Genomic DNA, 871,685 nt, shown 5'->3' on the forward strand with positions numbered 1-871,685 from the left:
CATACTCACACTCACTCACACACACACTCACACTCACACACACACTCAAACACACTCAAACACTCACACACGCTCACACATTCAAACACACACTCACACTCAAACGCTCACACACACTCTCACACACACACACACACACTCACACTAACACATACACTAGCACTCACACATTCTTACTCACACGCACTAACACTCTCTCACACACACACTTACAGATTCACACACTTACACTCACACACACTCTCACACTTACACACTCAAACCTACACACACACACTTACACTAACAAACACTTTCACTCATACACACTCTCACATACTCACTCTCACACACTGACACACACACTCACACACTCACACACACACTCACACTCACACACACACTCACATTCACTCACACACTCACTCACACATTCACACACTCACACTCACACACTCCCACACTCACGCACTCACACTTACACACACAACACTCACAATCACATACTCAGACACATACACTCTCACACACACACTCAAACTTACACACTCACACACTCACACTAACACCTATTCACACCCACACACTCACACACTCACACAAACTCTCACACTCACACACTCGCACATTCACACTCACACATTCACACTCACACACACTTACATACTCACAGACTCTCACACTCACACACCCACACTCACTCTCACTTACACACTCACACTCTCTCAATCACGCACTCACAAGCACACCCACTCACACACACACTCATGCTCACACACACTTACTCACACACTCACACACACACTCACACACTCTCACATTCACTCACACAATCACACACATTCACATACACATTCACTCACACACCCACACGCTCACACACTCACACTCACACACACCCACACTCACGCACTCACAATCACACACTCAGACACAGATACTCTCACACACACTCACACTTACAGATTCACACACTCTTACACTCACACACTCAAACGTGCACACTCACACTCACTCTGACACACACTCACACTCGCTCACACACTCACACAAACTCACACACACTCTCACATTCACTCACACACCCACACGCTCACACACTCACACACTCACACACCCACACGCTCACACACTCACACTCACACACTCTCACACTCACGCACTCACATTCACACCCTCTCACAATCACACACTCATGCTCACACACACTTACTCACATACTCACATTCACACACTCACACTCACACACATACTCACACACACTCACACATACACTCACACACTCACATTACCACACACACTCACACATTCACACACACTCCCACACTGACACACACTCACACACTCACACTCTCACACTTACACACTCAAACCTACACACTCACACACTCACACTAACAAACACTCTCACACATACACACTCTCACATACTCACTCTCACACACTGACACACACACTCACACACTCACACACACACTCACACACACTCTCACATTCACTCACACACTCATTCACACATTCACACACTCACATTCACACACTCCCACACTCACGCACTCACACTTACACACACAACACTCACAATCACATACTCAGACACATACACACTCACACACACACTCAAACTTACACACTCACACACTCACACTAACACCTATTCACACCCACACACTCACACACTCACACAAACTCTCACACTCACACACTCACACATTCACACTCACACACACTTACACACTCACAGACTCTCACACTCACACACCCACACTCACATGCACACTCACTCACACTCTCACACTCACACTCACACACACACTCACAAACACATACTCAGACACACACACACTCACACTTACAGACTCACACACTCAAACACACTCTTACTCCCACACTCTCAAACTTACACACTCACACACTCACACTTATTCACACCCACATACTCACACACACTCACACACTCACACAAATTCTCACACTCACACACTCAAACTTACACACTCACACACACACACACTCACACACTCACACACACTCACACTCACACACCCACACTCACATGCACACTCACACACACTTACACACTCACACACTCTCACACTCACACACATACTCTCACACACACACTCACTCTTACAGATTCACACACTCTTACACTCACACTCACTCTCACATACACTCACGCTTACACATACACTCACACTCACTCACACTCACACACACTCACAATCACATACACTAACACTCACTCGCACTCACACACACACTCGCACATACTCACACTCCCACACACACACTCACACTCACTCACACACTCACACACTCACATATTCATACACACACTCAGTCTCACACACACACTCACACTCACACACACAATAACACATACACTAGCACTCACACATTCTTACTAACACGCACTAACACTCTCTCACACACACACTTACAGATTCACACACTTACACTCACACACACTCTCACACTTACACACTCAAACCTACACACTCACACACTCACACTAACAAACACTCTCACACATACACACTCTCACATACTCACTCTCACACACTGACACACACACACACACTCACACTCACACACACACTCACATTCACTCACACACTCACTCACACATTCACACACTCACACTCACACACTCCCACACCTACGCACTCACACTTACACACACAACACTCACAATCACATACTCAGACACATACACTCTCACACACACACTCAAACTTACACACTCACACACTCACACTAACACCTATTCACACCCACACACTCACACAAACTCTCACACTCACACACTCACACATTCACACTCACACATTCACACTCACACACTTACTCACACACTCACATTCACACACTCACACTCACACACTCACACATACACTCACACACTCACATTCCCACACACACTCACACATTCACACACACTCCCACACTGACACACACTCACACTCACACTCCCACTCACCTTCACACATACTCATACATACTCACAGACAAACACTCTCACACTCTCACAGTCAATCACTCAATCACACACACTCACTCACATTCACACACATACTCACACTCACTCACACACACACTCACACACACTCACATTCACACACATACTCACACTCACTCACACACACACTCATACACTCACACACTCACAGTCAAACACACTCAAACACTCACACACACTCACACACACACTCATACACTCACACACTCACAGTCAAACACACTCAAACACTCACACACACTCACACATTCAACCACACACTCACACACACTCTCTCACACACACTCACACACTCACACTAACACACACTAGCACTCACACATTCACACTCACACACACTAACACTCACGCACACACTCACACTTACAGACTCACACACTTACACTCACACACACTCTCACACTCACACACTCAAACTTACACACTCACACATTCACACTCACACTCACACACATACATTCACACACTCTCACACATACACACTCTCACACATTCACACACTCACACACACACTCACACACTCACGCTCTCACACACTCACACACTCCCACACACACTCACACACTCACATTCACTCACACTCTCACACACATTCACACACACATTCACTCACACACCCACACGCTCACACACTCACAGTCACACACTCACACACTCACACACCCACATGCTAACACACTCACACTCACACACACTCACACTCACACTCTCAGACACACATACTCTCACGCACACTCACACTTACAGATTCACACACTCTTACACTCACACACTCAAACGTGCAAACTCACACTCACTCTCACACACACTCACACTCGCTCACACACTCACACAAACTCACACACACATTCACACACTCACACACTCACACACACACTCACACTCACACACACACTCACATTCACTCACACACTCACTCACACATTCACACACTCACACTCACACACTCCCACACTCACGCACTCACACTTACACACACAACACTCACAATCACATACTCAGACACATACACTCTCACACACACACTCAAACTTACACACTCACACACTCACACTAACACCTATTCACACCCACACACTCACACACTCACACAAACTCTCACACTCACACACTCGCACATTCACACTCACACATTCACACTCACACACACTTACATACTCACAGACTCTCACACTCACACACCCACACTCACTCTCACTTACACACTCACACTCTCTCAATCACGCACTCACAAGCACACCCACTCACACACACACTCATGCTCACACACACTTACTCACACACTCACACACACACTCACACACTCTCACATTCACTCACACAATCACACACATTCACATACACATTCACTCACACACCCACACGCTCACACACTCACACTCACACACACCCACACTCACGCACTCACAATCACACACTCAGACACAGATACTCTCACACACACTCACACTTACAGATTCACACACTCTTACACTCACACACTCAAACGTGCACACTCACACTCACTCTGACACACACTCACACTCGCTCACACACTCACACAAACTCACACACACTCTCACATTCACTCACACACCCACACGCTCACACACTCACACACTCACACACCCACACGCTCACACACTCACACTCACACACTCTCACACTCACGCACTCACATTCACACCCTCTCACAATCACACACTCATGCTCACACACACTTACTCACATACTCACATTCACACACTCACACTCACACACATACTCACACACACTCACACATACACTCACACACTCACATTACCACACACACTCACACATTCACACACACTCCCACACTGACACACACTCACACACTCACACTCTCACACTTACACACTCAAACCTACACACTCACACACTCACACTAACAAACACTCTCACACATACACACTCTCACATACTCACTCTCACACACTGACACACACACTCACACACTCACACACACACTCACACACACTCTCACATTCACTCACACACTCATTCACACATTCACACACTCACATTCACACACTCCCACACTCACGCACTCACACTTACACACACAACACTCACAATCACATACTCAGACACATACACACTCACACACACACTCAAACTTACACACTCACACACTCACACTAACACCTATTCACACCCACACACTCACACACTCACACAAACTCTCACACTCACACACTCACACATTCACACTCACACACACTTACACACTCACAGACTCTCACACTCACACACCCACACTCACATGCACACTCACTCACACTCTCACACTCACACTCACACACACACTCACAAACACATACTCAGACACACACACACTCACACTTACAGACTCACACACTCAAACACACTCTTACTCCCACACTCTCAAACTTACACACTCACACACTCACACTTATTCACACCCACATACTCACACACACTCACACACTCACACAAATTCTCACACTCACACACTCAAACTTACACACTCACACATTCACACTCACACACACTCACACACTCACACACACTCACACTCACACACCCACACTCACATGCACACTCACACACACTTACACACTCACACACTCTCACACTCACACACATACTCTCACACACACACTCACTCTTACAGATTCACACACTCTTACACTCACACTCACTCTCACATACACTCACGCTTACACATACACTCACACTCACTCACACTCACACACACTCACAATCACATACACTAACACTCACTCGCACTCACACACACACTCGCACATACTCACACTCCCACACACACACTCACACTCACTCACACACTCACACACTCACATATTCATACACACACTCAGTCTCACACACACACTCACACTCACACACACAATAACACATACACTAGCACTCACACATTCTTACTAACACGCACTAACACTCTCTCACACACACACTTACAGATTCACACACTTACACTCACACACACTCTCACACTTACACACTCAAACCTACACACTCACACACTCACACTAACAAACACTCTCACACATACACACTCTCACATACTCACTCTCACACACTGACACACACACACACACTCACACTCACACACACACTCACATTCACTCACACACTCACTCACACATTCACACACTCACACTCACACACTCCCACACCTACGCACTCACACTTACACACACAACACTCACAATCACATACTCAGACACATACACTCTCACACACACACTCAAACTTACACACTCACACACTCACACTAACACCTATTCACACCCACACACTCACACAAACTCTCACACTCACACACTCACACATTCACACTCACACATTCACACTCACACACTTACTCACACACTCACATTCACACACTCACACTCACACACTCACACATACACTCACACACTCACATTCCCACACACACTCACACATTCACACACACTCCCACACTGACACACACTCACACTCACACTCCCACTCACCTTCACACATACTCATACATACTCACAGACAAACACTCTCACACTCTCACAGTCAATCACTCAATCACACACACTCACTCACATTCACACACATACTCACACTCACTCACACACACACTCACACACACTCACATTCACACACATACTCACACTCACTCACACACACACTCATACACTCACACACTCACAGTCAAACACACTCAAACACTCACACACACTCACGCACACACTCATACACTCACACACTCACAGTCAAACACACTCAAACACTCACACACACTCACACATTCAACCACACACTCACACACACTCTCTCACACACACTCACACACTCACACTAACACACACTAGCACTCACACATTCACACTCACACACACTAACACTCACGCACACACTCACACTTACAGACTCACACACTTACACTCACACACACTCTCACACTCACACACTCAAACTTACACACTCACACATTCACACTCACACTCACACACATACATTCACACACTCTCACACATACACACTCTCACACATTCACACACTCACACACACACTCACACACTCACGCTCTCACACACTCACACACTCCCACACACACTCACACACTCACATTCACTCACACTCTCACACACATTCACACACACATTCACTCACACACCCACACGCTCACACACTCACAGTCACACACTCACACACTCACACACCCACATGCTAACACACTCACACTCACACACACTCACACTCACACTCTCAGACACACATACTCTCACGCACACTCACACTTACAGATTCACACACTCTTACACTCACACACTCAAACGTGCAAACTCACACTCACTCTCACACACACTCACACTCGCTCACACACTCACACAAACTCACACACACATTCACACACTCACACACTCACACACACACTCACACTCACACACACACTCACATTCACTCACACACTCACTCACACATTCACACACTCACACTCACACACTCCCACACTCACGCACTCACACTTACACACACAACACTCACAATCACATACTCAGACACATACACTCTCTCACACACACTCAAACTTACACACTCACACACTCACACTAACACCTATTCACACCCACACACTCACACACTCACACAAACTCTCACACTCACACACTCGCACATTCACACTCACACATTCACACTCTCACACACTTACATACTCACAGACTCTCACACTCACACACCCACACTCACTCTCACTTACACACTCACACTCTCTCAATCACGCACTCACAAGCACACCCACTCACACACACACTCATGCTCACACACACTTACTCACACACTCACACACACACTCACACACTCTCACATTCACTCACACAATCACACACATTCACATACACATTCACTCACACACCCACACGCTCACACACTCACACTCACACACTCTCACACTCACGCACTCAGACTCACACACACTCACACTCACACACACCCACACTCACGCACTCACAATCACACACTCAGACACAGATACTCTCACACACACTCACACTTACAGATTCACACACTCTTACACTCACACACTCAAACGTGCACACTCACACTCACTCTCACACACACTCACACTCGCTCACACACTCACACAAACTCACACACACTCTCACATTCACTCACACACCCACATGCTCACACACTCACACACTCACACACCCACACGCTCACACACTCACACTCACACACTCTCACACTCACGCACTCACATTCACACCCTCTCACAATCACACACTCATGCTCACACACACTTACTCACATACTCACATTCACACACTCACACTCACACACATACTCACACACACTCACACATACACTCACACACTCACATTACCACACACACTCACACATTCACACACACTCCCACACTGACACACACTCACACACTCACACTCTCACACTTACACACTCAAACCTACACACTCACACACTCACACTAACAAACACTCTCACACATACACACTCTCACATACTCACTCTCACACACTGACACACACACTCACACACACTCTCACATTCACTCACACACTCATTCACACATTCACACACTCACATTCACACACTCCCACACTCACGCACTCACACTTACACACACAACACTCACAATCACATACTCAGACACATACACACTCACACACACACTCAAACTTACACACTCACACACTCACACTAACACCTATTCACACCCACACACTCACACACTCACACAAACTCTCACACTCACACACTCACACATTCACACTCACACACACTTACACACTCACAGACTCTCACACTCACACACCCACACTCACATGCACACTCACTCACACTCTCACACTCACACTCACACACACACTCACAAACACATACTCAGACACACACACACTCACACTTACAGACTCACACACTCAAACACACTCTTACTCTCACACTCTCAAACTTACACACTCACACACTCACACTTATTCACACCCACATACTCACACACACTCACACACTCACACAAATTCTCACACTCACACACTCAAACTTACACACTCACACATTCACACTCACACACACTCACACACTCACACACACTCACACTCACACACCCACACTCACATGCACACTCACACACACTTACACACTCACACACTCTCACACTCACACACATACTCTCTCACACACACTCACTCTTACAGATTCACACACTCTTACACTCACACTCACTCTCACATACACTCACACTCACACATACACTCACACTCACTCACACTCACACACACTCACAATCACATACACTAACACTCACTCGCACTCACACACACACTCGCACATACTCACACTCCCACACACACACTCACACTCACTCACACACTCACACACTCACATATTCATACACACACTCAGTCTCACACACACACTCACACTCACACACACAATAACACATACACTAGCACTCACACATTCTTACTAACACGCACTAACACTCTCTCACACACACACTTACAGATTCACACACTTACACTCACACACACTCTCACACTTACACACTCAAACCTACACACTCACACACTCACACTAACAAACACTCTCACACATACACACTCTCACATACTCACTCTCACACACTGACACACACACACACACACTCACACTCACACACACACTCACATTCACTCACACACTCACTCACACATTCACACACTCACACTCACACACTCCCACACTCACGCACTCACACTTACACACACAACACTCACAATCACATACTCAGACACATACACTCTCACACACACACTCAAACTTACACACTCACACACTCACACTAACACCTATTCACACCCACACACTCACACAATCACACAAACTCTCACACTCACACACTCACACATTCACACTCACACATTCACACTCACACACTTACTCACACACTCACATTCACACACTCACACTCACACAAACTCACACTCACACACTCACACATACACTCACACACTCACATTCCCACACACACTCACACATTCACACACACTCCCACACTGACACACACTCACACTCACACTCCCACTCACCTTCACACATACTCATACATACTCACAGACAAACACTCTCACACTCTCACAGTCAATCACTCAATCACACACACTCACTCACATTCACACACATACTCACACTCACTCACACACACACTCACACACACTCACATTCACACACATACTCACACTCACTCACACACACACTCATACACTCACACACTCACAGTCAAACACACTCAAACACTCACACACACTCACACACACACTCATACACTCACACACTCACAGTCAAACACACTCAAACACTCACACACACTCACACATTCAACCACACACTCACACACTCACACTAACATACACTAGCACTCACACATTCACACTCACACACACTAACACTCACGCACACACTCACACTTACACTCACACACACTCTCACACTCACACACTCAAACTTACACACTCACACACTCACACTCACACTCACACACATACATTCACACACTCTCACACATACACACTCTCACACATTCACACACTCACACACACACTCACACACTCACGCTCTCACACACTCACACACTCCCACACACACTCACACACTCACATTCACTCACACTCTCACACACATTCACACACACATTCACTCACACACCCACACGCTCACACACTCACAGTCACACACTCACACACTCACACACCCACATGCTAACACACTCACACTCACACACACTCACACTCACAATCACACTCTCAGACACACATACTCTCACGCACACTCACACTTACAGATTCACACACTCTTACACTCACACACTCAAACATGCAAACTCACACTCACTCTCACACACACTCACACTCGCTCACACACTCACGCAAACTCACACACACATTCACACACTCACACACCCACACACTCACACACACTCACACTCACGGACTCACATTCACACCCACTCACAATCACACACTCATGCTCACACACACTTACTCACACACTCACATTCACACACTCACACTCCACACTCACACACTCTCTCACTCACACAATAACACACTCACACTCACAGACTCACACTCACACTCATACACTCACTCACACATTCACACTCACACACTCACTCACACTCCCTCACAGACTCACACTCGCACACAATCACACTCACGCACACACACACTCACACACTCACTCACACACACTCGCATTCACACTCTGACACACACTCACACTTACATACTCACATTCACCCTCACACACTCGCACAGTCACACTCACAGACTCACACTCGCACACAATCACACTCACTCACACACACTCACACACTCTCACACTCATAGACTCACACTCACATTCATACACTCACTCACACTCCCACACACACTCACAAACTCACACACACTCACACTCACACACTCACACACACTCACACTCACAGTCACAGACACACACTCACACACACACTCACACTCACACACACACTCATACACTCATACTCCCACACTCCCACACTCTCACAGACTCAAACACTCTCACAATAACACACACTCACGCACTCTCACACTCTCACACTCACACAATAACACACTCACACTCACAGACACAAACACTCACACTCACACACACACTCGCACACACTTATACTCCCACACATACTCGCACTCACTCACACACTCACACACACTCACACACACTCACATAGACACACACCCACACACACTCTCATACACTCACACTCCCACACTCCCACACTCACATAGACTCACACTCAGACTCTTACACTCACAGACTCACACACTTACACTCACACACACTCTCACACTCACACACTCAAACTTACACACTCACACACTCACACTCACACTTACTCACACACATACATTCACACACTCTCACACATACACACTCTCACACATTCATACACTCACACACACACTCACACACTCACGCTCTCACGCACTCACACACTCTCACACACACTCACACACTCACATTCACTCACACTCACACACACATTCACACACACATTCACTCACACACCCACACGCTCACACACTCACAGTCACACACTCACACTCACACACTCAAACGTGCACTCTCACACACACTCACACACTCTCTCACACACACACTCACACTCACTCACTCACACACTCATACTCACACACTCTCATACACACACTCACACTCACACACACTCACACTCAAACTCACACGCACACTCTCACACACTCACACTCACTCACATTCACACACTCACACACTCTCACACTCACACAATAACACACACACTCACACTCACACACTCTCACACTCACACAATAACACACTCACACTCACAGACTCACACTCACACTCATACACTCACTCACACATTCACACTCACACACTCACTCACACTCCCTCACAGACTCACACTCGCACACAATCACACTCACTCACACACACACTCACACACTCACTCACACACACTCGCATTCACACTCTGACACACACTCACACTCACACTTACATACTCACATTCACCCTCACACACACTTGCACAGTCACACTCACAGACTCACACTCGCACACAATCACACTCACTCACACACACTCACACACTCTCACACTCACAGACTCACACTCACATTCATACACTCACTCACACTCCCACACACACTCACAAACTCACACACACTCACACTCACACACACTCACACTCACACACTCACACACACTCTCTCACTCACACACACTCTCCCTCACTCACATACACACAGACACACACTCACACACACACTTACACACACTCACACTCACACACACTCACACAGATACTCACACTCACACACACACTCACATTCACACACATACACATACACTCACTCACACACACTCACTCACACACACACACTCACACACACACACTGGCACAGTCACACTCACAGACTCACACTCGCACACAATCACACTCACTCACACACACTCACATTCACACTCTCACACACACTCACACTCATACTTACCTACTCACATTCACACTCACACTCACACACACTCACACTCACACACTCACACACACTCTCTCACTCACACACACTCACCCTCACTCACATACACACAGACACACACTCACACACACACTTACACACACTCACAGACACACACACACTCACACACTCACGCTCACACACACTCACACTCACACACTCTCACACACACTCGCGTGTGCACACACTCACAACCTCGCGCACATTCCAACACTCACACACACAATCACACTCAAACACACTCTCACACTCACACTCACACACACTCCCACACACAAACACACACACACACTCACACTCACACACACACATTCACACACACTCTCATACACTCACACTCTCACACACTCACACTCACACAGACCCACACACTGACACTCACAGACACTCACACTCACAGATTCACACTCACAGACTCACACTCACACACTCACACACACTAACACACTCACACTCACACACACACTCACATTCACACACACTCATACTCACACACACACACTCACAGACTCACACTCACATACACACACACTCACACTCGCATTCACACACACTCTCACATTCACACACTCACACTTACACACACACTCACACACACTTACACACTCACATTCACACACACTCAAACACACACACTCACACACAGTCATGCACACACACTCACAGATTCACACACACACTCACTCACATTCACACACTCACACACTCACACTCCGACTCTCCCACACACACGCACACTCTCACACACTCACACACGCTCACATTCACACACTCACACACTCTCACACTCACACAATAACACACACACTCATACTCACACACTCTCACACTCACACAATAACACACTCACACTCACAGACTCACACTCACACTCATACACTCACTCACACACACACTCACACACTCACTCACACTCCCTCACAGACTCACACTCACACACAATCACACTCGCTCGCACACACACTCACACACTCACTCACACACACTCACATTCACACTCTCACACACACTCACACTCACATACTCACATTCACCCTCACACACACTCACACACACACTCACACACACACACTCGCACAGTCACACTCACAGACTCACACTCGCACACAATCACACTCACTCACACACACTCACATTCACACTCTCACACACACTCACACTCATACTTACCTACTCACATTCACACTCACACTCACACACACTCACACTCACACACACTCTCTCACTCACACACACTCACCCTCACTCACACACACTCACCCTCACTCACATACACACAGACACACACTCACACACACACTTACACACACTCACACACACTCACACAGATACTCACACTCACACACACACTCACATTCACACACATACACTCACTCACACACACTCACTCACACACACTCACACACACACTCACAAACACAATCCCACACTCTCACACATTCACACTCACACTCTCTCACACACTCACACACACTCACACACACTCACACTCACTCACACACTCATTTACATTCACACACTCACACTCACACTCGCACACTCACAAACACAATCCCACACTCTCACACATTCACACTCACACTCTCTCACACACTCACACACACTCACACACACTCACACTCACTCACACACTCATTTACATTCACACACACACACTCACACACACACTCACAAACACAATCCCACACTCTCACACATTCACACTCACACTCTCTCACACACTCACACACACTCACACACTCACAAACTCACACTGACACACTCAGTCACACTCACACACTCACACTCACACTCACACACTCACACATTCACACATTCACACACTCACACTCTCACACACACACTCACACTCAGACTCACACACACACACTCACACACACACTCACACTCACACAGACACACATATTCACACAGACTCACACACAGACTCTCACACTCACACACACACACTCACAGTCACAGACTCACACACACACTCACACTCACACTCACACGCATTCACACACACTCAGACACACACTCACACTCACATATACACACATTCACACTCTCACACACACTCACACTCACATTTAAATACTCACATTCACACACACACACTCACACACTCACACACACTCTCACTCACACACACACTCACACTCACACACTCACACACACTCTCACTCACACACACACTCACCCTCACTCACACACACATACTCACAGACACACACTCACATACACACTTACACACACTCACACACACTTACGCACTCACATTCACACACACACACACTCCCACTCACAGTCACAGATTCACGCACACAAACTCACACTCACGCACTCAGACCCACACTCCCACACTCACACAGATTCACACACACACTCTCACACTCACACACACTCACACTCATAGACTCACACACACACACTCACACTCACACACACACTCACACTCCAACATTCACACAGACTCACACACACACTCACACTCACAGACTCTCACACTCACACACTCACACTCACACACTCACACTCACACACTCACACTCACACTCATTCACACACACTCTCACTCACACACACACTCACACTCACACACTCACACACACTCTCACTCACACACACACTCACCCTCACTCACACACACATACTCACAGACACACACTCACATACACACTTACACACACTCACACACACTTACGCACTCACATTCACACACACACACACTCCCACTCACAGTCACAGATTCACGCACACAAACTCACACTCACGCACTCAGACCCACACTCCCACACTCACACAGATTCACACACACACTCTCACACTCACACACACTCACACTCATAGACTCACACACACACACTCACACTCACACACACACTCACACTCCAACATTCACACAGACTCACACACACACTCACACTCACAGACTCTCACACTCACACACTCACACTCACACACTCACACTCACACACTCACACTCACACTCATTCACACTCACACACTCATACTCACACACACACTCACATACATTCACACACACTCATACTCACACACTCACACACACACACTCACACTCACATACACACACATTCACATTCACACACACTCTCTCACACAGAGACACTCACTCACACACACTCACATTCACACTCTCACACACACTCACACTCACATTTACATACTCACATTCACACGCAAACACTCACACACCCTCACACACACTCTCAGTCACACACACACTCACCCTCACTCACACACACACTCACAGACACACACTCACACACTCACATTCACACACACACACTCACACACACTCACATTCACAGTCTCACACACACTCACACTCACATTTACATACTCCCATTCACACTCACACACTCACACACACTCACATTCACAGTCTCACACACACTCTCACATACTCACCCTTACTCACACACACACACTCACACACACACACTCACACACACTCACACAGACACTCACACTCACATTCACACACACACTCTCACACTCACACTCACACACACAATCACATACTCACACACACACTCACATTCACACACTCACACACACACACTCACATACACACACACTCACACTCACACACACACACTCACACACATTCACACTCACACACACACTCTCACACGCACTCACATTCACAGACTCACACATTCACACACACACACTCACACACTCACAAACACTCACACACTCACACACACTCACACTCACACTCTCTCTCTCTCTCTCACACACACACACTCACACACATTCACACACTCACAATTCTAGGATCAATCCCACTGGGCCCAGGGGATCTATGTATTTTCACACTTCCCAGAGTTGCTGACACCTCCTCCTTGTGAACCTCAATCCTGTCTCGTCTCGTCGACTTTACCTCAGTATTCTCCTCGACAACATTGTCTTTTTCCGGTGTGAATACTGATAAAAAATATTTATTTAGTGCTTCCCTATTGCCTCAGACTCCACGCACAACGTCCCACCACTATCCTTGATTGGCCCTGATCTTACTCAAGCCATTCTTTTATTCCTGATATACCTGTAAAAAGCTTTAAGGTTTTCCTTGATCCTGTCTGCCAACGACTTCTTATGTCCCATTCTGGGTCATCTTAGCTCTCTCTTTAGGTCTTTCCTGGCTAACCTGTAACTCTCAAGTGCTCTAACTGAGCCTTCACATCTCATCCTAATATAAGCCGCCTTCTTCCTCTTGACAAGGGATTCAACTTCTTTAGTAAATCACAGCTCGCTTGTTTGACAACTTCCTCCCTACCTGACAGGTAGATACTTAAGAAGGACACATAGTAGCTGTTCCTTGAATAAGCCCTGAATGTGCCCATCCCCTACAGCTTCCTTCCCCATCCTATCCATCTTGAATCTTGCCTAATCACATCATAATTACCTTTCTCCCAGTTAGAACGCTTGCCCAGCACTATATACCTGTCCCTTTCTAATGCTGAAGTAAACATAACTGAATTGTGGTCACTCTTACCAGAGTGCTCACCGACCTCCAAATCTAACACCTGGCCGGGTTCATTACCTACTAAAGATAGTTTGGATTCCGTATAGTGTGGAAACAGGCCATTTGGCCGAACAAGTCCACACCGACCCTCCAAAGAGTAAACCACCAAGTCCCATTTCCCTCTCACTAATGCATCTAACACTACGGGCAATTAAACATGGCCAATTCACCTGACCTGCACATCTTTGGACTGCGGGAGGAAGTCCCACACCCACTCGATGTGTGTCACTCAGATATGATGTGGGTGGACATGGCTCAGCAATGGCAGGCCTCAATTCTGTCTCAGGGCCCATAGTACTCACTGTGAGTCTGCTGTTCAGTAAGATTTTTTTTTAAATTTCACCAGTGAACTGTCACTTATTCCAAAATTCAAAAGATTCTGAATGCCAGCTGGTCCCAAACATTTTGGATAAAGGATTGCGTACCTGTACCAACTCCAATGTGGCCTCACCCCTTGTCGGCCTGTTGACATCCTGTTTTAGGAAACCCTCCTGCACACGTTGGACAAAAACTAACTCATCTAAAATACTTAAACTATCGTATTTTCAGTCAATATTTGGAAAGTTAAAGCCCCCATAACAAACTACCCTGTCCAGAATCATCTTTGTTATCCTTTCCTGTATGTCTCTGGAGCTATTTGGAGGCCTATAAAAAATTCCCTAGAGGGTGACCTCTCCTTCTGTGTTTCTAACCTCAGCCCATATTACCTCAGTAGAAGAGCTATCAAATGTCTTTTCTGCCACCGTAATACTGTCCTTGACTATCAATGCCACACCTCCCCGTCTTACCTGTTCTTACTGAAACATCGAAATCTCAGAACCTGCAACAACCACTCCTGTCCCTGCTCTATCCATGTCTCCGAAATGGCCACAAGATTGTAGTCCCAGGTAAGAGCCCATGCTGCAAGTTCACCCATCTTATTCCTGATGCTCCTGGCGTTGAAGAAGACACATTTCAATCCACCTTCCTGCTTGCTGGTGAACTCTTGTGACCTTGAAACCTTATTTCTGACCACACCACTCTCAACCTCCTCGACGCTGGAACTATAATTTAGGTTCCCATCTCCCTGCTGAATAGCAAGTGGCTGAAGGGCTTAAGCCCGAAACGTCGATTCTTCTGCTCCTCCGATGGTGCCTGACCTGCTGTGCTTTTCCAGCGCCACACACTCTCAACTCTGAACAAATAAAGTGACAAGTGACCACGTGGACTTTGTTGATTCAAGCAACGTTGGGAGGTGGAGCCGGTGCTTATATCATCATCAGAGGGGGGGATCTTGGGGACAGAGAGGTGAAAAATGCCATCTTAAGAGCATATCAGAAGCCTACCAGTAATGTATCGGGAATCTAAGGAGGACCCTGGTTAGCCATACATTAAGTTGAAAGTATCGAAACAGTAATTTTGATACGTGGCTTCAGGCATTGAAAATAGGTCAAACATGAACAAAATCTTGGTGAGACAATTATTTTGGAGTTCAAAAATTCACTTCCTGAAGTAGTGAGAATTCGTGTGGAAGAGTTAAAACAGCAAGGTTAGCAGCGGAAATGCTAGTGGATTATGAGTTGGTTCAATAATCAAAGTTTGGCTTCTGACATCAATCTCAATCGATAAGAGATGGATAGTGGGGAAAAGAGAAATCCTCAGATGGTAAGGGAAAAGGAGATCTCATTGAAGATAGGAAAGATAGTTTACCACAAAGTTCAAAGGAAACCCATGAAGGGGAAAGAGAAGTAAAAAAACTCAAGTATTTTTCACTGCAATGAAGTAACCCACATGAAGCCACAATGTTGATAGTTTAAAAAAAAGAATATCCATCTAGAGAAATATTCCATTATTAAGAAGGAAACGTTCAGCTAGGTGTTGGCATGGCAACATTTCAACTTTCACATTGCCAGTGATGTGTCTGAGATGATGGTATATATTGATCATAACCCATTAAGGGTTTTTGGACAAATTTCAGGACAAAAATTCCAGAGTGTTTCAATAGAGCTTATTATTTCATCCATTCAGTTTGCAAATTATACACGTGGCAGGATGAGAGAATGTACTTGCCGACACATTGTCCTGACTTTGATGAAGAAAAATGGAGGTGTTCAGTAGCAAGAATAAATGAACTGAAATAGACTCCAGTAGTGAATGTTTGCATGATTCCAGTCAATGTAATGCATATATAATGTAGTGTACTAATAGAGTAAGACTAAGGGATTTTAAAATGAAACCATTCTTGCATTTTGATAGTTTTTTTTTAAGGACAGAGGTGCGATTAAGCTAGGGCTTTAAAGAGATATTTTGCCTTTTTTTTGAAAGAGAGGTTGAACAAGAAATATTGAGCTATCTGTAAGGAAGTAAACAGCTTGTGAGGCTTTTTATTTTAGGTTGCAACAATAGAGGTGGCCTGGCTGGGTGTGGTCAGTTCCCACAGACCAGGATTTCGAGTTTTGTTTTAGTTTCTAGGTTTTGCGTTGAGCAGTTGCTCTTGAGGGCTTGAAGAGGTAGAAGCTAATTTTTCCTTTCCCAGTTACAGCTGGAAGTCGGGATTTCTCTCTGCTGCTGGGTTCCAGTCAGACAAATCTATTTTTCTGAATTTTCATTTTTGCCAACAGATGTGCTGATGAGATGTTACTATATAGGAACAGTTAATTAGTAATAGTTACTGTATCTATTATCATGTTATGTTTTCCAATAGAGCTGCTTTATTCTAAATTTCTCTTTCTTTGTTTGTATTTTAACTAAAACGTTTAAATAAACAGCTACGGTCTAGGCTACCTTCTTACAATATTTTGAGGGGATTTGCTTTGGTTCATAACTGTAAGCAACTGTGCATCTCTTCACCAACTTTGATGGAAGCACCCTTCTCCTGAATGAGGGAGGGGCAGGTTAGAAGAAAGAGTAAGAGCGAGAGACAAAAGATGCAGAAAGAAAAAGAAGAACACAAACTTTTAACAATGTGTGTAGTTATACACATAATTATGAATGACCAGCAACAATGCTCAAGGATAAATCAGCCCGTTTGATCAATACCAGATCCACAAGCATTCACTCTTTCCACCGTCAGGACTCAGTGGTAGCAGTTTGTATCATCTATAAGATTGACTGCAAACATTTACCAACACTCTTCAGACATCATCTTCCAAACTTAAAACTACTTGCGGAACGTTTCAGAGAACACCTCTGGGACACCCGGACCAACCAATCCAACCGCCCCGTAGCCCAACACTTCAACTCCCCCTCCCACTCCACCAAGGACATGCAGGTCCTTGGACTCCTCCATCGCCAGACCATGGCAACACGACGGTTGGAGGAAGAGCGCCTCATCTTCCGCCTGGGAACCCTCCAACCACAAGGGATGAACTCAGATTTCTCCAGTTTCCTCATTTCCCCTCCCCCCACCTTGTCACAGTCAAATCCCTCGAACTCAGCACCGCCTTCCTAACCTGCAATCTTCTTCCTGACCTCTCCGCCCCCACCCCACTCCGGCCTATCACCCTCACCTTGACCTCCCTCCACCTGTCGTATTCCCAATGCCCCTCCCCCAAGTCCCTCCTCCCTACCTTTTATCTTAGCCTGCTGGACACACTTTCCTCATTCCTGAAGAAGGGCTCATGCCCGAAACGTCGATTCTCCTGTTCCTTGGATGCTGCCTGACCTGCTGCGCTTTTCCAGCAACACATTTTCAGCTCTGATACTCTAGCATCTGCAGTCCTCACTTTCTCCTTAAAACTACTTGCATCTAGAAGGACAAGGGCAGGAGATATACAGGAATACCACTATCAGCAAGCTCCTCTCCAAGCCATTCTCCATCTTGACTTGGAATTGTATCACCATTCCTTCAGTATTCTTGAGTCAAAATCCTGAAACTCCCTCCATAAGAGCGTGGTCAGTATACCGACACTAAATGGACTACGCTTCAGGAAGACAGTCTCTGATGATCATCTCCAGGGCAATTACTGATGGGCAATAAATGCTGGCCTGGCTGGTTTTTCCATTTTTTTGTTTTGTTTCTTTCCACACCCACATTCTCCGAAAAGTTCTTTGTAATACCTATAAAATCAGCAAGACTGCAAACGGAGATGATGAAAATTTGTAATACCTTAAGCCACAAAAATCTCTCCAACGGCAGAGTGTCGGTGCACTCTGTCTGTGGAAATAGCTGTATTGCTTCATGAAGCATCTTGGAAAGAACATTATGCCTCTTTAATGCTCAGAAGTGCTAGACACGAGGTGAGGTTGAGAGTCAAGGTTGAGAGTGGTGCTGGAAAAGCACAGCTGGTCAGGCAGCATCCGAGGAGAGGAAAGTCAGAAATGAGGGCTTTTTGACGAGGTGACATTGCACACCACTTACCCAAGCTGTTCACACAAGTGAAACAGACTTCAATCCAGAAGGCTCCCATTCGACTTGGAAGGTTGACAATTCACATCAGAGTCAGTATTTATTACTGATCTTGTATTGACAAGTCAGTTCTTGCCCAAATCATATTTCTGATAGCACATTCTTAAAAAGATTTGCAATAATCTGGTTAAGAAAAGAAAGAATATAAATTCATAGGGGGAAAGGAATTGTTTACAAAGCATATAATTTCTTGGAGAGAAAGGAATTATTTTCCTTAATATATTGAAAAACGAAAGGTGGTTCTCAACCCTCAGACTAACAATAGCTGTTGACTATTAGTGACAGTCCATGAAGAGGCTTCACCTAAAATTTATTTTTGCCTGATATCAATTGTTATTGCAAAAATAAACTGGAAATTTGAGTTAACGTGGGAATTCATGCAGAGGGAAAGAAAGGTGTTTGAAGTAAAATTTATTCCAAGAAATAGATTCTCCAGAGTGAGAGGTGAGTGGAGGCGGATATAGGGTCCACTTCAAAGGTGTCTACATGTAGTGAGATCAACAGCGACTTGACATCACAACGACAGGGGAAGCTGATGATTGGTGAGTAGGGTTGCTCAGTATTTCCAATCGTTAAAGTGAATGTTGGATATTTAATTTTTGTTTGTCTGTAGACATTTTGTCTCTGATCTTTCTGACAAGTAGCTTGTTCAATAATAAAGATTTACACACCTGTTGTCTTTCACTGTGTCTCACACATGCACACACACACACACACAACATGGGTGCTGGAGAAAAAGATAAGCACATTAGACAGTAATGTGGGGAAAAGGAGGAGGAGAAATATACCCAGGAGATTTCGAATCTCCTGAATACATTTTAAAAAAAGAAAAAAAATTATAAGCAGGAGATTTAGAATGTCCTTAGTTTAGGGGACTGGAGGAGAGGTATTTTTTTTCCCCTTGTTCAGGGATGACATTTATGTTTTTGGTTTTCTTTTTTGGTTTTTGTGAGGCTGGGTTGGGAAGGAGCCTCGGGTGGGTCGGGGAAGGGAAGGGAGGGCCGATAAAGTACCCTCTGTGTGCCTGGGGAAGAGACACCGGCCCCAGGAGGGGAGGGACTTCCCAGTGGCATTGTCCCTCTCCAGGGGATCAGCCCACGGGAATCTCCCGCCTGTCCCGCGCCATGACCTATCCTGACTGAACCCCGACCCGCGGCGTTGATCCCTTCCCAGCATGCCCCGGGGTCGGGTCATCAGGCAGCAGAGGCTGCGGTTGGTCCTTCTGCCACCGTTCCACCAGCCCCTGGGGATGAATTAGAAACCACCGTGGGCTGTGGTGCGGCTCGTGGTATTTTTAACACGGCTGGGTCATCAAGTGGTGGAGGGGAGGAAGATGTTCTCCTCACTCCTCCCTCCCAGACTGTTTTACCGGGGGCCTTGACCCTGGGGGAGGACCTTTTCCCCGAGGAGCTGGACATCCCGGTTTTGGGAGAGGAGCACGGCCCCGAGCCTCTGCCGCCCGATGACCTGACTTTGGGGCATTCTGGGAAGGGATGCGCTGAGGAAGTTCCCACCAGTGACCTTGGGGGTGGGGTCGCTGGGAGATTGAGGCCGATTGGCTGGATCAATCCCCACCCTCACAGTGTGGGAGGGGCCGGCAACTGACGACGACTTCCCTGAGAAGGGTTTGGGTTTGCTGCTGGGCACTGGGGATGACACGTAGTCTGTTTCCAAGGAAGGTTTTGAGACCCAGGTGCCCCCCACTGAGCTCCCTTCATCCTCCTCGGGAAACTTGGAGTTGCTGGGATAGAGCCGAACTGGCACTCAACCACTGGAGCTCCTTCGAGCTGGTGTACTGGTCGGCCCACGCTGCTCACCAGGCACCTGGGCTGGTTACAAACGAGCAGCAGGAACTTACTTGGATTTCTGTGCCCCTCCCTCGTCCTCCCAGTAAATGTTCAGAGTTTTGTAACTGTACTGGTGATGGTTGCACAGTACTGTTGACATGAAGATAACTATAGCCAGCCTCAACATCAAAGGCAGCAGGGAGTCACAGCACAGATTCCAGACCCTCTTGGTCCTCCGGGACGGGAGGTATGCGGTGTGCTTCCTGCACACTACCCCAGGAGACAAAACCACCTGGCTCCAGGAGTACCAAGGTGGGGTCTACATGAGTCACCTCACCCGCAGATCTGGCAGGGTGGCTATCCTGTTGGCACCGCATTTTCAGCTGGAGATCTTGGGGGTCAGGGAGCCAGTGCCAGGCCGTTTGCTTCACCTGACGGTTCAGCTGGGGGGCGCGGTGCTTCACTTGGTGAACGTATACGCTCCCCTGGCCGGGCCGAGGCAAGCGAGCTTCTTCGAAGAACTGTCCGCTCATCTCGCTTCCATCGACGAGAACCAGTGCGTCGTCCTCGGGGGAGATTTTAACTGCGTCCTCGAGGGCAGGGACCACGGCGGTGCCCGCACTGGTTAGGCATCGGGGAGGCCTTCGTGAGGCCTGGGGTCGGAGCGTCCAGAATCGACCGCCTGTACGTTTCGCGGGCGTACGCCTCCTGTTTTCCGAAGGCCTCCATGCGGCAGGTGTCGTGCACGGACCATCACCTGGTGTGGGCGTAACTCCTTCCGTTCGGCGCCAGGCTCGGCTCCGCGTACTGGCACTTTAACAACCTGCTGCTGGAGGACGAGCGGTTCCGGGACTTGTTTCGTCGTTTCTGGGCCGGCTGGAGAAGGAAGCGGGGAAGCTTCCCCTCCCTGAGGCTATGATGGGACGTGGGCAAGGCTCACGTCCGCGTCTTCTGTCAGGAGTACGCGAGGGGGTCGACCAAGAGGCGGAAGTCCAGGATCGGGGAGTTGGAGAGGGAGATGCTCGACCCGGAGTCACGCCTCGGTCAGCCCGACGTGGACCCGGCCCTGCGCAGGGTGTACGAAGAGAAGAAGGCCGCGCTCCGGGACCTGCAGCTCGTCGGGGCTCGGGGCACGTACGTGAGGTCGCGGATCCAGCTCCTCCAGGACCTGGACCACGGCTCCCCCTTCTTCTACTCGCTGGAAAAAAGGCGCGGCACCTGTCAGCAGCTCCTTGTGCTGCTGGCCGACGACGGGTCCCTCGTCTCGGACCCGGAGGGCATCAGGGCCCACCTTCGAAACTATTACACGGCTCTGTTCTCTCCGGATCCGTCCAGCGAGGATGCTCGCAGAGTTCTGTGGGAGGACCTGCTGCAGCTCAGCCCAGAGGACGCCAGAAGGCTCGACGCTCCCGTCACTTTAGAGGAGCTGACCGGCGCCCTCGACCGGCTCTTGAGGGGCAAAACCCCGGGGCTGGACGGGCTGACTGTGGAGTTCTTCAGGGCGTTCTGGGACGTCCTGGGGAACGACTACGCACAGGTCCTGGGGGAGTGTCTAAATGCCAGAGAGCTGCCCCTTTCTTGGCGCAGAGTGGTTACAAAATCTTCGCCAGGGTGTTGTCTTCTCGCCTGCCTTCCGTGCTGTCCCATATGATTCACCTGGACCAGTCCTACACAGTCCCGGGCCGGAGGATACACGACAACGTCCACCTGGTCCGGGACCTGATCCATTTCTGTCGACGGGCTGGTCTGCCGAGCACCTTCCTGTCTCTCGACCAGGAGAAGGCATTCGAGTACCTGCTCGGGACTCTGTGGGCATTCGGGTTCGGGACGCAGGTCGTACACCGCCGCACAGTGTCTAGTTAAAGTTAATGGGTCCCTGATGGTGCCCCTTCACTTTGGGAGAGGAGTACATCAAGGCTGCCCCCTCTCCAGCTAGCTGTATTCCCTGTGCTCCTGTTCGTCGACCGTGACGGTTTGGAGGTCGCCCTCAAGGTGCTGCCTGTCTTTTACCAGGACCTGATCACTGTCTGGAACATGGTCGAATCGCGTCGCGCCTACCCTCCGGCTGGAGTAGCGGCTGTCGTCAGGGAGCCGTTGCTCAGGAATCCGCACCTCCGTACTCGCGGGTTCGAGTGGCTGTTGGAGGGGAGGGCCGTGGCGACGAGGGCGACCAGGGTCGGGGACGTGCTGGGTGCCGGGGGCCTGGGCTGGACGCTGCCGCAGGACATAGCGAGCAGGGCAGCGGTAGACGTCCGGTACGTGGCCACTGCCATCCGACGCCTTAAAACGGCGGTGCTCAGACCCGACGTAGTGCACCAGTTGGAGGACGCTCAGGTGTGCGGTGGGATCCCGTCCGCGCTCACCCCGGCTCGGAGGGAATCTCACATTGGCCCCAAGGTCCCGTACTTCCCCCAGGAACCTGTGCCCCACAATCTGAGCCGCCTCCGGAATTTTAGTTTTATCCCTTTTAAGGAGGTAAAAAGGCAGGCCCTGTATCGCCTGCTGCTGCACACCGTCCACCTCTTCTCCCTCATCCACCTGAGGCCCCCTACCTCAGGTGCCACCCAAGTCCTGTTGTTGCTGCCTGGGGCCTGCCTGTGAACTGTCACTGCTGATGAAGGCCCGCTTACCTGTGGACTGCAGCTGCTGCCCAGGCCTCACTGAGGGGTTGAGTACCTTCAGCATCTGGCAGCGCTTACCCCTCCCCCTCCAACCCACTCTCTCCCCCGATGACATGCCCTAAGGTGGCAGGGCCTAGCCGTACCTATGTTGGAAGAGCAACGACCCTGGTCCCATATAAAGGGCCGAGGGGTCAAGGCCTACCCGGATATGACCATTGAAGCCTCCAGTAAGGCCTTGGCGACTGAGATCAGCCTGCCAGCCATTGTTGCTGCAGCCAAGATGTACCGTAAGGCCATATTCTTCCTTCGATCCATACAGAACATTGCGGGTGGGACATTTTTGTCAGTTGACCCACTGCACCATGACATTTGAAGACAGGTGAAGTCCCGGAGGACTGGAGAATTGTTCATGTTGTCCTCTTGTTTTAGAAGGGTAGCTCAGGTAATCGAGATAATTATAGACCGGTGAGCCTGATGTCTGTGGTAGGGAAGCAGCTGGAGAAGATACTGAGGGATAGGACCTATTACCATTTGAAAGAAAATGGGAATATCGGTGATAGGCAACACAGTTTTGTGCAGGGAAGGTCATGTCTTACTAACTTAATAGAAATCTTTGAGAAAGTGACAAATTTGATTGAAGAGGAAAGGGCTGTAGATGTCATGTCTATGGACTTCAGTAAGGCATTTGATAAGGGTTCCTATGGTAGGCTGATGGAGAAGGTGAAGTTGCATGGGGTCCACGGTGTACTAGCTAGATGGATAGAGAACTGGCTGGGAACAGGAGACAGAGAGTAGTAGTGGAAAGGAGTTTCTCAAAATGGAGAACTGTGACCAGTGATGTTCCACAAGGATCCATGCTTGTATTCCAGGTATTTCCTGGCTGACAGGGCAGGACCAGCCCCCACTCTCACCCTGGGGGAGGGATCAGTGGCTGAGGTTGAACCCCCCCCCCCCCAGAAGAGGGTTTGGGCTCAGTGGTGGGCGTTGGGGATGACACAGTGTCAGTCTCCAACGAGGCCTTTTACTCCTTAGTTTCCCCACCGAGCTCCCCCTCATCCCCACTGTGGAACCCTGGGACTTAAATCAAAGGTACTTTTGCTCTCCATGATCGAGTCTGGCCAGCTCTTGATGGCTGCGCAGATTTTGGACTGGTCTTCTGGCCCACCCAGGCTGCTCGCCACACACCCGGGCTAGACCGGAATGACTGATGGCGGGTTTACAACATTCCTCGATGCATTCCAGAGGAGGGCAGGGGACCTGTGTGCCCCTTCCCCATCCTCCCAGTAAGTGTTTTTAACACTACTGCTGATATTGAAGATGCCTATAGCAAGTCTCAACATCAACGGCAGCAGGGACTCAAATTCTCGAGCCTCTCAGTCCTTCAGGAGGGGAGGTGTGTGGTGGTGCACCTCCTGCAATCAATCCACACTGCCCCAGGGGATGAAGCCACATGACTCCTGGAGTGGCAGGGAGGAGTCTAGACAAGTCGTCTCACCCACAGATTCGGTGGGTTGGCTACGACTGTTGGCCATGCATTTTCAGGCAGAGGTATTGGGGATCAAGGGACCTGTGTCAGGCTGCTGCTTCGCCTGGTGGTGTGGCAGGGGGAATGCTTCACTTGGCGAACATCTACAATCCCCTTGGTCGCATTCCTATAGAGAAGTCAAGATCCCTTGACAGGGGGTGGGGTGGGTGAGGATTTGACCTGCATCTTCAAGGACCAGGATCATGGCAGTGCCTGGTCAGCATTGCCAACAGGGAGCAGGTTGAGTGACTTAGTCCAGTCCTTCGGCCCAGTCCTTCTGGTGAAACCTCCATCCTAACTCCATCACCTTGGCCTTCATGAGGCTAGGGGTTTGGAGCGTCGAGGGTCGACAGCTTGTACATTTCACAAGCATAAGCCTCGGAGCATCACCCAGGCGTGGGCAGAGCTCCTTCCATCTGGCGCCCGGCTTGGGTCCGCATACCGGAGGAACAGCAGTTCGGGGACTCGTTTTATCGTCACTTCCAGACTGGCTGGAGATGGAAGCAGGGGACTTCTCCTACTTGAGGCTATGATGGGATGTGGGTAACACTCAGATCTGCGTCCTGTCTGGAGTATGCGAGGGCGTTGGTAAAGAGGTGGAAATCCAGGATCGAGGAGTTGGAGAAGGACGTGATTGATCTGGAGTCACGTCTTGGTCAGCCCGATGTGAATCCGGCCTGTGGGGAAGTTGGGGGGTTGGGGAGGGGTGGTATGTTGTTGGGAGATGCACAAAGAGAACAAGACTGTGCTCCGAGACCGGCATCTAGTTAGGTTCTAGGGCGCATACGTGAGGTCGCGGATCTGGTTCCTCCAGGACCTGGACCTTTTCTTCTACTCACTGGAAAAAAAGGTGCAGCATTCATCAGCAGCTCCTTGTGCTGCTTGCTGATGACGGGTCCCTCATCTTGCATCCAGAGGTATCAGGGCCCAATTTCGATCCTATTACACGGCTCTGTTCTCTCCAGATCCGTCCAATGAGGATGCTCGCAGAGTTCTGTGGGAGAACCTGCTGCAGCTCAGCCCGGAGGATGCTGGGAGCCTTGACACTTTTGTCACCTTTGAATAGCTGACTGGCGCCCTCACCTGGTTATCAAGAGGCATGTCTTTAGGGCTGACAGCTGATTGTGGAATTCTTCAGGATATTCTGGGATGTCCTAGGGGGTTGGGGAGAGGGGGTGTATGCACTGATCCTGGAGTTGATCTTACAGCTGGTGAGCTCCTCCTTTCTTGCTGCAGGGTGTTCATCGTGCTACAGTCAAAGAGAGGCGGCCTTTGTTCTCTTGAGAACTAGTGTCCAATCTCCCTCCTCAGCACAGATTGTAAAATGTTCACCAGAGTGTTGGCATCTTGCCTGGCATCAGTGCCGGTCCCCATAGTCCTTCCTTACCAGTCCCACAAGGTCCCAGGCCAGAGGATACATGACAATGTCCACCTGGTCTGGGGCCTAATCCATTTCTGTTGACGGGCAGGTCTGTCTCTCGATAAGGAGGAGGAATTTGACTTTCCAAAAAGGAACATCTCACAATTATCTATATTAAACTTCCCCAGCTGATCAAGGTCCTGCTGCAATTTCTGACAACCTTCCTCACTGTCCATGATTCCGCCTATTTTAGTGTCATCAACAAACTTACTAATCATGCCTTGTACATTCTCATCCAACTCATAGATATAGGTCCTGAGGACTTGTCTATCTCAATATTGTTATAAATCCTACGTCTACTTCTTTTTCATATTGACATGCTCCAGAATATCAACATATCACTCTCGAGACTCACCAGCCACTATGTTGTTCTCCTTTTTGAATAGTGATACAAATTATTCATTGAGGACCTCACCCACTTCTTCAGGCTCCACACACAAATTCCCTCTTTTGTTCTTGAGTGGACCTACTCTTTACCTTGTTACCCATTGCTCTTTATCTATGAATAAAATGTCTGTTAAAATTCTATTTGTGAAAGACATTCCCCATGGCCATTTTTAGCCCTGTTGATTCCTTATTGTGTTCTTTCCTACTATCTTTGTGCTCTTTGAGGGCTGTGTCTGTCTTCAGCTTCCTAAACCTTACCAGTGCTTCCTTCTTCTTTTTGATGAAGCCAGGATTCCTGATTCTTGCCATCCTCATCCTTCATTTTCACAGGAATATGCTGGTCCTAAATGCCAATCAACAGCTCTTTAAAAGATTCTAACATGCCAGGTGAGGATTTACCCCCAAACAGCTACACACAGCCTACATTCCTACCTGATACTGTGGTAGTTGACCTTCCCCCAATTCAGTACTTTCACCCGAGGTCTACTCTTATCCTTTACCACAAGTAACTTAAAACGTACAGAATTATGGTCACTGTTCCTGAAATGCACCCCCTCTGAAACTTCAATCACTTGGCTTGGCTCATTCTCGAATACCAGGCCTGGTATGGTCCTTTCTCCAGTTTGACCATTAGTATGTTGTTTCAAAAACAAACTGTCCAGGACCCATCTAACAAACTCCACTTTCAAGGAGCTATGAACCTGCACTCCAAGGTCTCTCTGTTCAGCAACACTCCCCAGGACTTTACCATTAAGTGGATAAGTGAGTTTTGAGAAGATTTGTACCTCAGGTTGAGGTCTTGGGTGTAGGTTTGCTCGCTGAGCTGAAAGGTTCATATCCAGACATTTCATTACCTTACAAGGTAACATCTTCAGTGGACCATCAATAATACCCTTACTGGCATCAAATTCACTAAAGAGGAGGAAAACAACAATAAACTGCCATTCCTTAGATGTCACAGGTAGAGTGAACAGCCAATGGGGAACTTCAAACCATTGTCTACAGGAAAACAATACATGCTGACCAAATACTGAACTACAGAAGCGATCATCCCAACACCCACAAATGAAGCTCATCAGAACATTATTTCAACCAGCCACCACACACTGCAGCACAGATGAACTACGCACAACAGAGGAAAATCACCTATACCGTGTATTCAAAAAGAACAGGTACCCAATGAACACAGTCCGCCGATTTCTCAGCAACAAACCCCAACAAGCAGACAAAACACGTCCAGAAACCCTAGCCTCTCTCCCCTACATCAAAGACATCTCGGAAATGACTGCCAGACTACTCAGACCCCTGGGCATCATGGTAGCCCATAAACCTACCAACACACTAAAACAGCAGCTAATGAACTTGAAAGACCCTATACAGACAATGAACAAAATTAACATCATTTACAAAATACCGTGCAAGGACTGTAACAAACACTCCATTGGACAAACAGGCAGAAAACTAGCCACCAGGATACATGAACATCAACTAGCCACAAAAAGACATGCCCGTCTCTCACTAGTATCCTCACATACGGATGAGGAAGGACACCACTTCGACTGGGACAACACATCCATCCTCAGCCAAGCCAAACAAAGACACACACGAGAATTCCTAGAAGTACGGCATTCCAACCGGAACTCTATCAACAAACACATCGAGTTCAACCCCCATCTACCATTCCCTGAGAAAATGAATAGGAAGTGACGTCACCACATAAAATGACGTCACCATAGGAAATGACATCACCAACCCAAAGAAACCCAAACATATAAATAGAAAGCAGGAATTTTCAGCATTGCTTCACATGAGGTCCACTGAAGATGTTACCTAATAAGATAACAAAATGTCTGGAAAAGAACCTTTCAGCTCAAAGAGCAAACCTACATCCAAAAGTGTTTATGTCAAGCTCTGATTTGCTTTCCCAAAATGCAGCACATCACATTTATCTAAATTAAACTCCATCTGCCACTTCTCAGCCCATTGGCCCATCTGGTCCAGATCCTGTTGTAATCTGAGGTAACCCTCTTTGCTGTCAACTGGACCTCCAATTTTGGTGTCATCTGCAAACTTACTAACTGTACCTCTTATGCTTGTATCCAAATCATTTATATAAATGATGACAGGTAGTGGACCCAGCTCCGGTCCTTATGGCACTCCACTGGTCACAGGCCTCCTGTCTGAAAAACAACCCTCTACCACCAACCCCTGTTCTCTACCTTTGAGCCAGTTCTGCATCCAAATGATTATTTCTCCCTGTATTCCCTGAGATCTAATCTTGCTAATCAGTCTTCCATGGGGAACCCTGTCGAACTTCTTACTGAAGTCCATATAGATCACATCTACCACTCTGCCCTCATCCATCCTCTTTGTTACTTCTTCAAAAACTCAATCAAGTTTGCACTTTAAGTCCAGTGCATATCATCCTGAATCCCAGGGAGCTTTAGAAAGGTGGCATCAAATTTTGAAGACCATGTTGAGAGCATACTGTCAGGATTGCCCAGATGATTGGGATAAAGGAATTCCATGCGTATTGTTTGCCATTAGAGATGTCCCAAGTCTCCACAGTTTCACTCCCTTCGAGTTAATATTCAGGCATGAAGTGAGAGGCCCTTTGAAATTAATTAAAGAAAAATTGACAGGACCGAAGTCAGAGATCTCACAATTAGATTATATATCGGAGTTGAGGGAGAGATTAAATCGAGTAGGTGAATTAGCTAAACAGCACCTAAAGAGGGCACAGTGTAGAATGAAGCAGGTGACAGATAAAAGCTCTGAGACTTGGATGTTTTCCTGAGGGGATGATGTGTTAGAACGGTTACCAGTGATTGGAGATCCCTTCAAAGCTAGGTTTAGTGGTCCCTATCAAATTAAGCAAAAGTTGTCAGGTGAACTCTCTAGTAAAGGTGCCAGCTAGGAATCAGTAGAATTGGGTGTGTCATGTGAACATGTTGAAACCGTATTATACTAGAGAGAAAGAACTGAAGAAACAGGTGTTAGTTACTGCCCCCCCGGAGTGGGGAATCAAACCCAGATGATGTGGATTTTGATGTGTCTCAAAATAGATTAAAAAATGAAGACGTCCTCAAGGAGTGGGGTAGGTTAGTAAGCTATCTGTCTCAGGAGCATAGAACACAGTTAAAAGGTTTGTTTCTGCACCATAAGGATATATGTGAGAATCAGATGCTATTGTACATGAAGTAGACATAGGGAATACTGCTCTGATAAAACAACACCCCTCTCGGCTTCATCCTTTCAAAGCCAGACAGGTCCAGAAGGAGGTGGAGGCCATGCTTGACGAGGACATCATCGAACCCAAGCCAGAGCGAGTGGAGTTCACCGATCGTCTTAGTTCCCAAACCGGACAGGAATCAACGATTCTGCATGGATTATCAGAAGGTCACCCCCTTACAAAATCAGAGTTATATCCAATTCTGAGATTGGAGGAGTGTATCGAGAAAGTTGGACAGGCCAATTACATTACCAAGTTGGACTTACTGCGTGGTTACTGGCAGATAGCGTTATCAGAGATGGTGAAAGAAATTTCTGCCTTTGTAACCCCAAATGGGCTATATCAGTTTAAAGTGATGCCCCTTTGGAATGAAGAATGCACCCGCCACATTCCGAAGACTCATGAACGGAGTTGTGGCTGGGTTAACAAACTGTGCAGGCCCTTTGGACAATGTAATGATCTTTACTAAGTCCTGGAAAGATCACATGGTACAGTTGGCAGAGCTCTTTGAATGACTACGAGAAGCAAAACTGATCATAAACTGACCACAAAAGTGAATTTGCGAAAGCAGAGGTGATATTCTCGGGATGTAACATCGGTAATGGAAGGTTGACCCCATGGAACGTAAAGACAAACACCATTGAAGGATTCCTATGACCAACCCCTTGAATAAAGAGGTGTTTCAATTCTTGGGACTAAGCAGATTCTATCTTCAGTTTGTACCAAACTTTAGCACTGTAGTGGCACCATTAACGGATTTGTTGAAGAATCACACAAAGTTTTGGTGCACTGAACAATGGCCATTTGAAAGCAATATTAACCATCGCACCAGTTTCAGCTACACCAAACTTTTGAAAATCTTTTAAAGTTACTATTGACGCTAGTGACATAGGAGTTGGAGCTACTGGAAGATGATAATGGGATTGAACTGCCCGTTAAAGAGACTCAACATCCATCGGAGGAAATACTCCACGATCAAAAAAGTACGACTGACTTTGGTACTGGCCTTACAATATTTTAACGTGTATGTCATGACCAATGTATCAGAGGCGGCTGTGTACACGGATCACAATCCTCTTATATCCTTGGAACACTTTAAAGACAAGAATATGCAACTATTTTGTTGGAGTCTTGTGTTACAGACTTCTAATTTACATATCGTACATGTTGCGAAGCTGACCTGGAGAGATTCTACTAAGGAAAAGCCACAAAGGAGAATCAGCAAAGCTGACTGGTTTTGAAACATGATTTTTTAATCAGACGAGTATTGTAGACTGGGAGGTAAAAGACAGGTTTAAGAGATAGGGGTTGTGAATAGTTGTTGGTTTTAATATTCTCTGTTGGACTTAGAGAATAAAGTTGTTAATTTTTACTTTAAATAGTGACCTCTGGGATAGTTCTTTGCCTCTTGAGTTTTAACAGATTCCAGCACGAGGTAAATCTTTTCTGTGTGGCTGGTTTAGCTTAGCAGAGGGGTTTACCCCATGTCATAACAATGATTAAGATCCCAGACTGGAGAAGAGTAGATTTTAGGGATCTGAAAGATGAGGGGTTACCTTATAGAGCTTTAGAAAATCATGTGGGACATCATCAAAGGTAAATAGACAAGGTATTTTCCCCAAAGTGGGGGAGTACAAAACTAGAAGGAATAGGGATGGGGATGAAAAGGGAAAGATTTAAAAGGGATCTCAGGGCAACTTTTTCACGCATACATATGGAATGTCATATGGTGGCACACATGTGGAATGAGCTGCCAGAGGAAGTGGTGGAGGCTGGTTGAATTACAACATTTAAAAGGCATCTGGATGGGTGTATGAATAGGAAGGGTTTGGATGGATATGGGCCAAATGTTTGCAAATGGGACTAGATTTATCTAGGATATCTGGCCAGCATGGATGAGTTGGGCTGAAGGATCTGTTTCTGTGCTGTACATCTCTAAGACTCTATGACTCTCTAACTTCCCTTGTAATCCTCTAATCATCCAGCATTCCCTACATCTACCAGCATTGCCCTTCATACTAACAGGAATGTACTGTCTCGAAGCTCTCATTATCTCATTTTAAGGCCTCCCACTTCCCACCCGTCCCTTTATCTGACAATAGCCTCCCCCAATCAACTTTTGAAAATTCCTGTGTCAAACCGTCTAAATGTGGAACTGCAATTTGGAACTTTAACTTATCCCGAACCAAAAATGTCATTCCCCCTCCCCTCTTTCCTCCCTTTCTATCCTTCCTCCAGCATCGATACTCAGGAACATTAAGTAGTCAGTACTGTCTCTCCCTGAGCCACGTTTCTGTAATAGCTATAATATTCCAGTCCCATGCCCTAATTTCATCTGCCTTACCTATTAGATCTCTTGCATTAAAGTAAATACAGTTTAATTTATCAGCCTTACCTGCCAAGCTCTTGTCCACCTTCACTATTTGACCTGCGCCCTTTATCTACTGTACCAACCTCAGCCTTTTCTCTTTGTCACTATCACTTCCGTTTCCACCTCATCCCCTTCGCGTTTAACAGTCCTGAACAGCACTAGCAATTCACCCTGCATGGATATTGGTCCCCTTCCAATTCAGGTGGAATCTGTCCCTTTTATACAGGTTTTTTCTACCCCTGAAAAGATCTCAATATTCCAAAAATGTGAATCCTTGCTCCCTATACCAACTCTTCACTCACACATTCGTCTGCTCTATTCTCCTACTCCGACTGTCATAGGACATGGCACCAGTAGCAGTCTAGATATTAGTACCCTCAAAGACCAACTTTTCAACCTTCTGCCTAGTTTCCTGTATTCTCTTTGCAGAACGTCATCCTTTTCCTTAACTATATTGTTGGTACTAATGTGCACAATGACTGCCTGCTGATCACTCTCCCCTTTTAAAATATTCTGCAACCTTTCTGAGACAGCTGGCACCAGGGAAGTAATACGCCATCCTGACGTTTCTCTGACAGCCAGAGAAATGTCTGTCTGTGTCCCAGACTAGACAGTCCCTATTACAATTGATTACTTGGAACCTGATGTACCAAGTCATGGTACTAGAAACCTGGCTGCCAATGCTACACTCCCCTAAGAGGCCATTCCCTTCTACAGTATCCAAAAAAGCATACCTGTTTGAGATGGGGATAGCCACAGGAGACTCCTGTACTACCTGGCTACCTCTCCAACCACCCCTAGCACTTAACCATCTGAACGTATCTGTGGGTTCCCTACCCTCCTGAAACTGCCAACAATCGCAACCTCCTGCTCTTGTAAACTGCTCATTGCCTCTAACTGCCACACCAACCAATCTATGTTCACTGGAGATTTAGTATATGACACCAAGAAGGAAGGCTTTTCGATACAAGGGAAGATTAGAGAAATTGGAAATATTCTCCTTCAAGCAGAGAAGATTAAGAAGTGAGATTATTGAGATGTTCAAAATTATGAACCATTGTGACAGTGTAATGCAGGGTTTTCTGTTTCCCCAGGTGATATGTCAGTAACTGGGGGTCACAATTTCAAGATTGTCAGCAAGAGAGCTAGGAGTGCGATGAGGAGAAACTTCTCTCCTCAGAGAGTTTTTAGGATTTGAAATAAATGCCTAGGAGAGTGGTGGAGTTGAATTCCAAAGGAAGTTTCAAAATCGAGCTGGATATGTATTTGAAAATGATGAAGTCACAGGGCCACTGAGTGGGACGAGCTGGGTATCTCTTTTAGGATCTGGTACAGACATGATGGTTGAATTGCTTCCTTCTCTACTGTAAAACTTTACAATATGATTCAAAATTGTATTCAGGTTGCACCAACTGCCACAGTGAGATTCAAACCAGTTGTCCCCAGGCGATGAGCATGAGATTGACTGGTTTTCTAATCCAGTGATATTATCACAACACCACCACCTTTTCTAAGCAACTCGAATCGTTTATCCATTTAGTTCAGATTTTTCTTTTGTTCAAGACATCTCTGTTTACTTTTGTTTATTCAGTTATAAATTATGGATGACAAATCTGTCAATTGAAGGAGATTAGTTCTGCTCATTTTTACTTTTACTTTAAAAATGTTAGAAATGTTAGAAATAAATGAGAAAAAAAATGGTTAGCGCTGCTGTATCGCCCATCACATGAACCATCAATATTAAGTCCATGTTATGCCTGGTAGAAAAACAATCAATGTGACAGAACCAAAAATAGAAGTTGCTGGAAAAGCTCAGCAGGTCTGTGAAGAGAAACGAAAGTTAATGTTTCGGGTCCAGTGACCCTTCTTTCGAACAGGACCCGAAATGTTAACCTTGATTTCTCTGCACAGATGCTGCCAGACCTACTGAGCTTTTCCAGCAACTTCTGTTTTTGTTTCTGATTGAAAGCATCCACAGCTCTTTCAGTTTTTAATCAATATAGCATGGCAAATATTAATTGTGAGCACTAGCTCAATGGTTGCAAACTGTTCTCTGACTGAACAGACTCTGTGCTCAAGATGTAAATGTGCCATATTGACTGACATTCCGCGTAGCACTGAGTTGGCTTTCCACAGTTGAAAATGTTATATTAAGATGTTCAACTTCAACAAAATTCTACTTACTTTCTCTGATGAATGCAAAGGATTTCATGGAAAATACCTTTTCCTCAGTTTCTAGGATAAGTGGGATGTGTACAAGCTGAATCGATTGCACCTGAACCAGAATGGGTCCACCATTCTCGATGCAATATTTACTTTTGCTGATGGGGAAGTTTCACACGAATTTGGCAAGGGATGGGGCACAGAGTGGATGTAAAGTCGGGAACAAAGTTAAATCAGATATTTGAAGAAGTAACAAAGAGAATTGATGAGGCCAGAGTAATAGACATGATCTACATGGTAAGGCTTTCAACAAAGTTCCCCATGGGAGACTGGTGAGCAAGGTTAGATCTCATGGAATACAGGGAGAACTAACCATTTGGATACAGAACTGGCTCAAAGGTAGAAGACAGAGGGTGGTGGTGGAGGGTTGTTTTTCAGACTGGAGGCCTGTGACCAGTGGAGTCCCACAAGGATCAGTGCTGGGTCCACTGCTTTTCATCATTTATATAAATGATTCGGATGTGAGCATAAGAGGTACAGTTAGTAAGTTTGCAGATGACACCAAAATTGAAGTTGCAGTGGACAGTGAAGAAGGTTACCTCAGATTACAACGGGATCTTGATCAGATGGGCCAATGGACTGAGAAGTGGCAGAGGGAGTTTAATCAGATAAATGTGAGGTGCTCCATTTTGGGAAAGCAAATCTTAGCAGGACTTATACAATTAATGGTAAGGTCCTTGGGAGTGTTGCTGAACAAAGAGACCTTGGAGTGCAGGTTCATAGTTCTGTGAAAGTAGAGTCGCAGGTAGATAGGATAGTGGAGAAGGTGTTTGGTATGCTTTCCTTTATTGGTCAGAGTATTGAGTACAGGAGTTGGGAGGTCATGTTGCGGTTGTACAGGACATTGGTTCGGCCCACTGTTGGAATATTGCATGCAATTCTGGTCTCCTTCCTATCGGAAAGATGTTGTGAAACTTGAAAGGGTTCAGAAAAGATTTACAAGGATGTTGCCAGGGTTGGAGGGTCTGAGCTACAGGGAGAGGCTGAACAGGCTGGGGCTGTTTTCCCTGGAGCATTGGAGGCTGGGGGGTGACCTTATAGAGGTTTATAAAATCATGAGGGGCATGGATTGGATAAATAGACAAGGTCTTTTCCCTGGGGTGGGGGAAACCAGAATTAGAGGGCATAGGTTTAGGGTGAGAGGGGAAAGGTATAAAAGAGACCTATTATGCGTATGGAATGAGTTGCCAGATTGAAGTGGTGGAGGCTGGTACATTTAAAAGGCATCTGGATGAGTATATGAATGGGAAGGATTGGGAGGGATATAGGCCAGGTGCTGGCAGGTGGGACTAGATTGGGTTGGGATATCTGGTTGGCATTGACAAGTTGGACTGAAGGGTCTGTTTCCATGCTGTACATCTCTATGACTCTATGACTCTAGAATGAGTACCAAGACAGGCAGAGAAGACATGGCCATGATCAGGCACATGAGAGGAATGGAAAGCTACACTTTATCCGTTTTAATGCAAGGACCTTGTCAGGTAAGGCAGATGAACTTAGAGTGTTGTCCAGCATGTGGTAATATGATATTGCTGGAATCACTAAGGAATGGTTGAAGATTGGAAAAGACAGACAGCTGGACATTCCAACATATAGAAGTTTTTGGTGTGATGGAGGCTCGAGGTAAGAGAGGTGGGGGCACTGCATTATTGATAAAGGAAACCATCACTGTAGTAAAGAATAGAGTGGGGATGTGGTCTAGGTGGGATGCTCTTTGGAGCATCGATGAGAACTCAATGGGCCAAATGGCCTCCATATGTACTGTCGGGATCTTATATTTCTATGTAATGAGGGAAGTTTAGAAGTGTCTTTAAATGAAGCCATCTGGATAGAGCTTAAAAATACCAAAGAGATGGTCACTTTGCTGAGATTATACCTACAGACCTCCCAACAGTCAGAGAGGGGATAGAAAAGCAAACATGTAGCCAAATCACAGAAAGATGTGGTGTTATAGCTGTAGGGATTTCAAATTTGCTAACGTTAACTGGGCTCATCTTATATGAAAGGAGTAGTTGCGATAGAATTTTTAAAGAGCACTCAAGAGTAGTTTTTGTGCCATACATGGATTGTTCTAAAGAGATGAAGCATTGTGGGATCTACTCTGAGGGAATGAAGCCAGTCAAGTGGTTGAAGGTTCAGTGAGGGAACATTTTGGGGATAGTGACTATAGCTCTGTAAGTATCAAAGCCGTTATGGAGAAAGACAATGATAGCTATGTGTCTAAATTGGAGGAAGGCCCATTTCAATATCATTAGACAGGATCTGGTACATGTAGAGTAGGAGAGACGACTTACAGGTAAGTCTACATTTGGAAAGTAGGAGTCCTTTAAAAGTAATGTATTGAGAGTTCAGGGGCAACATATTCCTCTCAGAGAAAAGAGTCCAGGGAATCCTGGATGTCAAGGGACAGTGATGAGAGATGCTTAGAAACAAAATTAGGAGGGAAACAGCGACCGTGAAGTAAGGCAGAACGGATTAAGGGAAAACTTCCACATAACCTCATTGAAAGTAAGGGTATACCAGGGAATACGAGAGACATATTAGAAACCAAAGAGGATATGGATAAAGACTTGAATAAAACTTTCTCATTTGTATTCACAAAGGGGAAAGAGATTTCAGTTCAGGTGGTGAGGTTCTAGAGCATGTTAATTTATTAAGAATATATTTCATGTTTTAGCAGGCACAACGTCACATAAATCCCAGAACCAATATCCCTGCAGGGAGATTCACTACTGTTGCTCAGGAGGGTTTAAACTAGAGTAGCAGGGGGCTGGGAACCAGAGCAGTGGGTCAGCAAGAGGGGAAGGAAGATGGTAAGACCAGTAAATCAGAAGGTAAGGACAGGCAGAGACAGGTAAATGAACACAATTGTGCTAGTGGGCTGAAGTGTGTTTAATTCAATTGATGGAGTAACATAGGTAAGGCAGATGAACTTAGAGCCGGGATCATTATATGGGTCTATGATGTTGTGGCTATTACAGAGACTTGGTTGAGAGAGGGACAGGACCAGCTGCTCAACATTCCAGGGTTTCGTTGTTTTAGACAAGATAGAGAAGAAGGTAAAAGAGGTGGAGGAGTTACATTACTAATCAGGGAGAATGTTACATCTGCACTCAGAAGGGACAAGTTGGAGGGCTAATCCATTGAGGCAACATGGGTTGAGCTCAAAACTAAAATGGATGCAATCACTCTGATAGGATTGTACTTTTGGCCATTCAACAGGCACCAAGACATTGAAGAACAAATATATAGACAAATTATGGAAAGATGGAATAAAGCAAGATTTTTCACAGTGGGTGACTAACATCTCCAATATTGACTGGGATTCCCTTACAGCTAGAGGCTTAGATGGGGTGGAATTTGTTAAGTGCGTCTAAGAGAGTTTAGTGAAACAGTGAGTGGATAGTTCAAGTACAGGGGGAGTCACACTGGATCTTGTATTGGTTAATGAGCTTGGCCAAGAGACTGACATTTCAGTGGGAGAGCATTTTGGAAACAGTGATCGCAACTCCTTATGTTTTAAGACAAACAAGGATAAGTCAGGACCGTGTGGACAAGTACTAAATTAGGGGAGTGTAAATTATGTCTGTATTAGGCAGAGCTAGGGAGTGTTAATTTGGAGGAGTTGTTATCAGGTAAGTCCACATTTGGCACTTGGGAACTGTTTAAAGACCTGGTGGGGAGAATCCAAGCCCAGCATATTCCCGTAAGGAGGAAGGACAAGTTCCAAGGGACCCTTGGTTAATGACAGAGGTTGTGAATTTAGTCAAAAGGGAAAAAGAAGCATATGTAAGGTTTCGGATGCTAACAACAGACAGAAGCCCAGGAGGAATCGAAGAAATGCATGAACGTTCTCAAGCAGGGAATTAGGTCAAGAAGGGTCATGCAATGACCTTGGTAAGTTGGGTTAAAGAGAATCCCAAGGCATTCGAGATAAAGTAAAACAAAAAGGTAACTAGGGAGAAGGTAAGACCCGTATGTTAGTTAGCTTGCTGACCTGGAAGATTTGTTTTCAGAATTAGCTTGCCCATAGAAGGTAAGGGGAATGGTGGAAGGGTACATAATAGGTTGGAGGTCTGTGACCAGTGGTCTTCCACAATGATCTGTACTGGGACCCCTGCTGTTTGTGATATATGTAAATGACGGAGATGAAAATGCATATGGGTGGGTTAGTAAGTTTGCAGAAGATATAAAGATTGGTGGAGTTGTGAATAGAAATTTGTCAAAGGATATAGCAGAATATAGATCAATTGCAGATATGGGCGGACAAATGGCAGATGGAGTTTAATCTGTGTAAATGTGAGGTGTTACACTTCGGGAGATCAAACATTAAGGAAAGGTATATACTTCATGGCAGGACTCTGAACAGCATTGATTTACAGAAGGATCTTGGGGTACAAGTCCATAGCTCCCTGAAAGTGGCCTCACAAGGAGATAGCATGGTCAAGAAGGCGTATGGCATGCTTGCCTTAATTGGTCATGGAATTGAGTACAAGAGTCAAGATGTCGTGTGCAGCTTAAGACATTAGTTTGGTGACCCTTCGAGTATTGCATTCAATTCTGGTCACCACGTTACAGGAAGGATGTGGAAGCTTTGGAGAGAGTATAGAATAGGTTTACTAGGAAGTTGTCTCGATTAGGGGGTATGAGTTATAAGGAGAGGTTAGAAAAACTCACATTGTTTTCTCTGGAATAGCAGAGGCTGAGGGGAAAGTTGGTGGAAGTCTATAAAATTATGAGATGCATAGGTAGCGTTGATGGTCGCAATCTTTTTCCCAGAGTTGAAGCATCTAATACTAGGGGGCATGCATTTAAGGTTAGAGGCTAAAAGTTCAAAGGAGACGTGAGGGGCAAGATTTTTGCACAGAGAGTGGTAGGTGTCTGAAACAAACTTGAAAAGTGTGGTGCTGGAAAAGCTCAGCAGGTCAGGCAGTATCCGAGGAGCAGGAGAATCGACATTTCGGGCATAAGCCCTTCTTCAGGAATGAGGCTGGTGTGCCAAGCGGGCTGAGATAAAAGGTGGCGGGGGTGGTGGAATTTGGGGGAGGGGCGCTGGGAATACGATAGGTGGAAGGTGGTGAGGGTGAGGGTGATAGACCAGAGAGGGGGTGGGGGCGGAGAGGAAGAGCTGCTGAGATAAAAGGTGGGGGGGGGAGTTTGGGGGAGGGGTGCTGAAACACACTGTCAGATACAATAAGGGTATTTAAGGAACTTTTAGATAAGCACATGAATGTTCAAGGAATGGAGGGATATGGACCAAGGACAGGCAGAAGGGACTAGTTTTATTTGGCATCATGTTCAGCACAACACTGTGGGTAGAAGAGACTGTTCCTGTGCTGTACAGTTCTATGTTCTATGTATTCCAGGCCGCTCCAAAGGGCAAGCAAAAGATTGCTGGGGACTTGATGGAGTCATTTAATAATTTGCTAGCCACAGCTAAAATGCCAGATGATTGAAGGATAGCTAATGTGGTACCTTTGTTCAAGAGCGGCAGCAGGGTTAGGCCAGGTACTCTGATGTCAGTAGTGGGGGACTTATTGGAAAACGTCTGAGGCATAGGATTGATCAGTGCTTGGAACGGCAGGGATTCATCAGGGATCGTTAGCATGGATTTGTTGGAGGGACATCCTGTCCATTAATTATGTTTTTGAAATGATGACTGAATATATTGATGAGGACAATGGCACTGATGTGACTTAGATGGAATTCAGTAAGGACTTCAAGAAGCTCTCTCATGCAAGGTCCAAAAGAGAAGAGCCCGTGGCATCCAAAACAACCTGGATCCAAAACTAGCTTACAACCAGGAGGCACAGTGGCTGATGAAGGGCCGCTTTTGTATTTGGAGGCCAATAGCCAGTGAGGGTGTCTCAGAGGGATTGTTGCTGGGACCATTGCTATTTGTCACATACATTAACAATTTGCATATGAATGTAGAAGGTATGATTAGTAAGTTTGCAGATAACATGAAAATTGGTGGTGTTGTTGATAGTGAGGAAGATGGTCTCAGGCTGTAGTCTGATATTGATCAATTGGTAAATCGGGCAGAGAAATGGCAGATGAAATTTAATCCTGATCAGTATGAAATGATGCATTTTGGGAGTTCTAATAAGTGAGGGATATGGACAATGGGTGGGTGGTCAGTCCTGAGCAACAAAGAGACCTTGTCTACAAGTCCATACATGTTTGAAGATGTCAGCACAGGTTGAAGCATGCTTGTGTCATTAGCTGAGCTGTAGAACATAGGGGCAATGAAGCCATCTTACAACCTTATAAAACATTAGTTAGACCACAGACAGAATACAGTAGGCAGTTCTGGTCACTGGAGAGGTGCAAAGGAGATTCAGCAGGATGTTGCCTGGGATGGTTATCTGTCTCAGTTATGAGGAGAGATTGGATAGGCTAGGTCTGTTTTTCATGCAGCAGAGGAGACTGAGGGGAAATCTGGTTGAATTATACAAAGGCATCGACAGGGTAGATCATAAGAATCTTATGGCAGATGTGTCTAAGGTCAGAGGGCGCAAGTTTAAGGTGAAGACTAAGTGGTTTAGAGGGGATCTGAGGAAAATCCCTTCATCCAGAGGGTTGTGGAGATGTGGAGACTGCTGTTTGAGTGGATGATGAATAGGTACTCTCACAATATTTAAGAAGCATCTGGACCAGCACTTAAAATGCTAGGGCATTGTTGGCATTGGAACGAGTACAGATTGTGTAGTTTGGTGCTTTTTTGTGGCAAAGGTATGGTGAGCCAAGGGGCCTATTTCTATGCTGGATAATGCTCTGACTCAATTAGTCAGATTATCAGATTACTGATCTCATTGCTATCTGGGTGTCCTTACTGTGGTTAATTTATTGCACGATGGGTACAAGAACAGTATACTTCAGAAATATTTGTTAACTGAAATACTTTGGGATGTTCTGAGGTACTATATAAATGCAAAGTCATTCCTATAACCTAGTTAATAGACTATTAAGTGTTGATGTTTGAGCATCTGGTCATACAGTTATTCAGTCTTTAACCATATTAAACTAGATAAGTTATTACAAATAATAAATAGAATAATGATAATGTAGGCTGAGTTATGGTAAGTTTGTTAGGAAGGAATAAAAGTTTTCAGTTTCCATTTACTGGAAGTCTTTATACAAAAAGACTGACCTTCCAAAGAAACAACAATTGGGAATGCCTTCAGTAATTCGATACCATGATTAGCCTTAGAAAGCGCTTTATTTACAATAGTTTGCATCTAAATAGATGGAGAAATCAATCTGTCTGATCACAACTTGCAAAACAAAGGTGGGTTTGTTGGTTTTCAGTCCGTGCTTTTGAATGCTAAAATTGGTCTAGCCACATTTATTGCTGCACTTGCTTTTTTGTGGTACTTGTTCCCCTCAAGGGATTGCGTTGTCAATGGGACAGGAAGGCAGCCAGAGCCAAGGCCATCCGCAGAAACACTCAAAACTGCTCGGCTCAGGCAAATGTACGTTTTAAACCATCTCAGATTTCACTCATTTTCGTACCTGCTGTCGGACCGAGCTTGTCCTACCAAAACAAAAATCGATAGCCTTCTCGTCAGCAACAGAAAAGCAAATGATGTAACCAGTCCCTGAACAAGGTCAGAAGTAAAGTTTTCATGACCTTTCTACCAATTTAATTCATAAAAATTAATGACCACCAAACTGCAACTCAAGTTCATGGGGATTTGTGCTCGATTCTGAGTCTGAATTCCTTCAAACAAATGCAATGCTATGGTTGCATTTCTAATCGTTTCGTGGTAAATCCATTCAAGGTCACATTTGACTATAGTTTTAATTGTTTAAATTGAGCTTTGAATTTGCATTTTATAATGGACTGATGGACTCAGTATGTTGTGCAATATTTCTTCTTACCTCCATGTCAGAGGATGCAGTCCAGTTTTCAGCTTAAGTGACTTATTTTTTTGTATCTCAAAAGTGAAAAGCAAAATAAATTGGGGTTACGTTACAATTCTTAATAGATACCATCGCTGTGCATTTCAGAAAATTGGAAATATTCACCTCATTTCTGAAAGACCAGGGAAAAGGAATGAGATGTAACTACCAAAGGCAGCCCTGGAGCACTTTGATATGAAAATCTGTCAGTGAGGAGGGAGGAAAGTGCACACAATAAGTGCCTAGTCAACCTAGGGCAGTTGATAATAACAATAAAACCAGCTTCTGACATCTCTATTCTGTACTGATGCATCTCTTCATTTCTGAGAAGCAGCCTCTCATGCAACAATGTGCTATTCTATATAAGGTCAAAAGTCACAAGCTTTCAGAGTGTTGCCCCTTCGTCAGGTGAAGCCACTTTATCTGATGAAGAGCCAGCGCTTTGAAAGCTTGTGATTTCAAATAAACCTCTTAATACAAAGCTTTCATAGTGTCTTATAATTTTCCATTTTGAATCATCTAGGATTCTTGTGGCCATTGAGTTGTACTCCTTTTTTTTCAGTAGGGCAGCGTGGTGGCTTAGTGGTTAGCACTGCTGCCTCACAGCACCAGGCACTCGGGGTTCAATTCCAGCCTCAGGCAACTGTCTGTGTGGAGTTTGCACATTCTCCCTGTGTCTGTGTGGGTTCCCTCTGGGTGCTCCGGTTTTCTCCCACAGTCCAAAGATGTGCAGGTTAGGTGAATTGGCCATGCTAAATTGCCCGTAGGGTTAGGTGTATTAGTCAGGATAAATGTAGGGGAATGGTGAGTTGCTCTTCGGCATGGTGTGGAGTTGTTGGGCCGAAGGGCCTGTTTCCACACTGTAGGGACTCTAATCTAATCTCATGCTGCCCTACTAAAAACAAAAATTGCATAAGTGAATCAGTACATCCACAGAAATGTTGTCAGGTCAGTCCTGAATCTCAAACATAACCTGTATTTCATAGCTATTATCATCTTCTCTTTTCAGCAGTCCATTTTAAAAAAGTATTACTTGCTTGTACTCCAGTTCTGTGATAGCTGATAAATTCAATGTGCGATACATACACAGAGCAGTTGGTACTTTAACAGGTGGATTAATAAGTTGTTTGGAGGTTTTCACCTTCACCTTGTCTCTCCATTTTCCTGACAAAGTATTTCTGGAACTTTTCCCAAATAGGCCTTATCTATTTCTGTCAGTATCTCCTGTGGGTCACTAAGTATTTTTGATCTCTTTAGCGATGCTTTGACGATATTCTTGAATTGACTACATTCTGTGTCGAGCAGTTGCTTTGAGAGTCTGGAGTCAGGCATATGAGGCCTACTCAGAGGTGCTGGATTGGAGCAGTTAACATCTCGACTGAGTGGAGGAGAATTTCCTTCTCTCAGAGCATTAGGAAGGTGAAGGGGAAAGGTCAGGGAAGTGGACGTGAAGTGGGTTGGATCAGCTGTGATCCTATTCAGTGGTGGAGCAGGACCAAGGTGCTGAAAGGCCTATTCCAACTCCTATTTCTTATGGTCTTATGATACTGGGCAAGTTGGCAGTGGTGGGTGATGTTAGTGGACTGTCCGTATGCCACTGGATTTGATGGTTCTGTGTTGGCACCACTGGTGGCACTTCTCTAGTGTTTTGAGGTGCCTGCCATAGGTTGTCCCTTTCGCAGAAGTAGATAGGCACAAGGGATTATGGGTAATCAGTAATCTATGACCTCGATATTGGATGGGTTATTCTGGTCATCAAATACTCTTCTCTGTTGTTCAATGGTTGGGTGCCATGATGAGTGTCATTGTTTATAACTATCTTCCTCAAGAGGAGGCTCCAAAGTATGGAAAATGATCCAGGTCCATGATTGCTGAAGTATTTTGATGTCGCAGTTGTGTGGAAATGGTTTTTGCCCGAAACATTGTTTCTCCTGCTTCTCGGATGCTGCCTGACCTGCTGTGCTTTTCCAGCACCACACTCTCGACTCTAATCTCTAGCATCTGCAGTCCTCACTTTCCCTTAGTTTTCCAGGTGTTCAGTGAAAACCACTTTTTCTCAAATGATTTGGAGACGGAGCTGACAATGACTTGGGGCTCAGTTTCTGAGGGAGCGCACGGATAAGCGTCATCTACACTCTGAAACCCTGGAGTCAGGTTGGAATGGTTTTGGATTGAAGGTGACCGGGCTAGAACAATTTACTGCTGAAAATGTGTTGCTGAAAAAGTGCAGCAGGTCAGGCAGCATCCAAGGAGCAGGAGAATCAACGTTTCGGGCATCAGCCCTACTTCAGGAATGAGGAGGGTGTGCCAAGCAGGCTAAGATAAAAGGTAGGGTGGAGGGACTTGGGGGAGGGGTGTTGGAAATGCGATAGGTGGAAGGAGGTCAAGGTGAGGGTGATAGGCCAGAGTGGGGTGGGGGCGGAGAGGTCAGGAAGAAGATTGCAGGTTAGGAAGGTGATGCTGAGCTCGAGGGTTGGGACTGAGACAATGAGGAAATGGGGAGGGGAAATGAGGAAACTGGAGAAATCTGAGTTCATCCCTTGTGGTTGGAGGGTTCCTAGGCAGAAAATGAGGCGCTCTTCCTCCAGGCATCGTGTCGCTATGGTCTGGCGATGGAGGAGTCCAAGGACCTGCATGTCCTTGGTGGAGTGGGAGGGGGAGTTGAAGTATTGAGCCATGGGGTGGTTGGGTTGGTTGATCATCCCATATTCCCAATTCCTCCGTCTCCACCGCATCTGCTCCCAGGAGGACCTGTTCCAATACTGAACAACCCACATGGCCTCCTTCTTCAAAGACCGCAATTTCCCCCCAGACGTGGTCGACAATGCCCTCCACCGCATCTCCTCCACTTCCCACTCCTCCGCCCTTGAGCCCCACCCCTCCAATCACCACCAGGACAGAACCCCACTGGTCCTCACCTACCACCCCACCAACCTCCATATACATCGTATCATCCGTCGTCATTTCCGCCACCTCCAAATGACCCCCACCACCAGGGATATATTTCCCTCCCCTCGCCTATCAGCGTTCCAAAAAGACCACTCCCTCCGTGACTCCCTCGTCAGGTCCACACACCCCCACCAACCCAACCTCCACTCCCGGCACCTTCCCCTGCAACCGCAAGAAATGCAAAACTTGCGCCCACATCTCCCCCCTTAATTCCCTCCAAGGCCCCAAGGGATCCTTCCATATCCACCACAAATTCACATGCACCTCCACACACATCATTTACTGCATCCGCTGCACCTGATGTGGCCTCCTCTATATTGGGGAGACAGGCCGCCTACTTGCGGAACGTTTCAGAGAACACTTCTGGGACACCCGGACCAACCAACTCAACCACCCCGTGGCTCAACACTTCAACTCCCCCTCCCACTCCACCAAGGACATGCAGGTCCTTGGACTCCTCCATCGCCACTCCATGGCAACACGACAGCTGGAGGAAGAGCACCTCATCTTCCGCCTATCACCCTCACCTTAACCTCCTTCCACCTTTCGCATTTCCAATGCCCCTCCCCCTAGTCCCTCCTCCCTACCTTTTATCTTAGCCTGCTGGACACACGTTCCTCATTCCTGAAGGAGGGCTTATGCCCGAAACATCGATTCTCCTGCTCCTTTGATGCTGCCTGACCTGCTGCGCTTTTCCAACAACACATTTTCAGCTCTGATCTCCAGCATCTGCAGTCCTCACTTTCTCCTAGAACAATTTACTATCTGTTCCAGAGGTCATTTTGATGCCTGTGAATAATTTGCTGGGGGTGAGGTTGTGGCAAATGAAATAGAAAAGATGGTTTAATAACACTGCTGTGTTTGAGCTCAGTTTTGACTGAGAAAGGGTTTATGCTGGTTTGTTGGCATAGATCATGTTTGATGCGTATTTTGAGTGAATGGTGTAAAGTGACAAAATTGTGCAAATTTGAGGACAATACTCCATAAGCCTTTGCCTTTGACAAGGTCAAAAAAATCATATGCAGTGATTGACATTACTTTTTGCACTATCATATATTTACATTTACTGAAGATCATAAACACAGTGGTTACAAGAGCAGGTCAGAGGCTAGGAATACTGCGGAGAGTAACTCACCTCCTGACTCCCTAGAAGTTTGACCATCATGGGCATAGCTTCAATAACATTCAGGAAGTTTGACACCACCCAGGAGGCATCGCATCTACAAACATCCAGCTCCTTCACTACCAATGCTGAGTAGCAGCCTTGTGTACTATCTACAAGATACACTGCAGAAATTCACCAAGGATCCTCAGACAGCACCTTCCAAATGCACGACCACTTCCATCCAGAAAGGCAAGTGCAGCTGAAACAAGGGAACGTCATCGCCCACAAGTTCCCCTCCAAGCCATTCACCATCTTGACTTGGAAATGTATCACCGTTTCTTCGCTGTCGCTGGGTCAAACTCCGAGAAATCCCTCCTGAAAAACATTGTGGGTCAACCCACAGCAGGTGGACAGTAGCAGTTCAAGAAGGCAGCTCACCACCACCTTCTCAAGAGCAACCAGGGATGGCAGTACATGCTGGCCAGCCAGCAATGCCCAGGTCCCATGAATGATGAATAAAAAAACAACTTTGTGATCCCTAGCGAGAGCTGGAAACCACACTGTAACTCTGGAAAGTTTTCCTTGGCCACTTAAAGTTTTTGCAAAGATCTTTTCTGTGGGTGATAACAGAGTAACTCCTCTGAGTTACTATAATCAGACTTATCTCACTGACCTATGAGACCTAAATTCTGTCTCTATCTTATTGATCTTTTGTAATACTTAAATGTATTTCAAGTCTGTTTATTGTCCTTCCACGATGACTGGCAGGCTTAACTTTACTGCCAAGTTTTTGTCTGGTCATTGGCATTTAATTTGTTTTTCAGCTTCAGTCTACTTCTCGCCATATGTTTTACATATAACTGCTTATGATTAATGTGCTAGCATCTCACAGTGTAGCCTGGCTTCCAATTCTCAAAGCCCGTTGCAAATGAACCAAGGTCCTGCTGTGCTGGTATTGTGGTAATCAGTGTGCAAAACCCACCCGTCTTTAAGAAAATCACACAGTTAGATTTTAACCTCACCAAAATAAAGTTTCAGGTTTGTTACACCAGGACGCTCAAGGACATCCCAGCTGTGACAAACCTGGACCTGTTCACCCCATCGTAGCTCAGGAATCCTGGCACCTCAGCTTCCATCGTGCTTCTGTAAGTGAGACATGACATGCAGGAGAAGACCAACTGGAGGAAGCAGGTGTCAGCTATCCCTTTTTCTGGAAGACTCTCCAGAAGAGGTATAAGCTTCAAAAGGTTGGAGTTTTCCATCACAAATGAGGGTGGCTGGTGCCTCAGTGACTCTCTCACTTGGATGAGTAAGTGTCATGGCTGCCTGACTGACTGCAACAAGGAATCAGCGCTTTCACTCCCACAATTGAGGGAATAGACAAGGTCAAGGATGCAAGCTTATACTCCACAGCCACCTGATGAAGGAGCAGCGCTCCAAAAGCTAGACCTTCCAAATAAACCTGTTCGACTATAACCTGGCGTTGTGTGAATTTTAACTTTGCAAACATTTAGCAGTCACTAGACTGAATCCACGCAGGAAATAAACGAATCCTCAACAAAGATTTCAATGCAAGTGTCTGGAGGTACTCAAATCTCTGGGAGGATGTGTTGGGTAAAAAAGCTCAGAGGAAGGCAAACTCTAATGGGATCTTCCTTCTGATAGACAATGTGACCTTGCCACAGCCAACACAATGATTCAAACATTTCAATTTGTTTGACCATTTTATTGTGAGCCATAGAGATGAAGAAAATGTCTGCGCCATCACAGATATTGGTGGCTGCTCGATCAATTACTGCTTCATCCAATCTACCGTCTGAAAATCTGGCGCCCAAACAGCAATCCCATAGATTCTGGATTAGTGGTGCTGGAAGAGCACAGCAGTTCAGGCAGCATCCAAGTAGCTTCGAAATCGACGTTTTGGGCAAAAGCCCTTCATCAGGAATAAAGGGAAGCAATACTACAAGAAAATTTACATTGAGGGCTCAGGGATTCCCTCCAAAATGGATCTCATGGAAAACCTGAATGCAATCATCCCAACTTCCAGACACCAGGAACTACAGGGTGATTATGGCGCCCAGTCAAGCCTAACATCCAATATGAAACATACCTGAGAGTGGACTTTGGTCTCTCTCATTGTGACAAAACAAAAATCAAAAAGATATAGAACCTAATATGTCATAGAGTTAGCGAGATGTATGACATGGAAACATACCCTTTGGTCCATGCCAACCTGATATCCTAAATTAACCTAATCCTATTTTCCAGCATTTGGCCTATCTGAACCCTTCCTATTCATATAGCCATCCAGATGCCTTTTAAATGTTGTAATTGTACCAGCCTCCACCACTTCCTCTGTCAACTCAGTCTACTCACATACCACCCTCTGTGTGAAAAAGTTGCCGCCAGGTCTCCTTTAAGTTTTTCTCCTCTCACCTCAAACCTGTGCCCTCTGGTTTTGCACTTACCCAACCCAGGGAAAAGACCTGGTCTATTTACCCTATCCATGCCACTCATGATTTTACAAACCACTGTAAGAACATCCCTTAGCCTCCGATGCTCCAAGGAAAATAGCCTCAGCCTATTGAGCCTCTTCCTATAGCTCAAACACTTCAACCCTGGCAATATGCATGTAAATCATTTCAGAACACTGCAGTTTCACAGGGTCCTTCCTATAACAGGGAGACCAGAACTGCACACAATATTCCAAAAGTGGCATAACCCTGTACTTAATGCACTCAGGAATAAATGTAAGCTTACAAAAGACCTTCTTCACTATCCTACCGAGCTGCGACTGCACTTTCAAAACTGTGAACCTGCACTCCAAGGTCTCTTTGTAAAGCAACACTCCCTTACCGTTCCCTAAATGGACTTTACCATCAAGTGTTTAAGTTCTGCCCTGATTTGCCTTTCAACAGTGCTACACTTCACATTTATCAAATTAAACTCCATCTGCCACTCCTCAGACCATTGACACGTCTCAAGATCCCATTGTACTTTGAGGTAACCTTCTTTGCTGTCCACTACACCTTCAATTTTGGTGTCATCTGCAAACTTACAAACCATATCTCCTGTGTTCACATCCAAATGATTTATATAAATGACAAATGGCAGTGGACCCAGCACTGATCCTTGTGCCACACTGTTGGCCACAGACCTCTAATCTGAAAAGCAACCCTCCACCACTACCCCCTGTCTTCTACATTCAAGCCAGTTCTGGACCCAAATGGCTAGTTTTCCCTGTATTCCATGTGATCTAATCTTGCTAACCAGTTTACCATGACAAATCCATATAGATCACATCTACCACTCTGACCTCAACCTTCATCATGAAGGACTCAATAGAGCTTATTTTGTGAAAATCATTTTTTTCTGCTTCTTTCTCAATCTCTTATTGCACCTTCAGCTGATGTAAAAACCAGTTACAATATAGGCCATGTATGAAATGGAAATACCATATATGCAAAAGCACACATTGGATTTTAATTGGGAGTTATCAAATACTTCACTAACAAAAGTCTTCAATGCACAATCTGAACTTTAAATATATGTTGAATTTATTGAATGGTCTCTGGAGCATTTTGTGAAACAGGAATGAAATATAGCGCATGTGGAATTACACAATTGAAAAGACAACATTAAAATAATGAATGTACTGTCTCTAATGCTCCGTGGTAATTAAGGCATTATGTATCACTTTAATTTTTTTAGTCTTTCTTTTATGCTTAATTCAGAAAGAATTTCTATGTACAGTAATTGTAACACACACTCCCACAGTGCCGTTATTGAATAGTACACATATCTCTCTTTCAGTTGAGCCTTTCACTTTAACCGAGATAAATGTGAGATGTTCCATTTTGGTACGGCAAATCCGGGCAGGATGGATACACTTAATGGTAAGTTTCTGGGGCGTATTGCAGACGTTTCACATCAAATAGAAGATGTCAGCAGGTTTTTTTTTAACACATGTTAAGTTCAGGGACCACTACATTTAGAGAGTTGTACAGTGTAGAAACAGTCCCTTCGGCCCATCTCGTCCATGCCAAACAGATATCCAAAATTAATCTAGTCCCAGTTGCCAGCGTTTGGCCCTCTGTACCCTTCCTATTCATATACCCATCCAAATGCCTTTTAAATATTGTAATTGTACCAGCCTCCACCACTTCCTCTGGCAGCTCATTCCAGGCACACACCACCCTCTGCATGAAAATGTTGCCCCTTAGGTCCCTTTTATATCTTTCCCCTCTCACCCTGAACCTATGCCCTCTAGTTCTGGATTCCCCCACCCCAGGGAAAAAAACTTTGTCTATTTATGCTATCTATGCTAACCAGATATCCTAAATTAATCTAGTCCCATTTGCCAACATTTGGTCCATATCCCTCTAAACCCTTCCTTTTCATATGCCCACCCAGATGCCTTTTATATGTTATAATTGTACAAGCCTCCATCACTTCCTCTGGCAGTTCATTCCATACATACATCATCTTCTGCGTCAAAAATCTGTTTTTTGGTCTTGTTTAAATATTTCCCCTGTCACCTTAAATCTATGCCCTCTAGTTTCGGAATCCCCTATCCTGTGGAAAAGACCTTGTCTATTTATCCTATCCATACCCCTCATGACTTTATAAACCTCTATAAGGTCACCCCTCAGCCTCCGATGCTCCAGGGAAAACAGCCCCAGCCTATTCAACCTCTCCCTACAGCTCAAACCCTCCAACCCTGGCAACATCCTTGTAAATCTTTTCTGACCCCTGTTAAGTTTCACAGCATGCTTCCAATAGCAGGGAGACCAGAATTGCATGCAATGTTCCAAAAGTGGCCTAACCAATGTCCTGAGGAGCTGCAATATGACCTCCCAACTTTTATACTCAATATGCTGACCAATAAAGGAAAGCATACCAACCACCTTTTTCACTATCCTATCCACGTGCAACTCCACTTTCAAGGAGCTATAAACCTCAACTCTAAGGTCTTTGATTGGCAACATGCCCCAGGGGCTTACCATTAAGTGTATCCATCCTGCCCTGATTTGTCTTATCAAAATGCAACATTTCATATTTATCTAGGCTAAACTCCATCTGCCACTCCACAGTCCATCCATCCATTTGATCAAGGTCCCATTGTAGTCTGAGATAATTTTCTACACTGTCCATTACATCACTAAGTTTGGCGCCATCCGCAAGCTAATTAATCACACCTCCTATGTTCACATTCAAATAATTTATATAAATGACAAAAAGCAATGGATTCAGTACCGATCCTTGCCACCACTACCCTCTGCCTCCACCCATCAAGCCAACTTTGTAACCACATGGGGATGTAGGTTTGCTCGCTGAGCTGCAAGGCTCATTTCCAGACTTTTTGTCACCCTATTAGGTAACATTTTCAGTGGGCCTCCAGGCGAAGCACTGCTGCTGATTCCTGCTTTCTATTTTTATGTTTGGGTTTCTTTGTGCTGGTGATGTCATTTCCAATGGTGATGTCATTTCCTGTTCTTTTTCTCAGGAGTTGGGGTCTAACTCGATGTGTTTGTTGATAGAGTTCCGGTTGGACTGCCATACTTCTAGGAATTCTCGTGTGTGTTTCTGTATGGCTTGTCCTAGGATGGATGTGTTGTCCCAGTCGATGTGGTGTCCTTCCTTATCTGTATATAAGGATACTAGTGAGAGAGAGTCATGTTGTTTTGTGGCAAGTTGATGTTCATGTATCCTGGTGGCTAGTCTTCTGCCTGTTTGTCCAATGTAGTGTTTGTTACAGTCCTTGCACGGTATTTTGTAAATGACAAAAATGACATCCAGAACCTCTACCTGAGCTACAAATCTTCTCAAAATTCGTTTGTAACCACATAGTTAGTCCTTCCTGGATTCTATGTGATCTAACCTTACTCAGTAGTCTACCATGTGGAACATTGTTGAACGCCTTGCTGAAGTCCACATAGACAACGTTTACCACTTTACCTTCTTTGTCACTTGTTCAAAAAACTGAAGTTGGTGAGACATTTTTTCCAACACACAAAGCCATGTTGACTATCCCCAATCAATCCTTGCCCTTCCAAATGTAAATCCTGTATCTCAGAGTCCCCTCAACTTACCCATCACTGACGTCAGGCTCATTGGTCTATAGTTCCCTGGCTTTTCCTTATCATCTTTCTTAAATAATACCACATTAACTACCCTCCAGTCTCCCAGCACCTCAACTGTGGCTATCGATGAGACAAATATCTCAGCAAAGTGCCCAGCAATCACTTCCCTAGATTCCCACAGAGTTCTGGGATACACCTGATTAGGCCCCGAGCATTTATCCACTTTATGTATTTTAAGTCCAGCACTTCTTCCTCTGTAATATGGACACTTCTCAAGATATCACTATTTATTTTTCCAAATTCTTCAGCTTCCAAATCCTTAATTTACAGGAAAATATCAGCACTTTGAAACAGGAAGCAATGGAGCCATTTTCATAATGGCTTAGCAAATGATTGTTGATTTAAATAAAACTTTATGTTGTCTTGGGTAAACACGGAAAAAAAGTGTATAGCAAAATAACAGGCCCATTAACCCACCACATCTTTGCGAACCATGATCTCATCCTAAACTTATCCCGTTGTCCTGAACCTAGAATCATAGAGATGTACAGCATGGAAACAGACCCTTGGTCCAACTAGTCCATGCCAACCAGATATCCCAACCCAATCTAGTCTCATTTGCCAGCATTTGGTCCCTCTAAACACTTCTTATTCATATACCCATCTGGATGCCTTTTAAATGTTGTAATTGTACCAGCCTCCACCACTTACTCTGGCAGCTGGTTCCATGCATGCACCACCCTCTGCATGTGGGCCATGTCCCTCTATTCCCTGCTAATCCTGTTAAACATTGTTATTGCCTCTGCTTCTGTCAGCTCCATTGGCAGTACTTCCCAGGCACCTACCACCCAAGAAAACTCTCTTGCACTTCACCTTTGAACTTTTCCCCTCTCATCTTAAACCCATGCCCCATAGTCTTTGATATTTCCACCCTGGAAAACAGACTCTAACTATTAACATTATCCACGCCTCTAATCATTTTACTTACTTCTATCAGATCACCCTTCAGGCTCTGAGGCTTTAGTGAAAATAACTCAAGTTTGTCCAAGTTCTCCTTATAACTAATATAGGCTAATTCAGGCAACATCCCAGTAAACCTCTTTTGCACCCTCTCTAAAGACTCCACATCCTTCCTATAGTGGTATGACCAGAACTGCACTAAATACTCCAAATATGGCCTAAATAAATTTTTATACAGGTGCAACATGACTTGCCAATTTTTATACTCAGTGCCCTAACTGCTTTCCGTACACTTCCTTGACCACTTACGTTCCCACTTTTAGGGACATACAGCCTTGCACCTCAAATTCACTCTGTATATCAATGCTCTTAAGGGTCCTGCCATTTATTGCATCGTTTCCTGTAGTGTTTCTAATGAGGTCAGCCGGATGAACTCAATAAAATTAGAGTTCCCTGATTGGGGCTGTTAACCTGGCCCAATGAGGGAGTCCTGGCTGACAGGTATAAACAGGAGTGTCAGGGGTTCTGTTCACTCTAGCAGCTGGATTTCAGCTAGCTGGGTCTGTATTATCGACTATGCACATGTAAATAATAGATGACTTGGTGATGGGATACCGGCCTTTGTGCAGCTATTTCATTTCTTCTCACATTTGACTTCTGGCTTCCCGAAATGCATCACCTCACCCTTATCTGAAGTAAAGTCCATCAGCCATTTCTTCACCCAACTTTCCAGTTGGTCAATATCCTGTTGTATCCTTTTATAACCTTCTTCACTGTCCGCAAATCTGCTAGTTTTCATGTTGTCTGCAAACTTACTAATCAGACCACCTATATTTCCATCCCGATCATTTATATAATAATATAACAAACAAAAGACTTGTCAGCACTGAGCTTTATGGAACACTGCTGGTTACAGGCCTGTAGTCAGAAAAACACCCATCCACAATTATCGCCTGTCTTCTGAGACCACGTCAATTTTGTATCCAATTTGCTAACTCACTTTGGATCTGGTGTGACTTAATCTTCGGGACCAGCCTACCATGAAGGACATTAGATAAAACGAAAAGTAGATGTCGACAACATCCACTTAACCTCATCAATCATTTCTGGTAATTCAATCAAGTTTATAAAACAAGACTTTGCCTGCATAAAACCATGCTGACTACCCCTAATATGACCAGTCTTTTCCAAATGCAAGTGAATTTTTTTCCCTAAGTATCTTCTCCAATGATTTCCCCACCACTGATGGGAAGCTACCAGCCTCTAAATTCCTGGATTATTCTTGACTGAGAGCCAGAATGGTGCTATGAGTTTGTGTTTGATTTATTGTTGTCATATCTACCAAGATACAAATGGATAGTGCTATCCAGCAGATCATATCATAGAAGTGCATTAGGGTAGGGAAACAGAGTGCAGAACACAGTGTTGCAGCTATAGAGAAGGTGCAGAGAGACAGATCAACATTGACTTTTGAGAGATCCTTTCAAATGTCTGATAACAGCAGGAATGAAATTGTTCTTGAGTCTGTTTTGTACATGCATTCAAACTTTTATATCTCCTGTCTGACTGAAAAGGGTGGGAGTGAGTATAACTAGGGGGGGAGCAGTATTTGATTATGTTCTTTGCTTTCCTAAGGCAGTGGGAAGTGCATATTGAGTCAGTGATTGGGAGGCTGGTTTACATGGTGGACTGGGCTGTGTTCACAACTCCATATTTCTTGTGTTATGACATGGAGTCAACCCCTCTGCTAATGTAAACCCAACACACAGAGAAGCTCACCTCGCGCTGTAATCTGTTACATTTCAAGAGGCAAAGAACTAGCCCAGATTTCACTATTTAAAGTAAACGTTAACAATTTTATTCTTTAGGTCCAACAGAGACTACTAAAACCAATAACTATTTACAACTCTTTTCTCTTAAACCTATCTTTTACCTCCCACTCTACAATACTGGACCAATAAATTCCCTCTTAGATTTGCAGCAAAATCAAGTTCAAACCCAGATATAGTTTTCGGATGTCAAACTTTCTCTGTCGATTCCTCTAGGTTGACTTTGGTGTTCTGCTACATAAATTTCTTATCGACAGGTACCTTTCACAGAGTTATTCTGCTGGCAGTCTGTTGCTCCTTGGCAGCTCTTTGTAGTTCTCCCTCAAACTGTCCAAAATGTCTACTTTTATACCCCAAAGCTTTGCATCATTACATTGGTTTGACGTCCTCCCAATCAGTAAAACGCAAATCCGATTGGATTTTGGTATCAGGGCATAATTTAAACTAATTGACCAAATTTGAATTTGTCTTTGTTCCATGGCAACACAGCTATTTGTTTCGACCAATTGTTACATTTTTACCTTGTTCATGGCACTCGGTACTTTCAGTCAGTCCCCTCTCTCTTAAAGGTACAGTAGACACCTACACCTTCATAACGTCTGTGGTCTGGGGAACAGCAGTTGCCATTCCATGCTGTGATGCATCCAGATCAGATGCTTTCTGTGGTGCATCTGCAAAAATTGATAAGAGTTGTTTTGGACATGCCAACTTTCCTTAGCCTCCTGAGGAAGTGGAGACAGTGATGTCCTTTCTTGATGGAGACTCACTGTCATTTCCTGGAGGGAAGAGCTATGCCACTGACGGGGAGGCATGGTGGCTCAGTGGTTAGCACTGCTGCCTCACAGCGCCAGGGACCCAGGTTCAATCCCAGCATCAGGCGACTGTCTGTGTGGAGCTTGCACATTCTCCCTGTGTCTGCGTGGGTTTCCTCCGAGTCCTCCGGTTTCCTCCCACAGTCCAAAAAACTGTGCAGATCAGGTGAATTGTCCATGCTAAATTGTCCACAGTGTTAGGTGCATTAGTCAGAGGGAAGGGGTCTGGGAGGGTTACTCTTCAGTGGGTTGGTGTGGACTTGTTGGACCAAAGGGTTTGTTCCCACACTGTAGGGAATCTAATCATTGCAAATGCGCTTTCAAGAACAGTAGTCCCAATCTACATTTGCCACATCCAAGTGGTATCGCTGCGATATGAGTAACTTACTTTGAGGACACTTTGGAGGAGATAGTAGCAACTTGAGGAAAATGCATGGTGGCTCAGTGGTTAGCACTGCTGCTTCACAGTGCCAGGGACCTGGGTTCGATTCCTGCCTCAGATGACTGTCTGTGTGGAGTTTGCACATTCTCCCCGTGTCTGCGTGGGTTTCCTCCGGTTTCCTTCCACGATCCAAAAGATGGGCAGGTCAGGTGAATTGGCCATATTGAATTACCTATAGTGTTAGGTGCATTAGTCAGGGGTAAATATAGGGTAGGGGGAATGGGTCTGAGTGGGTTACTCTTCAGAGGGTTGGTGTGGACTTGTTGGGTTGAAGGGCCTGTTTCCATACGGTTTTGGAACTTATATCACATGTGTCTAGCCTACAAAGGCGGAGAGGGAAGTTAAGAGTAGGGACTGGAATGTCTCTTTGAAATAAAATAAAAGCTCTTTTACAATACGAAAGCAACATTGGCCAACTAAACGGCATATTGGGAAAACTGACCAATTGGACAGCATGCTGGGAATTGAATCAGACCAGACAGATAAATATGCAAACCAATTAATCTTGATAGATTATATTGAACAGGTGTTAATATGACAGTCAAACTAACATATTAAACCATGAAGCATGCTACACTCATTGTCAAATTGGAGAATCCAGACAGAAATGCAAGCCATTCACCTTGATTGACTATTCAATAGGTGTTGATGAGAAACTGCTGCAAGGTTTTGGGTGCAGCAAAAGATTTGATTATCAGTAGAAACTGTTGTCTTGAGACAGACCAGTTTCTATCAAAATGTAGTTACGATATCCAATATGTCATTTGTAATACACTGCCTATTACAAAAACTCAATTAACATGGTATAACTGAATTAATCTAATTACACTGTTACATCGAACTGCCGTTAAGCCACTGTACTTGGGAATGATCTGGATAGCTAATTAAAAGAGACCAATAAATCAGGGGTCTCTCATACAGTCAAAAAATGGGTAAATTGCCAGGAGCTGATCAGGTGTACCCTAGAACTCTGTGAGAAGCTAGGGATTCCTGGGCCCCTTGCTGAGTGAGATACTTGTATCATCGATACTCACAAGTGAGGTGCCGGAAGATTGGAGGCTGGCCAATGTGGTATCACTATTTAAGAAAGGTGATAAGGAAAAGGCAGGGAGCTAGTGATGAGCCTGACATCGGTGGTGGGCAAGTTGTTGGAGGGAATCCTGAGGGACAGGATTTACATGTATTTGGAAAGGCAAGGACTGATTAGGGATAGTCAGCATGGATTTGTGTGTGGGAAATCATGTCTCACAAACTTGATTGAGTTTTTTGAAGAAGGAATGGAACCATTTGATGAGGAATAGTCAGCATTTTTTTGTGAAGAGTAGTTCATGTCTCACAAATTTTATTTGAGTTCTTCAAGAAGGTGGATGAAGGTAAGGCGGTTGATGTGGTATATGTGGACTTCAGTAAGGCATACTATAAGGTAGGCTACTGCACAAAATACGGAGTTTCAGGATTGAGGTGATTTAGTGGCTTGGATCAGAAATTGGCGAGCCAAAAGAAGACAGAGGGTGGTGGTTGATGGGAAAAGTTCATCCTGGAGCACAGTTACCAGTGGTGTGCCACAAGGATCTGTTTTGGGGCCACTGCTGTTTGTCATTTTTATAAATGACCTAGAGTTGGGTGTAGAAGGATGGGTTCGTAAATTTGCAGATGACACTGAGGTAGGCAGAGTTGTGGATAGTACCAAAGGATGTTCTGGGTTGCAGAGGGACATAGATAAGATGCAGAGCTGTGCTGCAAAGTGGCAAATGGAGTTTAATGCAGAAAAGTGTGAGGCGATTCACTTTGGAAGGAGCTACAGGAGTACAGAGTACTGGGCTAATGGTAAAGATTCTTGCAGTGTAGATGAACAGATAGATCTCAGTGTTGTTGTGCATAAATCCCTGAAAGTTGCCACCCAGGTTGATAGGGTTGTTAAGAAGGTAAATGGTGTGTAAGCGTTTATTGGTAGGGGGATTGAGTTTCAGAACCATGACGTTATGATTCAGCTGTACAAGACACTGGTGCGGCCGCACCTGGAGTATTGCATGCAGTTCTGGTCACTGCATCATAGGAAGGATGTGGGAGCTTTGAAAAGTGTTCAGAGGAGATTTACCAGGATGTTGCCTGATATGGAAGGAAGGTCTTACGAGGAAAGGCTGAGGGAACTGAAGCTATTTTCGTTGGAAAGAAGAAGGTTATGAGGTGACTAAATCAAGATGTATAAGTTGATCAGAGGGTTAGATAGGGTGGATAGTGAGAACCTTTTTCCTCGGATGGTGATGGCTAGCACAAGGGGACATAGCTTTAAATGGAGGGGTGATAGATTTAGGGCAGATATCAGGGGTAGTTTCTTTAGTCAGAGAGTAGTAGGGGCATGGAACGGCCTGCCTGCCTGAGTAGTAGACTCACTGACGTTAAGGGCATTTAAATGGGCATTGGACATACATATGAATAATAATGGAACGATGTAGGTTGGATGGGCATCAGATTATTTCAACAGGTTGGTGCAACAGTGAGGGCTGAAGGGCCTGTACTGCGCTGTAATGTTTCTATTTTCTGTGTTATGCAACAAAGATGATTGGTGAGGGCAGATCAGTGGACGTGATCTATATGGACATCAGTAAGGCATTTGACAAGGTTCCCCATGGCAGACTGATTAGCAAGTTTAGATCTCATGGAATACAGGGAGGACTAGCCATTTGGTTACAGAACTGACTCGAAGGTAGAAGAGCGAGGGTTGTGATGGAGGGTTGCTTTTCAGACTGGAGGCCTGTGACCAGTGGGGTGCAACAAGGATTGGTGCTGGGCTCTCTACTTTGCATCATTTATATAATTGATTTGGATGTGAACTTAGGAAATACAGTTAGTAAGTTTGCAGATGACACCAAAACTGGAGATGTAGTGGACAGCAAAAAAGGTTATGTTGGAGCAACGGGATCTTGATCAGCTGGGTCAATGGGCTGAGAAGTGGCGGATGGAGTTTAATCTAGATAAATAAGAGGTGCAAATCTTGGTAAAGCAAATCTTAGCAGGACTTATACATTTAATGGTAAGGTCCTAGAGAGTGTTGCTGAACAAAGAGACCTTGGAGTGCAGGTTCATAGCTCCTTGAAAGTTGAGTCACAGATAGATAGGATAGTGAAGAAAGTTTTTGGTATGCTTTCCTTTATTGGTCAGAGTATTGAGTACAGGAGTTGGGAGGTCATGTTGTGTCTGTATAGGACATTGGTTAGGCCACTGTTGGAATATTGCATGCAATTCTGGTCTTCATCCCATCGGAAGAATGGTGTGAAACTTGAAAGTGCTCAGAAAAGATTTACAAGGATGTTGCCAGGGTTGGAGGATGTGAGCTATAGGGAAAGGTTGAACAGACTGGGGCTGTTTTCCCTGGAGCATCGGAGGCTGAGGGGTGACCTTATAGAGGTTTACAAAATTATGAGGGGCATGGATAGGGTAAATAGGCAAAGTCTTTTCCCTGGGGTCAGGGAGTCTAGAACTAGAGGGCATAGGTTTAGGGTGAAAGGGGAAAGATATAAAAGAGACCTAAGGGGCAACCTTTTCACACAGAGTGTGGTACGGGTATGGAATGAGCTACCAGAGGAAGCTGGTGGAGGCTGGCACAATTGCAACATTTAAAAGGAATCTGGATGGGTATATGAATAGGAAGAGTTTAGAGGGATATGGGCCAAGTGCTGGCAAGTGGGACTAGATTAGATTAGGATATCTGGTCGGCATGGACGGGTTGGACTGAAGGATCTGTTCCCATGTTGTACATCTCTATGACTCTACAAATAAGTGTGGTGCTGGAAATGCACAGCACATCAGGTGGCATCTGAGGAGCAGGAGAGTCGATGTTTCGGGCATAAACCCTTCCTCAGGAATCTGAGGGCCCCAAGGTGTCTGAACAATAAATGGGAGGGGGTGGGGGTAGGGATGGGGGAAGGTAACTTGGAAGGCAATAAGTAGATGAAGGTGGAGGGTGATGGTGATCGGTCAGAGTGGAGGGTGGAGCGGAGAGGTGGAAGGAAGATCGACAGGTAGGACAGTTCAAGAGGGCAGTGCCGAGTTGGAAGGTTGGATCTGGGATAAGGCGGGAGGAGAGATGAGGAAACTAGTGAAATCGACATTGATGCCATGTGGTTGGAGGGTCCCAAGGCAGAAGGTGAGGTGTTCTTCCTCCAGGCATCTGGTGGTTAGGGTTTGGTGGTGGAGGAGGCCCAGGATCTGCATGTTCTTGTGGGAGTGGGAGATGGAATTGAAGTGGTTGGCCATGGGCCATTGGAGTTGTTTGGTGAATGTGTCCAGAGATGTTCTCTGTACCATTCTGCAAGTAGGCATCCTGTCTCCCCAATGTAGAGGAGACCACATTGACAGCAATGGACACAGTAGATGAGGTGTTAGGAGGTGCAGGATGTGGAAGGATCTTTTGGGGCCTTGGATGGAGGAGAGGGGGAGGTGTGAGCGCAGGTTTTACACCTCCTATGGTGACAAGAGAAGGTGCTGGGAGTGGAGGATAGATTAGTGGGGGCATCGACCTAATGAGGGAGTCTCGGGGGTGGGGGGAGGGGGATAATGGTCTCTGCGGAATGCTAATAGGGGTGGGGGAGGGAACTACATCTCTGATGGTGGGTTCTGACTGTAGGTGGCAGAGATTGCGGAGGACGATGTGTTGTATATGGAGATTGGTGGGGTGGAAGGTGAGGACCAAGGGGCTGATGTTGTGGTTGGAAGAGTCTCTCACACACTCCAGGGAGAACATCAACACCAAAAAAACAGGAACCTGAGGAGCAGGAAGAACAGTCTGAACTTCAGTTCAACCAGCTATAATCAGGATAATGTAACTTTTTTACCGTCTTGCAGATTTTACACCAGTGTGACAACACAGGTATTTTAAGAACTGAAAGGTTACTTGGGAAATTAGAGGGAAAAATGTTTTTTTTCTCATTGCTTGTATACATATATCCTGTGTTTCAGTGATAATAAACCACATCTCGTGGTAAACTAAATCACATTTTTAGTGGAAGCCGAGTCTCACTAGGGAAGCAAGTAGATCAGATGTTTTCAAGTCCCCAGCCACCAACTGAAAAAAAAGATAAAATTCACACAACACCTGAATAGAGTCCAACATGGGGTGGTACAGTAGCTCAGTGGTTAGCACTGCTGCCTCATAGCACCAGGGTCCCAGGTTCAATTCCAAACTCAGATGACTGTGTGGAGTTTCCACATTCTCCCTGTGTCTGTGTGGGTTTGCTTGGTTTCCTCCTCTTCACAACTTCCAAAGTTGCGCAGGTCCGGTGAATTGGCCGTGCTAAATTGTCTATAGTAATAGGTGCAGCAGTCAGAGGGAAATGGGTCTGGGTGGGTAACTCTTCGGAGGTTCGGTGTGGACTGGTTGAGCTGAAGGGCCTGTTTCCACACTGTAGGGAATCTATTCTAATCATTTAAAAATAAGGCAACCATGTGATGACCACTGCCACCCATGTGACCATTTCCACACACATACCCCCACCAGAAGCAGCCTCGACCTCCACTCCCAACTCCAGCTTAACACTCAGCCCTTGCCACAAGTCCCTGCCGGGTATTCACCATCTTCCCAGAATTCCCTGTCACTGAGGACAACGGTCAGTCCTTAGCAAAGGACTCACCCTCATTCCCATGTGACCACAGGTCAACAAATTTCATACGCATCTCAGTGTTGAACACCTTTCCTGCTGCTCCCATCTCCATGCTGACTTCTTCCAATGGGAATCCGACCCATCCTCCCTTCTCCCACCTCCAACAAACTCCATCCTTCTGGATACTACCCTGCGGCACGTTCATCTCCAACTGCTGTCGTGATATCAATTACCTGAATCTCTCACTCATTCCCAACCCACTCCCCATGGTAACAAACAGCCGTCCACTCCCTCCACTCTGTCCGCTACAACCTCACTATTAAATCAGCTGACAAGGAGGCCACGGTGGTAGTATTACGTACCAACTTCTGTATCGCAGAGGCCAGACGCCAACTCTCTGAGACCACCTCCTACCATCATCTTGATCATGTCCCCATCTATTATCACCAAACCATCATTGCCCAGATCATCAACTAACTCATCACCTCAGGAGATCTTTCATCCACAGCTGCCAACCTAATAGTTCCCCAACCCCACACTGCCTGTTTCTATCTTCTACCCAAAATCCATAAATCTGACTGCTCTGGTTGACCCATTGTCTCTGCTTGCTCCTGCCCTACTGAACCCGTCTCCTCTGATCTCAACTCCATCCTCTTCCCTTTGGTCCAGGAACTCCCTATCTACGTTTGGACACATTCCATGCCCTCCACCTTCTCCAAAACTTTCAATTTCCCTGCACTCAACACCACATCTTCACCATGATCATTCAGTCTCCCTAAACATGTCTCCCCCTTGAGGAGGGCCTAAAAGCCTTCCATTTCTTCCTCTCCCACAGGCCCAACCTGTTCCCCTCCACTGACATTCTCATTTGCTTGGCGGAACTGGTTCTCACCCTCAAAAATTTCCCCTTTGACTCTTTCCACTTCTTACAGACAAAAGGGTGGCTCTGGCCACCCGCATGGGTCCCAGCTATGCCTGCCTCTTAGTTGGCTACGTGGAATAGTCCATCTTCCGCAGCTATATCGTCATCACCCCTCACCTTTTCCTCCACTACAATGATGACTGTATCTGCACTGACTCGTGCTCCTATGAAAAGCTTGAACAGTTCATCAACTTTACCCACACCCTCCACCCTGAACCCAAATTCACCTGGACTATCTCTGACACCTCCCTTCCCTTCCTGGACCTCTCCATCTCCATCTCCGGTAATTGACTCAGCACCGACATCCATTTCAAACCCACTGACCCCCTCAGCTATCTCGATGGTCACCATCTCAAAGAACTCAATAAGGTTTGTGAGGCATGAGCTGCCCTTCACAAAACCATGTTGACTATCCCTAATCAACTTATTCCTTTCTAGATGATTATAAATCCTATTACTTATAACTCTTTCCGACACTTTACCCACAACCGAAGAAAGGCTCAATGGCCTATAATTACCAGAGTTGTCCTGACTCCACTTCTTGAACAAGGGAATAACATTTGCTATCCTCCAGTCTTCTGGCACTACTCCTGTCGACAATTATGACATAAAGATCAAAGCCACAGGCTCTACAGTCTCCTCCCTGGCTTCTCAGAGAATCTGAGGATAATTCCCATCTGGCACCAGGGTCTCATCTATTTTCACATCTTCCAAAATTGCTAAAACCTTCTCTTTATCAACCTCAAAATCCCATCTAATCTTGTAGCCTGTGTTTCCGTATTCTCACTAACATTGCCCTTTTCCAGTGTGGATACTGACGAAAAGCATTCATTAAGCGCTTCCCCTATGTCCTCAGATTCCACACACAACTTTCCACTACTATCTTTGGTTGGTCCTCTTCCGCAGCTACACTGGCACCACCCCCCACCTTTTCCTCCGCTACATCGATGACTGTATCGGTGCTGCCTCGTGCTCCCACGAGGAGGTTGAACAGTTCATCCACTTTACCAACACCTTCCACCCCCAACCTCAAATTCACCTGGACCGTCTCAGACTCCTCCCTCCCCTTCCTAGACCTTTCCATTTCTATCTTGGGCGACCGAATCAACACGGACATTTACTATAAACCAACCGACTCCCACAACTACCTAGCCTACACCTCCTCCCACCCTGCCCCCTGTAAAAATGCCATCCCATATTCCCAATTCCTTCGTCTCTGCCGCATCTGCTCCCAGGAGGACCAGTTCCAATACCATACAACCCAGGTGGCCTCCTTCTTCAAAGACCGCAATTTCCCCCCCAGACGTGGTCGACGATGCCCTCCACCGCATCTCCTCCATTTCCTGCTCCTCCGCCCTTGAGCCCCGCCCCTCCAACCACCACCAGGACAGAACCCCACTGGTCCTCACCTACCACCCCACTAACCTCCATATACATCGTATCATCCGTCGTCATTTCCTCCACCTCCAAACGGACCCCACCACCAGGGATATATTTCCCTCCCCTCCCCTATCAGCATTCCAAAAAGACCACTCCCTCCGTGACTCCCTCGTCAGATCCACACCCCCCACCAACCCAACCTCCACTCCCGGCACCTTCCCCTGCAACCGCAAGAAATGCAAAACTTGCGCCCACACCTCCCCCCTTAATTCCCTCCAAGGCCCCAAGGGATCCTTCCATATCCACCACAAATTCACCTGCACCTCCACACACATCACTTACTGCATCCGCTGCACCCGATGTGGACTCCTCTATATTGGGGAGACAGGCCGCCTACTTGCGGAACATTTCAGAGAACACCTCTGGGACACCCGGACCAACCAACCCAACCACCCTGTGGCTCAACACTTCAACTCCCCCTCCCACTCCACCAAGGACATGCAGGTCCTTGGACTCCTCCATTGCCAGACCATAGCAACACGACAGCTGGAGGAAGAGCGCCTCATCTTCCGCCTAGGAACCCTCCAACCACAAGGGATGAACTCAGATTTCTCCAGTTTCCTCATTTCCCCACCCCCCACCTTGTCTCAGTCAAATCCCTCGAACTCAGCACCGCAATCTTCTTCCTGACCTCTCCGCCCCCACCCCCTCTCTGGCCTATCACCCTCACCTTGACCTTCTTCCATCTATCGTATTCCCAACGCCCCTCCCCCAAGTCCCTCCTCCCTACCTTTTATCTTAGCCTGATGGACGCACTTTCCTCATTTCTGAAGAAGGGCTTATGCCCGAAATGTCGATTCTCCTGTTCCTTGGATGCTGCCTGACCTGCTGCGCTTTTCCAGCAACACATTTTCAGCTCTGATCTCCAGCATCTGCAGTCCTCACTCTCTCCTCTAATCTTACTCTAGTCATTCCTTTATTCCTGATATACCTATAGAAGGTCTTAGGGTTTTCCTTGATGCTATCCACCAACAACTTCTCATGTCCCCTCCTGGCTCTTCTTAGCCCTATCTTTCGATCTTTTCTGGCTAACTTATAACTCTCAAGCACACTAATTGAGCCTTCACGCCTCATCCTCACATAAGTCTTCGTCTTGCTCTTGACAAGATCTTCAACTTCTTTAGTAAACCATGGCTTCCTCTTTCGACAACTACCTCCCTGCCTGTTAGGTATATACTTATCAAGGACCCACAGTAGCTGTTCCTTGAATAAGCTCCACATTTCAAGAGTGTCCATCCCCGACAGTTTCCTTCCCTATCCTGTGCATCCTAAGTCTTGCCTGATCACATCATGATTGCCTTTCCCCCAGTTATATCACTTTCCCTGTGGTATATACCTATCCCTGCCCATTGCTATTGTAAACGTAACCGAATTATGGTCACTGTCACCAAAGTGCTGCTCTACCTCCAAATCTAACACCTGGCCAGGTTCATTACCCCGTACCAAATTCAATATGGCATCACCCCTTGTTGGCCTGACTACATACTGTGTCAGAAAACCCTCCTGCATACATTGAACAAGAACTGCTCCATCTAAACTACTTGAACTATCGTATTCCCAGTCAATACTGGGGAAGTTAAAGTCCCCCATAACAACTACTCTGTTACTCTCGCTCCTATTGAGAATCATTTTTGCTATCCTTTCCTCTACCTACATCTCTGGAACTATTCGGAGGCCTATAGAAAACTCCCAAGAGGGTGACCTCTCCTTTCCCGTTTCGAACCTCAGCCCAAACTACCTCAATGTCTGAGTCTTCAAATGTTCTCTCAGCTGCAGTAATACAACCCTTGATTAACAATGCCACTCCCCCCCACCCACCCCCGTTTACCGTCATCTCTGTTTTTGCTGAGATATCTAAATCCCGGACTCTGCAACCACCATTCCTGTCCCTGCTCTACCCATGTCTCTGAAATGGCCACAACATCGAAGTCCCAGGTATCAACTCATGCTGCAAGTTCACCCACCTTATTCCGGATGCTCCTGGCATTGAAGTACACACATTTCAAACCAACATCCCGATTGCCGGTGCCCTCTCATGACCTTGTAAACCTATCCCTGACCTCACTACCTTCAACCTCCTGTACACTGGATCTACAATTCAGGTTCCAATCTCCTTGCTGCATTAGTTTATAACCTCCGAAGAGCGTTAGTAAATATCCCCCCCCAGGATATTGGTACCCCTCTGGTTCAGGTGAAGACCATCCTATTTGTAGAGGTCCCACCTACCCCAGAAAGACCCCCAATTATCCAAGATACCAAAACTCTCCCTCTTGCACCATCCTTGCAGCCACATATTCAGCTCCACTCTCTCCCTGTTCCTCGTTTCACTAGCATGTGGCGTGAGGAATAAACTAGAGATAACAACTCTGTTTGTCCCAGCTCCAAGCTTCCACCCCAGCGCCCTAAATTTCTGACTTAAATCCCCACCTTTCTTCCTAACTATGTGGGCCATGACTTGGGGCCTCCTCCTCAACCCCTTGAAGGATCCCGAAAACACAATCCAAGACATTAGATTAGATTAGATTAGATTAGATTAGATTACTTACAGTGTGGAAACAGGCCCTTCGGCCCAACAAGTCCACACCGCCCCGCCGAAGCGTAACCCACCCATACCCCTACATCTACATCTACCACTTACCTAACACTACGGGCAATTTAGCATGGCCAATTCACCTGACCTGCACATCTTTGGATTGTGTGACGAAACCGGAGCACCCGGAGGAAACCCACGCAGACACGGGGAGAACGTGCAAACTCCACACAGTCAGTCGCCTGAGACGGGAATTGAACCCGGGTCTCTGGCGCTGTGAGGCAGCAGTGCTAACCACTGTGCCACCATGCCGCCCACATCACGAACCCTGGCACCTGGGAGGCAACACACCAACCGTGAGTCTCTCTCATTCCCACAGAACCTCCTATCTGTCCCCCTAACAATGGAGTCTCCAATGACTAACGCTCTGTTCCTCTCTAATCTTCCATTCTGAGCATTAGGGACAGACGCTGTGCCACAGAACTGTGCCCCATTGCTTACCCCTGGTAAGGTCCCCCCACCCCCCCAACAGTATCCAAAACAGTATACTTGTTGTTGAGGGAACCACCACAGGAGATCCCTGCACTGCCTGCCGGTTCTCTTACTAACCCCTGATGGTAACCCATCTGTCTTCTTCACATGACTGTGGAGTAACTACCTCCCTGTAACTCCTCTCAATAACCCCCTCCACCTCCCGAATGATCCGAAGTTCATCCAGCTCCAGCTCCAGTTCCCTAATGTGGTTTTCGAGGAGCTGGAGTTGGCTGCACCTCCCGCAGATGTAGTCAGCAGGGACTCTGGTGGTGACCCTTACCTCCCACATTCAGCTGCCCTCACCTCCATTCCTGCAGTTGTAAAGTCCCAAAGAGATTGCCGGAAACAAAAAAGAAAACACTTGTCACTTTACCAACCAACGCACAGAACCTTTTTTTTGGTTAGAGGAGGAGGATGGGTGGGAGACACTACCTGAGCAGTGTTTCAGGTAAAGCAACCTCTCAAATATGTGACCTCGTGACCCCTCCAACTGTGTCCAGATACTGAAGTGAAAACCGAACTAAAAGACATTTAAACCACATGCTCACATACCCTGACAGGCTCCGCTGCTCCCTGGAGACCTCATGACCTCATAGATTAAGATTATTTTCATCAGAAAGGTGGAGGTTCAAGGACCACCTGATTGAGGTCTACAAAACCATGAGAGGTAAAGACAGGGTGGATAGCAAGAAGCTTTTTCCCAGAGTGGGGGACTCAGTTACTAGGCGTCATGTGTTGAAGGTGAGAGGGCATAGGTTTAAGGGAGGTACGCATGGAAAGTTCTTTACGCAGAGGGTAGTGAGTGCCTGGAAGGTGTTGCCAGCAGAGGTGGTAGAGGCGGGCAGGGTAGTATCATTTAAGATCTATCTAGACAGAGTCAAGATTAGAGTGGTGCTGGAAAAGCACAGCAGGTCAGGCAGTATCTGAGGAGCAGGATTTTCCTGCTTCTCGGATGCTGCCTGACCTGCTGTGCTTTTTCAGCCCCACTCTAATCTTGACTCTGATCTCCAGCATCTGCAGTCCTCACTTTTGCCTTGTATCTAGACAGATACATGAATGGGCAGGGAGCAGAGGGATACAGATCCTGAGAACATAGGTGACAGCTGGAGATAGAGGATCTGGATTGGCAAAGGCTCGGAGGGCTGAAGGGCCTGTTCCTGTGCTGCCATTTTCTTTATTCTTTATTGTTTGTTCCCACTGACCAATCACAATAATCCCCAGTTGCACCACCTATCACAATCCCACCTACCTTTCTCCCAGCCCCAACCCCTCCCTCTATTTATTTCTTAGCTCCCTTCCCCCTCCTCAGTCCTGGCAAAGGGACGCGACCCAAAATTACAGCTCTTCTGCTCCTTTGATGGTGGCTGAGCTTTTCTCGCTCCATATTTTATTGATTCTGACTTCCAGCATCTGCAGTCCTTACTATCTCCAACACACAAAAATGATGCTTGCATTACCTTGGGCCCTGCCACAAGGTAAATTGAAGGGGTTTACTTAATCTTCAACAGAAACACAATTCACCTGTGTCCTTCATTACCATTCACATCACAACCTCCCCCCCTGGCTAATGTTGTGCGTTAAAAAGCTCCCGGCCAACATTATCAGAGAATATCTTTACAGAATATCATGACAGAATATCTTTGTATCCAGTTGCAAAAAGGAACACTGAACATTGCAGCTTTTGTGGCTGGTTTGCAGTGCCGAGATTCAAACCAAGCCAACTCGACATGTACGACAGCCATCTGAGCTGACTGCCTAAGAAGCAACAGCAAGTCTCAATCCTTGGAGGACAAGAGCTTTCAGCATGAGAAAATTAAAGATCACGCAACGCCAGGTTATAGCCCCAACAGGTTTATTTGAAACGAACCTGTTGGACTCTAACCCTGACGTTACGTGATTTTAAAACTTTGTCCACCACAGTCCAACACTCGCACCTCCACATCGCAGCATGAGAAAAGGCAGTGAGTTTGCCTCTCCATGAAGCCGCTATCACTGCCCTGAGGTAGCACCTCTGCAATCCTACACATCTTTAAAAGGGAAAGGAACTGCGGATGCAGGAGCAAATTGTTGCAGAGGCCGGAACCTGTGCTGAAAACAAAATAAATGCTGGAGATGCGCGTCAGGCAGCATCCGTGGAGAGGAAGCGAGCTAATGTTGCAAGTCTGGATGACCCTTCGTCAGAGCTGAAGAACTGTGGATGCTGGAAATCCGAAACAAATTGCTGGAGAAACTGAGCACTTCCGGAAGCAGCTGTTGACAGAAAGCAGACTCACAGATGTTTCTAGACTGCTGATTTTCTCCAGTAATTTCTGGCTTTGATCCCGGTAATCTGTTGAGCGCAGATTGTGAGGCTGCCAGGAGGGTAGGCCTGTGCCTTTTTTTTTCTTTTTTTTTGACACAGTGAAAAGACACAAAGTGCACGAATCTTTATTCAATTTCCACCACCAGGAAGATAGGAAAGACACCCGAGTGGCCAGTGACAAGCACTGCCCTTCAAACCACAGGGCAATGCTGTGTGAGCAAAACAGTCCACTCCCTGCGGCGCCCACCTCTCCCTGAACGACTCCAGGGTGTTGGTGGACACCGCGTGCTCCTTCTCCAAGGACACCCGGGCTCTAACGTAACCCCGGAAGAGGGGCAGGCAGTCGGCCCTAACGACCCCCTCCACGGCCCGCTGCCTGGACTTGTTGATGGCCAGTTTGGCCAGGCCCAGGAGCAGACCCACGAGGAGGTCCTCGGACCTGCCCTCCCTCCTCCGTACCGGGTGCCCGAAGATCAGGAGCGTGGGACTGAAGTGCAGCCAGAAACAGAGGAGAAGGTTCTTAAGAAAATCAAAAAGGGAGTGCAAACGCCCACACCCAATATATACATGGTCCACGGACTCCACAGCGCCACAGAACAAGCAGTTGGGCTGGGAGTCCGTGAACCACCGCAATCTGCGGTTGCAGGGGACTGCTGCGTGCAGCACCCTCCACCCCAGATCCCTGAGAGAAAGGGGGAGGACTCCCGCGTAGAGAGCCCTCCACTGGGGATCTCCACCGCCCGGTGGCAAATGGGCACGCCAAGGCGTGTCCGGACGGTGGATGAGGGAGAAGAGGTGGACGGTGTGCAGCAGCAGTCGATACAGGGCCTTCCTTTTTATATCCCTTAAGGGGACAAAATTAAAATTCCGGAGGCGGCTCAGGTTGTGGGGCACAGGCTCCCGCGGGAAGTACGGGACCTTGGGGCCAATGTGAAATTCCGTCCGGGCCGGGGTGAGCGCGGACGGGATCCCACCGCACACCTGAGCGTCCTCCAACCGGTGCACTACGTCGGGTCTGAGCACCGCCGTTTTAAGGCGTCGGATGGCGGTGACCACGTACCGGACGTCTACCGCTGCCCTGCTCGCTATGTCCTGCGGCAGCATCCAGCCCAGGCCCCCGGCACCCAGCACGTCCCCGACCCTGGTCACCCTCGCCGCCACGGCCCTCCCCTCCGACAGCCACTCGAACCCGCGAGTACGGAGGTGCGGATTCCTGAGCAACGGCTCCCTGACGACAGCCGCTACTCCAGCCGGAGGGTAGGCGCGACACGATTCGACCATGTTCCAGACAGTGATCAGGTCCTGGTAAAAGACAGGCAGCACCTTGAGGGCGACCTCCAAACCGTCACGGTCGACGAACAGGAGCTGCGTGTCGTAGTTGAGGTTACGCACCTGGCGGAAAAAATACGTCGCCAGGGCGCACCACCTAGGAGGAGGCTCGACGTAAAGGTATCGCCGCAAGGTCTGAAGGCGGAACGTCGCGACCTGGGTGCGGACGCACACCAGCGACTGACCGCCCTCCTTGATAGGGAGACTCAGAACCTGCGCGGCGACCCAGTGCATCTTTTTGTCCCAGAAGAAGTCGACCAACGTTCTCTGGATGTCAGCGACAAAGCCAGGAGGAGGGACCAAAGTGACCAGCCGGTACCACAGCATGGCGGCCACCAGCTGGTTTATGACCAGCACTCGACTCCTGTAAGATAGCACTCGGAGCAGTCCTGTCCAGCGGCCTAGGCGAGCCGAGACTTTGGCCTCCAGCTCCTGCCAGTTGGCCGGCCAGGATTCCTCAGCCGGGCTGAGGTAGACCCCCAGGTAGAGGAGATGGGTGGTACTCCAGCTGAACCCCCGTAACTCCTCCGGCAGAGAGTGCACCCGCCACGGACCGACCAGTAGTCCGGAACACTTGGCCCAGTTGATCCTGGCGGAAGACGCCGCCGAGTACACGGCCTGGCACTCGCGCATCCTCCCCAGGTCAGCCGGGTCGGTGAAAGTGAGGAGCACGTCGTCGGCGTAGGCCGAGAGGACCACCCCCGTGCCCGCGCCGCGCAGAACCAGCCCCGACAACCTCCTCCGCAAGAGGCGCAGGAAAGGCTCCACGCACAGGGAATACAGCTGGCCGGACAGGGGGCAGCCTTGACGCACTCCTCTCCCGAAGCGAAGGGGCGCCGTCAGGGACCCGTTAACTTTAACCAGACACTCTGCGGCGGCGTACAAAAGTCGGATCCGGGCGACGAACTAGGCCTGTGCCTTTAAGCACGAAGGTCTGCATCCTGATTGGAGCAGTCTTTGTTTTGTCCTTCACTCGCGGGACTTGGGTGCCACTGGCTGGACCGACAGCCATTGCCTATCCCGAATTATCCCTGAGAAGGCTGTGGGGAGGTGCTCTCTTGCACTGCTGCTGGCGGCAGACTAACAATGTGCTCATGAGGAAATTCCAGGATTTTGGCCCAAAGAAACTGGAAGGATTGGCAATCTATTTACATACCTGGGTTGTGAGCAGCTTGGAAGTATCTGACCTGACATCACTTTAAACATGGATCTCATGCATTCTGTCTGTTGAATGAGTGGGCAAAGATGAGGCAAACAGAGTATAATGTGGGACAATGTCCATTTTGCCAAGAAGTATGGAAAAAGCAACATGGTGAGAGACAGCAGAGTCCTGAGATATAAATGAGTCTTGAGTGTCCAAGTGCATGAATCAGAAAAGGTCAGTTAGCACAGCAAGTAATCGTGAAAGTTAATACAATACTCGTGTTCATTGCGAGGGAATTCAGCATTAAAGTAAGGAGGTTATGCTTCAGTTATTTGGGACATTGAAGAAACCATATCTGGAGTATTATGTCCAGTATTGTTCTCCTTATTTAAGGAAGGCTGTGAATATGCCAGAAGCAGTTCAAAGATGCTTTACTAGACTAATACCTGGAATGAATGACGCTTGAAAAAGTTCAGCAGATCAGGCAGCATCTGAGGAGCAGGAGAGTTGACATTTCGGGCATAAGCCCTTCATCAAGGACGCACTACCTTTTAAATAGATTTTTGTTTCACTGATGGTTAGTAGTTTTTGGAAGTCAAAGCCTCAATAGGTGATGGAAGCAGAATCTTTGAATATTTTTAAACAAGAGCTAGAGTCATAGAGTCCGTAGAGATGTACAGCACGGAAACAGACCCTTCGGTCCAACTCATCAATACCGGCCAGATATCCTAACCTAATCTAGTCCAGCACTTGGCCCATATCCCTCCAAGCCCTTCCTATTCATATATCCATCCAGATGCTGTAATTGTACCAGCCTCCACCACTTCCTCTGGCAGCTCATTCCATACACGTACCACCCTCTGCATGAAAAAGGTGCCCCTCAGGTATTGTTAGAATCTTTTCCCTTGCACCCTAAATCTATGCCCTCTCGTTCTGAACTCCCCAAACCCAGGGAAAATACCTTGTCTATTTATCCTATCCATGCCCCTCATGATTTTATAAACCTCTATAAGGTCACTCCTCAGCGTCTGACGCTCCAGAGAAAACAGCTCCAGCCTATTCAACCTCTCCCTGTAGCTCAAACCCTCCAACCCTGGCAACATCCTTGTAAATCTTTTCTTTCAAGTTTCACAACACCCATCCTATAGGAGAGAGGCCAGAATTGCATGCAATATTCCAAAAATGGCCTAACCAATGTCTTGCAGAGCTGCTACATGACCTCCCAACTCCTGTACTCAATATTCTGACCAGTAAAGGAAAGCATACCAAGCACCTTCTTCACTCTCCTATCTACCTGTGACTCTACTTTCAAGAAGCTATGAACCTGTACTCCAAGGTCTCTTTGTTCAGCAACATTCCCCTGGACTGTAAATTTTCTTTGTTCTGTGTTCTAGGACCTCACCATAAAGCATATAAGCCATGCCCTGATTTGCCTTTCCAAAATGCAGCTCCTCACATTTATCTAAATTACACTCCATTTGCTACTCCTCGGCCCATTGGCCCAAATGATCAAGATCCGGTTGTAATCTGAGGTAACCTTTTTGCTGTCCACTATACCTCCAATTTTGGTGTCATCTACAAACTTGCTTCTTGATTAGAAAGGATGTCAAAAGTTACTCCACATTACTGCCTATCACACCCCTATGGTAATCAGATCGTTCATGATTTTATTGAAAAGTGGAAAAGATACCAAGGGACAGAGTGGCCTACTCCAATTCACGTTTCATTATGATAAAGGGAGCAGTTGATGATGCAGGACATTTCATTCATAATATGAAGATGATCACACTCAATTTGACCATCTGAATCCAGGAGCTCATTTCTTTGTGTACTATGACATTATAACTCTGCAACTCTTCCACGTTCACTTTATGCAGCTGAGGTCAGTACCCAATCTCATTAACAGGGAGTGGAATTTGAGAATGGATGGCTGCTCCATCCAATCATAGACTCATGTAGCACAGAAATGAGTCATTTAGTTTACCATGTCTATGCTGACCAACCTGCACCAAACAACACTAATCCCATTTACCTGAACTTGGTTCATAGTCTCCCAAGCCCTGGCATTTTACATACTCATCCAGATGCTTCCAAATATGCCAAGAGTATTTGCCTCCAACCCCCTCTCAGGCAGCAGGTTCCATGTACATATCAATCACAGAGTGAAAAAAATTCTTCTAAAATTCTCTTCCAAACCCACTTGCTCCTTAGCTAAACCTCTGTATGTACATGTCTCAGTGGAAGGAGAAGAGATTCTCACAAATTATTCTGTCTGTACCTCTCATAATTTTAGATGCTTCAATCAGATCAGAGTAAGAGAGTCACACAGCTTGGAAACAGACCCTCTGGTCCAAGTAATCCATGCCAATCATGTTCCCAAACTAAACTCGTCCCCCTTTTCTATATTTGGCCCATATCCCTCCAAGCTGAAAATGTGTTGCTGGAAAAGTGCAGCAGGTCAGGCAGCATCCAAGGAGCAGGAGAATCGATGTTTCGGGCATCAGCCTGTCGATTCTCCTGCTCCTTGGACCTGCTGCGCTTTTCCAGCAATGCATTTTCAGCTCTGATCTCCAGCATCTGCAGTCCTCACTTTCTCCCTATATCCCTCCAAGCCTTTCCTATTCACAAACTTATCAAAATGTCTTTTACATGTTGTAACTGTTCCTGCATCTACCACTTCCTTTGATGGTTCATTCCACATGCTAACCAGTCTCTCTGTAAAAACGTTGCCCTTTATGTCCTTTGTAAATCTTTCTCCACTCATTGTAAAAATATGCCCCTGGTTTTGAATGCCCCCACCCGAGCAAAAAGCCTTGCAATTCACCTTATCTATTCCCCTCATAAACCGCTATAAGGTCACCCCAACCTTATACGCTCTAGTAAAAGAAGTCCCAGGCTTTCCAATACATTTTTGTAACTCAAGCCCTTCATCCCTGGCAACATCCTGATTGACCTTTTCTGAACCCTCTCCATCATAACAATACCCTTCTTATAGCTGGGTGACCAGAACTGCACACAGTACTCCAGACGAGTCCTGTACAACATCCTGTACAGCCTCAACATGATGCCCCAACTGCTGTACTCAAAGGTCTGAGCAATGAAGGCAAGCATGCGGAATGTCTTCGAAACCACCCTCTCTACCTGTGCTGCAAATTTCAAAGAATGATATACCTGAACCACTAGGTCTCTCTGTTCTACCACACTGCCCAGTGCTCTATCATTCAGTGCCCTACCATCAATTGTGAGGGGAACAGACAGGAGATTTTGTGTTCACAAACGAGACTCCCGGATGGTATGGTGCCAAAATCATGGGTGTCTCTGATTGGGTCTACAGGATTCTTAAGGGGGAGGGTGAGCAGCCAGAAGTCATGGTTTACTTCGCTACCAATGACATAGCTAGGAAAAGGGATGAGGACTTGAAAAGAGAACATAGGGAGTTAGGATGAAAGCTAAAAGGCAGGATAAGCAGAGTAGCAATCTCAGGATTGCTACGGGCTAGTGAGGCAAGGAACCCCAAGAGAGTGACTGCAGGTGAACAGGTGGCTGCAGGGCTGGTGTAGGAGGGAGGACTTCAGATACCTGGATCATTGGGGGAAGGTGGGACCTGTATAAGAAGGACGGGTTGCACTGACCTGGAGGGGCACCAATAACCAGGGTGGGAGGTTTATTAGAGCTCTTTGGGAGGTTTAAACTAGATTGGCAGGGGAGTGGGAACCTGAGCTATGGATCAGAGAATGGAGGAGCTAGTGAACAATCAGAAACAGCATGAGAGAGTCTGTGAGAAGGGACAGACAGTTGACAGGGGCAAAGTTGCAGTCAGTGTGATGAGTTGAAGTGTGTCTATTTTAACACAAAAAGTATCAGGAATAAGGGTAATGAACTGAGAGCATGGAGCAGTATTGGAACTATGATGTGGCCATTATGGAGACTTGGATATCACAGGGGCGGGAATGGTTGTTGGATGACCCAGGGTTAGATGTTTCAAAAGGAATAGCAGGGGTGGTAATAAGAGGTGGGGAAGTGACATTGCTAATTAAGGACAACATCACAGCTGCACAAAGCGAGGCCATTGAGGAGGGTTTATCTAAAGAGTCAGTATGGGTGGTATTCAGAAACAGGAAAGGAGCAGTCACTTTATTGGGAGTGTTCTACAGACCCCCTCAATAGTAACAGAGACACGGAAGAGCAGATTGGGAGGCAGATTTTAAAAAGGTGCAGAAGTAACAGGGTTGTTGTCATGGGTGACTTCAACTTCCCTCATATTGATTGGAATCTTCTTGGTTCAAATAGTTTGGACAGAACAGTTTTTGTCAGGTGTGTCCAGGAAGGATTCCTCACATAGACACGGTATGCTTCCGTGCAGCATGAGTCTACGACTGGATGGAGCAGCTATCCACTCTCAATATGTAGATAGGCAGACTAAAGGGGAGGCCATATTGGATTTGGTGCTTGGCAACAAACCAGGTCAGGTATCAGATCTCTGGGTGGGAGAGCATTTCAGTGATAGTGATCAGAACTTCCTGATCTTTTCTATAGTCATGGAGAGGGATAGGAGCAGACAGTATGGGAAAGTATTTCATTGGGGCAGGCAAAAATTACAATACTATTAGGCAAGAACTGGGGTGCCTAAACTGGGAACAGTGTTCTCAGGGGAATGCACATGAGAAATGTGGAGGTTCTTCAGGGAGCTTTTGATGATGGACAGGGTTGTGCCACTGACACAAGGAAGGGATGGTAAGGTGAAGGAACCTTGGGTGATAAGAGATGTGGGCTATCTAGTCAGGATGAAGAAGGAAGCTTGCTAAGGTTGAGGAAGCAAAGATTAGACAAGGCTCTAGAGGGTTACAGGGTAACCAGGAAGGAACTGAAGAATAAACTTAGGAGAGCTAGAAGCAGGCATGAAAAAGCTTCAGTGAGTAGGGTTAACCAAAACCCTAAGGCATTCTACACTAACATGAAGAACAAGAGGATGGCCAGAATGAGGGTAGTGCTGATCAAGGATAGTGAAGGGAACGTGTGCCTAGAGTCAGAGGAGGTAGGGGAGGTCTTTAATGAATACTTTGCTTCAGCACTCAGTCATGAGAAGGACCCTATCGTTTGTGGGAACAGTGTGAAGCATGCTGATATGGTCGAATAGGTTGATGTTAAGAAAGGATGTGCTGGAAATTTTGAAAAACGTAAGGATAGATAAGTCCCATCAACCAGTTGGGGTATACCCAGGTTACTACAGGAAGTGAGCAAAGAGATTGTTGCGCCTTTGACGATGATCTTTGTGTCATCACTTTCTACTGGAGTAGTGCCAGATGATTGGAGGATGGCAAAAGTTATTCCCTTGTTCAAGATAACCCTGGAAATTACAGGCCAGTCAGTCTTATATCGGTGGAGGGCAAATTATTAGAGAGGATTCTGAGACACATGATTTATGATTACTTGAAAAAACCGTAGTTTGATCAGAGATAGTCAGCGTGGCTTTGTGAGGGGCAGGTCAGGACCTCAAAAACCTTATCGAATTCTTTGAGGACATGATAAAACACATTGATGAAGGCAGACCAGTGGATGTGATGTACATGGATTTTAGCAAGGCATTTGATAATGTAAGCTCATTCCGAAAGTAAGGAGGCATGGGATACAGGGAAATTTGGCTGTCTGGATACAGAATTGGCTGACCCATAGAAGACAGAGGGTAGTAGATGGAAAGTATTCAGCCTGGAGCTCATTAACCAGTCGTGTTCTGCAGGGATCTGCTCTGGGACTTCAGCTCTTTGTGATTTTTATAAATGACTTGGTTGAGGAAGTGGAAGGGTGGGTTAGTAAGTTTGCCGATGACACAAAGTTTGGTGAAATGGTGGATAGTGTGGAGGGTTGTTGTAGGTTGAAACAGGGCATTGACAGGATGCAGAGCTGGGCTTAGAAGTGGCAGATAGAGTTCACCCTGGAAAAATATAAAGTGATTCATTTTGGAAGGTTAAATTTGAATACAGAATAGAGGATTAATAGAAGGATTCTTGGCAGTGTGGAGGAACAGAGGGATCTTGGGGTCCAGGTCTATAAATCCCTCAAAGTTGGCACCCGAGTTTATATGGTTGATAAGAAGGTGTGTGGTGTGTTGGCTTTCATTAGCAGGGGAATTGAGTTTAAGAGCTGTGAGGTTATGCTGCAGCTCTATAAAGCTCTGGCTAGACCACACTTGGAATATTGTGTTTAGTTCTGGTCACCTCATTCTAGGAAGGATGTGGAAGCTTTAGAGACGGAGCAGAGGAAATTCACCAGGATGCTGCCTGGACTGGAGGGCATGTCTTATTAAAAAAGGTAAAGGAAGCGAGAGCTTTTCTGATTGGAGTGAAGAGGGATGATGGTGACTTAATAGAGGTGCATAAGATGGTGAGAGGCATGGATAAAATTGTCAGAGATTTTTTTTTCCCAGAGCATAATTTGAAGGTGATTGGAGGAAGGTTTAGGGGAGATGTCAGAAATAGGTTCTTTAATGCACTGCTAGTGGTAGTAGCAGAGTCAGATACATTACGGACATTTAAGCGACTGTTGGGTTGGAACATGGATGACAGTAAAATTAATGGTGTTATGACACAGGGCAAACCCACCTGCTAATTTAAACCAGCAACACAGAAAAAATTTACCTTGTGCAGTCATCTATTAACATTCGAGAATCAAGAACTATCCCAAATGCCACCATTTAAAGTAAAAATTAACAACTTCTTAAAAAAAAGTCGAACAGAGAATAATTATCTAACAGCTATTTACAATTCCTTTCTTTAACCCATCTTTTACTTTCCCTCTACAATACTAGTCCAATCAATCCCCCAATTACGATTTACCAAAATATTCAAATTTCAAAACCAGCCAGCTGTCGAATCTTCTCTTAGTATCTTCCTCTGTCTTCTTTTCTTCTTCTTAGGGATTTCTGTTTGGCAGGTCATTGATAGATAAAGGTACCTTTAAGAGAGCTATTCTCCAGGCAGTCTGTACACGCTGGTGGCTCAGCAGTTCTCCTCCCAACTGCTCAATTTTTCCTGGTCTTATACCCACAAAGCATTGGATTATTTCATTGGTGTTAATATTGTCAAGACACTAAATTCAAACTTGTTTGGAGGTTGGTATTTTGCAGTATAATTTAAATTGATTGGCTGAATTTGTATTTGTTTTTGTTCAGGGCAACCCAGGCAGTACTAGCTGCTGGACCAAATGTTACATTGTAAATTGTCCAGCGCTCTGTATGCTGCTCAGTCCTTCTGGGTGCAGTACACCTTTCTGCTTTCATAACAATGAAATATAAGTTAGTTGATCTTAGAGTAGGATAAAATCTGGCACAACATTGTGGGCTAAAGGGCCTGTACTGTGCTGTACTGTTCTATGTCTATGTTCTATGTTCTAGTTGTACAAGTCCTGCCCTTATTTGTTTAACCAAAACGCAATATCTTATATTTATTCAACCTAAACTCCACCTGTCTCTCCTCGGTCCATTGACCCAACTGATTGAGGTCTCATTTTCTTCACTGTCTACCATACCATTAACGACAGTGTCATCGCAAAAGTGCTAACCATTTCTATTATCTTCTCATCCAAATCATTTAAATAAATGACAAACAAAAGTGGATCCAGTGCAGATTCCTGACAACACCATGTCACAGGTCTCCAGTCCGAAAAACAACTCTCCACCATCACGCTCTGTCTGCTATGTTAAAGCAAATTTTGTATCCAATTAGCAAGCTCACCACAAATCTCCTGTGGTCTAATTTAATGAATTTGTCTACCAGGTGGAACCTTGGCAAAGGCTTTACTGAAGTCCAGGTAAACAATGCTCTCAATCAAATTTTTTTTGCTTACTTCCTCAAAAAACTCAATCAAGTTTGTGAGACACGATTTGTCTGGAACAAAACTATGCTGACTATCCATTATTATTCTCTGCCTTTCCAAATGCATGTAAATCCTATCCTTCAGAATCACCTCCAGCAACTTACCCACCACTGATGCCAGACTCAGGTCTCTGGTTCCTGGGTTTCTCCTTCCAGCCTTTCTTAAATAAAGGCTCAATATCAGCTACCCTCCAGTCCTCTGGCATCTCACCTGTGATTATAGATGATACAAATATTTTTGCTAAGAGGGCCCACAATTTCCTCCCTAACTTCAACCAATGTCCTGGGATACCCTTGAACAGGTCTTGGAGACTTATCCATGTCTGCTTTCAAAACATCAATATTTATTTCCCGAGTTCTCTAGCCTCCAATTCTTCCTGCACAGTGAAAACTGACATGAAGTATTAATTCAATATCTCTCCCATCTCTTGAGGTTCAACACAAAGCACACCTCATTTATCTTTAAGGCATCCTCTTCTCTCTCCAGTTGCTCTCTTGCTGTTAATGTATTTGTAGAATATTCTTGCTCTTTCTCTAATGGGAACATTTACATCCTGATGAAGAATATTTTCTTAAATATATTGAACAGATTCTTCACCGTAAAACTGTAATGGTTGGAATGACGTCAGCCAAGTGGACCTCATAGAATATGAGTTCCCTGATTGGGGCTGTTAACCTGGTCCAATCAAGGAGTCATGGATGACAGAGAGAAACATGAGTGTCAGGGTTTAATACAGGGCTGAAGGTATTATATCTGAATGCACGCACTATAAGGAATAAGGTAAGTGAGCTTGCAGCTCAGATTAAAATTGCCAGGTATGGCGTGGATGGTATCACAGAGATGTGACTGCAAGGGGATCAGGATTGGGAGCTAAATATTCAAGGATATACATTCCATCGAAAAGACAGGTAGGTGGTCAGAGGGGGTGGAATTGCCTTATGACAAGAAATGCAACTAAATCAACAGTAAGAAACAAAGTAAGGTCAGATGGTATAGAATCGGTTTGGGTTGAAGCACAAAGGTGAATAAAACATAGTTGGAGTTATGTACAGGCCTCCAAACAGTAGTCAGGATCTAGGGTGCAAGATACACCAGGAGCTAGAAAATATTATTGAGGTTTATAAAATCATGAGGGGCATGGATAGGTTAAATAGACAAAGTCTTTTCCCTGGGGTGGGGGAGTCCAGAAAGAGAGGGCATAGGTTTAGGGTGAGAGGGGAAAGATATAAAAGAGAACTGAGAGGCAATTGTTTCATGTAGAGGGTGATACGTGTATGGAAAGAGCTGCCAGAAGAACTGGTGGAGGATAGTGCGATTGCAACATTTAAAAGGCACCTGGGAAGGGTTTAGAGGATATGGGCTGGGTGCTGGCAGGTGGGACTAGACTGGTTTGGGATATCTGGTTGGCAGAGATGAGTTGGACCGAAGGGTCTGTTTCTGTGTTGTACATCTCTATGAGTCTATAACTCTACGTGTAGGAAAGGCAAAGTTACGGTAATCATGGGAGATTTCCATTTGCAGGTGGACTTGGAAAATTAGGTTGGTAGTGGATCGCAAGAAAAGGAATTTGTTGAATGTCTATGAGATGGCCTTTTGGAGCAGGTTGTCCACGAGGGAACAGGCAATACTGGGTTTAGTGTTGTGCAATGAGGCAGACTTGAGAAGGGAGCTTAAGGTGAAGGAACCCTTAGGAGGCAGTGATCATAATATAATAGAATTTACTCTGCAAAGTGAGAGGAAGAAGACAGGCTCAGTGGTTAGCACTGCTGCCTCACAGCGCCAGGACTCCAGATTAAATTCCAGCCTCGGGCGACTGTCTGTGTGGAGTTTGCACGTTCTCCCCATGTCTGCGTGGGTTTCCTTCAGGTGCTCCGATTTCCCCCCACAGTCCAAAGATGTGCAGGTTAGGTGAATAGACCATGCTAAATTGCCCATAGTATTCTGGGATGTGTATGAAAGGTACGTTAGTCAGGGGTAAACTTAGAGTAATAGGGTAGGGGAATGGGTCTGGGTGGGTTGCTGTTCAGAGGGTCAGTGTGAACCTGTTGGGCCGAAGGGCCTGTTTACACACTGTCGGGATTCTATGACTCTACGATTCCACAGGTGAATGTATACCAACAGAGGCATGGTAGGATTGACAGAGCCAAGCAGGAAAGACAGTGGAAGAGCAATGGCAGGGGTTTCTGGGAGTAATTCTGGAGGCAAAACAGAGATTCATCCAAAGGAAAAAGAAGCATGGTACAGGGAGGATGAGGCAACCCTGGCTGACTAGGGAAGTCAGGGATAGCACAAAGGCAAAAGAGAAAATATATAATATGGCGAAGGGCAGTGGGAAACCAGAGGATTGGAAAGCTTACAAAGACCAACAGAGGGCAATAAAAAAAGAAATAAGGAGGAAGAAAATTAAACATGAAGGTAAGCCAGCCAGTAATATAAAGGATGACTGTAAGAGTTTCTTTAGATGTATAAAAGCAAAAGAGAGGCAAACGTGAACATTGTAAAATGACGCTGGAGAGATGGCAGTGGGGAACTAGGAAATGACTGAGGAGCTGAATAATTACTTTGTGTCAGTCTTCACGGTGGAAGACACGAGTAATATCCCAAAAATCCATGAGAGTGAGGGGGCACAGCTGAGTATGGTGGCCATCACCAAGGGGATGCTGCTAGAAATATTGAATGTCCTGAAGGTGGATAAATCACCTGGACCAGAGGACTACACCCCAGAGTTTGAAGGAGATAGCTAAAGAGATAGTGGAGGGGTTTTGGTGATCTTTCAGGAATAGTTAGAATCAGAGAGGGTGCCAGAGGATGGGGAAATTGTTGATATGACACCCTATTTAAAAAGACAGTAAGGCAAAAGATGGAAAGTTACAGACTGATTCACCTAACCTCAATCGTGGGTAAGATCCTGGAATCCATTGTGAAGGATGAGATTTCTGACTACTTGGAAGTGTATGGTAAAATAGGGCAAAGTCAGCATGGTTTCATCAAAGGGAGGTCATGCCCAACAAATCTGCTATAATCTTTGAGGAAGTAACAAGCAGGTTAGACCAAGTAGAGCCAATGAATGTTACATACCTGGACTTCAAAAAGGCCTTTGACAAGGTGCTGCACAAGAGGCTACTGAGTAAGATAAGAGCGTATGGTGTTAGAGGCAAGGTGGATAGAAGGTTAGGTGTCTGGCAGAGAGCAGAGAGTGAGGATAAAAGGGTCTTTCTCAGGATGGCATTTGGTAACAAGTAGTGTTCCGCAAGGCTCAGTGTTGGGACCATAACTTTTCAATTTATACATTAATGATCTAGATGAAGGAACTGAGGGGATTTTGGTTATGGTTGCAGATCATATAAAGATAGGTCACATTGAGGAGGTAGTGAGGCTGCAGAAGAGTCAGGGATATCTCGGATCGGCTTTAGAAAATTCTCAAGAGGGTGGGTGAACAGCCAGTTGTCATTGTGTGTATAGACACCAAGGATATAGGTACAAAATGGGATGAGGTCCTACAAGCAGAATTTAGGGAGTTAGGAACCAAGTTAAAAAGTAGGATCTCAGGCTTACTACAGTGCCATGCACTAATCAGAGTAGAAATGGAAGAATAGGCAAGATGAATGTGTGACTTGAGAGATGGTGCAGAAGGGAATAGTTCAGACTTTTTGGGACATTGAGAACAGTTCTGGGGGAAATGGGACTATTACAAATTGGACAGTCTATACCTGGGCTGGACTGGAACCAATGTCTTTGAGGTGTTTTTGCTAATGCTGTTGGGGAGGGTTTAGACTAATGCTGCAGGGGGATGGGAACCACATAAGGAGGTCAGTGGACAGTCAGGAGGTAGTAACTAAAGCCTGTAAGGAACTAGATAATGATGTCAGCGTGACTAAGGGAAAGAGTAGGCAGGGAGCAGATGATGAATGCAAAAAGGACTGGTGGTCTGAGGTGTATTTGTTTTAAGGCAAGAAGTGTAGTAGGACAGGCAGATGAACTTAGGGTTTGGATTAGTACCTGGGAGCATGATGTTATTGGTATTACTGAGACTTGGTTGAGGGAAGGGCATGATTGGCAGCTAAATATCCCAGGATATCAATGCTTCGGGTGGGATAGAGAGGGAGGTAAAAGGGGTGGAGGAGTTGCATTATTGGTCAGAGAGGATATCACAGCTGTGCTGAAGGAGGGTGCTATGGAGGACTCGAGCAGTGAGGCACTATGGGCAGGGCTCAGAAATAGGAAGGGTGTGGTATCAATATTGGGGCTGTACTACAGGCCTCCCAACAGCGAGCATGAGATAGAGGTACAAATATATGAAAGATTATGCAAAGATATCGGAACAAAAGGGTGGTGGTGATGGGAGATGTTGGTTTTCCCAAAATGATTGGGATTAACTTAGTGTTACAGGTCTGGATGGAACAGAATTTGTAAAGAGTATCCAGGAGGGTTTTCTAGAGCAGTATGTAAATAGTCCAACTCAGGAAGGGGCCATACAGGACCTGGTGCTGGGAAATGAGCTGGCCAGGTGGTTGATGGTTCAGTAGGGGATTCCTTTGGGAATAATTATCACAATTCCGAAAGTTTTAGAATACTCATGGACAAAGCCAAGAGTGGTCCTAAACTGGGGGAAGGCCAACTATACCAAAACTTGGGAGGAACTGGGAAATGTAGATTGGGAGCAGCTGTTTGATATGTGGGAGGCTTTTGAAGAGATTGACTCGAGTTCAGGAAAGATATGTTCCTGTGAAAATGAGGGATGGAAATGGCAAGATCAGAGAACCATGGATGAAATTGTGAGACTAGCTAAGAGGAAAAAGGAAGTGCACATAACATCTAGGCAACTGAAGACAGACAAAGCTTTGGAAGAATATTGGGAATTTAGGAACAATCTGAAATGAGGAATTAAGAGGGGTCATGACATATCTTTAGCAAACAGGGTTAAGGAAAATTACAAAGCCTTTTATTCATATATAAGGAGCAAGAGGGTAACTAGAGAAAGGGTTGGCCCACTCAAGAACAAAGGAGGGAAGTTATACGTGGTGTTAGAGGAAATGGGTAAGATTCCTAACGAGTACTTTACATCGACATTCCCTGAGGAGGGGGACATGACGTATGTTGAGGTTAGGGATAGATGTTTGATTATTCTAGGTCAAATCAGCAGAAGGAGGGAGGAAGTGTTGGGTATTCTAAAAGGCATTAAGGTGGACAAGTCCTCAGGTCCCAATGGGATCTATCCCAGGTTACTGAGGGACGCAAGAGAGGAAATAGCTGGGATCTTAACAGATATCTTTGCAGCATCCTTAAACAGGGGTGAGGTCCCAGACGATTGGCAAATTGATAATGTCGTCCCCATGTTTAAGAAAGGGAGCAGGGATAATCCAGGTTGTTATAGAATGGTGAGCTGTTGGGCAAGACTCTGAGGGATAGGAAATGGACTCTGAGGGATAGGAAATGGGCTTATCAGTAATAGGCAACATGGCTTTGTGCAGGGAAGGTCACGTCTAATAAGCCTAAAATAACGTTTTGAGGAAGGGACGAAGTTGATTGATAAGGGAAGGGCTGTAGATGTCATTTACATGGACTTTAGTAAGGCGCTTGATAAGGTTCCCCATGAAAGGCTGATGGAGAAGGTGAAGTTGCATGGGGTCCAGGATGTTCTAGCTAGATGGACAGAGAACTGGCTGGGCAACAGGAGACAGAGAGTAATAGTGGAATGGAATTTCTCAAAATATAGTCATGTGACCACTGGTGTTCCACAGGGATCCGTACTGGGACCACTGTCGTTTGTGATATAGCTAAATGATTTGGAGGAAGATATAGGTAGTCTGCTTAGCAAGTTTGCAGATGACACTAAGATTGGTGGAGTAGCAGATAGTGAAGGGGGCTGTCAGAGATTACAGCAGAATATAGATAGATTGGAGAGTTGGGCAGAGAAATGGCAGATGGAGTTCAATCTGGGCAAATGCAAGGTGATGCGTTTTCGAAGATCCAATTCAAGAATGAACTATACAGTAAATGGAAAAGTCCTGGGGAAAATTGATGTACAGAGAGATCTGAGTGTTCAAGTCCATTGTTGCAACACTGGACAACACAGTGCAATACAGGGCAATAGAGTGGTCAAGAAGGCATATGGCAAGCTTTCCTTCATCGGATGGGGTATTGAGTACAAGGGTTGGCAGGTCATGTTACAGTTGTATAAGACTTTGGTTCAGTCACATTTGGAATACTGCGTACAGTTCTGGTCACCACATTACGAAAAGGATATGGATGCTTTGGAGAGGGTGCAGAGGAGGTTCACCAGAGTGTTGCCTGCTAGCTATGAGGAGAGGTTGAATAGATTAGGATTATTTCCATTAGAAAGATGGAGGTTGAGGGGGATCTGATTGAGGTCTACAAAATCATGAGAGATATAGACAGGGTGGATAGCAAGAAGCTTTTTCTCAGAGTGGGAGACTCAATTACTTGGGGTCACGAGTTCAAAGTGAGAGAGGAAAGGTTTAGGGTAAATTCAGAAGGATGAGGAGGGAACTAATTAAAACACACAGAATACTGCAAGGCCTGGACAGAGTGAATGTTTGTAAGATGTTTGCATTGGTAGGAGAGGCTAGGACCTGGGGTCACAGCCTTAGAGTAAAGGGAAGACCTTATAGAACGTAGATAAAGAGAAACTCCTTCAGCCAGAGAGGGGTGAATCTATGGAATTCATCGCCATAGAAAGCTGTGGAGGCCAGGTCATTGAGTATACTTAAGACTGAGATAAATCTATTCTTGAATATCAAGAGGACCAAGGGTTATGGGGAGAAAGCAGTTGAGAAACTTATCAGCTATGATTGAATGGCCGAGCAGACTTGATGGGCTGAATGGCCCAATTTGTGCTCCAATGGCTTATGGGTTCTGTTCACTCTTGGGGTTGACTCATAGAATTGAATTTAATAGATTCCCGACAGTGTGGAAACAAGCCCTTCGGCCCAACAAGTCCAAACTAACCCTCTGAAGAGTAACCCACCCAGACCCATTCCCCTACCCTAATTTGCTATATTTTTACCCCAAACTAATGCACCGAACCTACACAATTCTGAAAACTATGAGCAATTTAGCATGGCCAATTCACCTGACCTGTACATCTTTGGACTGTGGGAGGAAACTGGAGCACCCGGAGGAAACCCACGCAGACAGGGGGAGAACGTGCAAACTCCACACAGACAGTCACCCGAGGCTGGAATTGAACCCAGAACCCTCGGCAGCAGTGCTGTCCCACAGTGTGTATGCAGGATAGTTTTCCAGCAACTGCCAATGTATTGACATTAACCTGCCAACAGCTAATTCTGGATTTTGGGAAAAAAAACATGTGATTTGTCCAATATGAAACAGAAAATGCTGGAAAAAAAAACTGAGCAGGTCTGGCAGCAGAGAGAGAAACAGAGTGAAGAATTCGTCACCTCAGAAATAGAGGGTGGGACCTTCCCAAGATATGAGCCATGTGGGTTTCAGTGAGAGGAGTGGGAGAATTGGGCAGATGTTTGTGAGGCTAATCTCAACTTCAAGAACATCTGGCTGGTTAACTACGTCTTCTTTTCCTCCCATATGCTATTGGATCTGCCAAACATTTTCAGCATTTCTCTTTTCAAATATCGGTTTCCAGCATCTGCAATAATTTCCCTTGGATGTTTCTGTTCTGCTTCGCTGGTCAACCATAGTGAGTTACCATCTCTGGGACACCTCTGAGGAGGCAGAGACGTCAGAGGAGAGTCATGGAGCTGTACGCAGACCCTTCGGTCCAACCCGTCCATGCCGACCAGATATCCCAACCCAATCTAGTCCCACCTGCCAGCACCCGGCCCATATCCCTCCAAACCCTTCCGATTCATATACCCATCTAGATGCCTTTTAAATGCTGCAATTGTACCAGCCTCCACCACATCCTCTGGCAGCTCATTCCATACACCACCCTCTGTGTCAAAAAGGATGCCCCTTTTAAATCTCTCTTTTTAAAATTTAAACCTATGCCCTTGTGTTCTGGACTCCTCGCCCCGGGGGAGACCTTGTCTATTTATCTTGACTCAGTGCAAGGTCTGAGCACTGGAAGGAGCAGGGCCAAGAGTATGTGAATGACGCTTGGTTTCCCGCCTCAGGCAACTCTCTGTGTGGAGTTTTCACATTCTCCCCGTGACTGCTTGGGTTTCCTCTGGGTGCTCCAGTTTCTCCCCGCAGTCCAAAGATGTGCAGGTTAGGTGAATTGGCCGTGCTAAATTGCCCGTAGTGTTAGGTGAAGGGGTAAATGTGGGGGAATGGGTGGGTTGCTCTTCGGAGGGTCAGTGTGGACTTGTTGGGCCGAAGGGCCTGTTTCCACACTGTAAGTAATGTAATCTAATCTAAACCAGGGGGTACTGTCGGAGAGAGCAGATTCAAAACGGCAGAGGAGGGAATCTGCGCCCAGGGATCTGGGTGGTGGCTCTGGGGATAATATCAGGAACGGGGCGGGGTTGGCAGCCGGGGCGCGGCGGAGTGCAGGCGGGGCGCTGGGAGCTGTTCATCTCCTTGGGTGCTGCCTCACTCTGACAGATCCTTCCGGAGCTCACACTGCCCCCAAAACAGGACCAAATAAGCAGGCAGCTGCAAGGCTGTCTGTCCCAGCCAGGACCACAGTTCCCATCAGCAACTGCTGATGTATTTCTCTCCATTTCATTCCCCACACTGAGCCAGTTTGATTTTTTTTTGTTGGAGAAATTCAGTTGACGCGTCTTCCACCCTCCCTCCACACCCCTCTGTTCACATTGAGGGGCTTGAACCGAACACGGATTACAGTAGACTGCTTCACGAAGTGGTGTCGAACAGGTGAGAAGATGCATTTATTTTTAGGGGAGGACTAAAGCATGAGCTGAAAATGGAAATATTTCGTTGTCCGTGAGCTGATACTTGGCCAGGCAATCATGTCTGGAGTTTTTTCTCTATTAAGCGAACAACAAAGGGGACAGGGTGGTGGGAGGAAGGAGAGAACATTCAGAGTGGACAGTCTAAAGTGAACAGACGCTGTGTTGTAACCACTGGGGGAATAAACACACACACACACTTTTAATAACAGTTACAGCAAGCGGCGCTTACCGTGTTTTGCATGGGTGCCCCTGATGAGATGGGGGGGGGGGGGGAGTCTGTCCGGCACGTACTTCACAAGACCAATTCAAAAGCATTAAAATCTGAACGATTGGCCTAACACTGATTTTTTTTTGGGGGGGGGGGGGATAGTGCCCAAAGTGACACCCGAGGCCTTCTTATCTTGTGCATCGATTTAAAAAAAAAACAAATGACAGATTTTGCGGTTCGGTGAAAGGCTGGGGGGGGGGGGGTACCTTGTGGATTTTGGAAGGTAGTTGGTGGCTTTTGGTTTTGTCGCTTTGTTTTCGAGCGCTTTCGCATCGCCTAACGTCCAGCAGCAGTTATTAAATCACTGAGATGTGTAAAACTTCAAGGCATTTGCAATTGTTCCCTCCGCCACCACCCCCCCCCCCCTCTTCTGTTTTCGTTTTATATAACCTGCGAGCATTCTGAGCGATTGCAAATGCAGTGGGGTTGAGACAGAGCTCCATTTGTGTAAAAACCGGCGTGTGTGACTGAGAGAGTTGTGCTGCGAGGTGAAGTTGGCCCTCAGTTTAACATGTGAGCCAACCGAGCTTTCGGGAGAATACGTTGAAAACCAACACGGCGTCAGGCTCTTCAATCTCCTGGGATGAGATTTACCACAACTATCGCCAGTTGGACGGCTACTTAACTCCCATCCTCGGACCAGTTGCCTAGCGACATTCACATGCTTGCGGGCAAATCAATGAGCCAGCCACCCCCCCCCCCCCCCCTGTTGAGCGTACAAATCATGTAGAGAAAAACACACACACACACTCACACAAAATTACAGCCATTGTCGGAGAGGACGAGTGAAATTCCGAAGTTACGCTAAAAGATGTATGCCGAGGTTGTGCTGAGGATGTAGGCTATAATTAAAAATAATTGTGGAGCTCAGTATTCATGGGCGTGACATTTAAGAGGAGACTGCTTTCCAGACGATTTGAGATATGGCTTTATATATTTTTAAGGCAGAAACAAGTTTTGTTTTGGCCATAATCGATGTCTGTTACAGAAGTGACGAACCTCCACGTCGGTTAATTGACTGGGACCGCTGATATTGCAAAAGCTGTCTTAATACCAAATGTACATGCAGTGCTGTCCCACTGTACTCCCCAAATGTACATGCAGTGCTGTCCCACTGTACTCCCCAAATATACATGCAGTGCTGTCCCACTGTACTCCCCAAATGTACATGCAGTGCTGTCCCAATGTACTACCAAATGTACATGCAGTGCTGTCCCAATGTACTACCAAATGTACATGCAGTGCTGTCCCACTGTACTCCCCAAATATACATGCAGTGCTGTCCCACTGTACTCCCCAAATGTACATGCAGTGCTGTCCCAATGTACTACCAAATGTACATGCAGTGCTGTCCCAATGTACTACCAAATGTACATGCAGTGCTGTCCCACTGTACTCCCCAAATATACATGCAGTGCTGTCCCACTGTACTCCCCAAATGTACATGCAGTGCTGTCCCAATGTACTACCAAATGTACATGCAGTGCTGTCCCAATGTACTACCAAATGTACATGCAGTGCTGTCCCACTGTACTCCCCAAATGTACATGCAGTGCTGTCCCACTGTACTCCCCAAATATACATGCAGTGCTGTCCCACTGTACTCCCCAAATGTACATGCAGTGCTGTCCCAATGTACTACCAAATGTACATGCAGTGCTGTCCCAATGTACTACCAAATGCACATGCAGTGCTGTCCCACTGTACTCCCCAAATATACATGCAGTGCTGTCCCACTGTACTCCCCAAATGTACATGCAGTGCTGTCCCAATGTACTACCAAATGTACATGCAGTGCTGTCCCAATGTACTACCAAATGTACATGCAGTGCTGTCCCACTGTACTCCCCAAATATACATGCAGTGCTGTCCCACTGTACTCCCCAAATGTACATGCAGTGCTGTCCCAATGTACTACCAAATGTACATGCAGTGCTGTCCCAATGTACTACCAAATGTACATGCAGTGCTGTCCCACTGTACTCCCCAAATGTACATGCAGTGCTGTCCCACTGTACTCCCCAAATATACATGCAGTGCTGTCTCACTGTACTCCCCAAATGTACATGCAGTGCTGTCCCAATGTACTACAAATTGGCTTGTGTATGTGTGTTGGGGTGGGGGGGGAGGTTTGAAGGATCATATTGGGCCTTGAAGTTGGAATGATTTTCCTTTGATATTACCAATTACCAACTAATGATTTGAAGATTGATCCGAACTGTAAGGTAGTTATGGGTTTTTTTTTTACGTTTCCCTACAGTGTGAAACAGGCCCTTTGGCCCAACCAGTCCAAACTGACCCTCCAAAGAGTAATCCACCCAGACCCCATTTCCCTCTGACTAATGCACCTAACACTACGGGCAATTTAGCACGACCGATTCACCAAACCTGCACATCTTTGGATAGTGGGAGGAAACTGGAGCACCCAGAGGAAACCCACGCAACACAGGGGGAATGTGCAAACTCCACACAGTCACCCGAGGCTGGAATCGAACCTGGGACCGTGGTGCTGTGAGGCAGCAGTGCGCATCACTGAGTTTATGAGATTGTGAATTGCACGGATAGAGTGGAAAGTATGAAGCTTTTTCCCAGGGTGGTGGAGTCAATTACCAGGGGACACAAGTTCAAGGTGTGGTGGTTATGGAGAGGTAGGGTTTTTGAAAGAGATGTGTAAGGCAAGTTTTTCACACCAAGGGTGGTGAGTGCCTGGAACGCACTGTCAGAGGAGGTGATGGAAGCTGACACAATGGGCTCGAAGGAGATACAGTAATCAGAAGTTGAAGAGACAGGTCAGGTTGGAATACAATAGGTAGCAAGGAATGCCTGTTCGATTAAATTGCATTTACTTCAATGCAAGAGGGCTGACAGGTAAGGGCAGTGAACTCAGGGTGTGGATAGGTACATGGGAATGGGACACTATAGCCATTACAGACGCATGGCGAGGGGAGGGACAGGACTGGCGGCTTAATGTGCCAGGATACAGCTGGTTTAGGCAGGACAGATGTGGCAGAAGGAGGGGAGGGGGAGTTGCATTTTTGATTGAGGGGAGTATCACAGCAGTGATCAGAGATGACATAACTGAAATATCATCCAGTGAGGCTTTGTGGGTGGAGCTAAGAAATAAGAAGGGGATGGCGATGTCATTGGGGTCGTATTATAGCCCCCCCCCCCAAGTAGTCAATGAGGATTAGAGGAACAAAATGCAGAGAGACTGGGGAGAATTGCAGGAGCAATAGGGTTGTCATTGTAGGGGATTTTAGTTTTCCTAACATGGACATAAACTGCCAGAACATTAAGGGATTAGATGGGCTGGAATTTAAGTTTGTTCAGGAAAGTTTCCTCAAGCAGTATATCGAGAGTCCGATTTGGGAAGGGGCAAAACTTGACCTACTCTTGGGAAACAGAGCAGGACTGGTGAGGGAGGTGACAGTGGCGGACGATTTTGGGACCAGTGCTATCAATTTTAAAATAGTTATGGAGAGGGACAAAACTGGTTCACAGGTTGAAGCTCTAAATTAGGGCAAGGCAAATTTTGATGGAATTAGACAGGAGCTCGCAGGGATTGATTGGAGTAGTTTGTTTACAGGTAAAAGGACGTCTGGCAAGTGCGACACCTTTAAAAGTGAGATCGCTGGAGTTCAAGGTCCGAATGTTCCTGTGAGGGTGAAGGGCAAGGTTGGCAGGAATAGGGAACCCTGGATGATAAGAGATATTGAGGTTCTGAGCAGCACAAAGGAGGTGTGGCTCGGGTACAGACAGCTGGGATCAAGGGAATCCCTGGAGGTATATGAAGGATACAGGAGTTTACTGCAGAAGGAAATCAGGGGGGTGAAAAAGGAGCATGAGATAGCCTTGGCTGAGAAGATTAGGGTGAATCCAAAGAGGTTCTGGATGTATATTAAAGGAAAAAAAGAAGAAGGACATGTATGTGTAGAACTGCAGGAGATGGGTGAGGTTCTCATTGAATATTTCTCCTCTGTGTTCACCGTGGAGAAAGACATGAAGACACAGGAACTTTAGGAAGTTAGTGGTGATATCTTGGGACAGTCCATATCACAGTAGAGGAGATGTTGGACCTATTGGAATGCATGAAGGTGGATACATTTCCTGGTCCTGACCAGATATATCTAAGAAAACTGCAGGTGTTAAAAAACAAATGTGCGGAGCCTCTGGCTGATAATTTTGCATCATCATTAGCCATGGGTGAGCTCCTGGAAGATGGGAGGGTAGTGAGTATTGTGTCACAATTCAAGAGCAGCACGGTGGCTCAGCGGTTAGCACTGCTGCCTCACAGCACCGGGGTCTCAGGTTCGATTCCAGCCTCGGACGACTGTCTGTGTAGAGTTTGCACGTTCTCCCCGTGTCTGCGTGGGTTTCCTCCGGGTGCTTCGATTTCCTCCCACAGTCTGAAGATATGAAGGTTAGGTGAATTGGCCATGCTAAATTGTCCATAGTGTTAGGTGCATCATTCAGAGGGAAATGGGTCTGGGTGAGTTACTCTTCGGAGGGTTGGTGTGGCTAGTTGGGCTGAAGGGCTTGTTTCCACACTGTAGGGAATCTAATCTAATAAAGGGCTGCAAAGAAAAATCTGAGAACTATAGGCCAGTAAGCTTAACATCTGTGGCGGGTAAGTTACTTGAGAAGATTCTGATGAATAAGACAAGATTTGATTAGAAGTATTCAGCATGGCTTTGTGAGTGGGAGAGCATGCCTCACAAATTTGTTAGAGTTCTTTGATGAAGTGACTAGGGCAGGCAGGAGATGTAGTCTATATGGATTTTAGTTAAGGCCTTTGATGAGGTACCACATGGTAGGCTGTTTTGGAAGGTTAGATTGCGTGGAATCCAGGGACAGCTGGCAAATTGGATACACAATGAGCTTGATGTTAGGAAGCAGAGGGTAATAGTGGAAGGATGTTTGTCAGACTGGAGGCGTGTGACTAGTGGAGTGTCTCAGGGGTCAGTGCTGGGCCCATTACTGTTTGTTATCTGTATCCGTGATTTGGATGAGAATGTACAAAGGCATGATTAGTATGTTTGTTGATGACACTAAGGAAGGCGGTATCATGGACAGTGAGGAAGGTTATCAGAAATTGCAGCAGGACCTTGATCAGCTGGGGAAGTGGGCCGAGAAATGGCAAAGAAAGTTTAATATGGATAACTGTAAGGTCTTGCATTTTGGAAAGTCAAAAATGGAAAGACATTTTTCTCAGCATGGACCAGTTTGGGCCAAAGGGTTTGAATCCGTGCTGTAGGACTCTATGACTCTGTATTTTCTAAAAAGCTGAAAAATTGTAGTAACAGCATTGTTCGGTTTTATTTACATGATCATCACTTTCCATGTACTTCTTACTTATCTGCAATGTTTCTTGTTTTATTGAGGAGTTTACAAACAACGAGTGAACAATAGTCAACTACAACAGAAATAGAACCCACACGCCCCTCCAATCCCCTATCCACACCTACTACTTTCCCCTCCCGCTGCAAGAGTTACAAAACCTGGGCCCACACCACCTCCCCTGACCTCTGTCCAAGGCCCCAAAGGATCATTCCAAATCTGGCAGCTATTTACTTACATATCCTCGAATCTCGTTTATTGCATCCATTGCTGTGGATGTGGTCTCCTCGATATTGGAGAGACTGAGTGCAGACTCGCAGAATGGCTCAAGGGACATCTCTGGTCCTTACACACTGACCAACCCCACCTTCTGGTGGCCATCTGTTTCAAATACCCCTCCCACTTCCCAGATGACGTGTCCATTCTGGGCCTCCATCACCACCTGACCAAAGTCATCCACAAACTGGAGGAGGAACACCTCATTTTCTGCCGAAGAAGCCAACAACCACATGGCCTCAACATTGAATGCACCAGTTTCCAAATCTCCACCCCACCCCAGAACTAACCCTCCGACTCGGCACTGCCGTCTTGACCTGACCTACCTGTCCACCCTCCTATCCGCTCCACCCTTCTCACCTCCTAAGTGATTCCACCTACTGGCATCCCAGGTACCTCTCTCCCAGCCCCACCCTCCCTCCCTTATTTATTTCTCAGCCCCCTTCCCCCTCCCCAGTCCTGATGAAGACCCCTGCCTGAAACGTTGACTCTACTGCTCCTCAGATGCTACCTGACCTGCTGAGTTTTTCCCCGCACTACATTCTATCTCCTTTTACACCCTCAGCTGCCTATAATAGGTGTGAAAAGAGAAACAAGCTCATAAATATTAAAAAAAAGAAGCAAAACAGACAAAGTTCAAAAGGTTCATCAACATATCATGAGAGAAAAATAAGTTAAGGTTTGAGGTTTAAGTGCATTACCAGAGGAAAACAAATCTTAATTTGCTTGATATTCTGATCATTTACCACCCCCTCCCCCCAACCCCATACCATTTCAGTTTGTATTTTGTGACATTGTTTATATTTTGGGTACAATCATCTTGATGTTTCTGTTATATGACTGTCTGTGTGGAGTTTGCACATTCTCCCCGTGTCTGCGTGGGTTTCCTCCGGGCGCTCCAGTTTCCTCCCACAGCCCAAAGATGTGCAGGTTAGGGTGGATTGGCCATGCTAAATTGCCCGTAGTGTTAGGTGCATTAGGCAGAGGGGAAATGGGTCTGGAGGGTCGGTGTGGACTTGTTGGGCCAAATGGCCTGTATCCACGCTGTAGGGAATCTAATCTAGTTATGGTGACTGAGTTTTCCAAGTAAAATAGCAGGACTAAAGGTGAAACTTTACATATCATGTGTGATCTCTTTTATGTGACAGGAAGATACCATTCTTTTCTGAAAATGATTGCATTGTCTCTTTCAAGAGAATCACTGATCAGAGCATTGCGTAAAACATACCGAGTGAAGGCTGATAGCACTCTCCTGTTGAGTTGAGGGTAACACAAAGTGACTTGCAGCGTTAAAGTGCCAGGAGCAGGGGGCTGAAGGCATTGATGCATAATGAAGGTCACATTTGTAACTTGTGAAATGATAAAGTTAAAAATCACACAACACCAATTATAGTCCAACAGGTTTATTTGGAAGCACTAGCTTTCGGAGCGACGCTCCTTCACCAGGTGGTAGTGGAGTAAGGAGTGGTGTTGTGTGATTTTTAACTTTGTCCACCCCAGTCCAACACCGGCATCTCCAAACCATGTGAAATGATAGCTTACCTAACAGTAATGTAATGATGTTATATTGTTGGATTTAAATTCAAAATTTAATAAAACTAGCAGAGTACAAAGGCTAACATGAGGAGAAATTACAAATAGTACAGGTATCAAGAAACATTTTGAGGATGAATTGAGCTCCAGAATTAAGTTATTATTTAGAGTGAATATCAATCAGTGAACAACATTGTAAATTGCCTCTACTCACTCTCCCAGAATGACCTCAGTAGTTAAAGACCAACTAAAGTTTATGACTTTTGACACATTGGGCATAATTTTATGTTCTAATGCCTGTTGATACCACTGTTAACATCACATACATCAGCGATCATAGGCTGTCTAAGGATGTACACGAAGGTTTCAACAAAGTATGAACTGTTGACATGATGATAAGTTGAATTTATTGTCACGTGTACCAAGGCACAGTGAAAAGCTTTGTCTTGCGAGGAATACAGGCAGATCACAGAGTTAAACAGCATAGAGCATAACCAATTAGAAATGATATTGGGACACTCAACAGCTGAAAATCCTGGTTAATTTGGAGCAGTATTCAATGACCATGAATTAGGGATGAGGTAGCTTGGTGTTATCACAGATTTTTGTTGAGGTGTGGGAAAGGGGCAACAAAATTAAACTTGCCCATGTGTGAGATTGTGGCAGCGTTTTGTGTTTGCACCTGGAGGGAAGATTGGAAAGGTATGTGTAGGACACAAAACAAATCGTGTCCTTGTTTTTGATTTTTAATTTTTTTGTTGTTTGTAAAGCAGCAGCTTGCAAATGCCTTGAATGAAATGAATGGTTAGAGTCAATATGTGAAAGCCCAGTTTTAGAAAGCGATTTAAAAAAAAATGTTTCGGATATCCGTACCATACATGTGCTATTTTATTGGAAAAGCACTGGTGAAGACAGGGCTTGTTACTTGAGCTGAATTATATTAAAATAAGTCATTCATACTGGTGTGTATATTAAAATTCCATGAGTCAATTTTCAAGAAATGAAATGCTGCACCTATCTGTGGTATCGCTGGAAATTAGAATCATGTACTTTGTCATATTTCACAAGTCTGAAGGTTAGCAGATAAGAAAGTAAAATGGAAACAGTCAATTTATTCGGAGGATGACAGCTGGCTGTCAGACAATTTTACCAAGTAGGTATGGCTGGAGGTCACAAAGGAGATGAACAATTTAAATGTTGTGCTGAAGAGATAGATCCAGTTGAGGAAACAGTTTAACGAGCCCTTGAGAGCATTGATCAAAGATACTTGATGGTTGAACACTGCATTTAAAACAACCAAGTGACCTCACGCACTTTGTTAACAGCGAGGTGCAGAAAGATTAGACAGAGATGATCCAATGAGGGACTTTCCTGAAAGCCAGGGAGTTTAGCTGGCTACCTCCAATTCTACTGAAATCACAGGTACGGCACCACAGAGGAGTCAGAGAGTGTGGAAACCTTTTTTTTTGTTATTTGTGCACAGCATGTGAGCGTATCTAGTTAGGTTAGTACTTATTCCCCATTCCTAACTGCCCTTAAGGTAGTAAGCCATTCTGTTGAATTGTTGGAATCAATATAGCGTAGATATATTTGTAGTGCTGTTAGGGAAGCCGTTCCAAGATTTTGACCTGGGACAGTGAAGGAATAGTAATGTAATCTGAAGTCTGCTTAATGTGTGGGAAAACATTGGCTTTTGAAGACCGTTCATATTTTTTTCCTGCTGCTCTGCCCTTAATCCTGCCTCCACTTGCCTGAGAAAATTCCACCCAAAAACGTTGAGAACTGCTGACTTATTACATACTGTGCTCAGTAATCGGAGTGTCAGTGAATAGGGGAGTGTTAAGCCGTTTGGGAATACAATATCATGGAATAATGGATGACTTACAGGAAATTTCAATGCTATGTGTTATATCAGTAATGTGTATTAGTGAATATACCCAAAACTATACCTTTTTTTTTAAAATGATCAAATGACATTGTACGTGATGGGTGGAAGGTTTATAACAGGCATCTGAAGATAATTGGCTTGGAAGTATTAGCTTTTGGTATTGGCTTTACAATTCAGGGGTTTTTTTTCTGTTCAGTTTTTGCGCTAGCATCTACTTCAGAGTGTATGCTAAATTTCATGTGCTTGATAATATTTACCCAAGAGGATTGATTATCAAGTGCTAGAATTAAAGGTGTGACATCTAATTGCCAGCATGTTGTTTCTAAGGGAGAACAAACAGTTGTTTCTCCAGTATTTGCTGATGCCAATTATAAAACTCAGAAATTTCTATCATTAACTAAGGTTGTTAGAGGTTTAATGTGTTTTACTATAGTACAGCTAATGTCTTAAAGCAATGATTTCAGTTCTACAAATGCAACACAAATGGATCTGTAAATGGGCAATAGTCTAGTTTGTTAATCTAATATATTAGTATTTATATTTTTTTTTGCCTGGGCCACAAAGCTGTCATGTGATTTGTTACAAACATGCAAATTTTGAACAAAACCAGTATAAAGAGATGTGGCTTGCTTTCCATGCTTAAGACCAAACCAAGCTGATTTAAAAGGATGAATAGCTTATCTTTAATCGGCAAATTCAACAGTTGACACAGTTTGTGTGTGTGTGTGTGTGAGATCTCCGAGGGAACTGAGAAACCAGCCATAACAAGATCAGTTACCAAGTCAGGTAGAATAGTATTGTTACAAAATGTGTAGCCACGTGTAAAAAAAACCTATATATTGATCGATCCAAGGAATCAAGGTTTTGTAATTCCTGCCGTGGCATTTTCTTTAAAGCAAGAACATGTTTATCACAGACACACTATTGTGCTAGCAAAGGTGCTGGAAAGTTTGTCAGTGCCATTAAGAAATTCAGTGAAATAATGTTTCTTTTATGGTATTTGTTTCTGTACAGATTGTGTTTCTAATCTTGTAAATTGAATCAAATACTTAACATGTGCTCATGGAATGTTTGTGTCTTTTGTCTAATAATCTTTCGTCTGATCATATTAAATTCTTTGGCTTCTATTTTAAAGGGGTTATTAATACATCTATTTTAAATAGATTAATGCTTTTCCGATGTTAGGCTTAAGGTACATAGGCATTTCTGCGATACAATAAGTGCAATGAAGTCTTAGTATTTAGAAATCCATCATCTCTACTTCAAATATATTCAATGGCTCAGCTTCCACAGCCCTCTGGATGGAGAATTTCAAAACTGCACAACCGTCTTGAGTAAAAAGATCATCATGGTCATAGAGATGTACAGCACAGAAACAGACCCTTCGGTCCAACTCATCCATGCTGACCAGATATCCCAACCCAATCTAGTCCCACCTGCCAGCAACCAGCCCATATCCCTCCAAACCCTTCCTATTCATATACCCATCCAAATGCCTCTTAAATGTTACAATTGTACCAGCCTCCACTACATCCTCTGGCAGCTCATTCCATACACGTACCACCCTCTGCATGAAAATGTTGCACCTTAGGTCTCTTTTATATCTTTTCCCTCTCACCCTAAACCTATGCCCTCGAGTTCTGGACTCCCCCACCCCAGGAAAAAGACTTTGCCTATTTATCCTATCCATGCCCCTCATGATTTTGTAAACCTCTATAAGGTCACCCCTCAGCCTCCGATGCTCCAGGGAAAACAGACCCAGCCTGTTCAGCCTCTCCCTATAGCTCAAATCCTCCAACCCTGGCAACATCCTTGTAAATCTTTTCTGAACCCTTTCAAGTTTCACAACGTCTTTCTGATAGGAAGGAGACCAGAATTGCATGTGATATTCCAACAGTGGCCTAACAAATGTCCTGTACAGCCACAACATGACCTCCCAACTCCTGTACTCAATACTCTGACCAATAAAGGAAAGCATACCAAATGCCGCCTTCACTATCCTATCTACCTGTGACTCCACTTTTAAGGAGCTATGAACCTGCACTCCAAGGTCTCTTTGTTCAGCAACACTCCCTAGGACCTTACCATTAAGTGTATAAGTCCTGCTAAGATTTGCTTTTCCAAAAATGCAGCACCTCACATTTATCTAAATTAAACTCCATCTGCCACTTCTCAGCCCATTGGCCCATCTGGTCCAGATCCTGTTGTAATCTGAGGTAACCCTCTTCGCTGTCCACTACACCTCCAATTTTGGTATCATCTGCAAACTTATTAGCTATACCTCCTATGTTCACATCCTGTCACCACCTATTTCTCCACATTCTATATCTTCCATGTCCTTCTACACAGTAAAAACTGAAACCCTTTTCACCTATGCTAATCTTTAAGCCATGCATCTAACACCTTTTAGATTCTTTTTACCCTATCCTAATTTACCCTTGGCTTTCTATGTTTATATACTCTGTCCCCTCCTGTCCCATTCTGAATATCATTATAAAAAATACATTTTTAAAATTATGCATTCACAGGATGTGGGCATCACTGGCCAGCCAGCATTAATTACCCATTCCTAATTACCCAGAGGGCAGCTAAGTGTTAAGCATAGTACTGTGGGTCTGTAGACACATGTAGGCCAGACCAGGTAAGGACAGCAGTTGAAAAGCACAGCCAATCACGCGGCATCCGAGGATCAGGAGAATCGACATTTCAAGCATAAGCACTTCATCAGAGTTAGTGCTTGAACTGTCGACTCGTCTGCTCTTCAGATGCTGCCTGACTGGCTGTGCTTTCCCAGCACCAAACTTTTCAACTCTGATTAAGCTCTATCTGCCATTTCTGTGCCCACATCTCCAATCTGTCTATATCCTGTTGTATCCTTTCACAATCGTCTGCTGTATCAGTAATTCCACCAATCATCATGTCATCTGCAAACTTATAATCAGACCACCCACATTTTCCTCCAGATCATTTACATATATTACAAACAACAGAGGACCTAAGACTGATCCCTGTGGGCACCACTCGTTACCCATCTCCATTCTGAAAAACACCCCTCCACCGCGACTCTTCTCTGACTAAGCTAGTTTTGTATCCATCTAGCCAGCCCGTTCCGAATCCCAAGTGATTTTAGTTTTTGTACCAATCTGTCATGTAGGGCTTTATCAATTATTAAAGTCCATAAAACCTGCATCCATAGCCTTCACATCATCAATCATCTTTGTCACCTCTTCAAAAAATTCAATCAGGTTGATGAGACATGACCTTCCCCACACAAAAACCATGCTGCCTGTCACTAACTAGTCTATTTTCTTTCAAATGTGCATATTTCTTGTCCCTCAGTATCTTCTCCAAGAGCTTCCCCACCATAGATGCCAAGCTCGCTGCCTATAATTTCCTGGCTTATCCCTGCTTCCTTTCTTAAACAAGGGAACAACGTTGGCTAATCTCCAGTCCTGTGGTCAAAGAGGATGTGAGGGTATCAGCTAATGCCCCAGCTATTTCTTTCCTTGCCACTTGCAGAAACCTTGGATAGATCCCATCTGACCTTGGGAACTTGTTTCCTGGTCATCATTAGGAGAGGCAATTGCCAGTGGTAGCTGGACTATTAATCTAAAGACTCAGATAATGTTCTGGGGACCTGGGTTTGAATCCTGCCATGGCAGATGGTGAAATTTTGAGTTCAATATTTGGAATTAAGAATCTAACAGTGACCATGAATCTATTGATGACTTGTGGGAAACCTCATCTAGTTCACTAATGTCCTTTTAGGGAAGGAAACTGCCATCCTTACCTCATCTCGTCTCCATGTGACTCCAGACCCACAGCAATGTGGTTGACTCTCAACTGCTCTTTGGGCAATTAGTGATACAAACAAAATTAGAGTGTTATTTATTGAATTCAGATTCCACCATCTGTCATGGCAGGTTTCGAACCTGGGTCCCCACAACATTGTCTGGGTCGCTGGATTAATACTTTTGTCTTGAAGATTCTACTTTCCTATTTAGCTCCTAATTGTTCTAATTTGATTCACTCAATCTATATGCAGATTAAAGTCACCCACAATTACAGACGTTCCTTTACTACACGCATCTCTGATTTCCTGTTTAATACCTTTCACAATGTCACCGCTACAGTTTCGTGGCCAGCACACCACTTTTTTTTTGTCCCCAGTATTTCTCAATTCTACCCACACAGATTCTACATTGTCTGTCTGGGCTAATTTCTTTCATCAACATTGTCTTTATATCCTCTTTCACCAGTAGTGCCAATTCACTGTCTTTTCCTTTTTTGACTGTCCTTCCTGAATACTGAATATCCCAGAATAGTCAGTTCCCATCCCTGGTCATTCTTCAGCCATGTCTCTGTAATCCCAACTTTATCATAGCTATTTACACCAATTTGCATGATTAATTCATTAATTTTATTTCAAATAGTCCATGTGTTCATGCACAACCTTAAGTTGTCCCATTCCCACCTTTTTAACTGAGGCCTTGACACTGGCCTTTAATTCCTCTGCCTATCATTTCTCTTATTTCCCTTTTCTGTTTTCTGTTCTTATCCCTGACTCCCCTTCGTCTGACTCCTTGCAAAGGGCTTTTGCCCGAAACTTCGATGCTCCTGCTCCTCGGATGCTGCCTGACCTGTATTGCTTTTCCAGCACCACACTCTCGACTCTAATCTCCATCATCTGCAGTCCTCTCTTTTGCCTCCTTGCATATGTTCCCATCCACTGCCACCGCCCCCCCCCCCCCCGCCGCCCACACCCCCCGTCTTTCTGCATGGCAGACAATGACTAATGGAGGTGGGAGAGTCCAGAACTAGGGGTCATAACTTCAGGATAAAGATAAAACTTTTAGACCATAAGAAATAGGAGCAGAAAGTAGGCCATTCAGCCCATCGGGTCTGCTCCGGCATTAAATCATGGCTGATAAACTTCTCAACCCCATTCTCCCTGTATACTCAGTGAACTGGCCTCCACAGCCTTCTGTAGCAGTGAATTCCATTGATTCACTACTCTCTGGCTGAAGAAGTTTCTCCTTATCTCCATTCTAAAAAGTCTTCCTTTTACTCTGAGGGCTGAGATGAAGAGAAACTTCTTGATCCAGAGAGTCGTGAGCCTGTGGAATATTACTGCCACAGAAAGTTGAAGCCAAAGCCTTGTGCTTTCTAGCTCTTATGGTTAAAGAGATATGTTGGGATTGGTGGGGTTAGGGTTTTGAGCTTGATGATCAACCGTGATCATATTGAATGGCCGAGCCGGCTTGAGAGTGAAATGACTACTCCTGCTCCCACCTTTTAAGTTTCTATATTTGTTTCGACAAGGAGTTACTGGACTTTAAGTCTGCTTTTCTCTTCACCAGTATTGCCAGACCTGCTGAGTTTCCCCTCACTCTTTGTTTTTCCTGATTGCTAAATGATGCTGCTTGACAACATTGTTGATGACGCCTTCCGTCGTTTTACTGATGATCGAGAGTAGACCCACAGAGCAGTAAACGGATGGGTTGAATTTTTTGTCGCTCATTCTGTCCAGGATAGAATTTGTGAGACCAATGCTTTTGGTGTTTGTATAATGCGGGTCAATGCAAAATCTGATGATGTAATACATCTTTGGGAGCTCCTTCCTCACACTGTCGAAATCTCCTGACTTAAGGTGGGCTTCTTACTGCATTGACAAAATATTTCTCATTGGTGCCCTGTTTTACACGAGGACTTAAACTAACGTTCTGATCGTTTTGATACTACAAGGAGGCATTAAAGTTCCCACCACACTCCAGGATTTGCTTTAGATACAAATTGTTTATCTATCACTTATCTCCCGCACACCTAAAGGGATTTTATTTCCCCATGTATTCACGTGATTCAAAATATACCGGTTTTCTCTGTTACAAAAAATGAGCCAGATGCGCACTGTTGAATCTCCAGTGGCAGGCAACTTGAAGTGATTGCCATTGGCCATGGTCTAGTCTAACAAAACAGCAATTACCATATCGAAAACCAACAACACAGTATATTACAAAGGTATCTTTGCAAATACAAATCCTGCTGAGCAATGAGGGGAAAAAAAAACTCATCACAGTGGATGCCTATAACTTAGACCTTTTTTTTAACTGAATGTTTTAATAAAGTAAATATTGAAAAATTTTTTTTAGGTTTCCTCTTCCTCCATGTATGTCATGATTGTTTTTAAAATAATTTGTCTGGTTATCACATGGCATATGTTTTTGCATGTACTCTTGAGTCCCATAGAGATGTCAGCTAAAACAAAACACCTTTTGTATACATGTGCAATTTGTCAACAGGAAAGGTTTTAGATCCAAAATCCTTGGTGGATGAGGAAAAATGAAATGGAGTATTTTAGGATCAGCACATAAAAGGGAAGTTATATGAGCAGGACCCTGAGAAGGGAGCCTGGTAGATTTCCAGCCGATGAACTTAAATGGACAGAGAATTGTTCTCCTTGTCCATTACTATATTGTGTATTCCTAACTTTAGGTTTGCTTGTAGTAGTTTCATTTTTTCAATATTTACATTTTTTTGGGTAATTCATTTTTAAAATTTATTAGTTGTAAGTTGTGCTCGATAGGTTTTTTCACTGACTTTTTTTTGACAAAAGAGAAGCTCTTTGTGTTCTTCTGTATTTGAATTGCTTTCTGTTGACTTGTATTCAGTTTTAAATTATCTTCAAATAACATCACAGCACTACCAACAAATGCTTCTGATAGTGCATTCAAATGTAGTCAGCCAGAATTTCAGGATTGCGTGGGTGTTGGGTATTTAACAAAAAAACTGTTTGCCACAAAGTGGTGGGTATATGCATCCCACATCTGAGTCTCAGTCAACCAGGGAGGAAAGGGGAATGGGAGATGAAAGGGATAAATCCTGATGAAGGGCTTTTGCCCAAAATGTCGATTTTCCTGCTCCTCAGATGCCGTCTGACCTGCTGTACTTTTCTAGAGCCACTTTAATCTAGACTCTAATCTCCAGCATGTGCAGTACCCACCTCTGCCTAGGAAAGGGGAATGTGTCAAGAGCTCCTCACGCTGCAATTAAAATATTGCTGGTATCCCAAAAAGTATGAATTTCAGAACTTCTGGATTTCTGTATTTGGGAGCCTGTTTAAATATTTTTGGTTCTTTTGATTTACAGATTTATAAGTTCTGAAAAAGATAATAGATATCCTCTGTGTACTGAAGTGGCTTGAATTGAATTGAATTGAATTTATTGTCATGTGTACTGAGGCACAGGGAAAAGCTTTGTCTTGCGAGCGGTACAGACAGATCAGAGTTAAGTAGCATAAATAAGTAAATAATAGGTAAACAGTGGCAAAAACAAAAACACAAGTACAGGCAAATAGAGTTTGATCCATTCAGTGTTCTAATAGCAGTAGGGTAGAAACTGTTATGAAAGCAGTTGGTGCGTGTGTTCAGGCTTCTGTACCTTCTCCCCGATGGTAGAGGTTGTAGAAAAACATTGCCAGGGTGGGATGGATCTTTGAGAATGCTGGCGGCCTTTCCTTGACAGCGGGCCTGGTAGATGGATTCTATAGATGGGAGGTTGGCCTTTGTGATTGTCCAGGCCGAGTTCACCGCTCTCTGTAACCGTCTCCAATCTTGAATGGTACAGTTGCCATACCAGGTAGTGATACATCCAGACAGAATGCTCTCGTTGGTGCACCCATAAAAGTTGGCAAGGGTATTCACCGTCATGCCAAATTTCCTCAGCTGCCTGAGGAAGAAGAGACGTTGTTGGGCCTTTGTAACCAGTGTGTCCACATGAAGAGTCCAAGAAAGCTTGTTGTGGATGACCACTCCCAGGAGCTTGACACTCTCCACTTGTTCCACCTTTTGTGCTGTTAATGTGTAAGGGGGCATGAGTAACATCCTGCTGAAAGTCAATAATGTGTTCCTTGGTTTTGCCAGCATTGAGAGCTAGGTTGTTCTCAGTGCACCATTTTTCCAGGTCTTCCACCTCCCATCTGTAGTCTGTTTCGTCACCATCTGAGATTCCACAGACTATGGTGGTGTCATCGGTGAACTTGTAAATAGCATTAGTCTGGTATTTGGCAACACAGTCATGGGTATACAGTGAGTACAGTAGGGGACTGAGTACACACCCCTGTGGGGGAGGGGGGGGGGGGCTCCAGTGTTGAGGGTTAGTGATGATGAAATATTGTCCCCAATCTTAACTGATTGTGGCCTGTGGGTCAGGAAACTGAGGATCCAGTTGCAGAGAATGGGGTTTCGTGTAGTCATGAGATAAGTGTTGAAGGCTGAACTATAGTCAATGAATAGGATTCTTATGTAGCTGTTCTTGGTGTCAAGATGTTCTAGGGAGGAGTGAAGGGCAAATAATATGGCATCTGACATGGATCTGTTGGTCCAATAGGCAAACTGGAGTGGGTCAAGAGTAGTGGGGAGGCTGGAGTTCATTAATGCCATGACCAGCCTTTCAAAGCACTTCAGGGCCACTGGGTGGTAGTGATTTGAGACATGCTGCATGAACCTTTTTATGCACAGGGATGATGTTGGCCCTCTTGAAACAGGCAGGGACAGTGGCCTGCTGCAGGGAGAGGTTGAAGATATCCGAGAAGACCTCTGCCAGTTGATCTGCACATGCTCTGAGTGCACGGCCTGGTACTCCGTCTGGTCTCATCACTTTCCTTGGATTCACACAAAGGAAAACTGATCTGACCTCTGATGCAATGACTGTTCGAATAGGTTCGTCAGGACTTGTCGGAATAGATGTAACCGCTTCGCTGAAATTTGCTCAAACTGAGTGTAAAAGGCACTGAGATGATCTGGGAGGGATGTGTCATCGTCTGCTGTCTCTCTTTTTAGAACCTGTCATGGCATTTAGTCTTTGCCATAGTCGCCAGGTCTCTGTCTGGGTCTCTAGTTTTGGATCGGTATTAGTCCTTGACGGTCTTAATGGCTCTGAGAAGGTCACTCTTGGATTCCTTATATTTGAGTGTGTCTCCTGATCTGAAGGCCTCACGTGGTTTTTAGCAAGTTCTGTATGTTCTGATTCATACCGAGGGTCAAGATAACTCAACTCAATTCACTTTGCCACAGCATGAAAAAGTTCACTTCCACAATCCTTTCTGCTGATACATCACTTATTTGTGCAGAAGGTCTTTTGAATTGCTTGTGCTTTTTTGCTTGTGCATTTTGTTTTTGGTCGAATTTGAGTTTTTCAGTGGCTGCAGATGTGTGGTTTGTGAGGTCTGTTTGTAAAGTGGACGATGACTGTTGAGAGAGAGTGGGGGCTGAAGGGGTTGGAGGGTTAAGCAGTGAGGGTGAGAGATGCTTTATTCGTGACTGAAGACTGACTGATGTTTTGGGGCACAGAGATCAATCCTTGAATCTGGATGATTTGACATTGGCTTGGCTGTGTCTCTACTGTTGCAGCAAACTTAACTCCAGACTGTCCCACCCTTCAAGAAAGGAATAAAATGCAACTCCTTGTCATTTCCAATGCCCAGGTCATTAGTAGGCAATGGGAAACAGACCTGTTCATGACAGCTGAAGACCCTATCGTACCTCAATCATAAACTATTGGCTTACCCAATACGCCAGTGCAAAAGAAAGGCTGAAGTATTTTCATTCATTTTCTGTCCAAAGTATCAAGTGCATGATCTGTCTTGGCCTCACCCTGAGGTCTGAAAATGTGTTGCTGGAAAAGCACAGCAGGTCAGGCAGCATCCAAGGAGCAGGAGAATCGACGTTTCGGGCATGAGCCCTTCTTCAACCCTTCCTGGAGGGGGGCTGTAGTAACTCACCACAGCTCCTCCAATAACACCTTTCAACCCACAACCTTCGCCACCTGTAAGGACAAGGGCAGCAGATGAATGGTACACCCCCTCAACCCATACATTATCTTGACTTGGAAATATATTGCCGTTCCTTCAGTGTTACTGGGTCAAAATGATAGCACAACTTTTTGGAAGGGAATTCTATGGAGTGCAGAGCTTTAAGAGGGTCAGCTGACCACCACATTCTCCAGGGAAATTTGAGATAGGCAATAAATGCTGACCTCACATTGGGGCGGTATGGTGGCTCAGTGTTAGCACTGCTGCCTCATAGCACCAGGGACCCGGGTTCGATTCCCACTTCTTCTGTCGGTGTGGAGTTTGCACATTCTCCCCTTGTCTGCGTGGGTTTCCTCCCACATGTTAGTGAATTGGTGATACTAAATCGCCCACAGTGTTAGGTGCATTAGTCAGGGGTAAATATTGGGGAATGGGTCTGGGTGGGATACTCTTCAGAGGGTTGGTGTGGACTTGTTGGGCTGAAGGGCCTGTTTCCATACTGTGGGTAATCTAATCTCATCAGAGGCACATCCCATGAATAAATAAAATAAATTGCGCCTTAGAACTAAATGGACCATCATATGGTGGTCAGGAATTTTGCAAGAACTGAGTTGTTCTGCCAAGTGTATTAGTAAGGCCCCCAGGCAGAATCCCAACTGCTTTGAGAGGTATGGCCAGAGTTGAAAGTTGGTGAAAATACAGCAAAATTGGGAAAATCCGAATTTGGTGTCTCCCTAATGAGTGGCAACAACCTTACTTCTGCTCGTTGGATGCTGCCTGAACTGCTGTGCTCTTCCAGCACCACTAATCCAGTATTTGTATTTCATTGTTAACTAATCTCGACTCATTTCTCTGGAGCTCCCAATTGTTGCCTCCTTCCCTGAGATACAGGACAGCACCGAGTCACGGTGTGAAGATCAGAATGGGTAACTGGTGGCTGCAGCTTGCCACTTGCTACTTTGGGCCTTCAGACAATTGCCTTCACCACAATTACCCCATTTACTCAGTGGATACCATTCTTTTCTACCCTTCATCCATGTAAGTGAGCATTTCCCACCCAGAATCCACAGAAAGATTATCATGAATGCTGTCCGACCACCTCCCATCCACTTGAGCCTTCCAGCAAGTTTCTTTTGAAAATCGGGGACATTTCTGACTTTCATGATTTCTCCCAGGTCACCTTCAATGCATGGATACCCAATGCGCATTTAATGCACACAGGATGCATCGTAACCTACTTTCTAGCACTCACTGCAGTCATACTTGGAGGATACCTGCCTCCGCGGTAAGCATTGCTTTTTTTAGTACATAGAGAGAGGTGGCAGATTGCCGTGGTTTGGAGTGCTGGGTGGACAGATTGCTGGATGGCACTGAGCTAGGTCAATGTTACAAGTACAGCATGTGTCAGTAGTTTATGTGGAAACTGACATTTACACATGAAGTACATACATACAAAGTCCTGAACAGGGCCAAGGACTACTGCCACAGTAAGTCAAGGGATTACAGGTACATCAGTGAGGGTGCTGTAAAGACACCAGTATAGGAGATGGCCCTGCATTGAGATAAATGGAAGGATTGAGTATGATGGAAGTGGATGGCAGAGTTGTCAGTGGTAGAGCAGGAGGGATGGTAAGATGACCCCAGTGACTGAGTATTATTAATTGTGGGAGAATGAGGTGTATGAGTCTAGTTGAGGGAACCTGTTACACAGAATAATGCATGTTGTAGTATGTGAACCGTATGGTGTGCAACAACCGAGGTAGAGTGAGTCGTGGCCTTGTGAATGAGAGGTAGCAGAGAGAAGATGGTGAGACTTACCTTTGTGTTGTGAAGAAGAGGTGAGAAAAGATTACAGGAACGTGGTGGATTACCGACTATGAATCGCATTCAAAAAAACACTTGGCTGAAAAATGGGAAATTTCAGCCCTCTATCACAGCACTGGGATTCTTGGAAAAGATTCCAGGATCTTCTTTTTTCTACATTCATTCATGGGTTGAGGGCATCGTTGGCTAGGCTGAGCATTAATTGTCTATCCCTATTTGCCCAGAGGGCAGTTAAGAGTCAACTACATTGCTGTGGGTCTGGAGTCACATGTAGGCCAGACCAGGTAAGGTTGGCAGTTTCCTTCCCTAAAGGACATTGGGTTCATTAATGTGTTTTTCTGACAATTGGCAATGGATTCATGGTCATCAATAGACTCTTAATTCCAGATTTTGTTTTATTGAAGTCAAATTCCACCAACTACCATGGCAGGATTTGAACCTGCATTCCCAGAACATTATCTGGGCCTCTGGATTAACAGTCTAGTGATAATACTACTCAGCCGGTGCCCTCCCCTGATAGGAATCTCGGGTCCTAATTCAGTTTTGAAAATAGGAAGAGGTCCCATATTCTAGGAAAACTAGAAAGTGCCATTCTGGAAAATGTTGCATTCTTAAAATTCAACAATAATCCATGAAACCAAAATAAGCTTTTTTTTTGTTTCCTTTTTTAACTAATTAGTCTTCTAGGGTAGTATGCTGTACATTGACAAAACAAAGTCTTCAAATCAAGCAGGCTGAGAGAGTGGGAAAAAATTGGACATGAACAATAACTGTGTGTTTTGGAGGCTGGTGGAAGAGGGAAGCAGATTAGGGTTTGAGCCTGTGGGGACAATTTAGAGGGCAGAATAAAAGTGAAGGAACAGAGAACAAGGGTAGAGGAGGTGTCCAAAAAATTGGCAGCCACCAATGGTCAAGTGAAACAGCAAAATGTTTGAAGAAGCATTTAGACTGGCAAATCAGGAAGCAATGCAGGGGTGTCGTGGAAGCAATCAGTACGATATCAGACGAATCCGAGCCCGACCAAGAGTGATAAACATTTTGCGAACTAATTCTGAAAGGGTTGAGATTTCATTGGAAATGACACTTTTTACTAGAAGCATTATCTGCTGCCTTAGTGCTACTTTCATGAGGACATCCGCTGTCATCCACGGTAGCCCATCTGTAACCACTCTGTTACAATCCAACGTCCAACTTAGATTGAACCTTCTTTCTGAAGTCCTCCACTTGCCTTGTAAAAATATTTTTGTCGATTTTTACCTCTGATCAAATAGCTTTTCTACAACCTCTACCATCGGGGAGAAGGTACAGAAGCCTGAACACACCCACCAGTTTTTACCCTATTGTTGTTCGGGTACTGAATGGATGCACCATCACTTAACATTCGCCTGTACCTGTGTTTTTGTTTTTTGCCGCTGTTTACCTAATATTTACTCTCTGTTACTTAACTCTGTGAACTGTCTGTGTTGCTCGCAAAGCTTTTCACTGTGCCATGGTACATGTGACAATAAATTCAGTTCAATTCAATACTGTAATTTTCCTTTCTGATTCACTTTTGAGATTTTTTTTACGCTTCCAGTTAAGACAACAGACAAAAAGAAATAAACATTTTAGGAAAGTGTGTTGAAGACAATACTAAAAAAAAGTTGTGGAAGTTTAAATGTGAAAGAACTATATGCCAATGTATATAGTTAAAATTCAATGTTGTGAAGAATTAGAGTGGACAACTTTGTGCTCCATTTTATACTTTGACATTGAATGAAGCTGGAGGGAGAATTTCTTCTGCTTGGGCAAAATGACATTTTCCTTGCTTCATTCTCAATTTGTCATTCTTCACTGTGCTCACAGAATACCAGAGTTTCTGACTCTGTCCAATTCCTTGCAAATGAGCATTTCTGGCTATTGTTTACATCACAAAAATTGCAGGAGGGGGTTGCTGAAGATGTGAAAGTGCTCGCTTTGATGTGAAAGAAATACTGATAAAGTTGTGTGAGGTGAACATTATGGAAATAATGGATGGCTATGAAGGCATTGAATTATTTTCCAATACTGAAACGAAATATGATGAGCTGTACCTAGACTCTTCTAGCTTGTTCTTATGAGCTGTTTGCCAACCCCAGCCTTCTATAAGTTCCATTGTTCATTTTCTTATTAACACGCAGCCTCTTTTCCCCTTACTATCATGATTGCTTTTCTGGATGTAGGTTTGCTCGCTAAACTGGAAGGTTCATTTCCAGATGTTTCGTCACCCTACTAGATAACATCTGCAGTGGGCTTCAGGTAAAGCACTGCTGAAATTTCCTGCTTTCTACTTATACGTTTGGGTTTCTTTGGGTCAGTGATGTCATTTCCTGTGGTGATGTCGTTTTCTGTGATGAAGTCACTTCCGGTTCTTTTTCTCAGGGGATGGCAGATGGGTCTAACTCAATGTGTTTGTTGATAGAGTTCCGGTTGGAATGCCATACTTCTAGGAGTTCTTGTGCATGTCTCTGTTTGGCTTGTCCTAGGATGGATGTGTTGTTCCAGTTGAAGTGGTGTCCTTCCCCATCTGTATGTGAGGATACCAGTGAGAGAGTCATGTTGTTTTGTGACTAGTTGGCATTCATGTATCCTGCATTTTCACACAGTGCTTTGCCTGAGGCCCACTAAAGATGTTACCAGTAGGGTGACGAAACATCTGAAAATGAATCTTCCAGCTCAGTGAGCAAACCTACATTCAGAACCTCCACCTGAGCTACAAATCTTCTCAAAACTCGCTGACTGCTTTGCTCCTAGATATCCAGCTGTGATGGGTCATTCCCAGTACCAAATTAGTAGCTGTTAAGACCATTGAGCATAAACAGACTTGGAAGAGGAAAATGCAAATCCAGAAATTTCAATTACTAAGAAAATGATGCATACTAGATTTTCTTGTCAAGTATTTTGAGTGAGTTTTATCAAAAAATCATGATTTTACTATCAGAAATTAGGTACAAAACTATGGATGTGAATGTTTAGTGGAAAATGTTGGTAAAGAAAGGCCAGAAATTGTAGATGGCAAATTCATGTTAATAAAGAAATTATGATATTTGGCTTCAACAGTGGAAGACAGCTGTCATAACAATTCAGCTTATTTTATACACAGTCAGATTTATTGCTCACGTTGCACTTCTACCTCAGATAAATTTGGCACAGCAGCTATGGGCTGGCCAGACAAATAAATTGACATTGACCTGACATCGATGTTTGTTAAGGTCAGCAGTGAACATTATCCATATCTGGTATTGCACTTTTCAGAAACGTGATAACCTTAAGAAGTTTTAGCTCAATTGGGGATATTTTGTCCTCCCATGGACTCCACCCATCTGAAATTTTGTGGTTGTTAAATACCCCATTGAGGAGTCAAGATGAAGACTGAGCTCTTCTCAATCAATCTGAACAACTTGAAAAGCAAAAGCAAGAAGGGAAATCAGCATGATAAATTTCCATTTTTACTACTTGGACATTAAACTGGAATCACAGATTGAATGTTCATTACAGAAACTGTCAGCTTTTAAATTTTACTTCAATAATTCCTATTAGGAATAGTTGATCCATAATGCCAATTTAATGCCTTTACATAGTGAATGAGATCTACGTGACCCTTGTTTCAATGACTACAGTCAGGGGTTTTTCTAGAAGGTATAAAGTTTTTAATTCGGTGGATGTCCAAACAGGTTTGTGGATTCAGGTTGATCTTTTAAAATATCCCAATGAGATGCAGAAAATAATCAAGAAAGCTCACTGAATGGGAGCCTTTATATCTAAGGGACTTGAGTACAGCAAATTGCAGTTTAACAAAACCCCAATTAGACCCCACTTGGAGTACACAGGGAGGATACATTGTCCTTTAAAGAAGTACAACTTAGGTTCAGAAGAATGATATCTGAATTCCAGAGGTTCTGCAAAGAGATTATGCAAATTAGGCCTATTTTCAATAGAATTAGGAAGGTGGAAGGGATGGTATAATCAAAGTGTTCAAGATATTGACAGGAAAAGACCGGGTCAATTAAAGATAAAGTACCTTCTGTGTCTTTGGGCGTGTGTTGCCTTTTTGAGACCAGGTCAGGTGACCTGGAGGTGGAGCGAGGGGAGGCCGTCTAAGACTGACTGGAGCTGAGAGGATGCACAACAAAGGACTCCCTGTTCTATTTAGGGTTCCAGTGAACCATAAACACATCATCAACTTGCAACGAGACTGGGAATCAGCCCTCAAGCTGTGTTTTTTGTCAGAAGGGAGAATGTCACCTGGATTTTGAAAATTACACAGAATTGAGGAGACCAGACCAAGGGAGTTGGTCGAGAGGGCTCTCAGGCTGTGCTTGACTCCAGGGAAGAATAGTTTAAGCTGGACAGTGGGCCAAGTGAGGCAGCAGTCATGAGGCGATTCCAGCTGCAGCCGATGGCTGAAGAGGAGTGGACTCACCTGGGGGCTCCCGAATTCAGTGCGGAGAGCAGTTGTGAGTGGACTCTGGCTGCATTCGGCGCCAGGAAAGAATAGTAGGTGAACACAGTAAGGCTGCTGCTAACATGGAGAGCATTCACTGAGAGACTCAGGCCTTGAATGGCTGCTGGATGTCAGAGGTGGGTAAACAAAATGGCGTGCCAGTTTGGAGGGATGGCACCATTTAACGAAGGGACAGAAAATTGGATTCTGTTGACAGAATGCATTAATTCATACTTAAAGATGAACAAAGTGGAAAAAGACATAATGATGCTGGTTATCTTGAATAACTTTGGGAACAAGACTTTTATGATTCTGAAACATCTGGTGCAACCAGAGAAACCTATGCAGAGCTACTCGAAGTATTGAGTTATTTTGCACCATTGATGATAGTGGAACATCTCCATTTTGATAAGAAGGTACAGCACGAAGGAGAGCCATCACATAACTTCCAGCCACCTTCAAGAGGTCAGTGGAACACTGAACTCCCAAGAAGCCTTCCGGGACTGTTTTGTTTTGGGGCCTCCAAAACAAAGCCGTTGAATTCAAGCTGCTAACCAGGAGAGATCTGGATTTCAGGCAGCTTTCGAAATAGAGCTGACCACCAGTGAAGCAGCACGATTGACGGCTGGGGTGCAGAAGTTGCCAAAACTCAGCAGAGTGCAGCACTAACCATAGAATGTTGTCGTTGTGGCAAAAGAAACGCAGTGCTGCCAGTGTACACAGTCAGCCATGTTGCTCAGATTTGCCAGGTACATCACACGCAAGCGAAAGGCTATCTAAAGGAGACGTAGAGGATAAGGTCACAAGTGTCAGCCAGGGACTAGACTAGGGGTCAGTTGGGTCTGCAGGACAAGCAGAAGGCCCAAAGTCATCAGAGTTTCAGTTAAATATTCTGTCCGTATAAGTTGAAACTAATTTCTGGGTTCTTCCCAAATTAGACGAGAAGGGAGTAGAGATGGAAGTGGATATAGGTGTGGCGGTGTCTCTGATTCCCAATTCAACAAATAGGGAAACGTGAAAAGCAGTGCCATTGAAGCCTGCCAGGATTACACTATGGACATACACTGAGCAAGTGGTCATGAAGTCACCATTACCAGAAGCTATTTACAGGTAAAAGTGCAGCTAAGGGATCAACGTGCCAAAAGGTGACTACGGTGCATTATTAGGCCTTGTATTAAAGTTAAATTGGGGTGTGTGGTTAATCGACTGGTGGACTGTAAAATGAGTTTGCAGGAGACTTTGGACAGGTATAAAGGTGTCTTCAAGAGAACCTGAGGGGAAATGAAAGGAGTAGAAATTTAACCTTGATTGAAGTAGAAGGCTTGTCCACGGAGTCTGAAGAGGAGGCAGCATTGGAACAACTAACAGACTTGGGAGCATTGGAACCAGTAATGCCCAGTGAGTGGACCAACTTAATCATCCCAGTCTTAAAGATAGATGGCGTTGTGAGGATTTGTGATGACTTTAAGGACATAGTTAACCCAGTCCCGTGTGTGGATCAAGACCAATTTTCATTCACTGGACCTTTTTCAGTGCACTGGCTGGGAGAAGCAAACTCTTAAAGATTGTGTCGCTGATGGGAGTTGCAATGGAAACACAACCCCCCTTCTGATTATAGTGATGCACAGGGTATTGTGCCTCTACAAGTGACCTTCCTTTTGGCATCACATCAGCACAGGCTGTATTCCAGAGGACCCAGTACCACATTTTAAGTAGTTTTCCAGGTGTCCAATGTTGTCTGGATATTTTGGTTATTGGATCCTCTGAAGAGGAGAATTTGAAAAATCTAGTGGAAACCCTAAAAGGATTGCAGGAGCATAGCCCACAGAAGAGAAGAATGTAAGCTTTTAAAATACTCCACAGAGTACCTGGGCCATCTACTTGATGGTGAAGGACTACATAAGGCACCCAGAAAGATGGAGGCCGACACGAAGGACCCAAGACCAGCAAATCTGTCAGCTGAGGTTGTTCTTGGGATGTTATTAACTATGTAAGATCGTGTCTGATCTGGCAACCGTGCTAAAACTCCTGCATTGGCTGCTGGGAAATTTGCACCCACAGAAATGGACCCAGGACTGTGAGGAGACTTACCAAGTGATGAAGCTTGCCCTGAAAAGGTCAGGGGTGTTGAATCATTTCAACCTGAGGTTCCCGTTGCCGTTGGTGTTCGATGGAGTTGGTGCTGCATTGAGGTCACTAACAAAGACAGAGGACAAGTACACCCCAGTGGAAAAAGAAGTATTGGGCATCGTGACCAGTATTTAAAAAGGTTGTATGAAATCAAACAGCAACAGCTGGAGAAGCATGGCAATGCAGACACGTTAAGGTTACCACTTCAAAGTTTGGGAGAAGATTTGTAGCTCGGGTGCTCGTTGTTGTGGTTCTGTTCACCGAGCTGGGAAATTGTGTTGCAGACGTTTGGTCCCCTGTCTAGGTGACATCCTCAGTGCTTGGGAGCCTCCTGTGAAGGGCTTCTGTGATCTTTCCTCCGGCATTTATAGTGATTTGTATCTGCCGCTTCCGGTTGTCAGTTCCAGCTGTCCGTTGCAGTGATCCGTATATTGTGTCCAGGTCGATGTGCTTATTGATTGAATCTGTGGATGAGTGCCATGCCTCTAGGAATTCCCTGGCTGTTCTCTGTTTGGCTTGTCCTATAATAGTAGTGTTGTCCCAGTCGAATTCATGTTGCTTGTCATCTGCGTGTGTGGCTACTAAGGGTAGCTGGTCGTGTCGTTTTGTGGCTAGTTGGTGTTCATGGATACGGAACGTTAGCTGTCTTTCTGTTTGTCCTACGTAGTGTTTTGTACAGTCCTTGCATGGGATTTTGTACACTACATTGGTTTTGCTCATGTTGGGTATCGGGTTCTTCGTTCTGGTGAGTTGTCTGAGAGTGGCTGTTGGTTTGTGTGCTGTTATGAGTCCTAGTGGTCACAGTAGTCTGGCTATCAGTTCGGAAATGCTCTTGATGTATGGTTCCAAACTGACAGCCAGAAGGAAGGAAGGTGATGGTCTAGTACAGAATCTTAAGCTGAAATCCCAATCCAGTCTGGAAATCTCTTCAACCTCTTAAGAACTGTCATATCCTCCTTTTTTAAAGGTTGAAGCATTGTTTCCCTGCTTTTACAGTCAACACCTTTTTATTTGTGATAGGTATTCACTTCATTGCTGACTCTTGTAAAAATATTTGTGATAAATAATTGACTTATATTTATTATCTTTTCTCTTTCAAGGAATAGATCAATGATGACACCAGAGACATGGTCATTACTTTTATTGCTTAACAATATCTTGCTGAACGCTGAGGGCTGGCCGACTAAAGAAGGAAATGGTCCAAAACATTATCCACCGTTGGTGCGTTTACGACATAAGGTATTTGTTGCATTCTGTTTTAATTATTGCTATTTCAATGTATTTTTTCTGTGCCAAGGTTTGCATTTTTTTAGTTCTGAAAGAACTTAGAATGTCCTGAGTTGACAATATTCTTTCTTGTATTAGGTAAAATATTATTCTGAACTGTTCAGTTCAGAAGCTTGCACCGTTGTACAAGAAGGTATTGCATTGGCATCATTCCTATATATCCTCAAGTGGTATTAATTCATTAAAATATGTATTTTATCCTTCAGTGTGAAAGAGAGGCCATTGTGCTGCACAAAACACCATTTACTAGTTTATTTTTCAATATAATATGATAACTAATAACACTCTTTTTTTTTTCATTTTTATCTCAGGGAATGTATTGGGGCCAGAAATGGGAAATCAAATTGCATTGCTACTCGGCTCATTGTGATATTACAAATAAGCTATTTATCACATGAAACCTGCTGTCTTCATGATTTGTCATGCAATGTACAATGACATTGTAACCACCTTAGGTTATTAAAAATGTATTTAACATGCACATGTGGCATGCATTTGGGAAAGACTGATGTACAAATTCTTGCAAACTATAAAAGCATGGAAACCAGACGGTATGCAACAAAATACTTAGAGAAGAAACCAGTATGGCCCAAAGTCCATTAAAAAGCTGAGCCAAATTCTTAGTAAAATGCATAATCCGTGACGTCTGGTGGTCACAGTTGCAGCATGAAAAGATCACACCAAATGATGCTGTCATTTTCTCCCAAAAAACATTAAAATCAAATACAAGTTGAATACACAAAATGAATTGTTTCATCAACCTGCTGAGTTCTGAGAGTGCAGTCTTGGTTCAATGGGTCACTTGCTTGAAAGTGTGTTAAAACTAGTTTCTGATTTGTTATCTGAATCCAAGAGTAATTGCAAAATAAGATTAAATCCCGGGAGCAAACCCAAAATAAAATATTGCAGATGTTGGTTATTAAAAATAAGCACATCACGCAGCGTCTATGGGAGAAAGTTATTTTGTCATGTAGCTGGTTGCTTGGAAATGACAAAACTGATTTGAATTGGGCCAATCAGTTTAAATTATCCCTCCAAAAAATGCCAAATTCCAATCCTGTTTTATTGACAAACTTAAAAGCTAATGACACAATCTGATGCTTTGGGGTATAAGACTGGGGAAAATTGAACAGCTGGGTGGAGGACTACCAAGCCAATGACCTCTGCACACTGCCCAGAAAATGGCTTTCTTAATAGCTTCGATCACTAACCTAGGAAGCAGACTTCCCAAGAAGAGGAAGACAAGAATTCTGAGAAAACTGATAGCTGCCTGGTTTAGAGATAAAAAAGTGTTGTTTGGTAAATCTTATTTGGGAGTTTTATCGGACTAATATTATAGAAGGGAAGGTAAAAGATGGATTGGAGGAAGGAGTTGTAAATAGTTGTTAGTTACTTCTTAATGTGTAACAGGGAATTATTAAAGTTGTTAATTTTTATTTTAACTAGTTCTTGGCTTATCAAATTTTCACAGATTACTGCATGGGATAAATCTTTTCTGTGTTGCTGGTTTTAAATTAAGCAGGAGAGTTTACCCCATGTTGGAACAGCAGGAGATTAGATTAGATTCCCTACAGTGTGGAAACAGGCCCTTTGGCCCAACAAGCCCACAGAAACCCTCTGAACAGTAACCCACCCCTCTCTGACTAATGTCCCTAACAACTATGGACAATTTAGCATAGCCAATTCACCTAACCTGCACATCTTTGGAAGTTGGGGGGAAACCGGAGGAAACCCCCACAGACACGGGGAAAATGTACAAACTCCACACAGACAGTCACCCAAGGCTGGAATTGAACCTGCGACCCTGGCACTGTGAGGCAGTAGCACTAACCACTGAGCCATCATGCTGCCCTGGGTTGAAAATCGAAGTGATAGGTCAGCATAGGCAGATAGAAAAGCTGCTACCTCTCAGTTGCAGATAAAATCCAGGTCATCGAGTGTGAGGTACTCTTGGCGTTGTTGTTGTTATCTGCATCGGTGTGGCCTATTCCCTGAACCTGTGCCACTGCACTCACTCAAGCCATCTTCCACTTCAACTGGAAGTCAAAAATGAAGTGGGTCCGAAGGAGCGCCAGGTATAAAACTCCAGAAGGAGTGTACCCAACACAACCTCCATCCTGATGGCCACCTTTTGTGTATGAATGCATCAAACTGTGCATAGACCCATGGTAGACAAACACCAAGTGTAACTACATACCTGTCCCCAGTGTTCACTCATACTATTTGTACTTACCTGGTGACACTTTTAATTACTTGGAATTATTTTGCCATTATGTATATTCTGTGCTTGTGGTTTTTCCTTCCACTTCATTTGATGAAGCAGCAGCACTCCGAAAACTTGAGATTTCAAATAAGCCTGTTGAACTAAAACCAGATGTTGTGTGACTTCTGACTTTGGAAATTTCAATGCTAGGGTTTAAAGTGAAAGGGGAAAGGTATGTCAAGGAGATGTCCAAGGCACTACCAGGGAAGATGGATAACAATGTTTAAGAAGAATTTAGACAGGCACCTGATCAGCCAGGCAATAGCATGGTACGGATGGTGCAGGCAGATGGTCATAGTTGAAAATGGCATCGTAGTCAGCACAGACATGGTGAGCTGAAAGGCCCGTTTTCTAGGTTGTACTGTTCTATATTCTACCCCACAATATTTATACCTGTTGATGTTGAGAAGGGGCAGAGTTAAGTTGATAATTCATGTTTTGTTTGCCTGTGGTTGGAACGAAGTTAAGACCGAAAACCTGGTCAGTGTTTTCCATTAACTTGAGGTCATCAGACCGGGAAATGGAGGACTTTGAGGAATTGAAATAAACCTTAAACCTTTGTGATGTCTTTTGGAAGTAGTCAGATTTGAGTGTCAGCATACTTTCTCAGGTGTGTCTTGACATATGGCATACACTTCAGATGGCAGTTGCATATACCTTTTTGATACTGTTGCATAATATGATGGCATTATCATACAAAGGTACCTCATCACCGGCATTCACTTTATTTGTGTAATGGAGTCAGGATAGTCAGCTGGTTAAGCAGAGACCCCTGACCATGTACGTGTGACTTGGGATACCATGGTCTTATAAGTAGTTAATGCTGCAAGTAAAGTTCAAACTATCCAACACAACTGATCTTGATTATCGGTTATTAGTATAACCTTTGCAAACCAATATACAGTAAATCACAAACTGCACCAAGGTACTTAACAGGTGTAGGGAGTGCTGCATGACTGGAGAAATTGAGGTTTTGGTTAAGAAAAAGACGGAAGCCTATGCCAGGTATAGATAGGATAGATCGAGTGAATCCTTAAAAGCCTACAAAGGCAATAGGAGTACGCTTAAGAGGGAAATCCGGAAAGCAGAAAGGTGACATGAGATAGCTTTGGCAAATAGGATTAAGGAGAATCTAATGGGATTCTATAAATACATTAAGGAAAAAGGGTAACTCGAGAGAGAATAGGACCCCTTAAAGATCAGCAAGGCAGCCTATGTGTGGAACCACAGGAGATGGGGGAGATACTACATGAGTATTTTACATCAGTGTTTACTGTGGAGAGGATATAGTATGTGGGGGAAAAAGAGAGTGGCATCTTGAAAAATGACCATATTAGAGAAGGAGGTGATGCTGGATGTCTTAAAACTCAAGTGGATAAATCCCCAGGACCTGATCAATGTATCCCAGAACTTTGTGGGAAGCTTGGGAAGTGATTGCTGGGCCCCTTGCTGAGATATTTGTGTCATCGTTAGTCACAGGTGAGGTGCCGGAAGACTGGAGGTTGGCAAACGTGGTGCCACTGTTTAAGAAAGATGGTAAGAAAAATCTAGGGAACTGTAGACCAGTGAGCCTGATGTCAGTGGTGGGCAACAAGTTTGGAGGGAATCCTGAGGGATAGGATGTACATGTATTTGGAAAGGCAAGGGCTGATTAGAGATAGTCAACATGGCTTTGTGCAAAGGAATCATGTCTCACAAACTTGATTGAGTTTTTTGAAGAAGTAGCAAAGAGGATGGATGAGGGCAGAGCAGTAGATGTGATATATCTGGACTTCAGTAAGGTGTTCGACAAAGTTTCCCATGGGAGACTGGTTAGCAAAGTTAGATGTCATGGAATACAAGGAGAACTAGCCATTTGGATACAGAACTGGCTCAAAGGTAGAAGCTGCCAGAGGAATTAGTGGAGGCTGGTACAATTGCAACATTTAAAAGGCATCTGGATGAGCATATGAATAGGAAGGGTTTGGAGGGATATGGGCCAAGTGCTGGCAAATGGGGCTTGATTAGGTTGGGATATCTGGTCGGCTTGGACGAGTTAAACTGAAGGGTCTGTTTCCGTGCTGTACATCTTTGTGACTCTATAGTGAAACACCGATAATGTACCACCACTCAAATGAGTGGCAGTATGGAAAATCAGTTGTGAAGCTAACTTACTTAATCAAATTCAATGATTGCTGTCAGTTAATCCTTTAACTTGAATTCTTTGTAAAAGTATAAGTTCACAACTTGCAGATAAGTACACAAAGAAATGTAATTCAAGGTTGAAAATGTTCTGAAGTGTTGAACTCTTCTCTCCCTTGCGCTCCCACTGTAGTATTGGTCTCCCACCACGCATTCAACATACCTAAGAAACACATTTCGCCCACAGAAGAAACAAGCCAATTCAATTCAAGTAGCCTGTGAATATCACAAAACAAACAAGAAAATGAGAAGTTTGAGAACAAAGTCATACTCCACATGTTCATCAGATAATCAAATCCTCCCACTTCAGATCACAAGGCACCCGATTACCTCGTGATCTCATGCCCTGAGCCCTTTTTCTTCCTGCCTTGATCCCAAATCTCCTACCCTTGTCCCCATGACTACAGAAAGATCTCCAACCAGGATCCTGAATTTGCATTGTGTCGATTCTCTCATGGACATAACCTTTGAATCTACTTACTGTTGTTATTTGCAGTATTGGCCTGAATTCTTTGTCCTCCCTCTGAACATTGTTGATGGGGTCCTCCAGAAATAGTGAAGTCTAAGGTTCAATATCAAGAGGGCCTTGCATTTCATCTCATTGGCACTTAGCCAATATGTCATGACTTCGAGACAGCTAATTACATACAGAAGATTAGATTGAGTAAAGTTCAATTAACAGTAACTTCACATCTGTTGGACTAACTGTATAAATCTATTTGACAGGATCAGAATGTGAAATGAATAGTGTGGCATGATTCTCATATTTGTTGGGCAGGCTGAATATCTATTGGTGAACTGTCTGAAGGTTTCATTGTACAAAAAAAAAATCCTGTTTCATGGGATGTGCCAGTGTTTGTTGCTCATCTGTAGTTGCCTTTGAACCGAGTGGCTTGGTCAGCTATTTCAAAAAGGAGTTAAGAGTCAGCCACATTACTGTGGGTCTTGAGTCAGAGCGGTCTCTAGCACAGAAAATGGCCCTGTGCAGGTCTGCACCAGTTAAAAACAAACACCTCACTGTTGTAATTCCATTTTCCAGCACATGGCCCTTAGCCTTGTATGCACTGGCACTGCAAGTGCACAACCGCATACATCTTAAATGTTGCAGAGGTTTCTGCCTTTATCATCCTGTCAAGCAGTGAGTTCCAGATTCCACACGCTTGATGAAAATGGTTTTCCTGATATTCTGTCTAAACATTCTGCCCCTTTTTAAAATCTGTGCCCTCTCTGACTTTGATTCCTTCACCAAAGGGAAAAAATCTGTTCATGTTGCTCAGATCTACTCCTTCCCCCCCCCCAATCATTCAATCTCTCTTCATAACAAAAACTCTCCAGCCACAAACAACCCCAGGTCCTTTCAATATATAATTTCAGTCACATCACATTGTAAACTTTTGCTATAAATTCTGTGTCTTATGATCTTAAAGTTCGCAACCACCTGATGAAGGAGCGGTCGTCTGAAAGCTAGTGCTTCCAAATAAACCTGTTGGACTATAACCTGGTGTCGTGCGATTTTTAACTTTGTCATCCATATCTTATCTGTCATGGTGTGGAGGTGCCAGTGTTGGATTGAGGTGGACAATTTCCTTTCCTGAAGGACATCAGTCATCGAGATAATATTTTCCTTTTAACAATTAGTGATCGCTTCACAGTTGCCATTACGCAGATTAGTTTTCAGATTCTGGTAACTGAATTTAAATTCCTCTGGTGGGATATTGAGACTGTGAACCTATATCCCCAGAACAATAGTCCTTCCGGATGTCTGGAATCTGGAGCAGTTCTGTTGCAGCTGTGCTTTATCTCCCACATAATGCACACTTTGTTCTTAAATACCCAACTTCATCACTCTCCATGGTCACCGTCTGAGACTCCATAATTATTTTCACCACCTTGCCATCCTATTTGACCCTGAAGTGATCTTTCACACACCAACTCCATTTTAAAAAAAAGCCTAATTGCATCGCCTGTCATACAATCTTTTGCAGAAACATTCAAGTCTATGGCGCCTCTGGGTTTGATGATTCTAACTGTCTCCCAGCCAGCTAAATGAATTCTTCCACAAATTTAAACTTATTGAAAACTTGTTACCCAGAAATGTCTCTTTCATCCATCCAACCATATTTAAACTCTGCTTTGCCTTGGTTTTGGACATATGATCCTTTATTTTAAAATCCTTTCTTGGTTTTGGTCATTGCTATTTCTATAATGTCCTCTGGCCCTAAAACATTCTGAGAGGCTTGTACTCTTACTATTTTTACCTCCTGCACGCAACTTGTTTTAGTTTCTCCACTTTGGTGGCCACGTTTTTAGTTTCTCGACCCTAAGCTCTGGAACCTTCCCCCACCCCACCAAACAATGGAAGCTCCTTTCAGTCTTTGAGATGTAGGGACTATATACCTAGTGTCAAGCTGGCACCGAAATTCATGTACCACATTTCTCATTTGTGTGATAGTCAAGAGAATCCAGAGATCGAGACAGTCAGAATGGCCATTTAGCCTAAAGTCACCAGAAGCAGCCTTTTGCACTTGACACACTCAGGCCTGGACTGGTTGAGACCATGCTGCAAATGAAGAGAGTGAATGATAAAAACAAAACCTCTCAGATATAGGCTGACCCCCTCAATGAAGTCCAGCCTGAAGGAGAGTGGGCCCAGCATGGACCTCAATCGAGCCCTTATTCGCTTGTCCAGGGTGAGCACCAGACCTGGCCTCAGAAATGGAGGCTGCTTCACAAACAAGGGTGACATCAGGCAGCTAGGCCAAGCACCAAAACATGGCGCCTGCCAATCAGTGATTTTGCCTTTGATTGGTCCTGGTGCTGGCAGTGGCAAAGTGATAGTGGAAGGGCATCACAGTGATGTTAATGAGATGGGCCAGCACGACTCTGATGTTGGTTGGTCCAGCGCAGGTGGCAGTACAGCAGTGACAGAGAAGCATCTACCCAGCAGTGACAGACAGTTCAATGTTGGTTGGGTCTCTAGTGTAGCAAACAACAAAACAGTCGAGGAGGAATGGCAGTGCAGGTGTGGTTGATGATGATTAGCTGGCTCCAGACCGATGATCTCTGATCTCTGTTTAAGCTGCAGTTTTCTCTCCTTCTTCTTAAATTATTCAAAATGGCGCCAAATCATGGTGACAAAAGAGAGCTGTTATGACATGGGGTAAACCCTTCTGCTAATTTCAACCGAACACACAGAAAAGCTCACTTCGCCTTGTAATCTGTTAAAGTACAAGTGACAGAGAGGTCCCTAAATGCCATTATCTAAGGGAAAAATTAACAATTTATTCTTCACCTCCAAAAAAAACATTAAACAACAACTATCTACACTGTAAGCCCCCTTTTGTCTTAATGATTTATTTACCTGCCACTCTATAAAAATATACTGATCCAATTAAATTTACAAAAAAAAAGGTTTCAAAACCAGCCAGCTGTGGATTCTTCTCTGTATCTTCCTGGGTCTTTTCTTTAGTCTTCTGCTGCACAGACCTTTCATATGAAAAAGGTACCTTTTTAGAGAGCGAATCTGTGGGCAGTTTGTATGGTGGTAGGTGCTATTGGCCTGTCTGGCTAGATGTTCAAAATGCCTAATTTCTATACCCCAAGACACTGGATCATGTTTACTGTTGTCAAAAGAGTAAAATTCAAATTCGATTGGGTTTTAGTATCTTGGGGCATAACTTAAACTAGCAGACAGTGAGGACTGCAGATGCTGGAGATCAGAGTCAAGAGTGTGGTGCTTGAAAAGTCCAGCAGGTTAGGCAACATCCAAGGAGCAGGAGAATTGATGTTTCGGACATAAGCCGTCCATCAGGAATGAGGCTTTTGGGGCAGTGGGGGATGGGGGGAGCTGAAAGATAGATGGGAGGTGGTGTGGCTGGGGAAAAGGTAGCTGGGAATGAGAGGCAGAGGAAGGTGGGGGTGGAAGTGATAGCTCAGAGAGGAGGCTGGAGCGGATAGGTAGGAAAGATGATGGACAGGTCAAGAAGGTGGCGCCAAGTTGGAGGCTTGGGACTAGGATAAGGTAGGGGAGGAGAAGTGAGGTAACTGGTGAAATCTTCATTGATCCCTTGTGGTGGTAGGATCCCAAGGTGGAAGATGAGGCGCTCTTCCTCTAGGCATTGGGTGATTATGGTTTGGCGATGGAGGAGGCCCAGGACCTGCTTGTCCTCGGTGGAATGGGAGGGGGAGTTGGTGTTCAGCCACAGGGGGTTGGGATTGGTTGGTGCAGGTGTCCCAGAGATATTCTCTGAAACAATCCACAAGGTGGCGTCCTGCCTCCCCAATGTAGAAGAGACCACAGCAGGTGTAACGGACACAGCAGATGATGTGTGTGGGAGTACAGGGAAATTTCTGTTGGATGTGGAAGGATCCTTTTGAGGCATTGGATGGAGGTGAGGGAGGCGGTGTGGGCACAGATTTTGTACTACTTGCAGTGGCAGGGGAAGATGCCGGGTGTGTTGGGGGTGGGCTGGTGGGGAGGCGTGGATCTGACGAGGGAGTCTCGAAGGGAATGGTCTCTCCAGAAGGCTGATAGGGGTGGAAAGGGAAATATATCCCTAGTGGTGGGGTCTGTTTGGAGGTGGCAGAAGTGGGGGAGGATGATGCCATGTATGCAGAGGTTGGTGGGGTGAAGTTGAGGACCAAGGGTCTTCTGTCCCTCTTTCGATTGGAGGGTTTGGATTGAAGGGTGGAGTTAAGGAAAGTGGAGGAGATGCACTGGAGGGCACCGTTGACCACGTGGGAGGGGAAATTGCAGTCTTTGAAGGAGGAGATCGTCTGGGACTTTGAGGTGGAATTGGTCATCTTGAGTGCAGATGCGATGGAGGCAGAGGAATTGGGAGTAAGGTATGGTATTTTTACAGGAGGCAGGGTGGGAGTAGATGTAGTCCAGGTAGATGTTTGTGTTTGGTCGGTTGCCAGAGATGGAGATGGAGAGGTCCAGGAAGGGGACGAAGATGTCCGGGATGGTCCAGATAAATCTGAGGTCAGGGTGGAAGGTTTTTGTGAAGTTGATGAACTGTTCAACCTCGTGGGAGCACGATGTAACTCAGACACATTCAGTGATGTAGCAAAGGAAAAGGTGAGGGATAGTGCTGGTGTAGCTGTGGAAGATAAACTGTTCCATGTACCCAACAAAGAGGCAGGCATAGCTGGGGTCCTTGTAGGTGCCCAGGGCTACCCTTTTGGTTTGGAGGAAGTGGATGGATTGGAAGGAGAAGTTATTGAGGGTGAGGACCAGTTCAGTCAGGTGGATGAGGGCATTGGTGGAAGGGTACTGATTGGGGCAGTGTGAGAGGAAGAAACGGAGGGCTTGGAGACCTTCATCATGGCGGATTGATGTGTACAGGGACTGGATGTCCATGGTGAAGATGTGGCATTGGGGTGGGCGGGGAAACTAAAGTTGTGGAGGAAGTGAAGGGTGTGGGTGGTGTCACGATGGTAGGTGGGGACTTCTTAGACTAAGGGAGGGCAGGACAATGTCAAGGTATGCAGCGATTAGTTCAGTGGGACAGGAGTAAGTTGAGACAATGGGTCAACTGGGGCAGTCAGGCTTGTGGATCTTGGTTAAGAGGTAGAACCAGGTGCTGCAGGATTCTCATTCTCTGAGGTTGGAGGCAGTGGATGGGAGATCTCCCAGAGATGATGAGGTTGTGGATGGTCTGGGAGATGATAGTTTGGTGACTGGGAAGTGGGTTGGTGGTCGAGGGGGCAGTGGGAGGTGGTATCTTTGAGTTGGCGCCTGGCTTCAGTGGTATGGATGTTGGTGGACCAAGCTACCACTGTGCCCTCCGTCACCATCAAACCCACAGACAAGGTTGGGGTTGGAACAGAGGGAGTGGAGGGCTGAGTGTTGCAAGGGTGAGAGGCTGGAGTTGGGGAGGTGTGTGGGCAGTTTGAGGCAGTTGGAAATGAGATCAAGGGTGGGCAATGGACCAGCCTGGGTGCCCAGAAGGATGAGGTGTATTGGAGACGGGAGAATGAGACCATGTCATGCTCCTGACAGAAAAATTGTTGGAGAAGGTATTGCTGGTAGAAGAATCAATTGAGAAGGCACAGAACATTCTAGAAGACATGTAACCTGACTGTAATTTCGAGAGACTAAATTCTACTTTATTTTTTAATATAAGTGGCACTTGTATTTATTGGAATCTTGTACCATTAGAATCCTGCTTTATTCAGGAATAGTTAGTAGTCAGAAGGGATTTATTCTGTTTGTTAATAGTTTAGTTAATTAGTTCAGTGTTAGGGTTAGATAAATAAATTGTTATTTGTTTATTTTAAAGTGAGTGTCAGGGAATTATTTTATTTAATTGCTGAAGAGCAAGTTACACCCTTTTCCACACACCTGTCACAAATTATAGGGCAAGGTGCTCCATTTCGGGTATTTTGGTTTTCATTCTCAGAGGGGTGTTAATTCCCACATTATAATAGTAGAGATTCTAACAATTTTATAGGTGATGATGACAAAACAGGATCATAAGGAAGATTTTCCAGATACAGAACAGTGTGGTGAGGTCACATGTGGTGCGACATGAACTCAAGATCATTGTTGAAGCCATCTTCAAGGGTACGGAACTTGACTATCCGTTTTCTGCTCAGCGATTCTGCATTGTTGTGTATCTCGAAGACCACCTTGGAGGTTGCGTATCCAAAGATCAGAGGCTGAATGTCCTTGACCACTGAAATGTGCCTTGACTAGGAGAGAACATTCCTGTCTGGCAAAGTCTAGTCATCCATTGTTGTATCGTATGCATGGTTTTGCCAGGATTCCATATCTTGGGGCATATGAAATAGTCAACATTGACAACATGAGTATCTGCCGTGTATGTACTGGGTGGTATTCCCACTTGTGATGGTAGTCTCCATTTCAATGATCTGATGTGTCTTGCAGAGGTTGCTACGTCAAGGTTGTCAGGCATTGTGGTCGATTTTCTCCTGAAGGCTGAGTGGTTTGCTGTGAGCAATGGTCTGTTTAAAGTTTGGCTGTTGTTTGAAAGTGAGAAATGGAGGCATAGGAATGATCTTGGTAAGGTGCCGGTCATCATCGATGAGCTGTTGAAGGCTGCGAAGCACATGGTGTGGTCTCTTCGCTCTGGACTTACGACTTTGGTTAGACCCTCGGCATGGAACTCTTTCACCCACCATGTTATTCCAATCATTTGGTTTGTCCCCAGTACCACCACCTTTTTAATTTTTTGTAATTATCTCTGTCTCATTTAATCGGATTATGCATCATCTATTCACTTGTTATTCAGCTGTTGACACTTTCCTCACACCGTCTAACACTTCGGATCACCTGCAGGGACTCATTATTTAGCACTGCACTCACACCATTTGTATGGTTATTTGACCTCTCTGCCCTAAAATTCTGTGTTCTGTGTGTTTCTCTCTCACTTCACCTGATGAAGGGGCTATGCTTTAAAAGCTTGCGATTTTAAATTAAACCCATTGGATGATAACCTGGTGTCGTGTGACCTCTGACTTTGTCCACCCCAGTCCAATAGTGGCACCTCAACATCACTGCATTCATTGGCTAGATGTCGTCATGAAGGGTGGTCATACGCAACAGACATGTAAGCAATAGTGAAAGTGCATTTTTGTAAGTGGCAGAATCCACGGGAGGAGGAAAATATTAGGGGCGTGGTGGCTGGGTAAGTGACACGGTATAATATCACTTTTATATAAGTTGAAGGATAAGTACGTTACTTAATGATTCTTTTTTTCAGTTGAGCAGGTGCTCCACTGAAATGTCCCAGTGGATTCGAATCTGGATTCTGACCAATAAATAGAAAATAATCTATGAGGCTTACTGAGAGCGTCATCATCTCCTGAGATATAACTAGATTATAAATAAATAGCCACAGAGGGTGCTTAGCAATGGTCGTTGTAAGCAAATGATTCAGTGAAATGAGGTCCCTGGGATTTGGAGATCTGATTAAGATACAGGCTGCTTGTCAGCTTCTTTCGTCAGCTGCACTGATCAGCTCAGATGGGGCTATGTGCTGCAGTGTTTCTCTCCCAGAGGAGCAATGAGTAACTGCCACACATGCTGCAGGTCCCATTAAATCACTCTGCACGATTGCAGTGGCTTTCTTTGTCTTCTGCTTCATAAGCACTCTGCCAAAAAAAGTCTCCTAGGACGACGTCAGATGAAGATTTCCATCTGACAGCGAGACTTTAAATATGCTGTTCAAAGCACAAAGTTTGAAGGGGAGGGAGGAGGAGGTGCACAATTAATTTGAACATATTGAAAAGTCAAATCCTTACATTTGTATTTCTATATTAGTATGCACAGAGCATCTATTTCCCTATTGCATGGCATAAATGTTGGTATGTAAATTGAACGTTGCAGTCTCAAAACATCTCCCAAAAAAGGGTTGACTTGCAGTCCAGATATAAAACCAGTGGGTAATGGGACTCATGACACAATGGTAGTGTCCCTATCTCTGAGTCAAAAGACCCACATTCAATTCTCACCTGCTCCAGAAGTGTGTATTGTCGTGTTTGAACAAGTTAATTAAAAATATGTAGGATAAGTCTTGTTCCTCTGGCTATAATGGCAGTATATCATCATAGTATAGGTTTTTGTAATGCAGTGGTAGTGTCACTACCTCTGAACCAGGAGATCTGGGTTCAAGTTTCACCTGCTCCAGAGCCATATAGTAAAATCTCTGAACACATTGATGTGAAAATGTAAAACCAGGTGTAGGTGATTACTGTCTTGACATAGAAACATACGAACATAGAAAATAGGTTCAGGAGAAGGCGATTTGGCCCTTCAAGCCTCCATCATACAATACAATCCTGGCTCATCATGCAATCTCAGTATCCCATTCCCATCTTCTCCTCATTCCCTTTGATCCTGTTAGCCACAAGAGCCACGTCCCGCTCCTTTCGAATATATCGAATGAACTGGCCCCAACAGCTTCCTGACAGGTTAAGAACTCTGAAGAAATTCTCCCTCATCTCAATCCTGAGTCAAGGAGTCCTTCTGTAAGGCATTCGATAAGTTTCTCCATGGTGGGCTGATGGAGAAAGTAAGGTTTCTTGGTGGGGCCCAGGGTGTCCTAGCTAGATGGATCAAGAACTGGCTGGGCAACAGGAGACAGTAGTAGAGGAAGGGAGTTTCTCAGAATGGAGAACTGTGACCAGTGATGTTCAATAGTGATCCATGTAGGGACTATATATGATCTGGAGGAAGGTATAAGTGTCCTGATTAGCAAATTTACAGATGACCCTAAGATTTGTGGAGTAACAGATAGTGAAGGGGACTGTCAGAGAATACAGCAGAATATAGATTGCTTGGAGATTCGGGCTGAGAAATAGCAGATGAAGTTCAATCCGGGCAAATGCGAGGTGATGGGTTTTGGAAGATCTAATTCAAAAGCGAACTATATGTTAAATGGAAAATTGATGTACAGAGAGATCTGGGTGTTCAGGGCCATTGTACTCTGAAGGTGGAAATGCAGATTGATAGAGTGGTCAAGAAGCTATACGGCAAGCTTTCCCTCATTGGATGTGGTATTGAGTACAAGGGTTGGCAGGTCATGTTACAGTTGTATAAGACTTTAGTTCAGCCACATTTGGAATACTGCGTACAGTTCTGGTCAGCACATTACCAATAGGATGTGGATGCTTTGGAGATGATGCAGAAGAGGTTCAGCAGGATGTTGCCTGGTATGGAGGATGCTAGCTATGAAGAGAGGTTGAGTAGATTAGAATTATTTTCATTAGAAAGATGGAGGTTGAGGAGGGACCTGATTGAAGCCGACAAAATCATGAGAGATATAGACAGGGTGGATAGCAAGAAGCTTTTTCCCAGAGTGGGGGACTCAGTTACTAGGGGTCATGTGTTCAAGGTGAGAGGGGAAAAGATTAAGGGAGATATGTGTGGAAAGCTCTTTATGTAGAGGGTGGTGGGTGCCTGGGACATGTTGCCAGCGGAGGTGGTAGAGGCAGGCACGATAGCATCATTTAAGATATATCTGGACAGATGCATTGAATGGGCAGGGAACAGAGGGATACAGACCCTGAGGAAATAGGCAACAGGTTTAGATAGAGGATTTGGATCGGCACAGGCTTGAAGGGTCAAAGGGTCTGTTCCTGTGCTGTCATTTTCTTTGTTCTTTGAAGCAATATCAGGACACTTAGAAAGTCAAAACGCTCTCCGGCAAAGTCAGCATGGTTTTATGAAGGGAAAATCATGTTTGACTAATTTGCTAGAGTTCTTTGGAGGTGTAACAAGCAAAGTGGATAATAGGGATCCTGCAAATGTAATATATCTGGACTACTGGAAGGTGTTTGATAAGGTGCTGCACATAATGTTAATTTACAAGGTTGGATAATATGGGATCGGGGGTAATTTATTAGCTTGCATTAGCTGGCTGATGGACAGAAAATGGAGAGTCAGGATAATTCTTTTTTTCCCTAGATGGCAAGAAATAATTATTTGGATATCACAGGGTTCAGTCCTTGGGATAGAAGGCTCTATAGTCAAATTTGCAGACAACACAAAAAGGAATTAAGGAAACAAGAACCTTACAAATGTATATAGATAGTTTAGGAGAGTGGACCAAAGTATGGGAGATGGAATTTAATGTGGATAAGTGTCAGGTCATGCATTGTGGTTGGAAAAATGGGAAGGTGACCCATTATCTAAATAGGGAGAGACTTTGGGGTGCTGCAGTGCAGAGGGATCTGGGTGTCCTCATTCATGAGTCACAGAAAACTAGCAAGCAGGTACAGCAGGTAATAAGGAAAGAGAATGAAATGCTGGCTCTTACAGCTAAAGGAATAGAATATAAAGGTAAGGAAGTATTGTTGCAACTATACTAGTTATTGGACCTGGAGTATTGTGCACAGTTTTGATCCCCTTATTTGAGGAAAGATGTCCTGGCATTGGAGGCAGTTCAGAGGAGGTTCACTAGATCGGTTCCAGAGATTGGGGGATTTGTCAAATGAAGAGAGATTAAACAGGAATTTAGAAGAAGGGGGGAAGATCAAATTGAGGTAATCAAGATGATAAAAGGTGTGGATAAAATAGATATGGAGCAGATGCTGCTTTTTGTGGGGCATTCTGGGACAAGAGGTCATAGTCTTAGGATAAGGGGCAGCAAATTCAAACCAGAGTTGAGGAGAAACTATTTCTCCCAAAGGGTTGTGAATCTGTGGAATTTGCTACCTCAGTGCAGGGGCAGGAAGTACATTTAAGAAGGAGTTAGACATTTTTAATTAGTAATGGGTTGAAGGGATATGGGGAGAAAGCAGGACAATGAGGATAAGGAGCAAGTCATCCATGACCGAATGACGGAACAGACTAGATGGGCTGAATGGTCTAATTCTGCTCCTGAATCTCATGAACTTTTTAAAATGGCTTGCCCCTTACTCTTTGACTGTGACCCCTTGTTCTGGACTTCCCCAGTTCTGGGCACATTCTTAATGCATCGAGCCTGTCCAGTCCCATCAAGATTTTTAAATGTTTCTATGAATTCTTTCCCCCCCACCCGCCCCCCCATTCTTCCAATTCCAGAGAATACAAGCCCAGTCAAATCAGTCTTTCCTTTTAAATAAGAGTTGACTGACCATGGGCCAGGTTTCTGCTCTTGACAAAAATTACGATTCATTACCAAAAAACAGATTTTATCTACAGTTAAAGGTTATAAACCGTTAATGTATAACTACTAATTAAAACTGCAGTCCTATTATAAATATCCCAGTGCATGCAACATGCACTCAGACACACAGGAAAACAAACATTGGAAAAAATGGGAAAGCAGCTCGCTGGTTCCTGTTCACAAGGGCTGCTGAGATGATTGTTGTGCTGGATGGAGATAGGAATAAGAAATGCTTAGATGGATAAGGGCCAAATGCCAGCAAATGGGACAGATTAATTGAGGATATCTGGTCAGCTTGGGTGAGTTGGACTGAAGGGTTAGTTTCTGTGTTGTACAGCTCTAAGACTTTAAATGTCAGTCCTGCCATCCCAGGAATCATTCTGGTGAATCTTCGCTAGACTTCCTCAGTATCAGGAATGTCCTTCCTCCGACGAGGAGACCAAAACTGCACTCAACACTCAAGGTGTCGCCTCACCAAGGCTCTGTATAACTGCAGCAAGATATCCTTGTGCTGATACCCTCATCCTCTGGCTATGAAGGAGAGCATGCCATTAGCTTTCCTCACTGCCTACTGCATCTGCATGCCAACTTTCAGTGAGTCTTCCACCGTGATACCCAAGTCTTGTTGTACCTCACCTTTTCCTACACTGCAACCATTCTGATAATAATCTGCTACCATGTTTTTGCGACCAAAATAGATAACCTCGCATTTATCCACATTATATTGCATTTGCCAGGTATTTGCCCACTCAGCCAGTCTGTCCAAGTCACCCTGCAGCCTCTTAGCATCCTCCTCCCAGCACACACTGCCACCCGGCTTAGTGTCGTCTGCAAATTTGGAGATATTCTATTTAATCCCTTCATCCAAACCGTTAATGCATATTGTGAAAAGCTGATGTCCCAGCACTGAACCCTGTGGTACCCCACTTGTCACTGCCTGCCACTCTGAAAAGGACCCATTTATTCCAACTCTCTGCTTCCAGTCTGCCAATCAGTTCTCTATCCATGTCAATACATTTCCATTTGATTCTGATATAGAGAGTGGGAATCTCTTAAATTTTTCTATACTTTTAGGGTGTAGGTTTGCTCGCTGAGCTGTAGGTTTGATATCCAGACGTTTCATTACCTGGCTAGGTAACATCATCAGTGGCGACCTCCAAGTGAAGTGAAGCTGTTATTTCCTGCTTTTTATTTATATCTTTCTCCTGGATGGGGTTCCTGGGGTTTGTGGTAATGTCGTTTCCTGTTCATTTGCGGAGGGGTTGATAGATGGTATCTAGATCTATGTGTTTGTTTATGGCGTTGTGGTTGGAGTGCCAGGCCTCTAGGAATTCTCTGGCATATCTTTGCTTAGCCTGTCCCAGGATAGATGTGTTGTCCCAGTCGAAATGGTGTTTTTTTTTCCCCCTCAGTGTGTAGGGCTACGAGGGAGGGAGGGTCATGTCTTTTTGTGGCTAGCTGGTGTTCATGTATCCTGGTGGCTAACTTTCTTCCTGCTTGTCCTACGTAGTGTTTGTGGCAGTCCTCACACGGAATTTTGTAGACGACGTTGGTTTTGTGCTCCTAGAATTCTGAGGGAATACTTTTGCAACACAGCCCATAGTGTCCTGTTGGATGTGTTATGCTCAGTTTCAAAGTACTAGGGAGTGAAACATGCATTTGAGGCAATATAAACTTAAGTTTGTGTATAGCAGTAATGGCTGAAAAGGGAAGTCAGCTTTTCCACAGGATATGTATAAAAATGGTATTTTTGGATTGGGGAAAATAGTGTTGTTAATTGGCCAGACAATTTCTGGTAAATTTAAGTTACATACTAAATATGTAATCATTATCTCATTGGGTTGACTTTGAGTGTAATGCAGGATTAATCCTTCCTGTTCAGGGAGGGAATGCGGACTGGATTTATGTTATTGATAATGTAGTCATTGATATACATTGCTCACAGCTGAGGTCCAAGTATTGATCCATACGGTACCCTGGTAGTCACAACTTGCTAACAAATTTGTTTCTGATTTATGTTTTCTGTCTGTGAGCTATTTCTTAATCCAAGTCAATAAATCACCTTCTATCTCATGAGCTTAAACTTTTCTAACCAGCTTTCTGTTGGGAATTCTACCAAAAGCCTTCTGAAAATCTACATATATTACATATATCAATTCTCTTTTATCAATTTTTTTAGTAACATCTTGAAAAACTGCAAGTGCCTCAAACACTATTTCCCATTCATCTATCTATTCTCGCTACCTACAATCAGATCATTATTATCTCGGTGTCGGTCATTTTCTTAGCATTTTCTAGCATTTCTAGAACTCTAGATTCTAGCATTTTCTTTGTTACTGATATAAGGTTACTATATCTGTTGCTCTCTTCTTAAATAGTGATGTAACATTTGTCTCCTTCTAATACATTGGAATCATTCTACAGTCTGTAGAATTTCGAAAGATTGCATCAATTCTCTTTATACCCATCTCTTTCGACACTCTGGAATGTAGAATATTAATCTGTTGATACTTACCAAGTTTCCACCCCCATTAACTTCTCTAGTAGAATCTTCTTACTTATACTAATTTTCTTCAATTCTTCATTCTCCCCAGCCACTTGGATCGCTATTTGGAGGAGATTTCTTGTATCCTTCCCAGTGAAACCAGATTCAAAGTAATCATTTAGCATCTGTGATGTTTCTCTATTCCCTATTATAAATTCTCCTGAATCTGCCTGTTTTTGTTGAAGCCAAACATTTCCTTTTTTACCTATCTATGGAAAGTTTTACAGTCTGTTTTCATGTTTTTTACTAGACTACATTCATATTCTATTCTCTTTCCTTATCAGTGTTTTTGCTTCCAATTTGCTGTATTTTAAAACTCTCCCAATCAGATTTACAGACTTTTCTAGCAGACTTTTAAGCATTGTATTTTGATCTTATCCAATCCCAAATGTAATTTGTTAGCCATGGTTAAAATGATTTTTGAGCTTTTAGACCTTAAAGGAATGTATAGTTGTTTAAAGTCATGCGTTTTAATGTGTTTTTTCCAAACCTACATCAGCCAATTGTTCCTCATGCCTTTATACTTCCCTTTGTTCAAATTTAATACCCAAAGTCAGATTAAACTGCTTGATTTTCAAATATAGTATAAAATGCTATCATACTGTGATCACATTCTATCACACTGTGGTTATTTCATAGCACCCCTGCAGCGTGGAAGCAGGCCATTCAGCCCATCGAGTCCCATTGACCTCTGAAGAGCATCTCATCCATGCCTACCTCATCCTGTGACCCTCTGTTTCCCATGGCTAATCCACCTAGCCTGCACATCCCTGGACACTATTATGGGCAATTTAGCACAGCCAATCTAACTGACCTACATATCTTTGGATGGTGGGGGAAAAAACGTCCACTGCAAGGAAACCCATGCAGATGCAGGGAGAATGTGCAAACGTGACATGGCCGCCCAAGGGTGGAATCAAACTCAGGACCCTGGTGCTGTGAGGCAGCAGTGTTCACCACTGAGTCACCATGCCGCTATTTGTTGTCTACATCTAATTTACCTTGTGAGCAAAATAGTGACCTGCCTTCTTGAAATGCTCTACTCCATCTGGTGCTGTTGGGACAGGGAACAACCAGGAGTGTCATTTTACTTTGCTATGTTCTCATCTCACCTCCATATAATCAACATGTCTATAAACTATAAATTTGGTATTACCTCTCACTTTCCCTCTTCCTCTTTTACAAATGTGTGACAACCTGCAGTGGTGAATTCGCAGTGCAGTCCCAATTGTATGACAGCTTTCTCCTTCCTCCCACTGAGCACATGGCGGCTTCCAGCTCCCTTTGTTTGCTTATGAAGACAGTTAATGTTTACACTCTCTCTGCCAACCCCTGGGTGGGATGGCACTCAGGGTGTGGTGCTGCTGTGGGATGAGAGCTGCCAACCAATCGATTGGGTAGCAGCTTGCAGAGTTAGGATTTTATCATGGGGACTAATGCGCATTTCACAGCTTGAAATGATGTTACACCAACAATGTTTCCCCTCTGTCTATCCTCAAAACGATAGAGAAAGAAATACTAGTTGCTTTTATTCAAGTTGTTATCTGACAAACTTGACTTTTCTTTTCAGACTTGCAAATTTCTTCTGATCTCAACACTTCCTCCCTTCCTATTTGTTTAATGCCTATTTATCATCCTAATTATTCATAGAATCATAAAAGCATTCAGCCTATGAAGTCTGTCCTGCCAAAGCTACAGTAAATCCACACTAGTCTCAACTTCTAGCCCTGGGCCCACAGCCTTGAATGTTACAACATTTTGAATTCAAATCAATTCAGTTCAGTTTGAATGTTGTCCCCAGCCTGCTGTATGTGGATTATTTGCTGCAAATTGCTACATATGCACTTTTTTAAAATATATGTTGAGGAGGAAGAATTAGGTGAGAGATCTGGGAGGAAGTCCCATTGAGGACTTCCATGACTCATTACCAACTAAGGCCCCTAAGTGGCCAATTACCGCTCACTTACAGTCCTTACTTAATTCACCAACTCCCCAATGACACACTTTCCTGATGGGTGAGAAAGATGGCTGGTTTCCCAACAATGTTAAAGGAGCAGCATTGTCCCATCTTGCAGTGCTTCGTTTTGTATCCTGAATGCTGTCTGGCCTTGCCATAGGCGTCTGGCGTCTGGTAGCTTTGGGCCTCTAACTCAGTCTGGTACTGCCTCTTAGTATTCCTTATGGCTTTGTGGAAGTCATACCTGGATTTCTTTAATTATCTGGGCCATCTGACATAAATGTTGCCCGTCTGGTCTTTAGCAGGAAGTGGAATTCCTGGTTCCTGCTGCAACTATACAAAACACTGGTGCGGCCTCACTTGGAATACTGTGTAAGTTCTGGTCCCCCTATTTCAGGAAGGATGTGGAAGCATTGAAAAAGGTGCCGAGGAGATTTACCAGGATGTTGCCTGTTCTGGAGGGAAGGTCTTATGACGAAAGGCTGAGAGACTTGAACCTGTTCTCGTTGTCAAGAAGAAGGCTAAGAGGGGATTTGATAGAGACATACAAAATGATCAGAGGATTAGATAGGGTAGACAGTGAAAGACTTTGTCCTAGCATGATGACTTCAGCGTATACGAGGGGGCATAACTACAAATTGAGGGGTGATAGATTTAAGACAGATGTCAGAGGCAGGTTCTTTACGCAGAATGGTAAGGGCGTGGAATGCACCTGCTAATGTAGTTAACTCAGCCACATTAGGGAGATTTAAACAATCCTTAGGTAAGCACATGGATGATTTTGGGATAGTGTAGGGGGACGAGCTGAGAATAACTCACAGGTCGGCGCAACATCGAGGGCTGAAGGGCCTGTTCTGTGCTGTATTGTTCCATGTTCTATGTTCATCCAAGGTTTACAGTCTGGGAACACCTCAGATTGACTTCTTTGGTGTACGGTCTTCCACACAACGATTAATGAAGTCTGTGATGTTGGTGGCATACCTGTCTACGTTTTTGCTGAGTACTTGAATACAGTCAAATCCACTAATTCCAAGCTCCTGGAGACATTCTTCCTCGGCCTCAGACCATCCTTTTGTGAAGGATCCTCCTGTTCTGCTTCAGTTTATAAGCTGGGAGGAGGAACGCAGCACCATGGTCAGATTTTCCGAAGTGTGGGTGGGATTGGAGCAGTAGGCAACTTTGATGGTTGTATAGCAGTGTTCCAGAATGTTCGGTCATCTGGTGGAGCAGAAGATGTGTAGGTGATACTTTGGCAGCACTCACACCTTCGGGCACAGTCCACTGGTTTTCATCACTAATATAAATGATTTCAATGTGAACGTAGGAAGTATACTTTGCAGATGACACCAAAATTGGAGGTGTAGTGGACAATGAAGAAGGTTACCTCAGAGTGCAATGGGATTTTATTCAGTTGGGCCAATGGGCTGAGGTGTGGCAGATGGAGTTTAATTTAGATAAATGTGAGGTGCTGCATTTTGAAAAGCAAATCATGGCAGGAATTATACACTTAATGGTAAGATGCTGGAGACCAACAAGCAGGCCTTGGAGTACAGGATCATAGTTCCTTGAAGTGGAGTTACAGGTAAATAGGATAATGAAGAAGGCATTTGATATGCTTTCCTTTATTGGTGAGAACATTGAGTATAGAAGTTGAGAGGTCATGTTGCGGCTGTATAGGACACTTTTGGAGTATTGTGTGCAGTTCTGATCTTCCTCCTAAAGGAAGGATGTTGTGAAACTTAAATGGGTTCAGAAAAGATTTACTAGGGTTGGAGGATTTGAGCTATGGGGAGAGGCTGAAGAGGCAGCGGTGGTTTTCACTGGAGTATTGGAGACTGCGGGGTGACCTTATAGAGGTTTATAAAACCATGAGGGGCATGGATAGGGTAAATAGACAAGGTATTTTCCCTGGGGTGGGGGAGTCTAGAACTAGAGGGCATGGGTTTAGAGTGAGAGGGGAAAGATTTAAAAGGGACTGAAGAGGCAAGTTTTTCACGTAGAGGGTGGTGTGTGTAAGGAATGCGCTGCTGGAGGATGTGATAGAGGCTGGTACAATTACAACATCTGGATGGGTACGTGTATACGAAGGGGATATGGACCAAGTGCTGACAGATGGGACTAGATTTAAGTTAGCGTATTTAGTCGGCATGGATGAGTTGGAGCAAAGGGTCTGTTTCTGTGCTGTACCTCTGTGAATCATCTCTGCATTATTATCACAGCCAAACTGGTCTTGAGTGATTCATATCCTGTGGCTTGAGATCTCAGTTGTTATGCTACACACTGTGCCCTTGAAATTACCTCCAGTGGTTCCACTCTCCGTGTGAAAGAAGAAACAAATAAAGAAATCAAAAATATGGACCTTGAATAAAGCATGATTTGCAAAAGATGACAAACAAGAGAATGCAAACATGGAATAGAATAAAGATGCAAAGAAGTGGTAATATCATGAGAAATAGGGCTGTACAAAAAAAGAAACAATTATATTAGAATTCCGAACATTCAATTAAGCTGTTTTCAAAAGCATGATAATCCTTTTATTTTCAAAGAAAAGAATATTTTGTTGTAGTACAGTTGCTTTCTGAGGTTTGAGTTTTGATAACATTTGTTATCTGCACCAAATGCAGAATGAGATTTCTGTAGCACCGAGTGAAGTTCAAGGGTTTTAGAAGAATTATGTCATGTAAAGACACAACTTAAGATTCAGGAATGTCTGCTAAAGGCAAGCACTTCATCACTGTCTTGCTTACCAACAAATTTGATAAATTGGAAAGAAAATAAGAATGACTTCTCGTTTTTCTTATACAATTTGTCGAAGTTTGCTGCTGAGCAAGAATGACTTCTGATTTTCTGCAATATTTTTCCAAAAAGCTAGCACCTGACATTTTAACGTAAGAAGAGGAACGGAATAAAGGTTTAAGATTAGTCTGGCATCAGGAGGAAAAGGAATATTAACACAATAGCTTTAATCCTAAGGAAGATAGGCTGCAACATTCCATATAGCCATTTGCTTCATGGTTGATGCGCTGAACCAAGACTTCACAACAATCCTGTCTCACACTGACCTTGCATTATGGTTCCACTTGTTTGTAAACCACTTGCCTCAACTGGAAACAACTCCAGTGCAACGTCAGAATACTTGCATGATTGGAAATTTTAAGTGCAGCCATCAAATAACTTGGCTTGCTGATTATTTCAGCAGCAGAGTGGGGAGAAAAAAACAGTGAGCATTACATTTTAGCATAATTAAGTGACCATTTAGTCAGTCATGTAGATGAAACAGGAACAGCAGGAGCCACAGAAGCCTCCTCCTCCTCTTCGTGAAATGTGAATCATGGTTTATATAAAACAAACGATGAAGAAATCAGGAAAGATGCAGCAAAATGTTGAAAGCATTGACTGGTCGTGGAAAAGCCCCATGAAACCTTAGGTTGAGGAAACCTCAGAAAAGTTTCATAAGCTTCATGAGAGACGTGAGGCCACTGGTCAGCAGGAGATGAGGGGAAATCAGATCCAAACTTAGCACCACTCTAATCCAAAGCTTAGCAGGTCCAGCCAGCTAGCCTCTTTACAATCACTACAAGTTCAATGGTTTTTTTTCAATGTTAGGTATGAGTTGTATTACCCGATTTTAGCGTTTTATTTCCCCTCATCTCCCCTTACCACCTGAGGTCTGCTCGTTGTGGGTATTGGGAGAAAGTGAGGATTGCAGATGCTGGAGAGTCCGAGTCGGAACGTGCGGCACTGGAAAAACACGACAGCTCAGGCAGCATCCGAGGAGCAGGAGCGTCGACGTTTCGGGCATGAGCCCTTCATCAGGATCAAGGGCTTATGTCCGGAACGTTGACTTTCTTGACTGACCTGCTGTGCTTTTCCAGCACCACACTTTTCGACCCATAGTGGATGTTGATGAGTGGCCACATAGGCAAAACGTGTGCTGTGAGGGGCTATGGGACTTAGGGGTACAAGTTGGCATTGAATTGGCATGGAACATTTCGGGGCCATAGGCTAGGTGAGGAGATGAGATGATGTGGTTGGCTAGAAAGCTGTACGTGTTCTAAAGCAACTGGAGTAGTGGGCCAGGGAACTGAGGAGGGGCTATGAACTATCCTGCCTCAGCACTCACTCCATCCCAGTAAGTCACAGTCATTGAGAGGGTCCACAGAAAAAAGGCACTTGGTCTTACATGCTGATCAAAAACAGCCACCTACCTATTCTAATCCTATTTTTCAGCACTTTGCCTTGTACACCTTGGTATCATTAGTACACATTTAAAACTGCTCTTCACTGTTATGAGGGTTTCTACGTTTACCACCCTTCTAGGCAGTGAGTTCCACATTCCCAGCAGCCTCTAGATGAAAAAGCATTTTCTTACATCTTCTGCCCCTTGCCTTAAATTTAGGCCTCTCGTCATTGATCCCTGCACGAAGGGAAAAGGTTTCTTTCGGTCTTCCCTATCTATACTCCTTACAATTGGAGACATCTTTCATATCCCTACACTCTCTGCTTCTGGCTTTGGCAGGCCAAATTGTATCTAATTGGGGCGGCACAGTGGCACAGTGGTTAGCACTGCTGCCTCACAGCACCAGGGACCCAGGTTCGATTCCAGCCTCCGGTGACTGTCTGTGTGGAGTTTGCACATTCTCCCTGTGTCTGCGTGGGTTTCCTCTGGGTGCTCTAGTTTCCTCCCACAGTCACAAAGATGAATTGGCCATGCTAAATTGCCCACAGTGTTAGGTGCATTAGTTGGAGGGAAATGGGTCTGGATGGGTTACTCTTCGGAGGGTCGGTGTGGATTGTTTGGGCTGAAGGGCCTGTTTCCACACTGTAGGGAATCTAATCTACCCCAGAGCAAAAACCAAGCAGTTTCAGAATATTTTCTACAGTGGTCCCAACAACTCGTCTCAAAAATCAAAATCTGATCTCTGTAGTTGAATAAAGAGCATTCTGGCAGAGCCTTTTCATTCCTATTAATGTTAACAGTTATATGGCCAAGGCCTGGCTTATTTCTTATTTTTTTAATTGACTTACCTTCCCTGCTCACAAATGAAGGAAATTTGTGTTTCACTGAAAAGATAATATCACCAACGTATTTTCTCTTTGTACTTGACTAAAAATGGTCAGAAGTGGTTTTCTTTTGCAAGCTGCAATCTTAATAATTAATAGGCTTCTGAAGTTGTTTGACAAGTAGCTATAAAAGATTAATTTTAAGGAATGAACATTTCATACAATCTGATTGGAAAGAGACTGGTGCTGTGCAGGCTTTGTGTAGGACCTCCCAATTTGTCCAGTTGCCTCCATTCATTCACCCTGCAAACTTGCAGGCTCAGAGTAGGGAATTGAGGTGAATAGGACTCCCAAGCCAAAATTGACTGTCCATCACCCATCATCTCAACCTACATATATAACAATGGATAGCGGAGTCGATTGCTGAGGATTCTGGTGATTTGTTTTTCTCTGTTTTCGTGTGTGCATCGCAAAGGGAATGACAGAGACGGAGGGAAAAACAATGGGGAAACTATAACCGCAAGGAACCAGGTGATACAAATGGTCAGGAGAGCAGGATAAATTATTTTATCGCAGAATACAACCACAGAATCGCAGAAGTGTTATGGCGCAGAAGGAGGCCTTTCAGCCATCATTACCTCGTGTCAATCTCCTCTTTTTTTTTGTTTTTTTCTCATCCCGTTGCAGATTACTTTTATCTAAATAATCACTTAGTCCCCTCATGAATGCCTCAGTTGAATCTACTTCACCACACGTCCAGGCTGTGTGTTCAGTACCCCAACCACTCACTGAGTAGAGATGTTTTTCCTCAATTCACCTCAGCTTCTTACCTTTAAATTTGTGCCCTGGTGTACCTTTTAAGAGTGGGAACAGTTTCTCCCTATCTCGTCTCTCCAGCCCACTCATAATTTTGAAAACCTCTATCAGAACTCCTCTTACCCTTCTCCTCTCCAAGAGGAACAGTCCCAAACTTTTCAATCTCTCCTCACAACTGAAGTCCTCATTCTTGCAAACCATTCTTATGCACTCTCTCCAATGTATTCCAATCTCCATATAACATGGCACTGGGAGCTGTACTCAATACTTCAGCTGAGGCCTAACAAGTGTCGAATACAAATTTAACATAGGTCGGTGGATTTATGTATACTGAGTGAGTCAGGTGACCTGGAGGCAGCCTAAAAACTGACTGTCGACCTGAGACACCTACAATAAAGTATTCCCTACTCCAGTTCGCCCCCCGTGTACCTCACGTTCTGTAGATGGTTCTAGAGAAACTGGCGACGAGAGTCGGATCAGCTCATAAGCTGTGTGCGGGTGCCACTCCTTTATGTTGGGAGGAAGGACTGAAGCAGGATTGTGGAAGTAAAGTTGAGGCAACAGTTGTGAGGGACTCGGGCTGCAGTCTCTGCCAGGGAAGAACGGCATGCACCGAGGAGTGAGCCAGGTACGGCGGCCGTCAGGGGACTTAGGCTGTCGCGGGCAGTTGAAGAGAGGAGCACTCACCTGGGAGTGCACTGAAGTCATCGCGGAAAGCAGTTGCAAGGGCTGCAGCTGACGCTAGTGAAGAACAGTATGCTAACAGAGTCAGTGAGGGAGCAATAGACATGGATGGTCTCTGATCATCAAGGGGACTGGGCTGTGAATGGCTACTGGATTCAAATGATGAGAAAAATGCCTGCCAGCAGGAAAACAAAATGGCGGGACAATTTAGAGCGATGGGACAATTTGCTGATGAGACAAAGTTGGATTCTGTGCACAAAATATTTTAATGCAGAACTAAAGGCAAATAAAGTAGCTGAAGACATAACGGTATTGGTTTTCTTGAATAGCATTGGGAACAAGGCCTTCTAAAGAGTCTGGTGCAATCAGAAAAACCCATGGAGAAGACCTATCAAGAACAATGTGAAGTGTTGGGAAGTGTTTTTACACCAAATCTGCTCATGCTCATGGAATATTTCCATTTTTATAAATGGGTACAAGCTTGAAGGAAAATCTTTGGCCAATTTATGACTAATTTCAAGAGGTTAGCAGAACAGTGCAAATTCAGAGGGTTCCTCCAAGATGTCTTCGAGTCATAGTCGCAGAGTCCTACAGCACAGGCAGACCCTTTGGCCCAAACTGGTCCATGCCCTCTAGTCCTCTATTTCCCCAACCCTGGGAAAAAGACTGAGTGCATTCACCCGATCCCGATCTTATATATCCCGATAAGAGCTCCTCACCCCAGTCCCCTATGCTCTAAAGAAAAATGTCCTAGTTTGTCCAATCTCTCCCTGTAACTCAAACCATTGAGTACAGGCAACACCCCTGTAAATTTCTTCTGTGTGCTTTCTAGTTTGAGAACATCCTTCTTATAACAAGGTGACCAAAACGGAACATAATGCTCCAAGTGCGGCCTCACCAACATCCTGTACAACTGCAACATAACTTCCCAACTTCTACACTCAATGACCTGACTAATGAAGATCTGTGTACCAAAAGCCTCCTTCACTGTCCTATCTACCTATGACTCCACTTCTAGAGAACCGTGCACGTGACCTCTCTCGTCCCTGTGCTCCACGACACTCCCTAAGGATCTATCATTCACCATGAAACTCCTATCTTGATTTAGAGTCATATTCATAGAGATGTACAGCATGGAAACAGACCCTTTGGTCCGACCCATCCATGTTGACCAGATATCCCAACCGAATCTAGTCCATCCTGCCAGCACCCTGCCCATATCCCTCCTAACCTTTCCTTTTCGTATACCCATCCAAATGCCTCTTCAATGTTACAATTGTATAAGCCTCCCCCACTTCCTCTGGCAGCTCATTCCATACACATACCACTCTCTGTGGGGAAAAAGTTGCCCTGTAGGTCTTTTTTTATATCTTCCCCTCTAAAACCTACGCCCTCTAGTTCTGGACTCCATGACCCCAGGGAAAAGATTTTGTCTATTTATCCTATCCAAGACGCTCATAATTTTGTAAACCTCTCTAAGGTCACCCCTCAGCTTCTGACACTCCAGGGAAAACAGCCCCAGCCTGTTCAGCCTCTCCCTATTGCTCAAATCCTCCAACCCTGGCAACATCCTTGTAAATCTTTTCTGAACCCTTTCAAGTTTCACAACATTGTTCCACTAGGAAGGAGACCAGAATTGTACGCAATATTCCAACAGTGGCCTAACCAATGTTCTGTACAGCAACAACATGACCTCCCAACTCCTGTACTCAATACTCTGACCAATAAAGGAAAGCATACCAAACACCTCCTTCACTATCCTATTTACCTGCGACTCTACTTTCAAGGTCTCTCTGTTCAGCAACACTCTCTTGGACCTTACCATTAAGTGTATAAGTCCTGCTAAGATTTGCTTTCCCAAAATGCAGCACCTTGCATTTAGATTACTTAGTGTGGAAAAAGGCCCTTCGGCCCAACAAGTCCACACTGAACTGCCGAAGCACAACCCACCCATACCCCTACATTTGGCCTGTAAAAGGGAAATCCGTCAATGGCAGCAGCATACCTAAGGGCGGCACGCTGGCATAGTGGTTAGCACTGTTGCCTCCGTGCCAGACACCCAGGTTCAATTCCCGCCTTGGGCAACTGTCTGTGTGGAGTTTGCACATTCTCCCCGTGTCTGTGTGGGTTTCCTCCGGGTGCTCTGGTTTCCTCCCACAGTCATAAAGATGTGCAGGTCAGGTGAATTGGCCATGCTAAATTGTCCATAGTGTTAGGTGCATCAGTCAGCGGGAAATGGGTCTGGGTGGGTTACTCTTCATAGGGTCGGTGTGGACTGGTTGGGCCGAAGGGCCTGTTTCCACACTGTGTAGAGAATCTAATCTAATATGGGCACTGGTTCTGTCAATGCGGATGTTTTGTCAAGATTACCACTACTGGCAAATCAGGATGTTCCTGATTGGAATCTGAAACTTAGTCCTTTTCCCAGGAAGAGAGGGTACTGGTGTCAGAAGGCCAGGTGTGGAACACCTCCTGGAATGACCTAGTCTTGAGCCAAGGGGTGAGCTTGGTCCTGAGAGAAAGGACTTGTCATTTAGAAACCATCCAGAGTTATGTCCTGAGCTGTCCAGGAGGTGGACGTTGGCCATATCAGGCAGGTGTTTAATGTGCGGAATGAGAATTGTTATTCCCTCCCCTGTTAGAGGAACGGTGCTGGACTAATTGCATCAAGGGCACCCCAGCAAATGAAAAACAGCCAGGAGCTAGTTTTGGTGGCTGAAGGTGGACTCCCAGATAGAGGAATAATCAGGATCATGTGAATCATGCACATTAGTTAGGAAGGCATTGCCATTGCCACCCCTTCATCCATGGGAATGGCCTCAATCACCAATGCGGTAAATTCTCGTCAATTACAACCAGTAGAAAAATAGATGGCCACTTCATTGGACCTGAGATGGTGGTCATGAAGTCTATATTTGAGGATGCAATAATTGACGGGATGGAATATTTGCCAGGTTCTGGATCCCAGAACAAGTCCTGAGTGACCATGCCCCATGGCTTGTGGCACAAGAGTTCAGAGTATCTGGAAAATCCCAGAGTCAGACATGTGAGATAATCTTCGTGTTGCCATGTCACACTTCAAGGATCCAGTGCTCACTGAAGCCTTTAATGTTCAAATGCCACCTGAAAACCATATTTGAATAGACCAGAGGGGTGGTAGAGTGAAGTTAGGAAGCGCAGCTGGTGAGAAGGGCAAGAAACCCAAGGTCAAGGCTGTTCCAAAAAAGAGAGAGCATGTTAGCCCGGAATAATACATCTGGGGAGAAGTGGATCCCAGTGGTGGTGCTGGCTCAATCAGGACTGTTATCATATGTGGTGCAGCCTCCGAATGAACCCATCTAGAGGAGATATGCGGACTGGCTGATCACTGCACCTCCCCAACCGGAGATGAGCCAGTCCAGATGGGATCAGTGGTGTTGACAGAATCATCTGTCTCCGAGTCAGGTTGGCTGCTCCCAGGGTGGAGACAATGGCAGCAACAGCCAATCGAAGAGGGATATGTCTGCTGAACAATTGGAGCCTCCAAAGCCCGGGAGACTGCACTAGAAACGGCTCCTGAGATGGGGAGACAGCCTCATGGGAATTACCATCCCCTGAGAGACTGATCGTGTCAATATAGACTTTGGAAGGGTTATTTCATGGTTTTTTTTGTAACTATTGCTGACAATGTACATCTACTGGCTACAACGCCTGCTTAATAGTTGTCATTGTTGAGTATATTGTTAAGGGGAATTTGAAATAAAAGGGGAAGTGAAGGGTGTTATCAATGTAGTTGGATGTGAGCTACCCCTTTTTGAGAGAGATTCTGGTAACCCAGAGGAAGGAGCTACGAGAGGCACTTAAAACCTCAACTGTGCAGCTGAGAGAACACATAATATAATATTCCCTATTCAGTATTATTGTCTATCAACTGTGGTCTAGTGAATCATAAACATAATAATATCACCTCCTTGCTCTTGTAATCCATGTCCCTATTAATAAAGCAAAGGTACTGTATACTTTAGTTATTTAGCATCAACCAACCTGACCTTCTGGTTGCTATCCATTTTGATTCCTGTTCCCAGTCCCCCAGTGACATCTGCATCCTTGGCATCCTCCATTGTCAAAGTGAGGCCAGACATAAACTGAAGGAACAACACCTCCTATTTCGCCTGGGGAACTTACAGCCCAGTGGCCTCAATATTGAATTCACCAGCTTCAAAAGTCCCTCCAGCCTCATCCCATGTCTAGCCCTTCCCCTCCTCCCCACATTCCTGACATGACCTCACCTGTCTATCTTCCTACTCCTCTCCCCTCTCCACCCTTCTCAGTGTCCAATCACAATAACCCCCTACCTGCATCCAGCTATCACATCCCACCTATCCTTCCCCCAGCCCTGCCCCCCCGCCCCCCACCCCCACCCACTATTTATTTATGGGCTCCCCTCCCCCTCCTCCGTCCTGATGAAGGGTTTTGGCCTGAAATGTAGTCTTTCCTGCTGCTCAGATGCTGTCTGGCCTGCTATCTTTTCCCAGCTCCACATTGTTTGACTTCCAGCATCTGCAGTCCTTGCTGTCTCCAATGCTTTAGTTACTGCTTTTACCTGTCCTGCCACTTGCAAGAATCTGTGCACACATGCACAGCGGTGCCTCTGCCCTTACATCCCCCTTTGAATTGAACTCCCTTTATAGATTTTCTTTCAATGTTTTTCCAAGCAAAATGCATCACCTCAGTTTAGGAGCTTCCTGCTTCTGTCATTTAAGTTGTATTCACTTGGATTTTTAATGTTATTGCTGGCCAGGTAGTAGGTGGAAAACCCTTTTAAGCTATTTCTGTAAAGGTAACACTACATCAGTGTACTAATTTTCTCCTAAGTAGTAACAAATCCTCAGTGTAGAGCATAATCCAGGAAATTTACTGACTCTGCTCAGAAAAGAGGTTGGTTACAACAGATTTGACCAAGTGGCACCATGTTTATCATCTTCTCAATGGAAATTGAATCCACTGTTCACCACTGCTAGTCTCCCGTCTTAGAAAACATTAAACATGACCACTTCAGCGATTTTTAGTTGTTAAATTGTATATGTTAGGGCAGTTCTCTTGTGCTGCTCTGCTTAAGTCTGTTTCTATCACTGATGTTAGCAAACTGGTTTGAACAAATAATTAATTTGAAGACTGGAATTAATCAAAGAATGTTAAGATTTCTCTTAGCAAAACAAAAACTAACAACAGACTAGTCTTCAAAGTCGTTCTGTTCTAATTGGTCAAATGGGCAGCACAATGGCTCAGTGGATAGCACTGCTGCCTCACAGTGCCAGGCACCCGGGGCAGTCTGTGTGGGGTTTGCACATTCTCCCTGTGTCTGCGTGGGTTTCCTCTGGGTGTTCTGGTTTCCTTCCACAGTCCAAAGATGGCAGGTTAGGGTGAATTGACCAAGCCAAATTGCCCATAGTGTTCAGGGATGTGTTGGTTAGGTACATTAGCCAGGGGTAGTGTAGAGTAATAGGGGTAGGAGAATGGGGCTGGGTGGGTTACTCTTTGGAGGGTCAGTGTGGGCTTGTTGGGCCAAATAGGAGTTCTATGAAATTAGGAAGTTTTGCCAAGATGACCCTCTCATAACAGTACAGTGCGTTCGACTATTACCCTGTAATGTTAATTTTCACTTCGCATCTCTATGACTCTATGACTCTATAACATATAGGATTAGCATATGATTCAGTTTGGTCAGTTCTTCCAAATGAGGAAGGAAAATTCATTAAGGGATCTGGGAAACTGGGTTATTTTAAGAGTTCGGCAGTTTCAGGAAATTCCTTGTCTCAACAATAATATCAGAATAAAGTTACCAAACAATCAGGCACAGCTTTACAGTAACATAATAAACATCAAACACACTTTTAAATTAAAAACTAAAAGGGTTATCATTCTGATCTGTGCTTCCCGGATCCTGTTCTTTCTGAATCTTGTTTTTAAAACACAGTGCTTCATATCTTTTTCACCAATTTTTTTCAATTCTAATTTTTTTTTTCTTCCAAAACCTGAAATCATACACTTATCAGCTATCATCATCAGCTTTGGAAGAAGAAGCAACTTTGAATTAAATGTCATTTCAAATTTGACTAAGAGTTTTACTTCTAAAATATGCCATAGATGTCCTTATTGATATCATCGTGTTATTGGTATAAGCAGGTAAATGTTTGATGTTTTTCATGCAGTGAAACAGGCAGGGGGTGTTAGCCAATGAATCTTGTGAGATTTAAATGTGTATTTCTCATGTCCAACCAAAGCAGAATTAGAATATGTGAGCTCTGTGCTCTTTTTACTGAAAATAATATTTTATTTCCTGTTTTATTGTAGCAAGATGGAAGTCCAGACAGCGTAAGACTAAAAGGTGAGTTTTCATTTTATTCATAGATTACTGTTAATGTTGTCCTGATAAGAAAACCGAAATGTATTAGTACCTAATGTCTTTGTACCTTTGCTTTTTGTACTTCTGGAGCAATTAATTTTAGTTTATCATGATGTATTGAGAATGGAATCTCTTCAGTTCATCTGCAAATTAATAGAAATGAAAATCAAGTGTGTTTTATAATAGGCAAACAGTTTTCTCTGCTAGTTTGTCACTTCAGATGAAAGGTGTTGCTGTAGACAAAATGAAAGATGTTAGATCTCAGGAACTAGCACTTTTAAATACTACGTCAAATGAATATTTAACTTGTGCAATGTCCTGTTTTCCTGAAATGCTGCTTTATGGTGAATGTAGCCTTTTTTTGTGGTGGGAGTGGAGCCAACCAATTCCTGGCCGGTATATAGACGCCACAACAAATCATCTGGTTCAAATGTCCCAATTCAGTGCAGTGTCTCAGAGGTAGCTTTGTACCTGATGGGCATTGGGACCCTGAGGAAATCTGGACATGCGCATATCCCTGAATTTGCACAAGAAGGTTACATTTCCAATTGGTGGATTTACCCTGCCCAGATTACACTGTGGTTCCATAACAGTGAGTTCAGATGGCCACAGCTATGGCTGTTTGCTTTATACTCCCCCTCGTTTTTACATAGGCTATTTTACACTAAGGGTTGCCAACCTGTATATTACAGAAAGCTGCTTCTGATTAATTAAAATCTGAAGTACATATGGGAAATATATTTAGTTATTACAATTGAATTATATATGAAGGGAAAATTGCTATACACCTTTATTTTGCTGTGAAACTTGACAGTGCAGGCTGCCTAGTAGTATTGGGTATCTGTTGTTCATCATAGAATCATACAGAGTAGAAGGGGCCTATCAGTCCATCGGGTCTGCACTGACTCATGAGTAATAGCTGATCTCAACCTAATCCCATTTACCAGCATTTGGCCCATAGCCTTGAATGTTACGATGTGTCACATGCTCACTTAGCTTCACATTGTTTGAAAAGTACCTATCTGCCTCTACCACCCTCCCTTGCGGTACATTCTAGTCTGTCACCACATCTGGGTAAAAAGATTTTCCCTCCCATCCTCCCCCTAAATCACCTTGAACCCGTGTCCCCTCATGACTGACTAAGCTGCTTCTATCCGTGTCCCTCGCAATCTTGTGTACCTCCAACAGATTGCCCCTTAGGCTTCTCTGCTCCAACAAAAACAACCCAAGCCTATTCAACCTTTCTTTATAACTTAATTTTTTATCACACCAACATCCTGGTGAATCTCCTCTGCATCCCCTCCATTGCAATTGTTTCTAGTAATGTGGCAATCAGAACTGCACACAGTACTCCACCTGTGGTTTCACCAAAGTTCTATGCAATTCCATCATGACTTCCATGTCTCACCTGATTAAGGTCCCACATCCCTTTTTCACCACCCTACTAACTTGCCCTTCTGCCTTCTGTAAGCAAACATGCCAAGATTCCTTTGATCCACAGAACTTCCTAGTGTTATGCCATTCGTTGAATACTTTCTTGTCAAATTACTTCTACCAAAGCGTTCACGCCTCTCACTTTTCAGAGTTGAATTCCATCTGCCATTTATTTACCAATTTGGCCATCCTTTTTATAACTTTTTGTCACTCAAGACACTCCACTTCACTGTTACACATCCAAACAATCTTTGTATTATCTGCAAACTTACTAATTTAACCCCCAAAACAGTAATCTATGACATTTATACAAATGACGAATAATCGAGAACCCAGCACAGGCCTCTGGAGTACACACTAGACACTGGCTTTCTACAACTGAGCCAATTTTGAATCCACTTTATCAAATTACCCTGTATCCCATATACATTTGCATTCTTGATCAATCTCCTATGTTGGATCTTATCAAAGGCTTAGCTGAAATCCATACAAACAACATCACTTGCGATCTCCTCATCTACATGCCTGGTTATCTTCTCAAAAGATACAATCTAATTTGGAAGACCTCCCTCTGACAAAGTCGAAACGTGTGGCGCTGGAAAAGCACAGCAGATCAGGCAGCATCCGAGGAGCAGGAGAGTCATCATTTCAGGCATAAACCCTTCATGAGTATTTGCAGTTCTCACTTTCTCCTCGTCCCCTGCTCTTGGATGCTGCCTGAGCCTCCTGTGCTTTTCCAATGCCCCACTTTTCGACTCTGATCTCCAGCATTTGCAGTCCTCACGTTCTCCTCCCTCTGACTATCCCTGATCAAGCGTTTCCAAGTGGAGACAGATGCCCTCCTTCAAATTTTTCTCCCAATATTTTCCCCACCACTGATGTGAGACTCACTGGGAGGGTAACTCTGATCGAGCCAAATGGATGTTTGTTGATCAGGCAGGTTCGAAATTTGGATTTTGATGAAGTTCATTTCATAAAATTCACAAAGGTAGGGAAAAGCAAAACGTGAACTCGCCAGTAATTGGTTGGCTCCATTCCCACCACCAAAAGGCTACATTCACCATAAAGCAGCATTTCAGGAAAACCGAACATTATAGGAGTTAAATATCCACTTACCGCAGTATTTAAAATGCTAATTCCTGAGATCAATTCCCTTGTTTATTTGCAGATGTTACTGTACTTTTCAGTATCCATGAGACTGCAGAAATTTGCTTAGATTTCAACTGAGTGTCACTCTTCAGAATGACCATCTCCATTTCCCAAGTAACAACCAAGGCTATACGGCACATTAATTTCTTCAGGACTGTCACTCACAACCACTTTCATGAAAGGGTTTGAAGTAAACATTATGCAGGGCTTCAGATGCATTAATTCTGCTGCTGAAGTCTTGGCCAAGTCTGGTCAAGAAATCATTGTACTTGTCAATATCCAGGATTCCAATAGTAGTCCCATTTTCTGCCCGCATTTTCAGTGCCTAGACTTGTTCTAGCGGAAGATTTAAGTTTCAGCTTTAAAGCTCTCACTGCACTAATCATGTCAGCAATTGTCTTCTGTTTCACTTGCAATTTACCGTCAGGGCATTCAATTTCTCTGTCATCTTTTGTTTCTTGAAGCCATTAAAGCCATGATTTATCACAAAAGTAATTGATTTATTGTCTCATGTACCGAAGTACAGTGAAAAGCTTTGTTTACGAGCAGTGCAGGCAGGTCATAGTAAGCAAGGATGTGCAGATCAAAAAGACTTTGACAGAGGCATTGTTGATTGAGTAATTTTTTACACCTTTAGAATTTAAGTACCAGTAGGCCAGACCAGGTAATGATGGCAGTTCTTTCCCTGAAGGGCCTTCATGAGCCAGATGGCTTTTTCCTGACAGTCCATAATAAAAACCGAAAGCACTACCGATGCTTTAAATCAGAAATAAAAACACAATTTGCTGGAAAAGCTCAGTATGTCTGGTAGGATCACTGGAGAGAAATCAGTTAACATTTCAGGTCCAGTGATTCTTCCTCAGAACTGATGTTAGTGAGGAAAATGTTGGTTTATATACAGAAGGTAAGGTGGGGGTGGGGGTGGGGGTGGGGGGGAGAGAGTGTGTAAGGAGTAAACACTAGATGGGGATAGAGCCCAAAGAGAGAAAAGAACAGTTGGACAGACAAAGAAGTAGATAATGATCTGGCTATAAATGGGGTTTGTTCGTGGCTAACGATGGGCTGTGTGTAATAAGACTGTGTGTGATTAATGAGGCCTGGTGTGTGGAGGTTAGGGTAAGGACGTGGAAGAACTCCAAGCCTGAAAGCTGTTGAAATTGATATTGAGTCCAGAAGGCCACAGGATCCTCAAGTGGAAAATGAGATGCTGTTCTTTCAACTTGTGCTGAGCTTCCCTGGAGCACTGCAGCAGGCCTGAGACAGGTGTAGGCCAGGGAATGGGGTGGTGTGTTGAAGTGGCAGGCAACTGAAAGCTCAGGGATGTGGATCACAAATGCAATGATCGCAATGTTCCAAAATGCAGACCCCCAACTCCATGAGGTAAGTTTTTTTTATAATTACTTATCTCTGTTCACTCTCCCATTCAGCTCCAGTTCTGAAGTGCAGGCCCCAAATCCGCGAGGTAAGTTTTTATAATCTCTTACCCGAGAGTCACAAAGGCAGAGAACCTGAGAGTGAGCAGCACAGATTGGAGGAAATAAACTGGTCACCATTAGACTCTTAATTCTGGATATTTATTGAATTCAAATCCCACCATCTGATATGATGGGATTTGAACCCTGGTCTCCAGAACACCATCTGGGTCAAAAGATTAATAGTCCAGTGATCATACCACTAGGCCATTGCTTTCCCTTTACAAAATTGATAATCAAATATTTATGAACATCTACTTTAAAACTGCTCCAAGACTGAGCTTCTACGTCCCTTAAGGTCATAGAGCTCCACAGAATCACTACCCTTGAGGAGTAAAATGATTTCTCTTCGTCCTCCTTATTTTTAAATTGTGCTGCTCACTAGGGAAACCTCTTTCCTGCAAGGAGACTTTGTAACAGAGAAAATAGGAGAGGAGTAAACCATTTGAGCAATTCAATATTATCTTGACTTATGAACCAATCAGCACCCTGTTCCCTGCTTCCACCTCTGTACAATAATATTAGTCCTCCCTATTCTATTCCTACATATATCCTCATACTAGTGCAACAAATCTTTCACCTGTGCTCTTTGCTCCTGAGACAGGCAGCTCACTATCCTATGACGTGGGTTCGAGAAATACACATTGGTCTGGGCATGGCTAGAGTACTATGTTTCATACAGTTCCATCATAACCTCCCTGCTCTCAAACTAAAGGCACGTTTACTATTTGGTTTCTTACTCTCGTCATCCATCTGTCCTGATACTTAAGAAATTGATGCACATACACACCAAGGTCCCCCTCATCCTCGTTGCTTCCCAACGTCCTGTTGTTCATTATGTATATTTGTATAGTTTGTATAGTTTGTCCTGCTCAAGTGCATCACCTCACATTCTTCCAGATTGAATTCCATTTTCCACTTATTAACCCATCTGGCCAACCTGCGTGTAGTGTAAGGCTGTCCTCTTCACTATTTACGACCTCACCACTTCTTGTATCATCTGTAAACTTAGTGATCAATTCTCCAACATTCAAGTCTAAATCATATCTAAAAACCACAAACCACAAGGACCCCAACACTGACCTCTATGGGACCCCACTGGAAATAGACTTTAAGAGCAAATCCCTCCCAGCCACTCTGCCTATTGTGATTGTAATTCGCTGAATTTCCTTGGATGCCGAGGCCTCTTACACTTACTATTAACCTGCCATGCAGGACTTTATCAAAAGTCTTGCTGAAGTCCAAGAAAACTATCTCAAAAGCGTTGCCCTCATCTGCATACTGGGCCACCTCTTCAAAAAACTTAATCAAGTTGGTCAGACATGACCACCCCTTAACAAAACCTTGGTTCTTGGTCAATCCCTGCCTCTCCATATGCAGTTAATTCTGTCCCTCAGAATTTTATCCAATACTTTCTCCACTGTTGACTGGCCTGTAGTTTCCTGATTTTTATCCCTTGCTCCCTTCTTGAATAAAGGTACCACATTGGCTGTCCTCTTACTCTCTGGCATCTTTCCTGTGGCCAGAGAGGGATTCAAACATTTTGCAAATACTCCTGCTATTCCTACCTTGCCTCACTGTACAACCTGGAACACATTTCGTCCAGCCCTGGAGATTTATCTACTTTTAAGCCAGCTAAACCATTCAGCATCTCCTGCCTGTCAGTGCTAATTATTTAATTGTATCACAGACCTTCTCCATGATTCCTATAATCTATATTTTTCATCCCACGAATGAACATCAACACAAAGTATTCATTTAAAACCCTACCTATGTCCAAACTATCATTGTGGCCTTATTCTTTGCCTTTTTATCCGTTACTCTTTAGAAGTTAGATTTAGATTCGCTACAGGGTGGAAACAGGCCCTTCAGTCCAATAAGTCCATGCTGACCCTCTGAAGAGTAACCCAATCAGACCCATTCTCCTATGACTACAGGCAATTTAGCATGGCCAATTCACCTGACCACATCTTTTGGATTGTGGGAGGAAACTGGAGCACCCGGAGGAAGCCCACGCAGACACAGGGAGAATGTGCAAACTCCACACAGACAGTCGCCCAAGACAGGAATCAAACCCGGGTCCCTGGTGCTGTGAGGCTAACCACTGAGCCACCGTGCCACTTACTCTTTATGAGTTTCACTGTTGTGAAACAACTTAGGATTTTTCAAGTCTACTTACCAAGCTATGGGAAGGATACAACAAGATGGAAAGAGAACCAACAGGCAGTGCAAGGATCCCATGTGGCTGTTCCCCTCAATAAGAAGCATACCATTTTGGATACTGTTGGGGGGATGACTTATCGGGGTAAGCCATGGGGTACAGGTCTCTGGAACAGTGTCTGTCCCTGTTGTTCAGAAGGGAAAGGGAGAGATGAGCAGATTAGTCATTGGGAACTCCATAGTTAGGGGAACAGACAGGAGGTTTTGTGGGAATGAGAGAGACGCACGGTTGGTGTGTTGCCTGCCAGGTGCCAGGGTTCATGATGTCTCGGATCGTGTTTTCGGGATCCTGAATGGGAAGGGGGAGCAGCCCCAAGTCATGGCCCGATTAGGTACTAACGACATAGGTAAGAAAAGGGATAGGGATTTAAGGCAGAAATTCAGGGCGCTAGGATGGAAGCTTAGTGCTTGAGCAAACAGATTTGTTATCTCTGGTTTATTGCTGATAATGTGTTGCTGGAAAAGTGCAGCAGGTCAGGCAGCATCCAAGGAGCAGGAGAATCGACGATTTGGGCATAAGCCCTTCTTCAGGAATGAGGAAAGTGTGTCCAGTAGGCATAGATAAAAGGTAGGGAGGAGGGACTTGGGGGAGGGGCGTTGGGAATGCAATAGGTGGAAGAAGGTCAAGGTGAGGGTGATAGGCCGGAGTGGGGGCAGAGAGGTCAGGAAGAAGATTGCAGGTTAGGAAGGCGGTGCTGAGTTCGAGGGATTTGACTGAGACAAGGTGGGGGGAGGGGAAATGAGGAAACTGGAGAAATCTGAGTTCATCCCTTGTAGTTGGAGGGTTCCTAGGCGGAAGATGAGGCACTCTTCCTCCAGGCATTGTGTTGCCATGGTCTGGCGATGGAGGAGTCCAAGGACCTGCATGTCCTTGGTGGAGTGGGAGGGGGAGTTGAAGTGTTGAGCCACGGGGTGGTTGGGTTGGTTGGTCCAGGTGTCCCAGAGGTGTTCTCTGAAACTTTAGTGATAGAAAGGGATGGTTGCATACTTCAGGGCAAGAGTTATAGCTGGGGGAAAGTCAATTATGATGCAATTAGGCAAGATTTAGGATGCATAGGCTGGGGAAGGAAACTGCAGGGGATAGACACAATTGAAATGTGTAGCTCATTTAAGGAACAGCTACTGCGTGTCCTTGATAAGTATATACCTGTTAGGCAGGGAGGAAGTGGTCTAGCGAGGTAGCCGTGGTTTACTAAAGAAGGTAAGTCTCTTGTCAAGAGGAAGAAGAAGGCTTATGTTGGGATGAGACGTGAAGACTCAGTTAGGGCGCTTGAGAGTTACAAGTTAGCCAGGAAAGACCTAAAGAGAGCGCAAAGAAGAGCCAGGAGGGGACATGAGAAGTCATTGGCTGATAGGATCAAGGAAAACCCAAAAGCTTTCTGTTGGTATATCAGGAAAAAAAGGATGACTCCAGGAAGATTAGAGCCAGTCAAGGACATTAGTGGGAAGTTGTGTGTAGAGTCTGAAGAGATAAGAGAAGCGCTAAATCAGTACTTTTTGTCAGTATACATACTGGAAAAACATAATGTTGTCAAGGAGAATGCTAAGATACAGGCTACTAGAGGTTCACAAAGAGGAAGTGTCAGCAATTCTGGAAAGTGTGAAAATAGATAGATCCCCTGGACCGGATAGGATTTATCCTCGGATTCTCTGGGAAGCCAGGGAGGAGGTTGCAGAGCCTTTGGCTTTGATCTTTATGTCATCGTTGTCTGTAGGAACAGCGCCAGAAAACTAGAGGAGAGCAAATGTTGTTCCCTTGTTCAAGAAGGGGAGTAGAGACAACCCTGATAATGATACATTAATGAGCATTAATTCAGTTATAGGTAAAGTATTGGAAAAGGTTGGAAGAGTATGATTTATAATCATCCAGAATGTTGTTTAGGGATAGTCAGCATGGTTTTGTGAAGGGTAGACCGTGCCTCAGAAACCTTATTGAGGTCTTTGAGAAGATGACCAAACAGGTGGATGAGGGTAAAGCGGTTGATGTAGTGTATATGGGTTTCAAAGGTGCTTGAAAAGGTTCCCCATGATAAGCTATTGCACAAAATAGAGGCCTGGGATTGAGGGTGATTTAATGGTTTGGATCAGCAATTGGCTAGCTGAAAGAAGACAGAGGGTATTGCTTGGTGCGAAATGTTCTTCTTGGAGTTCACTTACTAGTGGTGTACCACAAGGATCTGTTTTGGGTCCACTACTATTTGTCATTTTTATAAATGATCTGGATGAGGGTGTAGACGGATGGATTTGCAGATGACACGAAGGTCGGTGGAGTTGTGGACAGTGCTGAAAGATGATGTAGGTTATAGATAGACATAGATACGCTGCAGAACTGGACTGAGAGGTAGCAAATGGAGTTTAATGTGGAAAAGTGTGAGGAGCAACAGAAATGCAGCATACTGGACTAATGGTAAGATTCTTGGTTGTGTAGATGAGCAGAGAGATCTCTGTGACCATGTCCATAGATCCCTGAAAGTTGCCACCCAGGTTGACAGGGTGGTTAAGAAGGCATGTGGTGTGTTAGCTTTTATTGGTAGAGGGATTGAGTTTCGGAGCGATGAGGTCATGCTGCAGCTGTACAAAACTCTGGTGCGGCTGCAGTTGGAGCATTGTGTACAGTTCTGGTCACCACATTATGGGAAGGGTGTGGAAGCTTTGGAAAGGGTTCAAAGGAGATTTGCCAGGATGTTACCTGGTATGGAGGGAAGGTCTTATGAGGAAAGGCTGAGGGACTGAGGCTGTTTTCGTTAGAGAGAAGGTTGAGAGGTGACTTAATTAAGACCTATAATCAGCGGGTTAGATAGGGTGGACAGTGAGAGCCGTTTTCCTCAGATGGCGATGGCTAGCACAAGGGGGCATAGCTTTAAATCGAGGGGTGATAGATATAGGATAGATGTCAGAGAGTTGTCGTGGCGTGGAACGCCTGACCTGCAACAGTAGTAGACTCGCCAACTTTAAGGGCATTTAAATGGTCATTGGATAAACATATGGATTCAAATGGAATAGTGTAGGTTAGATGGGCTTCAGATTGGTTCCATAGGTCACCACAACATTGAGGGCCGAAGAGTCTGTACTGCATTGTAATAGATAATAGACGATAGGTGCAGGGGTAGGCCATTCAATATGATCATGGCTGATCATCCTTAATCAGTATCTTGTTCCTGCCTTATCTCCATAACCCTTGATTCCACAATCCTTGAGAGCTCTATCGAACTCTTTCTTAAATGAATCCAGAGACTGGGCCTCCACTGCCCTCTGGGGCAGAGCATTCCACACAGCCACCACTCTCTGGGTGAAGAAGTTTCTCCTCATCTCTGTCCTAAATGGTCTACTCCATATTTTTAAGCTAATGGTCTATGTTCTGGATGAATGTGCTGGTAGGAATGCAAAGAGGGGGAGATTCATCAGTACATTGGTGAAATACCCATTTCAGGCAATGAAGAGAGGTTGGATAAGCCCGGGTTCTTTTTGTTGAAACAGATGTTTGTGGAGATTCTTGATTGAGGCGTATAAGGTTCTGTAGGGCATGGATGGACAAGATGGAAAGCAGCTGTTCTCCTGAATCCAAGGATCAGGAACAAGGTGGCATAATTCTAAAATGAAAATTAGGAAGTTTTGATGCTATTTGAGGACAGAGATTTTCACCAGGTGTGTGGTTTGGTCTGGAATGCACATCCTCGGAGAGTAGTTGAGGTGGTTAAAAGTCCAAGTAAATCACGTTCACTGGCCCTCTCTTATCAACTCTATTAGATTAGATTACAGTGTGGAAACAGGCCCTTCGGCCCAACAAGTCCACACCAAAGCACCGAAGCGCAACCCACCCATACCCCTACATTTACCCCTTACCTAACACTACGGGCAATTTAGCATGGCCAATTCACCTGACCTGCACATCTTTGGACAGTGGGAGGAAACCAGAGCACCCGCGCAGACACTGGGAGAATGTGCAAACTCCACACAGTCAGTCGCCTGAGGTGGGGAATTGAACCCGGGTCTTTGGCGCTGTGAGGCAGCAGTGCTAACCACTGTGCCACCGTGCCACCAATAAAGTTATATATCAAAGTTATACAAAGTTTTTAGTTATATCATAAAATTACAGTAGAATTGCTGCACATGATTTCCCTTCTGTAAATCCATGCTGACTTGCTCCAACAAACACAACCATGAGTTGCTGATAAAGCTCGGTGGGGCTGGCATCTGTGAAGAGAAATCAGGGTGAACATATTGGGTTCGGTGATCCTTCCTTAGAACTCTGTTTCTGATTTACAGCATCCGTGGTTAGTCATAGAGATGTACAGCACGGAATCGCACCCTTCGGTCCAACCCGTCCATGCTGACCAATCTAGTCCCACCTGCCAGCACCCGGCCCATACCCCTCCAAACCCTTCCTATTCATATACCCATCCAGATGCCTCTTAAATGTTGTAATTGTACCAGCCTCCACCACTTCCTCTGGCAGCTCATTCCATACACGTCCCACCCTCTGAGTGAAAAAGTTGCCCCTTAGGTCTCTTTTATATCTTTCCCCTTTCACCCTAAACCTATGCCCTCTAGTTCTGCCCCTCGACCCCAGGGAAAAGACTTTGTCTATTTATCCTATCCATGCCCCACATAATTTTGTAAACCTCTGTAAGGTCACACCTCAGCCTCCAATGCTCCAGGGAAAACAGCCCCAACCTGTTCAGCCTCTCCCTGTAGCTCAAATCCTCCAACCCTGGCAACATCCTTGTAAATCTTTTCTGAACCCTTTCAAGTTTCACAACATCTTTCCGATAGGAAGGAGACCAGAATTGCATGGAATATTCAAACAGTGGCCTAACCAATGTCCTGTACAGTCACAACAAGACCTCCCAACTCCTGTACTCAATTCTCTGACCAATAAAGGAAAGCCTACCAAACTCCTCCTTCACTATCCTATCTACCTGTGACTCCACTTCCAAGGAGCTATGAACCTGCACTCCAAGGTCTCTTTGTTCAGCAACACTCTCTAGGACCTTACCATTAAGTGTATCAGTTCTGCTAAGATTTGCTTTCCCAAAATGCAGCACCTCACATTTATGTGAATTAAACTCCATCTGCCACTCCTCAGCCCATTGGCCCATCTGGTCCAGATCCTGTTTACATCTGAGGTTACCCTCTTCGCTGTCCACGACACCTCCAATTTTGGTGTCATCTGCAAACTTACTAACTGTACCTCATATGCTCGCATCCAAATCATTTATGTAAATGACAAAAAGTAGAGGACCCAGCACCGATCCTTGTGGCACTCCACTGGTCACAGGCCTCCAGTCTGAAAAACAGCCCTCCACTACACCCTCTTCTACCTTTTGAGCCAGTTCTGTAACCAAATGGCTAGTTCTCCCTCTATTCCATGAGATCTAACCTTGCTAATCAGTCTCCCATGGGGAACCTTGTCGAATGCCTTACTGAAGTCCATATAGATCACATCTACTGCTCTGCCTTCATCAATCTTCTTTGTTACTTCTTCAAAAAGCTCAATCAAGTTTGTAAGACATGATTGCCTATCCACAAAGCCATGTTGACTACCCCGAATCAGTCCTTGCCTTTCCAAATACATGTACATCCTGTCCCTCAGGATTCCCTCCAACAACTTACCCACCACCGAGGTCAGACTCACCGGTCTGTAGTTCGCTGGTTTGTCTTTACCACCCTTCTTAAACAGTGGCACCACGTTTGCCAACCTCCAGTCTTCCGGCACCTCACCTATGACTATCGATGATACAAATATCTCAGCAAGAGGCCCAGCAATCACTTCTCTAGCTTCCCACAGAGTTCTCAGGTACACCTGATCAGGTCCTGGGGATTTATCCACCTTTAACCATTTCAAGACATCCAGAACTTCCTCCTCTGTAATCTGGACATTTTGCAAGATGTCACCATCTATTTCCCTACAGTCTATATCTTTCATATCCTTTTCCATAGTAAATACTGATGCAAAATATTCATTTAGTATCTCCCCCATTTTCTGTGGCTCCACACAAAGGCCTGATCTTTGAGGGGCCCTATTCTCTCCCTAGTTACCCTTTTGTCCTTTAATATATTTGTAAAATCCCTTTGGATTCTCCTTAATTCTATTTACCAAAGCTATCTCATGTCCCCTTTTTGCCCTCCTGATTTCCCTCTTAAGTATACTCCTACTTCCTTTATACTCTTCTAAGGATTCACTCGATCTATCCTGTCCACACTTGACATGTGCTTCCTTCTTTTTCTGAACCAAACCCTCAATTTCTTTAGTCATCCAGCATTCCCTATTCCTATCAGCCTTCCCTTTCACCCTGACAGGAATATACTTTCTCTGGATTCTTGTTATCTCATTTCTGAAGGCTTCCCATTTTCTAGCCGTCCCTTTATCTGCGAACATCTGCCCCCAATCAGCTTTCGAAAGTTCTTGCCTAATCCCATCAAAATTGGCCTTTCTCCAATTTAGAACTTCAACTTTTAGATCTGGTCTATCCTTTTCCATCACTATTTTAAAACGAATAGAATTATGGTCACTGGCCCCAAAGTGCTCTCCCACTGACACCTCAGTCACCTGCCCTGCCTTATTTCCCAAGAGTAGGTCAAGTTTTGCACCTTCTCTAGTAGGTATATCCAAATACTGAATCCGAAAATTGTCTTGTACACACTTAACAAATTCCTCTCCATCTAAACCTTTAACACTCTGGCAATCCCAGTCGATGTTTGGAAAGTTAAAATCCCCTACCATAACTACCCTATTATTCTTACAAGTAACTGAGATCTCCTTACAAGTTTGTTTCTCAATTTCCCTCTGACTATTAGGGGGGTCTATAATACAATCCCAATAAGGTGATCATCCCTTTCTTATTTCTCAGTTCTACCCAAATAACTTCCCTGGATGTATTTCCGGGAAAATCCTCCCTCAGCACAGCTTTGGTGCTATCCCTTATCAAAAATGCCACTCCCCCTCCTCTCTTGCCTCCCTTTCTATCCTTCCTGTAGCATTTGTATCTTGTATCCTGGAACATTAATCTGCCAGTCCTGCCCATCTCTGAGCCATGTTTCTGTAATTGTTATGATATCCCAGTCCCATGTTCCTAACCTTGCCCTGAGTTAATCTGCCTTCCCTGTTAGGCCCCATACATTGAAATAAATGCAGTTTAATTTATTAGTCCTACCTCGTTCCTGCCTGCCCTGACTGTTTGTTTGTTTGTTTGTTTGTTTGTTTATTTGTTTATTTGTTTGTTTGTTTGACTCACTTCTTCTGTTCTCAGCTGTACCCGTCTCAGATCGATCTCTTTCCTCACTATCTCCCTGGGTCCCACCCCCCCATCTTACTAGTTTAAATCCTCCCAAGCAGTTCTAGCAAATTTCCCTGCCAGTATATTAGTCCCCTTTTAGTTTTTATTCTATCCTTTTCCAATTTTGTCACTTTTTCACTGTTACTATTAAATTTTCCATAGTGGACTCTCTCTCATTTCTCCACTACTAACCAGTATTGCACTCCCTGTTTTCTCCCTCTCTCTCTCTCCTGTTTAAAATAGTGGGTTACATTAGCAACCCTCCAATCCATCAGACCTTTTCCAGACTCCCTAGAATCGTGAAAGATACCCACCAATGCATTCACTATTTCTCGGGCCACTTCCTTGTGCACCCTGTTAAAAATCTCACAACACCAGGTTATAGACCAACAGGTTTATTTGGTGTTGTGTGGTTTTTAATTTGGTCCACCCCAGTCCAACACCGGCACCTCCACAATTTGTACCTTGGGATGGTGACTATAGGGCTCTGAGGATTCATCAGCAGTTTAATCCCAGCAGTTTCCCCAGCACATGTTTCCTAATGGTCTGATGGTCTTCAGTTCCTTCCATTCACTAGCCACTTTTCCTGTTTTATTTTGTGCCAGTCCTGAATAAACAATTTTTTGCCATTTATCCATGCGCAATGTTTACCATTGCCAATCCATCATCCTATTCATCCCTTTAAGTAGTCTTTCTTCATAGACAGCTTGCACCTTATACCATTATAATTTCCTTTATATTCAGAAACTGAATCAATTATGTCACTCTCTCCATCTTCATTCAGAATTCCATGATATTCCGGTCACTGTTGCCCCAGAGGCTAGATAAACGAGAATGACAATTATTGCTTTCTTGTTGCATAATACCCGGTCTATAATGGTTTGTTCTCTAATTGGTTCTCAATGTATTGATTCTGAAAACCATCCTAAACACAATCCTGGATTTCTCCTGATTTGATTTGTCTAATCTATATGCAGATTAAAGTCATCTTTACTGCTTGCATTTCAAATTTCCTGTTTAATTCCTTTCCCAACATTACAATTACAGTTTGGGAGTCAGTATACAGCCCCACTATTGTTTTCTGTCCCCTGGTGTTTCTAAGTTCTAGCCGTACAGATTCCACTTCAACAAAGTTAATGTCCCTGTATTCCTGATGAAGGGCTTTTGCCCGAAACGTCGATTTTCCTACTCCTCAGATCTGCCTGAACTGCTGTGCTTTTCCAGCACCACTCTAATCCATTAATGTCCACCTTCACTATTACTTTAATTTTCTCTGTAACTTGCATTGAAATCCCACCTCCTTTTCCATTTTGTCCCTCCTTCCTAAACACGGAATGTACCTGGAAATTCAGCTTTCATCCATGCCACCATATCTCTGTAATACCAACCATGTCATATCCATTTATGTTTATTTGCTCAACTAATTCATTCAATTTATTAAGACATATAGCCTGACGGCTTTTCTTTATAACATTGTTAATCTTGTTTGCATTGTTTTGCACTGTGGCCCTGTTTGATTCTTGCCCTTGAATAGCCCATCAATTTCCTTAATTCCCATTCCCGCTGCCATTTTAAACCCTCAGTTCTGGTGTTGTCCAAGTGCAGTCCATCCAGTTTGTATTGGTCCCACCTTCTCCAGAACCGGTCTCTGTGTCCCAGGAATCTGAAAGCCTACCCCTTGCAACATCTCTCCAACTATGTACTGATTTGATAATTTTAGGTACTCCGACTACGTTTGAGGTATATGTTTAAATTTGCTTTTTAGCTCCCTATATCCTGTTTTTAGGACCTCCTTTCCTTTTCTTACTTATGTCATTGTTACTGATGTGTATCCCGATGACTGGCTGGTCATTCTGTCACTCTGGAATGCCGTGTTATGGCCCTGAGCCATCCTTGGCCCTCGCACCCAGGAGGTAACATATCATTCTGGAGTCGTCTTTGGAGTTGTCAATCTATTTCCTTTACAATCGACCATTCCACCAATTACTGTGGCATTCCCACATTTATACCTCCAGTGGCATACAGCAACTTTGGCTGTTGCTATTTTCTTCTGACAGGACATTCACCCCCAACAATGATATCCAAAGCATTATAACTGTTTTGCTATTACCTGAGTCATCCTCTTACTCTGCCTGGTGGTTATCCATTCCCCCTCTACCTGTGGTGTCTTAGCCTGCAGATTGATTACTTCTGTGCACATGATACTCTCAGCCACGTGAATGGTCCACAGTGTCCCAAATTACTACTCTACTTCCGAAAATCAAATTCTTGAGGATACAAGCTCTGCACATGTTCTGACCTTGGGCACTGGTACTGTGCCTGACTTTGCACACAGATCAGGAAGAGCACACCCACAAGCCTTGAGCTCTCCTTATATGTCTTACTCCTTAAAATTAAATTCTTAGATTGTGCTTAAAATCAAGTGGTATTAATTACTGTAGGGCCCTTCTTCTCTGCATCTTTGGACGATTGTCCTTAAAAATTATAAAACAAAATTAAACTTACAAACTTATAAGTTATAGAAGTAATAGAACTACTCAACCAACCCTAATTAATTAACCTTGATTACCTGATCAGCTCCTTCCCCTTGCCCTGCGTCATTTCTTGAATCCTGATGTTTACCTCAGGAGCTCTGCCTCTGTGTTCATTGATGTGGAGGTGCCGATGTGGGACTGGGGTGGAAGGTTAAAACATCTCAACACCAGGTTATAGTCCAACAGATTTATTTGGAAGCACTAGCTTTCGGAGTGCTGAGATGTCACTTTTTTTAAAGAATATAAACCTTAAGTTATCTCGAGAATGTGACTTAAAAGACATTCTGGGATTTACATATTAATGAACTGAAACCTGCAACCCATTCTAAAAGACTTAACAGCAATCTAGGTTTGTTCAATACATCATTTCAGTTGCAAGACACTGTAATCTTTTGCTATAAATTCTGTCTTACAATCCTGCTCCACATCTACCTAATGAAGGAGCAGCTTAAAGATACGAGCAGTAAAGGTACATCATAGTAAGCATGGATGTACAGATCAAAAAGACTTAGAGGCATACAGGTTACATTGTATATATGTTACATTGTGCAGGACGTGCAAGAGGCAAAATCAATGTTTGCAAGATCATCATTATTTGAGGGTAGAGAGTCCATTAATCAGTCTAATAATGGCCAGGAAGAAGCTGTTCCCTAACCTGCTGATGTGTGCACTCAGGCTTCTGTGCCTTCTGCCTGACAGAAGAAATTGTACTCTGGAAGAGCACAGCAGTTCAGGCAGCATCCAAGGAGCTTCAAAATCGACGTTTCGGGCAAAAGCCCTTCATCAGAAGAAGTTGTAGATGACTATTACTGGGTGCAATAGGTCTTTGATGTTGGCAGCCTTTCCATGGCAGCAAGCAGTGTAAATGGAGTCCATGGATGGGAGATTGCCGTCCGTGACGGTCTGGGCTATGTACACTGCCTTCTACAGTTGCCATACCAGACCATTACGCACCAGACAGTATGCTTTCAATGGTACGTCTGTAGACGTTGGGTGAGTGTCCTTATGGACATGCCAAATTTCCTGAGCCACCTGATGAAGAGGCATTGTTATGCCTTCCTGCCTTCTTGACTGTCGCATCTATGTGGGAAGTCCAGGACAGGTTGTTGGTTGTCACTCTAGGGAACCTAACACTCTGCATCCTCTCAATCTCAATTCCATTGATGTGTATGGCAATGTGTCCTCCTCCTTTCTTTCTGAAGGCAATGATCAGTTCTTTAATTTTGCTGATGTTGAGAGAGAGTTTGTTCTCATTGCACCATATCACCAAACCTTCTGTCTCCCTTCAGTGGTTTGACTCGTTATTAGATACCCGTCCAACTATAGTGGTGTTGTCGGCGAACTTGTCGATGGTGTTAATTTGCAATTTGGCAACAGAGTCGTGGGTGTACAAGGAGTACAGGAGGGGGCTGAGGATGCATCATTGGGCTCTCCAGTGTTGAGTGGTCTCTGGGTTAGAAAGCTGAGGATCCCATTGCAGAGGGTGGAACTGAGACCAAAGTCATGGAGTTTTGACACCAGTCTGGAGAGGACAATGGTATTGACTACAGCTCCACCTTCAATGAACAGACGTAGGTGTCCCTGTACGGATATTCCAGGGATCAGTGCAGGCCTAGGAATATGGCATCCGCTAGTGGACTTGTCACATCAATAGGCAGGCTGGGAGACTGGAGTTGATGTGGACCATGACCAGTGTCTTGAAATACTTTATGATTATTGAGGTCAGAGCCATTGGGCAGTAGTCTTTGAGGCACTGTTGGTAGTTATTGTTTGTAAATGTTTCCTTATTCTTGGTCAAATAGTGAGAAAGTTTGAAAAATGCCTCTGTTGCTGCATCAGCTTTATTGGGTGATTTGTGAAAAAAGATTATTGTCTCTTCAACACACTTTATTCATTAACTTACTTTGTTTGTGAGCCATGACTACTAACTGTTGGAAAATTCCTCAAGATGTTTGTGCGCTGTTGCAATATGCCTTTTGACATTGCTGTATTTTTCCAGCCGTGCATTTCACTGTTCAAATTAACCCTACATAGCTGTGAACAAAAAAATCTTTCCCCACTCTTCATGCAAGTAGTGTGTCTTTTGCCTTTACACAGATGGACTTGCCTCTGCATTCATGACATCGACAATGGTATATTATTCTTCCTGCCATAGTTTAACTGGCTCTGAGGCAGCTTACAATCGTACATAGCATTGAGATATGAAGGGACAGACTTAGCAAATGAAATGGTTCTATTTTCGTGTTGATTCATTTCCTCTGCTTGGTTTTCGTAGAGTTTCACAGCCCAGAAAGAGGCCCTTTGACTTACTGTCTCTGTGTCAGTTATCAAGCACCTATCTACTCTAGTACTTGGTCATTTAAATACTTCTTGGTTCCTGCCTTCTTTTAGCTCTTCCTTCCATCTCCTCTAAATCTTCTGCCTTTTGTTTTAAATTAACGTTACCACGCGCCCCGGTTATGAATCCATTGACTAAAATGAATGGTTTCTTCCTTTCCAGCCAATGTATGCCCGTCATAATTTTGTACAGGTCACTTATGTACCCCCATCAACCTTTTCTGCTTGAAGGAAAGCAACCACGAGCCTATCTAGACTCTTCTCGAAGCTCCAGCCCAGGCAACACCCTCCTCTGTACCTTCTCTAGTGCAATCAAATACCTCCGTAGAGTGTGGTGCGCTCTATCCTTAAGTTGTGGCTTAAAATCTTATATAGCTCCATCATTACATCCTTGCTCCTGATTTTCCTGCTCCTCGGATGCTGCCTGACCCGCTGTGCTTTTCCAGCACAGCACTAATCTAGGATCTGATCTCCAGCATCTGCAGTCCTCACTTTTGCCTTGTATTTAGTGCGACAACTAATAAAACCAAATATCCATATGCCTTAACCACTTTATAGTAGAGGAATTACAGAATCCCTACAGTATGGAAACAGGCCATTCAGCCCAACAAGTCCACACTGACCCTCCGAAGAGTAACCGTCCCATTCCCTATCACTCTACATATACCCTGACTAATGTACCTAATCAACGCATCCCTGAACACTACGGGCAATTTAGCATGGCCAATTCGCCTAACCTGCACATCTTTGGATTGTGTGAGGAAACCGGAGCACCCGGAGGAAACCCACTTGGACACGGGGAGAATTCGCAAACTCCACACAGCCTGAGGCCAGAATCAAACCCAGGTCCCTGGCACTGTGAGGCAGCAGTGCTAACCACTGAGCCACTGTGCTGCCCATTATCCACTTGCCCTGTGCCTTCAGGATCTGTTGAAGGGGCCAAAATGGTCCCTTTGACCTTGTGTACGTCTGAGGTCTACAAGTGCTCCCATGCATTTAGTCCTCCAAAGATATATCACTTCACACTTTTCAGGAGTAATTCCCATTTGCCATTATTCTGCCTATCTGACCAGCCCGTATATATATTGTTATGCAGTCTACAGATTTCCTCCTCACTATTTACCAGGCGTTCAAGTTTTGTAATCTGTTAATTTACTGAAATTACTCCTATATTCTTGTCTAGATCATTAATGTACACAATAAACAGCAAGGAACCCTGCACCAAAGCCTGTGGTATATCACTGGACTCAGGTTTTCAGTATCAAGAACAAACTTCAACCCTCCTGCCACTGAACTCAGTTTGGATCCAATTTATTAAAATGCCATGGAACCCACTGTGCCTTACTTTCTTGACTAGTTTTCCATGCAAGAATTTGTCAAGAGCCTTTCTGAAGTCCAAATATACTACTACTATGCTTATACACAGATTAAGTCATCTGTTCCAAAAATTCAATCAAACCTGTCAGACATGATCACCCCCTGATACATCCATGCTGACTATTTTTGATTCATCTTTCCCTCCTCAAGTGGAGATTAATTCTGACACTCAATTTTTTTTTGTAATCGTTTCCCTACCTTTTTGTTAGACTCACCGGCCTTGATATTTCCTAATCGACCTGATCAGAAATGTTATGACATGCTCTGGAGCAGATGGGACTTGAACCGTGCCCTCCTAGCTCAGAGATAGAGACATTACAACTGCTCCCTAATACCCCAAAACGCAGGTCTATAATCCCCTGGCTTGTTCCTGTGCCTGTCTTGACTTCCACTCCTCTGTTACTTCTCCTGTGTCTAGAGATAAAAATCACACAACACCAGGTTATAGTCCAACAGGTTTAATTGGAAGCACACTAGCTTTCGGAGCAACGCTCCTTCATCAGGTGATAGTGGAGGGCTCGATCATAACACAGAATTTATAGCAAAAATTCACAGTGTGATGTAACTGAAATTATACATTGAAAAGTTGATTGTCTGTTAAGCCTTTCATCTGTTAGAATACAGTGAGAGTTTCACTTCTTTCATGTGTAAATCACAAAACCCTTTTTTAAAAGTTGCATTCTCGGGTTAGCTGTTAACAATGGTGATAGCTAGACAATATGTTGAAGGTGTTAGCCCCCTGTGTTCTCTGACCTGACATTTAGATTGATTCTAATCTAAAAAGTGAGATAACAGAGTTTTACATAAATTCATGCAGTTTTTGAGCTCAGCGTTCTACAGCCTCAGGCGACTGACTGTGTGGAGTTTGCACGTTCTCCCCGTGTCTGCGTGGGTTTCCTCCGGGTGCTCCGGTTTCCTCCCACAGTCCAAAAATGTGCAGGTCAGGTGAATTGGCTATGCTGAATTGCCCGTAGTGTTAGGTAAGGGGTAGATGTAGATGTAGATGTAGGGGTATGGGTGGGTTACGCTTCGGCGGGGCGGTGTGGACTTGTTGGGCCGAAGGGCCTGTTTCCACACTGTAAGTAATCTAATCTAATCTAATCTGAATGTATGCAGTTTTTGAGCAAAGTGCAATGTAACTCTGTAAGTACAAATTCACCACACAAAATATGTGTGCATGTGGGTCTTTGTCTGTCTGTGTGTGTCTGTCTATCTGGGGTGGGGTGTGTGTGTGGTGCAATGGTGATCACCTGGTAATGTGACATGAACCCAAGGTCCCGGTTGAGGGTACCGAACTTAGCTATCAGCCTCTGCTCGGCCACTTTCCTCTGCTGCCTGTCCCGAAGTCCACCTTGGAGGATGGTCACCTGAAGGTCCGAAGCTGAATGTCCTGGACCACTGAAGTGTTCGCCAACTGGGAGGGAACCCTCCTGTCTGTTGATTGCTGTGTGGTGCCCATCCATCCGTTGTCGTAGCCTTTGCTCAGTTTCCCCAATGTACCATGCCTCCGGGCATCCTTGCCTGCAACGTATAAGATAGACACCATTGGCTGAGTCACATGAGTACCTGCCATGTACAAGGTGGGAGGTGTCCCCACATGTAATAGTGGTATCTATGTCCACACTCTGACACTTGTTAGATTGTGGACATAGATACCACCATTACGCGCGGGGACACCTCCCACCTTGTACATGGCAGGTACTCATGTGACTCAGCCAACGTTGTCTATCTTATACGTTGCAGGCAAGGATGCCCGGAGGCATGGTGCATTGGGGAAACCGAGCAAAGGCTACGACAACGGATGGATGGACACCGCACAACAATCAACAGACAGGAGGGTTCCCTCCCCGTTGGCGAACACTTCAGTGGTCCAGGGCATTCAGCCTCAGACCTTCAGGTGACCATCCTCCAAGGTGGACTTTGGGACAGGCAGCAGAGGAAAGTGGCCAAGCAGAGGCTGATAGCTAAGTTCGGTACCCTCAACCGGGACCTTGGGTTCATGTCACATTACCAGGTGATCACCATTGCACCACACACACACACACAGATATTCCTTCTCACATACACACGGACACAGGTACACACAGGCACCCACACACACCCTTATAGACACACACACTCCCACACATGCACCCCCTCACAGACTTAAGACACTCTGCACTCCACACACACACACACACACATTCTCACACTCACAACCCCCACCCCAGACAGACACACACACACAGACAGACAAAGACCCACATGCACACATATATTTTGTGGGGTGAATTTGTACTTGCAGAGTTACATTGCACTTTGCTCAAAAACTACATACATTCATGTAGAACGCTGAGCTCAAAAACTGCATGAATTTATGTAAAACTCCGTTATCTCACTTTTAGATTAGAATCAATCTAAACATCAAGTCATAGACAGAGAACACAGGGGGCTAACACCTTCAACATATTGTTTAGCTATCACCATTGTTAACAGCTAACCCGAGAATGCAACTTTATAAAAAGGTTTTGTGATTTACACATGAAAGAAGTGAAACTCTCACTGTATTCTAACAGATGAAAGGCTTAACAGACAATCAATTTTTCAATGTATAATTTCAGTTACATCTCACTGTGAATTTTTGCTATAAATTCTGTGTTATGATCGAGCCCTCCACTATCACCTGATGAAGGAGCGTTGCTCCGAAAGCTAGTGTGCTTCCAAATAAACCTGTTGGACTATAACCTGGTGTTGTGTGATTTTTAACTTTGTCCACCCCAGTCCAACACCGGCATCTCCAAATCATGTGTCCAGAGAGGTTTTGAAAGTTAATGTTCGGGACCTTGCCCTCCCTGACATTGCCTCTCACAGCAGTCTGGGATATATCTCATTAGGTATTTATCAAATATTAAAACAGTTAAAAATGCAAACACTTCATCCCTCTCTCAATTATAATTTACTTGAGCATATCACAATCACCTTTTCCTTATTTCTATGCCTAGATTGTTCATCTCTATTGTGAGTACAACTGCAAAGTAATCATTTACTTATTATTATCTTCTGGTTCCACTCTCAGTTTGCAACTTAACTATTTTCATGGTCATCGTCTTGTGCTTAATATGCTGTTGCATTGTCTTCGGATTATCTTTCATTTTACCAATAAATGTTTTTCTCTTTCCCCCTCTACATTTTCATAATTTCCTTTTAAGCAGCCCCTGCATTTTCGAAATGCCTCCAGGGATCCTGCAATTTTGAGCTCTTGACAGCTGCTTCCCTTTTTTTCCTTATCTAATCTTGATAAGGAGGAACTGGTGGTGGACTGAGGTGGATAAAGTCAGAAGTCTCACGACACCAGGCTATCGTCAACCAGGTTTATTTGAAATCTCAATCTTTCATTTTAGCTGCTCCTTCCTCAAGTGAAGTCACTTGTACTTCCAAAGACCGCTAGCTACATGATGAAGGAGTAGCACTTCTAAAGCTTGTACTTCCAAATAAACCTTTTAGATTAAAACCTGGTGTTGTGATTTTTAAGAAATATTAACCATACTACTCCCATGTTCCTACACTTGGTCCATAGCCTACTATAAGTGCTCAGCCAGGTGCTTCTTAAATATTGTAACAGTACCTGCCTCCATCACTCTGTCAGGCAGCACAGTTAATATTTCTACTACCCTCTTGAATGAAACAATTCTTTCTCAGATTCTCTCTAAACCACTTACTCCTCAACTTAAACTTATGCTCTCTGTTCTTCAACACGTCTGCCATAGGGGAAACGGTTCTCATGATCTATCCTATATGTGCATCTCACAATTTTACATATCTTGATCAAATGCCCTCCTCAGCCTCCTCTGTTCCAGAGAAAATAAACCCAGCTTATCCAGTCTCTTCTCATAACTGAGACTGTAAACCATCCTTGGTTACACCCCGGTGAGTCTCCTCTGCACGCTCTCCAGTGCAATCATGTTTTTCCAGTATTTGGCAACCAGCTCTGCACACAGTATTCCGTCTGCGGCCAAACACACGCTCTGTAAAGTTGCAGCGAGACTTCCCTGCTCCTTTTCTCTATGCCCTAGCTAAAAAAGGCAAGCATTCCATATGCCTTCACCACCCTGTCTACCTGTACTGACACTTGTTGGCACCAGTGTACTTGTACACCTATGTCCCTTTTTGTTCCTCAGTGCTCCCTTCAGATTGAACTGCATCCTTCCCTTAGTACACATCCCTAAATGTTGCCTGCGCCAGTTCAGGATTGGTGGCAGTTGGTTGCCAAATTAGTTCACTAACTGGTGGAAGAAAATTAATCACATGATTTGAATTCTGTTTGTTCTTTTCCAAATAGTAATGTGAGCTACTTGTCAGCACATGGGAGAGCTACCAGTTTCTCACGATCAATGTGCTGGTGACTCTTGACTTTCAGAGCAGAAACAAAGCAAGTGTAAATCTTAGTGAATCAATGGGAGCAACAAAGCACTCCCATCAGCCCAGCAATGTTCAGCCCCTGCCTAGCAATGTTAAATGCAAAACGTTCGAAGCACTATTGAACATTTCAGAAAGATTCTCGAGTACGAAAGAAACTTAATTGTTTAACGTTGCAGAGATATTTTGTAAAGAGTGAAAGGTGCAAGTTAGTGCAAATATTGCTCAATCTTAATATTTAATTGACTCTCTCAAGATGGAAATTCACAATTCAGCTGAAGCAATAATGCATGTTTGATATCCTGGATAAAGTCTCATGCTCCAAACCAACTTTCCCCACCTCATTGACATGGAACAAAGCAAGTAAGGTGTCACCTGTGATATAAGAGAAGTGCATTTATTAGCGGTGCTAACTGCAGTGAGCAAGGATGACATTACTGACTTAAATTCCTAAATCTGTCCTGGTGCTGAGCATCATTATCTGCTGATTGCATTATTAGAAAACTAAAGATGTGCACTTGCAATTTTCCATCGAGTCATTGCCAGCACGCAATGTTTTCCATTGCAAGAATAAATTCCAATTTTTGTTTTTCAGAAGGAAAGACAAAACATGAAGTTGAACCTTCGAGCCATTGCTCTGACACAATCCCACCTGCCAATTTCCAGGATCTCCAGTGGGATTCAACCTTATCAAAGGGTATCACTGCGGCTGATGTGATGCTTCCCACTCCTAACCTCCACCCTGTAGAATGTGGACCTGCAATTTGACCCTTAATTGATCTAAGGTCAGCAAGGTCAAACATGCCAACTCCATCCCTTCTTCATCAGGCTTTTCCCTTGCACTTCCCACTTAACTAAAATGCAAAGGAGGATGGTAGTGGTTAATGAATATCAGTCACCTCAGCCTAGGACATTGCTGTAGGAGTTCCTCAGGGCAGTTATACCCATCCATCTTCAGCTGCTTCATCAATGACATTCCCAGCCATGAGAAGTGGAGATATTTGCACTTGATGATTGCAAAATGTTCTGGACAGTTCATGATTCCTTAGACATTGAAGATACCTTTGTCAAAATGCATCCAGAGCAGGGCAAAATGTAGACTTTGGCTGACAAGGGACAAGTAACAACCATGCCCTGCAAGTAACTGCCAGGCAATTCCAACAAGTCCTCAGGGCCCCGATGGTTTCTATCAAAGGGTATTAAAGGAAGGAGGGGAGGAAACTGTAACCTTTCTGAGCTCCCTTGTTACAAGAGTCATCTTTCTAGATTGGAAAATCACATTTGTTACTTCACCTTTTAAGAAGGGCTAAAGAGGAAAACCAGGGAACAGTTAGGTGACTGTCTCTGATGGGGAAATTGTTGGAGTCTATAATCAAGAATGGGGTAACAGAACATGCTATAAGATTTCATTTAATCAGGGAGGGCCAACATGGATTCATGACAGGTGGGTCATGTCTGAAAAACCTCATCAAGTGTTTTGAAGATATGACTAAGATAGCGGACAAGTGAATGTCAATGGATGTTGTTTATATGGACTTTCAGAAGGCATTTGATAAACCCTGACTATTATCATAGCTAGAACTACTGAAATTTAGTTGAGTGATGGATGACAGGAAGTATGGATAATGAGTACTCAAATTGGCAGGATGTGAGCAGTGGTGTCCCCCAAGGATCTGTGTTAGGGCCTCAAATACTCGCGTTATTTATTAATAACTTTGATAATAGTGCCGGAAATGATATATCCAAAGTTAGGTGGGAATGAAGCAGTGTAAATGACAGCATAGAATTACAGTTTGTAATTGTATAATGATACAATCTGTATCAGTTACAGAAATTAATAAACTTAATAGAATGGGTAAAACTGTAATGGATGGCGTTCAATGTAAGCAAGTGTGAGGTTATCCATTTTGGATTGAAAAAGGATAGATCAGAATACTTTCTAGATGGTATGAAGTTAAATGTGGTGGATATCCAATACAACTTTGGGGCTCTGGTGCAGAGACCTTTAAAATAATTAAGAAACTATGGAGTGCTGGCCTTAATGACTAGAGTTCTAGAGTACAAGGCTTAGAAGTCATGCTGCAGTTATTCAAAATCCTGATTAGATCCCACTTGGAAACCTGTGAGCAGATCTGGCTACCACACATGAGGGAGAATATATTGGAACGAGTACAACATGTATTTACAAGAATGCTAGATTTACACCTGAAGTCTAGGTATGAGGATATAAATGAGGCCTGTTCTCTCAGAACTTGGAAGGTGAAGTGGGGGTTGATGTGATTTGAAGTCTGCAAGGTGTTAACATGAAAAGACAGGGTGGATAAAGATAAACTATTTCCACTGTTTGGGGATTCTAGAATGAGAGTGCATACTCTGAGAATTAGGGTCAGACTATATAGGAGACATTTTGGATTGGTGGTGCTGGATGAGCACAGCAGTTCAGGCAGCATCCGAGGAGCAGCAAAATCTACGTTTCGGGCAAAAGCCCTTCATCAGGAATAAAGGCAGTGAGCCTGAAGCATGGAGAAATAAGCTAGAGGAGGGTGGGGGTGGGGAGAAAGTAGCATGGAGTACAATAGGTGAGTGGAGGAGGAGATGAAGGTGATAGGTCAGGGAGGAGGGTGGAGTGGATAGGTGGAAAAGAAGATAGGCAGGTAGGACAAGTCATGGGGACGGTGCTGAGCTGGAAGTTTGGAAGTAGGGTGAGGGGTGGGGGAAGGGGAAATGAGGAAACTGTTGAAGTCCACATTGATGCCCTGGGGTTGAAGCATGTTAGGAATGGCTTCCATGCACAAGGGGTGGTAGATGTTTGGGACTCTCTTCTACAAATGACAGTGGAAGCCGATGATTTGTTAATTTTAAATCTGAGGTGAATAATTCTTTGTTTTGTAAATACATTAAGAGCAATGGGCCAAAGGTAGATGTAGAGTTTGGCCACAGATTAACTATGATCTCACTGAATAGTGGAATATGCTTTAGGAGCTGAATGACCAACTCCTGTTCTTATGTTCTGCAGATAAAATCTAACCATTGCCCCCTGAATTTCAATAATACCACAATCACTGAATCCCCAATTATCCTTGGAATTACTATTGACCAGAAGCTGAACTGGATTAGCCAGAAAACATACTATATCTACAAGAGCAGGTCAGAGAATATTCAATGCCATTACCAATGTTGTATCCCCATTCTCAACATCCTGGAATTACCATTGACCAGAAACTGAGCTGGTCTGACCATGTAAATACTTTGCTTACAAGAGCAAATCAGAAGCTCGGAACCCTGTCATGCCTCATAACTTCAAAGCCTCTCAAACATCTATAACACACACATCGAGAATGCGAAAGAATACCTCCCAGTTGTCTGGATGAGTTCAGCATTAGCAATGCTCAACATGTACCAGTTCACACTGCAGATGCTACCAGTTTGTGTAGTGACAGTAGATCCAAGTAGAAAGTTGTGATGTCATCTATGTACAGGGATAGCTTTACATGAATGTCTCCACTACTGGAGATAGTAACCCCTTTTATGTTAATAACATAGAACATATAAAAATACAGTACAGGAACGATGTTGTGCCGAACATGATGCCAATTTTTACTAATATTCCTTCTACTTGTCCTTGATTCAAATCCCCCCCATTCTGTATATATTCATGGGTTTATCTGAAAGTCCCTTGAATGCCCCTATCGTATTTGTCTCTATCGCTACCCTGGCAGTCTGTCCCCGACTCCCACCACTCTGTGTAAAAAAAAACTTGCCTCTCACATCTCTTTTAAAATTTACCCCTCTCACCTTAAATGCATGCTCCCTAGCCTTAGACATTTTAACTCTTGGGAAAAAGATTTTGACCATTAGCCCTATCTATGCATCACATCATTTCATAGTCTTCTATCAAGCCTCCCCTCCGCCTCCGCTGCTCCAGAGAAAGCAACCTGAGCTTTCCTAGTCTCTCCTTATATCTTATATTCTCTAATCCAGGCAATATCCTGGTAAACCTCTTCTGCACCCTCTCCACAGCCTCCAGATCCTTCCTGTAATATGGTGACCAGAAGTGAACACACTACTCTAAGTGTGGCCTAACCAAAGTCTTATAAAACAGCAACATGACATCCTGACTCTTGTACTTAATTCCCAACTAGTAAAAGTAGGCATACTTTCTTTCTTTCCTACCCTATTTACTTGTGTGTCCACTTTCAGGGAGCTATGGACTCGAACTCCAAGATCCCCATGTGCATCAATGCTATTTAAGGTCCTGCCATTAACTGTATACTTCTCCTTAACATTTAATCTCCTAAAGTGCAGCACCTCACACTTACCTGGATTAAACTCTCTCTGCCATTTGTATGCCCATATCTGCAACTGATCTAAATCCTGTTTATCCTTTGACAGCTTTCTACACATTTCACAACTCTATCGATCTTTGTGTTATCTGCAAACTTTCTAGCCCATCCCATCTACATTTTCATATATATATTATATATTTATATATATATATAACATCACTAGTCACAGACTTACAGCCAGAAAAAAAAACACAGTTTCACCACTACCCTTTGCCTTCCATGGTCAATCCAATTCTGAATCCAAGCGGCCAAGGCCATCACTGATCCAATGCAACTAAAGCTTCTGGATGAGCCTACCATGTTGACAGCCTTACTAAAATCCATATAGACAACATCCACTGCTCTACCATCATTAATCACCTTTGTCACCTCCTCAAAAAATTCAACCAAGTTAGTAAGACATGACCTGTCCTGTGCAATGCCATGCTAATTAAGCTATGCTTTTCTAAATGCATGTAAATGCTATCCCTCAGAATTCTTTCCAACAGCATCCTAACCACCAATGTGAGCCTCATCGATCTATAGTTGCTTGGATTATCCCTATTTCCCTTCTTGAACTGAGAACCAACATTTAGCTACCCACCAATTCTCCAGGACCTCTCTGGTGTCTAATGAGAATACAGACATCTTGGTTAAGGCCTCTCTTGCCTCTCTCAATAATCTGGGATATATACCATTGGACCCTGGGGACTTATCCACCTAATGCTCTTCAAGAGACCCGACATCACTTCCTTCCGAATCTCAAAATGCCCTAGCATTTTAGCATCTCATGTGCGGAACTTGGCTACACTGCACTGTGTATGCTTTTTACTGTACAAAACACTAACAGGACATGGGAGAGAGGGTAGCTCTACCTGACCTGTGATTTACCATAAAGCTTTTGTTTCCTACCCATTGATTGAAACTGAACTACCGATGTTTGTGTGGAGCAGTTGTATCCAATTACGAATTTCCTTGCCAAAGTTCATTTTGAAGAATACACCTATCATATAGATGTGCCAGTCTGACAAAGGCCTTCTCCTGGCCTAGGCCAATGAGGCAGGTGACTACATCCTGTTCTGTACTCAGTCGAAGAGTGTGTTGCTAGAAAAGCACAGCCCTTCATCAGTAATGGACCTGTCATCATCATTCCTGATGAAGGGCTTATGCCTGAAACGTTGACTCTTCTGCTCCTTGGATGCTGCCTGACCTGCTGTACTTTTCTAGCACTGCACCTTTTAACTCCAATCTCCAGTATCTGCAGTCCTCACTTTCTCTCAGTTCTGTACTTCAGCAGTTATGCCTCTGAGTAGGGTGAAGATCTCTGGGACACCCACACCAATCAACCCTACTGCCCCATAGCCAAACATTTCAACTCCCTTTCCCACTCTGCTGAGGACATGGAGGTCCTGGGCCTCCTCTACCGCCGCTCCCTCACCACCCGACGCTTGGAGGAAGAATGCCTCATCTTCCGCCTCAGAACACTTCAACCCCAGGGCATCAATGTGGACTTTACAAGTTTCCTCAATTCCTCTCCCCCCACCTTACCCCAGTTCCAATCTTCCAGCTCAGCATCATCCTCATGACCTGTCCTACTTGTCAGTCTTCCTTCCCACCTATCTGCTCCACCCTCCTCTCTGGCCTATGACCTTTACCCGACTTCCATTGACCGATTGCATGCTCAGCTACCTTCTACCCAACTCTAACCCCCCACCCCCCCTCCCGTTTTTCTTTGCACTCCTGAGGCTCCCAGCCTCATTCCTGATGGAGGGCTTTTGCCCGAAACATCGATTTTTTTTTTTCCCTGCTCCTCAGATGCTGCCTGACTTTTCCAGCACCACTCTAGTCTTGAAGATCTCAAAGGTTGGGTACAGCACAGGTCTGATCAGAGTAAATCACCAGCTCCAGAGCAGAATTTTATAGTCTACATTCAGTTGTAGGATGAGTTGCTAATTCTAATTTCCTCATTCCCCCTTCCACTTGCAGATAAGGGTAATGATGCCATTCCTCATGAATTTAGATGAGCTGCCACTCAGAAACATATTCCCATATCCCACTAGGAGGTTATGTAATCAAGTTCCGGACAAATTAATAAGTCGTTGCTTCTGGGACTTCCATTCTTCTCAAAAGATTCCCCAGAGTAAGTGGCTTGTCCAGGCCCACCCATATTCCTTTATCCATCATCTCCATACAGTAGGACAAAACAAATGGGAGGCCATCTGGACCTGGGTCTCGCATCATACAGTCTGGCATTAAGTGGTTCTCTGATCTTTAAAAATGTCCGACTGTGATGAGTTTACCAACCCATCTTCTTCCTTCAACCTGCTGACCACAGAGGCCCCTCTGTGTAGCTTATGGAGCAAGCACATAAGCAGGGCTCATCTTGCTTCACAGAGACAGACTGTGAATCAGAAGGTGATCTTGAAAGCCACAATGAACAGGGCTTGCTGATTCTTCACCCGTTGGAGATCCTTCTTGGCATGAGCTCAGTTAACCACGAATGGAGCAGATTTGGCAAGTTTTTTTTGGATTTGGTGCATTTTCCCTCTGCCCTCTCTCCTTCTTAACATATTTGAAGAAGACACACCTCTTGTATGTCTTGTCTGCATCCATACCAGAGTCCCTGAGATTCAAAGTGGGCTTCATGGTTTTCCAACCTTTGAAACCTCTTTGAGTTTCTCAATGTTTCTTTGGGTCATATTCATATTCCACGTCACCCTCCCACCTCTCCGCTGTTTCTGTATTTGACAGTCAGTCAACAGGAAGAAAATGAATGGCTAAGGTCTTCATCCAGGGTAGAGTCCAAAACAAGACAGCATAGGCTTAAGGTGACAGGGGAAAGATCTAGTCAAGACCTGAGGGGAATCTTTTTCACACAGATGTTGGAACAAGCTACCAGAAGAAGTGATGGAGGTGGGAATAATTATATCATTTTAAAAGGCATCTGAATGGGTACAGGAATAGGGATGGTTTAGAGGGATACGGGCCAAATAGTGGCAAATGAGACGAGATCTGTTTAAGTTATCTGGTCAGCTTGGACCAATTGGATCAAAGGGTCTTTGCCAAATAACTCAAAACCTCTGAGTCTCTTAAGAATGCCTCTAAGACTAGTATTTTAAATTTAAATAAGGGTAACTATATGGATTAAATTTAAGCTAGTTGAGAGAACTTTGCTAGGTATCAGCAGAAATATGTTGATGAATATTTAAGGGGATATTTCAGAATACTTAAAGAAAGGATATTTCTACTGTAAGAAAAATCTCCAACATGAGGACCCACCATCTGTGGTTAAGTAAAGAAATTAGGGAAAACATCAAACTTGAGGGAGAAGCACATAATTACAGAAAGGTCAGTCCCAATTCAGATGATTGGTCAGAATATGAATATCCGCACAGAATGACTAAAAGCGTAATGAAGAAGAAATTGAGGAAAGGCTAGATAGATGGTCAGTGTTTCTATAAATATTTACAAAAGGAAAATAAATGTAAATAAAGTTAGTGGTGGTCCTCTAGTGAGTGGGAATGTAGAGGTACTATGAAATTTTAGATTAAATGAACAAATATTTTTCTTCAACCTTCATGATGGCTCATAGGACTCCAGGAAGTTCAGAGGAATAGTGGTGCATGTTAGGGTGGTGGTCTACATGTTCCTGCAGGCGACAGGGCAGATTAATAAGATAATTAAGAATGCTAATGGTACATTGTCATTATCTGTTGAGGTATAGATTGTAAGAATTCATAAAAGCTTAGTGCTGAAATGTAGGCTTAGTATAGATTAGGATAGTTTTGGTGGTGCGGATTCAATGGCTGAAGAGCCTCATTTGCACTGTATAATTCTATTATATAAAATCATTCCAGTTTGGAAGGGTGGGATGACTAACTAATTACCTGACACACTTTTGATTTTCAGTCAAGTTTCAGTTAGTCTTTTATTTTTCACTGGCAGGGAGACAACGTCTGCTGGTCATGCCAGGAGATTCCTCTACTGGTATCTTGAACTTGTGGCTTCTTGTACATTTTTAGTGCAATTGAACAGTTCCACCAATCAAGGGTGACCACAAATATTACAGCTTTCAATCACTGCATACATAATTATGATATCCAGTTCCAAATCAGGCACGTAACCTGATCATTCAAATTAATATGATGCTCAATTATAAAACAGGCATGTAGCCTGTGGTCTGTCTGTCTGGCAATGACATCATCCTTTTTGATTTTTACACCTGCATTCTGTTACCCACAAACTGCACATTATCCTGCTGCATTGCAATGTCATTGACATCACTCACGCTGTAACATTTCCTCTTTCAGCTCATTCCTCACCCACACAGAGACATCCATACACGTGAATGTAAACACACACACGCTCCTCAGCAATAAACCATTCACATGTATTTTCAGATGTTCTTGGAAGCTGTGGCCTAAACTCCAGAGAGAATGTGATCTGAAAACAAGACTTTGTGATTTCCTCAATGGTAGTTAAACACAGTGACCACAGATGAAAATTAAACTTATCATTTGGATATTGTCCTTGTGTGGAGGGAAAGTTGCAGTTGTTTGCTGCAGCTCCAGATGATTAAATTCTAATTTGTATCTACTTTTACCTTTTTGCCTATAAGGAGAAATTGAGTATTTAATATTAATGTTTGTTGTGAACAGGTTTTAAATTTAAATGATACAATTGTGAATGTTGGTTTGCAGTTGACCATTTATAATATTGTCAAATATTAGTTAATAGTTTATTACAAGACCTGTTCAGATAGCTGACTGGAATTGATTCGACTGATTTTACAGACATGGATGGATTGTGATTTGATTATGTTTTCCTGCTTGAGGCAAGACTGAAACCTTCTGGTTGACTTGTTGGGCCAAATGGCCTGTTTCCACACTGTAGGAATTCTAAGAGTTCTCGGAGTTATGTTTTCCCTTGCTCTGTTATAATTCTACAGCATTTATTGGAACACATCTGAAAGAACTAAAGAACTTGGATGGAAGGAAGTGAATTGCTCCTCTGAATAGATAGAAGCTTAACAAACTTACAGCAAACCATTTTAATTTTCTGCACTAAAACACTAAAGGTGAAATTTTGATATACAGGGATCTCAATGCTGATCTTCTTTGTAGTAATGTGTACACAATATTTGCTGTTAAACTGCTGTATTTTATAATAATGGGGATGCATACTACAGTTAGGATTAATGGAAGCTGGCTGTGAGGCACTAACTGGCTTGGGAAGTTTAGATTACATCTTGAAATAAGTCATTTTTCACTGAAATTCATTTGACTTTCTGCACGGTGGCAGAGTGGTTAGCACTGCTGCCTCACAGCGCCAGAGACCCGGGTTCATTTCCCGTCTCAGGCGACTCTCTGTGTGGAGTTTGCACATTCTCCCCGTGTCTGTGTGGGTTTGCTCCGGGTGCTCCGGTTTCCTCCCACAGTCCAAAGATGTGCAGGTCAGGTGAATTGGCCATGCTAAATTGCCCGTAGTGTTACGTAAGGGGTAGATGTAGGGGTATGGGTGGGTTGCGCTTCGGCGGGGCGGTGTGGACTTGTTGGGCCGAAGGGCCTGTTTCCACACTGTAAGTAATCTAATCTAATTACAGGACGGCTCACTGAATGAACAGAAAAGTAATATGTATAACCCATGTTCATGTTTTTCTTAACTGTTGCATCACTTTGTTCAGTGAGCATCATCACATGTAAGCCATTCAATTTTGGGACTGTTGGCCATTTGTATAAATGGTCATCTTTATGTTTCTCTTCAGTTTTTGCATCATGCTTTGCAGTTCGTATGTGTTCAGTGTCCTGTCATATGAGATCGTCATTCTGCACTTGGTTGCCATGGCCCTTTCTCAGATGTCCTTGGTTTTTCCCATACATACTCTATTTGAACACAAAGGCTGATGATCCAAGAATGATTCAGAGACTCACTCTGTTTCAAACTGGGTCACATTTTCATCACTGAGCTACAACATATGGTTTCAAGCTCCACTCCAGCAACCTGAGGACATAATCCAATGTGAAACATTGGTGAAGTCAGCCCTCATTGCTCGACTAACCAGAATTCAATGAGTTCTGAAAACAGATCGAAGTTCACAATTACACACATAGATTGATACCATTAATTTGTGACCTTTGCTTCCATGCAGCATGCAAACTTCAGCCTCTCTAGTTGTTCACAAGATTACTGTGTGCAGCCAATGGTAAGCATCCTGCTGAGTGGTTGCAGGTCTTAGCAAGGGATCAAAATTGTGAGAGGCTGGCGTGAATTCAAGCTAAGCTGCACTCCTTAAAGGACAGATGGATTTTGACTGGAGCATCTGTTGGGAGCAGTTGAAGTATCTAACCTGCAAATAATATGAAGTAGCGCAACAGGGGCAAGAGCAGCTTCCAGGATTTTTTTGACATCTTGGTTTGGAAGCTCAGGAGGAGAGAGCAATCTGTCCACAGACACCTGGACTACTAACAGACATTGTCACCATTAAGTCAAGAGTGTGTCCCTGGAAAAGCACAGCAGGTCAGGCAGCATCCGAGGAGGAGGAGAATTGACGTTTCGGGCAAAAGCCCTTCATCAGGAAGGTTTTTTCATTGATGAAGGGCCTTTGCCCAAAACATTGATTCTCCTGCTCCTCGGATGCTGCCTGACCTGCTGTGCTTTTCCAGCACCACACTCTCGACTCTGATCTCCAGCATCTGATGTCCTCGCTTTTGCCTTGTCACCGTAAAGACCTACACACTGTGCTAAACGAAGTGCAGTGCATTGACAACTCCTCCATCAGGGCGAAGATATTTACTTGCAACTGGCTCCTGCTGCCCAGTATTATGCCATTTGTCCTGCAGGTAAAAGGGAGTAGTGTCAGTTGATGTGAGTGACGTAAGCCATCACGGTCAATGATTGAACCGTCAAAAGTCACATTCTATCAATTGGACACTTAACCTCACAAGCTGCTCAATGCCATCACTCACTAACTAAATATTTCCATTAATTAGGGCTCATGTTTCACATTCACTGCTTCATGTCACCTTCACCTACTTAGCACTATGACAAATCCTATACTAACCTGTCTAAACTGCTTACACAACCAGCTATTCAAACACGTCAGCCATGCCACCTATCTACACTGCATCACATCAATGGATAAACCTTCCCTTTACCTGCAGGACAAATGGCATAAAACTGGGCAGCCGGTGCTAACCAGTGAAAATGATTGCAGATAAATGTTTTAACCTTGTTGGAGGAACTGGCCCTCTCCATCAATGGAACAACTGTAAATAAGCCCTTGGCCAATGACAAGGTTTAAAAGAATGAATGTGACAATATGCTCACGCTTAATTCACCTTGAAACATCCCATACATTCCTTACCCCAATTTCTTGTCATCAAAGATTTAAAAGGGACTCACAAGGCGACCTTTTCATGCAGGGGGGTGGTATGTACATGGAATGAGCTGCCACAGGAAGTGGTACAGGCTGGAACAATTACACCAATTAAAAGGCGTCTGGATAGGTATATGAATAGGCAGGGTTTCGAGGGATATGGGCCGTGTGCTGGCAGGTGGGACTGGATTAATTTGGGATATCTGGTCGGCATGGACGGGTTGGACCGAAGGGTCAGTTTCCGTGCTGTCTATCTCTGACTCTGTATGTAAGCTGTAAATTGTGTAAGAATGCACCCTTCATTTCCAGTGCACCCCCTCCTCTCTGCCCCTCACCCCCCACCACTCCCTGAAAAAGAAAACAACCCTATTCTCCTTTCACCCACCTGTGAAATAGCCAGACAGTGCTGGGATAATGCAGCAAGACAATCTTCATGAAAAAACATTAGGGAGCTGCCTTTGACCGCGGTTCCTTAATACCTTAATTTGACAAAAGTCTGTCAAACTCCCCTTTGAAACTAACAATTGATCTACTAGTATTGGTAATTTGTGGAAGTGTTTCCAAATTTCATTCCTGCAAATTGTGACTCTAGGTTTTCATCAACATCCCTGCCTTGATTTCAACGATTGATTGTTTTCAGTATTTGTGCTGTCTGCCTGTTGTCCTTAATACCTTCAAACTGATCCTTTAAGTCCCAACTAATTTGTGTAATCTTTCCTTTGTGATTTAATGCTTTGAGTTCTTAAGTAATTCCAGTAAATCTGTTATACTGCCTCCAAGATCAGTGTCTCATTTGTAAGATATGATTTTTATTAAATGTGCAGTGAAACCAAGTCTGCACTTCACCACCCGATAGGTCTGCCATCACTAATTGATTTAAGTGTAGAGACCTGCAGAGCTTGGTTGGTCTAGTGTTGTGGAGGAACACCACTTCCTTATCGATCTAGAAGAGGCTCCTGTATTGAACAAGTCATAGTTTATTGCATACAATACTCTGGTAATATTTATGAACTAAAACAACATAATTCAAATACTTTTGTTCTATGTAGATTTCTGCACAGTAGTAACTTTCTCACCTCTGGGCTTAATTTAGCACACTCTCTGGGCCTAGCTAATGTAATGATAACTCCTACCCCCCATGCAAACTGATTGTCTGGATATAAAGGACAATGTTCCATGACAGCATTTGATTACTTGTTGATGTTGTTTCTGAATATATTAATACCTAGACCATCATATGCTTTTGACCCCCACTGTTTCTAGCTTTTTTTAAAAAAAGTACGTGTTTTTCAAGGTCCGAGGTAAATGACACCCCATTAATGCGTTTGAAGTCCATTTGACACAGCCTTGACTATTCATTTGATATTGATTAATGTCTATAATGTCCATCTATAAAGCTTAAAATGTCACCTTGGGCGGCACGGTTGCACAGTGGTTAGCACTGCTGCCTCATAGCGCCAGAGACCCGGGTTCAATTCCCGCCTCAGGTGACTGACTGTGTGGAGTTTGCACATTCTCCCAGTGTCTGTGTGGGTTTCCTCCGGGTGCTCCGGTTTCCTCCCACAGTCCAAAGATGTGCAGGTCAGTTGAATTGGCCATGTTAAATTGCCCGTAGTGTTAGGTAAGGGGTAGATGTAGGGGTATGGGTGGGTTGCGCTTCGGCGGGGCAGTGTGGACTTGTTGGGCCGAAGGGCCTGTTTCCACACTGTAAGTAATCTAATCTAATCTAACCTGCATTTACATTGTTGAAAAATTTTTCCCTTATATATCATCTTCATCATACACCAATGTCATGTGTAGTTGAAGCCCCAGTACCAGTCCTTGGGGGACAGTACTACGATGGGGAGGAGTTACTGAAGTGCTTTGATGTCATAGTGCACTGCTGACACAGCATCCAGTCCCCAACAGTGATCACCAATGGAGTTGGATGTAAGTGGACAAGATAAATTAGCAGAAAATCTTTCCTATAAATACTATGTGCTATGAGTCTGCTCCACTGGCAACCTGACAAAGGGGCAGCACTCTGAAAGCTTCTACTTCCAAATAGACTTGTAGGACTATAACCTGGTGTTGTGCGATTTTTAACTTTGTCCAACCTAGTCCAACACTGGCTCCTCCACATCATGGTTTCCTGAGGTGAGGTGAGAGTGACAGCTCTTGTTATCAAGGTTGCACTTGACTGAGTGTGGCATCAAGGACCCCTACCTAGCAAAACTGGAATCAATGGGTCTCGGAGCAAACTCTCTGGTGGTTTCAGTCATACCTGACACAGGAAGATGGTTGTGGTTGTTGGGAGTCAGTCATCTCAACCCCAGGGCATCTCTGCAGGAGTTCCTCAGGGTAGTGTCCTAGGCCCAACTATCTTCAGCTGCTTCATAATGACCACCTCTCCATCAAAAGGTCAGACGTGGTGATGTTTGCTGATTGTGCAATGTTCAACAACATTCACAACTCCTCAGATACAGACTCCTCAGTCCGAGTTCAAATGCAGCAGGATCTGAACAATCCAGGCTTGAGCTGACAAGTGGCAAGCAACATTAGCATCACCCAAATGCCAGGCTATGACCATCACCGATAAGAAGCAGTCTAAGCACTGCCCCCCAGCATTCAATGATGTTACCATCACTGAGAGCCCGACCATCAACATCCTGGGGGTTAGTACTGAACGGAAGCTCAACTGGACTCACCACATAAACAGTGGTTACAAGAGCAGGCCAGTGACTAGGGATACTGTGGTGAGTAACTCCCCTCCTGACTCCTGAAACCCTGTCCACCATCCTCATGGCACAAGTCAGGAGTGTGGTGGAATGCTCCCCACTCATCTGGATGAGTGCAGGCCCAACAACACTCCAGAAGTTTAGCACTATCGAGGAGAAAGCAGCCCTCTTGATTAGCTCTACATTCACAAGCATCCACTCCTTCCACCCACCGGTGCTCAGTAGCAGCAGTGTGTACTAGCTACAAAATGCATTGCAGAAATTCACCAAAGATCCTCAGACAGCAGCTTTCAAACTCATGACCACTTCCATCTAGAAGGGCAAGGGCAGCAGATATAGGGGAACACCACCACCTCCAAGTTCCCCTCTAAACTGCTCAATATCCTGACTTGGAAATACAGGGTATATCACCATTCCTTCACTATTGCTGGGTCAAAATCCTGCAATTCCCTCCCCTCCCTATTGGCATTGTGGGTCAACGCACAGCAGGTGGACTGCAGCAGTTGAGGAAGGTAGCTTACTTCTACCTTTTTCAAGAACAACTAGGGATGGGCACTAAATGCTGGCCTGCCAGAAACACCCACATCCCACAAATGAATGAATATAGTTGACGTTGTGATGAGACTGTGCCTTTAAGAGAAAGATGTGATCTGTCCTGTTTCTCTTGCAAGCACTGTCACAGTGGTGTCAGTCTCCTTCAGATAAAGTTAAAAATCACACAATACCAATTATAGTCCAACAGGTTTATTTGGAAGCACTAGCTTTCGGAGCGCTGCTCCTTCATCAGGCTACAGTTGGTAAACATCTTTGAGTTATCCCTGGGTGGTAATAAGACAAAAGAATTGAGTGTGTGAGGTCAGGGGTCAAACAGATCCAGGCAGACTTTTAGAAAAATCAGATATTGCTGGAAAACCTCAGCTGGTCTGGCAGCATCATTTGTGGAGAGCCATCCATGTCAACAGTTTGGGTCAAGTGACCCTTTAGAAAACTTGGACAAGGAACAATTTGAGGAAGAGTCACTCGACCTGAAATACTAACTCTGATTTCCCTCCACAGATGCTGCCAAACCTGCTCAGCTTTTCCAGCAATTTCTATTTTTGTTTCTGATTTATAGCCTCTGCAGATTTTTGGTTTTTATTCAGGAAGGTGTTATTCAGTTGGTTGAGCTGGAGCTAAAATCTTGAATTCTCTGTTGCCAGAGTGAAGTCTTAGACAGAGAGGCTTCTTTTCAAACTTTGAAAGCAGCATTATCGTTTGTTTCTTTCTTCCTGATTGGAGAGAGAGACTGCACGTGACAATCATCATTGTTTTGTTGAATTGCATTTTTGCCAAAGGGTGTGTTTATGGAATGTCTTTTTTGCAATGGTTGATAATGAATGCTTGAATAATAGATTATCTTTTTAAGTATTTCCATAAACCTTAGTCAGTTCTTCCTTTTACTGTATTATAATTGTGTTATAAGAATATAGTGTGTTTGGGTTAAAGCTTGGTGGTGAACCAATCAAATCCTATCTGAAACACAGCAGCTTACACATGCCTTTTAAAAAAAATACATCAGAGTTAGGACCAAGGCTATTTCCATAACAATCCATGTACCTATAAAGTAAGTACACCCAACATCTCCACACCATGAAAGCTTCACATTTGGTGCTGTCCTCTGACCAGGAAGGAAAATACTGTGACAGAAATAGGACGACATCTTTGAATGGCACTTAACGGGCAGATGAGCTTCCCATTGTCTCAACTGTCACTTGCTAAATTGTGGAAAATCTCAGCAGGTCTGGCAGCATCTGTAAGGAGAGAAAAGAGCTGACTAGCTTTGACAGAGGGTCAGTTAGACTCGAAACTTCAGCTCTTTTGGTTTCAAATTCCAGCCATCCGCAGTAAGTTGCTCTTATACTTGCTAAATTGTAGTTGGGGTAAAGATCATAGGATTCCTATAGTATCGAAGCAGGCCATTCAACCCATCAAGCCCACACTGACCCTCCGAAGAGCATCCCACCAAGATCCAGCCTCTCCTTGTAACTCTGCATTTCCCATGGCTGATCCACCTCATCGACACAACCCTGGGCACTGTGGCAATTCACTACAGCCAATCCGTCTAACCTGCACATCTTTGGCCTGTGGGAAGAAATCGGAGCACCTGGAGGAAACCCACACAGACACTAGGACACTGTGTAAACTCCTCACAGATAGTTGCCTGAGGGTGGAATTGAACCCAGATCCATAATGCTATGAGGCAGCAGTGCTAACCACTGAGCCACCATGCCACTCACTATGTGTAACCATTGGGAATAGTGTCTGTGGTATCACGCCACATTTTACGTCCTCTTAGCTGCCTGCCAACCTGCCCAGGGAATTGTAAAATTCAGCCCAAAGACAAGAATATTAAATACATTCTTGACAACTTAAATACAGTAACAGTTTCTTTTCTCTGTTGCCTAAGGAACTAAATATCACTAGAGTCCCACAACAATTGTCCCTCCCCCTCTTTTCACATGAAATTAATATCATCCGTTTCAGAATCTGAGAGATTTTCATGCTGTTCATATTATTTGAAACATAGAACATTACAGCATAGTCCAGTTCTCGCTGTTGCACTGACTTGTGAAACCAATCTGAAGCCCATCTAACCTACACTGTTCCATTATCATCCATATGTTTATCCAATGACCATTTAAATGTTCTTAAAGTTGGTGAGTCTACTACTGTTGCAGGTAGGCCGTTCCATGCCCCGACTACTCTGAGTAAAGAAACTACCCCTGATATCTGTCCTATATCTATCACCCCTCCATTTAAAGCAATGTTCCCTCATGCTAGCCATCACCATCCGAGGAAAAAGGCTCTCACTGTCCACCCTATCTAACCCTCTGATCATCTTGTATGTCTCTATTAAGTCACCTCTCAAGCATCTTCTCTTTAACGAAAACAGCCTCAAGTCCCTTAGACTTTCCTTATGAGACCTTCCCTCCATACCAGGCAATATCTGAGTAAATCTCATCAGAACCCTTTCCAAAGCTTCCACATCCTTCCTATAATGCAGCAACCAGAACTTTACGCAATACTCCAAGTGCAGCTGCACCAGAGTTTTGTACAGCTGCAGCATGACCTTGTGGCTTCGAAACTCAATCCCATTACCAATAAACCTAAAACACAGTAAGCCTTCTTAACGACCCTATCAACCTGGGTCGCAACTTTCAGGGATCTGTGCACATGGACACTGAGATCCCTCTGCTCATCCACTCTACCAAGAACTTACTATTAGCCCTGTACTCTATATTCCTGTTATTCTTCTAAAATGAATCACCTTTTCACATTAAACTCCATTTGCCATCTCTCAGCCCAGCTCTGCAGCTTATCCATGACTCACCTTAAATTTACCTGGACCATCTCTGACACTCCCTCCCCTTCCTGGACCTCTCCATCTCCATTGATGACGGCCGAATTGACACTGACATTTTTAAAAAACCCACCGACTCCCACAGCTACCTGGATTACACCTCTTCCCACCCTACCTCTTGCAAAAATGTCATCCTGTATTCCCAATTCCTCCGCCTCCACCGTATCTGCTCCCAGGAGTGTCAGTTCCACCACAGAACACATCAGATGGCCTCCTTCAGAGACTGCAATTTCCCTTACCACGTGGTTAAAGATGCCCTCCAACGCATCTCGTCCACATTCTGCACCTCCGCCCTCAGACCCCACCCCTCCAACCGTAACAAGGACAGAACGCCCCTGGTGCTCACCTTCCACCCTACCAACCTTCGCATAAACCAAATCATCTGCCGACATTTCCGTCACCTCCAAAAAGACCCCACCACCAGGGATATATTTCCCTCCCCACCCCTTTCCGCCTTCCACAAAGACCATTCCCTCCGTGACTACCTGGTCAGGTCCATGCCCCATACAGCCCAATCTCCCATCCTGGCACCTTCCCCTGCCACCTGCACCCACACCTTCTCCCTCACCTCTATCCAAGGCCCTAAAGGAGCCTTCCACATCCATCAAAGTTTTACCTGCACATCCACTAATATCATATATTGTATCCATTGCTCCCGATGCGGTCTCCTCTACATTGGGGAGACTGGACACCTCCTAGCAGAGCGCTTTAGGGAACATCTCCGGGACACCCGCACCAATCAACCAGATCGCCCTGTGGCCCAACATTTCAACTCCCCCTCCCACTCTGCCGAGGACATGGAGGTCCTGGACCTCTTTCACCGCCGCTCCCTCACCACCAGACGCCTGGAGGAAGAACGCCTCATCTTCCGCCTTGGAACACTTCAACCCCAGGGCATCAATGTGGACTTCAACAGTTTCCTCATTTCCCCTTCCCCCACCTCACCCCAGTTCCAAACTTCCAGCTCAGCACTGTCCCCATGACTTGTCCTACCTGCCTCTCTTCTTTTCCACCTATGCACTCCACCCTCCTCCCTGACCTATCCCCTTCATCCCCTCCCCCATTCAGCTATTGTACTCTGTTACCTTCTCCCCACCCCCACCCTCCTCTAGCTTATCTCTCCACGCTTCAGGCTCACTGCCTTTATTCCTGATGAAGGGCTCTTGCCCGAAACGTCGATTTTACTGCTCCTCGGATGCTGCCTGAACTGCTCTGTTCTTCTAGCACCACTAATCCAAAAGCTTATCCATGAGCCTCTGTAACTTGCAACATCCTTCGGCACTGTCCACAACTCCACCGACCTTCGTGTTATCCACAGATTTACTAACCCATCCTTCTACGCCCTCTTTCAGGTCATTTAAAAAATAACAAACAGCAGTGGCCCCAAAACAGATCCCTATGGTACACCATTAGTAACTGGCCTCCAGGATGAACATTTCCCATAACCATCACCCTCTGTCTTCTTTCAGCTAGCCAATTTCTGATCCAAACCGCTAAATCACCCTCAATCCCATGCCTCCGTATTTTCTGCATTTGCCTCCTGTGGGAATCTTATTAAACACCTTACTGAAATCTATATACACTACATCAACCACATTACCTTCATCCACCTGTTTGGTCACCTTCTCATTTAGATGATATTTCATAAGCTCAGATCACCACACATCTGAAATCTTTTCCCTTCCTATCTGACTGCATTTTCCAGCTCCTTCAATGCAATGTTGCTTTGCATTTGCCATCCTAATTCTGTTACCTCTTTACTCTGAATTTAACTGAATATAATTATTGAATTTGTTGAATTATTGAAACTAGTAGTTAAAATCAAGATAATGTTGACTTTAGTTTCAAATGTTTTTGACAGTAAAACAGCAAATTTTTGTAGTTTAATTTTTCTCGTGAAATCATAACTTTTGGTAGGACATATGACTATCTTGCAACTTTATCAGGGGAGTTTTTTTTATGAAAAACAGAAGTTGTGTTTTGTAGCATTACATTACATTTCCCAGAAATCAAGAGTGTGGTGCTGGAAAAGCACAGCCAGTCAGACAGCATCTGAAGTACTAGAGAATTGACATTTCTGGCATAAGCCCTTCATCAGCCATTCCTGATGAAAGGCTTATGCCCGAAACATTGATTCTCCTGCTCCTCGGATGCTGCCTGACCTGCTGTGCTTTTCCAGCACCACACTCTCTCGACTCTGATCTCCAGCATCTACAGTCCTCACTTCGTCCATCTCCTAGAAATAACTCAAATCTAATATTCCATGCATTTGTAGAAGTACAGAACAGAACATAGAATCATGCATTTAAGAAGAGGTCCTTTTACCCATCAGGTCAACATTAACAGAAAGCTGCTTTAAATTTACACTAGTCCCACTTGCCAGCACTTGGCTGTGACAATTCAAGTGCTCATCCAACAGGCCCTTCAACCCAACCAGTCCACACCGACCCTCTGAAGCGTAACCCACCCAGACCCATTTCCCTCTAATTAATGCACCTAGTGCTCACCTAACACTATGGGCAATTTAACATAGCCAGTTCACCTGATCTGCACATCTTTGGACTGTGGGAGGAAACCAGAGCTCCTGGAGGAAACCCACGCAGACATGGGGAGAATGTTCAAACTCCACACAGACAGTCGCCCAAGGCTGGAATTGAACTTGGACCCTGGTGCTGTGAGGCAGCAGTGCTAACCACTGAGCCACTGTGCCACCCATAAAGTACTTCCTTGTCTTGTTCATTCTTGCACACCTCACATGTATCAGGATTAAGTTCCATCTGCCACTGATCTGCCTATTTGACCAATCCTCCCATGTCCTTCTAAGACCTATTCCCTCACTGTCAACCACCCAGCCAATCTTTGTCATCTGCAAACTTACTTATCATCCTCATCACATTTTCTTATATAAATCACAAATAATAAAGGACCTGGCATTCATCCTTGTAGTATGTGATTGTGTGGTCTCCAGCCATACAAACAGTTTTCCACTACCAGCCTATGCCCCCTATCACTAAGCCAATTTTGGTTTCAGCATTTCAAGTTACCCTGGATCATATGTACTTTTACCTTCTTTGAGTCTCCCAAGAGGATCGTTATAAAAGGCTTCACTGAAATCCATTGATACAACGTCAACTCTACAACATCATTGGCACACCTGGTCATTCATTGAAGAATTCAATCAAATTTATTAGCTAAGACTTGCCACTCACTGATGAAGGGTCCTGCTCGAAACGTAGACTCTCCTGCTGCTCTGACAGTGCTTGACCTGATGTGTTTTCCCCCACTCCACCTTTTATGGACTCTTACCATGGATAATGCTAGACTACTATGCTGAACCTTGCCTCTTCGGGTGGAAAATAATTGTGTACTTCAGAATTTTCTCAATAGGTTCTCTTCCACTTACGTTAGACTCATTGATCTGTCATTCCTTAGTTTATCTCAACCATGTTTTTTTTTGAAAAGCGGAGCTACATTAACCGTCCTCCAATCCTCTGGCACCTCCCTTGTGGCCAGACAGCAATTAAACGTTTGAATCAGAGCCCAAATAATTTCCTCCTTCATCTCCCACGGCAGCCTGGGATACAACTCATCTGGACCTAGGAATTTGTCCACATTTAAGCCCGCCAAGAACTCCAATATCTATCTCTAATCTGCACTTTTTAGATTTAAGGGTTCTGAAATGACCCTCTTTGTCTCATCTAAAGGACAGTGTAGTGTTTCTACTCTATCACACTGAAATTTCAATTTACGTTATTTCTTCAATTCCTCATTCCAATATGTACTCCAAAATGAACCACGCATTCAGCAATAACATTTTGTTCATTATCCTGGAAGTTCTACGGCATTCTCTACTTTTGTAGGGTTTTGCTGATCTCACACTGAAAAAGACCAGGAAATTTCTGCATCATTCTTCATTTTTGCATCATAAACAGCATTCTACACAAAAGCCCTGCAAACTAAATTGCCATGTTTAGAAAGTTATCAGTGGCTATATGACATTAAGCTATTTTGTATCTTCCCAACGTCTCCACTTCTGTTCATAGGGAATGTTTGTGGTTCAAGCACATTACCAACAGTTTGATGGTTGGCTGATCCCTGTCTGTTGGAGATCTTGTCCCATCGGGGTGGCACGGTGGCACAGTGGTTAGCACTGCTGCCTCACATCGCCAGAGATCCGGGTTCAATTCCCGCCTCAGGTAACTGACTCTGTGGAGTTTGCACATTCTCCCCGTGTCTGTGTGGGTTTCCTCCCACAGTCCAAAAATGTGCAGGTTAGGTGAATTGGCCATGCTAAATTGCCCATAGTGTTAGGTGCAGGGTAAATGTAGGGGAATGGGTGCGCTTCGGCGGGTCGGTGTGGACTTGTTGGGCCGAAGGGCCTGTTTCCACGCTGTAGGTAATCTAATCTATTGTAAATCTTAGATTTCTCTGGAATGAGCAGAACTGGTTGATTCAGGGACATCTGAAAATGAGGGTAGATTTTTCAAAGCTAACACCATTTGGGTTAGAAGTAGAACTGCAGGTTGGAAGTATAGTTCACCCAAAATTCAATGGCCTATCTTTTATGTAAAAGGTGATCCCTGAAGCTGATGTACCTTGACCACAATCCAATATACAGCTTTTAATCTATGTTCAGTTTGTCTGTGTAAATTCAGTGAAATAAATAAAATCTGTCTAACCTGTTAACTATTTTTTTAAAAACCTTTCACTGCACCCAACCTTATTTTTTTAGATTTTCCAAGACTGGCCTTTCCATTAACAATCATATATTGAAACAAATATGCATTAGTTTAACTTGACGCCATATTTAATAAATTGCACCAGATTGAATTCTGTTTGTCAAAAAAAAAGAGATCATAGGTTGTGATTTCAGCATGAATGTGACCCAAAATCTTTTTTAAAAGAAGCAATTAATAAGACTTGTTACTTGCAAAAACATTTCAGAGAAGAGGCAAAGTCTTAAAAAACTGAGTCATGATAATAAAGTATTTAATTTTGTAGCTTCTCATAACTAATTTTGTTATCTCATTGCTAAAGGGCTCATCCTTGCCCTCAGTGTGAGTGAAAGTTTTCTATTGAGGAAAGCTAACAAAGATTTTTGTTGCAAGGAAGATGGAGTATAAAATGAGGAAAATCTCATTACAACTGTACAGGGCATTGGTGAGCCCACACCTAGTTTATGATGAACAATATTGGTCTCCTGACCTAAAGTGGGATATACTTGCATTTAAAGCCCTCACAAAGAGGTTCACTTGGCTGATTCCTATGAGAAAGTGGTTTTCTTATGAGGAAACTTTGGGCAGTGTAATACTATAGGCTTCAGTACTTTAATAACTGTTCATGGACTGAAGGATTCAACAAATATAAACTGTTGCTCAAAAAAAGAAACAGAAATAATACTTTTGGTAATAAACTATTAAAGGCAAGATCAGACTGTTTTTATGCAGGAATTGAAAGTAATTTGCCACATCTGGAAAAAGTCAAAACACTAGGAACAAAACTATTTTGACATCTGCTTGATAACTGGCTGCTTTATGCCACCGGGACAACTGATAACCTTGTTGAAGCATTTAAGGAGGGAATCACAGGAAACTGTGTCTTCAAACAGGTAGTCAATGCCAAATAGAACAAGGAAGCTACTTCTTCTCAGAAGGCAGTCTGCAGACATGGTTTTGGAGAAGCAGTCAATACTTTGGATAAAAAAATCTAAAGAACTATCAATAATATCATGTCATGGACCTGAGAGATGCAAACATTGGATAAGAATCCAACACCAGAATAATTCAGCACTAAAACTTAGAACAGTGCTTCACAAGGATCAGATCCTGGACACTTTTAGAGACATTGATTTGGATATGTCGCTAAATTCCACCATTAAGTGTGCAATAGCCAGACTGAATTGAGGCTTAACTTGCTTGCTTGAGGGGTCTTATTTGGTGGTTCCAAGCAATAAAGTTAGGATCATTGATTCAGCACTTGATTATCAGTGAGGTTGCTTAAGTAGCCAAACTAAAGATAAGTTGTGGTGTTTTACCGACAACAGCAGATTGGTCCTAAACGTTTTAGAAAGAGAAGTGATCTTACTGAGCCAATTGGCCTAACATCTATTGTTGGAATCACTAAGGAAGTAATATCGCATCTGGAAACTCATAATCTAATCAAAAAAGTCAGTATGGTTTCACAAAAGGGAAATCATGTCTGACTAATTGGTTAAAGTTAGTGTGAAGACATCTCCACCAGAGTGAACAGAGTAGAAGCAGTAGATGGGTTGAACTTTGACTTGTGGAAAGCATTCAACAAGATAGCTGACAAAAGGTGAAGTCAGCAGGACCAATGTGTTGGAGATAGTATAGTGGTGTGGAGAGAGAAGTGGCTCACGGACAAGAATCCACTGTAGTTTATTAATGATTGGGGAAAAGGAAGTGACCGTACTGTTGCCAAATTTGCAGATGATGCAAAAATCAGTGGAAAGGCAAGTTGTGAAGGGGATAGAAGCAGTTTAGAGAGATATTGATAGGTTGAGTAAGTGGACAAAAAGCTGCCAAATGGAGTATAATTTGGAAAATGTGAAGTTGTTCATTTTTGGAAGGAAGGGCAGGACTTATGCAATTAATGGTAGTGTTTGAGAGCAGAGATCTAGGGTTCAGGTACATAATTCTTTGAAATTTGCATTACAGGTAGATGGTAATCTTAAGAAGGCATTTAACATGCTTGCCTTAATTGCTCACGCTTTTGAACGTAGGATTTGGGAATCATGTTGAGATTGCAGAGGAGGTTGGCGAGGCCTCTTCTGGAGTGCTATGTGCACTTCTGCTTGCCTTGCTATAGGAAGGATAATATTAAATTGGAGAGGGTTCAGGAAAGACTTACCTGGATGTTGCTGGGATGGAGGGATTGAGTTCTATGGAGAGGCTTGAACCCCCTTCACTAAAGCATAGGAGGGTGAGGGGTGACCTGATAGAGTTTTATAAAATCATGAAACACATAGATAAAGTAAATTGCAACAGTCTATCCCCTCAGGTAAGGGAGTTCAAGATTAGGGGTCATATTTTTAATGTGAGGAGAAAGATTTTAAAGACATGAGGAACAACTGTTTTCAACAGTGGGTCATGTCTGGAATGAACTGCAAGAGGAATTGTTGAATTTTGAAGATATGTACATGAATAGGAAAGTTTTGGAGGGATAGTGGGCAAATGCAGGCAAGTAGGACTACTTCAGTTTCGGAATGTGGTTGGCATGGACTAGTTGGACCAAAGGGTCTGTTTGCATGCTGTATGACTCTGAAAACAAAATAACAGTATCTCAAATGATGAAAAACTGCAGAAAACTGCAATAGAAATGAATTTGCGGTACCAGTGTAAGAAACACCCAAAGCTCACACACAGGTACAGCAAATAATCAGGAAGGCTAGTGGAATATATAGAGTTATACCACAGGCCCTAAGGGGTCTTATTTAAGACAATTGAAACATAAGAGTAACAGAGTCTTACTGCAATGAAGGTGAGACCATATCTAGAGTACTTGTGAGCAGTTTTGGTCCCCTAAAGAAGGACAACATTTTATTGTAGGCAGTTTGAAGAAAGTTCATGGGGATAATTCCCAGTACAGAGGGATTGTCTTATGAACAATGGCTAATCACAAATTGGGATTTAGAAGATTGGAAGGTGAGCTGTTGAAATGTATAGGATTCTTCAGGGGCTTGACAGAGTAAATGCTGTGTAGATGTTTCCCCTCAAGGGAGTGCGTATTAAAGACAGATGATGAGGAATGTCGTCTTCAGAAGGTCTTCAGAAAGTCTTTGAAAATTCTCAACAGAGAGAGAGCAGTAGTGGGGGGGGGTGGAGGGGAACCTTTTTATGTGCAAATGAGGCTGAGACTGATTCCCTTATTGATCAGGAATCCAACGTTATGGAGAAAGGGCAGGAAAGTGGACCTGGAGAATGTCAGCCATGTTCCTATTGAATGGTGAAGCAGACTAGAAGGGCGAAATGGCCTACTGCTATTTTTATTTCCTATGGTCTTATGGAAGCATGTAAGATATTGAGGGAGGCTAGACAGTAGATACTGAAACGGGTTTACCTCTTGAGGAAATGTCGAAAAAAGGGACAGTTTAAAATCATGCATTCCCCATATCAGATGTTGATGACATTTGTTTTTGAGGGTGGCTAGTAGCAGAGAGTTCCACAGAGGGTATTAAATGCTGGGCCATTGGACGTATGCAAGGCTGAGTTAAGACCAGTTTTGGATCTATATGGGAGTTAAATGACTTGCAGGAGGGTGGAGTTGAGACCACATTCAAATCAGCCATGACCTTATTGAATTGCACTTTCTGCTTAACCAGCCAAATCCCTTACCCTTGTTCCAATTTCTTATGACCTTAAATACTAAATGGATAAATGCATGTTACTGATGTGGTGTCTTGCACCGTAAAGGATACATAATACTTTCTGAGCATACTCATTGTGATTTTCTATAATGGGTTTCCTGAAGATACCCCTTAAATGCACTTTAATACACAAACAGTGGTGAAGTAATGTATTTCATATTTTTAAAATAATTGAGGAATGATTTGGATTAATACTCAATAGCTATTACGATCTGAGCTAATGTACTACTAGACAGCTTAGAGTGGAATCTTGCTTGCTACTTCATATTTAGTTAAACAATTGATTTAATTTTAAAATTTATTTTTTGTTTGTCATGATCATTTAATTTTAAAGTTATGTTTTGTTTGTCATGGCCTTTAATGAAACAGGTCACAAGACTGCAGAGGCCCTTTTTAAGAAGCCATGATGCAGAGGAGCCGGTGTTGGGTTGGGGAGGCCAAAGTTAAAAAAAAAATCACACAACACCAGGTTATAGGTCAACAGCTTTATTGGGAAGCAGTAGCATTTGAAGCCTTCGTCAGGTAGCTAGTGGAGCAGGACCATAGGACACAGACTTTATAGTAAAATATCATGGTATCAGACAACTGGTGCGATATATTGGGAGTTAAACAGCTTGCAGGAGGGTTTGTTCAATATATCGCAGCAGTTGCATGAACTATGATCTTTTGCTATAAATTCTGTGTCCTATGATCTGCCCCACTAACTACCAGATGAAGGAACAGCGCTGTGAAAGCTTGTACTTCCAAATAAACCTGTTGGACTATAACCTGATGTTGTGATTTTTAACTTTTTAAGAGAATATAAGCTTAGTGCACTAAAGTCAGAAAACAAACCAAGAAAAATCTTAATAGAAACATTAAAATTAAGTTTCAACTTGTTTCTTAACGCTGTCTGTAAGATATTCAAGGTTAGAGAAATTACATTCTGTCTCAATTCGAAGTTTCTACTTGACTGACTCCTTCCAGATTCTTTCCTGTTGACCGTGAATACGATTTCACGGTTCCTTTCTAAGCTAGCTGACATGAGCAGTTCACAAATCTGAGGATCTAGACTTTCCCAATTCCACTAACTTTCAGATTTCTATCCAAACTCTACTGGCTCGGTAACTACACAACAGACTTTTGCTGGGGTGACTGGTTTCTGCTGAACTGAACTGAAATACTTGGGGGAAACCTACGGACCTTAACCCTGGTAGGAGCAAATTACTGCAGATGGTGGAATATGTGGTGAAAACCAGAAATGCCGGAGATCACAGTGGGTCAGACAGCACCCACGGACAGGAAGGGCAAGCTAATGTTTCGAGTCCACATGACTCTTCTTCAGAGCTGAAGTGTAGAGGGGACAGCAGTTATGCTATAGTTGGGAAAAGCGGGGTGTGGGTGGCTGTGTGGTTGTGATGATGGAAGTGTAGAGCGCTGATGGAGAAAAGATTTAGATCATTCAGATTGAGTGATCAGAATGTGAGAATGGCAGAACAATAATGTCCAATTGCCAGACTTGAAAGAGAAGAGACAAGAAAAACTGCAGATGCTGGAATCCAAAGTAGACAGGCAGGAGGCAGGAAGAACACTGCAGGCCAGGTCCTGAAAAAGGGTTACACCCGAAACGTCGACTTCTCCACCTCCTGATGCTGCTGGGTCTGCTGTGTTCTTTCAGCCTCCTGCCTGTCTACTTCAGACTTGAAAGAGAAGACTGTCCCACTGATGGGGAGAGAGGACATGGTGACAAAGAATGTAACAAGTAAAGATAAAAGGAAGGGAAGAAAGATAGAAAATAGGTGCAGGAGTAAACCATTCGGCCCTTCGAGCCTGCACCACCATTCAATACGATCATGGCTGATCATGCAATCTCAGTATCCCATTCCCACCCTCTCCCCATACCCCTTGATCCCTTTAGCCCCAAGGCACCACGTCCAGCTCTCTCTTGAATGTATCTAATGAATTGGCTCCGACAGCTTCCTGTGAGAGAGACTTCCACAGATTCACAACTTACTGAGTGAAGAAATACTTCCTCATCTCAGTCTTGAATGGCTTACCCCTTTATTCTTCGAAGTGACCCCTTGTTCTGGACTTCCCCAACATCGGGAACATTCTTCCCACATCTGGGCTGTCCAGTCCTATCAGGATTTTTATATGTTTCAGTAAGAACCTCCCTCATACTTCGAAAACTCAATCAAATTCAAGCCCAGTTGATCCAGTCTGTCTTCAAGTGTGATATGGACCAAGCCAGATCCCCTCAAAATATTTTAAGAAGGTAGACAAGGCCCTAGCTTTTCCTTTTTTTTAAGAGGTAGGTGTGAAGTGGGTGTTCCAGATTTATGCAACTGCTCAACCACTTGGCTCTAAGCAAAACAGAATTTATTTAAACACTACCATTGAAACACAAACAAAAGTAAGCAGAATTTAGAGAAACCTAACTATAAGAAAATCTAATGTATTGACATGGATAAAGAATTGGTTGGCAGATATGAAGCAGACAGTTGGAATAAATGGATCCTTTTCAGAGTGGCAGCCAGTGACTGGTGGTGTTCCACAAGGGCCAGTGTTGGGGCCATAACTTTTCACATTAATGATCTGTATGAAGGAACTAAGGGAATTCTGGCTAAGTTTGCAAATGATACAAAGATGGGTGGAGGGGCAGGTAGTATTCAGGAGGTGGAGAGGCTGCAGAAGGATTTCCACAGATTAGGATGGTGAGTGAAGAAATGGCAGATGGAATACAATGTGGGGAAAGTATGAGGTCACGCACTTTGGTAGGAAGAATAGAGGCATGGACTATTTTCTAAATGTGGAGAAAGTTCAGAAGTCTGAAGTGCAAATGGACTTGGGGGTTCTAGTCCACAATTCTCTTAAGATAAATTTACAGGTTGAGTCAGTAGTTAGGAACGCAAATATAATGTTGGCATTTATTCCGAGAGGACTAGAATATAAAAGCAGGGATGTACTTCTAAGGCTTTATAAAGCTTTGGACAGACCGCAGAGTATTGTGAGCAACTGTGGACCCCACACCTCAGGAAGGATATATCAGCACTGGAGCGGGTCCAGAGGTGGTTCATTAGAATGATCCCAAGAATGTAAGCCTTAACATATGAGGAATGTTTTGAGCACAATAGGTCTATACTCAATGACGTTTAGAAGGAGGGGGGAGTTCTCAATGAAACTTAGAATACTGAACAGTCTGGATGTTGGGAAGATGCCTCCATTGGTAGGAGAGGCTAGCGAGAGTCCAGCCTTAGAGTAAAGGGAAGATCCTTAAGAATGAAGATAAGTAGAAACAACTTCAGCCTGTGAGTGGTGAATCAGTGGAATTCATTGCCACAGAAGGCTGTGGAGGCCAGGTCAGTGAGTATATTTAAGACTGAGATAGATAGGTTCTTGACTGTTAAAGGGATCAAAGGTTACAGGGAGAATGAGAGAGAATGGGGTTGAGAAACTTATCAGCCGTGATTGAATGGCAGAGCACACTTGATCGGCTGAATGGCTTAATTTCTGCTTCTCCATTTTATGGCCTTATATTTCCCCATTTAATCTCTCCCTCTTTGTTTTAAAGAGTGGAGTTACATTAGCTGCCCTCCACTCCGTTGGAACTGTTCCAAAGACTACAAAATGCTAGAAAATGATCACCTCTGCATCCGCTATTTCTAGGGCCACTTCCTTGAGTACTCTGGGATGCAGAGCACCAGGCCCTGGGGAATTATTGGGTTTTAATCTCTGTTTTCCCAATACCATTCCCTGGCTAATAAGGATTTCCTTCAGTTCCTCCTTCATGCTTGACCATCTGTCCCCTGACGTTTCCTGAAGATTATTTGTGTCCTCTGTTTATGAAGACAGATCCAAAGTATTTGTTCAACTGACCTGCCATCTCCTTGTTGACCATTATACATTCACCTGATTCTAACTGCAAGACATTTGTCTTTACCAGTCTTTTTCTCTTCACACATCTATAGAATCTATTGTAGGTATATAATTATTTTTTTCACAAAGGACTTCACATGTGAAGAGCTTAGTGAAAATAGTTAAGGGAGTCAGTGGCTTTGCAGTGGGTGACAGTGGGCAGTTTATTCCTGGAAATGGAGACCGAAATGTCAAGGAAAGGAAGGGAAGTGTCAGAAACGGACATTGTGCAAGTTATGGAGAGGTGGAAGTTGAAGGCAAAATGAGCAAATGTTTCAAGGTCCATTTCAGGGAATAAACAGTCCATTGCCATCCACTACAAAGCTACTGACTGTCACAGCTACCTTCACTACAGCTCTTCACAACCCCAGTCCTGCAAAGACTCCATTACATTCTCCCAGTTAGATTAGATTAGATTTGATTACTTAGTGTGGAAACAGGCCCTTTGGCCCAACAAGTCCACACCGACCCTCCGAAGAGCAAACCCACCCAGACTCATTCACCTAACACTACAAGCAATTTAGCATGGCCAGTTCACCTCACCTGCACATTTTTTGACTGTGGGAGGAAACCGAGCACCCGGAGGAAGCCTACGCAGACACTGGGAGAACATGCAAACTCCACACAGACAGTTACCTGAGGCGGGAATTGAACCCAGGTCTCTGGCGCTGTGAGGCAGCAGTGCTAACCACTGTGCCATCGTGCCACCCATAAATTGCCTACGTCACATCTGCTCGGATGATGCCAACTTTCAAAATGGTGCTGCTGACATTGCCTACTTCTTCCATAACCGGGGTTTCCCACCCACTGCGGTTGATAGGGCCCTCAACCATATTTGACCTCTCACCCGTGCTTCTGCCCTTGCCCCTTTGCATTGCTCACAACAGCATGATTGGGTCCCTTTTCTTACTTTTCATCCGCCCAGCTTCCATATTCGAAGGATTATTCACTGCTATTTCAGACAACTCCAATGCAAAATGGCACGAGCAAACACATCTTGCCCTCACTTCCCCATCTGAATTTTGCAAGGATTGTTCCCTCCAAGACCCCCTTGTCCATTCCGCATTTACAAACACCACACACCCCCCTTTCGTGCGGCACCTTCCCACATAACCACAGAAGGTGAAATACTTGCCCTGCTCACCGTCTAAGGGCCTAAACTGTATTCCTAGGTGAAGCAGCATTTCTCCTGTATCTCCTCCAATCTTGGTATCTCCTCCAATACACGTGTTGAAAAATATGGTTCTGGAAAAACACAGCAGGCCAGGCAGCATCCAAACGCCATCCCACATTCCCAATTCCTCACCTCCGCTGCATCTGCTCCCAGGAGGACCAATTCCAGGAGGACCAATTCCAGGAGGACCAATTCCAGGAGGACTAATTCCACTACCGAACAACCCAAATGGCCTTCGTCAAAACCCGCAATTTCCCCTCCAACGATGCCCTCCACCGCATCTCCTCCACTTCCTGCACCTCCACCCTTGAACCCCGCCCCTCCAATCGCTACCAGGACAGAACCCCACCGGTCCTCACCTTCCACCCCACCAACCTCCGGTTCATCGTATCATCCTCCGTCATTTCCGCCACCTCCAGACAGACCCCACCACCAGGGATATATTACCCTTCCCTCCCCTATCAGCTTTCTGGAAAGACCACTCCCTCTTCAGGTCCACATCCCCCACCAACCCAACCTCCACTCCTGACACCTTCCCCTGCAACCGCAAGAAGTGCAAAACTTGCGCCCACACCTCCCCCCTCACTTCCCTCCAAGGCCCCAATGGATCCTTCCATATCCACCACAAATTCACCTGCACCTCCACACACATCATTTACTGCATCCGCTGCACCCGATGTGGTCTCCTCTACATTGGGGAGACAGGCCGCCTACTTGCGGAACATTTCAGAGAACACCTCTGGGAGACCTGCACCAACCAATCCAACCACCCCGTGGCTGAACACTTTAACTCCCCCTCCCACTCCTCCAAGGACATGCAGGTCCTTGGCCTCCTCCATCGCCAGACCATGGCAACATGACGCCTGGAGGAAGAGTGCCTCGTCTTCCGCCTAGGAACCCTCAAACCACAAGGGACGAATGCAGATTTCTCCAGCTTCCTCACTTCCTCCCCCCCCACCTTATCTCAGTTCCAACCCCCGGATTCAGCACCGCCCTCTTGACCTGCAATCTTTTTCCCAACCTCTCCGCCCCCACCCGCTCTCCGGCCTATTACCCTCCCCCTCACCTCCTTCCATCTATCTTATTCCCCCAAATTCGCTCCCCCCTACCTTTTATCTCAGCTTGCTTGGCACACCAGCCTCATTCCTGAAGAATGGCTTATGCCCGAAACGTCGATTCTCCTCGGATGCTGCCTGGCCTGCTGTGTTTTTCCAGCACCACATTTTTCAACTCTGGTCTCCAGCATCTTTCTCCCAATGCACGTGTGGCCTACGTGCGTTGGAGAAACCAAATGCAGACTGGGTGACCACTTTGCGGAAGACCTCTAGTGTGTGCGCAAGCATGACGCTGACCTTCCCATTGTCGGTCACTTCAACAGACCGTTCTGCTCACATGCCTATTTAGCTGTCCTCTGCATGCTGCAGTGCTGTAGTGAATCACAGCACAAACTGGAGGAACAACATCACGCCTTAATACGAGGCACTTCACAACCTTCTGAGCATAATATTGAGCTCAACACCTTAAAATTGTGAACCGACTCCCATTTTTTTCCCTTCCTTTTATCTTTACTTGTTAGGTCCTTTGTCACCATGTCCTCTCTCCATCATTCCCACCCCAATGGGACTGTCTTCTCTTTTGTGACTGCTCTGCCATTCTCACATTGATTACTTCATTTGAACTATCAACGTCTTATCTTCACCTGGACTCTACACCTCCACCATTGCTACAAATATGTAGAAGCCCCATCTCTCTCTCTCTCTCTCTCTCTCTCTCTCTGTCTCTCTCTCTCTCTGTGTCTCTTTCCCTCTGTGTGTCTCTCTCTCTCTCTCTCTCTAGCTCTCTCTCTAGCTCTCTCTCTATCTCTCTATCTCTCTCTCTATCTCTCTCTCTCTTCCTCTCTCTCTCTCCTCTCTCCACTGAACCTCCTGCCCTTCATCTTAACATTATACCCCTTTGTTATTGCCCCTTCAACCGAGTGGAATAGTCGCTTCCTGTCCATGCTCTCATAATCTTATACACCTCAATCAGGTACCCCCTCGGTCTTCTCTGCTGTAAATGGAAACCACATGCGCCTATCTAGCCGCCTTCATTTGAGTTCCACCCTCCCAGATAAAGCCTGGCGAATCTCATTTGCACATCCCCCATTGTAATCACATCCTTCCTGTAATGCGCTGACTAGAACTGCACACACCACTCTGGTTGTGGCCTAACCAAAGCTTTGCACAGCTTCATCTTAACCTCTCTGTCCTTAGCTTTGTCAGCCATGGCACAGATTAAGTGTCCCATGTGCTGCCTTAACCACGCTATCAATCTGCCTTGTTGCCCTCAGGGATCTGTGAATAAGCACTGCTGGAACACCTTGTTCCATTCAGTTTCCTAGAGCGTCGCTACTTATTCTATTCTTCCTTGTCTTCTTGCCCTTTCCAAAGTGCAGCACCTTATACTTAATAGGGTTAAGGGTTAACTATCTGCCACTGTTCTCCTGTCTGACCTACTCATCTGTATCTTCTGGTAACCATGGCATGGAACCGTGATTCATGTTCAGTTTCTTTAATAATTACATGTCCTTTATGTAAGTCGCTTAAGATTAAGCAACAGAGTTGGTTTTGGCTACCTTACTATTCCTTCATATCTGACAATCGTACCCTCTGTCATGTGTGATAATTTGCCTCAGACGTGTGAATCTTTTCACTTGTTTCAGAAACTCTCAACTTATTTCACTTTCTTTTCTGGGATCTGCTTCAAACCACTGTCATTGTCTTTGTATCCTTTTTTTTAATTGATGCTCATCTAGGCTATGGCTCCACAGGCATGAAGGAAATGGCTGACCACCAGATAGGTAGTGCAGGAGTCTCCAGCTGTTGCACAGGGGAGGAATAAGAAAGTGTGTGACTGCAGTAGGTATAGAGGATTCAGTTGTAAGGGTAGTCATTTCTCTAACTGCAAACAGGATTCTTGGATAGTATGTTGCCTCCCTGATGCTATGGTCAGGGATGTCTCAGTGGGGGAAGGGTAAACAACTGGTGGTCATGGTACACATTTGTATAAACAGCAGAATTTTTTACAAAAAATAACCAATGTAGTATCAAAAGCAGAAGACAGGGCATTAGGAGAGATTGAAAAGTAGGACCTCAAAAGTAGTGGTCTCAGGATCATTGCCAGTGCCTGTGGGAGTCAGTAGAAATAGCAGAATGTATCATCTGAACACATGGCTGAAGAGATGGTGATTGGAGGAGGGCCTCAGATTCCTGAGGCATTGGGAGCAGTTCTGGGAAGGTCGGACCATTACAAACTGGACTGATTCTGCCAGGGTAGGACTGGGACGGATGTTCTGGGTCGAGCTTTTGCTTGAGTGGTTGAGAGACCTTAAACTAAACTGGCAGGGGGGGATGGAATGGGATGGGCACCAATGCAAGGAGACGGTGAAGGAGAAACAAAATCTAGAACAAAAGACAGAAAAAAGAATAAGTTGTGAAATCAAGGCCAAAATGAAAGCTTAATGAGCATGAGACAAGCTTGTGCAGAGCATTTGCAATTAAGTCGATGAATTTATCATCTAAGTGGATGCAAACTGGTTTGGTGTAGTGAAGATTACAGAGGCTGTTAGGTGACCAGAGGTGGGAAATGAAGGAGCTCTCTTTCCCCATTCCTGTAACCCCACAGTTACCAAGGCTAACCCACCAAACCTGCAAATCACAGGGCAATTTACTACATCCAATCCAGCTAACCTGCACATCTTTGAACAGTGAGAGGGAACCTGAGCATGTCCATGCAAATATGGGGATAATATTCAATCTCCACATACAGTCACCCAAGGAAATAACGTCTACTGGACAGTTTCATCAGAAAGTAAAGATACAACATTGGCTCAGATGTTGCTGTAAAAGTGACAGTGGGACTATCAGTGCCGATTTATAACTGTTACTAACAAGTACGAAGGACGATTACTTTTGTCACCTGCATTTATCGTGAATCACTGAAATCAGAAACTCACTGATTTATCAGCAATGTACTTTATTGGTTGTATAAACAAAGGCGAGATTTTAAGCTCATTTAAGCCGTCATTTGAATGATAATGAGCCAGTGACAAGCGAAGTGTGGTGAAATTAAAATTTGCCCTGTTGTTTCTTGCTTATTAATGTGGAGCATATTGTAATGCTGGTTTAAAGACAAACAATTTTCTTTGTTTCTTAAATGTAGTTAGTGCTTAGCATTGATCAGATTAGTATTAGCATAACGAGCAATTAGAGTCATAGAGTCATAGAAATGTACAGCACAGAAACAGACCCTTTGATCCAACTCGTCCATGCTGCCCAGATATCCCAACCCAATTCAGTCCCATTTGCCTGCACTTCCTCCCTTTAAACCCCTCCTATTCATATACCCATCCAGATGCCTTTTAAATGTACTAATTATTTCAGCCTCCACCAGCCAGCAGCTCATTCCATACACCCACCACCCTCTGCATGAAAACATTGCCCCTTAGGACCCTTTTATATCTTTCCCCTCTCACCCTGAACCTATGCCCTCTCGTTCTGAACTCACCCACCCCAGGGAAAAGAGCTTGTCTGTTTATCCTTTCCATGCCCCTCGTGATTTTATAAAACTCTATAAGGTTACCCTTGCCAGGGAAGTGATTCCTGGGCTCCTTGTTGAGATAGTTGTATCATTGATAGTCACAGGTGAGGTGCCGGAAGACTGGAGGTTGGCTAACATGCTGCCACTGTTTAAGAAGGGTGGTAAGGACAAGCCAGGAAACTGTAGACTGATGAGCCTGACGTCAGTGGTGGGCAAGTTGTTGGCAGGACTCCTGAGGGACAGGATGTACATGGACTGATTAGGGATAGTCAACATGGCATTGTGCATGGGATGTCATGTCTCGAGAACTTGATTGAGTTTTTTGAAGAAGTAACAAAGAGGGCAGAGCAGTAGACATGATCCATATGGACTTCAGTAAGGCGTTCGACAAGGTTCCCATGGGAGATTGGTTAGCAATCTTCCATGGAATATCATGGTTAGCAATATCATGGAATACAGGGAGAACTCTCCATTTGGATACAGGAGTGGCTCAAAGGTAGAAGACAGAGGGTGGTGGTGGATCTTTGCTTTTCAGACTGGAGGCCTGTGACCATTGGTGTACCACAAGGATTGGTGCTGGGCCCACTGCTTTTTGTCATTTACGTAAATGATTTAGATATGAACATAGGAGGTATGGTTAGTAAGTTTGCAGAATTCACCAAAGTTGGAGATGTAGTGGTCAGCGAAGGTTGCAATTATATTATATTAATATAATTGCAATTATATTAAAGAATATGCAGTTATACGACAAGGCAGACATAAAATGAATAAATATACACAGTGGCATTAAGATCCAAAAATGCAATGGATTATATTGTGAAGTTGTGCAAAGAAAAATCACAAAAGATTGGTGTTTGATGTATGATAAAGGCTGTTCTTATTCAATGCTGTATTGGCAGTTGAGGTGTGTGTGGAACTGTGGGTTAGAATCTAATCTGTTAATCTCCAGGTTCTCAATCAGAATAGGATCAACATCCAAGGGTTCATTTTGATTTTAAATGGTTAATAGTAAAAATGAAAATTGGGAGTGATGTATAACAAGCAGCTAAATTATAATCACTTATTTTTTCATTCAATGAATCAAAATTACCCCATCACTTTCAAGATTCCATATCAGGATAAATGTAACCGGCAGATCTTAGCTGTTACATTAAGCTGGTTCAAGAAACTTCCTTGTAGTTGAGGATCTACATCAACAAATCACCTTTGGGCCAAAACTGAATGACACAAAATTGCCAAATTTGTTCAGAGTAAGTATGATAATGATTGCTGTAAGAGCTGAACATTTGCATAGATGCTGTAGGATATTCTTCTTTACTAAGAAATAAATATGTGCCACCAATTATAAAACAAGAGACACTCTACCCTGCACCTGGCATTTGTGTGAATGTGATGCTGACATTGCAGGTATTATGGTTTTCTCTATACCTGAACCACAACCACGAGCACCCGAGCTACACATCTTCTCCCAAACTTTGGTTTTCTCTATACCTGAAGTTGTAAGCCTGCATAAAAGTAGGTGTTGTACAAACTGTTGTACAATAGCTATAAGGAATATCACACAAATTCTGCAAAGAAAAGGAGGTAAAGTCTGAGTAACTCTACTAATCAAGACTGAAGAAAAATTAAGAAAACAAACATGCTTATACAAGTGATTTTTGGATTTTTTTTGCTTCATATGAAATATTTTGATCAATCAGCAGAAATATGTCAAAATATTTTGCCTTTTTATCATGATTACCAAGCTACAAATTAAATAAAATCTTTGTTTTGCAATTATGTTGCAAATCTGTTAAAAGCGTATGAGTCATGAACTGCTTACTCCAAATGGCTGAAGGTGATGTGATGTATAGTTGTCTTTCACATGATACATACTGGAAAATAATGGCAAATCTGGTTCTTGTTACTTTTCAGTGTACTATGGGCAGGATGGTCATTTTGGACCCTGTGAAAACAAGTACTGTGGCCTTGGCCGACACTGTGTTGTAAACAAGGAGACAGGGCAGGCAGACTGTGCATGCTTGGAACGATGTAAACCCAATTACAAACCTGTGTGTGGTTCCGATGGGGAACTTTACGAAAACCACTGTGAGCTTCATCGTGCTGCTTGCTTGAAGAAACAAAAGAATTCAGTTGTCCATAATGAAGACTGCTTTTTCAAAGGTAGGAATCTATAAAAAACAATAAGTTGCAAAGTTATGTTTCTGAACTTAAATAAGTCAAAGTGTATTATTTTGCCTGTGACTTAACTGGATGTCAGAAATGAGCTATGAGGGAGGAAGAATACATGTGATGTGCAGTACAGAAAGAGTAGCTTTTTTTTTATTAGTGAACATTTTCTGTTTCATGGTTCTGAATGAGAGCAATGAGAAGATTGTATTTCTTAAGACTGTTTCTAAAGAAATGGATTACAGGATGCAAAAGTGAATTGAAGGATTTATTTTTTTTAGTTATTTGAGATAAATGTACTGTTTACGAGACCACAGTGAGCATAAACAACATTCTAATTTTCTTGTCTGTGATTGGAGTTGGGTATGAGCTCATTTTATACAGCAATGGTTCCACCAACCTGCTTGACCAAAACACCTTTAATTTGATAAAATGCTCTGAAGTATTTTGAGAACAAAATATTGCAGCTGCCAGATTTCTGACATCAGAGCAAAAATTCTCAGGAAAATCTCAGCTATGGAGAGAAACCATTTAACATTTCAGAACATTCTGATGAAATATCATCAACCTGAAACATTAACTTGGCTTTCTTCTATGTCTAGTTGATCTGCTGCGTTTTCCCAGCATTTCTGTTATCTTGCAGGACTGTTGTCAAATAAACTTTAATGCGGAACAACAGAAAGAGGTATGAGAACAGACCTAAAGCTTGGTCAAAAAGAGAGGTTTTACGAAAAAGAAAGTTTAAAATTTTAAGGGGAAGAAAGATGGGGAGGTTCAGCAAGGAAATTTGAGAGATTCGGGCCTTGGCATTTGAAGACATGACTCCCCATGTCAGACTGTAGAGCATAATTCAGCCACTGGGTATGATTCGCTGTTCCAGGAGGTCATGTCTGATCTGATTACCATCAATACTCTCCCATCTTTTCTCCATAGCCCTTGATTCCTTTACTGATTAAAATCTGTTCAGTATGGAAAATCAGAAGTTCAAGAGAGCAAAATTGAAAAATTCATGAATTTTTTGTAAGGTTCTTTAAGTTAGTTTTTATTGTCAATTCATTGGAAAAAATAGGAACATAAGAATTAGTGGGGGTAGGTGAAAGTAATTCAGCCCTTTTTAAGCCTAGTCTGTCATGATCATGGCTGGTCTTATTCTGCTCTCAATGCCACTTTCCTGCCTGCTTCCCATAGCTTTTTACCCTGCACTTCATCAGAGATATCTATTGGTTTCTTGAATCTGTAAACTGATTCTGTCTCCGATACAGAAAATGCAAAAGGACAGATAAATTCAGAATTATTTTGTCCATGGCTAACCTTAACAAAACAGATAAAGTACTTAAACTTTAAGTATTGTCATACTGAAATGTCTAATTTATTAAATAATTCATGAATACTACCTTTATTGTCCTCATTTTCTTTCTCTCTCTCTCTCTCTCTCTGTCTCTCTCTCTGTCTCTCTCTCTCTATCCCTGAGTGTTCTGTTTGCCAATGACTTACTTACCTGTTTTTGTATATCATTCATCATCAAATATTTATCACCCATCAATCCCACTTACCAATGGCTCTCTGTTCCTCAATACCTCAGGTTTAACATTCGCATTAATCCAGGGCTCTCCTCCACCTACCACTTCCACCAAAACACTTTGAGCTCTTCATCCTTCTTGCGCAGCTCCCACCATCCCCTCCAAGGGTGGCACTACCTTTTGCCAGAGCTCCATGCTTTGGAATTATTTTCTTAAATTAATCCAACTCCTCATATATCTCTCCTTTCTTAAGGATTTTTGAAAGTACCTTGATGTATTTTGAACCCAGAGGGCAGCACGGAGGCTCAGTGATTAGCACTGTTTCCTCGCAGTGCCAGGCATCTGGGTTTGATTACTGCCTCGGCGACTGTCTGTGTGGAGTTTGCACATTCTCCCCCTGTCTGTGTGGGTTTCCTCTGGGTGCTCCAGTTTCCTCCCACCATCCAAAGATGTGCAGGATGGGTGAATTGGCCGTGCTAAATTTTCCATAGTGTTAGGTGCATTAGTCAGGGGTAAATATGGCATAGGGGAATGGGTCTGGTTGGTTACTCTTCAGAGGGTATATGTAGACCTTGCTGGGCCAAATTTCCTGTTTCCACACTGTAGGTAATCTAGCCTACATTGCTACTCTTGTATTTAGATGTCCACAGTTTTATAACATCTCTGTGGATATCATATGGTTCCATGGTGAGGACCATATTATCAAAGTAAGTTCTTGCACTTCTCTTTAACAATAAAAAGTAGCTAAATGTAAAACTGAATATTCTTGCCCTGAACTTGCATTGCCTGTAATCTCAGTGTCGCCCACTGTACATCAATGACTGACTCTCACTAGATTTTAGAAAGACATTTTGGCATTTCACTTGGAATTAATGTGTTCCTTTGTAAAGGCCAATCTGCCTCACTTTAGTCAGTGACCCGAAAGGTTCTGGGTCCCAGTGAGCCTGAAGAAAGAGAATTCTTGACGATGCTGGAGCCTGCATAATCTGTCATTTTCTGCCCTTTCCTTTTTATTGGAGTCTCATTTCGTGTTACTGATTCAAAGACCAAGCTAGTCAAGGCCTTGTAAGCTAACTCTTCTGGATTACCATCTCGATGCTGCAAAGCCACACACACCTTGGTGGCAAGCAGCTGCACATGCTTAGTGTTGGGTATAGTTTATCAATTCCCTTTTGTCTTCAACTCGAACAAAGCACATTTGGGAATTAGTAAAATCAGCAGATTATGAGATAACTGTTTGCCAAAATACGAGAGAATTTGCTGGTGTACTCCATCTTTGCTTTTTGTCGTTTTAAACCTTAATGTATTTATCAAATGGACAAACAATATTTGGATTGGTGTGCATTTTTTTTCTAATTTTAAATTTGCATTCTTGGACTATTGAGACAAATTTTAATATTTGCAACTCACCTTATATAGAACCTGCTTGATTTTCATTTCATTGTTTAAGAGGTCCAGTGTGGAATGGGTGCTCCGTTTCACCAGATTAACCATGAGTCAGGAGGTGAAATAAGTTTGATATTGAACTATTCAAATAAATGGCAATAGTTGATGCAAAGCTTGGTAAAAGAGTGTAGGATTGCCATTCTTATAGTTATTCTGTGTTATATAGGCTGCTGACATTTTTAAAATCATTAGAACACACAATCTTGATGATCAACTTTCACTTTTGTGTTATAATCCATTTTTGTGTCCCTCTGTCTCTGTCTTCCAAAGCTGACCACTGTGGAGAATTACTTGGATGAAAATTTTAAAAAATTGAAAGCAAAAAGTGTTCCAATGCTGTTTATTTGTCCCTAGTGAAGACCAAGAGTGGAACTTCTGTGCAATGTTTAATAGTCACTCAAATTAGTTCAGGTCAGCAAATAACAACAGTTTAGGTCAATAGATGTGGAGCTGGAGAAGCGCAGGATGAAGGGTTTTCGCCCGAAATGTCAACTTTCCTGCTCCACCGATCCTGTCTGACCTTCTGTGCATCTCCAGCTCCACTCCATTGACTGACTTCTGGCATCTGCAGTCCTTACAGTCTCCAACAACAGTTTAAGGATCGGTTAGTTTTAGTCATTCAGAGATGGAGCCAGAGAATATATATCTTGAAGTGCTGCCATTTGCTGTGATGAAATGGGCTTGTTGAACTCAGAGGATCCATTTGGTAGCTGTTCTCAGTTGGTTATCAGGCAAACTTCTGTTTGTTGCTGTTCAGGTTTGGGCTCTCCAGGCCATTTTGTGCAGCTGAATGTTGCGTTAATGTCAAGTTAAACATGTTTTATGGTTTGACCATGTCTTTAAGTCTGAGGGGAAAAGCAGAGGGTTTTAATTGCCTTACTACAATATATAGAAAGCACCCATAGCATTGGGTGTAGATTGAGAGTGGTAAGACTGAGGAAGTCAATAATCCCACTTCTCAAAAGAAAAGATATTCGTTTTTCTTTCAATCTTTCCAACTGGCTCAGAATTTTTAAAATAAGTTGTGGCAGAATCATAGCATCCCTGCAGGGTGGGAACAGACCATTCAGCCCAATATGTCCACACTGACCCTGAGAAGAGCACCCCGACACCCCCCACCCTATCCCTGCAATCCTGCATTTAGCGTGGCTAATCCACATCTTTGAAATGTGGGAGGAAACTGGAGCACCCGAAGGAAACCCAGGCAGACACGGGAAGAATGTGCAAATTGCACACAGATAGTTGGCCGGGTGTCTGGGACTGTGAGGCAGTAGTGCTGACCATTGAACCACTGTACTTCCCTCCAATCCCCTTGCAATAAAGGCCATCATGCCATTTACCTTCACCATTGCTGTTTGAACCTATGGGATAACTTTGTGTTCCTTGAATGAATGCACCTTCTTCACATCATCGAAGGCATATTCCACTTTACTACCTTTCCTGCCAAAAGAGACTAATGTCAATTCCCCCATCATACCTCATCTGCCATCTTACTGCCCCTCACAGGCAATGAACATAACCAGACCTCTTAGCAATGCTTTCCTTTCTTATGGTCCATATGCAGTACCCAACTTTGTATGAAAAGCAAACTGCAATCTATAACATACATTTATCATCCGCATTCATCACTTCCAATTGGTGTAAAAAAAATGCCCTTTATGTATTTTTAAAAAAAATCTCTTTAAATCACCTTAAAAATATGCCTCCTAGTCTTGAAATCCCCCATCCTAAGGAACGTACACCTATCATTAACGCTAACTATATCCCTCATAATTTTTATAATGTCACCTCTCAATCTCCTCCATTCCAGGGAAAAAGTGCCAGCCTATCCAATCTTTATTTATAATGCAAACTTTCCATTCCATGCAACATCCTGGTAAATCTCTGAACTGCCTCTAGCTAAATAATATCCTCTTGATAACTGGGTGACCTGAACTGGACACAGTACTCCAGCAAAGGTCTCACCAATATCCAGTATAATCTCAACATGACGTCCCAACTCCTATAGCCGAAGGACTGAGCAATGAAAGCAAGCGTGCTAAATGCCTTTATAACCACTGTCTCTATGTGACAGAGATTTCAATGATTTGTGCACCAGGACCTCTGTTCTACAACACTACCCAAGGCCCGACCAGTAACTGGAAAAGTCCAGTTGGAAGACAGTGAGTAGTGTCGCTTGGAAGACTGTTATTTGGAGATTCAAAGGGGTAGTGTCAGCAAAGGGAAGCTAGCTGTCATTGAAAGAGGAGGAGTTTTCAGTGAAGACTTTGGAGTATAGTCTCAGGAATCCAGTGGGCCACAGCTTTAAAGTGAGAAATGAAACACTTGGAGGTGAACAGCCTTTGAGAGAGACTGAATTGAAATAGAGTAAAAATTTAAATTTGATGTGGTGACCCATAATGTCACGAGTACCTGGACAGATTGCTGAGAAAGCTGTGGGATATGCCCTCGATGCCTTAGCTGCTTCATTACGCTCTGTAGGGTGTTGAACCCCAATATATATTTTAACACACAGTTAACTTTTGGTGCTAATTCTGGATGTTAAAATATGTGTGTAGATTGTTTTACATTTATGAATTTGTGTGTTAATTTTGTTCAAAATATGTCAGTGCTTGGTTTTAACATCTTAGAAAGTACATGGAATCTCAAAATTTTTTCTATTTTTAATCAATAATAAGTTACTGGTCCCTAACCATGTCATAATATAAATTTAGTGGTTTCATCTGGAATGATAAGGTAAGTGATCTCACAGATAACATAAAACTCACACACAGTACAGTATATGCCACAATGAAAAGCTCAATTATTCCAATATCATTTGAATCAATAATATAAATATGAAGAGCTCTTGTTACAACCCTAAGCCGAAGCTGTGGGTCTAAGGACTAATCCAGAACCTCATGGCTATGAAAGTTGCACTGGTAATGTGTCAAAACTGGTTGATTATCAACCTGTACATCTTTCCAGCACACCCATGGCAGACAAAACGAATGGCTGTGTGTCTAGGTTAGGCACACTTGATGTGGAATGACAGCCTGCAAGCTACACCCTTTTGTGGCAAGCTATTATCCTGTTCCAGGATGAAATGGCCACAGAAACAGTCTTAAGAACACACTTTCTCTGTTTTGTGTGCCATTAGACATGGAAATGACGAACTCTACATGGTCATCTGGAGCAATTGTTCAGTAATTTATCAAGTGAACTAGATTTCCCTTCAGAGGGGTAAGAGAAAGGTAATTAAGTAATTAATGTGATTGTTTTGCTTGACACCAGTGCACCTTATTGGGAGGTATGCTTTAAATATCACAATCACAGAGCCAGCAGCAAGGAAACAGGACCTTTGACCCAATTAGTCCGTGCCGACCACGTTTCCTACACTGAACCATTTTCCTTCATTTGGCCCATATCCTTCTCAACCACTCCTATCTAAGTAAAAGACATTTGGACAGGTATATGTTATGATTGTACCTGCCTCTACCACTTCAGTTAGCAGCTTGTTCCATACACCCACCAGCCTCCGTGTCAAGACCCTTTTAATGCTTTCCCCTCACCTTAACTCTATGCCCTCTAGCTTTGGACTCCCCTACCCTGGGGAAGAGACCTTGAATATTCATCTTATCTATGCCCCTCATGATTTTAGAACTGTCTGTAAGGTCACACCTCAGCCTCCTCTGCTTCAGGGAGGAAAGCCCCAACCTATCCAACCTCTCTCTTGTCTCTCAGACTTTCCAGACTTGGTAACATTCTTGTAAGTCTTTCTTTACACACCTTCCAGTTTAATAACATTCTTCCTATAGCAGGGCACCCAGAATGGTACTCAGTACTCCAAATGTGGCCTTACCAATGTCTTGTGCAGCTGCAATGTGACATACCAACTCTTGTACTCAATGCTTTGACCAATGAAGGCAAGCATGCCAAACATCATCATCCTGTCTACCCGTGTGTCACTTTCAAGGAGCCATGTTCCTGCACCCTAGGTCTCTGTTCAACAACACCTCTCAGGGCCCCTACCATTAACTGTGAAAGTCCTGCTGTGGTTTGTCTTTCCAGAATGCAATACCTCCCATTTATCTGAACTGAACTCCATCTGCCATTCCTCTGCCCACTGGCCATATCTCCCATATTCTCATCCAAATCATTTATACAAATGACCAAGAGTAGACCCAGCACTGATTCTTGAAGCATACTGCTGGTCACAGGCCATTAGCCTCTGGCAAGCTTTTTTGTTTCCAATTAGCTAGCTCTTTCTGGATCCCATATGATGTAATCTTACTGACCAGGTTACCATGCGGAACTTTGTCGAAGTCCTTGCTAAAGTCCACGCAAACACGTTCTACCACTCTCTTTTCATCTAGCTTTCTGTTCACTTCTTCAAATAATTTGTGAATCAGGATCTCCCGCACATAAAGCGATGCTGACTATTCATAATCAATCTTTGCTTTTCCAAATGCATGTAGATTCTGTCTCTCAGAATCTCCTGCAACAACTTAACCACATTAATTGTCAACATTAACTACTGACTGGTGAGCCTAATGAGTCATAGAGTTCTACAGCATGGAGACAGGCCCTTTGGCCCAAACTGGTCCATGCTGACCAAAATGTCCATCCACCCTAATCTCATTTCCTTGCACTTGGCCCATATCCTTCTAATTCTTTCCTATTCATGTGTTTGTCCAAATGCCTTTCAATTATTGTGAATGTACTCACCTCAACCACTTCTGCTGGCAGCTCATTCCATATGTGTACCACCCGCAGTGTAAAAAAAGTTACCCCTCAGGTTCCCTTTTATTCTTTCCTCTCTAACATTAAAGTGATGCCCTCCAGTTCTCGATTCCCCAACCCTGGGAAAAGAAAACAAAGTGCATTCACTCTACCCGTGTCTCTCATGATCTTGTATGTTTCTATAAGATCCCCCCCCTCAGTCTCCTATGCTCTAAAGTAAACAATCCTAGGTTGTCCAACCTCTCCCTATAACTGAGACTGTTTAGACTAGGCAACATCCCTGTGCATATCTTCTGCACTCTTTCCAGTTTAATAACATCCTTCCTATCACAAGGTGATCAAAACTGAACACAAAATCCAAGTGCGACCTCCCCGATGTCCTGTATGACAGCAACATAACTTCCCAACTTCTATACTCTGTGCCCTGACTGATGAAGGTCCGTATACCAAAGGCCGCCTTCATTGCCCTGTCTCTCTATGACTCAACTTTCAGAGAACCGTGCACCTGAACTCCAAGATCCCTCTGTTCCATGACACTCCTTAAGGCTCTACCATTCACCATGAAACTCCTAACTTGACTGGACTTTCCAAAATGCAAAACCTCACACTCATATTAAACTCCGTTTGCCATTTCTCGGCCCACTTCCCCAGCTGATCAAGGTCCTGCTGCAATTTATGATAACCTTCCTCACTGTCCATGATATTGCCTGCAAACTTACTGCAATCAAGCCTTGTATATTCTCATCCAAATCATTGAAAGCAGTAAGGCTTTTTCTTAAATAATGATCTCTCTACACCTCAAGGTTCTCTGTCTCTTCCTTTCCCTCTAGTAGCTCTCCACTGACACACACATCCACCTGGTGGAATTGATCCTCAGCCTCACAACTTTTCCTTTCAGTCCTCCCACTTCCTACAAACCAGAGGGGTGACCATTGATACCCGTTTGGATCTGGGCTATGCCCGCCTCTTCTGAGGGGATGTGGAACAGTCCCTGTTCCACAGGTACACCAGCATCAACCCCCATGTTTTCCTCTGCTACATTGATGACTCTATCAGTGCTGCCTTGTGCTCCCACGAGGAAATTGAAAAGTTCACCAACTTCACCCACACCTTCCACCCTGACCTCAAGTTCACCTGGACCATCTCTGCCACCTCCCTCCCCTTCCTGGACCTCTATATCCATCCAGCAACTGACTCAGCACCAACATTTATTACAACCCCACCGGCTCCCACAGCTACCTCAATTACAGCTACCTCCGCCTCTGCTCCCACGATGAGAGATCCCACTGCAAGACATCACAAGTGCCCTCCTACTTCAAGGTCTGCAATTTCCCCTCCCCCGTGATCAACAGTAACCTGAACCACATCTCTATTTCTTGCACCTGAGTGCAACTGATGCTATCTGAGCTCCCCACAAGAAGGTAAAGGATGTTGAGCTACACAAAGTCATGTAGGTAATTCAGAGAATTTTAAAATTAAGGTATTAATGGTCTAAGTCTAAATGTAGATCAATGAGTGCCGAAGTGTTGATTTAAATGAACCTGTCTGTGGGCTAGAATATAGGGAAGAGAATTAGTTCTGGTCTGTGGAGGGTAGAAGATGGAAGTTGACCATGAAATATTAGAACAGTTGAATTTGGAGAAATCGGAAAGCTGGATGAGTGTTTCAGCAATATATAATCTGAGTTAAGGAAGGAACGTTGCAGAAGTGGAAGTTGGTGGTGGAGGGATTGCAAACTCGACAAATTCCCTTTAGGATTAGTTAGAATAAAAAAGTTCTGCGCAACGTATTTTAGCCTGTGACAATGACGAGAGTAGATGAAAAGTAATAGACGTTGTCTTCAGCTCAAGCACAATGACTTCAGGCTACCTTTTATTTTTAAAAGTTTGTGTCAGTGCCCTTCCTAGAATTTTGAAATATTATTTTCGTAGTAATTGTTTATTTTAAGTAAAACAGGAACAACTATGTCAGAAGTCTTTGTAGAAAGTTGGGAGGAGTTATTGCAATAACTTCACAAAACTTTCGTCACATGTTACAGGCATGCTGGGTTCTCCACTGTTTGCCCCTGCGATTAATTCAGTCTGTGACAATCCTTCTAAAATAATCTCCATGCTCTTAAACTCAATACCAAGCAAGTCCAACCTGCTCTAGCAATGTGTAATAACATCTCTGAACCACTTGATTAACCTGTATCCAGTACCTTAAAGGACAGGTGTATATGCACACCATGGTCCTGCGATCTCTGGTGCTTGCCAGGGCCCTCCCAATTATCATGCATTCCCCTTGCCTTGTGTGTCAACTCTCATTTATCCAGATTGAATTCCTTTTGCCACTAATCAGCCTGTATATGTCGTCTAAGACTAACATCCTCATTATTTACCACCCTCATTTTTGTATTGTCTGTAACCTTATTGACCAATTCTTCTACATTCAAGTCTACATCGTAGAAACCACAGACAGCAAGGGCCCCAATGTGACCCCTGTGGATCCTCTGAACATAAACGTTCAGTCAGAAAAACACCCCTTAACCATCATCTTCTGCTTCCTGCCACTCAGGCAATCATGGAGCTGGATCCCATGGGCTCTTATCTTTTGCTATCTGTCTCCCACACAGGACCTTATCAAATGTCGACATGAAGTCTAAATTGACTACATCAAAATCATTGAAATCATTGGTCACCTCTTCACAAAGTTCAATCAAGTCAGTCAGGCATATGGTCTGCCTTTAACACAATCATGCTGACTGTTCCTGATTAATCCCTGCCACTCCAAATATGGAGTAATTCTGTCCTTTTAGAATTGTTTCCAATAGTTGCTGGACCACCAAGATTAGAGTGACTGGCCTGCAGTTTCCTGAATTGTCACTTGCTCCCTTCAAGAAAAGTGGTACCACGTTGGCTGTCTTCCAATCCTCTGACACCTCTCCTATATACAAAGGAATTGTCTGCTACTTCCCCTCCCCTCCCCTGCCCCTCCCCTCCCCTCACCCCCCCCCCCCCCCACCCCACCCCACCCCACCCCTCCATTGCCTCACAGATCAACCTGACAAACACATCTTTAAACTGGCACACTATGAAGTGGCACGCTCAATATACTAGCAAAAGCTATATGCCTCAGATACCATGAAGTTTACTATATTATTCTGATCAATTATTAGAGTTTTAATATATTTATGTTCATGTAAATATGCTTGTTGTTCAATTGAATGGCCGTACAAAATCAACAGTTGACTCAATTTCAAGTCAGATATCCCAATCTACCACAATGTCTGAGTAGTCAGTTGAGGGTGCGAGTGAACAGTCTTTTTGTTGGTAAGTTCTATTTAAAGCAAAGTTGTGATATTATTTAGGTGAGTAATGCTGTAGTTAAATTCTAACAGTGATGTGTATACCCCTGCGTTATATTTCTATTAATTAGTGTGTTTTTACATTGATGATGTGGAGCTGTTGATTATCTGGAATTGTTTCATCAACCTGCACCCTCCTAGTCTCTCAGATGCTGGTTTGTAGGAAGTATGCTATATACATAAACTGTTAGTAAATAAATCTTGTGCCAGATTGTTTATGCAAAATCATCGGGAGTCGAGACCTTGAGTATTAACAAGTTTTATTCGTGGCAATGGGGAGCACAACTTCCTTCAGAGAAGTCCAGTGAAGTCAAATGAAGTTTAGTGTTACAAGGTATGTATTATATCATAGCTGAAAATGTGTTGCTGGAAAAGCGCAGCAGGTCAGGCAGCATCCAAGGAGCAGGAGAATCGACGTTTCGGGCATGAGCCCTTCTTCAGGAATTCTCCTGCTCCTTGGATGCTGCCTGACCTGCTGTGCTTTTCCAGCAACACATTTTCAGCTCTGATCTCCAGCATCTGCAGTCCTCACTTTCTCCTATGTATTATATCATAAGCCCACTGACCATTAATGACGCAAGTTAGGAGCAGTCGTAAGGTGAACGGTCAGTTTGTACATCTGCTACGTACATTGCACAGACTTACATTTCTCAAGGTCTACACAACTGAATGTTATCTTGTCCTGCAGGTTTAAGCTAGACAGAAACAGATAAGCGGCATAATGGACAGTACATCATCTATGAAGCAGAACTGTGTCTCAGGACCAGAGTAAGGTCATTCTGGCAAAACACATTCCTCAGCTTAGTTTGTAAAAGCACATTGTTCGCAGTCTACATTTTACTGCAAAGATTGCTTTGTGACAAAATCGCTTTCACACGCATTTGTATCAGGGAATAAAAGCTTGTCAAATTTTCTCCACAATAAAACAGAACATTTACTCACAGGCAACTACCAACTACAAATGCTTTTTGTGATAAACAGGTTTTCAGCTGCTTTGCGAATTGCACCAAGTTGCAACTCCTATTACCTTCTAAACCATTGCCCTATCATGCTTGTTGATGACAAATTTTGCCTCTGACAATCTGCAAATGAATTTGAACAGAAAAACACATCCTAAGTAGAAATGGAAATCTAAAAACAAGTTCAATTTTCATCACAATTTGCGTCCAGTTGTTCAAGTGCATTTGGAATATGGTGAGGTGACTAAAAATTTACTACTTATCTGTGAAAAATACCTTTTCTTGTACCCACATGGTTTACATAGAAACATGATCGACCCTTCAAGCCTGCTTCACCCTTCCTCACGATCATGGCTGATCAGCCAACTCCGTAAGCTTAATCCTGCTTTCACCCTGTAATCTTTGATCCCATTCACCCCAAGTCCTATATTTAGCCGCCCCTTGAATACATTCAATGTTTTAGCATCAACTACTTCCCGTGGTAATGATGCTTAGAGATTGTGATATGCAGCTTCAGATCAAGATGTAAAATTTTATTCCATGTGCTGCTTGACATCCAATTTAGTTGCAACACTTCAAATACACGCGGAGGCCTTAAATTGCTTCTTTTCATTAATAACAATGGCACATCTTGGAAGGTCAATCTGTGCTTAATAGGTGAAAATTGCCACAGGTGACAGGAAAAGCTGTTTGGTTGTGTGTGATAAATATTGGAAAAAATTAGAAATTCAATCTACACATTAAGACAAACTCAATCATTTGTTAATTATTGAACAGATTGTTGTGATGATGTCATCACTTCTGCAATAGTACAGGAGCTTGTACCTTGTATGTGTAAATGTTGAAGCAAAATATTGTTCCTGAGAACAATAGTAAATGAATCATCTCAAATGGCTAAGGACAGTCAAGTTCATATCAAATGGGAGACACTATCATGTTGGCAGGATCTGATGTGGTAATATCACTAGGTGAGTAGTTTAAACCTCAGTTTCATTTTCTTTCTCAAATAAAACTTGAAATAATTTGTATTCCAGCACATTTAAAAGCTAATAATTGGTGATGTGGTGGAGATCCTGTGGAAATTTCAGACATGAGAACCAACGTGGTTGAAGGAGCAACTGAAGGTGGTGCAGTGGAAGTGAGATTATGGGACAACTTCAGAAACAATTATTTATTACATGATTTTCCCTTTTTGGGATTAAATGTGTTGGTGGGTGTGTTTAGGTTAGGAGCTCAACAACCACCCGGAGCTGAAAGGAGGTCTGAGCTTCAAAAAATGGGGACTTGGCTAGAGGTGGCTGGCTCCGGTACGGGCTCGGCTTCAGCAGCCACAGGTTGGCGATGGCCAAGGGCCAGTGCAGAGCACAAGCTGGTGGAGAGGCTGTACTCAGTACTGGGCTATACCTTGTGCCTGGAGCAGCCCGAAGTTTCAGCCTACCAGGTACCGGACTAAGCTGGCCAGGGCTGAGAGGGATCCTGGGGCCAAGGCTGCTCGCCATTAGCCTGGACCCGCAATCACCTCCCATTCCTTTAAACAAACCTGCTTCACATCTGCCTTGGGGAGCTGAAATTTAAGGGTATGGTTACACAACGGCACGGTGGCACAGTGTTTAGTACTGCTGCCTCACAATGCCAGAGACCTGGGTTCAATTCCCGCCTCAGGCGACTAACTGTGTGGAGTTTACACATTCTCCCAGTGTCTGCATGGGTTTCGTCCCACAATCACAAAGATGTGCAGGTCAGGTGAATTGGCCATGCTAAATTACTCGTAGTGTTAGGTGTAGGGGTATGGGTGGGTTGTGCTTCAGCGGGTCGGTGTGGACCTGTTGGGCCGAAGGGCCTGCTTCCACACTGTAAGTAATCCAATCTAAACAACAGGTAGGACAGGGGATGTAGTTTGGAGTTGCTCCTCAGGAATGTAGTAAATTTATGTAATTTTAATTTCTTAAATTTGGTCGTTACACGCCCGCTATTCTCCATTTAAAAGAAAAACACGACCTATTTTTACCTGCATCCTATCAAATGGCGACTTCTCGAATGAAAACCGAGTCAGTCAAGTCTAGTCCTGCTATGCCGCGTCGTTTACCTGAGCCTAAATCTCCGGAGAAGCCAGATACTAATGAAGCCATGCTACGTAGCCTTAATGGACGATATGCAGGCTGAAATAATCACCAAGGTTGAATCTATAATTTCAGAGACGGTTAATAAAGAGGTAGCAACTGCTCTGTAGCCGTTGGAGGAGAACGTTTCTCCACAATGTGGGACTATTTTGGACCTGAAACATTCAGCTAATGAGCAGGATAACCAGGTAGCGAGCCTCCAAGCTAATGTTAGCGTGTTATCTGCTAAGGTTGAGTCTCTGACTAAGAAATGTGAAGATTTGGAGGCCCACTCCAGGTGAAATTATATTCGACGTGTGGATTTACCTGAAGGATTGGAGGGTCTTCGTCACGCAGAATTTATGGCCCAACTTTTACAGGACTTGTTCAGTCTCGAGGCTGAACCGCGATGGATAAGGCCCATCACATGCTGAGTGTTAAATGGAAAGAAGGCAAATTATCTTGCCCGATAGTCGTCAGGGTGAACCAGTTTCAAGTGAGAAATCACATTCTATGCTGTGCTGGAGATGCTTATTCCCTTGTATATAATGGAAAGAGAGTATACTTTTTTCCGGATTTTATCCCGACTGTGGCTTTTGCCAAGGTAAAGAAGGAGCTACACTCATGTCCTAACATTAAATTTGGCCCCCATTATCCAGCGATACTGCATATTACCATGCCAAGTGGCCTAATTTAGGTTTGATGACCCGGGTCAGGCTATGAACTTTGTGAATAAAAACCTTAAAAAGGTCACTGTTACAGAGCCAGATGGATGGTTGAGCCTAACTCGGCCATTTAGACATTAGCTTTATGTTACCATGGACAAAGACTACATTTCCCACTGTGGAGATGAAGGTGGATGCTATGCTGTGTTTACAGACTTGAATTTGGTATTTTTCTTCTTTGCTTCATTCGCCAAGAAGTACATATTTTCTTACTCAAGATTTTATTTTGTTGAAGGTTGCACTATTGGTACCCGAGAATGTAGAGTCTAATTATTTAACTGTATATAGTATATATTTTTATTCTACTTGGATTTTTACTCCTTTCTGCTTTGCAGTATTTGTACAGTTAACATTTACATTCCCAGATTTCCCTGTGTAGTTTGCTTGACTTACAAAAGACAACAGTTTTTTTTCTACTCGAGGGGAAGAGAGTATGCACCCATCTTGAGGGTACTTCTGTTGGGAGGAGAAGGGTTGGTGGGCAGGTATTCCATTTTGGAGGGGAATACTGCTATGGGGGGGTGGGGGGGTGGGGTGGTGGGGGTGTGGTGGTGATGTTTGTTTTGTTCCAATGGGGATAGGGAGGGCGGGGAGTGGCACATGCCTCACTTTTACATGGTTTTCAATTGTTAATCTAATATTGCCCATTTGGGAGTTTACATGTGATTGTTACGTATGACACAGGTTAATGCTTCACCACCTTTGGTTGGCAGGGACATTAAGTTTGCCAGTCTGAATTGCAAAGGCCTGAACAATCCAATTAAACGCAGTAAGGTTTTACATTATTTATGCCATCTTAATGCCCATATAATTTATTTACAAGATACACACTTGAAAAATATGCACAGTCCTAAGTTGAAACGAGATTGAATTGGACGAGTGCACTCTTCCTCCTTTTCCAGCAGATCTAGAGGAGTTGTTATGCTTTTACATAAGTCTATTCCTTTTGTCCACGCTAAAACTATCTCTGACTGCACTGGCAGATTTATTATTATTATTACTGAGCAGATTTCTGACATTGATGTAATCTTGGCTAATGTTTATGCTCGACTAGGATGATGAGGCTTTTTTCAATGTTATGGGATTCACCTTCACACCAGTTAATCTTTAGCGGAGATTTTAACTATTGGTTGAATCCTCACTTAGACCGTTCTTCCTCTGTTCCAAGTGCCCAGTCTAAATCTGCTAAAATTATTAAGACTTTTATGGCTCCCTAGTAGTTCTTTAATCCCTCTAAAAAGGAATTATTATTTTTTGCATGTCCACCAAACTTTAACACTTTTTGGTGGATGACACTCTGCTCGCATCCATTACTGAATGCAAATATGATGCAATTGTTTTATCAGACCATGCGTCTATCTCTATGAATGTTCGCTTTCAGAAGTTTCTTAAAACACACCCACCTTGGCATCTCAATACACGCTTACTCTTAGAGGGAGATTTGTTCATTTTGTCTCTCAGTGGCTAGAATTTATTTAAAAAAATTACAGCTTCCTTGCTGTGGGAAACCCTGAAGGCATTCATCAGAGGTGAAGTAATGCCTTATGTAGCACATCAGAATATACTTGGGGAAGAGAAATTGACGGGGTTAACACAACGTCTGTCTCAATTAGACTCTGGTTATGTAACCTCGAAGTCTCCAGAAGCGTATAAAGAACGCATATCCCTACAGGATATGATGTAATGTCACAATACCCCACTGAGCTTTTATTTCATTCTAGGTCTAAATTTTATGAAGAAGGAGATAGAACTAGGAGACTGGCACATCAGTTGCGCCAAATGTCCTCCTCACAATTAATCCCACAAATTAAGGCTACTTCAGGTGTCATGCCAGAGCCACTAGAAATCAACCAGGCTTTCAAGGAATTTTACATTTCACTTTGTTTACCTAAATGTTCTTCTGCTCCAGCAGATTGAGATCTTTTTTTTGGTAAGACTAATGTTCCGGCTATTGATCAAAATGTGGCGAAGAAATTGGAACGACCAATCACAGCAATAGGACTTGAGGCTGCAGCTAGATCACTACAAAGTGGTAAAAGCCCTGGACCCGAGTTTTATAAAACATTTTGGAAAAAGCTGGCTCCGCTTTTGCTAGTTGTGTTTGTTGAAGCGTTTCATTCTGGCTCTCTTCCTCAAACTTTGACTCGGGCATCAATTTCTTTGCTTTTAATAATCCCTTAATGTGTGGTTCATGTCGTCGTATAAGTATGCTAAATATTGACTTTAAATTATTGAAAAAGCTTTTGGCCTGACATTTGGAAACCATCCTTCCATCTATCATTATCCTTGGATCAAACAGGATTTAATTGCAACAGGCACCCTTTTTTTAAACCTTAAATTGGTATTTAATGTTGTTTACAATTCTTCCCCATCCACACTCTCTGAGGCTTTGATGTCTTTAGATGCTGAAAAAGCCTTTGATAGCGTGGAATGGAATGATCTTTTTATCACTTTGGAGAAATTTGTCTTTGGGGGGGAAAAAAATTCTTGGATCAAACTACCCTGTGCATCACCACAGGCCTCTGTTAGTACCAATAATATGAATTCTGACTATTCTTACCTTTATTGTTCCATTAGACAAGGTTGTCCTTTGAGTCCACTACTGTTTGCCATTGGAATTGAATGTCTGTCTATTGCTCGACAGACTCATCCTGATTTTTCCTGGCATTACTAGAAATGGTAGGAGAAAGTGAGGCCTGCAGATGCTGGAGATCAGAGTCAAGAGTGTGTTACTGGAAAAGCACAGCAGGTCAGGCACCATCTGAGAAGCAAGAGAGTCGACGTTTGGGCGTAAGCCCTTCATCAGGAATGAGGCTTGTGGGCCGTGGGGCTGAGAGATAAATGGGAGGGGGGGATGGGGCTGGGGGGCTGCGAAGGTAGCTGTGAATGTGATAGGTAGATGAAGGTGAGGGAGAAGATGATAGGTCAGAGAGGAAGTTGGAGTGGATTGATGGGAAAGGTGATGGACAGGTCAGGAGGGTGATGCCGAGTTGGAGGCTTGGGACTCGGATAACGTACGGGGAGGGGAAATGAGCAAACTAGTGAAATCTGCATTGATCCCCCGTGGTTGCTGGGTCCCCAGGTGGAATATGAGGTGTTCTTCCTCCAGATATTGGGTGGTTAGGGTTTGACGATGGAGGAGGCCCAGAACTTGCTTGTCCTTAATGGGGGTGGGAGGGGGAGTTAGTGTTCAGTCACGGGGCAGTGGGGTTGGTCGGTGCAGGTGTCCCAGAGATGTTCTCTGAAATGATCCGCAAATAGCCATCCTGTCTCCCCGATGTAGAGGAGACTGCATTGGGTGCAACAGATACAGTAGGTGACATTAGTGGGGGTTCAGATAAATTTCTGTTGGATGTGAAAGGATCCTTTGGAGCCTTGGACGGAGGTGAGGGGAGTGGTGTGGGTGCAGGTTTTGCACTTCCTGCGGTGGCAAGGGAAGGTGCCAGGGGCTGGGTGTAGGCTGGTGGGGGTTATGGATCTGACTAGGGAGTTGCGAAGGGAACGGTCTCTCCGGAATGCTAATAGGGGTGGGGAGAGAAATATGTCTTTGGTGGTGGGACCTGTTTGTAGGTGGCAGAAATGGCAGAGGATGATGTGATGTATACAGAGGTTGGTGGGGTGAAAGGTGAGGACGGGGGTGGGTTCTGTCCTTATTGTGTTGGAAGGGGTGGGTTCAAGGGCAGAAGTGCAGGAAGACGAAGAGATGCGCTGGAGGGCATCATCGATCACGTGTGAAGGGAAATTACGATCTTTGAAGAAGGAAGCCAACTGCGACTTTCTGAGGTGGAACTGGTCATCCTGGGAACACATGCAGCAGAGGCAGAGAAATTGGGAATAAGGGATGGTGTTTTTACAGGAGGCAGGGTGGGAGGAGGTGTAGTCTAGGTATTTGGGGGAGTCGGTGGGTTTGTGGTAGATGTTTATGGTGAGTTGGTCACCGGAGACGGTGATGGAGAGGTCCAGGAAGAGGAGGGAGGTGTCTGAGATGGTCCCGGTGAATTTGAGGTCGGGATGAAGGGTGTTAGTGATGTTGATAGTGAAGTGAAGTTTCTCTCTCCATTCCCTCTGCACTTTTAATTTTAGAATCTTTCAGTAAGATCTCTGGGTATAAATTAAACCTGAGGAAAAGTGAGATATTTGCTATCAATAAGCCTGTCAGAGAATACCCACTGGATAATTTACCATTTAAAATTGCCAAATCTGGTTTTGTTTATCTTGGTGTACACATGGCAGATACATTAGGTAATTTGTACAGGAAAAGTTTTGAACCATTACTGGTACAAACTAAATGAGACTTGGAGTGATGGTCCCTCCTTAATTTGTCTTGTTGCTGGAATTAATTCCATTAAAATGAATATTTTTGCACGACTTTCTTATTTATTTCAAGGCATTCCAATTTTTCTCCCTCTTTCCTTTTTGTGTAAATAGTGTCATGCTTAGTGTCATAGAGTTGTACAGCACAGAAACAGACCCTTTGGTCCAACCCGACCAGATATCCCAACCCAATCTAGTCCCATTTGCCAGCACCTGGCCTAGATCCCTCCAAACCCTTCCTATTCATATACCCATCCAGATACCTTTTCAATGTTGCAATGTACTAGCCTCCACCATTTCCTTTGGCAGCTCATTCCATACACACACTACTCTTTGTGTGAAAAAGTTGCCCTTTTGTCCCTTTTAAATATTTCCCCTTTCACCCTAAACCTATGCCCTCTAGTTCTGGACTCCCCGACTCCAGGGGAAAGACTTTCTCTATTTATCCTATCCATGCTCCTCATGATTTTATAAACCTCTCTAAGGTCACCCCTCAACCTCCAACCCTCCAGGGAAAATAACTCCAGCCTATTCAGCCTCTCCCTATAGCTTAAATCCTCCAACCCTGGCAACATCCTTGTAAATCTTTTCTGAACCCTTTCAAGTTTCACAGCATCCTTCTGATCAGAAGGAGACCGGAATTACAAGCAATATTCAAAAGTGGCCTAACCAACGTCCTGTACAGCTGCAACATGACCTGCCAACTCCTGTACTCAATACTCTGACCAATAAAAGAAGGCATACCAAATGCCGCCTTCACTATCCTATTTACTTGCAACTCTACTTTCAAGGAGCTATGAACCTGCACTCCAAAGTCTCTTTGTTCAGCAACACTCTCTAGGACCTTACCATTAAGTAAGTCCTGCTCAGATTTACTTTTCCAAAATGCAGCACCTCACATTTATCTAAATTAAACTCCATCTACCACTCCTCAGTCCATTGGCCCATCTGATGAAGATCCCATTGTACTCTGAGGTAACCTTCTTCGCTGTCTATTGCACCTCCAATTTTGGTGTCATCCGCAAACTTGAATTTATTCTTGAATTTATTTGGAATAAAAAGTCTCCAAGGTTACAAAAACAGTTGTTGCAGAGGCCTAAGATACTTGGTGGAATGGGCTTGCCGAATCTTTTATTTTATTATTGGGCAGCAAACATGAGACATTTGAACTGTTGGCTCCAATATGAGAACCTTGATGCTGTCTCAAATTGGTTGACTGTTGAGGCAAATTCCATCCATCTGGTAATGTTGAAGGCTTTATTACATTCACCTGTCCTTTCTTCAGCTTCAATTTACACGAATAATGTAATTGTTTCATCTTGTTTAGGGTGTAGGTTTGCTCGCTGAGCTGTAGGTTTGATATCCAGAAGTTTCATTACCTGGCTAGGTAACATCATCAGTGGTGACCTCCAAGTGACAATGTATTCGTGAAGAACGGATACTCAAAAAATGCACACCATGACAAGCAGACCAAACACAGCCAGAAACCCTAACCACTTTATCATACATCAAAGAAGTTTCAGAAATGACAGCCAGACTACTAAGACCCCTCAGAATCCTAGTAGCACACAAACCTACCAACACTCTCGAACAAAAACTAACAAACTTAAAAGACCCAGTACAACCCATGGACAAAACCAACGTCGTCTACAAAATTCCATGCAAGGACTGCCACAAACACTACGTAGGACAAACAGGAAGAAAGTTGATCACCAGGATACATGAACACCAGCTAGCCACAAAAAGACACGACCCTCTCTCCCTTGTAGCCCAACACACGGAGGAAAAAAAATTGACTGGGACAACACATCTATCCTGGGACAGGCTAAGCAAAGACATGCCAGAGAATTCCTAGAGGCCTGGCACTCCAACTACAATGCCATAAACAAACACACAGAACTGGATACCATCGATCAACCCCTCAGAAAATGAACAGGAAATGACATCACCACAAACCCCAGGAACCCCATCCAGGAGAAAGATATAAATAGAAAGCAGGAGACAACAGCTTCGCTTCACTTGGAGGTCGCCACTGATGATGTTACCTAGCCAGGTAATGAAACGTCTGGATATCAAACCTACAGCTCAACGAGCAAACCTACACCCTAAATCTCAACCTGAACTACAAACCTTCACAAACCTTGTTTTGTCTTGTCTTGAAATTTGGTTTCAATTTAGACGTTACTTTGGCTTTCATGTCATTTTTCACTAAGGCATTGTTGGTGGCAAATCATATTTTCCCCCCATTGTTAATGGACAGTGCCCTTTCTGATTAGGCTAAGTTAGGAATAAAAACTGTGAAAGATTTATATGTTGATAGCATTTTTGCATCTTTTCAACAATTAGTTAATACGTTTTCACTTCTGAAAAGCCACTTTGTTAGATATCTCCAAGTTTGCAGTTTTGTCCATAGTTCATTTCCGGTTTCCCCCGCCCCTCCTAATGATCCTGATTTTGACATCTTTCCAGAACTGCTTTCTTCATTAAAGGGGGGTTATCTTCAAACATTCATAAGGTAGGCTCCGATTTTCTTGATTCTGTTAAAGCTATCTGGGAGGCAGATCCGGAAGAGGTAATTCCGGGTGATGTGTGGGAAGAGATTTTACAAAGGGTGCACAGATCTGTGCAGAACATTGTTTTACTCAACGCAAGATCCTACACTGAGCCCACTACACCAGAATGTAACTTGCAAAAACATATGAGGATGTTTCTCCGTCTTGTGGTCCCTGTTAACAAACCCCAGCAAATTCTATGCACACATTCCGGCTTTGCCTTTCTTTAAATAGATATTGGACTGATATCTTTTGACAGCTTATCTAAGGTATCCATTGAAAATCTTACTCCTAATGCTATTACTGCTTTGTTTGGAGTGTCACCATCTTTACCTAATCCTCCTTCCTGGGGAAAAAAAAATGATGGTATTCACAACCCTATTGGCCAGAAGACTGATATTGTTAAAATGGAAATCCCTAACTCTGCCTTCTCATACACATTGGGTTAGAGAAGTGGTATAGTTTCTTGAATTAGAAAAAAAATTATTCTCCTTATCTGGCATCTCTAACAAATTTACAAGAAAGTGGGATTTTTTTTCATATGCTAAGGATGTTGTCTTTTTAACTGTTCTAGACTGAGCAGTTGTGACAATTTCTTTTTTGTCAATTTTATTTTCTTTTTCATTTTTTAATGCAGTTTGAGTCATGGAGTCATTGAGATGTACAGCAGGGAAACAGACTCTTCAGTCCAACCCGTCCATGCCGAGCAGATATCCCAACCGTACCTAGTCCCATTTGCCAGCACTTGGCCCACATACCTCTAAACCCTTCTTATTTTATATAGGATGCATCCCATCCAAATGCCTTTTAAATGTTGCAATTGTACCAGCCTCCACTACTTCCTCTGGCAGCTCATTCCAGACACACACCACTCTGTGTGAAAAGGTTGCCCCTCAGGTCCCTTATATATCTTTCCCCTCTCACCCTAAACTTATGCCCTCTAGTTCTGGACACCCCCAAACCAGGGAAATGACTTTGTCTATTTATCCTATCTATTCTCCTCATGACTTTATGCACCTCAATAAGGTCACCCCTCAGCCTCTGACACTCCAGGGAAAACAGCTCCAGCCAATTCAGCCTCTCCCCATAGCTCAAGTCTTCCAACCTTGGCAACATGCTTGTAAATTTGAACACTTTCAAGTTTCACAACATCCTTTTGATTGGAATGAGACCAGAATTTCATGCAATATTCCAGAAGTGGCCTAACCAATGTCCTGTACAGCCGCAACATGACCTCTCAACTCCTGTACTCTGACCAATAAAGGAAAGCATACCAAACACCTCCTTCACTATCCTATCTACCTGCGAATCTACTTTCAAGGAGCAATGAACCCACACTCCAAGGTCTCTTTGTTCAGCAACACTCCCTAGGACCTTACCATTAGATGTATAAAACCTGCTCTGATTTGCTTTACCAAAATGTTTATCTAGATTAAACTCCATCTGCCACTTCTCAGCCCATTGGCACATCTGATCGAGATCCCATTGTAATCTGAGGTAACCTCCTTCGCTGTCCTCTACACCACCAATTTTGGTGTCATCTGCAAACTTACTGACTATAACTCTTATGTTCATATCCAAATCATTTATATAAATGATGAAATGTAATGAACCCAGCACCAATCCTTGTGGCACTCCACTGGTCACAGGCCTCCAGTCTGAAAAGCAACCCTCTGCCACCATCCTCTGTCTTCCAGTTTTGAGCCAGTTCTGTATCCAAATGGTTAGTTCTCCCTGTATTCCATGAGATCTAACTTTGCTAACCAGTCTCCCATGGGGAACCTTATTGACTGCCTTACTGATGTTGATAAAGACCACTTGCACCACTCTGCCCTCAATTGTCTTTGCTCCCACTTCAGAAATGAGTTTCCCACCCACAAGGCTACGTTGACTATCCCTAATCAGTCCTCGCCTTTCCAAATTTCCCTCAGAATTCCCTCCAACAACTTGCCCACTACCGATGTCAGGGTCACTGGTCTGTAGTTCACTGGCTTGTCCTTACCACCCTTCTTAAATTGTGGCACCACATTAGCCAACCTCCAGTCTTCCAGCATCTCTCCTGTGAGTATCGATGATACAAATATCTCAGCAAAGGGACCAGCAATCACTTCCCTAGTTTCAGAGTTCTAGGGTACACCTGATCAGGTCCTGGGGATTTACTCACCTTTTATGCATTTCAAGACCTCTCGAACCATCTTGTCTGCAATATGGACATTTTTCAAGATGTTACCATCTATTTCCCTAAATTGTATATCTTCCATGTCCTCCTTCACAGTAGACACTGTTGCAAAATACTCGTTTAGTATGTCCCCCATCGCCTGCAGCTCCACACAAAGGCTACGTTGCTGATCTCCCTCGTTACCCTTTTGTCCTTAATGTATTTGTAAAAATCCTTTGGATTCTCCTTAGCTCAGTTTGCCAAAGCTACCTTATATCCCCTTTTTGCCCTCCTGGTTTCCTTCTTAAGTATACTCTTACTGCCTTTATACTCTTCTAAGGATTTACTCCATCTCTCCTGTCTATACCTGACATATGCTTCTTTATTTTTCTTGACCAAAGCCTCAATTTCTCTCATCATCCAGTATTCCCTATACCTACCAGCCTTTCCTTTCACCCTGACAGGAATATACTGTATCTGGATTCTCATAATCTCATTTCTGAAGGCTTCCCATTTTTCAGCCGTCCCTTTACCTGTGAACATCTGCCCCCAATCAGCTTTTGAAAGTTCTTGCCTAATACCGTCAAAATTAGCTTTCCTCCAATTTAGAACTTTAACTTTTAGATTCGGTCTATCCTTTTCCATCACTATTTTAAATCCATTAGAATTATGGTCGCTAGGCCCAAACTGCTCCCCCACTGACACCTCAGTCACCTGCCCTGACTTATTTCCCAAGAGTAGGTCAAGTTTTGCACTGTCTCTGGTCGGTACATCCACATACTGAATCAGAAAATGTTCTTGTACACACTTAAAGTCCTCTCCATCTAAACTCTTCACCCTATGGCATAATATAACTACCCTATTATTCTTACAGATAACTGAGATCTCCTTACAAATTTGTTTCTCAATTTCCCGCTGACTATAAGGGGTCTATAATACAATCCCAATAGGTTAACATCCCTTTCTTATTTCTCAGTTCCACCCAAATAACTTCCCTGGATGTATTTCTGGGAATATCCTCCCTCAGTACAGCTGTAATGCTATCCCTTATCAAAAATCCCTTCTCCTTGGCCAGACTCCTTTTCTGTCCTTCCTGTAGCATTTGTATCCTGGAACATTAAGCTGCCAGTCCTGCCCATCCCTGAGCCGTGTTTCTGTAATTGCTATGATATCCCAGAGCCATGTTCCTAACCATGCCCTGAGTTCACCTGCCTTCCCTGTTAGGCTCCTTGCACCAAAGTAAATGCAGTTTAATTTATCAGACCTACCTTTTTCGCTGCTTTGTCCCTGCCTGACCTGACAAGGAGTCAGGAAGGTGGCAAATTGAAGTGCGTACGTAGCTCGGAGTCACGAGTGTAGTGCTAGAAAAGCACAGCAGGTCAGGCAGGATCGGAGGAGCAGCAGAGTTGACATTTTGGGCATAAGCCCTTCATCAGGAATGAGACTTGCGGGCCATGGGGCTGAGAGAATGATTCCTTGCCTTTCCAGGTGGGAAGAGTAGCTAGCTTCCTGACTGGACAACACTGACAACCTTCCTAACCAATTGGGGTAACTTCCAATTTCCCAATTCTTGGAACAGTTGGAACGACAGATTGAAGACAAAGTGTTAGCCTCTAGAAGTCTCCCCCATTACCCCACCACACCCCCCCCACCTTCTCCAATCTTTGCCTCTGCCTGTCTACACTGTAACCATGTTTTTTCCTGTACTTCAGTAGCTGTTAATTGTTGTCTTAAGGCCTTAACTGGTGGTAGGTCGAGAACCTTCCCAATAGATCTTCTTGCTCAAGACCAACTTGCCTGTTTATTTTCCCTTCTGTTGGCACCTTGGGGGAGGTGGAGTGAAATAATTCCTTCAGAGGTTTTCGTATCACCTGCTTGTGATCGATGCAATTTGCATTCTAATTACATTAAATTCTGTAACCATAGGTTTTGATTAATTTGAGCCTTAAAAGTATAAGATTGGTTAAGTGTTCAAAAATACTGTATTTTTTAATGTTTGTAGATGTGTACCAGCTTCTTTACGTAGGGCCTTACAGTTTTTCTGCCGAATGGGAGGAGTGAGGACATGGGATTGCCAAATGAAAGTGAAAATCTTCTCTTAGTTGCTTAACTTCTTCTGTATGGACATTGAAATAATGATCTGTAGCCATATATGTTGGCTTTTGAGGTGTAGGGGGTATCACTGACTGACTGTGTCAATGTTTATTGACCGTCCCTAATAGCACACGGAACTGAGTAGCTTGCAAGTTTAAATTAAAAGTTACCACGTTGCTGTGGGTCTGGAGTTACGTGTAGGCCCGACCATGTAAAGACTACAGAATTTTTTTTCCCCCCTCAGTGTCAAAAGCGAACTAAATGGGTTTGTAAAAATGACATTCGGCAGTCGTAAAATGGTTGCCAACATTTTAGTTTTTAATCCCAGATGTTGATGATTTCAATTCCGCCTTCTGCTATTGTGATACAAACCCTGACCCCAGAGAATTTGCCTGTGTCTTGAATTACTCGTCCAGTTTCCTTATTACTGCATGATTGATCTGTTCGATCTGCCTGTATCTCACCTTCTGTTACGATAGTTAATGGAGACACTAGCTCAGAAAATGTCGGCTCCATCAACTAGATTTATCCAACTTTAGATGGCTCACCTTTTCCTGCTAAAATCCAGTCTGTGATGAAAACACAAATATATAAATATCAGTCAGTAGGGAAGGTCAGAGTCTAACCTTCCAGCTACTGAGTTATTGCTCATGATTTACCTTTCTTCAATAAGTGATCAACCACTGATGAAAAAAATTAAATCTAAGTGTTATAACGTTTTGGACGATCATTAAAATTAAGGTAATTGTTCATGTGTGGCTGGAAAGCAGTATTACAAATCTAGCAAAGCCATAGAGTCATACCACATAAAAACATGCCCTTCAGTCCACCTCGTCCATGCCAACAAACAAACTCCATAACACGCGAATCCACTTACCTGCACTTATTCCACAGCTGACTATGTGGTGGCATTTTAGATTCTCGTCCTGCTGCTGCTTAAATGTCGCCAGAGTATCTCCAGCGTGTTCCATACCTCTCAGGCTTTTATCAAATCCACTTCAAACTATTTGTTCCTCACCTTAAATTTGTCCCGTCTGGTCTTAAACCTGTCTGCCATGGGGAAAAGATTTTCATTATCAATGTAGTTTATAAATCTCAATCAGATTTCCTCAACTCCCCCACCCTCCATCCATCTCCGCTTCATCTGCTCGGTGGGTGGCATGGTAGCTCAGCGGTTAGCAATGGTGCCTCACAGGGCCCCAGGTTTGATTCTACCCTCTGGTGACTGGCTGTGTGGAGTTTGCATGTTCTCCCTGTGACTGCATGGGTTTCTTCATGTGCTCTGGTTTCCTCCCACAGTTCAATTCTGTGCAGGTTAGGTGGATTGGCAATGCTAAATTGCCCATAGTGTTCAGGGATGTGTGGGTTAGACAGGGGAAATGTGGGGTTACAGGGATTGGTTGGGACAGTCTTTGGAGGTTCAGCGTTGTCAAATGGCCTCCTTCCACACTGTAGGGGTTCTATGATGCTTCCTTTTTTAATGCACTCGCATGAGGGTGTGGCTGGCTGGGCAGAATATATTGCCCATCCCTAATTACCCAAAGTGCAGTTCAGAGTCAACCAACATTGCTGTGGATCTGGAGTCACATCAGGCTAGATCAGGTAAAGATGGCAGCTTCTTTCCCTCAAGGACATTAGTGAACCAGATAGATTTTCCCTGACAATCAACAATGGATTCATTAGATTCTTTCTTCCAGATTTTTATTGAATTCAAATTCAACCATCTGCCATGGCAGGATTCAAACCCAGTTCCCCAAAACATTATCTGGGTCTCTAGATTAAAAGTCCAACGATAATACCATGAGACCATTGCCTCCCCTATGCTCCAGTGAAAGCAAACACAGCCTCTCAAGACTTTTCATCTCAGACAACATAGAGTCAAAGAGTCACAGATCCTTCGATCCAACTCGTCCGTGCCAACCAGATATCCTATTCTAATCTAGTCCCATTTGCCAGCACTTGGCCCATATCCCTTTAAAGCCTTCCTATTCGTTGAGATGTCTTTTAAATAATTGTACCAGCCTCCACCACTTCCTCTGGCAGCTCATTCCATACACACACCACCATTCGTATGAAAAGTTGCCACTTAGGTCCCTTTTAAATCTTTCGCCTCTCACCCTAAACATATGCACTCTAGTTCTAGACCCACCCACCCCAGGGGAAAAAAAAGCTTGTCTATTTACCCTATCCATGCCCCTCATGATTTTATAAACCTCTATAAGGTTACCCCTCAGCCTCTGCTGCTCAGGAAAAACAGCCCTAACCTATTCAGCCTGTCCCTAACTCAACCTCTCCAATTGTGGCAACATCGTTGTAAACCTTTCTCAACCATGCTCTGACAATGCTCAGGAATAGCCATGATGAAGTTCTTATGCCTAAAACATCAATTTGCCTGCTCCTCGGATGCTGCCTGACTTGTTGTGCTTTTCCAGCACCACACCCAGATACATGAATGGGCAGGGAGCAAAGGGATACAAATCCTTCGAAAATAGGTGACAGGTTTAGAAAGAGGATCTGGATCAGCACAGGCTTGGAAGACCGAAGGGCCTGTTCCTGTGCTATAGTTTTCTTTGTTCTTTGTTCTTTACTTAGTCATGGTTGCCTCATCCTCCTTGTACCATGCTTTTTTTTCCTTGGGATAAATCTCTGTTGTGTCTCCTGAATTACTCCTAGAAACTCCTGCCATTGCTATTCCAGTATCTTTCCTGCTAGACTCCTTTCCCAGTCAATTCTACCCAGCTCCTCCCTCATGCCTCTGTAGGTGTAATACCGTTACTTCTATTTCTACTCTCTCTCAAATTGCAGAGTAAACTCAATCATATTATGATCAGTGCTTCCTAAGGGCTCCTTTACCCTAGGCTCAATTATCAAGTCTGCCTCATTGCACAATTGCAATCCACTATTGCCTGTTCCCTAGTGGGCTCCTTCACAAGCTGCTCCAAAAAGTCATCTCCTAGACATTCCACAAATTCCTTTGTCTGGCAATCCACTACCAACCTGATTTTCCCAGTCCACCTGCATATTGAAATCCCCCATGATCACTGTAAGTTTGCCTTTCCCACACATCTTTTCTATCTCCTGATGTATCTTGCGCCCCAGCTCCTGACTACTGTTTGGAGGTCTGTACGTAACTCCAACTCTGATTTTTTTTAAAACTCTGCAGTTTCTCTGTTTTATGCACACAGATTCTACACCATCTCACCCTGCTTTTCTTAAAATTTGATGTAATGTCTTATTAACAGGGCAATGCCAGCCCCTCTGCCCTCCTGCCTACCTTTTCAATTGGATGTATATCCTTGAATATTCAGTCCTGATCCCCTTGCAGCCATATCTCAGTGATGCCCACCACATCATACCTGCAATTATTTGTTACGCTGTGTGCATTCGAATGTAACACTTTGTGTCCTGTATTAACTGTCCCACTTCTCATTGTCATTTGTTTGTCCAGTGTACTTGAAGATTGCTCGCTAACCCTTCCCACATATTCTGCCCGATTTGTGGCTGTGTTGAAGATTTTAATAACCTCTCCTGAGTTCTGCACTCTTGTCTCCTCTTTTATTTGGGGCTTTCAAATTTCCCCGATGTTAAGATGAAGACCGTCCCATCAGAACAGGTCCCTTCTTTCCCAGTACTGGTGCCAATGTCCCAGAAATGTGAACCCATCTTCCCCACATCAATCTTTAGAGCCAGGCATTTAGCTGTTTAATCTTATTGACCCTGAGCTCATGATGTAGGTAGTAATCCAGAGATTATTACCTTTTTTAGTTCTGCTTTTTAATTTAGCTCCTATCTGTTCATACTCCCTCAGCAGTACCTCTACCCTAGTTTTAACTTTGTTGTTGGTACCTATGTGGACCGCGACTACTGGATCTTTACCCTCGCACTCCCAGTTCCTCTGCAGCCCAGATGAGATATCCGAACCCAAGTGCCAGGCAGGCAACACAACCTGTAGCTTTATGAGACTTTGGTTAGCCCACATTTAGAGTATTGTGTTCAATTCTGGTCGCCACATTATAGGAAGTGGAGGCTTTGGAGAGGGTGCAGAAGAGGTTTACTAGGATGCTGCCTGGAGGATATGAACTATGAGGAGACGCTAGAAAATCTCAGGTTGTTACCTTTGGAGTGGCTATGGGGAAACATGATAAGTCTATTAAAGTTTGAAATGCATAGATAGGATTGACGGTCAGAATCTTTTTCTCAGAGCTGAAGTGTCTAAAACTAGGGGGCATGCCTTTCAGATGAGGGGGAAAAGATCAAAGGAGAGGTGAGGGGCAGGTCTTTTTACACAGAAAGTGGTAGGAGTCAGAGGTGGTGGTGGAGTCAGGTATGATAGGGGTGTTTAAGAGACTTTTCGATAAGCACTTGATGTGCAAGGGATGGAGGGATATGGACCAATGGCATGCAGAAGGGATTAGTTAAATTCGTCATGATGGTTGGCACAACATCGTGGGCTGAAGTGCCCGTTCTTGTGCTGCATTGTTCTATGTTCTCTGTTCTGTGTTGTATATTGCAGTTGTAGTATATTCACCAGTCCTTGATGATTTCAAATTGAACTCGGTCAGTAAATTACAGGAATGTCAGATGTAGACATGGGTAAGATATTTTTCTATTATTATGTATGCCATTACTACATGCATCAGTGTGATGTTTAAGGTCAACATCTTGGAAAAGGCTTGCATAATTTATTTCAAACTGCAGAGTACTGCATAGGACGAAAAGCTGAGCTGTCTTATCACAAAAGCGGCGATTGCGAAAATACAATGAGTAAAGAGTTGAATTTGACCTGTGACAGCTTTTAATGTATTGTGCACATAATTTCTGACACACAAAAATGAGATTTCATCCCTGAGGACTTTATGTTGACACTGCAGTAATGAAAGCATGATGGCCTATTCCAGCGAAATGGAAACTTTTGAAAGCTCCCACACTGCATTGAGAACTGTTAGAATGTTCGAACAATAAGGGAGAGTGCTTGTACAAAGAAAGATTTATATTAACATGAGGCCTTGCTGTTTCTGTTGGTTGTGTGCAATAAATTATTTTGAACTGCAGTGATTACAAGAAATACAGCAGCTATTTTACACAAAAGAAGCCCCTGAGTAAATACAGAGTAAAGGTGAGCAAGAATAGGCCATTCGGCCCCTCAAGCCAGCTCCACCATTCAATGCCATCATGGCTGATCATCTAACCCAGTACACGTTTTCCTCTTTCTCCTCATACCCTTTGACCTCTTTATGCTAAATAACTATATCCAACTCTTTCTTCAAATCATTTGATGTTTTGGCCTCATCCACTATCGGTGATAGAGAGTTCCACAGTCTGACCACTATCTGGAAGGGATGAATTCTCCTCATCTCAATCCTAAGTAGCCCACTCAGTATCCTTAGACTGTGATGCCCTGGTTCACCCTCCCAGTCATCAGGAATATCCATCCTCCATTTGCCCTATTTTTCTGATATATTCACTCAAATGAGGATGTCACTGGCTGGCCAGCATTTATTGCCCCTTTGTAGTTGTCCTCGAGAAGGTGGTGTTGAGCTGCCTTCTTGATCGCTGCAGTCCATGTTCTGTAGGTTGATCTATAATCCCTCTTTAGGAGGAAAAAAAATTCCAGGATTTTGGCTCAGTGACAGTCAAGAGGAAATGATCTATTTCCAAGTCAGAATGGTGAGGGACCTTGGAGGGGAACTTGCTGGTGGTGGTATTTCTGTGTACCTGCTGCCCTTGACCTTCTAGATGGAAGTGGTTATGGAATTGGAAGGTGCTGTCCAAGGATCTTTGGTGAATTTCTGCATTGCATCTTATAGATAGATAGTACACATTGCAGATACTAGGTATGGGCGGAAGAGAGTGGTTACTTGTTCATGTGAGTGGGGAGCATTCTATCACACTCCTGCCTTGTGCCTTGTGGATGCTGAGCAGGCTTTGGGGAGTCAAGAGATGGGTTACTCGCCGTGGTATTCTCGCCTCTGACTTGGTTTTGTAGGCACTGTGTTCATGTGGCAAATCCAGTTGAGCTTCTCATCAGTTGTAACCCCAAGGATGTTGATGGTTGCAACTTCAGTGATGGTAATACAACTGAATGTCAAAGAGCATTACCTAGATTATCTTTTGTTAGAGATGATGTAGAACCGCAAAGGTTAAAAAAAACATAGTTGGAGTTATGTACAGGCCTCCAAACAGGGGTCAGGACTAGGGATGCAAAATACACCAGGAAATAGAAAAGATGTGTAGGAAAGGCAAAGTTACAGTGATCATGGGGGATTTCAATATGCAGGCAGACTGGGAAAATCAGGTTGTTAATGGATTGCAAGAAAAGGAATTTGTGAAATGTCTGCGAGATGGCTTTTAGGAGCATCTTATGGTGGAGCTCACTAAGGAAAAGGCAATACTGGATTTAGTGTTGTGACATGAGGGAGTTTAAGGTGAAGGCACACTTAGTAGGCACTGATCATAATATGATTGAACTTACTCTGCAAATTGAGAGAGAGAAGATAAAATTAGAGGTAACGTTATTACAGCTGAATAAAGGCAACTGCAGAGGCACAAAGAAGGAACTGAGTAGAAATGACTGAGGGGAGCCGAGCAGGAACGACAGTGGAACAGCAATGGCAGGAGTTTCTGCGAGTAATTCAGGAGACTCAGCAGAGATTCATTCAGAGGAAAAAGACGTATGGTACAGGGAGGATGAGGCAACCATGACTGACCAGGGAAGTCAGGGATAGTATAAAAGCAAAAGGGAAGGCATGTAAAGTGGTAAAGGGCAGTGGGAAATCAGAGAATTGGGAAGCTTACAAAGACCAACAGAGGGCAACAAAGAAGGAAATCAGGAAGGTGAAGATTAAATATGAGGGTAAGCTAGCCAGTAATATAAAGGAAGACTGTAAGAGTTTCTTTAGATATATAAAAGGTAAAAGTGGACATTGGGCATTGGAAAATGACATAGGAGAGATAGTAGTGGGAAACGAGGAAATGGCTGAGGAACTGAAAAATTACTTTGCATTAGTCTTCATGGTGGAAGACCTGAGTAATATCTCAAAAGTTCAAGAGTGAGGGGCAGAACTGAGTTTGGTGGCCTTCACAAAGGAGAAGGTGCTAGACAAACAGAATGAAGGTGGATAAATCACCTGGACCAAATGGAATACACCCCGGATTTCTAAGGGAGATAGCCGAAGACATAGTGGAGGTATTAGTGGTGATGTTTCAGGAATCACTAGAATCAGGGAGGTTTACAAACAACTGCAAAATCGCTTACATAGCATCACTGTTTAAAAAGGGAGTAAGCCAAAAGACAAAAAATTACAGACCAATTAGCCCAACCTCAGTCAAGGGTAAGATCCTGGAATCCATTACGAAGGATAAGATTCCTGAATAGTTGGAAATGTATGGTAATATAGGGAAATGTCAGCATTTGTCATACCTGACAAATCTGCTAGAATTCTTCGAAGAAGTAACAAGCAGGTTAGACCAAGGAGAACCAATGGATGTTATTGACCTGGACTTCAAGAAGGCCTTTGACAAAGTGTCGCACAGGCAGATGGAGTACAAAGTGGGAAAGTGTGAGGTCATGCACTTCGGTAGGATAAATAGAGGCATGGACTATTTTCTAAATGGGGAGAAAATTCAGAAGTCTGAAGTGCAAAGAGACTTGTGTAGGATTGTCTCAAGGTAAACTTGCAGGTTGAGTCAATAGTTAGGAAGGCAAATGCAATGATGACATTTATTTTGAAAGGACTTGAATATATCATGAAGTCAGAGATGTACAGCATGGAAACAGACCCTTCGTTCCAACCCGTCCATGCCGACCAGATACCCCAACCTAATCTAATCCCATTTGCCAGTACCCAGCCCATATCCCTCCAAACTCTTCCTATTCATATACCCATCCAGATGCCTTTCAAATGTTGTAGTTGTACCACTTCCACTGGCAGCTCTTTCCATACACGTACCATAGATCCCTTTTAAATTTTACACCTCTCACCCTAAACCTCTAATTCTGGATTCCCCCACCCCAGGGAAAAGACCTTGTCTATTTACCCAATCCATGCCCTTCATGATTTTATAAACATCTATAACGTCACCCCTTGGTCTCCAACACTCCAAGGAAAACAGGCCCAGCCTATTGAGCTTCTCCCTATAGCTCAAATCCTGCAACACTGGCAACATCCTTGTAAATCTTTTATGAACCCTTTCAAGTTTCACAACATCGTTCTGATAGGAGGGAACTGCACACAATATTCCAGAAGTGTGCAGTACTTTGTACTCCATCTGCCACTTCTTTGCCCACTCTCCTAACCTGTCCAAGTCATTCTGCAGCCTCCCACCTCCTCAATGGTACCTGTCCCTCCACCTATCTTTGGATCAACTGCAAGCTCAGCCAGAATGCTCTCCGTTCCATCATCTAGATCGTTAATGTATAAAGTGAAAAGTTGTGTTCCCAACACTGAGCCTTGCAGAACACGGTTTGTCACCAGCTGCCATCCTGAGAAGGATCCTTACGTCCCCACTCACTGCTTTTTGCCAGACAGCCAGGTCTCTATCCGTCCTAGCACCTTGCCTATGACACTATGGGCCCTTATCTTACTCAGTAATCTCCTGTGCGACACTTTGTCAAAGGCCTAACTAATGTCCTGTTCAGACGCAACATGACCTCCTAACTCCTACTCAATGAACTGGCCAATAGAGGAAAGCATACCAAACACCACCTTCACTATCCTATCGACCTGCAACTCTACTTTAAAGGAACTATGAACCTGCACTCCAAGTTCTCTTTGTTCAGCAACACTCCCCAGGACCTTACCATAAAGTTTATAAGTCTTGCTCTGATTTGCCTTTTCAAAATGCAGGACCTCACATTTATCAAAATTAAACTCCATCTATGAAAGCAGGGGTGTACTTCTGAGGCTCCATAAGGCACTGGTCAGACCACTTTTGGAGTATTGTGTGCAGTTTTGGGCCCTATATCTTAGGAAGGATGTACTGTCCCTGGAACAGGTTCAGAGGAGGTTCGCAAGAATGGTCCCAGGAATGAAAAGCTTAACATATGAGGAACATTTGAAGACTCTGGGTTTATACTCTATGGAGTTTAGAAGGTTTTGGGGAGGCCTAATAGAAACATAATAATAGTGAATTGCCTGGATACTGTAGATGTTGGGAAGATGTTTCCATTGGTAGGAGAGATTAGGTCCCAAGAGAGAAAGTGAAGACTGCAGATCAGAGTCAAGAGTGTAGTGCTGGAAAAGCACAGCTGATCTGGCAGCATCCAAAGAGCAGAAAATTTGATGTTTCGGGCATAAGCCCTTTGTCAGGTCCCAAGGGCACACTGTTAGAGTAAAGGGAAGACTTTTTAGAATGGAGATGAGGAGAAACCTCCTCAGCTAGAGAGTGGTAAATCTATGGAAGTCGTTGCCACAGAAGGCTGTTGAGGCCAGGTCATTGAGTATATTTAAGGCAGAGATAGATAGGTTCTGACTGTAAAGGGGATCAAGGGTTTCAGGGAGAAAGCAGGAGAGTGGGGTTGACAAACTTATCAGCCATGACTGAATGGTGGGGTAGACTCAATGGGCTGAATGGCCTAATTTCTACTCCTATTACTTATAGTCTTATGGTCTTCTGATCATTGCCTGTCATTTGTGTGGCATAAGTATTAGTGAACAGCACAGGAACAGACAAAATGGTGGACTGAGAGTAGCATGGATTTTGCAGCTACTCCTGAGATTGCAAACTTACTTCTAAGTTTCTTAGAATGATTACATTTCCAGTAGTATTGGATGTTTATTTTGATTCCTTTTTGTTCCTTTATCCTTAAAAATGCAAAAAAAAAGCATGTTTTTTTTTCCAAACAGTTGTGTTAACAAAGCTTTTGGAGAGGCCTACATATAGATGACTCAAGTTATTTTTTTCTCTCAATTTATACGCTGAAAAAAAAATGATATACATAGAGTTTTGTTGTAATATAACTGAAGAGATTTTTTTAATCAAGGGGATTTAGGCAGGAGCTTTTGCAGACCTTTTTGGAGAAGCTGTGGAGTGAGATTTTTTTTAAAATCAGAGGATTGAAAACTGCTGGAGGCATTTTTAATTTGATTGTTCATTTAAGTGGTTCGTCTTGTTTAAGATTTAGATGTGTGTTTTTCTTATTGCAGATATCACTTACTTGGACTTCAGTAAAGCCTTTTAAGGTAGACTAATTACTAAAGTTAGATCACATAGGATTCAAGCTGAGCTTGCCATTTGGATACAAAATTGGCTTAACGACAGAAGACCATAATGGTGGAGTGTTCTTCTTTGGACTGGAAGCCTGTTACCAGCGGTGTTCCACAGGAATCAGTCATAGGTCCACTTTTGTTAGTCATTTATATAAATGATTTAGATAACTATATGAAAGGTATGGTTAGTACATTTGCAAATGGCGCCAAAATAGGTGGGGTAGTGGACAATGAAGGTTATGTAAGATTGCAAAGAGATCGTGAGCAATTGAGTTAATGGGCTCGGAATGGTAGATGGAGATTAATTTGGCAAATTGTGAGGTATTGCATTTTGGTGAAACAACAAGGGCACAACCTGTACTGTTAAAAGTAGGGCCTCGGGTAGTGTTGTAGCACAGAGAAGCCTAGGGGTTCAGGTACATAAGTCTTTGAAGTTTGCAGCTCATGTTGACAAGGTGGTTAAGAAGCCATTTAGCATGCTTGCTTCATTGTTCAGCTCTTTTAGTATAAAGATTGGGATGTCCTGTTGATGTTGTACAGAACCTGGTGAGGCCTGTTCTGGAATACTGTGTGCAGTTCTGATTGCCCTGTTATTGGAAAGATGGACTGAAGGGTCTGTTTCTGTGCTGTACATCTCTATGATTCTACATTATTACGCTGGAGAGGGTTCAGAAAAGGTGTACAAGGATGTTGCCGAGAGTGGAGGGATTGAGTTATGAGGAGAGGCTGAATAGGCTGGGACTTTTTTCACTGGAGCATAGGAAGTTGGGGGTAACCTTATAGAGGTTCATAAAATAATGAAGGGTATGGATATGATAAATGGCAGGTGTCTTTTCCCGAGGGTGGAAATTTTCAAGACTAGGGGGTTATTTTTAAGGTGAGAGGAGAACGATTTAAAAAAGACATGAGGGGCAACTTTTTAAATACAGCATGTGATTGCTGTGTGGAATAAATTTTCAGGGGAGGTAGTGGATGTGGGTACAGTTACATTTCAAAGACATTTGGCGAAGTACATGAATAAGCAATTTTTGGAGGGATGTGGGGAGGGATGTGGGCCAAGCACAGTCAAGTGTGACAAGGTTATTTTGGGATTATGGTCAGCATGGACTTGATGGAGCAATGGGCCTGTTTCTCTATGACTCTAACTGACCCTTCCACCCACTTGCCACTTGTCAGCCCAAGCCCGGATATTGTCCAGGTCCTGTGACATTTGAACATGGAGTGCTTCGGTATCTGAGGAGTTGTGAATGGTGCTGAAGAGGGTTGCTGATGAAGCAGCTGAAGATGGTTGGGCCTAGACACCACCCTGAGGAACTCCTGCAGAGATGTCTTGGAGTTGAAGTGATTAGCCTCTAACAACCCCAATCAACTTTCTATGTGCCATGTATGACTCCAACCAGCAAAGTGTTTGCTCCCTGGTGCCCATAGATTCAGTTTTGTTCAGGCTCCTTGATGCCACACTCATTCAAATGAGATCTTGATGTCAAGGGCTTTCACTCTCACCTCACCTCTGGAATTCAGGACTTTTGTCCTTGTTTGAACCAAGGTCATAACAAGTTCAGGAGCTGAGTGGCCCTGGTGGAACCCAACTCAGCAGAGGTTATTGATGAATAAGTGCTGCTTGAGAGCACTATTGATGACACCTTCCATCATTTTACTGATGATAGAGAGTAGACTGATGGACCGGTAATTGGCTAATTTGAATTTGTCCTGCTTTTGTGTACAGGGCATACTTTGGCATTTACCCAACAATGTAGAAAATTGCCTATGTTGTAACTGTACTGGAAGAGCTTGGCTCAGGGAGTGGCAAGTTCAGAAGCACAAAGTCTTCAGTGTTGTTGCTGGAATGTTGTCAGGACCCATAGCCTCCAATGCCTCCAACCGTTTCTTAATCTTATGTGAAGTGAATTTAATCGTCTGAGGACTGGTATCTGTGATGCTTCCTGACTGAAGATTGATGCGACTGCTTCAGTTTTATCTTTTTCAGTGATGTGTTGGTCTCTTCCATCAGTCAGGATGGGGATATTTGTGGATCCACCTCCTCCAGTGAGTTGTTAAATTGTCCACCACCATTCACGACTGGATGTATCAGGACTGAGGTCTGACCCTGTCTCGTCGTGTAAATGTCATAGGTTTCTGAGAGACCCTCTCCCACTCTTCTCAATCTAGTGAAGATACTCCTGAGAAATCTACTGTCTCTTCACATGCCAGTCCTGATATCCCAAGAATCAGTCTGGACCTTTTATGTACTCCCTCCATAGCCTTCCTCCTTCAGAACCTGTTGTACCCACCTGCTTACTTTCAGCGGCTGCTGTACAAGGACATAGAAGTCTCCCCCCTCTCCCAATCTAATGTCAATCAGATAGCCTTTCTGTTTTGCTACCAAAGACAATAATCTCACATTTATTATTATTCCATCTTCTGTGCATTTGTTTTGAATGATCAGTTAATTTGGTGTTGATTGAGATGGAAACGAACACTGAAATAATGGAATAACTCCTGACTCATCTTGTAGTGATGCCATGGCTTTTCAACACTGACTTGACATTGCTTTACCTCATGTAGTGTTAACAGTCGGTCAATAACCAAAGTCTATATTTGAAAAGTGGATGTCTTTTACACATAGAATGATGAGGGTTCAGGGCCAACATGTTCCCCAAAGAGTCAAGGGCAGGGATAGCAAAATTCAGGAAGTTCTGGATGTTAAATGATATCAGAAGGGGATAAAGAGTGGAGGTAGCAAAAGCACAGTAGGTCAGGCAGCATCAGGGGAAGAGGGGAGTCGACAGTTCAGTCAGGACTGGGGGAGGGGAAGGGGGCGATGAAATAAATAGAGGGAGGAGGGTGGGGCTGGGTGAAAGGTGGGTGGGGATGGCAATAGGTGGATGTAGGTAGGAGTTGATTGTGATTGGTCAGTTGGAGGGATGGAGCAGATAGGTGGGGAGAAGATGGACAGGTAGGGTCAGGTTAAGGGGGTGTGTGGAAGGAAAGGGCTGGGCCTGGGATGAGATGGGAGGGTGGTGGGGAGATTTGGAAGCTGGTGAATTTTTAGAACTATTGTGATCATAACTACTGTATTAAAACACCATACAAATATAACCTTGTTTCATTCAGGAATGGGTAGTTTAGTTAGGGAGTAATTCAGTTTATTAGAAATTCTGATAATTTGAATATTGTTGGAGTGAGCTAAATAAATTGTTACCTGTTACTAATAAAGTGAGTATCAGGGATTCCATTTTATTTAACTATTCCTTTGTAATAGATTGGGGCTTGAGAGGTAAGTTATACCCCTTGTCACACTTCTTTATCAAATTATGAGACTGGGTGATCTTCTCTGGGTGTTTTGATTTTAATTATCAGAAGAGTGTTGACCTTTGACTCTCCAGCTTCTGCAGTTCTCACTATCTCCTGAGTGATATTGAGAGTTTGGTTAAGGAAAAGGAAGCATGTGTTAGTTGGAGAGCATTAAAAACAGGGGAGATCTTTAGTAGTACAGAGAATAGGGAGGGGTGGGAGGCTAGAGGAGGGAGAGATGGTGGTAGTGCTTTGGCAGATAGGATTAAGGAAAACCCCAAGGCATTTTCTAAGAATAAAAGAGTAAGACGATTACCAGGGAAAGAATGGGCCTATTAGAGATCAAACCAGAGGACATGGGTGAGGTCTTTAAAAAATATTTCTTTGGATGTAGGTTTGCTTGCTGAGCTGGAAGGTTCGTTTTCAGATGTTTTGTCACCATACTAGATAACATCATCAGTGAGCCTCCGGATGAAGCACTGGTGGTATGGCCCGCTTTCTATTTATAAGTTTAGATTTTCTTGGGTTGGTAACGTCATTTCCTGTGCTGATCACTTCCTGTTCCTTTTTCTCAGGAGGCAAATGGGATCCAAGTCAATATGTTTGTTGATAGAGTTCCAGTTGGAATGCCATGCTTCCAGGAATTCTCATGCGTGTCTCTGTTTGGCTTGTTCTAGGATGGATGTATTGTCCCAGTCGAAGTGGTGTCCTTCCTCATCCGTATATAGAGATACTAGTGACAGTGGGTCATGTCTTTTTGTGGCTAGTTGATGGTCATGTATCCTGGTGGCTAGTTTCTGCCTGTCTGTCCAATGTAGTGTTTACTTCTCAAAACTTGCTAAATGTTTCTTGTCTGTATTCACGAAGGAGAAAGACATTGCAGCTGCAGATTTCAGTTAGAAAGGTGATGTTCCAGAGTATGTTACAATTAACAATGAGGAGGTATTAGATGTTGAGCAGATATAAAGATGCATGAATCCTCAGGTGCTGATGAGATGTATCCCAGTGTGCTACGGAAGGTAAGGCTGAAGATGGCTAGGGCCCTAGTGAAGATATTGAATACTTCGTTGACCAGAAGTGAACTGCCAGGGATGGGACGATTGCTGATGTGGTTCTTTTGTTCAAATGCAGCACGCATGCACCAGATAATTACAGACAAGTTAGTCTGATGTCAGTGGTCAGGAAATTATTTGGAAAAGTTCTGAGAGACAGGAATAATTAACACTTGGATTGGCATAGTCAGCATGAATTTGCTAGAGAGAGATCTTCTCTAATTTAATTGAGACCTTTTTGAAAAGTGGTGTATATTGATGAGGTTGTCCAATAAATGTTGTCGTTTACGTAGACTGAGTAAGGCCTTGCCTAGGTTAATAGTGGTTAATAGTGAAAAGGATGGTTATAGATTGCAGGAAGCTATAGATATGTTGGTCAAATAGGCAGAGCAGTGGCGGATGGTATTTTCTTTACCCAGAGAGTGGTGGGGGCATGGAATGCGCTGCCTGTGGGAGTGGCAGAGTCAGAATCATTGGTGACCTTTAAGCGGCAATTGGACAGGTACATGAATGGGTGCTTAAGCTAGGACAAATGTTCAGCACAACATCGTGGGCCGAAGGGCCTGTTCTGTGCTGTATTGCTCTATGTTCTAGGTTCTTAATCTAACAAGTGTGAGGCGATGCACTTTGGAAGAAGAAATAAAATGAGGGAGTATTTAATGAATGGCATGTCACTGGGAAGCTTGAGAAACAAAGGGGTCTTTGGCTAATTATTCACAGATTCTGAAATTGGTCGAACACATGAATAGGATGGTTAAGAAGGTATTTGTTTTCATCAGTCATGGCATAGAGTATTACAGCAAGGAGGTAATATTGGAATTGTAAAGAGTGTTGGTTAGGCAACATCTGGAGCACTGTGTACAGTTCTGGTCGCCTCACTACAGGTACAGAGAGAGTTCACCAGGATATTGCCTGGGATGGAGCAATTGAGCGAGACGGAGAGACTAGATAGGCTTGGGTTGTTTTCTTTAGAGGAGAGAAAACTTCGGGGGTCACATGATTGAGGTGTATAAGATTGTGCGGATAATGGACAGGGTGAGTACAGAGCAGTGGTTCCCTTGGTCAGTCATGAAAGAGCATAGTTTTAGGATAAGTGGTGCAGAGACGCTTTGAGAAAAAAAAACTTTTTTCACCCAGAGGGAGTTAGGAATCTGGAGTGCATTGCCTGGGAACATAGAGGAGGCCAGAAATCTGACAAGCTTTAAAAATATTTGGATGAGCACTTAAAATATCATAACGTTCAAAGAATTTGGAAGGTTGAATTTGTAAGTTGAGTACAGGATTAAAGATAGGATTCTTGGCAGTGTGGAGGAACAGAGGGATCTAGTGTGCAGGTACATAGATCCCTTAAAAATGCCACCCAAGTGGACAGGATTGTTAAGAAAGCATATGGTGTTTTGGCTTTCATTAACAGGGGGATTGAGTTTAAGAGCCATGAGATCTTGTTACAGCTCTATAAAACTTTGGTTAGATTGCACTTGGAATACTGCATCCAGTTCTGGTGGATGCTTTGGAGAGGGTTCAGAGGAGGTTTACCAGGATGCTGCCTGGAATGGAGAGCTTATTTTACGAAGAGAGGTTGACTGAGCTCGGACTTTTTTCATTGGGAAAAAGAAGGAAGAGAGGGGACCTAATTGAGGTGTACAAGATAATGAGAGGCATAAATAGAGTTGATAGCCAGAGACTTTTTCCCAGGGCAGAAATTGTTAACACGAGGGGTCATAGTTTTAAGCTGGTTGGAGGTAAGTATAGAGGGGATGTCAGAGGCAGGTTCTTTACACAGAGAGTTGTGAGAGCATAGAATGCGTTGCCAGTAGCAGTTGTGGAAGCAAGGTCACTGGGGACATTTAAGAGACTGCTGGACATGCATATGGTCACAGAAATTTGAGGGTGCATACATGAGGATCAGTGGTTGGCACAACATCGTGGGCTGAAGGGCCTGTTCTGTGCTGTACTGTTCTATGTTCTATGTAACATTCAAAGATGTGGGACAAGTACAGGAAATTAGGATTAGCACGCCATTAATAGTTGTCATGTCGGTGCAGACTTGATGGGCTGAAGGGCCTTTTTATACTGTATGACTCTGACATTTTGACTCTAAGGTCCCATAAGAAAGGCTGGTCCAAAAGGCAAGACCACACAAGCTCCAAGGCAAGTTGGCAAACAGAATCTAAAATTGGCTTGCAATTAGGAGGCAAAGAGTGAAATGTGATTGGAAGCCTATGACGATGATTGTACCATGGTGATCTGTGCTGGCATCCTTGCTGTCTGTTATGCACATTAATGACTTGGATATGCACATTGAAGGTATATATGGGAAGTTTGAAAATGACAAGGAAGTCAATGGTGTTGTTGATAGGGAGGAGGATGGTCTCAGGCTGCAGTCCGATACTGATCATCTGGTAAATTGGGCGGAGAAATGGCAGATGGAATTGAACCCTTATAAATGTAAGGTGATGCATTTTGAGGGATCTAATAGGGAAGGATTTACTCAATGAATGGTATGTCCTTAGGCAGTACTGAGAAACAAAAGGGTCTTGGTATATGAGGCCAAAGATTCCTGAAGATATCATTACAGACAGATGAGTTGGTGAAGAAGGCATATGCGATGCTTGCCTTTGTTAGCTGGGGCTTAGAATGAAGGAACATAGAAGTCTTGTTGCACCTTTATAGAGCATTGGTTCGGCCTCAGATGGAATACTGCATGCAGTTCTGGTCACTATACTATCAAAAAGACATGAGTGCACTGGAGAGGATGAAGAGATGATTCACCGGGATATTGCCAGGGATGGAAGATCTCAGTTATGAGGAGATATTAGATAGGCTGGAGCACAGAAGGCTCAAGTGGCATCTGATTGATGGTAGCTTAAGTCAAACCCAGTGTTTGCTCGAGGAAGACAGGTTAGATAGAGTTGGGTCTGCTACCACGACATACAGAAGTTGTCATGTGCTTGTTGACATTTCAACCGAGTTTTGTTTGCTAACCGTTTTGGCTTCTGGTCTCCTACTTTTTTGAGATCGTGATCACTTTTTGACTTTGAATGCATGATGAGAAAATATAAACAGCTTGCTTTTAGTACTTTAAAGCACACGTAATTATTTGTTTTGTCTTATACTGACCTAAGTCTCAGTCGTCATCATTATTATTATTGGCAGTCCCTAGCTGACCGAGGATGACTCTCTTCCTTCAGGGCGAATCAGTAGGTGGCTATACCGATTAACGTAGAGACAAAAAGAGTGCAGATGCTGGAATCCAAAGTAGACAGACAGAGGCTGGAAGAACAGAGCAAGCCAGACAGCATCAAGAGGTGGAGAAGTCAACATTTTGGCGATAAGCCTTCTTCAGGTCCTTGAAGGCATCAGACACCTTGAGGTTTGCAGTCAGGAAAAAGCAGAAGCCAGGAAAAAAACAACATAAGGAGTCCACTGCCACAGCAACACACCACCCACACTTTCCCCAACCACCTTCTGTTCCAAATGTACCAGAGCCTGGGGAAGCCACATTGGTTCTGAAAAAGGGGTATACCAAAAACGTTGTGTTCCCCAACTCCTGTTGCCATCTGGCTTGCTGTGTTCTTCCAGCCTCTTATTTGTTTATACTGCCCAATGTGGCATCCACAGACTCAGTTACATTTGGAACAGAAGGTGGTTGTGGGAAGAGCTCAGTGGGACGTTGGTATGGTAGTGTGCTGTTTTCGCCTGGCTTTCGCTTTGTCCCGACAGCAAGTCTCAAGGTGCCCGACACCTTCCTGGATGCTCCTCCTTCACTTTGGATGGTCTTGGGCTAGTGATTCCCAGGTGTCTGTCAAAATGCCATGCTTTGCCAACAAGGCCTTGAAGGTATCACTGAAGTGTTTCCTCTGTCCACTCATGGCTTGCCTGTCATTTCACATCATCTGTGAGTGTCTTGTATTTTGCGACTCTGAGTTGTATACAGTATCTGCATTGAGGAAAACAAGTTTTCACTTTAACAGCACAAGATGATAGAAGTGGGTATTTTTCTGGGCTAACGAAAAAAAATCACTGTCTGTTGTGGTTCTGTTCGCCGAGCTGGGAATTTGTGTTGCAGACGTTTCGTCCCCTGTCTAGGTGACATCCTCAGTGCTTGGGAGCCTCCTGTGAAGCGCTTCTGTGCTGTTTCCTCCGGCATTTATAGTGGTTTGTCTCTGCTGCTTCTGGTTGTCCGTTCCAGCTGTCCGCTGCAGTGGCCGGTATATTGGGTCCAGGTCGATGTGTTTGTTGATAGAATCTGTGGATGAGTGCCATGCCTCTAGGAATTCCCTGGCTGTTCTCTGTTTGGCTTGTCCTATAATAGTAGTGTTGTCCCAGTGAAACTCATGTTGCTTGTCATCGGAGTGTGTGGCTACTAAGGATAACTGGTCATGTCGTTTCGTGGCTAGTTGGTGTTCATGGATGCGGACCGTTAGCGGTCATCCTGTTTGTCCTATGTAGTGTTTTGTGCAGTCCTTGTATGGGATTTTGTACACTACGTTGGTTTTGCTCATGCTGGGTATCGGGTCCTTCGTTCTGGTGAGTTGTTGTCTGAGAGTGGTTGTTGGTTTGTGTGCTGTTATGAGTCCTAGTGGTCGCAGAAGTCTGGCTGTCAGTTTGGAAATGCTCTTGATGTATGGTAGTGTGGCTAGTCCTTTGGCTTGCGGCATGTCCTCGCTCCATTGTCTTTCCCTTCGGCATCTGTTGATGAAATTGCGGGGGTATCCATTTTTGGCGAATACATTGTATAGGTGTTCTTCCTCTTTTTGCAGATCTGGTGTACTGCAGTGTGTTGTGGCCCTTTTGAATAGGGGCGTCCCCTAGACAGGGGACGAAACTTCGCAACACAAATTCCCAGCTCGGCGAACAGAACCACAACAACGAGCACCTGAGCTACAAATCTTCTCTCAAACTTTGAAAAGCATTGTCTTTTGTTCTCTCAGCTCAGGGTTATTTTGCACAGTCATCGTCTCCATAACGAACTACTTTACATATTGAACATTTGATGGAATTTGGTAGCCAATCCGTCAATGTCTACTTGATGATGGTCTGCACTTAAGACAAACATGGCAATTTGTTCCCTCGCATCTAATTTCAGAATTTGCCTGTTCGATTCCTCTGAGAACTTCCATGGTTATGCACAGAAGTTTTTGTGTGGGACAATTTTTTTTTTTGTTTTTGATTTTTTTTTTGAGTAGTTTCTTCAAACATGTGAAGTATTACAGCATTTTAGATTTAATTTGGGTGGATGACAGACCCAGCTTAAATTTAATTGCATTATCCACACTGATTGTATGTGACAAGTTTTTGTCCTTCCCTGGCAGTCCATCGTTCAGCTTGTTCAGTTTTAATACTGTGTAAAGCGAACTAGAAGTCATGCAGCCATACATTGTGTGACAGCTCAATACACACTTCTTTGCTTAATTTAAGAAAAGTGACAATTTCAAACATCAGATCTAAGAATCTTTGCTGGACCTTCCCTCAAATTAACTAACTACCTCATGTCAGCATAGAGGATTAATTCACCACAGGCAGCATCGAGTTTACTGAGTAAGGATGCAGGACATTGATGGTATGCAGAGCTGGGCTGAGGAGTGGCAGATGGAGTTCAACGTGGAAAAGTGTGAAATGATTCATTTTGGAAGATTGAATTTGAATGTAGATTACAGGATTGAAGGCAGGATTCTTGGCAGTGTGGAGGAACAGAGGGATCTCAGAGTCCATCTCCATAAATTCCTCAAAGTTACCACCCAAGTTGATAGGATTGTCAAGAAGGCATATGGCGTGTTGGCTTTCATTAGCAGGGGACTGAGTTTAAGAGCTGTAAGGTTATGCCGCAGCTCCATAAAGCTCTGGTTAGACCACACTTGGAATACAAGTATTCCCACTATCCGAAAGTAGAGCATTTCCAGGAAATCTTTCATTATCCCAAAATGGCGTAAAGCGAAAATGCATGATTTATATGGGAAAAGTTTTGCTGTTTCACATAAAAGCGAAAATGGTCTTCGGATTCGCAAAAACAGATACTAATGTAGGTCTTTCGTAAAAACAAAGTGGCATAAAGCGAACATTCGAAAAGCAGGGGATACCTGTATTGTATTCAGCTCTGGTCGCTTCGTTATGGAAAGGATGTGGAAGCTTTAGAGAGAGTGCAGAGGAGAGTTACAAGGATGCTGCCTGGATTGGAGGGCATGTCTTACAAAGGAAGGCTGGGGGAGATGGACTTTTGTCATTGGAGCAAAGAAGGATGAGAGTTGACTTGGTAGAGGTGTACAAGATGACACCTGGCTAGACACAGAGTGAATAGCCAGGGACTTTTTCCCAGGACAGAACTTTCTATCCCAAATGGGCGCAATATTAAGGTGATTGGAGGAAGGTATAGGGGAGATGTCAGAGGTAGGTTCTTTACACAGAGTGTGGTGGGTGTGTGGAATGCACTGCCAGCGGTGGTAGTAGTGTCAGATACCCTCTTCAAGAGAACTAACACCACTTCTTTCTTGATCTTAAAATGCACTAACATATTAACATGCCCCACACTAATCTTACTATCCTCCATGACCACTTCATTGGTGGATACTGACATGAAAAACCCATTTTGGATCTTGCTCCTATCCTCTGCCTCCAAGCACAAGTTCCCTCCTTTATCCTCGGGTGGTCCTGTCTTCTAGGAGAGAGTGAGGACTGCAGGAATATGTTTAAAGATGTAAGGAGAGTCGTTCAAAGCAGATGCGAGAGACAGCTTTTTTTCAGAGGTTGGTAGGAGCGTGGAACACGCTGCCAGGGATGGTGATGGAAGCTGATACGATAGGGGCATTTAGGAGACCTTTAGGGAAGTACGTGAGTATGCAAGGAATGGAGGGATATGAACCAAGGGCAGGCAGGAGGGATCCATTTAATTTGGCGTCATGTTCAGCACGACATCCTGGGCGAAAGAGCCCGTTCCCGTGCAGCATTGTTCTATGTTCTGTGTTCTATATTCTCAATCATCTTGGATGGACCTAACAAATTCTGCTCCATCTCAGCTTCTTGCTCTAAGGAGGATCCGTCAACACTGGGAGCGTTAAAGTCATCCACAGTGATAAACCTGTTGTTTTGGCATCTTTCCATAATTTGCCTCCAAATCTGTTCCTCAATGTCCTGTTGGGAGGCCTATTGCATAATCCCATCAGAGTGGTTGCACCTTTCCTATTTTTGAGTGCTACCTTTTTTTTTGATTCATTTGTGGGACTTGGGTGTCACTGGCTGGCCAGCATTGATAGCCCATTCCTATTTGCCCTTGAGAAGGTGGTGGTAAGCTGCCTTCTTGAACCATTTGCAGTCCACTTGCTATGGGTTGACCCTCAATGCCGGAAGGGAGGGAATTCCAAGATTTTGACCCAACTGTGAAGGAACGGTGGTGCATTTCCAAGTCGGAGTGGTGAGTGGCTTGGAGGGGAACTTGCAGGTGGTGATGTTCCCAAGTACCTGCTGCCCTTGTCCTTCTAGATGGCAGTGGTCATGGGTTTGGAAGGTGCCATCTAATAATCTTTGGTAAATTTCTGCACTGCACTTTGTAAATAATGCACACTGCTGCCACTGAGTGCAGGTGGTGGACGGATTGAATATTTGTAGATGTGGTGCCAACCAAGCGGGTTGCTTAGTCTTGGATGGTGTCGAGCTTCTTGAGTGTTGTTGGAGTTGCACCCATCCAAGCAAGTGGGGATTATTCCATCACCCTCCTGACTTGTGCCTTGCAGATGGTACAGACTTTGGGGTGTCAGGAGGTGAGTTACATGCTGCAGTATCCCTAGTCTCTGACCTGGTCTTGTCACTATGTTTATGTGGTGAGTCCAGTTTAGTTTCTCATCAATGGTAACCCCCAAGGATGTTGACAGTCGGGGATTCCGTGATAGTAATACTGTTGAATGTCAAAGGGCAGTAATTAGACTGTCTCTTATTGGTGACGGTCATTGTCTGGCATTTGTGGTGCCTCAGTGGATGAGCTCTCCAGTATATCCTCTATCCTAATGCAGCTGTGACATTCTCTGTGGTTAGTAAAATAACTCCTCAACCTCTTTTACCTCCCTTTCTATCTCATCTAAAACTTCCAAACCCTGTCTGCCATTCAACCACATCTGTGTAATGGCCACAACATCATAGTCCCATGTACTGATCCAGGCTCTAAGCTCATCTGCCTAACCCATGATACTCTTTGCGTTGAAATAAACACACTTCAGCCAATTAGTCCCATTGTATTCATTAACCTGTCCCTGTCTTTCCTTCCTTTCAGACTTTCAGGTCATCTACCTTCCCATCAATCCATTCACTTGTTGACCTGCTGTTGCGATTCCCACCCCTCCACCACTCTTGTTTCAGCCCACCCGAGTTGCACTCGCAAACCTCATGTGAGGATATTGGTTCCCCTCCAGTTTGGGTGCAAAACATCCCTCCTGTACAGGTCTCTTCTGCCCGCAGAAGACGTCCCAATAATCCAAGAACCTGAAATCCTGTCCCCTACACCAGCTCCTTAGCCATGCTTTCATCTGTTCTGTTTTCCTACCTCAATATTCACTAGCATGTGGCACCAAGAGAAATCCAGGGATTACAAACTTTGAGGTCTTGCTCTTTGACCTCCTGCCTAGCTCCCTGAATACTTGGTGAAGACCTCATTTGTCACTTTGCCCATATGATTGGTACCAACATGTATAACTACCTCTAACTCATCACCCTCCACACTTCTGCCATGGATGTGACATCTCTGACTAGGGAGGCAGTACACCAACCTAGAGTTGCACCTTCAGCTGCAGAAACTCCTATCTGCTCCCCGGCTAAAGAATCCCCTGTCACTGTTGCACTTCTTTTCCTCTTTTTCTCCCCCCATTTGCAGTCAAGTTCCTTGTGATGCTAGAAGCTTAGCTCTGACTGTATTCCTCTGAGGTGCCAGTACCCTCATCAGCTTCCAAAATGGAATACAAATCAGAGAATGGGATCCTTGGTAACTTCTACACTACCTGCCTGTTCTCTCTGGACTGTTTGGTGATCGCCTATCCCCTTCTTTCCTCTTGTCCCTTGAGCTGTGGTGTGACCACCTCCGTGGACCAACTCTGTAAATGTGCTGTTCACATAACTCTCAGCTTCGCAGATATGTCTCCAGTTACTACTCCAGCCTCAAGGCGCTGAGCTCCAGTTTCTGCATGGGGAGCACTTCCTGCATGTGTGGTCATCTCGGACACTGGCGGCATCCATGTTTCCCCACGTGACAAGCCACACATTCCACTCACCTGGCCTCTCCCGACATCTCTTAAATTTATAATTAATCCCTGAGACTGGAACAATACCTTCAGCTGTTTAAACGCAGCCCCTAATGTCAATTCCTTACCAACCAATCAGATTCCTGCTTCCTTCTGAATCCCCTCCCCTTTACTAATTGCCAAGTGTCCACCTTCCAACTGCCCCTGGCTCCAAAGTCCCCCTTCAGACTAGGCCTGAAATCTACACTGCACTTGATTTATACCCCTTACCTCTCCCCACTCCCACTGCTCCCGTCTCTGAGGTAAACCCCTGTAAGACTAGCATTGACAAAAGACATCAGAGAAAACCTAGCTTTCTCTAACATTACAAAGCTTTAAATCCAGAAGGTAGTTTTCACTTCTCTGCGCCTGTTTAAAAATGCCCCTTTTATGAGAACCTGGACTCTGAGTCAAAATGCATTATGCACACTTATGGCAAGAGCAGTTTGTTTAAAAGAAACAATAGTATTTTAAAAGTAATTCCATACCATGGTTATGCGATTCACTGATTCTGTACTGAGTGTACAACAGATATGGTATGCTGAGGACCATTGCCGTTAGATGGGAGATGTGAGTTGACGTGGAAGGTATGATGTGAGGACATGATTTGGCATAGCGGAGGATTAATTTAGACCATACCTTTCCAAAGGTTCCTGAATCCAGATCATGGTACATTATTTCGCTAAGAAAGCCAGCACCACAAGTAGGCCATTACTCTTTAAACATTATTCAGAATTATTAGGTGCCAACCCTATGAATGGAGCCAGCTGTGTCAAGTGTGCAAAATATGGGCACACCATCCACACCTTTATCTGACGCCAATGAGAATCAAGTATATGGAATCAGGTTGCACCAATTTTCAAATAATTTCAGAATCCTTCTAACTCCCACTAACATTTAGGTCCAAATTTCAGAGATCGATTTCAGTTTCTCAACAGATGCTGTCCGAACTAATCTTTTACCTGTTTTCATTTTTAGTTTGGTGCTTGCAAACCAAAAACAAAAAAAAAATTCTGAAATCACTCTTCCTTTGAGTTTTTTCTGCAAATGTCTTGGGTAATATGACAGGAAGGCATTAATGCATCAGTGCTGATGTCCTGACTCCAGGCACATTAAACTGAATAAAACCTGAAAGAAATGCAGGCACTGTAAATCAGAAACAAAAACAGAAATTGCTGGATAAGCTTAGTAGGTCTGGCAGCATCTGTGCAGAGAAATTAGAATTATCTTTTTGGGTCAAATAATCCTTCCTCAGAACTGAATTAAGTGTAGGGTAGGGGAATGGCTCTGGGTGGGTTACTGTTTGGAGGGTTGGTGTGGACTTGTTGGGCCAAAGGGCCTGTTTCCACACTGTCGGGAATCTAATCTAAACTGAATGTTTTGTGATTCAGGGTTTTAATAATCAGTGATAAGACTTTTTCCTCAACCTGTCTGCTATGCAGCTGCCAGCTGTGTGCTGTGATTTTTCTGCCTAATTGGATTCTAGATGTAGATTGTTATTGTTCCCACAATGAAGTTCCCTGCTGTAAAAAAAACAAACTAATGTGCAGAATTTAATCAATACCAAAGCTTTCACATTAAGATTGTGATCATGCTGCATTTGTTTTAACTGCTTTAATGCTTTTCCATCTGCTCCTTTATAATAATCCTTTTTTTTTGTCCAGTTAGCATCGTACCAGACAACATAATGGAAAGGTCATGTATATCCAACGTTCCCTTTAAGATATCTGGGTACCTGGGCTCATATTTGAACATCAATTGTAAATATACCATGCAGTGCAATGAATAAACCATGACCAAAGGATAAAACTTCAATGGAACATTATTCTTAAAATCACTATCTCTTGATGAATAACGGTCAAGGTATTTTCAACCATCTAATGGCACGGTGGCACAGTGGTTAGCACTGCTGCCTCACAGCGCCAGAGACCCGGGTTCAATTCCCACATCAGGCGACTGACTGTGTGGAGTTTGCACATTCTCCCCGTGTCTGCGTGGGTTTCCTCCAGATGCTCCGGTTTCCTCCCACAGTCCAAAAATGTGCAGGTCAGATGAATTGGCCATGCTAAATTGCCCATAGTGTTAGGTGCAAAGTAAATGTAGGGGAATGGGTCTGGGTGGGGGTGGGTCGGTGTGGACTTGTCGGGCCGAAGGGCCTGTTTCCACGCTGTAAGTAATCTAATCTAATCTAAAAAAAAGTATCTTGTTCATCTGGATATTCTCCATGCCTAAATCTGTGTCAGTGTTTCAAAAAACCTCCTGTCTGGGCATGTGCATACTTGTCATGTGCACGTGCTTCTATATTCATGTGCATAAGTATATCTGAGAGTCTGTAATTGTTGGGTTTGTTTCTGTGTGTTAAGGAAGTGCAGATTTGCTTGATTATGCTACTCCCTGCTGTTACTATAACAGCTAATGGACCACATAGTCTGGGATCTAACCTGGATCATTCTGGGTTTGTATGGCTCCATTTCACAATGGATAAAAATTGATTTAAAATTTAGCTTTTCAGTCAACTTTAACAATGAGTGAATGGATCAGAAAGTTATGCCTTACTTTTGTTTTTACTAGTTCAGGTTACAGTCCAACAAGTTTATTTAAAATCACAAGCTTTCAGAGCGCTGCCCTTTTATTAGGTGAAGTGAAGACTTCTCGTTTTTACTATAATAGAGATTTACTAAACATTTGTTCACTGAAATTAATTTAATGGCTTACTAAAAGTCTGTAGAATCTTTGTTAAAACGAGCTGCACAGAACAGTGCAAGGATGTTGGGTAATATTTGAAGTCCTTAAATCCTTTGAATGTTTCGTGAGAAGAAAGACTAAACTTTAATAACATGTTGTTATTTAAAGTAGAACTTAAAATGTCCAATTATTGTGGCTGTCCAACAGGACAAGACTTCCACCTGGCAACAAGTTTCATTCAAAGTTCTGATCGATGCAGAAATTGGCTCCTTAAACTCTGCTGAAAATTTGTGATAATGTTATGAAGTTGAAGGTGTGTACTGTATCTTTAAGAAAGAGTGAATGCTGTTCTGCACTGACAGCTTACAAGCACCTGGCATTTGACTTGCTAGCAGTCTTAGAGTGTACTGGAAAATTGAAAATATGTAACATTTGGCTGTGAAATGGATACCTGAGTTGGTTGCTGTTTTGAAGAGTGTAGTGCCAGAAAAGCACAGTTGGTCAGGCCGCACCTGAGGATCAGGAGAGTCGATGTTTTGAACATAAGGTCTTCATCGATTCTCCTGCTCTGAAGATGCTGCCGGACTGGCTGTGCTTTTACTGCATTACACTCTTCTACTCTGATCTCCAGCATCTGCAGTCCTCACTTTCTCCTCCTTGATTGGTTAAATTTGATTTTGTTGTCAAAACAGCAATCAGTTTAAATTATTTCCCAGGACACCAAGACCCATTTGAGTTTGAATTATTGTTTTTGCCAATCTCGAACCAATGAGATGATCCAATGTTTGGGGGTATTAAAAAAAAAAGCAAGCATTTTGAAAATTAGACAAACTGACATCGAGAAAGATTACCATTCAAGATACTCTCTCTATCAAAGGTACCTATTTCACATGAAACATGTTGCAGTAAAAGACAGAAGGTGAACAAAAGGAGATCTTCAGCCGAGAGGAGAAAGCATCACAGACAACAGGTGCTGTGTGGTTTTGAAATATAGTTGATGTAATTGTAATACAGGTTTGTATCGGAACAGTATAATGTTATAGAGTGGAAGGGAGACAACAAGCAGTGAACAGAAAGGGGACCTTAGAGCTGTGAATAGTCTTTGTTTAATGTTCACTTTTAGAGTTAAGGAATAAATTGATATTTTTTTAAAATAGTGGAATTTGGAGTTCTCTATCACTCATGCTTTAACAGATTAGGAGGCGAGGTGAGCTTTTCTGGGAGTTTAGTTTAATTAGCAGAATGGCTCACTGCCAGGTTGTAACAGTAAGAGCAGACTGGAAACCTGTCATTATATGTTGACCAGCCGGTCGGTATCCTCCTCTTGAACCTAGCCCAGTACATACGAGATTACTGAGTCATTAGTCCGTTTGAGTTGTGATAAAGTCTTAATAAGTTGAAGGAAACCCTAGCCCTTTGCAAAGAAGCCCCAACCTGGTCAAAGGGTGCTGGTCATTAATGGTGGTCATTTAATGCTGGCTGTGCACTGCCAGCCCCTTTCAAAGAATCCGCGAATCCCTACAGTTTGGAAGGAGGCCATTCAGCCCATCAAGCCCATACTGATTCTTCAAAGAGCATCCTACACTGATTTACCCCACCACCCCCACCCCTAGCAAATCTCCGTAACATTGCATTTCCAATGGTTAATCCATTAATCCAACTAACCTGCACATTTCTGGACACTATGGGAAAGTTAGCTTGTCCAATCCACCTAATTTCACATCTTTGGACTGTGGGAGGAAACTGGAGCACCCAGATAAAAACCCAAGGAGACATGTGCAATATCCATACAGTCGCCCAAGTGTGAAATTGAATCTGGGTGTTAAGACACAGGGTAAACTCTCCTGCTTAATTTAAAACCAGCAACACACAAAAGATCTATCCTGTGCAGTAACCTGTGAAAACTTGATCAGTCAAGAATTCGTTAAATTAAAAATTAACAACTTTATTTAAGTATAACAGAAAAAAATTAACTAACAACTATTTACAGTTTCTTACTCTAACCTATCTTTTACCTTCCCTTCTATACTACTCGTCTGATAAAAACCCCCAATTGAGATTTACAAAACAACACTTCTTATCTCAAAACCAGGCAGCTTTCAGTTTTCTCTGTATTCCTGTCTTTGTTATTTCTTCTGGTGGATTCTGCTTCGGAGGTTACTGATTGATAAAGGTACCTTTTAAGAGAGCTATTTTCTGGACAGTATGCAGATGTCATTGGCTTGGCAGTTCTCCTCTCAACTGTTCAATTTCCCCCAGTCTTATACCCCAAAGCATCAGATTGTGTCATTGGCTTTTAAGGTTGTCAATATACTCAATTCAAACAAGATTGGAGTTTAGTATTTTTCAGGGGATAATTTAAACTGATTGGTCTGATTCAAATCTGTTGTCGTTTCGCGGCAACCCAGCTAATTGAGTTGTTCAACCAAGTATTACATTGTTACCTTGTTGAGAACACTTGTTGCTGTCAGGTAGCTCTTCCAGCTTTTAAGTCTCTTAAAGGTACAGTTCACCCACATCTTCATAACACCGGGTCCCTGGTGCTATGAAGCAGCAGTACTAACCACTGAACCATGCCACAAGTGCAACAAATATTGAATTCATAATGTCACAAAGAGTGAGAAACCTTTTGTAGCTTTCAATCAAACTGTGAAAAGGCAGATATCCTATTTTGATAATGGCTGATTGTGGAATCAATTATGTAACAGTAATTCAGTAAGATTCCTGATGAGGGGCTTTTGCCTGAAACGTTGATTTTCCGGCTCCCCGCTTCTGTCTGATGTGCTGTGCTTTTCCAGCGCCACCCTCTTTAACTCTGGTCTCTAGCATCTACAGTACTCACTTTCGCTTACTGGATTGTATGAACTCAGTGCAAAACAGTAAGCTTTTTAACATTTCACATTTTTACCTAAGATTTTGAGGGCTGCACTATTTCCAAATGGTTTCATGCTTTTCATAGCTCCCTTTGATCAGTGTCTCTTGACAGGTCTCTTTTAGAGGTTCCTTGAAAGCTCCCTTTGACACTTTTGACAAATATTTCTGACATTTTTGACTGATGGTTTTGATGGGTCATTTGATAGTTCCAATGATCTTGCAAATACTGCATTTATGCAGATTTGTACCTACAATCCCAATAGGCACTTGACCTTCCCCTAAAAGCACTTTGCTTTCACACTTGCCCTGCCCCTCTCAGGTGTCTGATGTTTGACGCTAAAGTATTGCCAGAGTCTGATTTGAATGGAGGTAGCTGGTGATTGAAACAGCCAGCTTCCTCTGCAAACATCATGCAAGTGAAACTTGGCCTGCTCCCCTGTCAGGTTCAGCAAAAATAGGAAATGCTGTGATTGAGGGTGGCACTGCTATTTTTTTCTCAGTTAGAAAGCCTCTCTGAATTGGCCTAAATCTGCAGGGAAGAGTGGATCTAGAGGCCATCCATATAAGATAGTCACAAAGAAATCAAACGGGAAATTCAAAATAATTCTTCATGCAGATAATGGTGAAATTTTGGAACTGAGGTGAATAGCAATTTACGTAAAGAGAAAAGCTATGCAATGCCGTAGGATAAAGGTCAATTACTTTTTCAGAGAGCAGACACACATTGCAGGTCAAATGGCTTCCTCCTTTGCTTCCATCATTTGTGACTATGATTTCTACCTAAAAGGCTGAGATAAACAATGGGAGAAAAGTAAAGGGTCAGTGCTGTCTAATCTTTATCGTTCGATGCAAACATATGGATTACAGAGGTATCTCTTTTAATAGAGAAGTTGAGTAGATTTCTCTATTGCCTTGAAGCTCGGGTCCATACTTGGAATAAACTTCATGATTTATGGGCATACTATGTTTTGTGTCATACGCTGTACACTACTTAGGTAGTGTCTCCCACCAATCCTCTTCCTCTAACCAAAAAAACGCGTTCTGTGCGCCCGATTGGTACAGTAACTAGTTTTTATTTTACTCTTTTATTTTTCTACAGTCTTTTTTGGGAATTTAGGACAGTGGGAATGACGGTTAGGGCAGGTGAATGTTCCTTCTGCAGCATGTGGGAGGTAAAGGTCACCACCAGTGTGACTACATCTGCGGGAAGTGCAGTCAACTCCAGTTCCTCGAAAACCGCGTTAGGGAGCTGGAGCTGGAGCTGGATGAACTTCGGATCATTCGGGAGGTGGAGTGGGTTATTGAGAGGAGTTACAGGGAGGTAGTCACAACTTGGGTACAAGAAAAAGGCAGATAGGTTACAGGAAATGCAGTGAAACCCGTGGCTGTTCTCCTCAATGACAAGTATACCGTTTTGGATAATGTTGGGGGGAGCAACTTACCGGGGTAAACCATGGGGTACGGGTCTCTGACACAAAGTCTGTCCCTGTTGCTCTGAAAGGAAGGAGCAAGAGGAATAGAGGAATAGAGCATTAGTCATTGGGGACTCCATAGTTAGGGGGACAGATAGGAGGTTCTCTGGGAATGAAAGAGACTCATGGCTGGTGTATTGCCTCCCAGATACCAGGGTTCATGATGTCTCGGATTGTGTTTTTGGGATCCTGGATGGGAAGGGAGTAGGGAAGCAGACCAAAGTTGTGGCCCTTATAGATAGCAATGACATAGGTAGGAAAAGGGATGGGGATTTAAGGCAAAAATTCAGGGAGCCAGGTTGGAAGCTTAGTGCCAGAACAAATAGAGTTGTTATCTCTGGTTTGTTACCTGTGCCACGTGCTCACGAGGTGAGGAATAGAAAGACAGAGGATTTGAACACATGGTTACAGAGATGGTGCAGGAGGGAGGGTTTTGGATGTCTGGATAATTGGGGCTTATTCTGGGGTAGGTGGGACCTCTACAAATAGGATGGTCTTCACCTGAACCAGAGGGGTACCAATATTCTGGGGGAATATTAGCTAATGCTCTTCGGGAGAGTTTAAACTAAGTCAGCACAGGGGTGGGAACCTAAATTATAGTTCCAGTGTCCAGGAGGTTGAGAGTAGTGTGGTCAGAAATAAGGTTTCAATGTCACAAGAGTTCACCAGCAAGCAGGAAGGTGGTTTGAAATGTGTTTAATTCGGAATAAAGTGGGTGAACTTGCAGCATGGGTTAGTACCTGGGATTTCGATGCTGTGGCCATTTCGGAGACATGGGTAGAGCAGGAGCAGGAGTGGTTGATGCAGGTTCCAGGATTTAGATGTTTCAGTAAGAACAGAGAAGATGGTAAAAGAGGGAGAGGTGTGGCATTGTTAGTCAAGGACAGTATTATGGTGGCAGAAAAGATGTTTGAGGACTCATCTACTGAGGTAGTATTGTCTGAAGTTAGTAACAGGAAAGAAGAGGTCATCCTGTTTGGAGCTTTTTCTAGGCCTCTGAATAGTTCCAGAGATGTGGACGAAAGGATAGCAAAGATAGTTATGGATAGGAGTGAGAGTAACAAGGTAGTTGTAATGGAGGACTTTAACTTTCCAAATATTGACTGGAAATGCGAAAGTCTGAGTACTTTAGATAGGACAAAAACTGACCTATGTGTGCAAAGGGTTTCCTGACACAGGATGTAGACAGGCCAACAAGGGGCAAGGCCACATTGGGTTTGGTACTGGGTAATAAACCTAGTCAGGTGTTAGATTTGAGGTAGGTGAGCACTTTGGTGATAATGACCACAATTCGGTTATGTTGATTTTAGCGATGGAAAGGGACAGGCAGGGCAAGAGTTATAGCTGGGGAATAGGCAATTATGATGCGATTAGGCAAGATTTAGGATGCATAGGATGGGGAAGGAAACTACAGGGGATAAGCACATTTGAAATGTGGAGCTTATTCAAGGACCAGCTACTGTATGTGCTTGATAAGTATGTACCTGTCAGGCAGGGAGGAAACAGTCGAGTGAGGGAGCTGTGGTTTACTAAAGAAGTTGAATCTTATGTCAAGAGGAAGAAGAAGGTTGATGTTAGGATGAGACATGAAGGCTCAGTTAGGGTGCTTGAGAGTTACAAGTTAGCCAAGAAAGACCTAAAGAGAGAGCTAAGAAGAGCCAGGAGGAGACATGAGAAGCCACTGGCAGGTAGGATCAAGAAAAACCCTAAAGCTTCCTATAGGTATAGCTGGAATAAAAGAATGATTAAAGTAAGAATAGGGCCAGTCAAGGACAGTAGCAGGAAGATGTGCATGGAGTCCGAGGAGATCGGGGAAACGCTAAATGGACGTTTTTCATCAATATTCTGACTGGAAAAAGACAATGTTGTCGAGTAGAATACTGAGATAAAGGCTACTAGACTAGATGGGATTGAGGTTCACAAGGTGGAGGTGTGAGCAATTCTGGAAAGTGTGAAAATAGATAAGTCACCTGGACCGGATGGGATTTATCCTCAGGTTCTCTGGGAATCCAGGGAGGAGATTGCAGAGCCTTTGACTTTGATCTTTATGTCATCATTGTCTACAGGAATAGTGCCAGAAGACTGGAGGATAGCAAATGTTGTCCCCTTGTTCAAAAAGGGGAGTAGAGACAACCCTGGTAATTATAGACCAGTGAGCCTTACTTTGGTTGTGGGTAATTTGTTGGAAAAGGTTATAATCTCGACAGGAATAAGTTGATTAGGGATAGTCAACATGGTTTAGTGAAGGATAGATCATGCCTCTCAAACCTTCTTGAGTTCTTTGAGATGGTGACCAAACAGGTGGATGAGGGTAATGTGGTTGATGAAGTGTATATGGATTTCAGTAAGGTGTTTGATAAGGTTCCCACAGGAGGCAATTGCAGAAAATGCAGAGGCATGGGATTGAGGGTGATTTAGCGATTTGGATCAGAAATTGGCTAGCTGAAAGAGAACAAAGGTTTAATAGGAAATGTTCATCCTGAAGTTTGGTTATTAGTGGTGTACTACAAGAATCTGTTTTGGGGCCACTGCTGTTGGTCATTTTTATAAATGACCTGGATGAGGGTATAGAAGGATAGGGTTAGTAAATTTGCGGATGACACTAAGGCAGGTGGAGTTGTGTGCAGTGCTGAAGGATGTTGTAGGTTACAGAGGGATATAGATAAGCTGCACAGCTGGGCTGAGCAGTGGGAAATGGAGTTTCATGTGGAAAAGTGTGAGGTGATTCACTTTGGAAGGAGCAACAGGAATGCAGAGTACTGGGCTAACGGTAAGATTCTCGATAGTGGAGATGAGCAGAGATATCTCTGTGTCCATGTACATAGATCCCAGAAAGTTTCCACCCAGGTTGATAGGGTTGTTAAGAAGGCATACGGTGTGTTAGCTTCGATTAGTAGATGGATTGAATTCTGGAACCATGAGGTCATGCTGCAGCTGTACAAAACTCTGGTGTGGCTGCGCTTGGAGTATTGCGTACAGTCCTGGTCACCGGATTATAGGAAGGATGTGGAAGCTTTGGAAAGGGTTCAGAGGAGATTTACTAAGATGTTGCCTGGTATGGAGGGAAGGTCTTATGAGGAAAGGCTGAGGGACTTGTGGCTGTTTTCATTTGAGATGTATAAGATAATCAGAGGGCTCGATAGGGTGGACAGTAAGAGCCTTTTTCCTTGGATGGCTAGCACGAGGGGACATAGCTTTAAATTGAGGGGTGATAGACATAGGACAGATATCAGAGGTAGTTTATTTACTCAGAGCAGTAGGGGCGTGGAACACACTGCCTGAAACAGTAGTAGACTGGCCAAGTTCAAGGGCATTTAAATGGTCATTGGATAAACCTACGGATGAAAACGGAATAGTGCAAGATAGATGGGCTTTTGATAGGTTCCACACATCGGCGCAACATGGAGTTCCGAAGGGCCTGTACTGCGCTGCAATGTTCTATGTTCTCTGCTCAAGGATGGCCTTTTGGACTTGCTTGAAAATGCTGGACTTGGCAAGTATTGGCAGCAATCCAAAGGAACTTTTTTGACTTTTTTTTAAACGTACCAACAAGTTCATTATCATACGCTTGCGTCCCCTTTGCAATCAACCTACTGATTCTGTTTTTATGTCAGTCCCCTTGCATTTGCTTAAATGTACTGGAATCAGTCTTTGTACAATATAATGGGATTTACCCAGCATTATCTGTGTGATCGGTCCATTATGCGAGAGAGTAATTCTGTTTAGTCTTATGATGGCCTCTGTCATTTGCAACTAACTGACATTGAGATCTTAATGTGGGATTCAATCTTTTGTTTTCGCAGTATGGATTAATTAGATGTAATTGTGTAGTTGTAATTTGGGAGAAAAATAAAACTGAAATCGAATTCTGCCAGAATAGAAAAACTAAATCAATTAAGCATAATTGTTTTTTATTCTTTGACTTATATTTTTAATCCACCAGATTATTCCTTTCCTCCCAAACCTGCTTATTAATTTTCTTAGAAGTACGATTACTTATTAGGTCTGGAATACATAAAAAGAATGCTCAAGGACTCAGCATATCTGGCCACAATTGTGGAGAGAGAAAAACAATTAAGTTTCAAGTCTGTTATGACTCTTCTTCAGAATTATTGCTAGAATTTAGTTATTGTGTTCCCTGCAAAAGCTCCACCTGGAAATCTATTCTAACCATTAGGTCCAGCCAATCGACTTCTCTCTGTAATGGTAACATTGACTTTCTTTTTAAAACAAAGTCAGTTTCAGGACTAATTTTCAAACTTGAATTGTTTGTAGGGTACACCTTGCAGTCCATCTTGGTAAATTGACCACATGGAATTTTACAGCTCAGAAGGGGGCCATTTGACCCATCATCTCTCTAAGCACTTTCCAAAGAGCCATCCATCTTGTCTCACTCTTCAGCCCTATCTCCGTTACCCTTTAACTTCATCACTTTCAAATATGTATCCGGCTCTCTTTTGAAACCTCATATGGGAATCCACCTCCATTTTTTTCCTCTGAGTAAAGCAGTTTCTCCTCATCTCACATCTAGCTCTCTTGCTGACAATTTTGAAATTGTGACTCATAATTAGTGACATACCAATTCATGGAAACAGAATATTCTTCTTGACCTTGTTAAAATGTGTTCATTATTTTGAACATCTGAATAAGGTCACTGCCTAATCTTCTCTGCCCTAAGTAGAAGCAGCCCAATCTCTCAAATCTTTCCTTCTATCTAAAGTTCATCATTCCTAGTAGAATTCTAATAAATCTCCTTTGCACACTGTCCAGGGCTTTAATGCCACCGTTGAATATAGTGTCTAGCACAGAACACAATACTCTAAATGTGGTCTGTTTAATGATTTGTAGAGGTGTAGGATCACTTCCTTGTTTTTGTACTCTATTTTCTATTTATGAGCCCTAGGATTGTTTAAGCTTTCTTAAATTGTTTCAACTTGCCTGACCGCCTTCAGAGAATCATGCATGTGAACCCTGAGATCCCTCTTCTCCTATGGCCCCCTCAAAATTGTACCATTCAGCCCCAAGACTGGGGCTGTTTTCCCTGGAGTATTGGAGGCTGAGGGGTGACCTTACAGAGGTCTATAAAATCATGAGGGGCATAGATAGGATAAATAGACAAAGTCTTTTCCCTGGGGTGGGGGAGTGCAAAACTAGGTTTAGGGTGAGAGGGTAAGGATATAAAAGAGACCTGAGGGGCAACTGTTTCATGCAGAGGGTAGTACGCATATGGAATAAGCTTCCAGAGGAAGTGGTGGAGGCTAGTACAATTGCAACATTTAAAAGGCATCTGGATGGGTAAATGAATGGGAAGGGTTTGGAGGGATGTGGGCCAGGTGCTGGCAGGTGGGAGTAGATTGGGTTGGGATATCTGGTCAGCATGGACGGGTTGGACTGAAGGGTCTGTTTCCATGCTGTATATCTCTATGACTGCACAAAAATGAATTACGTCACATTTCTTTGCATTGAAAATCACCTGCCAGGTGGCCATTTGGCCAACATTTCATTGTCTTTCTGAAGTCACTCAGTGATTTCCTCACAATTCACTGGTCTCCTGAGCTTAGTATCATCTGCAGTTAGACAAGCAGAAGGCTGGAGGAACACAGCAGGCCAGGCAGCATCAGGAGGTGGAGGAGTCAACGTTTCAGGTGTAACCCTTCTTCAGGACCTGAAGGGTTACATCTAAGCTTGTCTACCTTGGTTTCTGGAATCTACAGTTTTAATTTTGTCTCTGGTATCATCTGCAAGCACAGAGACTTTTCTCTCAACACCTGTCTCCCAATCATTTATATAAATCAGAAGAAGCAAGGGTTGAAACACTGAAGCTCGGGAATATCACTTTCAATATGTCCTGATGTTGTAAATGAATTTGAATGGTCAAGTTGAGCAACACCTCCAATACATCTTCCTGGGCTAATATTTGGCAATTCAATCATCGCCCTAGAAACTCCTGGTTAACTTTGTTACAGCTTTTCCAGAGTCCTGGAGCTGATTTTGTGTCCATTGGGTAATTAACTACCTGGTGGCAATTTTCCCTCCCTTTTTATGATTGGGGATTCTATTTCCAGGGCTGGCAGCTATCCAGTTGATCATGGATCCAACCTGACACCAAGGTAAGTGGGTTCAAGTTTACTGTGGCTATTCAACTCGGCTTCAAGGATTGGAGCAGGATGGGCTTGTTGGATCATGGAAACCTTCTCGTGAGCTTACTAGGCCACAGGCTGTACAACTCATGACCAAACCTGCAATGAAGAGTCCTCGCACTGATGGAATGAGGTCACTTTGTTGTTGCTAAAGAGCCCCAAAGTGACCTGTGAGCACCTCCTCACCCATTTTTAAGACTGAGATGAGGCAGAATTTCTTCAGATAACCTCCTCCTGTCTCACTCTGGAGCATGACCCCACTGTGGAGCATTGGGCCATTGCGTCTACAGTGGTCACTATCCTTATTTCATCTGGTGATCTCCCCTGCGCTGCCTCCAAGCTCATAGTCTCCCAACCCACTGGCTGCTTTGACCTCTTTCCCTAGGTCCACAAAGCTAACCACGGTAGTGGACAGATTGTTTCTGCTTGCTCCTGTCCCACAGAACTCCATCTCTCCTCATCTCAGCTCGATGTTTTCTCCACTTGTCCAGTCCTTCAACATTTTGTCAGTTTCGGAATTTCCAGTACAAAAGCTCAGCTGCCCACTCTTTACCACAGATGTGCAATCCCTTTACTCACCCATTCGCCCATCAGGATAGTCTCAAGGCTTTCTGCTTCTTCCTGAATCGTCCCCAACAACTACTATCCTTCTCTGCCTGGCCGGGTTTGTCCTTAACCTGAAAACTTCTGTTTTTAACTCCTCATAATGCCAGGGACTCTGATTCAGTCCAGCCTCTGGTGACTGGTGACTGTCTCTCTCTTTGGAGGTTTCACGTTCTTGATATGGGTTTTCTCCAAGTGCTCTGGTATCCTCCCACTGTTCAGAGGTTATGCAGGTTAGGTGGATTGGCAATGCTAAATCACCCACAGTGTCCAGGGACATGCAAGTTAAATGGATTTGACATGGGAAGTGTGGGGTTACAGAGATTGGGTAGGAGGGTAGATCTGCATGGGATGCCTTTGGAGGATTGGTGCGGACTTGATGGGCTGATTGGCCTGCTTCCAGGCTGCAGGGATACTATGCTCTATCATACAAGCCGTTATCTACAGATTGATCCCATCAGCAGCTATTCATTCTCCTAGAATGGTCTTTATCCACACTTTTGTCTCTCCAACCATTTTTCTCTGTTTGGTTTCTATGCCCACTTATAGTTTATTCCTTCCCCTCCCACAATTCTATCTTCTGTAGAAAAAGTATCATTTTTCCCAGCTGCCATCAATTCTGAGGCAGGGTCACTGGATATGAAACATTAACTCTGATTTCTCTCCACAGACATTGCCAGATTGCAGGGATTCTCCAACAATTCCTGTTTTTGTTTCAAATTTCCAGCATCCACAATTCTTTCAGGTTTTTTTGTGTTGAGTTCAACCTTAAATGTCCATACGTGTGTATTTTGGGTGTAATCTTTAAAACATACAGTACAGGTTGGTGTTGGCCGATTGTTGTGTCCCTTTGTTCCTGCAGCTATGTTACCTCTTCAGAAAATGCTGTTGTTGTGAGTTACTTCTGTGGTAATTGTTGCCTTTGATTCATTGCCTCTGTTGGGGAGCAATTGACCACTGGGGACTGATGGCCATTCAGTCCCTTATGTAGTTGGTAAAATCATATCCTCATCAGTTGTCTGCATTGAAGGAGAAAGCTTTCTGATTGAAAGTATATTTTTGTGTTTATGGTGATAGATCATTTGTTCACTTTCAGAATGTAGAGTTAAGATGACAACTTCTCTACACAGGTTCCAACATATCAAGGAGACTTAAATCTGACTACACTCCCGTGTTCAACTATGGCCATAATTTGGCAGCTTTGTCAATATGAAATTTGGCTTTCCCTCACTCCTGTTATAATGGCCTTTAAAAAAAATGTATAAAAGGAATAGTTTGGCTCAGGCATGTAACTCAGAGTCCCATGTTTTTAGCAGGTGCATTTCTCCCCTCTACTATGACCTTGTGCTCATTTGTGCTGGATCTCCTTTAGTTTTTGATGAACCCCTTCTCAGATTCCACTGCGGATTCCAACATTCCATTTGTGTGGTGCTGGTGTTAAGTTTTGAACTTTTCAGTCACTTATGAGACGTCTGAATTTATCACTCATGACCAAAATATTTGGAATACCATCGTGACTGAAGGATGATTTCAGATGCTCTACAGCTGAGACTAATGAGTCTACAGTTTCCTGGATTACCCCTGTTTCTGTTGTTAAACAGGGGAACAATATTAGCTACTTCCCAGTTCTCCGGGACCCCTCCAGAGGCTGATGAGGGGACAAAGATATTGGTCAAAGAACAAAGAGAAGTGCCGAACAGGAACATGCCCTTTGGCCTTTCAAGCTTGTGCAGATCCTCATGTCCGAACTAAACAAAAAAAAACAAACCCTCTGCTCTTATTCGGTCTGTATCCCTCTAATCCCTCCCTATTCATGTAACCATCCAGATGCCTCTTAAATGTCACCAACATACCTGCTTCTACCACCTCTTCTGGTAGTGTGTTTCTACCACTCTGTGTGAAAAACCTCCCTCACACATATCCCTTAAACCCCCCCCCCCCCCCACCCCACACACACACACCTTGAACCTGTGCCCCCTTGTAATTGAAACTTCAACCCTGGGGAAAAGTATCTGACTATCCGCCCTATCTACGCCTCTCATAATTTTGTGGATCTCTGTCAGGTCATCTCTCAGCTGCTGTGTTCCAATCAAATCAATCCCAGTCTTTTTAACCTTTCCTCATAGCCAATGCCCTCAAGACCAGGCAACATCCTGGTGAACCTTCTCTGAACTCACTCTCCAAAGCTTCCACGTCCTTCTGGTTATGTGGCGACCAAAAATGTGCATAATAATCCAAATGCGGCCTAACAAGGGCTTTGTATAGCTGCAACATGGTTTGCCAACTCTTGTACTCCATGCCCTGGCTGATGAAGGCAAGCAAGCTATATGCCGCCTTAATCACCTTGGCCACCTCTGTTGCTACTTTTAGGTAATAGAGGACCTGTACACCCAGATCCGTCTGTATGTTAACGTTCCTAAGGGTTCTGTCATTTGCAGTATAAATTTGATCCTCCAAAATGCTTCACCTTGCATTTATCTGAATTAAACTCCATCTGCCATTTCTGTGCCCTCGTCACAAATCTATCTATATCCTGTTGTATCCTTTCACAATCATCAGCATTATCAGCAGTCTTTGTGACATTCTCAAACTTACTAATCAGACCACTCACATTTTTATCCAGATCATTTTTATATACTATAAACAACAGAGGACCTAAGACTGATCCATGTGGAACATGTCTAGTTAACCATCTCCATTCTGAAAAGCACCCTTCCACCAATACTCTCTGTGTAGCCAGTTTTGTATCCATCTAGCCAGCCTATCCCAAATCCCACATGATTTCAGTTTTTGTACCAATCTGCCATGTGGGATCTTATCAAATGCCTTGTCAAAGTCTATATAAACAGCATCAACAGTCCTTCCCTCATCAATAATATTTGTTACATCTTCAAAACATTCAATCAGGTAGGTGAGACATGACTTTCCCCATACAAAACCATGCTGCCTGTCACTAAATAGTCCAATTTCTTCCAATTGTCCCTCCCTATCTTCTCCAAGAGCTTCCCCACCACAGACATCGGGCTCACTGGCCTATAATTTCCTGGATTACCACTGCTTCCTTTGTAAAACAAGGGAACAACATTGACTAATCTCCAGTCCTCTGGATCCTCACCTGTGGTTAAAGAGGCTGTGAAGATAGATATCTGCTAATGCCCCAGCAATTTCTTCCTTTGCCTGTTACGGTAACCTGGCATAGATCCCATCTGGACATGGGGACATGTTTACCTAAATGCACTTTATGATATCCAAGACCCCAGCAGTCTCCTCTCATGCCTCTCAATAATCTGGGGTAGATATCATCGGGCCCTTGGGACTCATCCATCTTAATGCTTTTTAAGAGTCCCAAAACCGCGTCTTTCTTGATCTCAAAATATCCTAGCATATTAGCATGCCCCACACTTATTCTGCTCTCCCCCCTACCCAAGGTTTACCAGGATGTTGTCTAATATGGGGCATTTTAGTTCTGAAGAAAGGTTGGTTAGACTGGATATGTTTTCATTAGAACACAGGAGATTGAGGGGCAAACTGATCAAAGTTTATACATTTGTGAGTGGCATGGATAGAGTTGAAAGTATGAAGCATTTTCCCCAAGGTGGCGGGACCTATTACTAGGGGGCACAGGTTGAAGGCGCATTGAGGGCGGAGAGTTCAAAAAAGATGTGCAAGGTAGATTTCCACACAAAGGGTGGTGAGGGGTGACTGGAACACATTGCCAGAGGAGGTGGTGAAAGCAGACACAACATCAGTGTTCAAGAAACACCTGGACGTGTACATGAATAGAATAGAAGGATACAAATCCTGTAAATGAAGACAGTTTTAGTCTGGAAGGGTAAAGTGTGTCAATGCAGGTTTGGAGGTCTGAAGGACCTGTTCCTGTGTTAGACTGTTTTTTGTATATTTTTCTCCTGAGTGAAGACTGACACAAAATACTCATTTAGGAACTCACCGTCTGCCTCCTTTATCCTTGAATGGTCCTACCTTCTCCCTAATTATCCTCTTGTTTTTAATGTATGTACGGAATGCCTTGGGATTCTCTTTAACCCTACTTGCCAAGGTCTTTTCATAGCTCCTTTTTGCTCTTCTAACTCCCTGTTTGAGTTTGTTCTTGTTTTCTTTATATTTGTCATGACTCCTGTTTGATATTAGCTTCTTAAACCTTACAAATGCTTCTTTTCTCCGTGTTACTGAGTTCCAGTGATGATGAGGTGGGTCACTGTGAGCTTTCTGCACAGACTGTGTTTGGTTCTTGTGAGGTACAAGTGACTTGTGATGTAGGGTATGTGATGTATCTATGTTTTAATATCATTTACTTTAGTATTTGGATTTCAACTAGTGGGTTTTGGTCTGTGTGTCTGATGGGATGGAATGATTAACTTGTAAGTATTTCTGCAGCAGTATTTCTTTTAAAAACAATATTTGTGTGAGACAGTTCTTGAAGGAGAACGAGAATCTGTTTTCATAGCAAAAGCTTTTACAAACAAACAAGATAAATGTTGTGCATTTTGAGTTTCTTTTCCTTTCAATCAGGGGAAACACTTGTAGTTTGAAGAAAATGTTTGTATTTGTGTTTGGCAGTTTTGCCAATGCTCTTCCTAAAGCTGACTGTATAAGCTAGTTACTCCTGAAGGAAGGTGATAATTTAGAACTGTTAAGAAATAGATTACCTCATTGTGAGGAGTTTAGTTTTAAAGTTTCAGACCAGGTGTTTGGTTGAACCTCTGAAGTGATTGTTTGAGTTTGAGAAAGTTGTGTGGCTTAGTGGTTAGCACTGTTGCCTCACAGTGACCTGGGTTCAATTTCACCCTTAGGCAACCAACTGTCTGGAGTTTGTACATTCTCTAGGTGCTTGGATTTCCTCCCACAGTCCAAAGGTGTGCAGGTTAGGTCAATTGGCCGTAGGGATGTGTAGGTTAGGTGCATTAGTCAGGGGCAAATAAGGGAAATGGGTCTGTGTGGGTTACTCTTTGAAGGGTTGGTGTGGACTTGTTGGGCTGAAGGGCCTGTTCCCACACTGTAGGGATTCAGATTTTTCTTGAAAACTCTACTCTTAATGGACTCAAGGAAGAGATGACTAGTTTCTCCAAATCTGGAATAGAAGCCACAGATAAACGAAGATCAAAGATGCAATAAAAAAAGGAATTCTGTCTGCTACTGTAAATGACTGCTTTTGGGATTGTATTTTATCATGATTCAAAACTTCAAAATGATTTATTTATAAATAATTTGGTTAATTCTATGTTTTCTTCATTTCTTTTGCATAATCTGGAGCATTGCTTGAGTGTGTTTCATTTGAAGACCACCTCACTATAACGAAGAAAACAAAATATGATCTATTAGGCCACATTTCAGTGGGCAGTGAGGAAGGTTTGTCAGAAATTGCAGCAGGCTCTTGATCAGCTGGGGAAGTGGGCCGAAAAATGATAGATGGAGCTTAATAGAGATAAGTGTGAGGTCTTGCATTTTGGAAAGTCAAATCAAGGTAGAAGTTTCGAGGTGAATGGTAGGGCCTGAAGGAGTGTAGTGGAACTGAGGTTCAGGTGCATGATTCTCTGAAAGCTGAGTCAGAGGTAGACAGGGCAGTGATGAAGACTTTTAGTACACTGGCCTTCATCAGTCAGGGCAATGAGCATAGACGTTGAGAAGTTATGTTGCAGTTGTACAGGACATTGGTGAGACTGCACGTGGGGTATTGTGCTCCGTTTTGGTTACCTTGCTGTCAGAAGGATGTTATTAAATTGGAAAGAGTGGAGAAGAAATTTACAAGGATGTTGCCAGGACTCAAGGGTTTGAGTTATAGGGAGAGGTTGGAAAGGCTAAGAACCCTTTTAGAGCATAGGAAACTGAGTGGGGGGGGGGGGGGGGGGGGGGCGCTTATAGAAGTGTATAAAATCATGAGAGGCATGGATAAGGTGAATGCACACAGTCTTTTTCCCAGGGTTGGGAATCGAGGACTAGAGGGCATCAGTTTAAGGTTAGAGGGGAAAGACTGAAAGGAAACTTGAGGGGCAACTGTTTTACACAGAGGGTGGTACATATATGGAATGAGCTGCCAGCTGTAGTGCTTGAGGTGGATACATTAACAACATTTAAGAGACATTTGGAAACGAATAAATGGATAGGAAAGGTTTAGAAGGACATGGGTCAAAAAGTGTGGTTCTGGAAAAGCACAGCAGGTCAGGCAGCATCCGAGGACGAGGAGAGTCGTCATTTCAGACAAAAGCCCTTCATCAGGAATGTCAGAGGGGAGAAGGTGGCTGAGCAATAAATAGGAAGGTGGATGTGTGGGGAAGGTAGCTAGGAAGGCAATATATCAATGCAGGTGGGTGGTGATTGTATGGGTCAGTGGGGAGGGGTGGAGTGGACAGGTGGGAAGGAAGTAGGGACCGGTCAAGAGGGTGATGCCGAGTTGGAGGGTTGGATCTAGGATAAGATGGAGGGAGCGAAGATTTGAAAACCAGTGAAGTCAATGTCGATGCCGTGTGGTTGAAGGGTCCCAAGATGGAAGGTGAGTGGTTTTTCCTCCAGGCATCGGGTGGCTTGGATTTAACGGTGGAGGAGATCCAAGGCTTGAATGTCCTTGGCAGAGTGGGAGGGGGAGTTGAAGTGGTCAGCAACAGGGCGGTGAGGTTGTTTGGTGTGCGTGTGTCCCGAAGATGTTTCCTAAAATGTTCTACAAGTTAGCATCCTGTCTCTCCAATGTAGAGAACACCATATAGAGAGCAATGGACACCGTGGATGATGTGTTTGGATGTGCAGGAAAATCTCTGCCAGATGTGAAATTATCCTTTGGGGTCTTGAACAGAGTTGAGTGAGGAGTTGTGGGCACAGGGTTTACACCTGTTGCAACGGCAAGGGAAAGTGCCGGGTGTGGACGGTGGATTGGTGAGGGGTGTGGATCTAACGAGAGAGTTGTGGAGGGAATGGTCTCCTGGAACACTGAGAGGGGTGGGGAGAGAAATATATCTCTGGTGGTGTGGTCTGATTGTAGGTGGCAGAAATGGCAGAGGATAACGCCTTGTATCTGGAGACTGGTTGATGGAAGATGAGTACCAGGAGGTTTCTATCCTTGTTGCGGTTGGGGGGTTGGGCTTCAAAGGCAGAGTGCCTCCAGTTTCCAGTTTTCAAGGGAACAGGAACCCTGCCTGTCAATCTTTTCGTGTTTCTATACCCACACAATCCTGATCTGATTCTTGTAAATCAGCTTTAGTTTTTACATAACATTATGATCAGAACTGCACGTAGCTTTGTCGACAAGGTCTTATTAAGGTTTGACAAAATGTTAAAAGAAGTTCCCTACTTTCCAACAAACCTAATCAAATAAGACCAGGTGTTTGGTTTTCCTGCTCACCTGTTTGACAGATTTCCACTCCAAGACACCTCCGTTTTTCTATCACATCTAAACTTGCAGCTTCTGAGTCAATGGTGACTTCCTTATTCTTCTGATCAAAATTTACACTTCTGCCAGAATCACATTTACATTAAACATCTTTTGTGAAATATTTGCCCATTTCGATAGTTTCATAACATTCACCTTCTCAATATTGATTGACCCTCCAATTTGTTGTTAATCACAAACTTATAAATGATATTTATGCATTCTCAAGTTTATAATTTCATTTGTGAGATATGTCCGTCAGTGGCTGATGAGTATTTATTGCCCGTCCCTAAGTGCCCCTTGAGAAGGTAGGGGTGAGCTGCCGCCTTGAACCGTTGCAGTCCACCTGCTGTGGGTTGACCCACAATGCTATTAGTGAGGGAATTCCTGGATATTGACCCAGAGACAGTGAAGCAATGTTCATGTATTTCCAAGTCTACATGGTGAATGGATTGGAGGGGAACTTGAAATTGGTGGTGAGCCCCTGCATCTGCTAGCTTTGTCCTTCTAGATAGAAATAGTCGTCGGTTTGGAAGGTGCTGTATGACGATCTTTGGTGCTGTTTGACGATCCTGCAGTGCATCTTGTAGACAGTATACACTGCTGCGACTGGGCGCCACTGGTGGAGGGAGTGAATATTTGTGGGTGTAGTACCAATCCAACATGCTGCTTTATCCTGGATGGTGTCAGGCTTCTTGAGTGTTGTTAGAGCTACATTCATCCAGGCCAGTGGGGAGTACTGTAGTTCCCCCCGTACCTGTGGAGGATATGTTCCATGACCTATCGCAGAAACCCAAAACCGCAGATAGGATGAACTCATTCATTTCAATGGGAAATTTACCTTCCCAGCAGCCTCCTGGTCCCTAGTTCCGGAAGGTTCCCTATAACATGTTCAGCCTGCGGGAAACCATGGGAGTCAAGAGACGAGGTACTCGTTGCTGTATTTTGAGCTCCCGGCCTCTCTTGGCCGCTGTGATTATGTGGTGAGTCCAGTTGAGTTTCTGGTCAGTGGTAATCCTCAACACATTGATAGTGGTGGATTCAGTGATGTTAACACAATTGAATTTCGAGGGGCGGTGATTCGATTATCTTTTATTCATACTGTAAACTGTCAGCAGAAGTGGTTTCAGTCCTGATCTTTGTTGAAAACCATTTCACAGCAGCTGCCTTGACATCAATTGGCAATTTGTTCTGTCACTTGCTCATTGACTTTGCGACCGGATATATTAATCTGAATGATGGAAAGCTGCAAACAAGGCCTTTTGAAAATCCAAATAAATGACATTTACTTTAATACCATTCTCAGTTGGTCCAGCAATGTTCCTTTTTGAAATACTTGATGACTTTCGCACTATTTTCTTGTTTCTAGATGGTCTTCTATGTTTCATTAAGTAATACTTTGCTCTCCTGATGTTAATATGACATAGAGTCATAGAGATGTACAGCATGGAAACAGACCCTTCGGTCCAACCTGTCCATGCCGACCGATACCCAACCCAATCTAGTCCCACCTGCCAGCATCCGGCCCATATCCCTCCAACCCCTTCATATTCATATATCCATCCAAACACCTTTTAAATGTTGCAATTGTACCAGCCTCCACTACATCCTCTGGCAGCTCATTCCATATGTGTACCCCCTCTGCGTGAAAAAGTTTCCCGGGGTCCCTTTTATACCTTTCCCCTCTCACCGTAAACCTATGCCCTCTAGTTCTATACTCCCCCACCCCTGGGAAAAGACTTTGTCTATTTATCCTATCTATGCCCCTCATAATTTTGTAAACTTCTATATGGTCACCCCTCAGCCTCTGATGCTCCAAGGAAGACAGCCCCAGCCTGTTCAACCTCTCCCTGTGGCTCAAATCCTCCAAACCTGGTAACATCCTTGTAAATCTTTTCTGAACCCTTTCAAGTTTCACAACATCTTTCCGATAAGAAGGGGACCAGAATTGTACACAATATTCCAACAGTGGCCTAACCAATGTCCTGTACAGCCGCAACATGATCTCCCAACTCCTGTATTCAATACTCTGACCAATAATGAAAAGCATACCAAAAGCCGCCTTCACTATCCTATCTACCTGCACTCCAAGGTCTTTTTGTTCAGCGACACTCTCTAATACCTTACCATTAAGTGTAGAAGTCCTGCTAAGATTTGCTTTCCCAAAATGCAGCACCTCTCATTTATCTGACTTAAACTCCATTTGCCACTTCTCAGCCCATTGGCCCATCTGGTCAAGATCCTGTTGTAATCTGAGGTAACTTTCTTCGCTGTCCACTACACCTCCAATTTTGGTGTCGTCTGCAAACTTATGTTCTCTTCCAAATCATTTATGTAAATGTTAAAAAGCAGAGGACCCAGCACCGATCCTTGTAGCACTCCACTGGTCACAGCCTCCAGTCTGAAAAACAACCCTCCACCACCACCACCCTCTGTCTTCTACCTTTTGAGCCAATTCTGTATCCAAATGGCTAGTTCTCCTTGTATTCCGTGAGATCTAACCTTGCTAACCAGTCTCCTGTGGGGACCCTTGTCGAACGTCTTACTGAAAACCATAGATCATATCTACTCCTCTTTGTTACTTGCTCAAGAAATTCAATCAAGTTTGTGAGACGTGATTTCCCACGCACAAAGCCATGTTGACTATCCCTAATCAGTCCTTGCCTTTCCAAATACATGTACATCCTGCCCCTCAGGATTCTCTCCAACAGCTTGCCCACCACCTAGGTCAGGCTCACCGGTCTATAGTTCCCTGGCTTGTCGTTACTGCCCTTCTTAAACAGTGGCACCACGTTAGCCAACCTCCAGTCTTCCGGCACCTCACCTGTGACTATTGATGTTACAAATATCTCAGCAAGAGCCCCAGCAATCATTTCCATAGCTTTCCACAGAGTTCTCAGGTACACCTGATCAGGTCCTGGGGATTTATCCACCTTTTATCCGTTTCAAGACATTACAGAGGAGGAAATGCCGGACATTTTGCAAGATGTCACCATCTATTTCCCTACAGTCTATATCTTCCATATCCTTTTCCACAGTAAATACTGATGCAAAATCTTCCCCCATTTTCTGTGGCTCCACACAAAGGCCGCCTTGCTGATCTTTGAGGGGCCCTATTTTCTCCCTAATTATCCTTTTGTCCTTAATGTACTTGTAAAATCCCTTTGGATTCTCCTTAATTCTATTTGCCAAAGCGATCGCATGTCCCCTTTTTGCCCTCCTGATTTCCCTCTTAAATATACTCCTACTGCCTTTATACTCTTCTAAGAATTCACTCGATCAATCCTGTCTATACCTTACATATGCTTCCTTCTTTTTCTGAACCAAACCTTCAATTTCTTTAGTCATCCAGCATTCCCTAGACCTACCAGCCTTCCCTTTCACCCTGACAGGAATATACTTTCTCTGGATTCTCGTTGTCTCATTTCTGAAGGCTTCCCATTTTCCAGCCGTCCCTTTACCTGTGAACATCTGCCCCCAATCAGCTTTTGAAAGATCTTGCCTACTCCTGTCAAAATTTGCCTTTCTCCAATTTAGAACTTCAACTTTTAGATCTGGTCTATCCTTTTCCATCACTATTTTAAAACAAATAGAATTATGGTCACTGGCCCCAAAGTGCTCCCCCACTGACACCTCAGTCACCTCCCCTGTCTTATTTCCCAAGAGTAGGTCAAGTTTTGCACCTTCTCTAGTAGGTACATCCACATATTGAATTAGAAAATTGTCTTGTACACACTTAACAAGTTCTTCTCCAACTAAACCTTTAACACTCTGGCAGTGCTAGTCTATATTTGGAAAGTTAAAATCCCCTACCATAACTACCCTATTAATCTTACAGATAGCTGAGATCTTCTTACAAGTTTGTTTCTCAATTTCCCTCTGACTATTGGGGGTCTATAATACAATCCCAATAAGGTGATCATCCCTTTCTTATTTCTCAGTTACACCCAAATAACTTCCCTGGATGTATTTCCAGGAATATCCTCCCTCAGCACAGCTGTAATGCTATCCCTTATCAAAAATGCCACTCCCCCTCCTCTCTTGCCTCCCTTTCTATCCTTTCTGTAGCATTTGTATCCTGGAACATTGAGCTGCCAGTCCTGCCCATCCCTGAGCCATGTTTCTGTAATTGCTATGATATCCCAGTCCCATGTTCCTAACCATGCCCTGAGTTCATCTGCCTTCCCTGTTAGGCCTCTTGCATTGAAATAAATGCAGTTTAATTTATTAGTCCTACCTTGTCCCTGCCTGCCCTGACTGTTTGACTCGCTTCTGTTCTCAACTGTACCAGTTTCAGATTGATCTCTTTCCTCACTATCTCCCTGGGTCCCACCCACCCCCCACCTTACTAGTTTAAATCCTCCCGAGCAGCTCTCGCAAATTTCCCTGCCAGTATATTAGTCCCCTTCCAATTTAGGTGCAAACCGTCCTTCTTGTACAGGTCACTTCTATCCCAGAAGGGATTCCAATGGTCCAAAAATGTGAATCCTTCTCCCATACACCAGCTCCTCAGCCATGCATTCATCTACCTCTGTCCTCCTACTCCTGCCCTCACTAGCTCGTAGCACTGGGAGTAATCCAGATATTGCTACTCTCGAGGAACTCCTTTTTAAAATTCCTGACTAACTCTGTAATCTCTGTAATTTATTTGCTAATTTTCCCAGATGCACTCTGATACACGAACTAGGTACATAATTGTCTTAACTGCAGGAGGCAGAGGGTGGTGGTGGAAGGTTGCTTTTTCGACTGGAAACTGATCCATTGCAGGGCTCCACAGGGATTGGTTCTGGCTCCTCTTTCCTCTGTCATTTATATGAATGATTTGGATGACAATACAGTAGGCATGGTTAGTAAGTTTGAGGATGACACCAAAATTGGTGGAATAGTAGACAGTGACGAATGTTTTCCAAGATTAAAAAGAGAACTTGACCAAATGGGTCAATGGGCTGAAGAATGACAGATCAAGTTTTTAATCTGGATAAATGCAAGCTCTTGCATTTTGGTCCAATAAACAAGGGTAGGGTTTATACTGGATTAGTGGTGCTGGAAGAGCACAGCAGTTCAGGCAGCATCCAACGAGCAGCGAAATCGACGTTTCGGGCAAAAGCCCTTCATCAGGAATAAAATACTATTAATGGTTGGGTGTTGGGTAATATTGTAGAACAGAGGCGCCTAGGTGTGCTGGTATGTAATTCTTCTATCACATACAGACAGGATGGTTAAAAACATATTGGGTACTCTTGCCTTCATTGCTCAATCCTTTGAATATAGGAGTTGGGAAGTCATAGAGTGTGGAAAAGCACATTGGATTTGGTACTGGGTAATGAACTCAGTCAGATCTGGAGGTGGGTGAAGACTTTGGTAGTGAACACAATTCGGGTTATGTTTTACTTTAGTGATAGAAAGGAATAGATATATACCACAGGGAAAAAGGTACAGCTGAGGGAAAGGCAGTTATGATGCAATTAGGCAAGATTCAGGAATGGTGAATGGTTTATGCCCGAAACGTCGATTCTCCTGCTCCTCGGATGCTGCCTGACCGGCTGTCCTTTTCCAGCACCACACTCTTCGACTCTGATCTCCAGCATCTGCTCACTTTTTTTCTCAGGACGTTGATGAGGTCTCTTCCGGAATACTGTGTCCAGTTCTGGCCACACAGTTTTCGGAAGGATATTATTAAGCTGGAGAGGGTTCAGAAAAGATTAACCAGGATATTGGTGAGCATGGAACGTTTGAGTTATAAAGTAAGGCTGAATAGGCTGAGACATTTTTCATTTGAGCGTGGGAGGTTGAGAGGCGACCTATTAAAAGTTTATAAAATAATGAGGGGTTTAGATAGAGTTAAGGGCATTTGTCTTTTCAAGATTAGGGGATTTCAAGACATTTTAAAGGTGAGAGTACAGAGATTTAATAAAGATGTGAGCAAATGTTTTTACACTGAGGGTGGATCACACGTAGAATGAACTTCCTGAGGAAGTTGTGGACACAGGTACAATTGTAATGTTTAAAAGACACTTGGATAAGTGCATGAGTGGGAAAGAGCTGATGGTATATGAGTGAGGAGCAGGCAGGTGGAACTAGTTTAGTTTGAGATTATGTTTGGCATGAACTGGTTGGACTGAAGGGTCCATTTCCATGCTGTATGACTCCATCATTCTATAAGAGAGAGGCAAGAGTGGACATTGTATTTCTGGGGAACGAAGCAGTAATGGGAACCAAAGAAATGACGGAAGAGTTGAATAGGTAATTTGCATCAGTCTTTGTGGTGGAAGACACCAGTAGGACACCAGAATTTCAAGAATGTCAAAGGGCAGAGTGAGTGTCATGGTCATCACTAAGTGAGGAAGAAAGGTAGCTTGAAGTGTGTCTACTTCAATGCCAGGCGCATCTGGAATAAGGTGGGTGAACTTGCAGCATGGTAAAAACAATGACTGCAGATGCTGAAAATCAAATACTGGATTAGTGGTGCTGGAAGAGCACAGCAGTTCAGGCAGCATCCAACAAGCAGCGAAATCAACGTTTCGGGCAAAAGCCCTTCATCAGGAATAAAGGCAGTGAGCCTGAAGCATGGAGAGATAAGCTAGAGGATGGTGGGGGTGGGGAGAGAGTAGCATAGAGTACAATGGGTGAGTGGGGGAGGAGATGAAGGTGATAGGTCAAGGAGGAGAGGGTGGAGTGGATAGGTGGAAAAGAAGATAGGCAGGTCGGACAAGTCAAGGAGACAGTAACTGAGCTGGAAGTTTGAAACTAGGATGAGGTGGGGGAAGGGGAAATGAGGAAGCTGTTGAAGTCCACATTGATGCCCTGGGGTTGAAGTGTTCCGAGGCGGAAGATGAGGCGTTCTTCCTCCAGGCGTCTGGTGGTGAGGGAGCGGCGGTGAAGGAGGCCCAGGACCTCCATGTCCTCGGCAGAGTGGGAGGGGGAGTTGAAATGTTGGGCCACGGGGCGGTTTGGTTGATTGGTGCGGGTGTCTCGGCGATGTTCCCTAAAGCGCTCTGCTGGGAGGCGCCCAGTCTCCCCAATGTAGAGGAGACCACATCGGGAGCAACGGATACAATAAATGATATTAGTGGATGTGCAGGTGAAACTTTGATGGATGTGGAAGGCTCCTTTAGGGCCTTGGATAGAGGTGAGGGAGGAGGTGTGGGCACAGGTTTTACAGTTCCTGCAGTGGCAGGGGAAAGTGCCAGAATGGGAGGGTGGGTCGTAGGGGGGTGTGGACCTGACCAGGTAGTCACGGAGGGAACGGTCTTTGCGGAAGGCGGAAAGGGGTGGGGAGGGAAATATATCCCTGGTGGTGGGGTCTTTTTGGAGGTGGCGGAAATGTCGGTGGATGATTTGGTTTATGCGGAGGTTTGTAGGGTGGAAGGTGAGCACCAGGGGCGTTCTGTCCTTGTTACGGTTGGAGGGGTGGGGTCTGAGGGTGGAGGTGTGGGATGTGGACGAGATGTGTTGGAGGGCATCTTTAACCACGTGGGAAGGGAAATTGCAGTCTCTAAAGAAGGAGGCCATCTGGTGTGTCCTATGGTGGAACTGGTCCTCCTGGGAGCAGATACGGCGGAGGCGGAGAAATTGGGAATACGGGATGGCATTTTTGCAAGAGATAGAGTGGGAAGAGGTATAATCCAGGTAGCTATTGGAGTCAGTGGGTTTGTAAAAAATGTCAGTGTCAAGTCGGTCGTCACTAATGGAGATGGAGAAGTCCAGGAAGGGGAGTGAGGTGTCAGAGATAGTCCAGGTAAATTTAAGGTCAGGGTGGAATGTGTGCAGCATGGGTTGGCACCTGGGACTTCGATGTTGTGGCCATTCTGGAGACATGGACAAAGCAGGGACAGGAATGGTTGTTGCAGGTTCCAGGCTTTAGATGTTTCAGTAAGAACAGGGAAGATGGTAGAAGAGGGGAAGTGTAGCATTGTTAGTTAAGGACAATATTATGGTCATTTGAGGATTCGTCTACTGAGGTAGTATGGGTTGAGGTTAGAAACAGGAAAGGAGAGGTCACCCTGTTGGGAGTTTTCTATTGGTCTCCAAATAGTTCCAGAGATGTAGAGGAAAGGATAGCAAAGATGATTCTTGATAGGAGGGAGAGTAACAGGGTAGTTGTTATGGGGGACTTTAACTTTCCAAATACTGACTTTCCAAAAACTGATAGTTTGAGTACCTTACATGGGTCAGTTTTTGTCCATGTGTGCAGGAGGGTTTCCTGACACAGTATGTAGACAGACCAACAAGGGGCGAGGCCACATTGGATTTGGTACTGGCCCAGAAACTGGCCAGGTGTTAGATTTGGAGGTAGGTGAACACTTTGATGATAGTGACCACAACTCGGGATAGGTATATAACACAAGGCAAGAGTTATAGCTGAGGGAAAGGCAATTAAGATGTGATTAGGCAGGATTTAGGATCCATACGGTGAGGACGGAAACTACAGGGGATGGGCACAATTGAAATGTGGAGCTCATTCAAGGAACAGCTACTGCATGTCCTTGATAAGTATGTACCTGTCAGGCAGGGAGGAAGTGGTTGAGGGAGGGACCCATGGTTTATGAAGGAAGTTGAATCTCTTGTCAAGGGGAAGAAAAGCTTATGTTAGGATGAACTGTGAAGACTCAGTAAGGGCGCTTGAGAGTTACAAGTTAACCAGGAAAGACCTAAAGAGAGAGCTAAGTAGATTCAGGAGGGGACATGAGAAGTCATTGGCAGACAGGATCAAGGAAAACCCTAAAGCTTTCTGTAGGTAGATCAGGAATAAAAGAATGACTAGAGAAAGATTGGGGCCAGTCAAGGACAGTAGTGGGAAGTTGTGCGTGAAGTCCAAGGAGATAGGAAAAGTGCTAAATAAATATTTTTTGTAAGTATTCACACTGGAAAAAGACAATGCTGTTGAGGAAAATATTGAGAGACGGGCTACCAGAATGATGAGCTAGAGGTTCACGAGGAGGAGGTATTATCTATTTTCACCACTTTCCAGAATTGCTAAATCCCCTAGCCTGGATGGGATTTATTCCAGGATTCTCAGGGAAGCCAGGGAGGAGATTGCAGAGTCTTTGGCTTTGATCTTTTTATCGGTCATTGTCTACAGGAATAGTGCCCGAAGACTGGAGGATAGCAAATGTTGTCCCCTTGTTCAAGAAAGGGAGTAGAGACAACCCTGGTCATTATAGACCAGTGACCACTACTTTGGTTGTGGGTAAAGTGTTGGAAAAGGTTATAAGAATTAGGATTTACAATCATCCAGAAAAGAATAAGTTGATTACGGATAATCAACACGGTATTGTGAAGGGGTAGGTTGTGCCTCACAAACCTTACTCAGCTCTGTGAGAAGGTGATCAAACAGGGGATGAAGGTAAAACAGTTAATGTGGTGTATATGGATTTCAGAAAGGCTTTTGATAAGGTTCCCCATGGTAGGCAATTGCATAAAGTATGGAGTCATGGGATTGAGGGTGATTTAGCAGTTTGGATCAGACATTGGCTAGCTGAAAGAAGACAGATGGTGTATGGTTGATGGGAAATGTTCATCTTGGAGTTCAGTTACTAGTGGTGTATCACAAGGATCTGTTTTGGGACCACTGCTGTTTGTCATTTTTATAAATGACCTGGATAAGGGTGTAGAAGGATGGGTTAGTAAATTTCCGGATGACACTAAGGTTGGTGGAATTGTGAACAGTGCGGAAGGATGTTGCAGGTTACAGAGGGGCATAGATAAGCTGCAGAGCTAGGCTGAGAGGTGGAAAATGGAGTTTAATGTGGAAAAGTGTGAGGTGATTCACTTTGGAAGGAGCAACAGGAATGCAGCGTACTGGGCTAACGGTAAGATCCTTGGGAATGTAGATGACTGGAGAGATCTGTGTCCATATACATAGATCCCTGAAATTTGCCACCCAGGTCAAAAGGGTTGTTAAGAAGGCTTATGGTTTGTTAGCTTTTATTGATAGAGGGATTGAGTTTCAGAGCCATGAGGTCATGCTGCAGCTGTACATGGTGTGGCTGCATTTGGAGTATTGCATACAGTTCTGGGCACCGCATTATAGGAAGGATGTGGAAGCTTTGGAAAGGGTTCAGAGAAGATTATCCAGGATGTTGCCTGGCATAGAGGGAAGGTCATATGAGGAAAGGCTGAGGGACTTGAGGCTGTTTTCTTTAGAGAGAAGAAGGTTGAGAGGTGACTTAATTGAGCCCTACAAGATAATCAGAGGGTTAGATAGGGTGGACAGTGAGAGCCTTTTTCCTCGGATGGTGATGGCTAGCACAAGGGGAATAGCTTTAAATTGAGGGGTGATAGATATAGGACAGATGTCAGAGGTAGTTTCCTTATTCAGAGTAGTAGAGGCATGGAACACACTGCCTGCAACAGTAGTAGACACACAAACTTTAAGGGCATTTAAATGATAATTGGATAAACATTTGGATGAAAATGAAATAGTGTAGGTTAGTTCCACTGATTGGCGCAACACCAAGGGCCAAAGGGCCTGTAACACACTGTAATGTTTTATGTTCTTTAAGTAAAAGGTGCTGGGGAAGCTGAAAGGTCTGACGGTGGATAAATCACCCAAACTGATTCACTCAACCTTCGATTTCTGGAGAAGAATGTGGAACCATTGGTGGTGATCTTTCAGGAATCATCGGAGTCAGGGAGGATCCAAAAGGACTGGAAAATGGCTAATCCCTGTTAAAGAAGGGAGGGAGGCAGAAGATACAAAATTATAGGCAAGTTCACCTGGCCTTGGTCATTGATAAAATTTTAGTGTTCACTATTAAAGATTACATTGTGGAGTACTTGGAAATGCATGGTAGAATAAGACTGAGTGAGCACACCTTTGTCACGGGGAGGTCGTGCTTGACAAGTGTTTTAGAATTCTTTGAGGACCGAATGAGCAAGCTAGACAAAGGGGAACCAGAAGGCATGATCCATTTAGCTTTCAAAAAGGCCTCCAACAAGGGTTTGCTCAATGAGATGAGAGTCCTTGGTGTAAGGGGCGAGGAACTTGCATGGGTAGAGGATTGACTGGCTAGCAGAAGGCAGACAGTGGGGGAGAAAGGTGTCTTTTTCAGATTGACAGCTGGTGACTAGTGGAAGTTTGCAGGGATCAATGTTGGGACCACAACTATTCACATGACACATTAATGATCTGGAAGAAGTTTCTGAGGACATTGCGTCATCTGCACATTGAGCAACAGAAGGATATGTGGAGGGATAGGTAGTATTGAGGATGTGGGGAGGCTGCAGACCGAGTTGGACATGCTCAGAGAATGGACAAAGAAGTGGCAGATGGAATACAATATGAAAATGTGTGATGTTATGCACTTTGGTGGGAACAAGAGTGACGTAGACTATTTTCTAAATGGAAAAGATTTCCGAAATCTGAAGCACAAAGAGACTCAGGAATCCTAGTTTAGGATTCTCTAAAGATTACCATACAGTTGCATTTGGCAGTTAGAAAGGCCAGTGCAACGTTAGTGTTCATTTCAAGTGAACTGTAACACAAGAGCAGACATGTCTGTGTGGAGTTTGCACATTCTCCCCATGTTTCCACCCACAGTCCAAAAATGTGCAGGTTAGGTCGATTGGCCGTGCTGAGTTGCCCATAGTGTCCAGGATTATGCAGGCTAGGTGGATTAGCCATGGGAAATACAGGGTCATAGCAATTGGGATGGGTCTGGGAAGGATGCTGTTCACGTAGGGCTGCTTCCATTTTGTGGGGACTCTATGATTTTGTGATTCAATAAATGACTGAGGCTTTGTAAGGCAGGAGTCAGACCGCATTTGAAATATCGTGAGCAATTTTGGGATCGAAAGGAAGATGTGCTAGAGAGTATCCAGAGGAGGATTACACAAATGATTTTATGGTGAGTCTGTACTCAGTGGAGTCAGGAAGGATATGGCGGGGGGGACGGGTTCATTGAAACTTACAGAATACTGAGAGATCTGGATAAAGTGGATATAGAAAAGATGTTTCCAAGTGTAAGAGAGATTAGATCCGAGAGCGCAACCTTAGAATGAAGAGGCGACCCATTAGAACTGAGTTGACGAGGAATTTCTTCAGCCAGACGGTGGTAAATCTGTAGAACCCATTGCTGTAGAGCGCTGTGGTAGCGAGGTTATAGTGTCTTTAATACAGAGAGTTGTTCCTGATTAGTCAGAAGACCAAGCGTACAGGGAGAAAGCAAGAGAATGAGGTTGAGAAACATAACAGCCATTATTAAATGGTGCAGCAGATTCAGTCGGACAAATGGCCTAATTTTTCACCTACATCTTATCATTTTATGATCTAATCATATTTAAATGTCTTTAAAAAATTTTATTTAGGACAGCACTAGAATGGCAGTGGAATGAATAACTTACTAGGATCTCTTGTAGAATGTCTGCTTCTTTTATTAATGTTAATCGGGACTTGTGTATCTCAAGACTCAAAACAGATTACTTCACTTCTTCCAGTCTCTGCGAAGTATGTGCATTAATCACGTGAGAAGCAGAAGCAACTATTTGTAAGTTTTTTTTAAGCTATGCAATGTTTTTGATGCTTTTTCTCTTCATTTGGTTTGAGGAAATACATGGCAGGTGCATCAAAACTGGAAAGCTAGATTAACACTACAGGGTGTAGGGTCTTCATTATTGCTCTCAGACCTGCTTATTTCCAGCTCTGAAACTTTAATTGCAGAATTCCGGTGTTCACAATTTCTTCAATCATTGTAGCATTGCTTCTTGTAGCCCCATTGGGATGGCGCTCCCAACTACATTTTCTGCAGAGGAAGGCAGTGGCCTGCACATTTGCTGGCTTTAATTTACTGTTCAGCATGACTCTCTTGTTTTCCATATTTTAGATTGGATTAGATTCCCTACAGTGTGGAAACAGGCCCTTCGGCCCAACCAGTCCACACCGACCCTCCGAAGAGTAACCCACCCAGACCCATTTCCCCTCTGACTAATGCACCTAACACTATGGGCGATTTAGCATGGCCAATTCACCTGACCACATCTTTGGATTGTGGGAGGAAACCGGAGCACCCGGAGGATACCCACGCAGACACGGGGAGAACGTGCAAACTCCACACAGTCAGTTGCCAGAGGCTGGAATCGAACCTGGGACCCTGGTGCTGTGAGATTTATCCATGGACTTAATTGTGCAGGCAAACCTAATGTGGTATTTCAGCAATCACTTTTGAAAGTCGATATTCACGTCATCTCTGATCAGAAAATTCTGTGGACAATATGTGCACAGCTAACTACCAGAAACAACAATCGCTTGCCTTATTGAGTTATCTATTGTAACTATTCGTTGAGGGATAAATATCGAGTAGAAAAGTTCTGTTGTTCCTCTTCTGACAATGTTGTGGATACTTGACACCTTTTAAGGTGTAAGATTTAGATAGTTAAAAGAGGATTTCCATGTTTCTTTAAATTACGGATTATGTTCATATCATTAATAATAGTAGCTAAAGGATCAGTAAGAACATAGGGATTAACTTGTATATGGAAGTTTCAGCCTGATCTCAAAAATGAAAGCTTGAATTTGATCACCATTTAAAGCAGCAAGAGGTGGCCATCAACATGATTCATAGCTACTAATTATGACAGGACAAATTTAAGTCCATAAAAGTGATACTTTAATATTATTGTGGAATTACTTAGTGATTCTGTGGTTGCTTGGATTCCATGTTGCAGTTAGGTCATGTATTAAAATTCAGCATAATGTAGTGTACCTTTTTACTTATGAGAAATCCGCAGCTGCCTCACTCATCATGATCTCAATGCATAATCAATTTGTACCTGGTTTGCTCATATACAGGTATAATGGTGAAGATGTAGTAGGCTTTTGTATAACAAATGGCATTCTTAAAATTCTGGTCTTGAGATGATCCCAGAGTGACCTCCTGGCCTCTGAGGTGGAGCCCAGTACTGACTGGAATCAAGGCCTGGTGTAGACTGAAAGCTGGGTGCCAGCAAAGACTGGGTTCGAAGACCACTGTTCTGAACCTTTTATTCTCCAATTTATAATGTATTCCTAAAATCTGCAATGCTAGACTTTTCACTTTTCTGTTTGTGCAAGAACTGTAACTGAAGAAATTGTAGCTAAGATGGCACCGTAAGCAGGTGACTTGTACACTTTTTAACTGTACTCATTTGAGCATGTGGTAGTAAAGTGAATTCAATTCAATTAAAAACTTTGAAGCAGTATAATTTATTTTTTTAATATTTAAGTTTTCACAAATGATCAAATTGTGAAATTTTGCGGGTCTTCATGTTGTCCATTTGTTTCTTGCAGAACACATTGATTAGGCCACTGTTGGAATATTGCGTGCAATTCTGGTCTCCTTCCTATCGGAAAGATGTTGTGAAACTTGACAGGGTTCAGAAAAGATTTACAAGGATGTTGCCAGGGTTGGAGGATCTGAGCTACAGGGAGAGGCTGAACAGGCTGGGGCTGTTTTCCCTGGAGCATCGGAGGCTGAGGGGTGACCTTATAGAGGTTTGCAAAATTATGAGGGGCATGGATAGAATAAATAGACAAAGTCTTTTCTCTGGGATCGGGAAGTCCAGAACTAGAGGGCATAGGTTTAGGGTGAGAAGGAAAAGATATAAAAGAGACCTCAGGGGCAACTTTTTCACGCAGAGGGTGGTATGTGTATGGAATGAGCTGCCAGAGGAAGTGGTGGAGGCTGGTACAATTGCAACATTTAAGAGGCATTTGGATGGGTATATGAATAGGAAGGGTTTGGAGGGATATGGGCCCGGTGCTGGCAAGTGGGTCTAGATTGGGTTGGGATATCTGGTCGGTGTAGAAAGGTTGGACCGAAGGGTCTGTTTCCATGCTGTACATCTCTATGACTCTATAACCAACATTAACAAACAAGACCATGAATCTTTCACCCAGAAGCAAAACACTGCAATACTGGAAATGTTACTTTTTTAAAAAATTGCTGAAAATTGTTGGATATTGCAGCAACAGTCGAGGGAAAAACAGAATGAACAGTTCATGCCATGACTTTTCTGGGAGGTGGTATTTGCAGCACCTTCTGGTTTTATTTCCGCAATCGTTCATACCTGTTTCCTATGTTCCTACTGCTGTGAATGATATCAAACTATAAATAAATAGTAAGACAGCAGTTCCATCTGTTAAAATCATTCTAAAATAATTTCCTTGGCAGAGGAACTAGAATTAACTCCTTTCAACAAATAATGACTAAATAATGTATGAGTGTTTTGGAAAGCAAACAATCAGGAATGAATTTAATTTATGTAATAAGTTGCGTTATTTGTATATTCCACCAAATTTGTTAATCCGCCCGTCCTTTTAAAAACAAGTCTTAACCTTTTTGTGTAAAACGTTTATTTGGTAATTTGTTCTTGATTAGTTATCTCTCAATTTTTCCTGAGCGAGTGCTTGAAGCTTTGAAATATAATATTCATTCGGTCAAATTGCTGGAAATCCCACTCTAACAGCACAATGGACGTCCCTACACCCCAAAAACTGCAAGAGTTCAAGATGTCAGCATATCATCACCTTTTCCAGAGCAGTTAAGGATGGGAATAAATGATGGTTGTGCCAGTAATACTCACATCCCATTTAAAAAATTTTAAAAAACATTGCAGTTCCATCAGTAAAATTATTCTGCAGCTAACTTATTACCGTAGGGATTCAGTAAAGATACTTTACAAATATAGGATGTCATTGTAATGTAATAATGAAATGTTCCAAGGCCCTTCACTGAAGCTTTAGAAAACAAGAATGATCCAACCCACAAAAGGAAATGTTGGGACAACACATCTAAAGCTTGTTCAGAGAAATAGGTGTTAAGAAGTCTATGAAAGAAGGGAAGCAGATCGGGAGGTAGCCTTGCTGATGGCACAAATTTGAGGTAGGAAGCTGATCCTAGAATTCAATGTTGCAGACAAACTACTTTGATCTTGGATTGTTGCCAAGGTGAGGGATAGTGTAACCACTTGGGCAGTGGAGTTTTGACTGGGAAATAAAAACAATGGCTTCAGTCTTTCCAGAATCCAACTGGAGGATATTTCTGCTCATACAATACAGAATGTCTGATTAGATTTATCAACAGTGTCAGAGATGAGGAAGATGGTGCTGAAATAGGTCTGGTGTCAACAATATAGACATGAAAATTAGTTCTGTGTCCTTGTGATGATATTGCTAGTGTTACAGCACATAGATGAGAAACAGGAAAAGGACAAGGATAGATCCTACAGTGTGGTTGTTGTTTTTTCATACAATCTTATATACAGGATTACTTGTGTGTTGATCAGGGTATTTCATGTATATAATTGCTAGCCAATTATTTAATTAGTCAATATAAGACACAAAATTGAAACCGTTTGTATTCTGTCCGAAAATGTGATAGAGTAATTGTGGTGAAAGGCCATAGCTTATGTTCACAGAATGCAGGCAACCTACATTTTCCACATTGTCAGATCAATGATGCATTAAAAAAAAACAGAATTGGAACAGTTAAGGTAGGGGATGGCTGGTCCCACAGCTTTAATAATATTGCTATGGTATTGTCAGAATCGAAAGACTTTCTAATTTTAACTAGTTTAAACATGTCCTGGTAGCTCATGGGCTGAATGGAATTGGCTGAAGACGGGCACGTGATTTGAGTCCCCTCAAAAGGAGACCGAAATTAATCATCCACTCACTACTTCTGACTGACTCTGGTTGCATCTATTTCATCATTGTCTTTTGCTTTGATATAGTACGCTGCGCCATTGTTGAGTATGGGGATATTTGCAGAAGCTCCTTCCCTGATTAGTTCAATTGTTAATCAGCACAAATCGCTAGGTGTAGGTACACTGAAGCTTAGAACTGATCCATTAACTGTGGGATTGCTTTGTTCTGGGGAATGTAAACAATTTTCTCTGTTCAGTGTGCTAGTAATTCCCTCATTGTTAAGAATGCTGTCATCCTCATTGAACGAGCATCGAATGCCTGAAGCTTCATAGTCATGGTAGTGAGAGATATACTGGGCCAAAAGGTTACAGATCATTGCTGATCACACTTCTACTGATGACCCACAGCACCTCATTGGTGCTCTGGCTTGAACTGTTAAATCAATGCTATTTAACATGGCAGTGGTTTTACATCGCACCTGAGATAGTTCCTCATTGTGATGCTGGAACTTTACGTGTCCACTGAGACTGTGTGCAATGGGCACTCTGACCAGTATTGTCATGGGAAGATGCAAGTAGATCAGTGAAGGAGTGGTCAACCTTTTTTTGCTTGTTCCCTTACCATGTATCAGATGCCAGAGTGGAATGTGCACAGGTTAAAAACAAGGACTGCAGATGCTGGAAGCCAGAGTCTAGATTAGAGTGGTGCTGGAAAAGCACAGCAGGTCAGGCAGCATCCAAGGAGCAGGAAAATTAATGTTTTGGGCAAAAGCCCTTCATCAGGTATGTGCATATCTGAGCATTAGGCCAGCTCAATTAGTAATAGAGCTACTGTGCCATTCTTGGTGGTTCTTTGTTATGACAATAAAAGCATGTACTGTACTTTTAAGAGTGTGTGAATGCTGTTTTGCACTGAAAGCTTACAAGCACTTGTCATACGACTAACTAGCAGTCTCCGAGTGTACTGGACAATTGAAAAAATGTAACATTTGGCTGTTAAGTGGATACCTGTGTTGGGTACTACTTTGACAATAGTTTGAATTTAACCAATCAGTTTAAATTATGCCCCAGGGTACTAAAATCCAATTGAGTTTGAATTTGTGTTTTTGCCAACCCCAAACCAATGAGACGATCCAATGTTTGAAGTATGAAAAAGCAGGCATTTTGAAAGTCAGAGTTACTGCCATTCAAAAACACTATCAAAAGTACCTTTTTCATAGGAAGCACCTTTGTAGTAGAGGACCGAAGACTACCCAGGGAGATCTTCAGCCGAAAGAAGACAGACACTGACGACAACAGCCGCTGTGTGATTTTGAAATTAAGTTGCTGTAATTTTAATGTGTGTTTTTATTGGAACAGTACATTGTTATAGAGTTGGAGGCAGATAATAAGCAGTTAAGAGAAAGGGGAGCATTGAGTTGTAAATAGTTGTGTTTAAGGTTCACTTCTGGAGTTAAAGAATAAATTGGTATTATTTTCTTTAAATAGTGGAATTTGGGAGTTCTCTGTCACTGATATTTTAACAGATTACGAGGTGAGGTGAGCTTTTTTGAGCATTTGGTTTAATTACAGAAGGGCTCACTGCCATGTTGTAGCACTTTGAAGTTCACCGCGTAGGTTATCTTCTGTGTCTTTGCCCTCCTCAATGTTTCTTCTATCTGGTATTCATCATTTATCAGTAATGGTCAAGTCGGTGGAAATCAGCAAGATGTTTCCTTGCCTTTGTTTGACCAAATACTATGTGAAACCACGGATTCCAGAATAAATGTGAGATCTGCCTGAATGGAAACCACTTTGCCACTGCCTCCAGTGGGACAGGAATGGTGATTAACTACTACAACAACAAAAACAAATTGCTGGAATAGCTCAGCACATCTCCAGCATCTGTGGAGATAAGTCAGAGTTAACGTTTCCGGTACAGTGGCCCTTGCTCAGAACTGGTGGCAGCTGGGAATTTTTTTTGTAATGAAGGAGATGGAGAGGAAAAGGGGTAAGTGAAAGGTTGAGATAAAGCCCAAAGAGAGATAAGAGCACTTAGACAAAAATAATGGATAACAATCAGGCGACGAGGGTGAATAACGGTTGCTGGGACTAACAATTGGTTGTGGTAACAGCAGGCCGTGTGATAACAAGGCCTGGTCTGTGTGTGGTTTGAGCTCAAGCCCGCACTGTTGAACTTTATATTGAGTCCAGAAAGCTGTAGAGTTCCCAAGTGGAAAATGAGGTGCTGTTCTTCCGGTTTGCGCTGAGCTTCTCTGGAGCACTGCAGCAAACCTCTAATCAAATAAGAAATGTGACAACTTGGGATCTAACAAGGCTGCAGGCGGTTTCTTCAAGTCTGCCTTCCAAGTTTGGATTGCTTTTTTCTGCCAGCCCATTGGATGACGTGTAGTATGAGGCTGTCATTATATGTTAAATCACGTGGGCCATATGAAAGCTGAAAATTCACAAACTCTGTGTGAACATGTGCCCCGCCCCTCAACAGTTAGAGAAGCAGCCAGAACCTGGGCATTCACCTTCTCTGTCAAACGGTGATGAGTCCTCTTGAATCTGAGGTGGACAGGATGGATAGAATGGCTTCGATGCCTTTGCCACAGGAACAGAATGAAGTTCTACCGAGGCACTCCCTGTACAAGTGGTGAGCTCCCACACTTCACTATATCAGATGCTGCATTGGGAGAATCTGACATGGTGCTAAAATACCTGGGATGCTGTTCAGGAAAAGGGAGCAGCCTATATTCTCAGACTGAGAGGGGGAAGGATGTGATGACTGTCAGCACTCTGGACATCATAGAATATGGACTCCCTGATTAGGGCTGTTCATCTGGTCCAATCAGGGTGCCCTAGCTGACGTATAAAAAGGGGAGTGTCTGGTACTGCCATTCTGAAAGCTGACTCTGAAGACAAAGTACTAAAGTCGAGGACTGTTCTTGTATAAATAAAGGCTGACTTGCTGATGGGATACCAGTCTCTGTGGAGGCATTTCAGGTACTTGTGTGGGCCTTGGCTATGCATACTTCTTTGTGGGCTATAGGGAACATTTCTTATTTCCGTTTGACTTGAGTCCTTCCCCACAACTCTTTCTCTGGTACATTGACGACATCATTGGTGTTGCTTTCTTCTCTTGTTTGGAATTAGAAAAAAAAAATCAATTTTTTGTTTCTAATCTCCACCCGCTGTCCACTTCATCTGTTCCATCACTGGCTCCTCTTTCATTCCTCAACATCTGTTTCCGTTTCTAAGGATAGGCTGGCGACCAATGTCCATTACAAATCCATCAGTCCCACAATTACCTTGACTATACATCCTCACACACTGCGTTCTGGAAGAACCCATTCCATTTCCCCAGTTTCTGTGTCCCTGCTGCATTTGTTCCAATAATGCCACTTTCCTCCAGTGTTGGTGGGAGCGAGCTCAGAAATGTCCCATTTTTTTCTTCAAATGAGGAGTACTCATTACCGTGGTTGATGGTGCTCTATGCCACTTCTGCCTATTTCCTGTACCCCTCCACTTATCCATTCTCTTCCCTCCCACAACCCAGATAAGGTCCTCCTGAGCCCCACTTTACACCCTGTCAGAATCTGCATCCACAAGAACATAAGCCACTATTTCCATTTCCCTCAGCGGGCTGCTACTACCACAGAATTATGTATCCTTTCTTTGTCTTGTCAGTCTTCTACAGTGACCTCCAGGATACCCTGGTCCACTCTTCCTCCATTTCCAAACAACTCCCTAGCACCTTCTCATGCAATCACCAAAGGCACAATACTTAACTGGTGACTGTGGAGAAGGACATGGAAGATATAGTTTGTTGGGAAATAGATGGTAACATCTTGAAAAAATTCCATATTGCAAAGGAGGATGTGCTGGATGTCTTGAAAATGCATAAAAGTTGATAAATCCCCAGGACCTGTTCAGGTTTACCCTCGGACTCTGTGGGAAGTTCGGAGAGTGATTGCTGGGCCCCTTACTGAGACATTTTTATCAGTTGCAGGTGAGGTATCAGAAGACTGGAAATTGGCTAACGTGGTAACACAATTAAAGAAAGATAGTAAAGAAAAGCCAGGAATTTATAGACCAGTGAGCCTGACATTGGTAGTGGGTATGTTGTTGGAAGGAATCCTGAGGGACAGGATGTACATTTACTTGGAAAGTCAAGGACTGATTAGGAATAGTCAGCATGGCTTTGTGCGTGGGAAATCATGTCTCACTAACTTGATTAAGCTTTTGAAGAAGTAACAAAGAGGATTGATGAGGGCAGAGTAGTGGACTTGATCTACGTGGACTTCAGGAAAGCGTTTGACAAGGTTCCCCATGGGAGACTGGTTAACAAGGTTAGATCTCATGGAATAGAGGGAGAACTAGCCATTTGGATATAAAACTGGCTCAAAGGTGAAAGCCAGCTGTCGAATTGTCTCTTTGTATCTTCCTCTGTAGATTTGTTCTCCAGGTCAGTGTCGATGTTTTGTCTCTGTGCAAACTCCTTCTTCAGACAGGTACCTCGCAGAGTCAAGTGTGTGTTGCTGGAAAAGCTCAGCAGGTCAGGAAGCATTCAAGGAGCAGGAGAATCAATGTTTCGGGCCAGAGCCCTTCATCAGGAATGAGGCTTGTGGGTCTGGGCTGAAAGATAATGGGAGGGGGGGGTGGGGTTTGGGAGAAGGTAGCTGAGACAGCAATAGGTGGATGAAGGTGAGGGAGAAGGTGATAGGTCAGAGGGGGGAGTGATGAATAGGTCTGGAGGGCGGTTGTAGGGTCCCAAGGCAGAATAAAGCTACAACCACACTTGATAAATGTGGATTTCAACAGCTTCCTCATTTCCCCTCCCCCCCACATTATTCCAGTCCCAAGCCTCCAACTTGGCACCACCCTCCTGACCTGTCCATCACTCCCCCCTCTGATCTGTCACCTTTCCCCCTCTCCTTCATCCACCTACCGCTTTCTCAGCTACCTTCACCCAACCCCACCCTCCCTCCCATTTATCTTTCTGCCCCAACTCACAGGCCTCATTCCTGATGAAGGGCTTATGCCATAACGTTGATTTTCCTGCTCCTCGGATGCTACCTGACCTGCTATGCTTTCCCAGCACCACATACTCCACTCTGATCATCAATATCTGCAGCTCCTACATTCTCCTAGGTACTTCTCTGAGTTCTTATGAGCAGTTGGTCTTTTGACATTTCTCTCGCAACTGTTCAATTTTTTTCTGGGTTTCTGCCCCAAAACATTGGATCATTTCATTGGTTTTAACATTGTCAAAATACCAAATTCAAACTTGATTGGAGTTTGGTATCTTGGTGCAGAATTTAAACTGATTTGACCAAATTTGAATTTATTTTTGTCTTCTAACAACTCAGCCAGTGCTAGCATTGTCACCTTGTTCCGGACTCTCTGTGCCTCTCTCTAAATCCTTGCTAGCTTTCAACTCTCAAAGATACAGTACCCCTTACACCTTCATAACAGAAGCCACTGACTGCAAAAGGGTGACCTGTCCCCAAAAAGGCCCTCATTCGTTTGGGTGAGATAGGGGGGATGGGGCTTTCACGATGGAACAAAGGCATTCCTGAGTAAGGGAACAATTAATAGCACTGACCAAAACGCCCAAAACTTTCACTGGCCAATAAGATATCTGTCCATTCACTACCTGCTTTATCCTCCCATTCTTTAATTAACAATTTCCACTTATTCCTGTAATTTCTCTCCCAAATTAGGTTCACTGCCTGTTCACAAGAGGCTACGCTACAGGTCCCTAGCTTCCTGATGTACGCAGAGTGCAGAATAGTCATTTTATACATGGTTACAACCTGCCTGCAATAGCACTTACAACAGCAAGTGCCCTTGCATCTGTTTCAATATCTGTGTAACATCACCATACAACGTTTTCAGTTTCTTAGATTTCAGAACTATATTTCCAAAATTCCAATTTTCACATACATGTACATTGAGAAAATTGTATTGTTCAGAATTAAAGATTGGCTTAAATGTTAAAACAGCATTTGGAAATTCACTCTGGCCAGAAAATGAAACTCCAAACATGATAAATTCAAATCCCAAGAGATTAATTTTAAATAATCCTTACAACCCAATTTTTTTTAAATGAACCTTTCCTGGCAGATATAGATTTAAAGAAGAACCTTGATTATCCAGCATTCAATTAACCAAATTTCTGATTATCTGAACAAGCTCACAAGATCCCAATACTTGGCTAACTATGTTATCCAGCATTCAATTATCTGGCATTCGATTATCCAGACGAAATATTCCTTCAGATGATTGAGATCCCTGTGTAAATCGGTACATAAAATCCCTCAAAGGGAAATAACATTAACTATGCATGATCTAAAGTGATAAAAGGCACAGTCAACAGTTTAAAATCACCAAATAAAAATACTCCTGGACCCCGAGTTCTAGGATATAAAGAAAACAAAGATTACATAAGACTACATGTAACCACCAATGAACAAAGGTACATTCATAACAGATCACAAAGAGTTAACAGTCAGACCAGTGAATGCAAGAACCAACAGCCTGTCTCCCTCTCTCTCTTTCTGTTTCTCTCCGTGTCTCTCTCTCTCTTCCTTTCTCCTATTTAAAGTTTTCTTTACAAATCTCTGCCAATTGTTCGACGCAATCCGAATTAAAAGGGCTATCAGGTGGAAATGGCTTGTCAGATTTCCGTCTCCATGTCACCCATTTGCTGACAAAGTCATACTTTTGGAAACAATTCCCCATTCTATTGAAAGCTTACACCACACACCCACCATTACAATTGTTCAATAATTTAAACTGGACATCCTTTAATTCGCATATAACAATTTATCGAGTTATCCAATTCACTCAGAATTTAACAAAATGTTCAATCTTTCAAAGGGGCCTGCAATCCTTATAACCGTTTTCCTGATCAGGTATTTTCTCACATATAGTCCACCTTCCTACCTACATAGAGAGATAGTCCCATTGTACCTTATGACTCCTTGCTCTGCTATTAACAAATTTTCACCGGCAATATCAATACCACGGAGTGAGAAAGTTACCGAGCCTGCCCTCTTTGTACTACAGGAACAGTACAGAATAGCCAATGTACAAAAAGTCCTAGCATGTGAATGGACTGGGTAGTTAGCGCATGCTAACTCAGAAAGGGTTAGAAGTTGTGAAGGCTGGCTGCTTACAGTGAGAGCCCTAGCCCTGTTTGTGGGGCAATGGACAAGCCCTGGTGTAGTGGCCCACCTTCCCACAGCTAAAATAATCATTATGGAAAGAGCAACTTGGTGGGGTGCAGGGGTCAGTCGGAAATGATCTGTACCTGTGTCAGCCTGGTGTCCCTGTTCCATCGTGGGCCTAGGAGAATGGTGGCGAGCAGATCTTTGCACAAACTCATGTTTGACACGGGGTGCAATATCAAGACCAGGTAAGTGCAATGTTCCAGTAGTAGGACACCACACATCACATCTGGGCCTTTGAATGATCTGACTAGTCCATGTTATTAGTTTTTATCCAGGATGGTACCTTTTCAGGCAAGACCAGCATGAGCATTGTACTGAACTGAAGAGATTGTCCCCCTTCGGTAAAAGCAGTATCCCCAGAATAGAGGGCGTAAACCCCACAGAAGTGGTCAAAAAGTGAAGTACCTTCCTCCTTTGGGGCGGGTGTACAGTCAAGGAGCTTGGAGATGTCCATGGGTTTACAGAATGCGTGTTGTAGTGAGGTGAGCATCAGTCTGCGTTGATCATCCTCATTTTGGTGTGCGTTTCTAAACATATCTCATGTGTCCCCATTTGCACCCAGTTCAGCCTTCCATCTTTCTCCCATATCAGGAGAGCTGTAAATAAGGGAATATTGATCCCAAGTACTAGCACCATATATGGTTATGGTGCATCTGAAATAATTAAGAGCCCCTTCAGGGTCATCCTTGTATGATGGACAATGGGCCATTATTAAACATTTCCTGAGGTTAAAGGCTTGCCAGATCTAAATAAATTGCTCTGCTTGGTTCTCAGCAGCAGCTCGTGGATTAACAACAGACCAGAGTGGATAACCGTCAGGTGGTGACTACGAAGGGAGGGGCCCTTCGTCTGCAGGCTGAAGAGGAATATTACAAAGGGAGTGAACTAGGGAGGTGTAGGGCTGTTGTTCCGATGAGAGGTCAAGATGGGATCTAATGTGGTGAGCTACAGCAGCCGAAGCAGAAGGAGGAGGATGGGACGGGGCCCTGGGGGAAGGTGAATGGGGGTCCTCACCTGTATCACTTGAATCAGGGAAGATTGACATGCCAGAACAACCAGGAGAATCTTCCTGTATTGCAACCTTCCTATCTGGCCCTGCCTGCTTTGTAGTTTTAACTGGTTGTTTGTTTTGTTTTTGTTTTAGTTCGGATTTTTCAAATTCCATAGTGCATATTCAAATTTGAAAGTCTCCCAATCTTTCATTTGACCGTTTGTGTACTCGTCAATTCCCCATTTATGAGCATTATCTCTCCAACTCACTAATCGCAAGTTCTTGTGGCACCAAATGGATTCTTGTGTCCAATGCGAAATCATATTTTTCCATTTAGAATTGGTATTCTTTGACCAGACGCCTGGCATATTTGCAATTTTCTAGGTCCTAGGTGCCTCCTAGTGGCCAAATGTCTTTACCCAATCTATTGTGTAATGTTATCGGCAGTCGACCCAAGTTTCTTTGATTTTCTGGAAACTTCGAACACATATACGATGAGGGCGAATTGCCCTCAGTCTTGTCTAAGGCCTGCCCAATAGGATAGTCTACAGTTCGTCTTTATTTCTGGTGACAAAAAACAACCAGAGATCTGAGCCCAATCTGAAAGCTGAAGGTGCCTCTGATTTCTAATAAAAAGAATCTCAAAAAAAAACTCCTGCGCGCATTTCCTGGCCAGTCAACAACTGGATCCCTGATCCACTATACTTAAATCACAGTGCACTGTAAAAATTCCGAATTTAGGTTCGGAAACCATCACCTGTTAGTGTCCTTTGCCAGAGACAAGGGGTCACAGCAGTCAGCCAAGGGAGAGAGATAGACCAAGGTTGAAGCTCACCTTGTGGCACCTTTCGGTCTCTAATCCCTTGGTTCTGGCTGAATCGTTTTGTCTCGGTCCCTCAAAGATGTCTAGTTTTTGCTCGCAGCGCTAAATGTCAAACTGGATTAAAATTAGCAGGGATCCGTGAGAGCTGAAATTATAAACTTGACAAAAAAAATACGATGGCGTGATCTGACAACAATCAGACTTTATTGACAATAGTAATGCAGCAGTTTGGCTAAAACTTGTAAAGGAGGGAGATACCAATAGTTCTCGACTTATTTTACAAGTTTTGTGCTTTACAGAGAGGAAGACAAGATTTTTATAATTTTCTGTCAGATATTGATATATTTTATCATTCGATGTTCGTCTTTTGCAAGGCCAGTTGAACATTGATGTGTTGTCCTATTGACTTTCCAAAACAGAGTTACACAAGTCATCCATAACTTTGTTTTTACATATAAATGTTTTCTTTAGACTAAAAGTAGTATTTCAAAACATGTGAGGAGCTGTTTAAAAAAAGGCTTGCCAAGGTTAGTGAATTCAGCCAGTGTCATGTTTGCTAAGTTCAGCACTGTTTCTGACCTTTTGCCGTAGACCTTTAATTTATTCTGTTATAACCCAGAAGTTGGCCAATTTTCCCATCAGGCAATCTTAACTGTTTCCCACAATTCCACAGTAGGAGCAACACAGTGGTGGTGGTAGGAGGTTTTAATTTTCCCAGCATTGACTGGGATTCACTTAGTGTTAGAGGTCTAGATGGAGCAGAATTTGTAAGGAGCATCCAGGAATGTATTCTAGAGCAGTATGTAAATACTCCAACTTGGGAAGGGGCCATACAGGACCTGGTGCTGGGGAATGAGCCGGGCCAGGTGGTTGAAGTTTCAGTCGGAAATAGTGATCACAATTCTGTAAGTTTGAGAATATTCATGGACAAAGACGAGCGTGTTCCTAAAGGAAGTGCGCTAAACTGGGGGAAGGCCAACTCTACCAAAATTTGGCAGGAGCTGGGGACTATGGATTGGGAACAGCTGTTTGAAGGTAAATTCAAATTTGATATGTGGGAGGCTTTTAAAGAGAGGTTGTTTAGTGTGCAAGACAGCCATGTCCCTGTGAAAATGAGGGATAAAAGTAACAAGATAACGATGACAGGTGAAATTGTGAGACTAGCAAAGAGGTAAAAGGAAGCATATGTATGGTCTATGAAACTGAAGACAGATGAAGCTTTGGAAGAATATTGGGAATGTAGGAGCAATCTGAAATGAGGAATTAAATGGGCTAAAAGATATCTTTAGCAGACAAGGTTAAGGAAAATCCCAAAGCCTTTTTATTCATTTATAAGGAGCAAGAGGGTAACTAGAGAAAGGGTTGGCCTACTCAAGGACAAAGGAGGAAAGTTATGCGTGGAGTCAGAAAATGAGTGAGATTTTTAACACTGACTTTATACCGAGGAGAGGGACATGATGGATTTGAGGTTAGGGATAGATGTTTGATTACTCTGGGTCAAGTCGCATAAGGAGGGAGGAAGTGTTGGGTATTCTAAAAGGCATTAAGGTGGACAAGTCCCCATATCCGGATGGGATCAATCCCAAGTTATTGAGGGAAGTGAGAGAGGAAATAGCTGGGATTTCAACAGATATCCTTGCAGCATCCTTGAACACAGGTGAGGTCCCGGAGGACTGGAGAATTCCTCATATTGTCCCCTTGTTATAGGGAGAGGTTGGACTATCTAGGACTATATTCTTTGGAGTGTAGGGGACTGAAGGAGATGCTATAGAAGTGTATAAGATCATGAAAGGCATGAATAGGGTGAATGTACTCCATCTGTTTCCCAGGCTCGGGGAATTGAGGACTAGAGAATAAAAGGGAACCTGAGGAGCAACCTTTTAACACACAGGGTGGTACGCATATGGAATAAGATGCCAGTAGAAGTGGTTGAGGCAGGTACATTAGCAACATTAAAAAGCATTTGGACAAATACATGGTAAAGAAATGTTCAGAAAGATATGAGCCAAGTGCAGGGATTGGCGTGGATGGACATTTTGGTCGGTATGGACCAGTTTGGCCGAAGGGCCTGTCTCCGTGCTGTCAGACTCTGACTGTATGAACCAAATCTGTGTAATGGCCACAACATCATAGTACCATGTACAGATCCAGGTTCTAAACTCATCTATCTTACCTCTGATACTCCTTGCATTGAAATAAACTCATTTCAGGCTATTAGTACCATTGTGTTTAGTTACCATCTCTGCCCGTCCTTCCTTTCTGACTTATTGGTCCTAACATCTATTTACCCCATAATCTCTGTACTTGTTGTGCTGCTGCACTGGTTTCCCACCCCCTTCCACTCTAGTTTAAAATATCCTGAGTAGCACTCGCGAACCTCCCTAGAAGGATAATGGTTCCCTTCCAGTTTAGGTGCAGGTCATCCTTGCCCCAGACGAGATCCCAATAATATAATTAGCTACGCATTCATCTGTCCAGTCTTTCTATTCCTTGCCTCACTAGTACTTGGCACTGTTAGTAACCCAGAGATTACTATTCTCGAGGTTCTGCTTTCAGCCTCTTTCTCAATTCCCCATGTTCGCTGTGCAGGGCCTCCTCCATCATTCTAACTATGCTATTGGTATCAATGAGCACAACCTCTGGCTGCTTATCCTCCCCCTTAAGAATTTCTGACGGACAGCAGAGAAAGGTGGCCGAGCAGAGGCTGATAGCTAAGGTCGGTACCCATAGGGAGGGCCTCAACCGGGACCTTGGGTTCATGTCACATTACAGGTGATCACCATTGCACCACACACACACAGATATTCCTACACACAGACACCCACACACACCCTTATAGACACACACACTCCCACACTCTCACATGCACCCCCTCACAACTTATCACTATATACACACACACTTTCTCACACTCACAACCCCCACCCCAGACAGACACACACACACAGACAGACAAAGACCCACATGCACACATATATTTTGTGGGGTGAATTTGTACTTGCAGAGTTACATTGCACTTTGCTCAAAAACTGCATACATTCATGTAGAACTCTGAGCTCAAAACTGCATGAATTTATGTAAAACTCTGTTATCTCACTTTTTAGATTAGAATCAATCGAAATATCAGGTCATAGACAGAGAACACAGGGGGCTAACACCTTCAACATATTGTCTAGCTATCACCATTGTTAACAGCTAACCCGAGAATGCAACTTTAAAAAAAAGGGTTTTGTGATTTACACATGAAAGAAGTGAAACTATCACTGTATTCTAACAGATGAAAGGCTTAACAGACAATCAATTTTTCAATGTATAATTTCAGTTACATCACACTGTGAATTTTTGCTATAAATTCTGTGTTACGATCGAGCCCTCCACTATCACCTGATGAAGGAGCGTCGCTCCAAAAGCTAGTGTGCTTCCAATTAACCCTGTTGGACTATAACCTGGTGTTGTGTGATTTTTAACTTAAGAATTTCATGCAACTGCTCAGAGATGTCCTTGACCCTGGCTCCAGGAAGGGAAGACTCCATCCTGGAGTCTTGAAAGCAGCCACAGAAATATCTATCTGTGCCCCTAACTTGCAAGACCCCTGCCACTATTACTGACTTGGACTTTTCCCAACTCTGCTGTACAGACGAGCTAGTTATGGTGCCACAGGCCTGGCTGCTGCTGTTATACTCCCTCGAGTGGCTGTCAACCCCAGCAGCATCCAAACCAGTATATCTGTTCGAGGGGGGAATGGCCATAGAAGACTCCTGCACGACCTGCCTAGCTCTCCTGCCAGTTAACCCTCTACCTAACGGAGCCTGTGATGTGACCACCTCCCCATAACTAGTGTCTATCACACTCTCTCCCTTCTGAATGCTCCTCAGTGCATCCAAGTGCCACTCCAAACAAACAACTGAGCAGTTGCAGCTGGTCATACCTCCTGCAAACATTTTCATCAGGTATCGAGCCGGAGGAGCACAGCACTGCCATCTCTGCCCCTTTACGCTAAAAAACATAAAAGAATCTGACCTTGCTTTTACCTTGCTTGTCTTTCTCAATGAAGCCCAGATTTCACCGAAACCCGCACTCATACCAACCAGCAACACTTCCATCACACAGTAGCCCCTCTCAAACTATTTTGTTGGTAATTCCTAATTAACTAGTTACTTAAATACAAATGCAATTTTTACAAACAGACCAAATGCCTTCTAGGCGATAACAACCTTTCTGTCAACTTCTTTGTCTTTGTTTTGGTTAGAGGAGGAGGGAAGGATGAAAACACAACAATAATGCAATGTTTGGGCCTTAATATTTCTTGAGACCGGGTCCTTCTGCAATCCGCTGTTCAGTTGTGATGACTGAGGCAACTTCTCCCAGAATGCTCTTCATCAAAGTCTCTCAGCCACTTTGTATTGCATGTCAAATGGAGTGAGGTCGGCAGGGCATGTGAATTGGATAATAGGAAGAGGTATGGGACACTTGCTTTCATCAGTTTTGGCATAGAGCAAGGAGGTAACGTTGGAGTTTCACAGAGTGTTGGTTGGGGCACAACTGGAGTTCTGAGTGCATTTCTGATCAGCTTACTGTAGGAAGGATATGATAGCACTGGAGGGTATATAGGTAAGGTTCACCAGCATATTGTCTGGGATGGAGTAATAGATCTGTAAGGAGAGGATTGTTTTCTATACAGCAGAGATGACTGAGGGGGGACATGACTGAGAAGTATAACATTATGAGGGGTAATGGAGAGGATAGATAGAGAGCAGCTGTTCCCTTGGTTGAGGGGACAATCATGAGGGGGCATTGTTTTAGAGTAAAGGGAATAAGATTCAGAGTAAATTTGACAAGTAAATATTTTGAATCAGTGGGTGGTGGGAATCTGGAATGCACTGCTTGGGAAGGTAATGGAGGCTGGAAATCTTCCAATCTTTAAAGAATATTTAGATGAGCACTTGAAATATCATATCATTTCAAGGATATGGGACAACTGCAGGAAATTGGGATTAGCGTGCCTTTAGTGGGAGCTATGTCAATGCAGACTTGATGGGCTGAAGGTCTTTTCTGTCCTGTGTGGCTACATAGAAGCTTCCGTCAGGTTTCCCACTCCTGAGGTGAAGCTGGCAGGCCTGCAGTTTCTGAGGTTGCTCTTTGTCCCTTTGTTAGAGCAAGGTGTCGCATTTATAAACAATGGTGTCGCATTATAAACCTTATTACCTTTTATGTTACAGTGTGTTTCTCAACCATGTGACATTGCTAAACATTTTCTACCCACTGAAGGACTTCAGAAGTGTACATGGAAGAAATCAGTCAAAGCTATGAGAGATTTGTACACAGTTCGATCCAAAAACTGACGTTGGTAATTTAGAAACCCACTGTTCAGAAAACTTCTAATTATCTTGCAAGACTAAATATTCCAATGGTGTTTAGCAGTGATTGTTTATTATTTTCAACATTCACCTTGGATCTCGTAGTCCATCAGAGTAAAAATCTTTAACTATTTTAGTCCAGTGGGATCGAGTCTACATCTGCACAGCTGGCCTTGAAAATTGTATATAATAATCTGGGAAACTTGATTAAAGTAACAAAATGATAAACAAATTGAATAAGATGACTAACAAATTGAATTATGTACTGTTACTCCTCAGTATTTAGTTTTTGTCATTGCAAATTAGCATCTCTGTGGAAATACCTATTCATACTGTCAAGCAAATGAATCACCAGTGTTTGAAAATAACAGGCTGCAGCAAACAACCTGGACTTATCCAGCCTCTCTTTACAGCTACGTTCTTCTTCCCAGGGAACATCCTCGTCAATCTCCTTTGTAACCCCTCCAGTCCTTCACCTGTGGCCCAACCCCCAAAGTTCTGTACAACTCCAGCATAATCTCCTAGCTCTTATATCTGTGCTATCAGTGATAAAGGCAGTTGTCCTTTATGCCGCCTTAACTACCCCATTAACCTGCCATCTTCAGGCACCTGAGGACAAGCACCCCAAGATCCCTCTGTCCCCCGGAGCATTCTCATATCTTGCCCATCCCTTGCCTTGTTTCTTCTTCCAATATGCATTGCCCCACATTTATCAGGATTAACTTCCATCTGCTATTGATCTACCCATCTGACCAATCATTTGTGACTTTATAATTTAACACTCCCTCCCTCCCCTGGCTCAGCTGTGTGTTATCCTTAAACTTAGCATCCTCTTCCATTATCATCTAGGTCATTTATCACAAACAATAAGGAACCTAGCACTGATCCCTGAGGTACACCACTGCACACTGGGCTCAAATCACATAAACAGCCTTCTACCACTACCCTCTGTCTGGACACTTTGGATCCACTTTGCCATGTCACCCTGGACCCAGGGGATTTTACTCTCTTTTATCAGTTTCCCATATGGAACCTTGTCAAGCGCCTTGCTGAAAAATGTATGAACTCTACCCACTGCCCAACCCTCATCCAAGCAGTTGGTCATCTCCCCCAAAACATTGCACCAGATTTGTTAGGCATGACTTCCTTCTGAGAAGCCTCAGCTCTCTAAATGGAGATTAATTTTATACTTCAGTTGTTTCCCTATCACTGATAAAAGACTCACTGCTCTATAGTTCCTTGGTCTATCTCTATCACTCTTCTTGTGAGGTCAAACCACATTAGTTGTCCTCCAGTCCTCTGACACCTCCCCTGTGCCCTAAGATAATTTAAAAAGTTGAGTCAAACCCCCGGTAATTTATTTTCTTTTCTCCCATAGCAGCCTAGGATACAGCTCATCTGGACCTGGGCACTTGTCCACTTTTAAACCTGTCTTAAACCTCCAATATATCTTTGCTTTTTATATCAATCTGCTCAAGAATTTCATAGCCCATTTTCTCAAATTCTACATTTGCTTCCTCCTTCTCCCAGATAAACAAAGATGTGAAATACCTATTTAACACTCTACCAAATTCGTTTGATTTCATGCATTGTCCTATTGGTCCTTAACTGCCCTGCTCTTTCCCTAGTTATTGGCTTCCCTTTGAGATACTTGGAGAAGATCGTATGATTCTTCCTAATTTTGCCCTGCCAATATTTTCTCATGCTCCTCCTTTGCTCTCCTAATTGCACTTCCCAGAGGTCTTCCATTATTTACTCTCTTTGTACCATCCGGCCGATCTCATCCACACTGGCCCTCTGAAGAGCATCCCACCCAGATCCACCACCCCAGTAACCCTGCATTTCCCCATGGCTAATCCACCTAGCCTGCACATTCCTGGATATTATGAACAATTTAGCTAATCAATAAGCACATCCTTGGACTGTGGGAGGTGATCTACGCAGACACAAGGATAACATGCAAACTCCACAGGTCACCTGAGGCTGGAATCAAACTCAGATACCAGGCTCTCTGAGATAGCAGTGCTAAGCACTGAGCACCATACAGCCCACAGTAGTGGGATGGTTAAAATCCCCAAATATAATTACCCTATTATTGTTTTTATATGCCCTGAATGAATTAACTATATACCTACTCCTCAACTGCCTGCTGTTTGCGAGTCTATAATAAGCACCCAACAGTGTATGAAAGACCCCTCTTTATTGCTAAATTCTACTCTCAAAGTCTCATTTGACAACCCTTCCGAGATACCTCCCTTCTCTCTGCTGTAACTGAGTCCCTAAATAAAAATGCAAAGCCAGCTCCACTTTTACACCTTTTCCTGTCTTGCCTGAAGATCCCATAATGCTTAATGTTAAGTTGCCAGTCTTGTCTTTCCTGAAAATATGTTGCTGGAAAAGCGCAGCAGGTCGGGCAGCCATCCAAGGAGCAGGAGAATCGACGTTTCGGGCATGAGCCCTTCTTCAGGAATGAGGAAAGTGTGTCCAGCAGGCTGAGATAAAAGGTAGGGAGGAAGGACTTAGGGGAGGGGCATTGGAAATGCGATAGGTGGAAGGAGGTCAAGGTGAGGGTGATAGGCCGGAGTGGGGGTGAGGGCAGAGAGGTCAGGAAGAAGATCGCAGGTTAGGAAGGTGGTGCTGAGTTCGAGGGATTTGACTGAGACAAGGTGGGGGGAGGGGAAATGAGGAAACTGGAGAAATCTGAGTTCATCCCTTGTGGTTGGAGGGTTCCTAGGCGGAAGATGAGGCGCTCTTCCTCCAACCGTCGTGTTGCTATGGTTTGGCGATGGAGGAGTCCAAGGACCTGCATGTCCTTGGTGGAGTGGGAGGGGGAGTTGAGCCACAGGGTGGTTGGGTTGGTTGGTCCGGGTGTCCCAGAGGTGTTCTCTGAAATGTTCCGCAAGTAGGCGGCCTGTCTCCCCAATATAGAGGAGGCCACATCGGGTGCAGCAGATGCAGTAAATGATGTGTGTGGAGGTGCAGGTGAATTTGTGATGGATATGGAAGGATCCCTTGGGGCCTTGGAGGGAATTAAGGGGGGAGGTGTGGGCGCAAGTTTTGCATTTCTTGCGGTTGCAGGGGAAGGTGCCGGGAGTGGAGGTTGGGTTGGTGGGGAGTGTGGACCTAACGAGGGAGTCACGGAGGGAGTGGTCTTTTCGGAATGCTGATAGGGGAGGGGAGGGAAATATATCCCTGGTGGTGGGGTCCATTTGGAGGTGGCGGAAATGACGACAGATGACATGATGTATATAGAGGTTGGTGGGGTGGTAGGTGAGGACCAGTGGGGTTCTGTCCTGGTGGCAGGCTGAGGAGCGGGAAGTGGAGGAGATGCGGTGGAGAGCATCGTCGATCATGTCTGGGGGTTAAATTGTGGTCTTTGAATAAGGGGGCCATCTGGGTTGTTCGGTATTGGAATTGGTCCTCCTGGGAGCAGATGCGGCGGAGACGAAGCAATTGGGAATATGGGATGGCATTTTTACAAGGGGCAGGGTGGGAGAAGGTGTAGGCTGTGGGAGTCGGTCGGTCGGTTTATAGTAAATGTCCGTGTTGATTTGGTCACCTGAGATAGAAATGGAAAGGTCTAGGAAGGGGAGGAAAGAGTCTGAGACAGTCCAGGTAAATTTGAGGTCGAGGTGGAAGGTGTTGGTAAAGTGGATGAACTGTTCAACCTCCTCGTGGGAGCACAAGGCAGTGCCGATACAGTTATCGATGTAGCGGAGGAAAAGGTGGGGAGTGGTGCCAGTGTAGCTGCAGAAGATGGACTGTTCCACATATCCTACGAAGAGGCAGGCATAGCTAGGGCCCATGTGGGTGCCCATGGCTACTCCTTTGGTTTGGATGAAGTGGGGGGATTGGAAAGAGAAGTTGGTCAGGGTGAGGACCAGTTCAGTCAGTCGAAGGAGGGTGTCAGTGGAAGGGTACTGGTTGGGTCGGCAGGAATGGAAGAAGCGGAGGGCTTTGAGTCCTTCGTGATGGGGGATGGAGGTGTACAGGGACGGGATGTCCATGGTGTAGATAAGGCATTGGGGACCGGAGAAGCGAAAATCATGGAGTGGGTGGTGTCCCGAACGTAGGTGGGGAGTTCTTGGACTAAGGGGGACAGGACCGTGTCGAAGTATACAGAGATGAGTTTGGTGGGGCAGGAGCAGGCTGAGACAATGGGTCAGCCAGGGCAGTCAGGTTTGTGGATTTTGGGCAGGAGGTAGAAACTGGCGGTGCGGGGTTGTGGGACTATGAGGTTGGAGGAGGTGGATGGGAGATCCCCTGAGGTGATGAGGTTATGGATGGTCTGGGAGATGATGGTTTGGTGGTGGGAGGTGGGGTCATGGTCAAGGGGGCAGTAGGAGGTGTCCGCGAGCTGGCGTTTAGCCTCAGCGGTGTAAAGGTCGGTGCGCCAAACTAGTACCGCACCTCCCTTGTCTGCCGGTTTGATAGTGAGGTTGGGGTTGGAGCGGAGGGAGTGGAGGGCTGCACGTTCCGAGGGTGAGAGGTTGGAGTGGGTGAGAGGGGTGGAGAGGTTGAGGCAGTTAATGTCACTACAGCAGTTGGCTATGAAGAGATCGAGGGCAGGTAAGAGGCCAGCACAGGGTGTCCAGGTGGATGGGGTGTGTTGGAAGCGGGAGAAGGGGTCGTCAGAGGGTGGGCGAGAATCCTGGTTGAAGAAGTAGGCGCGGAGGCGAAGGCGGCGACGAAATGCTTGATGTCTCGCTGCGTGTTGAACTCGTTAATCCGAGAGTGTGGGGGAATGAAGGTGAGGCCTCTGCCGAGGACTGATCTTTCATCCTCGGAGAGGTAGATCTGGAGGGATGGTGAAAACTCGACAGGGCTGGGAGCTAGGACCGGGTGTGGGGCTGAGCTGGGAGTGGGGGTGGGGTTAGGCGTGGGCGCGGGAATCGGGGCGGGGATGGAGATCGGGGCGAGGGTGGGGTTCGGCGTGGGGGCGGGATTAGGCGTGGTGACGGAGATCGGTGTGGGGGCGGAGACGCATGCGGCGTGGTGGTTGTGCAGGTGAGTGATGTCACTGGGGGCGGAAGTGGTTGTGGCGATGGCAGAAACGGTGTTGTTCCCGATAGCCGTGGACCCTGCGGAGGCCTCAAATCTGTCGGCGATGGTCTTCCTGGCGATCGTGGAGGCGGTTGTCTGGGCGGCGATCGCGGAGGTTGCAAGGTCGGTGGGAACGGAAGTGACGTCATGGTTCGCGGCGGCGGTTGCTGCAGCGGTCGCGTGGTTAATGGCGCCTGAGTGATTTCTGAGGCTGATGGAAGATTCTGGAACAGTTAAGGGACCCAGAGTGTGGGGGTAAGTACATGAAAGTTTTTGGTACTTACTGTCTTTAATTTCCGATATGGCGAGGAAGAAATGTTTGTTTAGTGTATGGATTCTTCAGTGGATGAAGAACAGTCGAGGTCCTTTACAGGTCTGTGAGAGTGTTGTCCTGAGCTGGAGTAGGGCTGACTGCAGGGAATGTAGGTAGCGGGGCATGGCTGCAAGTGTGGAGCGGAGGATCTGGAGGGAGGTCTCTTGCTGGAGGCTTCGGATTTGGTGTAGGTACCGGTTGTCCTGGTTGGGGGCTTCGGATTTGTTGTATTGTCTTTCCCTCAACCACATCTGTGATGGCAACAACACTGCAGTTCCATGTTCCATGCCCTGTTTTGCCTCTAATACTCCTGGCATTAAAGCAGAGGCCATCCAGTCTCTCCTTACTCCTTTCAGAGACCACATGACCAAACTTGCTGTCCCTGTGTCCTTTTCTCAGTTGTGCAGTGTTGACATTAAATGAATGCACTGTGACCCTATCCCCTGCTGAACTAGCTTAAGGTCCTCCTGACAGCGCTAGTAAACCCTCCCACAAGGATGTTGGTCCCATTCTGGCTCAGTTGCAGATGACCCTGCTTGTAGATATCCCATCTTTCTCAGAAACAGTAATCCAGGAATCTAGAACGTTCCATCCTGCACCAATGCTTGATCCATGCATTCATCTGCTCTATTTCTCTGCTGCCTAGCCCATGGCATGAGGAATAATCTTGCAACTACAACCTTTTGAGGCCGTGCTTTCTAATCTACTGTGTAGCTCACTGAATTGTTGCAAGACCTCATGCCTCAAACTCTGTCATTGGTACTGCTGAAGAAAATCTCATGAGGTAGACCTCGAGTACAAACTAGTTTATTGCATGATGCACCATTGGGGGAGCCATTGTCCCACACTGGCTCGGTAAGACTCCAAAGTACAGCAAAAGGTCATGGGATTATATAGAAATCAAGACCCGGGCTGAGACACAGACTGACCGTTAATCACGAGGTGACAGGATGGTCTGAGGAGGTACCAAAACAGGGGTCAACTCTCAGGGTCAGCCCTAATTGACGCTACACATTCCACAAGTGAACAGGATTGAAAGTTATTACCTAACATGCTGTTGACAGAGATCCATAACAAGTGTAGGACAAATGACCTTAAGTAGAGGGACAACACACATTAGCAGTACATCATAGAGAGAGAGAGAGAGTGAGAAGCGAGTTGACAAGAGGAGGCGTCTTTGAGCAATTAAGCTACACACACCAGCAATATATCACATCCTTGTGAGAGAGGAACTAAACTATGTATGGGAGGCTGTGAGACAGCCTTGCATAGCTACATGCCAAGTACTATTGTTCTGCAGAGTGAGGGGCACTTCAACAAAATGGTTCCTTAACCGAGAGGGAAGCTATGACCAAGAAAATGGCTTCCACATGTACCTATGTGTACTATGACATCTGTTTTATCATCTTCCCCCTTCAGATGCCTACAATCACTCAGTGAAATGTCTGATCCCAGGAAGGCAAAACCGAAATGCCTGTATGTACTGCTAACTAATGAAGCCCCTCTCAGTTTTGCCCGTGATTTCTTCTTTCTCCCCTTCTGTAAAGTTAAGTTGTTTATGGTGCCAAAGCTTGGCTGTGTTGGCACTCCCTTAAAGTACCAGTGCCCTTCTCAACTTTCAGAACAGAAAACTCCAAATTCAAGTAAGTGGGACTCTAGGGGACTCCTGTCCAATCTGCCTGTTTCTCTTTGATTGTCCATTCCCTTGTTTCCTTATACCCTTAAAGCATCGGATTGGCTTTTAAGATTGTCAATATACTCAGTTCAAACGTAATGAGAGTTTGATTTTTTTGGGGGTATAATTTGAACTGATTGGCCTAATTTGAATCTGTTTTGTCGTTTCCAGGCAACCAGGTAGTTCTGCAAGCTTTTAACTCTCTTAAAGGTACAGTGCACCCACAGCTTCACCACAAGCTCCTCAAACATGTACTCCCACTCCCGCCTCCTTCTCAAAGAAGAATAACCACTCTCTATCCAGTTAAAAAAATCACACAACACCAGGTTATAGTCCAACAGGTTGAATTAGAAGCACTAGCTTTTGGAGCACTCTGAAAACTAGTGCTTCCAATTAAACCTGTTGGACTATAACCTGGTGTTGTGTGATTTTTTAACTTTGTACACCCCATTCCATCACCGGCATCTTCAAATCACGGTCTATCCAATTTCTTCTATTTATGCCATTAATCCATGTTTTTTTTTAACATTATGTGCATTCAACAACTACTAATTTTGCTTTTCTACCCTTTATTTTCCCCTTTTATCCTGTCTGCTGCCTCTTTATTAACTTACATGCTCTACCCCTTCCAGTCCCACTCTGGGTTTGATTGTCAAAAGAGTTGCTGGGTAATGTTGCCATATACTTTTGACTTTGCAAACCTCTAATTAGTTTAAATGCTTGTCCATGGCACTCGTCATTTGATGCTTCAGGTCACTGGTCCCAGCACGGTTCAAGTGATGTCTGTTCAACCAGAACAGCTTCCTTTTATCCAGTTGTGATGCCAATAACCCATAAACTGAAACTCATTCCTTGGACACCAATCTTTAAGTTACACATTTGACCCCTTCACTTTATTTAATCTATACCAGTTTGCTTGTAGCTCATATAGTAATCCAGTGAATTTTATTTTTTCAAAATTCATTTGTGGGAAGGGGACGTCGCTGGCTGGGCAACATTTATTTCCCATTCCTAGTTGCCCTTGAGAAGGTGGTGGTGACCTGCCATCTTGAACTGATGTAGTGCATCTGCTGTGGGTTGACTGATGATACCACTGTAGAGGGAGTTTCTGGATTTTGACCCTGTGACAGTGAAGGAAGGGAAACATATTTTTACCAGGATGTTGCCTGGTCTCGAGGGAAGGTCTTATGAGGAAAGGCTGAGAGACTTGGGTCTTTTCTCATTGGAAAGAAGAAGGCTAAGACGGGATTTGGTAGAGACCTACAAGATGATCAGAGGATTAGATAGGATAGACAGGGAAAGTCTTTTTCCTAGGATGATGACATCAGCTTGTACAAGGGGGCATAGCTACAAATTGAGGGGTGATAGATTGAAGACAGATGTCAGAGGCAGGTTGTGGAATGCCCTACCTCCTAATGTAGTTAACTCAGCCACATTAGGGAGATTTAAACAATTCTTTGATAAGTCCATGGATGATGGGATAGAGTGGGGGGATGGGCTCAGATTAGTTTACAGGTCAGCGCAACATTGGGGGCCAAAGGGCCTGTTTTGCACTGTATTATTCCATGTTCTATATTTCCAAGGTACGTTTACTTTAGCGATGGAAAGGGATAGGTATATACTGCAGGGAAAGAGGCATGGCTGAGGGAAAGGCAATTATGATGCAATTAGACAAGATTTAGGATGCACAGGATGGGAAAGGAAACTCCGGGGGATGGGCACAATTGAAGTGTGGAGCTTATTCAAGGACCAGCTATTGAGTATCCTTGATAAGTATATACCTAATCAGGCAAGGAGGAAGTGGTCGAGCGAGGGAACCGTGGTTTACTAAAGAAGTTGAATCTTTTGTGAAGAGAAAGAAGGAGGCTTTTGTAAAAGTAAGACATTTAGGCTCAATTAAAGGCACTTGAGAGTGACAAGTTAGCTTGGAATGACCTAGAGAGAGAGCTAAGAAGAGCCAGGAAGGGACATGAGAAGTCATTGGCAGATAAGATCAAGGAACACCCTAAAGCTTTCTATAGGTATGTCAGGGGAGATAGGAAAGGTGCTAAATGAAAATTTTTCATCAGTATTCACACTGCAAAAATACAAAGTTGTCAATGAGAATACTGAGATATGGGCTATTAGACGAGACAGGATTAAGATTCATAAGGGAGGAGATGTTAGCAATTCTGGAAAGTGTGAAAATATGTAAGTCCCCTGGGCTAGATGGCATTTATTGTAGGATTCTCTGGGAAGCTACGGAGGAGATTGCAGAGCCTTTGGCTTTGATCTTTCTGTCGCCATTGTCTAAGGATTAGTGCCAGAAGACTGGAGGACAGCAAATGTTGTTTCCTTGTTCAAAAAGGAGAGTAGAGACAACCCTGGTAATTATAGACCACTGAGCCTTCCTTCGGTTGTGGGTAAATTGTTGGAAAGGATTTTATAAGAGAAAGGATTTATAGTTATCTAGAAAGGAATAAGTTGGTTATGGATCGTCAACATAGTTTTATGAAGGGTAGGTCGTGCCTTATAAACCTTTGAGAAGGGGACCAACAGGTGGATGAGGGTAAAATGGTTGACATAGTGTGTGTGGATTTCAGTAAAGAATTTGATAAGGTGCCCCATGGTAGGATGTTGCAGAAAATAGAGGCGTGGGATTGAGGGTGATTTAGCAGTTTAGATCAGAAATTGGCTAGCTGAAAGAAGACAGAGGGTTGTGGCTGATGGGTAGTGTTCATCCTGGAGTTCCATATACTATATGGATCAGTTTTAGAGCCACTGCTGCTTGTCACTTTTTTAAATGACTTGGATGAGGGCATGGAAGGATGGGTTAGTAAATTTGCGAATGTCACGAAGGTCGGTGGAGTTGTGGACAATGCCGAAGGATGTTGCAGGTCACAAAGGGACATAGATAAGCTGCAGAGCTGGGCTGAGAGGTGGAAAATGAAGTTTTAATGTGAAAAACTGAGGTGTTTCACTTTTGAAGGAGTAACAAGAATACAAAGTACTGGGCTAATGGTAAGATTCTTGGGAGTGCAGATGAGCAGAGAGATCTCTGTGTCCATGTACATAGATCCCTGAAAGTTGCCACTCATGTTGAGAGGGTTGTTATAAAGACATTCGGTGTGTTAGCTTTTATTGATAAATGGATTGAGTTTCGGAGCCATGAGGTAATGTTACAGTTGTACGAAATTCTGGTGCAGCCGCAATTGGAGTATTGCATACAGTTCTGGTCGCCGCATTATAGGAAGGATATGGAAGCTTTAGAAAAGGTGCAGAGGAGATGTACCAGGATGTTGCCTGGTATAGAGGGAAGGTCTTATGAGGAAAGGCTGAGGGACCTGAGGCTGTTTTTGTTGGAGAGAAGAAGGTTTAGAGGTGACTTAATTGAGACATATAAGATGATCAGAGGACTAGATAGGGTGGACAGTGAGAGCCTTTTTCCTCATCTGGTGATGGCTCACACGAGGGGACATAGCTTTAAATTGCGGGGTGATAGATTTGGACAGGTGTCAGAGGTAGGCTCTTTACTCAATGACTAGTAAGGGTGTCAAATGCCCTGCCTGAACTGTATTAGACTCACCAACTTTAAGGCCATTTAAATGGTCATTTGATTAATGTATAGATGATAGTGGAGTAGGGTAGGATAGATGGGCTTCACTTTGGTTCCACAGGTCAGCGCAACATCGAGGACTGAAGGGCCTGTGCTGAGCTGTAATGTTCTATGTTGTAAGTTAGAACAGTGAGTAGTTTGGAGGAGAACTTGAAGGTAAGTGGTGTTCCCATGTATCTGCTGCCTTTGTCTTTCCGGATAGAAGCGGTCACGCATTTGGAAGCTACTGTCTGATGAACTTTGGTGAAGTTCTGCAGTGCTTCCTGTAGATAGTATACACTGCTGTTACTGAGCACCGGTGGGGGAGGATTATCACCTTGAAGACTCTGCATATTAACTTAGCTTCTAATTGCTCCAAATCTTTCAGAAGAACCTCCTCTCCAGTCCTATGTGGATGCCAGTAACTGGATCCGTCCCGTTTGGCTCCATGTTCTTGTCTTGCCCTGGCGAAACGTCCTTAACCATGCACCAAGCAGCAAACACAGCCTTCAGAACTCACGCTCACTGCTTCAGATGACACTGTCTGTGCAGACCCCGAATCATGCAGACCTTTACCATTACTGGCATGTTCCTATTTCCTCCCACCAGTTGAATGGCTCATTGAACAACAGTGTTGTGGCCCACTCACTCACCCTCTGCACAGTCTCACTCTCATCCGTTCCACTTGCAAGGGGTTCACTGCTGTTGTACAATTGCAGGGACTGAGGCTTCTCAAGAGCTGCCCCTTGATGCCCATAATTGCTTCACCTACAATGACATCCTCGTCTCTTTGATCTCAGAGCAAGTTTGAATTGCCTCATTTAAATGTTCTGATTGCCTTCTGGAGCAAAGTATCCAGGTAACGTTTCCCCTCATGAAATGAGTGTTTGTCCTCCCCTCTATCTGAGAAACTCAATCCCACTATCAATAAAAGCTAACACACAGAGTGCCTTTTTAACAACCCTATCAATCTGAGTGGCAACTTTCAGGGATCTATGTACATGGAGACCGAGATCTCTCTGCTCATCTACACTCCCAAGAATCGTACCATTAGCCCAGTACTCTGCATTCCTGTTACTCCTTCCAAAGTGAATCACCTCACACCTTTTCACATTAAACTTCATTTTCCACCTCTCAGCCCAGCTCTGCAGCATATCGATGTCCCGCTGTAACCTGCAACATCCTTCAGCGCTATCCACAACTCCTCCAGCCTTCCTGACATTCGCAAATGACAGAATGTATCTGTGAGCTGTAGTCTTTAGTGGTGAATTGCTGAAATGTATTATATATCATTCCAAGGTCCATCATGATGATGTAGTAAAGCTAAGCTTTTGCCACTGTTGACTTCAGTCCATAAAGGTTGAAAGTGATTGCACTCCATGCTGTCCATGGAGTGTGCCATGAGGTTTTGGGGAATGATGCTCAACATAGAGGCCCAGTGAAGCCATCGGTCCCTGAGGTAACCACCCATGCTTCTAATTCAGCAATTGGCATCATCTCGTTTCTCACCGGTACCTGGGCCAACTGCAAGCTGAATTGCAACTGCCTGTGTGGAGTTTGCACATTCTCCCCGTGTCTGCGTGGGTTTCCTCCCACAAACCAAAAATGTGCAGATCAGTTGAATTGGCCAGGCTAAATTGTCCATAGTGTTCAGGAAGGTGTAGGTCAGGGGTAAAATGTAGAGTAACAGGGTAGGGCAATGTGCCTGGGTGGGTTACTCTTGGGAGGATCAGTGTGAACTTGTTGGACCAAATCCCTGTTTCCACACTGTAGGGACTCTATGATCAAGTCCCAAGCTTGAGTCCTTCCAAACAGCCTGCAGCACCCAAGGTCCCAAGCTCTGAGCCCAGATCAGCTTCTGCGTGGCCCAGCAGCTGTGATTACAGCAGTTTTCAATGCACCGACGAGAAATACAGGCCACAAGAACAGAGAATCCCAGGTTTAAGTGGCTCCATGCAGGCAGGCTAAAGCACCTGAGACTCCTGGCTCAAGATCTCAACCAGCTTCAAATGCTCTCAGTCACAACAGGTGTTTCCACTCCAGCCTTCAAGTTCCAATTACAACAGAATATAGGCTCCCAATACACTGCCCTCTACAGAGTAAGTAACCTTCCACCACTGCACTCTGTCTCCTACCAATAATACAATTATGCGTCCAATTGTCAAGCTCACCCTGAATCCCATGTGACCTAACTTTACTATTTAGCCACCTAATCAGTCGAAGGCTATTCTAAAATCCAAATAAGCAATATCTCCTGTTCTGCACCATCAATATTTTGGTAAATTCCTCAAAAACTCAGTTAAGTTTATGAGATGCAATTTTCCTCGTATGAAACCATCCTTAATCAATTTTTGCCTCTCTCTGTGTCCATAAATCCTATCCTTTGTAATCACTTCCATCAATTTACCCACAACTGAAGTCAGACTCAGAGGTCTGTAGTTCCCTGGTTTCACCTTATAACTTTTATTAAACAAACATACAACATTAGCCACCCTCTAGTAATCAAGCACCTCACCTGTAGTTATAGATGATGCAAATATTTCTGCAAGAGGTCTTGCAGTTTCCTCCCTTACTTCTCACACCGTTCTGGGATATATTAGATCAGGTCCCAGAGATGTCAATCTTCATATTCTGTGAGACGTCCCAAACTTCCTCTTCTGTAATGTGAGCCATTTTTAAAACACCAAAATTTATTTCTCTGCATTTTATAGACTCCATTTCTTTCTCCACAATAAAATGGATATTCATTTAATATCTCTCCCACCTCCTGTAAGACGTAAAAACTCTGTGACCAGCACTTTGTCGCAAGGATCAGTGCTGGGTCCACTGTTCTTCATCATTCTTTCAACGATTTGGATGACAACATAGAAGCCATGATTAGTAAGTTTGTGGATGACGCCAAAATTGGTGGTACACTGGACAGTGAAGAGGGATATCTCAGAGTACAAGCAGATCTTGATCAATTCGGTCAATGAGTCAAGGAATGGCAGGTGAAGTTGAATTTAGATAAATGTGAGGTGTTGCGTTTTGGTCAGACAAACCAAGGCAAAACTTACACAGGTAATGGTAGGACCCTCTCTCTTCATTTTTGCTGGCTCAAGAATTGGACCTCGTTATCTGAAGAACAATAGTGATGGAAAAGAAAGATCCTGTGATGGGAGAGAATGGTGGAGTTTGTTAGACCTGGACCCTGAAGGGTCCATAGATGTAACACTAACGCTACTCGACTGTGAGTTTACAACTTTATTTAACACTTCCCAAATCTGCTCATATTTTGCGTAGAGATATGCTACCTGCGACTGAGGAGGGCTTGTGCTGGCCAGTCAGTCTGATCCGTCTTGCATGGTTCCTTCACTTTGTCTCATTCGAAGGGCACACCTCTTGACTTATAGTTTGGTCTCCGGAGTTTACACCACCAAAATTCCAGTCTTCATTGATATTTATATGATCTTTACCATGCCTAATCATAGCATCTAAATCTGTCTGTTCATAACTGGCTGAATTTTACTGCAGCGACCTGGCGTTGATGTGCTGGGCTGACCTCCACCCATTACCTATCTTTACTGTGGACATACGAGTCAAGGCCTGGTGTCTCCTGCCTGTATGAGCAAGCCTGTGCCCAGTGTTTGTGGATTTTTGTTTACCCCTTCCTCATGTCAGTATTTCTTAGGAACCCTTCTTCTCTGGTCCTGCTGATTCGTTGCGCGACCACATGAATAGTCCAACATAATTCCCCTCATGATACTAATTTCAATCTGTTAAGTTTAAGTAAGGGTGGGCTGTCTCTGTACAATGTGAAAGGTCCCAGCCCACAACATCTAGCCAAATTGTTCCTACCTTTCCTGGGTACATGAGGGTTGGTGGTGAGTTTGGACTTAACACTCTATTCTAGCCCACTCAGCTGGACCGTGAAATGCTATAGGTAACTCATTACAAAGTTCCTCAAGACATAGACTTGTCTCAGACCATGTAAAAAGTATTTTCTCTTCCCAGCCAACCTTGCACAGTATAGGAAGGGTTGGTTTCTTCCCTATGGGCTGATGACCAGTCTCCAATCATGTCCCAACATGTGAATGTTACCATGACATTTGTTCCTATACTTAAAATTTCATGCTTAAAATCAACTGTTGCTATCCTCTTCCCATGATACATGTCCATGAGCTGCCTATCCTGAGATCCCATGGTTATACTCATTACAATTCCATTGAAGACAATGATAATGACTGTCCATCCTCACATGATGAATCTTCTTCCTACAAAGCAAATGTAACCTATGCTCTTCTTTACATTTCTCTTGTCAATTTTGTGATACTTTTAACCTGTCCAATGCCCCTTTTAAATAATCTCTCGAATTATCAGAAGTCAGCCGACCTTCCAACTATCTCCATTTTGCCTTCGTTTATTTCTTTTCCCTGCTCGTTTATCGAGGCGATTTTCCCTGCTTCCTAGTTTCTGATCTGGGGACCCTACCTATTGTTTGGTTTGGAATACCCCCTGTAGTCTCCACAATATGTTGCAGTAGCTGCTGCAATTGTTGAGGTGGCAGTGGTCTGGGTTCAGATTCCAAGGTATCAATTGTAAGATAGTGAGAGTGATCTGCCTGTTGCCCTTCTATTAATTCTAACTGATTAATGTGATACCATCCCAATTTTCCGGGTGCCATGAGGTGGCCTTATCTATTATCTCATTGGAACCTGCAAATTGGGGACTCGAAACAGGTCTAATGAGTGCTTTATCTCCTATTTTATGTCCAGTTGGGTTATTTTTAGCGTCAAAGTAAGCTTGATTTTGTTGTTCTCTCTTCCCTTTTGGTCTGCAACTGTAGAATTTGCCTCTGATGGTTTTGATTGCACCCAGTTCTCAGATACAATCTCATCACCCTCAGGTTCTGATACTTCAACTTTTCCATCCCTCTCAAACCTCTTCCAATCATCAGCTTATCAGGGTATGCCCTGTCAGGGCTGATTCTGTGTTTCACACTATCATTAGTACACGTGGCAACAAAGTTTGCCATGTGGTTTTGTGCTAGTTGTCAATTTTAGCCATCATGGTTTTCAATGTTCTATTCAATGCTCTACTATCCCACTGGACTGAGGTCAATAAGGAATCTCAATCTTATTCTCAATGGGGCCATAACATTCTGCGTTACTTGGAAGGTGAAATGGGTTTCCTTGTTGGACTTAATGCTGCGTGGTAATCCCTGCCAAGTAAATACTTGCTCCAACAGTGCTTTGGCAGTGCTGATTTGGGTTGGAAACATTTCCCCTCGGTTAGTAAACTTATCCACTATTATTAATAGGTATTTTTAGCCACTTGAGGTGGGGAGGGCAGAGGCCCAATATAACCAATCTGCAGATTTGATCAGGGCCCCTCGATGGGTCTAGTCCCTTTTCATGCATTTGATCAAGGTTATATTGGGCATAAATTAGACCATTTTTCACATATGTTCCATATCCTCTTTCATTTTTGGCCATCTACATCCTTTTTTTTTAGGTGTTGCCCATTCCATGGTATCCACACAAGACATGGTACTAGTGAATCATTTGATTCCATCCCCTCTCAGGTACCACGATCTTCCCTTCACACAGCACAATTCCATCCCGGACATTAATCCCTTTCACCCCATCCTATATCTCTGATGTCAATAAATTCCTTCAATTCCTCATTGTTTGTTCTTCACCCAAATTTTGGGTTTTTCTTTATGTGCAACTGCACAAACTATTGTGGCTTTCCATTCTGGTCCTTGTTTTGCCAAATAGACAATAGGTGCAGGAGTCAATATGATCATGGCTGATCATCCTTAATCAGTATCCTGTTCCTGCCTTATCTCCATAACCCTTGATTCCACTATCTTTGAGAGCTCTATCCAACTCTTTCTTAAATGAATCCAGAGACTGGGCCTCCACTGCCCTCTGGGGCAGAGCATTCCACACAGCCACCACTCTCTGGGTGAAGAAGTTTCTCCTCACCTCTGTCCTAAATGGTCTACCCCGTATTTTTAAGCTGTGTCCTCTGGTTTGGCACTCACCCATCAGCGGAAACATGTTTTCTGCCTCCAGAGTGTCCAATCCTTTAATAATCTTATATGTCTCAATCAGATCCCCTTTCAGTCTTCTAAACTCAAGGGTATGCAAGCCCAGTTGCTCCAATATTTCAGCATAAGGTAATCCCGCCATTCCAGGAATTGACCTCGTGAACCTACGCTGCACTCCCTCAATAGCCAGAATGTCTTTCCTCAAATTTGGAGACCAGAACTGCACACAATACTCCAGGTGTGGTCTCACCAGAGCCCTGTACAGCTGCAGAAGAACCTCTTTGCTTCTATACTCAATCCCTCTTGTTATGAAGGCCAGCATGCTATTAGCCTTCTTCACTACCTGCTATACCTGCCTGCTTACCTTCATTGACTGGTGTACAAGAACACCCAGATCTCTCTGTACTGCCCCTTTACCTAAATTGATTCCATTTAGGTAGTAATCTGCCTTCCTGTTCTTGCCACCAAAGTGGATAGCCATACATTTATCCACATTAAACTGCATCTGCCATGCATCTGACCACACACCTAACCTGTCCAGGTCACCCTGTAATCTCCTAACATCCTCCTCACATTTCACCCTGCCACTCAGCTTAGTATCATCAGCAAATTTGCTAATGTTATGACTAATACCATCTTCTATATCATTAATATGTATTGTAAAAAGCTGCGGTCCCAGTACGGATCCCTGCGATACCCCATTGGTCACTGCCTGCCATTCCAAAATGGAGCCGTTTATCACTACTCTTTGTTTCCTGTCAGCCAACCAACTTTCAATCCAAGTTAGTAGTTTGCCCCAATACCATGCGCCCTAATTTTGCTCACTAACCTCCTCTGTGGGACTTTATCAAAAGCTTTCTGAAAGTCCAGGTACACAACATCTACTGGATCTCCCTCGTCCATCTTCAGAGTTACATCCTCAAAAAATTCCAGAAGACTAATCAAGCATGATTTCCCCTTCATAAATCCATGCTGGTTCTGTCCTATCCTGTTACTACTATCCAGATGTGTCGTAATTTCATCCTTTACAAAAGACTCCAGCATCTTTCCCACCACTGAGGTCAGACTAACTGGTCTATAATTTCCTGCTTTCTCTCTCCCACCTTTCTTAAAAAGTGGTACAACATTAGCCACCCTCCAATCCGCAGGAACTAATCCCGAATTTATCGAACTCTGGAAAATAATCGCCAACGCATCCATGATTTCTCGAGCCACCTCCTTCAGTACCCTGGGATGTAGACCATCAGGCCCCAGGGACTTATCAACCTTCAGACCTAACAGTCTCTCCAACACCAATTCCTGGCAAATATAAATTCCCTTCAGTTCAGGTCCTTCAGCCACTGTTACCTCAGGGAGATTGCTTGTGTCTTCCCCAGTGAACACAGATCTGAAGTACCAATTCAATTGAAATAGTCTGCCTTTTTGTTCCTTTCAGGTGATAGTTTTGTGTGCGGCTCTACCTTAACTACCCCAAGTTCCTTCCCCTTTGCTTTCTCAAGGATATATCTGAGCAATAGTGCGGATAGTCGGGGTCTTCCATCAACCAAGACGAATGCTCTCGCCTCCCATAGGGGTATATTCTTGTGAGACTGTTGCACATGTACATACTGTCAGAGTATATGTCTGCTCCAGGGAGAAAAACATCTGGATATATAACCGCACATGCCACTGCTGCCAATACTACATCCTCAGTGCTCATCGTCTTTGGTAATTTTCAGGCCATGCTTAAAATTCCTTGTCCCTGTTCATCTTCTCTATAGATAGCACACCCTCTTCAGTTTACTGCACCAGCAAGGATCCATGCATGAAAAAGAATTGGGTAGAATTTTGTTATGCCTCCATTTTCCCTTTTCTCTGCACATCTTTATTATTTTGCCTCCCATTCCTCCCTCCCTCTTTGTTTTGACACAAGTGGCCCCTTGGAGTCATTTGTTACCATTATTGCACACTCATGTTTGTTCCTTTGAAAGATCAGGTTAACGTTGTGGTGGTTTGTATTCCTTTAGTAGTAATATTCCTGGAGAAAGTGAGGACTGCAGATGCTGGAGATCTGAGCTGAAAATGTGTTGCTGGAAAAGCGCAGCAGGTCAGGCAGCATCCAAGGAGCAGGAGAATCGACGTTTCGGGCATGAATTCAGGAATTCCCGAAGAAGGGCTCATGCCCAAAACGTTGATTCTCCTGCTCCTTGAATGCTAGTAATATTCTTGCCCTGTAATAGTAAGATCCATCTGGCAAAGCCATTTTGGCTCACTGATCCAATTTTTATCCTTCCATCTAATAATAACTGACAAGGTGTGTATTCTGTCAGAATAGTGAGGGGGTTTAGCGACACTCTGTTAGTGAAGTGCTATACTGCTCAGAAGACCCTTGTCCCACAGGGGTCACTGTGGGAGAAAGCGTATGCCAATACCCTTAACCTTCCATGTATGCCCTGTAAGGGGAGAGCAGTGGAAGTAGAATCTGCTGCCGCTACTCCTAATGAGCATGGTCCCTCCGTATTTGGGTTCTTTTAGGGTGGGGGTAGTGACTAATGCCTGTTTCAAGGTTATTACTGCCCGGGTACGGTCGGGCTGTTCCCGCCCGGGTACGGTCGGGCTGTTCCCGCCCGGGTACGGTCGGGCTGTTCCCGCCCGGGTACGGTCGGGCTGTTTCCGCCCGGGTACGGTCGGGCTGTTTACGCCCGGGTAGGGTGGGGCTGTTCCCGCCCGGGTACGGTCGGGCTGCTCCCGCCCGGGTAGGGTGGGGCTGTTTCCGCCCTGGTACGGTCGGGCTGTTCCCGCCCGGGTACGGTCGGGCTGTTCCCGCCCGGGTACGGTCAGGCTGTTTCCGCCCGGGTACGGTCAGGCTGTTCCCGCCCGGGTACGGTCAGGCTGTTTCCGCCCGGGTAGGGTGGGGCTGTTCCCGCCCGGGTACGGTCGGGCTGGCATTTCCTCTCAATGTTTTTCTTTAATAATGGCATCCAAGGTATGGCGTTCCTTGCAAAACTGTGTTTGTGGCCCCTACAGTTTCCCACTATCCCCCAAATGGGTCTTAATCCTTTTAAATCTTGTGGCATAGGGAGCATTCTCATGGTTTTAGTTAATTGTCTGTCAATCTGTCGTTTTACTGGGGTTAGTATCATTCCCAAGTAACGAACTTCTTTTTTCATAATCTCTCAGGGTTGACCTTCAACCCCAATTTTTGTAGGAGCAGTCATAATTCCAACGTATAAACACACAGTACACACATGGAGGCTTGTTACACACAAAGACCCCATACGCTCACAAAGACATGATAGTCTCACAAAAGCACAGTCCACACACACAAGTTCAGTCTAGGACCCATACTCTCAAACATTGGCACAAAGGCCAATCCTGTTACCAAACCACCCTTTCATTTTACCAGTACAATGTGGCCAGCCAGCTCAGAATCAATCGCCTGGCCTGAGGAATTTCAAATCCCTGGGCTATGTTTGTTAGCTAAGGCTTTCCTGATTGGCCCAGGTTAACAACCCTAATCATGGTTCCAAACACGACATCCCTACCTCACCATGTCTGGGGATGAAGGCATGGTCTTTCTCATATAGTTTCTCTTGTGACATGTTCGTTCCAGGTTGGCTTCCTCGGATTTGGGCTCAGACAAAAACAATATGTACCAGACCATGGCCCATCTCTTGCATCCAGAACATCTTGGAAGGGTCTTCTCCTCTTCTTTAGGTGATAGGGTCCAGGTATGTTTTGCTGATGCCCTGTTTGCGCAGTAACGGCTTTCGGATGATCCACGTGTTTGTTCTGGACTGTATCACCGGCCCAAATTTTGTAAGCCACGGGGCCTGACCTCCGTCAACTTCGTCCCGTTCCCATACAGAGCTATTTTCATGGTTCCGCCACCAAACATTATCCGCAAATTAGATTGCCTCTCTCTCTCCCTTTTGATGAAGCATATGTCCAGCATTGGTGTTCCTGCTGCCATTTCACCCTTCCCTCCCCATGTTTCACCTGGTGCAACGTCTTCTCCCCAACAGCAACTCCACTGGAGCTACCCCAGTTGTTGCATGCGGGGTGGTCCTGTGATTGAACAGGAACTGGCACAGTTTGGTCTCAATGGACACTGTAGGCTGCCTCTTTAAGCCTGCCTTCAACGTTTGGACCACTATTTCCACTAAAGTATTGGACGATAGATGGTATGGAGCTGTCCTTGTGTGCGGAATGCCATTTGACCTCAGGAAAAATTCAAGTTCCCTGCTTGTAAATGGCCAATACGTCCGGGAGTCCATGTTTCATGGACAATATTCACAACTTCCCGATCATCATCCCTGAGTTTGCTGACAAACTTTACACACGTTCAACCACTTTGAATGGGCATCCAAAATGAGCAGGAGCATCAAGCCCATCAAAGGACCAATGTTGTCGGCATGCAACTGTGTCCTGTGTTTATCCGGCCATTCCAATGAATGTGGGAATGCTGTGGTGGCAATTTTTGTCCTTGTTGGTATTTGTTGTCCCATGAGTGCAGCTATGTTGGCATCAACCCCTGGTCACCAGACGTGCTTCTTGTCAGTGTCTTCATCTTGGAAACCCCTGGATGACCCTGGTGGAGTTTGGCCAGTATAATATGGCGACATTTACTCGAGATAATCAACCTTGCTCCCCCCAGTGATATGCCCTCCTTTGCAGTAATCTGGTCTTTCCGGATCCAAGAAGGCTTCATTCGTGGTTGCAATGGCCCTTGTGTTTCTCCCATTACCACCAGTGGTTTCAGTTTCGCTGGATCGTTATGTGCCCACAGTCGGATATTGTGCGTGGTGACTGGAAGACTGTCCAGAGAGTATAAAATCAAAATGGTCTCTTCCCAGGGAGGCCCCACTAGTGGAGTATCTGTCTGTGGGAGGTGGCTCAAGACATCCGCATTAGCCACTGGCTTCCTGGATGGTGTTCTATCGTGTAGATACTCAGTCGCAATTCTGAATTCTACTGCAAACTATGGATGGCACTTCAGTAGCCCTAACAAGGGTTTGTGGTTTGTTACTATGATAAACTCCTGTCTTAAAAAAGTACTGATCGGACATCCTCACAGCAAAGATGACCATCAAACTTTCCTTCTCTATCTGGGCATACTTGCGTTCACCATCAGCCAAAGTCCGGGAAGCATACGAAATTGGGCATTCCTCTCCGTTGGGTCACTGGTGAGCCAGTACTACTCTGATCCCATATGGGGAGGCACAACTTCTTGCTTCGGGCCAACACCATGGATAGCTGCTTTATCAGTTCCCAAAAGGCGGCTGCTTGGCTTTGTGACCATTTCCAAGGCTGACCCTCTTTCAATGTTGAGAGTGTGGTGCTGGAAAAGCACAGCAGGTCAGGCAGCATCCGAGGAGCAGGAGAATCGACGTTTTGGGCATAAGCCCTCCATCAGGAATAAAGCTTGTGGGCTAGGAGCGGCTGAGAGATAAATGGGAGGGAGGTGTGGCTGAGGGGGAAGGTAGCTGGCAATGTGATAGGTAGTTGACCGTGGGGGAGAAGGTGATAATCTGGAGAGGAAGGTGGTGCGAATAGGTGCGTAGGAAGATGGACAGGTCAGGAGGGCGGTGCTGAGTTGGAAGCTTGGGACTAGGATAGTGTGGGGGGAGGGGAAATGAGGAAACTGGTGAAATCACATTGATCCAGTGCGGTTGGAGGGTCCCAATGCAGAAGATGAGGCATTCTTCCTCCAGGCGTCGGGTGGCTAGGGCTTGGCGATGGAGGAGGCCCAGGACCTACATGTCCTTGGCGGAGTGGGAGAGGGGTCAGCCACAGGGCAGTGGGGTTGGTTGGTGTGGGTGTCCCAGAGGTGTTCTCTGAAGCGATCTGCAAGTTGGCGTCCTGCCTCCTTGATGTAGAGGAGACCACATCCGGTGTAACGCATACAGTAGTTGACGTGTGTGGAAGTGCAGGTAAATTTCTGTTGAATGTGGAAGGATTCTTTGGGCCCTTGGATGGAGGTGAGGGGCGAGGTGTAGGCACAGATTTTGCACTTCGTGCAGTGGCAGGGGAAGGTGCCGAGTGTGGGGGTTGGGCTGGTTGGGGACGTGGATCTGACAGAGGAGCCGCGGAGGGAATGGTCTCTCTGAAATGCAGATAGGGGTGAGGAGGGAAATATATCTCTGGTGGTGAAGTCTATTTGTAGGTGGCAGAAATGGCGGAGGATGATGCTACGTATCTGGAGATAGGTGGGTTGAATGTTGAGGATGGTGGGGGGGCCGGGGGGGGAGTGGTTCTGTCCTTGTTGCGATAGAGGGGTGGGGTTCAAGGGCAGAAGTGCAGGAAGCAGGGGAGATGTACTGGAGGGCATCGTTGAACATGCGGGAGGAGAAATTGAGATCTTTGAAAAATGAGGCCATCTCCGAGTCTCTTTCTTATTGCACCCCCCAGGTCATCTCCTCTGCCCTGAAACTCTTCAGTCCATCTATCTGCTCTATCCTCCTCTCCAACCTATCACTTTCACCCCCCACCTTCACCTACATATTGCATCCCAGCTACCTTCCCCTAGCACCCCTCCCCCAACCCCATTTATCTCTCTGGCCTCCAGCCCACAAGCCTCATTCCTGATGAAGGCTTATACCCAAAACGTGATGTCTTCCTGCTCCTTGGATGCTGTCTGACTGGCTGTGCTTTCCCACTCCGATCTCCAGCATCTGCAGTCCTCGCTTTCACCTGATTCTCTTTCAATAGTGAGTGTAAGGGTGTAAAGATGGACGCCAGGTTACGTATGAATTTTCTGTAATAATTCACCAACCCAAGGAAAGGCCTAAGCTCCAGTACAGACAGAGGAGCCAGGGCTCCTTTGGTCACTCTCACTTTCTTTTCCAAAAGGGGTACCCCAATTTTGTTGCCTCTGTTAACCCAACTAGGTTACTTGGGGGGGCACTTGGCATAAACATCTTTTCCAACTAAGGCATATGCCTGCCAGGGAGAAATGTTTAAGCACTACAATCCAAGTTCTCCCAAGTGCTTCCCTGTTAATAGAATGTCATTTGGATAAATGGCAATCTGGGGTAGCCCACTGGAAAAGTGTGCAAGCCAAAGATACCCCAAATGGCAGCCTTGTATATCGATTCAACCAAATGGTATTAATTATAGCAGAACTTCTGGGATTCCTCATCCAGTCACAACTGCAGATAGGCATGGCCCATGTGTAGCTTCATAAAGAACATAAAGAACAGCAGCCCCGCCAACATTACGTACAAGTCCTGAATGCGAAGGATTGGGTATTTATCCAGCTGCAAGAAATGGTTTACTTATAGTTGCGCCATTGAGAGCATACTGTCTGGATGTATCACTATCTGGTATGGCAACTGTACCATTCAAGATCGGAGACGGTTATAGAGAGTGGTGAACTCGGCCCAGACAATCACAAAGGCCCACCTCCCATCTTTAGAATCCATCTACCAGTCCCACTGTCAAGGAAAGGCCACCAGCATTCTCAAAGATCCATCCCACCCTGGTAATGTTTTTCTACAACCTCTACCATCGGGGAGAAGGTACAGAAGCCTGAACACACGCACCAGCCGGTTTCGAAACAGTTTCTACCCGAACGTTGTTAGAATACTGAATGGGCTCACAAACTCTTCACATTCGTCTGTACCTGTGTTTTTGTTTTTGCTGTTTACCTATTATTTAATATCTATGCTACTTTGCAATCTGCCTGTATTGCTCACAAGACAAAGTTTTTCACTGTGCCTTGGTACATGTGATAATAAATTCAATTCAATTCAACTGTTTACTTGAAATCCCCACAATGACCAAGCTGCCAGCTTCACATTCCATATGACCGGTGCTGCCCGTTCCACAAACTGCACTGGTTTGATGATTCCTTCACTTTCCCGCTTCCTGATCTCCCCCTCTACTTTTACCTGCAAGGCAAATGGCACCAGGTGGGCCTTGCAAAAGCTTGAAGTTGCGTCCTGTTCAACATGTGAAGTGAATTTGATAATCCCAAGCTCTTCTTGAAAAGCCCCTAGGTATTTCATTCTGTAATGATGATTTCACTAGGGCATCATTAAGACATCTCTTTTCCAATCAAAAAATGTTGAGCCAATCAACGTGAATTCTTCTGACCAATTCTGCCCCAATGGGCTTGAGCCCAAGCCTTTTACTACCATCAGTGGTAACTACACCAACTGTTTCTCGTAGGAAACCAAAACTGACATTGTACCTTTTAATTTTCAATGGTTCCCTGGTGTATGTTCTCAGTCTGGCTGAGGTCTTGGGCAAGCTCTGAGGTTGGAGGCCCCGAGAAATCTTGTTAAAGGCAGCTTCTGCAACCACAGATACAGCTGCACCGATATCAGACTCCAAGGGAACTGGGTGACCATTTAACCAAATGTTAATTTTAATTGGCTCAGATTTGGGTGTCACTAAACAATTTAATTGTTCCAATGCGTATGTAGGCGAACTTTCCAGAGTGTGTAATCTCCTGGGTACCAGCCTCCTAGTTTTTCAGCGAAAGTCCAGCCTTGCAGGATTCCTTTGCTGTCTTGAGTCCGCATACCGGCTTGCCGGCCCAGATCCTGAAGAGCCGTTTAGCCACTGGATTGAGGCTCAGCTTCCTTATGGGCTTCTGCTGTGAGTCGGCCTAGGGTCCCTCTGCTCAGAATATGCTCTGTGTGAGGCTCTGCGATTGCCTACACGCGCATGGCATACCCCAAGCTCAGTTGAAATGGTGAGAGTGCCCATTTCCATTGGGATGACCCATGCTTGACTTCCCACAACTTCTCATGACAGCGCCAGCTGTTTGAAGTCCCATTGTGTTTCTGTGTGGTTATGTCATTAATCCCACATACCAAATGGTCTCTCAGCAATCATTCAGGGTTAACCCAAACTCGCTTGCTTTTGCCAGTCTTTGTAACATTGCCAAAAATCCAGATATGGATTCTTTGGGTTCCTTAAAAGCCAACAAGAACCGATAAGCATCTCTGGATTAAAGGAGATTTGGGTTCATAATATTCCTTAGCCAACTCTGTCAACTCTTAAAAGGTTTTAGTGTCTGTTGCCTCTGGAAAGGTTAAGTCTCTTATAATCAAAAATGCTGCGAGTCCACACAGTTAGAAGGATTACTCATTGCTTTTCATCTGCCCCAATGTCATTTGTCTGAAAAAAAGTCATACTGGGCCCAGTCTTCAACAGCAGGGTCAAATGAGTCAAATTTCCCAAAGAGAGACATGATGCCAGAAATGCTTACGCCAACTCCACAATAACTGTTGCACGTGAATATTCTTCAGACACTTCCTGTTTTGTCCTGTCACCGCTGAAATAACTGCTCAGAGGTCAGCTCCTGTTACCAAGTCACACTTGCCAGCTCGGAGTCAGCCATCAACTGTAGAGATTCTAATCATCTGGCTTTTATTTTTGTTTTATTTTATCTCTTGAGAAACGAAACAAGAAAGGAAAGCAATGTCTCAGATCCAGAGAACTTCTCCCCGCTGTACATTGGCTGTGGGGCCAGCCAGCTCAGAGTCTGTTCTCAACTGTGGAGATTCTAATCTGGTTATTTAAAACAAATTCTTCTTAAACCCCCACACTACCGTCAAACAGCGGTTAGTGTTTATTTTCCCCCAGCACCCAGGTCGTGTGCGCGCAGGTTGGGGGGGGGGGGGGGGGGGAAGGAAGTAGGACAGTCTGATTGAAGCATATAAGATTATGTAGGGCATGGATTGAGGCATTTCAGATTATGAGGGATATGGGCAGGGTTATAAGAGAGCAGCTGTTCCCCTTGATTGAGGGGTCAATTACGAGAGGATTTTTGGATGAGGGTAGGAGATTCAGTGGGGATTTGGGGAAAAAAACATTTTCGTCCTGTGGGTGGTGGGAATCTGGAATGCACCATCTGGGAAGGTAGTGTTGACTGGAAAGCTGACAACCTCCAAACGATATTTGGACAAGTACTTCAAATATTCAAGGATGTGGGACAAGTGCAGGAATTTGGGATGAGAGCGCTTTTGATGGTTGTTATGTTGGTGCAGACTCAATGGGCCAATAGGCCTTTTCTGCGCTGTATGAATGTGTGAATCTATGAATTAAGAAATTGTAAAAGAGAGACAATCCCCAAAATTTGAAGCTTTGACATTCCAGCCACCAACAAGAGAAATAGACAAAATGGCACAATATAGTAGTGAAGAATCAAAACCCAAGCTTGATTGACAGGATAGAGGCAAAATTCTGCAAGTGCTGGTCATGTGAAACAAACAGAAAATACTGGACAAACTCAGCATTTTGTGGAGAAGAAGCAGAAGCAATGTTTCAAACCTGATATGACTCATTCTGAAGAAAATAAACAAGTACAGCAGAGGAACTTTGTTTATTTACCTTATCCACGCCCCTCATGATTTTATAAACCTCTATAAGGTCATCCCTCAGGCCTGCACCAACACATGCTGCTTTTCAAAAAAAAAACCTTTTGCCTCTGTCAGTCCACATTGCCTGTCTCTTCATGCATATGTCAAGATGTCTCCTAAATGTTGCTATTGTGTCTGCTTCTACCACCTCCTCTGACAGCGCATTCCAGGCACACACCACACTCTGTGTGAAAAACGTGCCTCTCACATCTCCTTTAAACTTTCACCTTAAACCAAGTCCCCTTGTTTTGACCCTGGGGAAAAAAAAGACTTTGCATATCCATTCTATCCATGCCTGTCATAAGTTTGTAAACTTCAATCAAGTCAGCAGTCAGCTTCTGACATTCAAGTGAAAACAAACCAAGTTTGTTCAATCTCTCCTCTTTCAAATGTTAATCTTGATCTCTTCTCTCTGCATTGTAACACTGTATTCTGCCCTCAATTCTGCTAACCTGATGCGCTTTGCGTGGTACAACCTGACTGTTTAGCATGCAAACCAAAACTTTTCACACTATCTTGGTACATGTGATAGCAATAATTCAAACTCAAACTAAATCAATGCATGTTCCTTGAAAGTGGAGTCGCAGTTAGATAGGATAGTGATGAAGGCATTTGGTATGCTTTTCTTTAACAGACAGAGCATAGAGTATAGGAGTTGGAAGGTCATGTTGTGGCTGTACAGGACAGTGGTTAGGCCACTTTTGGAATATTGTGTGCAGTCCTGGTCTCCCTCCTATTGGAAAGATGTTGTGAAACTTGAAAGGGTCAGAAAAGATTTACAAGGATGTTGCCAGAGTTGGAGGATTTGAGCCACAGGGAGAGGCTGAACAGGCTGGGGCTGTTTTCCCTGGAGCTTCGGAGGCTGGGGGGTGACCTTAGAGAGGTTTATAAAATCATGAGGGGCATGGATAAGGTAAATAAACAAGGTATTTTCCATGGGGTGGGGGAGTCCAGAACTAGCGGGCATAGGTTTAGGGTGAGAGGGGAAAGATTTATAAGGGACCTAAGAGTCAACTTTTTCATGCAGAAGGTGTTATGTGTATGGAATGAGCTGCCAGAGGAAGTGCTGGAGGCTGGTACAATTATAACATTTAAAAGGCATTTGGATGGTTATATAAATAGGAAGGGTTTGGAGGGATATGGGCCAAGTGCTGCCAAATGGGACTGGAATAATTTAGGATATCTGCTCAGCATTGACGAGTCGGACCGAAGGGTCTGTATCAGTGCTGTACATCCTATGACCCTATGACCCTAAATCAAATTCACCGTTAATAACCTCCAAACCAGGCAACATACTGGTAAAGCTCTTCTGTACCCTTTCTAAAGCCATGTCCTTCTGGTAGTGTGAGCTCTCTCCTCTATTGGTACATCTGCGATATTCTCTCTAACCAATAACGCAATTCCGTCACATCCACAGAATATAGAACAGCACAGAAACCCACCCTTCAACTCAACGTGTTTGTGCCAAGCATGATGCTATTCTAACCTAACCAGCCTGCACATGGATCATATCCCTGTGTTCTCCATCTGTCTGTGTGTCTGTCTAAATGTCTCTTAAACTTTGCTGTCATATCCACTTCTATTATTTGCCCTGACAGCAAAGTTTCCTCCTCTCACCTTAAACCTATGACCCTTAGTTTTTCACATTTCCACCATGACAAAGAGACTCTGATTAACACCCTATCTGTGCCTATCATAATTTAATGTTGTATTTCAAGTCGTCTCTCAGCCTCTGACGCTCTAGTGAAAACAATCCAAATTTGTTCAACCTCTCCTTCTAGCTCTACCCTCTAATCCAGGCAACATCTTGTTAGCCTCTTCTGCAGCCTCTCCAAAGTTTCCACATCCTCCTTCTGGTGTTGTGACCAGAACTGTTTTCCTCTTGCATTTGACCTCCCAAAATTGACCTCACAATTTTAGATTTTTTTTTAGATTACTTACAGCCTTCGGCCCAACAAGTCCACACCGACCCGTAACCCACCCAGACCCATTCCCCTACATTAACCTCTTCACCAAACACTATGGACAATTTAGCATGGCCAATTCACCTAACCTGCACATCTTTGGAGTGTGGGAGGAAACCGGAGCACCTGGAGGAAACCCACGCAGACACAGGGAGAATGTGCAAACTCCACACAGACAGTCACCCGAGGTGGGGATTGAACCCGGGTCTCTGCCATTTCTTCACCCAACTTTCCAGCTGATCTATATCCTGCTGCATTCTTTAATATCCTTGTTCTCGATCCACAGCTCCACCAATTCTCATATCATTTGCAAACTTGCTAATCAGATCACCGACATTTTCATCCAGTCACGGATCTCTAGTCAAAAAAAACCCTCCACCCTTATCCTCTGCTTTCTATGGCCAAGCCAATTTTGTATTCCAACTTACCAACTCACCATAGATTCCATGTGATTTGATTTTCAGGAGCAGCCAACTATCAGGGAACTTGTCAAATCCTTTAGTAAAGTCCATGTAGACAATAATACCTTATCCTCATCAGTCCTCTTTGTCACTTCCTCAAAAATCTCAATCAAATTTGTGAGATTCTCTATCCCTTGCTATCTTGCCTGAAACATCCAAAGCCCAGAAGGTTAAACTGCCAGTCTTGTCCCTTACAACCAAGACTCAGTAGTAGCTATAACATCATAGTTATATGTATGAATCCATGCTCCAAATTCATTGGCTATACCTGTCCTACTGTTCATGTTAAAACAAGTACACTTCAGATTGCCAGTACTGTCATGATCAGTAACCACACCTCTATTCTGCCTCTTGGCCTTACTAGCCCTGGTTTCTAAGTCCTCCTCAGTCATTTCACTGCTGATATGTTGTTCCTGTTCACACCCACACTGGTTTATACCTTCCTGAGTGACATTAGCAAACATCCCCTTTGATGCTCCTCCTTCAGGGCTCGTGATTACCTAATGGTATTATCACTAGATTATTAATATGGAGAGGTAAAAACAATGACTGCAGATACTGGAAACCAGATTCTGGATTAGTGGTGCTGGAAGAGCTACTTGGATGCTGCCTGAACTGCTGTGCTCTTCCAGCACCACTAATCCAGATATTAATATGGAGACCTCAGTAATGTACTGGGGACCTGGGTTCAAATCCTGCCACATCAGATGGTAGATTTTTAATTCAATTTTTTAAAAATCTGGCATTAAGAATCTACCAGGAACCATAAAACCATTGTCGATTGTTGGAAAGACCCATCTGGTTCACTTCAGGAAAAGAAATCTGTCATCCATACCTGGTCTAGCCTACATGTAACTCCAGGCCTACATGTAACTCCAGACCTACAGCAATGTGGTTAACTCTCAACTGTCCTCTGAATGGCCTAGCACACCCTTCATACAGTCATAGAGATGTACAGCATGGAAACAGACCCTTCGGTCCAACTCGTCCATGCTGACCAGATACCCCAACCCAATCTAGTTCCACCTGCCAGCACATGACTCATATCCCTCCAAATGCTTCCTATTCATATACCCATCCAAATGCCTTTTAAATGTTGCAATTGTACCACCCTCCACCACTTGCTCTGGCAGCTCATTCCATACATGTACCGCCCTCTGCGTGAAAAAGTTGTCCCGTTGGTCTCTTTTCTATCTATCAGTTGTACAAGTTCTACGAAGTCTTAAAGAAATCAAACTGGACAGATCAGTTGGCATCAATCTAGGCTTGAGAAAAGACAATGGCAAAAACAGCCCTCTTGACATTGTAAAGTTCTCTTTACTAACATTGTGCCAAAATTGGGAGAGCTGTCTCGGAGACTAGCTAAGCCTTAGCCTGACATAGTCATACTCATGGAATCATACCTCCCAGACACCATCATTACTGTCCCTGGATATGACTGGTCCCACCAGGACAGACATAGCATAGGTGGCAGAACTATTGTATACTGTCAGGAGGGAGTTACTCTGGGAGTCCTCAACATTGTCTCTGGGCCCCATGAAGTCTCATGATTTCAGTTACGATTACCATGTACCGTCCTCCCTCAGCTGATGAATTCATGCTTGTCCATGTTGAACAAAACGTCAAGGAAGCTCTAAGGATGCTGAAGGCACAAGAAGTACTCTGGGTGGGGATTTAAATGTCCACCACCAAGAGTAGCTCGGCAGCAGTGCTACTGATCGAGCTGGTCAGGTCCTAAAAAAACATAGCAGGTCGAACTGTTCTGCAGCAGGTGGTAAGGGAACCAACAAAAGGGAAAAACATACTTGACCTCATCCTTACCAATCTGCCAGCTGCAGATGTATCTGTCCTTGACAGTATCAGTCAGAGTGACACCTCCCAGCCCTTGTGCAGACAAAGTCCTGTCTTCACGTTGAGAATAACCACAATTGTGTTGCGTGACGGTATCACCGTGCAAAAGGATCTCGCAACTCAAGAATGGGCATCCATGAGGCAGTGTGGGTCTTCAACAGCAGCAGAACTGTACTCCAGCGCAAACTGCAACCTCATGGCCTGGCATATCCCCCACTCATGCCAGGAGCAGCATCAGGTATACCTGAAGATGAGGTGTCAACCCGTTGAAGCCATAACACAAGACTATTTTCATGCCAAATAGCATAAGCTATGAGCGATCCCACAGCTAACGGATCAGATCTAAGCTCCGCAGACCTACTACATCCAGTCACGAATGCTTGTGGATGACTCAGCAACTCACTGGAGGAGGAGGCTCCACAAATATTCCCATCCTCAATGATGGAAGTGCTCAGCACATAAATGCAAAGGACAAGGCTGAAGCATCCACAGCAATAATCAGCTGGAAGCACCAAGTGGATGATCCATCTTGGTCTCCTCCAATGATCCCTGACAACACGTCTATCAGTCCTCAGACAATTTGATTCACTCTACACGATATCGAGAATCGGTTGGACACCCTGGATACTGCAGAGGCTGTGAGCCCTGACAATATTCTGGCAATAGTCCTGAAGACTGGTGAAACAGAACCTACTGCTCCCCTAGCCAAACTGTTCCAATACAGTTACAACCCTGGCAGCGACCCAATCCTGTGCATAAAAAGCAGGACAAATCAAACCCAACCAATTCGCATCCCTTTAGTTTACTCTTGATCATCAGTAAAGTGATGGAAGGTGTCATCAACAGTGCTATCAAGCAGCACCTGCTCAGCAATAACATGCTCACTGACACTCCATTTAGATTCCACCAGGGCCACTAGCTCCTGACCTCATTCCAACCTTGGTTCAAATATGGACAAAAGAGCTGAATTCCAGCGGGGAGCGGAGAGTGACAGCCGTTGTCCTCCAGGTTACATTTGGCCGAATGTGGCATCAAGGACTGCTAGCAAAACTGGAATCAATGGATGCCGAGGACAAACTCTCTGGTGGTTAAAGTCATATCCAACACATAGGAAGATAGCTGTGGACGTGGTTGTTGGAAGTCTGCCATCTCAGCTCCAGGACATCTCTGCAGATATTCCTCAGGGTCATGTCCTCGGTCCAACCACCTTCAGCTGCTTCATCAGTTACTTTGTCTGCATCACAAGGTCAGAAGTGGGGATGTCTGCCAATGACTGCACAATGTTCAGCACCATTTACAACTCTTCAAATACTGAAGCAGTCCATGTCCAAATGCAACAAGGTCTGGACAATATCCAGGCTTGGGCTGAAAAGTGGCAACTAACCTTCAGGCCACACAAATGGCAGGCTCTGACCGTTACCAATAAGAGACAATCTAACCAGCGTCCCTTAACGTTCAATGTGTTACCATCATTGAATCCCCCAATATCAACATCCTAGGGCTTATCGTTGACCAGAAACTCAAGTGGTCTCACCATGTAACCATAATGTCTATAAGAGCAGGTCAGAGGATGAGAATCCTGTGGAGAGAGTACAGCCCCAAAAACACTCAAGAAGCTTGACACCATGTAGGACAAAGCAGCCCATTTGATTGGCACCACATCCACAAGCATCCACCCACATTGTGGATGGCACACAATGTTTAATAGCAGCATTGTGTTCTGTCTACAAAGTGCACTACAGAAATTCACCAGAGGTCTTCGACACCATCTTCTACACCATGATCACTTCCATCTAGAAGGACTTGGGCAGTAGATATATGGGAACACCTGCACCTTCATGTTCCCCTCCAAGCCCCTCACCATCATAACGTGGAAATATATCACTGTTCCTTCACTGTCATTGGGTCAAAATGCTGAAACTGCCTCCCTAATGGCATTGTGGGTCAACCCATAGCCCAGGGACTGCAGCTGTATAAGGCGGCAGCTCACCACCATCTTCTCGAGGGCAATTACGGGCAATGCTGGCCAGTCAGCAATGCCCATATCCCACAAATGAATAAATAAAACAAGTTTAAGTACAATCCATCCTTCCTGTACAGATCCCACCTGTGCTAGAAGTACTGCTCATGGTCCACATATCTGAAATCTTCCCGCCCACACCAGCTCCTTAACTCCATGTTTAACTTTAGTACCTTCCTATTTTTAGCCTCATTGACACATGCCACAGGAATTAATCCCAAGATTACAAACCTGACAGTCCAGCATTTCAATTTACTACCTAACTCCCTGAAGAACGTTTGTCGGCAATATGTCACATTTCCTGCCCATGTTTTTGGTACTAACATGTACCAAGACCTCTGGCTGGTCAACCTCCTTTCTAAGATTATGCCACAGACGTTCAGAGACATCCTTGGTCCTGACAGCAGTGAGACAACGTGCCATCCTGGAGTCTGCCTTGTGGCCACAGACTGCCTGCATTCCAGACTATGGATTCTCCTATTACTACCGCTCTACTGCACTTTGACCTTTCATTGCTGTACAACAGGGCCAGCTATGGGGCCATCCCCTGATAAACAATCCCTGCTCAGCAGTATCCAAAATGGTACACTTGTTGGAGAGGAGGCTCGCCAAAGGGGATTCCTTCACTGTCTGCCTGCCACATCCAGCAGTCACCCATCGGTCTGCCTCCTGCCACATTCCCCAGGAGAAACATGAAACTTCTCTGACTGCCATTTCTACCCTCTAGCAACTAATTAATGAAAAATACATTTCCATTAAATTAATCTACAACCAGCTAGATTGCCCTTGAGTGTTAGATTCTCACAAAAAAGTACCTAATACACAATACCATAAACAACAGACTCCCAGGACTATTCTACTCTCCCATTAGCCTATATCTCAGGCGGCACTGTGGCTCAGTGGTTAGCACTGCTGCCTCACAGCACCAGAGACCCGGGTTCATTTCCGGGTTCATGGAGCTTGCACATGCCCCCCGTGTCTGCGTGGGTTTCCTCTGGGTGCCCCGGTTTCCTCCCACAGTTCAAAAATGTGCAGGTCAGGTGAATTGGCCATGCTCAATTGCCTGTAGTGTTAGGTGAAGGGGTAAATGTAGGGGAATGGGTCTGGGTGGGTTGCTTTTCGGGGGGTCGGTGTGGACTGGTTGGGCCGACGGGCCTGTTTCCACACTGTAAGTAAGTAATCTAATCTAAATCCCTCCACCTGAAAACCTTGAAAAGGTTAATGGAGGAAAGAAGCCACAACAAATACTTTTGCAACCATGGAGATGGCCAACTCAAGATTGGTTGAGACTTAACATTTACTTTGCAGAATTCTTTGTAATAGATAGTCATTCAAAGTGAGTTTAGGTGTTCCCTATGAATAAACAACAAGCAAAATTTTTAAAAATTTGCATAGTTTTGTTCCTGCTTTTGGATTCCCAGAAGGAATTGTCCCCTGACAACACACCCAGTTTATTGAGAATAAACAGGAGAAGATACTCCAGAGTTTCAATGTACTGTCATGTCTTGAATGGAACAGGATTATGCACAGTATAAATTGTTTAGTGTCCTCTTGCTAAACAAATTTTAGATACAAGCTGGAAGAAATATAATTGATTCAGAAGCTGGAAAATGTTTGTATATGCAGATCTTGTTCGTCAAACATCCAGGAAGAAGCGAGTTGAGAAGAGTCAAATGAGGCTGATGAATTGGACAGTTGGGATATGGGTAGAGTATCTATAGTTACTCCAATACATGAATTACAGAGCCAGAGAATTTTATACCACTGAAGGAGGCCACTTGGTCCACATCTCTACTGGCCTCCAAATCAGCTACCAAACTGGCCCATTCTCCAGCCCCAGCCCTATCATAGTGGCCTTCTAAATTCATCATTTGCAAATATATATACAGCTCTCATCTGAAACCCTAAATGGAATTAGTCTCCATCACACTCCCAGGCAGTGCATTCCAGATCCTCAGTCAGTAAAGAGTAAAGAATGAAGAAGTTTCTCCTATTCTCACTCCTAACTGTCTTGCTGACAATCTTGAAATTGTGATCCCTAGTTACTGACATAGCAACGAGTGGAAGCAGAACATCTTTACCTTGATAAAACTGTTCATAACTTTGAACACCTCAATAAAATCACTTGTTAATCTTCTCTGCTCCAAGGAGACTACCCCAATCTCTCTAATCATTCCATGTATCAAAAATTCTTCATTCCTGGTATAATTCTAATAAATCTCCTTTGAAATCTCTCCCAGGCTTTAACATCATTCCTTAAATAATGTGTCCAGAACTGAACACAATGCTCCAAATGTGCTCTGTTCGATGATTTGTCGATGTTAGCATCACTTCCTTGCTTTTATACTCTGTGCGTCTATTTATAAATCCAAGGATCGTGTAAGCCTTCTTAACAACTGTTTCAATTTGCCTGGCCACATTCAGAGACTTATGCACATGTACCTGAAATCCCTCAACTCCTGTACTCAGTTCAATGTTGTAGCATTAAACCTGTATTGTTTCTCCATGTTGCCTCTCCTGAAATTTGTCTGCATCGAAATTCATCTCCAAGGTGTCTGTCCAACTGGCCAACTTGTCAATGTGTCTCTGAAGTTACTCAGCATCATCCTTACAATTCACTACTCTGCCTAGCTTCATGCCATCTGCAAATTTAGAGATTTTGCCCTCAACACCCATCTCCAAATCATCTGAATCAGAAAAAGAAAAGGTCCAAACATTGATCCCTGTGGAATACCACTTTCAACTCCTCTCCAGTCTAAGAAAGACACATCTTGTACTTAAAATATTGAATGCAACTACTCTGACCTGCAGCCCAAACCACTGGCTTGGATTTAATAAGGCAAATCGAACAAATTGCTCTTTCTAGTCTTGATATAATGGTTAACGGTAACAAATGACGGTATATGGGAGGTGTTAAATTGTGGTTGGTAACAGCCTTCAAAAGCAGGAAACTGATTCTCACTTATCTTGGATACCAGTAATGTCGATCCAGTACAACCTAGTCCCAACACAATGTTTGTCAGCCATGTGAACCCCAGCATTCGGGATTCATTCTGGCGAGTGATCCATTCTGCCTCTTCAGATGTGAAGAAAGGAATTGATCTCAGAGGGATTCTGCCCTTTGAATGTATTGGGATGTGTGAACAAACCAAGCAACTGGTGACATTAATATGTTTGACATAAGCATAGGACACATATATAAACGTGTTAGATTAAGTTCCCATTTTACCACTTGCCTATCTCTTCTCAGTGGGATCAAAGCCGAGAGAAGCCCAGAGAGCAGTAGCATTTTCATGCTTATGTTATCAGGGTTATTCTTAATTATAGTTACTCCGGCACAACCACATCACAAACGGTTTTTTTTCAAGGTCCTCAGTGTTATGTTCATTGTTGGTGAAGTTCTGAGATGATGTTGTTCGGAGTCTTTGTGATCTGAGAAGAGAGAGAAAGAGAACATGCTTGCTGGCGGCTGTTAGTTTCTATACACTTTAATTTTGTAGAACGTCTCCATTTACTTATTCCATTTTCTTTAACAAACAGGCTCCTATTACCTGTTAACATTACCTCATGAGGTCCATCCCGTTAAGGTGATGGGGCTCCCTTGCTCGAGATTCTTTTCACCAGGATCCTGGGGCTCACCTTCCTGTTTGTCCTGGGCAACCTTTCGACTCCTCATCTTTGAGAAGCTGGTGATCTTGTGCTTGTCCATAAAGTATGTGTAAATGCCTACCAAGGGAATTCATATAATCCCAGATTTGTCCCTTGCTGTTAGTGAACTCTGCTCCCTCAGTGATTAGGTCCTGGGGGAGTGTCATTGCCCATCCTGTCATGAGCTCAAAGGGTGTTTGTCCAGTAGCCCTTGAGGGCGTTACTCTCTGGGCCATTAAAATGGCTGATGGTGCTGGGATCCATTTTAACTCCCTCTACCATTGCCTTAGTCATGGCATTTTTCAGAATTTCAGTCATTCTCTCTGCCAAACCTGAGCTTTGTGGGTGGTAGGGGACATGATAGTTCTGTCTTATTCTCAAGAGTTTGCATGCTTCAGGCATCTGCCTGAAAAATGAATTTCTCGGTCTGTGTCTAATTGTAGGGGAACTCCTCGTGCAGGTAGTATTTCAGTGGCAAGTATTGTTCTACTGTGGTTGTTGTACAATCCCTTGTGGGGAAGGCTTCAATCCATCTAGTGAACTGTGGGAATGATCCTGTAAAGTCCATTTGTATGTGTTCCCATGGTCCCCATGGACAGGGTTGGTGACTCATTTTAATTTTAATTCCTTGTACTGATTCTCTCTATGCACATGTAGTACATTGATGACACAAATTTAGCTTTCCTTTCCACCACCAGCAATTGGATATCAGTTGTATCATTTCACTCTTCCCTACGTTTGCTGATCCATGGTAAACATTGCATAGGGTCTGTTGACAGAATGTGGTAGCTATCACCTTACCTTCCTTTCTCCAAACATCATCTGCTCCTAACACTGCCCCAACTTCAATCCATTCTGGTTTCTCCAGCAGATCTAGATCAGTTCAATATATCATTTCAGTTGCATGCCACTGTAATCTTTTGCTAGAAATTCTGTGTCTTATGGTCCTGCTCCACAGCGACCTGATGAAGTTGCAATGCTCCGAAAGCTAGTGCTTCCAAATAAACCTGTTGGTTAAAACCAGGTTTTGTGGGATTTTTAGCTTTGTCCACCCCAGTCCAACACTGGCTCCTCCACATTATTACAAATAAGGGGTAAGCCATTCAGGACTGAGATGAGGAAGAATTTCTTCACTCAGAGAGCTGTGAACCTGTGGAATTGTCTCCTACATGAAGCTAGTGGGGCCAGTTCATTAGATACATTCAAAAAGGCCCTTACAGCGAAAAAGATCAAGAGGTATGGGAAAGATCAAGAGGTATGGGAAGAGGATGGGAATGGGATAGCGAAATTTCGTGATCAGCCATGATCATATTGAATGGTGATGCAGTCCTGAAGGAGTAAATGAGCTGTTCCTATTTTCTATGTTTGTCTGAAATACGGGGCTAACATATTCTGATAAAGGAAAAGGTGGGACCATCAAATCCTGTGAATTCTGGATATAAAGGAATATACAGCATTAGGACTCAAAACAGCAGATGCCCAGGGGGAATAAACCACGAGTGAAAGAGACAATATGGGTGTAGAACACATTGAAAATCTGTTATACAATTAAAGGAATTGGCATAGACTGAGAGAAGGTTGTGAGTGGTCTGGTAGGGTTAAAAGTGGATAGCCAGATATAATGTATCCCAGGCTCTTGACACCAAGAACAGCTACGTAAGAATCCTACTCGTTCACTACAGTTCAGCCTTCAACATTATTGTCCCCTTGAGACTGATTACTAAACTTAGTGATCTCGGACTAAGTCCAACTCTCTGCAACTGGATCTTCAGTTTCCTGACCCACAGGCCACAATCAGTGAAGATTGGGAACAATATTTCATCCTCACTCACACTCAACACTGGAGCCCCCCAAGGGTGCGTACTCAACCCCCTGCTGTACTCACTGTATACCCATGACTGTGTCACCAAATACCAGACTAATGCTATTTACAAGTTCACCGATGACACCACCATAGTCAGTTGAATCTCAGATGGCGATGAAACAGATTACAGATGGGAGGTGGAAGACCTGGAAAAATGGTGCATTGAGAACAACCTAGCTCTCAATGCTGGCAAAACCAAGGAACTCATTATTGACTTTCGGCAGGATGCTACTTGTTCTCCCCTACACGTTAACAGCACAGAGGTGGAACAAGTGGAGAGTGTCAAGCTCCTAGGAGTGGTCATCCACAACAAGCTTTCTTGGACTCTTCATGTGGATGCACTGGTTACAAAGGCCTAATAACATCTTTGCTTCCTCAGGCAGCTGAGGAAATTTGGCATGACGGCGAATACGCTTACCAACTTTTATAGGTGCACCATCGAGAGCATTCTGTCTGGATGTATCACGACTTGGTATGGCAACTGTACCATTCAAGATCGGAGACGGTTACAGAGACTGGTGAACTCGGCCGGGACAATCACAAAGGCCAACCTCCCATCTATAGAATCCATCTACCAGGCCCGCTGTCGAGGAAAGGCCGCCAGCATTCTCAAAGATCCATCCCACCCTGGCAATGTTTTTCTACAACCTCTACCATCGGGGAGAAGGTACAGAAGCCTGAACACACCCACCAACTGGTTTCATAACAGTTTCTACCTTAGTGTTGTTAGAACACTGAATGGGCTCACAAACTCTTCAATTCATCTGTACCTGTGTTTTTGCTACTCAATGATGTGCCTCGGTACACGTGCCAATAATCTAAATTCATTCATTCATTCATGAGGCAAAGGAAGAGACAGCAGGGGTGCTTGCAAATATATTCAATTTGTCTCTGGCGATGGGAGGGATGCCAGAAGACTGGAGGTCAACTAAATTTGTTATTCAAAAGGGAGAAAGGAATAAACAAGGAAACTCCAGGCCTCTTGGTCTGACCTCCGTGTTGGAGTAACTAATGAAAGCAATTCTGATGGATAGAATTAATCTGCATTTGGAGAGGTAGAGTTTAATCAAGAACACTCAGCCTGGTTTTGTTCAGGTGAGGTCATATCTGACAGACTTGATTGAATTTCTCAAAAAGATGACAAAGTGTGTAGATGAGGGCAGTGCTTCAGATATATTTGGACTTCAGTGAGCTGTTCACATCCCACATGTGAAACTGATAGCAAAGATAAATAACCCATGGGATCCAAGGAGGTTTTGCTAATTGGAGCCAGAATTCACTGAGTGGCAGGAAGTGAAGGGTGATAGGTGAGGGGGTGTTTTCCTGACTGGACATCTGTGTCCGGTGGGATCCCACAGGTGTCAGTATTGGAGCCCTTGCTGTTTGAGATATGTACAAATGATTTAGACTTGAGTATAGGGGGAATTGATAAGTAAGTTTGCAGATGTTAAAAAAATATGGTGGGAGCTAAATAGTGAGGAGGATAGCCTCAGACCCCAAAAGGAAATTGATGGGTTGGTCAGCTGGGGTAATCAGTAGCAAATAAAATTCAAGCCACATAAATATGAGGTGACGCAGTTTGGTAGGCTAACAAGGAAAGAGATTGAACGTAGAACCCTGGGAAACAGCAGGAATCAGTGGGAGCTTGGTGTTCATGTACACTGATCCCTGTAGGTATCAAGACAAGGAGATAATGTGGTGAAGAAAATATATGATGTACTTGAATTTATTGGTCGAGGAATAGAGTTTAAGAGCAGAGAAATTGTGCTGGAACAGTTTGAAATATTGGTCAGGCCTCCACAGTGTGCAGTTCTGGAACCCACATTATAGGAGAAATATATCAGCACTGGAGAGGGTGCAGAGGAGATTAACCACGATGTTGTCTGGGCTAGAGAGTTTCAGTTATGAAGAGGGGTGGGACAAACTGGGGCTGTTTGTCTTAGAGCAGAGGAGATTAAGAGGGGACGCGATTATGAGGGGCATCGTCAATAGAGTAGACAGGAAGAAACCTTTCTCCTCGATGGAAACATCCACGACCAGGTGTATGGATTTCTGGGCAGAAGGTTTCATGTAGATGTGAGGGAAAGGTTTTTTTTAACCCAGAGTGCAGTGGGAATTTGGAACTCACTGCCTTTAAGGACGATAGATGTGGTAACTCGGACATTATTTCAGATGCATTCAAGGCTATTGGCCAAATGCTATAAAATGGGATTAGAGTAGTTAGGCGGTTATTTCAGAGTGGCCCAAACATGAAGGGCCAAAGTGCTTTTTCTGTGCTCTTGATCTCTATGATGTACAATTTCTTCACATTTGCCTCATAAACCCATTTCAAATTACTTCATATGTTATCATGAACTAATGCTGTTGCAGAAACCCCCTTTATATCTGTTTAAGCTGCTGTTTGACCAAAGACTGCTCCTGATACCAAGGCTTTTGTAGTCCACTCTGTCCCTGTGCTTTAACTCTGTTGTTATCATCCTCTCCTCAAAAAGCCAACCCTTGCCTGTTCTTACAAACCGCTTCGAAACCTTCCTTCCCTTTCTATAGCCCTGGAATGTACTGCCGCTTCCCAAATCTGTTTCTGTCTTTCTGAGCAGTCATGTTTGAATACTTCCAATCTAGTTTTTGCTTTTGCCACAACAACAAAGTAAGTCTTATGAATGTCACAAAAACATCCACCATCACAATGGAAGGAGTCAACTTTGTATTCCCTCATTCTTCATCTAATCTTTTCATTTTTGCTTCTGACACAGTAGAGCAAACATTCCTCTGTCAACATTTCTCCATTGTCATCTAGCTGCATGGGAGTGTTCTCAACTAGTACCATTCATACCTGCCTAAGTGTAGCCAGAGATTCACTTGAAATAGCTTCTCTCTCTGCACTTGCACTCTAACGTCTAGTCTCTCAAACCCCTCCTATTTATCAACATCACCAGAAATCACAGCATTAGTTGTTTTATGAGCAGTAAAGGCAACCAACTTCACTTAACCACCATGTCTCTGAACGGCAGCATAGACTCATGGAGTCATAGAGATATACAGCAGGGTAACAGACCCTTCAGTCCAACTCGTCCTTGCTGACCAGATTTCCTACATAAATCTAGTCCAATTTGCCAACATTATCCCTTGAAATATCCCTCCAAACACTTCCTATTCATATATCCATCCAGATGCCTTTTAAGTGTTGTAATTGTACCAGCCTCCACCACTTCATCTGGCAGCTCATTCCATTCATGTCCCACTCTCTGCATGAAAATGTTGACCGTTAACTCTTTTCCCTCTCATCTGAATCCTACGTGGTCTAGTCTTGAACTCCCCCCACCCTAGGAAAAAGACCTTGCCTATTGATCCTAGCCATGCCCCATGATTTTCTAAAGCTCTATAAGGTCACCCCTTAAACCCAGATAGCCCTAGACTATTCATTCTTTCCCTGAAGCTCAAACTATCCAACCTTAGCAACATCCTTGTAAATCTTTTCTGAACTCTTTCAAGTTTTACAACATCCTTTCTGTAGAATTGCATGCAATACTCCAAAAGTGGCCAAACCAATGTCCTGTACAGTTACAACATGACCTCCCAACTCCTGTACTCAATGCAATGACCAATAAAGACAACCAGACCAAATGCCGTTTTCATTATCCTACCTACCTGTGACTCCACTTTCAAGGAACTATGAACCTGTAGTCCAAAGTCCCTTTATTCAGCAACACTCCCAAAATCTTACCATTAAGTGCATAAGTCCTCCATTAATTTGCCTTTCCAAACTAGAACACCTCACATTTATTTAAATTAAAGATCTCAGCCCATTGGCCCATCTGATCAAGATCTCACTGTATTCTGAGGTAACTTTCTTCGCTGACCACTACACCTCCAATTTTGGTGTGATCTGCAAATGTACTAACTATACCTCATATATTCATATTCAAATCATTTATGTAAATGACAAAAAGCAGTGGATCCAGCACCGATCCTTGTGGCGCTACACTGGTCACAGGCCTCCAGTCTAAAAACCAACCCTCCACCGCCATCCTCTGTCTTCTACCTTTGAGCCAGTTCTGTATCCAAATGGTTAGTTCTCCCTGTATTCCGTGTGATCTAGCCTTGCTAGCCAGTCTCCCATGGGGAATCTTGCTGAACACCTTACTGAAGTCCACATGGGCCACATCAACTGCTTTGCTCTCATCAGTCCTCTTTGTTACTTCTTTAAAAACTCAATCAAGTTAAGGAGACATGATTTCTCACAAAGCCGTGTTGACTATCCCTAATCAGTCCTTGCCTTTCCAAAAACATATACATCCTGTCCCTCAGGGTTCCCTGCAATAACTTGCCCACCACTGATGTCAGGCTCACTGGTCTATAGTTCCTGGCTTTTCTTTACCACTTTTCTTAAACAGTGGCACCACGTTTGCCAAGCCCCATTCTTCAGGTACCTCACCTGTGACTATCGACAATACAAATATCTCCGCAATGGGCCCAGCAATTACTTCCCTCGCTTCCCACAGAGTTCTAGGGTACACCTGATCAGGTCCCCAGTATTTATCCACCTTTATGCATTTTAGGATGTCCAGCACCACCACCTGTGTAATATGGCGATTTTTCAAGATGCCACTATTTATTTCCCCAAGTTCTCTATCTTCCATATCCCTCTCCACACTAAACACTGATGCAAAATGCTCATTTAGTATCTCCCCCAACTCCTAGGCTGCCTTGCTGCTATTTGAGGGACCCTATTCTGTCCCCAGTTACTCTTTTGTCCTGAATATATTTGTAGAACCACTTTTGGATTCACCTTACCCTATTTGCCAAAGTTATTTCATGTCCCCTTTTTGCCCTCCTGATTTCTCTCTTAAGTGCCTTTATGCTCTTCTGGGAATTCACTCAATCTCTACTGTCTATACCTGATCTTTCCTTTCCTTTCCTTTCCTTTCCCTCCCTTCCTTCCCTTCCCTTCCCGTCCAACATTCCCTACAGGTCCCTGGCACTGTGAGACAGCTGTGCTAACCACTGAGCCAATTGGTTAGCATTACTTGCATTAAATTCACTTTTAAGAGCATAGAACATTACAGCGCAGTTGTAATGTTGCGCTGATCTGTGAAACGATTCTGAAGCCCATCTAACCTGATGAAAAATAATCTTAATCAGAAACATTAACTCTGTTTCTACCCACACATTCCACCTGACCAGCTGAGTATTCCCACCATGTTTTGTTTTATCTGCTTTTCTGTCAAATTCATTATTTTAGGGGGTTACAGTAATAGTTAATGCAAACCATTTTTATGTCATTAACGAAAGCATTTCCTCTAGCTGCATTTTTATTTTGACTTTGTGGCATTCTTTGGAAGTGAACAATTCCTGAACTCCAGTGTTTATTTTTATTCCAGGGGACAAATGCAAATTGATTGAATACAGCAAACTGAAAAACATGCTTCTAGATCTCCAGAATCAAAAATACATCCGACAACGAAATAACAAAGAGAATGAAGACAAAATGTCCCTCAAAAAGATGTTGGTAGATAACATGTTTAAGTATTTTGATTCAAACGAAGATGGGTATGTTGACAGCAATGAATTGGCTCAGGTAGGTGGAGTGTCAAAGAGAATAAAATCCTTAATCAATATTGTAAGAATTCACAAGTGTGAATTTAAAGGCATATGGCAGACAGTAGATGTCATTCTCAATTTAGATCTCTTATAAATTTATTATTCCTCGAGAATTCAGTCTGAATCACAAAGTAATGGTGAATCTCAGCAGTAAAATGCTACAATCTCCACCACTGAAATGATCCCTCCATAGTTTGACATATACACTGGGAAAATAATACTATTTTCCAGTAACAAAAGATTTGATTTTAAGGATGACACTTCAAAAAAATACTTGGGAGCTCAGTGAGGTCTTTGCACCATATGCATTTTAATTGTGCTGTGGATCTTTCTATGTCTGTTTTGAGCTATTCTCCTTTTACTGTTAACGATCACTCATTGTGAACTAGAATTCCAGTCAAAGATTTATTTGTTGGTCACTGCTGCAAATTCTGTCCTTCCTGCATTTCAAACAACTTACCCCTTCCCAATTCTTAATCAATAATTCAGAAATTATGGAAGTTCTTTGGGTTAAATCCTGACAAACCATTGATTGGTCTTGTTCCATGTTAACTCTTATTAGCAATAGCAAGAGACTATTGCTTCCCCCTTTGACCCTGTTGCCTTTCAGTGTCTGTAAGTGATGATACACTATTTAATGTTTGTAGGGGCTAATCGCATTAACATGTAACTGCCACCTGTCATTTATTTTGGCCACTATAGATTAATATTATACTCCAGAAAACTCAGCCAGCAGCCAAAGCTGGCTGCCCTGGGCACTACCGAAACCATTCTGAAGGTTCATTGATAAAATTGCAAATGGGAATTATTGAAAGTGAAAGGATCTACTTTCATAGCTTCTGTCATGTTGGCACAGGTAATGCTGAGATTTTGTTGGTGTTACACAATATGGCCTTGGATTTTTCAATGACCCGCCACTTACTATTCCAGTGGGATTGTTCAAGGAGACCTTGCAAAGGAATTTCCTGCAAAGCTGAAGATTCTGCAGTTCAGTTCCCCTTTCAGAACCATCTGAAGGTCTCCATTTAATCTAGAGGATTCAGAGAGGTCTGATAAACTGAGGTAAATAATTACTGAGGAATGTTAAAAATCACACAATACCAGGTCATAGTCCAACAGGTTTAGTTGGAAGCACTAGCTTTCGGACCGCCGCTCCTTCATCAGCTGGTAAAGGAGTGGCACTCCGAAAGCTAGTGCTTACAATTAAACCTGTTGGACTATAACCTGGTGTTGTGTGATTTGTACACCTCAGTCCAACACCGGCATCTACAAATCATGAGGAATGTTAGACTGTGAAAAACATAATGTAACCCTTGACCCTACGCTTACCATAAACTCAAGACACGTGCACACAACATGTGTCCCCGACCCTAGAATTTGATCTTAGTTCACCTTCTCCTGTTTCCTCTCCTCAAGATTGTCACTGTTGGAAAATTTGGACAATGATGGAATATAATCTCCTTTGCTGTCCAGTATAATATGGCAACAGTTCAAATATTTCTGGGATTGAGATGCATTGGGTCCTAGTTATGGTTGTAATCTTTTGTGAAGGCATAAGACCACAAGAGCATAAGAGATAGGAACAGAAATTAGGCCATTCAGCCCATCGAGTCTGCTCTGTCATTCAGTCATGGCTGATAAGTTTCTCAACCCCATTCCTCCTTTCTCCCCATAACCCTTGATCCCCTTGATATTCATGAACCTATCTATCTCAGTCTTAAATACACTCAATGACCTGGCTTCCACAGCTTTCTGTAGCAGTGAATTCCATAGATTCCCCACTCTCTGGCTGAAGAAGTTTCTCCATATCTCTGTTCTAAAATGTCTTCCTTTTACTCTTAGGCAATTCCTCCGGGTCCTAGTCTCTCCTACCAATGGAAACATCTGCACAATATCCATTCTGTCCAGGCCATTCAGTTTTCTGTAAGATTCAGTTAGATTCCATCCCCCCCTCCCCCACCACCCCATCCTTCTAAACTCCATCGAGTATAGACCCAGAGTCCTCAAACGTTCCTCATATGTTAAGCTTTTCATTCCTGGGACCATTCTCGTGAACCTCCTCTGAACATGCTCCAAGGCCAGTAAATCCTTCCTGAGATATGGGGTCCAAAACTGCACACAACACTCCAAATGTGGTCTGACCAGAGCCTTATTGAGTCTTAAAGCTGCACCCCTGCTTTTATATTTAAGTCCTCTCAAAATAAATGTCATCCATTTGACTTCCTAACTACTGACTCAACTTGCAAGTTAACCTTGAGAGAATCCTGGACGGGAACTCCTAAATCTCTTTGCACTTCAGACTTCCAAATTTTCTTCCCATTTAGAAAATAGTCCATGCTTCTGTTCTTCCTGACAAAGTGCATGACCTCACACTTTCCCACGTTGCCTTCCATCTGCCCCTTCTTTGCCCACTATTCTAATGTGTCCAAATCCTTTTGCAGCCTCCCTGCCTCCTCAATGCTACTTGTCCCTCTACCTATCTTTGTATCAGCTGCAAACTTAGCCAGAATGCCCTCAGTTCCTTCATCTAGATTGTTAATATATAAAATGAAAAGTTATGGTCCCAACACTGAGTCTTGCGGAACACCACTTGTCACCGGCTGCCATCCTGAGAAAGACCCTTTTTCCCCTACCCTGTGCTTTCTGCCAGACAGCCAGGCCTCTATCCATACTAACACATTGCCTCTGACACCATGAGCCCTTATCTTACTCAGTAGTCTCCTGTACGGCACCCTGACAAAGGCTTTCTTGAAGTCCAGGTAGATAACATCCACTGGCTCCCCTTGGTCTAACCTGCTCTTTACTTCCTCTAAGAATTTTAGCAGATATGTCAGGCATGGCCTTCCCTTGATGAAATCATGCTGACATTGCCCTAGTTTACCAGGCACTTCCAAGTATTCAGAAATCTTATTCTTCATAATGGATTCTAGGATCTTACCCACAACCAGGATTAGGCTAATTGGTCTGTAATTTTCCATCTTTTGCCTTACTCCCTGTTTAAATAGGAATCTCAGATTAGCGATTTCCCAGTCCTCTGGGACCCTCCCTGACTCTAGCATTGCCTGAACAATTGCCAGTAAAACCTCCACTATCTCTTCAGCTATCTCCCTTAGACCTCTGAGGTGTAGTCCCTCTGGTCCAGGTGATTTATCCACCTCCAGGCCATTCAGTTTTTCTAGCACCATGTCCTTGGTGATGGCCACCGTACTCAGCTCTGCCCCCTTACTCCCTTGAGTTTTTAGGAAATTACTCATGTCTTCCACCGTGAAGACTGATATAAAGTAATCATTCCTCAGCCATTTCCTTGTTCCCTACTATAATCTCTCCAGCATCATTTTCCAATCGCCCAAAGTCTAGTTTTACCTGTCGTTTGACCTTAATATATCGAACGAAACTCATACAGTCCTCCTTTATATTACTGGCTAGCTTACCCTCATATTTAATCTTCTCCTTCCTTATGTCTTTCTTTGTTGCCCCCTGTTGCTCTTTGTAAGCTTCCCAATCCTCTGATTTCCCACTGCCCTTTACCACATCATATGCTTTCCCTTTTGCTTTTATACTATCCTTGACTTCCCTGGTCAGCCATGGTTGCCTCATCCTCCCGTACCATGCTGCTTTTTTCTTTGGGATGAATCTCTGTTGTGTCTCCTGAATTACTCCCAGAAGCTCCTGCCATTGCTGTTCCACTGTCGCTCCTTCTGGTGCAATCTTCTGTTTGGAAACTTCATTGCTTCCTGCCACACTCTGGATGTCATGACTAGCTGCGATGAAAATGTGCTGAACCATGGCACTTGGCAGGCCACACAGCTTTTTTGGACTGTCACTCTTGAAAAACGCATCTGTCCCTGCGTAAACCGCATGTGCCCCCTGACTACCCATCTGTATGGTTAGTCTGCACTTAACTCACATCTGTCTTTCATAGAGTTCTGGAGCATAGAACCATCCTTTCATTGTTTTACTTATTGAACTCAGCGTTTAGAATAATTCGGGAACCTGGAGATCAAAACCTAATGTGCTTTTCGTATGATTATTAGTTCTGTTCATGACAAGTCAGCAGCCAAGCAGGATCATTGTCCCATACTGGTGGTTCATGAGAAATGGGTACAAGGATGTTATTTTTTGTTAATTAGGCATGTGAGTCTCTCATGTACCAGTACTTGCAGTTGACTGTGAACAGGGATAAGTTGCCCATGCAACCTAAAGCAGATTGGACACTGTGAAACCACACCACAGTCCTGAGTGTATACTAAGCCACAGCAACTAACGCTGATTCTAGAACAAACATGGCTCCTTGGAGAAGAATAGTTACAAATAAATCTGGTGACCTGTAGGATAACTCCCAATAAAATGCTAAATACCATATACAAAAGAAAACCACAGAAAAATCTGAAATAATCAATAAATGCTGCTGGAAATGCTCAGTGGGTCGAGCAAATCTATAAAGAGACAAACAGTAAAATTTCCAGTCAATCAGCATGACGGCGCAATGGTCAGCACTGCTGCCTCCCAACACAGGGGACCCGAGTTCAATTCCAACCTTGGGTAACTTCAAATTTCCTCTGGGTGCTCCAGTTTCCTTCCGTAGTCTAAAAGTGTGAAGTTAATGCAGATTGACCATGCTAAAGAGTCATATAGTATCCAGGGATGTGCAGGTTAAGAGGATTAGCCGTGGTAAACATGGGGTTACAGGGATGTAGTGGCTCTGGAGGGGAGGATCATTGGATTTCAATGAGCTGACTGGCTCCTTTCTGCCCAGTGAGGATTCTGTGAACAGCATCTCGTCTTTTGCTTGGGGTCCCTGCTGTGTTGAGGGCTCAACATTGAACCTGATCATGTTCTTCCATTTTTTTCTTACTTACCCCCTCATCCTGGCCCTGCCATGACATGGGTTGCTTCTCTTCTGTCCTGATTTAGTTCAAATAATTCTCTTTTCTGTCTGCCCCTTTCATATATCCCTCTGTCTGGGCTCCAGCTCCACCTATGCACTCACCTTGTTCTAGTTCTGCCTTCACCCCTTCTCTTTCCTCGCACAACAGTGTTAAGGCCCCCTCACCCTCACTTTCAACACAGCCAGCCCATTTTCAACTACTCATAGCCCCTATTATCATCTATCTTCTCTTCTAGTTTGCTATCCAAAAATTCTTTTATCTGCCAGCCTTTGTTCCTGTATCTCTCTGCGCTCCATTTGCGCCTATCCATTTAATCCCCCCAACCCTGGGGGGGGGGGGGGGGGCATAAATACCACATATCTACCCATTCCTAGCTGCTATCAGTTCTGAGGAAAGGTCGCTCGACTGGAAATGTTAACACTGTTTTCTCTCCACACATGCTGCCAGACCTGTTGAGTTTCTCCATCATTTTTGGCATTTGTTAACTAAAGTGAATGTTTGTTGTCAAGTGAGTGAGACTAACAAATTGATAATGGAGCACAGAGAAAGGGTGAATATCTTCATTGTGGCATACTTTGAAAAATGCCTGAAAGTCACAAGGTGAAAAGGAAAGAGGAAATTAAAACAATCAATTGAAATGATCTGAGATTATCCCAGGATCTTAAAAGAATCATTACCTGTCAACAGTTCGTCACCCCAAAAAAATGCCTGGAGCATGGCCTAGTCATAACAAATGCCCTATTTTAAAAATAACGCTAAAAGGACTATAGATGATGTAAATCAGAGACAAAATGGAAATTACTGGAAATGCATCATGGGAAGGAAAAGGAGTTAATGTTTTGGATCGAGTGACCATTCCTCAGAACGGCCCTGTTCTATCAGAGGGACAAATACAAGACCTTATGGAAGCACCCTCACTTTGGAAATTAACATCTGCCTGACGACATCATTGTCCAAGTCAGGGATTTCATGGATGTTCAGATTAACTGCATCATGAGAGAAGTTCATCACTGCTGGACTAATGATCTTGATCAGCCTGAATATTTTCTTCAACACAATCGCCTGTGAAATTTAGGTTCCCCCAGATCTTCATCTAAGCTTGGGTTTCCTGTCAACAAGACATCATCTTCCACCCAACTATTCTATTTCAGAGTTAGAAGTTCACCTTTTAGGTATTAGAGGTGAAAGGATAATTCAAAGATGCAAAATAATTAAACCAAGAAAGAGGAATAAAAACAGAAGAGCAAATCATGCAAGCTTGTGACAATACTATTGGCATTAAGCGGTGTACTTTTTTTGATGAAGAAAGCTTGAGGTAGAGATATCGAGCAGTCTGTTCTAAACCAATAAAGTGAACAACTTGTGAGGCTTTGGGTTTTAGAGTCATAGAGATGTACAGCACGGAAACAGACCCTTCGGTCCAACCCGTCCATGCCGACCAGATATCCCAACCCAAACTACTCCCACCTGCCAGTACCCGGCCCATATCCCTCCAAACCCTTCCTATCCATATACCCATCCAAATGTCTTTTAAATGTTGTAATTGTACCAGCCTCCACCACTTCCTCTGGCAGCTCATTCCATACACGTACCACCCACTGTGTGAAAACATTGCCCCTTAGGTCTCTTTTATATCTTTCCCCTCTCACCCTAAACTTATGCCCTCTAGTTCTGGACTCCCCAATCCCAGGGAAAAGACTTTGTCCATTTATCCTGTCCATGTCCCTCATGATTTCATACATTTCTATAAGGTCACCCCTCAGCCTCCGACACTCCAGGGAAAACAGCCCCAGCCCCTTCAGCCTCTCCCTATAGCTCGAATCCTCCAACCCTGGCAACATTCTTGTAAATCTTTTCTGAACCCTCTCAAGTTTCACAACATCTTTCCAATAGAAAGGAGAACCAGAATTGCAATATTCCAAGAGTGGCCTAATCAATGTCCTGTACAGCTGCAACATGACCTCCCAACTCCTGCACACAATACTCTGACCAATAAAGGAAAGCATACCAAATGCCTTCTTCATTATCCTATCTACCTGCGACTCTAGTTTGAAGGAGCTATGAACCTACACTCCAAGGTATCTTTGTTCAGCAACACTCCCTAGGAGTGCATAAGTGCATAAATCCTGCTCTGATTTACTTTTTCAAACTGCAGCACCTCGTATTTATCTAAATGTCTGCCTCCCCTCAGCCCATTGGCCCGTCTGATCAAGATCCCATTGTAATCTTGAGGTAACCTTCTTCAATGTCTACTGCACCTCCAATATTGGTGTCATCTGCAAACTTACTAACTATATTTCCTATTGTCCAAATCCAAATCACTTATATAAGTGACAAAAAGTAGTGGGCCCAGCACCGATCCTTGTGGCACTCCACTGGTCACAGGCCTCCAGTCAGAAAAGCAACCCTCCACCACCACCCTCTATTTTCTACCTTCAAGCCAGTTCTGTATCCAAATGGCTAGTTCTCCCTGTATTCCATGAGATCTAACCTTGCTCACTATTCTCCCATGGGAAACCTTGTCGGACGCCATGCTGAAGTCCATATAGATCACATCCACCGCTCTGCCCTCATCAATTCTCTTTGTTACTTCTTTAAAAAAACTCAATCAAGTTTGTAAGACATGATTTCCCATGCACAAAGCCATGTTGACTATCCCTAATCAGTCTTTGCCTTTCCAAATATGTGTAAATCCTCTCCCTCAGGATTCCCTCCAACAACTTGCCCACCACCGACGTCAGGCTCACCGGTCTATAATTCCCTGATTTTCCTTACCACCTTTCTTAAATAGTGGTACTATGTTAGCCAACCTCCAATCTTTTAGCACCTCACCTGTGACTATCAATGATATAAATATCTCAGCAAGAGACCCAGCATTCACTTCCCTAGCTTCCCATAGAGTGCTAAGGTACACCTGATCAGGTCCTGGGGATTTATCCACTTTTATGTGTTTCAAGACATCCAGCACTTCCTCCTCTGTAATATGGCCATTTTTCAAGGTGTCACCATCTATTTCCCAACAATCTATATCATCCATGTCCTTTTCCACAGTGAACACTGATGCAAAATACTTGTTTAGTATCTCCCCCATCTCCTGCGGCTCCACACAAAGGCCACCTTGCTAATCTTTGAAGGGCCCTATTCTCTCCCTAGTTTCCCTTTTGTCCTTATTGTGTTTGTAAACACCCTTTGAATTCTCCTTAACCCTATTTGCCAAAGCTATTTCATGTCCCCTTTTTGCCCTCCTGATTTCCCTTTTAAGTATACTCCTACTGCCTTTGTACTCTTCTAAGGATTGTCTTGATTTCTCCTGTCTATGTCTATTCCTTCTTTTTCTTCACCAAACCCTCAATTTCTCTCATCATCCAGCATTCCCTATACCTTATTCACCTTTCCTTTCACCCTGACAGGAATATACTGTCTTTAGACTCTAGTTATCTTATTTCTGAAGGTTTCCCATTTTCCAACCGTCCCTTTACCTGCGAACATCTGCCCCCAATCAGCTTTTGAAAGTTCTTGCCTAATACCATCAAAATTAGCCTTCCTACAATTTTGAACTTCAACATTTTTTTTAAGTTGGAACAACAGAAGCAACATGAAGGGGTGGTATCAAGAATCCCACAGAACAAGGATTTTAGTGAATCATTCAGCAGTTTCTGGGGTCTTGAAGTTTGACGTGGAAGCTCTTATTCCTCTCTCTGCTACAGCTAGCACCTTGGGTTCTTGTCCTGCTGTTAGAATTGCATGTGAGACTATTTACTGAATTTGCTTTTGCTTTGAATGCATTTACACAATGTTACTACATTGGAACAGTCACTGTTTAGTAAATAAATACTCTATTTGTCTTTTGGTCTTCCTTAGATTTACGTTATTCCAATTCTTCTTTCTTTTGTTTGTATTTTAGCGATAATGTTAGAACAAAGTGTGTTTTGCTTCAAGCCCAATAGTTTGAATAATTGAATTCCATCTGTAATACAGTGCAAGACACTTTCTTTAAAAAAATAAGGAAAAGTTGGAGTTGAGGCTATATTGACGAGGTTTGGTATGATCAATAAGAAACAGGGGGCTTTTATCGGGATTAAAATTTCTAATTCCTGGCTGGGTTTGGAGCTATTGCACTTAAAGACAATGAATGGTGAGTGCTGGTGTTCTCTTTCTATGTGTTGAATTTGGTTGGTTGAAATGAAGTGTGCTATGTGTAATAATGGCTCTTTCAGAGGCTAAGAGTTTACTCTGTTTGGACGAGGTCATTTGGGGCAGTTCACAGATGTCCATAAGGCTAAACTTTTAAAACTGGCAGACCAGCTGGAATTGGTGTTGCCTTTGTCTGTGCAATAAGCAACAATTGCAGCAATAATTCAAAATTTATAATTACAATAAACGTCATCAGAGTGATTGCAAATGGCTACAATTCAATGACAAATGAAGCAGCTTGAATTGGAGGCCATAGCAAGGGAAAAAGGAAAGCATATGCAAAAGAGAGAGAGATAATTGCAGCAGAGAAAAAGAGGAAAAGAACTAAAACAGCTTGCACATAGAGTCATAGAGATGTACAGCATGAAAACAGACCCGACAGTCCAACCCGTCCATGCTGACCAGATATCCCAACCCAATCTAGTCCCACCTGCCAGCACCCGGCCCATATCCCTCCAAACCCTTCCTATTCATATACCCATCCAAATGCATTTTAAATGTTGCAATTGTACCAGCCTCCACCACTTCCTCCGGCAGCTCATTCCACACATACACCACACTCTGAGTGAAAAGTTTGCCCCGTAGGGCTCTTTTATGTCTTTCCCCTCTCACCCCACATCTATCCGCTTTAGTTCTGGACTCCCCCACCCCAGAAAAAAGACTTTGTCTATTTATTCAATCTACGCCCCTCATGATTTTATAAGCCCCGATAAGGTCACCCCTCAGCCTCTGACGCTCCAGGGAAAACAGCCCCAGCCTGTTCAACCTCTCCAACCCTGGCAACATCCTTGTAAATGTTTTCTGAACCCTTTCAAGTTTCACAACATCTTTCCAATTGGAAGGAGATCAGAATTGCACGCAATATTCCAACAGAGTTCTCCCCATATTCCATGAGATCTAAAGTTGCTCACCAGTCTCCCATGGGGAACCTTGTTGAACGCCTTACTGAAGGCCATATAGATCACATGTACTGCTCTTCCCATATCACTCCTCTTTGTTACTTCAACAAAAAACTCAATCAAGTTTGTGAGACATGATTTCCCACGCACAAAGACATGTTGACTATTCCTAATCAGTCCTTGCCTTTCCAAATATATGTACATCCTGCCCGTCAGGATTCCCTCCAACAACTTGCCCACCACTGAGGTCATGCTCACTGGCCAATAGTTCCCTGGCTTGTCCTTACCACCCTTCTTAAATAGTGGCACCACATTAGCCAACGCCCAGTCTTCTGGCACCTCACCTGTGACTATCGATGATGCAATTATCTGAGTAAGAGGCCCTGCAATCACTTCCCTAACTTCCCACAGTGTTCTAGTGTACAGTCAGTTCCAGGGGATTTATCCAATTTTACGTGTTTCAAGACATCCAGCACTTCCTCCTCTTCAATATGGACATTTTTCAAGATGTCCCCATTTATTTCCCTACATTCTATATAATCCATGTCCTTTTCCACAGTAAATATTGATGCAAAATACTTGTTTAGTACCTCCCCCATCTCCGGCGGCTCCACACAAAGGATGCCTTTGAGGGGTCCTATTCTCTCCCTAATTACCCTTTTGTCCTCAATGTATTTGGAAAACCCTTTGGATTCTCTTTAACTCTATTTGCCAAAGCTATCTCATGTCCCCGTTTTGCCCTCCTGATTTCCCTCTTAAGCGTATCCCTACTGCCTTTATACTCTTCAAAGGATTCACTCGATCTATCCTGTCTATACCTTGCATATATGCTTCCTTCTTTTTCTTAACCAAACCCTCAATTTCTTTAGTCATCCAGCATTCCCTAGACCTACCAGCCTTCCCTTTCACCCTGACAGGAATATACTTTCTCTGGATTCTTGATATCTCATTTCTGAAGGCTTCCCATTTTCCAGCCGTCCCTTTACCTGCGAACATCTGCCCCCAATCAGCTTTCGAAAGTTCTTGCCTAATACCATCAAAATTGGCCTTTCTCCAATTTTGAACTTCTACTTTTAGATCTGGTCTATCCTTTTCCATCACTATTTTAAATCTAATAGAATTATGGTTGCTGGCCCCAAAGTGCTCCCCCAGTGACACCTCAGTCACCTGCCCTGCCTTATTTCCCAAGAGTAGGTCAAATTTTGCACCTTCTCTAGTAGGTACATCCACATATTGAATCAGAAAATATTCTGGTACACACTTAACAAATTCCTCTCCATCTAAACCCTTAACACTCTGGCAGTCCCAGTCTATATTTGGAAAGTTAAAATCCCCTACCATAACTACCCTATTATTCTTACAGGTAACTGAGATCTCCTTACAAATTTGTTTCTCAATTTCCCTCTGACTATTAGGGGGTCTATAATACAATCCCAATAAGATGATCATCCCTTTCTTATTTCTCAGTTCCACCCAGATAACTTCCCTGGATGTATTTCTGGGAATATCCTCCCTCAGCACAGCTGTAATGCTATCCCTTATCAAAAATGCCACTCCCCCTACTCTTTTGCCTCCCTTTCTATCTTTCCTGTAGCATTTGTATCTTGGAACATTAAGCTGCCAGTCCTGCCCATCCCTGAGCCATGTTTCTGTAATTGCTATGATATCCCAGTCCCATGTTCCTAACCATGCCCTGAGTTCATCTGCCTTCCCTGTTAGATCTCTTGCATTTAGATAAATGCAGTTTAATTTATCGGTCCTACCTTGTTCTCTGCTTTGTCCCTGCCTGCCCTGGCTGTTTGATGCACCTTTGTTCTCAACTGTATCAGTCTCAGATTTAAATCTTTCCTCACTATCTCCCTGGGTCCCATCCCTCCACCTTCCTAGTTTAAATCCTCCCGAGCAGTTCTAGCAAACCTCCCTGCCAGTATATTAGTCCCCTTCCAATTTAGGTGAAATCCATCCTGCTTGTACAGGTCAATTCTGCCCCAAACAGCTTCCAATGATCCGAAAATGTGAATATTTCTCCCGTACACCAGCTCCTCAGCCATGCATTCATCTGCTCTATCCTCCTATTCCTGCCCTCACTAGCTCATAGCACTGGGAGTAATCTAGGTATTACGACCCTTGAGGACTTCCTTTTTAAATTCCTGCCTAACTCTCTGTAATCTCCCTTCAGAATCTCAACCTTTTCCCTTCCTATGTCGTTGATTCCAATGTGTACAATGACCTCCTGCTGGCCCCTCTCCCCCATGAGAACATTCTGCACCCTCTCTGAGACATCCTTGATCCTGGCACCAGGGAAGCAACACACCATTCTGATTTTTCATTGCTGGCCACAGAAACGTCCATCTGAGCCACAGACTAGAGAGTCCCCTAAGACAATCGACTGCTTTGAACCTTACATACCCCTCGTTGCATTAGAGTTAGTCTCAATACCAGAAACTTGGCTGCTCATGCTCCATTCCCCTAAGAATCCATCACACTCTACATTTTCCAAAACAGCATACTTGTTTGAAATGGGGATAGACACAGAAGACTCCTGCACTAGCTGCCTACCTCTGTTACGTTGCCTGAAGTTAACCCATCTATGTGACTGTATCTGAGACTTTCCCCCCTTCCTATAATTGCCATCCATCACAACGCCTTGCTCTTGTGAATTCCTCATTGCCTCTAACTGTCTGTCCAACCGATCCATTCAATATAATAGGATTCGCAACCAACGGCATTTATTGCAGATATAATCCTGTCACCCATAAACTGTCTCTAAATTCCCACATCCAACAAGAAGAGCATATCACTCTACTAAGTGCCATTTTTACTTCTTTCAATCTGCAGACCCAGAAAATGGCACTGTCTTATTCCTCTGAAAAACATTGCTCCAGGTTAAATTAATACTTATGACTTATATTTTAGGTGTAACCAAGAGACATAGCTCAATAAAACATATAATCAGGAAAGAACCCACTCTATTCACTATTTTAAGGCCGCACTTAAAATCCACTTATCTGCTTCTATGCTGTGACTGCTCCCAAGCAGGTTCCTCCAAGATCATTTGTGAAGTTCACTGTTTTTTAACTTTCCTAGATGCACTCCGATATCCAGCAATACGTGAATTCAACAGCAAAGGCAGTATCTGCTAACTCTGTCAGTTAGCCATGAAAAGAAAATAAAACTGTTTGAATTACAATTGAAAACTGAAGAAAAGCAGAATGAGAAAATAGCTCAAGCAGAGGAAATAGTAAAGGAAACAAAGGACAGGTCAAAAGAAAGGGTGAAAGATCGAATTTTTGAACTTTGGAGGGTGGAATTCAAAGTCGATTTCAAATGGCAGAAGTTGAGGTAAAATGTAAGAGTAGTGATGAGGACAGTGATGGAGAGCAATCGTGCTGTAGCCAAAGGCCTAGTGGGAATATGTTTAAATGTGTCCAACTGCTGCCTAAATTCAACAAGAAGGACATCAAAGTCTTTTTCATTTCATTTGAGAAAGTGGCTAAACAAATGAAATGTCCTTTGATCATGTGGGTACTGTTGATGCAAACAAAGTTGGTAGATAGAGCTAGTGAGGTAATTGTATCACTATCAGAGGAGGTTCTTTTTTTGGGGGGGGGGGTAATGACGAGGTAAAAATAAAACAACTTTAAGTGCATAGGAACCAGTGGCAGATACACAGGGTTTGAAAGGTTCAAGCAAAGTGACTTTGAGTGGATAAAAGCATAAAAAATAGATCAGACATATGATGCTGTTATAGATATGATTAATTTGGAGGAGATGAATCATTCACTTCCTGAAGTCTTAAAGACTAATGTGGAAGGGCAGAGAGTTAAGGTTGCAAGAATAGGGGCCGAAATACAGATGGCTCTTAAATCAACGTTTGGCTTGTGACATCAATTTCAATCCATGAGAGATAGAAATTGGAGAAAAGAGAAATCCTCAGGAGGTAAGGCAAAAGACGATCTTAATGAAGATAGAAAAGACAGTTTACCTCAGGTTTAAAAAAAATTGCCCATGAGGGGAAAAGAGAAGTAAAAAAGTTCAGGTGTTTTCACTGTAATACAGTAAGACACATGAAGTTGCAGCATTGGTAGTTTAAGAATAGTACTGGGAAAACAGAAATGGTATATAAGATAAGTCAATGAGGCTTATTATTGTGGTAAAGGAGATCCCAGTGGAAGCTAAGAACTACAGCCTGGTCAGAGGTTAGTTGAAATGAAAATGCCAGATCTGTTTAAAGAATTTACTTGTGCAGGCAAGATTTACTCATGTATGCCAAGAGGAGCAGGTAAAGAAATTAAAATTTTAAGAGATGTAGGTGCAAGGCAAACTTTAATGGTGAAAAATATAATTCAGAAGGAATATTGCAGTGATCGATAGCAATCACATCATAGCCAAAGGTCTGATGGGGATCTGTTTAAATATGTCCAAATGCTGCCTACATTCGACAAGAAGGAGATAGAAGTATTTTTCATTTCATTTGACAAAGTGGGCTAACAAATGAAATGGCTGGTGATCTTGTGAGTATTGTTGATCCAAACAAAGTTGGTATGAAGAACGTGCCAGCCATACTTCAAAGACTAATCGATGAAGTCATTTCATGATTATTAATTGTGTGGTGTAGATCAACAACCTGGTGATGTTTAGTCATACACAGAAGGAACATTTGAAATATCTATCCACATTGTTCGATTGACCTCACGAGGCGGGTCGATGATCAACCTGTCAAAGAGTAAGTTTGCAGCCGCTCAATTCATGTTTCTGGATAATTTAATTGGACATGGATGAACAGCCCCTATTATGTGAAAGCAAAGGTCACTGGGGAGTTTCCCATAACACTGACAAAGGGAATTCCTATGATTCCTAGCACTGAGTGGTTGTTATTGAAAGTTTGCACTAAATTTTAACAGTGTGGTTGATCCGTTGACTGACCTATTGAAGCAGTGCAAAAACTTTCAGTGGATTGAAGAGTGTCAGAAGGAACTTCATAACTTGAAAGTTGTGTTAACCACTGCCCCAGTGTTAGCCATACCTAAATATACAAAGCCATTCAAGTTGGCCATCGACGCAAATGATGTGGTTGTTGGTGTTGTACTCCTGCAAGGAGAGAAGGACACCACCAATGCAACAGTCAAGAGGGCACAACAATGATTCTTCTTTCTCAGGCAGCTTGGGAAACTTGGAAGGCCATAAGGATCCTCACCAACTTCTACGGATGTATCGTTGAGAGCATAATGTCTGGGTTCATAACAGTCCGAATGTCAACTGCTTTACCTTGCACTGTAGGAAACTACAGGAGGTGGTGTACACAGCCCAGACTCTCATGGAAGCCAACGTTCCCTCCATGAATGTCATCTACACGGCTTGCTGCTGTGTAAGGGCTGCCAACATCATCAAAGACCATCCCACCCGATAATCTCCTACAACCTCTTCCGTCAAGCAGAAGGTACAGAAGCTTGAACACATGCACCAGCAGGTTTGGGAAAAGCTTCTTCCTGGCTGTTATTAGAGTGATGAATGGACGATCTAGCCTCAATAAGCAATGTAACCTGTATTCCTTTGTCTAAGCCTTTTGATCTGTGCATCCTTGCTTACAATGATCTGCCTCTACTGCTCATAAACAAAGCCTTTCACTCAGTTCTGCTGTCGTGCGTGTTTCTTCGATGCAAATTAGCTTTCACACGATTGAAGAAATTAGCCCGTTATTTGTAGAACACTAACCTTCCTTACCTGTAGTGGCTATAATGCATTTTCAGCCTTTAGTTTAAATGGCGTAGCTATTATGATATTGTCTTAAAATGCACGATCGCATGTGAATGGAACTGCTGCGTTATATCAGAACTGATTGTATTTTAGCGCAATAAATCATTCAATCAATCTATCAGTTTGGCAAAATTTCAATAATTATATTGCCAATAAGGTGGCTAACATATTTGTATATACTGAATAACAACCCCTTAAAGTTTTTCAAAAAGGTCAACAATTTCAGACTATTTAGATGGAATTTATTAGTGCAGCTATTCAATTTGAAAACTGTATAGGTAGCAAGACAAGAGAATGTAATCACCGATGTATTGCACAACTTTGATCAGTGAGGATGGAGGCATTTGGTGGTGTGAAGAAACAGACTGAGGTAAATTGTAGTATTGAATGTTTGCATGCTTAGAGTCAACGCAAGGTAAATTTATTGAAGTGTACTAATAGAGTAAAACTAAAGATTGTTAAAAATGTGGACATGCTTGTATATTGAAGGTTCTCTTATAAGGGGGGAGGTGTGACAATACCTTGGATCTAAGAGGTGTATTTTGTCCTTTTTTTATGGAGAGAGGTTGAGACAGCGTGGTCTGTTTTAAGCCAATAAACAAATTGTGAAGCCTTTTTTTAAAAAGATGAAACCTGAAGCATGAAGTGGTAAGGTCAAGCTCTCACAGAACCTGGAGTTTAGCTTAACTTTTAGCAGTTGTTGAGGTCTTGAAGATGGATGTGGAAGCTGTTATTCATCTCTGCTACTGCTTGGGTTTCTCTTCCTCCTGCTGGATTTTCATGTGAGACAATCTATTGCCTGTATTTATGTGTGTTTATGGGATGTTACTATATTGGAACAGTTGCTCTTTAGTAATTATATACCTATTATTCTGTTCAGTTTTCCACTGGAGTTAATTCTTCTTTCTCTTGTTTGTATTTTAACTTTAGCATAAGAATAATATCTGTTTTGCCTCAAGCCTGGTAGTTTGACCAATGGGATTGAATCCAGAACAAAGTGCCCTACACTTGCCTTTAAATATAGGAAACATTTGGGGTCCTAGAGAGTCATAGAGATGTACAGCATGGAACCAAACCATTTGATCCAACTGGCCCATGCAGACCAGATAATATATATTAATCCAGTCCCATTTGCCAACATTTGCCCCAAATCCCTCTAAACCCTGCATATTCATGTACCCATCCAGATGTCTTTTAATTGTTGCAATTTTTTCAACTTCCATCACTCCAAAAATGATTTTGATGTGAATATTTGAGGTATGGTTAGTAGATTTGCAGATGACACGAAAATTGGGATTTAGTGGCTAGCGAAGAAGATTACTTCAGATTACAACGGGATCTTGATCAGATGGGCCAGTGGACTGAGGAGTGGCAGATGGAGTATAATTTAGATAAATGTGAGATCCTGCAGTTTGGAAAGGCAAATTAGGGCAGGATTAATAGATTTAATGGTAGGGTCCGGAGAGTTTTGGTGTGAAGGTTCATGGTTCCTTGAAAGTAGAATCCCAGATAGACAGGAAGTGAAGATGACATTTGGTAGACAATAGACAACAGGTGCAGGAGTAGGCCATTCTGTCCTTCAAACCTGCACCACCATTCAATATGACCATGGCTGATCACCCTTAATCAGTATCCTGTTCCTGCCTTATCTCCATAACCCTTGATTCCACAATCCTTGAGAGCTCTATCCAACTCTTTCTTAAATGAATCCAGAGACTGGATTCCACACAGCCACCACTCTCTGGGTGAAGAAGTTTCTCCTCATCTCTGTCCTAAATGGTCTACCCCGTATTTTTAAGCTGTGTCCTCTGGTTCGGCACTCACCCATCAGCAGAAACATGTTTCCTGTCTCCAGAATGTCCAATCCTTTAATAATCTTATATGTCTCAATCAGATCCCCTCTCAGTCTTCTAAACTCAAGGGTATACAACCCCATTCGCTCCAGTCTTTCAGTGTAAGGTAATCCTGCCATTCCAGGAATTGACCTCGTGAACCTACACGGCACTCCCTTAATAGCCAGAATGTCTTTCCCCAAATTTGGAGACCAGAACTGCACACAATACTCCAGGTATGGTCTCACCAGGGCCCTGTACAGCTGCAGAAGAACCTCTTTGCTTCTATACTCAATCCCTCTTGTTATGAAGGCCAGCATGCTATTAGCCTTCCTCACTACCTGCTTACCTGCACACTTACCTTCATTGACTGGTGTACAAGAACACCCAGATCTTTCTGTACTGCCCCTTTACCTAAATTGATTCCATTTAGGTAGTAATCTGCCTTCCTGTTCTTGCCACCAAAGTGGATAACCATACACTTATCCACATTAAACTGCATCTGCCATGCATCTGCCCACTCACCTAACCTGTCCAGGTCACCCTGTAATCTCCTAACATCCTCATCACATTTCACCCTGCCACCCAGCTTAGTATCATCAGCAAATTTGTTAATGTTATTGCTAATACCATCTTCTATATCATTAACATACATTGTAATAAGCTGCAGTCCCAGTACTGATCCCTGCGGTACCCCACTGGTCACTGCCTGCCATTCCGAAATGGAGCCGTTTATCACTACTCTTTGTTTCCTATCAGCCAGGAGAAAGTGAGGACTGCAGATGCTGTAGATCAGAGCTGATAATGTGTTGCTGGAAAAGCGCAGCAGGTCAGGCAGCATCCAAGGAGCAGGAGAATCGACGTTTCGGGCATGAGCCCTTCTTCAGGAATGAGGAAAGTGTGTCCAGCAGGCTAAGATAAAAGGTAGGGAGGAGGGACTTGGGGGAGGGGCGTTGGGAATGCGATAGGTGGAGGGAGGTCAAGGTGAGGGTAATGGGTCGGAGTGGGGTGGGGGCGGAGAGGTCAGGAAGAAGATTGCAGGTTAGGAAGGCGGTGCTGAGTTCGAGGGATTTGACTGAGACCAGGTGGGGGGAGGGGAAATGAGGAGACTGGAGAAATCTGAGGTCATCCCTTGTGGTTGGAGGGTTCCTAGGCGGACGATGATGCACTCTTCCTCCAACCGTCATGTTGCCATCGTCTGGCGATGGAGGAGTCCAAGGACCTGCATGTCCTTGGTGGAGTGGGAGGGGGAGTTGAAGTGTTCAGCCACGGGAAGGTTGGGTTCATTGGTCCGGGAGTCCCAGAGATGTTCTCTGAAACGTTCCGCAAGTAGGCGGCCTGTCTCCCCAATATAGAGGAGGCACACCGGGTGCAGGCCGCCATTTACTCATCCGCTGCACCCAGTGTGGCCTCCTCTATATTGGGGAGACAGGCCGCCTACTTGCAGAACGTTTCAGAGAACACCTCTGGGACACCCGGACCAACCAACCCAACCACCCTGTGGCTCAACACTTCAACTCCCCCTCCCACTCCACCAAGGACATGCAGGTCCTTGAACTCCTCCATCGCCAGACCATGGCAACACAATGGCTGGAGGAAGAGTGCCTCATCTTCCGCCTAGGAACCCTCCAACCACAAGGGATGAACTCAGATTTCTCCAGTTTCCTCATTCCCCTCCCCCCACCTTGTCTCAGTCAAATCCCTCGAACTCAGCACCGCCTTCCTAACCTGCAATCTTCTTCCTGACCTCTCCGCCCACACCCCCACTCCAGCCTATCACCCTCACCTTGACCTCCTTCCACCTATCGCATTTCCAATGCCCCTCCCCCAAGTCCCTCCTCCTTACCTTTTATCTTAGCCTGCAGAACACACTTTCCTCATTCCTGAAGAAGGGCTCATGCCCGAAATGTTGATTCTCCTGCTCCTTGGATGCTGCCTGACCTGCTGCGCTTTTCTAGCAACACATTATCAGCTTCCCTATCAGCCAACCAACTTTCAATCCAAGTTAGTACTTTGCCCCCAATACCATGTGCCCTAATTTTGCTCACTAACCTCCTATGTGGGACTTTATCAAAAGCTTTCTGAAAGTCCAGGTACACTACATCTACTGGATCTCCCTCGTCCATCTTCAGAGTTACATCCTCAAAAAATTCCAGAAGATTAGTCAAGCATGATTTCCCCTTCATAAATCCATGCTGACTCTGACCTATCCTGTTACTACTATCCAGATGTGTCGTAATTTCATCCTTTATAATAGCCTCCAACATCTTTCCCACCACTGAGGTCAGACTAACTGGTCTATAATTTCCTGCTTTCTCTCTCCCACCTTTCTTAAAAAGTGGTACAACATTAGCCACCCTCCAATCCGCAGGAACTGATCCTGAATCTATCGAACTCTGTAAAATAATCACTCATGCATCCACGATTTCTCGAGCCACCTCCTTCAGTACCCTGGGATGTAGACCATCAGGCCCCAGTACTTATCAACCTTCAGACCTAACAGTCTCTCCAACACCAAATCCTGGCAAATATAAATTCCCTTCAGTTCAGGTCCTTCAGCCACTGTTACCTCAGGGAGATTGATTGTGTCTTCCCCAGTAAACACAGATCTGAAGTACCAATTCAATTCTTCTGCCATTTCTTTGTTCCCCGTAATATATTCCCCTGTTTCTGTCTTCAAGGGCCCAATTTTAGTCTTAACCATTTTTTTGCCTTTCACATACCTATAAAAGCTTTTACTATCCTCCTTTATATTTTTGGCCAGTTTACCTTCGTACCTCATTTTTTCTCTGCGTATTTCCTTCTTAGTAATCCTCTGTTGTTCTTTAAAAGCTTCCCAGTCCTCTGTTTTCCCACTTATCATTGCTATGTTATACTTTTTCTCTTTTAACTTTATATGTTTCTTAACTTCAGCCACGGCCGCCCATGCCTCCTCCTAGGATCTTTCTTCCTTTTAGGAATGAACTGATCCTGCAACTTCTGTATTATACACAGAAATATCCGCCATTGTTCCTCCACTGTCATCCCTGCTAAGGTGTTGCACCACTGAACTTTGGCCAGCTCCTCCCTCATAGCTCCATAGTTCCCTTTATTCAACAGAAATATTGTTGCCTGCCTTTATTGGGTATAGGGGTTTATGGAATGAGCGGCCAGAGGGGGAGTGGTGGAGGCTCGTACGATTGCACATTTAAAAACCATCTGGATGGGTTCATGAATAGGAGGGGTTTAGAGGGATATGGGCCAAATACTGGAAAATGGGACTATATTCATTTAGGACGTCTGGTCAGCAGGAACAGGTTGGACCGAAGGGTCTGTTTCCGTGCTGTACAGCTCTATGACTCTCTGACTCTGTGGCTACCTCTAGCAGTTCATTCCATACACATATCACTTTTGGCATCAAACTTGTCCCTAAGGTCCCTTTTAAATGTTTCCCCAATCACCTTAAATCCATGCCCTCTAGTTTTTGGACATGCTTGCCTTGGGGAAAAAACATCTTGACTACTCCACCCTATCCCTGCACCTCATGATTTTACAAACCTCTACAAGGTCACCACACAGCCTGTGACACTCTAGGGAAAATAGCTACAGCCTATTAACCCTATAGCTGAACCCTCCAACCCTGGCAACAGCCTTGTAAATCTTTTCTGAATCCGTTCAAATTGAACAACATCTTTCCTACTGTAGGGAGAGCAGAATTGAATTACCTAGGCTTATGTATTTTGAGGGGATTCATCTGGTCCATTAACAAGTTGAAGGACAGGTTAGGATCTGTGACTCAATTAAGCATTTTGACAGAGTATAAGGGACAAGTGCAGATGCAAACTTATTCTGGATGGTCTAATATGGTGAGCTTTATGGAGGTGCGGGTGCAAGATGTTCAGGATTGGAAACTATATATACCAAGTTTTTTTAAGATTTTCAGGAAATTTTGTGACCTCTTCTGTCAGGCAGACGATACAGAATCTTGAACAGATGCACCAACAAGTTCAAGAATAGCTTCTTCCCTGATGTTATTAGACTGATCAATGGATTCTGTAACTTTTAATAATGTTGACCTTGTTAATGTTGATCTTACCTAGGGAACCTCCTATGCAGTGTAACCTGTGTGCCTCACTCTGTCTTAGCACCCTACGCTCTGTATGTCCTTGCTTACTATGATCTGCTTGTACGGCTCGCAAACAAAAGCTTTTCACTGTACTTAGGTACAGCCATAACTCCGTGCTCTTCCACATGAGTCCTTAAGACTTCAGGAAGTGATTTGTTTTAACTCCTCTGGAATAATTGCAACATTTAAAAGGCATCTGGATGGGTATATGAATAGGAAGGGTTTGGAGGGATATATCTTCGAGGAGAAAGTGAGGACTGCAGATGCTGGAGATTAGAGCTGAAAATGTGTTGCTGGAAAAGCGCAGCAGGTCAGGCAGCATCCAAGGAGCAGGAGAATCGATGTTTCGGGCATTAGCCTGAAGAAGGACTGATGCCCAAAACGTCGATTCTCCTGCTCCTTGGATGCTGCCTGACCTGCTGCGCTTTTCCAGCAACATATTTTCAGCTTTGGAGGGATATAGGCCAAGTAGTGGTAAATGGGACTACATTAGATTAGGATATCTGGTCGGTATGGATGAGTTGGATTGGAGAGTCTGTTTCTGTTCTGTTTCTGTACTTTGACTCTATGATTGTAATGGTCTCTGTAACATTATCATATATCTGATCTGTTTTCAATGCTTTTATTCACTTATCAATGTTACTTTGTTTGAACCTTTCGAACTCTATGCATGTCTGACGAGGTTTCCTCCTGAGATTCCTAAATCGTCGTCCATGGGCTTCTAGCACTAGTTCCTCTGCACTTAAAATGGCTTTTCCACCTCTTCACACTTCCCAAGAAACCTCCTCAGATAGTGATGCAAATACCTCACTAGCTCTGTCTACTAACTTCCTTTTGGATCAACAGTACCCACAAAGCAAATAAATCAAAAAATGGTTGAGGCAAGAGTAACCTTAAAGATTTACATGATCACTTCAGTGATAGAGGACGATATCATGAGAGAAGCAGACAGGAGAAATATTCTATGTGTACTTATTGTATTGTTTTGTATTGACATCGTGTACAGGCTGTCTGTGAAACAGCTTTGAAATGGAAATTGCATAAGTGCAAGGATTCAACAATGTGTTGCAAAGGCTGTGCCCTTTTTTAATGAAGAATTCAAACTTTCATATGGATTTGGTCAAGTATGTGAGTATCGGTGAAAAGGATTGCAAATTTCATCGGTATTTTTTGACAATCGTTTTCTCAAAAATAGGCAAAATGTTATGGAGTTGAAGTACAAATAAGGTTGACCACTCACTCTGAAGAGTTGTTAAGCTTGTCAGACGTTAATCCTATCTGAGCAGATGGTGGGACTTGTTGCAGTTTCTTGGAGACAGCAATTATAATGGCTGCAGTAGGCAGCAGTTATTGAGGATGATGGCCTACCATCAAAAGCTACTAGTCCAATCAAACAATCAGCAGTTCAGCAGCCTGATTGGCATTTGCTAAGGCTGCATCTGCAAGATTAGGCCCACAAGACTATACGATGTAGAAGCAGAAGTAGACCATTCAGCCTTTTTAGTGTGCTACACCATTTAATGAAATCGTAGCTGATCTGATTTGGAAATGCCAGTGTTGGACTGAGTTGTACAAAGTTAAAAATCACACAACATCAGGTTATAGTTAAACAGATTTAATTGGAAGCACTAGCTTTCGGAGCACTGCTCCTTCAGGTGGTTGTGGACTGCACAATTGTAAGACACAGAATTTATAGCAAAAGTTTACAATATGATGTAACTGAAATTATACATTGAATAATACCCTTGGTTGTTGAGTCTTTCATCCGTTAGAATGACCATGATAGTTTCACTTCTTTCACATGTAAATCACAAAACTTTTTTAAAAAGTTACATTCTCAGGTTAACTGTAACAATTGTTGTCAACCAGATAATTTGTTGAAGGTGTTAGCCTCCTGTGTGCTGCGTTCTGTGCCACAATGTTTCGACTGATTCTAATCTAAAAAATGAGTTAACAGAGGCTTACATGGATTCATGAAGTTTTTGAGCAAAGTTTTAGATTAGAATCAGTCTAATCCAGAAGAGTTGGAAACTTCAGTGAATCCCTCCAAGCTGCTACCTTCTCTGAAATCACTCTTGATGTTCTTTCCTCCTGGACTGGATAGATATATATAAGAATCCATGCTAGAATTTACCTTTTTGCCAAAGGGTGTGATTGTGGGATGTTACTTTTTTGGAGCAGTTAATTATTAATAGGTAATCTATCAATTATTTGGCGGTGGTTAGCACTGCTGCCTTACAGCACCAGGGACCCGGGTTCGATTCCGGCCTCGGGCGGCTGTCTGTGTGGACATTCTCCCCTGTGTCTGCGTGGGTTTTCTCCCACAATCCAAAGATGTGCAGGTTAGGGGAGTTGGCAATGCTAAATTGCCCGTAGTGTTCCAGGATGTGTAGGTTAGATGCATTGGTCAGGAGTAAATATATGATAGGGGAATGGGCCAGAGTGGGATACTCTTCAGAGGGTCAGTGTGGACTTGTTGGGCCAAAGGGCCTGTTTCCACACTGTAGGGATTCTTGCTTTAAATTGCTCCTTCTCTTGTTTGTATTTTAACTATAGTGTTTAAATAAATTGTATTTTGCTTCATGTCAAGTAGTTTGACAAACTGCATCACTTCTGGATTATGAACTTCACATCTACCTTTAAAATAATAAAAAGTTAGGATCTAGACTACCTTCTTAAAACATTTTGAGGGGGTCGGATCTAGTCCATAATAACAGCAGAGAAGTCTTAATGCAATTTACAAAGTGCAGGTGAGACCACATCAGGAGTGCTGTGAGCAGTTTTGTACCCTTATTTATGGAAATATGTTGTTTCATTGGAGGCAGTTCAGAGAAAGTTAAAAAATATGGTTGTCTTACGAGCAAAGACTAAACAGGTTGGGATTCTATTCAATGGAGTTTAGAAGAATGAGAGGAGATCAATCTCACTGAAACATATAGGATTCCTAATGGGTTTGATAGGGTAAATGCTGAGAGGGTGTTTCCACTCATGGACTAGGAAGCATCATCTCAGAACAAATTTAAAACTGAGATGAGAAGGAATTTCTTCATTCAGAAGACTTCAGAAAAAGTCTTTGGAACTCATTGCCTCAGAGACCTGTGGGAAAAGAGTGTATTTAAGGCTGAGGTAGATAAATCCTTTACCAATCAGTGATAATGGGGAAATTGCAGGAAATTGGATATGAGGAATTTCAGATCAGCCATGATTCTATTGAATGGTGGAGCAGGTTTGAGGGGCTGAATGGTCTAATCCTGTTCCTTAAGCACACTGGCCTTCTCTCCAATTAAAATGTAGTAAACTAATTTTGGCTGTCTCAGTAAAAAGCCATTTATCAGGTTTTCCTGAATGAACAAGTTGATCATTTGCTAACTTAAGAAAAATAATCCAACTTGGTAAGAGGCCATACTGGACCTGGTGTTCGGAGATGAGCCGAGCCAGATGGTTGACGTTTCAGGAGTTCACAATTCCGTAATTTTTAGAATACTCAAGGACAAAGACAAGAGTAGTCTAAAGGAAGGGTGCTAAATTGGGGGAAGGCCAACTATATCAAAATTTGGCAGGAGCTGAGGAATGGAGATTGGGAGCGGCTGTTTAAGAGTAAATCCACATTTGATATTTGAGAGACTTTTAAAGACAGGTTGATGAGAGTTTAGGAGAGATATATTCTTGTGAAAATGAGGAATAGAAATGGCAAGATTAAGGAACCATGGTTGACAAGTGAAATTGTGAGTCTAGCTAAGAGGAAAAAGGAAGCATACATAACATCTAGGCGACGGAAGACAGATGAAGCTTTGGAAGAATATCAGGAACATAGGACCAATCTGAAACAAGGAATTAAGTGGGCTGTAAGGGGTTATGAGATATCTTTAGCAAACAGGGTTAAGGAAAATCCCAAAGCCTTTTATTCATATATAAGGTACAAGAGGGTAAATAGAGAAAAAGTTGTCCCACTCAAGGACAAAGGAGGAAAGTTATGTATGGAGTCAGAGAAAATGGGTGAGATTCTTAATGAGTACTTTGCATTGGTATTCACCGAGACAAGAGTGAGATGAGAGATGTTGATGTTAGGGTTAGATGTTTGATTAATCTAGGTCAAGTTGGCGTAAGGAGGGAGGAAGTGTTGGGTATTCTAAAAGGCATTAAGGTGGACAAGTCCCCAGGTCCAGATGGGATCTATCCCAAGTTACTGAGGGAAGCGAGAGAGGAAATAGCTGGGGTGTTAACCGATATCTTTGCAGTATCCTTGAACATGGGTGAGGTCCCAGAGAACTGGAAAATTGATAATGTTGTTGCTTTGTTTAAGAAGGTTCGGAGGGATAATCTAGGTAATTATAGACTGGTGAGCCTGATGTCAGAGGTAGGAAGCTGCTGGAGGGATAGGATCTATTCCCATTTGGAATAAAATGGGCTGATCAGTGATAGGCAGCATGGTTTTATGCAGGGAAGGTGATGTCTGACAAACCTAATAGAATTTTTTAAGGAAATGACAAATTTGATTGATGAGTGAAGGGCTGTAGATGTCATATACATGGGCTTTAGTAAGGCATTTGATTAGGTTCCCTACAGTAGGTTGATGGAGAAGGTGAAGTTACATGAGGTTGAGTGTTCTAGCTAGATGGATTGAGAACTGGCTGGGCAACAGGAGACAGTAGCAGTGGAAAGGAGTTTCTCAAAATGGAGATCTGTGACCACTGGTGTTCCACAGGGATCCGTGCTGGGACCACTATTGTTTGCGATATACATAAATGATCTGAAGGAAGGTAAAGGTGGTCTGATTAGCGAGTTTGCCAATGACACTAAGATTGATGGAGTAGCAGATACTGAAGGGGACTGTCAGAGAATACAGCAGAATAAAAATAGATTGGAGAGTTGGATGGAGAAATGGCAGATGGAGTTCAATCCAGGCAAATGTGAGGTGATGTATTTTGGAATATCCAATTCAAGAGCGAACCGTACAGTAAATGGAAAAGTCCTGGTGAAAATTGATGTACAGAGAGATCTGGATATTCCAGTCCATTGTTCCCTGAAGATGGCAATGCAGGGCAATAGAGTGGTCAAGAAGGCATACGGCATGCTTTCCTTCATCAGACGGATATTGAGTACAAGAGTTGGTAGGTCATGTTATAGTTGCATAAGACTTTGGTTTGGCCACATTAGGAACACTGCGTACAATTCTGGTTGCCACATCACCCAAAGGATGTGGATGCTACAGAAAGGATGCAGAGGAAGTTCACCAGGATATTGATTTGCATGGAGGGTGCTAGGTATGCAGTGAGGTTGAGTAGATTAGGACTATTTTCATGAGAAAGACGGAAGTTGGGGTGGGGGGGGGGGCCTGATTCAGGTCTGCAAAGTCATGAGAGGTATAGACATGTTGAATAACAAGAAGTTTCTTCCCAGAGTGGGGCAATCAATTACTAGGGGTCACGAGTTCAAAGTGAGAGGGGAAAAATTTAGGGGAGATATGCGTGGAAAGTTCTTTAGACAGAGGGTGGTGGGGGGCTGGAGTGCGTTGCCAGTGGAGGTGGTAGGAGCGGGAATGATAGCGTCATTTAAGGTGTATCTGGACAGATACATGAAAGGACAGGGAGCAAAGGGATACAGACCCTTAGAAAATAGGCGAAAGGTTTAGATCGAGGATCTGGATCGGTGAAGGCTTGGAGGGCCGAAGGGCCTGTTCCTGTGCTGTAATTCTCTTTGTTCTTAGATTGAGCATCGAGTATACGGACCATGTGAGATTATACGGATGCAGATACAGGTTCAAACCAAAAGGAATTTGAAACAACATCCAGTTCAGTTTTTTGGGGTGTTTGAACCTTTTTAGTTCTCAGTCTTCTGATGTTCCTTTTTAATCCACATCATCACCCTGATTTTTTTTTTGTCTGTTTGTTTGGCAGAGTGTCAGCTTTGCTCCCACCACCTTTCAGTTCTGCGTCTTTCATATCATCCTTTTCTCTACCAAAGGCAGCTTCTTGAAATAAAACATTTATTAATGTACCTCTGTGAGTTAGTTTCTCCAAGCTGGTAAATTGTAGACAATATTTTCAGTTCCAGCATGAGAATATTCTCGTCAAGGTGTAAAAATAACCATGAGATGAGGATCATTCCAAGCCTTCTCAGAAAGAGGTGAGCTGGCTACAGTGTTGTGTAGAACCTGATGCCAAATGAAACGAAACCTTTCCTTAGTCCATATCCCTGCACTTCTTGCATATTTATGTGCTTATCTTAAACGCTCTTATCGTTTCCACCTCCAGCACCAGCCCTGGCAACATGTTCCAGATTCCTACTATACCCTGTGCAAAAAACTTGCCCCTTACCTCTCCTTTGAACTTTCCTTCTCTAACCTTAAATGTATGCCCCCTAGTATTAAACATCTCACCTCTGGGAAAACAGTTCTGACTGTCAACCCTACCCATGCATCTCATAATTTTATAGACTTCTGTCAAGTCTCCCATTAACCTTCACTGCTCAAGAGAAAATAACTCAAGGTTTTCTAGCCTCTCCTTATCGCTCACACCCTCTAATCCAGGCACTGTCCTAGCAAACGTCTTCTGAATCCACTCCAAAGTCTCCACATCCTTCCTGTAATGTAGCGACCAGAACTGAACACAATATACTTCGTGTGGCCGAATTAAAGTCTTATAAAGCTGCATCATGACATCCTAACTCTTGTACTCAGTTCCCCAACCAATAGAGGCAAGCATGCTTTATGTCTCCTTTACCAGCTTGTCTACTTGTGTGGCCACTTTCAGGGAACTATGAACTTGAACCCCAAGATCCTTTACATACTACTGTTTAGAGTCCTGCCATTAACTGTGTACTTTTTTTAGAATCATATAGTCATAGAGATGGAAACAGACCCTTCGCCCTTCGGTCCAACCCGTCCATGCCGACTAGATATCCTAACCCAATCTAGTCCCACCTTCCAGCACCCGGCCCATATCCCTCCAAACCCTTCCTATTCATATACCCATCCAGATGCCTTTTAAATGTTGCAAATGTACCAGCGTCCACCACTTCCTCTGGCAGCGTGTTCCATATACGTACCACTCTCTGCGTGAAAAAGTTGCTCCCTTCACATTTGATTTCCCAAAGTGCAATGCCTCATACGTGCCCAGATTAAACTCCATCTGCCATTTCTCTGCTCATATCTATGACTGATCTAAACAAACATGCAAGGGGGAAGGGTCAAAATTATCCAGAAGGAAGTAGCAGCATTAATTATGGAATGTATTTTATAAGATGTCATTTTATGAAGTTGTCTATGTTCAAAAAGAGGGTGCAATACAAACTGTTCCTTGGAGGTGGTGAGGAGGGCAAGTAATTGGAAAGATTGGCCCTGGAAAGATACTTACTACTTTAACAATTAAAGTCAACTTGCCACAGGCCACAGGCACAATAAATGATTGCGATCTGCTGTCCATGTTTGAGGGTCACAATATTTGTCCCATTGTGGGACTAATCGAGAGAAAACAGGGGGGAAAGGGGTTGCTGCTGAAAAGCACTCTCTGCTTTGCTTCCAACCTCACTGATGTCCTTTCTCACATTGATATCCTTTGACCCATGTTTCTCACCATCTGAGACCTGAAAAAAAATCAGCCATACCACTTGCTCAGATTCACCGAAGACTGGACCTCCGCCAACAATCTGTTGGCTGACAGCCTCTGACAAGGTTGGACTTCAATGTCAAGGCTTGAAATTTTCTGAGAGGAACATCAATCAGCTTTTAACAGGCTGATTGGTGCTCAAGTTGGCAAGCTTTCTTGTTGATGGGCACAATTAATCTATCCACTACAGGACACAGCTTCCCCCCATCCCTCCACCCCACCGTCACTCCTACGCTGTAAAATAGAAAATCTTGACCAAAGTTTTAAACAATGTGACAAGATTATATATTAAAACAGTGGTTTAGTAACTTAATAGTAAATACAAATCAGAAATAAATCATTATATTTTATTATATTAGAAATATATATATTATATTAAAGTATAATATTAAAGTGTTATATTATACTTGTCCTTGCACTTATCAAGGATAAAATTGGACAGATTTCATTTCAGAAAAATCATGTAATGAGGGGGGAATAATATTAATGTGATAAAATCTGATGGTGACAGCAAATTTTCAAAAAGGTGTATGTGTTTGGATGAAAAATGTATGTACAATGAGAGGACTACAGTCAAAGGTGCTGCGCCTGCACACTTTGTTTTAACTCTTATATCTAGCAAAAGAACTGTGAGTTGATTCTTGATAACAAAACAATAATATTTATTTATTTAGCACAATTAATACTATCACAACAAAATACACTATAAACCAACAGCTTACACTACAAATGCTATCTTTTGCTTTAACGTAACTCTGGATGACCACCGTGCTCCACATGGTGCTGTCCTGTGGTCTTCTCCTGATGATCTCTGGGATGCCTTCTCTTCTCAGTGGTTGGTTTCAAGTTACCACTCTCGAGTTGCTGCACTGAATGTGGTGTTGGAGCAATTCTCAGACTCCAAAGTCTTTGTTCAACCACCCTGATCGATCGGACCCAACAAGGTGTTAACATGTTGATGGCAGGGTGATGGGTGCACCTTTCCTCCTCCAAATAAGGGTGTGTTGTGTCCTATGTCTGGTGCACACCTCTATGTTTCTTATTGCCCTTAGGATGACATTCCATTGACTCAATTCAAACCCATATTCAGGTATGTATTGTTGAGTCTGCAGCTATGAGGTTTGTTGCAAACTGTCTGTGGGTAGCTGCAACATGTCTGGATTCTGCAGCACATTGACCAGCACAGTCACTTTGGTCAAGGCTGGTCTTCATTTCCCAGCATGTTTTAGTCATTGTCCGTTCTTCATCAAGTCCATCATAAACGTTATCAATTTGAGCTGCCCATGTGGGCCACAAAAGTAATTAGATTTGATGTATAGTAGAATTAATTTTAAAACATGGATGCTATGGTTAGACCCAAAAGTAAATGACGATCTGTTAGGAAGTCATACAGTCGGCTGTACAGAAAGTTGGGAAGGCTGACGAGCAAGTTGACATTTACAATGTTGACACCACTACAAATGATGTCCTGTCAGTATTTTCAATCTCTCGTCCACTTTTTCCAGAAATTACATCAGCTACTTCACAATATTACAGCAGATTTTGAATTCTGTTGCCTTTTTAAACAAAGCTTGATTCTTCCTGTATTGTAATTGTGCATTTCAGAGAAATACAGTAATCAGCTTGAACCTTTACTAATTGATGATGACTGATTAAAAACTTTTATTTTAACAGGTAATTAAACAGGATAGACTTGGAAAGGATCTCTCTCAGTGCTCATTATTTGATCTACTGAAATACGATGATTATAATAGCGACAAACACCTAACACAAGAGGAGTTCTACAGAGCATTTCGTAAGTCTAAAATCATCAGTTTACATTATATGGTCAGAAGAGTGAAACTGAAAACTAATTACTCGGGATGAATTAATATGTTTACAATGCAAATATTAGCAAGCTTCCAGCCCTTCAATGGCTGGAATTCACAATTAAAGATGCACTCTCTTAAACATAAGTATCTCATATTACGATTAAAGATTTGAAGACTTTTTAAAGGCTTAAAAACAATTTTGAAAGCATCTAAAGGGGGAAAATGATGAGTGAAAACATAACAGAAAATTCAGAGTGGAAATCTGAAGAGTGTGTTGTCTGGAATGGTGCTTTCCTCCACCGCCCCCCCCACCCCCACCCTCCCCCCGCAACGGCCACAGCCTCCTGTATTAATGTGGTGACATGGAGTTGTACGAGGTTGGTGTAAAGACAGTCGTTCTATTTGAAAGTTGCAAATATTCTCCCTAGATGACAACGGTACACCGTGACAAACGAGGAGTAGCAGCCCAGTCCCAAAAACTCCTCACAGCATCTGAAGTATGTGAAAATGGTTGCAGATGCACGTGTACACGTTAAAGAATCTGGTATGGTTACACCAATCAATAGTATTTTGTGCAGATGATTTAATTCCACAATGTATTGCTGATCAACTTATTCCAATCTACTGCCCACCGAGCTACTTTAACCATCTCCAGTCCTGCTATTTACCTCAGGCGTACCCATACAACAATGAATACAATATACAAATAAAAGTCCAGCTACACTTACATCTTCCATGGATTTCACACAGCAAATCATTAAAACACACAGCTGGCCATTCACTGATACCAGGACAGTGTCAGATCATATGAAATAAGCAAAGGAATAGGCCATTCATTCCTCCAACGTTTACTGATATAATGACCGATCATCCACATAAGCACTGCTTTCTTGCACTATCCTCTGACCATTATGTTTTTAATATGTAGAAAATAAGTCTTTAAAATATTCAACGCCTGAACTTCCACAACCCTGTTGGAAACAAACTTTGGAAAATATGAAATACATCCTCAGTCAGAAAGGAAACACAGAGACAGGTAAATGAACATGGTGGTACTGATAAGCTGAAGTGTTGTTTATTTCAACTCAAGGAGCCTCTCCCCATTCAGAGAACTTGTTTGTTCTTCTGAAACAGAATCAATGAATCTTTTGTACCCACCTGAGAGGCTGGGTAGAACTTTGAATTAACATCTCACCTGAAAGCCAACATCTCCGACAGCAGCCTTCGCACTGCACTATCAGCAAGAATGTTTATGCTAATCCTTGGGCTGGGACTTGAACCAATGACTTTCTAACTCAGAGGCTGTCATGCTACAGAAGTGAAAACGAGCTATTGATTCACTGTATTAATTTTACATCATGACGGTCAGAATCTACTTCAATCACACCTACCCAAGTACTTCAGAGTTCGAAATGTTTGTGACAATGAACCCTGGACATTATGCAATGGGATCACATTTCACGGGTGGACCCCTTATTTAAGGAATTATATTATTTCCTTGGAGGCAGATCAGGAAGGTTCACACAGATTATCCCCTCTATGGAGGGAATATCATATGAGCAAAGGATAAACAGATTCGAATTCTACTCATTGGGGTGATGATCTCATTGAAACATAGAGGATTCTTAAATGGCTTGACAAGATAAATGATGAGAAGATGATTCCCCTCACGGGGAAGTCCAGGGGCACAGGGCATAGGCTCAGAATAAAGGGCACTAATTTAAAAATGAAATGAGGAGAAGTTTCTTCTCTCAGTGGGTTATAAGTCTTTGGAACTCCTTGTCATAGAGTGCCGAAGGGGGAAATGTTTTATGCCCAGTTAAGGCTGCCGTGGATGAATTCTTGGATCAGTAGGGGAATCGAGGGTTATGGGTAATGGGCAGGAAAGTGGTTGTTAAGAATGGCAGATCACCAATGATCCTACCAAATGGCAGAGAAGGCTCAAGGGTGGAATGTCTTTCTCCTGTTCCTACTTCTTATGGTCTACTGGGTGATTGGATGGGTCTGCAATAAATGGCCCTGAGTACCCTGAAATGTCCAAGTCTAATCCTGTAAGAGGATGCATTCAAATTTCCTACTTCTAAATTACTGGGGAAGGACTGAGAGGATTCCTTGCACACGCTGCACGCTGACCACTCTATTGTAACAGTAACATTTGTAACTGAAATTAGGAAAAACTATTCAATCCAGGGGAGCAAAAGTAAGTTAAATGAATGGGAGAATCTTGCTTGTTGTGTGTAAATGCCCAAAGACTTACAGAATATTATCCGTGGTATTACAAAAGCCACAGACTTTTCAATCTGAAGTAACAATTAAAAGTTGTTTTTCATCACTTGTAGACATGACCTTATGACAGAAAATAACACTTTTGAGGCAATGGACAAAGGGGTTCAAAAGTCATAAAATCAGGTTAAAACTAATAAATAGCAATGCATATACAAAGAACATGAAGATGTAATGTCTAGTAAAAATATTGATATAATGGAACAGGGAACGTAATTTCAAACTGATTACTAAGTGGTTCAGAGGAGATCTGAGGAAAATGTTTGCACCAGGGATGGTAGAGAAAGAGGAACCTCGATTATCCAAATATCAATTATCCGAATTTGGGATTACCTGAAGATTATCCAATAGAAACATTACATCAAAGAGGCGTTTCAACACTGATCGCGTCTTTTGAATACAATGAATAAAAATTAACTCAGCTTATTGAAGTGCTGCTGAGAACAGTCCTGGGCATCGATGGGAGCCCAGGCACCATCTGCAAATGACTGACCACCCGCACTCACTCTCCCTACCCACACTTTCCCTGGAATTCTACACAGGGGTGTACCCTAACCCTCCCCCCTTCCCGAAATAATCTCTCCAACATTGTCCTGTACAGGGCAAAGGTGGAACCTGTCAAAAAGTTCCAGGAAAAATTTATATATATGTGTGTGTGTGTGTGTGTGTGTGTGTGTATGAGACTCACTCCCCAAAGGCAGCAGCAGTCTTACTGTTGGTTTCCAGTCCAGCTGGCCGGGGGTGGGGTTGAGGGCACACTGGGTTGGGGGATGGTGGCAGGGGCGCGTGGGGTGTTTGGGGGTGGACAGAGTGTGGGCAGGGTTGGGGGAGAATGGGGGCAGATGGGTGGGGCCGGGGTCTCACGTGCGGTGTGTTGCTGCCTAGTCTCCTGAACGGAGAGTGGACTTACCAAGTGCTCACTGTGTCAATCCCATTGAATTGATGGTGGGTTGGGGGGGAGGGAGACTTCAGCAACGCTGCAGGTCTCTTACACACAAGTGTGTCCGCTCAGAAACAAACCCTGAGACAGAGACAGGGAGCAAGGCAGGCAGAGCAAGGGAAAAGGAAACCTCAGAAAACTCCCAGCCCCAGAGGAGAGACATTGAATCAATTATCCGAACAAAATAGTGTCCGCCCATCTTGTTCAGATAATTGAGATTCCCCTGTATATGGAATGTGCTGTATGAAAGGATGGTGGAAGCAAATACTCATGCAATAAGTTTGTACTATAATAATGAGTACAGATAGAGTTAATGGGAGTTGTCTTTACCCTAGGATGGGGAATTTCAAGACTAGGGGACACATTTTTAAGGTGAGAGAAGAGAGATTTTAAAAAGTTGAGGGGGCACATTTTTTACACACAGGATGGTTTGTAGAGGAATGAACGTGCAGAGTAAGTGATAGCTGTTGGTACAATTACAATGTTTAAAAGACATTTCGATAAGTACATGAATTAGAAAGGTTTGGAGGGATATGGATCCGGAGCAGGATTAGTTTAGTTTGGGATTGTGCTTAACATGGACTGGTTAAACCGAAGGGTCTGTTTCCATGCTGTCTGACTCCGTGACTGTATGACTCGAAGCACCTGAATGAGTGTTTAAAATGCAAGGGCAAAGTCAGCTATGGACCAGGTGCAGGTAGATGGGATTAGTGTAGTTTGGTGTTTCTCAGTTAGCATGGACACGATGGATTGAATGGCCTGTTTCAATGCTGCATGACCCTAAGGTTGTATGTTTTAAAATATGCTAATTCAGCTGGCTCACATACTCCAGAGAATGTTTTGAAAATAGTAGAAACTAACACAAACTCATGATGATTGATGATATCATAGTTTGACTTCTTTTGACACATAGAGAAACTAATGTCATTAAAAGTCATGTTTCTGTGTGTTTGATCAGATAAGTTCTGTCTTTAATTCATCAGTTAATAACTTGCAAGAATTTAGTCATTTGAAGGACTCTGATTGTTTAATTTTGGAATTATGTAATGAGAGGGACCAGAAAATTACTGCTGTATGATCTTAAAGCTCAGGAGCATCAATGATTGAAGGAATAACTGAATTACTGCTGTGAAGTTAGGATGAATACTTGTGGATTGGGATGCAGGAAGTTAGAATTTGGTGTTTGTAAAATGCTGGGGGGAAGCAGTGTGTGGTCTGTTTCAAAAGATCAGGTGCATTGTCTGTGATTTAAAATAGATGTCTGTGAACAGCTTGAGAATTTGCCAGTGCAGAGAGCACCCGAATTGAAACTTGTATCAGAAGGCTGCGCAGTTAGAAGACCAAGCCACAGTTTGTACCATGATGACAAGTCTTTAAATTTAGCCAATCAATTTTAACTTAGATACCAAACACCTGTTAAATTAGGGCACATGGTATTGGGGGCAACGAGATCTAAGTGTTCTTGTACATCAATCATTGAAAGCAAGCGTGCAGGTACAGCAGGTAGTGAGAAAGCTAATGGCATGCCGGCCTTCATAACAAGAGGAATTGAGTATAGGAGCAAAGAGATCCTTCTGTAGTTGTACTGGGCCCTGGTGAGACCGCACCTAGAGTATTGTGTGCAGTTTTGGTCTCCAAATTTTAGGAAGGACATTCTGGCTATAGACAATAGATGCAGGAGTAGGCCATTCTGCCCTTCGAGCCTGCACCGCCATTCAATATGATCATGGCTGATCATTCCTAATCAGTATCCTGTTCCAGCCTTATCTCCATACCCCTTGACTCCACTATCTTTAAGAGCTCTATCCAATTCTTTCTTAAAAGAATCCAGAGACTGGGCCTCCACTGCCCTCTGGGGCAGAGCATTCCACACAGCCACCACTCTCTGGGTGAAGTAGTTTCTCCTCATCTCTGTCCTAAATGGTCTACCCCGTATTTTTAAGTTGTGTCCTCTGGTTCGGCACTCCCCCATCAACGGAAATATGTTCCCTCCTGCCAGAGTGTCCAGTCCTTTCATAAGCCTATACGTTTCAATCAGATCCCCTCTCAGTCTTCTAAACTCAAGGGTATACAAGCCCAGTCGCTTCAGTCTTTCCGTGTAAGGCAATCCTGCCATTCCAGGAATTGACCTCGTGAACCTACGCTGCACTCCCTCAATAGCCAGAATGTCTTTCCTCAAATTTGGAGACCAGAACTGTACACAGTACTCCAGGTGTGGTCTCACCAGGGCCCTGTACAGCTGCAGAAGCACCTCTTTGCTTCTATACTCAATCCTTCTTGTTATGAAGGCCAGCATGCTATTAGCCTTCTTCACGACCTGCTGTACCTGCATGCTTGCCTTCATTGACTGGTGGACAAGAACACCCAGATCTCTCTGAACAGCCCCTTTACCTAATTTGATACCATTGAGGTAGTAATCTGCCTTCCTGTTCTTGCCACCAAAGTGGATAACCAGACATTTATCCACATTAAACTATTGGGGGAGTGCAGCGTAGGTTCATGAGGTCAATTCTCGGAATGGCAGGACTATCATATGTTGAAAGATTGGAGTGACTGGGCTTATATACATATGACTTTAGAAGGATGAGAGGGGATCTGATTGAGATGTATAGGATTGGACACTCTGAAAGCAGGAAGCATGTTTCCGCTGATGGGTGAGTCTAGAATCAGAGGACACAGTTTAAAAATAAGGGGTAGGCCATTTAGAACAGAGTTGAGAAGAAACGTCTTCACCCAGAGAGGGGTGGACGTATGGAATGCTGTGCCCCAGAAGGCACTTTCAAGAAAGAGATAGATAGAGCTGTTAAAGATAGTGGAATCAAGGGTTATGGGGATAAGGCAGGAACAGATTGTGGTTGATCACTCATGATCATAATGAATGGTGGTACTGGCTCGAAGGGCTGAATGGGCTACTCCTGCACCTATTGTCTATTGTCTGTAAGTTTAAATCTGATGGTTTTGACAACATTCTATTGTAGAAATGTTGATACATCATCCAGAGTATAGCAGAAGGGGGCAGTTAGATAAAGCCCCAGTGCTAGCTGCTATCTGTAAGAGCCTCTATGTCTTAGAGAAAGCACCATCTAAATAAAAATGGTACCAATGGCACAACCGGTTAATATTCCTGACAGAAGGATTAACACAGAAAGCATTCCTGACAAAAGAATTGAAGAAGAAGGTATTCCTAACCAAAGAATCAACGGAGAAGGCACAGAACATTCCGGAAGACACATAGTCTGGTTGTAATTTCGAGAGACTAAATTGTATTTTTTTAATATAAGTGGGCTTGTATTTATTAAAACAGCATACCATTAGAATATTGCTTTATTTGGGAATAGTTAGTAGTTCAAAATGATTTATTCTGTTTGACAATAGTTTAGTTAATTTGTTCACTGTTAGAGTTAGATAAGTAAATTGTTATTTGTTGATTTTAAATTGAGTGTCAAGGGTTTAATTTATTTAACCCCTAGAAGTTACTGAAAAGCAGGTTACACCATTTTCCAAACTCTTTTTACAGATCATAAGATGAGATGCTCCTCGAGGTATTTTGGTTTTAGTTCTCAGAGGGTGGTCAACCTCCGCTATATAGCAAAGAGGTTTAAAACAGATGTACAATATCAAGAGCTCTCTAATGTCATATATGAACAAATAATTAAAATCCTCATGGGGCAACAATAGCTTAAGATAGCTTTTGATAGGATAGCATGAAGCTGTCAACAAAACAGCCCACCTACCTTGGAAAGGAATATATTAAAATATTGTAATTTGGAACTTTAGTCAGGCAATTTGTTTAGTTGCTAAAATAACATGAGTAGCAAGATATTATCTGTTTATTGTACAAGTTTGTCTAACTCCTTTTGACTAACAGATGTGTTGTTGATGGATGCGTTGCTAATCATATTTAAGTTGGACGTTGAGTGTTGTCTCATTATTCCTCATAATTCTCATGTTTGACCAATGGAGTAACTTGTCATGGAAGGTTATGTCTGACACCATTCCATGTAGTTGCAGGAAGTTCTGAGTTCTCTTCTCTCACTATTAACCTGTGAAATGAATACACGAACCCATTCAATAAAAGAAAAGTTATAATGAGTACTTAAAATTAAACCCATTGTTTTACTGGTGTGAAATTCTGATCGCCTACAAATCACTTGGCACTAGAGGTCCTCCATGCCTTCTCTAGTTTTATCTTCACCTACAGCCTTGGATTGCAGTGCTTTGCTTCAATTATCACATGAAAGTACAAAAAACGCACACAATTTTCGGCACACATCTGCTGATAGGGTCGTTGCCTAGGCATTTCCAAATGCTGTCCAACGCAGATGTTCAAATCTCTTTTGACGTGTTTTTCTGCATTTCCACAAGTGAAAAACTCATTCTATAACAAAGATTTATAAACACATAACTGATAAATATGTTTGAACCCATCAATAATTTGTAAGTGGACAGGTGAACAGTGGACACTTCATCTGTTCTATTATAACATTGACGATGTGATCCTTAATTTCAACTTGAAAAACATGCAGGAAATTTTTGAATAATTATGCAGCAATTTTTACTTGTCAAATACCTTCTGATGATCCTTGTTGCATATGAAGTTGACGAGTCCCAAAGTATCGATTTTCCTACTGCTCGGATGCTGCCTGACGTGCTGTGCTTTTCCAGAACCACACTCTTGAGTCTAAACTCCCGTCAACATTGAATTACATCGAATTGGACAGGACAGAAACAGGCAAATCAGCCAATATACCTCTGTTGCTATTGATGCTCCATATGAGCCTTCATTCAATATGAATAAAAGGAATCACTTTTAAAATGAATTTACTAAGTAGGAAGGGCCTGTTTCCATACTGTAAGTAAGTAGGAAAGTAATCTAATCTAAAAAAGTAAGTAAGTAGGAAAGACAATCACTTACATCATTTGCTACACTAGAGCTGTAGAGACATAGAATGTAGAGTAAGGAAACAGACTCTTCCATCCAAGTCATCCACGCTGACCAGATATCAGAACTTAATCAAGTCCTTTCTGCCAGCTTTTGATCCATATCCCTCGAAATCCTTCCTAATCATGTATCCTTCCTAATCAGATGCCAGTGGTTAGCACTGCTGTCTCACAGCACCAGAGACCCGGGTCAATTCCCGCCTCAGGCGACTCTCTGTGTGGAGTTGGCACGTTCTCCCCGTGTCTGCGTGGGTTTCCTCCGGATGCTCCGGTTTCCTCCCACAGTCCAAAGATTTGCAGGTCAGGTAAATTGGCCATGCTAAATTGTCCGTAGTGTTAGGTAAGGGGTAGATGTAGGGGTATGGGTGGGTTGCGCTTAGCGGTTGCAGTGCCGCTGGAGGTTTAAATGTGACCTTTGGTGAATACCGGGTTTCGGTGAGGAGGGTGATGAGCAACTTGGTATGGGTAAGATAAGATTATGGTACTTGTCTTACTGTAAAGGGACAGAGATGGCAGTTAAGGGCAGTGTTGTACTCCTTCTGCTCATTGTGGGAGATCAGGGAATAGTCTAGTGTCCCTTATGGCTGTATCTACAGAAAGTGGGACCGGCTGCAGCGCCTCACAGAATGCATTGTTTGGTTGGAAGGACATACTGAGGAGTATACAGGTGGCAAAAAGTGTGATAGCCACTAGTTACAGTGATGTGGTCGGGGAGATGGGTAACCTCCAGGAGAGGCTGGCAGGCAGTGCAAGAGTCTCCTGGGGCTATTCCCGTCTCCAACAGGTATACAGATTTGGATAATGTTGGGGGAACAGCCTATCAGGGGAGTACAACAGCAGCAGCCAGATCACTGGCACCAGACCGGTTCTGCCGTAGACCAGGGTCAGGCAAAGTTCAAGCAAGCATTAATAGTACGGGGCTTGTTTGTTAAGGGCACAGACAGGTGTTTCCATGGCCACAAGCGAGACTCCAGGCTGGTGTGTTGCTTCCCTTGTGCAGGGTCAAGGATGTCTCTGAACGGTTGCATGAAACTCTTGTGGAGGTGGGTGAGCAGCCAGAGGTCATTGTACATATTGGTATGTATTGACCAGAAGAGGGATGAGGTCCTGAAGTGTGATTATAGTGAGTGAGGCAGACAGTTAAAATACAGGACTTCAAGGATAGTAATTGCTGGATTATTTCCGTGCCACATGTTAGTAAGAGTAGGAATGGGGTATTTGGCAGATGAATGCACAGCTTGGGAGCTGGTGCAGGGGGCAGGGGTTCATGTTCTTGGATCATTGAGATCTCTTCTGAGGCAGAGGTGACCTTTTACAAGAGGGACTGATTGTAGCTGAACTGGAGGAATACCGATATCCTGGTGGGGAGATTTGGAAGCCACTTGAGAGTGTTTAAACTGGTCTGGCAGTGAGACAGTATCCAAAGCAGTAGGGATACAGAAGAGAAGGTCAAAGACAGTACAGAGGTTAACGAGAGCAAGTTAAGTTGTAAAGGCAGTGCTGATAATCCCAGGACTGGACAGGGCTGACAACAGCAGGGCAGGGAGCAAGGAAAATCTGAGTTAAACTGCATTTATTTCATTATAAGAGGCCTGACAGGTAAGGCAAATGTCCAGATACATCCTGTACACAAAAACACTGGCCAATATTACTCACAAAAATAATGATGGCAGAAACATGGCTGAGGGAGGGACAGGACTGGCAGCTCAATGTTCCGGGGTACAGATGCTATAGGAAGGACAGAAGGGGAGGCAAGAGAGAAGGGGGAGTTGTGTTTTTGAGTAGGGAGAACATCACGACAATACAAAGTTAAAAATCACACAACACCAGGTTAAAGTCCAACAGGTTTAATTGGAAGCATTAGCTTTCGGAGCGATGCTCCTTCATCAGGTGGTTGTGGAGTACACAATTATAAGACGCAGAGTTTATAACAAAAGTTTACAGTGTGATGTAACTGAAATTATACATTGAAAAATACCTTGATAGTTTGTTAAGTGTCTCATCTGTTAGAATGACCATGTTAGTTTCACTTCTTTCATATGTAGATCACAAAAGGTTTTTTAAAAGTTTCATTCACAGGTTAACTAACAATTGGTGTCAGCCAGATAATATGTTGAAGGTGTTCGCCTCCTGTGTGCTGTTGTCTCTGCCACAATGTTTAGACTGATTCTAATCTAAAAAATGAATTAACAGAGTCTTACAAGGATCCATGCAGTGTTTGAGCAAAGTACAATGTAACTCTGCAAGTACTTGGACTACAAGCTGGCGCTGTGTGATTTTTAACTTTGTACATCCCAGTCCAACACCAGCATCTCCAAATCATCACGACAGTACTGAGATAAGAAATTTTTGAGGGTTTATTCACTGAGTCTATATGGGTAGAACTGAGAAATAAAAAAAGGGGGAGATTACTTTGAAGACATTGTATTGTCGGCCACCCGTAGTGAGTGGGAGATTGAGGAGCAAATATGTAAACAGATTGCAGTAAACAAGGGTTGTAATAGTAGGGGATCTTAACTTTCCTAACATTGACTGGGGCTGCAGTAGTGTTAAGGGCTTGAATGAAGAGCAAGGTGTTAAGTGTGTTCAGAAAACATTTCTCATGTAGTATGTCAATGGTCCTGGTAGAAAAGGGACAAAACTTGACCTCCTCGAGGGAAACAAGGCAAGGCAAGCGATGGAAGTGTTAGTGGTAGAGCAGTTTGGGACTAGTGACCATGATTCCATTTGTTTTAAAATAGTTATAAAAAAGGATGGATCTGGTCCACAAGTTAAAGTTCAAAATTGGGGCAAGGCAAGTTTTGATGGTCTTAGACGGGAACTTTTAAAAGTTGATTGGGGCGGTGGTGGGTGGGGGGGTGAATGTTCTTTGGAGGCAAATTGGTCAGTGGAAGGCTTTCAGAAGTGAGTTAATGCTAGAGTGAAGAGTAAAGCTGGCAGGAGTAGGGAACCCTAGATGATGAAAGTTATTGAGACCTTGGTCTTGAAAAGGAGGTGTATGACACATATAGGCAGCAAGGATCAAGTGAATTCCTTGATGAATATAGAGGGTGTTGGAATACACTTAAGAGAGATGTCAGGAGGGCTAAAAGGAACACAAGATGGTTTTGGCAGATAAGGTAAAGGAAAATCCGGAGAGATTATATCAGTAGATAAAGGGCGAAAGAATAACTAGCGAGAGAATGTGGCCTCTTAAAGATTAATAAGACTATCTCTTAAGAGATAGATGAGATCCTCAGTGAACATTTCTCATCAGTATTTACCATTGAGGAAGATACAGATATGAGAGAATTTGGGGAAATAAATAGTGATATCTTGAAAAGTGGGAAGGATTGTTATTCTGTACTCTTGTTTCTCTATTTTTCTAATTTATTGCTGAACATTTTATTTCTTTATTTTTCTAAATAGTTCCCCTAAAATTCGTATTTAAGAATCTGTACCTAGGTCTCTTGTTGCCTAAGATGGTACTGTAAGTGGTGACTTGTAAACGTTTCAGTGTACTCATATGAATACATATGACAATAAAGCTAATTTTAATTCTAAGGAGAAAAGCAGAAATGACAGGTTAGTTTAATGTCTCCAGCTACTTTGAAAAACCTTGAGTTGTTTGTATAAAAGTCTCTTTAGCAATGCAACTGAAATGAATTAGAGCATTCTTTGTTGAATCTCTAGACCCATTAATTTTATATCGCATAGGACATGCACTTCATGGTAAGGTCCTAAGGAGTGTTGCTGGACAAAGAGACCTTGGAGTACAGGCTCATAGCTCCTTGAAAGTGGAGTCGCAGGTAGATAGGATAGTGAAGAAGGCATTTGGTGTGCTTTCCTTTATTGGTACAGGAGTTGGGAGGTCATGTTGCAGTTGTATAGGACATTGGTTAGGCCACTTTTGGAATATTGTGTGCAGTTCTGGTCTCCTTCCTATCAGAAGGATGTTGTGAAACTTGAAAGGGTTCAGAAAAGATTTACAAGGATGTTACCAGGGTTGGAGGATTTGAGCTATAGGGAGAGGCTGAACAGGCTGAGGCTGTTTTCCCTGGAGCATCGGAGGCTGTAGGGTGACCTTATCAAAATTTATAAAATTGTGAGGGACATGGATAGGATAAATAGACAAAGTCTTTTCCCTTGGATGGGGGAGTCCAGAACTAGAGGGCATAGGTTTAGGGTGAGAGGGGAAAGACTTAAAAGGGGCCTAAGGGGCAATGTTTTCACACAGAGGGTAGTACGTGTATGGAATGAGCTGCCAGAGGAAGTGGTGGAGGCTGGTACAGTTGGAACATTTAAAAGCCATCCTATATGAATAGGAAGAGTTTGGAGGGATATGGACCAAGTGCTGGCAAATGGTAATAGAGTAGGTTAGGATTTCTGGCCGGCATGGATGAGTTGAACCGAAGAGTCTGTTTCCATGCTATACATCTCTATGACTATATGTATGTTAACATTCTGACTCATGAGCTGAACATTCAACAGATGCAGATATTTGTTTTACTGCAGCGTTCAACACATTTGAAATTAGTATTTATCAGCTGCTGTCGATTTTAGACACTTTTGTGTACTCCTTGCAGTGACAAAGATGTCTATGGGGTATGTTAAGTTCAGCACATATTGTGCTGTTTTGAAAAGTATTGCTCTTTCTAAGCTTCTGTCGAATCCAGTTTCACTGCAAAATTTACCTTGAAAACGGCGATCAGATATTTTAACTTTTTTCCACAGTTTATTTCTCTCTCCAAAGATGCTGCCAGACCTGCTGAGTTTCTCCAGCAGTTTTTGTTTTTGTCTGCTTTCATTTTAGATTGAGTATCACGCAACATGAAACATAAGGCTCTATTTTCTCTTCATGTTGTCTTGTGAGCAATGGCTGCAAAATTGGCAAAATACAGAGAGTTGAAACAATCAGAAGCTTGACATTAATTTTCTCTTGAAGATTCATGTGGCAACTTCAGACTCTCACCTTAGCTTCAGATTCTAGCTTCAACTACCTTATCTCCATGCATTTGCACCTCGTTAATCCCCAAATTGACCAATCTATATACTTCCAATTGTCCTCTCCTTCTTTGACAAACCCAACTGTGCTAATTCCTGAGGTGCAAGTCTGAGCAAGTACCTAATAGGTGCTGCCTACCCATTGCTTGTACTGGCCATGAATCAACTGTCTTCCAAGTATAACATCATCCAAAACCCCTTCCTTATATGGGGTGACATCGACAAAACACAAGCTTTGCGACTTCATCATGTCTCCTCGTAAGAAACATTCATACACCACTTCAGGCCTTCAATAGTTTACTTTGGAGCTCAGGGACACCAATAGCGTGCATGATTCTGCCAAGCTGCATTGAACACATGGACACACACACACACACACACACACACACACATCTTCTGGCTCTTGGCTCACTTTCTTAGCGCTGATTCACTTCGCCTCTCCGTGAAGGTAAAGTCAACTTGGAGAAATTGAAGACTGCAGATGTTGGAGATCAGAGTCAAGAAAAGCACAGCAGGTCAGGCTGCATCCGAGGAGCAGGAGAATTGATGTTTCGGGCAAAAGCCCGAGGGTGTCAGCTTATGTCTACTACACGTTTCTTTGTTGCACCCACTCACTGATTTCAGCACTGATTCCTCGACTTCCAGCCTCTCTGTGGCTTGCATTGCTGTTTGGTGCACAAGGTGTTCAGTTACAGGCTGTCAGTCTCTGTTCTTGCATTGTTAATTTGTGTAGAAAGAGAGGCAGGCAACTTATAATGATGGGGAGAAATGAACAGTCAACAGGTTGGACATGTCACCATGCTGTATCTCTGATGGTATGTCAATGTTACACCTGCAACATGTGTCACCAGTTTTCATGGTGAACAATCACATGTGCTTGAAACAAATGGCCATGTATGAGAGTCTATGCTTATAGAATGTTCAAATATAAATGCTCAGTACTAATGCTGGTCCAAAATCTGGAATTTATCATGGGATAGAAGGGGACGGTCTGACTCACATCAGCTAAACCTCTTGATATATATCATAGAATCATACAACATGGAAACAAATCCTTCAGCCTAACTTAGCGATTTCAAATCAGGTTTCCTGAACTGAACTAGTCCCAGTTGGCCCATATCCCCCTCAGGCGGAAGTGGGTACTGCAGATGCTGGACATTAGAGTCGAGAGTGTGGTGCTGGAAAAGCACAGCAGGTCAGGCAGCATCCGAGGAGCAGGAGAATTGACGTTTCAGGCAAAAGCCCTTATTCAGAAACCTTCCTGACCTGACCTGCTGTGCTTTTCCAGCATCACTCTAATCTTGGCCCCATATCGATCTAAATCTTTCGTATCCATGGATCTGTTCAAAAGTCTCAAATGATGTAACTGTATCCGTTTTGACCACTTCCTCTGGTCGGTTGTTCTATATATGCACCAGCCTTTCTAGTTTCAAACATTCCTCCTATCGCAAAGTGACCAGGATTGCGGCATTCGTCAGGGTTCTGCGCAGTACACTGGTTAGCAAGTTTAGATCACATGGAATACAGGGAGAGCTACAGAGTTGGCTGGAAGGTAGGAGACCGAGGGTCATGGTGGAGGGTTGCTTTCCCAGTTGAAAGCAGTTGTATCAGCAGTAGGCACTCTGCTGCTGCTGTAACAGGACTTGCAGGCTGAAGTGGCAACACCTTGTACTTCAATAACCGGAGCTGATTGAGTCCTAGAGCCTGGAGCTTCTGCTATTGCAGTCCGCCTGCCTGGAGGAAATCAAACCTGGTTTCTCTGCTGCTTTAGCATTTGGAAGCTCGGTGGCCTGTATTTCACCTTAGTGTAGTGAAGATTGCTGCAATAACACCTGCAGCACCAAGAGAAGCTGCTGCTGCTGCTGGTTGGAGTCTGGGTACTTCAGCCTGCCTAGAGGGACTCAAGCCTGGGACTTGATGCTGCTGCTGTTGCCCTGAGATGTCTGGTCGCTTTTATCTTTTTTTTTAGTCACGGCTGAGGAACGTGGACTTGATTAGATTAGATTAGATTCCCTACAGTGTGGAACCAGGTCCTTCAGCCCAACCAGTCCACACCGACCCTCCAAAGAGTAACCCACCCAGAACCATTTCCCTCTGACTAATGCACCTAACACTATGGGCAATTTAGCATGGCCAATTCACCTGACCTGCACATTATTGGACTGTGGGAGGAAACCGGAGCACCTGGAGGAAACCCACGCAGACACTGGGAGAATATGCAAACTCCACACAGACAGTCGCCCGAGGCTGGAATCGAACCCAGGTCCCTGGTGCTGTGAGGCAGCGGTGCTAACCACTGAGCTCCTGTGCCGCCGTGCCCCCATGCCCCAACTTCTTCAGTTGGGGTATTCAGGCCTGGACACTGACGACTTGGGGACGGAACACGACGAGTGAGTGACTGTAATTTACAGTCTGGGGCCTGGAACTGTTTGGAATCTAAGCCCTTTCCTTATTGCTCCTTTCTAACCGTGGCCTACCTGCTGACAGTAACTGCTGCCTTTGGGCATTGGGGTAAAGTTGTTTGGAATCTGTGCGTTACGCACCAGGTTAGGACATGGCTGCCTGAGGCAACTGGACTCTGGATTAGAGTGGTGCTGGAAAAGCACAGCAGTTCAGGCAGCATCCGAGGAGCAGGAAAATCAATGTTTCGGGCAAAAGCCCTTCATCAGGAATACAGACAGAGTGCCTGAAGGGTAGAGAGATAAATGAGAGGAGGGTGGGGGTGGGGAGAAAGTAGCATAGAGTACAATAGGTGAATGGGGGTGGGGATGGAGGTGATAGGCCAGCGAGGAGGGTGGAGTGGATAGGTGGAGGAAATGACCTGGGAGTTGCAGTGGGAGAGGGATTCCCTGAGATTCTTGCAGAGAGAGGAAGAAAACTTCTTCAAGGCAGGCATCCTTGCAAGAGGATTCGCAGTAAGGTTAAAATCAACGAGGTAAAAACAATGACTGCAGATGCTGGAAACCAGATTCTGGATTAGAATGGTGCTGGAAAAGCACAGCAGAGAGGCAACTGGACTGCCAATTGAGGCCTAATGAGACTCTTGTAGTTTCCTGGGGGGGGGGGGGTGATGGTGACCACAGGACCCTCTGAATCAATGTTCAGGGTAGGGCCCAGTTGTTCCTACATGTAAGTGATTGTATCCTCTGTGTCCCCCACCCCCAGGTTCTCTTCGTCCTTAACTTGTTTGACTAAAACAGCTCGGCATGAAATAGGATGTTGCTCAGATGAGCTGATGGACCGAGGAGTGGCTGATGGAGTTTACTTTAGATAAATGTGAAGTGCTGTATTTTGGTACGACAAACCAGTACAGGACTTATGCACTTATTGGTAAGCTTCCAGGGAATGCTGATGAACAAAGAGACCTTGGTGGTGCAAGTCCAGAGTTCCTTGAAAGTGGAGTCGCAGCTAAATAGGGTAGTGAAAAAGGTTTTTGGTACACTTTCCTTCATCAGTCAGTGCACTGACTATCGGAGTTGCGATGCCATTTTGCAGCTGCACGGGACATTGGTTGAGCCACTTTTGGAATACTGTGTTCAGTTCTTGTATCTATGCTATAGGAAAGATGTTGCAAAACTTGAAAGGATTCAGAGAAGTTTTATAAGGTTGTTGGTTTTGGTTTCTAGTCAGCTTTATCTCTGACTTCCAGGGGATTCAAATCGCTTCAAGCTCTTGGTTTTAGACACTAGACTTATTAATCAGGTTACAATGAAAAGGCACAGACAGATGTTTGAGGGCAAACCTATTGTATGTTGATATAAACAGTCCAAGAAAGGTAACACAATTTTACACTATTATGCAGAATACCCTATATTGCAAACTTATGATATGTTGATACCACCCAGCTCCCACTACGAAGTTGAACTTTTGCATCTTGGGATTATCTCACCACTCCAAAGTTCATGGAATGGGGTTGTCCTAGCTCAGTGTACCTTGAATGTGGTAGGGGACGTCTTGCTGGGCAAACACTCAGTCAAGATTGAGTCTGTTTATGTGGTTAGGTACATATTGGATCCATCGGGTGAGTGTTTGGGTTCTCTTTGTTTAGTCTTCACTTCAGTAGTACCAGTCAGGTTAGTTGGCACTTTGAATGCTGTTAGGCTTACCTTTTTTCTTGGTGTAATCAGTCACAATGTTTGTTGAGGTTCACCATTGGTGTTTCTGTCTTCTGTTTCTAAACTTCCTGGACGTGAGATTGGGGTCTATAGTTGCAGCGCCTCCCGAATCTCTCTGGCAGCCTCTAGACCTCTTGTCTTTTTGATCCTTGCCTCGTAGGCTTGATTGGCTTTAGTTGGACTTCCGATGCTTTGAAGAAGTGTTAATGATTTTGATTGATGTTATATACCAGGCATTTCTTACAATAGCCCTCTTGACCCCACACTTTCTCCATGAGTCAATATCTTCTATGGGCTGTGTGGCCAGTAGTGTGAAGGCCATCTCTGGCTTGGATGCTTTTGGTTTCGAGTTAATTATCTCGGATGCACAGTTTTAATTATAAATGCAAGATTTTTGAGTCAATGTTGCCCGTTAGACAGTCATTTCTTTGCATACCCAGACACGATTCACAGGTCAATCTAACCACCTGCTTGTATTTTCCTTTCATCATCTGCAAACCCAACACTTCTTAAAAAATATTTTAAAAGCTTCAGAGCTCTGTCCATATATTTCTAACACTGGGGAGTTTTGTGTAATATCACATGGGGCTGGAGGATTTGAGCTATAGGGAGAGGCTGGGTCAGGCTTTGTCTATTTTCCCCGGAGCATCGGAAGCTGAGGGGTGACCTTTATACAATTTTATGAAATCATGAGGGGTGAATAGCAAAGATCTTTTCCCCACAGTAAGGTATTCCAAAACTGAGGGCGTAGGTTTAAGGTGAGAGAGGAAAGACTTAAAAGGGACCTAAGGAGAGTGGTGCATGTATGAAAGAGGTGGTGGAAGCTGGTACAATTACAACATTTAAAAGGCATTTTGGTGGGTACATGAATAGGAAGGGTTCAGAATAGTATGGGCCAAATGGTAGCAAATAGGACTAGATTAATTTAGGATATCTGTTTAACATGGACAGGTTGGACCAAAGGGTCTGTGACTGTATAGACTTACTGATGTCTTGTACAACTGGAACATGACTTCCCAATTCCTGTACTCAGTGCTTTGACTGATGAAGGCAAGTGTGCCAAATGGAGTCTTCACTGTCCTGCCCACCTCTGATACCACTTCCAAGGAACTATGTACCTGCACTCTTTGGTCTCTGTTTGATAACACTCCCCAAGGCCTTACCATTAACTGCGTAGGTCCTGCCCTGGTTTATCTAACCAAAGTACTACAACTCACGTTTATCTGTGTTAAACTTTATCTGCCTTTAGTCCACTGGTCCAGTTGATCAAAATCCCGAGGTACTCTCAGTTAACCTTCTTCACTGTCTACTATACTCTTTTGTGTTTGATATCCTTGTAGAATCTCTTTTGGATTGTCAAACTTACCTGCTGAAGCTATCACATGTGCCCTATTTGGCCTCCCGATTTTGCTCTTCAGTGTACTCCTACACCCTCTATTCTCCTCAAGGGATTCATTTGATTCTGGCTGTCCATCAAAATGGACTTGTCAGTATTTAGGAATCAATGGATTCCTGTGGATGTTCAGTCTCAGGTAGATAAAAGAATGGAATCACTACAGTTTGGAAGCAGGCCATTCAGCCTATTGAGTTCACACCAATCCTCCAAAGAGCACCCTACCTAGACCCACCCTATAACCCTGCATACCTTATGGCTACACATCCCTGCATACTTAAGACAGTTGAAGCATGGCCAATCAACCTAAACTTGACATCTTTGGACTATGGGAGGAAACCAGAGCACCCAGAGAAGACCCACAGTGACACAGGGAAAATGTGCAAACCCCATACAAACAGTCACCCAAGAGTAGAATCGAATCTGGGTCCCTGGCAATACTAATCACTGAGCCACCACACTCTCCTGTCATTCAGGAATTGCTGTGTAGGATTAAAGCCTGGAATATGATTGAATAAGATATGTTGTGAAGTCCCAATGATAAGTGAGTCTGGTAAACATCATGAGATCCAGGGATGGCCTAATGCTGTGCATGGCTATGCATGGATTGATCAGGCAGTCACATGACTAACCTAGTTGGATGTACATTTAATCAATTAAAGATATAACTGATTCATAACAGCCAAAGGCAGGCTAAAAAATGTATGCAAGTGTATTTTCCTCTTTGTTCCTTGGAGGAATTCCTGGGGCTTTCTCCTCACCAATATAAAACAATAAACTCTGCGTGGTGGACCTGGGTGTCAAATGACTTATTTACTCATTTTGCTCTAACACTGCCAAGCTAACTTCTCATAAAACGTGTCATTAAAACTCAGCATGCAGATGAGTTTCTGGCACAATCGGGTGTCTCAAAGCTGACATGTTGGACAGTCTCTGGACCCAAGAGACTGCCAGTCGATGCCTACTCTGGAGAGGATCTGATTGCAAAATGGCAAGTCTTCCTGTCTTCTCCTCACAGCATGTAGGGAGGGGGACCTTAGGCAAGGGCAGAGGGTTGGCTTGCATAAGTTACATTGTTGTCCCCACTTCTGACTCGAATTGACCCAGATTGGGCCAGTTGGAGTCCAAAACCTGTAAACTTGGCAGGCAGTTCATCACCGTTTCCCAATCAGGAACTACCCACCTTGTTGATTATTAGTGAGTTGATAAATTAACTCATGGACCTTCTTGCTCCTAACTTAAGTATAGAGTGGCTGAGTTTTCTTTCCAAGGCAAACTTGCCCAATTGTTTTCCTTCCTTGTCATTGCAAGGGAGAGAAAATTCCACCAAGGAAGATTTTGAGAGGTGGAAGATTGCAGGGGTTTTAGGAGGGAATTTGAAGTTTAATTCAATGGATCACTTGGTGAAAAGCAATTGAGATCTTCTTTTAACTTTTATTTTCATTTTTGGTTTGGAACGGAGTTGAAGTTGAACTTTGACCTTCGAGCAGCAGCTAGTTTTGGAAAGAAAGAGAGAATCATAGAATCCCTACAGTGTGGAAACAGGCCATTAGGCCCAACAAGTCCACATCATCCCTCCAAAGGGTGTCCCACGCAGACCCATGCCCCCTACCCTATTTCATTTCCACACATCCCTTGAATGATGCACCTAATCTATACATCCCTGGATACTATGGCAATTTAGCATGGCCAATTCACCTACCTCATACATCTTTGGACTGTGGGAGGAGACTGGAGCACCAGATAGAAACCCACATAGACACGGGGAGAATGTGCAAACTCCACACAGATGGTCACCAGAGGTTGGAATCGAATCTAGGTACCTAGCGTTGTGAGGCAGCAGTACTAACCACTGAGCCAATGTGCCACCCACAATCTGCACGTTTCCCTCCCACACTATGCTGGCTTGGAATGACAATGCCATTCCTTCACTGTTACTGGCCCTTTCCACAGGACTGTGGGTAATCTGACAACACAAGGACTCAGTACTACAAGAAGATGACTCACCACCATCTTCTCAAAGTGTTTGAAACCATCTCCAGCCAGAAGTGCTGAGTGGACAAGTGCAGCCCCAACACACTTAAAAGAAACTCATCACCATCCAGAACAAGGCAACTAATTTGACTCGCATCCCATCCACCTCCTTCATCATTCATTCCCTCCACCACCAATGCACACTGGTAACACCAATACCACATACAAAGATGCACTTCAGCAAGTTGCGACAGTTTTCCTGAACATTAATTGCCAAATCTGTGACCTCTGTCACCTCAAGGAGAAATTGAGCAGGCACAATGGAACACACAATCTCATGTTTCTTTATGGGACTGGCCTGGAGAGATGATTGCAGTGTGATTTCTGCTTGACAGAATATGACAGACTTTTCAGCACTGAGATGTGTTGCTCACAGACTGGCAGCTGGTTGGCTGTTGAGTGGGTCGAATAAGGCAGAATGGTACTCGTTTTACAATGGGACAATCAAACTAATAATGCAAGAATTGCAACAGGCAAAATGCTACATATTTTCATCAAGATCAGTGAGACTGGAGCAGTGAGCATACTCAAGACACGTGTGACTGCACACCTGTCAATAACCCTGCAGTGCCACAAGAAATTTGATGATTTCACTAGAATGGGCAAGGAAGGAGCGTGCACCAATAGTTTTGATATTTCATAGAAGAATCCCTACAGTGTGGAACCAGGCCCTTTGGCCCAACAAGTACACACTGACCCAGACCCCTTTCCTCCCCCATTTACCCCTAACTAATGCACCTCACCAAACATCCCTGAACACTGTAGGCAATTTAACATGGCTAATTCACCGAACCTGCACACCTTTGGATTGTGGGAGGAAACTGGAGGAAATCCACACAGACACGGGGAGAATGTGCAAACACCACACAGACAGGCGCCTGAGGCTGGAATCGAACCTGGCACTGTGAGGTAGCAGTGCTAGCCACAGAGCCACGACGCTGCTTAATATATTTATATTAAGCCAGCTATTATTATAATTGTCTTCCATCATATTTATGAATCATTTCACTCTTTCTCTGCTTTCCCTTGCTGGTGTTTTGATGCAGAGTCACCAGACTCAATGTGTTAGCACTTTCTCCCAATGGATGCTCCAGACCTACAGAGTATCTGTCAACAATTTCTGCTTTTATTGTTGATTTAGACTCATAAGGATAAGTAGGTTGTGATGATCACAGATGTAAACAAAAGGCTACTTTTTAAACAATCACATTTTATTACGTAAAAACAGGGACTGCAGATGCTGGAAACCAGATTCTGGATTAGAGTGGTGCTGGAAAAGCACAGTAGGTCAGGCAGCATCTGAGGAGCAGGAAAATCGACGTTTTGGGCAAAAGCCCTTCATTAGGAATAGAGGCAGAGTGCCTGCAGAGTGGAGAGATAAAGGAGAGGGGGCTGGGGGTGGGGAGAAAGTAGCATAGAGTAGCTAAAAGAGCAACTCAAAACCCAAAGATCCTCAAGCAAATAATGTATGGAAGGAGAGGGATTTCCAGGAGTTGTGAGGAGAAGGGGTAAGGGTTGGGAATCAAGATTGAGTCGACATGCCTTTGATCAAGACTCCACAGCTGACAAGCCCAGTCCTCTCTTACTTCCAAAAAAGCCACTTGTTGGCAGGGCCACTTGCAGCTTGGTTAATTCCCATGGCAACAAGCTGACACCTTCACTGGCCACTAAGTGTCCTCACTTACAGGAGCGGTTGGAAAGTTCACTATGAATCTTATTTCAGGTTGAGACAGGAAGGCAGCAGACTTCAGATACACCTTCATCCTACCTTACGTAAAGTCATTCCCACCTCCTATCCCACCTCTTCTGAGATGAAAGATTCCACCTTTGAGTGGTATCTGACCAACCTGCATGTGTGGGTAGGTCAGAGTCTGGAGTATTGCTGTTTCAGTGTACTGTCATAAAGGAAACAATTTCTCCTATCCAGAGTTTTAACTGAAGTCACTGCACAGTTAACTTGGATACTGTACTTTCCAGTCTGTGAATGGCAAGATCTTTATATATGAAATTTCGTTTGCTGGGATCTCTAGGGATTTCATAAAATTATTTGATTTATTTATTGTAGTCACACGTAGCTAAGTACAATTAAAAGCTTTGTTTTGCGAGCAATTCAGGCAGATCATAGGGGGCTGAGACAGAATAAGGCATACAAAGTTACAACTGCACAGGAGGTGCACAAAAGCAAGATCATCATTACCAAGATGGATGTTATTTGAAGTTAGAGAGGTCCATTCAGCAGTCTAATAACAGCAGGGAGGAAACTGTTCTTGAACCTGTTGGTGCATGTATTCAAACTTCTGTATCCTCTGCCTGATGGAAGAGGTTGGAAGTGAGCGTTACAGGTCGGAGGGGAAGGGTTGTTGATGTTGATGGCAGCCTTTCTGCGGCATCGAGAAGTGTAAATGGAGTCCATGGGTGGAAGGTTAGTTTTCATGATGGTCTGATAACCTTCTGTAGTTACTTATGGTCCAGGGCAGAGCGGTTGCTGCACCAGGCCATGATACTTTTTATGGTGCATCTGTAAAAGCTGGTGAGGGTCCTTATGGACATGCTGAACTTCCTGAGGAAGAAGAGACATTGTTGTCCTTCTCGACAGTCGCGTCTACGTTGTCAGATATCCTAACTGCGAGGAACATGACAGACTCAACCTCTCCAACTCAGCTCCATTTATGGAGCTCGGGATATGTCCTTCTCCTTTTTCTCCTGAAGTCAATAATCAGTGTTTCTGTTTTGCTGACATTGAGACGTTATTATCATTGCATCATGACACCAAGCGAAACTGGGTACTGCAGATGCAGGAGATCAGAGTCAAGCTTAAAGTGGTGCTGGAAAAGGACAGCAGGTCAGGCAGCATCCCAGTAGCAGGAAAATTGATGTTTCGAGCAAAAGCCCTTCATCAGGAATGATTCCTACTCCTCAGATGCTGCCTGCTCTGCTGTGCTTTTCCAGCACCGCTCTAATCTTGACCAAGCACTTTACCTCCTGTATGTATTCAGGTTCATTGTTGTTTGACATCCATCCTACCACAATGTTGTCAGCAAATATGAAGATGGCATTCATCTGGAATTTGGCAACACAGTTGTGGCGATACAGGGAGTACAGCAGGGGATTGAAAGCACAGTGGGGCATCAGTGTTGAGGATTTTCATGTAGGATGTGCTGTTACACTGATTGTGGTCTGTATACCTGTGGAACAATTAATTGTGAAGTAAAATATGAAGATGATCTATCATTTCAAGTTCTGTTTCTTGTCAAACACTTTGAATTTGTTTAAATAACTTTTGTAAATTTGCAACTGATAACTTTGTTACTTTTTGTCAGTGATATAAATAAAAATTGACTTTGGCAACGTTACTTCAATATTACAGCTCTTCCATTTATTAGCTAAGGTTAGCTGAAAAGTATTGATGAAACTTTAAGAGTGAAAAACAATTATCGCTTTTTCCCTTACAAGCCAATCAGCTTTTGTCAGTTGCATCTTCAAAAGTGTGCTATAATTTACGTGGTTACAATGAGCCAAGTGTTGTTTCAAAGCAATGACTTTGAATGGTAACTGAGTACTTTGCAATGTGTTTACGTTTTGAAATATATATTAAACTATTCATATTCCACTGATATTTTCTCACACACAATATGCCATCTCATTGTGAATCACACCAATTGCATTCTCCATTTGTAAACTGCACCTAGAGCTTTCCATTAACTAATGGGAGGGAGGGAAAGGAGGAGAGTGTTAGTCATTGGGGACTCGATAGTTAGAGGCTCAGATAGTAGGTTTGTTGGGACCGAATGAGACTCGCGGTTGGTGTGTTGCCTCCCAGGTGCCAGGGTCCACGATGTCTCGGATCGTACCTTTGGGTTCCTGAAGGGAGAGGGTGACCAGCCTCAAGTCATTGTCCATGTAGGTACCAACGACATAGGTAGAAAGAGGGATAGGGATGTAAGGCAGGATTTCAGGGAGCTAGGGTGGAAGCTGAGAGCTAGAACAAACAGAGATGTTATTTCTGGTTTGTTGCCCGTGCCATGTGATATCGAAGCAAGGAATAGGGAGAGATATCAGCTGAACACGTGGCTGCAAGAATGGTGCAGGAGGGAGGGTTTCAGGTACTTGGATAATTGGGGCTCATTCTGGGGAAGGTGGGACTTATACAAACAGGATGGTCTTCACTTGAACCAGAGGGATACTAATATCCTGGGTGGGAAATTTGCTGGTGCTATTCGGGTGGATTTAAACTAGCTCAGCAGGGGGATGGGAACCGGAGGTGTAGTTGCAGTGCACAGGAGGATGAGAGTAGGAAGGACAGGGACAGGATTTCAGGGTCACAGGATTGTGCTGGCAGACAGCGAAGTGGTTTGAAGTGTGTCTACTTCAATGCAAGGAGTATCTGGAATAAGGTAGGTGAGCTTGCAGCATGGATAGGTACCTGGGATTTCGATGTTGTGGCCATTTCGGAGACATGGATAGAGCAGGGTGAGGAATGGATGTTGCAGGTTCCAGGATTTAGATCTTTCATTAAAAACAGGCAAGGCGGTAAAAGAGGGGGAGGTGTGGCCTTGTTAGTCAAGGATAGTATAACGGTAGCTGAGAGAACTTTTGACGAGGACTCGTCTACTGAGGTAGTGTGGGCTGAGGTTAGAAACACGAGAGGAGAGGTCACACTGCTTGGAGTTTTTCATAGGCCTCCGCAGAGTTCCAGGGAGGTGGAAGAGAGGATTAGCAACATTATTCTGGGTAGGAGTGAAAGGAACAGGGTGGTCATTTTGGGGGACTTTAACTTCCCCAACATTGACTGGAAATGCTATAACTCTAGGACGTCGGATGGATCAGTTTTTCTCCAATGTGTACAGAGGGTTTCCTGACACAGTATGTCAAAGGGCCAACAAGAGGGGAGGCCACACTGGATCTGGTGCTTGGTAATGAACCAGGCCAGGTGTTTGATTTAGTTGTAGATGCGCACTTTGGAGAGAGTGACCATAATTCAGTTATGTTTAGTTTAGCAATGGAAAGGGATTGGTACATGCCACAGGTCAAGAGTTATCGATGGGGCAAGGGCAATTATAATGCGATTAGGCAAGAATTAGGATGCATAGAATGGGATAGCAAAATGCAGGGGATGCAGACAATGGAAATGTGGAGCTGGTTTAAGGGACAGATAGTGAGTGTCCTTGATAGGTATGTCCCTGTCAGGCAGGGAGGAATTGATAAGGTAAGGGAACCGTGGTTTACTACAGAAGTTGCATCTCTTGTTATGAAGAAGAAGGAGGCTTATGTGTTGATGAGGCAAGATGGTTCAGATGAGGTGATACATAGTTACAGATCAGCTAGGAAGGGTTTAAAGAGAGAGTTAAGAAGAGCAAAGAGAGAACACGAGCAGTTAATAGCAAATATAATAAAGGAGAACCCTAAAGCTTTCTATAGTATGTGAGAAATAAAAGGATGATTAGGGTAGGAATAGGGCTAGTCAAAGACAGAAGTGGGAAGTTGAGTGTGGACCCTGTAGAGATCGGGGAGGTGCTAAACGAACATTCCCCATCAGTTTTCACTCAGGAAAAGGAGAATATTGTGGAGGAGAAGAATGAGGTACGAGATATTAGACTAGAAAGGATCGAGGTTAGTTACGAGCAGGTGTTATCAATTCTAGAAGGAGTGAAAGTAGACAAGTCCCCTGGGCTGGATGGGATTTATCCGAGGATTCTCGGGGAAGCAAGGGAGGAGATAGCAGAGCCTTTGGCTTTGATATTTGAATCGTCATTCTCTACAGGTTTAGTACCAGAGGACGGGAGGTTTGCAAATGTTGTGCCCTTGTTCAAGAAAGGCAATAGAAATGACCCAGGTAATTATAGACCAGTGAGCCTTACTTCTGTGTAGGAAAGGTTTTGGAAAGGATTATAAGAGATGAGATTTATAATCATCTAAAATGCAGAGGCATGGAATTGAGGGTGATTAACAGTTTGGATTAGAAACTGGCTTTCTGAAAGAAGGCAGCGAGTGATGGTTGATGGAAAATATTCAGCCTGTAGTCCGGTTACTAGTGGTGAGTCACAAGGATCTGTTTTCGGCCCACTGCTGTTTGTAATTTTTATAAATTACTTAGACGCAGGCATAGGTGGATTGATTAGTAAATTTGCAGACGACACTAAAGTTGGCGGAGTAGTGGACAGTGTGGAAGAATGTTACAGGTTGCAGGGGGACTTGGATAAACTGCAGAATTGGGCTGAGAGGTGGCAAATGGAGTTCAATGCAGCTAAATGTGAGGTGATGTACTTTGGGAAGCGTAACAGGAAAGCAGAGTACTAGGTCAATGGAAAGATTCTGGGTAGTGTGGATGTGCAGAGGATCTTGGAGTCCATGTACATAGATCCCTGAAAGTTGCCACCCAGGTGGATAGTGCTGTTAAGAAGGCATACGATGTGTTAGGTATCATTCGTAGAGGGATTGAGTTCCAGAGCTGCAATATCGTGCTGCAACTATACAAAACGCTGGTGCGGCCACACTTGGAATATTGTGTAAAATTCTAGTCCCCATATTTCGGGAAGGATGTGGAAGCATTGGAAAAGGTGCAGAGGAGATTTACCAGGATGTTGCCTGGTCTGGAGGGAAGGTCTTATGAGGAAAGACTGAGGGACTTGAACCTGTTCTCATTGGATAGAAGAAGGCTAAGACGGGATTTGATAGAGACATACAAGATGATCAGAGGATTAGATAGGGTAGACAGTGAAAGTCTTTTTCCTAGGATGATGATGTCAGCTTGTACGAGGGGGCACAACTACAAATTGAGGGGTGATAGATTTAAGACAGATGTCAGAGGCAGGTTATTTATGCAGAGAGTGGTACGGGCGTGGAATAGCCTACCTGCTAATGTAGTCAACTCAGCCACATTAGGGAGATTTAAACAATCCTTAGATAAGCCCATGGATGATTTTGGGATAGTGTAGGGGGACGAGCTGAGGATAGTTCACAGGTCGGCACAACATCGAGGGCCAAAGGGCCTGTTCTGTGCTGTATTGTTCTATGTTTTATGTTCTAATGGACAGGAAGATATAGGGTAAGGGAATGGGTTTGGGTGGGTTTCTCTTCGGAGGGATGGTGTGGACTGGTTGGGCCGAAGGACCTGTTTCCACACTGTGGAGAATCTAGTCTAACCTAAAGATGATCAGCAGCAATGCAATCAAAAGCCTATTTTACACATTTGTTTAGCTTCCAACAGTGCATGTTATTTTGGCAAAAGAGGATGATGGAGACATAAACCCACAGTGCACAGCTGCTGTAACTGTCACAGTTATAGTTTTTGACACGTTTTATCTATGGGCTATTGATTTGGGTCCTGATAACTTGTGACTGAACGATTACCTGTGAAAATAGTCAGGCTTATTGTTCTTAAAATCAATACACTGTGGTCTCCATTGGTTTGGCAGTTACAAATAAGAAATTTTAAGCTTCACCAATTTGAAATTAATACAGTGGCTTTAGCAAAGCAAAATTAGACAAAAGGTAATCTAATTAATTTCTGCGATTTAAATCCAATTTCCTTTGATTCTAGCGTCTATCATGCAAAGACAGTCAAACAGATGCAATTAAGGAAATATCAAAACCAAATGAGAGACGTGCAACTTCACCTAAGCAGTTTCCACAATCTGTAATGGAACCACAGAATCCCTACAGTGTAGAAACAGGCCCTTCAGCTCAACAAATCCACACTGACCCTTCAGACAGTAACCCACCCAGACCCATTCCCCTTACCCTATATTTACCCCTGACCAATGGGTAATTTAACATGGCTAATTCACCTAGCCTACCCTGCACAGCTTTGGATTGTGGGAGGAAACCGGAGGAAACCCACGCAGTCACAGGGAGAACGTGCAAACTCCACACAGATAGTCACTCGAGTGACTGGGTCCATGGCGCTGTGAGGCAGCAGTGCTAACCACTGAGTCACCATGCCATGTAATATCAGTACACAGGATTGTTTCTTGCTTGGTTTTTGACAGCGATGAATGCAAATAGTTTCCAAGTTTCTGATAGACTCAGAGGAATAGTCTTTTCATTCTTGTAAATAATCATTTCTTAATAAGTTGATAATGGGAGGACAACTAGCAAGCAACTAAACCTCTGTCCTTTAGCTTTGATAGCCACAAAGCTTTGAACAGAAACAAGTAGATTGAAACCAATGCAAGCTTGAGTTTCTTTTCCTGTTTTTTCCCTTTTTTTCAACTTTCTTGGGGCTGACCTTGCTTTAGAGCCCCTGTTAACATCAAAAGGTCTGCCATCAATTTGAGCATAATGCCTCGCTGGTATCAAAATATCAAGAAGGTACTTTGAACAAAATTCCATCAGTGATTAATGTCCAGGCCTGGCTTCTTAAAATGAATAGCATAGTCAGAATCATAGAATCATACAGCACAGAAACAGATCCTTCAGATCAACCAGTCCATGCCAACCATGTTTGCAAACTACACTAGTCCCATCTGCCTGCGCTTGGCCCATATCCCTCCAAACATTTCTTACTCATGTAATTATCTTCTGTATGTTAAACATTGTAACTCGACCTGTTATCCACCACTTCCTCTGAAAAATGCATTCCATACACGATCCACTCTGTGTAAAAAAACAAAAAGTTGTCCCTCATGTCCTCTTTAAATCTTTCTCCTCTCACCTTAAACATATGCCCCCATCTTGAAAATCCCCCACCCTAGGGAAAAGCCACCTGCTATTCACCTTATCTATTCTCCTCATGATTTTATTAACCTGTATAAGGTTTATAAACCTCTTACACTTGAGTGGAAAAATCCCTGGCCTGTCCAGCCTCTCCTTATAACTCAAACCCTCCAACCCTGGCAACACTCTGGCAAATCTTTTAAGAACTCTCTCGAGTTTAATCATATCCTTCGTATAACAGGACAACCAGAACTGGATACTGTATTCCAGAAGAGGCCTCACCAAATCCTGCAACCTCAACATAACATCCCAACTCCTAACTGAAAGGTCTGAACAATAAAGGCAAGCACACTAAATGTCATCTTAACCACCCTGAAGAACCACCCTGAATAAGGGCTTATGCCCGAAACGTCGATTTTCCTGTTCCTTGGCTGCTGCCTGACCTGCTGCACTTTTCCAGCAACACGTGTTTCAGCTCTGATCTCCAGCATCTGCAGTCCTCACTTTCTCCCATCTTAACCACCCTGCCTCCATGTGATACAAACCTGAACACCTAGGTCCAAGAGCACCTGTTCTACAACACTCTCCAAGGTCCTACTTTTTTAATCGCATAAGTCCTGCCCTTATTTGCTTTACCAAAATTCAATACCTCGTATTTATTAAAATAAAACCCCATCTGCAACTCCTCAGCCCATTGACCTGATTGATCAAGATCCCACTGTAATTTGAGATAACCTTTGTCACTGTCCACTCTCCAACTTACTAACAATGTTGTTTGAGGTAAAGTTGCAGTTCAAAGTCACCTTTGGCTCATAGTTCACAACTCCAAACCAAAGATTATAAAAAAAGGAAAAAAAAGGTCTCAATACAGTTTAGAAGAGACCCTTTGGCACATTGAATCATACTACATTAAATTTACAACAGTACCACTTTCTAGCCATTGGCCTGTAGCCTTGAAGGTTATGGCATTTCAAGTGCTCAACAATTACTGCATAAACGTTGTGAAGTTACCTGCCTCAACTATTCCAGCAGATTCCAGACCCTCGCCAGCCTCTAGGTGAACACCCTTCAGGCACTCTGCCTGTATTCCTGATGAAGGGCTTTTGCCCGAAACGCGATTTTCCTGCTCCTTGGATGCTGCCTGAACTGCTGTGCTTTTCCAGCACCACTAATCCAGAATCTGGTTTCCAGCACCTGCAGTCATTGTTTTTATCGAGGTGAACATACCCTTAAAACCTTCTTCCTTCCACCTTAAAAGTGTTCCCCCTCAATGCTTACCCTTTAACTAGGAGGCTAGCTGTATTTGATCACCCCACTTCAACCTTCTCTGCTCCAAAGGAAGAAATTCAAGTTTATCCATCCTCTCTGTACAGCTAACATTTTCCATTCCAGGCAACATCTTGGTGAATCTCCTCTGCACCCGGCTAGACACATCCATCCTACAGTGCAATGGTCAGAATTGCACACAATACTACAGCTTTGACCTAACCAAAATTCTGTGCAGCTCCAACATAATCTCATTGCCTATATAATCTCAGCCTTCACTGATAAACACATCTGTCCAGTATACCTTAATTACCCTGTTAAGTTGCTCTGCCACTTTCAGTAATTTTTGGGCAAGCATCCCAAGATCCCTCTGGTCCTCTGAGCTTCCTAATGTCTTGCCATTCATAGAGTACTCTGTTGTCTTGTTACTTCTTTCGAAGTGCATTACCTCACACTTAACAGTTTTAAATTCCATCGGCCACTGCTCAGCCCATCTGACCAATCCCGTTGACATCCTCCTGCAACCTAGGACATTCTTCCCCACTGTCAACCATCAGGCCAATCTTTGTGTAATCCACAAACGTATGTGTCATTCCACACCCCCTCTCCACCCACATTCTAATTTACATTGTTTATTTATATCAAGAACATGAAGCAGTTCAGAGCTAATACCTCTTTCTTCTGATCTACCACTGAGTAACAACCTCCACTCACACCAACAGTCTCCTATCACTGAGCCAATTTTGGATCCAACTTGCTAAACAACCCTGGATCCCATGTGTTTTTATTCTTCTTGTTAGTCTCCCATGTGGGATCTTGTCAAAGGCCTTACTGAAATCCACATGAACTACATTGACTGCATGACCCTCATCTACACAATGGTCACCTCAAAAAGTTCAACTGAGAATCATAATGTCATAGAGATGTACAACACAGAAACAGATCCTACGGTCCAACTCATTCGTTGAGCTGGCAAGTTGATTTGCAGGAGTTTTGCCCCCATGATAGTTGACATTTTCAGTGTTTTGGAGTCTCCTGTGAAGCACTGCATTACTGCCTCTTCTGGAATTTATTTGGTTCCGTTCCTGCTGCTTCCGATTGCTGGTTTCAGTAATTTATTGTAGTGGCCGGTATATTGCGTCTAAGCCTATGTGCTTGTTGACTGAGTGCCATGCTTCCGGAAATTCTCTGGCTGTTCTCTCTTTGGCTTGTCCTATGATCATTGTGTTGTCCCAGTCATATTTGTGGTCCCTGTCTTCTGTGTGGGTGGCTACAAGGTACAGCTGGTCATTGCGTTTAGTAGCTGTTTGGTGTTCATGGATATGGATTGCTAGTTGTCTGCCTGTATGTCCTATATAGTGTTTCATGCAGTCTTTGCATGGAATCTTGTCAATTATGTTTATCTTGCACATGATGAGTATAGGGTCTTTTGTCCTGGTGAGGTGTCGTCTGAGTGTGCCTGTCAGTTTATGAGCTGTCATGTATCGCAGTGGGTGGAGAGGTCTGGCTGTCAGTTCGGAGATTCTTTTTATGTAAGGTAGCGTGGCTAGTGAGTTAGTTCGTGGCATGTCCTCATCACGTTGTTTGTCTGTTAGACATCTGTAGATGAAGTTGCAGGGATAGCCGTTCTTGGCGAAGACTCTGTAGAAGTGTTCTTCTCCTTCCCTTCTTAGGTTGGGAGTGCGACAGTGTGTTGTAGCCCTTTTAAACAGGGTCCTGATATAGCTTCTCTTGTGTGTGTTCAGGTGATTGCTGTTGTAGTTCAGGACCTGGTCAGTGTGTGTGGCTTTCCTGTACACTCTTGTGGCATCTTCACCTTGGAAACCGTTGGATGACACTGGTGGAGTTCAGCCAGTATCTGGCGGTGAGCTTTACTCATGATGCTTGCTCCGCGGGTCTTGTCAGGCCCAGAGAGTTTTCTAGTGATAGCCCTTCAATTGTCCCACCAGCTGCTTTGGTTTCGCTCGGGCAGGATCTTTTTGTATCCACAGTCAGATATTGTCCACGGGGACTGGAAGGGTGTCCAGGATTTGCGTCTTCTGTGTCAATCAAGTAGTATTAACCATGTCATGAAATACACTATTGAAATAGTGTTTCATTCTCTTGAGGGTGGATGCATGTTGAAACCATTATTATTTTTCTTTTATTTTTCTCATTTTTTAAAATTTGAAACTGTAAGTTGCAGCTAAACATTTGACAATAGCATTTTTGAGAAAAAAAGTGGAGAATACAAAAGACCTCCATCTTCCACCACATACATTGGACAGAACTCTGTACGCCTGAAATGGAGATGAAGGACTGAGTTCACTAAAGTTAGAAGTGCAAATCCCAATTGCCATTATTAAGAAAAGGGAATCATTCAGGATTTGGTAGTTGAAGCCTCTTTTCAGTTCTCAAAGCTAAGTAACATAAAAGCTATTAAAAATAAAGATAACTTAAAATCTTGAAAAAGGTGAAAGGTTTTACTCTTTAACAGAATATAAATTCTCCAACAGTGATAGTCAATCTGCTGGCACAGCCTGGTGTGGAACAACTAATATACAAAGATGAATCAGCCTTTGGCTATGGCAGATGGCAACATGGATTAAGTTCACAAGCCAAGGAGACAGGGTCAGTTATTTTAAGAATGATATAGTCTCCTATTCTTGGATACAGCCTATCTATTGTATGAAGTCATCCAAACGTATCAATAGATTATTGCTACGTTGTAATTTATACCTTACTAGGATGACAGTGTCCAGAGGTAGGCCACATATCCAGAGAGACTGTAGATGATGCAAGTTCCCCTTTGAAAATATTTTACACATTTCACGTCTTTGCTGATCTAGCAAGAATGTAAGGATTAAGAGACACAGTAGGATTGTTGCTGAATTAAACCAATATGTTGGGAGAATTGGGTGGATAACTTATATTGAGTCACAATCAAATGATGATGAAGGTCATTTTTGGAAACCAGATTTGAACTTCAAAAAGAACCAACAGATTGCTGTTGTCCATGTCACCACCAAGTTGGAAGATAATAGTACGTCTCTGGAGTCAGCTTTTCATAGAAGGTACAAACTATAGACATCGCGTTCGACAAGTCAAGGAATTCACAAGATGACTGAAAATTGCTGTGGATTTGTAATCACAGCAAGAGGGAAGTGGTGTGATCAATATAATGCTCTAATGAACTTTTTAAGGATCCATAAATTCAAATCATTTGAACAGGGGATCTCTCACTGCCCTGATGCTGGAGATTGTTATTTCCTGTTTGGAACTAGCCTGGAAAGATATTGCAGATTGATTGCCGATTTATGGACACTGTAGATGATTTAATATCAGAATGTTATTATGCACATAGACTGGCAGTCTTTTGGATGTTGAAATGGTCGGTCAAAGTAGGCAATTACTGACCAGCCAACCACAGAGAATATTGAAAAGAAGAGAGAAAATAATGGCTCTGACTGTGTTTAGGAAGGAGGCAGTTTTGCTTTAGAAGCTGTTGAACTGGGAAGCTATTATTCTCTAGTTATGAACATGTTGAAGGTTCTGAGAAAAGAACCCCAAAGAGAAGGTGCAGAATGTTCTCAAAGGGCGGAGGTCATTGTGCACATTGGAACCACTGACATAGGAAGGGGAAAGGTTGAGATTCTGAAGGTAGAATATAAAAAGTTAGGCAGGAATTTAAAAAGAAGGTCACCGAAGGTAGTAATATCTGGATTACTCTCTGTTCCATGAGCTAGTAATGGTAGGAATAGGAGGATAGAGTAGTTGAATGTGTGGCTGAGGAGCTGGTGCATGGGAGACAGGTTCACATTTTTAGATCATTGAAATTGCTTCTGGAGTAGAAGTGACCTGTATAGGAAGGATGGATTGCACCTGAATTAGAAGTGAATTAATATACCGGCAGGGAGATTTGCTAGAGCTGCTTGGGACGATTTAAGCTAGTAATATTGGGGGGGAGGTGGTGGGGTTGTGTGGGACCCAGGGAGGAAAGAGTTCAATCTGAGACAGGCGTGGTTGAAAAAAAGTGCGAGTCAAACAGCTGGGGCAGTCAGGAATAAAGCAGAGAACAAGGTAGGACTGATCACTTAAATTACATTTACTTCAATGCAAGGGGCTGAACAGAAAAGGCAGATGAACTCAGGGCATGTTTAGGAACATGAGACTGGGATATCATAGCAATTACAGAAACATGGCTCAGGGATGGACAGGACTGGCAGCTTAATGTTCCAGGATACACTACAGGAATGATAGAAAGGGGGGCAACAGAGGAGGGAGTGTGGTGTTTTTGATAAAGGATACCATTACAGCTGTACTTAGGGAGGATATTTCTGGGAATACATCCAGGGACGTTATTTGGATGGAACTGAGAAGCAAGAAAGGGATGATCACTTTATTGGGATTGTATTATATACCCCCTAATAGTCAGAGGGAAATTGAGAAACAAACTTCTAAGAAGAAGTCTGTTATCATTAAGAATAATAGGGTAGTTATGGTAGGGGATTTAAACTGTCATAGTGTTAAAGTTTTAGATGGAGAGGAATTTAAATCTGACTGTGTTTAGGAAGGAGGCAGTTTTGCTTTAGAAGCTGTTGAACTGGGAAGCTATTATTCTCTAGTTATGAACATGTTGAAGGTTCTGAGAAAAGAACCCCAAAGAGAAGAAAGTACAAGAAAGTTTTCTGATTCAGTATTTGAATGTACCTACTAGAGAAGGTGCAAAACTTGACCTACTCTTGGGAAATAAGGCAGGGCAGGTGACTGAGGTGTCAGTGGGGGAGCACTTTGGGGCCAGCGACCATAATTATGTTTTAAAATAGTGTGGAAAAGGATAGACTGGATCTAAAAGTTGAAATTCTAAATTGGAGAAAGGCTAGTTTGAAGGTATGAGGCAAGAACTTCCAAAAGCTGATAGGGGACAGATGTTCGCAAGTAAAGGGATGGCTGGAAAATGAGATAACGAGAGACCGTATATTCCTGTTAGTGTGAAAGGAAAGGCTGGTAGGTAGAGGAAATGCTGGATGATTAGAAAAATTGAGGTTTTGGTTAAGAAAAAGAAGGAAGCATATGTAAGGTATAGACAGGATAGATCGAGTGAATCCTTAGAAGAGTATAAAGGTAGTAGGAGTATACTTAAGAGGGAAATCAGGAGGGCAAAAAGGGGACATGAGATAGCTTTGGCAAGTAGAATTAAGGAGAACCAAAGGGTTTTTACAAATACGTTAAGGAAAAAAGGGTAATGAGGGAGAGAACAGGGCCCCTCAATGATCAGCAAGGCGGCCTACGTGTGGAGCTGCAGGAAATGGGGGAGATACTGAATGAGTATTTTTGCATCAGTGTTTACTGTGAAGAAGGACATGGAAGATATAGAATGTAGGGAAATAGATGGTGATATCTTGGCAAATGTCTATACTGCAGAGAAGGAGCTGCTGGATGTTTTCAAACACTTAAAAGTTTTAAGTTTCATCACTTAAAATCCCCAGGAACTAATCAGGTGTACCCTAGGATTCTGTGGGAAGCTGGGGAAGTGATTACTTGTCCCCTTGCTGAAATAATTGTATCATTGATAGTCACAAGTGAGGTGCTGGAAAACTGGAGGTTGGCTATTTAAGAAAGATGATAAGGGAAAGCCAGGGAACTATAGACCGATGAGTCTGACATCAGTAGTGGGCAAGTTGGAGGGAATCACGAGAGACAGGATGTACATGTATTTGGAAAGGCAAGGACTGATTAGGGATAGTCAGCATGGCTTTGTACATGGAAAGTCATGTTTCATGAACTTGATTGAGTTTTATAAAGAAACAACAAAGAGGATTGATGAGGGCAGAGGGATGGTCATGATCTATATGGACTTCATTAAGGCATTCGACAAGGTTCCCCATGGGAGACTGATTTAGCAAGGTTAGATCTCAAGAATTACAAGGTGAACTAGCCATTTGGATACAGAACTGGCTCAAATGTAGAAGACAGCGGGTGGTGGTGGAGGGTTGCTTTTCAGAATGGAGGCCTGTGACCAGCGGGGTGCCACAAGGATCGGTGCTGGGTCCACTACTTTTCATCATTTATATAAATGATTTGGATATGAACATAGGAGGTATAGTTAGTAAGTTTGTAGATAACACCAACATTGTAGGTGTAGTGCACAATGAAGAAGGTTACCTCAGAGTACAATGGGATCTTGATCAGATGGGCCAATGGGCTGAGAAGTGGCTGATGGAGTTTAATTTAGATAAATGTGAGGCGCTGCATTTTGGAAAAGCAAATCATAGCAGGACTGATGCACTTAATGGTAAGGTCCTAGGGAGTATTGCTGAACAAAGGGACCTTGGAGTGCAGATTCATAGCTCCTTGAAACTAGAGTCACAGGTAGGTAGGATAGTGAAGAAGGCTTTTGGTATGCTTTCCTTTATTGGTCAGAGTATTGAGTAGATGGGTTGATAAGTCATGTTGCAGCTGTACAGGATATTGGTTAGGCCACATTTGGAATATTGCGTGCAATTCTGGTCTACTTCCAATCGGAAGAATATTGTGAAACTTGAAAGGGTTCTGAAAATACTTACAAGGATGTTGCCAGGGTTGGAGGATTTGAGCTATAGGAAGAGGCTGAACAGGCTGCGGCTGTTTTCCCTGGAGCTTCGGAGGTTGAGGGGTGATCTTATAGAGGTTTATAAAGTCATGAGAGGCATGGATAGGATAAACAGACAAGGTCTTTTCCCGGGAGTGGGGGAGCCCAAAACTAGAGGTCATTGGTTCAGGATGGGAGGGGAATGGTGTAAAAGGGACAACTTTATCACACAGAGGGTGGTACGTGTATGGAATGAGCTGCTGGAGGATGTGGTGGAGGCTGGTACAGTTGCAACATTTAAAAGGCATTTGGATGGGTATATGAATAGGAAGGGTTTGGAAGTATATGGGCCAACTGCTGGCAAATGCAACTAGATTAGGTCAGGATGTCTGGTCGGAATAGATGAGGTGGACCGAAGAGTCTGTTTCCATGCTGTACATCTCCATGACTCTATGACTCTATCAGAAATAAGCAAAAGTATCCGGAAGCTGAAGCTATTTTCATTGACTGGCGATTTCAAAATTCCAGCAGGATACGGTCCTTCCTATTGAATACAACCCATCATCAAAGTATTTCATGAAGACCTGATACTCATCGCTAAAACCATCCTCAAATTAGCAATTTGTTCTGATAAAGTTACATTCTCAATAATAAATTGTAATTTCTTACAAGGTATAAACTTGGTGTCAAAGAGCTGTTATTGGTGAAGCAATTTTGAAGGTCATTAAATGTTTTAATTTCACTGTGTTACCGATCCAGTGATTGTGATGCTGATTTGGTTTTGCTTGCTTTCCCTGTTTTTTTTCACAGGTCAGAATTTAGCTAATTTACATTGCTAGTGGAATATACTGGAATTTGCTGCAACTCTAAATGATTAAACTGTACTAGAAGTATGTGTTGGAATTAATTTCCTCTCCCCTCCACAATTCCACATCTGAGCAATATGCTTTCAGAAATGATATTTGTTTAACAAAACAAAAGTTCTAAACTGATCACTGCTTCAAGCTTTTGAAAGTTTTTTAGATGTGATATAGCATCATGGTATCCCTACAGAGTGGAAGCAGGCCTTTCTGCTCATGAAGTTCACACGGACTCTCCAAAGAGAATCTCACCCACACCCACCCCCTTCACTATAAACCTACATTTCTGAGGGCTCATCCTCCCAACCCCCACATGTTGTTTCTGGTTTGCTAAACCAGTATAATATTTGAAAACATTTTGCTTCAGATAGAGAGGGGTGGCATAGTGGTTAGCAATGCCACCTCACAGTGCCAGGGATCCCATTTCAATGCCACCTTGGGTAACTGTGTGAAATTTGCACAATTTCCCAGTGACGGTGTTCTCACTGGGTGCTCCTGTTTCCTCCCACAGTTTAAAAATAGCTGGTTTCATGGACTGGTTATGCTAACATGTCCCATAGTATGGGTGAGATGCTCTTTTGAGCATTGGTGTGGACTCAATGTGAAAAAGCCTGCTTCCGCAGTGTAGGCAAACTACGATTCTGTATCATACCCAAAGGACCTTCAAAAGACAGCAGAAAACTTCCAAAAGCTTGAAGCCGTGGTCAGTTTAAAATTTTTGTGTTGCCAAATTAACATCATTTGTGAAAGCATATTACTTCAGATGGAGAGTTGTGCAGGACTGAAGTTAACTTCAGCATGTAGTTCCAGTACAGTTTAATCATTCAGAGTACAGCAAATACCAGTATATTGTGCTAGCAATGTGACCTAGCCAAAAACTATAGAAAGTTTTAATTATTTGGCCAGGCAATATTACTTAACCTAAAAAAACATTGTCACTCTTCCAGAGGTGATTCAACTGAAACTGGCAGAAGGACAGAAAGTGAGCATTACCTCAGCAACAGCAGGACAAAGTGCAGTCCTAACATGTTCCATTCAGGGGATCCTAAGGCCTCCAATCATTTGGAAACGCAACAACATTATTCTCAACCATTTGGATCTGGAAGATATAAGCGTAAGTAATAAATTTGCCTAAGATGACGCCTCTCTGCTTTGCAAAATGCTTGAGTTCCCATTGAAATTTGTACTGTCCTTTGTACTGTACCTCACGAAAGAGATTTGTTGGGTCAGTTTGAAAAATGTATGTTTCTAGCACATGCCCCATAGGTGTTCACATCCAATGCAGGATGATTTTCTGACCTGGGTTACCAGCAAGTCAGGCCTCTAGCTGTGAATGCCGTTCTTAAAAAATGCAAGTTACATAAAATAACATATAAAATTTCTCTTTATATCTATGTTTAGCCATTTCATTACAGAGCAGATATTTTCTATTACAATAGAAATTGGGAAAAAGCCTTTGAATTTGTGAAGGTTTCTTCTGTTTTCCTGTTTTACACAAATAATTATTTTATCTGATGTAAAATATCTATCAGAAAAATACTAAGGTAAAATAATTTTACTCATGTGATATGGATTAATGACATCCAGCATTTTGTGTCCTAATATGTCACTGGGTGCTCTTTCTATCTGAAATCATGATTGTTTGTTACTCTCACATACTATGTGTGAAAGCGACTCTATCCTTGCACATAGTTTCTATCTTTGCATGTCCACATTCTCCATTAAATGAGAATAAGTAACTGCTGTGTTCAAATTCCTTTGCTACCAGCTATTCCACTGTTCAACAAGGATGCTGAAGCCCTGAAAGCAAATGCAATGCATGCATATCGTGGAGTCTGGCAGATTTACACATGCGACACAAATGTCTAGTAACACTGCATGAAATTCAGGCCAACTCTGTCATACGTGTCTGCAAGCCTGACAAATAAAGCTAAGTAGTCATACCGGCAAACATGACTACATCAGCATTGTGCACACTGTTATCATTGAATAGTCCAAGCTCATATTGAAAGGACTAACCACGACACATATCCAAACTCAGGGCATTTTGCAGTGATATTTTTGGAGGTGACGACCTGCCTGAGGTGTACATGGTAAGATGCTTCTTCACGGTTCACTGCAGCCACCCATGTATGGGCTGCCCAAGTCACAATGCCCTATTTTATCTGTAACTAGTTTTGCACCACATGATTTGGCCAAATGGTTGAGCAAGCTGCTGCTACCAGTTTAATGAAGGAGTTTCACTTATATTGCAAAGATCGTGTAAGACCTAAGTATCAATATCAATACTTTGTCTGTGTTCTCTTTCAACATTGCTGTTCACTAACATACCACTTACATGCACTCGATCACTGTACCATAGAAGCATCCACTTTCTGAATCTGTATTATCAAAAATATGAACTTAACAATGCATGCAATCGAATTCCATTTCATCAAATCATGTATGCCAAAATGGATAGGCCCCTTCATATCCCTTGCATACTAAATGACACATTTTCCATATTCGAATCCATAGATATATTGAAGGTATATTTCACTGTGTACCTTTATGACCTCCACCTTGAACTTAAATAGACCTGTAAAATACAGCAGTCAATGAAGCTCCTGATCCTCAATAAGCCAGTTGAAAAATCTTCTTCTTTCTGCTACGATCTACTATAAGTCTATGTTGAATGGTCAGTATATGTGTTAGTATTCTGACAGTGTCACACTCTGATCAGCCTTATCAGCAAACTTGCGAATTGAACCCCACCCATCTGTTCACTGTCTAAGCTTAATGCTAAGATCGCATACACACAGAACTATCTTGCACAATAGAAGCTACTTTGATGAAATCATTGTTTACTGTATATCATTCAAACTTCTGGAAGAGCCTAAAGCAACCACTTTTGCCTCTCAAAAGTGTCCTGTCTACCCCTGATTGCCCTGGAAGAGAAGGGTGCCCCAAAGACTGGTCGCCTCACACTGCTAGTTTGTAGTAAACACATCAGTGGAGTATTTACTCCATTAACAGTGTTGCCAAGCCAAATGAAAATTTTACATAGCTCACATATAAGTGCTCTGCCAGTGTGATGCCAAGTTGTATGTCCCAATGACTAGCAACTTATACTGAACAGTACATGACCTTGAATGTCTGTAGTTGTCAGTGTGCGAACAATGCTCAACCAGCCCATCACTGATTATCATCAGCACATAGTGGCCAACATTGAATGTAACAGTATAGTGAGCAATAGTTAGTAAATAATACTGAAACCAATTTAACATAATCAGTATGTTCTAGAAGTTGCATTTATTCAAATTTGGGCTTCTGTTCTATGTGAGTAGAAAATACATACTCACACATTGTATTTTATCTCTGAGGAAAGGCCAATAGAGATCGCAGTGGTACACATTGGTACCAACAATACAGTTAGAAAGAGGGATAGGGTCCTGCTAGCAGAATTTATGGAGCTCAGAAGTAGATTAAAAAACACCACCCTAAAGCTTGTAATCTCTGTACTACTCCGACATCACATGCTAGTGAGTGTACAAATACAAGTTTAGTGCATATGAATGGGCGATGGTGCAGGAGGGAGGGATAACTTTAGATTTCTGGGACACAGGAACCATTTCTGTGCACAGTGGACAATTGGTTTGCACCTGACAGGAATGAGACCAGCAGCTCTGTGGGGAGGTTTATTAATGCAGTTGGGGAGGGTTTGAACTAACTTGGCAGGTGGCATGGGATCCTGAGATAAGGGCCAGGAGGGGAAATGAATGGACAAAATGAAAAGTGACAGCAATTGAGTCAGGAAACCATGTAAATTATAGGCCATTTAAGGCACAGTTGGCAAGGCTGAATGGTATTTATTTTAATATGAATAATCTGACAAACAAGAGAGATGAGTTGAGAGCAGATATTAAAACATTGGGGTATGGTGTCATTGCTGTCACTGAGACAAGGAGAGGAGAGGGACAGGATCAGCGGTTCAGTATTCCAGGATATAGGATCGAGGAAGATGGGAAAGGATGTAAAAGAGGAAGGTGTTGCAACATTGTGCAATTTCTCTATATGGGGATTTTGGCTGCGACATAGCTAAGAGGAGGTGCTGGTCTCCATTGCAAAGGTAGAAAATATTTTGAATATGTGATTTTAATAACTTCTGAATTACTTACAGCAGAAATGAGAAATGATATTTCAGAAATAAATGAAGCCATATGTTGAGACAGGAAAAGCCAAAAAGGAGCAATTACATTGATGTCAGTGAACAACAGGACCTCTAACAGCCTGAGAAAATTAGAACAGCAGAATTGCCTCAGGATAGTGGAAAAAGATTGTCATAACTTTCAAAAGGGAAGTAGATAATTATTTGAAAAAGGTGCACTTACAACACTAGAGAAAAACTGCTAGCTAACAAATATAATTGTACCATACTTTCAATGAGCTGGGACAAGCACTATGTATCAAATGACATACCACCGTGCTGTATGATTCTAAAAGAAAGAAGGGATGTTAGGAGAGAATATTTCCCACAGACACTGCCAGCAATCACTATAACCCAAGTATTCACACCTGACAGAATCAGAGTTCCTGGTCTCCAGCCAGGCAGACAGTTTTTTGCAAACTGCAGAGAAACCACCTTGAATTGTTTGGACATTATAGAAAATGGTATCATGTCAATAGTGATTGTAACGAGGTCAGCAAGGTGGACATCATAGAAAATTAGTTCTCTGATTGGGGCTGTTAATCCAGTGCAATCAAGGAGTCCTAGTCGACAGATATAAACAGGAGTGTCCGAGGTTCTGCTCACTCTGAGAGCTGGCTCTGAGGGAGCGGGATCAGTGTCAAGGACTCTCCACCTGTAAATAAAGGTTGACTGGACACAGGCCACTGCGGAGTTACGTCAGTGGCGATGAGAAAAAAGTACGCAACTGAAGAAATTCACTCACAACTGTCGTCTTTGAGTTGGAGCAAGGATTTCTGGCATCATGCCGTTCAATCTTGCCACTGAAGACTGAGCTCAGCATGTGAAAAGAATGTGTTACTTTTTCTGAGGGAATGACGTTGGGTCAGATGAAAAACAGCAAGTAATTCTGCTGGCAGCCCGTGGTTCTGCAGCATTTTTGGTTATAAGGAGTCTAACTTTCTCTGAGGCACCAGACACGGTAGTCTATCAAGTGTTGAAGGACATAGTTAAGGAACATTACGACCTCAAGCTCCCTCTAATCCTGAGAGGCTATCGGCTTTATTCGGCAATTGTAGAACCAGAGTAATCTGTGTCAGGATTTTTGATTAGGGTAGGATGACTGGCAGAAGCAGGTGACTTTGGTTTAACCCTTAATGGTATGCTGAGAGACTGTTTGGTGCATGGGATTTATGATGTAACCATTGCAAAAGCACCTACTAGATGAAGGTCAACTGTTCTTCAAACTGGCAGGATAACTGGAAAACGTGAGAGCACATGAGTTGAAGGGTATTCTGATAGAGGTGGACACCACCCCCCGTCTAACTGAGCTTGGGAAACATCACTTGAGAGCAGGAAATTATATCGCCTCACTCAGGAATATCCTGAACAGATGGACTCTAGGTCAGCCTAGAGCAAAACCCCAAAATAAAGCCAAACCTTTGCCAAATGGTTAAGACTTCCTTCAGGAACTGGGCTAGTTGTAGATACTGCGAGTCAGGAGGCATGGGATAGAGGGAAATTTGGCCAATTGGATAGAAAACTGGCTAACCGGTCGAAGTCAGAGAGTGGTGGTAGATGGTAAATATTCAGCATGGAGTCCAGTTACAAGTGGAGTTCCGCAGGGATCAGTTCTGGGTCCTCTGCTGTTTGTAATTTTTATTAATGACTTAGATGAGGGAGTCGAAGGGTGGGTCAGTAAATTTGCAGATGATACAAAGATAGGTGGAGTTGTGGACAGTGAGGAGGGCTGTTGTCGGCTGCAGAGGGACTTAGATATGATGCAGAGCTGGGCTGAGGAGTGGCAGATGGAGTTCAACCCTGCCAAGTGTGAAGTTGTCCATTTTGGAAGAACAAATAAGAATGCGGAATACAGGGTTAATGGTAGGGTTCTTGGTCAGGTGGAGGAACAGAGGGATCTTGGGGTCTATGTACATAGATCTTTGAAGGTTGCCACTCAGGTGGATAGAGTTTGTAAGAAGGCCTATGGAGTATTATCGTTCATTAGCAGAGGGATTGAATTCAAGAGTCGTGAGGTGATGTTGCAGCTGTACAGGACTTTGGTTAGGCCACATTTGGAGTACTGTGTGCAGTTCTGGTCGCCTCACTTTAGGAAAGATGTGGAAGCTTTGGAGAGGGTGCAGAGAAGATTTACCAGGATGTTGCCTGGAATGGAGAGTAGGTCATACGAGGATAGGTTGAGAGTTCTCGGCCTTTTCTCGTTGGAACGGCGAAGGATGAGGGGTGACTTGATAGAGGTTTATAAGATGATCAGAGGAATAGATAGAGTAGACAGTCAGAAACTTTTTCCCCGGGTACAACAGAGTGTTACAAGGGGACATAAATTTAAGGTGAAGGGTGGAAGGTATAGGGGAGATGTCAGGGGTGGGTTCTTCACCCAGAGAGTGGTGGGGGCATGGAATGCGCTGCCCGTGGGAGTGGTAGAGTCAGATTCATTGGCGTCCTTTAAGCGGCATTTGGATAGGTACATGGATGGGTGCTTAATCTAGGATAGAAGTTCGGCACAACATCGTGGGCCGAAGGGCCTGTTCTGTGCTGTATTGTTCTATGTTCTATGTTCTATGTTTATGTATTTGAGACAGCAAAAGAGTCCCACAAGACCTAAATTGATATGAGAACTCATACACTGGTATCCAAGGGAATGCATGCCCTAGAAAGTCTACCTACATCTGGTTTGGAACAATTAAATTGATTAGCAACATCCAAATCAGAACCAATCAAAATAAACATCTGATTTTATGGAGTCACCTGGTTTATAATGGAGGTCGACGCTAGCATGGTCATTTCAGTGATTGTAGAGCCAGTCTTTCACAAAATTCACTCTGGACTCCAACCCTTAGGTTTGCGGAAGACCTCAGGTAACCTGAAAACTTACACCAGGGAACCTTTACAGTTTTTTAAAAATAAAATCCCTATAGTGTGGAAACAGGCCATTTGGCCCAATAAGTCCAACCGACTCTCTAAAGAACATCCTACCCAGACATCCCCATGGCTAACCCACACATTTCTGGAAACTATGGACAATTTGCAATGGCCAATCAACCGAACTTGCACATCTTTGGACTGTGAAAGGAAACTAGTGCATATGGAGGAAACTTTGCAAACACAGGGAGAATATGCAAACTCCACACAGACTGTTGCCCAAGGCTGGAATTGAACTGGGATCCCTGGTACTGTGAGGCAGCAGTGCTAACCACTGAGCCACCATGACTTCCCAATGGTTGAGTGCGCAATTTGTATTCTGATTTCTAATAAACAACTGGTTCAGTCACCACTGAGTGTAATAAAAGACTCAGGACCAAGCTTAATGGAGCAAAATTGGTTGAGAAAGATTCACTCAGATTGGTTCAACATTTTTTTATTAGAAAATGGGTGCCTGATTGAGGCCCTAATTAAATACCTGGAGGTTTTTCAGGAAGGTTGAGGCACTATCAAGGAGCGAAGGCCAACTTACATGTTGACCAGGGTGCAACTTCACAATTCTGCAAGACTCGCTCACTGCTATTTGCCTTAAGTGTGCAAGTCAGTGGTGGACAATCTATTGGAGAGGATTCTGAGAGACAGGATTTATGATTACTTGGAAAACCATAGTTTGATTAGAGACAGTCAGCATGGTTTTGTGAGGGGCAGGTCATGCCTCACAGACCTTATTGAATTCTTTGAGGTTGTGACAAAACATGTTGATGAAAGGTAGAGCAGTGGATGTGGTGTACATGGATCTTAGAAGGCGTTTGATAAGATTCCCCATGGTTTCCTCATTCAGAAAGTAAAAAGTCATGGGATACAGGGAAATCTGTCTGTCTGGATACAGAATTGGCTGGTCCATAGAAGACAGTGGGCGGTGGTAGATGGAAAGTATTCAGCCTGGAGTTCAGTGACCATTGATGGTCCACAGGGATAGATTCTGAGACCTCTGCGCTTTGTGATTTTTATAAGTGACTTGGTTGAGGAATTGGAAGAGTTGGTTAGTAAGTTTGCTGATGAGATGAGGGTTGGTGGAGTTGTGGATAGTGTGGAGGGCTGCTGCAGGTCACAATGGGACATTGACAGGATGCAGAACTGAGCTGATAAGCAGCAGATGGAGTTCGACCTGGAAAGGTGCGAAGTTGTTCACTTTGGAAGGTCAAATTTGAATGCAGAATAAAGGATTAAAGGCAGGATTCTTGGCAGTGTGGAGGAGCAGAGGGATTTTGGGGTCCATGTCCATAGATCTCTCAAAGTAGCCACCCAGGTTGATAGGGTTGTTAAGGTGTATCGTGTATTGCTTTCATTAACAGGGGGGTTGCGTTTAAGAGCCACGAGGTTATATTACAGGTCTATAGAACCCTGGTTAGTCCACACTTGGAATATTGTGTTCAGTTCTGGTCGCCTCATGATAGGAAAGATGTGGAAGCTTTGGAGAGGGTGCATAGGTGATTTACCAGGATGCTGCCTGGACTGGAGGGCATGTCTTATGAAGAAAGGTTGAGGGAGTTAGGGCTTTTCTCACTGGAGTGAAAAAGGATGAGAGGTGACTTGATAGTGGTGTACAGGATATTGACAGGCATAAATAGAGTAGATAGCCAGAGACTTTTTCCCAGGGCAGAAATCACGAGGGGGCATAATTTTAAGGTAATTGGAGGAAGATTTAGGGGAGATGTCGCAGAGAATGGTGGGTGTATGGAATGCACTGCCAGCAGTGGTAGCAGAGTCGGAGACATTAGGGATATTTATGTGACTCTTGGTCGGCACATTGAAGATAGGACGGTGAAGGGTATGTAGGTTAGTCTTGGAGTAGGATAAAAGGCCGGCACAACATCAAGGGCCGAAGGGCCTGTTCTGTGCTGCACTATTCTATGTTCTATGTTCTAAGTGGAGGCAGAAATCAGAACACTGGAAAGTGAATGAATCATTACACTACTTCAGTTTGCAGAATGGGCAGCAGCAGTTGTCGCAACTGTGAAGCCAGATGTGTCACTTCACCTTTGTGGGCATTTTAAACAAATGGTAAATCACTTTTAATGGTTGGATAAACACCCAGTCCCTCACATAGAAGATTTATTTGCAAAGTTGGCAAGGGGGCTGTCCTTCTTGAAGCTTAGCACAGGCCACATGTACTTTAGTGAGCAAAATTAGGGCACATGGTATTGGGGGCAAAGTACTAACTTGGATTGAAAGTTAGTTGGCTCACAGGAAACAAAGAGTAGTGATAAACGGCTCCATTTCGGAATGGCAGGTGGGGTACCGCAGGGATCCGTGCTGGGACTGCAGCTTTTCGCAAGATATGTTAATGATATAGAAGATGGTATTAGTCATAACATTAGCAAATTTGCTGATGATACTAAACTGGGTGGCAGGGTGAAAGGTGAGGAGGATGCTAGGAGATTACAGGGTGACCTGAACAGGTTAGGTGAGTGGTCAGATGCATGGCAGATGCAGTTTAATGTGGATAAATGTATGGTTATCCACTTTGGTGGCAAGAACAGGAAGGCAGATTACTACCTAAATTGAATCAATTTAGGTAAAGGGGCAGTACAAAGAGATCTGGGTGTTCTTGTACACCAGTCAATGAAGGTAAGCATGCAGGTACAGCAGGTAGTGAAGAAGGCTAATAGCTTGCTGGCCTTCATAACAAGAGGGATTGAGTATAGAAGCAAAGAGGTTCTTCTGCAGCTGTACAGGGCCCTGGTGAGACCACACCTGGAATATTGTGTGCAATTCTGGTCTCCAAATTTGAGGAAAGACATTCTGGCTATTGGGGGAGTGCAGCGTCGGTTCACGAGGTCAATTCCTGGAATGGCGGGACTACCTTATGCTGAAAGACTGGAGCGACTGGGCTTGTATACCCCTGAGTTTAGAAGACTGAGAGGGGATCTGATTGAGTCATATAAGATTATTAAAGGATTGGACACTCTGGAGACAGGAAACATGTTTCTGCTGATGGGTGAGTGCCGAACCAGAGGACACAGCTTAAAAATACAGGGTAGACCATTTAGGACAGAGATGAGGAGAAACTTCTTCACCCAGAGAGTGGTGGCTGTGTGGAATGCTCTGCCCCAGAGGGCAGTGGAGGCCCAGTCTCTGGATTCATTTAAGAAAGAGTTGGACAGAGCTCTCAAGGATTGTGGAATCAAGGGTTATGGAGATAAGGCAGGAACAGGATACTGATTAAGGATGATCAACCATAATCATATTGAATGGTGGTGCAGGCTCGAAGGGCTGAATGGCCTACTCCTGCACCTATTGTCTATTGTCTATTTACATCTTTGGTTAGATGAGGATTCTCAGATGCATACTAAAAGTAAAACCCTCAGGGTTTGTACCAATATATGAGACTACCGTTTAGGGTATTGTGAGCTTGTGCAAGTTTTCAGCAGACGATGGAGAACATTTTACAAGGTAAAAACAATGACTGCAGATGCTGAAAATCAAATACTGGATTAGTGGTGCTGGAAGAGCACAGCAGTTCAGGCAGCATCCAACGAGCAGCGAAATCAACGTTTCGGGCAAAAGCCCTTCATCAGGAATAAAGGCAGTGAGCCTGAAGCATGGAGAGATAAGCTAGAGGAGGGTGGGGGTGGGGAGAGAGTAGCATAGAGTACAATGGGTGAGTGGGGGAGGAGATGAAGGTGATAGGTCAAGGAGGAGAGGGTGGAGTGAATAGGTGGAAAAGAAGATAGGAAGGTCGGACAAGTCAAGGAGACAGTAACTGAGCTGCAAGTTTGAAACTAGGATGAGGTGGGGGAAGGGGAAATGAGGAAGCTGTTGAAGTCCACATTGATGCCCTGGGGTTGAAGTGTTCCGAGGCGGAAGATGAGGCGTTCTTCCTCCAGGCGTCGGGTGGTGAGGGAGCGGCGGTGAAGGAGGCCCAGGACCTCCATGTCCTCGGCAGAGTGGGAGGGGGAGTTGAAATGTTGGGCCACGGGGCGGTTTGGTTGATTGATGCGGGTGTCTCGGAGATGTTCCCTAAAGCGCTCTGCTAGGAGGCGCCCAGTCTCCCCAATGTAGAGGAGACCACATCGGGAGCAACGGATAAAATAAATGATATTGGTGGATGTGCAGGTGAAACTTTGATGGATGTGGAAGGCTCCTTTAGGGCCTTGGATAGAGGTGAGGGAAGAGGTGTGGGCATAGGTTTTACAGTTCCTGCGGTGGCAGGGGAAAGTGCCAGAATGGGAGGGTGGGTCGTAGGGGGGTGTGGACCTGACCAGGTAGTCACAGAGGGAACGGTCTTTGCGGAAGGCGGAAAGGGGTGGGGAGGGAAATATATCCCTGGTGGTGGGGTCTTTTTGGAGGTGGCGGAAATGTCGGCGGATGATTTGGTTGATGCGAAGGTTTGTAGGATGGAAGGTGAGCACCAGGGGCGTTCTGTCCTTGTTATGGTTGGAGGGGTGGGGTCTGAGGGTGGAGGTGCGGGATGTGGACGAGATGCGTTGGAGGGCATCTTTAACCACGTGGGAAGGGAAATTGCAGTCTCTAAAGAAGGAGGCCATCTGGTGTGTCCTATGGTGGAACTTGTCCTCCTGGGAGCAGATACGGCGGAGGCGGAGGAATTGGGAATACGGGATGGCATTTTTGCAAGAGATAGGGTGGGAAGAGGTGTAATCCAGGTAGCTATGGGAGTCAGTGGGTTTGTAAAAAATGTCAGTGTCAAGTTGGTCGTCACTAATGGAGATGGAGAGGTCCAGGAAGGGGAGCGAGGTGTCAGAGATAGTCCAGGTAAATTTAAGGTCAGGGTGGAATGTGTTGGTGAAGTTGATGAACTGCTCAACCTCCTCACGGGAGCACGAGGTGGCGCCAATGCAGTCATCAATGTAGCGGAGGAAGAGGTGGGGAGTGGTGCCGGTGTAATTACGGAAGATCAACTGTTCTACATAGCCAACAAAGAGACAGGCATAGCTGGGGCCCATACGTGTGCCCATGGCTACACCTTTGGTCTGGAGGAAGTGGGAGGATTCAAAGGAGAAATTGTTAAGGGTGAGGACCAGTTCGGCCAAACGAATGAGAGTGTCAGTGGAAGGGTACTGTTGGGGACGTCTGGAGAGGAAAAAACGGAGGGCTTGGAGGCCCTGGTCATGGCGAATGGAGGTGTAGAGGGATTGGATATCCATGGTGAAGATAAGGCGTTGGGGGCCAGGGAAACGGAAGTCTTGGAGGAGGTGGAGGGCGTGGGTGGTGTCTCGAACGTATGTGGGGAGTTCCTGGACTAGGGGGGATAGGACAGTGTCAAGGTAGGTAGAGATGAGTTCAGTGGGGCAGGAGCATGCTGAGACAATGGGTCGGCCAGGGTGGTCAGGCTTGTGAATCTTGGGAAGGAGGTAGAACCGGGCAGTGCGGGGTTCCCGGACTATGAGGTTGGAAGCTGTGGGTGGGAGATCTCCTGAGGTGATGAGGTTCTGTATGGTCTGGGAGATGATGGTTTGGTGATGGGGGGTGGGGTCATGGTCGAGGGAGCAGTAGGAAGAGGTGTCCTCGAGTTGGCGTTTGGCTTCAGCAGTGTAGAGGTCAGTGCGCCAGACTACCACTGCGCCCCCTTTATCCGCTGGCTTAATGGTGAGGTTAGGATTGGAGCAGAGGGATTGGAGGGCTGCGCGTTGTGAGGGTGAGAGGTTGGAGTGGGGGAGGGGGGACGACAGGTTGAGGCGGTTAATGTCCCGGCGGCAGTTGGAAATGAAGAGGTCGAGGGCAGGTAATAGGCCAGCGCGGGGTGTCCAGGTGGATGCAGTGTGTTGGAGGTGGGCGAAGGGGTCCTCGGAAGGTGGGCGGGAGTCCTGATTGTGAAAGTAAGCTCGGAGGCGGAGGCGACGGAAGAATTGTTCGATGTCACGGCGTGTATTAAATTCATTGGTGCGTGGACGGAGGGGGATGAAGGTGAGTCCTTTGCTGAGGACTGATCGTTCGTCCTCAGTGAGGGGGAGGTCTGGGGGGATGGTGAAAACTCGGCAGGGCCGGGAGCTGGGATCTGGTGTGGGTGTGAAGCTGGGAGTGGGCTGATGCCACATGCTCAGTGACCTCCACCACCCCTACTGCCATGATCACCACCACTTCCGCCCCCACCAGCGCCACTCACCTGCATTCTGCTGACACGCCCCCCACAGACCCCACTGTCACTATCCCCACCCCCCAGAACCCCGAGGGCAACATCACCCCTGCTCATGCCTCCACCCCCATTCCCCCCACCATCACACCCACTCCAGGTACTGGCTCCGCCCCCAGTCCCAGCTCCACACCCACAGACAATGGGCCCATCGTTTACCAGCAGGAAATTTGAGTATTTCCTAAAGTCAGATGGTATTCGTCACATAAGAACATCTCCAAACGATCCATCATCAATGGTCTGGCAGAAACAGCAATCCCAACTTTAAAGGCAAGTTTAAAGAAATAGCCTACAGATTCACTCGATACCACTGAATTGTGCCAGATCCTATTTGGTTATAGGACCAACCCTCATTAGCTCCTGCAGAATTTCTAATGGGGCTGAAGACTCCACACATCTTTGTGAATGTGTGTGTGTGTGCGTTTGTGTTGGGGGTTAGTGGGATGTGGGTTGGCGATAGAGTGGAACAACATCAGGAATATCAATGCCAGATGCAAGACTCCTCGAGACGAGACCGATAGTTTATTTTAGAAAACAAAATTTGGTGTAGGAACAACAGGAATGGCATTGCAGGGTTAAGTGCCATGGTTGATGTGAGGTCAAGTGACTCACAAAGTTCAGGGAGGTGTGATAGTTCTGAAAAAGTGGACCAAAAGGAAAGCTGTAAACTTGTAAATAGTTGCAGGAGCAGAATGTACCTGACTCCTCGACTGTCTTTCTGACTGTTCTGAAACCCAGGAGAAAGTGAGGACTGCAGATGCTGGAGATCAGAGCTGAAAAATATGTTGCTGGAAAAGCGCAGCAGGTCAGGCAGCATCCAAGGAGCAGGAGAATCGACGTTTCGGGCATAAGCCCTTTTTCAGGAATGGATAGGCTTATGCCCGAAACGTCGATTCTCCTGCTCCTTGGATGCTGCCTGACCTGCTGCGCTTTTCCAGCAACACATTTTTCTGTTCTGAAACCCACTGTGTCAAGCATTGAAGATGACCTCAGAATCTGAGATGGACACAGTGAATGTTGCCACCTCAATGCCTTTACCGCCGAAGGGGAGAATGAATTTCTTCGGAGATGCTCCAGGCGTAAGAAGTAAGCTACTATGTGTTACCTGACACCCATATCAGAGGCAGAGTTAGAGGAACCTGACCCAGTGCTACAAAAATGGAACCTTCGCACTCAGAGAGCGAGGGATGTGGTGATTGTAATATGGTAAGCCAAGTGGACCTCATACGATATGCATTGGGGATGTTAATCTAGTCCAACCAGGAAGGAGAAAGTGAGGACTGCAGATGCTGGGGATCAGAGCTTAAAAATGTGTTGCTGGAAAAGCACAGCAGGTCAGGCAGCATCAAAGGAGAAGGAGAATCGACATTTCGGGCATAAGCCCTTCTTCAGGAGTGAGGAGGGTGTGCCAAGCAGGCTTAGATAAAAGGCAGGGAGGAGGGAAACAGATATAAACAGGAATGTCAGAGGTTCGGTTCACTCTGAGGTCTGGCTCCGACGAAGCTGCATCAGTGTTAAGGACTCTTCAAGTCCAAATACAGGGTGACTTGGTGATGGGATACTGGCCTCTATGGCACTATTTCAATTACCTTCAACATTTATCTTCACTCTACACCCAGGACATTCCAGGAGACATTTGTAATGTTAGCATGGTAGAATTCTTGAATATGTTGAACAGTTCACTGTGGTACAATGCTTGGCTGAACAGGAAAGATCGTATGATAGTTACCAATTTTATCAGTTTCCTAGAGTTTTTATGCTTGTGGTTATTTTATTGAAGATTGTTATTGATCAGCAATAGTTTTCCTTTATCTCAAGTAGCTCAGAATTATTACACTGGATCTATGTGTTGTTAGTCATTGAAATCAAAAATATCATGCAAAAAACATTTTCCAGGAATCAGGCACAATGGTTTCATTCTAAGGCAATCACCTGAGCTGGCCTGGAAGACTATACAATTTACTGCTGTGATTTGGAGATGCCGGTGTTGAACTGGCATGTACAAAGTTAAAAATCACACAACACCAGGTTATAGTCCAACAGGTTTAATTGGAAGCACACTAGCTTTCGGAGCGATGCTCCTTCATCAGGTGATAGTGGAGGGCTCGATCATAACACATGGTTTTGTGATTTACACATGAAAGAAGTGAAACTATCACTGTATTATAACAGATGAAAGGCTTAACAGACAATCAATTTTTCAATGTATAATTTCAGTTACATCACACTGCAAATGTTTGCTATAAATTCTGTGCTAGTGTGCTTCCAATTAAACCAATTTACTGCTGGCTTTGATGTATAATCTTTCTCTTCTGTATGATCATTTGCTTTAAAATGCCAATCAAACACTAAACTTAATCTTTAATTTTACTTTATTCCACATCTTAAACAAGTCTATAAATGTTATAAAAAGTGACATTTTTGAGTTGAGTTCTCAATTTACAGGCCACTGGTTGAAACAGAGTATAAGACAATTACTTTTTTCTCAAGAGCTCTTCATGGGATTTTATTGAGGGATACTTCCTGATTTTCAAAGACTATGTTTTTGTATTTGAAAACTATATCTTCAATTCTTGCTGACTTTTTATTAGGCGATACCAGGTACAGGCTACATCAGGGCTCGATATCTGTAGCTCAAGGCAATAGAGGGAAGCCTCTGGCTGGGCTGGAAGCAGTGACCCTGTGTGCTGAGATGAAGGGGTGGGGTATGGTCACTGTGTCTGAGTTGGGTAGGAGGGCTTTGTGGTCACCATGGACCAGAAGCAGCACCAGGATTTGTGATTTCTAGAACTTTCCCTAAATTATGCTGTCACTTTTAATGTGTAGTGTTATTAATATCAAAAGTAATTGTATTGACATGTGGGACATTTGGACTTGTTAACAAGCTGAGTTAAAATAATTCATCAGCACCCTCAATTATTCTCAATTTTCTATTTGTTGTTATGTCACCATAGTCTTACCAGACCATAGGGGCTGCTGGCTCATTAGAGAGAAGCAGCAAGTGGTGATTTAACCTGAGGGTCACCAGAACTCAGTAAGGGAAGAGGTTGAGAAGGAAAGTCCTTCATGGTAACCCCAAACCAGTGATGGGAGTTGAGCCCACACTGTTGGTATCACACTAGTCTATCAATCAAACAAACAGCCAACTGAACTAAACTGATGCCCCAAATCTTCATTAAACTTAAAGGTATGACACACAAAGATAACATTAATTTCATACACAGTACAGTATTTAAATGGGTACAAGATGATAGGCATAAGATTTTTCTTCAACAAATTGATGCACACTTGCTTATATCTTAAAAGGACTTATCTTGTTGGTGGTCATTGCCTTATCCACAGACCTGTATCACCCTCTATTCTCTGAGAAACTGATGCTATTTGTCTGTCCAAATTCTCTGTTGTCCAGCTGGTCTTCATTTTGTTTTCCAAATATCTGCTGTAAAGGAATATTGCGTGCAATTCTGGTCTCCTTCCTATCAGAAAGATATTATTAAACTTGAAAGGGTTCAGAAAAGATTTACAAGGATGTTGCCAGGGTTGGAGGACTTGAGGACAGGGAGAGGCTGAACAGGCTGTGGCTGTTTTCCCTGGAGCATCGGAGGCTGAGGGGTGACCTTATAGAGGTTTACAAAATTATGAGGACCATGGATAAGATAAATAGATAAAGTCTTTTCCCTGGGGTTGGGGAGTCCAGAATTAGAGGGCATAGGTTTAGTGTGAGAGGGGAAAGATATAAAAGAGACCTATGGGGAAACATTTTCACGCAGACTGTGGTACGTGTATGGAATGAGCTGCCAAAGGAAGTGGTGGAGGCTGGTACATTTGCAACATTTAAGAGGCATTTGGATGGGTATATGAATAGCAAGGGTTTGGAGGGATATGGGCTGGTTGCTGGCAGGTGGACTAGATTGGGTTGGGATATCTGGTTGGCATGGACAGGTTGGACCGAAGGGTCTGTTTCCATGCTGTACATTCCTATGACTCTATGTCAGTCTTTTTTCTAAGGATGGACATAGCTGCTAGCCTGCTATGACTTTACTTCCAACTGGAAATTTTACCTAATGTGGCAATATATTTGTTAATTGCTGTAACATATTCACTTTGCACCCTGTCTACTAGGCACCATAACTAACACACACTTAACTAACATACTTCACTTTTCACAGGCTACGCTACTGCACAGTTAAGTCTCAGAATATGCCAACTGACTGCTGTTAAAAAAAGGCATGGTTTCTATAATTTACTTCACTGACAATTCCTGGATTCCTGGAAAGGTTCGTAACAGGAAGCTCCTGCACAGAAGTTTAAAAGCAACTGGATAATTCTTAATCTGATCTGACCCTAATCAAAATAGTCCACTGGCTTTATTTGAAATTGGAAGCTTTCGGAGCGCTGCTCCTTCGTGAAGTCACCTGACAAAGGAGTAGTGCTCAAAAAGCTTGTTAGACTATAACATGATATCATGTGACTTCTGGCCTTGTCCACCTCAGTCCAACACCAGCACTTCCACATCACAACATTTTACATGTCAGTGACCCTTTAATAGGGAGCCTGTGCTTCATATCACCTGTCCTTTAAGTTACCAAACTGAACTTTCAAGAGGTCTTTGTTTGCCTCCTAACCCATCACAGAATGGTGGCAGGGACTGGGAAATTGGGATGCATAGATGGGGAGGTTGGAGTGAGGGTTTACAATGCTGTGGAGATTATTCAATCAGCTTACTGTTAACACAGTTGTACCAGAGGAATGCAACTGCAAACTACTTCCTATAGTGATCTGATGCCTGCAATTAAACGATTTAGACAGAATTTGGTAATTCTGAAGATTGTTATTTGTCGAGATTAGATTCCCTACAGCATGGAAACAGCCCAACAAGTCCACACTGACCCTCTGAAGAGCAACCCACCCAGACCCATTCCCCTACATTTACCCCTGACTAATGCACCTAACACAATGGGCAATTTAGCATGGCCAATTCACCTGACCTGCACATCATTGGACTGTGGGAGGAAACCCATGCAGACATGGCGAGAATGTGCAAACTCCACACAGACAGTTGTCCGAGGTGGGAATCAAAGTATATATGGTAGTGATTTCTGTGGATTGATCTGTTTGCTCTGTGGAACAACATTGAAAGGCGTTGAAAAGCATATATTAGGCTTTTACTATGCATGAAAACTGAAGCAATTTCTCCCCCTAATTCTTTGGTGAAACAGGCAATGTTTTTTGATAACTCTTATTATAATGCAATATATACTGTATCCCCGTTTATTAGAGAATGAGATAACAGATGAGACCGAGTAGCTATATGCCATTGTTAAAGTAGTTCAGTTTATGTGAATTTAGGTCACAAAATGTAGAAAGTTTCAGATTGAGAATTTTGAATGTCTCAATCATATGGAACAGCACATGTATAACTATAATAGCTCAACAATGCAAACTCTTGGTGCATTGGACTTTTCATTCCAATTCATGATGAATGCAGTCAGCACAAGGATTTTGAACAAATTTAACAGTGATGTTTTAATTTTGATGTGCTTTTGAACAAACCACAGAGTTATCACAACTATGAAGATAAACAGAAAGCAAAGGAAGGAAATACAAATTCAAATCTGCTGGTATGATATAAATGCATGCACCTAGGGCGGCATGCTGGCTCAGTGGTTAGCACTGCTGCCTCACAGCACCAGGGTCCCAGGTTTGATTCCAGCCTCGGGCAACAGTCTGTGTGGCATATCCTTGTTCTCCCTGTGTCTGCGTGGGTTTCCTCTGGCTGCTCTGGTTTCCTCCCACAATCCAAAGATGTGCAGGTCAGGTGAATTGGCCATGCTAAATTGCCCATAGAGTTAGGTGCATTAGTCAGAGGGAAGATGGGACTGGGCGGGTTACTCTTCAGAGGGTCGGTGTGGACTTGTTGGGCCGAAGGACCTGTTTCTACACTGTAGGGAATCTAATTTAAAATACATGCATGTGTAAACTGTAATCTTACAGTGATAGTTAATATTACTGTATTTCTGGGAAAAATAAACTTAGTTGGCATCTTTCCATCTATTTAGTGTGATAGTGCTCTGACTTGTGCATGAACCATGGGCTGGACATCTATGTACATATATACACCCACATTATCATTCAGTTGTCCACAATGGATTTGCAAATATTGACAGAGTACTAAGTCAGAGAGAAATCGAGATGTAATTACTGCAGGAAGCAGTCTGCTGGTGGTTTCTAATTCTATTTACTGGTGAATATTTAATTATCCAAATACCATGGGGCGATGGCATTTATCAAGGACACATTACTGATCTTCAAAGTGCAGTGCATCTTGTCACATCAAACTATTGATTAAATTCAGGAATAATTAGTTGTGTTGAAGTGAGAGAATCAAGTTTAACTAGCTCAGGGATAATTGAGTATTGATTGTGTTCATTTTAAGAGCTAAGCAAAGTCTTGTGTTTCAGGAAAGCAGAAAACAAAGTTGGTGAAAAAGAAGGGATGGGCTACTTGGGGGAAATGATGTCGCAGTAGAGGGAAGCGATAATGAAGGAATCGGTACCTTGGGCATGACAATTTGTGAATCATGATTCAGTGTGTAATTGGTCAAATGCAAATTTGGCTTGATGTTGAAGGGTACAGTTGTGGAGTCATCGAGTCATAGAGTCCTCCAGCACGGACATAGGCACTTGGGGCAGACCAAAATGTCCATCCACGCTAATGTTAAATGTTGTCAGTGTACCTGCCTCGGCCACTTCTTCTGGCAGCTCATTCCATATGTACACCACCTTCTGTGTAAAGAAGTAACTGCTCAGTTCCCATTTATTCTTTCTCCTGTAACCTCAAACTGATGCCCTCTAGTCCTCAATTCTCCAACCCTGAGTGCATTCACCTATTCAATGCCTCTTATGATCTATACTTATGTATAAGATCCCCCCTCAGTCTCCTATTCTCTAAAGAAGAAGTTCTAGCTTGTCCAACCTCTCCCTGTAACTCAGTCCCTTCAGTGCTGGCAACATCCTTGCAAATTTCTTCCACACTCTTTCCAGTTTAATAACACCCTTCCTATCGCAAGGTGACCAAAACTGAACACAATGCTCCAAGTTGCCGCCTCACCAACATCCTGTACAACTGCATCATAACTTCCCAACTTCTATACTCAGTGCCCTGACTGCTGAAGGCCAGTGTGCCAAAAGCCTTCTTCACTGCCCTGTCTACCTGGGACTCCACTTTCAGAGACGTGTGAACCTCAACACCAAGGTCCCCCCTCTTCTACTACACTCCTCACCATTCACCATGAAACTCCTACCGTGCCAAGATGCAACAACTCACACTTATCCAAATTAAACTCCATTTACCATTTCTCAGCCCACTTCCCCAGCTGATCAAGATCCAGAGAGACTGAAGAGTAAAAGCATATGGTCTGTTGAAAGCAGCGTCACAGGTAGACCAGATGGTGAAGAAGGCATTTACCATGCTGGCTTTCATCGGTTGAGGGATTGAGTACAGGAGTTGGGATATAATGTTACAGTTGTATAAGTCATCGCTGAGACCGCACTTGGACCATTGTGTACAGTTTTGGTCACCCTGTTATAGGAAAGACATAGTTAAACTGGAAGGATTGCAAAGAAAATTTAGAGGACGTTACCAGGTAAGGGGAGAGGTTGGCCAGGGTAGGACTTTATTCCTTGCAATGTAGGGAATGAGTGCTGACTTTATTGAGGTGTATAAAATCATGAGGACCAAAGAAAGAACGGGTATATATCTTTTTCCCAGGGATGGGGAATTGAAAACAAGAAGGCATAGGTTAATGGTGAGAGGGGAAAGATTTAAGGAGGACCCGAGAGGCAACTTCTCAAGCAGAGCATGGTTTGTATCCTGTGTATGGAAAGGGCTGCCAGGAAAAGTGGTTGGAGACCAAAACAACCCCAGATGCTGGAACCCACAGTAGACAAGCAGGAGGCTGGAAGAACACAGCAAGCCAGGCAGCATCAGCAGGTGGAGATGTCAGCGTTTCGGGTGTCACCCTTCTTCAGGACTGGGGGTGGGTGTTTGGGGAGCTGTGGAAACAGGAGGAGGTAGGGGCAGGTTGGTGAAGTGAGGATAGGTGAAGACAGGCAGAAGGTACGACTTATTTGGTCAATGGGAGGGATGAATCGGCTTGGTGGCCCGCGAGCAGTAGAAGGCGGGGGGGAGAGGCTGGGAAGGGAGTTGGGGGATGGGGCGGGAGGTTATTTAGAATTGGAGAACTGAACTTTGAATCCTCCGGGCTGTAGGATGCCCACATGGAAGATAAGGTGCTGTTCCTCCAATTAGAGCTGAGGTTAGTTTTGGCAATGGAGGAGGCCAAGGATGGTCATGTTAGAAAGGGAGTGATTGGAGGAATTGAAATGGATGGTGACTGGGAGGTCTGGTTGACCCCTGTGGGCCCGGCTGCAATGCTCAGTCAGTGAGCCGTTGCCTAAGTTAATATTCGGTCTCCCTGATGTAGAGAAGACCATACTGGGACCATACTGTTGCAGAAAACTAGGTTGGAAGAGAGGCAGGTGAACCTCTGTCTCACTTGGAAGGACTGTTTGGTGCTCTGGATGGAGGTGAGGAGAGTGTGTGCCAAAACGTTTTACATATTTTCTGGTTGCAGGGGAAGGGTAACTTGGGGGTCGGTGGTGAGAGTGGCGTGTCGGAGGTGTGTGCTGTATCTTTAAGAAAGTTGAAAACCTGGTAAGCCTGTCATGTGACTGACTGCAAATACAGAGTGTGCTAAAAACTTTAAAAATGTATCATTTGGCTGTGAAACAAATAGCTGAGCTGGGTTGCTATGTCCCACAAAAATTCAATTTGAGCCAATCAGTTTAAATTATGCCCCAGGATACTAACACCAAATCAAATCTGAATTTTACTATTTTGACGACATCAAACCAATGAGACAGTCTGACATTTTGAGGTTCAAAATCAGGCATTTTGAACAGTTAGCCAGAGCGGTAAAGAGCACCAATACAGACTGCCCGCAGACCCACTCTCTGAAAGGTACCTGTATCTATGAAAGACCTGAGCAGCTGAAGACTGAATCATAGAATGTTGTGGTTCTGTTCACCGAGCTGGGAATTTCTGGTGCAGACGTTTCGTCCCCTGTCTAGGTGACATCCTCAGTGCTTGGGAGCCTCCTGTGAAGCGCTTCTGTGATCTTTCCTCCGGCATTTGTAGTGGTTTGAATCTGCCGCTTCCGGTTGTCAGTTCCAGCTGTCCGTTGCAGTGGCCGGTATATTGGGTCCAAGTCAATGTGCTTATTGATTGAATCTGTGGATGAGTGCCATGCCTCTCGGAATTCCCTGGCTGTTCTCTGTTTGGCTTGTCCTATAATAGTAGTGTTGTCCCAGTCAAATTCATGTTGCTTGTCATCTGCGTGTGTGGCTACTAAGGATAGCTGGTCGTGTCGTTTTGTGGCTAGTTGGTGTTCATGGATATGGGGATCATTTGCTGTCTTCCTGTTTGTCCTATGTAGTGTTTTGTGCAGTCCTTGCATGGGATTTTGTACACTACATTGGTTTTGCTAATGCTGGGTATCGGGTCCTCCGTCCTGGTGAGTTGTCGGAGTGTGGCTGTTGGTTTGTGTGCTGTTATGAGTCCAAGTGGTCGCAGTAGTCTGGCTGTCAATTCAGAAATGCTCTTGATGTATGGTTCCAAACTGACAAACTCGGGTACACAGCACTGTGAGTTTGCATTGCTAACCACTGAGCCACCATGCCACCCTACTAGAAGAAACCAGAAACTCGAGAAAGAGAAGATCGACAGGTTTTGAAACTTGATGTTTTTGTAAATCTTATTGGGGGTTTATCAAATCAGTAGATTGTTGTAGAGTGGGTGGTAGATAAATCAATTGGACAAAGGAGTTTTGCAGTGTAAATAGTTGTTGTTTAATGTTTTTTTTGGAGTTAATGAATAAATTGTTAATGTTTTCTTTAAATAGTGGAATTTTGAATAGTTTTTTGTCACTCATACTTTTACAGATTACGAGGTGAAGTGTGCTTTTCTGTGTGTCTGGTTTAAATTGACAGAAGGATTTACCCCCTGTCATAGCAGTTGGTTTGTAGTAGACGTCCAGATGGAAAGTGTCACCGGAGGTGGAAATGGTGAGGTCCAGAAAGGGGAGAGAAATGTCCAAGATGGACCAAGTGAATTTGAGGGTGGGGTGGAAGTTGTGGGTGAAAGTGGTTGAAGCAGGTATACGAGCAACATTTAAAAAGTGTAAGTACATGGATGGGAAGAGGTTAGAGGGATATGGACCAAAATTGGGCAATTGGAACTAGCTGAGTGGACATCATGGTCAGCATGAACCAGGTTGGGCTGAAGGGTCTGTTTCCATGCTGTATTACTCTCTGACTCTATGCTGCAATTTCTGACAACCTTCCTCATTGTCCACGATACCGCCTATTTTAGCGTCATCTGTAAGCTTAATAATCATGCCATGTACATTCTCATCCAAATCATTGATATAGATAACAAATGGCAATAGGCCCAACACCAACCCCTGAGGGACACCACTAGTCACAGGTCTCTAATCCAACAAGCATCCTTCCACTATTGCCCTCTGTTTCCTATCGTCAAGCTCATTGTGTATCCAATTTGCCAGCTGTCCCTGGATTCTGTGCGATCTAACCTTCCAGAGCAGCCTTACCATGTGGAACCTTATCAAAGGCCTTTCTGAAATCCATCTACACTATGTCTACCACCCTACCCCCGTCAACCTTCCTGGTGACTTCATCAAAGAACTCCGACAGATTTGTGAGGCATGATTTCCCACGCACAAAGCCATGCTGACTCTTTCTCATCAAACCCTGTCTTTCCAAATGCATGTATATGTTATCCCTCAGAATCTTCTCAAGTAACTTACCCACCACAGATGTTAGGCTTACGGCTCTATAGTTCCCAGGATTTTCTTTGCAACCCTTCTTGAATAAGGGCACAACGTTTGTTACCCTTCAGTCTTCCAGGAATTCACCCATGGCTAATGATGCTGCAAAAATATCAACCGGGGTCCCTTCAATTTCTTCTCCAGCCTTTTGCAGGGTTCTTCATTATATCTGGTCAGGACCTGGAGATTTATCCACCTTCATACATTCTAATATGTCCAACTCCTCCTCTACTGTGGTATGGACAGTCCCCAAGATGTTACCACTAACTTTGCTGAGTTCCAATGTCTTCATATCATTCTTCAAATTAAGCACAGAGGAGAAGTAGTCATTGAGAACCACGCCTGTCTCTTGCAGCTCCATACATACATGCCCACTTTGCTTCTTGACTATTTCTGTCTAGTTATTCTTTTTCCTTTACTGTACAAAACACCTCTTGAGATTCGGGCTAATCTTCTCAGCCAAAGCTATCTTGTGCCCCCTTTCTGCCCTCCAGATTTCCTTTTGCAGTAAAATCCTATATTCCCTATATAACTCCAGGGATTCCCTTGATCCCAGCTGCCTGTACCTTCGACATGCCTCCTTTTTTTTCTGGTCAAAGCCTCAATATCTCTTGTCATCCATGGTTTAGCCAGGGATTTAGACAGACAGGTGAACAGACAAGGAATAGAGGGATATGGACCATGTGCAGACAGATGGGATTAGTTTAGAATGGCATCATTGTCAGTCCAGACATGATGGGCTGAAGGGCCTGTTCCTGCACTGTACTTTTCTACATTCTATGTTCGTGAAGGAACACTGAGGTAATTTGTGCATGCAACCAGAGGACATGGATCGGGTACTAAATGAATCTCCGGCGAATGGGGGAAATGATGTGAGCGTAGAAATCAAGGAAAAGTACTGTGCTAGGCTTAAAAAAGAATGAGAGCACACCTTCTAAGTAGTCCGGCAATCTTAAAATATCCAGGGCCGGATGAATCATATCCCACGCTGTTGAGTGAGACAAGGGAAAAAAAATGGCAGGGGTGGATGACAATAATTTTCAATTCCACTCTGGCAACAGGAGCAATGCCAGAGGACTGGGCTTAGTTTTGGGAGGGTTGATCTTGTAAGTTGGGGGATGAAATGAAAATTGGTTTGGTGGCGAGGAGGATAACTTTAGCTTACAGGAGGATATTGAGCCGATCAGTTGAGCTCAACAGTGGCAAGTGGAACTCATTTGGGATGAGTGTGAGGTACTTTGTGACAATGCTGTCACTTTAAAAAGGTGACCTTTTCCTGGGTGTTTTTGAAGAGAGGTTGTAAAGGCCAAGGTGCCGAAATGGCCACAAGGCCCTGCCTTGAAACATTACTTCAAAGGTCATCCCTTGTTCTGTTTCAATTTTATATGAAAATTAATGCAACCCAACAAGTAGTCGAGCTGAACAGTTCCAGTGCAGCCAAAACACTGGAATCCAGTCAACAGCATAGATAATTTCTTAATTATGTTGTGCACATTAAAAAAAAGAATAAATCCTGTCTGGGAAATTACTGGCTAATTTATTTACTCTTAATAACCTGAAATGTGATATCAGTGATACCAGTTTTGGTTGTTCACTTTGCAGGTGTGCAAAGGAGAGTGATACCAACAATATAGATTTTATTGCCGTGCTGGCTGAGGTTAGTCAACAAGGCACCGAGATCTACAACACAGAATAAATACCTTTCAGCTCACCGCATCTGTGCTGGCCAAAAAGAGCCACCGAGCAATTCTCATCTAATTTTCAAGCAGTTGGCCCACATCCTGTGTCCCTTGAAAAGGATTTCCTCACAGTGTTTTGCCCCTTACCCCAAAGGGATCCCCTCAGTCATTGATCCCCCCCATTACGCGGCAAGGTTCTATCGGATCTCTGATCCTCTAACTTTATACATGTTGATTATGTCCCTTCTCAGTCTCATAGGACATAGAACAGTACAGCACAGTACAGTGCTCGACATTGTGCTGACCTTTTATCCTACTCTAAGACCAAACTAACCTTCACTTTACTCACACCCACCACTCTCTGAGTAAAGAACCTTCCTCTGACATCTCCCCTAAACCTTCCCCCAATCACCTTAAAATTATGCCCCCTTGTGGTAGCCATTTCCGCCCTGGGGAAAAGTCTCTGGCCATCCACTCTATCTATACCTCTCATCATCTTGTACACCTCCATCAAATCACCTCTCATCCTTCTTCACTCCAGTGACAAAAGCCTGAGCTCCCTCAAACTTTCTTCACATGACATGCCCTCCAGATCAGGCAGCATCCTGGTAAATCTCCTCTGCACTCCCTCTAAAGCTTCCACATCCTTACGATAATGAAGCGACCAGAATTGAACACAATATTCCTAGTGTAGTCTAACCAGGGCTTTATAGAACATTGAACACAACAGTGCAGTATAGGCCCTTCAGCCCTCGATGTTGCACCAACCTGTGAAACCAATCTGAAGCCCATCTAACCTACACTATTCCATTTTTATCCATACATCTACCCAATGACCATTTAAAAACCCTTAAAGTTGACGCGTTTACTACTATTGGAAGCAACCCATTCCACACCCCTACTATTCTCTGGGTAAAGAAACTACCTCTGACATCTGTCCTATATCTATCACTCCTCAATTTAAAGCATATCACCAATCTGAGGAAAAAAGCTCTGCCTGTCCACCCTATCTAATTACTTTATGTGTCTCAATTAAGTCACCTCTCAACCTTCTTCTCTCCAACAAAAACAGCCTCAAGTCCCTTAGCCTTTTCTCGTATGACCTTTCCTCCATACCAGGCAACATCCTATAAAATCTCCTCTGAACCCTCTCCAAAGCTTCCACATCCTTCCCATAATGCAGTGCCCAGAACTGTACGCGTACTCCAAGCGTGGCTGCACCAGAGTTTTGTACAGCTGCAGCATGATCTAATAGTTCCAAAACTCAATCCTTCTACCAATAAAAGCTAACACACCATATGCCTTCTTAACAACCCTATCAACCTGGGTGGCAACTTTCAGGGATCTATGTACATGGACACTCTGCTCCATCTGCTCATCTACACTACCAAGAATCTTACCATTAGCCCAGTACTCTGTATTCCTGTTACTCCTTCCAAAGTGAATCACCTCACACTTTTCCACATTAAACTCCATTTGCCTCCTCTCAGCCCAGCTGTGCAGTTTGTCTATGTCACTCTGTAACCTACAACATCCACCTGAACTATCCACAACTCCACCGACCTTAGTGTCATCCGCAGCATAAACTTGTGGCTCTTAAATTCCTCTGCTAGTGAAGGTCAACACACCATACTCCTTTTTAACAACCCTATCAACTTGGGTGGCAAATCTGAGGGATCTATGGGCATGGACCCCAAGATCCCTCTTTTCCTCTGCACTGCCCATGTCTAGTTGCAATCAACAACAGTTCTCCACACTGTCCATAACTCCACCAACCTTCATGTCATCAGCAAACGTACTAACCCAGCCTTCCACTTTCTCTTTAAAGTCATTTATAAAAATCACAAAAAGTCGAGGCCCCAGGACAGATCCCTGTAGAACATACTGTTCCAGGCTGAATGGTTTCCATCTACTATCACCCTCTGTCTTCCATATGCAAGCTAAGTCAGTATCCAGAAAGCCAAATTTCCCTGTGTCCCATGCCTCCTTACTTTCTGAATGAGCCTATCATTGGTAACCTTATTAAACGCCTTGCTAAAATTCATATACACTACATCCACTGCTCTACCTTGATTAATGTGCTTTGTCACATCCTCAAAGAATTCAATACAGCTTGTGAGGCATGACCTGACCTTGACAAAGCCATGCTGACTATCTCTAATCAAACAATACTCTTCCAAGTAATCATAAATCCTGTCTCTCAGAACCCTCTCCAATAATTTGTTCAGCACTGACATAAGACTGACTGCTCTGTGATTCCCAGGCAAAAGTGGGGGCTGCAGATGCTGGTGATCAGAGTCTAGATTAGAGTGGTGCTGGAAAAGCACAGCAGGTCAGGCAGCATCCAATGAGCAGGAAAAATTTACATTTCAGGCAAAAGCTCTTCATCAGGATTGAAGGCAAGGATTGAAGGCAAGGACTCTGCGGGGTGGAGAGATTCCCAGGGTTATCCCTATGCCTTTTCTTAAACAACAGAATAATATTTGCCACCCTCCAAATATCTGGTACTATTCCAGTGGGCAGTGAGGACCCAAAGATCATCACCAAAGGCGCAGCAATCTCTTCCCTTGCTTCCCAAAGTAACTTTGGGTATATCCCATCTGGCTCAGTGGTCTGATCTATTCCCATGTTTTTCAAAATTTCCAGCTCATCCTCCTTCTTAACATCAATCTGTTCAGGCATATCAGCCTGTTACACACTGTCCTCACAAGTGACGTTGTCCCTCTCACTCGTGAACACTGAAGCAACGTACTCAGGAACAACCTCCTCTAACTCCAGTCGCAAGTTCCTTCCGCTATCCCTGAGTGGCCCTAGCCTCACTCTGGCCATCCTCTTGTTCCTCACAAAAATGTCGAATGCCTTGGGGTTTTCCTTTATCTAATCTGCCATGGCTTTTTCATTCCCCCCTTCTACCTCTCTAAAGTCCATTCTTCAGTTCCTTCCTGGCTATCTTGTAACCCTCTACAGCCCTGTCTGATCCTAGCTTCCTCAACCTTAAATAAGCTTCCTTCTTCCTCTTGATGAGATGTTCCACATCTCTTGTCATCCAAGATTCCTTCACCCTACCATCCCTTCCTTGTCACACCAACACTCACAGCAAGTGCTCCCTGAACATCATACACATTTCTGTCATGCACTTCCCTGAGAATATCTGTTCCTAACAGTGGTTAGCACTGCTGCCTCACAGCGCCAGAGACCTGGGTTCAATTCCCACCTCAGGCTGTGTGGAGTTTGCACATTCTCCCCGTGTCTGCGTGGGTTTCCTCCGGGTGCTCCGGTTTCCTCCCACAGTCCAAAGATGTGCAGGTCAGGTGAATTGGCCATGCTAAATTGCCCGTAGTGTTAGGTAAGGGGTAGATGTAGGGGTATGGGTTGCGCTTCGGCGGGGCGGTGTGGACTTGTTGGGCCGAAGGGCCTGTTTCCACACTGTAAGTAATCTAATCTAATCTAATCTAATTCCTGCCTAATAGCATTGTAATTCCCCCTCTCCCAATTAAAAACTTTCCCATGCCATCTGCTCTTATCCCTCTCCATGACTATAGTAAAGGTCAGGGAGATGTAATCATTATCACCGAAATGCTCTCCCACTGAGAGATCTGACACCTGACCAGGTTCGTCACCAAGCACCAAATCCAATATGGCCTCCCCTCTAATCAGCCTATTTACATATTGAGGAGAAAGTGAGGACTGCAGATGCTGGAGATCAGAGCTGAAAATGTGTTGCTGGAAAAGCGCAGCAGGTCAGGCAGCATCCAAGGAGCAGGAGAATCGACGTTTCGGGCATAAGCCCTTTCTGAAGAAGGGCTTATGCCTGAAACGTCGATTCTCCTGTTCCTTGGATGCTGCCTGACCTGCTGCACTTTTCCAGCATCACATTTTCAGCTATTTACATATTGAATTAGGAATACGTCCTGGACACACCTGACAAAATCTGCTCCATCCAATCTATTTGCACTAAGGTGGTTCCAATCAATATTAGGGAAGTTGAAGTCACCCATGACAACAACCCTGTTACTTCTGCAACTTTTCAAAGTCTCTTCTGCTCTAAGGAAAGCAACCCAGTCTGTCAAATCTATCTTCATACCCCAGGGTATATCTTTGTAAACCTTCTCTGAACAGTCTCCAGTGCTATCAAATCCCTCCCATATGTGAATTCCAGACTTCATGTAATAGTTGAACTGTAACCTGATCAATATTTTAGATAATACCAGTGCAATCTCCTTGATCTTAAACATGAATAAAGTGCATAAAGGCAAATAGCATATGCCTTCTTAAGAGATACCTTAAGGGATCGGTGTACATGTGCACCAAAGTCCTTTTGGGCCTTGATGGTTCCCAGGTACCTTCCCAATTTTAATTAAAGTCCCTCTTTCTCAACCCCACCGATCCCCACTCCCGCCAACCTGAAAAATTGCGCTATCTCTGCAGAAAGAGAACTGTGCACTGTGCCTCTGGGACGATGGTGACTTTACCAGGTGACGTTGGCAATGTGATAAAGGGCCACCTTCAGGAAGAGACAGGGTAGATGCAGGGAAGGATGTTCCCGATGGTGGGTATGTCCAGAACCAGGCATCACAGGCTGAGGACCATTTCGGACAGAGATGTCGACACATGCTTCACCCAAACAGTGGTGATCCTGTGGAATTCATTACCACAGGAAGTGGTTGAATCCCTACAGTGTGGAAACAGGTCATTGGCCCAACATGGAGAAAGTGAGGACTGCAGATGCTGGAGTTCAGAATCAAAGATTGTGGTGCTAGAAAAGCAGAGCAGTCAGGCAGCATCCAAGGAACAGGAGAGTCGATGTGTTGAGCATAAGCTCTTCATCAGGAATGGCCCAACAAATCCAAAGCGACCGTCCGAAGTGTATCCCAACCCAGACCTATTCCCCAACCCTATTACTCCACATTTCCCCTGTCTAATGCACCTAACCTACACTATGGGCAATTTAGTATGGCCAATTCACCCAACCTGTACATCTTTGGATTATGGGAGGAAACCCGAGCAACTGGAGAAAATCCACGCTGATACGGGGAGAATGTGCAAACTCTCCACAGACAGTCGCCCAACACTGGAATCAAACCCTGGTCCCCAGCGCTGTGAGGCAGCAGTGCTAACCACTGAGCCACCGTGCTGCCCCCAAAACAATGTCAAAACATTTAATGTATTCAAGAGGCAGTTAGATACAGCTTTTGGGGCAAATGGGATCAAAGGTTTAGGGGAGAAAATAGGATCAGGTTATTGAACTGGATGATCAGCCATGATCATGATGAATAGCAGAGCAGGCTCAAAGGGCTGAGTGGTTTCTTACTACTCCTATCTTTATATTCATTGATTTGACTCCTTAGAGAAAGAAAAGAGTGATTGCTCTTGACATTCATGTTGCATTTGATCAAGTGCGTCATTAACAGCTCTTATAAAATTGAAGTCAATGGGAATCAAGCACTGGGTAAAATGATAGTGTTTGCTGAACTTCAATCATGTCAACACAAGAACAGTGCTACTGGAGTTTTTTAAGGCAATATCCGAGGCCCAATCATGTCCACCTGCTTTATCTCATTTCCATGAGACCAACTTTTACTGCTAATTGCATGGTGCTCTCTTCCATTTATGATTCTTAAGACAACAAATTAGTCCTTTCTCACATGTAACTTGATCTAGACATGTAGTTCGTGGTAAATAATACTTGTGCAATACAAGTCCAACAAAAAAGAGGCTAATCACCTTTCTTTTTACAGAATCCCTTCAGTGTGGAAGAAGGCCATTCTGCCCATCTAGTCCACACTGACCCTCTGAAGGCCATCCCATCCAGACCCCACCCAACCCTGTCCATGTAACTCTGCACATCCCTGGACGCTATGGGCAGTTTAGCATTGCCAGTGCACCTAATCTTCCCATCTTTAGACTGTGGGAGGAAACCAGAGCACCAGGAGAAAACCTGTGCAGACACCGGGCGAATGTGCAAACACAACCTTCTTTTGATGTATACCTGCATTACTATTGCTGTATCCCCCACCATCAATAAGTTGAGGTTTCTGTTAATCTAGAATGCCTGATATGTAACTAGACCAGCCACATAAACATGACAAGAGAAGGTCAGCGGTTGGGCATTCAGAAAGTAATACATCTTTTGACTCCAAAGTTACTCCACCATCTGCAAGGCACAAGTCAGGTGTCTGATGGGGCGCTCGCCATCTGGCTGGACAAGTACAGCAATAAAGAAACTTTGCATCATACATTACAAAGCAGCTACTTGATTGGCATTATATCCATTATTATAAAGATTCACACCCTCTACCACTGACACCCTGGCAAATCTTCAACTTCTCTCAGATTTACATTCAGTCTAAGCATTCAAACATTCACTACTAATGTCGTTTTCAGTCCATTTTTATCCTGCCTTTGAATGCCTCCCTGTTCCTTCATCAAAGTAGCAACAAACATTCTCTTGTCGTGCCATGTGTATAATTTTCAAATTGGATGGCTGCAATAATGAGCTCCACCTAAATTGTCTGAAGCATTTGTCCTTAAATTTCTCTAAAAATCTTAAGTGGTTATGATTAGTATCTACAATTGTCTCAGACACATTACCAGCAATATAACTAGTGAACTGTAACAACATCAAACTCAAGGTGTCCTTTGCAGTCGTGGAATATTTCTGTTGATGATTTTTCTTGAAAAGTACCCAATTGGTCTTTCTACCTTCTCGTTGTCTTCTTGCAAGAGTACAAAGTCAATAATCCAATGACACTGGGTTGTGGACAAGAGGTTTATTTGAAATCACAAGCTTTCAGAGCACTGCTCCTTCATTATGGGAAGTGAAGGGAAGCACACAGGCAAACTTGTAAAATACATATGTGGAAAGCTAATGGCAAGATAATTCCAGGTAATTAAGAGTGTCAACTTAATTACCTGGATACATACAAAGAGTGTGAGTAGTGGGGCGACAGGATAATCTTTGAAATATGGCTGGTACATTTTTCATACAACATGGCATGACTTTAAACTAGTCCAGTCCATTCAGAGTAACGAAAGCCTAAACTGTCCTCGCTGTTTTGGATAAAGGTACCTGTCAGTACCCTGCCGGTGAATCCAACTTAGAAATATAAGTTGTTTGTCCCACCTTCTCAAAACAGCCTTCCAAGTATGGAATAGGATAGGAATCAGATTTTGTAACTGCCTTGACTTTGTGATAGTCCACACACAGTCATTGGGCACTATCTGGTTTTGGCACCATTACTATGGGTGAGCTCCATTTGCTGCAATCGACTTCAACTATTTGTTTTTGAGCATATGTTCAATCTCCTTTTCAGCCTGTGCCAACTTCAGAGGATCAAATTTAGAAGCATGTCACTTAATTGAACAGCATTACCTATATCTACATTATGTGTAATTAGGTTAGTACTTCCCAGCCTTCTTCCCACATATTTCCCCATATGATTCTAATACCTCTTTCAGGTCATTTTGATTTTCCTCTACAAGTTAACTCAGTCACTTATTCCAATTTTTGAGAACTTCCTCATTGTTCAATTGTTACGACATGGGGCAAACTCTCCGACTTAATTTAAAACCAACAACACAGAAAAGATTTATCTCGTGCAGTAATCCATGAAAATTCGATAGGCCAAGAACTATTTTAAACGTAAAAATTAACAAGTTTATTTCCTAAAGTATAACAGAGAATAATTAACTAACAGCTATTTACAATTCCAAACTCTAACCTATCTTTTGCCATCCCTTCTACAATACTAGTCTGATAAAACTACTAATTACGATTTACAAAATAAAACTTCTTATCTCAAAACCAGGCAGTGTTCGGTTATCCTCTGTATTTGGGTCTTTGTTCTTCTTGGGGATTCTGCTTTACAGGTTACTAATCAATAAAGGTACTTTTAAGAGAGCTATTTTTCAGCCAATCTTTTTATATACTGGTAGCTTGGCAGTTCTCCTCGCAACTGTTCAATTTTACCCGGTCTTATACTCCCAGCATCGGATTGTGTCATTGGCTTTTAAGATTGTCAATATACTCAATTCAAACTCGATCAGAATTTGGCATTTTTCAGAGTATAATTCAAACTGATTGGTCAAATTCAAATCTGTTTTGTCGTTTCCAGGCAGTCAACTAATTTAACTTTCGACCAAGTGTTACATTGTTATTTTACTGAGAACACTTGGTACTGTCAGGTAGCTCTACCAGCTTTTAAATCTCTTAAAGGTACAGTACACCCACATCTTTATAACACAATTTAATTTGAGGAATGTCCAATTCAGAAGGCTCTGAACTTGTTCTTCACTCTGCGTTGTAACCAATAACACAGTCTCCTTTTGCTTTCCTTCCCTGTCAAAATACCTTTTGAGCAGATTCACATAACATACTCTGTGAGATTTATTTCCACCTAGCATTCTTTTCAAATAGTTCACCTCACTCAATTTCCTTTAGACTTGATAAGGCCCACTAATCTTTGCTTTTAAAGGTTCAACTACCACCTCAAGTAACACTAAGACTTTATTTCCACTACCAAAATTGCAAATTTTTGATTTCTTGTCTGCTTCCTGTTTCATTACATGCTGAAATACTTTTAAATGCTGTCTCGCCAACTCACCCACTCTGTTTAATCTTACCCTAAAATTTGCCACATCATCTAAATGTGTGACCTTTGAACTATGACTCACCAATTTCTTCTTAATTAGCTTCAATGGTCCTCTTCCCCCCCAGACCCAAAAAAGCTGACTCAAATGGATTGTACTTGATAGATTAATTTGGTGCATCCCCAATTGCAAAACGTACAAATGGAATTTCTATATCCTAGACCTTTGGTTTGTCTTGATTGTAAGTTCTCAACATAGTTTTTAAAGTTCAATGCCACTGTTCGAATGCTCCCTATGATTCTTGATGGTACGCAGTGGATTTGAATTGTTTTATTCCTAAGCAATCCATGACTTCCTTGAATAACATTGATGTAGACTGTGACCCTAAATCTGATTGTATTTCTATGGACAGTCTGTATCCAGTTAAAAAACAATGAATAACTCTTCTCCAATCCTTTCAGCAAGGATATTGTGTAATAGACTGGCCTCTGGAAATCTAGTACACATATCACTATGGTCAACAAATACTGATTCCCACTTTTTGTTTTAGGTAGGGATACTCTGCAATTAATCCCTTGTAAATTGTGAGAATAGGTATTAAGGGTGGTGGTTTTATCACACCTGAGGATTTCAAATTACTTGATATGCATGACATGTCCAGCAAAATTCAACCACGTCCTCATGCAGACCAGACCAATAAAAACATTTTTGTATTTTGGCTTGAGTTTTCCTTACTCCCAAATGATCTCCTATATTTTAATTCATGTGCTACCTGCAGCGCCTCCTTTCTATAATCCACTGGTCATACAACTTGATGAACTTCTGGCAATTTGTATCTATCTGAATATCTGATGGTCTCCATTTCCTCATCAAACATTTGATTTTAAGATAGTATCATTCTGAGATATACTCAGATTCTTTTTCTGTGTGCGATTTTTGATACAACTGCTTTAGTTTTTCATCTTACCGTTGTAATTTAATTAATTTACCTAAACTAAAAATATCCAATTTGTCCTCCATCTGTTCTTGTTTGTTTTTTTTTCCTGAATCATTTGATCAAACATGGTCTCTGATAATTAGACTTCGACTTTCTTATCTTTATTCTCTGACTTCTCATCCTGCTTCAACATGTGGCTTTCTTACATTGTTATCATGCATTTTTCACCATCCCAGGACATTTTTCCTGTTACACCTCAGTTGCTTGATTTTTCACTGGGTTTCTATCACAGTCGGAGCCACTCTCACTTGTGATTCAATTGTATCATTGCTAAGGATAAACTGGTGTTCCCGGAACTGAGAATTTCCCCATTAGTCCTACCACCATTTCAGGAGTTTTCACCAGACTCTCCAACCTCACTCCATATAATGGGAACACAACTCATTTGACCATGAATTCCATGCATTGCCAGCTTTTCTGTCAATAATCATTCTGAATTACACATCTCCTCACCACTTGACATCAAAGAGTGACTTGTTCCCTGACATAACTGCACATGGTCCAGTATCCTGTCACCAAGTCACCCTTTCTTTACATGTGCACTGTACATGGGCTGTGACCAGCCAACTCAGAGCCAGTCCCGAGACTGGGGAGTCCTTCTGAATCTCCTTGTTTATGTCTGTCAGCCAGGCCTCCCTAATTGGTCCAGGTTAATGACCCTAGTCAAGGATCTCATTGTCAATGAGATCAACCTGGCCATTCACTGCCACATCTCTTAAAATTTTAACTTCTTTACCTGCGCCTTCTGGCATATATGAGTAAACCTTCCCCCCCAAGTAAATTATTTGAAGAAATCTGGCACTTGCTTCTCAACCAACCCTTGCTCATGTTTTACAGCTTTTTAGCTTCCACTGTACTTTCCTTTACTACTTCAACAAAACTCACTGGCTTGTCCTGTTTTGCCATATCCATCTTCCCAGTGCTTTTTATAAACTACCAGCACTGCAACTTTATGTGGCCTACTTTGTTGCACTGAAAACACCTGAGCATTTTTACTTCTCATTCCCCTTCATGGGTTTCCTTTTCGCCCTGTGGTAATCTATCTTTCTTATCTTCAATGAGATCGCTTGTTCCCTGATAACCTGAGAATTTTTATTTTTCCCAGTTTCTATCCCTCACAGACTGTAATTGATGTTAGAAGTCAAACTTTGATTTGTGAACCAACCAATAATCATCTGCCATTTCCACTGTTAATCTTGCAGCTTTAACTCTCTGCTCTTCCACATGAGCTCTCACTACTTCAAGACGTGAATATTTGAACTCATACGAAATGATGTCTCTCGAAGCACATTATGTCTTTTGACCTATTTTCAATGCCTTGATCCATCTATCAAAATTACTTTGTTTGATCTTTTCAAACTCAATGTTCATCTGACCAGGTTCCCTCCTGATATGTTGTCTGTAGGCTTCTGGTACTAGCTCATGTGCACTTAAGATGGCATTTTTCATCTCATTATACTCCCCAGATATCCTCTCTGATAGCTATGTAAATACTTCACTCGATCTGCCAACTTTGTTTGGATTAACAATACCAACATGGTTACCGGCTATTTCATTCATTTAGTCACTTTCTCAAATGAAATGAAGAAAGCTTCTACATCCTTCTCATCCAACATAGGCAACCCTTGGACATATTTAGACAGATCCCCACTTGGCCTATGGCTACACCACCCTCTACACTAAGCATACATTCTACCTTCACCACTGCCCTTTTAATTCGACCTTCCTCTCGAATTGCCAGCTTCTGAAGTTCAAGCATAGTCTCTTTCTGCCCTTCCTCTGTTTTGAATCACAATTCAAGCTGCCTCATTTTCAATAGAATGTTAGCCATTTCTGAAGATTCTGCTGGCAGTCCTGGCAATTATAAATGTTGCACGGTTGCCACAACCATCCCGGTTCCTTTCGGACACAGACAACCCCGACTCTAGCTTGTTTACTGATTCTGAAAGCCTTGCCTTCTCAATTTCTGTAAAACTCTCAAAGTGACCTCTTCCACCTCCAGGAAACTGAGTGAAAGAGCCATTACCACACGAGGCATATCCTATTTAAACCAAACGGGTTCCGCACCCGTAATCATAGACCCTAACACTGACCACGGGCTGCCTCTGTGTCCAATAATCCAAAATTCAACTCGGAATTAGAAAGTTTGATCCAAACAAGAGCACCCAATTTGTTATGGTCCACACCAAATCCCCTCCAAATACTCACAAGATAGTCTGGACCCTATCTTGTCTTATTTTTAAGGTAAATATGAAATGTTGCATTCCAGGTATAATTTGATTGGTGAAACTATTGGATTTAAAGCAAAAATCACTTCATTCATCCACTATGGTTGATCAGAGAATCATAGAACCCCTAGTTCAGTTAGAGACTATTCAGCCCATCAAGTCTACACTTACCCTCCAAACAACAATCCCACCCAGACCTGCACTGCGCCTGTGAACCTACATTACCCATGGCTAATCCTTCTAACCCTGGTCATTGTGGGGTGATTTAGGGTCAATCCACCCTAACCCACACCTCTTTTGGTCTGTGTGAGGAAACCGGAGCACCTAGAGGAAACATGTGCAGACACAGGGAGAATACGAAAACTCCATACAGACAGTTACCCGAGGCTGGAATCAAACTGGGTTCTTGGTGCTGTGAGTCATCAATGCTAACCACTGAGCCACTGTGCCATCCTAAACATAGGAAATGCTTATTTTGCTGAAATCTGTGTTAAAATACAACAAAATAAAGATGAAATTAGAATAACAACTGGAAAATGTAACAGAATAATAGACACTGTAACTATTTATTAGAACCTAACATTTTCTTATTTCAAAAGGAAAATGTAAGATGCTGCATTCCAGATTTAATTCGATTGGTCAAACTACTTGATTTAAAACAAAACAAAAAAAAATTTATTCATTCACTATAATTAAAATACAACGAAAGAAAGAAGGAACTAGAGTAACAATGCTGTTAGAAATCTTAGGGGAATACTTGATATTGTAACTATTACTAAGTTACTGCTCCAACATAGTAACATCCCAGAAACACATCCTTGCAAAAGGCAAATTCAGAAAACAGATTGTCTCATATGCAAGTCCAGCAATCCAGGAGACAAAAAAATCAAGAGAAAACTCTGAGAGAGAGTATCGGCCTAGAGAGATTTACTACTGCTTCCAGCCCTACTGAGTCCCCAGCAACAACTACTGAAAATTAAAACTAAAAATCCTGATTGTGTGGGAGTTCGACCACACCCACTCAGTCTACTTCTATTGTTCACACAAGCTGGTTAGTAGCTTTGGTAGACTGCTCAATAACTACCTTAAAATGGCTCTTCAAATGAACCTTCAAAATGCGCCTCTTAAAGCCAAACTATTGTCACAGTCGCCTACACGAGAAGTACGTGGGATGAGAACACAGGGAGCTAACACCTTCAACATATTGTCTAGCTATCACCATTGTTAACAGCTCACCCGAGAATGCAACTTTAAAAAAAAGGGTTTTGTGATTTACACATGAAAGAAGTGAAACTATCACTGTATTCTAACAGATGAAAGGCTTAACAGACAATCAATTTTTCAATGTATAATTTCAGTTACATCACACTGCAAATTTTTGCTATAAATTCTGTGTTACGATCGAGCCCTCCACAATCACCTGATGAAGGAGCATCACTCCGAAAGCTAGTGTGCTTCCAATTAAACCTGTTGGACTATAACCTGGTGTTGTGTGATTTTTAACTTTGTACACCCCAGTCCAACACCGGCATCTCCGAATCATGTTAAATACCAGTGGTGTCGGGGGTAATAGCTATACCCTGTCCTTGGATCCATAATTTTGCAAACCTCTATCAGGTCGCCCCTCAACCTCTGTCTTTCCAGTGTAAACATAGGGGCTATGATATCCCCTTGACCAGCATTGTTAAGGAGAATCCCAAGTATTTTAAGCATATGTTATGAGCAAGAGGGTAGCTAGATAAACAGTGAGCCTTCTCAAGGATAAAGTAGGGAGGTTATGTGTGGAGCCAGAGGAAATGGATAAGATCCTTAATGAATGCCTTACATTGAATACAAAACTGGTTTCAACACAGAAGACTGACAGTAGTAGTAGAAGTAGCAGACACGTGTGGTGTTCCAATCTTAGGGGAAATACTTAGGGGTTTATCCAACATCTCATAACTAAAATCCTCCAGACCAGACAACATCCTCGTAAACCTTCTTTGCACCCACTCCAAAGCATCCACATCCTTTTGGAAGTGTGGCTACCAGAATTGCATGCAATATTCCAAATGTGGTCTAACTAAAGTTTAGTACAGCTGTAAGATGACTTGCCAACTTTTATGATTGATGACCCAGCCAATGAAGGCAAGCATGCTGAATGCCGTCTTGATCACCTGATCCATCTGCATTCCCACTTTCAGGCATCTGTGAACCTGAACACCCAGATCCCTTTGAATATCAAGGCTCCAAAGGTTTCTGCCTTTTATTGGATAATTTGGACCTGAATTTGATCTTCCAAAACTTATAGTCTTGCATTTGTCTGAATTAAACTCCATCTACCATTTCTCTGCCTAAATCTGCAATATATACATATACCGCTGTATCATTTGACAAACCTCCTCACTATCTATAGAGCCTACAGAATGGAGAAGGCCTTTCGGCCCAAATTGGTCCATGCTGACCAAAATGTTCACCGACACTAACACTATTTTGCTGTAGGCCCATATCATTCTGAACCTTTCCTATCCATGATTTGCCCAAAATCCCTTTTAAATGTCTTTAATGTACTTCCACCAACAGCTGATTCCATATGCATGGCACCCCCTTTGTAAAAACATTACCCCTCAGGTTCCCTTTTATTCTTTCCCCTCTAACCTTAAACTGATGCCCTCTAGTCCTCTATTCACCAACCCTGGGAAAAAGACTGAGTGCATTTACCCTATCCATGCCTCTCATGATCTTATACACCTCTATAAGGTCCCCCTCAGTCTCCTACATTATAAAGACAAACGTCCTAGCTTGTCTAACCTCTCCCTATAACTCAGACCGTTGAATCATGGCAACATCCTTGTAAATTCCTTCTGTACTTTTTCCATTTTAATAGCATCATTCCATTAACAAGGTGACCAAAGTTGAACACAATACTCTTAAGTGCTGCCTCACCAACGTCCTGTACAACTGCAACATAACTCCCCAACTTTGATACTCAATGCCTTGACTGATGAAGATTGACGAATCCCACCAATTTCAGTGTCATCCACTAACTTATTAAACAGGCCACCTACATTTCTTTACAAACAACAAAGGTCCCAGCACTGATCCTTGCAGAACACCACTCGTGTCTGCTTCTTCTACTACTACTGTCAGTCTTCTGTGTTGAAACCAGTTTTGTATTCAATGTAAGGCATTCATTAAGGATCTTATCTATTTCCTCTGGCTCCACACATAACCTCCCTACTTTATCCTTGAGAAGGCCCACTGTTTACCTAGCTACCCTCTTGCTCATAACATATGCTTAAAATACTTGGGATTCTCCTTAACAATGCTGGTCGAGGAGATATCATAGCCCCTTTTAGCCCTCCTCCTAACTCACTGTTTCAGTTCCTTCCTACTTTCTCTATATTCTCCATTGATTCATCGGGTTTTATTTGCCAAGATATTAGATATTTTTTTTTTTTTTTTGGCCATGCTGATTATTTCCTCTGTCATTCAAGTTTCTCCAATCCTGCCTTTCCTGTCCTTACAGGCATTTTCAAAGGAATCCTGCATGTTCTGCACTCTAATCAAGTGTTCCTTAAAAGACTCCCACATGTCAAATGTCAATTGGCCCTTAGTTGCTTCCAAGCTACATGCTCCAATCCTTGCCTAATTCAGTTGTAGTTGGCCTTCCCCCAGTTTAAAACATTCGTCGGATGTCCACTCGTGTCCTTGTCAAAAGTATCTGAAAACTCATGGAATTATGGTCACTATTCCCTAAATCCTCAATTCCTGTAACTTTGGTACCAATACCAGGTTCAACATGGCCCCCTACCTCATTGGACTATCCACATACTGTTTCATTAAACCTTCCTGGACACATCTAAAAAATTGCTTCCCATCCCATTTCTGTATTCTAAATTTTGCATGTAAGTTCAGTAATTAGTTATTTTGTTTGTATGTTTCAGAAATGTACGGAAAAGGAAATGGAGACAGAAAAGATTTTATTTAAACATTTCATTTGAATAAATGGAAAACAAAATGGTTACATTTTTCTTTATTTTCTTTGATCTATATACTAGTGTTATATCTTTCTGCTGACATGCTTGGCTCAAAAAATAACTTTGTTGAAAACAATCCAATACTGTCAGAAATAAAATGTTCTCTCTGTTTGTGAAAGGTTTGCTATCGGCTATTACAGCACCTCTTTTCTTTTCTGCAAGTCCTTTCCAATGATATACAGTCATCAAAGTGGCTATTTAAAAATCATTGCTTTTACTCTTTATAGTAAAATAATCAGTGGATTCATAACAGCTATAATTAATGACAGCTATAAATGTAGAGCTTTGCTGAACCTTTTTCAACACTTTGGATTGTACCTTTGCCATTCTTTATTGTTGTTAGAATAATTGCCCAGATTTATCTAAATGTCATTTTTGAGGTGAATAAAGTATTGTATTTTTAAGTAATATCACATGCATTTATATCAGAAATGTTTTTACATGATTTATCTGTTTTGCAAATATATGTACTGCAATAAGTGTAAAACTGTGATGCTCATTTTAATTAAATAATTTCCACTAAACTATTGATTCTGTTCCACAGGATTTTGGAGATGATGGTTCTCTATATATAACCAAGGTTACAACAACTCACATGGGAAACTATAGTTGTTATGCCGATGGCTTTGAAAAGCTCCATCAGACTCATATCCTGCAAGTAATTGGTAAATATGATCTGTCAGTATGATTGCATATAATATCATAACACATGGTATCTTGTTCCATGTAGGAGTTCAATCAAAGGATAGTGAGCCATGAAAATGAAGCTGGCTTACATTATGCAACCTATAGCAACCATGATATTTTCAATATTTGAAAGTTAAATAGGATGGGATTGAGGTTCATAAGGAGGAGGTGTTAGCCATTCTAGAAAGTTTGAAAACACATAAGTCCCCTGGACTGGATGGGGTTTATCCCAGAATTCTCTGGGAAGCTAGGGAGGAGATTGTGGAGCCTTTGACTTTGATCTTTATGTCATCATTGTCAACTGGAATAGTGCCAGAAGATTGGAGGATAGCAAATGTTGTCCCCATGTTCAAGAAGGGCAGTGGAGACAACCCTGATAATTATAGACCAGTGAGCCTTACTTCGATTGAGGATAAAGTGTTGGAAAGGATTGTAAGAGATAGGATTTATAAACATCTAGAAAGAAATAATTTGATTAGGGATAGTCAACAAGGTTTTGTGAAGGGTAGGTCATGCCTCACAAACCTTATTGAGTTCTTTGAGAAGGTGACCAAATAGCTGGATGAGGGTAAAGAGGTTGATGTGTTGTAAATGTATTTCAATAATATGTTTGGTAAGGTTCCCCATGACAGGCTATTGCACAAAATACAGAAGCATGGGATTGAGAGTAAGTTCACAGTTTGGATCAGAAATGGTTAGCTGAAAGAGACAGAGGTTGGTTGATGGGAAATGTTCATCCTGGAGTTCAGTTACTATTGATGTTTTGGGGCCACTGCTGTTTGCCATTTTATAAATGACCTGGATGAGGGCGTAGAAGTATGGGTTAGTAAATTTGCAGATGACACTAAAGTCAGTGGAGTTGTGGGCAGTGTGGAAGGATGTTGTGGGTTACAAAAGGCCATAGATAAACTGCAGAGTTGGGCTGAGAGATGGCAAATGGAGTTTAACGTGGAAAAGTGTGTGGTGATTCACTTTGGAAAAAGTAAAAGGAATACAGAGTAATGGGCTACTGTTAGATTCTTGGAAATGTGGATGAACAGAGATGTCAGTGTCCCTGTGCATAGATCCCTGAAAGTTGCCACCCAAGTTGATAAGGTAGTTAAGAAGCCTTATGATGTATTTGCTTTTATTGGTAGAGGGATTGAGTTTCAGAGCTATGGGATCATGTTGCAGATGTACAAAACTCTGGTGCAGCTGCACTTTGAGGATAGCATACTTTTCTGATTGCTGCATTATAGGAAGGATGTGGAAGCATTGGAAAGGGTTCAGAGGAAATTTACCAGGATGTTGCCTAGTATGGAAGGCAGGTCTTATGAGGAATGGCTGAGGAATTTGCGGCTGGTTTCATTAGAGAGAAGAAGGTTGAGAGGTAATTAAATAGAGACATACAAGATGATCAGAGGATTAGACAGAGCCTTTTCCCTCGGATGGTGACAACTAGCACGAGGAGATGTGCCTTTAAATTCAGGGGTGATAGATGGAGGACAGATGTCAGAGATAGGTTCTTTACCCAGAGAGTAGTAAAGGTATGAAATGCCCTAGATGCCTCATTCCTGATGAAGGGCTTATGCCAGAAACGTCAATTCTCCTGCTTCTCGGATGCTGCATACCTGCTGTCCTTTTCCAGCAAAGGAGGTTACCTCAGATTACAACAGGTTGTTGATCAGCTGGGCCAATGGGCTGAGGAATGGGAGATAGAGTTTAATTTAGATAAATGCAAGGTGTGCTGCATTTTGGAAAAGCAAATCTTAGCAGGACTTATACACTTCATGGTAAGGTCCTAGGGAGTGTTGCTGAACAAAGAGACCTTGAAGTGCAGGTTCATAGCTCCTTGAAAGTGGAGTCACAGGTAGATAGGATAGTGAAGAAGGTGTTTGGTATGCTTTCCTTTATTGGTCAGAGTATTGAGTACAGGAGTTGGGAGGTCATGTTGCGGCTGTACAGGACATTGGTTAGGCCACTGTTGGAATATTGTGTGCAATTCTGGTCTCCTTCCTATCAGAAAGATGTTGTGAAACTTGAAAGGTTCAGAAAAGATTTACAAGGATGTTGCCAGGGTTTGAGGTTTTGAACTATAGGGAGAGGCTGACCAGGCTAGGGCTATTTTCCCTGGAGCGTTGGAGGTTGAGGGGTGACCTTATAGAGGTTTTCAAAATTATGAGGGGTATGGATAGGATAAATAGACAAAGTATTTTCCCTGGGGTTGGGGAGTCCAGAACTAGAGGGCATAGGTTTAGGGTGAGAGAGGAAAGATATAAAAGAGACCTAAGGGGCAACGTTTTCACACAGAGGGTGGTACGTGTATGGAATGAGCTGTCAGAGGAAGTGGTGGAGGCTGGTACAATTACAAAATTTTAAAGGCATTTGGATGGGTATATGAATTGGAAGGGTTTGGAGGGATATAGGCTGGTGCTGGCAGGTGGGACTAGATTGGATTGGGATATCTGGTCAGCATGGATGGATTAGACTGATGAGTCTGTTTCCATGCAATTCTGGTCTCCTTCCTATCAGGAAGATGTTATGAAACTTGAAAGAGTTCAGAAAAGATTTTCAAGGTTGTTGCCATGGTTGGAGGATTTGAGCTATAGGGAGAGGCTGAACAGGCTGTGGCTGTTTACCTTGGAGTGTCGGAGGCTGAGGGGTGACCTTATAGAGGTTTATAAAATTATGAGGGGTATGGATAGGGTAAATGGGCAAAGTCTTTTCCCTGGGATTGAGGAGTCGAGAACTAGAGGGGATAGGTTTAAGGTGAGAGGGGAAAGATATAAAAGAGACCTAAGGGGCAACATCTTCACACAGTGGGTGGTGCATTTGTGGAATGAGCTGCAAGAGGAGGTGGTGGAGGTTGGTGCAATTGGAATATTTAAAAGACATTTGGATGGGTATATGAATAGGAAGGTTTGGATGGATATGGACCGGGTGCTGGCAGGTGGGACTAGATTGGGTTGGAATTTCTGGTCGGCATGGACGGGATGGACCGAAGGGTCTGTTTCCGTGCTGCACATGTCTATGACTGACTCCCAACAACCACAACCATCTTCTTTTGTGGCTTCCTTGGTCTCAGTGTGGGTTACAATGTCTAGATCTACCCATTCCCTCTGCAACATATGGAATTAGTGAATTCCTGACTCCCATCACATTACTCTTTGCTCCCTTGTTTTGACAACTTCTGGCTCTAAGTTGCCATGGTCCACATTCTTGCTACTTGCCACAACTTTTATACTTTTTGTTCCTCACAGGGACCAAGTGCATTTTGAATAAGCTTCGTTTTTTATCTCACCCAGAACACCTTTAGACTGTGCCTTGTTGATAATACCAATTTTAGTCTGCACAAATGTTCCTCCAAAAGGTGTGACTGAAATTTGGAGCAAACTATCTTGTGATCCCTTCCCTGGTCTAAAGGTTCTGCCCCAGTTATCAGTGGCACACAACTTCAGTGTTGTTCAACTAAATATGGTAATACTTTGCAAAACTACTAAAAATCAAAATCCCCTTAAATATCACACCTCTCCACATTAAATAATCACTAAAGTTTATTACACATCGGAAGTTATCATAGTACTGCAACTGGCTGTCCACTTTTAAAACCATGATTTTCTCAACCCTGCATCTTGAAGTAATGTTACCTCATCTGGTATTACTGAAAAATAATTGTCCAATCCTGGATGGCATGGTGGCTCAGTGGTTAGTACTGCTGCTTCCCAGTGATGGGGATCTGGGTTCAATTCCTGCTCTGGTTTCCTCCTACAATCCAAAGATGTGCAGGTCAGTGAATTGGCTGTGTTAGGTGCATTTGTCAGTGATAAATATAGGGGGGGTAGGTTATTCTTCAGAGGGTTAGTGTGGACTTGTTGGGTCGAAGGGCCTGTTTCCATATTGTAGGGAATCTCATCTTTAAGAAAAACCCATCACTTTAAGATTTTTCCTTTTACAGTCTATCAGAACAGAGCCTACTTGTGTCAAACGTGTGAGCAGATGCATATTAATGTTGTTTTCACATTTCCTGTCAATTCTTTCAAAAGGCTACTTTACATCAAAGAAGACACTTGCTCTTCATAAATTTGTCTCCTGTTTTCAGGGACTTTTTCCAGCAACCTGGAGGCACATGCATCTTTTTAGGCAGCCTCAATAGAGGCTTATGAGTTTATCGATAGTCTTGGCATGATTTTCCAATTGTTCCACACATTAAGCAGACTGTCATAATTTGGTTCTTTCTTAACTCAGTCCTGGTTCTTATTTTTCTCGATCAAAATGGCTTTAACTTTCTCCTGAAGGCTTTCTATTCACCAATGTTGTGTTCAGATCAAATATTGTGGCTGTGTGTGTGCTTTTTTGGAATGGTCTACATGTTGGGGTTTCTGATGATGAGAAGTCATGGATAATGTTGCAAAAGATAATTATTCCTGGAGGGAGAGCTTCATTGTGAGGGTGCATCTGATGAGTTAGAGTCATAGTCATTGCATCATCGAGGTCGACATGGAATCATAGAAACATTCTTCAGCCACCAAATTTGTACCTGTCCAAAACAACCACCTAACTATTCTATTTCCATTTTCCAGCCTAGTATACCTTGGGACCGCAAATGTACATGTACGTACGTCTTAAATGTTACATGTGTTTCTGTTTCTTCCAACCTTACACAAAGTGAGTTCCAGATTCCGACCAGCCTCTGGATTAAAAAAAACCTCACATATCTTTTAAACTTGCTGCCTCACAACCCAAATCTGTACTCCCTCTCATTGATCCCTCAAAGAGGGCGAAAGGATTCTTTACTTCTACCCCTGTCTATACCCCCTCACAATTTCATACCTCAACCATGTCCCACCTCAGTTTCTTCTGCTCCAAGGAAAGCAATCCATCCAATCACTCTTCGGAATAAAATCCCTGCAGCCCAAGCAATATTCTGGTCAATCTCCTCTGCGTCCTCCTCAGTGCAGTTATTTCTATCCAGTAATGTGAATTCCAGAACTGCACACAATACTCTAACTGTGGCCAAATTTATGTTTTCTACAGTTCCAGCAGAATCACCCTAATCTTAAACTTTATGCGTCAGCTAATAAAAGCAGGTATCCCATACGCTTTCTTAACTATTTCATTTGCCTGTTCTGCTACTTTAAGGGACCAGTGGGCAAGGGTCCCACTGACCTTCAGTGCTCCACTGGGTCCTACCAACCTTCAGTGCTCCACTGGGTCCCACTGACCTTCTGTGCTCCACTGGGTCCTACCGACCTTCAGTGCTCCACTGGGTCCCACTGACCTTCAGTGCTCCACTGGGTCCACTGACCTTCAGTGCTCCACTGGGTCCCACTGACCTTCAGTGCTCCACTGGGTCCTACCGACCTTCAGTGCTCCACTGGGTCCTACCAATTATCATGTATTCCCTTGGCCTGCCCAAATGCGTCACCTCACACATATTTGAATTGAATTCCATTTGCTACTGAAAACCCATCTAGCAAGTCCATCTATATCCTCCTGTAATTTAAGGCTAGCCCCTCACATTAGCCACCCCACCAATGTTTGTACCACCTGTGAACTTACTGATGATCCTTCCTACAATCAAGTCTAAAATAATTACGCCACAGACAAGTGCTCCAGCACTGATCCCTGCAGAATCCCACTGAAAAAAGGCTTCCTGTCACAAAAACACCCTTACACAATTCCCCTCTGCTTTCTGCCACACTTAACCAATTCTGGATCCAGTTTGCTTCCCATGGTTCTTACCTTTGATCTCAGTCCCCCTTATCAAAAGCCTTGCTGAAGTCCAAATGGACAACAAAGAATATAATAACTGATTACCTGTTTGAAAAAATCAGTTACGTTTGTCAGACATGACCTCACATTAACAAAGCCATACTGACTGTCCTTTATTAATCCCTTCCTTTCCAAATGTTGTCCCTCAAAATTGCTTCCAATAGATTCCCCACTATTGAGGTTAGACTGAATGACCTGGGGATTCCTAGTTTATTTTTCGGTTCTTTTTTCGAATAATAGTATCACATTGGCTGTTGTGCAGTCCTTTGGAACCTCCCCTGTGGCCAGAGGGGAATTGAATTCTATTGCAAACACCCTGCTCTTTCCTTCCTTATCTCACTCAACAGCCTGGAAACATTTCATCCAGCCATAGAGATTTACCTACTTTAAGTCTGCCAGACCAATCAGAACCTCCTCCCTGTCTATGTTGTTTATTTAATTATATCACAGTACTTGGCCCTGATTCCTAAATTCTCAGTGTTACTTTCATGACTGAACACAAACAAAATATTCATATTGATCCCTATCTATGTTCTCTGGCTCCACACACAAATTACCACTATGGTCCTTAATGAGCTCTAGTCTTTTCCTACTTTCCTTTTGTCCTAAATGCCATTGTAAAATAACTTCCCTGCCGTTATTTTCTGATATTCCTTTTGGTCTCCTGATTTCCTTTTTATGTCTCCCTTTGCACATCTGCACTGTTGTAAGGCTTCTGCTAATTTAAGTCCTCAGGATTTGATGTCAACCTCCCATTTTCTCTTTATCCAGTCCGATGTATCCCTCGATATCCAGGATTCACTGGATTTGTTGGTCACTTCTTTATCCTTATTGGAACGTGTTAGTGCTATACTCTCCCTATTTTCTTCTTGAATGTGTTCCACTGCTCGGAAACAGATATAAGGTTTTGCTCCAAGTCCGCACTGACCAAATCGTACCAGACCTTATTAGAAGCATCCTTCCCCAATTTAGAGGTTTGATTTTAGGCCAATCTTTGACCTGTCCAATAATCTTGAATCTAACAGTTGTGATCATTGTCTGAAAACTGCTCCTCCACTGATACTTGAGCTACTTGCCATCTTTATACCATACAATTAAGCCAGGAATCAGGAATCACACGAACACCACTTTTGTATAGCCTTCTACATTGTGGCTTAAAAAGCTCTCCCAGATACATTTTAAGAATTTCTCTACCTCTAAGTCTTTCATATTATTACTGCTTCAGTTATGTTGGGAATGTTGGGAAATCCCCTATCATCACTCTATTCCTTTTACATCTCCAAAATGTGTCTGTATATTTGCTCTTCTATGTCTCTCAGATTGCCATGGGCCCCATGATACACTCACAGCAACGTGACTGGTCTTTTTCCTTATAGCTGACATAGATTTCCTGATCGAAACTAAGACAGCTTATCCTCTTTCACCACCTTCTCTGTCCCACCTGAATACCTTATATCCTGGAATACTGAGCTGCCCATCCTACCTATCTCTCAACCATGTCTCTGTGATAGCAATGGCATCGTATTCCCATGTTTTAATTTTTGTCCTCAGCTCATCTACCTTATCCATCAGTCTCCTTGAGTTAAAATAAATACCATCCAACATTATCAAGTTCCCTTGTGCCTCAACTGGTCTCTAATCTCAATACCTTCCTGACTCACTTGCTGTCCCTTCTAATACTGGCTATTCATCTCCTTGTGCTGATCCTTATCTTGATCCCATCCCCACCAGGTTAATTTCAAATCTCCCCAACAACACTCACGAAGCTCCCTGCAAAGACGCTGGCCTATTCAGGTTCAGGCGCAACCTCTACAGGTCCCACTGCTCCCAAAAACGATCACATTAGTGGAATTTGGGAGTTCTCTGTCATTCAGAATGTCACAGAATTCTAAAGATCTCTTCCTGTACCAGCTACCCAGCCACCCATTCATCTGAACTAGATCTGATTAACTCATTTAATATGATCTAACTGGAAATCTGTACTCACTTGCACATGGCACCAGACGTAATCCATCAATTACTATCTTTCGGTCACGTTCCAAATCAAACTTTAAATGATAATCTACCTCCTACCTCCTTAAGTTCTGCTTTCAGGACCTCATCCCCTTTTTTACCTATGTCATTGGTGCCATTCTGTACCATGATCTCTGTCTATTTGCATTCCCCCTTCTGAATGGTCTGCAGCTATTCTGTGACACCCCTTACTCTCGCACAAGAGAGGCAACATATGGGCATGGATGTATTTGCCTTAGAGGGGCTTGTTACAACACAGCAGTGTTAATTAAACCAAACACCCAGAAAAGCTCACCTTGCCTCTTAATATGTTAAAATATGAATGACAGAGAACTCCCAAATTCCACTATTTAAAGAAAATAATATCAATTTATTTTTTAACTCTAAAAGTGAACATGAAACAAAATTATTTATAACTCTAAGCCCCCCCTTTCTCTTAACTGCATATTGTTTGCCTCCAACTCTACATCAATATTTTTTATTGGATCAAAGCATATTAATTTCAAAATCACACAGCAGCTATCATCTCTGTTGACCTTCTTTCTGGGTCATCTTCTGTCTTTCACTGAAAAGATGTTTCATATGAAAAAGGTACCTTTGATAGAGAGTGTTTTGATAGAGATAACAGTCTCTCTCTGTCTGACTTTTTTGTAACCCAAACATCGGATCCTCTCATTGGTTCAATGTTGACCGAATAATAAATCAAATTCGATTGGAGTTTAGTTTCCTGGGCATAATTTAAACTGAATGGTTAAATTTGAATTGTTGTCAAAACAGCAAGCAACTCAGGTATCGATTTCACAGCCAAATGTTACATATTTGCAATTTTCTAGTAGACTCTGGGACTGCTAATTAGTCATATGACAGGTGCGTGTAAGCTCTCAGTGCAAAACGGCATTCAGTCTCTCATCAAGGTTCAGCACACGCCTTCAAATTCATAACACTTCTCCCCTTAAGAAAAAAATGAACTATCATAATGAAAAGATGGCTTAATTTTTTTTAAGTCTTAACCCCATTACAATGAAATATAAAAAACTTTAAGCTAAGTTCATATTAATTTCTGCACACACACACGCACACACACACACACAAATTATATAACATTGGTACCTGTTCAATATTATCTATACTTTATTCGTTAAATCCATTATAATGCACCTGCTATCACATTTTTATGATCCGCAACATGTACAATTTGTAAATCAGAAGTCTGTAACATAAGACTTCAATGAAATAGTCACATATTCCTGTCTTTAAATCATTCCAGGAATGTAAGAGGATTGTGGTCTATGTTCACAACTATCTCTGGCAAATTGTTTGTCACGTAAACATTAAAATGTTGTAAGGCCAATACCAAACTCAATAATTCCTTTTCAATGGGAGAGTATTTACTCTGGTGGATGTTGAGTTTCTTTGAAAAGTAGCCAATAGGCCATTCACTTCCATCATCACCTCCCTGTAGCAATACAGCTCCAACTCCTATATCACTAACATGAATTGCAACCTTGAAGGGCTGCAAAAAAATTAGTGTAGCTAAAACTGGTGCCATGATTAACGCTGCTTTTAAATTGTCAAATGCCTCCTGGCATTTTTCTGTCCACTGAAACTTTGTGTTCTTCTTCAGTAAATCTGTTAATGGTGCCATGACGCTGCTGACATTTGGAACGAACCTCCAGTAGAATACGCTTAGTCCCAAAAATCAAAGCACCTCTTTCTTCAAGGTCGGTCATGGAAATGCCTCAATGGCCTTCGTCTTTGCGTTCCTTGGGGTCAACCTTCCATGACCGAAGTTATGTCCCAAGAATGTCACCTCTGCTCTAGTGAATTCTGTTTTTTTTTAAGGTTATTACCAGTTTTGCTTCTCTTTATCATTCAAAGAGCTCTGCCAACTGTACCAAGTGATCTTTCCATGACTCGCTATAGGTCATTACATCATCCAGATAAATTGCACAGTTTGTCAACCCAGCCACAACTCTCTTCATGAGTCTTTGGAATGTGGCTCATCTGTTCTCCATCCCAAAATGGATCACTTCAAATTGATATAGCCCATTTGGGGTTACAAACGCAGAAAGTTCTTTTGCTTTCTCTGATAAAGGTGCCTGCCAATAACAATGCACTAAGTCCAACTTTGTGATGCAACTGGCTTGTCTGACTCTCTCTATACTGTCCTCCAATCTCAGTATTGGGTATGAGTGATTTTGTTACGGTGTTAACCTTCCGATAGTCCACACAAAATCGTTGAGTCCCATCAGGTTTGGGAACCAACACAATTGGCGAGTTCCACTCACTCTGACTTGTTTCGAACATACCTTTGTTCAGCATTGCATCCACTTCCTTCTGGACCTGTGTGGCTTTGAAAGGATTAAGCCTATAGGGATGTTGTTTATTGGTACAGCATTCTCGACTTCTACCTCATGCACAATAACATTAGACCTCCACATCTTATTCCTGCATATGTCCTCTTATCGATGCAACAGACGTTTCAACTACGTTCTTTGCTCCTGAGATAGATCATTCATTAACATATCCCACCCCCTAAGGACTTCCTCATTGTTTAATGTATTTTGAGGCACGTCAAATTCCACAACATTTGGCTATGATTCTTCATTCTCTGGGGCAGTAACTAACACCTGTTTCTCCAGTTCCCTGTCTCTATTATCAAAGGGTTTCAACATATTCGCATGATATACCTGATACAGTTTTTTCCTACCTGGTATCTTTCACAGATAATTTATTGGACTCAACTTTTTCTCAATTTGATAGGGACCACTAAACCTGGCTTTGAAGGGATCTCCTACCACTGATAACAATACAAATACGCTATCCCCACAGGAAAACATCCGAATGTTAGAGTTTTTAATCTGCCACCTGCTTCATTCTGTGCCCTCTTCAGGTGCTGCTGAGTTAACTCACCTACCTGGTTTAATCTCGCCCTCACCTCCAATACATAATCCAAGTGTGATATCTCTGACTTCGGTCCAGTCAATTTCTCTTTAGTTAATTTCAAAGGCCCTCTCACAGCATGTTGAATATTAACTCAAAGGGAGTAAACTGAGTAGATTCATTTGGGGCATCTCTAATGGCAAACATTATGAATGGGATACGTTTATCCCAGTCATTCGGGTAATCCTGACAGTATGCTCATAACAAGGTCCTCAGGGTCTGATGCTATCATTCTGAAGCTCCCTAGGACTCAAAATGATAAGTACTTGATTTAAAGTGCTTTTTACCTAAGCTACCCAAGACTTCCTGAAACAGCCTAGCAGTGAATTTAGACCCTTGGTCTGACTGAATCTCTCTGGGTAGCCCATACCACGTGAAGAAAGCTACCAACTCCTCTACCACCCTTTTTGCCTTAATACTCCGTAATGGAATTGCCTCTGGGAATCTGGTAGACATATCCATTATGGTTCGCAAGTACCAGTCCATCTTTTAGCTTTAGGGAGGGGACCTACACAATCAATCATAACCCGTGTGAAAGGTTCTTCAAATGTGGGAATTGGCAACAAAGGGGCTGGTTTTACTACCGCCTGTGGTTTACCTGCCATTTGGCATGTATGACACATACAGCAAAAGTTAACCACAACCTTGTACATTTTTTGGCCAATTGAAATGCTTTTGTACCTTAGCCTGAGTCTTCCTTACACCTTGGTGACCTCCTACAGGAAGTTCATGTGCTACCCCTAACACTTCCTGTCTGTATGCTACGGGCAACACAATCTGGTGCACTTCTGCCCTTTACTCCTCTCCACTAACGTTCCATGGTCTCCATTTCCATCTTAGGATTCCATCTTTAAGATAATAGCCCTCAGGAATATATTTTGAGTCCTTTTCTGAGTATGCCTCAACAGAAATATCTTTTATGTCTCGTCTTTTTGTTGTAAATCCATTAGCCTTTTAGGACTAACCACTTCTGTCTGACTCTCTGCCTGTTCAGGGTTTTCCTGCACCTTTCCAACACACAGAGTGTCCGCTAATTGAACCTCAACTCCTTTGTCTTTCTCTTTAGTTTTTGCTTCCTGCTATGATATATGGTTGTGGGATCTTGTTACTATGCAGTCTGGAAAAATTCCAGGGTATTTTTCTTTTTACTCCTCAGTTCCCTAGTCTTCCTTTGGCTTCTCCACAACAAGGGGTATCACTCCCACCTTGGATCCTGCTAAATCACTCCCAAGAACAAACCTTATTCCTGGAACTGACACTCTGTCAATCACTCCCACTGTTACTTCCCCAGTCTTGAGTTGGCACTCCAATCATTTCTTACATAGGGAATGCCAAATTTCTGTCCATGTCCCACAAATTACCACTCTCTCGGGTAACAGGACAGAAAGAGTGCAAATATGTTCATCTTTTACTATTAGAGACTGATTAGCTCCCCTTATCTCTCAAAATTATAACTTCTTTCCCTTCTCCCCATATTCTTTCTGAGTAAACTTTACCCACAGAGGTGAAGTCTTGATAGAGATAAGAGGAGGCACGGTGGCTCAGTGGTTAGCACTGCTGCCTCACAGCACCAGGATCCCAGGTTTGATTCCAGCCTTGGGTGACTGTCGGTATGGAATTTGCACATTCTCCCCATGTCTGCGTGGGTTTCCTCTGGGTGCTTCGGTTTCCTCCAACAGTCCAAAGATGAGCAGGTCAGGTGAATTGGCCATGCTAAATTGCCCATAGTGTTAGGGGCATTAGTCAGAGGGAAATGGGTCTGGGTGGGTTACTCTTCAGAGGATTGGTGTGGATTTGTTGGGCTAAAGGGCCTATTTCCACACTATAGGGAATCTAATTTTAAAAAACTCCATACCGAGCCCCTGCCTAGACTGTGCACTCTCTTGCAGCTTCCCGGCTCTTCTTGGGGTCTCCTTTAATACTTTCATGAATGCCACTGGCTTAGCCTCTTTTACCACATCTTTTCCCACAGTGCCTTTCTTTAATGACCAGCACTGTGACTTTATGTGTCCAACTTTCTGGCAGTGAAAATACCTTTTCCCAGTGCCCTTCTTAAACTACCGACACTATAATTTCCTGTGTCCCACTCAATTACAGCGAAAACATATCGAGGCCTTTCGCATCCTTTTCATCCTCTTGAGCTTTTTTAACCTGTGGTAAACAATTACTCGTGCTCTGTACTCTTTGCTTTATACTGTAGGATCTTCCCTTCTCCCAATTCCTATCCTTCACAGGATGAAATTCCTGCCAGAAGCTAAATTTTGACTTCTGCACCAATGCATATTCATCTGCCATCTCTGCTGCTCTTCTCACTTCTTGAACTTTCTGTTCATCCACATGAATTCTCATCATCTCTGAAAGTGAGTTTTTAAACTCCTCCAGCAGAATAATCTCTCTTAGAGCCTCATAGGTCTTATCTATTTTTAAGGCCAGCACCCATCCATCAAACTTTACTGGTTTCACTCTTTCAAACTCAACGTAAGTCTGACTTGGTTCCTTCTTTATTTTTCTGAACCGCTGTCTGTACACTTCTGGTACCAATTCATAAGCACTCAAGATAGCCTGTTTGACATCTAAATAATCTCTTGACCCCTCATCTGACAGCACTGCAAATACCTCACCAGCTGTGCCTACCAGCTTAATCTGAACTAGTGTTAGCAACAAGGTCTCTGACCACTCCATCTGCCTAGCCAAATGAAATAAAGAAGGTTTTGACATCTTTCTCATCAAAATTTGGGCAATGTTTTACCATATTTGTAGATATCACTACTATTTCTCGTCATCTCCATTCTGTTAACTTGACTTTCCTGACGATCTTGCAACTTCTAAAGTTCAAATTCTCTCTCCCTTTCTCTTTCTCTTTCTTCTCTCTCTCTTTGCACAGCTAAGAACCTTCTGTCTTTTTATTTTTTCTCTCTCTTTTTCTTCTCGTTCTCTTTCTTTATCCTTTTCTTCACTCATGGTGCTTCCTGTGAACATAGACCATTACAACGTAGTACAGGCCTTTCAGCCCTCGATGTTGTGCTGACCTGTGGAACCAATCTGAAGCCGATCTGTCCTACACTATTCCATTTTCATCCATATGTTTATCTAATGACCATTTAAATGCCCTTAAAGTTGGCAAGTCTACTACTGTTGCAGGCCAGGCATTCCACAGCCTTACTACTCTCTGAGTGAAGAAACTAGCTCTGCCATCTGTTCTATACCCACAACATTGGATCATCTCATTGGTTCGATGTTGGCAAAACAATAAATTCAAACTCAATTGGGTTTTAGTATCCTGGGGCATAATTTAAACTGAATGGTTAAATTCAAATTGTTGTCAAAACAGCAACTAGCTCAGGTATCGATTTCACAACCAAATGTTACATATTTTCAATTTTGCAGTACTCTGAGCCTGCTAGTTAGTCGTATGACAGGTGCTTAAAAGCTCTCAGTGCAAAACAGCATTCACTCTCTCTTAAAGGTGCAGTACATGCCTGAAACTTCATGACAGGGTCCAGAGGAGGTTTACAAGGATTATCCCAGGTGTGAAGGGCTTTTCATATGAGGAGCAGTTGAGGACTCTGGGTCTGTACTCAATGGAGTTTAGAAGGATGAGGAGTGATCTAATTAAAATTTGTGGAATGAGAGGTCTGGATAGACTGGATGTGGAGAAGATGTTTCCACTAGGAAAGACTAGGACCTAAGGGCATAACCTCAGAGTGAAGGGACAACTGATTAGAAAAGAGATTAGGGGAGAATTTCTTCAGCCAGTGCATAATTAATCTGTGGAAATCACTTCCGTAGAGAGCAATGGAGTCCAAGTCATTGAGTGCATTCAAAACAGATAAATAGGTTATTGTTTGGAAAAGAGTTCAAGGGTTATGGAGAGATGGCAGGAGAATGGTAAAATGACTGAATGGCAGAGCTGACTGAATGGACCTAATGGTCTCATTCTGATCCTACCTCTTATGGTTTAATAACTCCCCAACAGTACGAGCAAATCTCCCTGCCAGGAGATGACTGGGTCCCATTCTAGTTCAGGTGCAGTTTGTATAGGTTCCACTTCTCCTAAAAATGGTCCTGATGTTGCAGAAATCCAAAGAACTCCCTCCTGCACCAGTTCTCCAGCCACCATACCAACCATTTACAAAAATAACATTGTAAGATTGTTTAGGAAGAAAACAAAATAGGAAATTCCTATTCCGAGGTGATCAGAGATCTGGGCATTATTTAGATCGTGACCTGCATGCCCACTATCCTGTCAAAATTTTAGCTATTTCAATCGCACATAAGTAATACATTCAGTCCTTTTTAATGGGTTGTGATCAATCTGAACTCTCCACGTGTACATCACATCTGCTCTAAACCTTCTGCCCCTTACCTTAAATCTGTGCAATCTAGCCAATGATCCCTCCATCAAGGGGAAACGTTTCTTCCTGTCTCCCCTCTCCATGCCCCTTAAACTTTATATATCTCAATCGTGACCCTCTCAATCTCCTCTGCTCTAAGGAAAACAACTCCAGTCTGTCTAATCTTTCTTTGTGAAGCTCCCCTGTCAAGGCAACATCCTGGTAAATTTCCTCCGCATCTCTCCAGTGTACCACATCCCTCCTATAACATAAATTCTAGAACTGCACACAGTACTCTAGCTGTGGCCTTACATTTTATACAGGTGTAAGTAAGGACTGCAGATGCTGGAGATCAGAATCAAGATTAGAGTGGTGCGGAAAAAGCACAGCAGGTCAGGCAGCATCCAAGGCAGCATCCTGATGAAGGGCTTTTGCTGAAACGTTGATTTTCCTGCACCACTCTAACCCCAACATTTTATACAGTCCTAGCTCAACAGCTGTGCTTCTGCTCATAAAAGCAAGAGTAAGTATGTTTCTGGTCTCCACTACATTCCCAGGCAGTGCATTCCAGATTCCCAGCACTCACTGAGTGAAGAAGTAGTTTTTTTTTTCCCAAATCCCCTATGAACAGTGTAGAAACACACCAACATCCCCCAATCCTCATGCTTCCGAGGTTCCTACCATTCATCATGCATTCCCTTGCCTTGTTAATCCTGCCAAGGTGCACTACTTATCCAGATTGATTTCCATTTGCCACTGATCAGCCCATCTGACCAACAGACCACATTGAATGGATCATCAAAGTTACATGCCATTAAAACAGGGTTATTTGTTAAGGTCACTTTCAGCTTTTCAAAGATTATCTGACATTCAACTGACCGTACCATCTTCCTCTGTTTTTGTAGCAAGTTGTTTACAGATGTGCCTGTTGTACTGTAATTAAGCACAAATCTCCAATAAAATCTGCACTTCCAAAAACCTCATTCTATTGCATTTTATTTTAGGGATGAGGAAGTCAATCAAAGTTCTTACTTTTACTGTTCCGGTGACACTAATGGGCCCTAAAACCATCACTTTTGCTTTTATAAAATTAACTTCTTGCTAAATTTAACACCAATCTGATTGACTACAATTATTTAAACAAAGTTTCTAACTATTCTAAATGTTTCTTCCATATATACTACAAAGTCACTCAGTCGATTTTAGTTGTTAAGTCCCCAAGATACTAATGAATTGGGTGGCATGGTGGCTCAGTGCTGCCTCACAGCTCCACGGACCCAGGTTTGATTCCTGCCTCGGGCGACTGTCTGTGTGGAGTTTGCACATTCCCCCTGTGTCTGTGTGTATTTCCTCTCACAATCCAAAGATATGCAGGTCGGGTGAAGTGGCCATGCTAAATTGCCCGGAGTGTTAGGTGCATTCGTCAGGGTAGGGGAATGGGTCTGGGACGATTACTCTTCGGAGGGTCGGTGTGGACTTGTTGGGCCGACAGTCCTGTTTTCATACTGTAGGGAATCTAATCTAAATGCTTAAAAACCTCTGACATAATTTTTTATCCTCGATCAGAGTGTACATTGGTAGACAAGAACAAATGAAAAACTATGTTCATTTTTCCACTACTGCCTTTCCTTTGATTCTCCTCAGAGGAATGGCTCCTGGAAGTAGAGTGTGCATATCCAGAACTGTAGGAATATATTAATTTCCAACTTTTGATTTAGATACTAGTCCTCACAGTGCACTAATTTATGACTGAATGGTTTCTCAAGAACTGATATGTGAATCAGGGATGCTGGTTTCATCGCACACTGGGATATACCTACAATTTGTCAAGTATGGTGTGATATTTAAACTGCATTATATCTTTATGCAGTTTTGACCATGTTTATGGGCACCTGAATCTTCTGATTCACGTATGTCATACTTCATGTGCTTCTCACTGTGTTTCTCTCCAATATCTAGGTGGTACAAAATTGATGAACAATGGTGAGGGCCTCCACAATATCTGTGATGAGATTAGCTAATAATGATATGTTAATCCATACAAATAGGCTGTTCGCCATTCAAGGCAGAATGCTGTCTCACTATTCACCACTTGATTGCAAAAATAGACTACATGCTCTCAACAAAAATGTTTCTTACTGCCAATCTCATGCAATTTTCCAAGCTTTTTCACCAGAACCCATGTCATTCAGTGGCTGGGAAAATTTAGTCCTGTGACTCTATGAATGAATGTTGTAGTTGTATGCCTTTATGACTGACTCAATTTTGCAAGACATTTTAAAGATTCAAACCCAATAGAACATAGATCTGAGTGAAGCATGAAACTTCTTTAAGACATCTCCTGTGCATTCAATCAATATCAAGAGATGGGTTCACGAGGTCTATTTTGATTATCCCGTGGACAGCATTTTTACATAATAAATCGATCATATTTTATTATTGCTATAGAACCTTAGCCACGTCCTGATTTGTTATTTTTCTGCTTCACCTACAGTTCCTCCAGTTATTCGTGTGTACCCACAAAGTCAAGCTCGTGAACCAGGAGTGACTGCCAGTCTCAGGTGCCATGCTGAAGGCATTCCAAATCCTTCGATCAGTTGGTTGAAAAATGGCGTTGACATTATGACAAAACTATCAAAGCAGCTAACCTTGCAAGGTAACACGTTATTTGAGTCTATGACTAAACTGCACAGATGCTTCAACATCAGCCAATATGCAAAATATTGCACTGCTTGATTCATTGAACAAATCATTGTCTAGTGCTTCTAATTAAAATCTAACAGCACAATTTAATGCTCATCAAGAAAATATACAGGTTTGCACTTTGTGTGTTGACTGAAGAGAACATGACACAGTTTTAGACGCCATCTGTTGCTGTTGTTTTATTATTTTTGGACAAACCAATTAGAAAAATCCCTAAGCCATCTGGTAGGCTGTTTTGGTTTGCTAGAAGGATCCTAGCAACCATTCTTGCCCACCAGTAAGACAGGTGTACTGTAATAGCTTTAGGCTTGGCTTGACCAGTTGTCTTCAAGGCCTTGCAAAAAGAAGTGAGCAGGGCCTCCACTCCAATAGAAGTACTTTGGTAACAAAATACCTACTGCCAGGATCTAGTATCTATGTCTTAGCCAAGTTTATGTCTGTGTCTTCTGTAGGTCTCCAGATGAACACCTTGTAGAACACAAAGAGAATTAACTGCTTAATGAAACAAAATGTGTTGTTGTGAGATTTTCCAATATAGCTTGAAGTGTTAGGGTGGGCCTGTTAGGTAATGACTAATCTGCCATCCCACTGCTGTGAAAAACCACATCTTTCACGTGACAATCAGCTCATTAAGAGCTGACAGGTGAGAATTGCAAGCTGCTTGGCAAATCACTGGTTTCAAGACAAATAGCCTGGGTCGCCAGAACATGCCAGCAGCCTCTGGGTCCTAAGGACCGCCAGTTGAAGTTGTGTTATTTCAGTGCTGACAAGAGAAAAACATGTTCCTGAAGAAATTCCCTTGCCCTAGTCTTTGAGTTGGGTTAAGTATTTCTGGCAGTTATTTGGGAAGCTTGACTCATTCGATCCCGCCATCAAAGACTGGGCCCAGTACGTGGGTAGAATGTTATTTCCTCTGGGAAAAGGACATTGAGCCAGAATGAAAAGCAACAAGTACTTCTCCTGACAGCTTGTGGACCCGCAACGTTTTCAGTTATTGGGACCCTTACTAAAACCTTTCAAGAATTGACAGGTTTGGCTTATGAATGATATGACCGTAACCTTCTCTAATTGTGAGACAGTTTTACTCAGCAATTCGAGAACCAAGGGAATTTGTATCAGGATTTTTGGCTGGTTAGGATGACAGGCAGAGGAATGTGACTTTGGTTTGACCTTTAATTAGATGCTGAGATACTGTTTGGTATGTGGGATTAATAAATAACCATGCAAAAGAGCCTGTTAGCTGAAGTCCAACCGTACTTCAAACAGGCATTACAATTGGCTGTGGCAAGTGGAGCTCATAGGTTACAGAGTATGCTGTTGGAAGTGGTCACCCTCTCCAGGCTGAGATTGGGAACACCACTTTAATGCAGACAATTGCATAGCTTCATGTAGGAAATATCCTGAACAGAGGGACTCTAGGTCAGCCCACAGCAAAACCCCAAAACAAGTCAAGCCTCAACCAAATGTTTAAAATTGTCTTCAGAAACCGGCCGGCAAGCCATTGTAATTACTGCCAGTATGCGGACTGAAAATAGCAAACAGTCCCACTAAACTTAAACTGAGTAAGAGAACTCATACACGAGGGTGTACACTTGGAAAGTTCATCTGCATCTGGTTCAAAACAGTTAAAATGCTCAACAACATCCAAATCTGAATCAATTGAAATAAATGTCTGTTGAAATGGTCACCTGGTTATAATGAAGGTCGGTACTGGCGCAGTCATTTCAGTGATCGCAGATCTCGTCTTTAACAAATTTCATCCAACCTTAGGTCTGTGCAAGATCTCAGTGAGACTGAGAACCTATACCAGGGAATCTGTATAGATTAGGGATGCAACTTTAATTCCGGTCTTTTACAAGAAGCAACTGATTCAGTTACCACTGATTGTAGTAAAAGGCTTGATGGGGCGAAATTGGTTGAGAAAGATTTACTTAGATTGTCTCTATATTTTTTTATTAGAAAATGGCTACCTGAATGAACTTCTAATGAAATACCTGGAAGCTTTTCAGAAAGATCTAGGGACAATGAAAGGACTGAGGCCAACTTGCATAGAGTCATAGAGTCATAGAGATGTACAGCATGGAAACAGACCCTTCGGTCCAACCCGTCCATGCCGGCCAGATATCCCAACCCAATCTAGTCCCACCGGCCAACACACGGCCCATATCCCTCCAAACCCTTCCTATTCATATACCCATCCAAATGCTTCTTAGATGTTGCAGTTGTACCAGCCTCCACCACTTCCTCCAGCAGCTCATTCCATACACGTACCACCCTCTGTGTGAAAAAGTTGCCTCTTAGGTCTCTTTTATATCTTTCCTCTCTCACCCTAAACCTATGCCCTCTAGTTTGATTAGATTAGATTACTTACAGTGTGGAAACAGGCCCTTCGGCCCAACAAGTCCACACCGCCCTGCCAAAGCGTAACCCACCCATACCCCTACATCTACATCTACCCCTTACCTAACACTATGGGCAATTTAGCATGGCCAATTCACCTGACCTGCACATCTTTGGACTGTGGGAGGAAACCGGAGCACCCGGAGGAAACCCACGCAGACACGGGGAGAACGTGCAAACTCCACACAGTCAGTCGCCTGAGGCGGGAATTGAACCCGGGTCTCTGGCGCTGTGAGGCAGCAGTGCTAACCACTGTGCCACCGTGCCACCCACAACTGGACTCCCCAACCCCAGGGAAAAGACTTTGCCTATTTATCCTATCTATGCCCTTCATAATTTTGTAAACCTCTATAAGGTCACCCCTCAGCCTCTGACGCTCCAGGGAAAATAGCCCCAGCCTGTTCAGCCTCTCCCTATAGCTCAAATTCTCTAACCCTGGCAACATCCTTGTAAATATTTTCTGAACCCTTTCAAGTTTCACAACATCATTTTGATAGGAAGGAGACCAGAATTGCACGCAATATTCCAAAGGTGCCACAACATGACCTCCCAACTCCTGTACTCAATACTCTGACCAAAAAAGGAAAGCATACCAAACGCCTTCTTCACTATCCTATCAACCTGTGACTCCACTTTCAAGGAGCTATGAACCTGCACTCCAAGGTCTCTTTGTTCAGCAACACTCCATAGGACCTTACCATTAAGTGTATAAGTCCTGCTAAGATTTGCTTTCCCAAAATGCAGCACGTCGCATTTATCTGAAATAAACTCCATCTGCCACTTCTCAGCCCATTGGCCCATCTGGTCCAGAAACTGTTGTAATCTGAGGTAACCCTCTTCGCTGTCCACTACACCTCCAATTTTGGTGTCATCTGCAAACTTACTAACTGTACCTCTTAGGCTTGCATGTTGACCAGGAAGCAATTCCATGATTCTGCAAGGTTCATCTAGCACTACCTGCCTTATATGTAAAAGTAGAAACAGAAATCAGAAGGTTGGAAAGTGAATGAATCATCTCACAAGTCCAGTTCACAGAATGGGCAGCGCTGGTCAGACTGATTATGGAATCCAATGGATGGTTCGCCTTTGTGGGGATTTTAAGCAAACTATAAACCACTCTTTGCAGCTGGATAAATACCCAATCCCTTGCATAGAATATTTATACACAAAGCTGTCAGGGGAGCTGTACTTAACTAAGCTGGACATGAGCCATGTGTACTTGCAATTATGGTTAGATGAGGATTCACTGAAGTAGACATCGAATATCCAAAAGAGTTGTGCTAATATTTGAAACTGCCATTTGGAATCTCATCAGCCTGTTCAATTTATCAGTGAACAATGGAGAACATTTTACAAGGTCACTGCTTACTTAGTTGCCTTGCTAATAACAGAGAAGACCAATAAAGAGCACCTAAAGAACTTGGACATAGTTCCTTGGGCATTTCTCCAAAGTGGCCTGAAGGGAAAATGGGTGTTCCAGGCACCCCAAGTGACCTATTTGGGCTACGGAGTCAGCGAGACCGGGTTACGCCTGTTGAAAGGTGATCAAAAGTGCCATGTCAGTTCTGGAGCTCGGTCTTTCCTTGGGCTGACAAATTGTTCTGGAAAGTTCATACATAACTTGGCCTCCATCTTGGCACCTTTATATCAATTTTTAAAAAAACGTCAGCCTTAGAAATGGTCACCTAGCAAAGCCATAGCTTTCAGGTGAGTGAAGAAACTGCTATCATGCTGTAAAGTGTTTGTACACTCTGTTCCCAAGTGAGGTCTGGTATTGATATGTGAAGTCCCACCCCACCCCATCAGGGTGGATTTATCTCATAGGTGGCTCAAAGGAGAGGAACACCCAATAGCATATGCATCCAGGACTTTGGCTATTTCAACGTGTAAATATGTCCAGATAGAGAAGGGGGGTTTGGTGATCATATTTGGAGTGAGGAAGTTCTGTCAATACCTTTATGGATGTTACTTTGCAATATTAATGGACCACAAACTCCTGCTAGTTCTAATTCAAGAGGATAAGGCAGTGCTGCCCATCACTTCAGGCAGAATTCATCACTAGGCTCGAATACCAAGTGCATTTAATTACAAGTTGGAACAACTTCCAGGAGGCCAAATAGCAAATGCAGATACATTGAGCCCCCCTCCTGGTGAGAGATACTCCACACTGGTTTTTAATTTTCTGGAGACACTTGCTGATAATATCAGACTTTTCATACAGAAAGACCCGGAGCTGGCAAACTTGAAACAGCTGGTGGTGTTGGGGAAAACCAAAGGGCAATCACAGCAAGAATTAACATGTTTTTGAACCCAGAGAGGCTAGATCACGGTAGAGGATGGCATATTACTGTGGGAAGCAGGAGTGATTGCCCTGAGCAAAGGTCACTGCCAGATACTGGCTGAACTTCATCAGGTTATCCAGAGGTTTCCAAAATCCAAGATGTTGGCAAAACGTTATGTCTAGTGGCCAGGATTGGATGCAGACATACCTGCATTGGTGGGCAATGCCCAGAGTGCCAACAAGGATAAAAAAAAACTGCCAGCAGCTCTCCCAAATTTGTGGGAATGAGCAGGTAAACCCTGTACTTGGTCACACACTGACTACACAGGTCCTTCCGCAGGGTCAAAGTTCTTAGTCATTGTGGACCCCCACTCAAAGTGGCTGGACATGCATAGTGTTCATTCGCCAAACATTGGGACTATGATAGAAAAACCGCACGCATTTTTTGTGATACATGAACTCCCAGAAGATGTTGCCATTGTTTACCAGCAGGGATTGCGAGTATTTCCTGTAGTGAAATGGTGTTGGACGTATAAGGACAGCTCCCTACCATCCATCACCCAATGGTCTGGCAGAAAGAGCAGTCCAAACTTTGAAAGCAGGCTTAAAGAAACCGCCGAGAGTTTCACCAGAAATCAAACTGTTCTGGTTCGTATGTGACTGTAGGACCATCCCTCATGCAATCACAGTGATGGTCAAGACTGTGGTGCTGGCAAAGCACAGCAGGTCAGGCAGCATCTGAGGGGCAGGAGAATTCGGGCCTTTCATCAGGAGTGAGGCTGAGAGCCTCGGGGTGGAGAGATAAATGGGAGTGGGATGGGGCTGAGGAGAAGGTAGCTGAGAGTGCAATAGGTGGATGGAGGTGAGGGTAAAGGTGATAAGTCAGAGAGGAGAGTGGAGCAGATGGGTGGGGAAGGAAGATTGACAGGTGGACAGGTCATGAGGCTAGTGCTGAGCTGGAAGGTTGGAACTGAGGTAAGGTGGGGGGGAGGGGAAATGAGGAAACTGGCGAAATCCACATTGATACCATGGGTTTGGAGAGTCCTGAGGCAGAAGATGAGGCGTTCTTCCTCCAGGCATCGGGTGATGAGGGAGTGGCGGTGGAGGAGGCCCAGGACCTGCATGTCTGAGAGTTGAAGTGTTCAGCCACGGGGTGGTGGGGTTGGTTGGTGTGGGTGTCCGGAGATGTTCTCTGACTACAGTGGTAGCCCCATCAAAGTTGCTAATGGAGAGAAGGCTTTACACTAAATTAAATCTGATTGTCCCAGATCTGCGGGGTAAGGGTCGGGGCAGAAGAATGGATGGAGATAGACATAGGCAGATAGAAACAGAAGTGTCAGAGGCTCTGCTCACTCTGACAGCTGGCTCTGAAAAACCTGGATTAGTCTCAACAATATTCCAAAAGATGACAGGCTGATGGAATAACAGTCTCTGTGGAGTTATTTAAGCGGCCTGTTCCTCAGGGGATCCAGTCGTGACAGGATAAGTAATCTTGATACTCTTCTGGGGGTGAGGGGTGTGGGGAGAGGAGATGGGGAGCGGTTAGAGACAAGGGTAGATAAATGGTTTTCGTAGGTTCCTTTACCTTGCTCCCCCACCAAAATGTGCATCAAATTACCCCCGAAATGAAGCAGTGAGAGAGACCCCCAAACCATTTTGCCGGTTGTTCTGGTTTCCTGTTCAGAATGCCAGCCCCTTTCTTACCTGCCAGGAAGGTACGCGTGGCAACTTTAAGCTTGGCTCAATAGATTGATTAATATAACACAATAGTATATAATGCAGCCCTTACATACCAAGCTACTCAACTTAACTGCTAGACAAGTCCTTACCACCCACTTCAACAACAAAACCTACAGACAAACCAACAGAACATTCATGGGATCTCTGATACATCAGGGTTCTTAGCAGAGGCAATGCAGAAACTCGAACAGACAGCTCTGCCAACCATCCAACCCAAACGTTGAGTCCGCTACGTGGATAACATCTTTGTCATCACTAAACAAAAAAATTAGAGGAAACCTTCAAGACGATCAATAATCCCCTTACTGTCATAAAATTCACTAAAGAGGAGGAAAACAACAACAAACCATTATTCCTAGATCTCACAGTAGAGTGAACAGCCAATGGGGAACTTCAAACCAAGGTCTCCAGGAAAACAACACATGCTGACCAAATACTGAACGACAGAAGCAATCATCCCAACACCCACAAATGAAGCTCATCAGAACATTATTTCAACCAGCCACCACACACTGCAGCACAGATGAACTACGCAAAGCAGAGGAAAATCACCAGTACAGTGTATTCAAAAAGTACGGGTACCCAATGAACTCAGTCCACCGATTTCTCAGCAACAAACCCCAACAAGCAGGCAAACCACGTCCAGAAACTCTAGCCTCTCTCCTCTACATCAAAGACATCTCAGAAATGACTGCCAGACTACTCAGACCCCTGGGCATCATGGTAGCCCACAAACCCATCAACACACTAAAACAGCAGCTAATGAACCCCAAAGACCTAATATAGACAACAAGCAAAACAAACGTCATTTAGAAAATACCTTGCAAGAACTATAACACTACATTGGACAAATAGGCAGAAAACTAGCCACCAGCGTACATGAACATCAACTAGCCACAAAAAAGACATGACCCACTATCACTAGTATCCTTACATACAGATGAGGAAGGACTCCTCTTTGACTGGGATAACATATCCATTGTAGGACAAGCCAAACAGTGATACACATAAGAATTCCTGGAAGCTTGGCATTCCAACAGGAACTCTATCAACAAACACATTGATTTGGACCCCCATCTATCACCCTCTGAGAGAAAGAACAGGAAATGACATCACCATCACAGGGAATGACATCACCAACCCAAGGTAACCTAAACCCATAAATAGAAAGTGGGACATAATACCAGTGCCTCACTGGAGACTCACTGATGATATTACCTAGTATGGTGACGAAACATCTGAAAATGAACTTTCCAACTCAGCAAGCAAACTTACATCCAGAATATCTCATTTAATGTGATTCCAATATCGCAAAGTTGTGTCACATCCTTGAGCTTCACTGTATAGGTTGAGATGGATCATCCACTGGTACAACTGTAAAATTAACAGGAGGCTTGGAGGAGTAGTGCCCTTTGAGTAACTCTATGATCTTTATGAATATCTTGGTATCGGGGCATCTAAGAACATTGAACTTGAATGTGATTTGTATGCCTGTGCTGCACATGTAGTTCAACACAATCACTCTCTGTTTATCCTCTCATGCTATTTCATTTGCACGGAGAAAGAGTTTTAGGCATTCCATAAATGTACCCAACCTTCTGGTGCCAAATTTAACACCTCTAATTTTCATTTTGCTTTGCAGGCCGGACGTATCTGGGCTCTGTAATCTGACTTATTTTCTTAAAACCTGAGTTGGTTGATTAACATAAAACAATGATTTATTACAACTCATTTGCAGTGCACATTGCTCAGTCCTTACATGCCTAACTCCCTGATTCAATTGCTGGGCAAGTCCACACATGTCTTATGTAGAATTCGCACTCCATACCTGATTGGACCAGCAGGTCATATTCTCCTCTCAAGGATAATTTATTGAAAGGATCAATTACTACACAATTGAGGTTGTGCCAATTTGAGGCTCTTCAGTGCCATTAGTTAACCACTTAACAGAATAAATTGGTGACAGGTAAAGAAGGTTATTCATAGATCTTCCACCCAAAGCCTAGAGAATTGCCAAGAATGGGTGAAGTAACTCTCTAGTGCCAACTCACTCAATTATTTCCCCTTCTCTGCAACATCTGGGAGGGGAAACTTATGCCCTTAGTTGTTGTGTGTAGTATATTCTGTGATCTCAGTACGATTTATATCAAAATCACTAGCTTGCAACTTGTTTTGCATAAAAGCTTAAGCTACCTGAAGAGCTATTTGTGGATCTCATTGTGAATACTATTTTGTTACAAATAGCTACCAGTGGAAACTATGTGATTTTAGTAACGATAAAATGTTTATAGTTGTAATGCCAGCAATTGCACCAGATTATGTTTGACCCTGACCCTGCTGAAGTGATCAGCAATTTGTTAGAGTTCTTTGACAAAGTGGCCAGAAAGGTTGACGAAGGCAGGGCGGTAGACATAGTCCATGTGGATGTCAGTAAGATCTTTAATAAGGTTCCACATGGTAGGCTGCTCTGGAAGGTTAGAGCACATGTAATCCAGGGGAAGCTGGCAAATTTGGATACAAAGATTGGTTTGCTGGTAGCAAGCAGAGGGTAATAGTAGATGGATGATTATTGGATTGAAGGCCTATGGTGAGAGGTGTGCCTTATGGTCGATGCTGGGGCCATTGCTGTTAGTCATCTATACCAATGATTTGGATGAGAATGTACAAGGCATGATGAGTAGGTTTGCCGATAGCATTCAAATGAACAGTATCGTGGACATAGAGAACACTTATCAGAAATTGCAGCAGGACCTTGATCAGCTGGGGAAGTGGGCCGAGAAATGGCAAATGGAGTTTAATATAGATAGTGTGAGGTGTGGCATTTTGGAAAGTCAAATTAAGGGAGGAGTTTCATGGTGAATGGTTGAGCTTTAAGGAGTGTAGTGGAACAAAAGGACCTTGGAGTTCAGGTGCACGGTTCTCTGAAAGTGGAGTCACAGATAGATAGGGCAGTGAAGAAGGCTTTTGGCACACTGGCCTTCATCAGTCAGGGCATTGAATAGAGAAGTTGGGAAGCTATGATACAGTTGTACAGGACTTGGTGAGGCCGCACTTGGAGTATTGTGTTCAGTTTTGGTCACCATGCTAAAGGAAGGATGTTATTAAACTGGAAAGAGTGCAGAAGGAATTTACAAGGATGTTGCCAGGACTCAATGGTCTGAGTTATCGGGAGAAGTTGGAAAACCTAGGATTTTTTTTAGAGCATAGGAGACTGAGGGGGGACTCTTACAGAAGTGTATAAGATCACGAGAGGCATAGATAGAGTGAATGCACTCAGTCTTTTCCCCAGGTTTGGGGAATCAAGGACTAGAGGGCATCAGTTTAAGCTTAGAAGCGAAAGAATAAAAGGGAACCTGAGGGGCAACTTATTATTCACGGGGCGGGGGTACACATATGGAATGAGCAGCCAGTGGAAGTAGTTGACACAGTTACATTAACAATATTTAAAAGGAATTTGGACAAATACATGGATAGGAAAGGTTTAGAAGAATATCGGCCAAAGGCAGGGAATGGAGTTAGCACGGATGGTCATTTTGGTTGGCATGGCCCAGTTTGGACTGAAGGACCCGTCTCCGTACTGTAGGTCTCTATGACTGTCTTTGACTTTAAGGCTTTGATGAGCAGTATCGGTATGTGGCACCACTCATCAAAGCCTGTGCAAGCAGTTGGTTGAGGAGATGTTACAACTTCCCTACCAGTGTACCAGTATTTGGGAGACTAAGCTGACTACACATGCGACTCCCAAGACAGCCCTTTTTGTTCAATTTCATAAAGGTACAACCTGAGAAATGATTAGATTAGATTAGATTCCCTACAGTATGGAAACAGGCCCTTCAGCCCAACAAGTCCACACCGACCATCCAAAGAGTAACCCACCTAGATCAATATCCCTACCCTATACTTACCCCTGACTAATGCACCCTGACTATATTTCTGATCCAAACTGCTAAATTACCATCAATCCCATGCTTCCATATTTTGTGCAATAACCTATTGTGGAGAACCTTATCAAATGCCTTACTGAAATCCATATACACCACATAAACAGCTTTACCCTCATCGACCTGTTTGGTCACCTTCTCAAAGAACTCAATAAGGTTTGTGAGGCATGACCTACCCTTCACAAAACTGTGTTGACTATCCCTAATCAACTTATTCCTTTCTGGATGATTATAAATCCATATCTCTTATAACCTTTTCCAACACTTTCCCCACAATCAAAGTAAGGCTCACTGGTCTATAATTACCAGGGTTGTCTCTACTCCCTTTATTGAACAAGGGGCAATCATTTGCTCTCCTCCAGTCTTCTGGCACTATTTCTGTAGACAATTATGACATAAAGATCAAAGCCAAAGGCTCTACAATCTCCTCCTTAACGTCCCAGAGAATCCGAGGATAAATCCCATCTGGCCCAGGGAACTTATCTATTTTTACACTTTCCAGAATTGCTCACACCTCCTCTTTGTGAATCTCAATCCCATCTAGTCTCAGAGCCTGTACCTCAGTATTCTCCTCAACAACATTGTCTTTTTCTAGTGTGAATACTGATGAAAAACATTCATTAAGCGCTTTCCCTATTTCCTCAGACTCCATGCACAACTTCCCACTGCTATCCTTGATTGACCCTAATCTTACTCTCATTCCTGATATAGCTACAGAGAGCTTTAAGATTTTCGTTGATAACTGTCTGCCAACAACTTCTCGTGTCCTCTCTTGGCTCTTCTTAGTTCTCTTTTTAGGTCTTTCCTGACTAATTTGTAACTCTCAAGTGCCCTAACTGAGCCATCACATCTCATCCTAACATAAGCCTTCTTCTTCCTCTTGACAAGAGATTCAACTTTCTTAATGAATCATGGCTCCCTGACAGGAGCATACTTATCAAGGACCTGCAGTAGCTGTTCCTTGAAAAAGCTCCACATTTCAATTGTGCCCATTCCCTGTAGTTTCCTTCCCCTATACATCCTAAATCTTGTCTAATTGTACTATAATTGCCTTTCTGTGGATTCCTGATTTGCTTACAATCATCTTGAATAATTTTTGGACCTCTTCCTGAACCCAGGAGGTTAATTACTCACTGCAGAATCCCTTTCCTCTCTGATGCTATTGTACCCACAGTATTTACAGGACTAATTTAGTCAGGTTTTTGATCAATGTTATCCCCTCAGGATGTTGATGGTGTGTATTGCCATCACTGAAACCTCCGCATCAAATGTCAAAAGGAAGTTTGTTTTCTTTATTTTTCATGGGATGTGGGCATTGCTGTCATGTGTTGTTTATCCCTAATTGATCTTGCGCCAAGTGAATTGTTCAGTGGTTTCAGTTCCTTTAGAGGGCAGTTAAGAGTCAATACATTACTACGGAGACACAGGAAGGTCAGACTAGGTGAGGTTGGCAAGGCTTTTGTCTCTAAATGGCATTCATAAATCAAATGAGTTTCTACAATTTTGAGACTATCTTTCCAATCTAGATTTATTAAATTAATAAAAACTTTACTTGCTGTCATGGTGAGATTTTAACCTACGTTCCCTGATAATTTGCCTGGACTTCTGGATGACTAGGCGAAAGTGAGGACTGCAGATGCTGGAGATCAGAGTCAAGATTAGAGTGGTGCTGGAGAAGCACAGCAGGTCAGGCAGCATCCAAGGAGCAGGAAAATTGACATTACGGGCAAAAGCTCTTCATCATTCCTTATGAAGGGCTTTTGCCTGAAACGTCGATTTTCCTGCTCCTCGAATGCTGTCTGACCTGCTGTACTTTTCCAGCACCACGCTAATCTTGACTTCTGGATGACTAGCCCACTGACATAATCCTAAACCGTTGCTTCTCCCTTGATAGAGCAGGCAGTGCCTTGCACAAATGTTTGCCACTTTTCAGCCCAAGCCTGGACATTGCAGTAGGCATTAGTTGCTTTTATTCTTGAAGGAGTTACAAATAGAAATGAAACATGTTTTGTCACAAATGTTTTATCCCTTCTACTGACCTTGTGATGGGAGGAAAGATTATTGTTGAAGCATTTGAAGGTGTTGAGCCAAGGACGTGGCCCAGAGGGATATCTGAGTGTTGCTGTAGGAGTGAGATGACTAACCTTCAACAACCACAACCAGCTTCATTTACACCAGGTATGACTCCTACCTGCTTCTGCAATTCCCATTTACTTCAGTTTTCCCAGGCCTTCTTGATCCCACACTCAGTCAAGTGCTCTTCTGAAGCCAAGGACAGTCATTCCTCATTCATTCCTGAAATTTATCTTTTGACGTTATTTAAACCAGGTTGGATTGAAATCTGGAATTGTGTAGTCCTTTTGGAAATTATAATGAATCAACTTATAGAAAATAGGTTCACCTGATTTCCTGGTATTATGAGCACTTGATTCCAGTAACGTCATGTGTTAAGAGTGAAATGCTTGTAGAGTAAATAAACTTAGAGCAAAGTCAGTCAGTGAGTTCTAGTCCTTGCTGTTGCTTCACTAACTTCTAGTAGTTTGTTGAAGCATATTATTGTACAAGGTCTAGTACCAATTTGCACTGTTAACCAAAAATGTGTGTGGCACACATTGACTTAAAAGGTGAGAAAATACAAAGTTACTTCGAAGACCTGAAGAATTAGGAGCAGGCATAGGCCATTCACTTCCTCACACTTGCTTGACCCATTCAATAGGATCATATGGCTGATCTGACATTTGTTGACATGTATGCGCTCAAACTGTCAGGAAATAAGAGAATGCCAGATTCACCAGCCACATCCACAAGGTAGACCAGAACATCACCCCAATCATAACACAATGCCATCCATGCTCTCTCAACCAATTCCAATATTGCCATCAAAACAGCAGCCATTGTCATTCAGAATAGAATGAACAACTGCAAGGAAGTATATCGACAATTGAACAACCAGAAATACTATTTCAATTACTTACCAATCTGACCAAAAAACATATCTATCAACTAAACAGATTAAGACTTTTGATCCAGTCCTTCAGAGTACCTTATGCACTCTTATCTCACTTACTTCTTGCATGGGGCACTTCTAATGCCTTTCAAAGATACACAAAAGCCAACACACATGGACGTCCCATCATATCAGGCATTGGGATCCTGTATGAGAACCTCTCTGGCTATGTCAAGAGTATCTTGAAACCCATAGAACAGGGGACCACCAACATCTGTCGTGACACCACAGATTCCTTACACAATCTCAGCACCCACAGACAAGTCAAACTAGGAACATTTCTCATTACAATGGACATTTCAGCACTCTACACCAGCACTCCCCATGACAATGGCATTGCTATAACAGCCTCAATACTCAATACCAACAACTGCCAATCACCAAGCACCATTCTACAAATCATTTATTTCATCCTCAGCCATCTCTTCACCTTTGACAACCAGTTCTTCATCCAGACACACGGAACCAGCCATGGGGATCAAATTTGCACCTCAATATGCCAATAGTTTCATGCACAGGTTCAAACAAGACTTCTTTGCTGCACAGGAACTCCGACCAACACTATCCACCAGGTATATTGACGACATTTTCTTCCTCTGGACCCATGGTGAGATGTGCTGAAACAACTACATAGTGGTATCAGCAAGTTTCATCTCACTACCAGACTTACCATGGACTGCTCTTTAGAATCAGTCTCATTCTTGGACACATACATCTCCATCAAGGTTGGCACTTCAGTACCTCACTCTTCTGCAGGCCCACGATAGCCTGCACTTGCCTAGTTTCCACTCCAAACAATTTAAAACAGCTGTCCCCTACAGACACGCCCTACGCATATGCAGCATCTGTTCAATGAGGAGGAATGTGATGGACCACTGAAGGTGTTGACGGACACCCTTGTTAGAACAGTGTATGATGCTCAACTCTGTGGGGTGACACAATGATTAGCACTGTTGCCTCACAGTACTAGGGACCTAGATTCAATTCCTGCCTCGGGCGACGGTCTGTATGGGGTTTGCACATTCCTCCTGTGTCTGCGTGGGTTTCCTCTGGTTGCTCTGGTCCCCTCCCACAATCCTAAGGCGTGCAGGTTAGGTGAGTTGACCATGCTACATTGCCCATAGTGTTCAGGGATGTGTAGGTTAGGTGCATTAGGCAGGGGTAAATATAGGGTAATAAAGTCAGGAGCAGGTCTGGGTGGGATACTGCTCAGAGGGTCGGTGTGAACTTTTTGGGCTGAAGGGCCCATTTCCATACTGTAGGGACTTTATGATTAACTCATTGATCGCCAGTTTTGACGTGCCACAGTGAGCCACCATAATGACCTCATCGGGAGACAGACACGGGATACGACCGATAGGGTACCCTTCATCATCCAGTACTTCCCAGGAGCAGAGAAACCATGTTCTTTGCCGCCTGTAACACATTATCGATGAGGGTGAGCACATTGTCAAGATTTTCCCTATGCCTTTAACAAACACCTCAGACCTCACACACAAGCACACATACACACATATACATACACACACTTACACATGATCACACTCACATACTCACACAGACCACCTCCATATACATGCTCTCTCTCAGACAAACACACACCCACACTCAGATTCATGCATATAACCACTCACAGGCATATACTTCATCACACACACACACACACACACACACCATGGGGTGAATTTGTATTTGCAGATACATTCTATTTTGTTCCAAAAGCACACAACCTACAGGCAGTCAGCCCATTGGAAATAGAACCAGTCTGATTCATGGTTAGGATACAGACAGTTTCTAACCTCACACTTCAATGTATTGTCTGAGCTGAGTGGTCCCCTTTTTTTTAATAAAACCTTATGTTATCTTGGGACTGTGACTTGAGAGAAAAATTTATATATTAATCAATCAAAGCCTGCGTCCCCATTCTAAGTGATTAAAGACTTAACAGCAAGTCTAGATTTTTTCAATACTTTGCATCAGTTGCATGACACTGTGATCTTTTACTATAAAGTCTGAGTCCTATGATCCTGCCCCACTAGTTACCTGAAAAAGGAGCAGCGCTCCAAAACTTCAACTTCCAAATAACCTGTCAGACTATAACCTAGTGTCATGTGATTTTTGCCCACCCCAGTCCAACATGAGCACCTCTACATCATTGCACTTTTCTGTCCTTTCCCCATAACCCTTGATCCCTGACTGATCAAGAATTTATCTATCTCAGACTTAAATACACACCAAGAACCCTCTGTGACAAGGAGTTCCAAAGATTGTCAGTCTTCTGAGAGGAGAAATTCTTCCTCTTCACCTCAGTCCTAAGTTGGCTCGCCTTAATTCTGTGACAATGCTTTCTCATCTTAAAGTCTCCCATGAGGGGAACATCTCAGCATTAAAAAAATATGTTGTTAGGTTTGCAGTTAAAAGTGCTCAAATATTTGGTGTAATCTAAGTACACATCTGGATTTTAATGAGTGCCAGTAAAAGGCAGTCAATAACATGAAGCTGCTTGCATCCAAACAATCATTTATATGAAATTCAGATCATAAATTAATAAATTGAAAGAGCAAATATTTTGCGGAAATAAAAATACTGTTGCAGAACACATGAAAATTTAATGATATATTCAGCGATGTTTAAAGCATGCACAATTTTGAAAAGTTACAATATGTCAAAGTCATCAGCGCAGCTAAAATCTAGTCAGTTATTCATCAGTTTTAGTTGACTGAATATATTTACTTTAATAAAAATCTAAGAGAAGAATATGCTGAAAGAATATGAGATCTGAAATTGCTTGGAGATACAAACCTTGCATTTAAACTGTTAACTATGTCAGCCAGTATCCTCCCATGTTAACTCCATTCGATCAGGATAGCTAATTAAGATCATTTTGGTGACTGTCCATGCCGCTATTGGAATCTTTTGGACATACTACAAACTCATATTGGGTCGAAGCATTCCATTCTGCTCCCTTTGGCTTATCCTATACCCAAAAGAACAATGTATAACTGAACAACACGTACAAGCATTGGGCAGCACGATGGCACAGTGGTTAGCACTGCTGCCTCACAGCGCTAGAGACCTGGGTTCAATTCCCGCCTCAGGTAACTGACTGTGTGGAGTTTGCACGTTCTCCCCGTGTCTGCGTGGGTTTCCTCCCACAATCCAAAAATGTGCAGGTTAGGTGAATTGGCCAAGCTAAATTGTCCATAGTGTTAGGGGAATGGGTCTGTGTGGACTTGTTGGGGCGAAGGGCCTATTTCCACACTGTAAGTAACCTAATCATATGTCTCTTCTAGAATTATGCAATGTAGATAAGGCACTTGAAGTCTATGTCGCAAAAAATACTAAAGCTACATTAGTCTGACTTTCCAGCACTGAGCCCGTGACCGTAAGTGATATGATATTTCAGTGCTCATCGAGGCACATTTTAAGAGTTATAAGATTGCTCACCTCAACAACCACCCCAGACTCTTGATCAGCTGGGTCAATAGGCTGAGGAGTGGTAGATGGTGTTTAATTTGGATTGCAGTTTGGTAATACAAAAAAGGACAGGATTTATATAATTAATGGTAGGGTTCTGGGTCATGTTGGAGAACAGGGAGACCTAGGGTTTCAGGGGCATAATTCTTTGAAATTTGCATCACATGAAGACAAGATGGTTAAAGAGTTTAGCATGCTTGCCTTCATTGCTGAAACATTGAGTATAAGAGTTGAAATCTCATGTTGAGATTGTAAAGGACATTAATAAGGCATTTTCTGGAGTATTGTATGCAGTTTTGTTGCCCAGTTATACAAAGGACATTATTATGCTGGGGAGGATTCAGAAAAGATCTATCAGGATATGATAAGTTGTGAAAGACAAAGATATGAAAGACAAAGATTCAGGTGGCAGACAGAATTTAGGCACTTTGGCAGTTTTTATTTATATTCAAACAGTCACCGGTTTGTGCAGGGAGAGGGCCAAAGACCCCTCCCCCCCATACCCCTCTACAAGTCTGGTCTCACTATGAAAACACAGTTGTTCCCTTAACTTTTAGCTCATATTAGAAGAGAGATCAATGACACTCTGGATTTTATGGTGAGATGCAATATTTTATACATTTTGTAAATTGATTACATTGATTATATTACTGTAATCAAACACAATGTTGTTACTTTGCCCTTCCTCTTATTCCATGCATCCAACTCTGTCTAATCGATGACGTACATTCCTTTGGACAGCCAGAGGTTCCCATGATCTCGTGGTATTTAACAGATATTATAAACTCCAGGCCTTGAGATCTTTCTAAGAATCCTATCAATTTATTTTAAAGCAATAGCTTTCAAAGTGTGGTTGTGGAATATAAGTATCTGTAATTAGATTGGAATCTAAGTCTGTGATTATCTGAAGAATCTTTAACTAGACCCTATTTCTTAATATTGTGAATAATGTTTTTAAAAAGTAAATAAATAAATAACCTAACTACTGCAAAATAACTTTATTGCCATTTTCACAGCTGCATGATGAGTTCAGCTGACTGTCTTTGGGATTGAGATTTACTCTGACTGATGCTTTTTTACTTAATGGGACAACATCCTTTGATTAATGAGGCTGGAATCGATCACTTGTCATAGTTTCATGAACTTGTTTGATCTCTCAGTTTTTTATGGAGCCATAACACCACTAGTTCATCTGTGTTTGTTATAGCAGAAGTTTACCCCTTCATTTCAATGTTTGTAACAAATTTTCAGACTGTCTGTTCTTGAACATTTCTTATGAAGACTGTCTCTACGAACACTCCTTACACCTGTAGTTCATGAAATATTGCATTTGCCTTGGAATAATCCCTTCAGAAAGATAGTTTAAAAATGGAGCAGACTTTTAATTCTGCTTAAATCATTTATCTGCCATTTTGTGTCTAAATGCTGGTGAAGGCTTTTAATTCTGTTTTAATCACTTTGTCATACATTTTGTGTCTCTCAAATATGGACAGCTCTAACACCAGTAATGCAGGGTTTGAGATATAAAAAATAGACATTTATAAGGCATTTGAACAGGTTCATGAATAGGAAAGATTTGGAGGAATATGGACGAATCGGAGGCAGGTGGAGTTAGTTTAGTTTGAGAACATGGTTGGTGTGGATTAGTTGCACCGAAGGATCTGTTTCCATGTTGCATGACTCTATGACTCTATCCCAGATCACTACCTCTGGGTGAAAAATGTCTTACTCAAGACCACTCTAACCTGATGCCTTTCCCCTTAAAAATGTGTCCCCTTGCTATTGAGACTTCAACAAAATAATTAATTTAGAATTGATACTATTTTGAAAATTGAGGCCAATTTCTGAGTCTGGATCTCTTGTTGGAGACATGTAAGGGACTACATGCTCTAGATCCCTCTCAGGTAAGAGCCTTTGAAACCAATCATGAATGTTCAGAGCAAACACATCCAATTCCCTGCTTACTTACTGGACCACCCAATTGACTTCTAAATAGAGGTATAATGGAACAGAAAGAGAAGAGTGACATATTTTGGATTATGTATTCTTCTGTTTATGCTGATAAAAGGAAAATCGTTATGCTCATGTTTGAGTTTATAAAAATTGGCAGAAAATTGTTTTAACTTCACACACAACATTTCGTGGCATTTTGTCCACTATTCTCATACCCTATTCCTTCAAAATGTTTAAATATTTCTATTACTGTAGTTTGTCCCTTCCAAATGTTTAAACACTTTCATTAGTCAGTGGGTGACTTTGAAAGAGGGACTCGTTCAAGTAGTAGAAAAGGTATATTGCCACAAATGGGGGCAGGTAGTCAAACTGAACTAAAACTCCCTGGATGGAGAAGAAGATAGAAATTAAGATAAATAAATAAAATAAATTACAAGTGTCAGGTAGAAAATACAATTGGGAACCAAGAGAAATGCAGATTATTCAGAGGAGGTAAACCGGTATATCAGAGAAGCAAAGAGAGATTATGAGAAAAGATTGGCAGCCAAGGTAAAGAGGAAACCCAAAGTCTTTGACAGGCACATCTATAGCAAAAAGGTGGTGAAAGGAACCAAAACGCTCTGTCACTAAAAGAGCTCAAAATCACTAAGAGGAAGTGTTAAGTAGGCTATTGAAGCTTACATTTGCCAGACACTGTACGAATGAAAAGCATCCAAGGATCTGAAGGAAATAAAAGTGAAATTTATAGGGGGACTGGCCATAATATGTCAGTCCTTCTTCAGACTTAAGGGAGGTAGTAGAGGACTGGAGAATTGCAACTGCACATTCTTGTTCATAAAAGATTGTTAGGATAAGCCAGTAGTTAGGCAGAAGTAGGTACTGCAGAGATTAGAGTCAAGATTAGAGTGGAAAAGCATAGAAGGTCAGGCAGCATCTGAGGAGCAGGAAAATCGATGTTTCAGGCAAAAGCCCTTCATCAGGAATGCTCATCAAGATTCCTGATGAAGGGCTTTTGTCGGAAACGTCGATTTTCCTGCTCCTCGGATGCTGCCTGACCTGCTGTGCTTTTCCAGCACCACTCTAATCTTAAACCCAGTAGTTACCAATCAGTCAGCTTAATGTCAGTTGCAAAAAAGCTCCAACGAACATTTATTCAGGACAGAATGAGTCAAAATATGAAGAAAAATGGGTTGTTTAAGAAAAAACCAGCACAGTCTCTGAATGAAAAATCTTGTTTAACTAACTTTTTTAAAAAGTAAATTAGATTAGATTCCCTACAGTATGGAAACAGGACCTTCGGCCCAACAAGTCCACACTGACCCTCTGAAGAGCAACCCACCCCCCTACCCTATATTTACCCCTGACTTGATAATTTAGCATGGCCAATTCACCTGTCCTGCGCATCTTTTTGGATTGTGGGAGAAAACCCACGCAGACACAGGGAGAACATGCAAACTCCACACAGACAATCCCCCAAAGCTAGGATCAAACCCAGGTCCCTGGCAGTGTGAGGCAACAGTGCTAACCACTGAGCCACCATGCCACCCACTTTCTTGAATATTCGGAAGAGGTAATGGGAAAGATCAAAGTGGATAATGTTGTTGATGTGGTTAATGTAAACTTTCAAAAGGCATTTGATACAATGCTTTTCAATAGACTGCATTTCAAACTTTCTGTGAAGATTTCTCTCAGGAAATGCAATACAAGACATCAACACCTGGAAGACACTCAGTCAGAAGAAACTAACTCAGAGGAAGCTTCTGTAGGAAGGGAAACAATTCTGTGAGAACCCCTGTCAGCAGGAGGAATTACACAAAAGGAATCTGAGAGAGGAATCTCAGGCCAAGGACCAATTCTACTTCAAAGAAACACCTACTAAATCTGTGGTGGGAAATGTAGCTGTAAGATTGGGCTAATCAACCATGCAGGGACCAACATAATCCATGAAGATTCACACGGAATTTCCTACACAGAAAATCATATTCATTAGCAAGTGATTGCCAATGATGACACAACAGATCTGTGAGAAAGATTACAGTTCATGGAATAAAATTATCAGTAGCAATGTGGATACAACATTGGCTGAGTGTTGGAAAGTAGAGTCATGGTCGATGGGTGACTGCTGCTTCCACTGGTGTAGAAGACCACCTGACTGCTGTTTCCACTGACACCAGACACCACGTGACTACAGACATTGTTGACTACTGGGTTTCTTCAGCTTCCGCCCAAGTGACCATTCCAGCGCATCCCCCCACTCATGATGAAGTTTCCAATCCCGCTCCTGGCCCCAGCTCAACACTCAGCCCCAGCCCCAGGCCACAGCTGCTGGCTATTCACCATTCTGCTGGACCTCTCCCTCACTGAGGCTAACCGGCCAGTCCTCAGCAAAGGGTTCACCTTCATTCCCCTCTGCCCACATGTGACCAAAGTCCGCGCATGTCATGATGTCAGACTCTTTTGCCTGTTGCCTATCGCCTCTATATCCACATCTATTTCTTTGAACGAGAATCCAACCTACCCTCTAATGACCTTTTCCCTGCCTCAGGCAATGTTCATCCTCCTCGACATACTCTCCCAGCCTCTGATGTTCCCTTGACTTGTTAAACACAAACTGCCACTGCGACATCAATCACTTGGATGTCCTAGCCCATCTCACTTACTCCAATCTCTCCCCATTGGAATGCACAGCCTTGCACTCCCTTCACTCCAACCACAACCCCATTATTAAATCTGTTGATAAGGACAGCATGGTGGTAGTATGGCAGCGCTAAGGCCAGATGCTAATTCTCTGACACCTCTTCCGACCACCTCCTTGCTTATGACCCCACCATTGATCACCAAGCCTTCACCTCCCAACCATCAATGCCTCACAGCGCCAGAGACCTGGGTTCAATTCCCGCCTCAGGTGACTGACTGTGTGGAGTTTGCACATTCTCCCCGTGTCTGCGTGGGTTTCCTCCGGGTGCTCCGGTTTCCTCCCACAGTCCAAAGGTTTGCAGGTCAGGTGAATTGGCCATGTTAAATTGCCCGTAGTGTGAGGTAAGGGGTAGATGTAAGGGTATGGGTGGGTTGCGCTTTGGCGGGGCGGTGTGGACTTGTTGGGCCGAAGGGCCTGTTTCCACACTGTAAGTAATCTAATCTAATCTAATCATCAATTCATGAACCCTCCTATCCACAGCTGCCAACCTGATAATTCCCCAATTCCACATCATCGGTTTCTATCTCCTACCCAAAATCCATAAATCCGACTGTGCTGGTCAACCCATTGTCTCTGCCTGCTCCTGCCCCACTGAGTCCATCTCCTCCTACCTCTACTCCATTAGTTCCTATTTGGTCCAGGAACTCCCTACCTACATTCATGACACAACCCACACCCTCTACCTCCTCCAAAACTTTCAATTCCCTGGGCCCCAACACCTCATCATCATCATGGACATACAGGCCCTTTACACCTGTACCCCCCGCATAGAGGGCTTCTTCCTCTCCCGTAAGCCCAATCAGTCCCCCTGCACTGACACATTCACTTGACAGAACTTGTCCTCACACTCAACAATGTTTCCTTTGACTCCTTCCATTTCCTACAAATGAAAGGGATAGACATGGATTTTGCATGAGCTGAGCAATGCCTCCCTCTTTGTAGGATTCACTGAACAGTCGCTCTTCCACAAGCACACCAACACCACCCCTCACCTCTTTATTATATTGATGACTGTATTAGTGCTGCCTTGTGCTCCTGCAAGAAGCTTGAGAAGTTCATCAACTTTGCTAACAGCTTCCATCCCATCTTCAAATTCACCTGGATCATTTCTGACTCCTCCCTCCCCTTCCTGGACCTCTCTGTCTCCATCTCTGGGAACCGATTCATCACTCACATCCATTTCAAACCAACTGTCTCCCACAAATACCTCCTCTCACCCACCATCCTGTAAAAATGCTATCCCTTACTCTCAATTCCTCCACCTCCACTGGATCTGCTCCCAGATAAGGCATTCCACTCCAGAACATCCCAGATATCCACCTACTTTAAGGACCCTAGTTTCCCCTTCTTGGTAATTAAGGATGCCCTCAACCACCTCTCTTCCAGTCCCCAGGCTGCTGCCCTCAAATCCTCTCCCTCCAGAATCAATAAAGATAGAGTCCCTTTAGTCCTCCCATACCACCCCACCAACCTCCCCTCTGATATTTCTGCCACCTACAATCAGATTCCACCACCCAAAAGATATTCCTTCCCCATCCCGTCCACTTTCCACATGACTGTTGACTCTACAACTTCCTCGTCAACTCCATGTTCCCCACCAATCTCTCCACCACATCTGGAAAGTTCCCCTGTAGCCCCAGGCAGTGCAACACCTGCCCCTATACCTTCACCCTCACCTCTGTCCAAGGCTCCAAACAATTCTTCCAGATTCAACAGAGATTTACCTGCACTGCATCCAACCTGATCTATTGTATCCATTACTCCCGATGTGGTTTCCTCTATATCAGGGAGTCCAAACGCAGGCGCGGGGACAAGTTTGAGGAGCAGCTGTGCTCTGCATGCATCAACCAACCTGACCTTCCAGTTGCTATCTATTTTAATTCCCCCTCCCACTGTCCTGGTGACATGTTTATCTCTGGCCTCCTCCACTGTCAGAGTGAGGCTAAACATAAACTGGAGGAACAACACCTCATCTTTTGCCTGAGTGGCTCACAGCCTAATGGCTTCAATATTGACTTCACCAGCTTCAGAATCCCTCCATCCCCGGCGTTGTCCCATGTCTGGCCCTCCCCAACCTACTCACCTCCCTGAGCTGACCTAACCTGTCCATCTTCCTACTCACATCTCCACTCCACCTTTCCCACTGATTAGTCACAACAACCCTCTATCTGCATCTACCTATTGTTATCCCACCTACCCTGCCCCCAGCACCAACCCCCCATTTACTTGTGGGCTCCCCTCCCTCTCCCCAAAGGCTTTCATCCCAAAATATTGAATTTCCTGCTGCTCTGATCTGCTGTGCTCTTCCAGCTTCACATCTGTTGACAGTGGTCAGTGGGTGGTTTTTGGACTGTGGAAAGTTTAGCAGTGAAGTACTCCAAGGGTCAGTATTGATATCCTTGATTTTCCTGATATATATTAATGAACTAGATCTTAATATATGAGACAATTTCAAAATTGTGGATGATAGAAAATTAGAAAGCATTGTAACCTGTGAGAGGGGTAGCATGGAACCTCAAAAGCACATTGACAAATTAATAGTAACAGATGAAGTTCAGTGCATGACGAATTTTGGTCGGCAGAACCTGGCTAGGTGATATAAATTGGGAAATACAATACTCATGGGGATACAAGAGCGGAGGGAACCTATAATATGTGCAGAAATGATTGGAGGTGGCAGAGAACAGTTAATGAAATATACGGTATCCTGGGCATTATGAAAAATGGGAGGAGAAAGTGAGGACTGCAGATGCTGGAGAACAGAGCTGAAAAATGTGTTGCTGGAAAACGTCGATTCTCCTGTTCCTTGGATGCTGGCTGACCTGCTGTGCTTTTCCAGCAACACATTTTCAGCTCATTATGAAAAATGGCATGGAGTACAACAGCAAGGAGCTAATGCTGAAAATATGTCAGATATTTGTTGAAACTCACCCGAGTATTCTGTACCGTCCTGGTGCCCCTCTATAGAATGGATATGAACGCATTTCGAAGAATGTACAAGAGATTGATTAAAATAGTTCTGGTGATGAAAATGATCAGTTGTGAGGAGAGACTGCAGAGATTCACCCCGAAGGTAAGAAGTGAGATCTAATGGAAGTTTTCAAAATCACGAGAGGTCTGGACTGAATAGATCGGGATGAATCGTTCCCACCTGTAAAGTGCTCGAGAGTGAGAGTACACTGATTTAAAGCGGTTTGCAAAAGTAGCAAAAGCGATGTGATTTAGAAAAACGTTTCACTTGAATGGAGTGCACTGCCGAGAAGTATTGTGGAGGTGAGCCGGAGAGTGGACCAAATTTACAATGCTCATTGGATCGCTGGCCTATCGCATGATAGACTGAAAGGCCTCCCTTTGTGCTGCAACACTTCAGTGATTCTGTGATAGTCCTTCTTAAAATTATAATAGGAATGAACATGTCATGGGTGATTTTAATCGTTCAGGTTGGTTGGATCTTTTTTGTTCATTTAATGTGCCAGAATGTCAGCTTAGATCATTTGATATTACTTATTCAAATGTTTGCCACGTATTTGTCCAAACCAGCTCAAGGATTCGAGCATATTGCTGACACTTGATGCTAATGTGATACCTTGTGAAATGCTGGGAGATACGAATAACAAAGTCATTAAACCAATGCCCCAAGTGACAGAAGATCATCAAAAATCTCTGACAGGGTTGAGAGAAGAGCAGAAATTTCTCCTGGAGTTATTGGCAACAAATGTTCCACCACTAAAATTATCAGAAAAACTGAACAGATGAATTGGCGGTTTATCTTCTGGGCTGTGGGATATTGGATTATGCAAACTAGCTGCTATAATTAGTTACATTAACACGGTAATTTTTATCTCAAAACAATTCATTCCATCTGAATTATTGTGGAGCATTTCTGAAATATATAATATATAAATATTGGTATTCCTTTTCAATCTAAATGTTGATTTTGTTTGAAAACTAAGTAAAAGGAGCATATGAAATATTTATTTGTATTTTGCAGGAGCATATGAAATATTTATTTGTATTTTGCAGCAAATAGGAGTGGAGTGCACATTAGTAACGTGCGCTATGAAGATACTGGTGCCTACACCTGCATTGCTAAAAATGATGCTGGAGTGGATGAAGATATTTCATCACTTTTCGTGGAAGATTCAGCCAGAAAGACACGTATGTAAAACTTTTGGAAACATTTTATTATTGGCCCTATCAGCACAGATTTTGAGTGCTTCAAAGATTGTGAAAGGATGCTGAAATGCATGAAGTTTTCATTCAAAGTGAAAAAACTCTGAATCTCCCTAACAGAGGCAATGGAGCAGCTAACTTGAACTTCATGCTAGTCTTCTGTTATGTGAAGTACTATGAAACATTAATGAATAAGTCATTAAAGCAAAACTTTGTCTGTCAGAATGTCATTAAAAGTCTGACAGCACAATTGAGGAGTAGAGAGTTTTCTTTGTCAAGCAGACAAAAGAAGGAACATATGAATTTATTGTGGGAATCTTTGATTGTGAAAACTAGCTGCTGCAATTATTTGCATTGAAAGTATCACAATAAATTACATGAAAATAACCCTACCTCAAAACAGTTCATTTTATGGGAATTTTCATGCAGTTATTTCTGAGATGATATAACATTCAACTAAAGTGAATTGAATCCTTGGAAAATTTTTATTTGTTCACACAAAGGGCGCAATTTTGTTTTATTCACTCGCAGGACTTGGGTGTCTCCGGCTGGCCAGCATTTATTGCCCATCCCTTGTGGCTCTTGCGAAGGTGGTGGTGAGCTGCCTTCTTGAGCTGCTGCTGTCTGTCTGCTGTCTGTAGATCCCCAGTGCTGTTAGGGAGAGGATGCCAGGGTTTTGACCTAGGGATAGTGAAGGAACAATGATATTTTCCCAAGTCAGGAATGGTGAGTGGCTTGGAGGGGAATTTGCAGAAGGTGATGTTCCTACATGTCTGCTGCCCTTCTAGATGAAAGTGGTTGTGATCTTGGAAGGTGCTGTCCAAGGGGATGGAGTGGATGTTTATGGGTGTGGTGCTAATCGAGCCAACTGCTTTATCCTGAAGCTTCTTGACTGTTGTTGAAGGTGCTGTCACCCGTACAAGTGGAGATTGTTCCATAACCCCTCTGATTTGTCTGTTATAGATAATGGACAAGCCTTTGGGGAGTTACAAGCTGCAATACTCCTGGCTTCTGCATTCAGATGTGTTCAGGTTTCCCACTTGAGAGCCACACCTCTTCCTATTTCTTCTTCAGATTACTGTCACCTGACAAGCAGATTGGTGAGAGTAAGGTCAAGTGCATTTTTCTGTGTAGTCGGTTTGCTCAGCCCTTTTGCAAACCCGGTGGACTTGATCAGCACGGTAGACAGTGGTACTGATGAACCACTCTTGATGGTGGACATGAAGTCCCCCATAAAGAATTTATTCTACACCTTTGCCATCCTCAGTGTTGCCTACAAGTGGTATTCAGCATGAAGGAGGGGCTTGGTAAAGCAGTGCAGAATGTAGTTATCAGCAGGAAGTTTTCATGGCCCATGTTAACATGATGCAGTGAGATATCATGGAGTCAGGACCATTGCTGAGGGCTCTCAGGGCAACTCCCTCTCAATTGTAATCCATGGACCTTTGTGGATCTTCCTTGCCACTGGAACAGGAAATCCCCAGAGCTGATGATAGTGCTTTCTGGGATATGATGTCATGGGTATAGCTGTCAGGCTATTGTTTGACTGTTGCTCTCCCAATTATGGCACTAGCTCACAAATGTTGCTTAGCTGGACTTTGTGAGGTCAATAAGACTAAGTTAGCCATTGTCACTTCACAATCTGTATCAATGATTTGGATTTCGGGACAAATGACACAAAACTACAGCAATATGTGTTTGGATGTTGGTGGAAAAAGGCTACCATCTAACTCATTGATGTTCAATGGCCATACTATCACTGAAACCCCACTATCAACATCTTGAGCATTGCCATTGACCACAAACTGAACTGGATTTGTTGTATAAATCTTGTGACTACATCAGCAAATCAGAGATTAGGGGTTGCATCTTGCATTTTATTTGGCTAGGTTAAAGTTGAATGAGCTTTTTGGAGGGATTTCAGTTGCCAGGCCAAGTTTTTGTGCTGCATCTTACCAAACTTGATTCATAAACTACGTATGGGCTCTGGCCCGAAACATTGAATCTCCTGCTCCTCGGATGCTGCCCGGCCCTCTGTGCTTGTCCAGCAACACACTCTCAACTCTAATCTCCAGCATCTGCAGATCTCACTGTCTCCTCATAAATTACTTACCCTGCTCACTCTGGTTTCCCTCACACCTGATTCTAGTCCCATCTTCCTACATATCATTTCCAGAACAACTTGCCAATCAAAGAGCATCCCAGATTTTTCTGGCATCCATTCTGCAATGCCATCTTTAAAGCTTTTTGTGCATCTGACAAGCACTGTCGGTCTGGAGTTGCCCTGTATGTTCCTTCCATCTGCCCGAGACTGGTGAATACAACACACAGCTCTGCAGACAGGCATCTGGAGGTGCTGGTGGATGTAGTAATACAGAGGCAAGACTTCCTCTTTTCACTGAACCAGCATTGGAGGCCACAGTGTCACATGAGGAGCAGTTCAGGACTCCAGTTTTGAACTCAGAGTTTAAAAGGATCAAGGCGGCATCTCATTGAAACAGATTACTGAAAGGCCTCAGTTAAATGATTATGGAGAAGATGTTTCCACTCGTAGGAGGGACTAGGACCTAAGGTACGTCGTCTCAGAACAAAGGGAGGAGCGTTCAGAGCTGAGATGAGGAAGAGTTTCTTCAGCCAGAGGGTAGTGCATCTGTGGAGCTCATTGCCACCAAGAGCTGTAGAGGCCAAGTCATTGAGTGTCTTTAAGACAGAGATGGCTAGGCAATAGGATTACTAAGAGGATCAAGGGTTACAGGGAGAATGCAGGAGAATGAGGTTTAGAAACCAATCAGCCATGATGGAACAATGGAGCTGACACGATGGTCTGAATGGGCTAATTCTGCTTCTATAAATCGTGGTCTAATGGATACCAGTTCATGCCGTCCTGGTCCAAGGTTGCTTCTTGGAGACAAAGTCTCACAGAGAAATGCAGAGCATTAGATTAGATTAGATTACAGTGTGGAAACAGGCCCTTCGGCCCAACAAGTCCACACCGACCCACCAAAGCGCAACCCACCCATACCCCTACATTTACCCCTTACCTAACACTACGGGCAGTTTAGCATGGCCAATTCACCTGACCTGCACATCTTTGGACTGTGGGAGGAAACCGGAGCACCCGGAGGAAACCTACGCAGACATGGGGAGAACGTGCAAACTCCACACAGTCAGTCGCCTGAGGCGGGAATTGAACCCGGGTCTCTGGCACTGTGAGGCAGCAGTGCTAACCACTGTGCCAACCGTGCCGCCCATTGTCCGGCTCAGATCAATGATCTTCTTCAACACACAAAAATCGAATTTTCTAAAGAATCTGTGATGAGAAAACCAAGTTAATGTTTCAAGTCCAGTGACCTGTCAGGGTGTTTGTTTCAAATCTCCAACTTCTGCAGTTCTTTTGTTTTATTTTAATGATTTTCTCCCTAAGTGTTAGTGATTAGATTCCCTACAGTGCGGAAACAGGCCCTTCGGCCCAACAAGTCCATACTGACCCTTCGAAAAGTAACCCACCCAGTCCCATTCCTCTCTGAATGATGCACCTAACTCTATGGGCAATTTAGCATGGCCAATTCACCTGACCTGTACACCTTTGGACTGTGGGAGGAAACCCACACAGACAGTCACCTGAGGCTAGAATCAAACCTGGGACCCTGGTGCTATGAGGCAGCAGTGCTAACCACTGAGCCACCGTGCCACCAGCTTCTCTCTACTATCTCAAACACACTCCATCTCTCCTTTTGTACTCCCCTCCCACCAAGCTTCATTCTCTACCACTGTCACCAGTGCCTGCAACATCTCCCCCACTTGCTCACTCCAACTTGACCACACTAACCCTGCATGCCCTTTGTGCTGCCTCATCACTCACTCAAGACACTTCCCACCTACGCGAAAAGAAATTGCTGTGCACCCACTTTCATCTTTCCTAAAAACCTGTCTCTCTCTCTCTATCTCTCACATTCCAGGAGGAAAGTAGCCCCCAGTAGGGCAAAAAGAATAAAGACAGTGTTAGACAGCCAACTTTCAACTCCTCACCTCTTATGTGGAGAATACCCTGACTCTGATCACCCTGAGTGGTGATCTGACCCTTTCCAAGCCCCTGTACTGCTACCAGAGGCTGACCTTGGCTAAATCTGGCTCTGGAAAAGGCCTTCTCTGAGGTCCGCTGGCAATCATGACAAACCCCTTTGTAAAATGACTGAAAAAAATGATTGAGGCATTTGGTTGAAAGAAAAACATTGAAGGCAAAGGAAGATACAAGTTTGTGAGGAAAGTACGGGGCAGTGGGAGTAGATTTGACTTGGACTAATAAACAGCCAGCACAAACACAACCTCCTGTGCTGTGGACTTCAGTTGTTGGATTAAAATAATATAACATTTCACTGTATTGATCCAAACTGTTCGTAACAATAATAGATTTCTGATAGATAAATTCTGCCAAGTTGAAGAAATTGAATTCAATAAACACAATAATTATGGACTGATACCAGAAAATGACCATGAATTGCCTAATTGCTGGGAAGTACCCAATTGTTTCAATAATGTATTATAGGAATGGTCTATTATTCCTGACTAGTTTGCTCTGTTTGCATCTCTGATCCTGCACTGTGTAGCTGACAGTTGATGCCCTCTGAACAATCCGGAATGAGGAGTAAATGCTGTCATGTTAGTGAAATATAAAAAACAATTACTTCAAATATTAAGGGCAATTTTACAACTTTCCCACAGTACTACTGGGGAGCCTGAACTGCACAAGTGAGCCCTCCATATGGTTTTCCCAAAATTAAAAAGCATAGTTAGGGAAATTAGTTCACCGTGTGTCAACATCACAAGGAGCAGTCATGATAGATGTGTCTGTAGCAGCATGAAGCGAGAAGATTGCCCCTAATTCCGCTTCCTCATAACAACACAAAAAATATTCCTGTTAGTCCGAGTCCCAAAGAGCGAAGCTTTTTGTCACTGGAAGAAATTCTGAAATATTCTGGACACAGGTATTAAGAGTCAAATGATGGCCAGAAACCCACAGCTATTCTGAAGGTGTGTCTCCGAAATGGGAGCGTTCACTCTGCATTCTTTCCATAGATACTGCCAGACCTGCTATGTTTTTCCAGCAATTTTTGTCTTTGTTTCGGATTTCCAACATCTGTAATTCTTCAGTTTTGTTTTTGTCAGAAACCTGCACTGTATGTGTGACAGTAAGACAAAAGTCATTTTCTTTCCATTGATGAATAAATGGCCAAAGGGTCAGCTTTGCAGTTCAATTTTGGATCCTTTGCGGTACTGGAAGGCCTATAATTTGATATGATTTAATTTATTGTTCCATGTTGTTTTTGTAAATACAGTGAAGAGTGTTGTTTAGCATTGCCACTGTACGGTGCCATTTTAAAACACAGAAAATAAAGTGAAACACAAAATATAGAGCCAGAAAAATAAAACAGTAAAGTTCATCTTATAGTCTTAACACAATAAAGTGAGGTGGTCTTTGGAACAACTCCTGCTTATCACTCAAATATGGATTTGAATCCACATTCCTCACCCTGATTCCTTAAGTCCCTGCTGCTAAACCGATTAGACCACTGCAACCATACTTCATCAAGCCACCACTGCTGAAACAAAGAGTCGTAACTGTCTGGCACCATCCCACCTCCATCCACGCTGTACCATAGTTCATGTTGCATCACCCTCACCGATGAGGTTCTGGGACCAAACAATGTGGCATGCGCAACTGTATTCAATCCTGCAGCTGAGGTATAATGCATGTCTTATACAGATTCAACGTCATCTCCTTGCTCTTCCAAGCTATGCCCCTATTAATAAAGCCCAAAACACCGTTTGCTTTATTTACGGCTTTCTCCTTCTGTCTGTCATCTTCAGTGATATGTGTGTACATATACAGCCAGGTGCATCTGCTCCTGCACCCCTTTTAGAATTGTAGCCCCTTAGTTTATATTGGGTTACTGCTTTTTGATCAAAGTGCATCACTTTCTCTGCATTGAAGTTCTGCTGCCACCAATCCATCCATTTCACCAACTTGTCTTTTTAGACTTCCACACTGAACTCATCACATTTTGCAATTCGTTCATGTTTTGTGGCATCTGTAAACTTTGAAATTGTTTCCTGCACACCGAGATTTAGACTATGATATCAGGAAAAGTGAGGGTCCCAATATTGACCCGGGGGGGAATTCCCCGACAAACCTTCCTTCAGCCCAAAATATATCCATTGATCATTACTGTCTGTTTCCTAGCACTCAGCAATTATAATCAATTAGTCACCGAGACTGCATGAGATGCACCCAAAGATTTTAAAGCAAGTGGAGGTAGAAAGTATGGAGGCATTAGCCGTAATATTTCAGTCTTCCCTGGACTCCATTGAGGTGTCAGAAGATTGGAAGATTGCCAACAATATGGCCTTGTTCAAAAATATAGTAAACTAATGCCTGCGATTACAGACCTGTTTAACTTCAGTGATGGGGGACCAATTATTTGGGATAGAACGCACAGGCAAAGGATAAAAGCTAAATTGATGAGGAAGAAGAGTATAGATTTCTAAAGAGAAAATTGTGGTTAATGTTTTGGAACATTTGAAGTGGAAACAGACAAGATGGATGAAGATAATATTTATGACCATGGTATTTCTGGATTTCTGGAAGGCATAAGATACAATGTCTCACAACAAACATGTGAGGAGAGTCACAGGTTATGGTGTAAAAGAGTCAGTGGATAACCTGGATATAAAAGCCAGTTCAAGTTCAAACTAAATAAAGAAACTCCTTCCCCCAAAGGGAAATGAATATGGCGATTGAGTTTTGACAACAACCCAACCAATTACTTTACTGACATCAGTATTTTATTAGGTAAAAACAATGACTGCAGATGCTAGAAACCAGATTCTGGATTAGTGGTGCTGGAAGAGCACAGCAGTTCAGGCAGCATCCAAGGAGCAGTAAAATCGACGTTTCGGGCAAAAGCCCTTCATCAGGAATAAAGGCAGAGAGCCTGAAGCGTGGAGAGATAAGCTAGAGGATGGTGGGGGTGGGGAGAAAGTAGCATAGAGTACAATAGGTGAGTGGAGGAGGGGGATGAAGGTGATAGGTCAGGGAGGAAGGTGGAGTGGATAGGTGGAAAAGAAGATAGGCAGGTAGGACAAGTCATGGGACAGTGCTGAGCTGGAAGTTTGGAACTAGGGTGAGGTGGGGGAAATGAGGAAAATGTTGAAGTCCATATTGATGCCCTGGGGTTGAAGTGTTCCGAGGTGGAAGATGAGGCATTCTACCTCCAGGCGTCTGGTGGTGAGGGAGCAGTGGTGAAGGAGGCCCAGGACCTCCATGTCCTCGGCAGAGTGGGAGGGGGAGTTGAAATGTTGGTCCACAGGGCAGTGTGGTTGATTGGTGCGGGTGTCCCGGAGATCTTCCCTAAAGCGCTCTGCTAGGAGGCGCCCAGTCTCCCCAATGTAGAGGAGACCACATCGGGAGCAACGGATGCAATATATGATATTAGTGGATGTGTAGGTAAAACTTTGATGGATGTGGAAGGCTCCTTTAGGGCCTTGGATAGAGGTGAGGGAGGAAGGGTGGGTGCAGGTTTTGCAGTTCCTGCAGTGGCATGGGAAGGTGCCAAGATGGGACGGTGGGTTGTAAGGGGGGCGTGGACCTGACCAGGTAGTCACGGAGGGAATGGTCTTTATGGAAGGTGGAAAGGGGTGGGGAGGGAAATATGTCCCTGGTGGTAGGGTCTTTTTGGAGGTGGCGGAAATGTCGGCGGATGATTTGGTTTATGAGTAGGTTGGTAGGGTGGAAGGTGAGCACCAGGGGCGTTCTGTCCTTGTTATTGTTGGAGGGGTAGGGTCTGAGGGTGGAGGTGTGGGATGTGGACGAGATGCATTGGAGGGCATCTTTCACCACGTGGGAAGGGAAATTGCGGTCTCTAAAGAAGGAGGCCATCTGCTGTGTTCTGTGGTGGAACTGGTCCTCCTGGGAGCAGATACGGCAGAGGCGGAGGAATTGGGAATATGGGATGGCATTTTTGCAGGAGGTAGGGTGGGAAAAGGTGTAATCCAGGTAGCTGTGGGAGTCGGTGGGTTTGTAAAAAATTTACAGTGTCAAGTCGGTCATCATTAATGGAGATGGAGAGGTCCAGGAAGGGGAGAGAGGTGTCAGAGATGGTCCAGGTAAATTTAAGATCAGGGTGGAATGTGTTGGTGAAGTTGATGAATTGCTCAACCTCCTCGTGGGAGCACGAGGTGGCGCCAATACAGTCATCAATTTAGCGGAGGAAGAGGTGGGGAGTGGTGCCGGTGTAATTACGGAAGATCGACTGTTCTAAGTAGCCAACAAAGAGACAGGCACAGCTGGGGCCCATACGGGTGCCCATGGCTCCCCTTTGGTCTGGAGGAAGTGGGAGGATTCGAAGGAGAAATTGTTAAGGGTGAGGACCAGTTCAGCCAAACGAATGAGAGTGTCAGTGGAAGGGTACTGTTGGGGATGTCAGGAGAGGAAGAAATGGATGGCTTGGAGGCCCTGGTCATGGCGGATGGAGGTGTAGAGGGATTGGATATCCATGGTGAAGATGAGGCATTGGGGGCCGGGGAAACAGAAGTCTTGGAGGAGGTGGAGGGCGTGGGTGGTGCCTCAAATGTATGTGGGGAGTTTGTGGACTAGGGGGGATAGGACAGTGTCGAGGTAGATAGAGATGAGTTCAGTGGAGCAGGAGCATGCTGAGACAATGGGTCGGCCAGGGTGGTCAGGCTTGTGTATCTTGGGAAGGAGGTAGAACCATATTTTATTGCCTGATTTTCATAAAAGAGTTCAATTCTTAAATTGCCACCATAGTATTTCAACCCGTTATTTTTTATTAATTCACGGGATGTGAACGTTGCAAGTCAGCTAGCACTTATTGCTTGTCCCTAGTTGCTCTTGAGAACATGGGAGCCAGCTACCTTCTTGAACTGCTTCAGTCCACATTGTGTAGGCTGACCCACAATAAAGTTAAGAGATGTAATTCTAGGATTTTGACTCAGTGCCAATGAAGGGATGATGATATATTTCCAAGTCAGGAGGTTATGTAGCCTGGAAGGGAAGTTGCAGGTGGTGATGTTCTCATTTATTTGCTGCCCGTGTCCTTCTAGATGGAAGTTATCTTGAGTTTCAAAAGTGCTGCCTAAGAATTTTCAATCGATTTCCGCAGCATATCTTGTAGATTGTACATGCTGCTGGTCCAGTGTGTTGGTGGTAGAGGAAGTGGATATTGTGGATGTCGTGCCTATCAAGTGGGCTGTTTAGTCCTGAATGTTGGCAAACTTCCTGAGTGTCATTGGAGCTGTACCCTCCAACAAGTGGAGAGTATTTCATCACACTCTTGACCTGTGACTTGTAGATGATAGGCTCTAGGAGTCAGAAGGTGAGTTACACTTTCAGTATTCCAAGTTCTTGTGGCCATTGTATTTATGTGGTGGGTCCATAAGTTTCTGGTCAATAGTAATCCCAAGAATATTTGTAACACTATTGAATGTTAAGGGGTGGTAATTATATTGTTTCTTATTGGAGATGGTCATTGCCTGCATTTGTGTGGTGTAAATGTTACTTGTCAATTGTGTTATGAAGGTGTGAGTGTACTTTTAAGAGAGTTAAAAACAACAGAACTACCGGACACAGCAATAAGTGTTCTCAACAATGCAACAATGTAACACTGAGTCAAACAACTTGATTAGTTCATTGCCTGGAAACAAAAACAAATTGAATTTGGCCAATCAGTTTAAATTCAACCCCGAGAAAGTATCAATTTCCAATCAAATTTGAATTGAGTATATTGGTAATCTTAAAAGCCAATCCGATGCTCTGGGGTATAAGACTGGGGAAATATTAAACAGTTGAGAGGAGAACTGCAAGTTCCTAGCATGTAACAAATTGCTTGAAAAAATATCTCTCTTAAAAGTACCTTTTTGATCAGTAACTTGTGACACAGAAATTCCTAACAAGGAGACACAGGAAGATCCAAAGCCAAAAACCTATGGCTGCCTGGTTTTGGGATAAGAAGTGTTGTTTTGTAAATCTTAATTGAGAGTTTTATCAGACTCGTATTATAGAAGGGAAGGTAAAAGATAGATTAAAGAAAGAAATTGTAAAGAGTGGTTAGTTAATTATTCTTTGTTATACTTTAAGAAATAAAGTTGTTAAGTTTTACTTTACATAGTTCTTGGCCACTCAAGTTTTCACAGATTACCGCACAGGATAAATCTTTTCTGTGTTGCTGGTTTCAAATTAAGCAGGAGAGTTTACCCTGTGTTGTAACACTTGTCAGCCCAAACCTTAATATTGTCCAGATTTTGTTGCATTTGAACATGGACTGGTTCAGCCTCTGAGAAGTTGCAAGTAGTGCAGAACATTGTGTAATCATCAGTGAATATCCCCACTTCTGAACATATGATGGAGGGCTGAAGATGAAGCAGCTGAAGATGGTTAGGCCTAGGACACTAGCCTGAGGAACTCTTGCAGAGATGTTCTGGAGCTGAGTTGACTGACGTCCTACAACCACAACCATATTGCTGTGTGCCAGGTATGACTCCAACCAGCAGAGAGTTTTCTCCCAATATACATTAATTCCACTTTTGCCAGGACTCATTGATGCCACACTCAATTGAATGCAATCTTTATGTCAAAGGCTGTCACTGTCATCTCACCCCTGGTTGTCAGCCCTTTAAAACAAGGTGATAGTGAGCTCAGAAGCTGAGTGTCTTTGGCAGAACGCAAACTGGCGACACTGATCAAGTTATTGCTGAACAGGTGCTGCTTCATAGCACTGCTGTTGACACCTTCCATCACTTTACTGATGTTAAAAAGTAAACTGACCAGGTGATAATTGGCTGGGTTGGATTTGTCTGACTGTTTATGTACAGGATATCCCTGAACAATTTTCCACATTGTCGGGTTGAAGCCAGTGTTGTGCCTGTACTGGAAGAGCTTGGCAATACCAGCAGCACATTCTGGAGCAGAGGTCTTCAGGACAATTGCTGGAATGTTGTAAGAGCCCAGAGCCTTTCTTGATGTTATATGGAGTGAACTGAATTGGGGCTGAAGACTGGTAGCTGTGATGCGGGGAACCACTGGAGGAGGCCAAGATGGGCCATCTACTCAGTACTTCTGGCTGAAGATTGCTGCGTGTCCTTCAGACTTATCTGTTGCACTCACGTGTTGGGCTCTTTCATCAGAGGCTGAGGATTTTCTGTAGCCTTCTCCTCCTGTGAGTTGTTTAATTGCCTGTTACCGTTCATGACTGGATATGACACTTGAATTTGATCTGTTGGCTGAGAACTCACTTAGCTCTTCCCCTCTCGTGCTGCTTATTCTGCTCCTGGCCTGACCTCCTGTAATCTCCATTGACCCAGGTTTGATCCCCTGGCTTCATGATGATGGTGGAGTGGAGGATATTCCAGGCTATGAGGTTACATTTTCAGTTATAAGGTCTGTTAAAAATCTCCCCTATATGGTACAGCAACAGTGCCACACAACACTTTAGAGGGTATTTTCAATTTGAAAGGCCTTTGTCTCTACACTGATTGTGGGGTGGTCTCACTTCCCAATACTACCATGGACAAATGCATCTGCAGCAGGCAGATTGGTAAGGATGAGATAAAGTATATTTTTCCCTCTTGTTGGTTCCCTCACCACCTGCTACAGATCTAATCTAGCAGTGATGTCCTTTCGTACCCGACTAGCTTGATCAGTAGTGCTGCCAAGCCACTCTTGGTTGTAGATATTGAAGATACTTATAGATTTCAATATCTGCAACCAGGTGGAGGAGTACTCTTTCATCATCTGAGAGAGGGACAGTATACGGTAACCAGAATGGGTTTCCTTGTTCAAGTTTGATCTGAAGGGGGTCTGGAATCACTGTTGAGGGGTTTGAGGGCAATCGACTGTATACCAGTATGCTGCTACCTCTTCCAGGTTTGTCCTGGCAGGACTTTTCCAGGAATGATCATCCTAGTCTCTGGGACAAAGTCATGAGTATTTCTGTGTCAGTTTATTGCTTGATTAATTTATAAGACAGCTGTCCCACGGAGGACTTGGCTAAATGGACAGGGGCGAATCTGCTGTTGTCTTTTCCAATGCCTAGGTCGACATCAGCTTGTCTATCTGGTTTAATGTCTTTGTTGAGACTTTATAGTGATTGATACAACTGAGGAGCTCACTAGCTATTTCAGAGTACAGTTTGGAATTAACCACATTGCCATGGGTCTAGATTGACATGTCGGCTCGAGCAGATGAGGATAGCAAGTGAGTCTCTGAAGGACGTTAGTAAGCCAGATGGGCTTTTCCAACAATTGGGAATGATTTCACAGTCAGGAGCAGGTTCTTATTTCCAGATATTCTGAATTGAATTTAAATTCCACCATCTGCTATGGTCAGATTCAAAACCTAGTTCCCAGAACATTAACGGAATTTCTGGATTAATAGTGTCGCAATAATCTCACTTGTCCATCACCTTCTCTGGAGTGTTAGGCCTGCTACAGAATTGTTTCTTTTGTGAGATAAAGATCAATTGTTATGACTTAAGAGAATGACATTTTGGGGAATTGTGTTTGCATGTAAGTTGCAAAGGGTGGCTGTGAGTAGATATCTGTTGACATTAGCTAGGCATCACATAAGGAAAAATTATCATGTATTGTTGTTTTGAAGAGCTAAGTATAGAAACAAAGCAGGTTGTAGTTGACACTAAATTGGAAGAGGATTAGAAGCAACAAATAAGTAGACAGACGAACAGAAAGAAATCTATATAGTGTGGAACAGTGAATGTTGAAAATTACGTTTAATGTTGGCTAATGCAAGATTGTGAGACCTGGGTTGAGAAATAAATGTTGTCATCTCACATTTATCCTCTTCATTGTTTTGTTCTCCTGTTAGAAATGTAAAATTGGAAATGTACCAGCTTCCCATGGGGCTTACTGCAGGAAGGTATTTTTCAAATTACGTATCAGCAGTCTGCTGTCTGAAACTAAATAATCCATCCTGTGCGACCATTCACTAAGAGTATTCTGTGTTTTGGGGCTGGGTTTACAGTATTATATGCATTTTCCTTGTTATTAAGTGGATGTATTTCTAGTGTAGTACCTGTGTTTGCTGTCAGAGATTGTTCATACAACAAGCAGGAGTGTAATCTGATCTATGGCCTGACAGATTTATACTTATCAGGAGTGAATAGTCATCTCTTGTTTGGGGCTTGAAATATAACTAGAAGCGTTCAGAATGTGATTTATTACCAATAATTCTTCTGACTGCTTCAAGTACCTATAATGGGATCAATCTGTCTTATCTCATATTTTATGTACCTGTTTACCTAATTTGTTTCTGGTAATTTATGTTGCTGCTTTTAGGAAACACAGTAGAAACTATCAAGGAGTTCTCATCCTCTTCACACAAGGGCAAACATTTAACACTTTCCCTCTCTACAGAAGCTGCCACACCTTTTGGGTTTCTCCATCAATTCCAGTTTTTGTTTGTTTGAGATCTCCAGCATCCAGAGTTCTGTTTTATGTTTTTGAATTTAATCCATTTTTTTTGTTCCTTTCTGTCAATTTAATTTCTATGTGGAAAACATTAACAAGTAAAGATTGATTGATTGATTTGATTTGATTCATTATGGTCATGTATCTAGGTACGTGAAAAATTTTTGTTTTGGATGCAGTTCAGGCAGATTACATCATACAAAATACACAGGGGTAATAGAACAGAGTGAAGTGTTACAACTGGTGAGAACATCCACAAACAGCGAAATCAACGTTAAATGTAAAGTCTGGGAGGTCCGTTCAGAACTCTAACAACACCAGGGAAGAAGCTGTTCTTGATTCTGTTGGTTCAAGTGTTTACACCTTTGTATCTTCTGCCTGATGGAGGAGCTTGGAAGAGATTTTAAGTGAGGTGGGAGAGGTCTTTAATTATATTAGATGCCTTTCCAAGGCAGCAAGAAGTATAAATGGAGTCAATGAATGGAAGGTTGGTTTGCATGGTCGACTGGGCTGTGTTCACAACTCTCTGTAGTTTCTTACAGTCCTAGGCAGAGCTGTTGCATATCAAGCCATGATACATCCAGATAGAATACTTTGCATGGTGCATCTATAAAAATTGAAGAGACTCTTTACAGGTGTGCTGAAATTTCTAAGCCTCCTGAGGAAGGAGAGGTGGTGTTGTGCTTTCTTGGCTGTCGTGTCAATATGGGTAAACCAGCACAAATTACTGAATATCGTACCTCCAAGGAACTTGACACTGTCAACCACCTCTGGCTCAACTCCATTGATGTAGATAGGGGCATGACCTCCACCTTGCTTCCTGATGTCAATGACCAGGTCCTCCCTTTTACAAAGTTAAAATTCACACAACACCAGGTTATAGTCCAACAGGTTTAATTGGAAGCACTAGCTTTCGGAGTGATGCTCCTTCATCAGGTAAGTGAAGGAGCATCGCTCCAAAAGCTAGTGTGCTTCCAATTAAACCTGTTGGACTATAACCTGGTGTCGTGTGATTTTTAACTTTGTACACCCCAGTCCAACACCGGCATCTTCAAATCATTCCCTTTTACTGACATTGAGGGAATGATTGGTATCTTTACACCAGGCCAGCAAGTACTCTATCTCTTTCCTGTATTCTGTATCATCGTTGTTTGAGATCAAACCTACAATGGTGGTATCGTCAATGAACTCGTTGATGGAATAAGAGCAAAATTTGGCCACACAGTCATGAGTGTACAAGGAGTATAGTCAGGGGCTGATGTGGCTGTTGTCTATTCTCACTGATTGCTGTCTGTGAGTCAGGAAGTCGAGGATCCAATTACAGAGGGTGGAGCAGAGGTCTTGGAGTTTGATAATTAGCTTGTTTGGAATTATAATGTTGATGGTGGAGCTGCAGTCAATAAGTAGGAACCTGATGTAAGTGGTCACTGAGGCATGCTGTATGGGTTTCCTTGGGTACCGGGATGACCAGTATTGTCACTTTTATTCCAGGACAGAATTACAGTTAGTTCTGCTGTAATATGGTAGTTCTATCCTGTTCAATGCTGAAAATGTGTTGTTGGAAAAGCCCTTCTTCAGGGCTCATGCCCGAAACGTCGATTCTCCTGCTCCTTGGATGCTGCCTGACCTGCTGCGCTTTTCCAGCAACACATTTTCAGCTCCGATCTCCAGCATCTGCAGTCCTCACTTTCTCCGATTCTGTTCAATTCCCTGTTACAAGAAAATCACATAATAGCAGGACTGTTGAAACTAATGAGGCCAGAATCACATTATAGTTAATATACACTGCAAAACTTCATGCTTTAGAAACAGTGTCTCCAATTTACCAGTTGTGTTATAGCAAATTCGTGTTAACAAAACGCATGGTGTAGCAGAATGACCTGTACACTGAAAAGCTTTTACACTGGCTGCCTTCTTTGGTGCCATCTTAGGTACAAGTACCAAGGTGCAAATCTTAGAATAGAAACAAATCGTAATGTTAAGCAAAAGTGGATTAAAAAGAAAGCAGTAGCATTATTTACAGAGCCTGAGAATGAATTAGAAGTGAGGTAGTTATAACATTGTGCAAAAGGATTTACAATACCGTCTGGTAAAAATTCCAAATAGCCGTAACTCAGCATATGGCGCCAGACCCAAGCTCAACAATTGTCCTTCATTGCTCCAGCCCTCAGACTGCTGCTCACCAGCACTCAGCAGCAATAAAGTAAGTCATGCTGTACCGGGATTTCCCTTGCACCGCTTCAAGACTTGGGATATCCCACATGCCACTCCAGGACTCGGGATTCCCCTGCTCTGGAATTCGGCCCGGCCCATGCTCTTATGTTGCCGCTGCGGGACATGGCCTCTGCGCATCTGTAACCGGTACATCCGAGGCTATTGGGGTGGGTGACACTGTTTCACTGGCTGCGTTAATAACAGAGTTGATAAGGGGGCAGCCAATCAATGAGATTTACTTCTACCTTCTAAACGCTTTCATTAAGGTTTTCTCAGGGATTAGCATGTAAAATTAAAGCACATGAGGTTGAGGTAGTCAGGTCAACTGAAGTGGTTATAGGAGAAAGTGTGGACTGCAGATGCTGAAGATCAGAGTTGAAAAGTGTGGTGCTGGAAAAGCACAGCAGGTCAGGCAGCATCCAAGGAGCAGGAGAATCGATGTTTCAAACATGACCTCTTCATCAGGAATGCTCAAAGATCGATTCTCCTGCTCCTCAGATGCTGCCTGATCTGCTGTGCTTTTCCAGCACCATACTTTTCAACTGAAATAGCTATAGAACTGGGTGGCAGACAGGTAACAGAGATTAGGAATACACGGGTCATTTCCTAAGTGGCAGCCAGTGACTAGTGGGATAACACAGGAATCACTATCACAATTGATAATGCTGGAATGTGGGATTGGAATATTTAGATGGCGGTTTTTGACTCACACGGATGCAATGGGTAAAGGGACTTTTTCTGTGCTGTAGGCCTCGAATATGCAGTGACTGATCCAACCCACCTTTTTCTCCATTTTAAAACTACTCACTGACTTGCCAAATTGTACTTACACACAATTTCACTGAAGTCTTGTTAGCTTTTTCATATTGTTAATCTAAAATTATCTCCTATTCCATAGAGAGACTTTCCAAGACTCCTGACAAGGCTGTGCCTCAGGCATTTCAAACTTCACTGAATAATATGCTTAACCTGATTGAAATGGGCATTTACATCAACTTATATTTGAGTATCTCTGGAACTAAACGTTCCCTTTAAAAGTAAGGGGCTCTCCATTTAAGAAAGAGATGAAATATTTTACTTCAAAAAGGTGGTAAGTCTTTGAGACTCACTTCTTCAAAAAATGTTGAACAACTTTTAAGGCAAATATCATTAGATTCTTGATAACTTTTGGTCAATTTGCTTATCAGGTGTTGGTGGGAATGTGGAATAGACAAATCAGCCATGATCTTATTAAATAAGATAGTAATCAGGACACCTTGTTAAAACTTTAGAAGTCACTAACCAGACACCACCTGAAGAAATACTGAGAACAATTTTAGGTGCCTGTCTAAAGAAAGATATCGTGGCATTGTAGACCAGGAGGTTCATGAAGTAGATTCCAGGTGTGGAGGGAAATATTTGTAAGGGAGAGAATTAGCAGGTTAGGCTTGTACTCATTTGAGTTGAGAAGAATGCGTGAAACCTTGTTGAAATATACAATGCTAGACTTGACAGGATAGATGTGGAGAGGTTGTTTCATCATGTAGGGAAGTCTAGGACCAGAGGCCGTAATCTCAAAGTAAGGGGAGAGTCAGATGAGGGTTGTTTTTTTTCTCTTAGAGGATTATAATCTATAGCATTCATATCCCAGAGAATTGTTGAGGCTGCATTACTAATTATATTCAAGGCTGAGAGATAGATTTCTAATGTGTATGGGAATCCAAGTTTATATAGATAAAGTAGTGAAGTGGAGTTGAGGGTTATCAGATCTTTTATTTTGCACGAGTATGCTGGACTCCCTTATTATAGAGAAAAGGGTTGCTTGTGTGAGTTTTTAATTGTCCACCTCTGTTCATGACTCAATGTGCAGGCCATAGTTAGATTAGATGGAATTCAGGGTGAGTTTGCCAATTGGATAGAAAATTGGCTTAATGGCAAGAGACAGTAAGTGATGGTGGGGTTTTTTTCAGATTGGAGACCTGAGACTACCAGTGTTCCACAGGTACTGGGCCCACTTTTGGTCGTCAGTTATATAAAATGATTTAGTTGAGAACATAGAAGGCATGGTTAGGAAGTTTGATGATGATACTATGATTGGTGGGTAGTCTGGGCAATGAAGAAGGATTTCTAAGATTACAAAGAGATCTTGATCAGTTGGGTCAATAGACTGAAAAGTGGCAGATGGAGTTTAATTTGGATAAGTATGAGGTACTGCACTTTGATAAAACAAAGAAGGACAGAACTTATACAGTTGAAAGTATGACCTTGGATAGTGTTGCAGAACCGAGAGACCTCAGGATTCAGGAACGTAATTGCATCATTGATAGGATAAATAAGAAGGCATTTAGCATTCTTGCCTTCATTGTTCAGACCTTTGAGTATAGGAGTTGGGACATGATGTTGATGTTGTGCAAAGCATTGATGAGAGCTCACCTGAAGTACTTTGTTCAGTTCTGATCATCCTGTTATTGGATGGATATTATTAAAATGAAGAGGGTTCAGAAAGGATTTACCAAGATGTTGCTGGGTATGTTGGGTTTGAGTTATGGGGAGAAGTTAAATAAACTGGGACTTTTTTTCCCTGGAGCAGTGAGCTTTATAAAAGCATGAGGCGTACAGATAATGGTAGGTGTCTTTTCTGTAGAGTGGCGGATTTCAGGACTATGGGCGTATTTTTAAGATTTGGAGGTGCCGGTGTTGGGTTGGGGTGGACAAAGTTAAAAATCGCACAGCACCAGGTTATAGACCAACAGGTTTGTTTGGAAGTACAAGCTTTCAGATTACAGCTCCTTCATCAGGTAACTAGTGGGGCAGGATAATAGGATACAGAATTACGGCAAAAATCACAGGTGTCATAGAACAGATGTGATGTATTGAACAAACTTAGTTGGTTGTTAACCCTTTACTCACTTAGAATGGGAATGCAGACTTCGATTCGTTAATATATAAATCCCAAAACTGCTTTCAAGTCACATTCCTGAGATAACTTAAGGTTTTATTTAATAAAAAGGTGGCATCTCAGCTCTGACAATGCATTGAAGGTATTCTAAGTGATTAAAGACATAACAGCAACCTAGGTTTGTTCAATGCATTGCATTGCATTGAATTGAATTTATTGTCACATGTACCGAGACACAGTGAAAATCTTTGTCTTGCAAGCAATACAGGCAAATCACAGAGTTTAGTAGCATGGATAAGGTGAACAGTGGTAAAAGCAAAAACACAGGTACAGTCTGTTAAATTTAAAGATTGTAGAACGATTGTAGGAAATAGGAAACTTAGATCTGCACAAAGGAGCTCACAAGGAGTTGACCATATCTGGTGCCACCTTGATCCAAAAAAAGCATTGCATCAATTGTATGACACTTTGATCTTTTACTATATATCCTGTGTCCGATCATCCTGCCCCATCAGCTACCTGACAAAGCTGCAGCGCTCCAAAATCTTGTACTTCCAAATAAACCGGTTGGACTAGAACTTGGTGTCCTGTCATTCATATTTTTAAGGTGAAAGGAGAAAGATATTTAAAAAAAACATGAGGGACAGTTTTTTTTATACAGAGTAGTTTGTATGTGGAATAAACTTCCAGACCAAGTGATGGATGCAGGTATAGTTACAACATTTAAGAGACAGAAGATAAGTACATGAATAAGAAATTTGTGAATGTATATGGATCAAGCGCAGGCAGGTGGGACAGGTTTGGTTTGAGATTACAGTCAGCATTGACTGTAGGACTGGGCAATCTGTGCGACTCTGACTTTATGACTGCAAAGCTTAGATCTGATCCATTGGTTGTTGAATCACTTAGCACTGTCTATCAGTTGCTGCTTATGCTGATTGGCATATATGTGGTCTTGTTTTGTAGCTTCGTCAGGTTGACACTTCATATTTAGATATGCCTGGTGCTGCTCTACACTCTTTATTGAGTTATGCAGAATTCCATGAGAACTGTGTGTATGTGACTCAAACGTGACAGAATGCTATAGATTGGCCAACATCCAAAAGAAAAAATTGTCACCTGACTTAAATCGGTGACCCCTTAGTCTAAAATTATGCCCTCTGGGCCTAAAATTTACCACAATGGGAAACAACCTCTCGACATTTACCCTGTCCCGTCCCCAAAGAATCTTGTCTGTTTGCAAGGGGTGTTCATCTATTGCAGAGTTTCAGAGAGCCTAAACCCTGCTGATTGACTCCAAAACACAAGCGTCCAGCTTAAGTTCCTACTTTCCAGAGGTTATGTTCCTTCCAGAGAATAGCGGAGAATGATAGCATCAGCCACATAACGCACATTTGAGCGGGCATTTCAGCGCCCATCAAGATAGCCTACAATGGAAACATAATTTTTCAGATCCTTAACAGAATTGAAAGAGACACAAGACTGTCATACCAAGTGTTGTGTCTGGTTTAATTTCAGATTGAACTCACTTTGGTTGTACCTTCTGTACAATGTTGTTCAATCTTTCTCTTAAGTTGACTACATTTTGGATCCATCTTGGCAACTCCAGCTGACCTTGAGGAAGCCTGCTTATTGCTTTGCCAACTTGCCTCCACTGGCATTGACAGGTGTACTGGTTCTACTCATTTCTTAGAAATCATAGAATCCCTACAGTGTGGAAACAGGCCATTTGGCCCATCAAGTCCACACTGACCCTCCGAAGAGCATGACACCAGACACATCCTGACCCTGTCCCCGTATTCCCATGGTTAATTCACCTAGCCTACACATTGCTGGACACTGTGTGGAGCAATTTAGCATGGCCAGTCTACCTAACCTGCACATCTTTAAGGGCAGTACGGTGGCTCAGTGGTTAGCACTGCTGCCTCACAGCACCAGGGACCCAGGTTCGATTCCAGCCTTGGTCGACTGTCTGCGTGGAGTTTGCACATTCTCCCTGTGTCTGCGTGGGTTTCCTCTGGGTGCTCCGGTTTCATCCCACAATCCAAAGATGTGCAGGTTAGGTGAATTGGCCATGCTAAATTGCCCGTAGTGTTAGGTGCATTAGTCAGAGGGAAATGGGTCTGGGTGGCTTACCCCTTGGAGGGCCGGTGTGGACTGGTTGGGCCGAAGGGCCTGTTTCGGCACTGTAGGGAATCTACTCTAATCTTTGGGTGGGTGTGAAGAAATCGGAGCACCTGCAGTGAACCCACACAGGGAAAAATGTGCAAACTCCACACAGACAAGTCACCCAAGACTGGAACTGAACCCATGTCCCTAGTGCTGTGAGGCAGTAATGCTAGCCAGTGAGCCATCATACTGCCTCTTGCCTAAGTATTCAATGAATGCATCTATGGTTGAAGCAATGGAGTGAAGGCCTAACATGTCCCTCGCAAATGCTGATTTTTCTGCCATACCTCACTCTCTTTGATAGCAGTCATCCATTCCATAGAGACAGGCAAGCACTTGCACAGCAGAGCCAAACTGCAGACATCAAATTTTACTTCAGTTTGCGTACAATATTTAGCACCTGCGCCCATCTTTCTCCTGCTTGCTCCTGCATTTCTATCAAATCTATATCGGTATTGGGCTGAGCAGGGGCCACTGCTCCTGCAGATATGAGTGTCAGAGACCACCGCTATTTCCTCCTGCTCTAGCTATGGATACATGTCAGTGCTGTGCTTACCAGAATGGGGATGACCTCAACCCTACTCTGTGTAGGTTAGCCTCTGCAGTAAATGGCTCTGTGATGGTGGGTGGGGGGAGGTGGGGAGTGGGTAGAGAGAAAAAGCGTGATGGCCCATCCTCTGAGGCTCACGCAAGTTCCTCTTCAGAGGTTCAAGGGACTGTTTGAGATGGGGCTTTTTGCTGGGTCTCTTTTCTGGAACTGACTTGGGAGTGGATTTCAAAGATTACGTAGAAACAAATAAAGATTTGTTAGCATTACAAGCCACCATCCTTATCCAAGGTTTCATTGAAAGTTGCTCCGAAATGTGAAGGTCCGAGTAGCCGATTTGAGGCTTTCCCACTAAATACTTTCAGGTAGCTAACCTCCCCTTCAGCACAGAAATGTTCCCTTTGCACTGCTGCTAGATTGACAACTTTTGCCTCAAATGGGGCAGCACAATGGCTCAGTGGTTAGCAGTGCTGCCTCACAGCACCAGGGTCCCAGGTTCAATTCCAGCCTTGGGCAACTGTCGGTGTGGAGTTTGCACGTTCTCCCCGTGTCTGCGTGGGTTTCCTCCAGGTGCTCCGGAGTCCTCCCACAGTCCAAAGATGTGAAGGTTAGGTGAATTGGCCATGCTAAATTGCCACATAGTGTTAGGTCAGTTAGTCAGAGGGAAATGGGTCTGGGTGGGTTACTCTTCGGACGATCGGTGGGGACTGGTTGGGTCAATGGGCCTGTTTCCACACTGGACTAGATCCCTTACATCAGGTGTCCTAGCCCACTCTAAGCATGTTTGCACATATTTTGTGCAAATCTCTCATAGCACGAGAAAAACATTAAGAGACATTAACATGGGCATATATGAATTAGCATATGGAATGGATGGAGGAACTCAGGAAAGTTGCAATCACCAGAGAACTGGTATTAAGTAAATTGTTGCAGCGGTTGGCTAACAAATGCCTAGGTCCTGATGTATTTCATCCTAAAGTTGTTAAAAAATGTTCAGTTAAATTTTTGATGTATTGATTTTAATTTTCCATTATTCCTGAGATTTAAGGAATGGTCACATTAGATTTGAAAAGAGCAAACATAATTCCTTTGTGGGGAGGCTTAGTGATATTATCCTGGGGTCCTGGATTCAAATCCCACCACAGCAGATGGTGGAATTTAAATTCAGTAATAGAAATAAAATGTGGAATTAAGAATCTACTGATGATGAAATCATTGTCAATTATTGAAGGAAAAACCATCCAGTTTACTGATATCCTTCAGGGAAAGAAATCTGACATCCTCACCCAGTCTAGCCTACATTTGGTTCCAGACCCACAGCAATGTGGTTGACTGTGAATTGCCCTTTGAAATGGCCCAACAATGGAATGGGACAGGTCACCTGACATTCACCTAGGCATTGGAAAAGACAACAGCAGAAACAGGTCTGTCGACACTGCAAAGTCCTCCTTACTAAAATCTCGGGGCTAGTGCCAAAATTGGGAGAGCTGTCTCATAGACTAGTCAAGCAACCATATGACACAATCGCGCTCACTGAATCATATTTACAGTCAATGTCCCAGGCGCCTCCCTGGATATGTCCTGTCCTATCCACGAATAAACTCAGCAGCGATGACGATACAGTGGTATACAGTCAGGGAGGAGTTGCCCTGGGAGTTCTCAACATTAACTACAGACATCATGAAGTTTCATGGCTTTAGGCTAAACAAGGCAAGAAACCTCTTACTAAGTACCACGTACCATCCTCCTTCGGTTGAGAAATCAGTACTCCTTTATGTTGAACAATATTTTGAGGAAGCACTGAGGCTGGCTAGGATACAAAATGTACTCTGGATGGGGGATTTCAATGTTAACCACCAAGAGTGGCTTGGCAGCAGTACTAGTGATTGAGCTGGTCAGATCCTAAAGGACATAGCTGCTAGATTGAGTCAGATTGAGGTGGTGAGGGAATCAACAAGAGAAAAAAACATACTTGACCTCATCTTTACCAATCTTCCAGGTGCAGATGTAATTGCCTATGAGTGTATTGGTAAGAGTGATCATAACATAGTCCTTGTGAAATATTGCCTTCACATTGAGAATAACCTTAATCATGTTGAGTGGCATTATCACCATGTGAAATGGGACAGACTTTGAACAGGCATAGCAACTCAAAGCTGGTCATCCATGAAGTATTGTGGGTCATGAAGAAGAGCAGAATTGTACCCCAGTACATCATGGCCCAGCGTAGTCCCCCACTCAACTATTACAATCAAGTCATGGGATCAACCTTGGTTCAATGTAGAGTGCAGGAAGGAATGCCAGGAGCAGCATTGGGCTTACCTAAAGATGAGGTGTCAACCTGGTGAAGCTACCAAACCGAACGACTTGCATACCAAACAGCATAAGCAGCAACTGATGGAGCTAAGCGATCCCACAACCAATGGATCAGATCTAAGCTTCACAGTCATGCCACATCTAGCCATGAATGGTGGGGGACAATTAACAAACTCACTGGATGAGGAGGCTCCAAAAATATCCCGATCCTCAATGATGGGAGAGCCCAACACTTCAGTGCAGAAGATAAGACTGAAGCAGTGCAGCAATATTCAGCCAGAATTGTGAATGGATGATCCATCTCGGCCTCCTCCAGAGGGTCCCAACATTACTGATACCACCTTCAGCCAATTCGGTACAGCCCACATGATATCAAGAAATGTTTGGAGTCAATAGGTAAGACAAAGACTGTGGACCCTCATGACATCCTAGGAATAGTGCTGAAGGTTTGTGCTCCAGAACTTGCCACTCCCCTATCTGAGCTCTTCCAGTGCAGTTACAATACTGGCATCTACCCAACAATGCAGAAAATAGCCCAGGTGCGTCCTAGACATAAAAAGCAGGACAAATCCAACCTAGCCAACTACCACCCCATCGGTCTACTCCTGATCATCAGTAAAGTGATAGATGTCATCAATAGTGTTATTGAGCAGCACTTGCTCACTAATAACGAGTCAGTGATGCCCAGTTTGGGTTCATCAAAGGATCACTTAGCTCCCCACCTCATTACAGCCTTGGTTCAAATATGGACTAGAGAACCGAATTCCAGAGGTGAGGTGAGAGTTAATCCCTTGATCTCAAGGCTGCATTCAATCAAGTGTGACTTGCACAAACCTCAGGAAAACTGGAATCAATGGGTATCGGGGACAAACTCTCTGCTGGTTGGAGTTATACCTGGTCCATAGGAAGATAGGGCAAAGCAGAGTGAACTGGAGGACTTAAGCACATCAATGCTGGCTTGATATTCCCAGGGTTCCTGAGCCCATGCAAAATTCCCTAAGTTGTCAAAGAATGTATAGGGATTCGAGGTAGGTGCAAAGCCTGGCAATTCTTTGGCTATCTATGTCAGTTGTGCCTTCATGAATAGCACATCCTTTCCTATCTCAGTAACTGATGGTTGCAGGGTTCATCGGGGCAGGAAAGAGCTCTGTGGTTATTTGGGGATTTACATTCTTTGGGGAGGGGAAATGAGGCTGGGGTTACTGAGGATGATGTGGGTATTGGGGGCTTAGGTTCCTTCAGGAAAGGGGTTGGGGATCTCAGCATGCCAATGTGTTTCCTCCCTAAATCCCCCCAGTGCACCTCATTGCTGTTCTCCTCTTCTGTCCCTGTCGTCCAGAATGAGAACATTATCTCTTTCTGAACTTCAAATTGGGACTTTAATCCCTCAATCTCATGCTGGCACTTTGAGTGACCCATAGGGTAGGTTTTATGCTTTTGTTTTACTTGGTGTGGAGCCATGGCCACTGCCTATAAATTACGAAATTTCTTGGCTAGATTAACCAGAGCTTTTGTGGGGTACATCACAGTCCCAGATTGTACACTGTTCCCTTTGGTAGGGATTCTCTCCTTGGGCCTGAAACAATCCCATGTGCAACAAATTCACTTGGTTCCTCTGTTCCTGTTCTCGAGTCATTTCGAATTGCATTTGCTCGCTTTTCTTTCCATTCCGTAGCTCTTTTTAAAGCTTTACATTTTCAGCTTCTCTCCCTTGCACTTGTTTCATATAGCTGGAAATCATTAATAGCCTTAACATGGGAGCTCATTGACTTAACTTTTTATGTGCCCCCACCCAACAATTTTACTTTTTTGCATCCCAGACCCTAGACTAAGTTTACACAGTGTTCAGCCCATTTGGGCCATTTCCTACTCCCAATATTTAAAGTTTTCTCCCACTCTAAGCAGATTGCCATACTTTTGCTCTCCTGGGTTCTTATAAGGGAGAGGGTAGAAATTGGGGTAGATGGCTAGCTTATGCTAAGTCCATCTGAGTCCAATGTCCAAAAGGTAAGCAGCCCTGCATGCCACATAAAGGTGGAGAGTTTGCAGAGTTTGCCCTTCCTCCGTGGAGATCATGATGTTTTATTTGTCAAATTGCACAGACACAGCATGTAGTCCAGTTACTGGTTAGTCACTTCTATTGTCATACGCCACTGGCCATCACAGGGTGCAGATGCTCTCAATTCAGGCTCAAACTGGATGTTCAGGAACGTAAGACTAGTTGGGTTCAACTTCAGAGTAATCACTGGCCACTTCTTATCAGAGGGCCATCCAGGGATGCCAATGTTGTCCATGCTTTGGTCAGTCCATCCAATTTCAATGTAAAATCGTTTGGGTACTCTACTTGTGAAATGAATAAAAGGGTCAGCATCAAGTTGCGATTCATTGCAATTTTATACACAAAATACATTAAAAACACAAAAGGAGCCATATGGTGACATACAGCATGGAAACAGACCGATTCATCATGCTGGCTAGCTTTCCAAAACTAAAGTAGTCCCATTAACCTGCATTTGGCACATATCCCTCTAACCCTCTCCATTTATGATCTTATCCAAATGTCAAAACAAAGGAAAATAAAGTTACTAGTATGTTTTTATTGTAAATTTATATTGATTTTAAGAGTAACAAATACTTTAAGGAGTTATAGCATGGCAAGGCAATGGGGTATCCTGTGGTGGTTTCACAGCCAAACACACCTACAATAATTGCCATCAGTTACACAAAATTGACCTTTGGTTTTCGGAACTTGAGTAGCAGCTGGAGCCACTGTTGATCATCCACATTGCAGAGAACTACATGGTGAGCACATATAAGGAGGTGATCATACTCCAGATTAGACGTGTGTAGGCAGAGAGGGAAAAGGTGAGTCCAGGCAGTCCAACAAGCCAGGCAGGTAAGGCAAGAGTCACCTGAGTTAATCATTCTTGCCAATTAATATTTAATTTTGGAAACTACTCAAGGCCATGTTTCCTCAGGGGAGTGCAGGCAGGCACAGATCACAGCAACAAGCACACCTCAGTTGTACAGAGAAGAAGAAAGGTGATATAGTGGCTCAGTTATTAGCACTGCTACCTCACAGCTCTAGGAACCGGGTTTGATTCCACCCTCAGGTGACTCTGTGTGTGTGTGTGTGTGTGTGTTTGGAGTTTGCACGTTCTCCCTGTGTCTGCGTGTTATAAAGTAGAGGTTGACCATCCCCCACTCCGAGAACTAAAACCAAACTACTCAAAGAGGAGCACCTCACTTTATAATCTGTAAAAGTGGTGTAACCTGCCTTTCTACTAATTCCAGTGGTTAAATAAAATAAATCCTTGACACTTATTTATCTAACTCTTAACAGTGAACAAATTAATTAACTTTTAACAAACAGAATAAATCCTTTCTAACTACTAACCATTCCCAAATAGAGCAAGTTTCTAATGGTATACTGTTCCAATAAATATAAGTCCCACATATATGAAATTCAATAGAATTTAGTCTCTCGAGATTACAGCCAGGAATGTTCTGTGCCTTCTATGTCGTTCCTTCTGTCTTTCTTTCTTCCTTCCATTGTTGGTACCATTGTAAATAGATAGTGCTTTCTCTAAGAGCAAGAGCTGAAATCTCTAGCAAATAGCGTTAGCTCTGCCAATTTTCCAATTGCCCCCTTCTTTTATACCCTTGATGACATATCATTAGTTTTACAATCAGATTGTCAAAACCATCAGATTTAAATTTGATAGGTTTTTGGTATCTAAGGGTCTGATTCAAATTGATTAGCTAAATTCAAGAGCCTATTTCTTGGTAAAAATGCTGCTTGGGGTCTATTAACTGTACAACCTTTCATTATAAATGTTTCAATTCAGATGCTCTCTGTGTACCTGCAAACTTTCAAAGTGCTGCTCACAGACATGCATTTTAAATCTCTAAGCAGTGAAAAAGCACAATCTTTTAAAGGGACCACACAAAGCTTCCACACCTAGCATTTTGAAAACACTAATGTTTTACAAACACCAAATTCTAACATGCTGCCCCCAATCTATAATTCATTTACCAAACTTTGCAACATCCCACATTCCAAACATATGCAGGCTGGGTGGGTTGGCCACTCTGAATTGGGATATGTAGGTTGGGTGAAATAGCTGTGGGAATTGCAGGTTTCGAGGAATACTGTAGGGGTTGGATCTGGGAAGGGTGCGCATTGTTGGATCAGTGTAGACTTGATGGGCAGAATAGTCTGTTTTCACACTGTAGGGATCCTGTGTTTCTACAGAGTAATTAATAAGTTGCTATAAAATAACCTTTAAGTATAAGTGAGCATGATCTCATAGATTTTACAATATATTTAAAAGTAAAGTTGTTCTAGCAGAAGCAAGTGTTAAATTTTAATAACAACTATGAAAGCATAAGGCACATTATGAATGAGCTGGGTTCAGAAAATACATTAAGAAGCATGACAATACATAGGCAATGGATTATCCTTAAAGGAGTATTAAATGGCCACATCAACTGTGCATTCTGCAAGGGGCAAAAAGTCAAAAAGTATCAGTCAGTTGTGACAGTCTGTACTTGCTGGTGGCTTGGCAGTTCTCCTCCAACTGATTAATTTTCCTCAGTCTTATACGCCAAAGCATCAGATCATTTCATTGGTCTTAATATTGTAAAACATACCAAATTCAAACTTGATTGGAGTTTGGTATTTTGGAGCATAATTGAAACTAATTGGCTGAATTTGAATTTGTTTTTGTCGTTCCTGACTCTCTGTGCCTCTCGAAGTCCTTGCTACTGTTCCCAACTCTTTTCAGCACACACCTGCACTACATACAGTTTTGATGCACTTACTTAAGGAGAGAGAGGTTTGTGAGATTAATTCCAGAGATGAAAGGCATGTCTTCCAAGGAGAGGTTGAACAATTCAAGCTAGAGCTTAGAAAGGTGAGAGAAGATCTAATTTAGGTATATAAGATGCTAAAGGAGATTGACAAAGTAGATGTAGAATGAATGTTTCCCCTTGCAGAGCATTCTAGAACAAGAGGTCATAGTTTTAGGCTAAGGAGTGTCAGATGTAAACAGAGATAAGGAGGGATTCATTATCCCAAGTGCAGTGGAATCTGGGAGGCTGAATAAATTTAAGGAGGAGATAGACAGTTTTTTAATTCTTAAAGTATTAAAGGATTATGGGGACCAAGCAGGAAAGCAGATTTAAGGCCGAGGTGAGATCAACCATGATTGTATGAAATAGTATAGCTGACCTGAGGGGCTGAATTGCTTATTCCTTCTCTTGGTTGTCATGTCCACTGAATATCTGCTGATAGATTTGCATCACCTGCACCATATTTAAAATGCTGTTGGGCAACTGATAAAGCAGTGTCAGTCCAGATCTGTCCTGAAGAGTTCCTCGTGTTTGTCCCAGGCATGGCAGACAGGGAGAAATTAGTACCTGTGTGCAGCAGGGAACTGTGTCTCTTGCTGGACAGGATGGAGAAGTGATAGGATTAGTTTAGATTACTTACAGTGTGGAAACAGGCCCTTCGGCCCAACAAGTCCACACCGACCCGCCGAAGCGTAACCCACCCGGACCCATTCTCCTACATTTACCCCTTCACCTAACACTACGGGCAATTTAGCATGGCCAATTCACCTAACCTGCACATCCTTGGAGTGTGGGAGGAAACCGGAGCACCCGGAGGAAACCCATGCAGACACGGGGAGAACGTGCAAACTCCACACAGAAAGTCTCCTGAGGCGGGAAATGAACCCAGGTCTCTGGCGCTGTGAAACAGCAGTGCTAACCACTGTGCCACCGTGCCGTCCTGCTCTTCCACCAGGATCAACAATGAAGGCCATGATACCAGACCTTTGCAGCCTGACCCAAGGTTGTCAACCAGGCTAGTGCAGTCTCAACAATCTGAAGAAAGCCCAGGACTACAGGAAGACTTTCAAAAGGCCTTTGATAAGGTGCCACACGGGAGGCTGCTGAGCAAGGTGAGGGCCCATGGTGTTCGAGGTGAGCTGCTGGGATGGATTGAGGATTGGCTGTCTGACAGCAGGCAGAGAGTTGGGATAAAAGGTTCTTTCTCGGAATGGCAGCCGGTGACGAGCGGTGTCCCGCAGGGTTCAGTGCTGGGGCCACAGCTGTTCGCATTATATATTAATGATTTGGATGAGGGAACCGGGGGCATTCTAGCGAAGTTTGCCGATGATACGAAGTTAGGTGGACAGGCAGGTAGTACTGAGGAAGTGGGGAGGCTACAGAAGGATCTAGACAGGTTGGGAGAGTGGTCCAGGAAATGGCTGATGGAATTTAACGTGAGCAAGTGCGAGGTCTTGCACTTTGGCAAAAAGAATATAGGAATGGACTACTTTCTAAATGGTGAGAAACTTAATAAAGCCAAAGCACAAAGGGATCTGGGAGTGCTAGTCGAGGATTCTCTAAAGGTAAACATGCAGGTTGAGTCTGTGATTAAGAAAGCGAATGCAATGTTGTCTCTTATCTCAAGAGGGTTGGAATATAAAAGCAGAGATGTACTACTAAGACTTTATAAAGCTCTGGTTAGGCCCCATTTGGAGTACTGTGTCCAGTTTTGGTCCCCACACCTCAGGAAGGACATACTGGCACTGGAACGTGTCCAGCGGAGCTTCACACGGATGATCCCTGGAATGACAGGTCTAGCATATGAGGAACGGCTGAGGATACTGGGATTGTATTCATTGGAGTTTAGAAGATTAAGGGGAGATCTAATAGAGACGTACAAAATAATACATGGCTTTGAAAAGGTGGATGCTAGAAAATTGTTTCTCTTAGGCGAGGAGACTAGGACCCGTGGACACAGCCTTAGAATTAGAGGGGGTCATTTCAGAACAGAAATGCGGAGACATTTCTTCAGCCAGAGAGTGGTGGGCCTGTGGAATTCATTGCCACGGAGTGGAAGCCGGGACGCTAAATGTCTTCAAGGCCGAGATTGATAGGTTCTTGTTGTCTAGAGGAATTAAGGGCTACGGGGAGAACGCTGGTAAGTGGAGCTGAAATGCGCATCAGCCATGATTGAATGGCGGAGTGGACTCGATGGGCCGAATGGCCTTACTTCCACTCCTATGTCTTATGGTCTTATGGTCTAAGACTTCCAATGTCCTTCTCCACCCTGTTGCAAAAGTGCCATCACCTTCTCTCCAATACTTCACACTCTCTCTATCTCTACTACTGTACCAACCGCCTACTAGACTCATGATCTACTGTTGTCTGAAACATCTTCTCCAATTCACACTGGCCCAGGACACCTGCATCAAAATCTGCATCCATTTTTATTTCTCATGGTACCAGCCTCTCTTACATTCCGGGAGGAAAGTAGCCTAAAATAGGGCAGAAATAGTTGATGCATTTTAAGAGTTCTAATAAGGAAAGAATTTAAACAATGGTCCCTAGAGAATGCTGAGAAACGAAGGGACCTTGGTAAGCAAGTCCATGGATGACCATAGAAGGTGTCGACATAGGTAAATAGGGCGGTGAAGAAGACAAATGCAATAATTGCCTTTGTTAGCCGGATGTCGAACATAGTAGCAGGGAAGTGTTGTTGCTACTTTATAGAGCATTGATTTGGACACAAATCAAATAATCTGTGCAGATCTGGTTATCACATTATTGGAAAGATGGGATTGCAGAGGAGATTCACCAGGATGTTGCCTGGATGGAAAGTCTCAGTTATTTGGAGAGACCCGATCGACTGGGTTTGTTTTCCGCAGAGCACAAGAGACTGAGGGGAGATCTGATAGAAGTAAATAAAATTATGAGAGACCCCATGTGCTATTTTTCTATGGAAGTCAACTTACAGCCATCAGTCACAAACTTGACTATTACACTCCAGTGCAGAAGTGCTAATCAGCATATCAATCAACAGAGATTCATATATAAGGACATGGAAAACTTGATGGTAGTTCAGTGCTATGTTGCTCAATGACGCTGTACATGTATTATTAAACTGACTGTAATTTAGACATTTTAAGTTAAAGTTGCAACTAATCTGTTGTAATTTGATTTGAATGTTGGCTGTTATAATTTAAGACCGCAGCTGATTCAACTTGCTGCCAGAAATTAGATGACGTGTTTGCACATGCTCAAAGCTCTAATCTTGTAATATTTTGAACAAAGATTAAAGATGGTTAGTAAAGTGGTCTTCATAAATTGCTAAACATTTTTTTAAAGATCAGTCATCTAAAACAAAAAATAATCAGACAGCAGCTAAGTATAGTGACTCAACTGTTGTATTTCAGCATCCTTTATATTATTTTGGGATCTTCCCCACTGTCCAAAATGGTTTTAGGAAAACTTATTGCATGGTCTCATTTTGTCTTTTTAAAAGTTATATTTGATATGGTGCAGTGTCTATTGTAGCATTTGTCTTATTCTTGAAATTAATATGTTCACAACTGTTTAATTATATTCTGGCTCTCTCTTTTCTTGATGCTGCAGTTGCAAATATACTGTGGCAGGAGGAAGGTATTGAAGCAAGTTTTTGTCTTGTATTTATGTACTTGTAAAACTATCATTATTAACATTCTCTATGTTCAAACTTCTGAATAAAATACCATCAATTAGTAATGATCCTGATATGTTTAAGAGTAAGTGTGTTATGAAGATGTGGGGTTACTGTATCTTTAAGAGTTAAAAGCTAACAGAACTACCTGACGTCACCAAGTGTTCTGAACAAGATACAATGTAACATGTGGTCTAGCAGCAAGGGGAGCTGGTTGCCTGGAGACAAAAACAAATTCGAATTAGGCCAAACAGTTTAAATTATACCCCCTCCAAAAAAAAACAAACTCCAATTAAGTTTGAATTGAGTATATTAACAATATTAAAAGCCAATGACACAATCTGATGCTTTGGAGGTATAAGACTGGGGGGAAATCGAAAAGTTGGGAGAGAACTGTCAAAAGACTAATAGATGAAGGCTGCTAGTCAGAACTGTTAGAGAGGTACGTGTCTAGAGAAGGAGTTTGTACAGAGAGAAAAAAAACATCGACACCAACCTGCAGAGCAAATCTACCAAGAAATATATGACCATTGGCTAGATTTGAAATTTGAATTATTTTGGTAAATCTTACTCGGGGATTTTATCGGACTAGTATTATAAAAGGGAAAGTAAAAGATAAGTTAGAGGAAGGAGTTGTGAATAGCTGTTAGTTAATTATTCTGTGTTATACTTTAAGAAATAAAGTTGTTAATTTTTACTTTAAATAATTCTTGATGTCTCAAATTTTCTGATAAATCTTTTCTGCATTGCTGGTTTAAATTAAGCAGGAGGGTTTAGAGTACAATTAATTCAGATAACCTTGAAAATCTTCAGTCTCTTGCATGAGCTGAGTGCCAGGTTTGGTGTCTGGACGTGGCTCTGGCAGCAGCTCAAGGTGCCAGTTATCCAGATGGGGCCAGACATCCTCTTTGCCTGCCTGGGACAACCTCGAGGCATCCTCTATACAGATTCCTGACCCTCCAATCTCCAAACTCTATGATGGACTGACTGCTCAAAATATTCCTTAACTAAAGATTTAAATGTGTCGTAGTGAGGGCACCTTCATGTTAATACACCTCTCTGAGATTTACCTTTCAGTTCACATTCTGTTCCTGTCAGACTTTAAGGCCTCTGATTGGCCCAGGAAAGAATCATAGGACTACCGACGCTGGAAATCAGAAGCACAAACAGAGATTGCAGGGAAAACTCAGCAGGCCTGGCAGTATGTTTGGAGAGAAAACACAGTTGACATTTTGTTTTCAGTGACCCTTCTCTAGAAATTATTGAAGCTAGGAAATCATTAATATATATACTGAAGGTGGGATGGGGAGAGAAGGGAGGAGGAGGGGAGATGGGTGGAGATGAAGCCAGAGAAAGAGAACAATCTCCGGACAAAGAAAGGAATGGATAAAGGTCAACCTGGGAGAATCAATTGCTACTAATTTAGACTATTAGTAACTGACAATAGGACAATTATGGCAGCAGGCCATGTGATGACAAAGCCTGATGTATGGGGCATTGGGGTAAATACATGGGAGAAGGTGCTTCAGCCCTAACTTTATCGAGTCCTAAAGGTTGCGGGGTTCTGGAGGAGAAAAATGAAATTCTGATAAGAAAGCTTGTGCTGACCTTCGCAAGAGCACTGCAGCAAGCCTGAGAGAGAGATACTACCTAGGGAACAAGGTGGTGTGGCAGGCAACAGGAATTTCAGAGTCTTTTGTGCAGACAGAACATGTTCCACAAAGCAGTCACCCAGTGTGTGTTTCATCTCCCCAATGTACAGGAGACTACATTGTGAGCAGCGAATACAGTAGATTAAACTGACTGAACTAGACAGATACATGAATGGGCAGAGAGCAAAAGGGATACAGATCCTTACAAAACAGACAGCAGATAGAGGATCTGTATCAGCGCAGGTTTGGAGGGCCGAAGGGCCTTTTACTGTGCTGTTTTGATCTTTGCTCTTTATTTAAGTACAGGTAAATCACTGCTTCACCTGGAAGCTGTGACTGGAGCCTTGGATAGTGAGGAAGGAGGAGATAAACAGGCAGCTGTTACACCTTCTGCAATTACAAGGAAAGGTGCCATGTGGGGAGGTGTTGGGAGTGAAGGGGGAATAGACCAGGTTGTTCCAGAGGTAACAGACCTGCAGAAGGCTGACATGGGAGAAGTCCAGGCCGAACATAATCCTAAACTAAACTAGTCCTACTTATCTGCTCCTGGCCCACATCCCACTAAATCTTTCCTACTCATGTACTTATCCAAATGTCTTTTAAGCATTGTAGTTTTACCCAAATCCACCACACGCGGACTACGCAGGCAAATGTAAAACATTTGCCCCTCCTGTCACTTTAAAAACATGCCCCTAGTCCTGAAATTCCCCATTCTAGGGAAAAGCCAACTGCCATTAACTCGATCTGTACTCTCTCATTATTTTATAAACTTCTATAAGGTCACCTCTCAACAACCTCCTAAGCTCTAGTGGAAAAGTCCCAGCCTATCCAGCCTTCCTTTATAACTCAAACCTTCCAAAACTGGCAACATCTAGGTGAATCTCTTCTGAGCCCTTTCCAACTTAATACTATTCTTCCTATAACTGAGCAACCAGAACTGAACACAGTATTCAACAAGAGGCCTCACCAATGTCCTATACAATATCACCATGACTTGCTAACTCCAATACTCAAAAGGACTGAGTAACGAAGGCAAATGTGCCAAAAGTCTTGCAGATCCTTTATCAGAATCCTTTCCATAGAGGTGCCACCTGAAATGTTACCTACTTTTCTCTCTTATATGCTGTTGACTTTTGACTTTCTGCCCTTCCAATGTTCTCATTTTGACTTTCTGCCCTTCCAATGTTTTCTTTTCTTTCTTCAAACTTATCATATTTCTTTTGCTAGGATTGGGAGTTGGAAACATGTTCTATATTTTTTATGAGGATGGAATCAAGGTAATTCAACCAACAGAATGTGAGATTCAACGACACATTAAACCTTCAGAGAAAATCCTAGGAAATCAGGTGAGCACATTTATGCAAATGCAGTCATTTGAATTGGTTAATTTATACAGAAATATAGACCATTGTCAAAATTAAAAAATTTCATAATTCCCTTTGGTTGGTCCTATCCCTGACTCCAGGTATACTGCAAATTGATTTTCTTCTCTGATGGCGGATGAGATAAAATTTCACCTTTATGTCTTCAAAAACTCACCTCAGATGTGCAGTAAATATCAGCATAAACTCTTTATAAAGTTAATCTCATTTTGTTTTGAGGATGGCTTTGCTAGCACAATCCAATAGTTGTAAAGCATAAAAACTGGTTTCAGCATTATAATTTTCCACTTCTTAATTTTTAGGCATTCCTCGCCCTCAATCCACATCCTGTATCACTTCTCACTCACCTCCATCCTTATTCATATCCTCCCTTGCCCCTTTTGGATACTGTCATACTCTCCAATCTCAAATCCCTCCATTTTCCTTTCATGACCCCCACGTCACTTTCACACCTCTTTAATTAGATCCATGTCTCCTCCATACCTATTCACAGAGTGTACACCATGTGCAGAAGCATTGAGTCATTAACAAGTCTAAAATGCACCTAGAAGAAATAAGTGAAGACACTTTGATAAATGATAACCGCTCATCCTGGTACTCTATAAAAGTGTCAATCGACTACAACCATTCATAGTGTCCATAGCTACATCTTTAACCCTGTTTTTTTAAAATTTCATCCAAATAAACAAGTAGGAATTTATAAAGTACTTCAAAGGTATCATAACTTATTATGATCTCTTCTATTTGTCCATCAAGTGCTGCCTTTCAAGCTTGGATGTAAAGAATGGCTTTACATTCAAGCCATGTAAACAGATCCCGACGGAAATGACTCCATTAGCCATTCTTGAAGATCAGCCAAATATTCATAATGAAGAAGTTTGGGAAAACAGATATCTGTTGATCTAGTTACCAGATAGCTACACTGCACATTATGGCCAAGCTCCAACACTTACTTATGATTTTCGTGATGAAGGAAATGTTGACAATGACTTGCCACTATTATAACCCATTGACTCTACACATAGCGGGTGCTGTCACGGTTGGCACTCAAGGTGCATTGCAGTATTGAAAGGGTATTGATGGGGTATAAGGATATGAATGGGATATGTACGAGCAGTCAGCAGTTGTGAGGTTTCTGAGGGGGTATTGGCAAAGCCTTTTAACCTTTCTTGTCCAAATGTACCTGACTCCTCAGTATGCTTCTCTCAGAATTCCCAAACTTACCTAATGGGGTTTTACAGATTTCCATAGCCAAGTTGTAAGTTTGCTCACTGAGCTGGTCGGTTTGCTCACAGATGTTTTGTCACCATGCTAGATAACATCATCAGTGTGCCTCCGGTGAAGCACTGTTCTATCCCGCTTCCTGCTTGTGTGTCTTAGTCTGTTGTGGTGGGTGATATCATTGCCAATTCTTTTTCTGAGAGGTTGATAAATGGGGTCCAAATCGATGTGTTTATTGGTGGAGTTCCAGTTTGAATGCCAGACCTCTAGGAATTCCCTTTTGTGTCTCTGTTTAGCCTGGCCTAGGATGGATGTGTTGTCCCTGTCAAAGTGGTGTCCTTCCTCATCTGTATGTGAGGATACTAGTCTTTGGTGGCTAGTTGGTGTTCAAGTATCCTGGTGGCTAGTTTCCTGCCTGTCGGTCCAATGTAATGTTTGCTATAGTCCTTCCAGGGTCCTTTAGGTTCATCAGGAGCTGCTTCAGTGTGTTGGTAGGTTTGTGGGCTACCATAATGCCAAAGGGTCAGAGCAATCTGCTCATCGTCTCCGCAATGTCTATGATGTATGGTACTGTGGCTAGAGTTTCTGGGCTCGTTGTGTCTATTTGTTTGGGTTGTGGACTGTGTTTATCGGGTACACATTGTCAATATTACGCTGTACAGGTATTTTTCTTCTTCTGCTCCAAGTACCTGGGAGCTGCAGTGTGTTGTGGCCCATTTGAATAATGTCTTGAACAGCTCTGTTTGTGGGTGTTGGGATGATTGCTCCCGTAGTTAAGTGTCTGGTCTGTGTGCGTTGCTTTCCTTTAGACACTGGTCTGCAGTACTCCATTGACTGTTCGTTCCACTCTGACGATTTAGGAAGGCGGGGGGGGGGTGGGATCTGTTGTTGTCCTCTTCCTCTTTTGGTGAAATTTATGCCAGTAAGGACGTTGTTAATGATATTGTAGGTTTCCTCTAATTTGTTCTGTTTCATGATGAAAACTATGTCATCTACATAGTGGACTCAAAGCTTGGGTTGGATCACGGGGTGGGGGGGGAGGGAGGGGGGGAGGCTGTTCGATCTAGACTCTGCATCACTGCTTCTGCTAAGAATCTTGATATTGGTGATCCCATGGGTGTCCTGTTGATTTGTTTGTGGGTCTTGTTGTTGAAGATGAAGATGTTTGTGAAGCACAGGTCTACTAGTTTGAGGATGCTGTCCTTGCTGATGGAGTTGGTGCTGTCTGATGTTTGTGTCCTCGGTTCATCTAGTAATGAGATCAGTGTTTCTTTGGCCAGGCTGATGTTAATTGATATGAATAGGGCCGTTACATCAGAGGAGACCATGACTTCATCCTCTTCTATCTTGGTGTCTTTGATGACATTTAGGAATTCTTGGGAGGAGTGGATGGAGTGACATGAGTCTTCTACTATTTCAGTTTACAGTGAAGTTCCTTTGTGAGTCTGTATGTTGGTGTGCCAGAGAGTGAGACTATGGATCTGAGGGGAGCTCCTGATTTATGTACCCTCGGTAATCATCTCCATCGGGGGCTGAAGGGCCTGTACCTCGCTGTAGCTTAATCTGTAGTAACAGGGTGTGTTGGATCTATCAGTTTTCATGCTTTGGAGATTTGTTTTGTTAATTTCACCTGATTTGTGGAGTTTCTTCAGAGATGCTGTGATATGTTTTCTAGCTGTGAATGTGGGTCTATTGCCACCTGTTGGTAGGTGTCGGTATCTGTGAGGAGTGAGTTCACCTTTTCAATGTCCTGTGTTCTCTTTAGGATGACAGTCCTTTGTCAGCTGGTAGGCTTGCGATATTACTGATTTTTCTTTTCTGAGTCCTTCGAGGGCTTTCCTTTCCTCTGTGTTGAGTGTGTTCCCTTCCTTCTTCCTGTTTAGTGCTGGTGGTACTGTCTGCCTGATGATCGGCTGGGTTTCTTCCGTAAGTTCATTGCCTTTCAGGGTTGATTCCAGTGCTGCTAGGAAGGCCATTTTGTCCACGTCTCTGTCATTGTAGTTCATCCCTCATATTAGCACAGCTTTCTCCGTGTCTGTTAGTGGTCGGTCCGACAGGTTCTTATTCAAACATCTCATAAACCAGAGAATGGCAGAACAGAATAGCCGCAGAATGTTGCAAGAAATGATTAATGAAGCCCACAACCAACTCATAATATCACCTCCCACAGACCATGACACATAAATAGATAGCAGGACAGAATACCAGTGCTTCACCAGAGGCTCACTGATTATGTTACCTAGCATGGTGATGAAATGTCTGAAACCAAACCTACCAGCTCAGCGAGCAAACTTACAACCTGAACCTCAACTTGAGCTACAAATCTTCTCAAAGATTGCAAATTTCCATATCCCTCCCGTTTTGTTGCGATTAGTTTGGGATATGAAATCAAATTTCTCTCAGCCCTTCAGAGTCGTGCTCCTGTCATCACAGAACATTTATGCAAAGTGTTTTCAGACACAGTTCCTGACTCGGGGAGAGATGCTATAGTCAGAAATGGAGAGGTGTGTTTGAAACTCTGTTGCCCTAATTATTACTTCACCCATTCCCAACAGAATTCCAGGTATGTACTAAAGAGGAAAATCCACCTTATGGCCTCTATTATAGACACAAGCCTTTTAATTCCAGATAGTCTTTAAACTGGTTTCAAGTTCTCAAGCTGCAGTTTGAAATGAGTTTTCCTGACTTACTAATCCAGTAACGTAACCACTGAGAAATGTTAATAAATTGCATATCTTATAATACAGAGACAATTCTTTTTGCCACTGTTTCAAACAGGCATTGGGTTGTTTTGAATTTCACACAATGGTTGTCAATTGTGGGTTTTTTGTCATTATTGATATATGTTGCAAATATATTCTTTGCTGAAACCTACAGGGTATCACGTGAAGTCATCCAACTTGTCTGTCCTTGATATGCTGCAACGCTCCGGCAAATCACAGCAAAAATGGAGAAACAACACCTCATCTTCAAACGAGGCAGTTTGCAAACTTTCGGACTCAATATTGAGTTCAACAGCTTCAAATTGTGAACCTATTCCTTCCCTTTCCTTTCGCTTTGCTTGATACATTCTCGAGCACCTTCTGTCATCCCTCCCCTCGCCACAATGGGACGGTCTGTACTTTCTAGTCTTACAGTAAGACACATTGTTCTGCCATTTGCACATACCAATGACTATTCTCTCTCCCACCGCCCTCTAACCACCCCTCCCCCCTCCCCAACTATTGCATAAATGCTATCCCCTCCACACTTCACATGTCTCTTGCAAAACTAATAGAAAAAATCCAGATGTCCCTTGATTTTGAGTCTCTGCACCACATCTCCTCTCAACCTATTCTGCTGTAAAAAAAACAGCTCCAACTTCTCCCATCTAAGCAGAGAACTGTATTCCACTGTGCCTGAATCCATTGCATCATTGCATTGCATTTTGCTGAGTGAGGTCATTTGTGTACCATAGAACATCAAACTGTACAACACAGGAACAGGCACTTCAGTGCATGCGGTTGTGCTGTACGTGATGCCAAATTAAACATTCTGTTCTGCCTGCCCTTGCCCCATATCCCTCCAGTCCTTGCGTACTCATGTGTTTATCTAAAAGTCTTTTAACCACCCTTATCATATCTGCCTCCACCATCATCTCTGGCAGCACAATCCACACTGATGTTTGTGTTAAAAACCTTGCCCCTCACATCTCCTTTGAATCCTCCACCCCCTCACCTTATTTCCCCTAGTATTAGACATTTCAACTCTGGGAAAAATATTCTGACCATCAGCACTGTCTATGTATCTCATAAATTTTAAGACTTCTGTCAATACTCCCCTCAGCCTCCACCACTCCAGAGAAAACAACTTGAGTTTTACTAGACTCTCCTTATCGCTCACACCATCTAATCCAGGAAGTATCCTGGTAAGTCTCTTCTGCACCCTGTCCAAAGCCTTCACGTCCTCACTGTAAAGTGGCAACCATAATACTCTTAAGTGTGGCCAAAGTCTTATAGCATTGCAATATGACCTCCTGACTCTTGTACTCAATCCCCTGACCAATAAAGGCAAGCATGCCACAAGACGACTTTACAACCCTGTCTGCTTGCATGGCCACTTTCAGTAAGCTATGGACTTGAACTCCAATGTCTCTTTCCACATCAGTGCTGTTCAGGGTCCATTAACTATATACTTCTCCTTCACATTTTATCTCCTAAAGTACAGCACCTCACACTTACCCAGGTTCAACTCCATCTGACATTTCTCCACCCTTATCTGCAATTGATGTATATCCCTCTGTGTGTTTTGACAATCTTCTACACTATTCACAACTCCACCGATCTTTATGTTGTCTGCAAACTTACTAACCTAATTAATCTACATTTTCATCCAAGTAATTTATAAACAGCAGAGGTTCCAGTACAGATCCCTGTAGAATACCCCTAGTCATGGATGCGCAGCCTGAAAAACAACCTTCTACCACTACCCTGTGCCATTATTGGCCAGCCAATTCTGAATTCATGCAGCCAGGTCACCGTGAATCTCATGCATCTTAATCTTCTGGATGAAGGTAACATGAGGGACCTTGTCGAAAGCCTTACTAAAGTTCATGTAGACAACATCCACTGCTCAACATTCATCAATCACCTTTGTCATCTCCATGTAAAATGTAATCCAGTTAGTAAGCCATGACCTGCTCTGCACAATGCCATGCTGACTGTCCCTAACTAGAGCATGCCTTTCCAAATTTGAGAAAATCCTACGCCTAAGAATTGTCTCCAAAATTTTCCCAACCACCAATGTGAGACTCACCAGCCTATAGTATTCTGCATTATCCCTAATTCCCTTCTTGAATGGGAGAACAACAATGGCTACATGCCACTTCTCCAAGACAACTCCACTGGCTAATGAAGATATAAGGCTCCAGCAATATTCCCTCTCGACACTCTCAATAATTGGGTGGAGACCATCAGGCCCTGGAGACGTATGCACCACTCCTTTCTTGATCTCAAAATGCCATCGCATATCAGTCCATTCCACCAAAATCTCACTATCCTCTATACCCTTCTCCTGGGTGAAAACTGATGCAAAATATTCACCAGGAGTAGATAGAACTGGTCAATTCTGAGCTGACTCCACTGAGCCTGGTTTTCACCCAGGTTTGTGTGAGCATGCTGGCATCTGTTATATGCCCCTTTATTCTGGTTTGTATTATTGTTCAACGCTTTCAACATCTAGCATGATGTGGTTGCCCTACATTTTCTTCCCTTGGTGATGTACCTTCAATCGACTTGAATTTTCCTTTCTTTAAGGATGTCAATTGTTCACTAACATTTTTGTGTCAAGTTCCAGTTCTGATTGATTTGGACGACTAAAATTGACTCCCTTCAAGTCAAGTATCTTCAGTCAAGATTGCGTCTTGTCCTTTCCATAGCTGTAAGGACATAGGTTGTAGGAGCAGATGTAGGCCATTCATCCCATCAAGTCGACTCCACCGTTCAATGGCATCATGACTGATCTGCTAGTCCTCAGCAACACTTATGTGTGTTTTCACAATTGCTCTGTGCTTCTCTCACTGATTAAAGATCTGTCTCAGCCTTGAATATACCAAACAACCCAGTATGGACGGTTCGCTGCGATAAAGAATTCCACAGAATCATTACCATCTGAGAGAAGAAACTCCTCATCGTGACTGTCTTAAATCTGTAATGATGTGCAGCAGCTGGTGTTGGACTGGGGTGGATAACATCAAAAATCACACAACACCAGGTTATAGATTCAGTATGTGGATGTACCGACTAGAGAAGGTGCAAAACTTGACCTACTGTTGGGAAATAAGGCAAGGCAGGTGACTGAGGTGTAAGTGGGGGAGCACTTTGGGGCCAGCGACCATCATTCTATTAGTCTCAAAATAGTGATGGAAAAGTATAGACCGATCTAAAAGTAGAAGTCCTAAATTGGAGAAAGGCCAATTTTTACGGTATTGGGCAAGAACTTTCAAAAGCTAATTGGGGACAGATGTTCCAGGTAAAGGGACGGCTGGAAAATGGGAAGCCTTCAGAAATGAGATAATGAGAATCCAGAGAAAGTATATTCCTGTCATGGTGAAAGGGAAGGCTGGTAGGTATAGGGAATGCTGGATGACTAAAGAAATTGAAGGTTTGATTAAGAAAAAGAAGGAAGCATATGTAAGGTCTAGACAGGATAGATCGAGTGAATCCTTAGAAGAGTATAAAGAAAGTAGGAGTATACTTAATAGGGAAATCAGGAGGACAAAATGGGGACAGGAGATAGCTTTGGCAAATAGAATTAAGGAGAATCCAAAGTATTTTTACAAATACATTAGGGACAAAAGGGTAACTAGGAGAGAATAGGGCCCCTTAATGATCAGCAAGGTGGCCTTTGTGTGGAGCCACAGAAAATGGGGGAGATACTAAATGAATATTTTGCATCAGTGTTTACTATGGAAAAGGGTATGGAAGATATAGACTGTAGGGAAATAGATGGTGACATTTTGCAAAATGTCCAGATTACAGAGGAGGAAGTGCTGGATGTCTTGAAACGGTTAAAGGTGGATAAATCCCCAGGACCTGATCAGATGTACCCGAGAACTCTGAGGGAAGCTAGAGAAGTGATTGCTGGGCCTCTTGCTGAGATATTTGTATCATCGATAGTCACAGGTGAGGTGCTGGAAGACTGGAGGTTGGCAAACATGGTGCCACTGTTTAAGAAGGGTAGTAAGGACAAGTCAGGGAACTATAGACCCGTGAGCCTGACCTCAGTGGTGGGCAAATTGTTGGAGGGAATCCTGAGGGACAGGATGTGTATGTATTTGGAAAGGCAAGGACTGATTAAGGATAGTCAACATGGCTTTGTGCATGGGAAATCATGTCTCACAAACTTGATTGAATTTTTTTGAAGAAGTAACAAAGAGGATTGATGAGGGCAGAGCAGTAGATGTGATCTATGTGGACTTCAGTAAGGCGTTCGACAAGGTTCCCCATGGGAGACTGATTAGCAAGGTTAGATCTCATGGAATGCAGGGAGAACTAGCCACTTGGATACAGAACTAGTTCAAAGATAGAAGACAGAGGGTGGTGGTGGAGGGTTGTTTTTCAGACTGGACGCCTGTGACCAGTGGATTGCCACAAGGATCGGTGCTGGGCCCTCTACTTTTTGTCATTTACATAAATGATTTGGATGCGAGCGTAAGAGGGACAGTTAGTAAGTTTGCTGATAACACCAAAATTGGAGGCGTAGTGGACAGCGAAGAGGGCTACCACAGATTACAACAGTTTCTGGACCAGATGGGCCAATGGGCTGAGAAGTGGCAGATGGAGTTTAATTCACATAAATGTGAGGTGATGCATTTTGGGAAAGCAAATCTTAGCAGGACTTATACACTTAATGGTAAGGTCCAGGGAGTGTTGCTGAACAAAGAGACCTTGGAGTGCAGCTCCTTGAAAGTGGAGTCACAGGTAGATAGGATAGTGAAGAAGGTGTTTGGTATGCTTTCTTTTATTGGTCAGGGTATTGAGTACAGGAGTTGGGAGGTCATGTTGTGGCTGTAAAGTACATTGGTTAGGCCACTGTTGGAATATTGCGTGCAATTCTGATCTCCTTCCTATTGGAAAGATGTTGTGAAACTTGAAAGGGTTTAACCATGGCAGAAGAAGCACTATTATGTTACTGAATTCACATAGGGGCTTGAAGTAGAAGTGTGCCACATTATTGAGTAATACACCACTAGTTGTTTAATTAGAAAAGGGTAATGCAATTTTCATTATCTCATCGAGCATTCATGTGAGCTTATTTATTCGCCGTTAAAAATTGCACAACACTAGATCATAGTCCAACAGGTTAAATTAGAAGCACACTAGCTTTCAGAGGGCCGCTCCTTCATTAGGTGCACAACCACCTGATGAAGGAGCATCACTCTGAAAGCTAGTGCTTCCAATTAAATCTGTTGGACTATAACCTGGTGTTGTGTGATTTTTAACTTTGTCCACCCCAGTCCAACACCGGCATCTCCAAACCATTATTTATTCGCTGCATTGTTGTTATCAGAGAGTAGAGACAGCATCAAAGACCAATGGCAATATAAAGAAAGCAACCAGGTTCTGGTTAAAGGAGCTGGTTGTGTGATTGTTTGGGTGGTTGAGGGCAATCAGGACATTGAAGTATTTAAAAAATACCTTCAGTTAGATTTTGTAGTCTTGTCAAACATCTGGGCCAATGTAATTCGGAACAGTCAAGAATGGAGGTAGGTTGTTCAACTTTGCTCCCTCTGGAAATAGCCCATATCTTGTGTACCTAACTGGGGCTTCCATTGATGATATTTTACCCGTAATTGGTGTGTCTTTGTGGGAAAAGATCTGCCACCCTGCCAACCCATAATACACGCACAAAAGCAAACGTGGCCAAACTGTCCCAAAAACACCCAGAATGCCTCAGCAGGGATCGAGCAGGCTGACGAGTGAAACTAGACAGCACTCGCAGACAAGAGAATACACTTCAAGCACCCACGAACAATGACAGAGCACCACAGCTATCCCAAAGTCCCAATGGCAGCTTCACAATCCAGCAATACCAAAGCCACACAAAGAACAGGTCAGACAGAAAAGCACCAGCAAGAGCAATACTCCGAGGACAGGATCTGGGAGCACCTCACCGCTTCAGAGGAGACATTGGCACCTACCCACAAAGAGGAATGGAAGTTCCGAACCCATCGATACTGTCAGGATGTTGCTTTGTGCAGAGAATTAGAACATTCCTCTGATAACTGTTTTCCGATTAGCATCATTGTGATTAGATTACTCCATTTCCAGATACTTTCCAGATACATTCCAGATACATTGTATTTTCTCCATTTCTAATTAGCCTCATTGTACAGGATTATTGTAAAAACTGGCTTCTTCGTCAGCTCGAGGAAGAGAAATTCTGATCCACCTGTACAGACTGTCAGTTCTGTGTCAGCCTCGTCAGTTTCTTGTCCAGCGACATCGCTTGTAATGCACAACATGTCAGTTTCACCCGACCTGGTTTGTGTGGTCTCTACTTTATTGGGCAAATTCCTCTGGCAGTCCTCCACTGTTTCAAGTGAACACTGGCAGCCACCCAAGGGTATGGCCCACCAATTGGAAGCTCTGACTGACTGGCAGTTCTTGTCAGTTTGGACTTGCTTCCTTGATCTCAGGGAAGGATCATTGCTGCCTGTTAAGTATTTGATTGGCATTGAACTTGGCAGACCTGCCTGAAAAGAGGTGACAAGATGCTTTCACCAGCTCTTCAGTTATCATTAAATCTCTCATCCCCTAGGCTACTTTTGCCCAGTTAATCAGCTTAATACTCAATAAGGAATGTAAAATACATTCATAAGGTGTGAAATTTTAGAAGTGCATAAAAATATAACTACTACAATTTTTCTGCTGCCCAAGCATTTTTGAATTTTTATAACTTAATAACTTTATTTTGATATTCACACTGAAATTTCATCTGCTATTAGTTTTGATTGGTTACTGAAGATTTTCCCGTATTATTTCTTAGGGTGAAGTCTGTCCCAAAGCTGCTGATGAAGCAATCCAGCGATGTGTGTGGGCGACTGCAGTAAATGTTAAAGACAAGTACATCTACGTGACACAACCGAAGCTGAACAGAGTGCTGATTGTTGATATTCAATCTCAGAAAGCAGTTCAGGTTTTTATTAGTTTTACATTTCTCAGTTAAATAGTCAAAGTGAATAAGAATATAGTTTTGTACTTTAAAAGATAAACATGGTTGACAGTGTCAAATGTTACAATATTAAATATTAAGTTTTGCATTAAAAACAGCTTTATAAAATGAATGGTCGAGAACAACTCAGGAAGTCATGTAAAAATATTTTTTTAACTTATTAAGTATGGGCACGTGAAGCATTTGATCAAAAACATTGAAATGCTTAGTTTCTCATAATAATTACTTAATATGTTTGTGTTTATTCAGTATTCTGCTGATTGATGTGTTGTGACAAGTTTATAACAGTGTTATCATGATCTTTATTGTTTCCTGTTTTCTTAATTCCTTTAGAGGAAAATTTAGTCTAACTATTGAATCTGAGAGTTTGACAATCCCCCATGCATACATTTAGTGTAATAGTTAATACAAAGCGTGTAAAAGGAGGAGTGAGGCCAAACAGGGACCAAAAGGGGAATTAGGTATTAAATGAGGTATTAAATGAATACTTTGCACCTGTGTTTACCCTATGAGAAAGATGCTGCCCAAGACATAATGACTAATGAGGAAGCTCAGTCAATAGAAAGGCTTAAAATTGATAAGGAGAGCTATTGGATAAGTTGTCAGTGTTTGAAGTTGATAAGGTAGCATGTTCAAAGTTTGGGAGAAGATTTGTAGCTCGGGTGCTCGTTGTTGTGGTTCTGTTCGCCGAGCTGGGAATTTGTCTTGCAAACGTTTCGTCCCCTGTCTAGGTGACATCCTCAGTGCTTGGGAGCCTCCTGTGAAGCGCTTCTGTGCTGTTTCCTCCAGCATTTATAGTGGCCTGTCTCTGCCGCTTCCGGTTGTCAGTTCCAGCTGTCCGCTGCAGTGGCCGGTATATTGAGTCCAGGTCGATGTGTTTGTTGATAGAGTCTGTGGATGAGTGCCATGCCTCTAGGAATTCCCTGGCTGTTCTCTGTTTGGCTTGCCCTATATTGGTAGTTTTGTTCTAGTCGAATTCATGTTGCTTGTCATCTGCGTGTGTGGCTACTAAGCATAGCTGGTCGTGTCGTTTCGTGGTTAGTTGGTGTTCATGGATACGGATCGTTAGCTGTCTTCCTGTTTGTCCTATGTAGTGTTTTGTGCAGTCCTTGCATGAGATTTTGTACACTACATTGGTTTTGCTCATGCTGGGTATCAGGTCCTTCATTCTGGTGAGTTGTTGTCTGAGAGTGGATGTTGGTTTGTGTGCTGTTATGAGTCCTAGTGGTCGCAGTAGTCTGGCTGTCAGTTCGGAAATGCTCCTGATGTATGGTAGTGTGGCTAGTCCTTTGGGTTGCGGCATGTCCTCGTTCCGTTGTCTGTCCCTTAGGCATCTGTTGATGAAATTGCGAGGGTATCCGTTTTTGGCGAATACCTTGTATAGGTGTTCCTCTTCCTCTTTTTGCAGTTCTGGTGTGCTGCAGTGTGTTGTGGCCCTTTTGAATAGTGTCTTGATGCAACTTCGTTTGTGTGTGTTGGGGTGATTGCTTTCATAGTTTAGGACTTGGTCTGTGTGTGTGGCTTTCCTGTATACCTTTGTGGTGAATTCTCCGTTCGGTGTTCTCTGTACCATCACGTCTAGGAATGGGAGTTGGTTGTCCTTTTCTTCCTCTCTAGTGAATCGGATTCCTGTGAGTGTGGCATTGATGATCTGGTGCGTGTTCTCTATTTCTGTGTTTTTAATTATTACAAAGGTGTCATCCACGTATCTGACCCAGAGTTTGGGTTGAATTTGCGGTAAGACTGTTTGTTCTAACCTTTGCATTACTGCTTCTGTTATGAGTACAGAGATCGGTGAGCCCATGGGTGTTCCATTGATTTGTTCGTATATCTGGTTGTTGAATGTGAAGTGTGTTGAGAGGCACAGGTCCAGTAGTTTAAGTATGCCGTCTTTGTTGATAGGTTCAATGTCCTGTTGTCTGTTGTGTCTGTCCAGCAGGTTGGCTATTGTTTCTTTGGCTAGTGTTTTGTCAATAGAGGTGAACAGTGCCGTTACATCGAATGAGACCATAGTTTCTTCCTTGTCTATGTTTATATTTCTGATGCTGTCCAAGAATTCCTGTGTTGATTGTATAGAGTGTTTGGATCCGCTGATCAGGTGTTTCAGTTTCTGCTGTAGTTTTTTAGCCAGTTTGTGTGATGGTGTCCCTGGTAGTGAAACTATGGGTCTGAGTGGGATGTCTGGTTTGTGCACTTTAGGTAGTCCGTAGAATCTGGGGGTGTTGTTGCTTTCAGGTTTCATTCTTTGTAGGTCAAACCTGGTTATCTGTCTGTTTTTTTGTAGATTCCTCAGTGTGTTTTTTATCCAATTAGTGAGCTGTGGGATGGGGGTCAAACTCCCTCTTTTGGTAGGTGTTGGTATCTGCAAGTAGTTGTTGTGCTTTTTGGATGTAGTCTGCTTTGACCTGGATGACTGTCATTCTGCTGCTGTCTGCTGGTAGTATGATTATGTTCTTCTCGTTTCTTAGTGATTTTAGTGCTTCCCTCTCCTTGGTGTTGAGATTATGTGTTTGTCTTTTTCTTGTTATCAGGGGTACGATACTTTGTCTCACTGTTTGTTGTGTCTCTTCTGTCAGTCCATTGTTTCTGAGTGTGCATTCTAGTGCCACTAGGAAGTCTGCTGTCTTGGCGTCCCTGTGGTTGTAGTTGAGTCCCTTGGCCAGGATTGTTCTCACCGATCTCTGGACTCATAGCAGAGGCAGTAATGCAAAAGTTAGAACAAACAGTCTTACCGTAAATTCCACCCAAACTCTGGGTCAGATATGTGGATGACACCTTTGTAATAATTAAAAACACAGAAATAGAGAACACACATCAGATCATCAACACCACACTCACAGGAATCCGATTCACTAGAGAGGAAGAAAAAGACAACCAACTCCCATTCCTAGATGTGATGGTACAGAGAACACCGAACAGAGAATTCACCACAAAGGTTTACAGGAAAGCCACACACACAGACCAAGTCCTAAACTATGAAAGCAACCACCCCAACACACACAAACAAAGTTGCATCAAGACACTATTCAAAAGGGCCACAACACACTGCGGTACACCAGAACTCCAAAAAGAGGAAGAGGAACACCTATACAAGGTATTCGCCAAAAACGGATACCCTCGCAATTTCATCAACAGATGCCTAAGGGAAAGACAACGGAACAAGGACATGCCGCAACCCAAAGGACTAGCCACACTACCATACATCAGGAGCATTTCCGAACTGACAGCCAGACTACTGCGACCACTAGAACTCATAACAGCACACAAACCAACAGCCACTCTCAGACAACAACTCACCAACATGAGCAAAACCAATGTAGTGTACAAAATCGCATGCAAGGACTGCAATAAACACTACATAGGACAAACAGGAAGACAGCTAATGATCCCCGTATCCATGAACACCAACTAGCCACGAAACGACATGACCAGCTATCCTTAGTAGCCACACACGCAGATGACAAGCAACATGAATTCGACTAGGGCAAAACTACCATTATAGGGCAAGCCAAACAGAGAACAGCCAGGGGATTCCTAGAGGCATGGCACTCATCCACAGACTCTATCAACAAACACATCGACCTGGACCCAATATACCAGCCACTACAGCGGACAGCTGGGACTGACAACCGGAAGCGGCAGAGACAGGCCACTATAAATGCTGGAGGAAACATCACAGAAGCGCTTCACAGGAGGCTCCCAAGCACTGAGGATGTCACCTAGACAGGGGACGAAATGTTTGCAAGACAAATTCCCAGCTCGGCGAACAGAACCACAATAAGGTGGCATGTCTGAATGAGATGCACCCAGAGATAATAAAGAGATGAGAGTGGAAATTCCAAAGGCACAGGTGATAATCTTCCATGGATTCCAATTGGTGCCAGAAGATGGGATAATTGCAAGGATTATACCATTGTTCAAAAAAAGTTTGTAAAGATACACCCAGCAATTATAGTTCAGTTTGAGAAACTTCTGCAAACCATTATTTGAGATACAATTAATAGTCATTTGGAAAAATAGTGGGCTAATTTAGAAGAGTCAGCATGGAATTGTGAAGGAATAACCATGAACAATGAACTTGCTAGAGGTTTTGAAGAGGTAAAGAGAGGTTTGATGAGGCAAAGGACATTAACGTGGTACAGGGTGGCTCAGTGGTTAGCACTGCTCCCTCACAATACCTGGAACCCAGGTTTAATCCCAGCCTTGGGTGACTGTTTGTGTGGGGTTTGCACATTCTCCCCGTGTCTGCATGGGTTTATGTCAGGTGATCTGGTTTTCTCCCACAGTCCAAAGGTGAGCACGTTGAATGGGTTGGCCATGCCAAAATTACGCATAGTGTTCAGGGATGTGTCAGTTTTGTGGATTAACCATGGGAAATGCAGAGTTACAGGTTTGGGTCAGGGGGGTAAGATGGTATTCAGAGATTTGGTGTGGACTGGTTGAGCCAAATGGCCTGCTTCTGTACTGTAGGGATTCTATGGTGCACATGGGCTTCCAATAATTATAGTCATAGAGATGTACAGCACGGAAATAGACTTTTCAGTCCAACCCGTCCATGCCAACCAGATATCCCAACCCAATCTAGCCCCACCTGACACCACCCGGCCCATATCCCTCCAAACCCTTCCTATTCATATATCCATCCAAATGCCTTTAAGTACCACAAGGACATTAACAATATAGATGTAAATTTGGCTGATAGGAAACAGAAAGTAATGGGTACTTTTAGGACTGCAGGAATATTTGTCGTGGAATTCCTCAGAGGTTGATACTGGGAATCAAAAAGTGTAGTGCTGGAAAAGGACATCTAGTCAGGCAGCATCTGAGGAACAGGAAAGTCAACATTTCGAGTATAAGCTCTTCAGGAATTGTTGACACTGGGACACTTGCTTTTCCTAACATTGGTGTGCATGGGAGAATTCGAAGTTTGTGAATTGCAAAAATCGTGGAAGAATTGTGAACTGTAGGGAATACTGTGTAGAACCTAAATTGACATGTTGATGGAGTGGGTGGATCTGCGGCATATCAGTGAAAATCCCTGCATAATGGCACTGTGGATCTATCTATAAAAAATGGACTGCAGCTCACTACTGCTTTCTTTAGGACAACTATGGACAAGTGATAATTGCTGACTAATGTGCACATACCATGAATGAAGATTTAAAATTGTGTTCAATGTGGACAAGTGTGAGATGACACAAATTGGTATCATGGATATTCTGAAAGTTATGCAAGAGTAATGAGTCCTGGATGTATATGTGCATAGGTCATTACAGGTGGCAGAACAGTAGTGAGAGTAGTTTTTTAAAAAAGCACCTCAGATGAAGTATTGCAAACAGTTCTGGATGCCACATGGTAGGAAGGATATGAGTGGATTGGAGATAATTGGAGATTTACGAGAATGTTGCCAAGGATGGGACACAGCGGTTTTGAGGACTAATTGGTATAAATGGGACTGTTTTCCTTGGAGAGATAAAGGAGGAAAGAGTGTGTGGTCCCTTTAATGGATAAAGTCCTTTTATAAGCGGAGAGCTTTACATAGAGACTGTATCTATAATCAGCTGCAGACTACATGCAATTCTATAATTGAATCATTGTGTGATTAGAAACCTTAGGCTTGTTTTGGCAGCAAGCTTGAAATCAGCCAATCAATTTGGCCCTTAGCTACCACAAAGCTTTTCAGTTTGGTGATTTTGACAACTAAGAATCAATTGGATTATAACGAAATTAATAGGTCATCAAAGATACAAAAAAGGGACCTTCAGAAAATCAGGATGAGAGCCAACAGCCAGCAGAAGTGGGAGCAACCTGCTATCGAAAGGGAAAGCAAACTGCCATCTGAGAAAAACACCTCGTTCTCACAGAAATATCCACGATCTCTAAACAAGCACCATCTGTCCATAAATGTACACAGCAATCTTAGATAATGTTCCTAACGCCAGAATTTGACAGAGAGAGTTGTTCAGGATAGAAGAATTCCCATAGAGAACAACCGTGAAAGAAGGATCAACAGAAGAAAGGTGTTTCTGACTGGAGAGGCAGTGGAACATTCCGGAAGACACATCCTGTGTGGACTTTGAGAGTCTAAGTTTTAGTTTGATTTTCTTATTACTTGTGTTTATTGGAACAGCATAGCAGTAGAATGTAGTTTGGTTAAGGAATAGTTAGTGGTTAGGGAGGAATTGTCCAGTATGTTAGTAATTCTGTTAATTTTTTTCACTGTTAGGGTTAAATAAATAAATTGTCACTTGTTGCTTATAAAGGAATTCCTTTCATTTAACTACTCCTTTATAACAGATTGGACAGTGACAGGTAGGTAATACCCCCTTGTCACACTTCTTTTAACAGATTATGAGGCAAAGCAAGCTTGTCTGGGTGGTTCAGTTTTATCAGAGGGAGGGGTCAACCTCTGCATCATAACAATAGTGAAAAACTGTTTCTATTTTTTTTAAATTGAGATCCACAGGGCATTCTTTTGAAAAAGTTTGCAAAAGTAAAAAAAGGTGAAAAAGCTTTCTTTACACAGGAAGTGGTCTGTGTTAGGAATGTGTTGCCAGGATGTGTGGTGGAGGCAAATTCAATTAAGTTATTCAGGACGGCATTAGATTTTTTTTAAATGGAGACAATGTACTATGGGGAAAAGGCAGAATTTAGCAATAAATCAAAATGTTCAAAGTTTGTGAGAAGATTGGTAGCTCAGATGCTCGTTGTTGTGGTTCTGTTCACCGAGCTGGGAATTTGTGTTGTAGACGTTTCGTCCCCTGTCTAGGTGACATCCTCAGTGCTTGGGAGCTTCCTGTGAAGGGCTTCTGTGATGTTTCCTCCGGCTTTATAGTGGTTTGTACCTGCCGCTTCCGGTCGTCAGTTCCAGCTGTCCGCTGAAGTACGCCAGCTGTGCGCCACATACGAACAACTCCGGTTCCTGCATGAATGCCGAAACTGCAGCAGACAGCTGGAACTGACAACCGGAAGCTGCAGAGACAAACCACTCTAAATGCCGGAGGAAACAGCACAGAAGCGCTTCACAGGAGGCTCCCAAGCACTGAGGATGTCACCTAGACAGGGGACGAAACATCTGCAACACAAATTCCCAGCTCGGCAAACAGAACCACAACATAAATCAAAATGTTCAGAGACTCAATGTGCAGACATGATGTGATCAAATGACCATATCTGCATTGTAATGCTTCTATAATTCTGATAACACATTCGGGTCAAATACCCTTGTTTGCTATTCTAACAAAGTTGTTAAGCCATTTATGTTAAAAAAGTTATTAACTTCATTGTAATAGCACAGTCATCTTTCAGAATGTTTTGCAACAACAGAATCTTTGAATAATTTACTCCAAAACTTCTATTACTCCATTATTTATGTAGTGACACATGAACCCAAGATCACAGTCTTCATGTGTGCAGAGCTTGGCTGTCAGTTTCTTCTTGGCGGTTCTGCATTGTTATGTAACTTGAAGGTTGCCTTGTAGGACGCTTACCTGAAGAACTCGATAGACACCTAAAAATTTTGAAGGAACCTCATAAGAATGGGAAATGATGCTCAACTCATCAAATGCGGGTTCCAACATGCGACAGTGAAAAACTGCAACTACCTCCTCAGAAGGATATGTCTGATACAGTGCCCTTTGTCATCTAGTACATCCCCAGAGCGGAGAGACTGTGCCATGTTCTTTGCAGCCTTCAACATGTTGTTAATGATGCTGAGAATCTGGCCAAAATCATCCCTACTCCTCCACTTCTCACCTTCAAACAACCACCAAAACATAAACAGACATTGCTTGCAGCAAACTACCCAGCCTTCAGGAGAATATCAACTACAACAATGTCTATCCCATATGCTGCAGGCAAGAATGTCCTGAGGCTTGGCATGTTGGCGAGACCATGCATTCGCTATGGCAACAGATGAATGGACTCCGCGCATTAATCACCAGACAAGAATGTTCCCTCCCAGTCAGGGAACACTTCAATGGTCATGGACATTCAACCTTCCATTCAACCTTCAGGGCAAGTGTCCTCCAAGGCTGCCTTCACAATACACAACAACGCAGAATTGTCGAGCAGAAACTGCTAGCCAAGTTCCATAACCATGAAAATAGCCTCAACTGTGATCTTGGGTTCATGTCACCATAGATGTGACCTTATCACACTTCTATATCTGTACAATCTTCCTTACTGTCCTATTTTGACAACATCACCTGGATAAATTTCATGATATCTCTATCTTGACTATTTTGTACAGTTTGAATTACTTATGAATTTGGCTAGACCTTCAGCATACCTGTCATATTATTCCAGTCATTTAGTTTATCTCCAACACCACCTTATTTTTAGTTTTTTGTAATTATCTCTCTGTTTCATTTAATTGGATTGTATGTCATCCCATTCAGCTGATGACACTTTCCTCACACCATCTAACACTTTGGATTGCCTGCAGGGCCTTATTATTCAGCACTCCACTCACACCATTTGTGTGGTCTTTTCATTTCTCTGCCCTTCATCTCTCCCTGCCCTGAAATTCTGTGTCTGTGTGTTTCTCTCTCACTTCACCTGACAATGGGGCTATGCTTTTGATTTCAAATAAACCTGTCGGACTATAACCTGGTGTTGTGTGACCTCTGATTTTGTCCACCCCAGTCCACCACCGGCCCATTCACATAACATAAATTGCGGTCTGACTTTGATATTCGAGCATTTTCTGCTATTTATCTTTCAAGGATATTGATTCCTTCCTTCCACTTATGAGAGATTGAGTTAAATTTCTATAACAGTAAAGATCTTGTGTAGTCATTTGAAAAAAGTAAGGTTGGTTGTATAAGTAATAATTGATCTTTGTTCTTTCATGACCATCAGGTTCACTGTTCACTGACCAGCAGCATTGAATTAACTCATTTAACGCTAATTTAATTTATCCAAGCACTTCAAACTAAAAATAGCCTGCAAATCTTTGGTTTTAAATACTGTCAAAATTTAGTTATCAGATGAATTACAGATACAACAACTAAGAGAAAATATTGATGAAATATATTTATAAAGGTGAAAGTAAGTCCATTGCCAGTTCTGATTTATTGATTGTGTGTAGATTCTTTCTAAAGGATTTAAAATCTTTAAATCAGAAATCAGCAGCTGCAGTTGTTTTTGTAGTTGAACAGTTGGAGATTTCTTGTGCCGGTAGACCCAGTATGTATAACAAATTTAGACAGGGGGTGAGGGAGAAAAGGTTTCCATTTCCTTGCTGGTTCTGTGATTATGGCATTTACAGATTGCTTAGGACTCTTTCAGCAAAATTTCTCTTTTGAACTGAGAACTCTATCTCTGACTCAGAGACCTCTTGGGGAGATCTGCTTTGAAATGGTGTATAACAGTTTCATGTACAAATCAAACTGAAGGTGGCTGCTTTCACAAATCATTGGTGTGGAAATAAAAGTCAAAAATCTGACTTTGTGGGTCCTTCCCAGCTTAAAATTCCAATGCCTTTTTTTTAAAAATCCATTACGTTGTCAAAGCAGAAATCAAAATCTGAGTGGCTTCCTTTGTGATTCATTTTTGGATAAAAATGAATTGGCAATGGCAGCCATGTGACTTCTGGAAGCCATCTCATAAGTTGCTGTGTTTTGTTTTTAAAAGCTCAGTAAAATTTTTAATATAAGATTAAAAATTGATGACAGAACAAAATATTGGGCTGAATATTGCCCGTCATTTAGGTATGGTCAAAGGAACAGGAAGGCTGGCAAATTGGAGCATAACGTCCTGAGAGGCATGATTGACCACAACCATGTAATTTTGTCAACAGCAGGACAGCCATCCACACAAAGTTCAATTGAGCCAATTAGATAATGGAATACCAGTTCCAACCTCTGTGTACATTTGGCACCGTGTATCAAAACAATATGTCTTGTAAACCTTGGTGAGCCTCCACTGGACTGGTGAAGGTATTTCTTTGGTCTGCAGTCAATAATGTTGCCTGCCCACAATTTCTATTCTCCTGGCACGGTGGCTCAGTGGTCAGCACTGCTGCCTCACAGCGCCTGGGACACAGGTTCAATTCCAGCCTTGGGCGACTGTCCGTGTAGAGTTTGCACGTGCTCCCTGTGTCTGCATGGATTTCCTCCCACAATCCAAAGATGTGCACATCAGGTGAATTGGCCATGCTAAATTGCCCCATAGTGTTAGGTGCATTATTCAGGGGTACAGGTAGGGCAGGGGAATGGGTCTGGGTGGGTTACTCTTCGGAGGGTCAGTGTGGACTTGTTGGGCCGAAGGGCCTGTTTCTATACTGTAAAGATTCTACTCTTAAAAATTCTAATCTAATCCTTGTCCCTTACCTGCCAGATATGTTCGGCCCCAGTGGCAAAACATCTGCCACCTATGAAAAATTGAGCCAACATATTTTGAAAATTCACATAACTTCACAGGAAGAATATTTTTCTCCTTGAATGGAGAATGTAGATTCAGCACTAGGAGTGCAATTGGAAAATGCAAGTACAGACACTGAGACAATATGGGTGGAGCTCAAAAATAAGAAGGGTGCAATCAGATGGGATTATACTACAGGCCCCCAACCACCACTGAGATATTGAAGGACAAGTATGTAGGCAGATTATGGAAGGGTGTATTAACAATAGGGTTGTCACAATGGGTGACTTTAACTTCCCCAGTATTGACTAGGAATTCCTTAGAGCAAGAGGCTTAGACAAGGCAGAATTTGTGAGATGCATCCAAGAGGGTTTCTTGAAACAGTGTGTGGATAGTCCAAATAGGAGCCATGCTGAACCTTATCTTGACAAATGCTTCTGACCAGGTGATTGATCTTTCAATGGGAGAGCATTTTAGAAACAGTGATCACAACTCCTGAAGTTTTAAGATAGCTACAAATAAGGATAAGTGACAACCTTGCAATTTGAGGAAACAAATTCTGATAGTATTAGGCAAGACCCTGGGAGAGTTAAGCAGCAGCAGCTATTACCTGGCAAATCCACACTTAACATGTGGGAGTTGGTTAGAAACCTACTGATCAGAATTCAGGTAAAGCATTTAAGAAGGAAAGACAAGAATAGCAATGTAAGGGGCCCTTGCTTAATGAGAGAGATTATGCATTTAGTCAAAAGGAAAAAAAGGAGCATCATGTAAGGTTTAGGATGTTGTAATTGGACAGGTCCCATGAGAAATATGAAGAATGTAGGAAAGAACCCAATCAGGGAATTAGGTGAGCAAGGAGCTGCCGTAAAGTGACCTTGGCAAGTAGGATTAACAAGAATCCCAAGGCATTCTATACATAGTTTATAAACAAGAATACAGCAAGAGAGATGATAGGACCCACTCAAGGATAAGCCAAGGATCTTGTGGTTGGAGGCAGAGAATGTGGGTGAGATCCGAAATCAGTACTTTGCATTGGTATATACCCGGGTGAAGGACATGGAGGACAGTAAGATCAGTGCGGAGCGTGCTAATATGCTATGGCATTTTGAGATCAATAAATACGTGGTGCTGGGTCTCATGAAGAGAATTGGGGGTACAAGTCCCCAGCACCTAATGGTATCTACCCAAGATTATTGAGAGAAGCAAGAGAGCATATTGCTGTAAGGTCTTTGTATCCTATGAGCCATGAGGAAGGTCCCAAAGGACTGATGAGTAGCTCATATTATTCCTCTGTTCAAGAAGGGAAATAGGAATAATCCAGGAAATTATAAACCGGTGTGTTTGATATTGGTGGTTGGAAAGCTATTGGAGAGAATTTGTAGAGGTAGGGTTTATGGACATTTGGAAATGCGTGATCTAATTAGTAATAATCAACATAGCTTTATGCAGGCCAGATCATGTCTTACTAGCTGTTACGGATCAGGTCAAATCCCTCAAAATATTTTCAGAAGGTAGCCTGGACCCGAATTGTTTTCTTACTTTAAAGGCAGTTGTGAAGGGGATATTCCAGGTATAATGCAGCTGGTCAAACCACTCGACTTTAAGCAAAACAGAATTTATGTAAACCTTACAGTTGTAACATGAGCAAAGGAAAATGGAATTTAAGGTAACATAAATATTGAAAAACTTAACCGACCCGATACAGCAACTTAACTCAGGAACTGTTCCAATCCAGCAACATACCCCTTGGCAAAAAGGTAAATTGAAACACAAATTCTTACATGCAGGAGGGAACAACATTCAAAGAGTTTTCAGAGAAAAAGTCAGTCAGGAATCATTTGCTGAAGCTGCAATCTTTCCTGGACTCCAACATCTTGTGACTGCTACAGCTAAACCAAACGAGAAAAAGCCTGAACTGGGAGAACTGACCAGTCCACTGCCATTGTTAAACTCAGCTCTTTGTAGACCCATCTGCCTTTATGACCTCTCAACAAATCATTGGCGACCTTGGCGAATCATTGGCGACCTTTAAGCGGCATTTGGATAGGTACATGGATGGGTGCTTAATCTAGGATAGAAGTTCGGCACAACATCGTGGGCCGAAGGGCCTGTTCTGTGCTGTATTGTTCTATGTACTAAATCCCAAGGACAAAATCACCTTGTTAAAGTGACAGCATCGCCATACTAACTTGATTGTATTTTTCAAGAGATGATGAAGATGATCAATTTGGGTACAGCAGTGGATGTTGTTTACATGAGTTTCAGTAAAGTTTCAAAAAGGTCCCTCATAATAGGCTCATCCAATGATGTGTGGGCCCTGGGTGACTTGGCTGCTTGTATTCAGAATTGGCTTGCCCATAGAAAACAGTGGGTAGTGGTGAAAGGGTTTTTTCCAATGAATAGTGTTCTGCAGGAATCCATATTGGGACCTTTGCTGCTTGTGATATATAAAAATGACTTTGATTAGAAATGTAGTTGGGTGGTTAGTAAATTTGCAGATAATACAAAGATGAGTAGAGTTATGGACAGTGTAGGAGAGTGTCAAAGGTTATAGCAGGATTTAGACCAGTTTCAGAAAAGGGCAGAGAAGTGGTGGAAGGAGTTTCATCTGGACAAGTTTGAGGTGTTACACTTTGGGAGATCAAGTGGCAAGGAAAAGGATACAGCTATTGGCAGGACTCTGAATAGCATTGATGTGCAGGGGAATCTTCGGGTTCAATTCCATAACTCTGTGAAAGGGCTACACAAAGTAGATAGAGTGGTAAAGAAGGTATGTGAAGGTATAGGGAAAGAATTTACGTTGTCCAGGGGTAACAAGTCCAACTCAAAACACTGCAACTCAATGAACTGAAGACAGTCCTTAAAATCCTTCAAAAGGATTGAATGCATCTTCAATGATGTCTCAAAAATGTCTTTCTTCACTGCAGGTGTCCTTCACCAATGAAGGTCTATCCTTTATTGGACTTAAACTAGAGCAAACACTAACTTTGCCCCACCTCTTTCACTCCAGGTTTCTACATAAAGAATTAAGTGGGTAGTTGAAATCACAGTCAGTGATTGTGCTCCACCACTGACTAGATAATTATGTTCTCTAATAAACCTTTATTGACTCTTAAAATAATGTGGATCTTTAATTTGTTATTAATTCAGTTTGTGCAGCACATTGATTCCGTTCTCTATTACAGATTGTAGCGACTGATCCAGTTCCAGTGAAACTACACTATGATAAATCACATGATCAAGTCTGGCTTCTTAGCTGGGGTGATGATGAAAAAAGCTCGCCTACATTGCAAGTAAGTATTTTTACTTCCAGCAGAAGAAGTGGTGGAAATCCATTAAAAATTGCAAGTTATACAAATACATGATTACACACATTTCTAATTGTGTGTAATTAGATTAGATTACTTACAGTGTGGAAACAGGCCCTTCGGCCCAACAAGTCCACACCGCCCCGCCGAAGCGCAACCCACCCATACCCCTACATTTACCCCTTATCTAACACTATGGGTAATTTAGAATGGCCAATTCACCTAACCTGCACATCTTTGGAGTGTGGGAGGAAACCGGAGCACCCGGAGGAAACCCACGCAGACACAGGGAGAATGTGCAAACTCCACACAGAGAGTCGCCTGAGGCGGGAATTGAACCCGGGTCTCTGGCGCTGTGAGGCAGCAGTGCTAACCACTGTGCCACCGTGCCGCCCACGTGCTCTTGATTAGTGAAGGTGAGCAAACTTATTGAGTTTACTGTTAACACTGGCTATTGACGACTGAACAAAGATCAAACTCCCCGAAATATTTAACCAGGCTTATTCAATAGCATTCACAGCTTGACTGGAAATTTTACTTCCCTGAATCAGGTTGGCATGGAGGTAGAACAGCAAAGAGAAAGGCCAATCAACAGAGTGTCTAAAATTCCTGCCAATGTTTCCAGTTGCCTCCATTTTCCCGTGATCAAGGGAGAAAATGGAGGACAAGCAGACCATCTTCTTTTCAGAAGTTAATTAACACTACGGGCTCCCATCTTGGGAAACCTTTTTGGATCTTTTGCAAGCTGAGAAGGGTTCAGCAACTGTCAGGTTTTATACCAGCCATATGGAGACAGGAAACATTTTAAAAGTGAAATACTTTTTAACATCTTGACCAGAGAATACCCAAGAACATTGTAAGAGGCAAGGGAAGAAATTGCAGGGGCCCGGGCTGATATTTTTGCATCTTCATTAGCCACGGGTGAGGTCCGGGAAGGAAGGAGGGTAGCTTATAATTGTGCCATTATTCAAGAAGGACTGCAAAGAAAAACCTGGGATCTTTAGACCAGTAAGCTTAACATCTGTGGTAAGTAAGGCACTTGAGAAAGTTCTGAGATATGATATACATGCATTTGGAAAGACAGGTTTTGGTTAGGAGTAGTCAGCATGGCTTTATGTGTGGGAGATCATGCCTCACAAAAATGTCAGAGTCCTTTGATAAAGTGACCAGGAAGGTTGATGAGGGCAGGGTGGTAAACATAGTCTATATGTATTTCAGTAAGGCCACTGATAAGGCTCCACATGGTAGTTGCTCTGGAAGGTTAGATCACATGGAATCCAGGAGGAGCTGGCAAATTGCACAAACAGTTTGCTTGATGGTAGGGAGCAGATGGTAATAGTGGAAGAATGCTTGTTGGACGAGAGGCCTGTGATCAGTGGAGTGCCTCAGGAGTTGGTCCTGGGCTCATTGCTGTTTGTTATCTCTTATCAATGATTTGGATGAGTATAATCAAAACATGATTAGTAAGTTTGCAGATGACACTAAAATAGGCAGTATCATGGACAGTGAGCACAGTTATCAGAAAACGGAAACAGGACCTTGATTATCTGTGAAAGTGGACTGAGTAATGGAAAATGGAGTTTAATATAGATAATATAGACATTATTCAAAAGGGCCACAACACACTGCAGTGCACCAGAACTGCAAAAAGAGGAAGAGGAACACCTATACAAGGTATTCACCAAAAACGGATACCCTCGCAATTTCATCAACAGATGCCAAAGGGAAAGACAATGGAACGAGGACATGCCGCAACCCAAAGGACTAGCCACACTACCATACATCAGGAGCATTTCCGAACTGACAGCCAGACTACTGCGACCACTAGGACTCATAACAGCACACAAACCAACAGCCACTCTCAGACAACAACTCACCAGGACAAAGGACCCGATACCCAGCATGAGCAAAACCAATGTAGTGTAGTGTACAAAATCCCATGCAAGGACCGCACAAAACACTATGTAGGACAAACAGGAAGACAGCTAACGATCCGTATACATGAACACCAACTAGCCACGAAATGACACGACCAGCTATCCTTAGTAGTCACACACACAGATGACAAGCAACATGAATTCGACTGGGACAACACTACCATTATAGGACAAGCCAAACAGAGAACAGCCAGGGAATTCCTAGTGGTATGGCACTCATCCACAGATTCAATCAATAAGCACATCGACCTGGACCCAATATACCGGCCACTGCAGCGGACAGCTGGAACTGACAACCGGACGCGGCAGGTACAAATCACTATAAATGCTGGAGGAAACATCACAGAAGCGCTTCACAGGAGGTTCCCAAGCACTGAGAATGTCACCTAGACAGGGGACGAAACGTCTGCAACACAAATTCCCAGCTCGGCAAACAGAACCACAACAACGAGCACCCGAGCTACAAATCTTCTCACAGACTTTAAATAGATAAGTGTGGAAATCAAATCAATGTAAGAGCTTCATGGTGAATTGTAGGGCCTTAAGGAGTGTAGGGGAACAGAGGGACCTTGGAGTTCAGGTTCACAGTTCTCTGTAAGTGGCACCACAGGTAGAGAGGGCAGTGAAGGCGGCTTTTGGCACACTGGCCTCCATCAGTCAGGGCAATGAGTATGGAAGTTGGGAAGTTATGGTGCAGTTGTACAACACATTGGTGAGGCCGCACTTGGAGCATCGTGTTCAGTTTTGGTCACCGTGCTATAGGAAGGATGTTATTAAACTTGAAAAGTGCAGAATAGAAATTAGAAGGATGTTGCCAGGACTCAAGAGTCTGAGTTATAGGGAGAGTTTGGAGAGGCTAAGACTTTTTCTTTAGAGCAGAGGAGACTGAGGAGGGACCTTATAGAAGTGTATAAGATCATGAAAGGCATGGATAGGGTGAATGCACTCCGCCTTTTTCCCAGGTTTGGGGAATCATGGACGAGAGGACATCAGTTTAATGTGAGAGGGGAAAGAATAAAAGGGAACCTGAGGGGCAAGTTTTTTTACACAGAGGGTGTTACGCATACAGAATGAGCTGTCAGCAGAAGTGGTTGAGGCTGGGACATTAACAGCATTTAAAAGGAATTTGGACAAATATATGGATAGGAAAGGATGTGGGCCAACTGCAGGGAAATGAGGTCAGTGTGGATGGACATTTTGGTCGGCGTGGACCAGTTTGGGTCAAAGGGCATGTCTGCATGCTGTAGGACTCTTTGATTCTATGACACAGTCATTATGTTATTAGTTCAGACTTGTTAGGATTAACAGGTCTGAGGTTTGTTTGAGAGATTTATGGACCTTTGAAGCAATCTAACTTTTAATGTGTTCCTAAAAGTTCGAGAACCTCTGTTTGTTGTCAAGTGCTTAGAAATATATTTAAATATCTGGATTGTTTCCAAGAGCCCAGGAATCCCCCAAGTAAACAATTTTACACTTGACAGTGTTTAGATAGCTGTGAATGATAGTATGTCTCAGATTAGGCAGTTGTTTGAAGGCAAGAAGTGAAGGCGTAGGGATGGCCTTGGTGAGATGTTCAGCATCATTGATGACATATTGAAGATTGCAAGAAACAAGGTGTAGTTTCTCCACTCCGGGGAAGTACTGGATGGTGAAGGGGAATCTAACAGCCGTGTCCCACATCTGTCTTATGAGGAGGTCACAGCGGTTTTCGCTGTGGCATGTCAGAACTGGCAATCGATGAGTTGATCATCGTATCCCATTCCCTTGAGTGCATGAGGAGGTATCCATCCTGTTCCTCTTCATCTCAGCAGATCCTGTGTGTATGCAGGGCTTGTCCATAGGGGATAGCTGCTTGAGCATGTTTAAGGTTGAAGCTGAAGAAGTGAATTATGAGGTTATCCGTGGACCATCATTCACAGCAACCTACCAAGCCTTCAAGAGAGCAGCAACCACAGCATCACACAACATTGCCCCTGGCAACCTCTGTAAGGCATGTTAGATTATCAGCATTGATACCACCATCACACGTGGTACGTATTCATTTGGCTAGGTCAATGCTGTCTACCTCATACCTTACAGGAAAGGAATCTCCGAAGGCATATATCGGTGAGACCATGCAGACACTATGGCAATAGGTGAACTGACCTATTCAATAGGCAGGAATGTTCCCTCCCAGGTGGGGAACACTTCAGCAGTCAAGGATATTCAGACTCCAGTCTTTGAGTAAGCATTCTCCAGGCAGCCTTCAAGATACACAACGATGCACAATTGCCAAAAAGAAACTGAGAGCCAAGTTGCATACCCATGAGGATGGCCTCAACCATGATCTTGGGTTCATGTCACATAAAATCTTCCTTACTGTTGCTTTGACATAATCACCTTGGTAACTTGTTATTACCTCTCTACCTTAGTTAGTTTTATGTGGAAGAGCCGGTATTGGGCTGGGTTGTACAAAGTTAAAAATCACACAACACCAGGTTATAGTCCAACAGGTTTATTTGGAAACACTAGCTTTCTGAGATCTGCTCCTTCATCAGGTGGTTGTGGACCATAAGATTGTAGGGCACAGCATTTATGGCAAAGGATTACAACTGAAATGATATATTGAACAAACCTGGATTGTTGTTGAGTCTTTCATCTTTTCGAATGGGTTGCAGGTTTCGGTTCATTAACATGTAAGTCCCAGAATTTATTTTAAAAGAACTTCTTTTAAATTCTATATCTTACAATCTTATGCTCCACAACCACCTGATGAAGATGCAGCGCTCTGAAAGCTAGTGCTTCCAAATAAACCTGTTGGAGTATAGCCTGGTGTTGTGTGATTTTTAACTTTGTTAGTTTGTGCAGGTTGGATTACTTGTTACTTGGTTTAGCCCCTCGTCATGCGAATCCTATATCTTGTGATATTGCAGCTATTTGGTTTGTCTCTCGCACAACCTTATTTTTGTGTTTTTTTGTAACTATCTCTCTGCCTTAAGAAATTGGATTATAGGGCATCCCGTCATTTGATGTTCAACTGTTGACACTTTACTCACACCGTCCGACACTTTTGATCACCTGCAAAGACTGTTATTCAGCCTGCCACGCTATTTGTCTTATCTTTTGACACACTTTATTACCTGGAATTACCTTGCCATTATCTCTCTACATATAAATCCTGAGCCTGTGCGCTTCCCTCCACTTCACCCGATGAAGGAGTGCTCTGAATGTTTGTGATTTCAAATAAACCAGTTGGACTATAACCTGGTGCCGTGTGACTTTGGCTAATCCAGTCCTGCACCAGCACCTTCACACACACAAGGTTAAGCACAAATAGTTTCCAAGTAATCGTACATTATAAGTATTTAGGCCAATAATGTAAGGTATTGAAAATTTTGTCAGAGCAATATTCACCTATAACAATGACATCTATGTGTCTCATTATCTATGTGATGCCAAATGAAGTCCTTTTTAAATGACTAACATTTCATAACTTTAAATTTATCTCAAGGATCAAGCAGTGAAATTGAACTAGTAATCTACAACTTTCTAATGATCAGCAAATCAAATAGGGGAAAATATACATGACCTCTTACAATCAGCAACAAATTGCTTTTTTCAGTTGAAGAGCAAGTATAAAGTCATTCATCAGGGCAAAGAATTATGTGGCCTTTTGAACCACAAAAGTTATTAAAAGCCTCAGCTTTACTTCACCATTGGTCTCTTCAAAAATCTGTACTGGTTAAAATTTTCTGTCATGCAATGTTTTTTTTCTTCTGCAGGTAATTAATCAAGCCAGTGAGAGTGCAGCCCATCACACTGTTCATACCCAACCAGTTGGAAAACAATTTGACAGGGTAGATGATTTTTTCATTCCATCTACTACACTCATCATTAATCACATCAGGTAGGTGTGTCATCGAGTCTGTGTCAGTCAAAAAAAACCCAAATAACTATCCTATTTTCTAGCACTTGAACCATAGCCTTGTCTGTTTTAAGCCTCAAGTCCACATCTAAGTATTTCTTAAATGTTATGAGTGTTTCTGCCTCTATCACACTTACAGGCAGTGAGATTTGGATTCCCACCGCCATCCAAGTGAAATAAAATCTCACATCCGCATTGAAACTCCTGCCCTTTGTATTGGTATACTCCCACCTTGTGTATTAATATTTAGCATAACCAAGTATAGTGAAGAAAGGCTTGCAGATCTTTGCAAATGTAATGGCCAAAATTTGTCAAGAAGCTCTTTTACAAGTTAAAATAGGTGGTGACAGGAAAATTTCAGTGGTACTTTGCTCCCAGTGGTTATTCTTGCTGAAGTAGATCACACTTGGACCGACAGTATTGTAGCAGCGATTCTTTGACAGGGACTACTTTTGAGTGAACCAGGTGGTGTGAGATCATTCAATTAACTCTGGTATCTCGTTACCATGGCAATGTTTAATTTTACATATCAATTGCAATTAGTATAAAGTTGCCTTGAGGTACCAGCCACGAAAAATAGCTTTATAACAATTTTATAGTCACATCTCATCTTCAGTAAAGTGATAGCAATACGCTGCTTACTGGTGCTCAGTTCTGCTTCCACCAGGCCCACTTAGCTCCAGACCTCAACATAACCCTGGTCCATATATGGACAAATGTACTGAACTCAAGAGCAAAGGTGAGAGTGAGCAGCAATGGATCATTTCACTGAGCATGGGCATCAATGAGCCCTGAACCTACTCAAATCAGTAGGCATCCCCCATGTTAGGGGTTATATTGAGCAAAAACATGAAGGTATCTAACATCTTAGTTTCAGAGAATGTCTGGGCAGGCTCCTCAGGTAATGAAGCAAGTCCAACCTTTTTCAGCTACCTCATGAATAACCTCCCCTGTATCATAAGCTCAAATTTGGGGATGTTTGCTGATGACTGCTCAATGTTTAGTGCGATCTATGACTCCTCATATACTGAACTAATTCATGCCTGAGACGTTGTTCACAGAGGCTGTTCGGTGACTAGGAACCTTCAATTGGGCCACACAGTGACCACCTCCAACAAAAGGGTTGAGAGAAGTGCATGCGAGCTCCCCCATTGGTCTGACGACAAGAGAAAGCAGATACGTAGGCAAATTTTAGACAAGTTTAAAAGTAATAGGGTAGTCATAGTAGAGGATTTCAGCTTCTCAAACATTAAGGTATTTAGAGCGTGGAGTTCTTCAATTGCCTCCAGGAGGGTCTTTCAAGCCAGCAATAGAACACAGATCTAAGCACAGGAACAGGCCCTTTAGTCCACAATGTTGTAACAAACACAACGACAAATGAAACTATTCCTCGGTCCATTTCCTTCCATTCCTTACATATTTGTGTATTTATCTAAAAGTTTTTTTAATGCCATTATCATATCTGCCTCCTCCATCACACTTGGCAATGCATTCCAGACTCCTACCACTGTCTTGTAAAAACTTTGCCCCTCACATCTTTCAATTTTCACCTTCTTACCTGAAAGACATGTCCTCTAGTATTAGGCATTTCAACTGTGGGGAAAAAGCTTCTGACCATCAACTCTATCTCATAATTTCACAGTCTTCTATCAAGTCTCCCCTCAGCCTCTGCCAATCAAGAGAAAACAACTTGAGTTTTTCCAGCCTCTCCTTACAGCTCATGCCCTCTAATCCAGGCAGCACCCTAGTAAACCTCTTGTGGACCCTCTCCAAAGCCTCCACATCCTTCCTGTAATGTGGCGACCAGAATTGAACACAATACTCTAAATGTGGGCTAACCAAAGTCTTATAAAGCTGCAACATGACATCCTGACTTTTGTACTCAATTCCCTGACCAATAAAGGCACGCATGCCATTTACAGAGGAACCTCAATTATCTAAAAGACACAGGTGGTGAGTATTTTTTTTGGATAATTGTATGCCAGATAACAGAGTTTAGCCAAGTATCAGGACCTTGTGATCTTGTTCGGATAATCCGAAATTCGGATAATCGAATGCCGGATAATCAAGGTTCCTCTGTAACTTCTTTACCATCCTATCTACGTGGTGTAAGTGAGGACTGCAGATGCTGGAGCTCAAAGTTGAGTGTGGTGCTGAAAAGGCACAGCAGGTCAAGCAGCGTCCGAGGAGCAGGAGAATTGACGTTTCGGGCATAAGCCCTTCACCAGGAATCATTCTGATGAAGGACTTATGCCCGAAATGTCGATTCTCCTGTTCCTCGGATGCTGCTTGACCTGCTGTGTTTTTCCAGCACCACACTCTCAATGAGCTACTTGGTGTGGCCACCTTCAGGGGAAGCTATGATCTTGAACCCCAAGCTTCTTGTGCACATTAGTGCTGTTCAGGGTCCTGCCATTAACTGTATACCTTTCCTTAACATTTAATCTTCCAAAGTTCAGCACCTCACCTTTGCCTGGATTAAACTCCACCTGCTGTTTCTCCGCCCATATCTGCAACTGATCCATATCCTGTCGCAGATTTTGACAACCTTCTACACTATCCATAATTCCGCTGATCTTTGTATTATCTGCAAGCTTACTACCCTAGCCATACATATTTTCATCTAAATTATTTACGTATACCACAAACAGCAGAGGTTCAGAATGGATACCTTTAGAATACCAGTAGTCACTGTCATACAGCCTGAAAAACACTCATCCACCACTCCTCCATTGTCTTCTATGGGAAAGCCAATTCTGAATCCACACAGTCAAGTCACAGTGGATCCTAATCTTCTGGGAGCTTGTTGAAAGCCTTTCTAAGATCTGTGTAAATAACGTCCACTGCTCTACTCATCGTCAATCATCTTCATCACCGACTCGAAAAATTCAATCAAGTTAGGAAGACCTGATCTGCCCTGCACGAAGCCATGCTGACTGTCCCTCATTAGGTCATGCCAAGAATTCTCTCAATAGCTTTCCAACCACAATGTGAGATTCACTGGTCTCGAGTTTCCTGGATTATCCCTACGTCCCTTCTTGAATGGAGGAACAACAATAGCTAATTGCCAGTCCTCTGGGACCTCTTCAGTGGCTAGCGAGTATACAAATGTTTTGGTCAAGGCCCAAGCAGTCTCCTCTCTTGCCTATCTCAATAACCTGCATTACATACTATCGGGCTCTGGGGACTTTTCCACTTGGCTCTTCAAGAAACCCAACACCTCTTCTTTGTTGATCTCAACATGCTGTAGCATATATTAGCTTGCTCTACACAAATCTCGTTATCCTCCACACCCTTCTCCTGGGTGAATACTGATTCAAAGGCTTTCATCCATCTCCTCTGTCTCTAAGCACAAGTTCCCTCCTTTATCCTTGAGTGGTCCTACCTTCTCCCTCATTATCCTCTTGTTTTTAATTTACCTGTAGAATATCTTGCAAGTCTCTTTAACCCAATTGCCAAAGGTCATTTCATGACTCATTTCTTGCCCTCGTAAATTCTTGCTTGACTACTTTCCTTATATTCTTCACGGACCCTGACCGATTTTAGCTTCCTAAACGTTACACTGTAATATGCTTCTTTTTCCCTTTTGGCTAAATTCACAACCTCCCTCATTATCCAAGGGTCCCTTATCTTGCCATCCTTGTCCTTCCTCCTTACTGGAACATGCCAGTCCTGAACTCTCATCAGCGGATCTTTAAACAACTCCCACATGCCAAATGTGGACTTGCCTGAATACAGCTCCTCCAAATTAACATTCCCTAGCTCCTGCCTAATACTGACACAATTTGCCCTCTCCCAATTTAGTACCTTCCCACAAAGTCCTGACATATCCTTATTCATAGATAGCTTAAAATGTAAGGAATTGTGGTCACTCTTTCCAAAATGATCGCCCACTGAAACGTCACTCAACTGTCCAGACTCATCAGCCAATACAAGGTTCACTATTGTCCCGCCTTTAGTTAACTGTTTCAAGAAATCCCCTTGGATGCACATAACAAATTTTGCCCCCATAAGCCTTTTGCTGTAAAGGAATCCCAGTCAATATTGGGGAAGTTAAAGTCACCACTATGTCAACTCTCTATATTGCACTTTTCTATAATCTGCTGACATACCTGGTCTTCAACCTCTTGGTGGCTGCTGGGGAACCTATCAGAGTGACTGCACCCATCTTACTTTTGAGTTCTGCCCATCTTGTCTCAATGGATGACTCCTCCAGTATGTCCTCTCTGAATGCAAATGGAACATTCTTCCTGATTTGTAGTGCAGCTCCTCCATCTCTTTTACTTTCCTCTCTATCTCATTTGAAACAATGAAACCTAGGAACATTGAGCAGCCAGTCTTGCGCCTCTCTCATCAAGTCTCTGTCATGGCCACAACATCATAGTTCCATGGATTAGTGGTGCTGGAACATTCCTGATGAAGGGCTTTTGCCCGAAATGTCGATTTCGCTGCTCGTTGGATGCTGCCTGAACTGCTGTGCTCTTCCAGCACCACTAATCCAGTATTTGCTTTCCAGCATCTGCAGTCATTGTTTTTACATCATAGTTCCATGGACCGATCCAGGTTCTAAGCTGATCTGCCTTACCTTGCAGTAAACACACTTCAGTTCATTGATACCATCATGTTCATTTACCTGTCTCTGCCTATCTTTTCTTTATGATTTACTGGTCCTAGCATCTATGTTCCCCTCAATCCCCCTATTGCTGACCTGCTGCTCTGGTTCTGAGACCCCTGCCTCTCTAGTTTAAACCTTCCCCAGTAGCACTAGTGAATCGCCCTGCAAAGATATTGGTTCCCTTCCGGTTTAGCGGCAACCCGTCCTCTTGTACAGGTCATCCCTGCATTCATCTGTTCTACCTTTCTATTCCTTGCCTGGCTGGCACATGGCACTGGCGGTCACCCTGAGATTACTACCCTTGAGTTCTTACTCCTCAGCCTCTTTTCTCATTCCCTGTACTCACTCCACAGGACCTCATCCCTCTTGGTGTCAATGTGCACCACCACCTCTGGCTGTTCACCCTCTCCCTTATGAATTTCTTGCAACCGTTCAGAGACTTCCTTGACCCTGACACCAGGGGGGGGGGGGGGGGGGGGGGGGGGCAACACGCCATCCTAGAGTCTCAAACATGGCCACAGAAATGCCTGTCGGTGCCCCTAACTAGCGAGCCCGTGACCACTATTTCTTGCTTGGATCTTGCCCAACTCTGCACTACAGCAGACCTGGTTGTGCTGCCACAGGCCAGGCTGCTGCTGTTATACTCCCCTAAGAGGTTAGGGACCCTCAACAATACCTAAACCGGCATACTTGTTAGACAAGGAAATAACCATGAGAGACTCCTGCAGTATCCTTTCTTGGTGGTCACTCATCTACCTGACTGAATCTATGGTGTGACCACCTTCCTGTAACTAGAGTCTATCACATCCTCTGTCCCCATATGCTCCCCAGTGTGCCCAACTGCCACTCCAACTGAACAACGTGGTCTGCAAGGAGCTGCAGCCAGTCACATTTCCTGCAAACGTTATCATTGGGAATGCTCGATTAACCCCATTTCTCCCACACCTGGCAGGAGGAGCAGCTACTGACCCAACTACCAAGTCCACCCCGTTACACTAAGAAAGATGGAAGAATCTTACTTTTCCTTTACCTTCCTTGCTCAGTGTTCACCGAAGAGAAAGGGAGGACTGCAGATGTTGGCAAGTCAGAGTTGAAAAGGATGGTGCTGGCATCCAAGGAGCAGCAGAGTCAACATTACAGGCATCAGTCCATGATCAGGAATGTGGAGCAGGAAGGGGGATAAGAGATAAATGGAGGGGTGGAGGGTAGGGCTGGGTGAAGGTAGCTGGAAAGGTGATAGGTGGATGCAGGTGGGGTAATTGTGATAGGTCAGTGCAGAGGGTGGAGCGGATAGGTGAGTAGGAAGATGGTTGAGTAGGACACATCAAGAGGGCAGTGCCGTGTTGGAGGTTTGGATCTGGGATGGGGTAGAAGGAGGGGAGATTTGGAAACGAGTGAAGTTGATGTTGATCCCTGTGGTTGAAGGGTTCCTTGCAGGAGTGGGAGGGGGTGTTGAAATGGCCAACCAAAGGATGATGGGGTTGTCTGGTGCGTGTGTCCCAGAGATGTTCCCTGAAACGCTCTGTGAGCTGGTGTCCTGTCTCTCCGATATAGAGGAGACCATATCGAGAGCAATGGGCACAGCAGGTGAGGTGGGCGCATGTGCAGAAAGATGTCGGCCTGATGTAAAAAGATCCTTTGGGGCCTTGGATGGAGGTGAGGGGGGAGGTTTTACACCTCTTGTGGTGGCAAGTTAAGGAGCTGTGTGTGGAGGATGTTGGCTGGCCACACAGCCAACGGATACTGCTAGATTTTAGTTCTCATGAATGAGCTGCTTTTTTTATTTAACTGGCTAGTTGCAGCCTGTGTGTTTCTCTTTTATTTTTTGAAACAATGTCAGTGATGGTTTTGTGGCAGGGTTCGGTCCTTGCACCACAGTCTTTAGAGTTTCACTTTATGTTTGCATGAGATTTCACCTTTTTTGTTTGGACTGAGTCCCTGTGAGTCAGCTGCATTTTTGCAAATGGGCTGTGTCTTTCTGGGCGGTTCTGGGCTTCTGTGGGTGAATCAGACCTCTGTGGAGACTGAACACCTGCATGTGTGCTGCAAGGTGTGTACTTGCTACCTTCAGGTGTGGACTCTGCCTTTGGGTGCAGGCACTGACTTTAGGAGTAGATCTGTATTGGAAATGGACTCAGCATTTTTGATGGTTGGTTGCTTCACTTGCATTTTCTCTTGCGTATCCTTGAGTCTGGGAGTCCTTATCAGGAGCCAGAAAGTGAGTAGGTTGTTCCAAAAGCCAGATGATTCATAGATCATCCCAAAACCCATCACCCCAAAAACCAGGAGGTGGGTAGGCTGTCCCACAAGCTGGAAGGTGAGTAGGCCGTCCCGAGATCTGGAAGGTGAGTAGGCCATCCCGAGTGCTGGAAGGTGGGTAGGCTGTCCCGAGTGCTGGAAGGTGGGTAGGCCGTTCCGAGTGCTGGAAGGTGGGTTGGCCGTCCCGAGTGCTGGAAGGTGGGTAGGCCGTCCCGAGTCCTGGAAGGTGGGTAGGCTGTCCCGAGAGCTGGAAGGTGAGTAGGCTGTCCCGAGAGTTAGATGGTGAGTAGGCCGGCATGGTGGTTCAGTAGTTAGCACTGCTGCCCCACAGCGCCAGCGACCCGGTTTCAATTCCAGCCTCAGGCGACTGACTGTGTGGAGTTTGCGCATTCTCCCCGCATCCACGTGGGTTTCCTCCGGATGCTCCAGTTTCCTCCCACAATATAAAGATGTGCAGGTCAGGTGAACTGGCCATGCTGAATTGCCCATAGTGCGTTAGTCAGAAGGAAATACATCTGGGTGGGTTACTCTTTGGAGGGTCGGTGTGGACTTGTTGGGCTGAAGGCCCTGTTTCCACGTTGTAGGCAATCTAATCTAATCTAGGCCGTGCTGAGAGCTGGAAGGTGAGTAGGCTGCTCTGAAATGCTGAAGGTGAGAATATCAAGAACTAAGTGAATATTGTACATTCGGGACAGTCTCAGACCCTGAGTGATAGAGTGTACCAGGAGGTGCAGCTTACTGTCAGTGACTGGGATGCAACCCAAAAAGCTGTGGACAAGCTGATTGAGGACAGCAAAGCCCTCCAATTTGTGCTCAGAGCCCTACACCAAGCAGGCAAGGAAACAGAGCCTGCACTATGGACCATTTGAAATGCCAGCACGAACCTGAAAAATTAAAGTCCCAACTTCCTGCTTAAAGGGGAATGATGTGAACGGGACAATCGAATTAGGTGGGGACAGCAATTATAGGATAGGCTGGGAGGAAGTGGAAATACGAGCCCATTGACATGCTGAGAGTGACAATGATTGAGGATTGGCACCTCCTTTTCTGGAGACAGTTGGACCTTTGGTGCCCCCCCCCCCACCCCCCCGTTACTGTGCCCCCCATCAACCTACTGACCACAACCTGTCAGGACGACCAGAACAATAACCCGACCCTCTTTACAATTGGCAGTGATAGCAAAACAAATCCATGAGTGTACAATTCACCCCAGTATGTTTTTCACAGCACCAAACACTAGAGTGTCCTCCGTAGACTCAACAATGTTGAGGAGGTAACATTAATGTTGATGTTCCTGAGTCCTGGATCGATTCTGCCTTACCCAATCTTTAGAAAATGGGAAGGGGGAGCTACAGGCCATAGAAACGGCAGTCCCAGCTGCTGTAGGATATGGTAGGAGAGACCCCCTGGAGGGATTAAATAACTGGAAGCAGGGAAAGCGAGAACACCCAACTGCATTTGCCAGGTGCCTAGGGATACAGTTCACAGGAAACTTTCACAGGAGTCTTCCAAAGGAGTCTTCAGTAACTTAGATTTGATTGTGCTGACACCACAAAACAGGGCAAATTGGACCTGAATGCTAGTTTTGCATGGCACTGAGCCAATGAGGAAAGCCTTCTAAAAGTCTGTTTCCGCAGACAACACCCACATAGAACTAGTGGGAAGAAGGATGATTCAGGAGTGGGGGGAAGAGAACTGTATTGCATTCAGTTCTGGTCACCGCATTATAGAAAGGATGTGGAAGCTTTGGGAAAACTGCAGAGGAGATTCAGCAGGATGTTGCCTGGTATGTAGGGAAGGTCTTACAAGGAAATGATGAGGGATTGAGGCTGTTTTCGTTAGAGAGACGAAGGTTGAGAGGTGACTTAATTCAGACATACAGGATAATCAGAGGGTTGGATAGGGTGAACCTTTTTCTCGGATGGTGATGGCTAGCATGAGGGGACATAGCTTTAAATTGAGGGGTGATAGATATAGGACAGATGTCAGAGGTAGTTTCTTTACTCAGAGTAGTTGGTGCGTGGAACGCACTGCTTACAACAGTAGTAGACTCACCAATTTTAAGGGCATTTAATTGGTCATTGGATAAACATATGGATGAAAATGGAATAGTGTAGGTTAGATGGCCTTCAGATTGGTTCCACAGGTCAGCACAACATCAAGGGCCGAAGGGCCTGTTCTGCACTGTAATGTTCTATGTTCTATGGATAGGATAAACAGACAAGATTTTTTTTTCCCTGGGGTGGGGGAGTCCAGAGCTAGAGGGAATAGATTCAGGGTGAGAGGGGAAAGATATAAAAGGGATCTAAGGGGCAACTTTTTCACACAGAGGGTGGTACGTGTATAGAATGAACTGCCAGAGGAAGTGGTGGAGGCTGGTACAATTGCAACATTTAAAAGGCATCTGGATGGGTATATGAATCAGAAGGGTTTAGAGGGATATGGGCCAACTGCTGACAAATGGGACTAGATAAAGTAGGATAACTGGTGAACATGGACGAGTTGGACCGAAGGGTCTGTTTCCATGCTGTCCATCTCTATGACTCTATGTATCAAACGCTCTGTGAAAGTCCAGATAGAGAACATCCACAGCTGTGCTCTCATCTATTGACTGTGCCACATCATCAAAGCACTCAGTTAAACTTGTCAGACATGATGTGCCCTTGAGGAAGCCATGATGACTGTTGGATGCTACGTTTTGTAATTCATGCACAAGCACTCCTAAATCCCTGAATTGTAGCTTTCTTTCTCCATTTGAATAGTATTCAGTTCCTCTGTTCTTCCTGCCAAAAGGGCATACAAATAGGCAAAAAGAAAGCAGCAGAGGCATTTGGATTTCTGCAACAGAGGATTATGTAGGCAGTAAGTAGAGTCAGCTTGCAGAAACCAAACAAACTGATTGTAAAAGCAGAAGAGGTTAATTAAGTCAAATGTAGGTCCCTTCCAGTCAGAAATGGCAAGTTATTATAAGGAACAAGGAGATGGAAGACCAATTCAATACATACATTTGTTCTGTCTTCACAAATGAGGACACAAATAAAATCCCAAAAATGTTGGGGAACACAGACATAAACCTCATGAGATAGGATTAAAGGCTGATAAATCCCCAGGGCTCAAAAATACTTAAGGAAGTGGCCAGGTGGTCATCCTTTAAGATCTGATAGACTTATAATCCTTGATTCCCTTCATGATTAGAAATGTGGCTGTCTCAGTCCTGACAACCTTAGTAAATTGTACAGGTCTCTGTGGTACCAGGATATTGCCTGGTATAGAGGGAAGGTCTTACGAGGAAAGGCTGAGGGGTTGAGGCTGTTTTCGTTAGAGAGAAGAAGGTCGAGGGGTGACTTAATTCAGACATATAAGATAATCAGAGGGTCCTTTCATCTGTTTTGTAAATGGGTGACTTAGGGATTAAGGATACTTCCCAGACTCTTGCCCCATCAACCATGTCAAGTCCTCAAAGAACCTTATATGTTTCAGTAAGTTGTCCTCTTATTCTTCTAAATTAGGCCCGACCAAATCAACCTCTCTGCATACGAAAATCCCTTGTACCTGGAACCAACCTGTGATAGGGGAAAGTACGTGAACCTTCTCCGGACTGCCTCCAGAGCCGGAATATCTTTCCTTAGATCAGAGGACCAAAACTGTTCACAGTTTTCCAGCTGTGGTCTGTCTTGTATAGTTTTATCTAGATCTCCGTAAGGATTCAGGCCTACAAGATTTAGGCCACGTCCGCTGTTTAACAAGCAGTGTGATTTAAGGGAGCCTTGCAAATGTTAGAACTTGCTTGGAGCTCCACAGCTTACAAGTCAAATATCTGGCAGCATAAATCTGACTGTTGCAGCTCCCAATTTGTTGTTGAGAATCTGATGAAGGCAAATTCAGGAGTCACTTTGTAAAGGTAATTAGATAATTACAGAGAAATAACAATTGCAGCGTTACAGGAAGGAGAGGTGGGACAAGCCAATTTGCCTCGTTCTGCCTTGTAATCATCCTTTCACCCTATGGAATATTTCTTAATAAAGCATATCAGGCTGAATAATTGAACATAATTTCTTTTTCTTATTTTCATTGTTATTGCAGCTCATTCCCTTCCCAGGATTTGTGTGTTTTTGAAAATGAAGTAGCATCTGTTTCTTAACGCCTGAATCAATGGACAATTTGAATGATCAGCAGCATGCTTTTCACAAGTTTCAATAAAAAGGATTTGCATGTTCACCCCAAAAGTCTAATACAACATCACTGCCTCTGTCATTCTATCTCACATATATAATGTAAACACAGTTGGAGAGAACCGTGCACTGCACAAGTTATTGACAAAAGAATAGTTCAGAATTGACTTGATTGGCTTGTCTAAAGATAAATGAAGCAGGCCTGGGGAAGAAGAGGTTTTTCACTCCTTAAGTGTATCCTGGATGGAACCAGAGGCCACCTGATCATACTTCAGAATTGTTGCAGTATTCCCTCAAAGAGCTAGATTTTCAATAGGTTGCAAAGCGAAGCTCTTTTAGTCTCATCACCAGGAAGTTAGTTTTCTGTGAGCGAGACCTGGACATTGTGGACTGTGGTGTTTGAAATTTAAGGATGCCCTCAATTGCAAACCACAATCTGAGGATTTTATTTCTTAATTATTTTAACATGGTCCATCATTGACCTTTTACCATGTACAACATCTGTGGCTAGGGAGGTAATGCTTTACATGTTTCAATCATTACGCACATGTGGATAACATTTTCCTGATGTGCTAGTCTATACCTTTGTTATTTTTCTGCTTTAAGTAGTTACATCTAATATTTATTCAACTTGGAAGAATGGCACATAATCAATGCTACTTTATGTACCTTTATTTATAGGTTTGGATTTATTCTTCACAAAGGTGAACCAGCCCTTCACAAAATTGATCTTGAAACAATGACATATGTGAAGACCATCAGTTTGAAAGACTATAATTGTGTCCCACAGTCACTCGCCTACACTCATCTTGGTGGATATTATTTTGTTCATTGCAGTGCAGGCATTAGAGGAGCAACTGAACCACAAATCATAGTTGACAGTGTCACTGATTCTGTGATAGGCTACAATGGTGATATATCAGGCATTCCATATATTTCTCCAGACGGACATTACTTGGTCAGTATAGATGGTCAAAGGGGTCTCATGAGAGTTCAGTACATCACCATCCAAGGGGAAATCCGAGAATCCTTTGAGATACGCACCAACCTGCATATTTCGGATGCCACTTTTCAGCCTTCCTTCACTGAAGCCAATCGGTACAATATCTTCGCCAGCTCCAGTGTGCAAACCAATGTGCTCGTTGTGGAGCTCTCCACAGGGAAAGTGAAGATGGTGAAGAACCTAAAAGAACCCATGAAGACAGAAGAGTGGCCATGGAACAGTAAAAACCGAGTGATTGTGGCCAGTGACCTGTTTGGCCAGTATCTCATGACACCTTCAAAAGAATCTTTGTTTATTCTGGATGGAAGGCTTAGTAAATTAAACTGTGAGATCACTGAGGTGGAGAAAGGGAACACAATAATTTGGGTTGGTGAAGCATAAAGATTACTTACTTTTTTAAAGATTCCTGATACAGAGTTTTCCATTGCTCTTAAGCTGCAACTTGGGTGGAAACAATTCGGTTTTATACACTATATAACATTCAAAATTAAATGTAAAACAAATTTGCAGTTATGAAGACCAGGAACTTTCAACTGATATAACACGCTAATGACATTAATTGGAATTTCCTAATTTCTTAGTGCTGTTACCCAAGAGGTTGCAAATGTTACCTTAACTTGTACAAGAAGGTTTTTTTTCTTTATAGCTACAAAAGAGTTTAGCGACATAGAGTCTAAAAGCTGCAAGGAATTGTAATAAAATCCAATTGTCCATTTCTATTTTTGCTTTTATGACTGACTTTTGCTTATGGGTTCCAAAATCAAAAGTTTTCCTCATTAACCTTTCAAATTCCCAGAATTATTTGTGCCTTGAACAGATTAATTCCCAGGAAGAGGGTTAATTGTTAACCATTGTGGTTTAACCCATTTTGGTTACATAATTGTTAGTTACATGAGGAAAAGCTGCTCAGAACTAAGCGTCTACAATGCCAAAATTAATGCCGTAAGTGGGTCCAAGTAATTCATAATAATAATAATAGTTGTAAAAGTAATGAGCCTTCAATATTAGTTTATTATGCATAGAAAGAAGCAACCAATCTCTTCCTCGGCAGAAGTACTGATACTAAACCAGCCTATATCAAATTGTTAACTCCTCTTGCACAATGTTATAGGACTCTGTCAATCAACTGTAGTTAAATAGGGCAAGTTATGCAGTGCTCCAGTAAAGTCCATTAATATTTTTAGATTTCCTGAGTTACTCTGAATTGTCTTCCTATTCAATAAGTTATGTTTTGTGAACAGGACTTTAAACCCATGATTATGGGATATAGCAGTTGCTAGGCTCTGTGAATGTCAGCATTTAGTTGGGAAAATATGGTGTGTGGGAAGAATCTCTGTTCTTTGACAGCTAATGGATATTTATTTTGTAGTGACTAAAATTTTCTCCTGTTTTAACAGTAATGTTGTGGTCATCAACAATATGGCATCTCTGGCAAACACCTGTCTGTCAAACATAGATTGTTCTGTGTAATAATTTCTGAATGTTGTAAATGTAGAAATCTACTTGACATTGGAGGCAAATAAAGATTTTACATTTTGCCATCTCAGTATGAATCTCTGAAAATGTAAGGGAATATTGGAAATGTTTCTGAAAATATTTTTGTATACATTTCGAGGACTCAAATTATTGATATTGATCCACAGTAACTCTCAAGCTGCAAACACAAGACTGTCCATGTTGTATTATCAGTGACTGGGAATTTTATTGGAGGATCTCCATATTGGGCATTGTTACATCACAGCGCCAGGGACCCAGGTTCAATTCAAGTCTTGGCTGACTGTCTGGGTGGGGTTTGCACATTCTCCCTGTGTCTGCATGGGTTTTCCACCAGGTGGTCCAATTCTCACCAGCCCAGAGATGTGTAAGTTAGATGGATTGGCCATGCTAAATTACCCATGGTGTTCAGGGATGTGCAGGTTAGGTGTTTTAGCCATGGGAGATGTAGGGTTACAGGGAGAGGGTCAAGGGCTGGGTCAGGGCGAGATATTATTTGGAGAATTAGAACATAGAACATAGAACATAGAACATAGAACAATACAGCACAGAACAGGCCCTTCGGCCCACGATGTTGCGCCGAACTTCTATCCTAGATTAAGCACCCATCCATGTACCTATCCAAATGCCGCTTAAAGGTCGCCAATGAATCTGACTCTACCACTCCCACGGGCAGCGCATTCCATGCCCCCACCACTCTCTGGGTGAAGAACCCACCCCTGACATCTCCCCTATACCTTCCACCCTTCACCTTAAATTTATGTCCCCTTGTAACACACTGTTGTACCCGGGGAAACAGTTTCTGACTGTCTACTCTATCTATTCCTCTGATCATCTTATAAACCTCTATCAAGTCACCCCTCATCCTTCGCCGTTCCAATGAGAAAAGGCCGAGAACTCTCAACCTATCCTCGTACGACCTACTCTCCATTCCAGGCAACATCCTGGTAAATCTTCTCTGCACCCTCTCCAAAGCTTCCACATCTTTCCTAAAGTGAGGCGACCAGAACTGCACACAGTACTCCAAATGTGGCCTAACCAAAGTCCTGTACAGCTGCAACATCACCTCACGACTCTTGAATTCAATCCCTCTGCTAATGAACGATAATACTCCATAGGCCTTCTTACAAACTCTATCCACCTGAGTGGCAACCTTCAAAGATCTATGTACATAGACCCCAAGATCCCTCTGTTCCTCCACCTGACCAAGAACCCTACCATTAACCCTGTATTCCGCATTCTTATTTGTTCTTCCAAAATGGACAACTTCACACTTGGCAGGGTTGAACTCCATCTGCCACTCCTCAGCCCAGCTCTGCATCATATATAAGTCCCTCTGCAGCCGACAACAGCCCTCCTCACTGTCCACAACTCCACCTATCTTTGTATCATCTGCAAATTTACTGACCCACCCTTCGACTCCCTCATCTAAGTCATTAATAAAAATTACAAACAGCAGAGGACCCAGAACTGATCCCTGCGGAACTCCACTTGTAACTGGACTCCATGCTGAATATTTACCATCTACTACCACTCTCTGACTTCGTCCGGTTAGCCAGTTTTCTATCCAATTGGCCAAATTTCCCTCTATCCCATGCCTCCTGACTTTCCGCATAAGCCTACCATGGGGAACCTTATCAAATGCCTTACTAAAATCCATGTACACTACATCCACTGCTCTACCCTCATCCACATGCTTGGTCACCTCCTCGAAGAATTCAATAAGACTTGTAAGGCAAGACCTACCCTTCACAAATCCGTGCTGGCTGTCCCTAATCAAGCAGTGTCTTTCCAGATACTCGTAAATCCTATCCCTCAGTACCCTTTCCATTACTTTGCCTACCACAGAAGTAAGACTAACTGGCCTGTAATTCCCGGGGTTATCCCTATTCCCTTTTTTGAACAGGGGCACAACATTCGCTACTCTCCAGTCCCCTGGTACCACCCCCGTTGCCAGTGAAGACGAGAAGATCATTGCCAACGGTACTGCAATTTCCTCTCTTGCTTCCCACATAATCCTAGGATATATCCCGTCAGGCCCGGGGGACTTGTCTATCCTCAAGTTGTTCAAAATGTCCAACACATCTTCCTTCCTAACAGATATCTCTTCTAGCTTATCAGTCCGTTTCACACTCTCCTCTTCAACAATACAGTCCCTCTCGTTCGTAAATACTGAAGAGAAGTACTTGTTCAAGACCTCTCCTATCTCTTCCGACTCAATACACAGTCTCCCACCACTGTCCTTGATCGGACCTACCCTCGTTCTCGTCATTCTCAGGTTTCTCACATACGCATAAAATGCCTTGGGGTTATCCTTGATCCTATCCGCCAGGGATTTTTCATGCCCTCTCTTAGCTCTCCTAATCCCTTTCTTCAGGTCCCTTCTGGCTATCCTGTATCCCTCCACTGCTCTGTCTGAACCTTGTTTCCTCAACCTTATGTAAGCCTCCTTCTTCCTCTTTACTAGACATTCAACCTCCCTCGTCAACCAAGGCTCCCTCACACGACCATTTCTTTCCTGCCTGATCGGTACATACATATCAAGGACACGTCGTATCTGCTCCTTGAAAAAGTCCCACATTTCCACCACATCCTTCCCTGACAGCCTATGCTCCCAACGTATGCTCCTCAAATCCTGTCTTACAGCATCGTAATTTCCCTTCCCCCAATTGTAAAAACTTCCTTGTTGTGTGCACCTATCTCTCTCCATAACCAAGGTGAAAGTCACAGAATTGTGGTCGCCATCACCAAAATGTTCACCCACTAACAAGCCCACCACTTGTCCCGGTTCGTTACCGAGTACCAAATCCAATATGGCCTCCCCTCTGGTTGGACAATCTACATACTGCGTTAGAAAAGCTTCCTGGACACACTGCACAAACACCGCCCCATCCAATCTACTTGATTTAAAGAGCTTCCAATCAATATTTGGGAAGTTGAAGTCGCCCATGACTACGACCCTGTGGCTTCTGCACCTTTCCAAAATCTGTTTCCCAATCTGTTTCTCCACATCTCTGCTGCTATTGGGGGGCCTATAATAAACACCCAACAAGGTGACTGCACCTTTCCTATTTCTGACTTCAGCCCATACTACCTCCAGAGGCAGATCTCCCTCAAACTTCCTTTCTGCAGCCGTTATACCATTTCTAATTAGCAATGCCACCCCCCCTCCTTTTTTACCACCCTCCCTAATCTTACTGAAACATCTGTACCCAGGAACCTCCAACAGCCATTCCTGTCCCTCATCTATCCATGTTTCCGTGATGGCTACAACATCGTAGTCCCAGGTACCGATCCATGCCTTAAGTTCACCCACCTTATTTCTGATACTCCTTGCATTGAAGTATACGCACTTGAGCCCATCTCTGTGTCCGTAAGTAGTCCCTGTCAGTGCTACCTTCTCCACAGCCTCCCTACAGTCTTGGACATCCTGACACACAGCTAGCTTACTTGCTGGACTACAAGTCCGGATCCCATCCCCCTGCCAAATTAGTTTAAACCCCCCCGAAGAGTGCTAGCAAACCTACCCCCCAGGATATTGGTGCCCTTCTGGTTCAGGTGCAACCCGTCCTGTTTATACAGGTCCCACCTTCCCCAGAATGCAGTCCAATTGTCCAAATATCTGAAGCCCTCCCTCCTACACCATCCTTGCAGCCACGTGTTCAACTGCACTCTCTCCCTATTCTTTGCCTCTCTGTCACGTGGCACCGGCAACAACCCAGAGATGACGACTCTGTCTGTCCTAGCTTTTAGCTTCCAGCCTAACTCCTTGAGCTCTTGAATGACCTCCCCGCCCCTCTTCCTACCTATGTCGTTGGTGCCAATGTGTACCACGACTTCTGGCTGCACACCCTCCCCCTTAAGGATTCTGAAGACACGGTCCGAGACGTCTCGGACCCTAGCACCCGGGAGGCAACAAACCATCCGAGAGTCTCGCCCATGTCCACAGAACCGCCTGTCCGTCCCTCTAACTAGAGAGTCCCCTATAACTAGCGCTCTCTTCTTCTCCCCCTTTCCCTTCTGAATCTCAGAGCCACAGACCCCTTCACTGCAGCTTACACCTGCAAGGCTGTCCCCCCCAACAGTTTCCAAAGCTGCATACTTATTTTTTAGGGGAACGACTACAGGGGAACCCTGCACTGCCTGTTTCTTCCCCTTCCCACCTCTAACTGTTACCCAGCTACCTCTGTTCTCTGGCGTAACTATGTCCCTGTAGCTTCTATCGATCACCCTCTCAGCCTCTCGAATAATCCTCAGCTCATCCAGTTCCAGTTCCAGTTCCCTAACTCGTTCGGTGAGGATCAGGATCTGACTGCATTTCCTGCACACGAAGTCGGCAGGAGTATCGGTGGTCACCCCTACCTCAAACATCCTGCAGGAGGAACATTCCACCGCCTGTGCTGCCATGACTGTACACTGTCTCCAAAAACAAGAACACTGAGTCAATAACCTGTGGACTTTAAAGTTAGGTTAGAGGAGGAGGGTGGGAGGGAGGCCCTACGAAAGTAGGACCTGGGGTTTAGAACACACCCACTCAAATACTAATCACTTGCCTTCCCGCCCAGCTCTGTGCTCCAACCTCACTTCCGCTGCCCGCTACAGGTAAGTAATTTTGAAACAAACTGTCTTACCTTAGCTGTAGTCTCCCGGGTTCGTTTTTCCTCGGCCGCTGCTCCCACTCAAATTCATGTGGACTTGTTGGGCCAAATGGCCTGTTTCCATACTGTAGAGATTCCATGGAATCTCCTGTTTTATCAGTGAGACTTTGCAGCAGAAAACCAATTTATCCGCATAATTTCCAGCGAGTGTAGCACCTGAGTGCATAGAAATTCCAGGGGGAGCTCCATGGACATTCCCAGCCACTATTTCCAGAATTGAAAATTTAAGGACTAGCTTTCAGACATCTTAGACATTGTCATCCCAATTTCAGCGATAATGGTCTTCCACCATTTCAAACAGTTTCAGAACTTCTTCATCTCCAGTTGAAAAATGTCAATTCAACTATCAGATAACTCTAACAATCACATTGAATAATGCGACCTGGTTATTGGGCTCTCTGTTATGAGATAAAACCTTTCCTACCCCATAATTTTATGCATCTAAGTTAAATCTCCCCTATCCTTTTCTGTTGTTCTCCAATAACCACAGCTTTGGTACAAGATATGACTCCAAAGTGTAGGATGTTTTCCCCTGATTCCAATTGACAGGAAGAGAAATCAAAGAATAAATGATAAGGAAGTTGAAGGTAAATTATTAGAGACTATGTTTGATCAAAAGTTTGAGAAAAAACAAGAAAATGTGGAAGGTAAATTTTTAGTTCAGAGAAATTGGCTAAGTTACAACAGGAAGATGAAAACCTAAAGCAAAAACCATACATAGACGAAGAATCTGAGTGTATCGCAGAATGTTACTATCTTAAAAATGATGTCTTTCTGAGAAAATGGAGACTATCACATATTCAGGTGGACAAAAATTGGCTACAGTTTCATCAAGTTGTAATACCAGTGAATTATTGAAAGAGGTGTTGAGGGTAGCGTATGAATTAGCAAGTAGGCAGTCATTTGGGAGTAAGGAAAATTCAAACCAAAATACAAAAATATTTTTATTGGCCTGGACAGCGTGATGGGAAACTCAAAGCCTTAGACAGTGATAAAACCAGCATCCTTAATACCTATTCCTACACTTGAGGAACTTGTTACAATTGATTGTATAGAACCTCTACCTAAAACAAAATGTGGGAGTGAAAAGTTTTTACAATGGCTGCCTTTAATGGCACCATCTCGGGCACAAGTACCTAGGTACAAATCTTAGAGAGTAAAAGAAAGTGTTGTTACAAAATAAAAATGAATATAGATTAGCATGAAACAGCGAAAAATTCCAGAATGATAATAAGTGAGCAAAAATACTTAAGTTCCAGTCCGTGCTTGCAAGCCCCAGAGCAGGAAGCATGCTACCCTCACGTGCTGGCATCCAGCCAGGACTCAGTCCACTGCCACACCAGGAATTGCCCGTGCTTGCTTTGTTCCACAGTGGGACCTGGCCTGTGCTCACTGTGTTCTGCTGTTGGTGCTCAGCCTGCTCGCTCCATTCCACTGCAGGCCATGGCCCACTCACTCCACTCAGCCGCAGGACACGAACCCATCGCTCCGTTCCACCGCAGAACACAGCCTGCTCATTCCACTCCTCAACAGCACTCTCCAGGTAGGGTGGGTGGTGAGGGAGTGGGGGGGGGGGGGGGGAGAAAAGAAAAGCTACAAAGGAAAGCAAAAGGAGAATATGTTACTGGTTACAACAGAGAGTGAAGAAACAAATTCACCACATTCTGTATTGTACATTCCTCAAACTAAATTGGCCAATGGAGAAGTTCACAAAAATTGGGATAAATTACCATGAATAGAAGATTGGTGAACTAACAGAAAGCAAAGAGTGGGGATAAATAAGTTTTTTCTTGTTGGCTATCACTGGTTAGAGGTGTGCCTCAGAAATCAGTCATGGGACCACAATTGTTTACAATTTATGTGGATGATTAAGAGTTAGGGATCTAGTGTAGCATGTCAGATGAGATAGGATAGGGTGTAGAACAAAACGTGCAGAGATACAAGGTAAGTGAGTGGGAAGGAGTCTGGTAGATGGTGTACAATGTTGGCAAATGTGAGCTAGGAATAACAGCAAGGTGGACTATTATTTAAATGGTAAAGGATTGCAGCATGCTGCTGTGCAGAGGATGCCCTTGTGCAAGAATCACAGAAAATTGGTTTGCAGGTGCAGCAGGAAATTAAGAAGGCAAGTTGTTAGAGGGATGGAGTTTAAAAATATGGAGGTTATGCTGAAGTTGCATAGAGTACTAGTGAGACTGCAACTGGAGCGCTGTGTACAGTTTTAGTCTCCTTACTTAGAAAGGATGACCTGGCACTGGAGTGGGTGCAGAGGAAGGTCACTGGATTGATGCCAGAGCTGAGAGAGTTAGCTTATGAGGAGAGGTTGTGTCGACAGGGACTATATTTATTGGTATTTAGAAAACTGGGTGTCGAATCTTAGAGGCACAGAATTATGAAGGGAATGGATAAGATCGAATCAGGGAGGATATTTCCACTGGCAGGTGAAGCTAGAACTAAGGGGCACAGCCTCAAAATAAGGGGAAGCAGATTTAGGGCTGAGTTGAGGAGGAACTTCTTCACCCAAAGAGTTGGGAATCTGTGGAATTTCCTGCCCAGAGAAGCAGTTGAGGCAACCTCATTGATTGTTTTTCAGGCAATGATAGTGTTTTGAACAGTAAAAGAGTTAAGGTTTAGGGTGAGTGGGAGCTATAAGGTTACCCCTCAGCCTCCGACACTCCAGGGAAAACAGCCCCAGCCTGTTCAGCCTCTCCCTATAGCCCATGAAACGATTAGCCATGATCTTATTGAATGGCAGATCAGACTCGATAGGCCAGATGACCTGCCCCTGTTGCTGGTGTTCACATGCTTCTTATAGAGTCATAGAGATGTACAGCATGGAAACAGACCCTTCAGTCCAACTTGTCCAGGCTGACCAGATATCCCAACCCAATCTAGTCCCACCTGCCAGCATCCGGCCCATATCCCTCCAAACCTTCCTAATCATATATCCATCCAAATGCCTCTTAAATGTTGCATGGCTAGTTCTCCCTTTGTTCCATGAGATCTAACCATGCTAATCAGTCTCCCATGGGGAACCTTGTCAAATGCCTTACTGAAGTCCATATAGTTCACAACAAGTTTGTGAAACATGATTTCCCACGCACAAAGCCGTGTTGACTATCCCAAATCAGTCCTTGCCTTTCCAAATACATACACATCCTGTTCCTCAGGATTCCCTCCAACAACTTGCCCACCACTGAGGTCAGACTCACCAGTCTGTAGTTTCCTGGCTTGTCTTTACCACCCTTCTTAAACAGTGGCACCACGTTTGCCAACCTCCAGTCTTCCGACACCTCACCTGTGACTATCGATGATACAAATATCTCAGCAAGTGGCCCAGCAATCACTTCTCTGGCTTCCCACAGAGTTCTCGGGTACAGCTGATCAGGTCCTGGGGATTTATCCACTTTTAACCATTTCAAGACATCCAGAACTTCCTTCTCTATAATCTGGACATTTTGCAAGATGTCACCATCTATTTCCCTACAGTCTATATCTTCCATATCCTTTTCCACAGTAAATACCGATGCAATATATTCATTTAGTATCTCCCCCATTTTCTGTGGCTCCACACAAAGGCCGCCTTGCTGATCTTTGAGGGGCCCTATTCTCTCCCTAGTTACCCTTTTGTCCTTAATATATTTGTAAAAACCCTTTGGATTCTCCTTAATTCTATTTGCCAAAGCTATCTCATGTCCCCGTTTTGCCCTCCTGATTTCCCTCTTAAGTATACTCCTACTTTCTTTATACTCTTCTAAGGATTCACTCGACCTATCCTGTCTATACCTGACATATGCTTCCTTCTTTTTCTTAACCAAACCCTCAATTTCTTTAGTCATCCAGCATTCCCTATACCTACTAGCCTTCCCTTTCACCCTGACAGGAATATACTTTCTCTGGATTCTTTTTATCTCATTTCTGAAGGCTTCCCGTTTTCCAGCCGTCCCTTTACCTGTGAACATCTGCCTCCAATCAGCTTTCGCAAGTTCTTGCCTAGTCCTGTCAAAATTGGCCTTTCTCCAATTTAGAACTTCTACTTTTAGATCTGGTCTATCCTTTTCCATCACTATTTTAAAATGAATAGAATTATGGTCACTGGCCCCAAAGTGCTCCCCCACTGACACCTCAGTCACCTGCCCTGCCTTATTTCCAAAGAGTAGGTCAAGTTTTGCACCTTCTCTAGTAGGTACATCCACATACTGAATCAGAAAATTGTCTTGTATGCACTTAAGAAATTCCTCTCCATCTAAACCTTTAACACTATGCCAGTCCCAGTTGATTTTTGGAAAGTTAAAATTCCCAACCATAACTACCCTAACTATTCTTACAGATAGCTGAGATCTCCTTACAAGTTTGTTTCTCAATTAATACAATCCCAATAAGGTGATCATCCCTTTCTTATTTCTCAGTTCCACCCAAATAACTTCCCTGGATGTATTTCCGGGAATATCCTCCCTTAGCACAGCTGTAATGCTATCCCTTATTAAAAATGTCACTTCCCCTCCTCTCTTGCCTCCCTTTCTATCCTTCCTGTAACATTTGTATCCTGGAACATTAAGCTGCCAGTCCTGCCCATCCCTGAGCCATGTTTCTGTAATTGCTATGATATCCCAGTCCCATGTTCCTAACCATGCCCTGAGTTCATCTGCCTTCCTTGTTAGGCCCCTTGCATTGAAATGAATGCAGTTTAATTTATTAGTCCTACCTTGTCCCTGTCTGCCCTGACTGTTTAACTCACTTCTGTTCTCAGCTGTACCCGTCTCAGATTGATCTCTTTCCTCACTATCTCCCTGGGTCCCACCCCCCCACCTTACTAGTTTAAATCCTCCCAAGCAGTTCTAGCAAATTTCCCTGCCAGTATATTAGTCCCCTTCCAATTTAAGTGTAATCCGTCCTTCTTGTACAGGTCACTTTTACCCCAAAAGAGATTCCAATGATCCAAAATGTGAATCCTTCTCCCATACACCAGCTCCTCATCTGCTCTATCCTCCTATTCCTGCCCTCACTAGCTCGTAGCACTGGGAGTAATCCAAATATTACTACTCTTGAGGACCTCCTTTTTAAATGTCTGCCTAACTCTCTGTAATCTCCCTTCAGAGTCTCAACCTTTTCCCTTCCAATGTCGTTGGTTCCAATGTGGACAACGACTTCCTGCTGACCCCTCTCCCCCCGTGAGAACATTCTGCACCCTCTCTGAGACATCCTTGATCCTGGCACCAGGGAAGCACCACACCATTCTGCTTTTTCTCTGCTGGCCACAGAAACGTCTGTCTGTACCTCTGATTTCTGAATCCCCTAACACAATTGATCTCTTGGAAACTGATGTACCCCTCATTGCATTAGAGCCAGTTTCAATATCAGAAACTTAGCTGTTCGTGCTACGTTCCCCTGAGAATCCATCACCCCCTACATTTTCCAAAACAGCATACCTGTTTGAAATGGGTATATCCACAAAAGACTCCTGCACTAGCTGCCTACCTCTCTCACCCTTCCTGGAGTTAACCCATCTATGTGACTATATCTGAGACTTCCCCCCTTCCTATAACTGCCATCCATCACATACTGTTGCTGTTGCAAATTCCTCATCGCTTCTGTCTGTCTCCAAGCGATCCACTCAATCTGATAAGATTCGCATCCAACAGCATTTATGGCAGATATAATCTGCAGTAACCCTTAAACTCTCTTTAAACTCCCACATCTGACAAGAAGTACATATTACTGCAAAGGCCATTTTTGCTCCTTCACAATCTACAGACCCAGAAAAAACACCGTCTTATTCCTCTACAAACACTGCCCCAGGTTAAATTAATAGCTATGGCTTATATTTTAAGTTTAATCAAGAGACTTATTTCCAAAAAGATATAATCAAGAAAGAATCCACTATACTCACTACTCCAGCCTTTTTCTTGGACAGACTTAAAACTACAATTAACTTATCTGATTCTGTGCTGTGAACTTCACCCAACAGTTCCTCCAAGATTAGTTGTGAATTTCATTGTTTGTTAATTTTCCCAGATGCACTCCGAGCAGACTCAGTTGATTCAGAAAGTTGAGAGTGGGCAGTAAATACTGACAGCAACACCCTCCCCACGAAACATGATAACAAGGCTTTAATTAAATAAACCATGAAACATGCAAGTCTATCGACAGAGTCCCTCTCAAAGTAAAATGTTAGATGTCTCCAATTTACTCTGGAGTAAGAAATGGACAAACTTCAACACATCAGAGTGGAGGAAGAATTTCCACATAGATAGTACACCCCAGGGAAAACACATGTTCAGGAATAGAGATATCAATAATCAGGAGCCATGTTTCATGGGATGATAAACGTAGAAACATAGAAGGTAAGAGCAGGAGGAGAACATTGAGCTCTTCATTCATCTTCAGTCATGGATGATCATCCAACTCAAGAGCGTAATCCTGCTTTCTCCCCATAACCTTTGATCTCATTCATCCCGAGTGCTATGTCTAGGCACGTCTTGAATACATTCAATGTTTTGACAACTACTACTTCCTGTGGGAATGATAAAGAGATTGAGATGGAAATCCTACCAACGTTGGTTTTCTCCAACAGGTATAATAAGGTCAATATCTGAAGACAAAAAAAGAGACAAGGAGAAGATAGCCAAATTGCAGAAAAGGGCACCACAGCTGCCCAGGGTGGGGGAAGAGCAGAATAGAAACGTAGTTGTAAAGGGGACTTGATGATCAAGAGGATAGATAATATCCTCTAAAGCAATGCATAAGAATGCCAAAGGCTGTGTTGTCCACCTTGTACCAGAGTATGACATATCTCAGCAGCTAGAGAGGAACTCAAAGAGAGAGAAAAATCCATTTCGTGTTATTGTATCGGAGCAACAATATTTAGAGAAGTCCCCAAAAAAGAAAAATACTCTCTAAACAGAAGGGATAAAGGAAGAGGTGCCAAAAAGGAACCTGTGAGAAATGCAAGCAAACGAAATGTAAATAGAACAGAGTAAATACACATAGGGAAGACATTGATTACAAGGAAATAAAATTATAGAACAGAGTTCAATAATGTCGTTAAAGTCTGTAAAAACAAGTTCAATTAGTTAAAATTCATTACAGCAAGACAATATACATAATTAAACAGCAGGTCAGGAGGCAATTGTCTACTGGAAGGAATCAAATATAGTGGGAATCACTGAGAACGGAGAAAGAATAATTAGGGTGGAGTTAAATATTACAGACTAAAACATCTTTAGAAAAGGCTGAGACAAGGGATTGAGAGCTGGAATAGTGATGCTTCATAGATGTGGGAAAAAAAATGATAATAGGGTCATTATAGATTGAGAAAAGATAATAAAGGGACCACTAGGCTAATAGATGTCTCTTACAGATTACCTATTCATAGAAGGGAGGGGGAGGAAGAAGTATGCAAAGGAGTGAAAAGCACTCCAAAATAATCATGGGGAATTTTAACTGCTTCATTAATAACTGGACAGTAGAAGGGCTTAAGTGGATAAGATAATGGAGAAACTACAATGTGTACTTGTCTCCTTGCTCATCAAATATGCAAAAACTTTTAACATGAGAATATTCATTAATGGGGAACGAACTCATCCAAATAAGAGAAAGTGAAGAGCATCTAGGAACCAACAATGGTAATATAACATTCTTAGGTTGATTCTAGAGTGAGAGAAGTGTGACAAAAACCAAATTAGCAGCTTGGATAAAAACTGATTTTAAGGGGTTGACAATAGAACTTGGGAAATCAAATGGGCAGCTATTTTGGCAAACAATTACTTAGAAGAACATTTAAATGGTGTTCAGAGTGCAGGAAAAAAATGTATTTTGTGAAAAGGAATGAACATACAAGGGTTACAACTGAGCATTAGGAAGAAAACAGATGTACATTAAGAACACCAACATTGGAGGTGTCGTGGACAGCGAAGAAGGTTACCTCAGATTACAACAGGATCTTGATCAGATGGGTCAACGGGCTGAGAAGATAGATTTTAACTTTGATAACTGTGATGGGCTGCATTTTGGGAAAGTAAATCTTAGTAAATTTTATACGCTTAATGGTAAGGTCCTAGGGAGTGTTGCTGAACAAAGACACCTTGGAGTGCAGGTTCATAGCTCCTTGAAAGTGGAATTGCAGGTAGATAGGATAGTGAGGAAGGTGTTTGGTATGGTATACCATCCTTTATTGGTTAGAGTATTGAGTACAGGACTTGGGAGATCATGTTGCAGCTGTACAGGACATTTGTTAGGCCACTATTGGAATATTGCAATTCTGGTCTCCTTCCTATCGCAAAGATGTTGTGAAACTTGAAAGGGTTCAGAAAAGTTTTACAAGGATGTTGCTAGCATTGGAGGATTTGACCTATAGGGGGAGGTTGACCTATAGGGAGAGGTTGAATAGGCTAGGGCTGTTTTCTCTGGAGTATTGGAGGCTGAGGGGTGACCTCATAGAGGTTTATAAAATCATGAGGGGCATGGAAAGGATAAATAGACAATGTCTTTTCTCTGGGGTAGGGGAGTCCAGAACTAGAGGGCATAGGTTTAGGTTGAGAGGGAAAGATATAAAAGAGATCTAAGGGGCAAATTTTTCATGCAGAGGGTGGTACATGTATGGAATGAGCTGCCAGAGGAAGTGGTGGAGGCTGGTACAATTACAACATTTAAGAGATATCTGGATGGGTAAATGAATAGGAAGGTTTGGAGGGATATGGGCCAGGTGCTGGCAGGTGAGACTAGATTGGGTTGGGATATCTGGTCGGCATGGATGGGTTGGACTGATGTTACCATGCTGTACATCTCTATGACTCTATAACATAGACATCAGAGGAACACACGGTAAGAGATTGAGATGAAATTAGGAGAGAAATCAAATAATTAAGTCGACAAAGAGAAACTATGAAACTATCAAGGAATGTGAAATATTTTACAGATAGATTAGTATAAAATAGAAGATGGTGATGGAACTAAGACAATTATGGACTCAGTAAACCATAGGTAATGACAGGTCTAGTTGGAATTTTGAGTAAGTATTTTTGTTTTGTAGTTACCAAGTGGACAGGATAGATAGACATGACATTTGTTGATAAGACAAGCTGGAAGATATTGCATAAAGTTTTAAACAAATGCATTGAACAAACTGAACAAAGTCGATAACACCCAGGTAGATATCCAACACTAAAACTAAAAACGGTTGGAGGAAGAGCACCTCATCTTCCGCCTAGGAACACAAGGGATGAACTCAGATTTCTCCAGTTTCCTCATTTCCGCTCCCCCCACCTTGTCTCAGTTAAATCCCTCGAACTCAGCACCGCCTTCCTAACCTGCAATCTTCTTCCTGACCTCTCCGCCCCCACCCCACTCCAGCCTATCACCCTCACCTTGACCTCCCTCCACCTATCGCATTTCCAACGCCCCTCCCCCAAGTCCTTCCTCCCTACCTTTTATCTTAGCCTGCTGGACACACTTTCCTAATTCCTGAAGAAGGGCTGATACCCGAAACGTCGATTCTCCTGTTCCTTGGATGTTGCCTGACCTGCTGCGCTTTTCCAGCAACACATTTTCAGCACTAAAACCAACCCTGTCAGCCCAACCCGACCATGGCAAACAAATTTCTTAAACTTGTCCTACTTTGATTTCTATACTAAGCTCTATGTAACTCTGTTTGACAGGTGACAAGATGGGTAGTTGTGATTTAGGCCTTCATTGATTAGACTTTATTGGACTTTTTTTGACACCATGTGAGCCAATGGTTAGAAGAATAATTCTTTTAAACAGAAATTGTGAAATGTGTGAAAACAAAACTTATTGTTTGGGAATAGGAATCTAAAATATCTCTGAAGCACAGAAATCCAAAGCAGGGCAAAAAGCCTTAGCACTAAAGGTTGCCATTGGACAGATATTATTTGTTCTCCTCATCGCAGACTTTAATGTGCACAAGGTTCTTGCAAAGGGGAAAAACTGTTGGAGATGGAATGATACTTGCAAAGACAAAAGGGCTAAAGGTGGATGACAACTGAAGAAGACAGAGAGTGTTTCTCTCTATTCTCAGTTCACTGTGTTGTTACATTGTCTCTCTATTCCCAGCTTAGAGTAACAACTGAACTGGGAATAGAGAGAGCAAAATGACAACACACTAAAATGGGAATAAAGACAGTGAAAGAGTCAACACACTGAACTGGAAAGAGGGAGGCAGACAGAGTGACAATGTATTGAGCTAGGAATATAGACTATCAGAGAGATGGAGATCCACCACCGAACTGCAAATAGAGAGAGACAGGTTGACGAGACACTGAACAGGGAATGGAGAGAGAGTGAAAACACACTGAACTGGGAAGAGGAAGAGGGAGAGGGAGAGTGACAACACACTGAACTGGGAAGAAGAAGAGGGAGAGGGAGAGTGACAACACACTGAACTTAGCACATCAAAATCCCCAACTCCATCTAGTTTGTTAAACTCTCATGTAGATCATACTCTCGTGCATTCCCAGTGAGATAAGCACATTGGAAAATTGAATTTCCAACGTCCAATAAACCTCTTAAACTATGATGTAGATCATACTAAAGAGCATATCTCCATAAGATAAGCACATTGGCACATCAAAATCACTTAGCCCATCAATTTTCTTAAATTCTGATGTGAATACTAAAGTGCATATCTCAATGAGACAAGCACATTGGCAAATCAAAATCCCTAAGTCCATCAAACTCTTGAAACCTGATATAGATCATACTACAGCGCATATCTCAGTCAGATAAGGAGCTTTGAATAGATAAACATCAAGTTCAGTGTTACTTCTTGAAACCAATTTAGATCATACTAAAGTGCATATCTCAATGAGATAATAAATGATGAATAGTGAAGTATTCAATTCAATTAAACTTCTTAAATTATATTGAGGATCTTCTTAAAGTGCATCTTTCAGTGAGATAAGCAACTTTGAACATCAAATATCCAATACAATCAAATTTCTTGAAATTTGCTGTGGACCGTTCCAAAGTGTAGATCTCAGTGAAATAAGCACACTGTCACATCCAAATTGCTAAGCCCATCAGATTTCTTAAACGCTGAAGTTAATAATACTAAAGTACATATCCCAGTGAGATAAGCACATTGCCATATCAAAATCCCTAATTCAAACAAATTTCTAAACTGTGATGTACATCATACTAAAAATGCATTTCGCAGCACGACAAGCATATTATCACATCAAAATCTGTAACTCATTCAGTTTATTAAACTCTGATGGAGATCAGATTGTAGTGCATTCTCAGTGAGATAAGCACATTGACATATTGAATCTCTGAAGTCCATCAGGGCAGTAGATGTAGTCTATATGGATTTCAGTAAGGCCTTTGATAATGTTCTACATGGAAAGCTGCTCTGGAAGGTTAGATCGCATTGGAATCCGGGGGGGCTGGCAAAGTGGGTACGCAATTAGCTTGATGGTAGGAAGCAGAGGCTAATAGAAGGATGCTTGTTGGACTGAAGGCCTGTGACAAGTCGTGTCCCTCAGGGGTTAGTGCTGGGCCCATTGCTATATCAATGATTTGGATGAGAATGTACAAGGCATGATTAGTGGGTTTGCAGATGACACTAAAATTGGAGGTATCATGGATAATGAGGAATGTTATCAGAAATTGCAGTTGGACCTTGACAAGCTGGAGAAATGGACTGAGAAATGGCAGATCAAGTTTATTATAGATAAGTGTGAGGTCTTGCATTTTGGAAAGTTAAATCAAGGTAGGAGTTTCATGGTGAATGGTAGGGCCTTAAGGGGTGTAGTGGAACAGAAGGACCTGGGAGTTCAGGTACACAGTTCTCTGAAAGTGAAGTCACAGGTAGACAGGGCAGTGAAGAAGGCTTTTGGCACACTGGTCTTCATCAGTCAGGGCATTGAGTATAGAAGTTGGGAAGTTATAATGCAGTTGTACAGGATGTTGGTGAGGCTGCACTTGGAGTATTGTGTTCAGTTTTGGTTACCTTACTGTAGGAAGGATATTATTAAACTGGAAAGAGTGCAGATGAAAGGATGTAGCCAGGACTGAAGAGTCTGAGTTATAAGGAAAGGTTCGACAAGCTAGGACATTTTTCTTTAGAGCATGGGGGACTGAGGGGGACCTTATAGAGGTGTATAAGATCATGAGAGGCATGGATAGGGTGAATGCACTCAGTCTTTTTCCCAAGGTTGGGGAATCGAGGACTAGAGGGCATCAGTTTAAGGTTAGAGGGGAAAGACTGAAAGGAAACTTGAGGGGCAACTGTTTTACACACATCCAATTCAATCAATCATCTTAAAATTTGATGTAGATCATTCAAAAGTGTGTGTCTCAGTGAGGAAAGCACATTGCCATATCAAATTCTTGAAGCCCATCAAACTGCTTAAACTCAGATGTATCCATACTACAGTACATTCTCAATGAGCTGAGCACATTGGCACATCAAAACATCCATTCCAAATTCCAGTGAGATAAGCAAATATGAACATCCAATCAAAGTTCTTAATTTTGTATGTAGATCAATCAAAAGTGCATATCTCAGTGAAATAAACTTTGATGCAGATCATACTATAGTGTATTATCAATGAGATAAGCACATTGGCACATCAAATCTCTAAGTCATTCAAAAGCCCAATCATACATTCATCCTGACATAAGTGAATTGGCACATAGAAATTCTAAACTCCTCAAATCTCTTAAACTGTAATGTATATTATACCAAAGTACATATCTCAGTGAGCTAAGCAATGTTGAACAGTGAAGCTTTCCATTTAATTGAACTTCTTAAATCCAATGAGGATCATACTAATGTGAGTTATAAGCAACTTGAACAGAAAAAGCATCCAATTGGATCAAACCTCTTAAAATTTGATGTACATCATTCAGATGTGTATATCTCAATGAAATAAGGACAGTGGCACATCAAAATCCCTAAGATCGTGACACTACATAAACTTTGATGCTGACCATAGTAAAATGTACACCTCAGTGAGTTAAGCAAAGTAGCACATCAATATCCCTAACTCTATCCAGCTTCTTAAGCTCTGATGGAAATCATACAATAGTGCATTCTCAGTGAGATAAGCATATTGGCACATTAAAGTCTAAAGTCAATCAAATCGCTTAAAGGTTCGTATAGGTCATGCTAAAGTGCACATCTCACTGAGATTAACACATTGGAACATCAAAATCCTCCTAAAGCCATCAAGCTTCTTAAACTCTGATGTAGATCATACAAAATTACATATCTTAATGAGAAAAACTCGTTGGAACATTGAAATCTGTACACCTGTTTAACGTCTTAAAATCTGATGAGGATTATATTAAAGTGCATATCACACTGAAAGAAGCAAATTGAAACATCATAACATCTAATTCAATCAAACTTCTTGAAATCTAATGAGGATTATATGGAAGTATACATCTCAGCTAGACAAGCAACTTTGAATATCAAAACATCGAATTCATGCAAATGTCCCAAGATTTAATGTAGATCTCAATGAGCTAACCACATTAGCACATCAAAATTCCTAACTCCATCCAGTTTATTAAACTCTGATGTAGATCATGCTACAGGACATTCTCACGGAGATAAGCGCATTGGCAAATCAAAATTCCCAAGTCCATCAAACCGCTTAGACTGCAATGTATATCATACTAATGTGCATATCTCAGTGTGATAAACACACTGACACACCAAAATCCCTAAGGGCATCAACCTCCTTAAAATCTGATGAAGATCGTACTAAAGTTCATGATTCAGTAAGGTAAGCAGCTTGGCACATCAACATTCCAATGTCCATCAATCTTCTTAAAATCTGATGTAGATCAAAGTGTAGAGTTCATATCTCAGTGAGAAAAACACTTTAGAACATTATCCATAAATCTACCTAACTTGTTAAAATCTAATGAAGAGCATACTCAGATATATGTCTGAATGAGATAAGAACTCTGCACATCAAAACATCTAATTCAATCAAGGTTCTTATAATTTCATGTAGATCATCCAAAAGTGCATATCTCAGAGAGATAAGCACATCTACACATCACAATCACTAAGCCCCTCAGACCCCTTACACTCTGATATTAATAATACTAAAGTACATATCTCAGTGGGATAAGCACATCTACACATCACAATCACTAAGCCCCTCAGACCCCTTACACTCTGATATTAATAATACTAAAGTACATATCTCAGTGAGATAAGCACATCTACACATCACAATCACTAAGCCCCTCAGACCCCTTACACTCTGATATTAATAATACTAAAGTACATATCTCAGTGAGATAAGCACATCTACACATCACAATCACTAAGCCCCTCAGACCCCTTACACTCTGATATTAATAATACTAAAGTACATATCTCAGTGAGATAAGCACATCTACACATCACAATCACTAAGCCCCTCAGACCCCTTACACTCTGATATTAATAATACTAAAGTACATATCTCAGTGAGATAAGCACATCTACACATCACAATCACTAAGCCCCTCAGACCCCTTACACTCTGATATTAATAATACTAAAGTACATATCTCAGTGAGATAAGCACATCTACACATCACAATCACTAAGCCCCTCAGACCCCTTACACTCTGATGTTAATAATACCTCAGTGGGATAAGCACAATGGCACCTCAAAACCCATAAGTCTGCCAAACATTTTAAATGGTGATGTAGATCTGACTAGAATGCATACATCTATAAGGTAAGTATGTTGGCACATCAAAATCACTAACTCCATGCAGCTTCTTAAACTCTGACGTACTTCATACTTTCTCAGTGAGATAAGCACGATGGTATGTCAAAATTCCAAAACCCATCAAAACTTCTAAACTGTGATGTTGAACATGCTAACATGCATATCTCAGTAAAATAAGCGCATTGGAACAGGAAAATCCCTAAGGGCATCAAGCTCCTTAAAATCTGATGAAGGTCATACTAAGCTTCATTACTCAGTGAGAAAAGCAGATTGGAACATCAAAATCCATAAATCCATCTAACTTCTAGAATTCAATGAGAATTATACTAAAGTACATATCTCAGTGAGATAAGCAATTTTGAACATCAAAACATCCAATTCAATCAAGATACATAAAATTTGATTTAGATTATTCAAAAGGGCATATCTCAGTGAGGTAAGCGCATCTGCACATCAAAACCCCTAAGTCCATTAAATATCTTAAACGATGATGTAGATCTGACTAGAGTGCATATATTTGTGAGGTAAGTACATTGGCACATCAAAATTTCGAATGGCATCAACATTCTTAAAATCTGTTTTATATTATACTGAAGTACAGAAGTCAGTGAGATAAGCATATTGGCATATGAAACCCTAAATCTATCAAACATCTTAAACTGTGATTTAGATTATACAAAAATGCATAGTTCAGTGAGAAAAGCACATTGGAGCATCAAAATCCGTAAATCTATTAATCTTCTTAAAATCTAATGAGGATTATACTAAAATGCACGTCTCCATGAGAGAAGCAAGTTTGTGCATCAAAACATCCAATTTAATCAAATGCCTTGTAGATTAATGACGATCATAATAAAGTGTACATCTCAATGAGATAAGCAACTTTGAACATCCAAAATATCCATTTCAATAACACTTCAGAAAATTTAATGTAGATCGTTCAAAAGTGAGATAACCATATTGGGACATCAAAATCCCCAAGCCCATCAAATTTCTAAAACTCTGTAGATTAAAGTAAAGTGCATATATCACTTTGTAAAGCACACTGGAACATCCAAATCTGCAAGTTCATCAAACTGCTTAAAATCTGATATAGATCATGCTGAAGTGCATATCCCAGGGAGATATGCACATTGGCATATCAAAATTCCTAAGTCCATCAAACTTTTTAAACTCTGAGGTGAACCATACTACAGCTCATATCTCCGTGAGATAAGCATCTTTGAAAAGACAAATATCAACTTCAGTGTTACTTTTTGAAACCTGAATTTGATCAAACTAAAATGGATATCACAGTAACATAAACAATGATGAACAGCAAAACATTTAATTTACTCAAACTTCTTAAGTCTAATGAAGATCATACTGATGTGCATATCTCAGTGAGATAAGCAACTTTGAACATCAAAACATCCAACTGAATCAAGCTTGTCAAAATTTGATATACAGATCATTCAAAAGTGCATGCATCAGTGAGAGAAGCAGATTGGCACATCAAAATTCCAAAGCACATCAAACTTCTTGAACTGTGATATCTCAGTGAGAAATGCACTTTAGAACATCAAAATCTGTAAATTTATCAAACTTTCTCAAATCCAGTGTAGGTCATACTAAAATGCACATTTCAGTGTGATCAGCAACTTTTAATTTTTACACATTCAATTCAATCAAATTTATTAACATTTAGATAATTCCGAATTGCTTATCTCAGTGAGATGAGCATATTAGCAAATCAAAATCCCAAAGCCCATCAAACCTTTTAAACTCTGATGTACATCATAGTCATAGAGTCATAGAGTCCTACAGCACGGAGACAGGTCCTTTGGCTCAAGCTGGTCCATGCCGACTAAAATGTTCATCCATTTTAACCTAATTTCCCTGCACTTGGCCCATATCCTTCTAACCCTTTTCCATCCATGTATCTGTTAAATACCTTTTAAATGTTGTTAATGCATCTGACTCAACTACTTCCACTGGCATTTCATTCCATATGTGTACCACCCTCTGTGTAAAAAGAGTTGACCCTCAATTCCCTTTCATTCTTTCCCCTCTAACTATAAGTGATGTCCTGCAGTCCTCGATTCCCCAACCCTGGAAAAAGACTGAGTACACTCATCCTATCCATGCCTCTCATGACCGTATACACTTCTAGAAAATCCCCCCCAGTCTCGTACCTCTGAAGAAAAACATCCTAGCTTGTCCAACCTCTCCCTTTAATTCGATTACTGAGTCCTGGCAACATCCTTGTAAATTTCTTTTACATTCTTTCCAGTTTTGTAACAACCTTCTGATAGCAACGTGACCAAAACTGAACACAGTAGTCCAAGTGCAGCCTCACCAATGTGCTGTACAACTGTAACATAACTTCCCAACATCCACATCCATGCCCTGACTGATGGAAGGCCAGTGTGCCAAACTGTGCATATTTCAGGGCTGAAGTCACATTGAAATATTCAAGTCCCTGAGTCCATCAAACTGATTAATATCTGAGGCAGATCATTCTAAAGACCATAACTTAGTGAGTTAAGCACATTGTACATCAAAATCCATAAGTCCATCAAATATCTTAAACACTGGTGTGGATCAAGCTCAGTGAACTTTGCAGTTTTGAATAGATAAACATCAACTTCAGTGTAACTCCTTGAGCCTGATTTAAATCATCGCTTCTCAATGAGATGAACAAATTAGAACAACAAAACATCCAATTCAACTAAACTTCTTAAACTCCGATGTCGATGCCTTCTTAAAATCTGTTTTAGATTATACTAAAGTGCACAACGCAGTGAGATCAGCACATTGGCACATCAAAATCCCTCAGGGCATCAACCTTCTTAAAATCTGATGTAGATCATACAAAAGTGGAGTTCTCAGTGAGCAAAACACATTGGAAAATCAAAATCCATAAATTGATCAACCTTTTAAAAATCTAATGAGAATGAAAATAAAGTACATATTACAGTGAGAGGAGCAACCTTGAACATCAAAACATTCCCCTGGACCAAACTTCTTGAAATTTGATGCAGATCATTCAAAGGTGCATATCCCAGTATGATAAGCAACTTTGAACCCGAACATCAGGCTTCTGATGTTAAAAATACCAAAGTGCACATCTCAGTGAGATAAGCACATTGGTACATCAAAATTCCAATTAGGATCAACCTTCTTAAAATCTGTTGCAAATTATACTAAAGTGCATAACTCAGTGAGATCAGCACATTGGCACATCAAAATCCCTAAGGGCATCAACCTTCTTAAAATTTGATCCAGCTCATTCAAAAGTGCTTATCTCAGTGAGAAGAGCACATTAGAATATCGAAATCTGTAAATTGAGCAAACTTTTTAAAACTTAATGAGGATTACACTAAAGTGCATATCACAGTGAGAGGAACAACTTTGAACATCAAAACATTCAATCAAACTTTTTGAAATAATATGTGAATCATCCCAAAGTGTACATCATACTAAAATGCAGAGCTCAGTGAGATAGGCACAGTGACAACTGAACAGCAGTCTCTGTGTGTATGAAACAGAACAGCAGTCCTTGTGTGTATACGTGCTTGTATATGAGAGAGAGAGAGAGAGAGAGAGAGTGTGTGTGTGTGTGTGTGTGTGTGTGTGTGTGTTTGTGTGTGTGTGTCTGTATGTGAGAGTGTGTGTGTGCATGCTTGATAGAATATGTGCATGAGTGTGATGGATATATGTTTGTAAGAGAATGTGCGCATGCGTGTGAGTGTCGGGGGGTGTGTGCATGTCTGAGAGAGACTGTGTGACTGTGTGACTAAGCAAGAATGTGTGAGCGAGCAAGAGTGTGTGTGACTGTGTGTGAATGTGTGAGTGTACGAGTGTTTATGTGTGAGTGTGTGTGTGCGTGAGTGAGTATGAGTGTGTGTGAGTGTGTGTGTGTATGTGTGTGTGTGTGAGTGCGTGTGCATATATGAGTGCGTGTGAGTGTGTGTGTTTATGTGTGACTGTGTGTGAGTTGTTTAGATGAGGAGGAACATGACAGACACCTCAAGCTGTTGAAGGACACCCTCATGGATATGATGTTCAACTCATCGATCACCAGTTCCAATGTACCACAGCGAGAAACCATAATGACCTCCTCAGGAGACAAACACGGGATGCGACCATTAAGATACCTTTGCTTGTCCAGTACTTCCCAGGCATGGAGAAACAACGCCATGTTCTTCACAGGCAGCAACACATTATCAATGAGGATGAGCACCTCGCCAATACCTTCCTCATGCCTCCACGTCTCGCCTTTAAACCACCACCAACCCTTAAACAGACCATTGCTTGCAGTAATGGTAGTTCATCACACATGGGGACATCATCCACCACGTAGGCAACAGGTACTCATGTGACTCGGCCAACATTGTCTCTCTCATAAGCTGCAGGCAAGGATGCCCCAAATAATGGTACATTGGCATTACAGCAATGAATGAATGGACACTGCACAACATTTGCCAGGTAGGGATGTTCCCACCCAGTCCGGGAACACTTCAGCACTCAGGGACATTTGGCCTTGAATCTTCAGGTGACCATCCTCCAAGGAAGACTTCAGGATACTCAACAATGCAGAGTGGCTGATTTGAGGCTGATAGCCAAGTTCTGTACCCATGGGGATGGCCTAAAGCAGGACCTTGGGTTCATGTCACACAACAGGTATTGTCACACAACACTACGCACTCTCTTACACACACTCACAGATAGATACACATACACACTCACTCTTATATACTCACACACTCACACAGACCCTCTGTCATGCACACGCTCCCTCTCAGACACACACACCCCCTCTCAGACACACACACCCCCTGCCCCCACACTCTCACCCATGTGCACACCCTCTTACAAGCTTGTAGTCCGTCACATTTACATGCACACTCTATCAAGCATGCACAGCAGTCCATATCTACAATGAGAGCAGGGGAGTTCCTGTCTGTATCAAATCAAACAGCAGTGTCTGCCTATATTGCAGTGAACAATAGTCCATTTGTATTTCATAAAAAACAGCAATCCCTGTGTATATTATACTGAATAGCAATCTCTGTATGTCTGAAACAGAACAGCAATTCCTATGTAGATTACCGATCATAGCAGTTCCTTGCATATTACAGAGAAAGCAGTCACTGTAAACATTGCATGGAACCACAGTCCCCTGTGTATATTAGAGAGAACAGCAGTCCCAAGGAATGTTGGAGAGAAGATCACTCTCCATTATATTACAGTGATCAACAGTCAATGTTATAGAGAACAACAGTCCCTGTGCATATTATAGAGAATAGTAGTCCCTGTTTACATTATAATGACCAGCGCTCTCTGTATTTGTGAATCGCAATAGCAATCGCAGTGTATATTGTAGAGAACAGCAGACTCAATGTGTTTTACAGGGAATATTGCATATTGCATATTACAGAGGAAAAGCAGTTCCAGAGTCTTTTATGAAAGCATCTGTTCTTGTGTACATTGAGCACAAGAATATACACAAGCATGTTCTTGTACAGCCCTGTGTACATTGTAGGGAAGCAATCCCTGGGAATATTGTTGTTGCAAATAAGATTGCTCTCACAGCACTGCAGAAATACTAACTGATTAATGAATGTAGGCTTTCAGTAAATAGAAGCTGATTACCATCTGGCCAATTTCGCAATGAATATATCAAATAAAGGGGACTCTGGTTCCATGGTAAATTTGAGCTCAGAATAGAGATCACAGAAATTCACAAAGAAATTCTTTAATGCAATTCAAATATTGCAAGCATCTCATCTGCATGTTGGAAATAGGCAAGAGGATATAGGCTAGTTATCATGCCATCGAAGATATGTTTTGTATGGTTACCAAAAAAAGATGTTAGCAAAAGTTTGACCGAGAGAATAACCCATAGTAACACTATCTATTTGGGCACACATGGTGCAACTGGGACTGAAGTCAACTACACACTGCTGTTGTGATTCATATACACAGAGACCACAATTCAATATAATATAAAGAGACTGCTGTTCTATATAATATAGACAGTGACTGCTGTTTCCTAATATAGTCAGGGACTGGTCTTTGCAACAATATTATCTGCTACTGCTACTCTCTACAATATACACAGTGACAGCTGTCTTCCACAATATGCACAGGGTCTGCTGTCTTCCTCAACATTTACAGGGACCGCTATTCTTCCTAATATGCACAGAGACTGTTATTCTCTGTAAATCATACAGCATCTGCTGCTTTCTATAACGTGCACAGCGACTGCTGTTCTGATTCATATACAGAGAAACTGCAATTCAACATGCAATAAACAAAGTCTACTGTTCTCTGTAAAATAATCAGGGACTGGTCTTCTCTACAAACATTACCTGGGACTGCTGTCCTATGGAAGATGGATGGTGTCTGCTGTTATCTGTAATATAGACAGGGAAATGCAGATCACTGTAATATAGTCTTCTCTACAGACTACACAGCAACAGCTGTCCTCAATGTGCAAGGGATTACTGTTCTCTTTAATATGCACAGGAACTACAAATATCTATAATCTGTATATCATGTTTACTTAATTTACTGGTATCCGAAGAAGAGACTATGAGCGGGATGGACAAAGGTGTGGTGTATCATGATTTCTAAAAGGGATTTGACAAGGTACCGCATAAGACAATTCCCAGAAACTGTTAAGGCTTAATGCCATAGCAATGGCTGCCCTTGCCTCTCTCCTCTCCTTGCATTTCTTTGTACACACTCAACGGGATGACCCTTCACCCAATATGACTGCACAGTCTCAAGGTGCCCTAACACTTGGCTGGTGCCTATACATCTACCTCACTACATTAGGCCTGCCTTTGCAGTCTTGCTGCAATGGAGCCAATGGACTGACTGGGGCCTACTCCATGGACTGCAGAAGTGTGGAACCACCAGCCAACCCAAGATGCAGCCTCGTCCAATCTGTGCCATGATTTCCTGCCCCTGTGCAAAAAATGCCACCTCTGCTGCCTTCCACTGCCAGTTACTGGCGCCTCCCTGCAATGTGAGTCTGTGCTTTCAGGGACCATTTCCAGTACACAGTGGAATTGATTGGATAGTCATACTGGGTTGGCAGATGGACGATGCCAGTGTTCATGGAGGAGGTGTTCAATTTGCAACTGAGAATTGTGCCCCGAAAGACTGCAATTCTCTGTACTATAGACAGGGACTGCTGTTCTGCATAAAGTTCCCTAGGACTGCTGTTCTCTGTACAGATACACAGGATCTGCTGTTCTCTGCAAGAGACACAAGAATGGCTCTTCTCTATAAGATACACAAAAACTAAGATTCTGTGCAATACACACAAGCTCTGCTGCTGTCTATAATGTATACAGTGACTGCTGTTCTGATTCATTTGCACAGAGAGTATCATTCAATGCAATATACATAGAGACTACTGTTCTCTGTAATATATACAGGAACTGCTGTTTTTTGTACATAGACAGGGACTGGTGAACTCTGTAATGTAGTCTTCTCTACACCGTTACCTGGGACTACTATTCTCTGCAATATACTGTACATAGCGACAGCTGCCCTCCACAACATGCACAGGGACTGCTGTCCTCTTTAAACGCACAGGAGCAGCTATTATCTATATTCTACACAGGGACTGTTGTTCTGTTTCATATACACAGAGACTGCTGTTGCCTATAATATAAACAGTCACTGCTGCTTTCCAGAATGTAGTAAAGAACTGCTGGTCCCAGTGGTACAGACACGGCCTGCTGCTCTCCAAACCATGCAGAGGGACTGCTGTTCTCTCTATCCTTGACAAAGACTACTGCTCTCTATACTATGGATAGGGACCGCTCCTCTCTCCAGTACAGCCAGGGCCTGCTGTTCTCCATACTATAGACAGGGAGCACTGTTCTCTATGTGATAGGCAGGGTCTGCTGTTCTCAATGCTATAGACAAGGACTGCTGTGCTCTGTAATATTCCCAGAGACTGCTACTCTTTGCAATACACTCAGGGCCATAGGGTTTCCTCAACATACACAGAAAGTCCTGAAACACAAGTAGTGCTGTTCCTTATAGGGCTGCTGTTCTCTGTACTAGAACATAGAACATAGAACAATACAGCGCAAAACAGGCCCTTCAGCCCTGGATGTTGAGACCTGTGAACTAATCTAAGCCCATCCCCCTACACTATTCTATCATCATCCATGTGCTTATCTAAGGATTGTTTAAATCTCCCTAATGTGGCTGAGTTAACTATATTAGCAGGTAGGGCATTCCGCGCCCTTACTACTCTGAGTAAAGAACATGCCTCTGACATCTGTCTTCAATCTATCACCCCTCAATTTTCAGCTATGCCCCCCCCCCCAATGTCATTATCTTAGGAAAAAGACTCTCACTGTCCACCCTACCTAATCCTCTGATAATCTTGTATGCCTCTATCAAATCCCCTCTTAGCTTTATTCTCTACAATGAGAACAGACCCAAGTCCCCCAGCCTTTCCTCATAAGACCTTCCCTCCAGACCAGGCAACATCCTGGTAAATCTCCTCTGCTCCTTTTCACATCCTTCCTGTAATGGGGTGACCAGAACCGTACACAATATTCCAAGTGAGGCCGCACTAGTATTTTGTACAGTTGCAGCATGACATCATAGCTCCAGAACTCAATCCCTCTACCAATAAAATCTAACACACCATATGCCTTCGTAATAGCACAATCTACCTGGGTGGCAACTTTCAGGGATCTATGTATATAGATTCCAAGATCCCTCTGCACATTCACACTACCAAGAATCTTTCCATTGACCTAGTACTCTGCCTTCTTGTTATTCTTCCCAAAGTGCATCACCTCACATTTAGTTGCATTGAACTCCATTTGCCACCTCTCAGTCCAATTCTGCAGTTTATCCAAGTCCCCCTGCAACCTGTAACATTCTTCCAAACTGTCAACTACTCCATCGACTTTAGTGTTGTCTGCAAATTTACTAATCCATCCACCTATGCCTGCATCTAAGTCATTTATAAAAATGACAAACAACAATGGTCCCAAAACAGATCCTTGTGGCACACCACTAGTAACCGGACTCCAGGCTGAATATTTTTCATCAAACACCACTCACTGCCTTCTTTCAGAAAGCCAGTTTCTAATCCAAACTACTAAATCACCCTCAAACACATGCCTCTACATTTTCTCCAAAAGCCTACCATGTGGAACCTTATGAAATGCTTTACTGAAGTCCATGTACACCACATCAATTACCTACCCTCATCCACATGCTTGGTCACCATCTCAAAAAACTCAATGAGGTTTGTGAAACATGACCTGCCCTTGACAAAATCGTATTGACTATCTGAAATCAAATCGTTGCTTGCTAGATGATTATAAATCCCATCTCTTCTAATCTTTTCCAAAACTTTTCCTACGGTAGACGTAAGGCTCACTGGTCTATAGTTACCTGGGTCATCTCTACTGCCCTTCTTGAACTAGGGCACAACATTTGCAATCCTCCAGTCCTCTGGTCCTAAACCTGTAGACAATGACGACTCAAAGATCAAGGCCAAAGGCTCCACCATCTCCTCCCTAGCTTCCCAGAGAATCCTTGAATAAATCCCAACTGGCCCAGGGGGTTTGCCTACTTTAATTCCTCTAGAATTGATAACACCTTCTCCTTACTAACCTCAATCCTTTCTGGTCTAATAGTCCATATCTCAGTCTTCTCCTCTACAATATTCTCCTTTTCCTGAGTGAAAACAGATGAGAAATATTCGTTTAGCACCTCTCTAATCTCCACAGGGTCCACACACAACTTCTTTGACTGGCCTTATTCCTAACCTAATCATTCTTTTAGTCCTCACATACCTAAATAAAGAAAGGAACTGCTATTATGTGTTAAAAACCACATGGAATGCTGTTCCATATAGTATTTACAAAGACTTTTTCTCTACAATATATGAAGGGACTGCTGTTCTCTTACATTTTATACAGGGACTGCCCATCCCTGTAAAATGCACAGGGACTGCTATTCTCTGTAATACACACAGGATCTGCTGCTCTCTATAATATACACAGCTAGTGCTGTTTAAATTCATATACACAGATAATGCTGTTCAATATAACATAATTAGGGACTACTGTTCTCTACAATATATGGAGAGACTGCTGATCGTTGTAGTGTAGTCAGTGACTGCTGTTCTCTGCAATTTATACAGGGACCACTGATCTTTGGAATATAGTCAGGGACTGGTCTTTTCTACAACATTACCTAAGACTGCTGTTCTGTATAGGGAGAAAGTGAGGACTGCAGATGCTGGAAATCAGAGTTGAAGAGTGTGTTACTGCAAAAGCACAGCAGGTCAGGCAGCATCCAAGGAGCAGGAGAATCGACTTTTCAAGCAAAAGCCCTTTATCAGGAATGAGGCTTGTGGGCCAGGGGGAGCTAAGAGATAAATGGAAGGGGGTGAGAGAGTGGGTAAGGTAGCTGGGAATGTGATAGGTACAGGAAGGTGTGTGGGGTGAAGGTGATAGGTCGGTGAGGAGGGTGGAGCAGACAGGTGGGAAGGAAGGTGGACTGGTGGGACAGGTCATGAAGGTGGTATGGAGTTGGAAGGTTGGATCTGGGATAAGGTGGGGGAGAGGAGAAATGAGGAGAGAAATAAATGGGAGGGGAGGTGGGGCTGAGGGGAAGGTAGCTAGGAGAGAGATCCCCCCGGTCCTCACCATCCACCCCTACAACCTCCTGATACATTGCATCATCCTCTGCCATTTCTGCCACCTGCAAACAGAGCCCACCACAAGAGAGATGTTTCCTCCTCACCCCTATCTGCATTCCAGAGAGACCATTTCATCCACAACTCCCCTGTCAGATCCTTTCCCCTCCCCCCAACAAGCCAGCCTCCACTCCCAACAACTTCCCCTGCCACCGCAAGAAGTGTAAAACCTGTGTCCACACCTCCCGCCTCACCTCCATTCAAGGCCCAAAAGGATCCTTCCACACCCAACAGAAATTTACTTGTACCTCCATACATATCATCTACTGTACCCACTGCTCCCGTTGTGCGCTCGTCTACACTGGGGAGACTGGATGGCAACTTGCGGATAATTTCAGAGAACATCTCTAGGCCACTCAAACTAAATAACCACACCACCCCGTGGCTGAATACTTCAACTCCCCCTCCCACTCCACCAATGCCATTCATGTCTGGGACCCCTCCACTGCCAAACCTGGAGGAAGAACGCTTCATCTTCTGCCTTGGGACCCTCCAACCCCATGGCATCAATGTGGACGTCACCAGTTTCCTCATTTCCCCTCCCCCCCACCTTATCCCAGGTCCAACCTTCCAACTCGGCACTGCCCTCTTGAACTGACCTACCTGTCCATCTCCCTTCCCTCCTATCTGGTCCACTCTCCTCTCCGGACTATCACTTTCTCCCCACCTTCATCTACCTATTGCATTCCCAGCTACCTTTCCCTCCTTCCTACCTTCTGCTGTTCTCTTTCTGTACACACAGTGACTGCTGATCTCTTTAAATGGACAGGAACTGCTATTAACCATAGTCAACACGGGGACTGCTGTTCTGTTTCATATACACAGAGAGTGCCAATGAATATAATATAAATAGGGACTACAGTTCTCTGTCATCTATACAGGGTTTACTGTTGTCTGTAATATAGACAAGGACTGGTGATCTCTGTAATAAAGTCCTCTCTATAACATTACCTGAGACTATCGTTCTCTGCAAAATACACAACAGCTGTCTTCCACAATATGCACAGGGATTGCTGTCCTCTTTAATATGATGTGGAGGTGCCTGTGTTGGACTGGGGTGGACAAAGTTAAAAATTACACATCACCACTTTATTGTCCAACAGGTTATTTGGAAACACAAGATTTCAGAGTGCTGCTTCTTCATCACTTAGCTTGTGGAGTAGGATCATAGGGCACAGAATATATAGCAAAAGGTCATAGGATCATTCATGCAACAATCACCAGACTGGGAGGTTCCCTCCCAGTCGGGGAACACTTCGGCAGTCCGGGACTTTCGATCTCGGACCTTCGGGTGACTGTCCTCCATGGTGGACTTTGGGATAGGCAACAACGCAAAGTGGCTGAGCAGAGGCTGATAACCAAGTTCAGTATCCATGGGGATGGCCTTAGCCGGGACCTTGGGTCCATGTCACAATATGGGTGATCACACTGCACCGCACTCACACACTCTCACACTCTCTCACACACACACACACACACACACACACTCATACTCTCTCTCTCTCTCACACACACACACACACACACACTCTCATACTCTCTCTCTCACACACACACACATGGGTGAACTTGCATTTGCAGAATTGCATTTGCAGATACATTCTATTTTGTTCAAAGAGCACACAATCTGTAGGCAGTTAGTAATTTTTATAAACCATGTGACATTTTATAAATTCCAACTTTGGAAATAGAACTAGTCTGAATCAAGATTGGAATACAGACAGACTCTAACCTTATACTTTTAATGAATTGTCTGAACTGAGCTGTCACCTTATTTTATAAAACCTTAAGTTATCTCAGGAATGTGACTTGTAAGAAGTTCTGGGGTTTACATATTAATGAATCGAAACCTGCAACCCATTCTAAACGATGAAAGACTTAACGGCAATCTAGGTTTGTTCAATATATTGCATCAGTGTATGACACTATGATCTTTTGCTATAAATTCTGTGATCCCACTCCACTAGCTACCTGACAAAGGAGCAGTACTCTGAAAGTTTGTACTTCCAAATAAACCTGTCTGAGTATAACCTGGTGTTGTGTGATTTTTAACTCTTTAATATGCACAGGAGCTGCTGTTATCTATATTCTACACATGGATTGCTGCTCTGTTTCAGACACACAGAAACTGCTGTTTCCTATAATATAGAGACAAGAAAAAACTGCAGGTGCTGGGATCCAATCTAGACAAGCAGGAGGCTGGAAGAACACAGCAAGCCCAGCGCATCAGGACGTAGAGATGTTGATGTTTCGGATGTAACACCGGAAGGTTGCATCTGAAATGTCCCCTATAACATAAATAGTCACAGCTGTTCAACAAAACATAGTCAAGGACTGCTGGTCTCTATACTGTATAGAGGGCCTGCTGTTCTCCATAGTATGCAGTGGGACTGCTGTTCTCTATACCCTTGACAAGGACTGCGGTTCTCCATAATTTAGACAGGGACCGTGCCTTTCTCTATGAAAGAAGGGGACTGCAGTTCGCCAAACTGTAGACAGGGACAGATGTTCACTACACCAAAGGCAGGGACTGCTGTTAGTCAGGGACTGTTGTTCTCTATAACATTTATAGGGACTGCTGCAGTTCTCCACACTCCACGCAGAGGAATGGCTGTTCTCTATACACTTGAGAGAGACTGCAGTTCTCCACACTGTCGACAGGAACCACTCGTCTCTTTACTACAAATGGGGACTGCTGTTCTCCATACTGTAGGCAGGGACTGCTGTTCTCAATTATCCCTGCATTTCCTCTTCTGGCTCTTCTTAGCTCTCCCTTTAGGCCCTTCCTGGCTAAATGTAACTCTCAAGTGCCCTAAGTGAGCCATCACGTCTCATCTTAACATAAACCTTCTTCTTCCTCTTGACAAGAGATTCAATTTCTTGAAGAAAGTGAGGACTGCAGATGCTGGAGTATCAGAGCTGAAAATGTGTTGCTGGAAAAGCGCAGTAGGTCAGACGGCATCCAAGGAGCAGGAGAATCGACATTTCGGGCATGAGCCCTTCTTCAGGCATGAGGAAAGTATGCCAAGCAGGCTAAGATAAAATTCAGGAATGAGGAATGAGGCTCCTCATCTTCCCCCTAGGAACCCTCCAACCACAAGGGATGAATTCAGATTTCTCCAGTTTCCTCATTTCCCCTCCCCCCACCTTGTCTCAGTCCCAACCCTCGAACTCAGCACCGCCTTCCTAACCTGCAATCTTCTTCCTGACCTCTCTGCCCTCACCCCCACTCCGGCCTATCACCCTCACCTTAACCTCCTTCCACCTATCGCATTTCCAACACCCCTCCCCCAAGTCCCTCCTCCCTACCTTTTATCTTAGCCTGCTTGGCACACTTTCCTCATTCCTGAAGAAGGGCTCATGCCCGAAACATCGATTCTCCTGCTCCTTGGATGCTGAACTGCTGCGCTTTTCCAGCAACACATTTCATATGAACATAGAAGAGTCAGCACAGTACAGGCCCTTTGGCCAATGATGTTGTGCTGAGTATTTATTTTAATCTGAGATCAGCCTCTCAATTTATTGCCATCCATGTGCTTGTCCAGTAGTCACTTAAATGTCTCTGACTTTACTACCATCGCTGGCAGTATCACCCAAGCACCCACCATTCTCTGCATAAAGAAATTACCTTTGACATCTCCTCTATACCTTCCTCCAATCACCTTAAAATTATGATCCCTCGTGACAGCCATTTTTACTCTGGGGAAAAGCTTCTGGCTATCTACTCTCTATGCCCCCATTACCTTGTTCACCTCTATCAAGCCACCTCTCCTCCTTCTCTCCAGTGTGAGAAGCCCTAGTTCACTCAACCTCTCTTCATAAGACAAGCCCTCCAATCCAGGCAGCATCCTGGTAAATCTTCTCTGCACTGTCCCTAAAGCATCTACATCCTTCCTATAATAAGGCAACCAGAACTAGACACAATATTTCAAGTGTGGTCTAACCAGGGTTTTATAGAGCTGCAGCAAAACCTCACCACATCATACACCACCTTAACAACCCTATCAACTTGGGTGGCAGCTTTGAGGGATCTATGTGCATAGATCTCAAGATCCCGCTGTTTCCCCACCCTGCCAAGAATCCTGTCTTTAACCCCATAATTCAGCATTCAAATTTGACATTCCAAAATGAATCACTTCACATTTGTCCAGGATGAACTCCATCTGCCACTTCTCAGCTCAGCTCCATATCCTGTCAATGTCTTGTTGTAGCCTACAACTGCCCTCAATAGTATCTACAACACCATCGACCTCTGTCTCATCGGCAAATTTACGAACTCACCCATCCACTTCTTCATCCAAGTCATTTATAAAAACTACAAAGAGCAGAGGCCCAAGAACTGTGCCGTGTGGGACACCACTGGTCACCGACCTCCAGACAAAATACTTTCCATCCATTACCACTTGCTGTCGTCATTCGGACAGCCGATTCTGTATCCAGCCAGATTTCCCTGAATCCTCCTGACTTTCTGAATGAGCCTACCAGGGGAACCTTATCAAATGCCTTACTGAAACACATCCATTGCTTGGCCTTCATCAACTTGTTATATCTTCAAAGAACTGAAGGCTTGTGAGGCATGGCCTGTCCCTCACAAAGCCATGCTGACTATCTTTAGTCAAACTATGTTCTTCTAAATAGTCATAAGTTCTATCTCTGAGTCCTTTTCAGTCCCTTGCTTACCACAGACATAAGATTGACTGGTCTGTAATTCCCAGACATATTCCTATTGCCTTCTTGAACAGAGGAACAACATTCTCCTCCCTCCAATTATCCAGTACTACTCCTGTGGAGAGTGAGGATGCAAAGATCTTTGCCAGAGTCGCAACAATATCATTCCTTGTTTCCCATAGTAATCTTGGATCTGTCTGGTCTAGCCCTGGGGACCTATCTATCTTGATGCTTCAAGGAATTTCCAGCACATTGACTTTCTTAATATCAATCTGTTTCAAGTATGCTAATCTGATCCATGATGTTCTATCGAGGAGAAAGTGAGGACTGCAGATACTGGAGATCAGAGCTGAAAATGTGTTGCTGGAAAAGCGCAGCAGGTCAGGCAGCATCCAAGGAAGAGGAGAATCGACATTTCGGGCATAAGCCCTTCTTCAGGAAGGGCTTCCTGAAGAAGAGCTGATGCCCGAAACGTCGATTCTCCTGTTCCTTGGATGCTGCCTGACCTGCTGCGCTTTTCCAGCAACACATTTTCAGCCATGATGTTCTATCAACAAGGTCCCTCTCTCTAGTGAGTACTGAAGCAAAAAACATATTTAGGGCCATCCTTACCACTTCAGACTCCACTATCCCTAATAGGCCCTACTGTCTCTCTGATCATTCTCTTATTCCTCATGGAAGTGTATAATGTCTTTGGGCTTTTCCTAATCTTTCCCACCAAGGCTTTTTCATGCCCCCTCCTTGCTCTCGTCAGTCCATTTTTGAGTTCTTTCCTAGCTACCCTGTAATCTTTTAAGGCTGTACCAGCTTCATGCTTCCTCAACCTTAAGTAAGCTTCCTTTTTCCTCTTGACGAGAAGCTCCTCTTGTCTTGTCATCCAAAGCTCCTTCACCTTACCATGCCTTGCCTGTCTCAGTGGGACAAAGTTATCCAACACTCGTAACCTTCATTGGTCAGAGCATTGAGTAAAAGAGTTGAAAGTAGAGTCGCAGGCAGACAGGATAGTGAAGAAGGTGTTTAGTATGCTTTCCTTTATTGGTCAGAGTATCGAGTACAGTAGTTGGGAGGTCATGTTGCGGCTGTACAGGACATTGGTTAGGCCACTTTTGGAATATCCCTGGACACACCTGACAAAATCGGCTCCATCCAGACCATCTACACTAAGGAGGTTCCAATCAACATTGGGTAATTTGAAGTCGCCCATAACAACAACTCTGTTACATCTGCACCTTTCCAAGATCTACTGTCCAGTCTGTTCATCCATCTCTCTGCTGCTATTGGGGGGTCTATAGAAAACACCAAATAAAGTGTACCCAAACAGGTCCTTTCTGTTACTAACTTGCACCCATACTGACTCAGTGGACAAACCCTCCTCTACAACCTCCTTTTCTGCAGCTGTAATGCACTCTCTAATTAACAATGCTACTCCCCCTCCTGTTTTACACCCCCCCCCTCCCCTGCCACCCCATTCTTCTTAAAAGCTGTAAACTCTAGAACATCCAGCAACCATTCCTGCCCCTGTGAAGTCCATGTCTCTGTTATGGCCACAATATCAAGTTCCAAGTACTGATCCATGCTCTAAGTTAATCACTCTTATTCCTGACACTCCTTGCATTGAAACTGACCCACTTTAACCCATCCCTTTGCCCTATCAACTGTGTATCCTTCTTAACAGACTCTTTGGATTCTATTTCTGCCTGTTCAACAACTACCCTCTCTCTGATCTGTAGCTCTGATTCTTAACCCACTGCCAAACTAGTTTAAACCCTCCTGAAATGCTCTAGCAAATCTCCTGCCCAGGATATTGGTGCCCCTCAAGTTTAAGTGCAACCCATCCTTCATGTACAGGTCCCACCTTCCCCAGAAGGTACCCCAATGATCTGAGTATCTGAAGCCCTCTGTCCTACACCAGCCCTGTAGCCACATACTTAGCTGCACTCTGTCCTTGTTCCTCGCCTCACTAGCATGTGACATCCTGAAATTATACCCTGATTTCCAAGTCAGCATGGTGTGTGGTTTTGAGGAGATCTTGAAAATGGTGGTGTTCGCATGTATCTGCTGCCCCAAAACCTCTGTTCGAGAAGGGAGGGAGGCAGAAAGTCCATGATTATGGATGAGATTGTGGAATACTTGGAAGTCCGTAGTAAAATAGGTTTGAGTCAGCATGACCTCATCAAGGGGAGTTCATGCCAGACAAATAGATTTGTTTGAGGTGGTAACGAGGAAGTTAGGCAAAGAAGTGCTAGTGTGCGAACGTAATCTGTTTGAATTCCCAGAAGGCCTTTGACAAGGTACTGCACTGGAGGCTGCTTAATAAAATAAGAGCCCATGGTGTTAGGGGCAATGTACTCATGGATAGAGGATTGGCTGACTGGTAGAAAGCAGAGAATAGGGATAAAGGGGTGTTTTCAGGATGGCAGCCTGTGACTAGTGGAGTCCTGCAGGGGTCAGTGTTGGGTTGCAACTACTTACATTATACATTGAAAATCTGAACAGCTGAGGGCATAAATTTGTACATGACACAAAGATAGATCGAGGGACTGGTGGTGTTGAGGAAGTGGGGAGAATGCAGGACATGGACTGGCTAGGGGAATGGACAAAGAAATGGCAGGTGGAATCCAATTCTGCAAAATGTGAGGCTGTGGTCTTTGGTAGAAAGAATAGAGGTGCAGAGCATTTTCTAAATGGGGAAAGGCTTTGGAAATCTGAAGCAGAAAGGGGAGTCCTACTTCAGGATTCTCTTAAGATTAACATGCAGGTTCAGGTGGCATTTTGGAAGGCAAATGCAATGATTTCATTTCAAGAGGTCTAGAATACAGTATATATGAGGCTGTATAAAGGGTCTGATCAGATCACATTTGGAATATTGTGAGCAGTTTTAGGCCCCGAATCGAAGGAAGGATGTGCTGGTGTTGGAGGGGGTCTAGAGGAGGTTTACAAGAATGTTCCTGGAGAATGAAGGGTTTGTCACTGAGGAATGTTTGAAGACTCTAGATCTGTACTTACTGGAGTTTAGAAAGGTGAGGGGGTGTTCTGATTGAAACTTAGAGGCCTGGACAGAGTGGAGAGAGATGTTTCTGCTGGTAGAAAAGACTAGTATAGCCTCAGAATGAAGGGATCACCCCTTAAAACTGAGATGAGGAATTTCTTCAGTCAGAGAGTGATTAATCTATGAAACCCATTGCTGCAGAAGGCTGTGGAGGCCAAGTTATTGAGACTGAGATAGATAGGTTCTTGGTCCAGGGTTACAGGGAGATGGCAGAAGAATCACACAGTGTGGCAGCAGGCCATTTAGCCCATAAACTCCATACCAACCCTCTAAAGAGCATCCCACCCAGACCCAACCCCCAACCCTATCCCTGTACCTTTGCATTTCCCATAGCTAACCCACCTGTACATTCCTAGGCACTACAGACAATTCAGCATGGCCCGTTCACTTAACCTGCACATCTTTGGATGGTGGGAGGAAATTCAGAGCATCCGGAGAAAACCCAAACAGACACTGGGAGAATGTGCAAACTCCGCACAGACAGTTGCCCAAGGCTGGAATCGAATCCAGGTCCCTGGCGCTTTGAGGTAGCAGTGCTAACCACGGAACGACCATGCTAAACTTTTGGTACTTTGTCAATGTTAGCTACAACATACCTGGCAACAACTTCTAATTCATGTCCCTCATTAGTTAAACCTGTAAGTTGATCCAAACTGTGGTTACTAACCAGTCCCTTTACTGGAAATATAGTTCTTCATCCACTGATACCTATCTAATAGTTCTGGCTGGTTTCAGTGGACAAGTGTTCAGCACATGAAATCATGTACCATTTAGATACATTCAGTCCATCAAATTTGTAAGATGCTAAAGGAGATTGACAAAGTAGATACAGAAAGGATGCTTGGGAGGGCAATCTAGAATGAGGTGTTATAGTTTAAGCATAATGGGGTAGCAGGTTTAAAACAGATGTGAAGAAATTACTTGTGTCAAAGGGTCATGAATCTGTGGAATTCACTACTTCAGTAGAGTGGATGCTGGGAAGTTGCGTAGTTTTAAGGAGAAGATTGACTTTTAATTAGTAATGGGTTGAAGGATTATTTAAGAAATTAAGGATTAAGTGGGCAAAAAGAGATGAAATCACCTGTGATCATATTAAATGGCATAGCAGGCTCAAGGGGTTGAATTGCCTATTCTTGCTCCTGGCTCTTGTGTTCAACGTCTCGAATGGTTTTCGTATGAAGCTCTGAAGGAAAGTCACTGCACCCGAAACATTTTCTCTGCTTTCTTTCCACAAATGTTGCCAGACCTACTGACTTTCATCAGCTATTTCTGCTCTTTTATAGTTAGATTAGATTAGATTTAGATTACTTACAGTGTAGAAACAGGCCCTTCGGCCCAACAAGTCCACTCCGACCCTCCGAAGAGTAACCGACCAAGACCCATTCCCCTCTGACTAATGCACCTAACACTACGGGCAATTTAGCACAGCCAATTCACCTAACCTGCACATCTTTGGACTGTGGGAGGAAACCGGAGCACCCGGAGGAAACCCACGCAGACAGTTGCCTGAGGCGGGAATTGAACCCGGGTCTCTGGCGCTGTGAAGCAGCAATGCAAACCACTGTGCCACCATGCCACCGTTCTTGTTTGAGATTTCCAGCATTCGCGGTTTTTTTTTAATGGTTTTTGTATGTTTGTATTTAATGAGAGACCAACACATCATTAGAATGGAATAGTTTTGAGTGTTCTCTGCTGTTTTTCAGGAAATAACAATAGATGTCAAACTAGTTCAGAATGTTTAGAAGATAATGCCCTTTGTTGCGTTTGATATGAGATTAGAGCCTGCTTTCTGTGTATGGGTGAGCTGCGAGGAGGATACAGAGATGTTGCAATATAATTTGGACAGGCTGAGTGAATGGGCCAATGTATGGCAGATGCAGTATAATATGGATAAATGTGAGATAAAGTTTTATTTGAATGGCTGTAAATTGAGAGGGGAATGCTCAGAGAGTATATTTGTGCACTAGTTGCTGAAAGTAAGTGCACAGGTGTAGCAGGCAGTCAAGAGAGAATTCAAGGACAGGAACACGGATATCTTGCTGCAGTTACATAGAGTATTGGTAAGGCCACACTTGGAATATTGTGAGCAGTTTTGATCTATTGATCTGAGGAAGGATGCTCTTGCTATAAAGGGAGTGTAGTGAAGATTTACCAGACTGATTCCTGGGATGGCAGAACTAACATATGAGGAGAGATTGAGTTCACTGGTGTTTGGAAGAATGAGGGAATCTCATAAGAACCTATAAAATGAATAGACAGGTTAGATGCAGGAAGGATGACCTCAGTGGCGGGGCAGTTCAGAACCAGGGATCATAGCTTAAGGCGAAGGGGTAAACAGTTTAGGACTGAGGTGAGGATAAATTCTTCATCCTGTGGATGGTGAGCCTTTGGAATTCACAACCACAAAATAATTGGTGCCAAAATGTTGTCTTTACAAAAAGGAGGTAGATGTAGCTCTTGCGGCTGAAGGAATCAAGGGATGTGAGGGAGGGGGGTTTACAGTAGTAATCTTGATGATCAGCCGCTACCATATCGAATGGCGAAGAAAGCTCTAGAGGTCGAATGGCCTACTGCTGTTCCTTCTATGTTTCGACAGCTTAACAGTGATCATTTGAGAACTGATCATGATTTGATGTGTGGGGGATTTGCTCAAACTTAAACATCTGAATGGTTCAAAGATGCAGGCTATATTGTGGAGAAATTTACAGTAAAAATTAAGTACATCAGTCCAGCAGTGCAATCTTATCACAACGTACACTAGCTCTCAGTCTGTATTGTTGGGAGGGTAAAAACAAACTACTGTTGTGGCATGCAAGGCAAATGACTAATGATTTGATGTTGTTTTTCTTTCTAGCAAATGCACAATCGTCATCGTCATCATCTACATCCACTACAGGTGGGAAAGCTGAGAAACCTGGTAAACCTGTTTCTGACATCACCAAACGATCTTTTACAGAAACTGGAGAGAAATCAGAGGCTTTCAAATCCATCTTCACATCTCATAGCTCAGCTAAGCGCTTAAGGGAGGAAAAACCCAATTGGATCACTCACACAGCTTACTGCTACTGAGATGGTCAGCAATACTTAAATAGTATCCTTGTCTTTCCTAATATTAAATTGATGGGATTAGCTTTATTATCATAAAATAGATGCCTTCTCCATGTTATTACATGCAGGAGAAGTTAATTCTACAGCTGAATACTTTATTTGCAGCATTTTATTAATCTCCTCGTTGTAAAAGATAAAACTTGGCCTTTGTATCATACTATTCCAGCGATTGAAAATCTGTAGAATCCATATATTAATATACCTGGATGGGTACAAGTGCTTTCTGGCAATGACTTATTGCATCACATCAGGTTAGTTGGCTGGGATTCAGCCTGCAAATTCGTAGCTTTTTTTAAATATCTGATGACATTTCTAACTCTGGCAAATTAAAATGTTCACCAAATGTTCTTTTTAAGCATTTTTGCTTGTACTCTACCACAAACACTGGTCATTCAGCAAGAAACCACTTTTAGCCAGCTACTTTTTTGAAATTCTTCAGTTGTCATGGAGATAATTGTAAATATCTAATAGAACTGAGCAGCAGAAGAAAATTGCAAGTTTGTCGATAGTCATAGAGATGTACAGCAGGGAAACAGACTCTTTGGTTCAACTCATCCATGTCAACCAGGTATCCTAACCTGGTTAGATTAAATTAGATTACCTGCAGTGTGGAAACAGGCCCTTCGGCCCAACAAGTCCACACCGACCCTCCGAAGAGCAACACACCCAGACCCATTCTCCTGCATTTACTCCTTTACCTAACACTACAGGCAATTTAGCATGGCCAATTCACCTAACCTGCACTTTTTTGGACTGTGGGAGGAAACTGGAGCACCCACACAGACACGGGGAGAATGTGCAAACTCCACACAGACAGTTGCCTGAGGTGGGAATTGAGCCCAGGTCTGTGGAGCTGTGAGGCAGCAGTGCTAACCACTGTGCCACCGTGCCGCCCACAATCTAATCTTCTCCCATTTGCCAACATTTGGCTCACATCACTCCAAACCCTTCCTATTCATATACCCATCCAGGTGTCTCTTGAATGTTGTAATTGTACCAGCCTCCACCACTACCACTGGCAGCTCGTTCCATACACGCACCACACTTTACGTGAAAACGTTGCTCCTTAGGCCCATTTTAAATTTGCCCTCTCTCATCCTAAACCTATGCCCTCTAGTTCTGGACACCCCCACCCACCACCCCCCCCCCCCCCCCCACCCCCCCAACCCCCCACCGTATCCATGCCTCTCATGGTTTTATAAATCTCTCAGCCTCCGCGCTCCAGGGAAAACAGCCCCAGGCTATTTTACCTCTCCCTAAAGCTCAAATCCTCCAATCCTGGCAACATCCTTGTAAATCTTTTCTGAACCCTTTCAAGTTTCACAACATCCTTTTTTATCTTCGTCCTTTACTAGGTGTCTCTCGGCACCTCGTAGTGAATTACTGTGAATTACAGCAACTCTGGGCTGATAGTTCAGCAAGGTCCTCTGAGCTGTAATCCGATAAATGACCACTTGGTCTTTTATTGGTAGAATTGATTGAAGGAGGAACCTTGACTAGGGCATTAGAAACACTTACGTACCTTCTCATCAAACAATGTAAACCTCTATGACAGTTATAAGGAGAAGCCGGGTAGGCTGGGACTTTTTTCCCCTAGAGCGTAGGAGACTGAGGGGTGACCTTATTGAGGTCTCTAAAGCCATCAGTGGCATAGATAAGGTAGATAGTCAGCAGCTTTTCCCCATGGTAGGGGAGTTGAAGACAAGTGGGCATAGGTTTGAGAGGGGTGAAATCCAAAAGACTCCAGAAGGGTAATTTATTCTCAGAGTGTAATGAGTGTCTGGAACAGGCTGCCAGCAGTAGTGGTGGAGGTGAGTACAATTTTGTAGTTTAAGAAAGATTTGGACAGGGGCATAGATGGGATAGATGTTGAGGAATGGGGCCAAATGGGACCAGTTTAATTGTGAAAACTGGGCAACATTAACAACACGGGCCGAAGGGCCTGTTTTCATGCTGTAAATCTGTCTCTAATCTTATAGCATTCTTAATATCTCCTGGAACATATCCTCAGCTTAAAAATTAATCTGAAGAAGATGTTAAAGCACTGATGCATGTTATCATCGTGATAAAGTATAGGTTCCCATTTCTGCTGGTCTGTCACAAAGTAGCATTGAGCAAAGATCAAATATCACCGATGGAATACAGATCTGTCTGTCTCATGTTCTATATGGTTGCTCTAACCCAGTCAGAGTTCAGGTGTAGTTGCTGTTCTTGCCATTTTGATTTTATAGGTAAATTATTCAAGAAGTATCACCGTAGCATATGGCTGTTGTATTTGTGTTTGGTGTAAGCATTCATTTTGTCTTTGTTGCTTTGTAACTGACACATTGTGTGTGGATGTTATCCAGGTTTCTGTGAGCGCTAATTGTCCTTTGGATGTAGACGATTCCTCTCTTAAAGATCTAAAGGAACCCAGATCCAAAGCTCAGACATGTGATTCTCTCACTATAGCTGAATCATTGAAATGAAGCCCCATGCTCCTGTGTGATCAGGTGTGCAATGACTAGGATTGGCTGAATAATGTATCCATCTTTGAAGCATTAAAGTGCTCTGTCCTGAAATTGTTGATTTTAGTCTGGATGAATGGGTTGTCCAGTCTTATCCAATGAATTCTATCATTTTCAGACCGTAAAATCTGCTTTAGCTAAGAGATAGCCAAGTGGAGCTATAAGCACATTGAATCGGATCGTTTCTGCATTTCAGCAGTTGAAGCTATTTTATGGCAAGGCCATATACTATACTCAGTTAAGCTCCCAGTGCTAAGTGGACACCAGTGGTCACTCACCAATTAGTGTCTAATTGTAGCGAGGAAGCCAGTAGATACCCATGAAGAAAACTGATATGGAACTTTACGAGGGTCCTCTTCATCTGCTGCCCTCGCCTTGATGTATGACCAGAATGGGACACAGTATAAACGATATTCCCTTTCTGGGTTTTATCTTTTAAAATAGCCTGAAGGAAACATTTGAAACTTGGAATGATGGATTTTAATAGTGACTTCAGTTGTGAAGAAGGGTCATTAGACTCAACGTTAATTCTGCTTTCTCTCCATAAATGCTGTCAGATCTGCTGAGTTTCTCCAGCAACTTCTGCTTTTGTTTGTTTCTGACAAACTTTGATCTCGGTGTGTGATGGTCGAGTGCCATCTGGTGGAGCACCGGTAATTTTATTAATGCTTCAACTGCTGAAATGCAGAAATTAACCTATTAAACGTGCTCAAAGCTCTGCTTGGCTGCATCCAAGCTAAAACAGACTTGATCATGTTGATAAACCTGCATTGGGTAGGTAAGACTCATTATTGCTTTTGGAGTTGATGCAGTTTATTCTATGCAATACTTTGCTACGTGCCGCACCTCAACTTTTTTTCAACAGCTCATTAGCTATGCTGGTCCACTTTCATCTTGCCTTTCACCTTATCCTTTCATTTTAAATAAATCTACACACAAGCTATAATATATTCCCATTGGCATCATTAGTTATCCTCCCATATTCTTTCTAATTTTCAGGGGCACAATTCCATTCGTGAGACCCATTCACATCTATAAAATTAGAATGGAAAGTGAGGACTGGAGATCAGAGTCAAATGGTCAGTTTCAGAGCCTGATATACAATTAAAAGTCACCCGATTCTTCCAAGTGATAGGATGGCTACCACTTAAGAGAGGCCTCAGGCTTCTTTACATAGTTTAAGGGCCTAACGTCTCGTGAAAATCTCTAGGAAATTGGATAGAGATTAGTCTAAGTAATGGCCACCAAAATTTCAAGTTCATTGTTAAAATAATCTCCTCATTTCATCACTGGAATTTTTTTCAGTTATCAAATATGTCTCCTTTGGTCACTAACCTTGCCACTAGTAACAACAGTTGTCTAGATTTTACACACACTTTCCTTCACCCACTTTTTGCTGAAATTTCTCTTCATTTCAGTCCGAAATGACCTACCCCATATCTTTAAATTGTGTCTCTTGGTTCTGAACTCCCTGGTCATCAGGAACTTCCTCCCAGCATTTACCCTGCCTCGTCCGGTTGGAATTTTATACGTTTCTACGAGATCTCTCCTCATTCTTCTTAACTCCAGTGAATATAGTCCTAATTGATCCAAACTCTGCTCGTACATCAGTCCTGCCATCCCAGGACTCAGGCTGACAAACAAGAATTTGGATAAAGAGACGAAAACTGCACACTTACCCATCCACCCCATGTCCACTCCTGCTCCACCTATATCTGAGGTAAGCTTTTAACTGCTTAATTTACCTTCCTGGCAGCCCTCTGGTCCTGGCTCCTGTTGTAAAAAATGGAGACCTATGATACTCGTGGGAAGGTTTTAAATGCTTAATTTGCCTTCCCAACATAGGTATATCAGGAATAAAAGAATGACTCGAATAAGATTAGGGCAAATCAGGACAGTAGTGGGAAGTTATGTGTGGAGTTGGAGGAGATAAGCAAGGCGATAAATGATATTTTTCATCAGTATTGACACTGGAAAATGACAATGTTGTCAAGGAGAATACTGAAGTACAGAATATTAGACAAGACAGGTTTGAGGTTCATAAGGAGGAGGTGTTAGCAATTCTGGAAAGTGTGAAAATCGGTAAGTCCTCTGGGCCGGATGGGATTTATCCTTGGATTCTCTGGTAAACCAGGGAGGAAGTTGCAGGGCTTTGATCTTTATGTCGGTCATTGTCTACAGGAATAGTGCCAAAAGACCAGAGGATAGCAAATGTTGTCCCCTTGTTCAAGAAGGGGAGTAGAGACAATTCTGGAAATTATAGACCAGTGAGTTTTATTTCGGTTGTGGGTAAGGTAATGGAAAGGATTATAAGAGATAGGATTCATGATCATCTACAAAGGAATGATTTGATTAGGGATAGTCAACACGGTTTTGTGAAGGGTAGGTTGTGCCTCACAAATCTTATTGAGTTCTTTGAGAAGGTGACCAAACAGGTAGAAGAGGGTAAAGCCATTGATGTGGTGTATATGAATCACAGTAAGGTGTTTGAAAACGTTCCCCATGGGAGACTATTGCAGAAAATATGGAGGTATGGGATTGAGGGTGATTTACTGGTTTGGATCAGAAATTGGCTAGCTGAAAGAAGACAGAGGGTGGTTGATGGGAAATGCTCATCCTGGAGTTCACTTGCTAGTTGTGTACCACATGGATCTATGTTGGGACCGCTGCTGTTTGTCATTTCTATAAATGACCTGGATGAGGGCGTAGAAGGATAGGTTAGTAAACTTGCAGATGACACAAAGGTCAGTGGAGTTGTGGATATTGCTGAATGGTGTTGTAGGTTACCGAGGGACATAGATAAGCTTCAGAGCTGGGCTGAGAGGTGACAAATGAAGTTTACTGTGGAAAAGTGTGAGGTGATTCACTTTGGAAGGAGTAACAGGAATACAGAATACTGGACTAATGGTAAGATTCTTGGTCGTTTAGATGAGCAGAGAGATCTCTGTGTCCATGTACATAGATCCCTGGAAGTTGCCACCCAGGTTGAGAGGGTTGTCAAGAAGGCATACAATGTATTAGCTTTTATCAGTAGAGGAACCATGAGATCATGCTGCAGCTGCATAAAACCCTGGTGCAGCCGCACTTGGAGTACTGCATGCAGTTCTGGTCACCGCATTATAGGAAGGATGTGGAAGCTTTGGAAAGGGTTCAGAGGAGATTTACCAGGATGTTACCTGATATGGAGGGAAGGTCTTATGAGGAAAAGCTGAGGGACTTGAGGCTGTTTTCATTAGAGAGAAGAAGGTTGAGAATTAACTAATAGCGACATATAAGATAATCAGACAATTAGATACATTGAACAGCAAGAGCGTTTTTCCTCGGATGGTGATGGCTAGCATTCAGGGGCATAGCTTTAAACTGAGGGGCGATAGATATAGGACAGATGTCAGAGGTAGTTAATTTACTCAGAGAGTAGTAGGGGCATGGAATGTACTGCCTCCAACTTTAAGAACATTTAAATGGTCATTGGATGAACATATGGATGATAATGGAATAGCGTAGGTTAGTGTAGTGCAGGACCCGCTGTTCCCTATAATAGGCAGGACATGCTGTTCTCTATAATATACACATGGACTGCTGTTCTGCACAGTAGTCACAGGAACTGCTGTTCTCTACAATATATGTCAGGACTGCTGTTCTGCACAATTTCTGTAATATGCACAGGGACTGCTATTCTCTGACATACATGCAGGATCTGCTGCTCTCCATAAGATACACAGCAACCGCCCTTCTGATTCATTTACTCGCCTTTCTGTCAGGAGGATGTTGTGAAACTTGAAAGGGTTCAGAAAATATTTACAAAGATATTGCCAGGGTCAGAGGATTCAAGCTGTAGGGAGGGGTTGAATAGGCTAGGGGTGTTGTCCCTGGAGCGTTGGAGGCTGAGGGGTCACCTTATAGAGGTTTATAAAATCATGAGGAGCATGGATAGGGTAAATAGACAAAATCTTTTCCCTGGGGTGGGGGAGTCCAGAACTAGAGAGCATAGGTTTAGGGTGAGAGGAAAAGATATAAAAGAGACCTAAGGGGCAACTTTATCACAGAGGGTGGTACGTGTATGGAATGAGCTGCCAGAGGAAGTGGTGAAGGCTGGTACAATTACAACATTTAAGAGGCATCTGGATGGGTATATGAATAGGAAGGGTTTGGAGGGGTATGGCCAGGTGCTGGCAGGTGGGACTAGATTGGGTTGGGATATCTGGTCAGCATGGACGGGTTGGACCAAAGGGTCTGTTTCTGTGCTGTACATCTTTATGACTCTATGAGTCTATGACACAGAGAATGCTGTTCAATATAACATAATTAGGGACTACTGTTCTCTACAATATGCAGAAGAACTGCTGATCATTGTCGGGTAGACAATGACTGCTGTTCTCTGCAATTTAGACAGGGACCATTGATTTCTGGAGTACAATCAGGGACTGGTCTTCTCTACAACATTACCTGTGACTACTGTTCTCTGCAATATACACAGCTACAGCTGTCCTCCACAACATGCACAGGGATTGCTGTCCTCTTTAATATGCATAGGAGCTGATATTATCTCTGTTCTACACAGTCACTGTATATACAGAGGATGCCAGCAGACCTCCTGCATATTATGGAGGAGTGCTGTCACTGTGCATGTTTTAGAGAACAGTAGTCTTAAGAATTGCTGTGTGGAAGATCAGACCCTGACTGTATTACAGAGTTCAGCAGTCCCTGTTTATATTGCAGAGAACAGCAGTCACTGTCTCTCTTACAATGATCAGCAGTCCCTCTGCATATTGTAGAGAACTGTAGTCCCTGATTATGTTATATTGAACACAATTCTCTGTGTATATGAATCAGAACAGCACATCCTGTGTGTATTACAGAGTATAGCAGTCCCTGTGCATATTACAGAGATGGGCAGTCCCTGTATAAATTGTAGAGAAAAGCAGTCCCTGAATGCATTTTAGAGTACAGCAATCCCTGTGAATTCTATATGGAACAGAAATCTCTGTCTAAAGTATGGAGAACAGCAGTCCCTGTGTATATAATATCCTTTCTTTATTACAGAGAACAACAGGCCCTGCCTATTACAGGGAACAGCACTACTTGTTTTTCTGGAGATTCTGTGTATGTTGAGGAGAACATGAGTCCCTGTATGTATTGCAGAGAGCAGCAGTCCCTAGAAATATTACAGAAAACAGTAATCCTTGTCTATGGTATCCAGAACAGCAGGTCCCAATTTATAATCAATACAGGGACTACTGTTTTGTTTCATAAACACAGAGAGTGCTGTACCCTATAACATAAGCAGTGACTGCTTTCTCTATAACATTCACAGGGAGTGTGTCTCTCTATAATATGCACAGTGTTATGAAGGTGTAGAACTACTGTACCTTTAAGAGAGTTGAAAAGCTAGCAAGGACTGACAAAGCACAGAGAATCTGGAACAAGGTTACAATGTGACATTTGGTCGAAACAGCTAGCAGCATCTGGGTTGCCGTGAAACAAAAGAAAAGTTCAAATTCAGCCAATCAGTTTAGATTATACCACAAGATACCAGAAGCCAATCAAATTTGAATTTAGTATTTTGATAATGTTAAAATCAATGAAACAATCTGATGTTTTGGGGTATAAAGCCGGACATTTTGAACAGCTCGAGAGAGAACTCCCAAAAGACCAACAAAGGTAGACTGCTAGCTGAGGAGCTCTCTGAAAGTTACCTGTCTGTGGGGAGTTTGTGCAGCAGAACATCGAGGCTGACCTGGAGAGAATCTACAGAGAAACATCCACAAAGGAGAGTCTACAAAGCTGACTTTTGAAACTTGACTTTTATTTTGTAAATCTTAATCGGGATATTTTTTATTGGACTAATATTGTAGAATGGGAGGTAAAAGATAGGTTTAAGAGAAAGGGGTTGTAAATAGTTGTTGGTTTTAATATTCTCTGTTGGACTTAAAGAATAAAGTTGTTAATTGTTATTTTAAATGGGATGCTTCTTTGCCTCTCGAATTCTAACAGATTACACATGGGTGAATCTTTTCTGTGTGGCTGGTTTAACTTAGCAGAGGGGTTTACCCCATGTCATGACAGCAGGGACTGCTGTTCCCCACAATATTCACAGAAACCCCTGTTCTCTGCATTATGTACAGGACCTGCCCTTCTCTGTTCTCTGTAATACAGACTGGGACTGGTGATCCCTGAATTATAGACAGAACGGCTGTTCTCTGAAATGAGGTCAGGGACGTCTCTTCTCTAGGTCATTCTCAGAGTCTGCTGTTCCTGACAGCATACACAGGGACTTCTTTTCCATTCAGCACACTCAAGGACTGAGGTTCTCTGTAACATATATTGGAACTGCTGTTGTCTGCATGAGACACAGGAACTATTGTTCTCTGTAGTATGCACAGTGACTTTTATTCTCAATAACACACACAGGAACTGCTGTTCTCTCTCATAAAGGAACAAACTGCTTTTGTGTTTGATATACAGGCAGACTGCATTTCAATTTGATATTAACAGGGACTAGAATTCTGTCTTACATGCACAGAAACAACTGTCCAGTACGATTTAAACCGGGAATGCTGTTCTCTGCAATAAAAACAGAGATTGCGGTTTTCTGTAATAGACCGAGGAATGATGTTCTCTGTAATATATCCTCTTCTCAATATTATGCACACAGACTGCTGTTCTCTGTAATATAGTCAGGGATTGCTGTTATCTGGGTTGCCGTGAGAAAGAGAAAGACAGGGCTTACTCTTTTCTACAGTATACAAAGGGACAGCTGTTCTCCTCAATATACACTGTTCTTCTCCAGAAAATACAAATGGACAGCTCTTCACTACATTATTATAGATAGGGACTATTGCTTTCTGAACTGTAGATAGGATCTATTGTTCTCTATAAAACAGAAAAGAACTGCTGTTCTCTATAATATTCCCAGGGACTGCCTTCCTCCACAATATAAAATGGAAGCGCTCTTCTTGACAAAGAACACAGCAACTGCTGTACTTTCACAGACACAGATGCTGCAGTTGTCTGTATAAGACAGGGGAACTGCTGGTCTCTCTAATATAAACTGGAACTGATGTTCTCCATAATATACACAGAAACTGCTGTTCTCAGCGACAAATACATGGACTGCTGTAACCTATAAACAGAAACAGCTGTTGTACATGAAATATTCAGCAACTGCTGTTCTCTGTAACATACACATGGGCTGCTGTTCTATACAATATAAAGAGGGACAGTTGTTCTCTATCCTATAGATAGGGATTGCTGCAGTCTATGCCATCAACAGTGTCTGCTGTTCTGAATAATATTCGCAGGGACTGCTGTTCTCTGCAATATATGCAGGGACTGCTGTTCTCCTCAAGTTACACAGGAACTGCTGTTCTCTGCAAGAGACATGGAACTGCTATTCTTTGCAATATGCACAGGCGCTGCTATTCTCTGTAATACACATGGGATCTGCTGTTTGCTATAGTATATACAGTGTCTGCTGTTCTAATTCAAATACACAGAGACAACTGTTCAACATAATAAAAACAGGGACTGTTATACTCTGTAATATAGATAGTGGGTGCTGTTCCCTGTAATATTGACATGGACTGCTGATATCAGTATAATAGTAAGGGACTGGTCTTCTCTTCAACACTGTTAGATTAGTTACAGTGTGGAAACAGGCCCTTCAGCCCAACAAGTCCACACCCCGACACCTAGCACTATGGGCAATTTAGCATGACTAATTCACCTAGTCTGCACATGTTTGGACTGTGGGAGGGAACCGGAGCCCCCAGAGGAAACCCTCACAGACAGGGGGAGAATGTGCAAACTCCACACAGTCAGTCACCTGAGGCGGGAATCGAACGTGGGTCTCTGGCACTGTGAGGCAGCAGTGCTAACCACTGAGCCACCATGCCACCCACTGGCACCGCAGCATGGACCTGAGACTGCTCTGTACAATACACAGAGAGACAGCTTCCTTCTACAATACGCACTGCTTTTTGCGTCTGCTTTTTGCCTCAATTTCCACAGGGACTGCAGTTGTCCTTAATATGAACAGGAACTGCTATTATCTATAATCTTCACAGGGACTGCTGTTCTCTATACTATTGACAGGGACTGCTGAAACTCATACCAGACATAGGCACTGCTGTGGTCCAGACAATGCACAGGGATTGGGAGAGGGACTGCTGTTCTCTGTTCTCTCATCAGGAACTGCTGTTTATGATACGATAGACAGCAATTGCTGTTCTCTAAATTACAGACAGAGAATGCTGTTCTTTATCAGAAAGGCAGGGACTGCTGTTCTTTATAATATTCCCAGGGTTTGCTGATCACTACCACATTCCCAGTGACTGCTCTTCTCTTCAATATACACAGGGACTGCTTTTCTCCTCAGAATGCACAATGACCGTGGTTCTCTGCAAGAGACATAGGAACTCATGTTGCCTGTAGTATGCACAGGGACTGTCGCTCTCTCTCATATATATGCTGTTCTGTTTCATATATACACAGACTGCACATCACTTTAATAAACAGGTGTGTTAGTCAGGGGTAAATATAGGGTAGGGGAATGGGTTTGGGTGGGTTTCTCTTCGGAGAGGCAATGTGGACTTGTTGGGCTGAAGGGCCTGTTTCCACACTGTAGAGAATCTAAAAAAAACACAGACCTGTCTTTCAGCACACAGAATGCCGTTCTACAATATAAACAGGAATAGCTGATCTCTGTAATAAAAACGAAGGATGCTGTTCTCTGTAATATAAACAGAGAATGCTATTTTCTGTAGTTTCTGCTGTTCTATGCAATATGCAAAACATTTGCTCTTCTCTAAAATACATGCAGGGATGGCTCTTCACTATAATATAGACATATACTGCTGTTCTTTGTAAAATAAACAGAAACTGTCGTTCTCTATAATATTGACAGTGACTCATTTTCCTTTTAAAACAAAAAAAATTGCTGTTCTATATAATATTCCCAGGGACTGCTGTTCTCTACATCATTCCCAAGGACTGCTGTTCTCTACAATATAAACTGGGAGACCTCTTCTTGATAATATACACAGGATACACAGGAACTGATGTTCTCAATGAGAAACAGAGGGACAGCTGTTCCCTATATTTAAAACAGGGACAGCGGTCTGCATGAAATACTCAGAGCCTGCTGTTCGCTGCAATATACAAATGAACTGCTGTTTTATGTTATATATACAGGGACTGCTGCTCTCTGTAATACACACATGGACAGTTGTTCTCTGTAATATCACAGCCACTGCTGTTCTTTATATTATAGACAGGGATTATCGTGTATGTTGTTCTCTACACTATAGACAGAGAGTGCTGTTCTCCATACTATACATTGTGACTGCTGTTCTCTAGACTACCAGCAGGGACTGCTGTTCCCTATACAATATACAGGGACAGCTGTTCTCTACACCAAAGACAGAGACTACTAATCTCTATACTACAGGCAGAGACTACTAATCTCTATACTATATACTGCCTTTCTTATAAAGAACAGCATTCCCTGTCTGTAATATAGAGAACAGCAATTGCTGTCTATCGTATCATAAACAGCAGTTCCTGACGAGAGAACAGAGAATAGCAGTCCCTCTCCCAATCCCTGTGCATTGTCTGGACCACAGCAGTGCCTATGTCTGGTATGAGTTTCAGCAGTCCCTGTCAATAGTATAGAGAACAGCAGTCCCTGTGAAGATTATAGGGACTGCTGTTTGCTATCATGTTCCAAGGGACTGCTGCGCTCTATAATATAAACAGGAACTGCTATTCTCCTCAATATACATAGAAACTCCTGTTCTTTGCATTATATTCTCTGTTCTCTGTAATATAAACTGAGACTGGTGTTCCCTGTAATATAGACAAGGACTGATATTCTCTGTAATATGGTCAGAGATTGCTCTTCTCGCCAACATTCCCAGACACTACTATTCAATATAATACACACAGGGACTGATTTTCTCCTCAATATACACATGGACTGTGGTCCTGTGCATTATATACAGGAACTGCTCTTCTCTGTTCACTGGACTGAACATTGTTAGTTCTCTGTAATGTTGTCAGGGATGGGTCTTCCTAACAACATTCCCAGGGACTGCTATACTCTATAATATCTGCAGGGTCTGCTTTTCTCCTCCATATAACAAGGAATGCTGTTCTCTGTAATATACACAGGGATCGAATTTCTCTGTAATATGGACAGTAACTGCTAATCTCTATAATATACACAGGGACTGCTGTTCTGTTTCATAACCACAGAAACTGCTGTTCAGTATAATACACCCAGGAATTTCTGTTCTCCATGATGGACACATGGACTTCCACCCTCCGCTATATTTATTGTGAGTCCTGATGTCTGTCACATACAACTGAATTGCTGTTCTCTGCAATAGACAAAGGATGCGTTGTTCGATGCAATATACACAGAGACTGCTCTTCACTAAAATATAGACATAGCCTGCTGTTCCCTGTACTATATACAGGAAACATTTTAGATCTCTATAAAATAGAAAAGAACTGTTGTTTTCTATAATGCTCCAGGATACATTCCAAGGGACTGCAGTTCTCTGCAATATAAACCAGGTCTCAACAGTCTCCACAGGGACTGCTGTACTCTTTAATATTCACAGAGGCTGCATTTCACCACAATTTATGCTGGAACTGCTGGTCTCTCCAATATAAAGAGGAAATGATATTCTCTGTAATATACACATGAACTGCTGTTCTCAAGAAATACAAACGAGATCAACTGTTCTGCATGATATGTACAGGGCCTGATATTCTTTGTAATATATAAAGGAACTGCTGTTTGATGTGTTGGACACAGGAGACTTGTGTTCTTTAACCTCTCCAGAAGAAGTAATGTTCTTTACAGTTTAGACAACGACTGTAATTCCCTATACTTCAAATAGGGACAGCTGTTCTCTATACCATAGACAGGGACAGCTGTTCCCTATACTATAGACAGGGACTGCTGTTCCCTATACTATAGACAGGGACTGCTGTTCTGTATGATATTCCCAGGGACTGCTGTTCTCTATAAGAGTCAAAGAAGATGCTCTTCTCTATAATATTTACGGGAACTGCTTTTCTCTGTATTATAATCAGGGTCTGCTGTTCGCTATAATATACACAGCAACTCCTGTTTTGATTCACATTCACAGATACTGCTGTTAAATATATTGTAAATAGGGACTACTGTTCTCTGTAATATGCACAGCGAATGGTGTTCTCTGAAATATAGTCAGTGTCTGCTGTTCTCTGTAAAATAGACAGGGACTGCTGATTTCTCTAACATAGACAGGGACTAGCCTTCTCTCCAACATTACCTGGGATTGATGTTCTTGACAATATACACAGTGATAGCTGTACTCCAGACAATGCACATGGTCTGCTGTTCTCAGTATACAGAGAACTGCTGTTCTCTTCAATATGCACAGGAACTGTCATTATTTATAATCTACACAGGGACTGCTATTCTGTTTCATGTGCACACAGACTGCTGTTCCCTATAACATGAATAGTTTCTGGCGTTTTCTATACTAAAGGAATGGACTACTGTTCTCTATGGTATAGTCAGGGACTGCTGTTTGCTATACTATACACAGGGAGTGCTGTTCTCCATAACTGTGCACAGAAACTGTTGTTCTCTATACTAACAACATGGTTGCTGTTCTCTTTAATATATGTGGGGACTGCTGCTCTCTGTAATATTCCCAGAGACTGCTGCTCTCTACTATATATACACAGGGCTTGCGGTTCTATTCAATACAAGAAGCCCCTGTTGTGTGCATTGCATATTGTAGCTGCATTTCTCTGTTCTTCATAGTATAGACTGGGACTGGTGTTCTCTGTGATATAAGCATGGAATGTGATTCTCTGGAATAAAAGCAGAGATTGCCATTCTGTTTCACACACACAGAGACTGCTGCTCAGTACAATGTAAACAGGGACTGCTGTTCTCTGTAATATATGTAGGAAATGTTGTTCTCTGCAATAAAAACAGAAATTGCTGTTTTCCTTATATACACAGGACTGATGCTCTCTGTAATATGCACAGGAACTGCTCTTTGCTGTAATGTGCACACAGACTGCTCTTCTCTGAAATATAGGCAGGGTCTGCCTTTCTGAGTAATTTATACAGGACCTGTTTTTCTTGGCAACATTCCCCGGGACAACTGTTCTAAACAATATACAAAGGGTCAGGTGTTTTAAATATAGACAAGGACTGTTGTTCTCTATAATATAGACAGGGATGGCTGCTCTGTTTAATATCCACAGGGAATATTGTTAAGTATAATACACAGAAGAATGGCTGTTCTCTATTATATACACAGGGATTGCTGTAGTCTGCAATATATATCAGGACCCCTGTTTCATGCAAAATATAAAGTATTTGCTATTCTATGCAATATACACAGGAACTGCTCTTCATTACGTTATGCGCAAGGACTGCTTTTCACTACAATCTAGACAAGGACTGCTGTTCTCTGTAAAAAGAGAGGAATTGTTATTCATTATAATATACAGAGGGACTGCTGTTCACTGTAAAACAGAAAAGAACAGCTATTCTCTATAAGATTCCCAGAGACTGCTGCCCTCTACGTCATTCCCACGAACTGCTATTGTCCACAAAATAAACCAGGACAGATCTTCCCGACAATATACTCAGGGACTGCTAGACCTCTCAGTATACACAAGGACTGCAGTTCTCTGTAACTTACTATGGAACTGATGGTTTCTCTAGTATAAACCGGAACTGATGTCCTCTGTAATATACATAGGAAATGCTGTTCTCAACAAGAAATAGTGATGGAAAAGGATAGACCAGATCAAAAGTTGAAGTTCTAAATTGGAGGAAGACCAATTTTGATGGTATTAGGCAAGAAAGTTCAAAAGTTGATTAGGGCAGATGTTTGCTGGTACAGGACGGCTGGAAAATGGGAAGACTTCAGAAATGAGATAATGAGTGTTCAGAGAAAGTATATTCCTGTCAGGGTGAAAGGAAAGGCTGGTAGGTATAGGGAATGCTGGATGACTAAAGAAGTTGAGGGTTTGGTTAAGAAAAAGAAGAAAGCATATGTCAGGTATAGACAGGATAGATCGAGTGAATCCTTAGAAGAGTAGAAAGACAGTAGGGGTATACTTAAGAGGGAAATCAGGAGGGCAAAAAGGGGACATGAGATAGCTTTGGCAAATAGAATTAAGGAGAATCCAAAGGGTTTTTACAAATATATTAAGGACAAAGGGTAACTAGGGAGGGAATAGGGTCCCTCAAAAATCAGCAAGGCAGCCTTTGTGTGGAGCCGCAGGAGATGGGGGAGATACTAAACGAGTATTTTGCATTGGTATTTACTGTGGAAAAGGACATGGAAGATATAGAATTTAGGGAAATAGATGGTGACATCTTGAAAAAATGTCCATATAACAGAATAAGAAGTGCTAGATGTCGTGAAATGCATAAAAGTGGATAAATCCCCAGGGCCTGATCAGATGTACCCTAGAACTCTGTGGGAAGCTAGGGAAGTGATTGCTGGGCCTCTTGCTGAGATATTTGTAACATCGATAGTCACAGGTGAGGTGCCGGAAGACTGGAGGTGGCTCACGACATGCCACTGTTTAAGAAGGGTGGTAAGGACAAGCCAGGGAACTATAGACCAGTGAGCCTGATGTCGGTGGTGGGCAAGTTGTTGGAGGGAATCCTGAGGGACAGGATGTGCGTGCATTTGGAAAGGCAAGGACTGATGAGGGATAGTCAACATGGCTTTTGTGTGGGAAAACATGTCTCACAAACTTGATTGAGTTTTTTGAAGAAGTAACAAAGAGGATTGATGAGGGCAGAGCAGTTGATGTGATCTATGTGGACTTCTGATTCGGAGATGCCGGTGTTGGACTGGGGTGTACAAGATTAAAAATCATGCAACACCAGGTTATAGTCCAACAGGTTTAATCGGAAGCACACTAGCTTTCGGAGCGACGCTTCTTCATCAGGTGACAATCACCTGATGAAGGAGCGTCGCTCCGAAAGCTAGTGTTCTTCCAATTAAACCTGTTGGACTATAACCTGGTGTTGTGTGATTTTTAACTTTATATGGACTTCAGTAGGGTGTTCGAAAAGGTTCCTATGGGAGACTGGTGAGCAAGGTTGGATCTCATGGAATACAGGGAGAACTAACCATTTGGTTGCAGAACCTCCTCTAAGGTAGAAGACAGAGGGTGGTGGTGGAGGGTTGTTTTTCAGAATGGAGGCCTGTGACCAGTGGAGTGCCACAAGGATCAGAGCTGGGTCCACTACTTTTCATCATTGATATAAATGATTTGAATATGAGCATAACAAGTACATATAATAAGTTTGCAGATGACACCAAAATTGCAGGTGTAGTGGACAGAGAAGAGGGTTACCTTAGATTACAATGGGAATCTTGATCGGATGGGCCAATGGGCTGACAAGTGGCAGATGGAGATTAATTTAGATAAATGTGAGGTGCTGCATTTTGGGAAAGCAAATCTTAGCAGGACTTATACACTTAATGGTAAGGTCCTATGGAGTGTTGCTGAACAGAGAGGCCTTAGGGTGCAGGTTCATAGCTCCTTGAAAGTGGAGTCACAGGTAGATAGGATAGTGAAGTAGGCGTTTGGTATGCTTCCCTTTATTGGTCAGAGTATTGAGTACAGGAGTTGGGAGGTCATGTTGCGGCTGTACGGGACATTGGTTAGGCCACTGTTGGAATATTGTGTGCAATTCTGGTCTCCTTCCTATCAGAAAGATGCTGTGAAACTTGAAAGGGTTCAGAAAAGATTTACAAGGATGTTGCCAGGGTTGGAGGATCTGAGCTACAGGGAGAGGCTGAACAGACTGGGGCTGTTTTCCCTGGAGCGTCAGATGCTGAGGGGTGACCTAATAGAGGTTTATAAAATCATGAGGGGCATGGATAGGATAAATAGGCAAAGTCTTTTCCCTGAGGTCAGGGAGTCTAGAACTAGAGGGCATAGGTTTAGGGTGAGAGGAGAAAGATATAAAAGAGACCTAAGGGGCACATTTTTCACTCAGAAGGTGACACCTGTAAGGAATGAGCTGCCAGAGGAAGTGGTGGAGGCTGGTACAATTGCAACATTTAAGAGGCATCTGGATGGGTATATGAATAGGAAGGGTTTGGAGGGGTATGGCCAGGTGCTGGCAGGTGGGATACTGGTCGGCATGGACGGGTTGGACCGAAGGATCTGTTTCTGTGCTGTACACCTCTATGACTCTATGACTCTATGACTCTGAACACATATAATATGAATAGGGACAGCTGTTCTGCATGACATACGCAGGGTGAGCTGTTCTCTTTATTCCTGATGAAGGGCTTTTTGCCCGAAACATCGATTTTATTGCTCCTCGGATGCTGCCTGAACTGCTGTGCTCTTCCAGCACCACTAATCCAGAATCTGGTTTCCAGCATCTGCAGTCATTGTTTTTACCCTGTTCTCTTTAATATACAAAGGACCTTCTGTTCTATGTAATAGACACCGGCACTACTGTAATATACACATAGACTGCTGTTCTCTACAAAATAAAGAGAGACTGTTTTTCCCTACAATATCACAGTAACTGCTGTTCTCAACAATATAGACAGGGCCTGCAGTTCACTTTACTGTAATCAGTGACTGCTGTTCTCTATACAGTATTATAGAGAAGGACTGATATTCTGCAAAATATTCCCAGACACTGTTGTTCTGTACAATATATACAAGTACTGCAATATATACATGGGCGGCATGGTGGCTCAGTGGTTAGCTCTGCTGCCTCACAGCGCCAGGGATCCGGGTTTGATTCCAGCCTCGCATGACTGTCTGTGTGGAGTTTGTACAGTCTCCCCATGTCTGCGTGGGTTTCCTTCAGGTGCTCCGGTTTCATCCCACAGTCCAAATATTTGCAGGTCAGGTGAATTGGCTGTGCTAAATTGACCAAAGTTAGCTTATTAATCAGGGGTAAATATAGGGTAGAGGGAATGGGTGGGGATGAGTTACTCTTTGGAGGGTCGGTGTGGACTTGTCGGGTCAAAGGACCTGTTCTCACACTGTAGGGATTCTAATTCTAATTCTGAAATATTTTGACTGCTATTCCCTCCAATTTATTCAGGGTATGTAGTTCCCCTCAATATACACAGGAACAGCTTTTCTCCAGTATGTACAGGTGCTGCTATTCTCTGTGAACAAACAGGATCTCCTGTTCTCCATGATATGCACACTGACTGCTATTCGGGTTCCCATACACAGAGACTGCTGTTCAATATAATATAAACAGGGACTACTGTTCTTTGTAATATGCACAGAGATTGCTGTCTGCTGATCCCTATAATGTAGTCAGGGACTGGTCTTCACTGCAACATCACCTGGGACTGCTGTGCTATACAATATAAACAGTGACAGCTGTCTTCAACAATGAGTATAGAATGTGCTGCTCTTCTCAATATACACAGGGACTGCTGCTCTCTTTAATAGGCACAGGAACTGCTATTGTCAGCAATCTGCACAGATGACTGCTATTCTCTGTAGAATCATAGAATCCCTACAGGGTGGAAACAGGCCATTTGGCTCAACAAGCCCACACTGACCTTCCAAAGAATAACCCATCCAGACCCACTCCCCTACCCTATGGGTCTCCATTCCCTCCTGACTAATGCACCTAAGCTACGTACCTCTGAACACTATGGGCAATTTAGCATGACCAATTCACCTAACCTCCACATCTTTGGACTGTGGGAGGAAACCAGAGCACCCGAAGGAGAATGTGCAAACTCTACACAGACAGTCTACCAAGGCTGGGCTCGAACCCGGGTCCCTGGCACTGTGAGGCAGCAGTCACTCCTGTATATACATGGACAAAATAAGTCTTGATGTGGGGGAGCTGGTGTTGGACCGGAGTGGACAAGTTTGAAAATCACACAACACCAGGTTATAATCCTGATTTGGAGATGCCGGTGTTGGATTGGGGTCAAATTAAAACTCACACAACACCAGGTTATTGTCCAACAGGTTTATTTGGAGGCACTAGCGTTCAGAGTGCTACTCCTTCATCAGGTCGCACAACCACCTGATGAAGGAGCGTCGCTCCGAAAACTAGTGCCTCCAATTAAACCTGTTGGACAATAACCTGGTGTTGTGTGATCTTTAATTCGATATAATGGACAGGGACTGCTGTTCACTATAATATTCTCTCTAGCTTCACAGATCAATATAATATAGACAGTCTCAGTGTATACAAAATGGGCCATAAGTGACTGTGTACGTTATAGATAGTAACAGTTCTCTGTAATATAGCCAGGGATTGGTCTTCTCTAAAACATTACCCCAGGACTGGTGTTCTCTGCAATGTACACAGTCATTGCTGTTATGGTTCAGATGCACAGAGACTGCTGTTCAATAAAACATAATCAGGGACTATTGTTCACTGCATTATGCAAAGCGACTGCTGTTCGCTGTAATATAGAGAGTGACTGTTTTTCTCTGGAAAAGACAGGGACTGTTGATTTCTGTAAGATAGTCATGGACTAGTCTTCTCTAAAAGATTATCTGGAATTTATGTTCTCTTCAATATATACAGTGATAGCTGTCCTGCACAATATGCATGGGGTCTGCTGTTCCCCTCAATATTCACAGGCACTGCTGTTCCCTTTAATGTATACAGGCACTGCTATTATATATGATCTACATAGTGACTGTTGCTCCATTTCATATACACAGTGATTGCTATTTCATGTGCTATAAACAGTGACTGCTACTCTCTATTGTATATACATAGACAGCTGTTCTCTATAATGTAGACAGGGACCACTGTTAGCGTTAAGACAGGGCCTGTCCTTTGCTACAACTTACCCTGGAATGGCTGTTTTCGACAATACGCAAATGGTTTGCTGTTCTCCTCAATATACATGAGGACTGCTGTTCTCTGTACTATACACAGGCGCTGCTTTTTTCTATAATATATACAATGACTGCCGTTCTCTGTATTATACATAGATACTGCTTTTTCTATAATATACACAAGGACTGCTGTTCTCTGCAAAATACTCAGGTACTGCTTTTTTCTATAATATATAAAAGGACTGCTGTTCTCTGTAAAATGCAAAGGAACTGCTTTTTTTTCTATAATATACACAGGAACTGCTGACCTCTGTAATACACACAGATACTGCTGTTTTTTTCTATAATATACACAAGGACTGTTGTTCTCTGTAATATACACAGGTAGTGCTATTTTTCTATAACATACACAAGGACCGCTGTTCTCTGTAATATACACAGGTACTGTTTTTTTCTATAATATATACAAGGACTGCTCTTCTCTGTAATATATGCAGGTACTGCTTTATTCTGTAATATACACAAGGACTGCTGCTCTCTGTAATATACACAAGGACTGCTGCTCTCTGTAATATACACAAGGACTGCTGCTCTCTGTAATATGTACAGGTACTCCTTTTTTCTATAACGTACACAAGGACTGCTGTTCCCTGTAATATACACAGGTACTTCCTTTTTCAATAATATACACAGGGGCTACTGTTTCATATTCACAGAGAATTCTGTTCAATATACAATACACAAGGATTGCTGTTTTCCTTTATAAAAACAGGGATTGCTGCCCTCTGCAAGATATGTTGGAACCCGTGTATTCCATTGACACAGTGACTGCTGTTCTGTTCCATACAAACAGCGACTGTCTATATTATCTTGAACAGTAGTGGCTGTGTATACTATAGAGAACAGCAGACCCCTTGTGTATTACAGAGAATAACAATCCCTCTGCAGATTACAGAGAAGAGCAGTTCCTGTGTCTCTTGCAAAGAACAGCAGATCCCGTTCCTGTGTATATTGAGGAGATCAGTAATCCCTGTATATATTGTACATATCCTGGGAATATTATCTAAAACCACAGTTCCAGTCTATAGTGTGGAGAATAACAGTCCCTATGTATACATCGACACTGCTGAACTCTGAAATTTACAAATGGCATGCTATTCTATGTAATATTTACAGGAACTGCTGTTCTCTATATGGACTGTCATTTTGAAAAACATACAGAGTGACTGCTTTTCTCTACCATATTACAGTGGCTGTTACTTTGTACAATATCACCAAGGACTGCTGTTCTCTATACTATAGACAGGTACGGCTGTTCTGTGTAATATTCCCAGGGATTACTCTTCTTTCCAAGATGTACAGTGATAGCTGTTCTACTCGGTATATACAGGAGCTGCTGTTCTCTGCAAGACACACTGGAATGGCTCTTCTCTGTAATATGCCCAAAGACTACTAAGCTTTGTAATGCACGCAGGGTTTGCTCTTCCCTACAATATACATAGAAATGTTGTTCTGATTCTGTTTCATATACACAGAGACAGTTGTTCATTACAATATAAAAAGGCACTACTGTTCCATGTGATATGCACCGTGACTGTTGTTCACTGTAATACAGACAGTGACTGCTGTTCTCTGAAACAGAGACAGGGACTGCTGTTCTCTGTAATATAGTCAGTGACTGGTCTTCTCCACAACATTACCTGGAACAGCTGTTCTGTACAATATTGCAGTTACAGCTGTTCACTGCAATGTAGACAAGGAATGCAATTCTCAATACTATAGACAGGGACTGCTGCTCTCTGTAGTATAGAAAGGGACTGGTGTTCTCTATAATATACATATGGACTGCTGCTCTCTATATTATAGACAGGAATTGCTGTAATCCGTAAGAAAGACAAGGCCTGGGATCCAAGATGGCGACGATCTGAGCAGATCTGCCTTGCTGAGCTGTGCGCCCGAGCCCAGCTGTAGTGATATTTTTACACCCAGTACCCCCTTACTTTTTTTCTGGAGAAAATTGATGTTAGACAGTTGTGAAACCGTTTAAATCCATGTGTAGTGGAGCCTCACATGTCTGAGCGAGACGGGCGGGGAGTGTTTTGTTTGAGGATTGATCGGTCGGGTGGTTGAAAACAAGCGACAATCTGTGAGTGCGGGTTGTCTGAGCATTTCTCAATTATCCAGCAATGCATGCCATAATGCCGGTTAGCCAAGAACTGCCGGTTAATGAACATCACTCGATTATCCAGCAGTACATACCATAACGCTGTGTAACTGAGAGCTGAATGCTGGGTTGCCTGATGCCATTTTTGAAGGGCCTTGAGATCTTGTTCGGATGGTCCAGGGTTCGGAAGGTCGATGTTCGGATAGTCGAGGTTCTGTTGTAAATTCTTTTTGAGTGAGAGAGGATGACGAAAGGAAAGCATACAGCCAAGCTCCGACACACGGGACACTCGCTGAAGGCGTCGGGCGGATGTGGATGCAGCTGCAGCTCCCTTGGCAGCTGAGAAAGAGATACACGTGCAGCAGAACATCGCTGAAGAATTTGTGGCGATCCAAGGGATGATCAAGGAGTTGATGGAAGACAATCGTACTCAGCCAGAGCCGATTTCGGTCATGCTACAAAAGCACGAGAAGGAGCTGGAAGGGCTCGGGAAGCGAGTTGAAGAGGTGGAGTGGCGTCAGAGACCGAGGTCGGCGGGGCAGATCCAAGCCCTCAAAAAACAGGTCCAGGCCTTGACTGAACAGGTCGATGATCTGGAAAATCGAGGTAGGAGGAAAAATATCAGGCTGCCAGAGGGAGTGGATGGTGGGCAGCTCGCAAGCTTTTTTGAAGACCGGCTGTCACACTTTCTTCACTGGGATGCCAAGGTAGAGCGAGTGAAGGTTGAAGGAGCTCATCGGGTTGTGGTGCTCAGATCCAGTCTGGATCGGCGCCCCCACCCAGTCCTGGTACGATTTCAAAGCTACAAGGACAAGCAGAGAGTCCTGGAGAGTCTAGAAAAACGGGGTAAGATCCACCGTCCCTGACATAACTGGGAGTTAAGATAATGTATATCCAGGACTTTTCTGCGGTGGCATTCCATAAAGGAAAATCGCTTGATGAGGCCAAGAGAAAATTAAGGGACCGAATATTCAATATGACTGCGCTGTCTCCTCGTGAGTAATATTCAATATTCGGTGCATTGTATTACTCATGAGGAGAAAATGCAGTCATTTGGCTCCTCAGAACAAGTGATAAATTTCTTGGACACTTTAAAATAATTTGGATGGATTTATAGACATGAACAATGACGCTTGTTTCTTTTCTTCTTGTTATGTTCCTTTTAGTGTTATTCTTTTCTTAAAGAAGGTGCTGTTGGTGTTTTTTTTCTCCAATTAGGATTGGTGTTGATATATAGTTTGGGGTGGATGGAGTGCTCACTATTTTGTCTGTTTCCTTCTGTTGCTTGGGTCTGGAGAATGGAGATGCGTATGGGCAGGGGTAGAATTCCCCCATTAAATGCCTTTTGTGCTTCGTAGTTAGTTTAGTTTTTTAGTTTTTCATAAATAGACTCCACGAGGCTTCTTTTGTATATGCTCAGCGTACTGTGAGTCGAATTCGCCCTCTCTGCAGGACAAAGGTGTTTGGAAAGGATCGTGGCTAGCAGTATTCTTAAATGGTGCACCTGGAATATTAGAGGGATCCATTCGCCAGTTATAAGGAAAAAGACGTTGCCGAGCCTCAAAAAAGAGAGGGTGGATGTTGCCCTGTTGCAGGAGACTCACCTTAATGACAAGGAACATCTGACGTTGCAGCAGGACATGTTTGATTGGGTGTTTTTCTCGTCCTTTACCACTAAGAGAAGCGGGGTGACCATACTCCTCTGGAAGAATCTTCCATTTAATTTACTAGGTTCTGTTAAAGATGAATATGGCCGGTTTGTTATCCTTAAGGCCCTAATACATGGTGAGGGATATGGTACTTTGAATGTTTACTGTGCTCCGGCCCAACCCCTTAAATGTTTGACTGATGCGCTCTCTAAGCTGATGGCCTTTGCATCGTGGCATATTATTATAGCGGGGGGACTTTAATTGCCTTATGGATCCTGCACTGGATAGAATGCCCAAAGGCCCCCCAAAGCTTTCTCCACGATCGAAACAGTTCGGTGATCTGTGTGTGGAACTGGGGTTGGTAGACATTTGGAGATATCTCCATCCTACAGGCAGGGACTTTACCTTCTTTTCCAATCCTCATAAGTGCCACACAAGGATTGCTTTTATCCTAACTCTCACTGCTCTTCTAGATTCGGTGGTATCTTGTTCAACTTGGAATATTGCCATCTATGATCACTCAGCAGTGGTCGAGATTAAGGGTAATGCAATAAGCTCACGGATCTGGCGAATGGATCCCTTCATTCTCAAGGACAGCAAGTTCGTTGAGTACATTTCTTGGGAATTTGAAGCACTTTTGGCCACCAATCCAGGTACAGCTAGTAATCTGTCCATTCTTTGGGAGACTGTTAAGGCTTATGCGAGAGGGATAATTATCTCATACTCGGCCAGTCAGAAGCGATGGAAGGGAGAGCAGCAGCATCTGCTCGAGGCACGACTGAAGGCAGCTGAGATGGCATATGACCATCAGTGACTAAACTGCAGTGGATCACAGCCCTTTGATCCACCTTCAACTCCATGCTTACGCATACGGCAAGGAAGGAACATGCCATTGTGAAGCAAATGTTGGAGCATGGTGATAGGCTGGGTAAATATTTGGCATATCTGGTTAGGAAGAAAAATGCTTCCCAATCTATTGCTCTTATTAGGGAAGGGAATTGGACTCTTACTTGTAATGCTAAAAAGATCAATGCAGCTAAACTGGAGTCTTTTTTAGGAACTTGCATCTTCCTGGAGTGTCTTGAGCAAGCGTCTCTCCTTAATGCTCTATTAACAGCCCAAGAGGTACAGGAGGCAGTGAGGCAACTTCAAAGTGGAAAGGCACCCGGCCCTGATGGTCTTCCAAGTGAGTTTTATAAAGAATTTGTAAATATACTGTCAGGGCCGATGCTAGCCATGTATAATTATTCATATAGTTGGGATTGCCTCTTGCCATCCATGAGACTGGCTAATATCTCACTTAACCTCAAGAAAGGGAAGGCCCCAGAGGACTGTGCTTCTTACAGACCTATCTTGCTCTTAAATTCTGATTTTAAAGTTTGGTCTAAGACTTGGCATTGAGGTTGGAAGGGGGGGGGGGGGTTGCCCTCTCTTGTTAAAGAAGATCATACGGTCTTTATAAAGGATCGCAGATCCTTTAATAATGTTCGGAGGTTGCTTAACTTGACTCAAATGTGCCAGCAGCAATCAGTTCAGAGGAGGCATTTGATTGGGTGAAATGGCCGATCTTTTTTATGCCCTGGAGTGGTTTGGCCTGGGTGAAGTGTTTATTAGATGACTAAGGGTCCTTTACAGTGATCCTCTGGCAGTGATTCTCACCAATGGTATAAGGTCTGATTATGTTAACACCGGTACGGGCAGTCGGCAAGGCTGTCCCCTCACACCTTTGTTTTTGACACTGGTGATTGAGCCACTGGCGGAGGTCATTTATGGGGACCCTAATATAGCTGCCGCAAAGGTGGGGTCGGAGGTGCATAAGATTATGCTGTATGATGCTGATGTTCTTATTTTTCTCTCAAACCCAGTAGTCTCGGAGCCCTGTTTGATGCAGTGCATTAAATCATTTGATTCTTTCTCAGGTTACGCGATCAATTTTTCAAAGTCAGAGGCTACGCCTATGGTGGGGAGTGGTCTTCAGGGAATACCTGATGTGGAAGGTGGGTTTCCCTTTAAGTGGACACAGGGTGATTTTCTTTACTTGGGTCTCTCTGTTACCCCTAGCTTTGATCAGTTATTCAAGGCCAGTTTTATTCATTTGCTTGACAAGATTAAACAAGACTTTCAAAGATGGGGCCCTTCCAATATCATGGTTGGGTTGAGTCACTCTTATCAAAGTGAACGTTCTTCCTCGCTTATTACATCCTTTGTGGACAGTCCCTTTGCTCTTTCCTCAGCAAACATTTCAGAAACTGAATGGCTGGTTTAGTTCTTTTATTTGGCACTGTAAGCAGCCTCTTGTTAAGCTTGAGAAACTGCAATTGCCCCAGGGATTGGGGGAGTGGACCTCCCAGACATTAGACAATATCAATTGAGCTCCTTCCTATTTTTTGTAAGTGACTGAGCCTATGGGGACTCGGCGTCAACATGGTTGGACACTGAGGTCTCCCTCATGGAGTGTCCTCTTCTCAACCTGTTGTTTTTAGACGAAATGAGGACAGTTTGTGGAACATTGCCGTAATCCAAAAGTTACTAACATGGTCAAAGCATGGAGGGCAATGAGGCAGATGGAGGCTACTATGTCTAAAACATCTTTTCTTACTCCCATAGTTGGCATGCCAAGTTTCCAGCTAGGGACAATGAATCCTGGGTTTAAACTTTGGGCATATAGGGGAATGTCTTGTTTGGGTGATCTGCTTGAGGGTGAAACATTGATGTCATTTGGTCAAATAACTCAGAAATATGGATAGTTGAGTAGGGACCTCATCCATTACATTCAGATTAGAGATTTTATATGAAAGGAGACCATGCCTTTGACCGAGTGTTATAGATCTGGTATGGAAAAGTGGGTGCTTCAGGCTAAGAGCTTCAGTGAGTACTCTCTACCATTTGTTGGGGGGGGGGGGGTGAGGTGGAGGTTCCTTTGGTGACATTGAGCATCTATGTGAGGTCTTGGAGAGAGCAATAGGAGTTGAAATCAGTCGGAAACATGAGAGGACATTTGTGAGAAGGAGAAGAGGATCTCAATATGTAATAGGAACCATGCTATACAGTTAAAGATTCTTCACAGGACACATCTGGCCCCAGATCGTCTTGCAAAATTTAAGCAGAGAGCATCTTCAATGTGCCCCAAATGTAAAATAAATACAGGCACCCTCACTCATTGTCTGTGGTCCTGCCACAGGCTCCGTGTGTATTGGAGCACTGCTGCAGGAGTAATAGAGAGGGTCTTGGGGATTGGAGTCAAGGTGGATTCAGTCTCTTTGCTTTTGGGTCTGCCGAATTTACCTCACTTAGATGTACATGGGAAAAAGCTTGTTAACATTTCCACTTTTTGTGCAAGGAAGATTATTCTGATATCCTGGGTGTCTGTCAGGGCGGTGCAAGTTAATTATGGAACACATTCCTTTAGACTTTCTCACACATGTGGTGCACCAGAAAATGGACAACTTTCACAGGATGTGGCAGCCCTTTCTGAATTACTTGGAAGCAGATCTGTCTGCCATTTTGATTCGGGCTATTGTCTAGCCACGATGGCTTGGTCTGATAAACCTAAGGACATGAGAGGAAGAATTTCAAACAAATGTGGCTTTAATAATTGATGCGGTCAAAGGTTGAGAACTATGGTCTTGTCGCGTTGAGTGACGTTATTTATTTATTTATTGATTTATTGATTTGTAATAAATGTCATTTTGATCTGTTTTGTAGAGTAGTATAGCAGTTGGTTTATTGTTTATTGTTGTTTTTGATGTTATGATGCTATATTTTCTTGTTTCTGTAAATGTTTTTTTAATAAAAATATTTTTAAAAAAAGACAGGACCTGCTCTTCTCTGCAACATTCCCTGGGACTGCTGTTCTCGACAATGTACAAAGGGACAAGTGTTCTCCACAAAATATAAATGATCTGCTGTTCACCTCAATATACACAAGGAATGCTGTTCACTGTAATGTACACAGGGAATGCTTTCTCTGTAATATGGACAGTAAATACTACTCTCTATAATATACACAACGACTGCTATTCTGTTCATATTGACAGAGAATGCTGTTAAATATAACATACACAAGGATTGCTGTTCTCTGTGATATACAGAGGAATTGCTGTTCTATGCAATATACACAGGAGCTGAAGTTCTTTATTATATACACAGGGACTGCTCTTTTCTAGCATATAGACAGGGGCTGCAGTTCTCTGTAACATAGACAGAAGCTGTTGGCCTCTCCAATATCGATTGGACTGTTACTCTCAATAGAACAGAATATAGCTGCTGTTCTCTGCAATATATATTAGGTCAGCTTATCTCAACAATATACGCAGGGACTGCTGTTCTCCTCAATATTCACCAGACTGCAGTTCTCCGCAATATACATTGGAACTGATGTTCACAACGAGAAACATAGGGACTACTGTTCCCTACAATAGAAACAGGGACAACTGTTCTGTATGACATACGCACGGCTTGCTCTTTTCTGTGGTATACAAATGAACTGCTGTTCCCTGGGATATACAGAGGGACTGCTGTTCTCCACAATACCACAGCGACTGCTGCTGTCTGCAATATAGACAGGAACTGCAGTTGTCTATACAACAGACAGTGGTTGCTGTTCTCTACAGTATATACAGGGACAGCTATTCTCCTCAACACACATAGGAATTGTTGTTTTCTGCAAGACATACAGGAATGGTTCTTTGCTATTATGTTCACAGGGTTTTCCACTCTCTGTAAGTTGTACAGGGTCTGCTGTTCTCTATAATATACCCAGCAACTGCAGTTCTGATCCATATACACAGAGACTGCTGTTTGATATAATATAGAAGGACTGCCATTCCCTCTAATATATACAGGGACTGACATCCACGATTATAGAGACATTGACTGCTTTTCTCCGTAATATTGACAGGGACTGCTGGTCACTGTAATATAAACAGTGACTGGTCTTCTTTATAATATTACCTGGGACTGCTGTTCTCTAAACTATCACAGTGATAGCTGTTCTCAACAATGTAGCCAGGGACTGCAATTCTGATACTAAAGACACAGACAGGTATTCACTACACAACAGGCAGGGACTCTGCTCTCCATACCATAGGCAATGACTCCTGCTGTCTACAAAACATGTAAAAATCCTGCTCTGTGCATTATATACAAAAACAGTTCTTCTCTGTTCTCTCTAATGTAGACTGGGACTGCTGTTCTCTGAAATATAGTTAGAGGCTGTTCATCTCTACAACATTCCTCGGGACTGTTGTTCTCTATAGTATACATAGGAACTGCTTTTCACCTCAAAATACACAACAACTGTGGTTGTCTGTAATATATAAAGGAACTACTTTTACTGCAAGAGAGACAGGGGCTACACTGTTCTCTGTAATATACACAAAACTGTTATTCTCTATAACATACACAGCCTCTGCTGTTCTCATTCACATACAAAGTGACTGCAGTTTTTTTTTCATATACATACAGACTGCACTTCACTTTAATATTAACAGGGACTGTAGTTCTATCTTATACGCACAGAAACTGCCATTAAGTACAATATACACAGAGATTGCCATTCGCTGTAACAGAAGTAGGGAATGTGGTTCTTTGGAATAAAAAATGAAAGATTGCTGTTCTGTTTCAAATACTCAAGAGATTGCTGTTCAGCACAATGTCAACATCCTGTAGTATGCACAGGGCCTGTGGTTCTCTGTAGTATACATGGGGAAAGCTTTTGTCTGTAATGAAAAGAGAAATTGCTATTTTCTGTAGTATACACAGGACTGATGTTCTCTACAATATGCACAGGACTGCTGTTCTCTGTACTGTAGAGAGGGAAAACTGTTATCTGGGAGAAATACAGGACCTGCTCTTATCTACAGCATTCCCTGGGAATGCTGTTTCTACAGTATACAAAGGAACAGCTCCTCTGCACAATATATAAAGGGTCTGCTGTTCTCCTCAATATACACAAGGACTGCTGTTCTCTGTGATATTCACAGAGATGTTTTTTCTATAATTTGCTACTCTGTATAATATATACAGGGACTACTGTTCTGTATCATATCCACAGAGATTGTTGTTCAGTATGATATACACAAAAATTGCTGTTCTAAATGATATACAATGGGACTCCTATTCTCTGTCGTATCTACCAGAACTGCTGATCTCTGCAAACTACCAAGGACCTGCTATTCTGTGCAATATGCACAGGAACCGCTCTTCTCTATTATACACACAGGGCTGTGGTCCACCTCAATATACACAGGGACCACTGTCTGACTCAATATACACAGGAACTGCAGTTTGCCACAAAATACATTGGAACTGCTGCTCCCTATAATATAGGCAGGAACTGATGTTCTCAACTAGAAACACAGAGACCTCTGTTCCCAATAATATAAACAGGGATGACTGTTCTGCATGATATATGCAGGCCTGCTGTTCTCCATCTTACACAAAAGAACTGCTATTCTCTGTAATATAAAAAGGGACTGCTGTTCTCTATCTCCTCCTTAAATTTACTCACTTTCCCAGCATCCACAACATTTTGAGGTAGCGAATTCCACAAATTCTCAACCCTTTGGGAAAAGTAATTTCTCCTCAACTTTGTTGTATAAACATGGAATGCAGTTCTCTGTAATAAAAACAGAGATTGCTGCTCTGTTTCACATAATTTGGAGATGTCGGTGTTGGACTGGGGTGTACAAAGTTAAAAATCACACAACACCAAGTTATAGTCCAACAGGGTTAATTGGAAGCACACTAGCTTTCGGAGCGACGCTCCTTCATCAGGTGGTTGTGGAGGGCTCGATCGTAACACAGAATTTATAGCAAAAATTTGCAGTGTGATGTAACTGAAATTATACATTGAAAAATTGATTGTCTGTTAAGCGTTTCATCTGTTAGAATACAGTGATAGTTTCACTTCTTTCATGTGTAAATCACAAAACCCTTTATTTTAAAGTTGCATTCTCAGGTTAGCTGTTAACAATATGTTGAAGGTGTTAGCCCCCTGTGTTCTCTGTCTATGACCTGATGTTTAGATTGATTCTAATCTAAAAAGTGAGGTAACAGAGTTTTACATAAATTCATGCAGTTTTTGAGCTCAGCGTTCTACATGAATGTATGCAGTTTTTGAGCAAAGTGCAATGTAACTCTGCAAGTACAAATTCACCCCACAAAATATATGTGTGCATGTGGGTCTTTGTCTGTCTGTGTGTGTGTGTCTGTCTGGGGTGGGGGTTGTGAGTGTGAGAAAGTGTGTGTGTGTGTGTGTGTAATGAGTGCAGAGTGTCTTAAGTCTGTGAGAGGGTGCATGTGTGGGAGTGTGTGTGTCTAGAAGGGTGTGTGTGAGTGTCTGTGTGCGCGTCTGTGTGTACATGTGTATGTGAGAGTGTGTGTGTGTTGGAATATCTGTGTGTGTGTAGTGCAATGGTGGTCACCTGTAATGTGACATGAACCCAAGGTCCCGGTTGAGGGTACCGAACTTAGCTATCAGCCACCTTGGAGGATGGTCACCCGAAGGTCCGAGGCTGAATGTCCTGGCCCACTGAAGTGTTCCCCAACTGGGAGGGAACCCTCCTGTCTGTTGATTGTTGTGCGGTGCCCATTCATCCGTTGTCGTAGCCTTTGCTCGGATTCCCCAATGTACCATGCCTCCGGGCATCCTTGCCTGCAACGTATAAGATAGACAACGTTGGCTGAGTCACATGAGTACCTGCCATGTACAAGGTGGGAGGTGTCCCCACGCGTAATGGTGGTATCTATGTCCACACTCTGACATGTCTTGCAGCGTCCACCATGACAGGGTTGTATGGAGTTGTCCTGAGAGCCGGCCAGCTTGCTACGAACAATGATCTGTTTGAGGTTTGGCGGTTGTTTAAAGGCAAGTAGTGGAGGTATGGGGAAGGTCTTGGTGAGGTGCTCATCCTCATTGATAATGTGTTGCAGGTCACGAAGAACATGGCGTGGTTTTTCAGCTCCTGGGAAATACTGAACAACGAAGGGTACCCTGTCAGTTGCAGCACGTGTCTGTCTCCTGAGGAGGTCATTATGGTTCCTTGCTGTGGCACGGCGGAACTGGTGGTCGATGAGTTGGGCATCGTACCCCGTTCTTGTGAGGGCATCCTTGAGTGCTTCCAGGTGTCCGTCACGTTCCTCCTCATCTGAGCAGATCTGGTGTATGCGTAGGGCTTGTCCATAGGGAATGGCTGTTTTAATATGTTTTGGGTGGAAGCTGGAGAAGTGTAGCACTGTTTCACATGCACAGAGACTACTATTCAGTACCAGGTAAACAAGGACTGCTGTTCTCTATAATGTAAAGAGGGGATGTTATTCTCTGAAATTAAAAGAGATTGCTGTTCTTTTTTATATAAACAGGACTGATGCTGTCTGTAATATACACAGGGTATGCTCTTCTTTGTAATATGCACACAGACTTCCGTTCTCTGAGAAACAGACAGGGGTTGTGGTTCTCTGTAATGTAGACAGGGACTGCTGTTATCAATAAGAAAGGCAGGGGCTGTCCTTCTCGATAACAGTGTCTAGTACTGCTTTTCTCCACAACGGATAAAGGGACAGTTGTTCTCTACAATATACAAAATGTCTACTGTTCTCTATAATATTCTCAGGGGCTGAAGGCCTCCGTAATATACATGGGGACTGATTTTCTCCATAATATGGACAGTAACTGGTAATCCCAATAACATACAGAGATAACATACATATCAAATCCACAGAGACAGCTGTGCAGTCTAATATACAGAGGAATTGCTATTCTCTATGATAGATGTATGCTGCAATACACATTGGGACTCATCTTCTCTGTCATGCACAAAAGAACTGCTGAGCCATGCAAAATAAGAAGGATCTGCTCGACTACATGATATTTGAAGAACTGCTCTTCTCTGTAATATACACAGGGACTGCTCATTACTAAAATAGAGGCCAGGACTGCTGTTCTCCGTAATATATGCAGGAACTGTTATTCTCTATTATATAGATAGGGACTTCCGTGTAAAACAGAAAAGAACTGCAGTTCTCTCTAATATTCCCAGGGACTGCTGTTGTCTAGAATACAAACTGGAATAGCTGTTCACCATAATATACACATGGAATGCTGTTTTATGTAATATGTTCAGGGACTGCAGTTCTCTATATTATAGACAGGGACTGCTGTTTTCCATGCTATACACAAGAACTGTTGTTCTCTATACTATAGACATGGATCATAATATGGATTGCTATTCTCAATAATATTCCCAGGGACTGCTGCTGTCCTCAATATACACAGAAAATCCTCTTCTGTGCAATATATACAGGAACTGCTCTTTTCTGTTCTGTATAATATAGACTGGAGCTAATGTTCTCTGAAATATAGACAAGAACTTCTATTCTTTGTAATATAGACAAGGACTGCTGTTATTTGTAAGAAAGGCAGGTCTTCTTCACTGCCCTGTCTACCTGTGGTGCCACTTTCAGAGGGTTGTGAACCTGAACTCCAAGATCCCCCTGTTCCACTACATTTCTTAAGGCACTACCATCCACTATGAAGCTACTGCCTTGATTTGACTTTTCAAAATGCAAGCCTCACACTTATCTATTAAACTCCATTTGCTGATTCTCGGCTCACTTCCCCAGCTCATCAAGATCCTGCTGCAATTTCTGGTAACTGCCTCCTTAAGTGCCACCAGCAATTTAATAATCATGCTTTTGTGCATTCTCATCCAAAACATTGATGTAGATATCAAACTGTAAGGGCCCAGTACCAACCCCTGATACACTCCACTAGTCACAGCCTGCAGTCCAACAAGCTTCCTTCCACTATTACCTTCTGCTTCCTACCATCAAGACAACTTTGATCCAATTTGCCCAGTCGCCCTGGATTCCATGTAATCTAACTTTTCAGAGCAACCTACCATGTGGAACCTTATCAAAGGCCTTATTAAAAAACCATATAGACGATGTCTATCAGTCTGCCCTCATCAACCTTCCTGGTCACTTCATCAAAGAAGTCTAACAAATTTGGGAGTCATGAACTCCCACTCAGAAAGTCATGCTGACTGCTCCCAATCAAATCCTGTCTTTCCGAATGCAAGTATATCTTATCCCTCGGAATCTTCTCAAGTAACTTGCCCACCACGGATGTTAAGCTCACTGATCTATCGCTTTTCTCTCCAGCCCTTCTTGAATAAGGGCACAACATTCGCTCCTCTACCACGGACCTCACCTGTGGCTAACGATGATGCAAAAATATCACCACAGGCCCTCGCAATTGCTTCTCTAACCTCTTGCAGTGTTCTTGGATATATCTAGTCAGGACCAGGAGATTTATCCACCTTCATACATGATAATACATCCAACACTTCCTCTACTGTCCCCAAGGTATGAGCACTGACTGCCCCAAGTTCCCAAGTCTTCATGTCTTTCTCCACGGTAAACACAGAGGAGAAATATTCATTGAGAACCTTGCCCATCTCTTATGGTTCTGCGCATACATTTCTGCTTTGGTCCTTGAGGGGGCCCTATTCTCTCTCTATAGTTATTCTTTTTCCTTTGATATACTTAAAGAACCTCTTTGGATTCAGCTTAATCTTCTCAGCTAAGGCTATCTCACTCCCCCATTTCACACTCCAGATTTCCTTCTTTCCCCAATACACTTCCAATGATTCCCTTGCTCCCAGCTGCCTGTACCTGAACCACAGCTACTTCTTTTTTCTGGTCAAAGTCTCAATATCTCTTGTCATCCAGGGTTCCCTATTCCTGCCAATTTTGCCCTTCACCCACACAGGAACCTTGAACTCTAGCGATCTCACCTTTAAAGGCCTCCTACTTTCAGACATCCTTTTACCTGCAAACAAACTACTCCAATCAACCCCTACAAGTTCCTGTCTAATTCCATCAAAGTTCACCTGGCCCCAATTTAGAGCTTAAACCCGTGAACCAGTTTTGTCCCTCTCCATAACTATTTTAAAATTGATAGGACTATGATCAATGGTCTCAAAATACTCCCCCACTGTCATCTCCACCATGTTCTGCCCTATTTCCCGAGAATGGGTCAAGTTTCACTCCTTCCTAAGTAGGACCCTCTATATGCTGGTTGAGGAACTTTCCAGAATACACTGAACAAATTCCACCCCATCTAAACCCTTAACATTCTGGCCGTCCAAGTCTATGTTAGAAAAGTTAAAATCTCCTATTATGACAAACCTATAGCTACTGCGAGCCTCCCCCAGTCTCCCTATGTATTTGTTCCTCTAATTCCCATTGACTATTTGGAGGTCTATAATACAACCCCAATAGCGTCACCATCCCCTTCTTATTTCTTAGCTCCACCCACAAAGCTTTACTGGATGATCCTTCAGTTATGTCATCTCTGATCACTGCTATGATACTGACCTTAATCAAAAATCGACCTCCCCTTCCCACCTTCCACCACCTCTGTCCTGCCTAAAGCACCTGTACTCTGGCACATTAAGCTGCCAGTCCTGTCCCTCCCCTAGCCATGTGTCTGTAAACTCCTGTTTTGTGCATTATATACAGGGACTGTTCTTCTCTCTTCTCTGTATAAAAGACTGGGTTTGGTGTTCTAAGTAATATAGACAGAGACTGCTACTCTCTGTAACATGGGCAGGGATTGCTCTTCATGACAATATTTCCTGCTCTCTACAATGTCAAGCTGGACAGATCTTCTCAACAATAACACAAGGGCTGCAGTTCTCAGTAATATACACTGGAACTGCTGGTCTCTCTAACATAGACAGAAACTAATCTTCCCTGTTATATATACAGGAACTGTTCTTCTCAATGACAAGCACAAGGCCTGCTGCTCCCTATAATATAAACAGCAACTGCTGTTCTGTATGACAAGCGTAGGGCCTGTTGTTGTCTGTAATACACAAAGCAACTGCTGTTCTATGTAATGTCCAGAACGATTGCTGTTCTCTATCATATACACATGGACTGCTGTTCTCTATAATGTCACAGCGATGGCTGTTCTCTCCAAAGAGACAGAGATTGCAGTTGTTGATACTATCAACAGGAACTGATGTTCTCTATATTATATATAGTGCCTGCTGTTCTATATAATATTCCAGGGACTGCTGTTCTACATCAATATTGTTATGGCACAGTGGTGAACCCTTCTGTTAATTAACCCAAACACCCAGAAAAGCTCACCTTGCCTCGTAATCTGTTAAAGTATGAGTGACAGAGAACTCCCAAATTCCACTGTTTAAAGAAAAATAATATCAATTTATTCTTTAACTCTAAAAGTGAATGTTAAATAATAACTATTTACAACTCTAAACCCCCTTTCTCTTAACTGCTTATTATCTGCCTCCAACTCTAACAATATACTGTTCAAATAAAAAACCGTTATTAAAAGTACATCAACTTAATTTCAAAACTATACAGCAGCTTTCATCTCCGGTATCTTTCTTCTTTCAGCTGAATATCTCCCTGATTGTCTTCTTTCTTTTTTACGATGATGATGTTTCAGATAAAAACAGGTATCTTTGATAGAAAGTGTTTTTGATTTGCAGTCTTTCTGGATGGCAGTTACTCTGTCTGACTTTCAAAGTGCCAGCTTTTCTCATACCCCAAACATCAGATCGTCTCATTGATTCAATGTTGGCAAAACAATAAATTCAGCTCGATTGGGTTTTAGAGTCATAGAGTTGTACAGCACGGAAACAGACCCTTCGGTCCAACTGGTTCATGCTGACGAGATATCCCAACCCAATCAAATCCCACCTGCCAGCACCCAGCCCATGTCCCTCCAAACCCTTTCTATTCATATACCCATCCAGCTGCCTCTTAAATATTGCAATTATACCCGCCTCCACCACTTCCCACCAAGATACATAAACACCATCTAACCATCAAAAGGCATGACCCACCATCACTAGTATCATTGCAAAAAGACGAAGAAGGACACCACTTTGACGACAATAACACATCCATCCTAGGACAAGCTAAATGGAGACACACACGGGCATTCCTACAGGCCTGGCTTTCCAACCAGAATTCCATCAATAAACACATCGATTTGGACCCCATCTACCACCCTCTGAGATATGATAATCACCCACCTTAAGAAAGCAAGACCCATAAATAGAAAGTGGGACATAACACCAGTGCTTCACCAGAAGTATACTGATGATATTACCTAACATGGTAATGAAATGTCTGAAAACGAACCTACTAACTCAGTGAGCAAAATTACATCCAGGGTCTGCTGTTGTCTATACTTTGGTCAGGGACTGTTTTTCCATATAGTATAGACAGTGCTGTACTCTGTACTCTTGGTGGGAATTGATGTTCTCCATAAAATTCACAAGGACTGTTGCTGTCTGCAATATATACATAAACCCCTGCACTGTGCATTGTATACAGGAACTGCTCTTCTTTGATCTCTGTAATATGGATAGGGGCTGCTCTTCTCTGTAATACACACACAGACTGCTATTCTCTACAATATTCACAGGGATGGCTGTTCTCTACCATATACACAAGGAATGCTTTCATCCTTGATGTACACAAGGTCTGCGGTTCTCTGTAATATACACAGGAAATGCTGTTCTCTGCAAGGGACTCTATAACTACTGTTCCCTGTAATATGCACAGGTAGTGGGCGGCATGGTGGCACAGTGGTTAGCATTGCTGCCTCACAGCGCCTGAGACCCGGGTTCAATTCCTGCCTCAGGCGACTGACTGTGTGGAATTTGCACGCTCTCCCCGTGTCTGCGTGTGTTTCTTCTGGGTGCTCCGGTTTCCACCCACAGTCCAAAGATGTGCAGGTCAGGTGAATTGGCCATGCTAAATTTCCCGTAGTGTTAGGTAAGGGGTAAATGTAGGGGTATGGGTGGGTTGCACTTCGGCATGGCAGTGTGGACTTGTTGGGCCGAAGGGCCTGTTTCCACACTGTAATGTAATCTAAACTGCTATTCTCTGTAACATAGACAGGGAATGTTAGCCTCTCTCATGAACAAAGGGACTGCTGTTCTGTTTCATGTACACGCAAACTGCAATTCACTTTAATATTAGTAGGGACTGTAGTTCTGGCTCATGTACACAGGGACTGCTGTTCTCTGTAATAAAAACAGAGTACTGATTTCTATAAAAGACCACAGAACTGATGTGTTCTGTAACATGGTCATGGACTGCTGTTCTTTGTAATACAGGTAGGGACTGGGGTTCTATGCAATATCAACAGGGACTGATGTTATCTGTAAGCAAAGGTTAAAGATCATAGTCCTACGGGTTTATTTAAAAACACTGGCTTTCAGAGCGCTGCTCCTTCATCAGGTGAGAGAAGAAGATGTTAGACGCAGAATTTATCAGGAAAAGATCAAAGGGTAATTCAACTCATGCGAACGAATTGAACACACCGAAGATGGCTCTTAAATCTTTAAAGAGTTAGAATGGAAGTGCAGGTTTTTAATTGATTAATATGCAAATCCCAGAATTTCTTTTAAGTGCAGGATTCCTGGACTATGAGGTTGGAAGCTGCCAACCGCACTGCCCAGTTCTACCTCCTTCCCAAGAACCACAAGCCTGACCACCCTGGCCGACCCATTGTCTCAGCATGCTCCTGCCCCACTGAACTCATCTCTACCTACCTCGACACTGTCCTATCCCCCCTAGTCCAGGAACTCCCCACATACGTTCGAGACACCACCCACGCCCTCCACCTCCTCCAAGACTTCCGTTTCCATGGCCCCCAACGCCTCATCTTCACTATGGATATCCAATCCCTCTACACCTCCATCCACCATGACCAGGGCCTCCAAGTCCTCCATTTCTTCTGCTCCCAACATCCCCAACAGTACCCTTCCACTGACACTCTCATTCATTTGGCCAAACTGGTCCTCACCCTTAACAATTTCTCCTTCGAACCCTCCCACTTCCTCCAGACCAAAGGTGTAGCCATGGGCACACGTATGGGCCCCAGCTATGCCTGTCTCTTTGTTGGCTTCGTAGAACAGTCCATCTTCCGCAATTACACTGGCACCACTCCCCACCTCTTCCTCCGCTACATTGATGACTGCATTGGCGCCACCTCGTGTTCGCACAAGGAGGTTGAGCAATTCATCAACTTCACCAACACATTCCGCCCTGACCTTAAATTTACCTGGACCATCTCTGACACCTCCCTCCCTTTCCTGGACCTCTCCGTCTCCATTAATGACGACCGACTTGACATTGACAATTTTTACAAACCCACCAACTCCCACTGCTACCTGGATTACACCTCTTCTCACCCTACCTCCTGCAAACATGCCATCCCGTATTCCCAATTCCTCCAACTCCACCGTATCTGCTCCGAAGAGGACCAGTTCCACCACAGAATACAACAGATGGCCTCCTTCTTTAGAGACCGCAATCTCCCTTCCCACGTGGTTAAAGATGCCCTCCAATGCATCTCATCCACATCCCACACCTTTGCCCTCAGACCCTACCCCCCCAGCCGTAACAAGGACAGAACGCCCCTGGTGCTCACCTTCCACCCTACCAACCTTCGCATAAACCAAATCATCTGCCAACATTTCCGCCACCTCCAAACAGACCCCACTACCTGGTCAGGTCCACGCCCCCCTACAACCCACCCTCCAATCCTGGCACTTTCCCCTGCCACCGCAGGAACTGTAAAACCTGCGCCCACACCTCCTCCATCACCTCCATCCAAGGCCCTAAAGGAGCCTTCCACATCCATCAAAGTTTTACCTGCACATCCACCAATATCATTTATTGTATCTGTTGCTCCCGATGTGGTTTCCTCTACATTGGGGAGACTGGGCGCCTCCTAGCAGAGCTCATCTCTGGGACACCCGCACCAATCAACCACACCGCCCTGTGGCCCAACATTGCAACTCTCCCTCCTTTACCTGCTGAGGACATGGAGGTCCTGGGCCTCCTTCACCGCCGCTCCCTCACCACCCGATGCCTGGAGGAAGAACGCCTCATCTTCCGCCTCGGAACACTTCAACCCCAGGGCATCAATGTGGACTTCACCAGTTTCTTCATTTCCCCTTCTCCCACCTCACACCAGTTCCAAACTTCCAGCTCAGCACTGTCCCCATGACCTGTCCTACCTGCCTATCTTCCTTTCCACCTATCCATTCCACCCACCTCCCTGACCTATCACCTCCATCTCCACCCCCAGACACCTATTGTACTCAATGCTACTTTCTCCCCATCCCCACCCCCCTCTCATTTATCTCTCCACTCTGCAGGCACTCTGCCTCTATTCCTGATGAAGGGCTTTTGCCCGAAACATTGATTTTCCTGCTCCTCGGATGCTGCCTGACCTGCTGTGCTTTTTCAGCACCACTCTAATCTAGACTCTGGTTTCCAGCATCTGCAGTCCTTGTTTTTACCGATATACTATACACATACAGACTACACTTCATTTTAATATTAACAGGGATTGTGGTTCTGTATCATCTGCAGACAGACTGTTGTTCAGTATAATATAAAGTGGGAGTGCTGATCTCTGTCAGAGAAACAGGGTCTTTGTAATAAAAAACAGAGATTATTGTTTAGTTTCACATATCCAGAGACTGCAGTTCCGTACAATGTAAGGAGGAACTGCTGTTTTCTTTAATATAAATTTGGAATACTGTTCAATATAATAAAGTCAAAAGTTCCTGTTTTACGTAATGCACACAGAACTGATGCTCATTGGAAGATACACAGGAACTGACCTTCTCTGCAATATGCACAGGGACTACCATTCTCTGGAATGCTGACAGGAACTGTGGTTCTCTGTAATATAGACAGGGACTCATGTTACCTGTAAGAAAAAAGTGAAAACAAGGACTGCAGATGCTGGAAACCAGAGTCTAGGTTAGAGTGGTGCTGGAAAAGCACAGCAGGTCAGGCAGCATCCGAGGAGCAGGAAAATCAACGTTTCAGGCAAAAGCCCTTCAGAGACAGCTGTTCTCCACAAGCAACAGATGGTCTACTGTTCTCCTCAATATACACAAGCACTGTTGTTTGCTAAAATATATACAGGAACTCCTGTTCTCTGCAATATGTATAGGACCTACTACTGTCCATAGCATACACAAAGACAGCTTTTCTCGCTCATATACAAAGGGGCTGCTGTTCTGTTTCATATACACATGGACTGAACTTCACTATAATATTAACACGGACTGTAGTTCTCTATTTATGCACAGAGACTGCTGTTCAGTATCATATAAACAGGGATTGCTGTTCTCTGAAATACACACAAGGACTGCTGTTCTCTGTAAAATGAACAGGACCTACTACTCTCTGTACTGTAATATATGAAGTGACTTCTATTCTATTTAATATCCACAGAGACTGCAGTTCAGTATAATATACACAGGAATTCCTAATCACTATGAAATACACAGGGACTGCTGTATGTTGCAATGTACATTAGGACTCCTGTTCTCTGTCAAATACAAAGGAAGTGCTGTTCAATGCAATATACACAGGAATTGCTCTTCTCTATAATATACACAGAGACTGCTCATCACTACAATATAGACAGGAGCAGTTGTTCTGTGTAATATACCTAGGGACTGCTGTTCTCGAGAACACAGAAAAGAACTGCTGCTCTTTATAATATTCCCAGTGACTCCTATTCTCGACATCACTCCCAGGGATAGCTGTCTCAACAATGTAAACCAGGACAGCTCTTTTCGACAATATACACAGGGACTGCTGTACTCCTCAATATACTCTGTAATATATACTGGAACTGTTGGTCTCTCTAATATGCAACGGAACTGCAGTTGCTCTCTGCAATATCACAGTAACTACTGCTCTGTGCAGTAAGGCAGGGACAGCAGTTAAAGAATCATAGAGATGTACAGCACGGAAACAGACCCTTCAGTCCAACCCGTCCATGCCGACCAGATATCCAAACCCAACCTAGGCCCAACACTCTACAATATAGATGGGGACTGCAGTTCTTTATACCAAAGACAGGGACTGTTGTTCTGTATAATATTCCTAGACACTGCTGTTCTGTATAATATTCCTTGGGAATGCTGTTCTCTACAATAATCTCAGGGACTGCTGTTCTCTACAACATATACAGGCACCACTGATTTCCTCAATGTACACAGGAACTGTTCCTCTCTGTAATACACAGAGGGACTGTTATTTGCTGTAATACACGCAGGGTCTGCTCATCTCTGTAATATACATAGCGACTGCTGTTCTGATTCATATACACAGAGACTGCAGTTCTATGCAATAAAGTCAGGAACTGGTCTTCTTTACAACATTTCCTGTGGCTGCTGTTCTCTCCAATATACACACCGACAGCTGTCCTCCACAAGGGCTGCTGTTCTCTTTAATAGGCACAGGATCTGCTAATATCTTTAATCTACACAGGGACTGCTGTTCTGTTTCATATATGCAGAGATTGCTGTTCCCTATAGTATAAATAGTGAGTGCTCTTCCCTATAATATGCACATGGACCCCCATTCTCTGTATTATAGTCAGTTTTCTGCTGTTCTCTATACTCAGATAGGAACTGCTGTTCCTCATCAGATTCACAGGGACTGTCCTTTTCTGTAATGGACACAGAGGCTGCCATTCAGTATGAAATAGATGGGTATTTTCTGTAATATACACAAGGACTGCTGACCACTGCAACATACACAGAGACAGCTGTTATCCACAATATGCACAGATACTGCTGGACTCTCCATGATAAACAGAAACTGCTGTTCTCTCCAAGATACTCAGGGTATGCTGCTCCCCATAATACAAGCAGGGACAGCCATTCTATATGATATATGCAGAACCTGCTGTTCTCTGTAATATACACAAGAACTGTATCTGTAATATAAAGGGACTGCTGATCTCTCCAACATCAAAGGGACAGGTGGTCTGTATAATATATACAGTGACTGTTGTTCTCTACAATATCACAGGGACTGCTGTTCTCTGTATAAAAAAAGGGACAAAAGCAAATTACTGTGGATGCTGGAATATGAAGCCAAAAGAGAAAATGCTGGAAAATCTCAGCAGGTCTGGCAGCATCTGTAAGGAGAGAAAAGAGCTGACTTTTCGAGTGCTTTGACAAAGGGTCAGTTAGACTCGAAACATCAGCTCTTTTCTCGCCTTACAGATACTGCCAGACCTGCTGAGACTTTCCAGCATTTTCTCTTTGGATTAAAAAAAGGGATTGCTGTTCTCCATACAAAAGACAGTGGGAGCTGTTCTCCACTCTATCACTAGGACTGCTGTTCTCCATACCATAGACTTAGACTTCTGTTCTCTATAATATTCCCAAAGAGTGGTGTTCACCACAATATATGGAGGGACTGCTATTCTCTGTAATATAGAAAGGAACTGCTGTTGCCTATAATATAGTTAGGGACTGTTGCTGTCTACATCATTCTCAGGAACTGCTATTCCCTATAATACGTACAGGAATAGCTCTTCTCGACAATATAGACGAAGACTGCTATGCTCCCCAATATACACAGGGCCTGCTGTTCTCTGTAATATACACTGGAACTGCTGTTATAAATGAACTGAAACTGATATTCTCTGTAATTTACACAGGAACTGCAGTCCTCAATGACAAATACAAGTACTGCTACTCCCTATAATATAAACAGGGACAGATGTTCTGCATGACATACATATGGTCTGCTGTTCACTTCAATATACAGAGGGACTACTGTTTTCTAAAATATCCCAGTGACTGCTGTCTCCACAACATAGGCAGGGACTGCTGTTCCCTGTACCAAAGACAGGGACTGCTATTCTCTATATTATAGGCAGACAGTGCTGTTCTCTAACACATGGACAGAGAGTGCTGTTCTGTACAATATTCTCAAAAACTACTGTTCTTGACAATATATAGAGGAACTGCTGATTTCCTCATTATATGCAGGAGCTGTTGGTCTCTGCAACAGATACAGGACCTGCTCTTCGCTGTAATATGCAGAAAGATTGCAATTCACTCTAATGCAGACAGTGTCTTCTGTTCTCTATAATATACAGAGTAACTGCTGTTTTGACACATATCCTCAGAGACTGCTGTTCAATATAATATGAACAGAGCCTACTGTTCCTTGTAATAAAGATAGTGGCTGGTGTTCTCTGTAATATACTCAGGGACTCGTCTTCTTTACAACATTCCCTGGCAATGCTGTACACTACAACGTACACAGGGACAGATGTTCTCTTTAATATACACAGGGTTACGACACTGAGGTGAACCTCTCTGTTAACTAAACCAAACACCTAGAAAAGCTCGCCTTGCCTCATAATCTGTCAAAATATTAGTGACAGAAAACTCCCAAATTCCACTATTTAAAGAAAATATCACCAATTTATATTCTAACTCTAAAGGGGAACGTTAAACAAAAATATTCACAAATCAAAGCCACGCTTTCTCGTAACTGCTTACTAACTGCCTCCAAGTCTATAACAATATGCTGTTCCAATAAATTACTTATTAGGCATGGTGGCACAGTGGTTAGCACTGCTGCCTCACAGTGGCAGAGACCCGGGTTCGATTCCCGCCTCAGGCGACTGACTGTGTGGAGTTTGCACGTTCTCTCCGTGTCTGCGTGGGTTTCCTCCGGGTGCTCCGGTTTCCTCCCATAGTCCAAAGATGTGCAGGGCAGGTGAATTGGCCATGCTAAATTGCCCCTAGTGTTAGGTAAGGGGTAGATGTAGGGGTATGGGTGGTTTGTGCTTCGGCGGGGCGGTGTGGACGTGTTGGGCCGAAGGGCCTGTTTCCACACTGTAAGTAATCTAATCTAATCTAAATTTACATCAGCTGTATTTCAAAACCACACAGTCTCTGTCTTCTTCTGTGTCTTCACTTTTCCAGCTACTGACCTCCCTGGGTCGACTTCTTTCTTTTCACTGTAAGTATGTTCCACATGAAAGGGTATGTTTGATAGAGTGTTTTCTAATTTCTTTGAGAGCAGAATGTTAAATTGGCAATTAGCTCTTTGGCTCTACAGACCAATTTTCAAAATGTCTGCATTCTTATATTCCTCAACATCAGATTGCTTGTTGGTTTGATGTTGGCAAAATAATCAATTCAAACTCGATTAGCATTTTAGTATCATGAGGCATAATTTAAATTGATTCAATAATTCAAATTCAAATTGGTTAAATTTGAATTGTTGTCAAAACAGCAACCAGAACTCAGATATCTATTTCATGGATTAGAGTGGTGCTGGAAAAGTACAGCTGTTCAGGTAGCATCCTGGTATTCCTGATGAAGGGCTTTTGCCTGAAACGTCGATTTTCCTGCTCCTCGGATGCTAACTAAACTGCTGTGCTTTTTCAGCACCACTCTAATCTAGAATCTGGTTTCCAGCATCTGCAGTCATTGTTTTTATCTATCTATTTCATAGACAAACGTTACATATTTTCAATTTTCCATATCAACTCTATGCCATTTAGTCATATACACAGCAATCTCTCAGTTCAGAATAGCATTCACTCTCTCTTAAAGGTACAGTACACACATTCAACTTCACAACAATAGGGATTACATAGAACAACACAGTACAGGCCATTCAGCCCATGATGTTGTGCTGAGTGTTTATCATCATCTAAGATTGATCTAACCTACACACACCCCCAATTTATTGCCATCCATGTGCTTGTTCAACAGTCGCTTAAATGTCCCTAATATCTCTGACTCTACAACCACCACTGGCAGTGCATTCCATACACCCACCACTCTCTGCATAAAGAACCTAGGTCTGGCATCTCCCCTAAACCTTTCTCCAATCACCTTAAAATTATGACCCTTCATGAGAGCCATTTCAGTTCTGGGGAAAAGTCTCTAAAATATTACCATTCTCTGAAATATGCATAAGAACTGCTGTTATCTATAATTGACAGACACATCACTGTTCTGTTTCATACACAGAGACTTCCATTCAGTACAATATACACAGTAATTGCAGTCCTGTGTGACATACACAGGGACTATTAATCACTGCAATATAGACAGGAACTGGTCTTCTCCATATAATGAAAGGGACTGCTGTTTTTGATAAAAAGAACACAAAGACTGCTGCTCTTCATAAAATTCTCAGGGACTGCTTTTATCTACAATATACACTTGGACAGCTATTCTCTATAAGGTATGCACATACTGCTATTCTTCTAAATGTACACAGGAACTGTTGTTCTCTACAATATGCCCATGAACTGCTCTTCTCTCGAATATGCACAGGGACTGCTGTTCTGTTTCATACACACAGAAACTGCTGTTCAGTATAAAATACACAGGGACCATTGTCCTCCAAAATATTCCCATGGAGTGCTGTTCTCTGTAAAATACACAGGAATTGCTGTACTCTGTAACATGTGCATGAACTGCTGTTATTTATAATAGACAACTGCTCTGTTTCAAATACACAGAGACTGCTGATCAGTGTAGCAACTGTTGTTCTCTGTAATATACACAGGGCTGAGTGTTTTCAACAATATACGAAGAGACAGCTGTTCTCCACAATATACACTGGCACTATTGTGCTCTGTTAGATGTAGTGGAACTGTTGATCTCTCTAATATATACAGCAACTGGTGTCCTCCATATTATAAAAAGGAACTGCTGTTCTCTATAATGTAAACAGGGACTGCTGTTCTTTATAATACACAGTAACGACTGTGGTTGTCTCTAATTTACAGAGGGACTGTGATTCTCTTTGATGTACACAGGGCCTATTGTTCTCAATCATGTATACACAAACTGCTGATCTCTGTAATATACTGAAGGACTATTTTCCTCTCTCAGATTCACAGGGCCTGCAGTTCTCTATGATGTACACAGGAACTGCTGCTCTCTGCAGTATACACAAAAGCTGCTCTCCTCTATAATCTGCCAGGGACTCCTGTCCTCTGTAATACACACAGGGAATTAGCTTTTCTACAATATGCACAGCTCCTGTTGGTTTCTCACATACACACATGGGGTGCAGTTCAGTTTCCGATGCATAGAGACTGCATTTCACTTTAATACACGCAGGGTTGGTTGTTTTCCATTCTACTCACATGGACTGCTGTTCTCCATAGTAAGTATAAAGATCTACAATCTACAATTTAGCACACAGCATTAAAGATCTCTGGGGTCAATAATAATTCCTACCAATGTAAACACAGTGCAAATAACAATCCCAGCGGACTGGAGGACAGCCAGTGTGCTCCAGTACCGTTATTCAAAATCTCAGCAAAGGATAACTCGTGAAACATCTGGGCAGGGTGTGAGGTAATTTTATCCACTTTGGTGCTGGTGAGGTGCCAGATGGATAGGCCCTACAGCCTGACCACTGGTGAACTCATATCACATAGCATGCCCATTTGAACATTCTCCTCTGGCAGCAGGCTGCCTGTGCTCAACCAGCCCAACCTCAGAAAAGCATATCCACCATTAGAAGTGATTCTGCTTTGGAAATCATTTATTAAATAATCTGACTGTGCAAGGAATTAAACTGGAAACCAAATAAAGGTCATCAGCTGGGATCACAGTGTGATGCATTTGTTCATGAGGTAGAAGCTACACAAATATCTACACAAGGCTCCAGCTTTTGTGGACAAAAGGAATTTGTATACACATTCCACTTCTTTAATAAGAAAGGTATGATGGAGACAACCAAATTCCGCTCAATCCCCGTGGGACACCTTGACTAATTAGAGTCTACCTGTCCGGTCTGAGAATTAAGATTGACAGCTCTGGAGGTAGTATGGGCTGAAGTCAGAAATAGGAAAGGTGCAGTCACCTTGTTGGGTGTTTATTATAGGCCCCCCAATAGCAGCAGAGATGTGGAGAAACAGATTGGGAAACAGATTTTGGAAAGGTGCAGAAGCCACAGGGTCGTAGTCATGGGCGACTTCAACTTCCCAAATATTGATTGGAAGCTCTTTAGATCAAGTTGATTGGATGGGGCGGTGTTTGTGCAGTGTGTCCAGGAAGCTTTTCTAACGCAGTATGTAGAGTGTCCAACCAGAGGGGAGGCCATATTGGATTTGGTACTCGGTAATGAACTGGGACAAGTGGTGGGCTTGTTAGTGGGTGAACATTTTGGTGATGGTGACCACAATTCTGTGACTTTCACCTTGGTTATGGAGAGAGATAGGTGCGCACAACAAGGAAGATTTTACAATTGGGGGAAGGGAAATTACGATGCTGTAAGACAGGATTTGAGGAGCATACGTTGGGAGCATAGGCTGTCAGGGAAGGATGTGGTGGAAATGTGGAACTTTTTCAAGGAGCAGATACGACGTGTCCTTGATATGTATGTACCGATCAGGCAGGAAAGAAATGGTCGTGTGAGGGAGCCTTGGTTGACGAGGGAGGTTGAATGTCTAGTAACGAGGAAGAAGGAGGCTTACATAAGGTTGAGGAAACAGGGTTCAGACAGAGCAGTGGAGGGATACAGGATAGCCAGAAGGGACCTGAAGAAAGGGATTAGGAGAGCTAAGAGAGGGCATGAAAAATCCTTGGCGGATAGGATCAAGGATAACCCCAAGGCATTCTATGCGTATGTGAGAAACCTGAGAATGACGAGAACGAGGGTAGGTCCGATCAAGGACAGTAGTGGGAGACTGTGTATTGAGTCGGAAGAGATAGGAGAGGTCTTGAACAAGTACTTCTCTTCAGTATTTACGAACGAGAGGGACCGTATTGTTGAAGAGGAGAGTGTGAAATGGACTGATAAGAGATACCTGTTAGGAAGGAAGATGTGTTGGACATTTTGAACAACTTGAGGATAGACAAGTCCCCCGGGCCTGACGGGATATATCCTAGGATTATGTGGGAAGCAAGAGAGGAAATTGCAGTACCGTTGGCAATGATCTTCTCGTCTTCACTGGCAACGGGGGTGGTACCAGGGGACTGGAGAGTAGCGAATGTTGTGCCCCTGTTCAAAAAAGGGAATAGGGATAACCCCGGGAATTACAGGCCAGTTAGTCTTACTTCTGTGGTAGGCAAAGTAATGGAAAGGGTACTGAGGGATAGGATTTACGAGTATCTGGAAAGACACTGCTTGATTAGGGACAGCCAGCACGGATTTGTGAAGGGTAGGTCTTGCCTTACAAGTCTTATTGAATTCTTCGAGGAGGTGACCAAGCATGTGGATGAGGGTAGAGCAGTGGATGTAGTGTACATAGATTTTAGTAAGGCATTTGATAAGGTTCCCCATGGTAGGCTTATGTGGAAAGTCAGGAGGCATGGGATAGAGGGAAATTTGGCCAATTGGATAGAAAACTGGCTAACCGGTCGAAGGCAGAGAGTGGTGGTAGATGGTAAATATTCAGCCTGGAGCCCGGTTACAAGTGGAGTTCCGCAGGGTTCAGTTCTGGGTCCTCTGCTGTTTGTAATTTTTATTAATGACTTAGATGAGGGAGTCGAAGGGTGGGTCAGTAAATTTGCAGATGATACGAAGATAGGTGGAGTTGTGGACAGTGAGGAGGGCTGTTGTCGGCTGCAGAGGGACTTAGATATGATGCAGAGCTGGGCTGAGGAGTGGCAGATGGAGTTCAACCCTGTCAAGTGTGAGGTTGTCCATTTTGGAAGAACAAATAAGAATGCGGAATACAGGGTTAATGGTAGGGTTCTTAGTCAGGTGGAGGAACAGAGGGATCTTGGGGTCTATGTACATAGATCTTTGAAGGTTGCCACTCAGGTGGATAGAGTTTGTAAGAAGGCCTATGGAGTATTATCGTTCATTAGCAGAGGGATTGAATTCAAGAGTCGTGAAGTGATGTTGCAGCTGTACAGGACTTTGGTTAGGCCACAGTTGGAGTACTGTGTGCAGTTCTGGTCGCCTCACTTTAGGAAAGATGTGGAAGCTTTGGAGAGGGTGCAGAGAAGATTTACCAGGATGATGCCTGGAATGGAGAGTAGGTCGTATGAGGATAGGTTGAGAGTTCTCGGCCTTTTCTCGTTGGAACGGCGAAGGATGAGGGGTGACTTGATAGAGGTTTATAAGATGATCAGAGGAATAGATAAAGTAGACGGTCAGAAACTTTTTCCCCGGGTACAACAGAGTGTTACAAGGGGACATAAATTTAAGGTGAAGGGTGGAAGGTATAGGGGAGATGTCAGGGGTGGGTTCTTTACCCAGAGAGTGGTGGGGGCATGGAATGCGCTGCCCGTGGGAGTGGTAGAGTCAGAATCATTGGCGACTTTTAAGCGGCATTTGGATAGGTACATGGATGGGTGCTTAATCTAGGTTAGAAGTTCGGCACAGCATCGTGGGCCGAAGGGCCTGTTCTGTGCTGTATTGTTTTATGTTCTATGTTCTATGTTCTAACCGTTTTGCTGCAGCTCTTTAGTAATGATGGCCCAGCCAATCAGCACTCTCTTCCCATTGCATATCCAAAACTTCAACTCCTTTTGCAATGTTCTTAAAAATATTGGGATAGGTTTCTACCCATGTGTGAGCAATATTGCTAATGCAGTTTTCATGGAAATGCTCGGATTATTGGGGTACATTTGATCACCTTCTTTTGCATCAGAAACTCAGCTAAAACAGAGGGGTTGCAAGTTTAGTAGTTGAGGGAATATCTTCCAAAAAAACTGCTGATCTCTAATATATAAAGGAGCTGGTGTTCTCTGTAATATAAACAGAAACTGCTGTTCTCTGCAAGATAGGCAGGGATACCTGCTCCCTTTTATGCTAAGGACGGCTGTTCCATATGATATATGCAGGACCTGCTGTTCTCTGTAATATGCACAAGACTGCTGCTCCCTACAATATCACAAAGACTTGTGTTCTCTATAATATACACAGGGCCTGTTCTGTATATTATCAATGAGACTGCTGTTCTACATACTATAGGCAGGGACTGTTGTTCTCTATAATATTCCCATGGTCTGCTGTTCTCGACAATAGACACAGGGACTGAGTCTTTATCCTATTTGCCTGTGTTTGGCCCACAGACTCGCGAACCTTTCCTATCCATGTACATGTCCAAATGTCTTTTGTACCAACCTTTACCACATCCTCTGGCAGCTCATTCCATACACTTATCACCTTCTGTATGAAAAGGTTGCCCCTCGGAACCCTTTTCAGCCTTTCCCTTCTCAGCTTAAAGTTGTGCTTTCTAGTTTTTAACTCCTTCATTCTGGGCGAGAAATAAGACTTTGGTGAGTCACCTTATTTATGGCCCTCATGAATTTGTAAACATTTATAAAGATATAATAACTGGTCTGATGAAGTTGTAGAGCCAGATGGGTGTCAAAGAGGGAAGTAATTCCTATTTTTGTGAAAGGTGACAGAATATGTCCAGAGAATTATAGATGAGTCAGCTCAACATTAATCTTGGAAAAAAATCCTGTCTCCATTTCTTTTTCAAAAAGGATAACATCTCGAAATTGGCAATGTTTTAACATATTTGTATACAGCACCACCTTCTCTCTTCATCTCTAACCTGTTAACTTGACTATCCTGACTATTTTGCAACTTCTGGAGTTCAAGTTCTATCTTTTTTTTCTCAGCGAACAACCTTATCTCCAATTTTAAAAAATCTTTTAGCTCCACTTGTCTCTTTTGCAATTTAAGATTTTATAGCTCTACTACACTTGCCTGTTTCTCTGATACACCAAACTCTATTGACCAACTCTATTAAAATTTCAGCTTTTCTTGTCGCTGGTTAAACCTGCTTGCTAATTGCAAAAGTATATCCTTCCTCTGTCTTTCCAAATGTTCTTGGTAAATTTGGGAAGCATCTTCAAACCCAAGAACCTCTTTAGCAATCTTCAGATCAATTTCCCTCATTTTTAACTTAACCAACCATAAGTAACCAAAATGAAATACATTTTCTTGCCTAGGTTTTATTTAAAGATCTAGGAGACTAATCGGCAAGTGTTTAAATCTGTTGAGATCTTTCATTCCCCAAATCTGTCCGAATCTGTCCAACTCTGTCCAAGTTTCAGGCTGGATCTGTCTCAACCCATCCAAATCTGTCCAAATTTCAGAGAATGAGTCCCCAAACTGTTGTGATATGGAGACAAACCTTTTCTGTTAATTAAACCAAACACCCACAAAAACTCACCGTCACCTCATAATCTATTAAAATATGAGTGACAGAGAACTCCTAAACTACGCTATTTATGGAAAATTGCATCAATTTATTTTCAAACTGAAAAAGTGAACATTCAACAAAAAACTATCCACAAATCTAAGCCCTCCTTTTTCTTAATTGCTTACTATCTGACTCCAGGTCTAGAACAATATGTGTTCCAATAAACCACTCATTAAAATTATATTAGCTTAATCTCAAATGACACAGTCTTTGTTCTCTCCACTGTCTTCAATTTTCCTGCTACTGATCTCCCTGGGTCATCTTCTTTCTTTTTCCAGTGAGTATGTTTCACATGAAAGGGTACCTTTGATACAGTGTTTTCACATTTTATTTGAGAGCAAGATGTTAGATGGGCAATTAACTCTCCAGCAGTTGCTCTCTGACAATTTTCAAAGTGTCTGTATTCTTATACTCCCAACATCAGATCGTCTCATTGGTTCATTATTGGCAAAACAATAAATTCAAATTTGATTGGGTTTTAGTATCCTGGGGCATGATTGGTTAAATTCGAATTGTTGTCAAAACAACAGCCAAAACTCAGGTATTCATTTCACAGCCAAATGTTACATATTTTCAATTTTCCAGTACCCTCTGGGATTGTTATCTAGTCATAAACACATGAGTTTGTAATCTCTCAATTTAGATCAGCACACACTCTCTTTTAAAGGTACAGTACATACCTTTACCTTCATAATAGAGTGGAGAAGTCATGGTAGGAATACTGGGCCATCCCTTAGCTCAAGGAATACAATTTGTCCTTGCTAACCATATAGCTGGTTCACAGATAGGAGTGCTGCCTACTGTGGTTGAAAAGCCAATGGAAATTCAGGCAACTGAACTATTGCAGGAAGCATATCCTGGGATTGTTCCTGATTGTGTGGTAACAAAGTCAACAGTTGAAACAGGAGAGATCATAAGGCACAGAGAAGAAAGTTGAAGTAGAATTATCAGAGACCCTGCTTGATCAGATGGTTGAGACCAAACAAGAGCAAATAGATAACAAAGCAGACACCTTCAGTTACAGCAGATAGGTTAGAAACTAAAGCAATCGTGTCAAAGGCATGTACAGAAAAATGATCTGAATATATCCTGATCCTGAAAAATGATGGAGAAATGGAGACCGTCATTTTTTCAGGGCAGATGAGAAATGGACAGAAGTTCATCAAGTTGCATTGCCAATGGGTTATAGAAAGGAAGTGTTGTAGGTAGCACATAAACTACCAGTCATTTAGGGGTAAGGAAAACTCAAGCTAAAACACAAAAATGTCTTTTTTTGGCTTGGACTGCACAAGGATATTGTTGAATTTTACCAGACATGTCATACCTGCCAGGTAATTGGAAAACCACAAACACAAAAAACGCCTGCACCTTTAATACCTATTCCTACATTTGAGGAACCTTTTACAAGAGCCTTTATGGATTGTCTAGGATCCTTACCTAAAGCAAAAAGTAGGAATCAGTTTTTTGTTAACAATAATGAATGTGTCCACTAGATTTCCAGAGACCATTCCATTATGCAATATCACAGCTAAAAGGATTCTAGACGAGTTGCTCAAATCTTTCACAAGATGTGGACCACCCACGGAGATATGATAAGATCAAGGATCAAACCTTACATCAAAATTATTCAAGGAAGTTGTGGGCAGTTTAGGAATAAAACAATTTAAATCTACTGCATACCACCCAGAATCGCAGGGAGCACCAGAAAGGTAGTATCAAATGTTAAAGACCACATTGCTATTTAGATGACTGGGATAAGGGAGTTCCATTTGTACTTTTTGCGATCAGAGATGCACCAAATGACTTGACCAAATACAGTCCATTTGAATTCATTTTTGGGCATGAAATGTGAGGGCAATAAAATTGATTAAGGACAAATTGATAAGTCAGGATTCAAAGACCACATATTTGGATTACGTGTCAAGTTGTTGGAAATGGTTAAATAAAACAGGGAGGTTGGCTAGACCGCATTTATAAATATCTCAGCATACAATGAAACAGGAAGCAGAAAAGAAATTAAAAGCTTGCAATTTTGCTGTTGGAGTTACGACATTAGTGTTCCTTCCAAGTGATAAGTGATCCTTTAAAAGCAAGGTTTAGTGGACCTTATCAAGTCGAAAGGAGATTGAGTGAAGTGAATTATTTGATATGGATTCCAGACAGAAAGAAATCTCACAGAGTGTGTCATGTGAATATGCTTAGAAGCTACTTTGACAGGGAAGGAAAGCAAAAGGAGACTGTGTTATTGGTTACAACGCAGCGTGAAGAACCAAGTTCAGAGGATTGGACATTCCCCAAATTAAATTGGACAATGAGGAAGTTATCAAAAATTGGGATAAATTATTGAGTTACCTTCCAGAGGAAGAACAAAATGACCTGAAAGCATTTTGCTAACCCATGGAGAGATATGTGAAAATAAGGTGGGAAGCACTAACCTAATTATGCATGATGTAGATATATAGGAAATGTTGTCCTGATTAAGCAGCATCTTTATAGGCATAACTGTCTAAAGGTAGCACAAGTTCCAAAGGGGACTGAACGCACGCTCGAAGTCAACATAATTGAAGTGAGTTTCAGTGACTGGAGCTCACCCATAGTAATGGTGCCAAAACCAGATGGTACCCAATGGTTATGTGTGAACTATTGCAAAGCCAATGCAGTTATAAAGACTGATGCATATCTGATTCCACGTATGGAAGACTGTATTGTAAAGGTGGAACAAGCAACTTACTTTACTAAGTTGGACTTGAGCAGAGGGTACCAACAGGTACCTTTTTCCAAAAGAGTGAAGACAATTTCAGCTTTTGCATTGCCAAATGGACTGTATCAGTTTAAAGTCATGCCATTTGGTATGAAAATTGAACTAGCCACATTTAAGAGAATAACCAATAAGGTCATTTCTGGATTACCCAATTGTGTAGTTTATATTGATGACCTGGTAATATTTAGTCACACGTGGAAGGAACATTTCTAACATTTATCAGAATTGTTTGATCAACTTCGGAAGGCAGGCTTAGTGATAAATCTGGTTAAAAGTGAATTTGCCAAAGCCCAAGTCAACTTCGTGGGCCATGTTTTTGGGCATGGACAAATGGCCCCATAGATTGCAAAAAGACAAAGGTAATTGGGGAGTTTCCCACACCATTGACAAAAAGAGCAGTATTTCAACTCCTGGGATTGAATGAGTTTTATTGGAAATTCATACCAAACTTTAGCAGTGAGGCTGCTCCACTCATTGAATTACTAAAGAAAGGCAAGAGGTTTCAGTGGACAGCAAACTATCAGAAGGCATTTGACAGCCTGAAAGCTGTGTTAACCACTGCCCCACGTGTTGACCACACCTAATTACATAAAGCCATTCATTTTAGATCCCCTTAATCTTAAATTGTTAGTATACTGGCTATCATTGCGAGTGATATGAGGGTTGGTGCTGTGCTCTTACAGGAAGATTACAAGAAGATAGAAAGACCTATTGGGTACTTCTCCAGGAAATTAAACATTCATCAGCAGAAATATTTGACATTTGAGAAGGTGACTTTGAGCTTGGTGTTGGCGTTACAACATTTGAACAATTATGTCAAGAGGAAGAAGAAGGCTTATGTTAGGATGAGATGTGAAGGCTCAGTTCAGGTGCTTAAGTGTTTCAAGCTAGCCAGGGCAGACCTAAAGGGAGAGCTAAGAAGAGTCAGGAGGGGACATGAGAAGTTGTTAGTAGATAGGATCAAGGATAACCCTAAAGCCTTTTTATCGGTATATCAGGAATAAAAGAATGATTAGAGTAAGATTAGGATCAATTAAGGACAGTAGTGTGAAGATGTGCATGAATTCCAAGGAGATAGGAAAAGTGCTAAATGAATATTCTTCATCAGTGTTCACACTGGAAAAAGACAATTTTGTCAAGGAGAATACTGAAATACAGGCTACTAGACTAGACAGGATTGAGGTTCACAAGGAGGAGGTGTTAGCAATTCTGGAAAGTGTGAAAATGGATAAGTCCCCTGGGCTAGATGGGATTTATCGTAAGATTCTCTAGGAAGCCAGAGAGGAGATTGCAGAGCCTTTGACTTTGATCTTCATGTCATAATTGTCTACAAGAATAGTGTCAGAAGACTGGAGGATAGCAAACGTTGTTTCCTTGTTCAAGGAGGGGAGGAGAGACAACCCTGGTAATTATAAACCAGTGACCCCTTACTTCGATTGTGGGTAAAGTGTTAGAAAAGGTTATAAGACATAGGATTTATAATCATCTAGAGAGGAATAAGTTGATTAGGGATAGTCAACATGGTTTTGTGAAGGGTAGGTCATGCCTCACAAACCTTATTGAGTTCTTTGAGAAGGTGACCAAACAGGTGGATGAAGGTAAAGTGGTTGATGTGGTGTATATGGATTTCAGTAATGCATTTGATAAGGTTGCCCATGGTAGGCTGTTGCACAAAATACGGAAGCATGGGATTGAGGGTATTTTAGCAGTTTGGATCCGAAATTGGCTAGCTGGAAGAAGACGGCTGGTGGTTGATGGGAAATACTCATCCTGAAGTTCAGTTACTAGTGATATACTGCAAGGATCTGTTTTGGGCCACTGCTGTTTGTCATTCTTATAAATGACCTGGATGAGGGTGTAGAAGAATGGGTTAGTAAATTTGCAGATGAAACTAAGGCAGGTAGAGTTGTGAACAGTACCGAAGGGTGAAGCTGGTTACAGAGGAACATAGATAAGCTGCAGAGCTAGGCTGAGAGGTGGCAAATGGAGTTTACTGTGGGAAAGTGTGAGGTGATTCCCTTCAGAAGGAGCAACAGGAACGCAGAGTACCGCGCTAATGGTAAGACTCTTGGTAGTGTAGATGAGCAGAGAGATCTCAGTGTCCATATACATGGATCCCTGAAAGTTGCCACCCAGGTTGAGAGGGTTGCTAAGAAGGCCTACAGTGTATTAGTTTTTATTGGTAGAGGGATTGAGTTTCAGAACCATGAGGTCATGCTGCAGCTGTACAAAACTCTGATGTGGCTACAGTTCTGGTAACTGCATTGTAGGAATGATGTGGAAGCTTTGGAAAGGGTTCAGAGGAAATTTACTCGGATGTTGCCTGGTATGGAGGGAATGTCTTATGAGGAAAGGCTGAGGGACTTGAGGCTGTTTTCATTAGAGAGAAGAAGGTTGAGAGGTGACTTATTTGAGACACATAGGATAATCAGAGGGTTAGATAGGGTGGACAGGGAGAGCCTATTTCCTCGGATGGTGATGGCTAGCACGAGGGGACATTACTTTAAATTGAGGGGTGATAGATATAGGATAGATGTCAGAGGTAGTTTCTTTTCTCAGAGAGTAGTAGGGGCATGGAACACCCTGACTGCAACTATAGTAGACTGGCCAACTTTGAGGCATTTAAATGGTCATTGGATAAACATACGGATGAAAATGGGACAGTGTAGATTAGATAGGCTTCAGATTGGTTCCACAGGTCAGCACAACATCAAGGCCCGAAGGGTCTGTACTGCACTGTAATGGTCTATGTTCTATGTTCAATGCTACCAGTAATATATCTGAGACAATCATATACACTGATCATAATCCATTGAAGTTTGTGGAGAAATTTAAGGATAAAAGTTCCAAACGATTTAGGTGGAGCTTATCGTTACAGCCATTCAATTTGAAAATTGTACATATGGCAGGACAAGAAAACAGGATTCCCGATGCATTGTTGAGACTTAGATGAGAAATGCAAGAGGAAAAAGATTGCAACTTACTCTAGTTGTGCATGCTTATATGTTTTTAGTCAATGTATATGTGTGATGTAGTATGCTAACAATTTAAGATTAAGGGGATCTAAAATGAAACCATCCTTGGATATTGATGTTTCATTTTTTTCAAGGGTGGGGCAGGTGTGACAAAGTTACTTCTTTAACAAAGTTTTTCTGTTCTGCCGGCTTTTTGTTTCATTGGTGTTGTAAAGGCAAGGATTCTGATATGTCTGGAAATATCTATTTCAGAAAGCTTTTAAAAACATTTGTGCAATGGAACAGGAGTGGCTGGTTTTCCCAGATGACGGTTTAATTTGGTTTGGTTTTCGCAAGCTGTTTTGTTTACAGCTACTGGCCAAATCTTAGCTGTGAACCCAGAGAAGTTGTTGGAGTCACAAAGCAGCAGTTCCATGCTGATCCTCTCTCTCTCTGACATATCTCTTATAAGAACATGTGTTGGATTTTACCTTGTTGCCAAAGGGATGCTTATGGGCATGTTGCAAGTATTTGGAACAGCATCATTAATTTGCAATAGAGTCGATTAGGGGTTTTCAAATAGGTTAAGTTATTGGAAATTTGGTTCTCTTTTGTTTGTGTTTCATTCAGTTGTCTATAAATAAATTCTGATTTGGTTAACACTGAGTGGTTGGTCCAGCTGCATCACTCCAGGAATATCCACTCTGCACCTGCTTACAACAACCAGAAATGTTAGGGTCGGAGTTACATTCTTGAAATGTTTTGAGGGGAGTCTGGTGTGGTCCATAGCAATCTGCACTCCTAATTCTCCTTGTTCAACAACAGTCCCCAGGCAACAATGTGCAAATAGCAACAGCAGGAGATTGGCACAAGGTAACATTTGACAACTTGGAGTTGACATGATGGGCCAAAATACCTCCTTCTGATCTTTAAAACTACAGCATTCAAGAAGCTTAGCACTATCCATGACAAACCAGCCGGCTTGATTGGCACTGCATCCACAAGCATCCATTTTCTCTAGCAATGACTCTCAGTAGCAGCGGTGTGTACTATCTACCAGATGCACTGCAGAAATTGCCCAAAGATCTTCAGACAGCACCTTCCAAACCCACGACCTCTTATACCTAAAAGGACAAGGGCAGCAGATATATGGGAACACCACCACCTTCAAAATCCCCTCCAAACCACGCATCATCCTGACTTGGAAGGATATCACCATTCCTTCATTGTCCTTGGATTATTATCATGGAATTCCCTCCCTAATGGCATTGTGGGTCAACCCACAGCAGGTGGACTGCAGTGGTTCAAGAAGGCAGCTCATCACCTTCTCAAGAGCTACCAGGGATGGGCAATAAATGCTGGCCAGCTAGCAACACTCATCCCACAAGATGAATACATTTTAAAAAGAACTGTCCAACCTTGCACAGGAAAGGCACACCTTGAGCTCTTCTGCCATATCTTCCCCCTTTTTAAATCAAATCCTTCAGCTGTCCTCAAAAGCAAATAATATTTATTACTCAAGTGCCCTTCTTCTCTGCACTATTGCCCTAAAAATACTGTAAAACTACAATGTTCTAAGGTACAAACTGGCAATGATAAATTGGGAAGTAACATGATTTTAAGAGCAATCTAAGGGTTTGATTTAAGGGGGGAACCAAGAGATCCAAAGGCTACAGTCTGCTCTTTCTGCTCTGTGTGGAACATTGGGCAGTGCCCAGTATCAGGACATGTGTATGGTATCACTCCAGGAACCTGGTGTTTGTGAACTGGAGGAGTAGCTGGGGACACTTTCAAGCATCCACGGAAAGCCCATACAATTGTGGCTCATAAAAGGAACAACCACAAGAGGGCATAGATTTAAAGCATTCAGTTAATGAAGCAAGGGTGAAGCAACGAAAAACCTCTTCAGTTCATGCTGGATTAGTGGTGCTGGAAGAGCACAGCAGTTCAGGCAGCATCCAACGAGCAGCGAAATAGACATTTCAGACAAAAGCCCTTCATCAGGAATAAAGGCAGTGAGCCTGAAGCATGGAGAGATAAGCTAGAAGAGGGTGGGGGTGGGGAGAGAGTAGCATAGAGGACAATGGGTGAGTTGGGGAGGAGATGAAGGTGATAGGTCAAGGAGGAGAGGGTGGAGTGGATAGGTGGAAAAGAAGATAGGCAGGTCGGACAAGTCAAGGAGACAGTAACTGAGCTGGAAGTTTGAAACTAGGATGAGGTGGGGGAAGGGGAAATGAGGAAGCTGTTGAAGTCCACATTGATGCCCTGGGGTTGAAGTGTTCCGAGGCGGAAGATGAGGCGTTCTTCCTCCAGGCGTCTGGTGGTGAGGGAGCGGCGGTGAAGGAGGCCCAGGACCTCCATGTCCTCGGCAGAGTGGGAGGGGGAGTTGAAATGTTGGGCCACGGGGCGGTTTGGTTGATTGGTGCGGGTGTCTCGTCAGTTCATGAGCAGGTAGGGTATGGAATGCACTTCCTAGAATGTGGTAGAGGCAGATACAATTGAGGAGTTTAGAGTCTTACAGTTATCCAGCATGGAAGCAAATCCTTCAGTTGAACTCATCCATGCTGACCAGATAACCTAAACTGATCTAATCCCATTAGCCAGCATTTGTTTCATATCTTTCTAAACCCTTGCTATTCATGTACATAAATAGATGCCTTTTAAAATGTTGTAATCATACCCTCCTCCACTACTTACTCCGGCAGCTTTTTCCATACACGTGCCACCTTCTTTCTGAAAGAGTTGTCCCTCAGGTCCCTTTTAAATTTTTCCCCGTCACCTTAAACCTATGCCCTATAGTTTTGGGCTCCCCTACTGGGGATGACATACCTTGGCTATTCACTTTACCTACACCCTTCATGTTGCAACAAAGGTGATCAACCATATCATAAACTATAATCCCAGCTAAAAATCACACAGCACCAGGTTACAGTCCAACTGGTTTATTTGGAAGCACTAGCTTTCGGAGCGCTACTCCTTCATCAGGTATTTGTGGAGTATAAGATCGTAGGACACAGAATTTATAGCAAAAGTTTACAGTGTGATGTAACTGAAATTATATATTGAAAAAGGCATGGATTGTTTGTTAAGTCTCTCATCTTTTAGAATGACCATGTTGGTTTCAGTTCTTCCATATGTAAATCATAGAACTTTGTTAAAGTTACATTCTCAAGTGAACTTTAACAATAGGTGCCATGTCGGCCCAGATAATGCATTGAAGGTGTGAGGTGTCCTGTGTGAGGTTGTCTGTGCCCCAATGTTCAGACTGATTCTAATCTAAAAAAGGGATTTACAGAATCTTGCATGGATTCATGCAGTTTTTGAGCAAATAGTTGTATGAAACTGTATTAATCATGTCTAAATGAGTTTTCCACATACACAGAGAACATTAGTGGGCAGCTACGGTGGCTCACAGGGCCAGGACCTGGGTTCAATTCCTGCCTTGGGCGATTATCTGTGTGGAGTTTGCACATTCTCCCTGTGTCTGTGTGGGTTTCCTTCAGGTGCTCTGGTTTCCTCCCACAATCCAACAATTCACAGGCCAGGTGAATTGGCCATGCTAAATTGCCCCTAGTGTTAGGTGCATTAGTCAGGGGTAAGTATAGTTGAGGGGTGTGGGTTACTCTTCAGAGGGTTAGTGTGGACTAGTTGGGCCAAAGGGACTGTTTCCATACTGTAGGGAATCTAATCAGCAGTGGTGGATTCTATCATGTTCACTAAGACAATATAAGAGCTCCATATTGAGAGCATGTGCTCTTTCAACATTGCCAGCTTATTTATCAGTTTGCATTCAAATAAGCCATTGAAACCTCAACATATCACATATGTCTGATTTGGTGTTAATGAAAATATAGTGGTGATTTAACCTGAGGGCCACCAGACCTCAGGCAAGGGAAGAGGTTGAGAAGGAGAGCCCTTCATGGGAACTTCAAACTAGTGACAGGAATTGAACCCACAATGTTGGCATCAACTCTCTGCAAACCAACAATCCAGTCAACTGAGCTAAGCTGATTCCATCTCATTGTGCATATTGCAGAGGATGGCAGTCCCAGGAAATGTTGAAGACCAATCCCTGACTATATCACAGATATCAACAGTCGACATTACAGAGAGCAGTAGTTCCTGCTTATACAATATGGAACAGCAATCGCTGAATATATTATCGAGAACAGCAGACTCTGTTTGTATTACACAGAATAGCAGTCCCTGTGCATATTACAGAGAAGAGCAGTTCCTGTGTCTCTTGCAGAGAACAGCAGTTCCTGTATACATTGAAGAGAAGAACAGTGCCTGTATACATCGCAGAGATCAGCAGCCCCTGTATATATTGTAGAAAGCAGCAGTCCCTGGGAATATTATACAGAACAACAGTCTTTGTCTGTAGTATAGGGAACAACTGTCACCCTCTGTATTGTAGTGACCTGCCGTTCCTTTAGAGAACATCAGTCACTGTGAGATTGTAGAGAACAACAGTCCCTCTGTATATTGCATAAAATATGTACGTTGGAACTGTCAGTCTCTCCCCTATCTCCTCTGACTCCAGGCACAACAATTACAATGAACAAAGAACAAAGAGAATTACAGCACAGGAGAAGGCCCTTCAGCCCTCCAAGCCTCCACCAACCCAGATCCTCTATCTAAACCTGTTGCCGATTTTCTAAGGGTCTGTGTCCCTTTGCTCCCTGCCCATTCATGTAACTGTCGAGATACATCTTAAATAATGCTATCATGCCCGCCTCTACCACCTCCACTGGCAACGTGTTCCAGCCCCCCACCACCCTCTGTGTAAAGAACTTTCCACACATATCTCCCTTAAACTTTTCCCCTCTCACTTTGAACTCGTGACCCCTAGTAATTGAGTCCCCCACTCTGGGAAAAAGCTTCTTGCTATCCACCCTGTCAATACAACTCATGATTTTGTAGACATCAATTAGGTCCCCCTTCAACCTCTGTGTTTCTAATGAAAATAATCCTTATCTACTCAACCTTGCTTCATAGCCAGTGCCCTCCATACCAGGCAACATCCTGGTGAACCAGTTCCCTCCACTATCCCTGATCGGCTCTACTCTCACTCTGGCCATCCCCTTGTTCCTCGCATAAGTCTAGAACATCTTAGTCTTACTGGTCAAGGATTTTGCAGCTTCTTAAGCCTTCCTTCTCGTTCACCTGTGTCCATTCTTCAGTTCCTTCCTGGCTACCTCTCATGTAGATTGAGGTGTACAAGACGATGAGAGGCACAGATAAAGTGGAGAGCCACAGAGAGTCTTTCCCAGGATGGAAAAGGCTATCACAAGGGGGAGTAATATGATTGGAGGAAGGTTTAGGGGAGATGTCAGAGGTAGGTTCTTCACATAGTGATTGGTGGATGCGTGGAATGCTTTGCCAGCAGTGTTAGTAGAGTCAGATACATTAGGGACATTAAGCGACGCTTGGATAGCCCATGGATGATAGTACAATGTGGGGTATGTAGGTTAGTTTGATCTTAGAGTGGGATAAATGGTCAGCACAACATTGAGGGCCCAGGGACCTATACTGTGCTCATCTATTTTCTTAAAAGCAATCCTCTCATATGTCATGCGGAACAGCTTTTCCTGATTATATGAAATAGAACAGCCGTCACTTTCTTTCTTGTAGAGAACAGCGGTTCCTGTTTATTTTTCAGAGAACATCAGGTGCTGATTAGATAAGAGAGACCAGCAGTTCTGACGGACGTTACGAAGAACTGCAGACTCTGTGTATACTGACGATTACAGCAGTTTGTATGTATGTTGTCGAGAACAGCAGTCCCAGGTAATGTTGTCATTGAAGACCGGTCCCTGGCTTTATTACAGAGAGCAGCAACGCCTGTGCATATTACAGAAAACAGTCTTTCCTATTTATAATAGATTGATTTGCAGTATCTGTGTATATGAATCAGAACAGCAGTCGCTGTATATATTATAGAGTTCAGCAGACCCTGTACGTATTACAGAGAATAGCAGTCTCTGTGCAGGTTACAGAGAAGAACAGTTCCTGTGAATACTGAGGAGAACAGCCGTCTCTGTGAATTGTTGAGAAGAACTGTCCCAGTTTATTTGTAAAGAATAACAGTGCCTGGGAATGGTGTAGAGAACAGCAATCTCCAGAAATATTATAGAGAATAGTAGTTCTCTTCTGTTTATAGAGAACAGCTGTCTCTATCTATGTTATAGAAAATTGCAGATCCTCTCTATATTACAGAAAACACCAGTCCCTGTCTACAATATAGTGAAGAACAGTCCCTGTATTTCTTATTGAGATCAGTCCCTGTGTATATTGCGTAGAACAGTAGATGCTTTGTATATTATTCCTTTGTATGTGACACAGAGTGCGAGTTGTGAGGTATATTGCAAAGTACAGCAGTCCCTGCGTATATCATAGAGAACAGCTATTCCTGTGTATATTACATTGAAAAGCAATCTTTGTAGATATGAAGCAGTACAGCTGTCCTTGTATATATTATAGAGAGTGGCAGTTACATTCCATAACACAGAGAAAAGCAGTCCCTGTGTATATTTCAGAGAACAGCAGTCCTTGTGTATATTGAGAAGAGCAGACTGTTTGTACATTGTGGAGAACAGCTGCTCCTTTGAGTATTGCAGAGGAGAGTAGTCCCTGTCATTCTTAAAGACAACAGCTGTCCCTGTTTATATTACAGAGCACAGCACTGATTATAGTATGTCAAACTGAAGTCCATGTCTATTGTTTAGACAATAGCAGTCCCTGAGTTTTGTACAGTGAACAGCAGCCCCTTCGACAGTATGGAAGAAAGCAGTCCATGTGTATAGTATGGAGACAGCACTCTCTACCTATAGTTTATACAGCCATCCCTGACCACTACAGAGAACAGAAGTCAATGGGTATAATATAGAGAAAAGCAGTCAGTGTTTATATTATAGGAACAACAGGTTCTATGCATATGAAACAGAACAGTAGCCCCTGTGTAGATTATAGAAAATGGCAGTTCCTGCGAATATAAAAGAGAACAGCAGTCCCTGTGTATATTGTGGAGGACAGCTGTCGCTGATTATAGCATAGGGAACAGCAGCCCCAGGTAATGTTGTAGAGAAGTTCAGTCCCGAACCAAATTACAGAGATCAGTGGTCCCTGTCTATATTACAAAGAACAGCAGCTAGTGTCTTTCTTACAGAGAACAGATGCCCCTGTGCATATTACAGATAACACTAACCCCAGTTTATATTATATTGAACAGCAGTCTCTGTGTATATGAATCAGAAGAATAGTTGCCATGTATATTGCTGTATTATGCTGAACTCTTTAATACAGCAAACTCTGTGTGTATTACTGAGAATAGCAGGCTCTATGCAAATTAGCGAGAAGAGCAATTCCTATGTATATTGAAGAGAACAGCAGTCACTCAGCATGTATTGCAGAGAAGAGCAGTCCCTGTCTACATTACTGGGAAGAGCAGTCAGTGGCTGTATTACAGAGAACAGCAGTCTCAGTGTATATGAATCCAAACAGCAGTCAATGTGGTTATTATAGAAAATGACAGATCCTGTCCTTATTGCAGAAAAAATCAGTTCTTGTGTGTCTTGTAGAGAACAGCAGTTCATGTATGTTTTGGGGAGAACTACAGTCTCTGTATACATTGTACAAAACAGCAGTCTCTCTATATATTGTAGAGAACAGCAGCCCATGCGTGTATAACAGAGAACAGTCCCTGTGTATATTACATAGACCGGCAGTTCCTTCATATATTATAGAGACTCCTATTAGAAGGAACAGGAGTCCTTGTCTTTCTCATTGAGAAAAGAAGTTCCTGTGTATGATACAGGCAGCATAAGTTCCTGTTTAAAATACACAGAGACAGCCATTCCAGCATATATTATGGAGGACTGCAGTCCCTGTGAACATTGAGGAGGACAGTGATCCATGCAGTCAGAGAAGATTTGTCCCGGTTTATGTTGTAGAGCATTGCAGTCAATAGGAATATTATAGAGAATAGCAGTCCTTTTCTGTTTTATACAGGTCAGCAGTCCCTATCTATACTAAAGAGGACAAAAGTTCCTTTCTATATTACAGAGAACAACAGTCCCTGTCCATATTGCAGTGAAGTCCCTGTGTGTATTATAGAGAACAGCAGTTCCTGTGTGAATTGCAGAGAACAGCAGTTGTTTTTGTTTAAGACAAAGAACAGGAGTCCTAATGTATATTACAGCAAAAAGCAGACTCTGTGTATAGCATTTCCTGAATATATTATACTGAAAAGCATTCTCTGTGGATATGAGACAGTACCTGATTATATTATAGAGAGTAGCAGCGACTGTCCATATTACAGATAAAAGCAGTCCCTGAGTATATTTCAGACAATGGCAGTCCTCGTACATAGAACATAAAACATAGAACAATACAGCGCAGAACAGGCCCTTCAGCCCTCGCTGCTGTGTCGACCTGTGAACTATCCTCAGCTCGTCCCCCTACATTATCCCAAAATCATCCATGTGCTTATCTAAGGATTGTTAAAATCTCCCTAATGTGGCTGAGTTCACTACATTGGCAGGTAGGGCATTCCACACCCATACCACTCTCTGCGTAAAGAACCTGCCTCTGTCTTAAATCTATCACCCCTCAATTTGTTGTTATGCCCCCTCGTACACGCTGACATCATCATCCTAGGGAAGAGACTTTCACTATCTACCCTATCTAATCCTCTGATCATCTTGTATGTCTCTATCAAATCCCCTATTAGCCTTCTTCTTGCCAATAAGAGCAGGTTCAAGTCTCTCAGCCTTTCCTCATAAGACCTTCCCTCCAGACCAGGCAACATCCTGGTAAGTCTCCTCTGCACCTTTTCCAATGCTTCCACATCCTTCCTGAAATATGGGGACAAGAACTGTACACAATATTTCAAGTGTGGCCCCACCAGAGTTTTGTATAGTTGCAGCATGATATTGCAGCTCCGGAACTCAATCCCTCTATGAATGAAACCTAACACACCCCTATGCCTTCTTAACAGCACTATCCACCTGGGTGGCAACTCGGGTGGTACATGGACTCCAAGATCCCTCTGCATATTCACACTACCAAGAATCTTTCCATTGACCCAGTACTCTGCCTTCCTGTTATTCTTCCCAAAGTACATCACCTCACATTTAGCTGCATTGAACTTCATTTGCCACCTCTCAGCCCAATTCTGCAGTTTATCCAAGTCCCCCTGCAACCTGTAACATTCCTCCACACTGTCCACTATTCCATCGACTTTAGTGTCGTCTGCAAATTTACTAATCCATCCACCAATGCCTGCACCTAAGTCATTTATGAAAATTACAAACAGCAGTGGTCCCAAAACAGATCCTTGTGACACACCACTAGTAACCGGACTCCGTGCTGAATATTTTCCATCAACCACCACTTGCTGCCTTCTTTCAGAAAGCCAGTTTCTAATCCAAACTCATACTCAAAATCACCCTCAATTCCATGCCTCTGCATTTTCTCCAACAGCCTACCATGTGGAACCTTATCAAAGGCTTTACTAAAGTCCATGTATACCACGTCAACTGTCCGACCCTCATGTACATGCTTGGTCACCTTCTCAAAAAACTCAATGAGGGGTGTAAGACACGACCTGCCCTTGACAACACCATGTTGACTATCTGAAATCAAGTTGTTGTTTGCATGATGATGATAAACCTTATCTCTTATAATCCTTTCCAAAACCTTTCCTACAACAGAAGTAAGGCTCACTGGTCTATAATTACCTGGGTCATTTCTATTGCCTTTCTTGAACAAGGGCATAACATTTGCAATCCTCCCGTCCTCTGATACCAAACCTGTAGACAATGATGACTCAAATCGCAAGCCAAAGGCTCTGCTATCTCCTTCCTAGGTTCCCAGAGAATCCTCGGATAAATCCCATCCAGCCCTGGGGACTTATCTACTTGCACTCCTTCTAGAATTGATAACACCTGCTCATAACTAACCTCGATCCTTTCTAGTCTAATATCTCGTAACTCACTCTTCTCCTCTACAATATTCTCCTTTTCCTGAGTGAAACCCAATGAGAAATGTTCCTTTAGCACCTCTCCGATCTCCACAGGGTCCACACTCAACACTCCACACTTCTGTCTTTGACTAGCCCTTTATCCTACCCTAATCATCCTTTTATTTCTCACATACTATAGAAAGCTTTAGGGTTCTCCTTTATTATATTTGCTAAAGACTGCTCGTGTTCTCTCTTTGCTCTTCTTAACTCTCTCTTTAAACCCTTCCTAGCTGATCTGTAACTCTCCACCGCCTCATCTGAACCATCTTGCCTCATCAACACATAAGCCTCCTTCTTCTTCATAACAAGAGATGCAACTTCTGTTGTAAACCACGGTTCCCTTACCTTATCAATTCCTCCCTGCCTGACAGGGACATACCTATTAAGGACACACACTATCTGTCCCTTAAACCAGCTCCACATTTCCATTGTCTGCATCCCCTGCATTTCGCTATCCCATTCTGTGCATCTAATTCTTGCCTAATCGCATTATAATTGCCCTTGCCCCATCGATAACTCTTGACCTGTGGCATGTACCTATCCCTTTCCATCGCTAAACTAAATGTAACTAAATTATGGTCACTCTCTCCAAAGTGCCCACCTACAACTAAATCAAACACCTGGCCTGGTTCATTACCAAGCACCAGATCCAGTGTGGTCTCCCCTCTTGTTGGCCCTTCGACATACTGTGTCAGGAAACCCTCCTGTACACATTGGACAAAAACTGATCCATCCGACGTCCTAGAGCTATAGCATTTCCAGTCAATGTTGGGGAAGTTAAATTCCCCCAAAATGACCACCCTGTTCCTTTCACTCCTACCCAGAATAATGTTGCTAATCCTCTCTTCCACCTCGCTGGAACTCTGCGGAGGCCTATGAAAACTCCAAGCAGTGTGACCTCTCCTCTCCTGTTTCTAACCTCAGCCCACACTACCTCAGTCGACGAGTCCTCGTCAAACGTTCTCTCAGCTACCGTTATACTATCCTCAACTAACATGGCCACACCTCCCCCCTCTTTTACCATCTTGCCTGTTTTTAATGAAAGATCTAAATCCTGGAACCTGCAACATCCATTCCTCACCCTGCTCTATCCATGTCTCCGAAATGGCCACAACATCGAAGTCCCAGGTACCTATCCATGCTGCAAGCTCACCTACCGGTTGCTCCTGGTGTTGAAGTAGATACACTTCAAACCAGATTGCTGTCTGCCAGCACATTCCTGTGACCCTGAAATCCTGTCCCTGTCCTTCCTACTCTCATCCTCCTGTGCACTGCAACTGCACCTTTGATTCCCGTCCCCCTGCTGAGCTAGTTTAAACCCACCCAAATAGCACCAGCAAATTTCCCACCCAGGATATTAGTACCCCTTGAGTTCAAGTGAAGACTATCCTGTTTGTACAGGTCCCACCTTCCCCAGAATGACCCCCAATTATCCAAGTACCTGAAACCCTCCACCCTGCACAATTCTTGCAGCCACGTGTTCAACTGATATCTCTCCCTATTCCTTGCCTCGCTATCACGTGGCATGGGCAACAAACCAGAGAAAACAACTCTGTTTGTTCTAGCTCTCAGCTTCCACCCTAGCTCTCTGAAATCCTGCCTTACATCCCTATCCCTCTTTCTACCTATGTCGTTGGTACCTACATGCAGAACGACTTGAGGCTGGTCACTGTTTTTCTGTTTTTCAGTCGCAGCAACTCGAAGGGTGGGAGCTTGGACCAGGGGCCTGCCAGGAGCGGTGAGTCACTGATTTGTGCTTTTATATTTGAAGTCAGAGAGCAGAGGTTTCTGGGAAAGGAGTGACTTCTTATTTTTATTTCCATCCTGCTATATAAGTCAGTGTTTTCTCAACCTGAGACTCTTCCTTTATAAGGGCCTCCTATCCAACCACCTCCTGTAACCTTAAAGACCAGGGACATATCAGCTCAGCGTCTCTTCTTTTTTACTTTGTGATAAGGGGACCAACAGGGATGGCAGTGCAGGGAGAGCAATGTTCCTCCTGCAGGATGTTTGAGGTCAGGGACACCATTAGTGTCCCATCCAAGTACATCTGCAGGAAGTGCACCCGACTCTCGTTCCTCCAAGACTGTGTTAGGGAACTGGAGTGGGAGCTGGATGAACTTCGGATCATCCGGGAGGCAGAGGCTGTGATAGATAGGAGTTACAGGGAAGCAGTTACTCCTAGGCAAGAAGAAAGCTGGGTGACTGTTCGAAGGGGGAAAAAACAGTCAGTGGAGGGATCCCCTGTGGTCGTTCCCCTGAAAAATATATATACCGTTTTGGATACTGTTGAGGGGGATCTTACCAGGGGTATGCAGTGGGGCCCAGGTCTCTGGCACAGAGTCTGTTCCTATTGCACAGAAGGGAAGGAGGGAAAGGAAGAGAGTGTTAGTCATTGGGGACTCAATAGTTAGAGGCTCAGATAGAAGGTTTGTAGGGAACGAACGAGACTCATGGTTGGTGTGTTGCCTCCCAGGTGCCAGGGTCTGTGATGTCTCGGATCGTATCTTTGGGGTCCTGAAGGGAGAGGATGAGAATGGCAGACCACTTGCATATTGAGGAGAATAATTGTTCCTTTGTATGTTGCAGAGATGAGCAGTCCCAGAGAATGTTGTAGAGAAGAACAGGCCATGTCTATATTACAGAAAACAGCATCCCTGCCTACTTTATGGAGAAAAGCAATCTCTGTGTAGCATACAGAGGACACCAGTTCCTGTCTATATAGAAGGCAGCAGATCATGTATATGTTATGGAGAAAAGCAGTCACTGTTTAAGTTACAGGGAACAGCGGTGTCTGTGCATTTGAACCAGAACAGCAGTCCCTGTGTAGATTATAGATAATCGCAGTTCCTGTGCATTTTAAATGGAATCGCAGTCTCTATGTATGTTGGGGAGAACAGCAGACCCTGTGCATATTGTAGAGGAGAGCTATCACTGTTAATATCCCAGAGAACAGCAGTCCCAGGTAATGTTGGAGAGAGCAGTCCCTAACTATTATAGAGATCAGCAGTCCCTGTCCATATTTCAGAGAACAGCAGTTGCTGCCTCTATTAGAGAAATCTGCAATCCCTGTGCATATTGCAGAGAGCAGTAGTCCATGTTTATATTATGTTGAACCGCAGTGTCTATGCATATGAATGAGAACTGCAATTGCCAAGTAGAAAATAGAGAACAGCAGACTCTGTGTGCATTACAAGGAAAAACATTCCCTCTTTGTATTAAAGAGAAGAGCAGTTCCTATTTGTATTGAAGGGAACAACAGTCCATATGTATATTGTGGAGAACAGCAGTTCCTGTTTATATTACAAAGAACAGCAGTATTTTTTGTATATTATAGAAAACAGCAGTCCCTATGCATATGACAGAGAACAGTAGTCCCTGTTTATATTATATTACACAGCAGTCTCTGTATATGAATCAGAACAGCAGTCATTATGTATAGTATAGAGATCAGCAGACCCTGTGTGTATTACTGAGAATAACAGCCCCTATGGATATTTTAGAGAAGAGCAGTTCCTGTGTCTCTTGCAGAGAACAGCATCTCCTGCATATATTGTAGAGAAAAGCAGTACCTGTTGATACTTTTGTGACATGCAGTTCCCCGTCGATATTCTCATTGAAAACATCTGTTCCTGTGTATATTATAGAGAACATTAGTCCTGTCTATTTTAAAGAGGCCATCAGTTCCGGCAATCCCGGTGTACATTGAGAGTACAGCACTCCCTGTGTATATGGTGAAGAGTAGCAGTCCCTGGGAATATTATAGAGAACAGCAGTTCTTTTAGGTTTTGTAGACAACAACATACCCCATCTTTATTATAGGGAACAATATTTCCTGTCTATATCATTGACACCAGCAGTCACTGTCTATGTTGTATTGAAGAGCAGTTCCTATGTATATTATAGAGAACAGCAGTTCCTGTGTATATTGCATAGAACGCAGATTATTTGTACATCACAGAGAATAGCAGTTCCGTTTTATATAACAGACAACAGGACTTCCAACTTAAATTGTGGAATACAGAAGTCTCTGTGTACATCATAGACAACAAATTCCTGTCCATATTGTAGTGAATTTCAGTCTCTGGATATGAAGCAGAACAGCAGTCCCATTGATTATTATAGAGAGTAGCATTTACTGTCCACACTACAGAGAAAAGCAGTACCTGTGTATATTAGAGATCTGTAGTCCTTGTGCATTCTGAAAAGAGGAGCAGACCTTTTTTACATTATGGAGAACATTGTGTTCCTCTGCATACTGTAAAGAACATCAGTCCCAGGGAATGTCGAGGAGAACAGCAGGCCTGACTTCCGTCAGATAACAGCAGTCCCTGTATGTATTACAGAAAAGCGCAGTCGCTGTCTATATAACTGAGCACAACAGTCCCTGTCTATATTAGAGATAACAGAAGTCCCTGTCTGTATTACAGATAATAGCAGTGCCTGTCTACACTACAGAGAACCACAGTTCTTGTCTATATAACTGAGAATGGCAGTCTGTGTGCATATTACAGAGAAATGCACTTCCTGTGTATATTACAGAGAAACTGCACTGGAGCTGTTGAGATGTCTAATATATACAAGACTTGTTTTTTTTTCAATGAGGTAAACAGAAACTGCTGTTCTCGAGAACTCAGAGTGTTGGACAATGTCAGCCGAATAGTGTGGGGCTGATAAACCCGCAGTGTGACACTGCCAGCAGTATGATGTGGGTCTGATCAACACCGTATGGGACACTCTCAGCATCACAGTGTGGGTCTGATAAAACTGGAGTGGGACACTCTTAGCAGTATAGTGCTGTCTGATAAACCCAGAGTGGATAAATAGGGTCAGTGATACAGTGTGGACTTATAAACGTAGAATGGGACATTCTCAGCAGTATACTGTGGAGATGATAAACCCGGAGTGGGGGACACTCTCAGCGGTATAGTGTGGGGCTGATAAACCTGGAGTGAGGGACACTCTCAGCGGTATAGTTTGGAGCTGATAAACCCGGAGTGGGGGATACTCTCAGCGGTATAGTGTGGAGCTGATAAACCTGTAATGGGGGACACTCTCAGCGGTATTGTGTGGGGCTGATAAACTTAGAGTTGGGGACACTCTCAGCGGTATAGTGTGGGACTGATAAACCCGGAGTGGGACACTCTCAGCGGTATAGTGTGGGGCTGATAAACGCGGAGTGGGAGACACTCTCAGTGATATAGGTTGGAGCTGATAAACCTGGAGTGCGGGTCACTCCCCGCGGTAGAGTAGGGGGCTGATAAACCCGGAATGGAACACTCTCAGTGGTATAGTGTGGAGATGATAAATCCGGATTGGGACCCTCTCAGCGGTATAGTGTGGGGCTGATCAACCCAGAGTCAGGGACACTCTCAGTGGTATAGTGTGGGGTTGATAAACCTGGAGTGAGGGACACTCTCAGCGGTATAGTGTGGAGCTAATAAACCCAGAGTGGGGGACACACTCAGCGGTATAGTGTGGGGCTGATAAACCCGGAGTGGGGGACACTCTCAGCGGTATAGTGTGGGGCTGATAAACCCGGAGTGGAGGACACTCTCAGCGGTATAGTGTGGGGCTGATAAACCCGGAGTGGGGGACACTCTCAGCGGTATAGTGTGGGGCTGATAAACCCGGAGTGGGGGACACTCTCAGCGGTATAGTGTGGAGCTGATAAACCCGGAGTGGGGGACACTCTCAGCGGTATGGTGTGGAGCTGATAAACCCGGAGTGGGGGACACTCTCAGCGGTATAGTGTGGGGCTGATAAACCCGGAGTGGGGGACACTCTCAGCGGTATATTGTGGAGCTGATAAACCCGGAGTGGGGGACACTCTCAGCGGTATAGTGTGGGGCTGATAAACCCGGAGTGGGGGACACTCTCACCGGTATAGTGTGGAGCTGATAAACCCAGAGTGGGGGATACTCTCAGCGGTATAGTGTGGAGCTGATAAACCCAGAGTGGGGGATACTCTCAGTGGTATAGTGTGGAGCTGATAAACCCAGAGTGGGGGACACTCTCAGCGGTATAGTGTGGGGCTGATAAACCCGGAGTGGGGGATACTCTCAGCGGTATAGTGTGGAGCTGATAAACCCGGAGTGGGGGACACTCTCAGCGGTATAGTGTGGAGCTGATAAACCCGGAGTGGGACACTCTCAGCGGTATATTGTGGAGCTGATAAACGCGGAGTGGGGGGCACTCTCAGCGGTATAGTGTGGGGCTAATAAACCCAGAGTGGGAGAAACTCTCAGCGGTATAGTGTGGAGCTGATAGACCCAGAGTGGGGGATACTCTCAGCGGTATAGTGTGGAGCTGATAAACCCGGAGTGTGGGACACTCTCAGCGGAATAATGTGAGGATGATAAACCCGGAGTGGGACACTCTCAGCGGAATGGTGTGGATCTGGTAAACCCGGAGTGGGGACACTCTCAGCGGTATAGTGTGAGGCTGATAAACACGGAGTGGGGGACACTCTCAGCGGTATAGTGTGGAGCTGATAAACCCGGAGTGGTTCACTCTCAGCGGTATAGTGTGGAGCTGATAAACGTGGAGTGGCCGATACACTGAACGGTATACTGTGGAGCTGATAAACCCGGAGTGGGGGACACTCTCAGCGGTATAGTGTGGAGCTGATAAACGCGGTGTGGGGGGCACTGTCAGTGGGAAAGTGTGGAGCTGATAAAGGCGGAGTGGGATACTCTCAGCGGAATAGTGTGGGACTGATAAACCTGAAGTGAGGATAACTCCTAGCGGTATAGTGTGGGGCTGATAAATCCGGAGTGGGGAAAACTCCTAGCGGTATAGTGTGGACCTGATAAACCCGGAGTGGGGGTCACTCTGAGCGGTATAGCGTGGAGCTGATAAAACCGAAGTCGGACGCTCTCAGCGGTATAGTGTGGGGCTGATAAACCCGGAGTGGGGGCCACTCTCAGTGGCATAGTGTGGGGCTGATAAACCCGGAGTGGTGGACACACTGAATGATAGAGTGTGAGCTGATAAACCCGGAGTGGGACACTCCCAGTGATATAGTGTGGGGCTGATAAACTCACAGTGGGGGCCACTCTCAGCGGAATAGTGTGGGACTGATAAATCCGGAGTGGGGCACACTCTCAGCGGAATAGTGTGGGGCTGAAAACCCGGAGTGGGGGCCACTCTCAGCGGTATAGTGTGGAGCTGATAAACCCAGAGTGGGGGGACACTCTCAGCGGTATAGTGTGGAGCTGATAAACCCGGAGTGTGGGACACTCTCAGCGGAATAATGTGAGGATGATAAACCCGGAGTGGTTCACTCTCAGCGGTATAGTGTGGAGCTGATAAACCCGGAGTGGGACACTCTCAGCGGTATATTGTGGAGCTGATAAACCCGGAGTGGGACACTCTCAGCGGTATATTGTGGAGCTGATAAACCCGGAGTGGGACACTCTCAGCGGTATAGTGTGGAGCTGATAAACGCGGAGTGGGACACTCTCAGCGGTATAGTATGGAGCTGATAAACCCGGAGTGGGGGACACTCTCAGCGGAAAAGTGTGGAGCTGATAAACCCGGAGTGGGACACTCTCAGCGGTATATTGTGGAGCTGATAAAACCGAAGTCGGACGCTCTCAGCGGTATAGTGTGGGGCTAATAAACCCGGAGTGGGGGACACTCTCAGCGGTATAGTGTGGAGGTGATAAACGCGGAGTGGCCGATACACTGAACGGTATAGTGTGGGGCTGATAAACCTGGAGTGGGGGACACTCTCAGCGGTATAGTGTGGAGGTGATAAACCCGGAGTGGGGGACACTCTCAGCGGTATAGTGTGGAGCTGATAAACCCGGAGTGGGACACTCTCAGCGGTGTAATGTGGAAATGATAAACCCAAAGTGGGGGACACTCTCAGCGGTATAGTGTGGGGCTGATAAATGCGGAGTAGGGGACACACTGAATGGTAGAGTGTGAGCTGATAAACCCGGAGTGGGACACTCGCAGTGGTATAGTGTGGGAATGATAAACTCGGAGTGGGGTCCACTCTTCAAGGTATAGTGTGGAGATGATAAACCCAGAGTGGGAGACCCTCTCAGCGGTATAATGTGGGACACTCTCAGCGGTATAGTGTGGGGCTGATAAACCCAGAGTGGGGGACAATCTCAGCGGTATAGTGTGAAGCTGATAAACCCGGAGTGGGGGACCCTCTCAACGGAATAGTGTGGGGCTGAAAAACCCGGAGTGGGACAGTCTCAGCGTTACAGTATGGAGTTGGTATACACAGAGTGAGGGACACTCTCAGCGGTATAGTGTGGGGCTGATAAACCCGGAGTGAGGGACACTCTCAGCGGTATAGTGTGGAGCTGATAAACGTGGAGTGGCCGATACACTGAACGGTATAGTGTGGAGCTGATATACCCGGAGTGGGGGACACTCTCAGCGGTATAGTGTGGAGCTGATAAACCCAGAGTGGGATACACTCTCAGCGGTATAGTGTGGATCTGATAAACCCGGAGTGGGACACTCTCACCGGTATAGTGTGGAGCTGATAAACCCGGAGTGGGACGCTCTCAGCGGTATCGTGTGGAGCTGATAAACGTGGAGTGGCCGATACACTGAACGGTATACTGTGGAGCTGATAAACCCGGAGTGGGAGACTGTCAGCGGAATAGTGTGGGGCTTAAAAACCCGGAGTGGGACAGTCTCAGCGGTATAGTGTGGGGATGATAAACCTGTAATGAGGGAAACTCTCAGCGGTATAGTGTGGGGCTGATAAACCCGGAGTGAGGGACACTCTCAGCGGTATAGTGTGGGGCTGATAAACCTGTAATGAGGGACACTTTCAGCGGTATAGTGTGGGGCTGATAAACCCGGAGTGAGGGACACTCTCAGCGGTATAGTGTGGGGCTGATAAACCTGTAATGAGGGACACTTTCAGCGGTATAGTGTGGGGCTGATAAACCCGGAGTGGGGGCCACTCTCAGTGGTATAGTGTGGAGCTGATAAACCCAGAGTGGGGGGACACTCTCAGCGGTATAGTGTGGAGCTGATAAACCCGGAGTGTGGGACACTCTCAGCGGTATAGTGTGGAGCTGATAAACCCGGAGAGTTTCACTCTCAGCGGTATAGTGTGGAGCTGATAAACGTGGAGTGGCCGATACACTGAACGGTATAGTGTGGAGCTGATAAACCCGGAGTGGGGGACACTCTCAGCGGTATAGTGTGGAGCTGATAAACCCAGAGTGGGATACACTCTCAGCGGTATAATGTGAGGATGATAAACCCGGAGTGGTTCACTCTCAGCGGTATAGTGTGGGGCTGATAAACCCGGAGTGGGACACTCTCAGCGGTATATTGTGGAGCTGATAAACCCGGAGTGGGACACTCTCAGCGGTATATTGTGGAGCTGATAAACCCGGAGTGGGACACTCTCAGCGGTATAGTGTGGAGCTGATAAACGCGGAGTGGGACACTCTCAGCGGTATAGTGTGGAGCTGATAAACCCGGAGTGGGGGACACTCTCAGCGGAAAAGTGTGGAGCTGATAAACCCGGAGTGGGACACTCTCAGCGGTATATTGTGGAGCTGATAAACCCGGAGTGGGACACTCTCAGCGGTATATTGTGGAGCTGATAAACGCGGAGTGGGGGACACTCTCACCGGTATAGTGTGGGGCTAATAAACCCAGAGTGGGAGAAACTCTCAGTGGTATAGTGTGGAGCTGATAGACCCAGAGTGGGGGATACTCTCAGCGGTATAGTGTGGAGCTGATAAACCCAGAGTGGGAGACACTCTCAGCGGTATAGTGTGGAGCTGATAAACCCAGAGTGGGAGACACTCTCAGCGGTATAGTGTGGGGCTAATAAACCCAGAGTGGGACACTCTCAGCGGTATAGTGTGGGGCTAATAAACCCAGAGTGGGGGATACTCTCAGTGGTATATTGTGTAACTGATAAACCCAGAGTGGGGGATACTCTCAGCGGTATAGTGTGGGGCTGATAAACCCAGAGTGGGAGACACTCTCAGCGGTATAGTGTGGAGCTGATAAACCCAGAGTGGGGGATACTCTCAGCGGTATGGTGTGGAGCTGATAAACCCGGAGTGTGGGACACTCTCAGCGGAATAATGTGAGGATGATAAACCCGGAGTGGGACACTCTCAGCGGAATGGTGTGGATCTGGTAAACCCGGAGTGGGGACACTCTCAGCGGTATAGTGTGAGGCTGATAAACACGGAGTGGGGGACACTCTCAGCGGTATAGTGTGGAGCTGATAAACCCGGAGTGGTTCACTCTCAGCGGTATAGTGTGGAGCTGATAAACGTGGAGTGGCCAATACACTGAACGGTATACTGTGGAGCTGATAAACCCGGAGTGGGGGACACTCTCAGCGGTATAGTGTGGAGCTGATAAACGCGGAGTGGGGGGCACTGTCAGTGGGAAAGTGTGGAGCTGATAAAGGCGGAGTTGGATACTCTCAGCGGAATAGTGTGGGACTGATAAACCTGAAGTGAGGATAACTCCTAGCGGTATAGTGTGAGGCTGATAAATCCGGAGTGGGGAAAACTCCTAGCGGTATAGTGTGGAGCTGAGAAACGCAGAGTGGGGGTCATTGTCAGCGGTATAGTGTGGACCTGATAAACCCGGAGTGGGGGTCATTGTCAGCGGTATAGTGTGGAGCTGATAAACCCGGAGTGGGGGTCACTCTGAGCGGTATAGCGTGGAGCTGATAAAACCGAAGTCGGACGCTCTCAGCGGTATAGTGTGGGGCTAATAAACCCGGAGTGGGGGACACTCTCAGCGGTATAGTGTGAGGCTGATAAACACGGAGTGGGGGACACTCTCAGCGGTATAGTGTGGAGCTGATAAACCCGGAGTGGTTCACTCTCAGCGGTATAGTGTGGAGCTGATAAACGTGGAGTGGCCGATACACTGAACGGTATAGTGTGGAGCTGATAAACCCGGAGTGGTTCACTCTCAGCGGTATAGTGTGGAGCTGATAAACGTGGAGTGGCCGATACACTGAACGGTATAGTGTGGAGCTGATAAACCCGGAGTGGGGGACACTCTCAGCGGTATAGTGTGGAGCTGATAAACCCAGAGTGGGATACACTCTCAGCGGTATAGTGTGGATCTGGTAAACCCGGAGTGGGGACACTCTCAGCGGTATAGTGTGAGGCTGATAAACACGGAGTGGGGGACACTCTCAGCGGTATAGTGTGGAGCTGATAAACCCGGAGTGGTTCACTCTCAGCGGTATAGTGTGGAGCTGATAAACGTGGAGTGGCCGATACACTGAACGGTATAGTGTGGAGCTGATAAACCCGGAGTGGGGCACACTCTCAGCGGTATAGTGTGGAACTGATAAACCCAGAGTGGGATACACTCTCAGCGGTATAGTGTGGATCTGATAAACCCGGAGTGGGACACTCTCAGCGGTATAGTGTGGAGCTGATAAACCCGGAGTGGGACGCTCTCAGCGGTATCGTGTGGAGCTGATAAACGTGGAGTGGCCGATACACTGAATGGTATACTGTGGTGCTGATAAACCCGGAGTGGGAGACTGTCAGCGGAATAGTGTGGGGCTTAAAAACCCGGAGTGGGACAGTCTCAGCGGAATAGTGTGGGGATGATAAACCCGGAGTGAGGGACACTCTCAGCAGTATAGTGTGGGGCTGATAAACCTGTAATGAGGGACACTCTCAGCGGTATAGTGTGGGGCTGATAAACCCGGAGTGAGGGACACTCTCAGCGGTATAGTGTGGGGCTGATAAACCTGTAATGAGGGACACTCTCAGCGGTATAGTATGGGGCTGATAAACCCGGAGTGTGGGACACTCTCAGCGGTAAGAGTGTGGGGCTGATAAACCTGGAGTGTGGGACACTCTCAGCGGCATAGTGTGGGGCTGATAAACCCGTAGTAGGGGACACACTGAATGGTAGAGTGTGAGCTGATAAACCCAGAGTGGGACACTCCCAGTGGTAGAGTGTGGGAATGATAAACTCGGAGTGGGGGTCACTCTTAGCGGCATAGTGTGGAGATGATAAACCCAGAGTGGGGGACACTCTCAGCGGTATAATGTGGAGATGATAAACCCAGAGTGGGGGACACTCTCAGCGGTATAATGTGGGACACTCTCAGTGGTGTAGCGTGGGGCTGATAAACCCGGAGTGGGGGACACTCTCAGCGGTATAGTGTGGGGCTGATAAATCCGGAGTCGGGGTCACTCTGAGCGGTATAGTGTGGAGCTGATAAACCCGGAGTGGGACACTCCCAGTGGTATAGTGTGGGAATGATAAACTCGGAGTTGGGGTCACTCTTAGCGGTATAGTGTGGAGCTGATAAACCCGGAGTGGGACACTCTCAGCGGTATAGTGTGGAAATGATAAAACCAAAGTGGGGGACACTCTCAGCGGTATAGTGTGGGGCAGATAAACCCGGAGTGGGACACTCCCAGTGGTATAGTGTGGGAATGATAAACTCGGAGTTGGGGTCACTCTTAGCGGCATAGAGTGGAGATGATAAACCCAGAGTGGGTGACCCTCTCAGCGGTACAATGTGGGACACTCTCAGTGGTATTGTGTGGGGCTGATAAACCCGGAGTCGGGGACACTCTCAGCAGTATAGTGTGGGCCTGATAAACCCGGAATGGGACACTCTCAGCGGTATAGTGTGGGGCTGATAAACCTGGAGTGGGGGTCACTCTCAGCGGTATAGTGTGGAGCTGATACACCCGGAGCCGGGGACACTCTCAGCGGTATAGTGTGGGGCTGATAAACCCAGAGTGGGGAACATTGTCAGCGGTGTAGTGTGGACCTGATAAATCCGGAGTCGGGGTCACTCTGAGCGGTATACTGTGGAGCTGATAAACACGGAGTGGGTGACACTCTCAGCGGCATAATGTGGGGCTGATAAAACCGAAGTGGGACGCTGTCAGCGGTATAGTGTGGAAATGATAAACCCAAAGTGGGGTTCACTCTCAGCGGTATAGTGTGGAGCTGAAAATCCCGGAGTGGGGGACACTCTCAGCGGAATAGTGTGGGTCTGAAAAACCCGGAGTGGGACAGTCTCAGCGATATAATGTGGGGATGATAAACCCGGAGTGAGGGACAATCTCAGCGGTATAGTGTTGGGCTGATAAACCTGGAGTGGGGGACACTCTCAGCGGAATAGTGTGGGACTGATAAATCCGGAGTGGGGGACACTCTCAGCGGAATATTGTGGGGCTGAAAACCCGGAGTGGGGGCCACTCTCAGCGGTATAGTGTGGGGCTGATACACACGGAGTGGGACACTCTCAGCGGTATAGTGTGGGGCTGATAAATCCAGAGTGGGGGACATTGTTAGCGGTATAGTGTGGAGCTGATACACCCGGAGTGGGGGACACTCTCAGCGGTATAGTGTGGAGCTGATAAACGCGGAGTGGCCGATACACTGAACGGTATAGTGTGGAGCTGATAAACCCGGAGTTGGGGACACCCTGAATGGTAGAGTGTGAGCTGATAAACCCGGAGTGGGACACTCCCAGTGGTATAGTGTGGGAATGATAAACTCGGAGTGGGGGTCACTCTTAGAGGCATAGTGTGGAGATGATAAACCCAGAGTGGGACACTCTCAGCGGTATAGTGTGGAGCTGATAAACCCGGAGTGGGACACTCTCAGCGGTATATTGTGGAGCTGATAAACCCGGAGTGGGACACTCTCAGCGGTATATTGTGGAGCTGATAAACGCGGAGTGGGGGACACTCTCAGCGGTGTAGTGTGGGGCTAATAAACCCAGAGTGGGAGAAACTCTCAGCGGTATAGTATGGAGCTGATAGACCCAGAGTGGGGGATACTCTCAGCGGTATAGTGTGGAGCTGATAAACCCAGAGTGGGAGACACTCTCAGCGGTATAGTGTGGGGCTAATAAGCCCAGAGTGGGGGATACTCTCAGTGGTATAGTGTGGAGCTGATAAACCCAGAGTGGGGGATACTCTCAGCGGTATAGTGTGGAGCTGATAAACCCAGAGTGGGGGATACTCTCAGCGGTATAGTGTGGAGCTGATAAACCCGGAGTGGGGGACACTCTCAGCGGTATAGTGTGGGGCTGATAAACGCGGAGTGCGGGGCACTGTCAGTGGGAAAGTGTGGAGCTGATAAACCCGGAGTGGGGGACACTCTCAGCGGCATAGTGTGGGGCTGATAAACCCGGAGTGGGGGCCACTCTCAGCGGCATAGTGTGGGGCTGATAAACCCGGAGTGGGGGCCACTCTCAGCGGCATAGTGTGGGGCTGATAAACCCGGAGTGGGGGCCACTCTCAGCGGCATAGTGTGGGGCTGATAAACCCGGAGTGGGGGCCACTCTCAGCGGTATAGTGTGGGGCTGATAAACCCAGAGTGGGGGACACTCTCAGCGGTATAGTGTGGAGATGATAAACCCAGAGTGGGGGACACTCTCAGCGGTATAATGTGGGACACTCTCAGTGGTGTAGCGTGGGGCTGATAAACCCGGAGTGGGGGACACTCTCAGCGGTATAGTGTGGGGCTGATAAATCCGGAGTCGGGGTCACTCTGAGCGGTATAGTGTGGAGCTGATAAACCCGGAGTGGGACACTCCCAGTGGTATAGTGTGGGAATGATAAACTCGGAGTTGGGGTCACTCTTAGCGGTATAGTGTGGAGCTGATAAACCCGGAGTGGGACACTCTCAGCGGTATAGTGTGGAAATGATAAAACCAAAGTGGGGGACACTCTCAGCGGTATAGTGTGGGGCAGATAAACCCGGAGTGGGACACTCCCAGTGGTATAGTGTGGGAATAATAAACTCGGAGTTGGGGTCACTCTTAGCGGCATAGAGTGGAGATGATAAACCCAGAGTGGGAGACCCTCTCAGCGGTACAATGTGGGACACTCTCAGTGGTATTGTGTGGGGCTGATAAACCCGGAGTCGGGGACACTCTCAGCAGTATAGTGTGGGCCTGATAAACCCGGAATGGGACACTCTCAGCGGTATAGTGTGGGGCTGATAAACCTGGAGTGGGGGTCACTCTCAGCGGTATAGTGTGGAGCTGATACACCCGGAGCCGGGGACACTCTCAGCGGTATAGTGTGGGGCTGATAAACCCAGAGTGGGGAACATTGTCAGCGGTGTAGTGTGGACCTGATAAATCCGGAGTCGGGGTCACTCTGAGCGGTATACTGTGGAGCTGATAAACACGGAGTGGGTGACACTCTCAGCGGCATAATGTGGGGCTGATAAAACCGAAGTGGGACGCTCTCAGCGGTATAGTGTGGAAATGATAAACCCAAAGTGGGGTTCACTCTCAGCGGTATAGTGTGGAGCTGAAAATCCCGGAGTGGGGGACACTCTCAGCGGAATAGTGTGGGGCTGAAAAACCCGGAGTGGGACAGTCTCAGCGATATAATGTGGGGATGATAAACCCGGAGTGAGGGACAATCTCAGCGGTATAGTGTTGGGCTGATAAACCGGGAGTGGGGGACACTCTCAGCGGAATAGTGTGGGACTGATAAATCCGGAGTGGGGGACACTCTCTGCGGAATAGTGTGGGGCTGAAAACCCGGAGTGGGGGCCACTCTCAGCGGTATAGTGTGGGGCTGATACACACGGAGTGGGACACTCTCAGCGGTATAGTGTGGGGCTGATAAATCCAGAGTGGGGGACATTGTTAGCGGTATAGTGTGGAGCTGATACACCCGGAGTGGGGGACACTCTCAGCGGTATAGTGTGGAGCTGATAAACGCGGAGTGGCCGATACACTGAACGGTATAGTGTGGAGCTGATAAACCCGGAGTTGGGGACACCCTGAATGGTAGAGTGTGAGCTGATAAACCCGGAGTGGGACACTCCCAGTGGTATAGTGTGGGAATGATAAACTCGGAGTGGGGGTCACTCTTAGAGGCATAGTGTGGAGATGATAAACCCAGAGTGGGACACTCTCAGCGGTATAGTGTGGAGCTGATAAACCTGGAGTGGGACACTCTCAGCGGTATAGTGTGGAGCTGATAAACCCGGAATGGGTCACTCTCAGCGGTATAGTGTGGAGCTGATAAACCCGGAGTGGGACACTCTCAGCGGTATAGTGTGGAGCTGATAAACCCGGAATGGGACACTCTCAGCGGTGTGATGTGGGACTGATAAACCTGGAGTGAGGGACACTCTCAGCGGAATAATGTGGAGCTGATAAACTTGGAGTGGGACAATCTTAGCGGTATAATGTGGGGATGATAAACCCGGAGTGAGGGACAATCTCAGCTGTATAGTGTGGAGCTGATAAATCCGGAGTGGGGGCCACTCTCAGCGGTATAGTGAGGGGTTGATAAATGCGGAGTGGGGGACACTCTTAGCGGTATAGTGAGGGGCTGATCAACCCGGAGTCGGAGACACTCTCAGCGGTATAGTGTGGAGGTGATAAACCTGGAGTGGGGGACACTCTCAGCGGTATAGTGTGGAGCTGATAAACCTGGAGTGGGGGACACTCTCAGCGGTATAGTGTAGAGGTGATAAACTCGGAGTGGGACACTCTCAGTGGTATAGCGTGGGGCTGATAAACCCGGAGAGAGGGTCACTCTCAGCGGTATAGTGTGGAGCTGATAAATCCGGAGTGGGGGACACTCTCAGCGGTATAGTGTGGGGCTGATAAACCCGGAGTGGGGGACACTCTCAGCGGTATAGTGTGGACCTGATAAACCCGGAGTGGGACACTCTCAACGGTATAGTGTGGGGCTGACAAACCCGGAGTGGGACACTCTCAACGGTATAGTGTGGAGCTGATAAACCCGGAGAGAGGGACAATCTCAGCGGTATAGTGAGGGATGATAATCCTGGAGTGAGGGACACTCTCAGCGGTATAGTGAGGGGCTGATAAACCTGGAGTGGGGGTCACACTCAGCGGTATAGTGTGGAGCTGATAAACCCGGAGTTGGGGACACACTGAATGGTAGAGTGTGAGCTGATAAACCCAGAGTGGGGGTCACTCTTAGCGGTATAGTGTGGGGCTGATAAACCTGGAGTGAGGGACACTCTCAGCGGTATAGTGTGGGGCTGATAAACCCGGAGTGAGGGGCATTCTCAGCGGGATAGTGTCGGGCTGATAAACCTGGAGTGGGGGACCCTCTCAGCAGTATAGTGTGGAGCTGATCAACCCGGAGTGGGACACTCTTAGTGGTCTCGTGTGGGGCTGATAAACCTGGAGTGGGGGACACTCTCAGCGATATAGTGGGGGGCTGATAAACCCGAAGTGGGACACTCTCAGCAGTATAGTGTGGGGCTGATACACCCGGAGTGGGACACTCTCAGCGGTATAGTGTGGGGCTGATAAACCTGGAGTGGGGGACCCTCTCAGCGGTATAGTGTGGAGCTGATAAACCCGGAGTCGGACACTCTTAGTGGTCTCGTGTGGGGCTGATAAACCTGGAGTGGGGGACACTCTCAGCGATATAGTGTGGGGCTGATAAACCCGAAGTGGGACACTCTCAGCGGTATAGTGTGGGGCTAATAAACCCGGAGTGGGACACTCTCAGCGGTATAGTGTGGGGCTGATAAACCCGGAGTGGGACACTCTCAGCGGAATAGTGTGGGGCTAATAAACCCGGAGTGGGACACTCTCAGCGGAATAGTGTGGGGCTGATAAACCCGGAGTGGGGGACACTCTCAGCGGTATAGTGAGGGGCTGATAAACCCGGTGTGGGACAGTCTCAGTGGTATAGTGTGGGGCTGATAAACCCGGAGTGGGACACTCTCAGTGGTATAGTGTGGAGCTGATAAACCCGGAGTGGGGGACACTCTCAGCGGTATAGTGAGGGGCTGATCAACCGGGAGTGAGGGACACTCTCAGCGGTATAGTTTGGAGCTGATAAACCCGGAGTGGGACACTCTCAGTGGTATAGTGATGTTACCTGCCCTAACACTGACACCTCTTCCTATCTATATAACCTGACCTAATCCTGACTCCTCTTTCTATCTAAACGATCTGTCCTAACCCTGACCCTCTCCCGATCTATATAACCTGTCCTAACCCTGACAGCTTTCCCGATCTATATAACCTGTCCTAACACTGACACCTCTTCCTATCTATATAACCTGTCCTAACCCTGACACTCTCCCTATCTATATAACCTGTCCTAACCGTGACACCTCTCCCTATCTATATAACCTGTCCTAACCCTGACAGCTTTCCCGATCTATATAACCTGTCCTAACACTGACACCTCTTCCTATCTATATAACCTGTCCTAACCCTGACACTCTCCCTATCTATATAACCTGTCCTAACCGTGACACCTCTCCCTATCTATATAACCTGTCCTAACCCTGACACCTCTCCCGATCTATATAACCTGTCCTAACCCTGACACCTCTCCCTATCTATATAACCTGTCCTAACCCTGACACTCTCCCTATCTATATAACCTGCCCTAACCCTGACACCTCTCCCTATCTATATAACCTGTCCTAACCCTGACACCTCTCCCAATCTATATAACCTGTCCTAACCCTGACACCTCTCCCTATCTATATAACCTGTCCTAACCCTGACACCTCTCCCTATCTATATAACCTGTCCTAACCCTGACACCTCTCCCTATCTATATAACCTGTCCTAACCCTGACACCTCTCCCTATCTATATAACCTGTCCTAACCCTGACACCTCTCCCTATCTATATAACCTGTCCTAACCCTGACACCTCTCCCTATCTATATAACCTGTCCTAACCCTGACACCTCTCCCTCTCTATATAACCTGTCCTAACCCTGACACCTCTCCCGATCTATATAACCTGTCCTAACCCTGACACCTCTCCCTATCTATATAACCTGCCCTAACCCTGACACTCTCCCTATCTATATAACCTGTCCTAACCCTGACACCTCTCCTTATCTATATAACCTGTCCTAACCCTGACACCTCTCCCTCTCTATATAACCTGTCCTAACCCTGACACCTCTCCCTATCTATATAACCTGTCCTAACCCTCACACCTCCCCCTATCTATATAACCTGTCCTAACCCTGACACCTCCCCCTATCTATATAACCTGTCCTAACCGTGACACCTCCCCCTATCTATATAACCTGTCCTAACCCTGACACTCTCCCTATCTATATAACCTGTCCTAACCATGACACCTCTCCTTATCTATATAACCTGTCCTAACCCTGACACCTCTCCCTCTCTATATAACCTGTCCTAACCGTGACACCTCCCCCTATCTATATAACCTGTCCTAACCGTGACACCTCTCCCTATCTATATAACCTGTCCTAACCCTGACACCTCTCCCAATCTATATAACCTGTCCTAACCCTGACACCTCTCCCTATCTATATAACCTGTCCTAACCCTGACACCTCTCCCTATCTATATAACCTGTCCTAACCCTGACACCTCTCCCTATCTATATAACCTGTCCTAACCCTGACACCTCTCCCTATCTATATAACCTGTCCTAACCCTGACACCTCTCCCTATCTATATAACCTGTCCTAACCCTGACACCTCTCCCTATCTATATAACCTGTCCTAACCCTGACACCTCTCCCTCTCTATATAACCTGTCCTAACCCTGACACCTCTCCCTATCTATATAACCTGTCCTAACCCTGACACTCTCCCTATCTATATAACCTGCCCTAACCCTGACACCTCTCCCTATCTATATAACCTGTCCTAACCCTGACACCTCTCCCAATCTATATAACCTGTCCTAACCCTGACACCTCTCCCTATCTATATAACCTGTCCTAACCCTGACACCTCTCCCTATCTATATAACCTGTCCTAACCCTGACACCTCTCCCTCTCTATATAACCTGTCCTAACCCTGACACCTCTCCCGATCTATATAACCTGTCCTAACCCTGACACCTCTCCCTATCTATATAACCTGTCCTAACCCTGACACTCTCCCTATCTATATAACCTGTCCTAACCCTGACACCTCTCCTTATCTATATAACCTGTCCTAACCCTGACACCTCTCCCTCTCTATATAACCTGTCCTAACCCTGACACCTCTCCCTATCTATATAACCTGTCCTAACCCTCACACCTCCCCCTATCTATATAACCTGTCCTAACCCTGACACCTCCCCCTATCTATATAACCTGTCCTAACCGTGACACCTCCCCCTATCTATATAACCTGTCCTAACCCTGACACTCTCCCTATCTATATAACCTGTCCTAACCATGACACCTCTCCTTATCTATATAACCTGTCCTAACCCTGACACCTCTCCCTCTCTATATAACCTGTCCTAACCGTGACACCTCCCCCTATCTATATAACCTGTCCTAACCGTGACACCTCTCCCTATCTATAAAACCTGTCCTAACCCTAACACTTCTTCCTATCTTTGTAACCTGTCCTAACCCTGACACCTCTCCCGATCTATATAACCTGTTCTAACCCTGACACCTCTCCCTATCTATATAACCTGTCCTAAACCTGACACCTCATCCTATCGATATAACCTGTCCTAACCCTGACACCTCATCCTATCGATATAACCTGTCCTAAACCTGACACCTCTTCCTATATATTATCTGTCCTAACCCTGATTCCTTTCCCTATCTATATAAACTGTCCCAAACCTGACTCTTCTCCCTATTTATATAATCTCTCTTAACCCTGACTCCTCTCCCTATCTATAAAACCTGTCCTGACCCTGACACCTCTCCCTATCTATAGAACCTGTCCTAACACTGACTCCTCTCCCTATTTATATAGACTGTCCTAACCCTGAGTCCTCACCCTATGTATATAATCTCTCAAAATGCTACATTACTCCCTAACTACATAACCTGTTCTAACACTGACACCTCTCCCTATCTATATAACCTGTCCCAGCCCTGAAACCTCTTTCTATCTATATAACCTGCCCTAACCCTAACACTTCCTGTCTATATAACCTGTCCTAGCCCTGACACCTCTTTCTATCTATATAACCTGCCCTAACCCTAACACTTCCTGTCTATATAACCTGGCCTAACCCTGACACCTCTCCCTATCTATATAAACTGTCCGAACCCTGACACCTCTCCCTATCTATGTGACCTGTCCGAACCCTGACACCTCTCCCTCACTATATAACCTGACCTAATCCTGACACCTCTCCCTACCTATGCAACCTGTCCTAACCCTGACATCTCTCTCTATCTATATAACCTGTCCGAACACGCTCACCCCTCTCTATCTATATAAACTGTCCCAACACTAACACCTCTCCCTCGCTACAGAACCTACCCAAACCCTAACTTCTCTTTCGATCAATATAACCTCTCCTAACCCTGATACCTTTCCTTATCCATATAACCTGTCCTATCCCTCACACCACTCCCAATCCATATAACCTGTCCTAACCCTGACACCACTACCTATCTACATAAACTGTCCGAATCCTGACACCTCTACCGATCTATATAACCTGTCCTATCCCTCACACCTCTCTCCATCTATATAATCGGTCCTAACCCTGTCACCTCTCCCTAACTATACAATCTGTCCTAACCCTCACACCACTCCCTATCCATATAACCTGTCTAGCCATTGACATCTCTCCCTCACTATATAACCTGTCCTAGTCCTGACACCTCTCCCTATCTATATAAACTGCCCTAACCCTGACATCTCTTCCTACCTATAGGACCTGTCCTAAACCTGACTCTTCTCCCAAACTATATAAGCTGTCCAAACACTGACACCTCTCCCGATCTATATAACCTGTCCTAAACTTGTCCCTCTCCTTAACTATATAACGTGTCCTAACCCTGACGCCTCTCCTTATCCATTCAATGTATATTAAGCTTGACACGTTCCTTAACTGTATAACTGTCACAATGCTGAGACTTCTCCATATTTATATAAACTGTCAGAAATCTGGCCCGAATCGCTATCTATATAACCTGTATTATCCCTGACACTCTCCCTATCTATATAACCTCCATTAGCCCTGACACCTTCCCTATCTGTATACCCTCCATTAGCCCTGACACCCTCACTATCTATATAACCTCTATTAGCCCTGACAATCTCCCTATCAATATAAACTACATTAGCCCTGACACCCTCCCTATCTATATAACCTCCATTAGCCCTGACACTTTCCCTATCTATATAACCTCTATTAGCCCTGAAACTCTCCATATCTATATAACCTCTATTGGCCCTGACACTCTCCCTATCTATATAACCTCCATTAGCCCTGATACTCTCCCTATGTTTATAACCTCCATTAGCCCTGACACTCTCCCGATCTATATACCCTCCATTAGCCCTGACACCATCCCTAGCTATATAACCTCTATAAGCTCTGACACCCTCCTAATCTATATACTCTCCATTATCCCTTACACCCTCCTGATCTATTTACCCTCCATTAGCCCTGATACCCACCCTATCTATAAACCCTCCATTAGCCCTGACACCTTCCCTATCTATATACCCTCCATTAGCCCTGACACCCTCACTACCTATATAACCTCCATTAGCCCTGACACTCTCCCGATCTATATAACCTCCATTAGCCCTGACACTTTCCCTATCTATATAAACTCTATTAGCCCTGAAACTCTCCATATCTATATAACCTCTATTGGCCCTGACACTCTCCCTATCTATATAACCTCCATTAGCCCTGACACTCTCCCTATCTATATAACCTCCATTAGCCCTGACACTCTCCCTATCTATATAACCTCCATTAGCCCTGACACTCTCCCGATCTATATGCCCTCCATTAGCCCTGACACCATCCCTAGCTATATAACCTCTATAACCTCTGGCACCCTCCCTATCTATATACCCTCCATTATCCCTTACACCCTCCTGATCTATTTACCCTCCATTAGCCCTGATACCCACCCTATCTATATAACCTCCATTAGCCCTGACACCTTCCCTATCTATATACCCTCCATTAGCCCTGACACCCTCCCTATCTATATAACTTCGATTGGCCCCGACACCATCCCTATCTATATAACCTCCATTAGCCCTGACACTCCCTATATCTATATAACCTCCATTAGCCCTGAAACGCTCCCTATCTATATAACCTCCATTAGCCCTGAAACGCTCCCTATCTATATAACCTCCATTAGCCCTGACACTCTCCCGATCTATATACCCTCCATTAGCCCTGACACCATCCCTAGCTATATAACCTCTATAAGCCCTGGCACCCTCCCTATCTATATACCCTCCATTATCCCTTACAACCTCCTGATCTATTTACCCTGCATTAGCCCTGATACCCACCCTATCTATATAACCTCCATTAGCCCTGACACCAACCCTATCGATAAAACCTCCATTAGCCCTGACACCTTCCCTATCTATATCCTCTCCATTAGCCCTGACACCCTCACTACCTATATAACCTCTATTAGCCCTGACACCCTCCCGAACTATAAACCCTCCATTAGCCCTGACACTCTCCCTATCTATATACCCTCCATTAGCACTGACACCCTCCCTACCTATATAACCTCCATTAGCCCTGTCACTCTCCCTTTCTTTATAACCTCTATTAGCACTGATACTCTCCCCATCTATATAACCTCTGTTAGCCCTGACACCATCCCTATCTATATAACCTCCATCAGCCCTGACACACTCCCGATCTATGTCACCTCCGTTAGCCCTGACACCCTGCCTATTTTCATAACCTCCTTTAGCCCTGACACTCTCTCTATCTATATACCATCCATTAGCCCTGATACTCTCCATATCTATATACCGTCCATTTCCCCTGACACTCTCCCTATCTATATAACCTCCATTAGCCCTGACACTCTCCCTATCTATAAACGCTCCATTAGCCCTGACACTCTCCCTATCTATATAAACTCTATTGGCCCTGACACTCTCACTATCTATATAACCTGCATTAGCCCTGACACCCTCCCTATCTATATACCCTCCATTAGCCCTGATCTTCTCCCTATCTATATAACCTCCATCAGCCCAGACAATCTCCGTAAGTATATAACCTCCTTCAGCCCTGACGCTCTCCCTATCTTTATAACCTCCCTTAGCCCTGACACTCTCCCTATCTTTATAACCTCCCTTAGCCCTGACACCCTCCCTATCTATATACCGTCCATTAGCCCTGACACTCTTCCCCCTCTATATAACCTCCATTAGCCCTGACACTTTCCCTATCTCTATAACCTCCATTCGCCCTGACACTCTCCCTATCTCTATAACCTCCATTAGCCCTGACACTCTCCCTATCTCTATACCCTCCGTAAGCCCTGACACTCTCCCTATCTATATACCGTCCATTAGCCCTGACACTCTCCCTATCTATATAACCTCCATGAGCCCTGACACCCTCCCTCTCTATATAACCTTTATTTGGCCTGACACTCTCCCTATCTATATAACCTCCATTAGCCCTGACACCCTCCCAATCTATATAACCTGCATTAGCCTTGACACCCTCCCTATCTAAATAACCTGTGTAAGCCCTGACACTCTCCCTGGCTACATAACCTCTTTTAGCCCTGACACCACCCCCTATCTATCTAGCCTGTCCTAACCCTGACACCTCTCCCGATCAATATAACCACTATAATCCCTGACAACCTTCCCATCTATGTAACCTCTATTAGCGCTGACACTCTCCCTATCTATATACCCTCCATTAGCCCTGACACTCTCCCTATCTATATAACATCCATTTGCCCCTGCACTCTCCCTATCTATATAACCTCCATGACCCCTGACACCCTCCCTATATATATACCCGATCTATATAAACACCAATAGCCCTGACTTTCTACTTATCTATGGACCCCCCATTAGCCCTGACACTCTCACTTTATATATACCTTCCATTTGCCCTGAAACTGTCCATTTCTATAAAACCTCTATTAGCCCTACACCCTCCCTATCTATATAACCTCTATTAGCACTGACACTCTCCCTATCTATATAACCTCCATTAGCCCTGACACTCTCCCTATCTATATAACCTCTATTAACCCTGACACACTACCTATCTATATAATCTCCATTAGCCCTGACACTCTCCCTATCTATATACCTTCCATTAGCCCTGACAAACTACCTATCTATATAACCTCTATTAGCCCTGACACTCTCCCTATCTATATAACCTGCATAAGCCCTGACACTCTCCCTATCTATATAACCTCTATTAACCCTGGCACTCTACCTATCTATATAATCTCCATTAGCCCTGACACTCTCCTGCTCTATATACTCTCCACTAGCCCTGGCACTCTCCCTATCTATATAACCTCTATTAGCCCTGACACCCTCCCTCTCCATATAACCTTTATTTGGCCTGACACTCTCCCCATGTTTATAACCTCCATTTGCCCTGACACTCTCCCTATCTATATAACCTCCATTAGCCCTGACACCCTCCCAATCTATATAACCTGCATTAGCCTTGACACCCTCCCGATCTAAAAAACCTGTGTAAGCCCTGACACTCTCCCTGGCTACATAACCTCTTTTAGCCCTGACACCAACCCCTATCTATATAGCTTGTCCTAACCCTGACACCTCTCCCGATCAATATAACCACTATAATCCCTGACACTCTTCCCATCTATGTAACCTCTATTAGCGCTGACACTCTCCCAATCGATATACCCTCCATTAGCCCTGACACTCTCCCTATCTATATAACCTCCATTTGCCCCTGCACTCTCCCTATCTATATAACCTCCATTACCGCTGACACCCTCCCTATCTATATAACCTCCATTAGCCCTGGCACCCTCCCTATCTATATAACCTCTATTAGCCCTGACACTCTCCCTATCTATATAACCTCTATTAGCCCTGACACTCTCCCTATGTATATACCTTCCATTAGCCCTGACACTCTCCCTGTCTATATAACCTCCACTAGGCCTGACACCCTCCCTACCTATATACCCTCCATTAGCCCTGACACTCTCCCTATCTATATAACCTCCATTAGCCCTGACACTCTCCCTATCTATATAACCTCCATTAGCCCTGACACTCCCTATATCTATATAACCTCCATTAGCCCTGAAACGCTCCCTATCTATATAACCTCCATTAGCCCTGAAACGCTCCCTATCTATATAACCTCCATTAGCCCTGACACTCTCCCGATCTATATACCCTCCATTAGCCCTGACACCATCCCTAGCTATATAACCTCTATAAGCCCTGGCACCCTCCCTATCTATATACCCTCCATTATCCCTTACAACCTCCTGATCTATTTACCCTGCATTAGCCCTGATACCCACCCTATCTATATAACCTCCATTAGCCCTGACACCAACCCTATCGATAAAACCTCCATTAGCCCTGACACCTTCCCTATCTATATCCTCTCCATTAGCCCTGACACCCTCACTACCTATATAACCTCTATTAGCCCTGACACCCTCCCGAACTATAAACCCTCCATTAGCCCTGACACTCTCCCTATCTATATACCCTCCATTAGCACTGACACCCTCCCTACCTATATAACCTCCATTAGCCCAGACAGTCTCCCTATCTATATAACCTCCATTAGCCCTGACAGTCTCCCGATCTATATAACCTCCATTGGCCCTGACACCATCCCTATCTATATAACCTCCATTAGCCCTGACACTCTCCATATCTATATAACCTCCATTAGCCCTGACACCTTCCCTATCTGTATACCCTCCATTAGCCCTGACACCCTCACTACCTATATAACCTCTATTAGCCCTAACACCCTCCCTATCTATATAACCTCTATTAGCCCTGAAACTCTCCATATCTATATAACCTCTATTGGCCCTGACACCCTCCCTATCTATATAACCTCTATAAGCCCTGGCACCCTCCCTATCTATATACCCTCCATTATCCCTTACACCCTCCTGATCTATTTATCCTGCATTAGCCCTGATACCCACCCTATCTATATAACCTCCATTAGCCCTGACACCAACCCTATCGATAAAACCTCCATTAGCCCTGACACATTCCCTACCTATATCCCCTCCATTAGCCCTGACACATTCCCTACCTATATCCCCTCCATTAGCCCTGACACCCTCACTACCTATATAACCTCTATTAGCCCAGACACCCTCCCGATCTATAAACCCTCCATTAGCCCTGACACTCTCCCTATCTATATACCCTCCATTAGCACTGACACCCTCCCTACCTATATAACCTCCATTAACCCTGTCACTCTCCCTTTCTTTATAACCTCTATTAGCACTGACACTCTCCCCATCTATATAACCTCTGTTAGCCCTGACACCATCCCTATCTATATAACCTCCATCAGCCCTGACACCATCCCTATCTATATAACCTCCATTAGCCCTGACCCTCTCCCTATCTATATACCTTCCATTAGCCCTGACAATCTACCTATCTATATAACCTCTATTAGCCCTGACACTCTCCCTATCTATATAACCTCCATTAGCCCTGACACTCTCCCTATCTATATAACCTCTATTAACCCTGAAACTCTACCTATCTATATAATCTCCATTAGCCCTGACACTCTCCCTATCGAAATACCTTCCATTAGCCCTGACAATCTACCTATCTATATAACCTCTATTAGCCCTGACACTCTCCCTATCTATAAAACCTCCATTAGCCCTGACACTCTCCCTATCTATATAACCTCTATTAACTCCGACACTCTACCTATCTATATAATCTCCATTAGCCCTGACACTCTCCTGCTCTATATACTCTCCATTAGCCCTGGCACTCTCCCTATCTATATAAACTCTATTAGCCCTGACACCCTCCCTTTCCATATAACCTTTATTTGGCGTGACACTCTCCCCATGTATATAACCTCCATTTGCCCTGACACTCTCCCTATCTATATAACCTCCATTAGCCCTGACACCCTCCCAATCTATATAACCTGCATTAGCCTTGACACCCTCCCTATCTAAATAACCTGTGTAAGCCCTGACACTCTCCCTGGCTACATAACCTCTTTTAGCCCTGACACCAACCCCTATCTATATAGCTTGTCCTAACCCTGACACCTCTCCCGATCAATATAACCACTATAATCCCTGACACTCTTCCCATCTATGTAACTTCTATTAGCCCTGACACTCTCCCTATCCATATACCCTCCATTAGCCCTGTCACTCTCCCTATCTATATAACCTCCATTTGCCCCTGCACTCTCCCTATCTATATAACCTCCATTACCGCTGCCACCCTCCCTATCTATATACCCTCCATTAGCCCTGGCACCCTCCCTATCTATATAACCTCCATTATCCCTGGCATCCTCCCTATCTATATAACCTCTATTAGCCCTGACACTCTCCCTATCTATATAACCTCTATTAGCCCTGACACTCTCCCTATCTATATACCCTCCATTAGCCCTGACCCTCTCCCTGTCTATATAACCTCCACTAGCCCTGACACTCTCCCTATCTATATACCCTCCATTAGCCCTGACACTCTCCCTATCTATATAACCTCCATTAGCCCAGACAGTCTCCCTATCTATATAACCTCCATTAGCCCTGACACCAACCCTATCTATATAACCTCTCTTGGCCCCGACACTCTCCCTATCTATATAACCTCCTTCAGCGCTGACACACTCCCTATGTATATAACCTCCATTAGCCCTGACACCAACCCTATCTATATAACCTCTCTTGGCCCTGACACTCTCCCTATCTATATAACCTCCATCAGCCCTGACACACTCCCGATCTATGTCACCTCCGTTAGCCCTGACACCCTCCCTATTTTCATAACCTCCTTTAGCCCTGACACTCTCCCTATCTATATACCGTCCATTAGCCCTGACACTCTCCCTATCTATAAACCCTCCATTAGCCCTGACACTCTCCCTATCTATATAACCTCTATAACCCTTGACACTCTCCCTATCTACATAACCTCCATTAGCCCTGACACTCTCCCTATCTATATAACATCCACTAACCCTGACCCTCTCCCTATCAATATACCCTCCATTAGCCCTGACACTCACCCTATCTATATACCCTCCATTAGCCCTAACACTCTTCCCATCTATGTAACTTCTATTAGCCCTGACACTCTCCCTATCCATATACCCTCCATTAGCCCTGTCACTCTCCCTATCTATATAACCTCCATTTGCCCCTGCACTCTCCCTATCTATATAACCTCCATTACCGCTGCCACCCTCCCTATCTATATAACCTCCATTATCCCTGGCATCCTCCCTATCTATATAACCTCTATTAGCCCTGACACTCTCCCTTTCTATATAACCTCTATTAGCCCTGACACTCTCCCTATCTATATACCCTCCATTAGCCCTGACCCTCTCCCTGTCTATATAACCTCCACTAGCCCTGACACTCTTCCCCCTCTATATAACCTCCATTAGCCCTGACACTTTCCCTATCTCTATAACCTCCATTAGCCCTGACACTCTCCCTATCTCTATAACCTCCATTAGCCCTGACACTCTCCTGACACTCTCCCTATCTCTATACCCTCCGTAAGCCCTGACACTCTCCCTATCTATATACCGTCCATTAGCCCTGACACTCTCCCGCTCTATATATTCTCCATTAGCCCTGGCACTCTCCCTATCTATATAACCTCCATGAGCCCTGACACCCTCCCTCTCTATATAACCTTTATTTGGCCTGACACTCTCCCTATCTATATAACCTCCATTAGCCCTGACACCCTCCCAATCTATATAACCTGCATTAGCCTTGACACCCTCCCTATCTAAATAACCTGTGTAAGCCCTGACACTCTCCCTATCTATATAACATCCATTTGCCCCTGCACTCTCCCTATCTATATAACCTCCATGACCCCTGACACCCTCCCTATATATATACCCGATCTATATAAACACCAATAGCCCTGACTTTCTACTTATCTATGGACCCCCCATTAGCCCTGAAACTCTCACTTTATATATACCTTCCATTTGCCCTGAAACTGTCCATATCTATAAAACCTCTATTAGCCCTACACCCTCCCTATCTATATAACCTCTATTAGCACTGACACTCTACCTATCTATATAACCTCTATTAGCCCTGACACTCTACCTATCTATGTAACCTCCGTTAGCCCTGACACCCTCCCTATCTTCATAACCTCCTTTAGCCCTGACAGTCTCCCTAACTATATTACCTCCATTAGACCTTGCACCCTCCCTATCTATATAACCTCTATTAGCCCAGACACTCTCCCTATCTATATAACCTCCATTAGCCCTGACAGTTTCCCTATCTATATACCCTCTTTTAGCCCTGACCCTCTCCCTATCTATATACCTTCCATTAGCCCTGACAATCTACCTATCTATATAACCTCTATTAGCCCTGACACTCTCCCTATCTATATAACCTCCATTAGCCCTGACACTCTCCCTATCTATATAACCTCTATTAACCCTGACACACTACCTATCTATATAATCTCCATTAGCCCTGACACTCTCCCTATCTATATACCTTCCATTAGCCCTGACAAACTACCTATCTATATAACCTCTATTAGCCCTGACACTCTCCCTCTCCATATAACCTTTATTTGGCCTGACACTCTCCCCATGTATATAACCTCCATTTGCCCTGACACTCTCCCTATCTATATAACCTCCATTAGCCCTGACACCCTCCCAATCTATATAACCTGCATTAGCCTTGACACCCTCCCGATCTAAAAAACCTGTGTAAGCCCTGACACTCTCCCTGGCTACATAACCTCTTTTAGCCCTGACACCAACCCCTATCTATATAGCTTGTCCTAACCCTGACACCTCTCCCGATCAGTATAACCACTATAATCCCTGACACTCTTCCCATCTATGTAACCTCTATTAGCGCTGACACTCTCCCAATCGATATACCCTCCATTAGACCTGACACTCTCCCTATCTATATAACCTCCATTTGCCCCTGCACTCTCCCTATCTATATAACCTCCATTACCGCTGACACTCTCCCTATCTATATAACCTCTATTAGCCCTGACACTCTCCCTATGTATATACCTTCCATTAGCCCTGACACTCTCCCTATCTATATAACCTCCATTACCGCTGACACCCTCCCTATCTATATACCCTCCATTAGCCCTGGCAACCTCCCTATCTATATAACCTCTATTAGCCCTGACACTCTCCCTATCTATAGAACCTCCATTAGCCCTGACACTCTCCCTATGTATATAACCTCTATTAGCCCTGACACTCTCCCTATCTATTTACCCTGCATTAGCCCTGATACCCACCCTATCTATATAACCTCCATTAGCCCTGACACCAACCCTATCGATAAAACCTCCATTAGCCCTGACACATTCCCTACCTATATCCCCTCCATTAGCCCTGACACCCTCACTACCTATATAACCTCTATTAGCCCAGACACCCTCCCGATCTATAAACCCTCCATTAGCCCTGACACTCTCCCTATCTATATACCCTCCATTAGCACTGACACCCTCCCTACCTATACAACCTCCATTAGCCCTGTCACTCTCCCTTTCTTTATAACCTCTATTAGCACTGACACTCTCCCCATCTATATAACCTCTGTTAGCCCTGACACCATCCCTATCTATATAACCTCCATCAGCCCTGACACCATCCCTATCTATATAACCTCCATTAGCCCTGACCCTCTCCCTATCTATATACCTTCCATTAGCCCTGACAATCTACCTATCTATATAACCTCTATTAGCCCTGACACTCTCCCTATCTATATAACCTCCATTAGCCCTGACACTCTCCCTATCTATATAACCTCTATTAACCCTGAAACTCTACCTATCTATATAATCTCCATTAGCCCTGACACTCTCCCTATCGAAATACCTTCCATTAGCCCTGACAATCTACCTATCTATATAACCTCTATTAGCCCTGACACTCTCCCTATCTATAAAACCTCCATTAGCCCTGACACTCTCCCTATCTATATAACCTCTATTAACCCCGGCACTCTACCTATCTATATAATCTCCATTAGCCCTGACACTCTCCTGCTCTATATACTCTCCATTAGCCCTGGCACTCTCCCTATCTATATAAACTCTATTAGCCCTGACACCCTCCCTTTCCATATAACCTTTATTTGGCGTGACACTCTCCCCATGTATATAACCTCCATTTGCCCTGACACTCTCCCTATCTATATAACCTCCATTAGCCCTGACACCCTCCCAATCTATATAACCTGCATTAGCCTTGACACCCTCCCTATCTAAATAACCTGTGTAAGCCCTGACACTCTCCCTGGCTACATAACCTCTTTTAGCCCTGACACCAACCCCTATCTATATAGCTTGTCCTAACCCTGACACCTCTCCCGATCAATATAACCACTATAATCCCTGACACTCTTCCCATCTATGTAACTTCTATTAGCCCTGACACTCTCCCTATCCATATACCCTCCATTAGCCCTGTCACTCTCCCTATCTATATAACCTCCATTTGCCCCTGCACTCTCCCTATCTATATAACCTCCATTACCGCTGCCACCCTCCCTATCTATATACCCTCCATTAGCCCTGGCACCCTCCCTATCTATATAACCTCCATTATCCCTGGCATCCTCCCTATCTATATAACCTCTATTAGCCCTGACACTCTCCCTATCTATATAACCTCTATTAGCCCTGACACTCTCCCTATCTATATACCCTCCATTAGCCCTGACCCTCTCCCTGTCTATATAACCTCCACTAGCCCTGACACTCTCCCTATCTGTATACCCTCCATTAGCCCTGACACTCTCCCTATCTATATAACCTCCATTAGCCCAGACAGTCTCCCTATCTATATAACCTCCATTAGCCCTGACACCAACCCTATCTATATAACCTCTCTTGGCCCCGACACTCTCCCTATCTATATAACCTCCTTCAGCGCTGACACACTCCCTATGTATATAACCTCCATTATCCCTGACACCAACCCTATCTATATAACCTCTCTTGGCCCTGACACTCTCCCTATCTATATAACCTCCATCAGCCCTGACACACTCCCGATCTATGTCACCTCCGTTAGCCCTGACACCCTCCCTATTTTCATAACCTCCTTTAGCCCTGACACTCTCCCTATCTATAAACCCTCCATTAGCCCTGACACTCTCCCTATCTATATAACCTCTATAACCCTTGACACTCTCCCTATCTACAAAACCTCCATTAGCCCTGACACTCTCCCTATCTATATAACATCCACTAACCCTGACCCTCTCCCTATCAATATACCCTCCATTAGCCCTGACACTCACCCTATCTATATAACCTCCATCAGTCCTGACACTCTCCCTATCTCTATATCCTCCATCAGCCCTGACACTTGCCCTATCTATATAACCTGCATTAGAACTGAAAACCTCCCTATCTATATACCCTCCATTAGCCCTGTCCTTCTCCCTATCTATATAACCTCCATCAGCCCAGACCATCTCCGTAAGTATATAACCTCCTTCAGCCCTGACGCTCTCCCTATCTATATACCGTCCATTAGCCCTGACACTCTTCCCCCTCTATATAACCTCCATTAGCCCTGACACTTTCCCTATCTATATAACCTCTATTAGCGCCTGAAACTCTCCCTATCTATATAACCTCTATTGGCCCTGACACTCTCCCTATCTATATAACCACCATTAGCCCTGACACTCTCCCTATGTATATACCCTCCATTAGCCCTGACATCATCCCTATCTATATAACCTCTATAAGCCCTGGCACCCTCCCTATCTATATACCCTCCATTATCCCTTACACCCTTCTAATCTATGTACCCTGCATTAGCCCTGATACCCACCCTATCTATATAACCTCCATTAGCCCTGACACCAACCCTATCGATAAAACCTCCATTAGCCCTGACACATTCCCTACCTATATCCCCTCCATTAGCCCTGACACCCTCCCTATTTTCATAACCTCCATTAGCCCTGACACTCTCCCTATCTATATATCCTCCATTAGACCTGACACTCTCCCTATCTATATAACCTCCATTAGCCCTGACACTCTCCCCATCTATAAACCCTCCATTAGCCCTGACACTCTCCCTATCTATATAAGCTCCATTAGCCCTGACACTCTCCCTATCTATAAACCCTCCATTAGCCCTGACACTCTCCCTATCTAAATAACCTCTATAACCCCTGACACTCTCCCTATCTACATAACCTCCATTAGCCCTGACAGTCTCCCTATCAATATACCCTCCATCAGTCCTGACACTCTCCCTATCTCTATATCCTCCATCAGCCCTGACACTTGCCCTATCTATATAACCTGCATTAGCCCTGACACCCTCCCTATCTATACACCCTCCATTAGCCCTGACCTTCTCCCTATCTATATAACCTCCATCAGCCCAGACAATCTCCGTAAGTATATAACCTCCTTCAGCCCTGACGCTCTCCCTATCTATATACCGTCCATTAGCCCTGACACTCTTCCCCCTCTATATAACCTCCATTAGCCCTGACACTTTCCCTATCTCTATAACCTCCATTAGCCCTGACACTCTCCCTATCTCTATAACCTCCATTAGCCCTGACACTCTCCATATCTATATAACCTCTTTTAGCCCTGACACCACCCCCTATCTATATAGCCTGACCTAACCCTGACAACTCTCCCGATCTATATAACCTCTATTAGCCCTGATACTCTCCCTATCTATATAACCTCTATTAGCCCTAATACTCTCCCTATTTATATAACCACTATTAGCCCTGGCATTCTCCCTAGCTATATAACCTCCATTCGCGCTGACACTCTCCCTATCTATATAAACGCCAATAGCCCTGACTTTCTACTTATCGATGGACGCCCCATTAGCCCTGACACTCTCACTTTATATATACCCTCCATTTGCCCTGACACTGTCCATTTCTATCAAACCTCTATTAGCCCTACACCCTCCTTATCTATATAACCTCTATTAGCCCTGACACTCTACCTATCTATATAACCTCTATTAGCCCTGACACTCTACCTATCTATATAATCTCCATTAGCCCTGACACTCTCCCTATCTATATACCTTCCATTAGCACTGACACTCTCCGCATCTATATAACCTCTATTAGACCTGATACTCTCCCTATCTATATAACCTCTATTAGCCCTGACACCCTCCCTCTCTAGATAACCTTTATTTGGCCTGACACTCTCCCCATGTATATAACCTGCATTTGCCCTGACACTCTCCCTATCCATATAACCTCCATTAGCCCTGACACCCTCCCAATCTATATAACCTGCATTAGCCTTGACACCCTCCCTATCTAAATAACCTGTGTAAGCCCTGACACTCTCCCTGGCTACATAACCTCTTTTAGCCCTGACACCACCCCCAATCTATATAGCTTGTCCTAACCCTAACACCTCTCCCGATCAATATAACCACTATAATCCCTGACCCTCTCCCTGTCTATGTAACCTCTATTAGCCCTGACACTCTCCCAATCGATATACCCTCCATTAGCCCTGACACTCTCCCAATCGATATACCCTCCATTAGCCCTGACACTCTCCCTATCTATATAACCTCCATTTGCCCCTGCACTCTCCCTATCTATATAACCTCCATTACCGCTGACACCCTCCCTATCTATATAACCTCCATTAGCCCTGGCACCCTCCCTATCTATATAACCTCTATTAGCCCTGACACTCTCCCTATCTATATAACCTCCATTAGCCCAGACAGTCTCCCTATCTATATAACCTCCATTAGCCCTGACACTCTCCCTATCTATATAACCTCTATTAGCCCTGACACTCTCCCTATCGATATACCCTCCATTAGCCATGACCCTCTCCCTGTCTATATAACCTCCATTAGACCAGACAGTCTCCCTATCTATATAACCTCCATTAGCCCTGACACTCTCCCAATCTATATAACCTCTATTAGCCCTGACACTCTCCCTATCGATATACCCTCCATTAGCCCTGACCCTCTCCCTGTCTATATAACCTCCATTAGCCCTGACACTCTCCCTATCTATATACCCTCCATTAGCCCTGACACTCTCTCTATCTATATAACCTCCATTTGCACCTGCACTCTCCCTATCTATATAACCTCCATTACCGCTGACACCCTCCCTATCTATATACCCTCCATTAGCCCTGGCACCCTCCCTATCTATATAACCTCTATTAGCCCTGACACTCTCCCTATCTATATAACCTCTATTAGCCCTGACACTCTCCCTCTCTATATAACCTCCATTAGCCGTGGCACTCTCCCTATCTAAATAACCTCCATTCGCCCTGACATCCTCCCTATCTATATACCCTCCAAAAGCCTTTACACTCTCCCTACCTATATAACCTCTATTCGCCCAGACACCCTCCCTTTCTATATGACCTCTGTTAGCCCAGGCACTCTCCCTATCTATATAACCTTCATTAGCCCTGACACTCTCCCTATCTCTATAACCTCCAGTAGCCCTGACTCTCTCCCTATCTATATAACCTCTTTTAGCCCTGACACCACCCCCTATCAATATAGCCTGGCCTAACCCTGACAACTCTCCCGATCTATATAACCTCCATTAGCCCTGACAATCTACCTATCTATATAACCTCCATTTGCCCCTGCACTCTCCCTATCTATATAACCTCCATTAGCCCTGGCACCCTCCCTATCTCTATAACCTCTATTAGCCCTGACACTCTCCCTATCTATATAAACTCTATTAGCCCTGACACTCTCCCTATGTATATACCCTCCATTAGCCCTGACCCTCTCCCTGTCTATGTAACCTCCATTAGCCCTGACACTCTCCCTATCTATACACCCTCCATTAGCCCTGACACTCTCTCTATCTATATAACCTCCATTTGCACCTGCACTCTCCCTGTCTATATAACCTCCATTACCGCTGACCCCCTCCCTATCTATATACCCTCCATTAGCCCTGGCACCCTCCCTATGTATATAACCTCTATTAGCCCTGACACTCTCCCTATCTATATACTCTCCATTAGCCCTGACCCTCTCCCTGTCTATATAACCTCCATTAGCCCTGACACTCTCCCTCTCTATATAATCTCCATTAGCCCTGACACTCTCCCACTCTATGTACCCTCCATAAGCCCTGACACTCTCCTTATCTATATAACCTCTATTAGCCCTGACACTCTCCCTATCTATATCACCTCTATTAACCCTGACACTCTCCCTATCTATATACCCTCCATAAGTCCTGACACTCTCCCTATCTATATAACCTCTATTAGCCCTGACACTCTCCCTCTCTATATAACCTCCATTAGCCCTGGCACTCTCCCTATCTAAATAACCTCCATTAGCACTGACACCCTCCCTATCTATATACCCTCCAAAAGCCTTTACACTCTCCCTACCTATATAACCTCTATTCGCCCAGACACCCTCCCTTTCTATATAATCTCTGTTAGCCCAGGCACTCTCCCTATCTATATAACCTCCATTAGCCCTGACACTCTCCCTATCTCTATAACCTCAATTAGCCCTGACACTCTCCCTATCTATATACCTTCCATTAGCCCTGACACTCTCCGCATCTATATAACCTGTATTAGACCTGATACTCTCCCTATCTATATAAACTCTATTAGCCCTGACACCCTCCCTCTCTTGATAACCTTTATTTGGCCTGACACTCTCCCCATGTATATAACCTGCATTTGCCCTGACACTCTCCCTATCTATATAACCTCCATTAGCCCTGACACCCTCCCAATCTATATAACCTGCATTAGCCTTGACACCCTCCCTATCTAAATAACCTGTGTAAGCCCTGACACTCTCCCTGGCTACATAACCTCTTTTAGCCCTGACACCACCCCCAATCTATATAGCTTGTCCTAACCCTGACACCTCTCCCGATCAATATAACCACTATAATCCCTGACACTCTTCCCATCTATGTAACCTCTATTAGCCCTGACACTCTCCCAATCGATATACCCTCCATTAGCCCTGACACTCTCCCTATCTATATAACCTCCATTTGCCCCTGCACTCTCCCTATCTATATAACCTCCATTACCGCTGACACCCTCCCTATCTATATAACCTCCATTAACCCTGGCACCCTCCCTATCTATATAACCTCTATTAGCCCTGACACTCTCCCTATGTATATACCCTCCATTAGCCCTGACCCTCTCCCTGTCTATGTAACCTCCATTAGCCCTGACACTCTCCCTATCTATATACCCTCCATTAGCCCTGACACTTTCTCTATCTATATAACCTCCATTTGCACCTGCACTCTCCCTATCTATATAACCTCCATTAGCCCTGACACCCTCCCTATCTATATACCCTCCATTAGCCCTGGCACCCTCCCTATCTATATAACCTCTATTAGCCCTAACACTCTCCCTATCCATATACCCTCCATTAGCCCTGACCCTCTACCTGTCTATATAACCTCCATTAGCCCTGACACTCTCCCTCTCTATACAATCTCCATTAGCCCTGACACTCTCCCTCTCTATGTACCCTCCATAAGACCTGACACTCTCCTTATCTATATAACCTCTATTAGCCCTGACACTCTCCCTATCTATATCACCTCTATTAACCCTGACACTCTCCCTATCTATATACCCTCCATAAGTCTTGACACTCTCCCTATCTATATAACCTCTATTAGCCCTGACACTCTCCCTCTCTATATAACCTCCATTAGCCCTGGCACTCTCCCTATCTAAATAACCTCCATTAGCCCTGACACCCTCCCTATCTTTCTACCCTCCAAAAGCCTTTACACTCTCCCTACCTATATAACCTCTATTCGCCCAGACACCCTCCCTTTCTATATAACCTCTGTTAGCCCAGGCACTCTCCCTATCTATATAACCTCTATTCGCCCAGACACCCTCCCTATCTATATAACCTCCATTAGCCCTGGCACCCTCCCTATCTATATAACCTCTATTAGCCCTGACACTCTCCCTATCTATATAAACTCTATTAGCCCTGACACACTCCCTATGTATATACCCTCCATTAGCCCTGACCCTCTCCCTGTCTATGTAACCTCCATTAGCCCTGACACTCTCCCTATCTATATACCCTCCATTAGCCCTGACACTCTCTCTATCGATATAACCTCCATTTGCACCTGCACTCTCCCTATCTATATAACCTCCATTACCGCTGACCCCCTCCCTATCTATATACCCTCCATTAACCCATGACACTCTCCCTATCTATATACCCTCCATTAGCCCTGACACTCTCTCTATCTATATAACCTCCATTTGCCCCTGCACTCTCCCTATCTATATAACCTCCATTACCGCTGACACCCTCCCTATCTTTATACCCTCCATTAGCCCTGGCACCCTCCCTATCTATATAAAATCTATTAGCCCTGACACTCTCCCTATGTATATACCCTCTATTAGCCCTGACACTCTCCTTATCTATATAACCTCTATTAGCCCTGACACTCTCCCTATCTATATAACCTCTATTAGCCCTGACACTCTCCCTATCTATATAACCTCCATTAGCCCAGACAGTCTCCCTATCTATATAACCTCCATTAGCCCTGACACTCTCCCTATCTATATAACCTCTATTAGCCCTGACACTCTCCCTATCGATATACCCTCCATTAGCCCTGACCCTCTCCCTGTCTATATAACCTCCATTAGCCCAGACAGTCTCCCTATCTATATAACCTCCATTAGCCCTGACACTCTCCCTATCGATATACCCTCCATTAGCCCTGACCCTCTCCCTGTCTATATAACGTCCATTAGCCCTGACACTCTCCCTATCTATATACCCTCCATTAGCCCTGACACTCTCTCTATCTATATAACCTCCATTTGCACCTGCACTCTCCCTATCTATATAACCTCCATTACCGCTGACACCCTCCCTATCTATATACCCTCCATTAGCCCTGGCACCCTCCCTATCTATACTCCCTCCATTAGCCCTGGCACCCTCCCTATCTATATAACCTCTATTAGCCCAGACACTCTCCCTCTCTATATAACCTCCATTAGCCCTGGCACTCTCCCTATCTAAATAACCTCCATTCGCCCTGACATCCTCCCTATCTATATACCCTCCAAAAGCCTTTACACTCTCCCTACCTATATAACCTCTATTCGCCCAGACACCCTCCCTTTCTATATGACCTCTGTTAGCCCAGGCACTCTCCCTATCTATATAACCTTCATTAGCCCTGACACTCTCCCTATCTCTATAACCTCCAGTAGCCCTGACACTCTCCCTATCTATATAACCTCTTTTAGCCCTGACACCACCCCCTATCAATATAGCCTGGCCTAACCCTGACAACTCTCCCGATCTATATAACCTCCATTAGCCCTGACAATCTACCTATCTATATAACCTCCATTTGCCCCTGCACTCTCCCTATCTATATAACCTCCATTACCGCTGACACCCTCCCCATCTATATAACCTCCATTAGCCCTGACACTCTCCCTATCTATATACCCTCCATTAGCCCTGACACTCTCCCTATCTATATACCCTCCATTAGCCCTGACACTCTCCCTCTCTATATAATCTCCATTAGCCCTGACACTCTCCCTCTCTATGTACCCTCCATAAGCCCTGACACTCTCCTTATCTATATAACCTCTATTAGCCCTGACACTCTCCCTATCTATATCACCTCTATTAACCCTGACACTCTCCCTATCTATATACCCTCCATAAGTCCTGACACTCTCCCTATCTATATAACCTCCATTTGCACCTGCACTCTCCCTATCTATATAACCTCCATTACCGCTGACCCCCTCCCTATCTATATACCCTCCATTAGCCCTGGCACCCTCCCTATGTATATAACCTCTATTAGCCCTGACACTCTCCCTATCTATATACTCTCCATTAGCCCTGACCCTCTCCCTGTCTATATAACCTCCATTAGCCCTGACACTCTCCCTCTCTATATAATCTCCATTAGCCCTGACACTCTCCCTCTCTATGTACCCTCCATAAGCCCTGACACTCTCCTTATCTATATAACCTCTATTAGCCCTGACACTCTCCCTATCTATATCACCTCTATTAACCCTGACACTCTCCCTATCTATATACCCTCCATAAGTCCTGACACTCTCCCTATCTATATAACCTCTATTAGCCCTGACACTCTCCCTCTCTATATAACCTCCATTAGCCCTGGCACTCTCCCTATCTAAATAACCTCCATTAGCACTGACACCCTCCCTATCTATATACCCTCCAAAAGCCTTTACACTCTCCCTACCTATATAACCTCTATTCGCCCAGACACCCTCCCTTTCTATATAACCTCTGTTAGCCCAGGCACTCTCCCTATCTATATAACCTCCATTAGCCCTGACAATCTCCCTATCTCTATAACCTCCATTAGCCCAGACACTCTCCCTATCTATATAACCTCTTTTAGCCCTGACACCACCCCCTATCTATATAGCCTGGCCTAACCCTGACAACTCTCCCGATCTATATAACCTCCATTAGCCCTGACAATCTACCTATCTATATAACCTCCATTAGCCCTGACACTCTCCCTATCTATATAACTTCCATTAGCCCTGACACTCTCCCTATCTATATACCCTCCGTAAGCCCTGACACTCTCCCTATCTATATACCGTCCATTAGCCCTGACACTCTCCCCCTCTATATAACCTCCATTAGCCCTGAACCTCTCTCTATCTATATACCCTCCATTAACACTGACACTCTCCCTATCTATATAACCTCTATAAGCCCTGACACTCTCCCTATCTATATAACCTCTATGAGCCCTGACACTTTCCCTATCTATATAACCTCTATAAGCCCTGACACTCTCCCTATCTATATAACCTCTATGAGCCCTGACACTCTCCCTATCTATATAACCTCTATAAGCCCTGACACTCTCCCTATCTATATAATCTCTATAAGCCCTGACACTCTCCCTATCTATATAACCTCTTTTAGCCCGGACACCTCCCCTGTTCTATATAACCTGTCCTAACCCTGACACCTCTCCCGATCTATATTACCTGTCCGATCCCTGACATCTCTGCCTATCTATATAACCTGGCCTAACACTGACACTCTTCCCATCTATATTAACTGTCCTAACCTTGACACCTCTCCCTATCTATATAACTGGTCCTTCCCTGACCCCTCTCCCAATCTATATAACCTGGCCTAACGCTCTCACCTCTTCCGATTTACATAACCTCTGCCAACCCTGACACCTCTTCCTCTCTCTACAACCTGTCCACACCCTGACATTACTCCCTATCTATATAACCTGCCCTAACCCTGACACCTCTCCCTATCTATATAACCTGCCCTAACCCTGACAGCTTTCCCGATCTATATAACCTGTCCTAACCCTGACACCTCTCCCTATCCATATAACCTGGCCTAACCCTGACACCTCTCCCTATCTATATAACCTGCCCTAACCCTGACTCCTGTCCTTATCTATATAACCTGTTCTAACCCTGACACCTCTCCCTATCTATATAACCTGTCCTAACCCTGACAGCTTTCCCGATCTATATAACCTGTCCTAACCCTGACACCTCTCCCGATCTATATAACCTGTCCTAACCCTGACAGCTCTCCCTATCTATGTAACCAGTCCTAGCACTGACACCGCTCCCTATCTATATTACCTGTCCTTACCCTGACACCTCTCCTGAGCAATATAAACTGTCCTATCCCTCACACCTCTTCCGATTTACATAACCTCTGCCAACCCTGACATTACTCGCTATCTATATAACCTGTCCTAACCCTGACACCTCTCCCTGTCAAAGTAACCTGGCCAAACCCTGACACCTCTCCCTATCTATATAACCTCTATTAACACTGACACTCTCCCTATCTATATAACCTCCATTAACCCTGACACCTCTCCCAATCTATATACCCTCCATTAGCCCTGACACCCTCCCTATCTATATAACCTCTATTAGCCCTGAAACCCTCCCTATCTATATAACCTCCATTAGCCCTGACACTCTCCCTGTCTATATACCCTCCATTCGCCCTGACACTCTCCCTGTCTATATAACCTCTATAAGCCCTGACACTCTCCCGATCTATATACCCTCCATTAGCCCTGAAATCCTCCCTATCTATATAACCTCCATTAGCCCTGACACTCTCCCTATCTATAGACCCTCCATTAACCCTGACACTGTCCGTATCCATATAACCTCTATTAGCCCTAACACCCACCCTAACTATATAACCTCTATTAGCACTGACACTCTACCTATCTATATAACCTCCATCAGCCCTGACACTCTCCGTATCTATATAACAACAATTCGCCCTGACAGTCTCCCAATCTATATAACCTACATTAGCCCTGACACCCTCCCGATCTATAAACCCTCCATTAGCCCTGACACTCTCCCTATCTATATACCCTCCATTAGCACTGACACCCTCCCTACCTATATAACCTCCATTAGCCCTGTTACTCTCCCTTTCTATATAACCTCTATTAGCACTGACACTCTCCCCATCTATATAACCTCTATTAGCACTGACACTCTCCCCATCTATATAACCTCTGTTAGCCCTGACACCATCCCTATCTATATAACCTCCATCAGCCCTGACACACTCCCGATCTATGTCACCTCCGTTAGCCCTGACACCCTCCCTATCTTCATAACCTCCTTTAGTCCTGACACTCTCCCTATCTATATAACCTCCATTCGCCCTGAAACTCTCCCTATCTATATACCCTCCATTAGCCCTGATACTCTCCCTATCTATATAACCTCTATTAGCCCTGATACTCTCCCTATCAATATAACCTCTATTAGCCCTGATACTCTCCCTATTTATATAACCTCCATTAGCCCTGGCACTCTCCCTAGCTATATAAACGCCAATAGCCCTGACTTTCTACTTATCTATGTACTCCCCATTAGCCCTGACACTCTCACTTTATATATAACCTCCATTTGCCCTAACACTGTCCGTTTCTATAAAACCTCTATTAGCCCTACACCCTCCTTATCTATATAACCTCTATTAGCCCTGACACTCTCCCTATCTATGTAACCTCTATTAGCCCTGACACTCTCCCTATCGATATACCCTCCATTAGCCCTGACACTCTCCCTATCGATATACCCTCCATTAGCCCTGACACTCTCCCTATCTATATAACCTCCATTACCCCTGACACCCTCCCTATCGAAATACCCTCCATTAGCCCTGGCACCCTCCCTATCTATATAACCTCTATTAGCCCTGACACTCTCCCTATCTATATAACCTCTATTAGCCCTGACACTCTCCCTATCTATATCACCTCTATTAGCCCTGACACTCTCCCTCTCTATATAACCCCCATTAGCCCTGACACTCTCCCTCTCTACATAACCTCCATTAGACCTGGCACTCTCCCTATCTAAATAACCTCCATTAGCCCTGACACCCTCCCTATCTATATACCCTCCAAAAGCCTTTACACTCTCCCTCCCTATATAATCTCTATTCGCCCAGACACCCTCCCTATCTATATAACCTCTATTAGCCCAGGCACTCTCCCTATCTATATAACCTCCATTAGCCCTGACACTCTCCCTATCTCTATAACCTCCATTAGCCCTGACACTCTCCCTATCTATATAACCTCTTTTAGCCCTGACACCACCCCCTATCTATATAGCCTGGCCTAACCCTGACAACTCTCCTGAACTATCTAACCTCTATAAGCCCTAACACTCTCCCCATCTATATAACCTCTATTAGCCCTGACACTCTCCCTACCTATATAACCACTATTAGCCCTAACACTCTCCCCATCTATATAACCTCTATTAGCCCTGACACTCTCCCTACCTATATAACCACTATTAGCCCTGACACTCTCCCCATCTATATAACTTCCATTAGCCCTGACACTCTCCCTATCTATATACCCTCCATAAGCCCTGACACTCTCCCTATCTATATACCGTCCATTAGCCCTGACACTCTCCCCCTCTATATAACCTCCATTAGCCCTGAACCTCTCTCTATCTATATACCCTCCATTAACCCTGACATTCTCCCTATCTATATAACCTCTATAAGCCCTGACACTCTCCCTATCTATATAACCTCTTTTAGCCCGGACACCTCCCCTGTTCTATATGACCTGTCCTAACCCTGACACCTCTCCCGATCTATATTACCTGTCCGATCCATGACATCTCTACCTATCTATATAACCTGGCCTAACACTGACACTCTTCCCATCTATATTAACTGTCCTAACCTTGACACCTCTCCCGATCTATATAACTGGTCCTTCCCTGACCCCTCTCCCAATCTATATAACCTGGCCTAACGCTCTCACCTCTTCCAATTTACATAACCTCTGCCAACCCTGACACCTCTTCCTCTCTCTACAACCTGTCCACACCCTGACATTACTCCCTATCTATATAACCTGCCCTAACCCTGACTCCTTTTTTGATCCATATTACCTGTCCTAACCCTGACACCTCTCCCGATCTATATAACCTGTACTAAACCTGACTCCTCTCCCTATCCATATAACCTGTCCTTACCCTGACACCTCTCCTTATCTATATAAACTGTCTTATCCCTCACACCTCTTCCGATTTACATAACCTCTGCCAACCCTGACACCTCTTCCTATCTATACAACCTGTCCACACCCTGACATTACTCCCTATCTATATAACCTGTCCTAACCCTGACACCTCTCCCTCTCTATATAACCTGTACTAACCCTGACACCTCTCCCTATCTATATAACCTGTCCTAACCCTGACACCTCTCCCTATCTATATAACCTGTCCTAACCCTGACACCTCTCCCTCTCTATATAACCTGTACTAACCCTGACACCTCTCCCTATCTATATAACCTGTCCTAACCCTGACACCTCCCCCTATCTATATAACCTGGCCTAACCCTGACTCCTCTCCCTATCCATATAACCTGTCCTAACCGTGACACCTCTCCCTATCTATATAACCTGTCCTAACCCTGACACCTCTCCCTATCTATATAACCTGTCCTAACCGTGACACCTCTCCCTATCTATATAACCTGTCCTAACCCTGACACCTCTCCCTATCTATATAACCTGTCCTAACCCTGACACCTCTCCCTATCTATATAACCTGTCCTAACCATGACACCTCTCCTTATCTATATAACCTGTCCTAACCATGACACCTCCCCCTATCTATATAACCTGTCCTAACCCTGACACCTCCCCCGTTCTATATAACCTGTACTAAACCTGACACCTCTCCCGATCTATATAACCTGTCCTAACCATGACACCTCTCCTTATCTATATAAAATGTCCTAACCCTCACACCTCTCCCTATCTACATTAACTGTCCAAATCCTGACACCTTTCCCTTTCTAAATAACCTGTCCCAAACCTGACACCCCTTCCTATCTATAGAACGTGTCCTAAATCTGACACCTCTTCCTGTGTATATTATCTGTCCTAGCCCTGACACTCTCCATATCTATATACACTCTCTGAGCCCTGACACCTCGCCCTATCTATATAACCTGTCCTAACCCTGACACTGTCCCTATCTATATAACCTGTCCTAACCCTGATACTCACCCTATCTATATAACCTGTCCTAACCCTGACACCTCTTCCTATCTATAGAACCTGTCCTAACCCTGACACCTCTTTCTATCCATGTAACCTATCGTAAACCTGACCTCTTCCTATCTATAGAAACTGCCCTAAACCTGACACCTCTTCCTATCTATATTATCTGTCCTAGCCCTGACACTCTCCCTATCTACATAAACTCTCTGAGCCCTGACAACTCGCCCTATCTGTATAACCTATCCGAACCCTGACACCTCTTCCTCACTATATAACCTGTCCTAGCCCTGACACCTCTCCCTCACTATATAACCTGTCCTAGCCCTGACACTCTCCCTATCTATATAACCAGTCCTAGCCCTGACACTCTCCCTATCTATATAACCTGTCCTAACCCTGACACCTCTCCTTATCTATATAACCAGTCCTAGCCCTGACACTCTCCCTATCTATATAACCTGTCCTAGCCCTTACACTTTCCCTATCTATATAACCAGTCCTAACCCTGACACCTCTCCCTATCTATATAACCTGTCCTAACCCTGACACCTCTCCTTATCTATATAACCTGTCCTAACCCTGACACCTCTCCCTCACTATATAACCTGTCCTAGCCCTGACACCTCCCCCTATCTATATAACCAGTCCTAGCCCTGACACTCTCCCTATCTATATAACCTGTCCTAGCCCTTACACTTTCCCTATCTATATAACCAGTCCTAGCCCTGACACTCTCCCCATGTATATAACCTCCATTTGCCCTGACACTCTCCCTATCTATATAACCTCCATTAGCCCTGACACCCTGCCAATCTATATAACCTGCATTAGCCCCGACACCCTCCCTATCTAAATAATCTGAGTAAGCCCTGACACTCTCCCTAGCTACATAACCTCTTTTAGCCCTGACACCTCCCCCTATCTATATAGACTGGCCTAACCCTGACAACTCTCCCGATCAATATAACCTCTATAATCCCTGACATTCTTCCCATCTATGTAACCTCTATTAGCCCTGACACTCTCCCTATCTATATGCCCTTCATTAGCCCTGACACTCTCCCTATCTATATAACCTCAATTTGCCCTTGCCCTCTCCCTATCTATATAACCTCCATTAGCCCTGGCACCCTCCCTATCTATATAACCTCTATTAGCCCTGACACTCTCCCTATCTATATACCCTCCATTAGCCCTGACACTCTCCCTGTCTATATAACCTCCATTAGCCCTGACACTCTCCCTATCTATATAACCTCCATTAGCCCTGACACTCTCCCTATCTATATAACCTCTATAATCCCTGACACTCTCCCTATCTATATAACCTGTCCTAACCCTGACACCTCTCGCGATCTATATTACCTGTCCGATCTCTGACATCTCTCCCTATCTATATAACCTGGCCTAACACTGACACTCTTCCCATCTATATTACCTGTCCTAACCTTGACACCTCTCCCTATCTATATAACTGGTCCTTCCCCTGACGCCTCTCCCAATCTATATAACCTGGCCTGACCCTCTCACCTCTTCCAATTTACATAACCTCTGCCAACCCTGACACCTCTTCCTATCTATACAACCTGTCCACACCCTGACATTACTCCCTATCTAGCAAAAAGAAAATGTTCCAATAGGGACACAGACAGAATGGAAGTACTGACATGGCACTTTACACCTGTCTTCACAAAAGGATGAGGTTAATGTTTCCGTTTTGTAGGGGATAAGTAAAAATATTGGATAAGGCAAAGATAGATGGCTAATACCAGATTGCATGAAGACATAGACTGGTGAAATGACTAGACACGTGGTAGCTACAACGTAAAGTGGTAAAATGTGACATGAGAAGGAGTATGGGGAAGTGTAATTTAAACAGTATTTTAAAAGGGACATACAAACACTGGATCTGGGGTGCATAGTAATAAAAACTTTTGAATGTACCAGAATAAGCTGAATAAGGAGTTAAGAAAACTATGGGATCTTTGGCTAAAAGGGGATATTACAAAAGTAAAGAAACCATGTTAAACATTTACAAAATCACCAGTTATGTGTAATCTGGAGCAGTCTGTACAATTCTAGGCATCACACTCCAGGGAAAAAAAATGTCAAAACCCAAGAGAGGATACAGAAGAGATTTATAGGATGATACCAAGGGTAAGAGACGGCATGGTGGCTCAGTGGTTAGCACTGCTGCCTTACAGAGCCAGGGACCCGAGTTCGATTCCATCCTTGGGCTACTGTCTGTGTGGGGCTTGCACGTTCTCCCCATGTCTGTGTAGGTTTCCTCCGGGTGCTCCGGTTTCCTCCCACAGTTCATAGATGTGGTTAGGTGAATTGGTCATGTTAAATTACCTGTAGAGTTAGGTGCATTAGTTAGGGAAAATGGGTCTGGGTGGGTTGCTCTTCGGAGGATCGGTGTGGACTAGTTGGGCCAAAGGGCCTGTTTCCACACTGTAGCTAATCTAATCTAATCTAAAAAAAAAACCCTGACTCCTTTTTTGATCTATATAACCTGTCCCAGCCCTGACACTCTCCCTATCCATATAACCTGTCCTAACCATGACACCTCTCCTTATCTATATAAACTGTCCAATCCCTCACACCTCTCCCTATCTATATCACCTGTCCTAGCCCTCACACCTCTCCCTATCTACATTAACTGTCCGAATCCTGACACCTCTCCCTTTCTAAATAACCTGTCCTAACCCTGACACCTCTTCCTGTCTATATTATCTGTCCTAGTCCTGACACTCTCCCTATCTATATAACCTGTCCTAACCCTGACGCCTCTTCCTATCTATATAACCTATCCTAAACCTGACAACTCTTCCTATCTATAGAACCTGTCCTAACCCTGACACCTCTTTCTATCGATATAACCTATCCTAAACCTGACCTCTTCCTATCTAGAGAACCTGTCCTAGCCCTGACACCCTCCCTATCTATATAACCTCCATTAGCCCTGACAACCTCTCTATCTATATAACCTCCATTAGCCCTGACACTCTCCCTATCTATATAACCTCCATTAGCCCTGACAACCTCCCTATCTATATAACCTCCATTAGCCCTGAAAACCTTTCTATCTATATAACCTGCATTAGCCCTGACACTCTCCCTATCTATATAACCTCCATTATTCCTGACACCCTCCATATCTATATAACCTCCATTAGTCCTGAGACTCTCCCTATCTATATACCCTCTATTAGACCTGATACTCTCCATATCTATATACCCTCCATTAGCCCTGACACTCTCCCTATCTATATAACCTCCATTAGATGACACTCTCTCTATCTATATACCCTCCATTAGCCTTGACACTCTCCCTATCTATATAACCCCCATTAGCCCTGACACCTTCCCTATCTATATACCCTCCATAAGCCCTGACACTCTCCCTGTCTATATAACCTCCATTAGCCCTGACACTCTCCCGATCTATATAACCTCCATTAGCCCTGGCACTCTCCCTGTCTATATAACCTCTATTAGCCTAGACACCCTCCCTATCTATATCCCCTCCATCAGCCCTGACACACTCCCTATCTGTATAACCGCTTTTAGCCCTGACACCACCCCCTATCTATATAGCCTGGCCTACTCCTGACAACTCTCCCCATCTATATAACCTCTATTAGCCCTGACACCCTCCCTATCTATATACCCTCCATTAGGCTTATATAGATAGGGAGAGTGTAAAGGCTTTTGGAGGGTATATAGAGAGTTGTGGGCGGCACAGTGGCACAGTTGTTAGCACTGCTGCCTCACAGCGACAGAGACCCGGGTTCAATTCCCGCCTCAGGCGACTGACTGTGTGGAGTTTGCACGTTCTCCCTGTGTCTGCGTGAGTTTCCTCCGGGTGCTCCGGTTTCCTCCCACAGTCCAAAGATGTGCTGGTCAGGTGGATTGGCTATGCTAAATTGCCCGTAGAGTTAGGTAAGGGGTAGATGTAGGGGTATGGGTGGGTTGCGCTTCGGCGGGGCGGTGTGGACTTGTTGGGCCGAAGGGCCTGTTTCCACTCTGTAAGTAATCTAATCTCTCCCTACCTATATAACCACTATTAGCCCTGGCACTCTCCCTATCTATATAACCTCCATTAGCCCTAACAACTCTCCGCATCTATATACCCTCCATTAGGCCTGGCACTCTCCCTATCTATATAACCTCTATTAGCCCTGACACCCTCCCTCTCTAGATAACCTTTATTTGGCCTGACACTCTCCCCATGTATATAACCTGCATTTGCCCTGACACTCTCCCAATCTATATACCCTCCATTAGCCCTGACACCCTCCCAATCTATATAACCTACATTAGCCTTGACACCCTCCCTATCTAAATAACCTGTGTAAGCCCTGACACTCTCCCTGGCTACATAACCTCTTTTAGCCCTGACACCTCCCCCTATCTATATAGACTGTCCTAACCCTGACACCTCTCCCGATCAATATAACCTCTATAATACCTGACACTCTTCCCATCTATGTAACCTCCATTAGCCCTGACACTCTCCCTATCTATATAACCTCCATTTGCCCCTGCCCTCTCCCTATCTACATAACCTCCATTACCCCTAACACCCTACCTATCTATATACCCTCCATTAGCCCTGGCACCCTCCCTATCTATATAACCTCTATTAGCCCTGACACTCTCCCTGTCTATATAACCTCCATTAGCCCTGACACTCTCCCTATCTATATAACCTGTATTAGCCCTGACACTCTCCCTATTTATAATAACACCATAAGCCCTGACACTCTCCTTATCTATATAATCTCTATTAGCCCTGACACTCTCCCTATCCATATAACCTCCATTAGCCCTGAAACTCTCCCTCTCTATATAACCTCCATTAGCCCTGACACTCTCCCTATCTATATAACCTCCATTAGCCCTGACACCCTCCCTATCTATATAAACTCTATAAGCCTTTTACACTCTCCCTACCTATATAACCTCTATTCGCCCAGACACCCTCCCTATCTATATAACCTCTATTAGCCCAGACACCCTCCCTATCTATATAATCTCCATCAGCCCTGACACTCTCCCTATCTCTATAGCCTCCATTAGCCCTGACACTCTCCCTATCTATATAACCTCTTTTAGCCCTGACACCACCCCCTATCTATATAGCCGGGCCTAACCCTGACAACTCTCCCGATCTATCTAACCTCTTTAAGCAAAGACACTCTCCCCATCTATATAACCACTATTAGCCCTGACACTCTCCCTATCTATATACCCTCCGTAAGCCCTGACACTCTCCCTATCTATATACCGTCCATTAGCCCTGACACTCTCCCCCTCTATATAACCTCCATTAGCCCTGAACCTCTCTCTATCTATATACCCTCCATTAACCCTGACACTCTCCCTATCTATATAACCTCTAAAAGCCCTGACACTCTCCCTATCTATATAACCTCTTTTAGCCCTGACACCTCCCCCGATCTATATAACCTGTCCTAACCCTGACACCTCTCCCGATCTATATTACCTGTCCGATCTCTGACATCTCTCCCTATCTATATAACCTGGCCTAACCCTGACACTCTTCCTATCTATATTACCTGTCCTAACCTTGACACCTCTCCCGATCTATATAACTGGTCCTTCCCTGACCCCTCTCCCAATCTATATAACCTGGCCTAACCCTCTCACCTCTTCCGATTTACATAACCTCTGCCAACCCTGACACCTCTTCCTATCTATACAACCTGTCCACACCCTGACATTACTCCCTATCTATGTAACCTGCCCTAACCCTGACTCCTTTTTTGATCTATATAACCTGTCCCAGCCCTGACACTCTCCCTATCTATATAACCTGTCCTAACTCTGACACCTCTCCCTATCTAAGTAACCTGGCCTAACCCTGACACCTCTCCCTATCTATATAACCTCCATTCGCCCTGACACCCTCCCTATCTATAGAACCCCCATTAGCCCTGACACCTTCCCTATCTATATACCTTCCATTAGCCCTGACAACCTCTCTATCTATATAACCTCTATAAGCCCTGACACCCTCCCTATCTATATAACCTCTATAAGCCCTGACACCCTCCCTATCTATATAACCTCCATTAGACCTGACAACCTCTTTCTATCTAGTTAACCTGTCCTAACCCTGACACTTCCTGTCTATATAACCTGCCCTAACCCTGTCACCTCTTCCTAACTATATAACCTATCCTAACCCTGAAGCCTCTCTTTATCCATTTAACCTGTATTAACCTTGAAACTTTCCATACCTGTATAATTGTCATAATGCTGACACTTCTCTGTAATTATACAAACTGTCAGAAATCTGACCCCACTCCCTATCTATATAACCTTCATTAGCCCTGACACTCTCCCTATCTCTATAACCTCCATTAGCCCTGAAACCCTCCCTATCTATGTAACCTTTTTCAGCCCTGACACCCTCCCTATCTATATAACCTCTCTAAGCCCTGACACCCTCCCTATCTATATAACCTCTCTAAGCCCTGACACCCTCCCTATCTATATAACCTCTATAAGCCCTGACACCCTCCCTATCTATATAACCTCCAATAGCCCTGACACTCTCCCTATCTATATAGCCTGTCCTAACCCTGACAACTCTCCCGATCTATATAACCACTACAAGTCCTGACACTCTCCCTACCTATATACCCTCCATTAGCCCTGACACTCTCCCTACCTATATAACCACTATTAGCCCTGGCACTCTCCCTATCTTTATAACCTCCATTAGCCCTGACACTCTCCCTATCTATATACCCTCCGTAAGCCCTGACACTCTCCCTATCTATATACCGTCCATTAGCCCTGACACTCTCCCTCTCTATATAACCTCCATGAGCCCTGACACTCTCCCTATCTATATACCGTCCATTAGCCCTGACACCCTCCCTATCTATATAACCTCCATTAGCCCTGAACCTCTCTCTATCTATATACCCTCCATTAACCCTGACACCTCTCCCTATCTATATAACCTCTATAAGCCCTGACCCTCTCCCTATCTATATAACCTCTTTTAGCCCTGACACCTCCCCTGTTCTATATAACCTGTCCTAACCCTGACACCTCTCCCGATCTATATTACCTGTCCGATCCCTGACATCTCTCCCTATCTATATAACCTGTCCTAACCCTGACACTCTTCCTATCTATATTACCTGTCCTAACCTTGACACCTCTCCCGATCTATATAACTGGTCCTTCCCTGACCCCTCTCCCAATCTATATAACCTGGCCTAACCCTGACACCTCTTCCAATTTACATAACCTCTGCCAACCCTGACACCTCTTCCTATCTATATAACCTGTCCACACCCTGACATTACTCCCTATCTATATAACCTGCCCTAACCCTGACTCCTCTCCCTATCCATATAACCTGGCCTAACCCTGACACCTCTCCCTATCTATATAACCTGTCCTAACCCTGACACCTCTCCCTATCTATATAACCTGTCCTAACCCTGACACCTCTCCCGATCTATATAACCTGTCCTAACCCTGACACCTCTCCCTATCTATATAACCTGTCCTAACCCTGACACCTCCCCCGTTCTATATAACCTGTCCTAACCCTGACACCTCTCCCTATCTATATAACCTGTCCTAACCCTGACACCTCCCCCGTTCTATATAACCTGTCCTAACCCTGACACCTCTCCCTATCTATATAACCTGTCCTAACCCTGACACCTCTCCCTATCTATATAACCTGTCCTAACCCTGACACCTCTCCCTATCTATATAATCTCTATTAGCCCTGACACTCTCCCTATCTATATACCCTCTATTAGCCCTGACACTCTCCCTATCTATATACCCTCCATTAGCCTTGACACTCTCCCTATCTATATAACCCCCATTAGCCCTGACACCTTCCCTATCTATATACCCTCCATTAGCCCTGAAAACCTCTCTATCTATATAACTTCCATTAGCCCTGACACTCTCCCTATCTATATAACCTCCAGTAGCCCTGACACTCTCCCTATCTATATAACCTCTATAAGCCCTGACACCCTCCCTATCTATATAACCTCCATTAGCCCTGACAACCTCTCTATCTATATAACCTCCATTAGCCCTGACACTCTCCCTATCTGTATAACCTCCATTAGCCCTGACACTCTCCCTATCTGTATAACCTCCATTAGCCCTGACACTCTCCCTATCTATATAATCTCCATTAGCCCTGGCAATCTCTCTATCGATATAACCTCCATTAGCCCTGACACTCTCCCTATCTATATTGCCTCCATTGGCCCTGACACCCTCCCTACCTATATAACCTCTATTAGCCCTGACACTCTCCCCATGTATATAACCTCCATCAACCCTGGCACTCTCCCTATCTATATACCCTCCATTTGCCCTGACACCCTCCCTATCTATATAACCTCCTTTAGCCCTGACACCGTCCCGACCTATATAACCTCCATTAGTCTTGGCACTCTCCCTATCTATATAACCTGTCCTAACCCTGACACTCTTCCTCTCTATATAACCTGTCCTAATCTGACACCTCTCCTTATCTATATAACCTTTCCTAGCCTGATCCCTCTCCCTATCTATGTAACCTGTCCTAACCCTGACACCTCTCCCTATCTGTATAACCTTTCCTAACCCTCACACTTCTCCCTTTCTCTATAACCGGCCCAAAGCCTGACAATCCAGACCCATGAGTCTGCTCCACCATTTAATTTTTGATTCGATTAGATTCCGTACAGTGTGGAAACAGGCCCTTCGGCCCAACCAATACACACTGTCCCTCCGTAGAGTAACCCACCCAGACCCTTTTTTCCCTCTGGACACTATGGGCAATTAAACATGGCCAATTCATCTGGCTTGCACATCTTTGGACTGTGGGTGGAAACCGAAACACCCGGAGAGGAAACCCACACAGACATAGGGAGAATGTGCAAACTCCACACAGACAGTCACCTGAGGCTGGAATTGAACCTGGGACCTTGGCGCTGTGAGACAGCAGTGCTAACCACTGAGTCACCGTGCCACCCCAATTTGATGATGGCTGATCTCGTGTGGGTTTCAACTCCATTTTTGCGCACAATCCCCACAACCTTTTACCTCGTTACTAATTAAAAATCTGCCTATCTCCTCGATTAGTTTTCATTCATGCACTGCACTTTGGGATAGTGAATTCCATAGATTTGCATGTTGTGGTGGTCCATTTGGATAACTCCTTCTGGAATGGGCATGCTGGAGTAGTATTGAATTACTTGGTTTGGCAATCAGATTAGTGAAATGTCATGGGGAATGGCTGGTGAGGTTGAATTAATTCTTAAGCATGCAAAATGCAGGATAACTGCCCAGAATTTGAGTTGCAGATTTAGAAGGTAGATCACAGCACTAGAGTGTGGAGTGAGAAGATGAAGAGAAATTGGGCTTCACATCTCCGATTAACAACACGCTATCAACTTGGATACATGCTTTTGGTTTCACTTTATTGCCAAACATGGAAGTAATTTTTGGTTCTCAGTTACAGAGAAAGAGATTGCTGGTTGGTATGCAACTCTCAAAAAACCATCTTGGTGCCCCCCTAATTGGGTTTTTGGTCCCATATGGACAACGTTATACACAAGCAAAGGGCTTTTGTTGAATTAGTCTCCATTTATGCTACAACAGTGACTGGTACCCCATCATCAAAACATCTGCTTATCTAATGGTTCCTTATTTGACCTGGTTAAGTTTGGCTTCTGCTCTTAACTGCTGTGTCTGGAGGAACAGCAAGGATAAGGATGATTCAAATGATTAATTACTTGGAAAATCTAGAATCCAGCCTGTCCAACTATACTGGCAAACCCAAGAATAAAATGTTGTTTTTCTGTTGATTGTGTCTGAAGAATTCAAGATTACAATTAAACCTTTGGCTTATACCGATTAAAAAGAAACAAAAATAAAAAGAAAGGGGTGGCATGGTGCCTCACAGCGTTAGAGACCCGGGTTCAATTCCCACCTCGGGTGACTGTCTGTGTGGAGTTTGCACATTCTCCCCGTGTCTGAGTGGGTTTCCTCCGGCTGCTCCAGTTTCTCCTACAATCCAAAGATGTGCAGGTCAGGTGAATTGGCCACGTTAAATTGCCCGTAGTGTTAAGTCAGGGGTAAATATGGGGTAGGGGAATGAGTTGGGTGGGTTACTCTTCAGAGGATCAGTGTGGACTTGTTGGGCCAAAGGGCCTGTTTCTATGCTGTAAGAAATCACTGAGACAGATCTAACGCCCTGGTTATGTCCATCTTCAGAAAACATTATTCAAATAATCTTAAATAAACATAACTTACACATATTTACAAGTATTTCAAACTATTTATTTATTGTGTCATTACTCTTAATATGTGATATTCAATATTTTGAAACATCAGTATTTAGAGTAAACAACTGGCCTGAAGTTGTCTTAAATATTGGGTTCCGTTTGTGACTGGTTTGTAAAGTTGAGGATGTGGGTTAGACTTGAAAAAATTTATGCCAGAAAATATTTGTTCAGACATGTGCGTACTGCCAAACAGGGAAAGAATTTTAGTTGCATAAGACTTCAGTTTGAAATAATTTGGTGCCAGATGTTTGCAAAACCTGTCCTTCAAGCAAAACAGCAATTCTGTTTGGAGTTCAACCCGTACATCATAAAGATTGACAGATAATTTTGTAATGAAGATTCCAAGTTTCTTTCATGGTTCTTCAAATTCCTTTTGCAGTTCATCATTCTTGGCCTCGACCACTTGCAGTGCCAAGACCTTGATTTCCAAAAGTGTCACGCAATGAGTTCAAGGCAGTTAGTCTGGGACGCATCTTCTCCCATAGTTAAAGCTTCAATTCAAAGGTCCACATTTTCTCTTGTAGGTATTTTCTAATCAGCCTGTTAGAGACCCACAGCTGTGATTTGGAGATGCCGGTGTTGGACTGGGGTGTACAAAGTTAAAATTCACACAACACCAGGTCATAGTCCAACAAGTTTAATTGGAAGCACACTAGCTTTCGGAGCGACGCTCCTTCATCAGATGGTTGTGGAGAATAAGATTGCAGGACACAGATTTTATAGCAAATGTTGACAGTGTATGTAACTGAAATTGAAAAAGACCTGGATTGTTTGTTAAGTCTCTCATCTTTTTGAATAATCATGTTGGCTTCAGTTCTTTCATATGTAAATGGCAAAACTTTTTAAAAAGTTACATTCTCAAGTGAATTTTAACAATTAGTGTCATGTCGGCCCAGATAAGGTATTGAAGGCGTGAGCTGCTCTGTGTGAGGCTGTCTGTGCCACAATGGTCAGACTGATTCTAACCTAAAAACGGATTTACAGAATCTTACATGGATTCATGCAGTTTTTGAGCAAAGTAAAATATAATTCTGCAAGTACAAATTCACCGCACAAACATATATGTGTATGCGTGCATGTGGGTGGGTGTGTGGTGGGGGGGGGGGGGGGGGGGGGGATGGGGGAGTTTATGAGTGTGTTTGAAACAGTGTATATATGTGTGTGAGTGTGAGTGTAAAGAGATATAAGTCTGTGAGAGGACGTGTGTGGGAGTGTATGTGGCAGCGTATGAGACAGGGTCTGCGTGAGTGTGTGTTTGTAGGAGAGTGTGTGTGTGTAGTAGATGTGTCTAGTAGTAGTGTCTGTTTACCTGTGTCTGTCTGTGTCTGTCTGTGTGTATAGTGCAGTGGGGTCACCTGTAGTGTGACAACTAGGTCCCGGTTGAGGCTAGGTCCCGGTTGAGGCCATCCCCATGGGGACCAAACTTGGCCATCAGTCTTTGCTCGGCCATTTTGCATTGTTCCCTGTCCCAAAGTCTGCCTTGGAGGACGGTCACCCGAAGGTCCAAGGTTGAACGCCCTGGACCGCTGAAGTGTTCCCCGACTGGGAGGGAACACTCCTGCCTGGTGATTGTTGTGCAGTGTCCATTCATCCATTGCTGTAGCCTCTGCTCGGTCTCACCAATATACCATGCCTCAGGGCATCCTTGCCTGCAGTGTATGAGATAGACAATGTTGGCTGAATTACATGAGTACCTGCTGCATACACAGTGGGTGGTGTCCCCAAGTGTAATGGTGGTATCCATGTCCACACTCTGACATGTCTTGCAGCGTCTGCTGTGACAGAGTTGTATGATGTTGTCCTGAAGGTTGGGCAATTTGCTGCGAACAATGATCTGTTTGTGGTTTGGTGGTTGTTTAAAGGCGAGGAGTGGAGGTGTGGGGAAGGTCTTGGTGAGGTGCTCATCCTCATTGATAATGTGTTGCAGGCTGTGAAGAACATGGAGTAGCTTTTCAGCTCCTGGGAAGTACTGAACATTGAAGGGTACCCTGTAGTTACAGCACGTGTCTGTCTCCTGAGGAGGTCATTATGGTTTCTCATACATCGAAACTGGCAGTCGATGAGTTGAGCAGCATTCCCTGTTCTTATGAGGGCATCCCTGAGTCCTTCCAGGTGCCTGTTACGTTCCGCCTCATCTGTCATCTGAACAGATTCTGTGTATGCGTAGGGCTTATCCATAGGGGATGGCTGTTTTAATATGTTTCAGGTGGAAGCTGGAGAAGTGTGGCATTGTGAAGTTATCCATGGGTTTGTGGTAGAGTGTGGTGGTGAGGTGCCCATTCTTGATGGAGATGCAAGTGCCCAAGAATGAGACAGATAGTAGAGAGTAGTCCATGGTGAGTTTGATGGTGGGATGAAGCTTGTTGATATCACTGTGTAGTTTTTCCAGTGACTCCTCTCCATGGGTCCAGGGGAAGACAATGTTGTCAATGTACCTGGTGTACAATGTTGGTTGGAGATCCTGCATAGAGAAGGAGTCTTGTTCAAACCTGTTCGTGAAAAAGTTGGCATATCGGGGTGCACATTTAGTCCCCATGGCCGTTCCATGTGTCTGGATGAAGAACTGGTTGTCAAAGGTGAAGTTGTGATCGAGGATAAAGCGGATGAGTTATAGGACAGTACTCTGAGATTGGCAGTTGTTGGTGTTGAGTACTGAGGCTGTTGCCGCGATGCCGTCATTGTGGGGGATGCTGGTGTAGAGTGCGGAAACATCCATTGTGACGAGGAATGTTCCCGGTTCGACTGGTCCATGGGTGCTGAGCTTCTGTAAAAATCTGTGGTGTAGCGACAGAAGCTGGGGATCCCTTGTACAATGGATTTCAAGATGCCTTCGACATAGCCGGAGAGATTCTCACACAGGGTCCCATTGCTTGATACGATGGGATGTCCTGGTGGAGCACCTGGGCCTTAATCCTGGGCCTCCTAGCTAGGAGGTAAGGGTACTATCTTGTATTCTGCTACTTGTTTATTATGCTTCTGTTAAGTTTAGGTGTTCTACAATATTGTTTGCAAACAAGAACATCAATATGTTTCCCCTTCAGCAAGCAATTCAAAAAAACATTCTAAAACTGCCCCTCATTCTTCACATCCTTGTAACACAGCTGGTGTTTGAGACCACTATTTCAACAGAAACATATCACTTTAATAAAAATATTCACAACATTTTCGAATCTTTGTTACACAGATGTTTCTGATGTAAAAAAATAGCTGTTACAAATAACTTAAATACAGGTTTGGGGTGAGAGTTTATAACTTTAGTTTCAATTTTGCTAGAGTACTGTTTTCATACTCACTACTGAGTGTGTATTCTTTGTGGTCAGACAAGCAGCTTTTCTCTGGTTTATATCGGATACTTTCAAACCACTCGCTGAGCTATCCAAGAGGTCACCACCAATTCTACAAGCCCCTCTGGCCTGAAATGATTCTCTTCAGCTCACTGAATAGATATGGGGGCATTAGTAACATCACTGCTTTCATCCACTGAGTTAAAAATCACACAACACCAGGTTATAGTCCAACAGGTTTAATTGGAAGCACTAGCTTTCGGAGTGCTGCTCCTTCATCAAGTGCAGCACTCCAAAAGCAAGTGCTTCCAATTAAACCTGTTGGACTATAACCTGGTGTTGTGTGATTTTTAATTTTGTACACCCCAGTCCAACACCGGCATCTCCAAATCATTCATCCACTGAATTTGAAATAAAGATGCAAAGGGCTTGGAGCAGACATTCACATTCTCAGCTGGTCCAAATATTTACGGGAATACTGTGGAAAGGTTGTAACAGCTGCTAACGTAGCACAGTTTGGAACCTGGAAGTCCTGGTGAACACAATGACAGTGCCCCATTACAGTTGGCTGTTTGTCTTGTGTCCCCAGTTGGACAGGCCAGCGGCAATAGCAGGAGAGAAAATCTGAGAGTGAGCTGGGCAGCTGTGTCTGTCTCTCTCTATCTCTCTATCTCTCTCTCTCTCTCTCTGTCTCTCTCTCTCCTTTGGGAAAGGCCCAGCAAATAGGGCCAAAGGTCTGGGGAAGTGGGCTACTGTGGGCTGAAGAGAAACCCAGGTAATTGCAGCTGTGGAGTGATAGTGGACTGACAGCAGGGGGTCTGTAAGGAGCGGTAGGTGGGCATGTGTTCTGGACCCAAGGCTTTTCACCTCCGTTTGAATTTTGAATTCCCGACGTCAGGGAGACCCGTGCTGAACAGTCAGTTGTAGATCTGGATTCCCAAATGCATGGTGTGAGCTTGTAATGAACATGTTTATGAAGTGACCCACCTCACCCCAGTTGCACCATTGGACTCTAAGGTATCAATCAACAACATTAAAACTGTTTGGTGAGTGTGTGATTCTCACTCACCTTTCCTGGAGAAGTGGGGATAATATGGAGACAATTGATTCTCTCAACAAAAGTTTCGTCGCAGACTGGGTATTTACAAACACTTATTGTTATCTGGATAGACCAAATCTGCAGCTTCTAGAATTGGAATCCTTTGAAAGTTCTCTGCCAGCAAATACCTTTCAAAGATCCAGTTAGTTCACCATCAGTCATATGGTTTGTCCCAACAGTTAGCATCACTTCTCAACATGAACATAGATTGCTGCTTTCTAATTGTGTGAATTGTGGGTTACATTCCACTCCCAGTCTATTCAGCACATGCTGAAGACAGAACTGCATTGGGAAGTGCGAGCACAGCAGAGGGTTTTAATCTCCAAGGCTACTTCTTGTGTCTCCCACAGGTTCAGATATCACTGAGACTATCACTGTCACCATTGCCAGTCATGGGCAACCAGAGCAGAGCTCAGCCCAAGCACTGACATACCTTAAAAGTGCATCACCAATATTTCCATTCCTCTCCAGCTCTGTTTCGGATCCAGTGGAACCTAAACATTCATCTCCTTATTTGAATCCATAAACTGAAGGGAAAAATTGGGGGGGGTCTATGTTTATAGATTTTAATGACTTAGAGTCACAGAGTCATCGAGGTATACAGCACAGAAACAGAACCTTCTTTCCAACTCGTTCATGCCAACCAGATATCCTAAATTAACCTAGTCCCATCTGCCAGCACTTGGCCCATATCCCTCTAAACCTTTCCTATTCATACACCCATCTAGATGCCTTTAAATGTTGTAATTGTACCAGCCTCCACCACTTTCTTTGGCACCTCATTCCACACATGCACTATCCTCCACGTGAAAAAGTTGCCCCTTAGATCCCTTTTATATTTTTCCCCTCTCACCCTAAACCTATGCCCTTTAGGTATGGACTCCCTTATCCCAGGGAAAAGACCTTGTCTATTTACCCTATTCGTGCCCCTCATGATTTTATAAACCTCTATAAGGTCACCCCTCAGCCTTCAATGCTCCAGGGAAAACAACACCAGTTTATACCGCCTCACTATGCTGCTCAAATCCTCCAACCCTGGCAACTTCCTTGTAAATCTTTTCTGAACCCTTTCAAGTTTCACAACATCTTTCCGATAGGAAGGAGACCAGAATTGCATGCAATATTCCAACAGTGGCCTAACCAATGTCCTGTACAGCTGCAACATGAGCTCTCAACTTCAGTACTCAATGTTCTGAACAATAAAGGAAAGCATACCAAACATCTTCTTCACTTTTCTATCTAACTACGATTCCACTTTCAAGGAGCTATGCACTCCAAGGTCTCTTTGTTCAGCAAAGGTCCCAGGACCTTACCATTAAGTGTATAAGTTCGGCCCTGATTTGCCTTTCCAAAATGCAATACCTCACATTTATCTCAATTAAACTCCACCTGCAACTCCTTATCCCATTGGCCCATCTGATCAAGATCCCTTCACCACCACCCTCTGTCTTCTACCTTTGAGCCAGTTCTGTATCTAAGTGGTTAGTTCTCCCTGTATTCCATGTGATCTAAGGGGGGAACCCTGTTGAATGCCTTACTGAAGTCCATATAGATCATGTCCACTGCTCTGCCCACATCAATCCTCTTTGTTACTTGTCAAAAAACTCCATTAAGTTAGTGAGACATGATTTCCCACATGTAAAGCCATGCTGACTATCCCTAATCAGTCCTTGGCTAGACAAATACATGTAAATCCTGTCTCTCAGGGTTTCCTGTAACAACCTCCCACCACCGATGTCAGGCTCACCCATCTATAGTTCCCTGGCTTGTCCCTTCTGCCCTTCTTAAACAGTGGCACCATGTTTAGCCAACCCCGAGTCTTCCAGCACCTCACCTGTGACTATCGATGATGCAAATATCTCAGCAAGAGGCCCAGGAACCACTTCCCTAGCTTCCCACAGAGTCTAGGGTACACCTGATCAGGTCCTGGGCACTTATCCACCTTTATGCGTTTTAAGCTATCCAGCACCTCCTCTGTGGTATGGACAGTTTTCATAATGTTGCTACTTGTTTCTCCACATTCTATGTCTCCCATGTCCTTCTCCACAGTAAACACTGATGCAAAATACTTGTTTCGGATCGCCCCCATCTCCTGCTGTTCCATACATAGGCAGCCTTGCTGATCTTTGAGGGGCCCTATTCTCTCCCTAGTTACCCATTGTCCCTTAATATATTTGTAGAATCTCTTTGGATTCTCATTAACTCTATTTGCCAAGCTATCTCAGACCCTTTTTGCCCTCCTGATTTCCTCCCAAGTATACTCCTACTGCCTGTATACACTTCTAAGGATCCACTTAATCTCTGCTGTCTATAGGTGACATATGGCTCTTTCTTATTCTTAACCAAAACTTCAATTTCTCAGTCATCGAACATTCCCTACACCTACCAGCCTTACTCTTCATATTAAGAAGAATATACTGTTTCTGGACTCTTATTATCTCATTTTTTAAGGCTTCTCATTTTCTATCCATCCCTTTACCTGCGAACGTCCGCCCCTAGTCAATATTTGAAAGTTCTTGCCTAATACCATCAAAATTGGCTTTCCTCCAATTTAGAACTTTAACTTTTAGATCTGGTCTACCTTTTTTCCATTACTATTTTAAAACTAATAGAATCAAAATGCTGCCCCACTGACACCTCAGTCACCTGCCTTACCTTATTTCCCAAGAGTAGGTCAAGTTTTGCATCTTCTCCAGTAGGTACATCCACATACTGAATCAGAAAATTGTCTTGTACAAACTTAACAAATTCCACTCCATCCAAGCCCTGAACATTATGGTAGACCCAGTCTGTGTTTGGAAAGTTAAAATCCCTTACCATAACCACCTTATTATTCTTACAGATAATTGAGATCGCCTTACAAATTTGTTTTTCAACTTCCCACTGACTTTTGGGAGTCTATAGCAATAAAGTGATCATCCCTTTCTTATTTCTCAGTTCTACCCAAATAACTTCCCTGGATGCATTCCTGGGAATATCCTTCCTTAATACAGCTATAATGTTATCCCTAATCTAAAACGCCACTCCCCCTCCTGTATTGACCCCCTTTCTATCCTTCCTCCCCTGGAACATGAAGCTGCCAATCCTGACCATCCCTGAGCTATGTCTCTGTAATCTCTATGATATCCCAGTCCCAGAATCATGCCCCAAGTTCATCTACCTTACCTGTTAAATCTCTTGTATTGAAATAAATGCAGTTTAATTCATCAGTCCTACCTTGATCTTTGCTTTGTTCCTACCTTTGTTTCTGACTGTTTGACCTGCTATCTTTCTAAACTTTACCAGTCTCAGACATTTCAGTTTGCTCATGATCTCCCTGCACCCCCACAATCCCACCTCCCCCCCCCCCACCCCACCCCTACTAATTTAAATCTTCCGGGCAACTCAAGAAAATCTCCCCACCTGTATATTAGTCCCCTTCCAATTCAGGTGCAATCTGTCCTTCTTGTATCGGTCAAGTCTACTCCAGAAGACATTCTAATGATCCAAAAATTTGAACCGTTCTCCCCCGCACCAGCTCCTTAGCGACACATTGATCTGCTCTATCCTATTCCTACCCTCACTAGTTGCTGGAAACTGGGAGTAATCCAGATATTACTATCCTTGAGGACCCACTTTTAAAATTCCTGCCTGCCTTCTGATATTCTCTCCTCAGAATCTCATCCTTTTCCCTTCCTACGTTGTTAGTTTCAATGTGTTCTTTGCTGGCCCATCTCCCCTTTGAGAACATTCTGCACCCTCTCTGAGATATCTTTGATCCTGGCACCAGGGAGGCAACACACCATTCTGATGTCTCACTGTTTGCCACAGAAATGTCTGTCCATGCCTCTGACTGGAGAGTCCCCTATTACAAATGATCACTTGGAACCTGATGTACCCATCATTACGTTGGAGCCAGTCTCGGAACCAGAAACTTGGCTGTTCGTGCTACATTCCCCTGAGTGTACATCACCCCTTCATTTTCCAAAACAGCATACTTGTTAGAGATAGGGATAACCACCAGAGGCTCCTGCACTACCTGCCTCCTTCTCCTACCTTTCCTGGTGGTAACTCATCTACCTGACTGCAGTTTATCTCCCTCTCTGCTACTGCCAACCATCACAGCCCCCAACTCCTGTAAATCCCTCACTGTTGCTCTAACCTTGCATTCAGATAGGATTTGTAACCAAACACATGTCCTGTAGACATGATCATCAGTAAAATGGAAATTCTCCCCAATCTCCCACATCCAACAATAAGAGCACATCACTCTACTAAAGGCCATCTTTGTACCTTAAAAATCTACAGACTTAGAAAATAACACAGTCTTACTGCTCTTAAAAGTGCTGTCCCAAGATAACTTATACCTATGTTTTATATTTTTAGGTTTAATCAAGACAAAAATCTCAATAAACGTATGATCAAGAAAGAACCCACTCTACTCAATACTGTAGATTTACAAAAGAAAAACAGTAAGGTTACAGTTTAAAAAGCCACTTTAACTGCTGCCCCTCTGAGAGTTCCCACACATATGCTTCTCCAAGGTCATCTGTGAATTGAGCTATTTGCTTATTTTTCTTAGAATGAACTCCTGATGTCCAGACATATTTGAAACCAAATAACCAAAGCAACAACTGGGTCAGACAGCAGTATAAGTTTCCTTCTCTGTTTGAATCGCCTCCCTTTGATCACAATCTTTGTCTCTCTCCTTTTTAAAGTGCCATTGTTTTGATCTTTTCGCCCCCAAAGTTCCAAAGCAATGCAATAGTTTATAAAGCAGCAATTACTGCTCCTAGTATTTGAGGAAATCAGCTCCAACATTGAAAATACCTCAAAAAAGGAACAGCTCTTCCAGCCACATTTTTGCCCCATCCTCCATCTTGTATTACTTCTCTATTCCTTTTGTGGCTATTTGTCCTGTTTCAGACTTTCTGGATTAATAGTTCTCTTATGTAATTTGCTTCTCAGTAATTTACAAGTTTTGTTTTGAGGTTCATGCCTCCTCTGTTCCATTTGATTACTATAATTAATGAATAAAATACGACACTGAAGCGTGAAACCAAAAGTCTCAGTCAAGAGCTTGACGAAAGGGTAGGTCAATGGACAACTGTCAGCCAGATAGATGTGACCAGCTCACGAAGGATGATAATCCCATCTCTCAGTAAAGTGAACAATTTCCCTCCATGTTTTTGCAATATCATAGGGAGCTTTTTGATGGAGCTTTGAGATAGAATGACTGTGTAACTCAACCAATCACCTGCTGCAACAATACAGTGGCTCAGTGGTTACCACTGTTGCCTCACAGCAGCAGGGAGAAAGTGAGGATTGCAGGTGCTGGAGATCAGAGCTTAAAAATGTGTTGCTGGAAAAGCGCAACAGGTCAGGCAGCATCCAAGGAGCAGGAGAATCGATGTTTCGGGCATAAGCCCTTCTTCAGGAATGAGGAGGGTTTGCCATGCAGGCTAAGATAAAAGGTAGGGAGGAGGGACTTGGGGGAAGGGGTTTTGGGAATACGATAGGTGGAAGGAGGTTAAGGTGAGGGTGATAGGCCAGAGAGGGGGTGGGGGCGGAGAGGTCGGGAAGAAGATTGCAGGTCAAGAAGGCGGTGCTGAGTCCGAGGGTTGGGACTGAGATAAGGTGGAGGGAGGGAAATGAGGAAGGTGGAGAAATCTGTATTCATCCTTTGTGGTTGGAGGGTTCCTAGGCGGAAGATGAGGCACTCTTCCTCCAGGCGTCGTGTGGCCATGGTTTGGCGATGGAGGAGGCCAAGGACCTGCATGTCCTTGGTGGAGTGGGAGGGGGAGTTAATTCATCCCTTGTGGTAGGAGGCCTCCCCTCCTCCCACCTTTTCTCAGTCCCAACCCTCAGACTCAGCACCGCCTTCTTGACCTGCAATCTTCTTCCTGACCTCTCTGCCCCCACCTCCTCTCCTGCCTATCACCCTCACCTTAACCTCCTTCCACCATCGCATTCCCAACGCCCCTCCTCCCTACCTTTTATCTTAGCCTGCTTGGCACACCCTCCTCATTCCTGAAGAAGGGCTTATGCCCGAAATGTCGATTCTCCTGCTCCTTTGATGTTGTCTGACCTGCTGTGCTTTTCCAGCAACACATTTTTAAGCTCACAGCAGCAGGGACCTGGGTTTAATTCCAGCTTCGGACGACTGTCTGTGTGGAGTTTGCACATTCTCCCTGTGTCTGCGTGGGTTTCCTCCCACATTCCAAGGATGTGCAGATTAGGTGGATCTGCCATGCTTTATTGCCCATAGTGTTCAGGATGTGTAGAGTAGATGGATTAGCCATAGTAGATGCAGGGTTACAGGAATTGGATAGGGAGTTGGATCCAGGTGGGATACTCTTCAAAGGGTCAGTGTGACTCGCTGGGCAGAGTGACCTGCTGCAATATTGTAAGGATTCTATATAACCAGAATGGTTCTACAGAAGAGCTGAAACTCTGGAGTAACAGTAGGCGGAATCTTATAAGGGCCTAACCAAGGTGAGATTTGTGTCTGAATCAGATGAGAAGTCCAGGAGGGCCTGTTGCGAAGTTGGGATATTTCTCTGCATATTTTGTGCTTTGCTATGCAGTGTGATGAAGTGCTCACTTGGCAGTGGCATGTTTTCCAGTTTAAGTGGGATATTTCATGTGAAACTCTTTCTTAGCAGCACAAACGCACCTCACTAATGCAGTGAGCAGGGCCGTGATGGAGCAGACAGTAGGGGCTGCTGAAGGTGCAGTTCCCTGTGAGGGGTCAGCAGGGGAAGGGGTGGAAATGGGAGTCCTCCAGCACAGACCAGATAGCATATGCCACATTATCCTGGGTGTAGTGTTCTCTGCACAACTGGAGCAGGCCATAAGGTGATGTGTTTGATGCTGAGAAACCAGGGGACTGGGAGAGCAGTCAGCTGAGGAGAAGGACGAGGTCGATAGTGAGGACTGCAGATGGTGGAGATCAGAGTCGAGAGTGTGGTTCTGGAAAAGCACAGCAAGTCAGGCAGCATCCAACAAGCAGGAAATTTGACTTTGCGGGCAAAAGCCCTTCATCAGGAATGAGGCTGGGAGCCTTCGGGGTGGAGAGATAAATGGGAGGGGAGTGGGGCTGGGGGAAGGTAGCTGAGCATGCAATAGGTGGATGGAGGTGAGGGTAAGGGTGATAGATCGGACAGGAGGGTGGAGCGGATAGGTGGAAAGGAAGATAAGCAGGTAGGACAGGTCATGAGAACAGTGCTGAGCTGGAAGGTTTGAACTGGGGTTCGGTGGGGCGAAGGGAAATGAGGAAACTGGTGAAGTCCATGTTGGTGCCATGAGTTTGAAGGGTCCTGAGGCGGTAGATGAGGTGTTCTTCCTCCAAATGTTGGGTGGTGAGGGAGTGGCGATGGAGGAGGCCCAGGATCTGCATGGCCTCGGCAGAGTGAGAGGGGGAGTTGAAGTGTTCAGCCACGGGGCGGTGGATTTGGTTGGTGCGGGTGTCCGGAGATGTTCTCTGAAGCGGTCTGCGAGGAGGCATCCAGTCTCCCCAATGTCGAGGAGACCGCATCGGGAGCAACGGATACAATAAATGATATTGTTGAATGTGCATGTGAAACTTTGATGGATGTGGAAGACTCCTTTGGGGCCTTGGATGGAGGTGAGGGATGAGGTGTGGGCACAGGTTTTGCATTTCCTGTGGTGGCAGGAGAAGGTGCTGGGAGGGGTGGGTGGGTTGTTGGGGTGCGTGAACCTGACAAGGTAGTCGCGGAGGGACTACCTTTACAGAAAGCGGATAAGAGTGGGGAGGGAAATATATCCCTGGTGGTGGAGTCCGTTTGTAGATGGCTGAAATGGCTGGTGGGTGGAAGATGAGGACCAGGGGCATTCTGTCCTTGTTGTGGTTGGAGGGGTGGGTTTCGAGAGCGGAGGTGCAGGATGTGGATGAGATGTGCTGGAGGGCATCATCAACCACGTGGGAGGGGAAATTGCGGTCTTTAAAGAAGGAGGCCATGTGGTATGTTCTGTGGTGGAACTGGTCTTGCTGGGAGCAGATGCAGCAGGCGGAGGAATTGGGAATACGGGATAACATTTTTGCAGGAGGCAGAGTGGATGGAGGTGTAATCCAGGTAGCTGTGGGAGTCAGTGGATTTGTAGAAAATGTCGGTGTTGAGTCGGTCACCGTTGATGGAGATGGAGAGGTCCAGGAAAGGGAGGGAGGTGTCAGAGATGGTCCTGGTGCATCTAAGGTCGGAATAGAATGTGTTGGTGAAGTTGATGAACTGTTCAACCTCCTCGCGGGAACACGAGGTGGCGCCGATGCAGTCATCAATGTAGAGGAGGAAGAGGTGGGGAGTGGTGCCGGTGTGACTTCGGAAGATGGACCGCTCTACATAGCTGTGGCCCATACGGGTGCCCATGGCTACCCCTTTGGTCTGGAGGAAGTGGGAGGATTTGAAGGAGAAATTGTTGAGGGTGAGGACCAGTACAGCCAAACGAATGAGAGTGTTGGTGGAAGGGTACTGTTGGGGACGTCGGGAGAGGAAAAAACAGAGGGCTTGGAGGCCCTGGTCATGGCGGATGGAGGTGTAGAGGGATTGGATGTCCATGGAGAAGATGAGGCATTGGGGGCCAGGGAAACGGAAATCTTGGAGGAGGCGGAGGATGTGGGTGGTGTCTCGAATATATGTGCGGATTTCCTAGACTGGGGGGATAGGACAGTGTCGAGGTATCTGAAGAGGCAGGAGCAGGCTGAGACAATGGGTCACCAGGGTGGTCATGCTTGTGGATCTTGGGTAGGAGGTAGAACTGGGTGGTGTGGGGTTCCCGAACTATGAGGTTGGAAGCTGTGAGTGAGAGATCCACTGAGGTGATGAGGTTGTGTATGGTCTGGGAGATGAAGGATGAGGACGTTGAATTTTAGAAGGCTCTTGTTTAGTTTGATGGGGATTAGTGGCATTTGCCCCAGAAGGTGGATAGGACCTGATTGTCACCCAGTTCCAGTAAATACGAGCTGTATGCAGAAGACTATCATGGACTGTCAAGGTCATCGTGTCAGCATTTTGTTCTCATTGTTTGGATGAACTGCAGCCCCTATTCATTTCCTTTGTGTTCACTTTATTGGCTGTGAGTAAAAGCTCACGTTTAGACTGGTCTGACTGCCTGCCTCTATGTGATGTTCAGAGAAAGTGAGAACTACAGATGCTGGAGATCTATGTGATGTTCTCCTACTGCATAATGGTAAGGCACAGGGAGCCCAATGGGAATTGAGGACAGAGTAGCGGTGACCCAGAGAAGGTCTTCAGATGGGATGTATCAAAAGGACAGGTAAAGTATGTGGCCTGATCGTTAAATGGCAACAAGGGTGAGAGGATGGGAGTCACATATGGGAGGAAGTGTCAGCCATGTCGAGAGTGTGGCGTTGGAAAAGCACAGCAGCTCAGTCAGCGTCCGTGAAGTAGGAGAATCGGCATTTCAGGTATGTGCCGTGAGCAAACTTGACTTTGTGGTTGTTGTGTCATTATGCTGCCAGTGATGGGTATTGACAGGTTGCCAGCGTGTACAGCAGCTTCTTAAAGATGGCACCAGTGCAAGATGTGCCAGTCTCTTGTTGGATAGCTAATGAATGGTGAGTTGTTCTGAAAACAGCACTTGAGCGAGTCATACTGGTGCAGTGAGTAGTTAATAAGACAAGTTTGATAAGATACGACATAAAATCCCTCCAAAAAGCTCAATGCAACTTAGACTTAATCTACAAAGTCTGTTTCGGTCCAGTGTAGTTCAGGATTACACTGATTTCTGAATGAAGTTTGTAACTTCGTCCACTAGATGGTGTATTGTTACTCTGTATAGCATGAAATACAGTATGGCTTTTTACAATAGAGAACAGTCTTTCAACTTATAGCATGGATACAATGCTTCAATCAGTTTCATCCAGGTCATCTGGAATTAATCTGTTACTTTCTCCTTTGCTATCTTCTCTTTAAACTAGTGCGACTAATTAAGCCCTTGAGCAATGGACATGTTCATTTAACAATCAGAAACTGAACATTTTTCACATTTTGTTTTGCAAAATACCGATTCTTCAGTCAGTGCTTTGAACTATATACAAAATGAAAGCAATGTTCATGAAAGCTAAACACTGAAGTAAAGAAGAAACGTTTATATGATCTTAAGTTCCCTAGTGAGTCGGAGTTTGAGGGATGACCTTATAGAGGTTTATAAAGTCATGAGGGTCATGGATAGGATGAATAGACAATGTCTTTTCCCTAGAGTGGGGGAAGTCCTAAACTAGAGGGAATAGGTTTAAGCTGAGTGGGGCGATAATTAAAAGGGACCTAAGGAGTAACATTTTCTCACAGAGGGTGGTACATGTATGGAATGAGCTGCCAGAGGAAGTGGTGGAGGTGAGTACAATTACAACACTTAAAAGACATCTGGATGGGTATATGAATAGAACGGGGTTAGAGGGATATGGTCCCAATGCTGGCAAAAGGGACGAGGTCAGATTGGGGTGTCTGGCTGGCATGGATGAGTTGGACTGAGGGATCTGTTTCTGTCCTGTATGACTCTATGACTCTATATGTGTGTGGCACCACTATCATTATGGTTTGAGACACTAAAGTGATAAAAATGTAAAGTCACCATAGCCCCAGAGCAACATAGGGCTACTCTGTCATTACAGAAAGAGAGAAAGAGAGGGATGATGGATGGTGGTTTAACCTGAGGGTCACCATACTTTAGGGGAGGGGACGAGGTTGGGAAGATGGGACACACACTGTCTTATCAAAACAAATGTTCAAATCCGAATCTGTTTGCTGTTAGTGTTGTGATGTGAGTTCACTATTGGAAAGAATACTCGTTTGCAACAATTAGCAGTGTATGAAGTTTAGCAGTGGTCAAAGATTCAAATCTGATGAAGAGTGGAAAAAGTTAAATTGGTTTCAGAATTTGGATTCAGAATACCAAATAAAAATGAGAAAAATCAACAAACCAATAACAGTCTGGCAGTTCATTTAGTTTCTCAACTTTTAAATTATTTTGTTTATTCATATCAGATATATTCTTGGCCCTGGTTTGAACACAAAATTGACAATAACTTCGTGAAAGCATAGTCTTCATAGTTACTATTTATGATCTCTGCTGTTGCATGTGATGGCAGAATGTCTTGCAGGGACATAATGGGGTGAGGTTACATCTATCACACCTATTTGTTCTCACATGTGCTCAAGCCAATTTACTTCTAACTTTTCTGGTAATGTCATAACTCCTGCATGAGCGTAAGATTTGATGTAAAGAAACGGAAATCAGTGCAAACATTTAGGGACAATGGATTTGGGTAGAAGGGGTGGGTTCCTAAAATGCTGTTCCTGGAGGGATGGTGAGAAGTGATGCAGGCAAACCCTGACCATTCCACAATAAGCTGTGAAATAGAATGAGTGGGTGAGTCACTTGGGTGAATAACTCTGCAGTTTTAATGAATGTGAGCAATTTTGAGGTGAAGGTGTGTGAATAATTGCAGTGACGTGTGACACAATGATTGTAGGAGAGTTTTTTGGTAAGTACAGAAGGGAAATGTTGCTAGGAGTTGGATTGCATGCATGAGCAGTGAACAGTGGAGCTGGCATCCTTAACTTTCTAACGGCAGTTAAGTCATTTAACTGTATTTTGATATTATAGCCCTGTCCTGAGATCTAAACTATTGGTATTCAACTCTTCAGTTATCTCTTCCCACAGTGTTTGCAGATGATGGTGGGATTTCTGTCTTCCTGTAGAAGATTCTCCAAATGTGCATCAGAGAATCAGGTTGTCCTTTATAGATGTATTTAGCTTATTCTGAGACATCTGTTTGTCGAACACACCGCAGCAGTTGTATGACACTTTCATGTTTTACAATAAATTCTTTGAAATATGTATCCTGTCCCACTAGCTACCTGACAAAGGAGCAGTGCTCCAAAAGCTTGCACTTCCAAATAAACCTGTTGGACTATAACCTGGCGTTGTGTGATTTTTAATTTTGTCCACCCCAGTCCAATACCGGCATCTCCAAACCATTATTTGAAGAAGAGTAAGGAATTGAACTCTCAAATAACATCACAGAAATTACTTTATCTTATTGCTGTATATGAGACCTGGCTGTGTGCAAATTGACATTTGTAATTGACTGTGTTACAGAATTGTAGACTGTTTGCAGCATGGAGGAGGCCTTCCAGTCCAGCCCACTGTATCTATGCTAGCACTCTGCAAGAGCAATTCACATACTGCCACTCCCTCCTTCCCTGTAATTGCTCTCCAATTTCTGTCATTTTATCCATTTATTTTCTGAAAACCACAGTTCAATCTACTTCTACTACACTCTACCCTTCAAACTGTTCATTGCATTAAAAGTTTGTTCTTAGTCACCATAGCTTCTTTTGCCAATCACCCTAAAACAGTGTCATCTGGTTCTCAAACCTGCCTTCGGTACTTCGTTGTCAACTTATGAACTGCTTTGAGGAAGCCTGATGTTGTACAAAGAAAGCTTTCTTTTCTGTTTCAACCTGTTCCTGGGAAATAGGCTGGTGTCTGCGTGGGTTTCCTCCGGGTGCTCCGGTTTCCTCCCACAGTCCAAAGATGTGCAGGCCAGGTGAATTGGCCATGCTAAATTGCCCATAGTGTTAGGTAAGGGGTTAATGTAGGGGTATGGGTGGGTTGCGCTTCGGCGGGTCGGTGTGGGCTTGTTGGACCAAAGGGCCTGTTTCCACACTGTAAGTAATCTAATCTAATCTAATCTAATCAAAAACATTATCATTCAGCAAATGCTATATACCAGATGAGGAAACAGTCAATGTGTGCAATGAATACAGCATAATCTTAATTACTTTGCTGAACTATTTTAAACTGAGCAACATGAGCACAACATGAGTAAATGCACAACATGAGCAAATGCTTTCACAGAGTCCATGTGCCATTGTAATGTGGAATGTTCCTGAAACTCTGGGACAGAGAAGAAATTCCTGATCTCTGGGATGTTGCCATCACACCGTCTTCAAGAAAGGAGACAAAGTGGACTGTTGGAATGACAGGGAGGAATACTCACCATCACTGGGAAGACCATTGGCCAAATCCTCGCAAGACATTTTCTCCCAGTTTCTGAGGAAGCCCTTCCTGAAAGGTAGTGTGGCTTCTGACCACACCATGATTTTCCCTGTTCTGTAACTCTCAGTAAAATACCACAAACAGCACAACTCACTCTACATGGCCTAACTGTCAGTCAGGAAGTTCCATGGAAGATACGGTCAAAGGCCGGCTATCCACTGAAATTCATCAACATTCTCCGTCTCCTAAGATGTCAGTGATGGTCCACTCCATCAGTAGCATGACAAATGCTTTGATGTCAAGACAAGGTTCAAGCAGGGAAGTGTCAAAGTTTTGCAGTGGTGTGGATATTGTCTACAAAAATGGGTGGAAACTTTAAGGGCGAGAGTCTTTGACAACCGTGACATCTGTGCTAATACTTAGACCCTCTGTATAAGGCAATCATCCTTCTGACTCTTCTATATGGCTCCAAAACTTGACTCTGTAGAGATGCCTACTCAAGGCATTGCAAAATATCCATCAAAGTTGATTGAGAAGGATCCTCCACATCAGTTGGGAAGACAGAAAACGTAGCATCAGCGTCCTTGAAGGATCCAAGTAGCGCCACCGTCAAGGCATCTGAAACCATTTCCACTGAGCTGGATTCCGGCCACCAAGCAAATCTTCTTCACCCAGCTTAAAGAGTGTACTCAAAGGAGAGGAGGGCAAAGTTCCCTGAAGGCTTCTCTCACGAAATGCAACATCAGTGTCAATACATGGGATACCATCACTCAAAAGAAGTGAATTTCGATGAATCTTCAGTAAAAAGGACCTAATTCTTTGAGAACACCTGTCAGTCAGAGGCAGGACAGAAAAAGGAATCGAAGAAAGGGATGACAGTGACCTCGAGGCTGAATATCAATTCCATTATCTGGAAACACCTAAATATGTGGTCAGAGACATGGCTCTAGGATCAGGGTCATCAGCCACATAAGGGCCTATAGAATCCGTGAGCAGTGACATGGAATTTCCACAGTGGACAATCATTCTCATTCGTGAGTGACAACAACTTCATATGTGGAACATTTTCAAATCTAATACATATGCAAATGCTGTCATTGAAATTAAAAGGCAAAGTCACCATTGTCCTGTAAGGCTGCTCTCTCATTAGAGACATATCCTGTGGTAGTTTAAACTGAGGTTCATCCACACCCCAGGGAAGAGAGATGTTAAAAAGGAGACCCCTTTATGGTAACCTCAGCCAGAATGGGAATCAAACCCACAGTGTTAGACATCACTCTTCAATACAAACCAGCCATCCACGCTCACCAAACTCCTCACTGAAATTAGACCATAAGGAAGAAGATGTATAAGAACCATTGTATTGCATCCTCTATTGTATCCTAAAATGTAACTACTGCTTCAATTCAAAGTTTGACAAGTTTTACCTGATTTGCTGAGAACTTGAAATAACTTTTGTTCTGGCATTTCCTTTGCTCAAATATTCCTTCAGCATACTATCTAGACCAAGTACTGGGGATTTATCTGAAAGAACCTTGAAAAGATATCTAATCATGAAGGTTGATACTTCCTTAAGTGAACATTGTGTTAATGATGCCAATATCAACACAATCCTTCACTTAGGTCAACAGACAAGACAACCCGACACTAATGTTTTAAATAAAAGCAAATATTGCGGATGCTGGAAACCTGGAAATGAAACCGAAATGTGCCAGAGGAAGTCAGCAGGCCTGGAGAAAGAGACAAGAGTCAATGCTTCAAGCCCAATCTGACTCCCGTTTCAAAGAAAAGTTTGTTTTCTCTAATTTTCTCTCCACACAGTTGCTGGCAGGCTGCTTCCTCCAGCATTTTCTGTTTTTATTTACTGAAGTTTTAAAATATTTAAAATATCATGCTTACAGTGAGTACCTTTACTTGAGTATATCTGCATTTCATCGAACGTTGTGTAACTGGAAAAAATGTTGGGTAAAATGGAGTCAAATTTCCGTGGCTATTCAAATAAAGGTCATAAATTCCATGTTTAAACATGATAACAGTAGCTCCTTTACATAAAGAATGAAGAGTGAATTTCTGTTTCTGGATGCAAGCCCTGACATCCTTCATAAACCTGCTAAGAACGTAAGAAAAATGTAGGAATTCAGCTCGTTGAGCAAGCTTTGCCCTTCAATAGGGTCACAGCTGATCTGACTGTGGTATGAACTCCACTGTTTTTGCTACAAGTCATAATCCCTGACTCCCGTGTCTAACTTAACCTTGAATATATTCCAACCTCCAGTGATCTGTGCTGAAGAGAATCCCAAAGATTTACTGCAGTCCCCATCAAAATGCTGTGTCTGTAGTAAAGGTCAGCACAAAGTCAGTACTCTGAGTTGTCATGCAATCTGCATGTGTATGTCAGATCTGCAGCGCAATCTCTTCATCACTGATTTTGAGACTGCAGAGTAAGCAATTAGACCAGAATACAATTTGTACCAAACTTATGGTTGACCATCATGTGGTGTTTTACGAGATGAACGTTCTTGGCACCTTGTGGCATTTGCCATGTTTACCGGAATGTGTACTGGGTAAGGGCTGTTTGGTGCACTTCACCTCCACCAACACTCCTTTGCTTTGCATAGGCCTATCTAGTGATTAGGTAAAAACAAGGACTGCAGATGCTGGAAACCAGAGTCTAGATTAGAGTGGTGCTGGAAAAGCACAGCAGTTCAGGCAGCATCTGAGGAGCAGGAAAATCGATGTTTCGGGCAAAAGCCCTTCATCAGGAATAGAGGATTAGTTGTAGGGAGTATAGCGCCTATCAATATCTACAAAAGAGAAATTGTTCATGGATAACAAGAAGGTATACAGTAGAACTGCAATTGGCACAACTACATAATTACTAGACCTTAGCGGAGCTGGTATGAACTCATCTGGTCCCTCTCCAAGCTAAAGAAGAACACTTCATTTCCACCCAGAGACTGTGTGTGATGTCAGTCGAATGGTGTTAATGTAAGATGGACATTAACCCTTTCAGATATATTGTCTTGTACAGCACAGCATACAGTGAGAATAGGCAGCAGTTGTTCCATGAAGATGTAGTCACTTCCTCATGAGATGCTGTGGAAAGGAAGAGGATATGGTCAGTGAAATAACTATTCACTGGTGAGAGTTCAGTTCCAATCTCCCAACATCCCCAGAATCTACTCTCCCCAACAAATCACATGGGCTAGGAGAAAGCGAGATGCTGGAGATCAGAGGTGAAGAGTGTGGTCTGGAAAAGCACAGCAGGTCATTTTGAAGAGCTTTATGCCCAAAACGCTGACTCGTCTGATCCTCGGATGATACCTGACCGGCTGTGCTTTTCCAACGCCACACTCAAATGGATCCATCACTTCCTGGCTTCACAACCATCAGGAAGTCATCATAGGGAATTCAGTATCTTAAACAATCAGGGAACTTCACAGAATACGTGAAGAAAGATTGCGAGTGGGAGACAGAAGCTAGCATTCCTGTCAGCTTGTGGCAGCTAGGTGCCTGAGATGTAATGATAAAGGTGCCTGATGGCAGCTGACTCTGTGTATCCTCTCCTGAGCTGCAGGAAACAAACAGAAGAACATTCAGTGACACAATCCTAACATAAGTGCTGAGATGGAAATTTTGTCTTAACAACTTGATTTTATATCGTGCCTTTAAATATCGAAAACATTCCAAAGTTCTCCTCAGAAGGCAGAGGCTATTAAGCAATAGTTGAAGATATCAGAATACTTGAAGAGAAGGGAAAGAACTGCAAGGCAAGTGTATGTAAGAGGGGTCATTCCAAAGATTGGCGGCTGAAATGGATTCAATGTGGAGCGAGAACTGCAAAAGATAACAGATTCTGAGGATGCAAGTGTTTGTTTGGGATAAAAGAATTGAGAGGTTTGGAACAGGGCACAGAAAAAGTGTAATTAAAGACAAGGATTTTGGATTTGTTGCATTGGAGGATGTAAGGATGGGATTGATGGGACCTATGTTGGGCACAATGCTGGTGGCTCATTCTTAAAGACACTGGAACGTACAGACAATGGAATGTGGAGGGTATTTGTTTATTTGTGTAGTTCACAGGAAAGGCAGATGTAGATAATATTCAGAGATGTGGAATTTTAGATTTCATTTAGCGTTGGGTAAAATGCAGAATTGAACAATCTGGTCTGAATTTAGGGAACAGGTGGGAAGGAAATTAGATGCGAAACATTGGAGCTTGGCAGCAAACAATCAAAAGGCTTTGGTCATTCCTGTGGTCAGCGAAGGATATTTTGCCTTAGCCATAGATTCATGTGAAACAAGTAGTTCTTCAATTCAGATATTGGATCGTGGAATGTTACAGCACATAAATAGTTTTCTTGGCAAGTCTGTGCAGTGTTCTTTCTTCATATGAGCTACCTCAGCTGATCCCAGTCTTCTGCTTTCTTCCTCTGCCTGTCGCTACTTTCTTTTTGAAACATAGAAATCCCCTTTAAAGGAATATATGCACTTAACACACGTTTGTAACAGAGAATTTCTGGGTGAAGAAACATCCCTTTTCCATACAATCTTACTCCCATCTCACTAACAAGCAGAAAAAAGCCAAGAAAACTTCTGTTATCAAACTTCCAGTCAAAATCTTGAAAATCTCTGACAGGACACCTTCATACTCTTTTCAACTCCAGGAAAAAAGAAACAATTTCTCATGTCTCTCTTTACAACTTACCTCTGGCAATATCCTAGTGACTTCATAGTGTATTTTCCACTGTTTTTGTATAGTCTTTAAATAATTCAACGTTCATTACCTAGAATTTTACAATCTTCTAAGTTCAACGTGACTTCCTCAATTTTATATTCTATGTCACTATATGAAAACATCAAGGATTCATACGTCATGTTAATCCCTTTATTTATTTATTTTACCATCTACAATATCTGCCAAGGTCTTGATTTTCCTTCATTTCATTAAAAAAAACTCACAATTTTACATGCATTTTCTTTCTATATTCTTACATCTAAACAGCTCGAGAGTAGCAGAATGTTCTGCTGTCGAGGGTGTATTGCGTTGCTTGAGATGGTTACTCTCCATCTAATGTTGGATGACTCTGAATCTTTTGCCTCAGTCCTGATGAAATACTGAACCAGGATGAACACCAGAAATTGGAGACTGTGAGTAACTCCATGCTGATCAAGCTATTCCCTACATCGCTCAGGGAAATGTTGAGTAAGGCATGTCTATGTCAGAGCAAGAGGCTGCAGCCAAGTTTCAGACCACAACTGACTAATAGTCCCTGCCCAAGGAACAACTCTATGCTTTAGAGCAGTTGTAGGCGGTCTTATAACAGGATGCACAGCCAGACTGCTTCCTGTCTACTGACTCTGAGAACACAGTGTCTCACAACTTGGGAAGGAATTATCGATGCTACCTTGGCAGCCAAAGAGGCGATGCTCATTCTTCATCATCACTTTGCAGAATACAGCATACAGCTTGGCATGCTCAATGTTATTCAGGTGCTTTTGAAAAGTCTTACAGTTGGTCAGACATTTGCACCTCGTAATGATTTCCTGGGAAGCTGGGAGAGGGTCCGACAGTGCGGCCATCTTTCGGATAGGCATCTGCTACCAGCACAGCCACCACCTCACACGCCCCTTCCCACTGTCTCCCTGTCCTCATCCCTCCTGCCTCTCCTGTGTGTTACCCCTTTTATCAGAGTTATGGTGATGGTCACAGAGCTGAGTTTCCTGGTATCTCTCCACTTTTTGTTCCTCTTCCTTCCAACATCTCAGTTTGGAGGATCTCTGTTGGTTCATCTCATTGTGCCAACCATATGAACCTGTGGTTAAAAAAACCCACAGAATACCAGCTCACAACACACCAATGAAAGTCTAAATGCCATGTGGGGAAAGAAATACAAGAAGGATTTAACCTGTAATGTTAGTAGTCACAGAAGCCCTATGGTGTAGAAGCAAGCTTGGCTCATTGAGTTCACACTGACCTCTGAAAACCATCCTATCTCATTCCTATCCCTGCATTTCCCAGGGCCAGCATGGCCAATCCACCTAACCTGCACATCTTTGGACTGTGGGAGGAAACTGAAGCACCCAGAGGAAACCCACACCGACACAGGGAGAATATGCGAACTCCACACACTCCACACAAGTGAAATCAAACCTGGGTCCCTGGCACTGTGAGACAGCAGTGCTAACCACTGAGCAGTTGTGCCATCTTGTAGATAGTAGTAGATATCTTAAAGGCTCTCCCATCTGTAACAATTCCTGAGAGCTCCTCACCAGGTCGACATTGCAAAAGGGCACCAACACACTCCTATCCCATAATTTACATATAATGATGCTCTGACCTGCCTCAAACTCCAACAAGTTAGTACAAACCCGATTAAACTGTATCCCACAGCATTTTCCACTCTCCATGTTTCATGAAGAGAATGAAAACAAGCTTTGATTAGATGAGTAATTTAGAGTGAAATTATTGATATCCTTGGGGCTAATTTAATGGGAAAGTGATCCAGCGTATTGTACCACCCTAATCCTGTTGTCAAGATGGCTTTACTGGAGGTGGGAGGTTGGGAGATGAGGGAAGGTCAGATAGGGAACTATATCTGTCTTTTTCTCCCCTTTGTCCCAAGTTTGAAGTCAGGGCAGAATTTAATGTCGACTCCATGGCAAATTGGGTGGTGGGGGCATTTAATCAAGTTGGGCAGTAGGAGTTTTCCCATCATCATCACCAATTGATGGTGTAGGCAATTCATGCCAATTTAATGACCTTATTCTCTCTGGACTACTATTAACTCAGTGACAGGCAGGGAACTTGCCACATGGGAAACACAAGAAGCAAAGTCTTACAAGGTTGCTTCGGGGTCCTTTCCTCCAAAAAGCGTTCAGTTTCTGCCCAACATCCTCTATGTCCTTGCCTCCATCTCCATCCATGCAAGGCTTTCCCTTTCATGTCTCCGTTAAACACAGAGAAGTTAGAGGTGAGTTAGGTTTCGATTTGAGAATTCAGAGGTTTTAACATCTCACTCATTTCAATGCATTTAATTCAGGGGTTGGAATGGGAAATTTCAACCCTTTATCTCTAAACAGAAATCCTTTAGGAACTGATCAGTAATGATAAGAAAAAGTACAAGAGATGATGTTTTGTAGAATTCCATAATAACTTCCCGCTTGAAAGTGTCCAATATTGCAATCATTTTTATTTCTAGGTTGCCTTGTATTTTCCTAATCCATCTGTAAATTAAACTGATCCAGCTTGAATTTAGATAGATTAGAGTCATAAAGTTGTACGGCAACTCCCTTGAGTTGACCCTTCGCTCCAACTCATCCAGATAATAAATCACATATTTTTACTCGTAAAATTTTGTTTTGTGTGTAGGCATGTTTTGAATGGGTTTTATAGATGGATCCTTTTGAACAGCACTGGGAGAAGCAATAAAAGCTCCAGCAATATATCCCTGAATTATGTGTTAAAAGCTGAAACATCTGAAATACATGCTTCTTACCCTTGTAACTAAGTTCAGAGCCTCTCAATTGACATTTACTGCTTTAACTTCTATATAAATTACATCCTGCTTCCTAAGTGTGATACAAAAGGAAGCTATAAAACTCCCCAACAAAACCATATGTTTGATATAACATGACACCTCGACAATTTGCAGTTCCAACACACTGTACCTAGTACTGATATGGGATCACTGCAATTGTGTTCAATGCTTTTCCTGTGACCAAGCAGAAGTGTTAAATTCTCCTCCCACACTTCATCATAGCCGTAATATTATTGGCAGATGTTTGTGTGAAAATCACTTGGTTATCCCAGGGCCTAGCACAATGTGAGCTCAAAATGGAAAGAGGGGACAGCGATGAAAAAAAGAGCATGGAAAATCAAAACCATTACATTTTGAACTTATGCTCATCATTTGCTTTATAAATTGCACTTCAAAACACCTTGGGACAAATTTCCTGTGAATTATGCACAATAAAGTCATAAACATTTTTATAACCATTTTTAGCTGCATGAAGTACAGAGGGGAAATTTCCTTCTTCCTCGTAAGCAACGTTTTTGACAAAAAAGAAGTGCCTGATCAATACTCTTTTCATAGCACAAATAACCATGAGAAACAGGTTTGAATGTGTTATCCACAGTAAATATGGTCAAACTGACCAAAATAAACTAGAAGTGATCCTCAATGAGAGGAGGCAATGAATGCCCTCCATTCATTGAAACCACTTTTTTCTATTACTGGTATATCATGTGGTTCACCAGTAACTGGCTATATTGGTGCTAACCACAACATCCTGACCTGGTACTGACTGGAAGTTACAGAGCAGAATTTCAGGTCCCCTGCATTATAAACAAGGGAAAATTCCACATGCATAACTAATTCTCTCTCCTCACTATGTAGAAGACATTTTGCATCATTAGAAACCAGGCTAAAGAGCCAAAAAGAGAGGTCTGATTAGATTTACCAAGCTGTTCAGTTCAAATACCTCTAAACCCTTCCTATTCATATACCCATCCAGATGCGTTTTAAATGTTGTAATTGTACCAGCCTCCACCCTCTGGCAACTCATTTCATACACACACACCACCCTCTGCATGAAACTTTCTCCCATCTCTCCTTAAAACCATGCCCTCTAGTTCTCGATTCCCCCACCCCAGGGAAAAGACCTTGCCTATTTACCCTATCCATGCCCCTCATGATTTTATAAACCTCTATAAGTTCACCCCTCAGCCTCTGACACTCCAGGGAAAACAGTCCCAGCTTATTCAGCCTCTCCCTATAGCCTGAATCCTACAAACCTAGCAATGTCCTTGTAAATCTTTTCTGAACCCTTTCAAGTTTCACAACATCGTTCCGATTGGAAGGAGACCAGAATTGGATGCAGTATTCCAACAGTCACCTAGCCAATATCCTGTACAGCCACAACATGACCTCCCAACTCCTACACTCAATGCTCTGACCAATAAAGGCGAGCATACCAAATGCTTTCTTGACTATCTTGTTTACAAGTGGCTCCATTTTCAAGGAATTATGAACCTGCACTCCAAAGTCTCTTTGTTCAGCAACACTCCCTAGGACCTTACCATTAATCATATAAGTCCTGCTTTGATTTGCCTTTCCAAAATGCAGCACCTCACATTTATCCAAATTAAACTCCAACTATCACTCCTTGGCCCCTTGGCCCATCTGATCAATGTCCCATTGTACCCTGACATAACCACCTTTGCTGTACACTACATCTCCAATTTTGGGGTCATTTGCAAACTTATTAACCAACCTGCTATGTTCACCTCCAAATCTTTATGTAGGTGACAAAAAGTAGTTGACCCAGCATCAATCCTTGTGGCACTCTGCTGGTCACAGGCCTCCAGTCTGAAAAGCAACCCTCTACCACTACCCTCCATTTACTACCTTCAGGAGAGTTCTGGATCCGTGGTTACTTCTCCCTGCGTTCTATATAATCAAATCTTACTAACCAGTCTACCATGATGAACCTTGTCAAATGCCTTATTGAAGTCCATTTCAATTACATCCACTGATCTTCCCTCATCAATCCTCTTCGTTACTTCTTCAAAAAACATAATCAACTGCACACCCATGGTATTGGTGTTCATGAGAAAGTGAGGACTGCAGATGCTGGAGATCAGAGTCGAGAGTGTGGTGCTGGAAAAGCACAGCCGGTCAGGCAGTGTCCGGGAATAGGAGAATTGATTTTTCAGGCATAAGCCCTTACCAGGAATAATCAGGGCTTATGCCCGAAATGTCAATTCTCCTGTTCCTTGGATGCTGCCTGACCTGCTGTGCTTTTCCAGCACTACACTCTCAACTATTGATGTTAGTGTATTAACGTGGTTAGAGAATTGGCTAATTAATACAACACAGAGAATGGGGATAAAGAGTGCATTTTCGGGATGGCAACCTGTAGCTAGTGGAGTACCATCAGTGTTGTCGCCCGAATTATTTACAAACTATATTAATGATTCGGATGAGGGAATCAAAGGTACTAATTGCCAAATTTGTGGATGACAAAAAAAAGATGGAAAAGCAAGTGGTGAGAATTATATAAACAGTCTGCAGAGGGATGCAGACAGGTTAACTGAGTGGATAATGTGGGAAAATGTGAAGTTATGCACTTTGGTCGGAAGAATGGTGGAGCTGAATATGATTTACATGGAGAAAGACTGCAGAATGCTTCCGCAAAGAAGGACTTGGGGATTCTCTTGCATAACTAACAAAATGCTAGCAAATAGGTTCAACAGGTAAAAGGGAAGGCAAATGGATTGCTGGTCTTTATTTAAAAGGAAGGGAGTTTTAAACCAGGGAAGTCTTGCTAAAACTCTGTAAGGCTCTTGTTAAACAATAATCAGAATTTATGAGTAGCTTCGGGCCCCTTGTCTTAAGAAAGATATACTGACATTGGTGGCAGTCCAGAGAAGGTTCAGAAAGTTGTTCCTGAGTACGGAGTGATTTCCTTACAAGGAAACATTGACTAGGTTAAGTCTATACTCATTAGAATTTAGAAGATTAGGAGGAGATCTATTTGAAACACATATGATTCTTAGGGGACTTCACAGAATAAATTCTGAAATGTAGGAGAATCTAGGAGCATAGGCCATAATCTCAGAATAATGAGTCACCCAGTTAGGAGGAACGAGGAGAAGTGTCTTCCCTCAGAGAGTAGTGAATCTGTACAATTCTCTAATGCACAGGGCTGTGGAGATTGGATTGTTAAGCAGACGCAAGGCTAAGATCGATAGATTTTTAATCAATAAGTAAATCAAGGGTTAAGAGGAAATTGTAGTAAAGTGGATATAAGGATTATCATCACCCATCATCTGATTAAATAGTGCAGCTGACTTGATGGGTCCAATGGCCTAATTCTGCTCCCACTCTCGTAGTCTTATAGAAGCTTATTTCCAGAAAACCAACCTCTCCCTGAACATCGACTATCCTCTTTACTGCAACCTTAATTTTTAACAACATTGATATCATCAATGCTTTTCTTAGGTAGTCTAATCTTTAAAAATAGAAACATAGAAAATTGGACCACAAGTAGGCAGTTCAACCCCTCAAACGCTGTTCCACCATTCAACATGATCAAGGCGGGACATTGAGCTCAATACGCTAATCCTGCTTTCCCATGATCCCTTTATCCAGAAGAACTATATCTACCTCCTTCTTGAAAATACACAATGTTTTGGCCTCAACTATTGTCTGTGATCGTGAATTCTACATGCTCACCACTCTCTGGGTGAAGAAATTTCTCTTCATCTCAGTCCTAAAAGGTTTAGCCTTATCCTCAAGCTATGACCCCTGGTTCTGGACTTTCCCACCAGCAGGAACATCCTTCCTGAACCCAACCTGCCAAGTCCCCCACCATCCCTCTAAACTTCTAAATATAATCCTAATTGGCTCAGTGTCTTTGTCAACCCAGGAATCAATTTGCTAAATCTTTGATGCCTTCCTACTATTGTAAGAGCATCTTTCCTCAGATAAGGAGGCTAAAACTGTACACACTATTCCAAGTGTGATAAGATAGATTCCCTACAGTATAGAAACAGGCCCTTTGGCCCAACAAGTCCACACCAACCCTCCGAAGAGTAACCTACCCAGACCCATTCTCTTATATTTACCCCTGATTAATGCACCTAACGCTTTGTGCAATTTAGCATGGCCAATTCACCTGACCTGCACATCTTTTGGACTGTGGGAGGAAACCGGAGCACCTGGAGGAAACTCATGCAGACATGGGGAGAATTTGCACACACAGACAGTCGCCCAAGGTTGGAATGAAACCTGGGACCCTGGAGCTGTGAGGCAGCAGTGCTAACCACTGAGCCACCATGCCACCCCAAATTTGGTGATCTACTACTAATATACCTCTCTAAATTCATAGCCTTAATTCCGTTGTCCCATATTTTTTTTTAATCAACCTGCTCAGAGATGTTATTAAACATCTCTGAACCAAGTGGGATTTGAACCCAGGCCTCCCAACTCAGAGATAGAGACACTGCTACTGCACCATAAAGCTTGGTGTGGCCTCACCAATGGCCTGTATAATTGCAATAAGACATCCTTGCTCCTATACTCTAATCCTCTCGCTATGAAGGCCAAATTACAGCCTGCCTTCTTTACTGTCTGCTGTACCAGCATGCTTCCTTCAGTACCTGGTGCACAAGGACACCCAGGTCTCACTCAACATTCCCCTCTTTTAGTTTATTGCCATTGAAATAATAATCTGTGTTCCTGTTTTTGTTGTGAAAATGGACAATCTCACATTTATCTTCATTATAAGCACCTGTTATGTATTTTCCCACTCACTGAATCTGTCAAAATCACACTGCAACACCTCTGCATCCTCCTCACAGATCCTTCCACCCAGTTTTGTGTCATCTGCAAATTTGGAGATATTGCATTTAGTTCCTTCATCTAAGTCATTAACGTATATTGGGAATAATTGGGGTCCTACTTCTTCCAGGTTTGAAATATGCCCAATTAGAGATTGCCCTTGTTCTGATACCCCCATTCTCTCACGAGTATGGAGAAGAGGTGCTAGTGCATGGTGGAAAAATTGGGCAGGATTTTCTCTTGAGGCTAAATATCAATGTAAGTTCAAAAAGTGCAATGGACATCTGCCCTGGCGCTAGTACAGTTGTCCCAGTCAATTGCATTCTTATAAGCTTCTGACATATGCAGGAGAATGTAAAATATCAAACTTTATAGGTAGGACATTCTGAAACCTGTCGGATGCTTCCAGGCTCCAACATGCATGGGGCATGTTTAATGGGCATCCGAACAATATTTCACTCTGCAACCCATTGAATCTCCGCTGATCAGTCTCTCCCAGGCTGCATGGGCCCAGGACCAGGCAAAAGGGGCATCATATTTTAGTGCATGGCTTCTTCAAGGTTCTCATGAAAAGAAGAGAAGATCCTTTCCCTATGGATGATTGACAAGAAGCCAGTCAGCTGGTGAAGGCTGTCTGGACCCAGATGCCTGAGGATGTCAGTACCCAGGCGCATCTTAGAAGGCCCATGCTCCAGTATCACAAAGTAATGAATGGTTCGCTGCATTCTGCCAGGGTATATACCACTGACTTCTCAATGCTTCAGGCTCCCAGGAGTGTAGAGTTTGCATTACAACTTCGTCACTGCACAGGACTGCAACAGAGGAGAAAAGTTTGAATATCTACATGCAAGGTAAAATAGAACTTCATTTTAATTTAGAATTAAATAAGCAATTAGCTGCCTGCTGATACATCAAATTGAACATAATGTTTTGTAAAGTACCAATTTTTAAAGATAAAGAATAGCACTTCTTACAATTAAATAATTCCAAGCTTTGTTCAATTTTTCCTCTCTGCAGTTTGGGAGTCAGGCATCACTATCAGACCCTCACATGCAATCCATGCCTGTCATTTCATTAGAACTACCAGTGTCGCACTACATGTACCACAGTACCTCCCAGGATTCACACTTAATCATAAACTGAACAACAACACTCAACTGCTCATGTACCCTTAAGTCATTGACCTTTCATCACAATGAGGAGGACCAGAGATGTCTGGTACCTTTTCACCAAAGATTTGAATTGGGTAAGGGGATAAATAGACAAAGTATTTTCCCTGGGGTGGGGGAGTCCAGAACTAGACGGCATAGGGTGAGAAGGGAAAGATGTAAAAGAGACCTAAGGGGCAAAGTTTTCGAGCAGAGGATGGTGCGTGAGCTGTCAGAGGAAGTGGTTTAGGCTGGTACACTTACAGCATTAAAAAGGCATCATGGAGGGTTACATAAATAGGAAGTTTTTAGATGGATATGGGCCAAGTGCTGGCAAATGGGACTAGATTAGGTTGGGATATCTGGTTGGCATGGACGAGTTGGACGGAAGGGTCTGTTTCTGTGCTGTATATCTCTATGACTCTTTGATGGTATGACACAAACACAAAAAGATAGCCTTTGGAGTTGAGCACCTTTTGAATTCAGTGGCGTTTGCCTGTCTTGTTGCCTTGCAGACTTGTTAGCCTGGTCTGGCCTCACCATTACTGTTAGTAGCAATGCCAAAGTGTATGCCTGAGGTTTCTCATCAACTGGTCAACATTAAGGGACTCACTTCTAAAACTTTTGCACAAAGAAACAGCTTGGTTGTGAATGAGCCAGATAACAGATGATGCTTGCACCCATCAGAGTTTGGAAGAAAATGCCAGCCGTGTCAGGTTCATGCCTCATATATTTAGTTAAATTTGTGAACAGATGTGCTTACTATTTTTGACTAACAAAATTGTGCATGTGAACATAATTCCTGTAGCCTGGAGTGTTAATGAGTATTTATGAAATGCTAAAGAACGCAAAACAGATTCCCAACCACAATGATTAGCAAATCCAACCCACCTGAGAAGTTCCAAGAATTTTCTGGTAAAGGTTTAATCTGCCATCTTGAAACTTATACTTTGTCTCCTTCCAAATTTAGTTCCCCACATCTAAACGTTTGGGGTGGATCCAAAAATTTCCATTCATGGCCTACCATTTCCATTTTTGTAAGTGATTTCAATGTACTGTAAAGTACAAGCAGTAATCTCATTGATGGTAGGTCAGACAACATCTGATAGCTTTTTGCCGAAGACTTGAAAGGAACAAGGACATAATCAAGAAGATGTCCTTTTAAGTGAGGAAAGATTGGTTCCAGCATCAGTTGAAGTGTAGTTTGCAGGTGAACTGGATGGGTTGTGCACAAATGGAGATACAGCTGCCAACAAATAGATGATTTTTTTGGTGGACCAGCCATCAATGACAAAGGCCTTTTGCCTTGTCAACAACTTTTGTGATTAATTCTCAGGTAATCGGAACATTTAGGGTTGTGAACCAGATAGTGAGAAGCCCTCAGATCTCCACCAGCTCAGGCGTTCTCTCTGTTCTCTGCAATAAACACAACTTCAAGTCTGAAGAAAAGCAGTTTATTTTCCCTTCAGGTGTTGGTGTGAGATGTGACTCTGAATTAATAATTGTGAACCAGCCAACTTATGTCTCCTGCTAAATCAGCAAAGGCATCCAGAAAAGGAACATTGGGCATTTGTGTTCGTGTGTGTATGTGTGTGTGTGTTTGTGTGTGTTTGTGTGTGTGTGTGCCCACGTGCGTGTGTACTGAAGCTAGAGTCTTATCGCTTCTGAGAAATGGTGATCTTTGTTAAGTACAGGAACCTTCACTGTGCTTCAGTCAACCTGGGTCTAAACACCAGGTAAATTGGAGAATTTTACATGCATCTATACAATCTTTAATGTTTACAAAGTTCTGGGAATGGTGGGCCTTGATTTTTAGTACAATACTCACCCCTACTCCCCCACCCCCCACCTCCGTCAGTGAGTCGTACTAAGTTGAGCTGCCTAGGTTGCAGGCTTGCCAGGAACATTATACTCAAGATTCATTTCATTTTCTCAATCCAATTCATTGCTACAGCTTCTGAAAACCCTGGCAACCCCCCATCTTTCCTTCTTCCCACAGCCTTCAGATTTTCAGATTCATGTTTCTTGAATTTTTTTTTTGTCCTTTACATTTTTTAACCTTGCTGGAATTCTTCAGTTCCTCTTTAAACTGATGTCTCGGTGATTTAAAAATCCTGAAGGAGGCCAAACTGTTATTACAGTTGCAGCTATGTCATTTTTTTTCCTCCGCTTATAAAATTGAATTAAAGTCGAACAAACGTTGATATGCTTATGCTGGTCTTGAAACGTTCGATTAGTTCATGGCTTATGGAAACCCCAGTGATCACATTTCACTGTGTAAAATTCTCACTAAATTATTCACCAACTATCTTCTTTTTCTGACACCCATAGTCACTGGTATTGTTAATGCTGTCTCTCCTCAAATATTGTACTCACCTTTAAATGTACTGTCATCATCCCCTCCTCAAAATAACAAGTATTGATCCGCTTGTGCTTGCAAATTACGAACTGATCTCAAATCCATGCCAATCTTTTCCGAAGATAAATCCACCCAGTCAGGTTTCCATCATGGGTACAGTACCAAAATGACTGGTATCAAAGTCATCAGATGTGGCAGCACCTGTGAAGAGAAATCAATGTTAACGTTTCGGGTCTGGTGATCCTTCCTTACAATCAGTCTGAGGAAGGGTCACTGGATCCGAAACATTAACCTTGATTTCTCTTCACAGATGCTGCCAGACCTGCTGAGCTTTTTCAGTAACTGCTGTTTTCTGATTCTGATTTACAGCATCCGCAGTTCTTTGATATCAAAGTCACAACCGTCCTCCTGATTAAGGTAAACCGTTTCTTCTCATTCTTGACTTTTCTACAGTCTTTGTCACAGCTCAGAACACCATACGCCTCAACTGGCTGTTCACTGTTGTCCAGCTGGAGGGAACTGCACTCATCTTAATAGGTGTACCGATGACGCATAACTTAGTGGCAGGTTCAGGACATTTGGCTGCTCAAGCCTGCTTCACCATTTAATAAGATCACACCTAACATCATCATTCACATTCCCATCAACCCCCATAATCTTTTATCCCTTTGCTTAATCACTGCCTTAACAATATTGAAAGATTCTCCTCTCATTACTATTTGAAGAAGTATTCCAAAGACCTAAGATCCTAGAGTTCTTTTTTCTTAAGAGTTTTAGAGATTTTACACCTCAGAAAGAGACACCTCAGTCCACCATGTCTGCGCCAGCCTTGAAACATCCGTGTATTCTAATCTTATTTTCCCCATACTAGGCCAAGTATTGGAAAACAGGATTAGGAAGTTCATGTGTAGACTTCCCAATGGTACAGCCCACACTTTCCCCAGTACTAATGCCAGTGCCCAGTGAATCAGAACCCACTTCTACCACATACAATGTATTTATTTCTTAATCTGATTTTCCCAAAGGAAATTTTCTCATGGCTCGGGTAACAATTCAGTCGTTATTACCTGCTTCTTAATTCAGTGCCTAGCTCCTCATGCTGGCAATATGAAACCTCTTTTTGCATTGTCATCGGTACCTACATGAACCATGATGACTGGATCCTCCCTCTTCCAATGTAAACCCTTTTCCAGCCCTGAGCCCTGAACCCTGGAACCATGTAGCCTTCTCTTTGCTGTTGAGAGTAGTGTTGATCCCTGGTACCACCTTATTCATTTTCCCTCCCTGAACTTTAAAAATTCTTATTCCACGCTGCCATCCTTCACTGAGCTCAGCCATCCTATAGTCCTCCCTCTCATCCAAGCAAGCTTTAAAGATCCTCAAACCCATTGGATATTTGCAAAGTCTGAGGACCCTGCATTCTTGCCTTCTGGCTCCTCTTGCCTGATCCATTTATTGCCACATTCTCTGCTCCCTGACCAGTGACCAATCAAAAACTCTAGTCCTAAGGGATGGGACCACCTCATAGAATAAAGTGCCAAGGTGGTATGATCCCAGCTGATGGTAATGTTGGTCACAACAGATCCCAGAAAGAAACCGACCTTGAGTGATCATACCTTCGGTGTTTGCAGTTGGATAGAGTTGTGGTTGCTCACCAAAACACGTTCAGGTGAAGTTGCAAATTTTCTTTTACTAACCAAACATAAGCTTATTACACAAAATAGAGAGGAAAGAAACAAACTAACAAAGTTTCAAGAGGCCAGCTGAAAAGTTCTTCCAGCAGCAAACAGTGTTTCAACTTGTTGTCCAACAGATCCTCAATTCCCAAGAAATTTCATTCCTGTCTCAATGCTTAGATTAGATTCCCTCCAGTGGAGAAATAGACTCTTTGACCCAACAAGTCCACACCGACCCTCCGAAGAGTAACCCACCCAGACTCATTCCCCTGCTCATGCACCTATCACTATGGGCATGACCAATTCACCTGACCTGCACATATTCGGAGTGTGGGAGGAAACTGGAGCACCCGGATGGAGCACATGCAGACACAGGGAAAATGTGCAAACTCCACACAGACGGTCGCCTGAGTCTGGAATCGAACCCAGGTCCCTGACGCTGCGAGGGAGCAGTGTTAACCACTGAGCCACCAAGCTGCTTCTTTTACTTCACTAAATACCGTGACAATGTATATTTCACAACTTTAATAACTGTTATACTTGAAAGATCAACAATAACTCTTTCTTGTATAAACACCTTCTTGAAATGAAAGAGACAAGGAGAAACTGTTATGCAATTTAACCACCTCTCAGAAGAAGCAACATAAACAACCTGTTTCTTGGAAGAAAAGAGATAACAACTGCTTTGATACCAACTTGTTTAACTAGGTGTTTTATTGCTACAAGGCCAACTGATTGCCCTGTGGAAGAATTTAAGGAGTTGATTGCAGGAAAAACTGTGCTTTAAACAGATAGATAACCCTGCATGTAAAAGGAGCAGAGGAGCTGCTTCTGATAAGGCAAGCTACAAACTTGAGGTCTGCAGGAAATATAATTAATGTATGGGACGAAAGAATCTATTGAATCATCAATAATGTTACATTACAAACTTGGAAGAAAAATTATATAAGAATCCAACACAACACAGAATCCACACAAGTCAGTAGCAGAACTTCAAGAAACAACACTGCATTAGGGTAAGTCTGGACATTTCCAGGGACAGACCATTGTTTGGTGAAATCCCAGTCAGATTCCATCATTAATCAGGTAATAGCCAGGTTGAGTTGTGAGCCTTCGCTTGCTTACCTGAGAGGTCTTACTTTGACTGCTACATGTAATAAAGTTTCAGTAATAGGTTGTCTGTGAGATTTCTTAATAAGTGTCTGAATTAAAGATAACTTGTGGTGAGTTTATCCACAACAACCCCAGTTTCCATTCCTTGGATGGTGGAGACAATTTATGATTCATTTCTGAACCCATTGGCAATGGACCTATCACAATTCAGATGGCCTATATGTTTTCGGTTCTGACAATGTGAAGGCTTCTATCCAAGACATCCTGGCTTAAAAGCTATACAAACTAAAACACTTTGGCTGGGTAACAAATTCCTCTGAACTAAACATTTGATCTTCCGCCTGGGAGCAACTGTTCTCTCTTCTGAACTACACACCTTATTCTTCCAAACTTAACACAAAAGCTGAAACTGATGGATCTCTGGTCGATTATAAACCCACCAGCAGAAACATTCCATTGGGCACTTGATTGCAGTTGTGCGTTTTCATAGAATTGATGCAATTCGAACACGTTCAAATGACTTTCTGCCCTGTTTACATAAAAAAAGCCTTCACAGAATTGACCTACATCCATTCGTCCCTATTTTAAAATCCAAATCTCACAACATAACATGTATACATTATATACCTTCAATCAAATCAGCTAATTCTCCCCCTCCCTCATGTGTTACAGGATCGGAATTTCAGCTTCCAGCTCATAAGTTCTTAGATGAAGCTTCTTGAACTGCAAACACTTACTGAAGATATGTGTGCCCTGGACAACACTGACATCTATGAGCTCTCACAGTCAGTAATCGTAACACATCACCTGTCCTGCCATCCTCGATGTATTTCAAGTAATTACTTAATTGTTTTATTCAATTGTTTATTTTCAGTTTAAGGAAAAGAAATGATCAAACTTACCAATAGTTTCTGGATTTTTAAAAACTTTTTTAATAGAACAGATCTTAACCACTTACCAGTTCCAAATAGCTAGTGTAGGAATCAAGTTCTACAAGGTGAAAAGGTGGCAAAACGGAAACGGACTCTAACTCTTTCTCAACAAACTCACAACATTGCTTAAAACCACACAAGGTTCCATTCTCATTTAAATAAAAGCAACATACTGCAGATGCTGGAGATCTGAAATAAAAACAGAAAGGGCTGGAGAAATCTTTCTGATCTAACAGCGATAAAACAGAATTAAGATTTCAACTCCAATATGACTCTTTGTCAGAACCTCTAAAAATGAGTTATACTGTACACAGAACATTAAGTCTTCTTCTCTCTTCTCAGAGGCTGCCAGACTTGAAAGGTTTCTCCAACACTCTGTGTTTTTATTTCATTCTTATCTAACTGTCGACTACAATCAATTCAATCCCTATTCCCACTCAGTTACCTCTGATGTTGCTGATGGATCTAAGCTTGGCATCTTCCTAGTCCTTTTGTAGATGTCACCTTTCAATGACATCATCCAAAAACATTTCCGTTTCCACATGTACGCTGGCAACACCCATATCTCCTTTAACACTAGTGCTCTTACCCCTTACCCATGTCTAAATTGCCAGACTGCTTGTCTGACACCCATTGCTGGATGAGCAGAAATTTCCTCCAACTCGATAAACATTAGGAAGACTGAAGCCATTGTCTACAATTCCTGCCGCAAACTGTGCTCCTTCACCACCGACTCTATCTCTTTCCATGGCAACTGTCTGAGGCTGAACCAGACTGTTTGCAACTTAGGTGTCTTATTTGACCCCGACTTGAGCTTCCAACCACATTTTGTGGCACGACAAAGACCCACCTTTAAAACATCGCTCAACACCACTCCTGCTGCAGTTCAAATGTTTTCATCTATACTTTCCCCGTCTCTGGCATCAACTATTTCAATGCCTGACTGATATTTATCAATGTAACCTATCCAAAATTTCCCTGCCCATTTCCTAATCCGCATTAAATCCTATTCATCCTTCACCCCCATGCTTGCTAACCTATATTGGCTCCTGTTTAAATAATTTTTCAGCTTTAAATCTCTCATCTCTGTTTACAGATCCTTCAATGGCTTTGACCCCCACACCCCCCCCACCCTCCCCCCCGGTCTCACTCCCACACCCTCACCCTATGTCCAGGTTTTGTCATGCTCTGTAATCATTGTAGGATAGGATAGCTGGTCTCTTCAACATCCCCAGTTTTGGTAATTCAACCATCACTGCCGAGGTTCTAAGCCCTGGAATTCCTCCGTAAACATCTCTACCTTCCATCCTACTTTAAGAAATCCTTTAAAACTTAATGAATTGACTTGGCTGTTGCATTAGCTGTTGACCATCATTCTTAATAAGAATGTAAGAAAGAGGAGCAGGAATAGACACTTCAGCCCCTTAAGACAGCCCTGCCATTCTGTAAGGATATCTACCTCATGCCTCAGTACCTCTTTTGTGCCAGCTCCTAATAGCCCTCAACTCCTCGACGTTTCAATAATTGACCTACACCTTCTTTAAGTACTTTCAGTGAGCTCGTCTCCACAACTTTCTGGGGCAGAGAATTCCAGGCAATCTGCTTTGCAACTCAATTTTAAAAAAGTGTCCCCTTATTCTCTTTTTTCCCTAGTTCAAAATTCTCCCACTAGTAGAAACTTTGTCTCGATATCTAAAACCCACAGAATCTTATATACAGTCATAGAGATGTACAGCATGGAGACAGACCCTTCGGTCCATCCCGTCCATGCCGACCAGATATCCCAACCCAATCTAGTCCCAGCTGCCAGCACCTGGCCATACCCCTCCAAACCCTTCTCATTCATATACCCATCCAAATGCCTTTTAAATGTTGCAATTGTACCAGCCTCCACCTCTGGCAGCTCATTCCATACATTTACCACCCTCGGCATGAAAATGTTGCCCCTTAGCTCTCTTTTATATCTTTCCCCTCTCACCCTAAACCTATGCCCTCTAGTTCTGGACTCCCCCCACCCCAGGGAAAAGACTTTGTCTATTTATCCTGTCCATGCCCCTCATAATTTTGTAAACCTCTATAAAGTCACCCCTCAGCCTCTGACGCTCCAGGGAAAACAGACCCAGCCTGTTCAGCCTCTCCCTATAGCTCAAATCCTCCAACCCTGGCAACATCCTTGTAAATCTTTTCTGAACCCTTTCAAGTTTCACAACATCTTTCTGATACGAAGGAGACCAGAATTGCACACAATATTTCAACAGTGGTCTAACTAATGTCCTGTACAGCCACAACATGACCTCCCAACTCTTGCACTCAATACTCTGACCAATAAAGGAAAGCATACCAAATGCCTTCTTCACTATCCTATCTACCTGCGATTCCAATTTCAAGGAGCTATGAACCTGCACTCCAAGGTCTCTTTGTTCAGCAACACTCCCTAGGACCTTACCATTAAGTGTATAAGTGCTGCTAAGATTTGCTTTCCCAAAATGCAGCACCTCACATTTATCTGAATTAAACTCCATCTGCCACTTCTCAGCCCATTGGTCCATTTGATCAAGATCCTGTTGTAATCTGAGGTAACCTTCTTTGTTGTCCACTATACCTCCAATTTTGGTGTCATCTGCAAACTTACTAATTATACCTCTTATGCTCACATCCAAATCATTTATATAAATGATAGAAAATAGAGGACCCAGCACTGATCCTTGTGGCACTCCACTGGTCACAGGCCTCCAGTCTGAAAAACAACCTTCCACCACCACCCTCTGTCTTCTACCTTTGAGCCAGTTCTGTATCCAAATGGCTAATTCTTCCTGTATTCCATGAGATCTAACCTTGCTAACCAGTCTCCCATGGGCAACCTTGTTGAATGCCTTACTGGTGTCCATATAGATCACATCTCCTACTCTGCCCTCATCAATTTTCTTTGTTACTTCTTCAAAAAACTCAATCAAGTTTGTGAGACATGATTTCCCATGCACAAAGCCATGCTGACTACCCCTAATCAGTCCTTGCCTTTCCAAATACATGTACATCCTGTCCCTCAGGATTCCCTCCAACAACTTGCCCACCACCGACGTCAGGCTCACTGTATGTTTCAATAAGATCACCCTTCATTCTACTAAACTCTCATGAATAAAGTCCAAACCTGTTGAGACTGTCTTGATAAATTAACCCTTTTATTTCAGGAATCAACGTAGTGAATGTCTTTTGAACAGCAAGCAATTCCAGTAGATCCTTTGTTAATTACAAGGATGGCCTTCCAACTTGAAAAAGACACCTTAATCCTGACTTTCCATTTTCTATAGGTTAACCCAATCTGCAGCGTACTCAAATATGTTATATATGGTTAAATGCAATGCTATGTTTTGTAATGGTGCTGTCAAAAAGTGCCTTGGAATATTTAATTTTGTTAAAGACACTATTTAAATATAAACTATTATAACATTCATCAGATTTGGGCGGGGGGGGGGGGCGTGGTTGGGGGATCAAAACTCCCTTCGTAACTATTTAAGTTAGTTTCTCAATTGGGACCAAAGAAGTTAAGCAAAAATGTCATCATTTTGTCATTTTGACATTTTGTCAGAAACATAAATGAAATGCACATTAAAAAAAACTAATGTAACAAGTGATATGTTTTGATTGTGTTGTGGGAGGATAGTAAAATCGCTCTGTGCTTTCAATGCAACTACTGTCTCGAAGAAAGCTGTTTTTCATGTATAAATCTTTCCAAGAATTCTCCCCTTATTCCCTGTAAATCGATGCTTGTGATACAATCTCCAACAATTCTGCACTTCTTCAACTTTGGCTGTTCTGCATTCTCCACACTCTTTGAACTTAATAATTTAAACTGTAAGCTGTGGAGTTTCCTTATTGCACCTCTGAGGTACCTGCTGCTCAATTGAGACCTTCTACAAAATTATGTTTCATTCTTCTAAACATCTCTTTCTTTGACTTGGTGTCAATGTTTTTCTGGTTGTCTGTCTTGGAATGAAACTCCTTGGAACGTGCCTTTGTTAAATACAATTTGTTGACACTTTGTAAATTATTTTTAAGTTCAAACATAATACTGACCACAGCTCCATTGTGCTAGAAATGCAACAGAATTACTCATTTGTGCTCAACTGGATTGAAATGTAGATTTGTGAGATATGGAAATACGTAACTTTGAGAAAAGTGTTACTTTACAACAAATACACTTCAAAATTCCAGGAAGAATGCACGAGTGATTGAAGAGTGAAGCAATGAGATTAATTGGAAGAACAGAATATGCCATACAACCGTATTCCACGACATCAATTGCTATTTGGCCAAGATACAATTATTCGGGTTGGCATCAGTCATTCTAGAAGATGCTTACAAACGATAAAAAGGACTAAAATCTGTTATTTTGTTCACATATTCACATATAGTTACAAACTGAAATATGTCATTGTGCAACATTTGCTATTTTATGAAAGAAATGTGCAAGATCGACAGTATTCAGTGTTAAAAAATGAAACGTCTGAATAATTGGAGGACATATCGTATTTGAATTAAATATTTTACAGAACAATGAATGTGAAATGAGTTTGTAAATTGGAAATGTATGATTATGTTTGGAGCTATGATGCATTTCTCTGGAGCAATAATAATAAAGACCGATAAGCCAATAAGCTGGAAGAATGAATGTGGCTATGATAAACTGAACTCATAAACCAATGCACGAGCAAACTGTGAAGATTGACTATATCTTGTGTGTAGATGTATATATCTCAAAGGCTTAAGGCTCTTGCCAAGCAGACTTTAACAATGTGCTTGTATCTTTAGTTTCTAAAACAAATTGATAGATCTTTGCAAACGTTCAGTTAAAAAGCATCATAAGTAGAAGTACGAAGTTTTGTTGTGTGACTGAATAACTTAATGAGGCTAACAGTTGGATTTCAGTTGGCACAAGGGTGGATAGTAAAATTAGCCACAATGCCATGAATGCCATTCCTAATGCCTGTCCCCCACTTTTACCACTGGCAAGGTGAGGTATGAGCATATTTGAGGATTGAATTGATGTCGCTAAATAGCAAAGCAATATTAACTTAAGAGCTTCCTCCTGCTGGGATCTTACTTCAGAAGGAGAAACACATTTGAAGTGTGTAGGTGCCATGGTAAACTAAGTTCTACAGTGATAAAGTCTTCAGTGGACAAACAATTGATAAGCCCAATTTTGCTTTCGGTTTAAATCTTGCCTTTTTGTTCATTGTCTTCACTGAAGATAACTTCAGGGCATGTGCTTTCCCAAATGTTGATCTCAAAGGTTTAATCCTGCAAAGTTCCTTATGCTGGTAACTTTTACCTCACTTTCCAGAAACTTCCCTGGTATTTGGCCAATGAATTGACCAAACCTGATCACAACATTCGATCTCAGCCAATGGGGTTTACTGGTGAACAACTCCCAAATGTTTGTACAGTCGTAAACAGTTTCAACATCCACACCATATAAGGTAATAGTGGTGCAGTATGCCTAGCAGACCATCATGATACCTCCCTTATTTGGTTGACTCAGAAAACTGTGGGTCACAGCCGTACAGGATAACTCCTGGCTGCAGTTTTCACCGAGGATTGAAATTACCTTGACCAAAATTCCCAGCATGCTTGATTGCAGCTCTTTAAACAGCTTTGTAGTCATTCCTGCTGCTGGTCACCTGACCACAGCGTGAATATGGATCATTAGATTACTTACAGTGTGGAAACAGGCCCTTCGGGCCAACAAGTCCACACCGACCCGCCGAAGCGCAACCCACCCATACCCCAAATTTACCCCTTACCTAACACTACGGGCAATTTAGCATGGCCAATTCACCTGACCTGCACATCTTTGGACTGTGGGAGGAAACCGGAGCACCCGGAGGAAACCCACGCAGACACGGGGAGAACGTGCAAACTCCACACAGTCAGTCGCCTGAGGCGGGAATTGAACCCGGGTCGCTGGCGCTGTGAGGCAGCAGTGCTAACCACTGTGCCATCGTGCCGCCCTCAAATATGGATCATCATGGTAAATGCTTTCTTCTGACTGCTTTGGACACAGCAGCTAGAGGTGGCAGTGAGTCAGCAGTGGTTGCCGATGATGTCAAGATGAGGCATAGTGAAGACTCTGAGCCACACCTCACAGAGGAAAGTGAGGCTTCACTGTGTTAGGCAGGGAGAGGAGTGGGATGCGGGTGATCCTGAGTGGGAGGGCAGGAACAGTGATGCTGTTACCCCTGCCCTCATGCTGCATCTTCAGGGTTCTGATGTGTGGTGCATGATGAGGGGGGCGGTGTGTGTGTGTGTGTGTGTGTGTGTCGGGGCGAGGGGGAGGAGAGGAAGTTCTGTACCCAGAAGACTCTAAAAGAATTAAACACTTGCTTGGTACAATAAACACCATGCACTGTGATCATGTTTTGAGGACACAGTGGGAGAATAAATAGGATTGTGTGAGAGACACATCTGAAAACTAGATCCTCAGTCTTTGTAGCAATGTTCTCATAATCTATAAGTTTTATCGATACAATATGATATATCTTTCTTACTGAACAAAACACTTCTCATTAGACCAGAAGAAGGCTATCCATGTGCACACTAGACCAATGTAAGCCCCGAAAGACTCCACACATTTAGCTATGGATGACAGTAGACACAGCAGTAGGGCTGTGATCCCCAGGGACAATACTGAGATTGCAAGTTCTCAATCATTGACTCCTCTTAGTCTGAGCCAGAGACTGATGGGGCCATCATGAAACTGATGTCCTGGGGGACTGAGATGATATATGGTAGGCTAGGGATTCACCTCCATTGCCTGTTCCCCATCTATAAGGCACAAGTCAGGAGTGAAATAGAAAGCTGTTCATTTGACTGGATGGGTGCAGCTCTAAAAACTCCCCAGAAGATTGATACTATCCAAGACAATGCATCCTGCTTGATTGGCATCACACCTAACACCTTTAATATTCACTCCTTCACCAGCAGTGCCCTGTGGTAGCATACAAGTGCAGTAATTCAACAAGAATCCTCAGTCAGCACCCTCCAAACCTGCGAACTCTATCACCCAGAAGGACAAAGAGAGAAATGTTCCACTTAAAACCCCACACCATCCTGACTTGGAACTAATTAGCTTTTCCATTATAGTTGTTGGGTCAAAGTTCTGGAATTTCCTCTCTAAATCATTGTGGGTGTCCATACACCCCACGGACTGCAGAGGATCAAGATAGAAGTTCATTGTCACCTTCTCCTGGTAATTAGGGATGGACAACACATAGTCGCCGAGCCAATGATGCCCGCACTCCATGAAACAATATGAAAAAAATGCTAGTGGTTCAACACGACAAGCAGCCTGACTCCAGCTCTTGACATCAAGGCTGCATTTGACCGAGTGTGACATCCAGGAGCCCTATCAAAACTGGAATCAATAGGGCGGCACGGTGGCAGAGTGGTTAGCACTGCTGCCTCACAGCGCCAGAGACCTGGGTTCAATTCCTGCCTCAGGTGACTGACTGTGTGGAGTTTGCACGTTCTCCCCGTGTCTGCGTGGGTTTCCTCCGGGTGCTCCGATTTCCTCCCACAGTCCAAAGATGTGCAGGTCAGGTGAATTGGCCATGCTAAATTGCCCATAGTGTTAGGTAAGGGGTAAATGTAGCGGTATGGGTGGGTTGCGCTTCGGCGGGGCGGTGTGGACTTGTTGGGCCGAAGGGCCTGTTTCCACACTGTAAGTAATCTAATCTAATCTAAGATAACAAGCCTTTGCCAACAGGTGAGGAAGTTGAAGCCATGTATTTATAATTAGATAGCAATTTCTATTTTAAAAATCCTGATGAACACAGTAGATGCATCTTGATTATGATGCATCTAACAACAATACAAATACATGAGGTATTTGGGGACATGAGGGGGACTTGGATAAACTACAGAATTGGGCTGAGAGGTGGCAAATGGAGTTCAATGCAGATAAATGTGAGGTGATTCACTTTAGGAAGAATAACAGGAAGGCAAAATACTGGGTCAATTGGAAAGATTCTTGGTAGTGTGGATGTGCAGAGGGATCTTGGGGTCCATGTACATAGATTCCTGAAAATTGCCACCCAGGTTGATAGTGCTGTTAAGAAGGCTCACGGAGTGTTAGGTTTTACTGGTAGAGGGATTGAGTTCCGGAACCATAATATCATGCTGCAACTGTACAAGGGTTCAGTTATCAGGATGTTGCTAGAGTTGGAGGGTTTGAGCTAAATAGGCTGCAGCTGTTTTCCCTGGAGCATCAGAGGCTGAGGGGTGACCTTATAGAGGTTTATATCATGAGGGACATGGATAGGATAAATAGACAAAGTCTTTTCCCTGGGATGGGGAGCCCAGAAGTAGAGTGGCATAGGCTCAGGGTGAGAGGGGAAAGATATAAAAGGGACGTAAGGGGCAACTTTTTCACGCAGAGGGTGGTGCCTTTACAGAATGAGCTGCCAGAGGAAGTGGTGGGGGTTGGTACAATTACAGCACTTAAAAGGCATCTGGTTGGTTATATGAGTAGGAAGGGTAAGGAGGCATATGGACCAGGTGCTGGCAGGTGGGACTAGATAAGATTGGGATAGCTGGTCGGCATGGACGAGTTGGACTGAAGGGTCTGTTTCTGTGCTGTACATCTCTATGACCCTATGAATTGCTCGATGCTGCGATTGGCTAATGATTGGGAAATCCCACAAAGGTTTCCAGAGGATCCCTGGAGTGACCCTGAGACCTGAATCTCAAATATCAGGGCCACATGCACAGACAAAGGCAATGGCCTCCTCCACCTCTATCTGACCTGAGGCCTTCCCCTAATTATCGATGCACTTGGGCTGGACTGGTGCACCTTCAGCCACATTGGTGCTTCATCATATGTATTGAAGTGATGATGTGGAGGTGCCATTGTTGGACTGGGGTGGACAAAGTTAAAAATCACACAACACCAAGTTATAGTCCAACAGGTTTGTTTGGAAGTACAGTAGTCCGCCATACCGCCCCCCACCCCACCCCCCACCCCCGCTGTCCCCGTTAGGGATATATTCCAAGACCTACCATGGAAACCTGAAACCATGGATGGGAGTGAACCCATTTATTTAAATGGGAAATTTACCGTCCAGCCACCCCCACTCCCTGGTGCTGGAATGTTCACTATAATAGGTTTGGGCCACGGTAAACTGCAGGGAACTGAAACTGTGGAAAATGATTCCCTGGATACGGCAGTCGGCCTGTAGAAACCTTTGGAGCGCTGCCCCTTCGTCAGGTAACTAGTCCAACCCAGTCCACCAGTCCAACACTGGCGCCACATCATGCCTACCATCGACATCATCAACTGCCAGGTCAAAGTGGACAGGATCTCCACTAGCTACCTGGCGAAGGAGCAGTGCTCCAAAAGCTAGTGCTTCCAAATAAAGGTGTACAAAATAATGCGAGGAATAGATAGAGTCAATAGCCAGAGACTTTTCCACAGGGCAAGATTGACTGGTATGAGAAGTCATAGTTTGAAGATATTAGGAGGAAGGTATAATGGAAACATCAGAGGCAGGTTCTTTACGCAGAGAGTTGTGAATGCATGGAATGTGTTGCCAGTTGAGGTGGTGGAAGTGAAGTCATTGGGGACATTTAACTGACTGCTGGACATGTACATAGATAGCAGTGAGTTGAGGGGTGCGTAGGTTAGGTTACTATATTTTACATTAGGATTAAATCTCGGCACATCGTGGGCCGAAGGGCCTGTTCTGTGCTGTACTTTTCTATGTTGCATAAACCTGTTGGACTATAACCTGGTGTTGTGTGATTTTTAACTTTGTCCAGATGTGTTGAAAGCTCAGCCTTTCATCTGGGTTCCCAGCCTTCCGTGAACTTTCGCCAAGCACTGGCCTTCAGACAGAGAACTCCAATAAGTTCATTTGTTTTTATATTCAACCAAGCATTAAACATCCCTATCATCCTCAAACCAACTTTACAGCTTAGAGCCACATTTCTACAAAAGCCGGTCAATTTGCTTGCGAAAATGTAATCAGTTTCCAACACTAATTTTTTTTTGTGCGTTGTGCCTTATTACATATCACCTTCAGGTATGTATAAGCTTCCAATCGCCAGAGTTTTATTTTAAAGCACTGATCGTTTGAAATTGACTTCTGTAGTGGGGACTGTGATTATGGGAGGTTCAAGCGTTTAGAAAAGAGCTTTTCCACCCTCCGCCAACAAGTGGACCCTCTCTGTGTGGGTTGGGTCACTATAGCTGCTGGGACCTCTGCATTGGCTGGAGTATAATGAGTCACGGGGGGAAAAAAAACTCAATGAGCTTTCTTTATGACTTTGGCTTTCCCGTCTCGCACATCATTCTCACTCAGTCCCTTTTGCAGAGAGGTGCTTTTCCGCTTTGATTCGGTCTGTTTTGGTTCTGCTGAGCTCAAATTTCCAACAGGGGAAGAGTTTTTCGGGCACTCGGTTTCTTAGTTCTCAAGTTACCGTGTTTTGGTTTTCATTCAATTATTTTATGTTGAGTTTTCACGCCGTAAGCTTTTAATACACTTTGAGGCGGTCGCAATACAAAGTTAATTCGGAATAACGATCCCTTTCCGCTCGGAGTTTTAACAGCGTTGGCTTGTTTGGAATTGGTCAGTTTGCATTGTGTATGAACTTGAGTTTAGTCCCTGTGCTGCAGCGATGGCGAGTTTAGCTGCTGCCCTTGTGCTGAGCTGCTTGCTGCAGACGGTCAGTGGTGGGCTGACCGATGCTGAAGTCTCCCCGCAGCCCCAGTGCTCCCAGCGCTGCGATGTGTCCAAGTGCCCTAGCCCGAGCTGTCTGAATGGCTATGTGCACGATGCCTGTCACTGCTGCCTGGTGTGCGCCGCCGGGGAGGGGCAGAGCTGCGGGCTCCCGGGGGATGTCGGCTGCGGGGACGGCATGCAGTGCAAGTCTGTCCTGGGCAAGCGCTTGGCGAGGGGACCGGGCATCTGCCGCTGCAAGTCCAACAACAAAGTGTGCGGCAGCGACGGCACCACCCATGACAACGTGTGCAAGCTCAAGTTGGTCAGCAGGAGAGCCCTGCAGCTCAGACTGCCACCCGTCGTTCAAGTTCACAAGGGCGCCTGCAAACCAGGTAAACAAGTCCTTCAATAATGTGCAACGCTTGGCCTTTATTGCAACTTTTACAAGTTACCTGAAAACTTTATTTCGCAGCTACTAGCTTGAGTTTTCTAATTGGTGTGGCCACCAATTGATATCCCAACCTAATCTAGACCCACCTGCCAGCGCCCGACCCATATCCCTCCAAACTCTTCCTAATCATATACCCATCCAGATGCTTTTCAAATGCTTTAATTGTATCAGCCTCCACCACATCCTCTGCAGCACAAACTTGGCCAGTGTGGTTATTTTCGTGAGATTTTGGAGGAAAGTATATTGGAGAATTTAAAAATAAAGGCCTGAATTTATGTAGCATCTTTCACAGCCACTAGATGTTTGTGGTTTACAACAAATGAAGTAGTTCTGAAGACTGGCTTCCAGGGTTTCCTCATGATGTAACTGTACAGGATGTGGGTTAGGCCACTGTTGGAATATTGTGTGCAATTCTGGTCTCCTTCCCATTGGGAGAGTGTTGTGAAACTTGGAAGGGTTCAGAAAAGATTTACAAGGATGTTGCCAGGGTTGGAGGATTTGAGCTATAAGGAGGGGTTGAATAGGCTAGGGCTGTTTTTCCCCTGGAGCGTCGGAGGCTGAGAAGTGACCTAAGAGGTTTATAAAACCATGAGGGGCATGGATAGGATAAATAGTAAACGTCTTTTCCATGGGCTGGGGGGGAGTCTAGAACTAGAGAACGTAGGTTTAGGGTGAGAGGGGAAAGCTATATAAGAGACCTAAGGGGCAACTCTCTCTCAAAGGGTGGTATGTGTGTAGAATGAGCTGCCAGAGGAAGTGGTGGAGGCTGGTACAATTGCAACATTTAAAAGGCATCTGGATGGATATATGAATAGGAAGGGTTTGGAGGGATATGGACTGGGTTCTGGCAGGTAGGTCTAGATTGAATTGGGACATCTAGTTGGGATGGACGAATTGGACCGAAGGGTCTATTTCCATGCTGTACATCTGACTCTGTGACTATGACTCTGATTAGGAGAAGAATTCCAGAGCTTGGAATCTAGGCAACTGAGGGTATAGCCACCAATGAAGTTCTCCAGGTTAGAATTAGAGGTATGTGACTATCTCAGAAGGTTGTAGGGCTGGAGAAGGTTGCAGAAGTAAGGGAGCAGGATCAAGACTATTACTCATCAGGGAAATCTCCTGTCGGGAAATTGTTAAAGTTTTGCTCACTGCACTTTCAAAGAGCAAAGTTGTCAGATTAGGGTTGGAAACAGCTACCTGAATGTAAGTGGGTTATTGTAAATTAACCAGAAGGAACAGCAGGTAAAACATCACAGATGACAAATAAAGGTCTAATCTGTCTTGCATCCTTCAAATGGAGCTCTATTACACTTATTTCCAAGTATTAATTCTTGCTTTAAGAAGTTTTTCCTGCTGGATAAGATCCTTAATATATCTATTAATCTCAGGGTTGACTGTAATTATCCAGTCAGCAATTCAGGCACTGCTCACACAATATCCTGACTAGGACTCCCATCAATGCTGCTTCACAGTAGCTGGGTCGAAAATGTGGAATAGGTCAATCTATACTGTGTGCATCACAGTAGTTCAAGAGGGCAGCTCAGCAGCACCTTCTCAAAAGCAATTGGAACGTGCAAAAGATATTTGGTGTTTCCACTGATGCTGATATCCCAGGAAGGAATTAAAATAAAATTTCTTCAAAGTCATTACATTTCTTAAAATTGGTGGGCTCTAAGAGTGTAATATTTCTGAATTGACCTCAATGTTTGTTTTGCAGATTATTACAATACACCTTTTTTTAAAAAATGAAGTATTTGTATCATGGCCTAGAGTTGTTTATATTAAATAAGGCCTTCACTCATTCATGCTGATTATATTTCTCATTTTGGAGCCCTGGCATTGGCATCTACAATCTAAAAGTACCCTGCTGACTATTCCCACTGTAACGGAATCGTAACACTTCCTTTTGTTTCATCTACTTATGGGATCGGAAGAATTGGTGCCATGGCAATTACTTACCTATCTTAATGCCCTTCAAGGATTGACAGAGCTGCCATCTTGAGCTGCTACAGTCCATAAAGTGTATCTGTACCCAGAGTGCTGTAAAGAAAGCAATTTCAAAATTTTACCTCTTGACTATGAAGGAATGGTGACATAATTCCAAATCAGGATGGTGCATGGTTTGGAGGGACACAACAATTCCCTTTCAAGAAGCTAATGTAAAATGACCAGTCTTGAACAAACCCCAACAATTCACAAGAATCATTTATATCTGTCAATAGAATGAAGCACAAGTATTTTATGAACAAATGACTTGAGGAAAGAAAATTCATATATAAAGTATTTTCATTATGACTTATAACTAAATTATTCATATACCTTAAGACGTTTGCTCATAAAAACCTTAAAATCATATACACTAACGAGAAAATGACTTCAGGAAGCCATAACATAATCTATACAAAGATGAAAAACATAAAACTCAATCTGATACATTTTAAGAAAGAGCAGTAATGTTTGAGTAATCTTCTTGGAATGATAGAACCAAATTCTTCAAGTTGGCCAAGCCATTTCTTTTTTAAAAAAAAACAAATAATAGAAACATCAAAAATAGTATTTTTTAAAATGAAACTTGAGGCCTGAAATAGTCAAGTTTTAATTGTTACTTTTAGTAAATAATATTCCTCTGATGACCAAGTGGCTAATGCATCTTGATCTCTATGGGGAGCTGATTGAGGTGTTACAGTTGAACTTAGGATCACTAAGTTGGAGAGAGGTCAATGATTGTGGCAGAAAGCCAATAATCCCTACTGAAAAACATACCTGTGTGCCAGCAAATGAGGGTCCCACTAGGCTCTGCCTTTTTACCTTCCCTAATGATAGCCTGATATTGTCCACTCGTTTAGTGCAAGTAAAGAAAATCAAATCTTTCTTCATATGTATAGTTTGTTTTTCTGATATTTATTCTCATTAATTTTCACTTTATCCTTTGCGTTGCCATCATTGTCTTCTGTGCAGAGGTGATTAGAATTTAGGGGTACATTACTATACTATACAATAGGGATGGCACAGTGCTGCCTCACAGCGCCAGAGACCCAGGTTCAATTCCCGCCTCAGGCAACTGTCTGTGTGGAGTTTGCACATTCTCCCCATGTCTGCGTGGGTTTCCTCCCACAGTCCAAAAATGTGCAGGTTAGGTGAATTGGCCATGCTAAAATTGCCCGTAGTTTTAGGTGAAGGGGTAAATGTAGGGGAATGGGTCTGGGAGGGTTGATGTGGACTTGTTGGGCCGAAGGGCCTGTTTCCACACTGTAAGTAATCTAATCTATACGTAATTGTAGCCTAACTAAAACACACATCCAGTGTTATTTTCTTGCTTTTTATATTTAACATCATGATGTACAAAGCTTTTAAATTCATCATAATTTTGTAGTCCACTTTATAAGTAGTAGATATAAAAATATTTGGATACTGAAGAGTATGGAGAATTTGCATATACTAGAGTAGCTGTGCGAAATGTCTCTAACTATTAAATGGAGTTATTGCTGCTTTTGGAGTTCAATATTTCAGTATAGAAAGCATCATCTGACAGCAGTTTTTTGTTTGACCTTTTGAACAAATGACAGCTTTTAAAATGTGCTACTAAAACCTTTGCCGTCATGCCATGATGCAGATATGTCTTTTGGTCCTGCCCTTATGCTGACCAGTAAAATGTATAATGTGGTTTTTAATTTTTGCTGGGCTGGCATCATTGTATTAATTTTAAATTTTAACAAGTGTTTCTGTTGGTCATCATCTCCATTCAGTATCTGTTGGAAAAGATATTCATTTTCTTGAGTTAACTTTATACCTTCTATGCTTTGTGCAAATAAATGTCATCTTTGAGGAGATACCTGGACTTACTGACAAGTCCTTTTCAAATGCGTTAGCAATCTGATCTACTAATCTATAGTTTTAGATAGTATGTTATGATGATCCCAGCTGATATTACTGTGGGTCATGTCAGAACCCAGAATGAAATTTGGCTGGATAGATTCTTTTTGAAAAAGTTAACATAATGTTTTTCACAGAAATGTAAGCACATTTCTGCAACATTACCTGCAACATGTAAGCTGCAGGTTCGATTTTAACATTAATACACATGTATTACACAGAATAAAATCAATTAAACTCATGCTATCTAAATAAAATTACCATTTGAAAGATTTCAAAATGCACTGTAAAGGAAGTAGTCTTATGAACGCCCTAACACTATCACATTACAGCTAACCAAAATCTTTTCCTCGCCTGTCTGATCTGTAGATTTGACTCTACTGCTGCTTCTCAGTACCTGTCCTGTGAGCCGTGAGGCCTTTACCTTGACTATTCAAAACTGAGAGCTTAGACTTTCTCAGGTTTTTAACTGCAGAGTTATAACCAATCACTCCTCATCCGAATGCTTCACAACCCAAACTGTTAAAGTAATTTATTTCCTAATTACTCTGAACAATCTCCTAAATCCAGTCAAGTTTCACTTTAACTGAACCCAGCAGTTTATTAATCTGTTTTTCTTTTAAACTGCAAATGCTAAATTCTGCTCCAGCTCAAACTTAGATTTTCTCTCTCCTGTCATAAACTCCCGCTATATAATAAACATTTATCGATACTCCTGAGGGTCTTACAGCCACCTGCTCTCTATTACACACTGGCATCAAAGTCATGCTTCTGGAAAGGCTGACTTAATATTTAACCCCTTTGCAAAAATATCACAACACTCATATGCCACTAGTTTGAAATCTGATTCGAAACTCTTAAAAACTCCGGACTTTTAAAGAAGAGTCAGTGAACTTGATTTAACTCTATTTATCTCTCTGCAGATGCTGCCAGACATGTTGAGTTTTCCCAGCACTTAGTTTTTAAAGAGATAAAAACAGTAATGCCCAAATACACACTTCTCTGTGGCTTCTACAGATAACATCATGGATCAAAGGAGGGGTCTACCAATACATAAAATCTTAAAATATTATAAAGGAAAAGGCCTTTGACATATTGTAGTATTAGAAAGAGCATGTCTCCTGGGTCAAAGACAACATCTATTTGGCTACAGTTGAGAAACAGGAAAAGTATGATCATGTTACTGAGATTATTCTATAGTATGGAAGAACTAAAAGCGCAAATCTGCAACAAATTTAGGGCTATGTAAAAAAAAAACTGAAGATTTTGGGTCTTTAACAAACTAGTTTGGGATAATGAAGTGTTCATAACTACCTTTACCAGTATGTTCTTGGTCCAATGAAAGAGGAAGGACTACTGAATCTGCTGCTGAGAACGAGGTGTGCCAGGTGGACCAAGTCTCTTTTGGAGAATGTTTTGAATAAAATCCAATACAAATCATAAGATTTAGTTCAGTTATGGTGCAGAACAAAGGATGGTCTAAAGTAGAACTTGAAAATTGGAAAGAGGCTAGCACTAGCCTCTTAGAGGATTGAGCCAGGAGAAAGTGGAACCAAGAATTGATAAGAGCAACTGTAACAGAACATTGGGTGATTTTCTTTTTAGGGAGAAGACCAAAATTGAGGGTCAGTGTCAATGTAGGAAAAAAGGGCTTCAGGACAGAAATAAAAAGAATGATGGTAAATGGTCCTTCAGGTTAGAGGCTGGTAGGAAATGGTGCTTATTATGTGCTGTGACCAGTGGTTCAATGTAGGAATTGAGGAGGGGTGATTGGTTCTTCTCTCTTTAAAAGCCCCCTCTTCTCCCCACCCCCCCCCCCTCCCAAGTCAGTCACAACAAATATTTTAACTTCCTTTATAGCACATAGCTATCTCTCCTTTTCTCCTTCTTGTTGATCAAGTTTAACCAAATGAAGGAAAGCTGATTCCAAGGTTTTCTTGCGGGAGAGTGGATTTTTATTACTTCCTTCAAAAATAAGGAAGATACAAAATCCAACATACGCATATAACAGAGAAAATGGTGGGGGGTGGTCCATTTGGGCAAGAACAGGCAGTCATGGCTAATGTATTTTTTTTAAAGAGTCTTTGAGTTGTGGGAAAACTGAGTCCCAGTGGTTTAGTTGGCCTGATTTTTTTTTCTTGATGAGTTACATTTGCAGAGATCTTGGATCTCTCCGTGAAGGGCCATTGTTTTCAAGTGCTTTTTTTTAAGAAAAAACGAAGCATTGATCTTTTCAGGCAGGCAGAGAGAGTGTTTTCAAGTTTTTCCTTCCACATCCATTTTTGTTTGGTGCCATGGTTTTGCTGCTCAGAAGCAGTCATAGAGAGAGGTCGCATCTGTATATCTCTCAATCAGCTTGTTGTCTGTGGAGTATTTGACTTGGAAAAACAACCTTTCATTTCAATGTGTTAATTTTCAGAAAGGTGTGAATCATCCAGGAGTTACAGTTCTGACTTCCAGTTTTCTTCAAAAACGATGCGAATTTCAGCTGTGACTGATCCTGTTGTGTGATGGCCCTTTAGAGGGTGTTTCAATGATCAAGGGACCTTCGCTGTGCTCGTTGGGAGAAGCTAGTTGTTTTCCTTAGCAAAGGGGAGATTGGTAGAGGGGTGCCAGATTGTGAAAGGTTTCGATATGTAGAGAAAGACAAGCTGTTCATTTAGAGTGTGGTACAAGCACTAAGGGGTCATATGCAAACTTCTGGATGATTAATACAGTGGGGATATGAAGGAAAAAAAAACTTACCTACGAGGTGAATGGTAATGACCTGGAATCTGCTACCTTGGAAAGTAATAGAAAGAGATGATTGGTGGTTTCAAAAGTTGAATGGAAACTTAAACCTGCAGACTATAAGAATAGAAGAATGAAAGGGACTGCTTCAAATGCATTACAGAGTTGGCATAGACTTTGAACTGAAAGGCCTCCTGTGTTATATTGACACGATGACATCTGTATAAGATCTCTTGAGGGATATGACAAAGGACAGACAAATCTGGTTTAATAAACTTGGCAAAAATGGTTTAAAATAAACATTGAATTTTCATAATTTCTTTATGGAGCATTTATAAAAAGTACACAAAGACAATTTATGCACATATGTTAAGTAGTATTACCTCTGCTAAGTAAACTTAACAGATAACAGTTCTCTGCAATGTTTGACCACTCTCTGAAGGTAAACCAAGTGAAATTTGATGACATCCATTTAACATTCCGACCTGTAATCAATGCCAACCATTTCTAGTACAAGGATGGCATTTCCGTGCCACCAGTTGTTTCGCAGACATGGCAGTGTAACATATTTGATTATCTGTGGTGTACTTATCCTTTAAACCTCCAATCCTAATTCTAAACCAGAGCTTTGGGATTTTTAAAAATAAGATAATTGCCATTCTAACCATTACTCCTATAGTGTATGTTCCACACACCCACTAGTCCGTGGAAAAAAATCTTTTTTTTTCTAGATTTTGATCATTCTTGAGGTTTACCAATGTACTTATGTCCTTTAATCATGGTGGTTATCCAGAATTACACTTGAAGAACTGTTACCATAAACTGTTTTATGCTCCTTGACATATTTTTGTCAATATACCAGAATAGTTCGTTAGATAAATAGACAGTAACTCAGATGATTTGTTACCATATCAATAGTTAATGCTGGTCTTTTACACTCTATTATGGTGATATTTTCTGAAAGTTTGAAATGTATATTTGAGAACACTTTTTAAAATTATTGAATTCAGTTCTCTGACTTTGTTTATATGATTGTATCAAATTTTAAATGTTACAAATTTTATAAATAATATGCATAATTTCTTCTGCGTAGTATAGGTCACTCACATCCAAACAGCCCGCGATATAAATTTAATTTTATAGCTGATGTGGTGGAGAAAATTGCTCCTGCAGTTGTTCACATAGAGCTATTTTTGAGGTAAGTCTGACCATAATGATGCAGGTGGAGTACTACAAATGTAAGATACTATACAGCATGCATGGATTCATTTAATTTTAAAACATCTTACTTGAAACATGGACGTTGCCCACAAATATTCTTTGCAGTCTCTAGTTGTCCTGAGAATGTGATAATGATCAACTTGAACTACTAGTGTACCCTGTTGATGTGGTACAAGAGTCAAGAATAAACACGGACTTTCTGGCTTAAAGAACTTCATTGAGTCGGTTGGCTTGTTACAATAACCATCCAGTAGTTTCATACTTATCTCTCTGAATGCCATCACTTTATTTCAGAGCTTTAAAAGTGAATTAAAATTCTTGAACAATTGCTTTGGAATTTGAGCGCTCATTTTCTGGATCATTTCCTCAATAATTTAACTAGACTACTGACTTTGTTTTGAGTGGGTTTGGGGTTTCCCTTCATTATAAAGTGCTAGAAATTATTGACTACCGAAACCATTTATTTCCAGTTTCTTGAAGCTCAACGATACTGTTTTGTACCCATCTTTACAAATGGCAAACAGTTATTCTTGCAACAGCTCTATAGTGATGGTGGGTGATGACTGACTAACAGGGAATAATTGTTTAAAAAACTAACATTGTGACAGTTCAATTTGTGCTGTAACCGATGAGTTAATAGTTTATTCCAGGAGCCTTTGAAGTAAGCTGTGCACATGGATTTACTCTCAGCTAGTTTTCACTCTTAAGGATTTTTGTTTTGTTTGTGAGCTCCACCAATCAGCTGTTTAATACAGTTTGTTTATTCTGTTACCAACATGCATTTTAATTTTACTGTTTAACAATTGTCATTTTGGCTGTCACAGCGAGTGAAAGGTTATGCAAGATCACCATAGCAGGATAGAAGCGTCAGTGATAATACCTATCTTCTTTGAGATTATAATTGTGGTAACATACAAGTTTTAAATAATAAAATAGATGATCACTGTGGAAAATGAATGTATCCTAATTGTATTCTTCTGCAGTTATTTTTCTAATCAGTTGGAGCGGCACGGTGGCTCAGTGGTTAGCACTGCTGCCTCACAGCACCAGGGTCCCAGGTTCAATTCCAGCCTCAGGTGACTGTCTGTGTGGAGTTTGCACATTCTCCCCGTGTCTGCGTGGGTTTTTTCCAGGTGCTCCCGTTTCCTCCCACAGTCCAGTGATGTGCGGGTCAGGTGACTTGGCCATGCTAAATTGCCCATAGCGTTAGGTGCATTAGTCAGAGGGAAATGGGTCTGTGTGGGTTAATTGGAGGGTCGGTGTGGACTTGTTGGGCCACACTGTAGGGAATCTAATCTAATCAGTTAAAATGTTCCTAAGAACACAGATGTCATTGGCAATGAAGAAAGTTTATTTTGCACTCTGAAGTGTATGGAGAATCTGTCATCCTTGTTTCAATTTTTTTTCCTCCAATACAGGCATCCTCTATTGAGAAGAAATGTCCCATTGTCTAGTGGCTCTGGCTTTATAATATCAGATAGTGGGCTAATTGTGACGAATGCTCATGTTGTAGTGTCCAGCAACACTATAATGTCAGGTCAGCAACAGTTAAAGGTGCAAGTTCATGATGGAAAGAACTATGAAGCAACAATAAAAGATATTGACAAGAAGTCAGACATAGCAACAATAAAGATTAATCCTAAGGTAAGTGAAATCTCAACTCTTTTTGATTAATGTAAAAAGCCAAGTATTACATTATCTACCATTTTAACTTTTTTTCAATTTTCTTTGACCTACGTTGTTCTTATTCAGAGTGCCAATACTGAAGAACTTACATTTTTCAAAAAATAAAATCAGTGTGCACTAAATGACACCGTCAATTCCTTGCAGGTCAGATCCAAAACCAGGCCAGTACAGAGTCTGCTCTAATCCTTGAAATATATTAACTAAACACTTGAGAAAATCACTCTCCTCAACAAATTCCCATTGTTTCAGCATGATTTTGTTCATTTCCCATGCCAACCATCTTCCTGTTCCCAAATTCTTTGCTAACGAGTACTGATAGACTTACAGAAGATAAGACTAACACAGTTACCTGTGAGAAAGGGCCTTTGTTCTGTTATGTTGTATTCGGTCAGAACGCATAAAGAATAAAACCAGTAGGGTTGAAATTGCTTTCTGGTGGTCGCATGAAATAAGTAGTAGCAAACCGACAGTTTGTTTGTTTTTTCCAGGGGAAAGTGAGTATTGCAGATGCTGGAGATTAGAGCTGAGAGTGTGGTGCTGGAAAAGCACAGCAGGTCAAGCAGCATCCAGATGTTTTGGGCAAACCCCTCCTGATTTTTCTTTTGGTTTTCTAACGACTACTGTGTCAAAATGAATGGAGTGGGATGTAAAACCGATTGCTGAATTGTTGCGCCTTGCTTTGCCCTGGCTTGGAAGACTAATCTCTGGTCCGTTGCCTAAACAGCAAGACATCCAATTCCAAAGTAAAATGTACCATTACAGAAAGGTGTCGATTGTCAAATTTACTAGTTCTGAGTACACTATAACAGAATTAGGCCATTTGGCTCATCAAGTCTGTTCTACCCTTTGAACATGGCTGAAATGTTTCTCAGCCTTATTCTCCTGCCCTCTTCCCATAACCTGAAATCCCCTTACTAATCAAGAACCTATCTGTCTCTGACTTAAATGCACTCAGACTTTGCCCCACAGCCCCCCCGGCAATGAGTTCTACAGATCCGGCTTCCTCTGGCTGAAGGAATTCCTCCTGTTCTCTGTCCTAAAGGATCATCCCTTCACGCTGAGGTTGTGCCCTCCTCTCCTTGTCTCTCCTAATGAAAAAATCTCCTCCACATCCACTCTATCCAGGACACTCCATATTCTGTAAGTTACAATGAGATCCTCCCTCGTTCCTCTAAACTCTATCGAGTGCAGACCCTGAATCCTCAATCACTTCTCTTATGACAAGTCCTTCATTAAAAGGATCATTCTTATAGCACTCCTGTGGAACTCCTCCAAATCCAATACATCCTCCTTTAGATATGGGGCCCAGAACCGCTCTCAATATTCCAAATGCAATCTGACCAGAGAGTTATGCAACCTCAGCAGCACACATCAACCCTTGTTTTCTAGCCCTCTTGAAATGAATGCTAACATTGCATTTGTTGTCTTAACTGCTACCTGGACCTGCATGTTAACCTTAAGAGAATCCTAATCTAGGTCTCCCAACTCCCTTTGAGCTTCAGATTTCTGAAGCCTCTTCCTGTTTAGAAAATATTGACCTCTAAGGAGCGAGTATTGCTTTGCTTTGCTTAGCACATTTATCGTATATGGTGATCTAAACACAAATAGCTGAGACCTGTTGTGCATTCAATGAAAAGTTACGCAACATACTGCTACATGAAACTTAGTGTCACTGAAGATCAGGGAACTGGGCACGTGCTAGAGCTATTCAGGGTGTAAAAATGTGTAAATGTACATTTCTTGAAATACCTTTTTAGGCTTGAAACGTTTCTTTCTTAATTGATCACTGGCACATTTTATAGGCAAGGCAGCACTCTTTTTGTTAGCTCTATTGCGGCTGTATTTGAAGGGTATTTCAAAAGGGAGAGGCTAATTTCTGCAGCAAGGTAAAAACAATGGCTGGAAACCAGATTCTGGATTAGTGGTGCTGGAAGAGCACAGCAGTTCAGGCAGCATTCAAGGAGCTTCGAAATCGACATTTTGGGCAAAAGCCCTTCATCAGGAATAAAGGCAGGGAGCCTGAAGGGTGGAGAGATAAGTTAGAGGAGGGTGGGGATGGGGAGAAAGTAGCATAGAGTACAGTGGGTGAGTGGGGGAGGAGATGAAGGTGATAGGTCAAGGAGGAGAAGGTGGAGTGGATAGGTGGAAAAGAAGATAGGCAGGTAGGACAAATCCGGACAAGTCATGGAGACAGTGCTGAGCTGGAAGTTTAGAACTAGGGTGAGGTGGGGGAAGGGGAAATGAGGAAACTGTTGAAGTCCACATTGATGCCCTGGGGTTGAAGTATTCTGAGGCGTTCTTCCTACAGGCATCTGGTGGTGAGGGAGGCCCAGGACCTCCATGTCCTCGGCAGAGTGGGAGGGGGAGTTGAAATGTTGGGCCACAGGGTGGTGTGGTTGATTGGTGCGGGTGTCATGGAGATGTTCCCTAAAGCGCTCTGCTAGAAGGCGCCCAGTCTCCCCAATGTAGAGGAGACCGCTTCAGGAGCAACGGATACAATAAATGATATTGATGGATGTGCAGGTAAAACTTTGGATGTGGAAGGCTCCTTTAGGGCCTTGGATAGAAGTGAGGGAGGAGGTGCGGGCGCAGGTTTTACAGTTCCTGCGGTGGCAGGGGAAGCTGCCAGGATGGGAGGGTGGGTTTTGGGGTGGGGGGGGGGGGGGGCGGCGTGGACCTGACCAGGTAGTCATGGAGGGAATGGCCTTTGTGAAAGGTGGAAAGGGGTGGGGATGGAAATATATCCCTGGTGGTGGGGTCTTTTTGGAGGTGGCGGAAATGTCGGTGGATGATTTGGTTGATGCGAAGGTTTGTAGGGTGGAAGGTGAGCACCAGGGGTGTTCTGTCCTTGTTACGGTTGGAGGGGTGGGGTCTGAGGGTGGAGGTGTGGGATGTGGACGAGATGCGTTGGAGGGCATCTTTAACCACGTGGGAAGGGAAATTGCGGTCTCTAAAGAAGGAGGCCATCTGGTGTGTTCTGTGGTGGAACTGGTCCTCCTGGGAACAGATCCGGCAGAGGCGGAGGAATTGGGAATACGGGATGGTATTTTTGCAAAAGGTACGGTGGGAAGAGGTGTAATCCGGGTAGCTGTGGGAGTCGGTGAGTTTGTAAAAAAAAAAAAAAATCCGTGTCAAGTCGGTCGTCATTAATGGAGATGGAGAGGCCCAGGAAGAGAGGGGAGGGAGGTGTCGGAGATGGTCCAGGTAAATTTAAGGTCAGGGTGGAATGTGTTAAAGTTGATGAATTGCTCAACCTCCTCGCGGGAGCACGAGGTGGCACCAATGCAGTCATCAATGTAATGGAGGAAGAGGTGGGGAGTGGTGCCAGTGTAATTATGGAAGATCAACTGTTCTAATGTTGCCAACAAAGAGACAGGCATAGCTGGGGCCCATACGTGTGTCCATGGCTACAGCTTTGGTCTGGAGGAAGTGGGAGGATTCGAAGGAGAAATTAAGGGTGAGGACCAGTTCGGCCAAACGAATGTGTGTCGGTGGAAGCCCACATGGCAGTGGGACCTACAAAGCAAAGTTACCATTTTTATAACATGGTTCTGTTGCTGCCACATTTAGCTTCAAGATAATCACCAGAAATTCAGTGAATAAGCTGGCCTCGAATTATTTAATGAGATCAATTAACACCAGTATTGGTGCCCTCAATGTCCACATGTCCGTATTTCCATTGTTCCAATATTGGGATAACTTTATCTGCAAAACATTGCAACATGTGAATACTTGGTGAAAGTTTCTTTTGGAGTCTTAAATTCAGCCAGCCAATTCAGTAAAATGTTTCCTTCTGTAACTAGGATAGACAATGGCAAACAAAATCAAGTCTTATTTTACAAGCTGAAAAAAATCTTCGTAGTTGTGCACAACCAAAATGCAGCTAAGGATCTAGATAAATGTTAGTGGAATTTCAGCATTATTCCACAAGTGAGAAAGTGAGTTTACAATGATCTGGTCAGTGTAAATTACAAATGCATTCCTCACAACTGGAATCAAGTACCCTGTCGCATTACTTTGTGTTTAGGTTGTAGCACAGTTAGATATTTAAACCTATAAATATGCTGTGCATATTTAAAGCTGCAGAATATTTTGTGATGTCACGAAAAAGAAAGTTTCACTTACTTGACCTCCCAGACTGCTTCAAAACCAATGTAGTAAGGTTAAAATGTAATTGTCTCTGTCATAAGGAGTGAAATGCCATTATGATATCCAGACTGTTAGTACAACTTTGCATAGAAAAGGCTACTTCTGTGTCACACTGACAAACGAGATGCTATTTGGTAAGATTGCATTCTGAGCTTTAATTTAACATTTTGCAGAGAAAGCTACCAGTCCTATCACTAGGTCAGTCTGTCGACCTCCGGCCAGGAGAATTTGTAGTTGCTATTGGGAGCCCTTTTGCTTTGCAAAATACCGTGACAACTGGAATTGTCAGCTCTGCTCAACGGGATGGACGAGAGCTGGGTCTCCGAGATTCAGATATGGACTATATTCAGACAGATGCCATCATCAATGTAAGTACATTGTATCAAGATCTTTTCACATTGGAATGGAGTGAAATTAACCTAGTTCAAATTGTTGTGGCAGGCCATTTATGCCACATACACTGAAACACTTGCTGTGTTTGTTAGCAAAAACTGAGAACATAAGAAATAAAGTGATAATGGGCCAGTTCATGTAGCATGTTTTGTACACACTCACATGAACTTTTATGCTGCTTATTTAATCTCCAGGACAAGTTATAAATGCTTCCTGATTCTCAATAGTAACCAAGTTCCAGAAAGGTTATCACATTCTGCATATCCATTAATCGGTTTGCTTTAAAATCCAGTTATCCTTGGCTATGATCAATTGAGGAATGTTACTTCAGAAGGATAGCGGTGGACAGGCAATAGTAGAAATGTGCATTGGAGCAACTGTAATAATTATTCATTCCTGTCTGACACCCAACAAAAGTGGGAAAGGTGGCCTGACCATGGGAAAATAGGAATAGTGTAAGATCCAAGGAAAAGGCAGACAAATTTTGGCTTTAAAAAACCCCAACAGATCTGAAATTTTGAGAACAGTTTAGATTTCAGTTGAAGAGGACAAAAGTATTGATTTTAGGAGGAGGAAAATCAAGTGTGAGGTTGGGCAGATAAGACAAACTGATTCTGAAAGCTTCTAAAGGTGTTTGAAGCGAAAAAGGCAAATGTAGGTCCTTTTACAGTCAGAAATTGGAGAGGTTTTCATGAGTCACAAAGAGATGGCCGACAAATTAAATATGTATTTCGGTTCTTCCGTCACAAAGGAGACTATAAATGTTGGGGAACAGGTGGTGCAGTGAGAGGGAGGACCTGAAGTAGATCATAGTTAGTGCAGAGTTGGGGTGTCGGGGAAATTGATCGAAATAAAGACAGACTAATCAGGCTGTGAGGATTTGTCAATGTCTGGTCCTAGAAATTGGATGCAATGATGGTCATCTTTCAAGAGTTTACAGACTCTAGAACAGTTCCTATGGATTAAAGGGTAGCTACTGTCTCATCTCTATTTATATGAAGGGAGGAAGACAGAAAACCAGGCATCTAGAGTGGGTAGCCTGAAATCGGATATGGGGAAGATGTTACAATCTATGACAAAAGATTTAACGGCTGAGCACTTTGAAAACAGTGAAAGGGTCAAACAGCATATACGAAAGCATATACGAAAGGGAAGTCATGCTTGACAAATCTGGAGTTTTTTGAGGATACGTCAGATAGAGTTGATCAGAGGGAGCTAACTGATAGTGTTTACTTGGACTTTCGGAAGACTTAGTTAAGAGATTACAATGTAAAATTAAAGCACATGGGATTCTGGGTAATGTACTGACATGGATAGGGAATTGGTTGGCATACTGGAAACAGCAGTATTAAATGGCTTTGTTTTTCCCCCCAAGTGGCAGGCAGTGGACTAGTGTGGTACTGCAAGGATCAGTGCATGGGCTCCTGCTAATCAAAATATATATTCATGATTTAGACGTGTAATGTTTCCAGACAACACAACTGTGTGGGAGGGTGTGCTGTGAGGAGGACGTAGAGATGCTTCACTGAGAAGGTACAGAAGCCTGAACGCACGCACCAGCTGTTTCGAAACCGAATCTAACCTATGATTATTAGAATGTTGAATGGACCAACAAACTTAACATTTGCCTGTACCTGTGTTTTTGGTTTTGCTGCTGTTCACCTTATCGATGCTACTTAACTCTGATCTGCCTGTTTTGCTGGCAAGACAAAGCTTTTCACTGTGCCTCAGTACACGTGACAATAAATTCAGTTCAATTCACAAGTTGAGTGAGTGGGCAAATGCATGGCAGATGAAGTATAATGTGGCTAAATGTGAGGTTAACCATTTTTGTGGCAAAATCAGGAAGGCAGATCATTATCTGAATGGCGATTAGATTGGGAAAGACGGAGGTGCACAGAGACCTGGCTGTCCTTGGATACCAGTCACTAAAAGTAAGTGCACAGGAGCAGCAGGTGGTGAAGAAGGCAAATGATATGTTGACCTTCATAATGAGAGGATTAGAGTACAAGAGTAGGGATGTCTTACTGCAGTTTTTAAAGGGTGTTTTGTGAGACCACATGTGAAGTATTGTGTGCAGTTTTGCTCTCCTCTGAGGAAGGATTTATTGGCTACAGAGGGAGTGTAACAAAGGTTTACCAGACTGATTCCTGGAATGGCAGCTCTAACATATGGACTGGATCAGGTATGACTATAGTCAGTAGAGTTTAGAAGAATGAGAGCGATCTCTGAAATCTGTAAAACTCTAAGCAGACCAAACGAGGTAAACATAGGAAGGATGTTGCTGCTGACTGAGAACATGACTTACAGTTTAAAGATACAGGGAATGTAGTGATTGCGATGAGGTGAGCTAGGTGGACCTCATAGAATGAAGTCCCTGATTGGGCCTGTTAATCTGATCCAGTCAGGGAGCCCTGGCTGACAGAAATAGGAGTGTCCATCCGGGTGGTGGAAATTCAATAAAATTCGGGCACTTTGTGTCTCACACGGTGTCTCACACCTGCGCGCGCACACACCATGGGTGCTGAGGAAAAAATAAGCTCGACCGCAGTTGGGCGGTAGTGTGGGGGTTTAAACAAAAAAGAAGGAAAAGGAGTGTCCGAGGTTCTGTTCACTGAGAGCTGGCTCTGAGGAAGCTGGACTCTCCACACGTTTTTAAAAAAAAACACTGACTTGGTGACGGGATTAGTTATTTCAGGGTAGCATTTAGGATCGAGATGAGGAGAAATTTCTTTATGTAATCAGCCTGTGAAATTCACCATAGAAATTTGGTTGAGGCCAAAACATTGTTTTCAAGAAGTAGTTAAATATAGTTCTTGGGGCTAAATGGATCAACGTGTATGTGTGAAAAGTAGAAACAGGGTACGGAGTTTGGATGATCAGCTGTGATCATGTTGAATGGTGGAGCAGGCTTAAAGGGCCTACTCCTCCTGTTTTCTATGTTTCTATGTTACAAGAGCTAGCAGCATTACAGTAAGAAGACAGAGTATTCCTCATGCTCACTGTTCTAACTTATACACCAGTGGCACCTTTGCTATGCCAAGATGTACGAATGGGTGGAATGGTGGCTCAGTGGTTAGCACTGCTGTCTCACAGCACCAGAGACCCGTCAAGTGAATTGGCCATGCTAAATTGCCCATAGCGTTGGGTTCATTAGTCAGTGGGAAATGGTTCTTGGTGGGTTACTCTTTGGAGGGTCGGTGTGGACTGGTTGGGCTGAAGGGCCTGTTCCCACACTGCAGGGAAACGAAGCTTGTGCCTAAAATGTCAACACACTTTTAATTTGCATATTTAATACAGCATGTTAGCATCAAGTATTTATGTAGGCCATCTTAGTGATTCACAAAAGATGCGTGTAGTTTTCAACAAAATTCATACCCAATAAGCTCAAAAAGGTGACTAATATTCTCATTGCCCTTCGATAGTGTTTTTTTTAATCCCCAAAGCTGTTGATCTAACTTTGTGGACATAAGTCAACAGATTCAATGATTGAACTAAAATCAAAGGAATTATTCTTAGTCAAATCTGGAATAGTTTTGAATAATTTTCACTGGTTCTGGAAAAAAGCAGGATGGGAAAGGAATTAGTCCTTTGGCAAGTTAATAACTATGATGACGGTAAATGGTCTTACATAAGAAATCTGCTGCATAGTTATAAAGATCAAATGAGGCGATGATTGATGTTAAATGTGCTGACCTAAAGTTAGTCTGTGCAACGAACGGTCAGGATTTGTAAATGCCTAATAACCAGGAGAATCAAACATCAGCATAATCTCTTATGGATTCATACACCACCATGAACCACTACCTTTGGGAAGAAGTAGTAACAAGAAAAATGGGAGGATATTTCATAATTGAAAGAGGGTGAAGATATTATCACCTTTTTAGTGGAGTGCAACTTCCTGATGTGCCACCGTGATGTGGTTTCTTGGTGAAATACTGCTGCCAGTATGATCTAGTCTGATTGCTGCCCTATATGTTAGCTTCTGTATCAAATACCGTGTATTGCACCAATTGGATTTTTGTTGAGACATATCTTAAAGTTTGTTCACAACGTTGACTATTTACACTGCTGTAATATCAGTTATACATAATCTGGGATTCTAGTTTACTGATTTTATTGCACATTCAATGTACAGAAATGAATGAGTGAACAAACTACACTTAAGGCAGTACAATGGAGATAACTGAAAGTGAGACCAGTATCTGATGTCATGTACCGTTGGGACACTTACACTACCTGCCTTGTTTGTAATCTTTACAATAGTACACTTATTCATAGTTCACAGACTGTTAAATTGGTAGCTTTCTAGTGATGTTGTGCAATAATCTGTATAATTGAATGTCGTTAGCCATTCAATATGTGTACTCAATATCTGCTTTCTTTCTACATATTACACATCACTGAAGTATGGAAACTCTGGAGGACCTTTAGTGAACTTGGTAAGCTCAATTATGCCATTTCAACTACTTCCATGATTTAACTAAAATATTTGTTTAAAACGTACTTGAGAAATGCATCCATGATGAAGCTTTATTGTATCTGCTTTGTGTGTATTTGCCTTTTTTTTTGTTAGCTCTTCGGAGCAGATTAGATACTAACATCTGGATGTTCTTAAAGAGTTAAGATTTAACATGGTTTTATCTGTCGGAAAAATAATTATGCTATGCAGAACTTCAAAGCATATATCAACCTCTGAATCTAACAGCAGCAAATACTATCAGTGATATTTGGAATACACCCTGGAGTTTGTATTTTTTAAGCTTTTAAAACATTTATCATTCTACAGGACGGGGAGGTTATAGGAATAAATACACTGAAAGTCACCGCAGGCATTTCCTTTGCAATTCCATCAGATCGCATTGCAATATTTCTTACTGACTCTCGCGATAAACACACCAAAGGTAAGAATGTTAAGTGCAACAACTAAGCTGGTTTATTTTCTAAAGTGTCAGATATAACAGTAAGAAAGCATAATCTTGATCACCACAAGAAAAACAAACAAACAGCTGCAAAATCTGCTATAAAGTATGAAACGTGACACCCCAGGCTATAGCAGGAAGCAATTGTTTTGAATGATAATACAGGAAAAGGCATAGGATATTCTGCAATTCAAAGATTTGGATATAAATTTGGAAGTACTACTTGAAATCGGGTCAAATATGCAAAAGCATAAGTATGCATTTTTTTAAAGGTGGGTGTGGTCTGAAGTAGGACTGATTTTTGTTTTGTAACATCACCCCAATCTGACACCTATTCCTACGAACACAAACTAGGAATGTGAATGGGAAAAGGAAGTGAATTTAAGAAATGGGCTGAAAATTGATTTCCTGCCTCAGATATTTGAAAGGCAACATGAAATAAATTTACGTACGCACACGCACCCTTCAAATCATCGATGTATTCATCATATTCAATACGTTGTATTTTAAGGGATATACTGAGATGGCATTTTTAAATCCTGATCAGTTGTGGGAAGATCCATGCATTCACGTCCCATTAATAGCCGATATTTGTAGTTTTGATTTAGACTTACCCTGCAGTAAAAGTATTCTGTCCTTGTTTTTAAAAAATTAGTAGGACCATAAGAAATAGGAACAGACATACGCTGTTCAGCCCCTCGAATCTGTTGTGCCATTCACTAGGATCATGGCTGATCAGACATTCCTCATGTCCACTTTTCCTGCATTTTCCCTGTAAACCTTGATTTCCTTAAGAGATCAAGAATCTATTTATCTCCGCCTTTGATATTCACAAGGACTCTGTCCCGACAGCTTTCTGTGGCAAGGAGTTCCAAAGAGTTCAACCTTCTGAAAGAAGCAATCCTTCCTCATCTCAGTCCTAAATTGGCACTCCTTTATTGAGACTATGCCCTCTGATCATAGACTCTCCCATGAGGGGAAACATCCTCTCAGTATTTACGCTGTCAAGACCCTTAAGAATCCAAGATGTTTCAATGAGATCACCTTTCATTCTTCTCAACTCCAGTGAGTAGAGTCCTTATCTGTTTAATCTTTGCTCACATGTGTATTACTGCATTATAGGGACCATCCTATTGAATCTTCTCTGCATTGCCTCCAATGAAATGATATCTTCCCTTAAAGGGGGGCCCAAACAGCTCTTAGAGCTCCAAATATAGTCTTAGCACCTTTGTACAGTTGTACTAAGACTTTCCTAGTCTGATACTCCAACTCCCTTGAATTACGGGCCAACGTTCCACTAGGCTTCCTGATTATGTTTTGTGCTAGCTTTCTGTTACAAGTTCTGGTACAAATGTATCTGCTCTTGAAAAGTGATAAGTGGTATCTGGTATCCTTCTCTTGCAGTATTAGATAATTCGTAGGTACAGTAACCTGACCACAAAAACTCTCTTCAGAGATTGTGGTTTATTTGGGAGGTCTTCTGGTGAATTTTCTTCTGGGAGATTATCATGTGCTGGTTTAAATCTATTTTAACTGGTTAAGAATTGGACACTTTGTCAAAGTTACAATGTAATAACAGCACTCCAGTTTGGGCCACATCTAAATTATTTCAGGTGCAGACTTGAAAAGATGGTAGTATCACAATAAGGTAGGAAGGGGAAATTGTATAGATAAAATCTGAAAGGAATGTGGACAATTGAAGCTAAGTGGCAGAACAGGAGGATTTTTTCTTTCTATTTATATAGCACCTTTATATCATAAAAAATACCCAAGATCCTTTATCATCCTTATAATAATAATAATTGTATTTTAGCCAAAGATCTACAGGCCAAAGGTGGATTGCAATGTGACTCGCATAAAAAAACCCCCCATCATATTGGGCTGAGTTTTGTGTTTATTTTGATGGATAGTTTGTCTCAGTGATCCGTAGTGAATTTTCTTTCTTCAAAGGCAGAACTGCTTGCTGCTGTTGGGACCTCTCGGGATTTCTGGCATTGGCAGTATTTTTAAAGGCCAGCTGCACACTCAACCATGTCTTGGCAGCAAGGATCTGCTCCTTCACTGTGGCCTTGTGGGACGGGGGCAAAACAGAAATGCCTGTCCAGTCACACAGTTGCTATGGTTGACATTTCATGGACAAATACAGAAATACACCTTTTGTTATTGAAGTGCAATTCAAGCACCAAGCTACACAGGTTATCTTTCCTTAGCAGCATCGCATCTTTAAACCCTGTCTAGGAGTGCCATTCTTTCCCCATGCCCTGTGCCTGGCATTGCCCAACACCGAACCATTGTTTTCACTAGATACAGTGTGTGAACAATCACAGCAACAGCAAAAGTGAAGGAAAAGCAAACAAAAGCTTCAAATGGCTGGGAACAAACATGTTTCTGGTGAGTAACCAATTTACAGTCAATGAGATCACTGTGCCAGCCCAGATCTGTTGGAACCAGCTGCAGATTAAGTTCTATTTGGTTTGTTGTGCCCAATGTTGAAGCCCTCCTACCACAGTGAAGATAATACTCTTCCCCTACTGAATGTCCTCATCTACCCCCTCAAAAAAACTGCTGCTGCCTCTCTACCAGTTGTTCAGCATCCATTCCATCCCCCTCTGCCTGCCACAGTTGTTCAAAGCACAGTATGGAAAGATTACGCAGCCCACTCTGTCTGTCTGGGGTGATGATCAGAGAAGGCTTGTACGTTGATGGAGTGGAATCTTTTTTCACTTCTTCTGATGTGGCCCTCTCCGTATGATGCACCCTGCACCTGAGGGAAGGCAGCGATTTGGCAAATCCATCTGCCTGGCTGCAGCACTGACCTTGCCAACGGGTAACAAAATAAGGTGGTGTGGACTGCAGTGGGAACAGCCTTGATACAGTTGTGGAGTCAATGTTTGAGACCCTACACAGATTGGCAATTGATCATTGGAAGGTGCCATGTGTATAAAAGGTTCTTGCTGCTGTCACCTTGACTGCCAATGGAACAGAATGGCCACCCACTTTGTTCCAGTCTCCATTCCAGTTTCCGCAGTTGGCGTAGCTCAGTGACAGTCTCCTAGGACATCCTCTATCTGCACCGACACTGCACCTTACTCAGTGGTAATGGTTTTAAGAGCAATGGATCTGGGATCTCCTGTCTTCTACACCACCTGAAGGGACCTTTTTTAGCTGCAAGACTTGATGTAGAAGCTGTTCAGACGCTGCTGGACATTGCTGCTGGTCCTCCCCTTGCTAGAGTATCTGTTCATCTTGATTCCTCCGCACCTTCATTGCACCTCTGGCCCAATGACCACAATCTCTGCCACAGTTGGATCCATTGGTCAGGGTTTCATCGAACCTGTGTGGGGAATATCCGAAACACAAGACTGCTTACATTACGAAAGCAATCAGCATTTACCTCACTGTCCTACGATGGTTTAACATAACCCTCTGTCTCGTGGAACATGGGAGTACTCTGTCAAGGAACGTCATGGAATGATTCTCCATGGACTTTCAGACTTTGTTCCAATGTGCACAGCAAATGTAGGAGGGGATTGAGCATGGGATACCTTGTCATCCCACCCCTCAAGAAAGATAACATTGCATTCAAGAGCATGTTGGTGAATCCTTCCAGGTCAAGGTGAGAGGAAGGCCTCTCCAAGCTGTTGTGCAGTCTGGGATCTTGGATTGTCTTTATGAATTGTGGCCAGCAACTACCACATTTAAGATCATTGTAATGGCATCTCCTTCACAAAGATGCCTTTGATCAATTTGTAATGATCAAGATTGTTAGTGATCAGGATTTATATCCCACACAGCTGGACACTGCCTGCCTTTCAGATGATTTAACAGAAGACCAGTGCTGCAAAAGTGACTGATCAGTGCTGTTGAGGGCCTCACATGATTCACACAGAACCCCCACCCATCCTCTGCTCCAACTGGGAAATGAAGGGGTTTGTCATGCAACTGATACTAAGACCTTGAGCTCAATTTCAATTCCTACTTCTATATTCTACCGTGTGTGTGTGTGTAAAACTGTCTACTTTTAATGTGATAGACACTGCTCACTGAAGTCTACTCAAATGGCCTTACTAAATGTCTCAACTACTCATTGAGGCAGTTGACATTTCCTGAACCTCCAGTGATCATCGTCTGCAGCCTTGACTCTGTGATGTTGATGGCATCCAAATATTTCTAGTATTTGAGGCCTCCTCTCTCTCTTCTGCGCTCACTCTCACGCTCATGAATTTAATAACGCAGGCGAGAGGTGGAGATGGCTTTGGCACCACTAGTTTAGCGGTTGGGAAAGTTCTACATTCAGAATTAGAGAAGTGCAGAGGCCCTGAATTGTAGGGACTGAGGAAGTTACAGAAATAGGCAGAGATATGTAAACAATAGTGAGTATTTTAAGTTTGATGCAGGTAAAGTGTTTCCCATATATGGGAGTCTAGAACCAGGGGGCAAAGTTTAAAAACAAAACTGATGTCGCTTGGGTCAGAGATTGGGAGAATGCCTCTTCTACTCAGGCTTGGGAACATTGGAATTCTTTGCCACAATGGGCTGTGGAGGCTCAGTCTTTGATTGTAAGTAGAGATTGATAGATTTCTTAAACAAGGTTATCAGGAGGGGTTGAGTAAAAGGTTTGAACAGCCATGACTGTATTGAATGGTGGGGCAGATTCGATGGGCTGAATGACTTACTGATGCTCCTGTGAAGCGATACTTAAACTTGTTGACCTGCACCGACTGCTGATAAGGTGGTAGTGCTAGTTACTACTTTGGCAGCAGAAATTGAATGAAGTCAAGTTTATTGAGGATAGAACATGGGATACTAGGCAGAAGTGCATTGGAATTCTAGAGTGAAGTAGGATGATTCTACAGAGATGGAAATAGGCAGCTGTAGTGATGGTGTTGGAGGCTCGAATATTTTACCAGAGGTGTGAACTGACCACTGTCAGGAATATGATAGAATAAATGACTTAAGTGTCAGAGCTTTACCAATTCAGGCAGATGAAGATTGTTCCATCAGACGCCTGATTTGTGCCTTGTAGGTGCTGGTGGTCAGGCTTTGGGGAGGCAAGAAATTAAGTTACTCTCCACAGAACACTCCATCTCTAACCTACTTCTATAGTTGCATTACATGGCTGGTCCAGCTCTGTTTCTGCTAAGTGGGAACAGTAGCAATGTTCCCCCAATTCCTTTATCACTGCACAAACTTCATTTGCAGCAGTGACCTCCACATTTGGACATCAGTGAGTCAGCATTCCAATTGTCATACGTGGAACTTCCCAAGTAGCTGCAGGGCCACACAGTTTAGAAGGAGCATTGACCAACAGGGTGTTGATAGTGGGTGATTCACGGGTGATGCCAGTGGAGGGAACTGGTGGACAGAAAGTTACTTTTAGCATTGCAGCCTGCCTTTGTGTGTCCTGATACTGATTAACAGGATGCTTTTCAACCCCAGTGATGGTATCAGTGTGTTCAGGAGCTAGAATCCGTAGTGGAGGAATGCCACCCCTGTTGGTACCAGGTTGGTAGCTCAGTACATTTAAGAAGAAAAGGAAGCAGCAAAAGGGGAAAAACAATTTGGAAAGCCAGTGCCAGCACCAGGCTGGAATTCTCAAAACAGAACTAATGTAGTAACAATGTAGATTATAATCACCATAAAGATAGCTATTTAAAATATAAATTGATTGTCATATTATTAGTCTAGAGAGACTACATTTGTGATTTTTTTTCTTCTTTGTGCTTAATAAAGATGTTACAGGTATGAAAAAGCGTTTCATTGGAGTGAGGATGCTGACCATAACTCCTGGGTAAGTTTTTGTTTTTTAAATACTGCTTTTCAAAACACTTCTGTCCGGATCTGAGAGCGGTTGGTGATTTTTTTTTTTAAACATTCACCTCCCAGCTTACAGTGCAGAATGAGGAGCTAGCACACCACGTGCAGGCAGAGATCAGACTGCCGTCCAGAGCTCTTTCTACATTATCTGACCCCGACGTGCATCACTCCAGCAGCTCCCTTCCTGCGTGGCTGTGAGCTTTGTTGTCAATTGGAATGGGTGGGCAACCATTTGTATCATAGCAGTTCTACTTCACACCCAGTTTTGGTCCCGGAGAGGTGAGAAATCATTAGGCAAGGCACGTGCTACAACATGGCAGTATTCGGCCTGGGAAATTCAAACTCCCGGCATCATCTGCAAGTCCCTGGTCAGTTTCCCAGTGGAATAAAGGAGGAAGTGGCAGCTCGCAGGGATTACCAGGAGGTGGCAGGGAGGAGATTTCACGAAGACCTAGCAGTTGGCTGTTATGGTGGAGAATGCAAGTTGCAACCTACATTGGGGGTTGGTGTCCTTAATATTTTGTCACAGTGTCAAGTGCTGTTTATCTTAGCCCCACAGTAGAAATCAAAAAGATGTTAAAAGATTTACTATTTTTGGCCTCTTCTCGTCCTCGCTCCTCTTCCTGTTTCATTGACCTAATTGGGGAGTAACATTAGCTTTCCAAACTGTTGATATCCACTTGTCCTTAAGATCATAACCCGGAGGATCAGTGCAAACTATCACCAGGGATCTCTGTCATGTTGTGACTACCATCAGATGGTGGTAATATAGTGCAAATTATTTTCATGTTTGTATATTGTTCACACTTGTGGTACAATGAATTATGTTAAAAGAATTTCATCAGCAATTTTGAATATTTATGCTGACAGCATCTATTCTGTTAAATTTATTTTGATGTAAATGGTTTAGTGTTTAACCAATTTCTTGTTAAAGGCCTGCTTTTCTGTTCTTCCCCAGCCTAATAGAAGAACTGAAACAACGAAACCCTGATTTTCCTGATATAAATGCTGGCATTTATGTACACGAAGTGATTCCGGATTCACCAGCGTTCAGGTAAGCTCCATCCTTTTCAGAACGATACATACACAAGTAACCTTCAATAATGGTCTATAAAATAAATGAGTGCAAGAGAGGTTCAGATTTGTTGAGTAATGCATAAAAGCAAAGGGAATGTCGCTGATTATGTTCTTTGACTTGGGTTTCAGTGATATGTGGGATGTTTGTGACCATTTGACAGAATAATCTGAATATTCTTGGTCATAGTCTCCTGCTGTGTGTTAAACACAATCTAACATCTCCATCAAAAACATCCTTCCTCATAGATAACCAGAATATCCATCCTGATATTAGCAGTGTTCAAAACAGCTGGTCTAGAGATTACCTTGGACACTAATTGAGAATGATGTCTGTTGTTCATTGTCATTTTGTTTTCCAAATCAGGAGCATCGACCTCCTCATGTTGACAGTTTATTGTAAAGTTTTGGCTCATGCTTATTTCCTGCCTGCAGATTTAGTTATTTGAGGGAGTTAACATTTGACTGCTCAGTTATGTATTATTTCTAATGTTGTCAAGATCTAATCTTGTATCATTGATAAGCTTGTACATTCTTGTGTGGAACAGAAGGAGCCCATTTGGTCCACTGTATCTCCTGGCTCTCTGCAAGAGCAATTTAATTCATGTGCCTTTTTTTCCTGTTCAGCTAATTAACCAATTCTCTTTGAAAGCCATAATTGAATCAGCCTGCTGCAGTCCTAATCATTTTCTGCATTTCTTTTCCTCATTTTGCTGTTGCTTCTATTGCCAATCACGTTAAATTTGTCTCCTTTGGTTCTCAATCCTTCTCCAAGTGGGAACATATTTTCCCGATCTACTGCCCTGCTGATCTGAAATAGTTCTATCAAATATCACCTCAACCTTCTCCAATCTATCTACGTAACGGAGGTTCCTCATCCCTGAAACTGTTCTTGAGGCTTTTCTGCACCCTCTTATGCATTTTTGACCTTGCTGTTACTCAGAACTGGGCACTTTTCACCCATTGAGGCCAAACCATTGTCTTATAGAAGTTTATTATTACTTGCTTTTAAATGCACACAGCATTCGCAACAAGGTTGATCATTTGAAGGCACAAACCGAGGTAACTGGATATGATTTCATTAACATTACAGAGATGTGGCTATATCCAAGGATATTTGTCATGTAGGAATGATATACAGAAAAGAAAAAGCAAGTGTGGGTTAGTAATCTTAATAATGAAGATCAGTACAGTAGTGATAGAGATTTCAGATCGAAAAAGCTGGATTTAGGATCCGTTTAGGTGGAGATGAGAAATAATCAGGGATGCAAACACTTATGCAAATATTTTGTGGGCCACCAAACAAAAGTTGCAACATTGGGCATAGTATAAGTTAATAAATAGAGATGCTACTCATGTGGGTAATACAGTGATAATGGTCACCTTCAATTTGCATGTATTCTGGGTAAATCTAATCAGCACCAATACAGTGGAGAACAAATTCCTGAAGTGTGCACAGGTTGGTTTTGGGAACAGATGTTGAAGACCAACTAGGGATCAGGCTATTTTAGATTCAGTATTATGTGATGATTTTGAAGGACTAATTTATAACTCCGTAAAGAAGCCTTTGGGAAGTAACGACCATAATATGATAGTATAAATCTGAACTTAATTCGAAGTTTGAATGTGCTGAGATTCATCCTGAAACTAGGATCTTAAATCAAAACCAGGAAAACTATCCAGGTATGAGGGACAAGTTGGCTATGGTGGATTTGGCAAAGATTTGATGATGGACAGACCAGGGTTCCTATTTAAATGTGTCAGTATGCAAATTGGGAGTAGCAGTAGATCATGCAACCCCCTCAGTCCTTCTCCCACCATACAATAAAATCCTGATCTGATGACTTGACATTTCTGCCTACCCCTAATACCTTTTCACCCCAAGCTTGTCAAGATTCTACCCTGATGGAGGTTATGCTCGAAACATCAAATCTCCTGCTCCTCAGATGCTGTGCTTTTCCAACGCTGCACCTTTTGACTCTGATCTTAAGCATCCTCACTTTTTCTCCAAGAATCCATCTACCTCTGCCTTACAAATGTACAAGGAATGTGTTCCATCACCATTTTGAGGAATGGCGTTCCGAAGACTCCCAACACTTTTTGGAAGGAAGTCATTTCTCCATGTCTGTCTTAAATGATCGATCCCTTATTTTTAATAGTGAGCCCCTCAATCTACATTATCGCACAAGAGGAAACATCCAATTTACACTCCTCCTGCCAAGACTCCTCCCGTTCTTGTGTTTCAATCTAGTCAGCTCTTCCAAATGCCAGCAGATAGTGACCACTCCAATCTTTTCTCACAAGACAACCCACCCATTCTAGGAATGAGTCCAGTAAACCTTCTCTGAAATGCTTCCACTGCATTTGCATTCTTCCTTTTTAAGTAAGGATACCAGGATGTAATCTCACCCATGCCCTGTACAAATGAAGCATAACCTCCCTAGTTTTGTGTTTGATTACCCTCCCAATAAATGATAACATTCTATTAATAGTCCTGATTACTTGTTGAACCTACATACCAATGTTTTGTGATTCATATGCTAGAGTTCTGCAATATCTCACCATTTAGACAATGCTTTTTAGTTTATTCTTTCTACCAAAGTAGACAGTTTTCCCACATTATACTCCATTTGTCAGATCTTTGCCCATTCACTTAACCAATCTTGATTCCTTTTGCAGCTACCTTATGTCATCTTCACAACTAACTTTCCTACATATCTTGGTGTCATCTGCAAATTTAGCATTGAGATCTTCACCTCCTGTCATCTAAATCATTAATATAAACTGTAAAAGGTTGAGGCCCAGCCCTGATCCTGCAATCATTACATCTTGCCTATCTGAAAATTATCAATTTAAACCTACTTCCTGTTCTATGTTAGCTAGTGAATTGTCTATCAGTGCAAATGTGTTGCCCTATACCGTGAACTACTCATAGCTACCTCCGGGACTTGGAGTCGTCATCCAGCACTGAAGGTTTTATCCAGTGGTTTGACTTGAAAATCATTTAGACTGACTCCCTGATCTGTGAAATATTGATAGAAACAGCTTTCTAAAATACTTTAAAGAAAGATGATATCTGAACATTTGTAAGGGTTTGGTTCTCTCTGTGGTAATATACTGTTAATATACTGTAAAAGTTTGTAAATGTATCGCAACTTGTTAACCTGTTTAAAAATAAATAGTTTGATCACGATGTTCATATCTATCCCGTCAGTACAAATAAAATCCAGCTTCATAAGGTGATGATTCTTAGCAACCCAAATCCTTGCAGAAATAAATTAATACTTGAATAACTAAATATATTTTTGATCGATAAGGCCCATTTGTTAATAATGCAATTGTAGTATTGGTGTGAAATATTTGCACTTTTATTTGCATTTACGTTAAGTTTCTAATTGTTTAGCCTTTGACCCACCATTCAGCATGTTTTGTTTGTTTTTTTTTTTGCAGCACAACCACAACATAACATCCACTCTCAATGTCCTATTCCCCTTTAAAACCCATACTGTGTGTCTCTCTGACCATTCCCCTAGAATGGCTGTCAAATGTTCAGTACCATTCATAACTCATTAGATATTGAAGTAGTCCATATCTATCAGGACAAGGTCAATATCTAGGTTTGGACTGCTAAGTGGCTAGTAATAGCCATAGAAATGCGAGGCATTGATGATCTTCAGTAAGAGGCAATCTAACCTTTTGTCCTTCACACTCAATGGCATACCATTACTGACCCCCCCCCCCCCCCACCCCAGTATCAACATTCACTGACCAGAAGCTTATCTGGACTAGACGTAAAAATACAGATGGCTACAAGAACTGTTCGGAATACAAAATTAAGTACAGGTACACAATTCTTCATCTGGAATTTCGAAAAGCTCTGAAATCCAAAGTTTTGCTCAGTCTTTTTTTCCCTCTGGAACAAAGTTGTTTGGCATGCAAACAGTTAACCCAACTCCACACCCACTGCACCCAGGTCACTCGGATGTGACTTGGTGGCATGGCCCAGCACTGGCAGGCATCAGTTCTGTCTCCCGGCTCGTAGTCGGCTGTTCAGTAAGATTTTTAAAACATTCCACCAGTAAACTGTCACTTATTCCGAAATCCGAAAAATTCAGAAAACCAGCTGGCCCCGAGTGTTTTGGAAAAGGATTGTGTACCTGTATCTCACCCCCTGAATCCCCAAAGCCTGTACACCACCTACAAGTCAAGAGTGTGAGGGAATATTTCTCACTTCAGTCAATGAGTGCAGCTTTGACGAAACATAAAGTTGGCATTATCCAGGTCAAACAGTCCACTTGATTGTACCATATCCAAAAACATTCACTTCCTCCACCACGGACACACAGGAGCAGCAATATGTGTCATCTATAAATTACACTACAGATATGCATCAATGCTTCTTAGACAGCAGCTACCAAACTCATGACTACTTGCATTTGAAAGCTAAGGGTGACATAATAAAATGTATGAGCACGCCACTATTTGAAAGTTCCCCTCCGAATCAGTTATCAGCGTGACTTAGAAATATACAGAGGAACCTCGATTATCCGAATGAGATGGGCAGGTACTACTTCTTTCGGATGACTGATTATTCGGATGACTGATTTCAATGCCCCTCCTCTGGGGCTGGGAGTTTTCTGAAGTTTCCTTTTTCCTTGCTTCCCCCTCTCTGCCTCAGGGTTTGTTTCTGAGTGGACACATTCTTGTGTGTAAGGGACCTGCAGCATTGTTGAAGCCTCCCGCAACCCCTCCCCACCCCCCGTCCCATTAGTTAAATGGGATTAATACAGCAAGCACCTGCTAAGTCTGCTCCCCATTCAGGAGACTAGACAGCACAACCGCACCGCAGTCCCCTGTCCAACCCTGCCGCTCTGCTCCCCCTTGCGCCCCTGCCCCCATCGACCCCAACCTCACCCCCCCCCCCCCCCCCTCCCCTGCCCGGAGCAGAAGGCGTGGACACCAACAGTAAGACTGCTGCTGCCTTTTGGGGGACGAATCTCAAAATAGCACAAACACACCCGCAGCCACGCACACAACGTTTTGACAGGTTCCACCTTTGCCCTGAACAGGACAATGTTGGAGAGATTATCTGGGGAAGGGGGGGGGGTTTAAGATACACCCCTGTGTAGAACTCCAGGGAAAGTGTATGGGGTGGGGGGGAAGAGAGAGGGGAAGAGAGGGCGGGTGGTCAGTCATTTGGAGATGGTGCCTGGGCTCCCATCGATGTCCAGGACTGTTCTCTGCAGTATTTCAGTAAGCTGAATTCAATTTTAATCATTGTAAACAACTTTAAAAAATATAAACAAAAGATGCGATCAATGTTGGTAACACCTCTTTGTTGTAATGTTTCTGCTGGGACCTTGAGATATTCTTCGGATAATTCGGATAATTGATATTCAGATAATCGAGGTTCCTCTGTATTACCATTCTTTCACTGTCACTGGGTCAAAACTCTGTACTGCCTCCTTAAAAGCCATTGTATGTAATTGTATCAAATGGATTGCAGTGATTCAAGCTTGCAGCTTCCACCATCTTCTCCAGGGGCAATTAGGGATGGATAGTAAATGCTGACGCAGCTGTAAAGCTCTCACCCCTGAATGAATACTTTTTCAAAAAGTTCTACTTGTTAGGTCTAAGACACAGGCTTGAATGAATATGGGTAATGACTAATTTCACTCTCCACTGCTAGACCTGGCCGGATTACACAAAGCAATACCAGCCCCTGTTTACAGTTCTAGGATGATCTTGAATTGGAAAAGTAAGCCAATGCTTCTTTTCTCTAATGAAATCCATTCTTAAACCTCTCTCACCTATCCGCAAATCCAATGAGAATTGTGAGGAGTTCATGGATTTCTCTGTCACTTAGTTTGAAAACAACTGACCACCTACCTCCGTTATGTTCATCTCTTCATTTAGCCCAAAGGGTCAGTCTCCTCCTAAAGCTTGTCCCATTTCAAACCTGGACTTGTTTCCTTCTCTTGTATCCCTCCTACCTCCATTTATGTCTTGTCTGAGCTACTCTGCTCTTGTGGGCGGCACGGGGGCTCAGTGGTTAACACTGTTGCCTCTCAGTGCCAGAGACCCGCCTCGGGCAACTGTGTGGAGTTTGTACATTCTTCCCCGTGTCTGCGTGGGTTTCCTCTGGGTGCTCCGGTTTCCTCCCACAGTCCAAAGATGTGCAGGTCAGGTGAATTGGCCATGCTAAATTGCCCGTAGTGTTAGGTGCATTAGTCAGCAGTAAAAATGTAGAGGGGTGGGTTGCTCTTTGGAGGGTCGAAGGGCCTGTTTCCACACTGTGGGAAATCTAATCTACTCTTGACTGAGACCCACCAACTGCTCACTCAACACTACTTCACTCCAACCCCTTGTCCTCATTAGTTTCCTTGCAGCCTTTGACATAGTTGATATCACTATGGGACTGCTCTCACTGATTTCATTTTTGTGTCTACCCTTGGCCGGAGTGACACCATCAATGACTTCTCCCATTCCCTCACATTTACCGTTGGTGACTGCCATGGATCACTCACCTTGGGTCCTCCAATTTCTTATTGAAATGCTACTCCTCTGTAATATAATCCCAAATACAGTGTCACTTTCACAACAACACTGACACGCAGCTCTACGTTGCCACAATTGTTCTTGATTCTTCGACTATCTGTAAGCTGCGAGACTGATTATCTGATCTCCAGTATTGCATTAGCAAAACTTCCCTCCAATTAAAGACAAGAATTGGGATTTCTAATCTTCTTTCTCTGTTTTCCCCTCGGAGGCTTGGGCAGCCCCAGACACTAGGGAAGATTTCCAGCCAAGAGACTGGAATTTCGCATCTGCATGATTTTCACTTTGACATTTTTAATGTCTTCCCCCATCATCAAGACCCAAAATTTGTCTTTTTGTTTGAAAAACACAAACACATGCTAGCTCTTGGTCTGTGAATAAGTGCAATTCCAAACATTGAGCTCAATATTTCAAAAGGAACAAATTTAGGAGAGGTTAGGGACAGAGGTTCTGCCAGAATTACATTGGCCAATGAAAAATCAGCTTTTGTGCAGCAGCTAAGGAGTTGTCTGGCTTGATAGTACATAGGGGAGAGAAAAGTATTTAGCAACAGGAAATTGTTAGAATGACAAATAACTGATAGATAGTCAATCTGCATCAGCATGTGGAATTTCAAAAATGTGCTGAATGCTTGAAAAGCTACACGTGAAACTGAACAGGTCAAGGGCATTGAAGTAACCAGGAGAGCAAGGTCTGTAACTTGCATGCATAACTCATTTGGGAGAAGAAACAAACCGGCATATCATGTAATTTCTGACCACACGTTCCCCTGAATCAAGGGAGTGTTAATATCTACATTTTTACCATTCCTGTTACCATTGAGGTTAAGTTGCTTCTGCATTTCTTTCAGCCTTTCACTAGGTATCAGTATTTTCCAAATCTTACGTGAAGCTCTCAAATATAAACGAGATTTAAACTACTTCAGTGTACGAGGAGAGACATGTAATGAAGCTGATTGATTAATTTGTTCACTAAAGTTGTTGGTTAGATAAAGGGAATGGAGACATGGCAGCTAAATTTTATAGACAACACCAAGATGGGTAGAAAAGCATTTTGTAAAGAAATAGAAACAAAAGTCTGGCAGATGGAGTTTAATGTAGTAAATGTTTGACATGAAGAGTTAAAAATTGCTATTATTGAAGTGGAGAATGACTGACTGCAGAAATCTCAAATACAGAGATGTAACTCATTAATTAGAACAAGTTAGTGTGCAGGTACAGCACATAATCCGAGAAAGCTGATGGGATACTATCTTTTAGTATGAAAGAAATTGAACAGTTATTGGTGAGACTACATCTCTCATACTGTGTGTAGTGTTGGTCTCCTTGTTTAAGGAAGGATGTAAGGATTGAAGGCAGCTCAGAGCAACTTTACTAGATTGATACTTGAAATGACTGGGTTGTCTTATAAGGAAAGTTTGGACAGGCTAGGTTTGTTTCCATTGAGGTTAGAGTGAAGGGTGACTTGATTGAAGTGTATAAGATCCTGAATGGTCTTGACAAGGTGGATTTGGAAAGTATTTAACAATCTGATCTCCTTATGTTGAATTAGGCAGCAAAAGACCTTAAGAGATTTACTGTCAATCTCTAGTTTAGTATAAATGCCAATTTCCAGCTTTATATTCTGGACCTTGTCCCTGTCCAGAAGCCAACTCCCTACTGCAGAAGAGGCCAACTGTGTTTTTAAAAGCCTAACGTGGCTGGGATTTAACACAGACTAAAAGATCATACAGGCAGCCAACTTTTTAAAAAATATTTTAACCTATTTTTCTAATCAACTTGTTCAGAAATGTTATTATACACACCTGAAGTAGGTGGGACTTGCACCTGAGCCTCTTGGTCCACAGATAGGGACACTACCTGTACACTACAAGAAGCCTGAATTAAATTCAAATTTCACCATCTACCAAGTGGTTTTCAAACTCATGCCTTCAGAACGTTAACCTGGGTCTCTGGGTTTCTAGTCCAGCGATATTATTTTAAAAATTTAATCTATTTTTCTAATCACCCTGTTCAGAGATGTAATTACCTACCTCCAGAGTAGGTGGGACTTGATCCTTGGCCTCCTAGTCTGGTGAAGGGACACTACCACAAGAGGTAAAAACAATGGCTGCAGATGCTGGAAACCAGATTCTGGATTAGTGGTGCTGGAAGAGCACAGCAGTTCAGGCAGCATCCAAGTAGCTTCGAAATCGACGTTTAGGGCAAAAGCCCTTCATTAGGATACTACCACAAGAGGGCCCAGGCATCCAACTCTTAACTACAAAGTTCAACAAGCATCGTTTGCTCACAATCAACTCTGGAACTGTTCAGTTTCACCCTTAAAAGGGCCCACATTTCTAACACTGACAGAAGGAATGTTTCCTCTTGTAGATCAGTCCAGGACCAGGGGACACTCTCTTTTTTTAAAATTAGACATCACCTTTTCAAGATAGATGAGACCCTTTTTCTCCTTTCATAGAGATCCAATGATCCACAACCCTATCTCAAGAAGGCAGTGGTGGGCTTATTGAAAGTTTAAGACCAAGATAGATAGATTCTTAATAGGCAGTGGCATCTAGGGTTATTAGGGAGTGGGCTTGATGGACTGAATAGTTTGCTTCGATTCATAGAGTCCTACGGCATGAAGACAGGCCCTTAAACCCAAGCTGGTCCACACTGACCAAAATGTCCACCATGTTAACCTTATTTCCCTGCACTTGGCCCACATCCTTCTGAACCTTTCCTTTCGGTGTATTTGTCCAAATAATGTTGTTAATATACCTCAACCACGTCCACTAGCAGATCATTCCATATGCATACCACCCTGTGTAAAAAAAAAAAAAGTTGCCCCTCAAGTTCCCTTTTATTCTTTCCCTTCTAAATTGATGTCCTCTATTTCCCCAACCCTGGGAAAAAGCCTGAGTGCATTCACCCTATCCATTGTTTTATACACCTCTATAAGATTCCCCCTCAGTCTCCTCCACTCTTAAGGAGTAGAGTCCTGGCCTGTCCATCCTCTCCATATAACTCAGACCATTGAATCTTGGCAACATCCTTTGTAAATTTCTTCTGCACTCTTTCCAGTTTAATAACATGCTTCCTATAACAAGGTGACGGAAACTATTGTTTTATGTATGCATGCATATTTAGGAGTGTTTGTACCCTATAGTTAATCAGATTATCCAACAGACCAATGATGTTAACTATTTTCAGTGTCCAATTATATTAATAATCTAAGGAGAAACATTGCAAAATTTAAAGGTTGAAGGCATAAGAAGACCACAGTGCAACAATCAAGCTGTCAACATTCCAAACCTCCACAATGTTGTTGAATCTGCATGAAAGATTTGAAACATTATAAGCAATTTTATACATTTTAAATATAGTGACAGGACATCTGACCATAAGGTTTAATCAAAATATGGGCCTTGATATTAATGAGGTCGGAGGAAGGAACTGTAGTAGTCAGAGGAAAACCTGTGTGATAGGGAGGTTTTGATTGTTGGAGTTTTTTTGGGCTCCTGCTTGATAGCACGCATGGATAGCTGGTGGATAGTAGGAGGACAGGTAATGGCCCGGAGCATACAGTACAGGACAAAGGCTCCGCGTGATCCGAGCTAGCGTGTGAGTGCAGTGAGCGAATATAGCCAGGGCCACCAATGAGAAGGGAGCTAGGGAAGTCAGCTAATTGGAGGGTAGCAAGAGATCACTTGGCCCATCGTATCGATTCTAGATGTGCTGCCAGGAATCTCAGCAGTTGGGTTTTTAGAGTCATAAAGCTGTGCAGCACGGAAATCGGATTCTTTGGCCCAATTTATCCATGCCGACCAGATATCCTAAATTAATTTAGTCCCATTTGCCAGTACTTGTCCATATCCGTCTAAACCCTTCCTATTCATATACCCATTCAGATGCCATTTAAATGTTCTGTTCATTTTACTGTGGAATATTAGCCAGGCCTCTACCTCATTTTCAGGCTGATTTGTGTCTCTTTAAATTGTAAAGAGATAGTGACTGGCTTAAGTTGCTCAGTCCTAATTTTAACTTTTAACCCACCTGTCGGGCTTGGTGGTTGGGTGTTAAAATCAAGGTCCTGGAGTCCGTCTGTTCTTTTTTCTTGGGTGCAGCGTTGATTCTAGGAGCCTCCTGGTTGTACAGGGTTAAATCAGTAACAGACACCAGAGCAATCCAGGTACCCACTGACCAAACTGAAGCAACAATAATGTTCAAGCAGAGGACAAACTGTGCCCAGCAATGGAGTAATGCAGCAGAAGCTGCATATAATGATTGGAGAGATGCTGCCATCCAGAATTACCTTCATGTATAGTGAATATATTTTACAATAAAACATCTTGTACCTACTGAAGCAATTTTCACATTAGCTTTGTTATCATATTTTGACATTTATCCACTTTCTTACCTGCAGGGGCGGAATCCAGGATGGAGATGTTATTGTCAAAGTAAATGGAGTTCCCTTAAAGACAACCAATGATTTGCAAGAAGCTGTGAAGAATGAGTTCCCTTTGCTGCTTGAAGTCCGCCGGGGAAATGATGACATACTATTTAACATTGAACCTGATTTAGTTAACAACTGAAATGCAGCCATCATAATTAACCCTTTCCAGCCTGGGATATTCCCCATTGCTGTTTCCCCTTTTAAGGACCAATCAAGCTGCTGGAACAGATGGCACAGTGGAGTAAGGTAGTTGTTTGCGATGTTGCCGGTCACCTTTAGGTGATACCCACCCCCCTCCAAATTACATCCCACTTGTGAGCCCCTGTTAAAAGCCCTTTTTTTTCCCTTTGCCCCACTGCCCCTCCTATGTTGAAATCTTTAGCATTTATTAGTTTTAAGTGCTATTGGTCTCTGCCTTTAGAGGATGTAATTTTATTTCACACTTGTTTGAATTATGAGAGACATGGGAACGTTTTAATCCCAGAGGTTAAAAGGGCTGATTTGGATTGGGTGGGAGGTTAAAGAATTAAAGTATAATTTCATGTCATCCTGTCCCCTTCTAGTTTTGACAGAGGTGAGATGAGGGGTGGGCCAACTCTCAGGAGGAAGGTTTACAATTTAACCATAATGAAGCTGGCAGCTTCATACCAATCCACAACTCTGATAGGCTGGAATTTCCAGTGCGTTGAGAAATCCAGCAACTCCGGGAAGGGGAAGATGATGGATTCCAGGAGGTCAGTTTCTTGCTGCTTAGCTGCTGGATCCTGCATTCCTGCCTTATCAACTCTCTGTAATCTGACATCTTGCTCCTCTGACCCTTCTAACGTCTCCCCCAGACCACCTCCAAAAAAGCTTTTGACTCCGCCTACCCCCATTCCCTGAGATTTGAAATCTGACAACTCTGATCCCACTCCAGCCTGCACTTTCACAGATTTCTGACCCCTTCAGCCAGCCTGTACCACCTCTCATAGAATCCCTACAGTGTGGAAACAAGCCCTTTGGACCCAGCCAGTCCCCACCAACGCTCTGAAGAATATCCCATCCAGATCCATTTACCCTTGACTAATGCACCTAACCTATACATCCCTGGACACTATGGGCAATTTAGCATGGCCAATTCACCTAACCTGCACATCTTTGGATTATGGGAGGAAACCCATGCAGACACGGTGAGAATGTACAAACTCCATACAGATAGTCGCCCAAAGCTGGAATTGAACCTGAGTCCCTGGTGCTGTGAGGCAGCAGTGCTAACCACTGACCTACCATGATGCCCACTTCTCCCAGCCTGTTCTGTCTCGATTCCATCCTATAGCCTGGTGCTGAAGGTCCTACCTGCCTGGCAACCAAGCCAGCCTCTTAAAATCTGGAAACATTCAGCAGGTGTGTGTGTGTGTGAGTGAAACCCGGTTAGTGTTTCAGATTGAGAGCTTTCGTGAGAGGTTAAAGGCCATTGATATGAAACAATAACTCTGGTTCTCACTTCAGATGCTGCCTGGTTTGTTAAGTATTTCCAGCATTTTTACTTCTTTGAAAAATTTCCAGTTCCTCGCATCCTTAGAGCCTCTTAACCCATCAAGCTGCAGTCAGGAAATGTGAAGGAAAAAAGTTAACAAGATCCTTTGGTCAAATTTGGCAGTGCCTGAGGGAAAGCTGCTCTTTCCAGGTTTTCCAGTCTCAATTCCCCCACTCACTCCTCACTTTGGAGTAAAAATGAACCCTTTAGGTTAAATGTTCAGGACAAGTTTTGTTATTTAGTGCAGTAGACCTGCTTTTGCATATCAGATTTTTTTTCTGCAGAACTGCATCAGGCTTGTTCAATATTTATTGCTGAAATTGGGATGGAGGGAACTTAAAACAAGAGAAGTCATCAGCCCTCTTTCAGATCACCCTGTTTTATTTTGTGCCCTTTTATAATCTGCTCCTTTAAGCAGTATATCCACAGAATTGAAGTGAGGTCTTTCAATGCCAACACAATTCAAGCCCAGTAACACCATCAGGATCTGTTCAACAGGTTTAGTTGAAGACATAGGGGAATGTAGTGAGGGTGACCCCACCGCCCCCAGCAATTTTGCCAGGAGATGGATTGCAGATCAGAGGATGCCCCAATTTGAAAATATTACTTTACATTTTCTTGTGGACCAAGAGAAGGCTTCTCTAAGCTTCACAATGAAGCCTTACTCTCCTTTGTCTCTGAATTTTCCATCTTCACTCCAATCGTGAAGGACCCTACTCATAATTTTCCCTCCAGTCACCCTAATCGAGACCGACATTCCCTGTAATTTTCTCTTCTCCCACTGTGCAGACCTCTGTGGTCTGTGACTGGCGGTGGCTTCTGCAAGTGGTTGGTGCTGAGTGGCCGGTGTGGAACCTCCCAGCAGCAGCCTCACAGCTTTGAGAGAATGTGGCTCCCAATTGACCTATGGCCTATGAACAAAGCACCCAAACCAATTGTCTATTCCACCAACAGCCAGGGACCATTTTCCAAGAATCCTACTGGATTCTTGCTGCTAAAATGCCACCCTTGCCCACTGGTCAGATTATGGAACTGACTCAGTTTAGTTTGGGCTCTGGGACATTTTATGGAAGTAAAAAGCCCTGGCAATTTGGGGTATGCTATCCACTTTAGGACTCTCACATACTCTACCTGCTGTCGCTTTGAAATTTTACTCTATATCAACAATTCCTCAAAGAATAATTAGAATTTGAATTTTTTTTGTGTGTGCAGTTATGCTGCCAAAAAATCTGGTTGGGCAATTTTGGAATAATAGTCATGCACTAAACTCATGCAGGCTGCAAAGGGTTAAAACTGTACTTCCTCAGGCAAATCGTACATTTGAAAAATACATTTTATTAAATGTTCCTTATGAATATGCAGCATTTTATACCGATTGTGCCAACAGACTTATTAACAATTTTATACACAAAATGCCATTTAAATGTGTGAAGAATTGGTAATCGTTAATGAATGAATGTGTCTGTTTTTGAATAATAATAGAAATACAATGAATAGTGCAGGTATATTTTCTGAAGTGACATGTTGTGAACAGATAACATGACAGGTTTACTTTGTCCTGGAGTAATTTACTTTGGGCCATTAAACTGCCACATGACTAAAACAGTGTTATAATATTATTAAGACCAAAACATGCCCTTTTTTTTCTTTTTCTTTGATCCAGGAGTGTTATCTCACACAATGCCATCTTTCTGCTACCCAAATCACCATGACCTTTTTTTTCCCCTCATTTGTTATTTTTTGTTATACCTAGCTGACCAAAATTTGGCTTTGTCGTGCCTATAGCTTCAGCACTAGATCTGTTTTAACTTGACCAAATAACTACTTCCTTAGCTTCTCTACTGCAACTATATCCAGTGCTGAATGAACAAAACATTCCACCAATTAAATAGTGAGAAAACTAAAGCTGTAAGCTGGAATTCAACATAACCTGATCCACAGGTAGTAGGAAGGCTCCTTGGTGATTTGGAGAAACTCATTTACTAAAGAAACAGCCTTAATGGGACATTCTAACTGAGCCACAGAATCAGCATCTCATTTCCACATTACTACACCAATCTGAGAGAGCAGGTAGCATGACATACTGAACCTGTCAAAGAGAAAAATTACAATTAAAGAGACCCTGGCAGTGATTAGAAAGATGAACTGTGCGTGGATTCTTATGACTACAGCAGCTACGAGACTGGAGAAGTGACCTGTGAAGGCTATCCTGGGATTTAGACTCTTCAAGGTCCTGTTAGGGTGATTGAAGTGAGGTTTCCTAAGGTGAGGACAAAGTTGAAAACCTCGAGTCAAGCATGAGTAGATGAAAGACGCTGAGGAAGCGAGCAGCTGGGCTGTAGTGACCTTCAACCTGCAGACAGTACCCTGAGTGTTTGGATTGAAATGCAGGCTTGAGCATGCTGCTTAGTTATGCAGGTGAATGAAAGAGGATCCACGTCCTCAAGAGGTGAGAAAGGTGCACTTCAGAAGACATTCCAAATGTCAGTTTCCTTAACCCTGTGTATTCTCCCGTCCTGTTCTCATCAGACCATTGGTGTTGGTTCCTCGTCCACATAATCTATTTCAACATTGGGGTTTGGGAGTGGCTTTCCAGTAAAGAGCACGGTCTGACAATCTGTTGCACTGGGAAAAAGGTCTTGGTTCCAGGAGGCCGCAGTTATCAGCAGAACAAGCTACTGAAAACTGGAGTCTCGGAGGCACTGGTGCTCTCACATCGACAACAATAATAACTTATTCTGTTGAAGCTGGTATGTAAATATAAAACACCTCGAGGTACTGCACTAGTGGGTTAGGAAGGAAAACTGTGGAGAGCGCTGACCTCTGCAGGGCCTGTGTCAGGGTCACAGCTTCGATGTGATCTTTGGTGCCCAGCCCTGAGAGGAAGGAAGTGGCTGCTGTAGATGGTGCTAATCCTTTTCCTCGTGCTGCTCATATTGGTGCTCATCTTGTCCCTCAGATGGGTGAGGTGGAGCCGCATCCGAATCTGACTTGAAGACTGATAGCAAACAAGTTCCACTGAAGGCAATGACATGAAAATAGGAACACATCATCTTCGAATCCGCTTCCCACTCAAGTAAGCTAGCTGTAATCTTTGCAGATTTAGAGTCCTCACAGCTTGCTTTTCCAGCTATCCTTATATCATCAGAAAAATTGGCAATAGTTAGTCCCTTCATTCAATTTATTCATATAGATTGTATAGGGTCGAGGACTCGGAGCATACACAAAAGATTTCTAGGATTAAGGATAAAAGAAAAGCAAGTCTCAATATTTGATTCACTTGAGGTGCGCATGGGGACCTCATGCCCATGATCTGCACTATGTGAGAAATCCTAGATGTTCCTGGCAGTCAGGAAGATCATATGTCCAAGAGGTGCTTCCAGTTGGAGCACCTGAAGGGCTCCAGAGTTTGGAACTTAAATGGTAGCTGGTGGCACAGTGGTACATTCACAAGGCTGAAGTTCATGCTTAATATGTTTCATGACATGGTCACCCTGCAAGGAAGTGAAGGAAGAAAGGGGAGGGGTGAATGTCAGACAGAAGGGTCCAGACATGTAGCGAGGGAATCCCTCCGGTGCATCTCACTTGCAAATCATTTTCAGCCTTGGAAGATTGAGAGCAATGGTTCCTCTATGGAGGCCAGTCAGAGCCAAGGGCGTGGCACTGTGGGTGCTCTACCTGCTCAGGGAGGGGTGTGGAAGGGTTTCATTACTGAGGGAAGGTGACAGGCATTTCTGCAGCTACTCTTTTTATACGCCTCGAGGGAATCTGCCAGATTGAGCTCTTGCCATCTGCCACAAGCTTCTCTGTCATTGTTCTTTTCCATAACTTCTAAATCTGAGTTATGATCACTATCCCCAATATACTCTCCTATTGATGTGCCTTCCACCTGCAGGGGTTCATTTCTGAACATTAAGGTCAGGACTGCACCCTCCAAGTTAGGGCTTTAATTGGCCTGAATGTAATTTAAGACTATTGAATCCTCCCTACCTCGAAGTATCTGTAAAGAGTGTCTTTTTTTCAGTATTTTTAATTGTGAAATAAAATGTTTAGGGCCTATTTTAAAACCATGGATTGCTGGCACATTGTTGCATGTTTTGAAAGCAAGTCACTAGACATTTGTTGTAAACACAGGTTGAAGTGTTGTTTGCAAATGATTTGGAGCCAAAGGGTTGTTTACAAATGGACCTTTGGTAAGTGACAAGTAGCTAATTGGTCAGTAGATGAGTGACCAGTTATTGATGACAAAGGCCTTTTGTTGATGAACAGCTATATGATTGGCTCCCAGGTAGACTGACTTTGAAGACAGGTGAGTGACAGAGAACATCTCTTCTGCTGGGTGTTTAACCTCTGAAAATGACTGAGATTTGCAGCTCACCAGCAGAAGATGCTCAATCCTATCATTAAACATTTTGAATCTGTCATGCCAGATGGATTGATAAATTCACTGTTTCCAAGTGGGAAGCCATGCTTGAAAGAACTATAAGTTGAAGAGAGGGTTATGATATTGGCAGTCTTTATTAAATAGGACTCCATTTTGAAAGCACAGAGGGTTGGTGAATTTAAGGGTTAGCTTTCATTATTTGTTCAGACAGTTCTTTTGTTCTGTTGGCAGTTTAGTTTTCCCAATAGCTCTGGCACACATCTTCAAACATGTGAACTGTTTTCTCTGCTGACAAGGAGGTGAGCAAGAAAACTGCATACAGGTTCATCTTTTGCCAACAATAACATTAACACAAGAGGCTTCATGAAGTTGATGGCTTCAGTTGTTTTTTTTTCTTTACTGTTGATGAAGATCCATCATAAACTTTGACAACTAAAACTTTTGTAATGGAAGACATTAAAGTTGTTACTCTAAGAAGTCTCTTTTAAAATAAGGTTCTGAAATTCCAAAAAGTACAGTAGGGTGGAATGTTTGTTTACCTACTTCTCGATTAATGGAAAGTCCCTTCATTACTACATGAACCGATCTCCCTTGTAAGGTGGAGATGGCAGTAATATTCGAGTATGAGGAGTTCATGAATGTTTTTGAGTTAGTTTCTTAGAGTGTCACATTTTTAAACTAACCAGAAACAAGTTTTATTACACTTAGTATTGTATAATGTGACAAGATTAATGATGTAGTGTATGGGCAAGGATTGATTAATTACCTCAAAATTGAAGTACATTCAACCACAGGATGAATGAATTTTACATCCAGTTTGAAAGGGAAAAGCCTGGGGCTAAGTCCAGTATTTTAAATAAGGGTAAATATGTAGGCATGGTATTGAGCAATTGAAAGTGAACTGGCTTATTAGGCTAAAGGATAGATCAATAGAGACAGTGCCAGACTTGTAAGCAGAGTATTTCAGAATACTCAGAGTAACATTCCGACTATAAAGAAAACTTATAAAGAGAGGATCCACCATCTACGGTTAACTAAAGAATAAGTTAAGGAAAACATCAAACTTACAGAAAAAGCATATAACTGCACAAAGGTGAATGGTAGGCCAAATGTCTGGTCAGTGCATAAAGAATGACAGAACGAGTAAAAGTTTAATCAGGAGAAAGAAATTAGAGTGAGGGAAAGTTAGTTAGAAATGTGAAAATGGATAGCAAGAGTTTGAACAGGTATTTGACAAGTAAAAGAGTAAATAAAGTTGAGTATTAGTCATTTAGAGAGAGAATGGGAGGCAAGTTGTAGATAAAAGGAAATGGTGAAATAAACAAATATTTCGATTCTGTCTTCACTATTGGGTATACAAAAACGAGGTGGAAGGAGGAGAGGAAATTCATTAAATTACAATCATGAGGGAAGCAGGTACTAAGCAAACAGCACTGACAAGTCTCTGAGTCAAGATAAACTTCATTCCAGGGCCTTAAAAGAGGTCGCTTAAAGGATGTATTGGTGTTAATCTTCCAAAATTCTTTCAATTCAGGAAAGGTTCCTTTCAAATGAGAAAGTAACAAATATAACGCCTCTATTCAGGAGGGGAGGGAGACAGGGACAGGAAACCATAAGCCACTAGCTTGTGGTGAAGATGTTAGAATCTATCATTTAAGAGATTAGAACATTATATTTAAAAATAGTCAGCGTAACCATGAATAATTAAAATGATTTTGTGAAAGGAAAGTTAGGTTTAACCAATTTATTGGAGTTCTTTGTAGGAAGAACATGCAATGTGGATGATTGAGAGTCAGATGCCATACTCTACTTGGATTTCCAGAAGTTATTTGATAAGGAGCAACATCAAAGGGAATTATGGAAAATAAAACATCGTGGTATGGGTGAAACATATTAACATAGATAGAAGATTGGTTGGCTGATAGAAAACAGACATTTTGGCTTTGGCCAGGTCTTTGGCTGTTTTAGTGGGATGAGATGAATGCTGACCTGCAGGGTTCAGTGCTGGATTGTCAACTTTTTTGTACTTTAAAATCAATATCTTAATCTGAAGGCATGATCCCTTAAAATCACAATACAAAAATAGGAAGGACAGCATCTGTCTGGAAGAGGTAAGGAAGTTGCCCCAGAAATACATAGTTTTAATGAGTGGGCAACAGTGAGACTGAAATGGAGAATGCTGATGGAATTCTGTGGTACAGTAGGGATTTAGGTCTTCTAATGCATGAGTCACAGAAAGTTGGTATGTATGTGCAGGATGTAATCAAGAAGGCTAAGAGGCTGCTATCCTTATTATGAGAAGAATTGAACATAAACATGAAGGAGTTATGCTTCAGTTATACAGGCCATTGGCTAGACCACATTTTGAACACAGTTGAACAGAATTTCCGTTGTTTCAGAAAGGATGTAAATGTATTGGAGATGGTTCAGAGGGGATTTATTACATTGATATCTGAAATTGTCTTACGAGGATAGGTTGGAGAGGCTGGGCATATTTCCACTGGCACTTAGAACAGTATGCAGTGAGTTGAAAGGTACAAAATCCTGACTGGGTGAGACAAGGCGGATGGGGAAAAGATCTTTCCTCTGGTGAATCAGTTAAAAGTTAGAGAGCACTGTTTTAAAATTCAGAGTTGCACTTCCAGGCATAGAGTTACTTAAATGGACCATTTTGAAGAAGGGTCACTGGACCCGAAACTTTAACTCTACTTTCTCTACAGATGCTGCCAGATCTGCTGAGTTTCTCCAGCAGTTTCTGTTTCTGATTTCCAGCATCCATAGTTCTTTGGGTTTCTTTAAAAAAAAATGTATATTTAATGTGCTTGTTGTACTTCATGAATACTTCAAGGTAGCTGGAGATAGCAGGAAGGTCAAAACCCTTTTGTGACTTGGACCAGTAAACATTGACCCAGCAGGTCAAAGTAACCATGAGAAAATGTAAAACAAACCGCTGCCCACTCTCCCTTCAGCTTTGTTATCATAAGAAATAAAGGGTATTTAGCAAAGTCCAGAAAAGAGCTGGAAATACATAAGCAAATATGAGCATATGGCTTTTAACTACAGGTAACCTTCTGCAGAAAGTGCAAGTTGGACAGCCAACCAGCACAAGGAAAGTGAATGCAACAATGTGGTGAGGTTGGCCATGTTTTCAAGATCTAGCCAAAGAACAATGCCACTTGCACACAGGAGATTGTGGAAGCAGTGACAAACAGATTATGCAGAAAAATACCTGCTCTGACCAAACATTCATCAGAGTGCACTCTGCATGCACTATCTTCTAGCTCCCACAGGAAAAGAAGATGATAGATGCTGTCAGATGATGCCTTGAAAAGATTGTCAAAGTCCGTTGGTAGAATGCAATATTGGCTGATCTTCCAAACAAGCACCGAAATGTAGCTTGAGCTGTTTGTGAGATCCTTTCTGCACACCCAGAGACTCAACATCTCCAAACCCCACCTTTGAGGTGGCTGTGGTGGGGAACATATCATTGTGAACCTCCTTCTGGAGTGCACCTTGGAATACAGGGGTGCAAAGGATATTCATCTGAGAAGCTATGTGATGCAGAGATCTCTGCGCTATGGACTATTCCTATTGATGGACATTGAGATAAACAGGTGAAAATTTCTTTGAAAGTTGCATCACAAGAAGCCAGAGGGGTGAAGAAGGCATTTGGCATGCTTGCCTTCATTGGACAGACCATTAAGTGTAGGTGTTGGAATGTTATGTTGCGGCTGTACAGGACGTTGGTGAAATTATTTTTGGAATGATTCTGGGTGTCCGGCTATAGGAAGGATATAATTCAAGACGGTGCAGAAAAGATTTACCAGGATGTTACCAGGACTGAAGGGTTTGAGTTATAAGGAGAGACTAGATAGACTGGAACTAATTCACTGGAGCGTAGGAGGCTCGGGTGGGTGGGGGGTGGGGGGGGTCCTTAAAGAGGTTTATAAAATCACGAGGGGCATTGATAAGGTGAATAGAAAAAGTATTTTCCCCAGGGTAGGGGAAGAGTAGATAGATTTAGAAGGGACCTGAGGCACAACTTTTTCACACAGAGGGTGGTTTGTATGTGGAATGAATTGCCAGAGGTAGATCTAGGTACCGTTGCAAATTTAAAAGATATTTTGAATAGCACAAGAACAGGAAAGGTTTAAAGGGATATGAGCCAAATGCAGGCAAATGGGACTAGTTTAGTTTGGAAAATTTAGCTGGCATGGATGAGTTGGAGAGAAAGGTCTGTTTCTATGCTGAATGCCTCTATTACTACCAACTGGTCCTGCCATCAGCTTGGTAAAACACAGCCTTTGGTCTGCCCTAAATGATTAATTTGCATAAAACATTCAACTTTATTCCAAATCTTTAGTGTAAATTAGAAACAGTACCTACTCTGAGCCAATTGTTCTGGCTCATTGTACATAAACTCCTGGCTTCATTTCAGCAGCACGAGAACTGCAGCAAACAGAAAATTCCATTTATTCAATTTTCTTCCTAATATGACGAATGAAGGCTTATCATCAATGAGGAATTTGTTTATGAAATGCATCAGTACTTCATAACATGCTCAGCAGTTTGAACCTTCTTGAAATTCCAAAACAGGCACCTGTTATACAATATTTATGAATGTCCAATGCTATCTGATGGAAAGTAGAAAGTGCATGGAACTTCAATACACATTTTCCGATTGTTAGTTGATATCATGTCTCAACTTATTAACATGTCAAAGCTCTTATTTTCCCAAAGATAATGCACAGCAAATATTTTGCATCAATATTATTAAATTTGAACTTTTTGTGATCTTATCTAGGAACTAACTCAAATTATCATGAAGAAATATTGTTTTTGCTAAAATGTGGATGAATTGAAGTTTTTGGACTTCAAAATCTATTTGGCCAGGGAGTACAACATAATGTCGTTAGTAATCTTGGGGTGAGGTTGTGATTTGGACCTAGATCCAGCTCCAGTGTCTCCTTTTTATGAACATTGAACATTTTTAAAATGGCGGGATAGAACCTTCGACCTTTCAGTTAATATGAGCTATTGAACCATTTCCCCTTCTTGTTTCTTCAGATTGCCATAATATTTCAACAAGCTTTGTGCAATTCCTTACTGCAATTCACTAATGAGCAAATTTTAAATGTGGTAAAAATGAAGCTTGTGGCAATATTTCTTTATTATGATAACACTGAGTTTGCTAAAAATAATGACGTCCGTGGTGCTGAGAATCAATGTCTGTGATGTTGGTAATGTCCGTGCTTGGGGTCAATAATAGGTCCAATATTTAATGATGCTCTCTGATCTCTGTTGCTGTTAAAGATATTTCCTTCGTGGGTAATTTTAGGATTGTTTAGCTTTTTCTATGGAAATGTGTGGTACACCCAATGACAACTGATCCCAATCAGTTTAATGATTCATTTCAATCTCATGAGATTAAATCTTCCTGCTTAGGCTGATACAAACAAAAGACACTTTCATGTTCTTAATGTATACTTTGTGTTTTTTTTACTTGATTTAATATTGTCACATGTACCTACTTACTGTAAAAAGTTTAGTTTTGCATGTAATGCAGACAGATCATAACATACAAAGATCATAGGATGATTGAACAGATCGAGAGATACAAAGTTATGGCTGCAAAGAAGGCATACAAAAAGCAAGATCAACATTAGATTAGAAATCAGAGAGATCCATTCAGTAGTCTAAAAGCAGCCGGGACGAAGCTGTTCTTGAACCTGTTGGTAAATGTGTTCAAGCTTCTGTATCTTCTGCCTGATGGAAGAGGTTGAAAGAGATTATAACCAGGGTGGGAGGGGTGATGTTGGCTGCCTTTTTAGAGGCAATGAATGGGAGATTGGCTTGCATAATGGATTGGGCTGTGTTTACAACTTGTTGTAGTTTCTTACGGTCCTGTGCTGAGCAGTTGCTGTACCAAGCAATGACGCAACCAGATAGAATGCTTTCTATAGTGCATCTATAAAAGTTGGTGAGAGTCCTTATGAACATGCTGAATTTCCTTAGCTTCCAGAGGAAGAAGAGGCATTGTTGTGCCTTCTTCACTTGCATTAATGTGGGTGGTCAAGGACAGATTGTTGGTGATCATCATTCCTAGGAACTTGACATTCTTGACCCTCTCCACCTTAGCCCCATTGATGTAGATAGCAGTGTGCCCTCCTTGGTTCCAGATCATCAGGTCTTTAAATTTGCTGATGTTGAGGGAGAGATTGTTATCTTTGCATCACGCCACCAAGCACTCCATCTCTTTCCTGTATTCTGCCTTGTCATTGTTTGATATCCAGACTACAATGGTGATGTCGTCAGTGAATTTGGAGTTCGGCTGAAATTTGGCCACACAGTCATGAGTGTAAGGGAGTACACAGGCTTGTGGGGCACCAGTGTTGAGGATTGTTACGGAGGAGGTGCTGTTGCCTATCTTCACTAATTGTGGTCTATGCATCAGGACATACTAATCAATGTAGCTGACATATTTTCTGAAACTTGTTAAATTGAGCTCCTTGTTACATTGCAAAATATTCTGTAGGACAGAGTTTATGTGAATGCCCAGATGGTAAAGCTCCCAGCAAACTGAATCGTTCATTCCTGCCACTGTAGGTCCTTTCAGGAAAGCAATATACTATATTGTACATTGATTATGTAGCAGAAAATGACAAGTTACTCTAAGTGCTGTTTTTAACTTGATACCTGAATATTCAGATATTTGAAAAAGTTCAAGACTGTAAATTCAGTAATGGTAAAGTAACTGACTTTTTTTACAGTGGAAAAATAATTATAACTGGTTTTAGTCCAGAGGCAGGGTCACTGGAATCAAAATGTCGACTCTGTTTGTTTTCTCTCGACAGATGCAGCCAGACCTTTTGGGTTTCTCCAATAATTTCTGCTTTTGTTTCTTTCATAACCAACAGTATTACTTGCTGTACATTTTGCAGTGTAAACTACCAACAGTTCGATCCAGTGACTCCAGTGACATTTTCACATCAACAATTTTGAACATTAATGCACTCACTCCATGTTCAGTCATGAGCAGAAAATGCTGTTGGTTGATTAGAACATAAGAACTAGGAACAGGAGTAGGCAGTTCAAGTAGGCCCCTCAAGTCTGCTGCGTCATTCAATATGATTATGGCTGATCACATCTCACCCTCAACTCCACTTTCTTGCCTGCTCCGCATAACCCTTTAACCCATTACTAAGTAAAAGCCTGTTAATCTCTTTCTTAAACTTACTCAGTGTCCAAATATCCACCACAGATTCAAGAACAGCTTCTGCCCTGTCTTTATCAGATTTATGAACAGACCTCTCATATCGTAGTGTTTTTCTTTCTCTGCACATTCTCTGTAGCTGTAACACTATATTCTGCATTCTGTTCTATTACCCTGGTGTACTGATTTAAGGTATGATCCGTCTGGATAGCATGCAAAACAATACTTTGCACTGTATCTTAGTACATGTGACAATAATAAATCAAATCATATCAAAATGTAATTTCTCCTCATCTCTGTCGCCCCTTAGCCAAAAACTATGACCTCTCATTCTAGACTGCTCCACAAGGGCATGGATTATTGGGCTCAGTAGCACAATTTTCTGACTTCACCCCTTCCAGACAAGTTCACAAGATATTTCACAAGGGTGAAAATCACTAACAGTCGAATAGGGTTTATTTTCTCATAGGCTTTGGGATTCTATTGTAAGGACCAAAATTGAGTGTTGCACTTGTTGGGAGCCATACCAGGGATGTCGCTGTTTCAGAGGAAGGAATCTAATTAAGCAACTCTGCCCCTACTATCTAATCCTGTTCAGCTGACAGGCTCCTTTACTGCCAGCCCTGTGATTCTTGAGCAGCTTTTAGCGCTGCTGAACAGATAGGTAATAAAGCTTGTGACTTGAATTGGACGTGCCCCCTGAGACATACATTTAAAATATAAATTCACAAGTGTGTAAGCACACAATCTCCTTGGAACGGGTGAAGAAAATCTTTGGTGGTGCTTTTGTACATGTCACCAGCCCCTTCTTAGAAAATGGAACCTGAGGTTCTCTTTGCAACCCTACAGCCTGTCACATAGAGGCCTCCTCCACTGGGCTGACAACGTCTTAATGTTGCAAAGGCCACTTCACTAGCAATAAACTATCAGTGGGCCTTCTGAGTTGCCCTTAACTAGAGCCTTAATTATTTAAATTGGTTGCCCATCTCAATTGTGTGTGCAGACAATCCATATACCAGCTTGCCTCTGCAGAATTTTCCTGTCAAAGAGAATGCATTGGGGGGGGGGGGGCACAATGAAACTGCACCCCACTAGTTTCCCACTCCCTTTCCACTTCTAAGCCAGTCATGGTGGGATTGGGAAAATCCTGCCCTTAATGTCATTTCTCCTGGCATGTTGTGACATTGTGGGGTCATGCATTGGAAATATATGAGGATCAAGGGGCAAGATAGCCCAATCGCAAGCCTCCAACTTGACACCATCCTCTGGACTCGTCCGTCACTGCCCCTTCTGACCTATCACCTTCTCCCTCACATTCATCCACCTATCGCTTTCCCAGCTACCTTTTCCCCAATCCCACCCCCCTCCCATTTATCTCTCAGCCCCGACCCACAAACCTCATTCCTGACGAAGGGCTTATGCATGAAACATCGATTCTCCTGCTCCTCAGATGCTGCCTGACTTGCTGTGCTTTTCCAGCACCACTCTCTTGACTCTGATCTCCAGCATCAGCAGTCCTTACCTTCCCAGAGTTAAATTACTGACGTTCATTCTTAATGTTGTTCTCGTACCACAAAACGGGGAGAGATGGGTGTAGCAAGATAACAAAATCGAGCTTCATTCTAGGAAATAACTTTGCATACGCTTCCACAAGAGGTCTGTCAGAGGAGGATTCCTTTTCAAGCTAAAGGCCGGAGAACCTGAAATGGAAGGTGCACTGGTGTGTCACACCTAAGAATGGGTGAAGGAGAAATTTGTTGGCCTTGTGTTCTTCAAATGTATGTTCAAAACATTTTAAATACATCGTTCAATTTTGGAGCAATATTACAAAGTAAGAATAAATATTATCTGCATAACAGTTCATGTATTTTTCCAGTTGTAATGACTCTACACTGGACTGCCAAATTTATGTTATAGTCTGGCAAGAGACCAGTAAATGTTTTTTTTAAAAATAGACAAAATCACGCAAACAGACAAAATACCCAGACACTTAACAAGAAAATAAAGCCACAAGATCATGTTTTTTAAATAATCAAAAATAAACCAAACGAAGTTAGAATAGTAATACAATCTATAATAAATATAAATACAATTTATGTTCTCATTAAGAAGGTGATTGAACACCCCTCAGAAAATATCAATTATAAAATGTGGTCATAACATGGACTTCTCAACAATGTCCACAGTAATATGATGGGCCAGCAAATCTTATCAACACTTCACAAGAGATTCCCATTCTTTATTTTCAAAGACATAGCTTTGCAACTCCCTTAAAAGCTGTTTCATCATGGGTTGCTCAATAGCTGCTCATGTACTGGCACATTCCTTTTCTGGGATTGTGCTCCACTGAATTCTGGAAAACAGCACATCAGCTCCTACTCACATCATGATGATACAATGGCTTTAAGAGATGTATTTTGACCTTTTAATTAAGAAGAAAGTTGAGTCAGAGGGTACAAGCAGTCTGCTCAAAGTCAATACAGTAAACAGCTTAGAGTCATAGAAATATACAGCGCGGAAACAGACCCTTCAGTCCAACCCTTCCATGCCCATCTGCCAGCACCCACCCCATATCCCTTCAAACCCCTCCTATTCATACACCCATCTAGATGCCTTTTAAATGTTGCAATTTTACTAGCCTCCACCACTTCCTCTGGCAGCTCATTCCATACAGGTACCACCCTCTACATGAAAATGTTGCCCCTTAGCTCTCTTTTATATCTTTCCCCTCTCACCCTAAAACCTGTGCCCTCTAGTTCTGGACTCCCCCACCCCAGGGAAAAGACTTTGTCTATTTATCCTATCCATGCCCCTCATGATTTTGTAAACCTATGTAAGGTCACCCCTCAGCCTCTGATGCTCCAGGGAAAACAGCCCCAGCCTGTTCAGCCTCTCCCTATAGCTCAAATCCTCCAACCCTGGCAACCTTGAGATCTTTTCTGAACCCTTTCAAGTTTCACAACATTTTTATGATAGGAATGAATCCAGAATTGCACGCAATATTCCAAGTGGCCTAAACAATGTGCTGTACAGCCGCAACATGACCTCTCAATTCCTGTACTCAATACTCTGAACAATAAAGGAGAGCATATCCTACGCCTTCTTCACTATCCTAACTACCTGTGTTTCCACTTTCAAGGAGCTATGAACCTGCATTCCAAGGTTGCTTTGCTCAGCAACACTCCCCTGGACCTTACCATTATGTGTATAAGTTCTGCTAAGATTTGCTTTCCCAAAATGCAGCACCTCACATTTATCTGATTAAACTCCCTTTGTCACTTCTCAGCCCATTTCCCATCTGATCAAGATCCCGTTGTCTAATCTGAGGTAACCTTCTTTGCTGTCCACTACACCTCCAATTTTGGTGTCATCAGCAAACTTCCTAACTATACCTCTTATTCTCACACCCGAATCATTTATACAAATGACAAAAAATAGGGGACCCAGCACCGATCCTTGTGGTACTCCACTGGTCAAAGGCCTCCAGTCTGAAAAACAACCCTCCACCACCACTTCTACCTTCGAGCCAGTTCTCTATCCAAGTGGCTAGTTCTCCCTGTATTTCATGTGATCTAACCTTGCTAATCAGTCTCCCGGGGGAACCTTGTCAAATGCCTTACTGAAGTCCATATCGATCACATCTACTGCTCTCCCTCATTAATCTTCTTTGTTACTTCTTCAAAAAACTCAATCAAGTTTGTGAGACACAAATTCCCACACATAAAGCCATGTTGATTATCCCTAATCAGTCCTTGCCTTTCCAAATACATATATATCCGGTCCCTCAGCATTCCCTCCACAACATGCCGACTACTGACATCAGGCTCACTGGCCTATAGTTCCTAGACTTGTCCTTACCACTTCTCTTAAACAGTGGCACCACATTAACCAACCTCATCTGTGACTATCGATGGTACAAATATCATAGCAAGAGGCCCAGCAATCACTTCCCTAGCTTCCCACAGAGTTCTAGGGTACATCTGATCAGGCCATGAGGATTTATCCACTTTTTTGCATTTTAAGACATCCACTACTTCCTCCTCTGTAATGTGGACAGTGAGGCCTTAGTTTTTTTTAAAAAGTTGGAACAATAGAAGCATGCTGAATGGGTGGGGTCAAGCGCTGACAGAACCAAGATTTTTAATTTTAACTTTCTGGAGTTGCTGGGCTCTTGAAGCTGGATGTGAAAGCTCTTATTCCTCTTCCTGTTATAGCTATTAACTGGGGTTCTCTTTTTGCTGTTAGAATTTCATGTGAGACAATCTATTTTACTGAATTTGTTTGCCCAGGGTGTGTTTTTGAGATGTTACTATATTGGAAAAGTTCATTAATAGTAAATATATGTATCATTTTGTTAACATTTCAACAGTTACAGTTAGCCAATTCTTATCTTTTATTTCGATTTTGTCTGTATTTCACTGTAGTATGGAGTATTTTGCTTAACATTGAATAATTTAACCAATCCAAATTGCATCTGGAATGCATTGCTTTACAATAAGAAAAAGTTAGTATCTAGGCTATCTTCTTAATATGTTTTGAAGGGGGTTTGGTCTGACCCATGACAATGGGAACAATTCCAACTTGTCTGTAGATAGTTATCTTCACCAAACTGATATTATCATTTGGCTTTTATTGGTTCACAGAGTCATAGAGTACTACAGTATGGAGACAGGTCCTTTGGCCAAACTGGTTCATGCCGACCAAAATGTCCATCCATGCTAACCCCATTTCCCTGCACTTGTCCCATATCTTTCTAAACCTTTCCTATCCACGTATTTGTCCAAAGCTCTTTTAAATTTTGCAATTGTATCCGCCTCAACCACTACCGCTGGCAGCTCATTCCTTAAGCGTACCGCCCTCTGTGTAAAAAACATTGCCCCTTTTATTCTTTCCCCTCTAACCTTAAACTGATGCCCTCTCATTTTCAATTCCCCAACCCTGGGAAAAAAGACTGAGTATTTTCACCCTATCCATGCCTCTCATGATCTTATACACTTCTTTAAGATCCCCCATTAGTCTCTATGCTCTCTCTGTAGCTCAGACCCTTGAGTCCTGGCAAAATCCTTGCAAATTTGTTTTGCACTCTTTCCATTTAATAACATCCTTCCTATAGCAAGGTGACCAGAACTGAACACAATACTCCAAGTGCAGCCTCACCAATATCCTGTATAACTGCAAACATAACTCTTCAACTTCTATACTCAATTTCCCAACTGATAAAGGTAAGTGTGCCAAAAGCCTTCTTCACTGTCCTGTGTAATTGTGACTCTACTTTCAGAGAACCGTGCACCTGAACTCCAAGGTCCCTCTGTTTCACTACACTCCTTAAGGCCCTACCATTCACCACGAAACTCCTACCCTGGTTTGATTTAACAAAATGCAAGACCTCACACTTATCCATATTAAATGCCATTTGTCATTTCTCAGCCCACTTCCCCAGTTGATCGAGTCCTGCTGAAATTTCTGAGAACATTCCTCACTGTCCACGCGACCACCTATTTTAGTGTCATCTGCAAACTTACTAATCATGCCTTGGACATTCTCATCCAAATCGTTGACTTTGACAACAAACAGCAATGGGTCCAGCACCAACCTCTGAGGCACTCCACTAATCACAGGCCTCCAGTCCAACAAGCATCCTTCCACTATTAGCATCTGCTTCCTACCATTAAGCCAATTGTGTATCCAATTTGCCAGCTCCTCGTGGATTCCATGCAATCTAATCTTCCAGAGCAGCCTACCATGTGGAACCTTACTCTGATATTACTCTTTGGCTTCTACTGTGCTCCACTATTTCTCAGCTGCACTGAGCAAATATTACTTGTGGGCTTTCTTTACCTCACGCCGAATTCTTAATTGTTCACAGGCTTCCTTTGAATCCCCAGGGCTTTTGCTGAGCCCAAGTTCCAACATATTCTCAGGTTTTCATACCAGTCTTAGGTTTGTGGGCTCTCTCTGCATGCTTCACAATCTCACTCTGGATGGCTGAGCCCTTTAAATGTTCGCTTTTAAAAATGGCATTGAGCATGTGCAGGCTGTCATGCTGCTGCTTTATGCATGCATCAGGACTCCCAGAACTTACCAAGAAATGAGGTCCTTGCTGAAGCCCTGAAACTAGTCAATTTTGAGTTTTGTGACACAATGTAAAACATGACCATATTTCAGCAGGATCCTGTATTTTGCTGTCATATGAAAATGCATTTAACTGGAGGATCAGTAACGAGTGGCATGCAACAAACAACAAGCATGCTGCCAACATTATGTGACACAAATTCATTGACTTTCATAAGATGGCTGATGCTACTGCCACTTAGGTGGTCCAAGTCTGTTTTGCTAACTATTGCCCATCTGCTTGTAGGTGAAGTCACAAGTTAAAAATAATGGTGATACATCCAGATTGGAGAATGGGGATTAACTAATTCAGAACAACAGAGTGAGGAAAGAACTTTTCAGACATCTCAAGCTCAAGGATAGTACTGTCTTTCTTTGTTCTTACCTGATCTCCTTACTCATTAATTGTGTACTTATACACAAGTGTATAGTGCAGCATTAACCATCGAATATCTTGTCATGGAATGTCTATTACAAATGTAGCAGTACACCTCTTCTTGCAGGACCCTGTCGTAGTTCAGCACTTTTTAATTGCTTACACATTTTTCCAGATACTTGGAACATAATATCACATAAAGGATAATGGAATACGAGAAATTCAATCTGGATAGCCACTTAAGGCTGAAAAAATTGGCTCTGTAGAAGGTCAGCAATCCAACTTGCAGATGACATGCTGTGTTTCTTTACTTTTGCTCTTGGAAAGGTTTTAGAAGTATTGTGTTGTGCTCTTGGAGGAGTTTTGCAAACTGGCTGATCTTTAGGAGAGAGCATTGCTGTATCTTCACAGGGAGGTTAGAGGAGCTTTGTGATCTTCCCACAGAAAGACTGCAATGGGACTGTAGTTATTTTGTTCTTGGCCTGAACACAACAGAGCTAGATCAGAGACTGCAAAGAGGCTATTGAAGATCCTATCTACTGATTTCAGGGAAAACTTTCTTTCTACTGCCTCAGTTAAAAGCTAGATCTAAGGCATTTGCAATTCTTCAAAGAGGTGATCAATAAACTAGACATCACCTTCGAAAGATCCAGTCACACAGCTGAGAAAAGACAGCTTTGTCAGTGGCTGTCAAGGTGTCAACTGCTCTCAACTTCTACCTGATCAAGTCTATATCATCCAAAATGCATCAACACGGGCTCTTTTATCAGTCTCATAACCCGTAAAATGAGTAAATTAGAGTGGAGTTAGATTTTGGAACTTAAATCTCAAACCTGATAACAACTCACCTTCAACATGACTACATTCAAACGTAATGGAGGTAGTACCAGAGAAAAGAGTTTTCTGGACATGGGATATCTATTGGAATCTTAAAATGAGGCCAGGAAACTCTCAATTAAGCTGTTCTTCAGGAGCTCAGATTAGGAGGAAGCAAAACTAATAATAGGAAGTAGTAAGTGAAATCAGAAGATAGATGAAGTTAAGGCAATAATCAAATTGGATCAGAATGTTGAAAATATTCAAAAGACAAATTTTAAAGGCACTCGACCTGGTGATACACAGCATCTGCAAAAATGTTGATGATGTGATGGTAGAAAGAGAAAGGAAAATGTGTATGATTTAATCGCTCTTTTAGTAACATAGCTCCTAGATGACCAAGACTGGGAACTGAATATTCAAGGATATTCACCATTTATGAAGGATAGGAAAAACAGAAAGAATATGGAATACTACTAATGAAAACGGATTTTAGACTGAAGTATCATGATGTAGAATTAGTCTGGGTGGAGCTAAGACACAGAAAAGGGCAGCAAATGTTGGTGGAAGCTGTTTATAGGCCACCAAACATTCGTGGAAATTTTGGACATGGCATAAATAAGAGAATTAGATGTGAATGTAACATATATATTACATTAATAATGGGTGACTTTAATTTACATATAGACTGGCTAAACCTAAGCACTGCTAATGCTCCAATGTGTACAAGATGGGATTTTGGAACTGTACATTTAAGAACTAACTAGGGATTGGACTTTTTTTAGATTTATCATATGTAATTACAAAGGGCTAACTAATAAACATGCTGTAAAGGAGCCATTGGGAAATAGTGACCATAATATTATATGATGTTACATTCATTTTGAAAGTGATATAGTTTAACCTGAAACAAGGGTCAAAAATATGAACAGGGAAACTGTGATGGTATGACTATGCCTTTGACAGATGAGGAAAATACATGAAAACATTTCATGGTAGACAGACAATGGCTAGTATTTAAAGAAATATTACATGGTCTATAGCAGTATTTCTCAAAGGTCTTTTCACTATGACTTCATCTTCAGAGATCAAATTTGTCATGACACCTCAATGTGAGCTGTGAGAGCAGGCAGCTTTGGGTTGGGTTAAGTGGATGACGATTAGTGGGAGCCTGGGATGGGGGAGTTGAAGCAGGGAATTCTATGGTAACTATGTTGCTTTAGATCTTGAAACTCTTAACATTTCAGCTCAAGACCTGAATTTGGGGATGCCTGGTCTAAAGCAAATATACATTGTTCTAAGACTCAAAAATCCAATAAGAGAAATGAATTAACCACGACTGACAAAAGAACTTAAATAGTGCACTAGATCAAAGGAAGTAACTCTTAAGGCTGCCAGAAAAAAGTGGCAATTTAATGCAAGCAATTTAAAATCCAGCAAGTGATGATCAAACAACTAATAAATAGAAGGATAAGACTCAAGGAATACAAGCTAGTGAGAAACATAAAGGTGGACTGTAAAAGGTATGTGCAAAGGAAAAGATTAGCAAGGACAAATATGTGTTCACTACAGGAGGAGATATGAAAACTTATAATGGAGAACAAAAGATAATGGAGAAATTAGACAGTTATTTTCCATCTGTCTTCACAAAAGATATGGAAAATTTTCTGAAATACTAAGAACCAAGGGACTCTTGCAAGTGAAGAGCTTAAAAAAAGTGAATAGGTAATATGTGAAAACTTAACTGGAATGAGGATTGTTAAATCTCCTGGACAAGGTGAATATTTTCCTACAATGGTGTAGAAATTAGCTGTCGAGATATTGCATGCATTTGTAGTTATCTTTCAAGATTCTAAAGTTTCTGGTGATGATTCTGTGGACTGGCAGCTATCAAATGTTACCGCACAATTTAAAAAGAGGTGAGAGAAAATGGAGAACTATAGACCTCTTAATTTGATATCAGTAGTAGGGAAATATTTGACGAAATTGTTGGGAGTTTTTTTGAGTACCATAGGTAAAGGCGAATAAGTGGGTGTGGGTATTTGGATTTTCTGAGTGCTTTTGATAATGCCTCACACATAACCCTGCAGTCCAACTGGCCTATACCAACCTTGTTTCCCAAAATAAACTCGTCCCATTTACCTTCATTTGGCCCGTACCCCTCTAAACCTTTCCTATTCATGTACCTGCCCAAATGTCTTTTAAATGCCGTATGTGTTCTTGCATCTACCACTTCCTCTGGCAGTTCATTCCACACGCAAACCACTCTGTGTGAAAAAAATTGTCCTTCAGTTCCTTTTAAATCTTTCTCTTCTCACCTTAAAATTATGCCCACTAGTTTTGAACTCCTGATAGCAAAGACCTTTGTTATTCACCTTATCTATACCTCTCCTGATTTTATAAACCTCAATAAGGTAACCCCTCAACTTCCTACACTCCAATGAAAAAAGTCCCTGCTTATCCAGCCTCTCCTGAGACATCAAACCCCCAGCCCCAGTAGCATCCTTGTAAATATTTTCTGCACCTTCAATTGAATAATATCCTTCTGATAGCAGGGTGACCAGATTGTACATAGTACTCCAAAAGTGGCCTAATGTCCTGTTCAACTTTAACATAACATCCTAACTCCTACACTCAATGATCTGAGCAATGAAGGCCAGTGTGCCGAATTCCTTCTTTACCACCCCATCTACCTGTGATGCAACTTTCAAGGAATTGTGCACCTGCTCCCCTAGGTCTGTCTCTTCCTTAAAAGGTGATGGAAGCAGTGACTTTAAATATTGTTAAAGCAGCAATTGATTAGATTTGCAACAAACAAGGAAGTGTAAAGCTATCGGGGTAGGCAGTAATATATGGAGTAATCAGATAAGTCAGAGCAGGCTTGAGGGGTTGAGTGGCTTATCTGTATTCCAAGGATTTATATTCATATATTCTTTGGTGTTCTATGACAGCATTTTTGTTTTTATTAACACCAACATTAAAAGATTATTTTAGGACACAATCAGAATCAGCCAATGAAAGCTTTGCTATAAGCTGAACCAATGATAACTAGGGATACTTTATATTTAGAAACACATTGGCAAGATGTTTATTTACTATGATGGTTCACCTGTTTAAATAATAAACTGGATTAATTATTTAGCATATTTTCATTGAGATGGTTGCAGAGAAATTTCAGATGTTGTATTATTTGAAACAGCAGGCTTACAACAACTATAGTTATAGTACAGATAATATCAGTCAGGCCAAATAGTAAGCAAACAGAAATAAATGGATTATTGTCAGGTTGTTATTACTGTCTACTGCAAAGGTCAATGCTAAGACCCCAGATTTGCACAATCTATTTAAATCATTTGGATGTGGAACCAAATGTGACATTTCCACATTTGCTGATGATACAAAACCAGGTATGTATGTTATGAGCAGGTGGGAGTCACAGGGACCT

General features: G+C 43.4%; 2 protein-coding genes across 5 annotated transcripts; both read left to right on the forward strand.

Moving 5' to 3' along the window:
* The first annotated feature begins 91,806 nt into the window (after nucleotides 1-91,806).
* Nucleotides 91,807-597,047, forward strand: fstl5 (follistatin-like 5). 4 transcript variants are annotated; one of them, XM_072573241.1, is made up of 17 exons: nucleotides 91,808-92,109; nucleotides 115,283-115,358; nucleotides 120,774-120,912; nucleotides 154,359-154,392; nucleotides 216,369-216,617; nucleotides 362,719-362,915; nucleotides 393,896-394,016; nucleotides 433,000-433,166; nucleotides 474,277-474,397; nucleotides 491,955-492,116; nucleotides 517,684-517,818; nucleotides 549,903-549,929; nucleotides 552,846-552,964; nucleotides 563,750-563,899; nucleotides 577,489-577,596; nucleotides 583,310-583,434; nucleotides 595,180-597,047. In XM_072573241.1, the coding sequence occupies exons 3-17, from the start codon at nucleotides 120,784-120,786 to the stop codon at nucleotides 595,880-595,882; spliced, it is 2,547 nt and encodes an 848-aa protein (XP_072429342.1). In that variant the 5' UTR covers nucleotides 91,808-92,109; nucleotides 115,283-115,358; nucleotides 120,774-120,783; the 3' UTR covers nucleotides 595,883-597,047. The 4 variants fall into 4 exon arrangements, with proteins under 4 accessions (XP_072429390.1, XP_072429342.1, XP_072429285.1 ...); XM_072573184.1 differs by lacking the exon at nucleotides 115,283-115,358; XM_072573289.1 differs by lacking the exons at nucleotides 115,283-115,358; nucleotides 216,369-216,617 and having other exon boundaries at nucleotides 91,807-92,109.
* A 213,062-nt stretch (nucleotides 597,048-810,109) lies between these two features.
* Nucleotides 810,110-850,239, forward strand: LOC140479467 (serine protease HTRA3-like). The gene is made up of 9 exons (XM_072573330.1): nucleotides 810,110-810,902; nucleotides 818,666-818,765; nucleotides 820,207-820,432; nucleotides 824,797-824,991; nucleotides 829,426-829,458; nucleotides 829,806-829,920; nucleotides 835,672-835,729; nucleotides 836,714-836,809; nucleotides 847,795-850,239. The coding sequence occupies exons 1-9, from the start codon at nucleotides 810,467-810,469 to the stop codon at nucleotides 847,961-847,963; spliced, it is 1,428 nt and encodes a 475-aa protein (XP_072429431.1). The 5' UTR covers nucleotides 810,110-810,466; the 3' UTR covers nucleotides 847,964-850,239.
* Nucleotides 850,240-871,685: the final 21,446 nt, after the last annotated feature.

The sequence above is a fragment of the Chiloscyllium punctatum genome, chromosome 1 (genome assembly GCF_047496795.1).
Source record: "Chiloscyllium punctatum isolate Juve2018m chromosome 1, sChiPun1.3, whole genome shotgun sequence".
Taxonomy (NCBI): Eukaryota; Metazoa; Chordata; class Chondrichthyes; order Orectolobiformes; family Hemiscylliidae; genus Chiloscyllium; species Chiloscyllium punctatum.

What these genes read in the sequence shown, in the direction of transcription:
- fstl5 (XM_072573241.1), top strand. Translation starts at nt 120,784, where the DNA reads ATGATGACACCAGAGACATGGTCATTACTTTTATTGCTTAACAATATC. An exon ending in AATCTCAGAAAGCAGTTCAG is followed by an intron (nt 563,900 to 577,488) that starts GTTTTTATTAGT and finishes TCTCTATTACAG; the next exon opens with ATTGTAGCGACTGATCCAGT. An exon ending in AAAGCTCGCCTACATTGCAA is followed by an intron (nt 577,597 to 583,309) that starts GTAAGTATTTTT and finishes TTTCTTCTGCAG; the next exon opens with GTAATTAATCAAGCCAGTGA.
- LOC140479467 (XM_072573330.1), top strand. Translation starts at nt 810,467, where the DNA reads ATGGCGAGTTTAGCTGCTGCCCTTGTGCTGAGCTGCTTGCTGCAGACG. An exon ending in ATGCTGACCATAACTCCTGG is followed by an intron (nt 835,730 to 836,713) that starts GTAAGTTTTTGT and finishes GTTCTTCCCCAG; the next exon opens with CCTAATAGAAGAACTGAAAC. An exon ending in CCGGATTCACCAGCGTTCAG is followed by an intron (nt 836,810 to 847,794) that starts GTAAGCTCCATC and finishes TCTTACCTGCAG; the next exon opens with GGGCGGAATCCAGGATGGAG.